The sequence below is a fragment of the Lissotriton vulgaris genome, chromosome 1_1 (genome assembly GCF_964263255.1).
Source record: "Lissotriton vulgaris chromosome 1_1, aLisVul1.2, whole genome shotgun sequence".
NCBI classification, from domain to species: domain Eukaryota; kingdom Metazoa; phylum Chordata; class Amphibia; order Caudata; family Salamandridae; genus Lissotriton; species Lissotriton vulgaris.
The window spans coordinates 290,293,848-291,447,280 of NC_141685.1; the positions used below are offsets into that span (position 1 = coordinate 290,293,848).

At 45.3% G+C, this 1,153,433-nt stretch overlaps 1 protein-coding gene across 4 annotated transcripts; it reads left to right on the forward strand.

Moving 5' to 3' along the window:
* Positions 1-191,528: 191,528 nt before the first annotated feature.
* Positions 191,529-794,449, forward strand: SLC6A9 (solute carrier family 6 member 9). 4 transcript variants are annotated; one of them, XM_086952325.1, is made up of 15 exons: positions 191,561-191,693; positions 307,009-307,157; positions 352,099-352,266; positions 588,353-588,509; positions 593,015-593,146; positions 648,992-649,274; positions 694,340-694,472; positions 712,069-712,203; positions 712,838-712,941; positions 717,502-717,739; positions 721,782-721,916; positions 722,331-722,430; positions 741,131-741,231; positions 741,657-741,827; positions 792,031-794,449. In XM_086952325.1, the coding sequence occupies exons 3-15, from the start codon at positions 352,240-352,242 to the stop codon at positions 792,235-792,237; spliced, it is 1,923 nt and encodes a 640-aa protein (XP_086808451.1). In that variant the 5' UTR covers positions 191,561-191,693; positions 307,009-307,157; positions 352,099-352,239; the 3' UTR covers positions 792,238-794,449. The 4 variants fall into 4 exon arrangements, with proteins under 4 accessions (XP_086808450.1, XP_086808451.1, XP_086808452.1 ...); XM_086952324.1 differs by lacking the exon at positions 307,009-307,157 and having other exon boundaries at positions 191,529-191,693; positions 792,031-793,109; XM_086952326.1 differs by lacking the exons at positions 307,009-307,157; positions 352,099-352,266 and having other exon boundaries at positions 191,603-191,693; positions 792,031-793,109.
* The last annotated feature ends 358,984 nt before the right edge of the window (positions 794,450-1,153,433 follow it).

Below are 1,153,433 nucleotides of genomic sequence, written 5' to 3' on the forward strand. Positions count from 1 at the left end.
TCAGTTCGGCCAGGTCAAACAGAAGTCAGCTAAGGCGTACGTGTCAAGGACTCGTTCGGCCACGATCATAGGGCCTATGTTAGGGCAACCATACAAGATGGCTGCCACATTACAAATGGAACCCGAGGGTTCAAACTAAATCCTCAAATACAGAGTGTTCTCCTATATCGATTCATATGAAAACACTCAGACACGCTACACTCGCCATTTGCGGTCTATAGAGACCAAAATCGTCCATTTCCGACGATCTTTATAAATCAGGTTTCAGCACTATCGAACCCAATTCCGAATCACGGAACCACAGTAATGCATATAGATGAGTGCCACAGATAAGTGCAATTATACATTCAGAAATGATGAATGGAAAGGAAGAAGCCAATGGAAGCAGCATGGGAGGATTTTTAGACCTGTCTGATTGAACGTCAATGAATGTCTCTTGCAGAAGGTTCCCATTATTTGGCTACTCTTTTAACTTTGCCTTTGAGTTTTCTGGCTCCCTGTTGTTGTTCTAACCTTTAACTGTAAGATCAGCTGGTGTACAAGGGGGCAAGAGACGAGACTTGTGGCATTAACTCTACTGCTGATGTAGTTGCTGTTTGCCCTATGCTGTATTTGGTTCATCTGCACATCTACTCTCCAGCTGGGATCTAACTCAGAATCCTGACAGAGGTGGAATCTGTAAAGGGAGCTAATGCAAATCGGTTAATGTTGCACATTGAAAACAGCCTTACGGGAGTAGGATCAGGGCCAGCTCTTGGATTTTTGGGGCCCTGGGCAGAAAGGGAATGTGCGAGGCCCCTCTAATTTGCATAGACTTAATCCATTCAGAGCTGCCAGCATCTCAATAGATGCTCCCTACTCCTAAAGCAGCAGCCACCTACAAGCATCTCTTCACAGCTCATCAAGGGCTGAAGGTGTCAGGGTTGCTTATCACCAGAGAGGGTTAGGACTGCCAGGGAGCTAAACAGCTGGGCAATAGTCCTCCCGCTGTGCCGCTGCTTGGGTGTGGGGCGGAGGCCTAATTGCAGGACAAAACTGAGGAACATGCCTTCTTGCAACTGGGAATTCCTCCCCACCCCTGGGGTTGCTTTGCTACACCATAGCAGTGAGGCCGGGGGGGGGGGGAGCCTAAGGTGATGCACTTGCAAGGTGACGCCTGACTGTGTCGCATTGGTGTGAGGCCCCAAGTTGGAGGGCTGACTGCAGGGCCCTGGGCAGCGGGCCACACTGCCCATGCCCAGAGCCAACCCTGAGTAGAATTTCTTCAGCTTTGGGAAAACCACCTGCTTAATAATGTATATACGATCAGGATCATTAATGAGAATATTTGGCTATTTGAAATTACAGAATTTTGTTAGGGAGTTGACTACGATACCAATGTGATGGGGTGGAAAAGTTCCTTGCATGGTAACAGACGTATGCCCCTGCCCTGAACCCCCTAAGCTGCGGTGATATCTGGATCCTTAGCAACAAACACAGATCATGGCATGTACACCATGACCTACGTCTGTCCCATAGGTCCGGTTAGACCAGGAGGGGTGCATAGTGTGCAGTGTGCCATCATTATTGTAGAGAAGCAGAGAGACACAAGGTGCATCACAATACATTTTGAGTAATAGCTGGTGCTATGACATGTCTGTGGCGGAAAGTATCACAGTGCTTGGTACAAACTATTTGCTCCGCTGTAGTATGAAAGCAGAGTGGTGGAGGTGGTAATGTGTATTGTTCTGTGGTCTGTAACTCCTTTAGAGGAGTCAACAAATGCTGCTGCATTTCCAGCCAAAATCACCCCAGTCCTTTAACGTTCCAGTGGCAAATGTCCTACCACTATTTGGGATGGTGAAATACCACTACTTCAGCACTTCAACTATTTAATACACCAGTTAACTCAGCAGTGAGAGAGACCATGCATTACCTCTTAGTCTAACGTTATCTATGCACTCTATTTTGTTACAAATCCACGTTCGGGACTGTAAAAAAAAAACTAAATGGAAAAAGTGAACATTGAATTCAGCATGCTAGTACGTACCGCTGTGTTCGTAGGTAAGGAACTGAGGCAAGCTATAATTAAGTCCAGGGTCTCACAGTGAGACACCCTGGGTTGTCCAGGTGAAGTTCACGTGTGGACCTTGTGACCCAGCTCGGTGGTTTAAAACGCTGACTGAACCTTCAAGTGGCGGGTTTGATGCAATGGGGTCCTCTCCTATTTCTGAAGATGGACAGGGGGTGTTGTACAGCTGGATGGTAATAACACATTTTATTTGCACTGTTGTCCAAAGAATAACAACATGGAAATGTTACCAAAAATACTGTTCTAAATTAATTTCACTAAGAAAGGTAACTCTGCAATGTTGAAGAATGTGCAGGACAGGGTGAGAAAAACTAGGCTGCTCCCCCTCCTTGCAGAACGAACTGTTTGACACTTTACCCTGAAGGTTTAACCTCGCCATATTGAATGTAGGCCCAGGCCCACACTCATAATAGGAAACGTGAAACTACAAGTCCCAGCATGCTTAGTAAGCAAGAACAGGCTGAAGATCACGCTGGTGATGTGCAGCCGAATCATATCTATGCCCTAGGCTTTAAGTGGGATGAAAAAACTGGGGGGACGTGGCCACTGAAATTAAGGGAGTGGCTTAAAACACTTTAGCTAAAAGTCTGTGCTTAGCATAGTGTGCTTCTCCTATGGTATTTTGCTGCTTCTGTCCATTCATCCAGATACATAACAAAACAAGTAACATTACACCTACAACAAGCCTGGACTATTGGCTTTGTCAATCGTTGTAAGTTGCATAAGATACATGAGCAATAACTATCACTTTGTTGTATATAATACTGAAAATGCTACTGCTCTTGCGGGCGAGGTTGTGGCGTAAGGCTAGAGCAGCCGACCTTCGAGCTTGACCTCCTGTGATTCAAAAAATGAATTTGCCCTTGTGTAATGTATCAGGTGCTCATGTACAGCGCTGCAAGTTTGCGCTATATACAGCTGAAAAACGAGTCTCTTTGAAGTTACATCAAAGGCAGTGAGGGGTGGAACTGTTGCAGAGTTAAGGTTTCTTTTTCAACCATGAGGGTAAAAATGGAGTGCAGGGACGTTTTAATGCATGGGCAAAGTGGGATGTGGCCCAGTGCCCCAGCTTTTCAGGGGCCCCCCCCTCATAGGCTCTGACCCAGGGCCCCAGCCTTTCAGGCCCCCCCCCCCCCAAAAGAGAGAAGTCTGTTCAGCAAAAAGTCTTACCCAGATGATCTTGAATATTTCTTCAACAGATTGTTTTAAATACTGTTTTCCTTTAATTTACTTTTAAAGTCAGTGATGTGTGAGTCTAGTGCAGACATTTTGCTCAGAAATCAAATGTATTTATATTTCATGCAACATCCATTGAAAGTTTCTTTTAGATCAAAACTGGACCTCACTTATGCGAAATGGGAGGGTGTCACAGAGATTATTTGCAGTAATATTAGGGAGCTGCTTCTGTTACAATATTGAAACACACATCACTAGCCCTGAATATTAGATGTAAACACATTAAGAATTTGGCAAGTGTGCCTGTACGCTGTCAGGGGCTTAGACAAAGAAGGCATGAAAGATCTGAAACTGGATCAGAAATTCAATGTGGTTCCGAACAGGGGCCCCAAAAATACTTTTGACCCAGGGCCCCCAAAATCCTTAAGATGTCTCTGATGGAGAGCCGAATAGGGACCCCGTCTCTGCACATGCTTTTAAAAAAACTTTAAAAGACTTAAAAAAAAGTCCTGTATATATGCCCGATGTACATTTATCTCAGTGAGAAGACATGTTGGGGCAGATTTATAATAACTGGTGCATCCCTGCATATCAGCAGGGATGCGCCAGTTATTGTGCGCCATGCCTCCGCCACCATGGATGCACCGCATTTACAATGCTGCGCATCATGGGGCAAAAACGGCACAGATGCGTGACGCATCTGTGCCGTAAAAGTGGTGCATTGCTGGAGTTGCGTCGCAAGCGCGGCGCTGCTCCAGCAATGCTCTAGGGGGGCCTATCCTTACAATGCTGCGTCACTGCTTCAAGCAGGCGCAGGGGTTTTGACGCAGCATGGGCCCCAAAGTGACTGAGGGAAATCTTGTAGATTTCACTCAGTCACTTTTAGGAGGCGTTCCTGTGCCGGATTGCACCCCCCCCTGCGCCAGAACGCCTCCTTCTGACGCAGAGCTTTAAAACGTGACGCATCTCCCAGATGCGTCACGTTGTAAATACCCCGCACCATGGGGCATCTTTTGCGCCGCCACTGCGTCACAAAAGTGACGCAACAGCGGCGTAAAAGAGGCGCAAGGGGCTTGTAAATCTGCCCTGTTGTATTTATTCACACAGGTAACACCCCTGCTTTCAAATATTGCGTACAGTTGCCGTTACCTTAAAGCACTTGTACAATCGCAATGCGTGGGGGGCGTCGGTGGGTTACTTATTTCCAAAAAAGTAGCGGTTGAGCAATGCTTGCCCTGCCCTCGTACAGATAACTCCAGGACATTCGGGCACGCCGCACTATCAGTGATATATTATTGTATTTTACGTGGATATGTGTTTGCTCTTCGCCGCTCCTGCCCTCTGCTCAGTCTGATCACAGACGGGATGTCACATTTTGTCTCTTCCTCCCCACGCGGCCTGGACGTTCTGTCCGCCACAGCGGAGCCCCGGGGGCTGAGCCATGCTGGCTTCTCCTCTGTGCCCCTGCCTGGGCTGGCACACGGGGCACGAGGCGGTGCGTCACTCCCTGCAGGACCAGGCCGCGCGCCACGTGACGCACAGCCGGCTCTCGGTGCCATCTGGGATGCCCAGGAGGCCACGCTCGCACGACGTCATCGCAAAATGGTGCACCAAGACGCGCAGGAGCATTATATTTTAATGCCACTCGTTACCCCACATTTCTGAACTACGAAACTAGCAATGTGACAGTGGTTACCAGAAAACCTGGCGATATTTTTGGGGGAGGAAAAATGTGGTATTTGAAAGTCTCTTGTAGTTTTGATTGGGGTGTCACCTTGAACTTTCTATTCAATCACAATTAGCAGGCACTCAGGTCGTGTCCCTAAGTATGTTATGTCTCTCTGTACCCTAAATATTATTCATGGAGCACGTCAACAACTAGGACCGGGAGTGATGTACTACCAGTGAGGACTTTGGTGTCCCCAACTGGGCCTGTCGGTCTCTTTTCTTCAGTATCAGGTGATAAACATTCGTATATGATTGACAAACAAGGGTAGTAGGTTCAGAGCTTTATATAAGTGCAAGCAGGTCACAAAATATCATTAAGCCATTTGGCCGCAATGCGTATATATCATAAGTAGAAAGATCTCAGTAAAATTGTATGTGAAATCTGGCATAGGTTCGCCTTCTAAGAGTGAGGAAAGGAGTGCTCTATTGCCCTAAAAGTCAATTTTACTTTTTATAGGACTTGAAAGAGACATCCAAGTGTTCCCCATGGATACATTCTCTGCCAGGCATGCACCAATAGGAAACGGGCAGCAAGAAACATTCCAAGAGTCTTCTCATGAGACCATTGCATTGAACATGTAGACATTCTCACAGTCGTTTTGGGGGTCCAATACATACATCGTGTGCACATAGCCAAGGACAGTTGTGGCGCCTATGGACTATCACAAAAAGTCTCTGAGAACAATTTTTCAGTTTGTTACCCTGCGTCTTGCAATACTGTATATGTAACCAGGGCTGGACTGGCCGTAGCGGGCACCGGGCAATCCCCCGGTGTGCCGCACAGGTGGGGGCCGTTTTTGTTACAGGGCCGTTTTGCAGCATAGCTGCAAAATCGGCCCTGCAACAATATCGGCCAAAAACCGGCCCGGCAAAGAGCTCGGCTGCACCTCCAAAACCCCCGTCCCCCTCCCCCCGAGTGGCGAGGGGGCGAGCACTTTGCCGGGGCCGGTTTTGGTTCCCAGTCTGGCCCTGCATGTAACAGAGTAAATGACAGCAAATGACCTGCGATCTTGACGTTTGAAGTAAGATGGGGGCTATTGAAAACAAAGCTCAAGTTAGCCAAAGTTAAAACAGAGATGTATTTGGATGAAAGAAAATCGTTTCTCACAGGTCAGACCGAGGAGGATGGAGGCCTTGACTGCTCCAGCACTCGTAGTCATAGAAATATAGGGGCATATTAGCAAGGGCAATATCGCCGCTTTAGCTGGACTTTTTCCCACTAAAGCTGCAATATTTTTATCGCCCTATTAGCAAGCTGTCGCTAACAGCAGTTAGCGACAGCTTCTAGGCGATAGCTACAGGTTTGGGGCCCGGTTTGCATGTCAGCGGTATTTATCACTAATGACATGCAAAGTGGGCGTACTCAACCAGTTAGCGACTGAAAGCAGTCGCTAACACAGCTATCGCCTATTAGCAAGCCAGGTGAAGCGATAAAAAAAAAAATTACACTAAGCGCGATTATCGCTATAAACTAACGCCTGCTAAAAAGCTGACTTACCTGTATAGTCAATGGGGGATAGATTATCAGATTAAACCCCCATTGGCGTTAATGCGAGAATATTGCTGGATTTCGCCGCTATCGCTGTATATTTTAGCACAATGAAAAACGTTGCTAATAGCATGTTTTCACTGCTAAAATATCCAGCGATAAAAAAAAGTCGCTAACCACGTTTAGCAATAAATATCGCTATTTCTTGCTAATAGGCCCCATAGAGTGTGAATGGGCCATTTGGTTCATGACGTCCTTAGCATCCTATGTATGGAGCGAGAAAAAACTCTATAAATGTCCTCGTATCCCTGGTAAGGGTATAGCTGAGGTCCCCCGATGCTCTGCCATCCAGTAGAATTGGAAGGCATTATTCTGGAGGTCATCCCCTCCCGCATGGTGGTCAATTAGGTCAGTCAGGGGTAGCAGATGCTTCCCCGGTTCACCCTTTAGTACCCTTGGCACTAGCTTTGCCTGGGATCTCAGGCAGAGGCAGAAATAACAAGTAACAGGGTTCTGTAGTTTATCTTCCTGGTTTGTAGTCTCTAAGAATCAAAAAGGGATTCAACAATTGAGGTGGGTATCCATACTAATATAATAAAGAGAGAGCCCAAACCTTTGAGGCGGGTAATCTCAGGAACCACAGCACCAATCACAACACCCAATACAGCGTTGGAAAGGGCAGTTGCAGTAGAAGGACATAGGCTATGCAGACGCCCACCATATACATTTAAAAAGTAAAAGAACCGTGCCAGCAAAGTAGTCCCTTGTGGGCGTGTCTGCGTTGTACTGTGGGTTTGTGCTGGGGGGGCGTGACAAATGCTGGGGGCGTGTGGTATGTTCCGCCTTTCGGGCTGGAATGTTCCCATGAGGCACAGGGTCAAGTCTAATTTGCATATGGCCATGTCTGAACTGGGGTTGTGTGGAGTGCAAAAAAACGATGGATTCAGGCCCAGATCTCTGTACTGGGGTGAATGTATGACATTGGTCTGCATTCTGTCCATCAACTGTTGTTTTTGCATTTGTCACCCCGAGTGGTAAGGGTATGCTCAGACGTGAGTCCCATGCTCTCCACACCACTGGAGTGAAGCTATGCTGGTTGAAAACGGCTGGAAATTGGTCATAGGATGCTTGAGTCTGATCTTGGAAAGACATGGCTTGGCAGTTCAGCCTGGAATGTTACCATGAGGCACAGGGTCAAGGCTGATGTGGTGTGGAGTGCAAAAAAAATGATGGATTTAGTCCCAAATCTCTATATTGAGGTGAATGTATGACATTGTTCTGCATTCTGTCTATCATCTGTTGTTTTTACATTCTGCCCTTCATGCCATGTCTCATATTGTGTGCTGGGGGTGTGGGTGTGTGTGGGGTGTGCGTTGTGTCAAATACTTCATTGTTCTTTCATCCCAGGTTCTGTACATTACAGCTCTGGGTATCCACCCTGCTCCCTTTAAATACCCCTGCACCCCATAATCAAAACCCACCCTTACTCCTTAAAATACCCCAACGCCGTTAAACACTAACCCATCTTAACCCTATAAATATACCCTGTACCCCAAAATCCAAACCTATACCTAAATCCAAAAAATACCCCTGTACCCCATAAACCAAACCTACCCCTGAACCCTAAAATACCCCTGTACCCCAAAACCCAAAGCTAGCCCTGAACCCCTAAAATACCCCTGTACCCCAAAACCCAAATCTAGCCCTGAACCCTAAAAATACCCCTGTACCCCAAAACCCAAACCTAACCCTGAACCCTTAAAATACCCCTGTACCCCAAAACGCAAAACTACCCCTGTACCCTAAAAATTCCCCGTATACCCCAAAACCCAAACCTAGCCCTGAACCCTAAAAATACGCCTGTACCCCAAAACCCATACCTATCCCTAAACGCTAAAACAACCCTTTACCCCATAACCCAAAACTATATCTGAACCCTTAAAATACCCAAACACCCCAAAACATATACCTCAGTACCCCAAAACATATACCCCTATACCCATACTTACCTTATCCAAACATTAAAAAAACATGCTTTTACCATTCATGCATTTACAACGAATTTCGTTGTAAATGTATGCGTGGTAAAAGCATATCAAATGTAATGCCATGCGTTATAATGGCATTGCGGAGTCAAGGTACTTTCATAATGAAAGTATGCGGAGTGATGGTCTGCGGAAAGAAAGTTGCGGAATAATGGGTGTTTACCCTCCCCCGGGTAAGTACATTGGTGGCACGGTGGCCCACATCTCCAGCAACATACTTATATTTTTTCACCACCCATTTGAAAAATGCACAGGTCTCTCTCATTGATGGCCAGCACCGACATACACTTTTAGACACACCTCCCGCCACAAGTTCTAGAATTGCAAACTTTAGAGCTGGAGAGCTACGTTTGAATCTCAGCATCAGCTCAACATCCTGTGATTCCAGGCAAATCGCTCTGTCTCCCCGTGCCTACCACAAATGAATGTGTTCTTCTGTAATGTAAATTGTGCTCATGCCATGTTGTCGAGTTCACGCTATATAATATTGCAAGGAAAAATAAAGTAGGGAAACTCGAGTTCACACACTACTGAACGCACACTCTTAAGTGCATCAGCAGTGCACTGTGAATCGGAGCGTTTCACAGGCCTGTCACAGATAAGAAATGCTATCAAAACGAAATCCTACAAAACAATATACTACTGGCTGGCAGCAATTCATACCCGGACAACGTCGGGACGGGCTGCTAGTCATATAATAAAAGGTTCCCTCTGTGATGTCTGGAAGTCAAAGTGCACGCAAAGTTGTCATTTGATAAACTGAAGTCTGTGTCCTCCCTTAGTAGGTGTTCCTAATATGTGATGTCAACTCTTTTTGTTATAATTATTTTGAACCTGGATCTAATCCATTTAGTATTTATAATCATAAATAAGACATTCCTGTCTTGTCAGCATCAGTCCTTTAGATTTACGCACAAGGCTGTCCAACGCATCTGGTGGCTCACGGGGTTAATGCAAGCGCTGAAGGGATTTGTGTTAATCTCATGGTCGCAACTTTGCAGGCTGGTGGATCCATTCATCCTTATATGCTTCCTTGATTGATAAAATTTTACTATTGAGTTGGGTAACAAGAAACTGCTGTTCTTTAGTGCCAAGAAGCACTTTTGGGTGAAAATGTGCTTTACAAATACACGTTATGCTGTGTGTGGCCTGACCTTGCTCGTCTTCCCTCTTGAAGTGGACTTATCATTGCCACTTGAACCCTTCAGTTCTTCAGTGTGATTTCTGGTGCATTTCTATGCATTTTGTCATGTTTGTCAGTTTCTTTTTCATATTTTGCAAGACCAAAATAGATCAGAATTTCTAGACCCAGCCCGTTTTAATGCTGTTTCTCCCTTTCTTTTCATTTTTTCCTTTCAATCACATTGACTGCTCGGATCTAGTGTGCATCTGTGTTCACTGATCCTAGTCAGAATTAATCCGAGGCTGCCAGATGTTACTCCTTTTACACTTGTATTTACTTTACAGCAACTGTACATAATTTTACTCTGATCCGAGCAAAATCGGATATAATTTCATCACACCAATTTCCAGGCTGCTGATGAATGTTAATAGTTCTACTATGTCGTGTGGCCCTGTAGAGATTTGAAGTGTTTGAGTGTGCATGGGCTGGGCGGGTCTGCCATAAAATGTTGGGCTGTGTTGTTGTTTAACCTATTTTGTTACTGGTTGCCTTTGTTTACAAATGGGAGGCGTTTGACTGGTACAGACTACATTGGTGATGGTCTTGTTTGTGCATGTGTTCTATTTGTAAGGAAAACATATGATGTTGTGAATTGGCAGGTCTGGTTTGTTCAGTGTGTATGGAAGGAGGCTTATGTAGTGACATTGTGGGTCTGTGTATTCTAGGGAGACCAACTGGCATGTGTTCAAATTCAGGACTGTAAGTGTAAAAATTCCGGACTAAGGGTCAACATTCAGGACAAACATTCAGGACAGAAGGTCAAAATTCAGGACAAAACTTCGGGACAAAAGATAAGATTTACAGACACATCAGTGAAAGTTGTGCAATAGTATAAAAGCAAGTAAATACACAACCACTTATGTACAAGTCAAAATAAGTTTATTTTAGGTTGAGACAATCATGCACTTCATGGTTTTTTGGTAAGCGAGCATCTTTGAGCAACTTTGCAGGTCTTTTTGTGGTATTTCATATGATAATAATCAATTTATATGGTTACTCCATTGGGTTATCCAGTCTGATAGTTTGTTTACAATTCATGGTTCTGAGCAGGCATGTTTGGTGAGAGAAGTGGTCAGGAAGATCTGCTTGGATAGACTTTGTTACTAACATCTCATTTCTGAGTGCCATTGTGATATGTAAAGTGGCACTCATAGATGAACTAAAGGGAGGATTGCTGTGATGAACCCACTATAGGGAACACCTTATGGGTGTTTCAGCAAGTGGAACTTAAAATATGGAATCTGACTTTGCTTATGGGGGTTTCGCAGAGAGTTGTACTAGCTGACTAAAGTCACAAAGGAGCTTTTCTCTGCAGTTTTCTTAAAGGAAGGCACTGTTGATACACTATAAAATAGTTCATTTTTAATGCCTTGCCTATTGCTACAAACACTATATACATCTCAAGCACAGCTCATGGCACTGTTAGGCGCTCCCTAAAACCTTACACCTAAAACAAAACATGCAAACATTTACAATCACTAGTGTAACATTGAAGTAGCTTGAAGAACCGGGTTTTAGAACCCAGCGGCGCCAGGGGAAACGCCCGAAGTCTTCGAGTTCTCCTGTCTTGGCAAACAGAGACACGGGACACTTCTCGGTGACGTCAAAGACCACGTTTATTGGCTGCAACCAGGAACAGAGGTCTACGAAGCACAACACGGGTGGTTCGCTAGAGACTGCACAAATTCATAGAGCGAGACATCGTCTTTTATGCCAAAAATCACATTCTTGACTAGCATCAATTATTTACAAACTGTCCAATCAAGTAGTGACATTTCAAAGGTATCGCATAACCGCAAGCCCACTTTCAGTTGTCCAGCCCACCAGAAATGACAAGGCAAAATCCAACATTCCTGCTCGGACAGGACAAACGAACCCATAATAAAAGGAGCTCAACCCAGACCATAAATAGGCCATAAAGGAAGGAACAGAAACAGATGAGAAGCAAGATAGAAGGGTGTGTGCATGTACCATAAACTCAGCAATGTCCTGCTCTTTGATCTCTATCTGACCAGCTGCCTAACAAGGAACTGGCTCAATGAGGTCAGCCTCGAGCAAGGGAGTCAGCTCATTCAGGTCACACAAAAGTCAGCTAAAGGTGTACGTGTCCCAAAGACTCGCTAGGCCGTAGTCATCGGCCTCTGTGAGGGCAACCACAAAATGGCTGCCGTTCACATAATGGAACCCGAAGGTTCAGAACGAAATCCCTGAATACACGGTGTATCCATCAATCGACCATGACGAAAACACTCGTACATGCCGCACTCGTCATTTGCGGTCCGCTGATACGACGACCTTTATTGAACGGGTTCAGAATCACGGAACCTCAGACCCTCCTTTTGCCCTTACATAGGCAATAAACTCAAACTCATGTCAGTCTGAATCCAGGTCTATATTCATCAGATCATCAAGATGTTGCTGTAGCATCATCCTATTACTTAGCAACTCTCTCTGGACAGGTCTCCTTGCACACGAAGTAGCACAAAGGCCACATATTGCAGGAGCACACTGCACGCAAAGACAGAACAGGAAAAGGATAGCTAAGATCATCCCAATGACCATCAGAATCTTCCATCCCCAAGTGGATAACAATCCCCAAAACCATCCCATTAACTACCAATCTCCTTCGTCCACATGTACAGACTCGGAGATCTTATGTAGCTTGGAAATGGCTTGGTAGACTGTCGGAGCGTTGTCTGGAATGAAAACACAGCAGCTCGATTGAATCAGTTTACATACCCCTCCTCTATCTGCAAGTATGACATCTAACGCAACTCTGTTCTGAAGAGTCATAAGGCGATCCGACTGGAGCTCAGCAGTCAAGTTACTAAGGGCACCGGCAGTTTCGACTATGGTGGACTCAACCACTCTCACCAACTGTCGAATGTTCCTGCTGTTAGCCATAGGTCCCCAAAACGGCAGAAAACCCTTTAAGAAATCTCCTAATTCTTGTCCTGCAGTATCTTCCTTACTGAAGAGACCTCTAGCAACTCTCGTCTTGTGGTAATCTGCCGCAGCTGTATACGTAGGAGGCAACAGGAACGAGACAAAACATGTGCCTGAGAAATCAGGGGGCAACCATGTGTACGCTCTATCGTAACAGACGAAGTAGGTACCCTTAGCTGTTAAAAACGATGGGGAAGTCTGGGACGCAAAAACATACGTCTCAGTGCAAACACTCTTCCCTAACTGAGCTCTCGGATTCTTGCCATTACCTTGCAGACAGTAATGGCCCTGATGGGGTACAATCCAGATCGGGAAGGATCTTTTCGCTCGCTGGTTCTCACTCAGACTAACTCCATATCCAGTTCCATCCAATATACGCTAGTGTCTCATCTCTCGGGATAGACTCATAGGAGCTAATTCCTCTAATCATGTCGACTATCCCCTTGACTAGAGCACTATTCTTCGGATTATCTTTCACAGAACGTAGGGGATAGACTTCACGAGCATAGATGAACATCGTTCTGTATGCCCACACAGAACCATTGTAGCTAAATGGCAGGACCAGGTAAGGAATACCTTTATCAGTAGTATGAGGCATAAGACCACACACCCAACAATTAGTCGTGTTCACTACTAGCTGGTGTTGGTGCAGAAGCTGAACAAAGGAATTATTAGCGAATTCCAGTCTTCTAATAGATTCATGTTCGGGCAGAGGGTGAAAAGAATGCGAAGAAACAGTAGGAGGAGGCATAGGTTGTGTAGTGGGCACAAACGTCACTTGAAAAGAGAAAGTCACATATCCTATTAAAAACATCATTAAACTAAACAACATAAACAGACATAATATTAAAAAACATTTTCTGCTCATTACAGGACATATTTTGCTCTTGAAGCTTATTCTTTCAACAGGTCTCTCCATCTCGAAAAACTCCACCCTCTAATCGTGCTGTTCGCGGAGGTTGGGTGTTCCGTGCTAAGGAATGCGTCTGTCAGCCAAGGGAACGCCTTAGACCAACCAGAACCGTCGACCTAGTGTCTTCAGCTTGAACTCCAAAGTCTTTGCACCGCAACCCTTCAGCTGAACCCGGATGGCGGTTCGAAAAACAAAAATCGGTCAAAACAGTTCCTCGGAGGAGAGAGCATAAATTCAAAAATATAAAAGAAAGAATTTTATTTTATTAGTCCCACGACTCTTGGTCGCAAATTATAACGGCCTTTGTCGGGCAATGTCTGTTCTCGAAACAAAATCTCAGGTTCAGAAGTGTCCAAACGATTCGACGGAGGCACAGCTTCTTGCAGAAGATCGTCGCTATCTCGCTCAGTGTTCGTTCCAATCAAACATGCATCGCTAAAAGGCAGAAAACGAGGCATGGTTTCAGTCTCAGAGTCAGGAATACCATCCTGGACCCACCGGTCGTACGGCAGAGGCAAAGGGGCCCTCTTACAATGTACGCCGTGGATCCAGTTCTTTTTACCGCGCACTCACACTGCTGATCGTGTGGACAAGAGCACCAAGGAGGTTCCAATCCAGCGGGGCTGATCGTCCTTGGTCCGCTGGAAGTTCTTCACGAAGATCCAAGAGCTAGGTTCGATAGCATGTCCTGGATCTTCAGATGCTTGTGGCAGTGTATCATGAACCTGTTGGTGCAAAACACGAAATTTAGCCGTCAATTCGTAAAGGTAATCACGCAATACAGGGTGCTCTATCTCACTGAATTTGGTCGACCGAGGCACTCCCCATATATTCGCCGGGCGACCAAAAACTACTTCGTAAGGACTAAGTCATATTCGTGAATGCACAGTCATTCTTGTGGACAGAAGTGCTAACGGCAAGGCATTGGGCCATTGTAGACTGGAGCTCGCCTGAATCTTGGCTAGTTTTAGCTTTAGGGTACCATTATAGCATTCAACTAGACCAGCCGATTGGGGGTGATTTGCAGCGTGAAATTTCTGGCGGATTCCTAAACCATCACACACTCTCTTCATCACTTGACCCAAAAATTCACTCCTATTGCCACTCCAGACCATTCTCGGCAATCCAAACCTAGGGAAAAATTTCTTAATAAGGGCTTTAGCTGTGGACAAGGCAGTGTTATCTTTCAGGGGGTATGCTTCTACCCATCTCAAAAAAGCACAAACAACCACAAGCACATACTTTAAGTTGTTGCACCTCTCCATGTGGATGAAATCAAGCTGCAAAGCCTCAAACGGATATGTCGGAGGTGCAAAATGACCAGCTGCAGTTGGAGTTCCCTTACCAGGATTGTACATCAGACAAACCATACAATTCTTAATCAAATTCTCTGCACACTTAGGAATTCCAGCATTTTGCCCTACTGGAGCTAACAACTTACAAATCCCTTTCACACTGATATGAGCCATTCCATGAGCCATCGTAACCACTGGAAGAACATAAGCATCGGGTAACAACCATCGCTGATGCTCTGACAACTCAACCCAACAACCATTCGAATCCAGTTTACCCTTGCTTTCTCTCCATTCATTCAACTCTTTCTCTGTAGCTTCAGCTTGAATGGACTTCACGCTCTCTATCGTATCTTCACACATACTTCTATCCGGAACCTATCTCGTCGGACCCGCAACATACATTCGACTCATCACATCTCTCGCCGTTTCTTTCGCGATTTCGTCTGCAAAGGCATTACCACGACCAACATCATCAGTAATTTTCTTATGCGCACTGCATTTAACGATCACAACTTGCAACGGCAAAGTAAGCGACTCAAGAAGTTCACCAACTGACCATGCTGAATCTTAGTTCCATGCGAAGTCAGAAACCCACGCTCTTTCTACAAACGTCCAAAACTATGAGCCACACCAAACGCATACTGGCTATCAGTATACACAGTCACTCATTTCCCTTGCGACAACACACACGCTCTTGTCAATGCAATCAACTCTGCTGCTTGCGCTGAATTATGTGAAATACGTGCAGCTTCAACAATCGTATGCAAAATCGTAACAGCATATGCCGCAGTCGTAACACCATTCGGAAGCTTAAAGCACGAACCATCAACCCATAAGGTACCATCACACTCTGCTAGAGGAGTGTCCCTAAGGTCTATTCTCCCTTTCGTTTCTTCCTCTGTCCTAAGGAAGCAATCATGCCGTTCAATAACATCTGTCTCAACTGAAATCTGCAACAAGGTAGCTGGATTCAACGTGTTGCATCTCTTTATGTGCACATGACTCGCTAAGAGTGTCAATTCGTAAACCTGACAATCGAGCACTAGTTAAGTGCTGTGTCTTGGTCCTGTTCAACACGGTATCCACTGCATGTGGAACCATCACAATCAATGTATTATCCATCACCAAACCAGCAGACTGTCGGATAGAGACAGCCACTGCCGCTGTAGCTCTCAAACAACTCGGCAACGCTCTAGCTACCGGATCCAAAGTCGACGAAAAATACGCACATGGACGTTGCTTATCACCAAACTGCTGTGTCAAAACTGACAATGCACATCCCTCTCTCTCGTGGACATAGAGTGTAAAAGGCTTACTGTAGTCGGGGGTACCCAACACAGGAGCCGAACACAACGCATCACGCAATTCTGAAAAACTCTTCTGACATTCTTCAGTCCAAGGAATAGGATTCGGGGTATCCTTAACAGTAAGGGCTAACAAAGGTTTCGCAAGAAGCGAAAAATTTGGAATCCACTGTATACAGTATGAAGTAATACCCAAGAAAGCACGCACTTCTCTCTGTGTAGTTGGCACACTCATTTTCGCAATCGCTTGAATTCGTTCTGGGGTCAATCTTCTTCCCTCCTTCGATAAGAGATGACCTAAGTAGGTCACTTCTTGTCGACAATACTGCAACTTCGAAAGAGACACTTTATGATGGAAGTCAGACAAATGACGCAACAACGACAAAGTAGCCTCCTTACAAATCTCTTCATTATCAGCAGCAACTAACAAATCGTCCACATACTGAATAAGAGCAGCACCGTCAGGTAAGACAATCGTATCAAGCTGTGTTTTCAAAGCCTGACAGATAGATAGATCGATGGACTCTCACAATAGCCTTGAGGAGCGCGTTTGAACCAGAAACTTCGGCCTCCTAAAGAGAAGCCAAAAATATCTCTACTCTCCTCGGCAATCGGGATGCTGAAGAAAGCATTTTTCAAATCAATCACCGAAAACCAGATAACAGAAGCTGGAATCAGAGTCAGTAAAGCAGTGATATCTAAAACAACTGGAAATTGCGGAACTACAATCTTATTCACCTCTCAAAGGTCAATCACAAACCAATATACAGGAGGTTGCGAAGAATCAGTTATTTTCAGAACAGGCAAAACTGGACTATTGCACACATTACCTCTCGTTTCCTCAATCACACCTTTCTCAATCAGATCATAGATGATCGGCAAAAGTGCTCTTTCGCCATCACTAGAAATCCGATATGGGTGAATACGTGGCAATCTAGCATTCTCCTTCAGCGTCACAACGTAAGGTGGAATCTCCAAAGACCCACATCATTGGGACCAGTAGCCCAAAGAGAATCAGGAAGAGAAGACAATTCAGCTGGAAGTCGATCTTTAGACAAATACATCGTAGAGATCACTCTCTTACCCAATGTAAGCTGTACTCCTGAAGGAAAGCAATGTAACGTCGCATACAATCTTTTCAACAAGTCTAATCCCAACAAGTTCTCACCACAACCTGTCGTCAGAATAAGGGGTGCTTCGAATTCACAAGGTCCAACAGAAAGAGACAAAGGAGTAGAAATTGGATTACTAACCGGGGCGCCAGAAAAACCTACTGAAACATTCGTTAAGCCAGACAAAGGTGCGCCAGGGAGTTTAGAGTGCATAATAGAACTCTTCGCAGCACCAGTATCCAACAGAAAAGGTTCTGACACACCTGATGCAATCACTTCAAGATAAGGTCCACTCTGATCTACTGGAACTGAAACAACTCCCTCTCTTTGTCTATGGCTGTCCTAGCAATCATTACCATCTATATTCTCACCTTCGGCATAGTAGTCGTCCGTATAGTACTGAGCCGTCCTACCAGACGCACCATTCTGCTGATCTAAACTATTCATTGAATTCTGTGGAGGCAAGGGACACGCGTTCTGAGGAAACACACCACGTCCTATACCTCTAGGAGCTTGCTGAACATCTCGACCTCTCACACCAGAAGCACCATTCGTGCGCTGTAACAGAACAGGACAACTATTCTTGAAATGACCCTCTTCTTTACAATACGCACACTGATTAGGGCCTACAGGAAAATGCTATTGAGAAGACTCAAACCTTTGCAAGTTTTTCTGATACTGATGAGGTTGCTGATAATTGCCCTGATTATTACGAGGCGGATATACTTGCTGCAAAAGAACCTTCGTCTTTAACTCTTTAGTCTTCTTGTCGGCTCTATCTTTCTCATCCTTATCCCTATTCTCGTAGTACTGTGCAGTAGCCAATATCTGCGCTGACGAAGAAACAGCCCAAGAACTCTCTGAATCCTTCAACTTAGTACACAAATCGGGAAGCAAATTATGCACAAACTTATCGACAAACAACCGTTGACCACCTTCCGTACTCATGTCCTGACCACTATGGTCGATAAACGTCTCTTCAAACCTAGTGAAGAAATCAGACACACTTTTGTCTTTCTTCTGTTTACATGCAGACAATTTGTCCCAGTTTACTCGCATAGCTGGCATCAACGTCTTCATGTAATTAATAATCCTACCAGTAAGTTCTACAACTAAAGGCTCAGGTTTGGCACCACCAACTTGTCGGCCATCCGCGGCACCAATATTATTCCATGTATCACCTAACTCTTGCGCATGATTCGTATGATGAATCAATCCCCATAAAGGCTGTGGAACTACATTTACAAACAACATGTCTATATCGGCAAGATTCATAACACATGAATCTGCAGTCTCTGATTATTCCTTATAGTACCCTGCAGGATTTTTACGAGGATCAGGCAAAGTCTGCTTAAGGGCCAAAACTTCAGCTCGCTTCCATGGAACATGTACCCAAACACGCTGAAAATGAGCTGGTGCAGCTTGAATACCCTGGTTAACATCGGCATGAACTGCCTCTTTCCATACCGGAGGAACCTCTCTCATTGCATATTGTCGCACTTTTCTCCTAACAGAAGGATCAGGCTCAAACAACGACTGAGAAGGAGACTCGCTCCTAAACGACAACAATGTTGCAACTGCTCTTTCAACATGGAAGCCCACTATAGTTCCCTTCGCAAACTCAGACTGTACACGGAACAACTCAGACGGAGTCTGTCCCAAATCACCATCTTCCAATTCTTCACGAAGGAAAGTACACATCTTATCAAAAACATACCTCTGCTTCGGTGCTTCCCATTGAAGGAAGACATCCATAACAGACTCCAATGTATATCTTAAAGAATGAGTAACCCATTTACGCGCTAGATGATCCAATACTTCCCGCTCATCGGGACCAGGCATTTGTCTACGCAACTGTTTACGCGCTGAAACAGGGGTCATACTCAACGACCCAAACAGAGGAGATAAAAGACCAGTAACAGTATCAGTCATTCTTTGTCGAACAGAAGGAGAAGCTGACATAAGAACAGGAGGAAAAATAGGCTGAGACAAAGCATACGTAGAAGTAGTATCGGAAGAAGTAGACAATACAGGAGACAAAGTCGTAGGAATTGGAGACGGAGTAGGTAGCAAAGTCGGCGGCCCTTGAGAAGGCTGCACCAGAGGAATAGGAGCCAACTGAAGAGGAGCTGGCGGCTGTACAATAGCAGGAGGCAAAGCAACCGAAGGTTGCGCAACTAAAGGTTGCGGAGATGCTGTAGCACTCTGCACATAAGGGGGTGGCAAACTCAACAAATGTGACATCAAAGGATCTTTCTCAAGGTCCTTCTTTGCACCTTCCTGATGAGGTGGCAAAGCTGGATAACACTTATCAATTGCCATTTTACGTTGCCTGTGCAACTGCTCAGTCGCTTGTTCTTCTTCGTTATCTTTAAACTGTATAGCAGCCTGCATTATCAAGATACCCTTCTCTCTTTTATTTCTCTTCGCTAGTTTAATTTCTTTCTCCTTGGCTTCCTTTCGCCAGAGGCGGAAAGAGTCAAACATCGCCGGCCGGGCTTTCTTCTTGAACAGTTTGACTTCCAGATTATCTAAAATTTCCGTGTCATAACTACCATATTGGGGCCACTTTAGGACACCGTCCTTCCTAGTATATCTAATCCAAACCTCATTATACGTGACGGGGCCCACGCCATGTTTTAAATAGAGCTCATAGGTCGGAGCTCCATTCGGAGGCACTGGACTCGAGTCCTCCAATCGGGAATCCCTATTACAACCACAACAAAATATCTTTCCAAGTCTGCTAAGACCAGGCATCTTTGCTCTCTAGTCTAGCTTCAAACTTCAAGGGAATATCAAAGACGATAGCCTCGCGAATACACAAGTCCCTCAGCTTTGGGGCTTGCAAGTCCCAAATCAAAGATCCCAAGGGGATACCCAAAAACTAAGGACTGGGAGACGCTCCACTCATACTTGACTGAAATATCGATGACGTCGCCAGAACACCCGTCTATCGTCTCGCTTTACAAATCATCAAAGGGCTCCAAGACAGGGCGACAGTCAGGGCAGCAGTCCTTCGTAGCCGTCGGAAAGCGGGGAACCTCGCAGAAAAGACTTTCGGACCACGACGACATACAGGGGTCAATGAAGTGGCAGGCCTTCCTCCAGAATTTTCACACAAAGCTCCTCACGATCTTCAGGCTTGGACCGGTACAGCTGAAGTCGCCCCACGTTGGGTGCCAACTGAAGAACTGGGTTTTAGAACCCAGCGGCGCCAGGGGAAACGCCCGAAGTCTTCGAGTTCTCCGGTCTTGGCAAACAGAGACACAGGACACTTCTCGGTGACGTCAAAGACCAAGTTTATTGGCTGCAACCAGGAACAGAGGTCTACGAAGCACAACACGGGTGGTTCGCTAGAGACTGCACAAATTCATAGAGCGAGACATCGTCTTTTATGCCAAAAATCACATTCCTGACTCGCATCAATTATTTACAAACTGTCCAATCACGTAGTGACATTTCAAAGGTATCGCATAACGGCAAGCCCACTTTCAGTTACCCAGCCCACCAGAAATGACAAGGCAAAATCCAACATTCCTGCTCGGACTGGCCAAACGAACCCATAATAAAAGGAGCTCAACCCAGACCATAAATAGGCCATAAAGGAAGGAACAGAAACAGATGAGAAGCAAGATAGAAGGGTGTGTGCATGTACCATAAACTCAGCAATGTCCTGCTCTTTGATCTCTATCTGACCAGCTGCCTAACAAGGAACTGGCTCAATGAGGTCAGCCTCGAGCAAGGGAGTCAGCTCATTCAGGTCACACAAAAGTCAGCTAAAGGTGTACGTGTCCCAAAGACTCGCTCGGCCGTAGTCATCGGCCTATGTGAGGGCAACCACAAAATGGCTGCCGTACACAAAATGGAACCCGAAGGTTCGGAACAAAATCCCTGAATACACGGTGTATCCATCAATCGATAATGACGAAAACACTCGTACATGCTGCACTCGTCATTTGCGGTCCGCTGATACCAAAATCGTCTTGATACGACGACCTTTATTGAACGGGTTCAGAATCACGGAACCTCAAGCCATCTAGAACGAAATGTGTGGCTGACCATGGTTAAGCACTTCAATTTCAAAGTAAAGATATAAGTTCATAGATTGTGTAAAACACGTCCGGAGCTCGCCGCACAAATGCTCCACTGCGAGACAGATCCCAAAGCTTATGTAGAAAAGGACAGTGCACCAAAAAGCAAAATACAAAAGAGCTTCAAATTTGTCCAAAATTCTTTATTCTTTTCAATCTCTTAAAAACCTCAGCCAATGCGTTTCGTTCGTTTGAACTTAGACAGGGCTGAAAGAAGTACAAAATATAAAAACACACTAAATATGCACATTGGAACAATTTAGACAAACATATCAGATACATATCACATACATAAAAACACCAAAAATGTACATGTATTGAGATTTCAGGCATATCAAAAATAATGACAGATCGTACCATCACTGGGACAATGCAGACGGGAAAAGGAAATAAATTACCAAAAACATAAATAGAGACAAGCACAGAACAGAAAATATTACATAAATAAACATTTTAAGCCTATTCCAACACATGTGCTATTTGCTCCATCTGTCAACCGGTAACATGCATAGAAATATACACACCATGTATAAAACACCACATCCATGAGCCAATCAAATACAAAGTCAACACATTATTTGCAATACTAACACAAAGCGTGTACTCATAAAGCACATAGATATTAACATGTATTATTGGAAATGGAGAAAAAATGAGAAGAGAAGAAAAAATATATAGAAAAGTGCAGTAGACTAAAAACGTGCAGAGAGGTAGAGACCCCAATGCCCGTTGACTCAGTCTTCCAGATCACATAAGAAGAGCGCGTAATGAGAAAATATGAGTTTACAGTAGACTAGGTCTCAAGGATATTACAAAGTCAAGGGCTCTACATTATTAAACAGTCATCATTTCCAGATGTAAGGCGTAAGAACGGATATTTCAAAGAATTATCCAACATGGGGGCCTAGATGTTAGAAAAGTCAACAAAATCCATACAATCCCAGTCATAAGGGGACCAACCATTCCATATCTCTCACCTCATTAGTCACTTGTAGGTCCAAATGGTGCTTCTAAAGAGTATCGTCCAAATTGAGCCTTGCTCTAGATAAAAACAAAGCAAATCACGGGTCTAGCTATAATGAGTATAGACGATATTCGAACCTATCAGTGCAACAAGTTCAATATCATTATTGTAAAAACCATCACCAGTATCTAAGGTGCACTGGTCATGTTTATACCATAAGGTACATACACAGTGTCTCCACCGTCTCTTCAATCAGTCCGAATTAGCAACTAACCCATCCCTCCATCCAACCTTTCACTCATCCATCCATCATCCATCCTCCCTTTCACCCAATCCATCCTTTCACTCATCCATCCATTCTTCCACCCATCAACCCATTCACTCATCCATACAACCATTTACCCTTTCACCCAAGCCCCACTTTCACTCATCCATCCACTCTTCCACCCATCCAACCATTAGCCCCTTCACCCATCCAGCCATCCTTTCACTTACTCATCCATCCACCCAGTCAATCCTCTGTCCACCCATTTAACTTTTCACTCATCTATCCATCCTTTTTACCAGCTCTCCACGCTCTCCTTCACTCATGTACGCATTCTTTCACGCATCCATCTTTACATTCTTAGTTTCACTCATCCAGGCACCCATTCGCCCATCCATTCTGCCAATCATTCATCCATGCTTCCACTCACTTATCCATTCATCCTCCCTTTCTCTCTCCATTCCCCTTTCACTTAGGCACCCATCCTTCCATCCATCCTTCACCCATCCACTCACTCATCAATTTAATCATACACTCATGAATCCATCCATTGACCCTATTACTCACCCATCCTTTCACTCATTCATCCATCCGTTCTCCCATCCACCCACCCTTCACTCATCTATTCATCCTTTTGTCCATCTACCCTCCCTTTCACTCACTCATCCATCCACTATCTCACCCATCCATTCAATCACTCATCCATCCAACCATTTACCCTTTCAGCCATCAAGCCATCCTTTCACTTACTCATCCATCCACCCACTCACTCATTTGTCCACCCATTCAACCTTTTACTCATCTATCCATCCTTCCAGCTCTCCACCCTCCCTTTCACTCATGTATGAATTATTTCACTCATCCATCTTTACAGTCTTCTTTTCACTCATCCATGCACCCATTCGCCCAACCATTTTTCCAATCAATCATCCATGCTTTCACTCATGCATACTTCTACCCTTTCTCTCTCCATTCCCCTTTCACCTAGGCACCATCCTTTTTTCCACCCTTCCGCCCACTCATCCATTTACTCACCCACTCATGAATCTATTCATTGACCCTATCACTCATCCATCCTTTCACTCAATCATCCACCCTCTTTCATCCATCCACCCTTTAACTCATCTATCCATCCTTTTGTCCATCTACCCTCCCTTTCACTCACTCGTCCATCCTTACATCCACCCTTTCACTCTTCCTTCCATTAATTCATTCACCCTTACACGTATCAATTTATCAATGCATCCATAATTTCTCATCCACCACCCATTCACTCGCCCATCATCCACCCTTTCTCCCATCCATCCATCCTTTTACTGATCCATCCACCCTTTTACCCATTCATCTAACCTTCCACCCATACATCCATCTATTTACCCTCGTCCATTCCTCCACTCACGCATCCATCCATCCTTTCTCTCATTATCCCTCCATTCACTCTTTCACTCATCCATTCATCATTTCACTATTCCATCCAGCCATAAACCCATTCCTTCCCTTATTCTCTAATTCACATTTTCACGTCAATTATGAGCTGAGCCTTTGTCTACTGATTTGCAGACAGATGAGGCCCATAAAGTGCGTCACCCTTGCTGTAGTTCCTAAATCAGGGGGAGTCATGAGTCATGCATTATGCACAGTGCTAGGACGCGAGGTGACTGTGACATGGTGTTTTTTCCAGGGCTTTAAGCGCGATGAAAAAACTGGGGGTCTCTCCAAGGGACCTGGCGGATGTAAATAAGGGTTTGGCTTAAAACACCTCAGCTAAAAATATGTGCTGAGCGTAATGTGTTCCCCGACTGGTATTTTGATGTTTCCATCATTGCTTCCAGTAACATTAGACCTACAACAAGCCATGACTATTGGCTTTGGCAACGGATGTTAGTTGCATCAAATAAATAAAAAAGCAGCAACTATGGCTTCGTTGTATATAATATTAAAAATGCTTCAGCTCTGAAACGATGAGTCTGTATAAGAACTATAACCTATTCTTTTTAACTTCTTTTCATGAACTGGCACATAGCAGCATGGGCGTTTTTCTATATTAGTTTTGTACATTTCTACCATTTAACCCTACCAGAACGCCCTCCCCTAGACCGCGGAAGGAGGAGGCCACCACATGCTGTAACAGCTCATACTGGCCCATTGTCATTCTGTATGTGACAATCAGCCTCATACAGAATGACAATGGCCGGGTGGGGCTGCTCTTGTGCTCCGAGGATGAGTGCGAGCCAGCCCTATCAGGGAGCTGTGGCTTCTCGCAGGGGAACAGCTCTGCTCCCTGCAAGGCCCAAAATTACAGACAAAAGGCGTCCGTAAAAGGGATCCTCATGGACAACGGACGCGAGGTCCAAATTACATACGGTCTGTGAAATTTACGGACGGTTGGTCACCCTAGTGTATTCCTGGGCTGAGTGGGCATATTGTAGAATGTTGAGTCTGGCTGCTATGAGAATGTGAGGATGCTTGGAATGTTGGTGTCTGTGTACTGGATGAAGCCTGGGCGTAGATGACAGCTGGTGGAAGCATAGGACCCCTTACAGGCCCTACCAGGTAGTGGCTGTATCCTAAGGGTGTAACATGAAGTAAAAAACTTACCTCCTACCAGAATGACTTCAGACTCTTGTGTGAAGACCCTGCCCTCCAAATACAACAGACGCTTTCTAATGTTTTCCTGTCATGTGTTTTTACTTATCTTTCTATGTTACATAATTTGAAAATACCCTTTTGCAAGCCTTTTGAAATCCATTTAAAACAACAGTGGTCTAGGAAGTGACACCTCAGCTTCTCCATGTGAAGTTGCTCTTCAGATCTCACTTTTACTCTTAAAGTTTGGGGCCTAAATGTTTTTGCTGGGCCCTTTGAGACTTGTAGATCCTGGGAGATAAGAAGAATGAGACGGTGTATGTCCCCTATGTGGTGCTCACTTTCATGCCCTGTACGCAGCACACTTGGCTGTGTTCGGGATGGGGAAGCCCAGTTTGTCACTTGGCCTTATTAATTGCTCAGATTGGCTAAAACTAATATGCATGTCCAGAAGCTCTCAACTGGTGCATAAGTCTGCTGCATGCACACAGGAGGAGGTCTCTATTTTGCAGAGTTTGTGCAGTATTAGGAGACTACAAAATGGCTGCCAGGTAAGTGAATCCGTGTCAAAGGTCATTTAGCACAAATACCCAGCACTTTACAACTGTGACCCTTCCTGGACTTCTTGTTGCTGGAAGCACATTCCTTTCTCGTGCTGCTGTCTGACTGGTGTGCCCTGCAGAAGGCTCTACAGAGAAACTTACCTGGGAACTGAATCTTGTTGTTAGTATTGAAAAGGCGTGCCTCCCCCGGGGACATTTCTTGCGTTCACCATTAGGACCTGAACTGAAATATTTGTAGAGCAGTCTGGGAGCTTTACTGGGATGCCTTTATTTGATCATTATGCGTAATATATGAACTTCCTTTTCTGTATGAAACCATAGGTCTCTCATTATCGTTACTGATTTAGAAAGCTCTTGTCGCGTAAATATATCTACAACAGGTGGAATTCACATTATCAATCTACATCATTATCCTCAGTGCTGTTGTGCATTTCCAAGCATCTCTGTCCCCTCCCATCTCCTTCCTTCCCTTGAAACTGAATTATGCATATCCTGAGATCAGGAGGGCTGAACTTGTTAGGAAACAGCGTGGACATTGTGGCCTTCCCATCTCTTTGCTGTTACTGCTGCTCTGGTCTGTATTGTACTATAGGGCATAAACCATTACATTATTTAAAATAGTTACATTTGATTGAGAGACATCCCTTGAAAATATATCAATTGTTAGTGTGTCTGCAAAGAATGAATTAAAAGCTGGTTAACATTATGTGCAGTGCACTTTTCAGGGCTGGTCTTAACAATAAAGTGCAGCACTTATCTGTTTGTTGGGATAATGGTCTTTCACTGAGATTTAAGAGTGATGCTCATCTCCTATTAACTGTACAGAGAAGCATGGCTATGTCACTAAAGGAGAGAGCAGTCCGGTGTGTCTCCAGAGCCTCCATTCCACACGGTTCATGGCCCCTGCAATATGTGCCTTGATGTCCAGGAAGAAAAGAACAACCATTCCAGGTTTGGGATCTTACAGCTGAAAGAAATGACTTTCTTCTCTGTCTGGAAGGCCTTCTGAAAGGCACGATTGGTGGTTTCTGTACATGTCACTCCCTCTGAGCCCACCCACCCATGCTTATTGTTTCTAATTAGTATCTAGCCATACTAGACATATTTCACTATTTGAGATGGTTCCACCTCATCAGTAAACTTTTTTGTCACTTTTGGAAGATGCCAAGATCGGGCCTTTATCCATCCGAACAGGACAATGCAACACAGGTGAGCCACCCTCGAGAGCCACGGAAATGCATTAGTCCAACAGCATCAGGTGAAGGAGGCATCATGGTCACAGGCTGCAGTATCTCGTGCCACCTGCCATGGCAGAGCATCTGTGGTTGCCAGAGCGACTGCGGAATCTAGGGAGACTGGCCATGTCTGGGCTGTGTCACGCGATGGGTGGGGGGAGTTTAACTGTATTTGGGCTGTACTGTCCTTTGGTGAGCATGATTGTGGATGTTCTGTGCCAACTGGGCTGTCACCTTATGCATCAGCACCTTAATGCATGTATTCCACTTTTTAATTTAGATGCTGCATCTCTCTCCCTTTCCCATTGCTCACAGGTCCTCGTTTGCCTTTATCTTTTGAGAGCAGCATTTCAGCTACTCTTTGGTCATCTAAATCGCCATCATTGATAACCCCATCGATACTGGCAAACATGCTTGTCCTCCAGGAGCCTGTGCACATTTTTCTCAGTATTCACAGATGGTGTTGGGGCATGGAGGAAGAGTTAGCAAAAGAAGTGTTACTCTTTCTCCTCGCTCTTTACAGCCAGCCAGACATGATCAGAGTATCACTTTATTATGACTGTATGAGGTTCCTGATCCCAGTGCTGGATGTATTACATCACTGCATCTCAGAGGAACACTTCGATGTCAGAACAGTGCAAAAGGAAGGCGCGTAACGTAAGGTTGAGGCTGAAGTAGGCAGTCACTTGATTATGGAGAAGGTGATGTTCAAAGGACATTTCCAGCACCCCAGCTATATAGAGATTATCCTCCAAGACCGTTCACAGGCATTCATTCAAATCATACCTCCCCCTCCCCCGCTTGCACCCTCTTCTTTAGTGTGAAAGTGCACTGGACCGTGAGGGAGAGAGTGCCCTCTGTACAGGCTCCAAGTGAATGTATTATGTGTCAGTGCTAGTCACATCCTGGTAGTGACATAACTGTGGCATCTGGCATCTGCAGACAGGGCCTGTCAGCATGCATGACTTGAGCAGGGGATTGGCAGAATGTAAAAAGGAGTGTGTGTAGAGTGTCTGATGAGAGAAGGTTCCAGCGTCTGAGTCAGTCATACGTGAGTCTTCAAGCAGTCAGCCTGGTGCGAATATGTCTCTTTTCAGCACTATGGTGAGATATGTCTGATGTCTGAGAACGGGTTCCTGCTTCCCCATGGTCCCAACATGCTAATACTGTAAGCTGTAGTCTAGCTGTTGACCGTATTCAAATCAGCATTACTCCTATAAAGACATCTTTTCACATAGCACAATGAAAATGTTACAACAGCAAGCACCAAACATCACCCAAAGTCCCATAGAGAAATCTCTTCACATACCACAATGAACATGTTACAACAACAAGCACCAAACATCACCCAAAGTCCCATGGAGAAATCTCTTCACATACCACAATGAAAATGTTACAACAGCAAGCACCCAACATCACCCAAAGTCCCATGGGGAAATCTCTTCACATACCACAATGAACATGTTACAACAGCAAGCACCAAACACCACCCAAAGTCCCATGGAGAAATCTCTTCACATACCACAATGAACATGTTATAACAACAAGCACCAAACACCACCCAAAGTCCTATGAAGAAATCTTTTCACATACCACAATAAACATGTTACAACAAGCACCAAACATGACCAAAGTCCTATGAAGAAATCTTTTCACATACCACAATGAACATGTTACAACAGCAAGCACCAAACACCACCCAAAGTCTCACATAGAAATCTCTTCACATACCACAAGGAACATGTTACAACAACAAGCACCAAACACCACCCAAAGTCCCATGGAGAAATCTTTTCACATACCACAATGAACGTGTTACAACAGCAAGCACCAAACACCACCCAAAGTCCCATGGAGAAATCTTTTCACATATCACAATGAACATGTTACAACAGCAAGCACCAAACACCACCCAAAGTCTCATGGAGAAATCTCTGCACATACCACAATGAACATGTTACAACAGCAAGCACCAAACACCACCCAAAGTCCCATGAAGAAATCTTTTCACATACCACAATGAACATGTTACAACAGCAAGCACTAAACTTCACCCAAAGTCCCATGAAGAAATCACTTCACATACCACAATGCATAGAGGTTACAACAACAAGCACCAACCATCACCCAAAGTCCTATGAGGAAATCTCATTTACGTACCACAATGAATATAAGTTACAATATCAGGCATCAAACCCATGCATTACTGTTAACAGGCATACACAACAATCAAAATTACAATGCATTCTCAATCACCACACTGCCATTTACCATTCCAACTCAGAAAAACAACCTCACATTACATTACAACACATTATATCACGTATATACTACCCTGTACATTAGACATCTCTAAACCATAAAATATGATTACTGCCCCCAAAGCTACCTTTCCTTAAAAAGAAATACCCTTCACTCCCACTCAACACTACCAATCCCAGAACCCTAAACCCACCTTACTACCCCATAATGTTGCTTTTCGATGAACCCTCAAACTTCTTACTACCCCTTAAGGCTTCCATTCACCACAATATCCCCTCTCACTGGAAGGAATGTGATCTTCTATTGCTGAAATACTAGAGTAATGTGTGTTAGTCAGCAGCACAACTAGTGTTTGAAAACTCCTGCTTTTTCGATTAGGAAACCTGGTGGGGAAACCTATAGTTTTGTACAAGACCGTGTTCTGCTTTCTTTTCTATTCCCATCTACACTGAAAGTCAACTATCTTTTGCATTTTCAATTGAGGGAAACATTTGAGTAGAGAAAGTAGCTTCCATATTTGTGCAACCACTTACTAAAGATTTGGACACTTTGGCGTTTCCCAGTAGCTCTGACTTCATTTAGTATGTAGACAGCTAATTAGTCAGCTCTGATTCTCTGCACCAATGCAAAGTGACTGGTAAAACATGGTCACTGACTCAGGGATGTAAGACGGTACAACGCGCGGTATTACCACGCGGACCGTTACAACGCAAGTTCTACAACGCAAGTCGTTACAACGACATGCGTTGGTGGGCGCTGGATAGTGAATAGTTTAATTTACTATTCCAACTCCAGTCCCCGTGGATAGTAGGGAAGTTGTTGGATAGTAAATTAAACTATTCCCTATCCTAGAGCCCCCTTCATGCGAAAGTCGTTGTAATGGTACAGCGTTGTAATATTTTCGTTGTAAAGGATGTTCCCCCTGACTCAGCGAAGCATCGCACACTTTTTCACAAGAGAAATAGCATTTTTGCCAATCAATTGTCCTTGTTTTGCCAATCAATTGCCCTGTTTTGCCAATCAAGTGTCCTTTGTTTAAGTCGTGACCTTTCTGTCAGAGAAAAACACCTGTCCACTGGTTGCATCCGGGCTATTCATAGGCTAGCACACCCACTGTGTGCTAAACATGCACCATCTTGGGAATGGCAGGCTTTTGTCAGTGGTGGATTTGAGGTTATTCTAGCATCATAAAGCTCCTTCAAGACCTCAGTTAAGAGACAGTTTTGATCCTTTAAAGACAGCCTTGTATTAAGTTCCTAGCCTAGGTTGTCCAATTATTCAATTCCTTTTGCATTGTATTGTCCTAAAAGAGAGTTCTCTTCCCATAGTGTGCTGTCACAGGCCCATGGTGGTGCAAAGAAGCCAATCCCATGTTATTCTTCTGCTAAGGATGCTGCGGCTGCTGATCTGCCCCCTTATTTGCATGCAATGGGAGGAGATAGCCACCTGGTTGCAGTGTCTGAACTTCTTCCATTGGGATTGCCTCTCACTGTTGTTGTGTCTCATGCTGTTGTCACTTTGTTACTGACAACTAAAACCCACCTTCATTCACTGCTGAGGGTGTCAAAGTATGAAATACTATCGTAAGCTGTCCTCTCATATTACACCGGCAAGGCATGGGGAATTAAAGCCTGCATCATTGTTTCTCACTTCCTACAATGGAAAACCATCTGACCCCATCAGTACAACTGCCACCTCATTAAGTGCCTGATGTATATATTGGCGGAGGAGATACTCAGTAACAACAGAGTTTTCTCTCTACTAAATGTAATAGTAAGTGGACCTTTAGTTTGGCCATGGCGGAGACTATTCTATCTCCTCTGTGGCCAAAATTCTGGGATGGCTCTGGGGAGTAAGGGCCAGCAGAGAAATGGCCATGTCTACCCGCTCAATTTAGATGGGTTGAAATGTAGTCTTTTTCAACTGTTTCTTACCGCCACGTAAAACCTGACTGTAAGGAAGAGAACAATCCTTGTAATGCTCCCTATGCTTTGGGAGCAGACTCCTATGGTGAGCGGAGCATTATATTTTTCTTTTCAAAAAGAAAATCCTGTTTCGGGATTTTCTTTTAGAAAATAAATATGAAATGCCCTGTATCAAAGGGCTCTGTCCTGCTCATGCTAGCAGAGAGTAAAATGCATTGACAGGAACCGCCATCACAATGCTTTTATAATGGTTTCATAAATGACCGCCTGCCTAGCAGTCAATTAAAATCTGGCAGGTGGTCCTTCCACCAGGGCACAGGAGTAATTTACCCTTTTGCCTTGGAGGACCAACCAGCCATCCACCAGGGTTTAAAGCAGACGCTATGCATCTGAATAACTTCACGGATGCATCGCTGAACACGTCATAAGGAAGGGGTCCAACTCTATATGGAAAAGATCTTGCCTTAGAAATAGTGGTTGGAGATTGGTAGCAAATATGCTGTTTGTGCCAAACACACAATACAAGAGAGCTAATATTTACTGCAAGTGCACTCTGCCAAGACAACTGAACGTGTTGCTTGTACTAAATCTTATAGCTTAGTGTCGTAGTAGAAACTCCACAAGAGTCCAAATAGTGGTTCCAGGTTGTAGTTTATTAGATGGTTCAGGTACAGAGGTGATAAAGTAGGCAGCCTAGGTGGTAGGTAGGCTAGTAAGTACGTTGGTATGAAGGCCCCGCCAGGAGCAGTTTCCTAGCTGCTCAGCCTGAAGTCCACTGACTCACATGAGGCACCCTACATTCCATGACATCATATAACATTCTATTCTTACTCAGGCTGGACAGAGAGGAGAGAATGAGTGAAAATGAGGAAGACAAGAAATGACATTACAACATATCCTCTTTCTTTACATGGGAAAATAAAAATAAAGAGGAACTAAGTTAAACATAATAATTCATATTACGTAGCATACAAACATGCAATGGTGGAATAACATTTCATAAAGTAATATGCGTCAACAAAACAATAATGCAATACTATGAAAATGGAATAGAATGACATGACAAAACAAAATGTAAAATGCAATATAATTAAATACAAAACAATAAGCAGTAAAAAAACAGAATAGAACGCAACGCTATAATAAGCAAAAATGCACTACTACAATCAAGGAGAATTGTAGCAAAACAAAGGCACGCACACCACCCCCCTTTTTGCAAGGGAAAGGCAAAATGAATGGAACATGTGCCGAAAAACACACACCTGAAGTGACAAAACAGTCTCAGGCAAATAAATAACACATACCGAACCTGTACGCCTAATGTCAAGGCAAACCCTATGTACTGTGAAACGGAGCAGACAGGGAACCAGCACAGCAAACAGAGGGACCATAACACAGAAACGTAGACCAAAAATGTATCTATGTGTAACGTAGAACGTAGGCAATCCAACAAAACAACGTAAAAGCTAAAATGTACGCCTACACACCGCAGAAGAGTAAACAAGTAAAATGTAAAGAAGTAGAAACTGCGCAGTTTAAGTTTGTGAAAAATGCAATTAAGCACCAGATCAAATAAATAACCAGAATATCAGAAACTCCCATCCTCGTCACCAAAATGTCGTAGTAGAAACTCCACAAGAGTACAAATATTTGTTCCAGATTGTAGTTTATTAGATGGTTCAGTTACAGAGGTGATACAGTAGGTAGCCAAGGTGGTAGGTAAAATAAATAACCAGAATATCAAAATAATAAATAAATAACAGGAATATCAGAAACTCCCATCCTCGTCACCAAAATGTCGTAGTAGAAACTCCACAAGAGTCCAAATAGTGGTTCCAGGTTGTAGTTTATTAGATGGTTCAGTTACAGAGGTAATAAAGTAGGTAGCCTATTTGGTAGGTAGGCTAGTACGTAAGTTGGTATGAAGGCCCCACCAGGAGCAGCTTTCTAGCTGTTCAGCCTGAAGTCAACTGACTCACATAAGGCACCTAACATTCCATGACATCATATAACATTCTATACTTACTCAGGCTGGACAGAGAGGGGAGAATGGGTGAAAAGGAGGAAGACAAGAAATTATATTACAACACTTAGCCACCAAGAAGAGTGTTACCATTTTCACAGACTATACCTATTGGAGTTTCTCATGGCTGTGTGCTTCTCTAGAGGCAGAGGGAATTGCTTACTTCAGAACATACACCGGTAAACATTGGGGTTTATGTACAAAGCTCGCTTGATTCTCTGCAGCTCTAAAAGAAAGCAGCAATGTGGAGCTCACAGAACATTACAGGACAAATACTGCTATAAAAGGCTCTTTTTCATAATTCTGATAAGAATGCTGCTTTGTCTCTTGATTTAGATGTACCATTGTATTTGTCTCTGACTACTGAAGCCCATGTGCCCAATTTATCATTGCCTCAATATTGTGCAGGAATCAACATTGGGAAGTGAAAACTCACTTTGGAGAAGGCATGGAGGTCTTAGGCTTTAGGATAGGTTATGGTGTGACAACACTGGTAAAATGTCTGCCGCAAACAACTCAACCTACCATAATTATATGATAGTATTTTGTATATCAGTAGGGGCAGTATGATCTACGTCACAATCACTCACAGATTTGCACCACACTTCCCCTCTTCTGCTCAGGAGTATTGCCACTGCTGTGCTGTTTGTCAAACTTACAATAGCTATAAGAGTTTAAAAACTACCAATGCCACCCAGTCTGCCCCCTGGGTCCTATTCACTCAGATACAAATTGACTTCATATTGAAGCCTCATTGTTTCTACAATTTGAGCTTATTGCTTATGGTCTGTATGTTTTTGGGTGAGAGCAAGCCTATCCTGCCACATGTGTGGGCATATTTACAACTATCACATTCACCCGAGAGATCTTGCGGGAGAGGTCCAACCAGTTACGTACTGCTCCCTATGTATTGTAACACTCACAAAAAGGTACATCTGGTGTGGTATGCTATTATTGTATTTCTTGTGTTCCTTCAATATGTATTCAATGTTCTTTGGAACACGCCTGAATGGTTCTAGGAACGTCAACTCTGCCAGGCAGTTTTCTGAGTGCGTGGAAACATCCGGACGTGTCCATGGTCGTGGGTCCTGCTATTAGAATATAAAGCTTTCCTGTTATTAACAGACTGCATCTGTTGGACTTCTTTCTCTCCATGCCACATTTTGGTACCAGGAGTGGGGTTGAGAAAGAGGTTGTTTAAAAGACGGGAATTTCCTTCTTCACTACGGGCCATTTGTATCATCAACCTGATTTGAGATTCTCAAATAGCGATTTTTAAGAAATCGCTATTTGAGAATCGCAAATAGGTATGTATGTACAAAATCGCATTTTTTTTGCGATTTCTTAAAATTCCTTAATTGCAATTAGCAAATTGAGAATCACAATTAAGGAGTACTCTCCCATTAATTTCTATGGGCCAGGAGGCCCATAGGAATGAATGGGAAGTTATTCTCAATTTGCAATTCGCAATTTGCGAATCGCAAATTGAGAATACTTTCAAGGGTGCAGGGGTGTCCAAAGGACACCCTGTTGCACCCCTGAAATATGCATGGGTGAACATGTTGCGCACATACATGCCCTGAGGGCATGTATGTGCGTCACATGGCACTTTGAAAAATGCAAAAATTTGCATTTTTCAAGGAATTCGCACTTACCACCAACTAGAAGTTGGTGGTAATTCCCGATTCCTTAAAGACATTTTGCAAAATTTTTTTTGCTTCATACATTGCATTTAAGGAATCGCAAAATTTGCGATTCTTTAAATGCAATTGAAAAATAAGGAATCGCAAATTTTGCGACTCCTTGTTTTGCACCAGATTTTGCTTTATACATATCATTTAGCAAATTCGCATTCGCAAAGGCCGAAATTTCGGCCTTTGCGAATGCGAATTTGCTTGATACATATGGCCCTACGTGAACAGTCAAGACACTCGACCCACCGACATCTCTTCTTGCTAGTATTTCTCACTTTAATTTTGAACTGTACTTCTATTGGGGCAACGCAATTCTGATGTAAATCTAAACTTTCTTCCACTTGCCTTATTATTGTTACAGTTTGGCTTCAGTCTTTCCCCGCGCCTCCTGCATCGTTCACATTGCCACTGCATTCCTTTTGAAGTCTTCCTGCGTTGCATCACTTCAGAACTTTGGAGCTGAAGTGCAGCGTTCAGACGCAAGCGTGCATGTGCATTTGATTTCATCACGTACGCTCAGTACGTTATCGGCCATCTTTCTTCACTTTCCACCAGACAGCTGACTGCATTCCAATACTGCTTCAGTCTCCTTCCAACTGCTGATCTCATATTGTCTCTGCTTTTCAATGCCCCTATCTTAATTTGTTTTTTTTAAACAGAGACAGTTTCATTTGTCTATGTGAGATATTTTGTTCTACTTTACATTTGTCCGGTATTTTTATTTTAACTCAATATGGCCTCACTTCAAGGTGCTGTGCAACCTCCTCCTTTTCTACAAAAACCTGGAAGGCCTGATGTTAAATGGAAAGACTCGTTGAGGATTTTTGAAAACTACATTACAGCTATTGCTGCTGTAGAATGCTCACCTACTAGAAAAGCATCTTTACTATTCAATCATTTAAGATTAGTTGGTCAGAAATTTTTTGATAGCTTGCCTATGTACCTGCACCCTCTGGAGAAGACACAACATGGAATGTGTATTTTAAGGCTACGGAAAGAATGCAAAAACATTACACAGATGAAACTAGTGAATTATTAGAAAGATATAATTTTTCAAACTGCAAGCAAGCATCAGACAAGACAGTAGAAGAGTATATTGCATCTTTATGTATTCTGGCTTCAAAATGCGAATTCGAAAATAACGTTACATGAGGGACTAGTTCGTTTTTAACTGTTTCTCCAAGAAAATACAGGAGAGAGTGCTAACCTGTAAAACTGTAAAAACCCAACGCTCAATGAAACAATTGAGATTGCCAGAAGCGTGGAGAGATCAATTGTAACATCCCAGGTTATGAATTCTCAAGTATCCACATATACTAATGCACTTTATTCAACCCCTGTCAATGTAGTTGTTGATGAACCTGTTGTAGCAGCTTTTCCTAAAGGGGCTGATCCACAGAACTAACTTAAGACAAAATCCTAAACTTACTACTTTTGGTATTCACAGAAGTTAGGATTTTGTCTTAAGACAAAATCCTAACTTCTGTGAATACCAAAAGTAGTAAGTTTAGGATTTTGTCTTAAGTTAGTTCTGTGAATCGGGCCCAAAGTATTTAAACAAACTAGGGGAGTTTGTTATAGGTGTGGGTCAAGAAACCATTTGGGTAATCATCCTTCTTGCCCAGCATTGGGCAAAAGATGTGTCCGTTGTCGCAAAATTGGGTCCTATCAAGGGGTTTGTGGAAGTGTTCCAACTAATTTTAACAAACCCAAAATTAATTGTATTGATATTTCTTCACCTTGTGAAATGTTGAATGATTGCAATGAGAGATTCTCTAATGTTATGCTTACTATTGATGTCCCATGTAAAGAAGTTACCAAAGTCATCAAAGGTTCTTTTTTTCAAGCATTAGTAGATGGATACGTTTTATGTATGATGGCTGACTCAGGTGCACCGGTCACCATTTTTGCGTATATTACATTCTATAAAGATTGGCCAGCCGATACCATTCTCAAAACTGCTGACATTTGCCTAAAGGATTTTAGGGAGCAAGATATCAATTAAAGAGGTTACTTTGAAACTGCACTCGAAATTTAGGGTCGTCAAATCATAACCAAGGTTTATGTTGCAATTATGGGGAGAGTTATTGTTGGCTGGAGGGACTTAGCCAGGTTGGGTATTTACTTATGTCCTGGTCATGAAGAACCCATTGTCCTTGGTGACATGCCTGTTTTAACTATTGATAACCATGAATCAGCCTTGCAATCTCTAACTTCAAAATTTCCAACTGTTTTTTTCTGAATGTAATGGTAATGTCAAGGGATTTGAGCATACCATTAAACTTAAAAAGGATGCGATTCCTATTATACATAAAGTACGTCCCGTACCTTTAAGTGCAAGGGAAGGTTTGAAAGTGATGCTTGATGACTTAATTGCCCAAGGTGTTATCTCCAGAATTGAATCTTCTGAATGGGTTTCTCCGGTCGTTTTGACCAAGAAACGTTCAGGGGATTTGAGGCTCTGTGTGGATTTGAGATTCCTTAATCAGAACATCATTGTAGACTGTCATCCCCTTCCTCGCATCCAAGAATGATGGCTAAAATGAATGGGGCTACATTTTTCTCCACAATTGATCTACACTCAGCTTATCATCAGGTTCCTTTGTCTCCAGAATCTCAAACTCTAACCACCTTTGTGACTCCATTTGGAGCCTTTAAATATCTATGGCTTCTTTTTGGGCTTGCCTCCACATTAATCATTTTTCAAAGAATGATGGAATCTGTTTTCAGTGAAGTATCAAATGTTCAAGCTTTTCAGGACAACATTTTGGTCTTTGCTAAAACTGAATAAGAACACTTACTAGTACTTAATAATGTTTGTGAACTCTTAAGTAAACATGGCATGACAGTCAAAAAGAATAAATGCAAAATGTTTGTCCAAGTAGAATATTTAGGCCACACTATTTCAGTTGATGGGATTGCAATGTTGATGCTATTAGAGCATCTCCACCTCCTTCAGATAAGGATACTTTGAGGTTGTTTCTGGGGTTGTGTGAATATTACGCACGCTTCATTCCAAGCTATGCGTTGCAAGTTCAACCTTTACGTTCACTCTTAAAGAAAGGTGTTAAATTTACGCGGACAGCTCAAACAAAAGAAGTTTTTAATGAGATTGAACCCTTAGTTTAGAATGCTCCTGCACTTCAATCCTTTAATCCCAAAGGAAAGTCATTCATTATGGTTGACGCTAGTATTAAAGGAATTGGAGCTGTTTTCAAACAAATGGTTTATGGTTGCAAAAATACTGTAGCTTTTGCCTCACACACACTCATTCCTGCTGAGATTAGCCATAGTACAATTGAAAGAGAAGCTCTTGCTTGTGTTTGGGCTGTGGACAAATTCAAGACAGATATTTGGGGCACACCTTTTGATTTATTTACTGATCACAAACCTTTAGTGTATTTGTTGAGTGGGAATGGCCTTGGGAAAGCTTCTTCATATCTTGTGAGGCTTTTGTCAAAATTACAGGAATTTCACATGACAGTTAAGTATATAGAAGGTGGTAAGAACTTTACAGCTGACAGCTTGTCTTGTATGCCTCCTTCTTGTGAGATTGATGTTGGTGGTGATAAAGAATGTGTGATAGCCATTATTGATGTTTTACAAGCTTGTGCTGAAGTGATAACTGAGGAGGAATGGATTACTGTGACTGCTCAAGATGAAAATTTACAAAAACGTATTAAATATAATAACCAAGGTTGGCCCACTGGTAAATTAGTCTCAGAAGAAATGCATAGTTTTGCTAGTGTAGCTGCCGAAATTTCTTTTTAGGTCAAATTTGCATGCATGGTTGTCTTTTTATACCCCCTGCTGGCTTGTGTGAGCCTATTATTGGCACAGCTCACAATGGTCATCTTGATATTTCCTCTACCTGTAAAAAACGTAAGCAATTTTTCAGTGGCCTGGAATTTATAAAATGGTTTCTAATTTTGTTGACAAGTGGCCCGTGTGTTTAGTCTCAGACAAACATTGGGTTTCCTCCGTTAAGCCTCTCCATCCTGTTCCATTAAGTGGCTTTGGATTTCTCTGGACCTTTCCATTTACTACCATCTAACCAAAGATTTCTCATAGTACTAGTTGACTATTTTTCCAAATGGATATATTTGTCTTTTGTTGACACTCCTAACACTAAAACTGTCATCAGTTTCCTTAAGAAGATATTTTTAATTGAAGTGTGTCCTCAAACTTTGGTCACAGATAATGGCACTCATTTCTTATCTAAGGAAATGAATCATTTCATAAGTAGCTTAGATATTTCCCATTTGAAGGTGGCTCTCTCCAGTCCCTCTTCCAAATGGTTTGGTCGAGAGAGCCAACTGTATCTTTAAAGAAGGTATACAAACTGCTCTTTCAGCTAGGTTAAACATATCCCAGTTTTGGATAGACGACGTTTGGAGTTACTTAACTGCCGCTCATTCCACGACTGGTGTGACACCTTTTGCATGCTTGAGAGGCAGAGATGCTAAATCCAAATTGATTCCTGGTTTGCTCAAGTTAATTTCGGACCACAAACCTAGTCAACACAAGAATTCTCTTTCTGATATTAATCAAAGAGTTTTAGATGAACAACTGAAACACAAGAATTGGTATGATAATAAACATAAAGCTCGATCTATTGTTATTATTGAAAATGACTATGTTTTAATAAAGAAACCACAAAGAGTTGTTAAAGATGGGTCTCAATATACCCCGCCTGTTAAGGTTATTAAAGCTGGTGCATCTTCTGTTCTTCTTCAGGGACGAGGTTGGTGGAATAAGATTAGTCTTATCCCCATCACTAGAATTCAAGCTGAAATATACAATCAAACTTGTACCACCAATGATAGTTCTGATTCAATATTGTCTACTGATGTTATCCAATAGAGGCATGATAGTTCCATTACGTCATGTTCTCCTCCCTTATTCAATGGTCAAAGTACTGGATCAAGTCAGAGTTCTAGAACTCTGAGAATGCCATGCAAGTACCAGGATTTTGTTATGTATTAATGTTTTATTCTTGTTTTTTTATGGGGGAAGGGTGATGTGGTATGCTATTATTGTATTTCTTGTATTCCTTCAATATGTATTAAATGTTCTTTGGAACTCACCTGAATGGAACTAGGAACGTCAGCTCTGCCAGGCATTTGGCTGAGTTCGTGGAAGCATCCGGACGTGTCCATGGTCGTGGGTCCTGCTATTAGAAAATAAAGCTTTCCTGTTGTCAACAAACAGCATCTGTTGGACATCTTTCTCCCCCTTGCCACACATTGTCAAATCATAAAAGAAAGGAAGACATTGCAAAATCCACACAGATCAATATATATATGTGTGTATGTCTGTGTCATCTGTTATATTGGTACCAGAAGGAGCTTCTTAAAGTACAAGAATCCCACCTCACCCAAGTATGACATGCTTCATTATTAGGTTCCCTCCTCACACCTGCACTGCAAGGTCCCTTGTGTGGGCTCCAAGGTAGATGAGCTGAGGTGTTTTGAAAATGAGCGATGTTGGCCGGTAAGTGAGGAGCAGAGTGCAAAGAAAGTGTGAATAAAACTTTCTCTATAGTGCCAGACAAACTTTATTCAATGGTCTTCTGGGACAGGACTAAAATGAAAGGACTCAGGGATACCCCCGGAGATGGTCAACATGTTTGTGCCCTTAGTTGACCCCAAATGGAGTTCAGGGGCATTCATCAGGACCTGAATAATTAGTCATTCTGCTTTAAAAAGAACAAATAATTCAGATATACTGGCCTGTTAAAAGTTAGCCTGCTGAGGACGGTAATGTACTCTGGGTCAACTGTCATACCTTATAAGAGTAGACTGTATATGCAAGTGTGAATGAGAAACTCTAACAAGCTTTGATCAGTCCATGTGTTGGTTTCTCCGTTTCTTCATTTTTATGTTGATTTCATTTTAGCTTGTGGTAGAGGCGTTATCCATTGGCTTGCAAGTGGACTTCCTTTTTCTCACTGTCGGTAAGATGACTCATGTAGTAAAATTACTGGGCATCACCTTGTCCTGTGGCAAACTCTATATAATCACGTTGATTCACAGTATGTTTAGAGACCATGTTTAGCTTTCTAAATATATTGTGTGCCTTGAGAGCTCTTCCTTTATATTAATGGTTGCATTGTTTTTTCTTTTCAGAAAGACAGTGGACCCAGAGTACATACGGTCCATTAAAAGAGTCAGGAAATTGCTGAGGTGTGTTTTACCAACGGACTTTCCCTGATTTTACCAGCTTGCAGCGAGTGTGTCCCGCATTGTGGTAAACCCTTTTATTTTATATCTATATAGTATACTAGCGGCCCGTCCCGATGTTGTCCGGGTAAAAAAAAGGCTAGGCAGCAATGGTTTTAGTATCATTGAACATTCGTCCCACATGATAAGAGACACATTTTGAAGCAGTGTCCCCAAAGGTCTGTTTTTCCGAATAGAGCATATTGAATCCCTTTCAAGGGAAACTGTTAGAGGCAGTTTAAAGGTAGAACGTGCTGTTTTCCCAGCTGTTAGCAAAGTGGCAGCTATTCCAGATGAAGCAACAGCTAGAGCCAAATTCCCAGAAGATCGAACTTTGGCAAGTATGAGGTTGATTAGGTAAGTCTTTCCTGTGCCACCGGGGTCGTCTATGAACAATAGTTTGCCTTGCTTCTTTTCAACACTATCAACTATGGTGTTGTAGACGAGTTGTTGATCGGGAACTAAGTTAGGCAAGTGTTGAGCAAGGTAGTTATTTAGCTCTGGAATATTGTGTGCGGTAGCGATATTGTGGTATCCAGTTAGGTTAGTTTGGACCGCTGGCGGCAGGCTGAAATCTTGTAAGGACTTCTCGCTTAATAGATACAGTGAGTCTTCAATTTCTATAAGTCCTTGGTTTATGATTTCATTTTTGATAGCAGCCCGTGCCGACGTTGTCTGGGTATGAATTGCTGCCGGCTAGTAGTATATTGTTTTGTAGGATTTCGTTTTGATAGCATTTCTTATCTGTGACAGGCCTGTGAAACGCTCCGATTCACAGTGCACTGCTGATGCACTTAAGAGTGCGCGTTCAGTAGTGTGTGAACTCGAGTTTCCCTACTTTATATTTCTTTGCAATATTATATAGCGCAAACTCGACAACATGGCATGAGCACAATTTACTTTACAGAAGAACACATTCATTTGTGGTAGGCACGAGGAGACAAAGCGATTTGCCTGAAATCACAGGATGTTGAGCTGATGCCGAGATTCGAACGTAGCTCCCCAGCTCTAAAGTTCGCAATTCTAGAACTTGTGGCGGGAGGTGTGTCTAAAAGTGTATGTTGGGGCGGGCCATCAATGAGAGAGACCTGTGCATTTTTCAAATGGGTGGTGAAAAAATATGAGTATGTTGCTGGAGATGTGGGCCGCCGTGCCACCAATGTACTTACCGGGGGAGGGTAAACACCGATTATTCCGCAACTTTCTTTCCGCATACCATCACTCCGCATACTTTCATTACGAAAGTACCATGACTCCGCAATGCCATTATAACGCATGACATTACATTTTATATGCTTTTACTGCGCATACATTTACAACGAAATTCGTTGTAAATGCATGAATGGTAAAAGCATGTTTTTTTTAATGTTTGGATAAGGTAAGTATGGGTATAGGGGTATATGTTTTGGGGTACTAAGGTATATGCTTTGGGGTTTTGGGATATTTTAGGGTTCAGATATAGTTTTGGGTTATGGGGTACAGGGGTGGTTTTAGGGTTTAGGGATAGGTATGGGTTTTGGGGTACAGGGGTATTTGTAGGGTTCAGGGCTAGGTTTGGGTTTTGGGGTATAGGGGTATTTTTAGGGTTCAGGGGTAGGTTTGGGGTTTAGGGTACAGGGGTATTTTAAGGGTTCAGGGCTACGTTTGGGTTTTGGGGTACAGGGGTATTTTTAGGGTTCGGGGCTAGGTTTGGGTTTTGGGGTACAAGGGTATTTTAAGGGTTCAGATATAGTTTTGGGTTTTGGGGTATTGGGGTATTTTTAGGGTTCAGGGGTAGGTTTGGGTTTTGGGGTGCAGGGGTATTTTAAGGGTTCAGGGCTAGGTTTGGGTTTTGGGGTACAGGGGTATTTTTAGGGTTCAGGGCTAGGTTTGGGTTTTGGGGTACAGAGGTATTTTAGGGTTCAGGAGTAGGTTTGGGTTTTGGGGTACAGGGGTAGGTTTGGGTTTTGGGGTACAGGGGTATTTTTAGGGTTATGGGGTAGGTTTGGGTTTTGGGGTACAGGGGTATTTTAAGGGTTCAGGGCTAGGTTTGTGTTTTGGGGTACAGGGGTATTTTAGGGTTCAGGGTAGGTTTGGGTTTTGGGGTACAGTGGTATTTTTAGGGTTCAGGGCTAGGTTTGGGTTTTGGGGTACTGGGGTATTTTAAGGGTTCAGATATAGTGTTGGGTTTTGGGGTATAGGGGTATTTTTAGGGTTCAGGGGTAGGTTTGGGTTTTGGGGTACAGGGGTATTTTAAGGGTTCAGGGCTAGGTTTGGTTTTTGGGGTACAGGGGTATTTATGGGGTTCAGGGCTAGGTTTGGGTTTTGGGGTATAGGGGTATTTTTAGGGTTTAGGGATGGGTTTGGGTTTTGGGGTACAGGGTATATTTATAGGGTTAAGATGGGTTAGTGTTCAAGGGTGTTGGGGTATTTTAAGGAGTAAGGGTGGGAAGGGGGCGCGAGTGAGTCGAGGCGGGAAGGGGGCGTGTTGTGAAATAACCAGGTCCTCAAAAGTATGTCGGGTTCCAGGATCAGGGCGCGAGTGAGTCGGGGCGGGAGGGGGGTGCGAGTGAGTCGGGCGGGAGGGGGGCGTGAGTGAGTCGGGGCGGGAGGGAGTCGGTGCGGGAGGGGGTCGGGGCAGGAGCGGGTGTACTGCCCCCAGCCCCTTTCTGCCCCAGGCAACGCTGGGGCGGGCTGCTAGTTACTGATAAAGACACTAGTGAGACAGTCATTCACTCACTAACACACACATATACACACTCATCCATCCATACAGTCCTGCACATATGCTGTCTTCAAAACACATACAAACAGTGAGTCAGTCACCAACCCATGCAGCCACTTTTACACAAAGTGAAACACTGATACATATATTTCAATATTTAAAAGTTACTCGCTAATATATGTATTCACTAAGATACACTTAATAAGGCAGTTAACAAATCATTTTTTTTTTAAAAACATCCATTTACACACTTATTCAACCATTTATTCTTCCATCGACATTTACAAATACATATATAAAACAAATGTATTTTTCAGAAAGACACACATTCACTGGATGGTGTCATCAGTGATGTCATGAGTGATGTCACTGACCATGTCATGAGTGATGTAATATGTGACATCATCAGCAGTGCATTGCAGGCGCGCAAGTTATAGTGAGTCCAACTAACTATAACGTGGGAATTTCAATGGTTTCATGTCAGTAAAATTTCCAGGTAACTATAACTGGTGTGAAACCTATGGTTTTTTCCAGTGAATATATATATATATATGTGTGTGTGTGTGTGTATATATATATATTATATATATAATATATATATAATATATATACACACACACACATACATATATATATATATATATATATATATATCTATATATATATATATATATATAGATATATATATATATATATATATATATATATACATATATATATAAATATCCTTTCATCACAGCCCTATTCCTGACAAGCTGGGCGCTCTTGGGCGGTGCGAACGCGGTACGGCAGAGCCAAGCCGTTTCAAATTCCAACAACAATTCCCCAACCTGGGATTCCGCTCGCACTCACGAATCAGGAGACTTGCAAAATGGTAAAGTTCTTACTTTGATTTATTTAGCATGCCAGTAACACAACACGTTTCAGTCTCAACGAAGACCTTGATCAAGGGAAAAATGGTATATAATTTGCAAGTCTCCTAATTCATGATTGCGAGCAGAATCCCTGGTTAAGTAATTGCTGTTGGAATTACATGTGTGACTATTGCAAATTCTTCCTTTCTGTTATGATTTGACAAGCAATACTTTTTTATGAGTTCTATGGCACATTTACTATTGCCGCAGGACTGATCCATGGCTTTATTCCAGATTTGTAATTCCACATAAGATTGAAGTGACAAAGGGACTCCTTTTGTTTTATCCCAAGTCCAGGCAACTAGTCCAAGCTCTAGGCATTCTCCAGCATTTTCAGTGCACCTTTCACCAAGAGTCCTCCAGCAGCTGGAACAATTTAATGGAAAATCGAAAATTAAATTATCAAATACTATGTGTAGAAGTCTGATGCTTTACCATTTGTATTTATGGTGATGAGAGCTATTTCTATTAAAAAACTAACTTCAGCCTGCACAATATTTTAGTAGGTAAACCCATGATTCATTAGTCTACATCATCAATGTCTCCAGCTTTGCAAGATTTATCCCTGTCAGCGGGTGTCACTTTAATGTACTGCAAATAACTGATTTACTTTTTCAACGTATTCTGTTCTCAGGTAGATAAAACGTTGCCTCGTCTCAACACATCCATTGAATGGCAGAACCAGCAGCCTGGCAGCTGGTTCCAAGTGAAAATCCTGCAGCGAAAGACATTGCTTCAACCCAGAATTTGAGGTCTTTATCAAGTTCTGCTCATCATTAACAATGCTTAAAGTGGGGGCATGTCTACGAGCCGACCGAGATGGCGGCGTAGCGAAAGAGCTCTGAGACCGACGCTGCTCTTAACACAATAATCCGTCTACTAATCCGACATAATTGTGCCTCTGGCTGCTGATCTGGAGTGTAGAGGCCAAGGGGCGCTGTCCGATATTTCTCCGGACAACATCGGGTGAGGAACACCGAGGGAGGACCGTGGAGATGAGGTGGGGCCCTCCGTGTCTCTAAAGCACCGTCCTTGCGCTGGGCCGCGGGCCGCCCGGAAGTGCCCTGTGGACGGAAACGGCCGCCGGAAGTCACCGCGGAACGAGAGTGGACCGCATCGGTGGTCGGCACAGAAGGAGAGGCAGGGGGAAAGCGGCGGAAGACTAGACGCCCAGCGGCGCTGCCACCCACGGGTCGTGGAGATACTACGCGGAGCCCCGACGATAGTGCGCCTGATGAGAGCGGCGCGTTGTGAGACCCGGGGGCTTGTGGGCCGTTTTACTGCAGAGGCTCAGAGACTGTGAGTAACCCTGTCTCCCCGACGTCCCTCTCCCTGGAGGACACTGTAACTCAATAAGGCAGCTGTGCAAGGGACTCGCGGTACAGGACCTCGGCGGTGTCCAGAGGGGTCGACACTACCGCGAACAGTCCCTTAGTGAAGGCGCAGAGGACATTAAACGCACTGGCAGCACGCGGTGTAAATAGAAGGTGAACCCACCGCTCCACTGGAAATCCGGAGTCTGTGTCACGACACCAGGAGAATTTGGGAGTGCCCGTAGCCGTGAACTGAGGTGAGCGATGTGGCTGTGGAGGGTGCTCTGCCATAAATGACACCGGCGGTGCAGACTGACAATAGGAAGCGTGAAGGCCTGTGAACACATCGGGGGAGGTATAGCGGAACTACTCGTAAAGTGAGTCATTGCTTAACTACGCCACCACACTGACACACCCTGCGGTGGGGAGAAGACCCTGGGACGAGACTCCATTTTCGTGTAATAGCCCTGCAACAAGAGATAGCCGTCTAACCGACATACTGCTGCACGACAATCCAAATCTAGTGGCGATACTATAGCCAGGGACAATGGCGGGAAGAGGACCCAGGGGCAATGCGGCACAATCAAAACTGGAAAAATACGCCTTTGATAAAACCGCCACACAACACCCAGAAGGTCGCCCATCCACGGGCAAGAGCCCTGAGGGAGATGGCGCCAAGAAAGTGACGCTGGAAGATCTAATGAAAATGCTATCCAGCGTTCAAGCGATGGTGGGTTCTATCTCTACAGACGTCGGACTACTGAGGGCGGATCTCCACAAGATGACGGAAAGAGTGGCGCAGGTGGAAGTAGTCACCAAATCCTTAGTGGAGGACACCTCTGAACTGCAGCTGGCTGTGGAGCGCATGGATGCGGTGACCAGGAAGCTACAGGAAAGGCTGGATGATCAGGAAGGGCGCTCACGGAGGAACAACGCCCGAATTTTAGGTATACCAGATTCGGAAGGCAAGCAGACGAGGGATCTCTACGTGGAGGACCTAATTAAGACCAAATTAAAACCAAAGGGCTTCTCCCACTTCTTCTCGGTCGGAAGAGCGCATAGAGCCCCTGGTGGAGCACCAAAACCGGGGGCGCCGTCGCGGCCAGTGTTGGCTAGACTCTTTAATTTTCATGATAGAGATGCCATACTCCAAACAGCGAGGGTCTCTTCATCTATTAAAATACAGAATTCCACCATCGCCTTCTTCCCAGACTATACAGCCGAGGTGGCCAGGAGGCGAAAGACTTTTACGGACATCAAGAAAGCCTTAAGGGCAGAGGAGTTGCCCTACTCCATGCTCTACCCGGCAAGATTGCGAATAGTTGATAATCACAAAGCGTGGTTCTTCGACACCCCAGAAGCGGCACGAGAATGGCTGGATGGCTGGATGCGGGTAGAGGCTCCTCGGCGAACGGGCAGGGGACAACGCGACCAAAGAACGGAGAGCCAGATGAGTCAGCAGGCATCACCGGGACACAGCCAGGACCTATTTGGGGAATCGGGGCTGGAGGACAGAGACCGTACAGAGTAGTGAACGCACAAATGTCCTGCCCATGACCACAAACTCTTCAGCAGGATGGACATGGGACCCTTGGGGTCCGCTCTGCGAGAGGTGATAGAGGACATATGGGGCCGCGGTCGAAGTCGCAGAGCTGTCTAACCCCTACAAGCAAGTACAATGGGTTGGGATGGGACTACGCGCTCTGCTAAGTTGGGGAGGCAGGCGGTTTCAGGTCCGTGTAGCAGGGAGGCAGGGAGAGGGAGGGGAAGGGAATGTTTAAACGTTTCAGTTATTGAATTGTGCGACAGAACACAACGAGCCCACAACAGCACACGATTTGCCCATGGGGACATGAGACACATGGCACGAATTAGGATATACAGGAGATTAAAACCGAACACTCCACACCATGACACAACGCTCGCAGGGGATCGCCTCTAGCGGCGACTCGCGGCTGGGAGACACCCCACCCCTGAAAATACTGACCTGGAATGTGCGGGGACTGGGGGCCAAAATAAAGAGATGTTTTGGTGATGCAGGCTCTTACTCGCCAGAACCCACATCTAGTGCTACTACAGGAGACACGCCTCACAGGAACAGCTTGTAAGGCATTAGACCGAAGAGGATACAAAATGGTGGCATACGCAGAATTCACTTCTGGTTCTAGAGGAACAGGTATTCTCTTAAAGAAGACCTCTCCGTTTATATTGCTAAACCATGTGGTGCACGACCAGGGCCGCTTCGCTGCAGTACATGGACAGTGGGAGGGTCGACTCCTGAACGTTGTATCGGTCTACATCCCACCGGCGCTCCTTGCGGTAGCTCTGCCGGCACTAGGAAAGTTTCTACTCAAACTCCAGTTAGGAGAAACAATCCTCGGTGGAGATTTCAACTCGGTTCTATACCCCGCATTAGACAAATTCCCAGTTAGGAGACATAAGCCTAGTCCCACTAACCTGCAGGGATTCATGGGGGCTATGGGTATGGTAGATCTCTGGCGCCAACGGCACCCAACGGCCAGACAATACACTTTCCACTCGGCGGTCCACGCCAGTCTGTCCCGGATCGACTATTTCCTCGGGGTGGGAGATGGGATACGGGGCATAGATACTATAGAAATCCTGCCATGGGGGATCTCAGATCACTCATCGATAATGCTGACAATGTGCTGTCAGGGAAAGACTTGTAGGAGAATCTACCCCATATACCCTAACCATTTAAAAAACCCAACTATCAGGAAAGACTTAAAAAAGGTGACAACAAACCATTTTGCCGAGAATAGAGGTTCAGTGTCATCCCCCTCGATATTGTGGGAAGCGTATGAAACAGTTTTTCGTGGACAAGCAATTGCCTCTATTGCTGGACATAAAAAAATGACTGGGAAGGAATTTGAAGACTTGGAACACTTGGCACAAGCAGCGGACCCCACACCAGATAAAACTCACACACTACAGCTTTGGGAGCAGAGACACAGGGAACATCTCAGGTTGCGGGTGATGGATAATATTTCAGCTACAGCACCCAGAATCTATGAGGTAGGGGACAAAGTGGGGAGGATGTTAGCCTGGTTGGGAAAAAAGGACAGGAATGGAAGGGGTATTCAGCAACTATACACTAGCATGGGACACCTGCATACGCACCCAGAAGACATAGTGAATACACTAGCGGACCACTTTGAGACAGTATACAGCCCCACTCAAGAGATCACAGAATCTGATGCCTTGCGCTGTATGCAACAAATAGAAATCACAACAATTACACCAGAAACAGCCCAAGATTTAGAAGCAGATCTCACGGTCGAAGAAATTCAGTCGGCAATCCACGCGCTACAATCCGGGAAAGCAGTTGGCCCAAATGGGATTCCCATTGAGTGGTACAAACTAATGGCGGATACGATTGGAGTGCATCTACTAGATATGTACAAGGAGAGCAGAGACAGGACAGAACTCCCCGTAGACCAGCGAACAGCCACCATAGTAGCAATCTTGAAACCTGATAAACCACCCACAACATGTACGTCATACCGCCCAATATCCCTAATCAATGCTGAGGCTAAGATCCTCGCGAAACTACTGGCCAAGAGACTGATGCCCTGCCTCACACAACTAATACACCCTGACCAATCTGGCTTCATGCCAAACAGGAGTACTGCCCTCAATCTCAGGCGAGTGCATGGAGTGATAGCAAGGACTTCGTCGTTATCAGAACCAGCTGTGGTTCTTTCGCTGGACGCAAAGATGGCTTTCGATATGGTTGAGTGGGGACACCTCTTTGCAGTTCTGACACGTATGGGCTTCGGGCCCAAGTACATAGCCTGGGTACGCCTCCTTTACTCCAAACCAGTCGCGCATATCACAGCCAATGGTCACATCTCCCGCACAATCCGGCTGGCGAGGGGGACTCGACAGGGCTGTCCCCTCTCCCCGCTCCTGTTTGCCCTGGTCTTGGAGCCGTTGGCGATATTGATCAGAGGTACACCGTTATTAAGGGGTATCCAATGGAGAGATGGATGGGAGGACCGAGTGTCCTTATATGCGGATGATATGTTTTTATTTATTTATTTATTTGCGGGTTTATAACGCGCTAGGATCACCTCCCGAAGGAGTATCTCCACGCCTTTGGCATCCTTCCTACACACATACAGTGGGTGAAATCCTATCTAATAATTTTGTAATAGAAAGGCTTTTAATTGTTTCCTAAAAGGAAGAAATTCCTTACAGAGTCTTAAAGAAACTGGGAGGCTGTTCCACAGCGTTGGGCCCGCAATTGAGAGGGCTCTGCCGCCCTGTCTGGTCTTTTTTGCTCTTGGGACCTGCAACAGAGCTTATTCACTGGATCTTAACGAACATAAAGGTTTATAGGGGAGAAATGTATTCCTCAAATACCCAGGGCCTTTCTCCTGAAGACACTTGTGTATTATGCAGCAAGTCTTATACTTCACCCTTTGCTTGACAGGAAGCCAATGCAGGGTATTCAAGAGGGGTTTGGAGGGATTACGGGGGGGGCCGGTTTAGCACAAGGCGGGCCGCAGTATTTTGGACTACCTGTAACCTGGCAATTACTCCCTCATTAGTTGATAGAAGCAGCCCATTACAGTAGTCCAAACAACTCAATACCAAGGCCTGCACTAACGTCCTTCTGGTAGAGTCAGGGAGTAAGGGGAATACTTTCCTTAACATTCCGATGACATGGAAACAGGAGCTCACCACTTGATTACTGTGTTGCTTCAGGGACAGCTCCTGATCCATACGCACACCGAGATTTTTTACCACCTGTTTAGGCTCCGGGACTGGTCCCAAATCTTGTGGCCACCAATCAGGGGACCACAGGAGTTTGGCCTCACCGAACAGCATCACTTCCGTTTTGGCAACATTACATTGCAGGAAGTTAGATGCCATCCAGTGGGCCACTGCCTTCATCCCCTGGGAGAAGGAGTTCCTGACCTCATCGGTAAAGTGTGTAAAAGGGAAGAGGAGTTGGGTGTCATCTGCATAAGACACAGGGATGAACCCATGGGACCTCATGATGTTCGCTAGGGGGGCCACGTAGATATTAAACAAGGTAGGGCTCAAACAAGAGCCCTGTGGCACCCCCTTCGAGATCTCCAACTCCTCTGACCGATAGGCACCCAGGGTGACAGTTTGGGTGCGGTCTGTCAGGAAACTCCTCAGCCACACTAGGGCCTCACCTTCCAGGCCGGTGTTAATAAGCCTGGTGGTCAAGATGTCGTGTGACACGGTGTCAAACGCCGCGGACAGATCCAACAGAACCAGGATAACAGAGTGACCTTTATCCTGGAACATGTGCAGATCGACCGCGACTGACAACAAGGTGGTCTCGGTGCTGTGTCTCGGCCTGAAGCCTGACTGGGATGGAGCCAGTCCATCTGTCTCCTCAACATAATTGGACAGGTGTCTATTAACAAATTTCTCAATCACTTTACCCATAAAGGGAAGAAGAGAAATGGGTCTCAGGTTAGTGAGTTCCGTCCAAGGAATGGTGGTATTTTTCCTCAGCGGTCTCACAAGTGCCCTTTTCCAGTCCCTCGGGACCTCTCCCGTACTTAATGACAAGTTAAATAACTGTTGTATTTCTGGGCCCAGAACTTCCGCCAACATGGGCATGATGCGTGCAGGGATGAGGTCCTCAGGGCTGCCACTTTTAATCTCAGTTATTAGAGCAGTGACTTCCTCTATGGAGAATGGGGGAAAAATTCTTTAAATACCTAGCCTGTGGCTTGTGTTGTGTATTATTATGGAAAAGACTATTGGGATCGGCCGCCTCAGTATTCTTTGAGGTCATTATTTTAGCATAGATATCATCTATCTTCCTCTTAAAGAATTGAGAGATCCCGTCGCATAGGTCTTGAGATGCAACCTCAGCCGTTTCACATGCCCCAAGCTTGGTAAAAGTTTGTAAGATCTTAAATAAAACTTTTGAATCTTTCCCTGCCTTGGTGAGCTGCATCGCGATGTGGTTTTTCCGAGCTGCCCTTATGGCCTTGTGATAAGACCTAAGGGCGGTTATGTGGTGTTGTTTATCCTCCAGTCTCCAAACTTTTTCTAACTTTCTGGTTTTTTGTTTCATCAGTCTCAGATCCTCGGAATACCAAATTTCTTGTTTGACTGCCTGGCGGGGTTTATAAGTTTTCAGTGGGATAGTGTGGTTAATTGCTTTGCTAACTGCCTTTTCAAACCGATCGAGTTCATAGTTTATAGTTCCTCTATGATCATTGATCAAGGGGGCTTGATAGGCTTCACGAAAATTATCCGTCGTTAGTTTGTGCCAGGGTCTTCTTTTAGTGGGCAGGGGCAGCTGTGTGCGTGGCTTATCCATCGCGTCAGTATAAAATTTTAAGATAAAATGGTCAGTCCATTCGACCTGGGTGGGGGGCATACACGTGGTTCGGGGGAAGTTGGAAAATACTAAGTCCAGAGTATGGCCAGCCTCATGTGTGGGTCCCTGATTAATCTTTTTAAGACCTAAATGTTCCATATCCATTAGGAGGGTTATAGCTTCTGAGCATTTCTCTGAGTCGCTATGCATATTAAAATCTCCTACTAATAGGAAGTTCTGCTTATCTTCTATAAATGGCGCAATATGATGATATATCTTACAGACCCCGAAACTAGTGTGCCGGACTTGCTGGCCCTATGCGACGACTACGGGTCATACTCGGGATATACTATTAATTGGTCAAAGTCCATCCTTTATGTACTAAAGGAGCCAGTTCCACAGCTTACTGCACGGTGTCCGCTGCAAATTACCACATCCCCGTTTAAATACTTAGGTATTTACATAACTGACAATCAAGCAGACTTCCTCAATAGAAATTTGATTCCACCCAAGGCCCGACTCGGTATGGATGTTAAGCACTGGGCCTCACTGCCGCTGACACTTCTGTTTAGAGCGGCCCTGTATAAAATGATGGCGCTCCCCAGATTTCTATACGTATTGGAAAATTCACCATTCTCTGTCCCGGCGAGCTACTTCCGACAGGTGCAGGCCCTGGTGTCCGTCCTGCTTTGGGACGGTAAACCGGCGCGCATCGCCCAGGTCAAATTGACCAAGAGCTGGTACAAGGTTGGGATCACTCTGCCTAACCTGCAATTATATTATTGGGCTGCCCAACTTAAAATCGTTAACCTGTGGGTGCATGCACCCCGAGACGACCCTGCCTACAGGGCGGATTGGGCACAGCTAGGTGCTAAATGTATGCTTGCTTCACTTTATAACAGAAGTCAAGTGAACCGATTGGTGGGACCCACAAAACACACGGTAATGCTGTGGCATGTAGCACAGGCAAAACTGGGATGGAGGGACATCATCACTAAACTAACACCGCTTTGGGACACTAAAAAGTTGGGGCAATTGAGGAAGAGTAAAGGATTCGGTCAATGGGATAACATTGGCATTTCTATAGTGGGAGACCTATGGGACATGGGCGAGGTGGTCCCGTTTTCCCTTCTGCAGAGTCAGTATGACTTAGGCCCCAACGAAACCTACAGATATGTACAGATAAGGTATGTGTTAATGCAGGCGATACCGCCAGACAGTGATGTCCCAGAATATTCCCCGCTAGAGGATAGACTTCTTACGGACTATATGCAACATAGCGCCACTTCTCTCACCTATAAGAAGCTACTAAATAACCTACCAGACCCGACACTGAAACTGCGAGACAAGTGGGTAGAGGAACTAGAGGACATGGATGAGACAGAGTGGAATGAGGTGCTAGCATCTCCGAGAGAGATAGGGATCTCATCTAGACTCAAGCTAGTCCAGTTAAAAATCCTACATAGAGTGTATTACACGGTCACGCTGCATAAACTACATATAGCTCCGCACCCCTATTGCCTTCGGGGATGCGGAGAGGAGGGTACTTTGTTCCACACCCTTTGGGATTGCCCGTTAATCGCCGCCTACTGGTGCTAAGTAATGCGTACAATGTCGCAAGCATTGAGTATATCACTGATTCCTGAGCCACGAAAATGCCTTTTGAATATTTGGGAGCCAAACGATCTATCCCGGTATGGGTTGTTATGGAGTACTTTGGCCTTCATGGTGGCGAAACGGGACATAGCGCAAAAATGGGGGTCCCCAGAACTTCCTACTATGGCGCAATGGTGTAGGAATATGGACCTATTAATAATTACAGAAAGAACGGTATACACAAACAGGATGTGCCCTCGTAAATGGAACGGGGTGTGGTCTCCATGGAACTCATACAGAGGGGACCTTTGTGATCCTCTGCCGGAGGATGATGATACTGGCTCAGATGAGGAACTAGAGTAGGAATGGGAGTAGACAGTGTCTTTCTGAGCCTTACTCGACTATATGGACCACTCCACTGGGTGATACCTTGGGAATGTGCTCAACCCATGGGCATGTATTGTTTATCGCAAGTGCTGGGATTAGTGATGTGTTCAATGTCGACACGTTTGATATGGTTAAGCACAGTTTGATGTCAAAGTATTGGTTGCAAAGACAATAATGAGAATTTCCAGACCTTTTAAATACTTCAATATACTTTTTGGATAATAGTGATGCCTAAATCTTTACAACGCCGCCGAACCCCAGGGATGTCGGTACAGGGCTGTGTATTGAAAGTACTCTTTGTAGAAGCCAAAAGTGATGCGGCCGGCCCTGAGGGTTGTAGGCTAACAGCTGTGTTATTTTGAAATGTGTGCAATAAAGGTCGTTTATAATAAAATAAAAAAATGTAAAAAAACAATGCTTAAAGTACTGAGGAATGCCAGTCTGGATTCACACATCAAAATGCAAGTGGACCACAAAACCAGAATCCAAGCTCCCAACTAAGGAGCTACTGCCTCCCTGGATGCACAAGGTATGATTAGCAGATATGCAGACCCACCTCCTGCCCACAGCTGAGGACTTCATCCCTGGTAGAGGAAATAATCCCAACTTTCTTATCACTCTACAGGTCTGCCTGGCCTTCTTTGCTCTAAGCGCACTTGGTTGGTTCATGGTGGGGCTACATCAGCAGGAGAGGGAGGGCAAAGGACAGGCACAAATCAACCTAATGGTGTTTGGCTATTCTCTCCAGAGTTAGACAACTGATCTACAAAGGCAACTTTTTCCTGCAAATCTTGGATCAACACAAACAAGACATGAACCTTTCTTAATGCTGTATGGGGTCCCATGTGACTGGTTTTGAAGATGGGAATTGCAGGCTATGCCTCAAATGTAATGTGAATATCCTGCACACAGTACTGACCTTTCCCAATTTGTTTTGCCAAGTCAACGTGTCAAGAACTTTTGTTTCTGGAGTACTGTTTATCGAGAGTAGTATTTCTGAAAAAGTGAGAATTATTATATTTGTGCAACAAAGCTTACATGTTTTACCAGGGCTGGACTGGTCGTATCAGGCACCAGACCTATTCCCAGTCTGTGGGAAGTGTGGGGGCTAATTTTAGACCAGTGGGGGTCGATTTTGTTTCTGGTGGCTGGTTGTGCAGCAGTGCTGCAATATCGGCCCCCTGTAACAAAAGCAGCAGGAGTCTCACCACCCAAAACACCCCCCACCCCACCCTGGCAGATCTGACTTAATTGCCATGGCTTGTTTGCGTTCGCAAGCAGGCTCTCGTTGTTTCCCAGGGACTGGTCTGGTTCCTGCTTTCCTAGCCTGTGGTACGAGCTATAAGACGCTCAATTGTACCACCTTCTACTTTGCACTGGAGAATGAAGAAGACAATTTCAGAGACTGCATATATCTTTGTCATAATGTTTCCGAACTGTGGGATGTGACTGTAAATGAAAGAGATCCAATGAGTTGGTAAAGTGTTGGAGGATGTAGCCAATTCTACTGTGAGTGCTCTTGAACGTGTAACTGGATCTGGACTTACTACTGGCAGCAAAGGGGAATGTTGGTGCCAGAATGTGACTGAGTGTTCTGTTTTTATCCATAACAGTTCAATTAAGTTCACAGGCAGATCATACTGTGCTCACTGTGCCACTGGAGTCAAGCTAGCTTGGCTGATGAGGGGTGATACTCCGAAACGGTCCTAGGATGCTTGTTTCCATTGCAGGGAGGACCTGTCCTGGCAGTTCGGTCTGGAATGTTCCCATGGGGAGCAGAGTCAAGACTGATTTTCATATAGCTGGGTCCAATGTGGGGTGGCGAGGTGAGCAAAAAACAATGGATTATACCCAGGTCTGTGACTGGGGGTGAATGTTTGATTTGTTCCGCATTCCGTCCATCATTGGTTCTTTTCACTTTAGACCAGTATAATGAGCAATTCACCAGCATTTTGGAGGACCTTGTTCATTAACGCTGTAGGAATAGCAAAAATTTGCTTAAATTAGGAGTTGCTCTTCGTCCTTTAGAGCGTATCTGGTGAAGCAACTATTCACCATCAGCGAAAGTGAATTGCAGTTAGTAACATTTACAAAAGGCAATACAAAAAGCAAAAACATCTAATTTTGTGCACTCAATTATTTAAGCTCCAAATATGTCATACTCTATATTTAATCTTATTAAATAGCTAAAGGTGACAACTGCCTCTCTTTCTATAGGCTCCGGTTCCATAGTCAAATGTATTCAATTCGAGGATCATTTTGATTAAAAATAAACGGAATAAGGTCTCATTTAGACTTTTTTGAGAAATCTTTTGATTTTACCAGAAGCTACAAAGTTGTTCATGCAACTGTAATTATTTGGGGATTAAGACCTGCTTAATTAATAAAAGATAATAATTCAACTAGTTCAGGAATCTATTTTATTCCATCCAGACAGACTAAAGATTTACTATTCCAAACCATTTCTTTAACAGGCAATTGCCAATGCATCAGAGGCATTTCTGAGGATTTAAAAACATGCATTCTTCCACTATTGAAACAAACATTGTTAGATCCAGAATGTGTTGATAACTATAGGCCTTTCTCTAAGTTACCATATCTGGCCAATCTGCTTGTCAGTAATGAATTTAATCAGCTGTCACAGTTTATAAAGTCTCGGAATATATTACACCCTGTACAACCTGGATTCCACATAGGAAGCAGCACAGGGACTTTGGTGACATGCTTTTTGGGAAAGCTTTACTCTTGTGCCAAATAAGATATGCCCGCAGCTCTGATCCTATTTGTTCTCTCCTCAGCCTTTGATACTGTGGATCATCTGTTACTGCTAGATCGATTGAAATAGTATAAAATCAAAGGTGTAGCTCTTTCATGGTTGTATAGTTTTCTGGCTAACTGGAAATTGCAGGTCACACTGTACATAATTCTTGTATCTGAAACTAAATCACTGGCCTGTGGCTTGCTAAAAGGTTCTATGCTGTCCACATTATTGCTTCATTTATACGTGGTCCATTTGACGCTCATTATTCATACATGATGATGACACCTATTTTGTCTTTGAGACTGATGGCGATCCTAGGCTGAAGGCAGAAAATATGCATAACTGTTTATTAAGTGTAGAGTCTTGGATGCCTGGAAGCCAACTTAAATTTAAAGGACTAAGACAGAAATTGTATCTTTTTTCAAAGACCCACACCCCGTTTGGAATTTCCCCTTGTAGCCTCTGTGCCTCAATGAGAAGTCCATTCCTGTACAAAAACGTCAAGAAGAGTCAAATTTGACATGCACTGACAAAGTCTGACCGAATAAATTGGTGAATGCTTGTCTGTTTCAATTTTGTACACTGAAGTGGAATATACATGTTTTATCTCTTCGTCAAAATATCCACATTTTGAATGGATGTATGAGAAAATGTATAAAGCACAAAAGTTATTATAAAAAGGGAGTTGTAGAGTTAAAACCAACATTGAGCTCATTGGAAGAGGAGTTAGCCTAACGGCTAGAGCGGTCGACCTCAAAGCTGGGGAGCTGGGTTCGAGTCTCAGCAATGACACTGACCATCCTGTGATTCTGGGGAAATCACTTGATCTCCCCGGGCCTAACAAAAAAAGAGTGTATGTAAAGCGCTCTGATACTGGATTCGGGTCAAGTTCAAGCTACATAAAACTCTGGTGGCCCGATCCACAGAACTAACTTAAGACAAAATCCTAAACTTACTACTTTTGGTATTCACAGAAGCTAGGATTTTGTCTTAAGTTTGTCTTAAGACAGACTTAAGACAAAATCCTAACTTAAGTCTGTCTTAAATCTGTCTTAAAACAAACTTAAGACAAAATCCTAACTACTGTGAATACCAAAAGTTGTAAGTTTAGGATTTTGTCTTAAGTTAGTTCTGTGAATCGGCCCCTGAAAGAAAAAAATAATTCAAAAACAAAATTTGAAAAAAAGTTTAGCAACATTAATCACAGGGACAATAGATAAGATAGTTTGTTTATTACTGAAGTCTAGATGAAAGGTAACCTGTGAGAGGTTTCCTGGAGTCTAATTCCAGGACTAGAATGTGAGACTATTTAAGGATGTTCCTCAGATTTTTGAGGATAGGGGTAGGAAAGAGTAAGGACATTTGTGAAGCTGAGAGAAGAGCACGAGAGAGCAAATAGCATTTGAAGCATTCTTGAAGGAGCTGGGTCATGAGGCTGCCATAGCCTGATGACAAATGTAAAGTGCTTTAAAAAGACATTTGCTCTAAATGCTAAGCCAATCAAGGTTTTTGAGGTGATGCAAGATATGACTGAATTTCCTCATCCCTAATAATAGGCAAGCTGTCATGTTTTTATGTCTGTTTTTGGGGAAGACCAAGGAGGATTGCATTGCGATAATCTAATCTTGCCATGTTTGTGGCTTGGATGAGTTTTCCTGTGGACTATAAGAAATGCATTAGAGATCCTTCTTTAGGATTTGTAGGTATAAGAGAAAGGTAGTCTGTGGCATAGGTTTTGGAACCATCTTCTTAAAAATGTTTCATGTCAGAGAAAACACCCAGATTCCCTGTTGCTGGGAGAGAAGGGGAGGTAGAGACAAGTTTTTTAGGCCACTGTGTGAGATTCTAGATGGCAGGTCCATTAAAAACCAGAATCCTGCCTTAGACACATTAAGCCTATGTAAATTTGAATGCATCCAATAAGAGATGGAAGACATACACTGTTTCAGTTTAGTTTGGATTTAGGCCAGGTCGCCATCCAATCCCAGAATAAGTCGATTGTTGTTGTCTTAGGAAAAGAAAGTAAAGCTAAATGAGCGACATATTACAAGTGATCTTTCTAAGACTTGAATCAAATGGTGGCATAGATACCTCTTGCGAGACCTCTGATGTCACCAGTTTAAGACACTGACTCTGATGCCTGTGCCAATGAAGCTGGAGAGTAAAGTCTTATGGCAGACTGCATTGAAGGCTGAAGATAGATCGAGCAAATTTAAAATGGTCAAGGCATCTGAAAAGTCATTTAAGACCCCAAAAAATACGGATGATATGCTATATCCCGTGTGACGCAGGATTGATGTGGGTCAAAATTCTCTAGGAAAGATAGAAGAGTGTTATGAAATGTGTTTATTCCATGTAGATTAGGTTGCAGTCATGCAATGTATCTGGTCTTATCGCCAAAAGCGCTAAACAAGTTTCATCTTGTTCAAATTTCTGCAGCCAGACTGCCATTGAGATTACATTCTGCATTACCCAATTTACATTGACTTCAAGAAAAGCAGAGAGTTATTTTTAAATCCCTCTCCTTGGTGAACAAAGTCCTTTTTGGTCCATGACCAAACCCGTTATCTGTGAGTTTTTCCTTCTCCAAACCGCGATGCAGCTTAAGAGATCAGAAAAGGCTTTTTGTGGCAGTTATCCTGGGAAGATCTTTCTGTGACATTTTCTTGGTTATAGGGGTGAGGATGTGGAAATCATATCACCATTAGGTTTGTATCCTCCCTAGAGAAACTTCCCTTGAGAAATTCAGAAAAGTATTAAAAACCTGTTTTTATAGGTTTTTTTGAGTCGGTCAGAAGTTGTTGTTTGGGTGGCTTTAATGATCCAGGTAGGTTATTTGAATAGCAAGTTACCTTCGGTGAACGCTGCTCGTTCTAAATATTTAAAATAGCAACAATATGCATTGATATATAACACTTGATTAATGAAACCTATACCAGACATGTTTCCCTGCTCATGCTACCACTCTTGCTCAGAAGTGCCCATTTCCAAGATGAGACATGGACCACAGCGACAAAATGTTGCTGGTTTTGTGTGTCCAATTGATACTTCCAAGAGCATCTGCTTTCATCCTCTTGAGCTCAGCCCTGCACTGGCCTGCTGTTGTTGTTCGGCCTTTGCTGATTCCCTGTCTTTGCTGAGTCTGAATCCCGACACTCGAAGATCATGTCTCATTGGCTGATCCCAGCAGATCCCCTGCCACAGTCTTGTGATTTAATAAATACGGGGCATATTAACAAGGACCTTATCTCCTCTTTTTTGGCTTTAAAAGCCAAAAAAGCGGAGATAATCTTATCGCCCTTTTTGCAAGCCGGTGCTAACATGCATTAGCGCATGTTAGCAGCCATTTTGTAGACACCTCACTTAATATGTTTAATGAGATGCAAAGTGGGCGTCACTGGGCGTACCCCTGACGGACTACCTTGTAAATTATCGCAAAATGCACATCGCAATATTTACAAGGTGGCCCTCAGGATTTTAGCAGATGTTAGTTTTTGGTGAAATCCGCAGTTTTCGCCAAAAATTACCATCTGCTAAAATCCTGACTTACCTATTCACAACATAGGGGGTGGATTATGCTGCTACGGCCACAGGGTCGTATCAGCAAGGTTATCGCCGTTTTTCATGAAACATCATTGGCGATGTTTCATGGAAAACATCGCTATCGCAGGAATAATTATCACCATTGCGCTATGCGTTGTTGATACAGCGCTAGCATGGCGATAATTTCCTGCGATAGCCTGTGATAAAAAATCTATCACTAAGTGCGGCCAGCGATAATTATCCTACATTTTCAGACTCAGCGCAAACCTGAAGATGAAACTTCCTTGCACAGAGCCTCACAAGTTCCTGCTTATTAGGGACTTACCCTGTCTTTTGTATGGCAACAGAGGAAAAATACTTTTCAGCTACAGAGGGGAAGGCAGAATTGCTTTTCCGTTGTTTTCTTGCCAGTTGTTGGAAGGCTTTGCAAGAACTAATGCTACGTCTTAGCCCCCTACAGGCTGCCTGACAATGACTCTACTCCTCATAACATCAGCCATATTTTACTCCACAACTCACACTTCCCCCTTAAAATCTTCCTCTTCCACCCATTTGGTCGGTTTTGAGATAAACGTTTTCTACTTTCAGTAGTGACTGCCGGCATGCCCTAAAAGCTTGATCAGTAGGGGTGAAGGTTTGCTTTGTGTGTGTTTATCGCCATGGGGTTTTATTGCACTGGGCAAGAAGGTTTTTCTTTAATTACGACCTGTTATTTTATGGGATTATTTAAATATTTAATCATTGGTCTTATAACGGATGCTTAAGCACTTGCACGACAATCTCCATTTTCCCTTCTTGACTCATCAACTTTTAATTGTCGCAAAAAAGGCAGAAGATCACAAACGTTAACGTTTGTATTTGACATGAGCAAGCTGGCATCTTGAAACCAATGCCATATGTGAGAACAGACACAGTGCATAGCTTGACAGTAGGCATGTCAGTGAACATAAACCGGTGAAGTTATTGTACATAGATGCTGATTAGTCAGACCCTCCAGGATTTTGCGATTTCGCGGTTTGCCGCAAAATCGGCATTTTTGTAAAAATGCTGCGATTTTTACAAAAGTGCCCGCGAAATCGGCACTTTTGTAAAAATGGCGGGATTTTTACAGAAGTGTAAGTATAAAGCATTACTATAGAAGGAATATTAGCTCCTGCTGTAGTTTTACATGCCAATGTTAACCAACTGCATGGTGGAAGGGGTGAAGGTTTTGAAGCATATGTCCAAGCAGTTGGAGGGGATATTTTTACTGCATCGAGGAAGCTGGCTTTACTCAAGTATTGTCTGAGTGCTGAAGCGAGGAGAGTACTGAAATAACTTCCACCTATTCACGAGGATGATGATAATGGAGATGAGGAGACAGATGAGTATGATGCTACATTAAACAGTTTTAAATTTTGGGGGGAGGAAATTAAGTGGTGACGAGGTTCAGGGCCTGCTGTATGTGAACCAATCATGAAGGCGCCTCCACAATGGCACAAGTGATGACAAAAAACTGAAATCGTGTGCAGCCATACTTCATACCGGGCAGCACATTCTTACCCCAGCTTCGAGTCTTCAATGGAGAGCCCAAGGCAGAAAAGGTCACTCATCCTTAAGCAGTAGGCTGCAGCGATGGATGTGAAATGGACTAAACACCAGCAGCCTTGTCCGTTAAAGAATCTCGCCACCAGCAGATTTCCAGGGTAAGCTTTTCACTTGCTGAACTCTTTCCGCCCGCTCAATCGCCCCACTCCAATCTGTCCAACTCCAATCCAAAAGATTCTGCCCACTCCAACCTGCTGGACTCCAAAACAATCTGACCCACTCCAATCCAAAACAGTCTGCACCACTACAATCCAATCCACCCCACTCCAATCCACCCCACCTCACCCCAATCCAATCCACCCCAATCCAAACCACCCCACCCAAATCCAATCTATTCCACCTCAGTGCCTAATTTGAGCTGGTGGTTTCCGGTGCTCAAATCTGGCACTTAATCATCAACACCGACGCTTTTCATGAGCACCAGTTAAGGACACATTCACTTATGGTAGGCATGGGAAGATTAAATGATTTGCCTAGAATCACAGGATGTGGAGTTGATGCTGAGACTCCAACCTGATTCCCCAGCTCCGAAGTCAGCAGCTTTGGCCATTGTGCCACATCCTCTTCCCCACTTTCACGGTTAGAAGTTTGTTTTAGGAGACACTAACAGGAGAAAAGGGCTGGGCAAGCTGCCTCCTGACAAGAGTCCTGGCACTTTTTGTGTGCAAATTAACCGTTGCTCACTCCATCCCAATCTACCTAAATCCAATCCACCCTACCCTAATCCAGTTCATCCCACCCCATCCAATCCACCGCACAGCACTCTAAGTAATTCTGCTGCATGCCCAGTGTGCGGCGGGCCTTGGGGGGATTGCTTTTGGGGCATTTATTCATTAAAAATGTTATGCCCAGAGAGGAGGAGCTTCGCGGGCAACCAAGATGGCCGCGTAAGCTCGGAGCTCCGCGGACCTTCCGATCCTCCTCATATATCCTGCCTGAAATCCTGTTCCACAAGGGTGGATTCTTATTGCTGATGGTCCACTGAGGCGGGAACTGTCTTCCGTTTTCGAATCGGTGGTTCCTACGCTGAGCTACGTCGAGTGGAACTCCGTGCCAGGACTGTGCCATTGTCTCTCCGGTCTCCGCCACTCCGCACGATTGAACTGCGGAGTGCATGCTTGTTATCTCTGCTGGCGGAGTGCTAATGCCTACAGTGCGTCCCTTTGTCGGTCTGGTCTAACTGATTAGCCCGGACTTTCTACTTTGCTCGCTGGACTCGGGCTTGGTTGGTGGAGCCCTTTGTTCTCATCGGAACCAACATGGCGGGCAGAGGGGACCCCGACAAGACATCGAACAGGGGTGTCCGCGGGAAAACACAGTCGCAGCAGAGTAAAATTGAGCGCTATGTACAGCCGAAGACGCCGCCTGCCACGGGATCCTCTGCCAAGAGCCTTCCACCTACGGGCTCCCCCGATGGCTCCGAGCCTACCCTGAGCGACATTATGGGGGCCATTACTAGTTTTCGGGCGGACATGCAACACCAACATGAGATCTTGACCCACAAGGTGGACACCATGGCTGTTGATCTGACTCTCATTAGAGCCGACCTTGGCAAAACTAATGATAGAGTGAAAACACTGGACATTAAGACCTCCAGCCTAACGGCCGACGTCTCGGACCTGCAAACTGAGGTCCGGAACCTGCGGATGACGGCGGACCAATTCTCGAGGAGGCTGGAGGACTTTGAGGGACGTGCCAGGCGGCAGAACGTCTGCATTGTTGGTGTCCCGGAGGGATCAGAGGAAGCGGCGACGGACCTCTTTGTGAAAGACCTGATAAAGACCCATTTGGCACCGTCTGGTCTTAGTAACTTTTTCTCGGTGGAACGTGCCCACCGGGTGCCGGGCGGCCCGCCAAAGTCGGGCGTGGCGCCTAGGCCCATTGTGGCACGGCTTCTCAACTTTCGGGACCGAGATGCGGTCCTTCAGGCTTCCAGACGACATGGACCTCTTAAGTATCAGAACGCTGAAGTACGCTTCTATCCGGACTTTACCAGGACGGTGCAGCGACAGCGCCAGAGCTATGCAGGAGTAAAGCGGAGACTGCGAGATATGGGTTACAAGTACTCCATGATGTTTCCTGCCAAGCTCCGGATTGAGCATGAGGGCCGTGCCCTGTTCTTTGACTTTGCCGAGAATGTGAGTGAATGGCTGGACACTTTGTCGCCGCGTCGGGACGCGCAAGATGAACAAGATGGAGGTGCGGCTGGTGGCCCGGATCTATGAGACTTGGCTCTACTGTGGGGACACCGACATTTGTGATCCCGCTTCACGAGACTGTTGGGTATTGTTATTTGATTGACTCTGTTGACTTTCCTGTTGTTCCATGGAGGGTGGCGGGAGGTGTTCGCGGAGATTCCTTACTCCTCTGGGTCTCTTTTCGTAGAGTAGTTTTTTGGGGCGACAGGCACACTGCTGGTTGGGGGGGCTTTTTAGTCTGATGCAGGGGTGCAGGGTGGGGGGTGCAACTATGCAAGTTTATTTGTTTGTTCGTTCTTTCTCTTATCTTTCTTTTAGGCAATGGATCGTGTTTACTGCTGTTTACTTGATGGCTGGGTTGGCTGGGGTGGGGTGGGACGGGTTGCGGGATGATGGGGGGTAGGAGATTAAAAGTGATCAGTTGGAATGTTAATGGGTTGGGTGATCGTGTTAAGAGAGGGGTGGTTATTCAATTGCTTAAGAGACATATGCCCGATGTTGTGTTATTACAAGAGACGCATTTGATAGGAAACTCTTGCAAGGCTCTTAACCGAAAAGGTTACAAGATGGTGGCCCACTCTGGGTTCTCTTCGGGCTCCCGGGGGGCGGGTATCCTGGTGCGTGCGTCCCTTCCCCTTGAGATAGACGTCACTGTTATTGATGAGAGGGGACGCTACGCTGCAGTCGCGGGAAGATGGGAAGGGCGTTCCCTGGCATTACTTTCGGTTTATGTTCCCCCGGGCCTGCAATCTAGTACATTCCAAGACCTTGGTGGCGCCATTTTGTCCTTGCCCACTGGCCTGTTGATAATGGGGGGTGACTTCAATTCAGTCTGCTCTGGTTCCCTGGACCGCCAACCACCGAGAGATCTTCGCAGTTCCCAACTGTGGTTGCCTTCCTTTCTCGATTCCATGGGTCTGGTGGACACTTGGCGACTACTACATCCTGTGCTCCGCCAATTCTCGTTCCTTTCGGGTGCCCATGGTAGTCTCTCCCGCATAGACTACGTTCTCACCCTTGCTGCACATGTGTCTGCCGTGTCTGAGGCTCGGTTTCTGGCACGGGGTATTTCCGACCACTCCCCGCTGTGGGTCTCGTTTGATTTTAACATCGTCCTTTCTGACCGCCCGGTGGCGGTTAACCCGTGGTATTTCCGTAACTTTAAGACTCGTGCACTCCTTGCTAAGGCCATCGATCTCTATTTCTCGGAGAATGTGGGCTCGGTTGACTCGGCTCTCACCTTGTGGGAGGCATTTAAGACGGTGTTGAGGGGTGAGGCTCTTGCTCTCATTGCGGAGGCCAGGCGTGTCAGAGATGCCGACCTTGGGTGTGTTGAGGACGAGGTTTTGCGCCTCGAGTCCCGATTGGGACCCGAGCCTGACCCCTCTCTTTTGCATGACCTTTCCCTTAAACAAGCGGAGTACCATGATCTTGCCACGAATGCTGCCACTACCCTGGCCAAAGAACAGCAAGGCCGTATCTATGACGTCGGGGACAAGGCCGGGAAACTGCTGGCTTGGCTTAACAGGCGCGAGATGGCTAGTCGTGTGGTGCCTGAGATTCTGGGGGAAGATGACGTGGCTGTCACGGACCCGAGTGCCATTGCCGAGTCGTTTGCTGATTATTTCCGGGGTGTCTACACTTCCAACTCAGACCACTCCGAGGCTGACTCGGCTGCGTTCCTCTCGGCGATTGACCTTCCTTGTCTCTCTGAAGAGGACAGTGCCGACCTGGATCGAGACATATCCGCTGACGAGATCGCCTTGGCGATCCGTGCATTAAGGTCGGGTAAAGCGACTGGCCCCAATGGTATTCCGGTCGAGTTATACAAAATTCGACCGGATGTGGTGTCCCCGCACCTGCGGACTATGTTTTTGAAGGCACGAGACGAGGGTCTCCTCCCCTTGGATCAGAGGTTGGCCACCATCGTGGTTATTCACAAGGAGGGAAAACCGAGAGATGTGTGCCGGTCCTACCGCCCCATCTCTCTCCTCAATGTAGAACCTAAGATCCTGGCCAAGCTGCTTGCCAATCGGTTGGTTGGAGTCATTAGTGATCTGGTGCACCCGGACCAGTCGGGTTTTATCCCCCGCCGTAACACTGCCCTTAATTTGCGTCGACTTCATGGTGTTATGGCCAGAGCTCACACCCTAGAGGAACCGGCGGTACTTGCTTCTCTCGACGCCACGATGGCTTTTGACTCCCTTGAGTGGAGCTATCTTTGGGCGGTGCTGGCAAAGCTGGGATTTGGACCGGTCTTTCGGAGTTGGGTGCAACTCCTTTATGCCAGCCCGCTGGCTAATGTCGCAGTTAATGGCCGCGTGTCGGTGTCCTTTGCCCTTCACCGAGGCACCAGGCAGGGTTGCCCCCTGTCACCTCTCCTGTTTGCTCTGGCTTTGGAACCGCTGGCGGCCATGCTGCGTGTACATCCAGACTTACACGGCATAACCTGGGCCCCGGGCTTTGAAGATAGAGTTTCCCTGTACGCAGATGACATTCTGCTCTATCTCACTTCCCCCTGCAAGTCGCTCATTGTGGCATGCGATGTTCTCCGGCTGTTTGGACGCTACTCTGGCCTTGTCATCAACTGGGCCAAGTCCTCCCTTTACATTTTAAAGGGAGTCACACCGCGCCTCCCCAGAGGCTGCAATATCCAGATGGCCGGACAGGGCTTTAAGTACCTGGGAATTTACATATCCGGTAGTTCTAAGGCGCGATACGATCACAATCTCCTCCCCCCTCTTCAGCGTTTGCGGAGAGACGTGGATAGTTGGCGTAGGCTCCCGCTCTCGCTCCTGGGCCGTGCGGCATTGTTTAAAATGATGTCCTTGCCCAGATTTCTGTACGCCTTACAGAACACTCAGGACCCGGTCCCGTCCCGCTATTTTCGGGAGATCGAGAGCTTGCAACGCGCCTTGCTTTGGGAGGGTCGACCTCGTGTCGCCATCCAGAAGCTTACATTGCCGTGGTACGACGGAGGCATCGCCCTACCGGATGTACGTCGGTACTACTGGTCTTCCCAGCTCACTGCTATTAACCACGGTTTTTATGGCCCTGTGAATAGCCCAGGTTATGCAATGGACAGGTGGCTTTTACGTGATGGCAACTACTATCGCGCCTTGTATTCCAGGTCCTTTGATCGGCGCCTCTCAGGCCCGACCAAGGCTGCGGTTCACATTTGGCGGACGATTACCAAAACGCAGGGTTGGCAGGGCAGACTGACTAGATTTACCCCACTGTACGACTCTGATATCTTGGGCAGACTGTGGCACACCAAGGGCTTTGACAAATGGGACCTCATCGGTATTTCCAGGGTGGACGATATGGTCATTAAGGGCGAAGTTAAGACCTTTTCTCAATTGCAGGCCGAATATCACTTGGGCGGTTCGGAGTTTTTCCGCTACGCTCAGCTGAGACACGCGTTGCTCTCTGCCAAGCCGGCGGAGGGTGAGATCCCCGAAAGTTCCCCCTTGGAGGACAGGATCCTTGATGGCCATATGCCTGACAGTGCCATTTCCCTGTCCTATAAGAAATTGATCAATGTTCGAACTGACCTCCTCCTGTGCTTGCGAGACAAATGGACGGCTGATGGCCTTGAACTTGACGATGAGGACTGGCAGAGTGCAGTGTCCTCCCCTAAGGAGGTCGCCATCTCCTCACGTCTCCGGCTGGTACAATTCAAAATCCTTCATCGGGTGTATGTCACCGGCCCTCGGCTCTTACGTATGGGATTCTCGCCCGACGGCCTTTGTCGTCGGGGTTGTGGTGCTCTCGCAACCTTTTTGCATATTCTATGGGAATGTCCCTTCATTGCCCCCTACTGGGAGAGAGTACACCGGATCATGGGAGAGGTGACTGGGGTTGTGCTGGCTGCGGAGGCGCGGAGGTGTCTCCTTAACGTTTGGGAACCGTCTGACTACAACACGGCGCAGACTCGTTGGGTGACATTGGGCAATATGGTTGCTAAGCGCGATATTGCTCAAAAGTGGGGCGCTACTGCGGCCCCCCTGGTGGTACAATGGAAAGCAAACATGGACTGGTGCATGCTTAGAGAAAAGACGGTTTATGTTGCCAGGGGAAGGCCTCAGACATGGAACAAAGTGTGGGGGGCATGGAATGCATACAGGGGTGATGTGTGTTTGCCGCCGGAACCTGTCCCCGTGGACGAGCACCTGTCACCGTAACCTGTGACACCAACTGTTCTCTGATGTTTGTAATTCTCCTTCTCTTTCCTCCCCCCCCCTCCCTATCCTACCATTCGTTCTATTATCGAATCTCTACCTGTCCTCCCCTGCCTATGGCCGACTCCTTTACGTCTCTATTGCTCCATTGCCACTCTCACGCGCCCTTTGGCGTTTCTTTTCTTGGTTTAGTTATCTTGTTATTAAAAATCAAAAAACAACCTGCAATGTACTGACGTTAATCGCCTTGCACTATTCTCCTCCTGAGTCTATGCTGCCTTGCCTCCGGGATGTTAGGCTGAATAGCTGTGTGCACTTTTATAATAAAGGTTTAAAAAATAAAAAAAAAATAAAAAAATGTTATGCCCTATATGCAGCCTTGAAGCCAAACAAAGTGTCTACATTGTAAATAAACCAAATATACGTAGTTTCATGTTGTTAAACAACTGAAAAAACGAAGATATCTGTGTTTGTTCTAGGAGAAACTGCTAAATAAAATGCAGCTAAATTGCCGCTAAATGTCCATATTTGTGCCGCTACATTTCCATTTTTGTGCCGCTAAATTTGCTAATCAATGCTGCTATATCCTGGGGGGTCAGGGAACAAAAAACACAAATGCAAAGGTTACCTGGCCCATCCCTCAGATGGACTTGTAGATCGGAATGTGTTGTTTGTTATTATGTATTCTTTCTCTACAATCAAGTCAGATGGCTCCTTGTACTAGTTTTAAAGTTGTTAAGTGTGGGACAGGCAGAACTGTCAGGAAGCAGGGTGAGCTAGTGACAAGGTCCTCTTATATCAAAAAAACAGAAACACAGGAGTTAGGTGTGACCAGTAAGTTTTGGTGTGAGGAGTGCAGATTTCTGGAGAGAACTTAGCAGGCCATGGTGGTGGTGTGTGGGAGACTCGGGTGGGAGGGGGGTGAAGTACAACTACACAACTGTCAGTAGGTATTAGAGGATCATGTGTTTAACTGGCAGGTAAAGGAGATCCACCTTTCTGACACAGGGAGTGGTGAGTAAGTGTGTGTGGGCACTTTGAATAAGGTCCTGGTTGAGAAATTAACAATCTTATTTAGTGTGGTAGAGAATGGAAGGGAGGCCCACTAGCAGCTGGGGTCAAAAGCCCAGTTTGCTAAGAAGAAGACATTTAAGCATTGCCTCAGTACTATGGGATGGGGATGGTCATATTTTTCATATCTGTATGATCTAAAGTCAAATTGTTGTGGCAATGGTGGTAATGAATTATGTCAACTTCACTGAAAGGTTCAAAAGTACACCTACAATGCTAACTCAGGAGGCGACGGGCAAGCTGTCAGGAAGGAAGGGGCAGAGGTTGCAGACATTCTTGGAGTAGAGAAAGAGTGAAAGTAGAGGACTTTCATCTTGGAAGAGCTGAGTGTTGAGCTGCACTAAGATAGAGATATGTGAATGGAGAGTTGTCATTGATGGGGGTGGGAAGAGAAGATTTGTGTGTTCTCATCATAGAGAAGATATGAGTAACTAAAATAGAAGAGGATGTCAACAAGTGAGTGTGTATAGAGAGAATAGAAGAAGCACTAGAACTGGTCAGTGAGGTCAACACACCAGAAGAGTTGTCAGTGGTGATGTATTTGAGCCCCGCTAAACTGAGAATGAGTGGTCCGGTAGGTAGGAGGAAAAAATCTGAAGAGCTGTGTCAATCCTCCTAATGGCATAAATGGAACAGAATAGTGTTGGATGATCAAAAGTTTCAAACGGAGATGAAGTTGGTGATGTAGAAGAGTGTTTTTTTAAGAAGTGGCACAGAAGCCAGATTCGAAGAAATTGAGAAAGTTGGGTGGATGAGAGGTCCGGAGTGAGTCATTTGAAGACTGCACTTAGAGAAGAAAGGGAGGTGTGGTACTAGACTATAGTCGGAGGTGGAGAAAGTGACATCATTGTATTTCTTTCGGAGAGGTAAAACCACAGATATTTGGAAGCAATGTGTATAAATGACAGTTGAGCAAAAGTGATTAAAAGTGATGTTAAGCAGAGGGTTCTGACACTCCGAACTAGCAAAGAATCTGGGGGCATATTATCAAGGGATTTATCACTGCTTTTTTGGCTTTAAAAGCCAAGAAAGCGGAGATAAAATTATCTCCCTATCAGCAACAGGGTGCTAACACGCAAATTCGCATGTTAGCACCCTTTTTCTCTACGCTTCCCCTTGCATCTCTAATGAGATGCAAAGGGGGCGTTCCAGAGAAAAATAATAGGAGACATGTTGTTAAGCGACATTTCTCCTATTATAAAGGATATCGCTAACCCTGTTAGTGATAAAAAAAAGCAGCACTAACCGCGGTTAGGGCTGCTTTTTTTACACCTGGTATTTTCCTGACTTAGCCATGATATCCTATGGAAGGTGGATATCATGGCTAAGTTTGTGAGCCCCTATCATCAAGCTAACGCCAAACTTCGAGAGATTATTGTTGGTTTTCCAGCTATAATCTCTCATTTGGCAGTTAGCATGAGGATTTTTATCACTTCTGAGATAAACGTTGCTAATAGCAAGTTATCTCAGCGATAATTTCCGGCGATGCTTAGCGATAAAAAAATTGTTGCAAAGCCTCGTTAGCGATAAATATCTCTACTCGTTGGTAATGTGCCCCTAAATAACTTGAGAGCTGACTGGGCTGGATGGTGTGCAAGATGTGCTCGTAGATTTCAGAACGGGGAATGGTTCCATAGGCGAAGTAGGTTGGGAGTGTGAGAAAGTGATGGAGTAAAGCTGGTGGAAAGTGGTGGGGTGAAGGATGAAGGTGGAGGAGGAGAAAGAAAATTAGCAATATGTCACTGGCTAGAATGATCTTGGCACAAAGTGTGTGGTTGAGAGTGTGCAGTGTTTGATGGAAGGACATGTGTTAAATCCAGAAATCCGTTTTATATAGGAAGTTTATTCTTGACAGCTCAGCATAGCATCCTAAGGCTAGGACAGCTCCAGTTCAGATCCAGGCCGTGCATCCAGGGATTCCAGGATCAACATTCCCCTGGAACCTAGAATGCACTACAAATCATACCATGGTATGTGCATGGAACATAGGTAAATCTGCTCTGCAATACATCACAATGTAACACCGTGGTGAGGAGATTCCTTTGGTGATCATGTGTGAGAGACTTTGGGGAAGCGGGCATAGAAATGAGATACATTTTTGAATGGTGTGCATACTAAATATCAAAGTCATAATATCGAGGATACATATGAAATATAGAGGACAAAATATCGGAAAAATATTTTGAGATTTAAGTCAAGATTTTCTATTGCTAACTCCACATATATATACGAAGTACATATATCTTCAAAGTAGGTAGATGTGGAGCTAGGAATAGTAAATCTATATTTCCCTAAATGAGCTTACTTTCCAATATTTTATCCCTCAATATTCTGTCCTGTATGTTCTTGTCTTGTACGTTGATATTCCTTGTGTCGATATTCAGTAGTGCAATCATTTTGAAATTGTGCAGATTTGGCATTGTCTAGAGTTAAAGACAGTGTAATCAAGCTAAGTCATGCTTTTCTGAGGTCTTAAGCTTTTAGCTATTGCACAGGAGTGTCCTCATCTTGTTTTTTTAAGTTTCGCACTGCGAAACGATCGCGAAGCGATCGTCGCTGCAAAACTCTCTTGCAATCGTTTCTGCTTTCAAGGAGTCAAGGGAGACAGGAGACAAGTGATGTGCACGCACAACCTTGCAAACTGGGATCAGGTCGTGTGCGCTTCCTGTCTCCCATGGCTCCTTGGAAGCACACACATGCACACGCACACATACAGCCCCCACCGCGCGTACACACACGCACGCACAAACACACACGCATAGAGACCCCCCCGCCGCCGTGCATACACACACACACGCACACACACACATAGAGAAACCCCCCCACCGCCGCACATACACACACGCACGCACACACACATAGAGAGTCCCGCGCATACACACACGCACGCACACACACACATAGAAACCCCCCTGCCGCACATACACACAGGCACGCACACACACACACACACACACACACAGAGAACCCCCCTCTCCAACTCCCCCCCGCCGCAACTGTCCTGCAACTAATCCCCACTCACCGCCACTCCGGACTTTTGCAGCGTCCGCGGGGCACTCCCTCGGGTATGGGAGCCCCGCGTCACCGCTACTCCTCTGGCCAGGCACTCCGTGGGCGCGGGCTTCACAAGACGGAAGTCCCGCCCCACGATAGGTTTCGTTTTGGTCAGTGCAGTCACGCACGTCTTGTTTATTTCAGTAGAGATCCCTTTACTTCATTTTGCATTAGCTGTTCATTCTGCTTCTGTAATAGAGAGGGCAATGCACAGTTATATGTTGTTTATGAGATGCAAAAGGCTAGTTTAGACATTGTCTATAGTTTTATTTTAGACGTTTTGCGTTGCAACAATGTATGTTATTTAAAAAGTGTGTTTTATTTTGGAGACAAATGAACTCACTCGCTCTCATTTCTCATTCGGTTTTATTTTAGCTAAGAGATGCCACATGATCTTTTATACTAGGGCGTGCTAATATTACTTTGATTATTTAACAGGCGGGCTGAGGCCTCTTTATATTTTTAAAGGCACATTGGCTTGAGGCAGGCGAGGAACAAGTGGCCTGCATAGCGCTCGTGTCATCTGCTCACGCCGGGAAAACAGAGAAAATGTCCCTCTATTGGGCAGACCCAGTCCTGTCTGCATTGGGAGCCTGTCGATAGTGGTGTCACACATGTAATCTGTTGCGACCAATAAGAGCGCAGTCTCGAACACTACCCCAGCACGTAGATAAGTGTGCCTGATTCATGCCTCTTTGCCAACATGGGTCCCGTCTTGGAGACCCCATGTGTACTTTGGCATGTGTTTAGCCGGTGCATTTTAAGGTATGATCAGAAAATGTATAGCTCACTAATCGGAAGCATAATATCAGCTCAGAAAACAACTAATGCTGTAAGCAGAACCATTATATGAGATCAGTAAACAACCAGTGCTACAGCAAGAGACACAATGTGAGATTAGTAAACAATCGTCCGCACAGCCAGAAGCACAATGTGAGATTAGAAAATAACCATCTCCATTCAGAAGCAAAATTCGGAATCAGAAAATTACTTTTTCTATAATTAGATCAGAAAACAACCATCTCTATAACAAGATGCATAATGTGAGACCAGAAAACAACCATCTCTGTAACCAGGAGCATAACATGATGAGATCAGGAAACCACCATCTCTATAACAAGATGCATAATGTGAGATTAGGAAGCAACCACCTCTGTAACCAGGAGCATAACATGATGATATCAGGAAACCACCATCTCTATAACGGGAGATGTCATGTGAGATCCTGGCTGTCGCCATGTTTTGTACTCAAATACATTTGCGGTGAAGTTTGAAGACTTTCACATCCAGTTTCAGAAGCGGGTTCATCTGAGAGAAGCAAGTATACGGTAGCATCCAGGTATAAGCTGCTCTAATTTCTAGTGAATGAGCACAGACCGGAAGTGCCCGTCTCTGGTCCTGCAGCAGCATCATTGGAGATGAGAAAGCAAGGACCGGAAGCGGCTCCTACAGGAGCCAGGCGACTGTGGTACCAGGGGTGGGTACCAGAGCTGGCCAGTGACTGGCCTGGCATTACTGGCCGCAGGGGCGGAACCGAAGGGGCTATGGTAAGATGCCAGTCAATGGAGGCTCACGTGACCTTTGACCTGCGGCAGGATGCTCACGCTTGGTCTATTTCCGACGTCGCAGCTGCTCAGCCTCTGGAGCTGATCCGGGGGTCGGTCCAGGCTGGGTTACGAGTGCCTTGGATTCCAGAGATACCGACGTGCACGTGCCACGGGTGTGTGGGTGGGTGGCAAGTGTTGCACCCTTGTGCTGGTGTCACACCTCCCTGAGCCAGCAGTTTCAGGGCCCTGAGGGCGAGCTTGGCAGCTCGGCTGGACTGTTCCCATGAGGCACAGGGTCAGACTGATTTGCATATGGTCATGTCTGAACTGGGGTGGCTGAGTGAGCTAAAGAATGATGACGGATTAAACCCAGATCAGTTGACTGGGGGTGAGTGTTTGATTTGCACTCTGTCCATGATCCCCTTTGGTAAAGATTTTTAGGGTAATCACTGACTTTGTTTATGGCTTCCATTCATAATAATGACATATGTATCCATTGTAATTGGATATCCTGAACATCTGGCTGGTACCAGTCATAAGCCAGTTTTTCCAGTAGTATTATTTGTGAGGTGTTCCTGCGGGAAGATGGGTTTTATACTGAAGACAGTGTTGAGGAGATGATTGTAGACTCTTCAGATCTTCAAATGCTGGAAGAAAGCAAAGGTTGAGTTCAGTCAGACACCCAGTCTCGCTGCTCTTTGTTTTCCAAGCGAGTGTAAAATTCATTTGCCAAGCCTCTCCTAAGTATAACGTCGAAGGCGAGCACATCCATAAGACTGTCCTCCAGGAAAACATGCGCTTTCACAGTTCACTCTTTTGGACCACTTCAGTGGAGCTCTGGGCCTTCACAGAGATAAGATTCCATGCACAGGCGTGCCATATACCAGTGCAGCTATTGCAAGTTAAGACCATCCCTCTGCCAACCGTGTCCATGCCTTCATCTCTTGTGGTGAGTTGCTCCTTTGTGCCACCTTTTTTTCGGGTTGTTGATTGTGATATTTGATTTTTAGGTCTCGGCGTAGAGACGCGCGAAGCGCGTTCTCGCCAGAGAACTATAGCAATCGTTTCAGCCGACAAACCTGACAAGAGCTGGCCACGCGCCCAGCATTGTAAATGGGAGAGGGAGCGACAAGAGCTGGCCACGTGCGGATTTGGCCGCGCGCACGCTCACGCCGCGCGCCGATGACTGCTCTCTTCCTCAGCAGCCTTTGCCTAGCTACATCTCCCGCACCTGTGCCTAAGGTGCATCAGAGCTGTGTAAATAATAACCGCTGAAAGAAAAGACATTGGTGTCCCTGTACTAAATTGAAGGTTTATTGTTGAATTTTGAGAGCAATGCCATAAAAGTGACTAAGACTAGACCATGGGGGAATTCTGTTATTTGTGTATATAAGCGTAGTCCCCTCTTTTCCCTGGTCATTGAAGTAATTGCAGAGGGGGTCCCAAACTTTATGTCAATACATTCACGGTTTTTGAACTGTGGGATACTTTATTATTACTAAGTTTGGAACTAATTTCCTTTATAGCTTAGACAGACATTGCTGTGGGACATCATTGCACAAGGATAGTGGCACCAAGGACGTGGAGGCCTTTGATCAAATTACTTTTATCTCACTACTTGCTATAAAAAAGATAGCTGTTGAACAACCCTGTATCACCATGGACAAACTTGAAACGTTTGGGTTCTCAGATGAAGAATTCAGTTCCGTATTAGGATTAGTAACCGATGGAAATAACTCTGTGCCCACAACATTAGGAGATAATAGTGAATGGCAAAATCTTCTAAACCTAAAAAAGAAAAGGAAACGTATAGAATCACATGCTTTCTATATGCTTGCGTATTTGAAAGAGGGAGTAATTCCATCTGGCCTTAGGGTTCGCAATGCCCCCGCTTTATTTCTGGTCTCTAGGACCTAAATAACTAGAAAACAAGTGATACAAACATATATTTTTCTCATTCAGAACAACCAGAAGAAGAATCAGTCAAGTAAACAAATGATAAGAAGAAGTCCCACACAGGCTCATTTATGAGAGAATAGTGGTAAGGAATACCCTCTTTTATATATATGTCAGCTATCGTTATGCAGGAAGACATAAATACAGGCCCGTGATACATATATTCTCTACTTAGGTGTTATTCACGTACCTCAAACAAAGACAGCTAATATCAACAGTAGAAGAGACAATATAGTGCCTGGTTCACACCCAGTGGAAGGTGAGGTCATGAATCAATAATTATTCCAAGACTTAAGCACACTAAGTGCAATAACTATTAAGACACACCGCCTTCATGGTGCAGATCTTAAAAGTCAATCTTTTAATTGTTCGCCTGCAACCTGATACTGAGTGAATATTAAATCCATGTTCCTACTACTGTGAATTACTAAAGTCTAAATCTTAAAACAAAGGGTTTATCTATTGATATGGTGCCATTTTTCCATGGTGTAACTAGATGTTTCTACGTCAATGTCTAAATGATATTTAAAATTAATAGTAAAATACATGATTAGAGATATGTCCTTCAATTTGGTTTAGTTACAGGTACATTACAGTGTGTTTTCCAATTTCAGATACCCTGCACACATGAGATGAGGGATGAGTAAAACTATTTCTAAGCTGGTCCTGAGGAAGGTGGTATGAACTCACCGAAACGCGCGTAGACCTGGCGTGTAAAAAACATCGACGATCTGTCTTACCTCAACCTTAGAAATTGTTTTAGAGCTTGTAAGATTGTGACACTGTATGAATGAGTGGTGTGAATGAAAGTCAGTGTGTGAGATAGGGTAATTGTTGGTTTTTTACTTATTTTGTTAAAAACATAAAGTATATATTGGATAGATTGTGAAAATTATAGTATCTACTTTTGCACTTTTTTATATTGATTGGATTAATACCAATGTTGATGAATTGATGTTCACCCTTAAAAAAGATTCCAAAAAAAGAAAAAACTGTTTTTAATAATTTTGATAAACTTAACTCCAAAAAAAGAAATAAAATATAACTAATGAAAGAAAAGACATTGGTGTCCCTGTACTAAATTGAAGGTTTATTGTTGAATTTTGAGAGCAATGCCATAAAAGTGACTAAGACTAGACCATGGGGGAATTCTGTTATTTGTGTATATAAGCGTAGTCCCCTCTTTTCCCTGGTCATTGAAGTAATTGCAGAGGGGGTCCCAAACTTTATGTCAATAAATAATAACTGCGTCAGCCCCGTGCGTAAGGAGCATCATCAGAGCTGTGTGAATGATAACTGCGTCAGCCCCGTGCGTGAGGTGCATCATCAGAGCTGTGTGAATAATAACAGCTGTGAGCCTGTGCCTAAGGTGCATCATCAGAGCTGTGTAAATAATAACTGCGTCAGCCCCGTGCGTGAGGTGCATCATCAGAGCTGTGTGAATAATAACAGCTGTCAGCCCGTGCCTAAGGTGCACCATCAGAGCTCTGTGAATAATAACTGCGTCAGCCCCATGCGTGAGGTGCATCATCCACATTGTTCAGGTCACCCAAATTCCTGCACTGCTTTCAAAAACAGCATACTCTTGCACACACTCTCACTGCTCACCTAATTCAAAGTTTGCTAAAAATTTTATGCAACGCATTGTCATACACAATGCCAATAACTCAAACTTTAATGCTGCGAAACCTATTGCATTGTAAATGCTTGTTCTGTAGAGTTCTCAGCTGTGATCTAGGGTTATGGACAAGGAGTTGTTTCAGAGAATGAGGGCATAGTGTGAATTGAAAGGCTGTTTAATTCTCTTGTCAAAGGCATCAAATGATGTGGTAAGCTGGGGTGGTAAAAGGTCATTATGAATTTGGTGTCAGAAGGCAGGTACACAATGTGAGGCCTTTTTCTTTGAGGTAGTAGAGGGATCCACCACTCTCGCATGTGCAATCTCCCACACTTTCCTCCCTAGAAAGCTGTGAAAATGTTGAGGATGAGGAAAAAGAAATGAGGGCTGAATAAGATGAACAGTAAAAAGGATATGCAATTAAGTAAGGATGAAATGAAAATGAAGTAGGACTGTGTATAAGTTCAACAAAACTTTACAAAGTAGAGAATGAGTCTACTAATATCATCAGTAAATGTTGGTTTTGGCTAGCTCACTGTACCACATCTAAACCCCTAACCTTTCAGAGTTATAGATGGTACTGGTAACCTCAAACAAAACCAATGTGATTCCCAAGGAATTCATGGAAACAAATCTAAAGCTTTTGTTTGTGACTTTTGCATGCCCGAGGTGCTACAAAGAAAAGAAACAATATTGCATTTTCAAATGTTTATTGAAAAGTTCTAATGCTGGTAAATAAAACATACGTTGTGATTATTAGACAGATGAGACACATCATTGTTATGGGCATTATTAGAATGATAAAAAACACAAACAATTCAGCCATGTTAATTATGCCTAATGTTACTCCTATCTATCTCTGATATATTTATACTAGAGAGATTAGTGGGAGTAAACTTATTCCAGACCTGTTGGAATAATCAATCCCCATACCTTGGTATTATATGTCAGGAAACCGGCCTCCGTGCATTAAACAGCTCACAGTATGTTCCATATTAACATAGGTGTGTAGTGCCTCTCACCAAACTCAGCATGGATGCTGTTTAAACAATGAATCCAATCTTATCTGACTGTGCCACAGAATTGGGAGCAAGAGTTGTCAGCTACGAGCACAAAAATATAACAAGGACATTGCATTTTAATTGTGTGACCCTGGAACTAATTGTGCAAACTACAAGGAGACAATGCCTACCAGGAATACATTTGTATGTTGCACATTCTCATTTCGGGGGAAATATGCACAAACCACCATTAGAAAAAGATGCTAAGTTAGATCGAAAAGCTAAAATCAAGGCTAAATGTAAGCCCTACAACAGTAAATGTTAGAGGGTGAAATACAGAGTGAAAGGTAGACTCGAAAATTAGTGAATGAAAAGAAGGAGATAAAGGGAGACAGAAGGGTTTTCAAAGAAAGCTGTCAGAAAGGGAAAACAGAAATTTATCATAAAAAATAGAAGGAATCAAAATGAAATGAAGTAGGAGTTATAAAAGAAAGATTAAGTAGGAGAGAATAAAGGCAAGAAAAGAGAAATGCAGAGAAAGAAGAGATAAAAGAATAAAAAAAGGCAGGTTGTGGTCACAAAGAAAAATTAGTAAAAAGTGAAAGACAAAACAAGGGTAGAGAAAGTTATATGGCATGTATAGAAGGAAGTTTAGTTTGTGCTGCGGGCTGCCTGTTTTGAATTGATTGCCTGCAAGGCCCCCTCGCATAACTGAGGTCACATGGGTGCCTGCAGGTGTTTTGTGATGTTTCTGTGGTAAGATTCACTCGGACTCTACTAGTAATGCCTGTTACCTGTGACTGCAAGAGCAATCGTTGGGGACCTTCATCTGCTCGAAAATGCAATCGCCCCTCCCCTAACAGGATGCAGACACCATCACCGTATCTCCTGATCATCTGACAACAACTCTGACTGCCCCTCAAGAAGAGAACACTCTATAAGGTCAGGGCTATTTTGCATCTAATTCTGCATGTCTCAGCCCCGCAATTCCTCAAGCTTAAATTGTCCTTGTATTCACCAGCCAGATGCTTAAGATCCAGAGGTCCATCTATACTCAGCACCCCAAAACTGCACACAACAACCTTCAGAGGCAGAGCCTTCTCCATAGCAGTGGGCAGAGACTCAAACAAGGCTCCCAGGGACATTCATTCAACTTCTCCACTGCTCCTCTTTTTATTCTGTAATCCTTGTGTCTTTTGTTCTGCCTCTTTAGTACCACAAGGCTTCAGTGGCATGTGCTTGACAAATCTTCTATATATATATAAAAACGAAAGTATGTCTGTTTGTCCTTTCATCCGATCGTCATGAAACTTTGGGAAGTTGTTGAGTACACTCCCGCAAAGGTTTCTGGCAAAAAAATAAAATTAAAAAAAATAAAAAATAGTTAAAAGTTGTTGAGTACACTCCCGCAAAGGTTTCTGGCAAAAAAATAAAATAGCAGCCCCCCGGCCTTCCAAGGCCCTCATAATCTTTCCAATACTGAACGTTTACAGTTTACGGTGCGACTCGCTTTTACAATGACTATCAACAAAGCACAAGGAAAATCGCTGCAAGTGTGTGGACTAGATTTGGAGAATCCGTGCTTCTCACATGGACAACTGTATGTGGCCAGCTCACGCGTCGGAAAACCTTCTGATTTATTTGTGTACGCACCAGAAGGAAAAACAAAAAATACCCAGAATTAAAACAACACTTTCAAATGTTTTCCATATTAAAATGAATAAGTTTCAATAAAAATGACACAATGTAAATTGAATGTTATTATAACAAGTTTCCTTAAATTTACTTTCTTCTGAGATCGCAGCAGCGCGCGACGGGTAAGTTAGAAATAAATTCAATGCAATGCAATCAGAGTTTGTCACTACCCTTGGTTTGTCAGCTCATATTTTATATTTAATTTCACAAACTTAGGGGGATATTTATAAGGACTTGTCTCCGATTTATCCCCACCTTAATGCAACAAAAGTGGAGATAGATTTAACACCCCATTCACAAGCTGGTGCAAACGGCAGACATTGTCAGTATTCCTGCGATAACTGCCCCAAAATGTATCCCCATGGTGGACACCACCAACTAACGCTAATGAGATGCAGAGTAGGTGCTCCCGTGCAAAAACGCAAGAAAAACCACAACACCCTTTCACAACAAACTGCAAGATCTGTGAAGCGCAACAAAAACAGGCGATAAGCCGCGATAGCACCAGGGATTTAATACCTGCCTTTTGCTGGTTCTAAGTAGGACGACTACCCGCAGCATGAAATAGAGCCCAGCCAAGAGCCACACCTGAAGACCCACAGATGCCATGGAGACAATGATCATGCAGCTCCGATACCCATGAGGGTCACAACATACACCACCACCAGCCGCCCGCTCCCCACCAGGACATACACATACTGTGCACGGCACAAGAGCCACAAAAAAACGCATTACGACGCACATTGCCAAAATAAATGCACACGTGTGGCTAGAAGAACGAGAAACAATCACACAGCAGTCAAGTAAAACCAAAGACTTTAATGAAATACAACAAAAAACACCAATGCGGAAGACTCCTGTCGGGTTTGTCAGGGACAATCTCGGCATCACAGCCTGGAAAATAAAGCACAAAATCAGGACGTGTGTCATGCGCACATCAAAGGAGCGAGACACAGAGAAACAGAGAAGGAAAGTAAGCCAGAGAGTGAGAGAGAGAGAAGGAAAGGAAGGGAGAGAGAGAGAGAGAGACACACCGCCGCCCCTGCGCACACAGACCCCACTGTACACCTGCTGCCACCGGTGTGTCCACCAGTAGACACACCACATGCCAGTGCAAGCTCCAGGACCCGGCCCCCCACTATGGCATGGTCCACATCATGCCAGCCGGTTCCACACATGATGCTGAGTCCTGAGTCATCAATGGCGGAGACCACATCAGTGCACCCGTCTGTCCGGTAGGACTCAGCAGGTCTGGATGCCTCCTCACGCCTCTGAACCTAAACCACTGCTTACAGGGGTGCCGCAGGGGTCTACTCTTAGCCCCCTGCTGTTCAATGTCTATATAACCCCCCTGGTTTTTTTGGCAGAACAGTTTGGGGCTAAGATAATAGGGTATGCAGATGATACCCAACTGCTGTTTACCTGGCCGGATGATAATCTGGACACATCGGTAGTTCATCTGTGCTTGTCCGCTGTATTTCGCTGGTTAACACAGGCCCAGTTGAAATGCAACGAGGAAAAATCTGAAGTACTTTTTTATGGTTCCTTCCCCACCTCGTTTAAGAACTCACTGTGGCCTCCAAACATTCCCTGCCCGAAAGAGATGGGGAGACCTGCAAAAAACCTCGGCATCTGGTTCACAGAGGATCTCAGATTCGAGGTCCATATTAAAAAACTTACAGGCACCTGTTTTGCTACCCTAAAAATGCTCCGCAAATTCTTCCCTCTGCTCCCTAGGGATGCTAAGGAGACGGTTGCTAGAGCACTTAAACTGGCTAGGCTGGATTATGCGAATGCATTGTTTAGTGGCATCCCGGCCTATTTGGTGAAACGCCTTCAAATTATCCAGAATGCGGCAGTCCGACTCTTATTTAACATCCCGAGATGGAAGAGCGTTCGCTCTGAGATGCGCACGCTCCACTGGCTTCCGGTTGCTCAACGCATTCTATTTAAATCACTGGTGCTTGCGTTTCGTGCTTCCCATGATCAAGGCCCCTTGTATCTGAGGAAGAGATTTACCAGCTATGTTCCTGCACGTACCCTCAGATCCTCCACCCTGTACAAATTGTATCTTCCCCGCTTCAAACGAGCAAGACTTGGCGGCCAATCGATCTCAGTGATCGGGGCCCGGGCCTGGAATGCTCTCCCTCTCCAGCTACGATCTATGTCCTCAGTGGCTGTTTTTAAAAAGCATCTGAAAACACATCTGTTCAAGAGTGTAAGTTAAGTTTTTCTTGTATGTCTCACTGTCTGCCTCTCCTTTACCCGCGCCAGGATACTCTCCAGTAACGGAGCGCGCTATAAAATGGTTTATACATACATACATCAATGCAGGCTGCACACCCACTCAGCTATTTCGGTGCCTCTAACCCTGTGCAACGCCAGTCAGCGACATGTGGTGGTAGGCCGGTGACGGCTGCAAGGGTCCGGGTATCACTAACCGTGTGCAACACCAGTCAGCGCCAGGTGGTGGTAGGCCTGTGACGGCTGCAAGCTTTGGGTGCCACTAACCCTGTGCATCGCCAGTCAGCGCCACGTGGTGGTAGGCCCATGTCGGCTGCAAGGCTTCGAGTGCCACTAACCCTGTGCAAACAACTCATGGGCCCTTTGTGAGGGAGAACCATGGAGCGTCCGTCATCCAGTCACCACCAGCAGAGGGGAATGTGTCGTTGTTGGACCCTTATATTTGCGGGGTCACATGGCCTGTGACGCCTGTGCCGGATGGGCTTGGTGTGTGTGCAACTAGACCAGTGACCTACACACCACCAGCGAGAATGCCTAAGACAGGTAGCTATGAAGGCACCCCTCAGACCGTAAGCGGAATAGTCTCTCCTGCTGTACGCCGGACCAGTGCAGGGCTTGCAACAATGACATGGGTGCTCTCGGCGTGGTTCAGTCCATGTCCCGAAAAGGAATTGACTAATGCTTGTGTCCGTGTTGTAGTGTCCACGGCACCCAGAAGACAATGGGCAATGTTGCACACTTAGACTGGTATCCCACCAGATGAGCATCATTGACGTAAGGGAAATATCAGTGTCCCTATATTCATCCACAGATTCATACATGAATAATGAAAGACATGACACAGCAGTGCGTTTCTGGATGTCTATTGCTCATCCAGGCGAGTTTTGCAGCTGGAGCAGTACAGGGCCATGCGAAGCACACTACACAATATGGGCCTGTCTAGGGCCAGCCGGAGTCCATCCGGGAATGACAAGTGCTGCTGAAGAGGAAGGTTACAGTCTGCAGTCTAGTCGCTGTGTCATTGGTCATCAAACAGAATATGTCAGTCCATGTCGCGGTCCAAGGTAGCAGAGTGTATTGGGGGTCAGTGTGTGGCACCAAGCAGAAATAGGCCATTTGGCGGCAATGAATGCTAGTGCCTCCTTCTGACCTCAATCCCATCCACATCCTCATCCTCGGATGCGTGCTCTGCCCCACCTGTGGGTGTTGCAGTACCGGCTGCGGCACTGTGTGTCACTGACACATCAGGGGCCAGAGGTGCATTGTCGGCCGCATTATGTGGCATTGACACACCAGGTGCCGGTGTGGATACATTCATCACAAGGGAGGGAAGAGGAATTGAGGTCCATTCAGTTTCCCTGGGTAGATTCTATGTTAATCAAAAGTGGGAATGGACACTGGTATCTACAATAACCATTGGTTATGTTTGAAAACCCTCATAGACGCTAAGATTTAGATGTTGCAGTGTATTTTTTATCCGCCCCTCGTCAAGCGTCACGACATAGTCATCGGGTTATCAAATGACGTGCTATATGCCTGCCTCACCCGAGGCAACCTCTGGTAAGTGTAGAAGTGTCCAGAAATTGTAGGGACAGCCACAGAGGGAAGATATGTAGAGCAGCCAAGAGAATTATTAAAAGGCAGTGTCGCACCAAAACAACATTTATTATAAAGAGGTGGGCACTGTGATTTAAAACTTGAATAGTGGTATATTGGGTAATCGAGTTACTGGATTACCATATGTCTCTATAGATAGGTCGACATGTTTCAGCTCACCTGGGCCCAAGAAGGGTCTATGGAGCTTTTGTCAGGACAGTACATAAAATAGGTTGAATACTCACACAACTTGTGTAAAGTTCAATTGTTGTATGAAATTCTCATACTGAGATTCCTTCATTATCGGTCAATCTCGCCACATCAGGTTGCAAGAGAGTCGCATTTAAAGTGGTCCCTGCCACGTGTAGGAAAGCATTCGCTTCTAGTGCTGACTCTGCCCCTGGTGGATACGCCTGCCGCACTGTGAGGCACTGACACACCAGGTGGCAGAGATGTAGACGGTGTGGGAGCAGCAGCATTCATCAGCGCCATGCCTTGTGGAAGCAATGCCATGATGAGGATCTGCGGGCATGGTAGATCCCAGCTACATTTAGCTGATGTGCAGTGAAGGCTGCCATCCTTTCCGCCTCCATACGCACCATGTCCTCCTTGAGCCGCCGCATGTGTGCCAGCTCATGGCTGGGATTCCCGGAGCCAGTCTGAACGGACAGGTGTTCTTCTCTCTGCGTCATGACTCCAGCTATGTCATTCAGGGCTCGTTGGAGACCATGGAGTGGCTGTGGGTGTCCGTTAGGGACTGAAGCTGGTCCCTGATGGGACCTGGACACCCATGGATGGCATTCAGTTTGGTAGCCATGAGTAGAACTCTACCCGCACCTGCTCAGCTGTCTCCTTCCGGCCCACCAGGACACGGCGTTGGAAGGCCATGTGTTGTTCCTGGGGGTCTTGGGAGACTGCCGAGGCTGTGGGTGCCTCCTGATGGGTGGTTTGGGTCGTGGGTGGGGTTTCCTCGATGCAGCTGGGCTGTCCTGATCCTGAAGGTGAGTTGCGGATGATGTCAATGATGTCTTGGAGGGCTTGGGTGTTGATGCTGGGGGTGTCCTCCTCGTCATCAGTGAAGAGTGGCTGGGACTGCTGTGCAGGAGGTGTTGACGGTGCCTCAGCAATGTGAAAGGGAGATGGTGTATTGCAATGTGTCCACATGTATGTAGCCGCATGGTACATGTTGACATTCAGACAGCTTGGCATTGTACATTGTGACAGTGTGTAGATCAGGGCCATGACCCAGGTTCATTGTGGGTGTGCACTGTGCTCCGCTTGATTATGCATGTGTGCCATTGTGGCCATCTCCGCCCGTCCCCCCAGTACCTGGGGGTCACTCACCCTGTTGCGGTTGTTTTGTGTCCTGTTGAGCAGTGTCCAGTCCCCCGACTCCGGCCACAGTCTCCACACTGATGACTATTGACACCAGCTCCTTCATGTCATTCAGCATGAGCTGTGGCGCTGGGCTCCCACCTCCAGTCTGCATTGCTGCCTTCTGGTTGGCTGCGAGTTTCTCCTTGGTCTTGCGCTTGATGTCAATCCATCGCCTCTTGGCCTCATCCATTGACCTCTTGTGATGTCCGACGACATTCACCTGTTCCACGATGTCCCTCATATCCCATTTTTGGTGCCCAATGACACGTTGGAGGTGATGAACAGTTGTTGATGGTGTTCTATCACCTCCGTGGCTTTCCTGTGGACTGAACTTTGTCTTCCTCTTCTTGTTGTCCTGTGAATATATCCCTTAGTCTCTAGTGGTTGGCAGTCGCAACTTTGCGATCTCAGAAGAGCACTTTTTGAAAGCAAGCTTGGTTAGGGACTGCATAAACATGAAACTAGCAATGCGATGTTATTACAACTGAAGGTTGAGAAATTCTAGGACCAATATTTGAAATACCTCTGTATTCACAAGAAAATATCGTATTCGTCAAATCCTTAAGCAGTAAACAAAACTGAATGCTACCTCCACAATCTTTATTTTCATATTTTGTTATCATGCAACAAACATATCTTTTTTGTATTGTATTGTATTGTGTTAGGCTTTCACTAATCACTTAGCTGGCATCCATTTTGGAGAAATCCACAGTTAAATTTAGAGCATGCTGTAATGTGGTTCTTAGGTTAGCCAACAATATAGGCATCCACACACTAACTGTTGCCCGGCAGGTTTACAAGCAGAAAGCTGTTGCAGAAGCTCTCTATGGTGCAGAGGCTTGGGGCTACAATAGAGCCAGGGACCTCCAAATAGTGGAAAACAATGTGTTGCGCACTCTGTTAAAACTTGCCCCTGGCTTCCTTTGTACGCAGAACTGGGTATACAGCCCTTATCAGGGGCAGCTCCTCCGCTAAGGCGCAGGAGCGTCGCCCCACTGCGCTCAAAGCAGGGAAAAGGAAAAAGAAAATGATTATAACATTGTTGCTATCATTTTATTTTTTCGGAGCTACAGGGCTGGTTTAGGGCGGTGCCACAGGGGGAGGAGTTGTTCATGCACTTAAGTGCGCATGACGGTTTGGCCGGCGGTCTCTGGCCTGCCAATAAGTCCTGCTCACTTAGCATGTTCTCAACTGAGCTGTAATACACAGCCTGTGTGGCGAACATGCCCAGGCTCCCAGTCCCCATCTGAGCGCCGAACCAAGGCACGCAGACTCATCACAACACTGCAATGTAGATTTGTGATTGGCTTAGGGGAGCCTGTGTGCTTCTGGGCCTCATCAATGAAGCAATGATGAAGGAGAGATGGAGGCGGCTGTGAGGAGGTAAGAGGTTTTAAAAAATGCATATTTTGTTTCCTCACCACCCCTGTTTCCTGCCAGCCACCACTTAAGACGTCCTATAGTAGATTCGACTAAACAGGAACCATTTGACAAGCATATACCTGCAATCTGTCATTGAAGTACTAGCCACAGGATGCACAAAGAGGTGTAGTTGGGGGAAGCATTTAAGCAAAGTACTTAGGGCTAGATGTAGGAAAAATAGGATTTACCGATTCTAAAATACCGAATTTTACCGATTCGGTATTTTAGAATCGGTAAATGCTATGTAGCTAATAATGCGGTAAAAATGACTGAATCGTTAGGATTCGGTATTTACCGAATCGGTATTTACCAATTCGGTAACTGACATTCATTCCTATGGGCCTATGGGCCTGGAGGCCCATAGGAATGAATGTCAGTTACCGAATCGGTAATTACCGATTCGGTAAAATAGGGAAAGAGTCAAGGGTGGCAGGGTGTCACTTTGACACCCTGTTGCACCCCTGAATAGTGCTTGTGTGCATATGTGGCACACATACATGTCCTAAGGGCATGTATGTCTGTCACATGGCACAGGTGTAAATGCACAGATTTGCACTTACATAGGTATTTGTTATTTACCACCAACTAATAGTTTGTGGTAAATAACGAATCCTTAAAGCACAGAAGCACTCTTTAAAGTGCCTCCTGCATGTAATTTACCGATTCGGTAAATATCGAATCAGTATTTACCAAATCTGTAAATTGGCTCCCTACATAACAAAAGCCTATTACCGGTTGGTAACGGCCGAAATTCGTTAATTTCGGCCGTTACCGACCTGTAATAGCCATCCTACATCTAGCCCTTAGTGAGCCAGGCCTAGGTTACATCTGTTGGGGCCCTAGCCAAATAAACAGGAAGAACCTGGCACACTGGCAACCTCCCACCCATTGCTAGCTATTTTGAGCAGTACACACCTAGCCGAACCACATACCTGGATGTTTTACATCCGGAACGGAAACATACATTATATATAAAGTTTTGGCTAGGATTATTGCCAACGAGATTGTACCGCTTCAAATGGGTGGTGCCTGTCCCAAGACTGTAAACATACTTTAGGTGGTAAGGGCACAAAATGACACTATTCTTCCTTGTTGGACAAAAGCTGCATGTCATAGGCATAATTGGTTCAGCCCTTTGTTTAATAGGTTCGGAACAAGGTTTTATCAGGATGCCCCATCACTGTGCTATAGGAAAGATGATATTGCTATAGTTTGACCTGTCACCATTTATCCATGGCATGCTTGGTATATTTTGAGCAAAGAAATTGACGAATGATACATAGTACCTGTCCGGCAAGCTGGTATTATCCATCTAACTGATCATGAAAAGTTTTTTTATGCATAATTAACATATGAAGTTGTTGGATAGTTTTACTGTTTTTACTATGACTTTACTATTGATGTTGTAGGCCGCTATTCTCTTTTTTATTTGCATCCTGTGAATAGTATTATCTTCTTTTGCTTGGCTGTAATTTTGTCTTGTTATGATATGGCTTTAAGCTGAAATAATTGGTTAATAAACAATTGTAGGTTCAAAAACCGCATGAAAGAGGGGGGGGTGGGGCTTGGTGCTCAGGGATCTTCCCAAAGAGTAAAACATTGACTTGGATGACGTGGCTGACGGCTAAGTTACCACTGAAGGAAGAAGGGCAGAATTTGTATTTAATTAGTGCCTGATCGGACAGCTGGTGCCTGTGCCAAAGTGCTCTATGTGCCCTCTGATGATGCAAGGTGCAAAGGGCCTCATTTATGAGCCCTTGCGTCACTTTTACGCTGCCAGTGCATCACTTTTGGTGACGCACCAGTGGCGTAAAAAATGCGCCTTGTTGCGCCATATTTACAAAGTGACGCATCTAGTTAGATGCGTCACTTTGTAAACCCCTGCGCCACATTATACCTGCGCCAGGTATAATGTATGCAAAGGGGGCGTATTGACGCAAGGAAGGGTCGTAGAAGTGACGCAGTGAAATCTATGAGATTTCACTGAGTCACTTCTAGGACGCCGTTGCGTCAAAATCTTGCGCCTGCCTCACAGCAGGCGTAAGACTGACGCAGGCCATTTCACATTTCAATGAAAGGACGCATTGCTGGAGTTGCGCCACTTTTGTGCAATGCATCACTTTTGCACTTACAGATACGTCAGAAATACTGACGTATCTGTAACTCCTTGCGCAATGATGCGTCATAATGTAAATATGACGCATCATTGGTGTCGCAAGGAGGGTGCAGTGAAAAGTGACGCATCGCTTTTTCACGCAGCGATGCGTCACTTTTCATAAATGAGGCCCAGTATGTCTAATATTTGATGTCCTGGGAGGCAAAATGCAGCAATTAGTTGTACACCGACTGTAAATACATACCCGGCTCTTGAATTAGCTCCAAGGCCATATCATATCTCAATTTAAGGGAACCTATCTTTCTATTGCTCAGCTCGACTTTTATCAATAATCAGTGTTGCTTACATTGACAATTTTTTTTGTAATATCATTATATGTTATATTTCTATTTTTATTACTATAAAGGGCATCCAGAGCCTTTGACACGTCATTTGTTCACATAAACTCAACACAAATGGGCCTTGCAGAGCTGATAGGTCTGGCCTTGGCAGGCAAGCTGGGGCGGTGGTAAATTGGTTGTTTTATTTTTGAGTGCAAAGATATGCGACATAAGTAAAAAGGATGAAAAGACAATATGCACCATCTTAACATGGCTGCCTTGTGCTTGCAATAACACATTCACATTTAAAGAACAGTCACTGAAACAGCTGTTTTGCTAGTGATGTAGTGAAGCTTTAGGATTTATCTTAGCTTCTTCTAGAGACAATATGATTCATCAACGATGCATTCATGCCCCTATGATAAACTTTCCGCACAGACATTAAAGCACTTTTGTCTTTTTCTGCAGGTTTTATAAGCCTCTTTTATATATCTGTATTTGCTACCATTCTTAAAAAAATATGGATTTTTAAATGTAAACCAGCAACTTTATTTTTTAATGCTATCGAATCTTACAGTCAGTAAATCTGGATGTCTTTTAAGGTCTGCTGCACATATTCAGAAATCACCGCTTTTTAATCTTGGTTAGATAAAAACCGTTTTAAATTATGTTTTAAATTGTGGTTTTATGTAAATTATTTTATTAATTGTGCTTTTTTATGATTAGCTATGATTAATCGAATACAGCTGTGTTCATTAGTAAAATTGCAGCCAGCTAAAATGTAGCAAAGCCAGTTAAACACATTATAACAAGCTTTAAAAAGTAGAGCAGGCAAAATAAATATCCATAATTTACAGGTCATATAATATATACATACAATTAAAAAAGCAAACTTTTAACCAGCTTTGAAACTGAAGAGAAAGAAACCTTTGCTACGTGAAAGTGAAAAAAGTTGTTGGGCTTTGTGCAGTCATTCAAAGTGAAGGGAGCCAATGGGTAAAGAGGGCTGACACATTCCTCCACAGAGAACACTGTGGTGGACCAAAGCAAATAGTACCAATGGATACATCCTGCTGACCAAAAGCCCAACTATGTACATATATTTTGAATGTCCTTTGGGGGAGAAAACAATAGTCTGGTGAGAAAGCTAAAGGCCAGACTTAAAAACACCATTTAAATAGACCGAGGTGAAATTTGCATTATACTGGTGTAACTAGAGTCAATTCAGTACTTTTGTTTTAATTTTGTTATGCAAAATTCCCAAAATTAAGCTACTACATTACATCTCGTAAATGAGTGCTGCCTTTGGTAAAAATGTACATGAATGAGCTATTCGTGGTACAAATGTTCACTCAATGCATAAACAACGCAAACAAAATAGCAAAAGCAGCTGTTCTTTTGGTTTTTACACTATTCCACTGTGTATGCAAGGTCACAGTTCATGCTTAAAATACAGTGCCAGTTTGGCATTTCATGTAATTACGTGTAATTATGCATAATTTTGCACACCCCGACATTTAAGTAATCTGGGACTTTTATTCGGTTACACAAATTTAAGGACATACTTGCACAGGCAACACTTTTACATTAGGTGATGGATTTAACTTTCCTTGCATTAGCATATTTGCATCAAATATATCACATTCACCTTTTTAAGCGACGTAGTATCCTTTTCAATTACAAGTCAGTATATTTTCATAACTGTATCACAACAGGACCTAAAACTAATTTGCACATATTGGGGTCACTTCTCAAACTCACTTTATAGTGCTACACTTGTGCTACAAACACACTACAAAATGCTATCTACTAACCTGTGAGACCACCACTGCTGAAATCTCTGCACACATAGGTCTACATGTCAGTAGTAAATGTAGGAGGGACAATGGGAGTGGCTAGAAAATGGGTGCCACTAACACCTAAATAGGAGGGGTTTAGAGAGGGTTCAGGAGGGAGTTTAAGAATGGACATGAAAATACAAAATGCCGACCTACAAAACAGTAGGTCATTGCTGTTCCCACACTACACTTCAAACGTTGAGGAGTAAGAGGTGTGGCGCAGCGGCCAAAGCATCTGACTCTAGAGCACAGGGCTCACGGTACGATCCCTGGCACCGGCAGCAGCTCAGCTCAGCCTCATGTGTCTCTGGGTAATAGCTCACTGGGCTCATTAGAATGGCGGACGGACCTGGTCCGTCCGCCACCCCAGAGGAGGAGGGACCGTCCGCAGGGGCAGCGGCAGTCCCTCCATGATAATTAGGATGTGACCGCCACCCTGGCAGTCACATCCTGTATTTTTAATATTGCGGCGGGGGCTGCTTGAAGCAGCACACGGCGCAATGTAATGGAATGAGGATTTGTAGAGCGCGTTGGCTACCCAGGGGCGTCCCAGCCAATGTTAAAAAAGCACGTTTTCCTTTGCGTGCACGAAACTGCAGGCACCGCGTGGTGCCTGCCGCTTCGTGCACGCAAAGGCAGGGGGGTACCATAGGTACCCCCCATGTGCACCCACCAACCCCCCTTCACCCCTGGGGGCCCGCAAAGGGCCCCCAAAGAAAAGTCTGTATGCCTTTCCACGGCGGAAATGCCACAGTGTAAAGGCATAGGACCGCTGACATCCTAATATGGCTGGCGGTATCTGATAGACATCGCCAGCCGTGCTAGAGCTTTTCCGCCGCGGTCGGAAGGCAACCGCGGCGGAGAAGCAGCGGACGGAAAAAAGATCCCCCGGCCATCCTAATCTGGCAGGGGGTCTTTTTTCAGTCCGTAGCGGTTAATCTGCATCCTCCGGGCCGGCGGTGGCTTCCGCCGGCCCGGAGGATGCGGATTAACCGCTATCTTAATGAGCGCCCTAATCTCCTAGCTGGCCCCCAGCGCCTTGAATCCTTAAGGGGTGATATGTTTGTGCTTTACAAACATGAATTGGTATTTATTATTATAAAGTAACTACAGCCAAAATGGTCCCAAAATACTAGTAAATGTCCTCCAGCTCAGCCTCGGAGTAGGTCCAGCACCACACAGGTACTGCAGTTCTCTCCCATAGAAAATAATGAAAGAAGGTACTTAAAATAAAATCCTAAATGAAATACTGTTAACAATGTTAACTGAATATAACTATTTCGACTTTTATAATAAAGTAGTCCCAGTTTATGTCTCCTTTTTTCCAAGTACGCGCCGGGACTAAGCGTGGGCGGAAAATCCGTTCCGCTCGCGGATTTTGCGGATTTTCGGGAAATCCGCAATCCGCGAGATTTGCGGATTTCCCGCAAAATCCGCAAATTCGCACGCAGCGGATTTTTTTGGCGGCGCGCGGCGTTGGTGATACAATTTTTGCGGCGCGCGGCGTTTATCATCGTTTGCCGAGTTGTTTTTTTCGATAGTTTGCGAGTGCTGCGCCATTTTGGATCTTGCTGTGTGATCCCGCGGGAATTTGCGAGCGCGATTACGTCATCGCGGCTTGCCAGCGATAGTTTGTCAACGCGAGTACGGCGAGATCACGTCTCGCGGTACTTCGCAATTGCGAGATTTGAGATGCGGCGAGCGAAAATATAAATTTGCAATTCTGCACAAGAAATCCACCAGCAAGCAGCATAAACCTTCTAGAAATGATGATTTTTATGTGAATAACTCCTTAGTTTGACATTTGCCTGCACTTTTTTAGCGAGGAGTCCATTTTGGGGAGGGGGGCAGGGGGGTGGGAGGAAGGAAGTGCCCCATAGTCTTCAACTTCCTGTTCCTGTTCAGCAGGCTCCTCCCAGTGCTTTGTCCATCTCCTGGTCACTTTTCATTCGGATGTGGACCTGGAAGGATTACTTTTTGTGGATGCTGCTGGATCTTTGGATTTGAGGCCTTTTTGACTTTCTTTGGATCACTGTTGGATTAGAAATTTTACAAGTAAGTTTGTTTGGGGCATTACAGTTGCTGCAACTAAAATTTTGGGATTTTCGATTTTTGGGCTGTTTTGGGGCCTTTTCCCCAGGGGTACTCAGTGGTGGGTGGACTGATTCTTTCTGTGGGTTGTCTTGAACTTAAACATCATGGAGGCCATAGATGAATTGGGATTGTGCTGATTTTTCTGTGTTTTTCGATTTTTTTTTTTTGTAAAATTTTGTGTTTTTCGATTTTTGACCTGTTGTTGGGGCCTTGACCAGGGGTAGTGAGTGGTGCATGGGCCTAGTCTTTCTGTGGGCTGTCTTGAATTTAAACATCATGGAGGCCATGGATGGAATGGGATTGTGCTGATTTTGCAGTGTTTTTCGATTTTTGGGCCTGTACTTGTGGCCTTTTCACCAGGGGTATTTGAGTCTAGCATGGGCCTAGTCTTTCTGTGGGCTGTCTTGAATTTAAACATCATGGAGGCCATGGATGGAATGGGATTGTGCTGATTTTGCAGTGTTTTTCGATTTTTGGGCCTGTACTTGTGGCCTTTTCACCAGGGGTATTTGAGTCTAGCATGGGCCTAGTCTTTCTGTGGGCTGTCTTGAATTTAAACATCATGGAGGCCATGGATGGAATGGGATTGTGCTGATTTTGCAGTGTTTTTCGATTTTTGGGGGTGTTCATGGGGAGGGACATGCCATGTGGCTGGTGGCCATTTTGAGTGCAGCTACAGGCACTGGCCATGTGCTGGCAGGCAAGTGGCCATTTTGAATGCAGGCTTTGTTGTTAGGCCTCCAACCATTTTGCCTACTTTTCAACCTTTATTTATGCCCAGGGGTAGTGAGTCTTGCATGGGCCTAGTATTTCTGTGGGTTGTCTTGAATTTAAACATCATGGAGGCCATGGATTGAATGGGATTGTGCTGATTTTGCAGTGTTTTTCGATTTTTGGGCCTGTACTTGTGGCCTTTTCACCAGGGGTATTTGAGTCTAGCATGGGCCTAGTCTTTCTGTGGGCTGTCTTGAATTTAAACATCATGGAGGCCATGGATGGAATGGGATTGTGCTGATTTTGCAGTGTTTTTCGATTTTTGGGCCTGTACTTGTGGCCTTTTCACCAGGGGTATTTGAGTCTAGCATGGGCCTAGTCTTTCTGTGGGCTGTCTTGAATTTAAACATCATGGAGGCCATGGATGGAATGGGATTGTGCTGATTTTGCAGTGTTTTTCGATTTTTGGGGGTGTTCATGGGGAGGGACATGCCATGTGGCTGGTGGCCATTTTGAGTGCAGCTACAGGCACTGGCCATGTGCTGGCAGGCAAGTGGCCATTTTGAATGCAGGCTTTGTTGTTAGGCCTCCAACCATTTTGCCTACTTTTCAACCTTTATTTATGCCCAGGGGTAGTGAGTCTTGCATGGGCCTAGTATTTCTGTGGGTTGTCTTGAATTTAAACATCATGGAGGCCATGGATTGAATGGGATTGTGCTGATTTTGCAGTGTTTTTCGATTTTTGGGCCTGTACTTGTGGCCTTTTCACCAGGGGTATTTGAGTCTAGCATGGGCCTAGTCTTTCTGTGGGCTGTCTTGAATTTAAACATCATGGAGGCCATGGATGGAATGGGATTGTGCTGATTTTGCAGTGTTTTTCGATTTTTGGGCCTGTACTTGTGGCCTTTTCACCAGGGGTATTTGAGTCTAGCATGGGCCTAGTCTTTCTGTGGGCTGTCTTGAATTTAAACATCATGGAGGCCATGGATGGAATGGGATTGTGCTGATTTTGCAGTGTTTTTCGATTTTTGGGGGTGTTCATGGGGAGGGACATGCCATGTGGCTGGTGGCCATTTTGAGTGCAGCTACAGGCACTGGCCATGTGCTGGCAGGCAAGTGGCCATTTTGAATGCAGGCTTTGTTGTTAGGCCTCCAACCATTTTGCCTACTTTTCAACCTTTATTTATGCCCAGGGGTAGTGAGTCTTGCATGGGCCTAGTATTTCTGTGGGTTGTCTTGAATTTAAACATCATGGAGGCCATGGATTGAATGGGATTGTGCTGATTTTGCAGTGTTTTTCGATTTTTGGGCCTGTACTTGTGGCCTTTTCACCAGGGGTATTTCAGTCTAGCATGGGCCTAGTCTTTCTGTGGGCTGTCTTGAATTTAAACATCATGGAGGCCATGGATGGAATAGGATTGTGCTGATTTTGCAGTGTTTTTCGATTTTTGGGCCTGTACTTGTGGCCTTTTCACCAGGGGTATTTGAGTCTAGCATGGGCCTAGTCTTTCTGTGGGCTGTCTTGAATTTAAACATCATGGAGGCCATGGATGGAATAGGATTGTGCTGATTTTGCAGTGTTTTTCGATTTTTGGGCCTGTACTTGTGGCCTTTTAACCAGGGGTATTTGAGTCTAGCATGGGCCTAGTCTTTCTGTGGGCTGTCTTGAATTTAAACATCATGGAGGCCATGGATGGAATGGGATTGTGCTGATTTTGCAGTGTTTTTCGATTTTTGGGGGTGTTCATGGGGAGGGACATGCCATGTGGCTGGGGGCCATTTTGAGTGCAGCTACAGGCACTGGCCATGTGCTGGCAGGCAAGTGGCCATTTTGAATGCAGGCTTTGTTGTTAGGCCTCCAACCATTTTGCCTACTTTTCAACCTTTATTTATGCCCAGGGGTAGTGAGTCTTGCATGGGCCTAGTATTTCTGTGGGTTGTCTTGAATTTAAACATCATGGAGGCCATGGATTGAATGGGATTGTGCTGATTTTGCAGTGTTTTTCGATTTTTGGGCCTGTACTTGTGGCCTTTTCACCAGGGGTATTTGAGTCTAGCATGGGCCTAGTCTTTCTGTGGGTTGTCTTGAATTTAAACATTATGGAGGGCATGGATGGATTGGGATTGTGCTGATTTTGCAGTGTTTTTCGATTTTTTTGTGCTCTATAACTGAACTGATGTTCCTCTGTCTTCCATTTTTTTTAGGTGCACAAGACTCAAGAGAACCACCAGTGCCAGGAAGAAGTCCTGCAGCGGTGTGTGTGTGCAGCATAACGTCACGCGACGTCACGTCTGGCCTCAGACAACTCTACAATTCGTGCAACTGCGGCCTGCTGTCTGACCTGCTCTGAAGAAGATGGCCCCGCCCCCAAAGAAAGTTCTCCGTAGCTCCTCTAGCAAGAAAGTTGCTAGTAAGGAGCAGAAGAAGCAAGTTACCAAGGAGGCTGGTGTGCCACCCGCCACTTTTTTTGGGAGCAAAAAAAAAAGTACGCCTGCAGCAGCAGGATCTGCTGGGGACCAACCTGAGAGCAGCACCCCTGCTCCATTGGGTTCAGTGCCTCCACCACCACGCCAACTTAAGTCAAAGCCCTTGAGTGCTTCAGAGGCAGTCTGTGTACTTCTCCAATCACCATCGACCAGGGATGTTGGCTCATCGCAAGAAAGTAGCAGCAATGTCCCTGAATCAACACAGGTTGTTGTAACTCATCTGACAAGTGTTGAACAACCACAGCCGCAACAACAACACCATGTGCAAGTACACGCCCAAGTACATGTGGAAGGAGAGGCAGCAAAAGGAGATGCGCAAGCAAAGGTGCATGGACGTTCACAAGTGCCCACAATAGTTGTTCCTCCCGAAGTAGGGGCACATTTGGAAATCGACAATGAAGCTGAGGTATCATTGGAAGCCACTCCTCCTGATGATCATTCATTGTCTTCCACATCCCTAGCAAGGAAAAGATCAAGGGGGGTGTCTACATCTTCTTCAAGCCCACCTCGTTCTGGTGCAAGTGATCTGTCTTGGGAACCACAACTGCGGTCTGACAGTGAGGCAGAGGCACACCATGATCTGACACCGGTACCTAAGCGTAAAAGGAAGGTCGTCCAAAAACTCAAACCTATGGAGTGTGATGAGGCTCAACAAGAAGTGACAGATACTGCTGGTGATGAAGCCTCTCACGATGACGACGAGCCAGTCATCACAAAGGTCACTGCAGCCCCACCGGGCATGGAGCAAAGAGACATTTTGACCCTATCCCGAGAAGCTGCTGAGCGTGATGATGATGTCGGCGAGGAGGCAATGGAAATGGAATCATTAGATTTGGAGTTAAGTAGTACACCAAAACCTACCGCTTCCATATTTCTTCGCAAGAAGGTACCCACCTCGTCCTCGACCTCAATTCGTGGTGGTGAAAGTGCAAAACGTACTGAAGTTCGGCAATCCACATCCTCCACTTCATCTGTCATTAGCAGCAGGACCACCACCACCAGTATCGCCGCCTCCTCCGGCCCCCGAAGACATTTCAAGTCTCCAGTTTGGGACTTCTTTAGTGTTTGCCCAAAAAAGGAAAACGTAGCCATTTGTAGCCTTTGTAAGCTTCGATTTAGTCGTGGTAAGCTTGGTTCTAACTATGGTACCGGAGGCCAGAGAGGTCATCTTGAGAGAAGGCACGCTGTCGAATGGTTTCCGCACCTAGAGGCGGTCAAGAAAGCCGGAATTGCACGTAATGAAAACGTTGATTTGTCATCTGCTGATGACGAGGAGGTAGAAGAAGACGATTCAAACACTTCACTTACACCCAGTTCCCATGTCAGCAGCACACCCCATGGGAGCCACACTAAGAGTGTGGGAGAGAGTGAGACATCAATGCGGAAAAGTTCATCAGCGAGCGTAACTGGGTCGAAGAGATCATCATCATCCCGTAAATCATTGGTCCAGGGCAACATTAAAAAGATGTTGTTTACAGAAGCGCAATATGAACGCAACCACCCAATGACCCGTCTGTATAACACTAAGCTGGCTAAAATGCTAGCTCTGGACCTTCTCCCTTTTTCTTTTGTAGAAGGGGTTGGTTTTCTAGAATTAGTGACAGCGCTCTGCCCTAAATGGAAGGTTCCTAGCCGGTTCTATTTTGCCCGAGTTGCGGTTCCAGCACTACATGAAGATGTTCTGAAGGTGATTGGGGCAGCTTTGCAGAAGAGTGCTGTTCACACTATACATCTGACAACAGACATGTGGACCAGTGGCGCAGGCGCTGATTACATGTGCATCACTGCACACTGGGTCTCTTTTTCAGGGGCTAAAGCAAAGCTAAACTCAGGTGTTGACACTAACATTGTTTTTAAAGGTGCTCGGAAACATGCAACACTAGCCATGTTTGGTTTGGAGAAACGTCACACAGCAGAAAACATTTTGGATGTCTTTAACACAAAGGTCCTTAACTGTCTGTCCCCACTAAAACGCAAGGTTGGTTATGTTTCCACGGACAATGGCTCCAATATAGTTAAGGCCATGAGGGACGGTTACTATTTCAGAGTGCCGTGTTTGGTGCACTGTATAAACCTGGTTGTCCAAAAATTCTTGGGTAATAAACGCAGTGCAGCGTACAGTGTATTGGAGAACTGCCGAAAAATTTGCAAGCATTTCAGGCATTCTTTTAAGGCCCGCAAGCAGCTGAGGAGCATGCTATATCAATGTCAAATGCCAGTGAAAGCACTCATCCAGGAGGTGGTAACACGTTGGAACTCAACCTTCTACATGCTTGAGCGTCTGTATGAGCAGTATACGCAACTCGATCAATATTTCTTGAAAGAGGGTATAGAGGAGCTGAGGATGGGTGGGCCGCAATGGAACATAGTTGAAAGCCTAACACGCATGCTTCGTCCTTTTGAGGTCTTCACACGTGCAGTCAGCAAGGAGGACTCTAATTTGGGAAAAGCTATCCCATTGTTGTACATGCTGGAGGACCAACTGAAGGAGGTGTGTTCTGTGTTTCGAAAAGATGACAAAAAGAAAGACTCTTTGCTTCTGGCTGAGCAATTATTAGAGCTCCTACAAGGTGATGAACGTCTTAAAAAGATCCACTCAGAACAGCATTACATTTGTGCTACTATTCTGGATCCACGCTACAAAAAGGCGCTGGCAGGCAGAGCATTCTTTCCTTTTGCTGATGAAGATGTTACAAAGTACAAACGTTGGCTAGCCTTGTCAGCCAAGAAGTTTGAAACAGAACGGCTGGAAATTGAAGGAAATGGCAGTACATCAGCAGGCCATCCCCAGTCAAAACAATCCACTTCTGCACCTGTGGCTGTGGCACAAGTGACCTCTCAGCCGTTAAAGACACCGGCAACCGGATCATCTGCACGAAAGACAACAGAAACATTGGAGGCTGAAGAGGATTGGCTAGCTCTGCGTGGGTTTGGTTCTCAAAAGGTCAGAGGCACAGCAAGAGCTACGCAAAGTGGAGGAACCTTGGAGGAGGACCTTGAGTCGATGGTGAAGGACTATCTGAATGACTCCACAGAGGTCTATGTTAATTCTGACCCATTGGCGTATTGGCATGGGAAAAAAGAATTGTGGCCACAGCTCACCAACCTGGCTTTAAACTACTTGTCTTGCCCACTCGCAAGTGTGTCTTCTGAACGGGTTTTCAGTGCGGCTGGTGGGATTGTAACTCCCAAACGGAGCCGCCTCTCGCCCAAAAATGTGGAGAGGTTAACAATGATCAAGATGAATCAGCACCTCATACCACCAGATATAAGAGTACGAGAGAGCGTGCCGGATGAAGAGGAGGTGGCCAGCACCATAGATGAGGGAATTTCTACTCTGTCAGGTGGCACTGACCTCACCCTGGCTGAATTCGCAGAGTATGATGACGAAGCCTTATTCTTATTCCTGGACCGTGATACCGACTTCGAGCCCTGAAAATGAGACAACGAATCAATAACTTTCTTTTTCATCCTTATTCACTTTTATTCCTGTGTGTCTGTCTTTCTTTGTTGTGCACAGTTAATATAATTCAAACTTTAATCAGATAATCACAAAAACAAGCCCATCAGCAGAACTGTCTTCACTTGTTTGCTAATTTATTTGAAGGTGCCGCAGTCTGCATTCCTCAGGTTCACAAGTTCAGAAGAACATGCTCCTCTATCCTCCTCCTCCAGACTCCTATTTCCATCAAAGCAGAGGGCTGGTTTACGCCCAATGAAGAAAGACTCAGCACTTGTGGGGGTGTTGTTCTACCTCTTTGCAGGTGAGTTGACGGGTCTGGGGCCATTGCTGGGAAGCACTAAAAGTGGTTTGTGCCAAATCCGAGGCGGAAAATTTTTTGTGTTTTTGATGACTTGCTTGCCTTTGAGGTGCTCTTAGGGGGGGTTCCGTCTGTTTGTGGGTGAGTTTCGTGGTCTGAGAGCATTGCTGGGACACTCTAATCTTGATTGCATTTGCTTTTCAGGAAATCCGTCGTGCCAACCCCGACTTATGGCCTAGCTACGCAGCGCGTTTGGACCGAAGGCCCAGAAATATTGCAAGTATGAGATTTTGCTTTTGGCCTGTTTGGGGGTGTTATGCTTCTTGGCGGGTGGGTTGCCGGGTCTTGGGGCATTCCTGGGAAGGTCTAATACCGGGTAGAAGTGGTTGGGACAAAATCCAGGCCGATTTTTTTTTTGGGCTATTTCTGACATTTTGCTCTATGTAGCGTTTTCGGGGGCCTGTTTGGGGGGCTTCCTGGTGTTTGTGGGTGAGTTTCGTGGTCTGGGAGCACTGCTGGGACACTCTAATCTTGATTGCATTTGCTTTTCAGGAAATCCGTCGTGCCAACCCCGACTTATGGCCTAGCTACGCAGCGCGTTTGGACCGAAGGCCCAGAAATATTGCAAGTATGAGATTTTGCTTTTGGCCTGTTTGGGGGTGTTATGCTTCTTGGCGGGTGGGTTGCCGGGTCTTGGGGCATTCCTGGGAAGGTCTAATACCGGGTAGAAGTGGTTGGGACAAAATCCAGGCCGATTTTTTTTTGGGCTATTTCTGACATTTTGCTCTATGTAGCGTTTTCGGGGGCCTGTTTGGGGGGCTTCCTGGTGTTTGTGGGTGAGTTTCATGGTCTGGGAGCACTGCTGGGACACTCTAATCTTGATTGCATTTGCTTTTCAGGAAATCCGTCGTGCCAACCCCGACTTATGGCCTAGCTACGCAGCGCGTTTGGACCGAAGGCCCAGAAATATTGCAAGTATGAGATTTTGCTTTTGGCCTGTTTGGGGGTGTTATGCTTCTTGGCGGGTGGGTTGCCGGGTCTTGGGGCATTCCTGGGAAGGTCTAATACCGGGTAGAAGTGGTTGGGACAAAATCCAGGCCGATTTTTTTTTGGGCTATTTCTGACATTTTGCTCTATGTAGCGTTTTCGGGGGCCTGTTTGGGGGGCTTCCTGGTGTTTGTGGGTGAGTTTCGTGGTCTGGGAGCACTGCTGGGACACTCTAATCTTGATTGCATTTGCTTTTCAGGAAATCCGTCGTGCCAACCCCGACTTATGGCCTAGCTACGCAGCGCGTTTGGACCGAAGGCCCAGAAATATTGCAAGTATGAGATTTTGCTTTTGGCCTGTTTGGGGGTGTTATGCTTCTTGGCGGGTGGGTTGCCGGGTCTTGGGGCATTCCTGGGAAGGTCTAATACCGGGTAGAAGTGGTTGGGACAAAATCCAGGCCGATTTTTTTTGGGGCTATTTCTGACATTTTGCTCTATGTAGCGTTTTCGGGGGCCTGTTTGGGGGGCTTCCTGGTGTTTGTGGGTGAGTTTCGTGGTCTGGGAGCACTGCTGGGACACTCTAATCTTGATTGCATTTGCTTTTCAGGAAATCCGTCGTGCCAACCCCGACTTATGGCCTAGCTACGCAGCGCGTTTGGACCGAAGGCCCAGAAATATTGCAAGTATGAGATTTAGCTTTTGGCCTGTTTGGGGGTGTTATGCTTCTTGGCGGGTGGGTTGCCGGGTCTTGGGGCATTCCTGGGAAGGTCTAATACCGGGTAGAAGTGGTTGGGACAAAATCCAGGCCGATTTTTTTTTGGGGCTATTTCTGACATTTTGCTCTATGTAGCGTTTTCGGGGGCCTGTTTGGGGGGCTTCCTGGTGTTTGCGGGTGAGTTTCGTGGTCTGGGAGCACTGCTGGGACACTCTAATCTTGATTGCATTTGCTTTTCAGGAAATCCGTCGTGCCAACCCCGACTTATGGCTTAGCTACGCAGCGCGTTTGGACCGAAGGCCCAGAAATATTGCAAGTATGAGATTTTGCTTTTGGCCTGTTTGGGGGTGTTATGCTTCTTGGCGGGTGGGTTGCCGGGTCTTGGGGCATTCCTGGGAAGGTCTAATACCGGGTAGAAGTGGTTGGGACAAAATCCAGGCCGATTTTTTTTTGGGCTATTTCTGACATTTTGCTCTATGTAGCGTTTTCGGGGGCCTGTTTGGGGGGCTTCCTGGTGTTTGTGGGTGAGTTTCGTGGTGTGGGAGCACTGCTGGCTATATATACTTTACTTTGCAAGAGGTTTGAAGCAAATCCATGGTGGCTGAGGGGACTTAGGGCCTAGCTGCAGAGCGCGCGCGGAGTGATTTGGGAAATTTGTGAAAAAGTGACTAAGTCCCCATTTTTGTACTTTTGCTCTTTGGCTGTTTGGGGGTCTTCTACTCGTTTTCTCCTGGGTTGACGGCTCTGGGGCCATTGCTGGGAAGCTCTAATACCGGATAAAAGTGTTTTGGACCAAATCCCAGGCGGAATTTTTTTTGTGTTTTTGATGACTTGCTTGCCTTTGAGGTGCTCTTAGGGGGGGTTCCGTCTGTTTGCGGGTGAGTTTCGTGGTCTGGGAGCACTGCTGGGACACTCTAATCTTGATTGCATTTGCTTTTCAGGAAATCCGTCGTGCCAACCCCGACTTATGGCCTAGCTACGCAGCGCGTTTGGACCGAAGGCCCAGAAATATTGCAAGTATGAGATTTTGCTTTTGGCCTGTTTGGGGGTGTTACGCTTCTTGGCGGGTGGGTTGCCGGGTCTTGGGGCATTCCTGGGAAGGTCTAATACCGGGTAGAAGTGGTTGGGACAAAATCCGCGCGGAAAAGCCTTTAGTTTTGGCACTTTTTGTAACTTAGGGTTCGTTAGGGTTAGCCCTAGCAGCAGGATTGCATGTGTTTCGGGGTGTTCTAGATTTTTCAAACTGAGTTCTGGGGTCTTAGAGCACTCGTGAGAATCTGTAATTTTGGTTGCAAGTCATTTGAAGAAAATCCATGGTGGGAAAGGGGGGATTTGGCATAGTTAAAGAAAGCCTTTGCCACTATTCTTAACTTAGGGTTCGTTAGGGTTAGCAGTATTTCTATTGCATGTGTTTGAGTGGGGGGGATTTCGAGTCTTGGAGCGATGCTGGCTATGGCTACTTTTGCTTGGTTGCTTGCAAGTGGTTTGAATGCAATCCACGGTGGGTAATGGGTAATTAGGGTACTTCGGCCTACTTTTACTTTCAAAGTAAGTTTTGTCACCAGTTTTCTGCTAGGCCTCGTTTTTTGAGATTTGATTGGGGGTCTTCTACATTTTTGCGACTGGCTTTAGTAAGGGTCTGGGTGGGAGCACTGCTAGGAAGATCTAATTTTGTTCTAAAACACAGTTTACAGTACACCTAGCTTGAGGGGCAAGATCCGATACATTAATTTGCCCATACTTATTTATCCTTCAAAAGGTGACTCAGAGTACGCACTTTCAAAAACATTGTACTGTCTACTAGGAAAAACAAATTGTGACTTTTTGCACTCCACAGCCTACATACCTTATATTTATTTATCAGTGGTGTTGTAATATTATATCACTTCCTGTTTTTCGTTGAATAATTACAGGCCGGGTTTCAGTCTCTGCAATGGGGAAAAAAGGATGGAGTCAGGCTTCACAGTAGCGAGCCACAATTCAGCATCAGGCAGGCAGTGGACAGGGTGTCTTCTGGTGACCAACATCGATGGACGAAGCGTCGGCTGCAATGGAGGAGTGCCGCTAATAGGAGGATTTTTTTTCTGCGGGCAACTTACTTACCACTTCCAACAGGACCACTACAACCACATAGATACAGTATCCCTTGCCTTTTTCTCTGACTGTGACTGCATTTCTTGGCTCTCTCTCTGCTTCTACATTGATCCCTTAACACATCACTTAGTCCACTCCACTATCACATCTGCACCACACATAGTCATTTGTAAGTGCTCCTACGTAATTCGCAAGTCGCAGCACGCCCCAGGCCGTAGAGGACTGGGATGGCCCCAATGATGAAGCATGTCACCAAGGGGCAACCCTGGTGAGTGAGGGGACACCTAGAAAAAAAGCAATTTCTCCTTTTCTATCTACTATACCTTCTGTCAGGTTACGCAGCCCCTAAGCGCCTACCGTACTATGAAACTACATTTCCCATGAGTAGGCGGGAGACTTGCAGACTATTTAGTGAGACTATATGAGAGTACCCTTGTATGTTAGGACAGCACTTCACTGATGCCTGTCTTGTCTTCTGTTACAGGTATCCTTTCCCTGCTGACCCTACCTTTACCCATCCCACATTTTTTATTTTAGTTTGTTATTTTTCTCCCCCGCCTAATGCCTCGAACACCCTGTGTTTACACTTCTGGGTGTTGGTGACATTTGGAGGTGGAACCATATTTGCATCGACTGGATCACGGGGAGTAAACCTGACACCTTCCAGACCAACCCCATTGAGTGTTGTTGTGAATGGATTTATAGTGACCAGCAAGGCTCTCAGGTATCTGGCTACAGAGACCTTATGTTGAATATAGTTATCAATATTTCCACCCACGCCCTGTACTGTCGCATTCTTTCTTCCACAGTTGTCGAAAGTACTAATTACTTTTAACTGACATGCATGCAGTTACAGTAGTGTATGCACTTTCAAAGATTGATGGATAGGTTTGTACCCAAAGATTTGTTTATGTTCACAATTGTTCGTCCATGCTGTGCTACTTTTTCTTGTCTCCCAAAACCTTTCCCAAAAACCCCCGTACCCATCCATTTTTCAAACCCTAACCCTCTTCCCCCGGGCTGTGTGGTTTTGATTGATGTGTGACTAAATTACAGCAATAAATCCACACACTTGCTGGGGAGGATAAGGTGATAGCAACAGGCTGGTGAAGAAATCCGAGGATATATTCTTACTCTGCTTGACAAAGACCCATGGCTAATGTCAAAGAACTTCAACCGAATTAGTTATACTTTAACATTTGTTAGGCTACAACGTGGCACTGTTCTAGTGTACTTCTGTCACCTGCTATATTCTGTATTGTACCTTTGTATTGCTCAGGAGGACAAACCAGATTTCATTTTCTTTTTTTCATAGGCAAGCAACTGCCACTGTGTCACACCACTAGTACCACCGCTATGAGGAAATTTTATCCGCCCAGGATTGCCAACCTTATTTGCTGTTTCCCGTGGAGCCAGCCCTGGGCCTAGCCCTACTTGCAAACAGAAATTACAGGTAAGATAGGCGTTTGGTTGGAGGTAGTATAATGGAGTATTAGGAGAGACGAGAGATTTGATTGACGGTAGTACTACTAAAGTCCTAGGACTATTCAGGAAAACAAACTTACTGTTATGTTAAACCCCCACCCACCAGACTCAAAAGCAGTAAAAAACAGGTATGGTCAGATAAAGTTTCAAAAAGTATATTTTTATAGCCCTAACAAAAGAATCTCCCGCAAGACCCTCCCTAACCCCAACGATTGTCCTTCAAAAGTCCCCAAAAATCACAACTCCCAATTCCCACCCCCCAAAAGTCTCTAAAAAAGGGGCAAGGGACACTATGGCAGGGTGCTGTTGGAATTAGCAGCCAGGGCATCATGCTCCTTGCGGAGGGGGGCAAGTTCGAAGCGGAGGCCCTCCACCACGTTCTTATAATTATGGACCTCCTGCTCCAGGTAGGACAGTCTGAGGGATAAGCGGCGCCGGTGTGCCTTGCAAATCCTGTGAGGGGCAGCTGCTTTCTTTGCTGCTGGGCGGTGGCGTTTGGCTTTGGTAGCCCGGCTCCGTACCGCTGGAGCACTGCGCTGGCTGGCAGCCCGCACGGAGGAGGAGGCAGCTGTCCCAGTGGACGTTGTTGTTGTTCCAGACTGCGTCTCCTCCTCCTCCAGGGCCACCAGCCGCCGATATTCAGCAACAGTGGCATCCAGCCTCCGTTGCCGGGCCATTCGAGCCAGCTCCTTCCTCCTTGATGGTGTCTTGGATTTGGAAGGAGCAACTACATGAAAAAAGAAAGACATAGTCTGTAACCAATGCTCCTTAAGATTAACACAAAATGATTGAGCAGAAAGTTGTCACAGTACAAGTAGCAAATTGAAAGCACAGTGCATAACTATTGAGGACAGTATCTATGTAACCTCCGACTTCTTCATCCTTGCTCTAACATTAGTGGGAGTTTAAGGAACAAATTCTACGAGCACTATGGACTTCTATTACAGTCGACTATGACAGTACACCACTCTTATTCTTCTTCTTCTCTCTTGTTTAGGAAAATTGGTACGTTATCTTATGCAAGCCGACATAATGCCAGCGCAGTGAACTTGCACCCGAGAAAAACAGACGCACACCATGGTGAGTGAGACAGACTTGCGTTACTGTACCGGTCCAGTACATGCAGGTGGTGAAGCTCTTACTTTTCTATTACGGGTGGCACTGAGAATACTCTGTTAAAAGGGCTACTGCTTAATTAATTTAGCTTTCACCCTACAGTGCAAATGAGTATTAGAAAAGGAAAATGAAGAAGCTAAATTATCTGATTATCTATCACTTCACATGGGATGTATTTGATGACATATGGGATGACTTTAGGTGCTTTGCTTATTATTGAGTGAACAGTGATACCCCCACACATGAATGACGTACTACTACTAAACTAAAGTTATTAAGGGAGGTAGGGAGTGCCCACCGTAATAACTGGATATATGCTGTGCTTGCAGTTGCAATACAAACTACTGCTACTATTCATGGTAGTCTTTGGACAACGTTACAACTTCTTTTCCTTGCCTTTCCTACACTGGAACGGACGTGCGGGTGCGGTGTTACATGCTCTTCAAAGTAACACTTAGTTCATCCAGTGACCGTCTACTCTCTCTAGATTCACATATGCTATCTAAGAGTCAGATAGTACCATGAATGATCCAGGCATCCATCCATTCAAAGTATATTGCACACATACAGTTTCTGTCTCACCCACCCAGGCTGTTCTCCTTCCACCCATCCTTGCTTCATCATTCACCCAGCCATGCACCATACCATTTTCTTACCTTCCCAGCCACCTCGGGGACCAAGCAAACACATATCATTCTTCTTTGCCAGTCATCATTACATTTCTCGTGCTTCCACACTTACTTACACCCTTCTTTCGCTTTTCGTTCATCCCATCCATCAAGTTCACCTCAGATCTGATTGGGATTCTTCTCGCCAAAAACTTCACAGCTAAGTCGAAGTACATTTAGAGGAGGCTACTACCTGCTTTTTTTATAATACACCCGTGCAGAAAGCACACTCTGCAGTCTTCAATCTCAATGACTAAGGAATGTATAGCTTACCTCTGCCCGCCACCACCGTGTGAACCCTCACAGGCATGTCCTTTTCCGGCACTTGCACCGCCTCCTCCCCAGAGTTGTCCTCCTCGTCCAATGCCACCACCTCCGCACTGGTCCCGTCTCCAGATGTTCCACCTACAAAGTACATTTAATAATGTTAGAATACACCACTCACTACTATATAATATTTGGTCTAGGAGGAAGAAAGAAATGTGAAAAAAAGTGTACAATTTAATAATTTTTGACTGTGTACTCTAGAGTAAAAATGTCCCTTTTTCCAGGGAAGGCTGTTGTCTTGCTGCACTTTTTGGCACAACTGATGAATGTTTTTTTTTTTTTTTTTTAACACGCACCACTTTTTCTCCTAACAGACAGAACCTTGACTTCTAAGAACACGAGCAGGATCAAGTTCAAACCAGGTGAGAGCTCGGCTCGACCACAAGAAATGTGTCCAATTAATCGTCAGCACTAAGCACTTTTCCATTTTCAGTTACACGTTCACTTTTATGACAAACTTGAATTTAATAAATGTGTTTACTTTTAATAAAGCTTTTAAACTTAAATAGACTCTGTGGTTTTTGGTCCTCCAGACTAGAGTGGATGAGCTAAAGGTTTTCGAATTTTTGCAAGCATGAGTCCGTGCCTCTGCCATCGGTGACTTTGGGAGCTAAATGACTCTGCCACACTATCTAGTCAGTAAGGAGATTGGGGGTTCAACTACAAAGTCTGTTATCACTGAGGTATGTGGAAAGTCTAACAGTTACAGCACCTATTATAATTGATAAGCTAAGCGATGCATTATTTAGTGTCCATAGTTCTGTTTGTGCAGATTTGTCCCTGCAACAGTAGTAGAATGGATTGTCCTATCCAAACCAAAAGTAAAGTAGTATCTTATTATTTCTTGGTGGTGGTCATTCACCTTTTTATTGTTGGCAATGGTCAAAGCATAAACATTTAGAATACTTGAAAAGACATTATGGACAATCCCAGAGGACTACACTCAGTGCATAGAGCTATTGCTGACTAGAATGGGAGTCCAATGGAAATGCCAAATGTGCAATCTTAGTTAGCTACACAGACAGACTAATAAGAATAATCTAGTAATACCACACGGAGTCATAGGGATAAGAATTTAGATCCTGTCTACAAGAAGATCAAAGACGATTTAGAAAAAATCGAATGAGGAACGCTAGGAAAAAATAAGTACTCTATATTAAAATTAAAACTTACTGGGGCCAGCAAAGGAGCCCTCGACTGCCCGGTCCTGGCCTGCATCGACAACAGCACCCTCCTCCTCCTCCTCCTGTGTCCTCCTCTTGCCCCTGGGGGAAGCTGATGTACAACATGAAAGAAAGAAAAACAGAAAACATGGATGATATTTATTTCTCAACCAAATCAAACATTTAAAAAAGAACTAACAAAGTAACAAAATATTTTTGCGAAATAGCAAATAGGGAACGACTCCACAGGATATATTATTGACCAATCTCATGTGGTCGACTACGTCATTACTTTAGTATTGCTTGATTTGCGGACCGTCGAATTGGAAACTACCCTATGTAACTCACTAAACAAAGTACTAAAAAGGTTTGCCTAGGATTGGCAGGCAGCAGTCCGCAGCACGCAAAGTGACAGCCAAAGTCCATCGTGATTGAAGATCAGCGACAACACTAAAGTTTCCTACTACATTCACCAGTCATTAAAATACTCAAACTATTAATCCACCACCACTATTTCTTCTTATCGCCATGTGTACAAAGGAAGGACTGGACTTGAGTCTGTAGGGGCTGATTTATAAGGCCCTTGCGGCTCTTTTGCTCCATTGTTGCGTGACTTTTGTGACGCAGCGACAGCACAAAAGAGGCGCAATGGTGCGGCGTATATTAACAACGTGACGCATCTGGGAGATGCATCACGTTGTAAAGCCCTGCGCCAATAGGGGTGTTCCGGCGCAAGGGAGGGCGTTCCTGCGCAGGAACGCATCCTAAAAGTGGCTGAGGGAAATCTACAAGATTTCAATCAGTCACTTTGAGGACAATGATGCGTGACTCAAACCCTGCGCCTGCTTGAAGCAGACGTACGGCTTGACGCAGCATTGGGGAGATAGGGCACCCCAGAGAATTGATGGAGCTGCACCATCGTTGCGACGCAACTCCAGCAATGCGCCACCTTTACGGCACAGATGCGTAACGCTTTGGTGACGTTTTGGGCCCATGGCGCGCCGCATTGTAATACGGCGCACCATGGGTGATGGTGGCGTGACGCACAATTACTGGCGCATCCCTGCAACTTTGCAGGGATGCGCCGGTAATTAAAAATCTGAACCTTAGTGTGTAGCATTGCGCAGTTCTTTCAACTACACTCATACATAATTTCACAGGCCAATGAAATGAACACAAAATCTAAAACAAATAAGCATAGTAGCAACACTACTGAGAAGGAGAGCAGTGTACCTGAAATGCACAGAAGATTTTGAAATAAAATGTACCTACAATGTAATGAGCAGCATTATTGCTCTTGGTAAAAAACAAAAGTTTGCAATATAATAACACAGCAGGAGAAAACATAGTAGTAAAGACATAGCTACTACTACTCACCAAGCCCGGGGATCTCAAGGCCAAGGAGGTCGAGCAGATCTCGCTCACGGGTCAGGACATCCGTCCAGCGGTGGGTGGCCTGGTTGTAGGTGCGCCAGACCCGAGAGTGGTGGTAAATGGCCTGGCACACCTTCTCCCACCGCTTCCGGCGCTCCCGGGCCCCGTACCCGGCACTGATCTTGCCGCCTCCCATGATGGTCCTGGGGAGGCGGCGCTGAACATAAAAAATGAGTTGGGCCACCTCCTCCGGGGTAAAGATCTCCCGTGGCATCACTAGCTCCCCCCTCAAACGCCCGCACGGGAGCCGGACACGGGGTGCGGGACCCTTCCCCTTCTCGGGATGCTTCCCGGCTCCCTTCACCATGGTCTGGGCGGAAAGGAATAAAGAAAATAGAATAGGGAAGAGAAGAAAAGAAAAGAGTTTACAAAAGTAGTTTAAAATTAACCAAAAGTAGCAGTAAACACAAAAATATATGGCTAGAAAAATAGAGGGATAGATAATAAGTAAAATAGATAAAAAAAAACTTCAAACAAGCAAAGGATGGCAGAGATTGACAGAGGATACAAAGACCATGCCCAGAACCATAGCAATGAATGAGAAACAAGATGGCCGCGCCCGTTCACGACCGCGCGGGTAAGTTCGCGCGAGATTTTCCTTGCGAACACGCGCGAGACTGTACTGGCAAACCGCGGACTTTGCGAGATTACACTTCGCGCCCGGAAACGGAAATACGTCAGGCAAACAAGATGGCTGCGCCCTTGAACGACCGCGAGGGTAACTTCGCGTCTTGCGCTACGAGCGGCTCGCAAAAACGCACAAAACCTTGCCAACTAACACGCCGCAAAAAAACAAATTGCATATTCGCACGAATTTGCGGCTTCCGAATCCGATCTTGCGCGTGTTCGCACCCCGCGAACCCCGCGAAATTGCAGAAAAACGAGTTTTTCAAAAGTGAAAGCACTCGGCAGGGGCAAGAGTTCAAACTCATCATTAGTAACAATTCCCGGTAGTGCTTCCTGACTGGGGCCCCTCCAGAATTCAGTTGCTAGTTGCAACAATTGTATGACCCTGCTCTGACCCTCACAGCAGGCTCATACAATAGCTACAAGTAGGCCACAAAGAAGGTCCTGGGGAAAAAAAATGCACTGCAACAGAAAGCAAAATTACAGATAAGGAAGCAGGTGCCAGACTGGAATTTTAAAACAGTGACACATTAATAAACTAACCCCAAATTAATTCATCTGAGTTGAAGCAGGGATGGTGTGCTTGCTTTTCCCCCCCATAATCTACAGTAATGATGAACCAGAGGGTGGCATTGATGTAACAGAGGGTTGCAGTGGTGAAACAGAGGGTGCTGGGAACCTGTGATGATGAACCAGACGTAGAAACAACATAATTCGCGACCGTTGCGCGACGAAATGTAAGTTCGCAATTGCGAACTGGTACGAAACCCTCGCGAACTGGCAGAAATCCTTGCGAACACAAAAAAAAAAAAAATCCGCAAATTCGCAAGAATTCGCGGATTTTGCGGATTGCGAGTTCGCAAATCCGCAAATTCGCGAACGCGAGATCCGCAAAATTCGCCCATGCTTAGCCGGGACACTCTTTTGAGCATCTGCACGCGATATAAATTCATTTAACATAACATAACAAATATATACTGTTTAATTACTGATTAATGTTAAAACATATATATATATATATATATATATATATATATATATATATATATATATACATATATATATATATATATATATATATAAATATATAAATATATATATATATATATATATATATATATATATCCATACTAATAAAATAAAGAGAGAGCCCAAACCTTTGAGGCGGCTAATCTCAGGAACCACAGCACCAATCACAACACCCAATACAGCGTTGGAAAGGGCAGTTGCAGCAGAAGGACATAGGCTATGCAGACCCCCACCATATACATTTAAAAAGTAAAAGAACCATGCCAGAAAAGTAGTCCCTTGTGTGCGTGACTGCATTGTGCTGTGGGCTTGTGCTGGGGGGGCGTGACAAATGCTGGGGGCGTGTGGTATGTTCTGCACTTCGGGCTGGACTGTTCCCATGAGGCACAGGGTCAAGGCTGATTTGCATATGGCCATGTCTGAACTGGGGTGGTGTGGAGTGCAAAAAAACGATGTATTTAGGCCCAGATCTCTGTACTGGGGTGAATGTATGACATTGTTCTGCATTCGGTCCATCAACTGTTGTTTTTGCATTTGTCACCCCGAGTTGCATGGGTATGATCAGACGTGAGTCCCATGCTCTCCACACCACTGGAGTCAAGCTATCCTGGCTGAAGACTGCTAATAGCCAGAAAATGGTCTTAGAATACTTGAGTCTGGTCCAGGAAAGACAATGCTTGGCAGTTCGGCCTCGAATGATCCAATGAGGCACAGGGTCAAGGGTCAAGGCTGATTTGCAGATGGCCATGTCTGAACGGGGGTGGTGTGGAGAGCAAATAAATGATGGATTTAGGCCCAGATCTCTCTATTGGGGTGAATGTATGACATTGTTCTGCATTCTGTTCATCAACTGTTGTTTTGACATTCCCCCCTTCATGCCATGTCTCATATCGTGTTCGGGGCGCACGTTGTGTCAAATATTTCATTGTTTTTTTCCCCTAGGTTCTGTACATTCCAGCTCCGGGTGTCCACCCTGCTGCCTTTAAATACCCCTGCACCCCATAATCAAAACTCACCCTTACTCCTTAAAATACCCCAACACCCTTAAACACTAACCCATCTTAACCCTATAAATATACCCTGTACCCCAAAACCCAAACCTATATTTAAATCCTAAAAATACCCCTGTACCCCAAAAACCAAACCAACCCCTGAACCCTAAAATACCCCTGTACCCCAAAACCCAAACCTAGCCCTGAACCCTTAAAATACCCCTGTACCTCAAAACCCAAACCTAGCCCTGAACCCTTAAAATACCCCTGTACCCCAAAACCCAAAACTACCCCTGAACCCTACAAATACCCCTATACCCCAAACCCCAAACCTAGCCCTGAACCCTAAAAATAACCCTGTACCCCAAAACCCAAACCTACCCCTGAACACTAAAATACCCCTGTACCCCAAAACCCAAACCTAGCCCTGAACCCTAAAAATACCCCTGTACCCCAAAACCCAAACCTAGCCCTAAACCCTTAAAATACCCCTGTACCCCAAAACCCAAACCTAGCCCTGAACCCTAAAAATACCCCTGTACCCCAAAACCCAAACCTAGCCCTGAACCCTTAAAATACCCTTGTACCCCAAAACCCAAAACTACCCCTGAAACCCTAAAAATACCCCTATACCCCAAACCCCAAACCTAGCCCTGAACCCTAAAAATACCCCTGTACCCCATAACCCAAAACTATATCTGAACCCTTAAAATACCCAAACACCCCAAAACATATACCTCAGTACCCCAAAACATATACCCCTATACCCATACTTACCTTATCCAAACATTTAAAAAAAACATGCTTTTACCATTCATGCATTTACAACGAATTTCGTTGGAAATGTATGCGTGGTAAAAGCATATAAAATGTTATAATGGCATTGCGTAGTCAAGGTACTTTCATAATGAAAGTATGCGGAGTGATGGTCTGCGGAAAGAAAGTTGCGGAATAATGGGTGTTTACCCTCCCCCGGTAAGTACATTGGTGGCACGGCGGCCCACATCTCCAGCAACATACTCATATTTTTTCACCACCGATTTGAAAAATGCACAGGTCTCTCTCATTGATGGCCAGCACCAACATACACTTTTAGACACCCCTCCCGCCACAAGTTCTAGAATTGCGAACTTTAGAGCTGGGGAGCTACGTTCGAATCTCGGCATCAGGTCAACATCCTGTGATTCCAGGCAAATTGCTTTGTGTCCCCGTGCCTACCACAAATTAATGTGTTCTTCTGTAATGTAAATTGTGCTCATGCCATGTTGTCGAGTTCGCGCTAAGCATGGGCGAATTTTGCGGATCTCGCGTTCGCGAATTTGCGGATTTGCGAACTCGCAATCCGCAAAATCCGCGAATTCTTGCGAATTTGCGGATTTTTTTTTTTTTTTGTGTTCGCAAGGATTTCTGCCAGTTCGCGAGGGTTTCGTACCAGTTCGCAATTGCGAACTTACATTTCGTCGCGCAACGGTCGCGAATTATGTTGTTTCTACGTCTGGTTCATCATCACAGGTTCCCAGCACCCTCTGTTTCACCACTGCAACCCTCTGTTACATCAATGCCACCCTCTGGTTCATCATTACTGTAGATTATGGGGGGGAAAAGCAAGCACACCATCCCTGCTTCAACTCAGATGAATTAATTTGGGGTTAGTTTATTAATGTGTCACTGTTTTAAAATTCCAGTCTGGCACCTGCTTCCTTATCTGTAATTTTGCTTTCTGTTGCAGTGCATTTTTTTTCCCCAGGACCTTCTTTGTGGCCTACTTGTAGCTATTGTATGAGCCTGCTGTGAGGGTCAGAGCAGGGTCATACAATTGTTGCAACTAGCAACTGAATTCTGGAGGGGCCCCAGTCAGGAAGCACTACCGGGAATTGTTACTAATGATGAGTTTGAACTCTTGCCCCTGCCGAGTGCTTTCACTTTTGAAAAACTCGTTTTTCTGCAATTTCGCAGGGTTCGCGGGGTGCGAACACGCGCAAGATCGGATTCGGAAGCCGCAAATTTGTGCGAATATGCAATTTGTTTTTTTTGCGGCGTGTTAGTTGGCAAGGTTTTGTGCGTTTTTGCGAGCCGCTCGTAGCGCAAGACGCGAAGTTACCCTCGCGGTCGTTCAAGGGCGCAGCCATCTTGTTTGCCTGACGTATTTCCGTTTCCGGGCGCGAAGTGTAATCTCGCAAAGTCCGCGGTTTGCCAGTACAGTCTCGCGCGTGTTCGCAAGGAAAATCTCGCGCGAACTTACCCGCGCGGTCGTGAACGGGCGCGGCCATCTTGTTTCTCATTCATTGCTATGGTTCTGGGCATGGTCTTTGTATCCTCTGTCAATCTCTGCCATCCTTTGCTTGTTTGAAGTTTTTTTTTATCTATTTTACTTATTATCTATCCCTCTATTTTTCTAGCCCTATATTTTTGTGTTTACTGCTACTTTTGGTTAATTTTAAACTACTTTTGTAAACTCTTTTCTTTTCTTCTCTTCCCTATTCTATTTTCTTTATTCCTTTCCGCCCAGACCATGGTGAAGGGAGCCGGGAAGCATCCCGAGAAGGGGAAGGGTCCCGCACCCCGTGTCCGGCTCCCGTGCGGGCGTTTGAGGGGGGAGCTAGTGATGCCACGGGAGATCTTTACCCCGGAGGAGGTGGCCCAACTCATTTTTTATGTTCAGCGCCGCCTCCCCAGGACCATCATGGGAGGCGGCAAGATCAGTGCCGGGTACGGGGCCCGGGAGCGCCGGAAGCCGTGGGAGAAGGTGTGCCAGGCCATTTACCACCACTCTCGGGTCTGGCGCACCTACAACCAGGCCACCCACCGCTGGACGGATGTCCTGACCCGTGAGCGAGATCTGCTCGACCTCCTTGGCCTTGAGATCCCCGGGCTTGGTGAGTAGTAGTAGCTATGTCTTTACTACTATGTTTTCTCCTGCTGTGTTATTATATTGCAAATTTTTGTTTTTTACCAAGAGCAATAATGCTGCTCATTACATTGTAGGTACATTTTATTTCAAAATCTTCTGTGCATTTCAGGTACACTGCTCTCCTTCTCAGTAGTGTTGCTACTATGCTTATTTGTTTTAGATTTTGTGTTCATTTCATTGGCCTGTGAAATTATGTATGAGTGTAGTTGAAAGAACTGCGCAATGCTACACACTAAGGTTCAGATTTTTAATTACCGGCGCATCCCTGCAAAGTTGCAGGGATGCGCCAGTAATTGTGCGTCACGCCACCATCACCCATGGTGCGCCGTATTACAATGCGGCGCGCCATGGGCCCAAAACGTCACCAAAGCGTTACGCATCTGTGCCGTAAAGGTGGCGCATTGCTGGAGTTGCGTCGCAACGATGGTGCAGCTCCATCAATTCTCTGGGGTGCCCTATCTCCCCAATGCTGCGTCAAGCCGTACGTCTGCTTCAAGCAGGCGCAGGGTTTGAGTCACGCATCATTGTCCTCAAAGTGACTGATTGAAATCTTGTAGATTTCCCTCAGCCACTTTTAGGATGCGTTCCTGCGCAGGAACGCCCTCCCTTGCGCCGGAACACCCCTATTGGCGCAGGGCTTTACAACGTGATGCATCTCCCAGATGCGTCACGTTGTTAATATACGCCGCACCATTGCGCCTCTTTTGTGCTGTCGCTGCGTCACAAAAGTCACGCAACAATGGAGCAAAAGAGCCGCAAGGGCCTTATAAATCAGCCCCTACAGACTCAAGTCCAGTCCTTCCTTTGTACACATGGCGATAAGAAGAAATAGTGGTGGTGGATTAATAGTTTGAGTATTTTAATGACTGGTGAATGTAGTAGGAAACTTTAGTGTTGTCGCTGATCTTCAATCACGATGGACTTTGGCTGTCACTTTGCGTGCTGCGGACTGCTGCCTGCCAATCCTAGGCAAACCTTTTTAGTACTTTGTTTAGTGAGTTACATAGGGTAGTTTCCAATTCGACGGTCCGCAAATCAAGCAATACTAAAGTAATGACGTAGTCGACCACATGAGATTGGTCAATAATATATCCCGTGGAGTCGTTCCCTATTTGCTATTTCGCAAAAATATTTTGTTACTTTGTTAGTTCTTTTTTAAATGTTTGATTTGGTTGAGAAATAAATATCATCCATGTTTTCTGTTTTTCTTTCTTTCATGTTGTACATCAGCTTCCCCCAGGGGCAAGAGGAGGACACAGGAGGAGGAGGAGGAGGGTGCTGTTGTCGATGCAGGCCAGGACCGGGCAGTCGAGGGCTCCTTTGCTGGCCCCAGTAAGTTTTAATTTTAATATAGAGTACTTATTTTTTCCTAGCGTTCCTCATTCGATTTTTTCTAAATCGTCTTTGATCTTCTTGTAGACAGGATCTAAATTCTTATCCCTATGACTCCGTGTGGTATTACTAGATTATTCTTATTAGTCTGTCTGTGTAGCTAACTAAGATTGCACATTTGGCATTTCCATTGGACTCCCATTCTAGTCAGCAATAGCTCTATGCACTGAGTGTAGTCCTCTGGGATTGTCCATAATGTCTTTTCAAGTATTCTAAATGTTTATGCTTTGACCATTGCCAACAATAAAAAGGTGAATGACCACCACCAAGAAATAATAAGATACTACTTTACTTTTGGTTTGGATAGGACAATCCATTCTACTACTGTTGCAGGGACAAATCTGCACAAACAGAACTATGGACACTAAATAATGCATCGCTTAGCTTATCAATTATAATAGGTGCTGTAACTGTTAGACTTTCCACATACCTCAGTGATAACAGACTTTGTAGTTGAACCCCCAATCTCCTTACTGACTAGATAGTGTGGCAGAGTCATTTAGCTCCCAAAGTCACCGATGGCAGAGGCACGGACTCATGCTTGCAAAAATTCGAAAACCTTTAGCTCATCCACTCTAGTCTGGAGGACCAAAAACCACAGAGTCTATTTAAGTTTAAAAGCTTTATTAAAAGTAAACACATTTATTAAATTCAAGTTTGTCATAAAAGTGAACGTGTAACTGAAAATGGAAAAGTGCTTAGTGCTGACGATTAATTGGACACATTTCTTGTGGTCGAGCCGAGCTCTCACCTGGTTTGAACTTGATCCTGCTCGTGTTCTTAGAAGTCAAGGTTCTGTCTGTTAGGAGAAAAAGTGGTGCGTGTTAAAAAGTAAAAAGCAAACATTCATCAGTTGTGCCAAAAAGTGCAGCAAGACAACAGCCTTCCCTGGAAAAAGGGACATTTTTACTCTAGAGTACACAGTCAAAAATTATTAAATTGTACACTTTTTTTCACATTTCTTTCTTCCTCCTAGACCAAATATTATATAGTAGTGAGTGGTGTATTCTAACATTATTAAATGTACTTTGTAGGTGGAACATCTGGAGACGGGGCCAGCGCGGAGGTGGTGGCATTGGACGAGGAGGACAACTCTGGGGAGGAGGCGGTGCAAGTGCCGGAAAAGGACATGCCTGTGAGGGTTCACACGGTGGTGGCGGGCAGAGGTAAGCTATACATTCCTTAGTCATTGAGATTGAAGACTGCAGAGTGTGCTTTCTGCACGGGTGTATTATAAAAAAAGCAGGTAGTAGCCTCCTCTAAATGTACTTCGACTTAGCTGTGAAGTTTTTGGCGAGAAGAATCCCAATCAGATCTGAGGTGAACTTGATGGATGGGATGAACGAAAAGCGAAAGAAGGGTGTAAGTAAGTGTGGAAGCACGAGAAATGTAATGATGACTGGCAAAGAAGAATGATATGTGTTTGCTTGGTCCCCGAGGTGGCTGGGAAGGTAAGAAAATGGTATGGTGCATGGCTGGGTGAATGATGAAGCAAGGATGGGTGGAAGGAGAACAGCCTGGGTGGGTGAGACAGAAACTGTATGTGTGCAATATACTTTGAATGGATGGATGCCTGGATCATTCATGGTACTATCTGACTCTTAGATAGCATATGTGAATCTAGAGAGAGTAGACGGTCACTGGATGAACTAAGTGTTACTTTGAAGAGCATGTAACACCGCACCCGCACGTCCGTTCCAGTGTAGGAAAGGCAAGGAAAAGAAGTTGTAACGTTGTCCAAAGACTACCATGAATAGTAGCAGTAGTTTGTATTGCAAATACAAGCACAGCATATATCCAGTTATTACGGTGGGCACTCCCTACCTCCCTTAATAACTTTAGTTTAGTAGTAGTACGTCATTCATGTGTGGGGGTATCACTGTTCACTCAATAATAAGCAAAGCACCTAAAGTCATCCCATATGTCATCAAATACATCCCATGTGAAGTGATAGATAATCAGATAATTTAGCTTCTTCATTTTCCTTTTCTAATACTCATTTGCACTGTAGGGTGAAAGCTAAATTAATTAAGCAGTAGCCCTTTTAACAGAGTATTCTCAGTGCCACCCGTAATAGAAAAGTAAGAGCTTCACCACCTGCATGTACTGGACCGGTACAGTAACGCAAGTCTGTCTCACTCACCATGGTGTGCGTCTGTTTTTCTCGGGTGCAAGTTCACTGCGCTGGCATTATGCCGGCTTGCATAAGATAACGTACCAATTTTCCTAAACAAGAGAGAAGAAGAAGAATAAGAGTGGTGTACTGTCATAGTCGACTGTAATAGAAGTCCATAGTGCTCGTAGAATTTGTTCCTTAAACCCCCACTAATGTTAGAGCAAGGATGAAGAAGTCGGAGGTTACATAGATACTGTCCTCAATAGTTATGCACTGTGCTTTCAATTTGCTACTTGTACTGTGACAACTTTCTGCTCAATCATTTTGTGTTAATCTTAAGGAGCATTGGTTACAGACTATGTCTTTCTTTTTTCATGTAGTTGCTCCTTCCAAATCCAAGACACCATCAAGGAGGAAGGAGCAGGCTCGAATGGCCCGGCAACGGAGGCTGGATGCCACTGTTGCTGAATATCGGCGGCTGGTGGCCCTGGAGGAGGAGGAGACGCAGTCTGGAACAACAACAACGTCCACTGGGACAGCTGCCTCCTCCTCCGTGCGGGCTGCCAGCCAGCGCAGTGGTCCAGCGGTACGGAGCCGGGCTACCAAAGCCAAACGCCACCGCCCAGCAGCAAAGAAAGCAGCTGCCCCTCACAGGATTTGCAAGGCACACCGGCGCCGCTTATCCCTCAGACTGTCCTACCTGGAGCAGGAGGTCCATAATTATAAGAACGTGGTGGAGGGCCTCCGCTTCGAACTTGCCACCCTCCGCAAGGAGCATGATGCCCTGGCTGCTAATTCCAACAGCACCCTGCCATAGTGTCCCTTGCCCCTTTTTTAGAGACTTTTGGGGGGTGGGAATTGGGAGTTGTGATTTTTGGGGACTTTTGAAGGACAATCGTTGGGGTTAGGGAGGGTCTTGCGGGAGATTCTTTTGTTAGGGCTATAAAAATATACTTTTTGAAACTTTATCTGACCATACCTGTTTTTTACTGCTTTTGAGTCTGGTGGGTGGGGGTTTAACATAACAGTAAGTTTGTTTTCCTGAATAGTCCTAGGACTTTAGTAGTACTACCGTCAATCAATTCTCTCGTCTCTCCTAATACTCCATTATACTACCTCCAACCAAACGCCTATCTTACCTGTAATTTCTGTTTGCAAGTAGGGCTAGGCCCAGGGCTGGCTCCACGGGAAACAGCAAATAAGGTTGGCAATCCTGGGCGGATAAAATTTCCTCATAGCGGTGGTACTAGTGGTGTGACACAGTGGCAGTTGCTTGCCTATGAAAAAAAGAAAATGAAATCTGGTTTGTCCTCCTGAGCAATACAAAGGTACAATACAGAATATAGCAGGTGACAGAAGTACACTAGAACAGTGCCACGTTGTAGCCTAACAAATGTTAAAGTATAACTAATTCGGTTGAAGTTCTTTGACATTAGCCATGGGTCTTTGTCAAGCAGAGTAAGAATATATCCTTGGATTTCTTCACCAGCCTGTTGCTATCACCTTATCCTCCCCAGCAAGTGTGTGGATTTATTGCTGTAATTTAGTCACACATCAATCAAAACCACACAGCCCGGGGGAAGAGGGTTAGGGTTTGAAAAATGGATGGGTACGGGGGTTTTTGGGAAAGGTTTTGGGAGACAAGAAAAAGTAGCACAGCATGGACGAACAATTGTGAACATAAACAAATCTTTGGGTACAAACCTATCCATCAATCTTTGAAAGTGCATACACTACTGTAACTGCATGCATGTCAGTTAAAAGTAATTAGTACTTTCGACAACTGTGGAAGAAAGAATGCGACAGTACAGGGCGTGGGTGGAAATATTGATAACTATATTCAACATAAGGTCTCTGTAGCCAGATACCTGAGAGCCTTGCTGGTCACTATAAATCCATTCACAACAACACTCAATGGGGTTGGTCTGGAAGGTGTCAGGTTTACTCCCCGTGATCCAGTCGATGCAAATATGGTTCCACCTCCAAATGTCACCAACACCCAGAAGTGTAAACACAGGGTGTTCGAGGCATTAGGCGGGGGAGAAAAATAACAAACTAAAATAAAAAATGTGGGATGGGTAAAGGTAGGGTCAGCAGGGAAAGGATACCTGTAACAGAAGACAAGACAGGCATCAGTGAAGTGCTGTCCTAACATACAAGGGTACTCTCATATAGTCTCACTAAATAGTCTGCAAGTCTCCCGCCTACTCATGGGAAATGTAGTTTCATAGTACGGTAGGCGCTTAGGGGCTGCGTAACCTGACAGAAGGTATAGTAGATAGAAAAGGAGAAATTGCTTTTTTTCTAGGTGTCCCCTCACTCACCAGGGTTGCCCCTTGGTGACATGCTTCATCATTGGGGCCATCCCAGTCCTCTACGGCCTGGGGCGTGCTGCGACTTGCGAATTACGTAGGAGCACTTACAAATGACTATGTGTGGTGCAGATGTGATAGTGGAGTGGACTAAGTGATGTGTTAAGGGATCAATGTAGAAGCAGAGAGAGAGCCAAGAAATGCAGTCACAGTCAGAGAAAAAGGCAAGGGATACTGTATCTATGTGGTTGTAGTGGTCCTGTTGGAAGTGGTAAGTAAGTTGCCCGCAGAAAAAAAATCCTCCTATTAGCGGCACTCCTCCATTGCAGCCGACGCTTCGTCCATCGATGTTGGTCACCAGAAGACACCCTGTCCACTGCCTGCCTGATGCTGAATTGTGGCTCGCTACTGTGAAGCCTGACTCCATCCTTTTTTCCCCATTGCAGAGACTGAAACCCGGCCTGTAATTATTCAACGAAAAACAGGAAGTGATATAATATTACAACACCACTGATAAATAAATATAAGGTATGTAGGCTGTGGAGTGCAAAAAGTCACAATTTGTTTTTCCTAGTAGACAGTACAATGTTTTTGAAAGTGCGTACTCTGAGTCACCTTTTGAAGGATAAATAAGTATGGGCAAATTAATGTATCGGATCTTGCCCCTCAAGCTAGGTGTACTGTAAACTGTGTTTTAGAACAAAATTAGATCTTCCTAGCAGTGCTCCCACCCAGACCCTTACTAAAGCCAGTCGCAAAAATGTAGAAGACCCCCAATCAAATCTCAAAAAACGAGGCCTAGCAGAAAACTGGTGACAAAACTTACTTTGAAAGTAAAAGTAGGCCGAAGTACCCTAATTACCCATTACCCACCGTGGATTGCATTCAAACCACTTGCAAGCAACCAAGCAAAAGTAGCCATAGCCAGCATCGCTCCAAGACTCGAAATCCCCCCCACTCAAACACATGCAATAGAAATACTGCTAACCCTAACGAACCCTAAGTTAAGAATAGTGGCAAAGGCTTTCTTTAACTATGCCAAATCCCCCCTTTCCTACCATGGATTTTCTTCAAATGACTTGCAACCAAAATTACAGATTCTCACGAGTGCTCTAAGACCCCAGAACTCAGTTTGAAAAATCTAGAACACCCCGAAACACATGCAATCCTGCTGCTAGGGCTAACCCTAACGAACCCTAAGTTACAAAAAGTGCCAAAACTAAAGGCTTTTCCGCGCGGATTTTGTCCCAACCACTTCTACCCGGTATTAGACCTTCCCAGGAATGCCCCAAGACCCGGCAACCCACCCGCCAAGAAGCGTAACACCCCCAAACAGGCCAAAAGCAAAATCTCATACTTGCAATATTTCTGGGCCTTCGGTCCAAACGCGCTGCGTAGCTAGGCCATAAGTCGGGGTTGGCACGACGGATTTCCTGAAAAGCAAATGCAATCAAGATTAGAGTGTCCCAGCAGTGCTCCCAGACCACGAAACTCACCCGCAAACAGACGGAACCCCCCCTAAGAGCACCTCAAAGGCAAGCAAGTCATCAAAAACACAAAAAAAATTCCGCCTGGGATTTGGTCCAAAACACTTTTATCCGGTATTAGAGCTTCCCAGCAATGGCCCCAGAGCCGTCAACCCAGGAGAAAACGAGTAGAAGACCCCCAAACAGCCAAAGAGCAAAAGTACAAAAATGGGGACTTAGTCACTTTTTCACAAATTTCCCAAATCACTCCGCGCGCGCTCTGCAGCTAGGCCCTAAGTCCCCTCAGCCACCATGGATTTGCTTCAAACCTCTTGCAAAGTAAAGTATATATAGCCAGCAGTGCTCCCACACCACAAAACTCACCCACAAACACCAGGAAGCCCCCCAAACAGGCCCCCGAAAACGCTACATAGAGCAAAATGTCAGAAATAGCCCAAAAAAAAATCGGCCTGGATTTTGTCCCAACCACTTCTACCCGGTATTAGACCTTCCCAGGAATGCCCCAAGACCCGGCAACCCACCCGCCAAGAAGCATAACACCCCCAAACAGGCCAAAAGCAAAATCTCATACTTGCAATATTTCTGGGCCTTCGGTCCAAACGCGCTGCGTAGCTAGGCCATAAGTCGGGGTTGGCACGACGGATTTCCTGAAAAGCAAATGCAATCAAGATTAGAGTGTCCCAGCAGTGCTCCCAGACCACGAAACTCACCCGCAAACACCAGGAAGCCCCCCAAACAGGCCCCCGAAAACGCTACATAGAGCAAAATGTCAGAAATAGCCCAAAAAAAAATCGGCCTGGATTTTGTCCCAACCACTTCTACCCGGTATTAGACCTTCCCAGGAATGCCCCAAGACCCGGCAACCCACCCGCCAAGAAGCATAACACCCCCAAACAGGCCAAAAGCAAAATCTCATACTTGCAATATTTCTGGGCCTTCGGTCCAAACGCGCTGCGTAGCTAGGCCATAAGTCGGGGTTGGCACGACGGATTTCCTGAAAAGCAAATGCAATCAAGATTAGAGTGTCCCAGCAGTGCTCCCAGACCACGAAACTCACCCGCAAACACCAGGAAGCCCCCCAAACAGGCCCCCGAAAACGCTACATAGAGCAAAATGTCAGAAATAGCCCCAAAAAAAATCGGCCTGGATTTTGTCCCAACCACTTCTACCCGGTATTAGACCTTCCCAGGAATGCCCCAAGACCCAGCAACCCACCCGCCAAGAAGCATAACACCCCCAAACAGGCCAAAAGCAAAATCTCATACTTGCAATATTTCTGGGCCTTCGGTCCAAACGCGCTGCGTAGCTAGGCCATAAGTCGGGGTTGGCACGACGGATTTCCTGAAAAGCAAATGCAATCAAGATTAGAGTGTCCCAGCAGTTCTCCCAGACCACAAAACTCACCCACAAACACCAGGAAGCCCCCCAAACAGGCCCCCGAAAACGCTACATAGAGCAAAATGTCAGAAATAGCCCAAAAAAAAATCGGCCTGGATTTTGTCCCAACCACTTCTACCCGGTATTAGACCTTCCCAGGAATGCCCCAAGACCCGGCAACCCACCCGCCAAGAAGCATAACACCCCCAAACAGGCCAAAAGCAAAATCTCATACTTGCAATATTTCTGGGCCTTCGGTCCAAACGCGCTGCGTAGCTAGGCCATAAGTCGGGGTTGGCACGACGGATTTCCTGAAAAGCAAATGCAATCAAGATTAGAGTGTCCCAGCAGTGCTCCCAGACCACGAAACTCACCCGCAAACACCAGGAAGCCCCCCAAACAGGCCCCCGAAAACGCTACATAGAGCAAAATGTCAGAAATAGCCCAAAAAAAAATCGGCCTGGATTTTGTCCCAACCACTTCTACCCGGTATTAGACCTTCCCAGGAATGCCCCAAGACCCGGCAACCCACCCGCCAAGAAGCATAACACCCCCAAACAGGCCAAAAGCAAAATCTCATACTTGCAATATTTCTGGGCCTTCGGTCCAAACGCGCTGCGTAGCTAGGCCATAAGTCGGGGTTGGCACAACGGATTTCCTGAAAAGCAAATGCAATCAAGATTAGAGTGTCCCAGCAGTGCTCCCAGACCACGAAACTCACCCGCAAACACCAGGAAGCCCCCCAAACAGGCCCCCGAAAACGCTACATAGAGCAAAATGTCAGAAATAGCCCAAAAAAAAATCGGCCTGGATTTTGTCCCAACCACTTCTACCCGGTATTAGACCTTCCCAGGAATGCCCCAAGACCCGGCAACCCACCCGCCAAGAAGCATAACACCCCCAAACAGGCCAAAAGCAAAATCTCATACTTGCAATATTTCTGGGCCTTCGGTCCAAACGCGCTGCGTAGCTAGGCCATAAGTCGGGGTTGGCACGACGGATTTCCTAACAAGCAAATGCAATCAAGATTAGAGTGTCCCAGCAGTGCTCCCAGACCACGAAACTCACCCACAAACACCAGGAAGCCCCCCAAACAGGCCCCCGAAAACGCTACATAGAGCAAAATGTCAGAAATAGCCCAAAAAAAAATCGGCCTGGATTTTGTCCCAACCACTTCTACCCGGTATTAGACCTTCCCAGGAATGCCCCAAGACCCGGCAACCCACCCGCCAAGAAGCATAACACCCCCAAACAGGCCAAAAGCAAAATCTCATACTTGCAATATTTCTGGGCCTTCGGTCCAAACGCGCTGCGTAGCTAGGCCATGAGTCGGGGTTGGCACGACGGATTTCCTGAAAAGCAAATGCAATCAAGATTAGAGTGTCCCAGCAATGCTCTCAGACCACGAAACTCACCCACAAACAGACGGAACCCCCCCTAAGAGCACCTCAAAGGCAAGCAAGTCATCAAAAACACAAAAAATTTTCCGCCTCGGATTTGGCACAAACCACTTTTAGTGCTTCCCAGCAATGGCCCCAGACCCGTCAACTCACCTGCAAAGAGGTAGAACAACACCCCCACAAGTGCTGAGTCTTTCTTCATTGGGCGTAAACCAGCCCTCTGCTTTGATGGAAATAGGAGTCTGGAGGAGGAGGATAGAGGAGCATGTTCTTCTGAACTTGTGAACCTGAGGAATGCAGACTGCGGCACCTTCTAATAAATTAGCAAACAAGTGAAGACAGTTCTGCTGATGGGCTTGTTTTTGTGATTATCTGATTAAAGTTTGAATTATATTAACTGTGCACAACAAAGAAAGACAGACACACAGGAATAAAAGTGAATAAGGATGAAAAAGAAAGTTATTGATTCGTTGTCTCATTTTCAGGGCTCGAAGTCGGTATCACGGTCCAGGAATAAGAATAAGGCTTCGTCATCATACTCTGCGAATTCAGCCAGGGTGAGGTCAGTCACAGTGCCACCTGACAGAGTAGAAATTCCCTCATCTATGGTGCTGGCCACCTCCTCTTCATCCGGCACGCTCTCTCGTACTCTTATATCTGGTGGTATGAGGTGCTGATTCATCTTGATCATTGTTAACCTCTCCACATTTTTGGGCGAGAGGCGGCTCCGTTTGGGAGTTACAATCCCACCAGCCGCACTGAAAACCCGTTCAGAAGACACACTTGCGAGTGGGCAAGACAAGTAGTTTAAAGCCAGGTTGGTGAGCTGTGGCCACAATTCTTTTTTCCCATGCCAATACGCCAATGGGTCAGAATTAACATAGACCTCTGTGGAGTCATTCAGATAGTCCTTCACCATCGACTCAAGGTCCTCCTCCAAGGTTCCTCCACTTTGCGTAGCTCTTGCTGTGCCTCTGACCTTTTGAGAACCAAACCCACGCAGAGCTAGCCAATCCTCTTCAGCCTCCAATGTTTCTGTTGTCTTTCGTGCAGATGATCCGGTTGCCGGTGTCTTTAACGGCTGAGAGGTCACTTGTGCCACAGCCACAGGTGCAGAAGTGGATTGTTTTGACTGGGGATGGCCTGCTGATGTACTGCCATTTCCTTCAATTTCCAGCCGTTCTGTTTCAAACTTCTTGGCTGACAAGGCTAGCCAACGTTTGTACTTTGTAACATCTTCATCAGCAAAAGGAAAGAATGCTCTGCCTGCCAGCGCCTTTTTGTAGCGTGGATCCAGAATAGTAGCACAAATGTAATGCTGTTCTGAGTGGATCTTTTTAAGACGTTCATCACCTTGTAGGAGCACTAATAATTGCTCAGCCAGAAGCAAAGAGTCTTTCTTTTTGTCATCTTTTCGAAACACAGAACACACCTCCTTCAGTTGGTCCTCCAGCATGTACAACAATGGGATAGCTTTTCCCAAATTAGAGTCCTCCTTGCTGACTGCACGTGTGAAGACCTCAAAAGGACGAAGCATGCGTGTTAGGCTTTCAACTATGTTCCATTGCGGCCCACCCATCCTCAGCTCCTCTATACCCTCTTTCAAGAAATATTGATCGAGTTGCGTATACTGCTCATACAGACGCTCAAGCATGTAGAAGGTTGAGTTCCAACGTGTTACCACCTCCTGGATGAGTGCTTTCACTGGCATTTGACATTGATATAGCATGCTCCTCAGCTGCTTGCGGGCCTTAAAAGAATGCCTGAAATGCTTGCAAATTTTTCGGCAGTTCTCCAATACACTGTACGCTGCACTGCGTTTATTACCCAAGAATTTTTGGACAACCAGGTTTATACAGTGCGCCAAACACGGCACTCTGAAATAGTAACCGTCCCTCATGGCCTTAACTATATTGGAGCCATTGTCCGTGGAAACATAACCAACCTTGCGTTTTAGTGGGGACAGACAGTTAAGGACCTTTGTGTTAAAGACATCCAAAATGTTTTCTGCTGTGTGACGTTTCTCCAAACCAAACATGGCTAGTGTTGCATGTTTCCGAGCACCTTTAAAAACAATGTTAGTGTCAACACCTGAGTTTAGCTTTGCTTTAGCCCCTGAAAAAGAGACCCAGTGTGCAGTGATGCACATGTAATCAGCGCCTGCGCCACTGGTCCACATGTCTGTTGTCAGATGTATAGTGTGAACAGCACTCTTCTGCAAAGCTGCCCCAATCACCTTCAGAACATCTTCATGTAGTGCTGGAACCGCAACTCGGGCAAAATAGAACCGGCTAGGAACCTTCCATTTAGGGCAGAGCGCTGTCACTAATTCTAGAAAACCAACCCCTTCTACAAAAGAAAAAGGGAGAAGGTCCAGAGCTAGCATTTTAGCCAGCTTAGTGTTATACAGACGGGTCATTGGGTGGTTGCGTTCATATTGCGCTTCTGTAAACAACATCTTTTTAATGTTGCCCTGGACCAATGATTTACGGGATGATGATGATCTCTTCGACCCAGTTACGCTCGCTGATGAACTTTTCCGCATTGATGTCTCACTCTCTCCCACACTCTTAGTGTGGCTCCCATGGGGTGTGCTGCTGACATGGGAACTGGGTGTAAGTGAAGTGTTTGAATCGTCTTCTTCTACCTCCTCGTCATCAGCAGATGACAAATCAACGTTTTCATTACGTGCAATTCCGGCTTTCTTGACCGCCTCTAGGTGCGGAAACCATTCGACAGCGTGCCTTCTCTCAAGATGACCTCTCTGGCCTCCGGTACCATAGTTAGAACCAAGCTTACCACGACTAAATCGAAGCTTACAAAGGCTACAAATGGCTACGTTTTCCTTTTTTGGGCAAACACTAAAGAAGTCCCAAACTGGAGACTTGAAATGTCTTCGGGGGCCGGAGGAGGCGGCGATACTGGTGGTGGTGGTCCTGCTGCTAATGACAGATGAAGTGGAGGATGTGGATTGCCGAACTTCAGTACGTTTTGCACTTTCACCACCACGAATTGAGGTCGAGGACGAGGTGGGTACCTTCTTGCGAAGAAATATGGAAGCGGTAGGTTTTGGTGTACTACTTAACTCCAAATCTAATGATTCCATTTCCATTGCCTCCTCGCCGACATCATCATCACGCTCAGCAGCTTCTCGGGATAGGGTCAAAATGTCTCTTTGCTGCATGCCCGGTGGGGCTGCAGTGACCTTTGTGATGACTGGCTCGTCGTCATCGTGAGAGGCTTCATCACCAGCAGTATCTGTCACTTCTTGTTGAGCCTCATCACACTCCATAGGTTTGAGTTTTTGGACGACCTTCCTTTTACGCTTAGGTACCGGTGTCAGATCATGGTGTGCCTCTGCCTCACTGTCAGACCGCAGTTGTGGTTCCCAAGACAGATCACTTGCACCAGAACGAGGTGGGCTTGAAGAAGATGTAGACACCCCCCTTGATCTTTTCCTTGCTAGGGATGTGGAAGACAATGAATGATCATCAGGAGGAGTGGCTTCCAATGATACCTCAGCTTCATTGTCGATTTCCAAATGTGCCCCTACTTCGGGAGGAACAACTATTGTGGGCACTTGTGAACGTCCATGCACCTTTGCTTGCGCATCTCCTTTTGCTGCCTCTCCTTCCACATGTACTTGGGCGTGTACTTGCACATGGTGTTGTTGTTGCGGCTGTGGTTGTTCAACACTTGTCAGATGAGTTACAACAACCTGTGTTGATTCAGGGACATTGCTGCTACTTTCTTGCGATGAGCCAACATCACTGGTCGATGGTGATTGGAGAAGTACACTGACTGCCTCTGAAGCACTCAAGGGCTTTGACTTAAGTTGGCGTGGTGGTGGAGGCACTGAACCCAATGGAGCAGGGGTGCTGCTCTCAGGTTGGTCCCCAGCAGATCCTGCTGCTGCAGGCGTACTTTTTTTTTTGCTCCCAAAAAAAGTGGCGGGTGGCACACCAGCCTCCTTGGTAACTTGCTTCTTCTGCTCCTTACTAGCAACTTTCTTGCTAGAGGAGCTACGGAGAACTTTCTTTGGGGGCGGGGCCATCTTCTTCAGAGCAGGTCAGACAGCAGGCCGCAGTTGCACGAATTGTAGAGTTGTCTGAGGCCAGACGTGACGTCGCGTGACGTTATGCTGCACACACACACCGCTGCAGGACTTCTTCCTGGCACTGGTGGTTCTCTTGAGTCTTGTGCACCTAAAAAAAATGGAAGACAGAGGAACATCAGTTCAGTTATAGAGCACAAAAAAATCGAAAAACACTGCAAAATCAGCACAATCCCAATCCATCCATGCCCTCCATAATGTTTAAATTCAAGACAACCCACAGAAAGACTAGGCCCATGCTAGACTCAAATACCCCTGGTGAAAAGGCCACAAGTACAGGCCCAAAAATCGAAAAACACTGCAAAATCAGCACAATCCCATTCAATCCATGGCCTCCATGATGTTTAAATTCAAGACAACCCACAGAAATACTAGGCCCATGCAAGACTCACTACCCCTGGGCATAAATAAAGGTTGAAAAGTAGGCAAAATGGTTGGAGGCCTAACAACAAAGCCTGCATTCAAAATGGCCACTTGCCTGCCAGCACATGGCCAGTGCCTGTAGCTGCACTCAAAATGGCCACCAGCCACATGGCATGTCCCTCCCCATGAACACCCCCAAAAATCGAAAAACACTGCAAAATCAGCACAATCCCATTCCATCCATGGCCTCCATGATGTTTAAATTCAAGACAGCCCACAGAAAGACTAGGCCCATGCTAGACTCAAATACCCCTGGTGAAAAGGCCACAAGTACAGGCCCAAAAATCGAAAAACACTGCAAAATCAGCACAATCCTATTCCATCCATGGCCTCCATGATGTTTAAATTCAAGACAGCCCACAGAAAGACTAGGCCCATGCTAGACTCAAATACCCCTGGTGAAAAGGCCACAAGTACAGGCCCAAAAATCGAAAAACACTGCAAAATCAGCACAATCCTATTCCATCCGTGGCCTCCATGATGTTTAAATTCAAGACAGCCCACAGAAAGACTAGGCCCATGCTAGACTGAAATACCCCTGGTGAAAAGGCCACAAGTACAGGCCCAAAAATCGAAAAACACTGCAAAATCAGCACAATCCCATTCAATCCATGGCCTCCATGATGTTTAAATTCAAGACAACCCACAGAAATACTAGGCCCATGCAAGACTCACTACCCCTGGGCATAAATAAAGGTTGAAAAGTAGGCAAAATGGTTGGAGGCCTAACAACAAAGCCTGCATTCAAAATGGCCACTTGCCTGCCAGCACATGGCCAGTGCCTGTAGCTGCACTCAAAATGGCCACCAGCCACATGGCATGTCCCTCCCCATGAACACCCCCAAAAATCGAAAAACACTGCAAAATCAGCACAATCCCATTCCATCCATGGCCTCCATGATGTTTAAATTCAAGACAGCCCACAGAAAGACTAGGCCCATGCTAGACTCAAATACCCCTGGTGAAAAGGCCACAAGTACAGGCCCAAAAATCGAAAAACACTGCAAAATCAGCACAATCCCATTCCATCCATGGCCTCCATGATGTTTAAATTCAAGACAGCCCACAGAAAGACTAGGCTCATGCTAGACTCAAATACCCCTGGTGAAAAGGCCACAAGTACAGGCCCAAAAATCGAAAAACACTGCAAAATCAGCACAATCCCATTCAATCCATGGCCTCCATGATGTTTAAATTCAAGACAACCCACAGAAATACTAGGCCCATGCAAGACTCACTACCCCTGGGCATAAATAAAGGTTGAAAAGTAGGCAAAATGGTTGGAGGCCTAACAACAAAGCCTGCATTCAAAATGGCCACTTGCCTGCCAGCACATGGCCAGTGCCTGTAGCTGCACTCAAAATGGCCACCAGCCACATGGCATGTCCCTCCCCATGAACACCCCCAAAAATCGAAAAACACTGCAAAATCAGCACAATCCCATTCCATCCATGGCCTCCATGATGTTTAAATTCAAGACAGCCCACAGAAAGACTAGGCCCATGCTAGACTCAAATACCCCTGGTGAAAAGGCCACAAGTACAGGCCCAAAAATCGAAAAACACTGCAAAATCAGCACAATCCCATTCCATCCATGGCCTCCATGATGTTTAAATTCAAGACAGCCCACAGAAAGACTAGGCCCATGCTAGACTCAAATACCCCTGGTGAAAAGGCCACAAGTACAGGCCCAAAAATCGAAAAACACTGCAAAATCAGCACAATCCCATTCCATCCATGGCCTCCATGATGTTTAAATTCAAGACAGCCCACAGAAAGACTAGGCCCATGCTAGACTCAAATACCCCTGGTGAAAAGGCCACAAGTACAGGCCCAAAAATCGAAAAACACTGCAAAATCAGCACAATCCCATTCAATCCATGGCCTCCATGATGTTTAAATTCAAGACAACCCACAGAAATACTAGGCCCATGCAAGACTCACTACCCCTGGGCATAAATAAAGGTTGAAAAGTAGGCAAAATGGTTGGAGGCCTAACAACAAAGCCTGCATTCAAAATGGCCACTTGCCTGCCAGCACATGGCCAGTGCCTGTAGCTGCACTCAAAATGGCCACCAGCCACATGGCATGTCCCTCCCCATGAACACCCCCAAAAATCGAAAAACACTGCAAAATCAGCACAATCCCATTCCATCCATGGCCTCCATGATGTTTAAATTCAAGACAGCCCACAGAAAGACTAGGCCCATGCTAGACTCAAATACCCCTGGTGAAAAGGCCACAAGTACAGGCCCAAAAATCGAAAAACACTGCAAAATCAGCACAATCCCATTCCATCCATGGCCTCCATGATGTTTAAATTCAAGACAGCCCACAGAAAGACTAGGCCCATGCTAGACTCAAATACCCCTGGTGAAAAGGCCACAAGTACAGGCCCAAAAATCGAAAAACACTGCAAAATCAGCACAATCCCATTCCATCCATGGCCTCCATGATGTTTAAATTCAAGACAGCCCACAGAAAGACTAGGCCCATGCACCACTCACTACCCCTGGTCAAGGCCCCAACAACAGGTCAAAAATCGAAAAACACAAAATTTTACAAAAAAAAAAAATCGAAAAACACAGAAAAATCAGCACAATCCCAATTCATCTATGGCCTCCATGATGTTTAAGTTCAAGACAACCCACAGAAAGAATCAGTCCACCCACCACTGAGTACCCCTGGGGAAAAGGCCCCAAAACAGCCCAAAAATCGAAAATCCCAAAATTTTAGTTGCAGCAACTGTAATGCCCCAAACAAACTTACTTGTAAAATTTCTAATCCAACAGTGATCCAAAGAAAGTCAAAAAGGCCTCAAATCCAAAGATCCAGCAGCATCCACAAAAAGTAATCCTTCCAGGTCCACATCCGAATGAAAAGTGACCAGGAGATGGACAAAGCACTGGGAGGAGCCTGCTGAACAGGAACAGGAAGTTGAAGACTATGGGGCACTTCCTTCCTCCCACCCCCCTGCCCCCCTCCCCAAAATGGACTCCTCGCTAAAAAAGTGCAGGCAAATGTCAAACTAAGGAGTTATTCACATAAAAATCATCATTTCTAGAAGGTTTATGCTGCTTGCTGGTGGATTTCTTGTGCAGAATTGCAAATTTATATTTTCGCTCGCCGCATCTCAAATCTCGCAATTGCGAAGTACCGCGAGACGTGATCTCGCCGTACTCGCGTTGACAAACTATCGCTGGCAAGCCGCGATGACGTAATCGCGCTCGCAAATTCCCGCGGGATCACACAGCAAGATCCAAAATGGCGCAGCACTCGCAAACTATCGAAAAAAACAACTCGGCAAACGATGATAAACGCCGCGCGCCGCAAAAATTGTATCACCAACGCCGCGCGCCGCCAAAAAAATCCGCTGCGTGCGAATTTGCGGATTTTGCGGGAAATCCGCAAATCTCGCGGATTGCGGATTTCCCGAAAATCCGCAAAATCCGCGAGCGGAACGGATTTTCCGCCCACGCTTAGTTCGCGCTATATAATATTGCAAGGAAAAATAAAGTAGGGAAACTCGAGTTCACACACTACTGAATGCGCACTCTTAAGTGCATCAGCAGTGCACTGTGAATCGGAGCGTTTCACAGGCCTGTCACAGATAAGAAATGCTATCAAGACGAAATCCTACAAAACAATATACTACTGGCCGGCAGCAATTCATACCCGGACAACGTCGGGACGGGCTGCTAGTATATATATATATATATATATATATAAAAAAAAAATATATATATATATAAATATATATATATTATATTTATATATATATATATATATGTATATATATATATAACTTAATAATAATATACTTGTTTCTATTGAAACTTCTGCACTTTTGTTATTTTGAATTAACTCTATATTTACCTTAAGTATATTTTAATCTATACTACTATTATAAAGAGAGAACACAAAGCTCTGAGGCAGGTAAACTCAAAAAGTACTGCACCAATCACTACACCCAATACACCATTTGAAAGGGGAGATGTAGCAGAAGGACATAGGCTATAGATGTGGACACCATATACATTAAAAAGCAAAAACGCCAAAAGTGGGAAAGTAGTCCCTTAAGGGGGTTAGCGTGGGCGTGTCAAAGAAAAGATGTGGGCGTTTAGAGGGGCGTGTCAAACAAAAGATGTGGGCGTTTACAGGGGCATGGCCCAAAAAACAAACAATAAACATATGCCAAACGATTTCCCTGATTTCACTGTGCAAGGCACACACTTCACCACACACTTCAATGTGCATAGCGCAAATGCGATTTCAATGATTTCACTGTGCAAGGCACACACTTAACTGTGCATCCCGCGCATTTGCAAAGGGCCGCCTATCACTCGCCTCGACATTTGCGCATTCGTCGGCGTTACCCTTCAAACATTAACGCCTTCGTGGGATGACATCCAAAAAGGAGCGCGCCTTCCATAATAATACAGTGCCACAGGGGGCAGGCTTACAAAAAGGGCCGCCTATCATTTGCGTTGCTTCGCACAGCCCACCAATCATGACACACAATGATTAACACACACACGAGTTGCGATACAAAAATATAACAAATGTTTAACCATTTGACAAACGACAAGGTTGTCACAGGGGGAGGAACGTAAACAAATAGGCGTCTATTTCTTAGACAAGAAAGCCAATCGACGGAACATGAACGAGACTTTACTCACAAGGCTCCGAATAATTACGTATGCTGTGGACAAAATTTAAAACTTACACAAACACTTTCGAATTTCTAACACTCTGCGTTATCAGTGGAACACTGCCAGTACTTGCGCCGATAAAAAAAAAAAAAAAAATGAGTATAAGGATCGAAAACGTAAACAAGGAAAGCCCCTTTCACAAACAAGCAATTTCAGGCCAAATCATCTGAGCGACCACTGTAACACTTGCTGCACTTGCGGCGCAAATTACAACATTTGGGAAACAACAACATTCGCACACAGGGGGAACACTCTCAACAAGGACAGCAAAACAAAATTAGGTGTGGCTCAATAAAAACCTGTGGATGAATTAAACACACATTACTACGCAAACAAAAAGTAAAGGCAACACTGAACATCGGCCATCCCCGGACAACGTCGGGACGGGCTGCTAGTACATAATAAATCAAAATAAACATTTGGCTGATCAGGAAGAGCCATCCGTGGAGGGGAGCTTCAAAGGCCTTGCTGCCTTTGTAATGTGACCCCCAGCCTCTCCTGTAAGAGGGAGCAGGTTCCCTTCCTGTCCTCACCCCCTTTTTTATGGGAGGACAGGTGGGAAAACATAGAAAGGATAGGAAGTGTGCCCACCTCTGCCAACTCCACCCCTCAGGTGTTAGAGCGGAGGTGAAGTACTCTTTTCAGTGCCCACCATCATGGAGATGGTGGGAATCCTCCAATCAGGACCAGGGATATGCCCACATCCCACGTGGGGTGAGCATTTAGAAAGTGCAGTCACCCTTAAGGTAAGTAGCCCATTAGCTCCTACCTGGCACTCCCTTAAATGCCCCTAAATGTAGTATTTAGGTGGCCCCCCTAAGTCCTGAACTTCAGTTACTGATGACCTAAGAAGAGCCGGACATTACAGTAGATTTTTCTTTCTGCATGGTTAAAGGTCTCAACTGTGAATACTGTCTGATGGTAGGAATGAAATGCCTCCCGTGTACTGTTTTCTGATGTCAGCACCCCTTTCTAATCTCTAATCTCCCCTATATGTCTGTCGGCCTGAAGAGCGTTCAGTGTATTCACGAGGAGTGAAGGGAACCAATTTTGTTTCATCCTTTGTGTTATCAGCTGCCTAGCCTAGCTAACATATAATTGTACCCGCTCCTTTCCCATTTCTAGAGTGTGAAACTGCCAGCTCATTGCTAATACACTAATTCAACCCTTTCTTACCTCTTCTACCTCTTTGCAATCCTTCGCAATCCAAAGAACTGACTAACAAATCCACCACTCAAATTACTTTCATATTTCACTATACTAATTCACCATTAACACTGTATGGGTTCCAGAGTAGCATACTACTTGCTGAAGAAGAGCTTCAACACCCCATAAGGATAGCAAGGGCTATATATCCCTCTACTATCCTTCTCAATCTAAATAACTGACTAACATATCCACCACTCAAATTACTTTCTTATTCTCGCTATACTAATTCACTACTAATCCTTTATGGGTTCTGGAGTAGCGTGCTACTCACCAAAAAAGTGCTTTGACGCATCGTCAGGGGTAGTAAGCGCTATATAAATGCAATTACAATACAACACAATACAGTCATTAGCTTCCTCCCAATTTTCTTGGAGAATTTTCCTTAGGTTTTCCTTCCAGCTCCCTAAGATCACTAGTCAACATCTGGGGTGCAATCACTCTCATACATTTGATTAATGCTGCCTCCTTTAAGAACAAGCCTGTAATTACTGCCTTCAGGGCTTACCTAACTACTCTCCTACTCCCCTCACTGGTGTTATTAGAAGTCAGGTATCCCAAAATCTTTTCTCTGATGTAATGCACAACCACTTTATCTTTTAAGATTGAGTCTTTCAAGTGTCACTTTGCCTTACACTAGGATGTGTCTCTGGCATGCCAATTGAGAGTTGCTGTTACTGGACAATCGGATAGTATCTGTGGTTCTGGTCTGCATCCTCCACTAAATGTAGTGGACTTTTGTCTTGCAGTAAATAATCTAAATGTGCATACATTTGGTATGCTGCAGAGAAGTGGGAATAGTCTATTGTCAGTAGTTGAAAATGTCTCGACGCACCAAAACAGACCTAAATCTTCTAGCAAATATCTTCCCTGTGTTGTGGGTGGAGCTCATTATCAAAAGAAAATCTTTCTCTATTAAACTGGAAACAAAGAATATTCAAGTATTTCTTTCTCAAGAACTTCTCCTGTTCCGGGTTAGGATGTTGTTATGGCTGGATTTTCCGTTGAAATGGGATCAGCCCCCAGGGGCCCCTATGACCCAGCCAAAACGTACTCACCTTCCCTCCTTAGACAGTATTCACAATGGATAGATGTACAGATATATATATATATATATATATATATATATATATATATATATATAGGTCGTACCTAAGGATGGGGAATATACATAGATTTTCTACAATATCTTATTCACATCAGTTGGTCTCGCGGCCACCCCGACCCAGACCGGTCTACCCTAGGGCAGATCTGACACACAATCCGGTGCGTCTACACATGGGCCTGCAGAACCCGATGCTCCCTTTTCCAAACTGTTCGCAATCCTGCGAAACTACACGCCAGTGTCCTCCCTGGCGTTCTCACTTATTCAAGCCACAATCCTGTGGGTATAGGCGTTGGTCTCCCACCCAACGTTCTCACTAACGCCGCATATCAACGACGACCACATTCCTATGAACCATTATCAGGACAATATCTCAGTTACCTACTCGGGATAAAACTATAATAATGACTCTTGATACGGTTCCCAAATTATATGGTGTACCTCCTATTCTTGGCATCAAAGGTCCACTCACTCCCTCTTTATTCGATCACTATTTACCTGATCGGGATTTCACATCCGCTCACATAAACAACACTCGACTAGGAGATACATTTACCAAGATTGAACATGAATACAAGGCACACGATAATTCCATAAGAATTAGGATATTTATTAACAGTAAACATAAATCACATTACTATGCAACATAACGTCTGCAAAGAAAAGGTAAAGATTAGAGTGCACGTTCTATTAGAGCTGGTCGGACGTCACCTGATTAATATGAAGTCTGGGCTCGGCAGTCATCTAGGTTCCCTTCTCGTCTCTGTGTCCTGGCTCGCCTTGCAGTCACACCCCAGCCGTCACAAGTACACGTCTGCACCGCTAGGCTCAACCTCGTCTGCTTCCCTCCAGGGCACCGGAACCTTGCTGGTTATTAGCTACCGTCTCTCTCTCTCTCTGTATCAGTGCGCTCCGCGCTAATTCTCCTTCAGTCTTTCTCAGAGAGTTTCGGTCTTAAATCTTTCTAGGACTTCAAAGATGGCGACTGTCCGCCATGAGATAATTAATGGCAGAGATGCTAACGGCTAGATGCCGCCTACGGACTGACTGACAAACTGACTAACACCTTCGCTAATATCAAAGCCCGTTCCTTCATGGAAAGTTACGGCCAGTAACCTGCCGCCCACCAAATTCTTGTACCTCCCCGTACCAAGGACACGTTCCCAGCCGGCCGGCCTGAAGTTGTGTCTTCGGTGTGGAGAAAAATACATTCCTTCGATAAGGGTCAGCCTGAACCGGTTCTCTCCAAGCGAACAACAGCTTGAAACTAAAACATTACTCTTCACCTAGAAAGCCTTCTCGAGCTACCGGGCAGAAAGCAAAATGGAGTCTGTCTCGTTTAAGGGCTACGGAGCCCACAATATGCATAGCTCCATGGAAAATATCCCAGCATGTTAGCAAATGAGCAAATCATGACTAATACTTATATATCTATCCCCTAACTTAAATTCATAAGCCCTACTTTAAGGAAAGTGACACGCAAATGCCCTAATATATGTAAGACAGGGGCCCTGTCTATAGTCCTAACCCCTATGCTATGGGGGTGATAGGCTGGAGTCACTCTCCATCATTCTCCCTCTCCAAAAGGCCAACAAAAGGGCAGCCATTACATTACACCCCTTGACTCCAGTCTATTAACCACAAACTAAATGGAGCTAACATCAGTAGAAGAATAATATGAAACAAAATTAACTGATCTACGACCCTTACTAAGTCTAAAAAATTGGAGCAAGGAAGGGATGCACTGAATAAAGCAACAAATAGCTATCAAGACACAAATAGCGACAATAACCCCCCCTAAAATCTGTCGTAAAGAATGCAAGTCAGGCAGCCAATTAAAAAGCCAGTCAAAGAAACCCTGATCTATATGTTGTCCAATTTCTGCAGTCAAGTCATGGAGTTTGTCAATATGGGATTGGATAGCTTTAGAATGGTCAGACAAATTAAAACAGCACAGACCTTCAAAATCAGAACATTCGTGTCCATGTTTTAACAAAAGATAATCAATAGCAGCTCTATTCTGCAAAATAGCTCTACGTTCACCTTGGGCATCTAATAAAAGGTCAGACAAAACAGTAGATGTCTGATTGATAGACTTAACCATCCAGCAGGCCATTTTGCCGATGGTCTTAGCATTATAAACGGCCAATGCGGGCACTCCAATAATGGAAAAAGCTAAACCAAGGTATTCTGATCTAGAATAGAGGTGAACAGAGGAATCACAATCTTCATGCAATGACATTGAATCACGTACAATACGGGAATGTAAAGTAGGATGTGAGGAAAACATCAGCAAACTCAATCTAGTGATGGCACATGGGCCACCAGAAATATTCGCAGGGATATAGGGCCAAGATGAATTCCCGCAGGAAAATAGCCATCCAGCTGGCAGTAACATTGAACGATAATGGCTAGTGGCTACTAATAAACGTTTACAAGTCATATTGTTTTTTACTGAAAGACATTAATGTCGGAAGTCTTTTTGAACATAGCAATCGTTGATGAGGTGAAAAAGAAGTAGCGGCCTGGAGCTTTAGCTTCAAGCATTCAGTAATAGCCTTAGGGTCACAAGTCATAATGAAACATAGGTCTCCAGGAGTAATATTAAAAGTAGTAATACGGGAATGAATAGCAACATCAAGGTCTGGAAGAGCAGTACATAAGGGGCAAAATTCATGAGCCGCAAAGTCGCCCAAGATAACATTAGGTCGGGCATTTGAAATATTAAAAATGTGTCGCAAAGTCTCAGTAGATGCAGGGACAGCAACCAAACAGGTCGCTAAAATGTCAGTGACAGATTTCATTGGGGTAAGACAAAAATGCGGAGAGTTCGTCACCCGCTTCGCGAGTGTAATCCAGAAGTTAGAGGAAGAACTCCACGCAGACCGCGGAGTCCGGATTATCCCATCAACCGGCGTCGGTGGATCCTCTCCTCTCCCGGCGTAGCAGGCCAAAATGAGTCCAGCGCCGACACATCCTGCAGCAGCAGTCCAGAGAATGATCTGAAACAAAAGCACAAACACTGACCTTAATCATTCTCGTAAGTAACATTTATCAGCTGGGACAGCTTCCCAGCCATCTTTCCCTGGCTTCATCACCAAAACGGTGTTGTCATGACCGGTCGCAATAATATCAGCCTGTTCAGGAGGATTTTTAGGCGATTGCACCCATATCTTAGCTCCAGGAAGATCAGATGATCCGAAGCCTTTTTGTCCTCGCACAGTTAGCAACGTTGGGGCAGAGCCTTTTTTGATCTCACCACTGAAGACAGGCATAATCAGTAACTGAGCAACGCGGTCAGACTTCTTTATAAACAGATCCGTCTCACTGCTATTAAGCAGGAGAACCTTAATCTCTCCCTGATAATCACTGTCAATTACTCCTCCGAGCACTTGTACACCTTTCAGGGCCAGGCCAGATCTAGGGGCAATTAATCCAAAGCTACCGGCAGGTATACAGACACCAATGCCAGTTTCAACAATTATTCGATCCTTTCCTGGAAATTTAGCATCATTTAAAGCATGCAGGTCGAGGCCTGCGGAACCTGGGGTTGCTCTACATGGAGCTAGAGCTCCGGGGCTAATTTCCCAATACATGACAGTGTTCGATAAAGAATTAGGTTTCACATCAACATTTGGAGGAAACAAACGCATTAAAGGAGATTCAGCATGTAACAAAGGGCGATTATTCAAAATTAACAAAGCTTGAAGCAGGACATCTCTCCACTGGCTGTAACGGTCATCAGTCAACTTGCGCAACTGTTCTTTCAACAAACCATTCATCCTCTCAATCAGACCTGAAGCTTGTGGATAATATGGAATATGAAACACCCAATCAATATTATTTTCCGCACAGAATTCCTGCACCAATCTTCCACGAAAGTGGGATGCATTATCAGATTGAATTTGGAATGGGACACCATAGTACAGAATAATTAGCTCCAGGGTCTTAATGGTATTCACTTGAGTAGCGTTCTTACAAGGGAAAGCGACCAAAAGGCCACTATAAGTGTCAACCACTGTACAAATATATTGACAATTTCTGCTCATAGGGAGCGGACCAATATAGTCAATCTGCCAAATTTGGGCGGGCAATTTACCTCGATGTAAGTGTCCTCGAACAATCTGAGGCACCTCTTTTTTCCTAGAATGTTGACAAATGGGACAATGTAGAACGACATCTTTTATTAAAGAAAAAGGAATATGAATTCCTCTATCGGCAGCCCACCTGCTAGTGGCTTTCTCTCCAAAATGTCCTGCTTTCTGATGGGCCCACTTCGCCAATCCCGCCAAATCAGAATCCTGCATGTCCACCACTGCCTCAGCAATTTTAGACTTTTCATCTGCAATGTTATGGAAAAATTTGTCAAGGGAGTCAATTGGAGTGTGAGCATCCACGTGAAAGATTGTTACAGTGCTCTGCGGGAGCAGCTCCCAAATTTCTTGCCACAATTCCTTTCCCCACAACTCCTTCGAATGCAATTCCCAATTATGAGAATGCCATGTTGGTAACCATACCGCCAGTCCATTCGCAGTGGACCAGGAATCAGTGAAAATATGACATGTGCCAGGTAATTCCTGTTTCAAAACTTGGTAAACTGCATAGAGTTCAGCATATTGACTACTCTTACCATCACCAGTTGTGCTCAACAATTTCTGCGTAATCGGGTTGAATGAAACAGCTTTCCAATGTCTTTTGTCACCAATGAACTTCGCAGAACCATCCGTAAACCACACATGTTTTCTATCCTCCACGGATAGATCATCAAATGATTTACCCCACCTCACGGGAGACTCCTGCACCACGGGAACCGAACACTCACTTTCAGTCTCATTGGAGGGCGCCTGCGCCACTCGCTCATGTAAAACCGCCACACCTTTCGGACCCACACGTGCCCTGTCCTGAATGTACCATTTCCATTTAATGACACTAGCCTCCTGAGCATGTCCAATTCGATGGGACTTTGGTGAACTCAAAACCCACTGCATAATGGGAATTTCAGGCCTCAAAATCACAGCATGGCCTAGGGTCAATTGCTCGGTATCTACCAGAGCCCAATAACAAGCAAGCAACTGTTTTTCAAAAGGTGAGTAACGCTCACCAGCCTCCGGTAACTTCTTGGTCCAAAAACCCAATGGCACTTTCTGTCTGCCCTGCTTTTGCCATAGGCTCCAATTGGCATACAAGCCTTCTACGGACACATTCAAATCCACATCACCTTCACTCATGGGCCACAAATCCAAGGCATACTGAATAGCTTCTTTAGCCAAATTAAAAGCCGTCTGTTGAGACTCACCCCATTCAAACGCATTCTTTTTACGAGTGACTCGATACAATGGAGCTAAAATCTGAGTTAGATGTGGAATATGTTGACGCCAAAATCCAAACAAACCAATGAAGCACTGAGCCTCTTTCCTGTTTCTGGGAACTGCAAAATCAAGTATTTTACGCTTTACCTGTGGGATCACTTCTCTGTGACCTTCATGTCAATTAATTCCTAAAAATTTCACATTCTGGGATGGAGTTTGTAATTTATCGGGATTGATTTCCCAGCCTTTCGCTCGCAAACAGTCAATGATCTGATCCAAATGGGACTGCACCTGATCTTGCGTTTCACCTTGAATCAAAATGTCGTCAATATAATGACAGACTTGAACTCGTGAATTCGTAGGCACTTCAGACAAATGCTCTGCCACCAGCCGATGACAGATCGTAGGACTATGCACATAGCCTTGAGGAAGACTTCGGAACGTCATTTGACGTCCATTCCATGTAAAACTGAACTGTTCCTGACATTCGGGGGCAATCGGTATCGAAAAGAAAGCATTAGCAATATCAATTGAAGCATACCACGTACCTGGATGCTTTTGAATTCTCTGAATCAGCGTGACAATATCAGGCACTGCGATCGTCAATTTAGGTGTGTTTTTATTCAATTCTCGATAATCAACAGTCATGCGCCAAGAATTGTCACTTTTGCGCACGGGCCAAACGGGATTATTCCAAGCAGATGTGACCGGAGTAATGACTCCCGCGTCAACCAAATCCTGAATAGTGGCAGTAATCTCTTCATGGCCACCTGGGATACGATACTGCTTCTGACAAACCACCTTCGTGGCTAAAGGTATTTTAATAGGTGGCATTCGTAAACGGCCAACCCGTACGGGTCTGGTCGAAATGTACTGTCTAGTTCCAAATTGATAACAACCATCCTCCAGATGCAAAGTCATTCCTTTCAAAATGTCAATTCCAATTATGAATTCCAAAAGTGGTACAACCAACACAGAGTATTCTCTACGAGGAATCCTACCAATCTTAATTTCGAGTGCAGTTTGAACTGCGGGTGTTTCTTTACCACCCAAACCAGTAATCGTAAAAGATTGTCCATGAAATTTTTTCGACTTACCATGAATTAAAGTGGCCTCCGCCCCAGTATCAACTAATGCTCGGGCCCTTTGGATATTACGATGTTTCCAAAAAATCTCAATATCTACATAGGGTCTGTTATCTCTGTGAGCCCACTTGCGTACCGGAGCTTGACCTATTTCCTAGTCCTTTTTCCCACGTTCCGTCAACCAAGACAAATCAGGGTAAATGCCCTCAGTTTTCTTTGGTATCAAAATATCTTGTTCATATCCGTCTCCAGTACGAAACGGATTAGTGTCATGTTCAAAAAATTGTGAATTACGGTCAGAAAGTTTATTCCGATCCTCTCTCCTTCTCATGTCAGGGGAATAACTCCTTTCATCTTTTCGTCTGTTAGAAACACGCTCCTCTCTCCCCCTCTCACGATCATCCTCTCTCCCCCTCCCGTCATTACGATGAGGGGATCCATCACGTTAATAACGCCGATCATCATTGCGATCAGAATTCACACGTCGCTTCTCATCACCACTGTCATCTGAACCACGATCATACTCATTCTTTCGCACACGACAGGCACCCTCCTTCCGATCCAAACCACGCTTACGAAACATGTCCCATAAGCGATTATTAGGCTCCCCGTCAATGTCTTCCCTTTTGACACCATCAGCAATGAGAGCAAGAAACATGTCACGTCTAGAGAACTTATAGTCCCCACCAGTACGACCCTCAGGTCGAGATTGTCTTTCAGGTTTAAACCATTCACCCAGCTCACCAAGCTGACGAACAGACTCAAGCACAGCAGACAAAGGATTGCCAGTTTGGTTGATCAATAATGTCATCATGACCTGCTTGTAAGCAACAGGAGCAGAACGGATAATGCGATTGCGCACAGAAGACGTCAAAAGACCATCCAATAACCTATCAGCAGTACTAAGAAAGATAGCAGTTTTCATTACTTCCTCCTTTAAACGTTGGGACGCATCGCGCAAAGTGTACCACGGTTTCTCATCAGAGGGCCAATCAGATTCAGTTGGATATTTATGATTACAGCCGTCAGACGCAAGCTGGAGCAAAGTGATTTGACCAGCACCATTATAGTTTCGAAAATGATCTTGAATCGTAGAATCAGAACTTAAAGAGCAAAATCGTAAGCAATCAACAGCATCAAGAAAAATACCGGCAGCGCCAAGTTCATAAAGACGCACCATCCAGGTAAGCAAGGCCTCACCAGGCCGTTGTCGAAATCGTTGTAAAATGTCACTAACCTCCTGCTGAGTAAAATCTTCAATACAATCTAAAGCTATACCAGCCGGATTACCAGGGGCTTGTTGCAATTTTCGTCGAAAAACAGGGTGAGCAGAAACTTCAGGAAGAGCTTCCGAGGAAGCCCGCATCTTAGATTTAGTATGGCAATCAGGGCAAGCTACGTCATCCAATCGGGAAGAACGAGCACGGCCGTTGTCAGGACCTGTATCAATACATGAAGCAGATTTACAATCACGTCCGGAGCGAGAAGACTCGCGCTTATCACCCTCCTCTGCCGAGGAGTCAGAAGTATGAGAATCCCAGATATTACCGTCCCACTCATCGGGGTTCCAATCCATTCCAGCTTTTGCTACAACCATACGCACTTTGCGTGTAGATACACGACCACGACGATGTTTATACTTATAACGTGCAATACGGACCGCAGCTCTTTCAGCAATGGTCTGATATGTTTCAAGTTTGTCGGCAAGCAATTTATTTTGACAACGTAAAAGAGTATGCGCATTTTGCAACTCAACACACTGTCCCTCCATGTCCTTAAACTGCTTTTGTAGCTGTACAAACCTCTCATGCAGTATTCTATATGCATTAAGAACAATCCAACCTCTGCGTCCTAAAATAGGAAGCTCATCACCCTTCACTACTGGCGCTTTCTGCAAGCATGACACCACATCGGCAGGCTCTGCCTGCTCCAGGCATGAAGACCAATTTTCACTCAAGCCAGTAGAATCGGCCCACTCACGGGCCAAAGCCTTGTAAGGGGTACATTCCCAGCCGGGAATCTGAATCGGTAACTTGAAAACCGACGATGATTTTTTCGCAAACATAATGATACAACAAAGTTATATACACAACTATAAACAAAATTTTATACGTACAAGCCGAGCGCAAACCAACAAGATTAAAACAATACAATGCACACAGGCTTCGTAAACAGTTTGTGACGCCAGATGTTATGGCTGGATTTTCCGTTGAAATGGGATCAGCCCCCAGGGGCCCCTATGACCCAGCCAAAACGTACTCACCTTCCCTCCTTAGACAGTATTCACAATGGATAGATGTACAGATATATATATATATATATATATATATATATATAGGTCGTACCTAAGGATGGGGAATATACATAGATTTTCTACAATATCTTATTCACATCAGTTGGTCTCGCGGCCACCCCGATCCAGACCGGTCTACCCTAGGGCAGATCTGACACACAATCCGGTGCGTCTACACATGGGCCTGCAGAACCCGATGCTCCCTTTTCCAAACTGTTCGCAATCCTGCGAAACTACACGCCAGTGTCCTCCCTGGCGTTCTCACTTATTCAAGCCACAATCCTGTGGGTATAGGCGTTGGTCTCCCACCCAACGTTCTCACTAACGCCGCATATCAACGACGACCACATTCCTATGAACCATTATCAGGACAATATCTCAGTTACCTACTCGGGATAAAACTATAATAATGACTCTTGATACGGTTCCCAAATTATATGGTGTACCTCCTATTCTTGGCATCAAAGGTCCACTCACTCCCTCTTTATTCGATCACTATTTACCTGATCGGGATTTCACATCCGCTCACATAAACAACACTCGACTAGGAGATACATTTACCAAGATTGAACATGAATACAAGGCACACGATAATTCCATAAGAATTAGGATATTTATTAACAGTAAACATAAATCACATTACTATGCAACATAACGTCTGCAAGGAAAAGGTAAAGATTAGAGTGCACGTTCTATTAGAGCTGGTCGGACGTCACCTGATTAATATGAAGTCTGGGCTCGGCAGTCATCTAGGTTCCCTTCTCGTCTCTGTGTCCTGGCTCGCCTTGCAGTCACACCCCAGCCGTCACAAGTACACGTCTGCACCGCTAGGCTCAACCTCGTCTGCTTCCCTCCAGGGCACCGGAACCTTGCTGGTTATTAGCTACCGTCTCTCTCTCTCTCTGTATCAGTGCGCTCCGCGCTAATTCTCCTTCAGTCTTTCTCAGAGAGTTTTGGTCTTAAATCTTTCTAGGACTTCAAAGATGGCGACTGTCCGCCATGAGATAATTAATGGCAGAGATGCTAACGGCTAGATGCCGCCTACGGACTGACTGACAAACTGACTAACACCTTCGCTAATATCAAAGCCCGTTCCTTCATGGAAAGTTACGGCCAGTAACCTGCCGCCCACCAAATTCTTGTACCTCCCCGTACCAAGGACACGTTCCCAGCCGGCCGGCCTGAAGTTGTGTCTTCGGTGTGGAGAAAAATACATTCCTTCGATAAGGGTCAGCCTGAACCGGTTCTCTCCAAGCGAACAACAGCTTGAAACTAAAACATTACTCTTCACCTAGAAAGCCTTCTCGAGCTACCGGGCAGAAAGCAAAATGGAGTCTGTCTCGTTTAAGGGCTACGGAGCCCACAATATGCATAGCTCCATGGAAAATATCCCAGCATGTTAGCAAATGAGCAAATCATGACTAATACTTATATATCTATCCCCTAACTTAAATTCATAAGCCCTACTTTAAGGAAAGTGACACGCAAATGCCCTAATATATGTAAGACAGGGGCCCTGTCTATAGTCCTAACCCCTATGCTATGGGGGTGATAGGCTGGAGTCACTCTCCATCATTCTCCCTCTCCAAAAGGCCAACAAAAGGGCAGCCATTACAGATGTATATTGCTGCTAAGTTAAGGAGCTGTCCTGCCCACAGCCACTGATCTTCCTGCTTTGTCTGCTTCGGAGTTTAGCTTCACAATGGTGTGTTATGAACTCATAAGACTAGCCACCTCCATTGTTTTTGATGGTGCCAAGGCACTGTATTGCTCACAGTATCTTTGATAACACATTCTATGCAAGTCCTCTCAGTGGAGGGAGAGGTGTGTATCTTGCTGGAAATAGCATCTGCTTCAAAGTTGTATTGTTCCTGTAGAAATCTCACCCACTGGGTTGGGTTGGTGAGACCTCTGAGGTTATAACTAGTGGCTCTCAGTTTTAGGTCTCAGGATCTCTCAAATCTTGCCTCTCATTTATGGGTCAGGCTCAACTAACTCTTCTCACTCATTTGAACTGGTTGCTTTTTTCAGTGTCTTTGTTGACCCTGCAGAGGTGCTGGATAACTCTCTCTTTGCTGGCTTTGATCTCTTCTGTATTCGGGAGGCATTCCCTTTGTTGTCATGAATCCTGTTTCCACATTTCTCTCATCGGTGCCATCTCTCTTGGTTATAAAGGGAGCTGGTCCTACCACTCTGCAACATCAACATCCAGGGTTGCTCATACCTCTTTATGGGGTATGGAGGTCCACCATAGGCCCTCCCACTGAAAAATCCCCCTATAAGCATGGCTCTAGGAGTATTTGATGCATTTAGATTTCAAACATTTCATAACTGGCTTGACATTTTTTTTGCTTCGTGAGTTCGGTTGGAGGTGTGGGAGGAGGGTTCTGAAAAAAATGGAATCTGCATTGGAAAAGTGAGTCCCCTACCGTTGTCTTGTTTGACCTGCTTCAAATTTACCAAATTACTCAGAACAACTGTGTCCTGAATTGTAGGACTGCCCGACAGACAGCCACTGTGCCCTGAATATGCTGAGTCATTTGTGTAGTTCAGCAAGACCCATAAGTGAACAACTGCCATTTTAATGGACCAGAGACTCACCCTTGATCGTCTGGAGCAGGCAATGCTAACATCCATTCCTACACATTTCTTCTCAATGCAAATATAAATTCGTAGATAGCTACTAATGAGCAGGTGCCGAGATCTTCTTGTGGGAAGGAATGTGAGAGGACCTTGCGAGAGAAAGATAAAAGTAACACAACCAGGAGTTAAGATAAGATAAGATAAGATAATATTTTATTTTTCTTGATTAGTTAAAATCTTTGCAAATACATAACAAAAAAAAGATTCCCATTGTACACAATTAAATACAATTAAAAACAATTAAAAGCTGCATAATGTAAAAAAGATCATCAATTACATATTCCTAATTTGTACAATACGCTGTTTTAAGAGAGATTCTCATAGACTCTCGCGTCTCATATAGTACTATCTGCCAATGACTACAACCACTTCTCAGGCCGGATGGCACAGCTTAACTAAGTCCATTGTCCAAGTTAGAGGTTTGGTGATTAAAGTGCAAGTACAACTAAAACAAGATATTGGGTTAATATTGTACTTATGAAGCATATTAGCGTATTTCAGATAACGACAGGGTTTTAAGTTTCTTAATTACTGTCTCGAAAAGTTTTGTTAGCCGAAAGTTACGCTGAACATCAATGGGATTGAAGCAAAGCTTCACTGCCTGCCTACAGGTCCAGATGCCGTAATACCTAAAAAAGGGACGCAACAAGGTGCATCTTATGTCCTTTAAGTTGGGGCAGTTGCAGATGACGTGAGTGATGTCTTCCTTCCCACTTACGCATAGACGACAGGTCGGAATGCCCACTTTCCTATCCCATGGTGGAAGATGGGGTTTGATTGCAATTACCCCCAAGTGCAACCTTAGAAAGTTTTCCTTCCTGCTTATCTTGATTCTGGCACTCAGGTAGGCTTGACGGTTCAGCCTTACATAGTCACTGAACACTATCCAGCCGTGTACCTTTTTAGTGAGAATTGCTTTGTCTTCTAAAACAGATAGCATAGATGTTGTTTTTCTCACTGCTTTTTTGAAAGAAAGATGATCCGTTGGAACGGCCCAGAGTTCAGACAGGCCCAGTAACTCAAAAGAGTGAAACAGATAATCCCTAGCTAGGCATTTTTCTTGGTTGTGCAAGGCTTTCCAGAGGTGGGCGTTAAAACATCCTGCCTCAGCGCTTCGGATTATATGTCAACTTTTTACGTAGGTGCTCCTCTTTTCCACCGTTTGCCTTTGAATCCCAAATTCTAACCGGATTTGAGCCGGGGAGACATATTTTGGGAGGTTGAAACTTACTCTGTAGGAGTTGGAAATTATGGCATCTAAAACTGCTGTGTCTTTACCTTTTAGAGCCTCACTCCCATATGTGAAAATTGGCAGTAGTTTGGCCAAACGTTGGCCATCGAGGAACTAGCTGTTGGTCTACTTTTTGTGATAGTTAACCGCCACGATTTTAGTCTTCTTGAGGTTTATTTTGAAGGAGTCCCGCTTAGAAAAACTGCTTATCGTGTTTATTAGATGCTGATGTCCAATTGGTGCCCTACTGATTAAAACCAGGTTGTCAGCATATAGCAAGTTTGACATTAGCCTGTTTCCAAAATTGGGAGCATGGGATACACAGGCATCCAACTCCCCAGGCAGGTCGGCCAAAAAAAGATAAAAAAGGATCGGGGCCAGAACACAAATAGTCAACAAAGTCTAACATGTGTTTAATGCAAAATAGGTGGAAAGTTATAAAAAATATTGCAAGACAGCTGCCATTTCAATGGACCAGAGACTCACCCTTGATCGTCTCGAGCAGGCAATGCTAACATTCATTCCTACACATTTCCTCTCAATGCAAATATAAATTCATAGACAGCTACTAATGAGCAGGTGCCGAAATCTTCTTGTGGGAAGGAATGTGAGAGGACCTTGCGAGAGAAAGATAAAAGTGTGTGTGTCTATGTGTGTTCTTATATAGCGCTCGACTTACCCTTGGGCATCTCGGCGCTTGCATTGGGAACCCGTCCTGGCTTTTCCCTGTGAGATAACCCGTACTGGGCATCCCCAAGGTGAAAGCCAGGCATCCCGCCGCGGGGGCCATTGTGAAGATTAAGCAAGCTTATTGCCCAGAGCTGCATAGTGTGAACTCGTGCTTAGAGTGGGCACCGAAGCGAGAATTATCGAGTCCGTGGACAATCAGGCTCAGGACCCTGCCGCGTCGGGAATCGAACCCTGGTCCCGGGTCTGACCTCTGCTTCAGGGTATGCCTCCTCTAACCAGTGAGCCACACTTCTCCAAAGTAGCACAACCAGGAGTTGACTCCACTACTTCTAAAACCCTCACTTCATAGAGCCAATGTCAGAACGTGTCTGCACCTCTCTAGCACAGTTCAGTAAAATGTGCATTGTACAACATGAAGTTATATAGCCACAGTACATTTAAAATGGTTGTTATGTACCACAATACCAAAGATGTTAGTGATCTTCGAGCTGGTATAAAAAGAACACTGCAATTGATTAATAAAATACGAAAGCTGCTGGATTGGGATATCTGTGTAAACAGTAAAAAAAACACAACACTCATGATAGCCAAAATGTCTAACATGCGTTTAATGCAAAATAGCCAGCAAGCGATTAGAAATAATTTGTATTCGTTTTCACAATTAATATATATGTGTTAAGGCACATATATGGGTAATTTCACTTTCGTAAAACTTAACTGCATACTTATCAGTAACTTTGATGTAGTCTACCTCAACATACCCCGACACCCCCAGAATGAGATGCTGTCTTTGATTTGTGAAAATACTATCAGTCAACCTGTTGTAAATAGTGCCGAACTGACACATAAATTAACTGATTTACTTTCCCAGGTGCCTTCCATGTTGTAGTCCACAGAGGTCAATGGTGTGGGTTCAATACTTCAGGGGTGCCCGTGAAAATCAAGATCACAGCTCGAAAGAAAACGGCCTCAAATTTCGAGTATCCCTTAAGCATGAAGGCGAGGCTGGAATACATCCCGTCATTGCAGACCAGGGGGCAGATTTACAAGCCCCTTGCGCCTCTTTTACGCTGCCGATGCATCACTTTTGTGAAGCAGCGGCGGTGCAAAATATGCGCTATGGTGCGGGGTATTTACAACGTGATGCATCTCCGAGATGCGTCACATTGTAAAGCCCTGCGCCAGAAGAGGCTTACCATCACAGGGGGAGGCGTTCCGACGCAGGAACGCCTCCCAAAAGTGGCTGAGTGAGATCTACAAGATTTCACTCAGTCACTTTTGGGCCCATGCTGCGAAAAAACCCTGCGCCTGCTTGAAGCAGGCGTAAGGATTGATGCAGCATTGTGCTCATAGGGCCCCCCTGATCATTGCTGGAGCTGTGTCGCGCTTGCGACGCAACTCCAGCAATGAGCCGCTTTTACGGCACAGATGCGTCACGCATCTGTGCCGTTTTTGCCCCATGGTGCGCCGCATTGTAAATGCGGCGCATCAAGGGTGGCGGAGCTGCTGCGCACAATTACTGGCGCATCCCTGCCGATATACAGGGGTGCGCCAGTAATTGTAAATCTGCCCCCAGGGGTTTAGTACCAGTTGTTAGCAGGTGTAATACAAATACAGACTTGTCCAAGATCTATGCGCCATCAGTAATGTGGCTATCCCTGGTTTCCCTGGTTGTTCTTATTGTCACCAAACTATCACTTTACTACAAATGGTGGAGTAATTTCGGGATGTTACCTTATGGCATAATTTCTGGAATTTTGCGTAAGAAGCGTAATGCACGAATTCCAAAACTATGCAAAATACACTCGTGTACTTAAAATTTTACACGGGACTAATTTAGTGGAAAAATAGCCAGCCAGCATCAAATTAAGCAAAGGGAAAACACCAAAACAGATCAGAGCTTTGTCCCCTGGTCAGCTTGAGCATACATTTTGGTGCTACTTTTACACTTTGTCTCAACGCAAGTGAACAAAAGCAGAAACGCATGAGGGACCTGCACCTACAGCTAGGTGCTAATAACAGGGGCCAGTCTCTTTGCATGGGATGAATGTTAGGAAAACGGAGGAGCATTAACAGGTTCCTCAAGGAAAGAAAAGGGGGGGCCAATCGGCCCCCACGCACACATGGCTGGGCCCGGCCCCCTCCCCATTGGCCGATCCTGGTTGGTTTGCGCGTCCCGCCCTTGCCCCGGAAGCAGTTTTGCGCGTCCGGGTCAAGGGGCGGGACCGCGGCATAGGAGGGGTTAAGAGCCTGGGGAGCGCGGGAAGCGGCCTCTTTGTGCCCGCACTTCCCAGGCTCGCTCCTCGCCCCGCCGTGGGGCCGTTTAATTTTCTTTAGTTTTTTCTCCCCTGCAGGTCATCGCGATCAGGGCATGCAGATTTTCGGGAGAGATGGGCGCTGCAGCAGGATCAGAAATTATGTGAGCATAGTGTGAGAAGGTTGCCTGGCGTATGCTGCCCATTATTCTAGTGGGCACATTGCACCAGTCCACCGACCCATATCGATGGTAGGTTAAAGACAACATTATGAGAAAGCTATCCTAGTGGTAGCTGTGGAGAGCAGCCGTCAGGCTAAGGCTTGGAGGAAGGTAAAGCAGCTTGTTTTACCAGTCTATAATCTCATGAGTGAGGAAATGAAAGTAGAACCACACCAGGTGTATATAAATATAGGTATTTGTTCTAAACACAACCCTCTAGTCCCTTTAGGAGGCTAGAGGCAAAAAATTACAGTCAGTAAACCTATTTAACACACAGTAACTTAGCACAATATAAGTTGAGCCCTAGGAGCGTACCGAACCATATATCAAGAAAGTGGTGTAATAACCACGACTGGCATACAGACAAGGCCTAGGGCCTTTAGAACTGTGGGGGCCAGCAGGAAGCACCCAAGGTGGGGACACATGGGGACCCACGCGAAGGAAAAGCTTTTATCTCACAGGTCATCTCATGTTATTACTACTATCAATGACATCACCCGATCTGATAGTTTCAACAAGCGTGGAACTTCCCCACGCTAATGACCGATTTCTTGGGGTCCTGATAATCCTACACACCCTGGCCCCTGTTGTCACACTTTCAAAATGTGTCCAAGAGCCTAGTTGCATTTCACATAAGCAATGGGGGGGGGGCGGTGTCTATAGCCCTAAGCGCCATGTGCTGGTAGTTTGCTTGGTATTGACAGTAGGTAATCATGGAGGGGCTATGGCATTCACTGTAGCCTACAGGCTTAGTCTTAGGCAAGGTTATACTAATAGGCAACACACGGTAGCATTGAGTTAACTGCGCTACATGTGTCACAAACAGATGCTATGCTGACCACTCGCAACGGCGGGTAATGAGGGAAATGCATCTGGGGTTCATCTCAGCTAAAGCCTAGCATCTGAGGACATTGAATGCAGACAAGTGTGGGGCAGCTACTTTGGCTGACGTTGACATACCGCAACATAGTCGTATTGCGATGCGCAATCATTTGCAGACTTATAACGTCCCTGTTGATGGCATGGCAGTTATCTTGGCAGTGAGTGCGGAAGTAGCTTACCCATGCGAAATTTTCTATTCGTGGGTGACCTTCCCTGTAGTGAACGCTAATACTGGTGTGTTCGACCCTTATACTGCTACTACCGTGCCTCAAGAACATGGTCCAGAAGTACCAATGGATGGGCTATTGCATTCAATGGGGACTAAAGGTCTAAGCTTTCAGGAAGGTCATACTACCAGGCACCCTTAGGTAGCCCTAATGTAAATGTCCGCAAGTTGCATAAAGCCTAGCATATGAGGACGTTGAATGCAGACATGTGTGGAGCAGCTTTCGTTAGGAAGCCAGAAACATTACCTAAATGTACAGTACGATTGCACGGCATTTCACACTGTGTATTGTCCTGAAGTAATAATGGATGGGCTATTGCATTTACTATGGACCACAGGTCTAAGCTTTCATGAAGGGCATACTACCAGGCACCCTTAGGTAGCCCTAATGTACATGTTGGCAAGTTGAACAAGACTGATGCTATGCGACACACTGGCGGTTGCAGGTTGGATGGAAATGCATCCGGGGTCGGACCCTAGCTAAGGCTTAGCATGTGACAACAACATTGTACGGGCATGTGTACTGTATCTCTCGTCCGGAAGTCAGAAGCACTAATCATCTGTATTTGTTTTTCATTTTATGTCTGATCGGACCCATGGTGGATACCTGGGAAGGGCTCCACACCACAAATGCAGGAGGTGGACAGCCAAGAGGATCGTTACACCTGGATCGGGAGTGTCAAAGAAAAGCATCAAGTGTGATGAGCGGCCATTTCAACGGTTGAAGCGGTGCCGGCTGTTAAAGGTGCTACCCATGTATCATAATTGTAGTGCGTGGTGGTCACCCATTTGGGTTGCCAGGGGCAGGGCAATGCATGTCGGTATGCCGTTGCAGTTTGACCAGGAATACAAATCACAGAGGGGGGTAACATCACCCTCGTTGGGAAATGGATACGGCTAGGGGGACGCCTGAGTTCGCAGGCGCCTTTCTTCATAAATAACACTGCGGGGGGTTAGGAGGCTCCATGGTAAGAAGGGTAGGCTGGCGCAGGGCTGAGCCTAACAATGACAGTGTGGCATCCCATGATGCGGAAGCCGGAGGCCACGTAGCGGCACAGACAAGGGGTGTTAAGTACCTAGGAGTAGGCCACCCCCAGCTTTGGACCCTGCAACTCGAACAGGATACTGAGGTAGGTCGGGTGTACACGTCTAGGGCCAGGATACCCCGGTCAAAGCAACTACAGGGATCCCAAAGATGGGGTCTGTTCCGTCCAGAGTGGGGAAGGAGAGGTACTCGATAGGCAGACCCCACCGCACTCAGTCATTACCTGAGATGCGGGTAGCAACGATTGGGGTTTTATAGGGCAAGGAGGTCCTGGTGCAAGCAGGCTAGAAAAATATAACACCCAGACTGCCCCATAGGGGGTCTCAGTTGTTTCACAGACTGCAGAAAAGGGGGGGGGTGGACTCTTTTAGTGCGCAGAATCACTCAGGGAAGAATCACTCGGTAAAGAGGATCAACACTGGATTGGGAGAGTATTTCAAACACCTCATTGCAGTATATTCCACAGGGGCGCATTAGAGATTGACGATTTCGATTAGCACAAGAAATGGTTGGCAATAGTTGGAGGGGTTGTCCCTACTTGCAGGTTAGGGGTACATTTGACGGAGTCAGGGAATGCCCTATTGATATGGAACAAACTAGCAGGGGTAGAGGGTTTTAATTAGGAGGTATGACCTTTCAGTGTAGGCGGTTGGGGGGGGGCAGATAGTCGGTCAACTATGCTGGCCTGTGGCGGTAAGGTCATAATCGGTGAGCAGCAATTTAAGGTCCTTAGGTGGGGGCGGCCCCATTCACGAAAGGGGTCGCCCAGGGGGAGGGGCCACTGGTCTCTCCCAGAACTTCAAGGGCAGGATATCCGCTTGCTTGGGTGCGAGGGAGGGGAGTCAACGCTTTCCTCAGGCTGGTAGCCACCCCACACATACACTATGACGCTAAGGCGCGAGTGTAAGGGCCCTCCTGTTATGGTTAAATGGAGTTCACGGAGCACACGAGGGTAAACGGGCCCTCGTCGCGCATGCGCATCTCGGACGTGAGAGCGTAGCTGGGTAAAAGGATCTGACACCGGTTAGCGACCTTGCCGTAGGACCAGGAATTATTAAAATGCAAAATCATATCAGGATGTTAGATTCGGTTAGGAACCACGCTGTATTAGACATTTGTTAAGGTTAGCCCACCATACCTGTCTAAACTGGATGTAAATCTAATGTCTGAATTTTGCATTTAATAATTATGTAAATAATGTTATTTTATTAAATTTTAAATTTTGTTTCATATTTTTAATAAATACGGCCGGGGGTCTCGGGCTCGAAACCCCCTGCCTTCCAAAGAATTCTGTTGTTGGTCTGTTAAATGTTTAACTGTAGTCTGCGTGTTAAGGCGGGGGTGGCCGGCAGTCACAGACCATGAAGACCGACTGCATTCCTTTCTGCAATCCTCGCTTCTTCGTGCCGACTTCAGAATGAGGTCACTCTTACTACGACGGTTCGGCTAAAATGGCCAATGTGCAACTCAGGATAGCAAAATGGCAGAGCATTTAAAATATGTGTAAATGTGAAATAATGCTAAGGCTTTCGCTGGCTTCAAGGAGGTAGAAAACAAAAATGCACTTGACAATACAAAGGGTGATATATGTGCACTTGTTATTGCAACCAGAGTGACATATATAACTTCTACGTTCTCACATCTTGGAACTTGTTTCAGTCCTCAACTTGTTCTTACAGGTTTGTCTCCAGCTCTTTCAATGTGTCCCTTGGGCTAATGATATACTTCTGTGCCTCCTCTAAGTTCTGTTGTAAGTCGGTTTTTACTGCCTTAACTTCTCCTTGGTTTTCTAGAAGGCTGTTAGCAGAAAAGTCTGGTAATTATGAGGTCTGTTCCCCTCTAGATGCCAAGCTCCTCTCTGCTTAGGCTATGTTTAGCCCTCTTGTACAAACTCTTTGATATGTGAGTCCCTAGTTCCTCTAGCCTCCAGTCAGGTTTCCAACTTCCCTTTGGACGTGGGGGCCACCTCTGACATAAAGTGGGCCCCCTCTCTTCCATACTAGCTCCTCTCTACTGGGGCAAGTATATTAACCCAGGGTCTGGGATTTCAAGGGTGTTGCTCTCATTTGGCCTACACAGCACTTTGCTGCGTGAAGTCAGGTCTGCTGCATGGCCTATTCTCGAAGGCTGGGTAAGATGCTGGACCCCTTCTTCTCCTTTTAGCGGGCAGGTTTTGGGAATCCTACTCCCTTCCTTGTGCCATTGTGTGGACAGAGTTCTTGGATGTGCCCTTGGGTAATCTTTCCAGATGGCCCCACCTCATAGTTTCTCCACAATTCACAGATCAGACAGGGGCAGAGAGGGATGCTTCCACATACTGTGTGCTATTTTTGTCAGTGTGCAGACCCAACTCCTTCTCACTAGGCCGGTTTCCAAGTTGTTCCTGGCCTCTGTTCTATAGATGAAGCCTCTGCGTGGGCTCAAGGCGGGCTTCTTCTGGGGGCAGAGATGCCCTGTTTGGGATGGTGATGTTTGTCATCTTGGTGCCTCCATCCCCAAGGTCGTTGTGAGTCAGAGTGCAGCCCCCTGCTGTGAGTGGCATCTTGCACCTCCATCTCTGTGAGGCTCTGCTGTGTCTCCTCTGCAACTGTGCTTATCCGGGGTCAGAGGGCATGGCTCATCTTGCTCCTCAGGGGCACTCCACCAACTCTCTTCATAGGGCCTGCTTTCTCGTTTCCAGGAGCCGCATCGCCTCCATGTCATTTACACTCTTTAGGAGGCCACAATTTAAGATTCTCCCACATGGCCTCTTCTCTGCTTCACCGACTCTGCTGCCTTTGCCTGCTTTTGTTCTTTTCAGGGGTATAATCCCCCCACCTCCGCGATCTCCCGGCCATATTGGCACTCTGGATACCTGAACTGCAAAAAATGCCCGTTCGGGTGCCTGCACTGGTGGATGGGTGGAGATTTCCGGTAGGATCCCAGGAATTATTCAAATGCCATCTTGTTTGTTTAGCCACGCCCCCCCCCCGCCCCCCGCCCAACTGATTGAGACAGCACCAACTGAAATTCAAGCTGGAAAAGTGTAACTTTCAAGCCGATGTCATTGAGTATCTTGGATTTCACCTATCAACCAGGGGTATTTGCTCGGATCGGAAGGAAAGTTTAAACATTTTCTACAGGATATGCCCCCCCCCCCCGGCCCCCCCCCCCCCATACACACACACACATTTATGAAGGAGAAACAATGTTTTCTTTGTCTGGCAAACTTTCAATGCCTATTCATTTAAAGATTTGCTCTGAGAACATATCAAATTTCCAAGGTACTACAGAAGCAGAACCTAAGGCAAGGTTGGTACTGCTGGATGGGCTTTCTATATTCTAAAGCAGGCATCTACTCAGTGTTGCAATTGGGTTCCGCCTATTCAGTACACCCGTATTTTTAGGATTACTCAATTATGGACTTTTTGCTGTGGGTGTGTCACACCCACGGTAATCACATAGCTAATGGATTGTGTCTGTTTACCGCCATTGTCTGCCTTTTAAGATAAAGCTGGGGCAATGCAGCCATGGTAAGGGGCACTTGGATGGTTACACGTGAACACGTGTGCACACTCATGAGTGCTGCAGGATTTACCCAGAATAGGCCACACAATGTGAGGGTACACTAATAGGGAATGTCAATGTGATTTACAGTTTTGTCTGTAGTGACACTCTATTATAAACATGTGTGGACATGGGGGAAAGGTGCCTGAGAGTGCAGTTTGGCTTCCCTTTGGCCTACAAAGCCAAGTGACATATCAAAATGGGGTGGATCTTTGGCAAGAAAATCAAATCTGCGAGTTCCAAGAGGATATATATATAACTTGTGGGTCATTCAGAATTGTCATATTTTTCTGATTCAGCTCAGGATCAGAACCCAGGCCTCTTGTTCCCCTCCCCATGCCAAGTTAAGTACATTCTCTCCAACAGCAGGAACAAAGGCTGCCCCATACAAAAAAGTAATGAACAGTGCTTCTCTCAGCTCCTGAAAAGGGAAGGGTGGGGATAAAAGACACTGCATCTGTTAATTACCTGTCACACTGCCCCAAGGTTGGGAACAGCCCGGCCCCACTGAACAAAAGAGGAAGCTGAGACAATTGGAGGCAACACAGGAGAGGACTCCTGTTTTAACTTTTGGTGGGAAAGGCCCTGGCATGCATATGCCCACAAAATGACAAAAGCGTTTTTTTATTTTTAGTTATCAATTTGAGTTGGATCAGTACTTAAAGAGAAAAGACGTGCGAGGTGGGTTTTTTAAGAGTGAGTGAGGGGAGCGTAAGCAACATGGGGGGGGGGGGGGGGGTGAAGCAATACAGGGGAAGCAGCAATGCCAGCAAATCAAAGAGATTGTACAGAGTCAAATATACAGTATTATAAGGTTACCAGAGGACTTCATAGCACCAAAGACTAGTGCACCACGAATCATTTCCCCCCAGAATGTATTAGGCTGATTAAAAGAAAGCAACACTGTGTCATAGCATGCATTTACCTGTTAACCGTGAAATCTAGCTGGTTTAAAAGGGTGAATTCTGCTTGCCTCCGAGTGGTCCCCTGATGCTTTGAATGTACCAGGCCGCCTTTGCGTCTCTGCTGCTGGCAGATTGCTCTCAGCCATCTCTGAGAGGCAGTGGTCCGTCCCCTTGACCCTCCCCCAGCCAGTCAGCATCCACAGCCCGCCAGAGGAGAGGCAGAGGCCGGGATTAAAGCTCAGTGGATGGGAGCGTAATCTGCCCTGGGAAGTGCATTGTTCGGTGCATTGTTAGCGAACAAACGATTGATACAGAAGTAGCCAACCTCAGACCGCCGCAATTCCCGCCACTTTTTCAACAATAATGTGTGATTTTTCGAAGAATCCAACACAAGTTAAGTAGTTCTCTAGATTTTCTTCAACAACACTTTGAGGCAGCAGAAAATAGCCCATCCCTGCACAAGTGTGTACACGCCTCCCAGCTCCCTGCAGACCTTTAAGGACGGATTCCTTCCAAGAAACACAGCACAGACATGAGTGGATGGAGGTTTCCACAAACGAGTCCCCTTTTCTGATTTCTAAGGGTCTGATTATGAGTGGGTCAGTTAACCATGACCCGTGCATAAACCTTGTTCAGAATTAAGATTTTGGTTGTATTCAACAAATCCAATAATTATCGGATGCATTAATCAGCTGTCTTAAATACCTCAGCCAAGTCAAACTTGCCGAAATTTGACAGGGGAAAGCATACAGAATTTAATGTACCATGCGGACTTTGGTGCATTAACCACTCAAATCCACATCTTATTACCTACAAGCTTGTAATAGGTGCTATTTATCACACTCGATAAATAACTTACCCATGATATCGTTATGTATAAGGTGCGATAAGTACCACATATGCTCGTAAGCAGGGCCTAGTGTGGAGATGTCCAACTTGGTTCCACAAGCACCTAATCATTGCTGTATCAGGTTGTCTATTCAATGAACCTAAATATAACTCATTTTCCTTGTGAGTGGTTGAGTGGTTATCCACATAATCTGGCATGGATTTCTTTACCCGGGACATACTTGAACACCCTTGCCATAATGGATTTTTTCATGCCAGCATCTTCTACTTGTATTGCTATGATGGGGTGGAATCAGACGATAAGATGCTGTACCGTGGACCATGCAATGGAAAGTTGTACATTATTCTCATTATGCCTTTGCAAAAATAATGCGCAATAGGGGATTCATCTTCTGCTGTACTAGGGAATAAAATGGCCACCCGAAGTGCCTAGTCGTAGGAGATCCGCGTGCCCACTTCTGAACAGAAAGATTTTTAAGTATGGCCTAGAGATAGCTTTAGCATTTTTGCCAGGTTCATGTAATCACTAAATTAACAGATATAAAATGTATACACATGTAAATACATACAGGGCTGTCCACAAAGGTAATGTGCACTTGTGAGTACATTTACATGTGTAACTCACTTTTACACTTTTATTTAACTTTACTACTTTTGAATATTCACAAAATCTGAGTGTAAAGGTATTCAAAAACTGTAACTTACATGTCTCCACCCCTCTCAATTTTGATTTTAGGGGGTGGAGCCAGAAAAGACATAACTTATAACTCTATTTTATGTCTGGCGGGATCTCTGCACTGACAGTGGGAGGGAGATCTCCGCACACAGGGTGGAATCTCGACTCATGGGACGGAGACCTCTGCATGGCAGTGAATAGAAGACATATGCTTTCAGTTAATAGAAAAACGATATGCAGCTGAAAGAAATCAGTCACACCTGACACACAGTCCCTAACAACTGCATAACTACTACACACACCATAGGTTTCGTTTCCGTCCTCTTCATCTTTGGGACTGTGTAGCCACCACTACATCACAAAGAAGCCACTGTGCTGCCAGTGCTGAAGAGAAATTTCACTGTAGAGGATCCAACCCTTGTAGTTACATTTACGGTTGCTAACTACAAGCAACAACATGGGCTGCATCCTTACTCCCTCTAGGAACCCAGAAGGCAGCATTATGGCAGGAGCTGACTGGTTCAGTCAATGAATCAGGGTAGAAGGTCTGGACTGTGGGGGAAATTAAGAAAAAATTGCAAGATCTGAGGAGGTGACGGAAGAAAAAGTTCTCCTGGATAAAGCTAGCTAAATTTCCTCCTGAAGGACCAAGTGGAAAATGTCCCTGTCTCACCCCCCTCAGGAAGGATGTCCTCTCCACCATGCATTCCCACCTGCTATATAGGATGAGACTGCATGATAAAACTAATGTGGTGCATATACGATCACAACCACGCCTACCCCCAAATTCCACATAGCTGGCAAATTTCCCAGGTCCACATGTGACAAGGTAGGGCAGTTCCATTTATTTTAATTATGGTATTGCAGAAGTGAAAGAAAAAAATGGCAATGGCCTATCTTGTCACGCATGGATCTTGAACATCTGGCAGCTATGACTCTTTCTCTATAAAAACAAACCTGCAAGCATTCATTTATATCTGTCTCTCTATCAAACTTGCATTGTTAGGCGCACATCACATATATCCCAATATAATCACCCTGTAACTCTATCCCTAAAAATGTATAAATGTTGCATTTATGTTTATGTCACTACTCTTCATACAGCCGGTTTGATTGCTTCAGATGGGCACATGTCAGTGCCACAGCAGCAGGCAACACACAGGGCAGATCTTAGAATGCAAACCACCTACACAGGGACATGTCCGTCTGCATACAAGCTCACTAACACACTATAAAGGATTGCTCTGACTTGTTTTTGCTATGCAAATCAGAAATGGTATTACGGGTTATGCCATGTCTTTTAATAACAGCCTATAGCGAATGGTTCTGAATTGTTTTAGGTATGCAAATATTAAATGTCAATGTGGTTTGCCATGTCTTTTAATAACCACCTATAGATGATTTTTTTGACTGATTTTGGTATCTAAATCAGAAATGTCAAAATGTGTATTGCCATGTATTTTAATTGTACTTCAATCTCACATTCTCATGTATACTGATATACTCATATATATATACAACAGAATCAATGGACATGGCACAAATACGCATAGATATATATAAATATATCCGGAAGATCAAATTGGCAAAAATATTTCAGGAGAATCAAGACATGTCAAATTATACAAAGAACAAAAAGAAGAAATTAATAGAATTGAATACGGAAGTACATGGATTAACAACAACAAATCTACCAGCATTAATGACCCTTGTAAATCTAGACGTGATGGAAGACCGCGACTCAATCACGGAAGAAGTGGCCTGCCCTCAAAAGGGAGCTGGCCTAAGTGGTAAAAAACCTCTATCCAAGTTCTACCCTCAACTACCACAAGGGAACAAAATTGATTTATTTCAAGAAGCAGTAATTCAGGATATCTATAAAATCAAAGGGACCAAATATCGTGATAACTTGAAGACAGAGGAAAGATCAGCCTTAATAAACCTAATGGAAGATCAAACAATAACAATTAAAATGGCTGATAAGGCCGGAAATATTGTTATTTTGGATAAAAAAGACTACGTAACGGAAGCCCATTCACAACTGAGGAATAAACAATACTATCGGAAATTGGATCAAAACCCTACAAAAATTTTCAAAACAAACCTAGACAAAACACCCAACAACCGCCACTATTTATTTCTTACCGAAAATACATAAGAACCCACTAAAACCACCAGGGAGACCAATTGTTTCCGCTAAGGGTCACTCATGGAACCGGTGGCCAATTACATCGACTATTTTCTTATGCCTTTTGTGTTGAATCTGAGTTCTTATCTGCGTGACACTACCGATCTGCTAAAAAATCTACAAGAACTTCCATGACAACCTAACTACATGCTAATTACGATGGATATAATTGCCTTATATACTAACATTGACCACAGCATTGGCACAAATGCCTGCGCATTCTTCTTAAAAGAAAGAAATATCCAATTCAACAAACATAACCAGATGCTTCTGGATATGATTGAACTGTGTCTCACCCAGAACATCTTCCTCTTTGGGGAAGAAATTTACCAGCAAATTAAAGGCTGCGCAATGGGCTTCTCCTTCAGCCCAGCCTTTGCATGTCTCACCATGGGGTGGTGGGAACAACAAGTGGCCTGGCATCCGGATAATGATCACCACGTAAACAAAATAGCGAAGTGGCTAAGATACATAGACAATCTCCTCATAGTGTGGGATGGAACAGCTGAGGAATTCGAAACATACTTTAAAGTATTGAATTCAACTGATACAAATCTCAGATTCACATACAACATCAGTCGTGATCAAGCAACTTTTCTGGATACTAAAATATATATTCATAACAACAAAGTGGAGACAACACTCCATAGGAAAGAAACATCAACGAATGCCACACTTCATGCAAATAGTTTCCATCAAGCCTCAGTAAAAAACAATATACCGTACGGTGAATTCTTATGGTTACGTCGCATATGCTCTCAAGACAAAGAATGGCTAACCAACAGCTGCGACATGGCCAAAAGATACAAACGACGAGGGTACAAACAAGGAGTCATCATAAAAGGCTGGACAAGAGCAAATGAAAAAAAGAGGGAAGAAATCCTACAAATCTCTCCAAAAAAGAAAGAAGATCCGGAAAATCAAAAGGTGAGACTGATTATGGATCATTCAAGAGAATCCAAACAAATTGCAAACATCTTATGAAAGAATTGTCAAATTCTACATCTGGACACTGTTGCCGGAAAAATCGTAGGAAAACATCCTGAAATAACATTCAGACGGGCAACAAGCCTGAAAGATAAACTAATTCACAGTTTCCATCAAGATCAGGACAAGAAGAAAAACGGAATTCAGTGGTTGAAAAGCAAAGGCTTCATAAAATGCCAACAGTGTAAAGCATGTCAAATAGCCGTGAACAAAACAGAAGTAGCTCTGCCAAACAAAAAATCGTGGACAATCAAACAGCTGATAAACTGCAAAACAGAATATGTAGTTTACGTAATAGAATGTCCCTGTGCATTAAAATACATCGGCAGCACAAAAAAAGAACTAAAATTGCGAATTTTAGAACACATAAGAGCAACTGCGAATAAAGACAGGGGAAACGCCATAGCAAAACACATGGAGGCTGCACACAATGGGGACTGGAAACTTTTGAAATTCTATGCGTTGGAAAGGGAAACATCCGTTACAACGCAGATGTTACAACGCGGTGCTGTTACGACGCGTCCGTAACAACGCAAGTCGTTACCACGACTTGCGCTGGAGGGTGCTAGAAGATTAAAAATAGTAAATTTACTATTCCAACACCTTCCCTAGTGTCCACGGGGACTGGTGTTAGAATAGTAAATTATACTATTCGATATCCGCGCCCCCAACGCAAGTCGTGGTAACGACTTGCGTTGTAAGGGACGCGTTGTAACAGCACGCGTTGTGACGGTACGCGTTGTACCGTCACCAATCCGTTGGAAACCATTGTCCCTCATGAGAGAGGGGGAGACAGAGAGCGAAAATTAAGATGCAGAGAGTCACGTCAAATATTGAACTTCAGAACTTTACATCCTGACGGTCTGAACCAGAGCGAAGAACTCTATGTACATCTGTAAATAACTGTAAATAATCATGAGGAACAGATAAAATACCGAACTGTGGAACATTTAGATTGGGAAAAAGGACTCAGAAATTGTATTTATAATAACTTTTTTTCTTCCGTAATATGACACACAAATATATGGGCGACAGACAAACACCAAAGCAAAAAGGAGAACTACTCAAAATTGGGTAAACACAGTTGACATTTGTGATCAGAATGGTAGTAATTCTTGCCCACTGGAGGGCATTACTTTAAGATCAGCGGTGAATAGGCCCACTAGAGGGCGTCACCCGACATATACTACTATGATGAACCCGGGATTCGGGTAATGGTTGAATAAATGTATATAGTATAGCAAAAAATGATCCCTTGGCTGACGAACTAATTTTTACCTACTCATGCACATACATTCTTATACAAACACAAAACCATATGGGTTTCAAGACTATCCACACTTCTATTGAAGGATTATTAAAGAGAGTTTTTTATTTTGTTTTTTGGATAAAAAAGTGAGCACAAAATATTTTGTACACAAATACACATACAGTTAAAACATATGTAACTTGTAAATCATAATCCTAAAGCACATTCACATAGCTAACATAATTATAGCACCAATTTAAAAACAATTCATTACTTCAATTGTATACAATAAAAAGGATTTTAAAAACAGTTGTAACTTTTTACACAAAAATACATTCAATTATAATCAGAGTGAGGAAAAAGGGAAAACATTAGAGGAGAGACAAACAAGAGACATCAATTTTTAGTCATTAGAATGACACATCTGAGAACCTGCTTATTTGAAATCTAGACCTAGGCCCAATATTTAGTAGACTTCCAGGTCAGATGGATTCTCTTGATTGTGTGTTTATCTGCGTCGACGCGTTTCGATGGCTAGTTACTGATATGATGCCATCTTTTTCAAGACTTAGTGATTAGTCTCTCCTATGATCTGGGCACTGGGTGGTTGCCACTATCAATTTAGATACCTGTGAGCAAATGATATACTATTAGAATGTGAGACTCACAGTCATATTAATATTCTAAGAAACCTAGCAGGTTTTCTTACAGTCTTCTTGGACAATCAAGATCGAATGAGTCAGGGTTTTTATTCTCTGTTTTCTTATAGTGCTCTATTGCTGAAAAAGGGACCATGCTTGTTGTTCACTAACTTCAAGGGTCCTGCCTCACTCTTGCCCTGGTTTTAACTACTGTCAGGGAGGCATTTATTATTCAGTTTCACATTTGTTAGTTTCTTAGATCTCTCAGTAGCCCGTTTAAATTGAGTCCCGAAACAATAGTCTTCTGTTATTTACCTTGTCACATATCAATTAGCATGCTAGACAGAGCTTTCCTCGATGCGCCATACATTCAATTCCTCAAGAGGAGCAGCAATCTTAGGGGCAAAGATAGAGCATTTTTAGATCTATAGAATTATTCCACATATTAAACATGCGTGGTGAGGTTCCTATGTATTGTGTAAACAAGTACTTTATTATGGTGATCAGGTTACTTAAAGTCCGCCACTCCTTACACTTCATTAATCTGTGCTTTCAGTTTTTGGTACACGCTGGTTCTCCTAAAACATATATGGTATATGCTATTATTTTTACACCGTCCTATTCCAACATTGCATGGTATTATTAAGGGGGTTGAGCATTACACCTTACCACTCGTGTTCACGTCGTACTCCTAGGAGTATCTTCTTTGACGGACTCTAGTTTTGTGAATATATATATATATATTTATAGTTATGTTTTCATTTTTTTTATTTATGGTCTGTGTTGTTGTCCCCTCTGCCACCTTCTACAACATCGACTTCAGCTCCAAGCAGTGCTGTAACTCCAGTACAATCAACCACCACTGGGTCTGGGCTCCCAACAGCACGGCCAAGCCACTGACCAATAATTAACAAAAGAATGCCAATACTGTGTATTTCTTTCCTTTTTTGATCTTGTATACAACATACGAATTAAACAATATGCATCACTGAATTTTTTCACTTGAATAAATCACATTTATTTATAAACAGTTTTACTTCATTAGTTTGGTTGTAATTTCACCAATTTTTTTGTTTTTCGGACACCATCTGTACAAAACATATACAACTTTATACAAAAATTCCTAAAACATTATCCAAAAAACATTTATATTCACTATCCAAGCAGGCTTTAGTTATCTCCAGAATGGGATATGGCTGCTCCACACTATCTGACCTAGCTAAGACTTCGACTGCCCCCTTAAAAGCATGCCTCAACGCAGCAGTCAGACTCTTATCCGGTTAAAAAAAATGTGACCATATCTCTCTACACCTGAAGGCCCCGAACTGGCTTCCCCTTGAAGGCAGAACTCATATCAAGCTGGCCTGCATCACTCACAAAGCCTTGTACACAAATTCCCCGGGATATCTTGCCCAGAAACTCATGGTATCTGGGAGATCCAGAAACTCCAGAACCGCCAGAGACCGCGTGCTCCAGCCACCCCGCTTCTGCAAGGCAAACACTTACAAGCGAGCATTCTCTAGAGCTGCACCAAGAATCTGGAACTCGCTTCCTTCCTCCATTAGAAGAATATCATCTCTGGCGCTCTTCGAAAAAGAAGCTAAAACCTTCTTAATGAGCAAATTCCTCCTATAACGCCCCTTGGTGCACTTTTGTGTGATCACTCACCGATCTTGGAACTGTATTGACCCTTGTATATTTCCACGGCTTGTCCTACTTTTGTCATATCCCCAACTCGCCACCCTGTATTTGGACCTGTACCATTTATTGTATATATCTCCTCCTTTTGGCTCATTGTACTCAAGTCATCACAAATTGTGGAACTGTATTGACTCTTGTATATAGCCATGGCTTTGTTCCACTATTAACTTTTCCCTATCCCCATCCCTGTACTTTGCCCTTTCCTACCTGTACATATCATATCTATCCTTGTAAAGTGCTCTGATACCCTAAGCGGTCATGTTCGCGCTATATAAAACTTCAAATAAATAAATAAAAACATTACAGGTCTCTCCGTACAATTTCCTGCTCACTCCTGTAATGAAGGTGCATCTTCATTCTTCTCTCAATCATCTGTGGGAGAGCATGCCTCTGGTGAGGAGCAGGTATCATCCATTCATGAATCTCCTTCCCACATCTTGCTAGGCGCCGTCGGTCACCCTTCTGGCCATAAGTGATGGTAGTGGATGTGGAGGTTGGTTCCATGTGCTAAAGCAGGCCATTGGGAGAATCAGTTTTTCCAGCAACAAAATGATGTGTGGTAGGATATTCGTGCAAAGGGGGCTACCCTGCATGAGTTTGCAGACTCACTTTAGGATAATTCTCAGGTGATTGACAAGCAGACTTATGCCTTGGATAATGTTGCAAAATATTACCAAGACATGGCAAAGATGCACCAAGTCCACCTACAAACTTTAAATAAGAAAGTGCAAGGCACCATGACTTGGCCATGAAGATGAGGGAGGCAATCAGCCAAAAATGCCAGTGTCAATCTTTGCGGTCAATGCAAGCAGGAGTTAATACATAGACAGCTGGACCACCAGCACCACCTCTGCCAATTGCATCACCTACACCGGAAACAGCTAGAACACGAGCACAGTCTCAAAGACTCTCACTATCAGTATTGCGTAGGCGAATAGTAAGAGAAAACCACTGTAAAACATTTGTTCACTTATTCTCTCTCCATATTTGTATAATAAAACTGTGTGCACTTTTTACACCACAAACCTTTGTCAGCCTTTCATCTGTGGTCAATGTTTTCTATTGCCTTTACCACATAGGTTAGTGCTTTCTATGCTATCTTTTTTGCTCAATTTCTAATTGAAAGCAATTTTAAAATTTCACTTTGATATAGTAGGAATCTTCTAAATCAAGTAAAAATTCCTTTGGCTGACATATAATGCATCATACAGTATGATTTGTAAATGCAAGGCAGATTTTTGTTGAGCTCAAAATTTTTATAGAAATTACAACTTTTTTTAACAAAATCATATTGTTGCTTTAAAAAAACTGTATTTGGGAAAGGGACAAAAGGAAAGAAAATGTAATCTTAACTCAGAGGAGAAAGGAAAACCTGGGGGCGTGGTGCTGGACAAATAGTAACAACACTTCAAGAAGCATCCAGGATAGCAGTCTATATACAAAGAGGGGTAGGAAAAAGTCCAGAGTCCACTGACAAAAAATAAAGTCAGACCCACAAGGCAGGTGATGTGTTGGTCTGGGCATGAAATTCTGCTCCTGGAGTTTGCAGAGTTTTTCCTACTCCACGCTTCATGTAGCACGCAGAGTTCCAAAAATCTCAGCTCCGCATAGCTTGCAGAACTCCAGATAGCACGGCAGAGTTTTTTGGTTACTTCGCTGAGTTCCGATACTCCACCCAGGCCTAATGATGTGTCCAGCTTTGTTTCCTGGTTTTGGGACAAAAGTAACCGGCTGTTCTCACTTTGGGCCTCATTTATGAGAAATGACGCATCGCTGCGTGAAAGCAGCGATGCGTCACTTCTCAGTGCGCACTCCTTGCGACATTCGTGATGCGTCATATTTAATGTATGACGCATCATGTCGCAAGGAGTTACAGATACGTCAGTATTTCCGACGTATCTGTAAGCGCAAAAGTGACGCATTTCTGGAGTGTGTCACAAAAGTGACGCAACTCCAGCAATGCGTCCTTTCACATGGGGCAAGCCCCATGTGAAAGGGCCTGCGTCAGTCTTACGCCTGCTGTGAGGCAGGCGCAAGATTTTGACGCAACGGCGTCCTAAAAGTGACGCAGTGAAATCTCATAGATTTCACTGCGTCACTATTACGACCCTTCCTTGCGGCAATACGCCCCCCTTGCATACATTATACCTGACGCAGGTATAATGTGGCGCAGAGGTTTACAAAGTGACGCATATACCTAGATGCTTCACTTTGTAAATATGACACAACAAGGCGCATGTTTTATGCCACTGGTGCGTCACAAAAAGTGACGCACCAGCGGCCTAAAAGTGACGCATGGCCTCATAAATGAGGCCCTTTAAGTTTTGACAATAATGATCAGATCATCCTCTGATGCAGACGTATATTGGCAGGCCATGGCAGGACCAGAAACCCCATGCGAAGAAAAGCATGAGGGGTAGCAGGGACCACACTGAGGAAAGACAGACTGGAAGATGCAGCAACAGGAGGTTTGGGTTTGGGGAGGCAGACAAGACAGGATCACTGCAGTCAAGGAGATCATGGCGCTCGTTAGATGTTGTATCTGCCCAGAGAATATCTCTCAGAGCATCCGGACCCCTCCAACTAAGGCTAAGGCTCGGATGACCCGAGAGAGTGCTCCCTGAGCCTCAGATGATGTTCTGACCTGCTCTTATAACTCCACTATTTTTTCTTCCTCAGGGCCACTTCCTCCCTCTAGCTGGTGGTACCCACATCCACTGCCCACTCAAGTGACTCTTTAGCCACCGCCCGGAGTCTCTTTTAGGCAGATCTAGTGGCTTTTCATATGGGTGATGTTGCACCACCCCTGCCGGTGGTGGTTTCCTCCTCCTCACTGGTTGTATCAAGAATTTGTGCCCCTCTTCGAGCCGAGGATCACTTATCTTGCCCCTGGTACTGCTCTGTTCTTTGTTGGACAGCATGATCCCCTGAAAAGCAATGCAAAGAAAGGACTTGGTTAAATTATTGGGTCAATAATGCATATCCACATACTTCTTTGCTGACTATGTGGAGGCTTTGCAAAACTTCTCACTATCATTCTTTCACACTAAAATGTTGTGAATTTTCAGACTTTAAAATTACAAATTCACAATATAGCTGTGGATTAGCTATTCAAAGTAAATGAATGGGTAGGTTGTAGTTGAGTGAAGTCAAAACTCATTTTTATCTATTTCATAAGCAGGTTCACAACAAGTTGCACACATAGGTTATATTTGAGGAGCGCTTTTTTATCATCAGCTTGCAGAGCATTTTAAAGTAGGTAGAACTTGTATGTATATTTGGAAATCAAGGTTCAACAAATTATTCTGTAATTGTTAGTGAATTCGGAGAGTAAAACAGCCCAAAGGATGGTGGTTAGGAGGTAAAGTAAAGGTACCCAATGTCAGCATTTACATAATGTCAAATACATGTGAGCATTCAATCCAACAAAGGCCAACAATAAACATGCATGTTGTTAAATGTGAGGTATGAAAACTTTTATGCAACAACAAAACATGTAAAGTAAAATAAGTAAGCTTATTGCAAAGATCACAGAGAACGCGACATGGTTGCACTCTCACAAATCATGTGCACACATGTGTGCCGCTTACTACTATTCGTGTACTTACTGTCTCTCTGCTGCTCAGACTCTTTCAGCTAATCATGAAGGTTCATCCAGGCAACTTTGAGGACGCGCTGGAATAGTAGTGTCTTATGGCAGTGTTGTGTATGTAGGACAAGGCCATAATGTCCTGGGCCTTAATATGGTACCAGCAACATAGGTTCTTTCAGCACTTGCGGCACGGCTTTCCCGCCAGGTGTGGACACCCTCTGCATTGCATGGTGATGTCCTGCCATGCTGCGTTGGTCAGCTGTGTTTCAAGTCCCCTAGAAAGCTGAGGGTACTTGTCTATGACCCCCTTTGCGATGATATTTTAATTTGGATTCTGAAAACGGGGGTGGAGGGTGCGGGTGGGGCAGGGACGGACTGGGAACCAAAACCAGACCTGCCAAACTGCTCAGACTGCTCCCCCTCCAGGGGGTAGAGGGTGCGGCTGAGCTATTTTATAGGGCTGGTTTTGGCTGATTTTGTTACTGGGGCCGATATACACGGCCCAGGTAACAAAAACAGCTCCCAGGGGCCCAAAACCGGCCCCCACCCTGGCGGCCGACAGGGGAAATGCCCAGTGCCCGCTGCGGCCCGTCCGGCCCTGGGGTGGGGTTTTCTTCAAGTTCCTTAGACCTGCTGGGGTAATAATGTGCCAAGGAGCCGCAGGATAGAGGAGAATTGGGCACATGCATCAACCTATTTAGAAAGTGCAAATGGTGCGAATCAGTAAGGCCCAAGTGCATCAAGCATTTTTGAAGTCGCAAACGGTGCGATTCCTTAAAATCGGCCGTTTGCGATTCCAAAAATGCTTTTTGAGCTGCATCATGCTTTTTTAGAAATCGCAACTTTTTTGCGATTTCTAAAATGCTATGCATCATTTGATTTCAAATTGCGAAATTTGAAATTGCAAGTGCAAATTACCACGAAGTTGAACCTCGTGGTAATTTGCGAAATTGTTTAAAAAAGCACAAACATGCATTTTTTAAACTGTAAAGTTACAGACACACATGTCCTTAGGACATGTGTGTATGTAACTTATACTCAAAAGTACATTTCATGGGTGAAGGGGGGGGTCATTTGGACCCCCCTCTCCACCCTTGAAATGCATTGCTGAATTGCGATTTCAAATTGCGAATTCGCAATTCCCATTAATTCCTATGGGCATTTTAGCCCATAGGAATGAATGGGAATTGCGAATTCGCACTTTGCTAATCACATAATATTTGAGAATCGGTAAAAATTGCGATTTTTACCGATTCTCAAATATTTTGCGAAAATGTACATGCATCCCATTTTGCATTTCCTAATTTGCAATTCCCAAAAAATCGCAAATTAGGAAGTGCAAAATGAAACAATGATGCATGTGGGCCTAAATTCGTCCGTTTGCGCTTCCTAAATACTTTTTTGGGATGCATGAAACAATTTTTCCAAATTCGCTTTTTTTTGCATTTCCTAAAAATACGAATGCATTTAAGGAATCGCATTTGTGCGATTCCTTAAATGCAATGCATCAATTTTTTAAAAAATGCGAATTTTGAAATAGGAAGTGCAAATTAACACGAGGTTGACCCTCGTGTTAATTTGCGAAATTCTTTAAAAAAGCACAGAAATGCATTTTGGAAAGTGTCATGTTACAGACACACATGTCCTTAGGACATGCGTGTGTGAAACATGCACTTTAAAATACATTTCAGGGGTGCAGGGGGGGGGTCCTTTGGACCCCCCTCTGCACCCTTGCAATGCATCAACAAATTGCGAATTCCAAAAAATAGAAATGCAAAACGGCATTGATTCCTATGGGCCTCTAGGCCTCTAGGCCCATAGGAATCAATGTAATGCCATTCCTTAATTGCAATTCGCAATTAAGGAATCGCTAATTCCGAAAATGAAGAAATCCTAAAAAAAATTAGGATTTCTTGATGCATAGGATTTTGCAATTCCTAAATTGCGATTCCTTAATTTTCGCAATTTAGGAAATGCAAATTCCTACAATGATGCATGTGCCCGATAGTTCCTTGGAGGAGAGGATGGCTCAGAATGAAGATACATATTCCTGTATGTTATTTCCTGTTTATTTGCGGTAGGTGGAGATGACCGCCCCAAGTGTGGAGTCTCCATCCCTAGTGAGGTGAGTTGCAGATATTGGCAGTAGTTTTTGGAGAACAAATACAATCGGCATGTCTCATTACGCAGAGGAGGCTCCTCCGCTAAGGCCGGAGAAGCGTCGCACCACGGAAAAAGAAAGGACAGATAAAATGATAATAACGTGATGTTATTATCATTGTACTCTTCCCTGCTGTGGCAGCTTGAGGGCGGGGCTGCTGACAGGGCAGGGGAGGAGTAGTGAGCACACTAAACAGCACATAATGCTTTGACCGCCCCTCTCGGGCCGGCCAAACAGTCATGAGCACTGTAGCATGTTCTCCAAGGAGGCTGCCCAAGCCCCCACTCCCCGTCTGAGCACCAAACCACGGCACTCAGACTAATCACAGCCCTGCATTGCAGCCTTGTGAATGGTTTAGTGGAGCCAATCACAACGCTGCATTCCAGCATTGTGGTTGGCTCAGGGGAGCCTGGTTGCTTCCTGTTCGGCGTGGAGAGACGATGTGGGGCAGACGGCGAAGAGGTAAGTGAATTTTTCTTTTTTTTACAATTATACCTCCTTACCCCCTTGCATCCCCCCTCCCGCCCCATGCCCTACCACCCCAGATCCGTGCTGGCCGCCACTGTCATTACAAGTGACTTTTTCAAGTCTGTAAAGGCAAGCATTACACAATAAACTGTGAAAGGAATACGAATTCCGTAGGTCTAGTAGCATACGAGATTCAGATTATTTCACATGGTTGCATCTTTAGTGTTGTGCCAATGACAGAAAACATGAAGAGGGAAAGAGAGTAGCTGCCGGATTACATTATGTATCCAGTTATGAAAGTTATGCGGACACAATATGGATTACAATTAGAGATGAGAGAAAGAAATGTACAGCCACATAGCCAATGTAGGAAACTGGTGTACATGCTAGACTGCAGTACAGAAAGGAAGATCTTATCTGAAGGGAGTAGTAAAAATATTACCAAATATGGGCAGTGAAGTGGACAATCTGTACTGAAGTTGGGCCTAGTGGTAGTAACTGAGATGTTGGTTGAGGGCCTCACTGGTCAGAACTGAATGAGCAATAGAAACACAGTAAATAGCCATAAATAAGAAAATGTGACCAATGAAAGTGTACAGAAAAAAGAGCACTCAAAGTGCTTGAATGGAAAATCATGTTTGTAAAAAACTATAATGTCCTGTAACCAAAGGAGGCTGTAATGAAAAGGGAAGGTCCTTCTGTATCAGATGCTGTATGTTCAGTATGTAGTGTAAAGGAATACAGAAGCAAGGGAAAAATTAGACCATTAAAGAATTGTGTATAAAACTAACAAAATAGGTGTTCAGTGGTGGTCAAAAATACAACAACGTAATAAAACAAAAGTGAGATATTATCAAGAAAGGGCAATACATTATCGCCGCTTTTAACGGCTGGAAACTGCCGCTAAAGCGGATATAATGGGCTTGATAATATGCCCTTGTGAATTCCCATAGAAGCCCAGGTTACCACCAGAACCTGGGCTTCCATGGGAATTCACAAGGGCATATTATCAAGCCCATTATCGCCACTTTAGCGGCAGTTTCCTGCCGATAAAAGCGGCAATAATGTATCGCCCTTTCTTGATAATATGGCCCTAAGTTTCTTGAGCGAAAGCAGAACCAGTGATGGCTTTAATGCCCAAGTATTTTAACCACAACTCCCGCTGCTAACCATCGTGAGGCGGTAAGCGAGCCTCAAAGGCAGAAGTGGTCCATTGCTTTACAATTAGTGTTTCTTCTGGTCTAGTGAGATCGGCAGTTAGAAAGCTACTAGTAATGCTGCTTTTAGTTGTATTAGCGGGCAAAGTTAGAATCTAAGCGCTGGTCTCTGTGAAGAAAAAACTTGGAAGGCCGAGTTACTTGTTCAGCAGAGGTAGTGCTGGTGTTAGTAATGCCATGGGCATGAGAGGTGTGCCTATGAGTGAAACGGTGACCTACAAAAAGGACTAGAATAAAAACAGCCGCCATGTTGGGCATCAGGGGAACTACAGCAAATATTAGTTGCCTCAAAACAAAAATGGTATTCTTTACTTTTCAAAATATATTGAAATGGCTGTTGAGTGGCACAATGCACAAACACACAGAACTTACACAAGAGACTCAAGTGTACAATTAATTAATTAATTAATTAATTGCAAGTTTATATAGCGCTAGGATCGACTCCCGGAGGAGTATCTCCGCACTTCGACCGCTGCGAAACCCTTCCTGGCTTCCCTGTGAGATGGTCCCTTAATGGGTATCTCCAGGGTGAGACCAGGCATCCCCGGCGGTCTGGTGGGGCCGTTAGTGAAGATGAGGCAAGCTTATGCCCAGAGTTGCCGAATGTGATCGCTGATCAGAGTGGGCACCGAGGCGAGAGAATTATCGAGTCCGCTGACCCTGGTCCAGAAACCTGCCGCGTCGGGAATCGAACCCTGGTCCCGGGCCGTCCTCTGCTCTCGGGTCTGCCGCCTCTAACCAGTGAGCCACACTACAATGAGTGACTTATCGTGATGGGTGACAGTTGTGCTGTACAAAAAGTGAGAAGAATGACATGTGAATACTTTATGGTCAGGTCCAATAGGGGTTATGATTTCCCGTTCAGTTAAAGAGTTTGCGTGGACTGATAATGACGGTAATGTCGACGTTTCGACCCTAGAAATTGGTGCACATTAATATGCATCCAGAGCGGGTCTTCATCAGGACGGGGGGAGGGGGTGGGATGACAGCCGCTATCAGAGGATCCTAATTGTTCGGACTCCTACTGGAACCAAAATGCTTTGAGGTGTCAGCCGACACCTCTGACCAACACCGGTAGGTTGTGGTCTTGAATATGTAAACTTTACCAGCCGGTTGAAGTAGATTTAGAAAGAAAGAAATCGAGCATGATGGATTAGGACGTCACCGCCTACAAAACACAGGATCACCTTGGCAGCCACTCCTAAATCTACATCAAAAAATTGTTGTGATCTTTGGGTAAGGCGGGAAATCCACATCATATAGACATGCAGTAATTGTGGTCTAATGGCAGAATACAGTATATAACGAAAGAAAGAGCTATGTGAGAAACTCAATCAAAGCAGGTATTCAGTTTGTGTCAAAAAATACCACAATGTATAGCATAACATACAATTTATCAGTATTCATTGTTTGGGCCAGATGTAGCCTTAACAATAAAGTGTTTTTCCTATGTTATGACGGATGATAGACAATTCAAAACATACTTGGCCTAAAGGTGTAATTAAACGGCTAGCAGTCAACTTGTAGTTGGTGAAATGAGGTCATGAGTTAGTATCAAAATGCAGAGAATCAAAAATGTAAATATTCTTAAAGTTGAGCAGCTAGTAAAGTTGAGGTGTTGCTAATTCACCGAATGAGCAACTTATTCAAACAAGCTGAAATAGGTTAAAACAGAGGTGTGTGGTGGCTAGATGGTCTCTGATGGCTTATGGTCCTAACAAACCTACTGTACTTGTATTCTTTTCTCGGTTTACCAATACTTGTATTTACAGCTATTAAAAAATGTCGCTTTATTTGTTGTTCTTCAAAATTCACTGAGATTCTTCACAATTTACACTATTACACAATATCTGGAGTAAAATCAGCCTGCCACATTTGTCTTACTTGTGTGTACTGTGAATTTTTTTTTTACTCCAGGCACACTGTATGTTGTTATTGGAAAGCCGGCTGGATCAAGAATATCCATTGATATCATATAGCATAAATTAATATAGTACTGCCTGTTCTCTACAGGAGCAACCTGTACTCCAGCCATGCATTGTTATGTCTTGTTCATGATGCTCTTGCAATTTACCTTGCTACACTTTCATGTAACAAAAGTGTATAGTCTGTTGTAGCACCTGCTCAATCCTTTTTGTACTCTCAGTTACCTGGTACTATCTATAAATCGGACTCTGATATTCAGGGATGAATGGGCATATTACCAAGGCTGGCGATATGACATTATCGCCGCTTTAGCGGCCGTTTTTGGCCGCTAAGCGGCGATAATTTTATCGCCCTATTAGCAAGCTGTCGCTAACAGCAGTTAGCGACAGCTTGTAGGCGACAGCGAGCGGTTTGGGGCCCCGCTTTGCATGTCAGCGATATTTATCGCTAATGACATGCAAAGTGGGCATACCCAACCTGTTAGCAGTCACTAACATCGCTATCGCCTATTATGAACGCAGGCGTAGCGATGGAAATATTCGCGCTGAGCGCGAATATCTCCAAAACCTAACGCCTGCTCAGATCACTTCTTAGCCTGTATTTCCAATGGGAGGTGGATATTCAGGCTAAGTCCCTATTAGCGATAATGCCTGAATATCGCTGGATTTCCAGCTATATTCACGCATTATGCCGCTATCGCCGGGAATTTTATCGCTTTAGAGATAAACGTTGCTAATAGCTCATTATCTCTTCGATAAAATCCAGCAATGCGCGGCGATAAAAAAAATGTTGCTAGTTGTTGATAATATGCCCCGTGGGGTTTATAGAACCACTGCTACAATTGTAATAGCTCCCGTACCTATGTGTGCCCTATTGTACTGCTGCTGAGATACTGCGGTTTAACATCTGTAGGGAGTGAGGAGGGAGAGAGATAGAGAATACCCGCCATCACTTGTAATAACGAAATTTGATTTTTTTAAATAAAGGGGTATATTTTGTAATTGTAGTACGTCATGCCTACCTACATGCAGTGTGTGACAGGGTAATATTTGGGGATTGTGATGTAGTGATGGATGATTATGTTTGATATGCCACCCCCAGATACAAATGTAGGCTCTGTGTACCAACAAGTCACATTTCACCAAAATACCAAGCAACCAAATGATGTACAGGAGGCGACTGTCGGGGGAAAAAATATTGTGTGAGTGTCTGGGAAAGACAGCATACACATCACTGAAGCAGACCCTGGCATTGCCCGCAGCCTGCATGTTGATGGAGTGCCAGTTGTGTCTGTTGCAGAAAAGGTGTGCTCTTTGGAGAGGTAGTTGCAAAAGTGTCCTGTGGGTGCGGTCAGTGTCACCTAGTACACAAGGGAAGAGAGTAAAGGCATAGATTTTCTTGACACCCTTTTCCTTCCTACCATTGAGAATAACATTGCAATAAAGGGGTGCACTCTCCTGTTGATGCGTCTCAGTACCTCATGCAAGCATCGGGACTGGCTTGTCTGTTGGATGTCAACGTTGTCAGAGGAGACTCTCTCGAAAGATCCGATGTCCTTGAAACGGAGTGCAACCTGTACTGACATATGCAGCGATAGGCTGGGAGCTGGATGTTGGTAAATCCAGCCCCTGTTCCCAGCCAGTAACCATGTACAGAATCTCATCAGGCTTCAAGCGGTATCTGGCAACAACAGCTTCCCTGGACATCCCAAAGATGTTCTTACTTTGCCTATAAACCCTCTCGCTCCTCCTCCTCATATAATTTCTCGTCAAATAAGGGGCAAACCTAAGTAGAAAATCAACAACATAGTGATGGCAGAGATTTGGTGTATTTGTACCTTTCTTATGTGGTTTGCATGGCTGTGATTAGTTGTTGTTGATATGAATTTCATCCGTAGATGGGTGGTGGAATTCAGAACAATCACTTGTTTCATTACCAGGTGTTTTGCAAGTTTTGAAATCCTTTTAAAATACATGTTACACATTTAGAATGATAGTTAAGCTATAGAAACAAGCATTTCCCCATGTTAGAACATTAAACAGCCTTTTAGTTGTGCAGTCTAATTATTGTTTTTATTTTACAATTACAATAAATATAAAAAATATTTTATAATAGCGTTTAACATATAATTATTTTACAAGTGTCACTGTCTTTTTTACTTTTTCCTATACATTACCATACAGAGATCTCCACCATCAACTGCAGAGTCTATCCATGGTAAAGCATATTGAAGAAGATTTTTTTTAAAATAAACTTCGACAATGTTTGTAGAAATATTTATTTAAGAACTATTGCTACAATTATTTTTATTTTATTATTATAAATATACAATTACTGTATGCAATGGTACAGCAGTATTAAATTAATTTACATTAAAATAAAATGAATGTAAATATATTAAATAAAAATATTGCTCAAATTTACATTGAAAATTCAACAAAAAAATGGAATGTAATTTATTATGGATTAATAATTGTTAAAATTTGGTGTATGCAAATATGTAATTGAAATTACGTAAATGTAGTAAAATTATGTGTTACATCAGTAATAAAAAGGAAAAAGGGTATTAAAATATATTATTAAATTACAAATATTTTTTCTTTTTCCTTTTCTTGACAATAAATTCTGTTTATTAATATCTTTACCTATTTAAATAAATTTCATTTTTTTAACATTATTTCCTGTGGGGTTTCATTACAAGTTCTTAACTCAATTATTTTCTATGGGAGGGGGTTGCAATGCCGGGAGTTGGTCAAGTGTTGTGTGCTAGAATTACTCCAGCTTTGAGCTGGAGTATTTTATTGCCATTTTGGGCCGTGTTAGGCTACAGTAACTATAGAAGTGCAGTTAGAGAATATGTATAGTCCTACTCTTTTGTGGGAAGGTTAACATCCCTCCCCAAGCCTCTCTCTAGCCCTCCCTAAACCCTTTCTTACTCTTGCCTACTCCCCTTCCCTTAGTAGGAAATATTCCCCATTTCCTCTGTATCCCTCCCCCATTTACTACTAAAACATATACTTATGTGTGTGAAGACGTTGCTGTTGGAGCGGAGATCTCCGCTCATAAAAGGATAAGCAAAGCGGAACCTCCATACGTAGGTTTGTCACCAGCATTTTGTAGTATGTTTAGTGATACTACAAACCATACTAAAAATGGAATTTGTGACTAGGCCCCCTAAGAGGGGCTTGGGTGCGCTCTATTCATCCATTGGTCTTTTAAACTGTCACTCATATGTTGCTTCTGCCCACCACAGCACACTGCTTGTGGAACAGGCCCAGCCCACTTCAGCCATTGGCTGCCTTGCACTGTGAGTGATGGCAGTTTCCCGATCCCCCGAGCACATCCACCTAAAAAGAAGTATACTTCTGAGCTAGGCTGGTGGCCAGAACTCATTTTGCCAATGTTTTTATTTCCTTTTCATTCTTTAGCCTTTTTGTATCACTTTTTATTGTCATCCTTTTTGTTTAAACTATGTCTTCAGGTTACAGTAATTCAAAGCCAACAGTGTCATTTATTTGCTCAAATAAGGATCATATTTTTCCCTGAGAGGAATTAAAAGTTAAAAGAGCTGCTACAACTGTTCTAAGTACATCTGTCTGCTACTGTGCCCCACGCTGACTTATTAAAAGTATATGTAACAGTCCTTTCTTTCTAACTCTAAACTTTTCATTACAAGTACTTGGTTGCCACATTTAGGATGTGGGAAATATTTTCTTTTCTTTTATTTTGTGACGTACGGTTACAACAAGCATTGGCAAAGCCAATCTCGGTTTTGGGACTTTTGGCTTTGACAATGACTTTTGGTAACACTTTACAGCATCAGCAAGATGCTGTGCAGTATGGGCAATAGTAAAAACAAAATAGTAAAAAATATATATATAATAATCACAAATAATGTGCAATGACGCAGCCAGCCATATAAGTGCATACGTCACCAGACATACTTGACTACGAAATGACTCGAAATACAATATTTTTTATTTAATCCGAGAGGGACTAGTTAAAAACAAATTACATTGAAGTAGCGTAAAAGCGCTTTTGTAAGGTGAAAGGCTGCTAGCAAATTGCTGCCTGGCCCTCCAAAATAAAAATATATATGAAAAAAGAAAGACCAAGCAGGTGGGGGTAATGGGAAGCAACATGGAGGGGGTGGGTGGGAAGCAACATGGAACGAATGGGTGGATGGGAAGCTCAATGAAGTCTGTCTAGGGAGAGGAAAAACAGCACATGAGGGAAAAGCAAGACAGGGGATGAGGGAGAAGCATGTGAGGGGGAGAGCGACATGGAGCATGGGTGAGAGTTTGTCTCAGGGAGAATCACATGAGACAGTGCATGCAGCACAGGAGGGAGAGAGAAGAGTGGCGGGTATTAAGGGCAGTGGTGCTGCTTGCGGTGGACAGATGGGGTCTGTGTGGATGTATGACGATAGATCGCAAACTAAAACAACGCGTGCTTTTACAACGCGGTTTTTAGTTCACATGTACCGTCACAACGCATGTTTTTTCAACGCATGGCATTAGTTTGCATTTCCATTGAAATGCATACTATATGCCTTTACATCGTACTCAACTTTCCCGCATGTATTTAAATCGCTAAATATCCCCCAAACACTAACACACTACCCTACAAACACACAGTCCACAATAATACCCTACAGTACATAATTTAAAAGTACCCCAAAACAGTACTCAAAACACGACCCTACCCCTACGTACAGTCTGTCCCCGACCTGCTTACACAACCCTAAAGCCTAAACCAATACCATACACTACAAACCCCTGACACTACCCTAAGCCCTAAATTCTTAAACACTAGCATACACTACAACACCTTTACACTACCCTAAGCCCTAAAGTAATAAACACTAGCATACACTACAACCCCATTACACTACCCTAATCCCTAAAGTCTTAAACACTGGCATACAGTGCAGCCCTCTTACACTACCCTAAGCCCTAAAGACTTAAACACTAGCATACACTACAACCCCCTGACACAACCCTGAGCCCTAGCGCCTACACTACTACCACCTGAGACTACACTAAACCCTAATCCCACTTACTTCTCTACTTCCTCGTGGTCCGTTCCCAGTGCCGCTGAGTCTCTGCTCCCGGTTCCTGCGTTGCTGTCTGTGCTCCGATGCCATTACATCACATGTGTTTTAAATGCGCATGCGATGTAATTCCCGGAACGTAAAGTGTACGCGTGGTTACGTCGCATGCGTTGTAACGCATGCGACGTAACGGCCTGCGAAGTGACAGCTGCGTTGTAATGGCTGTTTCCCGGTCTGTGTCCAGCTCAATTTGTCCTGAACGCCCTTGGGCCCCAATATCATAGATGGTGAATGTGCCAAGTGGCAACACAGAAAAAAAATTATACTGCACCTTGCCACACAAATGTTTTTGTTCTTCCTCCTTTCATACAATAATTTATTGCAATGCTGTATATGAGGCAATATGCAAGCATATATGTTTCATTAAATGTTTATATCTGACTTTATATATGTATATATGTCGGTATGTGCAGCTTTAAACACAGAGACAACAATATATATGCACTTTAATACACAGCCAGATTTAAACATTTCAAGCAAACATTTAAAGATATGCACACTGGCACTACCAGTTTTATCGGAAGCCCAGTGTATGCAGCCATTACACAAAACAACACACCCAGAGACACCACTGATTAGGAAGGAAGACGAACAAGAGAGAGAGAGTTGGAAATACCCATGCACTCTCCTGCAGTGCTAAACCCCAAAGAAAAGGTAGTTCCCTGACATTGAGCAGTGGAAGGACAGAAGCCAGCCAATCAGAGAGCAGATTATAAGGGATATGTTCAAGGGAGTTGACAAACACAAGATAGAAACGCTGGGGGAAAGGGAACATCATCACACAAGAAGCAAACAAATTAGAGTGGCAGTAAAGACAATGAAAGGTAATGGGAGTGTAAGCCCCAGTAAATTCTTGTTAAACCTGCAATACTTCTTTTGCAACCAGATATATGTACAATCTGGTATGCTAGACCTAAAAATGGGCCATCACACCACCTTGCCAAGGCTAGGCCTAATAGCTTTGCTAATGCTTGTCTGCAGTTGCTATCTGTGCATTTCTTACCTTTTTGATGGGCTGGCATTGTGGCCTTTTGTCAGCTCTGGCTGTTTTTTTGAGAAAAATGACAACTCTTGTTACATTTGTAGCCGAAAGTTAAGCGATTTCCTGCAGAGACTCAACAATGCTACAAAGTATTATGCTTTTAAAATGTTACTGTCATTGTACTGTGTAACTGACTGCAGCCGCGTTTTCAACACATGCACTTACAGCGTGGGTCTCCAAACGTTTCTGGGAAAAGAGCTACTTACTTTCACTAAAAATCCTCCTGAACTACCAATATGATTAGTGTAGTGATCAGTAGGGGTTCCTGCAGGTAAGCGCGATAGGGCGGTGGGGCGGGGCAGGGGGATGTCGACAGACGACAGAATAGGGAAAAATAAATAAATCCTATTCTGTCGTCTGTCGACATCCCCCCTCGCCCCGCCCCACCGCCTCACCGCGCTTACCTGCACGAGACGCGACTGGTTGTAATAGGGGCCCCTATTTTAGAAAAAAAGGGGCCCCTGCCTAAAAGGATAAACCCTAGCAAGGAAACTACATGTGGGGTAAGAGAGAACAAAATTGCACCGGGTTTTGTGCTTGTTAAATTAAAGAGAGAGAAAACTAAACGCTAATGACTGTACGGACACTAAATTTATATTAATATATTCTGATATTTTATTGTTATTTATATCAACTTTTTTATAGAAAATATTTTTTGTCTTATTATAACTTAATACATACAGAAATTCATTACATATAACAAAATGTTTGTAAATGATGACAAACAATCCAATTAATTTATAAAATACAGAAGTGCATTCCCACTTCAAAATAGGGACCCCATCAGACAAGATTACATTAGTGGCCAATTTATTCAAGTGTTCCCGCAGTGACTACCTCCATTCTTCAAGCATGGTTGCCAGCAGTGATTTTAAAACAGGCTTTGACAATGTGGATCGCCTCTACATGTGTAATGCGTAACAGCCATGGCTGCAATGCCCTGGCCCTAAGGTAATAAAATGACTAACGTCTCCCCAATGTTGCATGTTTTATCACTGAAATATCAGATTTAAATATATTTGGGAAATTCAGCCATTTATATGCAAACATCACTTTGTGGGTTGAAAATGCACACAATTTCATCTCAAGTATATGCTTTTCAATGTGGTGTAAATATATGAATTCAACCAAGAGAAGCTTACAATTTAGTATGTAGGGGCCCGATTCCCAGAATGTACTTAAGATTCAATCCTAAACTTACTACTATTTTGGTATTCACAGAATGAACTTACTACTTTTGGTATTCACAGAATGCACTTACTACTTTTGGTATTCACAGAAGTTAGGATTTTGTCTTAAGTTTGTCTTAAGACAAACTTAAGACAGACTTAAGACAGACTTAGGACAGACTTAAGACACATTTAAGACAAAATCCTAACTTCTGTGAATACCAAAAGTAGTAAGTTCATTCTGTGAATACCAAAATAGTAGCAAGTTTAGGATTGAGTCTTAAGTTCATTCTGTGAATCGGGTCCTAGGTCTTAACACAGGAGAGCTACTTATATATGTAGCTGGAGAGCTACCGGTAGTTCACAAGCTACTTGTTGCAGAAGCCTAATTTAGAGCCAAATGAACACTACCAGCGCGTAGATGTGGCAAAGAGTGTTCCTTCATGGCTTCACTGGTGTCTTCAATGAAGTCCATGGTGGTGTGACATGTGATGTTACCAATGATGTCTTCGATGACTGTGGATGGTTTCTGTGACGTCATGCGTGAAGTTGTAAGCCGCGACTAAGAGGGAGTTATATTTTGCATAGATCCCCCTAACTGGCAAATTTCAGATTTTTTTGAGGTTTTTTAACCGTGACCCTGACCAAGACCAAAGTCAAGATTTGTGCTTGAAGGAGAGGCGCATGGGATAAAAAGGGACAGCAAGTGAGACAGCTGCGCTCGGATGTTCGTGTTCCAGCCACTGGACAGGTCATTCCTCATGGATTGAGTTGATGGCGGGCCATGGACACCAACAAGAATAGAACTCAGGATAACTATCCCTGGAAAGTGGATGGTCATAGTCTAATAGGAGTCTGATCAGGAGTGCAAACTAGATCCGTTTAACAGGAGCAAGGTTTACCATAGGTTCCCACGCCGCTGCTCCAATGAGCCTTCACGAATGCGTGGATTAGACATTCTTAGACCAAGCTGGGAACCAAACCTCACCTTGTGGTCTGAGCTGCAAGGTGAAGAAACAAGACTGGAAACCCCTGTCTCCTGAAGGAAAAGCATAAAGGGGAAAATAAAAGAAAATGCAGGGACGCAAATACAGAAGCAAAGCAAACCAGTATGAACCACAGAAACCTTACAACAAACGCAAATGATGCCAGACTCCACGCTTAGCATCTGTGGAATACTTACAGAGACTCTCCGTCTCCTTCCCTGAAGGGGTGCAGAGGCACTGCTGGAAATAACCTGGTATGTCGTTTTGTCATCTGTTCATTCTCCAAGGCACGTTTTTGTCATTTGTTCTGTTTTGGTGCAATACACTTATCCTCAGCTTCTGACTTAGGGGTGTGCGAAATTCGCGTTACTTACTTTTGTGTAATTATGAAAAATGTGGGGAAAATTACATCAAATAATGAGGAATCATGCAAAATGCAAATATGGGATGTAGGGCCAAATGTATCATAGTTCCTTTTTGCGATTCCTAAATAGCGATTTTTAAGGAATCGCTATTTGGGAATCGCAAAATGGTATGTATGAAGAAAATCGCTTTTTTTAGCGATTCCTTATTCTTCGCAATAAAGGAATCATTTCCAATGCATTCCTATAGGAATGATTGCGAAATAATTCTCAAATTGCGAATTCGCAATTTGCTAAGCGCAATTTGAGAATTATTGCAAGGGTGCAGGGGTGTCTCAAGGACACCCTGCTGCACCCCTGTAAATTACATGTGTGTGCATATGGCGCACATACATGCCCAATGGGCATGTATGTATGTCATATGCCACCCTCACAAATGCACAATTGTGCATATTTACAAGAAATCGTAAATTACCGCCAACTACAAGTTGGTGGTAATTTGCGATTTCTAAACCTGAAATCGCAAGTCTAAAAAGTTTCATACATAGCATTTAAGGAATCGCAAAATTGCGATTCCTTAAATGCTTAAGCAAAATAAGGAATCACAATTTTTTGCGATTCCTTATTTTGCTAATTGTTCATACATTGCAAAATCGGTAAAAAGGCCGTTTGCGATTCGCTAAGGCCGAATTTCGGCCTTATTGAATCGCAAAAGGCTTGATACATATGGCCCATAGCACCATATTTTAGCGTAAAATGCGTCCTTACCTCCATTTTAGACATGAGGGTCCACTCCGTGCTTAAAACATAGCACCAAAAACACTAGCACCATGATGATAGTCGCTCATGTCTGGTAATGTGTGCTGTTCCTGCAGTGTGGGGGCGTATTTTTAAAAATGTATCTCAAAATTCACAAAAGTGCACTAATTACAGAGCTGTAATACAAATCTCACCAGGCCTACTTCTGATACACATGGAACCTCTTGTGGCCCCCGAAAGTACTCAAAATGTGTATTTTTGTGAAAGTTTGTGATTAGTTTACCTACATCATGTCCCAATACACAGTGCTTAACAGGTGAAAGAAACAATACAAATGTAAGTGGCCAAACTATGTAAACTATCTTATATGCACTATTCACAGGAAAGCAAGTAAACTGCACCTCCACCTGGTACCTAATGTATCTGAAGTTAAAGCATGTTAATCGTTGTGACCCTCTACCACCATCTTCCGCACACACCACATTCTGTGTAGTGCATATTTACAAACTGTACACCCTCCAGTCACACTCTGAGGTCTCACCTTTCACCAGACATACCAAGTAATATCAGTATTGGATGAAGTTTACCACCTCCCTCTATCCAGGGTAAACAGACTCCATCGGTGACTCCATCTTTGCATAACACATATCATTCTAGTATTTTTGTTCCTCAAGGACAGTGTAAGACGTCAGTCCTTCCCCAGAAGTCAATAGTACAGAATGTTGAGGTATTTGCCTGTATTAGACATAGGTAGGGTGGCCTTTGTTCATTTATTGTACTTGCCTAATGTGCATTGTCTCTCCACCTGCCACATCCGTGGTTGCAAGGCGCTATATCTGTGCTAAACACAATAGGCGCTATGTGAGTACTAAACACAATCTAATACAATCAATTGATTTTATTGGTGTGTGATTCTCGACAGAATCCTCCCCTGTCCCTTTGCTAAAAGCTTTTCTCGAAAACTCTGCAAACCCACATTTGCTGAACTTGGAGGATGGGGGACACTAGGTCCCTCTCAATATTAAGAAAGACCAGTAAACACCTGAGCACCGCCTCCTCCCAGGTGTGCCAGTGGGTAAGCATGAGCGAATTTTGCGGATCTCGCGTTCGCGAATTTTGCGGATTTGCGGATTCGCAATCTGCAAAATCCGCGAATTCCCGCGAATTTGCGGATTTTTTTTTTTTGTGTTCGCCCGTGTTTCTGCCAGTTCGCGAGGGTTTTTACAATTTCGCAATTTGCGAACTTACCTGTCGGGTCGCAAGTTTTGCGAACTTGTTGTTTCTACGTGTCCAGCCTGTTTGGGACACTCTTCTTCATCACTGCCACTCTCTGTCACCACTGCCACTCTCTGACTACTCATGCCACCCTCTGGCCCACCCATGCCACCCTCTGTTTCATCACCACACCCTCTGGTTGTCCAGTGTACATTATTTTCGGCAAAGCAAAGCACACCTTCCCTGCCTCAAGTGACCTGAATTAATTTGGGGCTGATTAATGTGTCACAGAATATTTTTTTAGCTGGCACCTGCTTCCTTAGTGCGCCCTGATTAGTGATCTTTTGCACTTGCTAAGTGCTTTCATTGTTGCAAAATTAGTTACAACACCTGCCCTGCCCCAACTGACAATAATGAATTAGGGGCTGATTAATGGATTTTAACTTCCAGCCTGGCTCCTGCTTGTCTCCCTTAGCTGTAATTCAGGACCTTTGTGGCATATGTGTAACTATTCTGAGGTTCAGAGCAGGGTCACATAATAGTTTCAACTGGCAACTGAACTCTGGAGGGGCCCCTCAGGAAGCACTACAGGAAATGGCTACTAATGATGAGCCTGAACTTTTGAACCTGGTAAGTAGTTACTTTCAGTTTTGCTAAGATCGTATTTCTGCAATTTTGCACTTATTCGCGGGGCGCGAACTCACGCGAACAGTGCGAGCAGTGCGAGCAAAATCCGCTGCTCGCGGATTTGCGGATTTTGCGGGAGATTCGCGAATCTCGCGGATTGCGGATTTCCCGAAAATCCGCAAAATCCGCGAGCGGAACGGATTTTCCGCCCATGCTTACCCGTGGGTGGCAATGGAAGGGAATTGGAATTGCTTTCCTTGAATCTCATGTATGTAAAACTGTCTGCACTTTTGCTAGGAACCTTCATTCGAAGCACTTCAATCGAAGCACTTATGGAAAGAGAGGTGTTCTTGACCTGCAGAGAAAAACGTTTCAGCACTACAAGAATGTCTGTGAAAAGCTTTGAACAGGAGTGACTCCTCTGTTAAGGCGGTGGAGCGTCCTGTCCCGAGCTGAGTGTCAGAACGAGGGAGGGACTTTCTGCTGCTGCAAATCAGGCAGCAGCAGAAAGCAGCGATGGGCAGGGCACTTTAAGTTTAAAGTGCACATGTCTTTTTGGCCAGCCATCTTGCGACAGCCAGTCAGACATGCGCATTTTAAACCTCTCGTACCCAGCTGTCTAAGACAGCATAGGGCTCCAGTGTACTCGGGAGTGGCGTGAGAGGCCGACCCCTCCAATCCTGGCACTTCATTCATCAGGGGTGGCTCCTCCGTTAAGGCGGAGGAGCGTCACCCCACTAAAAAATTACCCCAGAGATGAAAAAAGGAAATGGTAATGAAGTTAATTTAATACCATTTTATGTTTCAAAATCCCATCTGAGCCCCGCGTCAGGACAGGAGCTGGGCTTTCTGATTTTGTGCTGCTACCAATCAGGTAGCAGTGACGGGCAGGCCACTTTAAGTTTAAAGAGTGCATGTCTTTTCGGCCGGAAGTCTTGTGACGGCCAGCCAGACATGCGCATTTTAAGCCTCTCTAACCCAGCTGCCTCGGACTGCTGGGTTAGAGACTGCACACGGCTCCAGTGTCTTCGGGAGCGCTGCAGGAGGCAGCTCCCTCCAGTCCTGGCTCGTCTTTCATGCTGCAAGAGAGAAGTGAATTGGTTTTCCTGGTCCAGTGTTGGAGCCTGCCTGCCTGGAGAAGACCCAACCGAGGAGGGCACTAGGAAGGTAAGTGGAATTATTTTTTTAACGTATTTTATCTTTTATTTTTGTCCCCTCCCGCTCACCACCCTCCTTGCATGTCAGCCGCCACTGGCTTTGGAACTCCTTACCAATATTTTCAAAGATGCTGTAACTCAGTTCCCGTTAGTTCCCACACCCTTCGATCTCTGATGATAATCTGGAACAATTCACTGAATGCGGGGTGGGGGGTTCTGCTGGCTCTGTGATAGGAGGGAAGGACTGTGGGGGTAGACTTTGAGGAGGGAGAGAGGCTGGAGAAAGACCAACCCATCAGCCTGCCGTAGTCTAATTTCTTTACTGAAATACATTTAGCAGGGGGGCTTTCTTACGAAAGAGGAACGAACGGAGGAGGAAATGATGTCATGCCATCCTTTAATACTGGAAATAGCTGCCAAGTGACATCTTCCAGGTGAGGCACTTTCAGCCAGTCTGTGCTTTTTTTTAGCTAAGGGCCCGTTGCATTCTGGTAACTGTAGTTCACGTTGTAAATATGGGTTGAAAACTCCCAGCATGCAATGGGCCGTTCATGAAAAGGCATCTGCCTGAAGGTGTCATGCGTGGAAAGGTTTCTACGTGGCTAACATGACATCAAATAGTGTTACAACTGCAGCTCGGTATGGGGTGTGGTAATGCGGGTGTGGGGTGCAAATTAATAATTAGCGATCATATTCTGCTGCACCCCTCAAAGCAGCGAAACGGTCCTTTATTGAGGAAAAGCGCTCTAAAGTTTCCCGGGTCCCTGCGCTAAAAAGTTAGCCATGCATGTTTTTCTTTGCACACATGTAGCCCTGAATTTACAAGAGGTTAAATAATGAATGTTTCAAAAATAATACATTCTTTCTATTTAGCGCTTCATACCTCACTCTGGTGCCTGAGCGATGTGATTAACCTATGTCAGTCACCCTATTTAATGACGCACGCACGACTACAAAGCCAAGAAAGCACACACAAAAAAAACTGGACTGGATGAGACACCCACACGTGTGCCAAAGCGCTCTGGAGAGCACCCCTCATAGGCACAAGAGTGTGCACTGCACACATATTTTCACTTCCAGGCGCTCACTTTTAGCTATGGTTAGTTTAGTTTAAATGATTCCTTAGGAAAGAGGTAGGAAACAAATTAATGTTCAGCAAACATCTGCAGGCTGTGCCACGCTGTCAGCCCGCGCGACCGCAGGAGCCGGGAGCAGGGGTCGCAGGTCCGAGCATCGCTCTCGCTTCCTCGGTACGGCTGTCCCAAGCATCAGACGGCCTGTCCATCATCGCGCGGGGGCGGAGCCTGTGTCACCGAGGGGCGTGGCCTGGGCTGCGGTATGCAGCGCTGCCCTCAGATGCAGAAAGTTTCATTTAAACCTCGCTCGGCCCCAGAGCGTGAAAGGAGGAGTCGGAGCCGCTGCTAGAGAGAGTAGGACAGAGCCGCCCGCCTTGGCACCTCCCCCGGAGCCCTGGAAGGCTGATGCAACTTTCCCTTTAAGGAGCGCAGGAACCCCTTTGACAGTGCCACAACACAGCCGGGAGAGGAGCGCCGGAGCAGCATGGTAAGACGGGCACTGGTGCCCAATGCCCTCCCTGCCTGCCGCGCGTGCACACTCACCGCGCGTGGCTGCACACGAAAGTTCAAGTCTGGTGCAAACTTGTAGACGGAGGCTTGGGTCGTCCATGTGAGGTCCGACTGGTTCATTCAATGTTCCTTCGTGGCATGCTCACTGCCGCTGCTGTGAACACAGGACTGCTAGTACCAGCCTAGGTGTGAGGCAGTGCGTATGCCTAGGTGTGGGGCAGTGCGTACGCCTAGGTGTGGGGCAGTGGGTAAACCTAGGTGTGGGGCAGTGCGTACGCCTAGGTGTGGGGCAGTGGGTAAACCTAGGTGTGGGGCAGTGCTTAAGCCTAGGTGTGGGGCAGTGCGTACGCCTAGGTGTGGGGCAGTGGGTAAACCTGATCATTGCTGCACGAGCGCAGGTCGCGCTGCCAGCTGGCTTGATAATTAGAGATTTAAACCTAGGTGTGGGGCAGTGCGTAAGCCTAGGTGTGGGGCAGTGCGTAAGCCTAGGTGTGGGGCAGTGCGTACGCCTAGGTGTGAGGCAGTGTGTAAGCCTAGGTGTGAGGCAGTGCGTACGCCTAGGTGTGGGGCGATGTGTAAGCCTAGGTTTGGGGAAGTTGCTTGCACATCACTGGGGACAACTTATGCTGTGTATGTAGGGGGGGGGGGCAGGGGGGCTTATGTGGCTGGGGCTGTCACTGTAAAAGAGGCATTTGCGAGGCAGACCAGGCTAATGGGGGCGGCTCTAGGCGGCCCTGGGCAGGGAGCGTAGGTAGGGGGCCCTGAAAGAGGGGGTCTGGGCGGGGGAGGGGGGGCGGTAAGGGTGTTTGGAAGTGGAACAGACCACACAAATATATATCCATCCTCAGAGGATTATTATACTAAGGATATATATTGGCGTGGTGGTCCCTGGGGTTTGGCGGCCCTGTGCAGGTGCACAGCTTGCACATGCCTAAGGCCGCCCCTGGTGAGGTCACTTTTATGTCGTTGTGTGGCCCTCCGCACTCTGACCTGGGTGACGCCTGTGCTCAGGGGGCCCCTGACCTGGTGATGTGGGCAGGGCCCCTGAGCGCCGGACACTCTGCCCGCGTTATTATCACCAGAGCATGCGTGTCCACCCAGGGACACCATTGGAGCCTTTTGCGTTCTTTATTTAGAATACTGCATTTTGGGGTTTGTAGTCTTACTTCACTTCAACCGAATCTTACGAAAGTGTAAAACAGTGTTTTGTAAAAGAAAACCTCGAAAGAGGAAGCGGGTGACTTTGGTGGTATGGGCCATTTTATCACCGAGCCAGGAAGCGAACATCTGTCCAGGACACCCGTAAAAGAGTTTTTGTATGGTTTATTTATATATTGATTAAAGTCTTGGGGTGCACACCGGTGGACAGAGTCCCCAACTATTATCAGAGGGGAAACTCGGTCCCCCTCAGCCACAGGCAGCGGCGGGGTGGGGTGGGCTGAGAATTGTTCGTGGTGTCACTTTGTGTCCCATTTCGGGAAGGGTAAGGCATTTAATAGGCTTGTAATGTGACCTCCCCTTACCCCGCTGCCAACCTTTAAGGTCTGTCCTTGCTATAGGTCAGCAGAAGGTTCCTTGTGTCTCTTAATTGACTGAACACCTTTCACCCTTACAGGGCTTAAAAGCTGCAAAAGCAGGAAAGAAACGGCGTAACAGTAAATTGTTAACTTGGAAATAAACAAGCCCATTTTATTGACGGTGTGCAGCCAGTTTAAAGTGTATTTTCCAAGTTCCACTCTTTCAAATGTTGTCACTCTGAGCTCAGTTGCACACGGATGTACATAAACCATGCATGGGACTTAAAACAAGTAAATCTGTCTTTAAGCAAGTTGGTTTCGCCTTTCTGCGTCATACTTCGAATGAAGAATATTCTAGGCGAGTGACGGCACTTTCTGTGACCTTCCTACTATGCTAATTGCCCCCTTTATTTATTGGTGTTATTCCCTGATTAAAATGGCTTGTAAAGGGTACGCTTGGAACTGAATTGTCTCGTGCACGCTGTATTTGTTTACCTCGCCCCTATACGAGTTATCTGCCTAGGAGAACAATGTATGTTATCTTTACATGTCTGACCGGGGACGAGCCACCCCTGGATGGGCTCAGTGTAAGCCTGGGAGGGGGAGGCTGCGGGCGTTCCGCCGCGTTCCTACTCGGTTCGCTGTGTACTGTTGTTATCACTGTGTTTACTGGGCTTGGGGAGGACAGAGTACCAGGCATGAGGCTAAAAATGAACCTCTGATAGAGTTCAGGCAGCCATGGAGAATAACAGAAGTGCAGCTGTTCGTGTTCACACAGTGCCGGCTCACTGCTGAGAAGTGCGTGTACGGGTCTTTAGTAGGTTTCTGTTAGAGGTAATAGAGGTCTGCTAAAAAGTGTAGATACTGCTGAAAAAGTGCAGGTACTGCTGAGAAGTGCAGGTACTGCTGAGAAGTGCAGGTACTGCTTAGAAGTGCAGGTATTGTTCTATAGTAACTGTTGTAGTTTTGACAAGCGCCAGTACTGTTCTTGGGAAGTCCGTAACGTCCTTACATGGAGAGTGCTCTACTCTTCAACGGCGCTGATTAGGTTCTGTTAAAGGTAACAGGGGTCCGCTGAGAAGTGCAGGTACTGTTGGAAAGTGCAGGTTCAGTTCTGTAGTAATCGCTGCTGTTCCAAGAAGCGCCAGTGCTGTTCCTGAGAAGTCCGGGCAATGTTGGTCCTATCAAGGGCAGTGCACTGCTGCTGAACGGAGCTGATTTTGCTCTGTTAAAGGTAACCTAGGTCCGTTAAGAAGTGCAGGTACTGGTGAGAAGTGCCTGTACTGTTCTATAGTAACCTCTGTTGTTCTAAGAAGCACCAGTACTTTTACACCTATGAAGTCTGGATAATGTTGGCCTAGCAAGGGAAATGATTTTCTGCTGAACAGTGCTGATTTGAGTCTGTTGAGAAGTGCAGGTATACTTCTATAGTAATTGCTGCTGTCCTGAGAAGTGCCAGTACTGTTCCTGTGAAGTCTGGTAATGTCCCATCAAGGGGAGCACACTACTGCAGAACGCTGCTGATTAGGTTCTGTTAAAGGTAATAGAAGTTCACTGAAAAGTGCAGGGACTGTTGCATAGTAACTGCCGCAGTTGAGAGAAATGCTAGTACTGTTGCTCCTGAGAACTCCTGGGAATGTCCTCACAAGGGGGGTGCAGTTCTGCTGAACAGTGCTGATTTGATACTGTTAGAGGTAACAGAGGTACGCGGAGAAGTGCTGGTACTGTTCTTTAACCCCTCCCCTGCTGGTGACGGAACCACTCCGTCATCAGCCGCGGTCGCGCTGGGCTGATGACGGAGCGGTTCCGTCACGGCCCGCTCGGAACGCCTGCACGGCGTGGATTCCGCGCCTGCGCTGAACATTCTATTGAGCGGGCGGAGCCGTGACGGAACCACTCCGTCATGAGCACAGCGCAACCGCGGCTGGTGAAGGCCCGCCGCTCTTCTGCCCCGCCCCTTAGCACTGCGGCGGGATAGCCGCCGCAGTGAAGGGGTTAAATCTAAATTAGTTATTTGTAAAGCGCAATGACTAACCCCTAAGGGTCTCAAGGCGCTGGGGGGCATCGGGAAGATTAAGTGAGCTATTGCCTGGAGCCACATGGTGCTGAGTTGAGCTGCCGCCGGTGATCGAACCTGCACTCCAGAGTCAGCCGCCCTGGCCGTTGCGCCACACCTCTCTTCTATAGTAACTGCCGGTGTTCTGAGAACCCCAGTACTGCTGCACCTGAGAAGTAATGGCAATGCCCTAACAAAGAGCCTGCAGTCCTGCTGTACGGCGCTGACCTGGAACTCTTAAAGTTAATGGAGAGACCTGGTGAGAAGTGCAGGTATTGTTTGGTAGCAAGTGCTGTGCTTCTAAAAGGCAGCAATGCTTGGCAACGGCAGCCGTCCACCTGAGACCTCCTGGTAAAGCTTCAACAAATTAACTGAAGTTCTTTTAAGGGTAGCAAAGTTCTGCTGAGAAGTGTAGGTATTGCTGAGAATTGCAGAGGCTGTTCCATAGTAAATGTGGTTCTGGGCAGCACCAGTATTGTTGCTCACAAAAATCTGGTTACTCTCTAGAGGTGGGCCGAACTCACGGAGTTCACTCTGCGGAATTCAGCGGAGTTACATGAAAATTTAGTGAGGTTCCACAGAGTTTTGGGAACAGGTGGTAATCGGCACACTATGGGCCCGATGTAGGTGGCCCATTACTGGTCGGTAAACACGAAATTCAGTAAATTTCAGGCTTACCGACCAGTAATGAGACATTTCAGATGTAGGGGATGATTCGGTATTTACCGAATCATTATTTTCCGATTCGGTATTTACCGAGTCAGTAAATGGAATGTAGGAAGCACTTTTAAGAGTCCTTATGTGCTCTAAGGATTCGTTATTTACCACCAACTATTAGTTGGTGGTAAATACCGAATACCTTTGAAAATGCAAATATGTGCATTTTCAACAGTGCCATGTGGCAGACATAAATAGGGCATGTACGTGTGCCACATGTGCAAACAAGCACTATTCAGGGGTGCAACAGGGTGTGAATGTGACACCCTGCCACCCTTGAATGTTTCCCTATTTTACCGAATCGGTATTTACCGATTCGGTAATTCACATTCATTTCTATGGGCCTGCAGGTATTTTTGGTATTTTCGGTAAATTCGGTATTTAAGAATCTGTAAATCTTCATTACCTACATCTGGCCCCTCGTTACTTGCCCTGATTTTTCGCACCCAGAGCTTGTGCCGCTCTGAAAAATCAGCTCGAACGGCACCACCAGGGGCGCCAGAAGGCAATACAGCCAAAGTTGGTTTTCGCTGCCGCTCGAGTAGATTTTCTACTTGAGTGGCAGCTTTCTCACCGCAAATGGTCACGACCACCCACGTTGGGAAAATCTCACCCGGTGTCCTTCTAGTGCCTAAAAATCTTGCGAGGGGATGCTAATTCTCGCTCTCTAACTTACTAATGATGAGACGCATGTGTAACTACTACAGGTCTGGGAACAGCCAGTACTGTTGTACTTGAGAAATCCTGGTTATGTTGTAAAAAAGGGACTGCCGTTCTTCTGAACTGTGTTTTTGGTTCATTTAAGATAGCTTGGGTCTGATGAGAAGTGTAGGTAAAGCGCAGGTACTGGTCTATAGTAAGTAAGGGTGAACTCTGCTCCACCAGCGGAGTTCGCAGAGTTTTGCCTGCTCTGCAGTCCGCTGAGAAAGCAGAGTTTAGGCAAAACTTCTACAGCAGAGCGGAGTTAGCCAGCCCCACCCCCTGTTAAAAATAGGCTCTCAGCCTCCACCCCCTCTAATAACATATATTTTAAAAAGAACAAAAACACACTGTGGCGGTCCAGGCTGCCCACCTCCACCTCGCTGTGGTCTCTCTCCTGCAAACCCTTACGTTGGACGTACATCTTGGGAGAACTGCATATGCGCGCACGTGCGCATTTCTCGCAAGACGTAAGTCCAACATAGGGGCTTGCAGGAGAGAGACGGTGAGGAGGAGGAAGGTAGCCCGGAGAAGCCACAGTAGAGGTAAGCGTGATTTTGTTTCTTTTCAAAATATTTTTTATTAGGGGGGGAGGAGGCGGGGAGTGGAGCAGAGTTTTTTCCTAACTCCGTGGAACTCCGCGTAGTGGCACTATGCCAGCTCTGCCCGTGGCTAATAGTAAGTACTAAAGGCCTAAGAAGCGCTAGCACTGTTCCACATAAGAGGTCCTGGTAATGTCCTAACTAGTGGACTGCAGTTCTGCTGAACAGTGCTGCTGTGGTTATTTCAAAGGTAATTGCGGGCTGCTGAGAAGTGTAGGTACTGATGGGTATACAACCTTTACAACGAATCTTTTACCACGCACTACCATTACAACGCAGTCATTACAATGCAAACCATTACAACGCATTGCACTGGGGGGCGCTCTAGGATAGGGAATACGTTTAATTTACTATCCAACACCTTCCCTAGTGTCCACGGGGACTGGAGTTGGAATAGTAAATTAAACTATTCACTATCCAGCACCCCAAAGCGCTATGCGTTGTAATGGTATGCGTTGTAAAAACCGCGTTGTAATGGTATGCGTGGTAAAAGTATGCGTTGTAACGTCATACATCCGTCCTGATGAGACATGTTCTATAGTAGGTGCTCTAGAATTCAGAGGCACCCGTGCTTTAGCTTGTCCTGATAAAGTTATGCTGACCAGTGGTAAAGTGGTTCTGATAACTGTAATGAAGATCTGCTGAGAAGTGCAGGTACTCTTCTGTAGTATGTACTGTGCTATGAAAAAGTACCAGTACTGGTGCTCCTGAGAAGTCCTGGTAATATCATAACTGAGGAATTGCAGTACTGCTGAGAAGGGCGGGAACCCAAATGCAGAGCGGTTCGGGTAAAAAGAGCAGGAACTACTGTAAAAGTGCTGGTACTGTGAAAGTGCATGTACGGTCCAATGAAAGGCAGTGCATGTCTGTGGAACCAGGCCCCGTGGACATGAAAAGCCAGTGCAGTCCTGCTGAGAAGAGCAGGCGCTGATACGAGAGCACTGCATTTCTGTCAAGAAGTGCAGGTACGGATGTAAAGTGCTGGTACTGTCCTATTAAACGTATTGTACGGCAGCTTGCCAGGATGACACCTTGGAACTGCCGGCTGGGTATCTTAGTAGGTTAATGCGTTCAACGCAGACACATGTAGGTAACATTTTCGAATGCCTAGCTCGAGGTCTCCAAAAGTAAAACTCTTGAGTTGGGTAATAGTGACATTTTATTATGCAGAATTGAAATATTACACACAACAGCAGGAGATTAGGGCTCCCGGTTAAAATTTACATTTCCTTCTGCATTTCTCCACATTTTTTTCAGTTTAGCTGTATTTTTCCATATTTATTTTGTGCTTAGTGAAAACAAATTAAGCTGCAATGTGTATATTTTCACATTTAACTGTCAAATGTTGACTCATGTTTCAATGTCCAATTTTAGCCATTTACAGTACAATACAGTCCTTTCCTTTGAAACTATATGCATTGTAGCACAACTTAAACAGAGGTTCTGCTGCAGTCAGTTTTGCTTCAATAGGAAATAGTTTTTTTTATTAACTCCCCTCAATCGGCACAGTTATTGACCTATTTCTCATGACTGACAGTAGTGAGTATCATACAAAAGAAAACCTGTATTTATCCATGTTTAAAAATAAATACAGTCCGGAAAATAGATGGTTTTCGGTCTGTATTTATCTGAAAAAATCAGTAAAAACTGGAAACTTTGAGCCTTAGTTATGATTGATACTGCTGCCATTTTCCACGGTGTCACCGTGTGAGGCACCATACCAGCTCCCATCACACTGTCACCCAATGAGGAACCGGTATCACAAGGTGGCAGGGAAAACGAGCCGAAAACCACTGTAAATAATGCATTGTAGATAATTTTCTGAGGCTCTGAACCGCCCACATCCATTAAGGGACGTGAAAACACCCCAAGACATTGGCACTAGCATCAGCAAATATTTTTTTGGTGGGGGGTCGAGGGGTGTGTGTGTGGGGGGGGGTTCGGTGCAGTAGCAAAAGTGCCTCCTAGGTACTTCTCGTACGTGGCCCACCCCCCTCCTCCCATGGTCTCCTCCCATGGTTAGATTTTTTGTTGAAGTTGAAAGGTCTGTTGATATTATATAATGTATTACATAACCCAAGTGCATGGAGATGTGATATGTAACGCTGACTCCACTTGCAGTATTGAAGTACTGGCACTGAGAACTTGGCACTTCCTGTGGTTTAAAGTCTTAGGGCCAGATGTAGGTAAATTTTATTTTCCGACCTCTTAAATACCGAGTCATACCGACTCGGTATTTCAGAGGTCGGAAAATAAAAGTACCGAGATGTAGGTAAATGCAGATGTGCAATTACCGAATCGGAAACAGTCGGTATTTTCCGATGCGGGAAATACCGACCAGTTAATGCCCATTCATTCCTATGGGCTTTGAAGCCCATAGGATTGATTGGGCATTTACCGGTCGGTATTTACCACATCGGAAAATACCGACTGTCACAAGGGTGCAGGGGGTGTCACTTTGACACCCTCTGGCACCCCCAAAAGAGGCTCGGGTGCCATGTGGCAGGCATACCTGCCCTAAGGGCAGGTCTGCCTGTCATATGGCATAGGTGTGCATGCACACATGTGCATGCACACCAGAAACGGTATTTTACCATCAAGTAGTATTTGATGGTAAAATACCGATTTTGTACTGCTTGTGGGACTCAGAAGAGTCCCACCTACATACCAATTTACCGGAATCCGTAATGATACCGACTCGGTATTTTACATACTCGGTAAATTTACTTATCGGTAAATTTACCGAGTCTGTAAAATACAGGGACCTACATGTCAAATTGCTCTTACCGGTCGGTAACGGCCGAATTCGGCCGTTACCACCCGGTAAACGCCTACCTACATCTGGCCCTAAGTTTTCAATGGTGCATATGTGTCTCAGCTACCTTGGATGATGCGCGTTTCTTGAAAATGGCCCCTGAGGCCAGAGTGCCTATTCTTGTCATCTCACAAGCGCACGCGCAGCGTCTGCAGGCTTTCCAGACTGCCCTGCTCCTGCCAAAAACAAGATTTGCATGAATATCCAAATAACAAGTATTGGCTGCGCGGTCGGGGCAGCCTGCGCGCCTCCTCGCTTCCTGCCAGCCGGGGGTATTCTGTTCACAGACACTGGTGGTTGGTTTTGTGCCCCTTGCTACTTCCCCGGTTCTGAATGAGCTGGAAGTGTGTTTGTGTTTTGAGTATTGTGGGTGTAAAGCAGGAAGGCACGTGGTGACGGCTGTCCACCCCCACCCACCCTGTGGATGCCTAGAGACTTAACACCCCAGTGTTTTGTCCCCCAAATGTTTCTCTAGCTCGTGGTCATGCTGGTGTGTGATGTTATGAAGAGTGTAATAGGGCCATATGCCAAAATTGTACTCCTTTTGAAGTGCTTAGAAGCCACCGTAACATGGCAGCTAAGTATTCAGTAAACCCCATTCATGTGCCTGCTTCTTTTCAGTGTGTGTCCTTAGCCTGTCTGATTGGTGATCAGTAACCCTCTGCCTGTCTCTGGTGCAACGTGTGCCCTTGGCCCGTCTTCCTGGTGGTCAGTAACGCTCTGCCTGTCTCTGGGGCAGTGTGCGTCCTTTGTCTGCCTTGTGGGCAGTGACCTTCTACCTGCCTGTCCCAGTGCCTCGGGGGCAGTGTGTGCCCGTAGCCTGCCTCCTGATGTAAAGTGCCCCCTCCCTGCCTGCCTCGGGGGCAGTGTGTGCCCTTAGCCTGCCTGTCCCAGTGCCTCGGGGGCAGTGTGTGCCCATAGCCTGCCTGTCCCGGTGCCTCTAATGCAGTGTGTGCCCGTAGCCTGCCTCCTGGTGTAGGGGGCGCCCTCTGGCTTTCTTGTGTATGCGCGCTCCAAGGCTGCCTTAGTATTCACTGACACCCCTAAACTCCCTACCATGCCTGCCTGCTGTACTCAATTCGCCCTGTACTCTGCTGGTTTCCTGTAAAGGTCCGTGCCTTGCCTGCTTGTTGCTCTTTACATGCCTGCTTGCAGTCCTGTGGCACAGTCTGCCCCTCCCCCACCCATGCTGTCTCTGCTTGTGATCCGACGCAGGGCGATGTTGAGGGGCCACTGGAGCACCCTGAATAAGGGGGTCCGGGCTGAGGGGTAGTGGGGTGAGCGGGGGCGCCCGAATCCAGCGCTCGTTCGCTCGTGTTGTAATTTTCCACAGCACATGCGGGGGGCGTGTCTGTCACTGACACTCCTGCACGGTCTGGCACACGTGGCAGCTGATGTAACCACTACCCCCAGCCCGCAGGGAGCCCCCGGCCATCGCAGGGGCTGTGTCTCCACCCTGTAACCCCCCCATCTCGACACACACTCACTCCTCTAAACCCCCCCCCCCCCCCGGCCATGGCAGGGCTCTGCCCCCACCCTGCCCCGTCACCAGTGAGACCGGCAGCCCGCACTGATCTGGCGTGACTAAACCCTCCACATACCTGTGTGGGAATCCCAGTTTGCCATTCTCAACTGGTTTACACTGGATTGAAACTAAAATCATTAGGCATTAGGGTTTCTGGACATGCCACGAAAACCCCCCCATATATTTTACGGAATAAATACAACCTCCAGCTGAAACCAATAGACGCCCGGGAGAAGTTCAGTATGTGCCGGGCCCACGCGGCATCCTTCGTGGAATCCGAAAACCGAAAGTGACTCTCCTCAGCTTCTCACCACGGTCTCTATTGGTTGGTGCCAAACAGGAAAATAAATATTTACAGGCTGCGCGTTCGCGTGCATCACTCCCCGCCCAGGGCCGGCCGTAGCATGTGCGAGCTGATCCCGTGCCCAGGGCGCAGACCTGTAGAGGGGCGCAGGAGCTGCATGCAGCAGCCTTATTCCCACGGGAAGCGCATTTCTCGGGCTGCTGGTGCCCGAGTCTGCAACTTGACCGTTTTTTTTCACTCTTAGCTCCCCTTTCTCTCCTACCTCCGACCCCCTCCCTTTTTTTTCAACACACAGTTAAGGAAGACGAACGGGCGAGGGCGCCACATTTGGTTGTGCACAGGGCAGGCTCTAAGCAAAGGCCAACTCTGCCAGATATTTAATAAACCAATAGGTCTCCTCCCACCCCCACCCCGCATGGTAGAGATACCCACACCCCTTTCCCACTGCTTGGGCGTGGGGGAGCCCTAGCTGTCCTAAGGTACACACAGCCCTTAATATCATTGGCCAGAGACTTCCAGGAAGGAGACCTGCACTGCCGTAGAAGTCCTTTAGGGGTCGCCAAGACCCTGAGCTTGCCCCTTGCGACCCCTGGCACTGCCTTTGTGACCCCTGGCCTCGGAGGTGGTAAAATCAGTGGCAAGAACACGGGTGTCTCGCATTATCGGAGTCAAGCTCTAACCTTGTTTTCTGCTCATTTTTGTTACAGTATTAGTTTATTATTCACTATTAGTGTAATAAAAAGCGGAGCAGCAAGATCTGGGCCGTCACTGGCATCTTAGATAAGAAATATAAAATGGGTTTAGTGTATGTTTGTGGCGGGTGAAAGTGAGTTTGGGCGAGAGAGTGTGTATACGTGTGAGCATGCATGTATGTATGTGGGATCGTTGATGTGTATATGTGTGTGTCAAAATAAGTAAGTATAAGTGAGTCAGAGTGAGAGAGTGCGAATGAGTGAGTCAGGGTGAGAGAGTGCGAATGAGTGAGTCAGGGTGAGAGAGTGCGAATGAGTGAGTCAGAGTGAGAGAGTGCGAACGAGTGAGTCAGGGTGAGAGAGTGCGAATGAGTGAGTCGGAGTGAGAGAGTGCGAATGAGTGAGTCGGAGTGAGAGAGTGCGAATGAGTGAGTCAGGGTGAGAGAGTGCGAATGAGTGAGTCAGGGTGAGAGAGTGCGAATGAGTGAGTCAGGGTGAGAGAGTGCGAATGAGTGAGTCAGGGTGAGAGAGTGCGAATGAGTGAGTCAGGGTGAGAGAGTGCGAATGAGTGAGTCAGGGTGAGAGAGTGCGAATGAGTGAGTCAGGGTGAGAGAGTGCGAATGAGTGAGTCAGGGTGAGAGAGTGCGAATGAGTGAGTCAGGGTGAGAGAGTGCGAATGAGTGAGTCAGGGTGAGAGAGTGCGAATGAGTGAGTCAGGGTGAGAGAGTGCGAATGAGTGAGTCAGGGTGAGAGAGTGCGAATGAGTGAGTCAGGGTGAGAGAGTGCGAATGAGTGAGTCAGGGTGAGAGAGTGCGAATGAGTGAGTCAGGGTGAGAGAGTGCGAATGAGTGAGTCAGAGTGAGAGAGTGCGAATGAGTGAGTCAGGGTGAGAGTGAGTGCACAAGAGTAGGTGAAAACGAATGTGTTCAAGTCGGTGCTAATGAAAGATTGAGTGTGAATAAGTGAATGTAAGTGAGCGTGTGTTGCTATGCTTGCAGATCCGCTGTTGCACCTGGCGTGCTCCCTGGCTCATAGAAGCACCCTTCACAAAATGCTGGCACTGGAATACTGGAGGCAATACTTGCATATGGGCTACCCTCCGCAAAATGCAACTGCTGCAACTCGGTTGGTACATTCTGGCACGGAGCACCCATGACAAACTGCCAGCGCCGGCCTCCTCGAGGGAATTTGTGGCATAGTTGGCACTTGTGGCAAAGAGCACAGTGCTCACTGCACCCAGGATTCTTATCCTGCTAGACCATATGTTTATGAATGCTTGTGAGGTCAACACATTGCAGCAGTGAAGCACCCTTCATTTAAATTCTAGAGAATAGTACATTTCAGCCGCCCTTCCCGTCCATTACCCATAATTTTCAGACCACACTCGCCGGTGACAAGCTGTGATCCGCAGATCACAATCAAGGGTCACTCAGACTTCCATCCTTCAAGGACGGCAAGTTGAATACCACTGTCTGGAATATTATTAACAGTTGTTATCTACAGTGCTTAGAAACTCCAGATTTGTACTTGGAGGCAGTATAAAATATATTTTAATATATTATTCTGGGGTATTGTGTGAAAAACAGTTCTAGAGAACAATATGCAGTGTCCTTGGGGATTTAGAATTATGTAATCTTCATCTGTTTAACAAAAATTAGCAAAAACTTTGAACAGCTTTAATGTGCTAACACATGCAATCGCAGGCATGCACACACACCGTTTGTATACGTTGTGTACCTACCTTGCAATCAGTCATACACACGCTGTTTGTATACGTTGTGTACATGCCTTGCCATCACAGTAATACAAACGCTGTTTGTATACGTTGTGTACATGCCTTGCAATCAGTCATGCACACACGCTGTTTGTATACATTGTGTACATGCCTTGCTATCACAGTCCTGCACACACGCTGTTTGTATACGTTGTGTACCTGCCTTGCAATCGGTCATGCACACACGCTGTTTGTATACGTTGTGTCCTTGCCTTGCAATCAGTCATGCACACACTGTTTGTATACGTTGTGTACATGCCTTGAAATCAGTCATGCACACACGCTGTTTGTATACATTGTGTACATGCCTTGCTATCACAGTCCTGCACACACGCTGTTTGTATACGTTGTGTCCTTGCCTTGCAATCAGTCATGCACACATTCTGTTTATATACGTTGTGTACCTGCCTTGCAATCAGTCATGCACACACACTGTTTGTATACATTGTGTACATGCCTTGCAATCACAGTCCTGCACACACGCTGTTTGTATACGTTGTGTACCTGCCTTGCAATCGGTCATGCACACACGCTGTTTGTATACGTTGTGTTCTTGCCTTGCTATCAGCCATGCACACACGCTGTTTGTATACATTGTGTACCTGCCTTGCAATCAGTCATGCACACACGCTGTTTGTATACATTGTGTACCTGCCTTGCTATCACAGTCATGCACACATGCTGTTTGTATACGTTGTGGACATGCCTTGCAATGAGTCATGCACACAAGCTGTTTCTATACGTTGGTTGTGTACCTGCCTTGCAATGAGTGATGCACACATGCTTTTTGAATACGTTGTGTACCTGCCTTGCTCTCACAGACATGCACACTCTTTTTGTATGCATTGTGTACATGACTTGCTATCACAGTGCTGCACACACGCTGTTTGTATACGTTGTGTACATGCCTTGCAATCAGTGATGCACACACGCTGTTTGTATACATTGTGTACATGCCTTGCAATCAGTCATGCACACACGCTGTTTGTATACGTTGTGTACCTGTCTTGCAATCAGTCATCCACACATGCTGTTTGTATACGTTGTGTACCTACCTTGCAATCAATGATGCACAAACGCTATTTGTATACATTGTGTACCTGCCTTGCAATCAGTCATGCACACACGCTGTTTGTATATGTTGTGTACATGCCTTGTAATCAGTCATGCACACACGCTGTTTGTATAAGTTTTGTACCTGCCTTGCAATCAGTCATGCACACACGCTGTTTGTATACATTGTGTACCTGCCTTGCAACCACAGTCATGCACACACGCTGTTTGTATATGTTGTGTACCTGCCTTGCAACCACAGTCATGCACACACGCTGTTTGTATATGTTGTGTACCTGCCTTGCAATCAGTCATGCACACACACTGTATACTTTGTGTACCTGCCTTGCAATCAGTCATGCACACACACTGTATACGGCGTGTAGCATGCACACACACTGTATACGGTGTGTACATGCCTTGCAATCAGGCATGCACACACACTGTATACGGTGTGTACATGCCTTGCAATCAGTCATGCACATACACTGTATACGGTGTGTACATGCCTTGCAATCAGTCATGCACATACACTGTATACGGTGTGTACATGCCTTGCAATCAGTCATGTATATGGTGTGTAGCATGCACACACACTGTATACGGTGTGTACATGCCTTGCAATCAGTCATGCACACACACTGTATACGGTGTGTACATGCCTTGCAATCAGTCATGCACACACGCTGTTTGTATATGTTGTGTGCGCACATACTAGCCTAATAAAGCCGGACCTGTTGGCTTTGTCCTTGATGCAAACACCTGGAGAACAGGTTAGCTTTCTGTATAGAATATACTAGCTATGTAGCTGAATGCCATGGTGTGGTGAGTGGGAATATTTAAAGATGTGTAAAAGTCCCTCCTGCATTCCAAGGGAAGCCCTTAAATGAATGATACACAACCAGCATGGCTTGAGAGGGTGCGAATCCTCTGGGGGCAGTCAAAGCAAATTTATATCTTACAAACTTTGTAACAATAGGTCAGGGAAGCAGCAGCTGCGCTGTCAAGCCAGACCTAAACACGCAAATGGTTCTGTGGGAGCAGTGCTTTCTAATGCAGGGTTGAGTTTAGCTCTGTGCTGCACTGCAGCACAGGGAACAAACGGAAGACCAAGGATATACATCCCACTGATGTGACATTTTATATCCACTCATGAGGCTGGCTTTTTCAAGGAAAAATAAATGGCCTTACAGTTAAAAAAAAAAAAAAAAACTTACAAAGTTCGTCCCAGCAAATGTAGTCCATTTTGACTTTGAATGCGCTTAGTGTGTTAACGTCACAAAATTTAGGCTGGCAAAAAATTATGCAAAAACCTTTTTGGGGGCTATGATATTTCTCTGGGGCTGGCCACTGGTGCAATGCAATTCAGTAGAAAGTATGTAGCCTTGCTCGAACCTGGGGAACCGGGTTCGAGTCTCAGCAACGACGCTCAACGCCCCGTGGTTCTGTGCAAATCACTCCATCTTCCGTGCCTAACATAATGAATGTGTCTGTCTGTAACGAAACCGGTGCGCATGTAAAGCGCTCTGATACCCGATGTCTCGGGTCGAGTTCGCGCTATATAAAACTCTTAAGACAAAAAATCATAGATTGCACTGATCACACTGAACTGGCTCTCCCTTGAGGCAAGATGTACATTCAATCTAGCCTGCAATACACGCAACTCCTCATTCGGACTTCCACACCTTTCTAATCTAGAAACTCAACAGTTTAAGTGCCGAGCATCAACTACGGGGTACAGACTCCCTCGTCCACTCAAAATGACAAACAAACTAAAGCCTTCTCTGGAAGTTCCCCTGGGTCCCGGAACTCCACCCCTCCAGATGTCAGGACAGTGTCCTTGAGTGACACCTCTGAGTGCACCCGCCATCTCACAATCTGAGGAACGTGCATCAATCCGCGTGCTGATGATCTATCCTAGACTAGCTAGCTATGCAGATTTAGTCTATTTTATACTGTATATGGTATGCCCAGATCCCTCGGCTTTAAAAGGCCTTCCTGAGCAGGCGATGCCTCTCTTTATAACTCGCCTCTCCATTTCTCTATCTTAACCTCTCTTCTTCTCCAGTGTAATCCTATTCATTTTTGGGGCTTGAGCGCGGGCAGGTAAAACATTTGGGGAATTGCGCTAGCTTCAATTATCACAAAATAGCTAATACAAATCAAAATTGTTCCAAAATATGTCATACCCAGGGACACAAATCTTCAAGATGACTCTGCAGATGGCTTGGTATTTTTGTAGTCCCAGCTTGATTACACGCAACTGGTAAGTTGTTCTGCCACTCCCTGGGCCCAAGGGGCAAACTGGGAAAGACTTGGGTCCAGTCACTGACCGGCCTGGACCACTATCATGCAATAAACAAGAAAGTAGCCGGGCAGTTTGAGTCTATGTAGTAGTACGCAGACTAGTATAATAAATTGCTAGGTTGGACAACCATTTGTATTGAATAACTTTTTTTATATTATAAAATATTTTTACGAGTTTTTTGGCATCAAAAAATATACAACACAACATTTATACGGATACACAAATACATATTCAGTGAACTGAAAAGAAGATATCAAACACAATACTTAAACAAGGAAATTGTCACAAATAATTAACATGGACAACTGTGGTAGGCCTCAGGTCAATCAATCATTGAGGCTCCAGTCCTGGATATAGACTGAACAAGTGGACTAACAGGTTACAATGAGCCTACTTGTTATCACCTACACAAGATACACAATAGATTTAACATCAAGTGCTATGGCTAGGAATGACATGGGAACAAATCAAACATTTGCAAGTGTATTGAGTTGATTCCTAGCGAGCCCTAATTGTTTGGTATGTTGGAGGTAAGACACCAAATAATTAGGGCTCGCTAGGAATCAACTCAATACACTTGCAAATGTTTGATCTGTTCCCATGTCATTCCTAGCCATAGCACTTGATGTTAAATCTATTGTGTATCTTGTGTAGGTGATAACAAGTAGGCTCATTGTAACCTGTTAGTCCACTTGTTCAGTCTATATCCAGGACTGGAGCCTCAATGATTGATTGACCTGAGGCCTACCACAGTTGTCCATGTTAATTATTTGTGACAATTTCCTTGTTTAAGTATTGTGTTTGATATCTTCTTTTCAGTTCACTGAATATGTATCTGTGTATCCGTATAAATGTTGTGTTGTATATTTTTTGATGCCAAAAAACTCGTAAAAATATTTTATAATATAAAAAAAGTTATTCAATACAAATGGTTGTCCGACCTAGCAATTTATTATACTAGGCTGCGTACTACTACATAGACTCAAACTCCCTGGGCCCAGCAGGCGCTATAGGAAACTATTAACTCAAATAAGTGTTTAAGAGCTGTTTGGGAGATGAAGAGACCAGACCTCTCTCTCGGGAATCATTCGGTGCATGGCTAAAGCCCTGCCCTGAGGGGGCAGCATTGACTGCATGTGTGGCACTTTATCTGCACTTACCCTTGAGTGGAAGCAGCCTTGCGCCAACAAACCCACCGCTGGCAGGCAACAACAGTGCGAGGCCACAGAGTGGTAGTGAGTCGCCGCAATCACAATAGGACATTAAAGCTGCCACTTAATGTCGTGTTTTTTTTGTAAACGCAGGGTTCAAGTCAAAATTAGGCAACGATGTTGGTGTGTTTCCAACTTTGCACGCTTTTAGAATTCTTTTGTTAGTAGATTTTGGACTGGGTTTCACAATAAAGTCTACTTTTCAATATAAATTGAATAAAAAGAATTTCATTGCGCACGCTGCATCGCATTTTCCGATGCAGCGCATGCAACGAAATTAGTTTGATATATTTAAATGTTTACTTACCTCCGTTCATCCATATTCCAGTGTTTACTACCCCCCACCCTGCCCCTCCCCCGCCCCACCGCCCCACAGAACTCCCTCCATGGGCCGCTACTGGTCTGTCCTTGTCGCCGTCCTTACACTCTGGCCGGAACAGGAAGCACCCAGGCTCCCCTAAGCCAATCACAGTTCTGCAATGCAGCGCTGTGATTGGTCTGAGGGCCGTGGTTCGGCGCTCAGCTAGGGAATGGGAGTCTGGGCATGTTCTCCACCCAGGCTGTAGTGCAGCCTGCATGGAGAACATGCAAAGTGCGCATGACAGTTTGGTTGGCCCAAGAGTGCCGGCCAAACAGTCTTGGGCACTTACGGAGTACCCACCACTCCTCCACTAGCTCCGAGAGCAGAGCAGCCCCGTCCCAACAAAGCTGCCGGAGTAACGGCACCTGCTGCAGAGATCTTTGTGTGCAGCTGAATCTCGGGGAATAATAATAATGGTAAGATAACTCTGGAGGATAACGCATTTGCTGGATAGCTGTGTGTTTTGCCCAGTCCTAGTTTTGTATCAAAGTAGCATTGAGGGTTAATATTTCTCCTGGAAGGCACATTATGTAACACGCAAATGACAGATTTTAATTTTATGTAAATAGTTAAGTGGGTTACTGCTTTTAAGAAGGAGATCCTTTTGTTACTTGCAGTTCATAAATTGTAATCCTTCTAATATAGCACAGTGAGCTATAAAGGAAATAGGGCTCCTACTCATTGTAATCCCTACTGTCTTATGTAACACATCCTTTATATTGATGTACACACATATGAGTTATTGTTAATGCATAATCTGTACGTGTGATGTAAAGTGCTCTGACACGCTGCATTGCAATGAGTAGTACTAAAGCGCTATAAAAGAAATAAAACAAAATAGTGATATTTAAATTATTTGTGTAAATACTGGGGCAACACATCTGACATTCTTACAGTGTAAGCATATATTTTATATACAGGGACTGAACAAAGCCAAAAGCATTTCTCTCTTAAGTACTTGTGAAGTGATAAGATATGAGCCTTTGTTTCCCCTCCATTGCATGTAGGTGTGAGGCTCCCGATAGTTCCTAGCTACGGGTGCCCGCACGGGTGGGGGTATATTAGGGAGATGTCAATGGCGGCACAAGACCCCACCCCTGGATTTTTCACTTGCCCTTTAAAAAACATTTTTTCACTGGGGCATAATTTTTACGTCATCCATCTTCCAATGGAGTCTACCCTTGGAAATGAGTGCGTAGACAGCATCTACCCTCGACTCGAGCCCTGTGTCCATCCCTCTTCCTCGAGGGTCTGCTGGTCTGCTTACCAGGTACATACCTCAGTTGAAGCCGACAGCTGTGACTTTGCTTCATGGAACATTTCGCCCAGAGTCTTGTTGCTCACACTTTTTGGTGTATTGGACTATTTTCCTCTGTAATGTAGTTACAGACCCCCCTCACCCACACTGACATCGGCTCAGTGTCCTGCACAGGGCCGGACTGGAAACAGAAACTGGCCCTGGCAAACTGCTCGGCTGGCCCCCCTGGGGGGTATATTGGGTACGTCCGAGCTGTTTGCTAGGGCCGGTTTCGGCCAATGTTGTGACAAGGGGGCAGATCATGTCGACCCCGGTAACAAAAACGGCTCCCCAGGTGCCGAAAACCGTCCCCCACCCTGGCGGCCTACCGGGGAAATGCCCGGTGCCTGCTACGGCCAGTCCGGCCCTGGTCCTGCAGGTGCCTTACTGTTACCACCTTTGTGGCATTGGACCACAGCTGCCACCCAGTAGGTCTTCAGAACCTTTCAGGCATCTAGTGAACAATGTTTTTGTGCTGCTTTCACCACTCTATACTCATTTTAGCATTTTTAGAAGCACCTCTGTCTTTCGTATCCGTCTTAAAGGGGAAATGCCCTTTGTGCCAAGTAAACTACTGCGTTCCCTTCTATTAATGGTTTATACTCTGTTAGAATTCTAAAACGATTTCCATCTTACTTTTAACATTTTTGGGAGGATTTTCCTTGGGCTAATCTTGGCAGGGGCGTAGCTTTAGGGAGGAAGGGGGGGGGGGCTTTGGGCTGTTACACCCCCTAATAAATGTATTTTCTGATACATAGTTAGGTACAGTTAGTTATGGTAGGTGTTTGTGGGATTTCACCAGGAATGTTTACATACTCACAGTCCAAAACTGCCAAACACTCTCTCTCCCTCTCTTTTTTGAAAGTCCTCTGAAATGTTGGTTATTTTGCAAAATATTGTTTCCTCTCACTTAGTAATTTTACCAATCCACATTTGTCTCTCTTTCCACTACCCCTTAGGCCCCTCTCTTGCACCCTGCTTGTCATATAATGTATTTTAACATTATATTCTACAATATATGCCCCCCCACAATCTTACTGACCAAGCTACGCCCCTGAAATGCAGCCCAAAGTTCTTTAGTATATTTATATTTAGTTTTTCATCAATTTGTTTCCCTACCTGTTCAGAGTGCTTCCAGGCAACTCATACTACAACGACTTCCAATAATACTGGTAGCATTATTACTATGTCTTATAATTGGAAGGCGTGCTAGCAGTGCCACTCGTGCTAACAGGTACCAGTAGTAACTCTCCTGGTGCGAGTGGGAGTAACACTACTGCATTAGAAAGAGTCCACCCTACCCATATAGAAAAATGGCCCATAAAGAGTCCACAGATTTAGATATGCAACATTGAGCTCACCAACAGGCGACGAACAGGCCACAGGGTAAATTCAACTCCAAGTAATAAATGTACAAAATCTTTATTTTCTTTTTTATATTTTCTTTGCACACATTTTATCCAAAGTGATTGATAAAGTGATCCATAAAGTCATCAGTTCATTTAGGTAATACATAAATCAATAAATACATATTATATAAAAACCCCACATCAACCTCTCATCATACACCTTCCATCTTCTCATCCAATTACACACAGACATCCACTTCAGCATAAGACACTATATACAAATTCCTCAACGTAATCCCCAGAGTGACACATGAATAGGATCCTGGGGAGTCTTCTCAGCAAAATGCCGGAGAGTTCAGATCGATGTGGCAGGACCCCAGAAACGTAACGCCAACGCGCGTTTCGGTGCTTAGCCCAGATCTACGGCCACACCTTCATCAGGGCTCTCACGCCGAGGGAGTGGGGAAAACACAGCACGTTTGCAACACACCCGTGGCCAATCTATGTCATGGGTTTCTGAGTCCAAATAGATCACAGGTTTCTCAGGGATCGTAGTCACGAGCCCAAAAGGAGTGACGCAGAAGCACGCACTCATCCAGTTCCAATCCACTGCAAATATTCTTTTACAATGGATAGCTTATTCGTCTCGAGTGAGTCACCACTTCCTACGCCAGATGGAAAGGAACCTGTTTGCCGTAAAGTAAAAAAAATGGTGTGTTGTCACAATTCCAGGTACTCGGTCGGGGGAAGTCAGCTGGGATTTCCGCACAAATCTGCAGATCCTCAGAATTCTAATGTTGAGTAATGTAGATAAGACTCTCCTGTCGTACCGAGCCCTCACAGGTAGCCAGTGAGTTTCAACCAAGTGGGAGTAACACTACTACAGGTACTTTAACTACTATCACTTCTGGTCCTACTACGGCCACTATTACCAGTCCTTAATTTGTAAATAAATAAGTGCCAGGGCCCAATACATTTCTATGGAGGTCACAGCATTTTCCACCACTCACTGCTCTTGCCAGCGCTGCCAGATGGCTCTACCATCGCTGCCTACTATCCAGCGCAATCCTAAGTATGTGACACTTTGGCCAGCTCCAGGTCACCCAAAGATGTATGATTGGCCTTGGCGTCCTGGTATTATTTTTAATGTATATTTAATTCTTAAACACTTTGCATATGTGTTCTGTTGGAAAGGACACCGCCATGTGATGGACTGTCATATATATGATGGCGTTAAGAAACAATTGCAGATGTTGACGACCCGCCAAACACCGGCACAAATTAAGCACTGCCTTATTGCCTGTGAAGGACACGTTCACCATTGATCTTTAATAACCACTTGGAGCCACTTGGTGCTGAATTGGAAAACACAGGCTGTCATTGTACTGTTATGTGGACAGCACACAAGTTTAACCTCTCGTGAAAATCCTCCTCCTTATTGGTGTTGAAAAGCATTTGCCAAATAGGAGGTTGAATTTGGGCCGGTGAGTTAAGCTTCATGGTTCTAACATAGAGTGCGCTCCAGGTCACTACAGGCACAGTTTATGGACCTGTTATTATGTGAAATAGCCTAATGCATTTTGGGTGTTGTAGTGTTGTTTTCTTTCCATAGAACTCATTACACTAACAAAAGTAACATCTATGGTTTGTTGGTGAAAAAGTAGTGGACTGGAGTCAGTGTCCTTCATGGCCTCGAGTGATATAGTTGCCCCATAAAAGACCCATGTCCACTCCATGTCCTTAATACTCAATAGTTTGTTTGTTGCATTTATATAGCTGGTCATACCCTGCTGTGGAAGAATTCAGCACATTTTCAGACAGGAAGCACAGAACACCATGGGGCAGTGTGTGGTTGGCAAATCATTTTATTCGTTGTGATATTATGCAAGAAGAATTTTGTTGCTGTTTGTGATTTACCAGAGGAGTCTGTAGGTCCTTCCAGTGTGATGGAGAAGGTGTAAAAGATGGCTACTCAAAATATAACTGGAATTAGCAGGTGGATATAATTTTCTCTGCTAATCTGGTGTTATGTTTCATGCTTGCTGTGCTAGACCCAGGGAAAAGAGGCCGCAATCTACTAGGATGGTCTCTGTTATAGGTAGTCCTGCTGTGGGCTCGGGGGCTAAACATATAGGCAGTTACACAGGACCCACCTAGGTAGGAGCCCACTGTGAAGTGGGCTTTACCTAAGCTTCCAGGACAAGACAGCACATTCCTATGTAAATTTGAGCTGCTGGGCGTGATGTCCGAGAATGATTTATGTATTTTAGCGTTTTCTAGAGTGCCTCAAAATCAGCTTCTGGCCACTTCAGAGAATTAGCCTGTACAGTAGAACGGCGGCAGATCATTTTCATATCTTCCCCCCACTCTGTGGAACTCACAGTTGCGTGTGGAAACCAATCACATAAAATTTCGCAAAGATCTAAAAACCTGGCTGTTCTAATCCGTTCTTTTCCATTACTGGCACTCTTCCGTCTCTCTTTCCTTCACCTTTAGGGTTTAGGCAAGTGCTTTGAGACCCTCGGGTGATATGTGCGCTCAACAAAATCCTTGGACTATGACTACAGTGAGCAGTGGCGTGTTCTCCAAGTGCTGGGGTTTCGTCACTGGTGTGGTGCTGGTCTTATTTGTCATAGGGCGTTGGCAGTGTTTTTCTTCTCTCATCTGCATGCATGGGTTGTGCTAAGAAGGTTTGTATGTGATTTCCTAGAAAAACGATTTCATGGAATACCATTACTGAGAAACTATTTCACTTAAACTGTTTTATGGAAATTTGTAAGACAAATGGCATTTACAGATTTATAGAAACCAATTAATGTAATTTTTCCCCAAATTGCCTTTTGCATGCTTATTTTACAAGCTGTAAATAAAATTCAGAAATGCCCTTTCTACGCCCAACCCTCCCACATCCCTCAACCCTTACAACCACTCACCAGCCCTAAAACGCATCCGTCATTGAACCCTAAAAACTCCTCACCACCCGTAAACTCTACCCATCCCTGAACCCTTATAACCCTTTTCAAGATCTAAACCCCACCATCACCGAAACCTTAAAACAACTCACCACCGTAAACTCCATCCATTTGTGAACCCCAAAATCTCACACTACCCCTAAACTTCACTTATCTGTGATCCCTAAATAACCCTCCCCACCCCTAACTAAACTCCACCTATCCCTGATTACTAAAACCCATTTATACACCTAAACTCCACCTATCCCTACCCCCTAAAAACCACTTATCACACCTACATATCAAACATACTCAACCCCTAAAACCTTACACTACCCCTAAACCCCATCCAAGTTTGGTATTTTGGATTTTGTCTCAATTTTCTTTTCGTGTAAACAAATAGGAGGACCCCACTCTAGTTTAGTAGAGGACGGTAGGGAAAATTTGGGAAAGAAGAACAAACGCCCGGGTTCGTTGGACAGTTTAGATGATGCCTTATTTTAGTGTAGGACTAATGGGTCTCCCCTTTGACACCCCAGGGTCATTAATTGTATCTAAAGGGGTATGTTTACCAAGAAGAAGGCAAAAGCTACACACTTGTTCGTGAGATAATGAACATATAAGTATAAATCTCCTAGTGTTGGAAGATTGTATCAATGTTATCAATGTAAGATTTTCTGGGGGAACAACAAATCTACAACAAAGTTGGTTCGGTTGTTTATGAATGATCTTACGTATTTCCTTGCAACAGAAATGGACAGATTTATTAAACAAATTATTAAACAAATGAACGTATTTTTCTGATTAAGAACATATCACTACTAAAGTTCGGTAACAAAATACAAGTTTTATTACACAATACAATGTTATAAAAAAGAATACATTAAAACCATTACACAGTGTACATGATCATCACAATGTTATTTAAAATACAATAAAAGGTCACAGAATCAAAAGGTCAACGCGGCGTTTCGGCTTTTTCTAGTATGCCTTCATCAGGACTGATTCTAGACAATTAAAATAGTAAAACACAAAGTTACCAAACAAGTAAAAGCGGTCTGTTGACATTATTTGTCTGTCCATTGTTGCTTCTGACCCCCCTGTTTAGAGATACTATTTTCTCTTAGTCTATACCCATGTTACATTTTTAGTTACACAAAAACATAGTTACTACTGTACCATTCATGCGGTTTCTTACTAGACAAGTCTAAAAAAATATATATAGTCTTATCCCTGTTTGCCTTCCCCTTGGATATGTCTACCACATATATAAGAGAGACACCCATTTATTCCTTCACTAAAAGAAAAGTACCTCCTATGATCAGGTGCGTACCTTGTTGGTCCAGTTGAATTCTATTATCCCCCTGGATGGAACTACTTGGTTCTATGAGGAGTCCCTTTTTCCAATTTGGACTCTTGGTGCTTTGCTTATTCAATATCCGTAAAGCTGCTCTGTCTCCTAATTAGAGAACCAATGATCAATGATCATTTCATATGGATAAGTGGATTAGCATATTTGGGCTGAAATCCATAAAAGACACTTTTCTTTACATACCAAAGTCATGGGTTCGTTAAATTTCCTTGACTTCCAGACCAGTTTATCCAGATTTCTACAGTACGAGGTTTGATACTCTCATTTTCTGCCTGTGGATATTAAGTTGTATGTATTGAGTGTCTTGTTTTTAAAAATTTTTTTTTTTAATTATTGCTATCATATTTGTTATATAGCCACATACCTTCATACGGCTCTATATTCGCCGTTTCTTTAGCTGCCAGGAGGAGCCACCGTCCTATGTATTAAACCTTCTAGCTCTGACCTCCCTGTGGGGATTAATGTTTATATAGTATCTTTCTTTTCTTTTACCACATTGCTCATTTTCTTTCATATATTCTCAGTGACACTCACCGTTGGAGTCAGGGTGTAGATTATAATGCCAAGTACCCCTTTTCAATTGGGTAACAGTAAGTCTCACTTGCAGTACTTGTCACGTGAGATATCTTCTTCAGTTTGGCTGATACCTGTATAGGATATTACCCCAGTGTTATGATCTTATTACTTCACAACTAAAATCGCTATTTCTTAATAATTACATATGAATTCAGTGATCTAGGAAGTATTTGATTATATTTAAAATATGACTATTTGGTCAAGGTCTACTATTCTTTTAAAGATACAATTGTTATGTTCGGAGTAGCTCTTTGTTGGAGTTTTAGGCATTTTGTCTTGTTGGCCCGTTGAAAATGAATGAAAATAAATAAAAATAAACATAAACTACCCTTAGGCAAACCCCAAGCAGAAAGCCAACTGTGAGCCAGTTTCTATCATGGTTGTTTATCTTCTCTGCTCTGAAGAAGCTACCTCAATTCTGGTTGTCGCTATGCTTTCATCTTGTTGGCTTACCGTTCTCAATGCAGTCGGCCTCCCTGCTCCTTCCTTCCTGGCAGCCCGTCCTTGTGTTCACCGCACGGCGATTTTCGGAATAGAACGAAGCTCGCCGTGCGGTGACTTAAATACTCCTTACAGATTCATTGGGCGCCTTCAAATCCTCCATTTCATTGGATGGATGACGTAAACAAAACACGGTAACTATAGAAACTATTAGTCTTATATTCTTATAGCGATTGGCTTATTTTACACTGCTACGAAGCCAATTAGATTAGCGCTCGCAGACGCGTTGACATGGTAACGAACTTGTACCCTTCTACGTAATATCGTCCCGTTTTTGACACCTCCCATCATTATATTAATTTTATTTAGTGTGGCGGTTTTGTTGTTTGTTGTTTGTCCTTATTGGCGCCTATGATTAAAATTGTTTAAACGTCTATTTACAGACTCACTTTATTCCTTGTTCTGTAATGTACGAGCCCGTGGGATGTTACTATGGGCGGCACGTTCCTATTGGTTAAAATTTTTATTAGGCTCAATCCTATTGGCTTGTTTTGCACTTCTATGAAACCAATATGATTAGCGCTTGCAGACGGGTTGACATGGTACCGAAGTTGTACTTTTCTACGTCATATCGTCCCGTTTTTTACACCTCCCATCATTGTATTAATTTTGTTTGGTGTGGCGGTTTTGGTGTTTGTTGTTTGTCCTTATTGACGCCCATGATTAGAATTTTTAAAAAAGTCTAATTACAAACTCACTCTATTACTTATTCTGTAATGTCCGTGCCCGTGAGTTGTTACTGTGGGCGGCACGTTCCTATTGGTTAAAATTTTTATTAGGCTCACTCCTATTGGTTGGGTTCTGGGTTAGTGTGTTCCTATGTCTTTAATGCTCAATGTGCAGTTTCAAAACTGCCGAGGGTACTCTCTAGATGTCCGATCATTTTAATGACCCGGCGATTATGAGATATCTTTCTTCTAACATGCGGTCTTGCTTCACAGTGGTTGCAATTGCCACTTATTGTGGGTATCCTATCAAGGTGAATCTCATTAATAAGCGCGGTCAAGTGACCAGTGTTATTCTTATTATTGCATGATGTGCATCTTATCCTAGATTCTTCCATAGGGTCCTAAAACTCGGGTTTTTTTGTTTTTGTTGTGTTCAAGACCATTGACTATCGACTATCCGATCTGTTATCTTTAACTCATTTCTATCAGGAATCTCTATACGGGATGTAACACTTATTATGCAATTTGTCTATAGATTGAGTACTGTATCCGCTATATTACATCCTGGGATGGTAGTCAGGGTGTTACAGTTATATTATTTTATGTATTTGATCCTCTATATTACATCCTAGGATGGTAGTCAGGGTGTTACAGTTACATTATTTTATGTGTTTGACGGGCTAGATATTATGTTAAATGGTAGCAATGCATTTTCAATTTAGGATTATTTTTTCCCAATCCTCTCTTGAGTTTAAGCCGCATCTTACTCTGTTAAAAGAGGACATATAGAATTGTTCCCTCCTTTTCCTTTTGTTGTCTAGATTACCTCCTCTCTTACTTCCTGTGATTTTTTCTAGGCCGCACCATTTCAGATCATCAATTTGATGACCTGCATTTTTCCAGTGCTCAGTCAGTGGTGCCCCTAGTTTGTTCGTCCGTAAGGCTGACCTGTGCTCATTCAAGCGCAATCTAATTTCTCTCGATGTCTCGCCTATATATGATTTCTGGCACGGACATTGGATTAAGTATATAATGTTTTTAGTTCTACAGTTCATGAAACTCTTCACGTTTACTGATCTATCATTGACTGTTATTGTTTTTCCTTTGATGATACTTGCGCAGTTGCTACAGCCAGAACATGGGTATGTGCCAGTTGGTATGGGATTCTCATTAATTGTACGCTGATTGTTTGTGCCCTTTTCTCTATATGTATGTACCAAACAGTTCCTGATGGTTTTATTTCTTCTATATGAGAAGATTGGTTTGGGGATCGGAATCTGTGTTTTATCTTTAATTAGGTGCCAATTTCTATTTATGATATTTTTTACTCTGTGGCTCACTTGTGAGAAATTCGTAACGAACATGATGGAATTTTGGAGATCCTGAGTTTTCTCTTTAGGTGTGAATAGATTGTCCCTGTTGAAATACGTGGCCCTCTTGTAGGCATGTCTGATCATTTTTTTAGGATAGCCTCTTTCTAAGAATTTATTCCTTAGATTTGTAGCGTGTTTTTCATAGTCTAGCATTGACGTGCAGTTCCTTTTTAGCCTCAGAAATTGGCCAAAAGGGATATTATTTTTCTGTGAGGCCGGATGGTTGCTCTGAAAATGCAACATCGTATTCCTATCAGTGGGTTTGGTATAGAGTTCTACCGTGAGGTGCCCCTCAGTGTGTTTTATCATAATGTCCAGGAATTCTACATATTGCTTGTTGATGTGTGAGGTAAACTTAAGGTTGGCATCTCCCAGGTTTAGCCATAGAAGAAATTCATCCAACATTCCCACATCCCCTGTCCATATAAAGAAAATATCGTCTATATACCTACCCCATTCTGAGATATTCTCGTAGAAGGGGGCAACAGGGTTATAGATGTGATTGTCCTCGAATCTGGAGACATACAGACAAGCCAGACTGGGGGCACATGTGGCCCCCATGCTGGTCCCCTTGATTTGCCTGAATAAGTTATCTTGAAACAGGAATATGTTATTTTTCAAAATTAATGTAATACACTCTAAAATGAATGTTTGATGATGTAAAGATAGGTCCTGTTGGGATTCTAATATTTCTTCCATGATGTCAATGGTACTGTTCTGAGGAATATTGGTATATAGTGCTTCTATATCCAAAGTCACTAGTACCTGTGTGTCTGGATTAAACGTGAGGCCCTCAATTTTTTGGATCATATGGGTGGTATCTTTGATATATGCTTTTTGTTTTTGGACTAAGGGTTGTAGGAATATTTCAACATACTTACTAAGAGGTTCTGTGAGAGACCCTATGCATGACACTATTGGTCTCATGGGGGGTGTCCTTTAGATCTTTATGGACCTTAGGAAGGCCATATAGAGCTGGGATAAGGGGATCTGAATTCATCATGAATGCATATTCTTCCTCGCATATTATGTTATCCTCTTTAGCATGTCGGAGCAATCTTCCTATTTCCTCTTTCAAGGTCTGCCATTCCTCCCTATTTGATTTACTGTAGTGGTCCCTGTTGTTTAAGAGTTTATACATTCTGTTATTATAGTCTACACTGTCCATCAGTACAATACTTCCCCCTTTATCCGCTGGTTTAATCGTCAGGGTTTCGTTTTTTTCTAAGAGTTCTAGTGCATTTTTCTCTTCTCTACTTAAGTTGAATGGTGTCCAGATTTTTTGTTTTAGGAGGTTTTCTACACTCTTGTCTATGGATCTTTCAAAGGCCTCTATATCTTTGTGTACTTGACTCAAGGATGGAGTCCAAGTGGATTTATTTTTAAGGCCTGACTTGTTCTCTTTCGGTTGAATATCTTTACCTTCGAAGAATACACGAAGTCTGACTTTTCTAAAGAAATTAGTAGTAGTGATATGTTCTTAATCAGAAAAATACGTTCATTTGTTTAATAATTTGTTTAATAAATCTGTCCATTTCTGTTGCAAGGAAATACGTAAGATCATTCATAAACAACCAAACCAACTTTTTTGTAGATTTGTTGTTCCCCCAGAAAATCTTACATTGATAACATTGATACAATCTTCCAACACTAGGAGATTTATACTTATATGTTCATTATCTCACGAACAAGTGTATAGCTTTTGCCTTCTTCTTGGTAAACATACCCCTTTAGATACAATTAATGACCCTGGGGTGTCAAAGATGAGACCCATTAGTCCTACACTAAAATAAGGCATCATCTAAACTGTCCAACGAACCCGGACGTTTGTTCTCCTCAATTTTCTTTTCTACCTAATGTTTCCTTTAATTTTCGGTTTGCGTTGCCTTAGAACTGTCTCCTCCTTAATGTTGTTTTTGATTCACTGTGGAAGTGATTCCATGTCGTGTATGACGACCACAGAGGTGTGGTGATCGTGGTATTAGACGCATCAATTAGAATGTGGTGGATGATGAAGTGTGAGAGACAGACACACAGTGATATGGTTTCCAGTATGCTGACAGCTTTTAACAGCTCAGCAGGTCCCTTTATTGTATTTCTTATGATTATACTTTGCTTAGCTGGTTTCTGCACTGGGTTGTCCAATCTGAATATTTTAATGTATATTCGTGGTCCTGAGTTGGCGTGGTTGCAGGTAAAGAGAAGTGGAGAGATCTGTTGGGACGGGCATTGTTATGATAACCCTATATCTAAGTGTCACTGTGCGATGTAAAGAAGTGTAAGAATATTATCAGAATACATTTTTGGGCTCTGCAGTGGCGGACTATATAAAATTCCCCTGAAGTGTCCATCAGTGTGTGACAGATTTCTTCAGCTATTCCACACCTGTACATTTGGTGATGTATGTTATTTTGGCTGTACAGTGCTGGTGACAGACAACCCTTGCAGCCGATATGTCTTATGTGAATGCAAGAGGTATAAATTACTGCATCAATATCAGTCTACACCTTTACTGTATAGACACAGATCCCTATCTTATACATCAGTACAAGTCTATACTACTACTCTTTCTATACTTGGTCCTATTGACCGTACTATATTGACTCAAGTCTATATCATTACTATATCAATACTCGCTTCAACCTTCCCACCTCGATACACGTCTATACCTGTATTATAGTGATACCTAGTCCTGTGTTTCTGCATCAGTATCAATCCCCTGAATGCGCATCTACGAGGAGCTCATCGATGCCTATTGACGGCTGTTAAGGTTAGTGCCAGGGTGCTCTGATACTTCCATATGCTTCTCTTGTATTAGACACCACACTTGTTAAATTCCCTATTTCATATGCTATGCTACTTCCTTATGAGCTATGTTAATTACCTCTGTGCCTGTCATTAGACAGGGTGCTCTGTTAGTCCCCTCTGCGTCTTTTACTAGGCAGGGTGCTACGTTAGTTCCCCCTGTGCCTCTCATGAGAGAGGGTGCTCTGTTAGTTCCCTCTGCAGCTTTCATTAAACGTGGTGCTCTGGTACTTCCTTCTGAGTCTTTTGTTTCTTCCCTCTGCATCTTTCATTAGACAGGGTGCTATGATACTTCCTTCGGTGTCTTTTGTTAGACAGGGTGCTATGTTAGTTGCCCCTCTGTCGTTCATTCAAAATGAGGCTCTGTTTCTTCCCTCTGCACCTTTCATTAGACAGGGTGCCTTGGTAGTTTCCCCTATGTATTTGACTAGACATGGGGCTCTGTTACTCCCCTCTGCAGCTTTCTTTAGACGGGGTGCTATACTTCCTTTGCGTCTTTCATGAGATAATGTGCTTTGTTAGTTCCCTCTTCATCTTTCATTAGAAGGGGTATATGTTAGTTTCCACTTCATCTTTCGTTGGACTGGGTGCTTTGTTACTTTCTGTGCATCTTTCATGAGATAATGGGCTTTGTTAGTTCCCTCTTCATCTTTCGTTAGATGGGGAGCTATGTTACTTTCTGTGCATCTTTCATTAGATGGGGCCCTATGTTACTTTGTGTGCATTTCATGAGATATGGTGCTATGTTGGTTCCCTCTTCATCTTTCATGAGATAGGGTGCTACGTTGGTTCCCTTTTCATCTTTCATGAGAAAGGGTACTATGTTGGTTCCCTCTTCATCTTTCATGAGATAGGGTACCATGTTGGTTCCCTTTTCATCTTTCATGAGATAGGGTGCTATGTTGGTTCCCTTTTCATCGTTCATGAGATAGGGTACTATGTTGGTTCCCTCTTCATCTTTCATGAGATAGGGTACTATGTTGGTTCCCTCTTCATCTTTCATTAGACTGGGCGCTATGTTACGTCCCGTGCATCTTTCATGAGATGAGGTGCTTTGTTTGTTCCCTCTTCATCTTTCATGAGATATGGTGCTATGTTGGTTCCCTCTTCATCTTTCATGAGATAGGGTGCTACGTTGGTTCCCTTTTCATCTTTCATGAGAAAGGGTACTATGTTGGTTCCCTCTTCATCTTTCATGAGATAGGGTACTATGTTGGTTCCCTCTTCATCTTTCACGAGATAGGGTGCTACGTTGGTTCCCTTTTCATCTTTCATGAGAAAGGGTACTATGTTGGTTCCCTCTTCATCTTTCATGAGATAGGGTACTATGTTGGTTCCCTTTTCATCTTTCATGAGATAGGGTACTATGTTGGTTCCCTTTTCATCTTTCATGAGATAGGGTACTATGTTGGTTCCCTCTTCATCTTTCATGAGATAGGGTACTATGTTGGTTCCCTCTTCATCTTTCATTAGACTGGGCGCTATGTTACTTCCCGTGCATCTTTCATGAGATGAGGTGCTTTGTTTGTTCCCTCTTCATCTTTCATGAGATATGGTGCTATGTTGGTTCCCTCTTCATCTTTCATGAGATAGGGTGCTACGTTGGTTCCCTTTTCATCTTTCATGAGAAAGGGTACTATGTTGGTTCCCTCTTCATCTTTCATGAGATAGGGTACTATGTTGGTTCCCTCTTCATCTTTCATGAGATAGGGTGCTACGTTGGTTCCCTTTTCATCTTTCATGAGATAGGGTGCTATGTTGGTTCCCTCTTCATCTTTCATGAGACAGGGTGCTACGTTGGTTCCCTTTTCATCTTTCATGAGAAAGGGTACTATGTTGGTTCCCTCTTCATCTTTCATGAGATAGGGTACTATGTTGGTTCCCTCTTCATCTTTCATGAGATAGGGTGCTACGTTGGTTCCCTTTTCATCTTTCATGAGAAAGGGTACTATGTTGGTTCCCTTTTCATCTTTCATGAGATAGGGTGCTACGTTGGTTCCCTTTTCATCTTTCATGAGATAGGGTACTATGTTGGTTCCCTCTTCATCTTTCATGAGATAGGGTACTATGTTGGTTCCCTCTTCATCTTTCATGAGATAGGTTGCTATGTTGATTCCCTCTTCATCTTTCGTTAGACTGGGTGCTATGTTACTTTCTGTACATATTTCATTAGATGGGGAGCTGTGTTACTTCCTGTGTATTTCATGATATAGGGTGTTTTGTTGGTTCCCTCTTCATCTTTCATGAGATTGGGTGCTATGTTGGTTCCCTCTTCATCTTTCATTAGACTGGGCGCTATGTTACTTCCTGTGCATCTTTCATGAGATGAGGTGCTTTGTTTGTTCCCTCTTCATCTTTCATGAGATATGGTGCTATGTTGGTTCCCTCTTCATCTTTCATGAGATAGGGTGCTTTGTTGGTTCCCTCTTCATCTTTCATTAGACTGGGCGCTATGTTACTTCCCGTGCATCTTTCATGAGATGAGGTGCTTTGTTTGTTCCCTCTTCATCTTTCATGAGATAGGTTGCTATGTTGATTCCCTCTTCATCTTTCGTTAGACTGGGTGCTATGTGACTTTCTGTACATATTTCATTAGATGGGGAGCTGTGTTACTTCCTGTGTATTTCATGATATAGGGTGTTTTGTTGGTTCCCTCTTCATCTTTCATGAGATTGGGTGCTATGTTGGTTACCTCTTCATCTTTCATGAGATAGGGTGCTTTGTTGGTTCTCTCTTAATTTTTCATGAGATATGGTGCTATGTTGGTTCCCTCTTCATCTTTCATGAGATAGGGTGCTATGTTGGTTCCCTCTTCATCTTTCATGAGATATGGTGCTATGTTGGTCCCCTCTTCATCTTTCATGAGATATGGTGCTATGTTGGTCCCCTCTTCATTTTTTATGAGATAGGGTGCTATGTTGATTCCCTCTTCATCTTTCGTTAGACTGGGCGCTATGTTACTTCGCGTGCATCTTTCATAAGATGAGGTGCTTTGTTTGTTCCCTCTTCATCTTTCATGAGATATGGTGCTATGTTGGTTCCCTCTTCATCTTTCATGAGATAGGGTGCTTTGTTGGTTCCCTCTTCATCTTTCATTAGACTGGGCGCTATGTTACGTCCCGTGCATCTTTCATGAGATGAGGTGCTTTGTTTGTTCCCTCTTCATCTTTCATGAGATAGGTTGCTATGTTGATTCCCTCTTCATCTTTCGTTAGACTGGGTGCTATGTTACTTTCTGTACATATTTCATTAGATGGGGAGCTGTGTTACTTCCTGTGTATTTCATGATGTAGGGTGCTATGTTGGTTCCCTCTACATCTTTCATGAGATAGGGTACTATGTCGGTTCCTCTTCATCTTTCATGAGATTGGGTGCTATGTTGGTTCCCTCTTCATCTTTCATTAGACGGGGCACTATGTTACTTCCTGTGAATCTTTCATTAGACTGGGTGCTGCTATGTTGAATCTCTCTGCGTCTTTCAGTAGACTGGGTGGTAGGTTTGTTCCCTCTGCGTGTTCCATTAGACTATGTTATTAGACAGAGTTTCATGATGTAGAGTGATATGCGAGTTCCCGCTGCGTGAAATAGTAGAAATAATTCTACCTTAGTTCCCTCTACATATCTTAAAATAGGAGATATGAAGGTACAGTCAGACAGTAACATACAAGTTGAATATGCCACTATTAATTGTGATTGAGAGGCCTAAAACCCCTAAAATATAGGGTATTCGGTGGGACAAACTCCAGCTAGCATGGACACAAAGGGAACCTGACGGTAGGCCCAGTCACTATGACCAAGCAGCATGTTATGGCAGAAGCTTGTACACGTGTATTTATTTTGGGGGTGGGGGGCTGTGACCACTGTTCCCAATAACCTGCGCGGGTGAGCGCGCGCGCACAGAAGTCACCCTAAGCGCGCAGTGTGCTATATTTAGCGCGCACTCACGCAACACTCGTTCGCGCCGCCGCAGCTGCTTTCAAAATCCCGTGCACACCAGCAGTTGGGCACTGAAAGGAGGGTAATGCAAAGTGAGTGTCAGAAATGCGGCATTCAATCGCTTCCCGCTCGGATGATACAACTCTTCCCCACAGTTTGCGAAGACCACTCTCATTAGTAATTCATATCCTCAGTTATGCATTACGGAATGATTGACTGATATTATGGTGTTAAGAAACTCGACTGCAGCTCAGTGACAGAAAAAGTAAAAACCCTTCTCACATACAGTAAAAAAAGGTTCGGCATCACCAACCCTAACAAAAACATACAGATGCATAACACCACAAAATAACAACCTAAAGGTGCACAGGCAGACGTATTCTTCGAAATAAAGCATTCTCAGTAGATCCTGGGTAACTCACTGCTTTAAAAATCTGCATAATCGAAATCTGCAACCAATCACATTCAGCCTGCCTTTCTTGACACACACAGCCGAGCCTCTCTCTCATTATATTTAAGTAGCGCAGTGTGCACGAGCGGCCCTGGCCGGGCCTCTGCCCTGCTCTGACCTCTGAGTTTCACTTTAGTGCCTTGCACAAGGAGACTCCTGGGCCCTGGAGGCAGCGCGTGATCAGCTGCAGCCAGTGCCGGCAATGAAGGTCTGCCCTGGGCATGGCTCGTGGCCCCGGGGGTGCATGCTGGTGTCTGCCGCCGTCAGTTGTAATTCAGCCTTGGCCAGCCAGCAGCCCACCTTCACTCGGGCTAAAGCCGCTAAAATCTCTGTGCAGCTCTTCTCTGCGCAGCTCATCTATAGCTCACTGCAATAACGAAGATCACAGCGAGGGGAGAAAAAACACTGGCAGCACTCTACACAAAATAAAGATTCTTAGTCTATACACAGGGCACGTCTCTTTACTGGGCTCAGGTGTGAGTGGTGTACGAGAGAGAGACTGCAGGGTGGGTGAGGGGGAGCCGGAGGGCTTTGTTGGGGCCCCGAGGAGTATTGGAAAGGGTTTCCTTGCCTGAACATCGGGTAGGAGAACTGTAAGGTGAGTACACAAAACGCATCACGGCTGAAAGTGTTTGAGTTAGTGGAAAAGAGAGAGGGGGCTTCGGTGCAGAAGGAAAGGGGTGTGTGAAGGTGGGAAGGCGGAGGAGGCCTTCCTCCCTCCTCTTCTGGCTCATCTTTGTCCCGTATACAGTGCATAATTTATGCAGGTGCTTGGAGGGGAGGGAATTACTTTTTGGGGTCAGAGTTATTTTTCTTCCACCATATTTTGGTCCAGAGCTACTACTAGAGAGAATTAAAGAAAGGAAGCAAGAAGAAAGCAGAGGAAGATAATGGAACAGTGACAGATGAAGATAGCAGGAATGAAAAATAACCTACAAGAGTGAGATAAGAACACAGGAAGTGCAGGTGGTTTGAAAAAAGAAGCATGACGGAGGAATCAAAATGTATAAGCCTTGGTATTCATGAACCCCTACATTCGGCAGCATGAGTGACAGCATCTTTAGAAAAAGTATGAGCTCCTTCTGTTTTGTATTTGTTTGGAAATTTCGGCATGGCATATGTATAAAATACCAATGAACTTGGCCTAAATGCCATCAAGGCAAGCTTAATGGCACACCAAAAAAATTATACATGTATCAAACAGGGTAATGTAAAGACTAGCATTTGAACATAGCTCAGCAAACCTACACTATGTAGGATACTTGAAAAATAAATAGAACTCAAGCCCAGATGCTCAAATGGATGTAATGTATGATATTGATATGTTTCCCTGGTTTTCATTGCTTGAGTTAGTACACGAGAAAGGGTCACTCATGGTCATTAAAATGTCACTCATAATTGCACTGAAATTATGAACATGTCACACATTGCAATCTGAAACCTTGGCAGCCATGAGTGATGAAGATGAGATGAAGCATGACATGGAACATACAATTGCTAAACATTAACTCTATGCTGTTGATGGAAAGATTCTTGAACTAACAAAAAGGGTGCTTGGTGGCTGAGGCTGTGAATATTTTGCAGTGTGATTCTACTCAGGATTCACATGCAATGCATCGTTCCACCAGCTGGTGGGTGGGTGAGGAAAAAGCATGCAAAAAAGTATCATTTTGCATTGGCCATAGGTGCAGTCTGTATATTTAATAAAAAGGTTGCCCATAACGCCAGGGTTCCCTACTTAGTGTCCATTAGCTTCAGTTTATATTTCCCACCATACTATTCAGGAGCACTATCCGAATCACGAACAGAAATAATTTTCTACTATCAGTCCCAGAAAGAGTTTATAGCAACCCTTGAAAGAAGAAAATAGAACATGAGCAAAAAAGTGCAGAGGATTCAAAAAAACACTGAAAACTGACATGAAGACAGTTTTTTCCAACGTGCTGCGAGAAAACAGGGTTGTGTTTAGTGTCTGTCTTTTCAGGATGTTTCATTTTCTGTCTGCCTACTGTGTAAATGACGTTACCTAAGTTAGGCTTGCATGATGTCAGCAATCAGTGCCTCCCTCATGATCATGACAATATTATTTGTTACAACTGAACTCTATTTAAACCAAACAGTAGTGCAGATAGTTCAAAGTGGCACAAAATATGAAGACTGCAGTCCAAAGATTTCGGTTTTCAGTAGTGACAAGAAAGGTTTACACGTCAATTGCAGCAAATTAACGCAATGGAACAATTTTCCCATTCTGATAAGTATTAGGAAGAGGAGCCATAGGTTAGTATCTGTTCAAAAAAACAATTCTGACTTTCTCGAAAAAACTATAAACTGGCAATGCCAAAAACAGAAAAATCGTGGGAGTCAAAATCGTCTGGACCATACTGCTTCTGTTGACACAAGATAACAACGAAACACTGCAACGGTGAAGTGATGAGACACTTTTCAATTCGACTTGGAAAGCAGATGAAACTTAAACCAAGGCCAGATTTCTTTAGATCTTGAACTGAACTTAAGTTGAAAGCAAAACGTTTTAATTAGATGTTTAATGGGAAAAAACGAGATCCTATTGGCATTGAATGGACATCATTTTTTTTAATGAACCACATCGTCTTGAAGGCAATTCAGAAATTATTTATTTACCACAACATACCCAGGAATCTGAAAACTATGTACCAGACAACATGAAGAATATCAGCAGTATACTAACGAAAAAGAATGGAGATTGAAAGAATAGAGCATTGAATGCCTTTAATTTGTTGTTACTGTGCGGAAAAAGATCATTCAACTCTCCTTCTAATAAAGGTCTACCCTTGATAGAGAGCAATAAACAAGATGGAGTGGGCAAGGTGATTGAGATGGTCCATTCGTGCAGTGATGCATTAAAAACTCCTTTTACCCAGCTGGTATTGACATCAAAAGTGACAAAGAATGAAGGAGATCCTATAATGTATGCTTAACTGTAAACAACAAGCACTGGCCTCCCTCTCCCTTTACCTCCCTCTCCCTTTATCTCCCTCCCTCTACCTCTCTGTCACTCCCTCTCCCTTTGCCTCCTCTACCTCCCTCTCCTTCTACCTTTCCCTACCTCTCCCTCTCTGTCCCTCCCTCTAGTTCCCTCTTCCTCTAGCCCCCTCTCCCTCTACCTCCCTCTCCCTCCCATTACCCACCCTCTACCTCGCTGTCCCTCCCTCTCCATCTACCTCTGTCCCTCCCTCTCCCTCTCCATCTACCTCTGTCTCTCCCTCTACCTCCCTCTCCCTCTCTGTCCCTCTCTCTTCCTCTCTGTCCCTCCCTCTCTGTCCCTCTGTTCCTCCCTCTCCCTTTCTTCCTCCCTCTACCTCTACCTCCCTATCCCTCCACCCCTCCCTCTCTCTACCTCACTCTCCCTCGCTGTCCCTCCCTCTCCATCTACCTCTGCACCTCCCTCTCCCTCTCTGTCCCGATCTCTCCATCTCTGTCCCTCCCTCTCCATCCCTCTGTCCCTCCCTCCACCTCTCTAACTCCCTCTACCTCCCGCTCCCTCCCTCTGCCCCTCCCTCTCCCTCTCTCCCTACCTCCCTCTACATCTACCCCCTCTCCCTCCCTCTCTCTCTACCTCCCTTCCCTCCCTCTCCCACCCTCTACCCCCTTCTCCTTCCCTCCCTCCCTGTACCTTCCTCTCTCTCTACCTCTCTGTCTCTATCTGTCTGTCTCTGTCCCTATCTGGCTCTGTCCCTATCTGTCTCTGTCCCTTTCTATCTCTGTCTCTTTCCCTATCTGTCTGTTTCTGTCCCTATCTGTCTCTGTCTCTAGGCGCAATTGTCCAAGTTCTGAATGTGCTTACATCCAGGCGCGCAACGCCTATTGGACTCAAAGGGCTTAAGCCCCAGCCTCCCCCTCTTACCCATTCGTTTGTGGCAGCCCGGGCTGAGACAGCTTCCCGGGCGCGCACACAGCTGCACCTGAGTACTTCACAGGTCTTCCATTTACTTGTTAATGAGGCTTTGTTGTTTTTTCACACCTTCTTACAGCCCATGCATCTCCACTTTGCCTAGAAACGACAAGGCAAGGTCCGTGCGCCGCCAATGAAGGCCTGCCGGGCTGCTGGCTGCCAACGGGCCGTACTATGAGTACCACCAATGTAATTAGTTTACACAACTTTAAAATTCTTTTTAAGTGCTTTGAACTTGTATTTGCTATTTTGTCAGCTAAAAATTACGGCAAACCTAACCACACAACACAGTATAGTTTAACATGACGCTGTATGTGTGGAAATGCACCATCTTTTCAGATTTTTAAGCAAAAGTTTGGAGGGATATTTGGCGCTGCACACACCACACGGTCTGGTTCCTGGCGCACATTGACATGGCTGCAGCGCACAGAGACCTTACACTGCCGCACACAGAGGAAAAAAATTAGAGGGAACATTGGCTGTGACTGTTTTGGAAAGTTTATTTCATACGGTTCAATAGCTAGTGGAATAATATATTTTTAAAAATAAATACCTGGAAGGGTCTATAATTCACGTGAGTTTTGAAACTCGACTTGGTTTCAGTGACCGAAGAGGGCATGATGAGAAACTGGTAGCGATGGAGGGAAGGTGCAACAAACGAGCAGGTTGGAGATGTAGGAGGGCACGGAGAGGATACAGAAAGAACTTCAAAAGGCCGAATAAAAGGAGAAACAGAGGAGCCCTGGTGAGGAGGGTGAGGGAGGCCGAGCTGTGCAGTTCACTCTTTACTTGTTGTGTTCACTGGAGGAGCCCAGCTCTTCCGGCGGCCAGTCCCAGAGGGGTCTTCGGATACCTCAGCTATTTTATTTATTTATTTATGCGGAATTTTATAGTGCGGGCACCACTCAAAGGCACCAGAGCACTTTAACGAAGAAATATTTTGTTATATGGAAGTAACAGATGGTTTAAGATAAACAATACAGCTATAAGTAATTAAAAAAGGCTGAAAGTACAACAAGGTAGATTATTACATAACACATGTACACAATGTATAAAAGCCGTAAAAAGATGAGGTAGTATACAGAGTGCTCAAAAGTTGTATTTGGCCATAAAAACTATGGCTGAGGTAGTATACAGCGTTAAAAAGGTTGAGCTAGTATAAAGAGTGCTCGAAAGTTATATTTGGCCGTAAAAACTACAGTTGAGGTAGTATACAGCAGTAAAAAGGTTGAGGTAGTATAGAGGTCTGTGCCAAGAATTGATTACAGTATTTTAGGTAAAATACCATTGGAAGAGAAGGGCTTTCAGATCCATTTTGAAAGTCGTCAGTGAGGTAGCTGTGTGCAGACTTGGAGGTAATGAATTGCAGATTATGGTTGCGCTTCCAGAGAAGGATTGTGCCATCAGTTGTTCCCTTTGAAAGGATGGGAGTTCGAGGAGCAATGCTTAGGCGTTCCACAATGGCCTGGAACCACCTGATAGCTGGAGTTCATCCATTTGGAAAGGGGGAGTGAATGTATGCAGGACTTTATGGGTGATGCAGGTAGCCTTTGCTTCAATTGGCAATCGATGAAGAGTGATCAGCAAGGGAGTAATGTGGTCTTTTCGTTTGGTCCCATCGATGACCCTTGCTGCTGAGGGTAGAATCGTTTTGAGGGGCATGAGATGGGTTTTGGGGAGACCAGTCAGGAGATACATTAGTCTATTCTGGATTGCACCAGCTTATGAGCAAGAGATTTAAAATCTTGTTCTGGGATGTAACTGCAGATTCCCCACAGAAGACATAGTTGATAGCGAGCGTTTTTGTCCCTGGTGCTGATGTGAGAATTCAGGTTGAGTCTTTTCTCTAGGATGACTCCCAGAGACTTGGCACTGTCAACAATGGTTGGTTCACTGTAGAGGATGTTTTATGTCCCCATCCAGGATTGCAGTAAAGGTGTTGGTTTTGAAGTGTAGATCAGCAGAAATTGAGTTTGGAAGGTTTTAGCTCTAGGTTATAAGAGATCATCCAGTTAAGAACAGGGCGTAGGGTGGTGTCAAGCAGCGAGATATTGTTTGGTGAGGAAGCCTTAAGATACAGCTGTGTATCATCTACATAGTGGTTACGGAAGATTCCTGACTTCTTAAGAAGGATTTTGAGTGGCTCAGTGTATAGGTTGAGTAGAGCTGGGGCAAGGATCCACTCCATGCCGACCTCTTGCCCAAATGTAATCGGTGTGGACATATGAGCATAAATTTTTACTTGCGTTGTTGTTTTTAATGTGTTGGGTGAGTTGGTCCACTACACATGATTTTTGAGAGGAAAGGCAGGTTGGTGTTCGGGCGATAGTTGTTGAGGTGGTGGGTGCCTGCAAAGGGCTTTTTTAATAGGGGAAGACCTGTTCAGTTTTGAGGCAGTCAGAAAATGTTCCTTGGCTGAGGGAGAGATTCACCAGGTTTGGCCAATGGGGAAGCATGTGACTATAAAGGTCTTTTGCAGTGTCACCAGGGATTGGATCTACAAAGTGGTTTGAGGGGTTTGTTTTTCTGATAATCTTGAGTCAGTTTTCCTCTGTAAGAGGATTAAATAGTTGCCGAGGCTTTTTCGATTTTCACACAGGCAGAGAGATTTGGTGGACATCATGCTGTAGTAGCCTTTGAACTTTTGAGTCGCAGCCCTGTAGAAACTCTTCTGCTTTTGATGGCGAGTCTTCAAATTTGCTGGATGTGGGCATGGAGGGGTTTTTGTCAGTTCTGGCCAGATCAAAGAATTGCTTTGGTCAGTTCTTGGCTGAGTCCAGCATGGGCCTAATGTGGTTGGATTTCTCCGTGAAGATGTGTTTTTTGTATCGGAACCTAGAATTTCTGAGGCAAGTGAGGTTGGTAATCAAGGACAACCGTCTCCATTTCTATTCTAAGACTCTTAAGGCTTTTCTTTCCTCATAAAAGGCCTTGTTGCACTATGGCACTGATAATTTTAGATTTTTCTTAGTTCTTTGGAGTGGAGTTGCAACGTCAAGTGCATCAGAGGCATGCAAAGCTGTGGGGGGTAGCGTCATTCACATTTCTGGTGGGGCCAAATGGAGGGGCGAGTATCTTCTGACCAGTGTTGATAGGAGTAGTGATGTCTGTTACTGGTGTCCAGTTGCTCCTTTTGGTTGACCCATTACCATGGTGTGAGAGAGCCTTGGGGACTGAGGGAATGATTGGACCAGTTTACTGGGATTGGGTAATTCACTGAGAAGACGTTGTCTTTGGAGATTATTAGGTCTAATATGGAGCCATTAGTGTGTTGGTTTAAGGTTATGTTGGATCAAATCATTTTTTAGGAGAGTAGATACAAATCGGTTCACTGTAGATTCTTCTGTGGTGCCCCAGTAAAGATTGAAGTCTTCCAGAAAGATCACTTTGTCGCTCCGAGTGGTTTGGCCAGTTATGAGGTCAGTGCATTCCTCAGCAAAGGCAGTGTTATTACCTGGGGTGGTGGTAGATTACATTTACTATGAAGGGAAAGTTGTGTTGAGCCCGATATGTAGATTAAGGCATTGAAACCTGGAGAAAGAACCATTTGGTATCTCCTTGCATTGTAGTGAATCTCTGTAGATGACTTAGATACTGCCCCGACTCTGCCTACTCAGTCCTTTTTGATGAGGTTTGGAGGATATGTCGTTGAACCAGGTCTCAGTTAGGATTAACAGGTCAAGATTGTATTGAGGTGTTTTAGATTTCCACTTTGAGCTTCATAGAAGAACTACAGTTCTGGCACGTAGTGATGAAGTAAAGAAATTGGTGTGAGGGGTGTCAAGGTTTTTGGCTATTATAGATATATTATTCCTGAAAGAATGCGTCTGCTTTCGGGTGAGGGAAATAGTTGGGATTCTGTGTTGGTTGGAGCTGTCTAAGGTTGAGAATTGAGGGTGGTCCAGTGTTTCAGTAAGTTTCCCGTCGATTTTGGAGACTGGGTCTAGGAATACTATTGCATCTCCACCAAAGAAACACTTATTTCTGTAAATTACAAAACATCCAAGTGATTTTCCTGCAGTTCCACCTTGTAAAGTTATCTATTGGAAACGCTCAAGTAACAATCACATTGGCAAAGTTACAGACACACTGGAGAAATTTCCTTGGCGCTCTTTACACAGCTGTTGTGTAGGAGATGCACTATCAATTTACCCAGCATTAGCCAGTACAAAGTCTCTAGTTGGATAGCGGTGTTGCACAAAATAGTTAAGGGATGTTATAGTTAGGAAAAATAATTAAAAAAACCTTAGAAATTCACTGAAAAAAATAGGTTACAGGGACGTTATAGTGAGGCTCATATGTCACTCCTACAAAACCAAAGAAATTCAGCAGTTATAAAAAAAAATTGTAGGGCTTGATATATGGCTTGATAGTGTATCAGTGTTTGCATGTCGCGTTGAAATGTACTATTCGATAACAAGTCCGTGTGCTGTTTTACTTCTTACTTTACTGCTCTATAACACATGCATCATCTAATAGGGCCTTAAAGTAGTGCTCATAACGGGCATGTATTGCTCCTGAAGGACCCTGACATACTGTCCAGTCATGGGTCCATGTGCTCAATGTATGCATATATATATATATTTTTTTTCATTTAGCATATTTTAATAACCCTTCTAAAATGTAAACATTAATTTTTCTCAACATATAATGAATTTATTTTTAATCAATCCTATGCATTGTTTTTAATGCATGCACATGCCAAAGCCAGATTGTAGAGCATCAGGGAAGGGTGTCAAATATTGACTAGAACAAGAACGATGGGGAACACGGAGGGGGTGGAAGCGGCAGTGGTCTTGGAATCCACTGCTCATGATGGGTCCATCTGCGGTGGTCTTAGAATCCTGTGCTGATGATGGGTCTATCTGTGGTGGTCTTAGAATCCTGTGCCGATGATGGGCCAGTCTGCAGTGGTCTTAGTATCCTGTGCTGATGACCAATCTGTCTGCGGTGGTCTTAGAATCCGGTGCTCATGCTGGGCAAGTCTGCTTTGGTCTTAGAATCCTGTGCTGATGATGGGCCTGTCTGCTTTGGTCTTAGAATTCTGTGCTTATGATGGGTCTCTCTGCGCTGGTCTTAGAATCCTGTGCTGATGATGGGTCTGTCAGTACTTCTAGTCACCCCGGGGCTGTTCTATGTTCCTTGTGCTCTGCTTGGCTCCTCTACATCTCTACAATCAAAACATTCTCCTCTGCAGCTGTATAGAGAGTGTGGTTGCTTGACCAACAGTAATTTTCCATCACCTTCATTCCTGGTTAGAATAGTCACCAGAAATCCTTTCCCACACTTACTACACCGCTTCGTTGGAGCGACTGTGAGAAGCCTAAAGCTGCAGCGATAAGCGTTTCTTTCAAGGAGGGACACAAACAATGTGTGTGATAAGCACGAGTGGAGAACAGGACGTCAGGCCACAGCACAAGAGGTGGCTATGGCTTGTGTAAGAGGGGGAAACCATTGACTAGTTGTCAAAGAACAGCTCTGTGGTGGAGCTTAGCCAGCCTGGCCATCCACTTGAGATGGGAGGAGGTTTCTTTGCTATTTCTCCCCCATCTACTTCGGTTATTCTTCCCCTCCACCCACTTACTGCACTGAGGTGAAGTCTCTCCTCTCCTTATCAAGATATTTCAGTCAACCCTACCCCCACTTCTGTCTACACATTACAACCTACAGTGATTTTGAGCACCTGAATATTTGCTCACAGCAGTGCTTAATTTGAGCCAGTGGTTTCCAGTGCTTGGCATTAGTACTTAATTGTCAACACTAGCGCTTGTGACAGCTGCCCGCTGTTTGTGTAATGTAGAGATGATTGGGATCACAGTTGTTTAATAATTTAAAAGAACTAATGCATGTGGCCCTTACCATTCTTAGAGCTTTGGGGGGTTCCAACAGTCTGAATTGTAGGAACAGTCATTGGCAGGGGCAATGGGTAGGGTGAACTGCCGCGGCCTCCTGACAAGGGCCCTGGCACTTATTTTTTTTACAAATGAAGTACTGGCTCAATCTCCCATCCAATACCCCCTGCCCTCCAACAATTGGATGAGCTGCTGTCTATCTTCTTCCTACCACAATCAGCGCTCCATGGAGGAGTTGCAGGTCCTCCCTGACACGCCCTCCCCCATTTTCCCATATGACTGCAATGTAGAGCAACAAGAAGTGGTTCTCACCACTCATGGCCTCTGCTACTGGCCCACGCTCCTGTTGTGTCAATGCAGATCACCCAATCCTCTATCAGGAAGGGCGGGACATCCTGTGACTGGAAATCGGCACCGAAGGTGTTAGGGGATTGTGTATAGCGTGAGAACTCAAGTGTGGGTGCTTCGGGCATAAAGAAAGGAACTCTCCCATGGGGAAAGGAGGAGCTCAGGGGACAGTGAGTGGGGATCGCAGCTTCAGCTCTGAGGTCAAGGGTCGTGCTAGAGGTGGGGAACATATGTTCAACCCTAACAGCCCTAATTCTGGAAGCACTCTCAGAGGTTTCCACGTTGCTGGTAAAAGCTACTACATCTGTCTTTTCCGAATGTTTCACTCCACAAGATTGCAAAATGTTAGTTCTCAAGGTGAGAGCACTTCCTTACTTCTTTCAAAGTCTCCATCATGTCTTTCAGCTTTCCCAGTTCCTTACTGGTCAGTTGTTTTCTGGCATTTCTGCAGCTCCGTTGCACTGAGAGGCACCGCCATGCCCTCTTGTCGCTCCTATTCCCTCTAATCATGGCTCCTCCAGACCCTCAGTCCTACCCTTTTTTGCCCTGAGTTTTATATAGCGCAAACTAGAACCACAGGTATCAGAGCACTGTACAGGAGTACCAGTAGCGGTACAAAAAACACATTCTTTTTTTGTGTTAGGCAAGAGGGGATTTCGTGATTTGCCAAGAATCGCAGGATGTTGAGCGTCTCTGCCGGGATTCTAACCCGGTTCCCCAGCTCCGAGGTCGACCACTCTAACCCTTAAGCCATATTCTCTCCCTTTAGTGGTCAAGTTCCTTCTCTAGAGTGGTCTTCAGTGCGGAGTTAGTCTTTAGTTTGTGTAATGTTCACCTTTCAGTGACACTCTGGCATGCTACAGCCCTTGACCTTGACAATGAAGCAGAGGTCACCGGAGACAAGGCACAGATAGTGCCCGGTGTCCAGTGAGGACAGTGCACGAGAGATGATGGGGCACCATGGCATCAGACGGGGGAAACTCCACGTGAAAGAGGGGGTGGCCTTTCGTGCAAGTCATTGTCTGTTAATGCTTGTCTGCTGTATTGCGAAGCAAAGGGGTCCATTGTAGTGCCGGCTGTGGCACTAGAAAGAAGGCCCAGGACTCCTGCTGAACTTTCCTCTTGAATTCATGAATGAATGAATGATGAGACCTCTAAAGCGCACAAATGCCCGGGGATGTCTTGGCGCTATGCGCAACAGAGATGAACCATCAGTGTCCTGAATATGGGTACTATAGGGTCACTAGTTAAAAAGCCAGGTTTTAAGTTGTTTCCTGAAGACAAAGAGTGAGGAAGCCGTTTTCAATTCAAGCGGACGATGGTTCCATTGTAGAGCCGCAGATCTGAAAAAGCTTCTTCTACCCCAAGTTGCACGTTTGAAAGTAACAACCTTTATAACTCTAGCTGCATAGGGTTCTACCAGGTATGTACCATTCAAGGTTTTTCTTAAAATAAGGTGGGGCTTTCCCGTACAGGGTCTTGTAGGCTGGACAGAGTGCCCTGAAGGCCGTGAGCCAATGAAGTGGCCTGATGGCTGATCTTGTAGATTGAGATTTTGGAATTTTTAGTAGGAATTGTGTGGCTGCATTTTAAAAGAGTTTGTAGTTTCTTAAGTGGGCCTGTTGGAAGGTCTACATGCTGACCATTACAGTAGTCCAAACGTGATAGAACTAAGGCAATAACTAAAGATTTCAAAAGATCTGCTGGAAGAAAGTTTTTTGTTGTTGATGATTCTAAGTAAGTAGAAGGAAGAGAAGGTGACCTTGTTGACTTGGTCTTTATATTTCAGCTCCCTACACATCAACATCTTAAATTCTTTACTTTTGAAACTGGCAGTGGTAGAGTGCCCAGATCAGATGGCCACCATTTCGGAGACCGAATGGACGGATCATTGCCGAACACAATGACCTCTGCTTTTGTAGAATTTTGTTTCAGGCAATTACTATCCATTCATTTGCCGACCGCACTCATACAGTTGCTGAAAGTGCTACCAGAATGGTTTGCACTTTTTGCGAGTGTGACTATTATTTGTGTTAAATTAAATTACAAATTAAACAAACTATTATTTGTGTGTCATCTGCGTATGATGCCAGTGACAGGCCAAAAGATTTCATCAGGGAGGCAAGATGTTTAATATAAAGATTAAATAGGGTATGGGATAGGGAAGAGCATTGTGGGACCCCACACGGTAAGAAGTATGTATCTGAATTAAATTCGCCCAGTGACATCACTTGTCGGCATTCCATTATGAAGGATTTTAGTAAGAACAGGGCTGGGTCTCCAATCCCAAGATCCTGCATACGGTCAACCAATATCTTGTGGTTGACCGTATCGAAAGCTGCTGACAGATCCAGCAGGATAAGTACTGCATTGTCCCCTCAGTCTAGGGACGCTCTAATTTCCTCCGTAGCTGTAATCCGAGTAGTTTTGGTACTATGATTTTCTCTAAAACCGCACTGCGTATCATCCAAAAGATGATCATTCTCAATAAAGGAGGAAAGTTGGAGACTCATGCTTTTTCCTATTAGTTTGTCCGTTTAGTCTTGCAGCTGCCAAAGAAATTCTGCTTGCTGCTCCCCAGATGCAACTGAAGGCCTCGCCAGACAGAGTCTCTGGGTTGTGGCCCGATTATAAATATGAGGGAGTGAAGTTCTTCTGTTTTGGTTAATATTGTCTTTACCTGACTGAGGACACCATTACAACATCGGTGGTCCATCCGCCGATGCCGCGGTTGGTAGAACACCACAAAGGCTGCGTTGTTCAGACCTCCATATTCTGAGTGGACCGCCGGGCTGGTGGTCCATAGTCGGCGGTCCCACCACGGCAGCATGGCTCAGTCATATTCGTAACTCGCCAATAATAGTTTCTTGAATCTGTATTCATGCGCCCAAGGGCCAAATAACATCCTGTGGGAACATTGCGAAGTTACGAACAGTCTTGAATAGTCATCTTGAATACAGGGATTTTTTTAATTAATCCATGTTACGGCGCATTGCATGAATTGGCATGCTTGGGCTTAATTCCACAGGACTTAAAGAAAAAAACATTGTTATGAAAACTGATACACTAACATCGTTACAAACACGATACTAAGATGGTTTATGAATAGAGCCCTGAAGAAGTCTATGGGGACGAAACGAGTTGGCTATTATTTTAAAGGGAACAATAAAAGAAGACGAATATGAATCAAGAATTATCTTTAAAAAAATCGATAGTCTCAGAATTGTATGAACTGAACTGTGTATGTAACTGTAAAATAACTGTGCTGAACTATTACGAACAAACAATGATGTACATTATTAATTTGTAGTGCTGAACTGTTTCAAATATATTAATGTGTATAGAGAAGTTTTTTCTATTTGAAGTGAAAGGGGCTGACCTTCCGGTTCTGTGCACCTCTCAAAGTGATCAATAACTCTTCCCACAGAGTTGGCAGGTGCGGTAGTAAATTGCCTCAGCCCCTTTTTTGTATAAAATATGCTTTTATTTTCATCAAAAGTTGAAGACTTTTTTTGTGGGAGCAAAATGTGACAATATTTTAGTTTTCTCCCGATTGTAATTTCCTTGACTCCATAGGAAGTCAATGGGAAAACCAAGTTATCCCTTTTTTATGATTATTATTTTAAATCTCCCTCTTAGGTGTTCACAGATTGACCCATGTGTGTTTGTATGGACACATTTGGTCCAATGGCTGTGTATTCATCAGATCTAAGATGTATGTGTTTGGCGGAGTGTACATGTACTGGATGAGATGTAATATCGGTTTAACTTCTGTGAATGTCATTAAGTTTACAGTGTGAGTGTGCACTTGGAATGGCTTTGTGAATTCATCTCTTGTCCTGTTTTCCACATATTCTCCCACTATGATTAAGACTGTTTTTTTTCTACAACCTCAAGCATTATGGAAATTTATACTTGGATGTAGTTCTTGTTTAAACTTTTTTCCTTAAATAACTGGATTGTTTTTCAACATTTGTAAAGCTGACCGATGATCCAAGAAGGTTCTCTGTGAAAGTGAGCTTTGGTGACTTTATATGCGGACACCTTTACTCCTTTCCGCTTTCAGTGTGGTCTATGTAGGATACCATGTATCTATAGTCCTCTTTCGATGTTTTCGCTTAGGTACTTTCAACTATGATTAGGAGGCCCCACTTGTCACATTTGCATGCACAAGTCATTTCCAGGATTCTGTTTGAAATTTGATGGACTTTGGTCCAAACTTACCAAAGTTGGAGCCAAACTATGATTTTTTACGTGGAAAGTACAAGATGATGTATTGTGGGGCTGTTGCTCAAGCTTAACATTTAATGATTTTTATATAATTATTTGGTATACTCTAATAGGAGTGTAAAAACTCGGAAAGCCTAGATTTAAAAAATATATATTTCTAGTTAGTAAACCTTTTTCTTTTCCCAAGGGGCTTGTATTTTGATCTAATAATGCCACCTTGCAGTCATCATGTCGAAGCCCCCTTGATGGAATAATGGCATTTTTAAGCTTTTCTCTGTAAAGGGCCAAACATTTGCAACAAGCATGCCGAATTAGAAGTACTTCAGATAAATATTAAACTCTTTAAACCTATCATTAATGTGCCACGTTTAGGAAAGATGCTCACACTCATACATGCTCATGCCTTGCATGAAGCTGGACCTGTCTCCCCAGTGAAATCTGTAAAACAAAAACCTTCTTATTGGACATTATCTAAACACTGGCAGAGAATTCTGCCGTGCCCTGGGCGAAGGCCAGCCGACACTCTGCTTTGATTGGACGTGTCTACTGCCTCCAGAAAGGTGCACCCCTTTCAGATGGAGAGTTGTGAGGTCACACGGTGGCGTGGGGGAAGGGGCAAGGGAAAGACTTGTCCACTGTGACAAAACATGGGCTTGGCCCACCTTCGATCCAAACCAACACGTCCAAACAGGAGATGGTATCTCATGGAGAAGGGGGCTGCCATGGGATGCCCTGCCTGGCCTGTAGCTCTCGCCCTTTCTTCCTTTGTGCCCCCAGGCCTGTAGCTTTGGCCCTTTCTTTCTTTGTGCCCCCAGGCCTGTAGCTTTGGCCCTTTCTTCCTTTGTGCCCCCAGGCCTGTAGCTTTGGCCCTTTCTTCCTTTCTGCCCCCAGGCCTGTAGCTTTGGCCCTTTCTTCCTTTTGGCCCCCAGGCCTGTAGCTTCTGCCCTTTCTTCCTTTCTGCCCCCAGGCCTGTAGCTCTGGCCCTTTCTTCCATTCTGCCCTCCAGGCCTGTAGCTCTCGCCCTTTCTCCCCCCCCAGACCTGTAGCTCTCCCCCTTTCTTCCTTTCTGCTGTTGTGTAGGAGATGCACTATCAATTTACCCAGCATTAGCCAGTACAAAGTCTCTAGTTGGATAGCGGTGTTGCACAAAATAGTTAAGGGATGTTATAGTTAGGAAAAATAATTAAAAAAACCTTAGAAATTCACTGAAAAAAATAGGTTACAGGGACGTTATAGTGAGGCTCATATGTCACTCCTACAAAACCAAAGAAATTCAGCAGTTATAAAAAAAAATTGTAGGGCTTGATATATGGCTTGATAGTGTATCAGTGTTTGCATGTCGCGTTGAAATGTACTATTCGATAACAAGTCCGTGTGCTGTTTTACTTCTTACTTTACTGCTCTATAACACATGCATCATCTAATAGGGCCTTAAAGTAGTGCTCATAACGGGCATGTATTGCTCCTGAAGGACCCTGACATACTGTCCAGTCATGGGTCCATGTGCTCAATGTATGCATATATATATATATTTTTTTTCATTTAGCATATTTTAATAACCCTTCTAAAATGTAAACATTAATTTTTCTCAACATATAATGAATTTATTTTTAATCAATCCTATGCATTGTTTTTAATGCATGCACATGCCAAAGCCAGATTGTAGAGCATCAGGGAAGGGTGTCAAATATTGACTAGAACAAGAACGATGGGGAACACGGAGGGGGTGGAAGCGGCAGTGGTCTTGGAATCCACTGCTCATGATGGGTCCATCTGCGGTGGTCTTAGAATCCTGTGCTGATGATGGGTCTATCTGTGGTGGTCTTAGAATCCTGTGCCGATGATGGGCCAGTCTGCAGTGGTCTTAGTATCCTGTGCTGATGACCAATCTGTCTGCGGTGGTCTTAGAATCCGGTGCTCATGCTGGGCAAGTCTGCTTTGGTCTTAGAATCCTGTGCTGATGATGGGCCTGTCTGCTTTGGTCTTAGAATTCTGTGCTTATGATGGGTCTCTCTGCGCTGGTCTTAGAATCCTGTGCTGATGATGGGTCTGTCAGTACTTCTAGTCACCCCGGGGCTGTTCTATGTTCCTTGTGCTCTGCTTGGCTCCTCTACATCTCTACAATCAAAACATTCTCCTCTGCAGCTGTATAGAGAGTGTGGTTGCTTGACCAACAGTAATTTTCCATCACCTTCATTCCTGGTTAGAATAGTCACCAGAAATCCTTTCCCACACTTACTACACCGCTTCGTTGGAGCGACTGTGAGAAGCCTAAAGCTGCAGCGATAAGCGTTTCTTTCAAGGAGGGACACAAACAATGTGTGTGATAAGCACGAGTGGAGAACAGGACGTCAGGCCACAGCACAAGAGGTGGCTATGGCTTGTGTAAGAGGGGGAAACCATTGACTAGTTGTCAAAGAACAGCTCTGTGGTGGAGCTTAGCCAGCCTGGCCATCCACTTGAGATGGGAGGAGGTTTCTTTGCTATTTCTCCCCCATCTACTTCGGTTATTCTTCCCCTCCACCCACTTACTGCACTGAGGTGAAGTCTCTCCTCTCCTTATCAAGATATTTCAGTCAACCCTACCCCCACTTCTGTCTACACATTACAACCTACAGTGATTTTGAGCACCTGAATATTTGCTCACAGCAGTGCTTAATTTGAGCCAGTGGTTTCCAGTGCTTGGCATTAGTACTTAATTGTCAACACTAGCGCTTGTGACAGCTGCCCGCTGTTTGTGTAATGTAGAGATGATTGGGATCACAGTTGTTTAATAATTTAAAAGAACTAATGCATGTGGCCCTTACCATTCTTAGAGCTTTGGGGGGTTCCAACAGTCTGAATTGTAGGAACAGTCATTGGCAGGGGCAATGGGTAGGGTGAACTGCCGCGGCCTCCTGACAAGGGCCCTGGCACTTATTTTTTTTACAAATGAAGTACTGGCTCAATCTCCCATCCAATACCCCCTGCCCTCCAACAATTGGATGAGCTGCTGTCTATCTTCTTCCTACCACAATCAGCGCTCCATGGAGGAGTTGCAGGTCCTCCCTGACACGCCCTCCCCCATTTTCCCATATGACTGCAATGTAGAGCAACAAGAAGTGGTTCTCACCACTCATGGCCTCTGCTACTGGCCCACGCTCCTGTTGTGTCAATGCAGATCACCCAATCCTCTATCAGGAAGGGCGGGACATCCTGTGACTGGAAATCGGCACCGAAGGTGTTAGGGGATTGTGTATAGCGTGAGAACTCAAGTGTGGGTGCTTCGGGCATAAAGAAAGGAACTCTCCCATGGGGAAAGGAGGAGCTCAGGGGACAGTGAGTGGGGATCGCAGCTTCAGCTCTGAGGTCAAGGGTCGTGCTAGAGGTGGGGAACATATGTTCAACCCTAACAGCCCTAATTCTGGAAGCACTCTCAGAGGTTTCCACGTTGCTGGTAAAAGCTACTACATCTGTCTTTTCCGAATGTTTCACTCCACAAGATTGCAAAATGTTAGTTCTCAAGGTGAGAGCACTTCCTTACTTCTTTCAAAGTCTCCATCATGTCTTTCAGCTTTCCCAGTTCCTTACTGGTCAGTTGTTTTCTGGCATTTCTGCAGCTCCGTTGCACTGAGAGGCACCGCCATGCCCTCTTGTCGCTCCTATTCCCTCTAATCATGGCTCCTCCAGACCCTCAGTCCTACCCTTTTTTGCCCTGAGTTTTATATAGCGCAAACTAGAACCACAGGTATCAGAGCACTGTACAGGAGTACCAGTAGCGGTACAAAAAACACATTCTTTTTTTGTGTTAGGCAAGAGGGGATTTCGTGATTTGCCAAGAATCGCAGGATGTTGAGCGTCTCTGCCGGGATTCTAACCCGGTTCCCCAGCTCCGAGGTCGACCACTCTAACCCTTAAGCCATATTCTCTCCCTTTAGTGGTCAAGTTCCTTCTCTAGAGTGGTCTTCAGTGCGGAGTTAGTCTTTAGTTTGTGTAATGTTCACCTTTCAGTGACACTCTGGCATGCTACAGCCCTTGACCTTGACAATGAAGCAGAGGTCACCGGAGACAAGGCACAGATAGTGCCCGGTGTCCAGTGAGGACAGTGCACGAGAGATGATGGGGCACCATGGCATCAGACGGGGGAAACTCCACGTGAAAGAGGGGGTGGCCTTTCGTGCAAGTCATTGTCTGTTAATGCTTGTCTGCTGTATTGCGAAGCAAAGGGGTCCATTGTAGTGCCGGCTGTGGCACTAGAAAGAAGGCCCAGGACTCCTGCTGAACTTTCCTCTTGAATTCATGAATGAATGAATGATGAGACCTCTAAAGCGCACAAATGCCCGGGGATGTCTTGGCGCTATGCGCAACAGAGATGAACCATCAGTGTCCTGAATATGGGTACTATAGGGTCACTAGTTAAAAAGCCAGGTTTTAAGTTGTTTCCTGAAGACAAAGAGTGAGGAAGCCGTTTTCAATTCAAGCGGACGATGGTTCCATTGTAGAGCCGCAGATCTGAAAAAGCTTCTTCTACCCCAAGTTGCACGTTTGAAAGTAACAACCTTTATAACTCTAGCTGCATAGGGTTCTACCAGGTATGTACCATTCAAGGTTTTTCTTAAAATAAGGTGGGGCTTTCCCGTACAGGGTCTTGTAGGCTGGACAGAGTGCCCTGAAGGCCGTGAGCCAATGAAGTGGCCTGATGGCTGATCTTGTAGATTGAGATTTTGGAATTTTTAGTAGGAATTGTGTGGCTGCATTTTAAAAGAGTTTGTAGTTTCTTAAGTGGGCCTGTTGGAAGGTCTACATGCTGACCATTACAGTAGTCCAAACGTGATAGAACTAAGGCAATAACTAAAGATTTCAAAAGATCTGCTGGAAGAAAGTTTTTTGTTGTTGATGATTCTAAGTAAGTAGAAGGAAGAGAAGGTGACCTTGTTGACTTGGTCTTTATATTTCAGCTCCCTACACATCAACATCTTAAATTCTTTACTTTTGAAACTGGCAGTGGTAGAGTGCCCAGATCAGATGGCCACCATTTCGGAGACCGAATGGACGGATCATTGCCGAACACAATGACCTCTGCTTTTGTAGAATTTTGTTTCAGGCAATTACTATCCATTCATTTGCCGACCGCACTCATACAGTTGCTGAAAGTGCTACCAGAATGGTTTGCACTTTTTGCGAGTGTGACTATTATTTGTGTTAAATTAAATTACAAATTAAACAAACTATTATTTGTGTGTCATCTGCGTATGATGCCAGTGACAGGCCAAAAGATTTCATCAGGGAGGCAAGATGTTTAATATAAAGATTAAATAGGGTATGGGATAGGGAAGAGCATTGTGGGACCCCACACGGTAAGAAGTATGTATCTGAATTAAATTCGCCCAGTGACATCACTTGTCGGCATTCCATTATGAAGGATTTTAGTAAGAACAGGGCTGGGTCTCCAATCCCAAGATCCTGCATACGGTCAACCAATATCTTGTGGTTGACCGTATCGAAAGCTGCTGACAGATCCAGCAGGATAAGTACTGCATTGTCCCCTCAGTCTAGGGACGCTCTAATTTCCTCCGTAGCTGTAATCCGAGTAGTTTTGGTACTATGATTTTCTCTAAAACCGCACTGCGTATCATCCAAAAGATGATCATTCTCAATAAAGGAGGAAAGTTGGAGACTCATGCTTTTTCCTATTAGTTTGTCCGTTTAGTCTTGCAGCTGCCAAAGAAATTCTGCTTGCTGCTCCCCAGATGCAACTGAAGGCCTCGCCAGACAGAGTCTCTGGGTTGTGGCCCGATTATAAATATGAGGGAGTGAAGTTCTTCTGTTTTGGTTAATATTGTCTTTACCTGACTGAGGACACCATTACAACATCGGTGGTCCATCCGCCGATGCCGCGGTTGGTAGAACACCACAAAGGCTGCGTTGTTCAGACCTCCATATTCTGAGTGGACCGCCGGGCTGGTGGTCCATAGTCGGCGGTCCCACCACGGCAGCATGGCTCAGTCATATTCGTAACTCGCCAATAATAGTTTCTTGAATCTGTATTCATGCGCCCAAGGGCCAAATAACATCCTGTGGGAACATTGCGAAGTTACGAACAGTCTTGAATAGTCATCTTGAATACAGGGATTTTTTTAATTAATCCATGTTACGGCGCATTGCATGAATTGGCATGCTTGGGCTTAATTCCACAGGACTTAAAGAAAAAAACATTGTTATGAAAACTGATACACTAACATCGTTACAAACACGATACTAAGATGGTTTATGAATAGAGCCCTGAAGAAGTCTATGGGGACGAAACGAGTTGGCTATTATTTTAAAGGGAACAATAAAAGAAGACGAATATGAATCAAGAATTATCTTTAAAAAAATCGATAGTCTCAGAATTGTATGAACTGAACTGTGTATGTAACTGTAAAATAACTGTGCTGAACTATTACGAACAAACAATGATGTACATTATTAATTTGTAGTGCTGAACTGTTTCAAATATATTAATGTGTATAGAGAAGTTTTTTCTATTTGAAGTGAAAGGGGCTGACCTTCCGGTTCTGTGCACCTCTCAAAGTGATCAATAACTCTTCCCACAGAGTTGGCAGGTGCGGTAGTAAATTGCCTCAGCCCCTTTTTTGTATAAAATATGCTTTTATTTTCATCAAAAGTTGAAGACTTTTTTTGTGGGAGCAAAATGTGACAATATTTTAGTTTTCTCCCGATTGTAATTTCCTTGACTCCATAGGAAGTCAATGGGAAAACCAAGTTATCCCTTTTTTATGATTATTATTTTAAATCTCCCTCTTAGGTGTTCACAGATTGACCCATGTGTGTTTGTATGGACACATTTGGTCCAATGGCTGTGTATTCATCAGATCTAAGATGTATGTGTTTGGCGGAGTGTACATGTACTGGATGAGATGTAATATCGGTTTAACTTCTGTGAATGTCATTAAGTTTACAGTGTGAGTGTGCACTTGGAATGGCTTTGTGAATTCATCTCTTGTCCTGTTTTCCACATATTCTCCCACTATGATTAAGACTGTTTTTTTTCTACAACCTCAAGCATTATGGAAATTTATACTTGGATGTAGTTCTTGTTTAAACTTTTTTCCTTAAATAACTGGATTGTTTTTCAACATTTGTAAAGCTGACCGATGATCCAAGAAGGTTCTCTGTGAAAGTGAGCTTTGGTGACTTTATATGCGGACACCTTTACTCCTTTCCGCTTTCAGTGTGGTCTATGTAGGATACCATGTATCTATAGTCCTCTTTCGATGTTTTCGCTTAGGTACTTTCAACTATGATTAGGAGGCCCCACTTGTCACATTTGCATGCACAAGTCATTTCCAGGATTCTGTTTGAAATTTGATGGACTTTGGTCCAAACTTACCAAAGTTGGAGCCAAACTATGATTTTTTACGTGGAAAGTACAAGATGATGTATTGTGGGGCTGTTGCTCAAGCTTAACATTTAATGATTTTTATATAATTATTTGGTATACTCTAATAGGAGTGTAAAAACTCGGAAAGCCTAGATTTAAAAAATATATATTTCTAGTTAGTAAACCTTTTTCTTTTCCCAAGGGGCTTGTATTTTGATCTAATAATGCCACCTTGCAGTCATCATGTCGAAGCCCCCTTGATGGAATAATGGCATTTTTAAGCTTTTCTCTGTAAAGGGCCAAACATTTGCAACAAGCATGCCGAATTAGAAGTACTTCAGATAAATATTAAACTCTTTAAACCTATCATTAATGTGCCACGTTTAGGAAAGATGCTCACACTCATACATGCTCATGCCTTGCATGAAGCTGGACCTGTCTCCCCAGTGAAATCTGTAAAACAAAAACCTTCTTATTGGACATTATCTAAACACTGGCAGAGAATTCTGCCGTGCCCTGGGCGAAGGCCAGCCGACACTCTGCTTTGATTGGACGTGTCTACTGCCTCCAGAAAGGTGCACCCCTTTCAGATGGAGAGTTGTGAGGTCACACGGTGGCGTGGGGGAAGGGGCAAGGGAAAGACTTGTCCACTGTGACAAAACATGGGCTTGGCCCACCTTCGATCCAAACCAACACGTCCAAACAGGAGATGGTATCTCATGGAGAAGGGGGCTGCCATGGGATGCCCTGCCTGGCCTGTAGCTCTCGCCCTTTCTTCCTTTGTGCCCCCAGGCCTGTAGCTTTGGCCCTTTCTTTCTTTGTGCCCCCAGGCCTGTAGCTTTGGCCCTTTCTTCCTTTGTGCCCCCAGGCCTGTAGCTTTGGCCCTTTCTTCCTTTCTGCCCCCAGGCCTGTAGCTTTGGCCCTTTCTTCCTTTTGGCCCCCAGGCCTGTAGCTTCTGCCCTTTCTTCCTTTCTGCCCCCAGGCCTGTAGCTCTGGCCCTTTCTTCCATTCTGCCCTCCAGGCCTGTAGCTCTCGCCCTTTCTCCCCCCCCAGACCTGTAGCTCTCCCCCTTTCTTCCTTTCTGCCCCCAGCCCTGTAGCTCTCGCCCTTTGTTCCTTTCTGCCCCCAGGCCTGTAGCTCTCGCCCTTTGTTCCTTTCTGCCCTTCAGGCATGTAGCTCTCACCCTTCCTTTCTGCACCCCAGGCTGTAGCTCTCGTACTTTCTTCTTTTCTGCCCCCCAGGCCAGTAGCTCTCACCGTTTCTTTCTTTCTGCCCCCACTTCTGTAGCTCTCGTACTTTCTTCTTTTCTGCCCCAAGGCCTGTAGCTCTCGCCCTTTCTTCCTTTTTGCCCCCCCAGGCTGTACCTCTCACCCTTTCTTCCTTTCTGCCCTCCCAGTCTGTAGCTCTCACCCTTTCATCCTCTCTGCCCCCCAGGCCTGTAGCTCTCGCTGTTTCTTTCTTTCTGCCCCCACTTCTGTAGCTCTCGCCCTTTCTTCCTTTTTGCCCGCCAGGCCTTTCGCTCTCGCTCTTTCTTCCTTTCTGCCCCCCAGGCTGTAGCTCTCCCCCTTTCTTCCTTTCTGCCCTCCAGACCCGTAACTCTCGCCCTTTCTTCCTTTTTGCCCCCCAGGCCTGTAGCTCTCGCCCTTTCTTCTTTTCTGCCCCCCAGGTCTGTAGTCATTGCCCTTTCTTCCTTTTTGCCCTCCAGGCCTGTAGCTGTTGCCCTTTCTTTCATTTTGCCCTCTAGGCTGGTATCAATCCATAGCAGTGCTCAGCGTCCCAGATACAGGCTTGCGATACAAGGCATCTGATGCTGCTGAGATCACAGATTGTCTCGCCCATGCACAGGGCTTGGTGTGGCAGCGCAGGCTGCTCCCAGAGCTCTGTGTCCGGATTATCTTCCTTCCATGCGCATGGTTACATTGCGAACATACTTGAACCGGGCACCTTCCATTTGACACCCACTGCCATTAAGAGCCACTGAAAAACCAAGAAGTAATATGTGCACAGACCTACTGACAGCTGGAAAGGACAGCCTGACCATCAAGCCTGCCCATATTCTAGACCTCTGTCACCTCTCATTCTTGCGCACACTTTCGGTGGAATGTGTTCATTTCCTCCATTGTGTTTATACCACCGGGGTATTTAAATCCGTTATCGGATCTCCGCTCTACTATCCTCACTCCCCCAATACTACAGATGCACTGTATAAAGAAAAATGCAAGCATTTACATGTTTCACTTACTAGGTATTCTGGACTCTCTAATCTCTCCTGAGATGCCTCAGTGGGTGACATAATTTCTCTTCCTTCTAGATCTTGAAAAGGTTTGTGGCAATCCCTGAGAATGGCTAGGCATCAGTGTTCATGACTGGGCAGTCGTTTGCATAGGGGCACATTACAGACATTTCCCAGAGGGCACTGGGCATTTGCTCGTGCTTCTTGTGCACTGGGGGCACTTTCGTATTATAGAAGAGACCGCAGATGCCTGTCCGCCCCTTGTATATTACAGATTACATTGTGCACATTTTACACCGGTGCAATCACACTAGGATTGTGCCCCTTGCAAATGAGGCAACACTCTTCCTTTGCTTCTGTGACTTATTACAGGTGCAGCTGCATAGGCAAAGAAGCTGTCAGGAGGCACTCTCACTGTGTGTCACATAGGCATCCAGCTTCGGCACCCAAGGGCAACCCTACGGAGATGGCACTGGGGTCAGAGGAACCACCATAGGCATCTTCCTCTACAGACGATGCACATTACCTCGTCTGCGCCTCGCGCACTTAGCACAGGGCGCACCATGGTGCACGCTGGACAGAGTGCCCAATATGTAAATCAGGCTCTGGTGCATTGATATCATGATTGGATAACAAAGGATAGTCATCCTGACTGGAACCACAATTGTTTAATAAACTCCATTGTGCCACGGCTGAGCCCTGCAGATGTCCTGCAAGGTAAGGAATAATTGATAAGCAAAATAAACAAGAGTTTTATAACAACTCATTTAATCACGCTAATGACATAACGGTCATATGTATACCTTGGAATGGAGCGTGGGGAGCTATGAAAAGGAGCTTTCATTTGCAAACGTCTTGAAATATTTATCTACTAGCAGCCCGCCCCAGCGTAGCCTGGGGCAGAAGGGGGCTGGGGGCAGCATTCCCGGATTGCGGCAGCGTTGCCCGGGGCAGAAGGGGGCTGGGGGCAACATTTCAGGTTTGGGTGCACTCCCGCCCCGGCCCGGCCCGCCCAGACATTGCCCAGACCTCCTCCAGCCTCCTGCCCGCCTCCCGCCTTTTGCCTCACCTTTGCCTTACCCCGCCCGCCCCGACATTGCCCAGATTGCCTCCCGCCCGCGTCCCGCCTCTTGCCTCTTGCCTTACCTGAGCCACCGCTCTTCCCCGCTCTCCCGACTTCACCGCCACTCCTCGCTGCTCGTCACCACTCCTCCCCGCCTGTCGTCATCACGCACGTTGCGGACATCGCTAGGTCGCGGCAAGCTCTACATTGCGGCCGGCGCTACTTTTAGGGGACTACTTCGTTTTTAAAGTTTAATTTTTTAATTTACGTTTTTTTTTTATTTTATGCAGCCTATGTCCATCTACACACCCTGAGGATTACAACAATGTATTGGGTGTGTGTATTGGCTCTGTGGTTCCCGAGTCTACCTTGCCAAAAGGTTTCTGTTCTCTCTTTATAATAGTAGTATAGATTGCAGTTTAAAATCGCAACTTGACAAACGCTTGAGTTCTTACTGTCGTAAGGAAAAGCGAGTGTTTCACAAGTGCAGCACACCTACCTGTAGCTATAGAGGTATGGACATTTAAGCTTACATTTTTCCGAAATTACCAATTTATGGACACTGCAAGAGATTAGAAATGGAGCAGATGAATCGGAAGATTGATCAATAAAATGGATATAGTGAAATCACATAAATTACATACTGGTTTGTTTATCCCTTGTGTGCATCAGCATTCCACTTTATTAGGTTGATTCTGCATTACAAAATGGAACACTATTGTTTCAGGCGTCACCCTGAGAAAGAATGTGGACTGCACTAGTTACCCTGGCACCAGGTGAATGTAACTAGGAATCTAGGGCCCCTCTGGTCCTTGACAATGTTTATAAGTAGTTAATTTCTTACCTTTTTAGACCAAGCTGCATTCGTATCCCATGCATGAAGTATAACATTCTTTGTGTTAAGAAATGATGTGCCCTTTTTAGGTCGAGCCTGGGCAGCTCATGCTCTGCTCTGCGAGGCATGCTGTATTAGAGTATGGTCTTGAAGCTCCGCCTACTCTCTGCCCATATTTTTCATTGGCTTGTGTCATTTTCCTTTGAAAATGCCGGATTCTGATTCGTTAATAGACTTGTTAGTCCCTCCTTAGTACAGCCTTGTTTTCTTTGTAACCTGCCATGAGGACTAGTTGTTTTACTTCTGTTGTTCCACAGTATGCTTATTTAATCTGTAAGCACTCTTTTCTTTAGTGGGTTTCTCCTACTGTAGGTATGACATGCTTTGCTGCTCTATTCAGCGCACCATGCGCAATTTCACTTTCCAAGCAGCCTGGGACAATGGCGGCTGCTTCTTTGAAATAAAATAGGTCTCGCATTTACAAGAGTTTGAGCTATTGGCATCATAAACGACAAGCCTTTTATTTATGTTAATTATCAAAACAGATAAATAAAAGGCATTGTCATTTACAATGTCAAACGTGAGACCTAATGCTTGTTTACTTCTCCTTTTTATAATTTGCAACTTCATATTTTTATGGCTTCTAATTTTAAGTCTTGCTCTGAGCTCTGTCGGTCTTCTGAGCTCTCGTTTCCTCAAATCTTTATTTCACTTTCTTCATGGAGTCCCATTCTATCCTCAGATATCACAATATTTAGCTCCTCCTCATTGATTTCTCATATATATTCCTCATCCTTTTCATTACCTATGTACATGAGTAACACTTCATCCAAAATCTCCACAGAGTGGAAATAACATCAAAAACCCAGGGGGGCTCAAGCTGTACCTCACTGCAGAGGCCCAAACGGCCCTAACATATCCAAGGTTGTTTGTGTTACCATGCAGAAGTGATGGTATGTTGATTTGTATAGTGCACTGATCACCCGAGACGGTATCCAGGCACCTGACCGCTCTGGCTGGACTCTCCTTTTGGGGCAGTAGCGAAACTCATTCGCTTATTGTTAATCCCTGGCTGTATTTGCACAGCGAGCAAAAAAACAATGGACTGAAGTTTGGCCAAAAGTAATTAACAATGGTGAGATCATTTTTTTCAGGAAGTGACATCACGCAATGTTTGTTCCCTTTTCCAGGCCACTGCTTTCATTGAGAAGTGAAGCTGCAGCATGTTCATAAAGAGAAATTGATGTATCGTGCAAAAACGACCTCGAATTATACCTTGCAACATCTAAGGTTGTTGTCACTACTTTGAAAACATACCTTGTCAGATTGGTTAAATGGAAGGGGTTGTCAGACAGTTCATAGCTGTTGCAAGCAGCATGTAGGGCTTCCCCTGTTTGTCAACCCCTTCCAGTTACCTTCCTACCTGCTCCTCAAGGCACCTCTGCTCATATTGTCTTAAAATATGTTCTTTCACTGCACCACCTTGTTTCCCTCTATAACACATGCATATGAAAATATGAAAACATTGATTAATGATCAAAGAGAAATACAAAGAGGCTTAGGCTAATATATTCCGATAGATAGATCATTTCAAAAAGTGGAATGAGGTAAAGGAAATCCAGAAAGTGATGCAAAAAAAATCTCATCTGAAATATATATCTATCAGGACAAAAATCAAGATCACCAAGGAAACAATATCAAAAGCGGTATATTTCACTAATATTTGATATTTCACAAAGAAATGCAATATCCAAGAAAGACGTGATATGCATCAATGTCACTGGTTTTGTTGGGTGCTCTATACGATAGCTGTGCCCTACCTAAACTTGAGAACTACCCAGAGTTCTCTGCTTTTTTTTTAACATTATTTATGCAGCACTCTAAGCATGAAAGAGTATTATTGTTTTGACTTATACTGGGTCCTTGTGTCTGGACAAAGCTAAACCTCTCTGAAGAGCTATAATGATATGAGACCTTGCATCAGGGGTTGCTGTTACTCATTCCAGGTTGGCTTGGAGGGTATTTTACCAATCCCAAACTGTAACACTGTGCCTAGATTGGTAAGAGTTTTTTCATGTACTGTGCTTAAAGATTTTGATATTGGAATGGCAATAGACGTTGTCTTTCTAGCTCGGCATGGATGGCACTGTGTTAATCCTATGCTTAACAACTTTGCTAGAAAAACCGACATTTGAGGTGAGCAAATTAGAGTGTTGCTTCTGTTAAGGGTGCTCTATTTGGAGCTGCTTTCCACCTTAACTTGGGAACTACCCAGAGTTCTCTGCTGTTTTAAATAATTTATGCACCACTGTAAGCATGAAAGGGTATTGTTTTGATATATATATATGCTTACCTGTTCACTTTTTGGCATTCAAAATTGGAAATTTGTGAAAATCTGAATTGGCTGTAGTTGGAAATTAAGAAAGGGTATATCCTGCTATGTCATATGACATGAATGTGATGTTGTTTTTTTGTTTTTTCAGTTTTTATTTTTCACCTTTGCATCTACTACCAGACTCTGAGTGCCTTCTCTAAATTCATCCTGTGCATTGATTTGATTTATGTGTGCTATATAAAAATTAATCTATTTCCCTATCTGTTCAGGGTGAGAGCGACAGGTCAGTTTATGCATGTGGGATCCCTCTACCCTACCATAAGCCACATCACTAAGCTATTGTCCGGAAAGGAGGGGGGGGGGGGGTAACAGATTGCAATTATTACTAACAGCTTTGCCAATGTTTGGGAATGTAATATAAATGTTAAAACCGAGCAACCGAATACTTACATTATTTTCCAAGATATTATGAATAGTTGAGCCAGACTCACTTTTGCATTCAGGTTGCCCACAAGATTATGTATCAGATCAGAATAATTAACCCACCGTGTTGTCAGAAGGGCACTATTCTAGATGTACATTCTTTTTTTGTAGTAGACCATTTATATATGAGACTTGTAATTTGGAGAGTATCACCTTTTTGTGAAGTAAAGAGTGTGAAATACTTAAGAGACTCTCTGTGAATTAAGTCAATATGTTACACTATGCTAAGTACATTTGTACTGCACTTTCCCATCATCTTGAATGGTTCCAAAGCACTTTCGGAATCTGGGTGCCCTTATGATCATGGTATTCTCATTCACTGGAATCAAAGCTGTCTATTGATGGTGTAAATTGCTGTGTTTTGTGCAGTTTAGAATGAAGCAATTTTGGAAATTGGCCAGACAGGTTTTGCTTGGCGATGGAATGTATTGGACAGTGGGCAGCTATATCCAGTTGTGAACCAGTGGAACAATGTGGTGTTTACTGATGGAAAATATTGGAAAATTGACAGATTTATCTGGTTGCGTATCAGTGGATCAATGTTGGTTAGTGCTGGAATGTTCTTGCTGGTGTCTGGCTAGAGTCTGTTGTAGATTGATAGATCGATGTATTCTTTAGCGGAGGAATGTATTGGGTAGTTTCCAGCTGAATCCGATTGTAGCTAAGTGGAGCGATGTACTATTTTGTGATGTAGTATTCTGGGTAGCGTTTGGCTAGATCCCGTTGTAGTTCCTTGTATTGTTGTGGTTTATAGGGATGGAATATATTGGATAGTCGACAGCAAGATCCTATTGTAGATCAGTGGACCGATGTGTTGTTTAGTGCTGTCATAGTCTGGATAGAGAATTGGTAAGATGACGTTGTAGATTGATGGATCGACGTGGTGCCTAGGGGTAGAATATTTTGGGTTGTGGCCTGCTGTACCTTGATGTGGATCAGTGGAACAATGTGGTGGTTAGTAATGGTTTTCTTGGATAGTGCCCAGGTAGCTTCTTGTCTGTATCCGTGGAATTATATTGGATAGTGGCCAAATAGGTCCTCATGGGCATCTGTGTGGAACATTCTGTGTATGGATGCCCCTACCAAAACTCTGTTTGTTTCCTTCAGCAGGGGTACACAGTTGGCATCATGTAGAAATAAACTGGAAAATAAATACTTACTCTTGCTTCTTTGGTTGACCTTGGAGTTCCTGTTTTTTTTTTCATTGCAATGTAACTTTGTGGGCCAAAAAGGAAGTTGTTCAGCTGATTTCTGTGTGGCGGGTATTCTCGGAGTAAGAGAACTTCCTTCATGACCGCATGGTTAAGCATTGGCACATTCTGGAATTTGTTTAGAAGGAACTTCCAGAGAACCAGTCATAGGCGTGCAATGCGCACTGCTAGGTCAGTCTAACACATTGCCCATCTATTTGCTAAACTGTTGAGCTTTCGAAGCGGAGAAGCCTCCAGATCTGTCAAGTAAGTACATGCTTTTTTGTGTAAATCACCATTTGAATCTATCTGTAAGAAAGTACAGGGCTTGCTTTCCACCACCAGCCTCAAACCTGTAGAAGTCACTTCATTGCTCTGTGCCGCGTAATCTCTGATGGGTTATAGTTGGGTGGGTTTATGAAGGTGGGATTCAATATTAAGTCTTTAAGAGTTCTGGGCTTTCAAACTACTGCGTAGCACATGGATTTCTGGGTGTGTGCATGTTGCACACGTGAGGCAGGACTTGGTGGAAAGATCACTTTCATCCTGGAAATCTGGCTAGAAAATGCACTGAATCGTTCCTAAACTTTTACAGCTTAATTACGGAGACCGATTAAATTTGATCTGGGCAGAAATTGCGTTTTTGCTCGAATTGGCATCATACAAGTATTAAAGCAAGTAGTAATATTCTGGTTGATACTGGAAACAAATCCACCAGCAAAACCAGGTGGAACATGTACCCATAAAAAAACAGAACTCAAGAATAACATATGGAAATCTGTGGTGGTGACATCAATTTCTACATGTTATTCCCCATTGGAGATTCCACGCTGTTAATGGCCCTGTAAGGGCGCGGTAATCCTGGTGGCAGTGGATATAAATGGATATTTTGGAATGGTAATTTAGTAAACTGTTAATTCATGTTTGTGCTACTTTTAAATTAAACACAGTCCTTTATGTGGAGTGACGCTCATATTCTCCTTATTTGGTCTGTATTCTCCTCAAGTGGCGGTGATTTGCTCCCCTAGAGGGGACACCCCCTTTTAAACAAAGAAGTGACAGAGTGCTGTGTTACACAGCTACTCTCACACTCTCCACTGCCACTCTCACTCTGCACCAGCACTCTCATACTCTACACAACCACTCATGCTCTGCACCACCACTCTCATCCTCTGCTGTTCTCATACTTCACCCCTCTCACACTCCGCCGTTCTGAGGAAATATAAATTTTTATGGTCAAGTTGTGTTCCCTAGCGCGTACCCCACCGACTCCATGTACCAGCTTAAAGTGCATGTAACTTCCCTCCTGTGCCAGCTATGAAGACGCAAATACATTTGCGTCCAACGTTAACTTGTCCTCTTTCAGACCCACCCTGAATGGGTTAAATAGTCCGTTCCTAAGTATGCTATGCCAACGTCTTTTTGTAGTGTACTTTACATGTTTTTCCTGCTCTGGCAAAGTAGGCCCTGAATTTCTGCCATCGAGCCTCTTTTCTGGCTTCTGATTATGACGGCCTCAGCCCAGGCTGCCTCCGTACCCGTGAACTCTGACTTACTTCCAGCGCGGCCCTCGCGCTCAGCTCAGCCTGCTTTCTGCCAAGACTGACTATAACCTTCGAGTTATCTGTTCCGCTCCTCGAAAATGCATTCCTGCCTACCAGCTTCAGTAAACATCCTCCCCAGCTGCAGAGCCAAAGGGCCGACCCGTCTCAGTGCAAGTAATTCATAGCTTCTGTTACCATGTTTCCATGGAAGGCCCCGTGCCCCCACGCTTCTCATGCAGACACTTAGGCGCTTATACACGCATCCACAGTTAGCATAGAATAGTTTCTGCCCTAGAGACCTTTCCGCCCAGATAATATGGTTCCTAAACATCAGATATCAGATATGATAGAAGTACAAGTTGATCTGACATGCCAGACTTCTGTCTCTTTCCGTCAGTGTAAATGTCAAGTCCCCTGCACCCCTCCAATCACACGTCATGCAGCTGCGCGCGCATCCAAGCTTCCGATTTCTGCTGACATTGCCACATTTCTGCTTGGTGCCACCCACCTGCGTCACCTATTAGTGACGTTTCTAGCACACACCTCCAGTTCACGCCTCTTGATTACGTACTAGTACCACGTGTATACTGTTATCTTGTCTCCTCTCAACTGTTACGCCTCCTGCACTGTTGCTTATGATCTGAATTAAGTATATAAGCTATGTATTGTCAATAAAATGTAGCGCTCTATCCCTTCTGACATCCCTGTGGTGGTCAGAATCCGATATCCTGGTCATGACCATTCCTTTTTTAGGAATAAAACCCCTTAGAAACTCTAACACCACGGACTCTGGTTTTTTCTTTCCGATCTGAGTTATTATTGATTAAGTACTTACCTGCATAGAAATTAAGAGAGTAAATTAATTATTTACGTCATTTTGGCGCCCGAATAGGGACCCCTCCCCCACCTCACGCGCCGGTTGGCGCATTGCAAGCTCTGTCCCCTGCCATCAGTTTGATGGAACCTACGCGTACCGGCAGGATTTCCTGCATCTCCCTCTGACCCACGGAGGTGACGAAGACTGCGATCAGTGCCCAGACGAGGCGGTGAGGAGTGCGGAGGATCCCGACCAGAGCCTAGCCGAAAGAAGCAAGGTCCGAGGTGTCAAGAGACCCACCAGTTTTCCGAAGTTTTCCGAAGTTTCCCGAAGTCGAGCCGAGTCGAGTCCAGTCCAGTCGAGTTTTCCGAGGCCTTCTGTTTCCGTGCTTCCCGGTGAGTACCATTGCTGGGACGTATCTAGACGGGTTTGGGTACACAAGTCCGGTCTGCACTGTTTTTAGGCAGTGTATCTGTACTGTTTAGCAGTACATCCAGTATAGAGGGTAGTCATCTATGTCTCAAATGTTTTCTTGTGTGATTAATGTCGTGGTATGAATGTGACCGTTTAATGTGCATTATTGTGTTTCTCGTATAAACTAGCTGTATCTAGTATTAAGTAGTTAGGATTGAGTATTCAGTAATAAGTAAACAAGATGCCGTTTTTCAACAAGTTAAAGCAGATAGGAACTAGGAAAGGGATACTGGAGGAAGAAATCCCTATTCCCCCTAGGGACACTCCAGGTAACTTTATGTATCATAAACATGGCATAGATGCCATATTGTATCTAGACTTATGGGCCGATTATACTAAACACCTAGACGAAAGACACAGATGGCCTGTTACCGGAACATGGGATGCCGAGTGCATCATGAAGGTAGAAGAAGCACTATGGAAAAAGAAAGCTAGACAATCTCAGAAAGACGCCATAGAATTCTGGCGTAAGGAATCACATAAGCGTGCAGAGAAAGCACTCCGTAGAGAGGACAGACTTAAAGAATCAGACAAGGCCCAAGAAAACGAGTTAGTCACTGAAGGGATCCGAGTAAAAACAGAACAAATAGACCGTGTCCGAAACAATCTTGTAAATGGTATGTATCTTGCGGCCGAGGGTACACCTGAGGCCCTATCAGAAATACCGAAAAACTTACCGCCACCATTAGTTCCAACTAAAGTAATGCATAAGGCTACTAAAGACATATTCCTAAATTCTTATCTAGAGGATGTAGCACCGGCTTACACCAATCTGCCTGTTCGTGCCTTGCCTACTGACAGGAAAGGGGGTGGCACCCCGCCCCCGGATCACGTTCCGCCAGCCCCGCCACTTCCCGCACTCAAAATTGACCTACCGAAACCACGTCTACCTGATCCTACCAAGCGACAAACTCAAGTTCAGATCCAGACTCCACAGGGAGATAATGCCCAAGCGTCCGCCTCAGGAGGTGCAACCGCGGGTCTTCGTACCCCACCATTAACACACAGATTCAATCTCCGGGATATGCAGAGTCCTCTCACGTTCAGGTCACCCCGCCTTGACGCATTAAAGGAAAACATTTCAGTTTGCAGATATGATCCAGTACCCGGAAAAAACGATCTAATGATATTGGCATCACTACGGTTAAGATCTGCTACTGATATCTTGCTATGCTATGTAGGGATGAAGGACCGTCTAGACAGAATATATGAGTTTGTTCAGACAGGGAAAGACCCTGACAGTATCAAGGATGCCATGGAGAAACAGAAAGTTGACATTCAAGCACAAATACTACGATTTTTCATAAATTGCCTAATAAGAGAACGAGACAGGCCTGGAACAGATCAAAGTGAATTAGATGCACTGAACAAGTGGGGTCAAAATATAGCTGAAGGAAAACATGACAAGGGGGCTTGCATAGCCAGTATGTACAAGAAAATTAGAAAAGCAGTGATAACAGCACACCAGAAAGAAAAAGCTTCCGAGGAGGACGAAGAAGAACTTGAAGAACCAGAAAGGACTCCAGATACTATAGCGTATGTAGGTAAGGGAACTTACCTTAGGAAGGGCATCCGTCCGGAAAACAAGAGAGTTTTTCTCTCTGCTTTAACAAACCCGAATTCTTCTGAACACCAGTTCCAGGAGACTGATAAAAGACTACGAGAAAGAATGGGGTACCATGTACTCAATTCAATGGATGAACAAGAACTAGCCCGGTCAGCCATCTTATGGGCCGAAAATCCGGACATATATAATGATGATACCTTAGCACAGACGTTTCTAAACCTTTCCCCAGACGAACAGAAATTAGCAAGTGTATACATGATTCAGCACCTCCTCACGAAATACAGAAATAAACATTCCGATCCAGGTCCCTTACACGAAACATTAGAAGCACTACTCATAGATAGATGGAGAGGTTTCAGTACCAAGTTAATACAAATAATTATAGAACAACGACATAAATATAACACTTTCATAAGTTCTGAATATGTTCCGGCCCCGCCTCCAGACAGGAAAATGTACCACATGCAATGCGGTAGTGGCATTGAAAGCCAGAACCCCTTACGAGAAGTACACCCAGTTATGGGTGCGGATCACGCCTTGAAACGTGTATATGTACACACGCCACTGACTAAGTTAGAACTGTTAGAAATGAAGAAACTAGTCCCGTGTCATGATAAAGACCCTGCAGGTTTTCACAGAGAGCTTAAAGACATGTTACTAATGGGGGATTACACGTATGATGATATCATGAAAATGTTAAAAGTGCTGTTGCCCACGGGCATTTACGAGAAATTAAAGGAAAAAGAATGGGAAGTGGGAGACACAAAGATTGCATGGGCAGAAATAGAAGACGAAGAAAGCAAGCGGGTCCCAGGGGTAGGCCTTGGGGACAAGACTAAAGCATTACCCGGATTAATAGTACAGGTTCTGCCAAGATTATTGACAACTAGAAAGGAAGATTGGGACGCCATCTCGTCCTGTAAACAGAAACATGATGAAGATACTAGTGACTTCTATTCAAGATTCGAGAAATGTTTCATTATAAATAGTGGCCTACAACCAAGCAGCGAATCATATCCACACCTTTTTGTATCAAAACTAGTCGAGAACTCCCTACCATTAGTTAAAAATAGAGTGTACAAAGTTGAAAGTACTTGGCAGGCAAATACGCCATCCCAGATGTTACAAATGTTACAATATCATCAGAACAGAATTAGAGAAGAACAAGATCAGGAACAGAAACGTATGAAAGACACCAAGATGAAAATGTTAGTAGCTCAGACGGTCCCAGCCGACGGTCAGAGAAAAGGTGGGACCCAGACAAGTCACATTACAGCTCCCGTTAAAGGGACATGTAATTACTGTAAACAGCTAGGTCATTATGTACATGAATGCCCAGTCCTGAAACATAACATAGCAACAGGTAAAACTAAAGAAAGACCGCATCCGCCTAGACAAGACCAGGTCCAGCAACAGACTTCACAAAATGTACAGCCAATGCAGAATACACAGCCTATACATGCCTCATCTCATACAGCACAGACAGTAGCAGGACCACAGCCCATTGCCGCGACTCAGCAAGTTTCGCAACAGATGTACCAGTATGCCCAATCTGCATATCCAGATTACCCCCGATATACATGAAACAGCCTAGAGAGGGAAGGTGGTTTGCCTCTTATTGAAATTCCTGTAGATCAAGAAGGTCCTTATGTACACAGTCACGTATTGGGAAAAGACAGAAAGTTTTTAATTGACACAGGGGCAAGCCGCACCACAATCAGTCATAATGAAGTCCCAGGGGCACCCCTCTCAGGCTCACAGAATGTTTCCCTTGGTTTTTCAGGACAGCCTATTGTAAATGAAGTATCGGAACCAGTACCGTTGGCTGTGGGTCCATTATCACGAGTTACAGATTTGTTACTTACGAATTCATGCCCAGAAAATCTGTTAGGAATTAAAACATTGAAGGCTCTAGGAGCTATAATATGCTGTTCCCCGGAGGGAGTTAGACTCTTTCTACGGGATTTCAAGGGTCATTATGTTTTACGAGAATTTGATGTCAGATTGAAAAATGTACCAGATCACCTATGGGCAAAAGGCCCAGCTGACGTAGGTTGTATGCATATCACTCCATACCGTGTTTCACTCAAGACAGGAGTTGTTCTACCCAGAATCAGACAATACAAGTTACCACCCGATGCTGTAGTGGCTTTACTGAAAATTGTTGAAGAGCTTATTGCCCAGGGAGTGGTCGTAGAGACCGACTCCAATATCTGTAATTCACCTATCATTCCAATTCTTAAACGTACTGACCCCAATGCACCGCCAGTATATCGGCTGGTGATTGATCTTCGAGAATTAAACAAATGCATTGTACCACAGTACCCTGTGGTCCCCGATATCTCTTCCCTATTGACTGCTATTGATTCAGAAGCAACGTTCTTTACTGTAATTGATCTCAAGAACGCTTTCTTCAGTGTACCTATTGATCCGGAGAGCCAATATCTCTTCGGATTCAGTTTAAATGGACGAAGTTTCAAATTTTCCCGCGCATCTCAAGGATTCACAGAAAGCCCCAGCATCTATAGTCAAGCACTGAAAAGACAACTATATTGTATTCAAATGCCAGTTAACACCGCTTTACTACAATACGTCGATGATCTACTGATCACCGCACGAAGTGAGTCCGAATGTGAACAAGCATCATTGACAGTTTTACATTTCCTGGCAGATAAGGGACACAAGGTGTCTCCTTCGAAGCTACAATTCTGTGTTCAGCAAGTTGTATACTTGGGTCACTTGCTGTCCAAAGTGGGAAGACAGCTCACTCCCGATCGCATTCAGTTAATTGCAAACATGCCACGACCCCAGACACAAAAGGAAGTGCGGGCCTTCATAGGCCTCACCTCGTACTGCAGACAATGGATTCCTCAATATGCATTTCTAGCTAAACCACTCATCCAGTTAACGACGCAGGAGGCAGCAAATTCGACTGCCCTCCCTTGGACTCAGGAACATACACAAGCCTTTGAGGAATTAAAGAAAGCATTATGCCAAGCACCAGTTTTAGCGACACCATGTTACAGCAAACCGTTTACACTTTTTGTTACAGAACGTGATGGTACAGCATTGTCTGTCCTCACTCAAGATCAAGCAGGTTCACATAAGCCTTGCGCTTATTTTTCAAGTACATTGGATTCAGTAGCCCAGGCACTCCCTGCGTGCTTAAAGTCAGTAGCAGCAACAGCATTAGCAATAAGACAGAGCGATTCAATTGTTTTAGGCCATCAGTTAACAGTACAAGTTCCACACTCTGTAGAGGTTCTTTTAAACAGAACTCAGACTCAACACTTGACCATAGCACGACTGACAGGTTATGAATTGACACTATTCCAGCCACACATAGAAATCAGACGCTGCAGCATTCTGAACCCCGCAACACTGTTACCTACCATTATGACAGATCTAGCTCCGCATGATTGCATAGAGATCATTAATGCAGTAACAAAGCCCCGACGAGACTTAACAGATGTTCCATTGACAAATCCTGACCTGACACTTTATGTGGATGGTTCATGTATGAGAACAAGTACAGGAGAGTTAGTGGCCGCGTATGCCGTGACCACTGAAACTGAAGTTAAAGAAACACATCGTATTGATACACTGTCTGCTCAAGCGGCAGAGCTCATCGCTCTGACCCGAGCCTGTATTCTAGCCAAAAACAGAAATGTCAACATATACACTGATTCCCGTTATGCGTTCGGAGTTGTACACGACTTCGGTATGTTATGGCAAGAACGAGGTTTTCTGACCTCTCACGGTGTCAAGATCCAACATGGTCCCCTCATTCAAGCACTGTTAGAAGCAATACATCTGCCTTCAGGCATATCCGTCATGAAGTGTAAAGCACATACTAAAGTCACAGATTCTGTTTCCCAGGGTAACGACCTGGCAGACCAGACAGCAAAACATACAGCACTGACTCACACTCAGACAACTGACACAACAAAGACAATAGGACCGACAAATTGCATGACAGTCAGGGATCCCGCACTAGATGTTATTGATATTCAGACACACGCTACCCCAGAAGAAATAAAGAAATGGATTGAACTAGGAGGGATCCAGGCAGATCAAGGTTGGATGACGAAGGGAAAATCTACATGGTTTCTCCCTGACTCTATGGTTCAAGTTATGATAAATACAGCACATAGCCCAGCACACCTAGGAGAGAAAGCAATGCTAGACAGTTTACAAAATCTCTGGAACAATAAACACTTACGAGCAGCAGCGAAACAGAAAGTGCGTACTTGCATGATCTGTTGTCAGTTCAACCCAGGTAAAAGCGTCCCTGTAGAGCAAGGTGGATTTCATCCTCCCGATCACCCTTTTGAAGTCCTCCAGATGGATTATATCCAGATGGACCGTTGTCGAGGATTTAAATATGTTCTTGTAGTTGTCTGTGCTCTGTCCCGCTGGACCGAAGCGTACCCAGTCCCAGATTACACTGCTCCGACCACTGCCAAGCAGCTGGTTCGTGAATTCTTCCCACGATACGGCTTGCCTCGTGTCGTGTATTCAGATAACGGTCAGCCATTCTCATCTGCATTAATGAAAGACGTTTCTTTATTACTGGGATACCAGTGGAAATTCCATTGTGTCCGACATCCTGAAGCCGCAGGCCTGGTAGAAAGGCATAACCAGACACTAAAGATACGCCTTGCAAAAATATGTCAGGAGAAAGGGGTCGACTGGATAGTCGCCCTACCAGTGGCACTATTCTACATGAGAATGGTTGCCCATTCGAGATCAGGGCTATCTCCGTACGAGGTGGTCTTTGGCAGACCACCGAATATGTGGGGGACGCCCATTCCGAAAAAGATTACTGATGTTGATTGTAACATGTTGACAGATTACCTTGCCTCCTTGATGTCTGCACTCCAATCATGTCGTTCACAGGTTGCCGCAGCCTTCCCTGACAACACTGATGTAAAGCCACATGATGTCCGTCCTGGGGACCTCGTATTAGTGCGCAATTTTGATAGAAAGAGTCCGTTGGAGCCCCGCTGGAAATCGCCGAAGACCGTCCTTCTCACCACGAGGACCGCCGTGAAGATCGAAGGGAGAAAGGGGTGGATTCACACGAGTCATGTGAAAAAATTTTTTGAACTGAAACCTGATCGAGACTCGTCCACCCCCACCAAAGACTGTGTTGAGCCAAAAGACTTTACAGAATCTGAACGAGATAAAACTCCCCAAGAGGAGTATCGCATGAAACTCCGATCTAGCAAGTCAGACAGTTTAATTGTTTAAGTCCTCCCCTAGGTGAATCGGTTAAATAGTTTCTGACATGTATCCCCTAGATCGAGATAGAGAGAGAGAGAGACAAATTAAGAAACATGTATACTGTAAATCACTCCGTAGTCACTGTATAGTGACACTATTAATCATGTTTATTCTGAGTATTTTAATTATTGTTGCTAGCATCCTTTTACCTATCTACTACCCTATTTTCAAGCGTGAACAATCTGCTTACAATGTCTCTGCTGAACACACCTTTAGCAAGTTACCTCCACATGAACTTTCCTACAGACTTGCGCTGCGCAACAATACGTTCATCAGTATGCTACATCATTCCCATCAAACTAACAATGCTACAGACTGCTGGATATGTGGCCGACTCCCTCCCTACCAGAATTACAAGGGAGCTCTGCCCCTCTTTCCGTACCCATTCACTCACAATGGCTCCTGCGGTGCATGGTTTAAAATAATGAATTCCTTAGAACCTGATATTGCTGTTTTCGACGGGGGCTGGGTTTGGGGAAACCTGAACTTGGTCCTGCTCGACGTTTGTTACCCTGATAAGGAGGGACTCCCCACTAGAATAGGAACTGATCTAGAAAATGAAGTGTATGGATTAGGTAACTATACAATTAGCCTTATGATTCTTACTGTTGAATCCGAAGACGCACCTGTTATACCTACTATGTCAGTATTGCCAGTTACTGGCGAATTATGTATCAGGAAGAAAGGTTCAGTACACTTAGGTCATAGTAAATGTACTACTGTGGTCGAATTCAGCGATCATGGAAAATCATCCTTTAAAGCTATTAGTCATTCTTACTTTGTTTGTGGTCATACCGCATACATACGTCTACCTCCAGATTGGGATGGTACCTGTTACATTGCATTCCTTCTGCCACCTGTTTTCCTAGCTCCCCCTGATTACCATAGAAATACCAATCTAGTAAAGAATAGACCCAGAAGAGATATCCCACTTGTCGACTACACAGAAACGGCATGGGAACAGTACACCGATTTTAATAAAGGATTCTTTTTCTTTTTAGGACCTGTTCAGAATAGTAAATTAATACGTAGATTAACTAGAACGCTTGAAGCAGTAGTGAATGAAACTGCCTCCGCCTTAGGTAACCTAACAGAAGAACAGTCCGCCATGCGGGTTGTTGTCCTTCAGAATCGTCTTGTTATTGACGTCATCTTGGCAGATAGAGGCGGAGCTTGTAAGGTCATCGGGTCAAGTTGCTGTGTTTTCATACCACAAAACGCACCATCTGTATATCAAGCTATTACACGTCTCCATAAAATTGCAAATCAGATACATCAGGATCCAGGCACCTGGACTTGGTCCGGTTGGTTCTGGACAACGTTAACCGCTTGGGGATGGAAGATCCTATCCTTCCTAGGCATTGGCCTAGTCCTAGTATTCAGTTGCTGCCTGTGCCTGCAGTGTGGGCCAGCGATTTGTGGACTATGTGCCACCTCTTGTATTGAACATTCCAGTTTTTTCTCAAAACGTAAAAGAAAGAAAGAAGAACAAATGATGTTACAAGAACAAACTGATCGATTCATGAGGATCGATATATCATGAAGGGTCCGTAGGAAACAAGGAGGGAATGAGGAAATATAATTTTTTATGGTCAAGTTGTGTTCCCTAGCGCGTACCCCACCGACTCCATGTACCAGCTTAAAGTGCATGTAACTTCCCTCCTGTGCCAGCTATGAAGACGCAAATACATTTGCGTCCAACGTTAACTTGTCCTCTTTCAGACCCACCCTGAATGGGTTAAATAGTCCGTTCCTAAGTATGCTATGCCAACGTCTTTTTGTAGTGTACTTTACATGTTTTTCCTGCTCTGGCAAAGTAGGCCCTGAATTTCTGCCATCGAGCCTCTTTTCTGGCTTCTGATTATGACGGCCTCAGCCCAGGCTGCCTCCGTACCCGTGAACTCTGACTTACTTCCAGCGCGGCCCTCGCGCTCAGCTCAGCCTGCTTTCTGCCAAGACTGACTATAACCTTCGAGTTATCTGTTCCGCTCCTCGAAAATGCATTCCTGCCTACCAGCTTCAGTAAACATCCTCCCCAGCTGCAGAGCCAAAGGGCCGACCCGTCTCAGTGCAAGTAATTCATAGCTTCTGTTACCATGTTTCCATGGAAGGCCCCGTGCCCCCACGCTTCTCATGCAGACACTTAGGCGCTTATACACGCATCCACAGTTAGCATAGAATAGTTTCTGCCCTAGAGACCTTTCCGCCCAGATAATATGGTTCCTAAACATCAGATATCAGATATGATAGAAGTACAAGTTGATCTGACATGCCAGACTTCTGTCTCTTTCCGTCAGTGTAAATGTCAAGTCCCCTGCACCCCTCCAATCACACGTCATGCAGCTGCGCGCGCATCCAAGCTTCCGATTTCTGCTGACATTGCCACATTTCTGCTTGGTGCCACCCACCTGCGTCACCTATTAGTGATGTTTCTAGCTCACACCTCCAGTTCACGCCTCTTGATTACGTACTAGTACCACGTGTATACTGTTATCTTGTCTCCTCTCAACTGTTACGCCTCCTGCACTGTTGCTTATGATCTGAATTAAGTATATAAGCTATGTATTGTCAATAAAATGTAGCGCTCTATCCCTTCTGACATCCCTGTGGTGGTCAGAATCCGATATCCTGGTCATGACCATTCCTTTTTTAGGAATAAAACCCCTTAGAAACTCTAACACCACGGACTCTGGTTTTTTCTTTCCGATCTGAGTTATTATTGATTAAGTACTTACCTGCATAGAAATTAAGAGAGTAAATTAATTATTTACGTCAGTTCTCACACTCAGCCACTCTGCCACTCTCACACTCTGCCACTCTGCACCAGCAATCTCACACTCTGCACCGACACTCTCACACTCTGCACTGTCACTCTCACACTGCACCGTCACTCTCACACTCTGCACGACCACTCTCGCTCCGCCACTCTCACACTCTGAACTGCCACTCTCACACTCTGTACCAGCAATCTCACACTCTGCACTGCCACTCTCAAACTCTGCACTGCCACTCTCACACTGCACTGCCACTCTCGCTCCACCACTCTCACACTCTGAACTGCCACTCTCACACTCTGAACTGCCACTCTCACACTCTGCACTGCCACTCTCACACTCTGCGCGGCCACTCTCACATTCTGCACCATCAATCTCACATTCTGCACTGCCACACTCTGCACCGCCACTCTCACACTCTGAACTGCCACTCTCACACTTTGAACTGGCACTCTCACACTCTGCACCGCCACTCTTACACCCTGCGTGGTCACTCTCACCTTCTGCACCAGCAATCTCACATTCTGCACCGCCACTCTCACACTCTGAACTGCCACTCTCACACTTTGAACTGGCACTCACACTCTGCACGGCCACTCTTACACCCTGCGCGGTCACTCTTACACCCTGCGCGGTCACTCTCACACTCTGAGCGGTCACTCTCACACTCTGCGCGGCCACTCTCACACTCTGCGCGGCCACTCTCACACTCTGCGCGGCCACTCACACACTCTGCGCGGCCACTCACACACTCTGCGCGGCCACTCACACTCTGCGCGGCCACTCTCACACTCTGCGCGGCCTCTCTCACACTCTGCGTGGCCACTCTCACACTCTGCGCGGTCACTCTCACAATCTGCACTGCCACTCTCACAATCTGCACCGCCACTCTCACAATCTGCACCGCCACTCTCGCACTCTGCACGCCCATTCTCCACTCACACTCTGCAGAGCCAGCCCCACGTCTCCCACTTTGCAGTTTTTCCACCAAGTGACACTAATAGTTACTTTCTCCCGGCACTAACCAGCCTTCTTAGCCAAATGATTCCAGTGGGAAAGTACAGATCCTGACCTGCGAGGAGGACCGTCCAGTCCCCTTAATTGGCTTCATCTTCTTATTCTGTTTCATGAATGGGAAGGAGGAACCCTACCGCCCTGAACAATCCAATCCGCCCACAGATTACTGACGACCTGGAGTAGAAGAGCGGGCTCAGCGGGTGGGAGAACGTTCTTTCTCACACCTCCCTGGATCTTCGTGTCCAGTGAGTAGATGGAGGCGACCTGAGCAAATAACAACACGTGCTCCATCCCCCCACCTCTTTTTTCAGAACAGAAAAATACAAACTTTGTTTTTTAATCAATAAACGAAACCTCGTGCACGCGATACACATAGGCCTGGTGCATGCACATTATACTGATGCGCATGCGCCCGTTGCACGCACAGCCTACAGATACACACTGGCGGGTGCTCGCACAGTGTACAGAATTGCATGGGCCCAGTGCACGCGCAGTGTCCAGTTACACATAAGAGTGCAGGTGACACTGTGTTCTCCTCGCGGTCCCAATGTTCAGGTGGTTTTGGAGCGCCACCAGCTAGAATCCAGGGACTGAATAAACCATGCAAATCCATTGGAGGGGACAGTCCATACCAGCTGGTGGAGTAAAGCGAGGTCAGGCAGAAGCTTGGCAACCTGCACGGATGTGCACAGAACCATGGCTTCTAAAAAACGAAGGTGGCCCAAAGATTTTGAATCTGGCAGCAAAAGAAAGCGCACGCAGATGCATGCATCCATTTAGCGGCTGATTGCCTAGAAAGCAATTTCATCCTATCGGTTTTTGTACATTTTTGGCTCGGGTTTGAGAGAAGGCTCATGTAACATGGTGCAGGGCTGTCCCCAGGGTTCAATCTTAGGGCTGGCCTAAGAGTACAACGAGCGTTGCTTGACGCCGTCATGCTCCTGTGGGAAAAACAAAGTGAAAACTTTTAATATTTTAGTTACATTTTTTTGCTGTGTTTTTTCCTTTTATTTCCATTTCTAACCTCAACAGGCACTGAACTCTACTATTAACAGTATATGGTGCCTGGTATTCAGGAGGCAATTCATACTTAAGTTCCCATGATCCCATTTTGCGCTGGTAGAGTAATAAATTAGCGGTGTGTTCAATTGCAGATTTTTTCTCTTATAAACTTCCCACAAATCTCACCAATATTACGACTAATACCGGAAATTAGCAACGTTTTCAGCATGTGGATTTTTACATTAAAATCACATTTTCGCACGTTTTTTTTAATAACATACATCCTAGTTTGAAAGATGAGATAAAAGATGTCCTAGTGCTAACTCGTGTATAAACTGCACGTGCAGGTTCGTGCCAGCTAGAAATCGTCACAACATACTTTCAGTTTGTGAAAGAAAAAAAAACGAATCCAGTGCGTTCAGATTCTAAAGCGAAAAATACTATGAAGTATGGGTAGGCCAACAATCGAGCTCTGCCCAAGACTTGGCTCCCAGTGTAAACGTTTGTACACGGCTGCCTAAAATCCGATTTATACTTGGGACTGGAATGGTGCTGCGTGGAACCAATCACCTGTGAGCAGCTGCTGAGAGTTCTCGACATTCTTTCTGTCCATCCGGGCCCCCACCTCACCCTGGCCCAGGCCTGCAGGAATGCTGAGGGTTGCTGGGAAAACCCAGCGTTTGGAGCATGCGCAGTGTCCGCAAACACCACAAACAGGAAGTGTGCTTTCCCCAAAGCTGTCTGGGTCTGCCCCATTAGAGGCACTTTGTGACCCATAGTGTAGGGTGACCAGAATTTTAAAGCCAAAAATCGGTACATTTCTCAAAAATAGAAGAAGGACTACAATTTTACTGCAACCCAGTGCACAGAGTGGCAGTGCTCCTTACCAGAAAATTACAGAAGAAGCAGTAAGAACATACATAAAATGCAATCTTTAAAGCCAGTAGCAGGCCTGTTAATTAAATGTCTTTCTTATAACAGCTGCTAACTATCCCTGCTTCGCAAAACATAAAATATGCCTCCCACCGTTTTTAGCCGACCCTCTCTAAAAACAAGGACATGAGCTTAATTTCTTGAAATCTGCCGGGACAGCTGGAGAAAAACCGGGACTGTCCAGGCAAATCCGGGACGACTGATCACCCTACCATAGTGACTTCTGAGAAGAGTGATGTCTACTTTAGAAGGCGGAGGAATAATGAAACTACCAAAAGTAGAACCAGCAGGGTTCATTTAATCAGCTACTGCAAACCGATAGGAAACTGTGTAATGGGTAGCTGACGCAATCTCCGAAAGTTCTGTTTTTCTCGACTATCCGCTGTTTCAACACTTGCATTAACAACTCATGCATTTACCACACATTTATTACAATTAGGGCTCCCGGTTTTATGTTTTTTTGCTTCTTCTTTTTTTTTTTTTACATTTCTGTCTGGATTTTTCCATATTTATTTTTTGCCCATTTTATCTGGATGTATCCATATTTATTTTATAATTTGGGTATAAATGAAGTTGTAAAACTGCACATTTCCATATTTATTTAAATGAGAGACGCGCACTCATACTTTGACGTCTGTCGTATTTTAGCTATTCAAGCTGCCAAATATTACAGAACAATACATCCACTCATAAATACTAGCAGTATACTACAAATGTATATTGACACATGCTGTTATTTAAATAAATTTCATCCTGTTTTTTATTTCCAATGCTGTACATCTGCTCAGCTGTTGGACTATAATTCATGAAAGACAGCACGGGGAGTCATTTGAAAGCAGCACAATTTTCTGTATTTATACACTTTAAAAATAAATGCAGAAAGAAAACACAATATTTTCTGTCTGTATCTGTAAAAACGGAAACCAGAGAGCCGTTATTACAACGTGCTGACGTTCACAATGCGTTGTTTAACTTATCATATATCTGTATGGTTGCAGCGTCTGTGGTGAAGACTGGTGGTTTTCAAGGATGTCCCAGGTCTGAGATGCTATTTCATTCCACATGGATGACCACAGTAATCCCTTTGCAAACTTGACCCACCCCCAACCGTACCATGTGGGAGCAATCATGGTTGACTCCGGAGGAGGCTGTAGGGTTGGTGCTCAGTAAGCTCCATGTGCGGTCAGAGGTTGGCCATTTACAAGGGCTGGTGCCCCCATCTGCAGTAAAACCCCAAAGATGCACTCTACGGCTCATAGTCCCCAATCACCCTTCCAAACACGTTTTCCAAAGGTTCAGAGTGCTCCAAGTGCTTGGGTAAGTGATAATTGAACACACAGACTATGGTTTTCAAGCAACAGATTCTGCTGAAGAGTTCTTAGGGTGGGATGAAGCGGGTTCCTTAAGAACAAAACCTCATTCGCTGTTGCTAGGCGCTAGGATCTGCAGTTGGTACTAATTGGCCTGTGAGCGGGAGCGGGTGGCAGCGCGCCACGAGTGAGGTGATTGGGTTCCTTGCATTGCTTTAGGACCCCGCAGAGTAGGCCAAGCAATGCCAGTGAATACTCTTCTGCATTGTGTGTAGAAAATAATGTTCTTTTGTATGTTTTTTTTTCTGAAACAGATTTTTGTCTTATTTCTCCTAAAACAGCTTCTGCCACCCCGTTGTTAAATGAAAAGTCTTAAATCAAAACCCACAGGTTTGCTCTTGTAGTCATGGTTACTTTTACATTGGCATGTTTCTGGTTTATAAAAATGCAAGCATCGTTTTATGGCCAAGTATCATTTTTAGGGCTCGTCCTTTCCTATTCCGCAGGAATAGGAAACGAGCCCTAATGCAGTCAAACCATTTCTTAAGGCCAAGGGCTCTCAGAGGATTTTGGGAAGTGCACGCCACCTCGTGCACGAGCTTGCCTGAGCCGTCTGACTATCAGCCTGCCAGTTCTCCTCCCCTAATTATTCACTTCACTTGTGACTCCCCACATCAAAGCCTCAGCCTCCCTCCCTTGCCATTTGCTTCCTAACCAGCCTGCCTCGCATAATTGCATCAGACCCGACACTTCAAAGGAATGCACCCCGAGAGCCACTTTCGCGGCTGTGCATTTCTCTTCCCCCCTCCCCACAGCAATGCAAGGAGCTTGTTCTTCATTTTTTCTTGTTTGTGAAATCTTGCGTTGTTCATAAATACATAAACAACATGCTTTAGACGTCTTCTTTTGTCCTCAACACTAACACATAAGTTACCCTGGTGCCTCGCCACATGTCCAATTGCTCTTTTTCTGGTAACACCACGCGCACAATAATTAAGTTAGGCTGGCGCCCATTGCTACAAAAGAAGTGCTTCTAAGGAAGGCCTTCTCCTCTGCATCCCTAATAGCATTTTGTATATAAAGTTGCCTTTAACCTTTCTGCTCTATATGTTGTTAGGCTTTAAAGAAGGAAGGAGTTAGGTCCTTGTTCAATGGGGAAGGCTGGACCTTGTAAATAGTTTTATACAACAAAAATTGCCACCCCACTCATTCCATTAGCCCTTGATTATAGGCAACACATCAGCTTCAGTCGGATATGTTAGGTATTTTATTTACCTTTGTTTTCAAATCTTTTCATAAAAAAATCATAACTTCTCATGGCAGAGAAGGAACACTACACATATAACAAATAAATACATTAACAACAATACAGTATTTACAACGTGAACAAAATCACAAAGTGAATCATACAAAACAACTGTACCAATTTCAGGATGTTCAAAAAAAGGTGCAAGATAAATATGCAAGCCTCAATGACCATAAATGAACGAAGTTTTTGAACAATATTCGACAGATTCACATTAACAAGGAGATGTCACATTACACAAATGTTGTAATTCTACAAACTCTCAGTGATCAAAAATTACGTCTCCTTTCATGCCGACGCGTTTCGAACTCCAAATAGTAGTTTTGGGTTCTCTTCAGGGCCTGGTTGCTTTCTGTCTGTATGTGTGTGAAAGAAAGGTAACAGTATGTGAATGTCAGTATGTAGCCTCCTTATTTCACACTGCTAGTGATGTACCACATTCAAAAGTGATAGTACCTTATTTGTCGCTGTAGTTCTCATATAGGATTTTGTGCATCAATGGGACTGTCGTCTGAAGGAAGTTAAATTAAAAAAATCAATTTCAAGCATCGTTCTATGCTAGCTAGCTCTGCTGTGACCTCATGTCAAAGCACTGCTGAACGTAACTTTCAGTGTTTATGGGTCCGTATGGGGGCCATCCCTACGCACGGTGAAGTTTTTTGACCTAGGGGAAAGGCGGGGATAAATTTACTATCATTGCGCTTCTGTAGTACTCTCAATGGGCAAGGAGCATTATGAGAATGATTCCTACCTTTTTTGCGTGCACCGCGCGCTTCGGGAGCCGCTGGCTCCGTTATCAGCTGATTTCGATCGGTTTCTCTTTGTACGGGTCCCGTGTGTGTTCCCGTGTTGCTTCTAGTTGCGCACTGTTTAAAAGGACGGGGGAATTAGTTTATGTCCCTGTAGCGGGCAACGGTTGTATCTAACACCCTTTAGTTCAGCTCACCTCGTTTCCAGCGTCTTACTCCCACTCAGAATCCGCTCGCTATGGAAGGCGGCGGCCTGGTTGCTAGGTAACTAAAAGGCTAGTCTGGGACCATAGGCGTTCTGGGTTATGTAGTTCACTCGAAATGCGTTGAGTGCAACAGAAGCATTATTCTAACTCGCCTGGTGTTCTACCCTTCAGTCAAGGGGGCCATAACAAACCTCGTGGAGCCCCACGCAATTATGACATTATAGCCTGGACACTTCAGAAAGTGAATTTAGTCCATTTTGCGTGCTATTAAATTTTAGAATGAGATATGCTTCTTTCCTGAGGAGTGTTTCTTCGATATCAATTGGGCCCTTATTGCCGCTTGGCGCTATTGTCCAAAGTACAGTCCATTTAAAATCCATTTCACTGTGATTTTGATCCAGGAAATGTTGGACCATGGGAGCACTTACAACTTTCCTTTTAATTCTTGACCTGTGTTGGGTCACACGGCTATTGACCTGCTGGGTAGTTTTACCTATATAGATCTTCTGGCAATCACAAATGATCGCATATACCACGTTACGTGTTTTGCAATTAGAAAAACTGGCATGTTTGCATTTGATACCTCTATGGTCAAACTCCAACCCTTCAATTGTGGAGTCGCATGATATGCAGTTTCCACACTTGTGGTGTCCTTCAATTGGTTTAAGACCCCATAGTGATAGTAAATCACTTTTGGGCTTTGGAGTTGTCACTTCGGCTCTAATGACGTCCTGGCCAATACTTTTGTTTTTCTTATACGCGAACAACGGTCGCGGGAAGGGGCATTCAAGTCCTTCAAGCAGATGCCAGTTTTTTAGGATCATCTGTCTTACTTTATGAGTGTCAGGTCCAAATGTTGTCACACAGACCAGCCGGTCCATGTCTTGCTTAACCGTTCTCTCAAGTAAGCACTCCCGGGGGGTGTATTTTGCCCTTTTCATCGAATTACTCAGTAATTTCTTAGGATAGCCCCGATTCTTCATCTCATTGCAGAAACGAGTTGCATGTTTTTCATAGTCTGTTACTTCCGAGCAGTTCCTCCGTATCCGAAGCAACTGCCCGTAGGGCAGATTGTCCCTCAGACTCCTGGGATGTGCACTTCGGTGGTGGAGGATAGTGTTTTTGTCTGTCTTCTTTCGAAAAAGAGAAGACTTCAAAAGTCCATCCGTGCAACTTATTTCCAGGTCTAAGAATGTCATTTTTTCATTGCTGGACTCTAATGAAAACTTGATGTCGCGATGTCTGTCATTAATCCAACGGTGGAAGTCGACCAACTCAGCGCGGCTCCCCTGCCACAGGAGCCACACGTCGTCGATGTATCTCCACCATTGTTTAATGTGTTTACTGAAGGGGTTGTTGGAGTGAATAAATTTATTCTCATACTCCGCCATGTACAGTATGGCCATCTCCGGCGCATACGGACAGCCCATGGCCGTACCTTTGATCTGCATAAAAAATTGGTCATTGAACCTGAAATAATTCTTTTTAAGCGTTAGTTCAGCTAGTTTCAGGATGAACGAGGTAGGGACCTGATGAGGTCTGTCTCTTTTCTCAAGGTATAGTTCTAACACTTCTAGTGCCTCATCTTGCGGAATTTGGGTGTACAAGGACGTTACGTCCATTGTCACCATAAATTCCGTCATTGGGTCAAATTGGGTTCCCTCAACTTTTAACAAAAAATCGGTAGTATCTTTCAAATACGATTTTACATCACCGATAAAGGGCTTCAGAAAGAAATCAATGTATTTCGAGAGGGGTTCCAAACACGACTCGCATCCAGAGACAATTGGTCGTCCCGGGGGTTCCTCCGGATTTTTATGAATTTTGGGTAAAAAATATAGGATTGGCGTTCTTGGGAATTTCTTTATCAAAAATTCACTTTCCTTTGGTCCCACAAATCCATCTTCCACACCACTTTTTATTATCTCACAGATTTGTCCCTGAATAGACCGCATCGGGTCATCTGGGAGCTCTCTGTACCATTCTGAGTTGTTAACCTGTGTCGCACCTTCCTTCAGATATTTCTCCCTGGACCAGATCACCACCGCTCCACCCTTGTCCGTGGGTTTAATAATGACCGATGGGTCACATTTCAAGTTTTTAATGGCTATGCGTTGGCCTTTAGTGATGTTTGGTTTAGTGTATTTCTTATTCTTTTCTAGTTTGTTGATTGCTGATAGCATTACCTGTTCGAACGCCACCACCTGCTTCGGGATATTTTGGTAGGGGATAAAAGTGGATTTGTTCCTCAAGCCTGTTACCTCTGGGTCCGGGTTTGGCGGTTTATTTGCAAAAAAGGCACGCAGCCGGATCTTCCTACAGAAGGCAATGGTGTCTAGTTTAAGTCTAGTAAAATCTGTGCGTTGGCTGGGGACAAATTTTAAGCCAAGGTTGAGAACAGCTTCTTCATCTTTAGTGAGCACTTTGGTGGAAAGGTTCACTATTGACGATGGAGTGGGATTTAGGACTTGTAAAAGTTCCTGCGGGTGCGCATTTCCCATTGTGGTTTGAATCGGGTTTTTGCCTGGGGGCCTTTGTCTAAAAAAGGCCCTTTCTTGTTTGGATTATTCCCTCTCTCCTCAGTTCCTGATGAGTTTGATGAGGACGATGTATCAGAGAATGTTTTAAAACGATTTCTTGATCTACCCTGAAAGTTATATAGGGCTCCACGTGATTCTGTTTGGGTGTAATAATCCTCCTTGAGGAAAGGGTAGGCTCTCTCAAGTGTAAACGCCTTTGAGTCCCTCTCGTATTGTGCAGATTTGGAGTTTATAGTTATATCTCTGAAAGTTTGAATGTCTTTCTCAATTTTTTCGAGCAATGCCTTGGCATCAGAAACAGCCGGGCTTTCCTGAAAGCTTTTAGTGAGAACCTCAATTTCTTCCAATTCCTTTACACATAATCTTTGAGCCGTTTCGATGGTGTGGACCATCAGGTCCCGGCTACACTTAGTGTTGATGCAACTAAAAGCTTTTTTATATTCACTATCCTCCGTAAATATAACAGGGACGTTTTTAACCTGAAGACCCCATGGGATGGTCCCACCCCTGAGGTGTTTCAGGAGAAAATGTCCGTGAAGTTCGGTTCGGATGTGTTTTTTCTTGAGTCTGATGAGTTTGTCTGACTCGTTTTGTTGTTGAGCGGAGGTGCTCAAGGTGATATTATCAAAAGCAGTTGAGGCACACAAGTTCTGAATGTGTGCTTCAGAGAAAGAAAGAGTGTCTTTCTCTGCCATTACTTTGGGAAGACCTGAAGATCCCCCACAATTATTATGATAGGTAGTTAGGGCGAGACTTTAAATGCCCATAATCTACTCTCGCGAGTGTGCACCCGCTCTCAATCTTTAAAGAAGGAAGGAGTTAGGTCCTTGTTCAATGGGGAAGGCTGGACCTTGTAAATAGTTTTATACAACAAAAATTGCCACCCCACTCATTCCATTAGCCCTTGATTATAGGCAACACATCAGCTTCAGTCGGATATGTTAGGTATTTTATTTACCTTTGTTTTCAAATCTTTTCATCAAAAAATCATAACTTCTCATGGCAGAGAAGGAACACTACACATATAACAAATAAATACATTAACAACAATACAGTATTTACAACGTGAACAAAATCACAAAGTGAATCATACAAAACAACTGTACCAATTTCAGGATGTTCAAAAAAAGGTGCAAGATAAATATGCAAGCCTCAATGACCATAAATGAACGAAGTTTTTGAACAATATTCGACAGATTCACATTAACAAGGAGATGTCACATTACACAAATGTTGTAATTCTACAAACTCTGTGATCAAAAATTACGTCTCCTTTCATGCCGACGCGTTTCGAACTCCAAACAGTAGTTTTGGGTTCTCTTCAGGGCCTGGTTGCTTTCTGTCTGTATGTGTGTGAAAGAAAGGTAACAGTATGTGAATGTCAGTATGTAGCCTCCTTATTTCACACTGCTAGTGATGTACCACATTCAAAAGTGATAGTACCTTATTTGTCGCTGTAGTTCTCATATAGGATTTTGTGCATCAATGGGACTGTCGTCTGAAGGAAGTTAAATAAAAAAAATCAATTTCAAGCATCGTTCTATGCCAGCTAGCTCTGCTGTGACCTCATGTCAAAGCACTGCTGAACGTTCCTTTCAGTGTTTATGGGTCCGTATGGGGGCCATCCCTACGCACGGTGAAGTTTTTTGACCTAGGGGAAAGGCGGGGATAAATTTACTATCATTGCGCTTCTGTAGTACTCTCAATGGGCAAGGAGCATTATGAGAATGATTCCTACCTTTTTTGCGTGCACCGCGCGCTTCGGGAGCCGCTGGCTCCGTTATCAGCTGATTTCGATCGGTTTCTCTTTGTACGGGTCCCGTGTGTGTTCCCGTGTTGCTTCTAGTTGCGCACTGTTTAAAAGGACGGGGGAATTAGTTTATGTCCCTGTAGCGGGCAACGGTTGTATCTAACACCCTTTAGTTCAGCTCACCTCGTTTCCAGCGTCTTACTCCCACTCAGAATCCGCTCGCTATGGAAGCATATCTCATTCTAAAATTTAATAGCGCGCAAAATGGACTAAATTCACTTTCTGAAGTGTCCAGGCTATAATGTCATAATTGCGTGGGGCTCCACGAGGTTTGTTATGGCCCCCTTGACTGAAGGGTAGAACACCAGGCGAGTTAGAATAATGCTTCTGTTGCACTCAGCGCATTTCGAGTGAACTACATAACCCAGAACGCCTATGGTCCCAGACTAGCCTTTTAGTTACCTAGCAACCAGGCCGCCGCCTTCCATAGCGAGCGGATTCTGAGTGGGAGTAAGACGCTGGAAACGAGGTGAGCTGAACTAAAGGGTGTTAGATACAACCGTTGCCCGCTACAGGGACATAAACTAATTCCCCCGTCCTTTTAAACAGTGCGCAACTAGAAGCAACACGGGAACACACACGGGACCCGTACAAAGAGAAACCGATCGAAATCAGCTGATAACGGAGCCAGCGGCTCCCGAAGCGCGCGGTGCATGCAAAAAAGGTAGGAATCATTCTCATAATGCTCCTTGCCCATTGAGAGTACTACAGAAGCGCAATGATAGTAAATTTATCCCCGCCTTTCCCCTAGGTCAAAAAACTTCACCGTGCGTAGGGATGGCCCTCATACGGACCCATAAACACTGAAAGGTACGTTCAGCAGTGCTTTGACATGAGGTCACAGCAGAGCTAGCTAGCATAGAACGATGCTTGAAATTGATTTTTTTAATTTAACTTCCTTCAGACGACAGTCCCATTGATGCACAAAATCCTATATGAGAACTACAGCGACAAATAAGGTACTATCACTTTTGAATGTGGTACATCACTAGCAGTGTGAAATAAGGAGGCTACATACTGACATTCACATACTGTTACCTTTCTTTCACACACATACAGACAGAAAGCAACCAGGCCCTGAAGAGAACCCAAAACTACTGTTTGGAGTTCGAAACGCGTCGGCATGAAAGGAGACGTAATTTTTGATCACTGAGAGTTTGTAGAATTACAACATTTGTGTAATGTGACATCTCCTTGTTAATGTGAATCTGTCGAATATTGTTCAAAAACTTCGTTCATTTATGGTCATTGAGGCTTGCATATTTATCTTGCACCTTTTTTTGAACATCCTGAAATTGGTACAGTTGTTTTGTATGATTCACTTTGTGATTTTGTTCACGTTGTAAATACTGTATTGTTGTTAATGTATTTATTTGTTATATGTGTAGTGTTCCTTCTCTGCCATGAGAAGTTATGATTTTTTGATGAAAAGATTTGAAAACAAAGGTAAATAAAATACCTAACATATCCGACTGAAGCTGATGTGTTGCCTATAATCAAGGGCTAATGGAATGAGTGGGGTGGCAATTTTTGTTGTATAAAACTATTTACAAGGTCCAGCCTTCCCCATTGAACAAGGACCTAACTCCTTCCTTCTTTAAAGATTGAGAGCGGGTGCACACTCGCGAGAGTAGATTATGGGCATTTAAAGTCTCGCCCTAACTACCTATCATAATAATTGTGGGGGATCTTCAGGTCTTCCCAAAGTAATGGCAGAGAAAGACACTCTTTCTTTCTCTGAAGCACACATTCAGAACTTGTGTGCCTCAACTGCTTTTGATAATATCACCTTGAGCACCTCCGCTCAACAACAAAACGAGTCAGACAAACTCATCAGACTCAAGAAAAAACACATCCGAACCGAACTTCACGGACATTTTCTCCTGAAACACCTCAGGGGTGGGACCATCCCATGGGGTCTTCAGGTTAAAAACGTCCCTGTTATATTTACGGAGGATAGTGAATATAAAAAAGGTTTTAGTTGCATCAACACTAAGTGTAGCCGGGACCTGATGGTCCACACCATCGAAACGGCTCAAAGATTATGTGTAAAGGAATTGGAAGAAATTGAGGTTCTCACTAAAAGCTTTCAGGAAAGCCCGGCTGTTTCTGATGCCAAGGCATTGCTCGAAAAAATTGAGAAAGACATTCAAACTTTCAGAGATATAACTATAAACTCCAAATCTGCACAATACGAGAGGGACTCAAAGGCGTTTACACTTGAGAGAGCCTACCCTTTCCTCAAGGAGGATTATTACACCCAAACAGAATCATGTGGAGCCCTATATAACTTTCAGGGTAGATCAAGAAATCTTTTAAAACATTCTCTGATACATCGTCCTCATCAAACTCATCAGGAACTGAGGAGAGAGGGAATAATCCAAACAAGAAAGGGCCTTTTTTAGACAAAGGCCCCCAGGCAAAAACCCGATTCAAACCACAATGGGAAATGCGCACCCGCAGGAACTTTTACAAGTCCTAAATCCCACTCCATCGTCAAAAGTGAACCTTTCCACCAAAGTGCTCACTAAAGATGAAGAAGCTGTTCTCAACCTTGGCTTAAAATTTGTCCCCAGCCAACGCACAGATTTTACTAGACTTAAACTAGACACCATTGCCTTCTGTAGGAAGATCCGGCTGCGTGCCTTTTTTGCAAATAAACCGCCAAACCCGGACCCAGAGGTAACAGGCTTGAGGAACAAATCCACTTTTATCCCCTACCAAAATATCCAGAAGCAGGTGGTGGCGTTCGAACAGGTAATGCTATCAGCAATCAACAAACTAGAAAAGAATAAGAAATACACTAAACCAAACATCACTAAAGGCCAACGCATAGCCATTAAAAACTTGAAATGTGACCCATCGGTCATTATTAAACCCGCGGACAAGGGTGAAGCGGTGGTGATCTGGTCCAGGGAGAAATATCTGAAGGAAGGTGCGACACAGGTTAACAACTCAGAATGGTACAGAGAGCTCCCAGATGACCCGATGCGGTCTATTCAGGGACAAATCTGTGAGATAATAAAAAGTGGTGTGGAAAATGGATTTGTGGGACCAAAGGAAAGTGAATTTTTGATAAAGAAATTCCCAAGAACGCCAATCCTATATTTTTTACCCAAAATTCATAAAAATCCGGAGGAACCCCCGGGACGACCAATTGTCTCTGGATGCGAGTCGTGTTTGGAACCCCTCTCGAAATACATTGATTTCTTTCTGAAGCCCTTTATCGGTGATGTAAAATCGTATTTGAAAGATACTACCGATTTTTTGTTAAAAGTTGAGGGAACCCAATTTGACCCAATGACGGAATTTATGGTGACAATGGACGTAACGTCCTTGTACACCCAAATTCTGCAAGATGAGGCACTAGAAGTGTTAGAACTATACCTTGAGAAAAGAGACAGACCTCATCAGGTCCCTACCTCGTTCATCCTGAAACTAGCTGAACTAACGCTTAAAAAGAATTATTTCAGGTTCAATGACCAATTTTTTATGCAGATCAAAGGTACGGCCATGGGCTGTCCGTATGCGCCGGAGATGGCCATACTGTACATGGCGGAGTATGAGAATAAATTTATTCACTCCAACAACCCCTTCAGTAAACACATTAAACAATGGTGGAGATACATCGACGACGTGTGGCTCCTGTGGCAGGGGAGCCGCGCTAAGTTGGTCGACTTCCACCGTTGGATTAATGACAGACATCGCGACATCAAGTTTTCATTAGAGTCCAGCAATGAAAAAATGACATTCTTAGACCTGGAAATAAGTTGCACGGATGGACTTTTGAAGTCTTCTCTTTTTCGAAAGAAGACAGACAAAAACACTATCCTCCACCACCGAAGTGCACATCCCAGGAGTCTGAGGGACAATCTGCCCTACGGGCAGTTGCTTCGGATACGGAGGAACTGCTCGGAAGTAACAGACTATGAAAAACATGCAACTCGTTTCTGCAATGAGATGAAGAATCGGGGCTATCCTAAGAAATTACTGAGTAATTCGATGAAAAGGGCAAAATACACCCCCCGGGAGTGCTTACTTGAGAGAACGGTTAAGCAAGACATGGACCGGCTGGTCTGTGTGACAACATTTGGACCTGACACTCATAAAGTAAGACAGATGATCCTAAAAAACTGGCATCTGCTTGAAGGACTTGAATGCCCCTTCCCGCGACCGTTGTTCGCGTATAAGAAAAATAAAAGTATTGGCCAGGACGTCATTAGAGCCGACGTGACAACTCCAAAGCCCAAAAGTGATTTACTATCACTATGGGGTCTTAAACCAATTGAAGGACACCACAAGTGTGGAAACTGCATATCATGCGACTCCACAATTGAAGGGTTGGAGTTTGACCATAGAGGTATCAAATGCAAACATGCCAGTTTTTCTAATTGCAAAACACGTAACGTGGTATATGCGATCATTTGTGATTGCCAGAAGATCTATATAGGTAAAACTACCCAGCAGGTCAATAGCCGTGTGACCCAACACAGGTCAAGAATTAAAAGGAAAGTTGTAAGTGCTCCCATGGTCCAACATTTCCTGGATCAAAATCACAGTGAAATGGATTTTAAATGGACTGTACTTTGGACAATAGCGCCAAGCGGCAATAAGGGCCCAATGATTATCGAAGAAACACTCCTCAGGAAAGAAGCATATCTCATTCTAAAATTTAATAGCACGCAAAATGGACTAAATTCACTTTCTGAAGTGTCCAGGCTATAATGTCATAATTGCGTGGGGCTCCACGAGGTTTGTTATGGCCCCCTTGACTGAAGGGTAGAACACCAGGCGAGTTAGAATAATGCTTCTGTTGCACTCAGCGCATTTCGAGTGAACTACATAACCCAGAACGCCTATGGTCCCAGACTAGCCTTTTAGTTACCTAGCAACCAGGACGCCGCCTTCCATAGCGAGCGGATTCTGAGTGGGAGTAAGACGCTGGAACCGAGGTGAGCTGAACTAAAGGGTGTTAGATACAACCGTTGCCCGCTACAGGGACATAAACTAATTCCCCCGTCCTTTTAAACAGTGCGCAACTAGAAGCAACACGGGAACACACACGGGACCCGTACAAAGAGAAACCGATCGAAATCAGCTGATAACGGAGCCAGCGGCTCCCGAAGCGCGCGGTGCACGCAAAAAAGGTAGGAATCATTCTCATAATGCTCCTTGCCCATTGAAAGTACTACAGAAGCGCAATGATAGTAAATTTATCCCCGCCTTTCCCCTAGGTCAAAAAACTTCACTGTGCGTAGGGATGGCCCCCATACGGACCCATAAACACTGAAAGGTGCGTTCAGCAGTGCTTTGACATGAGGTCACAGCAGAGCTAGCTAGCATAGAACGATGCTTGAAATTGATTTTTTTAATTTAACTTCCTTCAGACGACGGTCCCATTGATGCACAAAATCCTATATGAGAACTACAGCGACAAATAAGGTACTATCACTTTTGAATGTGGTACACCACTAGCAGTGTGAAATAAGGAGGCTACATACTGACATTCACATACTGTTACCTTTCTTTCACACACATACAGACAGAAAGCAACCAGGCCCTGAAGAGAACCCAAAACTACTGTTTGGAGTTCGAAACGCGTCGGCATGAAAGGAGACGTAATTTTTGATCACTGAGAGTTTGTAGAATTACAACATTTGTGTAATGTGACATCTCCTTGTTAATGTGAATCTGTCGAATATTGTTCAAAAACTTCGTTCATTTATGGTCATTGAGGCTTGCATATTTATCTTGCACCTTTTTTTGAACATCCTGAAATTGGTACAGTTGTTTTGTATGATTCACTTTGTGATTTTGTTCACGTTGTAAATACTGTATTGTTGTTAATGTATTTATTTGTTATATGTGTAGTGTTCCTTCTCTGCCATGAGAAGTTATGATTTTTTGATGAAAAGATTTGAAAACAAAGGTAAATAAAATACCTAAAATATCCGACTGAAGCTGATGTGTTGCCTATAATCAAGGGCTAATGGAATGAGTGGGGTGGCAATTTTTGTTGTATAAAACTATATGTTGTTAGGAGCATTTTGTGCTAAATTGCAAGCACTGCATGCGTTATTTTTAGTCATGACTCTCTCTAAAAAAGCCCAGTTCACTCTGTCAAATGCTTTTGCGGCATCAACAGTTAATATGGTAAGGGGGAGATTCTTTTGTGTGGCTATGTCTATTGCAGTCAATAGTTCTTGTGTGACTTCGTGCAATTGTCTCCCTTTAATAAAACCTTTTTGGTCGGTGTTTATAAGTTTCGGCAGAATTTTTCCCAATCGTGTCGCCATTATTTTCGTGAAGATTTTATAGTCTGTATTTAACAGAGATATCGGGCGATATGATTCGCATCTAGCCGGATCCTTTCCGGGTTTTAGAATAATAGTGATGACCGCATCATTCCAGGAATCTGGTATGCTACTTCCCTGCTTAAGAATCAGGTTTGCTAGGTCTGTGATGTGTGGGAGTAAAATATTTCTTAATTCCATGTAGAACTCATTTGGTAGAGCGTCCGGTCCTGCTGCCTTTCCTTTCTTTAGACTTTTAATGGCCACTTCCACTTCGCTTGTTAGGATTTCCTTGTTTAGTTCTATTTTTTCTTCGTCTGTTAGTGCCAGTATTGGGACATCCTCGAGATAGGAGTCAATTAATGAAACTTGTGGGTTTGTATCTTCAGTATACAATTTTTCAAAAAAATTCCTGAATTCTTGTTTTATTGTTTCGTCATCCGTTCTTTGTGTTGTTTGTCCCTCCTGGTGTATACTTCTTACTTTATTTTTGGCTAGATCTGTTTTAAGTTTCCATGCCAACCATTTTCCACATCCCTCGCCATATTCATGTTTAGATAACTTGCTAGACTCCCATTTTTTCCGCACTCTCTCTTCGAGGATGTCTTCTAATTTTTCTTTCTCGCGCTGTCTTTCTTGTTGCATTTCCTCTTTTCTACTTGTTTCTTGTTCCCTTAGTATTAAGGAGTCTAGAGTGGTAATGTTAGTTTCCAGATCTGATATTTCGCTCTTTAATTTTTTATTTTTATAAGCGCCTAGGCTCAATAACTTCCCTCTTACCACTGCTTTATATGTGTCCCAAATTATCTGTTTTGTGGTGCTGTTTTTGTTGAGTTCGAAGAAGTTTAAAGTTTCGTTTTCTAATTCTTTTATTATTTGTTTGTCTTGTAGTATTGCTCTTTCTACTGTGAATCTTTTTATAGTTTCTGTTTTCTTAATCTGTAATGTTAATTGGACAGCTGAATGGTCTGAAATATGAGCTGGTAGATGTACTACACTTGCCACACTACTGGATAAATCTCGATCAATAAGAAAGTAATCAATCCTCGACCTATGTCCTAGTTTTTTGTTGTGTAGAGTGAATGGTTGCTTGATGTCTCCTTTGTCTCTCCAGATATCGATCAGCTCAAGATCTTTTTTGTATATGGCAATCCATTCTCTCATTTTTGGCAGATTTGCCTGTCTTCCTGGTGGTGACCTGTCTAGTTTGGGGTCCATCACGAGATTAAAATCTCCTCCCAGGATGATAGGTGAGGTAGCTAATAGAAGTTGTGAATATAGTTTCCGTAGGGGTTCTGCATCGTCTTGATTTGGACCATAATATCCTGCTATCGTGAGCGGTCTATTCTCAATCTTTACTTTGAGTATTGCCCATCTTCCCTTGTTGTCCACTTCTACTGAATCAATAACCGCTTTTAGAGACTTTTTTATGATGATTATGATTCCTTTGATGTTACATTGTTGTGTTGTACACGCGTATGTATCTATCCAGCCTAAATTTTTTACTATTTGTATCCACTCTTCTTTCAGGAGATGTGTTTCTTGTAGTATTATAACTTCGGAATCTGATGTTTTGATATATTCTAGTATTTTGTTCCTTCTATTCTTTGTCCTTAGCCCGTTTACATTCCAGGAGAGTATCTTGATGTTTTTAGTTGTACTCCCCATTTTTCCATTTGTGTTTAGATTGTAGATTATTGTTTAAAATCTCCATTTTGTTTCTCCTTTTGGTACAGCATATGAGGACATTTTTTTGGGGTTTTTTTCCCCTAATTTGCGCCCCACCCTCGTTTCTTTTCGTGATATTTTTGTGTTTTCTTTTTATTAGTTTTGCCCTTGACTAAAAATAACATAGGGCAGCCCTTTATGCAGGTGATAAAACAAATATACAAGACACCAAGATCTAAAATACTAATTAATGGATGTCTTACGGACGATGTGAAAATTGGTAGAGGAACAAGACAGGGGTGTCCTCTCTCACCCCTGCTTTTCAATTTATACATTGAACCACTTGCGAACAACTTAAGGAAAGCCAAAGAAATCACCCCATTTAAATACCAGATATGGGAGAAGAAAATTGCACTTTATGCAGATGACTTAATGATCTTCACGAACAACTATCTGAAAGCCAAATATAAGATTGAAGAAACTATTAGTGCCTTTGGAAAGGTCTCAGGTTACTTAGTGAACCATACAAAAACGGAAATTATGACTTGGAATACCAAATTTAAAAGTTCAAATATAAAGAATGAAATAAGATACCTGGGAATCCTGATAAATCATGATCTAAATAAAATCACGCAACGAAATATAAACAAAGTCACAGTTGAGGTGAGAAGACTGTTTAAAACTTGGTCCACCTTACCACTTAGTTTGATAGGAAGATCTAATATTATCAAGATGTCCATACTACCAAAATACACATTTTTGTTCAATTCTATCCCTTTTGAATTCACTAAATCAGTATTGAATAAACCACAAAGTGAAATTGCAAGCTTTGTATGGGCCTCGAAAGGCATAAGAATCTCACAAAAAAAGCTTCGAAGAAGAAAACAAGATGGAGGACTGGCTACCCCGGACCTATTGGTGTATCATAGGGCTTTTTACTTTAAAAACACTCGAGTGCTACTTAAAAGCTATGGAAATTACCCAATATACTTACAAGTAATGACAGACTCAGTTGATCACTTTTTGTTTAAATTCGGACACCCCAAATACTTCAAAAAGATTAAATTGAAGATTCTAAGGGAGGCAGCTAAAGTTTGGACTCAAATAAGAGGAGTCTTAAATATCCCGTATTACAGCGAGAAAGCACCTATTTGGAGCTCACCAGGGACTCCGGAATGCCTAAAAGATACTTTGGCAACTCCATTAAGGATAGCTAACGTGAACTATTGGGGACAACTATTGAATGACTCAACTTTGAAAACATGGACAGAACTTCAAGATATTACTAATAATTCAATCTCCAAATTTAAATATTATCAGATTCTAAGTTGGTCTAAAACAATACCCATATATAACAAAGAAAATGAAAAACTTGAAAAAGAAATGGTAAAACATACATTAACATCAAAAGAAGTGGCAAAATGGTACTGGGCATTAATAACAGCCGAAGACAGAAACCAAAACATTGAAGATCAAATTTGGGCGAAAGATTTGATCACAACCGACTTAGATTTAATTTGGGAAAAATCAGTGAAGAAATGCTGGTCGACACTAAAATCTGCGTCACTAAAAAGAAACCATTTATATACAATACATCGAGCATACTGGACCCCGAAAAAGCTCTCAAAATTCAAAAATACAGGAATAAAGAAATGCCCGAAATGTGGCGAAGAAAAGGCAGACGACATCCACATGTTCAGAAGCTGCCCCATGTTAAAAGATTTCTGGAATGAAGTTGGTAAGACACTGAGCAAAATCATGAAGAGAGAAATAACTGTAAGTACCACTCTTACTCTTTTTGGGATAGAAGAAACAGTCAGTAGAGGGGGGTTAGATAACTATCAAGAAAACCTGCTCTTTGTATTAATTGTACTTGCAAGAAGGGAAATCTGCATTAAATGGATAGGAACATCTTCCCCAACACACAGTGAGTGGATGAACTCAGCAGTAAGAATAAACAAATTAGACAGAAAAGGAAACAACAGCAAAAGATTTAAGTATTGGGAACATTTTGAAAAACACATAAATCCTAGCACAGAGTAGAAACTTTAGTCCTATGATTAAGGCGAAACAACTTCTGGTTAACAAGTATGGTACTTGTTGAGTAGCTATAACAGCTAGCTCCCTCACGTTTCGAAACCGAAGTTTAAATTATGTGATGTTTCAAGGATACTCCTCTATACTACCCAGACAAGAGAGACCAAGGGGTAGAGATGGAACAAAACAAACAAGTTAGAGGTAGACACCTGAAACTCCGACCACATAAAGCTTCGCAATATGAGGACAAAAAAAAAAAAAAAAATTAAAGCACTGCATGCGTGTGGTCTTAAAAAACACATGTGCATAATGTACACGCAGTTAATTTGCCGTTATCACAGCATATTAAAAAACACGTGCGTAATGTGCATGCAGTTCATTTGCCGTACCAGTGCATTATAAAACTATTTACAAAAATGCCGTACTGCTTATTTGCATAACCAATATGATGCAATGATATACTAATCCAGTCCTGACGCTCAGCCACATTTCAAATTAAACGCACAATTTTTCAGATGTACATTTTCGATGCTTAAAATTGCATTAGCTAAAGCTGCGATCTAGCTTACGGTTCTCATTATTAATAGCATTTTGCCCTTAAAGTTACCTCACCCTTCAGCTTTAGCTGTTTTAAAATACATCAAGGCAGTCAATGTTGTGCGTCCAGCTAGCGCCATATAGGTGATTTGTTTCTCTTTCTTAGCGCCTCAAAACATAGCACTTAAATTGCTATGGCCCGACACATTTCTAATATTTGCCCTTCTTGATAACAACTCATGCAGAATGCTTATGTTAGCCTGACGCCCATTGCTACACAAAAACTGCTTCTGTGCCAGGCCTTGTGCTTTGGCGTACATGCGTTATTAAGCATTTTTACAAATTTTGGTTGAAAATATATGGACGCAGACAATGTTGCACATCAATCTGTGAACGCGCACTTTTTCAGCTGTACATTTTCGATGATTAAAATTGCATTAGCTAAAGTTGCCTTTTACCTATGTAAGCTAGCTGCTGTATTTGCACTTTTCGGCTTTAACAGGTTTAAAATACATTGACCAAATTTACGATCTAGCTATGTATGCAGCTTTGCTAGCGCGTTTGCAGTCTTTAGCTTTAGTTATTTGAAATACATCAAGGCAGACAATGTGGCTTGTACAACTAGCGCCATATTGGTCATTTATTTCCTTCCTGCTAGCACCTCAACACTAACAGTTAAGTTACCCTGGCGCCTCGCCACATGTCCCATTTGTTCCTATCCTTGTAACACCTAGCGCACGATAATTGAGTTAGGCTGGCTTCCATTGCTACAAAAGAAGTGCTTCTATAGAACGTCTTCTTCTCTGCATCGGTAATGGCATTTTGCATATAAAGTTGCCTTTAAGCCTTCTGCTTTATATGTGGCCCCTGGTCATGTGTGACACATTCAACCTTAGTCTTCAAAAGAAGAGAGAAGGAAAGTTGATACGGTCCATACCACATCCTTCCTAAACTCAAACTATGTCAAAAAATGTAACGGTCGAAATAGTGCCCACATCTACATTCAGGGCAGAGCATCGGTCTTCAAACTTTTTAATGCCAGTCACGGATAAAATCATCCGTTCCCCCCCCCCCCCCTCTGAATTTTTCACAATTATTCTATTAAATTGGCAATGTTTAAATATGTCTAGACTTATTTAAACACTGCAGTGGAATTCTCATACCTTTTTAAAAATGCAATCAAATACACTATTGCCAAACGTATTATTCTGGTCAGGCAGGCCTTACTAACATGCAGAAGTATGCACAGTGTGATTATAAGAAATGGGGATGAGGGTTTTGAAGAACATTTGGAGTCTCTTCCCTTTTGACACCTACTACCAGCCAGGATAAAAATGACAAAAGATGATAGCGATGGTCCATTACAGAGCAAAAACAAAGCACTGTTATCAGCATAATGCTTCTTTTGGCCAAAGCCTGGCACCCTCCTGGGATTGCTTGAGTCCCCCTAGGGGGCCCGCTCCCCAGTTTGAAGATCCCTAGGGTAGAGAGCTAAAAACACTGGTTTTGTTTTTATTCCAATAGTACTAGGAATACATTTTCAGGATGCAAGGACCCTCGCCTACCTACCTATGTGCCATGCGTCATCATTAAGTCCTGCTCCACACTAGGCGGGTGGTGCAATGCCCAGAGGGCCACTTGTATGAGGGCACTTTTATGGAGATCTTTTTCCTGCACTGAGTGATGGTGAAACAAAGGAGATAGAGGGTGTAGTGAAGGATTCATTACTCCTAAGTAACGAAGGTGGCTTCCCTTTTATTTTGGTAATCAAGGGTGAGATTAAAAACAAAGAGACAAATTGAACTTTAATTGTTCTTTGACCCTACAGACTGGTCTACATGTTTCAACCTGGGCTGCCTGTCAAGGTCAATTAGCATTTCTTCAGGACCGAAACTCGGGTACCCTACTATTATGTGGGTAACCTAAACTTCCTAAAGCTAAATGTGAAAAAGTGGGTGCAATCAACCCCCTGAGTGTCCCACTGATTTTGGAAATCGCGATATCTAGGGGAAACTGAAATAACAATGTGCTGTTAACACGTAGTACCTTTACAACGCTGCCGTTACAACATGAGTGCTGTTACCACACAATACCTTTACTATACAGGATTTTACAACAAATATGTCTTTACTACGCGTACCTTTACTATGAATTTCAGCATATGTGTTATAAATTTAGGCATGTTGCAGGTAAGTTATTTATTTATATATATATGTGTGTGTAAGTTATTTATTTGTATATATTTATATATGATTATATATTGGGTAAAGGTCTTTTTTTTAGGGTTCAGGGTGGGAGAAGATTTCTGTTTCTGAAGGGCATTTTTAGGGTTTAGGGTGGATTTTGGTTTTTGGGTGGCAATGGTAATTTTAGGGTTTAGGGTGGATATGGGTTTATGGGTCGAAAGAATAATTTTAGGGGTTAGGTTTTAGGGTGGCAAGGGTCCTTTTGGGGTTTAAGGTGGGTATGTGTTTGTGAGTAGCAAGCATATTTTTAGGGTGGTAATTGGGTGGAACGGGTATTTGAAGGGTGACTTTAGGTTTTTGGGTGGCAAGGGTAATTTTAGGGTTTAATCTGTGTCATTGGGTGGGGAGGGTATTTTTAGGATGAATTTAGGTTCTTGGGTGGCGAGGGTAGTTTTTGGGTTTAGGGTGGTTATGGGTTTTTGGGTGGTGAAGGTAATTTTAGGGTTCAAGTGTAGGTATGGGTTTTTGGTTGGCAAGGGTAGTTTTAGGGTTTAGGGTGGGAATGGGTTTATGAGTGGCGAGGGTAATTTTAGGGTGAGTATGGGTTTGTGGGTGGCAAGGGTAATTATAGGATTTAGGGTGTGTATGTGTGTGTGGCTGGCAAGGGTAATTTTATGGTTTATAGTGTGTATGGGTTTGTGGGTGGCAAGGGTATTTTTAGGGTGGGTGTGGGGTTTTGGGTGGCAAGGGTAATGTTAGGGTGATTATGGGTTTTTTGGTGGCAAGGGTAATTTAAGGGTTTATGGTGGGTACAGGGTTTTGGTTGGCAAGGGTAATTTTAGGGTTTAGGGTGGGTATGGGGTTTTGGTTGACAAGAGTAATTTTAAGGTTTAAGGTGGGTAAGGCTTTTTCGGTTGCAAGGGTACTTTTAGGGTTTAAGGTGGGCATGGGTTTTTGCGAGGCAAGTGTAATATTAGGGTGCATTTACGTTTTTGGGTGAGGGACAAAGGATTTTTATGGTATGGGTTTTTGTGTGGCATGGGTATTTTTTAGGTGGGGATGGTTTGAGGCATTATATATATATATAATATCCAATTCCCACGATGCTCCTGTCGAAACTACGGACCCGTGGAGGGTGGTGCATGCACCGGGAGAGCACCCGGTTAACCAAATCAGTTTTTGTTTCGCGATAATAATGCACTCTCTGGTTTCAATGAAGTAAATAAATCAGGAAGTTTGTTTTGCTTCCACGCTACGCGTTTTGGCAATAACGCCTTGTTCACACGATGGAAGGAAAAAACCAAGTCACCATTAAGTACACATACACCTCGACGTAATACGTTGCGATAGACAAAGGACTTCGTACAACAGGGCCTCTGCCAGACTCCGGATCTGTGGCGGCCATTTTGGAACTCGTTTCCATGTATTCATACATTGCAAAATCATGTATTGCCCGCCCCACGATACAGTTAGCATACTCCTGTGAACATCATTGATACATAAATGTGGTCATAATACATAAAAACGGACATAATCATGAATAACATTGCAAAAATTAGCTAATGCATTCTTGGTCAGTAAAAGCCGTTGTGACATCAGTACCGGCTGCCTCTTAGATTGCATGTATGGTTTACATTTATACTCTTTTTTTGTGATGCAATATCTGTGCCTGGTCTACACGAGTGCATAATGTTCATCCATGTGATGTGATAGGTGATGTGTGATGTGTAAAGTCATACAATGAATTAAAACATGCAATATACCATCTTAATACCTCCAAGTTCAAGTCCAAGAGTGGTATATCCTATGCAAATACAAAATTACACGCATAGTGCGTAATGTTGTGAATCTCCGTCCATGTTGAGAGCGGAGACGACTGATGTATCATCTAACTACAATAGTAGTGGAAACTACGTTCTGTGGCCAATTTGTCCATGGTGGTCATCAAAATTTACTGTATAAATGCTAGGTACGTATCCTCAATTAAAGACAGCTGACCCGTGCATAGGGTGGACCCCCCAACAACCACTAGTCAATAATACTGGGCCATTGCCCACATTTACAGAATAGTTCCAACTCCAAAGGAATATACACCACGCAAGTGCCCATGATCTCAAAAGAGCTGTAGACCGTTCAATATGTGGTGGAAAAAGACAAAACAAGATCATACCGGGGTGACCACTCTGTCTGACATGATACCAACTCGTAATGTACCTCCGGAAAAAAAGGTTAGGGAACCCGTGAACGTTGCACTACCAAAGTAGTGTGGGCCCCTGCCTTTTCTCCTGTAGTGAAAGAGAAAAGAGAGAGAAAGAAAACATGATCAGTGAAATTAAAATCAATTTCGGTTGAACAGTTTGCTGCAATTACATTTGATTCATTCCCTATGGCTGCTACGAAGGACATTGTAGAACTAAAACACTCATGTTTCATACAGGTGTAGTCTTAGTTCTTCGTCAAGGTTTAACCCCCCCGGGGATTTGGTCTGGAGATCAATGATGTACCTCGATTCCCATTGTCTGAGTTTCAATACCCTATTACCTCCCATCGGGGATATTGTGATATGTTCCATGGCAATATAGCTGAGACCAACATTATTGGAAAAGTGGTGTTCCTGAAAATGGCGTGCCACCGGGTACTGTTGGTCCCGGTTGGTGATGGCCCACATGTGTTCTAACACGCGTTTCTTAGCTAGAAGGACTGTGCTACCTACATACTTCAACTTACAGGGGCACACCAAAATGCAGACCACAAAGGGAGTCCCACGAGTAGGGAACTGTGTAATGGTTTTTACTCTGCCCCCACCATCACAGTATTCTTTTTTCACGGTACTGTTCTTGCATGCCCTGCAGTGCCCACAGGGAAAGAAGCAGGAATATGCTGACCAGACACTGGGACATCCTCAATAGTGACCCCAATATAGTTCCCATCATAAGTGAAAAACCATGCATTACTTACAGAAAGGGATACAGCTTTAGAGACAGAATGGTACACAGAGTCATAAGGGTCTATAACACCATGAGAAATCAGGGATCAAAGGCTTCTTTCCCTGTGGGCACTGCGGGGCATGCAAGAAACTGTACCATGAAAAAACAGAATACCATGATGGTGGGGGCAGAGTAAAAATCATTACACAGTTCCTTACTTGTGGGATTGCCCATCCTGATGGCTTTGTAGATGATGATTAACACGTCTAACTGATCATGCCCTACCATGCTACTACCATCATGGGCGCCCAATGACCACCAGGTCTGCGAAACCCTGCCCTGAAACACTAAGACAACCCAGCTGCAAGGGATAATGGTTGTGGAGGCTTGCAATAGTGCCGGTACATGGAGTAAGCCGGTGAAACCCCAGTGGATCCTGCTTACACCCCCTCGGCAGACCGCTGCCCTCTCCGCTGCGCATGCGCGCCTCCCTAACAGATTGCTTCTGCATCCAATATGATCTGATTGTTCTTTTCAAATGCGCTGGAATGAAACACAGCGGATTAAGCGCGTTGAATTGCAAAACAATGAATCTGGGGATATTGCAGAGCAGGCGGGGGCTGGGAAGTGGTCGTAACATGGCGGGTGATGGGGAGGTTTCGGTGGCAACCACAACAATCTAACACAGGCACAGAAGTAGGCCAGGAAAGACCAAACCAATGGTAGGTTCATGTGAATGGGTTTGTATTGTTTTACATTGCGTAGAATTTGGCAGCAGGATTTTTAAAATATCATCTTTGTCCTGAATCTAGTGTAGGAAAGAATTAGGTCTGCCCATAGAGTGCTTCTGGACTGGGGTGGTGGATCACATGGTATTAGTGACTTAATTTCTGAGCTGCAGCCAGGGGGGCTATTCTGATGGGTGTGGGAGAGGCGGGGGTCTGCCTGTTTATCTGTTGCTGTCATGTGAAGTGCACAGGCTGTGAGTGAGGTAGATAGGGGGTGGGGCACTTCCTGTCAGAGTGTGTCCACAACGTGCTCCATGTTTTCTGTTGCAGACGTGGGAGGGCGGTGACACTGGAGCGCCATCGAGCCTGTTTATTCGTCCATTTAAAAAAAAAAAAGCATGTGATGCTGCTCTGTTGAGGTGGAACTTGAAGCGGTCGCCGGAACCCTGAAATGTGTACTTTGTGTCCATTGTGTCGCATCTGCACGTGCTGCTTACACCTTGGCCATAACTATCTCTCCAGCAAGGCACGTGGAAGCAGGTTTTTGCAAGAGCAAACTGAGAGCAGAGACTGCAGCAGAGGAAGTGAGGGGCACGAGATCCTGCACCAAAGATCGCGATAAGATACTGTGCAAAGCAGACCAAAAGTAGGGCCTGGCATTCAAGAACTCTCCATGTGCCACAGGGGAGAGCCTGTTCAGATTGCCCACAAAGGCAGCCCAGGGGCAGACTCGTGCAAACTCATGAGGGATAGGGCTGCATGTTGGCTGAAACTCTACAGACCCCTAACTGCATGGTGGCAAAGCAGTCCACCACTTCAAAGCGGACAGTTAAAGAGACACATGGCACTCTTACAAAACAACTGCTCTTTTTAGAAGAGGCAACGCTATTCTTAGGAAATGGCAGATAAATATACCTTTCCTGCAGAAACCAGTAATAAGCACCTTGTTTTACCAAGCAGGTTATTTCCCCACACATGCTGCTCTCCCTCGATGTTCATTCCCAGGCAGAAAACCTTTGTTTCCTCCAATGGAGTTCTGCCCCCGCCCCTCCTAAACAAAGATAAATAGTCCTTGCATTCGAGTTTTAATTACTTTTAAATCTCCTTTACATTTTTCTACTTTCCTTTCAATTTCAGAAGCTCTAGTTGAGCGGGTAGGCCTGCCTTTGTCTTTTCTGGTGTGGTTCTTTCTGCATCTTTGTTGCCTGGGGTTATAAATGCCCTCTTCCTGCCACTCTGCTTTATTAGCATCAACAGGTATTGGATCTTGACATAGAGGGGGCTACAGACAGCTCGATGTATGTTGCAAGCACTTATGTGACCAGTACGTGACCTCTGTATTTCGTGGATGTTTACACCATGCAGTTGACTTTACATCCCAGATTTGGAGATGTGATAAAGTAGTTCCTTAATGTTCATAGCAGCACAGAACTATCCGCTGCAGAATCACCTTCTCTATCCGGGCAGGGGCTGCAGAACCCCTTCCTGCAATCACCCAACCAGCCTCCTCCTGCTACAATGAAGCTTCCCATGAAAACTCTCTTCACCCAGTACATGCCAGACGATTGGCCGAGCCAATGCTTGTTTGTGTTATATTTTCTTTCCTATGAACCTTTTCGTGAGAAGATCTCTTGTTGCCCTTAATGGATCCCATCAGGCCAAGTCTCACTTTCCAAGAACTCACAATGGGTATTTGTGGTATCCGCGCTCCTGTGGAATCTGGTCCACAGGAGTCCTGTTGAAGGCCCCTGTGGACAATCTTCTAGAAACACTACCGCCACTGTCAAGTCTTAGCATATTTGCGACATTATTAGCACCCTACCCCTGGGTACCATTGCGCCTAACAGTTTTATTATGCTCCAACTTTTCCAGGGAGCAGCACTTCTGTGAGAAGTATAAATACAACAAGATTATAACGCAAAGCTTCTGTCCACCCACCCAGAATCCTTTTCCAAAACTGAAAACGGCACTGCATGCTGCATATGTCTTAAGTCACCGGCTAGTGAAGGTCAGGATTAGATGCAACTAGAGTCTTGCTCCACTTTCTTTAGTTGTTTGTGTGGTGCATCTATAAAATGATTAAAACAATAACAGGGTGACCATATATTGAGGCCAATGTAAGAATCTGCTTTATATCCGGTTAGAGGCGGCAGACCCAGAAGCTGAGGTCGGCCCGGGACCAGGGTTCAATTCCCGACGCGGCAGGGTACGGAACCAATGTCAGCGGGCTTGATAAATCTCGCCTCGGTGCCTCTATAACCATGGGTCCCACGCTGCAACTCTGGGCAATAGCTTGCTTAATCTCCACAACGGCCCCCTCGCTGCCGGGGATGCCTGGCTTCACCTTGGGGATACCCAATAGGGACCATCTCACAGGGAAAGCCAGGACGGGTTCCCCAGCGGCACACAGCGCCAAGAAACCCTGGGATGAACGTGCGCTCTACAAATTCATACTAACATAACATAACATATCACCCCAAGACCCTCTGGCCTGCAAAAACTGGCCTAAAATGGCACTGTTTGTATGGAAAAACGAGCGCCTAAGTGGCAAAATCAAATTTCATGAGGGGCTTCAAAGATCCTGGCTTTGGAGTGAGGCAATTAATATTGTAGAACATATTTGGATAGTTTAATTTAATTCCACTTGGTCTTTATTTACCATAGAATTTACTTTAGAACTTTACATTTAGAAAAACGAATCCGTAAGCAAACACCTGCTGCCACCGACCTTAACCCAGGTGGCCCCATTGAAAGTAAGTGAAAACACTGATTGAGAGCAAATATGTCCAGGCCAGACATTTGTATGAAAGGAGAAATACATCGCATAATTGGATTAGAGTCTTAAAGTCTTAACGTTTTACACGTTAAATCCAATTACACATGAGGATTTCTGATTTTTCTTAGTTGTTTGCACTGGGCGGCTATAGCTTGACCTTTCTTTTTGTTTCTAGGCCTCTTGGAGTGTAAGACTTGTTTTGTCACTGGTGGGGTGCCTGTGGGATGTTCCTGCATAGTTTAATGGAGGGCTCGCCACATTCCTCCTGCTCGTCTCAGTACTTACTCACTTAGTCAGGTCAGGGATAAAGCCTATTTTTTTGCCTTGCCTTACTGTGCTTGGTGGAAGAACAGGCCTTGAGTGAGGTGCAACTCTGGCACAGAAAGGCCCATCTGGACACAGGCCTGCTCCCTATATTCCTGCATGTTTACCAATTAATGGCAACCTTTGCTTTGATCGGTGCATAATCAGCAGTCGGGGACCGGGGTGCAGTCTTTGTGCTGAGCATAGGAGGCAACCAATGACCTGGAAACATGGATGAGCCAGAGAGGGCTCCGGCTGAACAAGGCAGAGTCTGAAGTTACCTTCTTTGGCACTCAAGTTCGATAATTAAAAACAAGTGCAAGAAAAGCCAGTGGGTCTGCTGGTGGATGTCAGTCCTCTTGCTTTGTAAATGGTTCTTTTGTTATGTTTTTGCAAAACGTTGTGGTTGGAGAAACTGCGAGCACTAGTCAATCTAAAAACAATTGTCTAAAAGCAAAAAACTTGTTTCTTTGATCTCAAAGAGTACACACTGTCTTTGTAATAACTGCCACTGAGGGGGACTACTTTATGTGCAGATGTGCTCCGCGTGAAAGGGAAGAATGCTGTCAGGCACAGTCTAGTTAGCCAATGACCGAAGTGGACTAACCTACTGCCTTATGGTGCATGCTTTTGAGGGAGAATGAAAAACGTGAATTACATAACAAGAAACCAGTGGATAAAGACAGCTAGCGACTGAAAGCCCTTGTCATGTTTCATATGCTCCTGTTGGGACGATATGGTATATAGCCTCAAGTTATCTGTCCATCCCCTCACCTTGCCAAAGCATCTTTATATATTCCCACCTAGCCCTTGATACCCAGGTCACCAAAGGTGCTATCATCTGCTTTGTACAGTTGAGAATCCTCAAAAGAATACTCCGTGCACTGAGAGACAGCCAAATATCCCAGTGACGTAGGATCTGACCCAGTCCTGGCTAGAGTTTGTAAATTGAGTCTACTTGGCCTTCTCAGTAAAGATCCTCCATTATTGTCAGATGGTGGAGAAGGCCCCTACCGGGCTTATCCCTGTCTCTTTAAATGGGAGCGCATGCATTTGCTGCACCAAGGCCTTCATTGGATCCCCAGTCACAGCACAGTGTGTTTTAAAACATTGACAGCTATAGCAACCAATCAAAATACTTTTAAGCAACCAAATGTGAGGGGTGTATCCCAATTGCTCTTTGCATTCATCTGGTACAAAAGGGAGTGGTGATGGACGGAGCATCTCAACCAATCAAACACTCACACCCAGTCAACAGATCTGGGTTTAATCCATCACCGTTCTTTAGCCCACTCTGCCACCCCAGTTCAGACATGGCCATATGCAAATCAGTCTGATCCTGTGCCTCATGGGAACCGTCCAGCCCGAACTGCCAAGCCATGCCTTCCCTGGACCGGAAACAAGCTACCGAGGACCGGTTTCTGGCATTACAGCCGTCTTCAGCCCGGCTTGCTTGAATCCAGTGGCAAAGTGAGCAAGGAACTCACGTCTGAGCATACCCTGCCAACTTAGGGCGAACAAAGCGGTACAAAAGGGGGTGGTGATGGACGGAGCTTCTGAACCAATCAAACACTCACACCCAGTCAACAGATCGGGGTTTAATCCATCACCGTTCTTTAGCCCACTCTGCCACCCCAGTTCAGACATGGCCATATGCAAATCAGTCTGACCCTGTGCCTCATGGGAACAGTCCAGCCCGAACTGCCAAGCAATGCCTTCCCTGGACCGGAAACAAGTTACAGAGGACCGGTTTCTGGCATTACAGCCGTCTTCAGCCCGGCTTTGCATTCATCTGGCCGGACCTTTCTTTCAGCCTCTAGATCCAAAGCAGTAAGCTACCATGGTATGGGACACTCCATTGGTGTGGCAACATTTTTGAATACTCTGCCTTTAATTCTACATGCTGAGACCAATGTATTGAGTTCTAAAACCAATGAAAAGGTGCCTTTTTAATCAGTAATCCTCGCAAAAACATGACTGGAAACCAAGATCAGCCCTAGCAAAAATTCTGAAAACTGTCCCACGTTGCAAGAAGCTATGACTATTATGAGCTCAAAAGTTCACTGTAGGCCACCTACATAAAAACTACCCCCCCCCCCCAGCCTACAGCCCACTGGGATAACACTAGCATGACCCAATGGCTAGCCAGGCCCTGCATGCCATGGTGTGCCATATGTGCGAGACTGCTTGCAAATCCTCGCATTCCAGGAATCAAGAAGGCCATCCACAAGTACCTGCTGCTTGGATGCCTCTTCATTATCAGACGTAAAAAGCCTTGAAAGCAGTGGTTATCTATTTCTTTAATCCTATTTCTACATGTTCTGGACCACTGGTCATGCCTCCCGGGCCCTTCGGGGCTATGAACGAAGGAAGCAACAACAAGTTGCTTTAGAACGACGAAGAAAGAATGCAATCAGTCATTTTATGGAGGCCCAGACAGTTTCTAAGAAGTGTTGCAGCTAGGTAAACCCTTCAGACCTGCATTGCGGAGCAAAGTTTGTGGACGAATCAGTGACCGGGTATGCGGTTATAGGTGGAATGATGTAGATGATCCCCAAAGCAGAGCATCAACATGTTCTGAAGAGAAAAAAAGTGAAGAAGAGGGTCGAGTGCGCTGAGGAGAAGCGGGTCGAGTGCGCTGAGGAGAAGCGGGTCGAGTGTGCTGAGGAGAAGCGGGTCGAGTGTGCTGAGGAGAAGCGGGTCGAGTGTGCTGAGGAGAAGTGGGTCGAGTGCGCTGAGGAGAAGCGGGTCGAGTGTGCTGAGGAGAAGTGGGTCGAGTGCGCTGAGGAGAAGCGGGTCGAGTGCGCTGAGGAGAAGTGGGTCGAGTGCGCTGAGGGAGAAGCGGGTCGAGTGCCCTGAGATCAGAGTCTTTCAGAAAGTGAAGAGCCCAACCGATAAGTGCAGAGGCCGTAAGATGGAGTGTAGAGGCCAGCATGCAATGAGAGATGCCATTCTAAAAATATGCCAACTGAGCCAGTTCTAGGCCCACGATTGGGAAAAGTTTACTTTGCCATCATATCAATTTAGCAATCTTTGATTTATTAGGAAGGTCATAGGGGGCAACTCTGGCAACTCTCCTATCCCATTCAGCTACCAGCTAGTGGAGACTAGAGCTACCTGGTTGAACGTGTGGGGGAGGTGCCATGAGGACAGCTTTAGGTGTTACAGCATCGGTGCTAATGGGATACGCCATTGAGAGGTTTCAGTAAACAACCATTGGTAGGGGGCACAGGAGTTTGCAATTCCAGTCATTTATGAAATAAAGAAATGTAAGAAAATAAGTCGTCAGCAATTCTGGGAAGGGAGGGCATGGATTAAATGTGGCTGCATTGCATTCTGCCGAGCCCTGGGGGCAGAAAGGCTAGCCTTTAATAGCTGGGGAGAGGATGTGGTCTAATGGCTAAAACGGTGGACCTCGAAGCTGGGGAATCGGGTTCGAGACTCTGCAGGGACGCTCAACCTCCTGTGATTCTGGGCAAATCACTTAATCTCCCTGTGCCTAACAAAAATGAATGTGTCAGTCTGCAATGTAACTGGTGCTCATGTAAAGCTTTCTGATACCTTCGGGTCGATTTTGCGCTGTATAAAACTCCCCCCAAAATATTGTTCTACAAAGGCCCACAGTGAGACAGGATAGTGGCAGTTCATTCTAATGCATAAGCTGCACTACAGGCAGGAAAGTTCAAATTTATGTGGCAAAAAGGAGCAACTGGGGTGACCGTTAACTAAATTATACGATACAAAAGGGGATGATGGACGGAGCGTTTGAGCAAATCAAACACTCGCCCCAGTCAACTGAACTGGGTTTAATCCATCACCATTCTTTAGCTCACTCAGCCACCCCAGTTCAGACATGGCCATATGCAAATCAGTCTGACCCTGTGCCTCATGGGAACAGCCCAGCCCGAACTGCCAAGCCATGTCTTCCCTGGACTGGAAACAAGCATCCTGGGACTGGTTTCGGATTCATAATTCTCATCAGCCAGGCTATCTTGAATCCAGTGGCCAAGTGAGCAAGGGACTCACGTCTGAGCATACCCTGCCAACTTAGGGCGAACAAAGCGATACAAAAGGGGATGATGGACGGAGCGTTTGAGCAAATCAAACACTCACCCCCAGTCAACTGATCTGGGTTTAATTCATCACCATTCTTTAGCTCACCCAGCCACCCCAGTTCAGACATGGCCATATGCAAATCAGTCTTACCCTGTGCCTCATGGGAACAGTCCAGCCCGAACTGCCAAGCTATGTCTTCCCTGGACCAGAAACAAGCATCCTGGGACCGGTTTCGGATTCATAATCCTCATCAGCCAGGCTATCTTGAATACAGTGGCCAAGTGAGCAAGGGACTCACGTCTGAGCATACCCTGCCAACTTATGGCGAACAAAGCGATACAAAAGGGGATGATGGACGGAGCGTTTGAGCAAATCAAACACTCACCCCAGTCAACTGATCTGGGTTTAATCCATCACCATAAAAAAAGAAAATACCATTCTTTAGCTCACTCAGCCACCCCAGTTCAGACATGGCCATATGCAAATCTAAATTAGGCATCCCAGCGTAATGGTAAATTTCACAAAGGCGATCCCAAAATCAAATAGGACGATTGAGCAGGCATAACGAACAAGTTGTTCTATAACAATGCTTTTGTTTTTCATTGAAGCACAGAAACAACATTAAATAGTACGTCCCTTCCTAACCTCCTTGAGTAAAATAGTTTGTGTACACTTAGGTACTCAGCAGAAAACAAGCCTGCATGCAGGGCTTTAAGTGGGCCGGGTCTTACCGGTGCTGAGCGCCGGCAGTTTTTTAAAGGGGGCCTCGATCGGGCTCTGTTTTGTGCCCCGGCACAGGTTGTCCGTTTTTTCCCAGACTGCAGATACAGCAGGCACATCATGTGCGCATGCTCACACTGCTCACTTCTCACTAGTGGAGAAGTTACGGCATGACGTCATGCCTGGTTAGCGTTGTAGAGGAAGGAAAATTCTTTAAAGAGAGTCATATTCTTTCTGAGTCGACTCAGAAGACAACGACGGACATAGCGGGGCCTCGTATTGTAGCTATTGCAACCGTATTGTGGTGATATTTATTACTTTTATTTTTGACACTTTTTGGTTTTCAGTTGATATATTGATGCAGTAGCAAACTTTGACAACATAGGTCCTGAAGAAAGCCTTGGGCATGTTTACCCATATAGCTGAAACATGTCGACCTTCATAACTAGCAGTTATTTGTTCACACTGCTTTTTGCACTGTTTTTGGTTTTATTTAGAGTGTGATCCGATATTTGTAATACATTTTGTTTCTCTCCTTACAACTCTATTTTAAATACTGCACTTACTTTTTCATGCACTGCACGAGATTTCCACGTGACCATTGACTTATGATACATACGATCTGTTTTTTCACTTCCTGGCGCTCCCTCGATGACTCTATTGAGAGGTTTTTCCCTTGAAGATTATCTCTATGATCAAGAGACATATCATTTGATTGGGGGGATGACCAGATGATAAGATTGATCACGTAGACAATTGATGGGAATCCAAGCTCTGCTCAAAGGTCCCTGTGTCTTTAGAATACTCCTGTTTGTTTACTTCTGTTCCTCGTAGTCCTAGGCACTTGTTGGCACTTTTTTTGCGAGACCCCCAGTTCAGTAGGTTATTGGTATTGTATAGATGAGGAATTAACCTGCGGCAGGTCGTTAAATTATCCCAATTCTCTAATTATTTGTTATGGTATATTGTTGTCCATTATATACCGCGTCATACCCTGCTGCGTAGTGCGAAATATTATTTTTTTGTGGACAAGTTCACGCTATAAGGGAGTGCACTGGTATTGGGGTGTTTTATTTGTTATGATTCTATGCGGGTGACTTTTGGTGTTGTGCATTCTTGAGTGACTATGCGATGCTGTGTTGTGGCTCAGTGCCTAGCAGTGTGACGGACGAGGCGTAAGAAACCGGCATGCAAAATCTAGCTCTAATTTCCTAGTAGTTATAATTTACTATGTAGGTTCTGTGCTATGTTTCATGGTTTCTTTTATGCTGGGTCAGGGATAGACGCGGGACCTACCTGGCTGGTCAGTATTATAGGCGTTCCAACCTAGCCAGAGGGACAGCAGGATAAAGTGTGCCTGCATACCAAAAAGGGAGTTAATTAGTGAAGGCCCGGTTGTCTATATGGCAATGTGTGCGAGGCAGAGATACTGTCAAATGAGTAAAAGTATGCCAAATTGGTAAAAAGTAAAGTTGATGACGAGAACTGTAACCACACATCCTTTTAATGCAGGGATACCTCCTGCTGATGCCAAATACACCTCATGAGTGAGAAAAGAAGTAGAAGGGCAACCAAGGTTGGCAGCCTGAGCAGAAACTACACAATCTTTAAAGGATTTCACTTACTCCTGCTAGGCAGAAGGATAGCAACATTTCGGGAGGGGTTCACGGTCCAAGCCCCTCTTATACTCCCACAGGTCGGCAATCCCTACTGATGTCATAGCCTGAGTGGCACCCCACACATGTAAGTGCGAGAGACAAAACGCTTGGTTGATGGGTGCCCTGACAGCCCAGAATGAGTCACTCCTCCCCTCGTTGCACTTTGTCTTTAATCAACACAGCAATCTCAGTACTTTTTCGTAGATTTCAGAGCCCCTAGCCCTTTCTATTTAATATACGGAGTCAGACTCCTGCCGACCTCCAATCCCTCTCAGAAATAACTTCCATTCATTATTGGTAGGGAAAGATATTTCAGGGCAAACAAAAGCTAAAATGGTAAAAGGAGACTTGCTATGTTTCCAGTGTTTCAGCTAAGACATAGTAGTGCTTGTACTTTAGACCCCTTGCAAATAGTGGTTGTGAGTTTACTGGTAAAACAAATTAAACAAGGAAAAGGTATAGGGCCCGATTCACAGAATAAACTTAAGACTCAATCCTAAACTTACTACTATTTTGGTATTCACAGAATGCACTTACTACTTTTGGCATTCACAGAATGCACTTACTACTTTTGGTATTCACAGAATGAACTTACTACTTTTGGTATTCACAGAAGTTAGGATTTTGTCTTAAGTCTGTCTTAAGTCTGTCTTAAGTCTGTCTTAAGTCTGTCTTAAGTTTGTCTTAAGTTTGTTTTAAGTTTGTCTTGAGTTTGTCTTGAGGTTGTCTTGAGTCTGTCTTGAGTCTGTCTTGAGTCTGTCTTGAGTCTGTCTTGAGTCTGTCTTGAGTCTGTCTTGAGTCTGTCTTGAGTCTGTCTTGAGTCTGTCTTGAGTCTGTCCTGAGTCTGTCTTGAGTCTGTCTTAAGACAAACTTAAGACAAAATCCTAACTTCTGTGAATACCAAAAGTAGTAAGTTCATTCTGTGAATGCCAAAAGTAGTAAGTGCATTCTGTGAATACCAAAATATTTATAAGTTTAGGATTGAGTCTTAAGTTCATTCTGTGAATCGGGCCCATAGATTTTGTTAGAACACAATCCGGTTTTAGATTGACCCAATTTTCATCACCAAGGTCAATTTTGCATATTGATGTTACCTTGACATATTGCAAATCCTTCAAAATGGCATAACTTTCTAAGCAACTAACATCATAAAACACACCAAAATAGACACTTATGTTTCATTGAACGGGAGTTGTACACTGTAGAAAGTGATGGAATTTTCATTGGGTCTTCAGCACTGACAGCTCCTAACAAACAGCTGCGCTATCTTCTGTTTGTATCTTGTCCCACAGATACTGTCCATCTAAGGCAGCAAGGCATGTTATGGGGGTGTCCCAGCCATGGTGAACATTGGCTCCAGCCTACCACTGAGGCGCCTTCCTCCCAGCAAGACGCACTCGTTAAACTGGATGGAGCGTGCCGGGTACTGACCGTGGGCCAGGTAGGTTGGCTCTTGCCCCGCAAACAGAGAATCGAAATCGAATGCAATTGACATTAGTGTGCGGGTCACATCTGCTCCACTCTACTTGGTTAATAAGTTACAGTTAAACACTTTATTCTCATTGTCCCTTAGTTTGGACCAAACTTTAAAATAATGATATTAAACATAGCAGATAGTAGTTATTGAAGATATTTTAGGCTTTCTTCTAATAATGCAAAAAAGTTTAAGACCATGTCTAGATCCAGAAGCACATCAGACCCAATTTCAGCATCAGAATAGGTGTTCAAATGATTAAAATATTTATAAATATATTGATATTTAATTGACCTAAATATAGAAAAATGGAATGATTGCGGATCTTCCTGAGCAATTTTATTTTCATTTTCAACTTCTTTCCTGATTTTTCAATTTTTTTCTTTCAATTTTCCTAATTTACATTGGATGAGTTACAAAGCTTTTCTGGAGTCAAAATGAAAGAAACGTACCTGATATATGAGTCATTCTCTCGTCTTCTAGGTGAACGATTGTTCTTAGTACAATGTCATCGTTTCCTTGATCTCTATATGTGTAACTTTTCACTCATGCTAAAATCTAATTTTAGAGTTGTTAACATTCTTATCTGTTATTGTACCTTTACAAGTCCACCATAGGAGTATGAAACCTCAGGTGGTTTTTTTTGAGGGGGGCGGGGGTGGGGGTTCAAAAACGCCTAGAATAATCCTATTTTCAGTGTGTGGACAGATGCCTAAATTTAAAGAAAGTTGGAACGTGGAAATAATTCTACTGAATGTATGGAAAGTGATATTCATTGTATTTAACATTGATTTTATAATTAGGGAACAGTTGTAGGCCTGCATCAGAGTGCAAGAACACACCTTCCTGCTATGGATATCCTGGCTCATTAGCACCAGTAAATAGCATCTGCGTGCTGGTCCCAATTTATATCTGCATTCCCGATTACAGATTATGGTAACACAATTATTGGAATCAGGTAGAACTTTCTAAATAAGAGCATTTATGGAGTCCCTCTACAATGTTAAAGTAAGGATTTTTTTTTTTTAATTATGCAAAGTAAGCATCGTCCTTCTCTTACTATCATCCGTACCTGCGCTAGCAAACAAGGGGCGGTAGTATTGCTGCTGAGAAGCCATCCACGCTGTGTCCCACTTTTAGCCCCTCACAACACACAAAGATTCCCAGCTGGGCCGACCCACCTTTGGCTCACCCACAGCCATAACAGCCTATGGACTGTCTATCCCCTACACCCCTCATGTTTCTGCGTTTCCATGCTGCTGCTACTGGGACACCCTTTGGTTACTGACGAAGGGTACAATCTTCTCATCCACCCTTTCCAATTCCAGGATGTCCTTCCCAGGGACATCCCGGATCAGAAACTGGTCATCTGGAAGCAAGGTTGTTATTTCTTCGTACACTTCGCATAGTCATGTAAAATCGAAAAACATAGACCTACTACCTGTACCCCAACATTTTCAGGTTTTTGCCTGACTAGACAAGAAAAGTCAAAGATGCCCCCACTCCTAGCTAAGCCATCCTCACCAGAAATGCAACTGTGTATTTGTGGCAATTCTGAGGGTGTCCCAGAGCAGGACTTGGAGTGTGAATGTGTGTACCCGAGTCACCCTTGGTGTGAACCTCACTCATCTATTATCACTCTCATCCAACATAGCTGCAGGTTATCAACCTTCAGACAAGGCAGAGTTTCAGGAGGATTCATCTGTTGCATCTTCTGTGGATCTCTGCACATCCCTTTCTGATCCATCAGAGCAAGTTAATGTCTGCAAACACACCTCTGGAATCTGGTGCCATTATATGGTAGCCTTGGATGCATGGAAGACAAGAACAGGTCCTGAGTTGTAGTGTCATATGAAAGTCCTACAATCTTCGCCCCTTTACATGGCTCGCAGTGGTGGGATCAGATTTTAAGTGAAACTGCATTAACATTCAGACTAGATGGCGAGTGAACACTGTTCAGAGTAAAGGTAAATTGGGGCACAAGTGTAACTGGGTGGGCAATGAACACATCAAAAATTCAAGGAAAAAAATGCTTTGTGATGTATTATCTGGCAGGAAAATATATCTCATCCAAAAAGACTGGTACCTTATTTTATTAGGAACCTCGGGCAGCAAACTCTGGAGAGACAACCATTTTGGACAGACAATGATTTAAGGCTACTCTCTTTACTATTCCTGAAACATGATGTTTCCTCAAAATGGCAGTCAAAGGTAGAAGGACCCTATGATTGACATCCGTCATACCTTCACACACGGGCAATCACCTCTTACATCCAGTGTTCTGCAGCACATGCAGGACTGGTGTTTCAGGAGCATTCGACATCTGGAACGACAACATCTGGGGATCTCAACGCATCTTCTGGTTCATCAAAACAGGTTAATGGTGGAAAACACACCTCTAGAATTGTATTCCCCATTGTATGAATGACCATGAGCACTTAAAGACAAGAACAGATTCTGACATGGCGTACATGAACATTCCTATGATTTTGCACCTGTATGTGGCTTGTTTCTTTGTATCAAATGTTAAGTAAAACAATCTTGACATTCATACTAAAGATGGAGTAAATATAAACATATTCATTTCACAGGGAGCTCCTCATATTTACCAATCGCATGCGAGTGGCTCAGGTAGTTTTTTTGTTCTTTTTTTGCATGGCGGTACTACCAAATGTATGATGGCAAAAACAGCACTGCAAGAGTGAGCAAGAGTCTGTCTTTGGTTTTTGATCTTTATTGTATAGCACAATTGCATACTCCAAATGTCTAGTAGAGGGGTTCTGCATCCGCACAAGGATGGAAACAATGCAGACATGTGGTGTGCCAAGTGTGATCCACAGCCCCCTCACACTTTCACAGGTTTTTGCTTCATTTCGAGGATCTGGGGCGAAGTGGCATGAAATCTAACTCAATTTCAGCACTAGCCATGAAAGAAAAAAGGGTGGTCCCTATCCAAATACCACACTACACCTGTAAGCTTTCCATACATTTGATTTGATTTGATTTAGTATTTCTAAAGCGCGCAATTGCCTATGGGCCTCTTGGCGCTGTGTCCGATGTGAAAGAAAATCTGACCATGCATGCTTTATCTAGGCGTTAAAGGGCCAAGTTTTTAAGGCTTTCCTGAAGTGGATCAGCGAGGGGCTACATTTGATCGTGATGGGTAAAAGATTCCAATCCTTGGCATGAGCAACATGTAACGTCATATGGGCAGTGCTACCCCAAGAACATACGATTCCCGTTTTGCCAGTCTAGGAACTGCATATGTAGTAGCCTCCCATTCCTTAAGTGTACATAAGCACAACAACAGAAAAGTTACGCTATCGGGTGGAGGGTGCAGATGGGCCGGTGAAACACAAGTGGGCTGCATATTGATGGGATGTGATCTACAGACCCCATTTAGAACTTGTATCAGCACACACATTTGTGTCCCGGAAATCACGTTGCCCAAGCCTACTAATCCTACACAGACTGGTGAGAGCAGGACGACTCCTGAATTCCAAGGGTACGTGCCGAAGTCTCCTGGCTACCCTTTCTTCTGGACCCATTGGCTGGTCTAGGCTGGACACCATCGTGACCTAGGGAAAGATAAGGCAATTGTTCAATTGGAAGTCCGTGCAGGGGTGGCACCACTATCCTAAAGGAATAATCCTTATATGCCCTTCCTCTTTCGAACCTGTCGTGCACAAGCTACCACCATGATTTCTCCAGCATCACTTCTTTGCCCATTAACTGGTATGGCACTAGGATGTTGGTTCAGCACTCACCCATTCGCCATGTACATAGGTAAAAGACCAAAGGTAGATGAGAGGTGTGGTGCAACGGCCAGAATGGCTGACTCCGGAGCGCCGGAGTCACGGTTCGAGCCCCGGTGCCAGCGGCAGCTTAGCATCATGTGACTCTGTGCAATAGCTCACTTAATCTCCCTGATGGCCCCCAGTGTCCGGATACCCTTAGGGGTGATAAGCTGCACTTTACAGATCTGGAATTATTATTATTATTATTATAAGACTGTTCCACAAAGATGTCTCAACAGTTATTGGCGCTACTTGTACTATCCTGCATGTTGTCAGGCGGGCCCAGACACAATGAAGGTCTCTAGTTTCCAACTTGATTCCTCAAGGAAATGGGAACTCCTCCCAGAAGCCACAATGCCACCCTGTACGGTAATATACAGGTGAAAGGTGTCCGTTGTCTCTTTAAGAGAGTCCCAGGTCCACAAAGTGTAAAGAAATCTCCTTGGCAGTAAGGGTAAGACTTACTTGTAGTGAGTAGGTGATATTGAGGTTGAAAATCAAGGCACCAAAACCACCATGAAATCAAGGTTGAGAAAGATCCCAGCATAAAAACTGCAAGAAAAGACAATCTAGAGAAATGCTGCTACAGGAAAAAACAGTCCAAAAACAGCAACAAAAAGGTAACAAAATTAATGATGTGCGTATCCAAAACTCAGGGGTCTAATGTGTTGTGATGCACCCTTCTCAAGTTCATGCCTACTTTTATGTGACCTAGACAAAAATGATATCAAAGGAGAAGAGAGCGGCACCATTTTAGATTTGATTTGAAACTTTAGGCAACAAACCCTTAGAGAACCCACGCAGCTATGTTCCACCAGGCCTCCGATCCACATGAGAAATTGGAAAAGACTGGATCTGACCGAGCTGCAGAACGTACTGAAGAAATCCCCCCCCTGTCTTGGGTTGTGATATGGATAAAAATGCTTTGGAAACCCATACATGGTTGGAGAGGGCAGTTGACACTTGTCTACCTATTGCCAGGTGTAGAGGGAATGTACATCGCCTACCGGCTCCCTGGTACACTGAGGACCTTAAATTAGAAAAAACTAAGTGTAAGGCACTTGAACGGAAATGGCGCAAACATTACGACCCTCTAAAAAAAGAGATTTACCGTAAGGCCAGAAACCTTTATCACTCGGCCTGTACGAGAGCCAAAGCCTGCTATGTAACAGAGACCATTAACACTGCTGCTAATAAAGCACTGACTCTTTTTAATACAGTCAAAGAAATAGCTGGTGCAAATTCTATGGCTGCTGTATGCCCCCTTACCACCCAAAAATGTCAAGACCTTGCCACTTATTTTGTGGAAAAGATTGAGACCATTATTGCCAATATCAACCCTCCTTTGAGGGACGGCAGAGAAGTTCCGCCTCCAGTTGGGTCAGTAGGATGCCGGCTTGACTCTTGGCCACCTATTACTTTGGAAACCTTGAAATCCTTAGCTATCTCTATTAAGTCAGGCTCTCCTTGTGACCCTCTCCCTATTAGTATTCTGAGGCAACTGGATGACTCTGCTCTGAAAGTCATTTCTGAGACATTAAATGCCTCTATTCATCTGGCAAAAGTTCCAGCGTCCTGGAAGCACGCCATGGTCAGCCCTTTGCTGAAGAAGCCTTCTGCTGATCCTGAGGTGTTGGCCAATTATCGCCCCATCTCCCTGCTGCCTGCTTTCTCCAAAATTTTGGAGAAACACATTCACGGTGTACTTACCACATTTGTGGAGAATAACAACCTGCTCCAGTTCTCCCAGTCAGGTTTCAGGGCTGGTCATTCCACCGAGTCCGCCCTCCTGGGAGTCACCGAGAAGATCAGGGGGCTCTTGGACGATGGGCAAACGGTTGCACTTGTCCTGCTCGATCTAAGTGCAGCCTTCGACACCATCTCACACGACAGACTGCTTACCAGACTGAGTGAGGATGGTGTCGGAGGGGCAGCGCTGGATTGGATTGAATCCTATTTGTGCAACCGGACGTTTCAGATCTCGTCTTCACAGGCCCAGTCAGACACCTTTTTTTCGCCCCACGGCGTGCCTCAGGGCTCAATCTTGAGTCCGCTATTTTTTAATCTGTATCTCCGCCCTCTCGCCGATCTAGCGGAGCGAGTTGGTCTAGAACTAATGACCTATGCGGATGATTCACAGATTATCTTTTCTCTCACCAATTCGGATCCCTCATCCCCCTCTGTGCTGAAACTAGGTCTTCATGAAGTCTTCAGCTGGATGTCAACAAACCAGCTGAAGCTCAATGGGGAGAAGACGGAGATCCTTCTCTTAGGTAAAAACAGAGACCTTTGGCAGGATACTCACTGGCCGCCATCCCTGGGCGTTTCTCCCATTCCTGCGACCCATGTCAGAAACTTAGGGGTGCACATCGATGATACACTATCGATGAAACAGCAGGTCAACAAAGTGGCTGGTACTTGCTTTACTATCCTCAAATGGCTGCGGAAGATTATCTGGATGTTGCCTGTTGATACCCAGAAGACCGTAGTCAATGCCCTTATTACATCACGGCTTGACTACGGTAACATCCTTTACCTGGGTTCCAACTTAGCCGTGATCAGGCGGCTTCAGCTTGTCCAGAACTCCGCAGTCAGGTTGCTGTGTAAAATACCCAGGACAGCGAGGATTTCTAAGCACCTTAAGGACCTGCATTGGCTCAGGGTGGAGAACCGGGTTCGGTTCAAAGCCCTGAGCTATATGTTTAAAATAAAGGCAGGAACCGCACCAAAGTATTTGGAAAAATTAGTTAGGCCCTATTCTCCTGCACGTAATCTCCGTTCTTCAAATGCAGCAAATTTTGTGGTACCCAGATTTAATCTGGCCAGAATGGGAGGGAGATCCTTTTCCTATCTGGGACCAGTTCTCTGGAACTCCCTTCCCCCAGCTTTACGTAAGGAGGAAAACTTTGCCAGCTTTAAGAAAAGCGTTAAAACCTGGCTTTTCAATAAATAATTGTGGTCTCTGGCCGTTTTGCTTTCTGTACTGTTGGATTCTTAGTCCTGGCGCCGGGAAACCCTTTGTGGGTATCTGCGCGCATTACAAATGCAAAAAATAAATAAAATAAATAAATAAACACTATAGAGGCCAAGAGACCGCCTTCTTGTATAGGCATAGATGTAAAGCTAGCCATCCCTTTTCTTCCAGGAGAATGGTTTTTCTCCAAAATTGCTGATGAATGAATAAGAACCCCTTGTTTGAGATTCCTCGTACCTTTGCACAATGCCAACCACCTTTTGGACCGAGTGATTCACAATGCCGGTTGAGGATTCTACCAACTGGAAGTCATGACAAGCAAAACTATCATTTTTGAAACTAAGGGTCCCTTAAGGAACACCCCCTGTTGCCTAATTTAGGCCTAATGTCCTCCTTCTGCAAAAGTTGGCTATCTCTGTGATACATTTAATGCAAATGTTTATTGGAGAGGTCGTGCAGGCACCGTGGGTGAGAGGAGGTCACCCATGATGTCCTGAAGGTCCCAAGAGAGCAGAAAGAGGGAGGTTACAGTGTAGTAGCAAGCCTCAGCCAGGCCTACCAGTCCAAGGGATTCGCCCTTCTCTGCTCAGAGTCCTTAGACCAATAAAAAGAAGTTGGCACAGAAACTGGAATAGGAAAGACAGAGTTTATTAAACCTCATGAGGTGGAACTACATTCACACAACACCATTCGGTAGTGTATGAGGTACCACATTGACTGGAAGGAACATGGTCCTTTTATACCCACACAGGGGCCCAAAAGATACAAGATAGTCTTAAATACAAGATGTCTTCTGCTAAAGCTTAACCTAATCATTGCTAAATTACAAAAACTGATTGCCACCAAGAACAGTATTGGTAGAGGCTCCTGCCAGGTTTCAAGAGCCAGTTTTGGCTATTACGGTTACGAGGACGTTTTTTGGTCGAGTGTAGCGCAGCGCACATGCACAGCACTAGGAAAACGACCTCTTGGAATCACTCTGAACTTTCCATACACTCGTGCGTGCAGGTTTTTTTTCTGCATCATTTCAATTGGTCTTTGCGTGTGTCTTTCTAAAAAGACAGCACGCAATTGGACAAAGGCGACTGCATGTCCCACCTTTCCAGTAAATGTATCCGCCTACGGCTTGCGGTTACGAGCAGGGGCGCCATCTGTTAGGGGTCATGTCACCATCTGTTATTAATTAGCGCGTTCGCCACGCTGCTGTGCTCACTCGCTCCGCTTCTCTCTTGCACCATTCTTTTTAACCAACCCTCCCTTCACATGCCACATGCACAGCCCTGCCAATGCTCTGTTTGCAATGAGAAACTTGTGCATTCGCTGGTCATGCTAGGCCCATTGCTGTTGAATTGTAGAATGAGAAAGGCAATCTTAACTTTAAGGCAAGCACCCTATTAATCTTATCTTTGACCTCACAACCGCATGTTCAAAACCCAGCACGTCTGCTCAGCCTTTCATCCTACTAGAGGCCAACAAACTAATTAACATTCACTTGGTTGGCAATAAACATCTGTTACTCTGCACCAAGGTGCAGCATACTCTAGCCCCGCCTTTACTTGCACACTGGGATAACTCACTTTCGCCTCATTTCAGTTCAGCTCCTGATTTTCTATACTGTGCTCGCTTTCTGATGTGGTACTGATTTGGTACTGGCATTATATAATAGGAGCCAGCAGAGGCGACGTGCAGGCTGCCATCTGTTTTGGGTCAGGTTTCATTTCCAGACCTTGCCGCTTTCATTAGAAGGCGCGTCCCCTACACCCCACCTCCACAAGAGTGCACTTTCATTTTCTCTAATACACAAAGGAATAGAAACTAAATCAATTACGGTGACATCTTACTTTTCAGCTGAATCGTAAGCACCGTCTAATGAGGGGGCCTTGGCCAACAAGCCTACCCTGGAAGGCAACAAGCAGCTGCTACAGTAGTTAAAGCTCCTTAAAGGCCACTCATGTCTTGGGGAGGAAGGGAACGATCCTCGTGGGGTTTCAGTAAATAGCTACATTGTGATGCTTAACCATTTGTTGACCGGATGATCATGCTTCTGGTTAAACAAAACAGAAGAACGTTAGCAATCAGCATTTTACCTTAACCAAACTATGCCAATGCTTGTTTTCTTTAACGGGGCTGACAGGCGGCAAACCAGTTATGATCAGTCCTTAGATTCAGGCAGGACTCTAGACTGTGTTCATTTTGCAGCCTTTAGCCCAGACAAGGGTGAAGCAGCTACAGACACTGGCCCCAGGACTTAATGAAGCACATGAAATTTAGAATGGCATTTTCCCTGATGTAGAGAACTGTAACACTGCCCACCATACAGTGTCTTCTGGCAGAAAATGCCATGAACACCACTCTCTGCCTTCTGCATGCCACAAGTTGGAACAACCAGGAAATATTTTGGTAGTGTGATCTGAAGGATGCCCGTTACTGAACAGACTTTACCAAGCTGGTTGTCAGACCTCACTCCCAGGAGGAGACATAAGAAGGCCTGTGCAATAACAGCAGGAATCAGCTGCCACCCACTGTCAATCTCTCACAGCATGACTGGGGACAGCAGCCCCGCCCACCTTTCATTATGAACGCTAGTAGGTAGCGGGACTGTGCTCCCTGACAGCAGGACTTAGTATTCTTGGTGGGAACAACATTGTGGGCATCTTCATTAGCTAGAAGATGTTCACTTGGTAAAAGGCTAGACCATAAGGCGCAAAATGAAGCGAGGGTACCACTGCCGACAATGCCTCATCTTTCATCCCATCTTCGAAAAAATACAGAACATTAGTGGACCGGATGCTAAATGCTTTTGTGTTACTCTTAACATTCTAGCTCTTCAATACACATGGTTTTCACAGGATAAATGCAACCTTTAGAAATGTGTTTTGATCTTTTTCTCTGGCTTATTTGCTGTCGCAACACATAGAAATGGATGAGAAAAAGGGGGGGCATAAGTGAGGTGCAAAGGAGAAGAGAAGGTTAAGGTGCAATGCAAGATGGAGACTGTCCTAAAAATGGTGTACTTAATCCCATGTTTTTACCCCTAATCCTGAACTTAAAAACGAAACTATATACTCCCAACATAAGTAACAATTGCTCCTCTCTGTAAGTTCCTTCGTCTCAGCCTGGTCACAGACTGTGCATTTGCCAATTATACTCTACAATTAAATTCCTTGTAGTTTCCAAACCCCTACTGTTTTTGCCTTTGGAGCAACACACTGCATTTCATATCCACAATTTTTTGTCTTCTGCTAAATTCCATTAAATATCAATACAACTTAATTCAATCAAAAATGTGGTCTAAGTACATTATCCTTCTTCAGCCCTTGCAGTGTAAGTTTCTACCTAGCCGCACTGCTGGTGTTGTTCAATCTACCTTCCTATTGGCCACTGAAATTGGTTGTGTGTTGCGTTGCTTCAAGATGACTTTGTCAGACAAGGGACATGGTCCATGTCTTAGATACCCGGCCATTGTAAGCCAATGTGTTGCATGAATGCTCATATTGTGTGAATTGTATAGTTCTGTATAGTTCTTTTGCTGCTGCACTTTTAAATTCATCCTGCCTCCACTTACTTGCACCTGGGAGTTGGTAATGAGGATGACCATTCCTGGAGGTTTCTTGCATGTGATGTATTGCAAACAATGCATTTTCAGCTCTGTTTGTTGCTGGATACTCTTCTGTCTTTGTGGAACGTGTGAACAAACTAGGGTTGCCATCTTGTTTTGCTAGTCTTCATAGAAAATAACTGGCCACCAGTGTCCCTCACGAGTCAAATGCAAAAGTATTGACATTATTACATCAAGCTGCAGTTCCACTAGTCGTTACTAGGTGTCCCTCATGAGTCAAATGCAAAAGCTTTGAAATCCTTTCATGAAGCTGCAGAGCCACTAGTCGTTACTAGGTGTCCCTCATGAGTCAAATGTTTTTGCATTTGAGTCGAGGGACACCTGGGAACGGCTAGTTCAACTGCAGCTCTTTGTAGAATTATTTTGATATTGGATACTATAATATTCACTGCCCACTCCTAATTTCGTCCCATAATGCTTTGCAGGGCCCTTGGTTGTGATTGTATTTTTGCCCATAACTGTGCTTGGGGTGGTCCTAAGAGGATGGGACCACCACTAAATCGTTCAAGGCATCTGCTTGGTCCTCCCCCTAGGTCAGGGGAGACCCCAAAATCATCATCCCTCTCATTGCCTGATATTTTTCTTTTTCAAAGTTCACCTTTGTGATTTGGTTATATGCTTTTCAGCATGTAAAGTTGCTTTATCAAAGCATTTGTGGGTGCAGTTTAATAGCTGACTCCATTACGTGGAGAAAGGGACCTTTTGCCTGTATTCGGTGTTTTTAATGGAATGCGTAGTTAACACAAAAGAGATCATGATATAGAGGAAATCTATATTACAAGGCAGTGTTTCACTGGTTTCAGGTGACCTGGACTACCACTGAGCCACCTATACAGCTATCGGGCCAGGGTCTGGGCTTGTGGAGTTGACCAGGCCTGTGCAGGGCACCTTAAGCTTTACCTGCAGCTCCCGTCAAACAGGTGGGAGGGTGAAAAAGGCAGGTGGCGTGGGTCTGGGTAGAGGTAGTGGTTTAATGCTGCTTGCCCACCTGCACACTTTCCAGCACCGTCTGCTCCGCTCTGCCACACCGGCTGCTCCACACCGGCACCCGACGCACAGGATGATAACCCCGGTGCCAGGGTGTTAAAAACAGGTGGCGCCGTGACTGAAAGGAACAACGTCACCCTTTTCGGCCCACCACAGCTAAGGTCAGTTAAGCCAATCTGAGCAACTGGTTTGGGTGAGGGCGCACAACGACGTCATCAAAAAAAGTCCAAAATATTCTAACAAGGTTAATGGGCTACTAAATTGCAATGCCACCGCAGCGAGCTACTTGCGGGCCATTGGCGAGCTACCAGTAGATCATGATCGACCCTGCTGTATAGGGAAATAGAAAAAATAAAATGATGATAAAACCAATGTATTATCATTTTATTATTCCTCTTTCCCTCAGCTGGCTCTCAGTTGGGGGGGAACACGATCTTCCGCTGTAGCGCAGGAGCCACAGCTGAAAATTACCTGTGATTTGTAAACAGGAAAGCTTAGAAAACTTCACCGATTTGAGAAAATTGAAAACTTCGCCCCTGTTAAAAAATCTTCACACACTCTACCCCACACACCACTCACCTCAAGTTTTATATGTCTGAAAATGTTTGGAAGCTGCACTTCTGCATCTGAATAGGTTAATTGCGCTGTGACTCATTAAACCAGGTATACAATGCTGTAGTTCAACAGAATGCCTGGCAGGCAGACAATATAAATAATATGCTTTATGTTATTGCATGACGTATTATTTGATTTGTGTACCATAGCACTTAAAAAGGAAGCGGCGTGTGCTCAATGTTGCCCAGTAACAAATGACCCTCACACTCAAATGCCTTTGACCCAGAATCCACCAATTTGTGTTTTCAGGTGAACTAGTGTTTGGACTGGTGTTACGAGCCACACCTCTTTAACGGTCAGCAAATATTTTGATCTCCTTGTCACCGGGTGACAGATGGCGGTGATTTTCTGACACGTGTCTTATTATTTAAACAGTGCAGGTTGTAGCTATCTGGTTGTTAAATATCTTTTGTGGACTTTCCCAGAAACTTACACTGGGCGTGGAGCCTGAAAGCTGCGTTTTTAGCCACACATGTCGTGCTGCCGACATATTTCTTTTTACAGAATGCCCCTGTAAAAAGAAATATGTCGGCAGCACGACATGTGTGGCTAAAAAAGGCATCCAAGAACACCTAAGAGCGATCACACATGTGGATAATAGATATCCAATAGCAAGACATTTTCACGAGTATCACCAATCAAACAATTCCCTCCTCAAATACTTTGTGGTAGAACAAGTGAACAAAGGAAGGAGGGGTGGAAATCGTGAGTTGGCCCTCAAAGCGAGAATCCAGATGGATTATGGAGTTAGAGACGAAATTCCCTGGGGGCCACAATTTAGATGAGGAACTGGCAACACACTTACATGATAATTAATTTCATTGGGTGTAATGTATGTCCACTTAGAAGTATACATGATCTGATATGTTCAATTCTTTTTGAAGCTAATGTACTGTGATACCTATGTTAAGAGACACCCCTCCCTCCTCTTACAGTTTTTAAGACTTTTTAAATTCACATATGCAACAGAATCACTTTTTAATACATGTTTATATATCTTTTTGTAGGAATGATGAAAGGGAGAAGTTAATCTATCACGGTTACTTCATGGTTTCCCTATCAAATCTTTATCACTTGGACTTATGTGATCTTCACTGTGTATATATAATTTCACTTGGTAATTGTGCACTTGTATCTGCTGAGGGACACTTGTTAACTGTATTAGTTGGGGCAAATTGTCTTGTACAGTGTCAATTGGGTAATGTTGAAAAAATCTTTGTTCCAAATACGTAGGCATGATGAAAACATGATACAAACAGGGAAAGTGAATTGTCTGTAATTTGATAAACTTGGGCACTAGACCGAGAATAAATCATATAGAGACAACAATATGCTGAAACGGTATAGAAATGCATATAAATCGTGCACTAGACCAAGGATGAACTATGGAATATAAATTCTTTAAATTGTGATTTCAGTACGTCCTTAGTAAGCAGAGGCATTAGACCTGATAGTACGACGTTTCAAGCCATGAACCTCGTAACGCATTATAAATATGGACAATTGTTCAACACATTATATTGTGCAACTATGCTTATTTCCATTGTCAGTTAAATACTTAGTGAGCATATCCCGTTACTAAAGGGTCAGCACGAAGTAAAAGTATTTGGAATATATGCAAAAGATGTAAATCTATTGTTTGCATAGTGAGATCTATCACGGTTACGATCTGTATCACATGACCTTTCAATTGCCTCATTTGTGTTTACATTGATGTTTGTATATAACATGGCACCCCCAGCAGAGTGGTTTAACGTGTGATCAAGACACAAGTGGTGTCGAAACGCGTAGCGTGTAACCAGGAATAAACTCTTTTTGGTTGTAACTCCTTGAGTGCGCATCTTGCTTTGAAGCAAATTGTGGATGGATTAAAAATTCTCGGCTGGGAGGTCCGCCGAACTTATGCGCCACATGACGAGGGAGCAAGGATCCCGGCAGGCCCGGTTCTAGCGGGTGGGCCGGGTGGGCCGGGCCCACCCAAACTTTGGCCTGGCCCACCCAAACATAACCCTTGGCCCTGGCAGTGACGTCAGCAAGGCCAGCAGAATATGGCCACTGCAAGTTAAAACGTTCTTCGAACGTTATCTTTCTTTAGAAGTTGCGTGATTGGGCCTGGGCTCGCACCCCCAATCACGCATCTCCTATTAGGCAGGTGGGCTGTGTCCCCGCCGACTCGTGCATTAGAGGCACTGCGAAGGGGACAAAGCCTTTCGTTGGAACTGGATTTGTGGATAATTAATTCTTTTCTGCTGGTAAAGAGGAGTTTGTTTTGCCGTTTCGTTTTCCTGACCTTCCTGACCCCTTGAGATGTTTGTTTAACCGATCCGGCTGTGACAGAGTTCGTAAGGAGCAGGTGAGAGAATGTGTGGCTATTGTGTTTTTTAAATCTGTGAGAAAAACATACTTAGAACGCCGTGTTAATTTCATTTTCATTTACATCGTGTGTTTAAATCGTTGGTATCATTCATGAGTGGTTCTGCAAGGATGCACGACAACTAAATGTCCAAATATCCTTGGGGATTGTTGATCTTTTTGGTTTGTAGTATTTAAATGCAATAGAACTGTAGTTAACGTGGATAGCTCAGTGGGTTACTGCCTTTGTCACAGAGATCCTTTGATACATAGGACAGTGTGATCAAAGACGTGTATACAAACCAGAATGGTATAATTAGATTTTTTTTTGTATTGCTAGTTAGTTCGATTTTTCCCAGTATTTCATTATTCTAATGTTGCAATACAGAGTTTGGGCAGATATAATTTCTAATCAGTACAGCCAACCACTGGGGTATGCTTTAAATCCTGTGTTTGTGGTTCTCCAGACCCAACCCTCTTAATACATATTGCCCAGCAGCATGGATGAGATGTGATTCCTACACCTGGTAATCTTCATTAGCTTATGTGACATTCCCTATAGGCTGATTTGGATACTTTTATGAATCATTGTGTCTGCATAATGTGTGTGTGATGTACAGTACTGTGATACCCTACACTACGAGTAGCGCTATACAAGAAATAAAATGCATATGAGAGAGGGGCTATGGAGTGATGATGGGCTCTGTTGGAGGGTGGCAATGAGGGAATCCGAGGGGGCATCATGAGGGGTGGAGATACGGAGAGATGGAAGGCACTGGTGGAGGTTGTTTGTGAGGGAGTCTGAAGAGGAGGTCATGGGGGAGGGGCTTTGGAGTGATGAGAGGCACTGGTGGAGGGTGGTAGGAAGGGAGTCTGAGTAGGAGATCATGAGGGGGTGTTGCTTGGAGTGATGATGGGCACTGGTGGAGGGTGGTAGGGAGGGACTCTGAGGAGGCGGTCATGAAGGGGGTTGCTTTTGAGGGATGGGCACTGGTGGAGGGTGGTAGGGAGGGAGTCTGAGGAGGAGGGCAAGAGGGGTACTGGTGGAGGGTGGTAGGGAGGGAGTCTGAGGAGGCGGTCATGAGGGGATTGCTTTGGAGTGATGGGCACTGGTGGAGGGTGGTAGGTAGGGAGTCTGAGGAGGAGGTCATGAGGCAGAGGGGCTTTGGAGTGATGAGGGGCACTGGTGAAGGGTGGTAGGGAGGGAGTCTGAGGAGGAGGTCATGAGGGGAAGAGGCTACGGAGAGATGAAGGCCAGTGTTGGAGGATGGCAATGAGGGAATCCGAGGAGGGGGAGGTCATGGGGAGGAGCTACGGAGAGATGAGGGGTACTGGTGGAGGGTGGTAGTGGGGGAGTCTGGGAGGAGGGTGGCAATGAGGGAATCCAATGAGGTCATGGGGGAGGTGCTTTGGAGCGATGAGGGACACTGGTGGAGGGTGGCAGTGAGGGACTCAAGAGGAGGTCAATGGGGGAGGGGTTATGGAGCGATGAGGGGCACTGGTGGAGGGTATTTGTGTGGGAGTCTGAGGAGGTGGTCATGGGGAGGGGCTTTGGAGTGATGAGGGACACTGGTGGGGGGCAGGTAGGGAGGGAGTCTGATGAGGAGGTCATGACTGAAAGGGGCTTAGGAGAGATGAAATGCACTGTTGGAGGGTGGTAGTAAAGTTGTCTATCGAGTAAGAGGTCAGTGGTGGGACACCAATAAATACTTTTGCACCGGCGCTATAATAGACCCTGTAATGTTTTTGCTTATTTAATTAGCAGTTGGGTCATTAGGGCCACTGTGTAACATATTTTAAAGTGTGTGCTAATTATATTTACTCTTATATTCAGGGTTTTCAGTTTGAAGGTGATTTTACAAATCTTTTTAGTGGGATTATGGAGAATAAAACCAGGTGGTGCCTGATATGGGGCTGGGGACCAAGGTTAGCTGTGAGTTAAGGTGCACGGTAGAGAGATTGTAGAAAATTGATGATCAGGCCTGGAAGGGAGTGTACTGCAGAGTCTGGGGTCAGATGGAGGTAATAATGAAGAGAGATTCTCTCTGAAGGCTGGCAACGAGGCAGGCTGAGTAGTGTTACTTGCCTGATACTCCCACCTCAGAAACCTCCTCTGCCCATCAAAAGGACCTTACATGGGGATCAAAACACTTTTTGAGAGTGTTAACGATTAGAAAGAGATTTGGAAAATAATGGAGGGGCCTGAATCTCCTGTTATCCCCTTCTATCACACGCAGGAGTACCGTTTTTTCTATTTCTAGGCTACCTCCAGAAGCGACACATTGAGCCCGCAGTGGCCCACCCAAATGCGTCCTTGGCCCACCCAAACAAAAATTCCTGGAGCCGGGCCTGGATCCCGGAAGGACCCATTGTGTTGTTTGAAAAAAAAATATATATATATATATATATTCTTCTTGTCTCCAAGTCCCACTCAGTCCTTGGCCCTTACGGTGGCGGTGCACGCTGGTGGTAAGGGAAATGTAACAGCTACAAACCAATTTTTCCTTCGGCTAGGAAATGAAAGTGTGCACTCCCAGTTACTGCATATGTGTTTATTATATCATAAACATCAGGTTTAGTGCTGGGGAGGCACTGGCAGCACCCAGCACGTTTCGACGAGTGTGTTGCCTTGATCATGGGTGTTTGAAAACCATCCCCTCTTTCCAATAAGTAATACAAGTGAAATGAATGAAGTGGTAAACAGAGCAAATAGGCTTGCAGTTCATGCTTTTCAATATAACATATTTAAGGCCGACATGTTTGAACGTGGTGGTAAACAGTAAACCTATGTGCCATTTAATCAAACAATCATAATACCATGACACAAATACAGCAATCAGTAAAAGACCTTAGAAGGATTGAGCGTTGTAATGGAGCGTGAAGTGCATACTCAGAATTGGATATCCACCAATTGAACGGCGTATGCAGACAAGTGCCTGTGCTACAGATAGTGCTCCCCACACTAGAAACAGAGCCGCAATCTTGGACTTGCGTTCTGTGTATTGTTGGCATACCTGCCAAAGGTAATCACTGTTGTGACAAAATGCCATACTAACCCTCATGATGTATTGGTAATGAAAGTATGCCATTGGGAAGACAAATTATGTTAATGGAATAATGTCCGAGTGGCAGTGTCAACAATTTGGCAATAATAGAACTACACGTTATATCTATATTTATTGATATTTTTTGTGGAGTCTAGCAGTTTCCATTAGGTGTACATAACGACATGAAACGGGTAGTTCCCAATTATATGAAGGACCAAAGAATTCCAATAATAGAAAGTGCCCACAGAACAGCTGAATATATTTCAATTATTTATTATCCTTTTGGTTCATAGAAAAATATATATCAAGTGTAGATAGAGAGCAATACATACTTCATTTAATAAAAAAATACATATCAAATCATGCAGCATCAGCCCAGGGACACGAAGAACAATAAGAAATGGCACCCAAATCACTCACTCATTCTATCAGCCACTGACTCACTCTCAAGCCAATACTTCCATACCAACTCAATCAACTACTAACTATCATCAGACAAACAGAAAAAGCACCTTTCCATTAGGTGCCCTGCAGTAAGAAAATCACTTTTGCTCACATAAATTTGGTTTATTTTTTTAATTTCCTGATCTAAGTGACATACGCCATCTTAGAGCGCTCAAAGAAACACGAAGAAAATGGCCCATGTGTTTTTGTCTAGACGCTGCATACGTCGCCATGCATACTTCATAATCCATGAACACGCTTGTAGAATGACCCAACCAGCAATAGCAGCCGTGTCATTGCACCCATGTATGGGCATTGTTTTTTTTTTTTTTCGCTGCGACAGAAGCACAGCATTGACATAGGTCCATAATGCAAGATTTATTGGCTTTGCCAATACTTGTTTTCTCTGTGCTTTCAAGCAGAAGCTCTCTTTTGACAACTGCTTTACAAGTCTTCACCAAACACCCATTACATGTTTTTATGCCGCCATAATCTGGAAGTGTAGTAAGCAGGTTACATGTCAACACTATTTGAATTCACCAATAGTAAAACCTCGCAACATGATTTTAATTTGTTTTCCTAGTGTTTCTTGAAAAAGCCCTTGCAGCGTTTTGGCTCTGTCCAGACTATCATTCTTTTCCGTCATGCTATTGGCTGGGTGGTGTATCACTCCGCCTCCAACGTAGTGCATCATTTAGAATACATGAGGAATTATTGTACATCAGTAAAGTCCGCTCAGTCATTGCACGGTTTGTCACATCCAGTTCTTCAGCCCCTGTATTTATTTAAGATACAAAGCAATCTTTTTTGCAATTCTTTTCCCAGCATTGGCAAAGCCAATTAACCTCTGTTTCATTGCGAATTGCGCATGCAAAATTCGTGAGTTTGTATGCGTTTGCACATTAATTCCAGGTGGTTTTGACGCTGCTTATTTTTTCGGTGGCTTGTGATGCTTATTCTCCATACTTCCTTGAACTCTGAGGACTCTTTCTGCTGATTGACAAATGCACTACTTTTACCGCCCAAATTTCCATGAAACCGATCTGAAATCCTGAGAAGGAAAGAGTTTTATGTTTTGATTTATCGCTGCTTGCAGTGCACGACTAGACTTGTAACCTGTCCCTCTGCAGGAGGGAGCGACGCTGAGAGGCGCCGCAGTGACGGCTGTGGGGTTCTCGGCAGCAAATCCACGACACTGAGGCACACGTAGACATCTTTATGAACTGTCCTATTAGAAGCAGAGGTCTTTGTAGTGTCTTGCTCTAGTCTATTTAGAATCCTCCCTATGTGTTCTGTTCCATGTTCGATTTGGACTACTGTTTGAACGATTAACTTGCTGAGCTGCTGCGCAGCACCTGTTGAAGATTAAAGCTACCTACAACCTTCACTCTGCATACGACTGAATTACAACAGAAAAACGTGGCGACGATCGACAGGTGTTTGCTACCCACGCAGTTATTCTTGAAGCCTGAAAAGTGTTCATTCAGCTATTAATGAACGTGAAGTAGTACCTCTCCAGCTCGTAAATCCCCAGCTGCTTCCTCCAAGCCTCCGAGGACATCCCTGGATTGCGGTGATTACGTAGTTGGAAGGTACTTTTCTAAATACTTTACGGCGGCATAAATTTCCTCGTTACGTTACCAGTTGGTGTGACGTATGGCTTATGTATGCTCCTAACGTACTAGTCATTTCAAGGGGGCCATCTTGGATGTGGATTGTTTTGACGTCGTTTCTGAGCGTGAAACGCAACGTTTTCCTTTGAAACGCAACGTACTATCCAACACGTAGATGCCATTTTAGTACAGTTGAAACGCTTTTCTCCCCCTGGAACGCTACGCAACGTAAGTGTCCATTTTGTGCAGCGTATCATCGCTTGAAGCGATCATCAGGTGAAGACACTGCTGTTAGAATCCTTGCGTGAAGCGATTATCGAGGCAAGACACAGCTGTAAGGACGTATCATCAAGGGACAGCGTTGTCTTTGAAGGATCATCAAGTCGGATCTTGTTCCCGCTGTGTGGATTACAGTACCCGCTGTGTGGATTACGGTATCCGTAGATATTACTGTGCCATTTAGCGTGTTTCCTACTTTCTGCTTTCTTTGCCGTGACACGCACACCTTGCAATTGATCCTGCTTTCTACTCTGACTGACAGTGACACCCACTTTACTACAAAATCGGAAAAAGGTATTTATTTTCTGGTTTATTTTGGCATATTGGCATCTATTCCAGAAACAAAAAGTTGTGATAGTGCATTTATTTTCATGTATTTTCACAGTGTTTTCATGTAGTATATTGTATTTTTTTTTTTTTACATTTTGCACCTTAATCTGTAATATGAGTTTACAGGCAGTTTCTCCTCCTCCTCCTTTCCTCGTTCTTCCAGGTGAACCACCTATTGTATGGAAGAAGTGGTTCAATGCTTTTACTACATACCTTGGTACTATAGGTGCTTCTAGGTAAAGAGCTGAAAGGAAAAAGTACCTTTTATTAAATAGTCTTGGTTTTGAAGGTCGATCAATCTTCAAGCATTTGCCTCCTTTAGTACGCCCTCCTGAAGAAGAGGATTTAGATGATTATTCTGAAACTGTCAGGTTATTAGAGTTATGTTTTGACATTAAACCTAGTTTGGTTGTTGTCAGACACAAATTCTACAAACGTGAACAGAGACAAGGAGAAAAGGTTGAAGATTTCATTTCTGCATTGAGAATACTTAGTGCAGAGTGTGAATTCGAACATTTTAGAGATCAGATGATCAGAGACCAATATATTTGTAAGTGTGTAGACAAAGGAATTCAACAGAAATTACTCTCTTTAGGTAATCCCTCACTTGAAGAAACTGTATGTGTGGCTAAAAGTATTGAGTTTAGCAAACTGTCTGTTAAGGAGCTTGATGGAAAATGTTCTTCTTCTATCACAAAAGAAGACACTGTTAATGTTGTTAAAGTACATGATGCTAAAGTTAATTCAGGTAGTCGTTCAGAAAACAAGTTTTCAAACAAAATAATATTTGTTTTAAATGTGGGAATTTTCCGCATTTCAAGTCGGGACGTCCGTGCCCGGCTAGGAATGTCACATGCAGGTTGTGTGGGAGATTGGGTCATTTCGCTAAAGTTTGTCAGAATGCCAAATGAAATGCTTCTCAAGTACAGTCTAACAAACAGTGGAGCAATGCTAGCAATTCTTCTTCTGTCGCTTATGTTTCCGACTACAACCAAGATGACACCTCTAGCATTCAAGATGATTTAAGGGATATGGTTGCGATTGTTGGGAACAGTGAGGCTGATCCGGAAGTTGAGTGTGTCGACCCTTATACCGATATTGGTATTGGGGATAAGGTCGTTTGTTTGCTAGTAGACTCAGGTGCCAGGATAACCATGTTGACTCAAGAACTTTTTGATGAAGTGTGGGTGGACCGTAAACTTTTTCCCCCCGATAGATCTCCTGTCAATTATGAGGGTAGGAGGATAGAACTTAAGGGTTATTTCGAAGATTCCCTTCAGTTTAGAGGGAGGAAGATTTTTGGTAAAATTTATGTCTCTATCAAAGGACTAAACATCCTCGGATGGTTTAATCAAGGTTTGTTTAAAATGGTTCTCCGTCCTGGCACAAAGGATCCCATCTCTGTTGTGCAAGCTGATGATTTTGTTAGCACAAGGGAGCCCATTTCTGTTGTGCAAGGTGATGATTTTGTCAACAAGTTAGTTGAGGATTTTCCCACTGTTTTTAGCAATAGATTAGGCGAGGTGAAGGGGTTCAAACACACCATTAGAGTAAAAGACAATGCCATCCCCGTTAAACATAGGCTGAGGAATGTCCCCTTTAGTGTGAGAGAGCAACTGGAGATGGAGTTGAATGGTCTTTGTAAGAAAGGTATAATAGAGCCCATTGAATCCTCCCTTTGGCTTTCTCCTTTAGTTGTCGCTAAAAAAAAGAATGGTGAGCTTCGTGTCTGTGTTGATTTACGCAGCCTGAACAAGAGCATTTGGATAGATTCTTTCCCCCTTCCAAAAATCCCAGATATGCTTTCACTCATTGATGGGTCTAAGTGGTTCAGCAAGCTGGATTTGGCATCTGCGTACCACCAGGTTGTTTTAGATCCTGCTTCACGACATTTCACTGCTTTTGTGTCCCCTGTGGGTTCTTTCCAGTATTGCTGCATGCCTTTTGGGTTGGCCTCTGCGGCAGCCGTCTTTCAGAGGATCATGTCTAACATATTGAAAGGAATCAATGGAGTTGTCGTCTTCGAGGATGACGTGTTGATTCATGGTGTCAACTGTGATGTGCATGATGTGATTTTGAGAAAGGTGTTACAAGCGTTGTGCAATGCTGGTGTGGTCTTGAAAAAAGAAAAGTGTGTGTTCAGAGCACGAAAGGTGGAGTATCTTGGCCACGTGTTGTCAGAAAATGGTGTGAAGCCTAGACCTGGTTTAGTGAAAGCTATAGTTGACAGTTCTCCGCCCAAGGATAAAAGTGGATTGAAGTCGTTTATTGGCTTATGCGAATTTTATTCTCGTTTTATACCAGACTATGCCACTAGGGTACAGCCTTTGACCAATATGCTCAAAAGAGATGTTCCCTTTGCTTGGGATGTTCACTGTGAGGCAGTTTTTTCTTGGATAAAACAACAATTGGTGGGGTCTAAAGTCCTGAAGCCGTTCAATCCCAATGCTGTTTGTACTATTACCGTGGATGCAAGTGGCTTAGGTCTGGGTGCTGTGCTAACCCAGGAGGTAGGTGGTGTGGAACAAACCTTGGGTTAAACTTCTAGAGTTCTTCGGGGCTTGGAGACAAATTTTGCTGTGATTGAAAAGGAACTTTTGGCATGCTGGTGGGCGATTAGGAAGTTCAACCCTTACATCTGGGGAAAACATATCCGGTTAAGGACTGATCACAGTCCTTTGGTTTCTATTCTTTCTGGCATTAGGGTGAAAGAGCATTAACCAAGAATAGCTAGACTTTCTACTAAATTACTCCAGTACGATTTTGAGGTAACCTACATCCCTGGTAGCAAGAACACGAGAGCCGATTATTTTTCAAGGAATCCTATTGAAGCTGATTGTGAGGAAGATTTAGAGGAAGATTATGATGAGGAGGATTGTTTCGTTGCTTCTATTGGTTTGGATGACATGTTTTCTATTAGTGAAGCTGAATGGAGGGAGCATCTGTCAAAAGACGTTCTTCTTAATGAAGTTATGAGTTGTGTGAGAGGGTGTTGACCCAGAGAGAACAGTGCCCATGTCTCTCTGCAAACCTTTGTGAAGGTTTCCAATGAACTCTCTATTGAAGGTGGGTTACTAATGCGTGGCGATAGGTTGATCCCTCCTTGCGACCTCAGAAACAGAATTGTTAAAGGTGCGCACGAGGGTCATCTTGGCAAAACTTTAACTAAAAGGAGGGTCAGGGAGCATTTCTGGTGGCCTCAAATGGATCATGAGATTGATTCTGTTGTTGAAGAATGTGTTGTTTGTTCTAGTGCTGAGAAGTGTTTGAAGGTTTGTGCTCCTCCTTTACAATCCATTGTTCTTCCTGACAGACCCTGGGAAAAAATAGGTATTGATTTGGTTGGCCCATTCTATTTACTTCCTTCATCTTCAAGGTTTGCCATTGTCGCTGTCGACTACTATTCCAAATGGCCTGAGGTTCGTTTTGTTGGTGAACCCAATTCCAAGAACGTTATTGACTTTTTAAAAGACCTTTTTTTACGGGAGGGTTTTCCTTCCACTATTGTGAGTGATAATGGCGTTCAATTTGTTAGCCAAGAGTTTCAATCCTTCTTGTGCCAAAGTGGGATCAGTCATTTGAGGAGTGCACTTTATCACCCTCAAACGAACGGTTTAGTGGAGCACATGAATAGTGTTCTGTATAATTGTGTTCAGTGGGCCATTTCCCAGCGTTGCCATGTCCCCAATGCGGTCAGATCCATGTTGTGGTTTTATCGTACCACACCCCATTCCTCAACCAAGGTGTCTCCTTATGAATTGTTACGTGGGAGGAAACCTTGTTCTAAAGTTTGTCCGGGGTGGATGTCTCGTTGGGTGAAACTAAATTCTTTGAGCAATGTGGATGAGGTTGTTAGAACTAATGTTACGTGTGCTCAGTCCAAGCAGAAACTTCATTTCAACTCCAGGAAGAGAGTTGTTACTCAACCGTTTCTTGTTGGTGACAGGATTCGTGTTAAATTGCCTGTACACACTTCCAAGGGTAGTGCCAAGTTCTCTGAACCTTTCGTCATCGATAAGGTTTGTGGCAATGCTGTGAGAGTGAATATGAAGAACTGGTGGAACATTGCCAGAGTTGTCAAAGCTAACGATAGTGTCCACAATAAGTGTTCTGCGTCTGGTTCCACTTCTAGTGGTGGTTCCTCTTTGCCTACCACTTCTAGTGGTTCTCCTCTGCCTTCTGATTCTGTGTGCACTGACGACTTGTCTCCTTCTGGTTTTCCTCACTTTGAGGGACCTCGAAGGAGTGGCCGTCTACGTTCTGTTCCTGCAAGATATCGCTAGTTTGCTAGACCTTTACCCTGCTATGTTTTCTCTTGTTTTTCTTTATTTTTCCCTTTTCTTTTATTCCCCTTTTTGTTGTTGAAGAGGAGAGGATAATGTAGTGTCTTGCTCTAGTCTATTTAGAATCCTCCCTATGTGTTCTGTTCCATGTTCGATTTGGAATACTGTTTGAACGATTAACTGTCTTTGCCTTGCGTTGTGTGCTGAGCTGCTGCGCAGCACCTGTTGAAGATTAAAGCTACCTACAACCTTCACTCTGCATACAACTGAATTACTACAGTCTTCAAACTGTGGGGCGCGGTCCGTGACTGCATTCCCAGGGGGACGCAATAGTCTCAGCAAAGAGTGGCCTTCTTTATTTGACGCACTTCCAGTCCGTTTTCATTTACAAACAGACTTGAAGTATAAAGTATAGAAACCCCTGGCTATGGGCGCTAGGGTCATTGAGTGTGGTGGCAAGGTCAAAGAGGTGGCTAAGAAGAACAAAGTATTATGCAAATATTTTATTATTTTATACAGTTACAAAGGTTAAAAAAAGTGCCTACAAACAAACGTGACCTTGTGTAATGTAACTTGTGCTAATGTAAAGCGATGCAACCTTTCGGGTCAAATATGCGCTGTATAAAACTACCAAAAAAAGTAATCTTATTGTGCCAAATGTGATATCTCAATTGATTAATGTGATCACTGCAGATGTCTGTGTGTTTGTGTGTGAGACTAGACAGGCACAGAATTGTATCCTAGTTGGCGCACTGTGGAATATTGACTTATGTATTTATATTGCTATGAAGTCCCAGCCTGTGACAGAAAGCACTGTGAATATGTAAGTCATAATTAGTAACGACAGAGGAGAAACACAAACATTACAAGACCTATGGGTAGTGACAATGATATGGATCAGAAGAAGGGGCACTATGTGGAGGCTCATTTTTTCATTTACAAATGAACAGAGATGACTTTCTCAGAGAGATGCCCCCTAGGACGGGTGTGGTGTATATAGGGCCTTTTTATTTTTTTATTTTTAAAAGGGCCGTCACAATCATTAGTGTAACAGGCACTGGGGCAAGGGTGTAAGTGAACACTGTCACGCAATTATGTCTTCCTGACTATGAAAAAGGTGCTGTAGCGGCCCATGGTCCTTGCTAGCAGAGGAGAGCAGCACCAGGGCCCCATGGCATGAGGAGCCAAGAAAACCCCAATCATGGCAGTTTTACCACCCTCCATGGCTTGCATTAGGGCCCAATGCACACTTGTATGTCAGTGTTGCTTTCAGCCTCAGAAAGGGGAAAATGGAAGCAGAGGAGGCACCTCAAAGAGATGGCAGGGAGGGGTTGTGGCACAATGGGAGCCCTGTTTTAACAAATGGCAGAGGAGATAGCCCGCTTTGCATGGCAGAAGCTATGATTGGTGAAGTAGGTGCAGCAGTCCAGGGTTCTGGGGCACACTGCATCACAGTTATCACTTTCACTGTAAAAAGGGGTCAAGAGGACTTATTGTCATATGTAGCATTAGGGCACCCTTGCAGAAAAAAAGAGGTATATCATGTGGGAGCTTCTGATTTTTCTTGAAAGGGGCAGAGAGCATGGTGCCAAGTTGCCAGGATGGTTAAGGAAGAGGTGAAAGCAGCAGAGGTGATAGCCGGCTACGCAGGGCCTCAGTTATCATTGGTGCAGCAGGCGCAGTTGCATTGGGGCCGAGCAGTGTGAGGGTTCACAACAACCCAATTATGGGGAGCAGTATTTTGGGGTCAATTAGTGGTTTTGTTTGATGTATTTGCTATTTTCTAAGTCACATTCAGTGTGGACTGTGAACTACAGTACCACTGAAATCCTCTCATAAGTCTTGCCCCTTGTGCTCAGCCCATCTCTACCGCTCTCCCAATCCTTCTCATATAGTTTTAGAGGGGGCCCGACTTCAAAACAACTTGCTTCGGCGGGGTGGGGGGGGGGTCAAAGTAAAAAAGACCTCTGGTTAGAGAGTGCAGGCCTTGTCAAGTCTCCACCCCACCCCTTACCCTGCCCACTGTAGCATTTCAGTCCCCGCCCCTCCTCCGCTCACTAAACATTCCATTCATCACCATGGCCTATCACACCTCACCGTGCATCCTACCAAAGCCGACACTGCAGGCATACGGTGGAGATTTCATACTACGCATGCCCTTTACTTACCAACACGGACACTACTCATGCCCCTCTCCTCTGAGACATAGTGCACACTGATGACGGGATACTACGTATGCCATTGCCTTCCCAACACAAAGTGCACACTGATGACAGAACACTACATATGCCCGTTCCTTACCAACTCAAAGTGTACTCTGAAGACAGGATACTACGCATGCCTATTACTTACTGATACCCAGCACACATCGGAGACCGAATACTAAAAACGCCCTTTAGTTCCTAACACTGGACACTGCTTGTACCCTTTCCTTACTGACACAGTGCACACTGAAGACGGGACACTATGTGTGACCTTTCTTTACTAACCCATAGTTCACTTTGAAGACTGGTTACTGCACATACCCTTTACATACCGACACACAGTGCACACTAAAGACCGGATACTACTTGCTGCCTTTGCTTACTGATACAACGTTCACACTGAACACTAGATAGTACACATTCTCTTACCTTACTGACGCATAACGCATACTGAAGACAGCATACTGCACATGTCCCTTCCATACCAAGACACAGCATACGCTGAAGACAGGACACTACGCATGCCGTTTCCTTGCCAACACAAAGTGTACAGTGAAGACCAGGTACTATGCATGCCCTACCCTAGTTACACCGGGCACTACTCAAGCCCTTTCCTTTCTGACACAAAACACACACTGATATGTCTGCCTTTTCCTTACTAACACAAAGTGCATTCTGGAAATAGGATACAACGCATACACTGGAGAAGTGTGGCTCAATGGTTAGAGCGCAGACCCTGATGCAGAGATCTGGCCCGGGACCAGGGTTCAATTCCCGCCTCGGCGGGTCTTGGGCTCAATTTCCTCGGACCTGATAATTCTTGTCTCGTGCCTATTCCAATCATGGAGTCCCACTCTGCAACTCTGGGCAATAGCTTGCTTAATCTCCACAACGACCCCAACAGCGCTGGGGTGCCTGGCTTCACCTTGGGATGCCTGGCTTCACCTTGGGGGTGCCCAGGAGTGAGCATTTCACAGGGAAAAGCCAGGAAGGGTTCCACAGCGGTATGCGTACAGCGCCAAGACGCCTCAGGGTATAAGTGCGCTATACAAGTACAAATTAATTTCATTTCATACTCTTTCCTTACTGACTCCTAGCACACACTGGACACTAAACATGCTCTTCCCTTACTAACACACAGTGCACTCTGAAGACAGGATACTATGCACGCCTGTTCCTTTCTGACACCTACCACACACTTAAGCCAGGATACTACACAAGCCATGTCCTCACAGGTACAAATCACACACAGGAGATCGTATACTACGCATGCCCTTTCCTTACTGCCAGAAAGTGCTCACTGAAGGCTAAATATTTCTCATGCCGCTTGCTGATTTGTCTTTCCTTGCCTACACAAAAAACCGGCAGGACGCTACACCATAGTTTTGCAACACACAAAACCTACACTCCTGCACAGACACAAGCACTGAATCCTAGACAGACCTTTTCCTTGCCAACCCATCAGACAGACTATATGATAAAAATTACCCTTTCATTATGAATGCACAAAAACCATACAATGCACCAAAAAAAACACGCTTAAGACTACAGTCATTTGGAATAAAATTAAACTCTAAACATGTGAATGTTTAAAGTTATGTTTGAGGTATTATGCAGTAGTCCAATTTTAACAGCCGGCCTAAATTCCTCCATTTTAGGTCTTGTTTTTGACCGCTTTCAAACAGACGTCTTGCTAACAATGTACATAGAGTGGGCTTTGCATCCGCCGCAATGAGCCATTGGCTTTCTTCGACCAGATTCTGTCAGCTGTTGGCTGGAGACTTTGTAAATCATATCTTGGTGCATCCCAATAAAGTGTTCATTTCTTGCCTAATGATATTGGCTGTTTGGGTGTCGCACTCCATCTCGACTCCATGCTGCATTGAACTGCAAGAGGGACAACCTTACAGCGAATCTCACTCTGTCTGCTCCTGCTGGTTCTATCTCTGGTGACTCACACATTAACACATTACACTCAGACCTATTGCATATGCCAATACTTGTTGTTATAGGCAATAAATACACAAGAGAGGGTTACCCTATCTAGTAGTGAACTCTCAACATCTAAGAGCTCAGTTGACTGGTCTCAATACATCTCACAATGGTTGAGGATTTGCATCCTGGTAAACTGGTGCGTCCCTGGCATCTCATGGATATATTAGTAGGATCCTCACCCACAGGTTCCATCAGTGGCATGCTTCTCCATTGGGTCCTCACCAACTACACCTAGTGTTAGTGGGTGGGAACAACGTAGTTTGTAAGTTCAGCTTGTTCTAAGGGATAATAGGTGCAAATTGGAATCGCCCTCCTAAGTGATGTTTACTAGCAAGGACCTTTGGTGAGAATAAAAACAGTGGGATGTTTAGTGGGTATAATGACCCCTAACATTGATGTGTCAATAGGTCAACATGTTTCTGCCTGTACATAGTGCCACCAAGGGTCAGCAGGCTTTCTTCAGGACCAACTGTTTACGTAGAATCCCTACGAAATACAGTTGGTAGGTACCACCTCTTTGTAGTAGTTTACACAAATAGTAATATCATGAAGCATGCAAACATACAGACCATATTGAACTTTTTTCTTTAATGGTCTTAATCCTCTGTTTACTAAGGCGTCATGAGGAAGTATGGGGGGTGATCCTTGTAGTCACACCTTCATCAAGGGACTTTGTCCTCCCTATCACCTACTTGGTTCCCCACACACCTCCGAATTTTCGAAGGTAGAGGGTGCTTCTCATTCCCTCTTGGTTATTTAGTTAGTGGCAAGAAACCTTTCATTGCATCAGCACCTCTGCTCGTTAAGTGTAGGGACAGATTCTGTACTTCTTGACTGCCATGCCGTCAGTGAGAGTGCTGTTACTTATCAGTGGTAATAATGATGAATTACCAACTGTCGCGTCTCGACTCACCTGAAACCCATGTACCGCAGAAACGGAGATAGTCCTCCCTCTCACGTTTCGACCAATCCTCAACGCTCTTTCAAACACCAGGGGAAAAGGAGGTAGGATCACAGGATTACTTTGGGAAGGCCAGGACGGGGTTCCTCTCGCGTCTTTCTGGGTAGAGGGCATTTGTCACTCTCTGGAAAACACAATCATCCTAGAGCTAGGCCTGGGCGTAGTATGTGGAGTTTTGCTACGCGGTACTCAGTGACAATACAAAAAAAATCAGCAAAGTTCCACGAGTGGAGGAGTGCAGTCTGAACTGCAGTTTGTGCTGGTATTTCTGCCGCTCGGGTAGAAATTCTACCCGAGCGGAAGCTCGCGCTCGCAAACGTACCGTTCACGAGTGGGGAAATATATTTGCTGCACATAGCAAAGCGGAGTTCTCTGTACTCCGGGAGCTCTGCGGAGTGCAGAAAACTCTGCGCACGGAGCGAAGTTCACCACCCAGGCCTAACAAGAACCGGGTAAGTCACTGGAAACCATACCACAAAAGAAGATTGTTTCATTCCAAACAACCCCCTGCTTTCCCTCCCCTTCCTTTTCATGTTTTAAGATTCTACTTACCCTCTGAAAGAGCATCACAGGAAGGTAAAGGAGGTAAGTGGTGGACTACCCCTATTGTACATCATAGGGGATAGGTGCCCTAAGGTCGAAATGAGACAAAAATAGAAATAGGTTCAGTGAAAGTCCAAAACACCTCCTTCAGCTGATTTTGCGCAACTATCACAACCTCCAAGAGGAAAGAAAATACCCTCGCTGTTTTCGTAGGCCTAGGAATCTTAAGGACAGGGCACTGACCTTTTTTTTTTTTTTTTTTTTTTTTTTTTTTTTTAGTTCAAAATGACCTTTTTAAGCCAAAAAAGAATTAAGGGATGTACATACTGAGCGATGAGGAATCAAGGGCGTGAATATGGAACAAAAAGAAAATGATCATTGGCTCCTGAGAGCAGGCTTGTCTTTAGCCACGTAATTCACAAATGTCAGAGGGGGAGTGAGCGGCGGACTGCCGAGCTCACTTATGATGCCATGAAGGAACCACGCCTGCAGATCCTGAGGAGCCAAGAAGGGATCTTCATGAGGGAAACTGCTCCAGCAGTTATCCTCTAAACAAGAAGGTGAGCGCGGCGGAATTGCCGAACTCACAAAATACCTATATAATAAAATGAAGCACCACTCCTTTTGTTGTTATTGTTAATTTTGATTTGTAGAGCGCTTAATACCGGAAGGTCTCTAAGCACTTCAAGAAGAGCAGCGACAGTTCCAGGGAGAGTGGTAACAGTTAGGACCAAGCTTCTGTGAAGAGAATCTGTGAAGTGTCAAAACAGGGATGCATGGCAATTTCCTGAAGTAACCGCTCCGGCGGTTCGTACAGAGAGATGGTTGCGGCACGACAAACAAAGATTTGAGACAGTGCTCCTGTGGTCCTCAGTTGATAAGTGTGGGGCGCTGTAGGGGAAGCCACACTAAGTAAACAATAAGTCAAGAACGGGTACCACTCCAGCAGTTCCCGAGCAGGAGAAAAGGGGAACGCGGCCGGCTGCCATTTCACCCGTAAGAGCTTGGAAGCAGTCCGGGGCATTCTCCTTGGACCCGAAAGCGAATAATCTCAAAGCCAATCACCTTGGCAACAGGAGATGCACGTCTTTATAGGCGTGCGTCTCCCATGTGATCTGGCTTTTTCCGGCTGGAGAAATGGAGGCTGTCCGTGGCCCCCACAGGGGGCCACTCGAAAAGGGCAGCAAGGCCCGGACTGGCCGTTGCAGGCACCGGGCAACCCCCCCGGTGGGCCGCAAGGGTTGGGGCCGGGTTTGGGCCCCTGGGGGCCGTTTTTGTTACAGGAGCGTTTTTGCAGCATAGCTGCAAAAGCGGCCCTGTAACAAAATTGGCCAAAAACCGGCCCGACAAAGAGCTCGGCGGCACCCCCAGGGGGCCAGCCGAGCACTTTGCCAGGGCTGGTTTTGTTTCTCAGTCCGGCCCTGAGGGCAGCCCTTTTAGTGCCATTTGGGCACTTCCTCACTCAGGGTCGAGTCCCCCTGCATAGGTGCACTAGGCGTGTCATTTCTGGTGTGCCGGGGAGAGGGGGAGGGTATTTAAGCCACCTCCCCCATCTGGGGTCCTCTTTTGCGCCAGACACGCCGTCCTACTTTTGCATACGTTTGTATAGAATAAACACCGCAGCAATATTTTTCCCAAACAAAAGTTGTGTTGTGTATTTCTTTATGCATGCATACTCTGTGTGGGGGGGTGCAGGGTGTTGCCAGTAATGGTACCAATGCCTTACTCTCGATGGAGTACATGTAAGACTAGGAAAGAACAGGTAGAATTTTTAACCAAAGGGCGCAAAGGAATCCCCCATAGAAAAGACAGGAAAGGGTAGGTTGCCCATTCATTACAGCTCTCACACAAGCCACATGTGAGGGATTAACTAAGAAACTGCTCGTGACCACCCACGAGAGGCATGTCCCCATACCAACCCACGGGACCTGTAGTCCAGCTGGTAACAGCACCTTTAATGTAAGATACTGGTGTTTCTCTTGAGAACCTTTAAATCTAGTAGGATGGGTGAATTTACATAATATTTCAGGAAAATGTTGCAGCAAACAGCAGCATAATTACATATTGTGGCATAATAATGGCATAATTTTAGAAGGAAAGTGATATTCCCAATATTAAACAAAGTACACTCGTGTGATTTAACCTTTGCCCAGGTCTGTTCTACAGTACTGGTAAATCCCTGCACTCTCTCTAATTCTAATCTGCATGCAGGTCTGCCAGATATTTGATGCTATCATATTGATTTGTAAATGGAGTGCACTGTTTTAATACTGGTGTTTGAATGTTTCACCTTCTGTGTTGGAAATTTGTGTGCACAGCAATTCCTAGCTAAAGCAGTATTGGGAACGAGAGCAGTGGTATTTTTCAGCAGGATTGCAGTATCTTCAATGTAAGAGTACATTAACCTGTCTCGGCTTAAGTGCCATATCTTTTAAAAAAAGAACACCGGCATCCCTGTGAATTGGACCGTTTGCGACCGGAAAAATGCTTTGTACATGTGGCTCCAGGTGCCTTAACATGGCACTTCTCCCTGACACTGCCCAGTATCACTGTGATGCAGGGAAAGTTTACGACATTCTGCGTTTTCAACACCAGAGTGGGTGAAAACAGCCGATATTGCTATTTCACTCCAAGGTGTAGAACGTGAAATGGGTAGGTAATCACGCACTCGGTAAATACCGCACCCCTGTGTACTATTATTTACCAGGTGCGGTATTACCTCTTGAAGTAACATGGATCCTTAATGGGACCCTCATTTCAACGTGGCTCATAGACCAAGATTCTTATGAATTAGAACTAGAATGGTTAATTAGTTTAAGATCAGTCAAAAGGGGTGAGTAAAGAGACGAGAGGTCCAGGTGGATGATTGTCGTCATGCAATGCAACTCTGCTACTTCTGTAGCAGCAAAACATGTGACGTGTACAGATGTGTACAGTTCACTTTCACCAACTTCAATACATGTTTTTCATGATCTCCATCTTGTGGAAATGAAGAACATGCTGTACTTTTTTTAACCCCTTGGGCGCGGCCGCTATGCTGCGCCTGTGCGGGCGATTTGGAGAGTGGGCGGGTTCATGACAGCCCCCACCCTTCATCAGCACACACCCACCGTGAAGCATGACGGCCGGGGGTAGTCATCAGCATCGAAGGGTTTAAAGGGTAACATTTTTTCACATAGTGTAGGTTTTGTAGGAGAAAAAAACAGCAAAAATCACTTTTTGCTGCAGAATACGCAGAACTGACCTAGCTTCAAATATCTTTCTTAAGCAAAGATGTACGTAGTGCCATGAAGGTAATGCTGTTAAACTATAATCACCAGAGGAAATCTCATTGTATGCATTCCTAGTAGGAGCATGAAGCGTATCTGACATGGGCGTAGCTGAGGTAACTGGAGAGTGCCTCAAAGTTTTGCAGTTGCTTAGTATTTGTAAGAGCATCTTCAAGACGCTATGCGGAAGGTAGAAAGGGGTACACATTTTTACCAAGGACCTTTGGCCAATATGAAGAATTCCAAACAACCCCCTGAAATAATAAGCCCCCCAACAAACCATATAAATAGAAATGCATAAACACACGATTTCTTTCGAGCTGTGGTACTTTTTAGGTTTCGCCTGAACAGCTCCTTTAAAAGGGCTTCACTTATCAGTTCCCAAGGCCAATGTACTCATCCAAATCCGCTTGAGTGGGTGGAACTTTGTTTCTTACATTAAGGCTGCACAGCATGTACTGTTTACAGATACTTATCTTCCCCGGCTGTACACATTTACGATACTTATCGTCTAGTAAAGCTATTCAAGTGGTTAAACCCCATTCACTGTTGAGATATCGGGGACTGTAACATTATAAGAGAAGTTATCTTCCCAGGGAAAAGGCAGACTGCTTGCAGCAGTATATGGGAATGCTTTTATTAATTTGTTGTGTGAAGCAGATACTTTAGTCTTAGAACGTTTGTGGCATTTCCTACTTTTGCATCAGTATCTTTCTTTGCACTTTGTCTGTCTTTTCAAATCAATTTTACTACTATGCAGGCAGTCACATTTGCAGTTCAAAGGGGCATGATTTAAATGCTGCAGCAGGTGCAGTGGCTCCAGGGTCAAAAGGTGTCATACCTCCATTAAACACCAAATATTGCTCTATTTTACAGTGATAAGTGCAGCTATCTAGTGGAAACTAGGGCTATGAATACAATACTGCAGCAGGTGCAGTGGCACCAGGAACAAAAGCTCTAGGCACAGAACCTAACACTGATTAGTGCTATATTTTGCAATTAAACAGACCGTCACAAGTGCAGTTATCTTGTAGGCAAAAGGGTCATGATATGAATGGTGCTGCAGGTGCAGTGGCACAGGGTCCAAACGTTTCAGTACTCCTAATATTGCTATATTTTACAACTAAAGAGGCAGTCATAAGTGCAGTTATCTAGCGAGCACTAGGGGGATGCTTTAAATAGTGCAGTAGGTGCGGTTGTTCTGGCAACAAAAGCTCCAGGCACCCCATTAAACATCGATTAATGCAATATTTTCCAACAGGCAGCCACAAATGCACTTATCTTGTAAACTCAGGGTCCTTATTTGAATGTTGCAGCAGGTACAGTTGCACTGGGCCCAAAAGTTGTCAGAACGCCGCTAAGCACGAAAAATTGCTATCTTTAACTACTAAACAGGGAGCCACAAGTGCAGTTCCCTTGCAGGCACTAGATTCATAATTTCGATGGTGCAACAGGTGCAGTGACACCAGAGCCCAAAGCTCTAGGAATCCCTCTAAACACCAAATATTGCAATAATTAACTACAAAGCAGGCAGTTATAAGTGCAGTTACCTTACAGGCACTATGGGCTTGATTTGAATGGTGCAGCACGTGGAGTGGCACAGAGCCCTAAAGTTATCAGAACTCTGCAAAAAACATAATATTGCTATTGCATCAACTAATAAAAAGTTTCCCCTTTCAATTTTTCAAAATTTGCTTTTATTGAGCCACACGATACCACTAGTAGAAGCACAATATTTTGCCTTTTTGTACATAAACAAGTCATAACACTTTCTGTAACTTATATAGTGCAACTACTCAGCAAGCTCCAACTTACAACAAACACACAGCTTCTTATTATTCATATTGGTGAATCCTAATGCATTTACCAATGCTTGTTTAGTCACCCTGCCACACGTTCTCCTTGTGTCTAAACCTGCAAACATGTACTATGTGATCTAATTGAAATGTACAATTGCCTCTTGAACTACACCACTGTCCCTTCAATGCCAGTATCTCCTTTCCATCTTTTCAGGTTTAGAGAGAGGCTTCTTCATTCCCCCACAAGTACCAGGCTCCATGTGCCAGGTGATTCATACATGCAGTTGCCACACTTTCACTGCAGAGTGCAATACGTTATTTATTGCCATTGTGGAGTGGTACTTTTCCTTTGACGTATGTAATATGGTATTTATTACCATTGTTGAGTGTCACTTTCACGTCACAGTATGTAATATGGTTTTTATTACCATTGTTGAGTGTCACTTTCACGTCACAGTATGTAATATGGTATTTATTGTGTGATTAAACAAAAAGGACTAGCTTAAGTTGACCAAAGTGTTACAGTACTCAAATTAGTTCTGTCACCGGCACCTTGTTGGTTTATTCATGAAGCCCTCACCCACCAACCTAGTTGGTGGCATGCTTCATCATCGGGCCCACCCAGTGACACCTAGTATGTCCCGGGTGTGGTATGGTATTTATTATCATTGTTGAGTGTTACTTTCACGTCACAGTATGTAATATGGTATTTGTTACCAATGTTGAGTGTCACTTTGACGTCACAGTATGTAATATGGTTTGCATTACCATTGTTGAGTGTTACTTTCACGTCACAGTATGTAATATGGTATTTGTTACCATTGTTGAGTGTTACTTTCACGTCACAGTATGTAATATGGTATTTGTTACCATTGTTGAGTGTTACTTTCACTTCACAGTATGTAATATGTTTATTACCATGGTTCGGTGAGGAGGGGGTTAATGATTCAGAGAGATAAAGCCTGGAGTGGGTCATGATGCTCATCTCCTCCCTTGACAGTGTAATAAATGACATATTATACTCCTTGGATCTGCATGTATGATCTACGCCAGGGCGTGTTGCGAGTGCAGTAAGCCAGCATCACAACAACCAGGCCTTGTGGGAAGGGTCCTAGTTCTCTCATTCTCTAGGCATTAAGGCCTGTTCTCGCACTTCAGCTCAGCTCTGCAGTGCTAACCTGACATTTGAACTTCAAGCTGCGGTACAGTACACGTGTTCCAAAATTCTGTGTAATACTAGTCCACATTTATTTTTACTGGGAGGATACAAATATATTTAAAGCTCTCAAATGAAGTGGTCGCAGCACCTGTCTGCACTTGAACTGAAGGAGGCAAAGGCACATTAATGCTCCCGGAGCCCACTCAAGTTAAAATTAGGTTTCTTCGAAATCCGGAAGTTGGACTTCGTGTCACCTGGGAAAAGGGAGAGCCTTCTATAAACGCTGCAGTTCTGTTTGCAGAGGCGGAGCACTGGAAAAAAACAAGCCCTGCTATTGCCAAGAATCTGGTCTGGCAACTTATTTTATGCAGTGTGTACCCTGGAGCTAGCTGCTGAGTAGCTTTAACTCTCACGGTACTTCCTAAAACATTGCTGGCCTGGAAAGCGATCTCGAAAGCCCGGAAAGCTGCATCTCTGGGGCGCCTAGAACGCTGCAGCTCTGGGGAGCCTAGAACGCTGCAGCTCTGGGGAGCCTAGAACGCTGCAGCTCTGGGGAGCCTAGAACGCTGCAGCTCTGGGGAGCCTAGAACGCTGCAGCTCTGGGGAGCCTAGAACGCTGCAGCTCTGGGGAGCCTAGAACGCTGCAGCTCTGGGGAGCCTAGAATGCTGCAGCTCTGGGGAGCCTAGAACGCTGCAGCTCTGGGGAGCCTAGAATGCTGCAGCTCTGGGGAGCCTAGAACGCTGCAGCTCTGGGGAGCCTAGAATGCTGCAGCTCTGGGGAGCCTAGAACGCTGCAGCTCTGGAAAGCAAGAAACATGGCAGATCTCGAAAGCCCGGAAAGCTGCATCTCTGGGGCGCCTAGAACACTGCAGCTCTGGGGAGCCTAGAACGCTGCAGCACTGGGGAGCCTAGAACGCTGCAGCTCTGGGGCGCCTAGAACACTGCAGCTCTGGGGAGCCTAGAACGCTGCAGCTCTGGGGAGCCTAGAACGCTGCAGCTCTGGGGAGCCTAGAACGCTGCAGCTCTGGTGAGCCTAGAACGCTGCAGCTCTGATGAGCCTAGAACGCTGCAGCTCTGGGGAGCCTAGAACGCTGCAGCTCTGGGGAGCCTAGAACGCTGCAGCTCTGGGGAGCCTAGAACGCTGCTGCTCTGGGGAGCCTAGAACGCTGCAGCTCTGGTGAGCCTAGAACGCTGCTGATCTGGAAAGCAAGAAACATGGCAGATCTCGAAAGCCCGGAAAACTGCAGCTCTGGGAAGCCTAGAACGCTGCTGCTCTGGTGAGCCTAGAAAGCTTCAGCTCTGGGGAGCCTAGAATGCTGCAGCTCTGGGGAGCCTAGAATGCTGCAGGTCTGGGGAGCCTAGAACGCTGCAGCTCTGGGGAGCCTAGAAAGCTGCAGCTCTGGGGAGCCTAAATCGCTGCAGCTCTGGGGAGCCTAGAACACTGCTGGTCTGGAAAGCAAGAAACATGGCAGATCTCGAAAGCCCGGAAAGCTGCAGCTCTGGGGAGCCTAGAACGCTGCAGCTCTGGGCAGCCTAGAACACTGCAGCTCTGGAGAGCCTAAAATACTGCTGGCCTGGAAAGCCAGGAACACTTGAGATCTCGGATGCCTGGACCCCTGCAGAGCCAGGAACGCTACATGTCTGTAGAGCCTTGAACTCTGCAGGTTTGGAAAGCCTAGAACCCTGCATCTGTGGAGCGCCTAAAACACTGCTGGCCTGGAAAGCCGGGAACAGTGCAGTTCTTGAAAGCCTGGAACACAGCAGGTCTGGTGAGCCTAGTACGCCACATCTTCAGAGAGCCTACAATGATGCGGGGCTGGGGCACTTGGATCACTGCAGGTCTGAAAAGCCTAGAGCACTGCAGATCTCAAACGCTTAAAATGCTGTAGGTTGGTAGGCCTAGAATGCGGCACGCTGGAGAACCTGCAACATTGCAGATCTGGAGAGCATGGAACGCGGCAAGTCTGAAAAGTTTAGAATACTGCTAGTGTGGAGAGCATAGAATGCTGCAGTCTTGGGTAACCTAGAACACTGCAAGGCTGGAGAGCCTGGGACATTTTTTGGTGATGCTGAGATAAAACCACGAACAGCATGAGTCAGATTGGGCACATCAGGCAGCTCGTTTATATAAATCAGTTAACCCTTGAAACTTGGTAGGATAGTAATGAAAAATTAGAGATTTTGTATCTTAAATGAGAGGTCCAGCGCCAAGTTTGTAAAGAGGGGAAGAGAGTTGGACACTTAAGCGTAGATCACAAAGGGAAAATAATCTAAATTTGCTGTGATCCATTAAAGATCCCATCTTAGGCCAATACAGTAAGGATAACCACAGGATAAAGAATATATTTGTAAGCTATTATGTAACGCAGTATAATGACCCATAGGTAGATCTGGCACTTCAGGGGCATGGGATAGATCAGTTCTTTCAGGAGTTAAGACTGCGAGCTCTGAACCCTGGAGCGGCGGATCTGCTTATGAGGCCTAGACCAGAAAATGAGGTCAGAGAAACGGTGTAACAACTACCGAGTTCTAAAGGGGATGGCTTTGGATCAGAATTTTACAAAACTTTAGTGTGTTCTCTGGTTAACCTTCTAACTACACTTTTCAATGGAGGACCCATTCCCATTTCTTTTTGGAAGGGTGTGTTGATATATTTCTTTAAAACCGGTAAATCGAGCAGGGAACAATCCTTGTATAGTCCTTTAACGCTCTCAATACTGACTACCAGTGCCGGCTGCTACCGGGAAGCTGCAGTGGGGCGGGTGGGGGAAAGGTAGAGGGGTAGAAAAAATAATAATCACTTATCTCCTGACCGGCCATCTGGCCGCCACCTCTCCTACGTCCTCTTCCTGGCTTCCTGGGGGAAACAGGAAGCACCAGGGCTCCCAGGCTCCGCCCAGCAAATCACAACGCTGCATGTTGTGATTGGTCTGAGCACCATGTTTTGGCATTCAACCAGGGGCTGGAGGTTGGGCATGTTCTCCACCCATGCTGTAATGCAGCCTGGGTCGAGAATATGCACAGGGCACATGACTGTTTGTCCGGCCCGAGATGGCCGGCCAAACACTCATGCTCACATAGGGAGAGCAGACCACTCCCCCCTCTGCTCTGAGAGCAGCCCCGCCCGCAAAGATGCCAACACAGGAGGAAATACAATTATAATAACCTTGAGTTATCATTTTATTTCTCCTATTTTTACACTGCAAAAAGCAGTGGGGCGATGCTCCTTTACCTTGACGGGGAGCCACCACTGCTGACTACCAGGTTTATTTTAAAAAAATACTAGCTTACGAGTGTACGTGTCACTCCTAGTTCCATACAGAAGGACCAGAACGGTTTTATACCCAGGAGAAACCAAAGGACCAATGTGCATTATACGTCGTAAGGTATCGATCTAGTGATCATAGATACAATAAAAAGCAGTGATTATCTTGTTGGATGTGGCAAATATTTTGGATCCCATTAGCTGGAGGTTTCTGTAATACTGGAAAAATTCAAGTCTCCCCTTTGCTCACGAAATCAATTTCTATATTATACCACAATATATCTGCTTTTCCCTCAGAGATACCCATCAGGGCTGCCTCCTTTCTCCTATACCTGGCCCAATGTATTCGCTCACATAATGCAATCTCAGTACGTTTTCTGAAAATTCATGGGTTAAATTATGTGGCGACGACAATCGCTTTATTTTTAACACTGCTATTAGGAGGGCCACTGGAATTATTCTAGTGGTTTTGGTGTTTCCATATAAATATGTATTTGCTGCATTTGCCACATAATCCATCATCTGCTGCTTTATATGCAGATTTTAATATAAAAATTCTATTTCTCACCCAAACGAATCGAAAGTTACTAAAATTGCGGCGACCCATGTTGCTGCACAGTTGAAGCCTCAATGCAAAGGTTGACTGCTCATCTTTCAGTTGCTTATTAATCTAGTTGGATGTTAAACTGCTACTAATGAGGTGAAACCTGTGCCCAGACAATGTTAACAAGTAAATAAATTGTACATTTATGAAGTAAAACAATCAAAAGAATTGTCGCATTAGGTCGCGGAACGTACGTTTCATTGGGGTACAATTTAGTCGACTCTGCTGCACAAATTGGTCCTCCCTTGCCTCATAATTAACCCTGGGCGAAGCACTACGCTACGCTCGCGTAGTTTGCGAAGTTTTTGCAACTTCGCACTACGCGAGCTGCACGTAGCACAGTGCGAACATGCGTAGTGCAGCGGTCATTTTTTGCTTGTTCACGGTCCTCAACGTCATGTTCGCGACCGCGAGCAAGCAAAATGACATCCCGGCGAGATTCTCAAAGCGGGGAGGTCAGGTTTCTCACTGCGAGTGGTTGCGCATGCTCGGGACCGCTTGCGATGAGAAACTACCAGTTCGCGTTGAGAAAACTGCTGCTCGAGTAAAAATCTACTCGAGCAGCAGAAAACTACAGCTCGCACTGTGCAAGATGCCCTTTTCAATGATTGCACAGTGCCGGATGCTTGTCCGCACTGAGCAATCATTGAAAACGCATCTTGCACAGTGCGAACATGCTACTATGCAGCTCGCGTAGTGCTACGTGAAGTTCGCGTAGTGCGTAGTGCACTTCGCGTAGCTTCGCGTAGCGCTACTTCGCGAACTACGCCCACCCTTACTCATAATACCAGTAGCCCTGAATGTAACCAATATAAGAACGGCTCGGCGGGCTATAAAAAAATAAACAAACACACTAGTTTGGAGGGCTACAAGATTAGTGAATCTGAGATAGAATCTCTATTAATCAGTACAACGTTCGAGATTCTCCCCTAAGAGCTAAGGGGAAATTACAAAAGACTCCAAGACATCCTTAGGGGTGTTTTTTCCCTAACAAGAATGTGAAATGTTTCTTAATAATTCTGTACTACTAATGAAGAAAGTTCTTGGTTTTTTTTCAAGTATAGCAATTGCCACCCTTGTTAATAGTTGGGACGGTAGCACTTATTAAGATGTCAATTCTCCCCTTATTTTTGTCTATTTTTTTGCCATTTCCTGTAAATTAACTGCTACCTTTTTAGCTAAATTAGAAAGGGTCATGATTACTTCTAAATAGAACCATGAGCGTCCTCAAGCAAGAATAGAAAATGTACAATTAGCCAAAGAGAATGGCAAATAAAAATGTGTTGGAGAAGTACCCATTTATTCGAAGACATTTGTGATTCAAATGTTGAGAGAAGAGGTTCCTGTGTGGAAGACCATTCCCAGAGCCTGCCAAGTGCAGGCATCAGGGTACCAGTCCTACTGCTTGGAAGGTCCTGTTTCTACATTACTACACCATACCCGTTCCAAGACGGCGATGCTCTTAAAACACAACCACAGTTGGTCCAGGGTTCTTTAAAGTGTGTGGCAGGTGTAACTCAGGGGCATAGTTAGAACATGTGGTGGTGCCAGTGGCGGTCCCTGCGTTTGCTGCCGGCGGGCGCGGCATGAAAGAGCGGGTGGGTGCTGGTGATGCCTGCGGTGGCCGCACAGATAAGAGTGAGGGAAGACGTTGCCCCCTAAACTTGTGCCCCCCTCTTGCTACCCCACTGTTGTAACAGGACGGTAGCCTGTTCATGATACAAGACAACAATACCATTGTGTAACAGACACAGCAGCCTACCCGTGGTACAGCAAAACTCTACACAGTCTAATAAATGCTGCAGCCTTTCCATGGTTCATAAAACATCTTCATGGTGTAACAAACATCATACAGCAAAGGCATCCGGGTGAAACTGGTCTTGGGTTACTGGTGTTCTGGTTCAGGGAGGCCGTGTTCGTTCATTTCTGGCTGGATTGTTCTCATTGGAGCAGGGTCAAGACTGATTTGCATATGGCTGGGGCCAAACTGAGTTGGCATGGTGAGCAAAATAACAATGAACTGGGATGCGGCCCGAGTAATTACCAGTGGCTGGAATTCATTCAAGCTTTCATCCATCATGTTTTCATAAACTGCATCACTTCTTCTGTTACACAAACATAGCAGCCTTTCCTTGGTTCAATCATACATCTTCATGGTGAAATAAACAAAGCCAACCCAGCATACAGCAAATCCCTTCCAGGCCATAACCTCTGTGGTATTGCAACCAGAGCAGCCTGCCGTGGTACGACAAAGCATCCCAACTGTTTAACAAATGCAAGCAGCCCTCCATAATGTTGGAAAACCTATATGGTTAAACACACCATCCTGCCTATGGTACAACAAACATCGCCACTGCTGCAGCCTGCCCATGGGGCAAAAAACATCTCCATTTTGTAACAAATGCAGCCTGACCATCATACAGCAAATACAAACACAGAAACCTGCCAGATGTACAACAAGGCACATCTGTGGTGTGACTAATGCAGCAACCTGGCTATGGTACAACAAAGCACCCCAACGCCTTACAAATGCCAAACTGCACTATCATACAACAAAGTACCTACATGGTGTAACAAATGCATTAACCTGGCTATGGTACAACAAAGCACCCTACCACCTTACAAATGCTAACCGACACTATCATACAACAAAGTACCTACATGGTGTAACAAATGCAGCAACCTGGCTATGGTACAACAAAGCACCCCACCGGCTTACAAATGCTAAACCGCACTATCATACAACAAAGTACCTACATGGTGTAACAAGTGCAGCAGCCTGGCTATGGTACAACAAAGCACCCCACCGGCTTACAAATGCTAAACCGAACTATCATACAACAAAGTACCTACATGGTGTAACAAGTGCAGTAGCCTGGCTATGGTACAACAAAGCACCCCACCGGCTTACAAATGCTAAACCGAACTATCATACAACAAAGTACCTACATGGTGTAACAAGTGCAGTAGCCTGGCTATGGTACAACAAAGCACCCCACCGCCTTACAAATGCTAAACCGAACTATCATACAACAAAGTACCTACATGGTGTAACAAGTGCAGTAGCCTGGCTATGGTACAACAAAGCACCCCACCGGCTTACAAATGCTAAACCGAACTATCATACAACAAAGTACCTACATGGTGTAACAAGTGCAGCATCCACATACACACACACGCACCCGCGTACACGTGCACGCCAGCTGTACAACAAAGCATCTACGTGCTGTGACGTAACCTACAGCCTGCCCAGGGTACAAGGAGACACCTCCATGGTGTAACTAGCCCAGCAGGCAGCCCACAGCCCAGTAGCTTTCCTCTGCTGCTTCCCGCCAGTGCCTGCCTGGTGATGTGCCAGCTTCCATTCGGTCATGGTGGGCTGGGTCCAGCAACTGTCCTGTAGCTGGAAGTCCTGCCCTTTCATGGCAGAGCAGTCTGTTGACCTTGGCAGATTCACTCTGACCCTGGTGCCAAGCTTCTTCTCTTCATGCAGCTTGTTGGTTCTAATGAGGGCCTATTTCCTGATGCCAGGAAGTACTAACCAAGCCAGTGTGGGGTGGGACTACAAACAGCAAAAAGTGGCTGTCTTTACACAGCGCCCCCTGGCTTTCAGGGAAGAGACATCCAAGTGCCAAAGCTAGCTTCTCTAGTAGAGTCAACCCAGCCTGCAGGAAGGTATTTGACTATCAAATATGTATTGAGTTACAAAACTAAACACAAAAAGGTGCTTAATTCTGCAAGTCATCAATGACTCACAGAGCTGATGCAGTTCTCATCGCAAAACCGAAAGTGAGTCAGTTTGTGGACTGTCTTCATCATGGAAACAGTTTTATCGGTTTTGTTTCATAGAACACCCCAGTCTGGGATGTGTCTGGTACCTCGGTGCTCGCGGAGATCTGAGGCACAATGCACAGGCATTTCTGGCTTCAGTGGAACAGAAAAAGGTCAGGATATTGTTGTCTTTTGTTAAATCCTCGTTGAACAATGTCAATTCCATTCATGCATGATCTCCCGCACTCCGGGTTATGCAGCTTCACCTGGTTCCCAAAAGATCTGGAGGTTGACAATCAGAAGTGTGTGAAATGTGCACTTTTTTGTGAATTGCACACAGTTTCTGAAAAATTTCAGATTTTATGCAAAATAAAAGTGGGACCCTGAATCTTTGTCCGGGATCCCACACACTGCACGGTAATTCCTGCAGCCCCTGGGATGGACAGACCGACAGTGGAGCTGGACAAAGGGACATTGAAGAATAAACAAAGAAGCAACAAGTTGGGAAACAGCCTACCCAGAAATGGAGGAACAAGCACACATGACTTTCTGGTTAAAGAACAGTTAGTAAGGATCCATCTTTATTGACATCACAGGACTTTCCCTGCTTTAGAGTTTGCACATACATGACTGACATCAACAAGATGAGTCCTGCACTTGGAGCATACATTTCACTTCAGAGTCCAATGGGTGTTCATGGACTTCTCTGACCAGTAGTTTACATCTAAGTGTGGAAGGGGAGGCTCTCTCTCAATTGTTGTTAGCATTGCCTATCTGCATACATAATGTACTGATTTTAAACAGAAAATGTGTTCAAAACCATCAAAACTATTATTAGTGATCAAAGTGGATGATGTATTTGGTAAGTTTTTTTTTACTTCTGTGACTTAAAGAGCAGTGATTAAGATTCAAAGTCTGTCGAAGTCATTCTTTACCTTCTCAGTAGCCGCCCGGTGATGCTTGTTTCTTGATCGAACCCTCTCTTTGATTCTCCTCAGGACTGAAGAGTCCCCAAGGACCAAGAATAAGGACTTCACCCAGGAAGGAAACAGCTGGAGAAGAGGAAGGGAGCTGCTGCTATCCGTGGGAAACCACCAGGACCCAGAATCCCTTTTCTCTCAACTCCTCCAGTGGCAGCCATGGCGGAGAAAGGCGCGGGAATCCTGGTGAGTCAACTCCGCCATATCAGATGGACGCAGCCTTGCTCGCTAAAACTTTAGCGCGTCCACTGCCTGCTTACATAGTCTTGCTTTTAGAGAGGGGAGTGGTCCTCTAGGAATGTGCTGTGTGGTCAAACAGCTGCTCTCAGCCAGAAAATGTAACCTATTAAATATCGATGAACACCTTTTCTAGCCGCTCTGCACGAGGGACAGTTTCAATGCAGGACCTTGTGCTTGCATTCACTGGTCCTCTTCCTTAAGAGTGAATTCTAGCTTTGCAATAATGGCTTCCTTAGAACACTAAGGAAGGTCCTCCCCCTCCTCCCAATGGAAGCCAAACAAGTGGCAGTTCAGGGCCTGATCCAGTCCCGGCTGGACTCAAATAACGCTCTGTATGTGGGGGCCCCAGAGCTGTCCATGCGAAAACTTCAGGTGGTCCAGAACTGCGCAGCCCGCGCGTTGTTACAGATTCCGAGGACGCAGTCTGCAAAACCCGCCCTGGTCGCCCTACACTGGCTCCCAGTAAAGCAGAGAGTGGCATTTAAGGCACTATGCATCGCCCATCGAGCTTTCTGGGGGTCAGGTCCAACGATCCTTAACAAACTGGTCACTCAATACCATCCTAACAGAACCCTCCGATCTACGGAAGCCTTTCTGGCCGTAGTCCCAAGAGTGCGGAGAGCCAGGACCGGAGGAAGGATGTTCTCCTTAAACGCCGCGAAGATGTGGAACACACTCCCGCTACAAATCAGGTCCAATCCCAACCTACTCTCATTCCGCAAGCAGCTGAAAACTTACTTGTTTGCTAGGTCCATCTAAAGCTTGTTTTCCATCATTCCTCTGTTCTGTTTTTTATGCCTTAGCGCTTGGACGCCCATTGGGCAGCAATCGCGCTCTACAAATCACAATACAATACAATACAATACAATAATGCAAAGGTGAGCTGTGGTTTGTGTTGTGCATTTTACTGCTGGATCAGTCAAGGCAGCCTAGGGCGCGGTGTTAGGTCCACGTAGGCTTTGACTCCCTTAGAGACGGACTGCTCACCCGAGGCATATGGGCTCGCTCGGGCACTGCCCTCCGCGTCCAGTCTCGCCCTCAAAGACCATTTTAGATCCTGTTGGACGTGCTGGAGGTAGATCTGTCCTAACCCTCATCGTTTGGGATCATATTGTTCTGGGTCCACTTACCCACTCTGATAGTGTGTGTTGGTGGTGGCAACCTACAAATCTGATTGCCTGACTTCAAATCATCTCATAAAGGGTGCAAGGATATAGATGTAAAATACATTTAAATCAGAATCCTCCTTGAATAATGTGGCAGTCCTTTCCATCAGAAACAACTAGTAGAGGCAACAGCCATGGTCCACATTTCTGGGACTTGTTTCAAGCCTAGAGCTTGGCGACCATGGGGGCAGTGGATGAAATAAACCTGCATGAGATACTTGCCTCAACCTGTCCTGCAGTCACCGCATGTTCCTGCTTTCTTTGCATCTTCTGAGATGCATCACTCCCTTGGGTACCACATACAGCGCATCACTCTTCTGCTGTCCAGGACTATGTCATCTCTACTCTATGACTGCCCACCTAGTTAGAAACAGGGAGACCCAGAAGGATTAGAGCTGTGTAGTATTGACTCTGTACAGGTAGAACAGCAACAGCAGAGCTTTTGATCTGCAAACTCGTTCTCTTTCAGGGTGACTTTGCTTTATACATATGATCACGCCTGGGACCATGACATAGTGTGCAACCTGTTGTGCACTAAAGGCAGCTGAAATATTTCATCTGTCTATTTCAAGGCCATGATGTCATCAATGTGTCACTTGCTATTTCATAGGAGATGTGATTGATCTGGTCACAAAGAATGCTATTTGCGACATCATATGTGAGGTCATGAGCAGCGCACTGGGTGGGGAGTCGTCGCATGGCTAGCCTTACCTTATGAATGGAGCTGCTTTTAGGTTGTGGATCAGAAGCATTAGAATCCCTCAAAATAAGATTTTTTGGAGGAATTTGTAAGGTTTTTGTTAGTGAAGGTGAATAGATCTACATCACAGAGAGTCTTAACACAAGTTTTTGAGTGAAATTCTTGCCTCCTTTAATGATGTTGTTTGACCATGCTTGTGGTCTAGAGATGTAGGATTGGTGGGTACACGTCATGATTGTGTTTAACACTTGTGATATAGGGTGGTTAGGATATGGTTTTGGTGGTGCCTTACATGACTTTATGTGCATGGTGGAGGTTCTTGCCACTTTTAAAGAGGGTGCGTTACCTTTTGTGTATCCTTTCCCATTGTGCTGGTTACAAACGAGTGTGGTATATATGTAGAATGGATATATGATGTTACAACGCGGACTTTTACTCCGCATACCGTTACAACGCGGTTTTTACAACGCGGATACTGTAACAACGCATGTATTTACAACGCATTTTTTTACAACGCAGGTACCTTTACAACGCAGACCATTACAACGTAAGTATTGGTAAGTATATGTTAATATTAATAATATAATAGTAACTTCATTTTAAAAATATAAATTAATGTAATTTTAAATAATTTAATTTCCGTTAATTATTTTAAATTTAAATTAATATTACTTTATTTTTACCATGTACCCCTGTACCCCAGTAACTGAAAACTGACCCTAAACCCCAAAAATAAATTAAAGTAATTTTATGAAATATAATTTAAATTAATTAATTTAAAATAAAAAAATATATAACTTTATTTTTACCCTGTACCCCTGTACCCCAAAAACTCAAAACTGACCCTCAACCCCAAAAATAATGCAATGTAATTTAATTTAATTTATTTACTAATAAATAATTTAATTTAAAATTAAATTTAATGTATTTTTACCCTGTACCCCAAAAACTGAAAACTGACCCTGAACCCTAAAAATACCCCTTTACCCAAAAACTGAAAACTGACCCTGAACCCTAAAAATACCCCTTTACCCAAAAACTGAAAACTGACCCTGAACCCTAAAAATACCCCTTTACCCAAAAACTGAAAACTGACCCTGAACCCTAAAAATACCCCTTTACCCAAAAACTAAAAACTGACCCTGAACCCTAAAAATACCCCTTTACCCAAAAACTGAAAACTGACCCTGAACCCTAAAAATACCCCTTTACCCAAAAACTGAAAACTGACCCGAACCCTAAAAATACCCCTTTACCCAAAAACTGAAAACTGACCCTGAATACCCCTTTACCCAAAAACTGAAAACTGACCCTGAACCCTAAAAATACCCCTTTACCCAAAAACTGAAAACTGACCCTGAACCCTAAAAATACCCCTTTACCCAAAAACTGAAAACTGACCCTGAACCCTAAAAATACCCCTTTACCCAAAAACTAAAAACTGACCCTGAACCCTAAAAATACCCCTTTACCCAAAAACTGAAAACTGACCCTGAACCCGTAAAAATACCCCTTTACCCAAAAACTAAAAACTGACCCTGAACCCTAAAAATACCCCTTTACCCAAAAACCCAAAACTGACCCTAACCCCTAAAAATACCCCTTTACCCCAAACCTATAAAATTTAAAAAATAACTATATACTTACCAATACTTACGTTGTAATGGTATGCGTTGTAAAGGTACCTTCGTTGTAAAAAAATGCGTTGTAAAAACATGAGTTGTAACAGTATCCGCGTTGTAATGGATGCGTTGTAACAGTAGTGCGTTGTAAAAAATGCGTTGTAACAGGTGCACACCATGTAGAATATTTTATACAAGACAGTTCACTGAGCCTGATTATGAGTGGGTCAGTTAATTCCGACCCATACTTAAACTTCCGTTTACATGTGGGTAGGAATTTTAAGTTTAGAGGTATTTAACCTATCTAATAATAAATCTCTCAAACTATGTGCCGCACAGGAGCGGAATTCCGGCCGCGGGCAAGGGGTTAAACTATTTATGAAGATCTGCTGTGAGCTGCAAATCACAAACTGAAGTTACAGCACAGTTACCGCAGCCTTCCACTCTTTCTAGTTGGAAAAAATAAGCAACGTTATACTTAGAAATCAGTTGCAGCAGGAATGAATTGCGGGTGGAGGAGAAGGGGTAGCGCGGGGAGGGTCACGCGGGGGTTAATTTAATAATAACCTTTAATAAACGTACCTGTCCGCAGGCTTGGTCTCGTGTTTTCTCTGCGCTTGTTCCTGCTCTCTGGATTCCTGGCTCCGGCAGGAACAGGAAGCAGGCAGCCTCCATCCCCTCCCCTAAGCCAATCACAACGCTGCAATAGCAGCGGTGTGATTGGTGTGGACGCCGCCTAGCCAAGGGGTGTAAGGGAGGCCATTTTCTCTGTGCAGGCTGCATTTCAGCCTGCACGGAGAAAAGGCAGAGTGCGCAAGACTGGTTTGGGCAGTCCCAAAGAACCGACCAAACCAGTCATGAGCACTCAGGAGTGGGCACACCACTCCTCCCGTGCTCGCAGAGGAGCCCCTCCCACCCGCCCGACACAACCAAACCCTTCTGCTTTCTCGCAGTGCGAGAAGAAGAAACATAAAATGGTAGTTATTACCATTTTATGTTTCTGCTTCTCGCACTGCAAGAAAGCAGCGGGGCGACACTCCTCCGCCCTAGTGGAGGAGCCGCCCCTGTCGGAAATAGAAACACTAGTCATGTACAGTGTTTGGAAGCACCAGAAGTGTGGTATGAAGCCTCCCATAAAACAAGTTATCGTTATTAGAAGTGCTAATAATATTATTGCAATAATTAGGATGCCAGTGGGAGAGGAAACCTCTTCCAGCCTTTGCTATGCATTAACTGACTGTACCAACATTTTACATCTCCAGGCCTCTTTGAACAATATATTTACCTTTAGAATCAGAGAATGAAAGTTTTCATAAACTTGATCCACTTCCTTGCTCACACTGCTTTTCTAATTTGCACGTGTATATTGACACTCCAAAAAGGTTGGAGTTGCCTGCAGGCCTTGTCAGTAGCGGTCGACACAAATTTAAAGTGGTGCGGTGGATGGAGGGGGCACGAGAGGGGGAGCACAGGGGAGAGAAGGAGTTAATAATAAAATTAAATAAACCTACCTGAAGCTGCGGGCCGCCTCGAGCATCAGAGTTTCTCTTCTTCCTGGTCCCAGCAGACACTGGGACACATCAGAGACTCCCTGTGCAATCCCTGTGCTGCTCTCATGTTATGCAAGAAAGCATGAGAGCAGCATGGGGATTGGCCGAAGCGGCCTGGCTTAACGCTCGCTCAGGCACAAGGAGTCTGTGCTGTTTCTCGAACCTGGCTATGCAATACAGCTGGGTTGAAAAACCTAATTGCGCATGTCTGTTTGGCCAGCCTAAGGCGTCTGGCCAAACAGACATACGCATTTAGAAGTGCATACGTACACCATTCCTCCTCCCTCCCATGGCGCAGCCCCGCCCCTCCTTACACACGCTGACTGAGCCAGCTGATGAAAAATACAACGATAATAAAACATTGTTTCATTTTTCAGCTGCTGGCTCTGAGCCATTGCGGATGAGCAGCCGCTGGGCCTTGTGCTCGTGCAGCCTTTGCACTAATCCTCACGCTGGGTCTGTGATCACACATCCTACTTCCACAGTGCCACTGTGCTCACACTGCCTGCTGCTCCCGGTGCTCACACTGCCTGCTGCTCCCGGGGCTCACACTGCCTGCTGCTCCCGCGCTCACACTGCCTGCTGCTCCCGGTGCTCACACTGCCTGCTGCTCCTGTGCTCACACTGCCTGCTGCCCTTCCTGCTGGCCTTGTTCTCACACTGCCTGCTGCCCCTGTGCTCACACTGCCTGCTGCTCCCTGTGCTCACACTGCCTGCTGCCCCTGTGCTCACACTGTCTGCGGCTCCCTGTGCTCACACTGCCTGCTGCCCTTATGCTCACACTGCCTGCTGCCCCTGTGCTCACATTGCCTGCTGCTCTCTGTGCTCACACTGCCTGCTGCCCCTGTGCTCACACTGCCTGCTGCCCCTGTGCTCACACTGCTTGCTGCCCTTGTACTCACACTGCCTGCTGCCCCTGTGCTCACACTGTCTGGGGCTCCCTGTGCTCACACTGCCTGCTGCCCCTGTGCTCACACTGCCTGCTGCCCCTGTGCTCACACTCCCTGCTGCCCCTGTGCTCACACTGTCTGCTGCCCCTGTGCTCACACTGCCGGCTCTTATTTATGGAACTGAGACCGCCTGCTGTGTTAACAGCACCTGTGCTTATGAGCGTAGGTGCGTGCCCTCCCGCCCCCTTGTTGGCCTCGTGCCAGGGGTGGTGTCCAGGAATTCCTCGGAAGCTGAGAGGTGTCGTCACTGCTTGGGCCCCGCCCCCTCCCAGGGCAGATAGTAGAACGTGTGTAGCTGGTGCGCTCTGATAAGAGAAGGCATCACACACACAGGAGCCCGCCACACCCAGCGCCGTGCAAGTCATTCACCCCCAGAACGAGGGCAGCCATGCCCCTGAGCGCCGCCCACTGGCTTCTGGGAAACCGAGAGACTGCTCCAGGGCTACTGCGCCTGCAAGGGCAGCTGGGGTAGGAAGCAGGAGGACAGCAGGGTGGTACCTCCACGAGCTAGGCGCCTGTACAAACCAGAGGGGTAAATGTGCTTAAAGGAAAATGTCTGTAAAATTACGCGCAATGGAATGGCGTGGACATCCGTCATTTAGAAGTATGTTTTAGGGCAAAATGTGTGCTTGCGGTGCTTTATGAGGCAAGGATGCAAAAATGGCATGAAAAGCACAAGTGGCGCCAGCAACTGGAGTGTGTCATTCCTGCATGTTTGTGTGGTGAAGTTTTGCCGCTAACGGTGCATAATAATTTGATGTGGCAGAATTTCAGGGGTTTTGTTTAACTGTCTAGCACACAGTGTTATTTTAATACCTAGTGCAAACAAGTAAGCCCTGTTCAGCCTGTACCGTTGGTGAAACACTACATGAATATGTATTTTCAGAATAATACAATCGTTAACAAATATGTAGTGCAATGTCTCTGAATCTATCTATCTATCTATCTATCTATCTATCTATCTATCTATCTATCTATCTATCTATCTAACTATTTTTTTTCCATCATATTCCTACCCGACACCAGTAATCTGATACTGAGAGGGCTCTCAACCTGAGCATCAAATGAATACATCAAACATATCTATAATTAAGGCAACAGGTGTGCATCAGGTGTGCTTGCTATGCAAAGAGGTTAAACCAGCATTTCTAGAACACTTGCCGACACCCATAAATTATACATTTTTGACTATCTCTCAGTAAAGAATTGCAAGAATTGCCAAAACAAATTCCCTTTCCCCTAGGGATCCTAATATAATGCTATATTATCTTAAAATCATTATGTGATTTTATTTGCTTACCTTTAATAAAACTTAGAAGCATGCGGGGTGCATTCTGAACTTCCCAGTACTGACAGTTTAGATGGCAGACCGGACCCACCCCTGTTATGTTATGTTGATCTGTATTGTGCAGTTTATACCCCGTGAGGGTATTCAGGCGCAAGAGCAGGAGCGGAGGCCTGGCGGTGCTCCCAGCCAGGTTTTCAGTTTCTTGCAGAAGTTGTTAAGTGGAAAGTGGAGAGGCAGTCCTGATGTGTTGAGGAAGTTTGTTCCAGTTTTTGGTGGTGTTGAAGGAGAAAGAGCACCCTACCATCTCGCTTCTGCAGATGCTGGGAATGCAAGTGCATGAGAGTGAGGTTGAGCGTAGCTGTCTGCAGGGTTGGTAAATTTGGAGTCTGTCATTGAGGTACGCAGGTCCTGTGTTGTGGAGGGTTGTAGAGATGGAGCTTGAATCTGCAACGTTTCTGTATTGGTAGCCAGTGTAGTTCAGTGAGGCAGGGAGTGATGTGAGGAGCGGTTCTGGGTACGTCTAGGAGGAGTCTGGTGGCAGTGTTTTGGATGGTCTGGAGTCTTTGCGTGAGTTGGTTGGAGATGCCGATGTAGCGCAAGTTGCCGTAGTTGAGTCTGCTGGTGATGACTACCTGGGTGTGCATGGAGAGCCATTTCAAAATCTTGTGATGCACTCTGAACATGTGGCAGCACACATTGACCTCTTTGTTCATCGTGAGTTTGTCGCCAAGGATGAGGCAGAGGTTTCTGACGTGGTCTGTGGTGGTGGCGTGGGATCCAGGTCAGGTGCCCAACAGGAGGAGACCCAGGGGCAGCTCTTACTTCTGAAGATCGGGATCTCCGTTTTGTCCATGTTGACCCCTAGTCAGACCAGATAAACAGTTCCAGTCTGATAGCCTCAAATAATGCAGCATTGCATGGACCAAACCACTGCTCCAGATGGGGACCTCTAATATATCCGGATCTGTATTTGAAAACAGAAAACCTACAGTGGCACACTATGTTAAGGTCAGAAGAATCTGGCCATATAAGCTTCATAAAGGCCGACCCTGAGTAGCCACCAGGGTCTTGGTTACATGTGGCCAGGGCTTCTGCTAGAGCAACAGTGGAGTGCCTCGAAGCATCAACCTTCAGGGCCCAGCTCATACTCCCATCCAGTTGTAATCCAAGATATTTGTCAGGTTTAATAAATTACAAGCTGTAGTTGGATAGTTAAAATCTAAAATATAGCTCTGCACTTTCCCCCAGTTTAACACTGCAGTTATTTCTGAGCGATTAGCACTCAGGGAAATTCAGGACCCGTTCTAGGCTAATTGGGAACTTCTTGACTAACAGCCCGTCACCTGCGTGAAATGAAGGTCATGCCCCCACTGTGCTTCAGAGGGAGTCTAACACATCCCCCTTGTCTCACTGTGCTTCAGGGGGAGTCTAACACATCCCCCCCCTGTCTCACTGTGCTTCAGGGGGGCGTCTAACACATCCCCCCTGTCTCACTGTGCTTCAGGGGGGCGTCTAACACATCCCCCCCTGTCGCACTGTGCTTCAGGGGGCGTCTAACACATCCCCCCTGTCTCACTGTGCTTCAGGGGGGAGTCTAACACATCCCCCCTGTCTCACTGTGCTTCAGGGGGGCGTCTAACACATCCCCCCTGTCTCACTGTGCTTCAGGGGGGAGTCTAACACATCCCCCTTGTCTCACTGTGCTTCAGGGGGGCGTCTAACACATCCCCCCTGTCTCACTGTGCTTCAGGGGGGCGTCTAACACATCCCCCTTGTCTCACTGTGCTTCAGAGGGGCGTCTAACACATCCCCTTGTTTAGGGGTGTCTCGTCTATAGACATTCGACAGCAGACATCGAGGACGCAGCCCTAACTCACAGCTGAAGATCTCCCCATCTGAACAAAGCGCTTCAATGCCTCATCAGGGGTCGTAAGCACTACATAAATACATTTACAATTACAGCCTTGAAGCACAGGTTATTCCTGTGCTCTACTGTACATCACATTGCATCCTACTTTTGTTTTTAATCTTACAAGAGGTACCAGAAATAAAATAAAAAGTGGTGAATCCTCAAGGTTATCTTAATTTGGTTACTACTGTTTCCGTTCTCTGCATACCATTTTAGGAGCCCAGATAGGGGTCAAGCCCCTCCCAATGAGAGGCAACTGGGAGGAGACAGGATCTGATGATGAAGCATGTCTCAAAATTTTGTGAGGGGATTAATTTTGCTACCGAAAATTATAGTTTTATATTTTAGTATTCATGGGTTAAGACAGCAATGATAGAGACAAAGTGGGTCTTGACTTTGCTCTGCTGTTTCTTTGTGTGAGAGTCTGAATATTTGGAGGAGGTATTAGCAGAACCGTACCCTCTTTCTCCTGCTCTTGTTGGATTATGTAACCTCATGACTCCATCGTCTGTGCCTCTGCCCTTCCAACTTGTGTGTCTCAGAGGGGTGTGGCTATCATTAGTGCAGCAAGTGCAAGGGCACCAGGGATACAAGAGTCCAAATGCACCACATTTCATGCTGTATCTTGCCATCAAACCAGGTAAGAGTGGAAACACAAAGAGATGATGGATGGAGCACTGAAACTTTTCAGACACTCACCCCCAGTCACAGATCTGGGTTGAATCCATCAGCGCTCACTTCACCACCCCAGTTCAGACCCAGCCATATACAAATCAGTCTTGGCCCTGTTCCCAATGGGAACAGTCCAGCCTGAATGGCCACGTCAAGTCTAACCCTGGACTGGCAACAAGCATTCTGGGATCGGTTTTGGATTAACACCCTCATCAGCCAGGCTAGCTTGAATCCAGTGGCAAAGTGAGCAAGGGACTCACATCTGGGCATACCCTGCCAACTTAGGGCAAACAAAGCAAACACAAGGAGATGATGGACGGAGCACTGGAATTTTTCAGACACTCACCCCCAGTCACAGATCTGGGTTGAATCCATCATCGTTCTTTAGCCCACTTCACCACCCCAGTTCAGACTCAGCCATATAAAAATCTGTTCCGAACTGCCAAGCCAGGTCTTCCCTGGACCCGAACCAAGCATCCTGGGACTGGTTTCGGGGTAATACCCCTCATCAGCCAGGCTAGCTTGAATCCAGTGGCAAAGTGAGCAAGGGACACACATCTGGGCATACCCTGCCAACTTAGGGTGAACAAAGCATACACAAGGAGATGAGAGAAGCCAGGCTTTCATTAGGACCCGACCCATGACACCCTTCCTCTACCACTGCCCTAGTGTGCTTTCTAATCTCCAGAGCCTTTGCTTCTTCCATTAGACCTCGATAAATCCTCTCCAGCTGTGCACACAGACCCCACACTGTTGGAATCACACATTTGCAGCACACAAGCTGCACACTTTTGGAATGGCACATATGATACATTTGGAAGGGCCCACACTTAGGGGTTCTAGGCACTATTTTCAGAACTCTCAAGTTTCCCAGTCCCATACCCGAGTAGCTCATCAAGTTCAGACCTTTTATTTACATTCTGGGACTTGCAGTCCCGGTTTTCTAATGGAATACACAGGACTACAAATCCCAGAATGCAAATAAAAGACCTGGAAGACTTGCTTACACATGGAACTAAGTAACCTGCAAGGCCGTGTTTTTCAGATTTCTCCTGCTCCTTTCTATCTCGACCTCGTCCTGTCCCTGCAGGGCCTGTAGTGGGGGCCATCCTCCCTGTGCACTTGACTCAGAGTCCCAGATCTGAACCCGGAGGGCTGTGCGTGACGGAGGGGTGTGCGTGAGGAGCACACCGAGACATTCCGCGGGCAGGTGCCATGTTGAACCTGGGCGACCTTGTGGACTCCGCCATTTTCAGGGTCTGCTCGCGGCTGCGCCCGGGGGTTGCAGGCCCGCTCTGTGACATTTGTTTTTGAACGAGTTCTGCTCTCGCCGGCCCCTCGACGAGGGAGAGGTCTGCCGAGCCCCTGAAGGGGCGCCTGTTTCTCCAGAGAAAGCGACTCTGTCTTCACCAAATGCCAGTGGGTGAGAGGTGAGGCGAGAGCCCCGCTTCCGCAGGCCACGTGTATTCTGGCTTCTCAGCTAGAGAAGCTTGTCCATGTGACACCGTGAAACTGGTTCACATCCACTGCTGGAAAAAGAAAAAAAAACAGAGCTCTCATAAACTGGGGGTCGAGGTGTTGAAACATAAAGGGGGCAGAGTTAGGAGGCACGAATCTTGCAGCCAAATTATGTATTAATTTTTTTTAAGTCTTCCCCTAAGGTAATTAGCAACAAGGACAAATGGGATATTACATCTTTTAGGGCTTAATTCATTGGTCACAAACAGACTGCGTTTTAAAATATTTTAGGAGGTTAAGGCACGAGTTACAGGGTTCTTTGCTTGGCCAGAAGTTCCAGGGTACACTAGTGGTAAGGTTAAGGCACTTGCTGGAGAGATCTGTGGGTAATTTAGTCATAGCTTTGACTCGTCATAAAGTAGCCTAGAGTCACTGTGCCGGATGCAGAACACAACATATTTTATGCAAGCCACCGATGTGTACTACTCTATGTAAATAGCTCAGTGGGCCAATTAGTGCCTTATAAAAGAACATTGGGAGCTGCATGCAAACGAAAGGCATGCGTTTACAACCTTACTTTTTTCAATCTTTGGTAGGGTCGTAACTTCAGGGCGGTGTTTGGGGTGTGACACACCCCAGATAAATGCATTCTTGGATTGGTAGTTGGGTTTGGGGGGCCTGGGCCAGGTCTGCTATCTCTATTTTGCTTTTTATCTAGCGGGTTTCACTAAAAGGCTGTAACCTGGTAATTTTTTAGGTCAAGACCGTAAACATATATGTATTGACCAGTGTACAAAAAGTTAAAATTTGCACCCAAAGAAGTAGTCATTGAATGGATGCAACTTTACCACTTTTTAGAATGCACAAAGGTTGGCAGTATTAGGCCTTGGAAGTTGTGCCAGTATCATAGTTCCAGGCAATATTATGGGCAATTAACTGCCTACACGGTGATGGGATGAATGTTTCCAAATCGTGAAACCATTGCCAATCGTTCGGGTAGCATTCCAAACCATTGCTTTACACCCACTGTACCACTCTGAACGGAGTGCCTGATTTACAGTTTGGCCAACAGAGTAAAAGCAGACCGGATGGCAGAGGACATTACATATGCCCCACCCTGCCTAAACTCCACCTGCCAAATTAAACGATGTCTGTAAATGTCCTGGACACCTTTATACATTGTCAGGAACCGTCATCATGTTGGTTCCTATTAATGTATGAAACATTTGATGGACAACTCAGTCAAACTTTTCCAAATATTTTGTTTTTCAAAAATAAACCGCCAAAGCAGGAGGTTTAAAAAAAAAAAAAAAAAACAACACTAATGACCCCCATACCAGGAGAGTTTTCTTCCATGGTGTGAGAGTCATTTCCCCCCCTTTTTTTTGTATTTTTTTTTTTTAAACTGTTTAACACTGCCACAAGATATACCTGGTGGTGACGGACAGTAAGAAAAAAAGTCATCTGACCATCCATTCTTTCTAGGACAGTCGCATGACTTACCTCTGATTACTAACCCTGGGCACTGAACTCCACTCCCCTGGCAGAGTTTGTGGAATTTTGCATACTCCATGTTCCGCAGAGAACGTGCAGTTCCTGCAAAACTTCCGACTCCATAACGGAGTTTAGCCCCGGAACCTCCCGCCTCCCACCTCAGCAATAAATATTTTCTAAATACAATTTTAAAGTAAAATAAAACTGCACTTACCTTAGTCCCGGGCTGCCCTCCTCCCCGTAATCTCCTATGTCAAACATACATCATGGTAGGACTGAGCATGCACGCGCGAATGCGCAGTCCTACCATGACGTATGGGATTATGGTAAGGAGGAGGAGGAGGGCAGCCCGGAACGCTGCAATAAGGTAAGTGTGGTTTTATTTTACTTTAATTGTAAATTGTATTTAGTAAATATGTATTGTGGGTGGATGGGAGGCGCGAAGCGGAGCTCCACTGAGTTTTTTTGCCAACTCCGTAGAGCTCTGCGTAGAGCAACTCCGCCTGGGCTTACTGATTACCCTTGCTTTGCTGGCTCATCAGAAGAATTTGTACACACCACAAAGTACATTTTACTCCAGATCAGTAAAATTTGTGGTCAGCCTTAGTCAAGATCAGGAGGGCGGACCTTGAGTTTGACGAGCAGGGTACTCCATCGCCGATGCAGTGGAGTACTTGACAACCAAACTGTAAATCGACCCAGAGATCCACCTAACGCAAATCAAGTGGGCCCTGCTCCTTAAGGGAGCTGTCCATACCGAACTTTAGTCATTTTTCCCACTCACCCTGTGGCTGGCAGCTTTTTTTAGTTGTGAAATTTGAGCTCACGTACCCCACTCCCCCAAATCAAACTAAATAAGCCATGCCCCTTAACCGTGGTTATGTTAGGTTATTAAAAATTGATTTTTAGAAAGACATCCATAAATAGTTATAGATCTATAGACATGCATGCATCTGCTATTCTTAAAGGGCAAGCATATCACTTAATTACAGCCCTCGGAATAGTATTTAATAAAAAAAAAAACTCAATCACATTTTCTTTCTTACACACATTTGAAGTGACTAGATGGGTGACTTTGTTTCCTTCAAAGGCATTGCACCCAGTTAGCTCTCAGTCAGGATGAGACTGAAGAAAGGAGTTCTGGTGGCCGTTTAAGTGAGGCATTTGTGTTTGGTTCAACTGGAACTTTTAATGAAAGACTTTCCACACTCTGTTAGGATCGTTACTCTCAATGCCAAGCACAAAAAGTGCAATGCTTCGCTCATGTGTCCTGGCGCTGGCGAATTGTACCAGGTCACAATGGGCATCTTTCACTGGGACGGAGCGGATCCGGAATCTGCTGAACCCTAGCTCCGTTTACAGAGCGAGCTGTGGCTCACTCTTGTCCTGGGTACGACTTCCTTCTAAATATATCCAGGCCTGATTCGTAGCGCTTTTACCTCATACGCGCATGTCCTTCCAGGAGTAACTCGCCCTCCGTGGAGTAAGGCCGTTGTAAAACAGGTACGGAAGTTCAGGAGGGACCCCCGCCCGCTCTAAGCCCGAACGTAAGTCTCGGCTACTCCCAGACCTCACCGTGACTCAGGCAGAGGGCGCAGCTGCGGTCTGGGGATGGCGGAGGCCTCGCGCTGCGCCTCACATCAAGCAGATTTTTGCGCGGATGCCTCGGATTCATACTGGATCGCCCGGGAGCAAGTGCCGTGAAGCACGAAACGCGCTGGGCGCACCGCGTCCCGGGTAGCATCTGGTCTCTGCTCCCGTCATGCGGCGCGCGGGCACGGCCCCCTCTCTCGTGAGCTGCAATCTGGGGTCCGCGGATGCTTCCGCGCAGGTGGGTCCAGGGCTCCAGCATCCAAGGGTTCTTTGACCTCCAGCCGCTGTCTTTGCCCTTCAGCAGGACCTCGCAGGTCAAAGGTGGGTCCCGACGCCAACATCAACAGTTCCTCAGCAGCAAAATATGAAATGACGAGAGACTGGGAGCGCAGCATGACTGTGCCAGACGGGGTGTCAGCTAGCTGCTTGTTAAGACCGTTCCATCGGGGCGTAAAACATGTCCATTTGCGTCTTTGCGCTTTGCTCGCAGATGCTGTGTTTGTACTCGGCCGTTGGCTTTCTCTCAAGCACGCTGGACATAACGTGTAATTTGTTGTGCATGATTTTAATTAAACCACAAACTGCTCAGTAACAACACAACAGCAACCAACACAATGAGTGTGTAAATAAAGGGTCCCGGTTTCCCCTTTAATTGGACTGATTACGTACAAAAACAGGGCCACCTAAATATGTAGGCTAAGCTGATAGTAGGCCTGTAAAAACGTGTTCGCCCAGGACTAATTGTTTTCTAAGGTGAATGTTGGCAGCTGCCCGGGGCACCATTGGCAGGTGGGGGAGTGGAAGATAAATACCCTTAAAGCATCAAATGTGACCCTTGTTACTAGGCGGCGGAGGGAGGGCACTCGCTGGCGATTCACCATACTTGTCCAGTTTCCTTGTGCCCAGTACAATATAAACCGAACCCCAATTAACCCGAATTTTCAGGTGATTTGGGTTTCATCCAGGGCACAAGTCCTAAAAAAAGAAGTAGGGGGAACTAACCTAGTTAGGCTGTATGCAAGTGACATCATGCCGCAAGACATCACGGCGCATGACATTACACATGGCATCACAGGAATTGACATCATATAAAGTGGCATCACAAGCCACGACTTTACAGGAAGTGGCATCACAAGAAGTGACATCAGATCTGAAGCCCTCACATATATGTTTAGCAGGTCTATTATGTGTACGGTTGAGCGCATTGTGAGGATAATAGCACAGTGAGCTATGGAAGATGATATGTGACTTCTACACCTTGCAATCCCCCAGTTTAATCTAACACATCCTGTACATTTATTTACAAACTTATATAAATTATTGTACATGTAATATGGACATGTTGATGTAAAGCGCTCTGACACCCTGTATTGGAATGAGTTTGGCTATACAAGAAAAATTATTGGTCCTTAAATTATTTCAATGCCTCCTCAGGGGAAGTAAGCTCTATATAAAGGCAATTTTTCTGTAAGTACTGTTAAAGACCAACACAACACATCTGATATTCTTACAGTGCATGCATATATCCTAAACAGGGACCGAACAAAGTGAAAAGCTGCCTCTAGGTGTGAGGCTCCTGACTGCTCCCAGCCAAGAGAGTCGAAAAAAGGAGGCCTGAAGGCGCCTCATATTCAGCCTTTGTTATGGTCCCAGCAGGAGGCTTAAATAAGAGAGTCCCGTCCCTGCCTGCACGTTGTTACTTGTTGCAGATGGTAAGCAGATAATATGCAGGCGCTGCAGAGATTGTCCCGGTGTTTGTAAATTACACCAGGATGAGTTCAGCACAATATTCAGTGGGACCCAAATTCTTGGCAGGGTGGACTACGTTCACCCTGCGAAACAGTTAGTGGACGATGTCCACCCGCTTACACCCCGACTCGTGCCCTGGTTTCATCTGCTTGGCAAATTTTAACTAGATTTTGCAGGCGGAGCTCTTAAACGTCCCTACTACAGTCCTCTGCTCTACCAACTGAGCTATCGAAGTTTCCTCAGCTGTACTTTTAATACTCTACAAGAGAGGAACAGTATCGAAACAAAGGGCAAAGCAGTGTTACCCATCTCCCTCAAAACCTTCCGTGGCCACATATTAATATGGATTTGCTGAGATTTCTTTATTGGTATTATAAATTGTAAAATGGTTCTGTGAAATAATTTCCTTTTCATTTGCATGACAAGCATATGATGTTTCAATGTGTATAAAGTGTGGCTACGCTACTAGCTGTTCACTGTGTATACTGTATGTGTCACACATCTGTCTGTTATATGTAATGCTTTCACACAAAATGTAAATAAAAAAGATTCAAACAAAAAAATGTGTAAGGTGTGGCAAAAAAACCTCACTTTCCCCTCTGAGCCTGACTTCCCACAGTAGGGCATAAAAAATTGCTTTCAGTAAACCTCACATGGGACAGAGTTGGCTCTGCACGTCTGTAGGCATCCCCTTGCTAATGCATTTTATAGCCCAGTGAGCAAAATGAGGCAGATGTCTGTGGCACACATCGGACTGTTGTCTTTCAGATGTATCAGCCACAGACGACATTCAGTATTGTTTCGACTCTGATAATCTTGAAAAATTAAACTCAATTTTCCAATTCCTAACATCCATCTCAAGAGGGAGCGATCTCTAGATTTACTAGCATCCATCTGTACAGGAAGTGACATCAGTGCATTTTTCCAGCACCCATTTCTCCAGAAAGTGACAACATTTCATTTCCCAACATCCTTCTCTGCTTTTAGTAAAATCACTGATATCCCGTTAAAACCATCTTTAAAAGAAGAAGCCAGGCAAGCGTACCTGATCTCCCAGCATCCGTCTCAAAAGGAGGCCATCTCCAGATTTCCCAGCATCCCTCTCTAGAGGAAATGATAGCTGTATTTACCAGCATCCGTCTATCAAAGGAAGTGACATTACTAGTTTCCATCAGTCATTTCCTGTGTCCTCCCCTACTTTACTCATATGTTAAGGGTGTAGGACTGAACAAGCATCCCCATTTGAAGACAGACCCAGTCAAGGTTATAACCTGCTACAACTGGTACTTGGGCAAGAATCCCGGCTCCAGGTAACCTAGCTTTCTCGTGTCTCACAAGCATTACACATTACACCTTTCTCACACTCACACACCACCCCATTCACATACCTCTAACTCACCCACTCATTAGAATACAACCCCATTCACAGCAAATTCAATGAATGTATGTTCTGCAGTCATTGCCGACTTTATCACTCAATGCAATCCAGATACACACTTAATCACAGACCCCTAGTTCACACCTTCCTGCACACGTCCTGTATTCCCTCATCCGAGCCAGGTATAACATCCAACACAACGACCACACGCTCAAAATGGGACGGGGCTTGCATTCATGCAAAGGACATCCTGATCCTTCACTCATCGTAATTGAACTACGCAAGGAGCGGTGGGGCCGGATTTCGACAGACTATAATAGAAAATGAATTATTTATTTAATTTCCCCTCGTCATAGTCTGTCTAAATCCACCCCCACCTGGCCCCGCTGCTCTTACCTGCACGGGCTGCGGCTGCCCACAAAACTCTCTTATTTATATATTTATTTGACAAGTTTTATACAGCGCTGGCTAGACCCAGAGGTATCAGAACGCTTTACATGAGGATCATTGAGTTACAAGTTACAAATTTCATCTGTTACAAGAGCATAGTAAATCACAGGACAAAGAAAACAATGTTACGTTAGTTCTTCGGAGGGAGGGGGAGAAAGGATTCATAGCAGGGAGATGAGGAGAACTGCACCCAATGTCAGGCTATACTCCTGTCTTGCCACTTCCTCATATCATACTTCAAAATCAGCCTAATTTCACCTGATCTACGGACCAGCCGGACCAAACAAGCACTTCCTAGGCGAAATCTCACACCTCATCACTTCTGCCTCCATCTCACACGCCTGAGAGACTTCAGCCTCACTGGTAACATCAACACACAATTCCTAAAGAAAAGCGTCTACAGATTTTTCAATTCACTGAAAATGAAAGAACTTCTCAATAACTCAATCCACTCCAAAGGCAACACACTGGACATTAACCAGTCAGTCTTCTCTAACGTTCACTTGCAGACACCTATAGCTATGGACTGCACTGACCACTACGCAGGGCGCTGCCCAGTGCGACAATGTTTGTTGGCGCCCCCCCCCCCATCCATGGTGGATTTGTAGACCACCTCCACCACGGATTCCCTCACCACCACCCTTTAACAGTGCCCCTCAAATCTCCATAAACACTCCCTTTCGGATGCATTTAATTAGTTACATTGCACCACTTCTAGCAGTGTCTGGTGTTGGAGCACTTTGCATCACCCACATATTACACAGAGACAATCAATCATACGTGTGTAAATAAGCATATATGAAATGTTACATAAGCCAGAGGACTACACGATGTAAGAGTCGCATGTCATCCATACTGCTAGGCAGTGTAGTTTAAGAGTGCTTGGTTTGGAGAAGGACACATTTAGAAATGAAAATGGAACTCCTTAGCTGAGGGTTCTCTTTAATAATAAGAATAGATTTCTACCCAGATGAACCCTATTTGCGACATTAACATATACTGTGCAGTGTGCATGCAGTTCTTTGATGACAGTTAATAATTCACTTTTCTATATTTAGATTTTATCTTATAAACTGCAATAACAAAAAAGGATGTCTCTTAGAAAAGCAGCAACCCACTGACCTACCTATTTACATTATATGCACTTTGTGATCTACATGGTACACGTTCCTTGGAGCACACATCATCCTCCGTGCTTTTTAATGATCAGCCAAAACCTCAACTAGACAAAACTCTGGTCTCGCTCCAGTAAGAGCATCAATCACCGGAGTGATCTTGACATTTTTATTGTTCGTTGGAAATTGCTGGAGGCAAAGAATGCTGCAGCAGGTGCTTTTAAAACCAAAATACACTTGCAAACACCCCTCCCCCCTCCCTAAAGTAAGCACGCAGTGCAGTGGCACCGGTCGCACCATCCTAGAGCTGACCCTGACACTACGTCATTCTCCTGTTTCTTTGCATATATACCACACCTCAGCATCAAGGACAACTGAAAAGAGGGTAGAAAACACCTTGCACTCCTTCAAACCCATCCCTCTGGAAACCAATCCAAGAAGAATCAAACAGCATGGTGGAATAAATTCAGCTGACCACAGGTGTCTGTACTCCCCTCCACATTAAGGGGCCACTGAAAACCCAGTCCACCAAGTCAAAGCCCTCAGCACCCTGCTACATGCAAAACCCTAATGAAAATAAGCACAGCTTATGAAAATAGGTAAAGAAATGGAGAATATTAACCACTTAAGCGCTGCCGTCGGCCAACGGCCGACGGCAGCGCAACCTCCCCAGTGCTGTGAACGACCGTTGGCCGACGGGGCAGCGCTCGTTATTCGAACGTTCAGCACTGGGTGCTGAACGTTCGACGCAGCAAAGGGGTTAAAATCCTGGACGACTTCTCCCTACTCAAAACATTCTGCTCAAAATTTCAATCCCTCATCACAACAAAAGCCGTTTGCTACAAATCCACCATTAGGGAAGCAACCAAATAAAATCAAAAGCAAAGCCGTCTTAAGGGTGTCATTTTCAGTAACAATTCTTTTGCAGAATTCACAGTCCCTGTGTATAGCTATGCACCTGTGAAATGTCTTTATTTCCATTCAGATGCTTCCAGCTTCCCCTAATTTCAGCTTCTTTAGATCTCCCAAGCTATTGGCTCGCATTTCATAGAAATACATTCCATCTACTGTCCCACATTCCACAAGCTCGTGGCATGGCTAGTATTCTCCCAATCTCCATATATCTCCCTGTTAAATAAATAACAAATACATTAGTGAAACACATTACAATTCATACAGAATAATACATTATCTTGAATTTATTGTGACTACAGTTTTAAAAAAACGTACAATATTACAGTGGCAAAAATTCACAGAATTTAATTCGGACTCAACTCCTCAGATTTACTGGTAATCTTGCAACAAATTTCCTAAACACCCGATAGATCAGCTTCTAACACAATCCTAGTCAGTTTCACTTTTGCAACCGTAAATGGACGAGAACTTTTGCTATCTCCTTTTCTCACTATCCCACCTCTCTTTATGGCGACTCAATCACCACCCGCTACACTTGCACACTTCGCTCCTTTCTTCATATTTTAGTATTCTTCGGTTTTCTACTGTTCTTCAGCAACACCTTTACCTATAGCCTCTTGATCAACCCACTCACAGTTCTTGTCGACTAACCATAGAGGAATGTATGTTCTACCCGGCTCTCTTCCTTTCAAATACACAAAAGGTGTCACCCTGGTGACTGAATGGGGTGTTGTTCTGCCTTGAGATGCTGTCACCAAATAATCCGGACCACCAAAAGTGACGCTCTGGTGGACCACATCGATGCCAGCGCCAATGAAAGCAAAGCAATCTTCGCCATTGTGAAGGATTTCATCCCACCAGCGACCACCTCCAACTTGAAAACCCAATCCCAGGACTTCTGCAGCATTCTCTCGGAACAATATATTATTTGCTATGTTACTGAGTTTATTTGATCACCTCCCCTTATCCTTCACTTACATTGAACTTCACACGTCAGCACCAGCCCACCCACCTTTCTGCGTTCTGTAGCCCTCTCACACGACACCCTCCCTAAAACAGAGTCCTGTGTATTTCCACTCCCACGCCCTTCGCTCCATCTTTTTATTCACACTGAGATGTCCCTGGTGTTTGAGACCATCCTCATCTTTTGTTATATTAGTACATAGACAGTTTTTCACACTGTATTAGATGCTTTTTAAATTAATTTTACATGTAAACAAATCTAAGTGGCGTGTTTTGGAGGTAGAATATCTTTTGAGAAGATCAAGTTTACTTATTTTATTGAATTTAACTGTTAAACTTTATTTTTCAGTGTGATTGATCTAATAATGATCCTTATTTGTTTTACAAGTTCTTTTATAATCATAATCTGATATTTTTGTCCGTGTTTTTTTTTTAATCTAAACCTGATCTTTAGAATTTTGCACGCTTAAATTTAGAAAAATTGCCCAGTACACAACTTAACGTCTGTCCCCAGTACTGAGTTTTGCATCGAAGCCATTTCGTCCTAGTTTTGAAATAACTGCTTGGATCTGTGGCCTCGACTGCCGCTCTTACTCTAGTAATGGCCGGTCAGGGTCTCCGAAAGTACAGACCCTTCATTATTGGAGAATGACGCCTTTGAGGTATTGTAAGAGGTTTGTGCTACGAGCCCTATATAGAACACTCGTCTCACTCACACCTGGAAACCTCTTTGTGAATCAGGATTTTCTTACGTATGTGAAAAGCACTTCAAAAATAGAGGAAGGGACGTGCATCACTCATGCAGAGGGTATGGTGGCCGTAGAGTTCATTGCAGGGCCAGCACATCCATGCAAGAAGCCATTTAACTGGTATGTTAAATCGTTTTGGGTTATGCTGGGTTATGTTAGGTTGGGTTATTTGTTAAGCACACTATCACTCACGAGGGTATCCTGGCGGGGTTACTGCTTCCTTATGGTTCCACCAAAAAAAGGTATTAAAAAGTGCAATATTGTAGCTGTGATCTGCAAATACTGATGCTTTTGCTAGCGGTGGGAATCCAGGGTATAAATCTAATCCTTGCATCATTCCGCGCTCACTGTGGATGTCAGAGCCGCGACCTGTGTTTCCAGCTGCACCAATGCGGCCCCATGGGCAAGGATCAAAGGCACTTTATTGGCGGCCGAGCACTTGTTAACCAGCTCCATGGGATCACGGAGGTGGGCCCCCCCTTTGGTACCATAACAGGGGGACATGTGGTCCGCATTCAGACTGTGTATTTTTGAACATTTTGATAGCCCTCCGACGTGCTGAGATGGAAAGGCGGCTTCCAGATGTCAACATCTGTCCTGCGGCGAGAGCCTCTGTGGCTGTGCTGGGTCATGCGTGGGCTCAAGGCCACACAGCGGGGACGCTGTTGTGCCGGGATTCAGAAAACGGCTCAGTGCTAGCTGACAATGAACACAGGCAGGTGGTATCCAGGCCTTGCTGCATGGCTGGAAGCTCTATCGGGTATGTGCAGACTTGAGGCCGCCCCACAAATCCTCCTTTTAGGGAATCAATGTATCTTTTCTTTCATTTGTCTCCAATCAAGAAATCTAGAAAATGTGCACATTGCATGTGTTTGATTAGAAAGCAAACCACAGCACGTGCCCTGGAACCCAGAAAACTATAGAGTCGGAAAAATGGAAGTATGGGATTTCAAAGACCCTCCTCCACTTTATTAGCAGCATATTTCATCCCAGTCTCACCCTGGTCCCTATAAACCAGGATGGCCTCAACCTCCATGGAGGTAGCACTGTGAATATTTATTCTCAGGGTTTGGTTTTAAGATGAAAATCCCTTTAGGCTTGTCAAAAATCCTCCTATCCCCTCTATCGAATAGTTTAATTAGAAAGCGACAGAACAATAAGCAATGTATTGATCTTATGTTTGTCAAAATATGTAAATATATAAAGCACGCATAAGATTTGTGGACTCATTGAGAATAGGCGGTTATATTTACTTTAATACTAAATTAAGTGTTATATCTACCCATGCCTTTAAGGCTCGCTCACTGAGGAACCCACATCCATTACTGGATGAAACCGGGGTAAGGCCATATAAGGGATTTTTAAGCTTATTCGAAGACGGCCAACATTGCTTCTGGCACTTTGCGAAGTTTTTTTTTTTTTTTAATGCAGGCAACAAAAACTACAAAGTAATTTTTTGTGGTAAAATAGTCCCATAAAATTAGTTTTAGCTGAGTAAATCCCTTACTAAAATATTTTTTGAATAAACATTTTCCTTATGAAAACTTGTGCCAATTCCACAAACCAAACTGATTCTATAATGCCAATTTGTGAATGTTGCCCAACTGTGCAGGGGAATGTGGCAGAGGGTGGAGAGGGCTTGGAGGGCTGGCACCAGTTCTGCACCGGTCTTATTTTGTCATTACCTATCAATATTGGATATGGAATTGGAGCAGGGTTAAAAATGCAGCAAGGTAACAGCAGTTTCAGCGGAAAACTGTACAAGATGGCCATTTGCCTTCGACTTGTTGAGCAATGAATCATGTATCAAAATGATCAAAGGTTTCAATTTAATTAAAATAATATTTTAATGTTGGTTATCCAGTAAAATATGTTAATAGTTAATAAGTTTAATCCACTAAGAGGACAGGTTTTTTCCTGTATTACGTGGCATGCTTAGTGTTTAAAAAGCTGTACATATACAAGGAAAGGCTTAGACGTACAATAACTCTCCTTTTCCTTAGACAAAAGGTCTTTCTCACCTTCCAAACATGAAACATCTACACAGAAGGCAGGGCTGGTGGAGAGCTCTGCCACTCACAAAAATCAATTACTTTGATATACATTGTGAGGAAATATGATTTATTATATGATGAAGCTGTGCGTCCTCACCATGTAAGAAACTCACAAACCTGTCTTGAGACCAGTCAGGCTCATGAGTTAAACCATAGCTCAACCCGAGGAGCTGTGGCTTCGAGCAGCAAGGCTTAAACTAAGGAACAAGTTAAAAGTATTTAAGAGAAAATTCAACACCTATTTATAATAATAGATGTTATCTTAATTAATTTTTAGACACCAAAACAAACAAAATCGACAGGAGGGTTCGGGGCTACAAATTATTAAATAAATCACTACTTTTTCACTCCAGTCACAAACAAGCATTGGTAACTACAACAGTTTGCAGTTACTTTGAAAAAACTTTTGATCAGTTGTGTTCGGTTACTCCGGCCAGGTTTGGCTGACCAACTCCAGCAGGGAGCATGAAACCAGGGGATAGTAAGGCTTAGCAGGACAGTTACCCTGAAGATAAGACAGTCTCCAGTCTTGGCTCCATGGGCAAACTGTCATAGAGATCAATGGAGCAGTCCTGATGCGAGGCAAACAGGATGCTGAAGATGCTGTGGATACTGATCTGGTTGACTGGGGTCTGTCTGGGGCCATCCTTGGCCCCACAAACACAGTGGGTGACTTTGGCCGCAGGGGTCACTGTCCCATGAAGTCCATCCGTAAAACAGTTGCCACTGGTCTACTGATCCCCAGTCCCAGCGTAACTAATGGTTCCCTTTACCTGATGCTAGTGTCCGTCTTGGTTAACCTAACTTCACTACGACTATTCTCCCGGGCCCAGAAGACTTTGTGTGCAACTTTTGAGTGTCAGGGCTCCCAGTCTCGCAGGCTGTGTTCAGCTGTCATTGGCAATCAAGCAAATGTGGCTACCAACTCGCCAAGGTGGCTCCTTCCACATGCTGCGGTCTGGCCATTTATTGCGCATGAGCGGAGATATAAAGAATCCCATAAATCCACATACTATGGTATGGTCATTTGCTGCACATAAGCAGGGGTGTAAACAATCCCATAATTCCTCGTGCTGCAGGCTGACCATCTACTGCGCATGAGCAGAGATATAGGGTACCATATATTTCACATGCTGCAGTTGAAACCTACGAAGACTGAAACCGTCAGCCCAGACTTGGATCAGAGACTGCACGAGCAGTGATCAAGCAGGTCTATTGCTCTCGTTTAGAGGGGTCAGCCCTCGATTTGTGGCTTTAATGGGATTATCAGACAGGTTAAACATTTGATGTCAGGGAATCCTGTTTGCAACTTTAAGTGGCTGAAAGTTGCACTTCTCTCTCTATTTAATTAAAAGAAAAGAAAATAAATTAAAAAGTTGCACATCTCTCTCTATTACCTCACCCTGCTCTGGTAGATGATAAGGTACTGTAGACTCCTTGCTCATTCAATCCTTGGCATCACTGCCAGAGTTTAATAGAATGCCCTTGACAGCCTTACAAAGATGGTATTATCATGGCCGCTAGCCACCTACTCCTCCCTTCTCTGCACCTACTTAAAGACAAACATCTTGACCGTGTAGATTTGTGTAAATGTGAGGCTCAGCAGGTAGGATCCATCAAAGAAGTAATTTAGGAAGAAAAATGTGTGGATCTGTTCGACCATAATTGTGAGCTTGGAGACCCAGTGTCTTTCAAATCTATCAATGGAGAGGCGTGTTCCTTGCGTCCTGGCGTCTCTGTCCACTCTTAGCCCTCCAATGCAAAAATGTCCCAGCTGTGGCCAAGTGTATTAGATCCAGGGTACATGTCCTCAAAAAAGAAGTGGGAGGATGCTTTCACCGGAAGTGACGTCACAAAGGGTGGCTTGCCCCATCGGGCTCATTGCCTCCACTCGCTCATACCTTAGATGCGGTTGCATCTGCGAAGCCAGCGCGTGTGCAGCGTGCTGTGAGCTCGATCTCGTCCCAGAGAGGCCAAAGAGTGAAGTCCAGCTGTTTGGCAGGGGGGACGGCGTCCACCCGGTAAAATAAGTGGGGGGATGCCGTCCACCGGCGTGGTACCTTGACTCGAGCCCTGATTAGATCCAAAGAAGACCTCTACATTTTGTGAAAAAAGTGAAGACCCTACGCTCATTAAACATATATCAGAGCTAAGCGCCTGGTGGCCTTTATAGCTGTTGACCTCTTTTAGATTTGACCTAGAAATCTTGGAGACGGGCTCTCTAGCCTTCATCTAAGCACGTTGAAGCGATGGGCCAATTGGAGACCTGGTTACAGGTGGAGACAAAAACCCATGACCGGGGCAAATGAAAAGGGTCTTGGAACATCTGCCTGGTGAATTTGTGCTGGGAAGGCGTTAAGCCCTCAGGTGCATTAACGTACTAGAAAATGGGCACTTTAGCGGTCATTCCCAAAGGTCCTGTACTAAAATGGAGTCTCACGTCTGGAAGCCGTCATTGGTCTATCACAGTCCCAAACCTTCCAGCTCTTGGGCCTCATGGCACGGTGGCACGTGAAGACGTGCCTGGTAGACGCCATGATGGTGGGCCAGAGGGTCCACGCGGCGCGCGACTCTCCCTCGTGACGCGTGTCTCTTCGACCTTGGCACCACCCGGTGGTCTGGGTCAGTCCGCAAGGAGCGGAAGACACATCTGTTGGGTTTATTTGCCATTTCTTTCCGGCTCGTTCCCGCGCTCCCGGCTGCGCTTGCTCTCGGTGTCTGCTGACTGCAGCAGGCCTGCAGCGGGAGCCACGGCGTCGGCAGGCCAATGTCAACAGGACGGGGGCCGGGGCGCAGCTGGGGCGCCGGCCCGGGGCGCGGGGACTGCAGCTGCCTCTGTTGGTGCACGTTGCTCCCCATGCAGGTTGGGGAGGGACGTGAATTGTGGGAAGCGGGGGCGTCGACACGGATTTAAAAAGATGCTTTGGAAAATTACACGAGCTCTCGCGCCGTCTCCCGCCAGAAATGTGCACTGGTCCTGACATGTATGATAAATCCGTGTAGGGTGGGCAGCTTCCATTGGCTGACGCATGGCAGAGTTGTTGCACGTGTGTTTACTTGTGTATTAGTTCTTCAGAAAAAATGAATGCGCATGCATAGCACATGTCCTGCAAACCAAATCACTTCAGGCGCCTTAGCATGATATGCATCACATTTTTATGGCACAAAGTTCAATATTGTCTTGCCACTGCAAGGGTGCTGCTACATTACCCCGTGCTTGCTTGTGCGTATTTTCCTGGGCGAAAATCAGCAATATTTTGCTAATTTATTATTGATCTAAATAGAGGAAGGATTTCAGTGAGAAAATCCTGGGAGTTAATATTGCTATGAAGGAAAGGAGAGTAGGAGAATCGCAAGGGGGTTCTTAAAAATGAATTAAAATAAATACTTGCTAGAGTAAACACGGAGTAAAAGAGACAGAGTGAGTAATTGAAAAAATGAAAGCAAATCAGATGAACAAAACCATCTTGAGAACATGGGGGGCCCAGCGCGAGGCAGGTACGAAATGAGATCCTTCCCTGGTCTCCAAAGAAGCCCTGGTTACTCAACCAATCAGATACAAGGATATTACATTTGTACACACGGCCCATTCACCGCTTTTTCCTGGTTCGGCCTTCAGGAGGGGGATCTTTTGGTGAATAATTCTGCTTCAGATCCCTGATAAAACCCCTGTGTTAATGTACTAGAGTTGTCGAGCTAAGAAGGATGTAAGGCTAAGCGTGCCTTGCCAGAATTAACTTTATTGACCAGCAGGTTTGGATAGACCAGGGTAAATGAAAACAGCAGGTCGGTCAGTATGACTAGGTGTTGCCTTAGTTGCGTTTGTCTTTATTAAGGTTAAGATGTTGAGGTCTGTGGTGGTGTTTAGTGGAAGGTCTTTGGGTGAAGCCAGAAGCCTTCAAAGTGGAAGTTATGTTTTTATTTCCTAATAAAGAGAGGTGGAACATTCTGCAGGTTCGCTTGGGACTGTATGAGTTAATATTGCCTCTCGAAGCACAGAAGTGGTCTCTCCTAGAATGAAAGTGCTCAACGGCTGGTCGTGTTGGGGTACAGACAGTCAGAAAGACTGATTGCCCAACCGTACTGGACTTTGTAAGTGACCCCAGTTGCTCATTTCTTCCAGGTCCCTTCAGTTTTCCCATGAAGTGAGAGTCAAGAATAAAGTACACGTGAACAGTTTATAAACCCTCATTCCCCCCCTTTATTACCCACTCTCATAATACCGGAAGCTCGGCTGGGGGTCACCCCCTAAGGAGATGAGGCATTCTCCAATGGTACATCTACTAACTGTTGAGTTCTGCAAGCTCACGGCTGACCCTCCCGGCCAGGTCAGTGACGCAAGCCCCGGCTGGAAGGAAGCCAAGGGTAATATCGTTATATTTGCCGGTAAGCTGCTTTGGGTGGAAAGTGCTATATAAGCAGCACATTAAGTGCTCTCTTCACATTAGTGATGCGAGGAGGGATTAGCCGGGCACGTTAATCGCCTGAGCCCTGGAGGGTCGCTCTTCCTGCCTCAAGCCAAGTGGCCTCAGGATTTGCTTTTTATGCTTCTTCACTTTATTTGATTCTTCGACACGCTGAGGTCTTAACCCTGGCAGGTGGACCTTAAATGCACTTTCCCCTTTGGTGTTCTGCTCCTACCTGTCCTGTTTTGAGCCTTTAACCTCATTTCTTTGTTCACCTTACACCTAGAAACCATATGTCCGTGTGTAGGGTAAATGCACATTAAGCGACAGCATAAGGGAGCGCATGTAGATTCTTGCAGGAAGGCAGCATCTGTTGAAATCATAAACTGTTTAATTCTATAGGCCAAAAACTCAGAGAAAGTGATGGTGCGTGAAGGAACGGGGCAGTGGGGACTCTGCACTCTTAGTTCTGGGACCAAATATAAATATGACGTTTCACCGATACTTGGGGGTTTCTCTGTTCCTAAGGTCTCTGGGTATTTTACCAGATGAAGGACAAGATTCACTGACATGTTAGGAGGGAGCTGTGATCAGCATTTTCGTCCCAGTTTCACAGCTTGAACAAACTGTGTGATCCTGCTCACAGCACTGTACATCCTGGTGGCCTAGTACACTTGCCTCCCAAAACTGGAACTACTTGGAACCAGGATAAATGGGAAAGAATAAACCTTGGAGAAAGAAATTGTTGCTCAAACCAATATTTGATTTATTGGGGAAACTTAAAGTATGAGTCTGGTGCGATTTAACCACCAGGCAACCCGCAGAAGAGCTGTGTGCCATGTGAAACTGTTTTTGTATCGCAGCTCTAACCATGCTGTACCTTAACAACGTGGTCTGAACCACAAATGCATCTTTACAACGCACTCCTTTACCACATAAATCATTACAACGACTTGCCTTAAGGAAAGCGTTGTTAGATGTATGTTGGACTTTGAATCTAACACTTTCCTTTCTGTTGCGCAGACTGGAGTTGGAATAGTAAATTATATGATTCGAAAGTCCAGGTCTTCCCCTAAGGCAAGTCGCTGTAACGACTCGCGTGGTAAAGGAATGCGTTTTAAAGACGTATTCATGGTTGGGACCGCAGTGTTAAGGCAGGTGCTATAAATGCCTGCGTTGCTCTGACATACAGCCATGGGCCAGCACACTCGGGCTCCCTTTTTCCACACACGGCCTCTTGAAAGTCTTGTGCATGGTCTACTATGCAGGAGAACCGCATCCGGACCTGTGGACTCCGGCCAGTAGCCAGCCCGCATCCGCACACCTCCATGGGGCCTGCTCCTTGCTTGCCACCCACACCTCCAAGTCTGCCTCCTTTCATACTCCCCTTTCAGGTCCTGTAGGAAGGGACCACCCCAGCCTGCCAGGCCTCCATCATCCCTTGTATATGGCCCCACAGCTCTTCCCCGTTGGAGACCAAATTTTCGGGACCGAGCTCTTTGATTGACCTTTTGGCTACATTTGGACTTCTTTTACCTACAACACTCTTCTACACCTAGCACAGGTTCTCACCCTCCCTACTGTGTGACCTTCCTTACCACTGTGTGTCAGCAGCGCCTGCCTCTGTGAGGGTACACTGTGGGTGTTTTTATATTGTGTTACATTCCCCATGTGAAGTGCCAGGGTGTATGTGCAAACTGGTATCTCCTCTGTGGGAGTGGTATGACCAGAGACATGTGTCTGTAGCTTGTCATGTCTGTAGTATTTTGAATTTTTATGTGAGGAGGACCAGAGATGTACGCTGCATGCTTTGTCACTGGCCCCGTGCATGCATTTGATGTGACCCTGTGCGAGAGGTAGGCCCCTCCTCCGTAGATGCTGGTGCAGAGACGGGGAGAAGAGTGTAGTGCAGCAGACGGTTGTGGGAAGTGTTTTGGTGTCACACAGCAGGGATTGAGCACACTAGGTTGCATCAAGTTTGCAGCCATGCGTACGCATGGTTGTATCCAAAAATGTGAGAAAAGACGCGTTGTGCGTGCAGCTACACACTGCTTGTGGCTGGTGTGTGGCACCCGCGGGTCGCAGACTCTCTGTGATTGTTTGTGTTTCACCAGTGTGCCCTTACAGCAGAGTGCTGCCGGGGCTTTGTGCTTGCCCGAGGCCACCCGGTGGCCATAAGGAGGGCGGGCCCCTAGTCACAGAGGGCTGCCCCCGCCCACTCATGTGGCCAGCCACTCCTCACCAGGGCAGGCGTCGCCCGGTAAGAAGTAGGCGGGTCGCTGCCGCACGTCCGGGGCGACTAGGAGGAGCCTCAGGGGGTACATTACTCCCCAGCGCCATAGTGGAGGCCTCTTTGCCGCTCCGGACGTCACGATGCAGCTTCGGGACACTCTTTTCGGGACACTCTTTTCCTCGGTGAGTGTGGCCTACGGGCTTTACCCCCTCTCCACCTACTCCCTCCCTGCGGAGGTATGAGCTATGGCTAGGCGGCCGGCTTAGCGATGGGCCGCTGTGGAGGTGGGGGTTGCGACTCGGCATCGGGTAATTTCTCTGGGAGCGGGCCGAGGCCTACAAGCGGTGCCTCTTTCAGCCCCCCCTCCCCCGCTCACTCCATTCCCGGAGTGCGGGCATGGCCGGTCTGCCCACGTGGCCGTTTGGCAGCTTTCGGGGTTTGCGTCCCTGGGGAGCCCCCCCCGCCTCCCAAGTCACCGTTTCCATCGTGGGCCGGGCGGTTTCGAGCGGTTCTCTGTTAGGACATCCTGTTGTGCGGAGTGTTACCGAGCACTCGTATTGCTATGCATATGCTTATCCGTTGATCGGATTGCTCAAGGGGGGCGGCGGGGGACCCTGCCCCGGTGTCACGCCATGTTCGTGGCCAGTTGGGGCTGATGTTTGGCATCTGGGCGGCATGGGGGAGTTATTCCCCCGGCCCCACTCCATGGCGGCATTCCTGGTACAGTGGCTGCTTCCGCCAGTTTCCCCCAACTATGGGGCATCGGGTGGGCAGCGCAGGCGCCTACAGTTCTATTACCGCCGGTCCTGCTCCAGTGTCTCTGCGCCCAGGACCCTCCCCCCCCATTACAAAAGGGAATGTACCTAGTGGGCTCAGGGTCTGTGGTGCCTGCCTATCGTTCTATCAGGCCCTGGCCCGGGGATGTACCGTGTTAGCCTTTTCACGATGCATCTGCATAGGGCGGGTGCCGCGATCGCTATCGGGGGCTTGCACTGCACGGTACGTGGCCTGACCGCCCAACAGGGGACTGACACTCCCCCCCCCCCCCACTCCCCCCCCTACTCCTCCCCCCCACCAGCCCCCCCCACACACACACACGCACTTGAGCCAGGTGGGTGCCACTGGCAGTTTCAGGGGGGCCGGGGTTTCTATAACATGTTGGTGAACTGTGGGCGAGATTTCCGGTGGGGGGGTGGCAGGTTTTAACACATGAGGAGCCACCGCCGGGTCTGGTCCCATTACAGCGACCCCCACCCACCACCCCCTCTCTTCCCGCCCTTGCAAGGCGCAATTTCATCGTGGTTCCCACCTCTGTTCGGGGGGTTTATTTGATTCATGCCCTTCTGTCGCTCGGTTATATTATTGTGGGGTGTCCGCGCTCCCGGGGTGTAGCGGGGCGCTGTTATTGTGGGGTGTCCCCGCTCCCGGGGTGTAGCGGGGCACTGTTATTGTGGGGTGTCCGCACTCCCGGGGTGCAGTGGGGCGCTGTTATTGTGGGGTGTCCGCGCTCCCGTGGTGCAGCGGGGCGCTGTTATTGTGGGGTGTCTGCTCTCCCAGGGTGCCGCGGGGTGCTGTTATTGTGGTGTGTCTGCGCTCCCGGGATGCCGCGGGCGTTGTTATTGTTGTGTGTCCGCGCTCCCGGGGTGCAGCGGGGCGCTGTTATTGTGGGGTGTCCGCGCTCCCAGGGTGCCGCGGGGCGCTGTTATTGTGGGGTGTCCGCGCTCACGGTGTGCAGCGGAGCGCTGTTATTGTGGGGTGTCCCCTCTCCCGGGGTGCAGCGGGGCGCTGTTATTGTAGGGTGTCCGCGCTCCCGGGGTGCAGCGGGGCGCTATTATTGTGGGGTGTCCGCGCTCCCGGGTTGCAGCAGTGCGCTGTTATTGCGGGGTGTCCGCGCTCCTGGGGTGCAGCGGGGCGCTGTTATTGTGGTTTGTCTGCGCTCCCGGGGTGCAGTGGGGGCGCTGTTATTGTGGGGTGACCGCGCTCCCGGGGTGCTGTGGGCGCTGTTATTGTGTGGTGTCCGCTCTCCCAGGGTGCAGTGGGGTGCTGTTATTGTGGGGTGTCCGCGCTCCCAGGGTGCAGAGGGGCGCTGTTATTGTGGGTGTGTCCGCGTGCCCGGGATGCAGCGGACGCTGTTATTGTGGGTGTGTCCGCGTGCCTGGGGTGCAGCGTGGGGCTGTTATTGTGGGGTGTCTGCTCTCCTGGGGTGCAGCGCGGCGCTGTTATTGTGGGGTGTCCCCGCTCCCAGGGTGCAGTGGGGCACTGTTATTGTGGGGTGTCTGCGCTCCCGGGGTGCAGTGGGGCGCTGTTATTGTGGGGTGTCCACTCTCCCAGGGTGCAGCGGGGCGCTGTTATTGTGGGGTGTCCGCTCTCCCAGGGTGCAGCGGGGCGCTGTTATTGTGGGGTGTCCGCGCTCCCAGGGTGCAGCGGGGTGCTGTTATTGTGGGGTGTCCGCGCTCCCGGGGTGCAGCAGTACGCTGTTATTGTGGGGTGTCCGCGCTCCTGGGGTGCAGCGGGGCGCTGTTATTGTGGTGTTTCTGCGCTCCCGGGGAGCAGTGGGGGCGCTGTTATTGTGGGGTGACCGCGTTCCCGGGGTGCAGCGGGCGCTGTTATTGTGGGGTGTCCGCGCTTCCAGGGTGCTGCGGGGCGCTGTTATTGTGGGTGTGTCCGCGTGCCTGGGGTGCAGCGGGCGCTGTTATTGTGGGTGTGTCCGCGTGCCCGGGGTGCAGCGTGGCGCTGTTATTGTGGGGTGTCCGTGCTCCCGGGGTGCAGTGGGGCGCTGTTATTGTGGGGTGTCCGTGCTCCCAGGGTGGGGTGTCCGCGCTCCCAGGGTGCAGCGGGGTGCTGTTATTGTGGGGTGTCCACGCTCCCAGGGTGCAGCGGGGTGCTGTTATTGTGGGGTGTCCGCGCTCCCGGGGTGCAGCGTGGCGCTGTTATTGTGGGGTGTCCGTGCTCCGGGGTGCAGTGGGGCGCTGTTATTGTGGGGTGTCCGTGCTCCCAGGGTGGGGTCTCCGTGCTCCCAGGGTGCAGCGGGCGCTGTTATTGTGGGGTGTCCGTGCTCCCAGGGTGGGGTCTCCGTGCTCCAGGGTGCAGCGGGGTGCTGTTATTGTGGGGTGTCCGCGCTCCCGGGGTGCAGCGTGGCGCTGTTATTGTGGGGTGTCCGTGCTCCGGGGTGCAGTGGGGCGCTGTTATTGTGGGGTGCCGCGCTCCCAGGGTGCAGCGGGGTGCTGTTATTGTGGGGTGTCCGCGCTCCCGGGGTGCAGTGGGGCGCTGTTATTGTGGGGTGTCCGCGCTCCCGGGGTGCAGTGGGGCGCTGTTATTGTGGGGTGTCCGTGCTCCGGGGTGCAGTGGGGCGCTGTTATTGTGGGGTGTCCGCGCTCCCAGGGTGCAGCGGGGTGCTGTTATTGTGGGGTGTCCGCGCTCCCAGGGTGCAGCGGGGTGCTGTTATTGTGGGGTGTCCGCGCTCCCAGGGTGCAGTGGGGCGCTGTTATTGTGGGGTGTCCGCGCTCCCAGGTTGCAGCGGGGCGCTGTTATTGTGGGTGTGTCCGCGTGCCCGGGGTGCAGCGGACGCTGTTATTGTGGGTGTGTCCGCGTGCCCGGGGTGCAGCGTGGGGCTGTTATTGTGGGGTGTTTGCTCTCCCAGGGTGCAGTGGGGCGCTGTTATTGTGGGGTGTCCGCGCTCCTGGGGTGCAGCGCGGCGCTGTTATTGTGGGGTGTCCCCGCTACCAGGGTGCAGTGGGGCACTGTTATTGTGGGGTGTCTGCGCTCCCGGGGTGCAGTGGGGCGCTGTTATTGTGGGGTGTCTGCTCTCCCAGGGTGCAGCGGGGCGCTGTTATTGTGGGGTGTCCGCTCTCCCAGGGTGCAGCGGGGCGCTGTTATTGTGGGGTGTCCGCGCTCCCGGGGTGCAGCGGGGTGCTGTTATTGTGGGGTGTCCGCGCTCCCGGGGTGCAGCAGTGCGCTGTTATTGTGGGGTGTCCGCGCTCCCGGGGTGCAGCGGGGCGCTGTTATTGTGGTGTTTCTGCGCTCCCGGGGTGCAGTGGGGGCGCTGTTATTGTGGGGTGACCGCGTTCCCGGGGTGCAGCGGGCGCTGTTATTGTGGGGTGTCCGCCCTTCCAGGGTGCTGCGGGGCGCTGTTATTGTGGGTGTGTCCGCGTGCCCGGGGTGCAGCGGGCGCTGTTATTGTGGGTGTGTCCGAGTGCCCGGGGTGCAGCGTGGCGCTGTTATTGTGGGGTGTCCGTGCTCCCGGGGTGCAGTGGGGCGCTGTTATTGTGGGGTGTCCGTGCTCCCAGGGTGGGGTGTCCGCGCTCCCAGGGTGCAGCGGGGAGCTGTTATTGTGGGGTGTCCGCGCTCCCGGGGTGCAGCGTGGCGCTGTTATTGTGGGGTGTCCGTGCTCTGGGGTGCAGTGGGGCGCTGTTATTGTGGGGTGTCCGTGCTCCCAGGGTGGGGTCTCCGCGCTCCCAGGGTGCAGCGGGCGCTGTTATTGTGGGGTGTCCGTGCTCCCAGGGTGGGGTCTCCGTGCTCCAGGGTGCAGCGGGGTGCTGTTATTGTGGGGTGTCCGCGCTCCCGGGGTGCAGCGTGGCGCTGTTATTGTGGGGTGTCCGTGCTCCGGGGTGCAGTGGGGCGCTGTTATTGTGGGGTGTCCGCGCTCCCAGGGTGCAGCGGGGTGCTGTTATTGTGCGGTGTCCGCGCTCCCGGGGTGCAGTGGGGCGCTGTTATTGTGGGGTGTCCGCGCTCCCGGGGTGCAGTGGGGCGCTGTTATTGTGGGGTGTCCGTGCTCCGGTGTGCAGTGGGGCGCTGTTATTGTGGGGTGTCCGCGCTCCCAGGGTGCAGCGGGGTGCTGTTATTGTGGGGTGTCCGCACTCCCAGGGTGCAGCGGGGTGCTGTTATTGTGGGGTGTCCGCGCTCCCGGGGTGCAGTGGGGCGCTGTTATTGTGGGGTGTCCGTGCTCCCAGGGTGGGGTCTCCGCGCTCCCAGGGTGCAGCGGGGTGCTGTTATTGTGGGGTGTCCGCGCTCCCGGGGTGCAGTGGGGCGCTGTTATTGTGGGGTGTCCGCACTTCCAGGGTGCAGCGGGGCGCTGTTATTGTGGGGTGTCCGCGCTCCCGGGGTGCAGTGGGGCGCTGTTATTGTGGGGTGTCCGTGCTCCCAGGGTGGGGTCTCCGCGCTCCCAGGGTGCAGCGGGGTGCTGTTATTGTGGGGTGTCCGCGCTCCCGGGGTGCAGTGGGGCGCTGTTATTGTGGGGTGTCCGCGCTCCCAGGGTGCAGTGGGGTGCTGTTATTGTGGGGTGTCCGCGCTCCCAGGGTGCAGCGGGGTGCTATTATTGTGGGGTGTCCGCGCTCCCGGGGTGCAGTGGGGCACTGTTATTGTGGGGTGTCCGTGCTCCCAGGGTGGGGTCTCCGCGCTCCCAGGGTGCAGCGGGGCGCTGTTATTGTGGGGTGTCCGTGCTCCCAGGGTGGGGTGTCCGCGCTCCCAGGGTGCAGCGGGGCGCTGTTATTGTGGGGTGTCCGTGCTCCCAGGGTGGGGTGTCCGCGCTCCCAGGGTGCAGCGGGGTGCCGTTATTGTGGGGTGTCCGCGCTGGGGTGCAGCGGGGCGCTGTTATTGTGGGGTGTCCACTCTCCCGGGGTGCAGCGGGGCGCTGTTATTGTGAGGTGTCCACTCTCCCAGGGTGCAGCGGGGCGCTGTTATTGTGGGGTGTCCGCGCTCCCGGGGTGCAGCGGGCGCTGTTATTGTGGGGTGTCCGTGCTCCCAGGGTGGGGTGTCCGCGCTCCCAGGGTGCAGCGGGGCGCTGTTATTGTGAGGTGTCCGCGCTCCCAGGGTGCAGCGGGGCGCTGTTATTGTGAGGTGTCCACTCTCCCAGGGTGCAGCGGGGCACTGTTATTGTGGGGTGTCCGCGCTCCCGGGGTGCAGCGGGATGCCGTTATTGTGGGGTGTCCGCGCTCCCGGGGTGCAGCGGGGCGCTGTTATTGTGGGGTGTCCGTGCTCCCAGGGTGGGGTGTCCGCGCTCCCAGGGTGCAGCGGGGCGCTGTTATTGTGAGGTGTCCGCGCTCCCAGGGTGCAGCGGGGCGCTGTTATTGTGAGGTGTCCACTCTCCCAGGGTGCAGCGGGGCGCTGTTATTATGGGGTGTCCGCGCTCCCGGGGTGTAGCGGGGCGCTGTTATTTTGGGGTGTCTGCCCTCCCAGGGTGCCGCGGGGCCCTGTTATTGTGGGGTGTCTGCGCTCCCGGGGTGCAGTGGGGCGCTGTTATTGTGGGGTGTCCGTGCTCCCAGGGTGCAGTGGGGCGCTGTTATTGTGGGGTGTCCGTGCTCCCAGGGTGGGGTGTCCGCGCTCCCAGGGTGCAGCGCGGCGCTCTTATTGTGGGGTGTATTGTGGGGTGTCCACGCTCCCAGGGTGCAGCGGGGTTCTGGTATTGTGGGGTGTTCGCGCTCCCAGGGTGCAGCAGGGTTCTGGTATTGTGGGGTGTCCGCGCTCCCGGGGTGCAGCGGGGCGCTGTTATTTTGGGGTGTCTGCCATCCCAGGGTGCCACGGGGCGCTGTTATTGTGGGGTGTCTGCGCTCCCGGGGTGCAGTGGGGCGCTGTTATTGTGGGGTGTCCGTGCTCCCAGGGTGGGGTGTCCGCGCTCCCAGGGTGCAGCGCGGCGCTCTTATTGTGGGGTGTATTCTGGGGTGTCCACGCTCCCAGGGTGCAGCGGGGTTCTGGTATTGTGGGGTGTACGCGCTCCCAGGGTGCAGCGGGGCTCTGGTATTGTGGGGTGTCCACGCTCCCAGGGTGCAGCGGGGTTCTGGTATTGTGGGGTGTTCGCGCTCCCAGGGTGCAGCGGGGTTCTGGTATTGTGGGGTGTCCGCGCTCCCGGAGTGCAGCGGGCGCTGGTATTGTGGGGTGTCCGCGCTCCCGGGGTGCAGCGGGGTTCTGGTATTGTGGGGTGTCCGCGCTCCCAGGGTGCAGCGGGGCTCTGGTATTGTGGGGTGTCGCGCTCCCGGGGTGCAGCGGGGTTCTGGTATTGTGGGGTGTCCGCGCTCCCAGGGTGCAGCGGGGCGCTGGTATTGTGGGGTGTCCGCGCTCCCGGGGTGCAGCGGGGTTCTGGTATTGTGGGGTGTCCGCGCTCCCGGGGTGCAGTGGGGCGCTGTTATTGTGGGGTGTCCGTGCTCCGGGGTGCAGTGGGGCGCTGTTATTGTGGGGTGTCCGCGCTCCCAGGGTGCAGCGGGGCGCTGTTATTGTGCAGAGTCCGCGCTCCCAGGGTGCAGCGGGGCGCTGGTATTGTGGGGTGTCCGCGCTCCCGGGGTGCAGCGGGGTTCTGGTATTGTGGGGTGTCCGCGCTCCCAGGGTGCAGCGGGGCTCTGGTATTGTGGGGTGTCTGCGCTCCCGGGGTGCAGCGGGGTTCTGGTATTGTGGGGTGTCCGCGCTCCCGGGGTGCAGCGGGGTTCTGGTATTGTGGGGTGTCCGCGCTCCCGGGGTGCAGCGGGGTTCTGGTATTGTGGGGTGTCCGCGCTCCCAGGGTGCAGCGGGGCTCTGGTATTGTGGGGTGTCTGCGCTCCCGGGGTGCAGCGGGGTTCTGGTATTGTGGGGTGTCCGCGCTCCCGGGGTGCAGCGGGGTTCTGGTATTGTGGGGTGTCCGCGCTCCCGGGGTGCAGCGGGGTTCTGGTATTGTGGGGTGTCCGCGCTCCCAGGGTGCAGCGGGGCGCTGTTATTGTGCAGAGTCCGCGCTCCCGGGGTGCAGCGGGGTTCTGGTATTGTGGGGTGTCCGCGCTCCCGGGGTGCAGCGGGGTTCTGGTATTGTGGGGTGTCCGCGCTCCCGGGGTGCAGCGGGGTGCTGTTATTGTGGGGTGTCCGCGCTCCCAGGGTGCAGCGGGGCGCTGTTATTGTGCAGAGTCCGCGCTCCCAGGGTGCAGCGGGGTTCTGGTATTGTGGGGTGTCCGCGCTCCCAGGGTGCAGCGGGGCGCTGTTATTGTGCAGAGTCCGCGCTCCCGGGGTGCAGCGGGGTTCTGGTATTGTGGGGTGTCCGCGCTCCCAGGGTGCAGCGGGGTTCTGGTATTGTGGGGTGTCCGCGCTCCCAGGGTGCAGCGGGGCGCTGTTATTGTGCAGAGTCCGCGCTCCCAGGGTGCAGCGGGGTTCTGGTATTGTGGGGTGTCCGCGCTCCCAGGGTGCAGCGGGGTTCTGGTATTGTGGGGTGTCCGCGCTCCCAGGGTGCAGCGGGGCGCTGTTATTGTGCAGAGTCCGCGCTCCCGGGGTGCAGCGGGGTTCTGGTATTGTGGGGTGTCCGCGCTCCCAGGGTGCAGCGGGGTTCTGGTATTGTGGGGTGTCCGCGCTCCCAGGGTGCAGCGGGGCGCTGTTATTGTGCAGAGTCCGCGCTCCCGGGGTGCAGCGGGGCGCTGGTATTGTGGGGTGTCCGCGCTCCCAGGGTGCAGCGGGGTTCTGGTATTGTGGGGTGTCCGCGCTCCCAGGGTGCAGCGGGGTTCTGGTATTGTGGGGTGTCCGCGCTCCCAGGGTGCAGCGGGGTTCTGGTATTGTGGGGTGTCCGCGCTCCCAGGGTGCAGCGGGGTTCTGGTATTGTGGGGTGTCCGCGCTCCCGGGGTGCAGCGGGGTTCTGGTATTGTGGGGTGTCCGCGCTCCCAGGGTGCAGCGGGGCTCTGGTATTGTGGGGTGTCTGCGCTCCCGGGGTGCAGCGGGGTTCTGGTATTGTGGGGTGTCTGCGCTCCCGGGGTGCAGCGGGGGCGCACACAGATGTGTAGAGGAGCAGCTCGGACTCCGAGCAGTGCGTTCAGCACTTGGATAGCTCCGCGGGGCAGGATCTCCCGGCAGGCTCTAGACGGCTCTGGCTTAGGTCTGCCTAGTAAGAGCTTCACACTGCGGACCTAATTCAGAGTTCACTGTTAGCAGCCTCTCGGTGTGTCTGTCTGTACCAACGAGCTCACACAGAGAGTGCATTCTTCACAGTTTGGCTGTCTGTTTGCACCGATGACCTGATACAGAGAGTGCCCTGTTAGCAGTCTCAGTGTGTGTCTACCTGCACCAAGGAACTAATACAGAGTGCGCGCGGTCTGCCGAGTGTCTGCCCCCGTGTGTCTGTCTGTCTGCAGCGAGGTGGTCATACACAGAGTGCACTGGCTGCAGTGTGTCTCTGCACCTGTGTGTCTGTCTGCATCAATGAGCTAATACAGAGAGTGCACTGTCTGCAGTGTGCCTGCATCTGTCTGCATCAATGAGCTAATACAGAGAGTGCACTGTCTGCAGTGTCTGCGTCTGTCTGTCTGTCCGCAGCGAGGACCTAATACAGAGACCCTGTGAGTCTATGTGCACCAAGGAACCAATAATAATAGGGCACTTTTGCAGTCTGTCTGTCTGTCTGCACTGAGGAACCGATACAAAGAGTGCACAGTTTCCACTCTGGGTCTGTCTGCACCGAGGAGATAATATAGAATGCACTGTTTGCAGTCGATCGGTGTCTGTCTACAGCGAGGAAGTAATACAGACAGTGACCCTTTCACACTCTGTATGTCTGTCTGTACCAAGACATCAATACAGACAGTTCACTCTTTACTGTCTGTCTGTACCGAAGAACTAATAGACGGTGCACTCTTTGCAGTGTGTGTGATTGGCTGCTATAAACATGTGACACAAGCCATGCGCCTAAAAATGTGCAACTAGCAATAGCAATGGTCAATGAGCAGGACACTATTGAAGTGCAAGAAGACGGTGATGGTGAAAAAGTGCGTGGTCAGTGATGGGGAAAGTGAAGTACAAGAGGTCGGTGACTGCGAATGAGTGAAGAGCTGTGAGGTACCTGATGCTGGTGATGGAACCTAAATGCAGAGCTGTTGAGAGAGGTAAGACTGGTGATGGAGAATGAGTGCAGAACTGCTAGGGTGTGCAAGGGAAGGGACTGGGGATGAGTGTAGAGCTGGTGACGTGCACAAGGCCTACAGCTGTTGATGTGCGTGAGGCCGATTTTAGGGAATGACTGCTCTTGAGATACACAAGGCCTGTTGAGGGGCCTGAGGCATTGATGGGAGACGAGTAAAGTGATGTTCATGTGCCTGAGGCCAGTGATGGGGGATGAGTGAAGAGCTGTTGAGGTGCCTGAGGCCAGTGATGGGGGATGAGTGAAGAGCTGTTGAGGTGCCAGAGGCCAGTGATGGGGGGATGAGTGAAGAGCTGTTGATGTGCCTGAGGCCAGTGATGGGGGGGTTGAGTGAAGAGCTGTTGAGGTGCCTGAGGCCAGTGATGGGGGATGAGTGAAGAGCTGTTGAGGTGCCAGAGGCCAGTGATGGGGGGATGAGTGAAGAGCTGTTGAGGTGCCTGAGGCCAGTGATGGGAGACGAGTAAAGTGATGTTCATGTGCCTGAGGCCAGTGATGGGGGATGAGTGAAGAGCTGTTGAGGTGCCTGAGGCCAGTGATGGGGGGGTTGAGTGAAGAGCTGTTGAGGTGCCTGAGGCCAGTGATGGGGGAGGAGTGAAGAGCTGTTGATGTGCCTCAGGCCAGTAATGGGGGACGAGTAAAGAGCTGTTGAGGTGCCTGAGGCTAGTAATGGGGGTCGAGTGAAGAGCTGTTGATGTGCCCGGGGAACGAGTGAAGAGCTTTTGAGGTGCCTGAGGCCAGTGATGGGGGAGGAGTTGTTGAGCAGCGCGAGTTAGGCGCTGGCGGCGAGAGGTGTTTTGGTTGTACTTAGGCGACAGCATGGTGATTTAAGAACCACTATTCTGTTAAAACATTTTAATAACATCTGTGAACTTTTTAAAGCAAAATCTGATTTTTAAAAATGTGTGGGTGAATTAGGTGGCAGAACTTTGCACATTGCTATTTGCACTTTTACCCTCTGTACCTACCCGGTCGGTCCCCGTTCCGTCACGGCGGTCTGTGCCGCTTGAACGGAGGGACGCTAATCCTCCCCCTCGTTGCACCACTTCCTGGGTCCCTCCCATAAGGGGGTATGTGTCCATGGCCGCGCAGAGGGTGCGCCGATGGCGCGCCAAAGGCAAGCCCGTCTGCACCCGTCCGCCACCGGATAGCGGCCAGGGCCCACCATGCTGTCAGTTCGGGGCCAGGCGCAAGTAGGACTGTCTGGTCTAGAGAGGATTTACTGGCGTTGAGGCCGGGACAGCCGTGCAAAGCATGCATACCGGACTCGGCTAACGCCAACATCCCACAGGTATGCTCGGACTGCGGGAAATCCCTGGACAAGGCAATTTTATCCTGGCCTCATAAGCCTCAAGCCCAGGCAGGCATTCTTAGCTGCAGCTTTAAAGCTGGTCTTTTAAACTGCAAATCTTTGGTAAAGCATGCTGACGACATCTGGCTACTGCTAGAGGACCGGGAGTGGGATGCCATGTTTCTGATAGAAACCTGGCTAAACGACAACACTATGACCGCCATTTCCCTAGCGGTGCCACTAGGCTTTAAAATGAGTTTTTCCAATCGGGATGAGGGCTAGTTATCTACCGCCCCCCCGACTGTACAGAGGCCAGCTCAGTCGAACTTATAGACACTATAGTCCAAAGCTCCCTCCTCCATCCACAAGTTATAGCAGTGGGGGACTTTAATGTACATGCAGAGAGAGTGGACTGCCCGCTGGCGGAGCAGCTTATTTCCACACTAAGCGCCGCTAACTTGAAAATGCCCAGCACAGGCCCCACGCATAAAGCAGGTCACACGCTCGACCTGATATTTTCAAACATCAGGGATTTGTCAGTTGAAACACCGCAACCGTTGCTTTGGCCGGATCATGCGTTAATCTTTTATGGTTAGGATACCGGGTGGAGGGCCAGAGACTGGGAAGCGGTCTTTCTTGCAGAGACAATGGAAAAAACTGCTCCCTGAAACCATGGGCCCTGTCTTGGCTCGGAATCCCCCGGCACTAACCTCCAACACTAACAGGGATGCCGAGGCCATGAGTCAATGGATAGGCGATATGGTGACGTCTATTGCGCCTGCAAAACGGACAATGTCACGGAGGGAACCTCCCTCAGCTCCCTGGTTTTCAATGGAGTTAAGGGCTGAAAAATCAGCCTGCAAGAGGCTAGAGCGGATATGGAGGGCGAACTCCTGCGACCAGGCGAGGGTGCATTACAGAGCCACCATTCGAGAATTTCATAAATAAAAAAAAAGGCTAGAAAAGTTTTTATTGCCACTTCTATCCAACAAGCCGAACACTCTAGCAAAGAAGTATTTAAAATAGTGCAGTCTTTTTTTAAACCTAGATGCATTGAGCTGGAGGTCACCCCGTCGGAAACATTATGTGATAGTATCTTAGAATACTTTGACAATAAAATTAAGAAAGTGTATGACACTTTTGCCCCGCCTGGACCTACTGTAAAGTCTGATTCAGTGGAGGCTAGTGCTCCTCCTGTGGCTTTATGTCAATTCCAACCAGTTTCGTTTGATATGGCCATGCAGGAAATTAGTAGATGTATATCAGGTTCGCCAGATGACCCCTGTCCACCAAAGCTATGGAGTTTGATGGCGGAATCAATCGCGCCCACTCTCCAGCATATTTGGAATATGTCCATTTTCACGGGAGTGTTCCCTGAGTGTTGGAAGCACGCCACTCTCCTTCCGCGGAAAAAAAAGCTGGATAGTGCTCCGGAGGATCTTAGCAACCTTCAACCAATCTCATTATTGGCGGCGCCGGGCAAAATGTTAGAGAAACTAATTCAGCGGTGTTGGACCTGGGCCTCTTGGCAGGGTCATCCCTAAACTTTTTGCCTTCCTCCAATACTCTCTCTGACCTATTTTGTTTGGTTTAATGACTCTGGGCACTTCACCACTGCTGACCAGTGCTAAAGTGCATATGCTCTCCCTACTGAAAATTGTACATGTGATTGATGTCCATGATTGGTTCATTGGATTTACTGTTAGTCCCTAGTAAAGGGCACTAGAAGTGCCAGGGCTTGTGAATGCCAATACTGCTAGTGGGCCTGCAGCACTGGTTGCGCCACCCACAGAAGCAGCCTTAAGATGTGTCTGGGGTCCGCCATTGCAGAACCCGCGTGCAGTCTCGTACTGTCATGCCGGCTGGGCGAGTGCACCCACTCGCCAGCCCCTGAACCTTCCCTTGACTGCATATTAGTCACCCCTATGGTAGGCCTGCGGGCAGGGTGCATTGTAGGTGTAAGGTAGGACAAGCCCTGATGTGTGTGGCATGTCCTAGTAGTGACTTACAACTAAATTCGTATTTCACTATTGAAGGCCACCTGCTCCCGTTAGGCCAGACTGAGCTGCTGGAATTATTACACCCTATAATCCCAGCAGGCTCAGGGAGCATGGTAGAGAGTCGTGTTTAGTATGCCTGAACTCAGGATGATGAAATATTTCTTTTAGTAAAGTTTATTTTAATATCCTGTGTTTGCAAATGCTACTTTTAGAAAGTTAGCATTTGCTTGCCTAACCATTTCAGCCCGCCTCTGCTGGTATGTGTATCTGACTATCTGGGACGTGTGAGTGACAGGGCTGGGGGAATGACAGGTGGTGAATGCGCAGATTACACCTTAGTGGGAGGTAGGAGTGGCTCTTGACTCAGAATCTTGCTGTGCTCTGCCACCACAATGCTGGCTCCACCCTCCTGGGGAGCGACTGATGACTCAGCCGACACCTGGCCCAGGAAGGGCGAAGCCCCATCAACAAGGTACTCTGGCTGCCCCTGTCCGCACAATGCTGGCTCCACCTCCTGTGGGGCGTCTGATGCGCCTGCCCCTCACACTGAAAGCAGAAGCCGGAGTACACCCACCAGAGTGCTCAAGGACTGAAAGTGGCTATGCAAAGGCCCCCCTGGCCTGCGAGAACAAAAGAAATACAGTATAAAAGAAGGAGCCTTGCTCCTTGTAAATTAGATCCTGTGTGGGCTACAGAAGGAACTCTACCCGACGAGAAGGACCGGGAAGGACAAGGAAGAGTGCTGGCTCTTGCCTGTGTCTGGTGCCTTGCTGCAGAAGGAGAGGAAAAGGAAAGACTACAAGAAGACTTTTGCTTTGAGAAACTTTGTGCCAAACTCTGCTGAGAGATCTCCAAGGGCTTGCTGTTGAACTTGCCCCCTGACCAGCGCCCCAGGACCAGTGGGCGCTACGTCCTGAAGAAAGCGACTGTGTGTGCTGCTTATCGCTGCAGTACTGACAGAGGGGTCTGGGAACGCTGGGCAAGCCTGCCACGCTCCCCGTAACCAAGGCATCGACATCCCCCCTGAGCACCGTGACCGGGGCCCAAAGCAACAGCGAGAACAACGTGAGGTCCAGCCGCCGCTGGCCCGAGCACCGCGACCGCAACTGCACCGGGAGCCCGAGAGCAAAGTGAAGGAGGACCCGTCCGGTCCAAGCTCCCAAATTGACTGCGCTTCGAGCCGTCAATCCACCTGCGAAGACGGACAGCTGCCCTGTGATAACCCCCTCTGGTCGGTAGCCTGCCCGACAGCCCAGCTGTGAGCGCACAGCTGCAACCGGTACTTTGGCTGGGTACGTCCTGCACTTGGGGACCGTACTGCCACTGGCCGTCACCACACAGCCGCCGCCTCCAGGGTCGTAGCGAACGACGAGGAAAGGACCATGCCGCCACAGAGCACCGCCGCCCCGGATGACCCGTGACCTGCCCGGCTGAGAGCCGCAGCGAACAGCGACCCCGGAGAAGCAACGCGACGTGGGACAGCTCCCCTGGAAGCCGCCCGCTCCACAAGAATTTGAAAGGTACTGTGTTGTATCCTCACGGTGCGAGCGTCCTGCAACTCGAGCTCGCACCGCGCTATCTGCTCTCAACGCGAGCCGCCTCTGAAACCGAGGCTCGCACAGCTCCTGGCCCTCGAGGCCCACGCAGAGAGCGCATTGAGGCGCTACGAGACACTGAACCTTGTCAAACCTGGGCAGAAGGCCCAAAAGACTGCTTATTGCTAAAAGAGAACTGTGGCAACCTGAACTTAAGTAAACTGGAACCGCTATTGAAAGTTTGACAACTGTATTTACAAGCCTGCTTGAAATTTATATAAAGATATATATTTTTACGAATACAGTTTGGTGTCATTGTGTGGTGGGTTGGTTGTGACGGTGTGATATTGCAAATGTTTAACCCTATGTGCCCCAAAGATTAGCCTAAGACTGCTTAAGCCACACTACCTAGAGGGTAAGCAGAGGTTGTCTGGAAGGTAGCCCTCAGCCCTGACGAGGAAGAGAGAGTCCCTGCTTGTCGCTAGTGCTACACTGCGCCAACTAGAGACTCCCCCTTCCTACATTGGACGCAGCGGTGAGGATTTCGAATTTACATTTGCAGTGTTTTACCTTAGCTACTGACCATTGCATAGTGATTACAGTCCAGTAACTTAGCCACAGACCTTTTTTTGATTTATGCGTTGCTAGAAGAGATATCCATGTGTTTTTGAAGTCATGCATGTGTCAGTGAAAATGGAAAAGGCACCATCCATTTCTTCTATTGACTGTGATTGGGAGAAACTAGAAAACTATACCGGGAAACAGCTCAAGAGCTTCTGCAAAAATTTGAACATTTCCATGACCGGACTCTCCAGAAGGGAGCAGTTCCAAAAGGCGCTGAGGGCCTGGGTCAAGGCAAGGAATGCCCCTGGGAAGGATTTTGAATTTGAGGATGCAGAACAGCAGCTGGAGGGACCCCTAACTCCAGAGTGGAGGGGTGCAACCTCCCCATTGGGTAGCAGTGTTTCTGCCCGAGGTCTGTCACCAGAGGAGCTGGCGGACAGACAGGCCGCCCGAGATCATGAAAGGAAGCTGGCAGAATTAAAAATCCAACTGGAACTTGAAACCAAGAAGTTGGCCCTGGAAGAAATGAAAATGGAGCTTGCGCATTACTTAAGAATGAGGAAACTTGACATGGAGCTCGAGGGGCTTGAGGCCAGGAGGGCTTCATCCCAGCAACAAGAAATATGTGTAGCTCAGAGATTGAGCTTTGCTGAGTTGGAGGTGGAGTCCAGCTCAGATGGTGACAGCAACATTAAGGTATCTAGTGCTGACAGCATAGTGCGCGCACCTAGAGATATGGCACCTGACTTGGAGGGGGTTAACTTACGCCAGGAGGTTCAAGGGCATGAGGTAGCTCCAGTAGTGCGCAGCGACCCTGAACGGAATGGGGTGACTGGCGTAGGAGTTCATGGTCCTAGTGGTGGGAGGGATTCCCCCATGGTTGAGGTCCTGGTGGGTGAGTGTAAGGACCGCCCAGAAGAGTGTGGGTTGTGTGACAGAGACAGTCCGCTACTGTCTGGCCAGTCTCAGAAGAATGGTGTGCAGTATGTGTGTGAGGCGCTGGATGGTGAGGTGAAGGATAGTTTGGTTAACCCTGCTAGGGGGCTGTGTAAACCAATTGTGGGAGAGCATACTTTAAGTCCCAGTTTTCCAGAGCTATGCCAACACCTGTTTGAGAGTGAGTTCTCTGACCCCAGGGATCTCACATTGGAGGCAGACCTTGTGGTGGATTCCAGTGGGTCTGGAGAGGCATTGGGGTGTGATCCTGTGGGGAGTGGCTCAGGTATCTTCCAGCCCAGAGTGGTGGAAGTGGCGCAGAGTAGCCCAGCTAGGTCCTGTAGTAGTGAGAGGGGTGTAGGGCCTCACGTCCTGTCCTTGAGGGGAAGGAGTGAGAATGGGTTTTGTCCTGGTAGTTCCCAACCTCAGTCTCAGAGCCTGGATGGTTCTTTAAGGGAACACCAGGTGGGGATCCTAGGCTGTCCGGATGAGTCACCCGCTGAGGGGGATCCCCCAGTGTCTAGAGAACGTGGAGGCTCTGTAAACAGAGCTCCAGTAGTTCTGGTGTCTGGCAGTACCACTCCAGTTGGGAGAGTGCAGAAGTCCAGAAGGAGGGGCGAGAGGGGGAAGGAGTCCCCAGTGGAAGAACCAGTGGGTCAGGGGCCAGCCAGCAGGGCTGCGTCCCCAGTGAATGACCATGGGGACACCACTTCTGTCCTGGGGGATCTTCCCACACTGTCAGATGGACAGGGGTTGGGAGATCTGCGCCAGGGAGACTGTCGCACGGCACATGAGCTATGGGCCACCCTCAGGGGGGGCATGCGTGCTCCCCGGGAAGTCCTGGTGCGCCAGGCAAGAGTTCAACTGCAGGGTTGGGTCCCTGAGTTGGAGAGCCAGGTTCAGGTGTTGTCTGACCTGGAGGGCAGGACCACTGTAATCAGTGTCCTGACCCATGTCACTTCTAGGGGTACCACTCCAGTTGGGAGTGGGCAGTACTCTGGAAGGGGGTGCAGAGGGAGGAAGTCCTCGCCTCTGACCCCGGTTCAACTAGAGAGTCTAGACCCTAGGTTTAAGGGCCAGGTGCAGGGTGTCCCCCCTGACCTGGTGCCCCAGTTGCAGGATAGCACCCCTGAACTGGTGGGCGAATTGTGCGGATCACCTGCCACAGGTGCCCTGACAATTCTGGAAGGGGGTACCACTCCAGGTGGGAGGGTACAGAGCCCCAAGGAGGAGGCCCGGGTGTGGGAGAGCCCACCCCAGTTTTTGGTTCAGCTGCCAGGTACAGGCCTGGAGCTGGTGGGTCAGTGCCAGGATGACATACCTGACCTGACAGGAGGGAGAGTGGACAAAGGGTGCCAAGCACCTGGGGCGACTGCCCCCTGGTCTCTGAGGCCACCGAGGTTTGGGAGCCCTGAGAGGCAGGAGGCCTGGGTCTCAGCCCTGACTACTGTCAGTGGCCACTGTGATTTGATGACTGTCTGTTGGGACACACCTGTGAGCAAGTTAAGGTTAGAGGCTGCACAGGTGGTGTCCACAGAGGAAGAGAAGGGTACCCCATGGAGTAGCTGGGTGGACCCTGAGAGTATGTACAGAGGATTTAAAATAGGTTCTGATTGGCGTAGAACTGGAATGTGCCCCTGCTGTTGCGGGCCAGGTCCATGTTCTATCGCCCCAAGCAGGGAAGCCCATCACAGTGGTGATTGGTCTACCCTGCGTTTTGGCTGGAAGGGGGTTGTGTTGGACCTGGGCCTCTTGGCAGGGTCATCCCTAAACGTTTTGCCTTCCTCCAATACTCTCTCTGACCTATTTTGTTTGGTTTAATGACTCTGGGCACTTCACCACTGCTGACCAGTGCTAAAGTGCATATGCTCTCCCTACTGAAAATTGTACATGTGATTGATGTCCATGATTGGTTCATTGGATTTACTGTTAGTCCCTAGTAAAGGGCACTAGAAGTGCCAGGGCTTGTGAATGCCAATACTGCTAGTGGGCCTGCAGCGCTGGTTGCGCCACCCACAGAAGCAGCCTTAAGATGTGTCTGGGGTCCGCCATTGCAGAACCCGCGTGCAGTCTCGTACTGTCATGCCGGCTGGGCGAGTGCACCCACTCGCCAGCCCCTGAACCTTCCCTTGACTGCATATTAGTCACCCCTATGGTAGGCCTGCGGGCAGGGTGCATTGTAGGTGTAAGGTAGGACAAGCCCTGATGTGTGTGGCATGTCCTAGTAGTGACTTACAACTAAATTCGTATTTCACTATTGAAGGCTACCTGCTCCCGTTAGGCCAGACTGAGCTGCTGGAATTATTACACCCTATAATCCCAGCAGGCTCAGGGAGCATGGTAGAGAGTCGTGTTTAGTATGCCTGAACTCAGGATGATGAAATATTTATTTTAGTAAAGTTTATTTTAATATCCTGTGTTTGCAAATGCTACTTTTAGAAAGTTAGCATTTGCTTGCCTAACCATTTCAGCCCGCCTCTGCTGGTATGTGTATCTGACTATCTGGGACGTGTGAGTGACAGGGCTGGGGGAATGACAGGTGGTGAATGCGCAGATTACACCTTAGTGGGAGGTAGGAGTGGCTCTTGACTCAGAATCTTGCTGTGCTCTGCCACCACAATGCTGGCTCCACCCTCCTGGGGAGCGACTGATGACTCAGCCGACACCTGGCCCAGGAAGGGCGAAGCCCCATCAACAAGGTACTCTGGCTGCCCCTGTCCGCACAATGCTGGCTCCACCTCCTGTGGGGCGTCTGATGCGCCTGCCCCTCACACTGAAAGCAGAAGCCGGAGTACACCCACCAGAGTGCTCAAGGACTGAAAGTGGCTATGCAAAGGCCCCCCTGGCCTGCGAGAACAAAAGAAATACAGTATAAAAGAAGGAGCCTTGCTCCTTGTAAATTAGATCCTGTTTGGGCTACAGAAGGAACTCTACCCGACGAGAAGGACCGGGAAGGACAAGGAAGAGTGCTGGCTCTTGCCTGTGTCTGGTGCCTTGCTGCAGAAGGAGAGGAAAAGGAAAGACTACAAGAAGACTTTTGCTTTGAGAAACTTTGTGCCAAACTCTGCTGAGAGATCTCCAAGGGCTTGCTGTTGAACTTGCCCCCTGACCAGCGCCCCAGGACCAGTGGGCGCTACATCCTGAAGAAAGCGACTGTGTGTGCTGCTTATCGCTGCAGTACTGACAGAGGGGTCTGGGAACGCTGGGCAAGCCTGCCACGCTCCCCGTAACCAAGGCATCGACATCCCCCCTGAGCACCGTGACCGGGGCCCAAAGCAACAGCAAGAACAACGTGAGGTCCAGCCGCCGCTTGCCCGAGCACCGCGACCGCAACTGCACCGGGAGCCCGAGAGCAAAGTGAAGGAGGACCCGTCCGGTCCAAGCTCCCGAATTGACTGCGCTTCGAGCCGTCAATCCACCTGCGAAGACGGACAGCTGCCCTGTGATAACCCCCTCTAGTCGGTAGCCTGCCCGACAGCCCAGCTGTGAGCGCACAGCTGCAACCGGTACTTTGGCTGGGTACGTCCTGCACTTGGGGACCGTACTGCCACTGGCCGTCACCACACAGCCGCCGCCTCCAGGGTCGGAGCGAACGATGAGGAAAGGACCCTGCCGCCACAGAGCACCGCCGCCCCGGATGACCCGTGACCTGCCCGGCTGAGAGCCGCAGCGAACAGCGACCCCGGAGAAGCAACGCGACGTGGGACAGCTCCCCTGGAAGCCGCCCGCTCCACAAGAATTTGAAAGGTACTGTGTTGTATCCTCACGGTGCGAGCGTCCTGCAACTCGAGCTCGCACCGCGCTATCTGCTCCCAACGCGAGCCGCCTCTGAAACCGAGGCTCGCACAGCTCCTGGCCCTCGAGGCCCACGCAGAGAGCGCATTGAGGCGCTACGAGACACTGAACCTTGTCAAACCTGGGCAGAAGGCCCAAAAGACTGCTTATTGCTAAAAGAGAACTGTGGCAACCTGAACTTAAGTAAACTGGAACCGCTATTGAAAGTTTGACAACTGTATTTACAAGCCTGCTTGAAATTTATATAAAGATATATATTTTTACGAATACAGTTTGGTGTCATTGTGTGGTGGGTTGGTTGTGACGGTGTGATATTGCAAATGTTTAACCCTATGTGCCCCAAAGATTAGCCTAAGACTGCTTAAGCCACACTACCTAGAGGGTAAGCAGAGGTTGTCTGGAAGGTAGCCCTCAGCCCTGACGAGGAAGAGAGAGTCCCTGCTTGTCGCTAGTGCTACACTGCGCCAACTAGAGACTCCCCCTTCCTACAAGCGGCAATTAAACAAATTCACGGAAGACAATGAAATTTTACATGAAACACAATCGGGCTTTAGGCCCGGTTTCAGTACTGAGACCGCCCTGATCGAGGTGGCCGAGTCAGTCAGGTGGTCACTGGATTCAGGGGCAGCGGCTATGCTGGTGCTCCTGGATCTATCAGCCGCCTTTGATACTGTCGACCACGGCAGGCTATTACAGCGACTGGCGGGGATCGGGCTCCGGGATCAGGCACTCGGGTGGCTACACTCGTATCTGTCTAATAGATCTCAGAAGGTGGCATTGGGCGCCTTTTCCTCCAAACCTAGGAGATTGAACTGCGGGGTCCCACAGGGGTCGGCACTTAGCCCGTTGCTTTTTAATATTTATCTGGCCCCGCTGTTTACGCTGATTGCCAATTGGGGAGTTACTGCAATTTCTAATGCCGACGACACCCAACTGGTTTTCCCGTACTCTGAGGTGTCGAAGGCAGCCTTTGCCAATTTCAAGGGGTGCCTTCGCGATGTGGCAAGCTGGATGAACACAAATAAACTAAAACTGAATGCGGGTAAAACGGAGGTAATCTTTTTTGGGAAAGGCACTCGACCCCCTGTGGAGCTCTGGTGGCCTGCCAAGATGGGTCCAGCGCCTCTCCCCAGCTTAAAGGCTAAAAACCTGGGGGTTATGTGGGATGAGAGTTTATCCTTCTCCCCCCACATCCAGCAGGTTGTTGGAGGATGCCTAAGCAAATTAAGGAACTTGCGGAAATTTCTCCTATTGCTCCCAGAGGGATGCCGAAAAATGGTTATCCATGCTATGGTCACTTCCGGGCTAGATTATGTCAACGGCCTCTATTTGGGCCTCCTGAAATACCTGATACAAAATTCTGCTGAAAGACTGATAAAGCATATTCCTTTTAACCATCACACCCCTCCACATTTACGCATGCTACACTGGCTACCAGTGGCTAGTCGGAGAAAATTTAAGGCACTCACCCTGGATTATATAGAGCCTTACATGGAACCTGCCCGAATTACCTAAAAACTCGCTTGCCTAGATATACTTAGGCGAGATTCCTCCGCTTCAACCGCTTGGTTCAGCTACTCGTTCCATGAGTTAGAAGAGCGCGTTTGGGCGGGAGGACCTTTTCGGCAAGCACTGCACTTCTCTGGAACACTTTTGTGCCTGAGGCCAGTGATGGGAGATGAGTGAAGAATTGTTGAGGTGCCTGAGGCAAGTGATGGGGGAGGAGTGAAGAGCTGTTGATATGCCTGAGGCCAGTGATGGGAGATGACTGAAGAATTGTTGAGGTGCCTGAGGCCAGTGATTGGGGACGAGTGAAGAGCTGCTGAGGTGCCTGTGGCCAGTGATAGGGGTCGAGCGAAGAGCTGTTGATGTGCCTGAGGCCAGTGATGGGGGGGATGAATGAAGAGCTGTAGAGGTCCCTGAGGCCAGTGATGGGGGATGAGCTGTTGAGGTGCCTGAGGCCAGTGATGGGAGATGAGTGGAGAGCTGTTGAGGTGCCTGAGGCCAGTGATGGGGGATGAGTGGAGAGCTGCTGATGTGCCTGAGGCCAGTGACGGGGGAGGAGTGAAGAGCTGTTGATGTGCCTGAGGCCAGTGATGGGGGATGAGTGAAGAGCTGTTGAGGTGCCTGAGGCCAGTGATGTGGGATGAGTGAAGAGCTGTTGATGTGCCTAAGGCCAGTGATGGGGGTCGAGTGAAGAGCTGTTGAGGGGCCTGAGGCCAGTGATGGGGGATGAGTGGAGAGCTGTTGATGTTCCTGAGGCCAGTAATGAGGTAGGAATAAAGAGTTGTTGAGGTGTCTGAGGCTAGTGATGGGGAATGAGTGAAGAGCGGTTGATGTGCCAGAGGCCAGTGATGGGGGTGAAGTGAAGAGCTGTTGATGTGTTCCGCAGGCCAGTGATGGGGGGATGAGTGAAGAGCTGTTGAGGTGCCTGAGGCCAGTGATGGGGGGGGATGAGCGAAAAGCTGTTAAGGTGCCCGAGGCCAGTGATGGGAGTCAAGTGAAGAGTTGTTGAGGTGCCTGAGGTCAGTGATGGGAGTCAAGTGAAGAGTTGTTGAGGTGCCTGAGGCCAGTGATGGGGGAGGAGTGAAGAGCTGTTGTGGTGCCTGAGGCCAGTGATGGGGGAGGAGTGAAGAGCTGTTGTGGTGCCTGAGGCCAGTGATGGGGGAGGAGTGAGGAGCTGTTGAGGTGCCTGAGGCCAGTGATGGGGGAGGAGTGAGGAGCTGTTGGGGATGCCTGAGGCCAGGGATGGGGGATGAGTGGAGAGCTGTTGATTTGCCCGAGGCCAATGATAGGGGTCAAGTGAAGAGTTGTTGAGCTTCCTGAGGCCAGTGATGGGGATTTCTGTATTCTTTTTGAGGGTGGTGAACACTAGCAAATTATTGTCCAGGCTTGGTTGCTTGTAGGGCTGTGCAAAGTACTATGGTTCACATAGGTTTGTGCAAAGATGACGTTCCACCAACAACGTCACACCTTTTGCTGAAGTTTTCACGAGAAGCACTCTTTTATTTGCAGATACCCTCGTGAAGTCTGTTTGCAGGAAGAAACAGATGCTTAACAATTCTTCAGCAATACGGCTTTTGCAATAAATTTATTCCACTCAACTTTTTGGCAAAATCTTTACCACTGGCAAAAAAATTCGAACGTGACAAATTTGCACCATGACAATTTGCAACAATTATAGCGAAATCTAAACTCTGCATGTCCTTTCTAATTTGGAGTTTGAGGGGTCTGATTTTGGGGCGAATCAATCGAAAAACATTTTCGGCAGGCAGGTGATCAGCTGTAAAATATTTTTGGTAGACGCAAAGATGAATCAAATGGTGAGTGGTGTTGATTTTTGAATTGTAATAATACGGTGTATTGGAAAAATACAAAAGAAATGTAATTCCTGAATGGAGTTTACAATTGTTCGCTCCTTGGGAACTTGAATAGCAGATGAGCAGCTCCAGGCTGAGCGCCCCCGTTGACCCTTCACCCTTCACCCTTTCTTTGTGCATTCATTTGACCAGATTGTGGTTTAAATGTGATGTTTGCACACTGTTCATTTTGAAGGCTGACGGAATGAGTCAGTGTGCCAGATGGATAAGCCAACTCGGTTTTTAAAAATAACCAGGGCTGGCATCTGCTTCAGGCCACTGGCAAGCCAACCCCCCCCAACACCCACCCACCCCGCGCGCCCTGAGTCATCCAACATGGAGCTCTGCTGACCTTGGAAGACCTTGGGAGAGTCAATCCTTGACAATGACCCGGGGCGGCAGACCTGGAGCTTGAGTTCGGCCCGGGACCAGGGTTCAATTCCCCCCCTCGGCGGGTCTTGGGCCCAAAATTCCACGGACTCGTTAATTCTCGCTCCGGTGCCTTCTCAACTCATGGGTTCACACTCTGCTGCGACTCTGGGCAATAGCTTGCTTAATCTCCACAACGGCCCCTCGCGGTGGGATGCCTGGCTTTCACCTTGTGGATACCCTGCCAGGGTTATCTCACAGGGGAATACCAGGACGGGTTCCCTAAGCAAGCGCTGAGATGCCCCAGGGTAAGTCGTGCGCTATATAAGTTTCATTCATTTTGTCAGAAGTAATTAGCACATGCATCAATATTGCATTCCTTATTTTTCACAATTAAGGAATCGCAATTAAGGAATTGAAAACTGCAATGCATCAAGAAATCGCTATAAAAATAGAGATTTCTTAAAATTCCTTAATTGCGATTCTCTAATTGAGAATCGCAATTAAGGACTACCTCCTCATCCACTCCTGTGGGCCTAGAGGCCTATAGGAATGAATGGAAAGACATTCTTAATTTGCAATTCACCATTAGAAATTCGCAAATTAAGAATGCCATTTCAAGGGTGCAGGGGTGTCCAAAGGACACCCTGTTGCTCCCCTTAAATCTGCTTAGAAGTACATTTTGCACACTCACATGCCCCAAGGGCGTGTGTGTGTGTAAAATGGAACTTTGAAAAATGCACTTTAGTGCATTTTTCAAAGTTTTTGCAAATTACCATGAAGGTCAACTTCATGGTAATTCGCTCCCCTTATTTGTGAATTCGCAAATTTTTAGAGTTTGATGCATTGCATTTAAGGAATCTCAATTTGAGATTCCTTAAATGCAATCGCAATTTAAGAAATCACAATTTTGTGAATTCTTAAATTGCGAAAATTTCAAAAATGTTAATGCATCCCAAAAATGGGAATTGCATTCGCAAACGGCCGAATTTTGCAATTCGCACCATTTGCAAATGCAATTTCCTTTGATGCATGTGCCCCTAAGAGCGTAAACAGTTTAGCAGAAAGACCTAGAAGTGCGAATCCGAAAGAGCTGTTATAATCCACAATCGATGATGAATGAGAAAGAGGCTGGGTATAGAATCTAGATTACTGTATTTGTAAAAAAAAAGTGCAAGCGTTCAACGTTTTTGTAATGAGCCCCCAACCATGGCTACCGAATGATAGACTCGCCGTAGGCAAGTCCACCGCTCGCCTCTGTCTTCCACCACCCTACACTTTTTGTTTAGTTAATGCATTCTTGACCATTCTCTCTCATCCCTGCCTTCTCTGGTTGTCTCTGGTTTCATATCTTTCTCTTTTCCAATCTTTTTCCTTTTTTCTTCATGCTCTTTGTTAGACGGGGACCCGAAGGGTCGGCCGAGGACAGGGGGAGAGGCCTCCGGTGAGGGCCGTCTCCAGCGATCGTACAGACAAGTAACTTCCCCCCCCCCCCACAGATGGACACCACACAAGGATGAGGTCAACACTCTTTATATACGATTCTTGAAGCTAGGTTATCAACAGTACAGTGAGGTCGGGACACGAGGGTCCTCTCAATTCTAGTCTCTGAGAGGGAAAAGGTAGCGGGACAGTCTTGGTACCGGTCTGGTACGGGGGTGGTAAGATGGGTAGCTCACAATCCTCGAGCTCGGAGTTCTGGAAGGTCGGGCCGCGTCAGCGCCGGCAGGCTAGGATGGTAAGTCTCGTTTGAGAAGGGCCGCGGCAGCGCCAGCAGGCATGGCGATGGTTCACTCAAGGATGGGCCGCGGCAGCGCCAGCAGGTCCCGACGAAGGTGTAGGTTGCAGAGGGCCGCCGCAGCGCCAGCAGGCAGGAGCGATGGTTCACAAGGATGGGCCGCGGCAGCGCCAGCAGGTCCTGACGACGATGTAGGTTGCAGAGGGCCGCGGCAGCGCCAGCAGGCAGGAGCGATGGTTCACAAGGATAGGCCGCGGCAGCGCCAGCAGGTCCCGACGATGATGTAGGTTGCAGAGGGCCGCGGCAGCGCCAGCAGGCAGGAACGATGATTCACAAGGCAGGGCTGTGACAGCGCCAGCAGTCCGTCAAGGATGAGTTCTTCAAGGTGTCTCTCGACTCCAGGATACAACTGCCTTCCTGCTCTGGAGCTGCCCCAGTTATAGGTCTGGCCTCCTTTGATGTCCGGACCCTCGCTCTTGGAGGTCGGGGGGTCCGAGATGAGGGAGTCCAGACATCCAGCAGGGGGGTGAAGCCAGCGCCCGGGGAGGCTGGGGGCGATCGGCACCTGGCGGGGGAGAGCCATCGACACTCCGTTCTCCCATTGACCTGCCAAGTGGTCTCTTCACCTCCTGGGTGGATGGTGGTGCCTCGATGTCGGGGCCTGGCAAGGCCCAGGGTTGGGGTCGAGCTGAGGCCACGCGGCCTCGTGGTGCAGTGTCCAAGATGGCGGCTGGGCCGGGGCAATGCTGCTGACGGTGGCCCGGGCTGGCCGATGTCGGTGTGTTCGGGAGCAGGCGTCCCGTTGGGGACGGGTTGCGGGTTGCTTCTGTGGGTTGCCGGGGTGGTTCTTCTGGTGACACCGGGAGAGCCGGTGTTCGGTCCTTATTAGGCAGCGAGGGAGCGGCCCCTTCACGAGGCCTGTCCAACACTCTGCGTCAGACTCACCCCCTTATCCATATGGAGTCTAGATCTGCGTTGAGCGGCGGGCGCAATAATGCACGGCCAACGCCTCCGCGCGGTGGCGGTGCCTGCCCTGTCCCTGCCATGTGCTGTTCCTATCCTTGGAGGCAGGTGGTGGAGTCTGCATGTTTAATGTCTCAGTAATTGTGAAACATACGATCGTCATTGCTCTGAGTGTCACTTGGCCCCCAATGGCCAGAGTCATTAGTGTGCCCAATATTTACTTCTGCCCAATGTGGATTATTGACTCTGAACATTCAAACCCCAGGAGTGAGGGTGGACTCTGCAAGCATCTGCTGATGGCTCTTGACTTGTTCAATAGGGGTGTCTTTATGATTTTTGGAGTGTTAAACTTGGTGAATACTTAAGATGTTTGCAATGTCAGGGCACCTGGCATCAATGGATTTTACTGTATAATAATATGAAGGCATTTGTAACTTTTGGCATATCCTCTTTAGAGTAAATTACAGGTTTTTACTAGGATTAATGATTTTTGTAATTTAATATTGACATTCATTGATAATGTTTCACATGGAAAATGGCTTTGTGTTTGACATCATTATCAGCAGTCCACTAATGCTGACTTACATGGAATAGTTTTGTCACCAGCAGCTGTAAGGTCACTTAGCACGCTGAGTCTGGCACACTTTATGTAGTTAAACACACAGTGGTTAAGGGGTAGGAGGAAATGCCCCACTCCGCCCTCCTTGGTATACCTCTACACACACATAGAAATGGGGCTTTGCAATTACGGTCGCTAAGAAGATAAAAGGGGGGAACAAACCCACATGTGTTTTAATACTGCCTTCTCCCACAGAAATCAGTGGCATACTTCATCATAGGGCTACTAACACACCTCCGCGCAAGCCAACACTGGAGGTGGAGCAAGAGGGAGGGGGAAGACACAACACTAAAAGACAGTGTGCGGGATCAAGTGAGAAGTGCAGAACCCTTTATGTAGGCATGTTCTTCTCTTTGCATGTAGGGCATGGAATGGCATGCAATGGTTTGTTGGTGCCCGCGTCTAGGGCATGCAGTGAAAGAGGACACTTTCCAACATGTCACTGTGCATGTGCTGCCAGCACGTGATGTCCCGGCATCAGGTGTGCCATTGTTGGCTCAGAATACACTTCATGTAGTAAATTTGTGCCATTGACTTAGGAGGTGATCGACTTGGGTCATTCCCTAGTGAATCACTGTCTAGTAAAATGTGGGCATGTGTTTACCCGCTGACTGAGCTGGCATTCTGTCTGCAATCCATGGGACCCAAGTTCAATTCTCAGTTGAATAGGCCAACCGTTGATTAATTGATTATTTGACGAAATGTGATGAGTTGCGATTCTTTGAAGATGCCCTTCCTGTTGGCGTGGATGGTGTGATATTGGTGACGAGGTTATCAGTGATAAAAATGATGATGTCACTAAGGTTGTCATCCATAATGTCGCTGGTGATGCTGATGAGTGAGGCTAAAATGACTGAGTGCCCCGATATGACTGGTTGAAGAAGACCCGTGCACTGATAGAAGCTGTGATAAAATCTCGATGTTGAAGGACAAAAGCCCTCACCCACTCAACAGCATCAGGCCCTCCTTACATTGATGGAGGATGGAGCGGCTTTCGAGATGGAGATATTGCCCAGTTTGTGGTTGCGGTGGTCTGATGCTTCTGCTGGGCAGGTAATATAAATACGGGATTCAGGGCAGAAAAGTGTTAAAACTTCCTGATGGTGGACACAATCTTTTTGAGGTCTCTAGTGAGTAGAGTTCAAACAAAGGGGCATTATTGTGCCCTTCTAGAGAGGTCAACATGTTTCTGCCCAACTAACTCTCCAAAAAACGTGTCAGGAGCTTTCTTCAGGACCAACGCTCTCTGAGTGCACCACTCTGGCAAAAGAAAAACAATAAGGTGCAGCTACGAAGCCTAAGTATCCTGCAATGGAGCTCTGTTTTCCATCTTGTGTGGACCTTGACAAGATGTAATGCTGCCTTTGCATGTCAGCGGAGCAGGGACCAAGCTAATGTCTCCCTCGTTGTACTAGCCATCTGTACAGAAGCGTAGGTTTTGTGTTTTGTGATATACAATGGCATTGCCAGTTCAGATGAGTTAGATAAGCCACAGCGCAGCCCTGCACTACTGCTTTTCTTATATATAAATCTAAAGGCACACAATCTTGTTAGGGTACGCAGCTCACTCCTATTTTCCATTTTTGGTCTTGAAAATTAACTAAATTACACTCGAGGAAGAGCTTTCAGTGTAAATGAAGTGGACCATGGTTAGTGCTGAAGTTGTTTCGCTTTCCACTGCTGCATTCGACCTGACAAAAAGTGTAAAATATGACAAATACCAGTTGGTATCAACTGCAGCCACCAATTGGTAAGTACATTTTAAGGAAGCAAAACTTAAAAATAACTTAAGAGAGCATACACCCCAGCACTGTTAAAAAGAAGAGGCGTTATGGAAAAGGGATTATGCAAAATCTGGATATGAAATGTGCCCATATGTTATATTAAAGTTGTATTGGCAGGGAATACATGTACATAACATGCTAATGCTTATAAAATTAGTCCAATAAAGCACGTAATGGATTTTATATATACCAGTGATCATCTGGTGCATAATTGTGCATTTTAAAAATTTTTGGAATATATTTTAAATTAAGAAAATATTATTTTCCTGTGAATATTTTTTCATTTTATATATGTGGAAAACTGGTAATACGTAATGTTTTCATACTTTTCTTAGAAAGGCGATATTAAAACGAATAAAGACTTAAAACGGTTACTTGGGTTGGAGGGCAGCCGACTTTGCAGCATTTTCTGAGACAATGTTCAATAAAAAACTAAAAACTTAGAGCAATTCTTGATTCAAACGTCGAGCACACATTCAGTTTTGAGAGCCAATGTTGAGGTACAGGACTAGTGAAGTGGCGTTGGTGCTGTTGAAGAACTGTGCTAAACATTCTAGGGTCGAAAAAACGAATGAAGAAGTAAGGGTTGTAAGATGCTTGAGGACAACATGATGAGAACTGACAGTCGTCGATCCAAATCAGGGGAACCAGGTTCACCAAATTATGGGTGGGGCTCAGGTCACATGAGCAGGCTCATGGATGCAAAATGCCACAGGTTTCCTGGGGAATGCCTTCACTCAAATGCATGATGCTCCACAGAAAATACCAGGAATTTAAATAACTCACCTTGACTCAATAATAATAATAATAAATGAGCAATATATTTACCCACTTTGTGTAGTCTCACCCAACCAGGGTAGGACACACAAGCTTGTCATTGCTTGAACCCCAAATGCAGGGTTCAAGTCAATGTGTATCATTAACACTTCATCATTGGAAAGGCTCTTTACAATCATAGGTGAGGTAAAAACTTAGCAATGTGTGTTGTCTGTGCAGGAAAATGTACATTTGACTGTGCATATTTGCATGTAAATGTCACATGTAGGTATCCTAGTGGTTTATAATCATGTGTTGTTTATGGGTGGCCCGAAGAGGCCACCAGATTTTTAGCGCTCCATAAAAATGAACTGGGTATTATCCCAGATGTAAATGTGAAAAGGACAGATATCTTACCTATAAGTTGTCAAGCCATTATTTCCTACATATTGAGGAAATGAGCATATGAATGAGTCAAAATGCTTTTCAAAACCAAGGGGTATGCTAGGTGCTTAATTTGAGCCTGTGGTTCCCGGTGCTCAGCATCGGCACTTAACTGTTAACACCAGCTCTTCGACAAACAGCGCCACCATGTGGCAGACTGCTCTCATTTAGAGATTGTACATTTTTTCAAATCAATGAATGAAATCAAAAATAAATGGGTCAATCAATTGTGGGTGTATACTTTTTTAGAAATGTATAGTTCAATAAATTAATTGGAAGGGTACAGCGCAAAATTAACATATGCATATGTGATAGAGATATACATAATGTATATATAGAAGTAGCTACTGGTCACTCATGTAAATCAAGCCATTTCAAAGACCTATTTACAAATAGAAATTTTCATCTGATAAAAAAATTCCTATTTAACAATTAATTTAATAGAAAATGGGTTGAACTTCTCGACGTTTCAGTCTTGTTATGTATTACATCAAGTAGACCAGCTTCAGGACAAAGCGATTAATATGTGGACTGAAGACCCTTTCAAAGTTTGATCAATGTAGGACAAATAAATATTTAGTCCAAGTAGACAGTAAAGGAATCTAAAGAATTTTAGATGTCAACATTTCTGGGAAAACTTGATGTCATGGAAATGCTTTCGCCTTTTAAAGATTAGCGTGTAAACGATACTGCTTGAATTTTCCATGCAAGTAGCGCAGTCTGAATTCGGCATCCCAACGAGTTAACAATGAAGTTCAAATTGTCATATGTACATGACATTGTCTGAGTTCAGCCTCCCGTCAGGATTCAACAAGGCTTGCGGGTGTGTTCTATTCTGGGCAATGGCCAGGTGTCCAAATATTTACCCAGTCTGGGCTTGGAGTACACGCTGCAGTAGACACCCATGGCTACTTCACAGGAACTGACCCTTGAACTTGTGTTCTGGACTTGTTGCGGGACTGACCTACTTCCGGGTCAGCCACGAGGGAGTGCTTGTTTGGGTACATTCCGATCTGATCTCTGACTGAGTGGCCATCACTGTTGTTACTTTGAAGCTTTAGAACCAGATGCCAAAAAGCAAAGTCCGCGTCAACAATTCCAGTGAGGGGCGGACTATACTTGTATGTCGGTGACTTGGGGTTAGAGGACTGGAGTTACTGGACACGGCCACAGTTTCACAACAAATTGTTGGAAGAATGTGTTCAAAATGCCTGTCAACAACTAGGTTATTCCAGCTTAATATACAACTCTTCATGTTGGGTTAAACCCATTCCAAAGCATTCACATATTTTACTGCTAATGGAACAGAGGGCCAAACAGAATATATGGAATGTCCCAGATCACCTCAGCTCCTTCCTGGAATGTTTCATGCCTATCAGTCAAGCAGATGCCAAGAAAAAGGGGAGCTGGGTGTGGGAGAAAAAAAAAGATTTCTACTGGTAATTCCCATAAAAAATGTTGATCTCCCATACAGAAAAAAATAGGTGAATGGAATTACACTACAAAACACAAGAGGGTCAAGGGGGAATATTTAGCGACCTGACTGCTCGCGCCCCTACTGCAAAGATACAAAACACACAAAAGAGCAGACCAGGTCTGGGAGTGGTGTGTAGCTAAACCGGTAAAAGTGAAACCGCTGGGTGCATGTGTGACCGTATGCTGTTGAGTCACAAAGGCCAGAACAATTCCCCTCAGCCCACCCTCGTGGTGGAATATCATCATGCGGGGATTGTTGATCACTATATATCAAAACCGACTTCATCATGCCGGGAATAGATATCGGTGCTCAGGCCATAATGTTCCTCAAAAGAGAAATGTGAGTAAAGTGCAGTGCTTGAGTGATCGTGGTAAGTAAAATTAGCTACCAAGACTCAGGAGATATTTAAACTGAAATCTCGGTGCCAAAAGTTAAAAAGCGCCTAGTAGTTATACATTAGGACTACCTTCCTGCGCTGTGCATAGCGGTCGACATGTTTCAGCCTTGAGGGAAGTTATCCCGGCTTTCTTCAGGACCTCAAAAAATGATAGCTACTGCAAACAGAAAACAAAAAGTACTATGTGAAGTGAGGAACAACATAAGATGTACTATGGAGAAGTTACATAACTACCGGGAACTTTGTGCTCCGAATGTCTGTTGGAGGAAGAGGGACATGTCTTCTTCCTATCAAGAGATAAAGCAATACACAACAACACAGGATTACCCACATACCACCAAATGAATGCACAAAAACCGTAAAGCAAAACACACCTGCGTGAATAATTTACATTCCGCAATACAAAGAAAGCATAATAGCTTTGACCACTAAGAGGCATTTCCTCACGGTGATACTCACCCAGCTTTATGTGGGTGAAGACCTCACCTCACCCGGCAACCGCTCGGGAGAATGAGGCCCCGCTCTATAGTGTAGAAAAAGGGGAAGCAGTTAGCACACAACTCAACTGTGCCCAGCCAAATAGCTCTACACATTTAAACCTAACCCACGTGTGCTAGTGCCCATCTGCCAAACCCGTAACTGACCACAATATTAACTAATATTAGACACTCAGACTGCGATTTTACACATGTCCCCTGTATATTCCGGACATTAAAATGCGTCTATGCAAAAGACTTTATTTGTCGCCATTTTATCCTCATTGAAGTTTTTAAGGTCTAAACAAAGACGAATGGAATTACACCACATTTGGAGAAAATAATTAGAACTTTGAATAGAAAACATACTTTTGTGATTGGTGTAGCTATTTTCGAGAAATTAGTGTTAAAAGGAAGTGTTTCGATTGGGCATGAAGAGGTTACAACATTAAGCATATCTGGACTGTAGTTATCCAGATGTGCTCTGATTGGCCACAATAAAAAGAGTAATCCTGATTGATTGGCCACAACCTGAACAATATGTTGTGGAAGCCATTACCGGAATCCAGGACGTCGTCCCTGTGTCCTGAAAGTAAATTAAAGAAATGTAAATGTAAATGTAAATTGATACTTGTATAGCGCACTACTCACCCGCAAGGGTCTCAAGGCGCTTGTACGAATACCACTGTGGAACCCATCCTGGCTTTCCCTGTGAGGCATCCACTCCTGGGCACCCCCCAGGGGGTGGCGGCCAGGCATCCTTAGCGTTGTGGGGGGCGTTGTGGATATTAAGCACCCACGTTTGCACTTTCTTGCTTTCCCTACATTTTCCTAAAATTTTCTTTTGACAAAATTGATATGTACTGTAAATAAATTGTTTAAATGAATGATCATATAATTCTTGGGTTTTGAATTATTATATGTGCATCGGGCTGTTATCTATGTTTTCTCTATACGTAGGATTGATTCCTATAACAAAGGTGATTTAACTAAAGTGATTCATCTTATGATTGTGATTAAGTGAGGTCTAGGACCAATTTGTTTTTTATACTAATCAATACCCAGGTCCTGTGACTCTTGTTGGGTTGACCCCATTCTTTCAATGGTTTATTTCTCCTACATGCAGGAGCATTTCATGTGCACATCAGATCTTATCACTACACTGAGAGGCATTATTAGAAGTAATAGCTTTTAACCATGAAATGATGGACTCCCACCATGGTGACAATGCTATATCAATAATAATAAGTAAGTGGCAAGTCATGTGCCCCATATATGTGGCATACGTTATTATTACATGGATAGTCTGGCAGGGGGCATTTTTGTACAGCGTACACCCTGAACTCCGGCATTTCAAGGTCCCGGCATTTGGTAATTTTGAAAATAGAGGCATTATGTAATAAAATAATTGTATTGCAGCATTTTTATATAGTCTTGTGCTTACTACTCTTATGTAGGACACTGAAGCACTTACCTACATAATCCATGTAGGTAGGCTGTGTGGTTAGAAAGGTGTTATTTTTAAGTGTTTCCATGTTGTGCTTGATGACCACCGAGGTGCAGTTACAGAGTTATGGAACATAGTAGTTTGGTGGATGAGGAGGTGTGAGAGGCAGATGTGAAGTTTATGGTTTTTAGTACGCTGTGAACCACACTGCAGGTCTGTATGGTTTCTTATGATTGTAGTCTTCTTCTCTGGTTACTGCAGAGGTCAGGCGCACACAATGTGTTGAAGAGGAAAGCCGGGACTAATATTAGGCTCTCTGGTTTCATATTGTGCAGTGCAGGCACTAAATGAGTATCTCTTTAACCCTAGTTAGTGAAGCTGGGTGTGTGGGGGACTTTGGAAATAATGTGCACATTACTCGGCCTTTAGTAGCTCACGATGATTTCACAGATCAGAAGTAGCTCTGGCTATAGAAAAGGTTGGAGACCCCTGCTGTACTCTCAGCCCCTTCCCCTGCCTCATTCATTTAGTACATTTTTTCTCACACTTGATCTGTTTTCTCTTTCTCCCATTTCCCTCTTCTTTCCCACTCTCCCTGTGTAGTTCTCCTTCCATTCTCTATTATTCTCTCTTCTCTGATTTTCTGTGTCCCTTTCACTCATTTAGTTGTCCACTCAACCCAGGATCCAATGTGAAAGGGACTTGGAGGAAGCGTTGGCTTCAAACGGTTGCGTCCTGTTATTACTGATTTTGAGTAGATGAAAGGGCAGCAACTGAAATTTCAGTGAGTTCAGTTTCCATCGAATAGCCAAAAAGGGTACCTCTCAACCAGAAGAACGAATAGGATTTTTTTTCCTGATCTACAAAATAAGGTTTCAAAAACAAAAGGGAATTCCAAAGGAAAATCTATCATTCTGGAACAACAATCCTTTGAGGCAATAACAAGAATTCCACAGTAATCAATAATAACTCACACATCAGAAAAGCATTCAATTCAGTTTCAATTTCAATCAGTCTTTATTGCGATCATACTGATCATAAAAGACACACAAAATATTTACAATAATAGAGTAAATATTTTTTGAATAAACACAGGATCTCTAATATAAGCATATAAAATACATCATAGTGATTGGTAGTAACAAACGATAAAACCATGTTAAAATAATTAATTTAAAAAAGACATAATTGCAAAAGGTATGTCTACTTGGAATGCTAGGCTACCACCAATATCAATTAAGTTTCATTTCATTCGTGCATTTACTTGAAGAGAGCCCATGAAAACTGCTACATGCAGGAGAATGGCTGATCATCAGGCAATGGGTTGATACTTTTCGATAGCGGCTGTTGCTTTTAATGAATGTGACCGAATTCTCCATATCCAGCCTAAAAATGTTGCTATGGCTATCACAATAGAGGCTTGACTGCTGGTCTTCAATATTCTTAAAGCAATTGCACATGATCTAGTACTCAGGTTACGACATATTGGTTTTAGCCATCTGCTGCATGTGCAATAAAAACTCCCAAAAATTCACCATTTTTATAGTTAAAAAAATATATATTATTGAAAAATTCCAAACTTATAACATAATTTTGTACCTTCACACTTCATTAAATATTTCTTTTAGGAATGAACTCTCTGATTATTCAACTTTATAAAAATTGGTGGCAAAATATTTCTCTGATAAAATCGTAATACACTGAAAAATAACAAAATATGAATTAATATTTGTGGATCCTGATTACATAGTGGACAAATAACATCTATAATTGCTTTCCTCCAGTTTTCCTCTCTAATTGGCCTAATCTTAATGTTCTCACCCATCTTCTGATTTCAATTGGCTGGATTTTAATCAAATGTGTTTGAGGCAGGCCTAAAGTAGCTGTGTAACCCAGATCCACATATGTGCGATTCAACTTGATGACTTCCATATCCTGCATCTGACTCTTGATCTTTTCTTAACCTTTGACCTTCTTTTCCAGCACCCATTACTACTCTGCCTCTTCTTTAGTCAGCTTATCTTTTTTAGATGGATTTTAAGTTCTCCTGTCAAGATCCTTCCTGGTTCATTTCTAAATAGTGGTTAACCATATAAGGGACTGCACCTTCAGTCAAAATTATTTATTTGACACCAGAGCGAGGGTACTCTTAAAAAATATCAATATCTAAAGCTGGTCAGGCCCGGTACCACTTTTGATGCACTTCCAAGTGTTCCCCTCTCCAGCCTAAATCAGCATTTCCCTATCAATATTTCTTTCAGTTTTACTTTATCTGTATCTTTCTTTGATGACATTTCCCAACCATTTAGTAATAGACCCACATTCTTTAATCCATGTCTCATTTAAAACTTTAATCCCCTTATGCCTCACACTACTCCCTCATTCGATCAGAGCGCCTGCGTCATTTTTGCTCGGCACATGATTCACTCAATATGTCTTTCAAAATACAGGAAAGAGAAAGTTACCAAATAACAATATGTGGCAACTTTTACTAAAAACACATTTATCAAACTTCCACTTAAATTAATTTCTTTTTTGTCTTTTTCTAAAAGCTGTAACTTTGATTTTACTAGTATTGCTTTTTATTAAATGTATAATGCAAACCACCATATCAAGTGCATGTTGTAATCCAATTGGTGTTTACTCAAACAAAATGGAGCTCTAATGAATACATGTGTGTGCTTGTTTTATTGCCTTTTGCGAATAGATGTGTGTGTTTGTTTCACAGGTGGATGGCATCTGTACGCTCCTCTATTAGCCTGGCGTGTCTATAAATAGGGCGCGCTCTGCCTACTTAACATATGGGTTGAGTTGTGACTCATTGGTAGAAAGGGGGGTGTGGGCCAGCTGTTCCAGTGCCCTGGAGCCTGTGCTGCTCCTCTTTCAAAGGCTCATGAGCTCTGCCTGCACATTCTCTTACACTCACTGCCCTATAAACCGTATGCTCTTTACGTAAGAGTCCTTTTCTCCTTTGCTCCCAAGGACAACGTTGCAAACCGGCAGCCATGTTGAAACATGCAAAAATAAATGTGCTTCCTTTTATCAGATTCCTACATCCGTAGATAACACAATGGGCTGACTGGATTAAGGAGCCGTCCTTCGTCTAGCTGCAGCTCTTTGGGTTGGCGAGGACTGCTCCCTTTGGGGTACCAACTACATCTCCGATTCACTGAAGCACATGTGGGTGCATGCGTCAGCCACTCAGACTATGCAAGCCATGGCAATAAGTGAGCTTGACCCATGAATTGCCGCAATAGGTGATCCAGACAAGGCTATTGGCCTGTTTGATAATGGTAAGAAAGACTAGCAAGCTTTGTACCTTCGCAGCTGACCTAAGAGGAAGGATTTCATCCCGATGAACGAGTAGTTGATATCAATAGTAGTTGTGTCCACACACAGAAGATAGCCAGGCAGGTTACTTCTACCTGGTTACTCCCAAATTACTTGAACCTCACTGGGTCATGCTTTGCTATCCCTGTAACAGGTTTACACTTTCTTTAAACACAACGTTGAGGCATTTATTTGCGGCCCCTTGCAGCGATCTGCAGCTAGCAAGGAAGCCGGAAGTACTTTCTGGAAGCGGTGGTCTGCCTGGAGCAGGATTGCCATATTCGTTAGTAAATACACTGCTGTCAACACTGATGTGGTTTCAAAGTGATTTGGCTGTTGCTAAATCCTTGCAGGCTGCTGGCGACACACAAATACCGGTAGTTGTAACACATCGCGCAAGTCATTCATGCGGCAAGAGGCTAGTTCCCTGCATCTTTGATGTAACATGAATTGGGCCCCTGCTCCCTACCAGGCCCTAAATAATGCACTATGAGTCGACAATGAGGAGCCTATATTATTTTATGAGATATCGATCTGCCTACTTATATATTTATTTAGATTTTTATACATCGCAGACTTTGCAAAACAACATAAGGCGATTGGTAGGGTTGGCTGGGGACCCAATGGAAGAGAGAAATAGTTGAAAGAGCCTTGTTTTAAGTTGTCATTGAAAAGTTTTGAGATATTGCTGAACCATTGTGTCATTGGTGTCTATCGGAGAGCTCCTCTGACTGCAATCCTTCCACCCTATTGGTTGAAATCAGAAGGTGGGCGGATCAATCACGTTCCTGTAAGCTGAGTGGACCCTCTTTTATGGTGTAGGGTGGTGAGATCTGAGATGTGCTCACTGACGAGTGGCGGATGTTAGAAGTGGTGGGGCACACAACACCAAGCGCCTCAAAGCCAAAAAACGCTGTTTATTTACAACACCATCAACTTTGGAGAGCAGACCAAAGGTCGCTGCCTCAGCACTCTGCCACATTCAAGTCAAAAAAATTAAGAAACAAATGCCACTCTATAAATGTGGCAGGGTTGTGATTTCAATAAAAAATTCAAAAAGAACAGACAATGAACGCAATGATGAACAAATCAAACAGTCACCCCAGTCACAGATCTGAGTTAAATCCATTGTTTTTTGCTCGCTATGCCATTCCAGCTTTGGCTCCAGCCATATGCCAATCAGTCTTGCAATACAAATTAAGCACAAAATGAAATACTGCACTGAGTAGCATCAGCTGGAGGCAGCGACCTCTGATTTGCTTCCCGCTGTTGCCAAGCACATTACAGCGGTAACATGCCAAGCAAACAGTGGGAGAGCGGGCAGCTGGTTAGCGCCCTGGTGCCCCTGTGGGCCGCCATTAAAAGCTCACCTCGTTTTTGGCTGGAGGATCTGAGAGGTCCTCTAACTGAGCCAGAGCCAGTCATCTGACTCAAGCCTAGCTCGAGAATTCACTGGATCACCCACATCTAGCTGTGTCAATGCAACTGAATATCCTGAAACCCCGCCTTCCTCGGCCTCTAATACTCTGAGGCAGCTCCAAAAATGACTTGTACCTGATGAAAAATTGGTTTGCCGAGCCCCATCTGCATAGCTGCATTTGTATTTCTATACCTTGCTATTGTCCAAGCTCTATACCCTATCTTTTGATTATCGCACATCTACAAATTACATTTTTCTTCAGTTGGTGCACATTTTATGAAGAAATTCCTGTTTTCAGCACATGGCGGAACATTAGTTACACCCATCATTTATTTCACAGATGCACATTGTTCATAGTACAGCCCCAAGTTTCCTCAACAAGTATTGTGGGGTAAGGATGGGCCTGTTTTGTGAAATGTCAAATTATGTGTATTCCTTTTCTGATCGCATGCAAGAGAAAGGCCCAATTTAGGTTGAAGCCTACCAGACAATGCAGCTGTGTGATTTGACATCTTGTGGACATACAAAAAGCTTCACTGGGAATGCATTCCTCCCGTTGCTTACCATTAGCTTTGTGGTTTGTAACTCCTATCTCATGGCTTTCTATTTGCTGGCTTTATTTGTTTTAGGCTGTCCAGGGTGAGTTTGTCCCATCCAAGGAGTAAAGCCTTTTCACATTGCTACTTCTTGTATTCTTCCGTGAGAGCTCCTTTCTATAAAAAGAACTGTAAATCTTGTTCTGATCTTGTCACATTTGCTGAGGATTCAAAGATCAAGGTCACATGTCAGGCTCTCTCTTCCAGGCAGCTTGGAGTTTACTTTTCTTTCTCTGACTTTAAAGTGGGAGGATTTATGTGACAATCTTGCTTGATACTGGTGGTAGGAAATGTTTTCTTTCTAGCACATAACATTTAAATGAACTATGCAAGTATTTCAGAATATACCAGAATTAGGAAAGCTCAAATGAAGCAAATTTGTTGTTAATTTTGAAGTGTGTTGGACGAAAATACTTTAATATGATCATAACAAATTAATACACTAGGTGATGACATTTCCACGCATTATCGCTTGTGTGCTGTATAATTTTGACATGAAAACTGTATGTCTGTTCAAAGCAATGGTCATTTCAATTGAAAATCTGTAATGGCAGTGTGTTACCACACTATGCATACTCCACTCTACGCCACTCTAGTCTACTCTGCACCACTCTATGCCAATGCAATCTTTTCCACTCTACTCTACTCTACACTTCTGTGCTCTTCGCCACTTCACACTACACCACTCCAGTCTAGGCCACTCTTCTCTACTCTGCACAGCTCCACATTATGCCACACCACTCTGCAACATTGCACTCTATGCCACTTCACTCTACGCCAATACATTGCACCACTGCACTCTACTCTATACCACTCAACTCTATGCCACTGCACTCTGTGCCAATCCACTATACACTACTCTAATCTACTCTGCACCACTGCATTCTATGCAATTGCACTCTACACCACTTTATGCCACTGCACTCTGTGCGACTCTACTCTACGCCATGGCATTCTACCCTGACCACTTCACTCTACACCACATCACTCTACTCTGAAATAATCTACTCTACGCCACTGTACTCTATGCCACTCCACTCTGGCACTCCACTCTATGCCCTCTGAGCCACTGCTCTTTATGCCACTCTTTTCTACACCACCTTACACCACTGTACTCTACAATATTCTATTCTGCAACACTGCACTTTCAACCACTGAACATTATGCCACTGTACATTACACCACTCTACTCTGCACTACTGCACCCTGCGCCCATGTACTATACAACACTGCACTCTATGCCACTCTACTCTGAACCTTTGCACCTTGTGCCACTGCACTCTGCAATGCACTACTCTACTGTACACCACTGCATTCTAAAATGCTGAATCGTATGCCAAAGAATTCTATGCTGCTGCACTCTACCCCACTATACTCTGCAACAGTCTACACCAATGCACACCAGTCCACTCTCCTCTATGCCTCTCCACACCACTGTACGCCACTGCACTCTACTCTGCACCACTGCACTCTATACCACTGCACTCATGACACTTTACTCTGCAACACTGCATGCCACTACATTCTACACCACACTACACTGCATCACTCTACTCTATGCCACGGCACTCTACACCATTATACCACTCTCTACAACACTGTACTCTATGCTTCTCTATTCTACTCTGCCCCACTTGACATATCCCTCTGTATATAAGCATTTGTTTTCACTATAGATATGTACCTATCTTTGTGTGTTGCTTTGTATACACATGTAGAATAATTATGTTGTTGAGAAAAAATAAATAAATTAAAAAAATCTTTGGTCTACATGTACTTACTTCCATTGTGCACCTATGTACCTTCCATGTACCTGGATCTTTGTATCTGTTACTTTTCTCCTGAAACAGCATATCCAATGCACTACCCTATTTCTCATCCTATGCCTCTATCAATATATTTAATCTACATATACTTACCTCCTTTATGTATCTATATACTTTCAATGTACTTATGGATCTATATATTTATCACCATCTTCTAATTTAGCATTTCCAATGCACTACCCTATTTCTCAGCCTATACATCTACCAATATATCCTCTACATCCACTTTCTCGTTTATCCCAAACACCATACCAATACTATGATCCCCAAACCACAACTATGATCACCAAAATAACCCTTTCTAGACTCTCTCCACTCTACCCCTCCTTGCATCATCTGACACCTCTTTTACTATACCGATCCCCTAAAACAAACCTTTCTAAACTCTTACCTGTGACTCCTCCCCTCCAAAACTCCTATTTACTCATCCAAAAGCCTCCTCCTACTGCTATGGCCTCAAAAAAAAATCCTTCACTCTTTTATCCCTCCACTATCCATTTCAATCAAAATTCCATATTCCACTATACTAATTCACCACTATACTAATTCACCACTAATCCTTTATGGGTTCCAGAGTAGCGTGCTACTCGCCAATAAAGCATCTCAACACCCCATCAGGGTTACAAGCACTAAATAATTGCAAAGCTTTTTCCCTTTTGTACCCCTCCCCAACCCTTCTCAATCCAAATAACTGACTAACATATCCACCACTAAAATTACTTTCATGTTTCACCAGACTAATTCAACACTAATCCTTACGGGTTCCAGAATAGCGTGCTACTCGCGCTTCAAAACTCCATCAGAGGTGGTAAGCGCTATATAAATACAAACCTCTTTCCCTTTTCTATCCCTCCACCTCCACTTCTCTACCCAAATAACTGAATAACATATCCACTACTCAAATTACTTCATATTTCATTATACTAATTTTCTACACTAATCCTTTATGGGTTCCAGAGTAGCGTGCTATTCACCAGAAAAGCGCTTCAACACCCACCAGGGGTAACAAGTGCTATATGAATGCAAACCTTTCTTTCCCTTTTATCCCTCCGCTATCCTTCTCACTCCAAATAACTGACTAATATCTACCACTGAAATGACTTCATATTTCACCATATTAATTCACCACTAATCCTTTATGGGCTTCAGGAGTAGCGCGCTTCAACACCCCATCAGGGGTAACAAGCGCTATATAAATACAAACGTTTTTTCCTCCTCTATCCTTCTGCTATCATTCCAAATCCAAACCTATCCATCTCTTAAAATGTACTTACATGTTTCACTACACTAATTCAACACTAATCCTCTATGGGTCCCGGAGTAGCGTGCTACTCGACGAAAAAGCGCTTTGACGCCCCGTCAGGGATAGAAAGCGCTATATAAATGCAAATTGCCAAACACCGAAAATGTTATGTTATGTTATGTTATGTTAAATGGGACTTTTATAGCGCAACGGCTACTCCAAAGGAGTGTCCCGGCGCTTTGAGCTCCAGACCATGGAAAAGAGCTAGAAAACATAACAATAATAACAGAACAGGGGCCCAAAAGGAGGGGACAGATTATCCAGCAAACAACCAGGTTTTCAAGTCCTTCCTGAAAACAAGCAGATTAGCGGTGTTTCGCAAGGACACCGGTAGCGAGTTCCATAGCTGAGGAGCAAGGAAACTAAAGGACCGGCCGCCTAGCCGAGCCCTTTTAATGCGTGGCACCCGAGCCAATGCCAAGGCTTCTGACCTGAGGGATCGTGCAGGTCGATAGAAATCCAGCCTCCTCTGGAGATACTTGGCGCCATTGCCATGCAAGGCCTTATGGGCAAGGGTCATGGCTTTGAACAGTATCCTCTTCCGCACCGGAAGCCAGTGAAGTGATACAAGGAGATTAGAGGCGCTAGTGCGGCGATGAAGGCCAAAAATGGCACGCGCAGCAGCGTTCTGGGTGACCTGCAAACGTTGTAGGAGATAATCAGGCAAGCCCAGATATAGGACATTGGCATAGTCCAATCTGGACCCTATGAGGGCCTGAACAGTAATCCTCCGATGTTGCTCCGAGAGAAGGGGAAAGAACTTGCGCAACATTCTGAGAATCCCAAAGCAAGTTCCCGTAAGAGTGGAAACCTGGGATTTGAGCGAGAGCTCGTTGTCAATTTTCACTCCCAGGTTCTTAGCCCACTTAGAGGACTGTGTGGGAGGGAACATGTCGGCAGGCCACCATTCCTGCCAATCTGGTTCTGATGGGCATCCGAAGAATAGTATTTCAGATTTGTCCGAGTTGCACTTAAGGCTGTTGTGTGAAAACCAGCTAAAAACAGCCCCAAGGCACTCACGGATCCTTTCTCCATCAAACTCTTCGCTCTTGCGACAGGTGAAAAGGAGCTGAGTGTCGTCAGCATAAGAGACGATCCGGGCCCCATAGGACTCCGCCAATGTCGCCAGAGGGGTCATAAGGATGTTAAATAGAGTGGGGCTCAAAATAGAGCCCTGAGGCACTCCGACTCCCAATGGCGGCATCTCGGCGGATCCGGGTGGGACCCAGACCGTCTGGCGGCGGTTGGCCAGAAAGAAAGAAAACCAGTTGAGCACCGTCCCCCCTAGCCCGATGTCACGGAGCCTGATGAGGAGATCCTCATGGGGGACGGTGTCAAACGCCGCCGACAGGTCTAGCATAACTAACATCACCCTGCCTCCCGTGTCCAGCACCTCTTTAACGATCTCCGAGACTTCCAAGAGCGCCGTCTCGGTGCTTAAGTTGGAGCGAAAGCCCGATTGGGATTCATGAAGTAAATCATTAGACTCCAGGAAGTTGGAAAGCACGCTGTGCACGTGTTTCTCCAAGATCTTAGTCAGTGCTGGAAGGAGCGAGATTGGCCTATAGTTGGAGGGTACCTCTGAGTCAAAATGAGCCAGCAGCCATCCTGTGAGATCAGGCTCGCACCGGGAACAGAACCCTGTATCCCAGAAAAGACCGTGCGGAACCTGGGAGTTATGTTGGATGACAATCTCCAATTGACCTCACAGACAAACAAAACCATCAGTGTTTGCTGCGGCTTACTGAGAGCACTCAGACAGATCTTGCCTCTTCTACCCGATGCGACCAGATCACTGGTGGTCAGAAGTGTGATCATGGCAAGATTGGACTACTGTAACTCTCTATACCTGGGAGCCCCCTTTTACATCTTACAGGGGCTCCAGAGAGTCCAATCTATGGCAGCCAAGCTAGCTCTAAACTGACCCCGTAGCTCTTCTACAATATTGGCACTCAGAGAACTACACTGGTTGCCAATTGGGAGCAGAGTTGCTTTTAAGTCTCTCTGTATTGTTCATAGAGCACTACACAACACGGGACCTATTCCATTACAGGAAAGGATTACCTGGTACAAACCTGCTAGGTCACTGCGCTCCTCTAGCTTGGGGCTGGCAGCAACCACCAGGATTAGGAAGTCAAGGCTAGGTGGTAGAGCTTTCTGCACCTCAGCATCAAGGCTGTGGAACGAGCTGCCTCAAAAGATTAGACTGATCGACAACCTGCTGGAATTTAGAAGGAGTCTAAAGACATGGCTCTTTGCCAAAACCTAAAGTTCGACCCCAGGCTCATCAAACGTTGTGTCACTCCATCTGACACAAACTCCGCTGTATTGTTCTTTTCCATCTGAATATTCCTTCTGGCGCCAGGATATCCGTAGGGTGACCGCTGCGCGGTATAAATATTAATACAATTACAATACAATACAATACTATGCATCACGCCAATGCATTCTGTGACGCTGCATTGCATGCTGCTATAATTCTATGCTGCTGCACTCTACTCCACTGCACTCTAATCCACTATATTCTGCAACACTCTACGCCAAAGCGCTCTACGCTAGTCCACTCAACTCTACGCAAATCCATTCTATGCCAATTCAGTGCATGATACACGGACACTATATCCACTCATTGACACTGCATGCCACTCTCCTCTATGCCACTAACTTTTAGCCATGCCGAACAGCAGCCACACTGGTGTACAACATGGCTAAAACATACTGTCAAAGCCAATAGTTCTTGCATAAGTGAGAACTATTGGCTTTGCCAATGCTTGCTAGTAATTCAGGCTTCTTGGCCAAAAGGTGTCAAATGTTCCTCAGGTGCTATATACACTAAAACAGCAACTTTTTAATAGAATGCACTCTGTCTTGGTGAAACTTCAGAAGCTTAAAGTAAATATATGTAAAATGTCAGTCATATTATTTGAAACTTCACGCAGCCAACTCCCCTGCAGCACATCGTCTGTCCCAGTTGCTTTGCATGTCTTGCAGGATATACAACTGATAACATCTAATCCAGCCATCAGGACACATTATTCATCACTCCTACAGGCCCAAGTGATACTGTAATGTGATCCATAATACCCGGGCAGTGTTGAACCCCTCTGAAGTTTTATCTAATAAAGCAGGTGCATGAACTCATCAGACATTGCAGGTGACAGCTCTGTTTCTCCTGACTTCATCTTGTCATCAGGCACTACCCATGCTCCACTTCACGGACACACCTTCTCCGAGTCCTTGGTGTCATAAGTCGTAGTTGATGCAGATCAGAGCGCGAGCCAGGCCTCCCATGCTGAATGGGACTTGGATTGATGCAGCGGGAGCAAGATGTAGTCCACCTCGGGGGACCACTGCCAAGGTCTACGTGAACATACTCCAACCCTTGGGAGAATACCTCACAGGCAGACCATATAATTACATGCACACAACTGCACTTTAACACATGGTCAAGCATACAAAGATACATAGACGTGCAAAACACACAGTTGCACACATACGAAGGCAGTAATGCTGACAGACGTATAAATGCACTCCCAAGCACACTGACAAACTTGGGATGATTAAAAAAAAAAAAAACACTTACCTGGGTCAGTCTTTCATATGGACTTCCCAGTCCATCACTTATCTCTGCCAAAGAGAACACGCAAGCCTGGTCTACGAGCTTCCACCCAATCAGAAGCTGGAATAGAGTTGGAGGTACTGAGGTAGACCTTTTTTTATGTCTCGCTGAGCCAGCGCATGCGCCGCACTGCGAGACATTTAGTAAACGGGCTTTTAAAAGTCCTACCAAAAGCTGGCTGGCCTAGAGCATGCAGTTACGCGCACAATGACGAGCAGAGGCGCCATATGGCTTTCCTCTCTGGTCATAGTGTGTGCACACCACTCACCAGCCTGCGTGTTTTTTTTTCTTTTTCTTTTTGCGCGCACACAACTCCCGCTTCTCCCCCTCCCCCACCACATATTGCGTCTTGCTGCCGCTCGCTTGCGCGGCCAATGCTTGTTTATATAGAAGGTCGACCTCAGAGCACTACAAGGGTTCCTATGTGCACCGTATAGTTGTGCCTGCATAACGTTAAACTTGTGCACTGACTGGTGCAGACGTGCATGACTGGTGCAGACGTGCACACATGCTTCTGTGGCTATGCAGCTTTCATAGTATCAGTGACCGAGGTTGCAAAGGGCGCTGCATGAAATAAATGTGTGTGCCTGGCCAAGAAGGTGCCAGGCAGCTGTCCTTTCAGCACCGTTCAGTACTACTGACTTTAACATGTTACCTACAATGCGCACAATATTTCATCACTCTTCTTCTTCCACTCCTCCCATTATCAGGTATAGTGCCTGCCCTCTGCCCGCCCGTCCGGCCACTACCATCCGACACATCTCTGCACCGAGATCCCAGGCCTCTGGGTTAGGGCCTGCTGATGCAGCGCATTAATCCTGTAGTCATGGCGCACACCCGGAGGCCTCTAAGCAGAGCGCGCCTGCAGCCATGCACTGAGTCACGCGAGCCACGCAAGGGCTCGCTGAGAGCGTGCGCTCGTGTCCTCGAGCGGCCGGAGGTGGCCTAGGAGCCGCTAGACATGAACATCCAAGCGAGAGGGGAAAGGCAGAGCCGAGCAGCCTCTGTGAGAGGGTGAGCAAAGCTGAGCGCATCACAAATTGTGAAATTCTGAACGTTTGAGCCATGGACCTCCGCCAGTTCACCATCACAGGCAGGAATTGTGGCATGACGGCTAGTTGTCAAATTTGGAACCTGGCATTACAGGTTCGAATCCCAGCCTCCGACTCCACATGGTGTGATTCTGGACAAATCACCCAATGGCCCTGTGCCTAAAATCATAAGTGGAATGTATTTGTATAATTTCCATTTGATGTAGGAGTACCTCTTTTGCTTCCAACCTAGGTACATGCTCTATAAATAGCAACACATACATCACACAGCGTCGGATTATCCATACAAGCCTGCCAGTTCGCATTGTGATTCTGTGCAGTTGATTTGATTTGATTTATCAATTTCTAAAGCGCACGAATGCCCGGAGGCGTCTTGGCGCTACGATTTGTCCATTTTCCTGTACAGGTCTGGAGTTAGCGCAGTTTATGCAGTGAATAGCCAGGTTTTGATTTTCTTTCTAAATATCTCCAAAGTTGGACTGTTTTTTATATCTAGTGGTAGTAAATTCCATGACCGTGCTGCGTGAACGAGGAAACTTCTTCCTCCCCAGTTTGATCGTTTAAACTTGGGTATCGCTATCAGTTTTTGTTGTCCAGATCTGAGTAGCCTGGAAGGTTCGTAATGTTTCAGGTGTGTTTTCAGAAAGTGGGGTCCCTTGCCCTGCAGTGCTTTGTAGGTCAAGCATAGTGATTTGAACTTGACTCTTTTGGCCACTGGTAGCCAATGGAGTGTCTCTAATTTATGACTAATAGGCTGAAACTTTGGAATTTCCAGTATTAGTCGTGCTGCTGCATTCTGGAGTCGCTGCATTTTTTCTATGATTTTTACTCTGGCTCCCGCATATAATGCGTTTCCGTAGTCCAATCGAGACAGTGCAAGAGCTGTCACTACCGTTTTACGTGTGTCTTGAGGCAGATATGGGAGTATTTTTCTTATCATTTTTAATATCAGCCAGAAAGACGAGGCTAGTTTGTTTACTTGGGCTTCGTATGTTAATTTGGTGTCTATCATGAATCCCAGGTTTTTAGCCTTCTCTGAAGGTTCTGGTCTTGTTCCCAGTTCAGGAGACCACCAGTCTGGGGACCAGATGTCTGCATTATCTCCCAGAATCATTACCTCACTCTTCTCTCCGTTGAGTTTGAGGCAGTTTTGTTGCATCCATTGACTATCTTTTTAACTAAGTTGAGGCTGTCAACATTTTGAACAGGTGTGCACGTACTTTCAAAACCCTTTTGAAGATATTGGCCCCTATGTTGCGGTCTAGAACATAGTAAATGCAGCTATGCAGCTCTAAAAAAACAAGCATTTGCAATGCAATAGGTCTCGCATTTGCAAGACTTTGAGCTACTGGCATTGTAAATGACAAACCTTTTATCTATGTGTTGGTTTTGAAAACATATCACTAAAATTCATTGTTATTTGCAATGGGAATAGCTTAAACTCGCATAAATGCGAGACCTACTGCATTGCAAATGCTTGTTCTCTATTCCAACTTCTGATGGGGCAAAGGGGCGTGTGATTGACAAGCCCTGCTTCTCCATTATCGGGCATGGTGTACTGCTTGAGGCGAGTGCAGCGTGTCAGATATGTATTGCGTGTGAGAGACCTGGTTGACACATGCGCAATCCATCGAGTGGAGCCCCCTTCTGCTGGCAAGGTGACATTACAGCTTTTACAAGCAAATAAACGTTCCATGAAATTGCTTGTTTTCATGTAAAAGCTGTAACATGCCAAGCAAATAGTGGCAGTGTGAGGCAGCGGGTCATCATCCTTGTGCCCCCTAGTAGCATCCGCCTCTGTTTACTGGGGAGCCTTGTGATGGAAAAGTGCGCGGATCAGTCACGAGTAAGGGTGACTATGAATTCTAACCAAATGAATCCAGGTAAATTCATGCACCACAATTTGGAAAGAAATGGACTGTTGCCTAAATTAGGATGGATTCTGTCATTCACTCAGGGAGCTTTGTGATACATTACGATACAAGGTTTCAATAAATAATGATGCAATAAACGTAACCTGCAGCACATCACGCGTACAGACATTGGAGACGTCTTCGTGTCCAAATCATCAACTCTACTCGGCCGGAGTCTCTTGTCTTATTACTTGTGGTCAGGGAAATTGCTTCATTTTTCCTGCACAGAACGTGCTAATTTAGGTTTTCTGCATAATATGCATGTAGGAAAATTCCGCAAGGTACCATCTCCGTATATTGTCGTCCCATTTTGTGATGCATTCAACATTGGTAGAGTAGTTCACACATACATCTGTTTCAACTAAATCTCCCGCAAGAGACATTTACAAAATCAAGGTACCTGTAAGAAAAGAAGAAATTACACATGAATGCATAGCCCAATAATCAAGTATAATGCAAGAATACCCTTGCATAAAAAAGATGCATACAGTTGTATTTAATAATTAAAATTGGAGCCTTCTTTTTGCACACCCTATTTATAACTCTAAAAATCCTGATAAGATTGTTATATTGATAGTATTTGGCTCTTTTTCCCACCTGCCAATATCTTCTGATTTACACTAACTCCAGCACTTAAGAGCGATGAACTCTGGGACTGCTCTAAAGTTTGTCGGACAGGGTACTCTATCACAAATGTATGAGAGTTACCTGTCTATCTGCCTTTTTTAGAGTCCGGCAGATCATATGCTTTCCATTGCAAGGTCCGCCATTGGCTCCATCGAAGGTAAACTTACTCCAGCAATCTGACCGATTGCTGCCTGTCGGAGTAAGAGCATCACCCTCCCACCCACCCTTTTTAGGTCTCGCCTATGCAGTGCGCATGCGCTGCATAGGAGGGTCTTTAGCCCGAGGATTGCAGGGTCTACAGTGTGCATGGTGGGCTAGCCGTAGCAAGACAGCCGACCAACCCGACATGTGCACTGAAATTGGCAGGAGTAATCCTGTAATATCTGAATTTAGCCCCGCCGTCTACCTCATGCTCACGCTGTTCACAGCGCAAGCTGGTGGCAAAATAAAATGGCATTATTATGGCATTTTATTTGTCTGTGTTTGCCTGCTACACTCGCAGCAGGCGGGGAGAAACTCCTCAGCTCCTGAGGAGGAGCCGCTCCTGACCCTCGTGGGCGTTTCACAGTCATTATCAACCTTTGGAGGAGCTCAGGTTTTCATGAGGTTGCACCTCCTTGAATGCTTCAAACAGTAATGATCGAATACTTTTATTTAGAAACAGGAGTGCGGTCCATGAGCAACAACCACGAGGTGCCTTCAGAAGGTCTTCTCATCTTTTACCATGTTCTGTTCCAACAACCCTTCCCCCTCCCCAACACCTCAGACAAGCACACTCTTCCCAGCAGATAGTATTACCTGGAGGTTTCCTTGGGCACCACCAGTAAGGGGTCATGTTGTCCCTACAAGCAGAGAAAATTGTGCCACCTCCAGCAGCAGAGGAAAGCCCATGGTTACTTGCTGCATAATCCTTACACTGCCACCATATTTTCTAGTATTAAGCAGTGGTCAAAGTGCGGGCGAGCGGGGGTATCTGAGAGGCACGGCGTGACTCTACCTTTTTTTAATTTAAAATAAGCAGTTCGCCTACTTTTTATGAAAACAAAACTGTTGCAGGACGGTTCATTCTGACAGTTAAAATGCTGAAGTGTAAGGCAGGGAGTCAGTGGCGTAACAAAGGCGCCCGCAGTGTGGGGGGAGGCCCCGAGTTCCAGGGGGCCATCACAGACCAGTACCATGGCCCGAGAGCTCCTAAGTGTAGTCTGAGGGGTCCCCTCCTTGTTCTTTGCAGGCGGGTCCCTTAAGTTTCGTTGTGCCGCTGCAGAGAGTCTCATCTGGTGCTTTTAAACTGAGGGAGGCTAAACAAGCCTTCTGGCCAGGGTGCCTGCTTGCTTGAAAGAAATGTAAATGTGCACAACTGGATAATCTGCAAATGGAAAGGGTGCTTGGGAGCCTTACTGGCTTTAATTGCTGGAATTACTTGAAGCTTCCTGATGACACACATTTATCCTTTTTGAGAAGTCTTGAAAGGGAGCTACCAGCTAAGCTGCTAAGTGTGTGCTTTTAAAGACCATTATATAAAGATAAAATGCACTGCGTACATTGAGTATTAGTAAAATCTATATTTTGAAAGCACTTTCTTTATCTCAAACCTTTTTTGCACATTTTGTACCAGCTTATTTTATACTGTTTGTGATCTAAGTTTAAAATAATGACTTGCATATTCACAGTGCTTTCTCTCGCAGACTGGAACCTCGTAGCACTAAACATACAGAAGTCACTATTCTCCACTGCACCAACCAGGATTCAATTCTGTGGCTTCCTGGTGCATTGCATTAACTTATAGAGGTTTAAAAGTGTACGATTGTGCATTTCCGGCTGATCAACATAACTTGCATTTAATTTTCATTTAAGCTGTCCAATGTATTATATGTAATTAACTGAAGATGAAAGACAGAAAAAAAGTTACAGAATACTTTGGGGCAGATTTACAAGCCCCTTGCGCCTCTTTTGCGCCGCCTTTGCGTCACTTTTGTGACGCAGCGGCGGTGCAAAAGATGCGCCATGGTGCGTGCTATTTACAACGTGATGCATCTGGGAGATGCGTCACATTGTAAAGCCCTGCACCTTAAGGAGGCGTTCTGGTGCAAGGGGGGTGGGGGGGGGGGGGGGGGGCGTTCCGGCGCAGGAACACCTCCTAAAAGTAGCTGAGTGAAATCTACACGATTTCACTCAGTCACTTTTAGGCCAATCCCCAAATTCAGATCCCCAAATTCAGACTCTCAACAAGAGGAGGGGAATCCCTCGCAACACTGGGCGCAAAGGCTTGGAATAAACTCCCACACAATCTGCGCCTGATCTCTGCTGAGAATCATTTCCGTAAGGCTTTGAAAACATGGATTTTCAACCTGTCAGATACGGTCTGTATGACTCTGGTTTAGACACAGTTGTGTTTCAGTATAGACGAGATAGACGTGCGAATTGACTGTTTCCGGCCTTCCACCTAGGCTACGGGCTAAAAGCGCCAAGATGCTCCTTGGAGTGACAGCCGCGCTATATAAGTGCATAGTTACATTACATTACATTACAATGCTGCGTCAAAACCCTGCGCCTCCTTGAAGCAGGCGTAAGGCTTGACGCATTAGTAGAATGGGCCCCCCCAGAGCTTTGCTGGAGCTGCGCCGCGCATGCAGCGCAACTCCAGCAATGCGATATATTTACGGCACAGATGCGTGACGCATCTGTGCCGTTTTTGCCACATGGTGCGCCGCATTGTAAATGCGGCGCATCATGGGTGGCGGAGGCATGGCGCACAATTACTGGCGCATCCCTGCTAATTTGCAGGGATGCGCCAGTAATTGTAAATATGCCCCTTGGTTTTTTTAGCTATCTTTGACCAAGCCCCCACGCTCACCCCGCATCAATTGCGCACAGCACGTTTCCCATACTTATTTAAAGCATTTCAATCACTGGCATTAAGAGACACGTCCATTGTGTCTATCTGGGGGAGCTCTGACCTACGCTCCTCTGGGACTTGCATTCAGGAAATCTCTGTACTTGCATGATGGAACTGCCCCCAGCCTGTGGTGTGGAAGTGGTAGCCTGACCAATCAGGTAAGAGTGACCTGCGTGCGGGGTCTTGGGTGAGAGGGAGCCCAGAGCTGCAGCTCTTTTCCTGGAGGGTGCAGGAATGCGTCTCGCGCACGTGCTGCCACGTGGCCTTTCACCTGCATACCATAAGGCTGTATGAAAAGCGCATTTCTCCTTCTCGACTAGCCCCAACCACAATCCTTTGCTCTCGCTGCTTCTCGCATGGTACCCCCACCCCTGCCTCCCTCCGCCCCCTCCCCAGACCGCTCCTCCGTGCTCTGTTTTCTCCGCATGGCTTGCTTCGTTGGGCATGTTCTCCAGTGATGGGAACAGCTGGGGCCCTGCGAGCCATCCTGCCTCGTGAAAGTGAAAGGGAGCCCTGGCCAATGATGAAATTAAAGGGAAAAAATAACCCAGCAAATGCTGCAGAAGTGATTAGCATTAATGAAAGTGAAACAGAGCATAAACCTGTGATCGTCGGCAAAACCAGGAGGCGGGTCCGGTGACCGGCAAGCACCCGAGTTCCATAGAACAGACGTTTGTTTTTGCAGTTTTATATAGCGCAAACTCGACCCAGGGGCATTGGAGCGCTTTACACATGCGCCAGAATACACTACACGGGGCCAGGTTGTTTTATTCTTAGGTACAGGGAGGTCTTGTGATTTGCCCGGAATCACAGGATTTTAGGTCTGCGCCGGGACTCGCATCTGGTTATCCAGTTCAAAGTTTCGGCTCTGGCCATTAGACCACATCTCTTCCCACTTTTCAGTCATGTCTTTACTATTTATCTCCCTCATGACTGGTGAAACGGGCGACTGTGGATGCTGACCACGTGTACCCCCTCAAACTGGCAAATAAGCAGTCTCAATGCGGATTAAACCCCGTGGAGGTCCCTAGGCAGTCGAAGTGTCACCCCGCGAATTATCTCCTAATGCGTTTTTAATTTCACCAACCAATAATTTTAATAATTAACATGTACCTAGTTTGCAACAGATTTTTTTTTTTACTGACCGCTGCCTGAAGATTAGCTTTTAAGATACAAACTGTTATGTGAATCTGATGTCTTTGATTTATGCACTTTAAGTTGTTCATGGGTACGCTACAATAATACAGATATTAATTATTGCGTGTTTGATATAGTAGGTGTGTCTTCAAGGGCACGTAGTGTGAACTAGCAAAGGCTGAGAAGACTTTGTTGGGTGTTGTATCACTCATTGTCTGTTGTAGATATGTTTTCTCATGTATAGAGCATGTACCTAGCGGGGGATGAGAGGACTTTGCTATTTATTTATTTATTTTTTCAATTTGTAGGGCGCAACAGCTACCCAAAAAGGGTTTCCCGGCGCCTAGACTCAGCTAGTTAGAAAGACAGAAGAAGGGTTTTGGCTATTGAGATTATTGTTCAAATAGCCAGGTCTTAACATGCCTTCTAAACCTGGCATAATTTTCCTCCTTTCGGATGAAGGGAGGGAGTGTGTTCCAGAGGGATGGTCCCAGATGGGCGAAAGATCTGCCACCTACTCTTGCCAATTTGAATCTCGGCACACAGAAATTGGCCGCCGATTGCGACCGCAGGTTGCGCTTAGGAGTGTAGGGGTGGGCTAGAGCTAGAAGGTATTTAGGTGCTGTGCCCGCTTTAATTCTGAACATATAGTTCAGGGCTTTAAAGCGGATTCTGTTTTCGACCCTGAGCCAATGGAGTTCCCGGCGGTGACTCGAGACTCCGGAGTTTTTAGGAATTTTGCACAGTAGACGGACTGCTGCGTTCTGGACCAATTGTAGTCGTCCGACTACTGATTTGTTAGCTCCCAGATACAGAATGTTGCCGTAGTCAAGCTGCGATGTTATAAGGGCATTGACTACGGTCTTTTGCGTGGAAAGAGGCAGCATCCAAAGGATTTTCCTCAACCATTTGACTATGGTGAGGCATAGACCAGTAACTTTACTGGCCTGTTGATTCATGGAAAGGGAATTGTCCAGAATAAATCCCAGATTCCGAACATGGGTCACCGGGGTAGGAAGAGCGCCCATCTGATCAGGCCAGTGTAAGGGATTCCACAAATCTCAATGTTTTCCCAGGACCAAGATCTCTGTCTTGTCACCATTGAGTTTTAATTGGTTTCTCGTCATCCAATTAAGGATGTTTTGGAGTCCTACTTTAAGTAGAGAAGGGGAATTTGGACAGGATTTGGATAGGGAAAAAATGATTTGAGAGTCGTCGGCGTAGGTCATAAGGGTGAGACCAGATTGTTCAACAAGGTCGGCCTGGGGTCTAAGATATAAATTAAAGAATAGAGGACAGAGAATAGATCCCTGCGGCACTCCGTAGGGTGCCGACAGGGTATCCGAAGAGGCTCGTGAGGAAGTAACTTGAAAGGTTCGTTCCGCCAGGACTCATTGCGTGTTTGTTAGTGTGGGTATGTTTTCTCATGTATATAGCATGAAGCTAAGTGACGGCTTTGATGACTTTGGTAGATCTTGTATTGCTTATCATGTTTATTGTAGTACGTTATGTCCTCATATGTACATAGCGTGAACCTAGCAAAGACTGAGAAGCCTTTGTCAATTGTAGCTACACCCATTGCATATCAGTTCTATTCGGTATATCTTCACGTGTGTAGCGTGAATATAGTGAAGGCTGAGTAGACTTGTCTAGATGTTGTATTACTTCTTGCGTGTTTTTTGTTGTAGATATGTTTTCTAATGTATATAGCATGTACCTAACGAGGGCTGAGAAGACATTTTCTCATGTATAGAGCATGTACCTAGCGGGGGCTTAGAAGACTGTGTTGGATGTTGTATTTACTCATTGCGTGTTTGTTAGTTTGGGTATGTTTTCTCATGTATATAGCATGTACTTAGAGAGGGCTGAGAAGACTTAATTAGATGTTGTATTACTCATTGTGTGTTTGTTATTGTGGGTATGTTTTCTCATGTATAGGGCATGTACCTAGTGGGGGATGAGAAGACTTTGTTAGATGTTGTATTACTCATTGCGTGTTTGTTATTGTGGGTACGTTTTCTCATGTATACAGCATGTACCTAGTGGGGGATGAGAAGACTTTGTTGGGTGTTGTATCACTCACTGCGTGTTTGTTGTTGTAGGTATGTTTTCTCATGTATAGAGCATGTACCTAAAGAGGGCTGAGAAGACTTAATTAGATGTTGTATTACTCATTGCGTGTTTGTTAGTGTGGGTATGTTTTCTCATGTATGTAGCATGTACCTAACGGAGGATGAGAAGACTTTGTTAGATGTTGTATTACTCATTGCGTGTTTGTTATTGTGGGTAAGTTTTCTCATGTATAGAGCATGTACCTAGCGGGGGATGAGAAGACTTTGTTAGATGTTGTATTACTCATTGCGTGTTTGTTAGTGTGGGTATGGTTTCTCATGTATATAGCATGAAGTTAAGTGACGGCTGAGATGACTTTGGTAGATCTTGTATTGCTTATCACGTTTATTGTAGTACGTTATGTCCTCATATGTACATAGCGTGAACCTAGCAAAGATTGAGAAGCCTTTGTCAATTGTAGCTACACCCATTGCATATCAGTTCTATTCGGTATATCTTCACGTGTGTAGCGTGAATATAGTGAAGGCTGAGTAGACTTGTCTAGATGTTGTATTACTTATTGCGTGTTTTTTGTTGTAGATATGTTTTCTAATGTATATAGCATGTACCTAGCGAGGGCTGAGAAGACATTTTCTCATGTATAGAGCATGTACCTAGCGGGGGCTGAGAACACTTTGTTAGGTGTTGTATCACTCATTGCATGTTTGTTATTGTGGGTATGTTTTGTCATGTATAGAGCATGTACCTAGCGGGGCTGAGAAGACTTAATTAGATGTTGTATCACTCATTGCATGTTTCTTAGTGTAGGTATGTTTTCTCATGTATAGAGCATGTACCTAGCAGGGGCTTAGAAGACTGTGTTGGATGTTGTATTTACTCATTGCGTGTTTGTTAGTTTGGGTATGTTTTCTCATGTATATAGCATGTACTTAGAGAGGGCTGAGAAGACTTAATTAGATGTTGTATTACTCATTGTGTGTTTGTTATTGTGGGTATGTTTTCTCATGTATAGGGCATGTACCTAGTGGGGGATGAGAAGACTTTGTTAGATGTTGTATTACTCATTGCGTGTTTGTTATTGTGCGTAAGTTTTCTCATGTATACAGCATGTACCTAGTGGGGGATGAGAAGACTTTGTTGGGTGTTGTATCACTCACTGCGTGTTTGTTGTTGTAGATATGTTTTCTCATGTAAAGAGCATGTACCTAGAGAGGGCTGAGAAGACTTAATTAGATGTTGTATTACTCATTGCGTGTTTTTTATTGTGGGTATGTTTTCTCATGTTTGGAGCATGTACCTAGCGGAGGATGAGAAGACTTTGTTAGATGTTGTATTACTCATTGCGTGTTTGTTATTGTGGGTAAGTTTTCTCATGTATAGAACATGTACCTAGTGGGGAATGAGAAGACTTTGTTAGATGTTGTAGTACTCATTGCGTGTTTGAACCTTTTCTCATGTATAGAGCATGTACCTAGCGGGGGATGAGAAGACTTTGTTAGATGTTGTATTACTCATTGCGTGTTTGTTATTTTGGGTAAGTTTTCTCAAGTATACAGCATGTACCTAGTGGGGGATGAAAAGACTTTGTTGGGTGTTGTATCACTCACTGTGTGTTTGTTGTTGTAGATATGTTTTCTCATGTATATAGCATGTACCTAGAGAGGGCTGAGAAGACTTAATTAGATGTTGTATTACTCATTGCGTGTTTGTTAGTGTGGGTATGTTTTCTCATGCATGGAGCATGTACCTAGCGGGGGATGAGAAGACTTTGTTAGATGTTGTATTACTCATTGCGTGTTTGTTATTGTGGGTATGTTTTCTCATGTATACAGCATATATTAAGTGAGGGCTGAGAAGACTTAATTAGATGTTGTATTACTCATTGCGTGTTTTTTATTGTGGGTATGTTTTCTCATGTATAGAGCATGTACCTAGCGGGGGATGAGAAGACTTAATTAGATGTTGTATTACTCATTGCGTGTTTGTTATTGTGGGTACGTTTTCTCATGTATACAGCATGTACCTAGCCAGGATGAGAAGACTTTGTTAGATGTTGTATCACTCATTCCGTGTTTGTTAGTGTGGGTATGTTTTCTCTTGTATGTAGCATGTACCTAGCGGGGGATGAGAAGACTTAATTAGATGTTGTATCACTCATTGCGTGTTTGTTAGTGTGGGTATGTTTTCTCATGTATGTAGCATGTACCTAGCGGGAGATGAGAAAATTAATTAGATGTTGTATCACTCATTGCGTGTTTGTTATTGTGGGTACGTTTTCTCATGTATACAGCATGTACCTAGTGGGGGATGAGAAGACTTTGTTAGATGTTGTATTACTTATTGCGTGTTTGTTGTTGAAGACATGTTTTCTAATGTATATAGCATGTACCTAGCGGGGGATTAGAAGACTTTGTTAGATGTTGTATTACTCATTGCGTGTTTGTTATTGTGGGTATGTTTTCTCATGTATACAGCATATACCAAGAGAGGGCTGAGAAGACTTAATTAGATGTTGTATTACTCATTACGTGTTTGTTATTGTGGGTATGTGTTGTCATGTAGCATGAACCTAAGCGAGGGCTGAGATGATTGATAGATATTACTCATTGCGTGTTTGTTATAGTAGGTGTGTCTTCATGTGTACATAGCGTGAACTAGCAAAAGCTAAGCTAAGCAGACTTTTGTAGATCACGTTTATTGTAGTACGTTATGTCCTCATATGTACATAGCGTGAACCTAGCAAAGACTGAGAAGCCTTTGTCAATTGCAGCTTCACCCATTGCATATCAGCTCTATTCGGTATATCTTCACGTGTGCAGCGTGAATATAGTGAAGGCTGAGTAGACTTTGCTAGATGTTGTATTACTTATTGCGTGTTTTTTGTTGTAGATATGTTTTCTAATGTATATAGTATGTACCTAGCGAGGGCTGAAAAGAATTTTAAATGTTGTATTACTCATTACGTGTTTGTTAGTGTGGGTATGTGTTCTCATGCATATAGCATGTACCTAGCAGGGGCTTAGAAGACTTTGTTAGGTGTTGTATCACTCATTGCGTGTTTGTTAGTGTGGGTATGTTTTCTCATGTATATAGCATGAAGTTAAGTGACGGCTGAGATGACTTTGGTAGATCTTGTATTGCTTATCACGTTTATTGTAGTACGTTATGTCCTCATATGTACATAGCGTGAACCTAGCAAAGACTGAGAAGCCTTTGTCAATTGTAGCTACACCCATTGCATATCAGTTCTATTCGGTATATCTTCACGTGTGTAGCGTGAATATAGTGAAGGCTGAGTAGACTTGTCTAGATGTTGTATTACTTATTGCGTGTTTTTTGTTGTAGATATGTTTTCTAATGTATATAGCATGTACCTAGCGAGGGCTGAGAAGACATTTTCTCATGTATAGAGCATGTACCTAGCGGGGGCTGAGAACACTTTGTTAGGTGTTGTATCACTCATTGCATGTTTGTTATTGTGGGTATGTTTTGTCATGTATAGAGCATGTACCTAGCGGGGCTGAGAAGACTTAATTAGATGTTGTATCACTCATTGCAAGTTTCTTAGTGTAGGTATGTTTTCTCATGTATAGAGCATGTACCTAGCAGGGGCTTAGAAGACTGTGTTGGATGTTGTATTTACTCATTGCGTGTTTGTTAGTTTGGGTATGTTTTCTCATGTATATAGCATGTACTTAGAGAGGGCTGAGAAGACTTAATTAGATGTTGTATTACTCATTGTGTGTTTGTTATTGTGGGTATGTTTTCTCATGTATAGGGCATGTACCTAGTGGGGGATGAGAAGACTTTGTTAGATGTTGTATTACTCATTGCGTGTTTGTTATTGTGCGTAAGTTTTCTCATGTATACAGCATGTACCTAGTGGGGGATGAGAAGACTTTGTTGGGTGTTGTATCACTCACTGCGTGTTTGTTGTTGTAGATATGTTTTCTCATGTAAAGAGCATGTACCTAGAGAGGGCTGAGAAGACTTAATTAGATGTTGTATTACTCATTGCGTGTTTTTTATTGTGGGTATGTTTTCTCATGTTTGGAGCATGTACCTAGCGGAGGATGAGAAGACTTTGTTAGATGTTGTATTACTCATTGCGTGTTTGTTATTGTGGGTAAGTTTTCTCATGTATAGAACATGTACCTAGTGGGGAATGAGAAGACTTTGTTAGATGTTGTATTATTCATTGCGTATTTGTTAGTGTGGGCATGTTGTCTCATGTATGGAGCATGTACCTAGCGGGGGATGAGAAGACTTTCTTAGATGTTGTAGTACTCATTGCGTGTTTGAACCTTTTCTCATGTATAGAGCATGTACCTAGCGGGGGATGAGAAGACTTTGTTAGATGTTGTATTACTCATTGCGTGTTTGTTATTTTGGGTAAGTTTTCTCAAGTATACAGCATGTACCTAGTGGGGGATGAAAAGACTTTGTTGGGTGTTGTATCACTCACTGTGTGTTTGTTGTTGTAGATATGTTTTCTCATGTATATAGCATGTACCTAGAGAGGGCTGAGAAGACTTAATTAGATGTTGTATTACTCATTGCGTGTTTGTTAGTGTGGGTATGTTTTCTCATGCATGGAGCATGTACCTAGCGGGGGATGAGAAGACTTTGTTAGATGTTGGATTACTCATTGCGTGTTTGTTATTGTGGGTATGTTTTCTCATGTATACAGCATATATTAAGTGAGGGCTGAGAAGACTTAATTAGATGTTGTATTACTCATTGCGTGTTTTTTATTGTGGGTATGTTTTCTCATGTATAGAGCATGTACCTAGCGGGGGATGAGAAGACTTTGTTAGATGTTGTATTACTCATTGCGTGTTTGTTATTGTGGGTACGTTTTCTCATGTATACAGCATGTACCTAGCCAGGATGAGAAGACTTTGTTAGATGTTGTATCACTCATTCCGTGTTTGTTAGTGTGGGTATGTTTTCTCTTGTATGTAGCATGTACCTAGCGGGGGATGAGAAGACTTAATTAGATGTTGTATCACTCATTGCGTGTTTGTTAGTGTGGGTATGTTTTCTCATGTATGTAGCATGTACCTAGCGGGAGATGAGAAAATTAATTAGATGTTGTATCACTCATTGCGTGTTTGTTATTGTGGGTACGTTTTCTCATGTATACAGCATGTACCTAGTGGGGGATGAGAAGACTTTGTTAGATGTTGTATTACTTATTGCGTGTTTGTTGTTGAAGACATGTTTTCTAATGTATATAGCATGTACCTAGCGGGGGATTAGAAGACTTTGTTAGATGTTGTATTACTCATTGCGTGTTTGTTATTGTGGGTATGTTTTCTCATGTATACAGCATATACCAAGAGAGGGCTGAGAAGACTTAATTAGATGTTGTATTACTCATTACGTGTTTGTTATTGTGGGTATGTGTTGTCATGTAGCATGAACCTAAGCGAGGGCTGAGATGATTGATAGATATTACTCATTGCGTGTTTGTTATAGTAGGTGTGTCTTCATGTGTACATAGCGTGAACTAGCGAAAGCTAAGCTAAGCAGACTTTTGTAGATCACGTTTATTGTAGTACGTTATGTCCTCATATGTACATAGCGTGAACCTAGCAAAGACTGAGAAGCCTTTGTCAATTGCAGCTTCACCCATTGCATATCAGCTCTATTCGGTATATCTTCACGTGTGCAGCGTGAATATAGTGAAGGCTGAGTAGACTTTGCTAGATGTTGTATTACTTATTGCGTGTTTTTTGTTGTAGATATGTTTTCTAATGTATATAGTATGTACCTAGCGAGGGCTGAAAAGAATTTTAAATGTTGTATTACTCATTACGTGTTTGTTAGTGTGGGTATGTGTTCTCATGCATATAGCATGTACCTAGCAGGGGCTTAGAAGACTTTGTTAGGTGTTGTATCACTCATTGCGTGTTTGTTAGTGTGGGTATCTTTTCTCATGTATGTAGCATGTACCTAGCGGGGGATGAGAAGACTTTGTTGAATGTTGTATTACTCATTGCGTGTTAGTGTGGGTATGTTTTCTCATGTATATAGCATGTACCTAGAGAGGGCTGAGAAGACTTAATTAGATGTTGTATTACTCATTGCGTGTTTGTTAGTGTGGGTATGTTTTCTTATGTATAGAGCGTGAACCTGGTGAGGACTGAGAAGACTTAATTAGATATTGTATTACTCAGGACTGTACACTATGTGGGGGTTTTAGAAGCCAATAAAAGTTGATGTGCATCAAGCAGATATTACACCAATACACATCACCTTTTTAGGCACAATGAGATTAAGTGATTTGCCCCGAATCACAGGCGTTTGAGTCCAGGGCCCAGGCAGGGATGTAAATCGAGGTTCCCTGGTTACAAAGTGAGCAGCTCTCGGAATTAAGCTATATCTCATTTATTTTGAAGGTTTTATTTAGCGCGAAAAAGACCCTTGCGGGTATCAGATCGCTTTACAAGGTAATAGAGAAGTCACATAGGCATATAGTAAATAACATAGAGTTCCATACGAATCAAGAATGGTATAATCACAATAGCCCTGGTCAAGTGAATTTGGCCATGTGAAGAGATTTCTTTTTTTAAAGAAGCAGTAGAATACTTTTTAATACATTTATACTACATTACAAAAAGTGCAATCTGTGTACCAAGATCTAACTTCTTGCCAAATTTGGTGTAATTCCGTTCAGCAGTTTTTTCTGTAGCCCTGCCTAAAGAAGTCTATGGAAAATGCATGGGGAAATTTACTTTTGGGACCCCCGTTTTGACGAAATTACAGTTGTACCATAATATTTCGTTATAGTATATGTTTCCTTTGTTATATGCACATGTAAAATATACCTCGTTTCAAACAGTAATTTGTAATGGTTATTTAAAACACAAAATAAAAGTTTAGACCATATTTCGGTATCTTTATTGGAAGTAAAGAGAATAGGGGCTACGTTCTCAATTTATGTCCGAAGAATGTCTAGAGAATTCAATGTTGTGTTTTGAGCATGTAACATACACCAAAATCAAATCTGTATGTATACAGAAATGTGGAGACAGTGACCCTCAAATGTGTGCCTTATCACACACAGCTGGGTCACAGGATCTCAGCCTACTGAGATAATATTCAACAGGGAGAACGGGATGTGGCAGTGAAGTGGGCTTCAATAAATTCACCACTTTTAGATTATGTCTATTGTAATCTTAACGAACTGTGATTGAAATGCTGCTTTTGTGGAATACTTGTAGATATGCTTGTGATTTCAACGTATTTTTCTATTGTACGAATCGTTTTATATATTTTATACAATAAATATTTATTTACTCATTCATTCAATGAATTCACCTTGATTAGAGGCATTGTACAGCACCCCGGCAGAGCTCTGCTGTTCCAGACTGATGGTTCATTGGTAAAAGGAGAACTGGTATAGCATCTTGGGATGTTGCACCAGACATTGGCAAGTTTACTTGAGGTAATGGTCCTAGGGGAGCCGGTACCTACCATTAAATAGCTGGTGACCCAAGAACTTGTTTGTTCGTTGTCAGAATATGGATAGGTTCGCCTTTCGGTAAATGTTAGGGCCGTTAGAAGCTTGAAATGACCACTAGTTTTCCACTTTTCAAGTTCAATACTTCCTTTGTTTTGAACTGGGTCACCAATGTTATATTAGATTATATGAGATAGATTCCGCCCTGCTCCCCTGGCTCAGTGGCTTTCAGTATGGAGAAACCTAAATGTCACTCTGAGTAGATTGTTTAAAATCTGACTTGACAACACAGCTGTCTGCTGACCTGTTGTTCCCAATACTTCAAAACAAAGCCTTGGCTAATAGTGGTAAAAAGGAACATCACAGAAAATGGGAAGCAAAACCCCCTCCTGGCTTGAAAAGCTGGAAGAAGGACATGGACTGAAGCATGCTCCTCCAGACGCAAGTTTATGAGGGCCTGGGATGCTTGAATAAGTGGAGAAACATATGGAATCCATGACGACAATGTAGAGGGCTGGTCTAACCCATGCTGTTCGGAGAAGCCGCACAGGCTGCCACGGTGCGTCTTAGTGTCGTGGTAGGACATAGCTGACATACTACTAGCGACAATTAAGTACAGAAATGAATAGTTGTCTGTGGACCGACCTAAAATACCATCATGTGGTAATATCTCATCAAAGTGTAAATACAATTCTTACCAAAAAAGGCTTCAGAGGGCCATTTTTATCTCACCTTATGCTGTTGGCTGCTTGGTGTATCATTCCACCTCCCATGCAATAAATGCATTCAAAGTCAAAGGGACTATTTTGCCTCTCAAAAGCACACTAAATCATTACACATTAAATTATTTATCTCATAGACGCTTTGTTAAAGAAGGCAGTCTTTTTTGTTCATTCACTGCAGCTGGTTGTTTTTAAAAAATAGTTGGGACTTAAAATACAAGTCCTTGTAAATTTGTGTTTAGTGGGTATGTTTACTCTGGATGATGTGCAGAGTATTTCTTAGAGTATCCTTAGCATTGTCTCCTTTGTGATTGGCTGCTTTGTGACTGGCACTTTTGTGATTGGCTCATTGGCTTCTTTAAGAAAAACAGACCGCTGAGGCAACCTTGTGTCCCCAAGCACACTTTTAGAGATGGAAAGTTGCTTCTGGTCACCTGTTTAGGTGTGGACGTTTAGAAAAGGGACTCAAAGCAAGCTTGTAAAACTCATGGTAAGGGCTACTACGAGTTGCAAGGGGAATGGTATATTTTCTGGGTGAGTGCGCTCTCGGAACGAATGAACAATTCTGATTAAATTTAGATTGGGGCACTTTATTGGAAAAGTTAGCTTCCCAGAATGCTCGGCTCACGAAGATCAGGCGTGTTTGTCTGTGCAATAACATATCTACCATGCTGCGCTACATTTTATGCGGTTTTACCATCTCCAGAGGATGCCCAGAAGGAAATATTCACTTCCAGTTTTAAAGGATCAGTTGTTTCGAAACTGTCACCCTGCATTAATCTTTTTTAATGACTCCTTGCTGTGTTAATTAATTCTTGTTATCTTGGGGCTGTGTGGAGAATAAGAAAATGCCTCGAACAGTCTTCTCATTATGTGATTAATCACATTTTATTATTCAATTCTACTGTCCTTCTTTTATTTTTATTATTGTTTATGTACCTTTCTTTTTTAGGATTGTTCTGATCAAAATAAACTAATGAGTGTCATGACTAATTCTATTTAACAAATCACTGCATTCTGTGAGTTGTGGTCCTCGTTAGCTTCAGTTGAATCCATTAAACTCATGGGGCCAGATTCACAGAATGAACTTAAGACTCAATCCTAAACTTACTACTATTTTGGTATTCACAGAATGCACTTACTACTTTTAGCATTCACAGAATGAACTTACTACTTTTGGTATTCACAGAAGTTAGGATTTTGTCTTAAATTTGTCTTAAGACAAACTTAAGACAGACTTAAGACAGACTTAAGACAAATATAAGACAGACTTAAGACAAAATCCTAACTTACGTCTGTCTTAAGTTTGTCTTAAGTCTATCTTAAGTTTGTCTTAAGACAAACTTAAGACAAAATCTTAACTTCTGTGAATAACAAAAGTAGTAAGTTCATTCTGTGAATGCCAAAAGTAGTAAGTTCATTCTGTGAATACCAAAATAGTAGTAAGTTTAGGATTGAGTCTTAAATTCATTCTGTGAATCGGGCCCATGAATCAGATAACAGTGAATTATAAAAGGAAGACCCAGGACTCAAAAGGTGCCCCAGAGACATCCTGCCTATAACTCCCCTCTGGGTGGGGCATGTGAGTGAAACGGGGCCTTTCACCCCTGGTCTATGGGTCATGGGTAAAAGTAGCATACCTGGGTCTTGGGAAGATACTCTGTGCCTGTTGTTCTCACTGGGCAAAAGTCATAAACTTCCTGCAAAGGTTTTTCTTTATTTTTATTGCTTGGCGTTCTCTATCAGTAGTTGAACTCTTTTCAAACAGGTTCCTAACTTTCAGTTTGAGCAAACAACATGGTCACACCTTTCCGGTGGGAGGAAGTTTCTAGTAAACGGTGATAGTTGATTTGACACGGGTTCTGATGATCTTTTTTTTTCTTTTTGCACATTCAGGTAAAATTCAGGTGCTCGAAAAGCATCATTTGCATTTGAAACTGCACTGATGCCCTCTCACAGAATATGGAGCAGTGGAAGTTTGTGCCACATCTGGGGAAATGAGGCACATTGACTGCAGCGTGGGATCAGGGTTTAAGGAGGCAGAAGGGGTGGGGTGGACATACAACTGAATGAACACCAGCACTCCCTTAGCTTTGTGGTCATGAACATTACTAAGGCCCCGTATTTTCCACTCTGAAAAGTACTGTAAAAAAAAACTTCTGTAAAAGAGAGGAGCACATCTGTTTCCTGTAGGAGAAAGAGACAGGGACACCCTCACATTTACCAGCGACCTGGGGAGGGATTTCTCTACAGAGGAAATATGTTACTTTTGAGCAAAGTGTAAAAAGAGTGACTCAGATGCTGTGGTTGTGGCTGGGAGTGTCACTCCTTCTGGACAAGAAGAAAGTATGTTTATCATGGCTCTGCTCTGCGTTTGTTTTAATTCAGTATAGTGTGTGGATCACGCATCCAGGGATGTGTCTGCTTCCAGATTTGTTGTCGTGAAGGACGTACATTGTGGAGTGGTTTGCTAAATTTGAGAGACTCCTGAGTATGTGTGGCAAAATGTGCATGTTTAACAGTAGGGGTTAGATGGTCTGTGGGGGGGGGGGGTTGTGCGTGTGTAAAATATGGTGTTGGACGTGGTTGTCATGAGTGGTGTGAATTGGTGAGATATTTCATGATATGGATTCTACTGCACCATACAAGAAGGTGCTGGGGGGATTGCTCGGATTGCTCTCCACCACTAGCGATCGCATGGGCCTCACTCCAAACAATTGATTTCTACCCACGAAGCAACCCTAGAAGGAGACCATCCTATGCTGACTCGTCCAGGGCCTGCTCCAATAACTGCCCGACCAAATAGCCAGACCAGGTCCCTTTTAGGTAGAAACCCAAGCCACTTCAGACCAGGTTTGATCTACTTGTGTCTTTTCAGTGAGATTTGGCTGGAATCCTGTCAGACAGCGAATGTGGGACCCATGTCTGGGCATACCTGTTGCACTTATTGTTTCTGCTACAACAAACAACAATGCGCTGGAAGGAACTGTATGGCTGAGTCACTGTTTGAAGTGGCTTAAGTTAAGGAAGATGAGAACAGTGTGGGATGCTTTCATTGGGCTTGATTTGGCTGCGGTCCAGTACAATGTGGTGTCATGAGATGTGGATTTGGGTTGGATGAATGGTTGGAAGAGGTTGTGCACCGAGGTGCGTGTTGTCTTGTGGTGAGAGCATTATGTGATGCTTCAGCGTCTGGTTTGGCTGGGAGTAGTTAGATGCAGAGTTTTATGTGGGATGGCCTGTACGGTGCTGTGTGATGTATGTGATATGTTGCTGTATGTTATGTTATGTTAAAGTTACTTGTTAAGCGCACGTACACCAAGCAGTTTCATGGTGCTGAGAGCGGGAGGGCGGCAGTGATAGCATATGGCCTGATCCGGTCAGTGGTTCTTAACCTTTTGATTACTGTGGACCCCCACGTAATCGTTACTGTAACCCATGGACCCCCACTGAATCATTATTAGAATCTGACAACTTCCCCTCGGTCATTACTGGAAGCCATGGAGCCCGGCTTAAGCATTTTCGATGATTAGAACAGAAAAACAATAAAAAAAATAATACAGAACCAAGCATTCATCAAACAAATAGTCAAATGATTACATATTTTATTTAATTCACAAATATAAAAAAAATGAATTTTTATTTTAATGGATAATTGGAGCTTTTCTAAAGTAGGGGCCACTCGTCGTCTATTCTGTATTCTGTTTGATGCACTTGCACTGCAATCTGAGGATACTAACTTCATTTTTAGCTTCCAATTTCAAAGTCCTTCCCATTTAGAGAATGTTTTCAAACTTCTTATTATACATTTTACTTCTTTATTTATATATACTTTTTTAATCGGTTACAATTATTTTTCTCAGCAGTCGTGGACTTCCTGAGTAGGTTAAGAACCACTGGACCAGGATAAAGATCTGTAGATGCTGCAGTGGGGGGTGTACATTTCCCTGCCTTTTGGTGGTTTTTCGTGAGCAGGTGTTTGATGTGGTGTGTGCTGCAGTGTGGCGTGGCTACAGGTTGGTGTGAAGACGCGACTAGAGATATGATTTTTGATTGGAGGGCGTGGTGTGAGGTCGTTGGGGTCTGTGGGTAGGTGGTGTGAGGTCAGTCTTGCGGAGAGGGGCCTTTTGACTTGGGTGTGATATAAAGTCATGTGTTATTGTGTGGCTTGGTGTTGTGTGACGGGTCCACGGCACGGTGTAGCGTGACGCAGCATGGCACAGTGTAGCGTGACGCAGCATGGCACAGTGTAGCGTGACGCTGCATTGCACAGTGACGCAGCATGGCACAGTGAAGCGTGACGCAGCATGGCACAGTGTAGCGTGACGCAGCATGGCACAGTGAAGCGTGACGCAGCATGGCACAGTGTCACACAGAGACTGTGGGAGACGAGGGAGGCAAAGGAAATGAAAGCACGGGGTAGGGGGGTTACATCAGGTTATTATTGCTAGGTGACCCGGTCGGTGGGCCGCAGCCTCAAGTTCTGCTCGTTAAGGTTCAGCGCCCCCCCCAGCTGAACGGTGGTCTGCGCGCTCCCTGCAGCACCCCAAAGAAACAGCTGTGGTAGCTCAGGGGTTGAACTGCCGGCGGTGGCTAAGGTTTGTTTACAATTTGCAGGTTGCAATCCCAGACGATCAACTTTAATTTTCATACTTTCTTTGCGAATAAAAGGATTAACGTTGAGTGAGGGGTCATGGTAACTGCTTCGAAGCTGCGCGTTCGAGACCGTACTCACTGTATGACGCGCCACTGCTAATAGTTTATTAAGTATCTCAAACAAAAGTTGAGCCTAATATTTAACTCACTATAACTTTAGGCCCTAAAGTTGATGTGAGTTGAATGTTTCACGCTCTGAGCGTCTTCCTGTATAACTGGTGAAACCCCTGACATCAGGTTGTGTAGTTTGTAGATTTACTTTTTTCTGGACGTTATGGTTGGTGGGTTTTCCGACTTTCAGAGGCGACTCAGTCAGTATAATTCTGCCTTGCAGTCAGTTGAATGTCTTTACTACGTTCAGCCTCTAGGGGGCACCGTAGTGCTGTACAAAGGGCTCGTGGTGCAAGCTCCAGGAAGCGCGTCTTCTAATGGCGGGTTGCAGTTCTTGCAAAGATCGGGCTTTCGGATTCCAAGTCACTTTGCTCTGAAAAGGGCCGTCCTGTCCCTGGTGGAAATCCCATTTGATCTGTTCCTAAGGCTTTCATTTTGATCCACCGCTAACTTGTCATCTTGTGGATATTGGAATGTTTATAACAACTGAAAAAAGCGTAAATAAAAAGAACAATTGCAATAGAAATGACTGTTATGATTAGAAATCGGTCTCAATCTGAAAGCGGAAAGTTCTACCTGGGAAATGGTCGTTTTTAGGTCGTAGCCTGCCTGGCAGCTGTGCTGTCTGGGCTGCTAAAGACATATTGGGGACATTCAAAAAGCTTCCCTGGGAATGTATTCCACCTGATGCTTGCCTTACCATTGGCTTTGTGTTGGGGCCTGGCAAGTGGTTCTTGAACACCCACGGAAGGTGTCCAGGAACGTTACATTTAAATTCATCCAAGTTATGGTTTTGCATAGAGCATACCTTACCCCCCAAAGGCTGCATAGAATGTTCCCAGACTCTCCCCACAATTGCCCTCGTTGTAAGGAGGACGAGGCTGGTTTTCTTCACATGCTACGGGCCTGCCCGTGAATAAGTAGTTACTGGAGGGAAATAAATCATATACTCCGTACAGTCACGGCCTTGCCGGTGCCGGAAGATGCTCTGTATTGTCTGGTAGGGCACCGTAAATGTCCTAAACAACATAAGGCTCAATTGAAACTCCTATACTTGGCTCTGTTATTAGCAATCAGAGTCTTAACCCCTTCGACGCTGATGACGAGCCCAGCTCGTCACGTAACATGCGATTTACGAAAACTCAGCGCAGGAGCGGAATTCCGCTAGCGCGCATGGAGTTAACAATGAGATGGAAGTCCCCCAGACCTCCTGGAATATCAGTGTGGCAATCTGACCTGTTGAGATGGGGTAAGGCGGAGGGAGTGGTCTTGAGACGGGAAGAGGAGAGAGGACAACGGTAACATCCGATTGCACAAGAATGGGAAATTATGATGTTAGAGCGAGAAGAGATGGAATTGTTACCATCAAAGATGGATGGAATCTGAAAGTGTGGGGACGGTGGGGAGTATCAGCGTGTGTAGTGTAGGAGCACAACATCCCACAAACGCACAGATTTTGTATTTAGTAAAATCTTCATTATATGCCTAGTTCGCTCAATATTAATGTTAAGACGTGTTATTCCTTTTGAATCAGTAAGACCAGGAGACGTACAGGGTTGGGGTGGGAGGGTTATGGGGAGGGGGACAGTTTAAGAGACTGGCTTACTATAATTTCACTGATGTTAGGCTTATTGGACAAGAGGTCCTGCATACTGATGTTTGCACAATGGACATGGTTAGATGACATGTTTTTTTAAAATATGAGATCTTATGTTTTTCTACTCTGAGTTAAGAAATGATACAGGTCAAGCCGTAATTATTACAGGCCGACGGAGTTAAGTTGGGGAGAAAAGAAAGTTAAAAATGGCTGTATTATATACTATGTGAACGTGATGTGATACGTGGCATACTGTGCAGTCTGAAATAAAGAGTTACAAAAAAAAACAAAACATTGGCTTTGTGGGTTGTAACTCACATGTCTGGCTTTCTGTTTACAGACTTCATTTGTTATAGACTGTCCAGCTTCACTTCGTCTCTCCCAAGAAGTAAAGCCTGTTCACACCACCCCTCCTTCTGTTCTTACACCAGAGCTCCTTTTTGTAAACAGGCCTGTAAATATTGTACTTATCTTGGTATATTTGCTGCACATTGAAGGCCAGAGGGCAGATGTCTCAGGTTCTGTGTCTGAGGGAGCTTGGTGTTTATTTTTCTTTCTCTGACTTCAAAGTGAGAGGATTTATGTGATGATCTTGCTGGATAGTGGGGGTTGTGGGGGTAGGAAACGTTTTTTTAGCACACAAAAACATTTAAATGAACTGCGCAAGTATTTGAGAATATGTCAGAATTAGGAAAGCACAAATGAAGCACATGTTTTGCTAAACTCTGGAGGGTGTTGGAAACCAATAATGTAATATGATGAAAACAAATCAATATACTAGGTGATTCCATTTCAACTCATTCTAGTATGTGTGCTGTATAGTTGTATTAGTAAAACTGTGTTTGTGCAAATGAAATGGTCATTTCAATTGAAAATATGTTGTCTGTAATCGCAGTGTGCTACCACACCATGCATGCTCCACTCTCAAGCACTCCACGCCACTGAACTCTATTCTGCACCACTACACTTTACACCAGTGAACTCTCTGCACCGCTGCACTCTACTCCACTCCAGTGGCAGCTCCTCTACTTTTTTTGCAGTGAAAAAAAGGGAATATAAAATGATGATAACTCGCATTATTATCATTATTTTATTTTCTCCTACTTCCACAACTTTGCATGAGGGAGGCAGGGGAGTAGTGGTAGCACCCTCCTAAGTGCACAATGACTGCTTGGCTGGCTTCTCGGCCGCCCAAAACAGCCTTGCACAAGCAGTACAGCCTACATGGAGAACATGCCCAGGCTCCCAGTCAGCGCCTGGGTGTCGAAAACCGGTGCTCAGACCAATCACAACACTGCTAATGTAGCCTTGTGATTGGAAGCCTGGGTGTGCTTCCTGTTGAGACCGAGCAAGGGAGGACTACTGAGAAGAGACACTGCAAGGAAGCGGCAAGAATGTAGGTTTTTATTTAACTTTTTTTATACCCGCTTCCCCCGCGTCCTCTCTCCCCACCTCCCTAACTCTGATCCGTGCCGGCCGCCGCTGCTCCACTCCACGCCATTGTACTCCACGCTAATGCACTCTATGCCTCTCTACTCTGTAATACTCTACTCTATGCCAATGCACTCTACACCAATCTAGCTTAGGCCCCTCCATTCTATTCCCCACAACTTCATTTTATGCCTCTTCATACCACTCTGCAACACCCCACTCTACGCCACTGCACTCTATGCCAACACCCAGTACACCAATATACTTCACTCTGTACCACTCCAGTGCGCTACGCCAATCCACTGTATGCCACGTTCATCTACTCTGCGCCACTTTACTCCACACCACTGCATTCTACACCATTACTCTCTAGGTCGCTCTGCTCTGCCACAGCACTCTACCCTGCACCACTCGGCTCCACGCCACTTCACTCTACTCTGAAACAATCTACGCCACTCTACTCCACTCTGCGCCACCGTACAGTATGCACCACTGTACTCTGCTCTGTACCACTATCACCTAAGCCACTGAATGAATGGAATATTTATATAGCCCAACTGTCATTTAATACTGAGCGTCCTGGTGCTGTACTAAACAGCATATATGATCCTTATACTTGGCTCAGGGTGAATCCATTTTAAATGAGGGTGTGACAAAGTGCATCAGAGGCTTGAGAAAAGCTAGGTCTTCAGGGATTTTTTAAATGCAGTTTCCGTGTCAGGGAATCGAAGGTGCAATAGCAATTGGTTTCACATTTTGGTGCCTTATATCGTAAATGATTTTCCACCTCAAGTTTTTAATCTAAATGATAGTCTTTAGCACATTTAAATTGAAGATTGCAAAGTTCTCAAGGTCTTATAGTGTCTAAATCTGACTGTGAGGTATTTAGGGCACGTTGCCTGAAGGCCATAAAAACTAGCAAGAAAATCTTAAAGAAAATTCTTTTATAAATTGAAAGCCAGTGCAGTCTTTTTATGTGGCTGATGCTGAGCTCTACTTAAGTAGCTATAGCACCACACTAGCTGCTGTGTGTTGGTCCATCTGAAGCTTGTGAGTGAACTGTTTCGAGCAGCCCACATAGCGACTGTGGCAGTAATCGAGACTCGACGTAATAAGGGCAAATGCTAAAGTTTTTCTTGCCGTAAAAAGGAGGAAATGAAATAATTTTTTGAGGAATTTAATAAAATTGAAACGCATCCCAGCTACCGCTGCAAATCAAGGATGAAAAGAGAGTTCATTGTCAAATTTGACCCCAAAATTATTTGCTTCCACAATATGTCGGGTGGAGAGTGAATGGAGTTAGGCCACCAGCATATAGGAGAAAATAGATTGGATTTACCAAAGAGCCAAATCTCTGTTTTCTCTGAATTGCACTTAAGATTCCACAGCTCTCTAGTCCATTGCACTCAACGCCACTCTACATCACTGCACTCTGACACTCTACTCTGCAACAAGGCACTCTCTGATGCTAAACTCTACGCCACTCTATGCACTACAGCACTTTATGCCAATGCACTCTATGCCACTCTACCTTGCACTACTGCACTCTGCACCACTGCACTCTGCAGCACTCCACTCTGTCACTCCACTCTATTTCCTATACTCTAAGCCACTATACTATACTCAGTAGCACTCCATGCCACTTTATTCTGCACCACTGCACTCTACACCACTATACTCGTTGCCACTGCACTCCATGCCACTCTACTCTGCTCCACCCCACCTGCAACATTGCACTGTATGCCACTGCCCTCTCCTATGCACCAATCTAATTTACACCAATGCCCTATGATGCTGCAATGTACACCGCTGAGTTCTATGCTACTGCAATTTACGTCACTTTACTCATTAACACTATGCCAATTCACTCCCCAGTCCACTCTATCGCACTCTACTCTGCCCCACTGTTCTCATCTCCACTGCAATTTACACAGCTCTACACCACTGCACTCTCTGGCACTAGACTCTGCAACTCTTTACTCTACGTCACTAAAATCTGCAGCACTCCCCCTACGTCACTGCACTCTACAGCACTCTACTCTGCACCACTTTAAGTCATTGCCACGCTAATCTACTCTACTGCACTACATGCCACTGCACTCTGCACCGTACCACTACACTGTACTTTACTATGTAGTGCTGCAATCTATGCCACTGCATTCTAAGATGCTGAATTCTATGCCACTGCACTCTGCCATTTGACTCTGTGTCACTATACTCTGCAACACTCTACTTCAATGACTCTATAGCAGTCCACTCTACACCACTCTAAGCGACTCCACTCTAAGCCACTCCAGTACACAACAATGTATGCCACTCCATGCTACAAACCTCTTCTCCATTCTTTGCTAGTCCACTCTACGAGACTCAACGTCACTCTTCTCTGTGCTACTAACTTTTAGCCATGCGGAACAGCAGCCACACTGGTGTACAGCATGGCTAAACACATTGGCAAAGTCAATATTGGCAAGACCATTTGCCTTTGCCAATGTTTGTTTGTTTGATCTTTGCGAAACGTATATGGCCCAAAGAGCAGAAAGAACTGCCTGGCCACCACACAGGGGTGCATGGAGGAGAAGGTTGGTGATTGGACTCAGGAGGTATCTTAAGAAAAGTAGAGAGTTTAATGCATTACCAGCAGATTAGGACAGACAGTGAGAGAAGACCCCACTGTGCAAATAGGAGCTCAGGACGCAATCTACTTGTACAGAACGGATTGTACTACTGAGCACTGAGGAGCGGAATACCATCATCAAAGAATATCAGAGACAAAATATCAAAGACCAAACTTTTGAAAGATAAGTGCATAAAGAGGAGGTCTACATTTACTATTCCTAACTCCACATCTATGTACCTTGAAGATATATACGTACCATGACCAAGCAGATATATATATCTAAACGGGGATCATGAGTTAACCCCTTGTCTGCTGATGACGGAACCGCTCCGTCATCAGCTGCGATGGCGCTGTGCTGATGACGGAGCGGTTCCGTCATGGCCCGTTCGCTGCTCCTGCGCGGCGCAAATTCCGCGCCTGCGCTGAACGTTCTATTTAGCGGGGCGGGCCATGACGGAACCGCTCCGTCATAAGCACAGCGCCACCGACGCTGGTGACGGAGCGGTTCCGTCACCAGCATGCGGCCGCCGCGCGGCCGCCCCGCCCCCTTAGCACTGCGGCAGAATAGCCGCCGCAGTGAAGGGGTTAAATCAGCAGAATCTGTAATATTTAGCTGGGTGTGGGAGGGCAGGCTTGATAAACAGGCGAGGAGGCTGAAGTATAGGTTTAAAGGAAGGTTTATTATCAAAAGGTATAGAAGTGGTAGGTTGTTGGGTTATTGGTATTGGTTGTTTTACAGCTTCATCAGAGTCTGACGAGGATGAAGAAGTCCGGTCTTCGGTTTGTCCTTGACTGTGGTGTTCTCCCCGGAGGCTCATAGAAGAACAAAGAAATGGAAGGAGCCGTCAGAATGGTATATTACTGTTCAAAATGTCATACCGTTATTACACCTCGGTGCACTAGGTTTGTTGAAGTGCTTTGAGAACAGTTCCACAACCAAAGTAAAGGTGAAAAGAGGAAAGATCAGGCTTTTTAAGAGTAACCGAAACTTTAAACGTAATGCTTGTTCATACATTTATCTAGTGCACGGCTGGAAAAAGAAAGGGTGCTTGAACACGTTCGTTTGCACGGACAAAGTGGTTTAACTAAGGCGGCGTTTTCAGTCACTAAGGATTCAGAGATACATATAGTCCCTTTGTTGGACGCTACCCTCACTCACTCTTTTCCACCCCCTCCCATCTATTCCCAGTTCCCAATCACTAACCTGGCTCCGCCGTAACTCTCCTGAGTCACGGCCGCTCTCCAGCCATCTTCGGACCACGTTTCGTCTTCGTCCTCGATATGTCGTGATGTCCAGGTCTTCTCTTGGTCGGGTCCCGCGTCTTCTTTCTGCAGACCGGGTTCCACGTCTTCCTGCTTGCAACCGGATCCCGCGTCTTCCTGCTTGAAACCGGGTCCCTCGTCTTCCTGCTTGAAACCGGGTCCCGCGTCTTCCTGCTTGAAACCGGGTCCCGCGTCTTCCTTCCACGCTGCACTCGTTCCACCAACTTCCTCCCCGTAACGGTTGTTCCACTCCTTTCTTATTGGTCCTGAGTAACTGCTTCCGGTGCTCGAAGGTGGAGCTTCCGGGTTGTGCTCCCGTTCGCATCCCTGCGAAGACAGATGAGAGGGGTCTGGATACCGTAGTTGTGGGGATCGGGTAAGCAGTCTCTCACACTGGGGTTGGATTTTCTTGGTTCTTTCTAACAACTTTTCCCTGATTTGAGGGAGATCAACACATATATATATATACTCCAGCTAAATATTACAGATTCTGCTGGTTTAACTCATGATCCCTGTTTACATATGGGAAGATACCCAGCCCCGTTATCTCCGGCAGAGCGTACAGTGAACTCAGAATGGGAGACTGAATCTTATAAAAGGATACGTGTGACACAAATGCTCCCAAAGTTAGATTATCATGCTTAAATGGTAAAGCAAAAAAGTTGGCAGTAAAACATCACAAATGTTGGAACAGAAAATATTTTCACTGCCCTAATTCTGACACTATCTCCAAGGGATTTCAAGTTTTACGGGACAGGGTGATGTCTGAAAATGTTACCACCCAAAACTTTACATAAGCATAATGCCCACGGATTGATCAACTGGAGATCGAATTAAACCTCAATCTCACAAGGCAATGTATCCCCCGAGGTAACTCCTCTCCCAACACATCAACAAACACAGTTAATTAAATAAGAGCCCACTCGATAATTAAGTTCTAGATCAGCAAAATAAATGTAAAAGTTTTATTACAAAAATTCAAAAGATACGGTACAGAATATTGTCATGAAGGCTCTCAGCAAATAGAGCATTACGAGAAGTGCAAAATCAAAAATATTCTAAAGTGCAAGTGAACAGCAAAACTAATGAACACATGGACAGCATCCCTAGTAAAATCTGAAAGTCTTCTGACACACCCACAAAATCGAGGATTTATATAAGAAATCTTCTCAGAGATCAGAATAGAAAGTGCAGATTCATTATGGTGTGAACAGAAGTATCATCATGTTAGCAAATCAGAATGCAGTTCTATTAAACACCATATTGCCTTAGCACCTAAGTACTATCCCACTACATGAATGTCGATGCTGCCCACCCTATGCTAATGTCATCTGTAGATGGCAGGACAAACTGGACCATGAACAACCGCAAACTAATATGAAGTACGAGGGCACAGCGCTCTAGCGGAAGATCCTTGGGAAAATATACAGAGAAGAAGTGTGGCTCAATGGTTAGAGCGGCAGACCCTTATGCAGAGGTCTAGCCCGGGACCAGGGTTCAATTCCCCGACTCGGCGGGTCTTGGGCTCAAAATTCCACGGACCTGATAATTCTCGTCTCGGTGCCTATTCCAATCATGGAGTCTCACTCTGCAACTCTGGGCAATAGCTTGCTTAATCTCCACGGCCCTCACAACGCTAAGGATGCCTGGCCTCCACCTTGGGGGTGCCCAGGAGTGGACGCCTCACAGGGAAAGCCAGGATGGGTTCCACAGCGGTATTCGTACAAGCGCCTTGAGACCCTTTCGGGTGAGTAGTGCACTATACAAGTATCAATTTACATTACATTACTGTATTAGGATCCAAACGGCAGTGGAAACGAACAAATATGGCTCTGCTTGACTGTGTACTGCAGAAATGATGAACCCTGAAATGTTTAGGGGACAAGCATCAATTTTGACAAACATGGCTTCCTGGCCCAATTGAGCCCTAGTTAACACGCGTCAGGAAAACACACTTCTAAATGTTGTAGGAAATTTGTTTCAAAGGTATTAACATTAATATCAGTGTGAAAATATGTAACTGAGAGTAGAACTACATTCTGTAAATTTTTAATGCGGCACAAAAATATAAAAGCAAAACAATCTTAATAGTGAATGGAGCATGATGGCACACTATAGAATGAGTGACCTGTCTAGTCCATGTGTTTAAAATGTATATATGCAGGATTCACTAAATGCTAGTTTTTTGTTTTGTTTCTAACTTAATTTATTTAGAGGTTCTGGTTTTGGGAGAGAAGGGCAATGGAGCACAAGGAGATAAGAGATTGGTGTAAGATCACACTGTTTTGTTCATTTGGCAAGCTGCGAGTAGATGTCAGACCTCCAGGTAGGAAGCAGATTTGAGTCAGAGATGAAAGCGTGGAAGAACTGCAATTTTGATAACTCAATAGACTGATTCCTGCAAGCAGAGCGTCAACACCTTATCTAGTCCATGAACATTAAAAGCTGCCAGGTATGTCCAGCCTGATGATTCCCAACCATTTTATGATTCACAAAACCCCAACTGGTTTCTTCATTTACCAGAGCTTCAAATGGGCAGGTACCATCTGACACTGCGTACCTGCACTTCTGGATTTTGAAAAGAGAGAGAACCTGCACTTCTAAGCACTGCTGCAATACACCTAATAGGAGAGTACCAGCACTTCTCAGGACCAAACAGGTACTCCAAGTAGTGAGCACCTGCACTTCTATATTTCCAATTAACCCATTGCGCACTAGCGGTTTTCCCGCTGTGCGCTGGATTTTTCAAAAACCCGCGTTACATGACGAGCTAAGCTCGTCATCAGCATCGAAGGGGTTAAAGCACTAACATTTACCCTCGCTCACCACTGCTGCTCCACCCATCTTCTGGGAGGTAGTTGTGCGCATTCACTAACCATTACTGGATATGTTACTTCGGTGAGGTGTGCAACCTAAATATTGACCCCAGAATATCGATGGGAGACACTACAGAGGAAAGAAATACTGAAAACAAAAAGATATTGACAGGTAAGTGAGTCTAAACTTGTTATACCAACTCCAAATATATATACCCACGCAGCACATATATCTTCAAGGTACAAAGATGTGGAGTTAAGAATAGTAAATCTATACTTCCCTATATGGATTTATTGTTGGATTTTTTTTATATCGCCAATATTTTGTCCCCTATATTTTTGTACCATGATATCATGGGGGTCGGTATTCAGTCGTATAATCCTTCTGTGAATTCATGGGCTGCAGCCTGGCTGATGCTACTGGTGTTCGACGTACCTTCGCCCTACTGGGGCTTTACATTTTGATAGAATCGATTGCATGTCAAGGTTCAGGGATGCTGATGGGACTGGAGCTATTGATCAGGCTGAGGACATTAATAATGAGGTGAACGTATGTAGTGTTCACTGCATTGATGCAGCAGGTGAGATCTGCAGCCGTGGTGTGTGTAGTAATGTTGCTGTATATGTCATTGATCTTGGGCTGTTAATGGACCAGAGACAATGGTGTGGCAGAAGATGGTGGTAAGAGCTGGATGTGGTGCATGGATGCCGCAGGTTGTGTGGTCGAGTCGCCTGGCATGAGCCGACTTGTAAAACAGATGATGGGCAATGAGTTGGAGGCACAAATCATATGTATCAAAGCTAAAGGAGTACCTCTGATCAGACCTATATTGCTTTTTCAGTGATATTCTTCACAATAAATTTGAGAGAGGATGCTATATCCAATAAGAAGACGTGATTTATTCAAACATTATTTTTATTATTTTTCATTTTACCTTTCGCTTAAGTTGAATCATGTTTTGTATAGCTGTATTCATAAAACGTGCTACTTAAACTTTTTGTAAGCAAACAAACTACTTTGTATTTATGATAAAAAAATATATAAACCGTAAGGTAAAATGAAAAATAATAAAAATAATGTTTGAATAAATCACATGTCTTCTTCTTGCATATAGCATCCTCTCTCAAATTTATTGTGAAGAATATCACTGAAAAAGCAATATAGGTCTGATCAGAGGTACTCCTTTAGCTTTGGGTTTTTCCACCCTCCTCTGGGCCTGAAACTATACTGGGAGAACTCTTCCTTTGTAATCACTAATCATATGTATTACTGGCGTGCACTGAGGTATTGACCGGTAAGACACAACTGCTGCATTGATGGAGGAAGTTGTAAACGTCTGTTGGCAGCGTTGCTGAAAAGAAAGGAAAATAAGCATTGGCAAAGACAAAGTTTTGGTTCCTTTGGGACCTATTGGCTAAGTCAATGCCTTTTAGCTATGCTGCATCAGTAAGATGCTGTGAAGCATGACGAAAAGGGTATCAAATAGACGCAGACGAATCATTGTAGAGCTGTGCATGCTCTACTATGCGTGGATGCCTAACAAAATGAGACAGGTTAATTTTTTTATTTACAAATCCTGGATGAATCAGTAAATAAAAGAAAGAGAAGTAGCACAAAGTGCTATTAAGGTGGGCAGGCGGCAGCAATGTACTGCTTGGTCCTCTGCAAAAATAAATAAATGCATTTTTTTAAATACAGGCGGTTGGAAGGGGCTAGCAATGGGGAGCGGGCCCGTGGTAGGGGGAGCACCGCTCAAGGGGGCAGGACATGAGTGAGAAAGCAATACAGGGGAGAAGAACACAAGGGCAAGCACAACACAGAAGGGGTGGGGGGAGAAGCACATGGGTGCGAGAGCAATACAACAGTAGACAGGAAGTCAGCTAGAAAACACATACGCTCTAATGAATTCCTTAACTGAAAAAAAAGTAGTGCCTGAGGGGAAGGACACAAGTAATGAGGGTGTGTGTACCAGGGGAGAGATAAACACAAGAAGAGGAAGTAAGGGCCACTCCAGCTAATGGATAATAAGCAAGCAAATGAAAGTGACAATATTACCATGCAATGGTTAGCAGTAGGTGAGCTCTAAGTCTATTGTAAGCTGACAATAGGTATTTTCCCAAACAGATAGCTTGCGATGTATGGTAGACAAGACCTAAAAAAAAAGGACTGCAGTTGAAGGCGCACTAATGGCGCTCAAGGTACTACCCTGAAGGTCAGTAGTAAAGCTTGCAAGATTGTCGGGTCTAGCGCTCAACCCCAGCTTCGCTGCTTCATCACGCCCTTTTACTCCAGGGCTCCAGGTTCTCTCCCTGTGACTGTACATACTCTGTCTCCACATTTCCCCAGTATCATTCATTGGCCTGTAGACTTTGTTCTAGAAGGCTAGAGTATAGGTAGCCATCCTGAGTGAAAGGGGTGCTGGGTCCATGCCAGATTTTCAGGATAACCGCTGTCTTTGTAAATGACCTTATTTAGATTCATTGTATGTAAATGACCCCCCAGGTATCGGGTATCAGAGCGCGTTACATGAGCACCAGTTGCGTTACATGAGCACACATTTATTTTTGTTAGGCACAGAGAGATTAAGTGATGTGCCCAGAATCACAGGATGTTGCACGTCTTTGCAGAGACTCGAACCCGGTTCCCCAGTTTTGAGGTCGAGCTCCCTAGCCGTTAGGCCAACTCCTCTCCCCAATTATCGCATCCATGTTTAATATGACTCCCATTGGACAGTTATTCACCCAGCCTGAAGCAAGCATGGGGTTTAATAACATTTTAGAAAAGCCACTATCATTATACAGTGCTTAATTTGAGCTGGTGGTTTACAGTGCTAGGCACTGGCCTTTAATTGACAACACCAGCACTTGTGACAGTCTGCCACAAGGTGGCGCTGTCTGACTGATTTAGAAATGACCACAACAGTTAATTTTTAATTCAATATCAATTAAAATAGACTATTACCTGCCGCCCCAGCCATTCTCCTTACTTTGGGGGCTTTTATAGTCCGAATAGTCACACTGTGTGATGGTTAGTAGTTGTGTTGATACCATCATTGTCAGCATGGCAGGGGCAATGTGTGGTGCAAGCTGCAGTGACTTCCTGGCGAGAGCCCTGGCACTTATTTTTTTTTACAAATTAAGTACTGCTATCATGTAACATTTGATTGCTTATTGACTGTTCTCGTACTCTAGATATTGTTCACTAGGCGGGGAGGTAAAATCTTGACTTTTGCTCCAAAAGGCTGATGGCGGTTGAAAGCTACTTTTCAGTTTTGGTTACTGATTAAGCATGGGCGGAAAATCCGTTTCGCTCGCGGATTTTGCGGATTTTCGGGAAATTCGCAATCCGCGAGATTCGCGAATCTCCCGCAAAATCCGCAAATCCGCGAGCAGCGGATTTTGCTCGCACTGCTCGCACTGTTCGCGTGAGTTCGCGGCTTCCCAGTACAACTTCGCGCCCCGCGAATAAGTGCTAAATTGCAGAAATACGATTTTAGCAAAACTGAAACTACTTACCAGGTTCAAAAGTTCAGGCTCATCATTAGTAGCCATTTCCTGTAGTGCTTCCTGAGGGGCCCCTCCAGAGTTCAGTTGCCAGTTGCAACTATTATGTGACCCTGCTCTGAACCTCAGAATAGTTACACATATGCCACAAAGGTCCTGAATTACAGCTAAGGGAGACAAGCAGGAGCCAGGCTGGAAGTTAAAATCCATTAATCAGCCCCTAATTCATTATTGTCAGTTGGGGCAGGGCAGGTGTTGTAACTAATTTTGCAACAATGAAAGCACTTAGCAAGTGCAAAAGATCACTAATCAGGGCGCACTAAGGAAGCAGGTGCCAGCTAAAAAAATATTCTGTGACACATTAATCAGCCCCAAATTAATTCAGGTCACTTGAGGCAGGGAAGGTGTGCTTTGCTTTGCCGAAAATAATGTACACTGGACAACCAGAGGGTGTGGTGATGAAACAGAGGGTGGCATGGGTGGGCCAGAGGGTGGCATGAGTAGTCAGAGAGTGGCAGTGGTGACAGAGAGTGGCAGTGATGAAGAAGAGTGTCCCAAACAGGCTGGACACGTAGAAACAACAAGTTCGCGAAACTTGCGACCCGACAGGTAAGTTCGCAATTTGCGAAAGTGTACAAAACCCTCGCGAACTGGCAGAAACCCGCGCAAACACAAAAAAAAAAAAATCCGCAAATTCGCGAGAATTCGCGGATTTTGCGGATTGCGAGTTCGCAAATCCGCAAAATTCGCGAACGCGAGATTCGCAAAATTCGCCCATGCTTATTACTGATACACCTCTGTATCAAGACACCATTTCAATGTCCTCTGAACACAATATCAATTTGTGAGTTTGCATTGACTAAACCTAACCACTCCCAGCAGGGACTGAGGTTGCAACAGAGTCAAGCAGGCCTGTGGGGAATCTAAAGCTCAGTGGGACTCGTGTGTTCGACCTCAGAGAAATGAAAAGCTGAGTCGGCCCTACTGGAATTCATATGTGTTTGATGCGCAAATTGTTACAAGATGAGAGGGTTCTAAAGTTTTTTTGTTTTTTTAAGGTGACAACTTTTCTGAAATTCATGAAAGCTGAAAATGTTTGCACTGCCTTGAGTAGCCGCTCAAGGTCCGCATCCCCTGCTCTGATGGCTAATCCCTCCACTCTGGCAAACGGTTGCCCACCTCTACCTCAGATCTGGAATCTAAAAAAAAAAAAAAGATTATCCTATGCGGTGGGGGTAGGGCAGTGGATGGACTCGGGCTTAATTTGGAGAGCTGCCTGAAAGGCACTTCTGCACCCTGCCGCCAACCAAACCCCCTCTTAAACTTGGTTTCAGCACCCTTAATGGACACGGGGCTGCTTAGATTGCCCAAAGATGAGCTGGAAACCCACTCAGTGCAGGTGCTGCCGCCGCGCCTTCATGTGATACCAGCTCTCCAACAACAGGTGGTGTGAAGGAGCCAATATGGTGCGACACAATGGGCGTGAGTTGGCAGGTCTGGTACCTATGACCTGCTTATTACACCAATTGCTACAACAGATGGAACCCAATGCAGCACATTTTATTGTATTGTAATTGTATTTTTGTAGCGCTCCCTACCCCTGATGAAACATCAAAGCGCTTTTTGGGCGAGTAGCATGCTACATACAGCTCTTCTCCCGTTTCTCAGTATGCCACACCTGCTCTTAAAATGGTGCTTCTTCCAGAATCCTTCTACCACAACACACGTCACGAGGCCCCAGATCTGGGTGTAAGGGAGGCCCCTGGGGTGCTCCTCCACTATTATTGTTTTGGAGGGGGCCCAACCTTACCTTCTATTCCCAGTGGCGGCTCCTCCGCTATTGCAGAGAAGCGTTGGCCCACTGCTTTTGAGCAGTGTAAAGGAAAAGAAATATAAAATGACAATAACTTGGAGTTATCATTTTATGTTCCCATTGCGGGTGGGTGGGCGGGGCTGCTCTTCTTAAGGAGCAGGGCAGGGGAGGAGTGATTTGCCTGCTCCTAAGTGCACATGACTGTTTGGCCGGCCCTCTCAGACCGACCAAACCAGTCATGCGCACTTTCCCCGTTCTCCATACAGGCTGCCTGCACGGAGAACAAGCCAGAGCCCACATTTCCTGTTTGAGCATCAAACCTGTACACTCACAACCCAGCATTGCAGTGTTGTGATTGGCCAGGGGAGCCTGGGTGCTTACCAATCACAAAGCTGCATTGTGGCGTTGTGATTGGTCAGGGGAGCCTGGCTGTTCTTTGTGGCTTCCTGTCCCACGCGAGAGCAGGAGCAAGGTGCTTACCTTTTATTTTTATTTTTTTGTTTTACATTGCGCAAACTTGGACCCTCCACCGCCACCCATGAGTCATGTCGGCCACCATTGTCTATGCAAAGCCAATGCATGCCTTGCAGAATGTGTGCATTGGTATGGAAAAAGAAATAGTTAAACACTCAAGAAAACCACTCTGCTTTACCCAGCAGGCCCCTGCAGTATCAGGGAGGCGGGGGGGGGTAACTGTCCAGGTGTGATTCCCATTGAGCCCATTCTGCAGGTGGACCATCGGTTTGCTTTTCGACACTGAGTCCATGCCGCTGGACATCGACTGGACAGCTGGCGGTTTTCCTTTTTAACTAGATAGTTACGGTCCCTCCGCGTTTACCAACACTATGATTGGCACATTGATAATATACCCGTTTCCCTGAGGAGCCTTCTTCAGCAGGTCCTGTCGCACGAGCCATCGCTGTGAAGGTTTGCTGTTTAGTAAATTGCGACACCCCCTTCTCTGTATTCCATACCTACAGAAGTGCCTTCCTAATGTGTTCTTGAGTTTTGAGTGACTGCCACTTATAGCAGTATTATTCCCTCTTGTATCTTGTTTGCTGCTATACCATACACATTTATGTTTGAGTGACTGCCACTTATTGCAGTATTATTCCCTCTTGTATCTTGTTTGCTGCTATACCATACACATTTATGTTTGAGTGACTGCCACTTATTGCAGTATTATTCCCTCTTGTAGCTTGTTTGCTGCTATACCATACACATTTATGTTTGAGTGACTGCCACTTATAGCAGTATTATTCCCTCTTGTATCTTGTTTGCTGCTATACCATACACATTTATGTTTGAGTGACTGCCACTTATTGCAGTATTATTCCCTCTTGTATCTTGTTTGCTGCTATACCATACACATTTATGTTTGAGTGACTGCCACTTATTGCAGTATTATTCCATCTTGTTTGCTGCAATATCATACACATTTATGTTTGAGTGACTGCCACTTATTGCAGTATTATTCCCTCTTGTATCTTGTTTGCTGCTATACCATACACATTTATGTTTGAGTGACTGTAACTTATAGCAGTATTATTCCCTCTTGTATCTTGTTTGCTGCTATACCATACACATTTATGTTTGAGTGACTGCCACTTATTGCAGTATTATTCCCTCTTGTAGCTTGTTTGCTGCTATACCATACACATTTATGTTTGAGTGACTGTAACTTATAGCAGTATTATTCCCTCTTGTATCTTGTTTGCTGCTATACCATACACATTTATGTTTGAGTGACTGCCACTTATTGCGGTATTATTCCCTCTTGTATCTTGTTTGCTGCTATACCATACACATTTATGTTTGAGTGACTGCCACTTATTGCAGTATTATTTCCTCTTGTATCTTGTTTGCTGCTATACCATGCACATTTATGTTTGAGTGACTGCCACTTATTGCAGTATTATTCCATCTTGTTTGCTGCAATATCATACACATTTATGTTTGAGTGACTGCCACTTATTGTAGTATTATTCCCTCTTGTAGCTTGTTTGCTGCTATACCATACACATTTATGTTTGAGTGACTGTAACTTATAGCAGTATTATTCCCTCTTGTATCTTGTTTGCTGCTATACCATACACATTTATGTTTGAGTGACTGCCACTTATTGCGGTATTATTCCCTCTTGTATCTTGTTTGCTGCTATACCATACACATTTATGTTTGAGTGACTGCCACTTATTGCAGTATTATTCCCTCTTGTAGCTTGTTTGCAGCTATATCATACACATTTATGTTTGAGTGACTGCCACTTATTGCAGCATTATTCCCTCTTGTATCTTGTTTTCTGCTATACCATACACATTTATGTTTGAGTGACTGCCACTTATTGCAGTATTATTCCCTCTTGCAGCTTGTTTGCTGCTATACCATACACATTTATGTTTGAGTGACTGCCACTTCCCTCTTGTAGCTTGTTTGCTGCTATACCATACACATTTATGTTTGAGTGACTGCCACTTATTGCAGTATTATTCCCTCTTGTAGCTTGTTTGCTGCTATATCATACACATTTATGTTTGAGTGACTGCCACTTATTGCAGTATTATTCCCTCTTGTATCTTGTTTGCTGCTATACCATACACATTTATGTTTGAGTGACTGCCACTTATTGCAGTATTATTCCCTCTTGTAGCTTGTTTGCTGCTATACCATACACATTTAGGTTTGAGTGACTGCCACTTCCCTCTTGTAGCTTGTTTGCTGCTATATCATACACATTTATGTTTGAGTGACTGCCACTTATTGCAGTATTATTCCCTCTTGTAGCTTTTTTGCTGCTATACCATACACATTTATGTTTGAGTGACTGCCACTTATTGCAGTAGTATTCCCTCTTGTAGCTTGTTTGCTGCTATACCATACACATTTATGTTTGAGTGACTGCCACTTATTGCAGTTTTATTCCCTCTTGTAGCTTGTTTGCTGCTATATCATACACATTTATGTTTGAGTGACTGCCACTTATTGCAGTAGTATTCCCTCTTGTAGCTTGTTTGCTGCTATACCATACACATTTATGTTTGAGTGACTGCCACTTATTGCAGTATTATTCCCTCTTGTAGCTTGTTTGCTGCTATACCATACACATTTATGTTTGAGTGACTGCCACTTATTGCAGTAGTATTCCCTCTTGTAGCTTGTTTGCTGCTATACCATACACATTTATGTTTGAGTGACTGCCACTTATTGCAGTTTTATTCCCTCTTGTATCTTGTTTGCTGCTATACCATACACATTTATGTTTGAGTGACTGCCACTTATAGCAGTATTATTCCCTCTTGTATCTTGTTTGCTGCTATACCATACACATTTATGTTTGAGTGACTGCCACTTATTGCAGTATTATTCCCTCTTGTATCTTGTTTGCTTCTATACCATACACATTTATGTTTGAGTGACTGTCACTTATTGCAGTATTATTCCTTCTTGTAGCTTGTTTGCTGCTATACCATACACATTTATGTTTGAGTGACTGTCACTTATTGCAGTATTATTCCCTCTTGTATCTTGTTTGCTTCTATACCATACACACTTATGTTTGAGTGACTGCCACTTATAGCAGTATTATTCCCTCTTGTATCTTGTTTGCTGCTATACCATACACACTTATGTTTGAGTGACTGCCACTTATTGCAGTATTATTCCCTCTTGTATCTTGTTTGCTGCTATACCATACACATTTATGTTTGAGTGACTGCCACTTATTGCAGTATTATTCCTTCTTGTAGCTTGTTTGCTGCTATACCATACACATTTATGTTTGAGTGACTGTCACTTATTGCAGTATTATTCCCTCTTGTATCTTGTTTGCTTCTATACCATACACACTTATGTTTGAGTGACTGCCACTTATAGCAGTATTATTCCCTCTTGTATCTTGTTTGCTGCTATACCATACACACTTATGTTTGAGTGACTGCCACTTATAGCAGTATTATTCCTTCTTGTATCTTGTTTGCTTCTATACCATACACATTTATGTTTGAGTGACTGCCACTTCCCTCTTGTAGCTTGTTTGCTGCTATACCATACACATTTATGTTTGAGTGACTGCCACTTATTGCAGTATTATTCCCTCTTGTAGCTTGTTTGCTGCTATATCATACACATTTATGTTTGAGTGACTGCCACTTATTGCAGTATTATTCCCTCTTGTATCTTGTTTGCTGCTATACCATACACATTTATGTTTGAGTGACTGCCACTTATTGCAGTATTATTCCTTCTTGTATCTTGTTTGCTTCTATACCATACACATTTATGTTTGAGTGACTGTCACTTATTGCAGTATTATTCCTTCTTGTAGCTTGTTTGCTGCTATACCATACACATTTATGTTTGAGTGACTGTCACTTATTGCAGTATTATTCCCTCTTGTATCTTGTTTGCTTCTATACCATACACACTTATGTTTGAGTGACTGCCACTTATAGCAGTATTATTCCCTCTTGTATCTTGTTTGCTGCTATACCATACACATTTATGTTTGAGTGACTGCCACTTATTGCAGTATTATTCCCTCTTGTATCTTGTTTGCTGCTATACCATACACATTTATGTTTGAGTGACTGCCACTTATTGCAGTATTATTCCTTCTTGTAGCTTGTTTGCTGCTATACCATACACATTTATGTTTGAGTGACTGTCACTTATTGCAGTATTATTCCCTCTTGTATCTTGTTTGCTTCTATACCATACACACTTATGTTTGAGTGACTGCCACTTATAGCAGTATTATTCCCTCTTGTATCTTGTTTGCTGCTATACCATACACATTTATGTTTGAGTGACTGTCACTTATTGCAGTATTATTCCCTCTTGTATCTTGTTTGCTTCTATACCATACACATTTATGTTTGAGTGACTGTCACTTATTGCAGTATTATTCCTTCTTGTAGCTTGTTTGCTGCTATACCATACACATTTATGTTTGAGTGACTGTCACTTATTGCAGTATTATTCCCTCTTGTATCTTGTTTGCTTCTATACCATACACACTTATGTTTGAGTGACTGCCACTTATAGCAGTATTATTCCCTCTTGTATCTTGTTTGCTGCTATACCATACACACTTATGTTTGAGTGACTGCCACTTATAGCAGTATTATTCCTTCTTGTATCTTGTTTGCTTCTATACCATACACATTTATGTTTGAGTGACTGCCACTTCCCTCTTGTAGCTTGTTTGCTGCTATACCATACACATTTATGTTTGAGTGACTGCCACTTATTGCAGTATTATTCCCTCTTGTAGCTTGTTTGCTGCTATACCATACACATTTATGTTTGAGTGACTGCCACTTATTGCAGTATTATTCCCTCTTGTATCTTGTTTGCTGCTATACCATACACATTTATGTTTGAGTGACTGTAACTTATAGCAGTATTATTCCCTCTTGTATCTTGTTTGCTTCTATACCATACACACTTATGTTTGAGTGACTGTAACTTATAGCAGTATTATTCCCTCTTGTATCTTGTTTGCTGCTATACCATACACATTTATGTTTGAGTGACTGCCACTTATTGCAGTATTATTCCTTCTTGTAGCTTGTTTGCTGCTATACCATACACATTTATGTTTGAGTGACTGTCACTTATTGCAGTATTATTCCCTCTTGTATCTTGTTTGCTTCTATACCATACACACTTATGTTTGAGTGACTGCCACTTATAGCAGTATTATTCCCTCTTGTATCTTGTTTGCTGCTATACCATACACATTTATGTTTGAGTGACTGTCACTTATTGCAGTATTATTCCCTCTTGTATCTTGTTTGCTTCTATACCATACACACTTATGTTTGAGTGACTGCCACTTATAGCAGTATTATTCCCTCTTGTAGCTTGTTTGCTGCTATATCGTGCACACTTGTCACTTTTTCCTCATGTAACGTAATGGTTGCTCTTGTATTATGCACACTCCTAAATGTCTCCTTATGTAAGGGTAAAGTCTGCGCTATATAAAAATACATAAATAAATTCTCCCGTTCTCAGACTGTGAGAGGCATGGTACACTCGTGACCTTGTCCTGCACAAACGTTAGCTCCCACAGTGAGCCCCATCCTTCAGCCTTGTTGGCTGCGCGCACGTTCTCCGTGTTCTGGGTTTCTGCACGTGCTCCGAATGCAGAGATCTTCCAGGCAGCCCGATCTCCCTCCGTGAGGCGAAAAGAGGTTAAAGTGCTCTGATGCCTGGGCACGTAACCGCTGCTTCGGTGGACGCGACTGCGTGACTTCTACGTGGCACTGCGTCATTGCGCATCTTATGTTCTCCTAGGATGCTAGCCTCAGGAATAGCCTTTTTTTCATATTTATATAGCGCGAGCTCGACCCGAAGGTATTGGAGCCTTTTTACATGAGCACCGTATTAACATTACACATTCAGGCACGGGGAGATTAAGTGATTTGCCCAGAATCACAGGATGTGGACGCGACCCCATGGCTCGAACCCTGGTCACCAGCACCAGCATCGGCCGAAGAGCTACAGGTCGCTACAGGCCCACTTTCCTCCTCCGCCCTCAAGGGCAGCCACGGCCCGTGGAGAGAGTTTCGGTGGGGCGGAGAGGCGGGGAGGGGCAGGGTGGGGGTGCTAAAAACTGGAGTATGGATAATTGAAGGTAAGTAAACAATTTAATAAATAAAACAAATTTCGTAGCGCACCCTGCATCGATACAGGGTGCGCTTCGAAATTCGTTTTATTAATTAAATTGTTCACTTACCTTCAATTATCCATACTCCAGTTTTTAGCACCCCCACCCTGCCCCTCCCGCCCCGCCTCTCCGCCCCACCGAAACTCCCTCCAAGGGCCGTGGCTGCTCCAGGGGCTTGTGTAGTTTGTAATGTATCACAACGTTGAGAAAGCAAACTTTGGAAGACACTGCGCTTTACCCCAAAATTATGGGAGGATTTGAGTAGTGGTATTTCCAGTCAGCGTCGGATTGGTAACGGGGACTTTTGGGCAATGCCCGAGGGGCCGGGGTCCGAGTTCCAGCTGAGGGCTGCTTTTGAGCAGCCTGGGGGCCGATTTGGGCGGTGTCTCTGTTGTTCAACTATACCGCCAGCGGCCCAGTGGGTGTCTGAGTGGCCTTTCTGGAGGGAGATGGGCACTCATTATCTCCCGTATAGCAGCAACAGGTAGAGGTGTCACCCCTTTTCTTTTGCTGGGCCTCCCATCAATGTACGCATACTGAGCGGGGCAGGGGGCCTGAGCAGAAGTGGCCTCACTTGTTTTCAGGTGTGTTTCACTAGTGTAAACTGATGCGTGCATTTTTTTTTACCCCCTCCTCTCCCTCCCCCCTTATGTAAAATTACACTGAAAGCAGTGATTTGAGGGAAGGCATTATGCAAATGTGGGCCGATTTTTATGCGTGCACGGGCCGATTTTTAATTCCAATCCAACCCTGTTTCCAGTCCTTGTTGGTAGTCAACTGCTAGACACCTATAGAAACCGTGGTGTTCACAGCCCATTCACGATGTACTGGACCGCTTAGGGTTTAATCAGAGATGGTGCACCCAAGGCCAGGGGACCCCTGCAGGACCCCCGCAGTTCCAGCTGTATTGCCTAGCGAATGGCATTGTGCGTAAAGCTGTATTTGACTGCTCATAAGTCACTGTCGGGGGAACAGACCATGACAGCGGATCTTGTATGTAAAGAATCCCATGGCAACTTCATACAACGTCAGAACATAGGCTTTGGTTGGTACCATATCAGAACCAGATGAAGGCTGATTGGATCGGCCCCTACACGATGGTTAGGCCTTTGTCTTAGGTGAACTATATGGTGGTCTTCAAGGACCATCCTTGAAGGCCTATCGAGCATTCCATATCAACATGACGAAGTCCTACAACTATAGGAACTTGATGTTGTTGGTTTGTCAGATGGGGAAGATGCAGCTAGGGACACCCTGTGCCCAGAGAGCTCCTGAAGGGTGAGGTCACTTCTGCATTTAGACTTTTGATCAACATTCTAGCAGAACACCCATCAACCCCCTGGTCAGCACTATTCTAAGAATAGTGCCTGGACGTGCTTGTGACGTCGTGCCAAGGTTCCGGATTATATCAGGTCAGAGGTTCAGTCTGAAATCCCCATAAAGGCTGCAGGTGAGAGCCCTCCAGCGGTCCCTGGGTGATTGCAGTAGCCAATGTTCCCAAACTCACGCATGCAAAGGGTTGCTTCTGGCTCCCAGCAGCTTCATATGACAGGCGTCCTTGTCTCGGGGTTAAAAAATCGATGGGCCTATGGGTTGCCACCATCTTTACCCCTACTGTGGACCTGACCGGGTTGCACTTGTACAATGCCTTGACACCGAGGGAAGGGAAGAGGTTGACTTGCATTAGCCAACTAGGCCTCAGCGCTCAGACTCACGTTATTTGGCACAGAGAGCGAGAGAGACGAAAAGTTTTCTGGTACAGGTTCAGCATGGTGCTGACACAATTGGAAAAAATATGTTTGAAATGGTTTGGGCCTCACAAAAGCTGCAGTCTTACACCCACACAACACAATTCACGGTCCGAGTTGGACTGGTCAATAGGGCAATCAGGCAGTAATGGATGGGTGGGTCTGACAGATCAGCGCATGGGCTTGTTTTTAGCAGTTTATGGGCATGTTTTGTGGCCAGGTGTGCCGGTTTTTACTATTGATTTTTCTAGTATTACAACAAGCATTGCCTGCAGCAAACACAAATGCATGCCAACTCTCATACATTGCAAACTACTCATACAGAGTGTCTTTACAATTGTAGGCTACTTTTGTATCTATCTGGTTCGCTAACAGCGGCCACTTATATTTTGGTGCCCGGGCCTGTTTCATGTCCCAGTCCGACCCTGTTCACAGTCTGAACCATCAGAGGCAGGGAGGAATAGCACATTCCTCCCATGCTCACTTGCACAGAAGAAGGAGCATGCTGTGGTGAAACATCCCAAGGACTGGAAGCACTCACACATCCATGGCCCCCCAAGCTGCATAGGAGGAGGGCTGACATCATATTCCCGGTCAAGGTGGGGCCTTTTCTCCGTAGGCATTTCTGAAGGACCAGCACACAATGGTAGTCGGTAGAGAATGAGTCCTTCACACGGCCGGACTGGCCATAGTGGGTACCTGGGGCGCTTTCCTGGTGGGCCGGAAGGGTGGGGGGCGGTTTTGTACCAGTGGGGGCCATATTTGTTACTGGGGGCCGGTTTTGCAGCAGTGCTGCAAAATCGCCTCCCTGTAACAAAAGTGCAGCAAAATTGCCCCTACAATCTGGAACTCCTTTTCTCCAGAGATCAGGTACAACCCGTCCACTTCCATCTGCAGGAATGAAGTAAAAATGAAACTATCCAGTGGATTTCTCTCACACTGAGGTCATACTCGCTTTCTCCTCACTTGAGTCATCAACATGCCTGTCTATTTTACCGCGCCTTCGTCCACATCATCGGGACTCTCGTGGTTTTCCGATTTTCCTAAACACCACCTCGACAAACATTGTTAGCATGATTCTCCAAAGGTGTGTGTTACCAATAAACCAAGGTTTCTTTCTCAATTCTACATTAGTGGTGCTATGTAATTAAAAGAGCTGTTATCCCTGAGAGCCAGAGATCTGAATATGAAATGCCTTAAAAAGAATGTGTTAAATCAGGGCACTGGAATGTAAAACTGTTATTTTACTAAGCAACTTTCTTCTACCTTGGAATAATTTTTAAGCTGATTGGCACTGCCACTGGCAAAATATTAAATCGTTATCACAGAGTGTGAGATCCCTTTCATCAAAAGTTTACAGGAAAGGCTTCAAATATAGCATCGCTCAAAATGTGCAAAATATGTTTTCACCAGCGAAGTTTTGCATTGACCCTCATGTTCTTCCCTTAGCCAAATTTCCTATTTTCACTTTGCCGGTGCACACTTTTTCTGTGCATTGCAATGAAATGTTCACTGTATTGCAAGATGGTTTTCACTCTAAGCCATCTTAGCCAAAATGGGAATGCGAGCACACTTTTTTATCTGCACCTTTACCTTTTACAAAGTATTGCTTTGCACAATATGACCTGTTTGCAGACTTTAGTCACAAGTTTAACTTATGCATAGATGCTCAGAACAGACATGATTTTCACTCAAATGGGGCAACATAAAACTTTGCAACCTTTGTGAAGGTGTTGCCAAGACTTCCGTTGATCTTCACAGATGGTGCACTGCAAATAAGCGTTGCAATTTTGCACCCCTTATTCAGATCCACAGACTAAGTAAACCTCTTTAAAACATAGTCAATCAATCAATCACTGCATTTCTAAAGCACGCTACATACCCGTGATTGTCTCAAGGTGCTGGGGGGGGGCTGCTACTGATCGAAGAGCCAGGTCTTGAGGAGTTTTCTGAAGGTGAGCATGTCCTGGGTCTGTCGTAGGCTGGTAGAGAGAGTGTTCCAGGTCTTGGCGGCGAGGTAGGAGAAGGATCTGCCGTCGGCGGTGGTTTTCCGGATACGTGGAACTGAGGCGAGTGCAAGGCTGGCAGAGCGGAGGCAATGGGTGGGGGTGTGGAAGCTGAGTCGGACATTGAGGTATGCGGGTCCAGTGTTGTGTAGCGTAGAGGTGATCCTCTTGTTGACGGGGAGCCAGTGTAGGCCTCTCAGGTGGGGTGTGATGTGGCTGCGTCGGGGGACATCGAGGATCAGTCGTGCAGAGGCATTCTGGATTTGTTGTAGTCATCTTAGGAGCTTGGTTGTTGTTCCTGAGTAGAGGACGTTCCCGTAGTCGAGTCTGTTGGTGACGAGGGCCTGGGTGTGTCAGTTTTTCTCGTGTCGAGAGGGATCCATTTGAAGAGCCTGCGGAGCATTCGGAGGGTGTTGAAGCAGGAAGGCGGAGACGGCGTTGACTTGCTTGGTCATGGAGAGGGCGGAGTCGAGGATGACCCCCAGGTTGCGTGCGTGGTCGGTGAGTTTCGGGGCAGTGCCTAGCGATGTGGGCCACCAGGAGTCGTCTCAGGCGGAAGGGGTGGGTCCAAGGATGAGGACCTCCGTCTTGTCTGAATTCAGCTTCAGTCTGCTGTCCTTCATCCAGTCGGCGATGGCCTTCATTCCTCTGTGGAGGTTGGTTTTGGCGGTGTGGGGGTCTTCGGATTTTCTCACCTAATCCCAAAATGCCACTGAACCTTTCTCTTTTATAGACATAAGAAAATAAGGCAAATCCTGAGACCATGGTAGATCAAGAGCACTCCGTGTGATCCTCTGCAAAAAGCCTTGGAAATGCTATAACTGCAGTTGCATAGCTCCTCTTACCTCTGGTGAGGTGATGAAGCACGTTGTAACACGGGTAGTATGCTACTCCGGGTTGGCAGTAGCGGCTGGCATCTACAGGTCGAGGGGGAGACTGGTGTGTGCACAAAAAACATTACCAGTTGAACGCTACATCCTCCGTAGACCTCCACAGGAAATGTAAGCTGGAACTCCCTTGACCAGTTAGGGCGTTGCTCTCATGCCGAGAAAGCAGCGCCCTGATTGGTTGGGGCGGCCTCACTCTGCTCTCCACAGCACCCTGGAGGCCTGCACGGACTCTAACCCAGCTATTTTGTTTAAAGTGCGAATGTGTGGCTGGGCGTCCCAAGATGGCTGACAAACAAAGACATACGCACTTTAAACATAAGTGCATAGACAGCCCACCCTCCTCCCTGCTGCTCTCACTCAAAAGCAAACCCGCCCCATCTTGATACTTGGCTCGGGACGGGGCTGAAAAATAGAATGGTAATAAATTACAATTTTATTTTTCATGGGGTTTGGTGGGGACTTTAAGGGGGGCGACACTCCTCCGCTCCAACGAAGGAGCTGCCCCTGCATGTTGGAGTGCTTGAGTGGCAGCATGTATTCGCAGTGTGGCCTAAGCGGGAAGTGTTTCAATGTTGTGCGTGTGCGACCAGAGTGGTGATCCAACATTGTCGTTGATTGCGGCACACAGAGTGGGAGGACAGGAAAGGACCAGGAGTGCGTCCATGCACTTTACAGCAGTAGGCTTGTCCATGCACTTTACAGCAGTAGGTTTCTATGAGTTACTTTGCGGGACCACTCTGACATTTTGTGTGACACCAAACCGTCGCCCTTAGAGGAAGCCATTTTGTATAGTCTTAGCAGGGACTAGAGCAGTAGAAGAGAGAGGCCCGCTGGAATGGTCTCCATGAGAGGCCATCTGTGCCGCACGCTGACCTGCTTCTGGAATCCAGTGGTTTTCCAGTGTCCAGTCTTGAAGCTGGCATGGGTCCTGAGTGCGACCTTTCGGGATGGACGGAATTAAAGTCATTCAAGATGGCCCCCGGTTGCACTACAGTCCTGGTTTATAATGTTCTGCATAGTGACGAGTGGTGAATCTCTGTGCCTTGGAAACAAGATCCACTTTGTGCATCCTTCTAGAGGGTGATGGCTGATATCTGAAAGTATAGGGTTGGTCTTTACCGTCCTGGTAAGACCTTGCCCATCTATTGTTTCTGCGATTCCATTCTGATGTCGGAGATGTGCTTCAGTTTGCTGAGGTGACGGCACAGAGAGGTAGGGACTTAGCCCAAGGCCAGCAATGAATTAGGAACGAGGTAAAGGCGGGCCTTTTCAAAGAACAGAACATCATTAATGCAGTGACCGTAACCCCGTCCCTGCTTATGACGGAACCAAGCCGTCATGAGCCACGGGCGGTGTGTGCTCTTGACGGCGTGGTTCCGTCATGCTGCGGCCTCTCCGCCCACATGGCACTGATTCCCCGCCTGTGAGAATGAATAAGTGAGTGGGCGAAGTCGTGACGGAACCACGCCGTCATGAGCACAGCTCACCCATAACTCATGACGGCGTGGTTCCATCACGAGCATGGTGGAGCCGCACTCACCTCCCAGCGCCGCAGGCGGAATTACCGTTGTGCCCAAGGGGTTAAACTTCTTCTCCCAAATTTCAGCTGCCTCCCCTGTCACTCGTTGACTGCATGCTTGTCTTTGACCATGTACTGCCTGCTGACTAGGTTTGGGCTACAGAAATACCATAAACCTACCAACATACCTAATCGCAATGCGTCAACAGCCCGCGAACGGCTCCCTCTCCTATCGCTCTTTGACCCTGTGCTTGCCTTTGACCCTGTGCTTATCTTTGACCCTGTGCTTATCTTTGACCTTGTATAGTGCTCCACTGCCTTTTGGCTGGGTTGTGCTTTAGAAATACCACCTCCATACATTATGCAGGGAGCCTGCACTGCTCCTTATTCTGGATCTACCACTGTCTCTGCCTGTGCTCTATGCACCTGTGCGTACCTCGTCCTATGCAATGGCTGCTTTGTGTGTACGTGGTAGGATGCTTTGCCTCTGCCCATGTTGTACGTGTGCTTGTGTGTGATTGAATGAAACCAATGCTGCAGCTGGTCAGTGTGTGAGGAGGGGGTCATGGGTAATAATTACATGGTTATCATACAACTGTCCCTAAACTCTACTGGAGGGATCGCAAAGAAGGAAAGGTCCATACCAGTGCTTTAAATGAAAATACGAAAGTGCTGATACTCTCTATTCAGAGTTCCTATTTGCTCTGAGAGGTGCTAGTACTCTCCTGTTAAATGTGTTGAAGCAGGGATGAAAAGTGCGTACTCTCCAGTTAAATGTGTTGGAGCAGGGATGAGAAGTGCTGATACTGTCCCGGTAAATGTACAGCAGCAGGGATGAGAAGTGCTGGTACTCTCCCATTAAATGTGCAGAAGCAGGGATGAAAAGTGCGTACTCTCCAGTTAAATATGTTACAGCAGGGATGAGAAGTGCTGGTACCCTCCCGGTAAATGTACAGCAGCAGGGGTGAGAAGTGCAGCCACTCTCCCATTAAATATGCAGCAGTACAGCAGTAGAGATGAGAAGTGCTGGTACTCTCCCGGTAAATGTACAGCCACAGGCATGAAGTATCAGTACTCTCCCATTAAATGTGTAGCAGCAGGGATGAAAAGTGCGTACTCTCCCGTTAAATGTGTTGTGGCAGGGATGAGAAGTGCTGGTACTGTCCTGGTAAATGTACAGCAGCAGGGATGAGAAGTGCTGGTACTCTCCCGGTAAATGTACAGCCGCAGGCATGAAGTATCAGTACTCTCCCATTAAATGTGTAGCAGCAGGGATGAAAAGTGCGTAAGCTCCCGTTAAATGTGTTGCAGCAGGGATGAGAAATACTGGTACAGTCCCGGTAAATGTACAGCAGCAGGGATGAGAAGTGCTGGTACTCTCTCATTAAATGTGCAGAAGCAGGGATGAAGTGCCAGTACTCTCCCATTAAATGTGCAGCAGCAGGGATGAAAAGTGCATACTCTCCAGTTAAATGTGTAGCAGCAGGGATGAGAAGTGCTGGTACTCTCCCATTAAATGTGCAGAAGCAGGGATGAGAAGTGCTTGGCCGCTTCCATTAAATGTGCAGCAGCAGGAATGAGAAGTGCGGCCACTCTCCCATTAAATATGCAGCAGTAGGGATGAGAAGTGCAGGTACTCTCCCGGTAAATGCACAGCAGCAGGCATGAAGTGTCAGTACTCTCCCATTAAATGTGTAGCAGCAGGGATGAAAAGTGCGTACTCTCACGTTAAATGTGTTGTGGCAGGGATGAGAAGTGCTGGTACTGTCCTGGTAAATGTACAGCAGCAGGGATGAGAAGTGCTGGTACTCTCCCATTAAATGTGCAGAAGCAGGGATGAAGTGCCAGTACTCTCCCATTAAATGTGCAGCAGCAGGGATGAAAAGTGCTGGTACTCTCCCATTAAATGTGCATGAGCAGGGATGAAGTGCCAGTACTCTCCCATTAAATGTACAGCAGCAGGGATGAGAAGTGCCGGTGCTCTCCCATTAAATGTGCAGAAGCAGGGATGAGAAGTGCCCGGACTCTCCCATTAAATGTATAGCAGCAGGGATGAGAAGTGCTGGTACTCTCCCGTTAAAAGTACAGCAGCAGGGATGAGAAGTGCTGGTACTCTCCCATTAAATGTGCAGAAGCAGGGATGAGAAGTGCTTGGCCGCTTCCATTAAATGTGCAGCAGCAGGAATGAGAAGTGCCGGTGCTCTCCCATTAAATGTGCAGAAGCAGGGATGAGAAGTGCCCGGCCTCTCCCATTAAATGTACAGCAGCAGGGATGAGAAGTGCGGCCACTCTCCCATTAAATATGCAGCAGTAGGGATGAGAAGTGCAGGTACTCTCCCGGTAAATGCACAGCAGCAGGCATGAAGTGTCAGTACTCTCCCATTAAATGTGTAGCAGCAGGGATGAAAAGTGCGTATTCTCCAGTTAAATGTGTTGTAGCAGGGATGAGAAGTGCTGGTACTCTCCTGGTAAATGTACAGCAGCAGGGATGAGAAGTGCTGGTACTCCCATTAAATGTGCAGAAGCAGGGATGAAGTGCCAGTACTCTCCCAATAAATGTGCAGCAGCAGGGATGAAAAGTGCTGGTACTCTCCCATTAAATGTGCATAAGCAGGGATGAAGTGCCAGTACTCTCCCATTAAATGTACAGCAGCAGGGATGAGAATTGCTGGTACTCTCCCATTAAATGTGCAGAAGCAGGGATGAGAAGTGCCGGGCCGCTCCAATTAAATGTTCAGCAGCAGGAATGAGAAGTGCCGGTGCTCTCCCATTAAATGTGCAGAAGCAGGGATGAGAAGTGCCCGGACTCTCCCATTAAATGTATAGCAGCAGGGATGAGAAGTGCTGGTACTCTCCCGTTAAAAGTACAGCAGCAGGGATGAAGTGTCAGTACTCTCCCATTAAATGTGTAGCAGCAGGGATGAAAAGTGCGTGCTCTCCCGTCAAATATGTTGCAGCAGGGAAGTGCTGGTACTATCCCGGTAAATGTACAGCAGCAGGAATGAAAAGTGCGTACTCCCTAGTTAAATGTGTAGCAGCAGAGATGAAAAGTGCGCACTCAACAGTTAAATGTGTAGTAGCAGGAATGAGAAGTGCTGGTACTCTCCCGGTAAATGTACAGCAGCAGGAATGAGAAGTGCCGGTGCTCTCCCATTAAATATGCAGCAGCAGGGATGAGAAGTGCTGGTACTATCCCAGTAAATGTACAGCAGCAGGGATGAAAAGTGCGCACTCCCCAGTTAAATGTGTAGCAGCAGAGATGAAAAGTGCGCATTCCCCAGTTAAATGTGCAGAAGCAGGGATGAGAAGTGCCCGGCCTCTCCCAATAAATGTACAGCAGGAGGGATGAGAAGTGCGGCCACTCTACAATTAAATATGCAGCAGCAGGGATGAGAAGTGCTGGTACTATCCCAGTAAATGTACAGCAGCAGAGATGAAAAGTGCGCACTCCCCAGTTAAATGTGTAGCAGCAGAGATGAAAAGTGCGCATTCCCCAGTTAAATGTGTAGCAGCAGAGATGAGAAGTGCTGGTACTCTCCTGTTAAATTTACTGCACCAGGGATGAGAGAGTTCTCCCGGTAAATGTACAGCAGCAGGGATGAAAAAAGCGCACTCCCCAGTTAAATGTGTAGCAGCAGGGATGAAAAGTGCGCATTCCCCAGTTAAATGTGTAGCAGCAGAGATGAGAAGTGCTGGTACTCTCCTGTTAAATTTACTGCACCAGGGATGAGAGAGTTCTCCCGGTAAATGTACAGCAGCAGGGATGAAAAGTGCGCACTCCCCAGTTAAATGTGTAGCAGCAGAGATGAAAAGTGCGCATTCCCCAGTTAAATGTGTAGCAGCAGAGATGAGAAGTGCTGGTACTCTCCTGTTAAATTTACTGCACCAGGGATGAGAGAGTTCTCCCGGTAAATGTACAGCAGCAGGGATGAAAAGTGCGCACTCCCCAGTTAAATGTGTAGCAGCAGAGATGAAAAGTGCGCATTCCCCAGTTAAATGTGCAGAAGCAGGGATGAGAAGTGCCCGGCCTCTCCCAATAAATGTACAGCAGGAGGGATGAGAAGTGCGGCCACTCTACAATTAAATATGCAGCAGCAGGGATGAGAAGTGCTGGTACTATCCCAGTAAATGTACAGCAGCAGAGATGAAAAGTGCGCACTCCCCAGTTAAATGTGTAGCAGCAGAGATGAAAAGTGCGCATTCCCCAGTTAAATGTGTAGCAGCAGAGATGAGAAGTGCTGGTACTCTCCTGTTAAATTTACTGCACCAGGGATGAGAGAGTTCTCCCGGTAAATGTACAGCAGCAGGGATGAAAAAAGCGCACTCCCCAGTTAAATGTGTAGCAGCAGAGATGAAAAGTGCGCATTCCCCAGTTAAATGTGTAGCAGCAGAGATGAGAAGTGCTGGTACTCTCCTGTTAAATTTACTGCACCAGGGATGAGAGAGTTCTCCCGGTAAATGTACAGCAGCAGGGATGAAAAAAGCGCACTCCCCAGTTAAATGTGTAGCAGCAGGGATGAAAAGTGCGCATTCCCCAGTTAAATGTGTAGCAGCAGAGATGAGAAGTGCTGGTACTCTCCTGTTAAATTTACTGCACCAGGGATGAGAGAGTTCTCCCGGTAAATGTACAGCAGCAGGGATGAAAAGTGCGCACTCCCCAGTTAAATGTGTAGCAGCAGAGATGAAAAGTGCGCATTCCCCAGTTAAATGTGCAGAAGCAGGGATGAGAAGTGCCCGGCCTCTCCCAATAAATGTACAGCAGGAGGGATGAGAAGTGCGGCCACTCTACAATTAAATATGCAGCAGCAGGGATGAGAAGTGCTGGTACTATCCCAGTAAATGTACAGCAGCAGAGATGAAAAGTGCGCACTCCCCAGTTAAATGTGTAGCAGCAGAGATGAAAAGTGCGCATTCCCCAGTTAAATGTGTAGCAGCAGAGATGAGAAGTGCTGGTACTCTCCTGTTAAATTTACTGCACCAGGGATGAGAGAGTTCTCCCGGTAAATGTACAGCAGCAGGGATGAAAAGTGCGCACTCCCCAGTTAAATGTGTAGCAGCAGAGATGAAAAGTGCGCATTCCCCAGTTAAATGTGCAGAAGCAGGGATGAGAAGTGCCCGGCCTCTCCCAATAAATGTACAGCAGCAGGAATGAGAAGTGCCGGGCCGCTCCCAATAAATGTACAGCAGGAGGGATGAGAAGTGCGGCCACTCTACAATTAAATATGCAGCAGCAGGGATGAGAAGTGCTGGTACTATCCCAGTAAATGTACAGCAGCAGAGATGAAAAGTGCGCATTCCCCAGTTAAATGTGTAGCAGCAGAGATGAAAAGTGCGCATTCCCCAGTTAAATGTGTAGCAGCAGAGATGAGAAGTGCTGGTACTCTCCCGTTAAATTTACTGCACCAGGGATGAGAGAGCTCTCCCATTAAATGCACTGCAGCAGGGAAGAGAAGTGCGGCGACTCCCTTTCAAATGAAAGAAGTCAAGTCAGCACCGGACAGCACCTGTCCATTTAAAGCCCTGATCTATGCACCAAATGTGTGTAAGAGCAAGAGCCTGTGTAACATCGCCCTTACCCAGGAGGAGAGTGCCCCGGATAGGGGGGGGGGGAGCGGCTCGGCAAGGAGGCGGTAGCGGGCCCGGAGTGGATGGAGTTTGCCCGAGGGATAGAGATGGATGCAGAAATGAAGACCAGGGAGGCGGGCGAGCTGGGATGGAGAGGACCGAGGCCAGGCTGACCACCGCCCGCTGCTCCCAGTGTGGACGTGGCGGCGGGGGCAGAGGTCAGCTGGACAGGGACTGAGGAGGCCGGGGCTGGCGAGGGTGCAGACCTCGCCGCCAGAGGCCATGAGGCGAGAGTAATGTGCGCTTTGTAGGAGGGACTGCGGGCGGAGAGCAAATGAGGCAGAGGGCGTGCGGTGCGGAGGGGCTGGGGGAGGGGGCCGAGGTCAGGCAGGGGGCGGAGCCGGAGAGCCGCTCTTCCTCCTGGAGTCCGCGCCAGGTGTACAGGGGACCAGGACCGCTGCCAGCTCCTCGAAGGATGGCCCAGGCGCTGCAGTACGCGCCCTGCTTCAGGGGGCAGGTGGGTGTCCGGCGTCCCCCCCCCCTCCCCCCTAGCATGTGAAGACATTTCACGGCACCGTGTGTTATAGAGTTAATAATGGCCCGCAGCATCCATGCGCCTCGGGCATTAGTCACTCAGGGGTGTTGTTATTCAGTACCTTCGGAAGCTCGCGTGGGTTTTGTTTTGTTTTTATAGTTAGCGGCTCGAGAAGCGCGGCTTACAGCTTCTTGGCGGCTGCTGACCGAGGAGAAAGTTAAGGGGGTGAGGGGCGGGTGGTGAGTGTGGGAGGGGCGCAGCGGGCACCACCCGCTCCTTGAATAACCACCACACAGACAGACTTGGGCAGAGTTTTACTAATGAGCCTCTCGGCTGTGGTTGGCGCTCCCAGTTCTTTTCCATTCCTTTGCGCTTTGGTCCGGTCCTGGAAGTTTCTTTTACTCCATTGTCGGTCTATTATTCAGAATTCGTGCCCGTCGCGTTACCATATTTATTAGTGGCGTTTTCTATAGCGCTTAGAGACTGCCTTTAGTTACTTCAGAACTTGGTCTACGCCCCAGATTAATGCATGCTCAAACTGGTTACCGGCTCTTCGTGTGTGTCAAGAAGCGTTTGATTGGCTTCTGGGCGCTATATACACGGAATGTCGGGGATGAGCTTAACTACCCCAGGTGACACCCCTCCCTCCGTTGCCCTGTCAGTCTAAGCTCCAAACATTATGGGCCCGCTTTATCTGTGAGAGGGCTTTGCCTCAGCACCCCCTCTCCGCCCCCACCCCCACTGCGTGCCCTCGAAACACTGCTGTACAAAGTTTCCAACTACACCTGTAAGGACTGAGCAAAGAGGGAGTGCGGTGGGGGAGGGGGGAGGAGCAGGGTGCTGCAGGGTGGTTGAGCGGATGGACATGCCCTGTAAAGAGCCGGATGGAGGAGACAAGAAGCAGAGACAGATCGGGGGTGAAGTCTAGGAGGGAAAGAAAAGGATGGGAAAGTCAGAGGGGAGAGGAGGTCAGGGGGAATGAGACAGGCTGGGGAGGGTGAGCAGAAGGAAGGTAAGAGACGTCCCGAAAGAGCACGAAGGACGTAGAACGAGAAGGGAAGGAGAAACGAGGAAAGAGAGCGAGAGAGAGAGAGAGAAAGCGAGAGAGAGAGAGAGAGAAAGAGAGAGAGAGAGAGAGAGAGAGAGAGACACATAGAGAGAGAGAGAGAGAGAGAGAGAGAGAGAGAGAGAGACACTGAGACACTATTACAGAACTCCTTGTAATTGTATTCATATAGCACCTAGTGCCCCAGACGAAGCGCTGTAAGAGGAGGTCGGGAGAGAGAGAATTAAAATAGGTACTTGGGGAGGATCTGCCGAGAAAGTGGAGAGAGTCTTGCAGAAAGGACAGAGGGGGTGGAGGAGACAGGCTAGAGGGAGGATTGAACAGAGAGGCAGCAGCAAAGAGCGAAAGAGAATGACGGGGACACGAGTGGACATGAGTGATGGAGAAGAAACCTTGGTGGGGTCGAGAAGGGAAGCAAAGAGTCCGAGAGATAAAGGAAGAAGGACATGACAAATCAAGAAACGGGGAAGAGAGTGAGTGACAGAGTGGAAGGAAGTGATGGAGAGAATCAAAGAAGTTCATCTGATGGAGACGGAGGAGAGTGAGGGATAAAGAATGAGTGATGAGAGAGACAAAGAGGTGTTATATGATGGAGACCCGGTGAAGAGTGAGTGATAGAGAGGAAGTGATAGAGATAGACACAGAGGAGATTAGAGATACACAGGAAGGAGAGGGGTATAGAGAGGAAGTGATGAATAGAGAGACAAAGGCAATATTGTATTTTGGAGACACACACAGGAGAGTGAGTGATAAAAAATGAGTGATGAGATAGACAAAGAGGATATTATATGATTGAAACACCAGGAGGAGAGTGAGTGATAAAGAATGAGTGATAAGCGAGACGAAGAGTGTATTATACGATGGAGACACAGGGAGAAGAGTGAGTGAAAAAGAATGAGGGATAAGAGATACGAAGAGTGTATTATATGATAGAGACACGGGGAGGAGAGTGAGTGAAAAAGAATGAGGGATAAGAGAGACGAAGAGTGTATTATACGATGGAGACACAGGGAGAAGAGTGAGTGAAAAAGAATGAGGGATAAGAGATACGAAGAGTGTATTATATGATAGAGACACGGGGAGGAGAGTGAGTGAAAAAGAATTAGGGATAAGAGAGACGAAGAGTGTATTATACGATGGAGACACAGGGAGAAGAGTGAGTGTAAAAGAATGAGGGATAAGAGATACGAAGAGTGTATTATACGATGGAGACAAAGGGAGGAGAGTGAGTGAAAAAGAATGAGGGATAAGAGAGACGAAGAGTGTATTATACGATGGAGACAAAGGGAGGAGAGTGAGTGAAAAAGAATGAGGGATAAGAGAGACGAAGAGTGTATTATACGATGGAGACACAGGGAGGAGAGTGAGTGAAAAAGAATGAGGGATAAGAGAGACGAAGAGTGTATTATACGATGGAGACACGGGGAAGAGGGTGAGTGAAAAAGAATGAGGGATAAGAGAGACGAAGAGGGTATTATACAATGGAGACACAGGGAGAAGAGTGAGTGTAAAAGAATGAGGGATAAGAGATACGAAGAGTGTATTATACGATGGAGACACAGGGAGGAGAGTGAGTGAAAAAGAATGAGGGATAAGAGAGACGAAGAGTGTATTATACGATGGAGACACAGGGAGGAGAGTGAGTGAAAAAGAATGAGGGATAAGAGAGACGAAGAGTGTATTATACGATGGAGACACAGGGAGGAGAGTGAGTGAAAAAGAATGAGGGATAAGAGAGACGAAGAGTGTATTATACGATGGAGACACAGGGAGGAGAGTGAGTGAAAAAGAATGAGGGATAAGAGAGACGAAGAGTGTATTATACGATGGAGACACGGGGAAGAGGGTGAGTGAAAAAGAATGAGGGATAAGAGAGACGAAGAGGGTATTATACAATGGAGACAGACGCAGAGTAGAGTGTGTGATAGAGAATGTGTGATGGAGACACAGGAATGAGAGTGAGTGATAGAGCGACAGAGTGATGGAGGGAGAGAGACATTGCAGACATTGTATGATGCAGGCACACAGAGAGGAGAGTGAGCGAAGGGAGAGAGCGATGGAGATAGACAGGAAGGAGATTGCATGATGGAAACGCAGGGCAGAGAGGTAGTGACGGGTAGGGATAAAAGCGGGGTATTGTATGATGGAGTCACACGGGGGTAGTGAAGGCTAGAGAGGAGGATGGAGAAAGACTGGCAGCGACGACGCAAGAGATAGGGGGTGCAGTAAGGACTCTATTAAGCAGAGTTAAGAACTTTATCACAAGAAGCCACACCATGTGGCTGGCACAGAAGTTGCAATCAGGGCGAAACTGGTCCTGGGTTGCTTGTGTTCTGCTTCCGGGAGGATCCGGCTTCGCAGTTTGGGCTGGTCTGTTCCGATTTGAGCACGTTCAAGCCTGACGTGCATATGGCTGGGTGTAAAGATGACTTTGTGGGCAAAAGAACGATGCAAACTGAGAAGACATAGGCAAATGAAAGATGGGTTGGGATGCTACCCCAAGTGCTTAAAAGTGGTTAGACAAATTGCAATGATTCCTCCCATCACCATTTTTGGGTTTTATGTACCATTAGTCCGCAACAAATTGCTGTCCTACATTTGAATTAATGTACAACTTTAGAATGCTGGAGTGTAATGGATGTGTAATCAAGTGCATACCAATTGAGGTCACTGGAACACATACAGCAGATTACAAAGAATGTAAGCAGTTGCAATGACATTAGAATAAAGTAGAATAGAGGTTTTGAGCTGCATACTTCAAGGAAGGACCTCCTATTTGATCTTTATGAAAGTGAAGAACTAAAAGGCGTCTTTGGACCCCTGGTCTACGTGTCCTGGGTGGTGTGTACCATGTTAATAGCTAATGGAGATATTTAAGGCTGATGCCCATAATTGCTCTGTGGGTAAGGACAAGAGTCTTACAACAAGTTCTCTTGGTTGCCCAATGCCAATGAAGCGATTTAACCGCATCGCTGCGGCGGCTTTTCCCGCTGTGTGTGGCAAATTTCAAAAAGCTGCGTTACATGACGAGCTCAGCTCGTCATCAGCACACGACCACCGTAGTTGATGACGAGCTGAGCTCGTCATCAGCAGCGAAGAGGTTAAGGGCTGGAGCAGCAGCAAGACGACTACGTTTGTTCAAGATGAGTCGGCTAACTACATTCTGAGCCACCTAGAGCCAATGCTTAATGCCTTTAGAGGTGCCAAGGAGCAAGACTTTACTATAGTCCAATCTGGAGCTAATCAGAGCATGGACTACAAATTTACCACAATTGTGCATATTTCTGCAGGAGTAAACTTATTTTCTTATATGCTTTAAGCAGGGCAGATCTGGTTCCTGAGACTGTCCCAGTTTGTGCTGAGAAGGAGAGGATGTTGTTGAACTTTGGGGGTAGTGTGGTACCTACCTTGTACGGCCATCAATCAGAGGACCATGTCCTGGTGGATTGATTGTCCAAAAAGTAGCATCTCATTCTTGTCAGAAATGATCTAATTTATTCTGCTAGACAATTTTTAAAGTTAAGTTGCTATTCAGTGTTCCTATCCTAAAAAAACTTAATCAGTTGTATATCAGTGACATTGTAAGAAATTGGATCACATTTTGAGAGGCTGACTACCAACCTCCAGGAATAATCATAACCCAGGTCAGGGTGAACCCTCAAGTTCACTAAATTAACTCAACTCAAATTACCTCAATTAATGAGCTCAACCCCTTGGTAGCTAAAGCATAGAGCAGACCAGCTTAACTTAGGGCAATGTGTAAAGTATGCAGTACCAAAACATATTTTTTTTGTAAAACAGAGTAAAATGTAATAAACAAAATGACAGCAAAATGGCAAAAAATGGAGAAACAGAGATATGACTTTGTAAAGTTGTAAGTAGAAATAGCGAAAAGCAGCATAATGTGGCAACGATAGTCAATGGTCGTGATAGCGAGGGACCAAGGTACATTTTGATGCTGACAGTGATGGAGCGCAGGTCGGATATATCAAGCAGGTTTGTCCTCACCCTCTTTTTAGACTTTAGACCTTCAAGTCACAATCCAGACCAGTACAGTTCTACAGCAGCACTTGTGACACAGCGATCAATAGGTTCTGAAGTTGTGTGAGGGTTGGGGCTATTGCATCTATACCTTTTTGGTGCCGGTGGTGAGTGAGACTTGCACGTGCCAAGTTAGCTCCGGATGATATCTCCTCTGAAATCGAGGAATGTGAGATACATTGAGACCCTTAAGCAAAGAGTTAGGTGGACATCTGGAGTCCTCAAATGAGGGGTGGATTGACCAAAAAGCTATCATAAAGTGAGGCAATTTAATTGTGGAAAAAAAGACCACATTACTGCAAAGTTCCTGCGAAGGGTTATCCCTTTATTTACAGGTCTGTTGTTGCAAGAAGGAATTAACCACTGCAGTTATAGCTTGAAGGTGCTATCCCTGATGAATTTAGTATTTATGAAGTAGGCTGGGCATGTGTGCCTGACTAATTTGAAGTAGTATATAAGAGCTGATTTATATGTCAACTTAGCAGGGGGGTCATTGTTTTGACACCACTGATGTTCTAGATGTTTGCATTACCACTTTTCCAGGTTTAAGTTTATCATTTAACCATGGTGAGCATATTGCTGAAAATGGATTTATATTGGGGCTGTTTTCTCCAGAGTAGGGAATTCCAGTTCTTAGAGTTGTGTGCAGCTTTGGAGATATTTTCTGGTAGGGAGAAGAAGGATCAAATGAGAAGCATATTGTTCCTCCACAGTGAATCTACTCCAGGATTTAGGAAATCTTGAAATAAGGGGTTTTGGGGACTGCACTGGGGGGTAACCTATTGGAAGGTAAAAGGGATCCCCACGTAATTGTACCAAGTGAACTCAATTGGACAAGGAGATTGCATAGAAAAGGTGTTGATAAAGACTAGTAGTACACGGGGATACCTTTCTTATCAAGCAAATAGTGACAGATGTCCCGCCCCAGAAGTGACGTAATTTCTGTTACCGGGACTCCCGGGCTCCTCCCCGGAAGAGATGACACTTCCGGGGGTAGGTCACATGACCATGTTGGGTCAAGTGTGTTGTGGCATCACCCTGGTCACATGCTAGTCACACTGTGTACTACTAGGACTAGGTTTAGGGTTTGACCCTACCTCTGTGAGAGTCTTGATTTTTGAGTTGAGAAAGGTTTAATGCATCAATGGTATCCTTGAAATGTGCTGGAAGTGGTTGTGAGAGGTTGTCCATGTGTATGTTCGAGTCCGCTATTACAAAGACGTTGATGTGTCTAATTGTATAGGGGGCCAAAATGTCACTGATGTTACTTATAAAATTTGCTGCAGGCCCAGACGGGAGATAGAGAATAGCAATTGAACGATTTCCGGAGGGATTTAAGTTAATTGAGTAAGTGGTCTCCAGCCTCCAGAGGCAGGTGGGCTAGGATTGACCAAACAGGTGAAAATGGTGCAACATATGATCGCAATATCACCTCCCTGTCGAAGGTGGCAGTTAAATCAAAATATGTTGTACTCATTGGGCAATGCTGGAGTAATAAAGTATAAGGAGGTCTCCTTAAGCCATTTTTCTGTAATAGGCAGTATGTCAGGATTGCAATAAGTAATAAAAAAACATGTAATTCAAAGTGGTGTTAAGGTAGGAATCAGACATTAAGATGGTAACACTTAAAAGGCAGTCGAAGGGTGTTTTTTTCCAGCAAAAAAGTGAAAACTTTGTTTGCATTCCATACATGAGAAGGAGCCATCGGACTGCAGATTATAAAAAGAGAAAGCACACTTACTTTTATTTCTGAGATTTGTTAGGATGTCTGAACAGTAGGGAATCAGAGGCTTAGGTCAGATGCGAATAGGCCATGGCCCTTAGCGCGGACCGGGTGTGAACGGCCACAGAGGGGCTTGCCGCTGGCACACTTGCAACTTGCCGGTGTGCTGTAACACCAGATATAATGAGCATTGCTGGTGAGTGGGTGGGCAACCAGCCACACACCAATAGTGAAAATTGCTGATCTCACCTTATTGGCAAACTAAAATTGCAGGAGGGTGAGTGCTTGCAATGTTCAACACTCTGTCCATCATCCCCTTTGGTTTTGCTTTGTTGGCCCTAAGTTGGCAGGGTATGCCCAGACGTGGGTCCCTTGCTCAATTTGCCACTGGATTCAAGCTAGCCTGGCTGATGACGGCTTATAGCCAGAAACCGGTCCCAGGATGTTTGTTTCCGGTCCAGGGAAGACATGGCTTGGCAGTTCGGGCTGGACTATTCCCATGTGGCACAGGGTCAGTCTGATTTGCATATGGCCATGTCTGAACTGGGTTGGCGGAGTGAGCTAAAGAATGATGATGGATTAAGTCCAGATCAGTTGACTAGGGTGAGTGCTTGCAATGTTCAACACTGCGTCCATCATCCCCTTTGGTTTTGCTTAGGAGGTAAAATAACACCATAAGCTTAGAGTCGGGTTGATGTCTCCTATACGCATGATTATCTTGGCTTTGTTCTGTAGGTGCAGTACCCACTCTAGTAATGTTTCCTGGTGGACACTGAAAGGATGATTAAGCACTTCAGGTTGCTGGTACAGTTAGTGGCCGTGCACTTGAATGACAAATACTGAGATATATGGTCATTCTTTCCATATTCACTCTACGTTTTGTGCCAGGGGTTGCACTTTCCCTGTCCTGGCCTCTCTATGTGAACGATTTTGACTTTCATTGGAAGGAGTTCATTGAGGATGGTAATCAGATTTTCTCAAATCAAGTTTTGGTTAGCCATGATATGTGGCATTCGGTTAGTGATGTTAGGTCACGAGTGCCCACATGCGGTATCTGGGTGGAGACCGTATTGATAGGCCTCGTTTGTATGTGTGGGACGGTATCCTCATGGGTTTGTGTTTGAAGTTGTTTTGGTACTTCAGCTAGAATTCTTTGGCTGCTGATTAGATGTCAAGAAGCAGAATGGCCGAACAGGAGTCTGCTGACAAGGTAATTCAAAGGCTTCTTTTTGGGCAGTGGTGGGGAGTGGGTGGAGGCACCTGTTTGCAGTTTTATGTTGATGGGTTGTGTATTATACTGTTGTCATATTTTAGTTGCTTGGACTCTGATGTAATAGTGATTTGCCTCTGTTTATTCCAAAGAACATTTACTGGGAAAAAGTAATGTCTTATTGTTGACTGTAGGACATGACGTGTTGTTCTATTTGGTCATTTTAACTTTGTGGAAGATAGCTTTAAAGGCTTCTCTATCTAGGACTTTGATGTTGTGGATTTGGGAAGATAACAGAAAAGCTCTCCGTATCAGCCCTGGACTTAGGATTTCCTTTTTATCCTGACAGTAGTTATGATTATAATATGTGCCCATGGCCCCTCTTGACGAACACTAAGGGCCTGATTATGAGTCTCATAGTGGCGTGGTGGTCCTGCCACCACAGTGCCAGTGGGCCGACCGCCCTATTACACCTAGGGCAGTTGGAAGCCATTCTCTGCAGCAACCACCAGTGGTAAGTCGGTCTTCAGGCTGCAACATGTCTGGGGGTGGACTATCAGGTCCCGCCACTAATATTACGAGTTTCCTCTTCACCAAGGTATTCATGGTGGTTCCTACTCCATGAAAACGTGACAGAAAGGAAACAAATGGGCCCTACAGGCCCCCCTTGTGCGTCAGGGTCATGGGGTGCATGCAAGGGGCACATATTGTGCCCCCTGTGTGCATGCACCCCAATACCTGCACTGCATGGACTGCACCAGTCCAGCCATGCAGTTAGTGCCTTTGATGGATGTTCCCATTGCTAGTCCTACTTCATGGGACCGGCAAAGAATCCCCCACCAGTGACTGTAAAAGTTGTAATATGGCAGGCGGTGCACACACTGGTTTACGGTATAGGAATGGGGCATGGCGTGGCAGTCCCGATCCCACACCGCCAAAGTACTAATCGGGTCCTAAGAGACCCTGCAATGGGAAACAGTCTGGGCACTGACACAGCTCAAGAATCTGCATGGGCTGGGGGGGCTTGCGGAGATTGGATGGGCCAGTTTGAGGGTCCTTAGCAAGCTATTTGACTAGCCGGCTGCTGGCCATCGATAACCGTGTCTGTCAGGTAGATGAGTGCTTGTCGTATCTGGCCTAGTCTGCACGGTGAAAGTAAATTTAGGCCTGCACTGGTTGTGTGTGTTTGAGAAGGTGGGAGGCTTGGGTATGAGGAGTCAGAATAAAAGTGTGCATAAATAGGGCTGATCATCATCTGGGCAATGAGGAACAGCAGTATATATGTCCCTCAGTGTGTTGACCTGGTAGGATATGGACAAAAGTAATTAACTGTTTGTCTGTTGTTTCATGTTTGTTAGGGCCATAAGGAGTTCCAACTCTTGTACAGTTTCTGGGTATGGGGGTTAGTTTCTGTGAGAATAGTGGTATCTGACATTTAGTTGGGGGTTATGCTTTGAGGACCACGAGTTTACAAACTTTTTTCTTTTTGGGAAATGCATACTGTTCTCCTTTAAAGAAAATGGGGTGCATTTAAAAATAAAATAAAAAAGAATACTTTATTTAAAGGCATTCAGACATGGTGATCTGCGGCATCGAATCATAGGGAGTTACAATTTGTGACCTAACTTATCCATATTCATGAGGTAGGTCGAATTTCTACATACTGAGATTCAGTATTTTGTGAATTGCTTTATTAGAAAATAGGTTGGTTTACAAAGTACCATCGCATTCACAAAAACTTGGGGCGCAAATTACTACCACTTTTATCCAATTCGATCTACATAAATCTGCCCCATATGATTTTGCAATTATGCTTGGTTTAAGATTTTTCTAGTGCTCTTATGTCGCTGTTTGGACACTTCGAGGCAGCGATGCTCATCCGAGGCAGAGAGAGCTAGAAGGTGATGAAAAAATTGGCACCCAAGTGAATGTCGCTGCTACAGAGCTCATCCACACATTAGATGCTAAAATCACTGCAGTGTCAACCCACTGCTTTCATGTTTCTGAGGTCGGTGGTTTTAGTGTTATTGAGATGGGCTATAACACCAACTCTTTCTTGATTAGCAGACCATTCGGTTTGTGATGACCCTAGGGATAAATAGCCACTGTAATTATTATATCAGCGGAAGAGGCCGAGCTTGTGAGAAGCAGCGGATGTTGAGAACGCGAAAAGGGGGGGCAGAAAAGACGGAACCCCCAACAAGAGCCCTGACCAACTTCCCGATGCATCAAGGAACCATTGTGCGGCTCTCCCGGGGAGACCATACAGCGAGCCAGTGGAATTGTGTTGCTCAGTGCCGCATTATTGTTTCACCAGAGCGATTATTCAATCGGGGTTGGGGTGGCGGGAGGAGGGGGTGGAGAGGGAGCGGGCATTCCCAGTCTTATGGGCCAACATACACTTTCGATATTTCTAGGGTGACCAGAATTTTAAAGTAAAAAACTGGGACATTTCCCAAAAATAGAAGGAGGACTACAATTTTACTTCAAGCGATGAGAGCGCTCCTCTGCAGAGAATTACAGAACAGGCAGTCAGAACATACAAACAATGCAATTTTTAAACCCAGTAGCTTGCCTGTTAACTAAATTGCTTTCTTGAAACAACTGCTAACTATCCCCGCTTTGTAAAAGATAAAAAACACCTTCCACCGTTTTCAGTCGCCCCTCTTTCAAAACCGGGACATGAGTTAACATTTCTTGAAATTTGCTGGGACAGCTGGTTAAAAACTGGGACCGTCCTAGCAAAACGGGGACGCCTGGTCCCCCTAGATATTTCCCTCGAAGGGGCTGCGAGGGAGGGAGAGAGGCTGCGCTGTGGGCGCGCGGGGAGGGGCGCGCGAGGAGGGCCGCCTCGTTCTCAATCCGCGCACGTGCGCCCTCGCGCCGCCTTTCATTCATCCCTGCTCCTCGACGCTAAATATTTCGCCTGCTTCCCGGGTAGTTGTGGCACCCGGGTGGCGGGGTCAGAAGTCCCCTTGTGGGGTTGGTGGCTTGGGCCTTGTGTGTGTGCGCCGACGAGGTGGCATGGGAGGCTCTGGGTGGGGGGAGGGAAGGAGGGGTTCAATGCACTTTTCTTTGAAAGGGTGGCCTGGGTGGGGGTGCGGGAGAATGAAAATGTGAATGAACTTGGGACTGCGCACATCCCTCGTTCTCAGGCGCCCGGTAGCCTGGTCCCAATAAGTTTTCGTCGCTTGACAGGTCGACAAGCTGTAAAAAGGAAAAAAGGGGGGGAAATGGGAAACTGGTTGAAAAGAAGGAGGAACCATGTTCCCAATGGGGTGTTGTCCATTTTCACATTTATATTGACGGCCAAGGAGCGCTAGGCCTGTTTTTTTCACCCCCTGCTCCTGTGAAAAGCACCACAACTTCTTCCTACAATAGGAGACCAATTACCGAACTGGGAAAGGGCTAACAGCAGCTAGCCCGCCCCCCAGCGCTCCCCACTAGAGGAAAAAATAACGAGTGAGGAAGAAAGCAAGCGATATCCTGGGTCTGTGTCGTCGAGGTGGGCACTTTACTGGGAGAGAAGCTCGCACCGCCTGCGACCGTGGTGCCAACAGCAAGCGATGGGATTATGCATGGTAGGGCTTTTTTCAAACTTGTTTTGTTTCATTTGTTTTTGGTGTCCCCTCTTTAGTCGTAATCCGAGGTTCTGGAACCAACTGAATGAGGGTTTGGATGCTTTGTTTTTTGCAGGGAGGGATTAGTCGCCTCCTCTACCCCAGTTAATTTGTCAGGTGGTCAGAAGGTTTTGGGATGTTGGCACTGTAGCACACACTTAAGTGAGTTGGTTGGCGGAAGCACCTTCTGGTGCATGTAAGCCAGTTTGGGAGTTCCTGCCATGGTTGCTTACTTGGGACTTTGTGATTTGGAGCAATGCAACACCATCTGTGTGCACCACTACTGAATGGTAGACAGAGCGAGTAAGCAATCAGAGCTAGACTTTTTTTATGTGTTGTTTACACCCTCTTCACCTGCAGTGGCTACCCAAGGGGCCGTCAAATGTTAGAGACTTTGGCAGTATTGATGGGGTGGTGATGGGTAGGTCTCTGGTGCGTGGATGATGCTGGTGATGTCACCAGGGGTGTCTTGATTGATGGATTTCCAGAAATACTTTTGGGATGATGCAGTAGATTCGTGATTTTTTGTAATGTAAGTATACATAATGTTTTGTGTGTATTTCCTCATCTATATGCAGTTATATAGTTATACATAGATAGAGATACAAGAAAGAAGTTACTCAGCTATATTTCCACGAGAAAGAGAGAGTTTAGATAAATAGCAAGCTAGATATCACAATGTTATATACTTAATTACAGTTCACCATCAATTTAAATAACTTTGGTACTTTCTTTCCCATTTGTAAAGCATATCTCCATGTGGTCATTATCATGGCCCTCTATTACCATTTCTGGATTCTGTTGACTTTTGCAAGGCATTCTATAGTCAACTTTGTGGTTCATCGTATCACCAGAAATCTTTGCTGATCTTGTATTACTGTCCTATGATACATGTTACCAAAAGCTGCAATTATTTCGTTATTAGTTTCCTATTAAAAACAAACCCAAATATTCCACACACGAGTCGATAGCCACCCAGATACTCTGCGAGGACGGACACAAATTTAGGCCATATGCCTGGAGAATAGGTTGCTTGTATTCTGGGAGTGCTGCTGTTCCTATATTGCTGAAGGGGTCCCCCTGACAGTGAATTTTTAGATTACAAGTGGATTTAGACACAAACCAATAGAGTTGTCTCGTTTTACCTGTTTAAAGGGACCACACCAGTGACAATTATCCTGCTGAAAACAATATAACATAGATATTGGAGTGGATTGTGAGGTCCGGAGATGATACTGGACCCGTGGTCTTTACTGCTTAGTGCTGTGGTCCTTATCCTGCCTGTATTTCGGCAAACAACAATTGAGAATATTACTGGATTAAGTAGAGCTGTTTTAAAAAAACGAAGTATAATCTTTATGGAAAAGAACAAATTGTTCAGGTCCTGAAGAAGGTATAAATTAAATTTTCCTTTCGCCGAAACGCGTCCACAAGTAATTGTGTTACAAACCACACACACTGCCCATTTACCTACAATTGATGAAATTCATTAATGCCCTGTGATAGATATGGAGATATATGGACCTAAAGACATATTGATTTGATTTAGGATATAGGTTCTCTTTCTTTAAACATTTATGTGTGTCAATTTAATCCATGTAATATGTGTTTTTAATTTGATTAGAATTATTATTTTCTAGACATTTGGTAATTTCATTCACTATTTTTGCTCATTTGAATGTGTATTATTTGTTTCATGTGGGTGGAATATGTGGGATTGTTTTAATATGGAACTAAGGGGAAACCATTGCAGCATTTGGTTTTAATAACTCCATCCCCTCTGTTTGAAGCGGTTGCTCTCTGGGTAGTTGGTTCATTAGAATACATGGAAGACTACTATTCCTGTGTGAAAGCCAGTCTCTAATTTCCTTATTACAGCTGAGATGTGATGTATCTAGCCACCTAATAAGAAATTGACATGGATACTCAGTTGCAATTAATTATTACAGCTGAGAGGTGACATCCACATCCAGCTGTCAAGGTGAAAGGCAAGTCATGGAGCATTATTATAGCTGCAGTTTAAACCACAAAAATAGGACCAGGCTTTTATTTCTCCTGATCTGTTTTTCTAAAACAAACAATGATCAGAAGAAAGGAGATATTTATGGCAAAAGTGTTTTTTACACAACTTAGGTCACTACAGGAAAGATAGAATCTGTGAGTGTTTCTACATATTCTGAGATACTGAATTTCTTTGATCTGATTTACGTTAAACTGGTTCTAATATCTTTTCACAGAAAGTTTCTAACTGCTTTTTGATGTGTTTAAGTTTAAACTACAGATTTTACTTTTATTCTTCAAGTCTGGAAACATTCCATCACTTTCTTTGAAAGAATAAGACACTAAGGATTTAGGTGTTTTTTGGGAAAGGCAATACTGTGACCAAGTTTTATTGCAGAATAAAATACCCTTTGACATAGGTTAAAGGATATTCCCAGTCAACTATGATTTCCGTGACCCTATCAAGGAATTAACACTTTTTCCTCTGTATGATCATGCACTCCTGGGTGACTTGCAATATCTTTATAATGTATGGAACAGGTGCTTCATTCCTTATATATTGCTATCTTGAGGTTGAGGTGACCTGATTACAAACAGTTTTGCCTTCAGCCTTGAGGTTTATAACTATCACTAGAACTCTTCAATGAAATTGTAGCATACACTTTTTCCTTTGGTTGCCGGGGTTTAATTACCTTGCAGATTAAAAACCTTCCGATGGGGTTTGATACCTCCAGGCATACAATAAATGTGTATGGAGTGCATATCTCTGTATACATGTATAACCCTTCCTTGAGAGTCGCTCTTCGTTCCATTTACAAACGCTCTTTGGATGGTTCTCCAACTTTAATTCTTGCTCATCAGTCTGAACCAAGTGTTCCCTCAAAATGATGTGGCCAACGTTTGCGGCCAGATTAGGTCACAATTGAGCAGCAGGACAAAAATTTGAAGATGTGTGTGTTCAGATTGATATATTAACCTCTTCCATGCTCATGACGAGCTCAGATCGTCATGAGCCACGGTGCTCCGGTGCTCATGACGAGCCGAGATGAGCTGAGCTGAGCTCGTCATGGCCCGTGGAAAACTCACAAGTGGGGATAAATCCCCCGCTGTGTTGAACGTTCCACGGAGCCAATGCACCTGTGATGAGCTGAGCTAGTCATGAGCACAGGAGCACTGTAGCTCATGACAAGCTCAGCTCGTTATGAGCATGCGGGCGCTATGCGCGGCCCCCCCCTCCTCCCCAAGCACAGCGGGGGAATAACTCCTGCAGCGAAGGGGTTAAAGGGATGCCTTTTGTGACGTAATAATTAAGGTTGACATGCTTCATCAGAAATTGATGTATCTCCACCGTCCCCATCCAATAGACCCCAAATTTCATGAAAAAAAGTTAGATGCACTCACTTTGTTTATTTGGTATAGAGGAGCCATGTTTTGAGGAGCCCTCCAAAGTAGAGTTAACCACCTTCGTAGGGAATTTTCTTCGTTAAAAAATCTAAAATAGCTTAACGAATATCCACAGTTTCTGGAAGGGCATGTATGGGATGGCCTCATTGGTTCTTTTTTTATTTATTTGTTTATGTATTTGCTTAATCACATTAGCTGTTCAAATGTCTTCATTTTATTTACACTTTTACAACCTCCTCTTTCGCTTGACCGCAAAAACGCTGCCTGTATGTTCCCATCTGTGCATCTATTTGAAATTGTTATATGGCGTCGTGATGCTGCCCTCCTAATGTAGTGTCATGTTGTTTCTGCAGCTGATTTTGAAGCAGTTATGGTAGGACATGGTGAGATAGCTCAGTGGAATAAGTTACCCACTGCAGAGCACAGAATGCTTCATGCTTGAATCCCAACGATGCTGATCATCTTATATCCCTATGATAATGGTATTAAAAACTCTTAGTTGCCTTGGGCCACATGATTCACCCTTGACCCTTAATGCTAGAGAAGGCAATTAACACCCATTATCGCCCTGCACTCTAAGCAATGGTGCACAGTTATTATTGCATCCAGTTTAAGAATGCCAGTAGATCTGTAAAGGACAGTTTCTCCCATACACATTTTTTAACCCACACATTTAATTTTATCCAAGTCTGACGGCGTTTGCCCTTCCATTATGACTGGTGATTATGTTTTCAGCAGCCACAGTCTCCCTACCGAGTATCGTTATTTTTAGTTACTCGATAGTTAATATTTTCTTAGTCGTTTACCACGTGACCCAATATGAAATGCAGATGTAAATTCAAAGTAAACCAGTTGTTTATGTGCCCAGTAGCGCAACCTGATTGTGTTAGACCTTGCATTGAATGCTGCAAAAAATAAGATTTTATTAATTTAATACTTTTTTTCCAGGTGTACTTTTCAAACTTTACACAAATGCTCCCTGAATTGATGCAGTTTTGATAGTAAGGCATTATCTGAAGTTTGGGACGTCAGATGCATGCTGAACCCCACACCAGCCTGGCATGTAGCGGCTGCTCGGCCTAGACTTTCCGAGGTTTCCCGACAGTGCGATGTCTCTGGGTGGCAGGGAGGGGCGGGGCAGTGGCAGTAATTTGTCGGGCACTAAACCACATCTCCTAAACTCGAAAGAGCTTTTTTTAATTGGCGTGTTAGTGAACGATTAACTGCAAAACAGTTCAATGAGTTATGTGCACCGCTTGGCATCGTCTTGAATCATGGCAGGACTGACTACGCTTTTCATCCCTCTGAGGTTGAATAAGTCAATGTGTTGGCTAATAATCTCATTTATTATTCACGCAAGTGGAGGTTTTAGGATTTGTGTTGTGCATTTTAATGCTGTCACTAATATTAAAGGCGTGGTACCTAAATAAAACGAATAATGAACACCCTAGTAAACAAAAAACTGCTAATTGAGATAATAAAATTAGTTAATAATTATAATGCTCTATTCTTATTGTCGTTGTTGTTACAGTTACTAATATTACATATTTCTATTAGATGGTATTCTTGTTATTAACAGCACTTAAGTAGACTCCTGTAAACACTACTTCTTGTAGGATGCTAATACCAGTGAAGTACTTGTTGGGCAACTGTTTGCTGCTTAGAGCCTCTGGTGTTAGGTTCTGGCAGGGCTGACTCGGTCTTACATCCTTCTGGCGTGGATCGAGCATCATTTTTTGTTGGATGGTGTGATGGCTTCCAACCTCACTGCACTTTATTCTATAGCACCAAATGTCCCCATGCACAAGTATTTTAACCACTAATCACCCGTTGAAGACAGATCTTGTATGGAGACTCCAGAAACTTCTGTGAAACTTGAAAACAGTGAAGTGAGGGACGGTGATCCCATGGTTAGAGAAAAGACAGACTGGAGACAAAGGTGCCCCTGACGGAGGGGCGTGATATCTGAAAGGTACTCCCGCCGTCAGAATTACCAGTACCATGTGGGTATCCGTCATTCCGGGATTCCAAAATACAGCAGTATTACATTTACCCATGGGGTACTTCTTGGGAAATGGGGAATAACCGTGCAGTGTGTACTTGCCGGAGTCCCTCGGTAATTGCCCGTTTGTGAGCCAATATACACCGTGAGATTTCACCACATTTGAACAGTGTGGGACTATTAGTGAACTGGATCGGTGCGACGTTCCCGCATTCCTTGTCCCTGCAGATTCACTTCCGGCAGAAGCAGGCGTGACAGAGACCCCTGATGAGGGACATGGCGGAGGTCATAATCCTGCAGTAGGTGCGGGAATAGAAAGTCCGGCTGAGCCGCGCAAGTCTGGTTTCTACATACTATTTCTTTCTGTTCTGTGGAGCAAGAGATGTTTTGAGCGCCACAGGAAACATTTTAGAGTGTAAAGTTCTGACACATATCAGCGGCTGCCCCGAAATATATCCTGACACTTGCATATGAAGAGTGCAGGGCCTCACATTGACACCCAACCTGGGCACCACTGTACTACAGGTATCTGTCCTACTAACACACGTCAGCAGGCCAAGGGCTTGCCTTTTAGAAGGGGTCCAGCATACCTCCGGACAAAATATGAGATGTATTTGCCAAATGGATTAACAAATGGCCTACCATGTAATACACCCGCATCTCGAGCAATCCCCCGTAGCAATGTTCAAGGAAAATATATATGGAGTGAAAAATGTATTTGGAGTTGCTGGTTAAACACTGCCCGAAATATGTTCAGTTTTCAAACAAAATCCATAAAAAAAACTTGATGTTAGGGGTCTGGGCAGGAATGACATCACCCCCCTCTCCAGCCCTCCCACCCCTAACCCCCTGGGCAAAACCTTCCTGCAGTAACATAAGGCAGCAGGAAACGGCAGCAGCGCTCTGTAAAATACAAATGTATTTAATTGTACTGAGCAAAAAACGCTGATACTGGATCACTTTACCGTTCTCGTTGCAAAGCTTGGAGTCTTTGTGACGTAACTGACGGGCAGATCTACCGACCAGGTTTGAGTCTCTGCGTCGGCTCAACTGCTTTTGATTCTAGGCAAATCACTTTTTCCCCAAGAGCCTAGAAAATAAAATAAAAACGAATGTGACCTTATGTAATGTAACCCGGGGCAGTGAACTCCACTCCGCTCACGGAGTTTGCGGAGTTTCCCGCACTCCGCGTTACACGTAGTTCGCGGAGTTCCGAAAAACTCCACTTCGCGGAGCGGAGTTCTTTTCCTTGCTCGCTTTCACCAACGTCAAGTTGGCGAGCGAGGAAAATCCACCTCCAGGCGTGATTTTTCCTCGCTCGCGATCGCCAACATCAAGTTGGCGGGTGTGGAAAATAAACCTCCTGCGAGATTTCTCACTGCAAGTGGTCGCGGAGGCTCGCGACCGCTCTCGTTGAGAAACTGCCCGTTCGTGTTGAGAAAGCTGCAGCTCGAGTAAAAATCTACTCGAGCGACAGAAAAGGTAAGCTTGCACTGTGTATGGTGCTGTTCGCAATGACAAGCATCCGGTACTGTGCAATCACTGCAAACAGCATTTTTCTACTGTACACTGCCTGTTGCGTAGCTCAGCGTAGTGCAACTGAGTTTTTTTTTGCACTTCACGTTTCTTCGCGTAGTGCAACTCCGCAAACTCCGCCCAGGGTTAATGTAATGTGAGAGGTGATCATGTAAAGAGCTCCAATACCTTAGGGTCGAGCTCTTTCTATAGAAAACTTTTTTTTAAAAAAAAGCTTAAAACGTCACACATTTCAAGAGTCCAGCACCCTTGACTTTCCCTGAGAAGCACCACACTCATTAGCAGCAAGTAGGATGAATTTATTTATAAGTTTACTACAGAAAGGATTTTATTTTGTATAAATACCTTGAATGTTGCAATTTAAGATTTTGTAGTGAATTTCAAAGGTACTGTGATGACGTTCCTTAATTTTCTTTATAGTGTTTTGTCGCCATCTTCTGGTTACAACTATTAGACCACGTAGCCAATTACTGGTTTGTATATCTGGCAAGAACCTAATTTATTCTGCACATCTCAAACCGCTGATCTTATCCACCTCGCACAATGAACGGAAAATACACACAAGGAAGGCAGACAAGAGGCCGCCCAAGAGTGTTGATGTCAAAGTTCATTTAGGGGATTTCAATGGATAAGCAAGTGTAATTAAATGCCCCAGGCCAGTATGCGACGCTCTTTCCCCGTCTACTGGGGCAGTGGAACACTTTATACTGAGCAGCAATCACGCCTAATTTCTTCGATATTTTTGTCAGGCTTTCCAGCAACAAAGGCCTGCCAAAATTCAAGAAAAAGTAACACATTTCACCATGTTTTAGTAACTTTTGCCTCGTTTGAGCTATATTTTTTTTGTTACAATCGGCAGATTATGCAGAAGAAGATTATGTGGCAAATGCGGCAAACCCTTACTTGTGTGAAAAAAGCCACTGCTGCAGAATCGCATAATTCTAGTGACCCGGGATATAATTTAAGGGCGCACAAAGGGAGGTTCAGAGAGGCTCAAGATTGAAACAAAAAGGAAGACCTACATTTTTATCCGCTTCCCAATAATTGAGTTTTGGGAGAAGATGGCATTTTTGTGGGATTTGAACAATTTAATTGATGGAAGGGTGCTTGGCGGGAAAAGGCCCTGTTGAATGTCTTTGCCATTGAAAGCCACTAGGCCCGCTGAAGATATTCTGGCTTAGCGAAGTAAAGTTCTTATCATAACATAAGTCCATGGCAAGTGCTGGGCCCTGTTGCGGCTGTGGGTGATTCCTTCTCAGCCACACATGGTTGTATCTTTGCACCGAGGAGACACCACTGATCTGTACTCACCGAAAGAAGCAATCACTCACACCGCCGCAGTTAAAGTAGACCCAAGGCCATCGAGCTCCATTTTCCTCCGGTTTCCTGAGTCTATGCAGTTACTGCTCATGGTGGGCCACAGGGAGACCCCCTATCTCAAACGGGTTCATGAGCAGCAGCCTTGCTTTGGTTATGCCACCATCTTAAATCTGCACCACACGTAGCTCAGTGTGTACTGGTGGTGGGCACGCGGGAGGATTCTGGCCAAGAAACCAGGTGGGGGAGGCAGGTGAGCAGGGATAAGGCCCTGCTGGTCTTTTTCTGACATCACTGGCTGCATTGTCTGGACCAGCCAGAAGGGCTGGGGCTGTGTGAAATGGTCAGACTGGGTGGGCTTGTGATGTGTTTAATAACCAAATTGTATGGGTATGTGCTGTGTGAAGCTGAACTCGGCGGGCATGTGTGGTGTGAAATGAACAAATTACATGGGCTTGTGCTGGGTGAAATAGCCAAACCGGGATGGCCCGTGCTGGGTCAAATAAGACAAACCGCCTCGGCTTGTGAGGTGTGAAATGTGCAAATTGGGTGATGGTGTGCTGCGTGAAACTGAACTGGATGGGATTGTGATGTATGAAATGGACCAACAAGGTGGACTTGTGTCTGATTGAAATTTGCAAACTGGGTAGGCTTGTACTGTGTGAAATGGACAAACTAGATAGACAGGTGCTCTGCGAAATGGGCATACTGGGTGGGCAGTTGCTGGTGAACAGGGCACAGCAGTTGCTGGTGAATAGGGCACACTGGGCGGGTTTGTGATGTGTGACAAGGGCACATTTGATATGCTGGTCCTTTGTGAAATGGGCAAACTGGTGCGTTTGTGCTGTGGGAACTTGCCAAATTGGGTGGGTAGCTGCTGGGTGTAAAGGGTATACTAGTTGAGGTGGTGGCCGATCGTGTCACTAATCAGCCTGTACCTCTGGGATTCAGTGGCTCGGTGACTTCTAGCGGAAGTGACATCCCTGAGTACAATGGGGCCACTGTACCCGCCCCGTCACTTCAAGGCCACTTTTAGTTACGTGCAAAGATGTGATAGTACATTTTAGTCCTGCTAGAGAAGCCCGTGTCATACACGTGACGCAAGAAGCAAGGGCGGCCTTAGGTATGTGCAAGCTGTGCACCTGCACAGGGCCACCAAACCACAGGGGCCGCCACGCCAATATATATCCTTAATATAATAATCCTCTGAGGATGGATACATATTGGCGTGGTGGCCCCTGGCAGGGATTTGGCGGCCTCCGGCTCTGTTCCACTTCCAAACACCCTTACCCCCCCCCCCCTCACCCACCTACCACCCTTCACTGGCCTCCGAGCTCCGCCCTGCTCTGACCCCTTCTTCCGGGGCCCCCTACCTACGCTCCCTGCCCAGGGCCACAATGAGCCTAGAGCCGTCCCTGCAAGAAGGGTTCGTATTGAAGGGAGAGAGCACGAGCCATCTCACCAGCAGGTCCTTCAAATCCTTCCCAGGACCCCAGAGCCTTGAAAAGTTCAAAACAATCCGAACCAAGCCATGGGGAGATACTGCGCATGTGCGTCCGGATCGCGCCGCCTTGGGAGAGGGGCCTGGTTAGAGCTGGGGGCGGGATGTTGAACAGGTGACTTCCTTTCTTTCACCTTTCAATAAACAGATTTGAAAAGAACAGGTGTCTGCCGGCCTGCAGGGCTGGGGCGGGGTGTAGCCACAATGAGATATGTCCAGATAAGACAAAACGATGGAGCAGAGCGAGGACCCCACAGCTGCCCTGGAAGGACATTTATTTCAGGATGGAGGAACATAGGCTGAGCAGGGTGTGACCTTAACACGGCAACAGGTGAGGTTTTGCATTGGGGTGCAGGTGCGCGCGCAGTGCTCTCTTTAGGGCTATTTCAGACTTGGGTACGAGATGCGTTTGATGCAGATTATAGGTTATTTAAAGGGTAGATGCAGGCCGGGGCGCGGACCAATGGCAGATGCCTACTCATTGTGGGCATGACTTATAAAGGATGCTATAAAAGTTGAATTCTGTTAGTCAATCAATCAATCTTCACTGTCATACATTCCATCTTTAGGCCTCGGGAGGTGTGCAGTGTCACCATCAGGACCATAACTAGCAGCAGAGAGGTGGCATAATGGCTTGCACTAAAGCCAGAATCCTTTCACCACAGATCAGCTGCAAAGCTGGCAAACATAAAAAAAAAAAATAGCAAATTTACTAGACCACGGTGGAATTTCGATTATCCTGGCGTAACGTCGTGTTACTTTTTTAAAATTTCATGTTATGCTTGTTACGTGAAATTTCCCAAATTACGCCATCACACCTCATGGCGTAATTATGTTGTATTAGCGGCAACACTTTAGCTTAGTAGAACAGGAACAAAACAACAACCAGAATGCGTGTGGCCACTGCTTGAGGCGCTTGAATTTTGTACGCTATATTTTTATTAGAACAGAATGCAGCCTAACTTGACGTCAGGACGCGTCTTGCACTAACGTATACCGCATAATGGCGTTTTTGCATTTTACGCAATTTCTCATGATTTTTTGCAGAATTTCAATTACTTCTTCAAAAAGCAAATGTCTCCCACCAATATAATTTACAGGGCACTAATTTTGCCAGAGTTGACATTGACCAGTTTGCAGGATTTAGCTTGTACACGTGGAGGGTTCTATGGGGCACACAGATTTGGGGGTCTACTCCAAAGCTTTCCTATCCTGGACCCTCCGTTGAGATTGTAAAAGTGTCTGAGGAGTGGTGGGGGCCCTCTGGCCGACTTGAATAATGTTCACACATTATTTTAGTCCCTATTATTTCAGAACTTAAAGCCTGATGTGTGGCTCTGATTGCAGGACAATGGCCCGGAGAGGCCATTTGATGGACCTGACTGGCACAAAAGGAGGTTTGTTAACGGGTTCCATGGAAACCAGATTCTGATTCAGGGCTATTTTTAGTTTGCGAGATTAGGGATTTTCGACTACGTATTTAAATAGGTTGTACTTAAATATTTTTTTAGATTTACATTTAAATTGAGGATTTTATGTTGAATAATGAGATTACAAGTGACCTTGATATTTTTAATGTGGCTGCATTTCTTTTGCCAGGGGAGGCTTATTGGTGCCTGTTTGTTCAATAATCCATGTTTTCTGTGTTTTTTTATATTTGTCATCGTACTTACAAATGTTGAAGGGATTTCACTGACAAGGCAGCTGGAGGGGAAGCTGGCAAAGGCACAGAAGGGAGGGGGCATCGATCATTCCAGGGCTGGTGCAAAACCAAGCAATGGTCACAGAGGTGAACCTAAACCCACAGAGGTTTTCTTAAGCCCACTGTCTGGTACAGGGTCTACTAGGGTAGAAGAGACTGATCAAAACAATATCGAATATTTAACAGATTATGCAATGTCCATAAATGCTCTTCCAGTCCACGGGGCCCTATGAACTTGGGAATTAGGGTCAGGCAATAAAAGTTATTATTAACTGACTTTAGTAGCCAGTGGGGCTGTTTAAGTTAAACGTAGTGTTGGACTTGGCCCTTTTTGCAGGGTCATCCCTGAACTTTTTGCCTTCCTCCTATATTTTTTCTGACCTGTTGTTGGCTATTTTATGACTCTGGGCACTTTACCACTGATGATCAGCGACAGTGCTAAAGTGCATATGCTTTCCCTATTGTAAAATGATGTATTAATCAGTGGTTCCACGTTTGGCTATTTGGTTTACTTGTCAGACCCTAGTACAGTGCACTGAGCTTGCCCAGGGCGTGCAAATCCAAATGCTGCTGGTGGGCTCGCAGCACTGGTTGTGCCACTCACAGAAGCAGCCTTGTAAAATGTGTCTAAAATCTGCCATTGCAGAGCCTGTGTGCAGTCTGGTACTGTCACACCCAGTGATAACGACAAGGAACTGAATAGAATTGCGATTTACTTATTACTCTATGTAGCTTTCACTAAACAGCACATTAGCTAACCATTTGTAAGTTTATAAAGACAAAGGAGTGAAAATATTTTTTACACTTGAAGTTGACCACTGCTGGAACCTATAGCAGCTGGAAATGTTCTTGATTGAACATAAAGCCCTGAAGAAAGGGTATATGATACCCGCGAAACATGTTAGCTGAGCTCTGGATAACTGTTGTTTGTCTTTGTCTTTAGTGCAATTATATATTCGCTTTTTGCATCAACCTTACAATCGTTGTGGGTATTTACTTCATTGATGACGACAAATTAAAAAACAAAAAAACACAGAAATAATTTGGCAGATTGACTTTCAGAATTAAAGTCGTTGTTTGATACAAATGTAATATAAATTCAAATTTGTCAGGCTTAATTGAACAAAACAGTTTAAAAATGGTATCGTTTGAAATATCAAAGCTTTGCAACCTATTTTTTTGTATCAGAAAATTTTATGTTAGACATCATACTGACATAGAGTGAGTGTCTCTTGATGTAGGCGTCCCACTTATAATTGGAGGTATTTGTTCCAGCTACTTTTCATAAAACTATTTTGTTTGGTACGGCTATACATCTAGTAGTTTGTAGAAGATATCTGGACCACAGGTGCAGGAGTGTAGTACTACTGTATACCATTCTCTTCTCTCAAATCAACCCATTCTCATTTGGCTTTAGGCTAGTATACCAAATCTTGGGTTTAGTAGTTGACGGAATACTGAATAATTGCTCTAGTATTCATCCTGAATTTAATCTCTATCTAGCATTGTCATTAATAAGTAATCTAATGATAGCACATTATAAAAATAATTAAAACCAGTCTCACAAATTCTTTTCTTTATCTTTTATTATTTTATATTCTATAGCACAACGTATCCAATAAAAGTTAGAATACAACAAATTAGAAGTAATCAAAAATATTTTTCAACTTTTAAAAATTCTAACGCCCGAATGACAGTGATTTTTTTTTGTTAGCTGAAATTAGATTTCCATTAATATTAATCCAAGCAAATACGCTTCTTACATATAAATCTAACAGATAACCGCCCGAAGATGAATAAACGGATCTACACAACAACTCTTTCACTATATTTAAGTTTCTGAAACTTGAATTTTGAGGGTAGCATAAAAATATTGTTTGATTGCAACATCACCGATTTCTTTTACACTTTTAATACCGCTGTCCATTTTTGTTTTTCTGTTCCTCTGATGACCCCTAACTGGTTACTGCTGTACGTCCCAAATTTATCTTCCAATCATATCATGTGGGATATTGTGAAAAACAACATTATCCCTCTTTTGTGTCTCATAATCAATTTTTTCAGTCCTAATCCATGTCTGTCCACTTCCGTTTCCTCCTGGCTGACCTCCACCAAAACAAGCCCTCGCAGGACAGTAACTGCATAGTTTCCCATGCATTCTGCCTTCCCGCTATTAATCCGCTTTCAATGTCAACGAGGTATCTGCTGGTTGATTTTACAGACTGCTACACTCCAAATTTTGCAGAACAATCCCTTTTTTTGAAATTCTTTTTTCCAAGCAGTGTTTAATGAGAGTTGTTTAACATGCTCTCAAGCATTTTCGCTTATGGAGCTAAAGTGATTTAGAAGATGTTAGGTTATGGGTACAGGGGGCACGAGTAACTATGTCGAGAGAAGTGAGATGAGTGTTGGTGCTGTTGATGAAGGGGAGTAAATGAGTTGGGATTTGGATGGCTTGTGAATGTGGCCAATGTGAAGCAGCAAGGATAGTTATTCATCAAGAAGGGGCAGTAGTTTGGCCAAGACAGGTGGTGTAGAACAACTGGACAAGAGGGTGTGAAGATGAGGTGTGCAAAGAGATATGAAGCGGACAGGAGAGATGCGCAGAAGTGATTGTGTTGTCTAAATTCTCCCAAGAAGGTTTGAGAAATGGCACAGAAAGTAGAGTGCAGCAATCAAAGGACAGATAAAGGGAGTGGAGAGTGTAGATGGAGCTTCCAAACTCTTGACTCTTCTGTAGAGAAACATAGATGTCCTGCCGGTAGGTGTGTGGTTAAGGATACACAAGCGTGGCATAGGCTGAGAGGTGTGTTAGGGCAGAAAAATGTTGTGCTGAGACAGAACAGCCACTAGGGCAACCAAGAAGGACATCAGAGGTCACAGTTCAGGGTCTCCGACACACAACTTCTATAAGTTTCTGAGATGTGGCTGGTTCTGTTCTGGCCTTGTTGACTCACCAGTGGTCTTAGCATGTTGATATTATTTTGAAATAACCATAAAACAATCTATGTCCAGTGAAAACATGGTCTGTAGAACAAAGAGTTTAGGGAATCTGCTAGTGACCGTCCTGATAAACTTACTACTATCTTTAACTAATTTTAATCATTAGTTTTTTTAAACTGCTCAACATAACCCCAGAGAGTGGCACATCCCTTTACTGAGTGACAGTTTCAAAAAGACAGTGGAAAAAATATCATATATGATCTGGTAAACAGTAATATATAATATCAAAAAAATGTCATTTAATAATGTAGATACGGCTACCGAGGGTTGATAATAAGGATATCGGCTAAGCTGCTTTCATTAATGATGATATGCAATGTTGAGAACTTACATTATCACCGCAGCATTTTCAATACAGTCCTGTTTCAATTAATATTGCAGAAAGGAAACAATTATTTGCATTTTGAAAAGTCCCTGGAAGAATTCGTTTTTGTAGATTCAACTTCTTTTTAAAATCATTTTACGAACGAATTATTCTAATATTTGTTGGGGTATCTTCAAACTCCAAACTTATTTTCTGAGAAGGATTGTTGGAGAAGGATTGTTTTATTATCCTCTTAAATCCTGCTGTTTCAGAAGGTCGCCTTTGCACTGAAATAGACATGTTCTACCAGAGATGGTCACTTTCTTTCTTTCTGGTAAATAAGCCTTTATGCGTGATGCGGACACGTTTAGAGATGCTCCATGCTTCCATGGGGAGCCAGTTCACCGCCACCAGAATTGGTGAGATTTGGTTCAACATTCTGTACACAACACGGCCAATCTAACAGATGCATGGAGGACCACTTTGGGGAGGGCAAGATGTGGTTTGGAGATACCGTAGTCCACACTTCACAGAACGAGGTAGTGAATTTCTAGCTTAAAACTGGATTTTACATAAATGGTTGATTCTTTGGATGAGACATAGTTAAAATTGAGGTCCCTTTGCTTTGCCGTTAGTGTGTGCTTTAAGGGTAGGTATTTTGTCTAACAGCAAGCTGATGGATTTAGCAGAACACGCAATTGCTGGGTTATGTTTTAATTCCTCAAGTGCATTTTTGAATCAAGTTAGGGGAGATAGCAGGGGATTGAAGAAGGAACTGTTTTTAATTAGCTAGGTTTTCGGTTGTTTCGTCTGCTTAACAGTGGTATGAGATTTTAGAGCGATGGAAGAGCGACGGGAACCTTGTGGAGCAACGTAATGGATCATTGATAAGTTTACGGAAGAACCTGGACATTTTTATGTAGTGGCACTGGCAAGGTATGATGAAAACCAACTAAATATCACACTGTTCATCCTTTTGCCTTCGCTGAGGTTTGTTCGAACAGTGGTACTTCGCCTTGTCAAAGACAACAGAAAGGACAAAGAAGACAGGGAGGCATGAGTCCTCTTTAGGATGCTGGAAGCGTCCTAGGACTATTTGGGCTGTTCATTCAGGGTGACGTCTCTAAGGGAGGACAAAGCGGTATTTCCATCCGTGTGATGGAGAGTTTGGTCTCCGTCACATTATTCACGGGGGGAGAACACCCCACATTTTTCTTTAGAAATAGAGGTGAGCCCCTCTGGTTTTGGTGGGTTGATTGCTTCTCAAATAGTTTTTATGGCACCATCTTCCTTTCTTTCTATGGTTAGATTTGGCTTTGAGGACCTGATTTTGAAGTTGCTTCTTTAATTTAGAAGTTGCTCCAGGATTCTCTTAAAGTGCCATTGTTGTTACATCTGCTCAGATGCTCTTATTTAAAGTATTTCTATGCTTATTCCGCTCTTTTGCATCAATGGTTTTGCTTGGTTTTTCTTTTTGTCGCTTTTGGGTGATATTGTCCATTTTTCTAACATTGGGACGTTTTACAGAGTTGCGAATCCATCAACCTCCTATTCAGGTGAGATGTATTGCACCGTGCGTGCTACTACTACATATAGCATCCGAGCATTAGTGTTCTTCAGATATTTTACCCACTGCTTTGCCGAAATGGAAAAGGGACGAGAAAGTGGTCAGACCCGTCTACGGTTGTTGGGGCTTCTGCCATGAGACTCCCCTCATTAGACGTGAGGAAGTCCTTTCTCGGGCCTTTTTTGTGCACGGGGATGAGTGAGATGAAGAAGAAATGAGGCTCGGCGTGATGCAGGGGTTTCTTCCTTGTCTCTCTAAGAAGGTTGAATCCATCCTCTGCTCATAGACCTGGCCTCTTGGCCCGTAGTGCCTCATCACGTTTTAAATCCTGGCGATCTCCATGCACTATGTTGCCAAAGAGGGAATATCTCTTGTTTGGCAACAGTCTGTACTGTCCGTGGATAAACACCGCCATTGTTGACGCTTGGGTTAGTAGCCTGGCCAGCTGTATGTAACCTCTGGTCCCGCCAATCACCCATCGTCACACATTGGGTAAGAATGTGCCAGACCGATCAATGAACATATGTACCTTGGGACCTTTCGATTGGGAAACGCATACTCAGGGTTCGCACTTCCAGGCAGAGAAGGTTTCTATGTAAGTGGGTGTAATTCTCCATCTTTCAAAATAACTCAAATACGTCATGCTTCTAAGGTACAGCATTTACAAACATGTTTACCCTATTTTCAACCTTACTGCTTCAACTCACCGGCTTTTGTTTAGTTTGGTAGCAAAGGCTGTGCACTCTCTCTTTGTGGGCTCAATATAGAACTCGAAGCACACAATGCCACAGGTGGTTGTTGTAGTCCGGGAAACGATCTTGACATCTTTTCCTGGTCATTCATCTGTTCATCCAGCTAAAAAAATTAACTCAAAAGAGCATCTAGCTGGACTTCCCATCTTACCCATTGGTGCCTGACTGTATGGGTGTCTGAACCTGAGCCTTACGGGGGATGTCTCCCAGGGAGATCTATAGAATACATTTGGAGTAATGGAAACAAACCGTAGCAGTGTCGGTGCCTGTTTTTTTAAAGTATTAAACAGAACAATTGCCAATACTGTTATCCTGAATATCTATTATTCGTCACAGCACATTGGAATAAAACCGACCGGGGGTTCAAAGACTAGTAGTTCAGCCTGAATAAATCATTATTTTATTTCTTTCACTTGAAATGCATTTGTCAATTATTTAATGAAACTTATACAAATTTTTGGATCCCTACGGTCAAAGACATTATATACAAAAAACAATCAATAAAACTGTACATATTCCAAAATATTGTAAAGCATTCATTATTCCCAATCAGTCCACACATTCCACATTCAACCGGTCACTCTCACACATGAAAAACAATTAACTATTTACATTTAACATTCCTATCTGAATGTACATAACACCATACACAAGACTTTTTTGGATTTATATTATCAAACAGAAATGAAAAAATTTTTGAGTTCTTATGGCGTATAAACTAATGGTCTACGCGTTTCGAACTCCAAGTGGGTTAGGAGTTCTCATCAGGACCTCATAACTCCTACTGTAAAGGAGCTTCAACAATCAACCCAACGTGGGACAAATTTGGCCCAGGTCGTATGGAATATGAACATGAAGTTAGATCACAGTCTCTCAATAGCCTTTTCGGTGAAGAATCACAGTGTTTCCTGTCTGGAGACTTCAATATTGTGAATCGCCGTGCCTCTCAATGGTTGAATCAATCAAACTTCCAGTGAGCCCTGTACTTACGGAGGTGAAAATCGGCGTGCTTCTCTGGCCGCGGGATGCATTCGCAATTATTCAGCTACCTGAACAATTGCGATTCACAATATTGAAGTCTCCAGACAGGAAGCACTGTGATTCATATTCCATACGACCTGGGCCAAATTTGTGATGAAAAATAGATATTCAGGATAACAGTATTGACAATTGTTCTGTTTATTACTAGGCCAGTGGCTTGGCCTTACTGTTGGGAGTCCATACCCAGTTTTGCTTTCTTTGTTTTTTTAAAGTGGAATGGAAGTTCGAGTACATATATAGCTATAGCTAGCAGCCCGTCCCGACGTTGTCCGGGTATGAATTCCTGCCGGCCAGTAGTATATTGTTTTGTAGGATTTCGTTTTGATAGCAATTCTTATCTGTGACAGGCCTGTGAACGCTCCGTTTCACAGTGCACTGCTGATGCACTTAAGAGTGCGCGTTCAGTAGTGTGAGAACTCGAGTTTCCCTACTTTATTTTTCCTTGCAATATTATATAGCGCTAACTCGACAGCATGGCATGAGCACAATTTACATTACAGAAGAACACATTCATTTGTGGTAGGCACGGGGAGAAAAAGCGATTTGCCTGGAATCACAGGATGTTGAGCTGATGCCGAGATTCAAACGTAGCTCCCCAGCTCCAAAGTTTGCAATTCTAGAACTTGTGGGGGGAGGTGTGTCTAAAAGTGTATGTCAGTTCTGGCCATCAATGAGAGAGACCTGTGCATTTTTCAAATGGGTGGTGAAAAAATATGAGTATGTTGCTGGAGATGTGGGCCGCCGTGCCACCAATGTACTTACCGGGGGAGGGTAAACACCGATTATTCCGCAACTTTCTTTCCGACTACCATCACTCCACATACTTTCATTACGAAAGTACCATGACTCCACAATGCCATTATAACGCATGGCATTACATTTTATATGCTTTTACCACGCATACATTCACAACAAAATTCATTGTAAATGCATGAATGGTAAAAGCATGTTTTTTTTTAAATGTTTGGATAAGGTAAATATGGGTATAGGGGTATATGTTTTGGGGTACTGAGGTATATGTTTTGGGGTGTTTTGGGTATTTTAAGGGTTCAGATATAGTTTTGAGTTATGGGGTACAGGGGTAGTTTTACGGTTTAGGAATAGGTATGGGATTTGGGGTACAGGGGTATTTTTAGGGTTCAGGGCTAGGTTTGGGTTTTGGGGTATAGGGGTATTTTTAGGGTTCAGGGGTAGGTTTGGGTTTTGGGGTGCAGGGGTATTTTAAGGATTCAGGGCTTGGTTTGGGTTTTGGGGTACAGGGGTATTTTTAGGGTTCAGGGCTAGGTTTGGGTTTTGGGGTACAGGGGTATTTTAGGGTTCAGGGGTAGGTTTGGGTATTGAGGTACAGGGGTATTTATAGGGTTCAGGGCTAGGTTTGGGATTTGGGGTATTTTTAGGGTTTAGGGATAGGTTTGGGGTACAGGGTATATTTATAGGGTTAAGATGGGTTAGTGTTTAAGGGTGTTGGGGTATTTTAAGGAGTAAGGGTGGGTTATGATTATGGGGTGCAGGGGTATTTTAAGGGAGGAGGGTGGATTAGCACATGATATGAGACATGGCCTGAAGGGTGGAACCTACCACACGCCCCCAGCGTTTGTCACGCCCACAGCACACGCTCACAGCACAACGCAGACACGCCCACAAGGGACTACTTTGCTGGCACGGTTCTTTTACCTTTTAAATGTATATGGTGGGCATCTGCATAGCCTATATATATATATATATATATATTTCCCCTCCCCCATTTCCAATCCCAGACCAACTGTCCCAGTTTTAAATACCACTAGGTTTGGGGTCTATGAGTACCGGCACATACTCCCTGTCATGTGATGCCATGTTGAGCGGTCTACAGCGCCTTTTATGTATGTTCGCATCATCCGTGGTCACTGTAACAATGACATTTTATGTCATGCATCGTGCCAAACTTCAAATATTCTGAAATAAAAATGCTGTGTTGCTTCGATCAAGTTGCTCAGACTTTTAAAACAACTTTGCATGGGTAAACTGGGAAATTGACCATGCTTGGTGAAAGGCAAAACTCTGAAACTTCGCTGGTAATAACACTTTTAGGATACTCTCCCAGGAGCCTAGTCACACACTTAAACTACTCTTTTACAATCAGTGGTCCCTTGTATAGAAAGACAATATGGAACATAGGTGGTAGAAAAACGTTTTAAAGAACTGGAAACCAGCTGACGGGAGGTGACTTGGTGAGCCCTTGCAGCATTCTCAGTCTACATGTTTCAGCACTTTCCCAGTGCTATAGGAAACCCAGCTGCCTGCACCAGGAGCAGGCAACCCAGATGTCAAGTAGGAGGCAAGTCTAGCAAAAGCACGAATAGTTGTGAGTATTAGGGTATATCTATCTATCTATCTATCTATCTATCTATCTATCTATCTATCTATCTATCTATCTATCTATCTATCTATCTATCTATCTATCTATCTATCTATCTATCTATAATCTCCTGAAGCCAATCTCAGTCGCTTTTTGGCCTTCAACATTTAATTGTCAAAAGTTGGTAACAGGGAATGATTTGTAGCACTTTTCTTTGTTGCAACAGAAACTCTGTGGACTCTCCTGCTGATTACGTCTACGGGACGGATGGCAGGAAAATACTATAGCGGGCAGTTCACCAAATGACAAGCGTTTTGACTGTGGCAGGAAGAGGCCTGTGGTCCGGGCATACTGAGGGGTGGTCAAAGAAATGGAGAATACAAGGTAACTGCAAGCATAGACATATAGCCAGATTTTTTGGTTGATTGGCTCCTCTCCCAGGCTGGAAATCTACGTTTACAGATCTCTGTCAGCCAAAGTGCCTTCTCTCAAGATGGGAGTAGCAATGTTTGGGGTGAACGTGGGCTGAAAACCCACCAACGTCCTTCTCTAATGGAGGAATGTCTTCCACCGAACGAGAGCACTCGAAACACCCTTCCAATGTCATGGAATGTTGTCCGAGTCCCGCCATCTTATCTCCTTAAATCGTTGCGGGTACCCCAGAGCATGTCAGTAATACTCTGCTGAACGCATGGCAGACTTTCCTTTAGGTAATTCTGCAAGGAATGGTGGTGGATTCGAATCTCTAGACTATCTCCTGATCTGTCTCCATTTACCTCCAAGCCTTGCTGTTCCTCATGCGTGAGCCTGAGAAGCCACATGAGTAAAATATCTAAAATGGCTTAAAACGATGGAACCCACAATGGGGTGGGAAGATGCTAGATGCAGGACCGCTAAACCAAGCAAAGTCCTTTGGTGAGCTGGAAGCATTAAGGTGAGAAGGTGGTGAACAAGGATCTAGAGAGGGTGCATTAGAGAGATAAAGGCAGTATGTGAACCACAAGGGACCGCCAAATCAAGAGACCTGTGAGGGAGGGAGGGAATACTGATGAGAGATGAAGGGGTTCAGAAGAGATATAATGGGGTTCAGAAAAGGGCGGGAAAGTCATGTCGTTGAAAGAGGAAGAGCTTCAGGAGAGATGCATTATCCGGGAGCAAGATCAACGTATAGAGAAGTTCAGGAGAAAGACTTGGGTGCCTGAGAATTTTAAAGAATGCAGAAAAGTTGTAACATCTTGAAAGGTTTCTGTACAAAGAGTGTCAATGTTGTTGTTTGCTACAGCTTCCGCCTCTTCAAGTGCAGGCGCTGAGAGGGCTGTATAGGAAGTGGTGATTTCTGCTGGATTCAAAATGGAAGCTTGTAATGTTGTTACTTCGGGCTGAGCGGCTCTGAATGGAAAAGCCATCTGTGTGCAAGCGTTGCAAAGTTGTCCTCTTTTGTGTTCATCGCCGTACTCAGAGGCGATCTCCGCTGTCGGTGGCTGCGGCGACGGTGAAAGAGAAAGACTGCTTTAACTAAAATGAAGAGGGGGTATCCACTTCACATAGGCTCTTTTGAGACTCCTGCACTCCCTCCAAATAGCAGGCCTGTCCCATACTCGGCCAGCACCTGCCCACACTCTGCCAGCGTCTGTCCCACACTCGGCCAGCGTCTGTCCCACACTCGGCCACGCCTGCTCCACAATCGGCCAGCCCCTGCCCCCACTCGGCCAGCGCCTGCCCTCCACTCAGCCAGCGCCTGCCCCACACTCGGCCAGCGGCTGCCCCATACTCAGCCAGCGCCTGCCCCGCACTCGGCCAGCGCCTGCCCCACACTCGGCCAGCGCCTGCCCCACACTCGGCCACCGCCTGCCCCACACTCGGCCAGCACCTGCCCCATACTCGGCCAGCGCCTGCCCCATACTCGGCCAACGCCTGCCCCATACTCGGCCAGCACATACCCCATACTCGGCCAACACATGCCCTACACTCTGCTGTGTCTGCCCCACACTCTGCCAGCACCAGCCCTAGCCCCACATTCCGCCAGCTCCTGCCCCACACTCGGCCAGCGCCTGCCCCACACTCGGCCAGCGCCTGCCCCACACTCGGCCAGCGCTTGCCCAACACTCGGCCAGCGGCTGCCCCATACTCGGCCAGCACCTGCCCCATACTCGGCCAGCGCCTGCCCCATACTCGGCCAGTGCCTGCCCCATACTCGGCCAGCGCCTGCCCCATACTCGGCCAGTGCCTGCCCCATACTCGGCCAGCGCCTGCCCCATACTCGGCCAGCGCCTGCCCCATGCTCGGCTAGCGCCTGCCCCATGCTCGGCTAGCGCCTGCCTCATACTCTGCCAGCGCCTGCCCAATGTTCGGCCAGCGCCTGCCCCATATTCGGCCAGGGCCTGCCCCATACTCGGCATTCGGTTGTCCCTTATGCACCAAGCATCTGCCCCATACCCAGTCAGCAGCTGCCCCATACTCAGTCAGGGGCGGCCTCATACTCAGTCAGCGGTTGCCCCACACTGAGCCGTTGCCCCTCTCTCAGTCAGCACTTGCCCCATACCCAGTCCGGTCCCGCTCCACTTTCTCAACATTTGCTATCCCATCCCTATAAAAAGTCTCATGTGAGCCGGCACCACCTCATTGATGGCAGGAATCCAAAAACAAATGGTTATTTCACAACACCCTTTTGAGAAGAAACACAAATGTTGACGTTTTTTTCCCCAGTAGTATTTGTACAGGCAGTACATCCGATAACGCGACTTTCCTCTAATTCCCGGCATTTGTATCCATTTCAGGGAATTTTGCAAGGAGGCGTGCCCCTGAAAGATTTGGGGTTATTATCAGCTAACCTATTTGAGTTCAGTAGGATTCAGGTAGAGTTTGTGCTATGTTTAAAAATGCACTAAGAGGTCAAAACAAAGCCTCAGTTTAAGGAAAGACAAAAAAATACACATTTACTGGCTGATTTGTACAATGTGAACCCAGAAAATCTGGATAATCGCAGCTGCCCTGCATACATTGTGTGATCTGAGGGAAATATTTTATTTCACCAAAACTCTTTTTCTTCATTATCGCGTATGAAAGCACTATCATATACGAGTTCAGACTACCATTAGCACAAAACTATAACTTTTAATAAGCATTTTTCAGTGGCACACGTTAAAGAAATACACTTTGTTGAATTTTGAAGGGATGATATCGTATTTTAGATGGTTTGTTGTATGATTTGCACAGCAAATATTTTCAGGGCTCCCCTCGTGCATGGCTTTTAAGATCCAAGCAAGACCATTGACTCAGCTGTGGCTCGACTCTCCCTGTTAATTTCTTTGGGCTCGGCCACCTCTAGAGGCTACATTATGTCTTAAAGTGCTCTACATGTATGAGAGTCGGGTACGGTGGCCAGCATTTGTCACAAGCCCCAACTCATACTTATCCCTTCGAGTGCCACACCCGGGCTTCTCAGCACATATGATTCCATTTAGAAGTTCTACTCATCTTGACCCCTCTTGTCTCCATCTCCATCTCAGCTCACCCAGCCCACTGTTGTTCCCATTTCCCACCACTCTTCACAATGCAAGCGTGGTATCTTTAATCGGTTAAGTCGCCATAAAGTCGTGGTTCGCATGTTCGACAGATGACTTGAGAGCACCAGCTACACCTGAAAGGAGTATTCTTAAATTACACGTGCAGCAGGGGCTGTGGTGGTCCCTAAATCTAACCATAACCTCCACTGAGGTATGGCCAATCACACATGGAGCAACCAAACTTACAACTGCAAGTGCTTCTCACAATAAGACAACACCACAAGAGCACCACGAGATAGACAAAGGACTAGACAGTGGATGCTACTACATCCACTGTAGCTCTCAGTGCCCAATTCTTCACCTATGCTTACTTGTCTCCACATAGGTAAATAATTGCTCAGATGTTATCTTTTTTAACATTACGCATGTAAATTCACTACACAATTTTCTTAAACTTCCACGACTTTGTTTACATGTGTTAACACTGCGCACCTATGCTCACATGACACGCTTTTGCTCACATTTCACCCCTTCTTTCAGATAGTGCACCTATGCTCACATGAGACACTATTGCTCACATTCCACCCTATGTTTCAGATAGTGCACCTATGCTCACATGACACGCTTTTGCTCCCATTTCACCCCTTCTTTTAGATAGTGCGCCTATGCTCACATGACACACTTTTGCTCACATGCCACCCCTTCTTTCAGATAGTGCACCTACACTCACATGACACACTTCTGCTCACATTGCACCCCTTCTTCACATTCCACCCCTTGTTTCAGATAGTACACCAATGCTCACATGACACACTTCTGCTCACATTCCACACCTTCTTTCAGATAGTTCACCTATGCTCACATGACACACTTTTGCTAACATTCCACCCCATCTTCCAGATAGTTCACCCATGCTCACATGACACACTATTGCTCACATTCCACCCTATCTTTCAGATAGTGCACCTATGCTCACATGAGACACTGTTGCTCAAATTCCACCTCTTCTTTCAGATAGTGCACCTATGCTCACATGACACGTTTGTGCTCACATTCCACCCCATCTTCCAGATAGTGCACCTATGCTCACATGACACACCTTTTCTCTCATTCCACCCATCTTCCAGATAGTGCACCTATGCTCACATGACACACTTTTGCTCACATTCCACCCCATCTTCCAGATAGTTCACCTATGCTCACATGACACACTATTGCTTACATTCCACCCTTCTTTCAGATAGTGCACCTATGCTCACATGAGACACTTTTGCTCACATTTCACCACTTCTTCTTTTAGATAATGCACCTATGCTCACATGAGACACTTTTGCTCACATTTCACATCTTCTTTTAGATAGTGCACCCATGCTCACATGAGACACTTTTGCTCACATTTCACCCCTTCTTTTAGATAATGCACCTATGCTCACATGAGACACTTTTTCTCACAATTCACCCCTTCTTTTAGATCGTGCACCCATGCTCACATGAGACACTTTTGCTCACATTCCACCCCATCTTCCAGATAGTTCACCTATGCTCACATGACACACTATTGCTCACATTCCACCCATTCTTTAAGATAGTGCACCTATGCTCACATGTCACGCTTTTGCTCCCATTTCACCCCTTCTTTCAGATAGTGCATCTATGCTCACATGACACACTATTGCTCACATTCCACCCCTTCTTTCAGATAGTGCACCTATGCTCACGAGACACTTTTGCTCACATTCCACCCCTTCTTTCAGATAGTTCCCCGATGCTCACATGAGACACTTTTGCTCACATTTCACCCCTTCTTCTTTCAGATAGTGCACCTATGCTCACATGAGACACTTTTGCTCACATTCCACCTCATCTTGCAGATAGTTCACCTATGCTCACATGAGACACTATTGCTCACATTCCACCCCTTCTTTCAGATAGTGCACCTATGCTCACATGAGACACTGTTGCTCAAATTCCACCTCTTCTTTCAGATAGTGCACCTATGCTCACATGACACGTTTGTGCTCACATTCCACCCCATCTTCCAGATAGTGCACCTATGCTCACATGACACACCTTTTCTCTCATTCCACCCATCTTCCAGATAGTGCACCTATGCTCACATGACACACTTTTGCTCACATTCCACCCCATCTTCCAGATAGTTCACCTATGCTCACATGACACACTATTGCTTACATTCCACCCTTCTTTCAGATAGTGCACCTATGCTCACATGAGACACTTTTGCTCACATTTCACCACTTCTTCTTTTAGATAATGCACCTATGCTCACATGAGACACTTTTGCTCACATTTCACATCTTCTTTTAGATAGTGCACCCATGCTCACATGAGACACTTTTGCTCACATTTCACCCCTTCTTTTAGATAATGCACCTATGCTCACATGAGACACTTTTTAACACAATTCACCCCTTCTTTTAGATAGTGCACCCATGCTCACATGAGACACTTTTGCTCACATTCCACCACATCTTCCAGAGAGTTCACCTATGCTCACATTACACACTATTGCTCACATTCCACCCCTTCTTTAAGATAGTGCACCTATGCTCACATGAGACGATGTTGCTCACTTTCCACCCCTTCTTTCAGATAGTGCACATATGCTCACATGACACGCTTTTGCTCCCATTTCACCCCTTCTTTCAGATAGTGCACCTATGCTCACATGAGACACTATTGCTCACATTCCACCCTATCTTTCAGATAGTTCATCTATGCTCACATGACACGCTTTTGCTCCCATTTCACTCCTTCTTCTTTCAGATAGTGCACCTATGCTCACATGAGACACTTTTGCTCACATTCCACCCCTTCTTTCAGATAGTTCCCCGATGCTCACATGAGACACTTTTGCTCACATTTCACCCCTTCTTCTTTCAGATAGTTCACCTATGCTCACATGAGACACTTTTGCTCACATTCCACCCCATCTTCCAGATAGTTCACCCATGCTCACATGAGACACTATTGCTCACATTCCAACCCTTCTTTCAGATAGTGCACCTATGCTCACGAGACACTTTTGCTCACATTCCACCCCTTCTTTCAGATAGTTCCCCGATGCTCACATGAGACACTTTTGCTCACATTTCACCCCTTCTTCTTTCAGATAGTGCACCTATGCTCACATGAGACACTTTTGCTCACATTCCACCCCATCTTCCAGATAGTTCACCCATGCTCACATGAGACACTATTGCTCACATTCCACCCCTTCTTTCAGATAGTGCACCTATGCTCACATGAGACACTTTTGCTCACATTTCACCACATCTTCTTTTAGATAGTGCACCAATGCTCACATGAGACACTTTTGCTCACATTTCACCCCTTCTTTTAGATAATGCACCTATGCTCACATGAGACACTTTTTCTCACAATTCACCCCTTCTTTTAGATAGTGCACCCATGCTCACATGAGACACTTTTGCTCACATTCCACCACATCTTCCAGAGAGTTCACCTATGCTCACATTACACACTATTGCTCACATTCCACCCCTTCTTTAAGATAGTGCACCTATGCTCACATGAGACGATGTTGCTCACTTTCCACCCCTTCTTTCAGATAGTGCACATATGCTCACATGACACGCTTTTGCTCCCATTTCACCCCTTCTTTCAGATAGTGCACCTATGCTCACATGAGACACTATTGCTCACATTCCACCCTATCTTTCAGATAGTTCATCTATGCTCACATTACACACTATTGCTCACATTCCACCCCTTATTTCAGATAGTGCACCTATGCTCACATGACACGCTTTTGCTCCCATTTCACCCCTTATTTCAGATAGTGCACCTATGCTCACATGAGACGATGTTGCTCACTTTCCACCCCTTCTTCCAGATAGTGCACATATGCTCACATGACACGCTTTTGCTCCCATTTCACCCCTTCTTTCAGATAGTGCACCTATGCTCACATGAGACACTATTGCTCACATTCCACCCTATGTTTCAGATAGTGCACCTATGCTCACATGACACGCTTTTGCTCCCATTTCACCCCTTCTTTTAGATAGTGCGCCTATGCTCACATGACACACTTTTGCTCACATGCCACCCCTTCTTTCAGATAGTGCACCTACACTCACATGACACACTTCTGCTCACATTGCACCCCTTCTTCATATTCCACCCCTTCTTTCAGATAGTGCACCTATTCTCACATGACACGCTTTTGCTCACATGTCACCCCTTCTTTCAGATAGTGCACCTATGCTCACATGACACTCTTCTGGTCCGATTGTACTCCATCGCTCATAATGCGCACCCATGCTCATATGACTCACGCTTACTCAGATGACACGCCTTTGTTCATATTATACCTGGTGCTGACAGTCACATTGTCTAATCTTTGCTCCAACAATGCACTCTGACATCTGTCTTGGTAGCTGACATTAGTCCGTCAGAGCAGCCAGCACTACGTTGGAAAATGGAAAACATACAAACTCATTCATATAATCAGAATTTTATACTGAGCATAATACAGCACTGTCATTGCTCTGCACCAAAAATCACAAGTTTTACTATTACCCAATTTAATGGTTGCATAGATTTTGTATCCAGAAGGATGAAAGGTCGATTAGGTCTTTCAGTGACTCGGACATGACGTGTAGGTCACAGGCAGATGTCAACAACAAGCAGTTAACTCACTTACCGGTGGCATTGCTCTCTCATTAAAACAAAATTAAGAAATAGGAAAATCTATCCATTATGAGCACGAGCTTTGTCAAAGAAAATAGGTCTGAGTTTAATGTGTTAACACATTGGTATATATGGGAGAGAGTCTGCAGAAGGGGATAGAAATGGACGTAGTTGTAAAGTAGCCCCTCTTTCAGTTCAACGCAGGCACTTGATTAGACGTGGAGTGATACACTCAAAGAGCCAATAGCATTAGCGGAGCTTGGTAACCACGAAGCTGAGCCAAGATGTAATTGATAAAGTCACAAGCCAATGGGTAAAGAAGGCTGATCGAAGAAAGCCAGTGTTTGAACGCAATGAACTCAAAGTCCATTTTATGTATATTATCAGCAATAGGTATGTTTTTACAGCTACACTATCAAACCTAAGACCAAACCATGACACCCGTGAATACACCTATTCTGAACAGAAATGGCAGGGTCCATCTCTCCTAGCGAGCTAATGTGATTTGGAACCCCATTCAAAGAAAGATATACCCATTGCTTCCCACGAGCCAATGCTCTTAAACATCAGTAAAGACAGGGTACCCACTGAACAACAACTCTTCTCTCACACCACTGTGTTTAAACATTTCCATCATAGTTGTCCTTTTTCCACTATCTCGGTAGAGCACCCCAGTGTCTCTCCAATAAATCTTTAATCTTCATGCGGAACCTTGTCTATGACTTTGCTGCGACCTAGCGACTCCTACTCTTCTTTAATCGGCGAGTCTAGCTATATACTCCAAGATGTCCATTTGGTATTTATGGCATTGCCTTCCCTTGGTTAATTGTTCCTTCTTTGTTTCTAAGATATTTCAAATAGGGACAAAACGATGTGCGACCTCCAGATATTCCTCCAATTCAATTCGCAAACGTCTCCTCACTGCTTCGACTTTGTAAAGTGGGAGTGCATCTGCTTCTGTCCTCTGGTATCTCGATTTTGCTCAAATTTCTAGCAACCAATGGTATATTTAATGATTGTATGTTCTACACACTCTTAAACAAGCATTTTGGGTAATTATGATTAAATGGCAAATGATCCTGCCCACACCATATGATATTCGCCATGCAGACCCAAAATATTTAAAATCCAATTAATCTGGATCTTGGTAATAGTTGCACATTATAAAAGCCCATGAATGCCTTGCCGAAACGTGTACACGTGGGAATAGATTAGAGAGAAAAGAAAATTAAAGTGCTTTAGGTCCGCCTGCATCATTACCTGATGATGTCACTTTAAGGATTTTAAGTAAATACAGTTTGGAACATATACCTAAGATTTCGGCACCAATATTTCCCTATCTTTATCTGTACATCACTCTGTGTGATGCATTAACGATTGCCAAAAAATAGTAGACCTAATCAGAATTAAAGCTAAGCAAGACTGATTAAAGTGTTGGTTTCCCCAGTGTCGTCCTCTTCCTCAGTAAAGTTCTTGAAGGAGGGAAGCATATAATCTGCCTCATTTGCTTTTCTTTCTTTATACTATGATCTATGCTCTCATCATTACTCAAATAAAAGTGTTTGCACTCATACCTTCCTTTATCCTTTCTTAATTCAACTATGAACATTCATCTATTACAATCACTTGAAAATAGACTTTCTCAATACTTTAACATCCCCTCCACCTCTTACGCACAGATACCGCCATCTTAATTCTAACGAATACCCTTGTCACAGTCCTTAGAAATTGTGCTAACTTTTCTTCCTTGTGGGCCTTTGCATTCCTAGCTGGCTGCACTGCATCCCTTTGCATTTGAAAAATGACTTCCCTGAACTCTTTCTGCTACTATACTGTGTAATATTCCAAAGCCAATATTTTTGCCCAATGCTATTTCTGCCTCATTCATTCAGTGCTACAGTGCACTGTTGTATCCTGGTATTTTATGCCTTAATTCTTGGTTTAGCAAACCTAGGATGTACTAACACTGAGCTGTGTTACCCTTCTCCATGCTTTAATTACATTCAGGCTCTGTTCTCATTTGCAAATACTGCTTGCCTAGAACCCAAGAGTCATTGCCTTTTAAAAGACTGTCTCACTCTAACTATTCCTACCACAACTCACTATGTGGCAGTATGTAGAGCTGAGGTATTCTCTTGCCCTCATGTTTATGACTGTTTCAATTCGTTGTAATTTGCCTTGGATAGTCCAGGGTGTCTCTGCTTTTACCAAATAGGTGACTCTATGGTGTTTCCACCAAAATTCTCCCTAGAGTACCTCACCTTTGTTTGCTGCCTAAATTGTCCCTTAAACTTCTGAGGTAGAAATGTTTTGAGTGTAGAATCCCATTTTCATAAATGTTCAAACTTTGGAACTCAACTACTACATACATTTCCGCAGTGGAACAAGAATCGATGAAGTCAAGGCAAGAACCAAAGACCTCTAGTGTTCCTTTCGAGCTGTGTCTTGTAATTGCACCACTGCAGTATTTGGAAAAACCAAAGGTTAAAGGGATGCTTTAGTTAAGCATGGTGATAAAATCTTAACATGTGAAAAAAATCAGAAAGTTATTGAAAAAAGCAAAGGTTTAAGAGATGTTTTAGGTAGGTGTTGAAAAGAGATCAGAACTTACGTTTAATAACTGAATAACACTGGAATTCACCAGATATAATTTAGTGACTATAACTTTCACCCCCGTTCCATCCCGGGTATGCAACGCTTAGTACATCTATTACATCACTCATGGCATGTTAAAAAACATCTTCTTTTTTTTATAAATCTATTTATTATAAAAAAGGAACAAACAAAACAGTGGCATCAGGTTAGCAAAAAAAAAACATTTTTAATACCATCACTGATTGTGTCTCAAATGACATTATTGATTACATCATCCAATGACTCTGGCAGCATGCTGTAAGCACCATGGACTGGAAGTAATTCAAGAAGCTCCAACTGAGACTCAGTTTCCATCACCAATTTTTTATAAAAGGCATAACCTTTGATAAAATGCTGTGAAAATAGCATATATTAAACCTCTCCCACATTTGGTGGATTTTACTCTTTTGGCAGGTATTCACCCCCCTAACAAGCAAAATTAGTCCATATAGGGATGATGGCGTCACCCACTTTTTAAATCTTGAAAAGCCTCCAAAAACTGTTTGTTCTCTATTCTCCTTGATGGGGCCACCCTCTTAAAGACTTAACATGACCTACAATAATAAGTCAATAGATTGACAATTTTGAATTAACCACTGGTAAGACACAGTCAAACAGGGCAACTCTCCGTACCTTGGTAAAATACACAACACACATTTCATGGATGAGGAGAATGGCACCAAGCTTATGGGCTGAGATGAGCAGAATGGTACCAATTGGAACCAATCTTACAACCACACTGTGAGCTAAACCATTCCCAAGTGGGCCATTCCTACATTCTACATCAGTTCACAATTTCCAATGCATTAACATTTTCAGGGAAGTCTACAAGTAAGCATCCACACCTCATGAACCCCCACTTTACATTGAATGTGTCTGTTGTACTGTATGACAACTATTTAACTTGAGCATATGCTCAGTCATCCACAGGTGGACAATCTGTTCTAAGCACACATTTAGGCTATTTGAACAGATTTTTGGCAAATGTTATTCGTCCTCAGTCATAACCAACTTTGAAATATGCCTCTGCAACCCTCACCAGATGTACTCCACTTTTACCTTGTTTAACATGGACTGCTGCTTGCACCCGGCACTTTACTGGTAGTTAATCGTGCACCGTATAACGTTTTCCAACCACAGCCAGGGCACACCTGGGTCCACACTATTTCCGTTCAATGCACAAACGTGTACACATTCTACGCTGTATATGACTGTTGGTTTTACTATCAATGTTCCTTTTTAAAATAAGTTAGGGTTATGTGTTTAGCAGTACCATGAATGATGTCATCCTTGATGCAAATTGAGATGTCATCAGTGAGGTTTTTTAACATGTATGAGTGATGTAATTTGTGAGGTCATAAGGAGTGGATGAAGGCAGGCACAATTTATAGATAGTTTACTAAACTATAACTAGTTTTTTAAATGTAAGTTCTTATCTCATTTCAGCACCTAAATATAACCTCACCGTAACCTTTCTTTTGAGTGAATTACAGTTTTTTTATTGGTTGCTAAGATCTTTTTACCATGCCTAACTATACTGTCACTGTAACCTTTATTATTTTTTAGTGACTTTCTATGTTTTTTTTCACCATATTCTAAGTTGAACATACTCATATAAAAAACAAATATATGAGGATGGAACCTATCACCCCCCCCCCCCCACCTCCCAATTGGCCGGTGGTCATGTGACTCTTTTTGCAGGAGTCCGGACCAGGACCCCATGTCTGGTAATCAAGGCCAACACATTTTGTCCTGAAATTGCAGCCAGCCAATCAGAGAAATCTGTTACCCCGGCTGCAGAGATGAGACCACAAAACCATATTGGCGGATGAGAAAAAAACCCCTCCCTTGACCAATCAAGATTGAGTATTTTTTTTAAATTCTGGAACTGCTGAAGTACCTTTGTACTGGTACCGTGGTAGTCCCACAAATTAACATTCCAGAAATATCTCTAACAATTTCCTTCGCACCCAACCAGAGACCCTCTTTAAACGCTAAATTTGTTTTAAAAAGCTGACCAGATTTACCTCACCACCCCTTGTTGTAAATATTTTTGTCCACCCTAAGCGTGGAAGGGTATACTCAGATGTGAGTCCCTTGCTCATTGCACCATCAGGATTCAAGCAAGCCGGGCCGAAGAGGCTGAAATGCCAGAAACCGGTCCCCGGTAGCTTGTTTCCTTCCCAGTGTAAGAATTGGCTTTTGTAGTTTGGTTTGCCCTGTTCCCATCATGCACTGGGACAGGAACAGACTAATTTGCATACAGCCAGGTTCTGAAACTGGGATGGTGCAGTGAGCTAAAAAACGGTGTTGGATCTAGCCCTGATCTCTTGACTGGGTGAGAGTATTCTGTTTAATTCAGAGACTCTGTCCCTCACCACCCCTTGTTGTAAATACAGATTTACTCCAAAGCATACTTTCTGAGTAATCTTCACAGCTGTTGGTCTGTGTTAAATTTAAAAAGAGAAATTCATAGTGAGGAGTAATGGTTTTTGAAATCAGAAGAAACAGAAATCTCTGTAAACTGTCCTTGGATCTTAGAAATAAATGTGGAGAATCACTGTCTCACTCTGCTTGCATTATGCAAAGCCGTGATGATCTGCTGGCAAAGGCTGAATCTTCCCATCTCCTAAGCAAGGAGCATCAGTACAACGCGTTTGCTCATACCTGGCCATTTCAGAATTGCATATGGACTTTTGGTCAATTAATTACGGAACGTTCTCGGTAACTTTTATGCTTCTATTGGAGGCAGGGACATAGTAACAACAACCTTTGAGCCTGTGTTTCTACAATGCCAGAAACCATGGTCATGCAAGACTGTACCAATCCATGCACCAGTGTAGGTCTGATAGCATGGACAACAATGGTTATTTATGGAACGATGTTTGTTTGAAAACAAAACATTGGATTAAACTTGCGAGCCAATGTTCTTCTCAAATCATTGTCTTCATTGTGACTGATACATCTTTGCTCACACTGAGAACCGTCGAATCACTGATAACGCCATACCTGGACATTTGTAGAAATATGTGTATCTACCACACAAAGCTCCTAGTGTGTTTTATGGGAGGCCCGAGGAGACTGCCCACTCGGTGCCATCAGATGGGGTATGGGGCAGTAACTCTGCAATCGTAAACAGTGAGTTTACTAACTATAAAACGGATTAAAGGGATTTACCAGGAGGTCATCTTTGACGAGGATCGCCCAAAGAGAATTTGCATCTCTAAGTTTAGCAAAATACTTCATACCCATCTAAATCCGGTTCCCTCAATACACAAACATGTAAATGCAAAAATGTGAATTTTTGTATCTGGCTCCTAAGATGGAGGTCACTTTGGGGAACTTAAGCACAGAGTAATAAATTGATATGCACAAGATGGATCAGTTGCTCGGCTACAGTTAGATATCAAGGCTCTTAGTTAGTCATATGACATCTCCTTCCATTACGGATCATGTAAAATCAAAATCATATAGAAAATATAATCCACATTCACTGAGTGACAGGAATTTAAATTCACTTTCAAAGGAATTATTGTTGAAATCATCATACAGACTATTGCACAGTTGTGAAATCCATCATGGCGTGTGGATACTACTACACCTAAAAATAGGCCTCGTCAAAGTTATCTTTGGACTGAAGTTGTGGTAAAAGTGGGATGTAATAGTAACTGTTGGAACAGCAATCAAATAAAAGTGCAATGTACCATATCTGTGGACCTTGAAACTCTACCACAGGAAGTGTGAGTCAAAACACCAGGTGCAACTAGTTATTTTACCAACAGTGAAACTATTTTCTGCCTAAACAAGTGCTATAAATTTCATACGTTTATCACTGTTGAGTCGTGACAAGTCATAAAGATGGCCATAGGCCACGAAAGTGCAATTTCCCCCATATTCAACCCATCTCACATCTGTGTAGACACCTGGAGCAAGTGGAAAATAAGAAGACCCAGGGAGAATGCTCCCTCAATGGTTTTTGATTGCAGTGGTGGTGGAATCTGTTCTTGTTCGACACTTTCCGCTTTTGACATTGTGTCCAGTGGCCTCCAGGGAAGCACTGCCTGTTCCTCAATGGAGTTCCCAATGAGATTTTATTTTTTAAACAGACTGCTTTAGGGAAAGCATCCCTTTTAGGAATATATACACAGGGCTGGTTGCCTGGTTTTCATTGCAGGGCACCATCCCGGTGTTTGTAGCCCATCACTGGTGGTCACGAATAGCAAACTGCCTAATCAATATTCCTTAGGGAGGCTTTCGGCAATTACCTGTGAACTGAGATTTTGCAACCACCCTTTTATTATATAGGTCGTATCGCAAAACTAAAGACTGGTCGAAAAAAGTTGGTGAGTGAAGTGAACAGCATAGAAAGTCTGCGTCCTGCTGCTGTGCCCTGCCTTCATTTGAAGTCAGCAGCATGCCAAGAATCTCCTGGCTTTGTTATATTTCAGTCTACCATTGACAGCTCCTGCCCCATGTTAGGTTGTGCCTCTGCATATCCTGGCAGCGGAGCCACAGCCGTCTTTCATTGCGCCATGCCATCCTTTATACGCCCAGTGGTGAAATAGCACTTACCTACTGCCTGCCATGAGACTTGAATGCACTTACCTAGCCTGGTATCAGTTATAGATGGGGCATCAAACTTGCCCCCTCACCACCATTCTGCAGATGCAGTCCAGTCTCATCGTGCTGACCTGTTCCTCCTCTGCAAACGGGTTATCTTCCCTTGCTCCTCTTGCGCTGTTGAAGCCCTGCACGAGGGACCGCGGACAAGATCAATAAACCATCATTGTTAATGTGATACTCCAATGAGTATCGTAAAGCTATCACAGGGTGTAATTTTAGTGAAATCATTCTCTTGTTACAGACATTATTGGCATGGGATAATTAATCTATTGCACGGGTCAAAGGTCACCATTAAGCCATAATAAGGAATTCTACCATTTCAGTATTCTTTGTGTGAGGTGTTAAATTGGGTTGAGGTGAGGTCAAAGGGAGCTATAGGAGACAGGAAGGGGGTCGGGGTAGCATGAGAAAGGGGGGCGGTAGGTGGAGTAGGGTCTGGGGTCATTGAAGGTTGAAACCAAGAAAGTGGACAGTTTGGCGGAAGGCTGAGGGATTATCACACAGGTAAATATACCCACAATGCGTGCATGTCACCAGTCTTGAATATCGCCCTATGACTTTTGTGATATTGTCTATTCTTAGTAGGCAGGGATTGGTTGGAAGGAGAAAACTTCTGGGAAAATGGCTGACACTTTAAGGGTAAAAGACAGCCAATCAAAGAGCAGAACACTTTGAGCAGGCAAAGCCTGTCTAAACCTATTTAGGATGAGATGCTGTTGTGGCAAACAAGACCTGCAATGGAGTTAAATAGAGTACAGGTTGATAGGTTATTTAATTTTTTTGTGGTGGAGCGTCCTTTTTCGCTACGGTAGAAAGGAGGATCCTTTGGCATATACGAGACACTCCGAGTTTCTAGTTCTTCCATGAAATGCAACTGGTAGTTGAGATGTTAGCAAAGACATGAGGATCTCCCAGGGTCCAGCACAAGCATGCTCCAGTACAGGCCGACAGTCTGGAAGTGTCTAAGAAGAAGCAAAAATCCCTGTCTGGCGCATCACGGGGAGGGTGGGCATCTTGCACGCCGCCATACATCTGTTCCTTTCATGTGAAAGGGCAACCAAAGCTGCAGACGTCTGCATTCTCAATGGTCATAAGTTAGCCTACTGGTTCCAGCCAACACTTGTTGCAGAAATGTACTGACTGTACTCAACAGTCCCTTCTTGAGGGACTTTGCCGGGTTGTTTCAAGTCTGGCATTTGAGGTACGGTCTGGAATTTATCCCCCCCTAACTATCACCCTGGACTCTGAAAACATGATCTCTTACTTTTAGCCTGTATAGTCCTCCAGACAAAACGACAGCATAATGTCCAGTTTGGGACGAAATAGAAAAGAATTGTGATAAGCAAAGCATGACAGAGACAACATGGGACCAAACACATATTGAGAGGTTCCATTTCTGCCCTTGTAAGCTGGAGCCTTGCTCCAGCTACAGCTCTTGACCAACACTGCTGCAAGAGAAATCTTTCATTGTCGACCATGTGTAATGGTTGGTAAAATTGCAAAAACAATTTCCTAACTAAATACGCATAATATGTATAAAAATTAGTCGAACTGCAAGAAAATTGAACTCCAGGGCTTACAGAAGTAAGGTGAGGTGTCAGAGGCTCGTGAGTATTGCTTTCAGTAGAAAATATGTCTCGCACCGGGAAACACCAGGTTTGTAGGGCTTCTACTTTCTTAAGTCTTAAGCGGGTGAGAATTTCATGAAAAATCGTGACACTGAATTTGGTGAAAAAGTATTCGAAATATACATATCATAAAAAAGAATTGCACATGATTTTGCCCAGCTATTTGTGAAAGTGCACCCATACAGGTGAATAATAAATACATGGACATAACTTTTCAGTGTGCTTGAAAGGACGACGGAAAGCGGATACAGTTTTACCACCAGACTGGGCCTTCCTTCTGCTGTTTCACTTTATATTGCTAGAAGGGGCTGTAGCTCATGTCAATACGAGAAAGGACCTCAAGGCGCTGGAACATAATGATGGTGAACCTTCTGTGTCCCAGCAGGTTGGGTGACTGAAGAGGAGAGAAACAAAGACCTCCCCGTGACCTTGAAGGTTTTCCCCGGCCTGTCCTGCTGTGTTCTGTGTTCTTCCGGTTCACCCCGTGCACGTTTTTGTTGGATGGTCCATGAAAAGGAGAAGCTTTCATTGTTCTGCTTCTGAAAGATTAGGGGAACAGGGCTGAGTGTGCTGAAAATGAATCAATTTGATATTGTGAAGTCTGACCCCGACCCTGATCTTGCCTATTCTGATCAGACAGCCTCGCCCTTGAGCCCCTCTGCATCCCGCCTTTCCTTGCATTAGCTCTATAGATGTTTACCTTCATGCTTCTTTGTCTTTTTTTGGGCGGTAATTTTGGATCCGTGGGAACCCTCTAAAGGAAGAACTGGGGATTTCTGGCGAAGGAGCTTCCCAAACATAAATCTGGTGGTTGGAGGGAGGGTGGTCAATCCGTCTTGGTGCGGGTGACGGGTCGCTGCCGGTCCCCCCCATTCATCCGGCCGCGTGAATAAAGCATGTTGCTGGTGAGGAATGGCAGAGACCAGTCAAAGAGTCATTGTGGTACCCAGGCCTGATTAGCATCTGAAAAGTGACCGGCCCAGGATAGATGCCTTCTTCTCACGCTTGTTTGCAGCGTTGTCTTGAAGCACGAGAGGTAGGGAAAGACATAGGCGAGGACACCTCCTTCGATGAACGTCCCTGGAAGTGTCATGTGGGTGTAAACATCTTTTAATGCATCACTTGCTCCGTCTGTCAGCCTATGGAAGAAACCCAACTGGCAGGGCCATTGGCGTCCAGTGTAAGTTCTGCTTTCGGGTACTATGTAGCCCCCACATATCACCTGGGCACTGATCCCATTGCGGAGTCTGTCGCACTAATTCATCCTCTTAGTATTAAATGCGCTGAAACTGCTGGTGGAAAAACTCGTCCATTTTATACGCTGCCGAGCCATTCTCCTGCAAACTTGTCCTTGGTCATGCAGAAATCTGGGTCTTATTTTCCATCTTGTTCCATCTTGTTTCATGTTAAGTTACAATGGGGTAACCCAGTATCCCTCAGAACCTGGGCAGTAATGAAATAAATATACACCCACAATTGGTTCTGTTGGGTGCGCGATATTTCTTAATTATTTCTGAACATTTTTCAAAACATTTCAATCATTTATAAGTGAGACTTATAATAATGTGGGCTGCAGATCTCTCTTAAGGACTTTGCATTGCTGGCCATTTTCCATTTCCCCTCCTTTTTACCCAAATCGCGGTTATACATATTACACTTGCACAAGACCTCACTGAGCACTAAATGTCACCTGTTTTCACTTTATGCGCCACCATGTACTAACTGCCTTGTGAATATTTAACAAGGGTACTTATAAATGAATACAGTTTATAAAATATTTGGTGATACCCTAGGCTGGTTTGGATTCAATTGTCTTTGATTTGTCTCACTAATAAATGATAGAAATGTTTTGAAAAATGTTCAGAAATATTTACAAAATATCGCGCACCCAACAGAACCAAGTGTATATTTATTCCATCTTGTTTCATAGCAGCCATCTGCGTGGGAGGCTGCTGTCTTTTCTGGGAGCCTCTGAGTTTGACAATGCTTCGTAGCCTTTGAAGACATCTCTTTGCTTTTATGACCAGCCCACAGGAGTGCCAAAGAACTGTTTTCGAGCCAGGTATCTCTTCCAGAATTAGGGTTGTTCAAGTGAGAAAGAGTTGGATGTTCTTATCGTCTGCCCTTTCCCCTGGTTGAGGGGCAGGAGCACGTGGCCTGCCCCTTGGCTCACTCTGCCTTGTGGGAGATCCATGCTGAGCGCATGCCTTCTAGCCCACCTATAATGAGTTGATCTCTAGGTAACCGGTGACTGCTGGGGAGTACAGCCTCCTTCTACACTCATCTAACCGGAGCGCACTGTGCCGGTCTGGGCCTGCAGTAGGCGCTACAGAATATCAGTGCTATGCAGCCCATTGCTACTGGAATCACAATTTACTCTACCTGAGGAATTTCACAACTCAAAAACATTGGGATTAGACCACATCTGTAGGTACAGAAGCACCTCAGATACAGAAAGACATAGCTCTAGAACTGACATGCTGACTTCTTACCTTCCCCTTTAGATCTATAAACCCTAGCTGCAAGATGCCTTCATTGCCATAGATGTTCTTGCAGGTGCCAGAGGCTCACGGGTTCAAGGCGGGGTTTTCTTCCAGACCAAAATGGTTCATACAGGAGATCTGGCCGAAAGGACTTTATAGGTTAACATTTAAAGTATGATAGAATTAAACCTATGTAGTTGCATATCTTACATAGGAGAGCTAGTTCTGCAGATATTATACAGGTGTGCTTTCTACAAGGACAATATTGTCGTAACTAGAGCTTCCTTGGAGAGATGACCAGTTCACTGCACATCAGAGCTTCTATGCCTGTCTGTATGGAAATTGGAGGTTCTTCCACGTGGAGAGCTCTCTCTGCAGGCTTTACAAGCTAATACTTTAGATAAGAGGACTAGCTGCTCTACAGACCTTACAGGTGAATACCCTAGGTAAAGGTGCTAGACTTACAGTCTTTACTTTTTTCATATCTTCAGCAGGCTGTCTCAGCATTTTAAAATGGGGAACATCCTTTACAACGCAACTTTTACAACGAAGTACCTTTACGACTCAACCATTACAACGCAACTTTTACAACGTCTTGCGCTGGGGGGCGCTCTAGGATAGGGAATAGTTTCCAACACCTTCCTTACTATCCACGGGGACTGGAGTTGGAATAGTAAATTAAACTATTCACTATCCAGCGCCCCCCAACGCAAGTCACAACGACTTGCGTTGTAAAACTTGCTTCGTAAAGGCAAGCGTTGTAATAGCATACGTTGTAACGTCATACATCCTTATAAAATGTATCCCTACAGAAAGCACAGGTTTGTACTCGACACTGGGATCTATTCCCTACTGCTGCTGGGTTATACCTTCAGAAACAATACAGGTTGTACAGGCTTTACACGCTCATGCATTGGCGAGCTCTTTCTGTCGACGTTACAAGTTCATATTATATTAAAGAGCTGCATCTACAGACATCTTACTCTTATACACTAGAAAGCTAACTGTGCCGACATTACAGGTAGTTGCAGTGAAGCGCCACCTCAACAGATATTAAAGGTGCATACACTGGAGAACTCTCAATTGATGGTACAAGTTCATATAGCATGGTGCTACATCTACAGAGGTGCAGTCGTACCTTGGAGAGCAGGGTGATGTGTTGAAGAGCCACCTTTACAAACATTACAGAGTCGTACACTGAAGACCTATTTCTATCGATGTTACATGTTCATATACCAGAGAGCTACAACTCCAGCTCATGTACACTCGGACATTGGAGAGCGACCTATATAGACATCACAGGATCATACACTGGAGAGCTCTTTCTAGCGATGTAACAATTTCATGCATTTGAAAATTTGTTACACATGGAAAGCTAGCTTTACGAACATTACACATGCAAAGATTTAGAATCGTATCTGTGCATTTTTTAAAGTTTGTTTTATTGTTTTTACATTAAATGTGTGCACATCAGGATCATTCAGATACACATGTCATAAAACTCTCTGCAAGTTCACTGTGTACAGTGCATGTTTACAATCACCAATGTCTTGTTTCTGACGCTAGTTGACAGCAGATTAGCTACTTTTAACCTACAAAAGCCTATTTTACTCAATAACAACGAATTCCAAACTCAAACAATACCTAGTTGTGTCCTAATATTTGACCATTGATAAGTGCAAACCAAGTTGTAATCTGTATTTCGTGTTATCGTGTAACCCCTGATCATAGTTTATTTCAGTCTTTATCGAAGAGATCACCCGAGTTGATTCCCGGCCTACCCAGAATGATTTCTAGATCTACTTTTCTATTGTTGTAAAATTAGACATTGGATCCACCCATTGCCCTGCCATGGTTTTTCTTGCATAACCCTCGGCGCTCTTCCATTCCTAGAGCAGCACCCTCCACTGTTGCCTATTTTTCGACTTTGCTTTTCCATCGGTTATGTGGGGACGGTCTTCTGGGGATCGCCAGTGCATCACAATTCTTTCCAATACAAGTGCAAAGTCCAAAAACCTATTGCTCAAATTTTTTGGTTTCTGACGTATATATAGACCCAGCAGACATATTTCTATATTGAGTAAATTGCCACTGTGTAATAACGTATCCAAATCCGTTTTTACCATTGCCCAGAAATTTCTATCAGCCAAGCCCAGGTCATCTGTATGATATCTGCTTTAAGTGCTGGCATTGATGGCATTTCTTATCTGTGCCAGCTATGCTGTTAAATCTGTGGGGTGTGAGGTACAAGTTGTGTATATAGTTAAACTGGATGTACTTAAAACTACTGTTTCTTCACACTCTGTTAGTGTGGTCTAAACTCTGATCCCACTCCTTGTTACAAAGGCTGTCTCTTCAGTATGGTCTTCCATCTGGTGTGAAGAGTAAGTAATTTGTCGTCCGATTTTAATAAAAAGGCCTGATAGAGCCAAGATACAAGCCGGCGATCAGTTCCTGATGTAATAAGGGCCTGCAAGGTATCATGGGTTTGTGGTTCCTTCTGAGTATCCCCCCCATATTTGCCTCATCGCTCTTGCCAATGCCCTATAGATTAGAAATCGGATTAGTGGAAGGCCCTGCTCATCCACCATAGAATCCAAACTTCTGAACTTCCTATTCAAGTAGAAGTCTCCCTCACTGTCTATACCTACAGCCATCCGCTACTCTAGTCTCTGTTCTGTAAAGAATCCTCCCCTTGCGGTGGGAAGCCCAAATAATGGTAGTGCAGGCGCATACAATGGAGTCTGCCTGTTTTCGTAACAATCCATTTCCAGCATTGTAATGCCGTTTTATAGGTGTCTCGGGTGTAGAGAATTCTCAGTGCCACTCTCTGTCTTACTCCATCCATATCCATATGTACATATCTTTGATACGTCTATGACAGAGCCATATGGGGAGGTTCATTTTAGCCATAATAGGCAGGCTCAGGGTATGCCAAAATGTCACATTACTCTTGAAGGCCCTCAGTGCACTGCCCAGAGAGCCATCCCAAAGTCTGTTTGTTTTTATAATAGATTATAACCCCCCAGGTACTTAAACCAATGCCCCTCCTGTTTGATACCAAAATGGAGGGTCTCCATCGAGGCCTACAGCCAATATGAATGAGACCGGGAATGTGCAAGTCTTACCCAAATTACTCTGTAGTCCAGAGGCTCTGCCCAAGTCCATCAGGAGGGTGGGATGCCAGTACTTGTGCTGCGGAAGTACAGAACGATATCATCCACATAAAGGAAACTAATGTTTCTTTTCATTTAGGTGAGTTAACTACCATCTCCCCCTTCTGTCTACTCCCAGATTATTAGAAAATGGCTCTATCACTAGTGCAAATACCATTGGAAAGAGGGGATATCCTTATCTGGTGCCACAACTGATCTGAGATCCTTCTAAAATACTGTGACCAGTTTGCACCCCTGCCTGAGCACCTGTATACAGTAGTGTAACAGACTTATCCCAATCATTTCCCAGGCCCATACTCTTCAACACAACTCTTAAATAGACCCATTGTAGAGTATCAAATGCTTTGTGTAGGCAAACAAAGGATGGCGGCCTTGAAGAAACACAAGAGGGGTGTCTCATCTACAATTCAGAACCATAGTCAAATATTCAGTGATGTTTTATTCCCCAGTATGATGCCATTTTAATTGTATTTACTTTATGTACTAGTGTATGCCGGAAGGGTTGTGAATGACTGTCCAAAACATTACTAAGAATTTTGTAGTTAAAGTTCAACATTGATAATGTTCTGTACAAGGATATGTCTAGGGTAGATCTACCAGGTCCACAGATTAATACTATTGAGGCTTCTCTAGTTGTTGCTGGTAGGTCGCCTCTCACTAATGCTTCATGGTACATTTCAAGTAAGTGAGAGATGAGGATCGGTGTGTGTGTCAGATAAATTACCACCAGGAGCCCGTGTGTACCTGGTGTCTTGCTGCGGGCCAGATCTTTAAGGACCTGCTTCACTTCTTCCTCTAGTATTGTCCCTCCCCAGTGTCACCCTATCCTCATTCCGAAGCGATGGGTGGGCTGCCCTACCCAGAAATGTCTCAATCTCCTCAAGTGTGGCCATCGTCAGCATGCCATACAGGTACCAATAGTGATATGAGAAGACTAAATGAATCCTGTAGGGTAATCAAGTGAACCAGCTGCATCTTTAATTTGTGTGATAGGCTTAGATCTGTTTTCAACCTGCATCAGCCAACCCATGATCCTGCCTGCTCTTCCCGCTTCACCTTGAGTCAAGACTATATATTCCCTGTGTGTTAATGAACGTAATCTTTCCAATTCTTCATCAAACTTTCCATGTTCAGCCAATATTCTAGGTTTAGCTTGGCTATTTCCTGATAGTTTTCCCCCAGAGTATGTATGAGGTTATGAGATGTTAGTTTCACAGACCAAGAGCATCTCTGCAGGAATCAAAGGTTCATACTTTGAGAATGGGGATTATCTCAACAGACATCATACATGTATACTTTAGAAAGGGTGCTATGACTGTAGGCATGGTAGGTTCATACTGTAGGACATTGCAAGTTCATAACTTGAGAGAGCCATCTTTACAAAGATTACAGGCATATCAGTGTCTTGATCTGTCTCTGGAGTCACTGCATATTTCCAGATATAAAAGTGTTTATTACTTTACGAGAACTATCTCTGAAGTCACGTCCCACAGAGTCTTTTTGTGAGGTATGATTAATACAAAGAACATCTACTTCTCCAGACATTGCAAGTTCATACCATTGAAAATCATCTGTGTGCAGTGTACTTCTTTATATAAAAGAACATAAAATCTAGAGACATTACAAAATAATACCCTCGGAGACCTATCTATACAGGCATCACAGGTTAACACGTTTGTAGAGCTGTCTCTTAATGCATTATAGGTTAATCCCTTAAGAGAGTTATCTCTAGCTTTATACTTTATACATAAACTAGCAGCCCGTCCCGATGTTGTCCGGGTATGAATTGCTGCCGGCCAGTAGTATATTGTTTTGTAGGATTTCGTTTTGATAGCATTTCTTATCTGTGACACGCCTGTGAAACGCTCCGATTCACAGTGCGCTGCTGATGCACTAAGAGTGCGCGTTCAGTAGTATGTGAACTCGAGTTTCCCTACTTTATTTTTCCTTGCAATATTTTATAGCGCAAACTCGACAACATGGCATGAGCACAATTTACATTACAGAAGAATACATTCATTTGTGGTAGGCACGGGGCGACAAAGCGATTTGCCTGGAATCACAGGATGTTGAGCTGATGCCGAGATTCGAACGTAGCTCCCTAGCTCTAAAGTTCGCAATTCTAGAACTTGTGGCAGGAGGTGTGTCTAAAAGTGTATGTCCGTGCTGGTCAACAATGAGAGAGACCTGTGCATTTTTCAAATGGGTGGTGAGAAAATATGAGTATGTTGCTGAAGATGTGGGCCGCCGTGCCACCAATGTACTTACCGGGGGAGGGTAAACACCCATTATTCCGCAACTTTCTTTCCGCATACCATCACTCCGCATACTTTCATTACGAAAGTACCATGACTCCGCAATGCCATTATAACGCATGGCATCACATTTTATATGCTTTTACCACGCATACATTTACAACGAAATTCGTTGTAAATGCATGAATGGTAAAAGTATGTTTTTTTAAAATTTTTGGATAAGGTAAGTATGGGTATAGGGGTATATGTTTTGGGGTACTGAGGTATATGTTTTGGGGTGTTTAGGTATTTTAGGTGGTTCAGATATAGTTTTGGGTTATGGGGTACAAGGGTAGTTTTAGGGTTTAGGGATATGTATGGGTTTTGGGGTACAGGGGTATTTTTAGGGTTCAGGGCTAGGTTTGAGTTTTGGGGTATTTTTAGGGTTCAGGGGTAGGTTTGGGTTTTGGGGTACAGGGGTATTTTAAGGGTTCAGGGCTAGGTTTGGGGTACAGGGGTATTTTTAGGGCTCAGGCCTAGGTTTGGGTTTTGGGGTACAGGGGTATTTTAGGGTTCAGGGCTAGGTTTGGGTTTTGGGGTACAGGGGTATTTTTAGGGTTTAGGGATAGGTTTGGGTTTTGGGGTACAGGGTATATTTATAGGGTTTAAGATGGGTTAGTGTTTAAGGGTGTTGGGGTATTTTAAGGAGTAAGGGTGGGTTATGATTATGGGGTGCAGGGGTATTTAAAGGGAGCAGGGTGGGATTAGCACACTATATGGGACATGGCATGAAGGGCGGAACGTACCACACGCCCCCAGCGTTTATCACGCCCCCCAGCACACGCCCGCAGCACAACGCAGACACGCCCACAAGGGACTACTTTGCTGGCACGGTTCTTTTACTTTTTAAATGTATATGGTGGGCGTCTGCATAGCCTATGTCCTTCTGCTGAAACTGCCCTTTCCAACGCTGTATTGGCTGTTGTGATTGGTGCTGTGGTTCCTGAGATTACCCGCCTCAAAGGTTTGGGCTCTCTCTTTATTATATTAGTATGGAGTATGGATAGCTATTTCTGCACATTTCATGTTATTCTCCTGATCATGTTATAAGCAGCACAGGTTTGTCTTTAGATAGTACATGTAAATGTGATATCTATGTAGATTTTTGGGATTGCGCTGTATGTAGCAGTGCTGGGTTGGCAGATACTACAGCATCATGCTATGAGTAACAAAAGTGACGCTTGCAGATATCACATTTTAATACCATAAGTAACAGAGCTAGAGGATCATGTTTTAAGTAGCTGATCAATACAGGACCATGTTATAAGCAGCAGTGCTTTTCAGGTATCATGTGATCATGTTTTAAGTACTTGCAGTTGTCAAAAGATTTTGCTATGAGTAGCAAAGGTTAAGAATCATGTTTTATGATCAGCCCATGTTTATCTTCTGAGATCATAATATATTGCAGACCAATATATGCCCATATTATAGTATCATGCTGTTATGTTATGCAGTTTTTGTATTGCGCTTCTTAATTCACATTGTAGGTCTGCAGCTGTGGATTTTACCCAAGCAGAACTTATTTAGGAGGTGGAGAGGAGTCATCGGCAGCCTGAGTGAGTGTGAGTGTGAGTGTTGTGATGTGGAAGATGAGTACTTTCCCATGGTGGTGTAATGTTGGGGTGTGAGAAACGCTGGCGGCAGTGCTAGGTCTACAAGCAGTACAGATCAATGCCCTGGGCAAAAGCGCTTTAAGATAACTAGGGAGCCATTTACTCTGAAGAAAATCATTCAATATCAACTTTTCTATTCCCATTTTTGAAGCTCATCCCATGCCACTATTTGGGGTATCTTTGAAGTCTTATTGCCTCGTGCCTCTGGCTTTTTAGATTTCCATGAAAGAGCCCTGCTTTAGGCAGAAGAGTGGTTTCTCCAGGTTTGCAATGGTCAACATGCCCTTGCTTGATGTTTTCGCTATAACCGCTCATGTCCTCCTCCACTTTTTTAAGGCTTGTAGCTAAACACCCGAGTACCCGGCTCTGCATCTGCAAAATGCTTCTTTCCCTCACCCTTTTAATCCAGCAGCTTCTAGTAGCAGAGAAAACCACATGGTATAATTAGAGAAGTGGTGAAGTACTGCAGTGTGTACTAAAGTGTGGCATTGAGTTGTGCTGTCCAAGCACAGTGGGATAATAACTGGAAGTGTAACACTGTCACCTGGAACACGCTGGTTGAATATTAGTGCACCCCTCATGCTAGTATTCATGCAGTTAGATCAACACTATACAGTTTGAATTAAAAGGCCCTGTTTGATGCCACCCCCTTTTTCTACAGGGATTGGACGATCCACTTGTGCAATGGAAGTGGTAGGGAAATAGTTCAAAATTAATATATTTTATGTCCGTGGATAAATATTCCCAGTAGAGGGGATTTGATATTGTTGTATGGTTCATGGGATGTGGAAGGACAGGACATGTATATTATGCACCACAGGTGGAGCCCACACATGGGAAGTGGTGGCTGGTGACAACATGGAAGCATAAGAGAGGGAAATGAAATGAAAAAGAAATTTATTAAGAGCGAAACATTCACCCGAAGGTGTCAAGGCACTAGCTCCTCAGACAATAGATACCGGACAGTTTTAAAACCACATCAGAGATTAAAAAGCCACATTTGTAAAGCCTTCCTGAAGGCCATCAGTTGTGTTTCCTCTTTTAATCTCAGTGGAAGCGAGATCCAAAGTCTGATCATACCAGAGTAGAAGAAACATGAGATTACACAGGGCATACCATAATGTAGAGAGACACAATTTGTACTTGAAATACTGAGTACGGCATGCATTTTCTTTATGGACGTTTGCATCAATAGATTTGATTTATGGGTTAATGACCAAATTGAAACTCCTGCATGAAGAAGTAGTGTTTGCCCCATTCGCGGACTCATAGGGCAAGCTGGGGCTACTGAGCCTCAACTGTGGACTTTTCCTCTGATGTGCTGAGGCCATCCTCCTATAGCTCTGCAAACTGGGTCAAGAACAACCCTTCGGCACCGAAATCTCTGTGGCAGTGATGGCAGGGAGTTAGTCTACTGAAGGAGGTACTGTGGAGATGCTTGAGCTCAGACTTCAGGAATCACACAGCAGTGCAATAACGGATTGTCCAAGCCAGTGCTTTGATATGTATAAAAATTAAAAATATTTTTATCAAAAAGAAGTTTTACTCATGCAATAATGGTCTGGTACAATTTAGTGAACTGGTTGCTGGCACAAGGTGCTCCTCAATCGGCCATCCTGCTCCTCACCTCTGGATGTCCCTGTCTTCTGGTCCAGGTGGTTCCCTTCCAGACAGGAGGTATGGATCTAAGGTCTGCACTTTGAGAACAATTTGAGGATGAATTTCCATTCAAATGTCCACTCCATGTTAATCTCCAGACACAGCCTTTGCGTAGAGTGATGCTCCTCACAGTAGGTTAATCTATAGCCTGGATCACCCACAACAGAGGGATAAAGAGGTGTGATCTTCTGCACCGGGCTGCCATCAGCAACGCCCAAGAGTGATCACTGAAAGGCAAAATGCTGCTCTCGCGGAAGGGGAAAGCTCCTTTCTCCTTGAACAACAGAGATTGCAGTCCTACCTTTCACCCCCATCATCCACCAAATGGCAGTGCTACATGAAGATTAATCAGTAGCCTCCCTTCGCCCAATCGAATTACTAAAGGAGCCTCGTCTTCTCTCTCTACACCCCACTGTCTAGGTCTCCTCCCTCGAGCTTCAGGAATGTCAGCACTACACTTACACTGTCTGGGAAAACAACTTCACTTCTGTCTTGGGCATAAGGGCAGGGGTATCCTAAAAACATCTAAATCCATCCCACAGGCTTACATTACTCTGTCTCACGCATACACACAATGCATGCACCATGCAGGCCTCATACATGAACAACACACTCTGTGGATTTTTGGCACTAGGATCTACGTTAGCACATGGAAGCAGTAGGCCTCTTCTCCAGTGCCCCAGATAATAAGGTCTGGTCACAGCTGTGGATTTACAGAACACAGAATGCTGCCACCACTGCCCTATGTACTAAACCCATGAAAGGGACAGTAGTACTCCGGCAGTTCAACGAGGGCATGGTTGGTGCACCCCTCCAGGTCGCAGGACAGGCCTTGAACTTCACTCATGTCAGAGTAATGACCTCGGCTTCTGCACATGTTACAGTAGATTAGTGTCGGGGTTAAGGTCAACACTTCAAAAGCCAGGATATCCAACACTGTGCAGTTGTTTACTCAGGCCAGGGGAAACACAACTGTACACCATGTAGGGGACATTCCTGTGCCACTGTGTAGGGTACAGAAAAAGTTTTGCATCGAGAGTCATACACTGCAATATGCATACTGCACTGCATACACTGCAATGCATTATTACTCGGTAAAATAGTATAATTGTTAGAGTTGTGTGTTAAGTTCCTTAGTGAATAGCTGCCTGAGCAACAACAGAAAGAGTTACTACAAGCAAGAGAAGGGAAGGAGGCATCAGTATGCTAAGTGAGGCAACGCAGGGCCTCTCTGATGTCCAAAGTAGAAGACAAAATAGAAGAGGGTAATTTTCAATGTTTCAGAAACATATCGAAAAGAGGGTCAACTGTTCTGCTCTGCTAGAGGAGAGTGGAAGAAGCAGCCAGTTTGCAGGAACATATAAAATGAAGAAAAAAATGAAAGGTCTTTTGGCAAGGGAAGAAGAAGAGGAGTTAGTTTGGTCATGAGACATGTTGTGTGCACGTTGACTGTTAAATGGAAAAGAGAAGGACCTTTGGTTTGTAAAGAAGAAGTCGCTGAATAAATAATGATGCTTCTGGTGGCTGCCCAGTCAGTACGTATTCAAATGCAAAGTCAATGTCTGTAGAGCATGCGATATTTATCTTGTTCACCTTGGAGTGGGGGGCGGGGGGGGTAATAGATTTGCAAGAGGATTTTGTTGGGTGGAGATGCATTACATGAGAAGAACACCATAGAGTTAGATGCGTGTTGCACGTTGGGTCTAGAGTTTCCAGGATGGCCTTGTCTGGAGGAATTATGTAGTAAGTAACCAGGAGACCACAGGAGCAGCAACAGAGATTTATTGCAGGAGAGCAGAAGAAGCAACCTCAACATAAGCTGGCCAGGCACAAACTGTCACCAGCTAGAACCCTAGAAGGAGACAGAGCCATATACATTCTGGAATGGATGACACAGGTAAGAACTGTGGTGGAGTAAATGAAATAGAAGAAGGATAAATATACAACACATCTCCTCTCGTAGAATAAAACAAAAGAAAAGAAAGGAAACTTAACTCAAAAGAATGTGCATGTCATAGAAAGGAAACTTAGCGCAAAACTACAGAAGAATTCCTGAAGTAAAGGCAAAAATGGAGGCATCATAGAACGATAAGCATTCAAACACAAATAAATATAAGCAATGAGAACATCATACAATTAAAAGACAAGTAATAATAAGCAATGAAACCATCACAACTAATAGGCATTGAAAGGAACACACGTCACCCCTCTAAAAGAGCTAATCACAACAGAAATCATTCAAATAAGTAGGTGGCCTGTGGCTCCTTTGAGGTCTGATGGCAGGCAGGGACTTGAATTAGAATCAGTCACGGAGTTGGGAACGAGATCAGAGATCCCAGCAGTGGAATTGGGAGAAGGCACAGCAGGATCAGGAGCATCCCCTCCACCATCGCCCCTAGCCAAGACGTTAACGGGAGCAGGAACCACAGAGCCCGGATCTGGAGAAGGAACAAGCATGAACCCTGAGGAGGAAAGATCCTGGACAGGAAAAGGAACAGGAAAAGAACTAGGACCACCTGCAGGACTAACGCCACCTTTCTGATAGAGGGCAACCCTCCTTAAGTTCCATTTCTCCCCATTGGAGAGAACAACATAGTGGGGATAGACCATCTTAACGAGAAAAGGGCCACGGAACTTGGACAACCCACCAGAAACACGACCAGACTTCACCTTGACAAGATCTCCTTTCGCAATTTTACCAGCAACAACCTTGGTGGAGGGCCCATCACCATCACAAGACTTGCGAGAGGAGACCCTTTGAAGCTGACCTGCAGAAGTACACCTAGAAGCAACCTTACCGGAAGGAAGGACAGAGCCCTTACAAGAAGGCTTGGGGACCACACTGGAAAAGTCACCTGAAAGCGACTGACGGACCAAATTTTTGAGCCAAGAGGGAATGAGTTTGGTGCTGGGGACCCTGCCCCTCATCATCTCAAAAGGGGAACTGGAGTGGGAACCATGAAGAGTGGTACAATACGCATAAACCATTTCACTAACAAGGGAAGAGACAGAAGAACCACTTGAGAGGGCCATTTGGACGGTGCCTTTCACCAATCTGTTGAGGCGTTCACAGAGACCATTGCCCTGAGGGTTGTAGAGGGAGGTCCTATGGTGGGAAATTCCGCAATCAGACAAAAAGGCTTGCATCTCATGCGAAACCAACTGTGTGCCATTGTCGGTTATAAGAACATTAGGGAAACCTTCTCTAAAAAACAGAGACTTAAGGTGATTAATGGTAGTAGCCGTAGTGATGTCCTTGAGAAACTCCACAGACAACCACTTAGAATGGCAGTCGACAGTGACAACAGCAAACCTCTGGGAAAGGGGTAATTCAGCAATGGGACCTATAAAATCTAAGCAGATGGTGTGCCACGGAATTTCGGGGAACTGCAGCGCACCCATTTCAGAACCCACTGAAACCTTAAGTCTCTTCTCACCCATCTTGCAGGTAGGACAATCCTCCACCCATGAGGAGACCATGGAGACCATACCGGGCCACCAGAAGTTGAGCTTGAGACGCTGTTGCGTCAGGGTTTGGCCAAGGTGACCCTCATGTGCTAGAGAAATGAGCTTCGGTCTCAAGTCAGCTGGAGGCACAAATTTGTCACCACGCAATATGACATTGTCACTGCAAACAGACAAGTCATCAATGACTTTGAGGAAAGGACGGACAGAGACATGGAGACAGCTCTCTCTCCGTGAACCCAATTTAATAAGCTGGATGACTTCCTGTAACACAGTATCTCTAGACATGGCATCAACCCACTCAGAGCGAGAGAAGGAGCTCTCAGAAAGAAGAAGCACATCATCGATCCAAGCCACATTCGCATCACAACCCTCCAGACTGAAGCCAACATTAGAACCAGAAGGAACAGCCAACCTAGATAGACAGTCGGCCTGGAAGTTCCTCCACCCAGAAATGTGAGAAATATCAAAGTGGTATTCCTGGAGTTCAGAGGCTAACCTTGCCAACCTTGGAGAACCAAATGCCCCACCCCCAGGAGAAAGAATGCGGATGAGGGGTTTGTGGTCAGTCTTAAGATTGAAGCATGTGCCCCATAGATATGGACGGAAATGATGAGCACCCCACGCAGCCGCCAACGCCTCTTTCTCGATAACAGAATAGTTCTGTTCACATTTTGAAAGGGTACGTGAGGCAAAGGCAACAGGTCTGTCACCCTCCTTGTGAGACTGAAGTAAAACCGCACCGAGGCCACAGGCACTGGCATCCACCAACAAAGTGGAGGACTTGGCAGTATCAAAGGGTGCCAGAACCTTAGCACTGCAGATAGCCTCCTTAATCTCATTAAAGCAAGCTTCCATTTCAGGATCCCATGAAAATTTGCAACCCTTCTTCAATAAGGTTCTCAGAGGCAAGGTCTTCTCTGAGAACTTCTCCACAAATTTGGAGTAGTATTCGATCAGACCCATGAATGACCGCAACTGGTCCTTGTCAGACGGAGAAGGGGCTAAGCGTATCGCATCAAGAAGGTTCTTCTTAGGTCTGACACCATTGACTGAGATCTCATGCCCCAAGTACTCAATGGTCTCCACAAGAAAAGAACACTTCTCCCTACGTAGTGTAAGGCCAGTGTCCCAGATTCTGTGTAGAACATTTCTGAGAACAAGGTTGTGGTCAGACACGGACTCTCCAAAGACCAAGATGTCGTCTTGGAAGAATACTACATTTTTGAGTCCCTTAAAAATTTCGCTGACCAATCTTTGAAAGACACTCGCCGCCGAAATCAGCCCAAAGGGAAGACGAGTAAATTGGAAGATGCCCTCTGGGGTGATGAAGGCGGTAAGGTGCTTCGAGGACTCATGGAGCTTGACCTGATGGTAGGCGCTCTTCAGGTCGAGTTTTGAGAAATATCTCGCCCCCTGAAGAGTGGAAACCATCTCCGTGATGTTGGGTAAAGGGAAGGTGTCCGCAACGACACACTTGTTTAGGGACCTGAGGTCCACACAGAATCTCAATTTTCCGTCTGATTTTTTGGAAATCACGACGGGCGAAACCCATGCTGAAGCTTCTGTAGGCTCAATTACCCCAGACTGCAGCATCTCTTCAATCAAGAGTTTCACCTCACTCCGGATTGAAATGGGAATTCTCCTTACCCGATGTTGCACAGGCAGGCTACCCTTCTTTAACTTAATGAGATGGGCATACCCCCGAAGTTCACCCAACTCCTCCCTGAACACAGACCGAAATTCAGACAAAATGAATTCAATAGAGTCATCGTCAACAACCATAATCTGATTCTTTGCCCTAGGATTGATGACGATGTAGAGGTCATATTGATGTACCCACCCTAGAATAGGCGGGCCATCAATGGAGACATAAACCTTCCCAAAAATGGACCTTTTTTCAAAAACAATCTCAGATTCAAAGAAACCCAGGATTTCAATCTTCTGGCCATTGAAACCCTTAGGTGAGATATCACTACGCTGTAATTTCACCCCTTCCCAAAAGGCATCGAACGTAGACTTGGGTATGATGGTATGTCGAGAACCCGTGTCAACCATCAACAACACCTCGTGGGAGTCAATCTTGAAGATGGCTTTGGGTCTGGTTTGTCTTGGATCATCACAAATGACATCAACATCATCAATGACCAAGAGTCTGTCAGGTTCAACTCCGGAATCATCAGCGTAGTAGTCATCAACAATATTCACTCTCTGTCTAGCTTTGCCCTTGCACATCTTGGAAAAATGTCCAACTTTCCCACACTTCAAACACTCTTTGTTTGATGCAAAACAAAACCTGGCATCGGAAGAGTGGCTGCTGCTGCCACACCTGTTGCAGACTTTGCTTACTGAGGTTTTCTTGACAGAGTTGACAGAGGGTCTGGGTCTATTTTTTACTACCGCAACACTGTCTCCAGAACAATGCTCACACCCCACAACGCTACCTTTGTCGGTAACTACAGAAACTTCTTGGTGAGGAGTAGACTTGTGCGAATCAAGGACCTTCATGCACTTGCTAGACTCCTCAATTACTTTGGCCAGATCAATGGCGTCTTTCAAGTTAGGATTTTTGGCTGCCCATAGCCGCTCTTGAATTTTCTTACTTGAGCACTGGACGACTAATTGATCTCTTATGAGCTCGTCATTCATAGGACCAAACTTACACTTTATAGAAAGCTCTCTGAGTCTGGCCACAAAGTCATCTATGGTTTCTGACTCTTTTTGGCGTTGTGTGTAGAACTTATAGCGGTTCATAATCAGATTCTCTTCCTTTGCAAATCTGATCTCCAAACGATCAACGGCTTCCTTAAACTCATCAATATCATGCCCACCAGCTCCAAGTGTGATAGGTAGGAATCTAAAGACCCTCTGCCCTTCTTTGCCCAAAGTGCTCAAAAGGATGGCTTTTTTCCTTTTAGGTGAAAATTCCTGTCCATCCAGTGCTTCTAGGTAATTGTCAAACATGATATACCAGTCTTCCCAAGGTATTTCAGGTACACCAGGTTCAGGTAAGAACTGGGGAGGCAAAGTTACCACAAATTGTTGTGCCATGTTCACAGATTGTAGAGTGAAATCAAAATACACCCAAGTTTTGCACAACAAAAGTAACTAGAAGATTGTAGTAAAGTATCTTACCAATTATAAGGTGTCCAAACAATATTGTAGTACTGCAACAAAGCCAGGCAGAAGTTTTAAGGCAAACCGGGTAAGACCCGACTTAAATTCACACAAAAACGGCTGGAAGACGAAGTGAGACTGTGATGTAAACACTAACATCAAAGAAATGGCCGCCGCTGAAACCGAGGCTTGATTTTCAGCTTGAAGTGAAAACGAGGCTTGGAATCGTCTGGGAACGAGGCTTGGAGCTTTAAGAGAAGCGTCTCTGCACGTTGCGCTCGCTTCAGCTAACTGACGCACAGCCTCTCTGACCACAGCTGGTGCGTCTCCAGGACAACAGGAAGCAGCGTCTCGAGCGTTGCTCGCGCACGCGCTGTACTCACTGCGCGATGGCTCACGAGTCTGGTGTGTCTCCACGGAAACCGAAGGCGTGACTCATACGCGCGCTGCACTCGGTGTTTCCACAGCAACGGAAGACGCTCGTGAAGACGTGGCTCACACACGCGCTGCACTCGGTGTTTCCACAGCAACGGAAGACGCTCGCTCAGCAATGACTCACCAGCTCCGTTGTTTGGGTGACGTCAGCGCTGGTAGAGCACGAGCTCCGCTCCGCTTTGCGATCCCAAAAACAAATGGTCGAATTACCACAGATGGGAGCCTTCACTGGAAACTGAAGAAGAGAGCCTTGGCAAGATCTGCACGCCGTGGATTCGTTTCTAGTTGAGGGAAAACTCCTGCTTTCCGCTGACAATCTTGAAAATGGATCAAGATGAGGTCTTCTGAGGTACTGGCCAGCAGATAACGTCGCCAAAATTGTAGTAAGTAACCAGGAGACCACAGGAGCAGCAACAGAGATTTATTGCAGGAGAGCAGAAGAAGCAACCTCAACATAAGCTGGCCAGGCACAAACTGTCACCAGCTAGAACCGTAGAAGGAGACAGAGCCATATACATTCTGGAATGGATGACACAGGTAAGAACTGTGGTGGAGTAAATGAAATAGAAGAAGGATAAATATACAACAAATTACATACGCCTTGAAGGACATACTCCAGCCGCAGCAACAAATGAAAGTGTTGAGCAAGGATCGAACAGGTGTGCTGGAATGGTCTAAGAGAACGGAAAAGTTCCAAACAAAGAGTAAACTCAAACATAGTCTGGGAACTGCGGGGCATAGGTTGGTTGTGTTGTATGGTGCTGGGTGGGATAAATGAGATTTTAAGAATCGCTTTCAGAATTTGGGTGACATAAAAGGTGGTCAGGCTGATTGAAACATCATCCTGATTGTCATGTGCTGTAAAAGGCAAGAAGCACCATGGGGAGCTCAGAATTCATATGGCGCTGAGAACTTGAATAATGGCCTAGTGATTGACGGGCAGGCACTATGTAGACACTGGCAAGCTACAGGTCTCTGCTTTAAGTGGCTAAGCTATTTACTTTGCCAGGGCTTGTTTGCACCAGCATGCAAATGTATACATCAAAACACATGTGTACACATGTCTGGAAAACTTGGAATAAATTTCCTTTGAGAGAATCTTGGAGAGAGTTTCTAAAACAAACAAAAAAAGAAAAGAAAAGGAAAGGAAATGCATTTTTAGATGGCCGACATGCATCATGGTGTTGCGTCATGATGTTACCCACATTTTATTTTTTATCACTGTTCCAAGATATACGATTTTGGCCTTGGTGTGGTAAATTAGGGAGAAAAATGTGTCCTTATGTGCATTTTAAGAAAGGAGCTGCCTGGTAGAAAATTGTAATTGCCAGGCCCTCGCAAAAATAAAAAATAATATATATATATATATATATATATATATATATATATATATATATATATATATATATATATATATATATATATATATAATTTAATTTAATTTAAAGAATGTGATGGGGAAGGGTGAGGGAGCAATGGTAGAACCTTTGAGAGTGGGAGTTGGACCATTTTTATTGCTGGAAGGTAGTGTAGTAGAACAGTAAACACTCCTGGTCAGGGGATGGGCTGGCACTCTCCTACAGAGGCAATGGAAAGCATATTTAATTTGCAGCACATACATGACAGGACCCTCATGCTTCTTGAGTGTGTGATACTAGAGCATGCGTGAATGCTCCAACATTATAAAACTTTCTCTTGGAGCAAAAGTTGTGTTTTGCCTACTGACAAAAAAACTTTATTGTACGGGTGACAGGGAGTAAAACAATATTTCAACCAGACTAACACTTAACACTAGCTTTTATTATTGCATAGTCAAGCAGGACAAGCATGGCAGTAGCAGTGTAGATTTATATCATTAATGGCTTGAAGTGTGGGATATGGGGATGTTAACAATGATGTCCTGCATGTAATTATTTTGCATTGGCGAGAAAAGGTTTTACTAAGGCGTTAGTTAATGACTATGGTATTTAAATTTGCGTCAGGTGAAATGAGAAGATTCTTTGATGAGTGGTACCTCAAGAAAACATTAATTTCATTGTACCACCCGCTGTCTACTGGCCAAATTAAAATAATTAATCGGATTGATGGAAATACTTTACAGTAGCTTTGGTCCCATTCACATGATAACATAGGCATTAGGATTGGGCGAAATCACATAATTTTTGTTGTGAATTGTCATGACATTCCATGAACATTTTGCAAAATTATGCTTTCGTTACCAAATTTGATTTGTTGGTGTTGAATTTCACTTTTTTACAAGAGTAAAAAAATCTGTAAAAATACCAGCAGGAAACTCGCTGAAGTAAAAAATCTCTCAGCAAGGCATTTTATGTGTGAACCAGACAACCACTGGTATAAGGTAACACTTTTTTTTTTTACATGAGATGGACGCTTTGGCAAAAAAATAGCATGTGAAATCATGTAAAGCAGAATTTTTTAGAAATGTTTTGGTTTTCGCCAACATAATTAAAATCTCTCCCAAACAAGGCATATTAATATTTCGAGTGTGTCACAATTTTGTGGGTGTAAGGCTGTTCATGAGTGAGAGATATCCAGAGCGGCATTGTTTTCAGCAAAAGGAAGTGCATTTCCTAGAAGAGGTATCACAACAGATCAAAAGAAGGTTAACCACATTCAAGCACAAAACAACAAGTAGTATAAAACAAGATGTTAATGGGAATACATTATGAGTTGTTGATCATGGTCATGTCAAGGTGACATGGATGGTTCAGAAAGGCATCACTGTGTCTTATTGATTCACCTAGGTGAGATGGATGGTGCCTCAGTTTTGTTATAATATTGAAGTAGGTGTATTGGCACATTTGAAGGGAACTAAAAAAGAAAATCGGGAATATCCAAATGAGTGTGATGGTGGGGGGAGGTGAGGTCAATGTGGAGTTGTGTGGCATGAGCAGTGCTTGTAGAAGCCTATATGGTATGTGGATGGGTTGTGAAGAAGAGTGGTGCTGAAGCAGAAGGTAACTATGTTTTTATGAAAGAAGCACAAGATCATGAAGAAACTTGCATGCCAGAAAGACAAAATGGTTGAAAGGTTGAGGGAATTTTTGTTTTTCAGAAGAGATAATGTGTGGTGACTGGGTGTATGTGGGGTGTTGCTCTGGCGCCTATGGATGAAAGAAAATTGAGACCTGATGGAAGGAGACTGTGTGCATGTAAGTCTGGGATGTGATAGTCTGTAGCAGATGGTTACAGGAAAATCATATACTCTTAGCTGTTTCTTCTTGCGGAAATGAGTAAGTTGGTAACATCCACTACCGCGGTCTCATTCTTCACCAGGTCCTGTCTTATTTGAACTGGACTATTTTTGAGGATTAGATCTCAGCAGATTGTTCTGTCTGAAAAATATGTACCAAAATAACTGCCCATCACATCCGTTCTGTGCTCACATCTAATTGAATGACACGGTCAGGTGCACTGAGCGCCTGATGCCAGGCCCCGGCGGGCTGATTACAATGCGAGTCGACATATCTGCATTTGCACAAATATTCAGAACAGTTGTTCTCAGTCAATCTGTATGAGTGCGTACACACTGAAGCCCAAGAATGGGTTGGAGACCGGGCTTTTTAGAGGGAAAATAATATTGACTACTTGTAATGCGCCACAAACAAGTCACTTCTTGGTGCCTAATAGATGCTTACATAAACCATCTTAATAGTACTCATTTTATCTAAATTACAATCTTGTTACCTCCCTCTCCTTTCTTGTACCTTCTCATGCAACACTGAAATATCGCAACTTTCAAATGGATGGTATCTTTAGTCTCTCTGTCAAAGCACAGATGTAGATATTGTGCACACCCACCACCATTCAATGGTATCCATAAAGTAACTGATGCATCAGATGGGCACTTTTCTAATTTTGCACCTAATACTTCCTACATTGCATCCCTTGTTTTTGACTGGCAAATGTATTGTTGCAGTTTGTATTCTACGTTCGATTCACACCTCTGTGAGCAATTATTTTCATCCAAATATTTAGAAAAAAGTTATTTACACGGAATAGTTTAATCATATTTTTCAAAATGTTTCTTTGACAGCAGATCCCTTTCCCAGCAAAGTGAAGTGCAAGACTTTCGAAACCTGATTTTGATTTGCCTCCATGGACTTAAATAAAGCCACTATTTAATAGAAAAAGTTAAAAAGTGCATACTTGGGTCTCTGGTAGCAGGTGTTTGTTTACATGAGATAACTATCCTACGATACTAATAACCTCTATCAATGAATTTTCTTATTCTTTTCTTAATGCACTTTTTGAAGTCCTCCTAAATTATGTTTGAAATCAAATCCTGAAAATGTAATGTCCCAGCAGTTTCAGAGACCTTGTCCCAAAAGTTTCACAGTCAGCTCCTCATAATTCAATTCATGACTCGCTGTGCTCCCTTCTCAAAGATTTAAGCAGTCTCTAAATACCATAAACGTAGGATCAAGTAACTACTAAATGTGATTAAAAAAAGATTAGCTATTTCCTCCATTATTCAGTGTTTGTAAATAAGAGACTCCATACTTGAATATGTTACCAACATGTTACAATAGTAATTCCAGCAAGTTACAAAATAAAAAAGGCTGAGCTTAATATTATAGTATTTAACACATGATGTATATTAAAGTGCCATCTATAAAGCAAGAAAAATAACTTTTAGCACTCCCTCATCATTCAACAATGATCTTATATTTGTCAATATTGTGATTTTCATTTGATTTAGTTTTTTTTTTACTTTTTCACTTTCATAAATACAAAAACAGGTTCCATACTGAATATGAATTGCTCTGTGCGACCAGAATATATATAAAACAAAAAACTGTTTGAAGTTGTGTACATAATCCTAATTTGATTCCTGGCTTCTAGGGCATCTTTGCCGTGAATCTAGATTTATTTTAGGCAGACGTTTTTGGTGTATAATATTTATGATATAATATCATATTATGGTGTCACTGGCATTGAATAGTAGTAACGCTTTCTGTACATTTTACTGTTAACCAAATTTCATAACGGAGTCCAACATTTTTAGATTACCGACTCTGACATTTTCTGATATCTAGGTTTTCTGTTGATTCCATGACCCCAATCATTCTCCCTATGTTGCAGTTTTTGTACAATGGAGTTATTATATGAACCCCACATTCAGTGTAGTATATTGTTTTTGCAATTGGATGAAATGGAAAATGTAGCATCTCACAAATGTATAAACTGGAAAAGGTCCTGGTACATTAATTATGAGTTTCTGTTTCCATTACTCACATTGGTTTAATCTACCCATGCAATATATCAGTTGATTCAATTTACCAGCTCATGCAGCTCTATGACAACAAGATGTTATATAAGGAGTCAGCTGATAATAGAAGACTTGACTTTATTCAGGAAGAAAAACCCTCCTCACAGCCTCACATTTCAAGTCATAACTCGAATTGTCAAGTTTGTGAGAAGAAACCCTGAAAGCTTAACACGTCCATTTCAGAGGTTGTATCACAGGAATACACTGAGGGACGAGATCGGGAAAAGAGAGTGAAGGAACAAATGAAGGAACAAACCATGTACATTACAACACAAGGTATTAAATATTTGATGAGTAATGGTAAGCCAGGAGACTATGCAGAGCCTGATAAGTGTCCAGTGGTGGCCCGCACTTATGGGCATTGGCACTCATTCCGCCTTGTTTTCTGCCTCATTCAATTATACTTATAGTAATAATAATCTGTTATTCACTATTGGTATAGTAAAAAAATGCTGACCCTTGCTAAAAGTGAGGGTTAAGCATCTCCCTCAGGGAGTGAATCTGCCTGATGGCAGGGCAGGGGCATAGAGATGCCTGGTGGCAGGGCAGGGGCATAGAGATGCCTGTTCCGGCTGTGTGATGGACTCTCCAGGGTGGTGAAGTTCCAGGCCTTGCTTCCGAGGTTTTTAATGTCCATGGTTGTGCCAGCATGTTAGTGATGCACTGTATATAGGTAGCTTGAGTGCTTCTGCTTAAGCACTACAGGCTTTTTGTCAATTGCTGTCTCTTATCCTCTCTCATCTTGTCATGAGGGAGGGGGAGCTTCGCTGCTACCCTTACCCTGTGACGACATGGGTGAGAATAAATGTAAAATGAAAGAGACTGAAAGCTGAAGCCTGCATAATGAATAGTGTATTTACTTTGCAGTCTTCAGTTTTCTGCTTCTGTGCCTGAGGGTCACCCATTAGTCTTGGCATAAGGTGGTAACAATGGCATGTGGGCCTAGGAAAAAATGCAAAATGGCGACCATAACATATGGGGAACATTAGCCTTCATTGGCGTGGCATAACGATGACATTTGAGCAAATGTAGTTGAAAGTTATGGCTTAAAATGCAAAACTTGATCCCATTTGTGATCAAACTTTTTGGGGGGGAGAACCACTCACTGGAAATTACAGCAAGTATTACACCCCAGCATTAGGCTTTCAAAAATCACCAGCCGCTACTGGTAGTAACGCAAAACCAAAGGGGATGTGCCTCATGGGAACAGTCCAGCCCGAACAGCCAAGCCATATCTTCCCTGGACCGGAAACAAGCATCCTGGGACTGGTAGTAACAGCAGGCATGAAAATGTACAGAGTGGATGGGCTAAGTATATATTTTCAACTGCCCCCTATAAGTCTAAGTGACATCATGTGGCTTGCAAAAGAGGAATTTGGGTCTTTCCTGTGTTTACTTTTCCAGACTGTTAAAATCTGGTTGTTTGGCGTAAGGAGTTCAATTAAAGCGAGTCAAGTCTTCAAATTCTAGATTGAATTAGATTGTTAAACGAAAATCTAGATTGCATGGCATCCATCCTGATGTAATTATTTACCAACCCGAATAGGGGTTACACAATTTGCATCTGAAGGACAGGCCAATGACTCAGATTAAAAGATCAAAGGCAAGGAGTAAATACTCCTATATTTGATATTGCCATGTACCACTTTTTATTTTCAGAGTGTTTTAGGGAGGAGTCAAAAAGCAGGAAATTAATTCAGAAGGAAGTCAACCAGAGTGGGGCAGAAATAAATAAGGATATGGCTTCTGAAAAGAGGCCCAGAGGAAATGGCAACATGGTTTACCCCTGCTGGTCGGGTCTAGTACTACCATACCATTCATCATGTCAATGCCAATGCCAATCAATTTCAAATTAGAATGCTTCAATATCTGTGCCCCCACAAGTTATATTGCTCGACACGCCTTTCAAATTAAAGCGTCCACTTATATTGCATTCCAGGGGCTACAGCCACAAAGCAGGCGGCATCAGCTGCTTCTCTTAACCTAGCCTCCATTTCTTGATGTGTTTTTAGAAAGGCTCTATTGTGCCCAAGAAAGGGCTGTTTCGTGCACAGCAAGTGACAACAAGAGGGTTGAGAAGCTGGAAGAAAACATCAGCTTGTGGGGCTGTGGGCCAACTGAAAGCTCCAGCTCCTTGTGCTGGGAAGAATAGCTGATGTCATTTTTTGACTCATGGTGGTGTGACTGTAGGGCGCTATGGAGACTCCGCCAGGCACAGTGCTGCACCGGGCCCGCTGCCAGACCTTCTCTCTAGCCCTCTCGCCAGTCTAGATCTCAGCGGTTGCACCGCTTGAGTTGGCCGGCTTGTGCAGGGGTGACTGGGCCATGGGGTTTGAGGCACACAGTCATTTTATTTATTTAGCGTGGTCAGACCTGGTTCCAAGGAGCGGTGGAGACCATTACTGAGAGACAGCATGATATGTCTTCCTTAACATCATGAACACAAGAGCAAGGGGTGTGCTCAGATATGGGAGGAAGAGGGAAAGGAGTGGAAGCCATTTAAATAGGAAAGTTCAGCGAGTGCATGGGGAAGAGAGGGAGTGGCTGCAGAGATCAGGCAATATACCTACCTGTATTACTGTTTCTGAAGCACAAATCTAGCCTGGGAGAGAGACAGTGATGCGCTTAGTGACGGGTGTGAGGGGAAAATGAGAGCGAGATTCAAAATAGTGTAAAAATGCTGAATTCCATTGTACAAGTCCCCCTTTTTGGTATATATGTACAAGTCCAGCCATGAAAATGCTTGGCATGTAACTCGTGCAAAAAAAATATGATGAAGTCTCTTCAACATTAAAAAGAGCATTTCTTGCACATGCGGAAACGTTGCACCCTAGTACATCACATTATGTCGCTGCATTAAGAGATGAAGCAATAGTTTTAAACATAAACTTAGAAACATCTATGACTCTCACTGCTCTGACGACAATGCCATTAGTGAACTAATAGGCAATTAAGTTACCATGTGCACCTTATTGTGACCTAGATTCTTACTATAGGTGAAGTAAGATTAGGATATGTTCAATTAGATGTTTATGTACAGCACACATCCTGAACTCACATATTTGAAGGGGCTCTCATATGCAATAATGAAATAAAAGGAACCACTGCAAAAGGGAAGCTGGTATTGATCCCAGGTTTTATGGTTTCACATAGAGGCGGCCGAGTGAACAAGTTAATAGGGAGAGCTGAGCCAGTGGTTAGTTCAGGCTCGAGGAGTCCATTCACGAGCCAACCCTTGAAAAGATTTGGCATTTAAATCATGCATCAAATATCATGTTAGAATATAATAAAGTGCCTTCTAAATTAAATAAGTGTTTTTATTCAACACTTTCAAGCATTTCATCTAGGTGCATAATAATATATCTTTGCATTGAGAAATATATTTTAAAAAGTTAATGTTTTTAACATGTACTAAGAAACATTCCTGCCGCGGCCATGATTACAATGCTATTTGTGAACTAAAAGGCAGATCAGTTGTTATGTGTATTACAGACTACTAAACCAAACACAAGCGTTTTTTGTACAGAGCATATCTTGAACTCAAGTACTCTAAGGTGCTCTTGTGTAATAATGAACAAAAAGGAGCTCTGTGTTGCATGCAGTTTTGAATTAACTACCAGAAAACAGGATACGTGTCCAATAAATTGAGGTTTATTCTGATGGACCCACGACCAATCTCCACTGCAAGTAGCCTTATAGATTGAATAACAGTTACATTAAGACATTCCATATACCCATGTCATAAGCCATGACATATTTACATTCCACACCCACAGCATTCCTGAATTGAACAAACAGTAAAGCTCGTATCTATACAAGGATATATAACACCATCTCCCTTTTCACAACAAAAAAATCATAAAATTCCTAAGAAAGGTCTAAAAGACAAATTATATAAAACTAATGCAAACTCCAGAAAAGAATAATAATGACTTTACATGACATAATCTCTGAATCTGTGGGTAATGAACGAACTCTAGCCCTTCTATTAGCATTTCCACCTTCACCACTACCATTCCTCAAGACATTCCATATACACGTCATATTCCATGACATATTTACATTCCATACCCACAACATTCCTGCACTAAACAAACAGTAAAGTTCCTATCTATACAAGTATATAACACTGTGAAATAAGGTGGGATGGATCCTAGCTTTTTCCGCTTTTGTACTGTGCAATTTAGCTGCTAGATGGGTATTTCTTAGTCCCATCAAAGGTTAATGCTTGGTCTTTAATTCCTGGCATATGAGATTAGAGCCCAAGTATTTTAGAGCTCTTCACCCCAGACAAAGACTACGTTACACCTTTTTTGGGGTCCAGGGAGATTTGTCGGGATTCACAGGATGTTGAGCCGGGGCTAGGATTCAAACCTGGTTTCCCGTGTTGCATGGTTGACTGCTGTAGCTACATGATAACATGCACAAATATGGTGACAATCACATAGAGATGCTGCAACATGCACCTCCAGACAACAAATGGCACCACTTCACTTCCTGTGAAAGATTGGCTCGTTCTTGTGCTTGAGGTTGCAAGAGGACCTCACGATGAGCCAGAGCCAGGCTTCTGACTCGGGCTTTCAATGATTGCCCGCTTCCTATTTCACAATGTGCCATTCAACCACTGGACTGATATTTCTTTCTGTCTCATACTTTAAATGAAAGGTTTTGTCTTGAATTCTTGGTGCTTGAGGATTGGCAGACAGGAGCCACAAGAAAGATCGGCTTGTTTTGGGCTCGAGGCTGCAAGAGGAACTCGAGCTCAGCCAGACCAGGCATCAAGCTCCAGCCTTCAGTGAGCCCCCCCCCCCCACCTCTGTTGATGAGGTGCTTATCTTGTGTGAGGACCACAGTAGTGGCAGAGATGTTGAAGGACTGGAAATCTTCCTATCGCAGAATAGGCTCTATGTACCCAACTAAGTGCTACTCCCAGAAAGATGAAAGGATGAGTTGGACTTGCTTCCCACATGGCTGACATGGTCCGTAGTTGACGGTTTACTCTGTATGACTGCTGCTTTGAAAACTGCAACCTCCTTGACATTGGATTGTTTGTTTGGGAGCTTTATGTAGTGCTAAGATGCGACCTTACAGTTCAATCAGAATGCTCTGAAACGGTGAAAGTAAGACGTCAATTGTTACTCACATTGTGAGTCTGTACATGGAAGAATGTGGTCCATCTAAACATTCTTTAAATGGTTGTGCAAGGCTAAACTTGGTAAACTTGAAAATAGCATTAATTCATGCAGTTTATGTTGTCTGTAGATCTTCCTGCAGCAAAACTCTGGCTGCCCCACCTGTAGCACTCATTCTTGAAGAATGCTTTTTTGGACCAAGCTAAATGTGCTCTCTGCCAGATTTCTTAGACTGTAGGTGAGGGCAACATGGAATAATAAAGTCGGTGTTGTCTAATATGAGAGACCAGAATGAGAGTGAGAGTATTAGATGGATAATTAGGCATCTAGCTACATAGGTTTAGAGATGGCTTTAGGGTAGTTGATAGCTGACTAGATATATAACAAGATAGGCTGGAAGTTGTCGGGACAAGAAGCTATGTAAAATGGATAGACGGACCAGTTGGCAGGCCTGCATTGACTAGCATCCAGTTTGGTGAGTAACCGGATAGACCTGAAGTTGTACAGGATACTAGATGTATCAGCTCATAGATAAGCCTTAGAAGCAGGCTGGAATCTGTACCCGGCAATATCAGTTTACGCTGATAGATGGACTGATGTGCAACTTGATTGATTGTGAGCTATATAAGACAGAAGCGAGATAGTCTGAAAGCTGATAGGCCAGTTGCTGCAAACACCATTTGCAGGACATGCTGAAAGCAGGATATGCTTATCACAGAAGAGGGAAATGGCTAGTTAAGCAGAGACCTGGCTAGGCAGAGAGCTAAGCAGACCGAACCACCTTAGCTGACCCAGTTGAGCTCCCAGACTGATATTCAATAAGCAACCCTCCTCTGGCTCCCACATTAATAACATTCTTAAAACTAGAATCCACATTTATTTAAGGGTGTAGGATGATGCTACATTTCTTCTGCTGCCTTGTAGAACCAGAGTCAAAGGGAGATGCAAGAAAGGTGGCAAAGTGTATTGTGCAGTCTGGTGACATAGGACAGTATTATATGTTGCATGTGGAACTGGTGAGTTTGTACATAATTTTCTCTGCCTCCTTTCCAATGCAGGTTGAATGGAACAGCCTTGTGAGTGGGTTCGGCCTTTAGCATATGACTGCCTGATCTCTCTTGGTTAGTGGATCAAGTCTGGGCTAGGAGCCCACCTTGGTCTTCTGTGTCTAGTCCAATGTGTCCGACCATAAGGAAAGTGGAAGAAATGCGCCTTAAAACCTTTGCTGTAACACTCTGAAATGTAATTCAAGTTTCTAGGGAGATACTAAGCATTTCACAGGAACATCCAGAACACAAACAGATTTGGCACCAAATCTTTTGTGTCTGGATGAGAAGATGTCCACTGGGGTCAAACAAGCCAGCCTAGGTTTTATGTAGGTAGGTTGTTTAACAGACTCCTGCATTTGGAGGCAGCATGGCACACTCAAGGCTTAGCCGCTCGAGAATCTTGGACCCCCCACACACGCAATAAAGGTAATGAATAGGATAATACACTCTGTGCATCTGTAGCCATACAATATATTTATATCCTGTGAATTATGGGTGAATAAATCTAAGTTCAGAATAAATAGATGGATGCGTTCATGGCAGGTCATTCCAGTATCAGAGGGGCAGCGTTGTCTCTAGAAGGTTAAGAGTACATTTTCAGTATTATATGGCAAGCAGAGAATAAGACTCTATCTACTTCGAGCATACTGCCTCACCTTGTTCTGCAAACACCTAGAAAATGTGGCGTTCTGAAGTAATATATGCTACCTGAACAATGCCCTAGCATGTTTTATAAGCCAATCTAGAGCCTGTCATTTTCATGATATAGAATCTCTCCTTTTGAGTCCCACCCTCAGTTTCACAAATACATTTTGAGAAACTTGAAGGTTATACATTTGCACTTTTTTTCATTCCACCATGGAGGCCATGAGAACAGTGTAGTCTAGGGCTGCGACTGAAATAGTCCTGTCTTCAACGGAGCACGGAGAGAGACATTTCCCATAAAAAGCGACATACGACTGCTTCAACTTCATGATTAAGTGTTATTGCCGTCTCCAACTGTACCCAAAGACTTTGGGCCAGATGTAGGTGGCCATTTACCGACCGGTAAATGGTCATTCCTGATGTAGGGGGCCTATTTTACCGATTCAGTAAATTTACCGATTCGGTAAATTTACCGAATCGGTAAATTTACCGAATCGGTAAAATACCGAATCGGTATTTTTACCGATTCAGTAACTTCCATATGTAGGTGGGACTCTTCTGAGTCCCAAAGGCCAGTCAGATTCGGTATTTTACCACCCACTCCTATTGGGTGGTAAAATACCGAACACAGGTGTGCATGCACATCTGTGCATGCACACCTGTGCAATGTGACACACAGACATGCCCTTAGGGCATGTCTGTGTGCCACATGGCACACAAGTCCGGAATTTTAGTGCTAGAGGGTATCAAAGTGACACCCCCTGCACCCTTGCAAAATTCGGAATTTACTGAATCGGTATTTACAGATTCGGTATTCCACATTGATTCCTATGGGCTTCAAGGCCCATAGGCATCAATGGGGGATACCGATTTGGTATTTACAGAATCGGTAAATACCGAATCTTACCGATTCGGTATTTACCGATTCTAAATTACCTACATTTCCCCCCCTCTAATTTACCACTTCTTAAATACCGAATCGGTATGATTCGGTATTTTAGAAGTGGTAAATTAGAATTACCTACATCTGGCCCTTTGACCTTTATTTGGGAAGGAGTAGGGGTTCATCCTAGTTTTAAACAGCTTGGTTTAGTGTTTGATGCTTTCCATATAGCAACTCAATTCCAAGTATATCACCTTTAGACATGGCTGCCTCTGAAGATCTCATGTTGGTGCCTCAGGCATTTACAGCGGTTTGGAACTGGCTCTCATCTGCACACGATTAACAAGTAAAGGTAGTAGCTCCATAGAGCAGGTTCAATATCTTTCTATAAGCTTATGGTTCATCAGGCCAACTTTGCGCTTGACCAACCAATCACAAGTGTGATATCTGTATACGCTAAAATCTTAATAGAAAAATTGCTAGATAGTAGGTCAACTAGATAGATCCACACCTAACTAGAGAGGCACGGGGAGAATTAGGCAAGAGGATACACACAATGTTATGACATTCATTAGTGATGGGCATGCAGTTGATCGGCTATGTGGATGAAGGCACAGTCAAATCTTGAAGCATCCATTGGGCTAGAAGATCAAAATGTCCAGCCCTCAGTAAAGCGTCACAAATTAGCTCAGCTGGTGCTCCCGGTGATCTCTCGATGTGTTGTGGGAAGAGCAAGGTGATTCTTTAGTTTTCTTTCATCTGGATTAATTTTTTATGCTTTTGTTATGTTGTGTAATATATTTTTAACTGTGTGCGTTCTACATTCTTTGGAACACAGTGTACTGTGTTCTTGCTTATGTGTGCTAATATGTTCAGTTGATGCTGACTGATTACCTGTCAGGCTGTGTACCTGTTCGTTTATGGATTAAACTTATTTGAACCTACTTTGAAGTGCCAATCTTCAATTTAACAAGTGGCGACAATCGGGATTTATACACCTCCAGACTTCAATACTTCAACTATTCATTTTACAAGCTGGTTTGGTGTGGATTAGTGAGCAGAGACGACGTGAGGAAGTGCTTGAGGGTGCTTTATGGACAATCAACAAGGACTACGAGATTACGGGCTGTTTAAGGGTTTAAGGGTGAGCACGGTCCGAGTGTTTATTAGGCGTGGATACTGTTGTCTGGCAGTGAAATTCAATTGACAAACGCTTTTGCGCTCGGTGTTTGGGAACTCTCACCGTTGTGTTTTGAAGGATGCAGTTCTAAGCCTGTGCTCAAGACTGCCATGAGCGTTGTATGCTCGAGACCTGCTCTTCACGCTCGCAAGTCTGTAAATTCCGTGGATGTTTTTGGCATTCTTCCTACGTCAAACGTTCTACGTGAACGTGGCGCGTCATACGTGGCAGCCATCTTGGATTGGGCAGGCCTACTCGAGTTTCAGGAAACTGTTGAAACAACACAAGTGATTTTAATCGGATTCAGATACTTAAAAAAAAGCGATTAATAAAAGCGATTTAAGGTACTGTCCTATGAATTTTAATGTGTTTTAACAATTGCTACTAGAACTACACTTCAGCATTTTTTTTCTGACTTTTGGCATTTCCTGGATTTAAATTCTACTGGTGGTGAAGAAAGGACAGGGAAGAAAGGATCATTTTTATTTATGTTATTTTAAGAAAACACTTTCTCTCTGAACAATTCCACCAAAAGCATCAATATTGAAACTTCATTACTTAATTTCATTTCAACATGAGTCAACAAACCTTTTCTCTGAGTAATCCGCAAGACTTCTGGTCAAAGGGTTCTGAACCGGATTTGAAATGGTTGGAGTGGAAAGACTATTATTCTGTGACTGTGGACTCTGATGGTAAAATGTCAGCCGAACAGAAGAAGCGCATTCTTTTACATTCTTTGGGTCCGCAAGGTCTTAAATGTTATAACCAGATGAACAAACCCATTGTTGGGGGTGGGGATAGTAATGTTTTTACTATTGCTTTGTCCAATTTGGATAAGTATTTTGCCCCCAAGGTCTGTATCGGTATTACGCGATACAAATTCTTTCAAAGGAAGCAGTCTAAAAATGAAACTGTTGATGACTATGTTGGTGAATTGAAAAAATGGGGAATGATTGTGCTTTTGGTGTGTTCCTGGAAGATTTGATTCATGATCAGGTTGTCATGCATGCTAATAATCCTGCTATTCAGGAACTTCTATGGATGAATGGCGATGCTTGTTTAGATGACATCTTAGCTTTAGTTAGCAAAGCTGAGACTTCTAGCAGGTGTGCAAGTGCATTGAAATCTGATAGCACTAACAAAGATGTAATTGCTGGAGTCAGTTCCAGTTTTTAAAAAAACAGCAGTTTTAAACAAAAGAATGAAACATGGGCAAAACCTAAAATGAGCGGTGATCCTCCCAAATGTTATAGGTGTGGGAGTTCTGAGCATTTGGCTTTCGCTAAGTCGTGTCCGGCCAAAAAGAGTAAATGTTGTGCTTGTGGTTTGTATGGTCATTATACCAAAGCATATAGAAGGAAGATTAGGACAGTTAAATGTATTCAAGAGGACATAAATTCTGATGACGCCTCTAGTGGTGATGATCAAGCCTCTGAATGTCCGGTGGTCCTAAAAAAGAAACTCCTTCTCAACATTCGTGATGGTTGTTTATTGGTTGACTATAAGCCTGAATGTTGGATGCACATAGGTGGTGTGTGTGTGAGAGTATATGCAGACTCCGGTTCGCCCTATACGATTGTCAATGAGGATGTTTAGCTTAATACCTTCGTTGACAGAGTTGGCTCGAAATTATCTCCTCCTGATTCTGACCCGGAGGGTTATAATGGTGGAAAAATTGATATTATTGGTTTTCGTTGGTTGAAATTTGAGTTTAAGAATCGCAAATCTTTTGGCAAGTTGTATGTTTCCAAGAAAGGACCATCGGTATTGGGATGGAAGGATCAAGGGGAATTGCATATAATTCTCGATCCCAATTCGGTGGAAAAGGTTCTGGTGATGGTTGAAGGGACCTGGTGAGGAACTCTTAAGGAAGTTTCCTTCTGTGTTTCAGAAGAAACATTGGCAAATTAAAGGATTTTGAGCATAGGATAATCTGAAAGTATGATGCGGTGCTCAAAATCCATAAGGTCAGAAGTGTGCCTATTGCTTTAAGAAAGGATGTTGCATCTGAGCTTGAAAGATTGGTCTCCTCTGACATAATTGAGCCAATTGAGGCATCTGCTTGGGTTTCTCCCTTGGTTGTGGTGAAACGTGCAAACGGAAAGTTGGGATTGTGTGTGGATTTGTGCCATTTAAATGATAATATAGTGGTGGATCAATTTCCTTTGCCAAAAATAAATGAGATGCTGGCATTGCTTGATGAAGCTGAGTGGTTCACCACAATTGATTTATCTGCCGCATACCACCAGATTCCATTGTTCAAAGACAGCAAGCAGTACACGGCTTTTATAACTCCACAAGGTTGTTTTCAGTTTAAAAGAATGCCTTTCGGCCTGGCATCTGCTGCTGCTGTTTTACAGCGCTTAATGTACAGATTGTTCTCCACCATTAAAAACACCAAATTTTTCCAGGACGATATTCTCATTTTTGGGAAAGACAGAGCGGAACATGATAATACTCTGGAAAAGGTGTTGAGTATTTTAGAGGTAAAGGGTTTGACAATTGAATTTTCAAAGTGTACTTTTGCCAGTGATCATGTTACCTACTTAGGTCATGTCATTGACAGTGATGGGATCAGACCTAAGCCTAACCTCATTGATGCTATTAAGAGTGCTTCTTCTCCTAAAGGGAAGGATGATGTTAGACCTTTCATTGATCTAGCTGAATTTTGTTCAAAATGTATTCCCGATTTTGCAACCAGAACGTACAATATTAGACAACTTTTAAAAATCAAAACTAATTTTTTTTGGTCTGTGGAATGTGAACAAGATTTTGAGGACATGAAAAGCTGCATCACAAATATCGCTTCTTTGAAGAGTTTTAATCCTGAGGCGCAAACCATTATCACCACCGATGCTAGCATTAAGGGATTAGGTTCAGTTTTATCCCAGTTGGTGTGAATGGCAAAGAACAAATTGTGGCATATGCTTCTAGGTCGTTATCGGGCACTGAGGAAAAGTATTCGACCATTGAAAAAGAAACTTTAGCGTGTGTGGGCGATAAATCATTTCAGGGCTTTTGTGTGGGGTACAAAATTTATTTTACACTGTGATCACAAGCCGTTACTTACAGTTATGACTACTGAAGGAACCATAAACACTTCTGCAAGAGTTGCCAGACTTGCTATCAAGTTGCAAGATTTTTGTTACAAAATTGAATATTTACCAGGCAAAGAGAATTGTATAGCTGATTTTCTGTCTAGAATGTCCAAACAGCTTGAAGAGTGTGAAGATGAATTGTGGAACTCTTCTCAGGTTGCTTATGTTCATGATTTGGAAGGTGCAGGCATTATAAAGGAGAAGTGGGACGATGAATATCTTAATGATAATGAGTTAGCTTTAGTGAAATCGCATCTAGCTGAGTCCTGGCAGAGGAAAGTGGATAGTAAACATCCTTTGAAGTCCTTTTGGGAGGTCAGATTTGATTTAAGCGTTAGGGATGGTAATATCTGGTTTGGTGAAAGGGTCACAGCTCCTAAAACATTCCGTTTGTCTATTATGGCTTTATGCCATGAAGGACATTTTGGCATTGTCCACACCAAACGTACAATTAAAACTTCATTTTGGTGGTCTGGAATGGATGTTGATATAGATAAATTTGTGAGGAATTGTAAATCAAGCTGCTGATAAATCTTTAGTAACGCTTAAACCTCCTATGGGTACTATGGTTGGACCTAATTCACCTTGGGAGCACACAGCGATTGACATTATGGGTCCCATTGGAAATGATCAGAAGTATATTTTGGTGTTAATGGATTTGTTTTCAAGGTGGCCTTTTGTTAAAATTGTAAATAGAGCAGATACTGATAGATGTTTTACAATTTTTAGATACATCTTTCACTTTGGAGGGCATTCCCTCTGTTTTGTTAAGTGATAATGGTGTCCAGTTTATGTTGGGTAAGGCCAAAGAGTACTTTAATAGATTGGGCATCAAACATAAAACCACTGCATTGTATAACCCAAACAGCAATGGCAAGGTTGAGCGTTTCAACCGGGTTATCAAAAACTCAATTCAAATGTCTGCTAGTAAGAAGGATTGGGAAACTCCGGTTTTAAAAATGATTTGGTCCTACAGAACCTCTATATGTGAAGCTACGGGTCATTCTCCATTTGTTCTCATGCGTGGTAGAAATCCACGAACAAAATGTACACCGGGATGGTTGTTTAAATCTAATGTGGTTAACTGGTCTGAAAATTTTATTAAGGAAAAAAAGTCAGGCTTCTCATCTCAAAAGTAAGGTTTTGTATGATTCCAAGCATGGAGTGAAGGATGTTGATATTGATGTAGGACAGTGGGTAAGAGTTAAAAAACCTGGTAAATCTCCTAAGGAGGTAAGTCGTTTTTATGAGCCTATGCAGGTTGTGGAAACTATGAATAATTCAGTACGCCTCACTGATGGACATGTGTGGAACTTTAAAAGGATAGCTAAGTGTTCTCCTCCTTTAGATTGTTCTCCTCCTCTAGATTCCATTAGCAAATCTTCTGATTTGTTTGATTTGGAGGATTTGTTGTGCTCAAGCTCCTCAGAGTCATCTAATGCCATTAATCAGGATTTCGTTTTGGATAGCTCATGAATTACTGTTCCTAGTGTTTCTGGTTTGGTTAATCAAGATAGGTTGTCGTGTATGGCTATTCCTTGTGTTTCAGGACTTGCCAGTCAAGGAGAGTCAAATGTTATCAGGAACTCTAGACGTGAAAAAAGGCCTCCTGTTTGGTTGGCTGATTATTTTTTTGAAAGTTTTCCATTGTAAAAACCATTCAATTGGTTTCTTTCATTCATATATATATATTTTGTTTTTTGTTTTTTTGAGTTATAAGACAGGGGATGGTGCTGGTTGTAAGTTTTTTTTTTTTATTCTGTTCAGAAGGGGATGTGTTATGTTGTGTAATATATCTTTAACTGTGTGTGTTCTACATTCTTTGGAACATAGTGTACTGTGTTATTGCTTATGTGCTCGTTTATGTATTAAACTTATTTGAACCTACTTTGAAGTGTCAATCTTCAATTTAACAGGCAAGGTGATTCTTTAGTTTTGTTTCATCTGATTAAAGTTTCCTTTCATCTGGATTAAATTTTTATGCTTTTCGTAATTTGTGTCTCATGGTATTCCCAGGCATAGCAAGGATACTGAGCCCTTTTTAACTTGCAAAAAAATGTATTAGCTGAACGGTTATAAATTTGTGCATCAAATAATCCACATACTTATATAATTTAATTGATATGAGCTTAGAACGGGGTAAACCAACTGTAGTTTCTTTTATAGTCTCCTGGGTAGATTTTCCTGCCTAAAACTCAAATCTATGTCAATACAGAGTTAATACTAAGCTTCATGCACTTGGGACTAGTATGAGTACACCACACTGCTTCCCCTCCTCTCACCCTTCCACTCCCTGTGACATCATAGCACGTTGCCATGGTGAGGAGAGAGCAGTCATGCTGTCCTGTGGTTCATTGTGGGAATAAAATGCCACACAGCCATCTCACCCTCCTGCAACACTCTCTGTTGTCCACAGCGGGCCCTCATCACGTGGCCCGCCACCAGAGATGTGTTCATCGCACCTTATCTGACATCACCACGGCTTCTTCCCTGATCTCCTCGCCAACAGGCTTCCTCAGCCTTCTAAGCTCCTGGTTCATTGATGGGTTGATGTGTTTTGATGTCCTTGAGCCACCATGATGGGGAGCAGAAGGGTCTTCTTCAGGACACTACCATGGTACAGGAGCAGACCGAAGATCCCGAGCCCCCCAGAAGCCCAGACCCGACTGACCTTTCCCTAAGTCCGGGAGTTGGAAGCGTGGGCAGTGATGGGGTATGTTGCAGATGATGGGTAAGACTGTATGTGGCCGAAGAAAGGATTAACTTGTATTCCATTTCAAAATACCATAGTAGTCATCTATCCGGTGTATGAAGTCTTTACATGAAACCCCAGTATTACAATCATTAATGCACCCCAAAGGGGTATTGTAATTTCACGGTAATTAAAATTTTGTTTCAAGTATGTTATTGTTTTCTAGATAACAACAGTTTCTGAAATATGTGGTATTCATCAAAAATGTTGTAGAATAAGAAAATAACAGAAATAAAGGGGTGTTTTAGTGGCCACGATAGATTCAGATTAGGAACCCTCAAGCCTTAATGGGGAGCTTGCTGTGAGGGCTTTTTGTTAATCAGATGGAAATGTTTAAATACTTGGTGCGGGATATGAAAAAATTCAAATCAAAATGGATTAGTGAGATGCGGTCTGGCTGCTGTACCCCCTTGTTTTTAATCCCGACTAATTATTTTGACCATGCTGTAGCACTTCTCCATGAACAGGAACTTCCTGGGGTGGTGGGGGTGACCTTTAACCTGGAAGTGTCTTGAGAAAGAGAGAGAGCGGGCCTGCCTGCTGGATCCTGCTGTTCCTCCTTTTGGTTTTTGTTCCCCTGTGCGTGCTGTGAGATTCAATTTGGGCCCGCGAGATGTTGGCAGCGAGAAATGGCCGTGTTCTCACATTCATTAAACGGGGTATCCAACCTCGTCATGCCCTGGCTTCAACTTTGCGACATGCTGCACTGCTGTTTTCCCCGCTCCTCCTCTCTGCCTTTGTTTTGTCGCTCCTGATTCCAAGTTTACATTTCCACTGTGCAAAAATGTTATTTGATCACAAAAGGGGCAGTGAAAGTAGGGGAGAACTTCTCAGGAAAAGGGATTGCGGCATAAAAGTGCTTTGGAAGATGGAGAAATGCCCCCCCCCCTGCTCCCCAGGGGCTCCTGTGGAGGAAGAGGCTCCCAGGGGACAAGTCAGTCTTCCTGTTGGCTGTTAGGTTGACAGGAGGGGCTGTCCCCTGTGGGTGTAAGAGCCTTCATCAGGAAGGGCTTCATGCAACTCCTGCAGTTCAGACATGACCCACCCATTACTTTGGATAGTTTGCATAGAATAATCTCGCTGGTGCTTTTTCAGTCAGGAGATTTTGTGGGAGGATGGATGCTTTATACCGTAGAATATTACTTTATGAAATGTTTGCTTATCCTCACTTGAGGCAGAAACCAGCAGATCGGAGGTTTAAAGAACAGATGGTCTATAACTTGTTGTGTCTGCTCACACTTTAGTGTTTTAGTGCAGTAACATGACTGGCTGGTAACAGCCAATAATGTCAGTTCACTGAAATCACATGGGCAGCTGGCATAAAACTGAGTCAGAGAGATACCTGAGGCTTTTTAAAGGGCGCTTTGAGCACAGGAGAAGTTCTTTGAGCGTGTTGTTTAGTTTCATATATTTCACTTTTTTGTTGTGTTTGTTTGAAGATGGGTTCCTGAAGTTTACAAGATCTTATATGGAAAGCTCTGTGTGTTAGAGGATTTTCCCCACTTAGTTTAGTTGCTTGGGCAGTGTGAGTGTGTGGGGGGGAGGGGAGTTGTGTAACCGAGGGTATGCAAAGAACGACCCTGGTGGAATGTCAACCATGAATATATCTGAGTCGCTTCCTTTGCACTGGTTAGACATAAAGTATCATTCTTTAAATAAACCCATACCTTGATCACCATTCTATGTGCAATGACTACTCACTAGCCACCAAACGTATAGCAACTTCATATAGAAACACGCGTAAATTGGTCATAAAAACATAGGAAAATGAACCTCCTCTAAGCGCTGCGAGGCTTCCGGGTAGTCTATGCGCTTTATAAATATAATTTTCATTTCATTTCCTCTATCAAAGTTTAAAATCCCAAAAGTGTGTTAAATAAGGTCTCAATGACTTCAGAAGTTCTAAATGGCTGCATTAATATAGTGCCACTCTATTAGGCAGAATTGATCTTCCATCATGATAATAGTCAGTTCTGTGCTCCCTAATTGTCCTCCTAAATGCCCAGAATATGCTAAATTGGCAATTCTCTGCCTCAAGCAAATAGGGGGAACACACTTCCAATCTCTCAATAAACACCATTCTCTACAGATAACTTTCCAGAAACATCATAAAAACCTAACAAGTTGCCTCTGATGTAATTTGACTGAGTGCCACCTGGAACACATACTCAGCATTACTTTAACCATTGAAAAATAAACATCACATTCGTTTTGCCACTCTTTCTCAGGAATGCTCCCATGACCAGATTTAACCACATCTAAAACTGCAAAAGCATATTCCTTTCCAAACATCTCACTCTGCTCTAAATCATCATTCAAAGGTAATCTAAATAGTCAGCACATACAGTTGTTCCACCAGAAATATAGTGTACATCGAAATGAAACTCTTGCAACTTGGATAAAATGCGAATTAGTAAAGGAAAAGCAGAGCCTGTACATTTATTACCCAATAGGTACATCAATGCTGTCTGGTCCATGTATAAAATAAATTTAGTTCCCCAAATGTGAGTTTTAAATGCCTCAGTAGCCGAAGCACAAGCAATAGCTTCTCTTTCAATAGTGCTATATTGCGGCACAATTTCTCTGAAAGCCCCCAACGCAATTGCTATGGTGTTCTCATATTTACCCCCCTCTGTACACAAAACAAATCTAATACAAATTCCACGAGCATTCACAGTGACTGTGCACTGACTCCCCTATGCAAAGGTTTCCAATGCAGAAACTTTTGATCAGGTTTCTTTTATATTTCCAACACGTCATGTTCCTTACCTGTCCAGACACTTTTTTTTTACTTTTTCTCAAAATTTTTAAAGGTTCACAGATGGTAGAGCAACCTTGAACAAATCAGAAGCAAAAATCACTACGCTCAATAAGTAATTTAAGGTCATCTTTATCTTTTAGATGCTGGACATCTCTTAATGCTCTGATTAAATCATCCTCGAGCTTAATACTATCAGCAGTGATTCTGTGACCTTTGTAATCTACTGCTACATATATTTTTTCATAATCTCTCCACCCATGAAATGGTTAGAGTCTTCAAAGAATCCTAATGTCTTGATTTCTTTGTTGCCTAAACTTGACGTCACTTTGGGCTATACGGATGAGAAAGCTTCGCCAGATATAAAAATGTTTTTATTAACTGAAACACTACTTATGTTCAATCCTTTCTGTGATGCTTATTGATTGATCTTTGACCTTGTATTTTTATATTTTTAACTTATTGTATAGGGTCTTAAATTATGTTTTAACCTAATTTATTTCATATAGTATGGATTAACTGGACACTTCAATCTTCTGGTAGCGCTGTTTTGTGATCGCAATGTATTGTATATGTTTGTTTTCTTTGGATTTGAATACACAGTCTTTTATGATATGTATATCGAAATAAAGACTTCTTTGAATTTGACGTCACTCATAGCCTCCTTTGCAATCTCATCAACACCCAGCAAGTTACCAAATGTGAATACTATGTTCAGGAGAAATACTCCTCTTATTTCAAAGAGAGACAAAGCTGAAAACGAACTGCACCTCTGCGAGATGCTACTGTGGTCACGGGCTCCAGGAGTAAGGTCCTCCCTCATATATAATTAATGAAGGAAGCAATCAAAAAAGCTGCCAACTTGATTTTATTATCTAATTCCAGAAGAAATGGATCCCTCTGACCAACGTTGTGCCTTCTCTGGATCTAAATCGCCATCTGCGTGCTGTTAGCGAGTCAACAAGCCAGAACCAGAGCATTCTGACTAGTCAAGGCAATGAAAATGATGAGCTACATATACAAACACAAAATATCAGATCCAAAATATACCTAGAACAATAAAGGTAAAAATAACACAGCAATAAAATATCACTTGGAATACAACACCTCCGTTGAGAAGCATTCCTTCCAGTCATGGAATCAATCATGGTCCTTGTCTGGATGTGCAGTGCTTCCATTTTACATGTAGGATACAGGAACTAGAAGAGGGCAACACAAAATGATGATTGGATCAAAGCTTTTTTAACCATAAGCAGAGGTTAGAAAGCAGCCGATCTGTTCTGTTTTGAAAATCACTAGGCTTTTTCTTAAAACTTTTGTCTTCTCAGTAGACCTCCTACAATGCGATGTGTCTGCGAGGCTGTCTTGGTCTTCATAACAAGAGTCTCCAAAGCGATGACATGCACCTTCATGAAGTTGCTGCTCTATTACAGTCTAGGAAATAACTCGCTTACTACTAGCTAATATACAAAGCATTCCCTGAAAAATATCTAATGGATTGTCGGGTATTCAGACTACTCATTCATTGCAAGTCTGGTGCACCCTCTGACCCCGTTCCGGCCAAAATTATGGGTGAACTGGCCCCCCTGCTAGCCGACCCTTTCCTCTCCATCTGGAATGCCTCTCTACACCATGGCTTCTTCCCTACCACCTGGAAGGAAGCCTTGGTGATCCCAATTCTAAAAAAGGCAGATGCCGATCCCACTGTTTTTTCCAACTACCGCCCTATTTCCCTCCTCCCCAAACCTGCTAAGGTTTTGGAAAAAGCCGTGCAGTTGCAACTCTCGGAGTACTTGGAGAACAACTTACTACTGCACGACTCGCAATCTGGATTTCGGGCGGGATACAGTACTGAGACGGCTCTGCTGGAGGTCTCGGAGACCATTCGGGAGTGCGTGGACAGGGGCGAGGAGGCCATGTTGGTCCTCCTTGACCTGTCCGCGGCATTCGATACGGTATCCCACTCCATCCTCCTTGACCGACTACGGCATATGGGCATTGGCGGCACTGCCATCAGTTGGATCGAGTCCTTCCTCTCTGGAAGAAGTCAAAGGGTGCTGTTGCGACCTTTCAGATCGGAGGAAAAACCCCTATCTTGCGGTGTGCCACAGGGCTCGGCCCTCAGCCCTCTGTTTTTTAACATATATCTTGCCCCACTGGCCGGCGTGGTGGAGTCCTACGGAGTCAGGGTGGTCTCTTATGCTGATGATACTCAGCTAGTGTTCTCCTTTAGAGGCCACTCTGACTCCGCGTTCTCTAACTTCCGCCGGTGCCTTAACAACATCAGTGATTGGATGTCTGAAAACCATCTAAGACTCAACGCAGACAAAACAGAGGTGCTGTTTTTTAACCAGAAAAATTCCATCCCCTCCTCCTGGTGGTGGCCCACGGCACTCGATTCCGCTCCCTCTCCCGTCCATTCGGCCCGTAACCTGGGCTTCCATTTCAATGATTCCCTATCATGTAAGACTCAGATTCAAAAAGTGACCTCTGCCTGCTTCCTGAAGCTACGCATGATCAGGAAAATCCTCCCCTATCTCCCTTTGGATTCCCGCCGGACAGTTACCCACGCTCTCATCACGTCCCACCTGGACTATGCTAATAGCCTCTATGCCGGAGCTCCCCAATACCTGATTGACCGGCTGCAGATTGTCCAGAATGCGGCGGCGAGGCTGATTGGTAATATTTCTTATCGTCAGTCAGTTGCCGCATATCGTAGGGAACTGCACTGGCTACCTGTGGCCAGCCGTATTCAGTTTAAGATCCTCACTCTGACTCACCGAGCCATTAATGATCGCGGACCAAACTACCTAAAAAAACGAGTTTCAATATCCCGGTCCATCAGATCTCTGAGATCCAATGACCTACGCCTTCTGATCTCTCCCCGCTTTAGACTATCCAGAATGGGTGGCAGAGGATTCAGTGTCATTGCTGCTAAACTATGGAACTCCCTGCCAGTCGATCTCAGATTCTGCCCTTCCGAATCTATCTTTCGGGCCAGACTCAAAACCTGGCTCTTTTCTAGACTCTGATTTTTCATGCCACTTCCCCTGTTTGTTCCTTCTCTCCCCTCTTAGACTCAGATTCTAGCGCCGGGACACCCCTCCGGGGGTAGCTGTGCGCTTTATAAGCTACATAAATAAATAAATAAATAAATTCAATGACCTGATTTAGCATGATCCGGTACTCTTTCTAGCTGCGTTTCGACTTCCTAAACTGAATCTACGGACAATGTTTGTCCATGATTACGTTTCATTGTTGATGCTGATGGCATCATTCTGCCCATTCCATCAATGCCACGTATTAAAGAGATGCTCAGCTGCGTGCCTTCTGGTGATGCAGCTGAGACAGACTACTGGGCATCTTTCATGTAGTGGAGAATTGACGCATTGCCCCATGGTACTTCTATAAAACGTAAGTGGATTTGTCAAAATATAATTCAGTAATTAAAAGCCAATCTCATGGTTTGGCACACAATCATTCTGTATTTCTATGACAATTACACTGATTTGGCAAACTGGTTTTCAATATTTATGTGATGGTGTCATGAACTTTGCACGCTGTCACTGTCTTTCCCTGTTTACATAACAGTGCCGTGGACCTGGCACACTAGCTGTCAGTGTTTGTAAAACGCTTTTAATGTCACTGTATCATTTAGTATACATTACGCAGTTATGTGGGACTTCCAAAGTCCTTTCAATTTTCATGACAATGCTGTAGATTTGGCACCCTACTGTGCAAACATTCTCATAACCATGGTATATATTGTTCACACTAGTAAGAAGGCATTTCGTGACACTAATAATTGTATTAAAATGATAGGTCTGTGGATCTCATATACATTATGAAAAGCTTGAGGCAAAAGTGATTAATTCAAACAAGTTGTAAGGAAGCTGTAGTGCTAACTACACAAGAATAACGTTGAAGATCAGGAAAAGTAAATCTGTCGATCAGGATGCATTACGCTGCTGACCACATTGAACGAATCGCCAACCCTCATTGGCGCTCATTACAAGATGTCCCTTAGACCTTCTTTTGTATGAAAATGGCCAGAACTGGATAGAACTAAGGGTGGCCGTAGTTGGCGGAGTACCACTTCACAGAATTCTGCAGAATTTATTTAAAACTCTGTGAATTCCGCTCCGCAACTCCATTCCAACCACAATTAATAAAACAGAAATCTTACATGCGAAAATGCATATCATTATCTCACAAAAGCGAGAATGAAAATACAGCAACAGTGAGAGAGGTGTTGATTTAGATTTCTTCACTAACCTAGGGAGAGAACCAAGCAGATAGATGCCTTGAACACAAAGAGCACATCATGCTGAACGATTGGTGGTGGTCCCATCCGCCCAGGACAACCCCAAGCACAGTTATGGGCAAAAAATACAATCCCAACCAAAGGCCCTGCAAAGCATTATGGGACAATATTCTAGGGTGCTTTGAATATTCTAGAATCCAATATCAAAACATTCCTCAAGGGGCCGGCTCTCGGGCTCAGCTGAGAGCTAATACTACAATATTCACTAAACTCATTGACTGATATTTTTCGAAGCTCACTTTTGCTAATTGATTACATGCTTTGTAGCATGTAAAGATAAATAAATGTTATTAATGTAATATGGGTGCAGTAGCCTATTCCAGAGTGTTTGTATGAACTCTGATGTGGTGTATTAATAAAAGTTTTAAACTGAAATCTCACATACTTTTAGTAAAAAAGAAAATATCTTAGCATGCTAAAATACATATAGCCATCTCACAAAAATGAAAATATAGCAAGCAGTGCCTTTAGTTAAACAATAAATAATTCTATCTTTACATGCTAAAATGTATATAGTCATCTCACAAAAGTGAAAATGAAAAATAGCAACCAGTGAGAGACGTGATGATTTTGTGGTCCTTCCTAACCTCGGGAGAGGACCAAGCAGATGTCTTGAACATAAAGAGAACATCATGCTGAAATGATTTGGTGGTGGTCCCATCCTCCTAGGACCACCCCACGCACCGGTATGGGCACAAATGCAATCCCAACCAAAGGCCCCGCAAAGCATTATGGGATGATATTCTAGAGTGCAGTGAATATTATAGTATCCAATGTCAAAAGACTCTTCAAGGGGCAGGCTCTCTGGCTCAGCTGAGAGCTAATACTGTAATATTCACTAAACTCTTGGTTATTCACAAATATTTGTGTGTTGTTTCCCACACTAGAAATGCATATGCAAGTCTTCTGTTAGTTGGTGTCCTTCTGAGATCAGAAATGGAAAGAAACACACCCTTTGTTTAATTGGAGATTTCAAAAAAGTTTTTTCTCGAAAAAATAAATATGTAGAAATCTATGACTTCGATTCAGGAAAAGACTCCTGGGGATATTTCTGTGTCACCAAAAAGCTGAACATCTGCCCAAACAGAGTAGGGGTTTGTATGCTAACATGCAGCGTGCCTGATCGCTGCAATTTTTGGATGTAAACAGTACATCGTTCCGAAGGATTTTTTTTTTTAAATCAAGCAGGTTACCATGAATCTTGGGCTAATCCTGGTATGATTTGCAAAAATAATTTACAAAGCATTTTTTATTCATTAGTGAGAAAAAATAAGGGTTGTGCCTTCTTTAAAAATGTTCTTATTGGTATGTAAGCATCCTCTTTACGGTGCACGGGCAGAACTAAAAAAGCAAATTATGACAGCTAACAGCATGCCAATTAATGTGCCCAGGACGAAAACAGTGCATTTCGGTGCCCCATGCCTGGATGAACCTGGCTGATGAGTGCCTAACGAGCAATCCGCTCTAATTCCTGTGCCCTTAACAAGCATCTGGCATGATGTCACTGTCGCGAGCTGGGGCATGCACGAGGCATTATAGATGCCCGAGCGCTCGCCCACAATCATATGCGGCTTAGCATAGCCGAACCTCCCCTTTTACCGAGCTACAAACCTATGTGCACATCTAAATTTAGCCTAGGTGCATAAATATAGGCATCTGGAAAGATTAAATGCCATTTCTGATGCACAGAATCAGGGGCGTTGGGGGTTTGCCTCCTCTGATGGGACTTTGTCACGTGGATTTCCCACCAGTATGGCACATATTTTCGCGTGGGTATCTGTGACGTGGGAAGGATTCTTTGCATTCATGGGATATCTGCAAGCCTCGTAAATTTGTAGGTATTTTCCAAAGCTTTTAAGTTAGTTTTCCAACTTGAAAACATTTGTTTTAAATCTATTTTCAGGATGGGAAGTGGAAGGGAACGCTTCCCTATTTAATGGGGTGGTAGGGAAAGGGGTTTATCCCTGGAAAAATATATTTCCCACCTGGAGAAACAAAAAAGAATGTTCAAAATACAAACCACTTTTGCAATTTGCAAGCATGCAATGACTACAACTGTAGTTTTTGATTGGAGTGCTATAGGCAATGGACGACTGCTTGTGACACCTCACTTCACTTTGAATGGTCTCTGTTATTAAAAACCCTCAGGTTAATATTATTGCAGTCTCTTTTAATGCCACCACACACAGCAGTTCCCCTAAGAACAAGAATACAGAACATATTTCCTATGAATCCATTGTCGCATCACTCCCAGGTCGCACTATATAGCATTAGAGGTCTTTGCCAAGATCTATAACAGTTTCTAATGGCCCTCTACAAAGGTTATAGGCCAGAGGTGCAGGCCTTTAACAATGGCAATAGCCTACTATTACAAATTCAACTTATGGATGGTAGGATATTCTAAATTACACAGAGGTAAACAGAAAGATAAATATTGAGTCCTTCTGCTGGTCAGTGGTCCTTCATGAAGCTCTCAATATGCCAATCTTTTGATTCCAATGTGATCCACTTGGCAGTGGTTCCCAGGGTGAAGAGAGCGCTGGCGGGGGCACTTGCCTTCTGCACACTCTTTCACTATCCATCCGTAGTCTAAACAATTATCTGGCATTCAGCAAGGCAACCAAAACCCATCTTTTCCCCTCACTCTAGGCTGTTTGCTCTTTGGTGGCCCTCTCCCTCTAACTGCTATTAGCGCCCGGACGCCCCTTTGCTGGGGCAGCTGTGCGCTCTATAAGCCCTATTACATAACATAACATCAGAGACAACCTGTCTACCAGTCGTCAGATTGTCACAGAGCCTTTCTGAAAAGGTAATAGAGAAAAGGCAAATTAAAAAAAAATTATCAATGTAAATAAAGATAAATTAGCCACAATTTCATTCTGTGGTGTTATTGAAGGACAAGCATTTAAGTGGATTAATTGATGAATTTGGAGAGAAATGCTTTGAAACCTGTTTCTCTACTTTACTGGGAAACGAGGACGTTGCTCTCTTCTTTAGTGTGTGCAAGAATCCATTGGTTTAAAGAAGATAAATGTTGTCGTTTTTACATAGATAAATATTTTGTTACCTCAATTTATCATTTCCCCAATTATAAGTAGCACAAGTACAACATCTAAAACTCCTGTATGCATCTATAATTATTTATTTATGAGTTTATTTTTATATAGTCAAGTCAAAAGTTTACTTTATTCAGTTTGTCACAACCATAAAGCATACATGTAAAAAAATTCAATATAAAATAGCAGCGGTTAAAAGTTTGTTTAGTTAAAATATATATTTTCTCGTTCGTTACTTAAACACTTTATCTCAGGCCTTGTCTGTGGTCTGTTTCTACTTTTTGAAGCTGAGACTCTACAAAGTTCATAAATTTTACCCCGTGGCATAATAGGATGTTTGAACCTGCTCCCATCCATCTGGTCACAGCTTGCCTGCAGGTACGAATCTGTAGCATGTTAAAAATTGGTTTCAATAAGGTTTTCCTCTTTTCTTTTACGGACACACATGTGCACAGAAGATGGCACAAGGTCTCACTGTGGTAATCACATAGTCTACATATTAGACCCTGGTGTGTGTCCTTCCATGACGGAATCAAGTCTTTAGAGAAATGGTCACCCATTCTGAGTGCCATAAATTTTGTTTTTAAGGATAACCTGAAGTGCGCCATGAGGTAGGGTTGAGGTTTTAAACGTTTGTACGAGTTTAAAATGGTCCATGCATGTCGCCGTTTGGCCAGAGTCTTTTTATCTTCTACCAAAGATAGGGCTTTTGCATTTAGCTTGCAAATCTTTTTAAAGGATGATTCTTCTGGTGGATTCTTCCAGATCTCCTCTATTTTGAGGGTTTCTAATGATGCTCGCAGATCATTGCCCCATGAGTTAGATTCCTGTCGGTCATATTGTTTTTTAATTTCTTGCCAACATAAATTGTTTAAAGATCCTGTTTCGCCGATCTCAGTTTCCAGCACCATTTCGCTAGGGCTGCTTTCCTTTGGTATATTTGATTTTACAAGCCAAATTCCAGCCTGATTTGCTGATCCTTTGTGTAGGTGAAACAAGGATTTGTATATTTTTGTCTGGAGGGTGTTTAAAATGGCTGCTTCTTTCCCATGCCATATTTCCAGTCCATATGAGAGGGAGGGTAGGACTTGGGCTGCCATCACTTTTAGCAGATGGTCGTATGATGGACATTGCAGTTTCTTTTGAAGAACTTTATACGCAAAGCTCAGTGATTGTGCTTTTGCGGCGATAATTCTTTTTTGGGTTAAAAGGGACATGTTTTTACTTATTGTGACCCCCAGATATTTGTAAGCCGTTACTTCCTCGATGTGTCTCCCTTTTGTGTACCACTTGAAAGATCTTCTACTGGTGCCCGCCAATCTCACCACTTTTGTTTTTTTGATGTTTAATTCCAGGCCTTCTCTCTCAAAATAATCTGTTAATTCAGATATTGTTCTTTGGAGGCCTATTGGTGTTTGCCTTAAGATTACAATATCATCCGCATATTGGAGGAATTGGATGCTTTCATTAGCCAATTTAGGCGGGTGACCGTTCACGTTCTTGAGTTGGTCTTTCAAATCGGCCAGATATATGTTGAAAAGGCTTGGGGAAAGCACGCAGCCCTGTTTGAGGCCGTTGGTTATTTTTTGTTCTGCGGATATTCTTCTTCCGTCTCCCAGTTTTACTTTTGCCCATGTTCCGCTATATAGTGCCATTATTGTTTCCATTAATGCATTTGGAAGACCCCACAGGTCCAGTTTTTTCCATAGGCATCTTCTGGGAACTCGGTCGAAGGCGGATTTCAGGTCTATGTAGCAGGCTATTAATCCAATCTTCCTTTTCCCTGCTCCTTCGATTAATAATGACAGAGCAGACAGATTGGTTAAACAGCCCATGCCTTCCCTGAAACCGGTTTGGAATTTGGGTATTATTTTGTTATCCTTTATCCATTGTCGTAGTAGAGACAATATACAAGATGAAAAGAGCTTTGCCTCCACGTCGATTAAAGCTATTAATCTATAATTCCCTGGTTCCATTCTGCATCCACTTTTGTATATTGGATGGAAGATGTTTCCTTGCCAGGACAATGGGATCTTTTTTTCTTTATGAATGTAATTAAATAATGGTGTTAGGTATTTTTCCCAGAAATCGGTGTCATATTTGAATAAGGCATTTGGCATTCCGTTTGGGCCAGCTGCTCCTTCCGCTTTCATTTTCCTTATTAGGTCAGTTAGATGTTTGATAGTTGTCAAAGGCATTTGTTCCTCTTGGTCTGTGCCTTCCTGCTGGTCATTTTTCCTTTGTCCAAGAACTATTTCTTTTTCTTCTTGACCACTTTTTAGGTTTTTAACTACTTCTATGTTAATTGGATAACTCTGGATGTTGTACAGATTGTCAATATAAGCGCCCATGTTGTTTCACTTATTCCTATATTAAGTTGACCACCAGCTCCTTTCGACAGTTTATTTATTATATTCCAAAATTCTCCACTATTTGAGTTTATTTTTATATAGCGCAAACCAGACCCAGCCGGGTATCTGAGCACTTTACGATATTTAGACAAAGTGTATAAATACTCAGAAGTATAATAAGGCATTGTTAGTTAGAGTAAGGGGCACAGTGGGGCTCTGGCAAGCTTCTATTTGTTATTATGTTGAATATAACAAAATACAATAATTTGTTCCATCAACATAATTTCTAAGCTGCCAACCTATCTTTACACACTGCAAGGCTGCTACATATGGAAAGAGGGAACTAGAAGTGGTAGAGAAGCTCTTGGCTTAACTTGAATAATTTCTATTATTCTGACTAGAGGGTCATCGTTTGCATCTTTTTTTTTACAGCAGGATTACAGTGAGGCAGCCGTTCATTTCACCTGCGAGAGGGCGGGCGGGGAAGAAGACAGAAATTTCCATTATCACCTTATTTGATTTGCACTTAAGCCACTTGGAATAGGGATACGACTCAATGATGTTTAGTTGAATGCGAGAAGTTGAATAGAATTTTAAAACATTAAATGGAGTCATAGGAATGAATCAGAGAGTTTTGATCTTTTAGAAAATTTTGCAAAATTATTGACTTATACAGACTTTTTAAAAAAATAGAGATGTTCATGATTTCACAATTTAATATGAAACCTAATTTTATTAAATGGGATCTTGAGGAGTGAAGAATATTTGTAAATCTTAAGGTGTACATTTCAAACTAGATTGCAGAGAAATATACCTGCTTATCTCAACTCAGACTAGTTACCGTGTTGGTCAGTAGGCACAGGCATCAGAAATTGTCCTTCCGGGGAAGAATAACATCGTAAAAAATAATGATCATGCTATTAATAATTGTGTGTGTTGCCCTGCCTCCCATAGAACCACTAAAACAGACATGATATGGTACAAACAATATATTTTTGCCCTGGGCCACCATAAGAGCCGTAGAGGTTCGGGCCTGATAAAGGCAAAAGAAGCTCACTCTGTACTGGGAGAAAGCGCCTTGTGCTTGGGAGCATTTGATATGGGATTTCTAAAATTGAACCACTGCTTCAGGAAGGTCTATCTTATGAACTAACTATATATAGAGATAACCTGGGCACTCTAACCTGTTCAATGATTTATTGTTGGAGAATTATCCTATTCTATGATACCCAATTCAAACGAGGAACAATAAACAATTTGCAGTTCCATTTAATGTATATAGGATACAAAAACTCGGCAATATTCTTAATACATTTCATTCAATTTGGTTAAAAAAACATGAATTGCAATGACGGTATTACAAAGGTGAAGAGTGTAATATAGTAAACCTCCTGTAGAGCGATGGATCGGCTGTTTTTTTCTGTAATGGAATACTTGTTTTTCATAGAACATCTCCCACCATGTTGTGTCCACCGTCTTGTTTTGGTTGTGTTACATTGTATTCAATCAATTCAGAAGACTATATGTAAATACATTGCCAGAGAATTTCAATCTGATACATTGTAAAACATTTTTTTATTTTAGCTTACCATTTGTTTAACTATTTTAAGATACTTGATGTCAGAAACTTATTTTAATAAAGGATTTCTACTATCCAGACGGTAAATCTTGTGTTGAATGTTAGATATAATTTAAAACTATAATACGTAATAAAGTGTTCACTGTCTGGGTGCATTCATTCGATTGTAAAAGAGATGGCATCCTCTTCCTTTTCCTCTCCATTCATTCATTCATTTGTAATGGTCTTCTCTCTGATTCTATTTAGTTGATAATGCTGAGCAGTATTGCCTCAACAATTTCCTTTTCTGCTTCCACATTTTCTTCTGCCTGCCAGCTGTGCCTGCATGCAGCACAGATGTAGGGTGTAGTTATCTTAGGCACTGGAGTCGAGGTGAGTCCGGAATCCAGGGCACCCTAATTATAGTTTTCTTTTAGTCCACTATTGGGCAGGGGGGTCGTCCTTAGACTCCACTGCACAGATTTAGCTATCTTCCCCTGTGCTTTGCTGCCAAGGATGACTTGCTTTGTTTCTGTATGGTTTGGCAAATAGACTTTTCAGACCACCTGCTAGCCTTTTGTTGTGGTTCATTGTCCCTCTAAAAACATACTACTTTACTCTATCACTTTCTCTCTTCAGTACCATAAAGTTGGAAGCATCTGTGAACGGTGTTTCTTCGTGTGTCACAAACATGTTTAGGAGATTAATATTCACTCACTAGGACCTTTCTTAAGACAAACCCCCATCTTTACCAAGGCATTTCTCCTGGATTCTAAGACCTGTTCCTTAGTGCTTGTGGACTTGGCTACCAACTGTAGTTTGAAATTTACAGATCAGAGGTATCACCGTACCTAGGTACCCCCTCCCTTAACATCTTAGACAAAACTCACCAACATGGATTTGGTAATATACCAATCAATCTGCTTTCTTGATGAATATTTACTGAAATCAATATATATAACAGTCACTATCTTTTTGTACTGGCACGCAAAAAATGGTTTTCCTATTGTTGGGATAGTAGAATTATACTTGTAGAGATTTAACAGGTGGGGTAGTTTGGTCAGATATGGCTTTAGGAAGGGAAGAGGAATGGCTGAAGTAACAGTACTAAAATGTGGTAAATGTAGACATTTGGGAAGGTCACTAAAAAGAGCACATGAGATTAGGGAAAATGGGAAAGATGACATTTGAGTGAGAATGAGAAAAGAAAGCATGGGATACAAGAGGATTTTTATGAAGAATGATATTTAGAGGAATGCTTATATTGTTGAAGTTGATATAGGAAGCAGGAAGAGGGATGTTATGGTAGATCGGCATACTACATCCTCCGATGCACACATCCCATATTAATGACATAATGTAAGTTAAAATTTAAGAATTAGGAGCAATGCAAACAAGGGTGGTAAATCCACAGATGGGTTTCCAAATTTCAGAGATAGGATACTATCTACATTTAAAAAAAGACGCAAGGGCTTAGTTGGGCCAGGAGGTCCTTATCTGTTTCTATACCGAAGAGTATTGCTGATTGTACAGAACTGTCAGTAATTAATTGTGGATCTTTTGGTTTTGTGTTTGTCCTAGAATGGTGCTGTTCCTGGAGAGCCGGTGAAGAGGGACGAGAATGTGAAGCGAGGAAACTGGGGCAACCAGATTGAGTTTGTGTTAACCAGCGTTGGCTATGCTGTGGGGCTGGGCAATGTCTGGCGCTTCCCATACCTTTGCTACAGAAATGGCGGAGGTGAGTCCTATTTTGTAAAATTGTGCAGATATTATGTGGCAAAAGAAGATTGGCAAGGTTTTAAATCCCATCACTCTAAGGGAATTAGTAATGTACACTCAACGGTACAACAAGAATGCAAAAACGGTGCACTGAACATAAATATAAGTTGCATTTAAGGCAGTTCATCTTAGTAGCCAAATTGTATGATGAGCATAACAGAACATGCAAACATATGTTGTACCGAATAGATTTAGGATAGCATTGGCATCATTCATTAATTTGATGAACGAGCAAACCAATATATGTAATTTTTAGCATGCATGAATAGAGTTCAGTGAGAATTGCAATCCAGCCGAACATAATGGCATTTAGAATTTTGGAGGATTGCTACTTAATTACAAAGATGTTGAATGTTGTAGATAATATAACAGAGGTCAGCTCGAAATTAAGTCCGCTACTGGGAGGATACCCAGGTCCATCCTAAGTGGGACCAACGCAGTATTAATTAGCAAACCCGAAATGCTTCTGATAAACTTGTTTTCGGTGAGCGTCAGTTTATTTGTTTTGCTATGCCCCCAAAGTTCCGCCCCATACATGGCGGCCGAGAGTGCTTGCACTTTATAGATTTCCAAATGAGGACTAATTGCCTTCAAAGCACAGCCATTCTGCACTTTCCGTAGTCCCCCTTAGAAGTACCAACAAGTTCAATACTGTTCATTCGAAACTCTTGCACTAAGTTCTGTTAAGTCTATACAGTTCTCTGTAGATATTTCTGAATCAACATCTTCAAGTAATGGGCAGGATTTTTAATTGTCTTCTGCCTGTCATCTGCCAAATTAAATTTTTGTGATATCCACATAAAGGATCTGTCCATAGTTCATCAGAGAATAGAAATTGGTTCCAATAAAGGAGCGCTCTTGGCAATCGGGAGCTAGTTTCACGACCATAAGATGACTCCTTAAAGTGGGTGATTAAAATATTGTCACTCTGAGAACTGCTCAGAAAGCAAATTGGAATTGCCATGCCTTGCCTGATATACTCAAATATGTATGGGCTGCTTAGTTAATCTTAATTGATTAGATATCTGGTGCACCAAATGACCTTAGCATGAAAGGATATTGTTGGGCGTGGGGCTATAGTAGACACTCATGAACACTTTACAGCTGAAGACAACTGAACACTGGCCATACCCCACAAGTACAGTGATACAAATCTGGCAACAGGTTAATTCTATAATGAGATGGGAAAGCCTGCTAACTCCAGGAACCCAGTTATGGGATCCCAAATTCTAGATGAACTGCAAACCCCAGAAATGGGATTTAATTGATATCTCCAAGTTGTGGGATCTGTGGTGACATTCAGCGAACGTCAGATAGAATATGATCTCCGACATTCCCAGTCATTTGATACCTACAAATGAAACATGCACTGAGCAAGCACCCCCTACAAAAACAGATGATTAAAGAAGAATCCATACTTGAAATGTAGGGTGTTGTCTTCCCCACTGCAAAGCCACAAAATGTACAAAGTCTATAAAACCCTAATGAATAATATGCAGACTCCACTTATAAAACTTCAGAATATGAGAATAAGATATTATATTGGGGCACTAGAAGAGGGAGATTAGATTGATGCCAGTATGTTCCAGCAGGAAGTTACCATAATGGAGGTTTTAGAATAGTCCAACTTAAAATCCTCCATCAAATATACTGCATTTGGTATAACAGAAGATTACAAGTGGATAAAGGGTAGTCAACATGTTGTGGGAATGTTCCTACATATATGGCAGGAATACTCCCAAATATGGCCCTTCAGGGAAGAGGTGAACATGCTGATGCAAAATAGTATAGATATAGAGTTTAATATGCTGGTAGAAATGGCATTATTGGGATTCTGGCGAGATGCCTTTGTGCCAAGTTACCCCATTATTTTTGCAATTTGACAATGATAGTGTCCAGGAGAGACATTACAAGACACTGAGGAGTGAAACAATATTGGAATTGGGGTTCTGGTCATACTTATGAATTGAGTAACAAGAGATGGGTGCATTAAGATTGAAAAGAATACAGTGCCCTTAGAAGGAAACTAGAATAATGAGAGGAGGTGAAATGGAAAAAGAGGGGGGATATCCAAGACTGAGATTTTATACAAGGATGCCTTGATCTTTGAATGACTGTGTAAGATAGATTTTAAATGATAAAGAAAGTATTTTTTGAATAAGCTTAGAGAACTAACAGATGTTGTGTTTCAGCCAAATGAATAAAAGCTGTTTTTCTGTATGTGCTATTAAAGTCATAAAATGTGTTTTAAAAAACACAGTCACCTTGCTCTCTTGCAAACTCAGGGCCAAGGGTGGAAGATGCCTTTGTTTCCTTCCAGTGATGACATTGAATAAAGTTCCTCCTGATTTGTATGGCGTAACTAGTGAGTTTGTTTCCAAAAACCTCTGACTCCCTTATTCTAGTCTCTTCCTTCTCACACCCTTGTAGGGTTCCACTTTAGACTAGTGCCTAAATACAACTCCTTCTGAATTGTATTACCCTACCCTTTTATCCTCCCACTTCAGTGGTTCCAGAAAAGCGTGGATGAACTGCCAGACTTGCTCTTGTGAAGAATATGATTGGTGAGGAAGTGAAGATGCGGAGTGGGGGAGAATTGAATTCTGAGATTGGTGTGGAAGTGAAAGTTATGTGTAGGAGGCTACTGAATGTTGTGATTGATAGGGAAGTGAAGACTGTTACTGGTGCAGGGATGATGTATGAGATTGGAGGGGGAGGGAATGTTATGAGTATGGGATCGCTGTCTGAGTGGCAGGTGAGTTATGGTTATGGCAGGTGAGTTATGGCTAGTGAGGAGAAAATCAAGTTTGTTAGTGATGGGAAGTAATACAGCCGTGGTGACACAATGAAGATGTGTGGCCCATTCACAAAGGGCCCGATTCACAGAACTAACTTAAGACAAAATCCTAAACTTACTACTTTTGGTATTCACAGAAGTTAGGATTTTGTCTTAAGTTTGTCTTAAGACAAACTTAAGACAGACTTAAGACAAAATCCTAACTTAAGTCTGTCTTAAGTTTGTCGTCTTAAGTCTGTCTTAAGTTTGTCTTAAGACAAATTTAAGACAAAATCCTAACTTCTGTGAATACCTAAAGTAGTAAGTTCATTCTGTGAATACCAAAATAGTAGTAAGTTTAGGATTGAATCTTAAGTTCATTCTGTGAATCAGGCCCGCAGGCATTAACAAATATGGAAAAGGGTACACCTGCGTACTCTTTTACATAACACTTAAATACCTTTGTGATTTGATGCTTTTGGGAAGAAGTCATTTTAAGTAAGTAGCTCGGGTGAAAAGACTAATTGACAGGGGAGTGAGATGGTTATCAGAGGCTCAGGAATGAAGGCTGGAAGTGAAGGGGAGTCAACACTGTGAGTGGCAAAGGAACAATGGTTGTGAGTGGAAAGCCTGGGTGGTAATTAAGGGAAAGCTAGGAATGGGGAGATAGCAAAGAAGGTGTGAGTGGAGAGAAGCTTGTAAGGGCTGGGACAATTATGTCTGTAATTTGAGAGGATGTGCGGGCTTTGAGTGACGGGTTGATGAAGCCATGTGAGTGGGATAGGAGCGATGGCTGTAAGTGCTGGGACAGTGAAGTCTTTGAGTGGTACTGGAGTGAAGGATTAGAAATGCTGCAATATTAAGACTGATAGTTGTGTGAGACTGAAGACTGCAAATTCTTTGGGAGTGATGGGTGTAAATGGTGGGGTAGTGGAAGCTCTGACTGATAGGAGATTGAAGTCTTTTGCTGGTGGGCAGACTATGAGTATAGAGACATCAAACCCCAAACATCCATTTAAATATTAGACTCTATCTTAAGGTGCCACACTAGAGACTGGAATGCTATAAATAAGTCTCCATTACCTCTTGACAATGGCTCTGCATTTTAAGAGGGAGAACAAGTCTATTTGCCCATTTGATCCATAGCCTTGCTAAATAGGAATGGCAACTGGTTGTTGGAAGTTTAATTTCGCTGTTAGCTCCTATGTGAAAACAGCCAAGAGTGGCCATATTCACTACTGATGCTTCAAAAAACAAAAGGTGCCATGTGATTTATATAAGAATTTACCTTCTTATGCTTAGACCGATGCACCCATTTTATGTTTGCCAAGGTTACAAGAGACCATCGGAACAGCAAAAACACCTCCTCATTCAAAACTTGAGACACATGAATGCATTACCAATTTATAAAAAGGCTCATACAGGGACTCATTTGGATCTTTGCTGACGGGTTACTCCTACAGAAAGGTGAAGGATAACCCGTCCAACGAAATATAAATCCCATTATATTTCGTGGGATTTATTTTTCGTCAGACGGGATATCCGCCACCATTGTGGCGTAGTAACCTATCCGCCGTGATCTAAATCAGGACCATAGGAAAACGTAATGATGGTTTCCTTTCACCTCGGTCTTTCTGGGCTCAACCTTTTGCGTAACTTTGTTTTATTCTCTGACCCCTCTCTCACAGGTGCCTTCCTCTTCCCGTACTTCATCATGCTTATATTCTGCGGCATCCCCCTCTTCTTCATGGAACTCTCCTTTGGCCAGTTTGCCAGCCAGGGTTGCCTGGGAGTGTGGCGGGTCAGCCCCATGTTTAAAGGTAAGATCGGCCGAGTGAGAATGATGCAACCTGTTATGAATGTCAGGTGGCCGATCGGAGCCAAAGTATGGGAAGAAGGGATGGTGTTATTACTGCCTTATGGGTGCAGCGACATTGGAACCTGGTGGAAAGCGATTGCCATATTCTGCAGAAGCTCTTGGTATTAAATCGTTTGTTACATCAGTACACTCGTCGCCTCTGCTACATTGGCCTTATCATGAGGGAAAGTCCTAAAATAACCGACAGATCAGCAGAGAGGTGTATGGGGTTTACATCGAAGAGGCCATCTTCTATCGCTTGATAGGAACTCACAAAGCACTAGGAAGTAAGGGTGTGTTACATGTATTTACACATGGACTTAGTGAAACTAAAAAGTACCAACTACTATGGAGAATAATAAGGCAACACTTGGCAACACACATTGTGATCTACAACACTAGAATGTTTGCAGAATATTTATCACATGAATTCAACACTTTGTTGCCCAACGGGATGCGAAACCGGGTCTTTCATAAGGAACTCTCTCCAGAGTTTATTAAGGCATCCTTTGCCCACAAGGAATACTTGTAGTTTATCCAATTTCTGTGACCACCGCAATATACATAAAAAAGGGCTTGTACTGTCGCAGAGGAGTAGATCTATGGTCAGACCAACGTCTGTGGCATGCGTGTACAGCCAGCACATCCAATGTGAGAAATCCATGCGAGGGTTTCTTTAACAAACTTTGTGGCCATGTAATAAGAACAGGCAGCATTGAATAATCACAAGGAAAAGAAGTATTATCTACAGAAGCACAGTGAATGATAACTTTAAAGAATAGACTTCTGGACTAACCAAACTCTGTAACCCGTAATAGCTATAGGTAACTTCCAGAACCCAAAAGTACTTAGACTCAAGTTCTAACCAACACTGTGACAGTCACAATAAGTACACATAGCATCCAATAACTATTCTAAACCAACTTGTGAGTTAACCCAACAATATGGCCCTTATTACAAGTGGAACAATATCACCTGGAGCAATAACTCTGGTTGAGATTACTCCACCCTTAATCGCAAGTGTCTCCGGGCCAGAATTATCGGGTCCACAAAGTCCAGACCAGATATTTCTGGGCCTTGAGACACTGGACATCAGTTTGCCCTTTCAGCATCCGCAGGCATCAGCCTTGTCTGACCCCTGCAGCTCAGGGGGAGCAGACAATCATCCTCCCAGACAGACAGAAGTATGCCTGACTATGTACCCCACCTCCCCTCCACCCTCCACTTCACAGTCCTCCTCCACTTTCGACCTGTCCGCAGCAGGTAGAAAATGTCTCCAGTTTTCCTAGAAGGGGGAAAAAATGCATGGCAGAGAACCTATTAGTTCCAGGTCGGTGTAATTGTTCTACATTCTGGGAATGAAACCTGGGTTAGCCAGAATTCGGTGCAGGGATACTGGCTAGATTCGGAGATGCCAATCCCACGGTATCTCTGTAATTCCGGCCAAATCATGATCAAGACCACACTAAAGAAATATCAAAATACTAAATCCATAATCAAAGAATGTGAACAATAAGACCTTTTAAAGATAATAATGAGCAAATGATAAAACAAAATATAAACAACGTTTTTGTTTTTAATAACAATATGACAATTACTAAAAAGGTCTAAAAGTTGAAAATAGGGTCATGTATTGGATTAGTGCTAGCATTAGGATTAGGGCTAGGGATTGGGGTCAGGTTAGGATGAGGGTTAGAATTTTGCATTACAGAAAGAGTTAGTATTAGAAGAAGGGGTAGGGTTATCATTAGGGTTAGGGTAACATTTTTAATTTTTTATTATTATAAACCTAATATAAAATTGCCAAATAGGTATTCTTCATTTTGTATTCATCATTTTGATATTTATTGATTATTACTTTTTTCGTTTTCACATAGATCTGACATTAAATTTGATATTCGATGATACATTTTTCAGCACATCACTATATATTTGCTGATTGACATACTCATGCGTAACACCACACTTTTAACTAAATACCCAGAAGACATATTGTTAAGGAGTCAATACAGAAGTTCCTTTTTTTAGGGATCAGATAGTGATACCACCCGCAGTTACTTGCAGGAGCGGATGTACAATACATGCACAAAGGCCATCATGGGGATTTCAACTCTGCTGCTAAGAGAGGGCAACCAATGTATGCACCAATTATGGCCCCAGGGCCAATTATAAATTATTCTGTTTTAAGGGGCGAGCTCGGGTGAAAAAGTGTGACTGAAGAAGAGAGTCAATAATAGAGGTCAGTGTGTCGATATCCGTTGTGTATTGCTCTACCTGATTATTGTGGGGTTGGGGGGCTGACTTTGTCTGTTATAGAGCTATTTGTTGGATTGCTGAATATGGTTGCAGGTGATTTCTAAAATTGCATGTTATTATTGTGGTGGTTAATTACTGCTGTGGTTGTTGGATAGCTCTACGGTTGCTTGTTATTGCTGTGGCTTTTGGTTAATGCTGCGGTTCTTGGTTATATTTAATATTGAGGATAATTGCAGTGGTGCTAGGTTACTGTTGTGATTGCTGGATATTGTTGGAGTTGCTGGTTATTTCTTGTATCTACATGAGTAGCCCTTGATTACTAAAGAGGGCATGGACCATTAATGGCTCATGCCGGGGCTGAAGGCTGTTGCTGCAATTGCTGGTTATGGTTAGAAGTACCACTTATTGTGATGGTTATTAACTATTTTTCAGATTTTTGGCCAATGCTGATGTTACTAATTATTGGTAGGATATATCAGCGACTGTACAGATTCTCAGCAAAAAAATAACCTTTCTGGGAGTACACTAATATTAGATATGGACTGTTCTTGGTAATTTTACACACTTTGCTTTTGGGTCTAACTTATCAAAATAAGCTGAGGGCTTGGGAGCGGTCCAATTCGAGAATTGAAATAATCTGTCATAATGCTGTATTTAACTGGACCTGATTTTCCACGTTTGGAATTCGTCACTATTGGGCTACCTTGACACGAATACCTCTTGGAAGACTTAACACCAGGAACCACTGACTCCCTTTAAATGTAAGAACTTATCACCAGAAGGTGAATACATGCTTCAACCAGCTGCCTTTGTATTTACAAGGTATTTGAATCAAGAATCTGGTTTTTAGCATGTTAACCCACTTCATTATGTGTGTCTTATTATTGGCACTCACAGCCATGTAACGCATGTCCGTAGTATGTTAGCCTATGCCATGAGAGTGGGTCCATTAAAAGCCAGCATTTTTATTTCGTTAGGCTATGGAACTACAGACCTCAAGAATGCGATGTCTGATTTCCAAATGACTTGGATATGCTGCAAGAGGCTATGAATAAGCTTATCGGTTATGCCCTATTATACATAGTGCGCTGTAGTAGATTTAACCAGAATAGGGAGCCATTACCAATGATTGTGTTAAGTATTTGCACTGGAGAGTTAAAATGAATCTAGCCTTTTGCAGCATAAAAAATTGCAATCCTTATTTGTATGCAACCCTCGTTGAGATGCCTGAAAATTATAATTATCAGGAGTAATGATTATTTTTGATCGCTCTTGCAGTTAATGTTGGCTGCTCAGTTTGCTGACTGTTGCTGGTTTCAATGGAATGTCTGTCTATCGCAGGGATTAAAACTTGTTGCAGTCAGATGGTTAGTGCCTATTGTGTATGTCACTGTTGTTGGAAGCTCTTGCTGTTTTTGGCTCAGACTGGGAATGTCTTACATTGCTTTGATTACTAGTGTGTCCAACTTCTGCATTGTGACTTCTTCCCACTCACTAAGTGCATTGGTACACAAAATTTATCACACTGTATACACGTATGTTGCGGTTTTAGTGAAATTTCTCAGTCTGGCTCGCTCTGTTAGACTTCTTCTTACAGTGCACAGTAACAGTACAAACCTAAAGAAGAAGAGATTCCAGAAAAGGATGGAAGAAAAATCAGGAATATATCTCAATAAAAATGGATGAGGCGAACATGGGGGATCTATTCGGTAACATTATGGTTAGAACTGCTTATTGTCAGTAATAATTTTTACGTGGTGTACTAATATAGAATATTGTACAAAGTACAATAGTAAAAGATCACTGAACTACACTTTATTCATAAATGCATGACCTTATATGCACATGTTACTGAGCAGAAAAATATAAATTGTGTCACACTTTTATAAACATGATCATGGACAAGTTACAAAATCTTCTAGTTACCGCAAAATAGTATCAGACAGACAGGTTAATAAAAATATTTTAAAAGCACAAAGAATAAAAGCATTTGTTCTTGAATGCTAAATTACTATACTGACAGTCCAAAGGTCCTGACTGGACTTAGCTACACATCCCTCGGGGCATATATGTATACTAGCTCGCAGCCACAGGCTTTTGTTCTCAGAAGAGAGCATTTATTCGTTTCCTGAATGCATAACATTACCTTCAATGTGCAATCCCACTTGAAAATATTTCAGTATAGCACACACAATACCCGTGGAATTTCCCCATCCTCATGCCACACAGTGCAGAGGCTTAAAGGTTAGAACAAAGAGTATGAGTTGCATGGTGTAAGATTTTAGCGCCGCTCTAAAAAGGCAAATCAATGTGTAGCAAGCACTCTCAAACACTATATAATTTTGATTTGTAATGATCTTGGTAGTATTACTAAAATTCATCTCGAATCTTGGCACCAAATACCAAATTCTTCCCAGTTGCTACAGAGTGAATTTTTTCACAGTGATTTTTATTCTTTCACTTTTGAGTTTTGTATCAATACACTTGGAGTACAGTTTTCCATATTCAAAATGGTCCTCGAAACATTTATCTAGGTTTGATTGAATCCTAGGTTTTACAGAGCTGTTCTCTAATTTCAACTTTACAATTTCCTTCTGAAAATAATTTCTTACTGAGTCCTTAAAACCACCTTCCATATTCAATTGATCTTCATTAACAAGTCACAATGTGAGGCTTAGAAATGATTTATCTTCCTAATTTCTCTGATAATCCCATAAGTGCCTTCTTGTAAACTTTATAAATCTTGTGTGTGAACCAAAAGTTAGAATAATCTGGCTAGATCCTCAAATTAATTGTATACATCTGGTGATTTGTGAGTTTACATGCATTGACTGATAACATTTAATGCAACTTGATATCCGTGTACTTCCATTACACAGTAAATTAGTTGTTACATAAAAACATCTAAACAGTAACTTGGATGTTACATAAAAAATCTTAGGAGATCAGGGAATCTCATCTCTGTATTGTTTACATCATAAAATATGTGGTCAAGCTAAGTGAATTAACCATGCCTAAAGAGTAAATACTACATTGTTTGCATGTTAACAATGCTAAAAGTTCAACACGAGTCTTTCAGAAGGTTTTGTTCAAGTTTGACTGCAACTGTAGTGATTTCCACGTATCCCTTTATCTAGTTTATGGGCATTACACCATTCAATTACTCTCTAATAATGAAAGGTGTATTGTATTTGATTAGCTAAAATTATTCCATTCTACTTACTCATAACTTTTTCTTGTGACATTCATCACAGTCACTAATGAGAGAAAAGGAGCTGCCTGTGTCATGGATTGGAACAAATATACAATGGCCACATACATACTCAAAGGTTTTTGTTACCCTTCCTCCGACATTGTTTAGTCACAATAATTATTCCCCTGTAGTCAAAGCATTATTCTAATTGAACAGTACATTTCAAACCCATATTTATTTGGTGTCCAATTCTGAATGGAACCGTTGAAGGGTAATAAAGTCACAGGTGTGTGCCAGTAAATCATCAATGATGTCCCTGCATTATTAGAGAGCCCAAACTAGTCAAAGAAAGCACATTAATATACCTATACAATAATAAGATAAACAGTGGATCACAATGATCTTGAGTAATAGAAAACAAGTCTGTTGACCCATTACATGGCCAATGCCATGTGTGCGGTCTCCTACATTTCTTAGAGCAATATGACATCCAGAATTCCACTTTCTTTGGCCAGTTCCTGCGATCCCATTCTTCTTCAAAGGATGCATTATTTCTGTGACCACTATCCATGGTCTGTCGGCTGGTCAGAAATCTGTTGCCCTTATCTGGCATAATAGACGCATGGGACCCCTTCCCCAAACATTCCCGTTCACCAGGAAAGTATTTAATCAACCAGGGTTTTAAATTCTAGTCTGAGAATTAAAGTTTAGCCAACAACAGGCTGGCTTCTTTGACCACAGAGTAGGACATGAACATATTATTAGCAAACCTTTAAACGACGAGTGGCCTAAAGTTGGTCAATAGCACCACACTAATGCTGTTGGAGTATGAAATGTTCCTCTGTGCTCAGCGATCAGTCCCAGTGGGAGAATATATATTCATACCATTTCAATGGAATTACTTTTGAGGGTATGGAAATCTTTAATAATATACCTCTGAGGTGTTTGTTTCTTGGGAAAACCAGAAATTGGTGGGGAGATTTTGAATGGCAATATTTTAATGAGATTATGATGTGCGCTTGAGACTTAACACCACAATTTTGACTTGGACAGAATTGAGAACAGATTTTCCGTTAGCGTAGTAAGAACCTATTTTAGATTGTCCCTTTTTACAGGGCCAGCTTCTACAAATATTTTATTATTTGTCTATGTGGGTTTAACTTCCTACAATGTGTCTTAACTTTCTTTTAGTTCCAGATGGATACAGCGAAGTGTATCTTCAGATGGATGTCTTTATCTCTGTAACTTTGTCTTTCAAATCAAGTGACCACAAAGGAACTCTCTCATGAAAGACCACACTGATTCTTGAGCTGATGATTTATTTAGAATTGCCTGGGAGAAGCCTTGTGAAAAATTATAGCTTTTTGTAGCTAGAAGGACTCTGAGGCTTGGCAACCCAGGCAGCAGGTTCCGAAAGCATGCTAGAAAGCATTAGGGCATCCACAAAAGCTGTGGGTGTTGCCATGGCCTCAGGCAAATCAGAAAACAAAGCAAACCTCCTGCCAAAGGAATGACTTTGATATAAACCCTGATGACCATAAACCCTGTTTGATTACCCCCTCACAGTAGCAGTGGGTGGGATAATTGTTGTGCAGAATGATTTCCTTTCTGCTGGAGTTGCTTCTTTGTTTCAATTTCTGACCTGTTTAGCCATTTGGTTAATTGGGGAGCCAATGCCCTCGTCCAGCATGGCCGGGATCCTAGCTACACAATCAATCGTTTACTTGCTGGCTCTCTAGTGTTTCCATCGATATGACTTTTGACTCCTGTGAACTCCCCGCCCCCCCTGCTTTAATCATTACTGGAATCCAGGAACACCTACTGAATCATTATTAGAAGCAGGGGGCCCTGGGCTACTAAACAATGGTGATGATTTGAACTGCAAACCAATGCACGGAAACCAGCATTCATCAAACAAATACACGAATGTTGAAATATTCAATGTAATTTACAAACAAATAACATTATACAAATATAAAATTTAATGGGAAGGTTGAAACTGTTCCAAATTTGTTTGAGGCCGCCTATCACCCATACTATATTCTGTTTGATGCACTTGCACTGTTCCCACAAGCAATCAGAGTGTACCAACTTTTTTGCCTCCAATATCAAATTTCTTCACATTTACAGAACGCTTGAAATTTTTTCGATTTTACATTCTGCTTCTTTATATATTTACACTTTATTGATCTCTTAATAATCTTTAACTTTATAAGCAGTTGCGGACCACATCGGACCCCTAGTGGTCCCCGGTCCACAGTTTAAGAACCGCTGTTCTAGACACCTCCATTGTCACTTACAACTAATGCCATGGTTGCTAAGTTAGGGCCTTATTTAGAGTTTGGCGGATGAAGTACTTCATTAAAAATTAAGGGATATCCAGTCCGCTGTGTTACAAGTGCCATAGACTACAATGCATTTGTAATATGTAGACAGAACATCAGCCACATTTGTGACCAAGCAACATTTGTGACTAAGGGCATTTAAATTAGAACCTTAGTCTATATTGCCCTTTGCTTCTCCCCACTTTCTTATGCTGAAAAGCTAAAGCTTAATTCTTCCACTTGAGTTGAGTGTTAGCCCTCTCCCCACGGTTGATTTCCTTTTAGATTCTGACTGCCAAGAGCACACAATGATGTACTAATATTCCTAATTAGCTAACCCTGATGGTATAAATGCCAGCATGTTCCCTTCCTTACTCTACTAGTTCTTCTCACTATCACTAACTCATTTCAAGCTCATCCTACTTCCCCCCCATAGCATATTGATGTTATATGCACTAAGACATTTGTGGTTCTGTGGGGACTCTGGGCAGGTACTGTTATATGTGGGAAGGTGTTCGGGTGTGGTTATGGGAAGTATGATGTAATGTGAAATGTGCAAGTGAAAGCTGAAGAATAAAGTAATGTTTAATCGCAGTTTCCATGTAGTGTAATCGATGTGCATGCTCCAAGGCTGGTGAAAACAAGACGAGTAAGGGATACGTGCCTGACAAAAACAAGACTGCTCTCCCTGAGAGTTTGCAATGGTACAGCAAACTGCTTGTGCGTACTACGTGTGTCCAGAATCGGTGCAACGCTGTCTGCGACCAGCACATGTGGAGTCAAAGCCTTGCTCCAAGCAATATGCAGCTGCTGAAAAAATCGAAGGCCCTGCAGAGGAGCATATTCAAAACATCCGCCAAAAAAACCAGCTGATGAGGAGGTTGACAGAGACACTGCGCCAAGCCCTTCAAACAGAGCAAGTTATCAGACACAGCAAGAAATTAACGACAACATCAACAAGGTACGGGAATCCGAGAACTTACCTTCAAGGGCAATTGAACCATACTGCGAAACATACTTCTGCATCGACTTCTGCTGGCAGAAGATGTCGGTGCCGCCTGCACCACAATCGTCTGAACGACACATGCCTTCACAATGTCAGAAGAAGGGAGCGCGAAATACAATACCTCCGTGTTCCTGAAATCACCACTGCCATTCAACACTTTCAAGAAGCAGAACATTGGTGCCAGGTGGGCTGCGTGGGTTGAAACATTTGATTACTTTATAGATGCACTAGATGAAGAAGTTGGCAAGAAGATAATCAAATATTTGAAAAGCCTTTCAGGTGAGGGGGGTAAAAGAAGTGCTTGAGGTCAAGTTCAATCCAATGCTGAATGTCGATTATGAAAGGTATATCTTCAACCAAGCACGACAACAGGTTGGTGAAACAAAAGGAGAGTTTGTTTAAAGACTTGATGCACTCATCAAACTTTGCAAGTTATTTGACTTCAACCATAAAGAGTTACCACACATCGTCTTGTCAATATTCAGATATCGGCATTGATTGCAGAACTCCGCCGTGAAAAACTCTAGATGACGAAATACGTGTTGGTTGCCTGTTTGTAACAAATTTGTATGAAAGGAATGTGAATAACTGTCAACAAAGACATCTCTGAACCTACAGCAATTCTTTATTGGTCATATTACATAATGATTGGACTTCTTTGAGTGCTTTGGTCTTTTTCTGTTTATTTGCCTGCCTTTCAGATTCTATTAGGAGGCGCATGTTCAGAGAAACACCCAATCTAGAGAAAATGCTAATGGCTGTGAGAGAAGAACGAACAGACCGGTAAGCTGCTGATGTGGAAGAAGGCACAGTACACAATGATTCAGCATTGACTGTGAAAAGCGAGCACAAGCAAACACAAGATGCACGTAAGTAGACATCTTCGAAAAAATCAAAGCTGTGCTTCCGATGTGGATTTTAGTTTACCCATTAAGGTAAATGTCCAGCCGTGGGACAAGTCTGCAAAGGTTGTGGGAAAGTGTGTGCCGAGCCAGCGTATCACGATGGAAAGAAAAGATGGACTCAAAAAACATTCCAGAAGCACTCCTGCCATGTTCACAAAACCAAAAAGCAACATCAGTTCCGAAGTAGAAACCAAGCAAAATCAATCGTCGTCAAGTTCGTGTTTCGAACAAAGGCCCATTAACATCACTATTGAGTACCAGCAAAGAAGATTGGTATGCACTAATGGTATCTACCAAAGGACGGCTTGCACATGTGGGGTTAGCTGCCTGCAAAGAAGAACACAGTTCATGGAAAATTCCCCAAACAAATCGACAAACTTCATTTGGACACCGTCCCAAAATCACACTCAAAGACAATGGTCTCCCTACAACCTTCGTCATGGACAGTGATGTGTTGATTAATATTATGCCAGTGGAAAGGCTTAACAGCCTATCCCCTGTGCCCTGTCTCACTCCATCAGGCATGAAGGTATATACACTGGGGCTGCTTCTGAACCATTAAAAAAATCCAAAGGTCGTTTGTAGGGACAATGCGACACAAAAAGACATCAGTGCAGGCCACAATTTAAATTCTACAAGGGACCTTGTCTAGTGCATGCTTGCGCTGCTTTGCCACAGCTGCTGACATGAGGTTGATATCCCTCAACTACAACCTCTGTGCTCAGTCTGAGATCACAAGCCAATTCCCATTGCTATCCCGTGGCCAGGGAAAGCTCTAAAAAATGAAGTGCAGCTTCATAATAATGAAGACATTCGCCCTGTTGCTCAGCGGCACCTTAGAGTTGCTTTTCATCTACAAGAAGCTGTAGAGAAGGAGTCAGAAGCACTTTAAAAACATGACATTCTTGAATGCTCCAAAGGCCCGCTCCCTGAGTTTTGCCCATTGTAATTGTACCGAAAAAGGACAGTAGCGGAGTGATACACATTTTTGTTGATCGTTGCCAAGCAAACAAAGCAATTGAGAGGTAGAAACACCCTGGTCCACACATAGCGGACATAATCATGCAGTTGAATGGAGCCAAAGTCTTTTACCATTTTAATCTGAATAAAGAATACTATCAACTAGAGTTGGAGAAGAACTCGAGGTATATTACTACCTTTTCAACTCAAGTTAGTTTGTTTAGATATAAGAGACTGAGTTTTTGAGTATCTTCGGCTGCTGAGATATTTCAGGATGTTATTTGCTGAGAAATCCAACATTTTACAGACTATTTCAATTGCAGTGATGACATACTTTTTTTGGGAGAACATAGAAGAAACATAACAAAGCCCTTACCCAAGTGTGCTGGTTACTTGCTGATGGAGGTCTAACTCAGAATGCAGCAAAGTGTGAGTTTCACAAAACCAAACTCAACTTTTTTGGGCACACCCTATCTGATGGGAGAATGACTCTAGACCCAGAAAAGTGCTAGCACTGTCATCTACTTGCCCGGCTCCCCATCCCCGATGCTACCATGCTGCAATCCTTTCTAGGCATGGCCAGTTATTGCTCAAGGTACATTGGCAACTTTGCTACAGTGAGTCTTGACAAAGTGAAACGTACCGTTTCAGTGGTACCCTGAATGTTACCAGAGTTTCAAAGAAATAAAACGTTTGAGAATATAATATAAATGGCCTATTTCAACCACAAGTTACATACCAAAATAACAGTTGATGTGAGCCCGGTGGGGCTGGGTGCAATTCTTGCACAACACAACGGCCACCCGAATGCTCAACGACACGTTGTGGCTTATGCCAGTGAAAGCCTGTCTGAAACAACACATGCCTACTCACAGCCGGAGAAGGAGGTGCTGGCTGCAGTGTGGGCCTGCGAACATTTTCATGTATTCCTTTATGGAAAGTGATTCACCATCCTCACAGACCACCAGGCATTGCTCACTATCTTTGGAAACCCGAAGGCTAAGAAGCCTCCTCGTATAGAGAGGTGGAGGTTAAGGCTACAAGAATACAACTATGAGATTGTACACAAACCTGGGAAGGATCAAAACCCAGCAGATTAATTTTCACAAGTGACGTACATCCAGAACGGCTGAGGAATATCTCAATTTCATCGTGAGTTCCAGCGGCTGTGTCTGTGGAACAAATCAGTGCTGCCACCGATGCAGACAAAGACCTGATCATCATCAAAGAACTTATCACATGCAATCATGTAGAAGAAGCACCCGGCCTCTTGCCAGTGCTGATGAGTTCCAAAAGTTCTAAAATGTACAAGAAGAGTTAGTGCTAACCAAAAATGCGGTGATATTAAGATGCTTATGAATCTTCATACCTGAGAGCCTAGGGCCGTGGGTCATCAGCTGGCCCATGAAGGACATCATGGCATCATAGCCACCAAAAGAGCTTTAAGAGAACGACCGAGATGGAGAAGGAGCTCAAAGCATGTCAAATTTCCACCAAGGTGACGCAGCACCCAGTTACAATGACTGACCTTCCTGCATATGGCTGGGAAGTATTTTTGGGCTTTAGCAAATGGACACCATCTCATGGTAGTCATCTATGAATATTAGCGTTTTCCTTTGGTGTAAACCCTGTCTTTGACAACCCATGGCAAAGTTATAGAATGGCATGATGACCTCTTTACCATGTGGAGTACTCCAGAGATCCTCCAATCTGATAATGGCCGACCTTTTAACACCAAAGAGTTCAAAGAATTTCTTGTCTGACTCAACGTCAAACACCAAAAGAATACACCCCTTTGGCCTCAAGCCAATGGTGGAGTTGAACAATTCATGGGCACACTCAAAAGGGTCTTTCAACGAGCGTCCCTGGAGGGAATCAATCTGAACCAAGCCATGTACCAGGCCCTCCGGGCCTATCCATCAACTCCTCACTCTGCAACAACTGGTGAGAGTCCAGCCAACTTGTTATTTGTGAGAGCCAGCAGAACAACACTACCTCAATGGATCACGTATCAATCTGTGAATACTGACAATCGAGACACCAACGCGATTCGGGAAAGAAAAAAAAAATGTATGCAGAACAGTGCCGCCATACCCTGGAGACAGTCTTTGACAAAGGAGACTAGGTATTAGTTTAAACAGAGATGAAAAACTAAACTGGGTACTCCTTTTGCCACTGTCCGTTCCAGGTCGTAGCGTGCAAGGGATATATGGTGAGAGCACATCTGCCTGTGAAATCCATCACTCAGGATACATCATACTTAAACACCTTCCTCAACACTTGTCAACTCACGAAACCACAACTTAGTTGACCCCACTCACAGGTCCATCTGAAGCACCTGACCCTGTCTCCCTGTTGCCCGATCAGGGTGACCTCGATCCCCGAGCCGGCAGACAAGTGCGAGCGCCTCATTGACGAATTGAGGAAATGTCATTTTCAATTCTGTTTGCCTCTTCTTATTCAACAAACAAGGTGGTGTAGCATATTGATGTTATACACACTAAGACCCTTGTGGTTCTGGGCAGCCTCTGATCCGCAACTTTCTGATATGTGGGGAGAAGTTAGGGTGTGGTTATGGGAAGTATGATGTGTGCAGTGTGCCAGTGAATGCTGAATGATAAAGTAATATTTAATTGCAGCTACTGTGTGGCATAATCTATGTGCATTGGGAAGAAGCTACACCCTCCACCACCCTTCTTCTGGAGCGTCTCAAGGCTCCCAACACGTATTGCTTCATGTGTTATTTGGCATTTATATAGATTACAATCTATCATTTACATGGCAACCCAGCCTGTTTAGTGGTGCAAGTATGACTTTAGAAATGACTCTGAAGTTGACGTTGCAGGCTAGTTTATGGAAATGTGCTTCACGAGTAAGGATGAGACAATGGGTCAGGGTTAAGTAAGCCAGGGAATTTCCTAATCCCATATCACATTGAATATGTTTGTAATGTTTTGCCCTATCTGGATAAACTGTTATTTGAGATGAAATTATTTGATATGAACGTGCACTGCATCTATATGGGTGGTTTGGTTGCTCCCTTTATGATCTTGCAGAGTGCCTTGTCATGTTTACATTCCCTCTGCTGTAAGGATGGACACTTGTTCCCGCTTGTGTTCAAAGCTCTGACATGACAATAATAAAAATGGTATAAACAAAGACAGAAGGAGCAATGCAGTGTACTTATTGCCACGTGCTCTTTTTGGTCTGTTTTTGATCCTGTATCATGGGAACTTGATAAACTTGGAAATGTGGACATTTTGACCTCTCCTCTCACACATTCCTGCAAATGTTTGTTTCCCTTATGCTTTACCAAGATTTGTACTCACCCTGTCTTATCTATTTCCTAGTTTTATGAAGTAACAGATACTGCTTCAGTGAGAGTTTTAGAAGAATGTGTATATGCTTCTTCAGATCTTAGGTCTTTCGCTCAGTTTTAAGGAACTGTGTGATCAAGCAAGGTGACGCCTCTTTTTCAAATGTGCTGCTGCCCTCAGCCTTCCTGCCTGTTGAGTCAGAAGGTGTAGTGGACTCACTAATTTAGTAGACCTGGACCTAGTGGCATCACAAGAAGTAGCGGTAAGATCTGCATCAACATGCTCGAAATGTCCCACCAGGTAGCAGTATCCAACTTGCTTCTTACATACCTGTCCACTAGGTCTACATGAACCAGGAGACAAGAGTGACAGCCTTTTATCGCTTGCTGCACTGGCAGTCACTTGCATTTCCAGGGCCTCATAAATGTGGTTCATTGCAACATCTTCAGGAAGAAGAGTTCTTTCTTATGAAGGAATACGGTAAATTAGCTCCAGCACCACCAGGATCCGAAGTACAACTCAAGTTATAGAATCATGGTGAGGCCTTATCTACTAATCTGCCATTCCCATTCTCTCTCCCTTTCCTTGCTCACCTTGCAAGTGCATTTGCAAGAAATAGTCGAACTTGTAGTCACTGACTAACTGTGGATGAGGTGGTAGCAGACAAAGCAGAAAGCTGCAAAAGCTATCCTGGAATCAAACAGCTTGCCACGATTCATGGAGGCCAGCATTCATTGTTTACCCTTTGTCAGATGCACAACGAAGAGCAGTCGGTAGTCTCCATAAATAGTTTTTCAGGCTATGGTCTTTGCTTGAAGTTAAATTCAGTGTGGTGCAAGTCCAGAGCAATGTTACATGGATTTACTTCAGAAGTGGGGAGGCTGGGAATAGGCTTAGAGACCACATTTCTTCAAACTCACTGGGATGTGGGTAGTGGAAAAAGAAACCAGTGTTTCCCAGGAGTCTGGAGAGTTTAGGACTCTAGTCATCAGCCATCTACCATTGTGTTCCATGATTGGCTCGATTGCCTCTTGATAATGAGCCTAAATGGCTTATTCTTGCTTAACTCTCTTGCTTTTGATAAACTAGCTCGTTATTGTAGGAAACACTCTTTAAAATAGGGAAAATCGTATTTGCTTGCTTTTTCATGCAGAACGGGATTATTCTTACAGGAATGTCTTGTTAGTGCATTTATCTCTCAAGTCGCATGTTGTCACTGGATTTGGCAATTATTTGTGTGTTTAGTTGGACATGAATTATTTATTATTTTAAAATGCTTCTTATTGTAGTAATTGCTTGTTAATGCCTTAACTGCTTCTAGTTGCAGCAAGCATTCTTAATCCGTGAAATCGAGTATTACCCCTAACACTGCTTATTATAGCTGGAATTTCTCTTTAAGGCTGGAATCAATTATTTGCTCTTTTTTTACTCCACATAGTGATGTCACAGAACTTGGCGTTTATCTTTCAGGCCACCAGCCTTACTAGCCTTAGGCACCCGTTTTGTCAATTGGTTCCAGTCCTGATCTAGAACGTTTCTAAAACTAGGGGACTTTATAGAACAGAGACAACTATTTACGTACAATATATACTTAATCTGTCTTATTATAGTCTAATTTACAGTCAAGGTTTCATTTATTAATCATCTAATGTATTGGAATGTTCTGATATGTGCCTGGAAACTTGTGCCTATCTATGTTACACATGACATATTTAATTCTCGCTGTTAACTAGTAGCTTGATAATTCCTTATTATAGTTTACTAGAACCCTCTTTCCTCTTCATAAATAAGATTATCCAAAGGCCCTGCTAGGCTCAGATGATGCTGTTGCATCATGCCAGTTAGTTCTTTCTTCCATATAGAAAAAGATGGTAGTTCACCTGAAATGACGTTTTGCATACTTTGCCATTAATATTAATAAAATATCTGCTTTCATCTATTCTATTCTATTCTATGGTTTTGGTAAAGCGCAAAACAGCTGCCCCAGCGATGAGGCGTCCCGGCGCTAAAGAAGTCACACACCCTAACCTGAAAGTGAAAGGAGAAGGGAGATTTATGGGGAGGGGAATAGATAAGTTTTAATAGCCTTTCGGAAAGCAGGTAGGTTTTCTATGGAGTGGATGTTTAGAGGTAGATCGTTCCATAGCTTGGCTCCCAAAACCCTAAAGGAGCGGCCGCCCATGCGGCAGAGTTTTATGCGAGGGATGCACAAAAGGTGTTGGTTGGAAGATCGCAGGTTGCGTGATGGAACGTAGGGGGTGAGAAGAGGTCGTAGCAGTACAGGATTTTCAAGTTTGAGAATTTTAAAGGTCATGATGAGGGTTTTGAATTTAATTCTGGAATCAACAAGTAGCCAGTGTAATTTACGAATTGTAGCTCTGGCCGAGCATCTGCGAGGAAGGCCGACTAAGGCTCTAGCCGCAGACTTTTGCACACGTTGCAGTCGTGCTATCTCTCTTTTGTTGGCGCCTAGAAGGAGTACATTGGCGTAATCCAAACGCGGCAGGATAGTTGCTTGGATGATAAGCTGGCGGTCTTTAGCATCAAAGAAGCCCAGTATGTGGCTGAGACTCCTCAGCAAGCCGGTACAGGTGCCAGCGACTTTTTTGGTGTGGGTCTGATAGTTGAGTGAGGCATCCATCCACACTCCTAGGTTTTTAACTAGGGATTTGGGAGGTGGAATGGTGCCTAGGGAAGACGGCCACCAGTGCTCATTCCAATGGCTGGTGTTTTTACCAAGGAGTAGCACTTCTGTTTTCCCAGCATTAAGCTGTAAACAGTTGTCCGTCATCCATTGGGCTACTGCGGAGAGACCTTTTTTAAATCTGGAGGCCAAGATGGACGGGCCTTCCGTGACAGCTGTGTGTCGGCGGCGTACGACACCAGTGTCAGGCCCCACTCTTTGGCCACTGCCGCCAGAGGTTGCACATATAGATTAAAAAGAAATGGGCTCAATGCAGAGCCCTACAGAACTCCCTGTGCAATGGGATGAGATTTAGATAGGAAAGGGGGTGCTGAGACCCGAAAGCATCTGTCCTTAAGGAAAGAATGAAACCACTTTAAAGCAAGGCCAGATACTCCGAATGTCTCCAGACGATCAAGAAGGATGTCATGGGATACTGTATCAAAGGCCGCGCTGAGGTCAAGAAGAATCAGGGCAGCACTTTGACCGGCATCTAAGATCGTCCGGAGGTACTCGGCAGTGGCCAGGAGAGCAGACTCTGTACTATGGCCCGGTCTGAACCCATTTTGAGATGGGTCCAGGATGTTGTTCTGAACCATATGTTGGGACAGAATGCTGTTAGCATGAGCTTCAGCGAGTTTAGACAGCCATGGAAGCAGAGAGATTGGTCGGAAATTTTCCGGTTTAGATGGATCTAGGGAGGGTTTCTTGATGATAGGTTAAACCCACGCTTGCTTCCAGGCAGATGGTACAATAGCTGAGGAGAAAGAGAGATTCAGAATAGAAGTCAGGGAAGGTAGGAAAAAGTCAAGTGACTCCAAGAATTGAGCCGGACGCATGGGGTCTGACGGGGAGCCAGTTTTGACTTTTCGACACAATTTGGTGAGATTGTCAAACGAACTTTCTGGAATGTGGGACATGATAGTATGGTTAGGGAGGGGGTTAGTGCTTTTAGCAAGGTTTGGAGAATGCTGAGGGAAGGAGCTGTAGATCTTTTGTACTTTGTCAACATAGCGAGCTCCTCACATTGTTGTGCCGAGGAGATGTTGGGGAGGGGGATTTGCAACTCTGTAGTTCTTGGACAAGTTTAAAGACTTCTTTGGCAGGAGTGGGGCTCGAGTTGATTTTATCCGCATAGAAGGCAGTTCGAGTAGTGCGGATGGCTTTGTGGTACATTTTTTGTTTTAAAAGATAATTATTTTTGTCTTCATTGTTGTAATCCCTTCTCCAAAGACGCTCAGCTCTTTTACAGTCTTTGCGCAAGGCTTTGAGGGTGTCATTATACCATGGATTGGACGGTGAGCTGCGTCCTTTCGTCCATTTTGCTGGAATAAGAGTGTCTAGTCCTCCCGTAATCCAGTCATGGAACGTACTATAGATTAAGTTGATGTCTGAGTTAGTCTCCTGATGAAATTCCCCAAGGGTGGCATGAAGATCGCTGATGGATAGTTTATGCCATGGTCTTTTTAGACGGCGGGTTGGTGTGTTTTTGTGCACAGTTTTATTGACTAAAATAGTCAGTTTAATGAGGTGGTAGTCTGTCCATCCCATTGGTAGGGGCACCTCTGTCTTCGCCTCCTCGATGTTTGTAATTACTGGGTCTAAGGTATGACCAGCTAGATGCGTTGGGGTTTGTATAAGGGAGTTAAGTTGCAGGGCGGAGAAATCGGCAAGAAGATTTTTAATAGTAGAATCATTAGGTGAGTCAAAATGGAGATTGAGATCACCTAATATGGTAAAGTTTGCAGTTTTAGTCACTAGAGAGTTCGCTGTCTCAAGAAGAGCTTCAATGAACTTTGAAGCAGGTCCAGGTGGGCGATATATATAAAGACCTGACATAGTGAAGTTAGGGTTTATAGTAATTTTGAAATGAGCACATTCACAGTTGGGAAGTTCTTCTTTGGTGAATGCGCATGCAAATATTTTTCTGTAGATTACAGCAATGCCTCCGCCTCTCCCATCTCTATTTAAGCTTGACATAAGGTAGTCGTCTGGGAGCGTAAGGTTAGGTATGACAGAAATGCCATCGCGTAACCAGGTTTCACAGAGGAAGAGGATGTCAGGGTTTTCATCCAGTAAGAGGGTATTAGCCTCAAGGTGATGTTTGATGAGTGACCTGACATTGAGAAAGAGGATCGTGATAGGGGTGGTTTTAGGTAAGTTTTGAAATTGTCGAATGTGATGGGGGGTGACAGTAGTAAAATAACAGCTTTTACATTGAAGGCGTGTTTGACCAAGCGTACCTGTTGGGTGGGCACTAGTCCGTCCAAGGTTACAGGCAAGTAGTTGTTCGCTGTCATAGTGAAGGGGAACTGGTGGGGTCCGACCAGGGGGACTGGCGAGAGGCGATGTCTTGGCGATGACGGGCGAAGACGGGCTTGCCTTAGGCGCGCCAGCTGCGCCCGTCCGCTGCGCGTCCGGTGAATACACATGGTTTAATAGGAGTAATAGGGCGGGGGCGTGGCCTCGGAATGGGCGTGGCCTCCAGCACGCCGTTAATGGCGGCAGGGATTGTTGGTGTTTTGTTGCTTCTCTCTACAGCCCTAAATCAGCTGTGAGAGAGTTCAGAGGACACGTCCAGGAAGTGCCTGGAAAGCGAAGTAAGTGTTTTTTTAAAAAGAAACACAAATTATGAGTGACACACAATTTTAAAATACGAATGGTCTCGCTCCCGGCTTTTCGCCTCAGGAGGGTGGGTAAGTCTGTAAACAGCGCTAGCAGTCAGCGCTTATGTACAGTTGGGCAGGGGGCGTGGCCTCGGAATGGGCGTGGCCTCCAGCACGCCGTCAATGGCGGCAGGGATTGTTGGTGTTTTGTTGCTTCTCTCTACAGCGCTAAATCCGCTGTGAGAGAGTTCAGAGGACACGTCCAGGAAGTGCCTGGAAAGCGAAGTAAGTGGGTTTTTTAAAAGAAACACAAGTTATGAGTGACACACAATTTTAAAATACGAATGGTCTCGCTCCCGGCTTTTCGCCTCAGGAGGGTGGGTAAGTCTGTAAACAGCGCTAGCAGTCAGCGCTTATGTACAGGTGGGGCGGCGTCGGAATGGGCGTGGCCTCCAGCACGCCGTCAATGGCGGCAGGGATTGTTGGTGTTTTGTTGCTTCTCTCTACAGCGCTAAATCCGCTGTGAGGGAGTTCAGAGGACACGTCCAGGAAGTGCCTGGAAAGCGAAGTAAGTGGGTTTTTTAAACACAGCAATCTTTCTCTTAGCCAAAAATAATCAATTAGTGCTCCCTTTGAGACTCCTGCAAATCACACAACACTCAAACTGCCTGCCTCTAATAGTCTGTAAAGGAAGCTTGAGGAAGCAGGCATGTAGAGAAATTCATTGGGTCTCCAGTCGATTTTTAATTTCTGTATTCGGTCAAGAGAAAAAACAAATGAAAGAAGATATAGTGGGGCCGTTTTTTTCTAGTCGTAGTAAAATGAAGTTTATCAGTACACGTGCCCTTACAACATAGACCTACAATACAACTCAAATAAAACCAGAAAAAGTTACAAAATCGTCAACCCTATAAAGCCGGAACTTATCATTTAATAAGATACAACAAAATTATCAAAAACAATTACGCCCTAATATTTAATGTATGATAAAAAAAGTTCAAGGCCTACAGCTACGTCAAAGAAATTCATATTTGACAAAAGTTGACTCCCTTTCTAACATACACAGTGTCGGATATTTGTTAAACAAGGGTATTAAATATCTAATTCGCACTGATTTAAAATGCAAAAAATCTACCAAAATATGGCATATGGGCTATTTTTTCTTAGCCACATAGGCACTCCCTATTATGGATTTGCTGACTAAAATACTACTGTTGAATAGAATATACAGGATTACCCCCCTCCCCCCCCAGTTGAAATTTGAGCAATTCTAATTGGTAATTCTGATCAGGCAGACTCAACATATATGGAAACTGATCCACATGCCCTAGGGATGTATATGTAAAGTTAATTGACAAGTAGTTGACATCAAGATTTGTGGAAACAATGGCTGCGAACCCTTTCAATAGGCATTTAAAAGTGAGGGGATCCCATTTTGATAATTGGCTGGAGGAAGTAAACAGCATTTTAAACTCATTACACCTATTGACAACTGCTCTGGCCCTTTCCCTTTCACTAACAAGATTCTTATCACGACACAACCTCGAAATATTGGGAGTCTGATCCCTCTGAGTTAGTAGGTTCAAAAACCTAAGTAAACGGATACCAGCCATAAGATACCTGGATGTTAAATTGAATTCTCGCTGGATCCCTTGAATCATTGAGCATTTTAGTAGACGCAATAATGTTTTTAGGGCTGCCCCTTTGAGGGCATTCCAAGGATACTTTTGGTCCAGACAAAAAATCTCTGCCCCATACAGGGCTATTGAAGTGATTTTGATACTGTAAGTTTTCAGGAGGGGAGCCATCTAAAAACCACCATAATGTTTGTTAAATTTAATAAGCGAGCCCGCCTAGAGCACGATTCTAGTCTTTGTGTAGTCAATATGTGACGACCCATCTCAGATCACTTGAGAATGTGAGACCCAAAAAATGTCTAAGGGATCACAATCTCAATCTGATTGGATTAAAAGTACCATTTAAAACTCTTTACTTTTCTTCCAAAAACCAGAATCCATGTTTTCTCCAAATTAATAGTTAATCGAGTATCAGTACAAATAAGACCTAAGGCATCTAATTTCATCTGGAGCCCCATGGCTCTATTATCAAGAACTATCAAGTTGTCCGCATATAATAAACATGGGATGTGGGTGCTCCTACTTTGGTGGAGAAATGATGAATTCCTCGTAATGCAGCAGGCAAATCACCACATAAAGGCTGAAATGGGTGGGTGTGAGGACACAGCCTTGCCTCAACCCCCCCTTCTAGTATCAATCTCCCCGATTTAGCCAGTTCCACCCATGCCCAATTACACATGTGGAGTTCCAGAAGTGCAGAAAGCAGATGAGGGGGAATACTCCAAGCATTCAGCTTTGACCACAGACTACCTCTATCCACCATATGAAAAGCTGTGCGGAAATCAATAAAGCAGCACAGCCTCTGATAAATAGCTAACGATTTCCCATAATACGAAGCAATAGTCTGTGGTAAAGAGCCCTTCCCAGACACCCCACCCCGCCTCCCCGTTCAAGAAGAAGAATGTCATTAGCCCTAACCCAATCTCCTAATTGGCTCAGGAGACTTTTTTAGAAAACCTTCTCCGAGGTGTCCAGCAAACAAATTAATCTATAGTCGGCTAGCCAGCTTGCATACCCTTTCTTCAAAGTTGGCTTTATTATAGAGCCTTTCCAGAATTCAGGATACACACTAGTCAAGAATATCCCTTATAACAGACTTGCATAGACGTGGACCCACCAGTCGTTTTTAGTTCTAATTATTACTGCTGGAATATTGTTTGGTCCAGTTGCTGGACTCAACTTTAGGGATGCTATAACTGGCCTCATATCCTTTACTGAGAACCAATCAGACAGCCGTCTATCTACTAGATCTGAATTTGATTCCCTAGCGTCTACATGAAGTGAGCTAATGATTTAGGGAGATGCAGGCTGTGTACAAGCCCGCTCATCTAGTTGACCATGTACATTTTCAAAAAATGCTTTCCAGGAGTTCTCCTCAATTGAACATTGGACTGCACCTATGTAGCAATTTATAGGATTCACAAATTTCCAGAATTGTATTTGGTCCCCAGACCTTATAACCTCTGTCATTTCCTCCCACTGAGTATAATAAAATGGTCTTTTCCCCAATGAACTGCTTGTACTTCTTTTTAAGGAGGATTACTGCTTGTTTAGTGACACCTAATTGACAGTGGCGGCAGTTCTTAACAGCCTTTCTCAGCTGACTTTTACATTTCTGGCAGCGGGCGTCAAACCAAGTATTGTTTGCGCATTTTGTGTAAACTTTTGCATTATCAAATCTGACAGTATGTTACCTCTTAAACACGAAAGATCATTATTCATCAATTCCCTATACCACCCTAAAAAATCCTCTCCCTTTTCAGGGACACAATTTATACTCCATGTTACCAACAAATTGGATAAACGCCCAGGTGTTCTGAATCTAATCGAGTGGTTAATCTGCGTGGAAAACTCATAACTATGGTAGAACTTTTTTAGAAACCTGTGCGTCCCCATAGTTAAAAGTAACCGCAAGATCCCAATGATTAATCCCCCCACAGAGTAATACATTACAGCAGTCAATCACACCAAATTGCCAGCCAAATACATAAATGTAATCAATCGGACACCCCTGATTGCCGGCCCGAAAAGACTGTGCAGCAGGGATGTCCTTACCCATGCACCCATGTAAATGAATCGGCCTTTTCTGGGCAGCCAGTTTCCCAGCAACCCCTCCTTGAAGGGGATCCCACCGAGAAAATAGCTACCGGTAAATTGTATTGATCAAGCAAATCATGAACTACAGTATAAGTCTGAGTTGGAAAAAGGTTAAAATATCCAGCCATTATCAGAACTACATGCAGATGTTTCAACGAAGCATTATTTATGACTGTTTCCAATTCACCAATCTATATACCCCAAACATCAAACACCTCTTTGTGATTGTACACATTCACTAACAAAAAACCTTTCTTTCTTTGTTCTTTAGGCAGACTTCCACTATTATGAACTTTGTGCCCCATGATGATTCTAACAAATTTGTTTCCTACTTTAGTGGAGATGAGGGACATTAGACCTCCCGATAATCTGCCTCTGTCTCGAACAGACCCGGGGCTAGATATAGTTACAAAACCCTCTACATTGGTGTTCTCCTGCAACCATGTTTCTTGCGTAAGCACTATTCGGTATTTCTGAAGGATTTCAACCAATGGCCACTTTTCTTTAAGCGTACAAAGCCGTGTATATTCCAATTCACCAACATAAGGTTGCGGGAGAACTCTGGCATCTATGCTACGTTCCCCCAATTCGCTAAATCACGCTAACTCTGATAACTCTCAAGTTCATCCTCATCCACCACTGATAAGATTGCATGCATCTTTGAAAGATAGCTGTCATCTTACCTGCAACATTTTCCTCCAAAAGACATATTCTTTTCTGTACATGTAAACTAGAACCTTCTATTTCTTTTTCCATTGTAGCCATTTGGATCTTATGATGCCCTAATCTTCCAGGTCCATCACTGAAAGATGTTTAGCTTGTCCGGACACAGGTCTTGGCAAAACTTTCATCTTCTTTGATGAATGTGGTCCTTCATACAGTCTTTACTCTGCATATTTATAGGTTATTAATGAGTGGGTAGCTTGCTATGTTTTATCACAGAAATGTCTTTCAATTTTTTAATTGCTATCACTGTAATTGCTTGTTTGTTATTGCAGAAGAAGCTTGTTATTGTGTGACTTGCTAGTTATTTCAGGGAATGCTTCCTATATCTGCAATCACTAGTAATCCACAAACTTGTGCACTATCACTGGAGTTGCTTGTTCTTGCTTGTCTCAGTTGTTATGGCAGGGGTGCTCAATTTGCAAAAAAACATAAGTGCCATGGCTTGTCAGTAGGCCACTGCAGCGTGCACCACACATTGCCCCTGCCATGCTGCCAATGATAGTAACAACTCAACTACTAACCATCACAGTCCTACTAGTGTGACAGATCATACCGTTTTAGGCCCCCACAGCTATAAGAATGGCTTAGATGGCAGGTAATTGTAATTTCTAATGTGTATTGAATTAATAATTTACTGTGTCATCTCTAAATTGGCCAAGCAACACTTGTCATGAGGCATACCATTGGTGGAATTGCTTGTCGCTGCGAGAACCACTTGTCACTGCTGAATTTTTTTTTTTACTGAACTTCACACTGCTGGAATACCGTGTTACTTCTGCAAACACTTATCACCATTTCAGTGTCTTATCATTGTGCTTGCCACTACTGGAATTGCTTGCTACTGCTTGAGTTGCTTGTCCTTGTCCCTGCTGGAGTCGCTTGTCATTGCGTTTGTCAGTGCTGATTGGTTTGTTATTGCACTTCTCACTGGTGGGACCCGTTGTAACATCTGGAATCTATGGTCACTCGGGAATCGCTTGTCACTGTTCCTGTCATTGCTGGGATTGCTTGTCACTGTGAATGATACTCCAGGAACCGCTTGTCATTGATAGCATCTCTTGTCATTGCTGTTGTTGCTTGTCTTCGCGCGAGCTGCAGGTCTTTTCTGGAGTTGCAGGTCTTTTCTGGAGTTGCAGGTCTTTTCTGGAGTTGCAGGTCTTTTCTGGAGTTGCAGGTCTTTTCTGGAGTTGCAGGTCTTTTCTGGAGTTGCAGGTGTTTTCTGGAGTTGGAGGTCTTTTCTGGAGTTGCAGGTCTTTTCTGGAGTTGCTGGTCTTTTCTGGAGTTGCAGATTTTTTCTGGAGTTGCAGGTCTTTTCTGGAGTTGCAGGTCTTTTCTGGAGTTGCAGGTCTTTTCTGGAGTTGCAGGTCTTTTCTGGAGTTGCAGGTCTTTTCTGGAGTTGCAGGTCTTTTCTGGAGATGCTGGTCTTTTCTGGAGTTGCTGGTCTTTGCTGGAGTTGCTCATAATTGATAGAGTCTCTTGTTATTGCTGCAGTTGCTTGTAATTGCTGAAGTTGCTGGTCTTTTCTGGAGTTGCTGGTGTTGCTTTTCATTGCTGGAGTTGCTTGTCATTGATAGTCTCTTGTCTGCTGGAGTTGCATGTTTCTGCTGGAGTTGCTTGTCAGTACTAGAGTTCATTTTCGTTGCTGGAATTGCTTGCTATTGAAATTATCCTTGTTAAATTGTTTGTCTGTTGGAATTGCTTGTCAATGCTGGAGTTGGCTGTCATTATAGGCCTTGTGAGGCCTTCTGAGGCCCCGGGCGAAAGGGAAGATGTGAGGCCCCTCTAAGTGCCTTACTGCCTGCGCGAGGGCCGGCAGCGGGCCCCCTGAGCGTGAGGCCCTGGGCAGCTGCCCATACCGCCCATGCCTAGGACCGGCCCTGTTCCTTGTCTTTGCTGGAATTGCTTCTTATTACATTTATCTTGGTTCAAATCGCTTGTCTCTGCAGGAGTTGCTTGTCATTGCTGGAGTTGTATATCATTAGTGCAATTCCTTCTCCCTGCAGGAGTAGCTTGTCAGTGCTTTGTCAACATTTAAATCATTTGTCTTTGCACTCGTCTTTATTGAAAAAGCTTATCACTGCTGGAAATGCGATCAGTTTTCTTTACCGAAATTCCTTATCACTGCATTTGTCATTCCTGGATTCACTGTCACTGGTAGAATTGCTTGTCAATGTTGGAATCGCTTGTTATTGTGCTTGTCATTGCTGGGGATGCTAAATACTGCTGGAATTGCTTGTCACTACTGGAATTTCCTGTCATTTCTGTAATCACAGTTGCTTGGCTTTGCTGGAATTGCTTGTCACTACTCGAATTTCCTGTCATTTATATAATCACTTGGCATTGCTGGAATTTCTGCTTTTTCAACTTGTCACTTCTGGGACCATTTGTCACTACTGGAATCACTTATCACTACTTCGAATCACTTGTCACTGTTGGAGTTATTTGTATTTGATGGAATCATTTGTCATTGTGAAGGCTACGTCAGGAATCATTTCAGGAGTCCCTTGTCATTGCTGGAATCAATTGTCATGGTTATTGCTTTTTAGGTCGAAGCCCGCCAGATAATACAGCTGTCTGGTTTACTAAAGACATCTGTGGACATTCTGAAAACTGCTTACCATTCATTAGCTTGGCGGTTTTTAACTCACATATGCTTATCTTCTATTTTCTGGCTTTATTTGTTTTAGGCTGTCCAGCTTAAGTGTATCCCTTCTGTTGAGCAAAGCCTGTTCACAAGGGCCCCTGTTATTCTTCCACTAGTGCTCCTTTCTATTAACAATCCTTTACATCTTGTTCTTATCGTGTCACATTTGCTGTGCATTCAGAGACAGAGGTCAAATGTCAAACTCTGTCTTCCAAGGGAGCTTGGTGTTTACTTTTCTTTATCTGACCTCAAATTGAGAGGATTTATGTGACAATCATGTTGGCTACTGGGGGTGTTCTAGAGAAAGGCAGTAAAATGTTTTTTTTCTAGCACACAACAAAATGGAAATGTCTGTAAATTAACCGTGCAGATATTTCAAAATATATCCGAATTAGGAAATCATAAATGAAGCAATTTTTGGGTAATTCTGAAGTGCGGTGGACACACATATTTTAATACGATCAAAAACAAATCAATACACAAGGTGATCACACTCCCACATATTATCGTTTGTGCACCACTCCACTCTGCTCTGTACCTCTCCACCCCACTGCACTCTACTCCACTCCATGCCACACCACTCAACTGCACTCTACTCTGCACCACTCCACTCTATGCCTCTCTACTCTACACCACTCTACTGTATGCCAATGCAGTGCTTAAATTGTAAAAGAAAAAGTGCCAGGGCCCTCATTAGGAGATTACTGCAGCTTGCAACACTCATTGCTTCTGCCAGCACTGCCAATGAAAACCACTAACAATCACACTGTTACAAGTATGACCAACCAGGCTGTTCTAGGCCCCCAAAGCTACAAGAATGGCTTGGGTGGCTGATATGTCATTTTAATGTAGATAGAATTAATAAACAACTGTTGTTGTGCTCTTCTCTAAATTAGCACCACCATGTGACAGACTGTCACTTCGACAGAGGGTCGATTCAGAAAGAACCAATCTGTAACATTCTCTGAATCATCAGGTGGTTCCAGTGACTCTGACTGTCAGCCAGGCCCAAGCAATTTCAACCATCAAGGCCAACCTTTTTTAGACAGAGGAGGGAAGACAAAGAAAACAAGAGTCTGGAACCAGTATCCAGGGGAACGTCAAACAAGAAACAAGCATTATCAATGGGGTCCCCAACCTTACTAGATCCCACACTTAATTTGACAGACAACATGGACACGATACCCATATTTAATTTGTCAAAACATACACTATCATCCACAGAAATCTCTTTGCTAAGTAAAGGTCTTTCATTTGTCATTACAGAGAGGAGTAATTATTTCAACCTGAAATCTGAGTTGTTCCAGTTTTTCAGGAAAATCCGTCTAAAAATCTTCTTTAAAGATCGCGAAATTAGCAGTTACCAATCTACTACTGGGTTAAAATTGCCATCCACTTTTTACCCAACCAATAGTAGGATGCCACCTGAGTTGCTTACTTTTGAGAAATTGATTCTAGAAGGGGTAGATAGACTAAAAAATAGTAAACAATTTACACCCTACAATATTTCTTTGCTAGAACGTCAAGCACTTGAGAATTTGAAAAAGGATACCTCTATAATATTTAAACCAGCTGACAAGGGGGGAGGAATAGTAATACAGGAAAGGACTGATTACGAGGCTGAAGTGAATAAACAAATCTCTGAAGAAAGGCATTACAAAAAACTCCACCATAACCCTCTAAATGAAATTTGTGAAAGGATTGTGTCTATTACCAAGGAAGGATTGGATCAGGGGTTTCTGACCAAAAAAGAATTTGAATTTCTAAATTCCACTAATCCTAGAACCCCTGTCCTCTATACTCTCCCTAAAGTACATAAGAGTACAACACAACCACCTGGGAGACCGATCCTATCAGGATGTGGCTCGATTTTAGAGCCTATTGGCAAGTATATTGATTTTTTTATAAGAGACTATGTGCCCCTACAAGCAAGTTATGTTCGTGACACAATGCACATGATAAACTTAATAGAAGACCGAGCGTATAATAGAGACACTGATTGGCTAGCAACTCTAGATATATCAGCACTCTACACAAACATCCCTCAAAAAGAAAGCATTGAAAGCATACAAGAACTACTTGACTCTCGACAACGACCATTTGATGTTCCCACTTCCTTTATAATTTCCTTATTAGAAGTGGCACTTCAGAGAAACTACTTTGTCTCAAATGGACAATATTATGAGCAATGTGGTGGCACGAGCATGGGAGCAGTTTTTGCTCCAAATTTGGCAAATATTTATATGAACAAAGTAGAAAATGATCTTGTACTGTGTGAGAAGAATCCTTTCTATGCCAGCATTAATTGCTGGTATAGATACATAGACGACATTTTTTTCATTTGGAGAGGGAATGAAAAGGAGTTTAAGAGTTTTGTTTTATATCTGAACACCATTCAAACACATTTGACCTTCACATCTACCATACAGAAAGATACCATCCCATTTCTGGATTTAAACATCCAACATGATGAGAACAAACTATACACATCCCTTCATAGAAAACCCACTGAAAAGAACACTTTACTGTCTTATAAAAGTCAACACCCCAGGGCATTGAGAGATGGATTGCCCTTTGAACAATTCCTGAGGATCCGTCGTAATTGTGCCCGTAGAGAGGATTACCTGAAGGAAGCAGAAATATTGAAGAATAAATTACTCTCAAGAGGTTACCCCAACAAAATAGTCAAACAATCGCTCAAACGTGCCTGGTATTGTCCCCGAGAAGAACTTTTGATCACCAGACCAAAAGCCAAAATGGAGAAAATAGTATGCGTAACGACTTTCGGAACTTATACCAACAAAATCCGAAATAGTATTACGAAAAATTGGGATATTATACAAAGTATTGATCCCACAATTGAGGTGCCCTTGTTTGCGTACAAAAGAGGGAAAAATTTGAAAGATCACCTAGTTAGATCTTCCAATGAAAAGACCACTAAGACAGGGAGCACATTAGACACACTTTGGAATCTTCCACCAATTCTAGGCCACCATCCCTGTGGAAACTGTGTGATCTGTCCATTGACAGAAAAGACAAACATCTTCAAATTTGGAAACTCTGAACATACACTAAAGTTCTTTTCCAATTGCAATACACGCAATGTTGTATACTGCATTTGGTGCCCCTGTGGTCTGCCCTACATTGGACAGACGCAACAACCGGTTAAGGCGAGAATAGGACAGCACCGAAGTCGCATACGAAAGGCAGTTCTGACAGCTCCATTGGTATGCCACTTTCAAGAAAAAATCACTCTGCAGACCAGTTGAAATGGCAAGTCATAGATATTGCTACTGTACCTGAGAGAGGTGGTGACATTTCACAAATATTACAACGTCGTGAATGTCACTGGATTGACAGAGTCAATTCCATCAACAAGGGGCTCAATTCTGCTGACGAATGGAGAGGATTTGTCTCCAGCTTGACAAATTAATTGTGACAAATTTTCCAGCTATACTTCCCTGTACTATCTTGAGGTATAACTATATAATGTAGGGCGGTTTACTGTATGCATGGGAGAATCATTGTTCTGTGATGAGTACATTAATATGATTGGTATAACTTTAACTTTACATATTATGCTGACTTAATCATGCTTAAAATAGCTTGTAAATGGGGTAGCACATATTACTGTTATAACCGTTTTGTGCAGCTTTATCTTACCAACAAGCTATAATGACTGTTGTATTTGGAGAAGATAAATGAAGTGGTAATCCATGTTTTTCAGGTTGATATAATTTATGCAATAGCGATAAAACATCTCTAAATCTATATAAAGCCACACTTCATTATCAATGCGTGGCGAGCTGCTTTGTACATTGGTACATATCGCACTATCTTGCGCACCCGCCTCCCATGCATAAACGCTAGCTGACAACAATGACGCGCCAGTACTACTCCCGCCCTCCTAGATGCGCGCGCACATTTTATGTTATAGACGCGCTGACGCACTGAACCCGGAACTCCACTGTTTACCAAACAGCCGACCGGGAAAGTGCGATCGAGCGATTCCGCGTCCATAGAGCAGGTAAGCTCTGAGACACCTTGTCCCACACCACCCTCTCCCGTTATTATACAACATTCTTATCACATGGCCCCTTTTTCACCAGGTATTATCCTGTTTCTCCAACCGCAACCTTAGTGCCAACAGACTGAATTACCACAAGCAACCACAGTGGTAAGTGGCTTTACTATACCATGACTGGCCCAATGGTAACTTTGTCCCACAGCGCTCGTGAATCTTAACAAATGTTTTACCTTTTTCCTCAACAGTGCCCGGCTGGGTACACTGTAAGTCCGATTTAATTTATTTTATCACGCATGGGTTGCGCTACGTCAAGACACTACGAGGTATTACAATCCCCATTTTCTAAGTCCACACAACACTGTAGAATACAGCAACCACACCTATTAACACCCACTCTCACCTTTTCCCTAGATGTCCCCCACTGCCTAGTCCTGACGAGACCTCCATCTAACAGGTCGAAACGCCGTCGACGCTATAGGGAAGGAACCCATTCAGCACAGTGATTTCATATAGTCACTGTTAGCAATTATTGTATCATATTGCTTGGTCATTTCCCTGTGTAAATACCCATAACGCAAAACTGTATAGACCCTTTATTATTTGTGTTTGTTTTGGTTTTTTGTTCACAAAATCACTTGGGACGCACTGCACTTTTCACTGTACATACAACCTTTTGTATATGTGTTGCTGTTGTAAATATGGACACTTTTCATGAGTTGAAATATAAGAAGTCTTTCTTATAAATTTTGCATATGTGTGTTTCTTTTTCTGCCAAATCCTTCTCTGTTACAAGTGAATATTGCTTATTTAAGCTGTCAAGTATTGTATATTCTATAAATTCGTATGCCACAGGAACCATTGTTCTTTGGATATACACTTTGCCCTGGTTCCGCTGTGAGTAGGGTTCCCTTGTTTCCCCTTTTCGCAGACTGTCATAAGTGCCAGTGTTATCAATTAAGTGCTGGTACTAAGCACCGGAAACCACTAGTTCAAATTATACAGCACCACTGCACTCTTTGCCACTATACTCTAGACCACACTACTCTACTCTGCAGCTCTGTACTCGATGCCAGTGCACTCCACGCCACTGCACTCGACACCACTGCACTCAACGCCACTGCACTCGATGCCACTGCACTCGATGCCACTGCCACTACACTTTATGCCACTGCACTCTATGCCAATGTACTCTACGCTAATGCACTTTACTCTGTACCACTCCACTCTACAATGAATTACTCTATGACAATCAACTCTTGTATCTAGGAGGTCTTCCAGTGACCTCCTAGATCCCTCACAATACGGGTTCCGGGAGGGGCATGGAACTGATACAGCTCTGCAATGTAAGCAACAAGGACCCCCTGATCGGAATTATCAGTTCCTAGGACAGGGACATAACATGTGTGTGAATAATAGCACAATTCTAGCAGGCAAGAAGGAAGGTAATTGACATTAAAAAAATTATACTAACAATTTTATTCAGTTATAGAAACTCTATTCCATTTAATAGATATTCATATAAAAACATACATTACATACAAAAATGTTACAAAAATTAACAAATTACCAAGAATTATTACAATTTTCATAAAAAATATATTCACATAATATTTAAAAGAAACATAAAGTGGCAGACAGTACTTTCTCGACGCGCGGTTCGGTGTTTCTGAAAACGCCTTCTTCAGGAACCACAATATATCTGAAATGTACAGTTTAAAAGGAATATAAAAATACATTCAATTCAATCACATAAAATTAAAAAGGTTTGTTATTCACTAACGACATATTATACAAGACGTATTTTGTTTAACACCTACAGATCAGAACAAATAGAACACATTATTATCTTTAAACAAGTTTATAGATTACACCTTCCCTACTTGCTATAGCAATATAATAATTGTTGGCCAAGATACAAAATCAATCTTCCTGTATTTAAGCAGTTGCTATATAACTCAAAATTGAGATGGAAAGGAGGGGAAGGAAGAGAGAGGGTGGAGGGAAAAGAGAAGGAAAAAGGTAGAGAGGAGGGAGAGAAGGAAATGGGGGGGAGAGAGGGAAAAGCAAAAGGGAAAGAAACATGGTATTGGGCAATGCTATTGATATGCCATAGTACTAATATGGTACTACAATACTGGTGATGGGCAGTGGAAAGAGGGCTTGAGATCGAAATCAGATAATCAGTACTTGCTGATATCTACTATATAGACCTTGGAGATTATATGATAGGTTTAACACCTTCGATGCTCATGACGAGCTCAGCTCGTCATGAGGCACACTGGAGCTGTGCTTATGACGAGCTGAGCTCGTCATGAACAATGGGGTTATCAATAAATCAGCACAGGAGGGGAAAAGCCATAGCAGCCAAGGTGTTAAATGAAGCTAAGCAAAATCGACTGCGCATACTTACTAATCAGGATCTCTACCCAGTGGCTAGAAAAAGGATTGTATTTTCTTAGGCAATTCAAACTCTAATGGTGGAGAGAGTATACCATACAGTGTCTGTGGGTTTAAAAAGGATATGTATCAGACAACAATATAGAGCGTGATGAAAAATGATCCAGACTATCTAGATGCTTAGCAAACAAGGTTGTTAATAATTGGACAAAGCGGTTATTGATAAATAAAGCTAGACTATTTAGTCCTAGTCCTTATGTATAGTGATTTCAATGCCCCTAAAAAGACAAAACTAAAGATCTTTTTTAAGGGGAGAGCATAGCATTTGATTTACACATATTCATTTTATATATATATATATAATCTGGCTGAATTTCTGAATTGTTACGTTTAGAGATAGATTGTTACCCTCCTCATTATCATGTTGGATTCATTAGACATAGAGAGTGTAGTATCTCTTATTTGTTAAGATGACCTTTTATTTGTCTAAATATTCGAGGTAAAGATAGTCAACTATGGACCTGTTATATATCACTCGTTATTAAAGATCCCTTTCATTCCGCTTCTTAATAAGGGCTGTAGTTAGTGAAAATGCTTACCTATTAAAAACGTGAAGAAGTTGCTAAACTTTATCTATGTATTTAGACACGTAGAATATTCTGTGCTACGTCTTCTTCTCTGTATTGGCACTAAATTGCAATCATGGAAGACAAATATAGAAAGCAGATCATGAGCTACATGGACTCTTGTATTTGTAACTGTGTCTACAGTGGATATAGCTCACAAAATAATAAAAATCCAATTTTTCAAAGGGTGAGCTAAACTTACATATACGTGTTAAAAGTTGTGACTTATCAGCAGACCGCTGTGACGGAATATTTTGGGTCGCGGTGAACCACGTTCCCCTGCTGCTAAAAATCGCCGAAAACCGCTTTCTTTAATGTCGGACACGAGTCGCGTTTGCTTAAATCAGCTTCATGTCTACGGCAGTTATCTACAAAAACATAAAGTGTAATGGTCGTTTTTAAATAGTTTAGCAGTATTAAAGGTAGAGCAATAAAGCTCATATGTAAAATGAGCTAACAGGATTCTAACCACTAACACGATTCATATGGCGTTCCTTACCGTATACAAGAAGTTAGGAGCTACAAACAGGTAGGTCCGTGGCGCTGCAAAGGATGGCTGCTGGCGTCCTACGGCCGTTACGGATAACATCATCTGTCCTAATTAGAAGCCCGTCTTTAAGTATATGCATCAGGCGTCACGTGAATATCTAAAACCGATGCTTAAAGCCGTATACTTCAAAAAATTGAGTAAAGCAGGAGAACGGACGTTTCCTACTAAAATCGCGTGTGAGGTTTGAGGCTTGTGTATTTTATTGATTACTAACCAATATACAGAACCGAAGAATTACAAAAAGAGGGAAGATGGGGAGATGGGGAGATAAGCATTAATACAGAGTATTTAAAAACATTTCACAATTACGGTACCGGCACATTTAATTATAAGTGAAATGTTATTGGTAACTTAAAGAGACATTCTCAATTCCTTCTAGTATCGAAATAGAAGAAAGAGGGGTAAGAATCTACATCTCTTATTAGATACTCGTATAAAGAAGAAGAAGGAATTAAGTTCAATATAAACTGATACAGCTCTGGTCATGGCTGCAGAAGAACTAAGAGCAATACTGGACACTGGTGAGGCCACCCTGATTTTGTTAGATCTATTGGCGAAATTTGACACACTAACCACAAAATATCAGCCAACAGGATCAGAGACAGCGCTCTACTGCTGCTGACATCTTTTCTCTCCAATAGGACCCTTTCAGTAGAATCCGGGGCCTTTTCATCCGAGCCCTTTAAACTTCCCTGTAGTGTGCCACATGGCAAGTCCCTGAACCCCACGCTTTTTAATTTATATGTGACCCCGCTGGCCACAATCATCAAACAGTTGGGCTACTCAGTGGTCTCATAGGCTGACAACACCCAGTTAGTGGTGTCAGTCTCAAGTGAATTTGATGAGGCAGCTGATTTTTTAGATAATTGCATGACGCAGGTAAACGGGGGAAAGACAGGGGTTTTGCTGCTGGGTTCCGATATATCCTTTTGGTCACCTAGATGGTGGCACTCCAGTTTGGGCAATATCCTAGTTCCAGTGCATAAGGTAAAAAACCGTGGGTTAATTTTTTATGACCAGTTGACATTCGAAAATCAGATCAATACCCTCACCTCAACCATTTGTTTCATCCTAAAAATAATCAGGAACATTTGCCCTTTCATTCTGCCAGATTCCATAAAAACACTGGTTACAGCATTAGCCTTGTCCAGGCTGGACTGTAGTATTGCTCTGTACATGGGGATCCAATTACAGCATCTATAGAGGTTGCAGCGTCTTCAAAACGCGACATCTAGATTATTATTGGATATCCTTAGGTTCCAGCCTCTCTCCCACTGTCTAAGAACCCTGCAGTGGCTCCCAGTGGACAAGAGGATTAAGTTTAAATCCCAGTGCCTAGACTTCAAAGCACTACACTGTTCCGGTCCTCAATTCTTGAGGTCTCATCTTAATTGGTATTCCAGAAGTCTAAGATCTGAACATGGTAAACTCCTACAAATGCATAGGTTCAAGAAAGCATGCTAGGGCGGAAGAAGCTTTCTGCTAGGGACAGTCCAGACATGGAACCTACTCCCGGTCAGTGTAAAGAATAGCCCTACGCTTCTATTGTTCAGGAGAGTGCTACAAAACGTGGCTCTTCACCAACTAACGTCATCTACAGCTACATCGGCAACGTTATTTGATCTCTCTGACCTCAGCGCCTAGATGCCTCCAGGCATTCGTGCGTTTTATAAATGCACAAATCAAAATCTATGCTACTCTAATCTACTCTGCACCATTGCACTCTACACCACTGCACCCTATGCCACTGTATTCAATACCACTTTACTCTGTCAATCTACTCCACTTTACTCTACCCTGAGCCATTTCACTCTACTGCGAAACAATCTACTCTATGTCACTACATTCTGCACCACACTAATCTATGGCACTGCAGTCTGAGCCACTGCAGTCTATGGTGCACCACTCCACTCTACATCACTTTACTCCACTAAATGACAGTCAATGACATTCCGCTCTACACAACTCCCTCTGTCACTCCATGCCACTCCATTCCACATCATGCTATGCCACTCTACAACACTGTATGCCACTCCAAAACACTCTACTCCACAATATGCCTTTCCACTCTCCTACTCTATGCCGCTCCACTCTGCTCTGTGCCACTCCACTCAACAACACTACACCACTCTATGCCACTCCAGTCTGACAATATATTTCACCCTACGTCACTCTACTCTGTCATTCTACTCCATTCAACTCCACTGAATTCTATGACCAGCCACGGCTCCTTCAATATGGCGGAAGAGCGTCACCCTCCGCCAGCTGCCTCAAAACATCAGGAATGGAAAAATAAAATGAGAATAAGCATGTTTTATTATCATTTTATTTTTCCTTTTCTGCTGTGTAATTGGGGACGGGGCCATGGGGGATGACAGGTACAGGAGTGGTAGTACACTGTGATCAGTGCACATGATGGTTTGGCCGGCTGTCTTAGGCCGGCGAAACTGTCATGCGCACTGAAGCTTTCTCCAACTCAGCTGCGTTGGTGGGTTGGAGATAGCAGGCACAGCTCCCAGTTTCCCAGGGAGCGCAAATCCTCGGCGCTCAGGCCAATCCTGACGCTGCTCTCATGAAATGAGAGCAGTGTCCGGATTAGCCACAGTGGAGTCGGGGGAGCCTGTGCCTGCAAGAAGAGGTGCAGAAAAGAGGGACGCGGCCGGCTGTAGGTAAGTTAAAAAAAATATAAAAAAATATATATATATATACATATATATATATATCCAAACGTACAACTGGGCGAATTCCGAGCCGCTTTCACGGCGGGCAGTGCGGCAGGGACGCCACTCCCGAATACACCAATACATCCAGTATTGTGAATCAATAACTCACTGGTGCCGCGGCCTCAATTTTAAAAAAACTGTGTTTATTTAGCAACGGGTGCCCAACGCGTTTCGCTGTTAACCTCACAGCTTGTTCATGGGAACAAGCTGTGAGGTTAACAGCGAAACACGTTGGGCACCCGTTGCTAAATAAAAACAGTTTTTTTAAATTGAGGCCGCGGCACCAGTGAGTTATTGATTCACGTTACTGGATGTGTTGATATATATATATATATATATATATATATATATATATCTCCAACATAACCTCCCTTGAAGAATACAAAGAAGCATGCCGCGGACCGGAGTTAGATGAAAAACAGCACTTCTTTATTGCAAATTTCGAACGTGGCAACGGATTCAATCCTTTCAATCCTGACGCGTGTCAACTCTCGTGGAGTCTTGTTCACAGGTGAGCATTGTGAAAGACTAAGATTTAGTCCGTCTTTTAAAGGCTACAGCGTCTTTCCGTAGTCTCTTGTTCCTATAATGTCCATAATGCATTGGGAGCATCACCTTTTTAACATGATAATGCATTCTTTTTTGGCAAGCCTGTAATTCCGTTTTCCACTGTATTATTAGTTCTGGGGAAATGTTGGCTCATACTTCCAAATATATTCGTGATGTCCCATGCACCAAAATGCTCGAATTTTTAAGATGCCACATTTTCTCTGCAGTGCCCGTTTATCTAACTCCATCAAAGGGGCCAGTGTCCATTTGACTTCCCTTGCTCTGCTACACTTCATGATACACGGTGAAACAATTTTCATACCTTTTAGTTCAGTGTGTCACGCAGGCGGGTCGGGCTCAAAGTTAATTGCATCCAACGTAGTTTGCTCCAATCTTGAGCCCCTTGACCTCAACAGGGTGGCCACGGCACGCGGGTATCGGAGCACCCCGCTTATATCCAACATAACCTCCCTTGAAGAATACAAAGAAGCATGCCGCAGACCGGAGTTAGATGAAAAACAGCACTTCTTTATTGCAAATTTCGAACGTGGCAACAGATTCAATCCTTTCAATCCTGACGCGTTTCAACTCTCGTGGAGTCTTGTTCACAGGTGAGCATTGTTAAAGACTAAGATTTAGTCCGTCTTTTAAAGGCTACAGCGTCTTTCCGTAGTCTCTTGTTCCTATAATGTCCATAATGCATTGGGAGCATCACCTTTTAACATGATAATGCATTCTTTTTTGGCAAGCCTGTAATTCCGTTTTCCACTGTATTATTAGTTCTGGGGAAATGCTGGCTCATACTTCCAAATATATTTGTGATGTCCCATGCACCAAAATGCTCGAATTTTTAAGATGGGCAGTTATTGTGTGAATATTGCTTTAACTATAAAAGCCAAGTCTTGATAGAAATGCGGCTGATGATTAAACTACCCACTAGAGGACTAGATTGTTTCACGTTAAATAATATGACGCAAATGTTGGATAAAGTATATGAGGATGTTGGACCACTGAAACAATAATGAGGGCTAAGGACACATGATGTTATATCGCTGAAATGTAATTGCCGCCTGCCATAATGATAATTTTGTGTTTAAAAACATAGAATTTGTTGATCTTTTGCAAAAAACTCCATTTCCCATCTAACTTCCTGTAAGTAAACAGGAAGTGAGATCAGTAACAGAGGAGTTCCGGCGGGTTCGAAATATAGGAGGAGTATGAACTTTACTGCACTGACGGTGAACAAGCAACAGTTGGTTGCGAAACGCGTTGGTTCTTACTTTGCAATGCTGGAGTAATGATAACGAAATAAAAAGGATTGGGAAAGGAACTTTTGTGAGTGCTGACTTTTTCCCTTCATGATAGAAGGGAGTTGTGAAATATATATATATATATATATATATATATATATATATATATATATATATATATATATATATATATATATATATATATATATATATATATAATATATATAATTATTTTTTTCCTCCCTCCCCCACCCACCACTCTTCCACATCACCAGCCGCTACTGTCTGACACTCTCCTCCACACCATGCCCTTCCACTCTGACACTCTGTTCCCTCCATGACACTCCACAACACTCTTTGCTACTCCACTTCATTCCATGACACTCCACTTCCCTCTATGCCACTCTGACAATCCACCACAATCTACTCTACGCCACTCTCCTTTATGCCACTAACTTTTGTTCATGCTGAGCATAATCCGCACTAGCGTATATCTTGGCTAAAACACATTGGCTTGGTCAATAGCTCCTGCATAGGAGAGACCTATTGGCTTGGCCAATGCTTGTTTATCACTCGAATCGCTAAGGATTGCTGAGTCCCTTCTCATTGCGCTTGTCATTTCTGGACCTCCTCGGCATTGCTGAAATCTCTGTCCCTCCTGAACCGCCTTTCCTTGCGGGAACCACATGTCAATCGTACACAGTTCACCGCAGATGCAGGAGCTTACGCTTTAGAACCACTAGTTAAACTGGAATTTCTTTTTATGGCGGTGCTGGGTATTCGTGGCTGGCTTTACGCTTTTCAGTTGTACCCCTTCTTTTGGTGCTCTCTCTGTTCATTGCGGCAGTGTGGGTTATTTTGGAGCTATCCGGCTCGCCCCTAGTTGCTCAGCTCAGTAGACATCTTGAGTTACTCGTCTTGATACCCTGATGCTCCTCTAGCCACGGGCACATCGCAGCGTGAACCCTGACAGGGGAATGGCTGGTGTTGTTCAGTGGAAGGGTGTGCTTGAAGCTTGCTGTCAAGCTGCATCATGTCTGTTCAGCTATCATCAGCTCCATACAAGGGAGGATGAGTCTGTAGGGCTGAGAGGGCCTTCACTGCATCTTGAAGACCTCAGAGCCGGCGAGGAGGAAACAATGAACAAAGAAATTGCCAGTACTGCGCAATAATTTGTACTATTCACTAGGTATTGAGCAGAAATTTACTCAAACCAAAGACCACTAGTTCAGTCTGAAAATTATGTAACAAAAATGATTTTATTTCATTTTGAAATTTGTTTTCTTTTTCTTTTCTTTTTACTTGTTTTTAAAAACAAGATAACCGATCAATTTGAACAAACGTGTGATTTGGTTAACTGTTGACAAAGAATTCATCTAGAGGTCAACATTTAACATTATAGTTTGACAGATTAATTGAATCCACAAAAACCAAAAGACAAAAAGGAGGTATCAAAACCTAGACCATTAATCAATGATACAACATAGAAAATGACGCTTTTTGGACAACAATCAGACAATAGACAACATATAATAGTGATACGGTTGGAACCTGTATTGTTTAAATTCAAACCTTTTGAGCTATGGCTTATTGCAGAAGTTCTGCATTGGTCATAGATAAGCCTATACACACAAATGAAAACAAGCCTGTGTAAATATTTCTTTTTCATATACGACCACACGTTGATTTTATGTTTGCAATTATTCAAGAAAAGCAAGGGTTGGTCGCAGTTTAGAATGAATCAAAAATGAGAAGGGGAGAGGGGGGGTCGACGCGTTTCGAAGCCCTGTTTCATTACAGGGGTTCTCTTCAGGACCAACAGACAAAATCTGAAAAACATAAGTGAAAACAAACACTCAGTCAAAAAACACACTTGAAAGAACCTCAACTCACGTACTGATCAGCACGATCTATTGTTATACCTGTGTTATCAAGTAATGGTGTCGTAGTCATAGAATCTGGAATAAAAAGAAGAACCAAACTAAGTCTCTTGCAGAGCATTGGACTTGTATACAGACTGTTTCAGAACGGGAAGCGACTTACATGGTTCTTGGCAAGGTCAGTCACAAAATTAGTTTGAAGTAATCCGGCTTTTGAATCCCGATTTTGCAGTCGATTTTTGAGCTGTTCTAAAAAGGAGGGGCGACAAAACTACAAGAATTGAATCAAACGTCTATCTTCAATCTTTCAAAAAAAACACTCACCTCAAGTGAAATAAGTGCACTTCAAAAAGGACTCACTTTTGTCCCATCCAAAGCCACTGATTTCGTGAGACTAAAATTGGAGTTCATTGAATTTTGCCGGAAGATACGTTTAATCATATTCTTCGCAGATAAAGAAATGGGCCCACAGACAGAGACCACGGGATTAAAGAAAAAATCAAACTTTACTCCACCCATCCATAAATTGCCCAAGGAGGTCTTTTATTTTGAAAAAACTGTATTATCTGCCATTGCCTCACACGAAAAAAAGAATAAGGATTTTGTTTCACCTAATCTATCTCGCCAAGAAAAACAGGCGTTGCTTTCAATTAAAAATGACGCAAGCATTATAGTAAAACAAGCCGATAAAGGCGGAGCTATCGTCATCTGGGGAACGTCAGAATACGTGGCAGAGGCCACAAGACAATTGACCGATGAAAAGTGCTACCGGAAAATCAACTATGACCCAACAAAGGAACTTCAAAACACACTATCGGAAATTTTGACTAGAGGACTGGAACAAGGTTTTTTAGGGAAACAAGAATACAACTATCTTTGCAATAAGCACCCTCGGATCCCTCTGTTTTATGTACTCCCCAAGATACACAAAAACGAACAAACTCCACCAGGGAGACCGATCATCTCGGGGTGTGGTTCACTGTTTGAACCTGTTTCTAAGTTTATAGACTTCTTTCTTAAACCATTCTGCACTCAAGTTAAATCTTTTCTTCAAGACACAACAGATTTTTTGAATAGACTACATGAACTTCCATTCAACCCAGAACATGATCTCCTAGTGACTATGGACATTGTTTCATTATATACCCAAATCCCCCAGGATCAAGCCCTAGAAGTCCTCGAGATATTCCTGAACCAACGAGATATGCCTTCAAAAATCCCAACAGAATTCCTTTTGGAGTTAGCAAGAATGGCCCTCACTAAAAACTACTTTAAATTTAAAGACGACTTCTACTTTCAAACCCAAGGAGTAGCTATGGGGTGTCCTTTTGCCCCTGAGCTAGCTATACTATACATGAGTCAGTATGAGGACACTTTCATATACAATAACAACCCCTTTCATGAGTGGATTGGGGGTTGGCTTCGTTTCATTGATGACGTGTTCTTCACATGGACTGGGAACAATGAACAGCTTGAGTTGTTTCGCATATGGCTCAATGACAGAACAAGAAACATCAAATTCAGTCTTGAATCATCTCCAACACGCCTCTCCTTCTTGGATGTTGAAATTTATTGTGCAGACGGCCAACTAGTAACAACCCTATTTAGGAAGAAATCTGACCGCAACAAAGCTTTGGATTATTCCAGCAATCATCCTAGAAACCTAAAACAAAATTTACCGATAGGGCAGTTCCTCCGAATCCGGAGAAATTGTACGTTTAAGGATGAATATCTGTCACATGCAAACATCCTAAGAGAGAGACTATTAGATCGGGGTTACCCAGCCAAACTGTTGAAAAATGCAATAAAACGAGCGTGGTGGACACCACGGGAAGCACTACTCCAGAAGAGAGAGAAGAAAGATCTAAACCGGACGGTTTGTGTCTCCACCTTCTGTCCTTCGTCCAATTTTTTGAAAAAAACAATCCATCAAAATTGGCATTTAGTAAAAGAAATCAATGAACAGTTGAAAGAAGTGCCACTCTTTGCATTCAAAAAAGACACATGCATAGCCAATCAGATCGTCAGAGCGGCCGTACCGAAACCCAAGACATTGACTCTAAGAGACTATGTCAGCCTACCCCCCATCAAAGGCCATCACAAATGTGGCACTTGCTTATGTTGCAATTCAACAATTGAAGGTGACCTCTTTCAACATGGTGGCGTGTCATGGAAACATGACCAGTTCACCAATTGCAAAACGCGGAATATAGTGTACGCCATCATCTGTACTTGTAACAAGGTCTATATTGGAAAAACTAATCAAGAAGCTAGACAGAGAATGTCACAGCATAAATCCCGCATTAGAAAGAAAGTCTTAACAGCTCCACTTGTCCAACACTGGATTGATGAATCGCATGGGGATGAGGAATTCAAATGGACTATCATATCAAAAATAGAACCAGATCCACGAGGTGGAGATCTAGAGGCCAAGTTAAGACAGAGGGAAGCAATGTTAATTCTTAAGTTCAATACTACCATCACTGGCCTAAATGAGATGTCTGAATTGTATCATTTGTGAGCTCAACTGCATAATCAATAACAGGCTGGAATACCGTTTTTATAAGATGAGCAAAACAAGTTTTGTGACACCCCCACTTTTACATCCTTGCAATATATAAAAAATACTTTCTCCTTGAAATATAGTTTTTACTTCTTAAAGGCGTCTCTTCTTGAAACCAATGACTCATGTAATTGCATGCAATCGACCGATCGACCAGATGCAAACATAGAAACTTCAACGTGTTCAACAAAATAAACGTAGGGTGCGACCTAACCCTTCGCCGTAGTTACCAAGCAAGTGCAATTCACCCTCGCGTGTATACGAGCAAAATACCCTGTGGAGACTACATCTCCCATGAGCACCGGGCGCTCTTTATATCCGCTTCCGCTTTCATTTGTAATTGAACATGCCAGAGTATACGGCGTTTTCCGTACGAAAGAGAAAAGTGAGTGAAGGAGAACAGAGCCACCAAAAAGGTAATCGACTATGTTTTCACCCACTCGCCCAAATGTACGACGAAACGCATGAGCGCGACTCGCATTGGCAGCACCATTTCAATTCGCCACTTGCAAACCACGTTTTGCCGCTGAGCCTGTGTAGAACTATCGCTCCACGCTAGCAATCACCCGTTGCCTTAATTAAATACTACGGACTAAGTTTTTTAGACCCCATATTAATTGCCAAATCTACCTGCATATGGGAAATCGGCTTTACTTCTCATCATCGAGCAGCACCATTTCAATTCGCCACTCGTCAATCACGCTCTGCCGCTGAGCCCGTGCATAACTATCGCTCCACGCTAGCAATCATCTGTTGCCTTAATTAAATACTACGGACTACGTTTTTTTCGGCCCCATACCAATTGCCAAATCTACCTGCATATGGGAAACCGGCTTGACTTCTCAAAAACAGTGTTCTCTTAAATGTTAACTTTATCATTATTTGACGCCATGCCAATCATCCCCTCGGTATTCCCTCCTTTTTAGAACAGCTCAAAAATCGACTGCAAAATCGGGATTCAAAAGCCGGATTACTTCAAACTAATTTTGTGACTGACCTTGCCAAGAACCATGTAAGTCGCTTCCCGTTCTGAAACAGTCTGTATACAAGTCCAATGCTCTGCAAGAGACTTAGTTTGGTTCTTCTTTTTATTCCAGATTCTATGACTACGACACCATTACTTGATAACACAGGTATAACAATAGATCGTGCTGATCAGTACGTGAGTTGAGGTTCTTTCAAGTGTGTTTTTTGACTGAGTGTTTGTTTTCACTTATGTTTTTCAGATTTTGTCTGTTGGTCCTGAAGAGAACCCCTGTAATGAAACAGGGCTTCGAAACGCGTCGACCCCCCCTCTCCCCTTCTCATTTTTGATTCATTCTAAACTGCGACCAACCCTTGCTTTTCTTGAATAATTGCAAACATAAAATCAACGTGTGGTCGTATATGAAAAAGAAATATTTACACAGGCTTGTTTTCATTTGTGTGTATAGGCTTATCTATGACCAATGCAGAACTTCTGCAATAAGCCATAGCTCAAAAGGTTTGAATTTAAACAATACAGGTTCCAACCGTATCACTATTATATGTTGTCTATTGTCTGATTGTTGTCCAAAAAGCGTCATTTTCTATGTTGTATCATTGATTAATGGTCTAGGTTTTGATACCTCCTTTTTGTCTTTTGGTTTTTGTGGATTCAATTAATCTGTCAAACTATAATGTTAAATGTTGACCTCTAGATGAATTCTTTGTCAACAGTTAACCAAATCACACGTTTGTTCAAATTGATCGGTTATCTTGTTTTTTAAAAACAAGTAAAAAGAAAAGAAAAAGAAAACAAATTTCAAAATGAAATAAAATCATTTTTGTTACATAATTTTCAGACTGAACTAGTGGTCTTTGGTTTGAGTAAATTTCTGCTCAATACCTAGTGAATAGTACAAATTATTGCGCAGTACTGGCAATTTCTTTGTTCATTGAATATCTGGCACAGCCTTACTGTGCTCTTGCCAAAACCCCCATTTGTTACATGGCGAGGAGGAAACAGCAAGAGTGCATGGACCAGGGCTGGCCAGGGCAGGGCCCAGACGGCACTGGAGATGGGCGGGACACTTTAGAGCATAGTGCAGATACAGGAAAAAACATATAGTACAGATACAGTACTGAAAATAGCTGCATGAGCTCACAGTGAGGACATTCATGAAAAACAGTGTAGGCACCATGTAGAAACCAGCAGAAGTTGTGCAGAAAGCAGATACTGTACTGATAATTCTTATATAGCAGAGATACCATACTGAAAAAGGCAGCAGTCGAACAAAGCACTGACGCAACATTCAAGATAGCCAGAATAAAACGCAGCACATGTACCATAAAAACCAACATTGGCAAAGCCAGGTGCTAAAACCCAAGTGAGATCTAGGTGCTTTATCAGTGTTTTTTTCGGGCATGTTGTACAGCTGCCATAAGTATATGTCGGAGTGTTTCATAGTGCTTTTGTATTGAACCTTCCTATTTTTGCAGAAATAAATTGAGACCTAAATTTGGCGATAAAGTGATTTGCATTGCATCAGTCAATGTGGAAATCAGTGAACCTTGATTTAGAACTCGGGTCATTTAATTTTGCTACCACGGTTTAGTCTTTAATCCACATCTACTCCCTCATAAGTAAACCCACAGAATGTGGTTCCTAATTCAGGATTCTTTGTCGTTTTTAGATCTGCTACAAATCGATAAGGCAAGTCTTTTGGGCCAAGACTTGTTCCTAGCTACAGAAAACCTTCTGAGAACCGTGGATGACTCTACGATTCAACACGTACCACATTATTCATCCCATGAGATTCTAGGAAGGCCTATGATTGGTGCGCCCTTGGATGACGCAGTATAATGAGTAGGACTGTGCGGTAAATTCCGTTCCGCTTGGGAAATTTTGCGTTCCGTAGAGAACGTGAACTTGCCAAAAATTCCGCAATCCGCGGCTTGGCAGAATTTTTTGCTTGTTCGCGCTTTCAAAATGCGTGTTTGCAAGATATTTCTAACTGAGCATGCAAACAGCGTTCGCAAACAGATAAAAGACATCGCAAACGGGCAGAACAAGCAATTCCGCTGGTTCGCAGAACTTATGCCTGCTCGTTGAGATTTTTTACCATTTCACTGAGCTTTGCGTAGCATGACTACGCAAATTCTGCCCACCTCTATTAATGAGCCTCTCACAGAACCTCACATGCACCAACTAACACCTCGCTACTTATTGTCCTCTTCCCCTAGAGAAGGTGGGAGGCACTTCTGGGATTGCCCTAGGGAAACGTACAGGGCTGACCACAGACTGCAGCAACATATATATATACTACGAGCCCATCCCGACGTTGTCCGGGTATGAATTGCTGCCTGCCAGTAGTATATTGTTTTGTAGGATTTAGTTTTGATAGCATTTCTTATCTGTGACAGGCCTGCGAAACGCTCCGATTCACAGTGCACTGCTGATGCACTTATGAGTGCGTGTTCAGTAGTGTGTGAACTCGAGTTTCCCTACTTTATTTTTCCTTGCAATATTATATAGCGCGAACTCGACAACATGGCATGAGCACAATTTACATTACAGAAGAACACATTCATTTGTGGAAGGCACGGGGAGACAAAGCGATTTGCCTGGAATCACAGGATGTTGAGCTGATGCCGAGATTTGAAAGTAGCTCCCAGCTCTAAAGTTCGCAATTCTAGAACTTGTGGCGGGAGGTGTGTCTAAAAGTGTATGTCAGTGCTGGCCATCAATGAGAGAGACCTGTGCATTTTTCAAATGGGTGGTGAAAAAATATGAGTATGTTGCTGGAGATGTGGGCCGCCGTGCCACCAATGTACTTACCGGGGGAGGGTAAACACCCCTTATTCCGCAACTTTCTTTCCGCATACCATCACTCCGCATACTTTCATTGCGAAAGTACCATGACTCCGCAATGCCATTATAACGCATGGCATTACATTTTATATGCTTTTACCACGTATACATTTACAACGAAATTCGTTGTAAATGCATGAATGGTAAAAGCATGTTTTTTTAATGTTTGGATAAGGTAAGTATGGGTATAGGGGTATATGTTTTGGGGTACTGAGGTATATGTTTTGGGGTGTTCGGGTATTTTAAGGGTTCAGATATAGTTTTGGGTTATGGGGTACAGGGGTAGTTTTAGGGATAGGTATGGGTTTTGGGGTACAGGGGTATTTTAAGGGTTCGGAGCTAGGTTTGGGTTTTGGGGTACAGGGGTATTTTTAGGGTTCAGGGCTAGATTTGGGGTACAGGGGTGTTTTAGGGTTCAGGGGTAGGTTTCGGTTTTAGGGTACAGGGTTATTTTTAGGGTTCAGAGCTAGTTTTGGGTTTTGGAGTACAGGGGTATTTTTAGGGTTCAGGGGTAGGTTTGGGTTTTGGGGTGCAGGGTTATTTTAAGGGATCAGGGCTAGGTTTGGTTTTGGGGTACAGGGGTATTTTAGGGTTCAGGGCTAGGTTTTGGTTTTGGGGTACAGGGGTATTTTTAGGGTTCAGGGGTAGGTTTGGAGTTTGAGGTACAGGGGTATTTATAGGGTTCAGGGGTAGGTTTGGGTTTTGAGGTACAGGGGTATTTATAGGGTCAGGGCTGCGTTTGGGTTTTGGGGTACAAGGGTATTTTTAGGGTTTAGGGATAGGTTTGGGGTACAGGGTATATTTATAGGGTTAAGATGGGTTAGTGTTGAAGGGTGTTAGGGTCTTTTAAGGAGTAAGGGTGGGTTATGATTATGGGGTGCAGGGGTATTTAAAGGGAGCAGGGTGAGATTAGCACACGATATGAGACATGGCATGAAGGGCCCCCAGCGTTTGTCACGCCCCCAGCACACGCCCACAGCACAACGCAGACACGCCCACAAGGGACTACTTTGCTGGCACGGTTCTTTTACCTTTTAAATGTATATGGTGGGCGTCTGCATAGCCTATGTCCTTCTGCTGCAACTGCCCTTTCCAACGCTGAATTGGGTGTTGTGATAGGTGCTGTGGTTCCTGAGATTACCCGCCTCAAAGGTTTGGGCTCTCTCTTTATTATATTAGTATGGATAACCCATTATTTTATATTGATGACAATATACCTGACACTTACGACATCCATGATGATAAGTATCATAATTTGTAGTCAGGTATCATGTGTCAGATTGTGTAATATATTTTCAAAGTGTTGGTATTTTACCTGCATTGTGACTTGGTTTTATTGTGTATTTATCTTCTATTTTAGTGAGGTATTGTAATCAAGTATGTCTATTGTGTTTACTAAACTGTAACCCAATGAAATGGTAGCACTTGCACTTTAAAAGTACTTTCACCCTTATGGCACGCTGTCATGTGATCAAGGCTCGAGAGAGCCGAAACGTTATGGCGACAGCACAAGAAATAAAGTAATACTTGGCATCCTATACCTTGGTTCATGCCTGTTCCTGTTCGAGGCTGTGTAAAAGGCTCCAGCACTAGCGAGGCGGAGGTTTCTGCTGTGTATATATATATATATATATATATATATATATATATATATATATATATAAAATATATCTCAGCAGCGAAGGCTCATGTGGGTCACGATGCATTCCCCTCCCCACCCCTGCAAAGCATTGGTAATAAATACATATTCGACTCTGTATACCTTTATATATGGTTAATTTATGGTTTATGCTATGGCATTTTTTCCATATGTATTTAAAAAATATATATATATATATATATATATATCATCAAAGGGTTATATTTGTGCACTATGGTAAAAATGGTCAAATACCATTGAGACTTCGTGATCATTAAGAGAGTTTTGTTCCATTGTCAAATAATTGTTGCATGTGACATGTGAGGGAGTAAAAGGCTTTGTTAATTGCAGTTTTGCTGTGATAGACTGGAATTTGACCTCTGCACAGTAGTAATCTTTTTTATTATATATATTTAATTGTGCATATATATATATATATATATCAAAACAAAACCCTTTCAGGCATAGAGTGACGCATAAATTATGAAAAAAAGAAGGAGAGAACTCTGGGTAGTTCTCAAGTTTAGGTGGAAAGCAGCTCCTGTTAGAGCACTCTCAACACCAGCGACACTCTAAATCTGCTCACCTCAAATGTCTGTTTTTCTATCAAAGTTTTTAAGCATAGGATTAGCACAGTGCTATCCACGCCGAGATAGAAAATGACAAAGTCTTTTGCCATTTATACAGCAAAGTTTTTAAGCATAGGACTAGTACAGTGCTGTCCTTGCCGAGCTGTAAAATGACAAAAGGCATTTATCACTCCAGGCACAATATTACAGCTTTGAATTGGTAAAATACCAACTCTAGCCAACCGAGTCCACACAGCCCCCCTCCCCTTAAAAAAAAACTTTTGGCCATGGGGGGTGGGGTGGGGGGGGCAGGGGGTGTTGGGGTGGGACGGGGGGGGGGGGTTCCCCAGGGCCGAAAACGGGCTTGGAAGGAGGGCCCTTCTGACGCCCCATCCTCATATATGTATATATACTAAAATAACAGCAGCCATTTAGTTTTTTTCTGCTGTGATCCAGCGGGGTTGCAGCAAACCATGGCAATTTCTTTTTATTTTGGTCCTTTGGCCGGGGGGCCACTTGGGTGCCCCTCCATCGGTTCCTAGGGGGGGCAGAGTATTCCTACCATGCCCCTTTATATGATTGTTTTTTTTTTTTAACATAACCACAAAAGTAACTGTGGGTCTAATTAACCTCTCTGCTGTGCGCTGTCTGAATCCCAACTCAAATACCAAAAAGGTGGACTACCAGAGTGAAATAAGTATCACAGGATACCTCAACATTTGTGAAAAGTACCCATCAGTTATCGATCGGTTCCGCCCTTATCATCATCTAGGCCTCCTCACACCGAGGAGGAAATCCTATAACCACTTAGGATCTAAACAGTGGATACCCTAGTGTGTTTTAAAGTGTAAGGCTAATGATCTGACACGATAACTGAAAAAGAAGTGCATGAAAATAAGCAAAAATAGATGTGCAAGGTGTGAAGAAATATAAAATTGGAGAACTAGGGGAGAAAAACTTTATTAGGTATCACCTAAGTTTCCAAAGTTTAAAAATATCAGTGCAGGGATGTAGTAGATTGAGCAAATGACTACTACTTAGATCTTAACGGTCGACATGACATGTTTCTGCAGACTCTGGACCCAGATAGGTGCCCTACTGCATTCATCAGGACCACATCTTGCTACTGCTTAATCAAAGAAAAAGTAAATAAAAATGTTACTTTGCGTGTTTTCAAAGGAAAAAGTAAATGAAAATGTTACTTTACGTGTTTTCAAATGAAATGGATGTCCCTTGACAGGTACTGGTCCTCCTGTTTACTAAAAAAGATTGAGTTGGAAAGACAGACAAAGACAACAGACAGACATCACAAAAATAACGTCAGTGCAAAATGAAGTGCACCCAACTGTAGGTGTGTGCTTTACATATCACCAAGGATGTCTTATCATGTACATCTAGGGCTTTTACTCAGGCCCCTCACCCGCTTACCTCGTTGGTAGGAGGATGGCACTACGCCTCACCTGGCTGCGGCTCAGGTACGTAGAGCACTGCGCTGATGACAACAAACAAAAACACATCCCAACCCTGAATGGGTCACATGTAATTAAGATCACAGTATATCCTTGATCCAGAACCATTATGGATATTCATTGTTTAACATAGTCAAATGGTGGCTTCAATAATCGCAATCCTGATCAGTATCTAACTTCGATAACAGTAGTCAATGGTTGGTAAACTGTACAACCCAGATAGACAATGACTGTAAATATGATTATATATCAGGTGACGAATCTGTGTCGTAAAAAGACCATGGACGATCTGAGACCCCAGGTGTGTATCAACTCGAAAAAGGCCCAGGTAAATTATGGGTAAAGGCGGTAGGTCAGTGAAAACTATACCCCCAACCCACTTTGCGTATAGCTTCTCTAATCACTTCTCTCTCCCTCGATGTAACCAAGGATTAATTGCCGGCATGCAATGAAGTCAGCTTCGTGTCCCTTGCAATTAAGTGATTAGAGAAGCGATCAGAAATTCACTCCAGCAGAGGCCCGCAGAGCTCAGGCAGGTCCAGTTGCAGGTCTAGGTAGGGTCAGTTGAGCAGTTGCAGGGAGTCTTCTGGAACTTGTGTCCTTGTTGCTCAGAACAGGAGGTCAGCCAACTGACCCTTGGAGCCACTCAGGTTAGCTTGTGATGAAGGGAGCAGAACCAGTCTTTCTACTTAGAGAGCAGGGCAGGCCTCAGGCAGCAGGGCAGTCCTCTGAAGAGCAAGGCAGGCCTCGACCAGCAGGGAAGTCCTCTGAAGAACAAGGCAGGCCTTGAGCAGCAGGGCATTCCTCTAACGAACAAGGCAGTCCTTCATCTATAATGCCCATAAGTATAGGAGTGTACTGAAGAGTTGGTTTGAGGGTCCTCTATTTATACCTGATGTCAGCCTTTGAAGTGGGGGAAACCTCTAGGCTTCTCCCACATGTGGTTCAGATATGTTCCTTCCTCTCTGCCCAGGGTCCAAGAGGTCTAGGGTGGCAAAGGACTGGTGTCAAGTTCTTTGTGAGTTTGCTGGAGGCTGCCTCTTTCCGATGTAAGTGGGGCAGGGAACAAAGTTGTTCCTCCCATCACCTAGTCCCCCCCTTGTCTCATGGTCTGGAAGGAATAGTAGGCTTGCTCTGCCTCTCCTTCCCTCGTTATTATATACTGCATGAATTTGAACTGTTTGAACCATTTTTATCATTCTAATATTCCTGCTATTACCGAGGTTTGGGATCTGCACTGTTTTTTAATTATAATCTACGTCCAGTCGGAACTTGGGGGGGGTGTGGTTCTTAATCTTATAGAAAGTATGTGCTCTGGTACTTTTTTCCTGCACTTGGCGGCCATTTTGGTGGTGCCGCCCTCTCTCTGCAGTGCGCAGTCCTGCTCCCTCGCTACAGTCTTTCATAAGACAGCCAGGGAGCGGACGCGCAGTGGGTGCTCCGCTGGCATGCCGAAGGTGCGCCAAAGGCAAGTCCGTCTGGGCCCATCCGCGTCCCTCCGTGGCCACAAACCCTGGTACTTTTGACCATGGAAAGGTGTGTATTTTCCACGCAATAACTTATAGCGCTACTTCAGGAGTCCTCAACTCACTGCAGACTCCTTGAGATTGAGGCTGGACTGCTTGATTGCAAGAGTTGTAAGTTTTGTTGTACATCTTTTCCAAACACAATGCGCACAGCGTGGGGCCCTAGGATAATGATAGTGGCCTAAGTTCTTCCTGTAACAGAGGTATCTGTAAGACTTCTCCTCTGACCCCACGAGAGGCCACCACTGAGTTTCTTTTTTATAACATTAACTGTCGGTCCGTGCCTAAACATCAACTGCACATTTTTAATTTCCTAGTGGACAGGCAGCCTGATGCTCTCTTGGCGACAGAGACCTGGCTCCACGAGGGCTCGGCCCCGGATGTAGTGGCAGCCCTTCCACCCCATTATTTTATAGTCCAGAAGGACAGGCAGCACAGGACAGGGGAAAGTCCCCCAGAGAAGGAAACACTCAATGGTCCTCCCCTCTCTAAAGCAAACCTGGACACTTCTAACCCCTCATACTTCTGCCCCATCTCCCTTGAACATTTTGGAGAAACATGTCAATGGTCACCTGGTCAACTGTTCTCCTTTGTAGAAACCCAGAATTTTCTGCATCCCTCCCAGTCCAGATTTAGAGTGGTTTTCTCTAGTGAATCTACCCTTCTGGGCGGTCACAAAGATGCTAAGGCTTCGCATGGATGAGGGAGAAACTGCAGCAATTATTCTGTTAGATCTAAGTGCTGTCTTTTATATGGTGTCCCACCATATCCTTCTGGGTGAACTACAGACACAGGGTCCAGATGGAATGGCCATGGAATGGGTTCGCTCCTTCCTAAAGGACCGAACCTAACAGGTTTCCCCTTCCTCTTCCGAGTCAAAGCCCATGCCTTTCCCTGCGGAGCCCCACAGTCTCTTGCTGAGCTCCCTTCTATTTAACATATATATTCGACCTCTAGCAGAAGTGGTCGAAAATGCTGGGTTGTCTTTTTTCTCCTACATTGACAATATCCACTTAATTTTCTCAATTTCACCAATGCAGGGACACAAACCCTCGGATCTAAGTTTGGACTTGAGCAAGATCTCTCTCGATGCAGAATAATTTGCTCAAGCTCAACAGGAACAAAACCGAAATTATGATTCTATGCAAAAGATCCGATCTCTAGGACTGAATCACTGGCTCATCCTACCCGGTCTAGTAGTTTTAAAAATCTGGGGTTCATTGTGGACGAGTCACTATCCATGAAACAACAAGTGGCAAAGGTGACGTCCACCTGTTTTGCAGTTCTTAAGTGGCTAAAAAAGATCCTGTGGCTGATTCCATTCTCAGCACAGAGGACAGTGATCCAGGACCTTGTTTCTAGACTGGATTATGGCAATGTGCTGTACTTGGGAAACAATACATCGACTATCCATAGACTGCAGCGTGTGCAGAAGGCAGCCGCCAGGCTTCTCTAAAACCTACCCAAGTTTACCTCGGTCTCCAGCCTTCATTGAGATCTACATTGGCTGACTGTGCCGAAACGTATCAAGTTCAAAGCACTCTGCTATATGTTCAGGGTCAAATTGGGATTGGGCCCTAAATATCTCCTGGACTTAGTTTATTTATTTTATTTAATTTTACAGAGTTTTATAGAGCGCGAACTTGACCCGGATCGGGTATCAGAGAGCTTTACAGAACACCAGTAGCATTACATGGGGACACATTTTGTAGTTCACCTATACCATCCCTCCCGCCCCTTGAGATCGTCTGTGCAGACTCTGTTTGTTGTGCCAAAAACTCGACTGGCTCGTATGAAAGGCCGATCTTTTTCCAACTTAGGGCCTCTATTGTGGAACTCCCTGCCAGCTGCCTTGAGAGATTCGACATCCCTTCTTGCTTTCCGTAAGGGTCTAAAAACCTGGCCTTTTCTAACTGTCTATGCAGATCACTTGCCCTGCGTCGGGTAACCCCAGGGGGTAGCTACGCACATTATAAGTTTCGTAAATAAATAAATAAGGAATACACAAAGGCCAACTGCTAATTACACCCAGTCATGTGACCCAGGACACATGCTACAAGCACCAAATGGATAGCAGAAGAAAATACCAAAATTCTTAACGCGGCATTGTCAGAATTGTGACTTAAAATCCGACTTTACCATTAAAGGGGATTTTAAATTACAATTATGCCCTCAGGTGTGACATCAGTCCATGTCACATAAGAGCGCCTGATGGGGTGGGCTGCATCAGCATGGGTGCCAGCCCTTGTTGTCATATCCAAGTTGAATGAGGCGTCCAGAAAAGAGTGTTATGGGAGAGAACCACACAAGATGAATTAGACAGTTCCTTAGGCCCAAATCAAATTCATGAGATCTGTGAAAAAAAGAATGTGTAAAGCAGTGGACTTAGATGTACATTGGGCGGGGAGTTCAGACCAGTGCAGTATCAGTGGGGAGGGTGGTAGGAATGGCGGCGAGGATATGGAGCTAAGGGCATGCCAACAAACAAAGAATGGAAGGTTTGAACAGAAGGATTGGAACTCCTTTGACACAACTGTATCTGGGTGTGCAGCTGCACGACACAGGACTTGGCCCTAAAAGGGACAAGAAGACCTGTTATGAAACACCCAGACATAACTGAGGCCAAAGTAAAAAAAAAAAAGTGTGGTAGAACAAAGGATAGCAAGTGGATTTAAGGTGTCCTAGGAGTGCCCTTTGGGCAAGTACCCAAGACAATGTTGGGCTCTCTTCATGTTGTTGAACTACCTGTTGTGTTCAGAAGGGATCTTATCGAACCATTTCAGAGACCAAACTGACAATAATCTAAAGTTCACCCACATCGATGGAGGACTTAAACTGGTCCTCATTCGTGGAGTGAGGGCGGAAAAGGACAAGCAACAGGAAATTTGATTCTGAATAGATACCATTTCGATTTCCTTTTTGTTAGACATGTTAATTTACACTAGGATTGTCATAGTCTATTAGAGTACTATGAAGCGCTGCTGAAATAATGCAGGGTGCCCCCTATTACCACATTAAATAATATAACAGTGGTGACATTAATGGGCACTCGATTGGACTCCAGAGTGCCCCAAAGGTTGAGTAGGAGCCATCCAACTACAGTGACAGAATCAATGTCTTCATTATCACAAACTCCGCAGCAAACCCAATGGCTCCCAAGAAGGTGGCTGTTTGTTCATCTTTCAAGAAATTCTCAGACAGGGTGACTTGAGGAGGCATAAAGAGGAAATCTTAGCCTCGCCCTAGAATGTGTGTGTGTGCCAATTTTCTGGGCATTTGGGAAGAAGTAGGATGAAGTAGGGTCTAACTTTATCAATCGCCCCTCTCTCCTTAACTTTCCTATCCCCTGGAAGTGCACAGGCTTTTTCTGAGTAGTTTAGGTTGTGGTTTCAATTAACAAAAGTATGTGTAAGAAGCGAGCACCCTATTCCTCCCCCCCCCCCCATGATCATGATCAAAGTTACTTTTCTAGTGCAACTCAGCCGCATCAACGCCCACTGCAGAGATGTCCAAGCTGCAGGTTTCAAATCTGAATCCTGTTAGAGGTATCTTAGGCTTTCATCCTTCTGATGTATACCAGAGAGATGTTAATGAAAGCAGTGACTGGGGAATCACGTAAGAAAGCATCATGTGAGCAAAAGCTGGTCAATGTAATTGTTCAAAGCAGTAAGGGAAGAGAATATATCCCAAAGAGGGAGTGTTGATAAAAGGTTCCTAAACATTGATACGGGTGGGAAAACCTCTCTGTTGTATACATCATGTGCCCCTAAGATTCCCCCATACAATGTCTGGGAAATGGTACAGTTTTCACTTAACACATTCTACATCCTTTTTGTTTTCTCTTCTAAAACAGGAGTTGGTTACGGGATGATGGTGGTCTCCACATACATCGGCATCTACTACAATGTGGTCATCTGCATCGCTTTCTACTACTTCTTCACCTCCATGACGCGGGTGCTACCATGGACGTACTGTGGAAATCCCTGGAACACGCCAGACTGTGCTGGTGTTCTAAGTTCTCCATTCAATGCAACCAATGCATCCAGCCTACACCATTCAGCTTTGCCAGATTTTAACGTTACAAGCATAATGAACCAGACCTTGAAGAGGACCAGTCCCAGTGAAGAGTACTGGAGGTGAATATATTTATCCTTCCATAATTTATCTTGTCAAACCATCTTCCAGTGTTATGCAGTGCAAATTTTCATTCACTGGTAGGGCAGACATTTTATCTTGCACCGAGCCATCTTCTGATCTTGTGCAGAACACCAATTGTGTCTGTAGCCGCCATCATTAATTTTGCATTGTATTTATTACATTAATTCTGTAGTTATGACTTGCATTTAATATCACTTTTGTAACTTTTTGTAACTTCCACAATGCTCCATAAAAGGACGGTATTGCGTCCCACCTTCTGACCCTCTTCCTTGGTGAAGACAATGTCTTTCAAAATAAAATATATGCCAGTGGGAGGTCATTGTTGTCAAAAGGAAGAATATTGTGACATTTTACAAAATATAAAATGCCATACAAATCTTACTTAAGATAACCTTAAACATATATATTCTTTTATTGATGTTTTCAAAACTACGTAAAAGCTAATTATTCTTTCAGTAACTTTGTTAACTGCAATAGATAAGCAACATAAGAAAAGAAGAATGGAACAACAATCTCCATAATACTGTATATACATGAAAAACGTTTGAGCCTGAATCTCTGTTCCGCCTACATATGTAAAGGCAGTAAGTTGCAATACAAATATATTACAATGTGAGCAGCTCACAGGAAAAACTTGTAAAGGAGTTCAATTTCTACACATAGGTGATGACAGTAATCTGGACATAGTCCCCAATTCAGAATCAGTCATCATACCAAAGGAATTCTCAGCATGTGTGTGTACACTGCACTCCTTAGTAAGGAATAACAGTAACGTACCATTCTCTGTTATGTTCTTCTGTAAAAGCATTCCAAATCTCATAGACCACATGGAGCTGATTGTTAATACTGTCGCTCATCTGTTCATAGTTTACCATAGATGCTAGCGATAGGATTCATTCCTCTTGGCCAGATATCTAGCCTTCTCCAGGGTCTGAGGATACACAACTCCGCCAGGACCACGGCAGTGCCCAACCAGCTTTTGTTGTGATTGTTCACACCAGCCATATCCTGGAAGTCATGCAGGAGTGCCAGTTCCATTGAGGGTATACGATTTATGTCACTCTTAGTCATAATGGTGTGTCGTATCAGTTGCCAATGCGGATTAATAGTTTGCACAGTGCCATAAGATATGGATCATATCACCATCCCGTTGATTACAACGCCAGCATTGTGTCCAACTGTATGCAACTTACATGGAGAACAGTGCCAGTTTTGCAAGACTTTATAACACTGAACTTAGGATGTTCTTGCCTTGAACTTTTATCACAAGTTATTAGAAGTTCCGACCTTTCTTCATCTGTGTAAGATTGTGAAGTCTCCATTGCCATTTATGTTAAAAAAAGTTCTAAGTGGGTTTCACGTATAGTTCTATAATCATGGTTTCATATAATCCCAATTGTGTTTTTTTTTATTGTGCCCTCATTTAATTATAGTCCTGTAAGGGGGTGATGTTAGGCCCCAGTTTTTGTCATCAAGCGATTTTGTAATTAGGATTATTTCCAGTATTGAGTCTTCCCCAAATGAAAATCTTGTGACAACTCTGCGAAATATTTAATATGATCCTTGATAAGGATATGGGAAAGATTATGACTCCTCTTAGTGATCCAGTTGGGCAAGCACACTACTCCCGTGTTGATTATTGTTAGCTCTGCTTTTATCCAGGTAGACTCAGTGGGATGTAGACATCATTGTGTTTGTGTGTAGATCGTCACTCAAGGTAGCATGGCTGTCAAAACTGGTTTATGTGGGTCCTTTGTTTGCTTGAGTTGTTTGTAAATCACTTTGGTTCCCCCATTGATGCTTTTTATAACATTTTCCAGTATAATCCAATCTGACATTTCCATGCTTAAATGATATGTCACCTGTAAGAGATGGTGTGCCTTATAATACCTCTGGGGTAGTCTTAGTCCAGAAGTAGTGTTGGCATAGAGGTTTGACATCACAAGTCTGAGAGGGGACAAATCCTTTTTGTAGTCTTTTACCATATTTTCTATTATGTTCAGGGTACGGGTGGGGATTTTCAGTAGCAACATTTCGAAGACAACTAAAATGTGGGGCCATTACCATTTTTTGGTTTGAACTCTTCCCCACTGTAAAATTGTAGTTTCTCCCATTTAGCAAAATTCCTTTTCATTCGGTCAAATAGGCCCATTACATTCTCATTCACCATTGCCTCTTTACCTCTGCTTGACCAAAACACTAAAGTACTTTAGCTGTAGTGTTATCCATTCAAACGGAAGCTTAGCCAAAACACTTTTTGATGTTGTGGTGTCATAGGCACAGCTTCTCCCTTAGTCTGATTGACTTTATCCCCCTGTTAAGGTGGAAAATTCTGAGATGGGTCTTATCAGCGCTTGGCAATGACATCTCCGGTGTACTAAGCATAAGTAGGATGTTGTCTGCGTACAACATTAGCTTGAGTTCTCCTCCTCCTGTATGGAGGCCCATAGTCTTTTTATGAAGGAGTCTATTCCAGTATCTTACTCGGTATTTTATAGTCAAAGTTAAGCATTGACAATGGTCTATAGGAAGTCATCCATGCTTAGTCTTTATCTTTTTTTCAAAAATGAGACTATGACCCCCTCATGGAAGGTGCTCAGGAGGCAGCCAAGTGTCCTAAACTCATTTCAGACGTTGATCTCGGGAGTGCGTATATCAATGTAGGACACACAAAATATCAACTTATCATTTTCAGTGGTATCCAGGAAGTTTCAGAAGTGTAAACTTCATATAGCTTAGATGGTTGTTAATCTCTTTAAAATCTCAGTGGGATGTAACAGTAAGCTCTCCTCCAAATTATAGACCACAGAAATGGGCACCAGTGCCTATCTCTAAAGAAGGCCTTGGTCATTCTATTCCTAAATTCAGGAATGCTTGATGTGTCCATGACCGGGACATGCATAATGTGCTAGTCTCCCACACAATAAATTTAGCTTGCCTAATACATTTAGCTTGCCAAATTCTGAAAATAATCTACTCGGCATAGATGTGAAGTCGCTTGCCAAATTTTAGTGTCAAAACATTGATCCAACAATGAATACATTCTATTGGATTGACAGTTTAGCAAAGACATATTAGCCTTGAAGGTCTATCAGTGTTTTTAGTATTCTGGCTGTTGCCCTTATGTGTATTAAAATAGCCATCTCACATTACCTGTAATGTGTGGTGTTCTTTAGGGATACAACAGCAGATCATTTTGAGTATGAGAAAGAAATCCGCTTTACCTACCAAATCTCGCTTTAACATATTGGAAGGTGTCCTCCAGGAGAGCAATGTCAAGCTTTTAGTAGCCATGGGGGTCAAAGTCTTTTTTCGTTTAACATAATGAGAAAGCCTATTCATGTTAGGTGACCATAAAGCAAGATGTTTAGTGTGAGCCATAATACGGTTTAGGGACCAGGTCAGTGTATAATGTGGTAAAAGAGATGTTTCTGTTGTGTTCCAGGTAAACGACCAATAGTGAGTGTCCGTCATGAGCAGATGGTATTGTATATGCATGTATTAGCAAATATGGTAGAGGTTGCCTTCTTTACTATTTCAACATTGATGTACCAGAAATATAAGGACACTAGGAAACTGCCATAATGATAGTTTCAATATTATTTGATGTTGTACTGAGTCAATCAAACAACTTGGTGAGGTGTTCTAAAGTTTCCTAATCCGAGAAGGAGTTCCTATAGATCTCCAAAGATCTAAAAATGTTTGGATTAAGAGGCAGGTGTCGATTAGCGAGCGTGTTGTAATACCTAATCCACTTGTGACAGTAGCAGAAGAGCGGCTGTGCGGACGAGTCATGATGCTTAGACGGTCTTGGATTAAGGCGGGACAGCTTTTGCAAACCGTTGACTTCTGCTGGCCGACTTTAGAGGCCTCACGACTATACTACCCCAACATGCGAAGAGTGTACACAGTTTTGCTGTATTGTGCCAAACAGCATGTTTTTGTCCTGAGGAGACCCACATAAACTGAGTGGTGGGTCGAAACATAAACTTTGTAACTGCCACTGTTTTATGTTCAATGAGCTTTAAACAGGAGTCAGAATATATATTGAATTGTATATATACGAACATTGTGAGACATCCTGCATATATATATATATATATATATATATATATATATATCACGCTCACTGCCCCACTGGAAAGTCAGGGCACTCGCGGGCGGGTGCGGTTTGCGGTAATGGGTACCCGCATTAACACTCAGCTCAGCCTCAGAGATTGTATCCTCCAAAGAACCGCACTCGTGGAGCCAAACGGTTTTGCGGTGCTCACACCATAAGTTTAATCACAAACAGTTAACAGACGCGTTTCAGCATTACGCCTTCCTCAGTGTCAGTTACACTGTGAGGGCATGCCTGGGATATAGCGGCAAAACAATCATAAACATGGTAGACGGACTACCTCAGTTAAACGGGCGCGCCATCTTGGAACATGTCAATACAGTTCACAGTTAGGTGCAAATTAACCCTGTATGGAAACAAATCAAATCTTGCCGTGGATCGGCATAGTACCCCGTGTATACACATCCGGGGAAGATGTTGGGTGCTCTAAAATCAAGCCCCAGGCCAACGTTTCCATACAGGGTTAATTTGCACCTAACTGTGAACTGTATTGACATTTTCCAAGATGGCGCGCCCGTTTAACTGAGGTAGTCCGTCTACCATGTTTATGATTGTTTTGCCGCTATATCCCAGGCATGCCCTCACAGTGTAACTGACACTGAGGAAGGCGTAATGCTGAAACGCGTCTGTTAACTGTTTGTGATTAAACTTATGGTGTGAGCACCGCAAAACCGTTTGGCTCCACGAGTGCGGTTCTTTGGAGGATACAATCTCTGAGGCTGAGCTGAATATATATATATATATATATATATATATATATATATATTGCGCTCGTCACAACCATGTAAATCCACAAGGAAAGAAATGACAGCACTCGGGGGTACCTTCTGCCACGAAGTAGTTTATTTAACTACAAGCTAGCCACAGACGCGTTTCGGCGCTTGGCCTTCGTCAGTGTGTGTGTTCACACATTCAACCGGTACATTTATTGATGTTAGCAACGTACAAAGGTTACACCTCTAAGTCGACATCGACAGAGGACTACAACTCTCCCAACTTTCACAAGCGCCATCTTGTAACGGTGCAGTACACTTTACATTACTCAATGCCCATGGTGAATAAACTGGGCATTATTACACCTACAGATAGGTAAGTATGCTCCAGTGGGAGGTCTATGTACAATACTTGTGATATTTATACACTGTTTGATATAGCCGTGGATCGGCAACAGGCCTTTGTACAGAATTATATACATTGTGAAAATAAATGTAGACATATCATACATCGTGTAAAGACTAAGAGGTGCCAAAGGAAAACGTGAAAACGTGCCATAGGTACATTCTTTTCTAGTTACTATTCATACATCATATGACGTTAGGAATCAAAGAGCCCTTTGAACCTACAAAATAAATCTTAGTTAAAAGAATGTGTATATGAACCATAGATCTCGTTCTGTGTGTATAGCACTGGAGGATCAGTTTTTGAATTCATCTAGATCAGCCATCCTTGTTACCACACAGAAACATATTGCTCATACAGTGATCCACAAAGTCTCAACTAATACAGAATACAATTGGATGCAGTGACAGCACCACTCTTCTTTGCCTAAATGGAAAACCATTTCTTCCCCACTGTTCATTCCTTTCAGCCATTTAGTGGAAAATCTATGATGTAGCGTGATTCAAGTCTGCGTAATCTTCGCAGACGGTCACCTCCCCTAGCGTTATTCCTGATGGTATCAAGGGCAAAATATTGCAACTGGCTGCGGTCCCTGTTGTGTTTTCCGGCAAAATGCCGAGCAACTGGGTAGGATTGGTCGGCCTTATCGATCGCCCTGAGGTGTTCTAAAATCCGTAGCTTGAGCATATTGATAGTGCTCCCTATGTAGCGAAGGCCACATGGGCACGTCAAACAATAGACTGCTAAGGGAGTGCTGCATGTAATAAACTGTTTTATTTGCAGTTTCTTGCCAGTGTCGGGAATTTCTATCGAGAGGACCCTTTTACTTCCGGCACACGCTTTGCATTTTCCACATGGGAAAAACCCACTCATAGTTCTTAGGGTGTTACTTTTGGGGAGTGGTTTCTCTAAATGGCTAGTAACTAGATAGTCTCTTAGGGATCTAGTTTTGTTAAAGGTTATGAGGGGGTGGGCAGGCAGGTCATCTTTAAGGATATTATCCATTTTGAGAATGTGCCAGTTCTTGCGGAGCATAGATCTTAAATCATTAGGTCCAGCAGAAAAAGGGGTTATTAACCTGAACTTTCCTTTACCATCAATCGGTTTCTCTGTGCTGGGTTTGGTTGTCAGCAAGGAACCTCTAGGGATAGCCCTTACTTTACTCAAGGTGTTTTTTAGGAGAGCCTCTCCATACCCCCTGGCCTTAAATCGATTCACACATTCACTTGCTGCCACGTCAAAAGTCCCCTAATCTTGAACAATTCCTACGGAGTCGGAGTAGCTCTCCGTACGGAATGCTCTTGATAAGTTGTGGGGGATGACTACTGCTGGCAAAAAGAGTGGAATTGCCAGCAGTCGTTTTTCTGTGTAGAGCTGTGTGAATCTGCTGATCTTCTGAGAACACTTTTAGGTCCAGATAGTCTGCTGTGACCGGACTTACCGTCCCTGAAAAGTGTAAGTTGTAAACATTCTCGTTCAGTTGGTCAATAAAGGCCTGTGCTGTTACTGATGAGCCCCGCCAGACAATAAACAGGTCGTCAATGTACCTGAACCAACCCTCCGTCTTTCCTTCTGAACCATCTACCATACAGCTCCTGGGTACCTGCTCCTCCCACCAGCAAACAAAAAGATTTGCATAGCTGGGAGCGAAGCAGGTACCCATCGCCGTTCCAGACACTTGTCTGAACAATTGGTCCTCGAATAAAAATATATTATTGTTCAAACAAAATTCAGTGAACTCGAGGATCATGGTGTTGTGTGTGGTAAATCTCAATTGTCTCAGGTTCAGAAAGTGCTGGGTAGCTTTTAGGCCTTGTTGATGGTCAATGACTGTGTACAGACTTGTAATGTCTAACACAATGAGTTGGCAGTCGTTGTCCCATTTCACATTCCTAATTTTGTTCAAGAAATCCTTGGTGTCCCGTACATATGAGGGTAAAGTGAGTACCAAGGGGAATAGGAATTTATCAATAAAACGGGACATGTTTTCAGTGAGACTGCCAATCGATGACACAATCGGACGGCCCGGAGGATGTAGACTGTCCTTATGTAGTTTTGGTAGGTGGTAAAATGTTGGTGTAAGAGGTTGGCTTGTCCGGAGAAAGAGAAATTCATCCTTACTAAGCATGTTACAGTTGTGCCATTTCCCTATCAGTTTATCATAACTCCGGATGCTTTCTAAATATACATCGTTGGTACATTTGACGTAGAAATTTGTGTCTGAAAGCTGGCGTAATGCTTCATATCTATAGTATTCTCTAGTGAGTAGTACCACGTTCCCCCCTTTGTCCGAAGGTTTGATTATGATTTTTTCATCCTTCATGAGGTCGTGTAGAGCCAATTTTTGTTGCTCTGTGATGTTGTACTTTATCGGATGGTTTGCTTTTCTGTACTGCATGAGTTCTTGGGTCATGGCTTCAGAAAAGGCGTCGATTGCATCCCAAGGCATCTGTGGGATGAATATTGATGGGGGTTTGTATCCACTCTCTTCACGATTTTGCTCAATGCCCAGGGCTAAAGCTCTCTGTCCTCTGTCGAGGATTACAGATGAATTCTGTGTGGAATTTTCTTCTCGCAATTCCTCAAGGGTTTCCAGAGCTTCAATTTCCCTGCCCGTAAGGGCATCAGTTGCTGTTGCTCTAGTGCCTTTCTCTCCACTTTCCTTTAGGTGGGGCCGTAGTTTGAAATATTTATTAAGCATGGGCGAATTTTGCGAATCTCGCGTTCGCGAATTTTGCGGATTTGCGAACTCGCAATTCGCAAAATCTGCGAATTCTCGCAAATTTGCGTTTTGTTTTTTTTGTGTTCGCGCGGGTTTCTGCCAGTTCGCGAGGGTTTTGTACAATTTCGCAAACGCGAACTTACCTGTCGGGTCGCAAGTTTTGCGAACTTGTTGTTTCTACGTGTCCAGCCTGTTTTGGGACACTCTTCTTCATCACTGCCACTCTCTGTCACCACTGCCACTCTCTGACTACTCATGCCACCCTCTGGCCCACCCATGCCACCCTCTGTTTCATCACAGCACCCTCTGGTTGTCCAGTCAGTGTACATTATTGTGGCAAAGCAAAGCACACCTTCCCTGCCTCAAGTGACCTGAATTAATTTGGGGCTGATTAATGTGTCACAGAATATTTTTTTAGCTGGCACCTGCTTCCTTAGTGCTTCCTGATAAGTGATCTTTTGCACTTGCTAAGTGCTTTCATTGTTGCAAAATTAGTTACAACACCTGCCCTGCCCCAACTGACAATAATGAATTAGGGGCTGATTAATGGATTTGAACTTCCAGCCTGGCTCCTGCTTGTCTCCCTTAGCTGTAATTCAGGACCTTTGTGGCATATGTGTAACTATTCTGAGGTTCAGAGCAGGGTCACATAATAGTTGCAAGTAGGCAACTGAACTCTGGAGGGGCCCCTCAGGAAGCACTACAGGAAATGGCTACTAATGATGAGCCTGAACTTTTGAACCTGGTAAGTAGTTTCAGTTTTGCTAAGATCGTATTTCTGCAATTTAGCGCTTATTCGCGGGGCGCGAAGTTGTACTGGGAAGCCGCGAACTCACGCGAACAGTGCGAGCAAGCCATAAAATCCGCTGCTCGCGGATTTGCGGATTTTGCGGGAGATTCGCGAATCTCGCGGATTGCGAATTTACCGAAAATCCGCAAAATCCGCGAGCGAAACTGATTTTCCGCCCATACTTAATATTTATGCAACTTGAGCTTGCGCGTAAATCTGAAGAGGTCTATTCTCGTTTGGGTATATTCAAGTGGGGTGCTGGGGCAGAAGGTGAGTCCGAGGCTGAGTAGATTTGTCTCAGTGTCCGTTAAAGTTCTTTCAGTTAGGTTGACCACCGTTAGATTTTGACTAGTGGTTTCCAGTGCCGGGATCACTTTTTTGTTGCCACGGGTCCGGTTGCCCCAGTTGTTGGGCTTCGCTCTGCCTCTCCCCTTTCCGCCGCCGCTTGCCGCCGCCCCCTCTCCTTGTCCGCCTTGTTTTTTTGTTTTCTGTTGTTGTTCCGCCATGTCCGGTGGTTTTGTCTTGCCGCCTCGTAGCCAGGTCCCCTTGATGACATCGTATTCCTGGTGAAAAGGGGTCTTTTCACTGTCATGTGCCTCATTTGGTCGTGGTCTTTGTCGCGTTTTGGCTGGTACCCTTATGTTTTGTTGCTCATCTCCGGATTCGTTCTCCGTCACTTCGGATTCAGATGTGAGAATTTCAGGTGTTGAGGTGGTCCTGGATTGGAGTGCTTGGCGCAAAGCATCATATTTCCTTGCATATGTTAAGATGCGACCCTGTTGGTAATCATCCTCATCCCTTTCGTACTTTTCTTGTTTCCTAGTACGGATTTTTTGTTCGTATTTGGTGAGGTGGGATTTCATATTGGTTCTGAGCTGGAGCACAAGTTCTTTATCCGATTCCTCATCCAGTTTCTCCTCTAAGTTCTTTATTTCCTCCAGCGCCTTTTCGCGGTCACTCCAAGCATACTTAATTAGTATCTTGAGGGTCCCTTCCGTGTATTCAGCTGTATGCAATTCCCAGTCCGTGAGCAGCTGGGGGTCAGGGTTCTCGTATGATGGCACAGTGTGAACCCTTAAACCATGTGGTACTCTTTTTACCTCCACGTAACTAGTGAGGCTTGTGGCCTCCCACCATTTGCGTGTCTCTCGTTCATGCAGCCTTTCCAGCTTTACCATCATTTCTTTTATTTTTACATTCTGTGGATCTACCACTGGCACATCTTCACTGGTCCTCGCACGTCTTTCACGATGTTTAAATATATATTTTGCCGCCGTGCGGCGTTCCGTTTCTGAGAACATTTCGCCGGTTTCAATTGCGCTCTTTGCTAAGTGAGGTGCACGCGCATTGGTTAACGGGCTTGGCTTGTGGTGGCTTCGTGGAGAAGGTAACACCCCCTGACGCCCTACCTAGATGTCCGCTCCCTCGTTATGTGATCCCAACGAGTTAGACAGGAAAATTAAGTCAAGCGAAGGTCCGCTTACCCTCCTCGGTGTTCCGACAGACTCCAGATGAGAACCCAAGGCACGCCGGTGTCCTCCGGGAATCAGCTCGTACTCTCCGAAGTGGGCGTGGGCCATTCACCAATAGACCTATATATATATATATATATATATATACATATATATATATATATATATATATATATATATATATATATATATATATATATATATATATATATATATATATATATATTACCTACTGGCGGTCGCCAGTAGGTAGTTATAGTTAGGATCTACTTTCCATGGGAAATCCGCAACATTCTATTGGGAATAACTTTGGCGCCGGTGGACGAATCTTCGCGAATTTCTCAAAGTAGGTGGCCCGCTCCGCTCCGCTCCTTCCCTGAAAATGTGGGGGGGATTCGTCAAGCGGGGGCCGAGATAAAAGGGGGGTCCCACAACGTGTTTTCTCCATGTTAATTTCCATAGGGCGGTCGAGCTCACTTTTAGCCCGAACGGCTGAATGGATTTCCACCAAACTTGGCAAAATTGTAGGGATTGGTACCCCGATGCGCCTTTGCTATGTCTCAAGATATATGCTCCAGTGGTTTTTACGAAAATTTACTTTGAAAACATATATATTGGACTACATTGGGCTATATATATGTTAGAGCCCAAATGTAGCCCAATGTAGCCTAAAGATGGCCACCAGAGACAAAAAAAACAAATGTAGCCCAAATATCAGCCAGATGTAGCCCAACTATAGCCCAATGACAGAATGTCCCAGAGTGTTCTAAAGAACAACTAGAGCGCTAACAGTCTTACTTATGACAAAAGTATGGCTTCAAAATACTACGCTTTCCGGGGCGCTCACCGGGGCGCGCACCGAGAGCGCTCCAGGGCAAAAAAAAATATATATATATATATATATATATATATATATATATATATATATTTAAAAAATTGTTTTAAATAGAAATATAATATAGGATTCATTTTCAAAAATATTACATTTCATAGCTATAGACATTTGCTATTAAAAAAACTTTGAAATTCACTGAAAAAAACATAGGTTTGGGGCCTTATATATAGTTAGGAATTAGCATTTAAAAAACCTATGAAATTCACTGAAAAAACCATAGGTTTCAGACCAGTTATAGTTAGGAATTAGCATTTAAAAAACCTATGAAATTCACTGACAAAACCATAGGTTTCACACCAGTTATAGTTAGGAATTAGCATTTAAAAAACCTATTAAATTCACTGAAAAAACCATAGGTTTCACACCAGTTATAGTTAGCTGGAAATTTTACTGACATAAAAACAATGAAATTCCACGTTATAGTTAGTTGGGCTCACTATAACTTGCGCGCCTGCAATGCACTGCTGATGACGTCACATATTACATCACTCATGACATAGGTTTTTTAAATGCTAATTCCTAACTATAACTGGTGTGAAACCTATGGTTTTTTCAGTGAATATATATATATATATATGCATCATTTTAATTATTTTATATTCACTGCACCAATGAGCACATTGTCAACTGCACCACTGAGAAATTAGTTGTAATATGAAACACCTGTTTGGAGAATACACAAATGAATTTGCTGATGAGAGAGAGCTTATTTTTAGACATTTTGTTGGTGATATGTGGAAAAGAGTTCCACAGAACAGCAGCATGTTTTTATGGTATACTCTGGTTCTGTCAGTAGGTATAAGGGTTTGGTCCTGTGCATGTTTCTCATTGTCCTAAAAAACTTTATTCGGTCTTGGTAAGACTATGAAAGTACATAAAACAACAGAACATACAGTAATCTGAAAAGATATTCATACAAAATGCACACATGAACATGTAGTATTGTGAAAAAGGCTTGGCTAGCTGAGGTGAGAACTAGGTAATGCAGGATCAATTACAAACATATCTTGGATAGCCCTAATGAGTTAGACACTCTAAATAAAAAAGACCTCAGGCGGCTCTATATAGGTACCATAGAGAGGTTAGACTCGATAGGTACCCTGTCTAACCTAGTGTAGCCTTTTTTATGATCCTTGAGAATGAACAACATCCAGCTATCTACCTGACTAAATCCACGGGCAGCTGGGAGCGCGGTCTTCTCTTTCACCTAACCGCGGGCACTGTGAAGTATTTATTATGTTTTCCACTTGGCTTCCAAACCAACTTAATTTTGTTCCATGCCCATGCGATGAACGTTCCAGGCCAAACCACATTACATTTTCAATTTTTTGTAAGTATTATATGCAATACACCAAACTGTTTTTACTTGCCCTTTTTAAAAGGCACTCATACGTGACTCACAGACATTAAAATTAAGAGTCTTCTTAATTTAGAAGACGATGAGTTAATATTTTGCGTGGGGACTTTTTTGAAAACTGCTGTCTGTGCATGTAATACGATGAATACTGTATAAACTGCACTTTACTTGTTTTGTACTGTATCTGGATTTTACAAGAGTATCTTTTTATGAATATCATGAATTTGTGTGTTTTTGATGTGTTATTGTATGAGTCTTTCCTTTTATGGATATGTTTTTTTTATCTAAATAAAGCAATCGAATTGAACATATAGTACAATCAGTGATTGAAATCAATAGCATACAATAGACAAGACATAAATAAAATACATCAGGATTTTGAAAACAAAACCAATATTCTATGATAAATAATCAAATATAGAATAACACACTTATCACAAGTCAAAAACAGCTCAGACTTAGACTATACATAGACAAACAATCTTAAAGTGGGTGTAAAAAAATGCCTGAAATGAGTTCAACGGTCCTGACATAACAAAGATATCATTAAAATATGAAAAAGTTTAAAAAAACACGCAATCAATTTTTAAAAACAGTACACATCGGTCAAAAACTAAAACAGTTTGAGCTTAGGGAGCAACCTTTAAGAAAATTTCATAAGGGCAGCGAAACAACGATAAAGTGCATAACATATGGGTCCGACTGACTCAACATAGCACATTAACAGATATGTCACATTAAATATATAACAACAGTAAAGTGCATAAACTGTCAAATCAGACCATCCTCACATTGGACATAAGAAATATACAGTCAAAAAAGTATTGAGCTATGGGACAGGGAATCTCAGCTCAATGAACCATTATACTATGTTACACCTCTTGGCTTGAGCCAAATGTTTTATTTTATTTTTATTTTACAGAGTTTTATATAGCGCAAACTTGACCAGAATCGGGCATCAGAGCGCTTTACATAACACCAGTTGCATTACATGAGGACTCATTCATTTTTGTTAGGCACGGGGAGATTAAGTCATTTGCCCACAATCACAGGATGTTCAGCGTCATTGCAGAGACTCAAGCCCAGTTCCCCAGACTCGAGGTTTATCGCCCTAGCCACTAGGCTAACTCCTCTCCCCATAATGAAGAATGGATAATTAAGCATAACTTATTCCTTCTGATGATTCAAATAGTATCACTTTTCCAGAGAGAGGCATTTATTTATTGCCTGAACTGCACCAGCTGTTAAAATGTACTGAATTATGATTTGGTGGTGAACCCATGCATAGGTAAATGTATCCAATTGCCAACCTTTCCAGAGGCTGTGCACTACCTATCCCAGTTAGGATTTGAGGCTGAAGGGCCATAGCAAACTGTAGGATCTTCAAATCCAGTGGTACATTTAAAAACACAGCACAAACTGGATGTTCTCATCCACTTTCCGCATGAAACAACTTTCCCAGCTTCAAGGATGATGCCAAGAAGCAGGAACCGTATAAACTACTCGAACATCTAGGAGTAGCTGGAGGTACATGATAGCATGCTTGACCTGGACAAAATTTAGGAGTTTCAACAGAGGTAACAAAAATGTCTTAATGAGGAGCATCATAAAAGCCATAACAAAGCATAAAATTAACAAGATCCTGGACAGACAAGTAATCGCATGTACAGGGTCCCAATTGTCTGAACTCCTTATTAGGCCCAGGTTGCGCCAGCAACAGTGGTATTTGATAAAACTGTAATCTGGTGAGGAAGAATGTTGATGACCATTATGTACTTTGAGCAAGTAGGGTTTAATGGCAGGCTCTGTTAAGATCTGTGCGTGGACACGCACTGAAGGCTTCTTGAGTTCTAAAACCTCTCTCATTACTTCCCCTCCTAACAGAAATTTCTTACGTGTCCAGAAAACGTCTGCCGTCACAAAATTTTGTGGTGAATCAAATAGAGCTACGCTTCCTAATTTAACAAAGGTATCCCGTATGTACACTAGCCATTTAATTGACCTCCACCAAAGGAGAGGCATGCAATCCATGACTATCTACCTATTAAGGTGACTCTCAGGTCATACCCCAATAGAGACCCACCAGTGCAGGGAGAATGCAATGCTGTGAGGCCCGACAAATAGGACAAACCCAACTCCTTATGCACCATGAGGGTGCTGAACCACCAAACAGCATCTACAGAAACCATTGTCCTTCTCCTCTTCTCCTGGAGCTCAGAGGAATCTATATTCATTCCCCAAACATCAGACATATGTGGCTACGAAGACTGATTTTGCCTGGAATATTTTGGTCAGTGCACCATAGGCATTGGCTTACTCCCAATTCTGGAGGAAAAGGAAAGACTACCCCTATAGAAAGGGACAGGGTCAGTCCCGAAGAGGAGCAGACGTCAAACTCCACAACCTAAGTATGCATATATTTGTGAACCTTAGATAGCTGATGATCCTGAACATGAAAACATCTAGACTTGGTCCCCCTTGGGCCCAAGACCATCACCTGGGATTTTCTGTGGTTGGTTGACAGATTGAGGCTATTAATATAAGTGACAAAGCCATTAAGAAGAGTTTGAAGACCCAAGGTGCTTCTTGGAAGCAAAAAGGTGCTGTCTGTGTATAACAGTGCAGGGATCTGGTGACTACCTACTTAAGGGCAGTCACCTGTTTGTCTAATAACCTTGGCCCCAGATTATTTACATACAAAGTGAACAAAATATTGGGCCAATATACATCCCTGATTATACCAGACATCTGCCGTCATACCCCTGTGTAGCTCACTAAGACAAGAGACGACCTGCAGATAAATTCCCAAGCCCAGCAAGATGCACCACAGTTTGGATGTGTTCACTGTGTCAAAGGCAGAAGACAGGTCAGTAAATGCAATGAACAGGGACCTAGACCTTGCCATAGTGTACTTGGTAATTACCTACAAAATATGTAAACATTGATCACATGTGCAGAGACCTAGGCAAAACCCGAACTTCAGAGCTGAAAGAATAGAACTGCCCTCTGCCCATGACATAGACCTCTCCAGGACGACCCTACCCATCAACTTAACTGAAGAATCAATCATGGAGATAAGTCTGTAGCCTTTCGTGTACACTGACAATCGATTGAGACTGAGTCAGGGAGGCTCAAGCATATAGTCAGATTAAGCATGCGGGTTAAAATCGGTGCCCACACTTCTGATGTCGCCTTAAATAAGTCTACAGAAATCCTGTTAGGACCAGAGGCCGTGTGGGTAGTGATTGTACCTCCTCAACAGTAAAAGTTAAGTTGCATTGGTGAGCGGATAGCAGGAAAGGCTAATTTTGACCCTCAATAATTGGGGCATTATAAATATATGTAATTGCAGGGTGAACCTAACCAGTACCTCCACCCCCCTTTTTTGGTTGCATTATAAATATACTCAAAGTGCTCTATCCATTTCTCTGATGCAATAGTCCTGTTTACCAATAAATAATGGTTGGTTAACCACCTCTCAAAATTTACTATTGTTTGCCCTGAAGGAGGCCTCGATCAGTTCTTCCCAAGCTTTCTCTTTGAGTGCCGACTTTCTCATGTCTAACATCTTGTATGCAGGGCTTCTGCTAGCTATTAAACAGAGATCTTTGGGTGTAGTTTTGAGGGCATTCATTAATAATTTGTGGGTTCTCAAGCAGTGGGTTTTCTAAAACTATTGTATGTTACTGCTCGTTACCAAATTAGCTTACTTTCCTTCCTAATCCCAGAATATGCATTTAAAACGGCATCATGAGCACACAAGTCCTTCAGACATGCTTCAAAATTCTCCATGCTTGACCACCACAAGAGGGCTTAAAAAGTTCTCCAGAATTGCTTTCAACCAACTTAATCTTCTACGCTGATCTGTTACTACACCAGCCATGTGAAGGAACCTACCCTGAACTGGGGCCCAGGCAAACAGATCAGCGATGTCAATGGTAATACAATAATGGTTGCTAAAATCAGAAACATTAATCTGAAACTATTTAAAAGGTTCCACAAGAAGACAAACAAAAATTTTACCTAGTGTAGAAAATTGGCCCGACCAGCAAAAGTGGGAGGAAAGCGTCCTTTCAAGTAGTAAAACTGTTTAGACATTATACACTCCAAATTAAATTCTTCAAGAAGATGATTTTAAAAGGAGCCTGCATGGCTATGTTCCATATGCAAACAATCTTTATTGCTTATGTGGTCACATGAGGTGTACGATTGTGATCATCGTGTATGTTAAAATCCCCAACTAGAATAAATCCAGCTCTTATGTTGTTACAGGTGTCAGTATGTAACATTTGTTACCCAAGGGTAAAAAGTGTATCACAAAATGTCAGGCCTGTGGTCGCATCATAAAAATTAAACAAAACTACATTACCGACCACAGGGGAACTAAAGAGAATTACCTGTAGATTGGCAGACCTTATTGCGAAATCCTGGATACTACAATGTAAAGAAAAAGAGAAACCAAAATCAACAAACCACCCCTTGGGTGCCCTCCTACTGAAGGCACGGCGGGGTTGGAGTACGATTTGTACCCTTCCAAAAATAAGGAGCCCTCTACATCCCACGTCTTCTGTAGGCATATTATGGCAAATGATCTCAACCTAGTCAGCCAATCAGGGTCATTTTTTAAATTATTTATGCCTGCTACATTCCAGTAGGTTAACATGGGGTGCCTGGCAGTAGGATCCCCTTTCCTCATGTGACTTCCAGGGGTATAGTTTGTACTAAGAGAGTCAGCCCCTACTGTCATAGTAAGCATTCCTTTCTGTATGCCATACCCCCTTTCCACTAACTGCTCTGGGTCCCCGGTGACAAATGCCTCAGCAGCACATGTCCCCTTACTAATATCAAGCACAGGCTGGTCACCAGCAATGTCACCTTTGTTGCAAGAATCAGCAGGTGTGTCAGGCATAATAGGAGGAAGAACTTTTTCTGGACTGAAACAAGCTCTAGTCTGCAAGGCCGCCATGTCTACCAGATGTCTTCGCACCCACCAACTGGATGTTTGTCATACGGATGGGCCTCCTATCTAGGTTCAAGACCCTTTGAACAGCTCTGCAACAATTTAAATGAATAACTATGCAATCCCCCTGAAGGGAATCCACCGTCTGAGCTATGATGAACCTGTTGACCAAGGTTCGCCCTTCGCCACTCAGTTGCGACAACCAGTGGCTCATCCTATTTGTTAGACTGGGATAATATTCTCTGCCTGCTTGTTTCAAAGTAGGGATCCCAGTTAGTATCACAACGTAGCAGGCTGATGCAGGGGGAAGGACAAAGACAACACGTGACAACACGTGGGGATGCAGGAATGACTTGTGATAGTCAACCCCCCTTGTCGCGGCTAATGTGCTATGTTAAACTCCAGAACCACTCTGGTAACCCACCAACCTTACTGGCCCGTGTATACAAGGCTGGATAGGCTTATTTGGTAGAGCCCCCTGGGAATCAGGTGTGGTTGTACTTGTGGGTGGCATGATAGTTATCAATGGAAGACTATCTTTAAATAAACTGGATGAGAAGAGGGGTTCCTGAACAGATTCCTGAAATGTCACAATCTTCTGTCTGCCGGCCCCATCCCCTAGTTCAAGTTCAAGAATTTATATAGCGCACTACTCACCCAGAGGGTCTCAAGGCGCTTGGGGATGGGTTCATAATTTATCGAATAGCCAGGTTTTAAGATCTTTTCTGAAGGAGATGTGGTTCTGTGTAAGGCAGAGGTGGGTGGGGAGTGAGTTCCAGGTCTTGGCCGCCAAGGTGAAGAAGGATCGACCTCCCATGGTGGATCTTTGGATACGCGGAACTGCAGCGAGGCCTTGATTGGAGGATCTTAGTTGGCGGGTGGGTCCCCTCAGGTGCAGGGTACACAGGACCGAGCGTCGTCATATTATCTTTACAAAACTAAATTAAATTATTTCAACTACAATCATTATACAACTATTTCTCGACACATTTGTCAAATGCAGCCTCTATCATTGACTGCACTTGTAAACGGGATCTAGATTTGTATCTTTCTCGTGGTGTCGCCTCTTCTGTATGTTTTTGTCAGTGGTCTTTCGTCCTATATGGTATGTTGTTGAGTGGTGTGTCTATAAGCAAGGATGTTTCAGGCTTTGACTCCAGACATTCCAGTGTTTGTTCTAGATCTTTTGGGTTTGTGAATTGTCTTGTCTTGCCATTGATGGTCAGCAACATCAGTGCTGGGTCTCGCAGACAACATGAAAGGTCTTTTTCCTTGAGAGCAAGAAGAAACACAAGAAATTTCCTTTAGAGGGCATTAGTTTCTTGGGAAAAATCAACTTGAAACTTGACCATGTGTTATCTGCAATTATACAGCCAATGTTTTTAAAGTTATGCAAGATCAATCTTGCATGCTGATGTCTTAAAAGTTATAGCAAAAATGCCCTGCACGAGCTATATGTAATCTGTCAATACCTCCAAATCCTTGGAGCCCTTTGGAAGTCGAGTGGAGGAGAGATGTTCAAATCCAGCTTAGGTAAGAATGAAGAACGTAAGTCATGATGTAAACTCCCTCTTTCTGATTCTGGCACTCCAAAACTTCTAATGTTTTCTCTCTATCACAAGTCATCTAGTTCTGTCAATAGTCTCTAAATATGTCACACCTCTGCTCCCCAGTCTGAATTGTCCAGTAGTTTAACTTCCAAAGCATTTAGACTCTGACTGAATGTACACAGCTGAGTTCATACCTAAGTCGGTTCTCTGTGTATGGATTTAAGTTATTTTTTAGTTTCTGGACTAGATTGTTCCACCATCGATATTAAGATCCTAAAACTTGGGAGCTCATCATAATGGTCTTCAGTATTACGCTATCAATATTGTGTCTTTGGTGGGTATGCTATGTTGAGTATTAGTCAGGTCTTCTGAGAATAGTAGTTACTAAAATGCTCAGGCACCTGATGTTGGTGGCATAGTGTGCAATCTTCTTAGAATCTCCATGTATCAATAAAGATCATAATGTCTTATGCAGGTATAGACATGTTGAAGTGCTGAGTATATATGCTTTGATAGATTATGTTTTAGGGAGATGTTTAATGAATATAGGATCAGGGAGACTGCTTGGGCAACTAGGTGAGGGCTCATAGGCCAATTTTAATCGCTAGGTGAAGCATGGATTATTGAGTTGGGGTTACAGGCTAAAGTTGTGGTTTTCTACCAGTAGGCGGCAGGTTCTTCCCAAACATTGTGTACATGATAAACAACACAGCTGCCATGTTGTCCTCGCACTTCAGTTGCCTAAGATGTTCCCAGTGGAGGATAGTGGTTCTCAGAGCATCTATTGTGTCCAATCCCCAAACGTAGGGTCATTAAACGCCCACTCCAGGAGTCTCGCCCAACTTCCAACAAGCCTCACCTCCAAGGGAGCTGTGGTGAGGCAGCGTCATGAGAGGTAGCTTACCCGGCTTATGTCCCTGGTAGCACCAGCACTTTTCAATTCTTCACACCTGTGGATTTCTTCAGGTGGTGCTGAGTATAATTGAGATGGGCCTGGTTTTTTCTTCCTCCCCCCTGTGTAGAGGACTTGTCTATGTTCCAGGGTGTCATGTGGCATGGTGTAACTGTCTCTTGTACAGACACCATATCGCTGCTACTGCCTGCCCACGATTACCAATTAAGCTCTAACTAGAAAAGCTGTTATTCTCTCTATGGCCTCCACCTCCCATAAGTATTTTTTTAAGAAGAGATTAAGTACCAGGGAACTTGAGAGGGCGTGACAAAAGGTTTAACATGGGGGTGAAAAGCATCAATGCCAAAAATGTGCATTGTAACGTCTATACTTGATTAAACCCATCCTCCTTTGTGTGCCCCAAGGTCCTGCTCTTGCTTATCTCAAACATTTAAAGCTAAGCATAGAGGTAATGGATTGGGGCCCTAATGACAGAAAGGCTGCACTAAGCATAGAGGTAATGGATTGGGGCCCTAATGACAGAAAGGCTGCAAATTTGGGCCCTTCTTCTTGGTCTTGTAAATGCACCATTGCAAAATGGGAAGAAGGCATAAGGGGGTGGAGCATCATCAATTACTGCTTCAAATTAGGCTTTGGAATATGGACCACTCACTATTAACCTATATGTGATTTGTATGAGCCTTTGCAGTTCATGACGTGTAAGGCATTACGGGATCAACACTAGGTTCCATAACTAGCTAATTGCTTTGAGTCCACAGTACCGGCTTCAAGTGGTAGGGCTGGTGCTGTCAAACTGAGTGCCAAGGTCCAGGGGGTGCCCTCTGCATGCCAGGCTGAACTGAGCTAACAGATGCCTGTAGAGATTTGTGTATGCATGGCATTTTTCAGGGGAAAATTACAATGGCATAATAACACTTGTGGTTAATGCACTTGAGGGCGGGATCTTCCATGTGTCTAGTCACAATTTTGACTTGTGATATGGTAGAATAGAGGGTTAGTGTTCCTGCTGCAAAGTACAATATGTGATGTGAAGATCATAGATTTGTATTTATTTTTGCTAGCTCAATGGGTTATTGCTTTTTTGGGGCAAGCCTAGCAGTGTGCATGCTCTGCTCTGCGAGGCACGCTGTATCTCCTCTACAGGCTTAGACCACGCCCACCGCTTTCCATTTATTCCCTCGTATGCCTTTCTAAATGGTTTTCTTATCATTGGGGAAACGTTGCTCTTTGTCCCACCTTTGGGTGTGTTTTCACTTTCGTGGTGACTGCCCCTGTTACATGTCCCCTTACTTTTGGGTTTATTTATCTTTTGTTCAGCACACTTTTTTTTCCCACTGAATGGTCCTGCACTGTTTTTTGTTTACCCACTGACACTCTTGTTCCTGTCCTGCACCTATTTTTTTTTTATAGTTGGCTGCATAGAAAGGCATTTTTCTCACACAGCTGCTCCCCCTACCTTTTAATTTGGAGCGAGTAGTGATGTTTACGATGGTTTGGTAGTTTTAAATGAAAACACTGCTTTCATCTAAGGAATTGTATTTTACATAGAGTTTTAATTATTATTTATGAATATAAAACGTAAATTCTCACAGGTGATTTCACAAAGTGAACCTTTTTGTTGGCCATCGCACCGCATTCATGCACATTCACTCTTCCTCCTGTTACAGTGCATGATGGTCTATCCTTCCGTCTAGTAATTGCAGCCTCAGGATTCCTTTTGGTTGTCCATATCAATTAAGATACCCTAGGTTTTCCCTGTTCTTGTAAATGGTGGGACCTGCGCCCTGGGACTTTTTCTCTCTCTGCTCTGGACATTTGTGTTCAGGTCGTCGACACAAAGGAGCAGAAGCCGGGCACTCAGAAGATTACCTAATTCACAATCACACACACTGTAAGCTGCACAAAACTGCACTTACATCAAGCACTGTTGTGTTGTTACACATTAGGTTTCTACTGATAAGATCCCTCAGGACAACAGGGCTTAGCTTATAAACAAGCACAGCTTTTCAATGCTTGCTTTCTTTAAAACGCTTTTGGTTCTATTAGTCTCTGTGTCGGCTTAACATCCTGTGATTCTGGAAACATCACGTAATCATCCTTTGTCTTAAAAGAAAATGAATGTGACCGTGTGTAATGTAACTGGTGCTCATGTATACCTCTCCAATACCTTCTGGTCGAATTTGCGCAATACAAAACTGCGAAAGGCACCCAGGGTCTAATTTGTTCTTGTTAATGGTGAATCGGTGCGCGGGGACTTCTTCTCCCCACTGCCATCCCTGCTCTGAACATCTGGGTTAGGGTCTACAACACAAAGAAGCAGAAGCGGGCACTCAGAAGATTATATAATCCTCACCCACAAACACTGTACACTGCACAAAGCTGCATTTACACCAAGTGCTGTTGTGTTGTCACATGTTTGGTTTTTACAGATGAGATCCATCAGGACAACAGGGCTTAGCTTATAAACAAGCACAGGTATTCAATGCTTGCTCTCTTTAAAACTCTTTTGGTGCCATTAGTCTTGGTGTCAGTTTAACAATCTGTGATTCTGGACACTTCACGTAATCTTCCTGTGCCTTAAAAAGAAAATGAATGTGACCATGTGTAATGTAACTGGTGCTCATGTATAGCACTCCAGTCCTTTCTGGTCAAGTTTGCGCTGTACAAAACTGTTACGAAAACAAAATAGAAAGATTTGCTGATGTTCCTCTGACCGGCTTCATTCTATAAACACCTATGAAAGTGTAAGCTACTTTCTTTTGCTTTTAGCACTCTATCAGACTACAAGTGTTTTATTGCCCTCTTTCTACCGTAAGCTGCTACCCACTTATCGCTCCCATCCCCACGTGCTTTCCAGGTTGCTCTCCCATCCATCCACGTTTTTTTTCTACAAAAAAAACAAAAAAATCCCTGCCATTGATTTCCAACTCAACACTGTGCACATCAATGCCATTTGCTTCCTCCTGCCAATTTACTGTTTCTCTATTCCTCTTTGGTATATAGTGTGTCACATTTTTTTAAAGCTTTTAGGAGGTCTGGCAGCTACAATTTCCTATTTGAAAACACACTTTCAAGAATCTTTTTTTTATTTTTTATTTATAGCACAGAGGGCTTTCAGAACTTAGAGTAATTCATTGGGGGAAAAAATGGTTGCCATATGGCGACACATGCGCACATATGTGTCATCATGCTGGGGCCCATCAAGCTTCAATACATAATTGCACTGTTTTTGTTTTTACCAATGCTGCACAGCATTCTCAGAAAGCACTGGCATAACCAGTAAGTGAGCACTGGCAAAGCCAAAAGGCGAGACCTATTGGCTTTGTCAGTGCTTGTTTTTTGTCACATAGATATTTTTGTTAGGTGGAGTTAATAAGCAACAATCCTTCTAATATAGCACATTGGGCTGTGAACTGCCATCAAACTGCTGTATGCAAATTGAAAGGCACAGGATTAGAACTTTATTGTTTTTTCCTCTGAATCTTTCGTTATTCTAAGGTTGCTAAAAAGGATTCATTTATGTAGCAATACCATTTTATTTGTATGAAAGCCCAATCATTGTGTTAGGTTTATGGGTGGATTTACTGACACTTTGCACGTGGTTTGCATTAAGAAAGAATCAAGCCTTGTGGAAAGTGTTGTTTTGGGGCTTACTTTACAGCGCAGATCTTGAATTGGGTTGGACAGAAGCCCCAAAGTAGCATAAAGTTGTGCTGTGCTCTACTTTGTCAAGAAGATCTTGGTGAGGCAAGGACTGAAACATGCAGTCACCCATGTTTTTTTATGCTAATCCATATCTACTACTTTTGGTAGAAAGGCATCAAAGACACAGCATGGGCGACTCCCTATAGAGCATTGTCAGTGCTTAACTTTAACGATAAAATACTGAGTAAGATTCTCGAGTTGGCATAAAAAAACGACACCTCCTTGAGGCAAGCATAAAGATGGATAAAAGATTTATTTTCTCCGAACCTTTCCAACTTGGATGTGTGCTGCACCTTATAGCTCACATACATCGTGATAAAGTGCTAAACTTTGTCAAAGCATAGAATGTTGTGCTGGAAAGGTATGCTTCCAGTGTAAAACCTAAGCTTAACCTCAAGCAAACACAGGCTGTCTAATGCAAAGTGTGGCTTAATGGTTAGAGCGGCAGACCCTGATGCAGGGGTCTAGCCCGGGACCAGGGTTCAATTCTCCGCCTCGGCGGGTCTTGGGCTCAAAAATTCCACGGACCTGATAATTCTCGCCTCAGTGCCTATTCCAATCATGGAGTCCCACTCTGCAACCACGGGCAATAGCTTGCTTAATCTCCACAACGGCCCCCACAACGCTAAGGATGCCTGGCCTCCACCTTGGGGGTGCCCAGGAGTGGACGCCTCACAGGGAAAGCCAGGATGGGTTCCACAGCGGTATTCATACAAGCACCTTGAAACCCTTGAGGGTGAGTAGTGCTCTATACAAGTATCAATTTACATTTACAATGCAGGCAAGCCCTAGAGGAGAGAGAAACCGCACTACATGTAAATAGATATGGCGCTGTTGTGCTCTCTTTTCTTCACACAATGCAATGAAGCAACGTTGGTTACTCTGCATCATAAAAACTTAATTCATCTGCCCCTTCGTTTCTCTGGACCAAGCCCTCTGCACATATAATGCTCACCAGTATGATCATCTGTGACTCTTACAACTTGTAATCCTCATTGTTTTAAGTAACATTTCCTATACATTGATTTCCAACTTGAATGACTCTTCTTAGTGAAATGTTTGAGGGGGTAAGGAGAGATGAGGGCACCATTTGCGGGTGCTAGTGAGAGAATCTGTGAAAGAGGTCTTGGTGGGGGCAAAAACTGTTGCGCCGTGGTCAACCAATGCTAAAGCCAGCCTAGGGGCACAGTGTTGTGGTTTTTGTTGTTGTTCCGTTTTATGCAGATTTATATAGCGCCAACTCGACCTGAAGGTATCGGAGAACAGTACATGTGCACCAGATAAATTACACAAGGTCACGTTTTTTATTTAATGTGCGGGTAAGGGATTTCCCCAGAATCATGAGATGTTGATTCGATGCTGAAACTCGAACCTGGTTCCCCAGTTCCAAAGTCGGCAGCTCTGGCCGAGTGATGTCATTAGGTACTCACAAAATGTTTGCCTCCTCTGAGGCCAGAGGTCGCAAAGGAAGTGCCTGGAGTAGCAGGGAGCAAGCTAGAGGCCACAGCTAAGAACTCCCGTCCACTGGTTAGAGGCGGCAGACCCAAGAGCAGAGGACGGCCCGGGACCAGGGTTCGATTCCCGGCGCGGCAGGTTTCTGGACCAGGGTCAGCGGACTCGATAATTCTCTCGCCTTGGTGCCCACTCTGATCAGCGATCACACTCGGCAACTCTGGGCATTAGCTTGCCTCATCTTCACTAACGGCCCCACCAGACCGCCGGGGATGCCTGGTCTCACCCTGGAGATACCCATTAAGGGACCATCTCTCAGGGAAGCCAGGAAGGGTTTCGCAGCGGTCGAAGCGCCTTGGGACCCTACGGGTAAGTAGTGCGCTATATAAATGCCAGTACATTACATACATTACATGCTGGCATAGCGCCACATCACCTCCTCTGTGGTCATAGATTTTATGGGGCCTGGGACCCATACTAACATCCCCATAAAAACAAACTGTTCGCATGAAATGTATAAACCAAAGTGAACTGATTGAGTGGCCTCAATAAATCAATCCTTTTTTATTCAAGACACAGAGGGGCAGCAACCACAATGACACGCCAAAAGCTTTGGGGCACCACTTTAGGGTGTCCTTAAGTTAGTACAATGTATTCGTTTCATTGTACGGGGAGTGTTCCAGCTGGCAACATTCTATTTTGCCTGGTGTGCCGAAAATCCCTGAACTGCTCCAATCTTGTGAATTAGTTTCCTGGAAATGACTCTCTGCTTGTCTGCAGCAGCACACAGTAAGGGGGGTCCTCGGCGTTCTTGCCTTCCCCAATGTTGATAATCTGAGTCTATAGGCCGGCTTTCTCCCGACGCCCAATCCCTCCTCCAGCTCCAGGTACCGGAAGCAGTCCAGAAACCCCTTGCCAATAAAAGCAATGGTGAGATGTGCTCTAGAACGTTCACCTTTTCCCTCCATTAAAAAAGGTAAACAAGAATGTGTATAACATGGAAAAGTAAATCTTAGAGGTGGTTTATCTTATTCTGAGTTCTATGTGGCCTTGTATGTTTGCAGCAGTATATGAGGACTACAATAAATAGAAACTCTGAAGAAACGTTGCAGCTGACATTCATATACATGTAGGCGCTGTTAATAGCGCCTTGTCCAAGGATCCAGGTACATGTAGGACGCTGCTTTAATTCCCAGGAGGGGCATCATAGGCTTTCCTCCTTCTCCGATTAATAAAGTGATTTTTACCGAGTTAAGTCATAGGAACTGTTGCTATTTATAGCGCTGCAAAATCTGCTGTAGAAGCACTTCATAAGGCACTATTGATCATGTACTTGATAAATGAAACGAGGGTCTAAAAAAGCAAAAGTCACAGGTTATGCAGACTACAGTTCCTACAAAAAAAGGTGCCGAAGTGTTGATGCTCATTTGCTGAAGTGTATTTTTAAATATCTCTTCATAGCGTTTCACAAATACTTTAATTCTTCCTAAATGGTAAATGTTGTGTTCTGTGGATTATTGGCGATTATTTAGGCTAAATTAAGGGTGTCGTATAATGCCGCCATGTGCATTTTATTTCTCCGTAAGCGCCTCACAACTGATATGTGTCAGCGCATTTGGATACCTTAGTTTGCACCCATTGTTAAGCTTGTTCTCATTGGAAACTTTATATTAAGTGAATGACACTGACTGAGTAAGCAACGTTTGGCATCACATGGTGTGGAGATGAGCATTCTGGTTTGATGTCCTCCGTAGTCCCGCGCATGCTCATGCATTAGTAGACATTTTCTAAATAAATGTGGCTTCTCTTTTGGTCTTGTCATTTCTTTCTTGTGCTTTTGACCCTGGCAAACGGATTGTGTAGATCCGGGATGATTATACATTTTTGTCTATAAACGTCGATTTGTTGGTCTGAATGGAAACTCTTTGTTGCCGCTGTACATTCCTAGCGTCAATGTATTTGAATGTTCCAATATACCTTACTTGAAAAGAATTTAAATGTGTTTTGTCTGAGTATGCCTTCGTCACAGCGCATGGCATTTTTAACGTTTTACTGAACGTCTTTGAAGTGCACCTTGTACTAATTGAGTTATATAAACTCCTAATTCATTTTGGTCAGATAATAGCCAGGCTTGCAAAACGTGAATTGGTTAGGGCTTTGTGAAGTGCTGTGCACATCATTTTTTAATATTCCTTCGTTCAGTGCTTCATTTGTAAAAAATTAAAATAAGTGCCAGGGCTCTCGTTAAGAAACCACTGCAGCTTGCACCACACATTGCCCTTGCAACACTCCCAATAACAGTAACAACACAACTACTAACCATCAAAGTACTGCAAGTGTGACAATTCGAACAATTTCTGGCTCCAAAGCAATAAGAACGGCTTGGGCAGCAGGTACTAGTCATTTTTAATGCCTATTTAATTAATAATTAACAGGGTTGTGGTCATCTCTAAATTAGCCAGACAGCGCCACCTTGTGGAAGACTGTAACAAGCACCGGTGTTGACAATTGAGTGCCGGTGATGAGCCCCAGAAAGCATCAGCTCAAATGAAGCACTGCATTTGTTACGACTTTATGGACATTTGTAGATAAGCCAAAACAGTGCTGAATGGGTATTCAGGAGTGGGTTTTAACAGAGCAGCATCAAACCTACCTATTGCTAACATTCCATTCAATTCAATTAATTTATATAGCGCGCTACATACCCAGAGGGTCTCAAGGCGCTTGAAGAAGGGTGGGGAATTACTTGTCGAATATCCAGGTTTTAAGTTGCTTTCTGAATGCTAGGTGGTTCTGAGTGAGGCGAAGGTGAATGGGAAGTGAGTTCCAGGTTTTAGCCGCCAGGTAGGAGAAGGATCTTCCTCCCATGGTGGTTTTGTTGATGCGAGGAACAGCAGCAAGGGCTTGGTTGGAAGAGCGTAGCTGGCGGGAGGGGGTGTAGAAGGAAAGTCGTGTGTTGAGGCATTCGGGTCCAAGTTCGTAAAGTGCTTTGTGTGCGTGGGTGAGGAGGCGGAATGTTATCCTCTTATTGGCGAGGAGCCAGTGGAGGTTTTTCAGGTGACCAGAGATGTGGTCTTTACGCGGGATGTCTAGTATGACTCTGGCTGATGCGTTCTGGATGCGTTGGAGTTTTTTCTGAAGTTTTGCGGTGGTACCGGCGTATAGGGTGTTTCCGTAGTCCAGGCGGCTTGTAACCAGTGCGTGGGTGACCGTTTTTCTAGTTTCGGTGGGGATCCAGCGAAATGTTTTTTTGAGCATGCGAAGAATGTTGAAGCAAGATGATGAAACGGCGTTGACTTGTCTGGTCCTCGAGAGTGAGGAGTCCAGGATGACGCCCAGGTTCCGTGCGTGGTCCGTCGGGATGGGTGCTTTTCCAAGGGCCTCTGACCACCAAGAGTCGTCCCAGGTGGAGGGGGAGGTACCTAAGATAAGGACTTTTCCACTTGCCAGCCTGCACGCCTGAAACTCCGCTCACCGCGCCTGCATTCTACCGCTCTCCCCCGCCGCCGCAGTTGCCATCGCGGTTGCAGAGAGGGGGGAGCGAAGGGGACAAACTACAATTCCCAGCATCCCTTGCTGGGAGGACAGACGGGACGCCCACACCAGCGCCACTTTCCCGCGCCCGGAGGCGCATATAGATGCGGTGCTCCTGCTGAGGAGCGGGGGACTTTTCCACTTGCCAGCCTGCACGCCTGAAACTCCGCTCTCCGCGCCTGCATTCTACCGCTCTCCCCCGCCGCCGCAGTTGCCATCGCGGTTGCAGAGAGGGGGGAGCGAAGGGGACAAACTACAATTCCCAGCATCCCTTGCTGGGAGGACAGACGGGACGCCCACACCAGCGCCACTTTCCCGCGCCCGGAGGCGCATATAGACGCGGTGCTTCTCCCGCGTCGCGGGACGCGCGCGGGCAGCGCCGGGCTGAGCCCGGGCAGAGGGCGGGCCGTCTGTGGCCGTCCGGGGCCAGAGGAGGCCGGGACGGGCCACCCCCCTTGGCCTTCAAAGAGGAGGTAAAGCCACTGAATGGCCATTCCACTGGCTATTACATCTGGCTAGATACTGTTACCCATTCCTTTAAGGGAGTAGTTACTTAATATATCCCCCTTGTTGCACTTATGCCCTAAGATACAAGACGGGCACGCTATCGTCAATGTGGTACGAATGAACGTTTAGTACAGTTGTTTGTTATTTCTTTTTCTTTTTATACAGTTCAACTTAAACATACCCCTACTAGCATGGAACCCCCTTCTAAAACTTCTAGTACAGCGCCTAATCTCCCTTGGCTAGACGATTTAAACAGTATGTGTAATATCAGGTATACTCTTGTTACCTCACCCAATCCGGTAACTAACACCAGCTCGCTAGCCCGCAGCGTTAGTACACAGGGGCTTCTACCGACACCCATAAAAGTAAATGCAAAAAGTACAACTCCCGTTAAGGTCACATCTGGTAAAAGGAAACATGACGGAGTTGGAGAAAGTGGATCCCAAACCAAAACATCAAAACTGCAGAGTGCGTCTTCAGATATAAACCCGCCTGTTATCACGGATCTGTTAACTCCAGAGATGGGCAAAAAACTAGATGATCCAGCATCCTCTCCCCAATTGGCTTTACTGACCATGATTGAACAATTGATCAAAACTATTATCCATCCCCTGATCGAAAAAATTAACTCCTTGGGGGATAGACTGATGGGGATTGAGGAAATTGTTAAACTCAATCTGGCACAATCTTCCCACACTGTAACATCTAAGTGTTCACCCTATGCTGGTCTTCTTAATCCGCCCAAACAAACTATGCAAAACACAGCTCCCCCAACACAAGTAACAGTCTCCACTACTGTGTGCCCACTTGTCCCTAAAGCACCTCCCATACCTGCCACAGATCGCAATGTTGAGCCTAGATTAAAAAGTATTAAGATTCCTCGTATTAATCTTCCCCCAGAGGCCGCTCCATTCGTGTCCATCCTATCGGGGGTTCCTCCTCTGAAACATGGAAAATCTGAGAGAACCACTGATCTGCTAAATAAAGTCAAGTTTTGGCTATCGAAAAATAGACCCTTACCCCATAACCTTGATGGCAGGATAGTCAGCGTGAGGAGAGTGGGATGGTTGGGTCCCCTTCGAAAAGATATCCGTGGCGACCTGGTTCTAATCAGATTTAGGAGCAGACAAGTTGTCCCCTATCTCCAGTCTTGGCAGCTCCAAGAAGGTGATGGTCCTATAACAACTTGGGACCTACATGACTTTTACCCAAGTGAATCATATACCCCCTTTCGGCAACAAACTGCCGATCACAACACTAAGCTGGGTTATAGATCCTGCCCATCAATTGAGCGCAGTTTCCCCTCCTTTAATCGATTCATTTTTCCACAAAGCAGTTTTAAGTATAGCAACCTACCTCAATTTAACCCTTTCACGCCATATAATAACTGTCATTATTAGGCTGATGCATACCGTGTAAATTACTCAGACAATAATAACTACTGGGATAGCTAACTCTATTTAACCTAATGAGATTATGTTGCTTTTAAAATGTATGTTGTTTGTTAAATTATGATTGTATTTTTTAAACTGTATGCTTTTATGGTTTGAAACAAAATCGAATAAAGCTTAATGAATGGATAAGGACTTCTGTTTTGTCTGAATTCAGTTTCAGACGGCTGTGCTTCATCCACTCGGCTACTTCTTTCATTCCTTCATGTAAGTTGGTTTTGGCGGTGTTAGGGTCTTTGGTGAGTGAGAGGATCAGTTGAGTGTCATCAGCGTAGGAGATGATGTTGAGGTTGTGTTGCCGTGCGATGGCCGCGAGGGGGCTCATGTATACGTTGAAGAGGGTGGGGCTGAGTGAAGATCCTTGTGGCACGCCGCAAATGACTTCAGTGGCCTCTGACTTGAATGGTGGGAGGCGGACTCTCTGAGTTCTTCCGGCAAGGAACAAGGTGATCCATTCCAGTGCATTTCCTTGGATTCCGATGTTTCTGAGGCATTGTAGCAGGGTGCTATGACAGACTGTGTCGAAGGCTGCGGAGAGGTCGAGGAGGATGAGGGCGATTGTGTCTCCATTGTCCAGTAGAGTTCGAATGTCGTCTGTTGCTGCGATGAGTGCGGTCTCAGTGCTGTGTTTGGCTCGGAAGCCGGACTGTGAGGAGTCGAGGGATTTGTTGGTTTCGAGGAAGGCGGCGAGCTGGTTGTTGACAGCTTTCTCGATGACTTTGGCCGGGAATGGAAGGAGCGAGATGGGGCGGTAGTTTTTGAGTTCGGTGGGGTCAGCTGTGGGTTTTTTCAGAAGGGCGCTGAGTTCGGCGTGTTTCCAGCTTTCCGGGAAGGTGGCGGAGTTGAGGGAGCAGTTGATGACGTCTCGGAGGTGTGGTGCTATGATGGAGTCTGCTTTGTTGAAGATGTGGTGAGGGCATGGGTCTGTGGGGGATCCTGAGTGGATGGAGTTCATCAGGCGGATGGTGTCCTCAGTGGAGATTGGGTTCCAGTCATTAAGGATGTTCAAGGGGGGTGAAAGTACGGCAGAAGGTTGGGTGGGTTGGTCTCCGGGTTGGTTGTCGAAGCTGTTGTGGATGTCTGCGATTTTGTCGTGAAAGAACGAAGCTAGGGAGTCGCAAAGGGTTTGAGAGGGAGTGATGTCGTTGGAGTTGGCAGTGGGGTTGGTAAACTCTTTGACGATGTTGAATAATTCCTTGCTGTTGTGGGCGTTGTTGTCTAGTCGGTCTTTGAATGCGGCTTTCTTGGCAGTCCGGATCAGTTGGTGGTGTATGCGGGTGGCGTTTATGAAGGCGTCCCTGGTGCTGGTGTTTGGGTCTTTTTTCCAGGCCTTCTCAAGGGAGCGACAGAGTTTCTTGGATTTCTTAAGATCGTCGTTGAACCAGGGGGCGTTTTTGCTGCCTAGTTTGATTTGACGTTTTTTCAAAGGTGCTAGGTTGTCGGCGCTGTTGGTTAGCCATTGAGTGAGGTTAGTGGCTGCTTGGTTGGGGTTCGATGAGTGGGCAGGGGGGTTTTGAAGAAGCGATGAGGAGATCTGGTCGATGGTGATTTTGTTCCAGTTTCTTCGCAGAGTAGGTTGAGGATGGTTGTGGGTTGTGGTCTTTTTGTAGACAAAGTGAACGCAGCTGTGGTCCGTCCAATGGAGAACTGTGGTGTGACTGAAGGAGATATGTTTGCTGGAGGTGAAGATAGGGTCGAGTGTGTGACCTGCGTAGTGTGTGGGGGTATTAACAAGTTGTTTGAGTCCGAGGTTGGCGAGATTGTCCAGAAGGGTGGTGGTGTTGCTGTTGTTGCTCTTTTCCAGGTGAAAATTGAGGTCTCCCAATAGAATGTAGTCCTCGGAGGGGAGGGCGTGTGGGGTGATAAAGTCAGTGATGTCTTCACTGAATTGTGCACGGGGTCCTGGTGGCCTGTAGAGGAGGGTGCCTCTGAGTGTGGTCTTGGGGTCGGTGTGGATCTGGAAGTGAAGGTGTTCGGTGCTAGCGAGGTTGACGTCTGAGCTGGTTGAGATGCGGATGGAATTCTTATGGACGATAGCGATGCCTCCTCCTGTTTGGTAGGTGCGGTCTTTTCGGATGATCTTGTAGCCTTCCGGGATGGCAATGGTGATGTCTGGGGCTGAGGAGGCGTTCATCCATGTTTCTGTTAGGAAGGCGACGTCCGGAGAGATGGTGTCTAGTAGATTCCAAAGGTCGATGGCGTGTCTGTGGACCGAGCGGGTGTTGAGCAGGATGCATTTTAGGTGGTTGGTGTCAGATCTCTGTTTGGTGTTAGTGGATGAGGTGTTGGTCTTGGTGCCGTCATACTTGCAGGAGTTGCATGTGAAGGGTTCATGGGTGTGTCCAGGTGCGGCTTGGGCGCAGTTGGGGAGTCGGCCGCAGTTTAGGGCTAAGAGGGTGGAGGCGTCGTATGTAATGCGGGTGGGGTGGGTGGTACGGGGGCCAGGGGGTCTGGCGCAGGGCGCGGTTAGAGTGGACTTTGGCTGCATCCCTTTCAACTGTTGGCTTTTTTTCAACTGGCCTCCTTGAGCCATTGGCTTGAGACTTTGTCAGCCGTGTATTGGCTCAGCCCAGTGGAGTATTCATCTATCATCAAATGCTACTGTCCGTTTGGGCGTTACCTCCTACCTCCACTCGAATGCCTGCATTAAGTGATGGCTGCCACAGAATAGTACGTGTGGGGAGGAGGGGAAGGAAAAAAAATTCTCTTACCTCTGTTTCTGCCACCACCTTTCCTCCCTGTTTTTCTGTTCTTCAATTGGTGCAGGGATGCGCACGGACTCCCCTAAGCCAATCACAACGCTGGCGTCAAAAGCCCTAGTTATGCCACTGACTGAGAGTCTGTGCATATTCTCCACCCAGGCTGTGCAATATCAGCCGGGTGGAGAATATGCTAAGTAGTCATGACTGTTTATGACTGTTTGGCTGGCCCAAGACGGCAAGCCAGCCAAACTGCCATGCGCATTTAGGAGCACAAACACTCCTCCCCCTGCTGGCTGTGATGACAGCCCAGCAACACCCCGCCCCGCATAACGTCCTCAAAATGATAACATTGTATTGTTATCATTGCACTGCTCAAAGAGCAGTGGGGCAACGCTTGTCTGCCTTAGTGGAGAAGCCGCCACTGCCTGCATTGAAGTGAATCAAGGACTACTTTACAGCTGTTGCCCTCTGTCCGTGCTGCTCATTCCCTCCTACCTGCCTCAAGCTAATGTGATAATGCTGCATAGATTGGCAATAAAACTCACACCTTTGAGCTCTGTCCGTACTTGTTTCTCAAGTGGTCAAGTCTAATGCAGCCCATATGTGCATGTTCAGTTTAATGGAATTTCTTGCCTGCTGATTTGAGATCTTTAAATCCGTGCTCAAAATTAACTTTCAAAACTCATATTTCAAGCTATGAATTTCTTGATTAACCTTAAGCAATTTTCGCTAGAGCTGTGGGAAGTTTGACAGCTTGCCAATTTGCATAGTTTTAAAAAAATAAATTGCAAGATTCGCTAAATAAAAGTCTGGGGAAGTACTTTAAAAGAATTAAAAATAACGGCACTGTACTGTAGTGGAAACTTCCTGCTGTGTGTGGTGCAGGGACTAGACCTACAGCGGCTTACCTTCCTACAGTTGTGCCAGGTTTCTTCTCCAATCCCTAATCCATGTTGGATGGAACATCACGAGGCAGGAACTTGCTTAATTGTAATTACACCACATAAAACAAACTCAGGGAACTTCACACTTGTTTACGATTCCCCCAATGCACCCGCCTTTGCAGGCATAATTGAAAAGTTACCCGAACAGTAAGTAGTAATTGTAAGTGCAAGCCGCGATGCATTTTCAAATCTGGTGAACTTTAGTCAAAGATTTTAAATCTTTGAGCCAAATACTTGATTTTTAATTTCCTGTGGAATGATCCTCGACTACTGTGCTGTTAGTATGTTTGCAAATGTGGAGAAAAATAATGCATTCCTGTGTAATGTGCTGCTTTGAGGGGCCTGGAGATAAGAAAATGAACCCTGCAGCTAAATCATGTGTAAATATTAACAGTGCTACCTATGATATATTTTTAATAGATAGCCTTTTTAAAGAGGACAATGCATATTGAAAACAGTGCTGCATTTTATCTTAGTACTGTAAGTTGTAGCATGCTTTACTGATGTCCCCAAAGCCCCTCTTTCTATCTCTGTTGGGGGTGGTTTAATTTATGAATTCCTAGAAGGTAAAAATGCAAAACCTTTTTGTCCCCTTTGACTCCATCCAAGGAGAAGCAAATGGGCTGAGTTTCCAAGATTAGCTTCTTCCATACTTTTTTGATTGGAAGCGAACCATGCCAACACCTACCACTTGTAGTAGAGGCATCATTGAATGTGTTGCTCGGCTATCTCAGTTCTCTCCCAATTGGCCTCCAGAACCAACTCCTGGCGGCCAGACGTCCGGCTGCCTCACACAAAATGCAACTATTCGCTTTATCTTAGACCAAGAATAGAGGCCATTGGATGGATGGAGTTGAATCATCTGACCTGATAATGGTGACTTCAATCCTGCAGTTCAGGTTGGGATGTTGCAGTTCAAGTTAGCATGCCGGGTCTGTTGATGACTGCCCTCCCTAAGGCTGGGACATCCAAAGAAAAATTGGTGTGTCATCAGCCTGGTCTGGTTCTTCGGTCCATAATAAATCATTTTGTTGTAGGTCCCTAGTTCGGGTTGAAGGTCAAAAGGTTAAAGCTTTGCATTAACAGCTGCCTTCTCGTGGAGCTCGCTGCCACTGAACACCAGACACCAGCACCTTTTGTTGTTAATACACAAATATGGTTGTTCTGATTGGCTAGGCAGCATCTGCCCCCTAGCAGGTGAATACCCAGCACGCAGTAGCTGTCACTAGCAGGTAGACACCCTGGTATGTATAGCTGTTGGCAGTCATACTTTTAATGGCACAGTGAAAGATTTCAGAGAGGTACAAGACAATGACCCTGAATTATTACTAAACTCAGCAATGCAAAGAATCCTTGCTGAAGAATGAACTGTGTGGCCATGCATGGCTAGTCCACACTGATATAGAGGCTCTCAAGTATGAATGATGTAATCAGTCAAATATCGATACTACTGCTAATTCAAATGATTGAGAAAACAGCACGTGAGAGGTGTGAAATGTCACGACGAGTAATACCTCTCAATCGAAATGAATCGGAGGAGGCCTAACGAGCAAAGAGATTACACTGATAATGCGTTATTGATTTCCTAAGAAGACGGAAGGTTGTTGTAAATCAGTTGCTAAACACATGATCAATATTGGTTAATTTTTTAGAAATAAGGGAGAGGAGTAAAGAAGCATGAATAAATGTATGCATGTATGAGACATGTAGCTTTACCCTAGCTGCACAGCAGCGAAGCGCTATATGCGAGCAGAGTCTGCAGAGGAGGTTGGAGGGATGAAGTGAAGGGTGGCTAAGATAGAGGTGGAAGGGGATGGAGCATTCATGGAGAAGGGGAGGCAGAGTCGGACTTTCCATAAGGCATCGGTACAGCATAGAAAGGGAGGGAGGCAGAAGAGGGTAGTGGAGTGAGAAACATGCTGTGGCCTCCAGCAGATGAGGGACGTCTTCCCGGAAATGCACAGCAGGGTGGTTATAATGCAACTAGCAGCGACCAATATGTAAGTAAGTGCAGAGTCTCAAAGATTTCATTCAGCACCCACTACTGGTTCCCTAACACCCAGTCTTGATTCCACCCACGCCTTTTCTACCACACTACACTTCCTGTCTCTTTATGTCCCTCGTCTGGACCCCTTATCATTCCTACTTTTCTCACTTTGTCTTGTTTCCTTTTCTTAGTTTTTTACCTTCTTCTTGCTCAAAATCTGATGATGCAGTACAGCCTAGTTACCCTAAAATCCGTATGAGGCCCACCACCCATAACCACTGTCTCACAATACACTTTGGAAAAGAGTTTGTTTCAGAAGGGTTGTCTCCAGCTCATTCCAGAAGTGAAGAAGCCATTGTATTTCTAACATTCTGTGCCAGGGGCCAGGCATCTGCAGTGGGGACCCCAATGCAAGCGTTGGAAATGCCCCCACCACCCTTCTGGATATGAAAATGAAATAATTTGGGTGCAGTGTGCCCCATCATACCACTTGGCGTCGGTGGCAGTGCACCTGCTGCACAATTGATAACTGTGCCCCTTGGCTGCTGGTTACTGCACTGAGTACCTTTAATGTTCATCTGCATGGCAAAGACAAATGTCTAAAAGTGTATTACATAAATGTTGGTAGCATAACTAAGGTGAGCCGTTTACTTCATGTGTCCGAAACACAACTTTCCCAGTGCTAGGTTTTGATTTAACCCGTCAGTGCATTCTGGGTGATGTAGACTTGCTTAATTTTAATAGAGCCAATTTGGATCAACAGGCCTGATAACACTGTAATGTAAAAGCAAAGTCCAGGAATGAAAAAATTATGTCCGGGTAACATGGAGCAATGTGGTCACCCTAAATATAACAGCTGACCAAGAAACATAGGACTTGAACAGCACACGTCTTACTTGGATCTCCAGCTTTGCACAGGTTCTACCTCTCCATCGGTGCTTAGCCTAGATTTGTACAGAAAAGTGTTTCACATAATTTTGAATGCGTTCCTTTCTTTCATTAAACAATTCCATAAACAGTAAGTTTGTTCCACAAATAACTTTCCCGATGTCATATAAATACGTTTGTATTGCATTTCAATGGGAGGGAAAGATATTAATTAAAAGTGGCGCTACTTGCATACCGCCCTCATGCAAATCATGTAAGCCAGTCTGCACACTCCTTGCCGGTGGAGTTCGTGCTACATCACTCGTGGGTTGCTGGCAATACTTTTACCTTGTGCCTCATACATTAGCTTCTGTTTTCCTGAGTAGGTGGTATGGTGGTGGTGCTTTGAAGGCCCTCATGAGTCCGACAGAGGAAGGAAGTCCCTCATCGACTCTGACAGGCCACTCTAAGGCAGCTCCTCCGGCCATTTTCTTTCACAGGAAGTGGTCTGAATGCAGACGACTTCCTGGAACCAGCCGCCTGTCGGAAGAATTCGAGGCCTCGGCGCGCGCCCTTAGAGTCCCTGGGCAGGCTGAAGTGCATTCCTGTGACTCTGGTGGGGGCACTCTGCCACCCTGCGCGCTCTATCATCCCCTCACAAAGAGACGGGCCGATAAGGACCTCGAGGGCGCCTGGCAAGGAGGAAAACGAACACAATCCCTGGGAGAAACCCCATTGTTGCTAACGTGGTGATGTCATCAGGGTAGGGGGCGAGTGGACACGAACTGTTTGTATTAAGGAACAATACCGAGCGCTTTAGTGCAAAGCTATCATTCTCTGGAGATGTTTGTCTGCGCTGGGGGATTACCGTATGGCTGGCATGGCCGCGGCACCGTTTGTGCAAACGCCCCGCCTACAAAAGGAGATTGATGCTTTTGGCTTCTCGAGCCAATGAACATTTCAAGACAATGCAACTGAAGCTCTCCAGTATTTACTGTTTTAATAGCATGCAGCAGAAACCTGTGGTAACTGTGTACCAGAAATAGGGCAATGATCAAAGTGGCAGACCAAGAGATGGTATGAAAGACACGGCAAACATGTTTCTGCCCATGGAGAAGTCCAGCAAAGCTGTAAGCACACTGCAAACTGAGAAGCAAGAATACCTGGCATTGGTGTTATTTAGGGCCATATGTATCAAGCAATATTGCATTCGCGTTTGTGAATGCAATTTTGCCAAATGGTATGTATTAAGGCAAAATAAGGAATCGCATAATTTGCGATTCCTTATTTTGCAATTGCATTTAAGGAATCGCAAATTTTCCATCGCTATTTGAGAATTGCAAATCAGGTTGATGATACATATGGCCCATAGTGCGGTAATGAATGCACAGCAGACAGATTCGCATAACTTGTTAGGGTGTAGCTTCGATGGTCCACAACCCTTTTATATATACCCTTACATTAAGCCCGGCCTCTGGAGTGTGTCCAGCGTAACTTTACCAACGTAGAAACCAGTCCTCAGCCAGGGCCTTCTTGGGAGCATCCTCCACGGTCCCCTTGGCTCCACACACAGTCTTTTAGGACCCAGCTGGGTTCGGGGTGCATCCTCTGAATGTTCGGCATGATCACCCCATGGTGGTCTGCTTATTGCCAGTTGTGGAGGTGTATCCATTGTGTCAGGCCCTCCATTACTTTAATTCAGGGGCCCAGGTTCAGGTGACTTCCCGTCAGTTTATCACCACTCCCCATCAGGGCAGGGTGAGTGCGTTTTGCCCATAATCAGGCTTGGTGCACAACGTGCCCTTTTGAACCAGGATACATTCCTAGCTATGGTCTCGCTCAAGTGCTCTGCAGTGATCATGGTCCCTTGTACCCAGCTGACTCACCATGGGTTCCCTCTCAAAATGGGGATCTGAACTTGTGTCCATGGTGTCGATCTTTGATGAACACTACTTTGCCAACTTGGAGGGTTGGTGTTTGGGCCCTTAAGTCCTGACTTGCTTTTGAATTGTTTTCCTGACATTTCCCCTGCATGGCTTGCCCGTGTAATGTGGCCGGCTGTCAGCAGATGCTGGTGGGGATGTTGTCTCGCGCAGGGTATCTCATCAGAAGGTCCACAGGGTCACACCCAGTTGTGCTATGGGGGTGTAGTCATGCCTGTAGGTCATCATCTTCGTCGTCTCTGATCTGTGCTGTCTTGTTGATGGTTCTCATCAACCGCTCAACCTCTGTTGGCCTGTGCCATGATGGTGGGATCTTTCTGTGTCTCCCCCTAGGCTCTTGATGTAGTCCTCGAACTCCTGGCCTTTGAAAGGGGGGCCTGCTGTCAGTCCTGATTTTGTCTGGTAGTCCGAATAGGGCAAATATCTTTTTAATAACTGGGAGAATCGCTTTGAACGTGGTGGACTGGGTCACTTCCGCCACAGGGTATTTGAAGTGGTCATCCATGATAACAGTGGATCTTCTGTCCGGAAAGCTACCAAAGTCCATGCTGAGGTGTGTCCACGAATGTCGTGGGCTGTCTTCTGTGGCCACAGGAATGGGTGCTGTTCCTCTCCCATGATCTGACAGGGGCCACACTTAACTTACTGTGTCATCCACAAGCCCATCCATTCTAGGAAAACCATACTGTCATCTGCAACCGGGCTTTGGTTTTGGCTTTTCCTTGGTGCCCCGATGCATCATGGTCACTACTGAGGTCCACAGTTCTTTTGGAATCCCAATGCGAGAGCCTTCTAGCAGGAGTCCATAGGTGGTATAGCGAAGTTTGTGGCAGATGTGCCAGAGCTAGGTGAGAATGACTTTTCTTCAGCATTCCACCCTCAAGCCCACTCCAGGAAGAGCCTCCATTGTTTTCTGTAGCCAGGGGTCTGAGCTAGTTGCTTCCGGTATGTGTTCAGCTGCCAGTGCCATGGGGCATGCCCCCTGTACCACGATGTTAATGAAGTCTTTTGCCCACTTATCCTCATCCTTGAAGTTGGTTCCTTCTGCCTGCGGGTGGCGTGACAGGAAGGCTTCTGGGCTGTGGTGAATTCAAAGTGGTACATTTGTAGTTGGACTACCCACCATTTGATTCTGGGAGGTGGGTTCCGGGCTGTGCCTGCAAAGAGGCTTGTGGTCCGTGATGACTTTGAATAGCTTGCTGCACAGGAAGAGTATGAATTGACGGTATCCCCATCATATGACTAGGACCTCTTTTTCGATTTTTGGGTACCTAGACTCTGTCCAGGAGGGTCCTGCTGGCGTACGCGGTGGGGACCCTTGTTCTGTGGCTTGCCTCTTGCATCAGTACTTCCCCATGCCCCACGGGGCTAGCGTTGACCACCAATTCTGTTTTACTGTGGTGTTTATAGTATGCCATCGTCGTTTCGCTCATGAAAGTCCCTTTTCCTTAGCTCTCTCATTCCACTCCCCCTCTGTATCCATCTTTTAAAGGCCCTGCAAGGATTCCAGTAGAGTTGCCTGGTTCGGGATAAACCTCCTGCAGTATATGGCCATGGCAAGAAAGCTCCTCACTTCTCCCACATTTTGGGGCATCGGTGCTGTGCAGATTGCTCAGCCTTCTTTGAGTCAACTTGCACCCCTTCTTCGGAAAATATGTATCCAAAGAACTTGATTGTTTGTGCAAAGGAGCATTTCTCTCTATGAAGAGTCAGCCCTGTTCCACCATGTGTTGGGGTTGGTGCAGAGGCACCTGTGGTGTTCTTCCAAAGTGTGGAAGTAAATCAGCATACCATTAGTGATGTTGATGACTCCAGTAAGTCCAGACAGCACCTCCCTGATGGTGTTCTAAAACACCTTGGCCACTAATGAGATGCCGAAGTTGAGGCCCTTGTAGCTCCTGAAGCCGAGATGAGAAGAGAAGGTGGTGATATACCGACATTCAGGATCCAGTTCGAGCTGGTGGTACCCTGGGTTCAGGTCTAGCTTCAAAAACCATTGCACCCAGTTTAAGTTCAATATGACTTTATTCATGATGGGCATTAGATGACGTTCGCATATTGCTGTGTTTGGTAGGCACATATCCATGCAGAGCCGGACAGCACCAGGTTGTCTTAGTTTTGGTGCTACCACGAGCGGGGATACCCACGGGTGGGTTCAGAGATTTACTCTATAATGTTCAGTTGCACCAACTTTCTCAGATCTTCATCAACCTAGGGCCTCAGAAGGAAGAGTACACGCAGGTGGTGCAGCGCCACAGGATGGACAGTACGGTAAATGTGGAGTTTCATCTGCCTGTCTGGCAGGCGGCCAACATCTTAAATTAGGCTTGGTAAGTCTCTCAAGATGTCTCGCACGTGACTGTTGTGGATGTGCTGGACAAAGAAGATAGTCCCAAATCTTATGCAGTTTTGCAGCTTAGGAGGGTGCTGATACCCTCCTTGGTGACGTGGAAGCAAGTACGTACTCTTCAGCTTCCACGTGATACGGACACCTCAATGGCGCCAGCCAGCTGTAGTGGTCACTTGCTTCGATGTGTAAAGATTTCGACATTGACGGCTTCCAGCCGAGGGCGGGGTTGAAGTTTTTCAATTTGTTCAAAGGCCATAACGTTAACGGATGCCCCTGTACTGATCCGGGCCGGGATCAATACCTTGCAGATAATTACGGTGCACATGGGGCTAGCTTCTTCCTACTCCCTCTGGCTTTGCTACGAAGACGGTGAAGATATCATCTTCTTTACTGTCAGGGCTTACTCGACAAAGTGTGAAGCAGTGTTATCCGCTTCAGAGTGTTCGTCATAGGGTGTGAGGCATTTAATTGAAGGTTGCGGTCGCACTCTTCCTTTGGACCTTGGTCCTTGTTCTGCGCTCTGGCAGACGCGGGCAGAAGGGTTGCCTTTTCTGCACCTGAAGCAGGTTTTGCCTTTAGCCAAACGGGGATCGCCTTGGTGTGGTTCCCATGCCAAAATTCCCACACTTGTGTGTCGTGGTGGCAGTGTAAGATACAATCCTATGCACACACACAGCTTCTATATACAGATAAAGAGATAATTAAATCATGCAGCAACATCAAAAATTCGGTCCAAATCTTCTTGTTTGTCAGGTTTTTTTCTTTTTTAATATTCGAGTTAAACCGCTCCAGCCGACACGAGTTTCGTCAAAACAATTTTTGTTTTGACTCTTCAGGGCTGCCTTCTAGTCAAGGCTTGTATTGTCTTTATGCTTGACCAGTGATAATTCCAACCCGGTAAGGGTATCTGTATAGCTTTTGATTCGGTCGGGACTCGGTTATTCTATCTCCTGTGGGTCTGGAAACTAAATTGCCAGGGTATGGCTGTGCTTTGGTTGAGGAACAGAACAGGGATCCCGATCAGTGAAATAGTAAATTTGCTTAATTCACTGTTATTCAATCTCAACCTCAGTTGTCGGTTGTCTAGAAATCAATATATACTAATCACTCCGTGGGCACTTTTAGTTAGTGTCTTGATTTCACTCTCTGTATCCGATTCTCTAGAGTCTAAAACCACTTCGTAGGCACCTGTTCTGTCTTCATACCGCGAATCCGGCGTTCTCTCTTGACCCTTACCGGGTTGGTTATTATCACCGGTCAAGCGGAAAGACAATACAAGCCTTGACTAGAAGGCAGCCCTGAAGAGTCAAAGCAACAATTGTTTTGACGAAACACGTGTTGGCTGGCGCGGTGTAATTCTAATATTAAAAAAGAAAAAAAACCTGACAAACAAGAAGATTTGGACCGAATTTTTGATGTTGCTGCATGATTTAATTATCTTTTTATCTGTATATAGAAGCCGTGTGTGTGTATTGGATTGTATCTTATATTTCAGGTGTTGTGTAAACAATATCCCAAGGGGGTTAGAAGGGTCACCCCTTTCCTGTAGCACCCCACCATATTGATCGAGCCTGACAGGCATACTCAGAAACAATTTGCGGAGCGCAACTAATCCCCATGACAAAGAACCCTGCCGTTGCACATACTATTGTGGTGGCAGTGTGGCGCATTGTTTAAGGCCTCACAGGCCGCCTGTAGACTGTGTCGTCTCTCTCAACTTTGACCCGGGCAGAGCTGGATTTGGAGGGTCCAGATGTTCTAGGCGATCTGTTGAGGGCGAGCTCCATCCCCTCCGCATGACTGTTGTAGAGTTCATAGGATTGAGGATGGTGTCGAGATTGATGCCGGGTTGGCGAAGGCGAAGAATGAGGCGTCTGAGGGTGGAAGACCTACAGCCCTGGATCAGTTGAGCCCATACTTCCTTGAGCTAGTCATCATCCACACTTGTGCTGGTAAGGAACCACAGGTGGGCATGGAAGGTATTGATGTTCTCATCCTCTTTCTGTCAAGCTTGTCTCAGCTTGAATCTCTCAAAGTCTGGGTTAAGTTGCTGGTCGAAGGACTTGCAACGCTGAGTTGTAATCTACATCCACCCGTTCCAGGTAGGGTCTCAAATAGCTTGTAAATTTCTTCTCCGCTAAATTGTAGAAGTGACCTCTTCACTGTGCTGTCCGTTTCCCCTGTGGTGCGGAAGTAGTTGTTGAGCCACCTCTTTCATGTGTGCCATTGCGATGCAGCAGTGGCTGAGTCGGCGAGGGCGCTGAAAGGCAGAATGCAATCAGAGATGTAAAGACACTGAAGTCTGGCACCGTGCTGCAGCCCGTGCTTGTTGAACATCTGCCATTGTGTCACTTCCCCATAGCTAGTGGGTGACTCATTGTGTAGTTGCTGCTCTTTTGGAGGTGGCCAAGGAGGGCAAGGTGTGGACAAGGGCACTGGTGTGGACGATTGTAGCAGGCTTGTTCCGCAGTGGACAATGGCGTCTGTTGGGCCAGGAGAGGCAGAAGAAACTGGGCTGAGTAGCAGGTGCAATGTACCTGAATGGCCACCAGATGAAGCTGCGAGCAGTGGGCTATGTGTATTACCTCAATAATCCTCCAGATGGCCTCCAGTTGGTGTAGGCCACGGAGGAGCTGGCTATGCTGCAGCATCCGAGGCAGCACATCAAGGAGCCCTAGGCCCGGTTGGACAGCTGTCTGCAGTATTCATGTGTGCATCAATTGGGACAGCTGGCTCTCAGGGGCAGGGCTGGGCACTGCAGGGAAGAACCAGACACAGGAGGGGCCTCCTGCAGAATGCAGGACTGAACCACTGAGAACAGGGAGTGAGGGTGGACGGGTGAGCCGATCTCTCTGCTGGGAGGCGGCTGGCAGGAGAGCTGTTAGCAACGGGTGTGAGGAACTCTACTTCTAGGGACCATTCATAAACCGAAAAGGTGTTGGGGTCCAACCAGTAGGAACCCTGTACATAGTGCACAGGTGGGAGAGCCCATGTGTTCTCCAAGCACAAGGCCTTAAATTGAACTTGTACAGGGCTTAAATTACAAACAGTGCAAAGGTCCACACATCGAATGGCGTCATATTCACAATCCAGGATGGTGGTAGTGGTTGTGCGAGTTTCTTTAAATTCTCAAAGCTTTAAAATATTTACTTCGGTTGTAATGAATGTAGTAGATTGACACTTACTGAGTGTGCCCTATGATCCTTAATCTTTCACACAAAGTATTCAGCATAATTGGGTTTTTAAGAACATACATATCCAGAGGAAAAAACGTACAGGTAAGTAACTTTTTCTTTCATCCTGTCTGAGATGTTAGACCACTCAGGTGGTGGGGAATGAAGTAGAGAGAATCCATGCCCACGAGGGCTGGTTTTGGTGACTGACTGCATAGTAAAATGCAGTAGTTTTCACAATTAATAATCTCGATTGAAATTCATTATTTGTAATTTTCCGCTTGCTTGTTTCTAGCTGCTTCCTGAAAGCCTGACTGGACTTTACAGTTCAGTGAGACGACAAGCCCATCCTTAATGGATGGCGCATTCCAAGTGCCCTCACTATTATTCACAAATTAGCCTTTCTTAGCATTGTGTCCACCAGTACTGTATTTTTGGCTTGACCATGTGCGATGTACGTGAACTGTTGAATGGTGAGAGTCTTATCCCTGCACTTTTTGTTTCTCTCTCTTTCTTGTTGCATGCTGAAGAAACTATGTGCTGAAGCTCTCTGATGACATCGGGAATTTTGGGGAAATCCGCCTACCATTGCTGGGCTGCCTCGGGGTCTCCTGGATTGTGGTCTTTCTCTGTCTTATTAGAGGAGTCAAGTCATCAGGAAAGGCAAGTATTTTCTCTGTCTTTATTCTTTGGCTTGCTTTGCTCTTGTCACTCATCTTATAAGTTCAGTTGTAGCTAGTATCATCATCATGCATAAATAAACCTGAGGACTAGTCAGCTGAGTACTGAGATTCAGGGATGCATCTCTAGGTAGAGAGACATGTAGTAAGAAGTTTTCTAAGAAGTAAAAGTGAACCATTACTTCTTGGATGTTGTAGCAAAGGTTTTCCCCGATGCTCTGGCCGGAAACGGCTCAAACACCTTCCTGAACCCCATTTAGATTTAGTCGTGGACCTACATTGGAATCTCCATCTTTCATTCTTCCCCAAGTGATTTTTAATGTGTCAGGAGTTCCATTCTGTCATCTGCTATCAACCATGTTGTAGCTGTGATACTGTGCAAAATCCTGCTGACAACACCACCTTTTCTTCTCATGGCTATTACTTCGCTCTTGTGATCTCCAGTGTATCAGGATCATATGCTCTTCTGATTTAGTTCATCAACATTTACATCTTTGATGCTTCTGATGTGAGCCCCAAGGTATAAGGCGCTTCTGCTCCTGTGATGTGACCCCTAATGTATCAGGAGCATTAGGACCTGTGATGTGAGCCCCAAAGTATTAGGAGGTATACGCACCCCCAATGCGATCACTAGAGTATCTGGAGCCTTTGCCCCTGTGATGTAAACTCTGAAGTATTTGATGTGATTCTCAAAGTATCAGAGGTCCGCCCGGTTGATGTTGTGCCAATGTATTGTGAGTAGCTTTGTCTCTCCTCCTTTTATCCTCAATGTGATGATGTATCTTCTTCTCTGATCAATAGTGTAGCAGGAGTATCTTCTTTTTTCGGGTGGTCCCCGAGAATCAGGTTTATCTGTTTCTCACATGTGATGTGATCCTTGTGTATCAAGATTATCGTCACTGATTTGTCTAATTTATTTAAGGACACTCTATCCCTTACATGTGAAGGATATCCACCACAAATCTGTCCATATGATGCAGTCATGCACACGAACCATCTTGATGCCAGTGTAAACTTTTACATAATTTGCACATAATATGATGCAGTCATGCACACGAACCATCTTGATGCCAGTGTAAACTTTTACATAATTTGCACTCAGTTTAAATGGTCACGCACACACACACCTTCTCGCTCTTTCTTGTATGCTGTTGGCTCACACAGAAACCCGCTAATGTATGCTCAAATTCATAGGGTGCTGTCTCGTACCTGCAGTCAAAGTAGATAAGGATGAAACAGCACCATACACCCAGCTCTCCCATCCCTTGCCTTTTCATTTCTGCTCATTTCAGTAAATAGCTAGTTTTTAGGTCGAAGCCTAGAGCTGCGCACATGCGCAGTCTCGCTTGCGAGATCTTATGATCTTGAGGAGCTTTCACTAGCGGGCTTTAAGCCCCGCCCCTCTTTCCCATTGGCCGGCGTCACCGTTTATGCTACACGGTGGCCAGCCATTAGGAAAGAGCATCCTCTGACGTACAGTTTTCTCTCTTTGAGCTGTCCCACTTGGACTGGCTCACTTGACTTCCTTCCATCGCAAAAGGATCCTTATCTTTATGAGGCCATGTGTTTCAAACACATGGCCTCATAAAGACAAGCTCCGGCGCGATCTCTCCCTCCCCCTCTTTGCCTCTTCCTCTAGCTCTCTCCCCCATATTTCTTTTTTTAAATTAGGATTACATTTTACATCAACCGATCACACAGAATAACGGCGTTCATCGGAAGCCCAACATGCCTGTTAAGCACATTGCTTTGCTGCATTATAAAACTGCTGCCTCAAAAACCGGGACATGGGCTAAATTTCCCGGAGTCAGCCAGGAGAGCTGACGAAAACCGAGACTGCCCACGGGAAACCCGGTCACCCTAGCTTTGAAGGTATTTTTCCTCCGCAAGGTTATTGTTAGAAGCTGTAAAGAAAGAGGGCATGTGTTATTTATAATCCAGACTAACCCTTGCGCTGCATTCGTCGGATTCCCACTCGTCCACACAGCAAAGGAAATCTAAAAAATGCGTTCGAGAGAAAGAGTGGCAGAAAAAGGGACGTGTGGTAACCACACACACAAATTAAGCCAAGCACAGAATAAAAATCATGTCTCCAACGGTCGGTGCATCCAGTTCACATGGCAGTAAAACGTGCACAGGTTTCTCGTGTAAGATGAAAGCAAATAAGTGAAGCTAAACGCCAACACCATACCCTCCCTATACAGGTTCTCGAGGTTAGTGGGAGGTCTGATAGGAAAAATAGGAGTATTCGTAATCAGGCACAGAGTAAAATTCTTTAATAGAACTTTCTCTGGTGCTCCATTACAGTATTTTTCTGAGGGTCAGTTGGACATTACTACTTGTTTTACTTCATTATCAGTGGCATTGGACTACAAGTCCCAGTTTGCTCCGAGGCGGCAAAAACGTCACTATTGGTGACGTCCTGCGCAAGAGGTGGAGGGAGCGGTGGGGGAGGCTGGTGTTGGTGCTGTCTATAGATAGTCAGAAGCAGCGCAGGGAGACGGGCAGCGGCGGCTGGAGAGAGCGCAAGCAGCGGTGGTCCTGGGTCTGTGACAGCAGCGGGGGCAGCGGGTCACCGGGTGGTTTCAAAGAACGTGGATGGCGCTGGGCATCTCTGTGGGGGCTGCTTTTAACTATTGTCGCTCCAGACACCGCCAGGGTTCTCTGTATTACTAAGGACACAAGTCATCGCCGGGTGGCTCTAGCATCATTAGAGACCCGTGGCCTCTGACACTCTTAATAGCCCGGGTACTACAGGATCCTCTGTCACTACTGGGGCATCAATATTTGGCACCAATGCTATGACCCATGTCATTTTTCTAAGAGCATCTTGTTTAATTCCGGGTCCCTTTATTTTGTAGCAGGGTTTTCCCAAAGGCATCTTGTTTAGCCCTATTTCGAATTGCGTCCCTCATTGCCTCCATTCTTGTTTCTTTCCCCGGAGCCCTTATTAGAATTTTTGTAGTGGCTCTTGTTTATTTTTTTGGAGGTGGCACTTGTTCCAGTGCCAGATTTACGGGGCACCTACTTATGTGTAAGGGCCCCACTGGTATTTCTTTGGCCTAGAGGCCATTCTTCTTTGCAGAAGACTTAGGGGGACCGGAGACGCCGGAGGAGGAGCCTCCTCTTCAGGGAACGTGTGACCAGGAACAGCAGGAAGAAGAGGGGGCGCCATGTCTTCGCCATGCCCAGGCAAGAGATGGATGGGCACTGATGTTGTCAAACTGTAACCTTCCACAACAGCAACGCAGTTCAGCTGTTCCATTGGGGCCGGGTTACTCTCTGTTTCTCTTGTCAACCAAACCGGTAGGGATAAGTGATAATGATGGGTCTTCTAGCCTCTTCCAATCAATCAAACAATTTGTAGAGCGCGCTACTCACCCGGTAGGGTCTCAAGGCACTGGGGGGAGTGGTCCGTTACTGCTCGAAAAGCCAGGTCTTGAGTTGCTTCCTGAAGGAGAGGTGGTCCTGGGTCAGCCGTAGGTGGGTGGGTAGGGAGTTCCATGTCTTGGCCGCCAGGTGGGAGAAGGATCTTCCTCCAGGGGTGGCTCTGCGAACGCGTGGTACGGCGGTGAGGGCGAGGCTGGCCGATCGTAGCTTGCGGGTGGGTGTGTAGAAGGTGAGGCGGCTGTTGAGGTACTTCGGACCCATGTCGTGGAGAGCCTTGTGTGCGTGGGTGAGGAGTCTGAACGTGATCCTCTTGTTGACGGGGAGCCAGTGCAGGTCTCTCGTGGGTCGAGATGTGGCTGTGGCGAGGGATGTTCAGGATGAGTCGCGCGGAGGCGTTCTGTATGTGCTCGAGTCTTTTCTGTAGTTTGGCTGTGGTTCCCGCGTAGAGGGTGTTCCCGTAGTCCAGTCGGCTGGTGACGAGTGCCTGGGTGACTGTCTTCCTGGGGGCGACCTACCGACAGTGGGCCAGACAAGCCTCGGGAGGCTTGCTTCACTTTCCTCCGCCGCGGGACCTTGCCAGCTGTCTACCCCCGCCGCCGCAGCCTCTGACCCCGTGCTGCGGCCGCCGAGCGGGGGAGACTTCAATTCCCGGCCTGCCTTGCGGCAGGAAGCCGCGAGACCTCACTTCCGCGCCTGGAGGCGCTACAAAGTCCCGCAACAGTCTCGGGGGAGCGGGCGACTACTGACAGTGGGCCAGACAAGCCTGGGGAGGCTTGCTTCACTTTCCTCCGCCGCGGGCCCTTGCCAGCTGTCTCCCCCCGCTGCCGCAGCCTCTGACCCCGTGCTACGTCCGCCGAGCGGGGGAGACTTCAATTCCCGGCCTGCCTTGCGGCAGGAAGCCGCGAGACCTCACTTCCGCACCTGGAGGCGCTACAAAGTCCCGCAACAGTCTCGGGGGAGCGGGCGACCTACCGACAGTGGGCCAGACAAGCCTGGGGAGGCTTGCTTCACTTTCCTCCGCCGCGGGACCTTGCCAGCTATCTCCCCCCGCCGCCGCAGCCTCTGACCCTGTGCTGCGGCCGCCGAGCGGGGGAGACTTCAATTCCTGGCCTGCCTTGCGGCAGGAAGCCGCGAGACCTCACTTCCGCGCCTGGAGGCGCTACAAAGTCCCGCAGCAGACCAGCGTCGCGGGAGCGCCGGGCTAAGCCCGGGCAAAGGGCGGGCCCTCTACGGCCCTCAGAGGCCAGAGGAGGACGGGACGGGCCACCCCACTTGACTCTTTCTAAGGAGGAGGTATAGAGACGCTTTAACTCCTTATTTATTTATCTCGCATTGTACTGCCTATAGTCGCTTTTGGAGTTCTCCTTTTCGTTAATCATGTCCATCTGGGAGGAGCTGAATGCCCTGTGTGGCACAAAGCATGTCCTGGACGCATCAACCCCCCCTATAGTGGGTAGAGACGCTGACGAACTAAACTGCACTCCACGGGATGTACCTCTATCTCCCAATAAAACCCAATCTCAAGTCAACACACTGTCCCGGGGTTTAAACTGTAAAAGGAAGCATGATGAGGAAAAAGATAATGACAATGAGAATCAATCTAACGCTCACAAATCGTGCACCAGCCCCTCATTATCCCCCTCTAACCTAACCATATTAATGTTGGATAAGGCTGTGAATAGAATATACGACCCTGTATCGCCCCTCCAATTGACCTTACTGGCTCAGTTTGAGCAATTGTTAATATCTGCAATATCACCTCTGGTCACAAAAATGAATGATCATGGGGACAGGCTGACCAGTATTGAAAAAACACTTAAAAGGAACTATCTACCAACTGAAAAAACTGCTATATCTATTTGCCCTATTCCTTCAATCAACAACGAAAAGCCTAAGTCCACTGCACGTAGAAAAGTCCAAACTCTTGAACCCCCTCTTATTACACCTATTCCAACTGGCCCTAACGTTACTATTAATCCCGCACTCGTACCTCACAGAGCTCCCAGGATCGCTCTAGAAAGAAGGCATCGCATTAATCTACCTCCCGAAGCCGCCCCATACGTGACTGTCCTCTCTGGGGTCCCTGCACCTAGTCGGGGCAAACTTGAAACACCCTGCTAAACAAAGTCATTTTCTGGCTAAACAAAGTCATTTTCTGGCTAGAACACAACAGACCGTTGCCACCTGCCCTAGATGGTGGAATCCTGAGCGTCAGGAGGGTGGGGTGGCTAGGTACGTTGCCCAAAGACATTTCGGGGGACTTGATTTTAATCAAATTTAAGAATAGGAACATTGTCCCCTACCTACGATCTTGCCAGCCCAAAGAAGGAGATGGCCCCATTTGCATTTGGGACTTGTATGATTTTTAACCCGGCCCCCGACATAATAAGTTACCGAGACAAATGACAATGAACTATAATTCTTGGTGAAAGGGGATCCTGTGTACCCTGTGCTATTAACCCTCTAGCCTCTAATTAGTCTTGAATATGCACGTACATTGTTTAGTTGACTCGTCAAATTGAATTAATCTTGTTTTAATAGTTGGTTTGTTTTTTTTTGTTTTTTTTAACCTTGTAATGAAATGTTGAGATATCTATGCATGTATGTATTTTTTGTTGCTTTTATGGTTTTAAACTAAAAACCGAATAAAGCTAATCTGATGATAATGATGGGTCTTCTAGCCTCTTCCAATCAATCAAACAATTTGTAGAGCGTGCTACTCACCCGGTAGGGTCTCAAGGTACTGGGGGGAGTGGTCCGTTACTGCTCGAAAAGCCAGGTCTTGAGTTGCTTCCTGAAGGAGAGGTGGTCCTGGGTCAGCCGTAGGTGGGTGAGGAGGGAGTTCCATGTCTTGGCCGCCAGGTGGGAGAAGGATCTTCCTCCAGCGGTAGCTCTGCGAACCCGTGGTACAGCGGCGAGGGCGAGGCTGGCCGATCGTAGCTTGCGGGTGGGTGTGTAGAAGGCGAGGCGGCTGTTGAGGTACTTCGGGCCCATGTCGTGGAGAGCCTTGTGTGCGTGGGTGAGGAGTCTGAACGTGATCCACTTGTTGACGGGGAGCCAGTGCAGGTCTCTCAGGTGGGTCGAGATGTGGCTGTGGCGAGGGATGTTCAGGATGAGTCGCGCGGAGGCGTTCTGTATGCGCTCGAGTCTTTTCTGTAGTTTGGCTGTGGTTCCCGCGTAGAGGGTGTTCCCGTAGTCCAGTCGGCTGGTGACGAGTGCCTGGGTGACTGTCTTCCTGGTTTCGGTGGGGATCAAGCGGAAGATCTTACGGAGCATGCGCAGGGTGTTGAAGCACATGCATACACTACAAACTTACTACTCTGGTTCACCAGTACCGCCTGTGAACCATTAGAACTGCCCCTTAATGTGTCTCTCTTTTATTTATAAATGTACGAAAATGTAATCACTGATACTTCTTACATATATTTGTCGGTATATGGAGTAGAGGCTTCAGCTGTATATGTTGTCTTTGACTTTTGTTGGGGTGCCCTCTTTTTTTGCACTGGGAAATTGTGGTACTCCACAGCTGTCAGTCTCTGCTGTTGCCACTCAGTGATGGCTTTAAAGTCAATAGATTGCGCCCCCACTCACCCCCACCACACCTTTCCACAGTAACGTTATTGTTTTGGGACCCATACCATCTACTTTCTGATGATACAAGACTATGTTTATGAGTTGTAGGCATCTGTTGCCATATATTACAGTGTCTTATGTTGCCCACAAGTGTGTTGGAATTGGGGTCGTGGACATCCTTCTCTGTTCCAAGCACCGTGCAACTAGTATCCTAGAAAGGAAGAATGTTCCTTCTGTGACGAAAAGGGGCCCTCTGTGTATCCTCAGCCTTCAGCTTTGCATGTTTTGTCTGTTCTGATTCACCCTGAAAATCGAGAAGATTATCTTTTTCATTGTCATAGATCCAGTATAAATACACAATACAAATTTAGGTGAGCGGGCGCTTTCAGCTATGCCCCTCCCCCAACGGCGTCATTTTGAAACGGCTCTGCGTCTAACACTCCTGGTCCAAGTGGTTATTTACATTATGTAAAGACCGTACCTGCACAGGAGGGGGGGAGAGGAATGGGAGGGGGGGTTAACGTAGGAAGATAAATATTGTTATATACGCAACTGGTTTGTGTCTTGATAAATCCTCTAGTTTATAATGTAAACAATTACATTTCATATCGTGACACTCAACACGAAGAAGAAATTGAGCGATTTGAAATTCATTCGAAAGAGATGAATGTATGCTATATTCCTTTGCTTTGCACCAAGGAAAATACGACACGTCTGCCGCTCCCCCACCCCCACCCTTTTAAAAAATGAAAACCGTGACACCCCTCGGGATTGTTTGATTGATAGAATGGGAAAGGGGTGAAATTAATTGATTTTTCAATTAAAAATCAATACCTTCAAGAACAAACCTGGTTCATGATTTCCTATCAGCAATTGCTTCCCTCTCGGTGCCCTTGAAGAGATCTGTGGGCATTCCATCCCCCCTTACATCCGCAAAGGTTGGACTCGGCAGCCGGGAGTGGAAATATTATTCAGATTTAATAATTAAAGGAGGAACTCTACTTCTTTCCACAAAATCGGACAACAGTGAGCAGGGAACCCAGCCGTCACGCGAAGGAGACATGGGAAGGTGTTATTTACCAGTGAGCCAAGCCACACCCTATCCAGAGGAGCCGCAACACTACCCAGTCTTTCTTTCTTTCTTTTTTCTTACACTCTCTACTACTCACTCTCTACTACTCACTCTTTACTACTCTCGACTACTCACACTCTACTACACTCTACTCACTCTCTACTACTCACTCCCTACTACTTTACTTTCTACTACTCTCTACTGCTCACACTATACTGCTCACTCTCTACTACTCACTCTCTACTACTCACTCTCTACTACTCTAATACCCTCTACTACTCACTCTACTACACTCTACTACTCACTCTCTACTATACTCTACTACTCACTCTCTATTACTCTGCACTCTACTTTCTACCTCTCTCTACGCGCACACAGGCACGTATATATACATATGCATTTATATATATGTGTATGTGTATATATATTTAAGCATGCATATATAGATATGCAGATGTATATATATATATATATATAAATAAAAGTCCAAAAATAAATGCATGCATACATATGTATGTGTGTATATATGTATATATATATATATATATACATGCATAAATGCATGCATACATATATGCATTCATATGCATGTTATGTACATGAAAGTTTGAAAAACACTAATAAAAGCAAAGCTAAAAAGCCACCTAATTACAAACAGAATTGCTTTAACTTAAACGAGGGCGAAACCTATTGCATTTTCAATGCTTGTTTAATTACCTTTGGAACACATTACTTTGATTTCCATTTTCCTACACACTATTTGTCTGATGCTTTTTGAGGCCAGTCAGAGCTCCTCTTTTAATTTCTTAATGTGGCCCCTTCCAGCTGCTTAAGTGTCAGTTACCACCATAATCAACCCCTCACAGATCATTTGACTTTCCCCTCCTGAAGTCTTCACTAAGTGCTTAATTATAAGTCTGGCAGTCCATGGATCGCCAGACCCCCGGTGGCAATGCTGTGATCAACCGACCGACCTGTTACAAATTGGGTGGTCGGACCGACATTGCCCTGCCACAGCCGCCAGGGAACCGTTGTTCCCTGGCGGTGGTGCAGCGCTGTAGAGGCAGCAGTACGGCGGGACCACCGTAATCCGACCAAGCATATTATAAGTTTCCTCTCTGCCATGGATTTCACGGGGTTTCCCCCTCCATGAAAACCGTGCCAGAGGGTGTGCCTCTGGTTCTGCATGCACCCCATTTCCTGCACGGCATGGACTTTTACATTCCATGCTGGGCAGGAACTATTTTTAGCTTTCCCATTGCGAGGCCTATTTTCTAAGGGACTGCTATGGGAACGCCCCAAAAAAAGCCTGACATACACAAGAAACACTCTTAATCTGGTGGGCGGCCTGACCATGGGTTTAGCAGTGTGGACCTGGTGCCGCACGGCCAAACTCTTAAGCAGGCCCTTAGCATTTGCCTGATGGCAACTCACCACTCCGCTGATATCTCTTCGGCCTTGATCTTCTGATCTTTCATTAGTCTGTACAATAAGAAATTATCACTCAAGGGGAGGAGCTTCACGCGGATCCAAGATGGACGAGTGAGCACAGGGCTCCCGAGACCCTCTTTGCCTCCCGCATCTATCCTGTCACAAATCCGGATCTGATCGATGGGTACTTGTTGACTGTGCCCTGCTGATTCTGTGGATCTTTTTGGAACCAAAATCGGACGCCATGATCCGGACTTGCCGAGTTCTGAAGTTTGTGGCCTACATCGTAGACCGTCCCCGGCTTCAAGTCACCGAGGTACCCAGGTGGCAAGTCAACAACAACGGCCCGCTGGGCACGCCCATAGCCCCTGGAGTGCTTTTGGTTTCGTTTTGTGTCACTGTCGCGACGCTCTACGGCCGCCCCATTCATCTTCTTGTCCTCGCTACGGATCCTAAATCTGCTCTGGTTCTTCGCCCTCCTGCCCTTGAGGTTCATCTAGAGCTTGATCATTTTTACTAGATTGCAACGTCTCCGTGGGAGTTCGAAACCCACCATGGCAGGCAGGTCGGATGCTGAGAACCGAAACACCAAGGGCACTCATCGTGGGGGCCTCATTCAAGCCCAGACTATAGAGCGCTTTACTCGCCCGAAAGGGTCCCCAGGTGGAGCGAGCAGGGCTTTTGACGGGACCGTGGATGGTACCCCTCCGTCGAAGGACCCGACTTTGAGAGACATCATGGGCGCCATTACCAGTGTTCGGACTGACATGGGCCATCAGTACGAGACTCTTGCTGCCAAGATGGAGAAGTGTGGCTCACTGGTTAGAGCAGGCAGACCCTGAAGCAGAGGTCAGACCCGGGACTAGGGTTTGATTCCCGACGCGGCAGGGTGTTGAGCTAAAAAAAAAAATGTCCACGGACTTGATAATTCTCGCTTCGGTGCCTGATCTAATCATGGGTTCACACTCTGCAACTCTGGGCATTAAGCTTGCTTAATCTCCACAACGGCCTCCCCGCGGCGGGATGCCTGGCTTTCACCTTGGGGATGCCCTGTAGGGGCTATCTCCCAGGGAAAAACCAGGACGGGTTCCCAAGGCAAGCGCGGAGATACCCCTTCGGGGGTCGATTCTGGCGCTATATAAGAAATATAATAAGAAATATAATAAGATCGATACGGTGGCGATTGAGGTTAATCTTATCTGGGCTGACCTGGGTAAGACAAATGAACGGGTCAAATCTCTGGATATCAAAACTGCGAGTTTGATTACTGATGTCTCGGACCTGCAGGCTGAGGTTCACTCGCTCCGTACTATCAACGACCAGTTTGCCCACCGGCTGGAGGACTTTGAGGGCCGGGCTAGGCGAAACAACGTTCGCATTGTGGGGGTTCCGGAGACCCCGCCAGACGTCTCCACGGACCTTCTGGTGGAAGATCTGGTCCTTAAACACCTTGCGCCTAAGGGCCTCAGTAACTTTTTCACGGTGGAACGGGCCCATAGAGTTCCCGGCGGGAAGCCGAAGCTGGGAACCGCACCGAGGCCCATCATTGCCAGGATCTTCAATTTTCGTGGCCGAGATGCGATCCTGCAAGCTTCGAGGACCACGGGTCCTACCAAATTTGACAATGCCTCGGTCAGCTTTTACCCAGACTTTACGCAGGCGGTACAGAAACAGCGTATGGGCTTTACCGGGGTGAAGAGACGACTCAGGGATATTGGTCTAAAATACGCCATGCTTTTTCCTGCACGGCTGCGGATCGAGTATGAGGAACGGACCTTTTTTTTCGATCGCCCTGAAGTGGCCAGTGACTGGTTGGATACTTTGCCATCCCAACGTAAGGGCGGTGAGAGCCCGGAAGGTGCAGAGGGCGGCCCAGCCGAACACGAGGAGTGAGTCTGCAGCGGTGAACTGGTTACCTGGACATTCAGCAGTGGTTTTTCAATAGACTTGCTATTACTGTGGGTACCCGGGGGTGGGGGGATTCGGGTTTGCTCTTCCTCCTCTGGGGACTTTCTCTCTCTTTTCGTAGGTTAGTTTCATGGGGCGACAGGCACACTGGAAGTTGGGGTGGCTTTTTGGTCTAATGCAGGGGTGCCGGGTGGGGGGGCGTGTTTTTCGGGGTTCCAGGGGGGTGGTGGGGGGTTCTTTTCTCTTTGTTTTGATCGAGGCTGCTACATTTCCTGTTGTCGATTCTGTGTGCTTCTTTCTAGGCGTGGGGGGCTGGGTGTTCCTTGCCGGGGGGAGGGGGGGGGAGCTTAAGATACTGAGTTGGAACGTTAACGGTCTTGGAGATAGGATAAAGCGGGGTATTGTCTTGCAATATTTGAAGCGTTACACCCCAGATGTGATTTTGCTTCAGGAGACACACTTGGTGGGCAATGCATGCTGTGCACTAAACTGACGTGGATACCGTATGGTAGCACACTCGGGGTTTACCTCCGGCTCGAGAGGGGTGGGGGTCATGGTGCGTACTTCCCTCCCATTGGAGATAGATGATGTAGTGTTGGACGACAGGGGTCGCTATGCGGCCATTACGGGGCGATGGGAAGGGAAAACTGTCTCCTTTTTGTCTGTGTATGTTCCCCCTGGCCTGCAGTCTACCACGTTTGCTGATCTGGGTGAGGTAATCCTGGGGCTCCCTGGCGACATGTTGGTGGTGGGCGGTGACTTTAACTCTGTGGTCAATGGTGACGTAGATCGCAGTCCCCCCAGGACTTTGCCTGCGGCGCAGCTCTGGCTGGGGAAGCTGCTGTATACGTTGGGATTGGCTGACTGCTGGAGGCAGCTACACCCAGGTCAACTCCAATACACCTTCTACTCGGGTGCACACAAGAGCCTCTCGAGATTGGATTATATTCTTATCCCGGCAGCACAGATGGTCTCAGTGCGGGAGGTTCGGCATTTGGCCAGGGGGATTTCTGATCGCTCCCCCCTATGGCTGACGATTGATGTGCAATTGGGGGCCGAGGGCCGAGTTGCCCCGATTAACCCCTGGCACCTCCGTAATCCTACAGTTAGGTCAGAGATAGTGAAATGTATGGATTACTATTTCGCTGAGAATGATGGATCGGTCTCCTCCCCGGTGACATTGTGGGAGGCCTATAAGCCGGTGATTCGTGGTCAGGCCCTGTCTCTCATTGCCAGCGAAAGGAGGCGTAGAAATGCCGCGGTGGTGGAACTGGAAAATGAGATCACTGACTTGGAGGGACAGGTTGGGACTGGGGACATTCCGGAGGTGTTGCATTCCCTGGCCCTGAAACAATTTGACTATAAGACCCTGGTCACAGATGCCGCTAGGGCGATGCACCGTGAGCAACAGGGGCATCTGTATGATGTGGGTGATAAGGTGGGAAAGTTGATCGCATGGTTGGATAAAAGGGATATATTGAACAGAGTGGTGCCTGTTGTTCAGAGTGTGGATGGTGTTCGTGTTGTGGACCAGACTGACATAGTCCGAACATTTGCCGGTCATTTCCAGGCGGTGTATGTGCCGGTTTCGGATTTGCCGGAAGAGGATTCGCATCTTTTGCTCCGAGATATCGCTCTGCCTGGCCTGTCGGACTCTGATAGGGAGCTTATGGAGGCGGACTTTTCCACCGATGAAGTAGCGCTCGCTATCCGTTCACTTCGGTCCGGGAAGGCCTCGGGCCCCAACGGTATACCGGTGGAATTGTATAAACTCTGCCCAGATAAAATGGCGCCGTATCGCGTAAGATGTTTTTGTCATCGCGAGATTTCGGCTCTCTTCCTCGTTATCAGAGACTGGCATCCATTGTTGTCATCCATAAAGAAGGCAAGCCTCATGATCAGTGCGCATCGTATCGGCCGATCTCGCTTTTAAACATCGAGCCCAGATTCTCGCTAAGCTTCTGGCGAATCTGTTGGTTACGGTGATATCAGACTTGATCCATCCGGACCAATCCGGCTTTATACCCCACCGAAACACGCGCTCAACCTACGTCGCCTTCATGGAGTCTTGGCGAGGGCGGGGTCGGTTCGGGAACCGGACATATTGGTTTCCCTTGATGCTTCGATGGCCTTCGACACGGTTGAATGGCCGTATTTGTGGGCTGCTCTTGCCAAGTTCGGATTCGGCCCCAAATTCATTGGATGGGTTCGACTCTTGTATGAGCAGCCATTGGCGCAGGTGGTGGTTAATGGTAGGGCTTCCGAGCCCTTTACCTTTGGGCGGGGAACGAGACAGGGATGCCCCTTGTCGCCGCTCCTCTTCGCGCTTGCCCTTGAGCCCCTGGCAGCGTGGCTGCGGTGGGAACCTTCGCTTAAGGGCATTCGCTGGTCGGCTGATTTCGAGGACCGTATATCACTCTATGCAGATGATATATTGCTGTACCTTACCTCTCCCCGTAAGTCGTTGGGCGTTCTGTTCGACGTGCTGCGTTCCTTCGGGAGGAATTCCGGTCTGGTTATTAATTGGGCTAAGTCATTTATCTATCCACTCACGGACGATGAGCTCCTTCTTCCTCGCCATTGTCCGATACCAGTCTCTAGGGACGGTTTCAAATATTTGGGGATCTACATTTCGCTGGACCCCAAGACCCGATATGGGCAAAATTTACTGCCTCCACTCTCCCGGCTTCGTTCGGATGTGGTGGCGTGGTGTGGCCTGCCACTGTCCCCCTTGGGAAGGGCGGCCCTGTTCAAAATTATGTCTCTTCCCCGCTTTTTATATGCCATTCAGAATGCACTTGATTTGGTACCTGCTAGCTATTTCCGAGAGATCGAGGGCTTGCAGAGGCGGTTGGTATGGGGTGGACGACCTCGCATCGCATTGGCGAAATTGACTTTGCCCTGGTATGATGGAGGTATCGCGCTGCCCGACATCAGGCGCTACTATTGGGTCTCCCAGTTGAGTGCTGTGAACCATGCCATGTATGGCCCTGTCCCAAATCCCGCGTTTGAGATGGATAGATGGCAACTCCCTGGGGGTGATTACAACCGGGCACTCTATTCCAGAGCCGACCGCAAGCATCTCACGGGCCCTACGGCAGTGGCTGTGCGAGTTTGGGGAAGCGCGACCGCCGCTACGGGCTGGACAGATAGGGTGACGAAATCTACTCCGTTGTATGCCTCGGAAGCGCTAGGTGGTCTGTGGAAATCAAAGGGTTTCGACAGCTGGGACCTCATTGGTATCAGTAGGGTGGGTGACCTCTGGGCCAAGGGTGCAGTCAAGACCTTCGAGGCACTACAACAAGAATATAAATTGAGTGACAGGGAGTATTTCCGGTATCTCCAGATCCGTCATGCGATTCACTCGGTTTTCCCGGCTGACGCTTCTGTCCTGGAGGCCTCCCCGCTTGAGGATAGGGTGCTTGATGGGCACGTTCCCGATAGCACGATATCTCTTATCTACAAGAAACTGATTAACGACCGCTCGGATCTCCTTTTGCAATTGCGGACTACTTGGACCAGTGACGGATGGGAACTGGATGATGAAGATTGGCAGGCGGCGATTTCCTCCCCTAAGGAGGTTGCGATTCCGGCACGTCTTAGACTGGTGCAACTTAAAATATTGCATCGGGTGTATGTCACGGGCCCACGACTGATACACATGGGTTTTTCTGTGGATGGGTTGTGTAGGCGCGGATGTGGTATGCTAGTTACCTTTTTGCATATCCTCTGGGTTTGCCCGGAGGTGGCGGCATTTTGGCGTCGAGTGCATGTTGTTATGGGTGAAGTGACGGGAGTAGTGTTGCTGCCTGAGGCCAGGCGTTGTCTGTTGAATGTTTGGGAACCGAATGACTGCACTGCTGCTCAGACTCAATGGGTCACATTGGGTAATATGGTCGCTAAACGTGGCATAGCCCAGTTATGGGGTTCCCCGAGGCCACCGACGCTCCTGCGCTGGAAGGAAAATATGGACTGGTCCATGTTTAGAGAGAAAGTTGTGTATGTTTCCCGCGGCAGGCCCAAGAAATGGGGTAGGATATGGGCACAATGGAATGCATACCGTGGTGAGATTTGTACTCCTCCGTTCACCGACCTTCCGGATCCACTCCTTCTTCCTTGATCGTGCATTCCCTGTACTCAGTTCTGGTAAACTGCATTGTATCGGTCGCTACCAGGTTTCCCCCCTCTGCCCTCCCCAATATTTCTCCTCATCCTTATAGACACGCGTTTTTCACCCGTCACCCACTGCCATAGGGAAATGCCAGTTTATACATTGCCATGCCTTGTTTTTCTTTTCTCTGTTTTTGTTTGTGGTTTTATTTACATAAAATACAAAATGTGAAACCTTTTGCAGATCCTGGTTATACCGCAGTCTTATACGTAATCATGAAGTACCGCTGCCGTACCCCCGGGTTGTCGGCTGATGAGCTGTGTAACTTAATGTCGATATTACTGTGTTTAACTGACCAGCCTCCGTGGTTGTGGGTCTGTAACTGTCCTTTCTTTACATAATAAAGGTTTAAAAAAAAAAAAAAATTATCACTCCGATCACACTCTTAACCTTAATGACCCTTGACCAGACCATTCACTGCTCTGCTTCTGTTATTTCCAGCATCCCAGGACATGTCACAAATGGAAAGCTCCTCATTTCCTTCCACGCTACAGTGGTATATCCGATTTATCAGTCAAGAGCTTTCCCACCATTGGTGAGCTGATAATTAGGTAGCGTCAGATCAATTATTAGGGGGACTTCGTGCTCTACATATATGTATATCTCCTTGTCAAATACTCTCTAACGCCTTTAGTGATGTGCCTCAGTGATCAAACCTTCAAAAAGCGGTCCTTGAAAAGGCACAGTTCTCTAAGTTTATTACAAATATGTCATTTTTAGTACATTTTTCAGCTTCCCCCTCTAATAAATCTATGTCTCTCAGAATTAGCCACATATTTGCACACTTTGGTCCTAGTCAATCAAATAATGAATTGCATTTTTTCTGGATTGTTGCCTCCTTTCTATCTTTACCTTCTCTTTTCCAGTTCTGGGTCTTCTTCCAACTCTCACTATTTCTTGTAAATGTAAATTGTAATGTAAATTGATACTTGTATAGCGCACTACTCACCCGCAAGGGTCTCAAGGCGCTTGTACGAATACCGCTGTGGAACCCATCCTGGCTTTCCCTGTGAGACGTCCACTCCTGGGCACCCCCAAGGTGGAGGCCAGGCATCCTTAGCGTTGTGTGGGCCGTTGTGGAGATTAAGCAAGCTATTGCCCAGAGTTGCAGAGTGGGACTCCATGATTGGAATAGGCACCGAGGCGAGAATTATCAGGTCTGTGGAATTTTGAGCCCAAGACCCGCCGAGGCGGGGAATTGAACCCTGGTCCCGGGCTAGACCTCTGCATCAGGGTCTGCCACTCTAATCATTGAGCCACACTTCTCCATACTTCTTCTTGCTACCTCTCGTCTCTGCTCCTGTCTTTTTCAATCACAATCCCTTTCGATATTTCTTGAGCCTGCCATAACTTCTTCCTCATATATCTCTCTTCTCTTTCACATTTCCTGCTTTTACATATTTCTTGATTCTGCTTCGATTTCTTCTTTACACATCTTGCTTTTCTCATTTTCTGCTCCTCTACTTTTCTCTCACCTTTTTCCCTTTGACCCTTCTCTGTCACCATGGGTATTCACCATCTCTCTGCCCCTTCTCCATGTCTCTTTTGTCTGCACCTCACATTTTTCTATTGATTGTTTCTCCTCTCCATATCTCACAATCCTATTCTCTTCCTCCCATCTTCTTAATCACTCCTCTTTCCCTTTCTTACAATGTATATTCCTCCCATCTGCAATTCTGTTGTATTTCTTCCCTCACACATATTTGCCCATCCCCTTTCTCTGTATGTCTCTACATCTCTTACTCGCTTCTTTTCTGTGTTCACTGTACATTCCCTGATGCTTTTTGTCTCCTCTTACATCATACCTCTTCCATGCCATCTCTGTGACTCTCTCCTTTTCTTCTGACATGTCTTCCTTTTTCCTCTCCATTCCATTCCATGCCTTGCCTACCAAATGCCTCTTCCTCCTGACATGCCTTCCTTTTACTTTACCCCATCCATGTCTTCTCTACCATCCTCTTACTTCCTCCTGACACGTCTTTGTTCTTCCTCTCCCTATTCTATGCCCTTTTACCCACTCTTTCTTCTTCCTAGGTGGTGTACTTCACAGCCACATTCCCATATGTGGTGCTCACCATCCTGTTTATCCGTGGGATCACCCTTGAAGGAGCTGTGACTGGGATCCTGTATTACCTGACACCTCAGTGGGACAAGATTCTCGATGCCAAGGTTTGTAGCATCTTCGTCATTAGCACCCGGTCCAGCTCCATTTCCACCAAGTCACCTAGGTGTTGGAAACTTTCAACAACTGTGTTGGGTGGAATACATAAACAGCATTTGCAAAGCCATTTGGTCTGGTCTTTAATATAGGGGCACAGAGTTATTCATTAGCTTTGCCAATGCTATTTGGTTTTTCCCTTCCAAGATGGCCGTAGAAGCAACATGACCGCCATGATGGACCAGTAAAGAATATTAAAACATCAAAAACATTCATGAGCAGTCATCATTGAATGTGTTTTGTTACACATTATGGCAAAACCATTGTAAGGTGGCCGCCATTGTGTCCATATATATATTCTAAAAATATTTGTGTTTCCTTGGGAACATGTTTTTTTTTTTGGCGGCTCAGCACCTCCCCAGACGCTGCTACCAGACCTGTGCTCCTACTTGCAGTATCCTGCATTTAGCAATGTAACTGCTAGCGGTGGCCATACTGAAATGGGCTTTGTCTAGTCTATTTTTTCAACAATAATTTTAAGCACCTTTTTAAGATCTGTTTGCACACATGTACTCCTCTGTGATTTTTTTTTGTTTTTGTTTTGTTATAATTTACTTTAGTTAACCTGTTGTTGCTTCATTGCAGGTTTGGGGAGATGCCGCCTCACAGATATTTTACTCTCTGGGCTGTGCCTGGGGAGGCCTTATTACAATGGCTTCTTACAACAAGTTCCACAACAACTGTTACAGGTGAGTCCCGCTAGATCTGGCCCTGGTGATAGATATGGGGAGTATGTCTGTTCACAGACTGTTCGCTCCTCCCTTGTTTCCACGTTGTAGGTAGTGACACTTGCATTTGACTTGAATAACAGTACAACAGCAATAAATTCATGTTTTCAGGGAATGCTTGAGTCTCGTCCTCAGCGATACTTTATTCTTTGTTGGACCAACAAGGCCAAATCTCTGGACGCCATAGCTTATGACAATATTTTTAAAGAAAGAAGCGAAGATTTATTTATTTGACTTTATAGCTCTTAACTGAAAATTATCCGTGTGTTCTTCTTCCAGCCATTCTTGATGTGCACACCTACTCACTCAGCAGTGTAGCCGGAGGATGCAGATAAGTACTTGGCACTGTAGAGTTGTGGTGTTGGGAGTCAAACCTTTGACACCCAACACCCCTTTCAACAGCGTTGTAAGCTAGGCTCCCCATCAGCACACTGAGGGATTCTCAAAGAACTACTCGGTTAACAAAAGGTCACAGTCACAAGGTTGATTTAGACCTTTTAGAGGCTATCATTTGAGCTGAGCGATAGACAGCCTAGAGTGGCCACTCATACCATGGCATTTACAGAGCAGCCAACCCAGTGTCTTCTTCACAATTTCACAAACAAGTGAATGCACTTAAATTGTACATACATGTGAAAATGTTTACACTAGGTCTGCAGTCCGCTGAGGCATGGTACTTGTTCCAACTCCATGTGGCACTGCACCATTTACTGTGAAATCTCACACTTCCTCCTTGTGAAAGGATTTCAAAGACTCAAATGATTCCCTGGCAGTCCCTTTTAAGGTTCTTTGAATATTACCAGCATGCATTGTCACAGGAGAAGGGGTCAGGAGAAGACCTAATGTCACACGAGAGGTGGAGTCGAACTTACGTCACATGGGGATTTGTAGAGTAGAAAGCACCAACAGACATTATTAGATGTGTGAAAATTCCATACTCCATAGAATATACTCTAGAAGCACTAAAACAAGAGAAAGCACCAGAAAGATCAAGAGAATTGAAGTGCAGAGGGCACAGATGGCACAAGGGAAGTAGACAATAGTGAGAACCAGTGTCACAAAAATTGAGCAGCAATGAGCTGCGATATGGGTTGGAAAGGGGATTGACGTGACAAAGGAAGTGTTGAATAGCGGACACAATTGACATGAGAAGTGGGTAGCAGTGAATACTGATGTAAAAAAGTGGGGTTTAAAGTGCATTACTATCTCAAAAGTCATAGGATTAGTATACTCTTTAATCACATGGGGAGAGAGCAGTTAACACCAATGCCACAAGGGAAGCAAGCAGTGTGCGCACGGTTATCACAAGGGAAGTGGCGATTGCAGGGCATCGTTGCCACAAGCTTGGTTGATCGGGTTACCACCTTCTTCCAGATTATTACAAACAAGGTTTCCAGTCCTGAGCTTTCTTGTCATCACCTAATGCACTCTGGGAGTTGTAGTCTTGCTTTGCATCCATTGAATTTTGACTAACACCTGAAAACAATGATTTACAAGTGAAAAGTTCAGGACTGGAGACTGTGTCCGTAATGAGGTGGTAATCCTAATTGTGCCATTAGTGGATTAATTTATTACAATACACGTGGGCTATAGTGAGCCAACAGTGTCACAAGAGAAGTGGGCAGTAGTGAGCACTGAAAGCTTAATAGATGTCAGTTTGAAAAGGTAGTGATGTCACGAGATGGTAAACAACCTTTACAACGAAACTTTTACAATGCACTACCATTACGACGCAACTTTTACAACGCAAACCATTACATCGCATTGCGCTTGGGGGCTCTCTAGGATAGGGAATAGGTTTAATGTACTATCCAACACCTTCTCTACTATCCACGGGGACTGGAGTTGGAATAGTAAATTAAACTATTCACTTTCCAGCGCCCCAAAGCACTATGCTTTGTAAAGGCATGCGTTGTAAAAGCATGCGTTGTAACGTCATACATCCTCACGAGATAGGTGGGGATTAGTTAGCACAAGGGAAGTTGGGAGTAGTGAGCACTGATATTGAAAGAAAACAAGGGATTTGAGGGCTCTTTATCATATCAGAAGTAGTGATCACAGATATCACAGGAGAGGTTGGTTGCAGAGAGTGCTGAAAGGAAGGGGAGGAGCGAGTACCAATGGTGCATGAGAAATGTGTGAGTGAACACTAATTTCAACTGAGAAGTTGAGACTGGTTACATTGAGTTGACAAGAGCAGTAGGAAGGAGAGGGCACTTATAATACAAGAGATGAACATTCTGTAGAAATGGAGTAACAAAGAACTGATAGAAGTGGGGTGGAGAGGAACCAAGTTAAACTAAATGAGGTGGCAATGCACTTATATTGCATTACATTTGTTTACTCAACGCTCTGAAAGTCTTACAGAACCTCCTGCCTTCAAAACAAAAGTGTGCCTTAACACAGTATTTTTTCAGGTAGTTTCACAAATTTGCATATCTTCGCATTCATTTAGACATTTCAAGAAGGATCTGAAGGATCTAATTTGAAGCCACTTTCAGCCCTGACTTTCAGTTAAATCTCACTAGAGATTGTGGTTTTCTATCCTCTGTTCACTTTTCTTTCTTTCTCCAGCTTGTCATCGAGATTTGGTTGTAAATCGCTTGTTTATACTTCTCTTTTTTCGGTGTTAAATATGCACTTGTGGCTTTCAGTAATTCTTGTAAATGTTGTGCATCATTTTCCTATGCACATGCCTTTCAGTTTAATGTTTATGGTTGTGTGTATTCTCTGGTGCATCTGTACTATTGATAAATTCATTTTAAATATGCTTAAACCTTGTTACATATACAATTATTGATTACTGAATTTACTCATGTAAAGCGATTAAACACCCTTCGAGCCTGCATCATGCAATATAAAACAATAAATAAAAGTGGGATGAGAGGGCACTGAAGTCAGAGATGTGGTGCGAGGATAGATGACCCAAGAAGATGACATGAGAGAGCACAATGTCACTTGCGAGGTTGAGAGTAGAGAACATTGAGTGTTGCATGGGGGAGACAGAGTAAGCAATGGCGACCTGCACATTCATGTAGTTAAAGGGAGTACAATATTAAATTGCAAAATGTGCGTTTTTATCATGTCGGGGTGTATCACCCCGGTTTGGAAACAAAATAAGTAGCTACAAGATAATTTCTCCCGCTATCAGTGAGTGGCTCCTCAATGTTCAATGCTCTGGGCCAGTTTTATATGGAGATTCAGGCTTGTTATAAGTTATTGAGAGGCCTGGGGCAAAAGCAGTATGGGGCCCTCTGACCACTTCTTCCATTTTTTGGCAGGAGACATAGGTACCTAGGTCCAAGTGTTAATAAAGAGAAAAGATTGTATGCAACACCATCTAGTGGTATGGCCAAGTAAACAACATCATTATTAAAGAGGCTTGGTTATGGTGCCATGAGAGTGCTGGACTTGGGGCAGCATGCCACTTCTGACACCCCCTGTTGATTGGGACCTCGTAGTCCTTCGTGAACGCCGGAAATTTCCTGACGTCATTTCCGGCGTTCACGAAGTACTATGAGGACGCCAAAGAACCGAGGCAGCCGTATCAGGAAAGGAGAGCGCCTTCAACTTCGTGGAAAGAAAACAAGGAAGCACAAGCATCTACAAAAGCACGAGCATTGGAAGGACTGATTCTACAGGTCCTAGGCCTACTAGAAAATACCTTCCAGAACAGAAAAAGTGGAAGAACAGAACCCCCAAAAGCCTGGCAGGAAGTAGTTGAGTGGGTGCATCGCAGTGTCAACTGGGTATAAAAGACGTCCTATCAGAAATAATAAACAGCCCCGAAGAAGACCTTTATGACATGGAGTGTCTGGTCCCATCTACATAAGGTCGAAATGTGTCGGCATCGAATAGATAGTGGCTCGGAGCAAGCTAGGACAAGGCGATACTGACCCTGTTCGGGCAGTCAAGTGGAAACCTTCATGTTCAATCATAACATCTTGTGTAAATAACCTCCGACCCTATATAGGACCTTGAAATTAGGAGATGCTGAGGACCTAGGCATATTTGGTCCCAGTATATACTATTGTTGTTTTCTTATAGCACAGGTCTATAAAAGCGAATTGCCAAATTAGTTTGTGCAAAAAAACAGGTTAGTGAAATATAGCTGTCTAGTGAGTCTTGTCAAATATTGTGAAAAAATGTTTTGTCTAATTATTTCTGGGTGTGTTTAAATGTTATATTCATGTATATGTTTTACATATAAGTGTTTTTGTATATAAATGTTTTCATGTGTTAACATGATAAAAGGAGACGTGTAAATATATCTGATGTAGGAAACGCCAAACACAACTAAAAAACGTTTGAAGTAAATAACAAAAATAATTTATTGTCCCAAGTCAATAAAAAGGACTTTTGGAGTGAAAAAGAAACAGTGTGATCTATGGTACTTAGAGGTCTTTATGTTTATGAATTTATTAGTATAGGCTTCCAGTCTAATTTCCTAAATTGAATCACCCCCTTGTGATATATCTCTACGGCTTTTCTTTTCATCATTACCTTTTCCAACACTTTCAGGGACAGCATCATCATCAGCATTACCAACTGTGCCACCAGTGTCTACGCCGGCTTCGTCATATTCTCCATTTTGGGTTTTATGGCCAATCATCTGGGAGTTGACGTTTCCCAGGTGGCTGATCATGGTCCTGGCCTGGCGTTTGTGGCCTACCCCGAAGCTCTGACCCTTCTACCTATTTCACCACTATGGTCTGTGCTCTTCTTCTTCATGCTCATCCTGCTGGGCCTTGGAACTCAGGTATGGAACACAGTGTAAGCTAAATGCCATGCACACTCATGTAGGGTTGCTCTTGATTGTGTTCTAGTTTTGTTGATGTGGAGTGTCCAGTGTTCAAAAACTATTTTCAACTAAACGTGCAGCATGTTTGGCAAATAAGAACCAATCAGAGTAGTCTAAAAATCTACAAATGTCATATAAAACTGAAGTAGGTCAAGGAATGCAGACATTTTAGGTCCCGATGTATAAAAAAAATGTTTTGCGATTCGCAATTAGGGAATCCCAAAACGGCGTGCATGAAAGTGTGTAGTACACTTTCTGCGATTCCTAAGGGGTCCCAAATGACCAACTGTAAAATCCAATAAAAGAAGCTGGATCCAAAGTAGTAAACATTTAGTTTAATGTTCAAGGCACAGTACCATCTCCTGCAGTAGGCAGATCAGAAATGAATGGGTTCTAGTTCTGTTTAGAACACATACAAAGCCTGGCAGGTGCCAGAATCAAATATATACAAAACCTTAAAGGGTAAGGGACAAAGGACAAAGGAATGTGATGTAACACATTTTCCTTCTTTAACAAAATTAGGAACAAACACCTACACTCTTGACATTCCATACTTTACCATCTTGTGTAACAACACTGTTACGATTAACTTTTATGACTTTGATGGGTCTTCCAAATTTGGTCTCTCCTTTAAGTAAAATACCTGGTTTACGAATTCGGACCCATTCTCCAACAACAAAATGAGGTTGTTTCACATTCATTCTAATGTCATAATAGTGCTTTCATCTCATTTGCTTCTCTTCCACTCTCTGGGCCACATTCTCTGTTTTCTCCAGAAACATACACGCTTCTCTTTTTCCTGAACCACCATGGCACAACTTAGAGATGGGCTCCCTACCTCTCAACAGTTTGAATTTGAATTTTGAGTTTTAAATTATTTATATAGAGCACGTTCACCAGCGGTTTCATGGCGCTGCAACTGGCAGATATCAGGGCGGGAGTGGCAGAAACTAAGTTGGAAGCATCAGGACTGCTGGTGGACTAATTGAAGACTTTGGTGAACAGATGAGCTTTGAGCTGTTTCCGGAATTGCGGATAGAGAGTTAAGGCTCTAAGCTCTGGAGGCAGGGAATTCCAAAGGAGTGGAGCAAGAGTCGCAAATTTCGAACCTCCCCATTTCTTCCTTCGGAACCGCGGGATTGTGAGAAGGGATTGAGTGGATGAGCGTAGTTCCCTGGTAGGAACATAGGGGATGATCTCCGATGAGATAAAAGCCGGTGCCGTGCCCAGTCGAGCTTGGAAGGTGATGGAGGCAAGCTTAAACTGGACACGTTCACGGACTGGGAGCCAATGTAGAGACTTGAGGAGGGGAGTGACGTGGTGGGACTTTGGCAATTTGAACACCAGGCGCGCCGCCTGGTTCTGGATCTGCTGCAACCGCTTTAAACTATATGCAGGTATACTAGCATATAGGGCGTTGCCGTAATCCAGGCGGGAGATGACCATTGCCAGGGTAATTCATTTTAAAGCGTCAAAAGAAAAGAAACGGGACACCTTGCGTATAGTGCGCAGTGAGAGAAAAGAAGAAGACACCACCGAACTAACCTGGGAGAGAAGGGTGAGCTGGGAATTGAGTTTAATGCCTAATGTTTTTACTGAGGTAGAGGGAATAGGTGGAGAACCTAGGGAAGGGGGCCAAAACAGAGAAGACCAGGGACTGGATGAACCACCCGTTAACACCAGCTCAGTCTTGTCTGGGTTGAGTTTCAGATGGTTGTGGTTCATCCAGTCTCGGATATGAATCATAATAGATTGAAAATTAAGGACAGAAGAAGGAGAGGAAGACAGATTAAAGACAAGTTGAAGGTCATCCGCATAATTATATACGGAGACCTCCATTTGCTGCAGTGAAAAGATAAGAGGGGCGATGTAGAGGTTAAACAAAGGGGTGAAAGGGAGGAACCTTGGGGGACCCCGCACTGAACTTTCCGGAAGTCCGCAGAGAAATTACCCAGGCGAACCGCCTGGGTGCGGTCCCTCAGGAAGGAGGACAACCATACCAGGGCGGTACCCCCGATCCCCGCCGCCTTGACACGGGAAAGTAAGATGGTGTGATCAACCGTGTCAAAGGCGGCAGTTTGAAAGGGATAACTTCAGTGGTATTGTGAGGTGTTATGCGGTACAGCCATGACTTCTCTCTCAATTTGTCTTTCCATTCTGCACCAAAATTCCGTGCCCAAAGGATATCTTGTTTCAAAACTCTGTTTTATCTCTCCACTTGACCATTACCTTGTGGTTCATATAAGTCACCATATAGTGACGTGACGAATATAAAAAAACTTAAGAAAATCTGCCATATCTTGAGGCTTCATCTGGACACCATTATCAGTAATAAGTACTTCTGGATATCCTTCTCTAGCAAAAACTTCCTTGAAAAACTCAATTACATTAGAGGTATTAACATGAGGTAAAAGCTTAATCTCAGGCCAATTTAGAGTGGTGGTCAATCATCACCAAAGCAAATGTACACTCACGAGGTAGGAAATTAAATGGTCCTGAAATATCGAAACCACCTTTTTGCCAAGGACAGTCAGGCCATTCCACTTTGGGGAGACTTTTCGGGAGTATGAGGCTCTATACAAATTCAACTGGAGTTCCCTCACTCCTATTACTAAGAAACAATTATTTTCCTGGATATAAAGGCCATTCATTAGGTACTGAAAAGCCTCATGTCATCAACATTCCAAAAGATAAACATGGCATTGTGTGGATGTTCAATGTTTTTGCTACAGATTTTGCATTTGGTTACGAGGTACAAAAGGTGTCCCTCAGAGGCATTACATCTTTTTGTAAGAGGGCCGCCATTTCATCGTCATGACGCAACTGCTATTGCTCACATATTCAGACCACAGAGCAGTTCTTCTCTTCTTACTGCCAGGCCACTGCTCACATATTCAGTGCACCTGACGACTCTTCTACTACTGCATCTTGGGCCACTGCACACATACTGAGCGCAGCTGGCAGCTCCCAGGCTGCTGCTACCGGATTTCTGCTCACAAATTGAGCTTGCCCAGCAGCGGCCTTGATTTGTTGCAGCTGCTCCCATTGGGTGCTCGGGTAACTATCAAAGCGCCTTGCAGCTCATCTCCTTATTGTCCCAGCAACTCTACTCCTACATATTGCTTGTGTAAATTAACCTGAACAAAGACAAGAGGTCTGCCTTTTAACTAAAGATGAAAGCCAGGCCTATTGGGGTTGCCAAAGTTTGTATGTCACCATTGCTCCTTTTATTTTGGGGGGGGACTGCCCCCATTCCCCTCTGAATCAACCCTACATGCCTAGGTAGGTAACGTCTGGTCCACACCGCATCCCCAACAAAAATATATATTGTGGGTATGGTTTTAGTGGTCATTTTTTGAGACGGTCTTTGTTTTTTTTGGTTACATGATAGAAATTTTCAAATAATACCCTTAAAATTCACCTTTCATTTTCTCATGGTGGTCCGGAAAGAGAGGCTTTGGGTAGCTGTTGTCTCTCCACGTTCCTGTCTGTAACAGAATCCTCAGTATGGTGTGAATGAGTATCCGAATTCCATTTTGTCTTGCTGCAATGCTGTTCCTCCCCAATATCAAAAGGAAAGTCCATTTAACATGCTACCAGTAAGTTAGAAAATGCGGAGGTGATATGTACAGGTTGCATGCATTTTTTACCAAGTCTAAAGTTCTGAAAAACCCACCCAACTAGGACAATCATTAAATGAAGACATATAATTCTAAACTCACAATCCTTGACATCCTTCCAATATCCTTTTTGACGCTAAAGCAAACCTACTCTTCTGATAGAGCTAAGACGATTTGAATGGTGATCTAAGGTTTGTTTTAACATCGACCCAAAGATGTAAAAGAAACACTGATATCCCACAGCTGATTTACAAGTGTTTACTCAATGTGTCTATGGGATTCTGGTAGCCCATGGGGTGATTATCAATTTAGCACTGTGCTCATTGAAATGTTAGCTGTGGTGTTTAGTCTCTGTGGATGATGTTTCTTTCTGTCTACAGTTTTGTCTTCTTGAAACGCTGGTGACGGCCATCGTGGATGAGATCGGAAATGACTGGATCATCCGGTGGAAGACTCTTGTGACCCTGGGTGTGGCTGTGGTGGGCTTTCTGTTGGGCATCCCTCTTACCACACAGGTAAATAATGGTCTGAAAGTATTTGATCGCCGTGCTTTTTCTCTGAGCCTGCTTCTCAATGATCTCACACTCTTCTAAGCAATCATAGTCTGCTCTGCTGGGGCTGATTGGCTCTTCTGACCACTTTGAACCACTGTACTTCTGCCCTTGTGGGCATGCTCTATGGTAGCCGGAACAGAAACAAAAGTGGACTAATAAGAATCACTTTATTGTGAACAAGTATTTCACATTTGCGGTCAAGTAAATAATAGTGACAGAGATTAGCCCTTTCACTGTTTGGTTAAACATTACAACAAAATCTTTAAAGTGTTCTCTGTTTTGTTTATTTTGTAAAGTACTTTAATCAAATGAACTTCTCTTCTCATTTTGCCGTTGATCCTGTTTCCTTCAATCTTTTTTCTTTTGTCTCGAAAGGCTGGCATCTATTGGCTGCTTCTGATGGATAACTATGCTGCAAGTTTCTCCCTCGTCATCATCTCATGCATTATGTGTTTGTCCATCATGTACGTCTATGGTAAGTAGCGAAGAGGGCGCTGCTCCTGTGGGCGTTTCAGGCTTGTAGTCATTGAAGACCACATGGTTTGACACAAATACAGGCTAGGGGGATGCCCATCACTAGATTGACGGTTCATGTCATTGGATCGGCAAAGTTATTCTAAATTGTTGTTACCAGCAAGGTACCAATGTGTGGTCTGTAATCTGACATGCAGGTCATTTTGCAATAGATGGTTGTCAGACGACTGACTGGAGACACCAACATGTGTTATGAGTTATATGTCCAGAGTTATCATAGACAGAAAAGGGCCAGGACTTACGTAGAACTCTTATAGGGTATGTTTTGTTATTCACCTTTAAATTCTGGAACTTAATAACATCCATTAGCCTTCAGCTTCCTATAACTGTGTGATGATGGGGTTGCTCAATGACCAGTCCCCATATGGATTTAATTGGGAGTCGAATTAATCAAAAGATGACCTAAAATATACTTGTCCCAGACCCAACAGCCTCACAGCCTCTTGTCCCAGACCTAACAGCCTGACGTGATTTATTTGACCCCAGCCTTAATGTCCTTTTGGAAGGAGCACTGCAGGGCCTCGATTTGTGCCTCCATCACTCCCTTGCCATCCTGCTTCAGGCACCATGCTATGCCATGCATTGCTGCCCAAACGCCAGACGGTCCTCCTTACATATAGCCCTTCCTAGATTAGCCTTGCATGTAAATGAGTCTTCCCTGCTCTACCAACCTCTCAAAGTCACTGATCTAGCAAGTCACTATTTGCTATCTGACTTGTGATCACCTTGTTGACTGGCAATGGCTGACTCACGGTCCAAAGAGATGAGCGAAAATGACTGTTTTCCTGTCAACTTGCCAACAACATGTCTTGTTAATTGTTAAATGCAAATGTTCAATTTTAATAGCTTTACAAATTTTAAAAGGAAAAGAAAACCTGTCAAACGCAATAAATGTATTCTGTGATTAATCTCTTAATTCTTTTTAGTCCATGCATCGTCTTTAAAGTTAGGGGCAACATGTGGCCTGAAATATAGTGAGGATGAGTGTTTTAGAATTCAGGGATTGTAGCTGCAGAATTTGACTGATCTCCATATAGTATACTACTGATGCACACCACTAGAAACATTGAATGTGAGAAAGAGCCGCAGATTCCCAACCTTTGAATTCTCACCAGGCACCAGATTAGATCCGGAAAACAATTTCAGCAGCACCTCTGCGCATCAGTATTTATATGAAAAGTTTTATAAAGCGCGAACATGACCCTTACGGGTTTTAGAACACTGTACAAAGTGGTGAAAGCAAGAATGGAAAAAAACACAATGGAACAGATGCGGTCGTTAAATAACCACAAATTTAAACAAAGGGGCAGGAGAGGCAGCCCAACCGAGGGACCAGTACAGTTTCAAAAGGACTATAGAACGAGATCACAAGTGAACAGAAAGCATAAAATTCAAACAAAATGGTATAAAAGAAGTATCAAATCCGCATAGAGAAGAGTCTAGGGAAGATAAGCCAGGTTAATGCTGTTGATGTTCACTCAAGATTAGCCATTTGACCTGTTTCTTGAAAGATGCAGTGGATGAGTTTTATCTGATCTCTGGAGGAGGAGCCTTCCAAATTCTTGGCCCAAGAGCAGTGAAAGCACGATTGCAAGTTATTTTCTTTCTGAATTTGGGAGGTTTCAAAAGTACTGTGGTTGAGCTTCTTCAGTTCTGTCGAGCCAGATAGTTCAAGCTTTTTAGCCAAGTAAACTGGAGTGTTGTAGTGGATAGTTTTATGCATCAAGCAAGCTATCTTGGAACATATCCTAGCTTCTATAGACAGCCAATTTAGATGAATTAGGTCTGGCATGGTGTGGTCAGGTTTTTTGGAGCCTGTGATGAGCCTGGGTGATGCCTTTAGAGTGGTTCGGCTGAAGATTGGTTCCACTGATATATGCTTGCATAATTTGGTATTTGTCCAAGGTAATACCCAACTATTTAGCAGAGTCAATAACATGAGGGGTGCAGTTCTGAGCAGTGAGTTGTTTAAGCCAGCCCAGGGTAGGTGCAGAGTAGTTGCAGGGGGCAAGCAGAAGGAATTCTGTTTTGAGAGTATTTTTACAGGAGATGGTTCTGTGCTAGCCATTGTTGAGTTTGTAAGAGTGCATCATTTAAGATTTTAATGTCCTCTGGAGAGGAGATCTTCAAGTACAGTTGCCTGTCATCAGCATACATGTGGCAGTGAATGTTAGAACGGTACAGAATATTGGAGAGAGGTTCCATAAAAGGATTGAAAAGAGTTGGGGAAAGTGCGGAGCCTCGAGGAACTCCAATGGTGACTGTGTACTGGTTGCAAGGGAATAGTTAACTTTGATTCTTTGTGTGCGATTCTGTAAAAAAAGAGGCAAACCATGGTCCGAAAGACCCATCCTATGTTAGAAGAGCAATCAGGTTTTCATGTTTAATGGTGTCAAATGCTGAGGACAGGTCAAGAAGGATTAGAAGACAAGGGACATTATGGTCAAGGGATCTCAGGGCGTCCTCAACGATGTGAGCTAGTGCTGTTTCAGTACTGTGCCCTGCTCTGACTGGTAGAGGTCAAGGAGTTAAAATTTCTCAATGTGGTTGCAGAGCTGAGCGTGGATGCATTTCTCAAGCAATTTAGCTAGAGTCATGATGTTGGTGATAGGCTGGAAGTTGTTAGGATCAGCTAGATCGGTGTTAGGCTACTTAGGGATAGGAGTGACTTGACCCATCTTGAGGCAGTCAGGGATTCTCCCCTGCAAGAGGGATTCGCAAATTATCCGGGACCAAAGAGGGAGAGTGGGCGAATTGAGATCTCTAAAAAACTTATCAGGTAGTGGATCGCTGGAATGATAGGAAGGTTTAAAGGACGCCATAGAGTGGAGCAGCTCTGTGTCATCTGGAAGCAGAAAGAATTCCAAGAGGCGTTGTTTTTGGGAGAACAACCTATGTGGAAGGACGGTGAAGACCAATACCGATGGTTCCATTGGTTCCTCCGATGATGCGGTGTAGTTCAGAGGCTGCAAAATTGGAGTGGCAGGTTGTAGCTTCAGTTACATTTTTCTTGACTTTTCAGAGAAATGTGCAGAGAAGACCTCCCCACTAGGAAGGGAGGTCAAGGGTGTTGAAATATGGTTGGAAGAGTGATTAGTTTGTTGCTTGATGATTTCGAAGAGCTTCTTGGGTCTATTTTTAACACAGTCAAGCTGAGCCCTGAAATGGTCGGTTTTAACATTGCGAATGTGCTTGTTGTAAATCCTTTTCAACTTTATTAACTGTATGAGGCCTGAAGTGGAGGGAGAGTTTCTCCAAAGCCTCTCTGAAAGCCTAGGTTTGCCACGTTCATCATTAAGTGGACCATTAAACCAAGGTTTGGATTGTTTGACTGGGATCCTTTTGAGTTGCTTCAGTGCAATCGTGTCGACAATACTAGCCAAAGTGCTAAATTAGTGATCAGAAAGATCGTCCAGGTTGGTCATGTTAGGGGTGGCTTAAGCCTGTTCTTGGTGATGGATGTTAGAACATTAATGTTGGTGTCTCTCATATTGCGAGTTGGTTGTTTAGTTTTAAGAGGTTGGCACTGTCTACGCGTGATCTTTTCCAGGATGTGTAAGAACATTTGATGATTATCTGACCAGTCACAGGGTAGAATGTCAGCCAAGTGTATGATACTGTCTTTAGCTATGATAAGGTCGAGGGTGGCGCCTTTGTTGAGGGAAGGTCCCATACAGACCTGTGTGGAATTGAGATCGGAGAGGAAAGCCTTAAGGGAGCATACTAAAGGGTAATTTGTGTAATTCCAGTGATGGTTAAAGTCTCAGAAGAAGATATGCTGGGTTGGTCTGAACAAGAGCTAATGGCCTCCATGATTGGCTTGATGAAGAACAGATTATCACCAGGTGGATGATGAATCATGTGGAGCACACAGACAATCTTGCCATTATTCCAGATGTCAGTGACTAGTTGCTCACACAAGGCCAACAAAGCATTTTGAGATTGATTGCATTCATCGTTTCAGCCTCACTATAAAGCAATGTCCCCCTTCCCTCCCAATTTTAACAAGTTGATCACGTCTGATAATGGCATAATCTGGAGGGATTAAGATGTTGAAAACTGGGAAGGAGGTATTATTAAGCCAGGTTTCAGTGAGAATCAAGAGGTCCAAATTTTGCGAAATGATGAGTTCAGAAATATCAGCTGTATGTTTCACTGAAGTTCTGCAGTTGAGAAGCATCGATTTGATGTGAGGGTTGGTAGTGACCATTTCATGGTGCAAAGTGGTTATCTGAAGTACGTTTTCCTTATTAAACGATCTGAAGTTGGCCCTAGGTTCTCAGTCAGGGTCAGAGGTAATAGTAGGGATGTTGGTTGTAGAGTTATTGGAGATAACGTCAGTAGAGGGTGTTGTGCAACTCCGTAATGACGCTGACCACCAGATGTGACATTGACAGAGTCCATATATTCCTTTTCCTAACGCGCTTATATCAGTTTATTCTTTTCACAGCTTTCATTGCGGATCCGGTAACCGGTTCCTCAGGCTGCTTTTAGGCCTACTGTGATGTTTTCGTCGAATGGAACAGCATGCTTTTAAACAATTTCTCACGTCCTCGAAGTTTAAGCAATGTGGATCTTGTGGAAGACAAATGTCTGCCACAGACCCTCACTCTGTCTGTATGCAGAGCCTCGGGTAGCACCATGACTCAGAGGAGTCACCAACTTTGCCCCAAAGGCGCTAAGGGAATGTCGAATGAAGCTCCTAGCGGGGCGAATATCGCAGTCTTCCAAGACTTCTTATCGACCTCTGTCGTTTTTGCATCCATGCACAGGCTGCGGGCCCGCTCTAGTAGCTGTTTCCGTGGACGTTACTCTCAATCGACGTGCTGAGGTAAGTCATGACGCAGGCTGTCAAAGTCGCGCCAGCCCCGACTTCGCCACATAAAGCCTGTTCCTAATCTTCAATTGAAGAGTCTGTGCATGTCTAACGTGCGCATTCCAACCTATCCTGGAGATGGGGCGACTCTGACCTAGATGCGAGAATATTATAAATCTGGTCTTACTAGCTTTGGGTCTTCACCTTCCCCTGGAGGGCCCTTGGGATCCAAGCAGGTGCAGGCAGCCGTCACTGGGTCCACACTGGCAGGTTTGCCCTTGGCCTCAGTTCAGCCTTCAGATTTCAGATAAATTTCGACGCCAGTGCAAAGCCCTATGGCGCCTGGATCTGATCAGCAGACTCTGATGCCGGTACTGCCGATTGATGCCACAACACTCTCCCTTTCTGATATGCAGGCGTTGACGCTTCGTAGCTGGACGACGTTGGATGCAGCACCAATGGAGCCGACTATCTCGGGCACCTTTCTTCAGCTCTCTATAGAGCCCCCTCCTGTTTTCCTTTCCGAGGAACATGATTATGGAGGCGATAGAGCGGATTTGGTTCCCCATCCCATCTCTGACACTTCCCATCCCTTACACTTCCCATCCTCCTATGGAGGACAGCTGGCTGACTGAGTTGGTTGAAGCTAGTAAAATGGAGTCTTCCCCAGCCTTGGGCCTCCTTTCCCTTCCTGGGCTTGCTACAAAGACGAGTTCCTCTCTAGCTGACATACTTAGATGAGTATCTGTCATTTTTGATATGACACTTTCTTCTGTGGAATTGACAACTGATCTCTTACTTGGCGTCCTCCATCAAGGCCAAACAGGGGTAGAGCCCGTGCTTTCTAATAGTAAGGCTCTATTTGACATCATGTTGGGTGCTTGGTCTAAACCCGATATAGGGGCCCCTGTGGATCGCTCTATTTCTCACAGACACTGTCTGGCTCCAAGTGATCCGAATATGTCTCCTCCTCCATCTTACTCATTACAGTTTTCTGGTCCAGGCCGCTTCAGCCACCCAAAATATCAACCCTCTTTAGTATCCCTTATAGAGGATTTTCGATTGTACACTGGAACTTCGTGCACACAGCTTTTCGCCTTGCACTTACGCATATTGGAGTGTTTCACTTGTTTAGCTCCCTTCTTCCATGGAGTATTCCGTCTGCTTTCTTATGGCTTTAATCAGTGTTCCTGACACACTTTTCTTTCCCTAGGAGTGTCTTTGGCCCTTTGTTTTCCTTTACTTCTAGAGTGGTTCGTCAAGAACTTGGTTCCTGTTGGACAGGCCACATGAAGGGCCGCTCTCCCCCGGCCCAACCCGGTCCGAGCCCGGTCACACAGGTACCACACACCACCATTGCACGTCCTCCGTCCCCTCAGGGACCCCTGCCTTTGAACATATCGACCTCGTGGACCCGATCCACTGCTGGCCCGCGCGCCCATCCTGGGCGCCATCTTGGACACTCCACCACGAGGCCGCCTGGCCCCCGATCGACCTCAACCCTGGGCCTGGCCAGGCCTCAGACATCCCGGCACCACCATCCACCCAGGAGGTGAGCGGGCTACTTGGCAAGTCAATGGGAGAAAGAGGTGTCGATGGCTCTCCCCGCCAAGTGCCGCTCGCCCATCGCCTCCCCGGGCGCTGGCCCCACCCCCCTGCTGGGTGTCTGGACTCCCCCCATCCCGGACCTCCCGACCTCCAAGTGCGAGGGTCCGGACATCAAAGAACACCAGCCCTATAACTGGGGCAGCTCGAGAGCAGGAAGGCAGTTGTATCTTGGAGTCGAGAGACGCAAAGAAGAACTCATCCTTGACGGACTACTGGCGCTGCCATAGCTCTGCCTTGTGCACCATCGACCTGCCTGCTGGCGCTGCCGCAACCTTCGTAACCTTCGTAATCCTTCATCGTCGTCGGGACCTGCTGGCGTGGCCGCGGACCGTTTGCAACCACCATCTTCATCGGGACCTGCTGGCTCCGCCGCGGACCGTCGCTTCCTTCGTCCATCTCGGGACCTGCTGGCTCCGCCGCGGCCCGCTCATCTAGAACGCCGAGCTCGAGGATTGAGAGCTATTTCCATCTTTTGGTAACCAAGACTGTCCCGCTACCCTTTCCCCAAACCAGAGACCAGAATCGAGGGGACCCCTGAGTCCAGACCTCCTTGTACCATTTTATCGTACTTTAAGAATCGCCTATAAAATCTCGTTGAACCTTACCCTTGTGTGGTGTCCGTCTGTGGGGGGGAGGTTACTGGTCTGTACGGTCACTAGAGTCGGCTCTCCCTGGAGACCGCTCTCCTTATCCTCGGCCGACCCTCCCGGTCCGTCTAACATTGGTGGCCAGCGGCGCGATCCGAATCACCGCATAATCGTACAGACAGTAGCTCACCCCACGACGAAATCAAGATGACAACTAAAGAAAGCGGATCCACCGAGAAATTCCAGATGGAGAAATTGGACGAGTACAACCATCGTGAACTAAAACAATTCTGCATCGAACTAGGTATCGCTACCACCGGACTAAGTACCAAAGACGATTTCAAGCATGCCCTAGAGTCTTGGGCAGAGACCGGGGTCGCCGGAACCCCCGATCGAAGCATCGCAGCAAAAACCACCATGGCTCCTGAAGAGCAAAGAACGGGTCTCTCGCAAGACGAGATCCAGGAACGAGAAAAAACCCGACTACACGAGCTAGAAATGGCTCGGCTCAAAATGGACGTTGAACTTAAGTTGGCCGAACAGAAAATAAACTTAGAGCACCTGCGTCTCCGAGAAGAAAGAGAGGAGAAACAGAGACAAAGGGAGCTCGAGGAAAAGAAACTGGCATATGAACACGAGCGACGACTAGCTGAGATTGATTTACGCAAGCAGAATAAAGAAATAGGGGTGTTCGAGCAACCCCACACCCCAGGGACAACGGAGAAAAAGGTACACATCCCCAAGGATGTCGTTCGAGAATACTTCCGAGAGGACGACATCCAGCAATGGTTTAAAGCCTACGAAATCGCTATGACTGCACACCGGATCGATAGAAACGACTGGGGAGCCGGCCTATGGGGGAGATTCCTCAATGAGGGCCGCGACACCCTGCTACAGCTCCCGGACCACCAGATGACCTCCTATGACCATATGAAAGCTGCCCTCCTCACCCGCTATGGCCTCACACCCGAAATGTACCGTCAGAGGTTCCGAGACTGCACCCGCATCCCGGGTACAACTTGGGTGGACTATGTAACCTACTTTAGCCGAGCCTTCGAGGGCTGGATCAAAGGAAGCAAGGTTACAACCTACGAACAACTGTTCAATCTCATGGTATGGGAGCACCTATCGAACAATTGCTTTATTGAACTCCGCCAGCACCTCCTCGACAGCAAGTTAACCGATCCCCGGCAGCTCGCAGCCGAAGCTGACCGATGGGAAATCACCAGAGTGGGCCGGAATGGGTCCTACGAACAGAACCGGAACAACAATGGTCAGCACCGTCCCCGAGGAGGAGGAGGCCAAGGACGCGGAAGAGACAACGCTCCGGTCGCCCCCGCGGTCAGCACCACCCCCCCGGCCAACCGGGGCAGCGCCCCGGCGCGACCGGGATACCGAGCCAATGTTACGTGCCATCGATGCCAACGAGTCGGCCACTATGCCAACGATCCAAATTGCCCACAGTACCAGAGCTCAAGACCCCGCCAGGTGGCTGCTGCTGCCCTGGGGGAAGAACAGATCTCCGAGGAGCAAGAAGAATATGAGCAAGAGCATCAGGAATGGGAGCCAGCCGCCATGGCTCTAGCCTGCTTAGGGGGGAAAGACATGGTCCCGCGGGTCCCCCTACCCGCTAACACCCAGAAGTACAGCCAATGGGTGAGCATCAATGGACGCCGGGCTGAAGCCCTTCGTGACACTGGGGCCAGTGTAACAGCCGTCCGCTGTCACCTGGTGACCCCAGAACAGTATCTACCGAACATTCTCTGCCCTGTACGTTCAGCCGATAACTCGGAAAGTCTGTGTCGGATGGCCTGCGTTCCTTTCGAATGGGGATGGGGTCTCCGGCATGTTGAAAGTCACGGTCCGAGACGATGCCCCCGTAGACTGCCTCCTGGGGAATGACCTTGAAAGCTCCCCGTGGGCCGCCGTGGAACGAAGAGAACACCTGGGGATGTTAGCCGTCCCGGACTGGGCGTGCGTCACCACCCGGTCCATGGCCGCCCGTGCCAGCCCCCGCCCAGAGGAACCCGAATGGCCGGCGCCACCGCCTCCGGTCGCCCCAGCCGAAACCACCGACCGTGACGTCCCCCCAGAACAAGCTCAACCTCCAGACCTCACGAACCTCGACCAGTGGCCTCAAGAGGGGGGGCCCACGCAAGAACAATTTCGCCAAGAACAGAAGACCTGTCCCTCCCTCGAGGGACTCCGCCAGCAAGCGCTTGCCCAAGGCGCAGGGGATACCTCCGGCACTCACTGGGTCTACTGGGACAATGACCTGCTGTACAGTGAGCAAAGAATCGCGGAGCTGGGGGCCAGCCGAGTACTGGTGGTGCCCCTCCGTTTTAGAGACTTTCTGCTAAACCTGGCCCACGATGTCCCCCTGGCGGGACACCTGGGTCAAGATAAAACCTACAGTCGTCTGGTGACCCACTTCTTCTGGCCCAAAATGAGGAACGATGTACACCAGCATTGCCGATCTTGCCCCACGTGCCAAGCCAGTGGAAAGAGCGGCCGCAAACTAAAAGCCCCCCTGCAACCTTTTCCCGTGGTCACCACCCCGTTCGAGAGGGTCGGGATAGACATCGTGGGGCCCCTGGACCCGCGCACAAAACAAGGTCATCGGTTCATCCTGGTGCTAGTGGACCACGCCACCCGCTACCCCGAGGCTGTTCCCCTGCGAACTGTGACAGCCCCGGTAGTCGGCCGGGCTCTAATGGGGATCTTCTCCCGTGTGGGCTTCCCCCGAGAAGTCGTCAGCGACAGAGGCACGAACTTTATTTCCAAATATATGAAGTCCCTCTGGCAACAGTGCGGGGTTACCTACCGATTCACGACCCCCTATCACCCTCAAGGAAACGGACTCGTTGAGCGGTTCAACCGCACGCTCAAAGGGATGATCGGGGGGTTGGAAGAACCCCTCCGTCGCCAGTGGGATGTACTGCTGCCGTGCCTCCTCTTCGCATATCGAGAGGTTCCCCAGAAGTCCCTGGGCTTCAGCCCGTTTGAACTGCTATATGGACATCCAGTGCGGGGGCCGCTCAGCCTAGTCAAAGAGGGCTGGGAGATGCCCCCTCTAAAGAACCCACCAGATGTCTTCCGGTACCTCCTAACACTCCGCAACCAGACCCGGCGGTTCAGAGAGCTGGCAAAAGCCAACCTAGAGGCCAGTCAAGAGGACATGAAAAAGTGGTATGACCGGAATGCCTCCTCCATCGAATTTGAACCTGGGCAACAGGTATGGGTGATGTCCCCCACCGAACCCTGCGCCCTGCAAGACAAGTGGACGGGGCCCTTCAAAGTAGTCGAGCGCAAGGGTCCTGCCACCTATCTCATCGACATGGAGTCTTCCCGGAACCCCCTCCGGGTCCTCCACGCTAACAGACTAAAACCCCACTTTGTGCGCTCCGAACTCGGCCTCCTGATGGCCACCGACAATGGGGTTGAAGAGGACTCCGAGCCCCTCCCTGACCTCCTACGGACTCAGGAGAAAGACGGCTCCGTGGATGGGGTCCGACTCTCGGAGGCCCTCACCCGAGAGCAACACCAGGAGTGTCGAGTCCTCCTGTCACAGTTCGCCAACCTGTTCTCCCTCACCCCAGGGGTCACTTCCTGGTGTGTGCACGATGTGGACACGGGGGACAGCCCCCCTATCCGCCACCGGGCCTACCGTGTGCCAGATCGGGTACGGGCCTGCATCCAGGAAGAGGTAGCCAAAATGCTCACACTCGGGGTCATCGAGCCCTCAGACAGCCCCTGGGCCAGCCCTGTAGTACTGGTCCCCAAAGCGGCTGCTCCTGGCACCCCACCGGAACTCCGGTTCTGCGTCGACTACCGGGGCTTGAATGCGGTCACCAGAACAGACGCACATCCCATCCCCCGGGCGGATGAACTAATCGACCGCATGGGAGCTGCCCGCTACCTCAGCATTTTCGACCTGACGGCGGGCTACTGGCAAATCGGCCTCACACCCCGGGCCCAAGAACGTTCTGCCTTTTCCACCCCCGATGGGCATTACCATTTCAAGGTCATGCCCTTCGGCATGAAAAATGCCCCAGCAACATTTCAGCGGCTCGTCAATCAGGTCCTGGCGGGGCTCGAAGGGTTCAGTGCCGCCTACCTAGACGACATCGCTGTATACAGCCACCATTGGTCCGAGCACCTCCACCACCTCCGAGCAGTGCTACAAGCCCTTCAGCGAGCTGGCCTCACGATCAAGGCCAGCAAATGTCAAATTGGGCAAGGATCTGTGACCTACCTCGGGCACCAGGTGGGAAGCGGCCTGGTGACCCCTCTGCAGCTCAAAATTGCCGCCATCCAGTCCTGGCAGCCACCCATCACCCAGACCGAGGTACGAGCCTTCCTGGGCCTCACGGGCTATTACCGAAGGTTCGTGAAAGACTATGGTACTATCGTGGGGCCCCTCACAGAACTCACGTCAAAAAATCAACCCAAAAAAGTCAACTGGACCCCGGAGTGCCAAACAGCATTCGAACAATTGAAAGCCGCCATGTGTACCGCCCCGGTGCTCCAGGCCCCCGACTACAACCGAGAGTTCGTCGTCCAGACGGATGCCTCCGACCATGGCATTGGGGCAGTCCTGTCTCAAGTGAACACCGAAGGCCTTGATCAGCCAGTGGCCTTCATCAGCAGGCGCCTCCTACCACGGGAACAACGCTGGAGCACCATAGAGAGGGAGGCCTTCGCTGTAGTATGGGCCCTCAAGAAGCTCCGGCCCTACCTCTTTGGCACACACTTTCGGGTGCAGACCGATCACCGACCCCTGCAGTGGCTGATGCAGATGCGGGGGGAAAACCCGAAGTTACTACGTTGGTCCATCTCCCTACAAGGGATGGACTTCACAGTTGAACACCGGCCTGGGCCGGATCACGCCAACGCAGATGGCCTGTCCCGGTTCTTCCGCCTCGACGAGGAGAGTCCCCAAGAGGATGGGTAACTCTCCCCGCCTTCAGCTGGGGGGGACGCATGTTGGACAGGCCACATGAAGGGCCGCTCTCCCCCGGCCCAACCCGGTCCGAGCCCGGTCACACAGGTACCACACACCACCATTGCACGTCCTCCGTCCCCTCAGGGACCCCTGCCTTTGAACATATCGACCTCGTGGACCCGATCCACTGCTGGCCCGCGCGCCCATCCTGGGCGCCATCTTGGACACTCCACCACGAGGCCGCCTGGCCCCCGATCGACCTCAACCCTGGGCCTGGCCAGGCCTCAGACATCCCGGCACCACCATCCACCCAGGAGGTGAGCGGGCTACTTGGCAAGTCAATGGGAGAAAGAGGTGTCGATGGCTCTCCCCGCCAAGTGCCGCTCGCCCATCGCCTCCCCGGGCGCTGGCCCCACCCCCCTGCTGGGTGTCTGGACTCCCCCCATCCCGGACCTCCCGACCTCCAAGTGCGAGGGTCCGGACATCAAAGAACACCAGCCCTATAACTGGGGCAGCTCCAGAGCAGGAAGGCAGTTGTATCTTGGAGTCGAGAGACGCAAAGAAGAACTCATCCTTGACGGACTACTGGCGCTGCCATAGCTCTGCCTTGTGCACCATCGACCTGCCTGCTGGCGCTGCCGCAACCTTCGTAACCTTCGTAATCCTTCATCGTCGTCGGGACCTGCTGGCGTGGCCGCGGACCGTTTGCAACCACCATCTTCATCGGGACCTGCTGGCTCCGCCGCGGACCGTCGCTTCCTTCGTCCATCTCGGGACCTGCTGGCTCCGCCGCGGCCCGCTCATCTAGAACGCCGAGCTCGAGGATTGAGAGCTATTTCCATCTTTTGGTAACCAAGACTGTCCCGCTACCCTTTCCCCAAACCAGAGACCAGAATCGAGGGGACCCCTGAGTCCAGACCTCCTTGTACCATTTTATCGTACTTTAAGAATCGCCTATAAAATCTCGTTGAACCTTACCCTTGTGTGGTGTCCGTCTGTGGGGGGGAGGTTACTGGTCTGTACGGTCACTAGAGTCGGCTCTCCCTGGAGACCGCTCTCCTTATCCTCGGCCGACCCTCCCGGTCCGTCTAACAGTTCCTCTTCTCAACATTTCTGTTCTTGAAAGGTTTGCCCTTTTTCCTACACGGAACATAATTATTAGTCTAGCCCTTGCAGGGTTAGTTGTACCAGTTTTTCTTTGATGTTCCGATTTCTCTTCTTTAGATTTCTTTTCTCTTGTTAGATCTTCGTCTCCCTTTGGGAGCTTTGGAGTGGTTTTTACCTTCATGTACAGGTGTACACTGAACGCTTTTGTGCTCTCAGAGCATACTATTCTGCAAGATTTTCTTCCGATACATTTATACTGCATGCACTTTTTCTGTTTCCAGTCTCCTGTAGAGACTCTTTTCCCTGGTCTCCATTTTGTACTCTTCTATGTTATACACCCCTTGTTGGGTTCAGTTTTCAAGCATGCTATTATTTGCAATGGATGTACCCTCTCTTGCTTTACTGGAACCAGGAAGTCCAGCATTGCCGACTGATCCGGCTTCCCCCCCTGGTTCCAGGAATCCAGCGCGATCCAGCGCTCCCGGCAATTTCCGGCTCAAAAGGTACAAGCGGAACGATCCTCCTCCGCCCCTGGACACGTGAAATTAACTCTTGGACACGTGAAATTAACCCTTGAAAAATCCCACATTCCGGATTCTCACTCTTCGGATATAACGAACCTCCAGCGCGCTTTTATTTGAGCCTGCCCAGTACTAATCTGGCTAAAGAGGCTTAAAACTAAAAAAGGCAACCATTGCTTTGTCCTGATGATGGACCCCATTATTTAACAAGGGGGTCCGAAACGTCGTCGACCTACTGTGTACCATATACGTTTGGAACTCTCAATGTATAATTATGTAATGGTACCCACAAGTAATTCTCTGTTCAAAATTGGAATTTCACAGAGACTGTTGGTTTTGCCTTGCAAGCCCTTTGTGTATGTTGTTGTCTATGTATGTTCGTGGTTGGGTACAGGCTTGTGCCCCACCTACGTGATTTGTTGAAGGTGTTTATATGTTTGACATTTTTCTTGACTGAAATATAAACTTTGAAAACCTCTGCCCGGCTGGGTACGTTTTCACCAATATAGTACTGATTGAGTCTATATTCATTGGCACTTATTTATTTTCTTGCCAGGGACTATTGTTGTGTTTATATTCCTATCCTCTCCAGCTGTTAGCATTTCATGAAAACAGATGCAGGTCTTGATTTCTCTCTTGTGAGATTTTTCACCCTGCAGTCTTCCTTCAAGATATCACCTGCTGGGTCTTTTTGCAGCTGCATCAGTCTATTGGTCTTGTTTTCTTGTGCCAGTGGATGTTTCTTTGTGTCTGTGTGATGCTTCCCACACTCTTCAATTCCTTTTTCCCAGTTGCGTGGCTAGTTCAGCCTGGTATACTTGTTGTCTCTGAAATCATTGTGTAATATTGGGGTCCTCGTCCATTGTCTATATTATCTAATTTATATACATATGTATCCCTATAAAAACATATATATATATTTCCTTCTTTTCTTACACCTACTGGTGTTCTCTTTTTTCCTTTCATATGACTATCGGTATAGGTGATTCCAGAGGTTCTACCTCTATATATGGTAGTTGTTCCATCAACACAACTGTTGTACTTGTTGTGTTTCTTTGCTTGCTTCTCGTTCAGATCTTGCTCTATGTTCTTCCGTGTGTATGGATTCTTGGTTTTCTTATTTTCTGTTTCTACAAAAGAATTTGGCTAAGATAATGCTTTCCTGTGGCAAGGAGCTATAGCTTACTAGGGTTGCCTTCTGTCCAGGATTCCCCTACTCGCAGCCAATCTTGTTTCAGGGTCCATATTGTATGTTTTCTTTAGACACAATTCTCTTACTCTGCCAGGAGAAAAGCTACATGCTTTTTTCTGCTTTTATTACCTGTGGCTCCTACCACAGTTCTTCGGCGCAAAGCACTTCTTCCTAGCCTTCCTATGAGAGATTGTCTACCAACCCTCTGGGGTTACTTACTAAGGAAATCAATCAGCAACTTAAGCATTGGTATGACTTATCCTTGTTGGATTATGATGAATATATGTACCCATTGGTAGCAACACCGAGAGCACCATGTATGTACACACTGCCAAAGGTGCATAAGTGTCGGGACAGGCCCCCTGGGAGGCCCATTGTCTCGGGTATTGGTGGGCCGATGGAGCGTCTGTCCCAATATGTGGATAACTTTCTCAGATTACATGTTCATAACTTACCTTCTTTCATCGAAGATACTAAACATGTACTTAACATAATGAATGACATGGTGTGGGAGGATGGTATGATTATGGCGACACTAGACGTAGTGTCGCTGTATACAAATATTGATCATAAGCTAGGGGTACAAGCATTCGATAATTTTCTGAGTCGGAGACCGCTGAGTATTATGAGCACACTCAGATGATTCTGAGAATGACAAAAATGATATTAAAAAATAATGTGTTTTTGTTTAATGGACACTGGTTCAGGCAGCGCCTGGGGACGGCTATGATTATATGAAGATGAGATGATACTCTCATACCTTCTATTTTGGTGAGTTGCTTTTTAGGTGCTTTAATAGATTTATAGGAATAGAGAACTTCGTCAAGGTGTTTAGTGGACACTTTGCATAAATAAGATTGGCGGGTGACTTGATGATGTTTGACTAAGTTTATGGATAGTTATAATATAATATAGTAGCTGATCATGACATGTAGTCTTTGAATATGTCTTCTAGATTTTATGGTGATTGAGGAACTATTTACTCGTATGGATTATCTTGTAAAGATTGTATATTACGGAGGAGAAAAATAATAAGAATGGTAGGTGGTTGTTGCCTCCATATAGTTATGTCTTACTGGACTTGCACTAATACCCTTATTTGACTATACATTTCCAAATACCACTGCCATATTTGGCACGTTTGGTTACACACCATTGCACATACTTTTGGTGATTTTTAGTTTGAATTTGGTCTTGGATGCTTCTTTCCTGCACTTACTGTTTTAATGAAACCGGCTGGTGTGAGGGTATATCCCTTAATTTAAGTAAAACAACAATTAAGTGATACTACACTACGTTGTGGTATCTTATTGATGGTAATTACTTTGTCTTATATAATGACATTTGGGTTGCAGCCCTGAAGAAGTCTAAAGTCAATGTACTGACTAGACGAAACACGTGTTGGCTACACTATTCTATGTGAACCAGATTTTGAACCTATTGAAGAAATTAAACTTGGACATTGCCAATAGAAATACAACGACTGGAGAACTGCTGTTCTTAATTATTACTTGGAGTGCTCGGAAGAACTTTCTTTTATGTTTTAAATCACCAGATGGTGGTTTAAGTATGGGGTTGTGGTAACTGACCCTGTTCCTTCCTGGAGCACCAAATTAAGATGTGTTAAATTGTGACTTACCTATATTTGCTGTGCGCTCTTTTCAAACTGTTACCCTCTTTTTGTAGTGTTATATAGTGTGTTTTTCATGGAGGTATTTAAGTGGAGGGTTACAGTAAGCATAGCTGTTTGATTTTACTTGGTGACAAGGGAAACCCCCTTTTGTCCCATTGAAATGTATTGTGGTGAAAGCCTGGTTGTAAGCGCCGCAAAAAGCTATGCATAGAAAGAGTGATCATTTATGTCACAATGTAAATAATTTGCTGCCCGTGCCACAAGCATTTTTGGAAAAGGGTGACGTCTAAAATGATCCTCTGCTTGGATTTGATGAACTATGCTTGAGAGGAAGCAGCTTTTTGTCCTGATTTTCTCATGGAAATGATGGTAGGAGCTTCAGAAGCTAAATGAGGGCACATTATCTATCAGTTCACAGATATGTTATGCAGCCATGTGAGGGAAAAAAGATTTGCTGAGTAAATTGTGTACTTTCAACAGAAGCAGCAGTTTCTTAGCTGATTCCTCCGTATTATGTTCCAGCTTCCCTACAGAGTTCTAATGAACAACTAGAGCGCTAACATTCTATATTCTTGAAAACATTAAGGAACTCCATGTTGCTGGAATGGGAGCAGCATAACGTAATTCATTTGCTAATGAGGACACTGCAGTAAATTCCTAAAACGAGGAATTTCATTTTGTCATTGAAATTATGATTAGCGCTCTAGAACGCAAAAAATGACACATTTTCTATAAGTTCTTAAATGTCTTCCTCATGCATATCAAAAAAAGTCTGGCATGCTTAGTGAAACACACCTTCAAAAGCAGCAGTATGTCTGTTGATTCCCCATTGTTGTACTGCATCTTCATCAATCTAATGAACAACTAAATTACCAATAATATATATGGCAAATGAGGACACATGGTTGCTGAACATGAGCTGTTGGATTTAAAGTATTTTCTGTCAAGCAGACTGATGTAAATGAGTGGGTATTAGGGGTGTTAGGGCACATATGATAAGTTTGTTACAAAATGTGAGGGAACGTATAGGTATTTAATCAGTTATGGCATAATATATTTTCAATGGGCTAAAATAATTGCTGAGAAGACCCCTTACAAAGCATAGCATTCCCTTTCTATATCTGTTTCCATAGGCTATTCATCCTTTCTGTCATTTAATACCTCTTTAATTTTAACAGTAGTTATAATTGGGAAGATCTCAAAGGAGTTTTAATCTTCCATTTAAATGTATAGAAGTAGATATTTTAGAGGTAATACATTTGGGTTTTTTGGCGTATAGAGGCACTCCAAATGATTTGCTGTTCGGGCATTTAATTTTTCTTTTTTACTTATTCACAATTTTGTCAGTGGTAGTATCTCCATGCCTAAAGACGCACTGTCTTCAAAAAGTGAGTGAAATAAGGAAATGGTAAAGCAAATTAAAAAAATATAAATGTATCTATAAAAAATATTCCACTGTACACAAATGACTAAATTAAAACATAATTAAAATAAGGAGTGTTCTAAATCGGAGAGAACAGTGAGGCTACTATTTTAAAACTAAGTGGAAACTGTCTTGGCCACATAAGAATTAGAACCCTTTAAGTATGTAATTGGAACAAATGAAAACAAATGTTTTTGCAGCTTATTTATTTCAGCAACTTGTAGCAGAGAATAAGAACCATTTTCAGGTACATATTCAGCTTTCTGCTTAGGAAAAGGAATGATTCTAAAGCAGTATTCTCTAGCAGTAGGTCTACCTGTGCAGGCATATTCGGTGACCTATGTGAACATTCTAATTCTCTAGAAGTACTGTAACATATACGCAGGTATGTGTTAGGGGAAGAAGCTATGTGGGTTGCTGGTATAATTGGGCTTGTCTCAACACTAGATATGAATCTCCTGGGTAAATATTGAATAAATCTAAATACAGCATTTTGATAGTGTAAAAGTGTCTGATTTACAAGGTTGAGTAGTCATTGTCTACATCAGGGGGGGTCCATTGTTGGTTCCTGCAGGCTGGATCCTATGTTAGACTTTCTGGCTGTCCACATGAAATCAATTCACATACAACTGATTGACAAAAGTAAGACTCACTCATGTAACTTGGTGGTTATCCTAAAAATGGCTATGTAGCTCTTCTGAACAGATGTTGATTTTGTTTGTTTATTTATTCTATTTGATAAGGATGATAACTCCCATTTGCATATTGTGTTTGATAAGCTAGTTAAATCCTGTATTTCCCCTTCTTAGGACACAAAAACTATTTCCGGGACATTGAGATGATGCTGGGCTTCCCACCTCCCATATTCTTCAGGATCTGCTGGCGGTTTTTCTCCCCTGCCATCATTTTTGTAAGTTTGTGATCTGCACTAAGCTGGATGAGTGCCAATGTTGAACGCTGTTACACCCGCAGTTGTATCACACTAGCGGAGTCATCCTGGAATGAGGGAATTTGAAAGGGGCAGTTAATCGAGGGGAGATGGGATCAATCAGGTCTATGGATAGACTGGTAAAAGGAGGAAAGTTGGTTGGCAGACAAATCAATTGATGTTTCCATGTAAGAAAAGTTAATGATTATGTATCAGGAAATGCAACATCTAGTTTTTTACTAATAGTAGCTATTTATTAGCGTTATTTAAAAAATGTAGAACTTCCCAAAAATCTCAGTTGAAGGGACATTTGAAACAAAAACGCTTTATTGAATGTTCATTGTTTGGAATTGTCCATATAGGTAGGTATGCTCTTCTCCTCATTGTGCTCTTTTTCCCCCAAACAGTTCATTCTGATCTTCACAGTCATCCAGTATCGGCCAATCACTTATAGTACCTATGTCTACCCAACGTGGGCAATCACTCTGGGCTTCGTGATGGCACTCTCGTCTGTCGTCTGTATTCCTGGTTATGCAATTTTCCGAGTTTGTCGGTCTGAGGGTGATACATTTCTACAGGTAGGTTGGAGGAGACATCTCTTTGCTCTTTGTGTTTTGGTGGTAGGGACATGTAGTATAGGACGCTTCTGCTATTTCATAGCAGTCCAATCAAATAAATGTATATTGACTACATGGTTAGTCTTCAGAGAAACTCTCCTAAACTGTGGGTGTAGTGCGAATTGTCTTGAATTTCTGGATACAAATGGCTAGGCCTTGAGGACATAAACATTATCAGATTGTGCCCACTTCACTTCTTAATAACAGATGCTAATGGGGTTCTCTTGTTCATTCATAAGAGCTTTTTCTTTTTTCATTTAAATTTAAACTTTTATTGATACATATGATTTGTTGAAAACACTGTCTACATACCATCATTTAGTAAGTGTTGTATCCATGAATTAAGTTAAATACTCTGCCTCTGAAAGCACTACATGTTTGACCAAATAAAATCCTCTTTGGGTGATGGTGGTTTCTCCCCAAAGATATTTTTATCAGATTTAGCTGTTGGCTAGGCAACTTGTTAATAAGACAAAGCGTTAATTTTATGTCTACCCGCATTCAGCTAGTAGTTGATTTAGGTCAGGCACCTTGAGCCATTGCTTTCATACTGTTATAACCTTACTTCTTGTACTTGGTATGTTCCATTCCCCCCTCCTCTATACGCTACTTGGTTCACCCTAGAATGTTGGTACTGCTGTCAGTTGAGGAGAGTGGATGACTAATAAAAGTAATGCTTTTAAACTTCTCCTGTGCCTGTCATTCCTTACTTTCAACACTGGCGACAGGATACTGCGTAGAGGGCAGTGTTGGTCATTTCCACTCTGTGTACTCTCTTCTACTGCAGACAGATTTGAAGAAATTACAAAAGACTTGCGAGGGAAGCTTTCAATTAAAGACCAGAAGATTGAAGGAAATATTTTGAAGGAACACCTTGCCCACACGAAGGATTTTGCAGTGTGGAGGTGCTACTTTACAAAGTAGGTGGTGAACCAAGTATGAACTGTGCATTCACCTGGGCAGGGCTGCTGTAGTGCCATCAGAATTTTTCCAAATTAATGGCACTACTGAGATACCTTGCCTTCACCATCTCCCTCACGGGAAACCTGGTTAATAAATCGACAAGTACGTGGGAGCATTGCTAGCTCTTCAGTATTCCCAGTGGCAGTACATTCTGGCTGTCTACTTACCCCGCCGAACCCTGTTTCAGCTTTGCTAACGTTCTGGCGTGTGGTAGGACTGCAGCGTGCAATCTCCGGCTGAAGCATTGTGTCCTGAGGCAGGGAGGGTGCCTGGTCCGCATCCAGTGAGGTCCCTAGCAGAGTACACGCCAGCGGAACATCTGAACTGCCGCCAAGTGGCAGTTATAGGAGCGACAGCGCATTCCTCAATCTGTTGCAGCATTTTCTGAGGTATTTTTCACCTCGGCGGGCGTGTATCCTGGCATTCTTCAAGTTCCCGCAGCGAGAGTCTCTCTCGGAAGTTCTGCACACGCCAATGGATAGCCACAAGGGCGCACAATCTCCGTCATGTCAAGAGGAGGAGCCGACTGCATTGGACGCTTTCACACGGGGAGTAGCTTCTCCTCTCGCCCCCTCTTACGTGAGCTTTTCAAGTTCAGGGCAGGCACCATGTGGTAGAAAAGCACGCCCTGCTTTTGAGCTCCTCTATTCAGCATATTTAACGTAACACCTGGTTTCCACAGCGACTGGAGGACTCTCATTTGCCACTGCAAGGGGACTTGTTGGTTTTTTAATCTATTCTATTAGGAATAGTTTTGTTTTATTATTATAGTCTGCTTCTTTGACGAACTGTAAGTACAATTGCCACCTAAATTATAGTCTTTGTCTGCATTCTCATCCTCCTACAGCTTCACAGACTCTAACAACATTTTCATTAAGCCTTGTCTGCATTACATATTCCTGTGCCTAAGTATTATAGGAGCACTATAGTTTAAAGTCCTATAAGGCTACTCCAGCCTTCCCTCCTGTTCACTCTCTTATATTCTCTCGCTGGCTCTCCTGTCTCACTCTCCCCTATACCCCTCCTTCCTTTCCCACCGAAATGGCGGCAGCAAGCATGAGCCAACCTCCTCCATTCTTAAATGAAGTGGGCGAACCAGAAATAAGCTGGAAGGAGTGGGTTACAGTGTTGGAATCGTATCTGATAGCCATTGGTGGGAAGCGTTCCAATTCTGTACGCAAACAACATATTCTCCTTCACAATTTGGGGGTAAATGGGCGTAAGATTTACGAAACCTTACCAGAACCCGAAGATGAACGGGAAGGAGCAGTTGAGGGGATGGACATATTTGTGAGCACAATGAACAAGTTAGAATTGCACTTAGGTGATAAAATAAATGTAGTCTTGGAGCGGCACCGGTTTTTTAGCAGGGCCCAGGAAAACAAGAGTCAGTTACTAATTATGTGGCTGCATTTAGTGGTCTCACCCAATTGTGTGAATTTGGCAATCTCACTGATTCCTTGATAAGAGACCAACTGGTTCATTATAACAACAATGTACGTATCCAGGAGAAGCTTTTAGAGAAGAACCCCAGTCTAAGAGAGGCGGTGGCTATCACTGTCTGTTCAAGGAAAAGCTGGGTTTGTTGAAAGAAATCCAACACAAAATTAAACTCGAGGACAATGTCAAACCCGTGGTTCACAAAATGCGCCCAGTTCCGCAAATTATGAGAGAGCCTCTAGAAAAAGAACTTGATAAATTGTCCAAAATGGAAATTATTCAACCTGTTGAGTGTTCAGAGTGGTTGGCGCTGGTCGTGATCGCAGCAAAGGCCAATGGGGAGGGCTTCCGTCTATGTGTAGATTTAAGGAGCCTCAACAAGAGCATCTGGCTAGAAAGACACCCACTCCCGAACATCAACGAGATGTTAAGTACCATGGACCAGGCTAAGTACTTCAGTGTCATCTGCCTATCCATGGCCTATCACCAGGTGGATCTGCACCCGGAATCGAGACCTCTTACCGTCTTTATAACCCCTCAAGGTGTGTACATGTTCGGAAAAATGCAGTTCGGGTTAGCATCCGCTGCTGCGGTCTACCAGAAAATCATGCAACAAATCTTGAAGGACGTGGACCGCTCCATGTGCTTCCAGGATGACATCTTGGTGTATGGACGTACAATGGAGGACCACGACCGCACTCTTCGGACTGTTTTACAGAAACTCATGGATGCAGGTTTTTTTAACCCCTTCCATGCTCATGACGAGCTCAGCTCGTCATGAGGCACAGTTGAGCTGTGCTGATGACGAGCTGAGCTCGTCATGACCAGCAAAATGGCAACTTCCAGCACAGGGGAAAAATAACCACAGCAGCGATGTGGTTAAACAAATTTTATTCATCAAATGATACATATATCGCAGGGCTCTGTACCCCAGAGGCCTCTGCACAATCAATAAACAACATCATGATTTTGACTTTTTTTTTTTAAACAAAGGGAAATAAAAGTAGAAATGTAGCAAGGGTAAAGAAGTGCAATGCAGATGAAAAAATGCCCCCACCCCTTTTATATTTTTTAAAGAACCCCCACCCCTCCCAAGTCGCACAAACAACCTCTTAAGCACAATTAGAACCACGCCTCGCACCACAACCGCTGCCCCAAACCATTCATACATACAAGCAAATACCCTGTGTACCCATGAGGTAGCATCAAAGTGAAAGGGGGGAGCCCCCTCCGTAATCGGCTCCAATATCAGCCCACGATAGTCAGATGGATGCAGGTTTGAGGGTACAGAAGTCCAAATGCAGACTGAGAGTCACATCTGTCGAATAGTTGGGGCAATTAATTTCTGAAGAAAGCTTCAAACCTAAAGGGAACCTCCTTAGCGCTGTCAGGAATGCTTCATATCCAAAAAGCAAAGACGAATTCAAGTAATTCCTTGGACTGATGGATACATGGCCAAGTACATAAAGAACTTTGCATCCACCAGTACGGGAATTACTAAAGAAAATTAAGGATTTTGAATGGGGTGAGTGACATAAATTGGTGGTGGATGCGCTCAAAGAAGAGATCCTAAATTCGCCTGTTTTGGGGGCTTTCGATCCGAGGAGGAAGACCATCCTTACTACGGATGCGTTCAATAAAGGATTGGGAGCCACACTATCGCTGAGAGAAGGAAAGGAAAAAAGGAACATCGCCTTTGCTTCTCATTGCCTTACTAATGCAGAGAAGAATTACTCCGTAATTGAAAAGGAGGCCCTTGCGTGTTTCTGGGCTGTGAAGCATTTTAAATTCTTTTTATGGGGATTGAACTTCACCAGCTGCATGGATCACAAACCCCTCACTTTCATCTTCACAGTGAAAGGTATAAAGAACTGCACTCTGGGAAATGGATTGTGGGCCTGGAAAATTGTAACTTCAGAGTGGAATATGTCTCAGGTGAAGATAACAAAATCGCATACTTCTTGTCCAGAACACCCCTAGAAGTGGAACAACCTGAGGAGATGCTGAACAGTCCCATAATGATGATGGATGATCCAGCAATTACCATGGAAGAATGGAAGAAAGGCATGGAAGAAGATGAAGTTATGGACATGATCAAGATCGAATTGAAAGATGGGTGGCCAGCAAGTGCAGTGATCTGGAAGATGGAATTAATTAAGTATCATTGATGACAAACTCTACCGACAGAACAGAGTGGTACCGCCTACAGGTCTCAGGAGGAGGATAATTTAATTTGCGCACGAAGGACACTTGGGACGTAGCATTACCAAAAGTAGAGTACGTGCTAACTTCTGGTTCACACAATTTGCACACCATGGCTGAGCAAATTGTGAAGGACTGTGTCGATTGAGCTAGAAGTGATAAGTCTAAGTCCCTTCGGAAGGCACCCTTCTCCCTTGTTACCATACCTCCTAAGCCATGGAGTAAATTAGCAATGGACATTATTGGACCCATTAATAACTTGAGTATCCAGAAGAGGTTAATGTTGGTTTTGGTTGACTACACGTTCCATTAGGTGACCCAGAAATGTGTACGTTGCGTACACATCAGTGCCATTCTGGATTTCCTTTAGGACGTTTTTTCCAACGAGAGCATACCCTCAACAATAGTCATCGACAATGGTGTACAATTTACATCTCAAACCATGAAGGAGTTTTTAAATAAAATGAAGATCAAACATGAATTGACTGCTCTGTATTGCCCTAAAGCTAATGGCCTGGTTGAGAGGACAAATAAAATGATCAAGGAACACATCCAACTGGCCATAACCAACTCCCATGATCTTGAATCGTCCCTATGTAACTGCTTATGGGCATTCCACACCACACCTAACCTTATAACATTTGTTTCCCTCAGCGGGAGAGAGCCCTGCACTAAACTAAACCCTAGTTGGTTGGGAGGAGGTGGAGCAGTAAACCTAAACCCTGAGGAGGTTGGCAGGAAGATCGATCTGCACCAGTCTAAGTATATAGAATGGTTTGACAGAAAGAATGGGGTAAAGGCCCCCAGCTGGAAAGTAGGTGATGTGGTGCAGGTAAAGAGAAGCCTGAAAGACCCACACAGTTTTAGCAATTGTTACCCTCCTTGTCATATAGTAAAGGCATTCTACAACGTAGTTCTCCTTGATAATGGACAATGGTGGAGTTGTGACAGAGTGGTAAGGTCTAAAATGTTCACATGAAATGTACCATTTGTTTAGCTGTATTTTCCCTTAAGGGAGGGAGGTGTGTTATAACCTTACTTCTTTTAGTTGGTATGTTCCGTTCCCCCCTCCTCTATCCGCTACTTGGTTCCCTCCACCTGGAGCTCACCTTAGAATGTTGGCACTGTTGTCAGTTGAGGAGAGTGGATGACCAATAAAGGAATGCTGTAAAACTTCTCCTGTGCCTTCATTCCGTACTTTCAACACATACATTGTCATTCACATCTGGAATCAACCCACAGCAGTATTTCTTTCTCACCCTCATGCAATTTGCCTTTAGGTTATGATCTCACCTCCAAGCGGTTACTTTTTGCCCTGCTTTCCTCAGAAAAAAGCTGTCCTGGTATCTTCCCAGCAGAACTCTTCGATCCTCAATTGCAAAGCTCCTCACAGTCCTCATATTCAAAACAGCTAACTGGGGAGGCTGAAGCATCCTGGGCACTTTCAATACCTCAAATGATTTAACTCTTTCCATCCATTCCTCCTCTAGTCTCCTAGCATTCAGAAAGGCCTTGTAGACTTAGCTTTCTCCCATTAGGCCATGGGTACTCATAAACTTTCTCTCAGGTGCCAAATTCAAAGTGTGGTTTGTGGCCGAGGGTCGTACCGGTGGGCGCGGGGTCAGTGGGGAAGGGGGCAGGGCTAGAGCAAAATAAAACTGTAACCATGAGGTTGAACACAGGCCCCTGTAGCGGACGCCTTCGTCCACTGAGCCACGAGACTCGGCATACAGACATCTTTCTCTCTCTCTGTCTCCCTCCCTCTCTCTATCTCTTCTCTCGCTCCCTCTCTCTCTCTCTCTCTCTCTCTCTCTCTCTCTCTCTCTCCCTCTCCCTCTGACTCCCTCCCTCTGTCTCCCTCCCTCTCCCTCCCTCTGTCTCCCTCCTTGTCTCCTCTCTCTCTCCCTCTCTCCGTCTCCCTCTCTCTCGGTCTCCATCTCTCTCTCTACCTCTCTCTGTCTCCCTCTCTCGGTCTCCCCCTCCCTCTGTCTCCCCCTCCCTCTGTCTCCCCCTCCCTCTGTCTCCCTCTCTCGCCCTGTCTCCCTCTCTCGCCCTGTCTCCCTCTCTCGCCCTGTCTCCCTCTCTCGCCCTGTCTCCCTCTCTCTCTCTCTCTCTCTCTCTCTCTCTCTCTCTCTCTGTCTCCCTCTCTCTCTCTGTCTCCCTCCCCCTTCTCTGTCTCCCTCCCCCTTCTCTGTCTCCCTCTCTGTCTCCCTCTCTCTGTCTCTGTCTCCCTCTCTCTGTCTCTGTCTCCCTCTCCCTCTCTCTCTCTCTGTCTCCTTCGCTCTCTGTCTCGCCCTGTCTCCCTCTCTCTGTCTCGCCTTGTCTCCCTCCCTCTTTCAACCTGTGTCTCCCTCCCTGTCCCTCAATCTCCCACTCCCACTGTCTCCCTCTCTCTGTCTCCCTCTCCCTCCCCCTGTCTGTATCCCCCTCCCTCTGTCTCCCCCTCCCTCTGTCTCCCCCTCCCTCTGTCTCCCCCTCCGTCTGTCTCCCTCTCTCGCCCTGTCTCCCTCTCTCGCCCTGTCTCCCTCTCTCGCCCTGTCTTCCTCTCTCTCTCTCTCTGTCTCCCTCTCTCGCCCTGTCTCCCTCTCTCTCTCTCCCTCTCTCTCTCTGTCTCCCTCCTCCCCCTTCTCTGTCTCCCTCCCCCTTCTCTGTCTCCCTTCCCCTTCTCTGTCTGCCTCCCCCTTCTCTGACTCCCTCTCTGTCTCCCTCTCTCTGTCTCTTGTCTCTCTGTCTCTTGTCTCTCTGTCTCCTTCGCTCTCTGTCTCGCCCTGTCTCCCTCTCTCTGTCTCCCTCCCTCTCTTAACCTGTGTCTCCCTCCCTATCCCTCAATCTCCCCCCCTCTCTGTCTCCCTCTCTCTCCCTCTCTCTCTGTCTCCCGCTCTCTCTGTTTTCCGCTCTCTCTGTCTCCTTCTCTCTGTCTCCCTCTCTCTGTCTCCCTCTCTCTCTTTGTCTCCCTCTCTCTTTGTCTCCCTCTCTCTTTGTCTCCCTCTCTCTCTCTGTCTCCTTCTCCCTCAGTCCCCCTCTATCTCTGTCTCCTTCTCCCTGTGTCTCCCTCCGACTGTCTCCCTCCGACTGTCTCCCTCCCACTGTCTCCCTCCCACTGTCTCACTCCCACTGTCTCACTCCCACTGTCTTACTCCCACTGTCTCACTCCCACTGTCTTCCTCTCCCACTGTCTCCCTCTCCCACTGTCTCCCTCTCCCACTGTCTCCCTCTCCCACTGTCTCCCTCCCACTGTCTCCCTCTCTCTGTCTCCCTCTCTCTGTCTCCCTCTCCCTCCCCCTGTCTGTCTCCCTCTCTCTCGGTCATCTCCTTCTCTCTGTCTCCCTCCCTCGGTCTGTCTGTCTCCCTCGGTCTTTCTCCCTCCCTCTGTCTGTCTGTCTCCCTCCCTCTCTCTCTTCTCTCTTCCTCTATCTGTCTCCCTCCCTCTATCTGTCTGTCTCCCTCCCTCTGTCTGTCTCTCTTCCTCTATCTGTCTCCCTCCCTCTATCTGTCTCCCTCCCTCTGTCTGTCTCCCTCTCTCTTGGTCTCCCTCTCTCTCGCTCTCTCTCGGTCTCCTTCTCCCTCTCCCTCTGTCTCCCTCTCCCTCTGTCTCCCTCTCCCTCTGTCTCCCTCTCTCTCTGTCTCCCTCTCTCTCTGTCTCCCTCCCTCTGTCTGTATCCCTCCCTCTGTCTGTCTCCCTCCGTCTGTCTCCCTCCCTCTGTCTGTCTCCCTCCCTCTGTCTGTCTCCCTCCCCCTGTCTGTCTCCCTCCCCCTGTCTGTCTCCATCCTCTGTCTTTCTACCTCCCTCCCTGTCTGTTTCCCTCCCTCTGTCTGTCTGTCTCCCTCCCTCTGTATGTCTCCCTCCCTCTGTCTCCGTCTCCCTCTCCCCCTGTCTTCATCTCTCTGTCTCCCTCCCTCTCTCAACCTGTGTCTCCCTCCAGGTCTCTCAATCTCCCTCTCTGTCTCCCTCTCCCTCTGTCTCCCTCACTCTCTGTCTCCCTCTCGCTCCGTCTCCCTCCCTGTGTCTCCCTCCCTGTGTCTCCATCCTACTGTCTCCCTCTCCCTCCCCCTGTCTGTCTCCCTCTCTCTCTGTCTCCCTACCTCTCTCTCCCTCCCTCTGTCTGCCTCCCTCTGTCTGTCTGCCTCCCTCTGTCTGTCTGCCTCCCTCTGTCTGTCTGCCTCCCTCTGTCTGTCTGCCTCCCTCTGTCTGTCTCCCTCCCTCTGTCTGTCTGTCTACCTCTGTCTGTCTGTCTACCTCCCTCTCCTCTGTCTACCTCCCTCTCCTCTGTCTACATCCCTCTCCTCTGTCTACCTCCCTCTGTCTGTCTACCTCCCTCTGTCTGTCTCCCTCCCTCTGTCCGTCTCCCTCCCTCTGTCTGTCTCCCTCCCTCTGTCTGTCTCCCTCCCTCTGTCTGTCTCCCTCAGTCTGTCTGTCTCCCTCCCTCTGTCTGTCTCTCTCCCTCTGTCTGTCTCCCTCTCTGTCTCTCCCTCTCTCTCCCTCCTTCCACCTCCCTCTGTCTTTCACCCTCTGTCACCTTACCCCAACTTCCCGGGCACACACACAGCCGCACCTGAGTACTTTACTTGTTAATTTTGTCCAAATACCACCTGCAGGCTGCCATAGGTGTGACTGGGAGCTGCATACTACCCCTGGTATCACTTGCCAGGTTGACAGCTACTGTGGTTCCCCTCAAGTTGAACCAGCTTGAAAGTGCAGCAGTCCTGTGGCCCCCCCCCCACCTCCTCTCAGAAACCCTGACTTTAATTCTTGCCCTGTGCGCTCTCCTCTGCTGGAGCCTAGACCTACTCTCCACTCCAACAATCATAGCTCTCATATCCCCTTCAAACCCTCTCAGTCCCTGCATCTTGAATCCCCCAACTGACCCTGTACTCCCATGTCTACGTTCCACTAATTTTTGCTCTGTGATACACATCCTCATCCATTTTCTGAATCAATCGTATCAAGTGTAAACAAAGTCTTCCATTCAAATGCCTTCCTGTGCCTTTTTATTTCTCATAGTCTTCTTCAGCCCTTTGATACCCCCAAAATCTAACTTATGCTGCTTTTTATTGTGGGAGCGTCCTTCACTACTGGCCTCCCTTTGCTACTGCACCTGTCACTTCTGACAACGTGGCGGTAGAAGTGCATTATGGCCTCTGCACGATTCATTCGAGACTGCCAGCTAGGAAACCGTGAATGCTCTCTTAACTGCTGCTCCACCACTATTCCTAAGCGTACCAAGAGGCAGGCTCCGGTTAATAAGATGTCCTCCCCATCACGCAAGAACATCACATTCAGCCACCGCTTGCCACTGCTTCAGCTTCTCTTCAGCTGCCGAAAGGACCTTCTTTTCTACACTTCTCCCATCTTTTATTACTGATGCTTCCTGCTGCCTCACTATCCCCACCTGCCCTCTGCCTCACTATCCTTACAGTCCCCCTACCCTAGGGTGACGAGCAGCCATGTACCGCAGCCGCCGTTCTGAATAGCATGGCCCCCATGGAGCAGAGTGTCTCCGAGTCTGCGCTGCTGTTGCGGTGTTTGCTGACATTCTCATTTAAAAAAAACGCAGGTACAATGTCTGCAAGGTCCGCGGGCCGCCAAGGCAGGCTTGCGGGGCTGCTGGTGGCCCGCGGGCTGTATGAGTACCCGTGCATTAGGCTGACCATGCTCTGGAGCTGGCGCCAGGAGGCCATCGGGTAGCTGTGCGCTCTATAAAAACGCAGTAACATTAACATTCCATTGCATTGTTTTAAGGAGTAGCATTAGTTAATATGGACTCTGTGTTAAGCATTGAAACCATCTTGGAAAGTCTTTGTTGTACTGCTATTGCCTGAGGGAGGCTACAGTAACCATGTAAGTACCAGTACTGAAGAAGACTCTCCTAAAACATATATGGGATCAAAATGTCCCCAACTTTAGGTGATTCACAGTTAAATGTGTCTATTTTTTATCCTTGTACTACCTCACAGATGTTGCAAAAATAAGTATCATACTGTGTACTTTCAACTCCTTCTTGAACATTGTTCACTTCACATGGCAAGAAACTGAAAATGCAGTCAAAACACAGCTCCAAGATGCCATCAACACCAATCCTCTCCTGCATGACTACCAATCCAGCTACAGATCATGCTGCATCACAGAGACAGCTACCTAATCAATCATAGATGATAACCTCCTAATCACAGTCAAAGATGACCCCTGCCATCTGATATTGCTGCATCTCTCAGCTACCTTCACCACTGTGGATCTTCACACCCCCATTCACACCTTGAAGTCTCACATTGGATGCATGGGCAATATTCTTTTCTGGTTCGCCTACTAGCCACCCAAATTATATTAGTTCGCTCACAAGAGCACCTATAGGTACCTGAAGATCTCTACCACCTTTGGAGTCCCATGAGTGTTTCCACTTGTTCGCCACCATTTTCAACCTCTCCATGGAACAGTATCCTTGGGCCCCACTCACTGATAACAGCCTCTAAATTCATCAATATACAGATGGAACTTAATTGTCATCCATTGCCAAGGCTTTCAGATTAATACTGGACACCAACCTCTTCCTCAATGAAGACAAATGACCTGGTGCCTGCTCTTTCTGCTGAAGTCAATGAAACCTTTCATCCCAGAAACAGGCTTCTGCACTGCTGTTCAAGTCTTCATTCTCTTGCATCTGGATGATGGAAACAACCTGCTCCATGACCTGCCCGACTCCACATTGACTTCCTAAATGCCACAGCGCATCTCATAGAAGGCGTGAAAAAATATGAAAACCTATTACCAACCTTGATGGAACTCCATTGGCTCACCTTGTCTTCTTGCACTGTCTTCAAAACCAATCGCATCTCTTACCAAGCCATCATGACCTGTAAGCCCACCTGTCTAGCTAACAAGCTCACTAGCTCACCATTCCCTGTTCTCAACACACCTACAGCCAGGTTGAGGTGAAATGTGAGGGACAGTGTTAAGTAGACTCAGGAACTGTGGTAATTGTAGAATGTTTTATTCCTTAAGACTACACACCGCAGCAAGCGTTTGGTCCGCAGCCGGGCGCCAACTGACACAACTGTCAAAGCCAGAGCTCAGCTGTCAACATTCCAGCTGGCTTAACCAATTGCGCGCGGGGGTCAGCTCGCGCAGTTACAAACAGTGGAAATAGAAAAAGGGTCAAAACACAACAAATCTCCTTCCCTTTGGAAAGGCACTTGGTTACGTGCTGCAGATTTAAAGTAATTTTTCAAGTAACGCTATTCACAAACAAAGTCATCAAATCTACTGGGTTTACTAAGAACCCTGCCAAAACTGCTGGTGCTTGCTTTAGTTCCCTCTGTATCACCCATGGGTGCGTCTGCAGGCGCTGCAACAGTTCCCTCCTTGCTAGGTAAGGATTCTCCAGCCTCTTCTTACACACAACTACCCTCTGCTTTCTCGGACTCTTATTCCTCTTGTCTGTTTCTTGGAGTGTGGATGTCCCAAGTGTCCTGGGATACTACAGAGGCATCTGTGCCGTAGTCCTCACATTCACCAATAGACTCAATGTTTCCAAGGTCTTGTCTAGCCTGGTTGCTAAGTGTTTCACGCGTTTCTCCATCACAATCTTCCTCCTGTTCAGACTCCTCTTCCTCAACTTGTGATCCTTTGCTACCTTTATCTCCTCGCACAAGGCATTGTTCTTTGTCATCCTGTATGTTAGATTCCACCCCATGACAGACAGCCATTGCAGAGGCGTGCCATACCCTTCCATTACTGAGCAAGGCTAAATTACAGAAAACCTTCACTACTTCCAGAGGCACAGAGAATCTCCTATCACCTTTAGCAATGCGACCGCTTTTCTTCACTCTGACTGTCTCCTACTCTGATGTTGAACTCCTTGCAATTCCTGCTCTTGTCGTATTTATCTTTATAAGCTTCTTGTGCTTCTTTGATCTTTTCCCTTATGGCATCTACCGACCACTCTTTTCTCATCGCAGGTTTGAACCATCCAATATTATCCTTTGAGATGGGTGTTCTGCCCCTCATGACTTCGAATGGACTCACCAATGTTTTCTCTCCTGGAGTGATTCTGTATCCCCAGACCATCTTGTTCACTTCTTTTCTCCAGCATTTTCCGTTGTTATTCGCTAGTTGAATGGACACTTTTATCACTCTATTGAATCTTTCCACCGCTCCATTTCCCGCTGGGTGGTATACTGATGTGGTTTTATGATTGATTCCATTCCTTTCCACAATACTGGTACTTCCAGATTACATGAGACCAGTCCATATAAAACATAAATTGAAAGCAATGGGATTGACATAAGATTCACTTCTTTGAACACCATGAGCCTATTTGCAAGAATGCCCAGAGGAACCAGGAGATCAATAGTGTCAAAAGGAAAGAAACAATAAGCTAGAACAGGAAACCATGAAACACAAAGAACAACAAACGGCCAGAAAATAATTCAGGATGCATAGAACTGCAAACAAGAAACAGCAGGATGTGATGACTTAAGGAGCCCATTTAACAGACACTTCAACAGACATAGAAGAGACTGACATGAGGCGAAGCAGACCCAACACTAAAGCTAGTCATCTGTATATGGTTGTAGATAAATTAATTTTCCTGTTCCAATCGGGCTTCACAACACAATGTCAGTAGATGGTTTGGGTGCCTACATGGAGAATATCCCATCGGGAGCCAGCAGTGGTAATTAATCTTCCTTGATGCTGAAAAGCATTTGACTCACTGGATCGATCCTTTCTGCTTGTGACCCTGAATAAAATAGGATTTCGCCTAAATTTTGTATCCTGAATACTACTGTTATACACAGAACTGAGAGCATGAGACTATGCCGAAAGAATTCCCCTTAGGGAAAGGGACAAGATAGACTGCCATCCCTTGTTGTTTGCACTGATAATCAAGCTTCGGGTGAACACGTTCGGGAGGGGGATGCATTCCCCCGGGAGCCAAATGGGACGGAGACTGGGATGGTGTGTTCTCCAAGTTGCTGACAACATCTCCTTTACCTGGCCAACTCTTAACTCTCAATTCCTAGGATCCTGACAGTACCCTTTATGGTGAGTGTTTCAATCTCTATATCAAAACAGTTGCATTTTCCTGAGCAGCATGGTCTCCTCCAGAAGGCTGAACGTGCCCAATGAGCTTCACTCCAAAGGGGTTTATGTATCTGGGGATATATATGCAGCTAAGAACAGGGAGGAGTTTTTAAATGACATTTGATGTAGTGTTTATCTATCGAGTAGATATAGACAATTGGTGAAACCTTCCAAAATCTCTGTTAAAAAGGTTAGCGCTTAAGAGGCAAGATGTCGTTCGCGTGTCGGACGTGCGTGTGAGCAGCTCCCGGACAGCTCACCTATCCCGCTGGCTTCACGGCGGCACTGCATAGCAGCGGCGGCGGTAGTGGATTATTCGTGATTTTTAAGTCTTCTTGGCGGATTGTGTATTGTTGCCGAGAAGTCGGCTGAAAGTGCCGAACGTATTGACAGCAAGCAACAGTAAGCAGCGCCTGAACGTTAGATTCACCTGCGCTGGATTAGCTGCTAGCGGCATGTGTGTTACGGAGCTCGCGGCAGGGCTTGGATTCAAGTATTGAGAGGAGGGCGGCCCCTGCGGTTAGTGGAGAAGCAGATATCGTTCGTTGACTTTCGCTTTTCTTTGCAACAATGTTACCGGTGCTGGATTGAGTGATAAAATTTGAGAAGCAGGCACTATTGACCAAGGCTCCGATGAGTGTGGGAGGGGCAGGCACGCTTCTGAAAACTCCACATCTCAAAATTTGGTACTCTGCGACCCTCATATTTATAAACCAGCTTGTTAGTACATCAACAGTCTGGTGCAGGGCAATATCGCTTAATATTCGTTGTTGTGGGGTCAGCAGCAACTAGCAATGCCACCAAAAGCGGCTCGTGGGGGGAAGACAAAAGGTACTGGGGAGGCGCCAGTTGGAACTCGAGCAGTGCTAGCTGGGAAGGGCTCAAAAGAGCTGCTTGGAGATGAGCCTCCGGAGCTTATTTTACAAGGCAAGGACCTTACCCATTGGACTCCTAAGATTTCTAAGATTTTCCAAGTGGCCGTCGGTAAGAAACTGTCAGCATTATCGTCAGTCCCTCCAAAGACGACCTCTATTTCTGAAGTCCAGAAAGGGGAGGAGAGTTGGCTGATATAACTTCTGGAGAGAGCAAAACGATATTGGAAGACGTTGAGCTGGTCCAGGTTAATACCGACGCAATTAATAAACCCGCTTCAATGGATAGAAATGGCACCATCAGTGATGATAGGAATGAAGCCACCAGAAGCAAGGAAACCGAGTTCTACTCACTGTCTGAGCATTCAGAGGAGCCGGACAATGATGAGGATCGCCAGCTACAGGGAGATGGGTCTTCAGGCAGCTCCCCTATAAGTACGGGTAATATCCATGAGCATACTCTCGAGAAACCCTCTCGCGGGAGTGTATTTACAGAAACTCTCACCATACGAAAGAAGATTAAGGAAGGAGGGGCTGGATCGGAAATGGTAGAGGTGCCTGAATGGGAGTTCTCCTCAGGGAACAGATGTTTGAGGGATTGGATCTTTCTGATCGGGCAACTAGGGGTCCCGCGAAGGAAAACAAGGTCAAGTATCACTGGAAGAGATTTACAGATCTATCTCTGATCACAGGATGGAAACACTGGCAGAGAACTCTAAAACGCTCACCGCCTGTAGGAAGCTGCAAAATACTGTGAGACGTCTGGCTAAAACGTGCAACGATTTCACTGAGAGAATGACTGAGGCAGAGACCCGTATTTCGCTGTTAGAAGACCAGATGGTGACACATAAGGTAGATATAAAGGCTAATAAATATGATGTACATGATACCCTAGTGGATATGGAAAATCGACTGCGTCGTAGCAACCTTCGCATTTTAGGTGTGCCGGAAGTAGTAGAGGGGCAAGATGTCCGGAAATTTGTAGTTGAGATTTTTGAGTAAGCGCTCCCTGAACTGAAAAAATGGAAATGGTCACAGGAAATACAACGAGCGCACAGATTTCCTTTTTGGCAACGGCTAGTAAAGAATGGACAACCGGCGCAGCAACCAATGGCGAATTTATTGGCCCGACAGGCACTATATGACTTGGCACGACCCAATAAGAAAAGATCTGGCAAGGGGACACAGTTTTTTGTAAGATCTGACTAGTGCTACTTTACAGTGGAAAAAAGATGGCAGATGCGGCATCTGATAACCCCATTTCAAGCAAAAGGCGCACAAGTGTTCCTATTACAGCCAGCTACTTTAAAAGTTGTTAATAAGGGTCAGACACAATTCTTCACTTCTGAGGTTATAGCTAAAAAATATTTACAGTCTTTAGGATGAGGATGACCGGGAATGTTGTCTAGGAAACACTAGTTTGAAATTATAGAGGTGTTAAATTCTGGATGGAACAGTGTATAGCGTGATAGCTTAGCCGTACATACAAAGATGATGCGGGATGGGTGTGTCAAGAAGTGTACCTGAATTCCTGTGATTCCGTGGGAGCAAACGACTTGAAGGGAAGGCGTAGCTTCTGGTAGAATATTTCCCAACTCCCATACACCCCTGAACCCAGAGGGCTCTAAGTTCAGGAATGAGGGGGAAAGGGGAAGTGGATAGAAAAAACAAGAGAGACTGCCACACAGGTTTCTTCTTCAACTCGCCTAGCAGATGAGTTGCACCTAGAAAAGTTAGCAGAGGATTAAAACAGTTCCCATAAACTTTGTCTGAACATTTACCTGCTACCTCCTAATTTTAACCATACCTGTCTCTGTGTGGGATTTTGCCCCTCTCTTAAGGTCAGTTTGTAGTATCCAAACAAGGAATTGACATAGAAGAACTGAATCCTGCGTTGAAGGAATAATTCTGCCCTGAGGAGTTTATTAAAGGAGGTATCTAGCAGTATTCAACGTATGCATACATTAAAAATACCCCTACAGACATGCCGCTGTCAGTCTCTTGTAAATGCTCCTTGTCTGCTGAATAAGGCGAACTCAGTTTACTAGGCGAACAGCCCTTAGCTTGCAGGAGGATCACAGTCTCAAAGAACAGTTCACAAAGTCTAATTCAAAGGAAGCTTACTTCATAGTTGGCTGAATTGCAAGCGCGAAAACAAATGGAAATGCAGAATTCTTACCCGCTTAAAAAGCACTGCAACGGGTACTGGAAGACTCACTCAAAAGGCGCTGACTAAACTCAGGCTCTGGGCCTCTTCAAATGAATGACGCTCTTGCTGAGAAGTGACTCGGGGCTTCAAAGAACGTAACCCCCAAAATTATTCAACTGGAGACTGCTCACGAACAAAACGAAATAGCGAGGAAACCTTGACGATAACCTCGAGGGAACTACAGCTTAGATATCTCCACTCACTGGAAACACATCTTCACGCCAGAGAATTACAGTTGAAGTGCGCTGCGTGTAAGACGCGAGTGCATGAAATGGCGGACAGAAACTAAACTAGAACGCTAACCTAAAACTATAACGGAACAAGCAGGAAGAGTACTGGAGCACCTAGCGAGATCGGAATTGAGCCAATCTCTGTCTCCAGCTCCATAAGGAGAGTGGGGTAAAAGGTCATTTGGAACCTTTATATTTCAGACCAGGGAGGGCAAACCTACCCGAATTGGACCAGGACCTGACAAGGTGAGCACTAGGTGGGCTTTTCACCGAGCATCACAAGTGCGATTGGCCTAAGGCCTCAATGATGGGGGAGGGACACGGGGGTTGTTTTTTTTTGGGTTTGGTGGTGGGGTGGTATAGGGGATGTGTTAGACCTGTCACCCCTAGGGTGGTCTTTCCCTGTGATTTTTTGCCCTTGCCTCATTTTTCCCACCTTCTTTTTGTTGGCCCTTAGTTCTTCGGGCACCTTTTCATGGCTAATCTGTGTTAGGGTGCAGGTGCTCTCTACTTCCAACATGGCTGCCACTGGCCCCTGCTACTGCAGCGTGATTTTTTAGTGTAGCACCCTAGTTGCCAGGAGCAGGCTGGGTCCCCATACAATGTTGCAACACCAGCCACCCAGCCCCTGTCCATAGTTAGTGGGGAAGCTCCTGGAACCTTCCAGAGGAAAGGCGGGCCTGACTTTTCCCGCCTTAGAGAGTGGTCACCTTACCTGGGCATATATAAGCAAGGGAGGGAACTTTTTCTAGTCAGTTGGGGCATCACTGACCTGGGGAACCCACGCAGGAGTTTTAGGCGGGGGGGCCTAGTTAGGAACCTATGCTACTGGGAGTGACAGGATTTAGGTGCTGCCTCTTAAGCTGGGTGAGGTGTCCTAAGCTAGCCCCCTGATCTGGCCCAGTGGTAGGGATCCCCAGGGTCCATCTGCAGTGACTGAGGAAAAACTCTTCATGCCTTCAACTCATCACCCCCCCTTCCACTTCAAGAAACAACCATCTAAGGGCGCAGAACCATCTAAGGGCGCAGAACCATCCAAGCGCCAAGAAAACTGCTTTCCTGTTACCAGAGACTGCTGGGGGAGCGACCAGGTACTGGATTGTGCTGCCCTGCGCACCCCCCTGCCTTCAACTGGGCCTACTTGTCTCCCCCTGACTGAACTGTGTGACAAGCGCGATAATGTGCTCCCATCCTGCCTGCCCTGAGCTAACTGGGCCCTCGTGACTCTAGCGCTGAAGTCCCCTGTGAGGCACTGGAATCCCAAGGCGTTTTTCCCCTCTGGAATCATCCTGCCTGCGAGGGGCTGCATTGGCCCCCAAGCGCTCACCTGCTGTCCCCGAGCGCTGTGCCCTGAAGCGTTAATTGCCAGGCCAACTCACTGCCACAGCCCGGAGCCGCACGCGCCCTCCTGGGGCGTCGAGGAATCTCCTCGGAGGATGCGTGTATCCCCCCTCGGCGGCCCCCGTATGCCAGGAGAGGGCCGCCGGAATCCTCAGTAGGCCGCGCTGGGCCGGGAAGCACCCTCCGTTTGGAGCGCCGCCTCAGCCTGACCCCCACGGCGGCCCCCGTAGGCCAGGAGAGGGCCGCCGCATCGCGCCCGTCAGGCCGCACTGGGCCTGAAGCCACCCTGGGCCCTGGTCACGTGAGCGGGAGCGCAGCCGCATCATCGGCCACGCCCCCGCCCAAGCCGCACAGCCATTGGCTGCCCAGATCCAGCCCTTCTTTCAAGGCGGCACCCGGAGCAGGCCGCGACTCATCGCGGAGGGGGCCCGGAGCTGAAAGCGCCCCCCCGCTTGGTCCCGCAGTGTGTTGCTCGCCCCTGGCGCCGGTGCGCTGCAGCAGCGTCTGGCACCGCGCCGGGCCTCGAGAGGTCCTTACACCGGCGGAAGCTTCTCCCGCCAACTCCAGCCTACGCAAGGGCCCCGGAGGGCCGAAGAAGAGAGGTAACCCCCTGGGGAGGAGGGCGGTAGGCCGAGTGAGGCCAGAGGTCGCTCCTCCCCTGGGGTTAACTGTGACTGGGCCCTGTTGGCCCCTTTCTGAATGTGCCTCCAGAGTTTGGAGGTTGGAGGGTTAAACACGTTCCCCTCTACACCATATTAACAAGCCTGAAATGTTCATAGTGCACCATATTTATAAGCCTATTAATGAGAGGGAGATTCACTTCACTGTACTGAATTTTCTTGCAGGGGTGGACTTCTATGGTATTCTGATGATCTGATCTGGGTCGCAAAACGATCAGTATTCACAAGAAGAAAGGCTTGTAGTTGATGACTAAAGGCTGTGTTTTATGAAGTTATTTGTTATACTGAAAAGTACTTGCTGACATTTTTTATTACTATGTGGTACTTTAATGCAATACTATAGTCGCTTCTTGTAGGATCCTCCAGGTTTATGAAAGTACCCTTTTACTTGACGAAGAGCCTGATGCGACAGGCGAGGTTATTTCATGTTTCATTGCTTAAATGAGCAGATTATTATTTTACTGATAAGTCTTTCTGCAACTGCTTAATGAAATGCTTACCTGAAATGCTAATGAATTACCAACGCATTGCTCTAATTGAAAGCCTATATAAAAGAACTTGATTTTTCAAATACAACTACTGGTGTGGTCTCCATTATTGCGCCACTGTGTGTTCATTGGATGTGTGTGTGTTAAGTGGCTGCTTTACATGCTACCCCCTGGAGAGCTGGTGGTCCCAGTTCTTACAGGGGGTATTTGGGGAGTAGGGGATTGGGTGGGTGTCAGGTAAAGGGTACAAACTTAGTTATTAGCATGTGGTGTAGGAATGATGTGATATATATTGACAAATTGATGGCTGTGAGATATAAACATATTAATAGCAGATAAGGGGAGCGATAGGAGGTTGCGTATATGTACATTCAATGTTTGCGGTTTGAATAATGTCCTTAAGAGGAAGCGTGTTGCTACCGATCTGAAGTTAATAAATCCTGATATTCTCTGTTTACAAGAGACACATGTTCCCTGGTCTAATCGTAAGATACTATCTGAGCCGGGATTTACATTAATAACAACTTCCAAACAATCTATTATGAAAAGGGAGTGGCGATCTTAACGCACCGTGGAATAGTTGGCAATTTGGGGAGGTGGGCCATTACATAGTGTATTATAGGGGACACTAAGATTGTACTCTGTACAGTAAATGGCTCAAATTTGGATGAGGCTGAGACTTTGGAATTTCTGAATGTTGAGTTGGCACTGTGGGAAACCCTACTGATATTGTGTGGGGATTTTACCATACATGGGAACGGGCAGATGTGGGATCTTCACTATGCAAAGTATATAGGGTGCAAACCGAAAGTATATAGGGCCCTACAGCAGCTTCTGCAGAATCACGGGTTAGTAGATGGTTGGGCTGCTGTGAAGCCTGGGGATCAATCAATCAATCAATCAGTGACACTTATAAAGCGCGCTACATACCCGTGGGGTCTCAAGGCGCTGGGGGGGGGGGGAGCCGCTACTGCTCGAACAGCCAGGTCTTCAGCTTCTTCCTGAAGGAGAGGTGGTCTTGGGTCAGGCGCAGGTCGGTCGGGAGGGAGTTCCAGGTCTTGGCGGCCAGGTGGGAGAAGGACCTTCCTCCTGTAGTCGCTCTTCGGATGCGGGGGACGGCGGCGAGGGCGTGGTTGGCTGATCGGAGGTGGCGTTTGGGAGCGTAGAAGTTGACTCGGCTGTTGAGGTAGCTCGGGCCTTGGTCGTGTAGGGCTTTGTGTGCGTGGGTGAGGAGGCGGAAGGTGATTCTTTTGTTGACGGGGAGCCAGTGAAGGTCTCGCAGATGTCCGGAGATGTGGCTGGTTCGTGGGATGTCGAGGATGAGTCTGGCTGAGGCGTTCTGGATCCGCTGGAGTCTCTTCTGGAGCTTGGCGGTGGTCCCGGCGTAGAGGGCGTTGCCGTAGTCCAGTCGGCTGGTGACGAGGGCCTGGGTGACGGTCTTCCTGGTCTCGGTGGGGATCCACCAGAAGATCTTCCGTAGCATGCGTAGGATGTTGAAGCATGCCGAGGAGACGTTGTTGACTTGCCTGGTCATGGAGAGGGAGGAGTCCAGGATGAAGCCCAGGTTGCGTGCATGGTCTGTCGGTTTGGGTGCGGTGCCCAGGGCGGGAGGCCACCAGGAGTCGTCCCAGGCGGAGGGAGAGGGGCCCAGGATGAGGACCTCCGTCTTGTCCGAGTTCAGTTTCAGGCGGCTGGTCGTCATCCACTCGGCTACCTCTTTCATCCCTTCGTGCAGGTTGGCTCTGGCGGCGGCGGGGTCGTTGGTCAGGGAGAGGATCAGCTGGGTGTCGTCGGCGTAGGAGATTATGCTGAGGTTGTGTTTGCGTACGATGGCCGCGAGGGGGCTCATGTAGACGTTGAAGAGGGTGGGGCTCAGAGATGATCCTTGGGGGACGCCGCAGATGACTTCGGTGGCCTCTGACTTGTACGGTGGTAGGCGGACTCTCTGTGTTCTCCCGTCGAGGAAGGAGGTGATCCACTCCAGCGCCTTGTCCTGGATTCCGACGTTGCTGAGGCGCTGCACTAGGGTGCGGTGGCAGACCGTGTCGAATGCCGCGGAGAGGTCTAGGAGGATGAGGGCCGCTGTTTCTCCATTGTCCATCAGGGCTCGGATGTCGTCGGTGGCGGCGATGAGGGCGGTCTCGGTGCTGTGGTTGGCTCGGAAGCCGGACTGTGAGGGGTCGAGGGATCCGTTCGTCTCGAGGAAAGCGGCCATCTGCTTGTTGACGGTCTTCTCGATGACTTTGGCTGGAAACGGGAGGAGCGAGATGGGGCGGTAGTTCTTGAGGTCGGTGGGGTCCGCTGTTGGTTTCTTGAGTAGGGCGCTGAGTTCGGCGTGTTTCCAGCTCTCGGGGAAGATGGTGGTGTCGAGGGATGTGTTGATGATGTCTCGCAGGTGGGGTGCGATGACAGCGTCGGCTTTGTTGAAGACGTGGTGAGGGCAGGGGTCGGTCGGTGATCCGGAGTGGATGGAGTTCATCGTGCGGATGGTGTCTTCGGTGCTGATCGGGGTCCAGGCGTGGAGGGTGGTGGTGGGGGGTGGTTGTTCGGTCATGGTGTGCGTTGGTTGGTTGTTGAAGCTGTTGTGTATGTCCGCGATCTTGTTGTGAAAGTATGAAGCCAGGGAGTTGCAGAGGTCTTGCGATGGGGTGATGTCGTTGTTTCCTGCGCTGGGGTTGGAAAGCTCTTTGATGTTGAAGAGTTCCTTGCAGTTGTGTGCGTTGTTGTCCAACCGGTCCTTGAATGCTGTTTTCTTGGCGGCGCGGATCAGCTGGTGGTGTTTCCGGGTGGCAAGTTTGAAGGAGGTCCTGTTGTCCGGTGTCGGTTCCCTTCTCCAGACTTTCTCGAGGGCTCGGCAGTTCTTCTTGGAGCTCTTGAGTTCGTCGGTGAACCATGGGGCTTTCTTGCTGCCGGGTCTGCTGGGCGGGGTCCTCAGTGGGGCGAGTTCGTCCGCGCAGTTGCTGATCCACTTCGTGAGGTTGTCGGCGGCCTGGCTGGGGTTCGCTGAGCTGGCAGGAGGGTGCTGGCTCAGGGAGGTGGCGAGCTGGTCTGCTGTGATCTTGTTCCAGCTTCTGCGGGCGGTCTGTTGCTGGTGGTGGTGGGTCGTTGTTTTCTTGAAGGTGAAGTGGACGCAGCTGTGGTCCGTCCATTGAAGCTCTGTGGTGTGGCTGAAGTTGATGTCCTTGCTGGATGAGAAGACAGCGTCGAGTGTGTGTCCGGCGAGGTGGGTGGGGGTGGACACCAGTTGCTTGAGTCCCAGGTTGGTGAGGTTGTCGAGCAGGGTGCTGGTGTTGCGGTCGTTGTTGTTCTCCAGATGGAAGTTGAGGTCTCCCAGGAGGATGTAGTCAGGGATCCAGGGTATATGTTTTATTCATCCCCACACAATAAGTTTGTTCGGCTAGACTGTCTTTTTGTCTCGGCCACTTACTGTTGGTGCAAAGATGCAGGTATGGCCACGGATCATGGTCCTGTGGTACTAGATCTTATCAGTTTCAGCCTCCCAAGGGAATATCGGTCTTTTACCTTTAATAAAAAAGCTTTTACGGGATGAGGACTATATTCGCCATAACCAAACCTGGGTGAAATCATTCCTTGAGAGTAATAGAGACTCGGCTGCTCAACCAATGGTTTAGGGGGCATTGAAAGCTGGGCTAAGGGGTGAAACACTCAGTTATGGCTGGGTTAAGCAGAGACAACTGAAGGAACGAATGCTGGATTTACTTGAGGAGTTGAAGACAGCAGAGCGGGATCTTATCCAAGTGGTCAGAGTAAATTCCGACAATAAAGAAGCACAAACTAAGATTGCATGGCCAGGCTCTATGGCATACGGTGTCAGGAAACTGCCACTCAGTGTAAAACGTATAAAGAAGTAAGATATGAATATGGCGAGGCAACTGGCAGATGTTAAGCTCAAAGACTGCGGGGCAGACAAACAGCTCAGAGAATAGAAATTTTGGAAGATGGTAAAGGGGGCATAGTTGAGACTATAGAAAGAATATTGGAGGTACTCCTCTCTTATTATAAAGAGTTATATACTCAAGACCCAGTGGAGCAGGTCATTATAGAACAGTTTTTGCAGAGTTTAGATTTAACTGGGCTTGAACAAGAAGAACGAGATGCGTTGGAAGCCCCCTTTACCTTGTTAGAGTTGGAGGCAGCATTGGGCATATTATCGGCGGGGTAAGCGGCAGGGCCCAGTAAACTTCCACTGGAGATATATCGTATAGTTTTTTCTATCATAAAAGAAGACATGTTGGCTACATTTCTAGAGGCTCAGTGGAGGAATCCACCACCCTCCTGGGATGATGCCAACATTGTGGTTTAAAAAAAAAAAGATAAATCTGCGAGGCTTCCGGGGTCGTATAGACCCATATCATTAATAAATGCATATGGTAAGGTGTATTCGAAAATTCTTGCAACTAGGCTGGCTCAAGGTATTTCCCTGCTGGTATCTAGGCATCAACATGGTTTTTTACCCGGTAGGGGCATGGTCCACCATTTACATAAGGTGATTGCAATGTTAGATTATGCTAATGTACAGCAAAAAGATATTGGTATAATTTTTTTAGATGCTGAAAAAGCGTTTGACCCTGTATCTTGGTCGTTTCTCTGGGCCACAATGCAGAAGATGGAGTTTGGACCCCGTTATATAATAATGTTACAAGCTATGTATAAAAGACTGCGTGCTAAAATTTGCACAATGGGCAAAGAGTCATCTTCTGTATATATAACATGGGGAACACGACACGCCTTTACTTTTTGCTATTTATATCAACCTGTTGTTACGATTGCTGGAAATAACGAATGGAATCCAGTCAATGTCAATTGGGCAGTATCAAGTGTGTGTTCTTGCTTACGCTGATGATATAGAGGTAGTAACATCTGACCCAGAGCAAGCGGTAAGGGAGATCGAGAACCAAACTCAGCAATTCGGGGAAGTTGCCGGGTATAAGTTGAATATATCTAAAACCCAGATTGTTTGTACAGAGGGACTTTGTCCTGGTGAAGCACGTGTCACGCCAGAAGCTAGATACCTGGGGATAAAGATTAGGATGTCACTTCAAGAGATTGTTGAAGTCAACAGGGCATTGAAGAACCGGGTTTTCAAGTACCCAGCGGCGTCAGGGACACGCCCAGAGTCCTCTAGGTTCCTTGCCTTGGTATACAGAGACACGGAATACTTCTAGGTGGCGTCAGAGATCAAATTTATTAGCTGCAGCTAGTAGCAGAAATCCCAGCAATACAACACGGTGTACAACTCAAGAAACTGCTCAATTTTACTAAGGCGAGACATCCCTATTTATACACAAAAAGGTACATTTAAAATGTACACCCCTGCACCAAAATTCAACCAATAGAAAGTACATGACATCACACAGCATCATACAGGAAAGCTCATTTTACAGTGTCCCAACCCACAAGTTAATATTTAGGCATATCTAAATAATAATCTGGAAGGCCCGCACAAACCCTTAATTGAAAGCAGAACCCATGAAATGGAGAAATAGTCAGAAAAAGTAGTTTCAGATAATGTGCCAGATAACAAATACGTAAAGAAACTTTAAAAGTTAACAAATGTCTTGAATAGTGATTGGAAAAGATAAATAACGATCTTGCAGGGAAATTGGCTAGGCAGGGTCAGTTCCTAGGTGAAAGGCAAGCTTCTAAAATTAATTCCAGTGCACGAAGAAATCCCTGGTTAATGTGTATATGTGATTCACAACAGGTCAGACTGCTTTGCTCACAAACTAACTTCTGAAGCCTACATAAAAAGTAACACTAGATGGCAGTCACGACACATAGCAAAAACCCAAGTTTCAGAAAAGAAAGTCTTTAAGGAAAGAAACCATTTATATGTTGTTTAAGATAACATATGCGCAAGGAAACTAATGGTTAACAAGGTCCTGAACAGTGATTGAAAAACTCAGACAACGATCAGCTAGCGAAACTGGTTTTGCAAAAGGTCAGTTTCAGGTGAAAAAGGGTTACTCTCTCTGCAGTTCATTCAGAGTCAGAGAATCCCAAATTAATATATGCACGAACTCAGAAGGCAAAGCCGCTTGTTCGTTGGGCCCACTTCACTGGCCTACGTGAGGGCAAGATTAAAATGCAGACAGGTTTGAGAATTTCAGAACCACAGACCCTCCTTTTGCCATTACGTAGGCAATAACCTAAACTCATGTCAATCTGAATCTAGGTCTATATCTATTCTCATCAGGTCATCAAGGTGTTGCTGTAACATCATCTTATTATTCTTCACTTCTCTCGGAACTGGTCTTCTCACACAGATCATAGCAGAAAGACTACAAATGGCGGGACCACACTGGATGCATAAACAACACGAGAAAAGGATAGCTAACGCCATACCAAGGAACGTCAGAATCTTCAAAATCCACATTTGGACAACAACTCCCATAACCATCCCATCACCGACCAGTCTCCTTCGTCCACATGAATAGACTCAGAGATCTTATGTAGTCTAGAGATGGCTTGGTACACTGTCGGGGCATTATCTGGTATGAAAACGCAGCAACTAGATCTAATCAATTTGCATACCCCACCTCTATCTGCAAGAATAATATCCAAAACAAAATGGTTCTGTAATGTCATAAGGCGATCCGCTTGAAGCTCAGCTGTAATATTGCTACGGGCACCTGCAGTCTCATTTATAGTGGCCTCAACCACTCTCGTAAGCTGACGAATATTCCTACTATTAGCCATAAGAACCCAAAAGGGTAGGAAACCCTTAAAGAAGTCTCCAGCTTCTTGTGCGACAGTATCTTTCGCATCGATTACACCTCTACCATATCTTGTCTTATGGTAGTCGAAAACAGCAGTGTATGTAGGGGGAAGCAAAAATGCCACATAACATGTGCTAGAAAATCAGATGGCAGTTTAAGAAAACAAGTAAGGTTGTAAATTGACCCAAATATTGCATTACAGTGCTTAGTGAAAGGTAGATGTCACTTACATGTGGGCAGTAAGGCGTAATGTCTGTTTTATTCCTTGTTACCTCTCAGTACATTCTGTAGCTACAGTGGGCGGGGCAAAGGTCCATGCTAGGACGGGTACATGCAAAACAAAAGCACCATAATGCGAAGGAACAATCATAACTGAACTGTCTACTCCCGTGGAGCACAGGACAGCTGGAGCTCTCTAAAGTAGATCTTCGAATAGGGGTCTTGCAGTAGGTCTCGCATTTGCAAAATTCTAAGCGACTGGCATTCTAAATGGCAATGCTTTTTATTTATCTGTTTTTAAAACCAACACATGGATGAAAGGTTTGTCATTTACAATGCCAGTGGCTCAGTCAAATTGCGAGACCTATTACATTGCAAATGCTTGTTGTAATTTGGTGTAAATTTGTTCCATAGTATTTAAAGGAAAAACACTGTAGAATTCTAGAGACTTGGACCGGTTTGTACCCACGCATCCGAAGCCCATCTGTAAGAAAAAAAGAAAACTTGCCCGTGTCTCATACCCTACCCCGTGGCGTACGGCCAGCAATATCAAACCTTCTCGATGACCTTGCTCCGCTAAAACTTAAAAGAACCCAGATCAAAGACAGGAATCCCTGGTTCAAACGTTCCCTCAACACAGAGAGGAGATCCCTCTGTTAGTCAGAACGTAACTGGAAACAGCACCCGTCAGCAGCCCATCTAAAACTGCTCCGTCAGTCCAGAAATGCCTACAAAAGAAAAATCTTCAACGCAAAAAAAGAATTCTTCAAAACCGAACTGGAGAACGCCAAGAATAGACCTCGCAAGCTATTCAACCTGTTCAAACCTCAATCTAACAAGCTGGCTAAAACCTCCAAAGAAACCACTAAATCTCAAATTTCTTGAGAGGAATTTTCCTCCTTCTGTGACAAAATCACTGCACTAGGAAATTAATTGTTTTTCCTTCTATTCGGCATTACCCATGGCTCTTCCGGATGTTACCTACCTGGTACTTATGGGCATCCCACCCGGGAGTTGAGACAGCTGCTCTCTCATATAATGTATCTACCTGTTTTTATCCCACCTGTATCCGGGATATGTTACTGCCTATTATTTCTTTCCTTGTATGATACATCTACTCGTTCCCATCCTAAATGTATACACCCGTCCTAAGACTGTTTGTACCACCTGTCAATCCTGTAAAGCTCTCTGATACTCTCACGGGTCTGGTTCGCGCTCTATAAAACTCTAAAATAAACAAATAAATAAATAAATAAACCATGTGTATGCTCTATCGTGACAAACAAAATACGTGCCTTTATCTGGCACGAACGGAGGAGATTTCTGGGACGTATAAATGTATGTGTGAACACACACACTCTTACCAAGCTGAGCTCTCGGATTCTGACCATTACCTTGCAAACAAAGATGACCTCGGTGGGGTACAATCCAAATAGGAGGAGACCTTCGCTACCTTTCTTTCTCCGTCAAGCTAGCACTATATGTCGTCTTATTCCAACCGACATATGCTCGTACCTCATCTCTAGGGATAGCGTTATACGCATCGATATCTCTAATCATATCAACTATTCCCTGTATCAAGGCATTATTACTTGCATTGTCTTTGACGGAACGTACAGGAGAGGCTTCATTCGCATAGATAAACATTGATTGGAGTGCCCAAACTGACCTGTTAGGCGAAAAAGGCAAAACCAAATATGGCATTCCCTTATCTGTAGTATGTGGCATAACACCACACACCCAACAATTTGTGGTATTTCTGACTAGCTGATGCTGATGCAACATCTGTATAAACGAATTGTTCACAAATTCTGATCTTCGTGTCTGTTCATGTTCAGGTAACGTATGAAACTCATGTGGAGGAACAGTAGAAAAAGAAAGAGTAGGTTGAGAAGTTGGTGCAGACGTCAATTGTGTAGAAGGAACAAACCAGAATATAGTAGCTAATAGAATACATAAAAGTATTAAAATAGATAAAGCTATACCACACTTAGAGAACAACATTCTATATTATCGGTTTTTCATCTCTTGCTTTATATCGTCATTCCTCAATACAATCTCCACGCAATCTTGACAGAGTACTTCAGCTCACGCAATCTTAACAGAGTACTTCAGCTGTGATTATTAGCAGGTCGTAGGGACACTGCAAGTCCTGCAGACCTACTGCCACTACTCAGGTCACAAACTGAACCGTTGGTACTCCTATGTGACCCTGCAACTGGCAAATGGTAACCAATCAAAAATTTAACAGAAAACCATAATACAATTTCAGAAAAAGAAAAGGAAAAAGAAAAAGAAAAACAAAAGTCAAATGCAAAATACTTGAAGAAATTGTCTCTTTTTGATCTCAGTGTGGAAAAAAAAATAGTGTTCAAAGTCCCTTTATTTATTCCGAGATCGGAGGTTGTAACGTGATTTAGTCGGCACAGTTTGGTCCGTAAACAAAAGTTCTGGATTGGTGGTGTCAATCTTTAGATGAGGAGGCACAGCAGCTTGCAGAACATCATCATCCTCGCGTTCTGACCGTGTCCATGTCAAATGAGCATCACTAAAAGGCACAAATGTGGGGACTCGCTCGCAATCTGTATCAGCTATACCATCCCTCACCCACTGATCATACGGTAAAGGCAAAGGAACTTTTTTCGTATGGGTGGCATGCACCCAGTTCTTTTTGCCAGCTACTCTAACAGCAGTTATAGTGACCAGCAATACCAAATAGGGACCAGTCCATCTAGGCTCCAAATTCTTGGTACGCTGGAAGTTCTTGATGAGGACGTATTGACCAGGTTGGATTGAATGTCCTGGATCTGTAGTAGCTGTCGGCAAACTGTCATGGACCTGTTGGTGGAGAACACGTAATTTAGCAGTCAAGTCATGTAAGTAATCCACTAACATAGGGTACTCAATACTGCTGTATTCTTTAGGAAGAGGCACACCCCAAACATTCGCAGGACGACCAAACACAATTTCATACGGACTAAGTCCCACTCGAGAATGCACAGTCGTCCTTGTTGACAAAAGAGCCAACGGCAAGGCATCCGGCCATGTAAGGCCAGTGCTTGCTTGTACCTTACCTAATTTCAGCTTCAAGGTACCATTATAACATTCAACAAGTCCAGCAGACTGGGGGTGATTTGCTGCATGGAACTTCTGATTTATTCCCAATCCAGCACACACTTTCTTCATGATTTGACCCACAAATTCACTCCCATTGTTCGACCATACAATTCTCGGCAAACCATACCTAGGGAAGTACTCTCTCAGCAAAACCTTGGCTGTAGACAAGGCAGTATTATCCTTTAGGGGGCAGGCCTCTATCCACCTGGAAAAGGCACAAACAACCACAAGGACATACTTCAAATTATTGCATCTCTCCATATGTATATAATCTAGCTGTATCACCTCAAACGGATATGTAGGAAGAGCAAAATGACCAGCTGAAGTTGGAGTTTTCTTACCAGGATTATACTTCAGACAAACCATACAAACCATACCACGTTCTCTGCACATTTCGGAATTCCAGCATTCTGCCAAACTGGAGCCAACAACTTGCATATTCCCTTCAAACTTATGTGAGCCATTCCATGAGCCATTGTAACCACTGGGAGCACATACGCATCTGGCAACAGCCATCGCTGGTGTTCTGACAACTCAACCCAACAACCTGTCGGATCCAACATACCCGTAGTTTCTCTCCAAACACTCACTTCTTTCTCAGTCGCTTCAGCCTGAATAATTTTCACACTTTCTATTGTCTCTTCACACATTCCACCAGCCATAACCCAATTAGCTGGGGCTGCAACATACATACGGCTCATCATGTCTTTCGCCGTTTCCTTCGCAACTTCATCCGCAAACGCATTCCCTCGACCAACATCGTCCACAACTTTCTTATGAGCACTACACTTCATAATTGCAATCTGCTTTGGGAGAGTGAGAGATTCCAAAAGTTCATTCACCAACTGCCCATGCTGAATTTTCGTTCCATGGGAAGTAAGGAACCCACGCTCTCTCCAAAAACGCCCAAAACTATGGGCAACTCCAAATGCATACTGGCTGTCGGTGTAAACATTCACTCGCTTTCCCTCTGACAACACGCATGCTCTAGTCAGTGCAATCAATTCTGCTGCTTGCGCAGAATTCTGTGGTATGCGTGCTGTCTCAACAACTGTATGCAAAGTTGTAATAGCATACGCTGCAGTCGTTTCCCCATTCGGAAGCTTAAAACACGAACCATCTACCCATAGGGTACCATCAACATTCGCAAGGGGAGTATCCCTGAGGTCAACTCTAGCTTTCGTTTCTTCCTCTGTACTAAGAAAACAATCATGCTGTTCCTGAGTATCCGTCTCTGTAGAGATCGGTAACAACGTAGCTGGATTCAGCACATTACATCTTTTAATGTGCACATGACTAGCCAACAATGTCAACTCGTAACCTGACAGACGTGCACTAGTAAGGTGCTGTGTCTTAGTCCTGTTTAATAAGGTATCCACTGCATGCGGGACCATCACGATCAACGTGTTATCCAATACCAAACCAGCAGACTGTCGGATAGAAACAGTCGCTGCAGCTGTAGCTCTCAGACAACTCGGCAACGCCTTAGCAACTGGGTCTAACGTAGAGGAGAAATACGCACATGGACGCTGCTTGTCCCCAAATGGTTGTGTCAACACTGACAACGCACAACCTTCTCTCACGTGCACGTACAACGTGAAAGGCTTACTATAGTCTGGAGTACCCAACACAGGAGCCGAACACAATGCATCGCGTAGTTCAGAAAAACTTTTCTGACATTCGTCAGACCAAGGAAGAGGATGCGGAGTATCTTTCAGAGTCAATGCTAACAGAGGTTTAGCCAACAGTGAAAAATTGGGGATCCACTGTCTACAATACGATGTAATACCTAAAAAGGCACGCACTTCTCTCTGTGTGGATGGTACATTAATTTGCACAATTGCTTGAATTCGTTCTGGGGTCAATCTCCTTCCCTCCTTCGACAAGAGATGACCTAAGTAGGTCACTTCTTGGCGACAGTACTGCAACTTTGAAGGTGACACTTTATGATGAAGGTCAGACAAATACCGCAACAAAGAAAGAGTAGCCTCTTTACAAATCTTTTCATCATCAGCAGTAATCAACAAGTCATCAACGTACTGAATAAGAGTAGCACCAACAGGTAACACAAAACCGTAAAGCTGAGTTTTCAACGCCTGACTATAGATGGAGGGACTTTCACAATAACCTTGGGGAGCTCTCTTAAACCGGAAGCTTCGGCCTCCTAATGAGAAGCCAAAAATATCCCTGCTCTCCTCAGCAATAGGAATACTGAAGAAAGCATTCTTCAAATCGATGACAGAAAACCAAGCTGCCGAAGCAGGAATCAAAGTCAACAAAGCAGTGATGTCAGGTACCACAGGAAACTGTGGCACGACTATCTTGTTTACCTCTCGAAGGTCGATCACAAACCGGTACACAGGTGGCTGAGAAGCATCAGTACGTTTAAGGATAGGCAAAACAGGACTGTTACAAACATTACCTCTCGTTTCCTCCACTACACCCTTCTCAAGCAGATCATAAACAATCGCTAAAAGAGCTCTCTCGCCATCGCTCGAGATCTTGTATTGTGGAATACGAGGTAGCCTAGCATTCGACTTAAGCGTGACAACATAAGGTGGAATCTGCAAAAGACCAACATCATTTGGACCTGTAGCCCAAAGTGTATCAGGAAGCGAACGCAATTCCAGTGGCAAACAATCCTTAGACAAATACATTGGGGAAATCACTTTCTTACAAAGGGTAAGTTGTACTCCTGAAGGAGAACAATGTAATGGCGCATACAATCTTTTCAGCAAGTCCAAACCCAACAGATTCTCACCACAACCAGTTGTTAAAATAAGTGGAGCTTCCAATTCACAAGGGCCAATCGAAAGGGACAAAGGACTAGAAACCGGATTACGGACTGGGGCGCCTGAAAATCCTACTGAAACATTGGTCAAGCCAGACAAAGGTGCGCCAGGAAGTTTAGAGTGCATAATAGAACTCTTCATCGCACCAGTATCCAAAAGAAAAGGTTCTACCACACCTGATGTATTCACTTCAACATAAGGTCCACTCTGGTCTACTGGAACTGACACTACTCCCTCACTTTGTCCTTGGCTGTCCTAGTTATCATTATAACCAGAACTCTCACCTTCGACATAGTAATCCTCAACATAATACTGGGCAGACTGACCACTCGCCACATTGTCTGTCAAAATATTTCGCAGAATTCTGTAGGGAAGAGAAACGCTCATTCTGAGGGATCACACCACGTCCCCTACCCCTAGGAGCTTGCTGAAAACTACCACGACCTCTCTGACCTGATACACCATTCGCACGCTGTAACAAAGCCGGGCAACTATTCTTGTAATGACCTTCCTCTCTGCAATAAGCACTCTGATTAGGGCCAGGAAATAATCGCTGAACATAAGGCTCGGGCTTCTTTAACAATTTCTGAAATTGTGGAGGTTGCAGAAACTGGGGCTGATTCTGACGAGGCGGATAAGCTTGCTGCAAAAGAACTTTCGTCTTTAACTCTTTAGTTTCTTCTCCACTTTATCCTTCTCATCTTTATCCCTATTCTCATAATATTGTGCAGTAGCCAATATCTGGGCCGACGAAGAGACAGCCCATGAACTCTCAGAGTCCTTTAACTTATTAGAAAGTTCGGGAAGCAAATTAAAGACAAATTTATCCACAAACAACCTTTGACCACCCTCCGTACTCATATCCTGACCACTATGATCAATAAACGTTTCTTCAAACCTAGTGAAGAAATCAGATACACTCTCGTCTTTCTTCTGCTTACATGCTGCTAACTTATCCCAATTCACTCGTAAAGCGAGCATCATCGTTTTTATCAGATTAATAATTCTACCTGGCAATTCTGAAACTAGAGGTTCAGGTTTAGCACCTCCCTCCTGTCTACCATCTGCAGCAACAATATTCGCCCAGGTATTACCTAATTCAGCAGCATGATTCTCATGACGAATCTTCGCCCACAAGGGTTGAGGGACTACATTACCCTTCAACATATCGATGTCAGCTGAATTCATAATACACGCTTCAACTGTCTGGGACAACTCCTTGTAATAACCAGCAGGATTCTTACGAGGGTCAGGTATGGTCTGCTTAAGAGCCAAGACCTCTGCTCTCTTCCAAGGGACATGTACCCATACTCGCTGAAAATGAGCCGGAGCGGCCTGAATACCCTGATTTACATTAGCCTGAACTGCTTCTTTCCATACAGGAGGAACTTCTCTCATAGGGTACTGTTTCACTTTCATCCTCACAGAGGAATCAGGTTCATACAATGTCTGAGGCAAAAGTCTAGATCTGAAAGCAAGTATCGTCTCTACGGCATCCGTAACATCAGATTCCACTATCATCCCTTTGGCAAAATCTGACTGAACATCAAGCACATCCTGCGGAATTGGACCCAACTCATTATCTTCCCATTCGTGACGCAAAAAAGTACACATTACATCAAAAACATACCTTTGCTTAGGCGGTTGCCACTGAAAGAAAACATCCATAACTGCTGGCAAATTATACCTCGAAGCATTTAAAATCCACCTACGAGTCAACAAATCCAACACTGTCCGTTCTTCAGAACTAGGAAGCTGACTACGACACTGTTTACGTTCCGAAACAGGGGTCATATTCAGTGACCCAAACAATGGTGACAACAAATTAGAGACAGTTTCTGTCATTCGTTTTCGAACAGAAGGAGAAGAAGCAGACATAAGAACAGGAGAAGAAGTATTCTGAGGCAAGGAAGGTGTAGGGACAAGAACAGTAGAAATCGAAGATGCAGAAGCAGAAGGCAAAGGAGTTTGAGGCAAAGCTGGTAGCAAGGCTGGTGACCATAGTATGGGTTGCACAGGAGAAGGCAAAACCATCTGTGGAGCACCGGGAGGCTGAACAACAGCAGGAGGTTGAACAACAAAGGGTGGGACAACTGGGGGTAATGGAGGCGCAATAGCACCCTGCACATAGGGAGGAGGCAATCTCAGTAAATGAGAGATCAAAGGATCTTTTTCAGGGTCTTCCATCACTTTCGGAGGAGAAGACGGCAAGGCCGGATAACATTTATCTATGGCCATGCAACACTGTCTATCTAAGACTTCACTCGCACGCTCTTCTCCATCTTCCTTAAACTGTCTAGCAGCTTGTAATACTGACATATTTTTATCTTTCCTATCTCTCTTTGCTTGCTTAATTTCTCTCTGTTTGGCTTCCTTACGCCAAAGGCGGAAAGAATCAAACATTGCCGGCCGGGCTTTCTTCTTAAATAGCTTAACTTCTAGATTGTCTAAAATCTCTGTTTCAAAACTACCATGTGGGGGCCATTGTAAAACACCATCCTTTTTAGTGTAGCGGACCCATACTTCATTATAAGTAATAGGGCCCACTCCGTGTTTTGAGTAAAGTTCATAAGTCGGAGTTCCAACCGGAGGTATCGGACATGAATCCTCCAATCGGGAATCCCTGTTACTACCACAAACAAACCAATTACCAAATTTACCAAGATCAGGCATCTTGCTCACTAGTCTGGTTTCAAACTTCAAAGGAATCAAAAAATGATACACTTGTAAATATACAAGCCCTTCGGCTTTGGATACTGCAGCAGCCAAATCAAAGACAATCAAATCAAAACAAAGGAACCAGACAAAGTCGTGGGAGCGACCCACTTATACTTAACCAAATATCTGTCACGCCACCAGAAGGCCGTCTATCGTCTTGCTTTACAAACATCAATCGGAGGGTCCAAGACAAGGCGACAGTCAGGGCAGCAGTCCTTCGCAGCCGTTGGAAAGCGGGAAGCCTCGCAGAAAAGTCCTTTGATCCACGCCGAAATGCAGGGGTCGATGAAGTGGGGGCCCTCCTCCAGAATTTCCTGACGTGGCTCCTCGCTATCTTCAGGCTTGGACCGGTACCACTGAAGTCGCCCCACGTTGGGCGCCAACTGAAGAACCGGGTTTTCAAGTACCCAGCGGCGTCAGGGACACGCCCAGAGTCCTCTAGGTTCCCTTGCCTTGGTATACAGAGACACAGAATACTTCTGGGTGGCGTCAGAGATCAAATTTATTAGCTGCAGCTAGTAGCAGAAATCCCAGCAATACAACACGTTGTACAACTCAAGAAACTGCTCAATTTTACTAAGGCGAGACATCCCTATTTATACACAAAAAGGTACATTTAAAATGCACACCCCTGCACCAAAATTCAACCAATAGAAAGTACATGGCATCACACAGCATCATACAGTAAAGCTCATTTTACAGTGTCCCAACCCACGAGTTAATATTTAGGCATATCTAAATAATAATCTGGAAGGCCCGCACAAACCCTTAATTGAAAGCATAACCCATGAAATGGAGAAATAGTCAGAAAAAGTAGTTTCAGATAATGTGCCAGATAACAAATATGTAAAGAAACTTTAAAAGTTAACAAATGTCTTGAATAGTGATTGGAAAAGGTAAATAACGATCTTGCAGGGAAATTGGCTTGGCAGGGTCAATTCCTAGGTGAAAGGCCAGCTTCTAAAATTAACTCCAGTGCACGAAGAAATCCCTGGTTAATGTGTATATGTGATTCACAACAGGTCAGACTGCTTTGCTCACAAACTAACTTCTGAAGCCTACATAAAAAGTAACACTAGATGGCAGTCACGACACATAGCAAAAACCCAAGTTTCAGAAAAGAAAGTCTTTAAGGAAAGAAACCATTTATATGTTGTTTAAGATAACATATGCGCAAGGAAACTAATGGTTAACAAGGTCCTGAACAGTGATTGAAAAACTCAGACAACGATCAGCTAGCGAAACTGGTTTTGCAAAAGGTCAGTTTCAGGTGAAAAAGGGTTACTCTCTCTGCAGTTCATTCAGAGTCAGAGAAACCCAAATTAATATATGCACGAACTCAGAAGGCAAAGCCACTTGTTCGTTGGGCCCACTTCACTGGCCTACGTGAGGGCAAGATTAAAATGCAGACAGGTTTGAGAATTTCAGAACCACAGCATATATAGTATCCTCGGCTAGGAGGCAATTGGAAAGGGTTGAGTGCCTTCACCTATCAATGGTAGGGCGGTACAATGTTTTAAATATTTGTATACTTCCTAGGGCAATGTATTATTCCAGGACGGTTTCGCTTGAGTTAACACGATCTCAACTGTCACAGTTACAATACCTTGCTGATAGGTTTATCTGGAGTCAGAAGAAAGCTTGTCGCGCCTCGAAGTATATGACGCTACCAGTAGAATGTGGGGGTGCGAATTTTACATTTTATTATTTAGCTTGCATCTTACAGAACATGCAGTATTTGGTGACTGGAGCAGCATTGCAATTATTTTAAGCCCCCAACATATACCAAATGTTGATTGGCACTCAGGCTAGTGAGGCCTTGCTTAAGTTTTTTGAGCCCAGCTATTTTAAGAGAACACGATTTAAAATAGTTAGTACAGCATATAAAGCTTGGAAGATAATATGTAAACTTGCACTAATAAGCCGTATAGGCTACCATTCACCCTTAAACTCTACGGAATTATTGCCCGCTGTTTTTTGGGATGCAAACATGGGTAGTTGGAGGGGTAAGAGGATTCGACATCTAGGGGATATCTATAGTGGTGGGGTAATCCGTTTCTTTTTCATATTTAGCAAAAAAATATAAGCTACCCAAGAACGACTTTTTAAAATTCTTACAAATTCGTGACTACCTAGATAAACATTGTTGGCACACAGCCATAATATCTAATGTTTTAATAGAGGCAGTGACAAAAAGATCTAAGATTGGGGCACTATATGATATATTGGTGGAGACACAACGGGACGATATAGAGATGCATGATGTGAAGTGGAGCGAAAGATTCGGAGCCACAGGTTTATATGTGCAACAATCAATTGATATGGCAGCTAAAGAAATGTTGACTGCAAACTTACGCACTCAACATTATAAAACTTAGTTTAATTTATACCACACCCCTATTAAAATGATGAAGTGGTGGGGCCTCACGACGGGAAATGCTTTAGGTGTCAGGTGGAGAAAGCTGATATCTTGCATATATTCTTTGATTGCATAGTTTTAAATCAGTTTAGAGTGGGTATATCAGAATTTTAACACAAATTACAGGGGTTAATCTCTGTATCTCTAGAGAGGTAATGTTAATAGGAGTGGGTGAGGACATTCAGTTTGCTCAGGTTTGCTATCTATTTCGGTATCTTATATTTATGGCTGCTGCAGTTGCTCGATTGTGTATTGCCATTATGTGGCTTCAGCCTGAAGCACCACCGTTTGAAATGTGGCGTGCAAAATTTTACAATGTATTTAATTTGGAATATAGTCTGTATCGTATGAAATCACAAAGAAAAAAAAACTAGGGACACAAATTTTGGGGCCTATGTTGCAACATATGGAGATATCGTTATGAACCTCCTATGTTTATGTTTCTTATGCTTTCTACGCTTTCTCGTTATTATTTTCAAGTTGTAAATCATTCCTGCATTAATGATTTAAATGATTGATTTGTAAATATCACATGCTATTAACTGAACAATAAATAATTTTTTTTTTAAAAAGGTAAGCGCTTTAAAATATGCTGTTTTACCGAAGTTCCTGTATGCACCTCTGAATACCCCCTTGGAGATCCTGGAGGCTTATTATGCGACAGTTGATGTGTTATGTGTTCAGAGAAGCTACATGAGACTGCTACATGGGGGCAAGTCTTCCCCTGAGTGGCCGATGCCAGAACCAGGAAGTAGTTAAACGTGGCAAACACCCAATTAGAAGATGGACTGGAATTATAAACTCACTTCAGTGACCCCCACTGTGGCACTCAAAAATCTTTTGTGATTTGCAGGACTTAGAGGAGTTTCAGAAATAGGGCGCAGTAGTGATTTCCAAATTAGGAAGATATTGGGGGCCTGGTACTCATCAAAACCTTTGGAGAATTCCACGAGTAATCTGATTTATGAAACACACAATTCGACAAATATACAAAGGTATAAACACTCTTGCAAAATATGCCGAATATTTGGTGTAAGTACATGAAGAGTCACTTCCACCAAAATATCAGAATTCTGGCAACTCCCATAACAATACACACCATTTCACAACATAGAATATTGGTTAGTAACTGGCTGGGGAGATTCGACATGCGGGAAGATAAATGGCGAGAGGATGAAGGAATACTAAAAGAGTAGGATTGAACTAAAGCTTGCAGCTGTCTTAGAGAAGTAGCAATAAGGGCAGACTTTAGACTTATAAAATTAAAAGAGTTGATTATACTCAGACTCTCTTATGGAAATCAGAAGGGTGAAAATGATACTTCCCTCAGAGGTTTTCGGGCAAGTGGGTACATTTATACATACACTTTGGGATTGTCCTATGACACAACCCTTCTTGTAAGAGATAAAACAATGATTAACTATGGTGATTGGTTAGGAGCTAAAAATGAAACCCCAATCGGTTAAACTGGGCATCGGGGAGACTGGACATTACCTAAACATTCACAGCTACTCTGTAATCTTTCACTGGTGGTGGCACAAAGGAACATCCTTAGACTGTGGGGCAGCCAGCAGGTTTCCACACTGGGTCAGTGGTAAAACGATATGGATTGTTGTATGCAGCTAGCGGAAGAGGTACACAGAGGCAGGGGGTTTCTGTGGAAATTAAACAAAATATAGGACCCTTGGCAGTAGTCCAGAGAAGAAGTAGAATGGGCCCACCGTGGTAATTAAGAGAAACTGAAATAATAAAGGCAAACTGACACTGGGTACGGACAAATTATCCTGGGCTGGGAAACTGTATAGGAAAGATGAATTCTCCTACACATTATACTATAGTAACAGGTTCTAAGGTGAACTATAAGTTGAATCAGGCAGAAGAAATAGAATCTCTGAGATGATGTGCATTTTCCTTTTTTGTTTGAAAATAATGTATATTTTTTTTAACGTCTCTATACATATGCAACTATAAAATATACATACATAAAAAATCCTATTTATGTTCTGGCCTGAGTTTAAGATTCCATATTTTCGTATGTAGTATTTACATATGCATATCTTTTAGAATTGTGTTTGTATCATGAGTTTAGCCACAACTATTCTGTTAAGCCCTAAACAATATACGGAAATATTTGGTCTATGTACCAATCTGGAAAGAACCACCATTTCTCTTTGACTTGGCCTTTGTATTACATGAGTTAATGGTACTGCAATATTGGATTACTGTAATATGGCTACAGTTTTAAACTGTAGTAGTGTTTTCTTTATTTTTGGCACTACCACCAAATTCCAACAATAAGCCTTGGCAATACCTGACAGTGTACTACTATAGTAATGTAATAGTTTGATTGTACTGCAAAGGAAGTAATACAATAACGCAAAATTGTAATTTTCATTACCATCGTAACACCTTATCTTATAACTTGTAGTACTGATCTGAATTACACCAGTACTTTCACATCCAACTGTGTCTATAATGTAATATGTTGTCACTGTAATAATGTAATATTGTAACAGTCTGTTAAAAGGGCACCATAATACTATTGTTTATTAGTACAAGGAAACCAAACTCTAGTTCTCAGTTCAGTTCAGTTAGTCTTTATTCAGTGTTTTTCAATCATAAAAGACACAACAACAAGTGTCAACTAAAACAATAAATTGCACCATAAGAGTGTACCTACTCACAAAATTTAATATGAAATGAAATGATTACGCACTTGTATAGCGCACGACTACCCGTAGGCATCTCGGCGCTTGTACGGATACCGCCGAGGAACCCTTCCTCGCCTTTCCCTGTGAGGAGCCCACTTCTGGGCACCACCAAGGTGAAGTCAGGCATCCTCAGCGTTGTTTGGGCCGTTGTAGAGATTAAGCAAGCTATTGCCCAGAGGTGCAGAGTGGGACTCATGATTAGAATAGACACCAAGGCGAGAATTATCAGGTCCGAGGAAATTGAGCCCGAGACCCGCCGAGGCGGGAATTGAACCCTGGTCCCGGCCAGACTACTGCATCAGGGTCTGCCGCTCTAACCATTGAGCCACACTTCTCTACTGTCTCTATATCATCATTATCGAATATGTTCTAAAGTGAGACTGTAGCATTTTACTGCTTTGGTGCCAACAATGTTACAGAAAGTCTCCCTATGTTTCTAATGTAATAAAAAACGAATGATTTAATATTATAGATCTTTGTTACTGCAATAAGTACTGATCGGAGATAGTAATGCTGGTACTGTTATAAAGTAGTGCTAAGATTATACCAATGTTGAATTTCCATGGTCAACTAATATTGTAACAAAATAGAATCAAACAGTATTGTTATTGGAACGTATTATGTTAGTTTTGTTCTGTTTAGAAGACTGCACTCGAAGAACTGCATTAATAGAAGCATAACGCTGTGTTACTGTAGAGCACAACAGGGTATTGTGGTGCTACCTAAGTACAGTAGCTCCATACGTTTGCAGCGTATTGCTCTAAAAATACACCAGGGTAGTGTAGAAATAATCCAAAGGTATGCCGATTTAGGACCATAGTATTTGAATATCATCCTGATTCATTATTATAAAACGCTGTTGTATTATGGCATTCTTGTTCTACTACCTTAGTATTGCTACATTAAACAAGCGCAGGGCAGTAATAGTGTAATATTCTACTTACACATTAAAGTTATACTGCAACACTATTTTTGTAGTAGTGTTACAGTATAAAATTATTTCAGACCAGAAACACTAGCAGTATGTCTAGTACATTGTACTGTTGCGGTACATAATGTGAAACCCTTGCCTCGCATGCACAGGGAAGTTCATGTTTCAGTTTCCAGTAAATGTAGTATAAGCAGTAAATTAAAGGTTACTATGGGAAAGAAGTTCCGTAATATAGTTTGTTCAATCTGACACTACTTTAGTGCTGTAAAACCGTAATTTTATTCTATTTTTTTTTTCTTTCAAACGAGCACAGTTTCCATAAGGAGTTACGGACTACTGTGCCTACTAGATTAAGTCAAACGTACACCATTTTCAGCATTAATTAATGCTTCTATGACTTCCGGTAATGGCATTACTCTGAGTCCTACTTTCTCGCTTTGATTCATAACAGTTGAGGCCTTCCCCGACACCAACCCAAAAAAGAGCCACCCAATAAAAATCCACTGTCCCTGTCATACCTCCTGTACAGTAAACAAGCTCACAACCAACCTACTAGTCAGTTATTCTGTACTGGGAGTGATTATGAATTAAAGAGATTAGAACTCAGTGTAATGCTTTTACTGAAAGTTCTAGAAGTATTACCCTTCCATCCCTTCCGCCCTTGAATTCATTACAGTTAAGAGGCAACAAGCAAATCACACGGACAACTGACAGTGGCAAAGAAAAGAACCAATATTTCATTAAATGGAACACAAACCATCCCCTATTAAATCATAGAGGAGAGCACTCTGCAACCAAATACATAATTTATGCAAGAAACGTCCGAAAGCCTATAATGCTTTGTAAAAGTAAAAGGGTCAGACAACTTGGCTTCCCTACAAATGTCAGCAATTGAAGCCCCTGACAATTCTGCCATTGTGTAAGACATACTGCATGTTGACCTGCCCTGGACACCTTCAACCTCATATGCCTTAACAATCAGAGCTCTGATCCACCAGCTCAAAGTCAAAACTGTAGACTTCTCACCTTTCATTACAGGTCCAAAATTAAAAAGTAAAAGGCTGAACCCTTTCCAGAAATATGAAGAGAGCCCTCCTATTATCTAAAGTATGCGATCTGCTTTCTTTATCTGAGTAGGGAGAAGGAAAGAATTCAGGGAGAATAAGCTCTGCTGTTTGTGAAAGGAGGAACTGACCTTTGGAACAAAGGAAGACACCGGAACCAAAACCACCCTGTCCTGAAGTAGTCTACAGAAGGGAAACTTGCAAGACAGAGCCCCTGACTCCCCCAACCTCCTCGCTGACATTCTTGCAACCAGAACAAAATTATTTAAGAGGCAGGGACTGAAGATCAGCAAGATCTAAAAGCTCAAAATGCACATTATTGGGTGCCCACCACACTAGGTTCAAATCCCAGGTAGGAAATGACCGTAACGAGCTGGTGCCTTTATTTGCTAAGCCTTTTAAAAGCCTAGAAACTAGACTTCCATCATCTGTCAGATTTTTCCATGGATGTCTAAAAACCCGGATAGCTGTCCATTGAACTTAATGTAGAGACAGTCAATTCTAGCCTTGACCCGTCCCGCAAGAATTCCGTAATCAACTTTAAACTAACCGTAGGATCCAAATTCCTCTTCTCCCACCACCGAGAAAAGGATTTCAAATGTCTATTATCGGAATGCAACGTGGAATCCAACGCGGGAGGTAGATGACTCATACTACTTACGTGGAGATGCTATGGCCCACTTGCCCCAACATTTCTTCAATCCAGATCTCTCTTTATAAGTGAGGGCATTTGTGTGTTTGTTCAACGCCTTAGAAATCATTGCATCCAATTGTTGACCGAACAGCATTATACCTTCAAAAGGTAGCTGTATTAGCAAATATTTTTTACCCATCTCAGCCTTCCATTCTCTCACCCATACACTTCTTCTGGCCGGTATCAGTGCTCCACCAGACATCGCCGTCATCCTGATCACATCTGAGAAAATGTCAGCTAGCAATCACGCCTGCTCCTCCATATCTGCTAGCAGCTCCGAGCACTCAGGCCCCTCCTGTAAGTCGTCGATTACCAACTGGGCAGTATAAATGGTATACATGCTAGCTTTTAGGGCCAGATTTCCTGCCAAAAACGCCTTCTTCAGACCTAAGTCTCCTTTCATATCAGAGGGATATGAAGGGGAACAGTCCTCCAGATTAATCAAATTCCTACCAATCAAGTTGACTAATGTAGCACCTACTTTAACGTTATGAGGAAGAATGTCATTATTGTCAAGCAAATAAATGTTTTGTAGAAAGCGAGGAACCACCATCTTATCCAAATCCTTCCATTCCTCCATAAGCATAACTGTTATAATCTTCCCTACCTTCTATGGTTTGCTCCGTTCAACAATATCCTTAATGGATCCACGGGAGGGCACAGCCACAGCACATGATTTAATATACTATGGAAAAAGAACCTCGCCACCTTCATCCACATGAAAAGAAGGGAAACCCAAATCGTCCTGAACATGTGACAAATGTCCCATATCTCCTCTCTCCTAAGGTATTTTCCGGATCAAGTGGAGGGCCTATTAGAATCTGAATAATCCATCTCTTTCCTCACAGAAGTGGAACTGCGTCTGCACTGAGTGTTAGCCAAAGCCATTGAAATTGCAGCCTCAATCATGCCCTTTACATCTGATTGCAACATGAGGCGGGACACAAGTAACTGATTCCATTCTCCCAGGACCAGACCTGCGAACATCCTCTTAGTATCCTTCTTACCCGACATCTTAAAAGATCGAAGTGCATACTAACACTGAAAATAAATAATCATTCACCTTCCCTGAAATATACACATAGAGACTAAAGGACATACAAAGGAATGCCCCTAAAATTCTCTCATTTTACTGGATAAATTCATACTCTGCAAAATGAACAAAAAGGTGCCCCACCGGGACCGTACCTTCTTTGCCATTCCATGCACAGGATAACACCACTCTCCCTGCATGCATCGCAGCCAGTGTAATCCTCGACCTGAAAAACTTGCCCCAGCCACCATGGTGCCGGCGTGCCCTCTGCTAAGCTGCTTTACTAAGCCACCACAGTAAACATGCAGCTCAGCGCAGCTCCAAATCTCCAAAAGCGCTGCGAAAAGAGGAGAAATTCCTTCAGAAGAATTGCCTGCTGCATGTTTTCAATTTAAAAAATTATCATTTTGTTGGTCAACGAGGCCCCGCCCACGTCAACTGTCATTACCTATAATAGGAGACAAAAAAAAGACAGGAAGTATGGCAGAGTTTTTTTTTTATTGGGTGACTCTTTGTGGGATTGGTGTCTATGGGAGGCGTCAACTGTTTTGAATAAAAGCGAGGGAGGACGTTAGGGTAATGAAAGTATTATAAATTAAAATAACAGAAAACATACAATAATGTACATTAATTTGTAAACACAAGAAATAAGATACTAGGCTCTACATGCAGAAATTGTACTGACAGCCTAAAGACAATATTGAATTATACATATGAAAACAATATTTTTAGTTTATAGGTGTATGGTTCCTTCTTAGACATTAGAATATTGGGGACATCTTGATTTTGCATTATATGAACCTTTGTTCCCCTGAAAATGCTTGAACAACACAGACATCTGTTTGAGAATTCAGCATCTTCAATCTGAGTTACAATATTGACCTTGGATCTACCTTAGTGTTTAAGGTTATTTGCCAAATAAACCGGTCCACCATGGGTAATAAGTGACATTATATTGTATTACTTGGATTCATTTATTATACACTTAATATGTGTTGAAGGAGCTGTTACTCATTTAGATAAAACATAAAACAACCATCTAATCTCCCTACACCTTCTCAGATCACCCGATGATGAAATCTTTATCATGATTATCAGGTCGATTTGCTGTTCTTAACTGAAACATGGTTAGAGGAATCTTCGTCACCCGAGATTTTGGAGGCCCTTCCACCAGACTATAGCTTATTACGAATCGATAGAGGAGTCCAAAGAGGGGGTGGTATCGCAATGGTACATAAGGCTAAGTTCGAGTGCTCATTGGAACTAATAAAAATTAGTAACTGCGAAGCCGGCCTTTTTTCCATTAAAATCTCCCCTGAATGCACGATCATGGGATATCTCATTTATCGCCCCCCTGGGAGTTCTGCATTGTTCGCCGACAGTCTATTGGAATCAGTGACTCAGCCGGCCCTACGCTACAATAAATTCATCTTACTAGGTGATCTCAATCTTCATTTTGAGGATATGAAATGCATAGAGGCACAATCAACGTTATCCTCCTTGAAATCCTTGATGCTCTCTCTTTTGGATGAGATGCCTACGCATCAGGCGGGTCATCTCCTGGACCCCATATTTTCTAACTGGGATGGTGTAAGGGTGCTCCCTCCTATTAGAGTTCTGTGGTCTGACCATTATCGTGTTTTATTTCATATAACTGGCAGTGTTAAAGAGTATGGACCTGAGTGGCCTACTATATGTAAACGTAGGAAATGGAACAAGTTTAGTCAGGAGACATTTGAATCTATGCTTATGCTAGGGAAACCACCCCTTAGTAAAACTTTTAAGGAAGCATGGATGGAGTATGAGGACTGGGTATCTAAAGCGTTGGATAAGGTGGCCCCATGGACCGATAAAGCTCCTATTCGCAGGACGAAGTCCGCCCCCTGGTATTATGAGGATTTGTGTGCAGCCAAAGCCAGTTGTAAAAGACTTGAACGTCTGTGGCGTAAAGATTACGACTCTGACATGAAAGAGCGTTATATGAGCAGTCTGAAGGAATACCATAGGCGTATTAATAAGGCAAAAGGACTATTCTTTAAAGAAAGGATTGAATCTGCTGAAAATTCTTCAAAGGAGCTCTTCTCTATCTATAAGGAGCTCACAGCTCTCACCAGGACAAAGACCAAAGACCATCTATCCACTGAAATATGCGAATCTGTCGCTGATCACTTTGTACATAAGGTGGAGAAGATCTATGTGTCTTTCCAGCAGGGAACACATGAAGAATTATTAGCTAGAACTACTGATCTAGGACAGTATACTAGCGCATGTCTCAATGAATTTACGGTCCCCCCAAGGGAGGAACTGATTAAGTTAATCATGAGTATTCAGTCTGGCTCCCCTTTGGATGTGGCGCCGCCCAGGATCCTTAGGAACCATGCCCATCTCCTATCAAGTTACATAGGTAATCTGGCTCTTCTTTCCTTTCAAGAAAGATTAGTGCCGGCAGAATGGAAACTCGCACAAGTTGTTCTAGTTAAAAAGAAGGCCACATTGAGCATTTCTAACTTAGACAACCTTAGGCCCATTTCTCTTTTGCCATTCTGTGCCAAAGTGGTAGAAAAATTGGTTACTAATCAGTTGGTTAAATATGTGGAAGATAACAAACTCCTTCATCCCTCCCAATCTGGCTTTAGGGCAAGGTATTCAACGGAAACTGCCCTTCTTTTTTCCACAGAACTGCTTCGCCAGAAAGTGGACGAAGGACAGACGGCTGCCTTGATATTGCTGGACTTAAGTGCGGCATTTGATACCGTGTCGCACCCTAAATTGCTAGCCAGGCTGAGTGAAATCGGAGTTGCCGGCCCGGCTCTGGAATGGATGACCTCCTTCCTGGCTGAGAGACAATTCCAAATACACTGTCCCCCCTTCAAATCCACACCCCGAATTCTAAATCATGGGGTCACACAGGGTTCCATTTTAAGTCCTGTATTCTTTAATCTTTACATGGAACCCCTGGCCAGGATGGTGGAATCGTATGGGGTGGATATCGTATCACACGCGGATGATACGCAACTGGTGGTTACTTTATCTCATAACCCAGTTGAGACGGCTAGTAATTTTACGGAGTGCCTGGCGACACTGGCAAACTGGATGAAGTGCAATTGTCTTCGCCTTAACGGCAATAAGACGGAATTACTTGTGATCGGCTCCTCACCCTCAATTTGGTCATCTGCTTGGTGGCCCATCGACCTGGGTCCTACACCCATCCCCTCTGACACCGTGAAGAACTTGGGTGTTCTCTTGGACTCCAAGCTTACATATTCCCAACACATAGGCAAGATGGCGGGGAGATGCTACGGCATTCTGAAGGTCCTGCGGAAGATCCTGGATCTTCTACCTATGAAAGATAGGAAAACTCTGGTCCACGCACTGGTCACGTCCCATCTTGATTATGGGAACGTCCTGCTCTGTGGCCTCAGTAAAAAGGGACTGACCCAGTTACAGTGTGTCCAAAATGCGTCCGACAGGCTTGTGTTGAAGTTGCCGAGGAGGTCGTCTGGCAAATGTGCACTTAAGCGCCTGCACTGGCTCCCCATGAGGGAACGCATTAGATTCAAGACCATGTGCTTTAGTCACCGTATTGCACATGGCAAGGGTCCGACCTATCTTCACAAGTTGTAAACTATTCATCGTCCTAGACGACTCCTAAGATCCACGGGCAGTATGCAATTTGTGATACCTCGTATTCACAAAGCACGGATGGGAGGGCGCTCTTTTAGATTCCTGGCCAGCCAACAATGGAATGATCTTCCTGTTGAATTGCGGATGGAGCCTTCGGAAACCAGGTTCCGGCAGAAACTGAAGACCAATCTATTTCCGAAAGATTAGTTCTTCTTGGATGGTCTCCTTCTTCTCCTGCTTCTCATCTCTATGGTCTGTTTTTGATTTTTTAGTGTTGGAACGCATCCTAGCGCGGAGACGCACTATCCCAGTGTATTCAGGCGCTTAATAAATGTTTTTATTATTATTATTATTATTATTATGAGGGTGTTTTGTAATGTCAGCTGCTTCCAGTTAATCAGTGAATTATGCCTTTGGTTGCTCGTCCCAATTGAAATAATCATAGTCCTCTCAGTATTACATTAATGTCTGCTATATTGTCCTTCTGGGTAGCCTGCTTTAATTATATGAAAATATTGGTTAAAGTTGAAGTTAGCAACTAAATGCTGCTTACAAGAAGTAAATACAATAACTAAACTAGTAGGTACAATAAGTGCTGCCTACAACAGTTCTGAAGTACTCCTGGCATTCATTGATGTATGGGGGAATCTATCATGAAATTCTGTTCCTTACACAGCCTCTTTACTTTTTTTTTATAAAACCGTGGCATATCTAATAATAAATCTGCAATAACATTGATATTGTTTACTTCACCAGACCGATACCATGCCCGATTACCCACCCTCTATCACTCAGCATTGCCTTCTGCTCCAGTAAACTTGGGAGTGTGATTCACAAACTTTGCTTCCAAACATTGAAAATTTACTTAGGTTTATGCCAGGGTCTTCGGCAATTTTTGACTTTGCAAGAATTCCCAAAGAATGTTCTCAGAACTCCAGCTGGAGCTGCCGGTGATTTCTGGAATCAGTCACATGGGTGTCCATATACTCTTGGGTAGCTGAGATTAATTCAAGAATTCCACCCATCACTTTTTTGTTTTGCTTATATACGATTGTGGTGATTTTCCTGAACATTCCCAACCACAAAACAGAAGCACTTGAGCCCGGTCTAAAAACACCACAAACCTGCCAGTGAGGCGATTTGCCTACACAGACATTCCCCCATACTGGCAGAATGTCAGTGTGTGAAATTACACTTATGAGGCAAAATCCCTTATTCCTGATTCTGATTCATGAACCAGATTTCTCACTCATACTTGGGTGCGCACATAGCTTTTGTGAATCAGTCCTTTAACAGGTTGTTTGATTCCATTGCAGCCTTGCATTGACTTATTTTCAAGTTTCCTACAGAGTTGATGTGGTTTTCACATAAGGTAAATTATGAGGTGTGTGTTCAGATAATTCCCTAAAGTTACTGTGAGATGCCCCAGAACATCAGGCAAGCCGACTCCCTGATAGGATTTAGAAGGAGCCTAAAGACCTGGCTATTTGCCAATATCTGAGATTTCAGAACCCACTATTCAACCCTGCTTTCGGCCGGCTCCATCTCATTAGGTTCTCTATAAAAGCGCCAGGATACCCGTAGGGTGGCAGTTGCGCAATACAATACAATTATAAAGTGTGTTTTGGGAATATGACCACTTCCTAGCAGTGTATTACTGTAAGACTGGACGTTTGTAGTCAAGAACTACCTATGATACTTCACTATAATTATATTGGACAAGTACTGTCCGATTTTCAATGCTGATTGTGTGTGTAAATTCAGCCTGTTTTCACAAAAGGTGTCTTGCCACTCATCCAAAGGTTTACTCCCATGCAGATGTTTTGTGGGTAAATCTACCCCAAGAAGTGGAGAGTGGGTGTTCTAGGACTGGAATGTGTCAGAGAATTACTGCACATGTAAATCGCTTTACAGGTTGAGAATGGGAATGAACAATCCCATAACTGGTGAAATAATGTGAAATAATTAAAGTGCAAATACACTAATGCAAAGTCATTTTGGCTCCTACACTTGTACATTATGTACAACTACCTTTGCGGAAATGCCTTTTCATGAACCTAATATTCCAATCCAAGAGTACTCTTGAAAACTTTTGTGAATTTTTAGATGTAGCAAGAGAAGTTTTAAGACATGGGCAAAGTGGGCAATAGCCCAAGGCACCCACCTTCTAAGGGGCCTCTGGGAAAGTGAACTTATCTCTATTTTACTTTTGTCTATGTCTCTATCTCAACCTTTATCATATGATTACATTTTGTTTGCCATTAAGCTGTAAAAATTAGCAGAATGTAGGCAATAAAATTCAAAGTGGTTTCAAACAGAGGCCCCGTAACATTGTTCGCCTGGGGGCCCTGAATTCCTTAGGACAACACTGGATGTAGCAAATGTACACCCAGTGTAGGCATAAACATAACAGTGCAGATTCATGAAATTAAAAAAATCCTACCAAAAGTATTTATTAGAGGCAATCTGCTTGTGGTGTCCCGCTGTGATTATATAAACCTTGCTAAGTCTTTTTATAATGCAATAGTAAAGTATTACAGCAACAGTGACTTCTATGCTTTCTAATGCTTTTGCAATCATTATTTGTGTCTTCAACAGCGTTTGAAGAATGCGACAAAGCCAAGCAAAGACTGGGGCCCCGCCTTGTTAGAACACCGGACCGGGGCCTACGCCCCAGCGACCAGCCCAACAGACTCGAACTTGGAGACCCAGCCGCTGCACCAGGAGAAGTCGAAGAACGATGAGATCCGCCTCGCCGTCCAAGGAAGCAACGGCTCTGTGCACAGCCAGGACTCTAAAGTATAAAAAATATATTGTCACCGCTGGGGGGGAGAGGGTGCTCGCACGCTGTTGGAGAACCTTCCCCCCAAGTCTCCCCCATCTCCCACATTCCTCCTGCGTCCCATCCTCCCCCATCCCCGGTGATCAGAAAATAGTAGCGCGGCAGAGACTTTTCCTGGAGAGGAGCCAGCCCTCTTCATCAGGTGGAGGAGTCTTCCTGGGACCCTTCTGTCCATTTTACTTGTGGACAGAATTTTACTTGTTTTTTTTTATCTCCAAGGGGAGATGAGACCATCTCAGAAAGTCATATTCCTCTCTCCCTCTTTCTTACATTTATTTTATTATCTGTGTTTTTTGTATGTCTTTTAACCCTTTGTTTACAATGCAAAAAATGCAGTCGCGAAACCCAGGTGCCGGGCTCTGTTAAGAGGCCGTTGGTTTGCGAGGACCAGGTGCCATGGCTAAACGTGTCACCAGCATTTGATACGTCTAGGAACACTAGTGATACTAAATGTGCCAACGTACATGAAGCAAAAAAAACAAAAAAACATGCAGAAAAAAAGAAAACTGACTGCGAGCGTCACCTGTCTCTTACGTGGCCATCTGAGTGGCTTGTTGTTGTGAATGAGAATGGGTGGAGCAATTTTTATGGCAGACAAATACAGCATGATCCTGTACACCACGAGTTATTCAGGTAGTCTCCTCCATGGTAGGATTGAGCATGTAAGTGTGGATGTGTGTCTGCAATACATATATGCACATAAACATATATATGCTTATTAGTCTACATCTATAATAAACATATATATATGTATGCAATAAGCTGCTTATCTTAGGAATACCTGATTCTTTAACTCACTTCTACAGTGTTTGACTTTCGTCTTTATAAGAGTGTTAAAGAAAAAAATCTTCCAGTTGTTGAAGCCTATGCTGTCATGCTAGACAGCAGCCAGATTTGTCCCTGCTCTGTTGACTGTGTGTGCTCTCAAGCCTAGAAGGTTTCCAGCACCAGCATTAAAACATAAATGTGAGCATTCTGCTGCTTAAACAGAGTTTCGCCAAGTCCCCAAACTGTAACTGTTCTTGAACTAGAGCGCTAAGAGCAGGATAATGAAAAATACTTCCGGATGATTGAGTTTAATCCCTACAAACCTTAGGAGAGTGTGTGTTTGTATACAAAAAGTGTAGCTACAGATTCCTTTGTGTGTGTTGGGCTGAATCGTTGGAAATCCAACTTCAAAGAGGGGGCTGGGTACAGAAGGGGCACTGCAACCGCGCCCTGACACTAGGCCGCAAATTCCTACCTGGACCCGAGTGGCGCTGTGGGGAAGAAGTGCTTCTTCCCATTGGCTGCTGCATGATGATGTCATGGGTGACGTGGGAGTGGTAGTAAGGCTTGAATTGTGACAGTAAAAAGGAACAGGTATAAAGGGGTTTCTAATGCAGACCTAAAATAAAGGGAGTATATATGGCCTAATTTACACTTAAAATATGACTATCAAATAAATGGAATAGTGTTCACGACTATATTATAAATTATTATGCTATTCACATAGCGCACAGCGGAGTCCTCAGTATTTTTTAGGGAAAGGGTTTATAGTGAGCGAGGCCAGTGCTATTTACAGGTATGCCAATCCGACCTTCTGGTCTTTCTCTCACTCCTGCGATAAAGAGCATTATTACACTGCCTGTGCATGCATATGCCTCACTCACATACACAAATTAAACTGGTTATAAACTCTTGAACAATGACATTTCTGTGAGTGGAGTTTCCCCTAATACCTGCAGTGCTTAGTCAGGACCTTACAAGTACTTCTGTCAAGGACTTGTGGTATTAAGTAAAGAGGCAGTTTCGAAAAATTGGCAAAGAACTTTTCTATCTACTTGGCACCTCCCTGAATGGTTTTATCAACAAGCAAAATACCTATTCGCTTATCAAATACTCTGTGCATGCGCAAGCGTGTTTACTATAGTATTACAACTGGCCATGCTTGGCCCATTTGGTTGCTCTCCTGGAGTGATATGTTTTCACTGTTACCCAAGTGTATGTCCGCAATGACTCTGCTAATACAACCTGTTTCAGATAAGCCAGGAAAATTAAAGGCCCCTATTAGTACAATTCGGTTTTGGTTATCTTTAGGACTTCATAGGGATGCATTTTTTATAAAAGTGACTGCACCGAAGCTGGGCAAAATAAAACATTCCTAGATGTGGCCTAGTAAATAAATTAAAAAAAGATCTTCCCCAGAGGTGGCCTACAAAGTAAAAACTAAATAGACCTTTCCCCAGAGTGACCTCAGTGTATTTAGCACTTTCTTTTTTGTGCGCACTTCTAACCTGTTGATAGATACTAATGTAGAACAAGGGCCTAGACAGAAAGTATATACCACCCAACGTTTGCAACTATGTAATTTCCAATTGTCACAGCTCGTTTTTAGCCCACACCAGAGTTGGATGGCGTCACCAGGCAGAACATCTTCCACTTTGTCCACATTGCCAAGAGCTGTTGATCTTAGACTGGAAGCTTTCCACTTGCAGAGCAGAGTGCTGTGAGTGTACGTTGCCACTGTATTTGTGCTACCAATCTTAGATTCTCAAAATATTGTCTGCAGCTTTCAACATTTTCCACCTATTAAGTCGCCCTTTCACACTACTAACTTCCAAAATCTGCACCAAGGCATAGACCCATTGCATATGGTGGCAGAAATTAGGCTCATATTTCCCCGACTGCAGTTTCCAGATGAACGTATAATCTCTGTGGCTTTAGTCCTTTCTCCTTCAATATTCTGGATCTCCTGTGTTTGTTGCAAGGCTATCCCATTCATTGGTCGTTCCTTGGATTCTGTGGTTGTCTTGTCTCATGCATTCAGGTACATGTCTACTGATATCGGTTGAACCAAATTGTTTCAGACTTCCGAAACACCCCCAGATATAAAAAAAAATCCAGTCTGGCACACATCTGCCAAGCAGCAGGCTCCGTCTTAAAATCCTTGAAGTAAGGTTGAAAAGTTGTGCACATTTCTTCCACACTGTATGTCTTACATCATGAATACATTATCTTTTGGCTCATTTTTTTCCCTAAGGAAATGCCCCTCTCCCTTGAGGAGAACACCTCATTTCCTTTTTGAGGTGTGTGTGTATATAAATGTGTATGTATATCTGCGTATTTTTTTTATATATATATATATATATATATATATATATATATATATATATATATATATATATATATATATATATATATATACATTAACAGACCCTATTCCATCACTCACACGTGACATGGAGATACAAGTGTGTGTGTGTATGTATGTGTACATATATATATATATATATATATATATAAGTGTGCTACTCAAAGGTGGACAACCTTGGAGCGACAATATATATATATATAGATATATATATATATATATCTATATATATATATATTGTCGCTCCAAGGTTGTCCACCTTTGAGTAGCACACTTATATATATATATATATATATATATATATACACATACATACACACACACACTTGTATCTCCATGTCACGTGTGAGTGATGGAATAGGGTCTGTTAATGTATACAAATAATGATGTTCACGACCAATACAGAGATCCTTCCCTGAGCTATGAGGAGCATTAATCTTGTCTTGAAAGAGGCTGGGCTTAGGTCTAAGCTGTTAAAGCAGTTATAGACCACTCCTCTCAGATTCCATCCCACCCACTTGCCCTCTGCTTTTTCATGCCCTCTGCGCTGTATCTTTATTACCCGCAGAAGGGGTGGGAGGGTGCGCCAAGCCTCTACGGTGGCCTAACCGAAAATAAATGTATGAAGATGTACCGAGCTCCAAACGTGCAGTTGTATGTAAAAGGTGGTACACTTAACTGTTATTTGTCACGTGTGCGAGCCCATATTTGATAAATTTTTCACAAAAGATGGTCGTCAAAAATCAGAATTGACACAATATCATCTGAAGTTATAAAGTATGCATATAAAGCATTTTTATAACTGCTTGCGAAGCATGTCCTACTGGAATTCGGCCGAAAATGAAGGCATCCTCGTTGGTTAAATGAATCTCGGGGCTTCAGACCTTTGGGTCTAGACACATCCCTCCCATGTCCTACAGGCATGCGCTTGCCGTGTACTATGTTTTTGGGTGACCCAGCGCATACGATGCCGCTATACTCACAATAAGACACTTGAGCTTGCTCGACGTCCCGGCGTCCACTTCTGCTGTTTCCGCGCCTGACGTAAACGCGCAGCCTGTTTGTATGTGCTGTTCTCCCGCACGCTTTGTACGTTGCAACGCAGAGCCGTGGCCCGGTGGCACGCGCTGCCACGCAGACTAAAATGGAGGCCTGGTAGGCAGGAATAGTTCTGCGCCAAAAAAAACGGCACCCAGAACATTCAAGAAATCAGTTTTATTAAACCGGGTGTACCTGCTTATTTTAGTCAGGCCCTGGACGCCGGGCATGATGATCGATTTTTTTTGTTGAAACTTTTGGGAAAGAAAGCATATTAACCGCTTTTCATCTGTCACGTTTTCCGCCAGTTGTTTGTTTTTTTTACAACAAAAGCATTTTCTTTTTGTGTAACCTTTCTAATATTTCCGACGCCTCCAAATACTTGTGCAAATCACCTAGACAACGTTGTTATTACGCCATAGTGCCCTTTCTGTGAGCAAGTACTCCGTCACGTGCAGTCAGTTCTTCATTCATAGTTATTACATACTTTCCATTTACCTGCTGGATGTCCAGCCCAATCTACCTCTTTCATAAGCTAGTAGGATGCAGCTATCATATCATGTAGAAACCAGTTGGTCTACAGCCAGCCTGGGAAATTATTATCCGGTAAATAACGATTCCTTGGTCACTTTGAAGACGCTGCTATCACATAACTGCATCCTCATCCACTGCCACGAGTTTGAGCCTGTGAGCATAAAACAATGCATAGTTGAGCGTAGACAAGCACCCTAAAGTTAAACTGAGTTGAATGTCGATTTTTTTCTGATCACCTAATCCGGTGTTCGCTCTATCCTTATGTGCAGAGTTTTAATTTAGCGAGAAAAGTCTTGCATAGATCCCATTTTTTGGACGACCGTCGTTAGCGTAGTTTCCCAGTTTTCCAACGTCTGCGCTCTTGCATAGTTTTCAATCCAGCAATATGACCTCGGTTCGTCAGTATTTCCTCACAAATGCCAGTTGGTGCTTACTGAAAACGGAGAAGCTGTTTTCTTGCAGGTTAACTTAAACCGCGTTTTCCTTGCAACGTTTAAACTAGCACAAGTCTCAATTTTGATGCGAAATCCCACATGCTGAATATTTTGCCAACTACAGGTAGTAAGCGAAGCATTTGCAAGAATTATGAAAAGTTGACCAGAGGAAAAAACTGTAGTCTTGAACCGACGTAAGAGTGAAATTCCACCCACCCACTACCGCCCACCCCAAAAGCATGAAATGCTACTATTTCCAAAGGGGAGGAATATTACGTGATATTATTGAATAAACACATTTTCCTAAAATGCATTTCTGCCCAAAGTCTTCCGGACATCTAATTAAAAACTTTAGTCTTAACGTGGCAGTTACCTACATTTGGTGTTTTGTGCAAAAAATACAGAATTTTTTAATTGATTTTTATAAAAAAAAATGTTAGAACATGCAGAACATTTGCATGACAATTTAGTTCTTTGCAAAAATTAAAAGGCCTCAGGCTTACTTTGCACGATTTAGCCTAGATTTGCTGGAAATTATGTAAACTGAAAGAAGCGTTTTTCATTTTTCTTTGTAGAAAAATGTAAAAGATATATGTATAATTCCGTTACATTTCAGATATTTTTTCCTTTTACGCTAATTCTGTTTTTGACAGGCCTAGCACGTACCTCATATTTGCATCCAGTTTTAGTTTCATTGTATTATAATTGTTTTTAATATTATTATTAGCATGTCTTGTAGTTGACCGTTTTCCCTAGTTCCTACTGCTGCTGTGATTGTGTGCTTGATAAATTGGGACTCAGTCAATGTGCAGACAATGTGAAATGTACAGGGTGAATAATGCCCTTGTGAATACTTAAAATAGTTTCACTTTATGAACAAAGATTCATGTAACCAATACTCGACCAAAATTTTGAAGACTCAAAGCAAGCAGGAATTGTATTTGAAAAGTAAACTTTATTGTAACTCTTTCATTTTAGCACATTACTTCTAAGGTTGTGATGACCATTCAAAACAAACATATGAAGCAAAAACATATTTATTATAGTCTTGTTCTAGTGTGCGTTCAGACAGCTTTCTATGGTAACAATCATAGCATGGGTTTAGTGCGCTCTTGGCACTGTGAGCTTCATGTGGCTGCGGACGTACACATTAGCAATAGGTAAAAAGGAGGGGGTTGAAGGCTGATTGCTGACAGAGTAGAGGAAATCTGTAGAAGATTAGACATGCAGATGGCTCTGTGATAAATATACTATTGTTACAGGCAAGTATTTAAGATATATAGGGCCATATGTATCATACTTCCGTTTTGCGAATTTAAAATAGCGAATCTTAAGGAATCGCTATTTGGAATTCGCAAAACGGTATGTATGGGATTCCTTAATATTCTTTATTTGTGTATTTGCAAATTGCGAATTCGCAAATAATGAATACTTCCCATTCATTTCTATGGGCCAGGAGGCACATAGAAATGAATGGTTAATATGCTAATCGCAATTTGCTAATCGCAAATTGTGCGAATTTTCAAGGGTGCAGGGGGTGTCTCAAGAACACCCTGCTGCACCCCTGAAAATGACATGTGTGCGCATATGGCGCACATACATGCCCTAAGGGCATGCATGTGCGTCACATGCCACAATGAAAAATGCCAATTTGTGCTTATTGAAAAGGAATCGCAATTTACCACCAACTTTCAGTTGGTGGTAAATTGCGATTCCTTAAACCAAATTCGCAAGAGAAAAAAGCTTCTTGCATAGCATTTAAGGAATCGCTAAATTGCGATTCCTTAAATGCTATGGCAAAATAAGGAATCGCTAATTTTTGCAATTCCTTATTTTGCTACTTTTTCATACATTGCAAATGTGCAAAAATGGCCGTTTCCGATTCGCAAAGGCCGAAATTCGGCGAATTTCGGCCTTTGCGAATCGAAAATAGCTTCATACATATGGCCCATAGATTCATAATCTTCAAACTTACTAAGAAAAACACCAACTTAGTAAGAGGCAAGCTAAACAAATCTGGAATGTAATGAAAATATGAATACATAGTGAAAGGGGGTTATTTTAAATAATTGCTGCTAATTTGACTTCTTTCAAAATCATATTTCATTACTATTTTAGTGTTTCTCAGCCTTTCTTCCATCGTATTTCTTCTGCTAGTGACTGCACATCATCAACTGCATACATGTATGCCCGTTTATCCACATTTAAGATTCACAAGAAACATGCTTACCATCTCACTGTATTAGATTGGGTAAATGAGGAGAACCCCACTGAGTTTATGAATTCAAAGGCAGAAGTCCTCAAATTGTTCCTGCATGTTGCCCTTTCCTCTAGTTCCCTTCTTCACAACACATTTAGGCTGCTTAACATCTTGATAGCCTATTTAGATACTCAATAGCCGTACAAGAAAACGGCAACCATTAATTAATTTAGCTAATACTAGGAAATATTTTAGTTTTTGACGAGTAGAATGTACCAGCGTGCAAAGTACTGTATTTTCATGAAATGGAAGCCATCTGCCTGACAGCCTTCTTCCGACTTCCATGACTATGTCTAAATATGATTGGCAAGAAATAGTTTATTCTACAAATATGGACCCAAACTCTAGTACAATTTCTGAACAATCCTAGATCAATCTCTCCCAGAAATCATGTCTTTTATCGAATTCTTAAAACTGCAATGACAGAACAAATTTAATACAAATTATGCAGAAAAATGGGGAAAAATAGGTTTAGGCAAGTATCTTAAATCCTTCTTTATAATTTGGCTGGTTTCATAAAGGGGAAGAAGAACAGTATAAAGTTGTTGTGACTGTAAACAAAATTCCGCATACAGTGACAAAACTGTGGCTTGCTGTCAAAGAAGTCAAAAAGTCCCACTGATCCGCCTCATCTCTTGTATTTCCTCACAGTAACTTAGCAAATGTAGGGTACAGGCATATGAAAAAGCCTTAGAAACCTACCAGTTGCCCCTCTGTTATGGGCATTACCATCTCAGACAAAGACGATAAGGGTGTAAAGACTACTGTGCCCGAATACATCTTCTGATGTGGGAATACATTCCTTTCCTTTGATAGGCAACCCAACCACTTGGTTAGCTGCTACTTACTCTTGGTTTTTCTGTATTATAGGTACATTTTATCTTTAAATGGCTTGAACGTCAGCTAATGATCCGCTAGTGATGAAGCCAGGGAGATGTTTTCTGGTGACTTGAGCATAGAGCTAGAAATGTGTGTACACTGTGATTTCCAACTCCACTACCTTGTTTTTCTCTCGGTACTTATCGGGGTTCAACAGTACGAACTGGACAGCGACAAAAGATTCTGAGCTAATCTTTGGTGAGAAACCAGTCATGCCATAAAAGGCTAGGTGTGCACAGGATTGTGTGGTGTGCGAGTGGGCGCGACTTAATCAGGTCTTAGTTTACTTACACTACAGGGGCATGCACAGCAGCCCTGGAACCATATCTCTGTGAAACCCTATCCCTTGCACCCCTTTTTTGCATGTCACGTGTAGGATATCTTCATGTACCTGCTGCCTTCCAACCATGTACAGTTGTAAAGTTATGTTCCTCTGCAACTAGATTAGTCTGTAAAATAGTTTTTTTTCTTTTGTATATTATTATTTTGGGGGGGGGCTATGGCAAGAGTGAGTACTTTACCTGCTGTAGCATAAAAACGGCAACACAACAGTACAGTGTTATGACTTTTGTAGTGAGTAGCTAAATAGTGTGTAATTATTTTTTTAAATATATATAAATGTATATTCTCAAGCTAGTTTCTAACTGATCAGTAAACATATTGTTTTCCACATAACGTCCAAGGTTTGTTGTGCTTCTCTTCCATGTTGTCAACAAACAATATCTTCTGAGCTTTCAGTATGAAGGCTGTCAGTGGCCAATCCTTCACATAGTTAGAAGTCAATAGAGAAATCAGAAGACTGGAAAGTGGTGCTTTTGCATCTCAGAAGCATCATCCTGTCATGAAATGGGCTGTTTTCCCCCGATCCTTCAGGTTTGATTTTCACGCACAGCTATGAAGGCCTGGGCTTCCTCCCAAGTATTGGGTAAGTGGACAAACCTCACTGAGCTGCCATTTTGAAGAGGTTGAAGTATGGATAGACTGCTCTCAGGGACAATCATGAGGCTTAGAAAATAGTGGTGGACTCTTCCTTCTTTGTTTTTATGCAACCAGACCAATGAGCCAGGTACCTGCTCTGGCTACCACATGTGCATTCATATTTTCTCTGTACTTCACTCTGATACTCTGTTCTAATGCAAAGCAAAACTGGAAGTCGCTCATTCTCCTACATCGCACCCAAGACTTGGAAGGACCTCCCTCAAAACTTCAGAGCCTCCTCCTCACAACACAACACAAACATAACCCCCCCTCCTTCCAGTGTGTCTCAACCACTAATATGGAGGGACCACTTCATGGCATTCAGGCATAAAGAGACAGCATTTCAAGAGTCCATGCCTAGGCTTTCACTGGCCTTTCTATTGAAACTGCTGGTGTCTGTGCTCATTTGTGCCATAGGTGGGCTCAATGGGATATGGACTCACACCACCAGATCATAGTAGCTCTCTTCCTAAGGCTGTTGATCACAGCAATTTTAGTAGCTCTTTGGCAGGCAGGCACATGGATAAATTGGAAAGGTGGAATTCTAGGAAGTCCGCAGTGCCAATTGGTGGTCAAATTGATGAGTATTATTTTTAATACACAAACAGACACAAACACACTACAAATCGGCATACCTGGCCACAAATGTGTTTTCAGGTATCCGTAACCACACACCATATAACCTTTGCACCATTGGGTGGCCTGTACTAATCCAGCCTTTAGCAAATGTCCTTTATTTGTTTTGGCTCCTAAATTGGCTACCTTTTCAGCATTCTGGAATTGTTTTGCCTTAGGCCTACCTATCTCAAAATCAGACATATAATTTGAGCATCCTTTACGGGAACCAGCCTTCCTCTATGGCCGTATGGACATTCTCAAAAGGAGCGGCACAATTGGATGTAATGTAATGTAATGTAATGTAAGAGGCTCTTGTATAGCGCGGGCTTCACTCCAAGGAAAATCATGGCTCTTTAGACAGGAAAAGGCAGGGGGCAGCGGGCCTTGTTGATGTTAAATTAGAGGTCAGCATAATCAGATTAGGATTTTGCAGTGGGTATCGGATAGGTTGTATATCCAGGTTTTAAGGGTCTTTCCGAAGGCTGTTTCTGTAGTATCGCATGAATAGTGTGTCAGACACCCATGTTTGGCACAAATCTGCATAACACTGATGGTGATGGAAGAGCGTCTCCTCTAGTCCAGAAATGGTCCATAGACACCAACCAAGCACTGTTGTCATTCATGTCAACAAAGTAGGTGTCATCCCTCTGCTACTTTTACTGCGATTCTTTAGAATCAAGAAGGCACATAGGCATGTACACCTATGGTTACTAGATGATTTAATGGCACTGGGCATGTAAGGTCCAGTTCAAGACTGTTTTAGTATGCTATGTGCCTTTTCATAACACGTTCTTACAACCAATTGTAAGCTGTAGTGGTTTCAAAATCTGGGTGCTCTTGATGGTTCTGGGATCTTTGTGATCAAAGTCAAAGAGTTCTATTGATATTGTACTCGGTTTTGTTTTATGTTATTAACAGACATATTGGATAGTAGCCTTTGAGGTTAGAATACTCTAATGTATTGTTCAGTGATGGATCATGTTGGTGAGTGACTGACTGGAATGATCTGTGTTATTTTCCAGAAATCTAATGCAGTCTGGCAGTCATATCCTTGGTTCAGTTCTATTGAACCAACGGGACCATAGTATAAGCTTGTAATAGTTTGCAGAAGGAAGGTTCACGACAAGAGTGTTGTATCTTCAGTACTATGGCGATATTTAACAGCCCTGATTAAACCCGGAACATTTATCATAGAATAGTGGCAGTGGGCTGATACTTCGCAGTTTGTTTTATTTATTGTTGTCTAATACAATGAAACACACAAAAGGTGATGGGAGGAATGCTTGTAATTTTTCTAACCACTGGCGATCGCTCGGGTAGCATCTCAACCCATCGTTCTTTTGCTCACCTTGTCACCTCCAGCCCTATCAGTCTTGACCCTGCTCCTCATTGGAACAGTCCAGTCTGAACTGCCAGGCTGGGTCCTCCCTGAACTGGGACAAAAGTAATCCAGGGCCAGTTTTGCCCTAGTTATGGGCTCATCAGCCAGGTACAGCTTGATTCCAGTGACACAGTGAGCATGGGACCCACATCTGGGCATAACCATGCCACTTAGGGCGGTATATGAAACACACAAGATTTGATGAGAGGAATGCTTGCAATCTATTCAATGTCTTATTTTACTATATCAGCGACACACTTAATGTGAAATAAAACACCCTGGGACTGCAAAACTCTCACTGTGTAAAGATGCACATTCACCTCATCTGTGGCCAGTGGCACTCATTAAAGCATGTGTGTCCTAACATTCGGCAATTATATTACTGACATTCTCTTTAATTTCATATTTCTTAAGCACTGGATTTTAGGTCCAGATTCTAGTATTGCAATGTTTAAATGAAAGGACCGACACTTTTAAATCAACTAATCTTACAACTCAGTCCACTGTGTTTTCCGGATTGTGTTTTCCAAAAAACATCTCTTTCAGTGCGATGTTTTGTGCAAAACTCTTTTTTCTATTGAGAGAGTTATTATGGCACTATGGCGAGTTGACAGTAGCAAAGCTTAGGGGAGAGGTATATTGCTAGATGATTTTCTTTTGTTGATTGATAAAGATTGAATGCTCAGTAGGAAAACCGGGTAATTTTCGAACAGGCTGGTGCCACTTAGAGGCATATACTGCCTAACATGGCTCTGTGTCACCTCTACAAACCTATTAAGTACACTAGCAGACCGAAAGTCATCTGATTTCCACAGGGCAAGTCTTCCACTAGTCTCCCTTTCACCCATTGTCTTGACAATTATGTGGAGCTGTTTATAGGTACCTTCATAGTTGGATATGAAGTATTTCAGTGTTAAGAAATGTTGCCAGGATTTTTTGATTGTCAAGAATAAGAAAACCCAAACTATGATTCTAAATGGAGCACTTATTTGTGTAAGAAAAGAAGCCCAGTACTAAGTTTCCAGATCTTCGCTCCAAAAAAGAATTAAAGCATTACATCTCTTGGTAGTAAGAGGAGCAGGGAACGGTCCAGACTTTAGACTATAATCAGTCATATTTTCAGGTGAAAGAAACTAAAAAGTATGCCTCGGAGAAAGCTTACCTTACAACCCAACACCAGAAACTGCTGAATATAAATAGATGGAAAAATTCACTTTACTAATATCAACGGTGAATTGGCGCCTCTGATCCCAAGGCAAAATGGCAGCCTGAGGAATTTGGAAGTTTCATAATGGCCGACCTGTGCTCTCTGGAAACTGAATGTTGAACCCTAAAAGTGTCCCCCACATAACCTTTTTGCTGCCCCTGTGCTCCTTCTCATCAATTTGCCATAATGTTGTTTACTGCCTTCCTGTGAATAAAGCGGCGTTTCCAGCAAATGCCATATTTAATGCATGAGCAACATTAAAACTTTAAAACGTGTCTGTTTCCCCCTGCGTGGGTGTTGATTTCCTCTGTGAAGTTACAAAATAATGCAAATGTTTACTGTTTCAACTTGTACTTGTTAATAGCAATAATTGTGTAAATGTGTATTGTTTCTTGGTTACTATACTGTAAAAGTGTCTTCCTGATCTGTAGATTTTTAAAAGTCTCATAGAGTTTAATGAAAATTTATATTCTGTTTTATGTGTGTTGCCTCTTTATTTTCTTACGTTTGTCATTTTTTTATTAGATCTACTTTGGGGAGGGGGAGATGTTATATAAATATTCAGTGTTTGTTATTAATCTGTGGTCATGCAGAGTGGGGTTAACTTTTGAGGGGAAAAAATGTCGTGGGGAAAAAATTTCAAAGTACACTGCTTTTTTTTAGTACAGTTATGGGTTTTTTGAAATAGAGGAATTTTTTGGGTGTAATTTAAAGCCCAGTTAATGCGCCATTGTTCCCTTTTTGTATGCTTTAAATTGCTTTCTGAATGTATGTGAATGCCTGTGTATATCTGATATTGAAAATGCTGAACTATTTGGCGCTTTGGCACCCTATCACAAGTGCAGTACAAGCAGCCCTACCAAGTCCCACTCATCTTAGGTTAGACTACGCATTTCAGTACAGCACTCCGCATCACCACACGGATTTAGTGTCCTCTCTCTGCATTGCCATTCTTCCAGGCGCTCCAAGCACAGCAGTGTATCGGCCAGAGAAAGAACTGCTGTTTGGGGTGGAGGAGTGTTCAGCTGAAGGTGACACTCGATCCTTTTTCAAATTAATCTCATTGCATGGATATAGCTACTTGTGGTAAAGTATCACTTGAAAAGTCACTGGTCAGGCATTTGAATGTCACACAAACACATGCAAAACATGGAAATGTCACACAAAAGCAGTCTGAAAACTTGGCACCTATGTACATCTCAGAAACCCTCCTCCAGGAGAGAAAGCAGCATTCGATCAGAAATCCCTGTCCCTTCGAATAAAGAGAGGCATGCTTCTGCACTGACTCCCTTCCTCCTCCAAAGGAGGAAACATAAAGTAGGAACTAAAGAGGATGTGACTAGGGCCCACATATCTAAGAGCCCTGGGAGAAGACCTGATGACGAGCAAAGAGGGTCTGGTACCTTGTACTCCTCTTCTCCCCAGAGAGTCCTGGCACCCTAACAGTCAATTCAGCTCTTTCAGCTGCACGAGACATGTGATCCGCTGCTGCCAGTATTGGCTACTGCTAACAACAAGCATTTACAATGCAATAGGTCTCGCAATGATATTGTTTTGATCTATTGGCATTGAAAATGTTATTGTTTTTTTCTTCCCCTTCATGAAGCATTAATCAAGTAATGGCGTTGTAAATGACAACGTCTTTTATCCCCTGTTGACTGCCGCAAAGCTCATCAGCATGTGGCCATCATAAAAAGGAATATCTGACAATCGCATCTTAAACATTTTGCAACAATGCTATAGTTTAACTGGGGTTCACAATTAAATTGTAAAAAAAAATGTCGATTCTCATATTAGCACAATGAATGCATTCAAATAAAATGTTATTCTTACATTTCTCAGATCGCTTTGAATATTTTTGTCCAGCCCACTATTTCCCTCCGAGATATAACCCTGAAAATATCTAAACTAAACACCTCAGCGCCTCATCAGTGGCAGTAGGCGCAATATACATACCCATGCGAAGGTCTTCTCCCATGTGACAGAAAACCACCCCGGCTCGGTTCCAGTGTATTTTAACTGTCCTAAAGGATGTTAGGAGACTTTATCACCTTAATCTAAATACCAGGGATCCACACCTTAAGGCATTTGCTAAAAGACAAACGTCTGTTAGAAGTTAAATGACACTCGATTTGCGTCGTAAAACGTCCCCAAAATGGTTATAACATAACGCATAGTACGGCGAGCACATTCCATGCCTTTTGCAGCCTAGTGTCGGGTCGAATTAGTTTGAATAATGTTCAGAGTTGGTAGTCCTTTGTTGTGTGTGTAGAGGTTTTCCACTGCCTTTTTGTTTTTTTTAGAAACTTCTTTCAATATAGCGCCTTTGCACACTGTCTTGGCTTTGTAGTGCTGTGAATTAGAGGTGTTGCTGAACCTAGGGGACTGGCGAGTGCCATGAGAGAGAGGTCTGTGCACTTTACTGTGGCTAGTTAATGTATGTGTGACCACTGGAGGTTCTACCGTGCGCTGGGAAAAGTGTAAAATGTGCAGGTTCACGTCTGGGTGTCTGTAACGTGCACTGACATAACAAGCATTTACAATGCAATGGTCTCAGCATCATTAAAGGTAGAGCTATTGGCATTGCTCATGACATTTCTTTTTTTTTTTAATCATAAATAAATGGCATTGTCATTTACATTGCCAATAGCTTACTCGTTAAATTAATGGCACTGTTGCTCACATATGCTGGTTTTGTTTTTACGTAGATCTCGAGCAGTGAAGGCGAACCAAGGTCAGATGGGTGGGTTAACTGTAATTCGAAGAATATTCCATATGCCATTCCAATACAAAAATTGGCATCTCTGCTAATCCATATTTAGCTTTAAATGGGTTGTTTACTACTTATATTTATAAAGCAGATACACGTGAAGGTGTCAGGGTCCCGTTAATTTAGAGCTGCATTTAATAAAATTTGGCAGTCTTCCAGGCGTGCCTCTGGGGCAATATATGGTACGAATGCGCAATACAGATATTTGATGTGTGCCCGCTCTGTGCACAAAGCAAGTCTGACAATTTACCACTGTACATGGCCTTGCAGTGTCTCGAGGGCTCCAGTGGCATACATCCACAATAGATGAGAATTCCGAGCCCGAACGTGTTGTGAAGGACCACGGAGCAACTAAGCATCAAAGGGCAATAAGAAATCATCACCTGTGACGACTGCTGAGAACATGTTTAAGATTCTGCTTGGCTGGAAATCTGCAGCTGATCAAAATGATGTCATGTTTGTGACTCACATCCATAATTCGCTGATATGATGTCATGGATGTAAATTGCAGGTTGCCAACCCACTGATGCTTGTGAAGTAACACCGACCAATCAGGTGATAACAAGAATGTTGGTAACATATAAAGCCCACTGCTACCGGTTGAAAGAACTACGTTCCAACACGAACAGGGTTTATGCTGGCGAGGCGAAAACACAGCACCTGGTCGCCTTCTCTGTCGTGAGCAGAACCCGACTCTGTGGCTGTCCACAGCCTCGCTCCCTGCCTGCTTCTTGGGTTCAGGGTAAGTGAGTCCCTGAAACGCTTGGTTCCCAGCAGTAAGACACCCTGTCAGATGTAAGAACCTGCAGCAGTCGGCCATCTTGGATCTTCGTCCTAATGTTCCACTCAGAAACATTCCTATGCGGTGCACGGCCCTGCTGTCATATTTATAGTTAAGATGAATACAGATAAACACAAGCATTTGCAATGCAATAGCTCTCGCATTATTAAAGTTTGAGCTATTTAGCAATTTAGCAATGCCAAAAGCTTATACTTAAATAATGCAAGACCTATTGCATTACAAATGCTTGTTTTAAGGGTGGTAAAACTGTTGTTTTTTTGGTTAGTAATGAACACTTCGTAGAAAATGCTAGAAAAATTAAAATCGTACGGTACATACACTTTGACACATGTACCTGACATTCTTACAGAGCGTGCTCAGACTCACTCCCCATAAAGACATACTTGAAAAAATTCATAAAAATTGCCTTCGCATCTCAGATGCCCACTCCCTATTCTGCTGAGAGAACAACTGAAACTGGCAGCCTGCTGCTAGGGTACAATTGTGGCCCTTTGACCTCCAACTGCCAGAAGACATTTTGAGTGGTTAATTGTCCTTTGTCAGGCATTGTGCCAAGCAAGCGAGAAGGGAATACAGTAGCCCTGCCGCAGCCCCCTGCGGCATGCTGTCCCACACTCTTAAGTGTGCTAGAGGCATGTGTCCCTGTGCTGGCAGACTGCAGTGGAGCAGTCAGGAGGTGTGCCAGCACCGGCCTTGGACAAGGTTCTGGTTCGGTTATGGCTGCTAGAACCGGAATGCAGCTGCTTGGTTTCTGCCCTATTCTAGAATTGCTTGTGAAGCTTTGTCTTCCTCCCACTTCGGTGTAGCTATATGCATGGTTCTGCAGCATGCTCTGTACGAAGGAAAACACACACACACCTACACTCTCACACACACACACACACACTCTGAATGTAGCTTGTGCATCCTGCAAGTGGAACAAGCCTCCTTTATTTTTCATTTTTAAAGACTATATGTCTATTGGCAGATGTAGTGAGCATCACCTGGAGGTGAAAACAGTAATACACAATGGCAACACCATTCACTGCATTAGTTTGTCAGTGGTCATGCAGAATCAAAGCAATGATCTACTAAATAGTGCTCTATACACAGGTTACAAAGTGTCCCAACGATAGTTACTGTGCGAGCTAAGCCGTCGTTAAAAACAAGATTCAAAGCAGTAAAAGCCTGTACAAAAAGAACGGTGGCATCGGATAGGTATGGAACTTTAAGGGTACAATAAACAACCAAACTAATACAGGGATCGCTCAATTCTATTAATTCAGGAAAAGTACAAATATCACAAGCACCTACCTCTCAGTGCCCGCACTGCGTTGCGGAACTTCTGGATGCCGGCCAGGAAGAGAGCAGTGATTGGCGCGCGGCGGGGACGCTGGCGCCGTGAGCGTGCGCGCGACTGAATCCGCGCGTGGCCAGCACTTGTCGCTCCTTCTCCCATTCGGATTGCTGGGTGCGTGCCCAGCTCTTGTCTCCTTTTGTCGGCTGACATGATCACAATAGTTCTCTGCTGAGAAAGCGCTTCGCGCGTCTCTAGGCCGAGACCTAAAAAGGAGCGCTGAGGAGCACGAGTGCTGCCTGAGCTGAGCTTATAGACGAGTAGGTGGAGATAGCCTTCTCCACACGGCCTTTAATAGCAACAATAAGAACCAGTTGTAATAAGAGGCAACAGAACAAGCCGTAAAGACCGTTTCAAAGGAGCACCAATAGGATTAGTTAGTAAGGTGCAGTGTCACATAACCAGTAAAAAACGATGACAAGGAACAACGGCAGAAGTGGCATTAAAGAGCACGGCAAGTAGAAGCGGTAAAAAGTGGCAGTGAGCAGCAACAGCAAGAAACGGAGCAGTGAGCAGTGTAAGGCGCTGTACTAATAAGCGGCGGTAATGGGCAGTGTAAGAAGCTGTGTTAAGTGACGAGGAGCAGCAGCAAGAATCGGTGGCACGGAGCAGTGTAAGGAGCTGTAAGTGGTAGGACACCTGTTGCTGCTGCTGGTGGCCCAGGGCCGAGGACAAGGCATGCAGGGTGGCCTCCGACAACCAGCCGTCCGCTTTCTCCAGCACCGAGGACCGTAGGGCCAGGCCTGTGAAGAAGGAAGGCTGTGCCGCCGCCAGGAAGGCGGACATGGGGAAATCGGCCGGGTGGAGGAGGTGTTGGGTGCCGCGTGGAACGGGTGGTTGGCAGTGGCAGTCCCTGAGAAGGCTGGGTCTCTCATGTGGGCATCCTCAGGTCCGGAGGGTAAATCCGAGCGGAGGAAGGAGGCTCAGATGATCGGGTGTGTCCGGGGGACAGGGGATGAGGAGGGAAGGGAGGGCCTGAAGAGGGAGCCCATGGAAGTGCGAAGGATCAAGAGCAGGTCTGATCTCCGCTCAGCTGCTGCACGGACTCCTTAACTCATGAATATCTCCAGCCCTGTGTGTCTGTCCCAGCTCCTCCTTGGCCACACACTGCGCTCCTCGGCTCACACGTGCCCTCCCCAGCCGGCTCTGGGGTGTCTCTGCACTGTCTCAGGTGCCTGCTGCTGCTCCAGGCTGTCCCGGGCTCAGCTCTGCTCAGCTGCACACAGCACTTCCCTGCTCACATGTGTCATCCTTGCCCAGTCCCCCCTTCCCCGCACTAATGAACCAGGCCCCCTTGATTGCTGATTTGACGCAGGTGAAAACAAGCGCACACGCCACAAGTTAAAACAAGCATTGGCCGCGCGGCAGTAAAGCTGCGATGCCGTGAAAGCCCTCATTTGCGTACACTGCAATGCCTCCTTCCACCAAGGAGAACGAGGCAACAATGACGAAAAGCGCACGCACACAAAATAAAAAAAAGGGGTGGGAACAGGATACTGAATCCCGCTCCTTCAGGACTCCCTGACCTGCCTCATGGTTGCCAAGGCAATATTTCTAAAAATATTGTCGTGATACCATAAGGCAGGTCATGGAGTCCTTGAGAGGGGGGATCCAGAGCAGACAAATCTGCTAAACAGGAGCTTTTTCCAATGGCAGGCCTCCGTTTCCAGAGGCCTGCCAATGGAAAAAAGGGGCGTGGCTTCACGCCATACTGAAATCCCCTGCTCACAATATCGCTTTGCCTGCAGCTGGGCATGCCCTGCAATGCAGGCTTCGACCTAAAAAGGAAGTGGCATATTTGCTCTTGGACTTGTGTTTTATTATGGTACCACACATGTGCCAAAATGTAATTATGGGTTTTGATGCAAGCCTGCCAAGTTTCTTAATGACAAGGAATCTAATATAAGTAATACCACTGGAAATGACTTTTTTTCTCTTTCCCTGGAAGACATGTTTTTAAACTTAGAAAAATGTGCTCGTGCAATAGCTCGTGCAATAGGGCACAACATAAAGTTTTTGACTAGAGCCCTAAACAATCTTCTACCATGCTTGCTGCTTATCATGGGCAATGCCAAGTACTCTTGGGGCCCCCAGACCTTACTCTTGTTATACACGTAGTACTGCGTATATCGAAAAGTAGATTTATACAGGCAAACGATACACATAAATATCATTATTGCTTATTGCATATCACACACATCATGCATTGGAGGGAATGGAGACTAGGTATCCTAAAATGTTTTGCATGCTTTCTGCATTGTAAATACATTTTTAAGAGGTATAATTATATATGAGATCAAGCACCCCCTTCGGTATGTTATAAGGATATTCTAAGTCACTGAGGAATTCCATAACCATATAGAAGAACATGGCCAAAGGCCAAGTTCCTTTATAAGGTTATTGAATTATGAGGTGTCTTGCCAAATTCTTATACTGTAAGACAGGGGGTCCTTTATCCTATATAATACATGGTCACAACACCATGTTTACTGCAAACCACTTAAAACCTTGGTGCATAGCTTTTTCAGGTACAACAAAGAGCAGATTTGCAAAGAGGAAGAATACAAATAGAGCTTCTAGTGCATAATTAAACACATCAAACACACGTTCAATATTTGCTGCAAAAAGATATAAGAAATAGTTCAATACTCGTCAGTTTCTAAAACTAAAATCTGCAGTAGCTCAGAATGTGTAGAAACATGCATAAAGATTCAAACTTTTCGATAATTGTCTAAGGAAGGAAAAAATATCAAGTTCTTCCTGCTCATCACTGTAAGCTAGAAAAATAGAGCAAAATAAAGAAAGCAACATTTTGTTTTCGTTGCCTTAAACAGCTGCCCTAATTATGCTCTGTGACCTGACCTGCCTTTCACCTACGCTTCTGGCTCTGACAGAAAGCTTTGTGACATCAGAACTTGACTGCAATGAGTTCTGACATCTTTTCTTTATTACTTGGTGCGTCACAAGTCACCATTTTTTAAGGAAAGTAGAGATGCGTATTCATACAGGGATTGCTGAATCCCATGTATTATAAATTCATACTGAGTCTTTTCTTAGATTCCCATTGCTAGAAAAAATGTCCCTTACAGATAACTTGTAGCTGTCTGCTGTCCAAGACCTAGTGTGCACAGTACCAATACATAAAATGTGCTGTGGTTCAGCACATTGCTTACCTTTGTTTGGCTTTTTTGTCAGTTTGATTGCTTTTTATTTGATGGCTTTCCTTCCACTTTTGTGTTTGCCCATCTCCTGGACAATAACTCCTTTACCATCCTTCTGATTGGATAGCTTGTATCCTTCCACAGCTCCAGATCAGGAAATAACTATCTTTTTCTATCAGGACGATGGGAGTTGTTGAAGTCAAGGCAGAACCACCACAAAGGAGTGGGTTTGGGGCACAGTAGGCATTTTGCACCATATCGTTTGTTTACTCTCCTTAAGCAACATTTACTTAAAGATTTGTAAGTGCAAGGAAGCCTGCTATTTTCATTACTAATGAGGCAGATTGTGTAGCCAAGCTACTAGATAGTGCCAGTAGCCATGTTTTCTCTTCCCCTGAAGTACAATTTAATGCCTTGCAAAAGGTGCTGCTTATTACACCTGGGGGCAAAATAGAAGAGGCACCCGTTAAGGGAGCCCAGATCTCCAACTATCTTGTTACAGGATTTTTGCGCAAACACAGAACTGTGCACAGAGACTTAGGACCTCAGTGAATTAGGGTGTACCAAAACTCACCTTAGTACCCAAAATCCCCTACCAGACTAGCAATCAGTGTCACATTAGCTCCTTGTCCTAAAGTAAAGAAACCAATGATTAGACAACCTAGAACATGCGACTTAGGACCATCTCCGGAATGGTGGGAAGTGAGAACACTCTTTGGCTATACTCTCATAACAGTCCACAACAGGAGTAAATAAGAGATACGGTAAGGTTAAAATATTTATTTTAACGACGTGATCCCAGGCGCCGTATTTTAATCAACATAAGCATACATATGATTAAGAATAATACGGTCAGCATGGTTACAATTCCATAAAATACAAAAGGAGGAATCATATTACAATGATAATGCAAACAGGTGATAAAAAGCGCCTATTTGAAGCACCCTCCCTATCTATGAACTATGTATTATAAAACTATAAAAGGTCTCCTGAGCTTTTTTAGGGTGGGCCCCAATAACCTGTCCGCTCAGTAAGTGTAAATTACATCAGGATCGGTTAGTCTCTCTGCATGCCTGGAATCTTCCAAGTGTGTTCAATTCTGGCAAGTGTGCTATGATAAAGGCGCCAGAATCCTACTCGGCTTGCAGCTGCCAAATTGATGTGTCTAAAATGTGTTGCACGGACACGCCGATAAACAGGCTTGCATGTTATGATAACCGTGGCGGCTCAGCACTCACTGTTCAGACTGGGGGCACAATGTATGTCTAGAGATGTCGAAAAACAAACCCTTTGCCATGTATAGACCTTCATGAAAGCTAACTCTGCAAAAACAGCTAAGCAGTGTTGCGTGCAAAAAAGCAGCAAAAGGTAAAATGACGTTTAACCCCTAAGGGGTTAAACTCCTAATAAGCCATGCTAACTTAACATACACGCAAAAAGAGGCCCATAAACCACACTGCAATCTTCCAGTAAAAGTGTGCTTGGAGAGCTGGGTTTTCTCAAGGAATCATTTGAGAAGGTTGCAGGATGTGGTGCTTGGGGGCTGGATAAATATATCTTTGTTTGTACGACGAGTTCTCATGAGACACGTTTATCAGAGGGTCCTTAGGATTGAGGATGTCCGTACGGGTGGCCTCTCAATTCCAATGGTGACTGTTACATTAGTTACTGGCCCCATCGGAAATATGAGACATCTCTTTTCTATGCTTTCTTTACTTTTACTCGCTGAAAGCAACTGAAATCTAGTTGTGAAAGTCAAGTCCAAAATAGGGAATTACCAGGAGAATCATAGCCAGTGATCAATTCTCTGGTTAGTCTCAAGTTCTTAGTTGTACCTCAGAGTTCAACTCTTTAATGGCCCAACTTTTCCCACTCCAAAGTTCCCAGTAACTTCTGTGCCAGTAACTCTTGGGGTGGGGAAATTCGTCCTCCATTTCCTAGGCCAATTGTAATGAGGGCCTATGTGTTTTAAGTAATTTAATATGAGAGTTGATGGTGGTGTTTTTGTATTAAGCATTTTTTCTTTCTTATTTGTGTGTTTCAGCTTGTTTGTTTTCCCATTTTGTTCTTGTAAGGAAAGGTCTGTGAGAACTGTATGTGTGCATGTTCGCAAGAGAGAGAGGATCTTACTGTGTGTTTTTATTCCTCTGTGCTGCAGAACTTTATTGTGCCAGGTATGTAAGGTATTGTAAAGGTGATAGATGATGAAGGTTCCCATCAGGAAAGGATGATATTGTAAAGCTTAAGTAAATTGAAGTAATCCTTTGTTCCCATCTCAGCCAGCCTCCATATTCATGCACAAACAACCATCAGAGTATCTGCGGTCTTATGTTCTCTGTGAGGACATCAGTAATTTATTGGGGGAAGGGTAGCCGCTCTTAGTCATGTAGTGCCGCAATTGATGTAAGTAGTCATTACATTGATGATGTCCACTCTAAAGTGACTAGCGAGGGCAGGAACAGTTCTTTGGAGAGGCATTACTGTCAAATAACTAACCTTACCTGGGGAATTCCATATGTATATTTAATTTGTAATTATATTTTTAACGTCCCTTCAAACTGACATGTTATGGTTGATAGTAATACTGTACTTATACAGTTGTTATATCCATTAGAAAGGTGTTTTGGACCACTAGTTTCAACCGTGTATGACAAAGCTATGCACAAATTAATGAAGTACGGAAATGTGGACGTTGATGTCCCAAACACTGCATCTCCTATTGGATTTTGTATACTTCTGCACAGAAAAAAACAATAGATGGATTAACAAAAACATGGACAGGAATACACTATTTCGTACACCTTAGTTTGAGGGATTTATTTGGCTTAAATATGTATGGTTCCGGACAGGACAAGAGGATGGCTGTTAGTGGGCAGTGCCAGTCTAACACTACTTTAGTGAGAATCCATTCAAAGATGGCCACCAAATTCAGGCTTACTCTAAGATTGCCACTGCATCTCTATCCCATTCCAGTGTTTCTCTTTCTGAGGCTTCCCCTTCTTGTCAGGTGGCCTTTGGCCTAACAGTATATAAAAAGTCATTGATCAGCGAGTACCAGTGTGTTGAAACTCCTATTGTTGGATTCTTCTCTCGTATTTCCGTTTCTAATCCTGCTATGTTCCAGTTCCTATTGGATTCAGTCATGTCTGTCCCAGCTGCTGTTTTCTCTAGCCCTGCCTGATTCAGCTCAGTTCTAAGCCTGCTATCTTCAGCTGCAGGTGTGCTCTAGTTGTGACCTTACTACAGCTCCGCGACTACCAGCTCTGCTTCAGTTCTGGTCTTATTCCAGCTCTGTCCAAAGCCTGTCCGCTCCAACTTTATTCTAGTCCTGGTTTTACACCAGTCCTGACAGTTTCCGGTACAGCTGTGCAAAAGTGCTGGTCTTACTCGAACTCTGCTCCTGGTCTGCCAGTTCCATTTCACAACCTTTGAGGAGGCGGTGATGAATGATGTTCAAAATCTTCAACCTAAATGCTCCTTTCAGATTGACAAGGGATGAAAGTGATGCTATTAAGACATTAGCAAGTGATGAGACAATCACCCTAAAACTAGTGGACAATGGTGGTTTGAATTTTATCCTTTCTGCTTCAGACTTCACGAAAGAATGCTAAAGACTTCTGAGCAATGCAAACCACTATACACCATTCTCCCAGTATCCAACACCCAAACTCCAGACCAAAATGTGTGTGTTGGTCAATGAAGCCAAAACTAATGGATGGATCACCAGAAAAGAAGTAGATTTCCTTCTTAAACTTGGTCCCAGGCTACCATACTTTTACTCTTTATCTTAAAATCCGTAAAAAGACATGATTCCCTACAGGAGGACCTATCGTCTCCTGTATTGGATCACTTCTCATACCTTTGTTGAAGTTTTCTGATCACTTCCCAAAGCCCCTGGAGAAGAAGACGCTGACTTTTTTGAGGGACATAACGGACATACTCCACCTCATAAAACCCATAAATGTTGATGGGAACATTGAGCTCTGATTTCCCTTGATGTAGAAGCCATTTGTACCAAAATACCCCAGGATGCCACCTAACTGGTCGTAGAAGATACACTGAGGGAAGAGACGAGATTCCACGACACCAAATGACTTCATTATGAAATGTGCAGCATCAGCCTTCGAAGGAAAACGTCTTCCAATTTGAAAATCAACTGTTCTGAATTTGGAATGCTCTGCTGCAGGATCTACATGACAATCGTTTCTACACATCAGAAAAAATCTTAAATTACTTCTCCTCAATAAATACCTGAACCCTTCATCTTAAAATAATCCACCTGCCTTGATCCTCCTCCCCTACAACCATCAAAGAGCCTGAATATCACAACCTCTGAAAATAATTGTGCAATTATTCTTACAACTTGTGAAACAAACAACCCACCTTTGCTACCCCCCTGAACTATATTGTCCATCTACTCCACCATTTATTGTATATTTTTACCCTGTATGTGTATTCCTTGAGAATGTTGCTGTACAAACTCTGTTAAATGCTCTGATATCCTTGAGTTAAGTCTATATGAAACATGATAGATAAATACCTGCCAAGGGACAGCAATAGGCAGTACTTTTGCCCCTAGCCATGCACGCCTCGATATGTATATTTTTGAGGAAAAATACGTTTTCAACCACACCAACCCTTACTTCTTAAGGATCCAATTATGGCGCAGCTACATTGATGACCTCATCATCGTTTGGAGATGCGATTCCATGGATATTCCCAAATTCACCACCTGCATAAATAAGTGCAACCCATTTCTGAAGTTCACACCACCAGTTTCCAATAAGCAATTATCCTTTCTTGACCTCATGATATCGATAGAGGGCGGATATCTGAAAACCAGAACTTTCCACAAAGCCACTGACAGGAACAGTCTCCTTCTGGTTGATAGTCACCACCCACAAGCCCTGAGGACTACCCTCCACTTCGGACAGTTCCTTAGACTGCGACAGCACTGTAGTGAAGTGCCCATCTTTGAGAAACAATCAGATACCCTAGCGAATAAACGGGAGAATCGCAACTACTCCAGACACATTGTGAACGCTGCCTGCAAACAGGCATGCCATAATCACAGAGAAGCAATCCTGGTATTCTGCCAAACTGATATGTGTCACAACATTCACCCCACATCTAACCTTGTTAAGAAGGCTATCAAAAACAATGGTTGATTTTAAATAGTAGCGACACCAAGATCTAGAAACTTCTGTTTGCATACAAAACGTACCAGCAATATTCATGATCTCGTGATAAATACTAGTCCTTGAGGCATGGGAGCCCCTGACAGCATCACAATCACCTGGGGTCTAGCCCCAGTTATGGGACACTATCCTTGGGGCCACTGCAGTGTATGCCACCTGACACATACCACCAAAGACAATGATCTGGGCTTGAGAGTTACATGGAAACTACTAAACCATACTAATTGCCATACAAGCAACTGCATTTACTATATCTCCTGCCCCTATGGCTTATGATACATCAGAGTTACCACCATACCAATCAAAACAAGAATCAACGAACACCATAGCAACATCGGCTGCCGCCGTTTCACAACAAAACTAAGTACGCACTTCATTGCGGTTAAGCGTACTCTGGAGAACCTGAGCTGTATCCTACTAGAGACCATTCAAGGGGAAAACATCCCTGCAAGTAAAAAAAAATGCATGGACATGTGTTACTCTAACATTCCGATGGGGACCGTGCAATGTTTAACCCTTACCCAGCGGGTTTCTTGACCGCGTCGCTCTAGAAGCCTTGCAGGGTTGCTAGGCAACACTCCCCGTTGCTGGTAGGTCCTCAATCTCCATCACGCTGTGGAGATTCAAGGACTCCAGCAACGAGTCTGCATTCGCTCTGCATCTCTGCGTTGCTGGGTAACTCCTAACATTGCCTCGCCATCCCCATGTCATTCCATGAGGGCGCTTGAATATCCATATGCTACGAAGGATACATTCCCACCCTCCCCGGGGCTTTTATATAGCACACTGATTTGCCTCTCCTCCACTTTTAGATTTGAGGACGGGGGTAGGTCAGTGTACTAACGACTCACTCGGTACAAGTAAGTGGCAGTAGGAGCCTGGCTCCACGGGGTCTCTCCTTTCCCACTGCATTTTTTTAACTGTTTGTTCTCCTGCAACAGTTGCTAAATACCTATACCTACATATGCCTTGGAGCCTGCATTAAGAGAGTTGCTTTCTTGTTCACCAAGGGGGCCTTGCCTACTATATGGAGGAAGAGACATACTATACTACTTGATCCATTTGGGAGACTGACAAAAAAGTGGTTCTGTTGGGTATTGTACAATCTCTTTGGGTTAGGCTAAAGACAGCTCTAAAACACAAACAAGCAGAACTCTCTGATATTCAAAGTTTTTATATATATTAAAAACAAGGACCAATGAAACAGTAAAATGGAATTACTTCATTCCACTACATTACTAGCAAACATAAGTGCAGTGACCGTGGTGATTCAAGTGACAAATGTGAAACATGTAGTGACACTTGTATACAAAGACGTTAAATCAATACACTTTGCAAAAAGGAGGGGGAGGGGGAGGAGGTGTAGAACGATATATTTGTTATCGTTTTGTGGCCAGTTTCATCATAGTAAAAGTTCCAAGGAAAGCAAGGAATTATTGTCCATATTCCTGGAATTATCTTGGCCAAAAGGAAGAGCGTCGACGTTTCGACCCAGGTTGCGCCCCAGTTGGTGGTCGCGGCGGGTCTTTATCAAGACAAAAGGGGGATGGGGAATGTTCAAAAGTTAATGTGTTCCAGAGGGTAGCCCGTTGGTCAACCCTCGATATGGTGTCATCAGCGTGGGTGCCTCCGCGATGTGGAAACGGCGATCCGAATGTGAACGCCAAATCGAGCTCTCTGAATGAAAGCGCTCGTACATTCAGAGAGCTCGATTTGGCGTTCACATTCGGATCGCCGTTTCCACATCGCGTAATCCTTACATAAAAGTCAAACTATAACCTGTGTCTTTCATTCTTTGTGAGAATGTTTCGGCATTGATTATTGAACTTTCTCTCAAATGTATTAGTGCCGGGCCCATTTGGGGAGCAACCAATCCCTTATCGGAACTACACCGATCCCGGTCCTAGCCATTGCCATGCTTTGACATAATTAAAAGACAGATCAACGCACTGACAAATCTGGTAGCAGAAGTGATGGTTCTGATTGGTTCTTACTGATAATTGACAAACCCAATTGGTTATAGAACTGATTATGGTCCAGACAATTTCCCCCCAACGTTAATATTGACCTAGTCCTGACCTGGTCCTGGTAACAGAGGCAAGGCAGCCGAAGAAAGATGGCGTGAATATCAAAAGGGATTTGCATGCACGCAAAGAAAGCAAACTCATTGTGAAATGTGTATGGTGTGAGTTGTAGTGGGTGTATTATGGTGGAATGCAGTGGCTGTATTTTGAGAGCAATTATTACGTGTCTTTAGCTTTTGGATATGTCTCAACCATAGTTATTGTGCCCTTGATGTTATTCTTTGATTTTTTTTTTTTAATCGACAAATGTAAAGATTGTTACACATAGAATTGAAGAGAGGCACCTCAAATTAGATAATTGAGCGGTTGAACCTTTCTATCAAGGTAAGGTGTTCTGTGACACCAAGATAGGGATGTAAGTTTCTCATGCACAGCTGTACTAATTGAACTTGGTAGGCATTCTTTCCTAAGTGCACAGGAGTGAACGCATTGAGTACAGTGACTTTTGCAGGTTGAGGGTCTGTTGTTGGGGTGAAAGTAGGTAGTATTCTTGCTATCATAGAGGTCTCCATTTAGCTGAAGCAGGCCAATGAAATATTTTGTGAGAAGTGATTCCAGAAGTTCTGGCAGTGTTCGGGGGTTGCGTCATCAAGGTGCCGGGCTGGGATGGGTTAGTGGACACACACAATTTAAAGCTTTAAATCTTTGGGAGTAAAGGGCAAGTGGAAAGGAAGACATTTAAATCCACAGTATGGCTCATACATGGAGAAGCCTCAGGATGAGGAAAGGCAGAGAAAATGGAGAGAGGAAGTCATTGAGACAGTTAGAGCCTATCCCTTGATAGCCGAGAGAGAGGAGAAACCTAAAAAGGAGACCGAAACAGAGAGTGAGGAAGAATATGAATTCACAGACTAGCTCCATGGCATGAGACCACCCCATATGAAGTTGAGGCCAGTGTGCCAAGTGCCATACTCCCATCATTAGCTGAGAGCCGAGACTGGAACAGTTGCGGAACTCCTCATAGGAGCTTGTGCACCTCCAGGTAACACAGAGATACTGTTTCACCTTCTGCTCAGACCCCTGTGTCTGTAATAGTAAGCACACCACCTTTATTTAGTACTGAAATCCCTCCCCCCAGCTGAAGCACTTGTTAGCACTCTATCCAGTCAAACCCTTTCAATCATACCTCAAGGCACCACACGGAGATTCGGAGCAATAGCCATAGGACCCTCACAAGAAGGAGGATGGGCTAGCAATAATTGCTGCCCTACCCGTAAATCCCCCAAGCAGAGGGCACACCCCAGCAGAGGGCACACCCCAGAGTGACTTTACTTCACCCAGCTGAAAACAAAATTCAAAACAATCATTAAGGGAAACAAGGGTAAGGACTTTCTAGGGTATTATAGTGAGAGCAAGTTGTATTACATGAGTAAGGAAGTGGCTAGAGTGGCAAGAGAGGTACATGCGAAGATGGAAAAGGTGGCGGATGAGTGTGGAATTGTAATAACCCAGAGGAAGAAGCTGCAGAAGGATGTTAGGATTATGATGCATGAGAAGAAGTTAACGTTATTGAAGTTGAGAGGATTACGGACTCATGTAAGGGAATTCATTGAGAACATTAGGGAATGGATTGAGACTGAAAAATTCAGAGAGTTGTGGACCAGGAATGAGACGGTCAATGTGGAAAGAAAGTAGCGTGCCACAAGGAGATGATTACAGAGACATGGGAGGAACAGTGAAGCCATACCCCTTGAGAGAAGTACAGGGAGGAGCATATATTTACATATCCCGTGGTCACAATCATCTCTTTTTCACTGTGCAAACTCCCTCTCAAACCTCAGAGAGAATCCTGATAAGTGGTATGCACTGACTGAACAGATTGTGACCATTTCAAAGGTCTTCTGGGAAGACTTGGATGTTATTTGAGGTGGTGGTCCCAAAGAACATGAGGGCAGAATAGAGAAGGGAAGTTGATCGACTAACACAAGAACCCCCTAGGGTGGTAGGGTTGAATGCACCTTCACCCATAGTCAAAACTAAATGTGATGAGGGTATCAAACACTTAAAGATAAAGGTTCCCCAGAAAGAAATTAATTGGCCCAAGATTTTATGAACCTCTCAAGAGCGGAAAGAGCCAATGCACAATTACTTTGAAAGACTAATGCAGGTGTAAAGGGCAGTGGTGTGGTGGGTGTGGGCTGCCCTGGGTGTCATCCCTGAGGGGGGGGGGTGACGAAATGGCAAACAAATGTGATTTAAACACATATTCTAGCCATTTTGTCAAGCCAGGGGTGACAAGAAATTTTCTGCACCATATACCACCTGACCTTGCTACACCACTGGTGCAGGGACCACAGAGGAATGAACAATCCACTTGGAGACAACATGGAAGGGTTTCTTGCCTCTTTTGTGCAAGGACTTAGACCCAAGCCCAGCAACTAGATTATCTAAGGTGTTTATGTTAGCAGAGCAAACCAGTTGAAATCCTGCAATGCACAAAATACGTTGAAAGCCAAGTGAAAAGGGCTTAAGGAGAAGTATCTGATAGCCCATACCCCGCTAGCACAGAGTGGAGAGCATAGGGATTTAAAGTTCCTCTTCATGGCTCTTAAGTAGATCCCAGTTACAGGATGACAATGAAAGGAGTTTCAATGCTTTATGGAGGGAATGCCGAAGGGGTGGAAGGAGCTTGCATAAGTCAGGAACTTGCATAAGTGCCCTAAAGAAGGTTTCCCCTTGCAACATTTGCAACAAGGTGGGGTACTAGATGCGGTGTGTCATTTCATTATAAACCAGATCGAGTCATGGCCGATGCCCAAGCCACAAATCTTATGGGGCAAAAAGAGTTTGCCCCGATACCGAGAACCCCCTATGCCAGCCCCAAAGATCCCAAAGTTTGGAAATGCTGCAGAATTCCAATAGCCTAATGCAGATACAGAGATGGATTTCACATTTCCAACCGAAGACCATGGTACCACACAACCCGGTGATATCTCAAAACAGTCCATTCCTTATGACGTTTAAGACTTCTGCATATGTTGATCAGGACCAATGATGGTGACTAAGGGGGGGTGCATACTCGGTACATACTTGGAAGCGGACCAGAGTGGACCATCTGTGGACTGAGAGGTTAATGGGCATCCCATATATTTTCTAATATGCACATGAGCCCCTCATTCGACATTGAGACCAAACCAAATTACTGCCCCTGTTCCAGTAAAAATAGGAGACACCAGAGAGCGACACCAGTTTGTGGTTAGTGATTCTGCCCTTGATACCTGCTAGGAACGGGTCTCATTTGTAAGGTCAAATGCATCATTTACTGTGCTCAGGCCAGAGTCCTAACTGAGATGCAAGCAGCTGATGCAGATTTTAAATTGCTAACACCCAAGTCTTTCATCCGACTGTATCTAGTCAATACTAAGGAGGATCTACCAACTGATTTGAGGGAAAGAGTTTAATAGAATGCCTGGGATATCAGTGTGGTGTGGCTCACTGGTTAGAGGCGGCAGAACCGTAAGCAGAGAACGGCCATGGGACCAGGGTTCAATTCCCGACGCGGCAGGGTCGTGGACCAGGGTCAAAAACGGACTCGATAATTCTCGCCTCGGTGCCTACTCTAACAAGGGAACACACTCGGCAACTCTGGGCATTAAGCTTGCCTCATCTCTGCAACAGCCCCCCACAGACGCCGGGGATGCCTGGTTTCACCTTGGAGATACCCAGAAAGGGACCATCTCACAGGGAAAACCATGACGGGTTCCCCAGCGGTCTTCAGCGCCAGGATACTCCATGGAGTCGCAGTGCGCTTTACAAGTACACTCACATTTACATTTACTAAAGACCACCCTCAGACCCAATGCTGTTTTGTCCTCAGACCCGTCCTTACAAAATGACCCCAGAGGCCATTGCAGGAATTACCCCTGGCATTGAGTGCATGATATAAAAGGCCATTTAAAAAAAAGTTTTGGGGGGTCGATGTAATTCACCAATCATGGCTTTACAAACGGCAAACAAAAAATGGAGGATAGTACAGGATCTCCGGTAAATTAATCAAATTGTCATTCCATGCTATCCTATGGTGACAAACCCTTGTGTGATCTTGTTCCAAATTGCATCAGAGGCCAAGCAGTTAATGGTCATTCACCTTTGCCAGGCCTTCTACCCAGTTCCCTTCCATGAAGCAAGACAGTTTCTCTTTGCATTCTGGTTCCAAGAGAAACCCTTGTAGGGTGTTGTGCCTGCAAGGGTATACTGAAAGACCATCCTATTTCAATCAGATACTTAAAAAGAATCTAGAGTCTCTGCAGCTACCATGAAGATTGACTCTAATACAGTACATTGACAATTTATTTTACTTCCTTCAATGACTAAGCAAGCCTGAAAGCAAGACACGATTGCTCTGCTCAACCACCTTGCGAGAATTAGCATAACGTTTATCCTAAGAAATTACAGTACTGCCAGAAGGAAGTCCTGTATCTGGAACATCAAATAGAAAAGGGAGTGAGGCGAGTGTCCCATGAATGCAAACCGACTGTTCTTAAAATGAAATTTTCAATCATACAGCGGGACGAGCAAAGGTACTTGGGCATGGTTGGCTACTGCTGTCAATGGATCCTGAACTTTGTGGCAAAGTATATGATGAGGCTGAAGCACCCCGATGCCAATGACCTGGTACTGGTGGATGACAAAATTATGGAAGCCTTCCAGGAGCTTAATAATGTACTTTGCTGTGCACCCTATCTTGGCATGCCATACTATACTATAGAATGGGTACTCTTTCCAAGGAAGATATGGGTGTGTGTGCATTATAAGTACTAACACAAGCCCATGGGGAGGCTAAGCACCCCATTGGGTACTTCTAGGTGACTCTTGATCCGGTGGCAGTAATGCTGCCTGGCTATCTTAAAGTGGTTGCAGCAGTGAACCTAGCATTCAGCAAGCTGAGGGGACAGTGATGGGTTACCCCTAATTGTAATAGTCCCCTACTCAGTTGAGACTCTCATAACTCATACCCACATGCAACATTTGGCACTTAACCCGGTATGAGAGAATCATTTTGGCAGCCGAAAATATTTGAATCAGGAGATGTAACACATTAAATCCGAATTCTCTGTTGTCAACTCCAGAGGGAGATGATGCGAGTGATTTTGACCACAACTGTGTTAGTGTTAAAGAATTGTACACAAAACCGAGACCCGAAATACTGAAAGTAACCCTTCCTAAAGCTGATCATACCCTTTTTGTTGATGGGTCTTGTTGAGAGACCGACATAGTGTTTTAAGAGACGCCTATGCTGCATTCACTTTAAGTGGGGTTGTGGAAGCGTCCGACCTGTGCCATGTCACTTCTGCTCAAGAAGCAGATTTGAGTGCCATGTACTTCAGAAAGCTCACAAGTTACCATTGCACTGACAGCCAGTACGGGTTTGGGGTCGTGCATGATTTTGGGCAGTTGTGGTAGCAGTGATTTCAAGACATTCGCAGGATCCCCCATTCATAATGGACTGTGTGTTTCAAATTTGTTAGAAGCTTTTTAATTGCCCAACGAAATTGATGTGATGAAGTTTGCTGCAAACAACAGTGGTAACGATTTTATCACCAGAGGCAATCGTTATGAATACGAAATTGCCCGATACTGTGCTCTTGAGCCCAGCACCTTTCACATGGATGGCCCATGCAATGCAGAAGGAGAGACTATCTCCAATATGCTAGTAAGTACTGTACACACCATCAATGAATTGAGGGAATTGCCTCATACTGCCTCAGAGATGGAGAAGGCCAAATGGGAAAAGATGGTATGTGTGAAGAATGTCCGTGACATTTGGGCGTCTAGTGAAGAGAAACCATGTCTGCCCGATTCCATGCTCCTGCTATGGTATGGGACATGCATAGCCCCATGCATGTTTGTGGAGATGGAGTGGTGTCTATCTATAAATCATATTAGTATAGCCCTTAGCTTAGATAAATGGCAGAGAATCTGTGTCAGTGTTGGTCCATGTGTCAGAAGCAAAAGATGGGTAAAAAGGTTGTAGTGACCATGAGCCACATTGGAAAGTCTGATGGTCCCTTTAACTGTTTTCAAATCAACTTTGTGGAGATGCTCAGATTCAAACAATTGAGGTGTATCCTTGTTAAAATGTGTATATTCTCATGCTGGGTCGAAGCATATCCCACCAGGAGATGTGATGGTTCAACAGTCTCTAAATTATTACTGTGGGAGTTAATACTGTGATGTGGTATGCCAGCTCATCTTGATACAGATCAAGGAACTCGCCTTCAAAAGCGAGGTCCTACAGTATTGTGCATAGCATTAGGGATTGGTCAGAAATGCCATTGTAGCTACAGACCTTTGGGTGTTCTTATATGATTGAACTGGATGATCAAAGCTAAATTGGCCAAGTTCTGTGCCTCCACATTACTAGAGTGGCCTAATGCTCTCTCCTGGTGTTGTTGACTATCCGAAGTACCCCCGTAAACTAACAGGACTATCTTCACAAGGTATTGTTGAGGAGAGCCTGGAAAATTACTTCTGTTCCTACAGCTGCTCTTGTGAATGTCACAGATGACCCGCTTGTCTAACACTGTAAAGGATTGGCTAATGTGGTGCATTCTATATCTCATCAAGTTGATGCTGCTACTCCTGCCATCAAAGAATCCCCAGGACATGATTTGAACCCCGGCAATTGCATTCACACTAGGAAACGTATGTAAGTTCTGTCTCGAGGAGTGGTGGAGAGGCCCCTGTGGTATTCCTCATAAGTATGGGTCTCTGGTGATCACAGCTGTGTCCTGAACTGGTCCAGCTGTTTGAGAGTCACTAAGATGTCACATGCTGTGGGTTCCTATGGTGACGGAATGCGATTATTTGAATATATCTTTCAATTGGAAGGAGCCCTGCTGATAGATGACTGGGATCTTCTGTTATTAAAGGATCTTCAAGCTGCCGCTGCCTTTGTCACCACTGATGCCAGTTTGGAAAGCCTCTGTGCTGTTTTACAACTGAAGGGAGAAAATGGCATTAATACCATCATGCTTATATCCAGTGGCTTAAAAGATGCTGAATCACGGTACTCTGTGATTGAGGGGGAGGCCTTGGCTGTGCATTGGGCTGTCAAGAAACCCAAGAAATTCTTGTGGGGATCAAAGTTTGTGGTACAAACTAACCATAAGCCACTTATTGAAGTCTTTGCAAAGAAGGGTCTGGATCTAGTTTCCAGTAAAATCACCAAGTGGGTCATTGCACTTCAAGAGTTCGTTTTCCATCTGGAGCACCTTCCTGGGGTGATGAGCACAGTGGCTTATACCCTCTCCAGGTAGGTCTCTGTAGAGCACGAGGTGCCTAATGATTGGGAGTGTCCTGATGATGAAACAAATGTTGTGAGTCTGGTTGATTGCAAAACCATTCCAGAGGATATGTGGCGTAATGCGCTTTCCTTTGATGGTGTTCTCAAAGAATTGATGCGTTTGTTGGAGTGTGGTTGGAACGCCAAGAAAGCTAGTACCGCTGGGTGTGAATCATTTTGGAAGGCTAAGAATGAGTTGAGTGTCATTAAGGGTTTGCTTTTTAGGGGAACCAAGTTGATTCCTCCAGCAAAACTGAGGGAAGAACTGATTGAACTTGCTCATGTGTCTCACTTGGGAATGTCCAAGTGTAAAGAAAGGCTTTGTTGCTTCTACTGGTGGCCTGGCATGGATAAGATGATTAAGAGACTACTCAGAGAGTGTTAGTTGTGTGCACTCTGTGATAGGAACAAACAAACTAGGATTCAACCCATGGTGATTAGGAAATTGCCTAAAGGTCCCTGGCGCGAAATTGCGTTAGATATTTTGGAACCAATTCATGGTGAAGGCTTGCAGGGATTAGTCATTGTTGTTATTGACATGTTCTCCAGGTGGCCAGAAGTTTGTATTTCCAATTCCATTGAGAGCAAAGATGTTTTTATTTTTTTATTGATTTTAACCCCATTTTATGCAAGGAATGCAAAGTATAGATCATACATTATAAATACATTAAACAAAAACAATCAAGCAATCAGAACAAAACAGGGAGAAATGTACATAACATCTGTCAAATTTCCTAGATCCAATCCGTTATAGGTGCCCATATCTTCACTCCCATAGCCCTCTTTCTCCTTCCTTTGGTTTTATAAATAGCCAATTCCAAATGATACATTGCTAATAATCTTTCACGCCAACTGAAAAAAAGAGGGCAGATCCGGATTGATCTAGTCTTTTGTAATACACGCACATACTACAGCCATTCAGATGAAAATAAAACATATCGTAGCATTAGATCTTATTTGACCAGGTACTTCCGGGCTGAGACCAATCAACACTAATTCACCAGTTATACTCACCGGTCGTCCCAATATTGATTGCAAAAATTGTTCAAGTGATAACAAAAATTCAGATAGTTTGGGACAAGCAAAACACATATGTATGGCGTCAGCAGCAAATTGCCCACACCTGTTGCACTTGGTCCCAGTGCTCCATTTGGAAATCTTTCTTGGAGTTTAATATAAGTCGTGTATAGCCATATAATGCTATGATCGCATCATTCCTGCCATAAGAACCTGATTAGCCAACAAGAATGATTCAACAATATTAACTTCAGCTATCCCTAGCTTAGTTACCCATTTCATTTGACAGCTTTCCAGACCATCTGGAAGTTCTGAGACAAGATGAGAATAAAATTGCCCTATTGATGTTTTTCCCCACACTCTCGATGAGAAGAAATTTCATCAATAGCTGCTCTAGCCCAGGACCTAGAGTCTGCAAAAAGCTACGGATTTGAAGAAATTAAAAAAATTAATTTTTAGGTAGACCAAAATTATTTTGCAATTCAATAAATGAAACTAAATGTCCCTCTTGGAGCAGGTCCCCTAAACATTGAATTCCTCTAGTGCCCCACCTATTGGCAATTTGATCACGAAAGATAAAGGGTAGTAACTCGGATGCTGTATACACATTTAGTTTTGGAATTCCCATCTGGCGCTTAACCAATTTCCATAACGCATATGCGGCTTTTAAGATTTAAATTTTTTTTTTTTTAAATAGCTAGGTTCTACTACTTTGACCAGACAGCCCTTAATCGCCTCACCCATCCAGAACTCATAGATAGAAGGGGTATTACAAGACAGTATCCGGGCTCTATCCCGCACTACCAGTGGGCTGATAAATTGCAAAGTTGCTGCAACATAATAGAACAAAAAATAGGGTATTCCCCAACCCCCCTGATCTTTCGGCAGCACCATCTTTTAATAAGCTCTTCATTGTCGCTTATAACCCCACAGAAATCTAGAGGAAATCCTCTCTAGTCTTTTAAAACATATAGCTGGGAATTTGATCGGGAGTGTGCGAAACATATATAAAAGTTTAGGTAGAACCAACATTTTTAGCACGTTAGATCTACCGAATAGAGACAAGTGGAGGTGACCTAACCTCTCTAATACTGAATTTATTTTAGTCAAGGCAAGGTTCATATTTAGTTCTGGAATATTACATACTGGAAGTGAGATCTTGATTCCTAAATAGGTGACTTCTGGATTAGTAATTATGTTAGGCAGGGGATCTTCACCGACAAGAATCTAGGTTTTGGAGATATTCAGCTAATAGCCCGAAAATGATCCAAACTAGGCCGCTAATTCATTAATGGCTGGGAGTGTAGTGCCAATGTCTGTTGTAACTACTACAATATCATCCGCATAAGCGAGAGCTCGATAATCTATATGACATAAGCGGATGGGTTTGATATTTTCAGCTACATTTAGCTTATACAGAAAGGGGTCAATATATAAGGCGAACAAGAGTGGTGAACACGGACACCCTTGCCGTGTACCACGAGAAATTGAAAACAAAGGAGATGTTTGACCAGCCAAGCGTAAACACGGGGTGGGGGTATGATAAAGACCCTTTAAAGCGAGTAAGATACCGGGACCAAATCCTTTCCTGCCTAGCGCTTCCCACATATAAGACCTGGAAACCCAAATGCTTTTTCTGCATCCAACAGGGGTACCCCAATTGTGGAGCTAGTTGCTTGCGCCCAATCCAGAAGGGCGATCAAGCGCCAAACATGATCAGCTGTGTCACGTCCAGGAATAAATCCATTCTGGAACTTTGACACAAGAGGTGTAATTATGCCAGAGAGACACGACGCCAGGATCTTGGAATATACCTTGCTGTCGGCATTGATAAGCGATTTAGGCCTATATGAAGAGGGTATTAAAGGTGACTTGTCTTTTTTAAGAAATCATTTAATTATTGAATTCCGCTACGAGAGAGGTGCATTCCCCTTCAGAGCTTCCAAAAAGACTGACATTAGTTCTTCTTTTAAAACTGTTCGAAAAACCCAAAAAAATTCCAGAGGAATGCAGTCGGGGCCAACAGCCTTACCCGCCGCCAGTGATATTAAGGGTACCTCGACCTCTTCCCATGTAATAGATGTATCTAATTCCTCAGTCTGCTCAGGTGTTAATATGGAGTTTTCAATATTAGTACTGAAATCTGCTACATTATCCTCAGTACCACAAGTAATTTCCTCTGTATACAATTTACTATAAAATTTACGAAAAACCTCCAGTATTTCGGCAGGTTTGTCATGCATTTGCCCCGAATCATCAAGAATACTATCTATCCTTCTAGCGACCTCTTTCTGATGTAGCCTTTTAGCTAATATTTGCCACGAATTTTCTCCCACCTCATAGATCTCTGATCTATAAACTGCAGTTTGCGCAGCTAGTTTTGTGGCAAAGTTCTGGTACAGTGTTGCTTTCTGAATGGCTAGACCCCTTAAAATTTGAGCAGTGCTCACCCCTCTACCACATGCCGACATCAGCTGGATTTCAATATCTCGTAATTTTCCCATCTCAATATCATGTGCCTTTCGTATTTCACATGGTTTATTAATTGAATAGCTTTGTTTCTCCCCGAACCCCCGATTTAAAAGCATCCCACACCACCTGAACCGGAGCAGACCCATGATTAATTTAAAAAAACTCAACTATCCATTTCCCCATTTGCTCAACATACAGGGGATCAAATAATAATTTGCGCTCAAAAGTCCAGGGTCTCGCAGGAGGTCTAAAATGAATATCTAACTCTAGAGATTGTTTTAGGGAAAATATTGAACCTGACGTTATTAGCATTGTTGACATATCCAGCGGTTACAAAAAAATAGTCTAAGCGGAAATGTTTTTCATGAGGGGCAGATAAAAGAGTACTCCCTGGGGCTCCCATTCCCTTTAAATGACCTACATCGACAAACCCAAATTCTTTAATAAGCCCTCTGGTTGCCCTGAAGACTTTATTTTTCTTCCCCCCCCCATAAACATAATTGCTAGTTATATCAGCCTTTCCATCCAGATGAAGATTAAAATCCCCGCATAAGATTAAAGGGGAAGGCCAGGCTGCAAGCTCTATACTAAGCTGATTCAGCATGTCTGGATCGTCCAGATTAGGACCGTAGATAGTACATATGGTCAATAACAAACCTTCCAGACACAGCTCAATGATTACCCAGCGACCAAGAGAGTCTTCTTTCACACGCTTACATGCCCCCCAACCGTGTCTTTTCAAGACAGCCACCCCTCTTGTGGTTGTACCCTGCCGTGTACACCCTACTAATTCAAGACGCAGATCTTTAAGCCAGCTTCTATTATAGCATGCTATATGAGTGAATCATCTTAAATACGGATTCATTCATTGTTTTGCAAGTGGTATTTTTTTGTAGCCCCATCCGCTGCCAGGGTGTGTGCAGATCAGTACAGACCCTGACTGAGTAACAAAGAGGTGGGCCCACTGCCTGCCCTGGAATTTAAGCCCCGGTATGCCAGGTGCCAAGAGTGGCATCACACGTAAATTGGAAAGGGGAGCGAGCGTTAGTCTACTTGCAGTAATTCCACAAGAGCCATGGGCACTGGCATGCGGAGACCCGGCCTAGCACCCTCTTCCATCAGAAGGACGAGGTCAATCAATCAATCAATCAATCAGGTACTCATATAGCGCTACTACTCACCCGTAAGGGTCTCAAGGCGCTGTGGGGGGCGGGTTGGGGACAGCGGTTCAGTCAAAGAGGAAGGTCTTTAGGTCCTTCCTGAATTGAGGCAGTGATGGTGATTGCCTGAGGTGTGGAGGCAGGGTGTTCCAGGTCTATGCAGCGAGGTAGGAAAAGGATCTACCTCCAGCCGAGGTCTTGTGGATCCATGGGATGGTAGCCAGTGTCATATGGGCGGAGTGGAGGTGTCTGGTGGGTGTGTAGAAGGAGAGGCAGTGGTTGAGGTCTGCAGGTCTGGCATCATGGAGAGCTTTGTAGGCATGTATGAGGAGCTTGAAGGTGATTCTTTTTTAGACTGGGAGCAAGTGGAGGTCTCTCAGGGTGACCGGTGATGTGGCTGTGGCAGGCAATATTCAGGATAAGTCTGGTGGAGGCATTGTGAATGTTCTGCAGTCTCTTCAGGAGTGATGCCGGCATAGAGAGCGTTGCCATAGTCGAGGTAGAGTCAATTCTAACTGGCTCCTGCCCGTGGAGTGACTAAGGATACCCCTTTGCTAACTATTAATAAGCTCTAAAAGGTTTTTAGGCTGACAGGTTTTCTCACTGGCTGGTTGCACCTCAGTGAGTGAGGTTGAGACCCTACCATGGAGGGTGGGATGTTTCAGAAGACCCCACTGGGCACAGAGGTAGATGTCTCCGGAGTGAAGACAGGGAACCACAGCAGGTTGTGGCAATCTTGTCGCTTTCAAGTACCCTTTGGGTTTCTAGCAGGAGCTTGAGGTGCTACAGTACCTGCAGCAAACGTGTACAGCAACACAGTCTCTCTGTCCAATAATTCCTTCTGAATACTCATGAGCCCTTGTTTGCAGGGCTTCTGGAAGTCATTTGATTCCCAATTACTTTGTCAGATGAAAATAGGAAATCAATAAGGAAGAAAGGCAGCCTGTGATGGAGCAAGGATTCGCACGTAACGCGACTTGCTCTCTTCATGAACCTCGGCTTAAATCATAACTGTACTAACTCTGATTGTTTGTCATTTATTTGTATTTCCCCAACACACGGGTGTCCCTAGGAGGCTTGCCTATGTGTTTTTCATCATAATCAAGCTTGCACATTAATAAAATGGCCGCTTTGCAGAAATTCAGTCTGCGCATGCGTCGGTCATACCCATGTGACGTGACGCACTCGCAATCTGGAGGGAAAAGTTCGCACATGCGCAGTGGCGTTAAAATGGCCGCTTGTCACTAATCATGCTTCATGCTATCTTAAGCCGCTTTTATCTATGCATCTTTTCTGCACTAACTCTTAATGCTATAAGTATTATAAAATAAGGGATTAAGAGTAGTTGGTCATGGTGTACAGTGTATTCATTTTATTCTGTGTTATTAATTTGTTTTCGCTTACTTTTCATGTACCGCGTAAATGAGGGCCTTGAACTAGGGATGGGATCCATCTTGATGCTGACGTATCACACATCATGTGACCTAAGATCTGGGACGTGCAGCAATGGAACCTGACCAGATTGGCCATTGAAAAGGGGACTGTCCTTTCCAGGCGCACCTTTGCCCTTGAAGACTTTCTATTTTTATTCTGAAATGCGCAACAATGTTGCAAACCTTTTCTTCTCTATTGTACTTTCCCACACGTAGGCCTGGGAACCAGGTGTTAGGAGGAGGGATAATGTCACGTGCAGTATAGGTGGTACCTATGACCAAACCACCTCCCTTGACCAATCAGAAGATGGGACTTTGTCATTTTGCAACATTTATGGGTGGTCTTGGGGATCTAAACTTGTATAAATAGCCTAGCTTAGCTTAGAGAAATTGTCCGACTTGTCCGACTAGCAGACCTGTCACTGACCCTACGAACTCTATAGGTGCCTGATACAGAGTGCTGCGGAGCATTCTGCCTGAAACTTTCCACAAACTCCAAGGGGTGGAAATTAGTCCTAAGTGCTAAGCGAAGCACTTTTGCTGGGAGATTCGAAAACCCAATCGGGGTTATTGGCGGATTCCGTGCAGAAGAGGGGGTAACGCTGGCGTTGCATCCGATGCTGTAAGGGGTTGGTCGTGCCTTGGTGAACCCAGTCCTGACCCAGACCTGAGGGGTATCCTGTCCTGACTGTCCATGAGCTGTACCTGCTCACCTTCTGGTATTCCTGAATCCTTGAGGTTCCTTGTCCCGTTCTTTCCCAACTGACCCGTGGCCAGGGTTAGTCCTCATTCTCACCTAGGTAACTATTGACATAGGTGTCTGTCTGTACTTACTCTCAACTTTTCCTCCTCTGATTAAAGCAAATCTTGCCTGTGATATTCTCCATATCTCCTTTGAATGTAATTTCATGCAATTGATTATTAGTAAATGTTCCACTTTTACCCTTCCTATAGGACATTGCTAAACCAGACTGTTTATCTAGCTTGTTCCACTTATTCCCTTTCCCTTAGTATGGTTGCCGTGAAATTAGAAAGATAGCATAAGGTTTAGGAAATAGTATAAAATTATTAGGTCACACATTAGGTTTTTCCCTCACGTCCTTGCCCTAGATTAAACTGTATTAGATAAATATTCATTATGATCCATGCCCTATAGTGTTCCCTTTTACTCTATGATACTCACTTTGATCCAGAGCTACATTCTGGTCTTAATACTGATCATTGATGTATTACTTTGCATTTGCCTGCTTGTAATGGCATTTTCGTCCTAAACTTATACTATATAAAACCCTTAAAACCATCAAGGTGTCTGTGGTCATTATACATTAAAATAATATTAAAGGTATTAAATGTGTAAATCAGAATTTTCTCCCTTTTAGGAAAACCCTTATCACCTGTCCACTGCTAGCTCCTGATCTGTCAGGAGTAATGTGCCTGTGGTAAGTCAGGTACATGAATAGTATGTGGTGTAAGAGTCACCCAACCGATTACTCATAAGAGCGTGCGTGAAATCGCCTGGTTCACCCCAGTAAAACGTTAGCATTGGAAATAATCACGCAAAGGGCCCAGTGCGTGGAAAAGTTTGGTGAGCCGGGTGACCCGCGCGCTCTATCAGTAATTTCTGGTAAGCAGAGGAATGGTTAGGACTAGTAAGATAGGTAGATAAGATAGTTAGAAAATAAACCGTGAAAAATAAATGTGCTGCTAAAATTGTTTTTTAATATTGACTGTGTTACTTAATAATTTTTGCAAAAGAAATCGATTTCAAAATTGTTTTAAATGATTTTATATATGTATTGCTGCTAAATATTATATGTTTTGTTAACCAATTGTGTGTGATTGTTGAGTGTTGTCTGAAATCCCCGGGGAATTGTATAACGGATGGTGAGTAGAATCCATCGCGTTCTGAGGTCATTTGTAGGGAGGAAAGGTTAGTGCATGGTTCAAGTGGAACTGGAAGCACTAATTAGGTCTTTTCGGAAAACTGTATGAATGAAAGTAACGGGATTCTGATAGAAACCTTGGTCTGATATCACCTAGTAAGGGTCACACTAAGGGAGTAATAGAGTCATCGGAGCTTGTATGATAGCAAAGGGAAACGCTGACGAACCCCAGGCTTAGTATATATCCCGGAAAGAAGTGGATGAGACTGGGTAATAGCAGGTTTTCTAATGCTTGCGTGAGGGTAGGCAAGAGAAGTCTATCCGAAGTGTATGAAAAGTAGACAGAAGTGGTTTACTTGCAGTAAAGGAAGAACTTTCTATCTCTTTAGAACACTCCTACACAATGGCGAATGTTATACGTTGTTGACTAAAATTAACCATAGTACCTTAGAGAAAATACAAAGTTTCCGTTACCTTGTAAAGGAGGGAGACAGCCGAAGGGCTGCTCTGACGTCACTCCGTGCCGCGCTGGTATTGGTTAAACCAGCGGGTGTGTAGTGAAGCCGAAATTGTAAGGGAGGGGTGAGTGCCTGAGCGTGAGAACGCGTCTCGCGAAAAGGCCGCACACCCATTGGTTGAGAACCTTTGCAACCTCTGCACTGATTGGTTGTTGAGAAATTGGAGTCGCGCTAGCATTGGAAGCACAAACGAAGTAAACATTTTCCGCACCGAGCTTATAGGTTGTTACGAGCGGTGTATGTGGTACCCTGATTTTCTGCCTGATCCACGAAATCTAGGGTGTCATAAAGAGTTGATGAGCAAAGGCAGACCTCACAACATGTACGGAGGAAAGAGAAAAATGTCATTTGTCAGCAAAATAAAGAATTTCTTCAAAACTGACAAACCCGTACGAACTAGGGAAGGCGTGATCATTACTCCGCCAAATACTCCAGCCTCTTTCATGATGTTAGAAAAAGGGTATCATACCTGTGTATGGTTAGAGAACTGGGTAAAGTACACTGAGGAGGATGGAGTTCTAGCCTTTCCCATTGATGGTACTTTTAACGGGAGAATCCTATTTAACCTGAGGACCCGAATGAATGAATTACATCCCAGACCTAGATTAACTCAGTATGAAGCTTTAGAGGAATGGGAAATTGAAGCTCTAGAGCGAGACAGACCCCGAATGGACAAGGGAGTGACCCGATGGTATCCAAAAATGGTAAAAGAAACCAAGGAGCAGAAATTGAAACAGTGGAGACAAAAAATGATGGTAGAAGGGTTATTCCCCATGTTCGGAGCTAATGAAATGGCGGGAGGGAAGAAATGTACTGAGAAAACCAGACACTTGATGCCCCTGGGTGAATCGGAAGATGAGTTTTTAGAGGACTTATTTATGAAAGGTCCCCCGCCTTATAATGAAGAAGCCAGATCTCAGAGCTCAACTACTCCATTGAGACCTTCAGGAAGAAGAAGTACTAGTGAAGCCGATTCCACAGGGATAGAACAGAGAAGAGCGGGAGGAGAGGGCTTTGGTAGACCCGACCCCGTGGTCCCGAATTACAACCCTTTTGGTGAAGGACTAGTTTTGTCCACTCCATCAGCTCCGAATTTATATCCTTCTCTAGTACCCCAAATGATACAGGATCCCCCCATGAATCGGGTATTACACGAGCAGGAAAAGGGATGCCCTGAGAGGACAGCGGAATGATCTCATACATGCCATAGCTCAGATAAATCCAAATCCTGAAGCCCTGACGATTCCGGTAACTATTGGTCCAGTTTTTCCCCTATATGGGGACAGAATGAATACTCCTAAAACTCCAGTCATAACCCCGATGATGCCCCCGCCCAGAAGGGAACCACTCATTATTGATGACCAAGCAAGTGAATGTGAGTCCATGGCTTCCTTGATGGATCTGCCTAATAGGGAGCAGGGACCTAGTATGTCTCGAATGGGAACTCAGACTGGAAACAAAGACGTACTAATAGAGTCCTCATCAGGAACTCAAAGTGCGACAGTGGTAACTCCCGAGGAAATAGAAAGATGGACCCGAGAATTAGAAAAGGGAACCCCTCATCCAAAACCACTAGATATTTATAAGCTAAGAATAGAGCTAGAGGAACTAAGCGCAGGAAATGTGGGTTTAGAACGATTGAATGTCCGGGAGGAAGATGAGTTGTTGTTCATGTGCAAACACCTTACTCGGAACGCAAAATCATACTATGACAAATTAATGGACACAGCAGTATGCATGGGAATAGATATCAGCAGATCCAAAGTACTACAGAAATCCTACAGAGTAGAATTTTCAGACAAAGATCTAGAAAACCTGAATACCGCAGGGAAGAAGACGCAGATTAAAGAACTGATAAACTTAGCACAGAAATGGGGAGATCTAGACAAGTGGAAAGCCAGGTGGGCAAAGAAAAAGGAGGATAGCAAGGAGAGACCACGGACTGCTGAGTACGTCTTACAAGAAGCTGACAAACCAGAAAAGTTATGTCCCATGAGAGAAGTCCCAGGGGGAAAATATGTCCATGTCCCTTGGTCCAGACAAGATATAGTATCTTTTACTAATGACTTTCCAAAATTACGGGAGAAACCAGTCGATTGGTACCGACAGGTCGAACGCTTCATAAAAGTTCAGAAATGTCTTCTGAAAGACCTGGATGGTTTTTTCGACATTGTGGTCCCTGTAGATTTGTGGACCGACTGCAAAATTGAAATTGATTGGCCTAGCGAAGAATATGCGAGAGACGAGATAACAGGAGGTCCCGCACCTGAAGTAATGAGGAAGTATGAGCAAGTCATACAGTACCTCAAGAAAAAGGTGCCCGCAAAAGAAACTGATTGGACCCGCATAGATAGAACTACCCAAGAGCGTGATGAATCAGTCCACTCCTATTATGAAAGGTTACTGCAGGTCTTCAAAACTTACAGTGGAATCGATAATGTGGACCTGAAGGACATGACACATTTCTGTTATCGATTCGTGTTAGGATTGAGACCTGAAATATCCCAGTGGATTAGGGATAACAAAATCAGTTGGCAAGGGAAACCCATTGATGATGTTCTCAAATATGCCAAATACTGCGAAGATGAGATCGAGAACAAAAAGAAAGCCCTAAAGGAGAAGGTTATGTGGGCTCAGGTGAAATTAGCTGAACAACAAGAAAAACAGTTAAGTAAAATGACTAACAGTAATAATACTCCAAATACGAATGCTGGGGGTGGAGGAAGACCCCGGGTAAAGATGAGTAGGGAAGAGGCTATGGAAAAATTCCCCTGTCACGGATGTGGTCACATGGGACATTGGAGAGATAAATGTCCGCAATTGCAGGCTGGTAATGCCCCCGTAAATGGTTTAAATCCACAGGTGCAGAAAGAGGGGATCCGAAAGACCCAACAGCAGGTAAATCAACCCCCGGTGCCACGCGCACCTAGACAGAATTTTAGGAATCAGGGTCAACAGAATGAAAGGGTCGAAGTGTGGGAAGGAGAGAATGAAAGAAATGCACCCATTCCACAGTACCTGTTAAATGATACTTTTCTCTGCGATGATCAATACTGACGGGGCCTGAGAGGGGAGGACAAGGAGTGCGTGCTTGGTGCCTCCTTACCGGTAGACCAGACTGGACCATACATTGAAGGAAAGGTTGAAGGGACAGATGTCACCTTTCTGTTGGACACTGGTGCTACCCGTTCCACTGTGAGAACAGCGGACGTTCCTAACCTACCCCTCTCGGGAGAAGCTATCCAAGTAGTGGGAGTTTCAAATCAGATAATCAGTACTCCGGTAACAGAACCTATGGAAATTTCCATAGGAAATTTCAAGGAAATGCACAGATTTGTGGTCTGTGATTCTAGTCCCGTAAACCTATTGGGACGAGATCTGTTGTGCAAAATGCGTTGCACCATCTTTTGCTCACCAAATGGTGTTGAAATCCAGACCCCAGATGAAGATGGCCTGTATAAATTAATGTTGTTAAGGCCTGACACCGACATTAAGCCCATGTCCATTGAAAGTCTACCTGAAGAACTGCAATCAAGCGTAATACCTGAAGTTTGGGATTTTACTGGAAAAGATGTAGGCTTAATGGCAAATGTAGACCCAATTAAAATAACTATAAAAACAAATGCTGTATACCCAAATACCAAACAGTATAAAATGAGTGCAGAAGTGAAAGAAGGAGTCGCAAAGGAATTAAACAGATTGCTCAAAGCAAACATCATTCAGGAAGTGATGAGTAGTCCCTGTAATTCACCCATACTTGGAATTAAGAAGCCTAGCGGAAAGTATAGGGTAGTGCAGGACCTGCGCAAGGTAAATCAAATTGTAGTACCTTGCTGTCCCATAGTGCCAAACCCCGCAGTAATACTGTATCAAATTCCTTGGGAGGCGGAATGGTTCACTGTCATAGACTTGTGCCATGCGTTCTTTTCCATCCCATTGCATCCAGAAAGCAAATTCCTTTTCAGTTTTGAATTCAACAGCCAGGTCTATGTCTGGAATCGTGTCCCCCAGGGGTACACCGAAAGTCCATCGATTTTCAACCAGATCCTAAAGAAATGTCTTGAATCCTTAGTACTGCCTAAAGAGTCTGTCCTGGTACAGTACATAGATGACCTACTGGTGGCATCTAGAAGTCAAGACGACTGTGTCACTGATACCATTGCCTTGCTGAATCACCTAGGAAAAGGAGGACATAAGGTCTCACCAGACAAACTACAGTTCTGCAAAACCTCAGTAAAATATCTGGGGCACCAGATAGAGAAAGGGATCAGGAAAGTCACTACAGAAAGAATTAATATAATTCGAGAAATGTCACTACCAGTAACTCAGAAAGAAGTAAGAATGTTCCTAGGAGTTGTTGGGTACTGCAGACAATGGATCGTGGGTTTCGCAGCTATAGCTAAACCCTTGATTAACATGACAAAGAAAGGAGCGGAAGACCCAGTTTGTTGGAATGATGAATGCATGACTGCTTGGGTAACATTGCGAAATTGTCTGTGCACAGCTCCAGCCTTAGGAATGCCTGACTATTCTAAGAACTTTGAATTGTTCTGTGACACGAGAGACAATTGTGCGCTCTCGGTCCTAACCCAGGAACATGGTCTGATTAGACGTCCCGTGGCCTACTTTTCGGCCGCCCTAGATCCAGTGGCTGCTGGATTACCTGGGTGCCTGAAAGCAGTAGCTGCTACCTGTACAAGCCTAGAGCAGAGTGAGAACATTGTGATGGGACATCCTGTCACTGTATTTGTTCCACATTCAGTTGTAATATTGCTCACCCGAACCAAGACACAGTATCTCACCCCTAGTCGGCTGACTAAGTATGAGAGGATTCTCATTGGTGCAGAAAATGTAATAATTTCCCGATGTAACGTTCTGAACCCTGCCACTCTATTGCCCCTCCCCATTGATGTAGAGGCAGGAGGTGAAATTGACCATAACTGCATAGACTTGACTGAATTTAGCACAAAACCCCGTCCTGATATCAGAGAAGTGGCCTTAGTTGATGAAGACCTCAAAATGTTTGTGGATGGTTCATGCTTGAGACATGAGAATGGAGGTTTGAGTGCTGCCTATGCTGTAGTCACTTTGGAAAGAACGCTGGAAGCTTCCTATCTTTGGGAAGTTAAATCTGCTCAAGTAGCGGAGCTCATTGCCCTGACAAGAGCTTGTAAAATTGGGAAAAACAAAAGGGTAACCGTTTATACTGACAGTCAGTACTGTTACGGGGTTGTTCATGACTTCGGCCAGCTCTGGTTGCAAAGAGAATTCATGACTTCCTCAGGTTCTCCTATCCGAAATGGAAAACCAGTACAAAACTTACTAGAAGCCATCCAATTGCCCAAAGAATTGGCTGTGGTCAAGTGTGCGGCTCACCGATCTGGAAATGACGAGGTGACAGCCGGAAACAGATATGCTGACCAAATTGCCCAGTACTGCGCCCGACACAAAATGTCCCTCCTAATTAAATTATGGGGAGGTGAAAGCAGCTGCCAACTGATGTTGTTTGAGAGATTGGGAACATGGGATGAATTGAGAGAATTACAACAGACATCAGACAAGAAAGAAAGGGACATGTGGAGGCAGGATGAATGTCAACCCAGGAAAGGAGATGGTGTTGTGGTCCACGTGACTGGTAGGCCTGTACTGCCTGAACGACTGGTTACCGCAATGGCACGGATAATACATGAACCAACACATATTGGGAGGGATGCCATGTGCCGTATGTTTGAAAAGGTGTTCTACAGTTCAAAATTCAGGAGCACAGCGGACAAACTTTGTCAGAGGTGTTTAGTGTGTCAACAATTCAATGCAGGAAAGAAGACAGTAGTGGAACAAAGTACCATTGGGAGAGCAGAAGGTCCCTTCATTAGGATGCAGGCAGACTTCATAAAACTACCCCTGTGCAAAGGATATCAATATGTCCTGGTCATAGTTTGCTTGTTTTCCCGGTGGGTGGAGGCTTATCCAACCAAGAAGAATGATGCCCTGACTGTAGCTAAATTATTACTTAGGGAACTGATACCACGCTTTGGAATTCCAGAGACAATTGAAACAGACCAAGGTGGACATTTTTCAAACGAAGTCCTAAAAGAACTCTGCAAAGCATTCAAAATGGAGCAAAGGCTGCACTGTGCCTATCATCCAGAGGCTTCTGGAATAGTCGAGCAGATAAACGGCACTCTCAAGTCCAGGTTGGCAAAACTATGTGACTCCACAAAAATGAACTGGATAGAAGCTTTGCCCATGGTGCTGATGAGCTTGAGAAGTATTCCAAACAGAAAGACAGGCTTGAGCCCCCATGAAGTGCTGATGGGAAGAATGATGCGACAGGCATGGGTACCTGGACACAAACTGCTAAGTATTTCTGATGATATGGTGCTAGAATACTGCAGGCAGTTGGGTGACCAAGTGCGTTCTATCTCTCACCAGATTGGAGAGACTGCTGTCGAATGGCCTACCACCCCAGCACACAAGCTGAAACCAGGTGATTGGGTGGTGTTGAAGAAACATACCCGGAAGAGTTGCCTTAAACCGAAGTGGGGCAAGCCTCGACAAGTGATCCTTGTCACCACAACTGCTGTGAAGTGTGCTGGTGTACCAAAGTGGATCCATGCAAGTCACACGAAGAAGGTGACTGGAGAAAACGCGACTGAAGCCGAGGGTGGTCCAGCTGAGGAGACTCCAGAAGAGGGTCCGGATCCCGCTGACATCGAACTACCAGGCACAAGTCAAGAAGTTGAATGGTTTCCTGTTGATGACCAGGTTCTTGATCCAATAAGAACCAGAAAATACTCTTACCTAGGTAGTGAGTGGGACAGTGCAGGTGAGTCAGAACAAGAAGGAGAAGGTCAGATCATCAAAGCCATCATAACATCTGATCAGGGAATAGGGCAAGTAGGGACAGAACAAGTCATCGACACTCCTCCTCCTGAGCCAGAGGAGACTGGAAAGGGACAGATAGTAGTCAAAGCAGAAGTTCATGCGGGAGAAAATCAAGAGATCGAAGAGCATGAACCAGGCCAGTTAGTAATAGATGAACGTGTTCAGGAAGAAGAGTCCAGTGAATCACTCACAAACGAAGATCAAATACAGTCAAAACCTGAACTAGGTCAGATTAAGGACCAGGCAGAAGAAATAGATAAAAGACCTGGAACTAGTCAGACAGGTAGGGAAAAGGACACTGCTGAAGCCATAGTGCGACAAAGAAGAAAAAGCAAAAGGGTTCACGAGGAAGAGCAAGTTTCCTCGACTACAAACAGGATCGAAAAGAAGGATGAACCCCGATATGTAAAAAGACTAAGAATAAGAATAAAAACAGTCGAAGAAAAACTAAAGGACCAACAACGGGCTGAAAGTGAAAGGAAAGAAGCCCGAGGAAAGTTCATCCGAAAGGGCGGCAGAGTAAAGAAACAGAACAAACTGTATCGGAGCCCTGAGTGGACCTATCTGGTGTTGGAAGAAATTGATGAGCCCGAAGCTTGTGGCAAAAGCGACGAAGGGTCCATTGCTGATCGGAGTTCGGACGAAGACCCTCCCTGAGGTGAAGCAAAGTAAAAACCTCAGCTGAGAAGAAACGAAGAGGGGTTGAGAAAGCCACCTGTAAGATAAAATGTCTGATTCAAATGTCACTGGAAGGTCCAGATTTAGCTGTTGCAAGACATGCTGTAAAATATGCATCTGTAGTGTAGTGGTACTAGTAATAATATGGATAGGATTAACAGTGTTTATACCTTTTATGATAAGCAAAGACCCTAACATGTATCCTACAGACTTGACGACACAAGACGCAGAAGTTGTACATACTGAAGAAACACCACGAAGTGTAGAAAGACATGACAATGCAATGAGTCTGAGACATACACGACCTGACTTAGAAGCATCAGATGAGGGAGAACTACATTATCCCCAAATGAAGAACAGGACACACTTAAATGTTTTCGCAAACCTTTTAGTGCACTATGTAGAAGCTATGGAAATAGAAGATTGCTATGTCTGCATGATGCTACCTACTTCAGTAGCTGAAGGTGTGACATACCACCATTTACCCCTGACTTATGGAATCTCCTGTAGTATTTTAGCTAGTTTATTCTATAGAAGCACTTTACAGTACTATTACTCCAACACTGACGTTATCTTTTCAGAACTTCCTATTAGAGGGAATCTGAACCTTGTACATACCCTTGGTGGAGTGACTCGCTACATGGGGGAATATTTCCTGACTATAGGTGACATAGATCTGAATGAAGCTCGTAGAGACAACTTGACGTGTGCCTTACATGCACAAGAGAAAATGTTCTTGAAAATGGCAGAGAAGAGAAGGGAAAAGTTTCAGAAAAAGGCAAATGACGAACAGAACAGAACCCCTAGATGGGCAGAAAACATGGATAACACCTCACAAAGCGAAGTTACTCCTGCTCTGTTGCTGGATTTTGAACGGAAAGGGAAACTCTGTCTTCATAGAGAAAAGACTAGTTATTATAACAATGTATTCATTGGTTCCAGCGAGTGTGAACATAATTACAAGGTAATTGGAGGTTGGGGTTTCAAAAATGGGTCAGAACCTGTGTTTCCAGGAATTTATTATATATGTGGAAACAAGGCTTATTTCAAATTGCCGGATCACTGGTATGGAAGCTGCTACTTTGGCATTGTCTTTCCGAAAATATACCATGTGAACAATGCAGCTGGAAGCAATGAGATTACTAATGGCTTAGTGCGTAGAAAAGTGAAAGTGTAGGAGAAATTATAGGTGATATTTTTAGCGCACTGATACCTGGAATGGGGGTAGCTCTGAATACTCATAGAATCTGCAAATTATCTACAGTAGTGGATCGGTTATCAACTGACACTGCTGCTGGATTTCTGATGATCAATACCGAAATGGTTGCGATCAGATCAATGGTTTTACAGAATCGCCTTGCTCTTGATACCTTATTGGCAAAAGAGGGCGGAGTCTGCAGGATGCTGAGGGCACAACATTGTTGCACTTACATTCCTGATAAAAGTGTCGAAATTAAGAAGTATATAAGAAACATTACTAATTTGGAAAAATAGCTCAAACCATTAGAGGTTGACAGTGCCTGGAAGAGACTGACTGATGGTCTCTCCTCTGTAGGTAGTTGGTTCTCTAACCTAGGTAAAAGTCTTTTATGGAAAATACTGATGCCAATAGTTGGAATAGGTGTGATTGTTCTGATCATATTCATCTGTTGCAAATGCCAGAAATGCAGAAAATATATAGTGAATAAAAGAGGAAAGCGAAAGGCTGAAGACTTAGAATTAGAAGAATTAAGAAACCAGATATATAAGAAAATAAAGAACAATCATACACACAGAGAGGCGGAGAGAAAGCTCAACAATAAGTTCATGGAGGTTGAGATGGATGAATTTGATGAATGAAGTTGGCATCTGTTTTCATGTGTAGTGATGATAGTAAATATCATCAAAGAGGGGATTGATGGAGCAAGGATTCGCACGTAACGCGACTTGCTCTCTTCATGAACCTCGGCTTAAATCATAACTGTACTAACTCTGATTGTTTGTCATTTATTTGTATTTCCCCAACACACGGGTGTCCCTAGGAGGCTTGCCTATGTGTTTTTCATCATAATCAAGCTTGCACATTAATAAAATGGCCGCTTTGCAGAAATTCAGTCTGCGCATGCGTCGGTCATACCCATGTGACGTGACGCACTCGCAATCTGGAGGGAAAAGTTCGCACATGCGCAGTGGCGTTAAAATGGCCGCTTGTCACTAATCATGCTTCATGCTATCTTAAGCCGCTTTTATCTATGCATCTTTTCTGCACTAACTCTTAATGCTATAAGTATTATAAAATAAGGGATTAAGAGTAGTTGGTCATGGTGTACAGTGTATTCATTTTATTCTGTGATAAGCTCACCATAGGGCATGTCTGATCAGTATGTGGCAGCTGCATGTCAGGAGCACCTCTCTTCCTCTCTGCATTCCAGAGGTCTGCCCTAATATGGGCTGATCCCAGACCAGGGACTATGCAAGTTGAGCAGCGCACCCAGGAATATGCTCTACCATGGTAGGCCTTCGGGTGTATCCTACTGGGAAAGCAAATAGTGTGCCTCTTAAGTTTTGGTGCAGCTGTACTGGGCATCTGAAGCTCAACGGTGTCCAAGGAGCGGGGTCAGTCTCCCACAATCTCTCCCCCTCTGCTCCGAGAAACTGAACAGTGCGACTGGGGGCTATATATCCCCCCCTGGATTTGGCCTGGACTCCTCCAGGCCAGGATCTTCTGCTGTGGTGCGCCAGAGGCATCAGTGAGGCGCTGAGGAAGCCTTAACACTATTTTGACCGCGTACCCGGGGGGTGCGACAGACCATGAGAGGGGGCCAAGGTGGAGAGCGGACAACTCTCTGCCTTACAGACACTGTGCATCCTGGTTGGCCAGAGGTGAGACACTCATTTACCCCCTCAACCCCTACACTATCCTACTGACTGCACAGTAATGGGGAAACCTAAGATGCCAAAGAATAAAGCGTTGGAGGTGCCATTGCAAGGGGCTGGGAGCATAAGCCCACCTCAGGATCCTCTTGCGGAAAGTACTACAACTAAACTGGTGGTGAATGAGGTGGGCGAACTCTGGGCTGACCATAGGAAACTGTCAGAGAGGGTCAGAGTGCAGAAATCAAGCTGGACACGGCGCACCCGGCGACACAGAACTTGGCAAAATAATTTGCGGCTTTGGAGAGGGGGTTGGCTGTCCTCGCAGTTTGCCTTGAAGACGCAGAGAGGGGGGTCTAGGAGACATAACGTCCGAATCATTGCCTGAGTGGACAGAGGGGCAGAACGTTGAACTCTTCATTGAAGACTGGCTGGAAAAAATGTCTGGAAAAGCCCTCATGTTTCTACTTGGTGGAAAGAGTGCATAGAATCCAGCTGAGCCCCGGGACGCCCCTTCGCCCCATTATTGTTAGGTTGATGAACTACAGAGACCAAGATAAGAACCTTCAAATTTCCCGTCAACATGGCCCATGGCCGTTGGAGGGGCTGGAAGTTAATATCTACCCATATTACACCTACTTAGACCAAAGTCAATGGCGAGAATTTATGCCTATCAAGAAAACATTGCGCCAACTTGGTCTTAAATATGCCCTCATCTTCCCAGAGAGGCTCAGAGTAGCAAAGCAGAAAAAAACACATTTCTTGCTCAATGCACAGGAGGCGCAGCAGTGGTTGGAGTCCCAGAGACACTGGTCTGGCCAGACAAGTTCATCTTAGAACGAGATAGAGGGGCAGCAAAGTAAGACCAGGAAGAGGAGAAATGAAACCAGTAGGTGTTCCCCAACATGGGTGCAGATGAAGGTGTAGCAGGCACAAGCAGTGAAAGCTATTAAGAACAGCAGCAATATACTGGATAGTAACTGATGGAGGGTACTTGCATTGAGGGAGGGTAATGGGGCACAGGTGCTCCAGGCTCTGGTACAGAGACTGAGGGGGAGCGGCTGTCGGTCATCACCCCGATGTCATCGGACCATACTGTCTGACACTGAACCTCACCCATGTGAATTGTAAGTACAGATGGGGGGACATGAGCCCAAGGGCCTGGTAGACTCAACTGAGCGATTATATTTGGGGTCTGAAACTCTTAGATGAACGCTCTGGGCCTACCTTGGACCTAGGGGGGACCAGCGACTTATAGGTGGTGTGCGGTTGCATCTCACATTGTGCCTACAGAGGGAATGTTTTAATTGACACACAGGTATGGATGCCACACCACACATACAGCAGAAGCGATACCCCCTTCTCAGGACAAACACAGATTACATGACCAATCATAATGGCTTTGGCTTCATCGCAGAACCTGACCCTAGTCTTGTGAAATGTTAATGGTCTAGGCAAGAGGGTGAAAAGGAGCCTGAGGATTAGGGCCTTCACCAGATACAGGGCTGACTTAAAATTTCTCCAGGAGACTCATATGCTGGATAGGCAACATACCTACATTAGAAGGGGTAGATACAGGGTAGCCTCTTATGCACAACACTCATCGAGCTGGAGAGAGGTGGGTATCTTCCTAAAAAAGTCCCTGACCTTTCACGTACTTCGCTCCTGGTCGCACACCTCAAAGCTAGATAGGAGCATGATCTTGGGGAAATTGATGATGAAGGCTGGCAGAACGCGCTGAGCTTCCTATCCGCAGGGGCTATCAAGGCCAGCTTTAGATTAACTCAAAGCGTTACACAGGATGTATTACACCAGAATACTATTCCACAGAATTGGGAAGACTATAAATTCCTCGTACCTCCAAAAGTGCGGCACTGAGGGGACTTTTATCCATACTTGGTGGCTCTGTCCTGAGATACGCCCATTCTGGGAACAAATGACCAAATCCTTGGAGGAGGCAGGAGGGGCTATTGAATTGTCACCCCAGAGAGCCCTGCTGGGTATCTGGGAACCCTCGGACCTCCTGGGATACCAGATGATTTTTGTGAATATTTGGTTCATGGTGGCAAAAAGGGAAATTGCAAAGAAGTGGGGATGAGCCACAGTGCCACTGCTCCGTACATTGGAAGAAGGTATGGCACATTGTAAAATTATTGAAAAATTGGTCTGTAAGGGCAGAGGCTGTGAGAAGAAATATGAGAAGATCTGGGGGGCCTGGGACACAGGTGACATAGAGGAATAGAGGGGCCTATATAAGGTAGTATGCTAGAAGTAACAAACGAGATGAGGAAGAAGTAATGATAGACTGGATGGCACACCATGGGTGCGACGTAGGATGAGACTCTGTAGTTAGGCGCATGTAGAAGGTGAACCCATTACGAACGTGGGTGGAATTTACCAGAATTGTACTGCTTCGATAATGATCTGCTGATGTGGTGATCATACATTTTTTGTCTGTTGTGTATGAAAACAATAAATACCACTGCACTGGAAAAAAACACATTGTCTACTTCCCCACCCATACCAGAACACATTAGCTCTTTAGGACACGTAGCCACCTTCTTTATACTCCATCCTGTGTGATGACGCTTCTTTTTTTATTTTTACAATTTTCAATGGTTTGGAAAACTTAGACATGCTTTTATCCACTCTCATGGGTAATCTGATGCACAATATGTCTCCTGCATAGAGGTCATGACATTTAGCCTTAAAGTGATACATCGCACCTTTGTTTGGCAATGAATTGCTTTCTCTCCACTCTTTTTCTAATGTCATTGTAATTCTGAAGTTCGCCATTATATTGGCCTTGTGGGTATCTCTTGAGTAACCACCATGGACAGACATTGGAGGAAGGAGTTCTTCCCCTTAACAACTTAAAAGGACTAACCCTCGTGGTAGAATGAGGACCTATACGGTATGTCCACACATTTCCTTGATGAGATTGGAAGCAGAAATGTCATTCTACAAGGCCATCTGGACACTGTCCTTGAGATAACGATTAAACCATTCCACAAGATCATTGATTTGGGGGTCGTACACTGTTATGAAGCTATGTTTTATATTAAGTGAGTTCAGAATTCTATCCTGTGTTCGGATATAAATTGAATGCATTGTCCCAGGGAGCCCATCTCTGCTTAAAGTCTCCCGCTTTAAATTCAAAATTTCCTCGGTGGGCCCTTTTCTGCAAATGGTACTTCAGGCCATTTAGAGAAATAATTGACCATCCATCACAACAGAATATTGCATTTGGGCGGGTAAACCTTTAAATAGACCCGACACATATAAAGCTTACTTCTGCCATGGAGCATGGGGCCATTCAACCCGATGCATAGCGGGTGTAAGACATTTAAGGATCTTATCACACTTCACACACTCTTCACAGTTTCTCACACAATGCTCTGCCTCACGATGCATACCTGGGCACCAAAATTGTGCCCTGAAAGAATGCTTCAAATCTGACATGCTCATGCGCCCTGGGTGACAAGCATTCAGATTCAGATTTGAACTTAATTCGGTTATTTAGCACAGAAAACAACCATGAAAGTACAAGTAAAAAACACAATAATTTTACAGTCCAGTTTAAACAATTTGCTTATCCTAAAGTAGAGCACATTCAGGTAATAGATTTACGAAATTTAAAAACAGTTTTCATATATACGGACAGGGATGCTACTGTAAAAATATTATCAAACCGTTGTAATTCTAAAAAAGCAGGGCGACACTGTTAAAAATCCATAATCTTTAGTAAATGGACAATCCATAATTTCCTGGGATTAGTGTAAAATCTGCAAAAGAAAAGAATGTGGATATCTGACTGTTCAGATAGATCATCACAGAGGCACTTAAGAGGTTGTTTACCCCAAATATTCATGACAGGGAAACTAAATAGCCTAAAAAGCATATTAAATCTAAAGCGCGTAAGTAAAAATCTTTCAAAGTTGCTCGTAGATAGTCTAATATAGGGTTGCATCTGTACTGAGGTCATAATTAATTGGTGGGCGGCCACACTTTTCTTCAACATTTCTGCTCTAATTCTTTGGTCGCCCAAAAGCCTCAAACATATATCTTTAAGAGTTTTCCTAGAGACAAGGTTCATAGTTGTGGGGTCCTCATAATATTCTGGGTGACCTATGTTTGCCATAAAGGACATTACATAACTTAACCATCTCACTTTGCCCCCTTTCTCTAGACTCATTGCATCCCTAAGGATAGAGCGATTAAAAGCACATTCCTCCGTCGTCCACACCCTGTGCCACAGTAGAACGGGAGCGACTTTAATTAAGTCTTCTAAAAAAGGTACCCCCGGCTCAACGTGCCAAAGATAGGTTGATGTGCTTTCTGGGACTGCTAGGAGGAATCTCACGAAGGTTTTCTACACCGTCTGCAACAATTTTACGTTTGCATGTCCCCACAGTCCTGCGCCGTAGGTAGCGATTGACACGCAAGTTGTCCAGTGAGGAGTTCCCTAGGTGTTTTTTTACCAATCCTTTTACTAAAACATTTCAGCGCCGGGGGGGCGTGGCTTGGATGCCGTGCAAGATGGCCGGCTAGTTGCGGAGCCCCGCCGCATCAAAGACTTTCTGAATAGTTTTCTCGATGTGTAGGGACCTGTTTTCGCAGCAGCCTACAACATCTGGCACCGGAACCGGCGGTGAGCACCTACATCTCTTTTACGACCACTTATAAGCCGTTTTTCCAGTGTAATTCGCAATGAGCCTGTCGCGTACTGGAAAACGCGCGCTTTGGGACGCCGCCATTTTGCGCTACCGCAGCACCAACGGACTTCTCCGTTTATCTATCCTCCTCAGCGTTGGCTCTCCGCTCTCTTCCTCAACCACTTTGCGGACATTGCGGTAATCGCCGAAGAGATTCCTGCTACCTGTAATATGCCCCAATTTCAACTTTTCACTCAAAATGCGCTTGTCGCCTGTCAGGAAGCCGCCATTTTTGAGCGCGTCGTGTTTGCGCTGCACCTTCCTTCAATACAACGACTTTTCTTCCTGGCCTACGAAATGTCTGTCGCATACTGGAGTGTACAACATTTGCTTCTCTGTTTAATATATGAACATTCCTTACGATGAACTCTCTTTTCGATATATAGCAGTATCTCTACTTTTGCACCTCTACGCTTCCTACAGTGTGCCTGCCTATTAGAAGCCTCCCAACATTTGTATTGTGTTGGACCACTGTTGACCATGTTGTCTGCTGCGACACCTTGTCAACTGCGTTACAGCCTTTCTACTCCTTCTGCTACTTTCCATGTTATGGATGGTTGTTCTATGCGCTGAGCTCTACAATGTTCCACAAGGCAGTTGTGTCTCTCAGTGATTTTTCGTAAGTCCATGAGAACAGCTCAATTTCTTTGTGGAGTTCTCTGTTCAGTTCCTATTCCTGCCTCTGATAACGGTACTTGACTAACTTTCAATAGACGGAGTGTTCTCTATACACCTTCTTTTCATGTTATCATTAATACTGTTCTTTCTCGTATGGTCAAGTTACGCAAGCCTAAATTCATTTTTCCTTCCTCTGTGAAGACTCCTCTGGGTTTTCCCACTGATTTGCTCACTCCCTCACAGACTCTCAAGATGGCGACCTCTACTTCTCAGCGATCCTCACAATTGCAGACCTCTTCAAATAAATCCTCACCACCAGCGTCTTCTTCTAAACGACTAAAACAAGATCCTCCTTCGCCGGATAAATCTTCCTCCTCATCCTCCATAGATTTGATTTTAGAAGAAATCCGGGCGTTACGACCATTTGTTGAGGAAACCAGTAAAGACATGCAACTTTTAAAAGATAAGTGGGAGACCATGGATGCTCGCATTTCCTCACTAGAACAACAACTCCCCGAGGTCCAATCTAACACACAACGCATCACTTCCTTGGAAAAGACTGTACTTTCACTTCAACATCATACGGAGGATTTGGAAAATCGAAATAGAAGGAATAACCTTCGTATTTATGGTCTGCCAGAATCTCTTGAGGGGGATGACCCAGTCACTTTTTTCACCTCTTTCCTTCCAAAACTTTTGGACATGTCATCCTCTACGACCATCAGCATCCAAAAGGCTCACAGACTTGGACCGCGTACAACTACATCTACAAAACCTCGGGGTGTCATCATCCTTTTTTTAAAATTTACGGATCTTCTATCCATTCTTTCTGCAGCTAGAGCCAAACGACAAGTATCCTGGCAAGGTCAACGTGTTTTTCTAACCCAAGATATATCTAATGCAACTGCCTCTAGACATAAGGAATTTCTTTCCCTTCGCCCCTCTTTGCGCTCCATGGGAGCACGTTATGGTTTGTTTCATCCCTGCACCTTCAGAGTGACTCATCAAAATAAGACTTGGACCTTTCAAGAATTGGGTGAACTTCGCAACTTCCTCCTCCTGCATAGTGGTGAAGGAATGGAGTCCTCCCCTTCGAATAGTGGCTAACTGGTTTATTATTCTCCTGCCTCTACCCTCTGTTGATCTGCTCTTTTGTGTGCTTATGTACTTCATATATGTTATGCTTCTTGTTCTTTTTCCCCTATTTATTTTCTCTAGTATGCTGTAGTGTTTATTTCTGCTTTATATTCCACTTTCTTGTATTTTATGCTCTTTTCCATTTTTTGTATCTTATCTTATATTCATTTTTGCTCAATCTGACCTTCTTATTAATTGTTTTTTGTTTCCTTCCATTGCAGAATTGTACCTTACCGACTATCCCCTTCATCCTATGTCATCCCCACCTAGTTTTGTGAGGTCTCGGTGCGGTCTTGTTTCTGCTTCTGGTCTGCTTTATCTTGTTACGCGTCACCACTTCCCCATATCCCTCTTTGTATTCATCTTCAGGTATGTTTTTTGCAGTCATCCTTATGGATTTATACTGTCTTCTCTGTTTTCTCTCTCCATTTTCTCGCTCTACTTTTTCTTCCTTTCCTTTCTCCCCTCTTTTCCCCCTCTCAGGTATTCTTTTCTCATACTTTCTTACTTCCGGCCTTTCTATACTTGGTTTCTTTACTATTACTGTATATTTGCACTTTTTAAATTTGAATTGTTTACTCTGTTTCAATATTTAAAGTTGTTTCATGGAATGTGAAAGGTTTTAATAATCCTATTAAGCGGCAGAAAGTACTATCTCACCTCTCCTCTTATAACCCTGACATTGCTCTTATCCAAGAGACCCACCTCTCTGATGTTGAATCTTTAAAGTTGAAAAGACAATGGGTTGGTACTGTGTTATTTTCTCCGGCCCCACATAAAAAGAATGGAGTTGCCATTTTGATCCACAAACGACTCAAATGCAAGATTGTACTAGAAGAAACAGACGATGAAGGTCGTTGGGTATTAGCTAAATTACTGATCAATGCAATTCCTATTACCTTGTTTAATGTTTATGGCCCCATACACTTTGATTCTTCCTTTTGGCCCACAATCACTTCCAAATGCATTCAATATAAAGACGATTGCTTCCTTCTAGGTGGCGATTGTAATCAGGTAGTTGATCCCTTCTTGGATCGTAAGTCCTCTGTACGCTTCACCCCACATAAGCCCTATAAACAGTTCTTGGATACTATTGCACAGGCCCACCTTGTTGATTCTTAGAGACTCACTCATCCAGACACTTTAGATTTTTCTTTCTTCTCTCCCCCACATGCCTCCTTCTCTCGTCTAGACTATATTTTTCTCTCCTCTTCTCTATCCCAAAATCTTTTATCTTCCTCTATCGAACCGATTGTCATCTCTGACCATTCTCCTATTGTTACAGACTTTGACCTCCTTCCCCCTCTTCCTAAATCATCTCGTTGGCGTTTTAATTCTTCCTTACTAACTGACCCTAATTTCTCCACATCCTTCCGCTCTTTTACTACTGAATTCTTTCAACTCAACTCTGACCCTCACATCTCTCCACATGTTTTATGGGATTCTTTCAAAGCTACAGCCCGGGGATTCATTATTGACTTTGTTTCTAAGAAAAAAAAGAAATTTCTCCATAAAGGTACTGTTGCTTTAGCGCATATTAAATCCTTGGAACATCGGTTTTATACTTCCTCCCCCAAACATATGCCTTCTGAACTCCTTCAAGCTAAAATTGCCTTCAACAAACTCACCACTGATTCGGCTTCTTCCTTTCTTCTCCGTAGCAGCGCTCGCTACTATGGGGGTCGTAACAAATCGGGTAAATTACTTGCTAACTACCTCAAGTCACGGAAAGAACATACTTTCATAGACTCCATCTACTCCCCTTCTAATGTTCTCCTGCACACCGATAAGGACATTTTGAACCAATTTCAATCTTTTTATGAGTCCTTGTATACTCCCGAAAATCCCTCTTCACCTACTCTTCTTCAATCCTACTTCGATAATTTACCTAAACCTGATACATCCCAACTTCACTTCTCAGACATCGAAACAGATTTTACTCTACATGAACTTTCCACTGCATTGTCTTCCCTTACCAAAGGGAAAACTCCAGGTCCCGATGGTTTTCCGGTTGAATTTTATTTACACTTTTCTGATCTTCTTTTGCCCAAACTTCTCTCTCTCTTTCAGTCTTTTTGCTCTACTGGTCTTGCCCAAGGTTCCTTTCAAGATGCCACTATCTGTGTTATCCCTAAGTAAGGTCGCAATCCGAAATTCTGTAAAAATTACCGCCCTATCTCTTTGGTTAATGTTGACTATAAACTGTATGCTAACCCGTTAGCCCTACGTCTTGATCCCTTTATGTCATCCCTCATTGGGAAAGAACAAATCGGATTTGTTAAAGGTCGTCTCACATCTGATAATTCCAGATTGTTCCTCAATGTTTTAAATAAAGCCTCTTCTCTTTCTATCCCCCTGGCAGCCATCTCTGTGGATGCTGAAAAAGCCTTTGACAGAGTTGATTGGTCTTTCCTACTTGCTTCCCTAAAATGGCATGGTTTTGGTCCCAAATGTATTTCATTTATTTCTTTAATTTACTCCTCTCCCAAAGCTTCAGTCCTGGTAAATGGTCAGCTCACTTCATCTTTCACACTACAACGTGGTGTTCATCAAGGATGCCCTCTTTCCCCACTTCTTTTTATTTTAGCTCTTGAGCCCTTTCTGTCCTCTATTCGTAACAATTCTTTGATTTCTGGTTTTCCATATGGAGATCATCAACTCAAGTTGTCTGCTTATGCTGATGATATTCTTTTATTTATTTCTGATCCAGTTTCTTCTGTCCCCTCTTTGTTAGCTGAGTTTGAGAAATGTTCTCTTGTCTCAGGATATAAAATCAATTCCAACAAGACCGAAAATTCTTCCCTTGACTAAATATTGTCTCCCACACTTCTTTACCTCCACCAGTTTCGCTTGGAATAATCATAAGATAAAGTATCTTGGAGTTCTTTTCACTAATTCTATCTCCTCCTCTATCAAACTTAATATGAAAGCAGTCATCTCTAGAATTGAGCGTTTGCTATCCTCTTGGAATCCTCTCTTTCTTTCCTGGTGGGGTCGTCTTGACTCTGTCAAGATGATGATCGCACCTATTCTGATGTATTTACTCCCTATGCTTCCTGTACACATCCCAGCCACTTACTTTCATCGCATTGACTCTATTATATCCAAATTTCTGTGGAAACAGAAAAAACCTTGTATATCTTTAGCGACTCTTCGCAAGCCCAAATCAAATGGAGGAATTAATGTTCCAAACTTCCAACTCTATCATAAATCCTTCTCTCTTCGTCAAGCTTCCCTATGGCTATCATCAGAGTTATCCCCTTTTTCTCCTCTTTGGCTTCATGTTGAACGTTCTTTATTATTACCCTTTTCATTTCAAGATGTTCTTCGCTTTACTTCTAAGTCTCCTTATACTATGCCTCCTCTGTTCAAATATACTTCTTCTCTTTTGAAGCCTTTACTTTCCCCATTGATCATCTCTCGTGAGTCTTTTCTACTTTTACCTATTTGGTACAACTCGCTTATCCTTTTGCATAATAGACCCATTTCCTGGTCCTCTTGGAGATCGAAAGGTATTATTTGGGCTCATCAACTCTTTGATGGCTCTTCACCTTGTTCCTTTCCTCAATTTCAGTTGCATTTCAGTGGAAATTGTCCTTGATCGCTATTATTCTCTCCCTTCTTCAGAAATAACTCCCCCCTCTTCCCCTCTTCTTTCCATACTCTCCACTGTTCCTAAAGCCTCTCTTATCTATCGTTTCTTCTCTGCTCCTAATCCTGCCTTCCCCAAATCTAAGACAGAATAATCCTGGGAAAAGGAGTTGGCTTGTTCCTGGTCTATCTCTCTCTGGGATAAATTATGGGCTAAAACTTTGAAGATCTCTTGCTCTGCATCCCTTACTCAATCCATCTTTTTCTTCTATCATAGACTCTATCTTTCTCCTCTTTCCCTGTCTCGTTTCCTTTCTTCTTCCTCCTCTAACTGTTGGACATGCAATACCCCTGAAGCTGATCTCTTTCATCTTTTCTTCCTTTGTCCCTCTGTTCATGTTTTCTGGAAATAAGTTTGGTCTCGCATTTCACACATCTTTACACTCTCTGTTCCCTATTCCAATTCCCTTATCTTTCTAGGAAGTCTTTCAGACTCTTTGGATCTTTCTCCACACTCATTGGGTCTCCTTGATCTCATGCTAGCCCACGCTTTTCAACACATTGCCTCCAACTGGAAGTCCCTTACAAATCTCTCCATTCGTGGTTGGTGGAATCTCCTCTGTAACTCCCACAGACTTGACGTTGCCTTTGCCTCCTCTTGTAAACCTCCTCGCAATGTTGAGCTTTATTGGTTACCCCTCACTTTGTATTTAGATCAATCTGTCAACAAACGTTATACTCCACTTTCCTCTGACAATTTTAAGCCCCCTTGAACATATGTACTTCTGCCTGCAGTTTCGTTCCTTAAATTTCACAGTTTAGGTTTTTCACGTACGCTATAATTATACTTCTGCTTTTAATTATTGTGCACTTGTTTTTGCTTTTCCATGCCGATAATTGTTTATTCTTATATTTACATATATTTATGAATGCAGTTTAACATGGTTTTTTATTCCTTCTCTTCCCTTCCCTCCGCACCCCCTTAAAATTAGAAAATGCTTGGATTTTCTTTGTGTCACCAGTAGTTTAATATTCATTTTCATTTCCTATTTTTTCCTACTCATTTTGTTCCTACTGATGTCACCTTGTTGTTTTTTATATCTTGTTGATTCAATAAAGCTTTCAAACTCAAAAAAAAAACATTTCAGCGCCGTTATAGATTTACAGAACAGTAAATGCCTGGAGTGAATCATATTATTCCATCGACCAGTTTGGTCTAATAATACGCCCAGATATGGGAAAGTAGGGGTCTGTTCGAGAGGTTTTTGACCGACATAAATTATCTTTTCTTTTTTATGTTGCCTGCGGCCATAGGTCATACTAAACATTTTAGTACAGTTTAACTTCAAGTTTAGTTTGGACATAAAGACTGTAAAAGTATTAACCATCTTTTGCATGGCCAGCGGTGTCCTGGCCATCAGGACCGCATCATCGGCATATAGGAGAGCCGGGATAGATCTTCTTCCGACAAGCGGCATATCCCTGCACTCCTTAATGGTAGAGTCAAGTAATGAGATAGGGCGATAGCATTGGCAGCTAGATCTATCGCCCTTTTTAAATATAGGAACAATAATTGACTCACACCATGAAGGAAGCAGACCATTGGAGCAAGTAGCATTAAAAACCTGGGTAAGGGGCGGGCCCCAAAGATCCATATTGGTCTTATAAAGTTCGACTGGAACGCCATCGGGGCCAGGCGCCTTACCTCCAGCGCTAGCCTTTATGCTTTCTTTTACTTCATTTAAGGTAATATCTAATACTATCAAGGTTCTAGTCTGGGCCATTTCGGTCCCAGCATGATTGTGGGTATGAGGTTGAGCCCATTCACTCTCTGGTCGATATAGTTCCTCAAAATGTCTGACCCACTCATTTTCAGAGATGGCAATTTCCACCCTATCCTTAACATTATCAGAAAAGAGGGGCGCATTTACTATCTTCAAGAATGCTGCCGAATCTTTGTTCTGGAATGCCTCACATAATGCTAGCCAAGCTTCCTTTTTAGGTCGAAGCCTCCATTGCAGGGCATGGCCCTGCTGAAGGCAAAGACCTATTGTTAACAGGGGGATTTCAGTACTGCGTGAATCCACGCCCCCTTTTTCCATTGGCAGGCCTCTGGAAACGGAGGCCTGCCATTGGAAAAAGCTCCTGTTTAGCAGATTTGTCTGCTCTGGATCCCGCCTCTCGAGGACTCCATGACCTGCCTTACGGTAGCACGACAATATTTTTAGAAATATTACCTTGGCAACCATGAGGCAGGTCAGGGAGTCCTGGAGGGGCGGGGTTCAGTATCCTGTTTCCTCGGTGGTGGAGCAGGTAGGGGAGAGGCGGTGCTTGTTTCTGAAGAAATTGCGGTCAAAGTTTAAGGCGATTAATAAAATCAAGTTCTTTGCATGTAAATGTATATTTATTTACACATTGTGTCTGTGTTTTTTTTTGCCTCATTTAAGAATTGCGTTCCTACTTCAAACACATGCTATTTTATTACTTCAATACGACTTCTCTTACAAAAATATTAACAATAGTCATTTAGCCTTAAACGTAGGACAGTGGTGATTGGGCTTGTTTTGGTAGGGCCTGCGTTCTTGTTTTGTGCTTCTTTTGAAGGTGAGTGGGGCTTGTTTTGGATTTTAGACCTGGTAACGGTGCATATTGAAGTTGGGTTGGTTTGAGTCGGAAACGTAGTAAAAGAAATCGGATCTTTGAAATCGTCCGTCGGGAGACTGAAGGTAAGGACCGCGTTATGAAACCTGCCGCATGATTCGCGGGGAGTGACATGGAAGTACATCAGTTTTCTTTCATGTCCCCTGCATCCAGTGACAGCTGCATCATGCCCTCAATGTTTTGCACCCTCTACACAGGATGACACATGTCAACCGGTGACATCACCCACTTTATAAGTTAAACGCACGTCAAGGCTGAGGCTCCTCTGAGATATGGTATTTGAAATTTGGCATCGCTTCTGGGAGACAGAGAGTGTCAGTGAAGGTTAATGTGTGAGGGGTATATCTCTATATGAGACGGTTTCTGTGGGGAGGTACTCGCATAGTGGGCATAGTGGTTTTTGTGACGGGGTTGCTGGGTATGGAGAACGAGTGACAAGTAGTGTATGTGACGGGGAAGTTGTTGTTTGCGCCTTTGCGGGAGGAAATGTCTAAGTGAAGCACCCCGTTAGGGGTTTCTCCAAGGCAGTTGGTTGTAGGGGATGGTCCTTTATATACAGGCCAGTATAAGTAATTAAACCTGAAAAATGCTTTACTTTTTTTAATGTGACCATTATGATAGAACGCACATCTCTATTGTAAGTGACTTGTTTAGGGAAAACCCGAACGTTGATAGGGGCTTTTTGCACTATAAAAATAAAATTTGACATTGATTCATCACAGAAGTAAAAACGCTCTACAAGAAGGTTAAGCCGCGTATTTATCATTTATATATGTGTGTGTGTGTGTGTGTGTGTGTGTGTGTGTGTGTATATATATATATATATATATATATATATATATATTTTTTGTTTTTTTTTGTTTTTTGTTTTAGCCTTAATGTAGCTCCTTGAAGGGTGTTTTTTTTAAAAACCACGCTTTGATAATACTAATGTTTTAAATTCATGCAGTTTATACCGATTAAGGAAAGAAGATGCTTCTATGTAAAATTGTATACGCAGGACATTCTTAAAGAGTAAGCGTGCTGTAGCCACTCGTGCTCTCCCTTTAATGAAAACAGCTGCCCTTCCCTCAAAAATCCTTTGAATAATATTTTTTTTGACCACAGAGCGTGGCCCAGATGCTGCTGTCTTACTTGACTTTCTGTGCCACACGATTCCATCTGCCTGCAGTCTGTGCTGTAATGGAAGATGTCTTTTGTACCCACATGCTTGTGATTTTATTTGTATTACTTGTAGAGTAGACCCTTAATGTGCCCATTACCATATTCGTACAGTAGCCAGCCATTCTTTCAGGAGTACGTTAATTTGTGTACACTATTTATAATCATAAAACGAGTTGAGATTTTCATTTTTTCTGAAGAGACTTGTCTTTTTTCACTTAACTTGTAATGCGCGAGTAATTGTGAAGGGGTTGTCAGCGATGTTCCAAAGCTTACACTTTTTCCCTTTTATTGGAAGCCTAATTCCAAAATGTACAGTTTGGTTTCTCTCAACAACTTGATGAAAATAACTAGCCGTTACTTGCTGATCGGCTCCTACACATTGCTTTTCTATGAAGATTTGTTTTCAAATGCAACGCATGATTTAAGAGGAGCTGATAATTCACAATAGTGCTATTTTACCACAGTAGCTCTTGCAGTGAATAGTGCAGCTCTGCATCACAATTCATTTCTTATGTGAAAATGGTAGTAGTTGCGCATCATGTATTTTTATGTTCAAGTGCTCTCAATTTTAATGCTACTTTGACCTGAATGTGATATCCGAGGCATTTACTGAGGGCATGCAGCATCCTCTTATTCATATGACTTGGCAGTGTGTCCCTATTGTTTCAGTGGATGCATGCGGATGCAGCTGCCACATCACTGTGCTTGTTACTGGAAGATAGTATAGTAACCTCTTGACTGCCATCATGTTTGTGGGAAGCCACACATGGGCCCTTCTGCTGCTTATGGTATGTCACTATCATTCTCTATTGCCTTTAGCACGTGGTTCTATATTTCTAAGAGCCCGAAGGCTACCTAATACCAAGAAACTTTTCTGGTACAGGACTTCGCCTTTTACAATATATGCTAATAATTGGTTCATTTTGGTGGCTTATTTGCATTTTAGTTGTTTAGGTCGAGCCTAGACAGCGCTTGTCTGCAAGACTTGTTTATTATATGACGCAGAAGACATACCAGCGAGCGCGGAGCCGCGCCGGTCCTTCCTCAAAACTTCAAGCTAAGCTTTCCGGCCGCCCGATGTGAGTTAGTGACGTCCCCCGCAATCACAAACACTTTCGCTCTGAGTTCACTTTCCATTTTGGCGAGGAGCATAACAATCTTTCCGTTTTGGGCAAACCATGTTCAACTGGTTCATAATTGTAACTCCGTCGCTACATCCATCTTATCATTATAACCTAACCTCCCTATTTTTGCTTTGCTAGCTTCAGCGTTTAAAAACCACACCAGAAACTGCCATATTCGTCTGCTCTGCTTGTTAGGTCTCGCGACCTATCAATGTGCGCAAGCGCATTGAGCGGAGCGAGAATTCATGTCCTCAAAACGCTCGTGAAACCAAGGGTTTCGTTCGTGCGGTTTTCTTTAAGTTCACGTGAATCACGTGACCAAACAAGCACGTGCATCAGCCTCCCTCCCTCCTAATTGCATTTTTTTTAACAGCCGCACAGCACATGAAAGGGCTTTGCCCAGCATGCGCTCTGTTGCTTCTCCTCCCCTAATTAATTATGGCTGGCCGGCCGTACTTTCAGTTTCCCGGCCGCTCTTGCGCGCGCACCACTCGCGGCTTTTTTTTAAATTGTTTTCGCGTCCTTGTTGCTCATACAGCACCTCCCCCCTCCATTCTCCCACGCCCTCCTTATCAGTCACGGGCTCTCTACTCTGCAAACTCTGGGGGCACAGAATAATTTAATCGATAGCGATCAACAACATAGACAACGCAGACAAAGAGGCGCCAAGCATCCGTGCTAACTAAACTGCTTTCAGCTAGGCGCTGCCCACCAATTCTGCATTGGAAAACATTGAAAATTAATCGCACTCTGTGTACATACAATATCAGCATGAAGCCCTTTCACGAGCGCCATGCTTTAATGTTTTGTTTGTTGTCTCTCTCCATGTTCCTCCACCCCAATCTCTGCTCTCACTCCCCCCACCATTCTCCCACGCCCTCCTTGTTATCCTTCTGCCCCTCTGTGCCCGCCTATCTCTTGGGGCACTGGTGTCTCTTCTTCACCCCTGTGATCCTATGTGCACCTCCTGTCTGTCTTCATTCCTCTCTGTGCCCCGTATGTCTGTCTGTCACCCTTCAGCTATTAGTGTTGCATTCTCTGTTCCTGTCCATCGTGACTAGTATTTTCTCTCTGTGCCGCTTGTGTCCCTGCCACTGTGATTCTTCGAACTGTGTGTGCTGCTCCTTGGCCACCTCACTGTCTCCCCTCACACTTTCCCATGACGTTCCCTATGTCCGCTCTCCCGTTTCTTCTTTCTTTCCTTCGAACATTCTTTCTTTCCTTCTTTCTTTCCCATTCCTACTCCCCAACTCTCTCTTCACTTCCTGTAAGCTCAGGGTGGGCGGAGTGCAGCATTGCCATCTTTTCTGCCCTTCTGCTGCATGAATGCAAGAATAAAGAGAAGCACCAGTGCCCATTTTATTTTATTTTTAAATGTTGGTGCCATCATTTTTTAGGCCCACTTCCACTGCCCCACTGCACCTTGGATACTCATCACTGTTTTTAGTGCCCGAACCAGAGCTAACTACCAGCAATGACAGCAACGGGGCCTTTGAAATTGGTGGGACGTCGATTAGGTTTGAGAGGAGGTGTGTTCTCCCCTGCCCAAATGTAATTAAAACCGTGCTAAATGTGCAGTTTCACAGAACTTTTTTCACATAAACGCACTAAAAATCGATTTTAGCTTTAGCAGTACTGAACAAACACACATTTTAAACGCTCCTCCAAAAAGTTGTTCGAAGCAATTTGTCTGAAAATTATAGGCAACCCCAACCAAGTAAATTCAAATGCAGTTAATTTTCAACCCCTCTCTACCAATGTTCGTCAAAATTCATCATTTTACATCTTTGCATTTTTTGGTAATCGAAACTTATACATTTTAAAATGCAGTAAATTCTGTCACTCTTTTTCTCATTGAAAATATATTGATAATACAAATAGCATTAATCAAAAAAACGCGTAGCGTTCCTTTTACCAAACAACCTTTCACATGGTAAAGTTGTGCAGAAGATTAGTCTGGCAGTTTTGTGCAAACGTTTTGTAAGCAAAGCCAACTTAAAAATACAATAACATCCTCTGGTCTCAATTTATCCGGTTCTATATGTGACAGGCCTGCTTGCTTCACTTGAGACAACTGCTGCAACTTTGATTACTGTTTTGTCAGGCTGACTTTCCAATTGACTGAACCAACGTCCACAGACTTCTATGCGCCTGGGGTTTCCCTGTCTCTTGACTCCCCATATCACCAGTTTTACACCACCCCATGTAAATCTATGGCCTTACGCCTGCCCATGTTACAAAGGACTGTAGAAGTGTGTATGCATCACAAAGTGCACCAGGGCTACGATTCACTACCGAAGGAGTAGACATTGGATGAAACAAGCACATTTGGAAAGTTGGAGCTATTGGTTTTGTAAATGACATTTTATATTTATATATTGTTATTGACAATGCCAATAACGATATATAAATATAAAATGTCATTTACAAAACCAATAGCTCCAACTTTCCTACTGCGAGACCTATTGGCAACGCCAGTGCTTGTTAATAGTTTCTTTCCTTATTTTTAAAGTTCTCTTGTAATCCTTCCTTAATGCTTTAACAAGATTAGTATCTCTTAAGGGAGCATTTAAGGCGCGCTTAAGTTTTGAGTAACTTTTTGTACAGGCTGTATCAAACCAGCTTGATAATTTTCCTTTAAAAATTTTTGTTTCCACCTAGAGACTATCTTTGATGTTTTCAGCAATAGTCCTAAAATCTGTAATAACTTCTAAAGCATCCGCATTTTCATCTAAGCATACATTAAAACTAAGGATACACTGTTTTATTAATTGAGTCAGAAATTCAGCCGGTACAATTTTACACCATTGTAAGGAATAGCCATTTTGCCTACTCAGGACAATATCACTTATATGCGCATGCGGTGCACGTGTCCGGGGCTTATCATTAGTTAATTCTACAATCTCCAAACTTAGAGAGAAGTGATCACTTAAGGGGTTATCCAAAGTTTTAAAGTCCTGGACCTTTCCACCATAGCTAGCTGAAATTAATACAAAGTCTATAATGGTGTATGCACCTTTCCCCTTAAACGTTGGGCAAAATGAAACATTACTACAGCCGATTCTATTGGCAAAACCCAAGTCACATGTAAATAAGAGTTTATTTAAATAGTTCCCACAAATAGTGTGTTAAAAAGGACTCCGGCTTGTATCCCTATCCAACATAAGGCCGCAGGTACCATTTTCCCCACGTTTACACAGATTGCAATTAAAGTCCCCACCCCATATAATACAAACTTTTTTGCACTTCCTTCTTGCAAATGCTTAATGTGTTTACCTAAGGTTGTAAATATTTCTTCCATAGCTACCACCGGAATATTGTTATAGAAATTCACAATGATCACATAGAGGTGCGGATCAATAGTTATTCTAATTATGTGGTAGTACATATTGTCAAAGACAATTTCAATCTTACGACACTTAAATTGGTTTGACACATAAGTACAGTGACCCCCTTTAGCCCTCCCATGTGATGAGCCAATTGCAGGACAATGAAAGGTTTTAAAACCACAGACGTGTATGGCCTCTAATGTCCAGGACTCTTGTAAACTAACGATATCATACATATTTACCAGCTTAACCCAGTTGCCATTCGATATTTTAGTTTTAGGTCCCGCAATGTTCCAAAATAATACTGGCCAAATACCCAGCCTTCTTTCAGCGTCCGCTATACTTGGGATGGCAAAATTATCTTCAACCTCTGATGTTAATAAATTTGCGCCATTACCACCATTAGATGTGGGGCCTATGCTTTCATTGTTAATTTCACAATGCGCAGGGATTGGTCCTCTTTGATAAGGTGCTCTCACATATAATCTAGTAGGAGGCATATTAAAAGCAGAACATGGGTAAAAGTAATTCAAATTAAGACTTTGGATGCCCCCATCACCTCTATAATCTTGCCAGTCACAAATATATCTAACCGCCCGCTTGTCTCTAAAATTTACAATAATACAGTCCCCACTTAGCTCCTTCACTCTCTGGCCTATCCAACTCACTCTACGGACGAATATAATCTCTGCATTTACATTTACATAGTGGTCTATTTTTATTGAGCCAGAAGGTGACTTGTTTTTTTTTAATTCGCTATGGGATTCTGTTTTACCCTTTTGACACTCTGGTACCCCAGTCAATATTATCGTGTATGGTACCGATTCAGGTGGTAGATTAATACAAGGGAGCATTATTTTTCCATTGTCAAGTTTCCTGATGTCGGTTCCTCGGCTAATTATTTCCCCAGACCCTACTTGTGCTACGCAGTTCTTTCAAGGTTCCCCTTCTGATTCCTTTACTACTTCTTGGGAAGTTACTATTGCCGTATCTATCCCTTTCCTAACCTCATTCCGATTACCTAATTGCACCCCATTCACTGTAACAGTTGTTAAGGGAGCAATATCTGGAAAGGTCAATATCAATATTAGGCCTGATTACTGTTCTAACCTGTGTTTCAACGCCAGAGTTCCGCACATTTGCCATAAGAGTTTCCAATATTTGTTTATTACCTGTGGCAACCTGTTCTAGTTTCCCCAGACTCTCGTTTATTATTTTTATCCTTTCAATCAGTGGTAAAATTAAAGACTTCATGACCTGCTCAACTTGTTCCATGAAGCCTTCCGGGATTTGTGATATGAGGGAATGTCGCTTTGATGGCAATGGAGTAGTAATAATGGGAGGTATTATAGATGATCCAGGGACCTCTTTATTTAGTATCAGTTTGAAGGGTAGAGTTGATTTACCCCCTTTATTAGTGGTCTTTCTTATTTTTGGGCATCTTCCCTTATGCAAACCACCCCCTCGCTTCCGTTTGCCAGTTAATGATGGACCTATTGATTGTTTTTTATTAAGTGTTTCAATTTGAGCATTAGGGGTACTTGTCGCTACCGACCCGTTGTCTAATGAAGAGATACTTTCTCTCGTGGTATTAACCGTAACCTGGGCTACGGGCCCAACAGACCCGTCACTCAGTTCCAACCCAATATTACTGTTTGATGATGACGTGCGTAATAGCTCAGGTGTTTTTGTGTCATAATATTGGCCAACGACAATCTCTTTGAATACAAAGGTTCTAGAGAGAGTTGCCTTTCCGTGAGGGCAATTTCTCGTTCTAAAACTACTGCTGCTCTTGTTATAAATTGAACTAGAGTCCCAGTGACTGTCCCACCAACATTAGCTGGGGCTACCCTTCTTCCTTTCCCAGATCTTAATGCCATTTCCCTGAGCGTTAAATGGTTTTGTTTACTACAATAACTCAGCAAGAGCTATAATATACAACACAAAGTTAGACTACTTATAAACACACGAAAAAATGAGAAAGCACCAAACGAGACTGTCACTTAGCAAATGACTCGTTAGAGGGGTGGCCCAGCCCAGTCTCGAACAGCCTTGGACGGCCTTAGACGGCCCGCCCTTGTCCCAGGCTTCTCCCTGCGGCAGACTGCACGCGTACCGCGCAGCGGTAAGCCCACACAGTTAAATACACACAGGTAGGGGTGTGAAGAGACACACAGCTGTGCTGGGTTACGGGGCTGCTGGTCCTCGCAGTCCCGTCGCGCTGCTCCTCCCCAAACAGCAGGGTCCACGGTCAGCCTTTCTCCGGGAACAGAAGCGAAGATCCAAAAGGCACCAAAGTAAACAATAGTCCACGACGAATGGCTCCCGCGAAGCGTGGGCCGTGAGATGTTATATACTGGCGGGGAGGCCGGGGCGGGAAGAGGCACACAGCTGCGCTGGGTTACGGGGCTGCTGGTCCTCGCAGTCCCGTCGCGCTGCTCCTCCCCAAGGGTCCACAGTCAGCCTTTCTCCGGTAACAGAAGCGAAGATCCAAAAGGTACCAAAGTAAACAATAGTCCATGACAAACAGCACCCCTCAAGCATTCAAATTGAAGCCCCTAACAACTTCAGATGGCACATATTTTTATAATGATTTACGTTTAATGGGAGAGGTGCATACACCATTATGATTAAATACAATCAGTTCATCTGCCACTTGAGCAAAAGAGAGCAACTCACCAGATAACTGTCTGACGTGAGTATATTCTTTCACTTTACCCAATATTGCATCACCAGTATCCTCCCTGAGCCATGCTTCTTCTGTCAAAGGCATATTTTGCAATGCACATATCTTGCACACATTTGCTACTATACCCAGATCGCCTGTGTTGTCTTTATCCTCAATCTGATCCGAATAAAGAGACCTGGACAGAAAATCTGCACATTTGTTGCTTTTCCTGGGACGATACAAAACATCAACACAATAGTCAAGCTATTTTGAGCACAACCTGGCAATGCGAGCCGTAGAATTTAACCCACCCCCAGGGATCAAAATATGAACCGGAGGCTTACTGTCAGTTTGCAAATTGAATTTGGTACCCGATATAAAATGACGGAAGCGGTTCACCACTCAGACACAGGCTGACTGTTTTTTTTTCAATTATATAGTATACAGTCTTCCAGTAGGATTGAGTCCTGGAGGCATAACCAACTACCCACTCGCCATGACCATGTTGTTGTGACAGCACAGCCCCTAAACCATATTCACTATCATCAACTGTGATGGTGCACTTCTTGCCAATCATTGATGGTCTTAATATGGGAGCATGTGTTACTCTTTTCTTTATCAACTTGAATTCCTCTAACTATTGATCTCTCATTTGTATTTCTGGTCTTTGCTTAGAAGAAGTGTATGGGGTTCCACAGCGGTTGTAAAGTTTTTGATAAACCGTGAATAATAATTGTACAGGCTACAAAACAACAGTATTTGATCCTTGTTGCCAGGTCACGAAGCCATGTTGATTGAATTGATCAGACACTCTGAAAATAACACTAAAAGCTGTTAACCTGTGACCAAGATACTCAGCTTGCTCCTGGAATAGTTTACATATATTTGGAGAAAGAGAGAAACCTTTGGCTTCCTAAATGGAGCATACCTTGCTCAATACTTCATAATGTTGTTGAGTATCTTTGCAAAAGACAAGTATGTTGTACTGGAAACAATTTACATAGTGCTCAATGTCTTTAAAAATGATACATGATTCTCTGTAAGATGCAGAAGCCAACCCAAATGGCTTTCATTTGTATTGAAAAAGACTAAATGTATAAATGAAAGTAGTTAATGGGCTTGAAACTGCCGTCCATTCAACCAGGTGGCATGCCTGCCATAAATCCAACTTGAACAAACAGCAGCTATATGGAGAATAGATATGAGTTCATTCACTTCTGGTAGTGGATCTCCATCAATAATGATGTTCGCATGTTTAACGGCCCTGAGGTCTACACACCACCGAAGGTCGCCATTGCTTTTCTTTGTCAAAACATGGGAAACAGCCACTCTTATGACTTGGCTTCTTCGATGTAGTCCTCTGAAAGGAGATCCTGTAAAAATCCAAATGAATAAAATGACATCGGTTACAATCGTCATATAACTCCATCTCAACATCCTATAGAACACACTATTTGCAAAGGTGGGGAGGTAAGGAAAGCCCAATGTAATGAGACAACATGTGATAAAATATACATAGCAATAATAAATAAGCATGCAATGATATTTAGCATTTACTGTGCTAGATGTAACAATGTGGCATTGACAAGTAGGCTTTTTGTGCAGGGTGGATGCAGTGAGTTATGGCGTGGGATGTGTATGTTCATAACCGTAACTGTTGAATTTCACTGGTTTTAAGCGTTTAAGCAAAAACCATAACTTAGTCAATGACATTTTTCTTCAGTGAAATTAATCTTTTTTTAATGTTACATTTAATTTCTAACCCCCACAGCGGGTGCTGGGATCAATCCGCTGTTGAGAGGCAAACCCTCTGCACACGGTTGATCCTTTTGATGTAGTGACTCCATAGGCAGTATTTGCAATGTATTGAATCTCAATGCAATGGCCTGTGAAGTAGTGACGTACAACCATTCAGGGATGCTGGAAATGTCAGTCTCCTATTTGGAATCCTGTCTGGGTGGGCGAGGACTATATTCAAATCCTTTTCTTTGGAGATTTCTTGTCTCATACAGTGCTTAATTTTTTTTTTTTTTTTTTAAAAAGATAAGTGCATGTACCCAAACTTTTTCTAAGGAGCCAGAGTCAGCACTGTTGAATACTGGGGTTGTTAAATACCAAGCTTGTCTAACTTAGATTTCACATCATGTCTCTTTCTTCCAACACCCTACACTTCACCTCTAATCTTTATTTCACATGTGGAAGTTCTTTTTCAGTCCTGCTGTCTCTCTTTGTGTCTCTTTTCCTATGTTTTTCTTGCTCCTTCTTTCTCCCTTTTCTGCCTTCCTGTCATTTGATCTGGGTTAAAGTTTGATGATGAAATATACATTTTGGCCTCTAAAAATAAATGCTGGAGCCTACCACCTCAAGCACTTGCCCAAATTAATAACTACTGCAAGTCTACCTCCTAAAGAATGACTAATACGAGGAATGGGACCCAGGGACCCAGATTTATTAAAATCTTATTCAAAGAAGCACAGCAGCCAAAAATGCTGCATTGCGTTGTGTGAGAAAAGAGCAGGAGAGCGGCATATTTACAGAAATATGGCACTCTCCTCCCCTCTCCCTAGCGCCAGAGATAAAATGTACTGCTGTCACCATGCACAGACCTTTGCACCATAGTGTGAGTCTAGCAAAGGTTTTGCACTGGAAGGATAGCCATCCAGTACAAAATACTATGCTTAGACTAACTTTAAAACTTTTCCCGCTTTGTATGTGTGCTGTACAGTACAACACACATGCAAAGTTGGAAAATCTTCTTAAATAGACCCCTAGAGGTATTGCATCTTAGTTTACTCAGCAAAATATCCTTGAGGAAGGCTATGCTTCAGAAAAATATTTAATTGTAAACCTTTAGGTGATTTCTAATCCATGATCTCTCATCACATTTGCTCACTGTGGCCTATTCGCAAAGTTTTCTATTACACTTGAAAAAGGTCAAAATGCACAAACCCGTATATGATGTGTGCGATTTTCCTTGGTGCAATTCAAGTAATTTATTTATTTATTTATTTAATGATATTTATAGAGCGCGTACAAATACCCGTAGGCGTCTCGGCGCTGGTATGCAATGCTGTGTATCCCTGATCAGCAGATTGATATCTGGGTTTACTGGTTGAATAACCACGTCTTCAGTTTCTTTCTGAACTGGAGGAGCGTGGAACTTATTTTAATGTGGTTCGGTAAGGAGTTCCAGATTTTAGGGGCTGCGATAGAAAAGCGGCGATCACCCCATGAGACTGTTCTACTTCGTTGAACCACAAGTTGGTTCAGTGAGGAGGACCGAAGTGTTCTAGACGGGTTATAAGGAATTAGTAGTTTTTTGAGGAAGCGCGGTCCTTGATCTTGCAGGGTCTTATAAACTATGCATAATGCTTTGAATTTAGCCCTATTTTGAATGGTTAGCCAGTGGTAATCTTTCAGGGTGTCCGAGATGGGAGTAAACTTGGGTTTTTTGGATAGCACGCGTGCCGCTGCGTTCTGCACAGTCTGAAGCTTTTTCGTGACTCTGCTTTGAGCATTGAGCAATAGACCGTTGCAGTAATCCAACGAAGTCAGGACCAAGGAGGTGACTAACGTCTTGGCTGCTGAATCTGGTAAGTAAGGAATGATCTTTTTTATTACTTTGAGCTTAAAATGGGCGTTAGCTGCCACCTTGTTTGCATGGGCCATGAAACATAGCTTGTCATCAAATGCCACTCCTAGGTTTCTAACCTTAGCGGTGGGGGTAGGAGGGACACCAAGAACCGATGGCCACCAAGCTGCCGACCAGGCTGGCTGAAGGTTACCAAAGATGACCACTTCCGTTTTATCGGAATTGAGCTTCAGGCAATTTCTTGCCATCCACTCATCGATAGCAATCATCCCCCTTTGGAATCTTTCTGCTACCTCCTGTCCATCGCCCTTTATGGCCAAGACCAGCTGGGTGTCGTCAGCGTATGAGGTGAGGCTCATCCCGTGTGCTTTGATGACACTAGCAAGGTCCGACACATAGATATTAAATAGTGTCGGACTGAGGGATGAGCCTTGTCTAGGATTGCCTGCTGTATGCAGTTTATGCATATGTAATTTAAAATAAGTTAGAAAGTCAGTATTTCCTGTAATATGTTGTGGCATTGGTCAATGATATGCATTGAAAAGTTGGTGAACACATATCATGGAGTAAATGTCTGTAAACACATCCAAAGATTAGTGTGTACAGTTACTATATGCTTCTAAACTATGCTAAAAATGATGTTCTTAACCCATGCTCATATAATGCTGCAGTAAAAGATAAAGGAAAGTAGAAAAGTGCACCAGTCTGGGCAGTACTTAAAAGATAAGCTGAGGTAATTGGAATTTTTATGGTCAATTGTGTCCCCTAACGTAGACCCCAACGGCTCCATGTACACACTTCAAGTACATGTAATTTCCCTCCACAACCGAATCTGAAGACGCAAATACATTTGCGTCCAACGTTAACATGTCCTCTATCAGATCCACCATGAATGGATCGATAATTCAGTTCCTAAGTATACCGTGCCACCGTCTTTATGTGGTGCACTTTCACGTTTTCCTGGCTCTGCCGAGCTAGGCCCTGATTTCTGTCTTCAAGCCACTTCTGCCTCTGCCTCTGAAAGCTGCAGCATGGAGACGCATCCCTGACCTCTGCCTTACTTCCTGCCAACCGAGCGGTGCCCGGCTCGGCCTGGTCTGCCTGCCAAAAACAGTATTTTGCCTTCAAGTTATCAGCGTAGCCAGCTCAGCTCCTCGAAAACACATTCCTGTCTAGTGAAATACGAAAACATATCCCCGGCTGCAGAGCAAAGAGCAAGTCTCCCTGTCTTCGTGCAAGTAATTTACAGTTCCCGTTACCATGGTAGGCCCCTGGCTCTGAGCATCCGCACGTAGACACCTATGCACGCACTAACATTCAGTATAGAGTAGCCTCTGCCCAAGAGACCTTTTCCTCCAGATTAAACATCCTCCAAATACTAGATGTCAGATATGTTTAGGGACAGGTCGATCTGACATGCCAGACTTCTGTCTCTTCTACTAATGTTAAAGGTCAGACTCTTAGCTTCCTCCCGTTGCACGTCAATCATACGTCATATTAGCTGCGCGCGCATCCAGGCCTTAGGTTTCAGCTGACTCTGCAAGAATTCCCTAAGCATCCACCCACTTATGACACTTTTCTGTGATGTTTCTAGTTCACGCCTCTGTGCACACCCATGTTCACGCCTTTTTGCTACGCACATGTGTTCTTATCATATACATTTCACTTGTCACGCCTACTGTATTCAATGCTATTGTGTCATTTTACTATATATGTCATGTACTGTGAGTAAATCGTTGACATCTTTTCCTGCCATCATTGCATACCCGAACCCTTGTATTGATGGACGAGATCTCCATTGACTCGAGTCATTTAGTCATTTATGATTAAAGCCCTTAAGACTCAGACACCCCGGACTCTGCCTCTCATTTGATTGAGCTATTCTTATGTAAGTTATATGGCAAAAAGAGTATACGGTAAAATATTTACCACATAATTTGGCGCCCGAACAGGGACCCCTCCCCCACCCCACGCGCCGGCGATGCGTCGCAGGCTCTGCCCCCGACTACAGCTGTGACGGACCCCATGCGCATCTGCAGGATTTCCTGTGTCTCCCTCAGGCCTACGGAGGCGACGGAGACTGCGGCCGACATCCAGACGAGGCGGTGAGGAGTGCGGAGGATCCCGACCAGAGCCCAGCCGAGAGAGCAGTGTCCGAGGTATCGAGAGGCCCACCAGTAGTGTCGAGGCGCATGCGTAGTGCGCGGCAGAAGCAGTGACGTCAGTCCAGTCCAGTCCAGTCCAGTCGAGTTTCCGAGGCCTTCCGTTCCGTGCTTCCCGGTGAGTACCGTTGCTGGGGACGCATCTAGATGGGTGCATTAATTTGTGTCCGGTCAAGACGGGTTTGGGTACGCAGACCCGGTCTGCACTGTTTTAGCAGTGTATCTGTACTGTTTAGCAGTGCATCTAGTATAGAATTATTATTATATAGTTATTGTTGTTCGTTTCAAAATGTCTCAATGTGTTTTAATGTCGTGGTATGAGTGATTGTTCGCATTTTTACTGTGTTAAATCAATCTGTGTTTATTGTGTATAGTGTCTAGATCGAGGTAGCGATGCCTCTATTCTCTAAACTGAGACAGATAGGAACTAGGAAAGGGATACTTGAGGAAGCTGTTCCCATCCCACCCAGGGACACTCCCGGATATTTTATGTACCACAAGCACGGCTTAGATGCCATAATATATCTCGACTTGTGGGTGGATTACACTAAAGACTTAGCAGAGAATCAGAGATGGCCCGTTACCGGGACATGGGATGCCGAGTGCATCATGAGAGTAGAGGAAGCGTTGTGGAAAAAGAAAGCCAGACAGTCACAGAAAGATGCCATTGAATTATGGCGTAAAGAAGCACATAGACGGACAGAGAAAGCACTCAGAAAAGTAGAGAGGATTCTGAAAAAGCCAAAGAAAAGGAACTACTAGAAGAAGGAGAACGAGTTAGGATGGAACAACACGACAGACAGAGTAATGCTATTTTGACAGGACTGTATCCAGTCCTGGCCAAGGGCCTGCCCAAGGCGACCCCGGAAACACCGAAAAATCTGCCCCCTCCATTGGTTCCGACTAAATTACGTCACAAGACCGCCGCAGACATTTTCCTTTCTTCCTATTTAGACGATGTAGCTCCCGCCTATACCAATGTACCTGCCCGTGTACCACCTGCTGACGTTAACCTACCCCATGATCATCAGCCCCCAGGTCCGCAACAGCAGACCCCTCCCGGCCCGCTTCCTGCACCCTTACCTGTTGTTCCCCCTGGTATTCAACAACTACATCCACATAATCCTTTTGGGACTGGCACGGTCCAGGTTCCAACTACGTTACAGCAGATACCGACCCTACAGCCAGGTTATGCTCAAGCCTCCGCCTCAGGAGGTGCTACAGGAGGTTATCAAACCCCACCACCGTTACACAGAGTGACAATGAGAGAATTCGCAATGGCACGGACACCTAGAGGTGCCCCGGCAGAACAGCTTAGAGAACAGCTTACAGATTGCAGATATGACACAGTGCCTGGTACGACAGGACCCATGTTGTTAGCGTCCCTACGTTTAAGACGTGTTACAGATTATTTGCAATTACTACCAGAAATGCCAGACCATCTAGACAAATTGTATCATTTTATTAGAACAGGAGAAAGACCGGAGAGTGTTGGTGAAGCCATGTCACGTCAGAAAGTTGAGAACAAAGGTTTAATCATGCGATTTTTGGTTAATTGTTTGATAAGAGAACAAGATCAGGCAGGTTTTCCACAAAATGAGATGGATAGATTGAACAGATGGAGCCAGAATATTTCGGAGGGTAAACATGATAAAGAGAAATGTGTACATGCTATGGTTAGAAAGATCCGTAAAGAAATAATAGATATACATGCCCGTCGAGAATCTGATGAGCCACTCGAATCAGACGATCCAAACTCCTCGCAGGAGGAGGATGAATCAGAGAATCTAGCAGAAACCTCGCAACTGACAGATAAAAAAATGATAGCATATGTAGGTAGAGAGAAACTCCCTAGACCATACCCTTTTGATAGGCCCTTCGATAGACCCATTCGTAAACAAGAAACGTTCGAAAACAAGAAACGTTACCTTTGTCCGATACCAGAACGATGTACCCTTGAACATGTATTCCAAATTACTGACAAAGTACTAAAAGAGAGGGTAGGTTATCACGAGCTCAATACCTTACGTGATCAGGAACTAGCCCGGTCCGCAGTACAGTGGGCCGGAGATGACAGTATATATAAAGATGATTCAGTAGTGCAAACGTTTTTAAGTCTTACTCCAGAAGAACAGCGATTAGCTGGTATATACATGACACAACACCTCATCATACAGTATGAAAACCAAGCATCTGACCCAGGTCCGTTATATAATTTACTGCAAGACTTACTCCTGAGAAGATGGAGAGGTCTAGGTACCGATCTAATTGAAACGATTTTAGAACAACGCCACAAATATAGAACCTTCTTGACTCCACATCTTGTTTCTGTTCTACCCCCAGTCAGGAAACCATTCCACTTTGACTTTGACAAACAGAATCCTTTACGAGAAGTACATCCAGTCAGGAATACTGATGATACCCTTACACGTGTGTATGTATACACGCCTATAACTAAAATGGAATTATTGGAAATGAAGAAAATAGTGCCCAGTCATGATAAAGACCCTGCAGGTTTTCACCGTGAAATAAAAGACATGTTGCTCATGGGAGATTACACCTATCCCGACATTATGAAAATATTGAAAGTGTTATTGCCTGCCGGTATTTACGAGAAACTCAAAGAAAAAGAATGGGAGGTGGGAGACCAAAAGATTGATTGGGCTGCATTAGAAACCGAAGAGACTGGTCGAACCCCAGGTTTGGGTCTTGGGGATAAAACTAAAGCATTACCAGGATTGTTGGTACAGGTTTTGCCACGTTTGTTAGCAACTAAAAAGGAGGACTGGGATGCAATCTCAGCCTGTAAACAGAAACCCGATGAAGACACTAGTGATTTTTATTCCCGATTTGAGAAATGTTTTATTATTAACAGTGGCCTGAAAGCAAGTAGCGAGTCATACCCACACCTTTTTGTATCCAAATTAGTCGAGAATTCATTGCCCCAGGTTAAGAACCGTGTATTGAAAGTCGAGAGCACATGGCAAGCTAATTCGCCTTCACAAATGTTACAAATGTTACAGTATCACCAGAACAGAATCAGGGAAGAACATGACCACGAACAGAGACGTATGAAAGACACGAAAATGAAAATGTTAGTTGCTCAGTCAGTTCCAACTGACGGTCATAAAAGGGGTACAACACAATCACAGTCCAATAATTCAGCAGCTCCTGTTAAAGGGACATGCAATTATTGTAAACAGCCAGGTCACTATGTAAACGATTGTGCAGTTTTGAAACATAATATAGCCACAGGTAAAACTAAAGAGAGACCGCGTCCTCCTAGACAGGACCAGGTCCAGCAACACGTTCCACAGAATGTCCAGCCTATGCAGGTTCCACAACAGACCGTAGCGGTACCACAGCCACAGCCCATTGCCGCAACACAACATGTCACACAGCAGATGTACCAGTATGCACAATCCGACTACCCCGATTACCAGCAATACACATGAAATAGCCTAGAGAGGGAGGTTGGCTTGCCTCTTATTGAGGTTCCTGTAGATCAAGAGGGTCCTTATGTACTCAGTCAGGTATTGGGGAAAGATAGAAAGTTTTTGATTGACACAGGGGCAAGCAGGACAACAATCAGTCACGACGAGGTTCCAGGGGCACCCCTCTCAGGCTCACAGAATGTTTCCCTTGGATTTTCAGGAAAGCCTACTGTTAATGAAGTATCGAAACCAGTTCCCCTTGCAGTTGGTCCATTGTCCCGCACTACAGATTTATTGCTCACGAAATCATGTCCAGAAAACTTACTTGGTATAAAGACCCTGAAAGCTCTAGGAGCTGTAATTTGTTGTTCTCCGGAAGGAGTAAGGTTGTTCCTTCGTGATTTCAAAGGCCATTATGTATTGAGAGATTTTGACCCCAGGTTACAGAATGTTCCTGCACATTTATGGGCGAAAGGCCCCACTGATGTAGGTTGTATGCACATCACTCCATATCGTGTCACACTGAAGCCAGGAGTAGTACTACCACGCATTCGACAATACAAGTTACCACCAGATGCTGTAGTGGCTTTACTGAAAATCATTGACGAGCTCATTGCACAAGGAGTGGTTGTAGAAACCGACTCCAATGTATGTAATTCCCCTATCATTCCAATTCTTAAACGTACTGATCCAAATGCACCTCCAGTTTATCGATTAGTTATCGATTTACGAGAATTGAATAAATGCATTGTACCACAATATCCCGTGGTCCCAGACATTTCATCCCTATTGACAGCTATTGATTCCGAAGCGACGTTCTTCACTGTAATCGATCTCAAGAACGCCTTCTTTAGTGTCCCTATTGACCCGGAAAGCCAATATCTTTTCGGATTCTGTTTAAATGGCCGAAGCTTCAAATTTGCACGCGCACCTCAAGGATTTACAGAAAGTCCCAGCATCTACAGTCAAGCATTGAAGCGACAACTAGACAGTATTCACATGCCGACTAACACTGCCCTACTCCAGTACGTCGATGATCTATTGATCGCCGCCCGTAGTGAGCCAGAATGTGAACAAGCATCATTGACAGTTTTACTTTTCCTGGCGGACAAGGGACACAAGGTGTCTCCTTCGAAGCTACAATTCTGTGCTCAGCAAGTGGTGTACCTTGGGCACTTGCTGACCAAGTGGGGTAAGCAGCTGACACCTGAACGAATTCAGTTAATTGCACATCTTCCGCAACCCAAGACAGAGAAAGAAGTACGAGCCTTTATTGGACTCACTTCCTATTGCAGACAATGGATTCCACAATATGCATTTCTAGCTAAACCACTCATTCAGTTGACAACACAGGAGGCAGCGTCTTCGACTGTCCTCCCATGGACTCAGGAACATACACAGGCTTTTGACGAACTAAAGAAAGCCTTATGTCAAGCACCAGTTTTAGCGACACCTTGTTACACCAAACCTTTTACACTTTTTGTTACTGAACGCGATGGCACAGCGTTGTCGGTTCTCACTCAGTTACAAGCAGACAAACACAGACCGTGTGCTTATTTTTCGAGCACATTGGATCCAGTAGCCCAGGCCTTGCCTGCATGCTTAAAGTCAGTTGCAGCTACAGCTCTAGCAATCAGACAAAGCGACTCCATTGTATTAGGACATCAATTGACGGTACAAGTTCCACATTCTGTAGAGGTTCTTTTAAACAGAACACAGACTCAACATTTGACTATAGCACGACTGACAGGTTATGAATTGACGTTATTCCAGCCACACATAGAAATCAGACGCTGTAATACACTGAATCCTGCTACACTGTTACCATCGAGCACTACAGATCCTACTCCACATGACTGCGTAGAGGTAATTGACACCATTACGAAACCCAGACAAGACTTGACAGATGTTGCATTACCCGATCCAGACCTAACACTTTATGTGGATGGTTCATGTTTAAGAACAAGTACAGGAGAATTAGTGGCCGCGTATGCAGTGACCACTGAAACTGATGTCATAGAAACACATCGCATTGACACCCTGTCGGCCCAAGCAGCAGAGCTCATTGCTCTGACCCAAGCCTGTATACGAGCCAAGAACCAGAAAGTAAATATATACACAGATTCACGTTATGCATTCGGAGTTGTTCACGACTTCGGTGTACTCTGGCAAGAACGAGGTTTTTTGACCTCTCACGGAGCCAAGATACAACATGGCCCCCTCATTCAAGCCCTATTGGAAGCAATACATTTGCCTACCGCTATAGCTATCATGAAGTGTAAGGCACATACAAAAGTCACAGACAAGATTTCTCAGGGCAACGACTTTGCAGACCGCACAGCGAAACATACAGCACTGACTCATACTCAAACGACTGACATGACCAAGACGGATGCGACTTCACAGACACATTGCATGACAGTCAGGGACCCCACACTAGATGTTATCGACATACAGACACATGCTACTCCAGATGAAATAAAGAAATGGGCTGAACAGGGAGGGGTCCAGACAGACCAAGGATGGATGACGAGGGGAAGGACCACATGGTTTCTCCCCGACTCTATGGTTCAAGTTATTATTAACACAGCACATAGTCCAGCACATTTAGGAGAAAAAGCCATGTTAGACAGTTTACAGAACCTCTGGTTTAACAAGCATTTACGAGCAGCAGCGAAACAGAAAGTGCGTACTTGCATGATCTGTTGTCAGTTCAATCCAGGAAAAGGGATTCCCGTAGAGCAAGGTGGATTCCATCCCCCCGACTATCCTTTTGAAGTCCTCCAAATGGATTATATCCAGATGGACAGATGCCGAGGATTCAAGTATGTCCTCGTAGTTGTTTGTGCCCTATCCTGATGGACAGAAGCATATCCCGTCCCAGATTACACTGCCCCGACCACTGCCAGGCAGTTGGTTCGTGAGTTTTTCCCTCGATACGGTTTGCCCCGTGTCGTGTATTCAGATAACGGTCAGCCATTCTCATCCGAACTCATGAAGCAGGTCTCTCTTCTATTGGGATACCAGTGGAAGTTTCACTGTGTCCGGCATCCTGAGGCAGCAGGTCTCGTGGAGCGGCACAATCAGACTCTGAAAACTCGCCTTGCAAAAGTGTGTAAAGAGAAGGGAGTAGATTGGATAGTAGCATTGCCAGTTGCTCTTTTTTATATGAGAATAGTAGCACATTCCAGAACAGGGCTATCCCCGTATGAGGTGGTCTTCGGTAGACCTCCTAATATGTGGGGGACGCCTCTGCCGCGAAAGATTACTGATGTTGATAGTACTATGTTGACAGATTACCTTGCTTCCTTGATGTCTGCACTACAATCATGTCGTTCGCAGGTCGCAGCAGCCTTCCCAGACAACACCGAGGTGAAGCCACACAAGATCGTCCCTGGTGACCTCGTATACATCCGCAACTTCGATCGGAAGAGCCCGTTGGAGCCCCGCTGGAAGGAGCCGAAGCTTGTTTTGCTGACTACAAGGACTGCCGTCAAGTTGGAGGGCCGTAAGGGCTGGCTCCACTCAAGTCACGTGAAAAGACATTATGGACTTCCGCCAAACTCTGAATCCCAGAGAACCCACGTACCAGTGACTGATACCAAACTCCCCTTTCGAGAGAAAACTCCCCAAGAGGAGTACAGGCTAAAGTTGAGGTCTAGTAAGTCAGACAGTTTAATTGTTTAAGTCCCCCTCGGGTGAAGCGGTTAGGCAGTTCTGACAATGTACAAGTTAGACCCAAATAGAGAGAGAGATAGACAGGAGACCAAGAAGCAAAAGTATTGTAAAAGTCTCCGGAGCAGATGCGTCTGCACATTACTTATTATGTTTTTTCTGAGTCTTACGATTATTGCTTTAAGTTGGATGCTTTATATGTATTTTCCTCTTGCACACTTCTCTAATAATACTGCAGAACACACGTTTAGTACTCTACCCCCACACGAATTGTCCTACCGACGTGCGCTGCGCAACAATACATTCATTCGTATGTTACATCATTCTCACCAGATCACAATGCCACTAATTGTTGGATATGTGGCCGACTCCCTCCCTACCAGAACTATAGGGGAGCTCTGCCTCTTTTTCCTTACCCGTTTACACATAATGGTTCCTGTGGTGCCTGGTTTAGTTTAATATCTTCTATAGACACTGACTCTAAGGTTTACCAAGGCAATTGGATATGGGGAAATCTGAACACAGTCATGAACAAAGCATGTTTCCCGAATGAAGAAGGTCTTCCACAAATGACAGGGACAGATCTAGAAAACGAAGTATATGGATTAGGCAATTTTACACTTAACCTCATGATTCTAAATGTCCAGTCAGAAACCAGTCCAGACTTGCCATCCATATCAGTTCTACCAGCGAAAGGTGTATTATGTGTCAGAAAGAATGGTTCAGTACATCTAGGTCACAGTGACTGTATTACTGTGGTTGAATTCAGTGATCAAGGCAAGTCTACATTCAAATCTTCCCGACATTCCTATTTTATTTGTGGTCAGACAGCGTATGTCCGTTTACCTCCAGACTGGGATGGTACCTGTTTCATTGCATTCTTATTGCCACCAGTATTCCTAGCCCCATCTGACTATCACAGGAATTCCCGCCTTAATATTGTTAGACACAGAAGAGACCTCCCAATAGTTGATCAGACTGAAACTACATGGGAACAATATACAGATTTCAATAAAGGATTCTTTCCCTATCTAGGAACTGTCTCCAATAGTAAACTGATACGCAAATTAACCAGAATACTAGAAGCAGTAGTGAATGAGATACTTCAGCTTTGGGCAACTTAACAGAGGAGCAGTCTGCTATGAGACTTGTTGTTCTTCAGAACCGCCTTGTCCTTGACGTCATCCTGGCCAATGGGGCGGGGCTTGTAGAGTCATCGGATCTAGTTGCTGCGTATTTATTCCAAATAATGCGCCATCAGTCTATAAGGGAGAAAATTACAAAAAACAATTTGATGGACAGAATGTAGATCAATGTCTTACATTCACCCCAGTACAAGGATCTGGGCCTAAATCCATCGTTTTTTGCACTCCACACCACCCTGGGTCAGATAATGGCTTTATGCAAATCAGCTCTGACCCTGTGCCCCATGGGAACAGTCCAGTCCGAACTACAACAGCCATATCTTTCCCAGACCGGAATCAAGCATCCGAGGACCGGACCGGTTTCGAGGTAACACCTCTCATCAGCCCGGCTAGCTTGACTCCAGTGGTGTGGAGGCTCTGGGACCCACGTCTGACCTACCCCAGTACACTCAGGGAGAAAATTTACAAAAAACAATTTGATGGACAGAATGTAGATCAATGTCTTACATTCACCCCAGTACAAGGATCTGGGCCTAAATCCATCGTTTTTTGCACTCCACACCACCCTGGGTCAGATAATGGCTTTATGCAAATCAGCTCTGACCCTGTGCCCCATGGGAACAGTCCAGTCCGAACTACAACAGCCATATCTTTCCCAGACCGGAATCAAGCATCCGAGGACCGGACCGGTTTCGAGGTAACACCTCTCATCAGCCCGGCTAGCTTGACTCCAGTGGTGTGGAGGCTCTGGGACCCACGTCTGAGCTACCCCAGTACACTCAGGGAGAAAAGTGCAAAAAACAATTTGATGGACAGAATGTAGATCAATGTCTTACATTCACCCCAGTACAAGGATCTGGGCCTAAATCCATCGTTTTTTGCACTCCACACCACCCTGGGTCAGATAATGGCTTTATGCAAATCAGCTCTGACCCTGTGCCCCATGGGAACAGTTCAGTCCGAACTACAACAGCCATATCTTTCCCAGACCGGAATCAAGCATCCGAGGACCGGACCGGTTTCGAGGTAACACCTCTCATCAGCCCGGCTAGCTTGACTCCAGTGGTGTGGAGGCTCTGGGACCCACGTCTGAGCTACCCCAGTACACTCAGGGAGAAAATTACAAAAAACAATTTGATGGACAGAATGTAGATCAATGTCTTACATTCACCCCAGTACAAGGATCTGGGCCTAAATCCATCGTTTTTTGCACTCCACACCACCCTGGGTCAGATAATGGCTTTATGCAAATCAGCTCTTTTGTAGTTCAGACTGGACTGTTCCCATGGGGCACAGGGTCAGAGCTGATTTGCATATCGCCATTGTCTAACCCAGGGTGTTGTGGAGTGAAAAAAAAACGATGGATTTGGGCCCAGATCTTTGGACTGGGTTGAGTGTGTGACATTGATCCACATTCGGTCCATCACCTGTTGTGTTTGCATATTCCGCCCTAAGTGCGCTGGGGATGCCCAGACGTGGGTCCCAGGCACTCCACACCACTGGAGTCAAGCTAGCCGGGCTGATGAGAGGTGTTACCTCGAAACCGGTCCGGTCCTCGGATGCTTGATTCCGTTCTGGGAAGGACATGGCTTTTGTAGTTCAGACTGGACTGTTCCCATGGGGCACAGGGTCAGAGCTGATTTGCATATCGCCATTGTCTAACCCAGGGTGGTGTGGAGTGCAAAAAAACGATGGATTTGGGCCCAGATCTTTGGACTGGGTTGAGTGTGTGACATTGATCCACATTCGGTCCATCACCTATTGTGTTTGCATATTCCGCCCTAAGTGCGCTGGGGATGCCCAGACGTGGGTCCCAGGCACTCCACACCACTGGAGTCAAGCTAGCTGGGCTGATGAGAGGTGTTACCTCGAAACCGGTCCGGTCCTCGGATGCTTGATTCCGTTCTGGGAAGGACATGGCTTTTGTAGTTCAGACTGGACTGTTCCCATGGGGCACAGGGTCAGAGCTGATTTGCATATCGCCATTGTCTAACCCAGGGTGGTGTGGAGTGCAAAAAAACGATGGATTTGGGCACAGATCTTTGGACTGGGTTGAGTGTGTGACATTGATCCACATTCGGTCCATCACCTGTTGTGTTTGCATATTCCGCCCTAAGTGCGCTGGGGATGCCCAGACGTGGGTCCCAGGCACTCCACACCACTGGAGTCAAGCTAGCCGGGCTGATGAGAGGTGTTACCTCGAAACCGGTCCGGTCCTCGGATGCTTGATTCCGTTCTGGGAAGGACATGGCTTTTGTAGTTCAGACTGGACTGTTCCCATGGGGCACAGGGTCAGAGCTGATTTGCATATCGCCATTGTCTAACCCAGGGTGGTGTGGAGTGCAAAAAAACGATGGATTTGGGCCCAGATCTTTGGACTGGGTTGAGTGTGTGACATTGATCCACATTCGGTCCATCACCTGTTGTGTTTGCATATTCCGCCCTAAGTGCGCTGGGGATGCCCAGACGTGGGTCCCAGGCACTCCACACCACTGGAGTCAAGCTAGCCGGGCTGATGAGAGGTGTTACCTCGAAACCGGTCCGGTCCTCGGATGCTTGATTCCGTTCTGGGAAGGACATGGCTTTTGTAGTTCAGACTGGACTGTTCCCATGGGGCACAGGGTCAGAGCTGATTTGCATATCGCCATTGTCTAACCCAGGGTGGTGTGGAGTGCAAAAAAACGATGGATTTGGGCCCAGATCTTTGGACTGGGTTGAGTGTGTGACATTGATCCACATTCGGTCCATCACCTGTTGTGTTTGCATATTCCGCCCTAAGTGCACTGGGGATGCCCAGACGTGGGTCCCAGGCACTCCACACCACTGGAGTCAAGCTAGCCGGGCTGATGAGAGGTGTTACCTTGAAACCGGTCCGGTCCTCGGATGCTTGATTCCGTTCTGGGAAGGACATGGCTTTTGTAGTTCAGACTGGACTGTTCCCATGGGGCACAGGGTCAGAGCTGATTTGCATATCGCCATTGTCTAACCCAGGGTGGTGTGGAGTGCAAAAAAACGATGGATTTGGGCCCAGATCTTTGGACTGGGTTGAGTGTGTGACATTGATCCACATTCGGTCCATCACCTGTTGTGTTTGCATATTCCGCCCTAAGTGCGCTGGGGATGCCCAGACGTGGGTCCCAGGCACTCCACACCACTGGAGTCAAGCTAGCCGGGCTGATGAGAGGTGTTACCTCGAAACCGGTCCGGTCCTCGGATGCTTGATTCCGTTCTGGGAAGGACATGGCTTTTGTAGTTCAGACTGGACTGTTCCCATGGGGCACAGGGTCAGAGCTGATTTGCATATCGCCATTGTCTAACCCAGGGTGGTGTGGAGTGCAAAAAAACGATGGATTTGGGCCCAGATCTTTGGACTGGGTTGAGTGTGTGACATTGATCCACATTCGGTCCATCACCTGTTGTGTTTGCATATTCCGCCCTAAGTGCGCTGGGGATGCCCAGACGTGGGTCCCAGGCACTCCACACCACTGGAGTCAAGCTAGCCGGGCTGATGAGAGGTGTTACCTCGAAACCGGTCCGGTCCTCGGATGCTTGATTCCGTTCTGGGAAGGACATGGCTTTTGTAGTTCAGACTGGACTGCTCCCATGGGGCACAGGGTCAGAGCTGATTTGCATATCGCCATTGTCTAACCCAGGGTGGTGTGGAGTGCAAAAAAACGATGGATTTGGGCCCAGATCTTTGGACTGGGTTGAGTGTGTGACATTGATCCACATTCGGTCCATCACCTGTTGTGTTTGCATATTCCGCCCTAAGTGCGCTGGGGATGCCCAGACGTGGGTCCCAGGCACTCCACACCACTGGAGTCAAGCTAGCCGGGCTGATGAGAGGTGTTACCTCGAAACCGGTCCGGTCCTCGGATGCTTGATTCCGTTCTGGGAAGGACATGGCTTTTGTAGTTCAGACTGGACTGTTCCCATGGGGCACAGGGTCAGAGCTGATTTGCATATCGCCATTGTCTAACCCAGGGTGGTGTGGAGTGCAAAAAAACGATGGATTTGGGCCCAGATCTTTGGACTGGGTTGAGTGTGTGACATTGATCCACATTCGGTCCATCACCTGTTGTGTTTGCATCAGTCTATAAGGCCATTACCCGACTTCACGAAATTGCTCACCTGATACACCAGAATCCAGGCTCCTGGACTTGGTCCGGTTGGCTCTGGAGTGTAGTAACAGCCTGGGGATGGAAGCTACTGTCATTCCTAGGAATCAAATTGGCCATAGTATTCAGTTGTTGCCTATGTTTACAATGTGGGCCAGCGATTTGCGGCTTCTGCGCCACAGCTTGTGTTCCCCATTCAAGTGCACGTTCCCATTCCAGAAGAAAAAAAGAAGAGCAAATGATGTTATATGAACAGATTGATGGTCTCATGAAAATCGACATATCATGAAGGGTCCGTAGGGGACAAGGAGGGAATGAGGTAATTGGAATTTTTATGGTCAATTGTGTCCCCTAACGTAGACCCCAACGGCTCCATGTACACACTTCAAGTACATGTAATTTCCCTCCACAACCGAATCTGAAGACGCAAATACATTTGCGTTCAACGTTAACATGTCCTCTATCAGATCCACCATGAATGGATCGATAATTCAGTTCCTAAGTATACCGTGCCACCGTCTTTATGTGGTGCACTTTCACGTTTTCCTGGCTCTGCCGAGCTAGGCCCTGATTTCTGTCTTCAAGCCACTTCTGCCTCTGCCTCTGAAAGCTGCAGCATGGAGACGCATCCCTGACCTCTGCCTTACTTCCTGCCAACCGAGCGGTGCCCGGCTCGGCCTGGTCTGCCTGCCAAAAACAGTATTTTGCCTTCAAGTTATCAGCGTAGCCAGCTCAGCTCCTCGAAAACACATTCCTGTCTAGTGAAATACGAAAACATATCCCCGGCTGCAGAGCAAAGAGCAAGTCTCCCTGTCTTCGTGCAAGTAATTTACAGTTCCCGTTACCATGGTAGGCCCCTGGCTCTGAGCATCCGCACGTAGACACCTATGCACGCACTAACATTCAGTATAGAGTAGCCTCTGCCCAAGAGACCTTTTCCTCCAGATTAAACATCCTCCAAATACTAGATGTCAGATATGTTTAGGGACAGGTCGATCTGACATGCCAGACTTCTGTCTCTTCTACTAATGTTAAAGGTCAGACTCTTAGCTTCCTCCCGTTGCACGTCAATCATACGTCATATTAGCTGCGCGCGCATCCAGGCCTTAGGTTTCAGCTGACTCTGCAAGAATTCCCTAAGCATCCACCCACTTATGACACTTTTCTGTGACGTTTCTAGTTCACGCCTCTGTGCACACCCATGTTCACGCCTTTTTGCTACGCACATGTGTTCTTATCATATACATTTCACTTGTCACGCCTACTGTATTCAATGCTATTGTGTCATTTTACTATATATGTCATGTACTGTGAATAAATCGTTGACATCTTTTCCTGCCATCATTGCATACCCGAACCCTTGTATTGATGGACGAGATCTCCATTGACTCGAGTCATTTAGTCATTTATGATTAAAGCCCTTAAGACTCAGACACCCCGGACTCTGCCTCTCATTTGATTGAGCTATTCTTATGTAAGTTATATGGCAAAAAGAGTATAAGATAAAATATTTACCACAAAGCGACGAAATTGATTTAGAAGTGAGAAAGGGATTTATATAGATGGAAATAATACTTTGCCTAAACTATTGTGCACCTTTTGCATTGTTTCTAAGACTTACCTACAGTGCACAAGTCAGGATTGGGTGTGGGAGGGCGGAGCCTCTCCATTAACATCCGCCCACCTGAGGCTAGGAGATGCTGGGAGTGTCTCTTTTATTTTAGGCAGAAGCGTCCTGGCAGTGGTATTTCAAGCGTGGGGGTGGGGGGTCGGGTCCCTAGTGAAGACACAGCAAATGGACCCACTGACTGCCGTCTAGGAGGATAGGACGGACTGGACATATCTGGCATCGGGCATTACCCTGGGACGCTGGAAGGGTAGGGGCTGGTTTTGCAATGGAGCTGTCGATTTTGCAGCAGTGCTGCAATATCAGTCCCCAGTAACAAAAGCAGCAGGTGAACGTTTCCAGCCTCCCGGAGCCTGGCAGTGCTTCACCAGAGGCTGGTCCGAGAAAATTGCCAGGACTGCTTTGGGTTTCCAGTCCCGCCCTGCTGGGAGGTAAAATGCTGAAATAATCATAGTTCAGGGCTATCCTTAAACCACTGTGCCTAGTGCACCATTAATAGCTCTGCCCTTGGTGACCCCTGCCCTGTACCCCAGCACCACGCTGTAGTACATATAAGAATGTATGTATTGAATACCATAGTGTGGTTTTAACCCTCATGCAAACTCCCCCTTATCCCTGAGAGTGCTGTGGGGTGGTTTGGGGGTGCCTTTTTATTTCGAGGACTGCCCACCATCCACTCTTTTATCCCTTAACTAGCAGCCCGTCCCGACGTTGTCCGGGTATGAATTGCTGCCGGTATATTGTTTTGTAGGATTTCGTTTTGATAGCATTTCTTATCTGTGACAGGCCTGTGAAACGCTCCGATTCACAGTGCACTGCTGATTCACTTAAGAGTGCGCGTTCAGTAGTGTGTGAACTTGAGTTTCCCTACTTTATTTTTCCTTGCAATATTATATAGCGCAAACTCTACAACATGGCATGAGCACAATTTACATTACAGAAGAACACATTCATTTGTGGTAGGCCCGGGGAGACAAAGCGATTTGCCTGGAATCACAGGATGTTGAGCTGATGCCGAGATTCGAACGTAGCTCCCCAGCTCTAAAGTTCGCAATTCTAGAACTTGTGGCGGGAGGTGTGTCTAAAAGTGTATGTCGTTGCTGGCCATCAATGAGAGAGACCTGTGCATTTTTCAAATGGGTGGTGAAAAGTATGTTGCTGGAGATGTGGGCCGCCGTGCCACCAATGTACTTACCGGGGGAGGGTAAACACCCATTATTCCGCAACTTTCTTTCCGCATACCATCACTTCGCATACTTTCATTACGAAAGTACCATGACTCCGCAATGCCATTATAACGCATGGCATCACATTTTATATGATTTGTACCACGCATACATTTACGACGAAATTCGTTGTAAATGCATGAATGGTAAAAACATGTTTTTTAAAAATGTTTGTATAAGGTAAGTATGGGTATAGGGGTATATGTTTTGGGGTACTGAGGTATATGTTTTGGGGTGTTTGGGTATTTTAAGGGTTCATATATAGTTTTGGGTCATGGGGTACAGGGGTAGTTTTAGGGTTTAGGGCTAGGTATGGGTTTTGGGGTACAGAGGTATTTTTAGGGTTCAGGGGTAGGTTTGGGTTTTGTGCTATAGGGATATTTTTAGGGTTCAGGGGTAGGTTTGGGTTTTAGGGTACAGGGGTATTTTAAGAGTTCAGGGCTAGGTTTGGGGTTTGGGGTACAGGGGTATTTAAAAGTTTCGGGCTGGTTTGGGTTTTGGGGTGCAGGGGGGATCTAGGGGTTCAGGGGTAGGTTTAGGTTTTGGGGTACAGGGTTATTTTTAGGGTTCAGGGCTAGGTTTGGGTTTTGGGGTACAGGAGTATTTTTAGGGTTCAGGGGTAGGTTTGGGTTTTGGGGTACAGGGGTATTTTAAGGGTTCAGGGGTAGGTTTGGTTTTGAGGTACAGGGGTATTTATAGGGTTCAGGGCTAGGTTTGGGAAACGGGTATTTTTAGGGTTCAGGGCTAGGTTTGGGTTTTGGGGTACAGGAGTATTTTTAGGGTTCAGGGGTAGGTTTGAGTTTTGGGGTATTGGGGTATTTTAGGGTTCAGGGGTAGGTTTGGGTTTTGGGGTACAGTGGTATTTTTAGGGTTCAGGGCTAGGTTTGGGTTTTGGGGTACAGGGGTATTTTTAGGGTTCAGGGGTAGGTTTGGTTTTGAGGTACAGGGGTATTTATAGGGTTCAGGGCTAGGTTTGGGAAACGGGTATTTTTAGGGTTTAGGGATAGGTTTGGGTTTTGGGGTACAGGGAATATTTATAGGGTTAAGATGGGTTAGTGTTTAAGGGTGTTGGGGTATTTTAAGGAGTAAGGGTGGGTTATGATTATGGGGTGCAGGGGTGGGATTAGCACACGATATGAGACATGGCATGAAGGGCGGAACGTACCACACGCCCCCAGCGTTTGTCACGCCCCCGGCACACGCCCACAGCACAACGCAGACACGCCCACAAGGGACTACTTTTCTGGCACAGTTCTTTTACCTTTTAAATGTATATGGTGGGCGTCTGCATAGTCTATGTCCTCCTGCTGCAACTGCCCTTTCCAACGCTGTATTGGGTGTTGTGATTGGTGCTGTGGTTCCTGAGATTACCCGCCTCAAAGGTTTGGGCTCTCTCTTTATTATATTATTATGGATAGATGAATGGGAAAGTGAAGCTTTTGTACTTTGATGCCAGTTGAAAGCACCAGTTGGAAACAATATTGAAAATATGCGAGTGACTTTGAAAAAGTGAAATTGAAATACAAAATGTTCTTTTTCACATTGCTCTCTACTTTCTATGGTTATATTTATTTTATTTGTAAACTACTCATGCAATCAAGGCTCCGCTTCAGCTCACTGATAAAACAAATCGGCGCTGATTCATCAAAGCATTTATGAGTATGTAAAACAGCAGTCCCGGAGTACTCTTTAACGTACTATCACATTGCTTTGTGATTCGGCCCTTAACACCCACCTCCCTATTAGTAAAAGTGAAAAGTTGACACAGTCCTATTTCTTACTAATTGTATATGAATGTTCCGGCATATTCACATTTTAGATGCTCTGAGGCCTCCTGCCAAATATATGTAAGAGAACATTAAATAATACCACAAAAGCACCATTTTACATCCTCCAAAATGCTTTTGTAAATAGGTCCCATCGTGAGCGCAAACCTTAATGCAAAATGTCACAGTTCAATGCATTTCAAATAATTGCATTTACTTCATATATAACTCCATGATATCAACCAGACAAATTCAAAGTATAAAAGGTAACTTTAAGAGCGCACTGCTTCTTAAGCAATCTCTGCATTCCATAATTAATAATTAGTTGCATTGCAGTTATGTGTTTTGGTCATAAGTTGATAATATGGAAATGATTAAGGTGTTAATTTAGAGTTTGAAAATTTACCGCAATGTGCAAATGTGGCAGAGTAGCCCGTTTGCCAAAATGATGGTTCAGCCGTCCTATTCAGAGGTTGACAGGACCGTCCGCTTTCTTTTTATTCTCCTTTGGCCCGACAGAGGAATGTCCAACCGAGGAGCGGTATTACACTGCTCGCCCTATTGAGGATGGATGGTGTGATGTCCTTTAATTCTGTCCCTCACTGCCAGGTGAACCAACCTGGCTGAGAGGGACAGAAAAAATAATTCAGGACCCACACACCCAGGGAAAGCACTCTCTGGGTGTGAGGGTCATTAGTGGTGTGGGTTCAATAACAAACAACCATTTTGGGAGTTTGTTTTTGAAGAACAAAAAGTGTGGTTAAGTTTGGTAGACAACGTCAAAACTGATGGCTGTCATCTACCAAACTTTTTGTATATTCACAGCAACCACCAAGACTACGGTTCATGTCAAGGTTCAGAAGCAGGGCAAGGTCAGCGGTGATCTCTAAGTTTGGTGGACAGTAGTCTGTGAGGGTGGCGGATGTTTTTTTTTCCGGTATTTATAGAGCGCAACACTCATCCCGGGGATATCAAGGCGCTTATACCGAAACTGAAACTCCTACGGACTGACATTGATGCGAGCATTAGAATTTAGGAAAAAGGTAAGTCTTTAGTTCTTTTCGAAACAGTAATGTCCTCTGCCACTCTGACGGGTGCAGTACCATCTGCCAAAATCTAGATCTGGCCCTAAGTGTTTATAAATACCTGCACTATTCTGTTAAACTAGTTTTATTTATTGTCAAAACATTACCTGCCTTGCATTGATAGACATCAAAAACATTTTGTGTGTTTTAGGCAGGGCCGCTGGAGCTGTGCGGCAATATCAGAACTGAATTATGTTGTGTGTTTGACTAAAGTATACAGCAAAGAAAGACTAACTGTGCTGCATCTTTTATGGCTTTAATGTCTCACTATTTTGCCATTTTAACATTTTAATGGATGATCCCAATGTTATTGAAAGAACTAAGGTTTTTCAAGAAAGAAAATTAAATAAACCCAATCAGCAGATACTAGTTGAAATGTCTATCACCAACAAATAATGCCTGTGGCTAGAATGGAACCACGGGTAAGCCATTTTACCAACACTTTCCTTTCTAACTCCAGGAGTAAATTAGTTTGCATAAAACATACAATGTTTCACTTGCAGAGAACAAGCCCAGAAGTGCATGCTTCTTGTACTGAAAGTTGCAACTCTCTTGTATTGCAAATCGTAAATGTTTTAAGCTTCTGGTCAGATATATCATTCTCTCACACAACGCAGCAAGACAACTTGGTGCGCTGCATGAAAGGGAGAGGGCAGTGATGCGCCCTACCTATCACGATAGGGCGCATTCCTGATCTCTGTTTGCGCTGGTGCACAAACTGCTGCTTGGCACTAATGCAGGCACCCTTGCCCCATGGTGCAAGGAACACCTTCCTGCACAAAAGCAATCCTCTGAGACTTTTTCCTCTCTCTACTTGTGCTCCAGAATGCGGCACACGTGGAAAGAGGGAACAGCTGGGAGAATTAAAGATATTTCTCCTTGATGCGCCTCCTCAGGGAAGGTGAGGCATTTTGATGGGTAAACAATACTTACAACGCAACTTTTACAACGTACTACCTTTACAACGAAACTTTTACAACGCAACATCCATTACAACGCATACCATTACAACGCAACCAATACAACGCATGTCACTACAACACATACCACTACAACGCATGTCATTACAACGCAGTCATCACAACGCATACCATTACAATGCATACCTACACTATCCATCACTTACCCTACTGTTGCACCCCCTGGAGTTAGAATAGTAATTTTTACCCTTACACTATCCAACACTTACCCTACTGCTGCACCCCCTGGAGTTAGAATAGTAATTTTTACCCTTACACTATCCAACACTTACCCTACTGCTGCACCCCCTGGAGTTAGAATAGTAATTTTTACCCTTACACTATCCAACACTTACCCTACTGCTGCACCCCCTGGAGTTAGAATAGTAATTTTTACCCTTACACTATCCATCACTTACCCTACTGTTGCACCCCCTGGAGTTAGAATAGTAATTTTTACCCTTACACTATCCAACACTTACCCTACTGCTGCACCCCCTGGAGTTAGAATAGTAATTTTTACCCTTACACTATCCAACACTTACCCTACTGCTGCACCCCCTGGAGTTAGAATAGTATTTTTTACCCTTACACTATCCAACACTTACCCTACTGCTGCACCCCCTGGAGTTAGAATAGTAATTTTTACCCCTACACTATCCAATACTTACCATACATGCAATGTAATGGTATGCGTTGTAATGGTATGCGTTGTAAATGTAGTATGCGTTGTAGTGGAATGCGTTGTAAAGGTAGTTTCAAAGAATTTGTTGTAATGGCATGCGTTGTAATGGAATGCATTGTAATGGATGTTGCGTTGTAAAAAATGCATTGTAAAAGTATGCGTTGTAACAACATACATCCATTTTGATGCATTGCCAGGTTTGCTAGTATTGGTAAATCTTCGAGTGCACCAAAATCCATGAGTGGGTTTGTGGGAACACTCATGCACTGCCCTGGGAAATCCTTCCCAGGGCAGAGTAACACATGGCAGTGACTTGCATTACTGCAGGTTTACCAAACACTTTGGGACCACGCAAAGTGGCCTTGCTTTGCTTGGCATATTTGGCTCAGGTATTGACTTGTCCTTGTGACAATACCATCATAAATCGGCCCCTTGGTCTTCAGTTTCAGGTGTATTCCGTGTCCACAGTTTGAGCCATTCAACGCAACACGTTCAATAAAAAAACATGCCAGCTCTAAAAAGAATTGGATTTTCCTTCATGCCCAGTGCTTTAGTAAAATAACTAATGGTGTGAGAATAGTGTGCGACACCCACAATTTGCATGAATAATGCTACAAAACATTTTAATGAAAAAGATGGAAACTTTATTTGCACGCTAAATGAGTAATGTTTAAATATTTCAGGATTTATTTTCTATGTTAGAGACAGAAGCCCCTCCCCAGGCCATCACATACGAGCATTGGTTCTACATAGAGTCATTTTCACCTCTGTAATGATGCAGTTGTTTCAAGAAAGAAATGTAACTAACAGGCAAGCTACAGGGTGTAAAAATGGCATTGTATGTATGTTCTTACTGCCTGTTCTGTGATTCTCTGCTGGGGAGCGCTGTCATTCTGTGCGCTGGCTTGAAGTAAAATTGTAGTCCTTCTATTTTTGGGAAATGTCCAGTTTTTTGGCTTTCAAATTCTGGTCACCCTAAGCATGAGTGGAATGTGACCTCACTTCTGGTGAAATGACTTCACGTGACATGATTGTGCATTATTCCCAATAATATTTTAGTAAGGACGTTGGCTATTCTATGCACTGTGTACAATACTCCAAAATGCACGTACACAACCACAGTCCCACACACTAGTTGAAAGGGGATAGATGTCTTAAATGTAGTAAACCAGACGCAGGCATAAGCATAAATGACACACTAAAGCGAAATGTTTGTAAATTAGCTGCACTGTTTCTTATTGTAATTAAGCAGGGACCTAATTCATTAACGTGGTTTTCACGTCACACTTTTATGTGACTATGTGACTCTGTCTCAGCCAATGCAAATATCTTGCATGCATATTACATTCTGATTTGCTGTACAAGCAAGAAAAAAAGTAGTACCCGAGTAAAGAGCATTCCTTAGCATAGAATTGCCAAGCACAAATGGTTATTTCGAATAAAAAAAATGCATAAACCATCCGGAAATTGATATCCACTATAAAGTTTGTGTGTACATACTTGCGTGCCTACAGTTCACACACACACACACACACACCCACACACACACACACACACACACTCCTGCGCACACACATGCAGCCTACAGGCCTGTCACCAAACAATCCTGGTACAAACAGAAGCTGCAGCTATGCAGATTCTCACCAAGCCACGCCCACTCTTCAGCTTGAGTAAGTCGGAGCAAAGCCTCAGAATGAAGTCACTCTGGGAAGGCAGTGACGCTTCTGACATGATATTGGCGGCCATTAGTGTAACGAATGGCTGGGGTGCTGACTTCCTGGGCCTTTGTCAGACATCTTTGCCACATCCAAGCCAACGCTCACACTATAGGGTAAGTGAAGGGGAAAACTGGCTGCTGAATGCGGGATGTAACCCCTCACTCCGTGTCTGCAATGTCTGCCTTGCTCATGCAAAGCGCCAGGGCAGCTCCAGGCACGCAGACAAGTGGCCGCCTTGTGCACCCGCAGATTTCCAAGCGGTCGGAAGTCAGTCACCTGGAGATAGCAGGAGGCGGGACAAGAACCAGACACAAATTGTCCATTGTGCTGGCCTGAGGGGGCGCTGTGTCCCCATGTCCTCATTAGCTGATGGCTGAGGAGATGTTTTCATGCTCGAAATTAGGGAGACAGGTCTTTTGTCAAGGCTCGGGGGCCTGCCTCCAACCTGCTTTCAAAGTCTTCATTCTTAGGAGCTGGTTCAGGCATCTCCATCTTCATGCCTGGATGACCGCGTCCTCCATTTTTCAAAAAGTAGACACCACAAGTTGCCTGCTTTAGATTTTATTGTGTTGTAGCCTAGGTGTAGTGCTTTGCTGGCAGGCCTCCAGGCGCTTTCTTGGATGGTGGGTGGCCGAAGGGGTAGAAGGGGAATTCTGAGAAAATCTACTATTTGTATATATATGTATATAGAGAGAACTCTAACCACTAGTATATGTAGTAGACCTTTGTACTCACTACCATTCCCATGTGATTCTTAGAGTTTATCCATTTGTATCTCTTCCTTGAGTGACTTTACAACTTGTACATTTGCAATTGTTTCTATTTGTATTTTTTCCCTGTGTGACTTTACAACTTGTACATTTGCAATTTTTTCTATTTGTATCTCTTCCTTGAGTGACTTTACAACTTGTACATTTGCATTTTTTTTCCTGTTTGTATCTTTTATGTAACTCATGTAATCCTAAGTCCTTATGTATCGCAGCTGGTTCTTATGTAAAGCGCTCTGACACCTTCGGGTAATGTTCGCGCTATAGAAAATTGCATTAAATAAATAAATAACAATAAAAAAGACAGTATATTTATGCTGTGACCTACATGGGATACATCAAGTGTTGGCGCAGTGCTCCATTTAAGCGGCTGTGTGCTCGCAGCTGTGTTTTGGCATGGCGTGAATGAAGAGGATATAAGGTTGTAGGGGCAATGCGTATCAATATATGTATAAAATCCAAGTGTTCTGTAGCAGCTTGTGGGAACAGCCCAGGTGCCAGGTCAGGTCTTTAAAGTTCTCCTAAACTGGAGATGGTTGTGGACTTTTTGTGGTCGTAACAAGAGAGAGAGTTCAAAAGCTTGCCTGTCTGTGCAGACCTCAGTATATTGAAGATCCAGAACTTTCTGAAGGAGGAATGACCAGAAACATTCGAGTCTGGGTCTTATGGTCCTTTGGTAGGTGAGGCAGATTGTTTTTATTGCACAAAGGTTCGGTCCTGTGCCATGCTGTGATTACCAAGCAGTGCTTTAAAGGAAATACAATTCAACACGGGTAGCCAAAAACAAACTTAAAGGGTGAGGGATGTAGTTAAGGATTCAGAGATGAAGAAACTACTTATAGGAAACATCCTGGGTCAGCAGGCATCTGCAGAGGCCTGAGAGATGGCCCTTGAGGTCTGGCCATTGGCTTTGTCTAGATGGGAGTGAACCAAAGCTCTGGTGGCATGTAACCTTTGTGGGAACCAAAGGTGTGCAATATATGACACAGGGTCCTCAAGGTGAAGATTGATTTGCATTTGGATGAAGTGATAGATTTGTATCCATGATCACTCCAGATTCCTTACATCTCTGATGGGGTTCAGTGCAGTCTATGTTCCTGGGGCCAAAGCGTGGTCAATTGGTGTCAGAGTCAAATTTCATTTCAATTTGCAAGATTCTTGATTATTAGGACTTACGCTTCATGTGGTTGCATGACATCTACTGGTTCATTGCGTTCATTGCTTGGAAGCAATGATGCAGAGCTCCAGAGGCCAGTTCTGAGGTAGTTTACACTTTGATGTTTATCATGGTGTAGAGTAATTGCAGCAGGTAAGGCTGAAGAATTTGAGGATATCTTGACTGGACTAAGATATATATTAAAAAGAAGAGGAGGAATTTTAGAGCCTCAAGAAACTGCTGCCACAGAGGAGAAAGAGAAAGGCTCAAAAGATGCATACACGATTATGTCAGATCTTTCCAAGAAAAAGGTAGATTTGCAATATCTTATCTTTAAATTTGAAATTCGCCCAGTCTCTTTTACTATGTGAGGTGGTGTACTGTGTGGAAGTGAGGACCAGTAGAATATCCACTCTGATCATCAGTGGACTTAGGACATCCTAGAAGGTGATCAGGGCAGAGTCAGTGCCCTGACCAGTGCAGAATCTTTGTTTGACCATCTGAAAGGCAATTGTTTCTTTGTGGAATGTCGAGAACTGAGTGGGTGAAGAATGGCCTGTCAATTAATTTACCCAGAAAAGGTCCACTGATGTTGGTTTGGAGTTTGAGGCCTTGTTTCTTCAGAATTATCCGAATATGGGAGGTCGGGTCCTTTGAGGACTTGCCTGAGGGCATGGAGTGGGCTTTAATGGCTCTGGCTGGGAGTGCTGCTGAGGTAGTAAGGAACATTTTCTTGAGTACTTTGAGTTATGTGAGTTTATTGATGGTGACAGATTTGAAAGAGAGGGATCTTGGTTGGAGGTTGGAGTGAATAATCTTGAATGAAGGAGGATTTGGTGGCTGCCCTGGATAGGACTTGCCCAGGAGGCAGCTGTTCAAGACCTTTGCTTTTGAGATGGGATTGGCTGTCAGTGCATTTCAGAGATCCTGTGAATAGATGGTGCCAGGAGAGTTTCATTCTTTATTCCAGTATTCGGCAGTGATTGTGTGCGGTTCTCTGGATGGCAGGCAGCTACAGAAATATATGTCAAGGAATTGAGCCTCTTCGGCCTTTTGGTAGTGGCTTTGTATAGTCTGAAAGATACTGTAAACAAAGCTTGTCATTAGTGCTGTACACTTTCTTCCACTGTCTTTCGAATGCTCTGTTCTCTGCTTTTGTTGCCTTTAAGCCTGCACAGTACTGTCATCTGGTTAATGGGTAAAAAACCTGGGAGCAGTGTTTTTGAAGGGGGCTGAGGCCTGAGGACAACTTTCTTTCACAATCTAGCAAAGGTTTTGGGGCTTATTTAGAGGTTGGTAGAAGGGATACTCCATCAAAACAAAACGGTTGTTCCACAGCGTTTCTGAGTCCCACATGTTTGCACAGTGTTTTTGAGTCCCACGTGTTTCCACAGCATTTCTGAGTCCCACGTGTTTGCACAGCATTTCTGAGTCCCACGTGTTTGCACAGAATTTCTGAGTCCCACGTGTTTGCACAGTGATTCTGAGTCCCACGTGTTTCCACAGCATTTCTGAGTCCCACGTGTTTGCACAGTGTTTCTGAGTCCCACTTGTTTCCACAGCATTTCTGAGTCCCACGTGTTTCCACAGCATTTCTGAGTCCCACGTGTTTGCACAGAATTTCTGAGTCCCACGTGTTTGCACAGTGATTCTGAGTCCCACGTGTTTCCACAGCATTTCTGAGTCCCACGTGTTTGCACAGTGTTTCTGAGTCCCACTTGTTTCCACAGCATTTCTGAGTCCCACGTGTTTGCACACCATTTCTGAGTCCCACGTGTTTGCACACCATTTCTGAGTCCCATGTGTTTGCACAGTGTTTCTGAGTCCCACTTGTTTCCACAGCATTTCTGAGTCCCACGTGTTTGTACAGCATTTCTGAGTCCCACACGTTTGCACAGCGTTACTGAGTCCCACGTGTTTGCACAGTGTTTCTGAGTCCCACGTGTTTCCACAGCATTTCTGAGTCCCACGTGCTTGCACAGCATTTCTGAGTTCCACGTGTTTGCACAGCATTTCTGAGTCCCACATGTTTGCTCAGCGTCTCTGAGTCCTGAGTGTTTGCACAGATTGTCTGAGTCCCACGTGTTTGCACAGTGTGTCTGAGTCCCATGAGTTTGCACAGTGTTTCGCCTACACATTTCTGCTACTCTCAGCAGTCAAAGTAACTGAGTGAAATACTCCAGCTCGTAGCTTATTGACCCCTTCAAGATTATCCGGTAGCCCAGAATGAGAGGCTACCTCTGTGCTTTAGTTTGTTTTTGGGGGGAACCAGAGGGAAGGTCTGAAAACAAGTATATCTGAGAGGCATGAGTGTCCATGTAACCATGCTTGTGAAGAGGATGCTGTCTGGTGTCTGAGAGGGGGCAGCTCCTGTCAGGGATCATATTCACCCTCAGTTTGTAGGTGGGGGAGGCATACCAAGGGAAAAGATTTAGAAAGGCTGATAATAATAATAATATATGGTTAAGATATGTTAAATGTCACTAGTAAGCTGTAAGGTACAAACGTTCAACTATGTGACTTCATTAGAAGTGATATCACCAGAGGTGCTTTTACAAGAAGCAGATGTAAGGTGCTGGACAGACAGAAAATAGGTCATTTAAAACTTTAAACGTTATACCACAGTCACAACAACGACTAGACTCGGCCATTTACATTCAGAAGCGACACAGTGGGGCATATTATCAAGGACAGACGATACATTATCGCCGCTTTTATCGGCAGGAACTTGCAGATAAAGCGGCGATAATTGCCTTGATAATATGCTCTATGAATTCCAATCGAAGCCCATGTTAGATGTGTTCACATCTAACATGGGCTTCGATTGGAATTCCATAGAGCATATTATCAAGGCAATTATCGCCGCTTTATCTGCAGTTTCCTGCCGATAAAAGCGGCGATAATGTATCGCCTGTCCTTGATAATATGCCCCCATGTCTTTTAGCTGAGCTCACTGCTTGACTGACAGAGAGTGATGAGGAACAAAACTCAATCGCATCGGCGGCTCCTCCGTTATGGCGTAGGAGCGACGCCCCACTGCTGAAAGGAAGCAGATGAAAAAAAAATGATAATAAAACTATTTTATCATTTTATTTTTCACTCACTTACCGAGAGTTTTAGTTGTTACACTGAGTCCACCGAGTCTAGGACAGGGCAGGGCCATCCCCTGCGTCAGCAGCAGGGAGTAGGAGAGTTGTACAGAATTGTACACTGTAAGTGTGCATGGTCGGCCATCTTAGGATGACCAAACTGACATGCGCACTTACATCTCTCCACCTGAGCTGTGTTGCACAGCCGGGTGGAGAACAAGCGCAGACTCCCTGGCCCTAACTGAGAAGCATTTCAGCCTGCTTAGACCAATCCCGGCGCTTCTCTGATGCTGGGTAATAGCATGAAAGCAGCGTCTGGATTGCATGGGGAGGAGAGCAGAGGAGCACCAATGCGGCGGGAGCAGAGTAGTATTGAAGCAGCGTCCAGAAGCAGCAGCGGCAGGTAATCAGTTTTATTCTTTTGTTATCCCCCCCACGCCTTGTCCCACCAAGTTTCATTGCCAGCAGCCACCACTGCACGGTGAAATACTTTAATTCCCTACCTGCTCCCTCTAAAAAGGTTTCCCTGCTCCATCCACCTCTCCCTTCCTTGTATGTGTCGTCATTTCTTCTTTCCTCTACCCTTTCCCCCACCCACCAGTTTTCTCTCCCTTCTCTGTTGGTTGTTTCATCTGTCATCACCTCTATGCCTTGTCTATCCCTTGTTCTTTACTCCAACATTCTTTTTGTTAATAATGTTCTTTTCGTTTTCTCCTTTCTTTTGAATACTCTTTTCTTTGTCCCTCTATTTCCTCTTGTGCCTTCTAGTGTCCCGTGTGCTCATTGATAAGCAAGCAAAGCCTTCAGGCGTCACAACAAGATGAATCTGTGAATTAACATTCCCCGCTGACATCTGCTGTGATCTGCAGGTCACGAGTCTGTCTCTCAGACTCACGATTCCATCCTTCAAAGGTCCGTTAAATGAGCACCATTAAGTGGGTATAATTAATATATTTTATCTGCAGCTCTTAGAAACACCAGTTGAGCAGCACCAAGCTTTATATAAATATACAACTTATTATTCGTGCTTAAATAAACTAGAAATAAAAAAGCATTGGGAAGGGGCGGGGTGGGCGGCAGTATTTAAATCAGCTTGAACAAAGGCGGGAATGGCAAACATTACTCTTTAGAAAATGGTTCTGCTGTTCTACATTTATGTGGAAAAGACAAACAGGCTGGAAAAACAGCTGCTTCGTTCCTAGCTCCTCCAATCCCTGCTGAGACATGGGGTCCCAGGTACATTTAAAATAGCAAATCGTCTTCCAGGCATTTAGACAATGTTGAAAGCATAAAAGATGCATCTCTATTTCTGGGAACAGCCCTTGTATTTAAATCATTACTGACATCCAAAAAATATTCAAAGTGATGCCTAGCACACATTGTCTTTTTTAGGTCGAGCTGGCGTTGGAGCGCGAAGCGCTCCCGCCAGCGAGTTCTATAGTTACCGTGTTAACTGGCAAGGGAGATAGAGCTGTGCACGAGCAGCTACTGGCCTGTGCACGAGCCGATTCAGCTCTGTGAACGCGCACGTCTCCGGAAGACGTGCTGCGCCCGAGCCGCCTCCCGCTTGTTCATCCCACTCAGAGCCCTACCTATGTGGTAATCCGGAACCTAAGAACCTTTAAAATGACCAGGCCTTCGTAGGCACACAAGTGAGAATGTCAAAAAATAATTAAAAATGCCAAACTGCAATCTTTATCTTTTCCGCTAGATGGTGCAGTTTCACTGATAATATGTATTGCACATGTTATGATGAACTAAGGAATTTACAAGTATCACGGCCCTGGCAAAATAAAAACGGTGACGCTGCGGCGTGACGTTGTTTAAGTCTCACGCTTCACCTTTGCACTCATTATAGGTAGGTATGTGTCTTTACAGCGGAACACGGGGCAGATAATTCACTGTGCGCCATCGGCTGTCAGACTTGCTTTAGTTTGGCAGATGGCTCTGTAGGGATATTTGTACCAATCACAAAACAAGCATTTGCAATACAATAGGTCTCGCATTATTAATGTTTCAGCTATTGGTGTTGCATTATTTAGCAATGCCAATAGCTCAAACTTAAATAATGCGAGACCTATTGCATCGCAAACGCTTGTTTCTTATTTCATTGACTTCTTTCACACTTTCAGTCCCTTTAAAACCCAGGTCTTAGGAGATCCCTCCGTCTACATGTCTAGTCTGGTTTCTGTTTTTGAAAATGCGGTCATCCTGCTTGCAGTCGAATTCTTGCAGTCTCTATATGTAGGGCAGAACCAAGAGGTGAGGAGCTACGCTGAAGTGGGAGAAAAAATATGCATTTTTGTGTCTTTTTAAGTCAGAGTACAGCTTTTGAATTTTGTTTCTCCACCATCTGCCCTTCACTCAAACAACATATGAACAGGGTCACTGTAATTATGCGATTGTGCGGCCACACCAATTTTCATGTAATTATAGATTTGCCGTATTTGCCACATAATCCACCATCTGCTGCATAATCTGCCGAATTGAACAATGAAAATGTTGTTTCTAGCTCAAACAGTTCAAAAGTAACTAAAAACATAGTAACGCGTGTTACCGTGCAGTGGAAGGCGCTTTGTAAAGGTTGACTGGTCAACTTTCTGTAGTTTATTGCTATGTTTGGGTGTTAAATTGGCATTAACGAGTTGCAACAAATGCCCAGGCAGTGTTACCAGGTTTAAAAATGACATAATATTATAATACTAACCCAAAAGGTGCCGCATTATGCCGCATAATTTGCCTTTCTTGCGCATAATTTCTCAATGCTGCTGCATAATTTTGGCCTCCCCTGCTACATAATTCCAGTGGCCCTGCATATGGCCTACGAAAACCAAAGGACAAAGCTAGCCTGCCAGGGCCCTTTCCTTCATGAGGGCAGAGCCCCCCCTGCATTTTCCCAGGGAGGTCAAAGATCCTTTCCACCTTCTCCACTATACCCCCCACTACCACACACCCTCGTTATCTATACAATTTTAGCTTCTTGACACCGAGCGCTACTGGTGTGATGTATGGTGTCCTCAGAGCATGACAGTGATCATACATCGTCCAACATGGTCAGGTCAGATTGCAACGAAGAAGCAGAGAGCACCCCAGTGTTTTCCAGTTGAGTGCCCCTTTGCCACTTCTAAGTGGACTCCATAAACTCTTAAATTACCAGGTTGCTATTGGAAAATGTGTAAGGGTTGGAACCTTGGAACTTCTAGCTGGACCAGTGGCTGTTTTTTTTCGGTGAGCTGACCCATCACCACCTCCAGATATTCTTGCTCACTAACACGCATCATACAAGTTGCCTTTGGGCAGGGGCTCTCTGAAGAGGCAGAGTAACGCTCTTGGCAATTCTGAGGTGCACGCTAATCCGAAACCTGGAATTACTAGGAGTGAATTTGCTGCACCTGAGATCAGGCACATTGGTACCATTTTTACTGTGCAGATCCACAGCCAAGATTGAGGAGCGGGAGGATGATGCTTGCCCTACCACAAGCATCGATTATGCGTGAGACGATCATTGAGATACTGAGGATCTGCACAAAACGTCAAGCCCTCCCCCTTCTCCTCACTACTCATGTTTCCCTGTTTAGGAATTACTCACAATCCTTGAAACCTGCCTGTTCTGCCTTCTCAGGTAAGTGAGTTTGCTCTCCTCATTCTGGAACAGGTAATATGGTGAAACATACACATAGCTCTTCTGTCTTGGCATGCTACAACTTTGTGTTCTCTCTTGTGGAAGGTGTCTTCTGTCCTCCCACTATGGGTACCCTCCCAACCAGAGAGGTCCCAACTTTCGACACCGTATATGCTTCCTAACAGTTGTGCGGCTTTGAAGCTGTGTGAATGTGGCTAAGGCACACTTCATCGACAGTCCTCAAACCGAGAGGCTGCGGGCTCATTTTTGACCCCTCCCTATTACAAATTCAACGAAACTGCAGGCGATCACCCCACCACATCTGCAGTCTACTGTTTAATAAAAGTCGATAGAATTGAAATTTGCCTCACCTTAATGAATCCATGTTGAATTCTAAGCACATGTTCACGAACTGAACTACAACTTTGGTATATATATATGTGTGTGTATATATATATATATATATATATATATATATATATATATATATATATATTATATATGTAAAGACCCTGGTAGCCGTTTAATGAATCACTTAGTCAACATAGAGGACGTAAGAAAAGTTTATGGTAGAGTTTTGCCTAAGAAGAAACCAGAAGCAGTCACTTGGTAATTAAGAGTAAATTAGTTATATAACAAAAACATAAGAGTGACTCAAAGGTGCTATAATGATATTAACCAAAAGCAACCAAAAAACGAGAAAGGGAAAGTGAACAGGTAGTGTGCAGAAAAAAGGAAACCTTATTTCATAAAATAACCCTCACTCACCAACCTCCCAATGAGGATACCATATGTCCCCTCAGTGTGCTGCAAAGCCTGATTTACAGAGGAGCTGGTTTTTGTGAGGGGATCGTGTAATGTGCTCGAGTGAGGTGATTGTGAAATTCAAAAGATAACAGCTGTACCCTAAATAATTTTATTAAATGGTCAGCTGGTACCATTAAAAACTGGTGAAAAAGGACATCTAGTGGTCTGATTATTTGAACCACTGTCTCCTAAACAAAATTGGTCGACATGTTTCAGCTGTTAGATGCTACATTCAGCTCAGCTTTCTTCAGGACCGGAATGTATCCCCCGGTGGTCCACACACGCTAAGGCGTGGCCAATCCGTGAGGATATGTGTGTACAGGTGAAAAAACTCACAGTTTTACCCGTGTAGGCACTCCTAGAAATCAACAGGGGCCAGAACCTGTAAAATAAGAAGTCAATATATTAAAAGCCAACAAGTTGTATCCCATAAAGATAGACAAAAAATGAACAGAACCCCACATTTATTCCTTTCATCGTGAATGCGAAATAGGAATAAGGATTTTTCTTCATAACCCCTTGTTCACATCAATGTGGTCGATTAAGTTAAAACAAATACTGTCATGTAACTGCCAATCGCTGCAAACCCCTTTTTAGTAGGGAAGATCAACGAGTAAGCATAGCCTATTTGGATATAATCACACTCCCTTTGGTTGGTAGACTTTCATTCTAGTCTCCCCCCCCAGGACGTGAGTGCGAAAAAGATTTTTTTAAATGATTTTAACACTTAGTGCGTGCCCCCGTTAAAAACAAATCTCTCTCCCTACCGGAGAAAGAGATTGATGGTCAAAATTTAGGTAAAAGCAGAAGGAAGATAAAGGCACACTCACAACACGAATTTGTTGTGCATACCACATGGTAAAAAAGGGGGTGGTGATGGATGGTGCATCTGAACCAATCAAACACTCACACCCAGTCAACAGATCTGGGTTTAATCCATCACCGTTCTTTAGCCCACTCTGCCGCCCCAGTACAGACATGGCCATATGCAAATAAGTCTGACCCTGTGCCACATGGGAGCAGTCCAGCCGAACTGCCGAGCGATGCCTTCCCTGGACCGGAAACAAGCTTCCGGGGACCTGTTTCTGGCATTTCATCAGTCTTCAGCCCGGCTTGCTTGAATCCAGTGGCAAAGTGAGCAAGGGACTCAAGTCTGAGCATACCCGACCAACTTATGGCGAACAAAGTGGTACAAAAGGGGGTGGTGATGGACGGAGCATCTGAACCAATCAAACACTCACACCCAGTCAACAGAACTGGGTTTAATCCATCACCGTTATTTAGCCCCCTCTGCTGCCCCAGTTCAGACATGGCCATATGCAAATCAGTCTGACCCTGTGCCTCATTGGAGCAGTCCAGCCCGAACTGCCAAGCCATGCCTTCCCTGGACCGGAAACAAGCTTCCGGGGACCGGTTTCTGGCATTTCAGCCGTCTTCAGCCCGGCTTGCTTGAATCCAGTGGCAAAGTGAGCAATGGACTCAAGTCTGAGCATACCCTGCCAACTTATGGCGAACAAAGTGGTACAAAAGGGGGTGGTGATGGACGGAGCATCTGAACCAATCAAACACTCACACCCAGTCAACAGATCTGGGTTTAATCCATCACCGTTCTTTAGCCCACTCTGCCACCCCAGTTCAGACATGGCCATATGCAAATCAGTCTGACCCTGTGCCTCATGGGAACAGTCCAGCCTGAACTGCCAAGCCATGCCTTCCCTGGACCGTAAACAAGCTTCTGGGGACCGGTTTCTGGCATTTCAGCCGTCTTCAGCCTGGCTTGCTTGAATCCAGTGGCAAAGTGAGCAAGGGACTCACGTCTGAGCATACCCTGCCAACTTATGGCGAACAAAGTGGTATAAAAGGGGGTGGTGATGGACGGAGCATCTGAACCAATCAAACACTCACATCCAGTCAACAGATCTGTCTGAACTGGGGTGGCAGAGTGGGCTAAAGAACAGTGATGGATTAAACCCAGATCTGTTGACTGGGTGTGAGTGTTTGATTGGTTCAGATGCTCCGTCCATCACCACCCCCTTTTGTGCATGCCACATGGGCATGCACATGGGAGGGGGTAATTCTTCATTTTGCATATGTTCTGTAAAGCAACAGAACACTCATTGTAATGGCACTGCTGGCAAAGCAGCGTTTAAGTTAGCAATAATAAAACAAACAGGTCGCCGGCGTGTCCATCTTACTTGTTAAACAACGACTCCCCGCTTGTAGACTACTCGTAACGCATCCGCAGCCCGAAAAGCAACAGACTGTGCCGTGATGCGGAAGTAAAAGGGGTTTAGTCCGTGACACGTGACCGCCGTGTAACAGCGTCGTCACGTCATTGCTCTTAAAGCTTTAGTCTATCTTAGCCAATGCAATCAAAAGACTTCCACCTCCTGCTGATAAAATTTAACCAATGTCTGCAGTAAAGTTAATAAAGATTCTGACACACAGCATAACCTTTTCAGTCAAATGTAATGTCTCTTCAGGTATATTAATAATAAAGAATGATTCTCGAGGGACTAGGAAAAAGAGGGGGGTCTCGATGTTATCTATGCCGAGATTCCTAATGCAAAACAAATTATTATTACACATACATTCCAGGCGCGGTGCGTCCATAGGGGCGTGGGGGCGTAGCCCCCCCCCGCCCGCAGCCGCCCGCAGCCGCCCGCAGGAGACACCGAGGGAGAACTGGCAATGCATGCCAGTCAGCATGATGTCGGGAGGCGTCATGTTGATTGACATGATTGTCAACAGGCAGGCAGCAACACGAGTGCGCATGCGTGGGGACGGAGGGTGAATTTTTTACCCGTGCCCACGCATGCGCACTTGTGTTTGTGCTTTTTTGCGCATGCCCATTAGGAGCCCTTCGGGCTCCTAATGGGCGTGCTGTGGACGTAGAGTAACCTGTGCCCCTGCAGCGCCAGGATTGGCTGCAAGGGGCTGCCTGGCGAGGGGTTTCATACACGCATTAAATCGTGACTGTCAATTTTAGAGAATCAGTTATAGAGAAGTTTAAATTGCGCATCAAATCATCGTTAGCGTGAAACCACTATCCGAATCGTATAAGATTATACTTTATTAAAGCAATTTTCCTGGATATTTATCATCACAGATCGATACATTTAACCTCCTAAACTAACGGCACCAATTAAGGCTTAGCAAAGTCAACAGCGGGACATTAACATCGTGCAATAAACATGGTTCGCATGCATTTAAAAATAAATCAAAGAAAGCTGGCAAATTAGTTTACGCCTAACCACTTTCAAATGTCACCAGCCGCCCCTGATACATTCCAGTTCTCCGAGGGAGTCATTGGTAGGTATTTTACCAAATCTTCGTGATGCAAAACTAGTTCTATATATTTTTAAAGGGAGATATCAGTCATCCCTACCAAGACTCTTCGTTCTAGTTCTGTGTGTGCCCCAAGTACAACATCAATCACTCGCATTAAGCTAATGGAGCAGTCCTTTTTAGGTTTCGCTGGGGAACGGAGCGTAAGCTCCGCCGCCAGAGAAATCTGTAGTTTCTAGAATGGGTGCCTTGAATACGCCCCTCTGCTTCATTGGCTAGCTCCATAAATGGAGGCTAGCCATTGGAACAGAGAGGCGTTCGTCATGGCCGGACCAGATTCGGGGGCGTTCCCGAGAATTTTTGGCTTTTGGCTACGTCAGCCAAAAGCCGGGAACGCCCCCGAATCTGGTCCGGCCGGGCCGTGCTTGCTGCTGTCCTGCCTTCTTCTGTGTCCCTCCTCCCGCCGTCCCCCCTCCCCTCGCTGTCCTGTGCACGTTTCCCGCCTCCCTCCCGCCGTTCGTGTCCTCTCCCGCCCCCCTCCCGCCCCCTGTGTCCTCTCCAGCCCCCCTCCCGCGGTCCGTTCCTCTCCCGCCCCCCCCCCCCGTGTCCTCGTAGGTGCTTGTTTGTTTCAGAGCAGTCACCCGAGGCACCACATCCAGAGCAGCACTGGGACCGATGTATTGGGGCGGAGGCATCGTGAGTGTTTTTCCCCGGCACGTTTCCCGCCTCCCTCCCCCTCCCGCCGTCCCCCCTCCCCCCCTCCGTGTGCCGATCCTGCGCGTCGTGGTAGAAGCAACAACAAAAGAATTAAGCATTTGACGCTAATTTACAAAAATGGATTTCGGTACGAACCTGCTGGCAGTCTGCGCTATGAAGCCCGCACGTCAGTTATTGGTTTAAATACTATTTTGCAATGTTGCTTTACTCCATTTAACTCGTTTGTCATTTTGTCCACTCATCATTGGCATAGCTGGAATAGTGGACTGGGGCGGAAACATTCTCTTATTCCGGCCTCTACATTCAAAGATCTTCTTTCATTCAATTTAGGTTCTGCCATCTACCAGCCTGTTTCTTACTTAATTTCTGACCAAGGCTGTATGGATTTCAATACTCTTTTACCCGAAAGCACGCAACTTGTACTTTGGGGTATCTCAAGTGAAAATTGAATGTGCGGCACTGAGAGAAAGTTTTCGACTGGAAATAACTTCTGGAGCCCGAGCTGCACATAGCGGCTATTCCGGAGCTGAAGCTGCCCGAGGAAGGTGAGCGCTCCGGGGGTGGCTGGCAGGACGGGCTGGGGCTGCAGAATTATTGAAAGAGTTCCCGACCCCCCTCCCGCTGTCCGTTCCCGCCCCCCCCTGTGCATCATGTTTTTCGAGCGCACATTACCGTGGGAAGGGTTGCCGAAATGCCCGCTCCTTGTTTTTAACTGAGAGAAAGTTTTCGACTGGAAATAACTTCTGGAGCCCGAGCTGCACATAGCGGCTATTCCGGAGCTGGAGCTGCCCGAGGAAGGTGAGCGCTCCGGGGGTGGCTGGCAGGATGGGCTGGGGCTGCAGAATTATTGAAAGAGCCAGGAAGGGGCACCGATTTTACAGAAGCCCCTCGTGCAGTGAGAGAGTGGGCGATGAACGTATACAACGGAGAAGAAGTGGGTAGAGTGTTGCCTGTGGGATCTGGTGGGTGAAATGCTTATTTTTGAACCCAGTGGCGCTTGTTCTAAGCCGGGCGTTACACAAACGTGTGATCCTGGACACATCGCCTTATCTCCATGTGCTTTAGTCCTCCTAAAGTATGTACTGGGCACAGTGACAGTGGTGTGCATTGCTGCAGAGTCGAGCACATGGGTAGCTGCAACAATGAAACTCTTATTCTAAGCCTCGCCCGGTGCCAGGGTGCCTGATCCAGCCTGAGGGGGGGTATGGGGGGTGAAGACGGATTCTCATCACTTAAAACCCCCACTCTTAAAGGGATTTAGGACTTGTGTAAAGTAAATGTAATGTCCCGTTTCTCACGTATAACATGTTCCATATTGAACCTGGGTCCGGTGCGCCGAGATGCCCTCGAGAGGCTGAGCTGTGATCTGTGAAAGCAGGGTCACGGTGAACACGAATGTCGGCGTCAGTACTGGCCAAATTGTGTGATCCTGTGCAAATCATCTTCATGGCACAGACCTTCAGTTCCTTTATCTGCCGAAATTGAGTGTACAGTGCTTAAGGACACGCCAATGCCCAGTATACAGAAGTGCTATACAGTATTCGCAGGGCTATAAAACACTTGCATACATCTGTGCCTGTGGATTGGATGCAGGAGTTTGGGAGGGCTGAAGCTGGGCATCCCGTCCTCCCCCCTCTGACCTGTTTTTCCTTCGCCCTGCCCCATCTCCCAGGTTACAGACAGGCTGGACCACTGTCAGAGGAGGGAGAGGACCGACCCGAGCCATGACGCTGCTGCTGCTGGGAGGTGAGAGGCGCACTCGAGGCGCTGCCGCAGGGCTGTGACACCCCCACCAAGAGGACGGTAATAGCCTGGTCTGGGGCGAGGGTGTAAGTGGGAGAGAGGGGGGCTTGACAAGTGTGTGCAGTGCCAGGGTCTGTTCCTTACTTGCCAAGCACAGGCAATTCTTTAACAGTGTTGGGGGGGGGGGTTTGGTTCTGTTTGGGACTCTCCAGGGTGATGTATCTGACATGTAGTTAAGATCACTGAAGTGTTTTTTAAGCATGGGGGTTGGTGTTTACTAACTCCTCTCGCTTTGCAATCAGAGAAAGAAAAGTAAAGTGAATTAAAATGTGACAATCTAGCTGGGCACAGGGAGAGTGAAAGGAAAGGCTGTGGGATGTAACTTTCTTTGTAACACACAACATCATTTAAATACCTGTAACTCAAATGTACACATTCAGCAGTTACAAAAGCAAACATCAATCCCATGTGTTTTGTAAGTCTGAAGTGTGATGCAAAGAAAGTTCTAATAGGTTCTAAACAAATCACAACACTTTACTTGGTGGTGCACACATGATAGATATTCATTTAAACCCAATTTCCTCACATTATCATTTGTGTTCAGTATAGTTGATCAGTAAAACTGTCTGTCTGTGCACATTTATTGAGCATTTCAATGGGAAATGTGCTGTTTGTAAATGGCAGTGCGCTACCACACGGCGCTTTAGTTACATTAAAAAATCACCCCTCATGCCCATTAAAGGTTGGTGGCTTGCAAGAGTTTATCAGTCTGAAAAGTGGGTCCTGCTTCTAAAAAGTTTGGGATCCACTGTCCTAGTGTCTACCCAAGTGACCTTTGATAATGTATGTAAACATTTAAAGTAGTTTTCACTTCGTAAAATGTTTTGTAATGTTGGAATCATTAGAGTTATTTTAGTTTAAAACAATTGTCTCATTGTTATTTTCAATATTCGCCATCATGGCTTTTTTAATAATAAATACAACAGTAAAATATTTTCTGGCTTTTTTTACTATCATTCTTTATCCGAATCTAGAAGTAGTGCTGCACCCCCCCACCCAATCAGTGATAGTCCGTTGATAAGATACCAGAGTGATATGCTTGCTTTCTTTCATCTGTACATGTACTGTGCACCAGGGCTTTAAGTGGGATTACAAAAAATGAGGGGTCTCTCAAAGGGGCGTGGCAGTGTAATTAGTGTAATGTAGTGTAATGCCGCTACAGGAGAGAGAAAACTGGACACTATTACCAAATCTACTTGAAATGCCTGTTGACTCAACCCCAGATGGATCTTTTCTTTGGGAATCCGACCTCTCGCCCTGGACACTATTACCAAATCTACTTGAAATGCCTGTTGACTCAACCCCAGATGGATCTTTTCTTTGGGAGTCCGACCTCTCGCCCGTTTGTCCACCGCCGGCCTCTGCCGCAAATATTTGGCTGTTTTTCACTTTTCTCTGGCGCCCGTGAAGCCTGCGCCTATTGGTAGATTAATCAGTCTTTTCGAAGAAATTCGCCCCTGGGCGCATTTCTTAAATGTTTCCCAACCTCGGGGTGCACAGAGGCAGCCGGCTCACGAGCGTGCATGTGCGCAGGCCGCTCTCACAACAGGGTGTGCCAGTACTTGCCTGGATCGGGGGTACGAGATTGCGTGAAGATACAACCTGAGGTGAGCAGTAACCCCACCCCATCCCCCCCCCATGTCCCCTCCCCCACCCGTCGGAGCTGGGATCGAGAGCCTGCGGGCGTGCGGTCTAAGTGTGTAGTGGGCTAAGTAACTGCTTCTGGAGGCCACAAGAGCGCCTCGTTGTGCAGTGAATAAATAGCATATAAAGAGCCCGGGCCTACGTGAGGTGCACTGGTCCTGCCAGCAGGGGGAGTCTGGAGCTGGTTACTGCGGCGGCTGCAGTGAAGGCGGGCCCCTGTGTACCCAGCGCCGGAGGTGGTGAGTGCGGCGCGGCCTAGCACCAGTTAATGGTGGCAGAGGCGGATGCAGGCCGGGTGCGGGCGGCGTCCCGTGAGTGCAGAAAGGTGCTAGGGGGCGTGGGTGGCGCCGGAATTCACTGTGTGCGGCTCTTGGAATTATGCTCTGGGGCTCTGTGTGTGTGGGTGTCTGGCTCTGTGTGGGTGTCTGGCTCTGTGTGGGTGTCTGGCTCTGTGTGGGTGTCTGGCTCTGTGTGGGCGTCTGGCTCTGTGTGGGCGTCTGGCTCTGTGTGGGCGTCTGGCTCTGTGTGTGTGTGTCTGACTCTGTGTGTGTGTGTGTCTGGCTCTGTGTGTGTGTGTCTGACTCTGTGTGTGTGTGTCTGACTCTGTGTGTGTGTGTCTGACTCTGTGTGTGTGTCTGACTCTGTGTGTGTCTGACTCTGTGTGTGTGTGTCTGACTCTGTGTGTGTGTGTGTCTGACTCTGTGTGTGTGTGTGTCTGGCTCTGTGTGTGTGTGTCTGGCTCTGTGTGTGTGTGTCTGGCTCTGTGTGTGTGTCTGGCTCTGTGTGTGTGTCTGGCTCTGTGTATGTGTCTGGCTCTGTGTATGTGTCTGGCTCTGTGTGTGTGTGTCCGGCTCTGTGTGTGTGTATTTGTGTGTGGGGCTCTGTGTGTGAGCAATGCCAATAGCTCTAACTTTTCCAAAGGCGAAACCATTGCATTGTAAATGCTTGTTTTCATTGAAACAAAACTTTATCAGAAACACCCTACACAAAATCTATAGGAACAAGCTGGTAACTGGAACAAATTACCAACTCCAGTCTGTAATCCTACTTCCGATTTCTAAATAGTTCATAGCCAGCTAGTTAATAGTTTTTCTTGCTACTAATAAAAACTAAAGTGTTAGTGCGAACATGCTCATGTTAGGCATAGGTGAAAGATGGGTCCAGATTGCTGGTGGAAGACTACAGGCAATTTTTACATACCCAAAGATTGTTAATAGGTAGTAAAAGTGCTAAGAGACAAGGTTGTAATAGTAAAAAGGAATAGCTATTTACCCGAGGGGAGTATACCTTTAACACTTTCAGCATCTCATCACTGTGCCCCAGGGGATATCATCATTTAATCCCGACAAGTGGCTAGAAAGGCGGTAAATCCACCTTTGCGCTTTCTCAAACAAACTATTATCAGAGCCCTGAGAAAGTTGTTCGATAACTGTCCAACTGAAGTCATTCGGGGTATGTTGCAGTTGTAGAAAGTGTGTTGTCAGTTTAGTGTTACTCTTCTGGCATCGGAAGTTACTGCGATGTTCACAGATACGGAGTTTAATTAGTCTTTTAGTCATTCCTACATACCTCAGCCCACAGGGGCAGGTAATTAAGTAAACGACATTAGAAGAGTTACAGTTTGTATGGTTGCGTTTCTGCCATTGCTTGCCCGCTTCAAGATCCAATGTTTTGGTACTGGTAGTCAAATGACAGACACTGCATCTACCACAGGGAAAATGCCCAATGATAGGTGGCAGACCCCAAGCATTCAGTACACTACCCATATTTTCTGTTTCTTGTTTTCTGGGGCGTGTGTGGACCAGTAAATCCTTCAGGCTCCTAGCCCGTTTATACGAAAAAAGGGGCTTCCCCCAATCATGATTGGTACTTTTAAGTATCCTCCAGTGTTTGTTGATACAGCGGCTCACAATATTGGACACAGAATTGTAAGTAGTCACACATGTTAAAGGAACCTCAGTAGATGTATCTTTGGGATACTCTTCCAGCAAAGCCACCCTATGCTGGTTCCGAGCCCTCTTACAGCTTTTATTCAGCAGTCCTATTTAAACATGTGAATATTATTCACATGCGCATCCTCAACTTAAAGCCAGCTTACCGCATTGCCATACCTCCACTGAGGAACATTTCAATGACAATTCCACATTTTGTTGTTTCAGTAACATACATGGTAGAAACACAGTAATTATTTCGTTTCTTTAGATGCCCCAGATGCATACCACTGTAATGTATTAAGTAACACTTCCCAATAGTTCACATCAGGTGGAGAAGGTGTTTAGTCAGAAACAGGATGAAACCTCACTATACATAATGGCTTTTGAAAAAAGTTAACTGAAGTCATATTTTGGAGGGCAGGATAAAGGAAGCATCTTGAGTAACAGGCATGGCTGAAAAGTGTATGATTCATTATTTTGAGGACAATATATATGCTATCTATGACCCGGATGGACTGCCTCTCTTCTTCATATCAGTGGAAGCTTAATGCTTTCTCTTCTCCCCACCACCTTCACTCACAAGGGCTCAGTGCCTCACCTCATCTTTACATTAGCATTGAATCCCTCACTGGCCTTTGTGCATATCAGCCAGAGTCCAACAGGCAGCTCTCTCAGTAGCATTATTTTCACCTTCATTTCCTCATGCACTTGGGACTACAGGCCAGCCTTCAGAACCAATCCAGACACCGGTCTCATGCTGTTTATAACAGCAAACAACAATAGAGCAGCACCAGGATTGGCTGGAGCAGGCAAAGCCTCCACTCCATTGGAGACTGGGTGGTTGAGTCTTCGCTCGCCTCAGCTCCTAATACAACAAGGATTGGAGAGGCCTCAAGTGTGCATGCCAGGCTGGACACAGCGAGGCAACTGTCCAACCTGACATTCACATTACACACGCCCCCACAAGTCTATTCCTCTCGCTTCTGCCAGGATTGGCCACATCCTCAAATACACCTGATCCGAAACAATGGAAAGAGCGCCATGGTCAGGTGAGTTGTAAAACTTATCGCCATCGCAGGGGGAACGCTAGGCTGCACCATATCCTTGGTAATATGGTGCAGCCTAGCGTTTCCGAAGTGGCAAAGAGAGGCGTTAAGCCAAGGCGGCGAACACCTCTCTTTGCCACTTTGTTGGTAATATGCCCCATGGTTTGTTACTCCCCCTGGCTCATGAGGAAAGGCCAGAGGGATGTTGGTGATGTGGGTGTGTGCAGTGGTGTCACTAGGGGGGTTCGGCGGGTGCAGACCGCACCGAGTGACACCATCACATGGGGTGACACCCTGACACTAAAATGAAAAATATTAGTCTGTCGAACCTTACCCGGCCACGGGCAAAGATAATTGTCCAATTAGGCTACAACTTAAAATGTAAGCACTGCACGGGCCGTGATTTATCGCAGAACTAAGGAGAACTGACATTTTATAAGTAGTAGTTAGAACTTTCATAAACTGCAGGTGGCGCCCTTGCATTCTGGGAGTGCATTCTTTGGTTCCTGCCCTGCGGTGGGGGCCGCAGTTTCTTCCTGGGAGGGTATTCCTTTAAGTCCTGCCAATGGAAGCCCTATATGCAAGAGCATTGAATTACATTGTATGCAGCAGCATTTTCACTTTCACTATTTACTGCGAAAAGATGGCTTCCGCTCCGGTTGTCTCTCTAGGGTTGTCATTGAAGATGACAGGTAAGAGCATGGGGGCTTTCGGAGAAGGCATGTTAACTGTTCACCTTCGGACACAGAAACCACTGTGATTTTAGACTTCACGTTTGGAATGCCGGGATGGGTACAGTCTCAGCCCTCTAACACACTGCATCCTGGAAGTGACATACAAATTCTCAATCCAGGGATCTTAATAGTGCACAGTTTCATGCCCGGCATTCAGGTCAACCCTGGTCTTTTGTCATAAGTGTTACCTTGCCTGGGAACCAGAGCTGTTTGAGAACATTCCTGAGGAATTTCTAATAGTAATGAGTGTACCAGGAGGGGCGGCGGGGCACAGGTGTCAAGCTGCGGGCAAAGGTTTCAATGCACAGGAGCTCTTGGGATCCATCGTGTTATTGAGAGTAACAGGCAGAGCTATAGAATGCCCTTTCACTTTGACAATATCACCCTAATGTGTTTTCAAAGATCAAACCAATCCAGGCGCTTTAAATAGATATATATCAGCAGTTGAAGTGCATACAAGTTTGGGAATGGTGATCCTAAGTGCAACGGGGAATGGCTAGTAATTGTGGGAACGAGGTCAAATACGGAGCTACAATGGGCAAAATAATCTGTAGCTTCTTTAGGGATGTATGACGGTACAACAGTTAAACTATCCCCTATCCCAGAGCGCACTCCAGCGAAAGTCGTTGTAACGACTTTCGTTGTAAATCCTGCGTTGTAACAGTACCGCGTTGTAACGGTTCCGTTGTAAAGGATGTTTCCCCTTCTTTAGTTGGTCTTTCACTTGCAGGAAACTGGACATAAAATAACCACACACCTTCAGTGAAAAATAAATACAAATTAAATGCATCTGTGGAAAATGCACTCTTATACATTAATAAACCTCACGTGGTGAATGCAATCGCTCCAGATGTCACTAGGGGTGTGCGGGGTTATTGGTTGTGGACAGATTTTCCATGCTTGCTTCCTCAATTAATATCACCATCAGCCTCCATGATGAATGCAGCATTGAGCCCCTCATGTAAAGACCACTCAGTGCAGTGGGAGAGGTGTGGGCATCGGCCAGGGCAGCGCTGATCTCATGCTCAACATCAACAGCGGGGGCACCCTTGATGCACAGCAGTCCTTGCTCTCATGAAGCAGATTGTAATGTGCATCAAACAGGGCTCATCTGAGGGTCCTAGTCCTATCTATTTCTGCTGTACATCACCCTGTCCCTGTTCACATTACCTTGTGGCCCCTTCCACGCATATCACTACGACTCATGCTGCATATTGTAAAGAAAAGCGTTTAGTCTCTGTTCAGCTGTATATTTGTTGACCTGCACATATGGATAATTTTATATCTGCTGCATTTAGTGAAATGCATGCCTGCCAGTGTGTGTTCGGGATTAATGTGTGCATATTCGATGTGTGCAAGTAAGAATGAATGTTGAGTGCCTGCACAATTCGAAACTCAACCTTATTGTGCTATGACAAGGCTTCGGGATTCCCCCATTTTACATCATCAGCTCTGGCTGGAATTATGACAACAGCGGCAGTGGCGTCACTAGGGTTGGTGTCACGCCAGACTGGAGGGCAGGTGAAGGGAAGCAAGAGAGACGGATGCGAAGCAGGGAGGGTAGTGATAGCAAGCTGGGGTGGACAGGAATGTGGCAACACTGCAGGGATGACCGAAAGCAAGCAGGGAAATACTCTGAGTAGAACGCATGACCTCCAAGGAGAAAGGGGAGGAGTTATGAAAGGATGGGTAACACCTCTGCAGTGCTTTAGACTCCGGTGTAGAGGCAGTGGCGTAACGAAAGTCGTAGGGGCCCCCCTGCAAGGTGCACAGAGGGGTCCCGCTCCGGATTTAATCCGGAGCTCTTTGGCGTGAGTACAGTGCTGAGGGGGCCCACTGCAGACTGCGGGGGATGCGGGGGCCTGTGTTACGCCCCTGTGTAGAGGAGTGGGCTTGGAAAGACCCCAGAAGAAGAAGGGCCCCCTCCGTGGGTGCACAGATGACTACATCTCCTCGAGGAGGCCTTCTTGGATTCATGGTTTAAGTCGTGAGGGGGTGACACCATGAGTTACCCGCACTGGGTGACACCAACCCTAGTGACGCCACTGGGTGTGTGTGTGAAGGCATTGCGTATTCTAATACACTCGCCTCTTATGCTGCACTGTCTCATCTGCACGTTTCTAACGGAAGGGGGCACGGGTGGCAGCTGAGTTTTCCATGACCATGCATGCGTTCTTTCTCGAAAATGTATTTATAGAACCAAAAAATCACTCACAAACCAGGCCTGGCCTGTTCAATGACTATGAGGCAGTACAGTGTCTGTGTCAGTAGGTGGCGCCAAAGGCTAGTTCTGCTGTTAAATTTGAATACTTTTTCCAACGTGTAAGGCACATCTTCTTGCATCATGCGTGGCAGTGCGTCCCACATAAAGATTTTGGGGCATATTTACAATTACTGGTGCATCCCTGCAAATTAGCAGGAATGCGCCAGTAATTGTGCGCCATGCCTCCGCCACCCATTGTAAATGCGGCGCACCATGGGGCAAAAATGGCACAGATGCGACACACATCTGTGCCGTAAAGGTATCGCATTGCTGGAGTTGCGTCGCAGCTCCACTAATGCTCTGGGGGCCCATTCTACTAATGCTGCGTCAAGCCTTACGCCTGCTTCAAGCAGGCGCAGGGTTTTGACGTAGCATTGGCCTAAAAGTGATTGAGTGAAATCTTGTAGATTTTACTCTGCCACTTTTAGGAGGCGTTCCTGCGCTGGGACGCCCCCCCCCCCCCCCCCCCCCCCTGCACCAGAACGCCTCCTTAAGGCGCAGGGCTTTACAACGTGACGCATCTCCCAGATGCGTCACGTTGTAAATAACCCGCACCATGGAGCATCTTTTGCGCCGCCGCTGCGTCACAAAAGTGACGCAACGGAGGCGCAAAAGAGGCGCAAGGGACTTGTAAATCTGCCCCAATGACCTGAGCCGCACAAAATCTTCAAACGGGTTGGCATCTGAGAAGTTTCAGATCCGCCCATACCCTCCTGTGTTGTGGTGAAGAATGCGGTGTGTCTTCCAGGTTGCAGGCCATCGAAGCTGTGAAAGTTAAACATGTATGTTGTTTGGCTAACAGCACGAGTGTTCTAGAGAATCATTTGTGAATATGAAATTTACCTTAATTAACAAATGTATGTATTTTTGTGTCTATCACGGTCGTGAAATGTAAAGATTTTTTTTAAGTGTGTGCTTGTTTAATGTTAATGCTGTGAGGTTTATTTTTATTGTTTACTGGGTGGCAAGAAAAACTGCAGTAACATGAGCAAAGTAAAAGATTTCAGTTGAGCTGGAACCGGAACGTATCTTTGCAGCAGCTGCAGCCAGAGAGGAGCAGGCCGGCGAGTTCAATGGGAATTCACACACTGCCAGACAGGTCTTTTTTTGGACCAAAATGTTTTTACATATATCCGTAGCATTGGTACTTTGGCGGCTTCGGTTCAACGAAGAAGGTGTCGCCTTTCAAATGGTCTGTTTGATAACGGAGTGCTTGATTAAAAAAACACCCAGCATGGCCAAAGGTTTCCTAATTGTCATTGCAATGCTGCCATCTAGTGAAATAAATGGTACATCGTTTTGTTTTATAGCTCTTAAGTTTGTTTTGTGAGTGATAAACATTTCTAAAGAAATTCACCAGTAAACTTTAAAGAAAGCTGAAAATAAAACAAAACGGGAGAAAAGTGAAGTTCAGCTATATAGAATTATAAATGTGCATGAGGGGAGGTTTTTTTACCGAGAGGCTCTGAGTGATAACAAATAGACTCATCAATCAAAGAACTCTGAAACTGGGAATCGTCTGTAACTCGATTCTTGAATTCCCCAAAAATCTGGGCCCAAGCCTATAAAGGAGATGACTCCATTTTATAAGAATAAACGCCTTGCTGTAGGAACCTATGGAGCAGGTGGGTGGGGTTACGAGTCCCTGGAAAGACTGCACATCTCTCCCCAAATCTACCTCTAGTTCATTTTGCACCTTTAACTTACTGATTATGGGGTTTTTGGAAGATGTTATTAAAATGGCTCCACTCTTACTGTGGTTTAAGATATCGAGCACCCCTGAAGCCGGCTTCTCTAGGTTTTTGTTCAATGGTTAGAGCGGCAGACCCTGATGCAGAGGTCTAGCCCGGGACCAGGGTTCAATTCCCCGCCTCGGCGGGTCTTGGGCTCAAAATTCCACGGACCTGATAATTCTCGCCTCAGTGCCTATTCCCATCATGGTGTCCCACTCTGCAACTCTGGGCAATAGCTTGCTTAATCTCCACAACGGCCCCCACAACGCTAAGGATGCCTGGCTTCACCTTGGGGGTGCCCAGGAGTGGACGTCTCACAGGGAAAGCCAGGATGGGTTCCACAGCGGTATTCGTACAAGCGCCTTGAGACCCTTGCGGGTGAGTAGTGCGCTATACAAGTATCAATTTACATTTACATTTACAAGGACTGTTTACATTTAAGTAACAATAGCTCCTTTCCATGGTTGGCCTATGTTATGAATATTCTTTATAATTTATAATTGAGAACACTTTTTGATTCTCCAGATAGTTTTGGACCACAAACAAAAGCCGTAGTAAAGCAAAAATTCCTCTCGTATAGAGCGGAGGCTCGAATGGTGAGAGCTTTAGATAGGCTTCAGTATTGAATTATATATGAATTTCTACCACTTCTGGAATGGAACCATATATAAAATGGATAGTAAATCCAGAACACAGATTTTATTTCACAAGGTTAAGATTAAACACAATCCATTTTCTAGTTGCTTTTCCTTGTGCTGGATCTTGGTTTGTATCTTTGCCATGCTGTCCATGCAATGCTTCATCCATTCAACAACTGCACACTTTATGCTGTTTTCACTTTAATGCTTGATGAAAGGGTTTCAATGGTTTTGCATTTGACTCGTGAGGGACATCTAGTAACGACTAGTGGAACTGCAGCTTGATGTAAGAATAATTTCAATGCTTTGCATTTGACTCGTGAGGGACATCTAGTAACGACTTGGTGAACTGCAGATCTTTGTAGAATTATTTTGATATTGGATACTATATTATATACACTGCCCACTGCTAATCTCGTCCCATAATGCTTTGCAGGGCCTTTGTTTGAGAGTGTTTTTTGCCAATAACTGTGCTTGGGGTGGTCCTAAGAGCATGGGACCACCACTGAAGTTCAACAAAATGTGCTTTTTGTTTATGCTCTTTGGGGCTGATTCACAGAACTAACTTAAGACAAAATCCTAAACTTACTACTTTTGGTATTCACAGAAGTTAGGATTTTGTCTAAAGACAGACTTATGACAGACTTAAGACAGAATCCTAACTTAAATCTGTCTTAAGTCTGTCTTAAGACAAAATACTAACTTCTGTGAATTCTAAAAGTAGTAAATTTAGGATTTTGTCTTAATTTAGTTCTGTGAATCGGTCCCTTTGTGTTCAAGGCATCTGCTTGGTCCTCCCCCTATGTTAGGGGGGACCCCAAAATCATCAGCTCTCTCATTGCCTAAAGTTTTCTTTGTAAAAGTTCACTTTTGTGAATTGGTTATATACTTTTAAGCATGTTAAATTGCTTTTCAACGCATCTGAGGTTGTTGTTGATTTAGTGAATTGGTTATATACTTTAAAGCATGTTATATTGCTTTTGCAATGCATCTGAGGATGTTGTTGATTTAGCTGCAACGCTGCGTATAGAATTAATCCCAGGGTTACTTTTTACCTGACCTTGCTTTCAACTGCTACGCAGGGGCAGAGGAGTGATAGGGGAGCCATGCATAACAAAATCTCTCCTCCCTGTACCAAGTGTGAAAGAATAATTTACCTACTATCCTTAACCAGACCCCACCACCTTCTCCTCCTTCCTTCCCCCTCCTTCAGCTGTGATTTCTGCTGCGCAGTGCTGACAGGCTCTCAGAGTGTCCTGTCAGCCTGACCTTTGTGGCTTTATGACATAGTAACAGTGGGTAACAAGTTTTGTTATCAACTGTTGCTACATCATAGCAGTAGCAGGGAATTGCCAGATTTAGAATATCTTGTAACCTATAGACCACAATTTCATAGACTGGTGCACAACTCTTGGTGGGCTCAGCTGTCTAACGTTAATGGTTTCCTAACTTATTGGCATTCATGGTCCTCTAGGTCAGTGCTTAATTTGAGCCGGTGGTTTCCAGCTCCAGCGCCTGTCAATACCGGCACTTATCTCACTTTGCCACCTGGTGGCGCTGTTTGTATTATTTAGAGATGAGAACAACCACAGTTATTTATTAATGCAATAGACACAAAAAAATACGAATACATGCTGCCCAAGACATTCTTATATCTATGGGGGCCTGGAATAGTCTGAATTGTCACATTATTATAGGAGTGTGATGGTTTGTAGCTGTATTGGTACCGTAATTGGCAGCTCTGGTAAGGACAATGCGGGGTGCAAGCTGCAGTGGCCTACTGGCAAGGGCCCTGGCACTTATTGTTTTGCAAATTAAGAACTGCTGTAGGTACTAAGGGCCATATTACCAACAACATTATAAACATTGTAGAGCGCAATTAGCGCAAATAGTTTCATCACTGGCTATCGCTGGAATATTTCACCACACTAATGCTGTATTAGCAACAAATAGCGCTATGGCGTTAAATATTCCAACGATAGCGTGAAAAATGGCCAGACATTGCTGACATTGCTGAAAAACCAGCGAACATCCTGGCAATACGGCAAAATGTTTGCTGATACGGCCATGTGGCCGTAACCCCATAATCCACCTCCCATTATATGCATGCCTAAATAGGGATTTTAGCAGGTGCAACTTTCAGGCGATATTCGTGGTTAGCGCGAGTTATTGTTTCGTTCTGCAGGACTTGGTAATAGGGGGAATGTGAGTTACCAACTATTTTTAACCGCTTTGATGTTGGGAATGCCCACTTTGCATGTCATTAGCGATGTTTATTGCTGACATGCAAAGCAGTACGGAAACGGGCGCTATTGGCAGTAAGCTGTCGCTAACAGCTGTTAGCGACAGCTTGTTGATTGGGCGATAGAAATAACGCTGCTTTAGCGGCAGAAAGTGCTGCTAAAGCGGAGTAAATTGCCCTTGCTAATATGCAGCTGTACTGCTCTGATACCCTCATAATGTTGTAGTGAACATGATGCTAGGTGCATGTTTCTCATATGACTTTGTGCCACTGGAATGGTGCTAGGAGTTGCATCTGGGTGACAGTGACCTACAGTTAGCTAGTTAACCACCATGTGTGCTAGCTGTGCTTACACTGTGTTACCTGACAATTCAGTCCATGTTAGCTCATGCTCACTTTGATAGGATGCCTGGACAGCAGCCTGGACAGAGCATGGTCCTAATGTTGATCTTCCCCGGCTACCTTTAGAGTTTGAAGACATATGTGAAGACCAGTGGCAGCCATTGGTGCAGCGTAGCATCTATCTTGGCATCCATCTTAGGTAAGGAGTTATTGTTCGCCCTGTTGGTGCAGCGTAGCATCTATCTTGGTAGCCATCTTAGGTAAGGAGTTAATGTTCGCCCTTGCAGTGGATTCAGCATCATACATTTAGTGGTGGAACTTGTCTTCGATACCACATTTCACAGGAGAGAATTTCAGTTTGCAGGGTATGTGGGTCTTTAAAAATTAGTATAATCTTCATCTGGGGTAGGTGACAAATCTCACAGTTTTGTAAATTCATGAATGGGACACAATTCACAAGAATATTCAGGATTTATGTATGACTAGGGTCGATCAGCAAACCCCTTCACACTAAGCTTTCTACCTGGTGTAAGCCTGTTGGTAGTCTTACTTGAAGGTTGTGTATCCCTTCATTAAATCTAGTGACAAGGCAGCAATTTTATTTGAATTACCCAAAACAACACTATGCGCTTCATTCAGATCGCATGGGGTATGGGATCAGGGCCCGGGAGCGTTCTCCTTCGCTTGGTTCACTTTGATTCCATGTAGAAAAATTGGGCCTCATTTATGAGGTTTTGCCGCAGGGAAGTGCAGCAGGCTTCCCTACGGCAAAAGAAAAGGGCAGGAATGTGCTGTATCTATAAGATATGGCGCATTCCTGTCCTTTTTCCCTGCGCTGGCGCACTATGGGCTGCCTGCGCCAACACAGGCACCTTTGCACTATGGTGCAAGGGTGCCTGCGTTGCGGGGATGATTACTTTTGTACAAGGAAGGAAACCTTTATGCACAAAAATAATCACAAGAGGCTTTTCCTCTTTCTATCTGTGCTGCTGAATGCAGCACACATAGAAAAAGGGGAAAAAAACGAGGAGCAATAAAGATATTTACCCTCCCCTGGGGAGGTGTAAGCGTTTGACACTGCCTCAGATTTACGATTTCTCGTAAATCTTGGGCAGGGTCAAAAGGCCATGGATGTTGCTAGGAACGCCCCCAGCATAACCCATTGCACGCCCCTTTAACGCAGAACACTGCGTTAAAGGGACTGATATTTATCAGGCAGAATTAAGCCAAACAAAGTGGCTTAGTGCTGCCTGATAAATATCACGCAGGCTTCTGCGCCACACCACGTCTCAAAAAGTGATGTTCCGATGGCACAAGGGGCCTCATAAATGAGGCTCATAATGTGCCCAGCATGTTTGACGCTGCAATGATAGAACTGGCATTTGTCCAGGGACAGATTTAGCCTTGGCTCCCTGAAACTCCCTAGATCTAAACTCAGATCATTTGGTCCTAGCATTCTGTTAAAGATGAAGATTTCATCGAGGTGCTTTAACACTTACAGGTAGTTCTAGTTATCCACTTCTGCTTAAGTATCTGAACATTTTCCAGTGCTTCGGATCACCATTGGGTCCAGAAGACCAGTGGTCAACAGAAAGGTGTTTTCCCCGGATGCTACATTCCATGAGGATTCAGTCCGGAAATCCACTGGTTTCCAGGCTGACTGCAGAGTGCCTGATTCACATGGAACATGATGTACTGGCCAGGTATTGTCTTCACGTTGAGGACTTCTGAAATTTCAAAGTCGCTACATTTGTTTTTAAACTTTGCTTGCTTCACGAAGTTGTAACTACAAAATTGCTTAATTATTGAGACTCTTAGCGGATCTTTGCAGCAGTGGGATTCTGTTCTTCTTGTGGCAAAGGGTTGCAAGGGGTAGTGGGTGGCTTGGTACCATTTAGTGCCCATCCTAGTGCCAGAATATACGATAAGAGGGGGTAACCCAATCAACCCTTGTAAGCTTGGGCAGTGAACAATGTAAGGTAAAAGGTGTCTACAAGGGATTTAGTTAATACAATGATTTCATTTATTCATAAGCATTAGTTTTGGAGTATATTGTAATCAATCTTACTCAGGCGTGTCAACAAGACATCTGTAAAGTTTTGACATTCAATTGAACAAAGAGAAAAGAACACACGGAAATCCTAGTATATATGAAAATATAGAATATTTTATATTTCAAAAAATCAATTGAAGGGGAACAAACAAGTGATTTGATCACCCATAGACAAGACATGAACAGATATATGGATGAATCAACAAATCAATTCATAACAAACCATGGTCTCCACTAATTTAGGGAGGAGCAACTGAAACCAACTGCTTGTAAAGACAAGCTCTTGAGAACAAAAATGTCCTTAGGAGACGATGTGTAATGGACCCTACACATCGTCTCCTAAGGACATTTTGTGCGCAGGATCCAATGGAAGCGATGTGTTTTCCTTCTCTCGTTGCTCCCACCAGTGACCAGATAAATAATGTGACCAGATAAACAAGGCCATGAGGGTCAGTGGAAAAGTGTGGCCTGGGATAAGAGAAAAACAGAGACACAGGACTCCACCACTCTGACTTGTCACTTCTCTTGGTGAAGGAGGTCTGCAAGGTCCAGCGGATCTCTGTAAGACAGAGCTATCTTCCGTAACTTGTCACTAAGGGTGTTAAGCATAACTGTAATTGTAAATATCTTAACACTATCTCTGCATAATCAGCTCATCAAAATAAATCTGGAATTCCTGCGAACATAAGAAATTAGTATCTCAAAAATACATGTGCGCGAGCACCTCCCTCTGGGTTTCAAACAACTACCTCAAGCTTTATCATTACGTGTTCTTTTCTTGAAGATGAGCGTAGTTTCTTCTTAACTTCTGAAGAGATGCAAAGTAATAAATACTATTAATATCCAGTTGTTTCCTAGTTTTGGCAAATGCATGAGTGCACTAAGGCCTATATTTATCATTCTGTTGCGTCGACCCTTGCGCCATGCAAAGCTAAAGTCATATATATCAAGCCATGCAAGGCCACCTAGCTCATGCCTTGATAAACCTGGAGGAATGCAAGGCGGAGGAATGAACCCTAGGCAGGCGTTCCATGGGTGGAGCATGGGTGTTCCCACACATCCACCCATGGAGTGTGGTGTATTCCCACATTTACCATTTGTGGTAGACCTGGAAATGCCTCAAAATGCTCTGCATCCCCAGGGAAGGCGTAACCAGGGGAAATATCTTTATTTCTTCTTGTTATTTCCTCGTTCTATGTGTGCTGCAACATGCAGCACACATAGAAAGAGTAAAATGCCTCTCATGATTGTTTTTGTGCAGGAAGGTGCACCTTGTGTGCTTACAACGCAGGCATTCTTGCACCATGGTGCAAGGGTGCCTGTGTTGTTGCTCGGCAGTGCAAGAAAAGGACAGGAATGTGCTGTATGATGTCGAATCATTCCCTTTCACACATGCAGCAAGCAGGCTGATACATTGCACTGCGTGGAAGTATGATAACTATGCTCCTCGATATCTAATACCTTGTACATGATATTCAGTAAGGCTCTCATTCTGTAGGGCACAGTAGTCCCAACTGCACTGTTGACAGCCGTTACTGCCCTCATCTAAATTACCAGATGTGGGTGACTTTGGCTATTTCACTGGCCAAAATCTCTAAATGGATTACTGGGGAATACACGCTTCCTCTAGAAACATGTAATGGGAAGCTGTAAATTCCCCACCCTAAGTTACAGATGCACCATGTACCGGTACTTCTGGAGTTGATAAGATGTCGTTCAGAATTCCACATACTCAGAATCCCTTACCAAGTGATGTTTCTAGCCTTCATGTGAAACAGACCTGCCATTGAAGCGCATACATGAGTCAAACAGCTGCCCTTAGTAGACAATGCCTGTTTTTGTGTCAACCTCTATTTTTGCCATCCACCAGAGAAAACGGTATCCCAATGCCACAGTCTATGGAAGAGTAAAAAAGCCTACATTTTCAGAAAGCGAACTTGAAGCTTTAGCTGAGGAAATAGTTAAAGATGAACCATGTTCAATGTGCCATTTAATGGCAGAACTGGTGAAAAAAGTGTGCTAAACTCTGGCAAGGCATAACAGAAAAGGTAAATCCAGTCTCCTTGACTCCTAGATTAGTTGATGAGTGGAAGAAAATATTTAGTGGCCTTAAAAGACGAGTTTGTGAAAATGTAGGCAAACATCAAGGAGAATCGTTGGCTACAGGTGGAGTCCACCTCCAGAGCTACACCTGGTACCATGGGACGAAAAGGCTCAACCCATTATGAACCTATAACCTTGGAGGGATTACTGGAGGTGTGGACCTGTGGAAAACGATAATTTTTAGTTATACATAAGCGGCGTTCATTTATGTTCGCCACATCCACTGTTAAGAGCAAAGTGAAGATTGTGAAACATTACCAGCGCCATCTTGCCTAACCAGAGCCTTTGCGTGCACGTAAGCAGCAACCATTTTAGATATCGCAGCCAATTCATTCACTGCTAGTCACCTATGAGTCACCCGGACCTCGCAATGATCCCCAGCACCCTGACTGCATGACCAAACGCACTGAGGTCATAAAACCTTGTCCTTGTGACAAAGCCCCGGAGCCACTTCCCGCCCTAAACCCATTTGTCATTTCATCCTCTGCACATGAGCAAGGCCTCCTGATACCCTCCTTCCTTGCACCTGGCCACTCAGTCCGGTCTCAGGCACTAACTGACCCCTGCAGACATAGTTTATTGCCCCCCAAACGGCAGGACTTGTAGCACTAACAAAGAAGTCTGATCTAATCACTAGCGCGAACCCTTAGATCTGACCGATCACACGCATTTACAGATCCTGTCGGAATGTCCAGCTGCAAGATATCGATCATCTGTTAGACTTGGGAGGGGGGATGACAGCTGTTGTATTTGTGTGGGAAGTAGCTTAAGGCGGGGATTCCTAGGATGTTTTACCACCAATAAACCAACTGTTCACTATATAAAAGACTGAGCCACAGAGAAGTTGTCAGAGCATCTCCTGAAGACATTCTGTGTGTCCGAAGTGACGTGCTCTCCTCTGGAGGAATAAACCTGTTCTTTGCTTTTCAGTTTCCAGTGCCTGCCTCTTTATTTGACTAGCTAAAAACCAAGTGAATTAGAGGCGACTCACGCCTCTAATTTTGTTTGATGTGTTTGATGATATCTAGAGAAAAACTGCTTTTTCACAGACCCCCTAAGAACTCGCAAACAGAAAACGGCAAACAGCTCCTTTGCTGGGAATGCTCCAAAAATCTGGAACGCCATCCCAGTCGACATCAGGACTATTCCCTCCTTTCTAAAGTTTAAACGCCACCTAAAAGACCTCTATCTGAAACGTGCCTTCCCAAAACCAATTACATAACCTTCTAACCCGAACTTGTGCTGCCTCCAGATCACACATACCTGCATCCGACCTCTCCCTCCCCCCTCCTCCCCATTTCTTGGGGTCGGCATCGCTACGGATCTGACTTTGTCCTCACTGCCACTGGGCCAGTTAAACACTTATTTATATGCGTATTCTATCTGTGGTCCTGCTGTACGCTTACCCTGTGCACATTCGATTCGTTATCTGACTTATACATGTGGACATGTTGTACGCTTAGGGGCACATGCATCATTGTAGGATTTTGAATTTCCTAAATAGCGAAAATTAAGGAATCGCTATTTAGGAATTGCAAAATCCTATGCATCAAGAAATCCTAAAATTTTTTAGGATTTCTTACATTTCGGAATTTGCGATTCCTTAATTGTGAATCGCAATTAAGGAATGGCATTACATTGATTCCTATGGGCCTAGAGGCCCATAGGAATCTATGCCGTTTTGCATTTCTTTTTTTAGGAAATCGCAATTTGTTGATGCATTGCAAGGGTGCAGAGGGGGGTCCAAAGGACCCCCCCCTGCACCCCTGAAATGTATTTTAAAGTGCATGTTTCACACACACATGTCCTAAGGACATGTGTGAATGTAACATGACACTTTTCAAAATGCATTTTTGTGCTTTTTGAAACAATTTCGCAAATTAACACGAGGGTCAACCTCGTGTTAATTTGCACTTCCTATTTCAAAATTCGCATATTTTTTTTAAAATGATGCATTGCATTTAAGGAATCGCACAAATGCGATTCCTTAAATGCATTCTCATTTTTAGGAAATGCAAAAAAAAAAGCGAATTTTGAAAAATTGTTTCATGCATCCCAAAAACGCATTTAGGAAGCGCAAATGGCCGAATTTACCGATTCGCACCGTTTGCACTTCCTAAATAGGTTGATGCATGTGCCCCTTAGCCTTCTGTGTATTGTATTCGCTATTCTGACTTATACATATTGGCCCACATGCATCATTGTGACATTTTGCACTTCCTAATTTGCGAAAAATAAGGAATCGCAAATTAAGAAGTGCAAAATGCTATGCATCATTATTTTCGGTATTCATTTGTGATTTGGTAAAAATCGCAATTTTTACCGAATCCCAAATGAATACCGAATTCTTAAGTTAATTTTCGCAATTCCCATTGATTCCTACGGGCCAAAAGGCCCATAGGAGTCAATGGGAATTGCGAGTGGCACTTTGAAAATTTCATGGGTGCAGGGGGGGGTCCAAAGGACCCCCCCATGCACCCCTGAAATGTATTTTTCGCATCATGTTTCACACACACATGTCCTAAGGACATGTGTGTGTGAAACATGAATGTTGAAAAAAAAACATTTTAAGCATTTTAAACACTTTTTCCAAATTTTCCGAGTGGTTCAACCACTCGGTAAATTTGGCACCCTAATTGGGAATTTACAGTTTTAAATTTAATGATGCATTGCTTTTAAGAAATCGCACATCTGCGACTTCTTAAAAGCACCCGCAATTTTAGAACTCGCAAACATGTTACGAATTCTAAAATTGCTTCATGCATCCCAAAAAGCACTTTTGCATTCGCAAACGGCAAAAATGCTTGATGCATGTGGGCCATTTTCTTGTGAAGCGCTCCGATATCCTCGGGTCTGGCCAGCGCTATAGAAAACTCCAAAAATAAATAAATAAATCCTGGTAAGTGGAAGGTTTTATTTTCACTTGTGAAATGAAAGACAAAGCAACACAAAGGGAGGGTGTGATATTTTAATCATATGTGTAAAATATATGTGCCAGGATGTAGAAGCAGCATTAGAAGAATAGTACTGCTGTGTGTTTCACCGTATGTGTCTTTATTCTCCATATTACATAGCTCTCAATTGAAATACTGTAGAATAATAAATGTTATGGTTGTTACTAATATACAAAGGTGAATTATATTGTCAATTATTTTTAAAACGCTGCATATTTTTCCACGTTTGGGATTACTAGCAAGTAATTTGGCTAGGCCATGGCTAACCATCACTTTCATGCTAGACAATTATAATAAATGCATGACTAAAGACATTTTATAAAGATGCCTTTATGTTTGAAGATTTGTCCACATGCATAAATTGCAAAATATTTTACAGTGTTTGTATTTACTTAGTAAATGACATACATGTTAATTAATTATTGTAATCTTGTTGTTTTTGTACAAATGATAGAATTTTGTATTTCCTGGTCCAATATTTAAAAATATATATATATTTTTCAAATGTTTTATTTTTTTAAAATAAACCTTACATATTTAAAAATGTTAGAAATAAATTAATAAAGCAGGAGAAGAAAGGGATGAGAATGAGTTGAAAGGAAGGAACAGGAGATGAAAGGAGAGGGAAGAAAATGGGAGGAGGGAGCAGGAGAACGAAGGAGGGGGTAGCAGATGAAACGAGGGTATGGGAGATAAAAAAGAGGGAGCAGGAGATGAAAGGAGGCAGTAGGAGATGAAAGCGGGGAGCAGGAAATTGAAGGCAGGAGATTGAAGGAATGCGCCGGAGATGGAAGGAGGGAGCGGGAGATGGCAGGAGGGAGCAGGAGAACGAAGGAGGGGGTAGCAGATGAAACGAGGGTATGGGAGATAAAAAAGAGGGAGCAGGAGATGAAAGGAGGCAGTAGGAGATGAAAGCGGGGAGCAGGAAATTGAAGGCAGGTGATTGAAGGAATGCGCCGGAGATGGAAGGAGGGAGCGGGAGATGAAAGGAGAGAGCAGGTGATGGAGGGAGGGATCAGGAGATGTAAGGAGAGAGCAGGAGATGGAAGGAGGGAACTTGAGATGAAAGGAGGGGGGTAGAGATGGAAGGAGGGGGGTAGAGATGGAAGGAGGGAGGTAGAAATGGAAGGAGGGAGCAGGAAAACAAAGGCAGGAGTGACAGATGACACGAGGGCACAGGAGATAAAAAGAGGAAGCAAAAGATGAAAGGCGGGAGTGGGAGATGACAGCAGGTAGCAGGAGATTGAAGGAGGGAGCCGGAGATGGAAGGAGAGAGCCGGAGATGGAAGGAGAGAGAAGGAGATAGAAGGAGGGAGCTGGAGATGGAAGGAGAGAGCAGGGGATGGAAGGAGAGAGAAGGAGATAGAAGGAGGGAGCTGGAGATGGAAGGAGAGAGCAGGAGATGGAAGGAGTGAGAAGGAGATAGAAGGAGGGAGCAGGAGATGGAAGGAGAGAGGAGGGAGAAGGAGGGAGCAGGAGATGGAAGGAGGGAGCAGGAGATGGAAGGAGAGAGAAGGAGATAGAAGGAGGGAGCTGGAGATGGAAGGAGAGAGCAGGAGATGGAAGGAGAGAGAAGGAGATAGGAGGAGGGAGCTGGAGATGGAAGGAGAGAGAAGGAGATAGAAGGAGGGAGCAGGAGATGGAAGGAGAGAGGAGGGAGAAGGAGGGAGCAGGAGATGGAAGGAGAGAGGAGGGAGAAGGAGGGAGCAGGAGATGGAAGGAGGGAGCAGGAGATGGAAGGAGAGAGAAGGAGATAGAAGGAGGGAGCAGGAGATGGCAGGAGGGAGCAGGAAATGAAAGGAAGGAGGTAGAGATGGAAGGAGGGAGCAGGAAAACGAAGGAGGGAGTAGGAAATGAAAGCAGGTAGAAGGAAATTGAAGTAGGTTGCAGGAGATTAAAGGAGGTCATATGAGATGGAAGGAGGGAGCGGGAGATGAAGGGAGGGAGCAGGTGCTGGAAGGAGGGATCAGGAGATGGACGGGGGAGCAGGAAAACGAAGAAGGAAGCAGGAGATGAAAGGAGAGAGCAGGAGATGAAAGGAGGGGGCTGGACATAAAAAGGACATAGCAGTGGATGGAAGGACGGATCAAGAGATGACAGGAGGGATCAGGAAATGAAAGGAGGGCGAAGGAGATGAAAGGAGGGCGAAGGAGATGAAACAAGGGAGTGGTAGGGGGGTACAGGAAGGCACAGAAGGGAACAAGAGAAGAAACTGAGTGGAAGTCCGGGGTTGGGTGATAGTGTAAGGTTTTATGGCCTAGCTGTAAATCAGAAATCATAGTCCATTTTTAAAGCTAATCGGAGGCTCCTATTTTCTTCTTCATTATGCTCCACTGGTTATAACTTTGCTGAATTGTTGCAGTGCGCAAGTTATTGGGCTGTGCTTATCTTAACGATCTCCATGCCTCAAGCAAGTTTAAAGAAAACTATCTTTCTTTGTTAAATGTATCACAGATCTTATTACCTCATAAAAGGTAAAACAACATTCCTGAAAACAACGTATCATTAATAACATCATTTAACTAAAACTATTTACGCTAGAAAACAATTGCCTATATTGTCAATAAATACATTGGGGCAGATTTACAATAACTGGCGCATCCCCAGGGATGCGCCAGTTATTGTGCGCCGCAGCTCCGCCACCCATGGTGGTTTGCAATGCGGCGCACCATGGGGCAAAAATGGCACAGATGCGTGACGCATCTATGCCGTAGAGGCGGCGCATTGCTGGAGTTGCATCGCAAGCGCGACGCAGCTCCAGCAATGCTCTGGGGGGCCCTATCTGTCCAATGCTGCGTCAAGCCTTACGCCTGCTTCAAGCAGGCGGAGGGTTTTGACGCAGCATTGGCCTAAAAGTGCCTGCGTTAAATCTTGTAGATTTCACTCAGCCACTTTTGCGAGGCGCACCTACCCCGGAACACCCACTCTGCGCTGGAACGCCCACATGTGGCGCAGGGCTTTACAACGTGACGCATCTAGGCAGATGCGTCACGTTGTAAAGCACTGCGCCACATGTGGGTGTTCCGGCGCAGGGTGGGCGTTCCGGGGTAGGTGCGCCTCGCAAAAGTGCCTGTGTGAAATCTACAAGATTTAACGCAGGCACTTTTAGGCCAATGCTGCGTCAAAACCCTCCGCCTGCTTGAAGCAGGCGTAAGGCTTGACGCAGCATTGGACAGATAGGGCCCCCCAGAGCATTGCTGGAGCTGCGTCGCGCTTGCGATGCAACTCCAGCAATGCGCCGCCTCTACGGCATAGATGCGTCACGCATCTGTGCCGTTTTTGCCCCATGATGCGCCGCATTGTAAATGCGGCGCACCATGGGTGGCGGAGCAGCAGCGCAAAATAACTGACGCATCCCTGGGGATGCACCAGTTATGGTAAATCTGCCCCGAAATGTGTAATCCGTTATCAAAAAGACAATTTTGAAGGCGACACCTTTAACAAAAACTGCCAGATCTACGGATATATGTAAAAGTGTTTTGGGTCAAAAAAGATCTGTCTGGCAGTGTGTGACTTACCATAACTCCACCGGCCTGCTCCTCTCTGGCTGCAGCGGCTGCAAAGGTAAGGTCCGGTTCCAGCTCAATTGAAATCTTTTACTTTGCTCATTTGACCGCTGTTTTTCCTGAAACCCAATAATCAATAAAAACAAACCTCACAGCATTAACATAAAACAGGCAGACACTTAAAAAAATGTTGTAAATGGGTCGCAAGGTTGCGCCATGTTTACGCCACCTTGCGTGACGCAAACGTGGCGCAAGTCCAACATAAATCTGCCCCTTAAAGGGTAAAATAGGCTGTGAAACTGAACGTGCAGCGATAAAATAACGCAATATAAAGGAAATAAACATTTAAATGGAGGTCAGCCACCGCATACGGTATTTGATAGTGATTTAGAATGCCCCCCCCCCCCCCCCCCGGTTATAAATAATTTAGAAGCATAGCGACAAAGTATGTAGAATTAAAAAAGAGAGTTTTTCTTTATTCCGCCACGTATAGATATTTTCGATGTTGCTGCAGTCCCACAAAGACCCAGGAGAGGAAAGCATTGTCTTAGTTGTGACAAACTGCAGCATCATCCAGTTATAAACCAAATACTACAATAGAACGGCTTTCTAGCAACTTGCACGGTAAGTAATAGGGCCTGGAGGGCTGCAGGATTCCGGATCTGGGAGAGCCATGAAGAAGCATGGGTGGGCCAAGGAGATAAATGTTGGAGCAGGAAAGATTCAAAAAAGGGTTAGAGAACATGCGTTAAAAACGCCAACAAAGCTCAGTTTTGACATGTATGAGAAGAAAAGCTCATATATCTCCAATGATGGGTCTAATGGAAATGAACATTGACCATGTCCTATTCCCAGTGTTCAGTTTGTACTGCGAGCAGTGGTAAAGGGCACAGAGTGTGACTGCAAGGCATGCCCGTGACCTCTGGCCACAGCTGCAAGCTGTGCCCAACAGGTTCTGGCTGCATGGGCACGCTTCTGCACAAAAACAATCCTTAGAGGCTTTTTCCTCTTTCTATGTGTGCTGCAGAATACAGCACTTATGGCAATCAGAATAAATGAGGAGAAATAAAGATATTTCTCCTCGTTATCCCTCACCACTGAAGGCGTAAGGTTTTGGTGCATCCCCGGGTTTACATTGTCTTGCAAATGTGGGGAAGCGTCAAATCCGGATGTATGAGGTTACAACGCATGCTTTTACCACGCATGCCTTTACAACGCGGTTTTTACAACGCATGACTTTACAACGCATAGTGCTTTGGGGCGCTGGATAGTGAATAGTTTAATTTAGTATTCCAACTCAAGTCCCCGTGGATAGCAGGGAAGGTGTTGGATAGTACATTAAATCTATTCCCTATCCTAGAGCGCCCCCCCAGCGCAATGCGTTGTAATGGTTTGCGTTGTAAAAGTTGCGTCGTAAACACACTTCGTAGTAAAAGTTGCGTTGTAAAGGATGTTCCCCGTCAAATCCATGGGTGTTGCACGGGAACACCCATTGCAATGTCCAAGGAACGCCTCCCGAGCACAGAGTAAGGCAACATAGTGATTTACGCTGCCTTGTCTTACTCCATATCTATGAGGCCATTCAAAGCCATGCAAATTGGTTTAGCATGGCCTCATATATATGATTCAAGGTTTGCCCCACTGGAGCATCACATAAAGTGACGCTACAGCGGCGTAAGAGGTTCATAAATATGCCCCACAGTGCTCAGGATGTGCGACAAAAGTGAGCGCACCTCCAAAGAAAGTAAACAAAAATTATCCCACGCATCGTGAAATTCTGCCTGCGTGGGATGAGGTCCATTGTCCATGAAAGCTACCCTGAAGGTCACTGTGGACACTGCTCAGACCCAGAAGGGGCTATAGGTGAGTTAGGTGTGCACTGCCCAACTACAGGTAGCATCTCTGCATTGTTTGTGAAAGATTCTGACACTGAAAGACACATCTCGGAGCTGCAAGACACATTCAATAATCACAGGTAAACACCTCATAGAAATAACCCTTATAAAATAAATCTTATCACAGGGCACACAGAGCCTGAAAGGGTTTATTAACATATTAAAAAATAATAGTCTGTGAATCACAGACTCAACCTGCCAGAAATTCCCCCAACATGGCTGAAAAGAGAAAACTCACTGAGCCAAATCACACACTTATACTCTTAACTTAAGTATTGAATCGGTCATGTGATTGATTCTAAAAACAATCTAGAACTAAGGGGCATATTACCAAGGGGGGTGATTGGCAATTATTGCCGGTTTAGCGTCCGTTTTCGGCCGCGAATCGGTGATAATTCTATCGCTTTATTAGCAAGCTGTCGCTAACAGCAGTTAGCGACAGCTTTTAGGCGATAGCGAGCGGTTTGGGGCCCGCTTTGCAGGTCAGCGATATTTATTACTAATGACATGCAAAGTGGGCGTACCCAACCTGTTAGCGACTGAAAGCAGTCGCTAACGTCGCTATCGCCTATTAGCAAGCTTGCTTAGCGAAGGAAATATTCCCGCTATCGCCAAAAACTAACACCTGCTCAGACCAGTTCTTAGCCATGTTATCCAATGGGAGGTGGATAACATGGCTAAGAGCATTTCGTTGCTAATCTGTGAATATCGCTGTATTCTCAGCGATATTCACGCTATCGTCGGCGATGCTTAGCAATAAAAAAATTGTTGCAAAGCCTAGTTAGTGATAAATATCGCTACTAGTTGGTAATATGCCCAGGTGCCTAGGCTGAGATTATGAAAAACTGTGAGATGATCTTAAAATAGTAATAATTATATGAAAATCTTTCAGCTCAGAAACCTAGTATTATTTTTTTCACCTGGAGAGACAAGAGGTGGGAACAGCTCAATGTCAGAGATTGTAATTTGCCTGTGGGCAGTGCCAGCATTATAGCAAGAAAACGTGGCTGGAAGAGGGTACTGTTACATCAATTAAATACGTTCTATTCCACACTGTGGACAGTGAGTGTGTTGGAGGTGAGGGAAAGAATTGAGCTTGGGCGGATCATGTTACAGTGACTGAACACCCTGCTCTCCACCCAAGTACTTCTGTTTGACCCCATTTGGGGGGAGCCACAGGGTAAATAGAGGGCAGTGGGCCTCAGCCGTGGAGGATAGGGTTGTTTGCCTCTGATGTCCTTGGGTCTGTCGATGTCCTTGGGTCTGTCCTACTATGGCTCTGCAAACTTAGACAAGTACACCCCTTCTTATTTAGTCTCTCATTGCTAGCGAAGACAAGCACTAACAGGCTCCTCGGGTTTAAGCTCCTCGCTCAGCACACACACATTTGCAAAATAAATGATTGTCTATCCCAATGCTTTACTTTCAAGAATAAAAGTATTTTAATGCACACTAGCAATAAATACTACACATATAACAAGGAAAAAAGATGCAACATGTGATCCCAGGTCAGTGTCAAGCGTGATTAGGCTCGGATGCAGATGACCTCCATACTCCCTGAATCTCCACAGTTTCTATCACAGTTTACTTTATATCCCCCAGCGAGGTTTCCCAGTTTGTGCTCGGGTCGGCATGCTTGGTGGTTGACCTGCTCCTCCTCTGCTCACACACTCTTCCACTTCTGAGAGCTCGCGAGCCAGTCTTTCCTTTCATGGCCTCTTCGGACAGTCTTGACTCTGACAAGGCAGCTGCTCCACCCAAATCCATTGACTGGGACAGCTCTTCACAGGCAGAGACGACTGTTCCTAGAGACTCTGCATCACACAGAGGCTGGGTAAGTAGATGCTTGAAGATTGGGGCAGCCTCACTTGGGCGAATTGGGTCTCCCATAGTCCAGCCACCCACAGGCCGGTTCTGGATATGCGGCCACCCAAAGTCCACTCTTGCCCGGTAAGCAAAGCCAGCACAGGTCTCTGTCACAGGTAAATGTTGGCTTTGGGCTCAGTGGCTCAAGTCATGCCACAGCCTCTGGTCACACAGCAATATCACTTCTGGTGCAAAAGCTCAGATAACACCACCAATAATCACAGCCCCAACGGGGCTCCGGTGATCTTTGATTGGGCAGCGGGGCTCCTGTCATGAACTATAGGGGAAAACTTCTGCCAGCCAACACAGGGGCACTGACATCACTATCCCTGGCCTTCCTCTTCAGGTAGACATCACAACAACGGGTCTTGTTCTTACTGTACCTCGCTCCTCCTAAACAATCACTCCTCATATACGGTTGTCAGACTCCATCCCTTTACCAGCAGGCAGGCTTGACTCTTGGTGCTTCAGGAGAAGAGAACAGCTCTTAAAGTAAGATATAGACTAAGGTGATGCCCCCTCACCTCTAGGAAGCAGGCTGTTAGGCAGACATCACCACTGTTTGCACAGCAGTCCTCTTAATTCTCTGCAGAGAACTTTCTTCCTTGGTCATAGAGGGTTCCACTTTTATACTGTAAAAGCAGACAGGAAATGTGGATCCACTGTCCACACTTTCAGAACAGGTTAGAGGTAGTTCTCCTTTCAAGTGTCCCTCCAGGCTGCTCTCTAGACACAACATTTGTGTAGAGTGATGCTTCTCACAGCAGAGTAGTCCCCAGCTTTGTTCACCCACAATAGAGGCACAAGGAGTAGTGAGTTCTCTACTCCTGGCTGTCATCCGACCAACGGAAGCGTGTGCTCTGGGATTCCAGACTATACAGCCTTGGTTTTCGGCAAGCCAACTTGTAATAGCGCCGGCCGTGGGCTTATGGGCACAACTTTGAGCACCGGCACTTATTCTTCTTAAAATTAGGCACTGATCTACCCTATTCTATGCCTGTGATTCCTTTACATGGTGATCTCTTTGGCCATCCACATTCCTCCTATAATATAGTCCTAAATCACTGGTTCTTGTTAGGTCTGTATCTCTGCTCGACTTATCTTTACCAAACCCTGGCTTATATACACTTCTTATCAATTTTACTTCAGGCAACTGCACCTTCCTTAGCGGAAGTAAAGGAAAGAACTGTGAACTGCCAGTTCAATGCTGTCGCTTTTCGCATACTTGTGAGACCTTCAATCTTTTCCGAAACTTATAGCATGTCAACATAAATGTTTTATTAGCAGAGGTTTAGAACTTAGGCCATTTCAGTAAAAAAAAATAGATAAAATAATTTGTATAAATCTCAAAGTATTTTTAGACAAATATGTTTGCTCTTGTATGGAGAACTATTTGCAAAGTTTATGTATCTATTTTTTTTAACAAATGCATAGCTGACTTAGTGTCTTTTGTGCACTTTTGACTTTTTTTCATTTCTTTCCCACTTTTCTTCCCTTTTAATTTATGATTGACAGACTGCCTGTCTTATGCTAGTGCTCTTTACTTCTTCTGTCATTGTCCTTTAATCATTTTTAGCTCAAATTTTATGTATGCTGCTCAAGTTCCTGTTAAAGATTATTTAAAGGGAAATACTAAAAGTGGTAAATAATTAGGGAGAGCTCGTTTTTCTGAAACATTTTGTCAATGGCATATAATATATGTTGGCACAATAGCTAATTCCTTTCATATGCTTCACTTGATTGGTGAGTAATTTGACGTGTCTTTTTACTTTCAACTTTAACAATAGCATAGTTCACACTACAAACTGAATTGTTTCTAGGTGCTCAAATCAACATTACTATCATTACTCAATTATACTTTTTCTGATTATTCTTGTAAGATAAAAGACTGAGTTGGCGCTCCAGGATTAAAACATTTGACATGCAAAACACACAACACACAGTCATTTCACACGTAGGCGTGGACGAAATTTAAATGAAGCCAGCGTAATTCATGTAAAGTTATGTTATGCGAAATTCCTGAAATTATACCAGTATGCCATTTTTGCGTAGTTACACACCATTTGTGACAAAATTTACTGCAATCATACAGGAGAAATAGAATGCAAGCAACTGCTGTTCGCAGTGCGTCTTTTTTTGGAACTATTTCTTTTAGCTTGTAATGGGTTCTCCCTTCAAAAATTAACACAATGGCTAATTGTGCGTTAAAATATAATGCTAAATAATGGATTTGCATTTCACATAATAACATGTGATTTTGCAGAAATTTCACACACTTACGCAAAAGCAAATTATGTGAATTTTACACACTGCTACTCCCAGGGCAGCGACCCAGTCCAGCTCACTTCCCTGCACAGCTGTCTGTGTCAAACTCAGGGGCATATTTACAAGGAAGTGGGGGAGTGTGGTGTTAGCCTCCATGGCTTAACGATGTGCCCCGCCACTTCTGAAACGCAAACTGCACCGTATTTACAAGAATACGATGCAGCCGTGTGTTTCCCCCCTGCACTGGTTCTAATTTAGCTGCCTAGAGCCAACAGAGGTACTCTTGCACTATAGTGCAAGGGTGCTTGCGTTGAGCTGAATTTTTATTTATGTGCAGGAAGGTTTCCCTTCCTGCACATAAAAATTTGAAATGGCATTTTGAAACTTATATTCGTGCTGCGTAATGCAGTACACATAGAAGTTGCAAACATCATTTATTTTTTACAATCAAGGGTTTTTTGCTGTTTCTATGTGTGCTGCACAAGGCAGCACACATAGAAACAGGAAAAACTAGGAGAAATTAAACATTTCTCCTCATTGCACCAGGGTAAGACTAGGTTTTCCCTGGTCTTAATTTTGGGGCTGCCCCCTATTTAGGCCACCCTTGTAATTATGAAGCAGCATCAAAATCAATGGGTGTTGCGGTAGAACGCCCACAGCAACACCCATTGCCCCCCCCTTTCACGCTAAGTATAGCATGAAAGGGTGCCTTATTCACAAGGCGCCTTAAAGCCACAGTAAGTGGCGTAACACCGCCTTGTGAATAAGGTGATGGCCTTATCCCCACCACGTTAAGAAAAGTGATGTTGTGTTGGCAATAGGGGTTTGTAAATGTGCCCCCCAGTTTACATCCAAGCCTGGTCATATCGAACAGCCAAGTCCTTTTTAGAGTTCATCATAGACGTCAATTCACCAAAATGCCTGGGTAGCGGAAGTGACATCACACAACCTTTGACCTCCACTTTCACTCACACATGCACATACACACAAATTCACACATATATACTGTTAGAAATGGGGGTCTCTAGTTGACAAAGGTAGGTACCTTTGTCTAAATAGGGACCCTTGCTTCTAATCAGAGTAAGGGCGATACACGCTTTAGGTAACCCCTGCTCACCCTCTGGATAGCTTGGCACGAGCAGACAGATTTATCCCAAAGACAATGTGTAAAGTATTTGTACTCAAAACACAGAGTAATACAGTGATAACACGACAATTGGACACCTCATCAATTTAAGAAAAATAAGGTATCTTTATCTAAACTCAACAAGATCAAAATGACAAAAATCCAACATACAGGTAATAAGATATGACTTTACAACAGTTATTGCAAAAATAATGTTTGTAGAAAACAAATAGCTCCACCTGGGGCTATTACGATGTCGTCACAGCAATACATCCAAAAGACAGCACCAACTGCATGGTGCGTGGCACTGGGCACAGAGTCACACGGACCCCCAAATAAACAGTACCTTTGGAAACGAAGTCTATGATGATGCACGGCGTCATGGAGGTGAGGGGTCGGTGCTGAGGTCGAGGTTAGCTCCCTGGCTGCCATGGGGAGGCAAGGCATCCTGTCCACGAGGAGGCGACGTGTCTAAACCAGGACAGGGTAAGTCGGTTCCAGTGCAAGTTGGCGAGTTCGTGGATTCACCCTCAGCGGTTATCAGTGCCGCGATAACAGGATTCAGGCCCTGGCAATGACAGAGTCAGTGCGAACACTGGCTTCAGGATGCAGGCATCGGCAGTCGTCGAAGAGCATTAGAGCGGCGGTGCAGGCCAGGCGGAGGTTTGTGCACTTTACAAGCGGTGCCCGTGGCCTCGGTACAGGTCGCAGCGTCACAGCAGTGTTGCAGATGGCATCGGAGACAGGTTTTCTTACTTCTCTTAGGTTTCTTCTAGCTCGTAACAGCAGGAACAACCTCCAGGCTCCCAAAACTGGCATGGATATCTCCTGCCAGGTCGGAACTCTCAGCAATAGAGTTCAGGGGAGCTGGGGGTGGATTCTTTATGTCCCTGAGACTTCAGAACAGGAGGCCAGCGCACACAGGCCCTTGGAGGTTCTTCTTCAAGCAAGTTCACAGCAAAGTTCCAGTCTTTGTCCTTTCCTTGGCAGAAACAGCAAGCAACTGCAGGCCAACCCCCACACAGCACCCAGTAAAGGGGCAGTACTCCTCCTCACAGCTTTTCAGCTGTTCTCCTTGGCAAAGGTTCCTCTTGAGTCCAGAAGTGATCTAAAGTTCTGGGATTAAAGGTCTACCACTTATACCCCATTTTGTCTTTGTTCTCTGTGTGCAAGGGTCTCTGAGCCCAGTCTAAACCAGTTCTGTCCTCATTGGTGCAGTAGGATTACAGGGGGTGGAGACAGATTTGTGCAAGGGAGACAGGGCCTATTCAGGTGCAAGGAAATCTTCTCCCACTACTCTAAATGCAGCCACACCCTTTTCAGCTCAGACAATTGAAAACCCATCTTTAGTAAAATAATTGTTATTAAATTCTGAGTTCAGAGAGCCTAAACTTTAGTTCTCTATCTTGTCCCAATGGGAAGTTATACTTGTAAGATGTTACAAAGTATTTCAAATTCTATCCTATGGGGCAGATAGCCTGTCAATAGTGAAAAACAAAATTGGCAGTATTTCACTATCAGGACATGTCAGCCACACCAGTACATGTCCTACCTTTCACATACACTGCATCCTGCCAATGGGGGTATCCTAGACCTACCATAGGGGTGCCTTAGATGTAAGAAAACAGAAGGTTAGGGCCTGGCAAGTGGCTGCACTGGCTAGGTCGACATCACAGAACAAAACTGCAAGCAGACAGAGGCTACTCATGTGGGTGGCTCAATCAGTGCTGCAGGCCCACTAGTAGCATTTGATTTACATGCCCTAGGAACACACAGTGCACTGTACTTGAGACTTATCAGTAAATCAAATAGCCAATCATTGAAACACCAATTCATAAACACAATTTAACCAGAGAGCATATGCACTTTAGTCCTAAAGCTAACAAAAACCGGTCAGGAAAAAAAGGAGGAAGAAGCTAAACGTTTTGGAATAACCCTGCAAAAATGGCTACGTCCAACACAACCCCCTTCCATCCTAAAGCCAGGCTAGACCAAGCCATACTTCGATGGGCCTCCCTGTGTGGGACAATAGAACATGGAACCTGGCCCACAACAGCAGGGGTCTATTCCCGTTCTATGGCTCCTTGAATCCAGTTGGATCCCTCTATCCATACTCTCAGGGCCCACTAAGATAACCCATGGGAAACCCTTCTCCTGACCTGTGGACCTCATCTGTACAGCGCCTAAACTTAGTTTGCTCACAGATGTGTCGTCCCAACAGGCAGACAGTACCCACATGGCCAACACAGTGGTGTGGCCTAGTCCAGTCCACCCCTGGGGTGTGACTCCAGTCCCCTCCCAGGGGCAACTCTGTCCACCAGGACAGCAAGCCACTGTGGCCACTGACAACTGTCAGTGATGAGATCCAGGCCTCAAGCCAGGACTTCCATTGAGTACACTCACCCCCCCCCCCGCCCCCAAGGGAAACACACTCATAAGTAGTGCAAAAGTCTGCCTGGCACAAGTCTCCAGCCTCCTGTCCACCTGACAATGCATGAAGACCCCCCCAGGAACCCCTGACCCACTGGTCCTTCCACTGGGGCCTGCATCCCCCTTCACCCTTTTCTCTGTACTCATGCACCAGAGCTGGTGGACAGCAGTCTCCTCCAGCTCACCCGAGACCCTGAGATTCCCCTCAGGGGATGTCCTCCTGGTACAGACTAGGCCCCCCTCCTGCTGTTCACTCATGGAACCAATCAGGCTCTGGGACTGGGTTCCGGGCACCCTGGGCCTCAGCCCCACTACCACTCCCTCTATTCAGAGACAGGACATTGGACCCCCATGCATGCCACTACACCGGACCTATCTGGGCCACTACCAACTTCCTCTACATCACCTGGTTGGAGAACACCTGAGCCATCCCCTTCAGAGTCACTCCCAAAAAGCTTCTTCAGACCCTCTGGAATCCTTCAAGAGGTCTGCCTCCAGTGCACGCTCCCTGTGGTCAGAGAACTCACACTCCACAGGCTGTTGGCGTGCTCTAGAAAACAGGGACCTAAAACATGCTCTCCAACAATTGAATCACACAGCCCCACACAAGTGTTGACCAAGCTGCTCTTTGCCTTAACATCCAGTGCCTCACACAAGTACCTCACATCACCCTCATGAGACTGGCAAGACACAATCTGACACTGTACTAGGGACTTATCAGTAAATCAAATAGCCAATTATGAAAACATCAATCCATAAACACAATTTACCCAGAGAGCATATGCACTCTAGCACTGGTAAAGTGCTTAGAGTCCTAAAGCCAACAAAAACAGGCCAGAAAAAAAAATAGGAGGAAGAAGCAAATAGTTTGGGGATAACCCTGCAAAAATGGCCAAGTCCAACATTCACTCTTTCACACATTAACACACTTTCCCCCACAAGTACACACACAGCATACATTTAAAAGCATTTTTACTTACCTCAGCTTGCATGGAAGAGCATATTCCAGCTTATTGTTCTCCATTTCTGCTACACTATTAGTGAATATTATATCGTATTTATTTACTATTAGTGAAATAAAACGACAGAAAATAAAGAGAGTGGAGCCACAGTTGCCCTTGTGTTCCTGGCACTTAATTTGCCACCTCTGAGGCCAGGGGTCCCAAAGGCAGTGCTAGGAGTAGTAAAGGGCAAGTCAGGGTTCGTAGCTGTGACCCCTGGTGACCACTAAATGACGCCAATGGAGTTCTTCCAGATTTGTTCCAGAGCCCAAGCAACAACCGAGCATTGAACACCCCATCCCAGGCACAGAGCCCACAGCCAAGCTCGGACGCTAGCCCATCGTCGATGTTTTGAATCTCACTTTGTCTAATTGTGCATCAGTTTTATTAACCGTCAATATGAGAGGGTCTGGAATAACAAGCTAAATCCTGACTCATTTGCTTAATAAATAACTGAACTCTTATTTACACTGACTTCCATATCTGTTTATGTATTGTTGGTGTCAGTGTCCAGATGTTGTCTGTGAGTCAGACTCAGATGCTCTGTATAGACTTGTTAGCTTTGATGTGAACATTTACTATTGCAAAGCACTCTGATACCTTCGGGTCTAGCTAACTCTACATAAAACTCAAATAACTAAATGAGACATGCCTGGATGCTGGAACCATGCACACCCATGGTGATCTGATAGTGTCCTGGACTGCCTCGCCGGTGATGCATCCATTTCCATGCTTAGAGCTCATTTCAAGAAGCAGCATCTTCCAATAAATCATTCCAAGGGCTATTGGGGGAGAACTAATCTTTCCACACCCCACACTTCCCACTCTCAAAAGGAGATGCCTCGAACACATACCTCTCGTTAAGCTGAGCCTCTTTATCATATCAAGAGAAAGTGTTCCTCATAGCATGTGCACTATCTTGTAATACACATGTGTGTTTGAGACTAGTGGTGCTAATTGCTGCCTGAGTCCAGTCAGCTGTGACAGACAGTATTAAAAGTGAAATGTAATCTACATACACAATTTTCACATCCGCCGAAGCTTTTTGCATGTAATAAGGTGCATGGTCCCTGTCCGCACAGACCACACCCAATGAAGGTGCGCACACCGCAGAGAGGGACAGGGTACCATGTTACATCAAAAGGCCCCTGATCTGCAGCTTGAGGTGCGATTGGTGAATACTGTGACTCATTGCCCCTAATTGGGAATTATCAGCATATCATCCATACCAAGTATGCAAAGCAATGCCCTGTACTACAACTCTGCACAGATGAGTACAGTGTTGAGTATTTATTAGTTGTAAGTACCTGTGATGGATATAGCTGTGATTTATGCAATGTTGCCGTCGGAATCTGAAAGCTGATATGCCTTAACATCAGGTGGTGATTTCCTTCAATACGTGGATCCAGACCTTGATTGAGCTGTACATACATCTCCTTCTCTTTGGTGGCACTCATACCAGAGTGGATCTTTTCACCGCTGGTGCCCAGTAGGATTCTACAGGGGTCTGGAGTTTCAGGCTGTGGGAAGAGCACCGGGGTGACCTCCATCATTCGTGATTGCAGATAAAGCTGGCTTCAGCCTGGGCTCTCCATAGGTGGTGTGCTGGTCTCTTGAGATCGTTTCTCCTCTTTCAGCTCGCTTAGGGACTCATTACGATGCTGGTTCAGATGAACGTCCGAGCGGCATCGTAGCAGAAACAGGACCGCCCTACAAGCAGTCAGCAGTCCCATTACCATGATTAGGATGCTACTGCATTCACGGCGGTTGGAAAGTGTATATCTCCTATTGTGGCTTTCTGCTTAAGATCAATCAGCTACAAAAGGAGTGACATGTTGGATGGATAAAAAGAGCCCCTAAAGAAAGAGTGCAAAGAGCAAGAGACCTGCTGAGTTTGAAAGGGTATTGTAAGGTCTACGGGCCCGATTCACAGAATGAACTTAAGACTCAATCCTAAACTTACTACTATTTTGGTATTCACAGAATGCACTTACTACTTTTGGTATTCACAGAAGTTAGGATTAGGTCTTAAGTTTATCTTAAGACAAACTTAAACAGGCTTAAGACAGACTTAAGACAGACTTAAGACAAACTTAAGACAAAATCCTAACTTCTGTGAATACCAAAAGTAGTAAGTTCATTCTGTGAATACCAAAAGTAGTAAGTGCATTCTGTGAATGCCAAAAGCAGTAAGTGCATTCTGTGAATACCAAAATAGTATTAAGTTTAGGATTGAGTCTTAAATTCATTCTGTGACTCGGGCCCTAGGGCCCTAGGCCCTCATGCGGCAATACAAATGACCAAGCAGACACATAGTCGCAGTAAATGGCACTGACCCAAGGCACGAGCCCCTGGTCCCTTTTATTAGCAGGGTCACCTGACCGTTGACGCCTGTGAAGGATAGGTGTGGGTGAGTGTAGCGGCCAGCCCTCGGGGAGTGGCTGGTTACATAGGACATATGCTGGAACATTAGAACATGTCCAGAAGATCACTACAGCCCTCCCAAACTTTATTGAAAAGAAACAATGAGTCTAACCTGAGGGAAAGAATAAAACAACAAAACAAACCACTGAGTCTTTTCAGGCATCTGCAGGACAGTACTGGATCTCGCGATCACATGTCCGTGGGGTTACAGTTCATCTCTACATTGTTGTTCAGTCCTGTCTGCAATCTTGGTGTTGGAGTTACTTTAACAGCTAAAACTGGGAGTGCATCCGGACCAGTAGTGCTGCAGAGAAATCTTAGAAAAAGCCATCGCTCGATGGATGTTCCAACTTGCAAAGACGGAGTACGACAGTGCAGTGGTGCTTCCCAGTACCATGGGTGGAGTGGTTTCAGACTTCCCTCTCTTGCCAGGAGCCCTTTGCCCAGGATCTCCTTAAGGCCCTTTTCCCTGGGCTTCCACAGGACGGTCTGGACTGTGTGGTATGGTATACAACCTTTACAACGAAACTTTTACCACGCACTACCATTACAAGGCAGTCATTAAAACGCAAACCATTACAACGCATTGCGCTGGGGGGCGCTCTAGGATAGGGAATAAGTTTAATTTACTATCCAACACCTTCCCTAGTGTCCACGGGGACTGGAGTTGGAATAGTAAATTAAACTTTTCACTATCCAGCACCCCAAAGTGCTATGCGTTGTAAAGGCATGCGTTGTAAAAACTGCGTTGTAAAGGTATGCGTGGTAAAAGAATGCGTTGTAACGTCATACATCCGTGTGGTATCTCTCCCAGGCCGTGTGAAGGGGCCCCTGAGGAACTCCCCAAAGGACCACATACAAGTCACTCGTTCCGCTGCAAGGGTGGCTGTCTCACGGTCTGTGTTCTCATGCCATCAGGACTCAGGTGCTCCGGCATCTGCTAGATAGTCTTTGGATAACCAGTCTCCCACCATAACCTCAATGCCTCCCGGTGCCTGCTGTGGAGCTGCTGCAGATGCATCTCTCTTGTTGAAATTTCCCTCTCACCCTTACACATAAGCCCTTGCACCTGGATTGCCACGGGCCTGTGTGGATTGTTCGAGCCTCATATAGGCCCTACAACTGGGGTCACTGAAGAAGTCTGAACAGGACCACGTCCAAGTCTCTCGTAAACCCACAAGGGTGTATGGTGCAAATGGTCGAATATGCTATCTTCAGCAGGCTTCAGGTTCACTGGGTACAACAGATAGTTTCTGGGTGGCCATCCCAACGCCAGGGATGCCTTGTTACCCTCCAGGTATTTCTCAGATATAGTGTTCCACGCTGGATGTGCAGTGTTCCTTAGGTGCTTCTAGTGATGCACTTGACAACAATGACAATTACTGATGACTGTCAGTGATCTTCCGTGTGACAGGTCTATCATATTCTTTTCTCGCCTCTTCTTTCATATTCTTCTTTGCGATGTAGCACTGTGGCCTCATGCCACCTTCTCATCGCTATTTGTTTTGACTTGGCATTGTGCCACTCTTTTCCTCTTTCCTCATGCTCTTCGCGACGTGGCATTTTAACATCTTGCCACACTCTTCTCCATAGCTCTTCCATGATGTGGCATTGTGCCACACTCTTCTCCCTTTTGACCAGGCCTCTCGCTGTGATGCGCACTTAACATGGACCTCTCTGGTCACATCCTGTTCCTAGGACTGAATCTCTTCTCCTCTGTCTGCTGACCAGGCCTCTCACTGTGACCTCCTCTTCACAAGGACCTCCCTGGTCATGTCCTATCTTATCTTTTCCTCGTGGACCTCTCCTGGGCCTTCTTGCTTCTTGTGAACCAGTCACTGGTCTTTTTCTACTCTTGGACCTCTCACTGGTCTTGTCCCTTCCCTCTTCTTGGTGCTCTGCTCCCAGTGTTAAGAGTCAGCTTTCATCCTTTGCCTCTTCTTCACTCAGTGCTTTGAGGCTACACCATTGAGGCACCTGGTCCTGCCGAAGTGCGGGCATGCTTGGCAAAGTCAGTCACTCTGTGTGACATGCTTGGTGGGCCAACAGTGGCCATTCTTTCCTGGGGTTGCCAGTTGATGCAGCCTCTTCCTTTCCCTGAGAGCTCTTTCCTTAGAGGGGCTGTCAAACAGTCTATCACGGCGGATGGCCACTTTCACTCAGGCCAATGCACCATGAGCCGTCTCTGGGAGCTGTTTGTTTGGTGGCTCCTGCTGGGCTCCTCCGTGACCTCTTTCGTTCTCTCTGGCCTCTCAGGTGCAGTATTGCAATGTCTCGGTGCCCCCTTGAGATATTAGCGCCTGATGTCTCTTTGCCTTCCTTTACTCTTTCAGGGCGCTGCCTTTGGTTTCACTCAACTTGGCTATAGCTGTTCTCCTGGCACCTTTCTTGCTGGGGGCCTCTTTGAGCTTCACTCTCTGCAGGGATTCATTATCTATCCCTGTCAAAGACAACCAGGCCACAGGGGGTGTGGCACACCCTTGGCCATCTCTTGCTGCAGTGCGCAGTCTCTTTTCTTGGCAGTTCATGTCAGTGGGTGCTGCCACCAGCTGACTTGTGGGCCACAGCAGCTTTCTTAGCTCTGCTGGCTGTTTCTCTGGACAAAGTTTACTTGAAACTGGTGAGGTAACTACCTTTGGCCACTGGGTGGCACTGCAGAACTACTCATAGGCCCTGGCAGCTTTCATGATTCTGCGGTTCTCGTCACCCCCACAGGCGCTGCAGAGGAAGGTGCAGGAAAGGTGCAGGGCCTCTGGTATGGCCGTGCACCTTACACCTGCGGAGATGCCTCATTTGGTAGCAGGCAGCAGGCTCACACAGCCCAGAAACTTTCACCTGCATGCAGCCCTGCTTCAAGGCGGTAGACACTTCTCACCCAACTAGCAGTGCCGGACTGGCCATAGCAGGCACTGGGCAAGCCTCCGGTGCGCCGCACAGGTGGGGCTTGTTTTTGGCCCCTGGGGGCCGTTTTTGTCACAGGGCCGTTTTTGCAGGTTAGTGTTGTATGGTTATTTCTATATTCTCTTTCTTTGAAACCTACCACCTCTGAACCTTCCATCATTGTAACACTTAGCTGCAAAATCGGCCCTCTTCCAAAATCACCGAAAACCGGTGCCAGCAAAGAGCTCGGCGCCACCTCCAACCCCCCGAGTGGGGAGGGGGGGCGGCCAAGCACTTTGCCAGAGCCTGTTGTGGTTCCCAGTCCGGCCCTGCTGAAAAGTGATTGATAGGGGCGTGGAGTAATCAACAGCAGCGCTGCAGCTGCTTCTTCCCCGCCGCGAAGCACCTCACTAACTACAGGCTGTGCCGGGCCTGGAGATGCAGGTATGGGTGCTCTGTAGGTTCTTGTGCTTTTCCAAAGTTCTTTTGCCCTTCAGAGTCACCTTATTCTCAACGCGCCACGGGCTGTGCCTCAGGTCAGGTGGGTGGCACTGCTGGTGCGGGAACACACGCTTTACTGCTAGGCCCACCTGGAGGCAGCAGCCGGCTGCTAAGGGTGCACTGCATCCTACCTTTGCAGTGTTGCCCCTCTTCTCTGGGGATGACACGTTGTGAAGGGCTGCAGATGCCTGTGCATGGCTCAGGTGTATTACACCATGTTAGAAAGGCATAGCTGCCAAGGTTTCAGATTGTTATGTGTGACATTTTCTTAATTTCAGTGTAATCATGAGTGACATTTCAACGACTATGAGTGACATTTTCTCGCTAGCCAAGACAAGAGAAATATATACATTTCAGAAATTACACCCATTTGAGCAACAAGGACCTCTAAAACGAGTCACATCATAATCCACAAGCTGTATTACTGAGCAGTGCGCCCTGGTCCTGCATGCCACCCACTACCTGCCACACCCTGCTGGTGGCACCATCCCTCCACTCACAGTTTATCACACAGACAATCACTACAGGCTCTTCTGACTCAGTGATGCTTGGTTCACTGAGAAGTTACGTTGGCAAGCACCAGTGGCTCTCACAATCACCTGACCAAGGTGCGAGCAACTACGAACACAGCTTACAGTCAGTGAGAAGACAGACTGCTATGTGATGTACAGTCAGTTCTCAGCTGTAACAGGGCGCAGAGGTGGCAGCTCAGAAGAAAACCATGGCTGTGGCACAATTATAAAAAAATTAACTATCAGGGGTATTGCCAAGCAGTCCTGCGCACATGAACAAAAACAAGGGCACTTATTTATGAGGCCTTGCGTCAGTTTTGCACCGCCGGTGCGTCACTTTTTGTGACGCACCAGCGGCGTACAAAATGCGCCTTGTTGCGCCATATTTAAAAAGTGACGTATCTAGGTAGATGCGTCACTTTTTAAACCCCTGCGCCACATTATACCTGCGTCAGGTATAATGTATGCAGAGGGGGCGTTCCCCCGCAAAAAGCCTCGTAATAGTGACGCAGTGAAATCTATGAGATTTCACTGCGTCACTTTTAGGATGCTGTTGCGTCAAAATCTTGCGCCTACCTCACAGCAGGCGTAAGACTGACGCAAGCCCTTTCACATGGGGCTTTCCCCATGTGAAAGGACGCATTGCTGGAGTTGCATCACTTTTGTGACACACTCCAGCAATGCGTCACTTTTGCGCTTACAGATGCGTCAGAAATACTGACGTATCTGCAAGTCCTTGCGACATGATGCGTCATACATTAAATATGACGCATCAGTGGTGTCGCAAGGAGTGCGCAGTGAAAAGTGACGCATCGCTGTTTTCACGCAGCGATGCGTCACTTTTCATAAATGAGGCCCAAGAAAAATAAAGATGCGCAGTGAAATTCGTCCTGAAGCTGAAACTTGCACTCCATGAAAACTTCTCAGAAAACGAGCTGCTCAACGAGTCTCTATATCGCCTCTGCAACACGTTATGAGATAACTTGCATTTCTAACCCGCACGATGCCCAGATGAACAGACTCCGAGTCCCCTATACACATTTGTTTTCAGAAATATAATGGGATATATATCCTCTTCAACCGTCTGGTTCTCCTTTGTGTTCATGAATGGCAGGTATGAACCATTTATCAGTTGTGCACCCTCCAACATCCGTTATGTTTGGGATTTATGTACACCTGTGCTAAGACCCTTTAAAACAGATTACATGGTTTTAAACAGAAACAAATCTCCATTCCAAAAATTCCACCATTCACTGAACTTCAGGAAGCGTACATTCTGTTCATCCGATCATCGGTATATTCCATACCTTCTCTGCTGCTGTCCGACTTCAGCAAACCCTGCTCAATGCAGATATTCTTGAACCCCATATTGCTGCATTATTCTGGAGGCATAGGGCGAACGGCCATTCTTACAGTGCCGCCCCTACTCGGCAATTGATTCATTATAGTAAAAGCATGTAATCTACCAGCAGCAGGGCGCGAGCCATTAATAAAACAATTTGCACCATAGAGATATTCATCACGAGGCACTACTTACTAACTTTCTGACACGATCATTCTCATACCTTGCCTAATGACTACCGCCGCAGCAAACACCGGCCTGGGCATGATGGGTGGCTCAGCAACTCCAATGGCTGCCCCGGTCTTTGCGGGGGTCTTAGCTTAGCTGAGCCGCTGGTTGGGTCCGTTGCCCGTTTGAAATGAATAACCATTGCACAACTTTCTCATACTGAGAGCAGCACTGCCATTGCATGCAGCCTGCCACAAGTTTAATTGTGCTGTAGCCACCCCGCACTTCTTTAGTTTGCGCCCGCGGTGACCATCACTACCCATGTTGATGGCGCCTCTGATGATTGATATCTTGAATCCCCCGCCGTTTTTCTGACCTGCCAACCTTACCTCACTTCCTCTTGGCCTTCCAGGACGTGACGAGGCACGAGGTCCCAATCTCGGGGCCCACCACGGTGCCACACAGCTGCCAGTATACCGGGCCCCGGGGGAAGCAGAGTCGCAGACTAGTCTTCCCCCGGGGTCATTCGCGCATTGATAGGCCAGGTAGGGGAAGGGGAGGAGTTAGGAGGTGGGTATTTAGGCGCAGGGGAGGAAGGGAACTGCCTCTTCCTGCACCTGGTACCATCGGGAGGGAACTGAAAAGGGAGGTTAGTTTGTGTGCTTTGTAGGCAGTTAGTTCTAGGGAGTTTAGGAGTGTGTTTTTGGGCAGGCAGATTAGCGTTTTTGGGTCCTTTTGTAGCTGTGAGTACTGCTCCGGGGGCTGCTGCTCGGCGGCCGTTCTTTTTTGACGCCAGAAGCGTGCAACTTGGCAGGATGTCGGGCGTCTCCTCAGAGGAGGTACGGGAGGCCTTATTGTTGCTGGCGAGGGCCGGGCGGGAGGACCTTCTCCAGCCCGGGGTTCTGAGACAGGCGTGGGTGGGGGCCACCAGGGGCACACGCGCTGCCTCGGCGGGGGTCAAGGCTGCAGTCGTGGCCTGCCAAGAAGACGAGCCCGACGCGCAGGGGTTTCCCGTCGATCGAAAGGGGGGCGGAGCACCCAGGGACCCGGCGAGGGGCGGGAAGCGCAAGAGCCTGCCCCCGCGGGTCTTCCCTCCGATTGAGTTTCTTCCTGGGGCCTCGGGGGCTGCCGTGAAGGCTGCGCCCCCCGCGCCCCAGGTCCTGGGGCCTGTGCACGTGCTGGCTGGTGCTGCACAGGGGGAGGGGCGGGAGGACATCCTTGTTGGGCCCTCTTTGGCGGAGGAGGCCTCTGGTGAGCACGTGGTCCATGAGTCGGATGGCCAGATTTCTCTCCCCACTCTGAGCACTGCCCTGTCTGGGGGCCCTGTGGGGGAGGATGAAGGACAGAACGAGGAGGCCCCCATCGACCTGTCTATTAGCTCCAGGGCGGGCACCCCGACCCCGGCGAGGCAGGCGTCGGTGGGGGACCTGGGGGGCCAGGGTGGGCCTGCTGCCCTAGTTCCCGGGGGTGTAGGGCCTGGTTGGGTCCCTGGATTACCGCAGGTGGGTTTTTTCCCCCCGGGGGCTAAATGTTTCGGCTACTGCCCGCCCCCGCCCCCGCAGATTTGGGGCACCACTTCCTGGGAAGACAGGGCCCGGGGTGAGAGGATTTTGGCGCAGATTCAAGAGGTCAGGTGGGCCGAAGAGACCGGAGCCAGGGTGGGTGCTGTGTGGGGCCATGAGGTTGAGGGCCCTCCCACCCCGACCTCTGAGGAGGAAAGGGAAGCGGAGTTGGAGGAAGAGCTAAGGAGAGTCAGGGCCAGGAAGGCAGTGCAGGACCACCCCCCCAGGGGGAATATGGCAGGAGTAGGGACGGCCAGGACGGCTTTGAGGCCCGATGGTGCTTGGGCCTGCTCAGGTTGGAGCGACCTGAGGGGTGGGAGGGGATCCAAGCCAACGGCTGTCGGCAGAGCCCGGGGGTGCCTGGCGGGGCGCAAGACGGCTCCAAGACGCAGGACGGAAGCAGTAGGGCAGTCCGCGGCGGCTGTCCCTCCACCGAGGGCTCGGGCTCCTGCAGCACGTGTGGAGGCTGGCGTGTGTGGGCGGGGAAGTGTGCAGAAAGGTGTGAAGAGAGCTGTGAAGGAGGTGGACAATTTGCGTGTGGATCTGGAACCGGTGCTTGAGTTGGATTATGGTGCGGAGAGTGATGAGCTGGAAGACGGGGAGGTGCGGGATGACTTGGAAGGCGTAGGGGGCGCTCTGGACAATGGCGACCTTGGTGTTTTACAGGCCATGGCGGCGACGAAGACCAAGGCCGGGACGGCGGCGGTCCAGGTGACAGCGTCTAGAGGAAGGCCCCGGGAGCTGAGCTTGGCACTCACAGGTGAGGGTGCCTGGTGGTCGGCCTGGGAGGATGTTCCACGGGGGGGGAGGGGAGGAAGAGGACTTGTAGGTCGGTGGGTGTGGGTGATGGTTCGGTGCGGGAGGCGGAGAAGCCATTGGGCGGTCCACCCGAGGATGGTAAGAAGGTGGATGGTAAGTCGGTGACTTTGGGGGTGCAGACGGACAAAGGGGGTGGTAAGGAGGAGAAGGGAGTGAAGGTACCTAAGAAGCTACCATATATGGGGCTAGCTATGCATTTGGGGTCGCATCTCTCGGAGAAGCTCAAGGATCGGATCTGGAAACATGAGTTTGTGGATGTCTTTAAGTTGCTACACAGGGAGGTACAGGCTAAGGAGGGGTCTAAGGAAGAAGAGTGGGAGCTGACGAGGCGCCCTAGGGTGCCAGTGACGATGGAGAACTGGACGTCGGCGTTCTTGATCTATGCCAGTGTTTATTGCCAGAAGTATTTGGACACGGCGATCGCGCTTTTCAAATACATGGACATCATTTGCAAGGCCCAGATGCAGTTCGGGGGTTTTGCTTGGCTAAGCTATGATGAGGAGTTTTGAGCCAGGGTTAGCGCGAATCCCGAGAAGAGTTGGGGGGAGGTGGATCAGGAACTCTGGGTTCAGTGGATGGCGTCTTCGCACTCCACTGCGTCCACACACACAGCCAGTGGCCTGCCGGTTGTATATCGGTCTTTTCCGCCGCGTCCCGCCCAAGGTGGGGCGGGGGGTGGAACAGTGCCCAGCACCATTGTCTCGGGGCAGCAGTCCAAGCCAGGGGGTTATTCCACGGGGGCCTGTTGGAGCTACAATAAGGGGTATTGTTCCCGGTATCCCTGTAAATTCAAACACGAGTGCTCGAAGTGCGGCGGGAAGCATGCCCTTACGCTCAACACACCCTCGGAGCAATGGAGGAACGCCAGAGGGCGGGGCCACCCTGGACCGAAGGGCGCCTACACCGGTTAGGGTGGAGGCGATGGCCCCGTGGTGTTAAAAGTTAGGCTGCAAACGTCAACATTATCGGCGCCATCTTGCTCTTTTTGAGCCCATTCGTGCACGTAAGTGGCAGCCATTTTGAGCACCATGGCCTCCCTGCCCCTCGCTGATAGCCAGCGCGTCTCTCTCTCTCTCCTAACCTCGCAGGCATCCCCCGCACGCTGACAACCCCCCCGCTCTCACATGCCTTGGGTCATAAACCCCTCTTCAGCGCAGCTCTGCCTCGGAATCCCATCCTGTTCCCAGCGCGACACCTCCCTTCATTCCTTTCATGGTCCCAGGTCCTTTGATACAAACCCCCTTTTCCTGTGTGCCCGTTTGTCTTCCTCGTTCCCAGGCCGCCACCTGGCCCTGCGGATACTGTTTATTGCCCCCACCCCCGTACAGTAGGAAGCTTCCCCCATTAAAGGACCCTCGAATTGATCAAAGCCCCCACCCTATGAGATCCGATCAACCCCACACATTCCGTGAATCGGCGGAATGTCCAGCTGTGCGATAATCATCACCTGTTGTGACCGGGGTGGGGACTTCAACTGTAAATGTGTGTGGGAACGGGCCTGAAGGGGAGATTCCGAGGATGTCCTTTCATACTTCAAAGCATTGCAAGAATGTGTTACATGCAATAAAGATCATAAACTTGTGTATAAGAGGCCAAGCCTCAGAGATGCGGCTAGAGCACCTCGTGACGATACTTGCTGTCCGAACTGATGTGTTTTCCTCCGGAGAGAATAAACCCTTGTTTCCTGCCTTCCAGTCTCCAGCGCCTGCCTCTTCATTGATTAATATTTTGTGGGTTAAAGAGGCGACACCGCCGGGCAATACTTAAGGATCTTTGTTTATTGGTTGCTTCAGAAACCTTTTTTACAATTGGCGTCCCAAACGTGGGGCCCATCAGCGACTCGTGGATCCAGTGGGAGAGGTCCTGACGACAGAGTGAACGACTGCAACGATCGGGAGTGCACCTGTCCGATAGACCCTCGTCTGACAGCCGATCATCCGACCTTCACTGGTTCCGAACAGACCTCTCTCGAGTGATCTACGGTCCTGACTGGGAACCATCAGGAGTGCCGCGAGGAATACGAAGAATAGAGGACGATCGGGCGCTGGATTCGGAAGACAAGAAACTGTCCATGCGGTCCGGGTAAGATCGTGTAAACACGACGAATTGCGAAATGATTGTTTGATTGTTTGGAAAATACTAGTATTACTCTTTGTTGATTTGTTTGGAGATTCGCTGTCTGCAAACGGAGAAACAACAGGCTCTCTCTTTGCAAGCAGTGAAGGATAGGTAACGCAGCTGTCGTGCCTATCTTTCTCCCCCATTGATTGATTGTTTGAACCCGAACTACTGTTCGCGGATTGTTTTCTGGAGATTCTCTGTCTGCAAACAGGAAAGAACAGGTTCCCCCTTTGCAGATAGTGAAAGGGTAGGTAACGCAGACCTTTGCGGGCCTACTTATTCTCCCCACTGATTGTTTGATTGACCGAACATTGACTGTTCGATATTGGTTCATGAGGTATTCACTGCCTGCAAACAACGTAGAATAGAAATATTCTGTCTAGTCTTTGCACGCAGTGATAAGATAGGTAGTGCTGACTTTTGTCCCCATTGTGATCCGTCATGCCTGTCTTCTCCCCACTGATTGGTAGCCTGTTTAGCCCGGACCGCTTATTAGAGATGAACCATCCGGCTCCACTGGAAGGCACCCCTAATAAGGACATGTTCATGAAGCATGGATTGATCGCTATAGCCTATAGCAAGCTGTGGCATAAATATACGAAAAGGGATCGAGAAAGTCAGTGGCCACTGATAGGATCCTTCGATGATGATAAAATAAACGCGCTAGAAACAACCCTTGGTAAAAACAAGACAACGCCCACTATGCTTGATAGTTTCGGCATGTGGCGCAAAGAAACTGAACAACGTAAAAAGAGAACTGAGAGTAGGTTGGGAAAAGAGCTGCGAAAAGCAGCCCACCTAGCTGCTCAGAAACTAGAAGAAGAGATAAAGGAAAGAGAGGAAGCCAAACAGAAACTAGAAATGGAAACATCAAGCCAGTGTCCGGTTAGAACGTCCTCCACACTCTACCCTGAATTACCCTCGAAACAACGAGCCAACGATGATCTGCTGTTAGGTCCTCCGATCATCTACATGCCCCCTCCATATGCCCCTTCCCAACCCTTAGCACAGCACCCACCACCCCCAGGTACAAACGAGAGTAGCGCCACAGCTTCGGCCCCCATGGCCTCTGTGCCGGCCGAACTCCTTGTATTAGATACTACGCAAACGACAACGTTAGGCGACCCTGAGACCCGAAGGGTTGGTTCTGCAAGAACAAGCAGACTAAGCAAAGATGAGCGAGCAGGGATTGACAAGATAGCAAGGACACTGGTAGAAAGGAAGGAAGATGAAGAGTACATCACGGATATGTTTAACTCGTATACAGGGAGTCACAGACAACATTTTACCGTACGACTGTGTTACCATGTCTTGAACGCATACGAGGACCGATATCGAGACAAAGGTCCCGAGAGCCTAACGACTCTGTACCGGAAGGTCGATATCGGGGATGAGGGTGAGTGTGATGTGACGGACCTCCTTATGCGTACGCTTGAGGTTTTCCGCCACCTCACTGAACAAGAATCGGGAACTAAACCCACGACATCCGTAGCGACCGAACCACAAACTGAGCAATCTAACGCCATGATGCCGATATGAGAGGCTGCCCCTTACTGGGTTCCTCCACGAGGTGAAGGGACTAACGATGATGCAAACCACAAAGATGCAAAGGGAAGGGTAGTGTACAACTGGGTCTACCAGCCATGGGACCGACAAGAGATTCTGACATTCCGGAAATCTCTGCCTGACCTACGTAAAAACCCCACTGCCTTCTATACTGAATTAGGTACAGCCCTAGGTTCAACGATTATGACCCTGGCTGACATCGACTTGTTTTTCGGGTTATGTCTACCAGCTGATGTGTGGAAGCAAATCCGGAAAGTCGACCACCTTGAGCTGTTTGGACATACCTGGTCACAACTCGATGGCATTGATAAACAATGAGAACCTGGACAAAAGCCTTTGAAATCCATTTTAGACCTCCCAGATAAAATCGTACAGAAATTAAAAACCCTGATTCCAGAAAAGAAAGTGGACTGGTCGATAGTAACGACCTGTCGCTAGAAACCCCAGGAGGATGTATCGGACTACTTCTCCCGGTTTGAAACGGTGTTCTCCGATTACAGCGGCCAGGACATGACCACTGCAACCGGACACCATCTGTTTGTCCAGAATTATGTTAAGGGTCTGTCACCAGAGGTCTCCCAGAAACTGCAGGCCAGCGAGAGTAGTTGGGCAGCCTCCAAACCTACGGCTATCCTCCAGATGGCCCAATATTATGAACATCAGAAAAATGAAAACGATAGAGCAACAGAGAAAAAGAAGAAGGAATGAAAGAGAGGGTGATGATTGCACAACTGCAAGGGGTGGCTATAGGACGAGACCAATACTGGGGAAACTATCAGACGAACGTCCCTAAGACTGCACCTCCCAAGGACCGCACTTTGACTCCCCACATTGGACGTACAGACATTAAAGAGGACCAGTGTGCTTTCTGTAAAGGAACTGGCCATTGGAAATCCCAGTGCCCGGTTCTTTTGGAAATAATCAGAAACAAAGACCCCAAGGACATAGCAAGTGGACCGAGAAATAAGGGACAGCAGCGAGGGCCCCCAAATGACACGACTAACGACAGATCAGGCAGACCAAATACATTTGATCGACCCAGACAGAACCAATGCCAGCAATCTGACTACGATGACGCCCACGACTTTGCATAGGACTGCCAAGGGCAAGGGAGGGATCCAGTCGAGCTCTATGTTGACCAGCAAGGCCCTTACGTCACTGCTAAGGTCTTGGGTACAAAGTCTCCATTTCTGGTAGACACTGGCGCAACACGTAGTGCGTTATCTAAACGACTGATTCCAAGGGCACCCTTGTCTGGCTCACTTATAACATCGACAGGTTTCGATGGAACGCCCTCCACTAACCCTTTGTCCGCCCCGATCCTCTTCGACTTAGAAAACAACACCACTGACACCACGTTTTTGCTTTCCTCCAATAGCCCTGACGCCATTATGGGACTTGACTTATTGAAACACTTCCGAGCGACAATTAGATGTTCTCAAGACGGAGTTCGAGTTTTCCTTTACGACAACCCCGTTCTGCTTAGACATTGCCCTCCCCGACGCATGTTTTCCATCACCGACGCTGACACATCCCTGCTTGACACTCTGCCTCCGTATCTGTGGGCCAAGACGGATTCGGACGTAGGGCGCATGATGATTGACCCAGTGCACATTACTGTCCGACCAGACGCAACACTCCCAAAACTTCCACAATATCGGATATCGCCCGAGGGCGAGAAGGCATTGGTAAAGATTATTCAGTCACTGATAGACGCAGGAGTGGTAGAGGAAGTGGTTAGCAACGTTTGCAACAGCCCTATCTTGCCCATCATCAAGAAACAGGGAGAGGGAGATGAGAAAGCATACCGCTTTATCATTGACCTTCGAGAGATCAACAAAGTGGTGGTACCCCAGTACCCCGTGGTCTCGGACATCACCACCATCCTGACTTTGATTCCTTCTACTGCCACCACCTTCACTGTCATTGACCTCAAAAACGCATTCTTTTCCATCCCCATCCACCCAGACAGCCGATATCTCTTCGGCTTCACCCTAAAAGCCCGCTCATATAGGTTCTGCCGAGCACCCCAGGGCTACACAGAAAGCCCTAGCATCTACAGCCAGGCCCTCAAGAGACAACTGGATCAAGTCCAGTTACCCGATGGAGTGGTGTTAGTGCAATATGTCGATGGCATCCTTTTGGCAGCCGACACCACTCCATTAGCAGTTACAGCCACCATTCAACTCCTGCACTTCCTTGCGGAAAATGGCCACAAGGTCTCCAAGAAGAAGTTGCAATTCTGCCAACCCCAGGTCACTTACTTAGGCCACCTTTTGTCCAAAGACGGAAGGAAACTCACTCCCGACCGGATCCAAACCATTCTCGAAACTCCTGTCCCTAAGACTCAGAAACAGGTTCGCTCCCTACTAGGCCTCACCTCCTTCTGCCGACAGTGGTTACCAAACTTTAGCCTCATTGTGAAACCGCTGCTTTCTCTGCTAGCTAAAGACGTCCCCTTCCCACTCCCTTGGACCCCTGAATGTCAAACCTCCTTCACGGAACTACGAGATGCCCTTTGTTCGGCCCCTGTCCTAGGTACCCCCGATTACACAAAGCCCTTCTCCCTTTACACTCACGAAAGGGAGGGGTGCGCTTTATCTGTCCTGACCCAGTCCATTGGCCCAAAGCAACGACCGTGCGCTTACTTCTCTGCCACTCTTGACCCTGTAGCCAGAGCCTTGCCTGCCTGTCTTCGAGCTGTAGCTGCCGCTGCAATCTCTATCCGACAGAGTGAGGGAATCGTGCTCTCGAATTCCCTCACGGTACTGGTACCCCATGCAGTTGACACCCTCCTGAACCAAACCAAGACGCAACACCTGACGAGTGCACGACTGACTGGATACGAACTGACTTTGTTTGCACCCCATATCACCCTGAAAAGATGCACCACACTGAACCCGGCAACTCTGTTACCCTTACCAGAGAACGATCCCAATGTGCACCCTGTACATGACTGCGTGACTCTTACGGACGAACAGACTAGAAGTAGGGTTGACCTCAGAGACACGGCTTTTCCTGACCCTGACGGAGAGCTGTGGGTGGACGGTTCTTGCATCAAACTCCCCGATGGCACCACTTCAGCTGCCTATGCAGTCACCACGGCTCGAACTGTAGTCGAGACAGCCCGCATCACGCAACGATCTGCCCAGGCAGCGGAACTGATTGCCCTGACACGAGCCTGCATTCTAGCAGCAGGAACCACAGCGAACATTTACACCGACAGCCAGTACGCCTTCGGGGTGGTTCACCATTTTGGGCTCCTTTGGAGGAAAAGGGGATTCTTGACCTCACACGGCACCTCCATTTTGCACGGGGATCTAGTCTCCGCCTTGATCGAAGCTGTCCTTCTCCCCAAAAAGCTTGCAGTCGTCAAATGCCAGGCACACAAAAAGGTGACAGACATTATTGGACAGGGAAATGCACTAGCCGACATCACTGCCCGAACGACAGCTGAAAATAGGACGACAACACATATGTACGTGACCAGGTCACAAGCAGAAAAATGGACTGAAGCTAGGGACACTATTATAGACATTCAAATGGCTAGCACACAACACAAACTGACTGAATGGACACGGGTGGGATTAAAAGATGACGAAGGCTGCTGGCGGACAAAAGACACAAACAAATGGTTGCTACCTGACTCGTACCTGATTCCCATACTGACTATGGCACACTCCCCTGCCCACATAGGATCAGCCCCCATGATTGAACTTGTCTCCAGAGTTTGGCACAATGATAAAATCACAGACTCCGCCAAACGTCTGGTCCAACAATGCTTGATATGCCTGCAACACAACCCCGGGAAAGGAACTGTAGTACCCCGGGGAGGGTTTGAGGTCCCAAATCACCCGTTTGAAGTCCTGCAGATGGACTACATCCAGCTAGACAGATGCCAAGGCCTGAAATATGTACTTGTTGTGGTATGCGCATTTAGCAAATGGGTGGAAGCATACCCAACCCGTGACAACACTTCTATGGCCACTGCAAAAGTACTGTTAAAGGAGTTTTTCCCCCGTTACGGCCTTTGTCATATTTTATGGAGCGACAATGGCCCCCACTTCATAGCCAAAGTCATCCAGCTCATCTTAAAGGGGCTGGGCATCAAGCAGAAGTTCCACGCAGTCTTCCACCCCCAGTCTGCTGGACTTGTTGAGCGACACAATGCCAAACTAAAGCTAAAACTGGCCAAGATAGTGGCTACCACGGGTCTGAAATGGCCAGACGCCCTCCCACTGGCATTGCTATCGATGCGTTCCACCCCCACCAAACATCACTTGACACCTTATGAGGTTGTTTTCGGTCGACCCATGAGCGTCTGGTCTGCACCGAAACCAACTTCCATTCATGACGTCCCGGACGTCCTAATGTCTGATTATCTGTATAAATTGACTGAAACTCTGTCTGTCATTCATCAGCAGGTGCAGCAGGCCATCCCCGATGCTTCCAGGGGTCCGGGTCACGCCATCCAACCTGGGGATTTCGTGCTGATCCGGAATTTTCAGCGGTCGAAGAGTTTGGAACCCCGGTGGACGGGCCCCTGGCAAGTGTTAATCATCACCCGGACGGCTCTTCGTGTGGAGGGGAAACGGCACTGGCTGCACGCACACCACTGTAAGAAAGTCTCCTCGACCTTGGCCACAACAGAAAACATCGACAACCAAGAAGAGCTCCTGAACAAGGACCGACCGTCACTAACCTGCTATCCTGATACCGAAGCACTTGAACTTTCAAAATTCTCTGATCCCACTGTGCCATCCAGAGAAGGGTATTTCCTGCGTCGAAAGGAGGGAGCTTCGGCTAAGTAGACCACGGACTAAGTTAAATCTCAGAACGGTGACCTAAACCCCATCAAGGGTCACCCGGAGAGAAGCTAAACGAAGTCTGTGGTTCTGCCTGCTACCGAGCACCTTGAAGATGATGGAAGCGCCAGATAAGAAGATGATGGAAGCGCCAAATAAGAAGATGATGGAAGCAACAGGAAATACCCACTACAGAAACCCAAGAACAGACAGACTCCACAGCTCAAAGACAATTGCACTCTTCATCACAATCCTTTTCTGCTTTCTCCTCATGACCGCACTCTGGATTGTGGAAGAAAATGCACCTGCTCACGATACATTCCTGACCACTGCTCAGCCCACCACCATGAAGGAACATTATCTGATTTCGCTCTCTCCTCAACTCAGAGAGAGGCGAAAGGAGTTTTGGAATAACTCTTTCGTACAGCTACTTCACCAGCACAATCTCGCCACCAATGCCACCAACTGTTGGATCTGTGGGTTGCTACCCCACGCCACTGGACACTCGATACCATTCATCCCTTCACCCTTCTCAGTTCATGGCTCCTGCCTTGCTTGGCTGATCCTCCTGCAAGAAAGCTATAAAGACAATGCCACCTCCAGCAAAACCATGACGCACTTCTATCATGGGGTCTGGCGAAACAAAACAAAGACACACTTCTGCCCGCAGACCTCCAACGACTCAATCCACATGGACATCCCTGCTAAAGAACGAATTGAAATGCAGGTGTTCAACAATCCAACCAGACCCACCTTCTCCTACCTGCGGAAACGAACGGCTGCCACTCTGACTGTGGCCCTGTCAGTCATCAACGAGTAGGCAAGTTGGCTAGATATGTTGAAAAGGGAGGACTGTTAAAAGTTAGGCTGCAAACGTCAACATTATCGGCGCCATCTTGCTCTTTTTGAGCCCATTCGTGCACGTAAGTGGCAGCCATTTTGAGCACCATGGCCTCCCTGCCCCTCGCTGATAGCCAGCGCGTCTCTCTCTCTCTCCTAACCTCGCAGGCATCCCCCGCACGCTGACAACCCCCCCCCCGCTCTCACATGCCTTGGGTCATAAACCCCTCTTCAGCGCAGCTCTGCCTCGGAATCCCATCCTGTTCCCAGCGCGACACCTCCCTTCATTCCTTTCATGGTCCCAGGTCCTTTGATACAAACCCCCTTTTCCTGTGTGCCCGTTTGTCTTCCTCGTTCCCAGGCCGCCACCTGGCCCTGCGGATACTGTTTATTGCCCCCCCCCCCCGTACAGTAGGAAGCTTCCCCCATTAAAGGAGCCTCGAATTGATCAAAGCCCCCACCCTATGAGATCCGATCAACCCCACACATTCCGTGAATCGGCGGAATGTCCAGCTGCGCGATAATCATCACCTGTTGTGACCGGGGTGGGGACTTCAACTGTAAATGTGTGTGGGAACGGGCCTGAAGGGGAGATTCCGAGGATGTCCTTTCATACTTCAAAGCATTGCAAGAATGTGTTACATGCAATAAAGATCATAAACTTGTGTATAAGAGGCCAAGCCTCAGAGATGCGGCTAGAGCACCTCGTGACGATACTTGCTGTCCGAACTGATGTGTTTTCCTCCGGAGAGAATAAACCCTTGTTTCCTGCCTTCCAGTCTCCAGCGCCTGCCTCTTCATTGATTAATATTTTGTGGGTTAAAGAGGCGACACCGCCGGGCAATACTTAAGGATCTTTGTTTATTGGTTGCTTCAGAAACCTTTTTTACAGTGGCTCTCGTGCTACCCGGATCAGGAGGCGGTGGCGCGGCTTTTCTGGGGTTTCACTGAGGGCTTTAGGGTGGGCTACCAGGGTCCCAGGGAGCGACGTTGGGACGAAAATTTGAGATCTGCCAAAGAACTGCCGTGTGTAGTGTTTGCTAAGTTGAAGAAGGAGGTAGAGGAAGGAAGGGTGGCTAGCCCGTTTACTGACTGGCCGTTGCAGGACCTGATCATATCCCCATTGGGGGTGGTGCCAAAGAAGGAGGAGGGGGAGTTCAGGATGATTCGCCATCTGTCATGGCCTGAGGGCCAGTCAGTGAATGACTTTATTGCAGTGGAAGATTCTAGAGTACTCTACGCGTCGGTGGACGATGCGATCTGTCTGGTGAGGGTGTGTGGGATGGGAGCGGAATTGGCGAAGTGTGACATCAAGTCTGCTTTCCGTTTACTGCCTATTCACCCGGCGGATTTTCCACTCTTGGGCATGCAGTTTGGGGGGGCCATCTGCGTGGACAAGGTTTTGCCCATGGGGTGCACCATCTCCTGCGCTCTGTTCGAGCTGTTCAGCACTTTTCTGCAGTGGGTCATGGTGCGTGTTAGTGGGTGCCGGGAAGTCACTCACTACTTGGATGATTTCTCTTCCTGGGGAGGTCGGATACCGGGGATTGCGGCAGGGCCCTGTCGCGATTCCAGGAGATGGCCTTTCAGTTTGTGGTGCCTCTGGCGCCCGAGAAGACGGCTGGTCCCAGCTGTTGCCTCACCTTCCTGGGGATCGAACTGGACTCAGTGCAGTGGCTGGTGCGCCTTCCTGCGGCCAAAGTGACAGAGATCCTGGCATGTCTGGAGTGGGCTGTGGGGGAGCGGCGGATTCCTTTGCGGGCAGTGCAGAAACTTCTGGGTTTCCTTAACTTTGCGTGTAGGGTAGTGCGGGCAGGGCGGACGTTCTGCAGGCAGCTCGGCATGGCCATGTCGGGGGCAGTGCTTCCACATCACAGGGTCAGGATTTCCATGGGAGTGAGGACGGACTTGAGGACATGGATTATTTTCTTGCAGGACTTCAACGGTGTGTCTCTGGAATTTGACGAGGAGAGGGCAGTCTGGCAATGCCAAATTTACTCTCTGACGTGGCTGGGTCAGTGGGGTTTGGTGTCTTCTGGGACGGCAGGTGGTGTGCGGAGAGGTGGCCGGCCTCCTGGATCAAACAGGGCAGGAGCATTGCCTTCTTGGAATTCTTTGCTGGTGGCACTGGAGGTGTGGGGGGAGGAATTTCGGAACAGGTCTGTGCTCTTCCACGTGGACAATATGACGGTGGTGGAGCTGGTGAATAATCTGAGGGCAAGGGACCTGAGAGTGTTGCGGCTGTTGCGGAGGTTCATGTTGGCGTGTCTGCGGTTGAATGTGGTGTTTCGGGCTAAGCATGTCCCTGGGGCGAATAATGACATTGCGGATGCTTTGTCTCGTTCGCAGTGGCAGCGGTTTCGACACCTGGCACCGGGAGCGGATACATGCAAGACCGAGCTGCCAGCCGGCATCTGGGCCTTGGGGGAGTGAGGATGATTGGACTGGTGGAGGGTTCGCTGGCTGAGACCACGAGGAGGACTTATCATTTGGCATGGTCTGAATTTAGTGCTTTCATGGGCTGGACGGTGAATGGCGTTGTGGGTGTGGAGTCGGCTGTGGAACAAGGGCTAAGAGGTTATGTGTTGGACTGCATGGATTGGGGTTTGACTGCGGCTACGATATCTGGTAAATTGGCGGGGATATCTTTCTACTGTGTTTTGTTTCTGGGCTTTGACCCGACCATGGATGTGATACTGAGCAGAATGTTGCGGGGCTGGGGCAGGGAGCGAGGGAGTGGGGGGGCAGGCTGAGGGAGGCGGTGACGTTTGAGTTGTTGGTCCGGCTGGTTGGGGTGTTGCCGGAATGTTGTTATGACCTGGTTGAGGTGGGCCTTTTTCGCTTGTGTATGATGTGGATGTTTTTCGGGGCGTTTCGGGTGTCTGAGCTTTTGGGTACGAGGAGAGGGGCTGGCAGGTTGTTTGAGGAGGTTCGAGTGGATGGGGGGCGCTTGGGTATTTGGCTACGGTGCTCCAAGACTGATCAGTTGGGCAGGGGCAAGTGGGTGTGGTTGAATGAGACAGGTGGGGCGGTTTGCCCAGTGTTGGAATGGCGGACTTTCCTGGCAACGGGGGGTGTGCGTTGTGGGGAGATTTTTTGTCATGCGTCTGGCGCGAGAGTGACCGCGGGCCAGTTGTTGGCTGTGTTGCGCAAGGCTTTGAGGAGGTTGGGCATGGATGAGGCTGGTTTCGGGACCCACTCTTTCCGTATCGGGCTGCGACAGCGGCGGCCAGGTTGGGTTGGTCCTGGGATAGGAATAGGAGACTTGGGCGGTGGAAGTCGCGCTGTTGCGAGAGGTATGTGAGTAAACATGGTGGTCCCAGGCAGGGTGTTGGTTGATTCCGCCTGTTTTTCTTGTTCTAACATCTTTTTCTTCGTAGGTTGCATGGGTGGACCGGGCGGTAAGATGGTGACATGGATTGTTGGGCACTCCTTCGTGCATTGGGCATCCAAATATGCGGAACAGCAGGTTTACGGCCGTAACCTGGGACTGAAAGGACACTTGCACGAGGTACAATGGTGGGGCAAAAGTGGCATGCGATGGGGGCACTACTGCCCTGGCTCGCGAAGATGATCCCACAGAGGGGATGTCCTGATTTGTTGATCATTCATCTGGGGGAAAATGACCTTGTGCAGCTGTCCGGATTGGCACTTTTACAACTCATGCAACGGGACCTGGAGGTGTTAAAAGCGAGGCTGGCAGGGACCTGCATAGCCTGGACTGAGTTGGTCCCCAGGAAAGTGTGGAGAGGGGCTATGAATCATGGGGCTATCGAAAAGGCACGAAGGAAGCTCAATAGGGTGATGAGACTTTACTGTGGTGACAAAGGGCCCGATGTAGGTAAACGGGATTTTCCGATTTCAAAATACCGAGGCGGGCCGAATCGGTATTCTGAAATCGGAAAACGAGATGTAGGAAAAAAATACCGAATGAAAACCGATTCGGTCGGCATCGGTAATGAGATTCGGTACGTTCCGATTCAGCTCGGTCCGAATCGGAAATTACCGAATCGGCCAACAACGAATCGGAAAATACCGAATCGGCTACCACCGAATCGGATATTTCCGATTCGGCGAATACCGAATCGGTAAAAGCCGAATCGGTAAAAACCGAATCGGCAATCATAGACCCATGGCGAAAAAGCCCATAGGAATGCATTGCATGACCCGATTCGGCTTTTACCGAATCGGACAATACCGAATCGGATTTTACCGATTCGGATTTTACCGAATCGGTAAAAGCAGACTCGGCAATAGGCGATTCAGCCAATGAGGTGGCTCCCCCTCCCCCACCCAAACAGGGAGTGGCAACCCTGGCAGGTGCAGCCAATTAAGAAGTTACTAGAAGTTTCTGGAAAGCCTGCCTGAGCCCAACACACAGTTAGCAGCAGTGGGAGAAGGAGGTTGCAGACTGAGCAGGAGCAAGAGAATATGGCAGATCAGGCAGGAAGCCAGAAGTCCTCCCAAAAGAGGAAGCCCAAATTCACCACCACAGAACTACAGGTGCTGGTTGAGGAGGTGGTGAGGGTGCACCGCCAGCTCTTTGGCAAGCTGTCCCTCAACGTGCCAGACAGCACCAAGAGGAGATTGTGGGCAGACATCGCCCAGAAGGTCAATGCTGCTGGAGTCACCCCCAGGTCCATCGAGGAACTTAAGAAAAGGTTCTATGACCTCCGCAGCCTCACCAAGAGGAAGCTGGCCGACCTCCAAAGGCAGGCTGGACTCACCGGAGGAGGCAAGAACCCGGCGCCACCCCTCACCGAGCTGGAGGAAATTGTCTCCAGCACCATCGAGAGGGAGAGCATCGTAGGGATCGGGACCCTGGACAGCACTGCGATGGCCACAGCTACAGGTAAGAAGCATGCGCATCATGACACACCCTACCAGACACCTCCCCATTAGACACAATGCATAGGCAAACACCAGCACTGTACTGTCACCAACATACAAGAGACAAGCATCATGGTACATGTAGTCAGCAGAATTTAGCCAAATATGTCAGTGCAGAATCACAAGACAGGAAACAGTGTGACACGGTGTAAGGAGATGCAAGGACATGTGGAATGCCATAATTGTACTGACTGTAATACATCGGCACTCAGTTTACAAATGCTTCTTTGTACCTAGGGGCACCATCAGGCGGCACCACTGTGGCAGCAGAGGGAGCTTCGACATCACATACTGCAGTGGCAGGGCCGAGCACCAGCCAGCCTGGCCAGGAGGAGGAAGAGGATGAGGAAGGAGACACCCCAGGGCTTGGAATGGAGGGAGTCCTGGTGATTGATTTCCAGGCAGTGCACTCCCCAGTACTGCCCAGCTCACCCCCCTTGCAATTTTCACCATACAACTCCCCAACAAGGCAGACCATTCCGCCGACAACAGCTCCTGCCACAACCGTGGCCTTGCCACCCGTCCTACCTGTCCTGGGAGCAGGGGCTCCGGGACCGGCCAGCACCACACCACCACCAGTGGCACCCCAGCCCACTCAGCAGGCCGGAGGCAGCAGTGCCAGACGCCGTGCCACCACCACCACCACCACCACCACCACTGCTGCACCAGCACGGGAGGGCAGTGTGTTCCTGGGCCTGGAGGGCCAGATGGTCAAAATCCAGCGCCAACAGGCCAGATCCACCATGGCCTGCCAACGCCAGCTCCTGCAGCACAACCTGCAGATGGGGGAGTTGGTGAAGGGGTTCCAGGCTGTTGTGGACAGCAACAAGGAGGTGGCAGCAGGGTTGGGCAGGCTGACCACTGCCATCACCCACTCCTCTGCCAGGCAGGAGGAGCATGAGGTTGCGCGCAGGAGGGATGCCCGGGTGCTCAACCGGGCCATGGCCCGCCTTGCAGCGGCGACGGCACAGCTGTGCCATCGTAGCTCAAATCAGGAGTCGGTGCAGAGTCAGCATACTGCTGAGCTGACCAGGGGGATGGCCAGGATCACCACGGCCATGGAGGCCATGTTAATATCAAACGCCGCCTCCAATCCTGCCCTGGACCTGGGTGATGCTGGTGACAGCAGCAGCCGCAGCAGCCCGGCCAGCGCTGCATCAGAGCCAAGGAGGAGCACCAGGCGATCCGCTGATGCTGCAGGCCATTCGGAGGGGGCCGAGGGACACCCCAGTGGGTCTGGAAAGCGGGCCAAAAAATAGGCTGGCAAGGGGGGATGATCATACCAGAACCCTGGACTTTATTTGTTTTGACAGACTCCATTTTTTGATGCACTTCAGTGATGTAACTGTGGTGCATCACTATTAAAAATTTTATTTTCCAAGCAACATTTAGCTGTCTTTGCATCTGTACTCAGTCAGAAATAGTTCTCAGTGATCTCCTCACGTCTGTATCTGCCATCACATGGCGTACACACCCCAGCTGGCTGTGTCAGTGGCACAGCTTCGTCGTCGTCATAGTCCTCGTAGTCAGACAACTCCACCTCAGTGCCCTTCTTGACCGCAAGGTTGTGTAACATTGCACATACAGCTATGATCTTGCAGCAGGTGATGGGGGTATACTGCCTTGCACCTCCACTCTTGTGCAGGCATCTGAATCTACTTTTCCAGATGCCAAAGGTCCGTTCAACAACATTCCTGATGCGTATGTGGGCACGGTTATACCTCCTTTGGCTGGGTGTGGAGGGGTTGAGGTAGGGGGTGAGTATGAATGAGCGGAGGGCATATGCACTGTCGCCTGGAAGAGAAAGGGGTCACATTAGACACATGCATACATGTATTACACCTACCTACTATGTGTTATGGGGGTCTGATGATGTGGCTCACCTAGGAGGTATCCTTCTCCAAAATCGCCAGCCATCAGCCGTGCATATATGCCGCTCTGTTGGAATATATAGGAGTCATGGGTACTCCCTGGAAATTTTGCTACCAGGTCTGTGATGGTGCACTTGGCATTGCAGATCACCTGCACGTTGATGGTGTGTGTCGATTTCCGATTGCGGTATATGTATTCGGTGTCCGCTGGTGGGCAAATCGGAATATGCGTGCCATCTATGCAACCGATGACTTGGGGAAAGTGTGCCATCTGGTAGAAGTCCGCTTTGGTTTGTAGCAGTTCTGCGTGGGTTGCAGGGAATGAGATGTATTGGTCCATCCTGTCTATCATGGCGTCAAGGAATATGTGGAAGAACCTTGACAGGCTGCTCTGGCTCACCCCTCCTGCTGCTGCTACTCCACTTTGATAGCTGCCAGACGCTACCAGGTGTAGGCTGCATAGCACCTGGACGTGCGCAGGGATGGCGTGTGCCCTTGGGGTGTGGTGGTCCAAGTATGGCTTAAGGTCCCTGATGAGCTCAAGTATGGTGTCAGAGTCCAGCCTGTATCTCTGTAGGATCTCAGCCTCAGTGAGCATGAACAGGGTTATCCTCTGTCTGTAGACCTGTTCATTTCTTAGCCATTCCCTCAGTCCTTCCTGCTGTAGCCGTAGCCGCCTCGCAATGACATAGAAAGCTGCCATCCTGCAAGTTGCAATGCATTTTGGGACTGTTTATATGGGTTGGAGTTGGTTACCACCTGATTGCAATCCATGGTAAATACCGAGTGAATTCTACCGATTTTGAGCCGATTTCGGTGTTTCTGTGCCTCCCTACATCTCCCCAACTGTCGGAATCGGGGAATTTCCCGATCGGAGATTCATACGAATCGGCATGTTTTCCGATTCGGATCATGTCCGAATCGGTATTTTTTCCGAATCGGTACATGGACCGAATCGGTGATTTTCCGAATCGGTGTCACTAACGAATCGGTAGTAGGACCGATTCGGTGATTTTCCGATTCGGTGTCACTAACGAATCGGTAGTGGGACCGAATCGGTGATTTTCCGATTCGGTGTCACTAACGAATCGGTAGTGGGACCGAATCGGTGATTTTCCGATTCGGTGTCACTAACGATTCGGTACATGGACCGATTCGGTCTTTGTAACCGAATCGGTGTTTTTCCGATTCGTTACATATCCGATTTTCGGTATGTACGTATCGGATTCTTTCACATTCGGTACACATTCCGATTCGGTTTTCTATCCGATTCGTTCTGTTTTTGGTTCCCTACATCTCGATGGCTGTTTACCGATCGGTAAGGGCCAAAAATCGGTATTTTCGGCCGATACCGATCGGTAAAGCCCTACCTACATCGGGCCCAAAGACATTAAGGTTATTGCACATGGCGGGATTCGACTGGAGGAGCCTTTAGTTTTCAGGGACGACGGGGTGCACTTGTCCCAGCTGGGCAATGCGTATTACATGATGGAGATGAGAGATGTGGTGAGCAAGTTGTGGAATGAGGCTATCTGTTGTCGCAGGGAGTGAATGCGGGAGTGTGTGTTGCGGACTGGCGGACCTGGAAGGGGGGTGGGGCAGTGAACCGCCCTACAGGGGGTTCACTGGTTGGCAGGATTTGAAGGGACAGGGGGGTCAATAGTGGGCACACCCATCCCTTGGGGGGGGGAGTTCGTAGGGCGGATAGAAGCATGAATGGCAGGACGCAAGGAGTGGGCTGGATGACAAGTGATTGAGGGGCAAGAATAAAGCATGGTTGGAGCTTCTAGGGCTTTGTGATGAAGCGGAACGAGTGAAACGAATGAGAGGGGAGTGTGAGTGGGGGTTTGTTGTTATTATTATGTTTATGTTACTGTTATGTACAGATTACGCAGTTCTGGTCTAATAAAATGGCCTTTTACGCTGACACTGCGTGGTCTGTTTATTGCGCGATGCCGGGCTCCGGGGGAAGCAGAGTCGCAGACTAGTCTTCCCCTGGGGTCATTCGCACATTGATAGGCCAGGTAGGGGAAGGGGAGGAGTTAGGGGGTGGGTATTTAGGCGCAGGGGAGAAAGGGAACTTCCTCTTCCTGCGCCTGGCACCATCGGGAGGGAACTGAAAAGGCCACCCACCCACCCGGCAGCTGGAGGTGTGTTTGGGTCGGTCTATAGCGTTGCCAGTTTAGGCCAGAGCTGCTTTAGGCAGGATTTGAAGGGACAGGGGGGTCAAGAGCGGGCACACCCATCCCTTGGGGGGGGGAGTTCGTAGGGGGGATAGAAGCATGAATGGCAGGACGCAAGGAGTGGGCTGGATGACAAGTGATTGAGGGGCAAGAATAAAGCATGGTTGGAGCTTTTAGGGCTTTGTGATGAAGCGGAACGAGTGAAACGAATGAGAGGGGAGTGTGAGTGGGGGTTTGTTGTTATTATTATGTTTATGTTACTGTTATGTACAGATTACGCAGTTCTGGTCTAATAAAATGGCCTTTTACGCTGACACTGCGTGGTCTGTTTATTGCGCGAGTAACCACTACGGAGGGCAGGTCCCGGCCGCCCTCGGGTCTGATGAGTGGCGTCTGAAACCCGGGCCGCGGCAGGAAATGACATGCAGCCAGGCAGCACCGGACTAGCATACCTGAACAGCCGAATCAAATTCCACGCACCCCAAAGGATCCTACGATCAGCCCAGCTTTCCTACGCCGTGGTCCCCCGCACCAGAAAGACCAGATCGGGAGGCCGCTCCTTCTCCTTCCTCGCGACCAAAGCATGGAACGCCCTTCCGCTCCACCTCAGACAGACAACATCGCTCCCCATCTTCGCAAGAAACCTCAAAACCTGGCTCTTCGACAGACCCCCTCCTTGATGGAATGGAACCTGCACCCCCCCCCCCCACCCCTAGCGCCTTGAGACCCTTACGGGTGAGTAGTCGCGCTTTAACAAACTCCTGATTGATTGATTGAGGGGAGGCATGACTTTAACATTGTAGCACTCCAGAGCCGAGCAGTCAGTTCTTTAAACTATTAAGGTACTGACAAGAGTGCTGCTGGCAACGCTCGTCTGTTGGAAGCAGCAGAGCGGAGGCACAGAATATGCTACAGACGCCGGCGGTGCGCACTGGCACCGCCACAAAGCCAGTCAGACTGGCATGATTAAAAATGCGTGACAATGCATTTCAGTGCGGTGACGCGGAACACCACACTGAAATGCGTTAGTGTCACACACGATGCGTGATACTTGACAGGCATGGGAAGGTGTTCGTCCCCCCTCCTCTCACTGGAACAGACGGTGGCCGGCGGGGTTGCTTGTGGCCACCTCAGCAAGTCGCAGAATGGACAGGTACCAGCCCTTCCCTTACTTTGAGGGTGCTGGAGTGCGTTCTCTTGTTTGCGCTGCGCTGTCCCCTCTTCATGCTGTTCCTGCTAGTGCTGCCTTTTCACGTCCCCAGGTACCGTCACCCTTCCCTTTTTCTCAGCTAGCTCTGCTCCCAGTTCAGGTTGTCATGCTGGCTTACTGCAGTCATGGGCCGCAAAGGATATATCTCCCCCACCAAACAGGACACATGGTAGCTGACACACACGTCAAACCCGCTCATCGCCATTGTAAGGTCTAGCGCCCTAGGCTCTTATGCAGTCATACAAATGACCATGCGGAAACATGGTTGGGGTAACTGGAACTGGCCCAGGGCACGTGCCCCTGCCTATTTTATTAGCAGGGTCACCTGACAAGTGACACCTATTATGGATGGGTGTGGTGTGAGTGTTGAGTCCAGCCCTCGGGAAGTGGCCGGTTACTTAGGGCATATGTTGGAACACTAGAACGTGTCCATCATATCACAACAGGTATCACTCATTCTGGGCCCCATTCACAGAATGAACTTAAGACTCAATCCTAAACTTACTACTATTTTGGTATTCACAGAATGCACTTACTACTTTTGGCATTCACAGAACGCACTTACTACTTTTGGCATTCACAGAAGTTAGGATTTTGTCTTAAGTCTGTCTTAAGTCTGTCTTAAGTTTGTCTTAAGTCTGTCTTAAGTCTGTCTTAAGACAAACTTAAGACAAAATCCTAACTTCTGTGAATATCAAAAGTAGTAAGTTCATTCTGTGAATGCCAAAAGTAGTAAGTGCATTCTGTGAATACCAAAATAGTAGTAAGTTTAGGATTGAGTCTTAAGTTCATTCTGTGAATCAGTCCCTTTGTCTCTTTCTGTCCAATTGGACATGTATAAAGTTGACTCACCCACTCAAGACGGTCTCTTGGAACTCTCCAGCATGGCTGGTAATTCTGTCCAGTGCTTTACACTAGGCGATAGGCCCAGAGCGAGAAGCTCTGAAGAAGGCTAAGAGAAAGTGAGGTGACAAGAATAATGGATTACTTTGGGAGGCTCTGTAGAGTAATGATGTGAGTAATGATGGATAACACAGGGGCCCAACACCATCACCCACAGACCATTGGGAAGTGCATACTGTATGCATGTGAACAAGGACAAGAAGACATGGCCTCAGACAGGGAGACATGTAAACAAGGATAGAAAGACAGGGTCATGGACAGGAAGACATGTACACAAGGTTAAGACCACCTGGTTTCTGACAGGGGGACATGTAGACGAGGATACGGACACACGTTGTTGTAGACTTTGGGCCCGACTCACAGAACTAACTAAAGACAAAATCCTAAACTTACGACTAATGGTATTCACAGAAGTTAGGATTTTGTCTTAAGTTTGTCTTAGGACAAACTTAAGGCAGACTTAAGACAAACTTAAGACAAGTCTGTCTTAAGTTTGTCTTAAGTCTGTCTTAAGTCTATCTTAAGCTTGTCTTAAGACAAACTTAAGACAAAATCCTAACTTCTGTGAATACCATTAGTAGTAAGTTTAGGATTTTGTCTTAAGTTAGTTCTGTGAATCGGGCCCGGAGATCCAGACATTGGGGCATAGAGACATGTACACAAGGATAAGACCTTGTGACAGGGAGGCACGCACAGAAGGATAAGAAGATATAGGGCCCGATGTAGGTGGGAAATACCGGTCGGAAATGGCCGAATTCGGCCGTTCCGACCGGTATTTGGCATCTTGAGATGTAGGGGACCAGATTTTACAGATTCTGTAAATTTACCGAATCAGTGAATTTACAGAATCTGTAAAATACCGAATCGGTATTTTTACCGATTCGGTAATTCCCAGATGTAGGTGGGACTCTTCTGAATCCCAAATGCCCTACAAATTCGGTATTTTACCACCCAATCCAATTGGGTGTTAAAATACCGAATTCAGGTGTGCATGCACATGTGTGCATGCACACCTAGCCATGTGACAGACAGACATGCCCTTAGGGCATGTCTGTGTGCCACATGGCGCACATGCCTATTTTTGGGGTGCCAGAGGGTGTCAAAGTGACACCCCCTGCTCCCTTGCAAAATTCTGTATTTACCGATTCTGTAATTACAGAATTGGTATTGCCCATTGATTCCTATGGGCTTTAAGGCCTATAGGAATCAATGGGCAATACCGATTCGGTATTTACAGATTCGGTAAATACCGAATCTTAACAATTGGGTATTTACAGAATCTGTAATAACTACATCTCCCCCCTTCATATTTACCGACTCTTAAATACCGAATCGGTAAAATTCGGTATTTAAGATTCAGTAAATATGAATTACCTACATCTGGCCCCTGGTCTCTGACAGGGGGGCATGTACACATGCATAAGAATTATGATAGAGTCCGTCCAGCACTCAGGTTTTTTAATATTCTTTTCAATTTAATCCATTCGTTGTTGTGCAACATTACCTGGTGTTTTAGTCTGAAAACACTTTGTAAGTATATGACAAAAAGTGAGACACCGGGCAGTCCCGTTGTCTAGATGGTAATGTTCTGCACACTTTTACTTGAACCGCTTGGTTCTCTTCAGGTATACTCATAGACAATGATAATGATAATCCATTCAGTGAAATGATCCTTATTTCAAAATTTCTGTTTATTTCATCCTTTTAATTCATGTGAATCCTTTAGTTTCCAGGACAATTCAAATTAAAATCAGTCAGTGTCTGTTCACCTTAAGTGTAACATCGAGGAAGTTTTACTTCCTCGATGTTACACTTAAGGTGAACAGACACTGACTGATGCGCCCCAAAATAGACCCCCGAGGAAGGGTCACCATAGACCCGAAATGCATTGGGTAAATGGGAGATGTTAATTTGAATTGTCCTGGAAACTAAAGGATTCACATGAATTAAAAGGATGAAATAAACAGAAATTTTGAAATAAGGATCATTTCACTGAATGGATTATCATTATCATTGTCTATGAGTATACCTGAAGAGAACCAAGCGGTTCAAGTAAAAGTGTGCAGAACATTACCATCTAGACAACGGGACTGCCCGGTGTCTCACTTTTTGTCACATGCATAAGAACACATGTTCTTGGACAGGGAAACATGTACACATGGATAAGAACAAATATTGCATGTTACAAGGAATGCTATTACATCCCATTCCATTACAATGCGGTCGTTACAACAACCGCGTTGTTAGAACGCAATACTTTTACATCACAAGTCATTAGATCGACTTGCTGTAGGGGGCACGCTGGACTTATATAGTAAATAGTATAATTTACTATTCCAACTCCAGCGTGCGCAACAGAAGGGAAGGTGTTGGAATAGTAAATTATACTATTCCTTAGGTTAGAGCGCCCCCTACAGCAAGTCGATATAATGACTTGCGATGTAAAGGAATCAGGTTCTATCGACGAGGTCGTTGTAACGACCATGTTGTAAAAGGAATGCAATGTAATGGCAGCATTGTAAATGCTGTTTCCCATAAGAACACATGTTCTCGGACAGGGAGACATGTACATAATGAGATTCGGAAGCTTCACTGGTTGCCAGTTAGAAAGTGTACCCAGTTCAAAGCCTTGTGTCTGGTCCATAAAGCCCTTCATGGGACGGGTCCAGCTTATCTAAAAGAGCGGTTGTATTGGTATACACCGAACAGATCATTGCGCTTTTCTGATGCTAAATTGGTACATGTGCCCTTTGTAAAAAAGGCCACCTGAGGTGGCAGAAGCTTTGTAGTTGGTGCAGCGAAAGCATGGAATGATCTACCACCCCTCCTCAGAGGCACAATCAACTTGTTGGCTTTCAGAAAGGCGTTAAAAACGTGGCTGTTCACAAGATAACGGACCACTCTCGCTCTGAGCTTCGGGTAAGACTTCACACAGCGCCAGGACACCTTCGGGTAGCAGATAGCGCTTAATAAATATTTATAACATAACACAAGGATAAGAAGACATTTGCTTAGAGACGGAGGTGCAGACACTGTTAATGGGAGACATTTACACAAGGATAACAAGACATGGTCTCAGATAGGGAGACCTGCTCACAAGGGTAGGTAGGCATAATCTGAGCCACGGGCACAGTGACTGGAAGACATGTACACAGGAATAGGCCAACATGGTCTCTGAGAGGGGGACATATACAAAAGAAAAAGAAGACATGGTCTTGGAGATGGAGACCCAGACATTGGTGACAGACTCTGTAAAGGGGAAACATGTACACAAGGATAAGAAGGCAATGGCTTGGAGACAGAGACCCAGACATCGGGACAGGGAGACATGTACACAAGGATAAGAAGGTATTGCCTCAGAAACAAAGACACAGATATCGTAAAAGGGAGAAATTGCACAAGGATAAGGAAGCATGTTGTTAGAGACAGAGATCCAGAAATTGGGGCAGAGAGACATGTACACAAAGATAAGAAGGCATGGTCCTGAAGAGAGACCAACATTTTGGTACAGAGAGAAGTGTACACAAGGATAAGGAGACATGGTCACAGAGATGACGACACAAACGTTGAGACAGAAAGATATGTACAAAAGGACACTTAGGCATGGTCTCGGAGATGGAGACCCAGACATTGGGACAGAGAGACATGTACACAAGGATAAGAAGACATGGTCTCGGAGATGGAGACCCAGACATTGGGACAGAGAGACATGTACACAAGGATAAGAAAGTATGGTCTCGGAGATGGAGACCCAGACATTGGGACAGAGAGACATGTACACAAGGATAAGAAGGTATGGTCTCGGAGATGGAGACCCAGACATTGGGACAGAGAGACATGTACACAAGGATAGGAAGGTATGGTCTCGGAGATGGAGACCCAGACATTGGGACAGAGGGACATGTACACAAGGATAAGAAGACATGGTCTCGGAGATGGAGATCCAGACATTTGGACAGAGAGACATGTACACAAGGATAAGAAGACATGGTCTCGGAGATGGAGACCCAGACTTTGGAACAGAGGGACATGTACACAAGGATAAGAAGACATGGTCTCGGAGATGGAGACCCTGACATTGGGACAGAGAGACATGTACACAAGGATAAGAAGGTATGGTCTCGGAGATGGAGACCCAGACATTGGGACAGAGGGACATGTACACAAGGATAAGAAGACATGGTCTCGGAGATGGAGACCCAGACATTGGGACAGAGAGACATGTACACAAGGATAAGAAGACATGGTCTCGGAGATGGAGACCCAGACATTGGGACAGAGAGACATGTACACAAGGATAAGAAGGTATGGTCTCGGAGATGGAGACCCAGACATTGGGACAGAGAGACATGAACACAAGGATAAGAAGGTATGGTCTCGGAGATGGAGACCCAGACATTGGGACAGAGGGACATGTTCACAAGGATAAGAAGGTATGGTCTCGGAGATGGAGACCCAGACAATAGGACAGAGGGACATGTACACAAGGATAAGAAGACATGGGCTCGGAGATGGAGACCCAGACATTGGGACAGAGGGACATGTACACAAGGATAAGAAGACATGGTCTCGGAGATGGAGACACAGACATTGGGACAGAGAGACATGTACACAAGGATAAGAAGGTATGGTCTCGGAGATGGAGACCCAGACATTGGGACAGAGAGACATGTACACAAGGATAAGAAGACATGGTCTCGGAGATGGAGACCCAGACATTGGGACAGAGAGACATGTACACAAGGATAAGAAGGTATGGTCTCGGAGATGGAGACCCAGACATTGGGACAGAGAGACATGTACACAAGGATAAGAAGACATGGTCTCGGAGATGGAGACCCAGACATTGGGACAGAGGGACATGTACACAAGAGAGGGACATGTACACAAGGATAAGAAGACATGGTCTCGAGATGGAGACCCAGACATTGGGACAGGGAGACATGTACACAAGGATAAGAAGGTATGGTCTCGGAGATGGAGACCCAGACATTGGGACAGAGGGACATGTACACAAAGATAAGAAGACATGGTCTCGGAGATGGAGACCCAGACATTGGGACAGAGAGACATGTACACAAGGATAAGAAGACATGGTCTCGGAGATGGAGACCCAGACATTGGGACAGAGAGACATGTACACAAGGATAAGAAGGTATGGTCTCTGAGATGGAGACCCAGACATTGGGACAGAGAGACATGTACACAAGGATAAGAAGGTATGGTCTCGGAGATGGAGACCCAGACATTGGGACAGAGAGACATGTACACAAGGATAGGAAGGTATGGTCTCGGAGATGGAGACCCAGACATTGGGACAGAGGGACATGTACACAAGGATAAGAAGACATGGTCTCGGAGATGGAGATCCAGACATTTGGACAGAGAGACATGTACACAATGATAAGAAGACATGGTCTCGGAGATGGAGACCCAGACATTGGGACAGAGAGACATGTACACAAGGATAAGAATGTATGGTCTCGGAGATGGAGACCCAGACATTGGGAGAGAGGGACATGTACACAAGGATAAGAAGACATGGTCTTGGAGATGGAGACCCAGACATTGGGACAGAGAGACATGTACACAAGGATAAGAAGACATGGTCTCGGAGATGGAGACCCAGACATTGGGACAGAGAGACATGTACACAAGGATAAGAAGGTATGGTCTCGGAGATGGAGACCCAGACATTGGGACAGAGAGACATGTACACAAGGATAAGAAGGTATGGTCTCGGAGATGGAGACCCAGACATTGGGAGAGAGGGACATGTACACAAGGATAAGAAGACATGGTCTCGGAGATGGAGACCCAGACATTGGGACAGAGAGACATGTACACAAGGATAAGAAGACATGGTCTCGTAGATGGAGACCCAGACATTGGGACAGAGAGACATGTACACAAGGATAAGAAGGTATGGTCTCGGAGATGGAGACCCAGACATTGGGACAGAGAGACATGTACACAAGGATAAGAAGGTATGGTCTCGGAGATGGAGACCCAGACATTGGGACAGTGGGACATGTTCACAAGGATAAGAAGGTATGGTCTCGGAGATGGAGACCCAGACAACAGGACAGAGGGACATGTACACAAGGATAAGAAGACGTGGTCTCGGAGATGGAGACCCAGACATTGGGACAGAGGGACATGTACACAAGGATAAGAAGACATGGTCTCGGAGATGGAGACACAGACATTGGGACAGAGAGACATGTACACAAGGATAAGAAGGTATGGTCTCGGAGATGGAGACCCAGACATTGGGACAGAGAGACATGTACACAAGGATAAGAAGACATGGTCTCGGAGATGGAGACCCAGACATTGGGACAGAGAGACATGTACACAAGGATAAGAAGGTATGGTCTCGGAGATGGAGACCCAGACATTGGGACAGAGAGACATGTACACAAGGATAAGAAGACATGGTCTCGGAGATGGAGACCCAGACATTGGGACAGAGGGACATGTACACAAGAGAGGGACATGTACACAAGGATAAGAAGACATGGTCTCGGAGATGGAGACCCAGACATTGGGACAGGGAGACATGTACACAAGGATAAGAAGGTATGGTCTTGGAGATGGAGACCCAGACATTGGGACAGAGGGACATGTACACAAAGATAAGAAGACATGGTCTCGGAGATGGAGACCCAGACATTGGGACAGAGAGACATGTACACAAGGATAAGAAGACATGGTCTCGGAGATGGAGACCCAGACATTGGGACAGAGGGACATGTACACAAGGATAAGAAGGTATGGTCTCGGAGATGGAGACCCAGACATTGGGAAAGAGGGAGATGTACACAAGGATAAGAAGGTATGGTCTCGGAGATGGAGACCCAGGCATTGGGACAGAGGGACATGTACACAAGGATAAGAAAACATGGTCTCGGAGATGGAGACTCAGACATTGGGACAGAGGGACTTGTACACAAGGATAAGAAGGTATGGTCTCGGAGATGGAGACCCAGACATTGGGACAGAGAGACATGTACACAAGGATAAGAAGGTATGGTCTCGGAGATGGAGACCCAGACATTGGGACAGAGAGACATGTACACAAGGATAAGAAGACATTGTCTCGGAGATGGAGACCCAGACATTGAGACAGAGAGACATGTACACAAGGATAAGAAGACATGGTCTCTGAGATGGAGACCCAGACATTGGGACAGAGAGACATGTACACAAGGATAAGAAGGTATGGTCTCGGAGATGGAGACCCAGACATTGGGACAGAGGGACATGTACACAAGGATAAGAAGGTATGGTCTCGGAGATGGAGATCCAGACATTGGGACAGAGAGACATGTACACAAGGATAAGAAGGTATGGTCTCGGAGATGGAGACCCAGACATTTGGACAGAGGGACATGTACACAAGGATAAGAAGACATGGTCTCGGAGATGGAGACCCAGACATTGGGACAGAGAGACATGTACACAAGGATAAGAAGGTATGGTCTCGGAGATGGAGACCCAGACATTAGGACAGAGAGACATGTACACAAGGATAAGAAGACATGGTCTCGGAGATGGAGACCCAGACATTGGGACAGAGAGACATGTACACAAGGATAAGAAGACATGGTCTCGGAGATGGAGACCCAGACATTGGGACAGAGAGCCATGTACACAAGGATAAAAAGGTATGGTCTCGGAGATGGAGACCCAGACATTGGGACAGAGGGACATGTACACAAGGATAAGAAGGTATGGTCTCGGAGATGGAGACCCAGACATTGGGACAGAGGGACATGTTCACAAGGATAAGAAGGTATGGTCTCAGAGATGGAGACCCAGACATTGGGACAGAGGGACATGTACACAAGGATAAGAAGGCATGGTCTTGGAGATGGAGACCCAGACATTGGGACAGAGGGACATGTACACAAGGATAAGAAGACATGGTCTCTCAGATGGAGACCCAGACATTGGGACAGAGAGACATGTACACAAGGATAAGAAGGTATGGTCTCGGAGATGGAGACCCAGACATTGGGACAGAGAGACATGTACACAAGGATAAGAAGGTATGGTCTCGGAGATGGAGACCCAGACATTGGGACAGAGAGACATGTACACAAGGATAAGAAGACATGGTCTCGGAGATGGAGACCCAGACATTGGGACAGAGAGACATGTACACAAGGATAAGAAGGTATGGTCTCGGAGATGGAGACCCAGACATTGGGACAGAGAGACATTTACACAAGGATAAGAAGGTATGGTCTCGGAGATGGAGACCCAGACATTGGGACAGAGAGACATGTACACAAGGATAAGAAGACATGGTCTCGGAGATGGAGACCCAGACATTGGGACAGAGGGACATGTACACAAGAGAGGGACATGTACACAAGGATAAGAAGACATGGTCTTGGAGATGGAGACCCAGACATTGGGACAGGGAGACATGTACACAAGGATAAGAAGGTATGGTCTCGGAGATGGAGACCCAGACATTGGGACAGAGGGACATGTACACACGGATAAGAAGACATGGTCTCGGAGATGGAGACCCAGACATTGGGACAGAGAGACATGTACACAAGGATAAGAAGACATGGTCTCGGAGATGGAGACCCAGACATTGGGACAGAGAGACATGTGCACAAGGATAAGAAGGTATGGTCTCGGAGATGGAGACCCAGACATTGGGACAGAGAGACATGTACACAAGGATAGGAAGGTATGGTCTCGGAGATGGAGACCCAGACATTGAGACAGAGGGACATGTACACAAGGATAAGAAGGTATGGTCTCGGAGATGGAGACCCAGACATTGGGACAGAGGGACATGTACACAAGGATAAGAAGGTATGGTCTCGGAGATGGAGACCCAGACATTGGGTCAGAGGGACATGTACACAAGGATAAGAAGGTATGGTCTCGGAGATGGAGACCCAGACATTGGGACAGAGGGACATGTACACAAGGATAAGAAGACATGGTCTCGGAGATGGAGACCCAGACACTGGGACAGAGAGACATGTACACAAGGATAAGAAGGTATGGTCTCGGAGATGGAGACCCAGACATTGGGACAGAGAGACATGTACACAAGGATAAGAAGGTATGGTCTCGGAGATGGAGACCCAGACATTGGGACAGATGGACATGTACACAAGGATAAGAAGGTATGGTCTCGGAGATGGAGACCCAGACATTGGGACAGAGGGACATGTACACAAGGATAAGAAGACATGGTCTCGGAGATGGAGACCCAGACATTGGGACAGAGGGACATGTACACAAGGATAAGAAGACATGGTCTCGGAGATGGAGACCCAGACATTGGGACAGAGAGACATGTACACAAGGATAAGAAGGCATGGTCTCGGAGATGGAGACCCAGACATTGGGATAGAGATACATGTACACAAGGATAAGAAGGTATGGTCTCGGAGATGGAGACCCAGACATTGGGACAGAGAGACATGTACACAAGAATAAGAAGACATGGTCTCGGAGATGGAGACCCAGACATTGGGACAGAGAGACATGTACACAAGAATAAGAAGGTATGGTCTCGGAGATGGAGACCCAGACATTGGGACAGAGAGACATGTACACAAGGATAAGAAGGTATGGTCTCGGAGATGGAGACCCAGACATTGGGACAGAAAGACATGTACACAAGGATAAGAAGGTATGGTCTCGGAGATGGAGACCCAGACATTGGGACAGAGGGACATGTACACAAGGATAAGAAGACATGGTCTCTGAGATGGAGACCTAGACATTGGGACAGAGAGACATGTACACAAGGATAAGAAGGTATGGTCTCGGAGATGGAGACCGAGACATTGGGACAGATGGACATGTACACAAGGATAAGAAGGTATGGTCTCGGAGATGGAGACCCAGACATTGGGAAAGAGGGAGATGTACACAAGGATGAGAAGGTATGGTCTCGGAGATGGAGACCCAGGCATTGGGACAGAGGGACATGTACACAAGGATAAGAAAACATGGTCTCGGAGATGGAGACCCAGACATTGGGACAGAGGGACATGTACACAAGGATAAGAAGGTATGGTCTCGGAGATGGAGACCCAGACATTGGGACAGAGAGTCATGTACACAAGGATAAGAAGGTATGGTCTCGGAGAAGGAGACCCAGACATTGGGACAGAGAGACATGTACACAAGGATAAGAAGACATGGTCTCGGAGATGGAGACCCAGACATTGGGACAGAGAGACATGTACACAAGGATAAGAAGACATGGTCACTGAGATGGAGACCCAGACATTGGGACAGAGAGACATGTACACAAGGATAAGAAGGTATGGTCTCGGAGATGGAGACCCAGACATTGGGACAGAGGCATGTACACAAGGATAAGAAGGTATGGTCTCGGAGATGGAGACCCAGACATTGGGACAGAGAGGCATGTACACAAGGATAAGAAGGTATTGTCTCGGAGATGGAGACCCAGACATTGGGACAGAGAGACATGTACACAAGGATAAGAAGGTATGGTCTCGGAGATGGAGACCAAGACATTGGGACAGAGAGACATGTCCACAAGGATAAGAAGACATGGTCTCGGAGATGGAGACCCAGACATTGGGACAGAGAGACATGTCCACAAGCATAAGAAGACATCGTCTCGAAGATGAAGACCCAGACATTGGGACAGAGAGACATGTACACAAGGATAAGAAGGTATGGTCTCGGAGATGGAGACCCAGACATTGGGACAGAGGGACATGTACACAAGGATAAGACGGTATGGTCTCGGAGATGGAGACCCAGACATTGGGACAGAGGGACATGTACACAAGGATAAGAAGGTATGGTCTCGGAGATGGAGAACCAGACATTGGGACAGAGGGACATGTACACAAGGATAAGAAGACATGGTCTCGGAGATGGCGACGCAGACACTGGGACAGAGAGACATGTACACAAGGATAAGAAGGTGTGGTCTCGGAGATGGAGACCCAGACATTGGGACAGAGGGACATGTACACAAGGATAAGAAGACATGGTCTCGGAGATGGAGACCCAGACATTGGGACAGAGGGACATGTACACAAGGATAAGAAGACATGGTCTCGGAGATGGAGACCCAGACATTGGGACAGAGAGACATGTACACAAGAATAAGAAGATATGGTCTCGGAGATGGAGACCCAGACATTGGGACAGAGAGACATGTACACAAGGATAAGAAGGTATGGTCTCGGAGATGGAGACCCAGACATTGGGACAGAGAGACATGTACACAAGGATAAGAAGGTATGGTCTCGGAGATGGAGACCCAGACATTGGGACAGAGAGACATGTACACAAGGATAAGAAGGTATGTTCTCGGAGATGGAGACCCAGACATTGGGACAGAGAGACATGTACACAAGAATAAGAAGGTATGGTCTCAGAGATGGAGACCCAGACATTGGGACAGAGAGACATGTACACAAGGATAAGAAGGTATGGTCTCGGAGATGGAGACCCAGACATTGGGACAGAGAGACATGTACACAAGGATAAGAAGACATGGTCTCGGAGATGGAGACCCAGACATTGGGACAGAGAGACATGTACACAAGGATAAGAAGACATGGTCTCGGAGATGGAGACCCAGACATTGGGACAGAGAGACATGTACACAAGGATAAGAAGGTATGGTCTCGGAGATGGAGACCCAGACATTGGGACAGAGAGACATGTTCACAAGGATAAGAAGGTATGGTCTCGGAGATGGAGACCCAGACAATAGGACAGAGGGACATGTACACAAGGATAAGAAGACGTGGTCTCGGAGATGGAGACCCAGACATTGGGACAGAGGGACATGTACACAAGGATAAGAAGACATGGTCTCGGAGATGGAGACACAGACATTGGGACAGAGAGACATGTACACAAGGATAAGAAGGTATGGTCTCGGAGATGGAGACCCAGACATTGGGACAGAGAGACATGTACACAAGGATAAGAAGACATGGTCTCGGAGATGGAGACCCAGACATTGGGACAGAGAGACATGTACACAAGGATAAGAAGGTATGGTCTCGGAGATGGAGACCCAGACATTGGGACAGAGAGACATGTACACAAGGATAAGAAGACATGGTCTCGGAGATGGAGACCCAGACATTGGGACAGAGGGACATGTACACAAGAGAGGGACATGTACACAAGGATAAGAAGACATGGTCTCGGAGATGGAGACCCAGACATTGGGACAGGGAGACATGTACACAAGGATAAGAAGGTATGGTCTCGGAGATGGAGACCCAGACATTGGGACAGAGGGACATGTACACAAAGATAAGAAGACATGGTCTCGGAGATGGAGACCCAGACATTGGGACAGAGAGACATGTACACAAGGATAAGAAGACATGGTCTCGGAGATGGAGACCCAGACATTGGGACAGAGGGACATGTACACAAGGATAAGAAGGTATGGTCTCGGAGATGGAGACCCAGACATTGGGAAAGAGGGAGATGTACACAAGGATAAGAAGGTATGGTCTCGGAGATGGAGACCCAGGCATTGGGACAGAGGGACATGTACACAAGGATAAGAAAACATGGTCTCGGAGATGGAGACTCAGACATTGGGACAGAGGGACTTGTACACAAGAATAAGAAGATATGGTCTCGGAGATGGAGACCCAGACATTGGGACAGAGAGACATGTACACAAGGATAAGAAGGTATGGTCTCGGAGATGGAGACCCAGACATTGGGACAGAGAGACATGTACACAAGGATAAGAAGGTATGGTCTCGGAGATGGAGACCCAGACATTGGGACAGAGAGACATGTACACAAGGATAAGAAGGTATGTTCTCGGAGATGGAGACCCAGACATTGGGACAGAGAGACATGTACACAAGAATAAGAAGGTATGGTCTCAGAGATGGAGACCCAGGCATTGGGACAGAGAGACATGTACACAAGGATAAGAAGGTATGGTCTCGGAGATGGAGACCCAGACATTGGGACAGAGAGACATGTCCACAAGCATAAGAAGACATTGTCTCGGAGATGAAGACCCAGACATTGGGACAGAGAGACATGTACACAAGGATAAGAAGGTATGGTCTCGGAGATGGAGACCCAGACATTGGGACAGAGGGACATGTACACAAGGATAAGACGGTATGGTCTCGGAGATGGAGACCCAGACATTGGGACAGAGGGACATGTACACAAGGATAAGAAGGTATGGTCTCGGAGATGGAGAACCAGACATTGGGACAGAGGGACATGTACACAAGGATAAGAAGACATGGTCTCGGAGATGGCGACCCAGACACTGGGACAGAGAGACATGTACACAAGGATAAGAAGGTGTGGTCTCGGAGATGGAGACCCAGACATTGGGACAGAGGGACATGTACACAAGGATAAGAAGACATGGTCTCGGAGATGGAGACCCAGACATTGGGACAGAGGGACATGTACACAAGGATAAGAAGACATGGTCTCGGAGATGGAGACCCAGACATTGGGACAGAGAGACATGTACACAAGAATAAGAAGATATGGTCTCGGAGATGGAGACCCAGACATTGGGACAGAGAGACATGTACACAAGGATAAGAAGGTATGGTCTCGGAGATGGAGACCCAGACATTGGGACAGAGAGACATGTACACAAGGATAAGAAGGTATGGTCTCGGAGATGGAGACCCAGACATTGGGACAGAGAGACATGTACACAAGGATAAGAAGGTATGTTCTCGGAGATGGAGACCCAGACATTGGGACAGAGAGACATGTACACAAGAATAAGAAGGTATGGTCTCAGAGATGGAGACCCAGACATTGGGACAGAGAGACATGTACACAAGGATAAGAAGGTATGGTCTCGGAGATCGAGACCCAGACATTGGGACAGAGAGACATGTACACAAGGATAAGAAGACATGGTCTCGGAGATGGAGACCCAGACATTGGGACAGAGAGACATGTACACAAGGATAAGAAGACATGGTCTCGGAGATGGAGACCCAGACATTGGGACAGAGAGACATGTACACAAGGATAAGAAGGTATGGTCTCGGAGATGGAGACCCAGACATTGGGACAGAGAGACATGTACACAAGGATAAGAAGGTATGGTCTCGGAGATGGAGACCCAGACATTGGGACAGTGAGACATGTTCACAAGGATAAGAAGGTATGGTCTCGGAGATGGAGACCCAGACAATAGGACAGAGGGACATGTACACAAGGATAAGAAGACGTGGTCTCGGAGATGGAGACCCAGACATTGGGACAGAGGGACATGTACACAAGGATAAGAAGACATGGTCTCGGAGATGGAGACACAGACATTGGGACAGAGAGACATGTACACAAGGATAAGAAGGTATGGTCTCGGAGATGGAGACCCAGACATTGGGACAGAGAGACATGTACACAAGGATAAGAAGACATGGTCTCGGAGATGGAGACCCAGACATTGGGACAGAGAGACATGAACACAAGGATAAGAAGGTATGGTCTCGGAGATGGAGACCCAGACATTGGGACAGAGAGACATGTACACAAGGATAAGAAGACATGGTCTCGGAGATGGAGACCCAGACATTGGGACAGAGGTACATGTACACAAGAGAGGGACATGTACACAAGGATAAGAAGACATGGTCTCGGAGATGGAGACCCAGACATTGGGACAGGGAGACATGTACACAAGGATAAGAAGGTATGGTCTCGGAGATGGAGACCCAGACATTGGGACAGAGGGACATGTACACAAAGATAAGAAGACATGGTCTCGGAGATGGAGACCCAGACATTGGGACAGAGAGACATGTGCACAAGGATAAGAAGACATGGTCTCGGAGATGGAGACCCAGACATTGGGACAGAGGGACATGTACACAAGGATAAGAAGGTATGGTCTCGGAGATGGAGACCCAGACATTGGGAAAGAGGGAGATGTACACAAGGATAAGAAGGTATGGTCTCGGAGATGGAGACCCAGGCATTGGGACAGAGGGACATGTACACAAGGATAAGAAAACATGGTCTCGGAGATGGAGACTCAGACATTGGGACAGAGGGACTTGTACACAAGAATAAGAAGATATGGTCTCGGAGATGGAGACCCAGACATTGGGACAGAGAGACATGTACACAAGGATAAGAAGGTATGGTCTCGGAGATGGAGACCCAGACATTGGGACAGAGAGACATGTACACAAGGATAAGAAGGTATGGTCTCGGAGATGGAGACCCAGACATTGGGACAGAGAGACATGTACACAAGGATAAGAAGGTATGTTCTCGGAGATGGAGACCCAGACATTGGGACAGAGAGACATGTACACAAGAATAAGAAGGTATGGTCTCAGAGATGGAGACCCAGACATTGGGACAGAGAGACATGTACACAAGGATAAGAAGGTATGGTCTCGGAGATCGAGACCCAGACATTGGGACAGAGAGACATGTACACAAGGATAAGAAGACATGGTCTCGGAGATGGAGACCCAGACATTGGGACAGAGAGACATGTACACAAGGATAAGAAGACATGGTCTCGGAGATGGAGACCCAGACATTGGGACAGAGAGACATGTACACAAGGATAAGAAGGTATGGTCTCGGAGATGGAGACCCAGACATTGGGACAGAGAGACATGTACACAAGGATAAGAAGGTATGGTCTCGGAGATGGAGACCCAGACATTGGGACAGTGGGACATGTTCACAAGGATAAGAAGGTATGGTCTCGGAGATGGAGACCCAGACAATAGGACAGAGGGACATGTACACAAGGATAAGAAGACGTGGTCTCGGAGATGGAGACCCAGACATTGGGACAGAGGGACATGTAGACAAGGATAAGAAGACATGGTCTCGGAGATGGAGACACAGACATTGGGACAGAGAGACATGTACACAAGGATAAGAAGGTATGGTCTCGGAGATGGAGACCCAGACATTGGGACAGAGAGACATGTACACAAGGATAAGAAGACATGGTCTCGGAGATGGAGACCCAGACATTGGGACAGAGAGACATGTACACAAGGATAAGAAGGTATGGTCTCGGAGATGGAGACCCAGACATTGGGACAGAGAGACATGTACACAAGGATAAGAAGACATGGTCTCGGAGATGGAGACCCAGACATTGGGACAGAGGGACATGTACACAAGAGAGGGACATGTACACAAGGATAAGAAGACATGGTCTCGGAGATGGAGACCCAGACATTGGGACAGGGAGACATGTACACAAGGATAAGAAGGTATGGTCTCGGAGATGGAGACCCAGACATTGGGACAGAGGGACATGTACACAAAGATAAGAAGACATGGTCTCGGAGATGGAGACCCAGACATTGGGACAGAGGGACATGTACACAAGGATAAGAAGACATGGTCTCGGAGATGGAGACCCAGACATTGGGAAAGAGGGAGATGTACACAAGGATAAGAAGGTATGGTCTCGGAGATGGAGACCCAGCCATTGGGACAGAGGGACATGTACACAAGGATAAGAAAACATGGTCTCGGAGATGGAGACTCAGACATTGGGACAGAGGGACTTGTACACAAGGATAAGAAGGTATGGTCTCGGAGATGGAGACCCAGACATTGGGACAGAGAGACATTTACACAAGGATAAGAAGGTATGGTCTCGGAGATGGAGACCCAGACATTGGGACAGAGAGACATGTACACAAGGATAAGAAGACATTGTCTCGGAGATGGAGACCCAGACATTGAGACAGAGAGACATGTACACAAGGATAAGAAGACATGGTCTCTGAGATGGAGACCCAGACATTGGGACAGAGAGACATGTACACAAGGATAAGAAGGTATGGTCTCGGAGATGGAGACCCAGACATTGGGACAGAGGGACATGTACACAAGGATAAGAAGGTATGGTCTCGGAGATGGAGACCCAGACATTGGGACAGAGAGACATGTACACAAGGATAAGAAGGTATGGTCTCGGAGATGGAGACCCAGACATTTGGACAGAGGGACATGTACACAAGGATAAGAAGACATGGTCTCGGAGATGGAGACCCAGACATTGGGACAGAGAGACATGTACACAAGGATAAGAAGGTATGGTCTCTGAGATGGAGACCCAGACATTAGGACAGAGAGACATGTACACAAGGATAAGAAGACATGGTCTCGGAGATGGAGACCCAGACATTGGGACAGAGAGACATGTACACAAGGATAAGAAGACATGGTCTCGGAGATGGAGACCCAGACATTGGGACAGAGAGCCATGTACACAAGGATAAAAAGGTATGGTCTCGGAGATGGAGACCCAGACATTGGGACAGAGGGACATGTACACAAGGATAAGAAGGTATGGTCTCAGAGATGGAGACCCAGACATTGGGACAGAGGGACATGTTCACAAGGATAAGAAGGTATGGTCTCAGAGATGGAGACCCAGACATTGGGACAGAGGGACATGTACACAAGGATAAGAAGGCATGGTCTTGGAGATGGAGACCCAGACATTGGGACAGAGGGACATGTACACAAGGATAAGAAGACATGGTCTCTCAGATGGAGACCCAGACATTGGGACAGAGAGACATGTACACAAGGATAAGAATGTATGGTCTCGGAGATGGAGACCCAGACATTGGGACAGAGAGACATGTACACAAGGATAAGAAGGTATGGTCTCGGAGATGGAGACCCAGACATTGGGACAGAGAGACATGTACACAAGGATAAGAAGGCATGGTCTCGGAGATGGAGACCCAGACATTGGGACAGAGAGACATGTACACAAGGATAAGAAGGTATGGTCTCGGAGATGGAGACCCAGACATTGGGACAGAGAGACATTTACACAAGGATAAGAAGGTATGGTCTCGGAGATGGAGACCCAGACATTGGGACAGAGAGACATGTACACAAGGATAAGAAGACATGGTCTCGGAGATGGAGACCCAGACATTGGGACAGAGGGACATGTACACAAGAGAGGGACATGTACACAAGGATAAGAAGACATGGTCTTGGAGCTGGAGACCCAGACATTGGGACAGGGAGACATGTACACAAGGATAAGAAGGTATGGTCTCGGAGATGGAGACCCAGACATTGGGACAGAGGGACATGTACACACGGATAAGAAGACATGGTCTCGGAGATGGAGACCCAGACATTGGGACAGAGAGACATGTACACAAGGATAAGAAGACATGGTCTCGGAGATGGAGACCCAGACATTGGGACAGAGAGACATGTGCACAAGGATAAGAAGGTATGGTCTCGGAGATGGAGACCCAGACATTGGGACAGAGAGACATGTACACAAGGATAGGAAGGTATGGTCTTGGAGATGGAGACCCAGACATTGAGACAGAGGGACATGTACACAAGGATAAGAAGGTATGGTCTCGGAGATGGAGACCCAGACATTGGGACAGAGGGACATGTACACAAGGATAAGAAGGTATGGTCTCGGAGATGGAGACCCAGACATTGGGACAGAGAGACATGTACACAAGAATAAGAAGGTATGGTCTCGGAGATGGAGACCCAGACATTGGGACAGAGAGACATGTACACAAGGATAAGAAGGTATGGTCTCGGAGATGGAGACCCAGGCATTGGGACAGAGGGACATGTACACAAGGATAAGAAGACATGGTCACGGAGATGGAGACCCAGACATTGGGACAGAGGGATATGTACACAAGGATAAGAAAACATGGTCTCGGAGATGGAGACCCAGACATTGGGACAGAGAGACATGTACACAAGGATAAGAAGACATGGTCTTGGAGATGGTGATCAAGACATTGGGACAGGGAGACATGTACACAAGGATAAGAAGACATGGTCTTGGAGATGGTGATCAAGACATTGGGATAGAGAGACATATACACAAGGATAAAGAGACATGTTCTTGGAGAGGGAGAACCAGATATCGGGACAGAGACATGCACAAGGCTACGAAGACATGGCCTTGTACCTGAGGCACAGACACTGGAAAAGGGAAACATGTACATGGGATAAGATGATAATATGGTCTCGGACAGGAAGACATGTGCACAGGGATAAGAAGATAATATGGTCCCGGACACGTACACAAGGATAAGAAGACATGGTCTCTCAACCTGAAGCCCAAAGGCTGGAACAGTGAAACTTATACGTAGGATAAGATGATAAGGTCTCTGAGAGGAAGAAATGTACACAGGGATGAGAAGAAAATATTATCTCTCAGACAGGGACACATACACAAGGATAAGAATACACGGCCTTGGACAAGGAGACATGGTCACAAAGATAAGACGACATGTAAACAAGGGTAAGATAGACATGTTCTCGGACAGGGACACGTACACGTACACAAGGATAAGAAGACATGGTCTTGGACAAGGGGTCAAAGATAAGACAACATTGTCTCTGACAGGGGGACATGTACACAAGGGTAAGAAGACATGGTCGGACAGGAAGACATGGACACAAGGGTAAAAAGTTATAGTATTGGAAGTTGAGCCCTGGACAAAGGGACAGGGAGAAACTAGAACCAAATGGGTATATACAGAGACTGCGGAAGGAACAGCTGCCCAGTCATCACTACCCTGAACAGTACTCTGGACCAAGGCACTAAGGCACTGGCTAACAGTGCTATTTACAAATATCACGTAACAGCTACAATGGACCAAATTCACTCATGTATAGAAGCATTAATGGGGTGAGAGCGGATCCTGGTGTGCGATGACAGGTGGTTAAAGCGGGTTACATCTTCCAATGGGGAAGGAGGGGGCGCAGGGCAGCATCCCTTGCTCAGGCCCTGTGACCCATAGTGGTTATAACCCTGATTTCCTAGACCTAAAGCCGCAGCGCGCATCTTACCCTGAGCACCAGAGCATCCGCTGATACATGTTTAGTGCTCAGACGCCCACAGGAATTCCGGGGACCGCTATACTTTTCATTTATTTTATTTATTTATTTATTTATTTATTTTATGCGTTTTTATATAGCGCGGACTCTACCCGAAGGTGTCAGAGTGCTTCACAATAGGAACAGTATTGATATATGAGGAGAAAATTACATGGGACAAATTATACAAAAGCAAAAGTTAAGTTACATGAGGCAAAAAGTGACAATTGTGAGCAAACAAAATACAAGAGGTAACTAACAGTGCAATACAGGAGGAAAAAGTGGCATGTGTGCAAGTTACAAAAGCGTGCAAAGTACAAGCAGAGGGGCGCTATATAAAACTTTATAAATATATAAATAAATAATACTGCAATAAATGGCAGACACTCAAGCACAAGAACAAACGTTACGTAGGCAATGGTGGCACTTGTGCAAGACCACGGTGAACAAAGATGGCTGAACACTTCCCTCCAACCCTCGAAATTTGCTGTTGTCTGGGAAGAGACTCCCCCCCAGGACACCCATAAACATCTTTAGTGGGTCCGGGGGATGGGGGAGGGGGTCAGGCGGTTTCTAGGCAGGAAAGGCTGAAGTTCACGCCTGACGTGCTTTCCACAAGGGACGTGTGATTGGCCGAGGTTCATCGTCAGTGCCATGGAAGCCATGGCCGCCTGCTGCTCGGGGTCAGGTCGTGAAGCCTGAGTTATCGCTTTTGAGCTCAAGTTGTGTCTTTGCAACCAAAGGTCAGTGAGAGTGCTTCCAGCCAGCTCACGCACATGCAAACATGCCAGGCTAAGCACACACCTGATACCTCGGCCTGCAGGTATAGGCCGGACCTCGCGCCACACCCAAGAAAAGCATTAAGAACACACCAGTTACCCTCCTACAGTCTGACTGCGACTTACCACAACTCACAAACACCAGCGCCCCTGGCTCTGCGATGGAATCTTCTGAACCAAGCATGAAGGCATCAATCTCCACTGGCTCTACAATGACAGAGCGTGCACCCCTCATTCACACGTGCATCGTGCAATATGCTGTTTATTACCACGGTTGGTGTTTATTTGTGCAATTTTATATAGCGCGGACTTTACCCGAAGGTGTCAGAGCGCTTCACAATAGGAACAGAAAAGATACAAACTGAGAACGTTACACGAGCAACAGATTGCAGAGGCATTTCGTTATGTTACATACGGTAAAGTGATAATTGTGAGCAACCAAGAATACATGAGGTAGTAAAAATTGTGAGAAACCAAAAATACATGAGGTAGACAAGGTAATTGTGACACTTGTGAGCAAACAAAATACATGAGGTAGTAAAAATGTGGGCTACAAAAATACATGAGGTAGTAAAAAGTGCTCAGGAGGGAAAAGTGACAAGTGTGCAGGCTACAAGAGAAAATAGAGTATAATTTGTGGTATAATACTGCAGTATATGTTACACACTCAAGCACAAGAACAAACGATTACGTAGGCAAAAGTAGCACTTGTGCAAGTATCAAAGGTAAAAAACCTGTGAGAGGAAGCAAACCGTGTGTTACAGGGGCAAAGTGGTGAGTGCAAGTTGCAAGAGGGTACCAAACACAAGTACATGGATAATACTGCAATAAAAGGCAAACACTCTAACCGCAAGAACACACTGGGAAGGCACTTCCATGGACATGAGAAGTAGAAATTATCAGTAGTGGGAGATCTTCCTACAGACAGAAGAGAGTTACTTTTGGAGGTGTCTCTGGAGGAGGAGAGCTTTGAGGTCCCTTTTAAAGGCCTGGGAGGAGGCTGTGGTCCGGAGCTGAGGCGGGGGGAGGAGCCACGACGCGCGAGTGGGTCATATTGTAACGGTTAGCAACCCACAGATATCCCACGCAGAGAAACCATAAGCCACTAACCTTCAGGTACTGGCCGGCGGGGACCACAGCGCGAAGAATAGTATCCCAGTTCCCAAATAATGCCCACTCTCCCTGCAATATACTCATGCAAAGGACAGAAGGCACTCCAGGAAAAAGGGACGAAACAACGAAGGAGGATGTGGTTGCGAAGTACCCCTCTTGGTCTGGTCACTATGGAAGGAGGTCTTCAGGTCACCACTATTAAAAGAACAAAAAGGGAGATGCCCAAAGAAAAGGATTCTGGATGATGTAGTACCGGTTCGGTAATACTGAGTCTCAAGTGTTCCTTTACCTCCAGGTACCCTGAAAGGGAGGATAGGGGTGGCTACGAATGGCACCTACTAGTTATTGTCACTAGAGGTATGAAACGAAGGACGACAACAAAAGGACGGTAGCTCCACCTCTGGACTACGGGAAACTAACATAAACAGTATCTCTAGCACGGCCGTGCTCTACAGGTTCCTACCTCTAAAGTTCGAGAAGGAAAAAGATGCGGCGTCTTCCGAGCGGGAAGGCAAGCGTCCGCGCACCACTTGATCCGGCGTCCTCCTAGCGGGAAGGCAAGCGTCCGCGCACCACTCTATCCGGCGTCCTCCGTGCGGGAAGGCAAGCGTCCGCGCACCACTCTCTCCGAAGTCCTCCTAGCGGGAAGGCAAGCGTCCGCGCTCAAGCTCTCTTGACAGGAAGGCAAGATTGACAAGCACGGAGCTACGCTGGGGGATTGCATATATCTCCGTTCCCACAACCACTTCCGGTTTGCCAGCACCCAAGTCTTTCTGGGAGTTGTAGTGTCCCGGCGGTTTCCGCCTATTGCGTACCTTTTTCGTCCTTTCGTGGACAACAGCGCTACAGAGCCCCCTCTCAAGGACTGCCGACTCGGCGGTCGACCCGGCTTCCCCGGATGCTCCTCGTGGAAGCGAACCACCAACTCGGGACAATGGAGGTTTTGTTCGGGTTCCCAAGTGCGTTCCTCGACCCCAAACCCTTTCCAATGTACTAGATACTGAACCCTACCCCGGTACAACCTTGAGTCTAACAGTTCCTGCACCTCATATTCCTCCAACCCATCCACTAGCACAGGAGGGGGTTGAACGGGTAGTCTAGTCTCAACGGGGCAGGGCTGGAGAAGGGACACATGAAACACGGGGTGGATATGCCAGGTGCGAGGAATGGACAATCTCATGGCCACAGGGTTTATCACTTCCTCGATACTGTAAGGTCCTATGTACTTGGGTTTTAGTTTGTTGATACCCCGGAGATGGAGATATCTCGTGGAAAGCCATACCTTGTCCCCCACCTCGTACTCTGGCTCAGGACTGCGTTTCGTGTCCGCATGTCTTTTCTGCTTTGCTTGGGCAGCTGCCAGATGATGAATGGCGTCGATTTGGACCGCATGCAGATGAGCATGGTGTTCTTGGATGCTCGGCAGCTGTGATGCTACAGGCCATTCAAAAGGAAGAATGTTCGGGTGATAACCCAAAAGACAAAAGAAAGGGGAGCAGCCCAGAGTGGAGTGTTCGGTGTTATTGTAGGTGAACTCTGCCATCCACAGGAGGGTGACCCAGTCGACTGTGTTTTGTAGTGAAAAACATCGCAAATACTGCTCTATGGTCTGGTTGAGGCGTTCCGTTTTTCCGTCTGTTTGAGGGTGGTAACTCGTTGAGAGCCGGGCATCGATGGTTAGTGTTTTGCAAAGGGCCTTCCAGAAACGAGATGTAAACTGCGACCCCCTATCTGTAATGAAAACGGATGGGACACCATGGGCTCTCACGAGATGTTGCAGGATCACGAGTGCCAGTTCTGCGGAGGTGGGTATTCTCTCCAAAGGTACAAAATGGCCCATTTTGGTCAGATGGTCAACAAGGACCAGGATTGTAGTCTTTCCTTGACACAACGGCATTTCAACTATGAAGTCCATTGATACAGTGTGCCAAGGTTTGGGAGGAATGGGAATTGGGCGGAGCAACCCAGCGGGTCGGTTATGTATCGCCTTGCTTTGTGCGCACACCGAACAATTCCGGACGTATTTCTTTACGTCGTTCCTGAGGTTGGGCCACCAGAAAGACCGCTCTATGGTGGCAATAGTCTTATAGACACCCCAATGTCCTCCCAGCACAGAGTCGTGAGCCCACGTAAGTACCTGCATCTGTAGGCCAGGGTCCGGGACATACAAGGCATGATGATGATACAAAAGGTCGTTGTTTTGTGTGCGCCCTAGGGGTTCTTCTTGGAGCCATGTTGGGATATCGATGTCCGTCAACGACACCCTAATGTCCTCGAGGAAATCAGTGGACGTGAGCAAGGCAATGGTGCTTTCGGGAAAGGCACCCTCAGACAGAATAGAAGGAGGTTCACTGTGTTCCATGGTGTCGGAGTCTGTGATTTCCTGGTTCCTGGAAAGGGCATCGGCCTTCCCATTTTGTGGACCGGGGCGATACTTGATCACGAAGTCGTAATCCGAAAAAAAGAGAGTCCATCGGAGTTGTCTTGGTGTGAGGGCTTTCGCCGTTTTCAAGAACAGAAGGTTCCTGTGATCCGTGTATATTTCAAAGGTATGCCGGGCCCCCCACAAGTAGTGTCTCCATTCTTCGCAGCCCCTTTTGATGGCGAGCAATTCTTTATCCGTGATGGAATAATTGATCTCGCTTGGGCTCAGTTTCTTTGAGTAATAGGCGACGGGATGTATTTGTCCAGTTGTCGGGTGTCTTTGGGACAAGACCCCTCCCAGAGCGAACTGGGATGCATCTGTTTCCAATATGAATGGCAGTTGGGCATCTGGATGGCGCAAAATGGGGGCTTGCGTGAAGCGCTCCTTGAGGGTGCGAAAGGAGAGATCTGCTTCTTCCCCCCACACAAATGGCACATTTTTTCGCAGCAGACAGGAGATGGGATGAATAATCCTGGAAAAATCTTTTATAAATCTCCTGTAATAATTTGCAAAGCCCAGGAAACTCTGCACTGATTTAACGCTCCGTGGCGTAGCCCAGTTCTTGATGGCCTCGATTTTTCCAGTTTCTATCTGGAATCCGTTAGCGTTGATCACGTAGCCCAGAAAGGACACCTCGGGGACATGAAAGAGACACTTTTCAAGTTTGGCGTACAATTCGTTTTGTTGCAGGCGTTCTAGTACTTCGGTGACATGTTGTACATGGTCTTGCATGGTCTCCGAATAGATGAGTATATCATCGATGTATACCATGCATATGGTATCTAACAATCCCCTTAGCACCTCATCCATGAAATATTGGAAGGCGGCAGGGGCGTTGCATAGACCAAACGGCATTACCCTATACTCAAAGAGCCCAAACTTGGTGCGGAATGCGGTCTTCCACTCGTCGCCTTGTTTTACGCGCACCAGATGGTAGGCCCCACGAAGGTCCAGCTTGGTGAAATAGCGGGCTCCTTTGATTTGATCCATCAGAACGGATATCAACGGAAGGGGGTATCTGTTTTTAACTGTGATACTATTCAGTGCTCTGTAGTCGATACAGGGTCTCAACTCATCACAATCCTTTTTCGGGATGAAAAATAAAGGGGAGGAAGCAGGGGAAGTGGAATGGCGAATGAATCCGGAGGCCATGTTTTCATCAATGTATTTTCTCAAATACTGGTTCTCTTTCTCTGCTAGAGCATAGACTCTACTGCATGGAATCGCTGCTCCGGGTAGAAGATCGATACAGCAATCGTACTCACGATGCGGGGGTAATCTCGTTGCCTGCTTCTTGTCAAAGAGTTCATGAAACCTTTCATATTCTCTGGGTAAAGAGCTGGTCTTTTTCGGGGTTTCCGCACAGGATACCGCCAAATGATGCGCCCACGGGGTCTCTACGTCTTCGGCTATCTCCTGGAAACTTTTGCAGCAATGTTCCTTGCAGTAGGCCGAGTTCATCGTCACCGTTCGAGCTGACCAGCTTACATCAGGATCGTGGAGTGTCAGCCAGGGCATGCCGAGGATGAGGCGGAACTGTGGCGCAGCTATCAAGTCAAATTGTATAAATTCATGGTGTTCTTCATGCTGCATGCGCAGAGGCACCGTATGTTTGGTTACTGGCCCAGAGGTCAAGGAAGAGCCGTCAACTGCTTTTACGTTTTCTGGCTCCTTCTTTCTCTCCCACTCAATTCCAAGGGATGCCGCATACTCGAGGTCAATGTAGTTCCCTGTGGCCCCCGAATCCAGCAGGGCTTCCACATGCGTGACGTTGTTTCCTGCTATGAATAATGTCACCGGCATGTTTATATGGGCCACAGCTGGCATCATCGTGTTGGCAAGGAGAGAGGAGATCGATGTCTGTCTCACGTCCAACCCAGCGACCTCAGTCTGGGCCGGACTCTTTAGTTTTCCGACGTCTCCTTGGTTCCCATTATAACGGATTTTCTTGACCCCGGGTTTCTCTCCGGTTGTTGGGCCCTCGCTCTGCATTCACGTATGAAGTGCCCCCCTTTTCCACAATACAAACAAAGCTTCATCCTTCGTCTGCGATCCCGTTCTTCCGTTGTCAGAGGCCCTCGGATCCCACCGATCTGCATCGGCTCAACCCCCTCCGGATTCTTAGGACCTTCCTCCGACGATGGTTTTGGTTTGGGATACCATCCCTTCATGTCGCTCCGGTTCCGGTCTCCCCGCCTTTCCAGGAGGCGATGGTCGAGTTGGACTGTAAGATCTATCAAATCCTCGCAGTTGGCAGGCATTTGGACTACTTGTGATAGGACGTCTTTTAACTCACTGCGAAGTCCTTGATAGAACAACGAGGTGCGTTTCTCCTGGGGCCAGTCTGTTTCAACCACCAGTCTATTGAAAGCGGTGATATAAGTCAAGAGGTCCTGTGACCCCTGGCGTAACGTGATAAGTTCCTTGTCCAAGGACAACATATGAGTCTTGCGGTCAAACAACCTCCGGAGAGCCGAACAGAAATCAGGGAATTGATGCAACACCGGATCATTCTTCTCCATTAACGGGATTGTCCAACTAGCCGCGTTTCCACTCATATAGGACATCATAAAGGATGTTTTGGACGCGTCGTTCTGAAACACCGCAGGCTTGCACAGAAAGTGGAGCCGGCATTGATTGAGGAAGGTCTCAAATTTCTTTGGATCCCCATGAAAGCGTTCTGGTGGGGCAAGAGGAATGCCCGTGTTCTGTATGACATGCACCGTGGGTGTAGAGTCGGTGGAGGACTGAGGTATGGCATTGGGGACCGCGAACCCACCCCCTGATGCTCCCTGAGGAAGGGGTTGAGTCACTGGATGACCAGGGGGAGGCAGAGTTGCTTCTCTGATGTAGGAACCTGATCCCTGTCCTTTACGTACCATGCCCGCTACCTCTCTCCTCATGGTATTCATTTCTTTCTTCATCTCTTGGTTTTCGACACGCGATGCGTGTACCTCGTGTTGAAGCGCAGTAAGGCTTTCTACCAGCGAGGCTAACATAGTATTTGGTTCCATGGTCCAGGCTCGGCTTGTCTACTTGGGCTTGTCAATCTGTAACGGTTAGCAACCCACAGATATCCCACGCAGAGAAACCATAAGCCACTAACCTTCAGGTACTGGCCGGCGGGGACCACAGCGCGAAGAATAGTATCCCAGTTCCCAAATAATGCCCACTCTCCCTGCAATATACTCATGCAAAGGACAGAAGGCACTCCAGGAAAAAGGGACGAAACAACGAAGGAGGATGTGGTTGCGAAGTACCCCTCTTGGTCTGGTCACTATGGAAGGAGGTCTTCAGGTCACCACTATTAAAAGAACAAAAAGGGAGATGCCCAAAGAAAAGGATTCTGGATGATGTAGTACCGGTTCGGTAATACTGAGTCTCAAGTGTTCCTTTACCTCCAGGTACCCTGAAAGGGAGGATAGGGGTGGCTACGAATGGCACCTACTAGTTATTGTCACTAGAGGTATGAAACGAAGGACGACAACAAAAGGACGGTAGCTCCACCTCTGGACTACGGGAAACTAACATAAACAGTATCTCTAGCACGGCCGTGCTCTACAGGTTCCTACCTCTAAAGTTCGAGAAGGAAAAAGATGCGGCGTCTTCCGAGCGGGAAGGCAAGCGTCCGCGCACCACTTGATCCGGCGTCCTCCTAGCGGGAAGGCAAGCGTCCGCGCACCACTCTATCCGGCGTCCTCCGTGCGGGAAGGCAAGCGTCCGCGCACCACTCTCTCCGAAGTCCTCCTAGCGGGAAGGCAAGCGTCCGCGCTCAAGCTCTCTTGACAGGAAGGCAAGATTGACAAGCACGGAGCTACGCTGGGGGATTGCATATATCTCCGTTCCCACAACCACTTCCGGTTTGCCAGCACCCAAGTCTTTCTGGGAGTTGTAGTGTCCCGGCGGTTTCCGCCTATTGCGTACCTTTTTCGTCCTTTCGTGGACAACAGCGCTACACATATTGCCTCTCCCCTCCTGAACATTGATAATAAACAGCACATTATGCTCTGTACATCTGCATATATGGTTAATGAGGTGGCATTTTTTCTTGTATATTTGTTTTAACAAAACGTATTTAACCAAAACCATGATGCAAAGCCAGGGTTAAATTGGTGCATTCGGTGAAAATCACACTGCAGAGCCCTCCTGACTATTGTGCGGGATGTTTTCCTGTGCCAAGTAGTTGGTACACGCGATCTGGGAGGTAGTAAACAGTGTTTTTCTTATGCCAATTTTGCTATGCTGTGTAATAAACTTGAATTTGACCTTTGCACCTTACTAATAAACTAATCAATGGTGTCTATTAGTACAGTTGCTAATCATGTCTTTCATAGTGTCAAGGGCACTGTGACGTGTAAGCTCCTCTTATGGCCATTTGCGGCATTTGTGATTACATCTGTCACATCAGGGAGTCAATGATGTCCTTTTAGCTCCCCATAAGGATCTTCGTAATAGCAGTTAAGAAGCAAAATAGGGGGTCCCACCAGGTGGTGTTGCCCATTAACAGCAAAAGTCTGAAAAAAATAGTGTTTTCTGTGTCTGGGGAGCACCCCTCAGGGATAATAGTATTTTGCCTGGAACTTTGAAAATCCTCACACTTTTCCGATTTCCGAGCATGCTAGACTGGTTGAAAGTCCTGGACTTCGGTTCCATATACAGGCTGAAGATTTTAAAATATTTTTGATATTCGATAGTTCCAGCCCTGTCATTGCTCTCTGTTTGAAGGCCGCCTTGTTGGAGGTTGCCTCCTCGATTCAACAACAATTACATACTGAACTTGAATGCCAGCATGGTAGTGAGTGGTCTTGCTCTATGGTGATAGACACTACTTGATGACAGGTTTCTATCCCTAAGGAGATGGCCCCTCTTCCACTTCCATCTCAGGTAGAGAACACCTTTGAGTGTTAATCTCTGGTAGCATGTCTGGAGTCACTGCCTGATCTAACCCTGTCTTGCCATGTTCCTCTGAGTTGCTGGCCTCACCTTAGCATGGTAAAGTGTCTGATGCAATCATCTTGCCTAGGCTAGATTATTAAATCCATCTCTTAGTTGACTGCCCCAAGAGATGTTGACCCACATGTATCGCTTGCATGTTCTTGCCGCACACACGACAATCACCATAGACGGTGGTAGCAAACATCGCAGTTGTTGACTAATCCTCAATAATTTTCCTCTCAGCTGGGCCTTGATAATTTTGAAGAATAGGCAATATTAGGACTACATTCCTGGTTAGGCAATTTTAGGGTCTCATTCCCGGAAGAAGTATCCGCTCTGCCTCTGTAAACTGGTTCTACCTTCATTAAGTGAAGGTCCCTCAGGAGTTTCCGCATATGAAATCTAAGCAGCAAGATTTACGAAGTGAAAAGATTTTGCGTGGACTAGGACAAAAACCTCAACCTCGGCTGATATGTATATGGTGCCACCTAGTAATGCAAGCCATATTAGGTGCCATAAATCAAAAGGGCGGGTTTGCTGCAAAAGTCTCAAATTGGTTTTGCAGCACGAGCATGGAGCCCTGAAAAAGGATGGGGCCTGGCGACTAATGTCCTCTCTGACCTGCCCCTTTTGACGGCGTTGGGAAGTCCCTGCAGTTTACTGCCTTTTCATTAAGGCCTGAAACTAAACCTGCCTGTTTACAGAGGAATACTGCCACTGTAGTACATCCATCTTCAGTTTTTATAGGTCACTTTCACAAAGCCTTTCGGATGCAGGCCATCTCTCTGAAAAATAAATCAAAAAATGAGCAACAAGAAGAGAGGAGACTTCAAAATCTAAATGATTTTTTATTTACATGCAATCTCTTAGATTTCTGAACTGAATGACTGTTGAGTTGCTGAAAATGATGTGTCCTCAAATGCTTGTATTAAAGTCTATTACAGGTGCATGTGAGATTGTGGAAATGCAGAGCAGTGCATTTAGCAGGTGCATAAATCTAAATGTTATTTTGGATTTAGAATGATTATTTGGAAAATGGGAGGGGAAGACAATGCCACAAATCTGTTAAAAGAGGAGTTTAGGCAACACTGTGTGTGGTTATGTGGTAGTCTAACCTGATAAGCTTTGTTAAAAAGTAAATGGCGTAGATGGTCTATCTGGGAGAATTCCAGTGTACTATTTGGAACGGCACAATTCCTTCAGCTTCAAATCAATGCTTTTCCTGCTTTGAGCTTTTGGGCAGGAAAATCATGGCTGAAGCGGGAATCCTCAATGCACATATCTGAGCTGATGAAAAGGTTTCCATCAGCATCTTCCAGGTTTTCTTCTTTGGAGGGTGTCCACCTCCGGGAAGGTTTATATGTATGATGGTAAGCACTTTCATTGGGGCCAGCTACATACTGCTGGGTTGGGATCACTTGCACTGCTTGGGTAATCACCTGTACAACAGTTTCACGTTATTTCTATTCTTTTATACTGGCAAAAGATAGGAATGAAGAACTTCTTCTAATGCTTCACTAATGAGCGGTTTTGGTTTTCTTACATGTAATCGCTACATCTGTTTTTCTTCATTTTTGCATCACATTTCAGAACACATTTTGGTCTCTTAAACTAATTTTATTTGGCCCTTTATTATTATTATTATTAATTGAGTTTTGTAGAGCGCAAACAACCCGGAGGCCTCGTAGCGCTGTGTATAGTCAGACTATTATAAGGTGAATAGAATTAGATGAACAGGTCGGTTTTCAATTCCTTCCGAAATTTTAGAAGGCTGGGTTCACTACGAAGGGAGATGGGCAAGGAATTCCATGCCTTTGCGGCATTCCAAGAGAAGGAACGCCCGCCCCATCTGGTGCGTCTGATCTTATTAACAGTAGCCAGGAAAGCTGTGCTAGATCGCAGCGCTCTATGGGGAAGGTAGGGGTTTGCTAGGGAGCAAATCATAGTTGGAGCGGTCTTCCACATGGCTTTGTGCATAATACACATGGATTTGAACAGCACTCTGGCCTTAATGGGAAGCCAGTGCAATTTCCTCAGGGCCGCTGTGCCTGATTCCCGTTGATTGAGGCCTAGTAAAAGGCAGGCTGCAGCGTTTTGGGTCACCTGCATCTTTCTTATTGTGGAGGTGGGAGCCCCTAAATATAGGGAGTTCCCATAGTCCAAACGGGACAAGATAATGGCTTGCACCATTATTGTACGGGCTTCGAAGGGGAGAAGTGGTAGCACCTTCCTCAGCATGCGCATGAGCCCAAAACAGGTGGCGGACAGAGTGGTAGCTTGTTGCAAAAAGCTAAGGTTAGCGTCCAGCCAGATGCCCAAACTTTTTATATGGGGCTTTGGTTGGGGCGGGGGGCCCATACACGGGGGCCAGTCCATCATAGGACTGGGGATGGTTGAATTGCCTAACATCATGAGCTCCGTTTTCTCGCCATTTAATTTCAAATGCGAGGCAGCCATCCACTGGGCGACCGCTACCAGACAATTACTTAGATTTGAAGGGGAAGAGTCAGATTGGTTCATAGATACAACTAATTGTGTATCGTCGGCGTAGGTCACTATGTCAAGGCCGAACAAGTGCACTATATCAGCAAGAGGCTGCATATAAATATTAAAAAGGGTAGGGCTCAAGGCAGAGCCCTGGGGCACGCCTTGGTCCAGGGGCCAGATTTTTGAGTGGGTGGTGCCCTCAACAACCTCGAAGGAGCGATTCTCCAAAAAAGACTGAAGCCAGTGCATGGCCTTCCCAGAAATTCCCATTTGGCAGAGGCGGTGAAGGAGAATGCTGGTGTTGACAGTGTCGAAGGCGGCACTAAGGTCGAGCAACATAATTGCTGTAGTGCCGCCTTGATCCATTTGTTTCCTGGCCAGCTCAGTTACCGCCAAAAGAGCCGCCTCAGTTCCCAACTTGGGAATCATGAAGTAGATGATAATTTTCTAAGAATTGGGTAATGGGCGCGTTAATGTGTTTTTCTAAAAGTTTGCTGACCCACGGAAGAAGAGAAATAGGTCGGTAGTTGGCCATGTTCTCCGGGTCCAAGGTAGGCTTTTTCAGTAGTGCCCTGACTTGGGCACGTTTCCAGGCAGTGGGCACTGAGCCTGTGATAATAGAGGCGTTCAAAATATTAAGAATAACAGGTTTGATGGTGTCCTTGATTTTTACTAGCTGACAGGGGGGGCAGGATCCGTGGGGGACCCAGATTTGATTTTCAGCATGAGGGCCCTAAGCGAGTCCTCATCCAGCAACGGAAACTCATCTAATTTGGGAGTCACGGTGCTTGGTAAGGTAGTTCCTACATCCTGGATCAGATTGGGTGGGTTAAAAGCAGAGGCAATTTTCTGTATTTTATTGTGAAAATATTCAGCTTGACTATCACAGCGGATCTGGGCTTTGCTAGGGTCAATGGGAGTCGGAGGGGTATCGATCAGAAATTTAGCTATCTGAAAAATTTCTCTAGATGAGTTGGAGGCAGTAGTAATTTTTTCCTCGAAGTACGAGGTTTTAGTGCATCTAATGTCTGCATTGGGATTTTTTCTGGTTGATTCATGCATACCTCACACATTTTCTCTGTGGAAGACCTTGCTACATGTGCCAATCTACGAAGGTGAGGCAGGGCCAGATTTTTATGCCATATGATTGTTCAGTCACAGCTCCCTCCACTCCCTGATTAGCTGCAGTTCTCAAGAGTCTGGTCCAAAGAGCTGCAGCCCACCCTGCTTAAGGGAAGATCTTCAAAGTACCGGGCCCGATTCACAGAATGAACTTAAGACTCAATCCTAAACTTACTACTATTTTGGTATTCACAGAATGCACTTACTACTTTTGGCATTCACAGAATGAATTTACTACTTTTGGTATTCACAGAAGTTAGGATTTGTCTTAAATTTGTCTTAAGACAAACTTAAGACAGACTTAAGACAGACTTAAGAGAAACTCAATTAGACCTTGGTGGCAATTCAACACCCAGAAAGCCAGTTTGAAGGCAATGTCGGGAGTGATAGTGCCACCCAGATGGTGTTTTCCTTACCTCTGCCAGCCCAGCCGCTTGCTAAACACACGCCAGTTCAGGGTGAGGTGGGAGCAGTCACCCCTCGACTTTCACAAGGCCTAGCTTGGTGAAATGATCCTTATGGGTTTTTATTTTTGGGCCTGCCTGATCAGGGCTGGAGGTACACAATGTTATATTGCCTATATTTAGTCTCCATGTTGGTTCCTCAATTTAACATAGCATATTTTTCCAGTGGTGATATGCACATGATTTTCCTTATTGTGAAAATGTCCTATATACGCATTTATTGCGGATAGCTATTGTTGCCTTGTAGTCGCACATTTAGTTACAGGCTCATACAATTAAGAACATGTGGAAATTGTTTTATTTTCAGTGCTCGTAGGTGACGACTTCTCTGTTGCAGTGTAATTAAAACATTGTTCTTCCCCTTTGGCACAGTGGGGTAAGCTTGCCATTTTATTATAAAACAGCATCCATGTTGAAGTCAGTGAGAGGTTCTTTTCCTGCCGGACTCCTTGTGGAACACTGCTGTGACTTGTAAGTAATATGCAGTTGGGCTGTCCCCGGCCTTCATCCTGAGAAGGAAGATAGCTGTGCAGAAGAAGTGTACAGACTAGCACACTCAAATCAGAGTGCATTCATTAATGAACTAAGGCCAGCTTCCTGACAGTACTAAGGTATGGAGTTGGGTCATTCCAATGGGCCTGGCAGATGGGTACTCCCTTCATGCTCTCTTGTTAGCAATAGCAACAGATAGGTCTAATGTTAGTAACATTATGAACAGTTAACATGGTTGAATTGTTTGTGTTTTTCACAGATCATGTGTTTGTATTTTTCACAGTTCATGTGTTTGTTTGTGTTTTTCATAGCTCATTTACAGAGATTAGAGCTTTTCAATAAACATTTGGAAATGCATTATCATATCTTTTCTTTGTGATACTTTAGGCATGCACGAGCGACAAACAAAAGGGTTAAATCTGGTTCCCACAATTCCTTGAGAATTTTAGACTAATGCTCTAGATTGCAGACAACATCTATGACCCCGTCGGTTTAGGAGTTTAGATGCAGTAATGTGAGCTAGCCAAACGGATCAACATTTACTGATTATATAATGAGACTCAGTCTCTGTATTAGGAAGTTTTGTTGTTCTACATACACAGCCCTACTAGTTTCATAGGAATCCTACACCAACTCAGATCTCCTCCTCATGATTGAAGGATTGAAAGGGATTCCCTAAGGCCTCAGGAAGGGGAGATGGCTCCCATCACTTCTGCACCTCATTCCCTGGGGTGTGCAAACAAATCCTGTCGAAACCGCTCACAGGGGTGATGCACACATAGGAATTCTTGGGAATTCCTTTTTATCAAGACGGTCATGCGTACCCTAACCATAAACAGTTCTTTTCTTGTCTTTAAAATTGTGTACAAACATGATTTTAAAATTCATTTCTCATTATGTGTGCCTCTGCATTTTGTGGTGTGTTTATTGAAGTCTTATTTTCTTTGACCAGCACTTTGTATATTTTTTCCCACCAATCAAACCATAGGGCCTGTAAGCCAACACATGCCACAGACCCACATACAATAGCTCATGTACTCACAATCGTCCAGTGGCCACAATCGGAGTGAAATTCAAAGAGGAAGATCCCTGTGTTCGCCAAACAGCTATGTGGCTGGCGTTAAGAGTCCGCCTCAGTGCTGCACCATCCCCCAACAAGCATTGAAAATGCAATAGGTCTCGCCTCTGATTAAGTTAAAGCTATTTGCTTTGCTAATTTAGTTTAGCAAAGCAAATGGCTTTAACTTAATGAAAGGCGAGACCTATTGCAGGGAAGGGTGGCAGTGCAGGGGGGTTTATAGCGCGGTGACGAGGAATGCACATCTTAAATCCAGAGACGTTAAGTATACCAGTTGCTTGGGTCTTTTTGCTTCCATTGCAGAATTTCGATTAATGCTTCACTTCTACAGTGCAACAGCGACATTATTCACAAAGTGAGCAATCAGTGTTGCAGATTTCCTCTGACAGCATATTGTTCTACATGTGCATTTTTGAGCAGGGAGTTTCAGGATATCATAAATCAAACGATGGGTTAAATTCTGCAACTTATTCAAGGGAATGTTTGTTTTAGCTCACGTTTAATTAGCTTTTCTGGGAAAGAGGCACTTGCTTTCTGGTTGACAAAAAACATGTCATTTACAGCAAACTTACAACCTGAGCTGTACAGAGCAAATGTGCATAAGAATTGAATGAACAATATTACAAACTGTTTGCCTCTTGTGAGAACCACAGGGAAGGAGGAAAACTTGCAGATTGATAGGATGGGCCCAGTTCAAGACGATTTCACCCTTTGCATTACTTCTTGTACAACGAAGCTCAAGGGTGGGTACCAAGTATGCCACACCCATCTCCTTTAATCATCCAATCAGATTGACACAGAGTCTTACTGTCTCTGGTCCCAGTGCTGAGAGGGCTGCTGGACATACTGGCATTGACAGCACCCTGCACTGCTGAGACCGGAAGCATTCATGGTAAAGGCCTGGCCCTCCACCACCGTGAAAAAGATAGGACATTCTGTCTTTCGCTTTGCTGCTGTCGGTTTGTGGATGCACTTTAGCTGTCTCTTTCCCTGACCCTGCCCTGTCCGTTTCTGGCCTGCCAATTTCAACTTGAAGCTTGACTGGGCTGATTTGATGCAAATACCTGACGGGAAAACCCAGAAACTAATGAACAGTTATGTGAAGTCGATTTTGCACCATTGTGAAAAGGTAACCTCTGCGAGGAAAAAAATCAACAAGGTTAAATAGACAAGAGCTTTTCACGTGTAACGCCACCACGGCACATCCTGCTCTCTGTTTACAACCTGTCATAAATGTCCTGGTGGTGTAAAGGCACACAGTGTGTCCTGGTGCAAGTCACAGGACGTAAAGCTGCACGTGGGAAGGCACACAGCATGTCCTGGTGGTGGGAAGGCACACAGTGTATCCTGGTGCACAGGGAGATAAAGCTGCACGTGGGAAGGCACACTGTGTTCTGGTGCACGGCACGGGACGTAAGGCTGCATGTGGGAAGGCACACCGTGTGTTCTGGTGCAAGGCATGGGACTTAAAGCTGCACGTGGGAAGGCACACTGTGTTCTGGTGCACGGCACGGGACGTAAGGCTGCATGTGGGAAGGCACACAGTGTGTTCTGGTGCAAGGCATGGGACTTAAAGCTCAACTGTGTTCTGGTGCACGTAAGACATAAAGCTGCACGTGGGAAGGCACGCAGTTTGTTCTGGTGCACGGCCCAGGACGAAAAAGCTGCACATGGGAAGGCACAGAGTGTGTTCTGATGCATGCGACACAAAGCTGCACGTGGGAAGGCACACAGCGTGTCCTGATGCACTGGACGTAAAGCGGCATGTGGGAAGGTACAAAGTGTGCCCTGGTGGTGGGAAGGCACACAGTGTGTCCTGGTGCAAGTCACGGGACGTAAAGCTGCACGTGGGAAGGCACACAGCATGTCCTGGTGGTGGAAAGGCACACAGTGTGTCCTGTTGCACGGGGAGATAAAGCTGCACGTGGGAAGGCACACGGTGTGTCCTGGTGCACGGGGAGATAAAGCTGCACGTGGGAAGGCACACAGCATGTCCTGGTGGTGGAAAGGCACACAGTGTGTTCTGGTGCACACGGGACATACAGCTGCACGTGGGAAGGCACACAGTGTGTCCTGATGGTGGGAAGGCACACAGTGTGTCCTGGTGGTGGGAAGGCACACAGTGTGTCCTGGTGCACGGGCAGATAAAGCTGCACGTGGGAAGGCACACGGTGTGTCCTGGTGCACGGGGAGATAAAGCTGCACGTGGGAAGGCACACGGTGTGTCCTGGTGGTGGAAAGGCACACAGTGTGTCCTGATGTAAGTCATGGGACGTAAGGCTGCATGTGGGAAGGCACACAGCTTGTCTTGGTGGTGGGAAGGCACACAGTGTGTTCTGGTGCACACGGAACATGCAGCTGCACGTGGGAAGGCACACGGTGCGTTCTGGTGCGCGCAAGACATAAAGCTGCACGTGGGAGGGCACACAGTGTATCCTGGTGCATGGGGCATGAAGCTGCTTGTGGGAAGGCACACAGTATGTTCTGGTGCAAGGCAGACGTGAAGCTGGGTGTACTGTGAGCAGAGGACCAAGAATGTAGTGTGCAGTGTGAAGAACATGGGCCCTTATTTATGAGGCCTTGCGTCAGTTTTGCACCACCGGTGCGTCACTTTTTGTGACGCACCAGCGGCGTACAAAATGCGCCTTGTTGCGCCATATTTAAAAAGTGACGCATCTAGGTAGATGCGTCACTTTTTAAACCCCTGCGCCATATTATACCTGCGTCAGGTATAATGTATGCGTTCCCCCGCAAAAAGCCTCGTAATAGTGACGCAGTGAAATCTATGAGATTTCACTGCGTCACTTTTAGGATGCTATTGCGTCAAAATCTTGCGCCTGCTTCACAGCAGGCGTAAGACTGACGCAAGCCCTTTCACATGGGGCTTTCCCCATGTGAAAGGACGCATTGCTGGAGTTGCGTCACTTTTGTGACACACTCCATGTGAGAAGTTGGCCTGATATGTAGTGTTTCCAATTCTGGAACCACTTTGTATCAGTCCAAACAATCCCCTATGGTGTCTGGTTGTAAGTCAACCTTGTAGACAAGCTATCCTAGGGGTAGCATGGACTAAGCAGCCTTAAAGGCTTAACTTAAGAGGTTGTGTTAAGCAAGCTGTTTTACCACATACAATCCTGTAATACCAAATGAAAGGACACCACACAAGTATATATTATAAAAATATATGTGTTTATTACTAAATTAATCCCCAGTACTCTTTATGAGGAAAGGGGCACAAGCGTTAAATCAAAAGCACAGTATAACATACAAAGTTGCACAATTATGGATGAGGGCGGGTGGCCACTCAAAACATATATTAAAAAAGTGGTATAAGAGATACCATCGAACAGTGGTTAGGCCTAGGGCATAGAGAATCGCTGGGAGCAGTCAGGACTAGCAATGCTGAAGTCGGGAGTAGCCCACGGAATTCGGGTGCAGCACGTAAAGTGCGGCTTGCACCAATGCAAAGTCAATGGTGCGTAAAAGTTACACAAAGTTAGTTAAAAGATACTTCCGCTGAACCTAGAGGAACAAAACTTAAGACACAGACCCTAGAGGTGTGTACCAGTGTAGGGACACCGGCGTTGCCATGTTACCTCACCCACAGGAAGTGGGCGCACAGGGTCGAAGTGGCGTCGGGTTTTGACACGCAGGCTCTTGGCGCTTGGAGCTGAAGATACTGCAGGCGATGGGAAGCAGAAGTGTCTGGTGTGATCCAAGGGTGGATCTGAAGTGGTGAAGACCTGAAAGCAGAGGGGACAATGTTCAAAGTCACTGACCAGTGACCACCGTGGAACCAGATTGGAACCAGGCAAAGTCGGGTGCAAACAGGTGATGAGGTGTTGCTTCTCTCTGCAGCCACATGGACACGAAAAGGTCAAGGACGTCCAGGAGTCAATCACGAGCTGTCCCTTGAAGGCTCTAGCTGATGGCAGTATCGGCAACTCGATTTAAGCAAACAAGCCTTGGCTAATGCAAGCCACAGGGATAGTGAAAAAGGCTTATTACTCAGACCAGCAAGGTCAGAGCGGGTACTCCTTTCTACAGAAGTGAGGGCAGGTCTAGAGCAACCAGACTCACAGTTTAAATTGTAGGTTTCGTCGCCAAGATGGCAGCTGACCACGTGGCAAGTGGCCGGGATGGCAAGTCAAGTGGCACAAAACAAAAGGGCCCCACGCAGATCGTGGAGATGCTGGAGAGCTGATCTTTAGAGCAAATGCTGCTCTGTTATGTGGCTTTACAAACCCCAAAGCACAGAGTCGAGGGTGCCTTGGGTGCTGCCCAGTCAGCGTCTCAGGGGTCTTTCAAGATGTCCGCTCCCACGTCTGTCGGTACCTCCACGGGTCCCTTCTTTGCAGGGACTGTGGATCGGGCAGGAGGAAGTCTGGGAAGTTGGGTTTTGTCAGGCTTTGCACTCGGGCTCCGGCGGGAGGCGGCGGCAAAGCAGACGTCGAGGTGCTGGGTGATGCCTGTGTTCACAGGGTGGCCCCTCCTAGGCCACAAGGGAGATGCTCTTCAGTCTTCTGTTCATCAGAATGTCGAAGTCCAGTCGTCTTCTTAGTTTAAAGTTGATTTCAGGATGATCTGCTGTGCTAGGGCACTGCTCCCACTCTTATTCCAATCTGAGGGGTGGATCTCCTGCTAGGTCCCTCCCTATGGGTGGGACCAGGAAGGGGGGCGGTTACACCCCCTTTCCTTTGTCCAGGTCACACTGGAGCTGGGGCTGGGATGCCCCAGAACCGGTTTGACCGGATTATGCAAGGGGAAGCCTTGTGCTCCCCAGGCACTGTCTGGTTTCTTTCAAACCTCCCTGCTACAATCCACTATCTCCTGTCTGGGGTGGTGTGACACCTCCCTGCGACAGGAAAGCCTTTGTCCAGGCCTCCTCTGCTGAGTTTCGGTCAGCAGCAGGAGGTCAGACATGTGTCTGTGGCAGAAGCATCCATTTTGTGGATCTGAGGCTCTTTTAAAAATCAACCGCGTTTTAGCAAAAGTAACATGTCGTCCCCTCTAGAGGGGTGGAATGCTACCCCCGTCGCCAGGACTGGCGAGGGGGTAGTATTCCAATTCGTATGACACCTTACACGACATGTTTTGATAAAGCCAAACCAAAGTTAACATATAACCACGAGGATTATAATGCACTTAATAGTATATGGTTTGGCATTATCCCGGAACAGCTAAGGGAATTGGTCCCGACAGCTGCAGACAGGCTCAACTCATGCTAGAGCACCATCTCACATTAAACCACGCACTCTGCCTTCAGGATTGTTAAGGCCTGCCATAGGAGTGGCTCACAGGTCTATATGTGTCCAGATAGGTTTAGATATAGGCATACTATATCTAAGCAAGGGGTGATTACGCCACCTTGCCCCAGCTGAGTGATCAGCCAGTTGTGTCAATTTTAGATAGCCAGCCAGGGGTGGCAAAAGATATGCTGCAGCCCCTGGTAGGCCTTGGAGGCACCTATGCCCTGGGCACCTATAGTGCTCTGTACAGGGGCTGATAAGGTGACCCAAGCCAATCTAGGTATGCACCTAGGGTACATGGAATCCATTTTACAGAGAGAGCAGATAGCCTGGGGCCCTGATTAGCAGGGAACCAGGCCAACTAAGTCGAAAACCAGCTAAACACAAGGCAAAAAATCTGGGGTAACCATAGTCAGGTAGCCACCTTCCTACACAACCCCCCCCCCCCCCTAAACGAAAGGAGATAAGGCTATCCTTGGCCAGGTAAGCCTATATTGCCTGAGTGGCCATATAAGGAAGTACCTGCACTAGCATGGGTACCCCCTGTCTCATGGTCCACTAAGCAGTCCCTCACCCTTGGGGTATCAGAGGGTCTCCACCATAGGGAATCACTACCTTGGGTGTGTCTTTGCAAGTTAGAAGGCTGGTTTGGATATGGAGTTTTGAAGTGAGGCTCCACTAATTTAGGACTCAGCTTCCTCCAATTATCTTCCACCATGTGTGCCCTTCTCTCTTCAACTGAGTTGCACTGTGCTCTCAGGGTCAGCCTCTGGCTACCTAAAGCTGGAGGCTGGGTCCCTCTGTTTGGCTTGCTGGAGGGACAGTTCAGGTTTGGTCCCTTTGGGTCCCAGGTTTGGCTGTGCCCAACAGAATCCATCTGTGGGAGGTCCCTAACTACTTTTAAGGGGGCTCCCTCAGGAGTTTTTAAAGTGTTCACCTTACAAGGGCTACTAGTTTTGGTGCCCCTCGTCTGTTGATGGGGGTGCTATATTTGACAGGGGGCCCTCTGGGTCTCACTGTCCTTCATGTCCTCTGCAGCCCTGGGCTGACTAAGGCAAGGTAGAGAGGGGCAGGTTACCTGCTCCAGACTGGATCCCACCTGAGAAGGGTCCACTGCCATCAGAGGCTCTGTCAGGCCAGGCCTAACAACCTCTGGGGCAGTTCCTTCATCAGGGGTAAGATCAGTTCCCTGAGGAGGCTGATCCTGTCCTACTGTCTGGTGAGGGGGAGATTTCTCTTCCTCCTCCATGCTCTCAGTTTGGGTGGAGTGATCCATCATTTCAGGCTTCACAACACACATATCTGTTTGAGTTTGGGCTGTGGCCATCACAGCCCCACCAACCTTTTCAGGAGGAGACTCAGTTTGGGTGTCTGCTGTTATCATAACAGCTTTGCTATTCTGTTTTGGAAGAGCTTCTGGTAAAGATGGGGCAGAGAGTTGCTCCGCCCTACCAACCTTTTCAGGAAGGACATCTTGAATTGGGGCTGTAGCTATTAAAGCCCCACTAACCTTTCCATTGGAGTTTACCATTCTAGAATGGATTTCCTGTTCAACCTCAACCCAGGCTGAGATTTCTAAATCATTACCCAGTAGACAGTCTACAGGCAAGTTTGGTGACACTGCCACTCTCTTTGGGCCAGTGACACCTCCCCAGCTGAGACTTACTACTGCCATGGGATGATTTGTTTGGATGCCATCAATGTTTGTTACCTGGTATGTGGCACCAGGTAAAAGTTGCTTAGAGGGGACTATACAGTCAGCCACCATGGTGATGCTAGCCCCTGTGTCTCTAAAGGCTTCAACTTTCAAACCATTGATGATGGGTTCTTGTCTAACTTTGCTCAAGGTATTTGGGCAATCCGAGAAGTTGGCAAACCCCATGCAAGTCTCATAAACAAGATCATTTGGGGATGGGGACCTGGATAGACCAGGGTCCTCCTGGGCTCCAAAAGTAAACCCACCCATATTCCTGGGTGTGCTCCCACCTCCTGGGGGATTACTGCTGACAGTAACAGGAGGTGTTGGAGCTGGCTTTGGAGGTATGTTTTCTTTATTGCCATTCTTGGGACAACAGCTGTCTGTTTTGTAATGCCCAACCTGTTTACAGGCATGACAATAAGGCTTTTTCTCAGTTGATGAAGTGTCTTGGGACCCACCCCCATTCTTGGAGTTTTGGGGCCCTGGGGAAGTCTTTTCTTTACTTTTATCCCCACCCTTATCTTGAGGCTTGGTAGACTCCTTCTTCTGGTTACTGTCCTGATTCTTAGGCCTAATCCTGGTTCTGACCCATTTATCTGCCCTCTTTCCCAATTCTTGGGGAGAGGTCAAATCTGAGTCCACCAGGTGCTGGTGTAAGAGCTGGTTCTGACAATTACTTAGGATCTGCTCCCTCATAATCAAATTATACAATTCTGTGAAGTCATGTACTTTGCTGCCATTTAGCCAACCCTCCAGAGCCTTAGTTGCACAATCAACAAAATCAGTCCAGTCCTGAGTCTGTGTCTTCTGGGTGTCTCTGAACTTTAACCTGTACTGTTCAGTGGTTAAGCCAAACCCATCTATTAGAACACTCTTCAGGACTTTGTAATTGTTGGCATCCTCATGTCTGACAGTGAGGAGCCTATCTCTCCCTTTCTCTGAAAAGGAGTACCATAAGATTGCTGCCCACTGTTCCTCAGGAACCTGCTGTACCATGCAGGCTCTCTCAAGAGCAGTCATCCATTTGTGGATGTCATCCCCTTCCTTGTAGGGGGGCACAATCTTTGTCAGGTTTCTACTATCGTAGGACCTGGTTTTCTCTTTAGGAATATTGCTGCCACCAGTGGAATATAATCCACACATTTTTCTTTCTCTTGCTAAAGCAAGTTTAGCTTGAGCCAAGGCTATCTCTTCCCTCTCTATCTGGAGTTGGACAGCCCTCATCCTGGCCCTATGCTCTTTCCTCTGGGGGGAAGTCATTCCCCTTTGAGATTCTCTTGAGACACTAGAAACATGAGAGTCCCCTGATGGAGATCTCTCCCTTCTGTTGCCTGGGAGAATTAGGTTATGGGATCTGGGGAGGTGCTGGCCCTCTCCATTCCCTAGTAGGTCCAAGTTGGCTTGGCTAAGCCTCCCCACTGGGACCTGGTTACCCCTCTGACTCTGAGCAGGCTCATCTACCTCTGAGCCTTCTTCCTCCTCCTCCTCCTCTCCTTCTTCCTCTTCTGGAGTTATCTCATGCTCAAGGGGGTTCACTCCATCTCCTAACTCGCCTTATCTAAGTCATCCATTTCCAGGATGGCTATCAGGGAAGGAATGGTAGGGCCTCTGCCCTTCTTTAGCCCTCTTGCAGTGCACAAGGCACACAAGTCTTTGTGGCTAAGGTTGTCATATCTAGAAGTTGCCTTGGTAGGGTCAACTATCACAGGGGCAGAGCCTGAAGCTCTTCCTGTGTCATACATGGCTGCTAGTGAGGTGTAAGTGGTGCACTTACCTACACTAAGTGTTTTCCTACTGTACCTTGCTAATGAGTTGTAGTCAGGGTGTGCTAATCCCTTTAATATACAACTACTAAGTTCAGTAGAACTTAATATGCTAAGCTTTTGATTTATATGTACCTAAAGTACTTGATGTGATCTTTCAATTTGATAAAAAGATTGCAATGGTAAAACAACAGCAAGCTCAAATCCGCACCGCTGCGCACCAATGTGAGAAGTTGGCCTGATATGTAGTGTTTCCAATTCTGGAACCACTTTGTATCAGTCCAAACAATCCCCTATGGTGTCTGGTTGTAAGTCAACCTTGTAGACAAGCAATCCTAGGGGTAGCATGGACTAAGCAGCCTTAAAGGCTTAACTTAAGAGGTTGTGTTAAGCGAGCTGTTTTACCACATACAATCCTGTAATACCAAATGAAAGGACACCACACAAGTATATATTATAAAAATATATGTGTTTATTACTAAATTAATCCCCAGTACTCTTTATGAGGAAAGGGGCACAAGCGTTAAATCAAAAGCACAGTATAACATACAAAGTTGCACAATTATGGATGAGGGCGGGTGGCCACTCAAACCATATATTAAAAAAGTGGTATAAGAGATACCAATCGAACAGTGGTTAGGCCTAGTGTAGTGTAGTTCCTAGTTTCCCACTAGGCCCTGTGCATTGGAATAACATAAACAGTAGTATCGACGTGGAACTGCTTATATTCCAGGCCTCCACTGACTATGCTAAACTTAATTGGGTTGTGTTACCAACTAGCTCAGAGGTCACTGGAAACTTTCTTCTCTGCATAGGAAGTGATCAGCTTCCTTGGCACAGACAAGAAGGGATTCAGCTTTCCAACAACCGTGCAACATGACAACTTTGCTCCTCAGATCAAGAGTCGATCTCTAGGGTCGTGTGAAACAATAGACATAGATGTCACTCAGTCAGTCTAGTGCAGTTTACTTTCACGAGATGTAGAGAATAGAGAGACGGGCGTGTAACAATAAAGGGTTAACATTTATTGAACAGTCTTTCTTCTCATACAAGAGAAATGTATTGCCACAATTGCAATAACTGTTATTATAAAAAGTACGTACAGTAAGATAAGTATTGCGAAATAGAACTGTAAAAGCATTGATATGGTTTCTTAGCCATACAATGGTTTAAAAGTAATAAAACATATATACAGTCATATATACATTAGGCTAACATACTCAACTGGTGCTTCTAACTAAGCCTACCCCAGTGTGCCTGACCTAAGCCTAACACGTGAGAAGGGGGAGTAAGTAAGTAGCTTAAGTTAAGTTGGTTTTGCCAAGGTTTGTTTCAAGAATTCTCGTCTAAGGGTTTAGTCAACACCATACCTCTGAATAGAATGATGGAGGATTGGTATCTCCTTCAGGGGTCTCTCTCGATATCCCAGTCACCCGCGAGGGTAAACCGGAAGCGCCGGGACTGGATTTCTCTGCACGAGAAATGCAGCGGCTTCTCTCAGCGCGTCGAGGAAGGAGGGGTGACAGCGTCCGCGGGCAGCTGGAATCGGCTGGATGTCTTCGCAGAGGACGGCTGCTCGTCTCCTCAAGCGTACTGCACCATAGGTCGCGCTGTAGCGGCAATAATGGTAATCAGCAGCTTCACCACCACAGGATAGCAGGCTGCAGCGACAGAGTGCTAGTTTTTACCAACACAGGGTCATGCAGGCAGCTGGCATCAGCAACAGGCAACGAACTCGCAGTTCGTATCTCTCACATTGCTTAAGGCAACGTTGGTAATATTTATACCTGACAGGTGCCGGGTTTGACGCAAGTTTGCTGGACATAAGACGTCAATTAAAGATGTCACTAGGAAGTGACAGTTATCAGTTGCTCATTAGAGTTCCATTACTAATCAAAACATAGCAAGCGGGGATTTCCAGGTTTGCTAAGTTTTTATCTTGTTGAAGAACTCGGAGTGTTATCTAGGAATATCAGATAGTGACTGCTGCTCTGTCATTGCACTAATTGGTCGCAAAGGAAGTAGCAGAGAGTCATGCTGGAATGTGGCTCTGTTCGTGTGAGGCCAGAGATGACTTTTCAGAAAATCGTACTTGAACGGTTATGCCAATATAGGGAATAAATGGATTTATAGCCGGATAGGGGCATAAGGTCACAGTATCGATCAGGAACCTAGATAAGCACGCAACACCCACTCCACGTTTTCATGTCCATCAAAATTACTAAAACTAAGCAATAAGATGCATGTGTAACATTGCCCACCCCAAAATACATAAATGCATTCGAAATAGGCGTACTTGTAATACATGGAATTTAGGTACTGTACGTTTTTTAAAGCATAGTAATCATTCAAAAGGTATTGCATATGAAATCAATGAACGATTATGCAAAAAGAATTACACATGAAGTATCTCTGACAGAAGAAATGCGAGATAAATCATCACATAAAAATGCATTGTAATAACATGTGTGCTAGAGGCTGGTGTTATGTTGTTATGTCTCTAGATGTGTTTAGAAATAGAAGTGTGAAGCTTCTGTTCTCTAAGAATAGTTTTTACGTTAAGCAAAGAATTGTTCGTGCCAAAAAGAGAGGGTCAATATTTTTAAAAAAATTGTCCAATTCAAAGAAAATAGATTTTCCAAAGCACTTGGCAGTTTTTGTTGATCAAAACTGAAGGCCGAATTCAGAGTTCATGGGAACGCTGTGTGTCGGAAAGCTTTTCAAAAATTATTGTTTCTCTATGGGTGAGAACATCGTATCAGACAGGCTCGCAAAGAATTGGTCTACAAAATCAGGTGATAGTTCAACCAAATTAGATAGCGCTGTAACTTGGCAGGTGTGAGAATGATTGCTGTCATCGAAGGCAGGACCAGCAATGCTCACAGAACGTTGTACCTGGATGATGTTGCTTTTGTCACTCGCTCCACTGTTACCACTTGGCTGTAGTACAGGAGTCTCCACGAATGCCGTCATCAGGATTGGTAGCCGCTGGGGACAACACAATGCGTGAGCCGTTATTGGACTGAGCAAAGTATCGACGTCCATTGGTACTACTGATGGAAGTGAAAGACAGATGTCCAACACGCATTCATCGCCGCAAAGCATACACCGTAGCACAGGTAAAATGCAATTTTGCCATATCGGTCTGAATGAAAGGAACCAGGTCATGTTTAGATCTCTTAGCCTGGCCAATCCGAGGACGTTAGTTATCCTGTCCCGGTAGCGCATTGCTAGGATTGTCTCTTCCATTCCCATGGGAGCTATGTCTGAGCCGAGGCTTGCCATAACGTAGCAAGATGGTCAAAAATAGAATCCCTGCGATGAGTCCCAAAAATAGTGGTATGCCGCCAAAGATGGAGTGCACAAAATTAGGAAAGATTCCCAAAATTGCCTGGAAGGGTGTTAGCAGTCCCGTAAAGACTGTCTTAAATATGCCTGGGATGCTTGTTGCACTAGACATGTTAAGGAGTTGGCTGAACATTTCTACGAAATGCACGGGGCAATTTGTTGATAAAAGGTCATGGACTTCAGTAGCCGTCCTTGCGACTAGAAGATCATACGTCTCTTTAGATGACGTTATAGGCACGGTTGTCTGTAAAAGTACAGATTTCATTTTGCTTAATGTATCAATTCGTATAGAATAGAGATTCAGACGAGGCCAGAGGGGAGTCACTATGTCTGGAGGCCCGCTCGGAAACAATGCTTGCATACAACATTTGACCATGGACGTTACTTGTACTAGATAACTTTTCCCTGGCGCGAGGCCACAGCACCTGTGATCCGTTCTAAGAATGTAACTCCCGTTAGAAAGTTGCATAAAGAAGGGCTCTATCTGAGTTGCAGGTGTGACTAGCTGGTGGCATGAGAGGTTGTTTGAATTTCCATCACATGCTCCGTGTAAATTAATACCCTGACACAAAAGTATACCGCTTAGTGAGTTTTTACAGTTGTCACCACTAAGAAATACATTTTTGTCACTGTCACTATAGCAAGAATGAGTGTATGGTAATTTCCATTCAGATTTTACATATCCTTTACCCAATTGTTCATACTGGCCAGCAGGTATGTACTCAAGGCACTTTTTAAAGCGGAAAGTTGTTATCGGAATTGCGATAATTCCGTGTATTATCCATTCAATGACAGGACTCTCTGACATTGTCAATGGTAATCTCTCGAGTTTTTCGATGCTCAGGATTGTATAGTCTGCTCCTTTCTGTGCCAAACTGATCTGTTTATCAGTAAGGTTAAAACTGGAAAATAATGACGTTGTGTTGATTAAACGCCAAGGCACATAGCCTGAACGAAGATTTTGCAGCGTCCAGCCTAATTCTATAATAGAGCGTAATTGAGACTGGCCATGTTGTAACATTAGCAAATCTCTGTCTATCACATCAAAGGCAGAGGATACAATATTGTCCAAAGAATATATTCTGGAAGACAGAGTCATTAACCCATTGTCTACCACAGAAAGTGATTTCTCCAAATTAATACGATCAATTTCTCGTATTTTTTCAGCAGTTTCAATTTGCTTTACTTTCCAAGCCTCGTTGTAAGCAGCATAGATACTGGTCGCTATGAAACGCTTTTGACGCTGTTTGCGTGGTCCAAGAATGAAATCGCGCAAATCAGCACCATCTTTTAGCAAAGACAAGTGTTGCTTAATTTCAGCCAGTGTGGACGAAGTTAGCCATTCTAGGCAGAGTTTCCCTACACTGTATGTTGTTATAATCCCTGGATGTTGTCTCTGGGAATATCTAGGGTCTAATCTGGTCATTTTTAACCCCTGTGTTTTATTCAGGAACCTATCTTGACAGCTATTTGTGTCTGTAGGCCAGATTAACCACTTTTTCCAATCAGGATGTGTTCTGTTGAAATGTAAAATTTGTGACACGTCTAACTCAATATCAGCTGTTGCATTTTCAGGTATTGGCTTTGGTATAGACGGTGTTTTCATTTCTTTGATCTTAGCTAGGCCAAGACAAGATGTTTGGTGTACTGTGTCATTTAAAAATAACATTTGTTCTGGTATCATGCAGGTTCTAAACAGTGCTTCTATGCCTTGCACCTGCCAATCTTTTGTACCCCAAATTGTTTTCGTTTCAATATTATTTTTCCAATAATCAAAACCAAATGTCATTATTTTGTCATAAAATGCTTCTGAATATATCAATTTAGAATTTGTCAGCATTGTTTTCATTCCTGTTTTATCTAACAGTTTATAATAAAACGTTTCTGCATCACTGGTGTTAAACCCTGAGAAGTATTTGAATTTCTCAAAAAATGCTTTAGAACTGCTTTTAGGTGGTGTAGAACAATGTTCCCATTGATTATACATAAAAACATTTCTAGGCTGTGCAGATTTATGCAAGTAATGATCCCCATAGTGGGTGTAACAGAATAACTGCTCATAACTAGATGAACCTTGTAAATAATCATGATCTGTGAATCTAGCTGACATTACTAAATCAGACATCATGTCATTAATACTGTTAAAGTCCCAATCATCAGAGAATGTACTAGGTGTCAAAAAGTCACTTAAGGAAACCTTTAGTTGATGAGGATACTTCAGGATTTCGACCGGACCATAGATCTCATAGTCTGTTTTCTCCCATACTACCCCACCAGGTATTGGAATTGCTGTGACATTTACTGTTGACAGTTCTCTTTTCTTCACATGGGAAGATCTGTGTGGTTTCAGGACTAGGTTGATGTTCTGACTTGCTGTGTCCATTGTAATATATTTTCCTTCAATGAATTTTCCCAAACATAGTACCATGATGAGCCAAAGCAGGAGGAAAAATACACCTAGACCGAACCAGAACTCTAGCCAAGGGGAAATAAGGTAGATTTCCTTCAATTGATGAAAGAGTTCCGTTGCTTTTTCTTTAAAAGACTTTTTTGTTTCTGGCATCACTTCGGGGTCATTTAAATCTTCAGAGAAGTTGTCGAAGTTGATGAAATAACCAGAGGCAGTTCTGTCAATTGATGGGATTGTTCTTTCAATCTGTCTCTCGGTAGCACTTTCTGATGCCACATCATTGTAGACTGGTGTTGTTTCTTGACGAACTGTTTCAATCTGTGTTTCAAGAGGCACGAGTTCCATGGCTGTATTGCATAGTCCTTCATTGTGCACTGCAGGCTGATCGAATGTGATTAGTCTTTCAGTTTGAACCTCTTGGATTGTTGCAAGTTTGGGTATTCTGTTGTTTCTTGGGAGTCCACTGGGCCTACTGTTGATTATAGGCCACATGCTTGTGGTTTTACCAGGTCGATGGACACGACTCTGTTCTCCTTTTTACCAGCAAGGGACGGTAGCACAACTGATCTTGTTCCGGTGACTGCTAAGACAGGTACTGCTTTTCTGTAAGAAGGCCCAAATTCCTTCTTAACCGCGATCTTTTCCCTGACTAGATCCCCAATCTTTGGAATCCAGACAGGCCTTGCTGGGGATGTTGCGGGTGGTGCCTCGTCAGTGGTACTTGGCTGTTGCTTTAACTTTATGTTGCTTAATGATTTTCTTGTTTCATTCAGTTCCTGTAAAACAGCCAAACGGTCTTTTACTTCAAACTGCTTTGTTTCTTCTTGTACCACTGACATCTGACTATCGAGGTCCTGAACGTTCATTCTAATTCCGAACAATAGTTTGTATGGGCTGAAACCTTTTAGAGAATTTCTTGGCATGTTGTTAAGACTAGTCTGGACACTTATTAAATGTTTGACCCACCCTGCGCCTGAACCTAATACCTTCACTGTTATAGATTGCTTTATGTCCCGGTTTTTTCTTTCTACCACACTTGTGCGACGGACAAGAATACCGCAACCCAATTCCCATGCTGGCCATGGCCTCCTTATAGGCTCGAGAGCTGAAAGCAGGACCCTGGTCAGAATGGAACGTGGTAATTGCGTATGTGCCGATATGGACTCGTAAATCTTTTATAACCGTTCTAGCGTCAGCCGAGCGCTGGAGGCCTCATTTTTTAAGTGCTTTTCGTCTTAATGGTGTACACTGGGACGCGCTTCTCTTCTTTGATTGCGCAGATAGACCGCCTTATGCTGTCTAGAAGGGATCCTGAAACTACACTGGCCTGTTCATTACTGCGATCTCTATTGCAGTCTTCACAATTTTGAGCAAAACATTGAATATCTATACTCATTCCTGGCCACCAGTACTCTGATTGCCATTCTTTCAGAGAGGCTTTGATTGTTTGGTGTTTCAGACCCAACCCCATGTGTGCTTCCAGTAGGAGGAAGCCCCTCCTGCTCCTGTTTGGAATTACTCTATCCTCCACTCCAGGGATTCGAGCAAAAGGAACGGAGTTTGCATCGATTATGTATGCATAATTGAGTGGATAGTTTACGGGTAGTGCTGCACAGTCGCATTTTACGGTCGTTTTTACTGCCAGCATGGTTTCCCCGTCTATGTACTTATCTGTACGCTTTTTTGTGGCTACGGAAGCCGGGTTAGTTGCTTCCGCTTTGGCTGTATTAGCCAATGAATTCCCTGCAACGTGAACGCCATCACGCTGAAGACTCTGTGCGTGAATCACGTGAGTCTTTTGTAGTTCTTTACTTAAAAGAGCTACCTCGTTCCAGAGCTTTTTATGCTTTATTGTGGCACCTGTGTCATCTTTGTAGTTGTTTTCGATCCAACTCTGCAGTTTATTGTTGTAAGAATTGACGCAAAAATGAGAATCGCACATTATAAGTGTGGGGAATTCGCGTTCTGCATTTTCGAGCGCCATCTTTAAAGATCTGATTTCAGTTCTTTGAGCCGAACAGTACTTTACTGATTCGGTTTTTGTTACTTTCGGTCTGAATTTACCGCACAGCCAACGACCTTTAATGATCGCACATGCTGCATTGTAGGATTTGCTCTCTACGCTGAAATGCTGTACAAAGCTATCTGTATAGATTATACAGGCGTATTGTGGGAGAGGCAGGATTTCGATTGGCAGAGGATATTCTTCTTCATATTCTAAATCATTCAGTTCTTTGTATTGCGGGGCGAAATAGTATTTCACGTCTTCCGCTCCTAGAGAATCTATGCACTGTATCCATTTCGGATCCAGTGACACTGTAGGCAGGTTTACTGGGCTGAATAGCGCCTCGAAGGCGGATTCCGCTGTAAGGATATTAATCCGTTTGCCGTGTGCTAGTTCTCTTTCATTTGCTAATGCGATTTGCACTGCGTTCACAGTTCTTTCTGTGTGACTGAATGTTTTTTCTGCTTGTGTGTACAAGTGAGATTTAATTGAAATTGGTACCTTTTCTCCCTCATTAGAGGTTAGGTACGTGAATCCGCATCTTCCTGGGATGACTCGGATTACAAGATCGATCGTGTTGTCACGTGTATCTAATTTAGTTTTTGCTAACATGTCTGTTTGCAGTGATCTCAAAATTTCTGTGTGTTTTTGAGTCCAATTGATTTGTTTTAAATCAGGTTTTATTAGTTCGTAGAGAGGTTTAACCCTCTCTGCGTAATTTAGTATGTAAGTTCTTCCGAAATTCAGAAAACCTAGTATTGATTGTAAATTCTTCAGCGTTTTTGGAGCTTGGAGTACAGCGCACTTCTCTAAGAAGTTGTCCGCTAGGCTTTTCCCTTCACTTGATAATTCGTACCCTAAAAACAGTACTGTCAGATGGGCAATTCGGGACTTTTTAAAGTTGAATTTGTAACCCTCTGCTGCGAACCCAAGTATAATGGTGTTCACTCTTTTCAAGTGAGTATCCAAGTCGTCGTCTGTGAGATAAATATCATCTACGTAAGACAATGCTTCATCATCATAGATTTGTAGTAACTCTGTTACCCTAGCTGAGAATAGTCCTGGGCTGTTCTTGAACCCCTGTGGGAGTCGACAGAATTTTTCTGCGACCCAAATGCGGAGAAAGCGGTCAAGTATCTGCTTTCTGGTGCAATGTTTTGACAAAAGAAACCATTAGAAATGTCTAATGTCGTTTTATATTTTTTCCTAACTATGTTATTCATTAGGGCTGCACTATGCAAGTTTTGTACTGCAAAAGTTTTGCAACATGTATTAAGATGTCTGTAGTCCAAAACTAGACGATATGAATTGTCTGGCTTGGAGACAGGAAACAAAGGATTGTTCATTTGAGAGGTGCATGTTTCAATCACCCCCTGGTACTCAAGTTGATCTAAGATCTCCCTGACCTGTTTTTTAGCTTCTTGTTTTATGGGATACTGCCGTTGGGCAGTTGGTTCACTTTTTAGTTGGATTTTGTGAGGAGGTGAATCCTCATCCCATCCTACATGATTTTTATATAATGCAGGTGCCTGGGCCACTGCCCATTTCCTTGCATATGTATATTTTTTGTGAATCGGTATGTGATTCGAGAAGGCAGGCATAATTACCTCTTCGCCACGAGGGCACTCCCTGACAAACTCCGGGGGCCAATCTTTTTCAGCTAACAGAATATCATAGCCTTTTGAGAGCTTATCCCAAAACAGACCCTTAATTTTCCTAGTCTTATCACCCTCTATACGTAATGTTATTTCGTATATTTTATGGTGCTCGCTAAGCCTGGCGTCGGCAGTTTCAACCTGAATGTATTCATTCGTGTCCACTGTCTCCAGATGATTCATCAAGATCTTGCGCGCTATACTGATTTCTGCTGCACTGTCCAACATTGTCAATGCCCACTCCCCGTTTTTCAACTGTGTCCTCAGTATTCTCGGCATGGTTGATTACTCTAATACTGGCTACCTTCTTTTTCTGAAATTGAGATTTCTTATTTTGAGCAGGTTCCTTGTCTTTGGACTTGGTGTGCTCTCCTGGGTCTGACCGTCCTCTTCTTTCCGAATTCTGTGGAAAAGATCGAGAGGGACGTGTATCAATACTTTGATATCTATCAGGTTTTTTCAGATTATCCCTATTTCTAAGGTTATATCTTTTCTCAGAGGGCTCCCGTTGGGGAGACTGGCGTTCTCGAGTCGGAGTTCTTTCCCTCCGTCGAGGAGACCTTCCTCTGGACTGGAAAACTTTTTCCTTGGGAGTGGATTGTTTATTTCCATCCCAGCTCTTTTTAGGAGTATTTGAATTATTTTTAATAAATAATTTTTCAGGATTTTCGAGCAGTTGGGGCTTAACTGGTTTTCCACCCAAGCTGTCTCTACCTAATTCTTCATAGCATTTTTCTATGATTTTTGTAAGCTCAAGAGGATCTTTTATATCTGTTTCCTTCAACTTCTGGCGAATCGCCACAGATGCTGCTTCTCCCTTTATGTTGGCTAATAATATAGCCGTGACCTGCTTGAAGTCTTTCAGTAATTTCATACCTAGATTTAAAGCGGGCTCTGGACCGAATTCATTTTGAATCTGTTTTAGCACTTCTGGTATTACCGCCATAGACGGAACACCGTGTGTTTTTGTGTAAATGGAAGCAAAGACTGTACCCCAAGTGTCGCAGTCCTCCACATGTGGTGCGATTCCCATAGGAAGGCAGATGGTCAAGATTCTGTGTTTCTCTATAGGGGTAGTATCAGGAAATACTGCCTCTATTTGAGTGATTTTCTGGGCTAACCAGAAAGGAATTTGTTCCCGTTTTGCGGGTGTTTTACCAAGACATGACTGTATGTTCTGTGGTGTAATTTTATTTGTGTTCCCCTGATGAGGGGTCAGCTGTGGTGTATTAACAGCTGGCTGGACTGTTGCAGTCCGCATTACATATTGGACTAATTGCCTATGTATTTTAATTAATGTGTTTAGCTGTACTAACAGCTCTTCTCTAGACATTTTTGCAATGTCAGGATGTGGTGTGTAGCTGGCTAGAACCGGCCACGTGGCTCCTGGTCTACCTAGTGGACCGAGCCTAGTTATTTGATCAGTATGTTTTAGGGCGCCATTAAACCAGAGCAGGTGCTCTTGAAATTTAAGTGGAATTTCAATCTCCTCGAAAGGAGCGTACTCTTCCGGAGGTTCCTCTATTTTGTAATAGTGAAACTCTTGTGTTATAGCGTTTACCGCTGGAAAGTTTATCCATGAATAGAATACCTCTGTCTGCCGATACTCGTGAGCCTCTATCACGAAAATTACTGTACCACCTTGTGGTGTCAGTCCGTGTTCTATAAGTTTTAAAGTTATAGATCTTCTTAACTGGACCGGGATGATAATAGCATCCGGGTCTGCCTGTAGGAGACTCGAGTCCTCCTCTATTAGTATGGAAGCCAGCCTAGCTGCTTCCTCATTTTCTGACATTTTAAAAATGCAGTTTTTGCAGAGTAGGTCTCCAAGGAGACAAAGATTAGATGCACAATATTTTGGAACACTGTATCCTTCAACGTTGAATAAACCAGAGCTTTACATAGGAATCTCTTCCTACTAAGGTCGGGCGGATTTTAACCTTTCACCCACTCTAGACGTCTATTGGAGTATTTACGGTAGAAAGGGATGTGAAATATGCACGACTGAGTTACTCTACAAGTCTTGCGTTAGTTTATCGCCTTACCAAACGTTAGGGCGCCATGTAGTGTAGTTCCTAGTTTCCCACTAGGCCCTGCGCATTGGAATAACATAAACAGTAGTATCGACGTGGAACTGCTTATATTCCAGGCCTCCACTGACTATGCTAAACTTAATTGGGTTGTGTTACCAACTAGCTCAGAGGTCACTGGAAACTTTCTTCTCTGCATAGGAAGTGATCAGCTTCCTTGGCACAGACAAGAAGGGATTCAGCTTTCCAACAACCGTGCAACATGACAACTTTGCTCCTCGGATCAAGAGTCGATCTCTAGGGTCGTGTGAAACAATAGACATAGATTTCACTCAGTCAGTCTAGTGCAGTTTACTTTCACGAGATGTAGAGAATAGAGAGACGGGCGTGTAACAATAAAGGGTTAACATTTATTGAACAGTCTTTCTTCTCATACAAGAGAAATGTATTGCCACAATTGCAATAACTGTTATTATAAAAAGTACGTACAGTAAGATAAGTATTGCGAAATAGAACTGTAAAAGCATTGATATGGTTTCTTAGCCATACAATGGTTTAAAAGTAATAAAACATATATACAGTCATATATACATTAGGCTAACATACTCAACTGGTGCTTCTAACTAAGCCTACCCCAGTGTGCCTGACCTAAGCCTAACACGTGAGAAGGGGGAGTAAGTAAGTAGCTTAAGTTAAGTTGGTTTTGCCAAGGTTTGTTTCAAGAATTCTCGTCTAAGGGTTTAGTCAACACCATACCTCTGAATAGAATGATGGAGGATTGTTATCTCCTTCAGGGGTCTCTCTCGATATCCCAGTCACCCGCGAGGGTAAACCGGAAGCGCCGGGACTGGATTTCTCTGCACGAGAAATGCAGCGGCTTCTCTCAGCGCGTCGAGGAAGGAGGGGTGACAGCGTCCGCGGGCAGCTGGAATCGGCTGGATGTCTTCGCAGAGGACGGCTGCTCGGCTCCTCAAGCGTACTGCACCATAGGTCGCGCTGTAGCGGCGATAATGGTAATCAGCAGCTTCACCACCACAGGATAGCAGGCTGCAGCGACAGAGTGCTAGTTTTTACCAACACAGGGTCATGCAGGCAGCTGGCATCAGCAACAGGCAATGAACTCGCAGTTCGTATCTCTCACATTGCTTAAGGCAACGTTGGTAATATTTATACCTGACAGGTGCCGGGTTTGACGCAAGTTTGCTGGACATAAGACGTCAATTAAAGATGTCACTAGGAAGTGACAGTTATCAGTTGCTCATTAGAGTTCCATTACTAATCAAAACATAGCAAGCGGGGATTTCCAGGTTTGCTAAGTTTTTATCTTGTTGAAGAACTCGGAGTGTTATCTAGGAATATCAGATAGTGACTGCTGCTCTGTCATTGCACTAATTGGTCGCAAAGGAAGTAGCAGAGAGTCATGCTGGAATGTGGCTCTGTTCGTGTGAGGCCAGAGATGACTTTTCAGAAAATCGTACTTGAACGGTTATGCCAATATAGGGAATAAATGGATTTATAGCCGGATAGGGGCATAAGGTCACAGTATCGATCAGGAACCTAGATAAGCACGCAACACTAGGGCATAGAGAATCGCTGGGAGCAGTCAGGACTAGCAATGCTGAAGTCGGGAGTAGCCCACGGAATTCGGGTGCAGCTTGCACCAATGCAAAGTCAATGGTGCGTAAAAGTTACACAAAGTTAGTTAAAAGATACTTCCGCTGAACCTAGAGGAATAAAACTTAAGACACAGACCCTAGAGGTGTGTACCAGTGTAGGGACACCGGCGTTGCAATGTTACCTCACCCACAGGAAGTGGCCGCACAGGGTCGAAGTGGCGTCGGGTTTTGACACGCAGGCTCTTGGCGCTTGGAGCTGAAGATGCTGCAGGCGATGGGAAGCAGAAGTGCCTGGTGTGATCCAAGGGTGGATCTGAAGTGGTGAAGACCTGAAAGCAGAGGGGACAATGTTCAAAGTCACTGACCAGTGACCACCGTGGAACCAGATTGGAACCAGGCAAAGTCGGGTGCAAACAGGTGATGAGGTGTTGCTTCTCTCTGCAGCCACATGGACACGAAGAGGTCAAGGACGTCCAGGAGTCGATCACGAGCTGTTCCTCAAAGGCTCTAGCTGATGGCAGTGTGGGCAACTCGATTGAAGCAAACAAGCCTTGGCTAATGCAAGCCACAGGGAAAGTGAAAAAGGCTTATTACTCAGACCAGCAAGGTCAGAGCGGGTACTCCTTTCTACAGAAGCGAGGGCAGGTCTGGAGCAACCAGACTTACAGTGTAAATTGTAGGTTTCGTCGCCAAGATGGCCGCTGACCACGTGGCAAATGGCCGGGATGGCGAGTCAAGTGGCACAAAACAAAAGGGCCCCACGCAAATCGTGGAGATGCTGGAGGGCTGATCTTTGGAGCAAATGCTGCTTGGTTATGTGGCTTCACAAAAATCAAAGCACAGAGTCCGGGGTGCCTTGGGTGCTGCGCAGTCAGCGTCTCAGGGGTCTTCCAAGATGTCTGCTCCCACATCTCTTGGTGCCTCCACGGGTCCCTTCTTTGCAGGGACTGTGGATCGGGCAGGGAGAAGTCTGGGAAGCTGGGTATTGTCAGGCTTTGCACTCGGGCTCCGGCGGGAGGCGGCGGCAAAGCAGACGTCGAGGTGCTGGGTGATGCCTGGACCTCGTCCCGAACAGTTGCTCCCCCACGCTCCCTGGCTCCTGCTTGTAATCCTCTTTCCAGCGGCCACAGCTGAAGCGATTTCAATCAGCCCTCGTGTGTGGTATCGTAGCTCTTGCGACTCTTTGGCTTCACTGACTCATAGCGCTCTGTGCTTTGCTCATTGTGGTGGCGCTTTAACGTAGCTGCATTTGCCCACAGCTGAGGCACCTTCAATCAGCCTTCGTGTTTAATTTCATAGTGCTGTGTGCTTTGCTCATTGTGGTGGCGCTTTAAAGTAGCTGCATTTGCCCACAGCTGAGGCACCTTCAATCAGACCTCGTGTGGAATTTCATAGCGCTTTGTGCTTGGCTCATTTGGGTAGCGCTTGAACATAACTGCATTTGCTAGCGCTTTTTACATATTCGTAGATGTATTCAGTCCTTTGCGCTTTCACTGCTTACAGTGCATTCCTTCATAGCTGGCATTGTACTGTGTTGGTTTCGATTCCTATCCCTCCCACCATTTTGTTGTTGTGCTTTCTCCTGCCCCGCCTCCCCGCTACCGCCTCCCAGCTGACCCGCCCACGCTCCGCCCCCTCCACTATCCATTAATGCCAGATGTCCCAACGCGCAGCGTCCACGCGCTACGGCCGCGCCGAAGGTGCACCAAAGGTAAACCCGTCTACGCCCGTCCGCGCCTGGACCGCGCCCAGCGCCAGACCCCCTGGTCCCCGCTCCACCCACCCCTCCCGCATTACATACGACGCCACCACCCTCCTAGCCCTTAACCCCGGCCGACCCCCCAACTGCGCCCAAGCCGCTCCTGGACACACTCATGGACCCTTCTCTTGCTACTCCTGCAAGTTCGACGGCACCAAAACCAACTCCTCTTCCACCAACACCATACAGAGACCTGACACCAACCACCTAAAATGCATCCTGCTCAACACACGCTCGGTCCACAGACACGCCATCGACCTCTGGAATCTACTAGACACCATCTCACCAGACGTCGCCTTCCTAACAGAAACTTGGATGAATGCCTCTTCAGCCCCAGACATCACCATTGCCATCCCGGAAGGATACAAGATCATCCGCAAGGACCGCATCAAGCAAACAGGAGGAGGCATCGCTATCGTCCATAAGAATTCCATCCGCATATCAACCAGCTCTGACGCCAACCTCGCCAGCGCCGAACACCTCCACTTCCAGATCCACGCCGACCCCAAGACCACACTCAGAGGCACCCTCCTCTACCGGCCTCCAGGACCCCGTGCACAATTCAGGGACGACATCACCGACTTTATCACCACACACGCCCTCCCCTCCGAGGACTACATTCTATTGGGAGACCTCAATTTTCACCTGGAAAAGAGCAAGAACAGCAGCGCCACCACCCTTCTGGACAATCTCGCCAACCTCGGGCTCAAACAACTTGTCACTACACCCACCCACATCGCAGGTCATACGCTCGACCCCATCTTCACCTCCAGCAAACATGTCTCATTCAGCCACACCACAGCTCTTCATTGGACGGACCACAGCTGCGTTCACTTTACCTACAATAAGACCACAATCCACAACCATCCTCAACCCACCCTGCGAAGAAACTGGAACAAAATCACCATTGACCAGATCTCCTTGTTGCGTGTTTATCTAGGTTCCTGATCGATACTGTAACCTTATGCCCCTATTCGGCTATAAATCCATTTATTCTCTATATTGGCATAACCGTTCAAGTGCGATTTTCAGAAAGTCATCTCTGGCCTCACACGAACAGAGCCACATTCCAGCATAGTTCTCTGCCACTTCCTTTGCAACCAATTAGTGCAATGACAGAGCAGAAGTCACTATCTGATATTCCTAGATCAACACTCCGAGTTCTTCAACAAGATAAAAACTCAGCAAACCTGGAAATCCCCGCTTGCTGTGTTTTGATTAGTAATGGAACTCTAATGAGCAACTGATAACTATCACTTCCTAGTGACATCTTTAATTGACGTCTTATGTCCAGCAAACTTGCGTCAAACCCAGCACCTGTCAGGTATAAATATTACCAACGTTGCCTTAAGCAATAAGAGAGCAAAAAGAGCTGTTGTCCTGTTGTAAGCTGCCGTGCACCCTGTGTGCATCCCATTGCTGCTGCAGGCAGTACGCTGCTGCTGTTGTCCCTTGGTGGTGAAGCTACTGATACCATTATCGCTGCTAAAGCGCGAACGATGGTGCAGTACGCTTAGGAGCTGAACAGCGTCCCTCTGCGAAGAAGCCCAGCCGATTCCAGCTGCCGCAGACGCTGTCCCCCGCCTCCTCCTCCCGACGCGCTGAAGAGAGCCGCTGCCTTTCTCCTGCAGAGAAATCCAGCTCCAGCGTTTCCGGTCTGCCCTCGCGGGTGACTGGGATATTGAGTGCCCCCTGAAGGAAATACCAGACTTCCATCATTCTATTCAGAGGTATGGTGTTGACTAAACCCTTAGACGAGAATTCTTGAAGCAAACCTTGGCAAAACCAACTTAACTTAAAGCTACTTACTTACTCCCCTTCCACGTGTTAGGCTTAGGTCAGGCACACTGGGGTAGGCGTAGTTAGAAGCACCAGTTGAGTATGTTAGCCTAATGTATATATGACTGTATATATGTGTTATTACTTTTAACCATTGTATGGCTAAGAAACCATATCAATGCTCTTACAGTTCTATTTCGCAATCCTTATCTTACTGTACGTACTTTTTATAATAACAAGTCTTGCAATTGTGGCAATACATTTCTCTTGTACGAGAAGAAAGACTGTTCAATAAATGTTAACCCTTTATTGACAAACGCCCGTCTCTCTATTCTCTACATCTCGTGAAAGTAAACTGCACTGAACTGACTGAGTGAAATACCTGTCTATTGTTTCACACGACCCTAGAGATTGACTCTTGATCTGAGGAGCAAAGTTGTCATGTTGCACGGTTGTTGGAAAGCTGAATCCCTTCTTGTCTGTGCCAGGGAAGCTGATCACTTCCTATGCAGAGAAGAAAGTTTCCAGTGACTTCTGAGCTAGTTGGTAACACACCCAATTAAGTTTAGCATAGTCAGTGGAGGCCTGGAATATCCGCAGTTCCACGTCGATACTACTGTTTATGTTATTCCAATGCGCAGGGCCTAGTGGGAAACTAGGAACTACACTACATGGCGCCCAAACGTTTGGTAAGGCGATAAACTAACGCAAGACGTTGGAGTAACTCAGTCGTGCATATTTCACACAGACCCCTTTCTCCCGTAAATACTCCAATAGACGTCTGGAGTGGGTGAAAGGTTAAAATCCGCCCGACCTTAGTAGGAAGAGATTCCTATGTAAAGCTCTGGTTTATTCAACGTTGAAGGATACAGTGTTCCAAAATATTGTGCACCTAATCTTTGTCTCCTTGGAGACCTACTCTGCAAACCTTGCATTTATACAATGCCAGGAGAAAGCGGAACCACTGGGGCCGCAGTAAATGCGACTCAGCAAGGTCCCGAACAGACAGACCCGGATGCTATTATCATCCCGGTCGACTTAAGAAGATCTATAACTTTAAAACTTATAGAGAACGGACTGACACCTCAAGGTGGTACAGTAATTTTCGTGATAGAGGCTCACGAGTATCGGCAGACAGAGGTATTCTATTCATGGATAAACTTTCCAGCGGTAAACTCTATAACAAAAGAGTTTCACTATTACAAAATAGAGAAACCTTCGGAAGAGTACGCTCCTTTCGAGGAGATTGAAATTCCACTTAAATTTCAAGAGCACCTGCTCTGGTTTAATGGCGCCCTAAAACACAATGATCACATTACCAGGCTCGGTCCACTAGGTAGACCAGGAGCCACGTGGCCGGTTCTAGCCAGCTACACACCACATCCGGACATTGTAAAAATGTCTAAAGAAGAGCTGTTAGTACAGCTAAAAACACTAATAAAAATACATAGGCAATTAGTCCAATATGTAATGCGGACTGCAACAGTCCAGCCAGCTGTTAATGTACCACAGCTGACCCCTCATCAGGGGAACACTAATAAAATTACACCACAGAACATACAATCATGTCTTGGTAAAACACCCGTAAAACGGGAACAAATTCCTTTCTGGTTAGCACAGAAAATCACTCAAATAGAGGCAGTATTTCCTGATACTACCCCTATTGAGAAACACAGAATCTTGACAATCTGCCTTCCTATGGGAATCGCACCACATGTGGAGGACTGCGACACTTGGGGTACAGTCTTTGCTTCCATTTACACAAAAACACACGGTGTTCCGTCTATGGCGGTAATACCTGAAGTACTAAAACAGATTCAAAATGAATACGGTCCAGAGCCCGCTTTAAATCTAGGTATGAAATTACTGAAAGACTTCAAGCAGGTCTCGGCTATATTATTAGCCAACATAAAAGGAGAAGCAGCATCTGTGGCGATCCGCCAGAAATTGAAGGAAACAGTTATAGAAGATCCTGTTGAGCTTGCAAAAATCATAGAAAAGTGCTATGAAGAATTAGGTAGAGACAGCTTGGGTGGGAAACCAGTAAAGCCCCAACTGCTCGAAAATCCTGAAAAATTATTTATTAAAAATAATTCAAACACTCCTAAAAAGAGCTGGGATGGAAATAAACAATCCACTCCCAAGGAAAAAGTTTTCCAGTCCAGAGGAAGGTCTCCTCCACGGAGGGAAAGAACTCCGACTCGAGAACGCCATTCTCCCCAGAGGGAGCCCTCTGAGAAAAGATATACCCTTAGAAATAGGGATAATCTGAAAAAACCTGATAGATATCAAAGTATTGATACACGTCCCTATCGATCTTTTCCACAGAATTCGGAAAGAAGAGGACGGTCAGACCCAGGAGAGCACACCAAGTCCAAAGACAAGGAACCTGCTCAAAATAAGAAATCTCAATTTCATAAAAAGAAGGTAGCCAGTATTAGAGTAATCAACCATGCCGAGAATACTGAGGACACAGTTGAAAAACGGGGAGTGGACATTGACAATGTTGGACAGTGCAGCAGAAATCAGTATAGCGCGCAAGATCTTGATGAGTCATCTGGAGACAGTGGACACGAATGAATACATTCAGGTTGAAACTGCTGACACCAGACTTAGCGAGCCCCATAAGATATACGAAATAACATTGCGTATAGAGGGTGATAAGACTAGGAAAATTAAGGGTCTATTTTGGGATAAGCTCTCAAAAGGCTATGATATTCTGTTAGCTGAAAAAGATTGGCCCCCGGAGTTTGTCAGGGAGTGCCCTCGTGGCGAAGAAGTGATTATGCCAGCCTTCTCGAATCACATTCCGATTCACAAAAAATATACCTATGCAAGGAAATGGGCAGTGGCCCAGGCACCTGCATTATATAAAAATCATGTAGGATGGGATGAGGACTCTCCTCCTCACAAAATCCAAATAAAAAGTGAACCAACTGCCCAACGGCAGTATCCCATAAAGCAAGAAGCTAAAAAACAAGTCAGGGAGATCTTAGATCAACTTGAATACCAGGGGGTGATTGAAACATGCAAATCTCAAATGAACAATCCTTTGTTTCCTGTCTCCAAGCCAGACAATTCATATCGTCTAGTTTTGGACTACAGACACCTTAATACATGTTGCAAAACTTTTGCAGTACAAAACTCGCATAGTGCAGCCCTAATGAATAACATAGTTAGGAAAAAATATAAAACGACATTAGACATTTCTAATGGTTTCTTTTGTCAAAACATTGCACCAGAAAGCAGATATTTGACCGCTTTCTCAGCACTTGGGTCACAGAAAAAATTCTGTCGACTCCCACAGGGGTTCAAGAACAGCCCAGGACTATTCTCAGCTAGAGTAACAGAGTTACTACAAATATATGATGATGAAGCATTATCTTACGTAGATGATATTTATCTCACAGACGACGACTTGGATACTCACTTGAAAAGAGTGAACACCATTATACTTGGGTTCGCAGCAGAGGGTTACAAATTCAACTTTAAAAAGTCTCGAATTGCCCATCTGACAGTACTATTTTTAGGGTACGAATTATCAAGTGAAGGGAAAAGCCTAGCGGACAACTTCTTAGAGAAGTGCGCTGTACTCCAAGCTCCAAAAACGCTGATGAATTTACAATCCATTCTAGGTTTTCTGAATTTCGGAAGAACTTACATTCTATATTACGCAGAGAGGGTTAAACCTCTCTACGAACTAATTAAACCTGATTTTAAACAAATCAATTGGACTCAAAAACACACAGAAATTTTGAGATCACTGCAAACAGACATGTTAGCAAAAACAAAATTAGATACACGTGACAACACACGCGATCTTGTAATCCGAGTCATCCCAGGAAGATGCGGATTCACGTACCTAACCTCTAATGAGGGAGAAAAGGTACCAATTTCAATTAAATCTCACTTGTACACACAAGCAGAAAAAACATTCAGTCCCACAGAAAGAACTGTGAAAGCAGTGCAAATCGCATTAGCAAATGAACGAGAACTAGCACACGGCAAAAGGATTAATATCCTCACAGCGGAATCCGCCTTCGAGGCGCTATTCAGCCCAGTAAACATGCCTACAGTGTCACTGGATCCGAAATGGATACAGTGTGTAGATTCTCTAGGAGCGGAAGACGTGAAATACTATTTCGCCCCGCAATTTGAAGAACTGAATGATTTAGAATATGAAGAAGAATATCCTCTGCCAATCGAAATTCTGCCTCTCCCACAATATGCCTGTATAATCTATACAGATAGCTCTGTACAGCATTTCAACGTAGAGAGAAAATCCTACAATGCAGCATGTGCGATTATTAAAGGTCGTTGGCTGTGCGGTAAATTCAGACCGAAAGTAACAAAAACTGAATCTGTAAGAAACTGTTCGGTTCAGAGAACTGAAATCAGATCTTTAAAGATGGCGCTCGAAAATGCAGAACGTGAATTCCCGACACTTATCGTGTGCGATTCTCATTTTTGCGTCAACTCTTACAATAACAAACTGCAGAGGTGGATTGAAAACGATTACAAAGATGACACAGGTGCCACAATAAAGCATAAATTGCTCTGGAACGAGGTAGCTCTTTTACACAAAGAACTACAAAAGACTCACGTGATTCACGCACAGAGTCTTCAACGTGATGGCGTTCACGTTGCAGGGAATTCATTGGCTAATACAGCCATAGCGGAAGCAACTAACCCGGCTTCCGTAGCCACAAAAAAGCGTACAGAAACATACATAGACGGGGAAACCATGCTGGCAGTAAAAACGACCGTAAAAGGCGACTGTGCAGCACTACCCGTGAACTATCCACTCAATTATGCATACGTAATCGATGCAAACTCCGTTCCTTTTGCTCGAATCCCTGAAGTGGGGGACAGAGTAATTCCAAACATGAACAGGAGAATATTTTTAATAGCAGACGCACATATGGGTTTGGGTCATAGGCACAGAGAGATCAAGGAATCACTGACTGAATTACAATCAGTATACTGGTGGCCGGGAATGAGTGTAGAACACCAAATATATGCAAACAACTGTGAAAACTGCAATAGGGATCGCAGTAGCGAACCTTGCTACCGGCTACCAGTCAGAAAGAGCGTAACGCTGCCTACACCCCATCCTGCGTCCTATTAATAGTTAAGGCTAAATACACTTAAAAAATGAGGCTTCCAGCGCTCGGCTGACGCTAGAACGGTTATAAAAGATTTGCGAGTCTTTATCGGCACATACGCAATTACCACGTTCCATTCTGATCAGGGTCCTGCTTTCAGCTCTCGAGCCTATAAGGAGGCCATGGCCAGCATGGGAATAGGGTTGCGGTATTCTTGTCCGTCATACCCCGGAAGGGAACAGTGTGGTAGAAAGAAAAAACCGTGACATAAAGCAATCTATAACAGCGAAGGTATTAGGTTCAGGCGCTGGGTGGGTCAAACATTTAATAAGTGTCCAAACTAGTCTTAATAACATGCCAAAAAATTCTCTGAAAGGTTTCAGCCCATACGAACTATTGTTCGGAATTAGAATGCGTATTCAGGACCTCGATAGTCAGATGTCAGTGGTACAAGAAAAAACAACAAACTTTGACATCAAGGATCGTTTGGCTGTTTTACAGGAACTGAATGAAACAAGAAAATCCTTAAGCAACATAAAGTTAAAGCAACAGCCAGGTACCACTGACGAGGCACCACCAGCAACAGCCCCAGCAAGGCCTGTCTGGATTCCAAAGATTGGGGATCTAGTCAGAGAAAAGATCGCGGTGAAGAAGGAATTTGGGCCTTCTTACAGAAAAGCAGTACCTGTCTTGGCAGTCACCGGAACAAGATCAGTAGTACTACCGCCCCTTGCTGGTAAAAAAGGAGAACAGAGTTGTGTCTATCGATCTGGTAAAACCACAAGCATGTGGCCTATAATCAACAGTAGGCCCAGTGGACTCCCAAGAAACAACAGAATACCCAAACTTGCAACAATCCAAGAGGTTCAAACTGAAAGATTCATCACATTCGATCAGCCTGCAGTGCACAATGAAGGACCATGCAATGAAGCCATGGAACTCGTGCCTCTTGAAACACAGATTGAAACAGTTCGTCTAGAAACACCAGTCTACAATGATGTGGCATCAGAAAGTGCTACCGAAAGACAGATTGAAAGAACAATCCCATCAATTGACAGAACTGCCTCTGGTTATTTCATCAACTTCGACAACTTCTCTGAAGATCAAAACGTCCCCGAAGTGATGCCAGAAACAAAAAAGTATTCTAAAGAAAATACAACAGGACTCCTTCAACAAATCAAAGAATTATATCTGGATTCTCCGTTGATTGAGCATTGGATTATTTCAGGGGTATTCATACTCCTACTATGCCTAATTTTAGTTTTAATTTTAGGAAAGTTTATTACAATTGAATGGACACAGCAAGTCAGAACATCAACCTAGTCCTGAAACCACACAGATCATCCACGTGAAGAAAGGAGAACTGTCAACAGTAAATGTCACAGCAATTCCAATACCTGGTGGGGTAGTATGGGAGAAAACAGACTATGAGATATATGGTCCGGTCGAAATCCTGAAGTATCCTCATCAACTGAAGGTTTCCTTAAGTGACTTTGTAACACCTAGTACATTCTCTGATGATTGGGACTTTAACAGTATTAATGACATGATGTCTGATTTAGTAATGTCAGCTAGATTCACAGATCATGATTATTTACAAGGTTCATCTAGTTATGAGCAGCTATTCTGTTACACCCACTATGGGGATCATTACTTGCATAAATCTGCACAGCCTAGAAATGCTTTTATGTATAATCAATGGGAACATTGTGCTACACCACCTAAAACCAGTTCTAAAGCATTTTTTGAGAAATTCAAATACTTCTCAGGGTTCAACACCAGTGATGCAGAAACGTTTTATTACAAACTGTTAGATAAAACAGGAATGAAAACAATGCTGACAAATTCTAAATTGATATATTCAGAAGCATTTTATGACAAAATTATGACATTTGGTTTTGATTATTGGAAAAATAATATTGAAACGAAAACAATTTGGGGTACAAAAGATTGGCAGGTACAAGGCATTGAAGCACTATTTAGAACCTGCATGATACCAGAACAAATGTTATTTTTAAATGACACAATACACCAAACATCCTGTCTTGGCCTAGCTAAGATCAAAGACCTTAAAACACCGTCTATACCAAAGCCAATACCTGAGAATGCAACCACAGATATTGAGTTAGACGTGTCAAAAATTTTACATTTCAACAGAACACATCCTGATTGGAAAAAGTGGTTAATCTGGCCTACTGACACAAACAGCTGTCAAGATAGATTCCTGAATAAAACACAGGGGTTAAAAATGACCAGATTAGACTCGAGATACTCCCAGAGACAACATCCAGGGATAATAACAACATACAGTGTAGGGAAACTCTGCCTTGAATGGCTAACATCATCCACACTGGCTGAAATTAAGCAACACTTGTCTTTACTAAAAGATGGTGCTGATTTGCGCGATTTCATTCTTGGACCACGCAAACAGCGTCAAAAGCATTTCATAGCGACCAGTATCTATGCTGCTTACAACGAGGCTTGGAAAGTCAAACAAATTGAAACTGCTGAAAAAATACGAGAAATTGATCGTATTAATTTGGAGAAATCACTTTCTGTAGTAGACAATGGGTTAATGACTCTGTCTTCCAGAATATATTCGTTGGACAATATTGTATCCTCTGCCTTTGATGTGATAGACAGAGACTTGCTAATGTTACAACATGGCCAGTCGCAACTACGTTCTATTATAGAATTGGGCTGGACGCTGCAAAATCTTCGTTCAGGCTATGTGCCTTGGCGATTAATCAACACAACGTCATTATTTTCCAGTTTTAACCTTACTGATAAACAGATCAGTTTGGCACAGAAAGGAGCAGACTATACAATCCTGAGCATCGAAAAACTCGAGAGATTACCATTGACAATGTCAGAGAGTCCTGTCATTGAATGGATAATACACAGAATTATCACAATTCCGATAACAACTTTCCGATTTAAAAAGTGCATTGAGTACATACCTGCTGGCCAGTATGAACAATTGGGTAAAGGATATGTAAAATCTGAATGGAAATTACCATACACACATTCTTGCTACAGTGACAGCGACAAAAATGTATTTCTTAGTGGTAACAACTGTAAACATTCACTAAGCGGTATACTTTTGTGTCAGGGTATTAATTTACACGGAGCATGTGATGGAAATTCTAACAACCTTTCATGCCACCAGCTAGTCACACCTGCAACTCAGATAGAGCCCTTCTTTATGCAACTCGCAAACAGGAGTTACATTCTTAGAACGGATCACAGATGTTGTGGCCTTGTGCCAGGGAAAAGTTATCTAGTAAGAGTAACATCCACGGTCAAATGCTGTATGCAAGCATTGTTTCCGAGTGGGCATGCAGACACAGTGACTCCCATCTGGCCTCGTCTGAATCTCTATTCTATACGAATTGATACATTAAGCAAAATGAAATCTGTACTTTTACAGACAACAGTGCCTATAATGTCATCAAAAGAGACGTATGATCTTCTAGTTGCAAGGACAGCTACTGAAGTTCATGAACTTTTATCAACAAATTGCCCCGTGCATTTCGTAGAAATGTTGAGCCAACTCCTTAACATGTCTAGTGCAACAAGCATCCCAGGCATATTTAAGACAGTCTTTACGGGACTTCTAACACCCTTCCAGGCAATTTTGGGAATCGTTCCTAATTTTGAACACTCTGTTTTTGGTGGCATACCATTATTTTTGGGACTTGTAGCAGGGATTTTATTTTTGACCCTCCTGCTTCGTTATGGCAAGCCTCGGCTCAGACATAGCTCCCATGGGAATGAAAGAGACAATCCTAGCAATGCGCTACCGGGACAGGATAACTAACGTCCTCGGATTGGCCAGGCTGAGAGATCTAAACACGACCTGGTTCCTTTCATTCAGACCTATATGGCAAAATTGCATTTTACCTGTGCTACGGTGTATGCTTTGCGGCGATGAATGCGTGTTGGACATCTGTCTTTCACTTCCATCAGCAGTACCAATGGACGTCGATACTTTGCTCAGTCCAATAACGGCTCACGCATTGTGTTGTCCCCAGCGGCTACCAATCCTGATGACGGCATTCATGGAGACTCCTGTGCTACAACCAAGTGGTAACAGTGGAGCGAGTGACAAAAGCAACATCATCCAGGTACAACGTTCTGTGAGCATTGCTGCTCCTGCCCTTGATGACAGCAATCATTCTCACACCTGCCAAGTTACAGCGCTATCTAATTTGGTTGAACTATCACCTGAATTTGTAGACCAATTCTTTGAGAGCCTGTCTGATACGATGTTCTCACCCATACAGAAACAATAACTTTGGAGAAGCTTTCCGACACACAGCGTTCCCATGAACTCTGAATTCAGCCTTCAGTTTTGATCAACAAAAACTGCAAAAAGCTTTGTAACTCTATTTCCCCGTTCAAGCATTAATTCTTTTGATTTGGACAATTTTTCTAATATTCACCCTTTTTTGGCACAAACAATTCTTTGCTTAACGTAAAAACTATTCTTAGAGAACAGAAGCTTCACACTTCTATTTCTAAACACATCTAGAGACATAACAACATTACATCTGCCTCTAGCACATGTTATTACAATGCATTTATATGTGATGATTTATCTCGCCCTTCTTCTGTTAGAGAGACTTCATGTGTAATTCTTATGCATAATCGTACATTGATTTCATATGCAATACTTTTTGAATGATTTCTATGCTTCAAAAAAACGTACAGTACCTAAATTTCATGTATTACAAATACGCCTATTTCGAATGCATTTATGTATTTTGGGGTGGGCAATGTTACACATGCATCTAATTGCTCTAGTTTTAGTAATTTGATGGACATGAATACGTGGAGTGGGTGTTGCGTGATTATCTAGGTTCCTGATCGATACTGTAACCTTATGCCCCTATTCGGCTATAAATCCATTTATTCCCTATATTGGCATAACCATTCAAGTGCGATTTTCAGAAAGTCATCTCTTGCCTCACACGAACAGAGCCACATTCCAGCATAGTTCTCTGCCACTTCCTTTGCAACCAATTAGTGCAATGACAGAGCAGAAGTCACTATCTGATATTCCTAGATTAACACTTCGAGTTCTTCAACAAGATAAAAACTCAGCAAACCTGGAAATCCCCGCTAGCTGTGTTTTGATTAGTAATGGAACTCTAATGAGCAACTGATAACTATCACTTCCTAGTGACATCTTTAATTGACGTCTTATGTCCAGCAAACTTGCGTCAAACCCAGCACCTGTCAGGTATAAATATTACCAACGTTGCCTTAAGCAATGAGAGAGCAAAAAGATCTGTCGTGCTGTTGTAAGCTGCCGTACACCCTGTGTGCATCCCATTGCGCAGCTGCTGTTGTCCCTTGGTGGTGAAGCTACTGATACCATTATCGCTGCTAAAGCGCGAACGATGGTGCAGTACGCTTAGGAGCTGAACAGCCGTCCCTCTGCGAAGAAGCCCAGCAGATTCCAGCTGCCGCGGACGCTGTCCCCCGCCTCCTCCTCCCGACGCGCTGAAGAGAGCTGCTGCCTTTCTCCTGCAGAGAAATCCAGCTCCAGCGTTTCCGGTCTGCCCTCGAGGGTGACTGGGATATTGAGTGCCCCCTGAAGGAAATACCAGACTTCCATCATTCTATTCAGAGGTATTGTGTTGACTAAACCCTTAGACGAGAATTCTTGAAGCAAACCTTGGCAAAACCAACTTAACTTAAAGCTACTTACTTACTCCCCTTCCACGTGTTAGGCTTAGGTCAGGCACACTGGGGTAGGCGTAGTTAGAAGCACCAGTTGAGTATGTTAGCCTAATGTATATATGACTGTATATATGTGTTATTACTTTTAACCATTGTATGGCTAAGAAACCATATCAATGCTTTTACAGTTCTATTTCGCAATCCTTATCTTACTGTACGTACTTTTTATAATAACAAGTCTTGCAATTGTGGCAATACATTTCTCTTGTACGAGAAGAAAGACTGTTCAATAAATGTTAACCCTTTATTGACAAACGCCCGTCTCTCTATTCTCTACATCTCGTGAAAGTAAACTGCACTGAACTGACTGAGTGAAATACCTGTCTATTGTTTCACACGACCCTAGAGATTGACTCTTGATCTGAGGAGCAAAGTTGTCATGTTGCACGGTTGTTGGAAAGCTGAATCCCTTCTTGTCTGTGCCAGGGAAGCTGATCACTTCCTATGCAGAGAAGAAAGTTTTCAGTGACCTCTGAGCTAGTTGGTAACACACCCAATTAAGTTTAGCATAGTCAGTGGAGGCCTGGAATATCCGCAGTTCCACGTCGATACTACTGTTTATGTTATTCCAATGCGCAGGGCCTAGTGGGAAACTAGGAACTACACTACATCCTCATCGCTTCTTCTAAACCCCCCCGCCCACTCCTCAAACCCCGACCAAGCAGCCATTAACCTCACCCAATGGCTATCCAACAGCACCGACATCCTAGCACCGTTGAAAAAACGTCAAATCAAACCAGGCAGCAAAAACGCCTCCTGGTTCAACGATGATCTTAAGAAATCGAAAAACCTCTGTCGATCCCTCGAGAAGGCCTGGAAAAAAGACCCAAACACCAGCACCAGAGACGCCTTCAAAAACGCCACCCGCAGACACCACCAACTAATCCGGGCTGCCAAGAAAGCCGCATTCAAAGACCCACTAGATAACAACGCTCACAACAGCAAGGAATTATTCAACATCGTCAAAGAATTTACCAACCCATCAGCCAACTCCAACGACATCACCCCCTCCCAAGCCCTCTGCGACTCCCTAGCTTCCTTCTTCCACAACAAAATCGCTGACATCCACAACAGCTTCGACAACCGACCCGGAGACCAACCCACCCAACCTGCTGCAGGACCTTCACCCCCCTTGAACATCCTTAACGACTGGAACCCAATCTCCACTGAGGACACCATCCGCCTGATGAACTCCATCCACTCAGGTTCCCCAACTGACCCATGCCCTCACCACATCTTCAACAAAGCAAACTCCATCATAGCACCACACCTCCGAGATGTCATCAACTGCTCCCTCAACTCCGCCACCTTCCCGGAAAGCTGGAAACACGCGGAACTCAGCGCCCTTCTGAAAAAACCCACAGCTGACCCCACCGAACTAAAAAACTACCGCCCCATCTCGCTTCTTCCATTCCCGGCCAAAGTCATCGAGAAAGCCGTCAACAACCAGCTCGCCACCTTCCTCGAAACCAACAAATCCCTCGACTCCTCACAATCCGGCTTCCGAGCCAAACACAGCACTGAGACCGCACTTATCGCAGCAACAGACGACATTCGAACTCTACTAGACAATGGAGACACAGTCGCCCTCATCCTCCTCGACCTCTCCGCTGCCTTCGACACAGTCTGTCATAACACCCTTCTACAGCGCCTAAGAAACGTCGGAATCCAAGGAAAAGCATTGCAATGGATCACCTCGTTCCTCACCGGAAGAACCCAGAGAGTCCGCCTCCCACCATTCAAGTCAGAGGCCTCTGAAGTCATCTGCGGCGTGCCACAAGGATCGTCACTCAGCCCCACCCTCTTCAACGTTTACATGAGCCCCCTTGCGGCCATCGCTCGCCAACACAATCTCAACATCATCTCCTACGCTGACGACACTCAACTGATCCTTTCACTCACCAAAGACCCTAACACCGCCAAAACCAACTTACACGAAGGAATGAAAGAAGTAGCCGAGTGGATGAAGCACAGCCGCCTGAAACTGAACTCAGACAAAACAGAAGTCCTCATCCTAGGCACCTCCCCCTCCGCCTGGGATAACTCTTGGTGGCCAGAGGCCCTAGGAAAAGCACCCATCCCGACGAACCACGCACGAAACCTGGGCGTCATCCTGGACTCCTCACTCTCGATGACCAGACAAGTCAACGCCGTTTCATCATCCTGCTTCAACATTCTTCGCATGCTCAAAAAAACATTTCGCTGGATCCCCACCGAAACTAGAAAAACGGTCACCCACGCACTAGTCACGAGCCGCCTGGACTACGGAAACACCCTATACGCTGGTACCACAGCTAAACTCCAGAAAAAACTCAAACGCATCCAGAACGCTTCAGCCAGGCTCATACTAGACATCCCGCGCAAAGAACACATCTCTGGTCACCTGAAAAACCTCCACTGGCTCCCCGTCAATAAGAGGATTACTTTCCGCCTCTTGACCCACGCACACAAAGCACTTTACGACCTTGGACCCGAATGCCTCAACACACGACTCTCCTTCTACACCCCCTCCCCCGCCAGCTGCGATCTTCCAACCAAGCCCTTGCTATCGTACCTTGCATCAACAAAACCACCATGGGAGGTAGATCCTTCTCCTACCTGGCAGCTAAGACCTGGAACTCGCTTCCCACTCACCTTCGTCTCACTCAGAACCACCCAGCATTCAGAAAGCAACTTAAAACTTGGATATTCGACAAGTAGTTCCCCACCCTTCTTCAAGCGCCTGAGACCCTCTGGGTATATAGTGCGCTATATAAATATTTTGACTTGACTTGACTTCACAGGGTGGCCCCTCCTAGGCCACAAGGGAGATGCTCTTCAGTCTTCTGTTCATCAGAATGTCGAAGTCCAGTCATCTTCTTAGTTTAAAGTTGATTTCAGGATGATCTGCTGTGCTAGGGCACTGCTCCCACTCTTATTCCAATCTGAGGGGTGGATCTCCTGCTAGGTCCCTCCCTATGGGTGGGACCAGGAAGGGGGGCGGTTACACCCCCTTTCCTTTGTCCAGGTCACACTGGAGCTGGGGCTGGGATGCCCCAGAACCGGTTGGACGGGATTATGCAAGGGGAAGCCTTGTGCTCCCCTGGCACTGTCTGGTTTCTTTCAAACCTCCCTGCTACAATCCACTATCTCCTGTCTGGGGTGGTGTGACACCTCCCTGCGACAGGAAAGCCTTTGTCCAGGCCTCCTTTGCTGAGTTTCGGTCAGCAGCAGGAGGTCAGACATGTGTCTGTGGCAGAAGCATCCATTTTGTGGATCTGAGGCTCTTTTAAAAATCAACCGCGTTTTAGCAAAAGTAACATGTCGTCCCCTCTAGATGGGTGGAATGCTACCCCCATCGCCAGGACTGGCGAGGGGGTAGTATTCCAATTCGTATGACACCTTACACGACATGTTTTGATAAAGCCAAACCAAAGTTAACATATAACCGCGAGGATTATAATGCACTTAATAGTATATGGTTTGGCATTATCCCGGAACAGCTAAGGGAATTGGTCCCGACAGCTGCAGACAGGCTCAGCTCATGCTAGAGCACCATCTCACATTAAACCACGCACTCTGCCTTCAGGATTGTTAAGGCCTGCCATAGGAGTGGCTCAAAGGTCTATATGTGTCCAGATAGGTTTAGATATAGGCATACTATATCTAAGCAAGGGGTGATTACACCACCTTGCCCCAGCTGAGTGATCAGCCAGTTGTGTCAATTTTAGATAGCCAGCCAGGGGTGGCAAAAGATATGCTGCAGCCCCTGGTAGGCCTTGGAGGCACCTATGCCCTGGGCACCTATAGTGCTCTGTACAGGGGCTGATAAGGTGACCCAAGCCAATCTAGTTATGCACCTAGGGTACATGGAATCCATTTTACAGAGAGAGCAGATAGCCTGGGGCCCTGATTAGCATTGAACCAGGCCAACTAAGTCGAAAACCAGCTAAACACAAGGAAAAAAATCTGGAGTAACCATAGTCAGGTAGCCACCTTCCTACACTCCAGCAATGCGTCACTTTTGCGCTTACAGATGCGTCAGAAATACTGACGTATCTGTAAGTCCTTGCGACATGATGCGTCATATATTAAATATGACGCATCATTGGTGTCGCAAGGAGTGCGCAGTGAAAAGTGACGCATCGCTGTTTTCACTCAGCGATGCGTCACTTTTCATAAATGAGGCCCCCGGTGTTCCGAAGCTCACCAGTGTGTCGATCATCAGAGCCGGGATTCATATCTCTCCGGCCCACGAACTGGCAAGATGTGTTGTTCTTTGTCAGTAATTTCCATACCTTTTGTTGTTCACTGTATCCTCTCACACGTGTTCTGTGTGTTTTTACAATGACCGTCTTGCTCTTTTGTGAAAATCTCGATTACGTTGTGCCCAGCGCACTGACGCCCACGAGGGCTCATTCCTGCGACACTAAACTATCGATGTAAATACAGGACATCGGCGTCCAGCACTCACGAGCACAGGGCACAATACCCATAACTACGAGGTACACAGCCCAAGTGTATAAGACACAATACACACATCCAGAGAGGGGGGGGGCGAAGGGCCAGAGGCCAGACCCTGTGTAGTGCAGAGTTCAGGAACAGAGGGCACCGTGTGCGTGCTCGCAAGAAGCAAGTGAGCCATTAGTGCCCACACCGCCATCACTCGCTCCACTTGTACCCACTACATTCACACCAAGAAGACTCATGAGACATGCTTGTGGGAAAACGGTGGTGCAGGTTTATTTGCATACTACAGCAGATAGGTGGGTCATCTTACAGGCGATCCAAGACGGCAGCCCCTCGCTGACCCGCCTGCCTAATTAGCCAATTTGCACGGTAAGTCGATGCTCTTGACGGTGCAATACCTTTAATGGTTATCTCGTTTACTCCCGCCCCCCCTGTCGGGGCGGAGCGATGAGGCACACCCCCGGTCGGTTTAGGCCCCCCGACCGCCCGAAGGACTAACGGGGCGCCGACGTTGCTTCCTGGAACCCCCTCGGCTCCAGATTTTTGGCTCGGGCACCCCTACTGTGCCAGGCAGAGGTATTGCTGTCTCCTTCTGCCGCAGAGGTACCCTTACTGTCCATCTGCTTCCAGATCGCCCTATACTCCGCCACAGCTCTGGATGAGGCCTCCGCCGATGACAGAGTCCCCCACCACCTAGCACCTTACTTAGACCTAGCACCCGTATCTCAAACGCAGCCTGCTGCCGCCAAAGTTTCCTGTAGGTCAAGGAGAAACACATCCATCCCCGTCTCAGACAAGTGAACCCCATCCTTTTCATAGTAACCCACAGCCCTGTCCTGTATTAATGAATGCCTAATAAAACCCATACCCCTTTTTTTGGTGAATTTCTGCATGGCCCTGTTCACCCTTCTCCTGCTCTGCTCGATGGCATGCGGTGACCGCGCTCCTCTCCATGTCCTGCGTGAGACAATCTCTGACCATACCAATTCCGTTGTTCCCAACTCGTTCGCTATTGCCGTGAATTCCCGCTGCATTGTATCCACTAAGGCTCGCCTCCCCCTTGTAACCAGGTCGTTACCGCCCAGATGTACTACTAAAATGTTGGGAGGTCCCCCCACGGCTGCCACTCCCTGCGCCAGTCTACGCTGCAGCTGATCCCACTTCATTCCAGGTGAGCCCATCCATACGATCCGTGTCTTTGGAAAGGCCAATTCCCATTTCCTGAATGCAGCCCATCGCTCGAGTCTGGAGACATACGAATGCCCCATCACCCACACGCAGACGCCGACTGAAAGAAAAGACACATTTAGTATAACGCTTTTATTCTAAGCTTCACTGCAAACCACACACAAACAATAACACACCAGAATTCAATGGCACCAATACATGTAAAATTGGAAAATGACAGCTCGGCATTGCCTTGCATTGCATTATGGGCGTACATATCTTTGATAACATGCTGATGACCATCTCCCCACTCTTTTGACCCCTTCTTCCCCCAGGCCCGCCTTGTATGCAGCTGTGGCTGCCCCAATCCTGAAAGAATGGCTGGAAATTTTTTTGCCATCCCCAGCTGCTGCCAACCCCGCCTTTGCCAGCACTTTCTCCATTACCTTTTCAAATTGGAACTTAGTTAAAGGCGTGCCATCTGCGTGTATCAAAAAAGGTCCCGCCAGCAGCGGTCTAATTCTCAGATATTCCCGCGCCAAAGACACCGGACAATATCTGGGGTCCTCAAAAGCATGCAATGTTATCTCTACTCCCCTCCCAGCCTGATCAGTCTTGGATTTGCGCAACCATAAGATCAGGGAATCCCTGGCATTTACATCCATCATGTCCAGTGCTCTCCCCGACCTGTCGTTCTTGGATCTGACCACCAGCTCACTGGTCCGGAATGCCCCAAAGAAGGCCAGGCAGAACGCTGTTGCAAACAGGCGGGCCTCAAAGGCCGAACTGGCCACCGCAGGCATTGTGTCTATCATGCATTTCAGGGTAGGAAAATCTATCCCGGCTCTCTTGTCAGGGCTCCTGATTTCATCCCTCGCCCAGCCTTTCAGTGCCGCCCTAATCCTAAATGCCCCCGTGGGGTCGTCTTCACCATTCAGCTTAGTATCATGCCTGAGTGCGGCCAGGTGGCTGCACACCCAAGAATGGGATTTGCCGGATTCTTTCGCCCAAACGACAAAGCCTTCAACCTGTCCCATCAAGCCACCCTCCGTCGCACCAAGGTACTTCGTCACTGCTTGGAATGTGTCCAGCTGGGATGCATATCTCCTCCTTGTCGATAGCGCCAAGGAACGCTGGCCCATCTGCTTTAAGCGTTCCCCCACCGAAGGAGTCGCCAGTACACTGCTGGGAACGGTGTCATCTCCTTGCTTGCCTGCGGCCATGCCTCCCGGAAACGTGACAGCTGAAAGCGAGAGAGAGCATCAGCTGCCACATTTTTGACACCCTCCACATGTCTAGCTCTAAACTCTATGTTGTGGCGCAACCCTAGAACACCACCTTCCTGTTGCCCAGTTCCGCCGGCCATAGGTGCACAGCCACCACAATGGGAAAGAGCTCGAGGACAGTGATATTCGCTGTCACCCCTTTCTTACGCCATGCATCTGGCCATTTCATTGCACACCATTTCTCACGAAATATGACGCCAAATCCTACTCTCCCTGATGCGTCAGAAAATAAACAGATGCCTTGGCTGCTCTCCCAAGGGGCCCTCCCGATAACTGTACCGTTAAAATTACTCAGAAATTCATCCCACATGGTCAGGTCAGCCCTCAATCCGGGCCCCAGGCGAACTAGGTGGTGTTTTTTTACAATCCCTGCTGTAGCCTTAGCCAACCTGCGTGAGAACACCTTGCCTGCTGGTATAACCCTTGCGGCAAAGTTCAGTTTGCCTAACAAGCTCTGCACCCGTTCGAGTGTTGCGCTGCCCTTCCCCAGCATTGCTGCAATCTCCTGCCTCAAGTCACCCACCTTGTCAGCTGGTAACCTGGATTGCCCATTGACAGTGTCTAGTTCTACGCCCAGGAATGTTAGCACTTGTGCGGGCCCTTCAGTCTTCCCTGGTGCCAGGGGAACCCCCAAGTGCTCAGACAAGTCCTCAAAAGCTCGCAGTGCTTCATCGCACTCCTGAGAACCGTCTCTGCCAAAAAAGAGGAAGTCATCCAGGTAGTGAGTGACTTGTGAAATACCGTACCTGTGCGTGAGTGCCCACTGCAGAAAAGAGCTGAAAGTCTCAAAAAAGGCGCACGACACCGCGCAACCCATTGGCATGCAACGGTCAAAGTACAGCGCCCCTCCCCAACTGAAACCCAGCAGATGTTGACTGTCTGGGTGGACCGGCAAGAGGCGAAATGCTGACTCTATATCTGCTTTTGCCAACCAAGCTCCCCTGCCTGTCCTCCTGATCAAATCGATGGCCATGTCTAGAGAGCAATAAGAGACCGAACATGCCCCTTCATCCAGCCAGTGGTTAACTGAATTGCCCTCAGGGTATGAAAGATGGTGGATCAGTCTGAAAGAACCCTGCTGCTTCTTTGGGACAACACCTAACGGGGAAACTAGAAAATTCGGGAGGGGTGGGGAAGGATATGGCCCAGCCACCCGCCCCAATTCAACCTCCTTCTGTATTTTCTGGGTAACAACTTGAGGTAGGTCCCTAGCTGATCTCAAGTTCAGCGCATCCCTGTGGCCCAAGGGGCCCTTGTATGGAATCCTGAAACCATCAATGAAACCCTCATTCAGTAGCTCACGCTCCTTTTTAAGCGGGTATACCCTGAGCAACGGCAGCAAGTTCAGCAGTCTTATGGGGGAAGGACCCTTGCAATGCACCATCCCCTCACCCAGCTGGGGGATTACCAAATCACATCTAGAAGCCAAGTCTTCACCTGCCATCACCACCTCACGTTCAGAATCTAATTCATCACTACCTAAAGGACCTGTCTGGCCATGGATAACCTCATTGTCTGGCCCCGTCTGAACCCATTGCTGTGTTGGTGGCTGGGTTCTGGACTGTGGTGCAAGAGATTGCCGCGTGTTGGGACCCACACTTGCTGCACTCGTGTGCGAACTTACATGCCCTCCCCCATGTGCAAGCGCCATTGTTGAACAGCCTACAAGTCCCTGAATTGAAACGCCTTGGTCCTGCTCCATAGCCCCTCCCTCGACCCCCCCGAAAGGGCTGCTGAAAGGACCGCCTCGGGTATTGTTCCCACTTCCTATCCTGGTCCCAACGCTTGGCCTCCTGGCCCTCACCTTGTGACCTGTGCGATGTCTCCTTCTTCCCATTACCCGTCCTGCACATATGCTTGAACCATAGCTGTATGTCGGTGTGGTCCCAACCCATATCAGGGCAGCTGGCCATGGACTTCCTGAACTCCTGATCGTAGTAAAACCATCCCATCCCCCCAGATTCTCTTGCCCCTTGCTGGATGGAATTGGCATACTCCATTAAAGCCTCGCTTTGACCCGGGTCCTTCTGTACTATTATGGCCGCCAAGATATTGAACGCCTCTGTCCAATTCTCGATGGTCTTATCTGGCCACCGCTGAAACTTGACCTTATCCTCCTCCTTCTTACCCATCCTTCTCGTGTCAGCCCCCGAGTGTTCGTGCATGAGCAAGGTCAGGATGTCTATGTATTCCCTTCTCCATATGCCCTCCTTTGCCGCCTGCGGCACTTGCCTTGCCAATAAACAACCACCTTTATTTTTGGACCCTGGTTTCCCCATACCTGTTGGCTGAGCCCCACCTGCCGGACTCGGAGCAGCCCCGCCCCCTGCCCCCGCAACCGCTGGGCCAGGAGCCGCCCCACCCAAAGCCCCCCCTGAACATGAACCAACACCTGCTACCCCTTCTGTGGCCGGTACCCCACCAATAGTATGCAATCCTGAAGCGGTGCCAGGCAGGGGCGCTGCCTGGGGGATAATTACCGGTGTACCAGGGGGTCCACTCTGATGGACACTGGGGGGCACACTCAGCTGATTCCCTGCTGACACGTTCTGTGAGTTAACTGCATTAACAATTTGTGGGGCTCCAGTCAAAGGAAACACGTGACCCATGCTCGGCTGAACCGCAGCCGCACTGATCTGCTGCGTAACGGCCGATACACTTTGTGAATTGATAGCATTAATAATCTGCGGAGCGGCCGAAAAAGTGTTGGGCCCCGCCTGTGAAGCGCTGTTGACAGTGCCCTGTTGACTGGCTGGTACGGCATCCTGTACCGCCTGTGAGTTGGCACCCCGACAGGCGGGCGACGGTATGACCACTGACGACAGCCCCCCTAACGGCGGCGGCCCTGCCTGAGCCCATACCTGGCTCACTGGATCAGAAGGTACCGCCCCCAAAAGAGGAGCCAATTTCTCATGTGCCACAGTTATGGAGTCTAAGCGCTTCTGGAACATGGCCATTAAACCCATCATGTCCTCCATTGTCTTACCCAGTTGGGACAAGTCATTCAACTCCGCCACAGGCACCGCCGTGGGTACCACTGCCGTGTTTGTTGTGTTGACCACCACCTCCACAGGGATCGCTGGTGATGCCGCCTCAACCCTACGTGGCGGTGCGACTGGAAAGTCCTTCCTTGTGGCTTTCCTTTTGCGGGTGGACCGACGCGTTCCCTCTCCTGACGTGCCCGGTGTGTTGTCGCCTGAACCTTGTCCGCCCGCCTCTTCCAGACGGCGAGCCTCGATAAAGCCCTGTGCCCATGCCGGCCCCTTTGACTGTGCGACCGCCAAGAATTCTGCCCATAATCCGTCCTGTGGCAAAGCGTCACCGCGAGAGCTCATCGTGGCTGCTCCTGCCCCTTGGACCCTACAAGTGAAAGGTACACATCAAGCACTGTAGTCCGCTAAAGCCTCTGCCTACAACCCTGGCGGGACTAAGTCCTGGGCCTTCCTTAGCGTAACAATTATGTTTCTGGCTCGGTGATAACCCTCTCGCCACTACCCGGTGACGTGCCCGAATCGATTGTTTACCTGATGTTCCTTGAAAACGTCCGCTGTCACGCACTCCTAGAGCCACCCGCGCCGAAGCCGAACCTGTACCGAGCCGGACCTGTAAAACAGCACGAGTTACTTCACCTGTATCCCCACACGACCTCGTCCTACCTAATGCGAAACCCGCGTTCCCGCTGCCACGACTCATGACATTTATGGCCAAATATATTACCTGGCGTCCTTGAATATGGCCACACGATCACTGCCCGCAATCCCCACGTATCTTGTGAAACCTGTAAAACATAATGGATTTAAACGACTGCACCAGGCTCTGTCCTGTCCTGTTAGAGGAAAAGGTTCCTACCTAGATGTCCCCACCACGCCTTGCCTAGGCGGCCCCATCTCACCTGAATGCCCTGTGCAGTTGATGCTGCCGATTATGCCCACGCGCTCATCGAAGCTAAACTCGACTCCTGGTCCTCCTAACGAGACGGACTAGATGAAGGGAAATGGCAACAGGTGATTAGATCATAACATTTGGGCTCATGACAAGCGTTCTCGCAACGTTAAATGCCAGAAACAACTCCCTGCAACGCAAAAACCTTTGAATAACAAACTCAACAGCACCGCCACCTCCCTATTGTTGGAGCCTACTATAAATCTTCCAAACATGCTCGATCTTGATCCCCTGTTAGCAGTACTACTGTACAAAAAGTTCCTATATGTAGAAGTCAGTTTCCATTATTAAAGGAGGGGACCCCCACACCCAATGTAGTCGAATAAATTAACTGATAGACTTATGTAAAGAGTGCTATGGAGTTTACATGTGGAAACACTTAAATGGATTGAACAGGTGAGTTTCCATACTGGCACCCACTTTTCTACCGAGAGCTGGGGGGTTTTCATTCCGCTGCCCACTTACATGGAAAGAACCTCTGAGTTTCCATGGGGACAGACACGTACATGTAGTGTACTATAGCTGTGTTTATATTCAAATGCGCTTTTACGAAGAGAGTTGCACACTAGAGCACAATCCCATGGAGGTACTTGTGGAGTTTTTTTTTTTTTTTTTTTTTTTTTTAGTGATATACGCCTGTGGCAAGCAGCTGTGGAGCTTCCATATTCACACGGAGAGAACCCTAGCTCACTTCGGGCCTCGAGGTGCTGATTCTAATATCCCTCAGGACGTCAAGCAAAAGGGCCCAGCATTATTCACTGTTTCGTTTGGAACTCATACTACATTGGATTAGATGACATCAGAACGCACAAAGCTATCTGAAGCTCCTGATTTATCACCTTCCTGTCTAAATCAGTTGCGGACACCAATCAGAGAACAGCAATGAACGTGGCTGGTTTCTAAAGCCTTTAAGTGTGTTCTAGACTTTGCCCATACCACAAAGGCCTAAAAGCAACATCGGAACGCTCTGGCCCTCAGTACCCCGACAGTGCCGAGAAGATCACGCCGCAGTTCAGAGCGCCACTCCTGACTAACCCGAAGTGCGCCTCGCAGGCAGCCGGCCGGCACGCTCGAGAGACATATCACGGTGTCATACGCCTTATGGTGGCCACGGGACCCCGGTTACGGCAAAGCACAGATTTGTAGCAGTAAAAGAGCTGCGTTCTTCTATGCTTGCTCTGCGCCCTACCATGTAACTTGCGCAAGCGAGGCAGGCAGGCAAGACGGCCACACGTACGGCGCTTAAACCCCGTAAAACAGCGCAGCCCCGTGCTCACCTTGAAAACCCCCGGTGCAAGCACGCGAGGCAGGCAGGCAAGATGGCCACCGGAACGGCGCTTAAGCCACGGAACAACAGCCCCGTGCTCACATTGAAACCCGCTCTCACCACCAGTCCTCGCCCAGTGCCCGAGCCTCCGATACACACGTGGCTAAACCGCCGACTAGCAACAAACGCTCTCACCCTCGGCCCGCACACCTAACAATCCCCGAACCATAGCTGCTCTACTCGCCGCCCCATTCCCGCGCTCCCTCCAGGCCTAACCCTGCAACGGCCGTCAAGGTGCCCCGCAACCCCCCCCGTGGACAAGCCACTGGGCCCTATCAACCTGGTCATGCCCAGGGACGGGGCCGGGGGGAGGCCGGTAACACGCATACCTCGAGGAAAGGAATCCGACGAACAACAGCGCAGAGTAGTCCATCCAACATGCGGCGGAAAGAGGAAGTGTTGAACCGGGCTGGCCTAGATAAAGGCCCTAGGCCCGCCTACCACCTACATGCCGCGCCTGCATTGGCCACCTAGACGGGGGGGGCGGCGCCCTGCCTGTCGCGCTGGTGACGTTCTGCTCGCGAGGCATGTGTCACTAAGACGCTGTCTCGCGTTACCTCCCCTTCGTGTCGCGCGGCCAGCGGCATAGTGTGACCTCTCTTTCCACCGGGGTGGCTTCAGGGCGCTGCAAAGAACACGGAGAGGGAACAGGAGAAAGAGTTTACATCTCACTCCTGTGCTGGACAGGGAGATTCACCCCCACACCACACCACGGAAGGGGTACAGGGAGAAGAGGTTACATCTCACACCCACACCAGTGAGGGAGCTGAACCCCCACACCGCACCCCGGAAGGGCACAGGGAAGAGGTTGCATCTCATTCATACTGCAGGAAACAGGCAGCTTCGGTTGCGCCGCACAGGGGGAGTGAAAGGCGCTAGGGTGGAAGCCCACATGGCAGTAGTATAGCGCCAAGAAACAAACAGTGTCAGAAGAAGAGGCGCTTTAACTCTGGCAACAGCAGTCCACGGGGTCTGCCTGCTGCATGCACTGCTGGCACGAGCGGAATTGGGTAGGAGTGGGATCCTGTGATGGACAGAGCGGAGGGTTGTGTGACAGAGTGATGGTTTGTGTGACGGAAGAGTGACAGCTTGTGTGACGGACTGAGTGAAGGGTTGTGTGACGGACAGAGTGACTGGTTGTGTGGCGGACAGAGTGAAGGTTTCTGTGACAGAGTGACGGGTTGTGTGACGGAAGCGTGACAGTTTGTGTGACGGAAGAGTGACAGTTTGTGTGACGGACAGAGTGAAGGGTTGTGTGACGGACAGAGTGAAGGGTTCTGTGACAGTGTGATGGGTTGTGTGATGGAAGAGTGACAGTTTGTGTGACGGACAGAGTGAAGGGTTGTGTGACGGACAGAGTGAAGGGTTCTGTGACAGTGTGATGGGTTGTGTGATGGAAGAGTGACAGTTTGTGTGACGGAAGAGTGACAGGTTGTGTGACGGACTGAGTGAAGGGTTGTGTGACGGACAGAGTGAAGGTTTCTGTGACAGAGTGACGGGTTGTGTGACGGAAGCGTGACAGTTTGAGTGACGGAAGAGTGACAGTTTGTGTGACGGACAGAGTGAAGGGTTGTGTGACGGACAGAGTGAAGGGTTCTGTGACAGTGTGATGGGTTGTGTGATGGAAGAGTGACAGTTTGTGTGACGGACAGAGTGAAGGGTTGTGTGATGGACAGAGTGAAGGGTTTTGTGACGGACAGAGTGGCTGGTTGTGTGGTGGACAGAGTGAAGGGTTGTGTGACGGACAGAGTGACTGTTTGTGTGGCGGACAGAGTGAACGGTTCTGTGACAGAGTGACGGGTTGTGTGACGAAAGAGTGACAGTTTGTGTGATGGAAGAGTGACAGTTTGTGTGACGGAAGAGTGACAGTTTGTGTGACGGACAGAGTGAAGGGTTGTGTGACGGACAGAGACTGGTTGTGTGGCGGACAGAGTGAAGATGATGCAGATGATGATACTCACAGAACCCATATCATAAAGGATGCTCTGACCCCGCCTCGGACTCCTGACCCCGCCCGCGAGTTCTTCCCACATGATCGATATGTACGGACTGATGCCTTATCGATCAGGTGCTCATTACCAGCATGCTCGGTTGCACGGTGCACACCATCAGTGTGTGATGTGGGACGCCCCGTGCTTGGAACTGCACAGCGAACAACTCCTCTAGAACCGAGACATCAGGATCTGGTATTGAGGGTGTAAACCTTCCGCCGGACCTGGGTCTTTAACAGTCACTACTGGATGAACGTCTCACCCCTGACACGAGACAACTGAACGTATCCCACCTGACATGAGACAACTGGGGGTCTCACCCCTAACATGAGACAACTGGGGTCTACAGCCTGGGTGAACGTCTCACCCCTGACATGAGACAACAAGGGGTCTCTGCAGACACGAAGCACAGCCATTAGAATAAAAAAGAAGCGATGCAGGCAGTAATGCAGCAGCCTAATTTGTGAGAGTACTGGAAAGGTAGAGTAAATGAATATTTCTTTACTTTAATTACCAGGGGCTACTCTTTTCTTGTCGTCTTGAGATAAGTGTTACAGTTCCTTGCACGCAAAGACGGTCACTAAAACACAAAGCGCAAAAGCAGCATTGTAGCCGGTGTCCCTTTTTCAACACACTAGGGCAGGGGAAAGGCAAGAAAATGATTGATAAATATTCGGAAACGTAAACACACGCTCAATTCTCGTCAGGATGCAGCAAGGTTAATCAGAAAAGATTTCTGCGAGTGTAAACGCTGAAATGAGTGCGAAGCCCGGGAGTGGGGGCGCGAGAAGGAGTTAGCCTGTTTTATGTCTCCGGGGGTGCTGGGTGCTGGGTGCTGGGTGTACAGCGGGCCGAGTCTGCACGGTACGCCCAGCAGCTGCGGCACTGGTGGTGTATACCAGGGCTGGGTGGCGGTATGGGAGATGACGGTGAGGACGACGACACAGAAGTGGGGACAACGACACAGAAGTGCATTGCGGAGTGCAATGAAAAAATGAGAGGCATACGCTCACTGTCATGGAGGCAGAGAATAAACAACCTTACAAAAAAAAGTGCGGCAAGCTGATAATATGCCGCCTGTGTCACGACGCGGGTAAGAGATCCAATCCCGCTGGGCGTGGCTGCTGGGCGTGGCTAAAAGGAGACAGGGTGGCAACAAGCAGTGATTGACATGCCTTGCATGCAATCATTGCACTACTTTCGACATAATTTGTGACGCCAAACGACGTGCACAAATCAAAACTGAATGCGGAGCTGGGACAAGGCTTCTGGAATCGTATCGATTCCAAGAAGCCTTGTAAGACGAGAGCAGCGCATGCGCTGCTTACATCACGAGACCTAAAAATGTACGTGGTTCTTCAGCATGTCTTAGCATAGAAGCACCACAGTTTGATTGGTGTGCTGATAGTAACTATGAATATGCGTATTTCTGTGTAAGATCTATGATATCTGTGTCTAATGTCCTTGTTGCAACGTACTGAAGATGCGCAAAGGAAGGGGCTGAAACGTGTTGATTACTTCATTGTGTGAGGTTCCACTCTAGGACACTTTCGCGCCCACGAATTGTGGAAGCCAGACTGTACTTCCTTAATGGCTGAGGCAAACAAGCATTTACAATGCAATGGTTTTGCCTTTGTTAAAGTTAGAGCTATTGGCATTGCTCTTGACATTATTTTTATTTATTTTTTTTAACATAAATAAATGGCATTGCCATTTACAATGCCACTAGCTTTATCTCTCGCAAATGACACACACAAACACACACAGAGCCCCCCCACACACACACACCCACACAGAGCCCCCCCACACACACACCCACACAGAGCCCCCCACACACACACCCACACAGCCCCCCACACACACAGCCACACAAAGCTTCCCACACACACAGCTACACAGAGCCCTCCACACACACCCACACAGCACAAGCAGGCAACAGGGGCACACGGAGGCACAAGCAGGCAACAGGGGCACACGGAGGCACAAGAAGGCAACAGGGGCACACGGAGGCACAAGCAGGCAACAGGGGCACGAAAACGGAGGCACAAGCAGGCAACAGGGGCACGAAAACGGAGGCACAAGCAGGCAACAGGGGCACACGGAGGCACAAGCAGGCAACAGGGGCACACGGAGGCACAAGCAGGCAACAGGGGCACACAGAGGCACAAGCAGGCAACAGGGGCACGAAAACGGAGGCACAAGCAGGCAACAGGGGCACACGGAGGCACAAGCAGGCAACAGGGGCACACGGAGGCACAAGCAGGCAACAGGGGCACAAAGAGGCACAAGCAGGCAACAGGGGCACACAGAGGCACAAGCAGGCAACAGGGGCATGAAAACGGATGCACAAGCAGGCAACAGGGGCACGAAAACTGAGGCACAAGCAGGCAACAGGGGCACGAAAACTGAGGCACAAGCAGGCAACAGGGGCACACGGAGGCACAAGCAGGCAACAGGGGCACACGGAGGCACAAGCAGGCAACAGGGTCGTGAAAACAAGCACAAGCAGGCAAAAGGGTCACAACCATGAATTGTAATTTAGACGGGGCTGAAGTGGAGAACGGTCAGTAGGGAAGTAGTGCGGCTGGTGCAGTGGTACCAGGCCGAAAGGTGAGAGGGTCTGTCTGCACCCCAGTTTGGACAGTTTCCACTACCTAACAGGGATTGGTGGGAGGGGGGCGTACTTCTTGCTTGCTTTAGGGCTGTTACTTCGGGGACGCAGTGCACGCTCCTGCCTGCTGCCGCCGGGACACGACAACAGGCAGGGAGAGGACAGGCTGGGAGAGGGCAGGGAGGGGACAGGCTGGGAGAGGGCAGGCTGGGAGAGGGCAGGGAGAGGACAGGCTGGGAGAGGGCAGGTTGGAAGAGGGCAGGCTGGGAGAGGACAGGCTGGGAGAGGACAGGCTGGGAGAGGACATGCTGGGAAAGGGCAGGCTGGAAGTGGACTGGCTGGGAGAGGACAGGCTGGGAAAGGGCAGGGAGGGAACAGGCTGGGAGAAGGCAGGCTGATTTCTGGCTTGTTGGTGATTTACAGATCGTGTCAGGAGGACAGCATACATGCTACAAGAGTGTTTCACATTTTACCGTCTGTGGAAAGGTGCATTTCCTCAAGGCGGGTGCCGGCTCAATGCCGGACCAGATTCGGGGGCGTTCCCGAGGGCTTTTGGCTGATGTAGCGTGACGTAGCCAAAAGCCAAAAAATCTCAGGAACGCCCCCGAATCTGGTCCGGCATTGACGGACAGGCCCGTCTTCCAATGGCTAGCCTCCATTTATGGAGCTAGCCAATGAAAGAAGGGGGCCGTTCCTGTCTCCCGTACTATTCTCATTAGGTTTTCGCCTGCGCGAAAAAGATGCGCAGAGCGCATCTTTTCGCCAGGCAAAACCTAAAAAGCAGAGGGGCTATTGCTCGATGGACTCTGTTTACAAATATGTTTGAGACGCCTAACAAATTGTATACTAGGACTTACCCTGGCTCTCCTCCTCTCAGTGTAAGTATTAATTTCAATATTTGACGAAGTGTTGCTGTGCTGTCGGGCTTCCTTCATACCCAATAAAAAAATAACACAGCCTCCAGTGGAAAACACAGCACACAATAAAAGTGCTGTGTTCATCACGGGAGACAGACTGCAGTGTGGGCCTCCTTTAAACGGGATATTTATGAGCGCTTCTCACCTCCAGGGGTCTGGGCTTTCTGCTGGGGCGCCCCTGTGGTGAGGTATTTTCAGAAACACTTTTTATATTTCACTGACATTTTTATTATTTTCATGGAAAAATGCAAGCAAATTACCGAAACATGTTTGACAAACTCTCACCGGGAAAACAACAGAACGTGTTCGGTGAAATGCTTCCAGGGGGCACTCATTCCTGGAGAATTACTTCATTTTTGGGGTTTTCTTGGCGCGCAGTGACTCCCGGCTGTGCTTAGGAAGGCGTGTCCCCCCCCTGTAAGAAGCTGTCCGAGGGCCCTGCAGCCCGAAAGCCGGGCCCATTCACTGTAGCGGCAGCTGGGCTTCCAGACACTAGACATTCCACGTGAGACTGGGAGGACTAACAACGTCCCTCTCGACTCACCGGCTCCGGAGACACTCATGTCCCTGGGCCCGGCCGCACGAGTGACGGGGCGGGAGGTTGCATGGCTTCCCAAACATTTGTAAAAGGTTGTAAAAGTGATTTCATAAAGGCAGGTGGCATGGCTCATTATGAACATGATTTCAGTGACGTGACTCGTGGTGAAAGTAATTTGAGGCATGTGGTTCGCTTAGAAGGCGATTTCAAGGCCGTGATTCGCAGCAGTGAGTGTGATTTAAGTGATGCGGTTCTGTATGAACGTGATTTTAGTGACGTGGGTAAGAGATCCAATCCCGCTGGGCGTGGCTGCTGGGCGTGGCTAAAAGGAGACAGGGTGGCAACAAGCAGTGATTGACATGCCTTGAATGCAATCATTGCACTACTTTCGACATAATTTGTGACGCCAAACGACGTGCACAAATCAAAACTGAATGCGGAGCTGGGACAAGGCTTCTGGAATCGTACCGATTCCAAGAAGCCTTGTAAGACGAGAGCAGCGCATGCGCTGCTTACATCACGAGACCTAAAAATGTACGTGGTTCTTCAGCATGTCTTAGCATAGAAGCACCACAGTTTGATTGGTGTGGTGATAGTAACTATGAATATGCGTATTTCTGTGTAAGATCTATGATATCTGTGTCTAATGTCCTTGTTGCAACGTACTGAAGATGCCCAAAGGAAGGGGCTAAAACGTGTTGATTACTTCATTGTGTGAGGTTCCACTCTAGGACACTTTCGCGCCCACGAATTGTGGAGGCCAGACTGTACTTCCTTAATGGCTGAGGCAAACAAGCATTTACAATGCAATGGTTTTGCCTTTGTTAAAGTTAGAGCTATTGGCATTGCTCTTGACATTATTTTTATTTATGTTTTTTTAACATAAATAAATGGCATTGCCATTTACAATGCCACTAGCTTTATCTCTCGCAAATGACACACACAAACACACACAGAGCCCCCACACACACACACCGCCACACAGAGCCCCCCCCCACACACACCCACACAGAGCCCCCCACACACACACCCACACAGCCCCCCACACACACAGCCACACAAAGCTTCCCACACACACAGCTACACAGAGCCCTCCACACACACCCACACAGCACAAGCAGGCAACAGGGGCACACGGAGGCACAAGCAGGCAACAGGGGCACACGGAGGCACAAGAAGGCAACAGGGGCACACGGAGGCACAAGCAGGCAACAGGGGCACGAAAACGGAGGCACAAGCAGGCAACAGGGGCACAAAAACGGAGGCACAAGCAGGCAACAGGGGCACACGGAGGCACAAGCAGGCAACAGGGGCACAAAGAGGCACAAGCAGGCAACAGGGGCACACAGAGGCACAAGCAGGCAACAGGGGCATGAAAACGGATGCACAAGCAGGCAACAGGGGCACGAAAACTGAGGCACAAGCAGGCAACAGGGGCACGAAAACTGAGGCACAAGCAGGCAACAGGGGCACACGGAGGCACAAGCAGGCAACAGGGGCACACGGAGGCACAAGCAGGCAACAGGGTCATGAAAACAAGCACAAGCAGGCAAAAGGGTCACAACCATGAATTGTAATTTAGACAGGGCTGAAGTGGAGAACGGTCAGTAGGGAAGTAGTGCGCCTGGTGCAGTGGTACCAGGCCGAAAGGTGAGAGGGTCTGTCTGCACCCCAGTTTGGACAGTTTCCACTACCTAACAGGGATTGGTGGGAGGGGGGCGTACTTCTTGCTTGCTTTAGGGCTGTTACTTCGGGGACGCAGTGCACGCTCCTGCCTGCTGCCGCCGGGACACGACAACAGGCAGGGAGAGGACAGGCTGGGAGAGGGCAGGGAGGGGACAGGCTGGGAGAGGGCAGGCTGGGAGAGGGCAGGGAGAGGACAGGCTGGGAGAGGGCAGGTTGGGAGAGGGCAGGCTGGGAGAGGACAGGCTGGGAGAGGACATGCTGGGAAAGGGCAGGCTGGAAGTGGACTGGCTGGGAGAGGACAGGCTGGGAAAGGGCAGGGAGGGAACAGGCTGGGAGAAGGCAGGCTGGGAGAGAACAGGCTGGGAGAGAACAGGCTGGGAGTGGGCAGGCTGCGAGAGGACAGGCTGCGAGAGGACAGGCTGCGAGAGGACAGGCTGCGAGAGGACACGCTGCGAGAGGACACGCTGCGAGAGGGCAGGCTGGGAGAGGACAGGCTAAGAGAGGACAGGCTGCGAGAGGCAGGCTGCGAGAGGGCAGGCTTCGAGAGGGCAGGCTTCGAGAGGGCAGGCTGCGAGAGGGCAGGCTGCGAGAGGGCAGGCTGCAAGAGGGCAGGCTGGGAGAGGACAGGCTGGGAGAGGACAGGCTGGGAGAGGACATGCTGGGAAAGGGCAGGCTGGAAGTGGACAGGCTGGGAGAGGACAGGCTGGGAAAGGGCAGGGAGGGGACAGGCTGGGAGAAGGCAGGCTGGGAGAGAACAGGCTGGGAGAGAACAGGCTGGGAGTGGGCAGGCTGCGAGAGGACAGGCTGCGAGAGGACAGGCTGTGAGAGGACACGCTGCGAGAGGACACGCTGCGAGAGGGCAGGCTGGGAGAGGGCAGGCTGGGAGAGGGCAGGCTGCGAGAGGGCAGGCTGCGAGAGGGCAGGCTGCGAGAGGGCAGGCTGGGAGAGGGCAGGCTGGGAAAGGGCAGGCTGGGAGAGGGCAGGCTGGGAGAGGACAGGCTGGGAGAGGGCAGGCTGGGAGAGGGCAGGCTGCAAGAGGGCAGGCTGCGAGAGGGCAGGCTGCGAGAGGGCAGGCTGCGAGAGGGCCCCCATGTACGTTTCAAGATGCCCAGGAGGCAAAATCTAAACGGAAAAGGTGACAGGGCAGGTATTTTCCATTTACCGTGACGAAAGCATGAGTCAGTTAAAAGAGGACAAAACTAAAATGCCAACACCTTTGCTGTACGTGCGAGTGAGAAAAAATCCGATTTACTCCGGAATCTTCGAATATTCTGCATGGTTAGAAAATCTATATATGAATAAATAATGGCGCTGCTGCGAGGTTCCTTGGTGGCCCCTGTTGCTGATTTCACCCTAAAAAGAAGCCTTTCAGACCCAACTTTCTTTAATCGTTTAAATGTTCAATGCACCATTGTTTCAATTTTGTTTGCTGACATTTATGCCTGCTTCGTGAAGCACTGCGTTCAAAAGTTGGAAAAGTATTGCTCTAGGTATCACTCTATGCCTGTAGTTGATTTCTGGCTTGTTGGTGATTTACAGATCGTGTCAGGAGGACAGCATACATGCTACAAGAGTGTTTCACATTTTACCGACTGTGGAAAGGTGCATTTGCTCATTTCAGACCAGATTCAAAAAGGTAGTTTATACCTTTTGAGTAATTTCTTCTGATGCGATTTAACACCCAAATGATGATCAACAAGCCCTGCGACTCTGAACGCAGGCCTCCATCTCCCCGTGCAGTTTACGCGACTCTGCTACGAAAGCCCTTTTCAAATATTCCCTGCATTAGACACTTCCTGCTCTACATGCCATCATTACCCCAGACCCGGCATCTGTTTTCCTATGTCAGTCGGCCGAGCTCCGGTGTACTGCCCTCTGTCTTGAAGAGCCACACCCTACAAGCAGCCTGGCGCAAGAATGGCATGGTTACTTAACGTGTCAGTAGTCAGTATATACATTTGAGGGTAAACAGACGACGGACATTAACGTAAATGAAAGTGTTTCATTCTGTGAGGTGTATTCACATACAGTTTACTTTGGACGCGGTCCCAATGCAGCTGCGAACCCTCGTCCCTCTGCTTCCCGTCCCAAGTAGGGCTGAGCAGAACCCTGCTGTCCGCAATGTTTACCGAAGATAAATTGCATTTCTGGAGTGCGGGCAAATTTGGAATTGGACGTATGGAAAATGTCCACCTACCATGTACGTTTCAAGATGCCCAGGAGGCAAAATCTAAACGGAAAAGGTGACAGGGCAGGTATTTTCCATTTACCGTGACGAAAGCATGAGTCAGTTAAAAGAGGACAAAACTAAAATGTCAACACCTTTGCTGTACGTGCGAGTGAGAAAAAATCCAATTTACTCCAGAATCTTCGAATATTCTGCATGGTTAGAAAAGCCATATATGAATAAATAATGGCGCTGCTGCGAGGTTCCTTGGTGGCCCCCGTTGCTGATTTCACCCTAAAAAGAAGCCTTTCAGACCCAACTTTCTTTAATCGTTTAAATGTTCAATGCACCATTGTTTCAATTTTGTTTGCTGACATTTGTGCCTGCTTCGTGAAGCACTGCGTTCAAAAGTTGGAAAAGTATTGCTCTAGGTATCACTCTATGCCTGTAGTTGATTTCTGGCTTGTTGGTGATTTACAGATTGTGTCAGGAGGACAGCATACATGCTACAAGAGTGTTTCACATTTTACCGTCTGTGGAAAGGTGCATTTGCTCAAGGCGGGTGCCGGCTCAATGCCTGACCAGATTCGGGGGCGTTCCCGAGGGCTTTTGGCTGATGTAGCGTGACGTAGCCAAAAGCCAAAAAATCTCGGGAACGCCCCCGAATCTGGTCCGGCATTGACGGACAGGCCCGTCTTCCAATGGCTAGCCTCCATTTATGGAGCTAGCCAATGAAAGAAGGGGGCCGTTCCTGTCTCCCGTACTATTCTCATTAGGTTTTCGCCTGCGCGAAAAAGATGCGCAGAGCGCATCTTTTCGCCAGGCAAAACCTAAAAAGCAGAGGGGCTATTGCTCGATGGACTCTGTTTACAAATATGTTTGAGACACCTAACAAATTGTCTACTAGGACTTACCCTGGCTCTCCTCCTCTCAGTGTAAGTATTAATTTCAATATTTGACGAAGTGTTGCTGTGCTGTCGGGCTTCCTTCATACCCAATAAAAAAATAACACAGCGTCCAGTGGAAAACACAGCACACAATAAAAGTGCCCCGTGTTCATCACGGGAGACAGACTGCAGTGTGGGCCTCCTTTAAACGGGATATTTATGAGCGCTTCTCACCTCCAGGGGTCTGGGCTTTCTGCTGGGGCGCCCCTGTGGTGAGGTATTTTCAGAAACACTTTTTATATTTCACTGACATTTTTATTATTTTCATGGAAAAATGCAAGCAAATTACCGAAACATGTTTGACAAACTCTCACTGGGAAAACAACAGAACGTGTTCGGTGAAACGCTTCCAGGGGGCACGCATTCCTGGAGAATTATTTCATTTTTGAATAACTTCGGCATCGCGTTACATTCTTGGGGTTTTCTTGGCGCGCAGTGACTCCCGGCTGTGCTGAGGAAGGCGTGTCCCCCCCTGTAAGAAGCTGTCCGAGGGCCCTGCAGCCTGAAAGCCGGGCCCATTCACTGTAGCGGCAGCTGGGCTTCCAGACACTAGACATTCCACGTGAGACTGGGAGGACTAACAACGTCCCTCTGGACGCACCGGCTCCGGAGACACTCATGTCCCTGGGCCCGGCCGCACGAGTGACGGGGCGGGAGGTTGCATGGCTTCCCAAACATTTGTAAAAGGTTGTAAAAGTGATTTCATAAAGGCAGGTGGCATGGCTCATTATGAACATGATTTCAGTGACGTGACTCGTGGTGAAAGTAATTTGAGACATGTGGTTCGCTTAGAAGGCGATTTCAAGGCCGTGATTCGCAGTAGTGAGTGTGATTTAAGTGATGCGGTTCTGTATGAACGTGATTTTAGTGACGTGGTCCACTGTAAAGACGATTTCAATGATGTGGCACGCAGTGAGGGTTATTTCAGTGACGTGGCTCACTATGAACTTGTGAGTTCAGTGATGTGGCCCACTATAAACGTGATTTCAGTGACGTGTTTCTCAGTGAAGACGATTTCCATTCGGGGTCTGTCTCAGTAGAAACAATGACGTGTCTAACTGTGAAGGTGATATCACTGATGCCAATTAAAGTGTCGTAGCCCACTATGGTCGTAATTTCAATGGCATGGCTCACTGTGAGCGTGACTTCAGTGAGAAGGCGTTTTTTATGACATAGCCCTCCGTGACTAAGATTTCAGAGCTGTGTCTCACTAGAAATTGATGTGGCTCACTGTGAAGGTGATATCACTGATGCCGCACACTGTAAAGCCAATTAAAGTGTCGTAGTCCACTATGGTCGTGATTTCAATGGCATGGCTCACTGTGAGCGTGACTTCAGTGTAAAAGCGGTTTTTATGACATAGCCCTCCGTGACTAAGATTTCAGAGCTGTGTCTCACTAGAAATTGATGTGGCTCACTGTGAAGGTTATATCACTGATGAGGCACACTGTAAATACAAATTTAGTGACGTAGCTCACTATGATTGTGATTTCAGTGATGTGGCTCTCTGCGAGGTGGCGCGGTTCACTGTGAAGGCTGTAATGACCTAGAGTCAGCGCTCTAGTGTTCAGCAGGTTACCCCACGCTGAACACCCACCCACCACAGGCGTCATCGGTCAGATGACCCTGCTAAATAAAGAGGGCTGAGCACACGTGCTCAGAGCCAGTTCACCCAGTACCCCACTGTGTCTGTGTCACCATTATTTACCAGCATGCGGGCCTAGGGTCCAACAACTTTACACTGGCAATGAGGAGGAAGATGTGCCCACGCGTGCCACAGCCAAAAGGAAAAATCGTAGAGAGAGGGGGGGAGAGAGCTGCCTATCCAAAAGGCACCCCTGTGAACGGCGCCGGCCGCCGAGAGGCCCACGGGGCGTAGGTGAAGACCCGGGCCTGCATGGAATCAAGAAAGTGACCGGGAGCCTACCCCGCACCTTCGGAGCCCAGTGTGAGCCGCCCCCCTGCGTGGGGTGAAGAGGGAGCCGTGCAGAGCCCTCCCGCATCAGCCGCAACCGTGCCGCAACTGAATGCCCAACAAGGGTGATCATCCACACGGAGCCCACCCGTGTGAAAGAAGAGGCCGGCCGGCCAAAGGTGAGCAACTGCGGGGCGAGTGAAAGAAGCCAAAGAGCCGTGGCATGCCTCTGCCACTGCCCACCAAAGCCCCAACTGAAGCGGAGCCCACCCGCATTACATGCAGACAGTGTCCCGCAGCCACGCTACATAGTGCCCAGCGACAGCTCCTGCACCCCCCCTCACTCCGCGCAGTGTGTACACTGTACGAGGCGGTTGCGGCGGGCGTGAGAGAAGGGAAAAGAAAAGAAAGCGGGTGGCCCGAGGCGGATCGGCGCCATCACCCCTGCCCAGCCCACGGAGAGAAAAGCGAATGGCTGGCCGCTGCGCCTAGCGTGTAGGAGGACGCAGGAGGAGGAATAGCGTCTGCACCGACACCCCACCAATGTCCGCTATGCCCTCCCAAAGGCGCACAGACTGCCAAAAGGAAAATGGAGCCAGCAAGTTCCGACAACAGGGCTAACTCCCCACCGCCTGCGCAGCAGGATAATTTAGAGGCTGCTGCGGGTGGGGATAGCAGGGAAGAGAAGCACAAGACAGCCGGTGGCTAGTCAGAGCGGTTCACATACATTGAAGCCAACCCTTCCCCCACCGAGCAGGCAAGCTCCGGCGCACCGCTAACGTTTCACCCCCTCCCCCGCGCAGCGTGTGGGTATGGAAGCTGCTGCGGGCGGGTAGAACACAGGAGAGGAAACAAGCATAGTGGCAGAAGTGGACGGGTCTCACCGAGTCTAGAGCGGAACCCTCCGGTGGTGCCTGAACGCGCTGCCGGGGAGATCACAATCACCGCAGAGGAGCACCCTAGCCACATGCAGGAAGGTCCAGGAGCAAAGCAGCAAGCTCCCTGCAAGTAGAGGCGCCGTGGAAAGAGGCGCCTGTGGCCCCCTGCAGCACCTCACCAGCAAATAGGCGAGAGCAGCAACCCCTAATGTGATCAGCCGATGCTATGGTCCCGGGAGGAAGCAGGAAGCTTGGAGATCAGAACAAACCTGGGCCCACAACATAAACAAAGGACACACTGCCACCTGGTGGTCATTCCTGGTACTAAAGGGAAGGAGGAGAGAAACAAGCCTACAACATGCAAAATAAACACACAGGCCCCGATTCACAGAACTAACTTAAGACAAAATCCTAAACTTACTACTTTTGGTATTCACAGAAGTTAGGATTTTCTCTTAAGTTTGTCTTTAGACAGACTTAAGACAGAATACTAACTTAAGTCTGTCTTAAGTCTGTCTTAAGACAAAATCCTAACTTCTGTGAATACCAAAAGTAGTAAGTTTAGGATTTTGTCTTAAGTTAGTTCTGTGAATCGGGCCCAATGTCACACGAGAGACAGCGCCTGGCTACCATGGCCCCAGAGAGGGGCTGACTGAGAAGTACCCACCCCAGCTGAAAAGGGTTCTGACCCGAAAGCCAAAGGACGGCAGGAATACAGCCAAGAGTGCATGGCCCACACAAGTAATGCCCAGAGACTGATAGAGAACCACCTGCGGGCAGGTGGCTACCCCCAAGGAGAAAGGAACTGAAGAAAGCACACAAGGGACCCCCACAAGAAGCAAACAAAGAGCGCAGCCATCAGCACACAGAAGGGAGTGACCAGGAGAAGGTCGATGGAGCGGTGACGCAACCCTCCAGAAGCATTTCAGCCACGCCGGAAGGGAATGCTACGATGCCTGGTGGCCACAGGCCATCGCTGCAGCAGTATGGCAAAGACAGGAGCACCACCACACGATCCGACGGTGGTTCCGAAACTCAGCAACAGGAAAGTGCAAAGGCGCATGAGGCAAATGCGCAGCAGTACAGACAGCAGTAGCCCAAAGCAACAAGTCACGGAAGCGACCAAAGAGCGCACCCAGAAGCACGCCAAAGCAATCGAACTGCGACGGAAAGGAAAAATGGTTGCGCAGACAACCAGAAGCAGGAAGACTTACCGGAAGAAGCCGACCACCCAGTCTGGTCGAAAAGGGGAAGAAGCTGACTACCCCGTTAGTCACAAATAGGAATCTGACCACCCAGTCTGGTCACAAAGGATAAAGCCGACCAGTTGGATGGTCGCCCAGGAAGGAAGAAGCCGACCAGCCAGATGGTCACACCAAGAAGCCGACCAGCCAGATGGTCGCACCAAGAACCCGATCAGCCAGATGGTCGCACGAAGAAGCCTACATGCCAGAGATCGGCAGAGGGGACCGGCAAGAGGTCCAAGAAGTTCGACCAAGGTGTGGTCCGCGCACATGGACCAACAAACTTTGATACCACAAGTTAGCAAAGTAGAACTGAAGAGGAAGTGAAGGTCGCGACGCCAACTCTGGCAGTTGAGTGAAAAGAAGACAATGTCCTAGGACAAGGACAAGACCAGGAAGACACGTGCAGAAGGCGCGCGCTGCACGGGGAAGCCTGGCCAGAGAAGATGACAGGAGATCGGTCCAGGTTACGTCGCGAGAAGAAGGAAGAAGAAATCAGAGTGGCACGCCGCCACTGTGAAAAGAAGGAAGAAGAAATCAGAGTGGCACGCCGCCACTGCGAAAAGAAGGAAGGTGACAGGCACTGGAACACCTGAGTGCATTGGAGGACAAGGCCTGGCAAGAGCACCAGCAGCACAGATCAAAGAGGTCTACCTACGAGCTATCCATCCACATGGCGATCGGAGAAGAGAGGAAGCTGGACTGTTGGCAACATCTACCTTTGGGGTTGAGCGGAAGATTGGATGGCGAGAGTGCTCAGACATCCGGAAGCTGAGGAACTGACCACTCCACACCAGCCCGTGGCAACCCAAGAAGCAGAGGCCTCAAGGGACTCTGGTGGCAGCAAGTCCCACACGGGAGACAGATCCAAAGCTGAGCGTCTGCAGGACCCACAAGGATGAAAGCCTCGTGTGCAAGGAAAGGAGTCAACAACTTAACCTTCAGGTGGAACTAAGGACACAACGGTGAGGCTCATGGAGCGTCCCACTCACGGCCCGAAGGCTATGGTGGAGCAACACGACAGAAAGCACGAGTCCAGTGGAAGCCTGGCAAAGAGGGCCTCCCGGGCATTTTGTGAGAGAAGATACCTGCGAGAGGGGCATCCTAGTGAGAAGGATGTTTGCACCTATTCTTTTCACCTGCCAAGAGACACTTTGAAGCCTGCCCGGAGACATCACCAAAAACCAGGACGGAGTAGGGGAAGCCAGAACACAGACAACACCCATATCATCCACCTCTCTCTCCAACTACTCATCGTCACCAGTTGAGCGAAGCAAAGGCAAGACTGAGAACAATGTTCAGGCTGCGCAGACAGAAGACTGGACCCGCCGAACAACTGCGAGCCGTGCCACAGCGAACTGTTGGTCCTGAATGCAATAACTACACTGCCTGTGGCCTGCAAGCAGCCAAAGAGACTCGTTTGAAATCATGAGTCCAATGTTATATTTTGGTATCTTTTCTTTCCTACAGGTTTTGGACTTTGTCCTTGGTTTTGATTTTTCACCAAGTTTGGTAGGGATGTAATGACCTGGGGCCTCATTTATGAGGATGTGCGTCACTTTTACGCCGCCGGTGCGTCACTTTTTGTGACGCACCAGTGGCGTAAAAAATGCGCCTTGTTGTGCCATATTTACAAAGTGACGCATCTAGGTAGATGCGTCACTTTGTAAACCCCTGCGCCACATTATACCTGCGCCAGGTATAATGTATGCAAGGGGGCCGTATTGACCCAAGGAAGGGTCGCAGAAGTGACGCAGTGAAATCTATGAGATTTCACTGCGTCACTTTTAGGACACCGTTGCGTCAAAATCTTGCGCCTGCCTCACAGCAGGCGTAAGACTGATGCAGGCCCTTTCACATGGGGCTTGCCCCATGTGAAAGGACGCATTGCTGGAGTTGCTTCACTTTTGTGACACACTCCAGCAATGCGTCACTTTTGCGCTTACAGATACGTCAGAAATACTGACGTATATGTAACTCCTTGCGACATGATGCGTCATACATTAAATATGACGCATCAGGAATGTCGTAAGGAGTGCGCACTGAGAAGTGACACATCGCTGCTTTCACGCAGCGATGCGTCATTTCTCATAAATGAGGCCCCTAGAGTCAGCGCTCTAGTGTTCAGCAGGTTACCCCACACTGAACACCCACCCACCACAGGCGTCATCGGTCAGATGACCCTGCTCAATAAAGAGGGCTGAGCACACGTGCTCAGGGCCAGTTCACCCAGTACCGCACTGTGTCTGTGTCACCAATATTTACCAGCTTGCGGGCCTAGTTCCCAACAACTTTACAAAGGCTATTTTAATGACGTAGCCCGCTGTGATGGTGATTTAAGGGATACACACCACCGTGAAAGCGATTTGAGTGTCATGATCCATTGTAAGGGTGATTTCATAGTGTGGATGTTTCAGGGGTGCAGCAATCGTTAGTGTGCCAGGTTCAGTGACACAGGATCCGTGGAACGCGAAGGACACACAACTTCACCCCTGTGATGGCCGAACTTTACTACCCCACTGAAGGCAGAGATGGCGAGAAGCATGTGCACGCCCCTTACCTACACCAGGCCCCATGTCACCTCTACTAGTGCACTGGAGTGACTGCAGTGAAGACGTGTTGCCATCCCTCCCTTCAAGTCCAACTTTCAACCACTGGCCATGGGGGTTCCGCAAGGGTCCTCGCTGAGTCCCACGTTGTTCAATCTTTACGTGAGACCGCTGGCTGATGTCGCTAGGCAGTGGGGCCTTACCTTGGTCTCATATGCCGACGACACTCAGCTGGCGGTTACCCTCAGCGGGGATGCGGAGATTGAGGCCCCCAGGTTTCAGTCCGGACTGAAGGCGGTGGCTAGTTGGCTGACAGGCAACTGCCTTCAGCTAAACGCCACTAAAACAGAGGTGATGGTCGTCGGGAAGGGAGTGGAGCTGTGGGGTGACCACTGGTGGCCCTCAGAGTTGGGACCTACTCCGATCCCGGTATCGGAAGTGAAAAATCTGGGGGTATGGCTGGATGCGGGCCTCTCTTTTGTAGGCCATACTAAAAGAACCGCGGCCTGTTGTTTCGGTCTCCTGAGGGGCTTGAGACCTGTTCTCAAGTTCTTTGATGCCCCGACCAGGCAGTTGGTGATCCAGGCTACTATCATCTCCCGCCTGGATTACGCCAGCTCTCTCCTGGCTGGGGCTAACCAGGCTGAACTAACCCGCTTACAACGGGTTCAGAATGCTGCGGCGAGGGCGATTGTTGGTTTGCCCAGATTCTGCTCAGTAACAGGTGTCCTTCGCTCCCTACACTGGCTTCCGGTTAGGAAGCGTATCCTCTTCAAGGTTTTGTGCCTTGCTTTTAAAATCTTGAGAGGTACAGGCCCGGAAATCCTGTCGAGTTGTCTGTCTTTCTATGTCCCTGCCCGTAGCCTCCGCTCTCAGGGTCTGGCCCTTGCGGTGGTTCCCAGATTCAGGCTTAGCCGTATGGGAGGCCGCTCGTTTAAGGTAATGGCTGCGTCAGCATGGAACTCCTTGCCTGTTGAAATCCGCTTGCTGGAGGACCTTCTGACCTTTCGGAGGGCGATAAAAACTTTCTTGTTTTAGCTGTTCCTTAGTTTCTGTTCTTAGCCTGTTGTTGTGTTACGTGCTACCTTGTCTCTGCGCCAGGACGCTCCTTGGCTGGAGTTTCTGTGCGCACAATAAATAGTCGTAACATAACATAACATAACGTACATTTAAGGGTGATTTCAATGGACTTGGCACATCACAAAGGAACGTGGGCTACTGTGAAGGCAACTTCAGTAATGTCGCGAACCTAAGGGCGAGCTCAGTACTGAGGCCGGCCATGAAGAGGACGTCAGCTATAAGTGGTTTTCAAGAATCGGGGGGCATATTACCAACGTTTAGCGATATTTACCATTAACGATGCTTAGCAACAAATGTTCTAACCCAAAGCATCGCCGGAAATTATCGTAGAGATAACTTGCTATTAGCAAGGTTTATCTTAGTAGTGATAAAAATCCTCACGCTAACTGCCAATTGAGAGATTATCGCTGGAAAACCAACGATAATCTCTCGAAGTTGGGTGTTAGCTTGATGATAGGGGCTCACAAACTTAGCCATGATATCCACCTTCCATAGGATATCATGGCTAAGTCAGGAAAATCCCAGGTGTAAAAAAAGCAGTGCTAACCGCGGTAAGCGCTGCTTTTTTTGTCTCTAACAGGGTTAGCGAAATCCTTGATAATAGGAGAAATGTCGCTTAACAACATTTCTCCTATTATTTTTCTCTGGAACGCCCCCTTTGCATCTCATTAGAGATGCAAGGGGAAGCGTAGAGAAAAAGGGTGCTAACATGTGAATTTGCGTGTTAGCACCCTGTTGCTGATAGGGAGATAATTTTATCTCCGCTTTCTTAGCTTCTAAAGCAAAAAAACGGAGATAAATCCCTTGATAATATGCCCCGTTGTGCGTTGTGAAGATGACTTCCTTTGCGAAGGTCTACACACAAGGAATTGCTATCATTTGACCAATACATTTTATTGGAGTCCAGTCACTCTCTGACAACTGAAAGGAAACTAACAACACCCCGGAACGCATGCATTGTTAATGTTGCACCCCGCAATAAACTAAAACCTCAGTGCCAACTGTTATATCCTGTGTGAGCAGCGTCAGCTATGGTGAGGCTGTGAATGTTCTCATGACGCAGCAACATTCTGTGATGACGTCAATGTATCCTGCATTTGAATCTGTCAGTTGAAGTGTTGACTGCGCCTGGCCTAACTGCTTATGGGGTTATGTCCCTGATGAAATAAGCTACTTAATTTCTCACGGTCGAGACATTCACATGTTTAATTACAACAATTTGGGCGATAATCTTTGCCAGGCACGAGCTTCTCACCAGAGAACCCCCTGTCGTCTCCGCTCTCTGAGAACGCTGATGTCGGCTTCTTGCAACTTTGATATCTGCATTCAACCCCCGCTTTACCTCAAGGTCACTGACCCCTGCCGTTAGCACAAGGCCACATTGCTAGCCGTATTTACCTCAGAGCTCTCCACGCCCTGTTAGGGCCGTGTCAACTTTGCTCTGATGAAATAAACCACTTCAGTGACTCATGGTCGAGAGACTCACAACTTTAATTACAACACCAACATTAGTACCTTCATTGAAATGCCTTGGTTTTAATACGGACTTGAACTTCGACATGAACACTCACGTGTAAATATTACTGAATCTGATTTTCTTCCTCTGTGTCTGGCCATCACTATTAATCCATCTAGTATGGTTTAGAGTTAACGCTCGCTGCTGGCACCTGCTTTGACCTTCAGGTCTCGGGTTATATGCTGGTAAAGTCAACTCACCCATTCATCTTCCAGAGGTTGCCAAATTGAGTAATATCAAGTTGGGTAATTTTAGCAGTGCTTAGAAGTGGCAGAAGTTCTATATAGTCGCAGACTATTAGTATTCGTTTATTCCCAGTGGATTTTGAGCAGGTTGAAGGGCCAGTTCATGCCCTTGTCCTCACACCTCGAGAGAGGAGCCCCTAGCTCGCCGGGCACCCATAAAAACCATTACAACAGAAAGACCTCGGATTATGTTTCACAACCACAATATGGTCTGTGCATTAAATAATGCAGCTGTAAGAGAAGAAATATTCATGCCATTAACTGACTAAACCATTAACAAAAGCCTGCTGCCAAGAGAGAAAAACAAAAAAAATACTCTCTATAAACAATCATCTATGAGATAAGAATGTAACCTGTGATTATTCAGTGAATTTCTCAGATGTAAAATAGTCCCTCGTGCATTACAATGCATGCACTGTATACAAGTTGTAAAAAAAAGCACTAAATAGACAACAGCATGAAGATGCAGAGCAACACTCCTCTGTGTGGAGCCAAAGCCTGATATACCTGTTTTTAAGTATTGGAAACAATAGGTCTTGCAGCCAACTGAGCTCCCAAACCAGTCCTAAAAGTTTCTCTTTTGGCTCTTCACATGCACCGAAGGGACGCATCAGATCCCAAAAGTGACGGATGGATGTTAGGATGTTAGGTCTCATCACTTCTGGTGACAATGAAGACGAGTGTAGGGTTGTCAATAGAATTAGACAGAGGTTTGAAGCAGAGTCATCCTCTGATGCCCCTACCTGGCTCCTGCACAGTCTAGCCCTACTTAGGCAGCCAAGACCTGGAACTCCCTCCCCATCCACCTCCGCCTCACCCAAGACCACCTCTCCTTCAGGAAGCAACTGAAGACCTGGCTGTTCGAGCAGTAGCGCCCCCCCAACGCCTTGAGACCCTCCGGGTGAGTAGCACGCTATACAAATTTCTTGATTGATTGATTGAGGAGAAGCCACCTAAGACAGTGCATGCCGTCTGCAAAAGGAGTTCACCCATCATCTCAAAAAGTCGTTTTACGATGAAACATGTGTCTGCTTTTGTTTAACTGGACATTTTGAATAAATATGTGTGGAACCAACCAGCTGGCTATATGTACGGATTGTAAAGAGAGGATCTCGAATGCCACACTCTTCCTTACCAGTGATTAAGTCGCTGTGGATTTTGCCAAATAACCAGATTTGAGTCGTCTAATTGTGGATGTGATCAGAAGCAACTGTGTATTGATTGGACAGCATTGTCTGTTTTGGTCTTCATCACCTCCGGCTGGAGGTTGTTGATGTATATGTGCAACTGGTCCTGATGATGGTCCTATGGATTTGCCTTAACCGACGAGGGACCGAAACGTTGACGCATGACACCATTTCATTTATATCATTGTTTGTAGTATGTCACAATGAATAGAATATGTTGAAATTTAATCCTCTCCACATGGTAGTGCAATTCTCCATGCAAAGAATATAAGGTGTCAAATACTACAAGGAAAACAAAGTTTGTATATTGTGTAGTATTTTTGTTGCCATGCAATTTTTTATAAAAACAAAATAAAATAACAGTATTATACTGTATCCTCCTTGCTGTTTTATGAATCTAGGATCACTGCGGTGACAAATAAGTATTGAAGAAAACTATGTAAATAATTCCTACGGGGACAATTTGTTATTGTGTTATGTACAAGGCAGCTTTAAGCCACTTAACGTGGCTTAACGCTGCCTCGCTGCATCAGGCCGGCTAGGCTCCAGATGCCAACATCTTACTGGACCAGTCATCTCCACTGAGGACAGCAGGCAGGACGGTCCTGTTAATGCCAAACCTCAGCCAGTTCATGCAACCACCTGCTAGGGTTCTAGATTGGTACTCATATATTTGAGGTTCCTGTAAATGCAAGTGGCCCGTTTTAAATACTCGTTAGAAACACATTCAGCGATCTTCGATTTTAAGGTTTTGATTTTTTTTCCAGTGGCTTAACATTGTGCTGGTTGCTAACATGCAAACCTTTTCCAATCCAAAACACTCTGAATAAGCTTTTTAAAATATGGAGATATCATTCAGAATGAATGATGAAATATTAAAGGATGTTCAAACCCTGTTACCAGGCTCATCCAGATTTTAAATTTATCCAACCACCCAGAAACTTTGGAACAACTAAGAAACAGATGGGAATTGTCTCTTTGACTTGAAGTACTTTTCCTGCAGTTATCATCGTCTTTAAGTCATAAGGTGGACCTTTAATTGGCGTCGGTTTAATTCTTTAAAAGGTCTGTGGTTGAATAGCTGGAAGTGCAAGTTATTGCTGTGTTTTTGTTACTTGCAAGTAGACTTTCCTATTTTAAACTACTGCATTTGAGGTCTTTCTTAAATGTGATTTCAAAGACGTGGGCTCCTGTAAAGGCAATTGTAATGAAGCCTATTGTGAGGGTCATTTGCATGGTAAAAGACATTATAAAAGTGATTTAAAGATGTGTCTTGCTCGGAAGGTGCCCAATGATGTGGCCTTATATTAAGATGACTTCAGGGATGTTCTTGGGTACCAGTGACTTCATTGATGTGAACTCGGCTACAAGTGACTTCAAGTAATGTGGCTTCGGCACAAGTGACTTCATTGTTGTGAGCTAGGGTATTGGCGAATTCAGTGATGTTGGTTTGGCTCAATGTGACTTTGCTGATGAGGGCTTGGATAAAAGTAACTTTAAAGGCGTGACCTTTGGCGAGGGTCACTGTGAAGGTGATGTGACTGATGTACTGCATTGTGTAGTATCAATAATGTGGCTCACTACTCACGCAATGTGAACTGAGACCCTTGTTTACTTGTTAAATGCCTAAAGACACTGTAGGAGTGGACTGACCCCAGAGTGTGGTGGATTAAGGGAGTAGCCAGAAATTTAAAATACCTCCCACTTGAAACCAAAGCTCCTATGGCACCAAGTAACCGAAGCAAGTCATTGCCACCCTCCTTAGAAGAGCTATCTTGTCTCTTTCACCCAAGCATCTATCCGTTCATCCTTTCATCCTTCCGTCCATCCACTGATATGAACCATTTCACCATTACTTTCTGTATTCCATTCATGTTTCATCTATCAGTCGGTCTTTCACCATTCAGTCCGTCTGCCCATCCATATCCAAACCTATCCATCAGTCTCCAAACCTATCCCTCAACCCAATCCATCCATCCTTTTACTGTTGCATCCCTCCATCCACCCTTCACTCATCCATCCACCTTTCCACTTCATTCATTCATCCTTTCACTCTATTCATCCGCCCTTTCACTCTATTCATCCGACCTTTAACGTATCCATCCATTCACCCTTTCATTCCATCCATCCATCCTTTGACTCATTCATCCATCCATCTTTTCACTCAGCGGTCCATCCATTCACTCTTCCTTCCCTTCAACACTGTTTCACTCATTCATCCATCCTTTCACTCCATCCATCCTGTCTCTCGATTCATCCTTTCACTCATCCATTCATTTACCCTTTCATTCATCCATCCTTTCACTCGTTAATCCATCCATGCTTTCACTCATCCGTCAATCTATTCACCCTCCCTTTCATTCATCCATCCACCCATTTTTTCACTCTTCCACCCATCTTTTTATCTATCCATCCTCCCTTTCATTCATCCCTCCCTACACCCCGATCCCTAAGAACATCACCTGCAGTGTACTCCAAGGATCATCCTTCAGCCCAACCCTCTTCATCGTATACATGACACCCCTGGCCAGCGACAGACTCAACATCATCTCCTACGTCGACGACACCCAACACATCCTATCCCTGACAAACGACCCAACTACCATCAAAGACAGGTACCAAAAATGTATAAAGGATGTTGCCATCTGGATGAACAACAGCTGTCTTAAACTCAACACAGACAAGACAGACGTTCTCATCTTTGGGAAAGGCAAGAACACCCTATGGAACAATGAATGGTGACCACCTGAGCTGGGCCCTACCCCTAAACCAGCGAACATGCCCGCAACCTCGGCATTATCCTTGACAGTCAGCTATCCATGAAGAAGCAGGTCAGCGCGTCTCTGCCTGCTTCCTCACCCTCCAAATGCTTAGAAAGGTCTTCAGCTGGCTCCTGCCTCCAGGCAAACGGTCACACAAGCCTTCGTCACTAGCAGACTCAATACCTGCAACCCTTTTGGACCTAAAGTTGTCAGGTCACCTAGGGTAGCCTGGCCTAGGGTAAGACAGTCACTAAACAGAGGCACATGTGTAAAGGTTGCACACCACCCAGCAGTAACCCAATGCAACTTCACTCAAAAATGACACTACACCAGTAATTATGGAAAAATAAGGATTGCTTTATAAAAATATAGTAGTTTCACTTTTCACTTTCTTATTCTGACTTTACTCCTTATATTCCTCCTTATTTTACACAGTTGAATTCACAATACACAGATATGCTTTTACTTCTTCCCTCATCTGCTCTCTGAACTATCCTCTACTTTTCACACCAGATTATTAGCAGTAAAACACAATAACTATTGAAAGAGCCTTAGATTAAACAGGTTCAACTTTACAGTTCCCTAAGAAATCCTAGGCATTCTACCCAGGCTGTTACCCAGTATGAATAGTAGTTTTCCTCAGTTGGCCCTTTTAGTTCTGTAGCCTTCTCTTTCTCTGCCTCTTTTAAGTACTGTGAGGGAAATCCTTTTGGATGCCAGAACCGATCACTTACACCGATTATCGGTGCCCCCAGTCACTGGTTTGGTGAAATGTAGGAAAGTCTAGGCTCACAGCAATTTCCCCACTCTCCTTACTTGGGTCGGCAAATTGAGCCTCTCTCCGTCCTCAGCTCCGGCCTCAGGGGCCTCCTCCGATCCCTACCAGCGCGTACCTCGGGCCTGTTCCCAGATTGAACCTGCGTCCGCCCTTTGAGGAGTTCGCGCTAGATCTGCTCTCTGTCCCGATTCCCGCCTCCAGCCGCCTCTGGCACTTCTCTCACCAGCAGCGCTCCTGCGCACGCGCGGGAGAGTAGCGGCTCGGAAGCGGCGGCTGCTCCACTCGTCAACACTGGAAGTGGCTCACCCCTGGGCCTGCTCGGTCCTAGGCCCCTCCTGTCAGGAAAGTGATCGCCGCCGAGAGTCTGCGCGGAAGCGCGCCGTCACCATTCAGTCGGCTCTACGCTCCGCTCCACTTGACCTTCGCGGCAGCGCCTGGCTCACCCACCAGGAATTCAGGGTTATCAGGACATCCACCGAAGGCCCCGCTCTCCCTCCTCGGGCTCCCCAGGTGAGGAGGTAAACTCCGGCTGTGCTTTCCTCTGTGAGCAAAGGGTCCCGGTTTTACATAGTCAGTCAATGGCACCGCTGACACAGAGGAGGAGCGGATCAGGGGTAAAGTTCCACACTCCAGGGCTCCAAGCCTCTATCTCCTGCAAATCCATCTATCCCTTCATACTGGACAAGGAAAGGTGGGGAATTGGCTTTTCACCCCACACCCTCCTGAGCTGGAGTCTCCCAAACTTCACCGCTAGCTGAAGGGTAGTCCCACGCCTAATTTGAAGTGACTCCCTGTCCAGGGTCAGCAGGACGGAACTAACTGGGTCAGGCCTACAGAGGTGGGGGGGTGGTGATCCCTAAAAGGGGCAACCCTTGAGAGGTAAGCTACCCTATGAAGGCCCTACCCCTTTCCAGACCCTTAACATATACTCCAGCTGCTCCTCACTGACAAGACAAAATGGCTCCCTGACCTCTGCCCTTATATAGCCTGTCCACTCAGGGTCTAGTAGGATCCAGAAGGTTCTAGAAGGCTCTCATGTTATCCTATGGGGCATTCTAGGGAATGGCAGTTACGACAGTTGAGAACCACCATTTTGTTGAACTAAGTGAATTCCTGTCATGAAAGGCACCTAGGCCTGAGGTGAAAAATCATGAGGGCGTAAGAACATCTATTCCCCAGGCCAACACCATAAAAATCTAGTGGACACAAAAAGATATAAGGGGTATGAGGGGCAAAAAGGGGACAAAATAAATAATGAATAGGAGGGGATACGCAAAAGGCCAGACAGGTCTAACATGCGTCCCCCCCAGCTGAAAGTGGGGAGAGCTACCCAACCCCTTGGGAGTCCTCATCACTAAGGCGGAAATACCTAGAGAGACCGTCTGCATTGGCGTGGTCCACTCCAGGCCGATGTTCCACCCGGAAGTCCATTCCCTGTAGGGAGATGGACCATCTCAGCAACTTGGGATTCTCCCCCTTCATCTGCATCAACCAACGAAGGGGTCGGTGGTCAGTCTGAACCAGGAAGTGCGAGCCAAACAGGAATGGCCGCAGCTTCTTCAGAGCCCACACCACCGCGAAAGCTTCCCTCTCAATTGCACTCCACTTCTGTTCCCGGGGAAGCAGTCTCCTGGATAGGAAAACCACAGGTTGATCCAGGCCCTCTTCATTCAGTTGCGATAACACTGCCCCAATGCCATGTTCTGATGCATCTGTCTTGACAATTAACTCCTTGGAGAAGTCTGGGGCCCTCAGGACCGGTGCTGCACACATTGCCTGCTTCAACTTTTCAAAGGCTTGCTGACAAGCCTCTGTCCAAACTACCCGTCGAGGTTGTTTCTTTGAGGTAAGCTCTGTGAGGGGTGCTACAATAGTGTCATACCCCTTCACAAATCGGCGGTAGTAGCCTGTGAGGCCCAGGATAGCTCGGACCTCAGTCTGGGTCTTGGGGGGTTCCCAGGCCATGATTGCCTCAATCTTTGCCTGAAGGGGCTGCACTGTTCCCCTACCCACCAAGTTTCCAAGGTACACAACCGACCCCTGCCCAATCTGACATTTGCTGGCCTTGATTGTCAATCCAGCTTGCTTCAGGGCCTGGAGAACTGCTTGCAAATGTTGCAAAAGGTCCTCATAACTGCTACTGAAGACAGCAATGTCATCCAGATAAGCAGCGGAGAAACTCTCCATCCCGGAGAGGACCTGATTCACCAGCCGCTGAAAAGTGGCAGGGGCATTTTTGAGCCCAAAGGGCATCACACAAAATTGGTAGTGTCCCTCAGGCGTGGAGAAGGCTGACCTTTCCTTGGCTCCTGTCAGGGAGATCTGCCAGTACCCCGAAGTGAGGTCAAAGGTACTTAGATATTGAGCAGCTCCCAGCCGGTCAATTAATTCATCCGCCCTAGGGATCGGATGAGCATCAGTTTTTGTAACTGAGTTCAGTCCCCGGTAATCCACACAGAACCTCAGTTCTGGAGTGGTGCCTGGTGGAGCGGCATTTGGCACTAGAACCACCGGACTAGACCAAGGGCTGTTGGAATGTTCTACAACTCCTAGCTCCAGCATCTTGGTAACCTCACCATGGATGCTAGCCTTCACCTTGTCGGACAGCCGGTAGGTCTTTGACTTCACTGGTGGGCTGTCCCCTGTGTCCACGTCATGGGTACACAGGTGAGTCCTTTCCGGGACAAGGGAGAACAGCGTAGAATACTGCTCCAGTATTTGGCGACAGTCCTCCCGCTGTTCAGGAGTTAGGGTTGGAGAGAGAATCACTCCCTCCACTGACCCATCCTTTTCTTGAGACGAGAACAAGTCTGGGAGAGGTTCGCTTTCCACTTCCTCTCCCCCATCAGTCACCATCATTAAGATGACCTCGGGCCTCTCATGGTGGGGTTTGAGTCGGTTGGCATGAAGCACCCGTAGGGGCTGTCGTGGGGTCTTAAGGTCCACCAGGTATGTGGCCTTACCCTTCTTCTCCAACACCTCAAAGGGGCCTGTCCAGCGATCCTGGAGGGCACTTAGCTCTCCAGGCTCCATCACCCACACTTTCTGGCCAGGCTCCAACTCGACCGGGTGAGCATTGTGGTCATTCCACTCCTTCATTACTGCCTGGCTGGCCTCCAAGTTGTCAGAAGCTTGCTTCCACAACTTCGCCATTTGGCTCCTGAAGGCCAGCATGTAGCTCACCACATCCTGGGGGGGTTTCCTGGGAGACTTTTCCCATCCGTCCTTCACCAGGCTGAGAGGACCGTGTACAGGGTGCCCATACAGAAGCTCGAAGGGGCTGAAGCCCACTCCCTTCTGTGGCACTTCCCTGTAAGAAAATAGCAAACAGGGTAGGAGGACGTCCCACTTCCTCCACAGGCTTCCAGGCAGACTTCTGATCATGCCCTTTAAGGTCTTGTTGAACCTTTCCACCAGTCCATTTGACAGGGGTTGATAGGGAGTGGTGAACCGGTAGGTCACTCCACACTCCTTCCACATTGCCCGCATGTATGCTGACATAAAGTTGGTCCCCATGTCGGACACAACTTCTTTGGGGAAACCCACTCGGGTAAAGATCCCCATTAGGGCCTTAGCCACCACAGGTGCAGTGACAGTTCTCAGAGGAATTGCCTCTGGGTACCATGTGGCATGATCCACCAGAACCAGGATAAACCTGTGACCAGCTGTTGTTGGTGGATCCAATGGCCCCACAATGTCGATGCCCACCCTTTCAAAGGGGGTGCTAATGACAGGAAGTGGTTCCAGGGGAGCTTTCAGCTTCACCCCTGTTTTCCCACTGGCCTGGCAGGATACACACGTCCGACAGTAGGTGTTGGACGCCACTTTCATCTGAGGCCAGTAAAAGTGGGGGACAAGCCGAGCAAAGGTCTTGTCCTGTCCTAAGTGTCCTGCCAAGGGTATTGCATGAGCCAATTCCAGCAGAAAGGCTCGGTACCGTTGCGGGACTACCAAGGCCCTTGATGAACAAGGTAAGGGTACCCTGAGTTCACTGTAGAGGAGTCCATCCTCCCAGTAAATGTGGTAGTGTCCCGCAACGTCTCCTGCTGCCTGGGCTTCAGCCTGTCGCCTCAGTCCCTCAAGGGTAGGGCACTCCTTCTGGCCCTTACAGAACTCCTCTCTGGTAGGCCCTCCCTCCACATGCCACTCAGCAGGGATGGGCAGGTCCTCCAGAGAAACTACTTCCCCCTCCACGGACTCCTGGTCCACCACCGCAGGTGGCCGATCTGTCACAAGGGGTGTGGAAGCCAAAGCAGGCTTCTCCTGTCTTCGGGTCTGTCCCTTTTTGGCAGCGGGTTGGGCCATTGTTCCAGGCTCCAACCCAGGCGAACTCCCTCTCCGGGCAGTCGCAGACCTTGTGCTTACACAGGCCCAGTCAGGTGTACCCAGCATCGCAGAGTGCGTCCGGTATTCCACCTCTCTCCAAGCATTGTGCTCCTTGTCATTCCCCAGCAGACAGGGCTTACGGCAACTCGAAGTGAACCTGCAACCCCTTCCCATTCAAAGGGAACCTCAGCCACAGGATAGTGGCCCATTCTGCCATCAGCCATCGCGGCGGGGTGGAGTACATTGGGAACCACCTGCTCTGGAGACACCAGTTGACTTCTCACCATAGTCATACTGGCTCCTGTATCTCTCAGAGCCTCCCCTCTCTGGCCCTTGATGGTGATCCATTGCCCATACTTAGCAGTATTTGGGGGCACCTGGATCTTAGGAACCATCTCCTGTTCTCCCAGGGACACTAAGGTGACACCCGCCCACTCACCCCCCTTATCTAAGGGCAACTCCTCTCCGAGCGCTACACTAGCTACTCCCGGTGGTTTTTCCTCCGGTGGGAGGGGGTGGTCTCTTTGGGCATCTGACATCTCCCTTATAATGTCCAACACCACCACACTCGAAGCAGTGGACAACCCTTGGCTGCTGGCTTTGGCCAGGATAAGGGTTTCTGGGTGGGTTAGCCTTAGGGGTGAAACCTGTTCCTTTTCCCTGGAAATTGTTTTGGGGACCTTTAGAGAACTCCCGCTTTTTATCTCCCCCCTCCTTCTTCTGAGGGGCGCCCTGTCCGGCCTTTTGGGAATCCCCTCCAGTCCCCTTTGAGGACACCCGGGTACTTGCCCAGATTTCCGCCTCCTCTGCAAGCTTCCGGGGGTTGGTCAGCTTGCTGTCCACCAGGTGCTGGTGCAGCTCGGGAAAACATTTCTCGAGTAGATGCTCTTTCAAAAAAAGATTATACAACCCCTCATAATCCTTCACCTCACTGCCCTGTACCCAGCCCTCCAATGCCTTCCTCGCATAATCCAGGAAGTCCACCCAGTTCTGGGTGCTTAACTTGTGGCTCCCCCTGAACTTCTGGCGATACTTCTCTGGGGTTAACCCAAACTTCCTGATTAATGCTAGCTTCATGGTGGGGTAGTTGGTCTGCTCCTCCGGTTCTAAAGCTAACAAGGTGTCTCGACCAGTAGGAGGCATATACTTGTACAACCCACCCCCCCAGTGCTTTTCCTGGATCCCATGGGCTCTTAAGGAGACCTCATAGGCAGCCAGCCATTTGGCTATGTCGTCCCCCTGACTATAGCTGGCCACTATATCCTTAGGCAGGTAGGGTCTGGTTTCCCTGGTTGGTTCTCTAGATTCGCTGCCACCATTTGGAGTAGAAGAGGGTCCTAATTGCAAGGCCTGGAGTTCTAACTCTTTTCATTTGAATTCATGAGCCATCCTCTGCTCCTCCCTCTCCTGTTCCAGCCTGGCCAATTCCCATTTCAGTTGCCTCTTTTCCCTCCTGTCTGTGAGTTCCGCTTCAGTCAAGCTTCCTCCGGAGACACTACTGCCCCTCCTAGAGTAGGTCATTGGTCCTGGGAGTAGGTTTCCCACCTCTGGTTGGAACAATCCCTCTACCCCTATGACCATGTCCTGGTCCGTCCCCTCATCCTCCTCCTTCCCTTCTCTGCGTGCTTCCACCCAAGCCCTCAAACTGGTCTGGAGTTCCCCCTTCTTGGCACCATGCTTAAAAAACACCCCCATTTGTTGGCAGAAATCTTTTAGCTGGGCCACAGAATAAGTGTCCAGTTCTTCCAGTGCAAATTCCATTTTGCAAAAGGCAATTCAAGGTTAAACACACAAGAAGAATAGAGTTACAAGGGAAACCTGAAGCTACCTCCACCCACCACCAGGAATTAATTTGGAAAAAGCAAAAGTAAAAATTAGGAAGGCCGCTAGGAGAAAACTCCAGGTGTAGGTTAGTGGATTACACGTAGTTACTGCAGAGTAGTCGCAACCACAGTCAACATCCCACCGCTAGACACAAATTTTTGGACCTAAAGTTATCAGGTCACCTAGGGTAGCCTGGCCTAGGGTAAGACAGTCACTAAACAGAGGCACATGTGTAAAGGTTGCACACCACCCAGCAGTAACCCAATGCAAATTCACTCAAAAATGACACTACACCAGTAATTATGGAAAAATAAGGATTGCTTTATAAAAATATAGAAGTTTCACTTTTCACTTTCTTATTCTGACTTTACTCCTTATATTCCTCCTTATTTTACACAGTTGAATTCACAATACACAGATATGCTTTTACTTCTTCCCTCATCTGCTCTCTGAACTATCCTCTACTTTTCACACCAGATTATTAGCAGTAAAACACAATAACTATTGAATGAGCCTTGGATTAAACAGGTTCAACTTTACAGTTCCCTAAGAAATCCTAGGCATTCTACCCAGGCTGTTACCCAGTATGAATAGTAGTTTTCCTCAGTTGGCCCTTTTAGTTCTGTAGCCTTCTCTTTCTCTGCCTCTTTTAAGTACTGTGAGGGAAATCCTTTTGGATGCCAGAACCGATCACTTACACTGATTATCGGTGCCCCCAGTCACTGGTTTGGTGAAATGTAGGAAAGTCTAGGCTCACAGCAATTTCCCCACTCTCCTTACTTGGGTCGGCAAATTGAGCCTCTCTCCGTCCTCAGCTCTGGCCTCAGGGGCCTCCTCCGATCCCTACCAGCGCGTACCTCGGGCCTGTTCCCAGATTGAACCTGCGTCGGCCCTTTGAGGAGTTTGCGCTAGATCTGCGCTCAGCGTAGGTCCCGATTCCCGCCTCCGGCCGCCTCTGGCACTTCTCTCACCAGCAGCGCTCCTGCGCACGCGCGGGAGAGTAGCGGCTCGGAAGCGGCGGCTGCTCCACTCGTCAACACTGGAAGTGGGTCACCCCTGGGCCTGCTCGGTCCTAGGCCCCTCCTGTCAGGAAAGTGATCGCCGCCGAGAGTCTGCGCGGAAGCGCGCTGTCACCATTCAGTCGGCTCTACGCTCCGCTCCGCGTGACCTTCGCGGCAGCGCCTGGCTCACCCACCAGGAATTCAGGGGTATCAGGACATCCACCGAAGGCCCCGCTCTCCCTCCTCGGGCTCCCCAGGTGAGGAGGTAAACTCCGGCTGTGCTTTCCTCTGTGAGCAAAGGGTCCCGGTTTTACATAGTCAGTCAATGGCACCGCTGACACAGAGGAGGAGCGGATCAGGGGTAAAGTTCCACACTCCAGGGCTCCAAGCCTCTATCTCCTGCAAATCGATCTATCCCTTCATACTGGACAAGGAAAGGTGGGGAATTGGCTTTTCACCCCACACCTTCCTGAGCTGGAGTCCCCCAAACTTCACCGCTAGCTGAAGGGTAGTCCCACGCCTAATTTGAAGTGACTCCCTGTCCAGGGTCAGCAGGACGGAACTAACTGGGTCAGGCCTACAGAGGTCGGGGGTGGTGATCCCTAAAAGGGGCAACCCTTGAGAGGTAAGCTACCCTATGAAGGCCCTACCCCTTTCCAGACCCTTAACCTATACTCCAGCTGCTCCTCCCTGACAAGACAAAATGGCTCCCTGACCTCTGCCCTTATATAGCCTGTCCACTCAGGGTCCAGTAGGATCCAGAAGGTTCTAGAAGGCTCTCATGTTATCCTATGGGGCATTCTAGGGAATGGCAGTTATGACAGTTGAGAACCACCATTTTGTTGAACTAAGTGAATTCCTGTCATGAAAGGCACCTAGGCCTAAAGGTGAAAAATCATGAGGGCGAAAGAACATCTATCCCCCAGGCCAACACCATAAAAATCTAGTGGACACAAAAAGATATAAGGGGTATGAGGGGCAAAAAGGAGACAAAATAAATAATGAATAGGAGGGGCTACGCAAAAGGCCAGACAGGTCTAACAAACTCCCTCTACTTAGATATCACCATGCAACTCTTGAGCAGGCACGGCCCGTGATGGGCGTGCCACCAGGTGGTGACGTGGGGCGGGGGAGGGGCAGGGTGGGGGATTGTAAAATGTGGGAAACTGACGATTTCAGGTAAGTACTGAAACAATAAATAAAACTAATTTTGTGCGCAACAAAATTCATTTTTTTTTTCGGACTAGGGAACTCTGTTCCAGATTCCTCTCTCTAGCAGCTACGCAGCGCATAAGTCGCATGAAAATCAGAGCGGGATACTTCTCCCACCTGGTGGCTAAGAGCTGGAACACCCGTCCCTACACATCAGAGCAGCTTCATCTCTCCAATAGTTCAGGAAGGACCACATGATCTGGATGTTCAACCAATAGGAACGGGCAGCGGAATCCCAAAGCAGGACTCTACAGCACCTCCAGACCCTCACTGGTGAAGCATACACACTCTGCAAAGCCTGATTGATCCATTGACTCTTTCACTCATCCATTCTTACATCAATCCTTTCACCCATCCACCCTTTCACTCTGTCCACCCATCCACCCGTTCACTCTAATAATCTGTACATCCTTCCTTTCACTCATCTATCCATTCTTAAACGTATCCATCCTTTTGCTCATCCATCCTCCCTTTCACTCATCCATCCTTTTACTTCATCCACCCATTCACTCTATCCAATCCACCAGTCCAACTTCCTTTTCATTAATCCAGGAATCTTTCCTTTAACTCATCTATCCATCTGGTAATACACCCACCCACCCATCCACCCATCCTTTCACCCATTCATCTAACCATCTCCCCCTTTCACTCACCCTAATACCCTTTCACTCACATATCCCTAAATCTATCCCTTCACTCAGCCACCCAGCCATCCTCTGTTCGTTTCACGTTAATTATTAACCTTTATCTACTGAGTTGCAGACAGAAGAGGCTCATCGAGAAAACAACCCGCTGTATATGCTAAAGCAGGGGGTTCACAACGCCACTCTGGTGGATAGACAAGACATAGCTGTCTCAACTCTTACTGCTCTTTCAACTGTTCTGCACTTTTAATGCCTCAGACACTGCTTGGCACACAAAGAGTTTTTCATACGACATTTGGATTTCATTTACTATCACTTCTCTCGAAGCCCCCTCTCGAGGACAGCTTAGGCCCTAGCAGACTTTTGCACCATTCAGCAGTTTCCAAATGTTGCTCACCAGTGACTTATGAAATGTCCGAAAAACCTTAATGGATCCAGTTGCTACCATATTCATGATCCATTGGCAGAGACCCTTTGTATCCAACCCATTTTCTAGAGGTGGGCAAGCCAAACATTAACAGAGAGAGCTGAGCCAGAGCCGAGACCAGTGTCTGGCTTCACCCTAAGACTAAGAGCCAGCGCACGAGCCGAGCATTGAAAACATTTGGCATGTAAATCCTGCAAACAACATTGTGTAAAAACATGAACGTCTCCTCAATCCCCCCCAAAAAGGTGTATTTCTTTAACACACAGAAGTGACTCACCTCAACACATCATATCAAATCTTTGCATTGAGTAGTATTTATTAACAAGTGACAGATTTAAACTTGCACTGAGAAATATTCTTGCACCTGCCCTGATGACAATGCTATTAATGTATTACAAGGCAATTTAGATTTCATGTATATCCTATATGTGGCCTAGATTCTTATTATAGATGGAACGACATTACAGATTATTAAATCAAGCACAATAGAGGTTTTTGTACATCGCACCTCCTGAACTCATGTATGAGAAGTTGCTCTCATATGTGATACTGAACAAAAGTGAAGCTTGGTGAATTAAAATATCTGTCTAGGATCACACAATTGAGTCAAGCAAGATGGCGGGATTGATCCTAGTTTTCCCAATGTCATTCTATTCAGTTCAGCCACTAGGTGAGTATTCTTTCTGACATCAAAGATTAAATATACTTTTTCCTTACTTGTTGGAGGATGAGATTATAGCTGTGGGTGACATGGAAAATCAACTTTTTTTATTTTTTGACACTTTTACATAGCGCGTACCTTGCCCAAGGACATAAGCACGCCACACAACAGACACAGAGGGCACTTTACTGAGATTTACTGGCTGCTGATCCCAGACTGGGAGTCGAACCTGCTCCTCATGATACATGGTCAGCAACTGAAGTCATTAGGTCACATCGCCTCCCATTGGGGGTCAGCTAGTTTTGGGCTCGGGGTTCCAAGAGGACCTCCAGCTGAGCCAGAGCCGGGCTTCTGGCTTGAGCTTTCAGAGGCTTACACACATACCAGGGCACAAGTTGGAGGTACACGCGAATATACGGCTCCATCCACCCTGCCAAGCAGTTGAGCCCCAAGAAATATGTTGAACTTCTCTTAGTGTCATTTTCAGACACCGGGACACGTTCTACAGCTCCTGCACGTTGTCTGCTTCCCATTCCCAGCAGCAACGTGCAGTCGGGTGGGTGCCTTTTTTCAGCTGGGTAAAAGACAAAGGCAGAAGTTAAGGGGCCATCAGGCCTCCATCTGATCGAATATTGTAACTGAATGTGGCCTGCAACCTCACACTTACATGCAAATGCACTGGAGAGGAAACAAAAGCACCCAGCTTCTTATCTCTTCCTAGTACTAGAGCGATGCATGCTTTTTACTTTGTTCAGTCCCTGTATATATGTGCATGCACTGTAAGATTGTTAGATGGGTTTGTCTGTCCCAGTAATTTCACAAATAACAATTTAAATAGCACTATTTTATTTCTTTGATAGCACTACTCATCCCAATACAGAGTGTTAGAGCGCTTTACATAACATTCACATCCAGTCAAAATAAATCATCCAAGGGTGCAAATCAATGCTCAAGAGGTTACATGAGACAGTCGATGTAACAAATAAGCATGGGCTGAAAATCCGTTCCGCTCGCGGATTTTGCGGATTTTCGGTAAATTCGCAATCCGCGAGATTCGCGAATTTCCCGCAAAATCCGCGAACGGAAATCCGCAAACGGAAATCCGCAAACGGGGATTGGGTCAAAAGTTCAAGCTGACTTTTGTAACTCTTTTAGAATGGCGCCAGCAAGCTGCCAGAGCCATTCTAAAATAGTTACAAAAGTCAGCTTCAACAGGAAGCTTTAATAGATAAAGTAAAGCAGGTGCTGCTCAAATTCAGTTGCACAATCATTAATCACCCCCAAACTTGGGGTGATTAATGATTGTGTAACCTAATTTGACCTTTAACTGGAGCACCTGCTTTACTTTATCTATTAGTGCTTCCTGTTAGAGTTTTAGAATGGCGCTGGCAGCTTGCCGGCGCCATTCTAAGTGGGGCTGAGGGCAGAAGGGCACAAAAGTGGGACAGAGGGCAGAAAGGGCCAAAAAATGAGTGGGGCAGAGGGCAGAAGGGCACAGAAACAAATGCTACAGAGGGCAGATGGGCATAAAAAACAAGAGGGTGGCAGTGATTAGGCAGGCAAAAAAAAAAACCGCGAAATTACAAAGCGCCTCGCGAACACCCGCGAACACGCAAAGCGCCTCGCGAACACCCGCGAACACGCAAAAACAAAAAAATCCACAAATTCGTGAGAATTCACGAATTTTGCGGATTGCCAATTTGCAAATCCGCAAATTTGCGAATTGCCAATTCGCAAAATTCGCCCATGCTTAGTAACAAAGTGTATGAGTAAAATGCCTTTGATAGCTCACTGTGGTCTACTAAAGTATTACTATTTATGACCTGCGAGTAACAAAGGGATCTCTGTGTTCAAGCAGTAATCCACTTACCTATCTACATAAAATAAAAATCTGTGGTCTACATGTTACATGATGAACTTTGCAGAAAAAACTTTCTTTTTTTAAACATATTTTATTGCATTTTGAGTTGGCATATGTTATGACGTACACATATCAGAGCACTATTGCATAATTAGGTGGTACATTTATGCTCACAACATTGTATAAGATGCGCACACCCCGTGTGTTACAATATCATGAATAACACACCTGAAGAAGGTAGCAACAAAATAGAGGTTCGACAATCCCCAAACAAGCCATCCCACCGCCCCCAAGAACAGTGGGTTATTATGTTTTGCGTGAAACTATTTTATCTTTTACACTTCTTTATTCAAATTTGGCACTACACAAAACACAGATCTCTCTAACAAATGTGTTAACCTCCAGAGTTATCTCACCATTATTATTATTATTCCTTGACATTTATTGGGCACCTCTGCAGCAGATGTCTCAAACCCATAAAATATTTTAAAATGCAGACTTTTTAACCAATTAAGCAGAACAGATCTACTCCAATGCTATTCCTTGTTGCCAATTTCTTTGTGGCAAAAAAATGATTAGTTGAGGCCCAGAGTTTGCGCCAGGATTGAAACACTTTTTTGGCGCATTCCCCAGTCGATATCTCATTTGTTAATTATCATAATGCACTTAAATGTACTCATGATATACCTGATAGACATATGTGTGAGATCTTAGCATCTGATGTCACTTCTTGTGATGTCATTTCCTGTGATGTCATGTGGAATGCCACGTGTCCTGACATCATGTGCTGTGATGGCACCCGTCATGATGTCACTTAGTGCCTAACATGGTCAGTCCCCTACTTCTTTTTATAGGACTTGTATCCTGCACACATCTACCATTCACGGAGGGTTAGCGAGCTGCCATATTGGAGTGGTCCATTGCAATGTGATAAATAGATCTTCCAGAATCCAGCTGGAGCCCCCATGCTGAAGTCATGATGGTATATCCCAGCCTGGGCCTCGATATACCTTCTGTGAGAACCTCTACGTGCCTTTACATAAGCCTCTGCTTTCCCACAGTCCGTGCCTCGCCGTCTGCAGGATCGTTCAAGGCCGAGACTTGGAACCTTTCCACCCGGGCTCTCTGGGGAAATTAGCGCTCACTCGCGAGTTGGAAACTCTTTGAAGCCGACTTCCCGGTCAAAAGCCTCGGGATAACTTTGGAGGAACCCGAGACCCTCCGAGGGCCCGGTGAACTCTGCAGGATGTGCAAAGGCCTCTTTGTGTCCGAATGTAAAGAGAGCCGGCGGCGGGAAGGGAGCGCGAGACCAGTCCTTGGAGCGATGCATCAGAGACACCGTCCAGGTGCTGTTTGTCCCGTCTCATAGGATTCACTTCCCGGAATTGACCAGCAGGGGGCGTGGGGCCACGTAGACAGAAGGTCACGAGACCTGTGCAATAACAGTGCTGCTAGGTGTCCCGCAACTGCTGCTAGGGGCGCTGTAGGTCATAGCAAGTGCAGTTACGTGTGTGGTTTGGTACTTGCTGTTGACTTCTTTCTGATTTTGGTTTTATTCGAAAAACTGTGGCCACTTGCTTAATTTTAGGGCTTTTCCATGTATTTGCAATGGCAGCATTAATAATGGTAATAACAACAACAATACTAAAAAAAAATACACCATTTGCTTTTCATTTAGCGCTTAATATCTCACCTGCTATTTCCAAGCACTGCAATTTAAAGGAATTGTACTGGCGTAGCCACCCGGCCCGTCCACACACGCACGCACACAGCCTGGGGGCGGGTCAAGCCCTCAGGTATAAATAAACGGGCGCGAGACCGTCTCGTGGTCTTCGGCCCCTAACCTATAGCTAGTGTCTGTGTGTCTTTACTGCGCAATACATAGTTAGGCCCCACTTTGTGGCATAGGCTCTCACTGCCCCGACCAGACACTACACTGGCGACGAGGCGGGTACTTTGCCCACGCCTTGCCCCCGCGGACGCGCTCGCCGTGTCCTACTGTGCCGTCTGTGCCAGCGCTCGCGCTGCCTGCGCTAGAGCCGTGGCCTGTGCCTGTATCCCTCGCGGGTGTCCCCCCGCTGTGCTGCCCGGACCCGGCTTTACCTACTGCCGGTAGGTGATTCGCGCCTGTCGTGGCGCTTGAGGTGAGCCCTCCAGGTGAGGCCGCCGCGTCCGCCGTTTGCCCCACGCTGCTGCCCGCACCAGCGTCACCACATCCGAGGCCGCGACCCCAGCGCTCAAGCCCATCTGCGCATGGGAGGGGAGTGGAGCGGCGACGCGGCATTCATCGGAGGGACTGACTCGGTCCTCACCGCACCCCCGTGACCGCCCACGCTTCTCGCGGGCGCGGAGGAGATACCCAGCCAAAGCTCCGCATCTCGCGGAGCAGCCAATCGTGTCGTTCTCATGGGGGCAACGCCCCAGTGTCCCCCACGCCGGCCGTTTAGGCCCTGACAAATCTGGAAAGGCTGCTCAGCCTCACAGGAAGCACAGATTTTGGCGCCAAGAGGAAGGAAGGCCCACCAGTGTTGCAGCCAGTCACCACATGACTCCACCACACACCTGCATCAGCGCGCAAGCCACGTGCCACTGCACTGCCGAAGATGAGCCAGTTGCTAACAGGGGGGGCTGCGGCCACCGGCCCGACCTCACGAGTTCCGACTCCGCCTCCTTTGCCACCACAGAATGCCGGTCAGGTGCAGGCAGGACCACCAGCTCCAGTCCCTGCCACCAACGTTGTGCAATCCGTTATGGGTCATGCCATGGCGGCTCCGCTCCTGCCATTCAGTGAACTATCTGATCCCGCCACAGCAGCCGCGCGGTAGCGCCTCTGGCTGGGACGTCTAGAACATTACTTTGTTGGGGTCAGGGAGAGGGACGCAAAGGTCAAACGCTCGCTCCTTATGTGTTACGGGGGCGACGAGCTATACGAACTATTCGAGACCCTGCCGGATAGAGGTGACGACAGCGACTATACGGCGCTCAATCGCCACTTCGACCCCCGTGCGAACACGGACTATGAGTGGTTCAAGTTGCGTCAGGCCCGCCAGGCAGAAGGCGAATCGATCGACGTCTACTATGCGACACTCCACAAGCTGGCAACTTCCTGCGAGCTGCCGGACAGAACACTGGAAATCAGAGCGCAGCTCATCCAAGGCTGCAGGTCAGTTCAACTGAGACGACTCATCCTACGACAGCCCCGAATCAGCCTAGACGAGATCCTGGTGTTGGCCCGGTCGCACGTGCTCTCCAATGCCCGGGCGGAGGCGATGCAAGCAGCACTGGACAGGCCTGCCATGCCAGCTAAGCACGTGTCCGTTAAGGAAGAACACGTCGACGTCATTCGCAGACGGCCAGGTCCGCCTGCCCAGAAGGGACCGCAGCAACCAGGAACCTCTCGCTCCTCGTGCGGGAGTTGCGGAATGGATCACCCGTCGCATGGCCGATGCTTCGCACGTGGAAAAACGTGCTCCAACTGTGGAAAGATGAATCACTTTGCCAAAGTGTGTCGCAGCAGTGGCAGCCATCGTACCGGTCCAAGCGGCAGAGGTGTCAGTCAAGGAGTGCGTCAAATCTCGCTTGAAGACCCCGAATCCTGCGGTGACACCGCATAGGCTGCATTTTGCATGGACGAAGATGAGGACGATGATGTATTCTTCGTTTCCTTTGTGGGCCGTGATGGATCTAGGAGACGACCCCCGGCTATGTGTGAGGTCCACATCGAGGGCTCCCCCGTGCAAGCTCTGATTGATACCGGGGCGTCAGGGAATGTGATGGACAACTTACAGTATGAACGACTGTCTCCTCGCCCGCCGCTGTCTCCCTCAAAGGCCAGGATATACACATACGACAGTGACGACCCACTGCCTCTACGAGGGGTCATAGACGTCACAGTGGCGTGCAACGTCCAAGAAGTCCACACAAAATTCCACGTGACTGGGGGGAAGCGAGGCACGCTCCTCAGCTGCCACACCGCGGAGGACCTCCGACTGGTGTTCTTCGCCAACCAGATTCACGAGCGACACGCAGACGCCATGTTGTGTAAGTTCCCGGCGCTCTTCCAAGGACTCGGCTGCCTAAAAGGAAAAATTTTCAAACTACACATCGACCACACGGTGAAGCCGAAAGCACTGCGGCCACAGGTGGAAGAGTAGCTGAAAAAGCTCGAGGAACTGGGGGTCATCGAAAAGGTGTCGGGCCCGACGCCCTGGGTGTCACCCCTCGTGGTGGACCCCAAGCCCAAGCAACCAGGTGCCATAAGACTCTGCGTGGACATGCGGCTCCCCAACAAGGCAATCAAAAGGGAGAGGCACCTCACGCCTACGATGGACGATATAGTAGCTGATCTAAACGGAGCCAGGTGGTTCTCCAAACTGGACTTAAACGCAGGCTACCACCAGCTCGAGCTGAACCTTGACAGCCGGAATATCACGACTTTTTCGAACCATGTCAGCCTCCGCAGGTACAAGCGCCTGAGCTTCGGCGTCTCGTCCACCGCCGAAGTGTTCCAAAATGCAATCAAAGAGACACTCTCGGGACTCCCAGGCGTGATCAACCTAAGCGATGACATTCTGGTCTTCTCCAAGACGCTTGAGGAGCACCATGGACATCTTCAAGCCACACTTCAAAGACTAGCTGACCATGGACTCACGCTGCACCGCGAGAAGTGCTCGTTCTACAACGAGTCGGTGGAGTTCTTTGGATATATATTCTCCCGTGACGGTCTGAGAGTGGACCCGAAGAAGGCTGACGCCATTCGTGCAGCCCCCAAGCCAACGTCTGCAACAGAGGTACGCAGTTTCTTGGGGATGGCCACATACTGTGGGCGTTTCATCCCCAATTTGGCGTCCCTGTCGGAACCCCTGCGCGCTCTCACCAAGTCGGGCCATCTGTGGACGTGGTCCGCGAAAGAGGACGAAGCATTCCGGGCAGTAAAAGACGCCCTCATAGATGACAAGGTCATGGCATACTTCCGGCCACACAGGCAGACAGAGGTAGTCGTGGACGCCAGTCCGGTAGGGCTGGGAGCAGTCCTGATGCAGATGACAGAAGACCAGGAGTGGGTACCCACGGCCTACGCCAGCCGAGCGCTGACAGCGACAGAGATGTGCTACGCGCAGATTGAGAGGGAGGCGCTCGCCATAAAGTGGGCCTGTCAACATTTTCATTTGTACCTGTTCGGCCACGAGTTCAAGGTCGTCACGGACCACAAACCACTGGTGCCGCTATTATGGGGTCGGCCAGTCTGGCGCCGCCCCGAATTGAAAGGTGGGCCATCCAGCTCCAAACGTACAGATTCGAGGTCATCTTCCGCCCAGGAGCAGACAACCCGGCGTATTTTCTGTCGCGCCATCCAGGACACTTGGCCCTCGCGTCAGAACTGGACGATCTGGAAGACGTGGAAGAGTTTGTCCGGGTGATATCGCAGGAGGCATGTCCCAAGGCCCTGACACTAGAAGCAATTGGAGCAGCCACAGACCGAGATGAGTGTCTCCGTCGTGTGAAAGCCACACTGGAGAATTGCAACTGGAAGCGGTTCCTGGATGGGGCCAGCGCGCTGACGCAGGAGGAGCAGACATTTCGACAACAGATGTGACGGGCCCAGAGCGAACTTTGCACTGGACCCCATGGGGTAGTCCTGCATGGCGCCACCATTGTCATCCCCTCGAGTCTACAACGGGAAGTGGTCCGCCTTGCTCACCAAGGTCACCAGAGAGTGGCCAAGACGAAGGCTCGTCTGCGTGGGAGAGTGTGGTTCCCGGGCATGGACGGAGCTGTCGAGGAGGAGATTCGCAACTGCCACTCATGTGTCATCACCAGCCAAGAGACGGCGCCACACCCCATCATCACGGAGGACCTTTATGATACTCCATGGTCAAAGATAAGCATTGACTTTGGCTCATTCCCTGATGGCCGGCAGGCCCTGGTGCTAATTGACTCATGTTCTAAATTCCCGGTGGTAGAGGTGGTACACTCCACCGCATTCAACCACGTAAAGCCAGCATTGGACAGGACATTTGCCATTCTAGGTTTTCCTTATGAGATAAGGTCAGAAAACGGGCCGCCCTTTCAGGGCAATGACTTCAAAACCTACCTGCACAGGCGAGGAATACACCACCGGAAGATCACGCCACAGTGGCCTCAAGTGAACGGCAAGGTTGAAAGATTTATGCCGACAATGAACCGGGCGTTGCAGATCGGTGTGGAGCAAGGAGAACTGCCGGAAGAGTGTCTGGCGCAATTCCTGAGCGCCTACAGGCAAACACCCCATTGCAGTAATAAGTGTGCTCCAGCGTAAGTCATGTTTCGGAGGACGCCACGAGACTGCATACCAACAAGCTCGGCGTGGAAATCCCCCGAAATTAACCATGAAGCAACCCAAGCCAGAAGACAAAGCATGAACGATAGAGTAGGCTGGGCGAGAGGGGCGAGCGTCAGGCCTCTGGCGCTTGGAGACCACGTTGTGCTGAAGACCCGACACCGCAACTGGAAGTATCAGACGACGTACGAACCCGAAGTGTGGGAGATTGTGAGCATCCATGGCACTATGGTGTTAGCCTCCCATAGCACGAGGGCCGTGACAAGGAACGTGTCGTGGTTTAAGCGTGTCTCCACGGAAGAGATCCCGAGAAGTCAGACACTGGAGGAGGAGTGCAGTGACGACGACCCTATCCTCCCAGGGACACCGGCAAGTCAGCCGGACCGGGAACCGTCACCGTCCAGGCCAGAGCCAGAGACAAGTGTCGCCCGATCAAGTCCTGCGCGCAATACTGAAGAGCTGATGCAAGAAGGAACGGCAGGAGGACAGCGTAGTCAAAGGTACCATCTTCGACCAAACCCGACCCCAGCCAGAGACTCAAAGACTATGCGTGGGGTCTCCGTGCTACTGAAACACGCAAGTTGCCGCGGCTAAAGAACTGTGAGTTTGGAGGGATGTACTGGCGGAGCCACTCGGCCCGTCCACACAAGCACACACGCACGCACACAGCCTGGGGGCGGGTCAAGCACTCAGGTATAAATAAACGGGCGCGAGACCGTCTCGTGGTCTTCGGCCCCTAACCTATAGCTAGTGTCTGTGTGTCTTTACTGCGCAATACATAGTTAGGCCCCACTTTGTGGCATAGGTTCTCACTGCCCCGACCAGACACTACAGGTATTACTATTTTCCAATGTATCGATAATCCGTTTACCAGTATCCGAAGGATATGACGCTTATGACCTTCAGATAACCGCATGGCTCCTTAATGAGTGCGCAGAGACGCCCTCAAACAGCTGTCTGCGCTAGAAATTCCCAACTCATTTAACAGTCATCCTACCCAGCTTTATCCTACTGCAGCAATTAAAGATTAAAATACCAAATAGCAATTTTATTGCAGCATTTAATAAATGCTGCTTTCCACGGACCACGGACTTCTCTCCTCCATAACCACCTGCCATCACAGCTAGCGGAACCCGCTCCGCGGGTCCCGCGTCGCAGAAGGGGGTGAACCAAGTCTGTGCTGCACTGCTGGGCGGTGAGTGTGCGACAGGGCTGCGAGCTGCAACCCGGACTCAGTCTCCCAGGAGTCCCGGGTTGCCTTGGCCGTTCCAGCTGGCCTGCTCTCCCTGACCGCCCCGTCCAGCCCTGCACGCCTCATAACCGGCAGCGTTCCCTACCTGCCTTGGGACTCTGAAGGACGCCTGCTGCTTTCCACGGACCACGGACTTCTCTCCTCCATAACCGCCTGCCATCACAGCTAGCGGAACCCGCTCCGCGGGTCCCGCGTCGCAGAAGGGGGTGAACCAAGTCTGTGCTGCACTGCTGGGCGGTGAGTATGCGACAGGGCTGCGAGCTGCAACCCGGACTCAGTCTCCCAGGAGTCCCGGGTTGCCTTGGCCGTTCCAGCTGGCCTGCTCTCCCTGACCGCCCCGCCCAGCCCCACACGCCTCATAACCGGCAGCGTTCCCTACCTGCCTTGGGACTCTGAAGGACGCCTGCTGCTTTCCACGGACCACGGACTTCTCTCCTCCATAACCACCTGCCATCACAGCTAGCGGAACCCGCTCCGCGGGTCCCGCGTTGCAGAAGGGGGTGAACCAAGTCTGTGCTGCACTGCTGGGCGGTGAGTGTGCGACAGGGCTGAGAGCTGCAACCCGGACTCAGTCTCCCAGGAGTCCCGGGTTGCCTTGGCCGTTCCAGCTGGCCTGCTCTCCCTGACCGCCCCGCCCAGCCCCACACGCCTCATAATCAGGGCTCCTCCCCTTATTTTACCGCTACTACATCTACAGCTGAGAGCCCTGCTGCGCGGGAGCGCGCGGGAGGGCGCCGGGAGAAGCCCGGGACAAGGGCGGGACCGTCTGTGGCCGTCAGGGGCCGAAGGAGGCCGGGCCGGGCCCCCTCTCTTGATTCCCCTTAGCGTCATAATCAAGGCTATGCCTTCGCCTCCACCACGGGAAACCCCCTCAAGGGATGGTGCTTCCAGCTCTGGGACTTTGGATAACTACTTCAAACCCAATAAAGGAGAGGCGGACTTGGAAGGTTCACTTGAGAAACGTAGGGTGGAGCGTAGGCGCTCCATTGAATCTATGAAAACTAGGCCTTTGCTAGATATCACCCCCTACCCCACCACTCAAGAGGTAGGCGCGCTACCCAGTAGTTTAGATAATTCGACATTAGAGGATTTCCCTGTTTTACTAAGGGAAGTTCCCTCTACTCCAGGGATAGCATTTGCAAAAAACACAGAGCCAGCCCCCCTAGAGATTTCTCATACCCCTGTTAACCTGGTAACCCAAACCCAACCTATACAATTGGCTAATAAGAGCAAGCCTAAATTAAATGTCGTGGCGGATATACACAGGCCCCCACCCAGTAAACGGGCTCGGAAAACAGCGGGGGGCGGGGGAAATCCAAAATATCACATCTGGATTTTGGCAAGAAACATACTAACACCACCCTACCGGGGAAGACTACGGAGATAGTGCCACCACCTAAGCTCTCAAACTCCAGTATAATTGCCACCACCAAAGAGCCAGAGGCTATTACGCCGAATCCAAACCACCCACTCTCTGCTAAGGGGAGCATCGAATTCCTACTCCGCTCCCTTCTGCAGCCCATCACCGACAGTTTAAAAAAAGTCGAGATTAGGCTCACCTTACTAGAAACTTCTCTTACCACTCTGAATACTCTAGTAAGCAAGCAAACAAAGCTAGTGGAAACCCATTCCTCGGTTGGGGAACCTTCTAAAGTAGAAACCGTAACTAATGTCAACAAAGCCCCCCCCAGAAGCATGCCATCTGCCGCCCCTCTGCAACCCCTTATGGCTGTCCAACTCCAAGCACGGCACAATAACCAAAGTAACAGACCTATTGATCCGGTGGTTCTAGCCCCACATAGTTCACAAATAGAGTCCACTGGAACACACCAAGATCAGGTTAATGCCCCCCCAGTCACGCCCGTTTGCCCAACTCCCAGACCACGGAGGCCAGACCTCCCACCTGAGGCTAATAGACTAATGGTGGTCTTAGCTGGTGCCCCCCATCTAAGATCAGGAGAAAATGAGGATTATCAATCCCTTAAGAAAAAGGTAATCAAATGGCTTAACTGGAACCGACCCCTGCCACCCCACTTTAATAACGAGATCATCATGGTGAGAAGGGTTCCATGGCTAGGGAAGACCAGGAAAACCATAGTGGGGGACTGTATCATGGTAACCTTTAAAGATCCGGGTACGGTTCGACATATCTGTGGAGGAATGAACCGATCCCTTGATTCCACCATACAGACCCTCCCAGTATCCTTTTTCTTTCCCCCAATTCCCAGGCACCAGGCCCCAACACACGATGACTGGACAAGGGTGGATTATAGACGCAATTACAAAGGCTTTGTTCAACGCCCGTACTTCCAACCGCCGGACACACCCTTTTGCGATTTTAATCGCTTTAACTGTCTGAACGGGCTGGACGGGGTCGACTGACTCACCGTCTGTAAGTCTGCGCCAGGGGTATCGGGCTTCTGTGGCCCCCTGGATCCCTCCACTGTGTCCCCCGGTGCAATTTCTGGCCCATTGAATGATTCATCTGCCCTAGACCACGGTCGAATTGAATCCTCCCACCTAGCCACTGATGGAGTAGTTGCTGTCGAGCGGATAACTATGGCTCCCTTCCTTGTGGGCGAGGGGGAGTTGGGATCCCTGGAGTCACATGTATCTTTTGCTGCCCCAGCCACAGGCCCTGCAACACAAGTGGATCATGGACTTATCCCCTCCATCCCTCACGCTATGACATCTCCCACCTCCGAACATTTGAGGATAATCTCCTGGAACATCGCAGGATTAGCAAATAAATTGGAAGAGCCGGCCTGGGGAAAGTACATAGAAACTGGTGACATATGTATGTTCCAGGAAACCTGGGCCAGAGAGGACTATGGGCATCAAGGCTACTCATCCTTTTTTATTCCAGCTAGGTGGGAAGGCAAAGGCCGACCATCAGGGGGCCTTGCGACATGGATTGCTGTTCACCTGGGCTGTGTGGCAACACGGCTCCCATGCAGCTCTGATGACATCCTCGCGGTCTCATTAACATGGCCAAACAAAGTTAACCTCCTGCTGGTCAATATCTATTCCAGGCCAATGGGAAAGGCAAAAGAATCACCAACTTTTAATGAACTCTCGAACTTTTTATCTGAACTGTCGACTGATTCATATTATGTGGTGGGTGGAGACTTTAACTCTCATTTTGAGCCACTCCCCGGCCTCCAGGAAGGGTTCCTATCAGAAGAAGAAGATAGGTGGGCAGTACCAGGGGTTGATGTGCCATTTCCGAAAGCTTGGACCCCACTAGCGTTGCAAATTACTGCCCTCACGTTAAGGTACGGACTCAGAGCGTGTAATGGGCGAACCAACTCCGACACATCAGGCAAAATCACTTACAATCGCCAGGGAAGGGAGTCACACTTGGACTACATTCTGGTTCAACTAGCGAGGTGGTCAACAATACAGGATTTTAGGGTAATTGATAGGATGGATAGTGACCACAATGCTCTCGAGTTAGACCTTGTCCATCCAGCACCCCAGGGCCTAGCGACCCATGAGGAAGGGAACTATCCCACACTCCTTATAGATAACAGCAGGAGAAGAATTAGGTGGGAGCATATGGTCACAAATAAGGACAAACTCCCACTGCTTTATGCAGAGATTACCCCCATCCTGGAAACTGTTGGGAACCTTGATAGTGTGGCAAACAAAATAGATATAAGGAGTAAACTGTTTGATGCCCATAAAGAACTCATAAAAGTGGCGGCACCCCACTTTACACGTAAAGTACGAAAGCCAAGAGAGAGGTCCCAAGGCAAAACACAATGGTATAACATAGCCTGCAGACGGGCCAAAACAGAACTCCTTGGAGTAATTAAGGAGGGCAAAGGAGGGGAACGTCTTAAGCAATGTAGACAAGCTTATAAGAAGCTTCTTGCACAGGCCAAAATAGAATGGGAGGAAAATCAGTGGGAAGAGCTCACAAAGGCCCTAGCAGTACAAGATCAACGCCTGTTCTGGAGAATGGTGAACGGGGGATCAGGGAGTCTACATTCGGCAGTGGAGCCTAATATAGCTCCTGGAGTGTGGCAGGCCCACTTCCAGTTGCTATATAGCGCTGAGTCCGGAGAACTTCCTGTGCCAATTGAACCAGTGAGACAGGGCTTGCAGGCGGATCAAATAACACTGAGCGAGGTTACTGCTGCTATTTCAGGCCTAGCTTCGGGGAAGGCGCCTGGGCTGGACGGGCTACCGGGAGACCTGTATAAGCAGGAGACCACCGTCTGGGCGCCCTACCTCGCAGCTCTTTTTAATGGTGTCCTCGGTGGGATGGAAATCCCAGTACTTGGCTGGGGGCTGAGGTGGTCCCGATTTTCAAAAAAGGATCCCCCCTGCTCCCAGCCAACTACAGACCGATTAGCCTGATAGATGTAGCACAGAAGCTGTTCGGCAGGGTTCTCCTGAACAGGCTTCAGGAATGGATTGAGGAGGTGGGCGCCCTCAGTCCATATCAGGCAGGCTTTAGGAAAGGGGTATCGACTGTGGACCAGGTCTTTAGACTGAATTTGATCTACTGGAGGACAGTGAGGTTCGAGGGCGGTAGTCTGTACACGATTTTCGTGGACCTAAGAGCCGCCTTCGACCTCGTGCCCAGGGGAAAACTCTGGGTCATCTTAGCAGGGATGGGCGTTCCACCAGATATTTTACTGACCCTGCAGAGGCTGCACCATAATAATTATGCCCAGGTGAGGTGTGGGAGGTCGGGGGAGCTGACTGATAGATTCCCCGTGGGCAGAGGGGTAAGACAGGGTTGTGTGCTGGCGCCGACCCTGTTTTGCCTCTTCGTCAACGGGGTAATCGCTCATCTAAACGCCACCGACTACACAGATGCCCCCAAATTGAATGGCAACAGTGTGCCCGCAATAATGTTTGCGGACGACACACTGTTGGTATCCAAAACACCCATGGGCATCCAAAGGATACTTGATGCCTTTGTGGCCTTCTGTCAGGATAGAGGGCTGGAAATCAATGCCACAAAAACCAAATATATGGTATTGAACCCAAGCCCCAAACAGCGCCCGAATCCCCTACTGGGAGCAGAGCGACTGGAAAGAGTAGCCACGTTCGAATATCTCGGCGTGACACTCAACGAAAACATGACCTGGGAGAGCCATCAAACCAGGGCTAACCTTAAACTTGTACAAATTACCGGGGGTATTTCCCGGATGATGACCGGTTCGACCTATCGCCCATTGGGGGCCCTAATTCAGATATATAAGGCACAGGCAAGGGGGGCGATCTTGTACGGGGCTGAATTGTGGGGCCACATTCCATGCCGGAACTTGTCTTGCACAGAAAATAGGTTTTTAAGACAAATTACCGCACTTCCCCCTAGCACCCCGCTTCTCCCTTTGAGGCTTGATTTAGGGCTACGGCCACTCGCCGACGAGATAAGTCTAAGACCCATTGCCTTCTGGCGCAGGCTATGGAGCGGCGACGATCTCGCCGATTACAGGGCGGAACTGGTCGAACTACTAAAACATCCTAAGGCGCTCAGTATTCCCTGGGTCCAAAATATCCAGTCAGTTTGCACAGATTTGGGGCTCCCTGAATTGTGGACCGAACCAGCAAATACAGCACCAAGAATCTCTAAGAGAGCTTTGGCAAATCTGTACCACGAACACAAAAGGGTAAGGGCTATAGCTACCCAGACAGAGGGGTCCCTTTCCTCCATATTCCTGCAAACCAAGGATCTCTATACATTTGAGAAAGCTCTTGATCCTGTATATCCCATATTCACTAGAAAGTTATTTCTCCAGTGGAGATACGGCACATTGCCTTTACGGTCCTTTTCTAGCACCTGGTCACAAGTCCCTTCTACCAAGTTCTGTCCTCTTTGCGTTGACAAAGAGGAAAATGATTTGCATGTGATCTTTTTCTTCCCAGCATACAAGGCAGCCAGAAAGTATTGGCTACTGCCCTTGATTAAGAATTTGGGTGGCAGGGAATATGCACCGATGTACAGGATTTTAAAATGCGATGCTTCCGGCCCAATTGTTTTTGCACTTTCCAAATTCTTTACGAATGTCTGGCATACGCGTAGTCGTCTTTTAAAAAATGCTGGGTAGACTGTAGAATCGCTCACTTTTTAATATTACTTGTATTGTCTGGTTTTGATTTTAATATCATGCACTGATGTTTTATTGACTGTGACAGAATTTATGTGATTTTACTGTACGTGTATCTTTTATGACCAAATGGTCGAAATAAAGATTGAAAAATGAATAAATTGGTGTATATTCTGCCCTGTGAAATCTGCATAAGTGTGGCGCCGTGGACGCTTTTTGGGAGTACAGAATTGCTTATGCCTACAGAGAGAAAGGTCTCTTGGTTTGCCTGCTGGGAGGGCCATGTAGCCTTCAGCTGACTTTGGTGTGACTAGGAAGGTGCATTGTCCTTTAGTCGCACATATCTAGCCCTTGGATCAGACTGGGATGCGAACTGAAACAGAGGTCCCTTCGGATACAATATACAGAATATTTTTCCGTTGCGGGGGGGTAAGTAAATTTGATCCCATAAGACACGATGAGAGTCAGAAAACCGCAGGGAAGATAACTAGATCCCCTGACGCACTACAAATCAACTTGCAGACTGGATGCAAAAATTGAAAAGAAAACAGCTCGTATAACGAAATTAGATAACATTTATTGATGCATATGTTTATAAAGACAACATGAACTTATGGTTCGATGGTGCTACTTGTGCAAAACTGTGGCAGAGCAGTGCTTATGCAAGCAAAAATGTGCAAAAAGCCCTGAGGCACAAATAGAAACGTATGTACAATGATAGCTATCATGTATAATAATACACAGTCAATATCCATAGATTTTCTATTATATTATTCAAGGACTGTCCAAAGAAAAGAAAATAATGCCAAGGGAGTAATTCAAGTGGGTATCATCACCAGGACTGTATCAAGGACTTTAAAAACAGGAAAAAAGAGCGCCATAAGTAGGACCATGTTAGATGACAGCTATGTATTGAGGGGAAAGAACACATTAATCTTCGAGTCTTAATACAGGTGTGTGGGACATCTAATAATGAATTCTCTGAAAAGAAAATAAATAAATAAAAATAAAACATTAATTACAATTCTGGGCCCTCAACAAAGTTGATGCATCAAAGAACAAACACTCACTCAAAAACTATGTTACGTTGCACCCACATGGTACCTAAGAGATTACTGGATGCCATATCTCCAAAACCTAAAGAGAACACCAATGGAACAATGTAGCCATCCATGGAACAGCTCAAGCTGTGTCTAGCCAGACTTAGCAAAGAAAATTTGATGCCCACTACTTAATTAAAAATAAGATCCCTCAAGCTGGAGAACTTGGTGGGGGCCTCGAAAGCTTAACATTGCAAAATGGCAGCATACCTCTCAGAGAATGGGATAAAGTCTTCTCTCGTATAGCATTCAACATTCAAATTGCCCATGAATAGAAATACAAAAATGTCATGGCAGAAACCTCTTTAACTATCAAGATCAGGCCTCTATTGCATGGACTTCAGAAAAGTGATCCAGTGGCTTCTTGTTTCTTGTCTAAGCCTTCAAAAATACAACAGAGCTTGCAATATAAGACTCTAACTAGCATACTACGACCAATCTAGAACAATATTTCCCACACCGTGAAGATAGAGTGTTCATCATGTAGCTAGGCACTTTAGCTGCTTAACCACATTCTGCATAGATGCAGAGCGACATTTAGACTCATATGTACAACCCACCAGCCATTCTGTAATCACGATTCAGAAAAGGGGGTGGTGATGGACAGAGTATCTGAATTAAGCAGAACACTCCTACCCAGTCCAAAAATCAGGGCTTGATCCATCACCGTTTTTTAGCTCACTGCACCATCCCAGTTCAGAACCTGGCTACATGCAAATTAGTCTGTTGCTGGCCCAGTGCATCATGGGAACAGGGCAGACCAAACTACCAAGCCAATTCTTTTACTGGGAAGGAAACAAGCTTCCGGGGACCGGTTTCTGGCATTACAGCCATCTTCGGCCTGGCTTGCTTGAATCCTGATGGTGCAGTGAGCAAGGGACTCACATCTGAGCATACCCTTCCACGCTTATGGTGGACAAAACGATTCAGAAAAGGGGGTGGTGATGGACAGAGTATCTGAATTAAGCAGAACACTACTACCCAGTCAACAGATCAGGGCTTGATCCATCACCGTATTTTAGCTCACTGCACCATCCCAGTTCAGAACCTGGCTACATGCAAATTAGTCTGTCGCTGGCCCAGTGCATCATGGGAACACAGCATTAAAACACATAACCAAAGGCAGACAAGTTCATCCCACTCATCCCTCCTAAACCTCATTCTGCGAGCATATTTACAAGGGGTTTGCATCACTGGAACGTCACTTTTTTCCAATGCCCTGCTCCATATTTACAAAGCGGTGTTAAGCCACTTTCCGTGGGTTAATGCTGCTTTGTAAATATAGTACATTTTCACGCAGGTATCTGCATGAAATGGGTGTGCAACGGGTGTTGCAGCTTTTTTTAGCACCAGTGCAAGGGAATACATTGGAGTGCACAGTATTCTTGTAAATAGGGTGCATGCCTGCAGTTTTGAAATGATGCAGTACTGCTGAATTGCGTGCAGTGTAGTGCTGCGCCATTTCCTTGTAAATATCACCCTCTGTTTCACATCCACCAAGGAAACATTTAAAAGGAACAGGCCATCTTCAAACTCACCACAAACTCTGAATCAGCCTGGTGTAGGCTGGGAACATCAAATCTCAAATATTGACGGAACCGAAAATATTCCTATCACAAAGATCAATGGACGAAATTTCAAAAGGTATGTTACTGTACATTTTCTATACCTAATTTCACAAATACCAGCCTCAGTGATATATATATATATATATATATATATATATATATATATATATATATATATATATATATATATATATATATATATATATATATATATATATATATATATATATTCAAGGTGCGTAGATATGAGGAGTTTAGAATAACACATCCATGGTTCTTTATGTGGCAATTTAGCTTCTGATATCCTGTCCCTCGATATTGTGGTAAAAATATTCTGTCCCGTCGATATTTGGGATTTGATATTCCCTGATTCCCTGCTGCAATCCTCCAGCCCTGTGATTTAAGCTGAGTCTGATCTGTTCATTGGCCCTTCATCTACCGGACCAAGAAAGTGTGATCTTGGATGCTCACTCTGGGCCCGATTCACAGAACTAATTTAGGACAAAATCCTAAACTTACTACTAATGGTATTCACAGAAGTTAGGATTTTGTCTTAAGAGTGTCTTAAGACAAACTTAAGACAGATTTAAGACAAACTTAAGACAGACTTGTCTTAAGTCTGTCTTAAGTTTGGACAAACTTAAGACAAAATCCTAACTTCTGTGAATACCATAAGTAGTACGTTTAGAATTTTGTCTTAAGTTAGTTCTGTGAATCGAGCCCTCTGTGACTGAGAATACGAAGCAGATGCCTGGATATTTGAGTACCATTGCAGATGTTCAGCGTGCTGCTCTAATCTTGTACAAACCATTCAAATGTTGCCCAGCCTCAAAAATGAAAAGGATAAGAGAACTTACATTTTTGTGTGTGATGGCAATGGGTGGCTGCAATGCACATGGCTTCCAAACCGGACTGATGTATTCCAAGACCTTGACCACACCTAGTAGATCTTTCTTGTCACCCAGGTCTGCAGTTACATAGTAAATACTAATAGGGCTGTCATGTGCCCTTCCCTGGGGCCACTTCACAGACAGGGTCAGTATGGAGAAAAGCAGCCAGACGTGCCTGACTTGCCAGAGACGCAGAAGGATATTTTCAGGCGCACACCCCAGAGTCAGCCTCCAAATCAGCATACACAGTCCTAGTTCTGCAGGTCTTCTTTATGCACTCCTCTGTTGCATAATATATGTAGATTGATTATTGTGAATACAGATATGTGAATTAGCAAAAGCAAAGCTCAGAATGCTGCATACTGCTAGCATTGTATGAGCAGTCTAACAGGGAACACATCTTAGGGTCTGGTAGAATGAGATTTCTGTATTCTAATGGCTTGAGTCATAATGTTTGCTTGAGAGAGTGGGGTGAGAACTGTGTACATTTAGTGTACAAAACAAGCAAGGGGAATCAGATGTGAGCCCTGCTTTTTATACATAGAGCCTGAGACTCGTGGAAGTGTGGCGGGGGTGGACTTCAGACCGCCCCATAACAAATTGGGCGGTCGGACCACCATTGCCCCACCGCAGCTGCCAGAGAACTGCCGTTTCCTGGTGGTGTTGTGACAGTCAGGAAGCTTCACTATGATTGGCGGGTCCGTCACAGTCCCACCAAGCATATTACAACTTTTCTCTCCACCACAGTTTTCATGGTGGTTCCACCGCCATGAAAACCGTGGCAGAAAGGAACCAAAGGGGGCCCTACGTGGCACCATGGTGCCTCACATGATTTGGATGCACACAGGGGGTGCATGCACCATTCAACAGTTCCTGCACAGTCCATACCGTGCAGGAACTGTTTTTGGCGTTTCCATTGCAGTGCCCATTTTTAGAGGCACCGTTGTGGGAATGTAAAAAAAAGGCCACCAGACACAAGAAAAACTCATAATCTGGTGGGCTGCACGACCACGGGTTTGGCGGTGCGGCGGTGTGGAGCACCCGGTGCCATTCTGCCAAACTCGTAATCAGGCCCTTAGTTGTCATACCACACCACATGGTGAAGAGATGGCGGGGCAGAGCAGGTCTCTGTAACTGCAAAGGGAGAAACCATGGAAATGGCCTTAACAGTTTTCAGGATTTATGAACTTACACACGTCTATCTTTTCATTTGTCTATCTTTTCATTTATGCAATGGGTAAACATAGATATTGTGGAGTTACACTAAAATGCATATGGGCAGGCCTCTTGTTAGACCTGGCATCATTGGTGTGGCTTTCCCCTGTATTTTTGTCTTTGCCTCCTGTGTTTTTGCTGTGTGTTGGTCCTCATTTTGCTGGTCTAGATGCTTTGGGCACTTTGACACTGCTGTTCAGTGCCAAAGTGCAAGTGCTCCCTTTGTAAATTATTGTTATGGATTGGTAATGCCATGATTTGCATATTTTATTTACTAGTCAGCCCCTATTACAGTACACTGTGTGTGCCCAGGGCCTGCAAATCAAATGCTGCTTGTGGCCCTGCAGCACTGATTGCGCCACACACATAAGAAGCCTGAAAACGCAACTCAGGCCTGTCATTGAAGAGCCTGTGTGCAGACCGGTACTTGCCAGGCCCTAACCTTCCCTTTTCTTACATGTTAGTCACCCATAAGGTATGCCAAAGTACCCCTGTGGGCAGGGTGCAGGGTATATGAAAGGTGGGGCATGCCCTGATGTGTGTGGCATGTCCTGATAGTGAAATACTGGCAAATTCATTTTTTACTATTGTAAGACTAGCTGCCCTCATAGGAGAGAATGGGGAATTTGCTTATAGCATCTTATAAGCCTTTCTGCCCATGGGAACAAGATAGAAATATCAAGTTTAGTATGCCTGAACTTAGAATGTTAAGATGCATCTTTTAATGAGGGTGATTTTTACATTCTGGGTTTGAAAATAAGTAGGTATTTTCTTGCTTAGCCATCTGCTAGGTAGTGCATTGACTGTCTGGCTTTGGAGTGACAGGGGCTAGGGATGTGCATTCTGTTCAGACAGCCACTTGGGGGTTGATGTGTTTCCTGCTCCAGGGTGAGTCAGGGCTGGGCTGAATAGACATGGGCTGCATTCAGAGTGGGGAGAGGAGATTTATTTCACACCTGAATGGGTCTGGCCTGCCTAGGACAATGTTGTCTCCACCTCTTGTCTGGAAGCTGCACCAGAGAGGACAGAACTGGGCTTGGCTGGGCATGGGGCTTCTCTGCCACCTGAAAACAAAGGAATTTGCTGTATAAATATTGGGGCCCAAATCCCAGAACTTTAGACTATTTCTGGAAATCAATAGGAACATCTGCCAAGGAGAAGAGCTGGAAGAAACTGGAGGAGGAGTACTGCCCCTTTGCTGTGTGTTGTCTCGGGTTGGCCTGCAGTGTCTGTTTCTGCCAAGGAGAGGAACTGTTTGTGTATCCTGCTTGAAAAGTGTATCCAAGGGCTTGAAGAGGAGCTTGCCCCCTGTTCAAGAGGTCTCAGTAAAGGCCTCACCATCTTTCTGGGCACCGTCTCTGGAACCGTTGGTTTCAGTCGCAACAGAAGAAAAGGGCAACTGACTCTGTTACCGTGTCCGTCGTAGGATTTTGTGTCCTGAAGGTACTGCAGAGAGCACTGCTTCGCAACGTAACCCTGGTCTCACCAACTCCATCCACGAGCAGCTGCTTGCACCACATCCTGTGGGCACGATACTCCGCACTGCTTTGGTACACGCTGCACAGATGTCACCGACTCCAACTCAAACATCATCCGGCTCCATTGCAGCACTGTGACCTGCTAGCACCACATCTAGCACCATCTGTAACGCAAGCTTTAGTCTCACCGACTCCGTAAACGAGCCGCTGCCTGCACCGAGCCGTTTCATGATGGTTGCCCCAATCGACTTGCATCGGCGCGTTGGCCGCAACAAGAAAGGCACTGTCTCCGAGTCTGTCAACGCTTTAGCTGGCCCGTACAGACGCAGTTGCCTAGAATTGTTAGACTCTGTCATGTTCAGTTTCGCGGTAGCCCCAAATGGAGCTACACAGTCGGAGGAACTGTGGGCCATATTATCAAGAAAGGGCGACACATTATCGCCGCTTTTATCGGCAGGAAACTGCCGCTAAAGCGGCGATAATGGGCTTTGAAATATGCCCTTGTGAATTCCCATAGAAGCCCAGGTTAACACCAGAACCTGGGCCTGTGTTTTCCCTGTTATTCCTGCAATTTAAAGGTTATTTTGCAAAGTTACTATTTTTACAGTAATGTATGTTGGATTTTTGCATTTTTAGTCTTGTTGGTTTAGATAAAGTTTTGCTTATGTTTCTAAATGAGTGTTTGGTCCATTTGTAGGTTTTTCACTGTGTTACTGTATGCATTCCCAAATGCTTTAAACGCTGCCTCTGAGATAAGCCTGTCTGCTCGTGCCAAGCTACCAAGGGGGTGAGCAGGCATTTCAGAAGTGTATCCCCCTTACCCGGACTAGGAAGAAGGGTCCCTACTTGGACAAAGGCACCTACCTCTGTCAACTAGAGACCCCTAGTTCTAACACCTCTCATATAAATGGGAACACGTTTGTGGATCCTGCACAATGGCAGAAACCTTGCATAGGAAATCTCTTTTGGTGATGGGTTGAATTTGGGCTTCCTTTTTATCAACATTATCTCTCCCTTGTTTCACGTTTGGCTTATCTTCTTGTGACTGATCCCAAATGGACCTTTAGAAAATCCTGTACGAAATTAATCGGCACTTGGTGCAGGGTTTTGTGATGCAAATCAGTGCAAAGTGTTGATTTAGGTATTTACTTTCTGAAAATTTTGACGGGATCGAATAGTCTTACCATAATATCAATGAACAAAAGATTGAAAGGTATGTTTTTTGTACATTTTCTATACCTAACTCCACACATCCCTACCTCAGTGGTATACATATCTTTAAGATACCAGGTGTGGTGGTAAGATGTTTGGCACTGGAAAGTAGCCCTAAAGCATTACAAAGTAGCACTTTGTGCTACTTTGCATCAAGGTGGCATACGATTCGTGGTATATGCACCTTCCTAATTCCCCACCCATATGTTTTGATGCAAATCCCTACGACCTAACATGGGTTGACAGGGATTTGGATGAAAAATTTCACCACTTTGAGAATGGAGTAATGTTAGAGAAAACGTTTCTTGTCTCCAAAAGTTTACAACGTTTGCATGTGTGCTGTACTGTACAACACACATACAAAATTATAAAGATGTTAAGCTCTGCCACATCATTTTGTACTGGAAGGGTGCCGTTCAAGTACAAAATCTATGCTTGATATTACGCAAACACCCTTGCGCTATATGCAACGCTGAATGCCCTGGATCAAGGCAGCCCAAATGTTCCAATGCAGGGAAAGAGAAAACAAGCATTTGCAATGCAATAGGTCTCGCATTACAAAAAGTTTGAGCTATTGCTGTTGCAAACAATAATGCAACAGCAATAGCTCAAACTTTCAGTAATGCGAGACCTATTCAGGTGCTGCGATAATACCAAAAGTAAAGAAATGGAAAAAAAATCTATTTCTTTACCTTTGGTATAATCGCGGCACCCGCGATTTACTTTTCATGTTACATGTAAAGTGCGGGTGCCGCGATTGTACCAAAAGTAAGAAATAAATGTTTTTTTCTATTTCTTTACCTTTGGTATAATCGCGGCACCCGCGCTTTACTTATAACATTAAAAGTAAAGCGCGGGTGCCGTGATTATACCAAAAGTAAAGTAATAGGAAAAAAAATCTATTTCTTGTAAAAGTAAAGAAAAACGAGCCCTGGTTTTGATTTCAAGTATCGCGCCCGTGTCTGGGTGCGATAAGTGAAACCACGTGACGGCCTATTGATGTCTTTTACGCGCACCAAGCGCGTAATAGACACCAATAGGCCGTGGGTGGAGCAATGCACCCGCCTTTGGCCAATAGCGTGCAGTCTTTCATTAAAAGACGCACGCTAAGGCCAATGGAGTAGCTGAAAAGGAAACGCACACGCACAAGCGTGTGCGATTCCAAGGTCAGCTCAGATTCCCTGTTTTTCCCTCACTAAATGTCTCTCTCTCTGCGCGCGCACTGCTGCGCAGTGCACCGCTAGGCGCGAGACCTAAATAGCGATATATCTTAATAGATATGCCGCTCTTCTGCTCTCTCCCTTTGACGCAACACAGTACAGCAACTTTTGTTGCTGCACTGAGTAAATTCTTCGTAAATTTGGCCCTTGGTTTGGCGTTTTCTCTTGGGCCCCTGGGAAGTCAGTGGTTATTGGGCAGTATCCGTGTTGGGGGCTCTCTTTTACCACTGAGGTCCCACGTCATTGGGTGATATTGCATTCCAAATGTGTATGCATGTTACTCTTTGTACACTTGACTCTCCAAAGGTAGGTGGCTGTGGAAGTCCATGCAAGATGTGGTAGTAGGTTTGTAACTATAATACAGTATGAACAGGGACACTGGAAGTATGAACCAGAACCTTACGTTGCAGGAAAGAAGAATCATGCAATATAAGACTGAAGCAAATCATGTAGTACATTTTGTTACATTGATACCTCTCTATTTTGACATACATTGTTGCTGATTTAAAGAGATATAAAGAGATCCCTGAGGTTCTCGTGGCACAGTGCACTAATGTGTCTCCTGCAGGGGCCTGTGCTCGACCTCATGGTCAAAGGTTCAAATGCTGGCATGTACACTCATCCTTTCATCCATCTGAGGTTGATAAAATGAGTACCATTGAGTTGGGTAACAACAAACATCTATTATTCAGTGCCAAGATGCCTATGGGTGAACATGTGCTTTATACATGCACATGCTATGTTATGTTATGTTAAAAAGGCTGAGTTTGCTACAGGCACTTCCAGGTGTAGCTTAGGCACTGAAAACTTTCCGGGGGGCAGGAAAAGCTACAGGGGATGGAGAGTGGGCTGTTGGCCTGGAGCGCCCAGGGTTTATTCTGTGTCTGTGTTAGGGACTCTGGAAGCAAGTCTTTCTGACACAACTTAGTCGTCCAGAACAGTATTGTACATTAAACACTTGATACTGTAGTATATTACTAGGAAGCACTTCAGTATTTAGAATATTAGACGTAACAAAGACATGCAATATGTTGGCATTACTCTGAACTCACATGGCCTTCTTGACATGCTGGGCAAAACTGCATATTTTGTTTCTGGTGAAAACCTTATTCCGAAGACCTCTGCATCAGAGAGGTGCACTATTCAAAAAGCGTATATGTCCAATGAAGTTTATAACATATATATGTCCACTGAATACCTTCTCTGTATCAGAGAGGTGCACTGTTCATAGCGCATATATGTTCACCGAAGACCTCTGCATCGGAGAGGTGCACTGTTTATTACACATATATGTCCACCGAAGGTCGTCTCTGCATTAGAGAGATGCACTGTTCATAACGTTTTTAAGTCCACCAAAGACCTTCTCTGCATTAGAGAAGTGCACTGTTCATAAATCGTATATGTTCACCGAAGTTTCTAACACGTATATGTCCACCGAATATCTTATCTGCATCAGAGAGGCACATAGCACATATATGTCCACCAAAAGACCAGATCTGTATCAGAGAGGTTCACTGTTAATAACACATATATGTCCATGGAACACCTTCTCTGCATTTGAGAATTGTTCTGTTCATAAAGCATACATGTCCACCAAAGGTCTTCTCTGCATCAGAGAGGTGAACTGTACATAACACATATATAGAGGTGAGAGGTGAACTGTTCATAAAGCGTTCATATGTCCAATGAAGTTTATAACATATATATGTACACCGAATACCTTCTCTGCATAAGAGAGATGCACTGTCCATAGGGCATATATGTTCACGAAAGACTTTCTCTGCATCAGAACTTGATTGCTCGTAATTATCTTCTTGACTCCATTCAACTACAATGCACTTTATAGGTTTTGAGTTACAACACACCCTCACAAAATGACCTTTAATACCACACTTGGAGCATTTTTGAATCATTGTGGGGCACTTTTTATCATGAGCCAAATGATTAGAACTGCCATATCGATAACATCTACCCTTTAAATCATCCGTCCTTGAATTATATCTTTTAGTAAGACCCTTCTTGTGTCTATCTTGATCATCCTTAACCACTAGTTTCTTGGCAGTAGCTTTCACTCCATTTACACCACTATCATCTTTATCTGTGAATATCACTGCCTTAGTACATCTAGATGTGAGCTCAGCTCTACTAACAATAGATACCACTTCCTGTAACGTTGAATCCCCATAAAACCACAATCTATCACGGAGGGCAGAATTTCTGCAATGCAGAATAATCTGATCTCTTATAAGTTTATCATGCAATGAACCACATTTACCTGTGATAGCCATTTTATTCAATGGAGCTAAATAACCCTCTATTTTCTCCCTATGAATTTGTTTCCTATTAAAACAATTATATCTGTCTATTGCAATACACACACTGGGAGAACAATATGCATCAAGCTCTTCAAGTGTATGAGAAAATACATCACCCTCGTCTCCAGAACGCGGTTTCTTTTCCATGCGATTGTACACTTTTAATCCTCCCTGACCTAAGCAATCTTCGTTTTCTTTATCGGTGTGAACTCTTCATCTTCAAATGTTGAATATATAGTTATAAAATACTCTTTCCACTCTTCTCTTTTCATACTTGATTCTCCCTCTGTGATCATAAATAGTTGAGGTTACTGTAAATTCAGGGTAGCCATATTTTATCCCAAAAGTAGCACCAAGAATAAGCTTAATAGATTATTAGTAGATTATTCTTCACTGATAAATACATCACAGATCCAATTACTGGAGTGAGCTTTGTCCCTTAATGAGGAAAAGAGTTTGGGAGAGTAATTTCCTTGAGGAAGCCCATCTCAAAATGGCCGTAGCAAATGTCTTGTAAGATAGCCAGCCATGGGCCTCTCTTGCCCGGTCCCACCTGATTTAGAGACACACTTAGCTGCAGTTCTTCCTTGGTTAGGGAGAGCAGGGATGTTGTCAGCATCAGTGGGAGCGAAAGAAGTAGGGGAGGACCCAGTGACTGAAGCAAGAAAGATGGTAGCTCAGTTTGTGACACCACCTGGGGGATCGCTAAGTGGGGGTCAGGGTACTCCTTCTCTTCCCAACCCAACCAGTGGCGTTCCTCCATCTGAAGTCAACAAGAACGGGCCGGTGGTCAGCCAGGCGACGGAGAAGTTGATGGAGCCTGCTGGTGCGAGTTCAGTAGGGAAGCAGGTGACACTGCCATTGTTAGGTGTGGGTGAATCCCGTACCGGGAGAGAGAATGTGGCTAGACACGTGAGGTAAAAGAACTCATATAGTCAGGCAGTTATGTTAGCATGTTTTCTTTGCTCCTGGATGAGAGGGAAAGGCAGGAAGTCAAGAAACAGAAAGACGGGATGATCCCTAGAGAATGGACAACTGAGTTGTTAAAATTCAGGGTGGAAGAGAACTTCAATAACTGGATCAGGGGCTTCTCAGTACTCATGGCAGTAATGGCAGAATGATTTCCTAACATACAGGCACAGATAGCATGTTATCAGAACCGCATTACTATGGCTCATGACAAATATGGGGGAGCGGGTTGGAAGCAGTATGACATTGACTTCAGGAGGGCTAAGTCAGCTGACCCAGCCCTCTCCTGGGACCAGGTAGACACAATGGGCCCGATTCACAGAACTAACTTAAGACAAAATCCTAAACTTACTACTTTTGGTATTCACAGAAGTTAGGATTTTGTCTTAAAACAGATTTAAGACAGACTTAAGTTAGGATTCTGTCTTAAGACAAAATCCTAACTTCTGTGAATACCAAAAGTAGTAAGTTTAGGATTTTGTCTTAAGTTAGTTCTGTGAATCAGCCCCAATATCTTGGTTGGATCAGTTTGGGCAGCACAGTCCAATAATCAGTTTTGTACAGTGCAATCTAATAACAGGGAACAGGCAGTCCAACCTTTTCAGCCCTTTCAGCCCCACCAAAACACAGGCCCGGCCAATAGCCCAGGTAGCTGGGGAGGACGGAAGGGGACATGTTGGGATTTTATTAGGCAGACATGCACCAGGACGCCGGGCACGTGTAAATTCAAACACGCCTGCTCTATCTGCGCTAACCCATCACACCCAGAGTCCAAATGTCTCAAGAAATCTAGAGATATGGGAAGGAGGAAACAGGAATGAAGGTGGGGTACACAAGGTGGCACACTCACCCATTGACACAACGTCTATGACCCCTTGGCTGAACAGGTACCCATGTCATTCCACTGCTAGGACTCTGCAAGAAGGTTTCATGTATGGCTTTAGGATCCGTGCCCCCTACTATGTGGGTTATTTCAAGAAACAAGGGTCCTAAGGATTTCAATACAGTAATAGAATAATAATATAGACTTCAATCAGTGCTATATGATTTCAACGCCCAGCCGGGCGTGAGTTTATTTAAGGAATGATATAAAATCTTGTTGATCCAAGAAGGACCAAAGTCAACTGTGAGATAGGGTACAGTCCTGTACCTATCCCAAAAGGTTAGAAAGAACAAAACAGGGTATAGAATAGAGGAAGGAAGAAGGTTTTTCAGGCAGGAAACAATTTTTGAGCCAGAGGGTGACTTGCAAATACAATAGAAAGTTTTCTCAACAAATTCACCCTGCAGTGTAAACAATTACAAGTATACATATTATATCATATGTTACACTGCATAGCGCGTCGACGTTTCGATCCCTAAAGGCTCATGATAAACTGGGACCATCATCAGGACAGTTTTGTAATTAATACCTGCATTACAAATGCGAAAGCCTGTAAAAAAGGAGGGAAAAATAGAAACAGGTTTTGAGGCATACGCCTAGAACATAGAATCAAACACAAGAGTGAGTATTTCGCCAAGGCGACAGTGCAGGTTATAAAGCAGGCCACTCTCACATTTTGACTCGCTGATCCATGACTAGTGTGGTAGTGATATTTAAGAAAATTTTCTTTAGGTTGAAGTGAGACTAACGGCGCAGTGGAGTTCAAAAATTGTGACATTCATGACCGTGTTACTCAAGTCTAAGTGAAAATAACGACGCTGTGACATGAACAAGGAATTCATATGATAGTGCTTTAAGGTGACGCTGTGTTCGACAGGATCTGGGAAAATGATTTTACGGTGCGTATTTGGTGACTGTGCAGTGAATTGGTGAAAATTGTGGGGGGGGGGGTTTGGCAAGAAGGTCAGGTATTACCTTTTTAGAATATTATGGAACCCAGAGTATTCGGGAATTGGCTTGCGACTTTTTCCGCTATACATGCTTTGATGCTGTTTGGTAAGGAGAAGGAATTAGCGTTAATAACCCAGCCTTCGGTGGGAATTTGGGCTTTCTAGGGAGGGGTTACATAAGCTTACCTTGCATTGCTGCAGTGGGGTCGGGGGTGTTTCTACCGGTCGAGGGAGTTCAGAACCGGTGCTAGAAACAGGATGCTACAGGATGAGTAAATCATACTGTAAGCATAACACTCGGTGGTGGGTGTCAAGCAAGTCTAAAGGGAGGAGGTGAAGGCTTACCTAGCGCTACTGAGATGTAGACGCATTCATTTCGTGAGATGTTGGTTTCACAGGAAGAAAAATGGTTCCTGCTGGTTCGGTAGTCCGGTTGCTATATGGTGAAACAATAATTCCCATTAGCGCGTTTCATGGGGCTGGGGGGCTGTCACAATCGGCGGAAATGGTGAGGCTTACCTGGCTACGTGCTGAATAGCCGTGCAGGAGGGGATTTGTCAGGATACGCCGTGTCGAGGGAGAAGGTGGCACCCACGAGAATCCTGGGGAATCAAAAATTAAACGGGGTTTAGGGGGAGGTTCCCATTTAGTTGGAATCCTCTATTGGGCTATCTGACCGCAATACGCTTACCTGGTAGCTGAATCGGAGTCACGGCGGGGTGGGGTGAAGCGCAATGGACTTCTACCCCTTTCCTTGCAGCGCGAGTCCGCTGTACAGCAAGGACTCGTGGGTTGTGTTTAAGGGCCAGTGGGGGTGGAAATGGAAGATGGACCAATTCCTAGTGGGGCGTATTCCGGCGGACATCTTGGAAGGGTAAAAGTGACGAGGAAAACGGACTAATTAAAATTGGTACACAAAATACACATTAGTGGTGTAAACATAGAAGTTGGACTGTGAACACCATCTTTGGTTGTTGTAGGTAGCCGGGTTTAATCATTACTTAAATTGAAGGCTTAATAAGAGAAAGCGTCGCAATTATTGTAGAAGAGCCCTACTTATTTAATGATTATTGCCAACATTATGGGACATCAATTTAATAGCCCTGACGGGTACGTGGTGCCTGGAGTGAGTAATCATTGTGCGCATGCAGCGAGTGGGAAGTGGCCGGACATGCCCTCCATTCACACACATTGGTCTGACGGTGTTATAACATTCATTGAATTGACAGTGTTATAAAAACATTGGCAGATTCACTGCTTCACATTGTTATCGTTATGGACATTGTGATAATTGAAAGGCAAACATTCTCAAGTGATTGGGATGGTTGGAACCACATCCGTACAGTCAGAGTAGTGAGGTCCAATCCTCCGTGCGGTTCAATCCATTACGGATAGAGTCGAGCAGTATTATGCATTTGAGCTCTTCCCTATTCAATAGATTGGGCATACTTCCTCCTCTTGGTGGGAGTTTCAGTGACTTCAGTACAGTCCAAAGCATATCATCCTCACTGTGATTAAGTGCCTGGAAGTGTTCCACCAGTGGAGCGTTTGGCGTCCGGCATCTGATGCGGCTCCTATGTTGGCATATCCTGGTCTTGATCTTCTGTGATGTCTGTCCAACATAGTTTTGCTTGCAGGGGCATTGAATCAAGTAAATTACGTTGGTTGTATTGCAGTTCGTGAGTGAGTTGCATTTAAAGGTGACATTATTAAATACAAAACTTTTTCCCAAAAGGACCATTTGGTTCGGGCAGCTCTCCCAAGTCCCACCAACTCTTCCACTCTAGAATCAGCTTGGGGTCTGTCCCCCGTAGTTGGACACGTGAAATGCGGTGGATGTACAGTGTGTAATTTGACAATTGAGGGAAAAAGTTTTGTATTTAATAATGTCACATTTAAATGCAACTCACTCACGAACTGCAATACAACCAACGTAATTTACTTGATTCAATGCCCCTGCAAGAAAAACTATGTTGGACAGACATCACAGAAGATCAAGACCAGGATATGCCAACATAGGAGCCGCATCAGATGCCGGACGCCAAACGCTCCACTGGTGGAACACTTCCAGGCACTTAATCACAGTGAGGATGATATGCTTTGGACTGTACTGAAGTCACTGAAACTCCCACCAAGCTCAAATGCATAATACTGCTAGACTCTATCCGTAATGGATTGAACCGCACGGAGGATTGGACCTCACTACTCTGACTGTACGGATGTGGTTCGAACCATCCCAATCACTTGAGAATGTTTGCCTTTCAATTATCACAATGTCCATAACGATAACAATGTGAAGCAGTGAATCTGCCAATGTTTTTATAACACTGTCAATTCAATGAATGTTATAACACCGTCAGACCAATGTGTGTGAATGGAGGGCATGTCCGGCCACTTCCCACTCGCTGCATGCGCACAATGATTACTCACTCCAGGCACCACGTACCCGTCAGGGCTATTAAATTGATGTCCCATAATGTTGGCAATAATCATTAAATAAGTAGGGCTCTTCTACAATAATTGCGACGCTTTCTCTTATTAAGCCTTCAATTTAAGTAATGATTAAACCCGGCTACCTACAACAACCAAAGATGGTGTTCACAGTCCAACTTCTATGTTTACACCACTAATGTGTATTTTGTGTACCAATTTTAATTAGTCCGTTTTCCTCGTCACTTCTACCCTTCCAAGATGTTCGCCGGAATACGCCCCACTAGGAATTGGTCCATCTTCCATTTCCACCCCCACTGGCCCTTAAACACAACCCACGAGTCATTGCTGTACAGCGGACTCGCGCTGCAAGGACAGGGGTAGAAGTCCATTGCGCTTCACCCCACCCCGCCGTGACTCCGATTCAGCTACCAGGTAAGCGTATTGCGGTCAGATAGCCCAATAGAGGATTCCAACTAAATGGGAACCTCCCCCTAAACCCCGTTTAATTTTTGATTCCCCAGGATTCTCGTGGGTGCCACCTTCTCCCTCGACACGGCGTATCCTGACAAATCCCCTCCTGCATGGCTATTCAGCACGTAGCCAGGTAAGCCTCGCCATTTCCGCCGATTGCGACAGCCCCCCAGCCCCATGAAACGCGCTAATGGGAATTATTGTTTCACCATATAGCAACCGGACTACCGAACCAGCAGGAACCATTTTTCTTCCTGTGAAACCAACATCTCACGAAATGAATGCGTCTACATCTCAGTAGCGCTAGGTAAGCTTTCACCTCCTCCCTTTAGACTTGCTAAACACCCACCACCGAGTGTTATGCTTACAGTATGATTTACTCATCCTGTAGCATCCTGTTTCTGGCACCGGTTCTGAACTCCCTCGACTGGTAGAAACACCCCCGACCCCACTGCAGCAATGCAAGGTAAGCTTATGTAACCCCTCCCTAGAAAGCCCAAATTCCCACCGAAGGCTGGGTTATTAACGCTAATTCCTTCTCCTTACCAAACAGCATCAAAGCATGTATAGCGGAAAAAGTCGCAAGCCAATTCCCGAATACTCTGGGTTCCATAATATTCTAAAAAGGTAATACCTGACCTTCTTGCCAAACCCCCCCCCCCCACACAATTTTCACCAATTCACTGCACAGTCACCAAACACGCACCGTAAAATCATTTTCCCAGATCCTGTCGAACACAGCGTCACCTTAAAGCACTATCATATGAATTCCTTGTTCATGTCACAGCGTCGTTATTTTCACTTAGACTTGAGTAACACGGTCATGAATGTCACAATTTTTGAACTCCACTACGCCGTTAGTCTCACTTCAACCTAAAGAAAATTTTCTTAAATATCACTACCACACTAGTCATGGATCAGCGAGTCAAAATGTGAGAGTGGCCTGCTTTATAACCTGCACTGTCGCCTTGGCGAAATACTCACTCTTGTGTTTGATTCTATGTTCTAGGCGTATGCCTCAAAACCTGTTTCTATTTTTCCCTCCTTTTTTACAGGCTTTCGCATTTGTAATGCAGGTATTAATTACAAAACTGTCCTGATGATGGTCCCAGTTTATCATGAGCCTTTAGGGATCCAAACGTCGACGCGCTATGCAGTGTAATATATGATATAATATGTATACTTGTAATTGTTTACACTGCAGGGTGAATTTGTTGAGAAAACTTTCTATTGTATTTGCAAGTCACCCACTGGCTCAAAAATTGTTTCCTGCCTGAAAAACCTTCTTCCTTCCTCTATTCTATACCCTGTTTTGTTCTTTCTAACCTTTTGGGATAGGTACAGGACTGTACCCTATCTCACAGTTGACTTTGGTCCTTCTTGGATCAACAAGATTTTATATCATTCCTTAAATAAACTCACGCCCGGCTGGGCGTTGAAATCATATAGCACTGATTGAAGTCTATATTATTATTCTATTACTATATTGAAATCCTTAGGACCCTTGTTTCTTGAAATAAGTTACTTAACCCACGGTCCGAAGGCCTTTATTGGGTTCCCTTGTCTTCTTAAAACAACCTTACTATGTGGGGGCACCTGAATGCAAAAATCAACCTTCAGTTAGGACTAAACCAGGTGTGGCGGAAAAAAAGATTACTAAAGAACTACGCCTGGGCAGAATAATGGGGCCATTTGACTGCATCCCGGTACGCAATTTTGTCTGCTCCCCTTTGGGGGTGGTCCCCAAAAAAGAGCAGGGAGAGTTCAGGTTGATTCACAATCTATCGGCACCTAGGGGCAACTCATTGAATGACGCCTTCAGTGACGAAATGTGTAGTGTAAAATACGCGTCATTTGACCAAGCGGGGGAAATGCTTAGGGGTTTGGGCACTGGTGCATTGCTGGCGAAATCAGATAATGAGTCTGCTTTTCGTTTGTTGCCAGTTCACCCAGCGGATTTTCACTTGCTAGGATTTAAGTTTCAGGATAAATTCTACATGGATATGTGTATGCCCATCGGGTGCTCGGTCTCCTGCGCTTACTTTGAAAAATTAAATTCATTTTTGGAATGGGTTTTTAGACAGGCGATATGCACTATCTAGATGACTTTCTTTTCCTGGAGTCGCCGGGCTCACGAAAGTGTTCGTGGGCACTGCAGGAATTCTGTACGCTCATGCAGGCTTTTGGGGTCCCCCTGGCGGCAGGAAAGACTGTGGGACCAACAACAGCGATAGAGTTCTTAGGCATTGAGTTGGATTCAGTCCAAGGGTGTTTCCGCTTACCAGCAGACAAGACTACAAAATTCAGGACAGCATTGCAGAAATAGCTCACCAAGGATAAGGTTACCTTGCATCAGTCACAGCAGATGGTAGGGCAGTTGAACTTTGCTCTCAGAGTGATTCCGACGGCACAACCATTCTCCCGCTCCATCTCCTAGGCCATGACCGGCCTAAAAGAAAAGCACCACCACACCAGGCTGTCGGCTGAGGTTAGGCTGGACATGTTGATTTGGATGACATTCCTGTAGGACTTGAATGGCAGGGTAGTGTGGCCCGGTCCACCCACTACTTCTGCAGAGTTGGGTTTATGGACTGATGCTGCGTGTAGTGTGGGATTTGGCGCCATACTTGGTAACGAGTCTGTGGCACAGCAGTGGCCAGCATCATGGGTGCAGAATGGTTTAAGAGCTAACATTGGTTTCTTGGAATTGTTCCATATTTGGGTGGTCTCAACAGTTTGGCCCGAAAGACTGCGTAATCAATCCATGGTGTTTTGGTCTGACAACATGACTGTAGTCGAATGCATCAACCAACAAGCAGTAAGGTGTAAAATGATTCTCTGCCTGTTAAAAGAGATAGTGCTGTTGTGTATGAAAGAGAGCATATTGTTTAGGGCTAAACGTGTGCCAGGGGTGTTAAATCATGCTGCTGATGCACTCTCTCGTTTCAAGATGCAGGTCTTCAGAACATACCGCACCTCTGAAGCAGCGAATCCAACATCCTTCCCAGAAGTTCTTTGGCTGATTGGTGCCCCCAACTACCGAACCTTGTGGCAGCTAGCCTAGCTCCCAGGGCCAGGAAAGCTTATGAAGGGGCGTTTTGGGCATATTGTGAATTCTTGGGAAAGGATTGGGCAGAGGAGTGGCATGACACAGGGGCCCTCCTGCGTTACTTAGGTGCTTTACATGGAGAGGGGCGCTCAGCGGCAGCAGCCAGGCGCCACGTAGCAGCAATATCGTTCTTCGCCCTAACCAGAGACAGCAGGGAACCCACCAATAGCTTCACAGTCAGGAAGGCTTTAAAGGGTTGGCAGCGTATCAAAGGGTCAGCACCGGACTCGAGACATTCAATAGGAGTGCAGTTTGACACTGTTTGCAACACCAAGGGGGAAGCTCTGCTATTCAGGGCGGCCTTTTCATTAGCCTTTTATGGTGCTTTTTGCATAGGGGAACTGGTGGCCCAGAATAAGCAGGATGTAAAAGGGGGTTTACAGATAAAGCTTGCACAAATACAAGGCAACGCCTTATTGATATCCATTAGGAAGTCCAAAACTGACCAAGAGGCCCGTGGTGAGGGGTTAGTACTGCATCGGGCACAGGGTAGTCCTTGCTCTCCCGGAGCACAATTAGAGGCATTCTTACAGCATAGACCTAATACAAGGGGGGACTTTATTAATCCATGCGGATGGTACCCCGCTCACCGGGTTTCAGTTGAAAAGAGTCATGGATATGGCAGTACTGCAAGCAGTTTTGGATCCTAGTTGCTTTGGAACTCATTCTTTCAGAATAGGGGCTGCCACAGAGGCAACAGCAAGAGGTTTGGACAGCAGCAATGTCAAAAGGATTGGGAGGTGGTCCTCCAATTGTTACAAACACTATGTGCGGCTGCACATGTTGTGAGTGGGACGTTAGCAAAGTACTGATGCATGTCTGTTTTCTGCTTATCTCTACAGTTTCTCGAACCTGTCACCAGGGGGGAAACTGGAGTAGGCCCATCAGCAACTATCACCAAAGCAAAGACGTGCACCTACAGCGGAACCTGGGCCACATGTTGTTTGATTAAAGCCGTTCACATGTGAGACGTTTGAAGGCATTTTTCTTTTCAGGAAATTACAATTACAGAGCTGAGAAGACTGGTTTTAGTGTCTCACGATATGGTAGTGGTTTGTTTGGATCAATTTAGGGTTTTATACAGGACCTACTGAGCTAGGGGGGCCTCTCCCTAGTATCATTATCTTATCCTGGGAGGGAATGATCTGGTGAAACTGGGTAGAAGAGGGCTAGTGGAATCCATAATCATGGATGTCGGTTGGTTAGCTAAAACATGCCAGGGATGCACCTTAGCATGGTCCCAGATGGTACCTAGATGTCAATGGAGGGGGGGGGGGAGTCTGTGAGGGCACTGAACCACTCTGTTAAGAAGCCAGAAGGAAACTTTGCAGAGTAACAGAGAGACGAAATCCAGTAAATGAAAGTAAGCAGATCTTTATTCATCCGCTCAGATCAGCTACGTACAGTTTAAGATACTCGTCAACCGCCCAGCATACTGTTTATACCCAACCTGAACATTCAAAGAACAACATACACACACGCGACACAGATCCACATACACACCGCACGCGAAACACAACACGCGACATACACACATTCAAACCAACACAGCACACTTATTGTTTGTGGATGACGCGTGTGCGTTCACGCGCGTCATTCCAAACAATAACATGTACTACACACCTCCCTCCTTTTTTTTTTTTTAAGTAAGAACAAAATCTCTGAACCGTGCCGGAGCTCTGCGACACTTTGAACCTCTCAACAACTCTTGCGTGTTGGAATCACAATTAACAGAAACAGTAGGTGATTCAGATGACCTTGAACTGTCTGCGTTGACATCCAAAAACACGTTAAATGAATCATCTTCATCTAAAAACACATTAGATGAGTCATCTTCAGAAAAAGATTTGCTGTTGTTAAATTTTGAAACTCTGCTAAAATGCCAAACACTTCCATCTAATACCCTTACAGCATTCTTAAATACCTCAATTACTTCAAAAGGATCAGACCACTTTGCTAACCCTTTATGTACATAACCACCTTTTTTTAATCTCACCAAATCTCCCACTCGAATGGACACAGAACCTCTTGTTCCCACTTTTGACAAATCTTTCTTCATTTTCTCTTTATAAACATCAACTTTCTTGTGAATTTCTCCAAAATCAACTTCTGCAAAATCAATGCGACTACTATCCTTGTTCTTTAACCACCAAGGAACCAAATTAGTGCTGGGTTTACGCCCTCTCAACATCTCAAAAGGAGATAGCAATGTAATAGCATTGGGAGCAGTCCTGTATGACAACAACATGGACTGTAACGCTTTATTCCAGCATAAACCACCTTTGACAGCTAGTTGAATAGCCTCCTTAACTACTCTATTGAATCTCTCTGTCTGACCATTAGCTTCAGGATGGAATACCGCTATTCTTCTGTGAAAAATACCACATCTATCAAAATACCTCTCCATTTGCTTACTAACAAACTGTGGACCATTATCCGTTACTACCTCTTGAGGAATACCCTCTCTGCAAAAAATGTCATCCATAAACTGTATAATAACATCACTGGTAACTTCTCTGACCATCTTTATTTCTGGCCATTTTGAAAAATAGTCTATGAGCACTATACCAAAAGAATGCTGTTGAGGCAATACACCAAATGGTCCAATAATGTCAATACCCAGTTTGTTCCAGGGTGATGCAGGTTGTGGTTCACTGGGTAAGGCCTTAGCTGTTTTATCACTCTTAGCACAATTCACACAATTTTACCTGTTGCTCGACAAAATAATCAATACCCGGCCACCAGAAATTGTTTTTTAAACGTCTTCTAGTGATTGATATTCCAAAATGCCCCACATGAGCTAAATCTAGACATTTTTTCCTGAGACCAAAAGGTGGAATACATTTATCATTCCTTAATAAAATGCCATTTTCTAGCGCCAATTCATCCTTAATTTTATGGTAACTCATTAAACCACCTGTAAAGTTCCTTCCTTCAGGCCAACCTTTCAGTACATATTCCTTTACTTCTTTAAGTTCTAAATCTTTGTCCATTTCTTCATTCCATGTCTCCTCTTGTACTATTGAATTTTCTCCAAACACTAAATTGACATCACTATAAACATGTGCTACCTCACATTCATCTTTATCAATCACCTCAGAATCTCTGCATGCCAATGGAAGTCTTGACATGCAATCAGCATGAACATTAGATTTCCCAGGAATGTATTCTAAAGAATACTGAAAATTTTGTAACCTAGATGAAAGTCTAGCCAATCTAGAAGAAAGTGTACGTCCTCCACCTGGTGGTAATATGTGCACCAAAGGCTTGTGATCTGATTTAATAATAAATTTTGTTCCCCACAAAAAAGGTCGAAAATGTTCCACCCCCCAAACACATGCCAAAAGTTCTCTTTCAATTACAGAATAATGTCGCTCTGACTCCCTCAACGTCCTTGAAGCATAAGCTACAATCCATTCTTTACCCCATTCCTCTTGAATCAACACAGCACCCAATCCGCAATTACTTGCATCAACTGTCACAATACACTTCTTCCCAATCACAAATGGTTTAAGACAAGGTGCTCGAATAATCATTGACTTTACAGCATTAAAGGTTGCTGTCATAGAATCTGTCCATTCAAATTTTGCATTTTTCTTCAGAAGCATCCTGAAAGGTTCAATTACACTTGCATAGTTCTGGATAAATTTTGCATAAAATTCCACAAGTCCCAAAAAAGCAACCAACTGTTCTTTGTTCTGAGGAACAGGAGCCTTGCTAATGTTTTCCAAATGCGAAGTTTTAGGTCTAATGCCATTCGCACTAATACAATGTCCAAGATATTCCACTTCTTCTTTCCTGAATTTACACTTGGAAGCACGCAGAGTTAAACCTTTCTCTGATAGAGCATTCAACACCGTAAATAAATGTTTGGCATGTTCAACTATATCCTTCCCAAAAACTAAAATGTCATCTTGAAATGCAATTGCCCCAGTTAAACCAATTAAGGTCTCTTTCATCAACCTTTGAAATACCGCAGCTGCACTTGCTAGCCCAAAAGGCATCCTGCAAAATCTGTATAAACCTTCAGGTGTAATAAAAGCAGTTAAGTCTCTTGAGTCTTCATGTAGAACTACTTGATGATACGCACTTGCTAAGTCTAAACAAGAAAATACTTTGGCATTATCTAAAGTGGAAACCATTTCATGCAGATTGGGTAAAGTATGTGAATCCACGCAAATTGCATTGTTCAAACTGCGTAAATCTATGCATACACGAAGATCTCCCCCTGATTTGATCGAAATCACAATGGGTGAAACCCAAGGGGATGATTCGATGGGCTCTATTATCTTCTTTTGACACATATCATTGAGAATTTCTTTTAATTTTTCTCTATAAGAAAGAGGAACATTCCTAACTTTATGACGGACAGGCAAAGCATTCGCATGTACTTTTATCCGATGTTAAAATCCTTTATATCTTCCTAAATCATTGCAGAATAATTTAGGAAATGTCCCTTTAATTTCAGAGATCAAATCTTCTCCACTTTTACTTTGCCCAGAATTGCTTAGTTCAGAGTCAATAGAATAAACAGGAGGTTCAGCATTAGGATCAAGTTTCATTCCCAGTTGTTCCTGGTGTGGCCAACCTAACAATGAATCACCAGATTTAGTAATATACACTTTCCCATGTGTAGACGAGTTTTAAATTTAAGTTCAGCTATAAAATAACCATAAGTTGCAGTCTATGGCCTGTATAACCACTTGGTGTGATATCTGGTTGTGTCAAATTAACTCCAGGCCAATTAGACTTAAATAAAGTGTCGGGTAAAATAGTGTACTATGAGCAAGAGTCAACAAATACTTTGGTAGATACTCCATTAATAGTGATATCACATGAGGGAAATTTTTTAACTTTAGGTTCTTTAGTTATGCACATTATAGTATTAACATCAAATTCACAATCACTTGAACCTTCATGTTCCTGGTCTTGTACTAAACTGACTTTCCTTGGTGCAGATCTGCAAACTTTTGAAAAGTGCCCTTTTTTTCACATCTTGAACATATTTTATCCACCGCCGGGCATAACTTCGAGTTCCCTAGATGATAACCACTGCCACTGTTTTAGATGTGGCAGTGTGCAGAATGTTCAATTGACTTGGCAATTTCAATTGCAGTATTCAAAGTCATATCGGAAGTTGTCCATAACCTTTGTTGTATCTTTTTGCTATTTGTACACATGAGAATTTGATCTCTTAGTACTTGATCATAATTAATATGTTCAAAATCACATGTAACCGCTAATGCTCTCAATGCAGATACGTAGTTGTCAATGGACTCATCTGTTTGTTGTTTTCTTGAGTAAAATTTAAATCTCTCCATGACCATATTAATTTTTTTTCCATATCTAATAGCTAGTTGTTTAGTTGCAATCTGATATACATTCAAATTAGAAATATCACTTAAAGGAGGAAAACTTTTAAATTCTTTAAGTGCAATCCCTCCAAGACAGTGCTTTAATAAAGCTAATTTTCTTTCTGCTCCACAATCTTCTTCTTCTAAAACTTCAACATATGCTAAAAACATTGGTTCCCAAATGTCCCATTCAATTGGAGGATCACCTTTAGTGGCAAAAAATGATGGGGGAGGTTGAATCCCTGTCATAGTTAATAAACAGATGATTTAACAATAAATAAGAACAGATACATTATTTTACAGTCTTCCTTTAAAATGTTTGTGACTCACAACAGTGTGTGCGAATCACAGAAGTCACTTACTGTTTATTTTCCTCTTGTAAATATTCCCAAAGTAGATTTGTTCGAGTTGTTCACAATCCTCCACTCAACTGAAAAATAAAGTATTTTTTTTCCTTATGAAATGATGAAATCGAGCAACATCCAATAAAAGAGCCTCTTATAAGTCTTTTCTTGTATTATCCAATGAAAAGAGTGAAATTGCATCCAATAGAAAGTGCCAAGCAAAAATTATGGAGGAAAACGGCCAATGAGAACAGGTTAAACCAAAATGTAGAAAATCCTTCGAAAATCCACTTGTTACACGCATGGAAACGTGTTCCCGATCGTCGCCAGTGTTAAGAAGCCAGAAGGAAACTTTGCAGAGTAACAGAGAGACGAAATCCAGTAAATGAAAGTAAGCAGATCTTTATTCATCCGCTCAGATCAGCTACGTACAGTTTAAGATACTCGTCAACCGCCCAGCATACTGTTTATACCCAACCCAAACATTCAAAGAACAACATACACACACGTGACACAGATCCACATACACACCTCACACGAAACACAACACGCGACATACACACATTCAAACCAACACAGCACACTTATTGTTTGTGGATGACGCGCTTCATTCCAAACAATAACATATACTACACACTCAGTAAGAAGGACCAATAACAAAATAGGGAGGTTGTTTAGGTCTCCTCAGTTACAGACGATCGCTCACTGGTGCATCCGAGGGGATCCGTGCTTCTTAAAAGACAATGTCCATCTATCAAAAGTAGGTAATGCAATCTTCCCAGAGAATTTGCTGGCATGGTTAGGGGGTTTCAGAAACAGGGCATGACCTTCTAGTTAGCATAGTGGAGGGGCTGATAGTTGGGCAACTATGCTGGCCTTAAATGGGGTTGCTCAAGGGGGAGGGGCAGGTGTCCCTCCTAGAACTCCAGGGGCAGTTACAGCCTTTTTGGCTGGATGGGTGCGGGGGAGTTACTCTTTTCCTAGGCTGGTTGGCCACCCACCACGTGCACAATGGCACCAGTAAAGGGCGCAGAACTGCAAGGGCCCCTTATGGAGATAGTATACTGAGCATACAGGGGTAACCAGGGGGGAAGTGAACCTCCCTCGCGCGCCCCTTAACAGTTCATCTCTCAGCAGCGCTTGTGGCAGCTATGGTAATGGGAGGGACTGCAGTGGCTAGTAACCACGATGTGCTTTCCTCAACAGCGCTCGTGGCAGCAATGGGCATGGGACAAAGCTTGGAGCCCTTGAACAGCGCGTTCCTCCACTTCGAGTAACTGCAGCGTCTCGTAGCACAACCCTCCCTCTCGAGCCCCCAACCACCAGTGTCTACAAGACGACAGTCCACATCCCAAACCAAAATCAGCGTAAAAAAGCAAGCAACTAGACAGTACATGGGGGATCTGCCAGGGCTGTAAATAAATTTTACTCACAGAACACTCACCGGCGTGGGTTTACGGCTTGTGTTTCCAGCTTGTCTCCAAATCGTATTGTTTTTGGAGAATAATAGAAACCCTTTTATTCATTTCTTGAAGTTCTTTATTCACAACTCAAGACCTGTAGTGGTTCCAGCCACAGCTTACTCCACTAAGTCACCACTCAACTGTCTTCTTTTCCACTCTCCACATTCCAATTTCCCCCACATTCTGAGAACAAACTCTGTAGAGAAATTTCACATCATAATATATGGCAGGAAACTAGGTAGAACTGTCTCTGTTTTGATTATTTTGCGTTTAATTCCTTTATAATTTCTTCTTCCGCTACTGCTCGAACAGCCAGGTCTTGAGCTGCTTCCTGAAGGCGAGGTGGTCTTGGGTCAGGCGGAGGTGGGTCAAGAGGGAGTTCCAGGTCTTGGCGGCCAGGTAGGAGAAGGACCTTCCTCCTGTTGTGGCTCTGCGGATGCTGGGGACGGCGGCGAGGGCGTGGCTGGTTGATCGGAGCTGGCGTGTGGGAGTGTAGAAGTTGATGCGGCTGTTGAGGTAATGTCCACATGCCCACCATCACGTGCGACGGCTGGTGCCGTCAGCAGCATCGAAGGGGTTAAGGAGGTAAATGACTGATCCACGTTCTAGCACTCTGAGTGACCACAGCCTTGGCACTTATTTAGTCACTCTGCACTGTTGATAGAGCGCGCTGTTCACCCGGGTCACTAGGTTTCCTGTTTCTCACACGCACTGGGCCCTGGCGTGCTCATTCAAACCAATGACTCGCGTTTGGCGTGAACCGGGTGGGTTTTATACACGCTACTATGAGTAATCCGGGGGGGTGACTTCTCACCACTGCTAATCATGTACCTGACTTACCACAGGCACATTACTCCAGACGGATCAGGAGCTAGCAGGGAATAGGTGACAGGGGTCCTGGAAGAAATACACTTTATAACCCAAAGTACATTGTCCACACTATAATTCGCAAAATAACCACAGACACCTGATGGGGTTAAAAGTTTTATCTAATGATTCAAAGTAAATATGTCAGGATAAGCAGGATACAAAATAACACATCAAGCATTAGGATCACAACCAAAATATAACTATGAATTAGAGCAAGGACCATTGAGAATAAGTGGACATCAAGGGATATGAGTATTTGGAGAAAACGCAATTCAACATAAGTATGAACTGAACAAGGGACCTGAAGTGTATACTTGAACTAAACTACTTATGCTATTCTTACTACGTTTACTGCAACCATGCTAAGGGAAAAGGGGAAAACGGGGACACACTAAAAAATATGACAGTTCGTTACTTTCCTAAAGGGGGGGGGGAGAAGTGGAACAATTCTAATAAACAATTGCATATAATTTGCATTTCAAGGAGATAGGGCAATATCACAGGCAAGAGTGCTTTATTAAGAAAAGGAGAGAAAGTGAGAGAAAAGACGCGAACCCACAAACAATATTTACCTAATTAAGAATGAAGACTAACCCTGGCCACGGGTCAGTTTGGAAGGACGGGGACAAGGACCCTCAGAAAAGGAATGCCAGAATGCGAGCAGGTACAGCTCACGGGCAGTCAGGACAGGATACCCCTCGGGATTTGGTTCAGGACTGGGTTCACCAAGGTACGACCAACACCCACAGCTTCAGAAGCAACGCCTGCGTTACCCCTTTCTGCAAGTAATCCGCCAGTAACCCCGATTGGGTTTTCGAATTTCCCAGCAAAGTGCTTCGCCAGCACTTAAGACTATTTCCACCCCTAGGAGTTTGTGGAAAGTATGGACAGAGTGCTCCGCAGCACTCAAGATTGGATCACCTATAGAGTTCGTAGGGTCAGTGACAGGTCTGCTACTCGGACAAGTCGGACAATTTTCCTAAGCTACGCTAGGGTAATTATACAGTTTGGGGACCCTTAGACCACCCACCAATGTTGCAAGTGACAGTTTCTCACATTATGATTGGTCAGGAGAGGTGTCCTGGTCATTGTCACCTCCTAGAATTCAGTGTTCCCATCATACATATTTAATTTTGCTTATCCGCCCCTTCACGTTCCCATCCATAGGAATACAGTAGAAATTGCGAGAGTACAAGGTATAGCAACAATGTCTCTGCGTTTCAAGGTGATTTTCATCGTCTTGTGCTGGGTTCTCAGGCGCATTGGGCTTCAGGAGCCAGCTGGCTTGTTTCAGCTTCTGCGCAGTAGAGTTTTTCCCAGGTCACATGGCAATACTCAGAGAAGCCTCATCATGGCGCCGGTTATGTATTTTCCAGCCCCCAGAGACGCGATACATGAAAAGTAAGCGAGAACAAATTAGAATCACACATAAAATGATCACACTGTATACCATGATAAAATTTTAACACACCCCTTACTTTATAACTTCTACAGCATTAAAGATTAGTGCGAAAAGACAGATAGGCTAAAGCAGCAGTTGCAAGCACAGAGCGTGGTGAGAGACAAGCGGCCATGTTTGCAACAGTGCGCATGAGCACAGATTCCCTCCAGAATGCGAGTGCGTCACATCACATGGGTATGACCGACGCATGCGCAGACTGAATTTCAGCGAAGCAGCCATTTCTTCTAGTGCAAGCTTTGTTAGTATGAAAAGACACACAGGCAAGCCTCTTGGGGACACCCGCGTGTTGGGGAAAGTGCTAAATAAATGACGAACAGTTGGATTAATATGATTATACATTAGACGAGGTTCATGAGTGCGAGCAAGTCGCTTTACGTGCGAATCCTTGCTCCATCAATCCCCTCTTTGATGATATTTACTATCATCACTATATAACGGAAACAGATGCCAACTTTCATCCTTCCATATCACTCATTTCTATTTCAACAAACTTGTTGTTGATTTTTCTTTCAGCTTCTCTATGAGAGTGGTGATTCTTCACCTTTTTGTAGATTTCGTTCCTCAATTCTTCTAATTCTAATTCATCAATATTTCTCTTCACCCCTCTTTTGTTTACAGTATATTTTCTTTTGCACTTTTGACATTTACAGCAGATGAAAATTATCAACGCAATCACACCTATTCCAAATATTGGCATCAGTATTTTCCACAGAATGTTTCTACCTAGGTTAGAAAACCAACTACCTATAGAGGAGAGACCTCCAGTCAGTCTCGTCCAGGCACTGTCAACCTCTAATGGTTTGAGCTCTTTTTCCAAATTAGTTATGTTCTTCACATATTGTTTTAATTCGATACTTTTGTCAGGAATGTAGGTGCAACAATGTTGCGCCTTCAGCATTCTACAGACTCCGCCCTCTTTTGCCAATAAGGTGTCAAGAGCAAGGCGATTTTGCAAAACCATTGATCTGATCGCAACCATTTCAGTATTGACCAACAGGAATCCAGCAGCAGTGTCAGTAGATAACCGATCCACTACTGTAGACAATTTGCAGATCCTGTGAGTGTTCAGAACTACCCCCATTCCAGGTATCAGTGCACTAAAGATATCACCTACAATTTCACCTATGCTTTCACGTTTACTACGCACTAAGCCATTAGTTTCTTCAGTGCTTCCAGCTGCATTATTCACATGGTATATTTTCGGGAAAACAATGCCAAAATAGCAGCTTCCATACCAGTGATCCGGCAATTTGAAATAAGCCTTATTCCCACATATATAATAAATTCCGGGGAACACAGGTTCTGACCCATTTTTGAAACCCCAACCTCCAATTACCTTATAATTATGTTCACACTCGCTGGAACCAATGAATACATTGTTATAATATTCTGTCCTTTCTCTATGGAGACAAAGTTTTCCTTTCCGTTCAAAATCCAGCAACAAAGCAGGATTAGCTTCGCCTTGAGAGGTGTTATCCAGGTGCACAGCCCACCTAGGGACTCTATCCTTTTCATCATTTGCCTTTCTCTGAAACTTTTCCCTCCTTCGGTCTGCCATTTTTATAAACATCTTTTCCTGCTCTTGCAAAGAACAGGTCAGATTCTCTTGTCGTGCTTCATCTAAGTCTGTCACCTATAGTCAGGAAATATTCACCCATATAACGGGTTACCTCGCTTTTAACATGGACAAGGTTCAAATGTCCTCTAATAGGGAGTTCAGAAAACACTACGTCAGCATTTGAATAGTAGTACTGTAAAGTGCTTCTATAAAACAAGCTAGCTAATATACTACAGGAAATTCCGTAGGTTAGGGGTAAGTGGTGATATGTCACGCCTTCAGCTACAGATGTGGGTAGCTTCATGCAGACATAACAGTCTTCTATTTCCATAGCTTCTACATAATGCACTAACAAGTTAGCAAAAACATTTAAATGTGTCCGGTTTCTCATCTTGTGAAAGTGCAGTTCACACTCATCTGATGCTTCTAAATTCTGTCGTGTGTGTCTTTGCTTAACTGGATTGTCATATCGTTCTAAGCTTTGTGGTGTTTCTTCAGTCCGTGCAACGTCTGTGTCTAATATTTCAGGTTCAGTAGGGGACAGGTTAGGATTTTTACTTATCATAAAAGGTAAAAAGACGGTTAATCCTATCCACATTACTATTAGCATAGTTATACTACACAAGCATATCTTACAGCAAGTTTTACAACACCCAAATCTGGATCTCCCAGCTACGCTTGAATCAGACATTTTAGCTTACAGGTGGCTTTTGCAACCCCTCTTCTCTTCTTTATACCAAGGCTTCGCTCTGTTTGGTCTCACGGAGGGTCTTCGTCCGAACTCCGATCAGTGACGGACTCCTCGTCACTTTTCCCACTGTGATTGGGCTCATCAATTTCTTCCAGCACCAGGTATGTCCATTCGGGGCTCCGATACAGTTTATTCTGTTTCTTCAATCTGTCGCTTTTTCTCAGAAACTTGCCTCGGGCTGGTTTTCTTTCACTTTCAGCCCTTTCACGGTCTTTCAGTTTCTCCTCGACTGTTTTTATTCGGAGTCTTAGCCTTTTGACGTACCTGGGTGTACTTTTGCTTCTGTGACTTTCAGTGGTTGAGGACATTTGACCTTCCTCGTGCACTCTCTTATTTTTCTTCTTGTGCTTGACAGAGTCTATTTCCCTCCCTGTCTGACTAGTTCCAGGTCTTTCATCTATTTCTTCTGCCTGGTCCTCTAACTGGTCCTGTTCAGGTTCGCTCTGTAGGGTTTCTTTGCCGTTAGGTGAACTGGAGTCTGATTCCTGAACACGTTCATCTATTTCTATCTGCTCTGGTTCATGCACTTCGTTCTCTTCACTGTCTTCCGCATGAACCTCAGCCCTTACCACTATCTGTCCCTTTCCAGACTCCGGAGTTTCAGGTGGAGTGTCGACGTCTTGATCTGTCCCTACTTGGCCTATTTCCTGATCAGGTGTGATGTGTGTCTGGTTGACCTGACCTTCTTCTTCTAGTTCTGTCTCACCTGGACTATTCCACTCACTGTCTAGGTAGGAATATTTCCGGGTTCGTATTGGATCATGAACCTGGTCGTCGGCAGGGTACCACTCAACGTCTCGACTTGTGCTCGGCAGTTCGATGTCAGCAAGATCCGGACTCTCCTCGGGAGTCTCCTTAGCGGTGCTGCCTTCAGCTTCAGTCACGTTTTCTCCGGTTACCCGCTTGGTGTGGCTGGCATGGATCCACTTCGGCACACCAGCACACTTTACAGCAGTAGTGGTGACAAGAACCACTTGTCTCGGCTTTCCCCACTTTGGTCCAAGGCAACTCTTCCGGGTGTGTTTCTTTAACACCACCCAATCGCCTGGTCGTAGCTTATGTGCTGGAGTCTTGGGCCATTCGTCTTCTGTCTCTCCAATCTGGTGGGAGATAGAACGCACTTGGTCACCCAGCTGCTTGCAGTATTCTAGCACCAAATCATCAGTAATGCTTAGCAGTTTGTGTCCAGGTACCCATGCTTGTCGCATCACTCTCCCCATTAGTACCTCATGGGGGCTCAGGCCAGTTTTTCGATTTGGAATACTTCTCAGACTCATCAGCACAAGGGGCAAAGCGTCTGTCCAGTTCATTTTGGTGGAATCACACATCTTCGCCAACCTGGACTTTAGCGTGCCATTTATCTGTTCAACCACCCCAGATGCCTCGGGATGGTAGGCACAATGCAGTCTTTGCTTCATTTTAAAAGCCTTACAGAGCTCTTCTAGGACGTCGTTGGCAAAATGCCCACCTTGGTCCGTTTCAATCGTCTCAGGGATCCCAAACCTAGGTATCAACTCCCTGAGCAATAGCTTGGCTGTAGTTATGGCGTCATTTTTCTTAGCTGGGTAGGCCTCCACCCACCGGGAGAACAGACAAACTATGACCAGGATATATCTATATCCCTTGCATTTGGGCATTGTTATAAAGTCTGCCTGCATTCTGACAAAGGGACCTACTGCCTTACCAATGGTACTCTGCTCTACTACAGTCCTCTTTCCTGCATTGAATTGCTGGCACACTAGGCACCTCTGGCAATGCCTTTCCGCCTGGTTCCTGAACCTTGAATTATAGAACACCTTGTCAAACACACGGCACATGGCATCCCTTCCCATATGTGTTGGTTCATGTATCATTCGGACCATGGGATCTATCAGACTGTCGGGCAGTACGGGCACTCCACTTTTGTCTACCACCACACCGTCATTCCTCATTCAGCAGTCATTTTCACTCCATCTAGCTTTTTCTTCCCTGCCTGTTGACTGTTGTAAGTCTTTCAATTCATCCCACGTTGGCACATTATCAAACAACATCAGTTGGCAGCTGTGTCCACCCCACAACCCAATTTGGAGGGACATTTGGTGTCGGGCACAAAATTGGGCAATTTGGTCAGCATATCTATTTCCGGCTGTCACATCATCATTTCCTGATCTGTGAGCCGCACACTTGACCACAGCCAATTCTTTGGGCAATTGAATAGCTTCCAATAATTCTTGTACCACCTTTCCGTTTCTGATAGGGGTACCTGAGGAGGTCATGAATTCTCTTTGTAACCATAGTTGGCCGAAGTCATGAACAACCCCGTAACAGTACTGACTGTCGGTGTAAACAGTTATTCTTTTATTCTTTCCCCTCCTACAGGCTCTTGTCAAGGCGATGAGCTCAGCTACTTGGGCTGATTTCACTACGCATAGGTAAGAGGCTTCTATGGTGTTTGTCAACGTGACAACGGCATAGGCAGCACACAGACCCCCACTCTCATGTCTTAAACAGGAGCCGTCCACGAACATTGTATGATCTCCATCAAGCAATGCTACTTCTTTGATGTCAGGACGGGGCTTAGTGCTGAATTCTGTTAGATCAATGCAATTATGTTCCATTTCACCTTCGTCGTCTACATCCAGGGGAACAGGTAACAGAGTGGCTGGGTTAAGGACATTGCACCGAGAAATGGTTACATTCTCAGCACCAATCAAAATTCGCTCATACTTAGTCAGCCGACCAGGTGTGAGATACTGGGTCTTGGTTCTTGTCAGTAGAATCACAACAGAGTGTGGAACATACACAGTGACAGGATGTCCCATGACAATATTTTCACTCTGTTCCAGACTGACGCAAGTAGCAGCTACTGCTTTCAAGCATCCGGGCAGTCCAGCAGCCACTGGATCTAGAGTGGCTGAGAAATACGCTACAGGACGCCTGACCAGCCCATGCTCCTGGGTGAGGACTGAGAGCGCACAATTTTCTCTGGTGTCACAAAATAGTTCGAAACGCTTAGAATAGTCTGGCATACCTAATGCAGGTGCGGTACATAGACAATTTCGCAAGGTTACCCATGCGGACATGCTTTCGCTGTCCCAACCGACTGGGTCTTCCACTCCTTTCTTGGTCATTTTTATTAAAGGTTTGGCTAGATTTGCGAAGCCCACAATCCATTGTCTGCAGTACCCCACAACTCCTAGGAACATCCTCACCTCTTTCTGAGTTCGGGGTAGGTCCATTGCTTTAATTATCTTGATCCTTTCTGTGGTGACCTTTCGGATCCCTTTCTCTATCTGGTGCCCCAGATATTTTACTGAGTTTTTACAGAACTGTAATTTGTCAGGGGATACTTTATGTCCTCCCTTTCCTAGGTGATTCAGCAAGGCGATGGTGTCGGTGACACAGTCATTTTGAGTTTTAGATGCCACTAGAAGGTCATCTATGTACTGTACCAAAACGGACTCTCCGGGCAATATTAGGGTCTCAAGACATTTCTTTAATATCTGGTTGAAAATCGAAGGACTTTCAGTGTACCCCTGGGGGACACGATTCCAGACATAGATATGGCTGTCGAATTCAAAACTAAAAAGGAACTTGCTTTCCGGATGCAATGGGATGGAAAAGAATGCATGGCACAGGTCAATGACAGTGAACCATTCCGCATTCCAAGGAATCTGATACAAGATTACTGCAGGGTTGGGTACAATGGGACAGCAAGGTACAACAATTTGGTTTACCTTGCGCAGGTCCTGCACTACTCGGTATTTCCCACTAGGCTTTTTAATCCCAATGATAGGCGAATTGCAGGGACTGCTCATTACTTCTTCTATTATTTCTGCTTCGAGCAATCGGGTAATTTCAGTTGCGACTCCTGCCTTTACTTCTGCGCTCATTTTGTACTGTCTTGTTTTGGGATATACTGCATTTGTCTTAATTGCTATCTTAACTGGGTCCACATTTGCCATTAAGCCTACATCTTTTCCTGAGAAATCCCACACTTCTGGTACTACTCTTAACTGAAGTTCTTCAGGTAAGTCTTCAATTGACAACGTTTTAATGTCAGCATCAGGTCTTACTAACATTAGTTTGTACAAACCATCTTCATCTGGGGTCTGAACTTCGACGCCCTTTGGTGAGCAAAAGATGGTGCAGTTCATTTTGCACAACAAATCGCGTCCTAACAGGTTCACAGGACTGGAATCACAGACCACAAACCTGTGCATTTCTTTAAAGTTTCCTATGGAGATTTCCATGGGCTCCGTTACTGGAGTACTTATTATCTGATTTGAGACACCCACTACTTGGATAGCTTCTCCCGAGAGGGGTAGGTTAGGAACATCCACTGTTCTCACAGTGGACCGGGTAGCACCAGTGTCCAACAGAAAGGTGATGTCTTTTCCCTCAACCTTCCCTTCAATGTATGGTCCAGTCTGGTCTACCGGTAAGGAGGCGCCAAGTACGCACTCCTTGTCCTCCCCTCTCAGGCCCCGTCAATCTTGTTCATCACAGAGGAAAGAATCATTTAACAGGTACTGTGGAATTGTTGCCTTGCTTCCATTCTCTCCCTCCCATATTTCCGCCCTTTCATTCTGCTGGCCCTGGTTCTTGTAATGCTGTCTAGGAGCGCGAGGTACTGGAGGTAGCTTTACCTGTTGCTGGTTCTTTTTCGTCCCCTCTTTCTGCACCTGTGGATTTAAACCATTTATAGGGGCATTACCGGCCTGCAGGTTTGGACACTCGTCTCTTCAATGCCCTAACTGTCCGCACCCGTGGCAGGGGAACTTCTTCATAGCCTCTTCCCGACTCAATTTTGCCCGGGGCTTCCCTCCTCCCCCAGCAGTGGCATTCTGAGTATTATTACTGGAATTCAATTTACTTAACTGTTTTTCTTGCTGTTCAGCCAATTTTACTTGTGCCCACATCACCTTTTCCTTGAGGGCTTTCTTTTTATTTTCGATTTCATCTTCGCAGTATTTTGCGTATTTCAGGACATCATCTATGGGCTTTCCCTGCCAACTTATTTTATTATCTTGAATCCATTGAGATATCTCCGGCCTTAATCCTAGCACGAATCTGTAACTGAAATGGGTCATGTCTTTCATGTCCACATTATCGATACCACTGTAAGTTTTGAATACTTGTAGTAACCTTTCATAAAAGGAATGGACAGTTTCATCACGTTCTTGGGTGGTTCTATCTATTCTGGTCCAATCTGTCTCCTTTGCAGGTACCTTTTTCTTGAGGTATTGTAGGACTTGCTCATACTTCCTCATTACTTCAGGTGCGGGAGCTCCTGTTTTCTCGTCTCTCGCATATTCCTCACTAGGCCAATCAATTTCAATTTTGCAGTCGGTCCACAGATCTACAGGGACCACAATGTCGAAAAACCCATCTAGGTCTTTCAGAAGACATTTCTGAACTTTTATAAAGCGTTCTACCTGCCTGTACCAATCAACAGGCTTTTCCCGTAATTTCGGGAAGTCATTTGTAAATGACACAATATCCTGTCGGGACCAAGGGACATGGACATATTTTCCTCCCGGGACCTTTCTCATAGGACACAATTTTTCTGTCGGAGTTACTTCTTTTAACACGAATTCTGAAGCCTGAGACTTAGCCCTGCTGTCTTCCTTTTTCTTTGCCCACCGGGTTCTCCATTTCCCCACCTCTCCCCATTTCTGCAAGAGCTTCAACAATTCCTTTATCTGGATATGTTTTCCTACCACATTCAAGCTCTCTAACAGCCTGATTCATGTACGGGCCGTTTTGCGTGTCCCTAATAGCGAATAATAGCGACTCGCTATTGAGGAAACGCAAAACGGCATTCATGTACTTTTCGGGGAAAAAATAGCGACTCGCACGCGGGCGCTAAAGCCGTTAGCGACCTACAAAAAACGCAGAATAATCGCTATTTCCGGCCACCAGCGATCGGGATTGCGACTCGCAATCCCGATCGCACGGGATTGTGACTCGCAATCCCGTGCGATCGGGATTGCGAGTCGCATTCTCGCGGGATCTGGAAAACGGGAAGACGCATTCCGAGCACCGTGATGACATCACAACCAGGAAGCAGCCAAATCCCACCCCCAAACACCACAGTGACGCTATCATTCGAGTGTACACGACGGAAAGCTGCCGCTAAACCTCCGTTAGCGACTCCCGACCCGGCCGAAATAGCGACCGCCATGTCCGACGAACCTCTGCCTGGCCCCAGCAACAGCGCTGGCCGCAAGCGCAAACTAAAGTTCACCGAGCAGGAGCTGGAGAACCTTATAGAAGGGGTGGTGGCCAAACACGACCAGCTCTTTGGTGCCAACTCCAGGAGGGTCCCAGAACAGGAGAAGCGGAGGATCTGGGTGGGGATTGCCTCCAGCGTCAACTCTGTGGGCGTTGCGGACAGGTCGTTGGGGGAGCTGAAAAAGCGCTGGTACGACCTCCGAGGGCGTGCCAAGGAGAAGGTGGCGGAGCGCCTTGGTGAGGCATCAGGCACTGGAGGTGGTGGACCGACTGTCCCACCCAACACCCCCCTGGAGGACCAGGTAGAGGACACCTTGGAGAGGGAGGCGTGTGTTGGCGTGACCACTCTGGACTCCTCCCGCCCCACCCAAGACACCCAAGGTAAGTGGCATGCGACTGCGACCCTGTCCCCTATGACCGTCCCTGACCAAATAGGCTCACTCATTGGCCCTTAATCATGCCTATGTTGTGCATCAGGAAATGCCCTGAGGCATTGTGGGAGACGTAGTATGTCCACAATGTAGTAGTACCACAATGCGGCCAGAAAGGTTCCTAAGTGTGCAAATCCACAGCCATCCAGGGAATGTCACCCAGCATGCATGTAACATCTGCACGTCTGACAGTCACATGCACCTAATGAGTATCCACTTACCCTCACAGGTGCGGATGATAGCAGTGACAGCGAGAGGCTGCTGATTGATGAGGAGGCCCAGGAGGAGGAATCCCTACCCGCTACCCAGCCACCAGCCCCTGCCGCTGCGCCAACACCAGCAGCCAGGCCCCCCACCTTACCTGCTGCAACATCTGCAGGCCCACCGGCTGCCAAGGCCAGGCCCGCCACCTTACCTGCTGCAACATCTGCAGGCCCACCGGCTGCCAAGGCCAGGCCCCCCACCTTTCCTGCTGCAACATCTGCAGGCCCACCGGCTGCCAAGGCCAGGCCCCCCACCTTACCTGCTGCAACATCTGCAGGCCCACCGGCTGCCAAGGCCAGGCCCCCCACCTTACCTGCTGCAACATCTGCAGGCCCACCGGCTGCCAGAGCCAGGCACCCCACCAATGTGCCTCCAGTGCCTGCCGCACCTGCAACACCAGCTGCTGCACCACCTGCAGCTCGTCCAACACGATCTGGGCCAGCCACATCCGCTACACAGCGGCCGAACAGCAGGAGGGGCAATGGGCATCTCCATGCCTGCATGAGCGTGGAGCGGCGAATGCTCCGTTTACACCAGCGCCAGTCGCAGCAGCAAGGAGCCATCCAGCTCCAGCTGCATAAGATCGGCCGCAATGTGGCGGGAGTCGGCGAGCGGGTGGACCGCATGACGGCGGCCATGGAGCGCATGACGGCGGCAATGGAGAAGAATACTGCAGCGCTGGTGAAGAAGCGCAGAGTTGCAGGCAGGCGCCACCACCAGCTGTTGAGCCGGCTGTCGAGCTATAGTCGCTCAAATTATGTGGCAGCAAATGCCACCACCCAGCTGTCGCGGCGCTCTCTGACCCAGCAGCACCAACTGGTCCAGTGCTGCGAGGACATTACCCGGGTGCTGGAGCACTTGACCACCGCCGTGATCCCACTGCTTACACCTGTGCTACCGGCCATCGTAGGGGGAGATGATGCGAGTGAGGCTGCCTCCAGCGTGAGCAGCAACTCTGCCACGCAGGCCCCCCCACCTAGGCGCAGCACCAGGGCTACGCCTGGTACAGCTGCCCAGGATGAGGAAGAGCCTCACAGGCGCCTGGGAAATGTGCGCCGGAGTCGCCAATGACATTGTGTCAGGGACACAGGCGCAGGCTGAAGCTAAGCCTGCCATGAACCTTTACATGCAGTATGCAGGAATACTGGATTTTGAAAATAGTTGTTACCATGACCCTTTTATCTTGTGATTCAAACAAATACATTTATTTTGCTGCACACATTCGCCTTGTGTAATCATTACATTTTGCATGCAATTGTGATATGTGGGGTGGGGGAAGGGGGTGGGCTAGAAATTGTTAGCTGTGATGTGGTTGCGACGTCTGTGGCCTTCAGCTGGGTTCTCCCCGCGTGCATGGTGCGCTTGTGCTGGTGGCCGGTCGTCCCCCTCAGATTCACTGCCTGAGATGTCAACTGGTATCCGGCGCTTGGTTGCAATGTTATGAAGCATTGCACAGACAGCCACAATGCGGCAGCACGCTGCAGGACTGTAATACATGGCCCCACCTGTCTTGTGCAGTATACGGAACCTGCTCTGAGCAGGCCAAATGTCCTTTCAATACAGTTCCTTGTCCGGATGTGCGCAACATTGTAGCGCCGTTGCTGAGGTGTGGCAGGGTTGAGGTAAGGGGTCAGGAGGTATTCCCGTAGGGCGTAGCCACTGTCACCTGAATGAGAGGAGCAGATGTTGATTGCCTGTGCAGCGCAGTTACTTCATAGCAATGTGACATTGTCGACAAAGTGTACTTACCAAGTAGGTGTCCTTCCCCATACTCTCCCCTGATCAGTCGTGTGTGGAGTCCGCTGTGCCTGAAGATAAAGGAGTCATGGGTACTCCCTGGGTACTGGGCCACAATGTCAGTGATGATGGTCTTGGCATTGCAGACCATCTGTATGTTGAGGGAGTGGTAGGACTTCCTGTTGCGGTACATATACTCCGTGCCAGCTGGTGGGCAGATGGCGACGTGGGTACAGTCTATGCAGCCGAGGACATGGGGAAAATGGGCAACATTATAACATTGTAGTTTAGTGAGGTTCAATTCCTGTTGGCTCGTGGGAAATGTGATGTGCCGGTGGAGCTGGCTGAGCATGGCGTCAACAAAAGTGTGGAGGCAGCGTGACATGGTGGGCTGGGATATCCCCCCAGCAGCGGCTACTATGCCCTGGAAACTGCCGGAGGCCAGGAGGTGCAGGCTGCACAATACCTGCACATGTGTGGGCACAGAATTGTTTCGCCTTGTTGGGTGCTGCATGATGGGGTCGAGTTCTTGTATCAGCCAGGTGATCATTTCCCCATTCAGCCTGTATTTTGCATAAATCTGTTCTCTGGTTTGGCCCAGCAAGGTGACCCGCTGCCGGTAAATCCTTGCCTGCCTCATGCGTCTCCTCCGTGCTGCTCGCTGTAGCCTTCGCCGCCTCACCACCATGTACATCCCAGGCATTGTGGAACGCCTAATGCTGCTGCTGAATGTCCTTATGTGTGATTGGTCAGGCCTGGACCTGTTGGTGATTGGCTAACAGTTTTTCAAATTTAGCTTCATCATGGCTTTTATGGTTACCACCTGCTTTGAGTTGTCCTTAAATTGCGCCGCGCAAACGTGCGATTTAGCGCTTTTTCGCTAATGTATTTCTTTCATGAATGCCGATTGAGACAATATTGCGTTTCGCTAATCATTTCGCAGATTCCGTGGTTGGTCGCTATTTCCATATCGCTAATGCTCGACTTCCCGGAGTCTGCGACTATTACAGCGTAATCGCTATTCCATTCGCTATTTTTTTTTAGCGATTTCGCTATTTCGTACTTGAATGCCGATTCCGTGTTTTGTACCCGCAATTGCGTTTTCGCAGCCATTGCGGGAGCTATTTCGCTTCATGAATCAGGCTGTAAGTCTTTATCCGAAAAATCTACTCTGTAGGGTTTCTGAAGGATTTTGGAGCGACTGACATCAATTCCCATTTCTGTGGCCGTGTCCATTATCCTTTCATGGAGCAATCTAGCATTTCGGGTAAGATTTTTGCTGATAAACAGTAACTCTTCTTCACTGTATGAGTTTAAGCGCTCTAATCCTACGTTTCCAGCCATCATTTCTTCTATTTCTATCCTTAGTTTATAGATCTCTAATGGTCTGGATTGGGGAGTGGTCTCTTTCTCCAACTCTTTGGTCCATCTGTTTAATTCTTCTGGTGATACTACTGTGGCACTCCTAACCCCAGATGCACCTTCAATCAACACCTCTTTTGGCCTACTCTGACTTCTTGCCCCCAACATGCTAGCCCTAGGTTCTCTAATGGGCAAATCCATCAGAACCACTGATTCACATTCACTCTCTTGGTCGTCATCTATGAATACTTCCTTTCTCGGGGTGGGATGCTAGGAGTAGGCATTATTGGGGAGATAACAGGAGGACGAGGACTAGCCAGGTTATCCCTATAAAGAGGAATAGCGGGTCCAATGGTTACTGGGATAGTCAGGGAATCTGGATGGGGATGTATCTGGGCTATGGTCCGGACTAAATCATCTCGCTGCCTAGCCAGGGCTTCCTTTTCTTGTTCTCTCAAACCCTTTCCTGTGGGATTGTCATGCAATACTTGAGGTACCAAAGGAGGGTAAATACTTGGGGCAGTAGGAGTAACCAATCGTGGTGGTCCTTCTCCAAACGGCTGATAATTCGGGATCGTGGATTTTGGTCTGCAAAACCCATCCCCTTCACTGGTTTTACTGTCTGTACCTGTTCCATCTGTCTCGCTATCCCTCGGACATCTGGGATACTTTGCAAACGGGTTTGGTGAATTCAAAGGCTCAGACTCGGCTGCATAGGGAGGGGGGTTTTTCATCAATAAATCTTCTAGGTGCTCATCTTCTGAGTCCCCTACGGGCATTGTGTGATGGGTCTTTTCTGTGCCTTTTCCTTTTCCTTGTTCTAATACCCCCATCATTGGAAACAATCCCTCTGTCATCATGCTTTGTCTCCACTGTTTCATTTTCTGCTCTTTGGTTTCTCTATGGACCCTCGGATACCATTTACTCACTCCCTTGTCCATCCGGGGTCTATCTCTCTCCAAAGCCTCAATTTCCCACTCTTCTAAGGCCTCGTACTGGGTCAATCTGGGTCTGGGATGCAATTCATTCATGCGGGTCCTTAAGTTAAACAGGATCCTACCATTAAAGGTACCATCAATAGGAAATGCTAGAACTCCGTCATCTGCAGTATACTTTGCCCAATTTTCTAGCCACACACAGGTATGATACCCCTGTTCAAACATCATGAAGGAAGCAGGAGTATTCGGAGGAGGAATGATCACACCCTCTCTCGTTCTAATGGGTTTATCTGTTTTAAAGAAATTCTTTACCTTGTCGGCAAATGACATTTTTCTCTTTATTCCATACATCATGTGCGGTCTACCTCGTATAATCTGTTCCTTATAGAAGCCTGAGTTCTGTGGATTAGGTAAGAACTCAGGATACCACATATGCCTTTCCAGGCTCGCTTCTAGCTCGGCCTGATTAATTTTGTTTACTCTGGTACTCCCAATACTAGCGCGACTCTTATTTTTGTAGCAACCAATCAACACTGTGAATACAAAAATCCTTATCCAATGGGTGCGCAGCCTTTCGCGAGACCAAGTCCCATGCTCCGGCACTCACCCCTCCCTTACAAATTCGGCTTCTCTACACACCCGCTGTCCTGACCAATACCAGCGCGGCACGGAGTGACGTCAGAGCAGCCTTCCGCCCGACTCCCTCCTTCACAAGGTAACGGAAACTTTTAACTTTTCCTAAAGTGCGGGTGCAAAACTTAGTTACTAACACACAACGTCTGCCACTATGTTTGAGTGTTCTAAATAGGTAGAAAAATTTTCTCTCACTACAAGTAAACCACTTCTGTCTACTTTTCATTCACTCTGGATAGACTTCTTTGCCTGACCCTTCACACTAGTAATATAGAACCCGTTATTCTTCTGACTCATCCACCTTAGTCGGGGATGTGTACTGAGCCAGGATTTCACCAGCGAACTATCTTACGTACCAGACAAGCCTCGGAGACCCTATTACTCCTCCCACATGTGACCCTTTCTAGGTGATATCACAAGGGAAGTTTTATACAAAGGACTTCGTGGCTATCAATTATACAGATACGAAAAAAGATCCTAATTAGTGCTTCCAGGTATTTCTTCACCCTACACTAATGACTCTAAACAAGTGCCTTTTCCAGCTAACCGGATTCTACTCACCGTTAGCTATATACTTCCCCGGGGATTCGGACTACACTGAACACGTACAAACAGTTCTTGGTTAATATTACATAAAATACTTATAGCAGCAATGTAAAATCATATACACAGTCATATAAATTCTCAAAACATCGCAAAATATTTGAAAAAACGCAATAGAAAAATCAGCAGCATAGAATTTGTTTAGCAGCACATTTTAATTTCACAGTTCGTTTATCAACTATCCTGTCTACCTAATTTAACTAGTCCTAACCATTACCTCTGCTACCAGAAAATTACTGATAGAGCGCGCAGTTCACCCGGGTCACTAGGTTTCCTGTTTCTCACACGCACTGGGCCCTGGCGTGCTCATTCAAACCAATGACTCGCGTTTGGCGTGAACCGGGTGGGTTTTATACACGCTACTATGAGTAATCCGGGGGGGTGACTTCTCACCACTGCTAATCATGTACCTGACTTACCACAGGCACATTACTCCAGACGAATCAGGAGCTAGCAGGGAATAGGTGACAGGGGTCCTGGAAGAAATACACTTTATAACCCAAAGTACATTGTCCACACTATAATTCGCAAAATAACCACAGACACCTGATGGGGTTAAAAGTTTTATCTAATGATTCAAAGTAAATATGTCAGGATAAGCACGATACAAAATAACACATCAAGCATTAGGATCACAACCAAAATATAACTATGAATTAGAGCAAGGACCATTGAGAATAAGCGGACATCAAGGGATATGAGTATTTGGAGAAAACGCAATTCAACATAAGTATGAACTGAACAAGGGCCTGAAGTGTATACTTGAACTAAACTACTTATGCTATTCTTACTACGTTTACTGCAACCATGCTAAGGGAAAAGGGGAAAACGGGGACACACTAAAAAATATGACAGTTCGTTACTTTCCTAAAGGGGGGGGGAGAAGTGGAACAATTCTAATAAACAATTGCATATAATTTGCATTTCAAGGAGATAGGGCAATATCACAGGCAAGAGTGCTTTATTAAGAAAAGGAGAGAAAGTGAGAGAAAAGACGCGAACCCACAAACAATATTTACCTAATTAAGAATGAAGACTAACCCTGGCCACGGGTCAGTTTGGAAGGACGGGGACAAGGACCCTCAGAAAAGGAATGCCAGAATGCGAGCAGGTACAGCTCACGGGCAGTCAGGACAGGATACCCCTCGGGATTTGGTTCAGGACTGGGTTCACCAAGGTACGACCGACACCCACAGCTTCAGAAGCAACGCCTGCGTTACCCCTTTCTGCAAGTAATCCGCCAGTAACCCCGATTGGGTTTTCGAATTTCCCAGCAAAGTGCTTCGCCAGCACATAAGACTATTTCCACCCCTAGGAGTTTGTGGAAAGTATGGACAGAGTGCTCCGCAGCACTCAAGATTGGATCACCTATAGAGTTCGTAGGGTCAGTGACAGGTCTGCTACTCGGACAAGTCGGACAATTTTCCTAAGCTACGCTAGGGTAATTATACAGTTTGGGGACCCTTAGACCACCCACCAATGTTGCAAGTGACAGTTTCTCACATTATGATTGGTCAGGAGAGGTGTCCTGGTCATTGTCACCTCCTAGAATTCAGTGTTCCCATCATACATATTTAATTTTGCTTATCCGCCCCTTGGGTTCACGTTCCCATCCATAGGAATACAGTAGAAATTGCGAGAGTACAAGGTATAGCAACAATGTCTCTGCGTTTCAAGGTGATTTTCATCGTCTTGTGCTGGGTTCTCAGGCGCATTGGGCTTCAGGAGCCAGCTGGCTTGTTTCAGCTTCTGCGCAGTAGAGTTTTTCCCAGGTCACATGGCAATACTCAGAGGAGCCTCATCATGGCGCCGGTTATG

Coding starts and splice junctions, on each gene's coding strand:
- SLC6A9 (XM_086952323.1), top strand. CDS start 485,195: ATGGCCCAGGCGCTGCAGTACGCGCCCTGCTTCAGGGGGCAG. Junction 588,510..593,014: donor TTGCTACAGAAATGGCGGAG/GTGAGTCCTATT, acceptor CCTCTCTCACAG/GTGCCTTCCTCTTCCCGTAC. Junction 712,204..712,837: donor ACAAGATTCTCGATGCCAAG/GTTTGTAGCATC, acceptor GCTTCATTGCAG/GTTTGGGGAGATGCCGCCTC.